Genomic DNA, 954,981 nt, shown 5'->3' with positions numbered 1-954,981 from the left:
GCCAACCTTCTCCCATCCCCACCCCCACCCTCAGCCCCACCTTGGTACTAAAGAAAGCCAGCTAATGAATGATTCCACTTGTGGTTAGCTAGCTAATGGAGATGACAGGCTTCAAATAACCTTAAAGCATGCAGCCCAATGCTTGTCTGTCTGATCAGGGCCCTTCTGCTGGCACCTGACACGTTCAATACCATAATGGCATTCACATGCATTCTTTTTGAATGCTGTCATATAGCAAGACCTTTCTTCTCTTCGTTTGCTAGGGGGATGCCTGGCAAAGCTATTAAGTCTGTGATGGAAATGACAGTTAACTGCGGGCCTGTCAGTCCCACTTTGGAAGTCAGCACATCCTTATACCCATTAGGAGCGCATCACGGGAACTATAGAGAGAACCTGCTGGAATATACGTGCGGTTGTTCCGCCGCCTGCAAACCGCGCCCATGAGCTTCGCCTGGAATTCTACCTTGCCTCTCATTAAGAATTTTGTTGGTTGATTTATTTTTTTTGGTAGATACTTTATTTTTAATTTCGGATTGAGAATCAGCGAGCACCTCTGGAAGACAGCCTGGCTCGCCTCAGTTGGTAGGTTGGTAGTTCTCCGTGGCGTCTTGTAGGATGTCAGTGTTTCGTGGATTCAGAAGACTCCTGTTCCTTGGGTTTCTAAGAGAAGTTGTATCTTGGAATCCAGACTCTTAATTGGCCTCCTAATTTCCAAGGCATACTCCAGAAGACAGATGTAATTGTTTTTATTATGATTTTGGGTTTAAGTCCCAAATTCTGGTGTAATCTCTCACGCTGGTACACTGTGCCGGAGTGTGGAGCCTCAATAGCCCCTCTCACTTGGAGTCTAAGAGCCTGCGTTAGAGAGAAGCCAACGTGGCCCACCCACCCCCGGGCTCCCTCAGATAAAAAAAGAAGACCAGAGGGTCAAAGAGAGGCAGCCAAGAGACTGGGAGCAACCGCTGGCCTGCTCAGCTCTGCTTGTAACCTGCCAGGAGCTGCACCCTCACCAGCACAATCCCTCTGTCCTTGAAGACTCCGTCTTGCCCTTGGTCCATAGCAGCACTTCCCATTTGGAGATCAAGGAAGAATGTTCTAGAACCTAAACCATCAGACGTTGGCTTTTTATTTATTTATTTATTTATTTTGACAGACAGAGTGGACTGTGAGAGAGAGAGACAGAGAGAAAGGTCTTCCTTTTGCCGCTGGTTCACCCTCCAATGGCCGCCGCAGCTGGTGTGATGCGGCCGGCGCACCACACTGATCCGATGGCAGGAGCCAGGAGCCAGGTACTTCTCCTGGTCTCCCATGGGGTGCAGGGCCCAAGCACTTGGGCATCCTCCACTGCACTCCCGGGCCACAGCAGAGAGCTGGCCTGCAAGAGGGGCAACCGGGACAGAATCGGGCACCCCGACCAGGACTAGAACCCGGTGTGCCGGCGCCGCTAGGTGGAGGATTAGCCTAGTGAGCCGCGGCGCCGGCAGACATTGGCTTTTGGAGTCTTCATCTTAACTTGCTTGTGAAGGCTCGTGCTTCCACTCCTGACTGGCAACCGAGAAGTGAAGTCTCCCAGATGATTTCCAGGAAATGCTTTTCAAACACAGCACCATCCCGGTAGCTCTCAAAACGTCACTAAGAGAAGGAGTCCACAACTATACACTACTCTTTCTCTAGATTGCCATTTTCTGACACGGTTCCTGGAACACTCCTCTCATAAGATATTAATAGATATCCTAGGATAAAGGATTTTGTTTGGGAATTATTGGGTGAAATCCAATAAAGCAAATTTACTTGGAGGGGTTGGAGATGGAGAAGAGGTGGACATAGTCTGTTGTGTTTACAAAGCAAGTTTGACTATGGAACACTTATTAACACTTCATAGGTCCCTTGGCCTGCGGCTGGGGACATGTCACTCCACATCCTGGGAGTGAGCCCCACCGGCTGAGCACCAGAGAGTTGGTTAGCCTTTCCTGCATTCTGCTTGGGAATGGCACCAGGAGCTCTGTAGGGAGACGCTCTGACAGCTCTATGAGTCTTGTTGCTGGTAGTCTGGCATGAATGAACAGGAGAAAGTTATTTATTAAATTATATATTATCTTTATGTAAATGCTGGGGAGAAATAACACTCTTCTGAACTTCTTCCGAACACTTGTGACTCTTTATCTTGTGGCCCCTATGAATCTTGTGGCTGGTTAGGTTCCCCTCTTGTCTGTGGTTCCTGGATGCTAGCTTTGTGGCCCACGTATTACAAATAAATGGTTAATGATGGGTATTTAGCCTAATGGTCAAGAGACCTGTATTTCCCATATCCAGGTACCTAGGTTTGATTCCCAACACTAGTTCCAGACTCCAACTTCCTCCCAAAGTAGACGCTGGGAGACAGCAGGTGATGGCCCAAGTAATTAGGCCTCTACCACCAATGTGGGAGACCTGAATTGGGTCCCTGGCCTCTGGCTGTCGTCCTGGCCATTTCAGACATTTGGGGAGTGAACAGCCCAGCACCAGAAATGCAATCCAGGTCTTCCATGTGGGTGTCAGGAACCTAATTACTTTCTGTCACCACTGCCTCCCAATATCTCCATTAGCAAGAAGCTGGATTCAGGAGTCAGAGCCAGGAGTCGAACCAGATTCACACAGATATCTTAACCACTAGGCCAAACACCCACCCTCTCCCCATTAACTTTTAAAGTTACCTTAAATCATTTTGGGTTCAAGGCGGGAAACATGTAAATGATTCACAATAGCATCTAGTACCAGTCTTAGCCACCTGATGAATTGGCACTGGCTTGTCTGAAATGTTGGCATTTGGAGTTGTGAGCAAGGTTGATATACAGTTGAGATAGAGCTGTGGTGAGGTCTATTGCCTAATACCATACCATATTTTTGGCTCTGGTGATTCTCAAGGATGGTAGTCCTGGTTTATCTGTTTCCTTTTTTTTTATTTTAAGTTTTGTTTATTTATTGGAAGTCAGAGTTACGCAGAGATAAAGAGAGGCAGAGAAAGAGAGAGAGATCTTCCATCCGCTGGTTCACTCCCCAATTGGCCGCAATGGCCGGAGCTGTGCTGATCCTAAACCAGGAGCCAAGAGCTTCTTCTGGGTCTCCCACGCAGGTGCAGGGGCCCAAGGAGTTGGGCCATCTTCCACTGCTTTCCCAGGCCACAGCAGAGAGCTGGATCAGAAGTGGAGCAGCTGGGACTTGAACTGGCACCCATATGGGATGCCGGCACTGCAGGTGGTGGCTTTATCCACTATGCCACAGCGCCGGCACCTACCTGGTTCTATAATCGTTGGAGCCATGAAAACAATTTACTAAGCCAATTTTTTTTTCTTTTTTTCCCCCTTACTACATGGCAAGTTCTTCAGACATCTTTGTCTATATATGTTTTTGTCCTCGGTCATTTCCTGTTGTGGACTAAAAGTAATTTATAGAAGATATCATAGAAAGTTAGACCTAAAAAGGACTGAAGATCACCTATTCTAGGGAGGGCAAATAGGTTTCAGTTGTCACAGTACCTATAGTCTGTTGTGGCCGCCTGAGAATTCAGGACCAAGACGGTATGAAAGTCTGAATCCATTAGTGCTGTGTACCGCGAGCATGGATGAAGGCGGGGGGGATGTTTGCACAGTGTACATTTTCTTTATTTTTTTCTCTAAGATTGATTTATTTATTAGAAAGTCAGAGTGACAGCGAGAAATCTTCCAGGACGTGAACTTGCACTCCGACATGGGATGCCAGCATTGAAAGTGGCAGCTTCAGCTGCCATGCACGACACCAGCCCCTCACATTATACACCGTCTATCCCCTTTCGACAGGTGAAGTTACCCAAGGCAGAGATGGCACTAGAAATTGGCTTTATTCTGGGTCCAGGACTCCTGTTACTGAAGAAATTCTTTTTCTTTCAGCTTTAAAATTAAGTTGATAAACTAGAGCACCAAAAAGTTAAACTACTCCTGTATTTCCATTGAGTTCATTAGAAAATACAAAACAGAACCCATAATTTATCCTCTTCTTCATCTTTTTCCTAATTTCTGGTTCTTAAGAAATGAGGCCTGTTCCATACTCAGGCCTACACAGATTGTTGTTGTCTACATTTAACCATATTATCATGACCCCATTTTTTTAAACTTTTATTTAATGAATATAAATTTCCAAAGTACAGCTTATAGATTACAATGGCTTTTTCCCCCCCATAACTTCTCTCCCACCCACAACCCTCCCCCTCCCGCTCCCTCCATTCACATCAAGATTCATTTTCAATTATCTTTATATACAGAAGATCCATTTAGCATATATTAAGTAAAGCTTTCAACAGTTTGCACCCACACAGAAACACAAAGTGAAAAATACTGTTTGAGTACTAGTTATAGCATTAAATCACAATGCACAGCACCTTAAGGACAGAGATCCTACATGAGGAGTAAGTGCACAGTGACTCCTGTTGTTGACTTAACAAATTAACATAAACTTGTTTATGGCATCAGTAATCACCCCAGGCTCTTGTCATGAGTTGCCAAGGCTATGGAGGCCTTTTGAGTTTGCTGACTCTGATCATATTTAGACAAGGTCATAGTGGAAAGTGGAAAGTGGAAGTTCTCTCCTCCCTTCAGAGAAAGGTACCTCCTTCTTTGATGACCTGTTCTTTCCACTGGGATCTCACTCACAGAGATATTTCATTTAGGTTTTGTTTTTTGTTTTTTGTTTTTTGTTTTTGCCAGAGTGTCTTGGCTTTCCATGCCAGAAATACTCTCATGAGCTTTTCAGCTGGATCTGAATGCCTTAAGGGCTGATTCTGAGGCCAGAGTGCTGTTTAGGACATTTGCCATTCTGAGTCTGCTGTGGATCCCACTTCCCATGTTGGATCGTTCTCTCCCTTTTTTATTCTATCAGTTAGTATTAGCAGACACTAGTCTTGTTTATGTGATCCCTTTGACTCTTAGTCCTATCATTATGATCAATTGTGAACAGAAATTGATCACTTGGACTAGTGAGATGGCATTGGTACATGCCACCTTGATGGGATTGAATTGGAATCCCCTGGCACATTTCTAACTCTACCATTTGGGGCAAGTCAGCTTGAGCATGTCCCAAACTGTACATCTCCTCCCTTTATTATTCTCACTCTTATATTTAACAGGGATCACTTTTCAGTTAAGTTTCAACACTTAAGAATAACTGTGTATTAATTACAGAGTCATGAACCCATTTTTAAAAATCTGTTTTATTGAGACATAGGTCCATTTCCTCCTGGATAATTCCTGGGTGAAGAATGTTGCTAGCCAGCACCAAATCAACAGGTCTAAGACTCCTAAGTTATCTTTTCTTTCTAAAAAATTATGGAGAAACATTTCTGGAAAATCGAGTTAAGCAACTTTGCCATCTCAAATGTGCAATGCTGAGAAATGTCACTTTGGCAAATATTAATTCTTCCAAGTAATAATTCAGGTGGAATTGAGATGAACAGTTCATGTCAGAAGGTTTTATTTTTCCTAGAAAATGATGGAATTCTTCTCCCCAAGCAATTAAGTTGCTAATGGTTCATCAGAAATGAGGTTAGCAGTCTTGTTGACATATTTACCTGCAGCGTTGGAGACTTGAGTTGGAAGCCTACCTGCCCAGCGATACGACAGAGTAGGTACAATTAATAAATCTGTTTTTCAAGCTTTTCTTCCAGTGGTTTGTGGACTGCTCTCTCCTGACCCGAGTCAAGCTATTTAATGCGAGGGAATCCATCTTGCAGGGCTCCTTCCATCCTGACCAGGATATTGAGTTCATAGTTCCTCTGATTGAACGCCTCATTTGTCACTTTCTTGAGGAGAGGATCTTGGACCCATTTAGTCGGAAGATTGGCTGGAGTGGGAACTAAGGGAGAAGCGGCCCACTACGCCACCATTTGTTTGCTCTTCAGACATGAGTCACCGTCAGCCAGGAAGAAGCATGAACAGACGTGAGGGTGACCAGCTTGCTCTGGAAGAATGACAAAGCAGGACAGGCTCTGAGATGTCCTCGGGATCAGAACACAGGCTTCCGAGAAACCAGCTGTTCCAGTAGCTTGGGCATCTTCCACGCGATGCCTTTGAAGCCAGCCAGCACTGGCCTGGTTGGAGCCATGCTTCTCTAAAAAGCGTTGGCCCTCAAAACGGATAGCCACCTTCTAGCAGCCAATAGCCTGGTGCCAAGTAGAGTGAGTAGGCTTGGTAGTTTCTGCTCTTAAAGCCCCTGTAGCAGTAGCGTTCCAGGCCTGGCTTCCTACTGACCTTCAGCTATGCAGATGTGCCCTGGGTAGCCGCTTGTCTGCTGAATAGGAATAGAGCCCCCCATGTCATTGACATTCCAGGAGGCGGCTTCCTGCCTGTCACCCGCCCCCTCACCAGGTACCACTTTCTTATTAGTTCTTCAGGAAGAAGGCAGGTCAAAGGGGTCAGAAAGAGGGCCTCTCTAATAGGAGGGGGGGACACAGACTTACTTGCTGGCAGGAATTCTCGCCTATGGAATGATGGTTCTGAATGAACCCTCGGGACCCAAGCCCTCCCTGTGCAGGTGCTCGGGCCAGTAGGAATATAGCTGTGTGGCTTTTGTTTGTGGACCTTTTCCTATGGAGCCAAGCACGCCAGACTCCCTGCAGAATTGCTCGGGTGTGCAGGGAGAGTCAGGTTAGTTTTTTAATTGAAAAATAAATTTCTTCTGGAGAAAATGGGAACACGACAAACCTTCCAGGCAAATGGGAGAGCAGATAAGTATTCCAGTATCTAAGCCCAGAACAGCAGGTTTCATCATGTGGTTGATAGATCACTACAGGATCTGCAGACAAATGTCAGGGAATCCAGGAATCCCCCCCTACCCCCGCAAAGTGCACATAAAGTTGTGTTTGCTTGTGTAGTTGTATGGTTGCCTCCGAAGAAGGGCCACAGCTTTCATAGGGCTTTCAGGTAGAATGTGTAACAACAGCAGCGGAAGGTTGTGAGTCACTGGGCTGGCAGAGACTCGCTCTCGGTGGCCTGGTGGGGAGGTCATCTTTGAGACTGTACCCTGTCTGTTACGCACCAAGAGCTTCTGCTCACCACCCACGCCCAGGCTTCGCAGAGATAGCCCCAGGGTCCCCCGGGGGCCGTGTGAGGCTTGAGAGACTTCACGGTCACTTTTCTCCCCTCGTCATTCACTGTTTTCCTGATGTGGTGTGGTTGACTTACTTACGCTGAGCTCTTACGTTTTATATTGTTCATACAGTGAGCATGCGTATATTAGAAACTTCTCCGTTCTGACTGTTCACTGCGTGTGAAAAGGTGAGGTCCAAATTGAGTGACCTGTGTTTGTGGGTTTTTTTTTTTTTTTTTTTTGGTTTTATTAACCAAGCATCATTCAGAATTGTAGAACTTGTGTTAACCACTTTAAAAAAAAAGATATTAAGGAGCCTTTTCAAGGTCAGACATCTACTTGGTAGTAGAAGCAATGAGTTAGTTTATTGTTTGCTGTTATCAAAGAAAGGAACTTACAGAATGAATGGGATTTTATGGAGCTCGGGGGTTTTCTTTCACCTCACCATGAGAAGGCAACACAGCGTGGTGGTGTGAAAACCTCACCCAAGGCCTTCTTCCTGGTCCTTTCTTCCATCATCTTCCTCCTGCCCCTCCTCCTTCCTCATCAAACTGACTGTACAAAGCACCCTTGTGTTTCATGCCAAGCCATGCCGAGTGGAGAGGCCCTCTAAGAGCTGACGTCCTCAGACGTGTGTGGCTATGCGTAGAAGGGGCATGGACGCGTCCAGAGCTCTTGCTCTCAATTGTCTGGTGTTCCCACCTCACAGAGACACAGGAGGCCAGGGGAGGGGAAGGGAAAGCACCAAGGGGTACTTCCGCTCTGGGGAGCCTGGGGCTTGGCACTTCTCAGAAGTCCAGGTACAGAAGCATCCGTCCATGGAGCCGAAAACTGCCGAGTGTGGTAGAATGGTGGGTTTTGTTACAAACTTGCTGATAGTTTCCTTCTTCATCATTCTTAGCTGCTTTTAGAAAACATGTCTACTTTTGACTTAGGCCTTCAATAGGGCCAGAGATGTTTCCACAGAGGGTCACTTTCTTGCGAATAAGAACTCCTTTCACTGTTGTTCATATTGTCCCACCAAGTTGCTGCCTTAAAAAAAAAAGTGTTGTATATATAACCTAGATTATGTCCCTATAAAGTGAGTTTGTAACGACTCCCTCGTGAGCTTAGCAGAAGTATGTCTAGACAATTTTTTCTGGCTCTGCCTGCCCAACTTCTTTGGGTTAAAAATAGGGAAGGATTTGTTTTAATACAGTGTAGCACTGTATCTTTAACCTTTTGTCCAAATGCATATTGCCTGTTTAAGTTTTATTTAGAGAAAGTGTGTAACGTATAAACCAGCTCTCTGCGAGCCTGCGACTGCCCCTGGCTGGCCTTCCTGCTGCCCATGGATTAGCCAAGTCTCCAGAAGTGTTTCACAGGGGGCTTAGACGGAGGGAAGCACTTAATTATTATCCACATTTTTCCCTTTAGTTAAGTCTTATGGTAAGATATCCCAGAGATTATATTTTTAGCAACCACTTTAAAGAGACTGGGGAGATTAATTTAAAATTGATAGTCGCATGGCAGCACCACAGCTTAACAAGCCCTAGGTCTGCCTGTGGAGCTGGCTGCTCTCAGGGGACCCCAGTTCAATTCTCTTTGCTGCCAGTTGAAATCAGAAATCACAACCGCAGTGATTAGCAGTGAATTCCCTGGTCTCCCTGCCCCAGGCAGAGGGAGAGGGGCCTGTTTTCTCAGTAGCCAGTGGTTAACCCTTTCGAGGGAGGGGTGGGAGACAGAGGAAGCTGATCCCTGGGTGTGAAGTGGGCCTAGCAACCTGTGTCCCAGCAGAGACTGCCCAGATGTGGGAGCCACTGCCCTGGGACCAGAGACAGTTACAGTGAGTGACAGAAGAAAAGGCTGTTTTGGCACCAGAAGCCTGCATCCCATCTTGAACTGCCAATTCCAGCTTCTACTTCCAATCCAGCTTCCGGTTAACGCAGCAGGTGATGACCTGGATGGAGCTGCAGGCTCCTGGCTTCAGCCTGGCCCAAACCCTGACTGCTCTGGGCATTTGAAGAGTGAATCAGCAAATGAAAAGATGTCTCTATGTCTGTCTTTCAAATAAATTAAAAGGCTGGAGGGAAACTTAGGCCCAACCAAAACTGCCCCCTCGTCCCTGGGACCCTTGACATCAGCACTCACAGGAGCCACCAGGCTTGCCTGGCCTCCACCTGCCTTAGTCATGCCGGGGGTGTGGGGGGTCTTCCCTTGAGGAAGCAGAGAGAGAAGGCTGCTTTCCACCCCTCTCCCAGCTCTCTGCTTTTAAAAATGGCCTCTGGCTACCAAGTGGTCGATTATGGATAGTATTGTAGAGCAGCAGTAAGCAGCGCTAATGAGCTGCAGGATATCAGAAACAAAAAAAGAGAAATATTTTCCCTGCGGGCCAAACAAAATTAATTTTAAAAATTAATGTAAACCACTAATGCTGCAAGTGCCTCCATTAAATTATGGGACTGTGACATGTACAATGCTATATTTTTGCCATTGAATTTGTTATCTAAGAGGTGTTCATTGTTTGTTACGGTGTGAAAAGCTGTTTTCCTCCAGATAAGCTTGTTCATTAGTAAACTGGATGCCTGCCACCTCCCCTGTTTCTCGTGCTGAAGTAATGCCCCATAGCATAAATGCAGGCAGCCGCTCCGCATTTAATATCAGGAATGTAAATCAAAAGTGTCCAGTCTGGGTTTAAATGGCTTCGGTCTTTCCCAGGGTGAAATCTGGGGGAAAAATTCTTCTCTGTGCGGTTCTGACACCACTGCTTTGCCAGACAGGCCCTGAATGAAACCAGGCTGATAATTATTAAACAAAGTATCTTGTTTCCCACTGAGGTCTCTGGCTCGCTCTGTCATTAGACTGGATTTATTTCTAGGGTTTCATTCACGCTGTGACAGCTTGGGATTTATAAGTTCTGTGTTTTAATTTCAGGCAGAAATGAAACTGGTCAAATGTAATTTGGGAAGGGGAACAGCCCTTGATAAAATGGCTGTGCATCTGAATGTCTGAATACGGAGACAGAATAATGAAGGTGGTCTGGGTGGCAGGCTGAGCCTTGAGCCAGAGCAGGCCGAGCGGCAGTGCAGGCCACACTCAGTGTGGGCCACAGCACTCCCACAAACAGTGGGTCCCCTGCTCCAAGGCTGGAGTCTTGTGACCTGTCAGGGCAAGGCCAGAGCCAAAAGCATGGACCATGATGGTGGTTGAAAGTGTTGGTCTTTCTTTGGCTCTGTTGTCATTTCCAACAATGGCCACAGCGCAGAGGGTAACCCTGGCCCTGGGCCAACGCCGGGAGCTGGGAAGGTTCTCACTTGCCTCCACACTCTGCTTCTCATAGTGTTGATGAAGCACAGGGTCTGGTTGTTTCTATTTGTTTATTTGTTTTTTTTTCCCAAAAGGAAGTAAAAATTACTGACTCCTCTGATACTCTTTCTGGCTTCTTTTTACTCACTTAGCAAACATCTAATTCAGCACTATTTCAAATCTGAGGGGTGCATCAGTAACCGGGTGGGAGCTGAGAGTAAACCTGATTAGCAGTAAGCTCATTTCCATAGAAACAGGCTAATTAAGCTGCTGGATGAGAAAGCAATGGAGAGCCCTGGCCAGTCAGCTTTTGGGGCTCCTGCAGGGGGACAATCTGACCTCACCCTGATGTAGAAACAGCTGCACAGAGGATGCCCCAGCTGTCTGGGGAGGGGAGTTTGGGGGCCAACAGGGCTTTCTCAGGGCCTGGAAATGTTTCCTTGTGCACTGACAGCACGGGGCCATACAGAGCAGCGCCTAGGAGGGTAAGAAGAGCCACAGTCCCTCTTCCTCCACACGCCCTCTCTCACTAATGAGGAAACTGGGGTTCTCATGAATGATTTTCTACCGAAGGAGGCACACGGGAACTGACTCACTCCCCGAGAGAGGCTCAGCAGGCGTGATGGCATAGGCCTTCTTCTGGATGGTCCTTCCAAACCCAGCTGTGAGAGCAGGAGCCGAACTGCCAGCAGTGAGGTGCCCCAGGTCCCGGTGGCCTCAGACGGCCCCAGTTTGTGCCTGCTGTAGTTGTCAACAGCGGACAGCTTTCCTCTTCAGAGTGGTCTGCTTGGGATTCTTTGTGAATGGCCACCCTAGCATTCACCCGCAATCTAGCTGGCTTCAAGGCAAATAAGCAAGCATAATGGGCCCAGTGAGTCAGAATCTCTTGTCTGAAAGCCGAACAAAACCAGTGAAATACAGTTTTAAAACACACAGATAATGCCACACAGTTTACGTGTGTGTGTGTGGGTAGCCAAAGTGTAAATAACATATCACAATGATGACAGTATCTGTGCTGTGCAGAGATGCCTAAAATATCGATTTCTTAGGCTGGATGGTGATACTGTATGTTTCCCTTACACATATTTCTAGATTATCCTTTCCTTTTTTTTTTTTTTTTCGGAGGTCCAAAAATATCTCCATTTAAAAAGAAACAAACAAGCTTTCAGGATAATTATGATCAGGCTAACGGAGAATGATTTCAGTAAAGTGTGAGAGAGTCTGTGTGTGTATGTGTGGTGAATGGGGGATTTTATTTAGGGTTGGGCATCTCCAGAATTGTCAGTAGGACAGGCGTTTGGCACAACAGTGAAGATGCAGCTTGGGACACACACGTCCCATATCAGAGTATCTGGCTTTGACTCCAGGCTCCACAGTTCCAGCTTCCAGCTAACAGCACCCTGGGAGGCAGCAGGGGTGGCTTAAGGGGCTGGAGCCCTGCCACCCACATAGGAGACCTCGATTGAGTTTCTGGCTCCTGACTTCAGCCTGGCCCAGCCCCAGCCCTCATAGGCATTTAAGAAGTGAACAAGGGGCCTGCACCGTGGCACAGTGAGTTAATCCTCTGCCAGCAGTGCTGGCATCCCCTGTGGGCATTAGTTCGAGTCCCAGCTGCTCCACTTCCTAACCAGCTCTCTGCTAAGGTCTGGGGAAGCAGTAGAAGATGGCCCAAGTCCTTGGGCCCCTGCACCACGTGGGAGACCTAGAAGAAGCTCTTAGCTCCTGGCTTCAGATCAGCTCAGCTCCATCCATTGTGGCCATTTAGGGAGTGAACCAGTGGATGAAAGACCTTTCTCTCTGTCTCTTCCTCTCACTGTCTGTAACTCTGCTTCTCAAACAAATAAATAAAATCTTTAACAACAACAACAAAAAAAAAAACAGGAAACAAATGGATGGGAAGTCTCTTTATCTCTGTCTCCCTCGCTTGCACCCTTGCTCGCTCTTTGTGTGTATGTTTCACTCTCTTGCTGTCTCTCTTTGCCTTCCAAATAATTTTTTTTTTAAGATTTATTTATTTATTTGAAAGGTAGAATTACAGAGAGGGAGAAGAAGAGAGAGAGAGAGATCTTCCATCTGCTGGTTCACCCCCCAGACGGCCACAATGGCCAGGGCTGTGCAGGCCAATGCCAGGAGCCAGGAATTTCTTCTGGGTCTCCCATGTGGGTACAGGGGCCCAGCAACTTGGGCCATCTTCTGCTGCTTTCTCGGGCACATTACCAGGAGACTGGATCAGAAGTGGAGCAGCCAGGACTCAAACCGGCAGTGCCCATATGAGATATCAGCAACTGCATAACACAGCTTAACCCGCTGCACCACAGCGCCAGCCCCCAAATAATTTTTTTAAAAAGAATCACAGGACCAGAGGTGTGGCATAGAGGGTAAAGCAATGGAAGACAGCCCAAGTACTGGGGGCCCTGCATCCATATGGGAGACCCAGAAGCAGCTCCTAGCTCCTGGCTTCAGATCAGCCCAGCTTGGGCCATTGTGGCCATTTGGGGAATGAACCAGTGGATGGAAGATCTCTCTATCTCTCTCTCTAACTCTGCCTTTCAAATAAATAAATAAATAAATAAATAAATCTATCTATCATCTATCTATCTATCTTTAAAGAAAAAAAGCACCGCTAGAAGTGGTGTGATTTGGAGTGTGAGTCAGGGAGCACTGTAGTAGACAGGGCGTCCAGCAGTGGCCTGGTGTAAACTTGGCACAGGATGCTTGCGTGGTGCTTCGCGTCGGCATTTCTGGGGAGTACTCAGCACTCGGGCATGTACCCTAAAATCTGTTGTGGGAACGCTAGCTTCGCGTTTGCATTCTGGCTGGACCTGCCACCAGTTCGGCGTGCAGGTCGACACTGGCTGATGCTGTCCTTGAGGTGACTTTCATAGTTCCGCTGCTTCCTTCTCACTGCAACAGCCAGAGTAACTCAGACCCTGGCTCTCCATCACTTGCAGTAAACAGAGGAAGGAGGCACAAAGTGGTACAGGCAGTCTTAGGAGAAGCCTTTGGGTGAGGGGCAGGCAACTGCTCCACTTTCTGCTGAGCCAGAGAGACCTGCAGTAGAAATCTAAGGGCATCCTACCGGAGTAAGTGAATCTTGAAGAAGCCTTATTTATGCCCGGGAAATTGTATTTGGGGGCTTGTAATTCACCATAACTGCATCTAGTCCCAACCTCAGTACTGTCCAGCTTCCAGAACCCTATGGTTTAGACAGAGAAAGGAGCCCTGTGCCCCTTTTGCCCATTATTTTTACATCTGTATGATTGACATATACTTTCTTAAAAAAAAAAGATTTATTTATTCATTATTTGAAAGTCAGAGTTACAAAGAGAGAGAAAGATCTTCCATCTGCTGGTTCACTCCCCAAATGATTGCAATGGCCAGAGCTAGGCCAGGCCAAAGCCAGGAGCTTCATCTGGTTTCTGCTGCATGGTTGGCAGGGGCCCAAGCACTTGGGCCATCTTCCACTGCTTCCCCAGGCACGTTAGCTGGGAGCTGGATTGGAAGTGGAACAGCCAAGACACAAACTGGTGCCCCTAGGGGATGCCAGCACTGCAAACAGCAGCTTAACCTGATGTACCACAATGCTGGCCCCTGAATGAATACTTCCAAGCATATTTTTGGAATCGCCATTTGAGTAGATGGAATTCTAATTCCAGTCAAACCGACCAGCTCATGAAACTGACCAGTGGATAAGATGGCCCCAGAACAGAAGGGGACCTTCTGTGTGGGAAGGAGGTTTTCAGGAGGAAATAAGAAAACAGGTGATGTCACAAAGACCTAGAGTTTTGATGGAGTGCACACCGTACTCCATCCTCTGTGGCATTTGCCAGCACTGCATCACCTGGACAGGTGGTCCTTGGCCGGTTGCGACAGCTCTAAGTATGTTACTTTGGGACACTTGGTACAGTGACTTGCTAACAGCAAGTGATCTCTACAAACCTCTTGACAGTAACAACAGCTAGCTTTTATTGGGCATATACAGTGTACCACGTCCTTCGGCACAGTACATTATATGGCCTTCCGCCTTTATCCTCTCAGTCACTTGAGGATTAGGATGGGCCAAATGAGACCGCCATGTTTGTAGATCAAAGCCAGTCAAGTGTCAGCAACATTGCATGGTTCACTCTAATAATCTTATTGTATTAAAAAACAGTCGAGAATCAGCATTTCTGGGTGGCCTGACCCAATAGCCTTATTGTATTCATTTTGCAATTGGAGAAATTCAGGCACTGAGACTTTCTCAAAGTCAGCCCAAGTAGCAGGTGGCAGAGCTGGGTGTGAACCTCACACTGACCTGCCGCACCACGCTGCCTCCTCCTCAGACCGAGTGGAAGAGAGGGACACATTTTCATGGCCTGGGTGCTCTTCTCCCCCGGTGCCAACTTTGAGATCACAGAGGGATGGTCTGATAGATCAAATGTTTCCCAGAGTCTTGGGTTACACTTGCAATGTTCTGTTTAAAAGGAATGCTACGTTGTCAGCACACCAGAACTCTAGAAGATGGAAAAATCTCTCTTTAGGATCTCTGCTCCTCTCTCCAGCAAAGAAAGAAATCGGTGTGGTGCCAGCAGAGGTGTTCACAGCAGGGCCTGGCCATTAAATGAAAGACTTCCATGCTGAGCCAATCAAGAGAGACCTGGACAGAAATCAGACTCTTTCCTGCCCTGGAAACCCATGCCTTGAATCTGTAATTCATCTGTTAAATCAAGTGTGCAGCCAGCGGTTTAGCACAGAGGGGGACGACTGGGAAGAGAAGGGAGAGGGGCCGGAGCTGCAGCACTTGAATTTCTAGCATCAGAGACAAGTTAGGGAAAAGAAGCAGGGCTGTGATAGCTTCTTGGACCTTATGTTTCCAGCAAAGAGAAAGCAGCAGGAAAGATTTTTGAAAACTGATGAGCTGGTGGAAGGCGTCAGCACAATGGCAGAAGAGGCAGGGCCCCCAGGGGCTGAATAAAACACAGTTCCGCTCTTGCCTTTCAACAAGACTGAATAAAGTTTAGGATTTTTTTTTATGGGACTTGTAGCCATTTTTAAACTTTCATTTTTCATAATGTCACAGATAATCTTTTCATCTATTATCCGCTGGCTCTTTTCTGAGAGGCATTTGCATCAAATAGTGCAGCACAGACCATGACTGTCTCTAGTGGGGAAAGCAGCTGGAAATGAAAGGTTATTCACTCCCTGTGCTTTTGCCGGCTTTGTTCTTGATTCTCACACATTTTTGTACATCTGAATTCGGGTATTTCTGGAGTTTTTTCTTTGAGAAACCCTTCCATTCGGAGATCTAAGCATATTCAGACTCCAATCTATACATCAGGGGTTACAAAGCTCATGTTCCCTGAAAGTGAAGCATCCACTTTGAAACATCGTTGGACGCCCCACGGCCTCCAAAATCCCTTCAGAGCATTTCCTATAGAGGCAGCAGCTGTAAAAAAAAAAAAAAAAAAAAAAAAAAAAAAAAAAAAAAAAAAAGGCGGCCACTCGCACAGTGGGAGCCTTTCCCTGGCGCTGGCATCCCGGGGTAATGGAGCAGTGGCCTTGCAAGCCTGCACTGCTAGAGCTGGGCGAGGCGTGCCTTCCATGGGCACGGAGAAACCGGGCTATGGCGTGGCTCTTCCCTTCTCTACTCCTCCTATGTCGGGAGTAAATGAGGGCTGCCCCAGGGGCAGGAGTAAGGGGCTATGAAAAGGGGCAGCCTGGGCTAACAGGGAGATAAATCAAAAGCCACCAACTCTTGTATGTGCAAAACCCCATGGGAAAATATTGACCTAGAAAGTCAGGGTATCAGGTTGGACTGATGGGTTCTGTTGAGCTTCTATTCTTGTTTTAGTTCTTTTTTTTTTTTTTTTAAGATTTATTTATTTATTTGAAGGGCAGAGAAAGAGAGAGAGACAAAAAGAGAGAAATTGATCTTCCATCTGTTGGTTTGCTCCCCAAATGGCAGCAACAGGTAGGGCTGTGCCAGGAGCCAAGAGCTTCATCTGAGTCTCCCACATGGGTGCAGGGGCTCAAAGACTTGGGCCATCTTCTGCTGCTTTCCCAGGTGCATTAGCAAAGAGCTGGATTGGAAGTGGAGCAGCTGGGACTCAACCGGTGCCCATGTGGGATGCTGGCATTGCAGGTGGTGGCCTAACCTGATACACCACACCACCAGTCCTTCATTTCAGTTCTTAACTCATCACCCCCAACACAGGGGGACTCTGGGAGGGAGCAGGGTTACTCTTGGGTCTACCTGAAGCATTATCTCCCTGGCTTCCCCCTTTGTAGCTTCCTGCTTGAAATCCCTCACCATTTCCCCAGCTAACCCTCCCCCAAAGCAGTGACAGCACTCTGCAGAGGACGGGCCAGTGACACCGTGCACCAGACTTTGTCTCTGGCTGCTGTCAGGTGAGCAAGGACCTCACTCTTGTGGGATCAGAGGCTTGCTTTGCATGTGGGTAAATGTCCATGTATATGTAGATAATCCCCCAAACAAGGGAGCGCCAGGTCCCAAGAAGTACTGACAGCCACTTCGAACTCAAGGCCAGTCACGTGCAGCTTTTGATGACTGGCCGAGCACTCCACCAGGATCTGCGGGGAGGGGACGTGGCTCTCATCTATTAGACGAGAAGCCGCAGCGACAGAGATGGAAGTGATTTGCCAAGTTCACAGGGCTGGTGACTAAAGTGGGCCTTGGAACTTAGATCTTTCTGACGCTCAACTCCTTGTTCTCCCCATCCGCTGCCTTTCTAGTGATTGTCAGAAGCTCTTTGGGGCCTACTGCTCCTTTATTTTAGGGGCCTCAGAGGGACATGGCGGTAGTTGAGGCTGCCATCAGGATATGACTTGAAGAGGACAGCATTGGTGGACTAGGAAGGTAATTTCCTTTCCCCCAAGCTGGTCTCTGTGGACCCTAAAGCCAGTCATCGTAATTTTTATATTTTTATGACCAAAAAGAAACTTCTGTTAAACCATAAATGCACTGAAAAAAAATAACCCTGGTGCCTAAATACATGAAAGCATTCTCTCCCTGGGCATGGAAATCTCCCAGCGATGTGGCAGGAATATAGAAACAGTTTCTGAGTTGTCAACAGAACGTAACAGATTTCCCAGTTGTAACAGACATGCATGCGGTTGTGAATGTAAAACTCTCCCAGTAAGCGAACTAGCCACCTTCTCAGACTGCAGCTTTGCTGGGAGAACTGAATTTCATGGTATAGATATTTGTAACACTCATACTAAGTAGCATGCTTGCTCAGTTATTTTCATTTAACGTGGTACAGAATTACAGGGAGTCATAGTTAATATTTCACCATCCAGATGTACAAATTTACCTAGATTGGCAATGTGGGGCAGCAAAAGAGCGCCAAACTCAGAGGTGCTCCCTCTGGCCTGTCTCTAACTGTGTGCTTTGGGAAAAGGTTCAGGAAAAGAGGGAACACCTGTCCTGGGAAGAGTTCCAGGCAAACGGGAGAGAGGAAGTGGGTTCCTGAGTATGACCCTGTACCAGGATTCTTTGGACATGGTATGGCACACCCACTTGGTGGCTGCCCATTTCCAAGCTTTTCGTCCATCCAACATGCTGCTCACCACCTTTGCTAAGGGAAGGGGAAAAGAAAATTCTGGGACCTACACCAGCCTACTCCTTGACGGGACACTTTGGTTCCTGGCAACAGCTTCACCCACTGTCTCCTGGAGATGCCCCATGTCTGTGTCTGCGCTCCCCCAACCTGCAGGCTATCCTTAATGCACACCCATGTCAAGGCTATCTGTAGGACCTCCCACTGCTCCCATTCTGGCTGCCAGATGACCCACCATTCCTCAGTGTGGCTGGCACTGCTGTTGGCAAAGCTGGCAAACCTTCCAGCCACCAAACATGCAGAAATAAGATCTAGGCTTCCCAGGAGGTTCAAGGATCACCTCATAGGTAATCTGTACAAATAGTAGCAATACAGTATTTTTATGGTTGTACAGATAATACATGCTCATTGTGAAAATTTAGAAAATTCATCATGCATGAAGAAAAAATACTCCTATTTGCCACTGGCATGCATTTTACATGTCTGTATAGATGACACACCAAAGAAAGGCAGTCTCCTTTTTCTCTATAAAGTTTCTGTCATGAACAGTGCAATGCTGACTGTAGAGACTTGAGATCTGGCACTCAACCGCCTGGGCTTAAATATAGGTTTGGCCCTTGCTGGCTGTGTGACTGTGGACACGTTAGTGGACTTGTTTATCATTCCATTTTCTCATGTGTACAATGGGATCATAATGGAACCTACCTCATAGGTCTCATGGAAGCATCAACTCCAAGAAAGCACTTAGAGCAACATCTCCTGGCACGGAGCAGGCACTCAACGATCTACACTTCATAATCTTCCTGTTTCAAAAACCATGTTTTATTAAATGGGGCTGTAATGTTTAAAAAATCAAGGAGCTATACACACACTACCATTAGTCATATAAAGACTAGGGCTGAGAATTCTATGCTCTGTTCTCCCCTTCTCCATCCTCAGTCCCATACACAGAGAGAGAGAGAAAGAGCCAGACAGACAGACAGACAGACTAGGCCCCAGAAGACCCACATTTCAGTGATGCTTAAGGCCATCCGCATCAAGGCCAATTCCTGGCTGGTTGATTATGGAATCTGAGGCCATTCAGTGCACATCTCTTAATGAGATTATGAGATATCATAACTCTTGTACATTTTCAAGAATGGCTAACTTTTTTCCCCAAAAGTGCAAAGTTCATTAAGTCCCTACAACACCCAGGAAACCAAGTGAGGGACTGTTCTTCCCACTGAGTGGGTGGGAAGCCTGAGTCCTTTTGGTGGAATTGGGCTGCAGATTCATTGCCTGGATCAAGGTGAGCACTCCAGTTCAGGAACTCGCTCGCCTCCAGCTGCTGTGATACAGTAACAAGCATTTGAACGGCTCCCAGTGCCAGATGATTCTATAGAGAGACAGTAGAAGGCTTCCATCCAGCGGCCAGGAGGGCCAGCTCAGCATTCTGGAACATCATAGAATTCAGAACATTCTTCTGCCCACGGCAAAATACTGTGGGCCACAGAGCCTGGCCCAGATAGCCCTGGATTCCGTGCCCACTGGTGTTGAGATGACAGGAGGCCAGGGTCAGGCCACAGTGATACTCAAAAGTAGAGGGGGCCGGCGCTGCGGCTCACTAGGCTAATCCTCCACCTAGCGGCGCCGGCACACCGGGTTCTAGTCCCGGTCAGGGCGCCGGATTCTGTCCCGGTTGCCCCTCTTCCACGCCAGCTCTCTGCTGTGGCCCGGGAGTACAGTGGAGGATGGCCCAGGTCCTTGGGCCCTGCACCCACATGGGAGACCAGGAGGAAACGCCTGGCTCCTGGCTTCAGATCAGCGCGGTGCACCGGCCGCAGTGGCCATTGGGGGGTGAACCAACAGAAAAAGAAAGACCTTTCTCTCTGTCTCTCTCTCTCACTGTCCACTCTGCCTGTCAAAAATAAATAAATAATAAAAAAAAAAGTAGAGGGGAAAGTGAATCCTATGCCCCAATTCTTTTTTTTTTTTTTTTTTTTTTTTTTTTTGACAGGCAGAGTGGACAGTGAGAGAGAGAAGACAGAGAAAAAGGTCTTCCTTTTTGCCATTGGTTCACCCTCCAATGGCCGCCGCGGCCGGCGCACCGCGCTGATCCAATGGCAGGAGCCAGGTGCTTCTCCTGGTCTCCCATGGGGTGCAGGGCCCAAGCATGTGGGCCATCCTCCACTGTACTCCCGGGCCACAGCAGAGAGCTGGCCTGGAAGAGGGGCAACCGGGACAGAATCTGGCGCCCCGACCGGGACTAGAACCTGGTGTGCTGGCGCCGCAAGGTGGAGGATTAGCCTAGTGAGCTGCGGCGCCAGCCCTATGCCCCAGTTCTACTCAGCTCCTTTCAGGCTCCTCCCTGTGGCCCAGGGGAAGAGAGCAAAGGCACGTTTTGCAGCACAAGGCTGACTTACCCACTTTGACCCTAGACCCCCTTGCTGTGTCCCCCTCATGTAACCATGAGAAACAGTTCTTTCGAGCAGTGGCTCTCAAAGGCGGGTGAACACCAGATTCACCTGGAGGGGACTGTTCACACACTGGTGGCCCCTAGAGTTTTCCTACTCAGCAGGTCTTGGGTTGGATCAAGAATTCGCATTTCTACCAAGTTCCTGAAGGATGCTGGTCCAGAGACCCAGTTAACCAGTGACTTGGTGGCGCGGGTTAGCAGGCCCAGTTCCCTGCTCAGGGAAGTGGCAGGAGGACTGATGCTGGGCTCTGCACCTTCAGACTCAGATACGAGGTAACTAGGACACGAGCCCTGCTTGAGTATGATGCCAGGACCAGAGAGAGCCCCAGCAACTCTCAGGCCCTGGGCCCAGGGGGAGCCTCTTTTAATGGTTTCCTTCCGTGTCTGTGGGTTGAGGCTGCAAAGGCCAGAACACAGACTGGGCAGGAGTGTGTTGACTTCATTGGGGGTAATTGTTGCATTACCAAAACGGGGTGGACAAGAAGCGTCATTACCACCAGCTGCTTTGTAGGCAGGGTGTGCAAAGCTGGTGTCGAAGCAACCTCTTCTAATCACTTGCTGCTATTTGCATAAGAGTCATCCTCAGGCAGCCCCTCTTGGAATCCCCCTTCTTCCGTGCACCTCAAGATGCTGTGGGAAACCCAGGAATTAGAGTTTGCGTGCCCACGCTGTCACTCCCTCCAGTTCAAGGAGCTTTGTGAACTCTTGCAAGCCTTCGGCTCCTCCCCTATACGGTGTTGACAATGCTCACTGATTCACTGCGTGGACCTCACCGGTTGCATTACACTCCATGGTCGGCAGCTCTCAGGGCGCGCCGCTGCGTTTTCCTGTGCAAGTCCCTGAGGTCCGTGCAGCCTCTGGGGCGCCCGGGGCCTTTTCAGAAAGAGTAGGAGTGAGACCCGGGCTTTCTGCCCACTCTACCCTTACAGCCCCCTGCATCCTTTCAGCTTCATCTCCTCCTCTGTAGCATGAACTTGAAGTCAACACTGCATGCAGATGAGGCTGTAAATGGCCGGCACCCGTTGTCAAAAACGCAAGGCTCAACGAGATAACGTGACCTCTAAAAACCCAAACAGCAAAGAGCTTTTCTTGCAAAGCACTCAGCCTGGATGGGTGGGGCAGTTCTGTGGTTCCTGCACCGACAGCCTGCCCTTCACACGGCACCTCGCCACGCGGCGGCGGGTTGCTCCGGGCTGCCGCACCTGCTGCCGCCGCCGGGCGGGCCTGGATGGCAGAGCCGATCAGAAACAGCGCGCGCTCTGCCGGCGCGCTCCGCCGCCGCCGCCGCGCGCGCCGCAGCCAATCCGCTGGTGCACTGCGGGTGACCTCCCCTGGGCCCGGGAATAAATTGTCAAGTTTCCCCTCCGCGGGTGTCTTCGCTAGCCGGCGGGTTGCAGTCTTCTGGGCTAATTAGCAAGACGGTCATGAGGAGCGAGGCGGGCCGGGGCGCTCCGCAGGCCGGGGCGGGGCGGGGGCGGAGGCGGGCGGCGCGCTGCTCCGGGGCCCGGGCTTCGGCGAGTCGCTGCTAGACCGCTGGCGTCTGGTGGCCGTCCGGGAGCTCTCCCGGAGCCCGCTGCAGGACGCGTCGCAGCCCCGGTGCCTGGCCGCCGGCAGCGTCCGGAGCCGGAGAGCGGCGGGCCCGGCAAGTTTCCCGGGGCGCCGCGACCACGGCGAGCCGGGCGCGCCTGCCGTTGCCTGCGGACCCACCTCGGAAGCCCGACGCGGAGAGGCCGAGCGAGGCTGGATAGCCCCTGCCGGGGCACCACGCAGCTGCCGGCCTCAAACCCTCATCTAGGGTCTCGCGCGGCTGAGATGCAGCAGAAGTCGACCCTGCTCCTTGTCGTGGACCTACCCCTCAAGACTTAATAGGGTGCACCTTTCCTGGAGACTTTGAACTTCATCTGGAGATCCAGACTCCGCGCGCGTCGGATGGTTTTGGTTTTGCGTCGTCTCCAGCTCGGCTTTGGCTTTGGGATTTTCTAGCTGCCTGGATACGCCATTCCTTTGTGGGTCAGTCTCCCGCGGATCTCAGCGTCCATAACCGACCCGGGGCACATCAGCCTTGGAAAGTCCGAGCCTGGAGCAGCCCGGGGTGGAGAAGAGGACCTGACTCCGCACCACGTAAGGGCTTTCCACCTTTCCTCCGACGGAGAGAAACATACTTTCATGGCAGAATTTTCTTTAAGCACATTGTCTGATAGGATTGGCAATTACTAACCAGGAAAATGAGTAGCAATTAGGAGTTCAGTAATAAATGGAAGTCTATTGTCCTAATTGAGTGGAATTACTGACGGGTAATGGCAACACTGAATTCTTCAGTTTAATTAAGAGTTTATATAATTATAGTGCACTTTTGATTTCTTGGGGGAGCCATGGGGTAGGAATTAAATAACCAGTGTGATGGTTAAGAAACCCATTTAATGGAGAAGTAACCAGTGGGTTGCAGTAAATGTGGGTGCCTTGCTCAAGTCAGGCAAACTTGGATGACCCCTGATAAAGGGATATGCTTGTTCTAGCCAAGCAAGACTTTCTGTCGGCTTCTGATCTCTGTCTGCTATTATTGGGTAATGGCTGAAACTGGCACACGGAAATCAGGCTGTTGGAAGACGGCGCAGCTCAGCACTCCCCAGCAATGATAAACTCCCTGTTTGTGCTTTCCGTAACCGTGTTCTCCGCATTCCCCCCCAAAAAACGGAACGAGCGGGTCATCTGAGACTGGTTTTGCTGGCTAGGGTTTCCGTATCGAACCCCCCACGATTGAGCTGTTAAGCTGTCAATGGTGATGGCTGAAGGGGATGAGCAAGCTCCTCTGAAGTGATTCAGCCTCAAAGCAGTGCGAGTGTAGGCGTGCAATTTGTTTGGGAACTAATCTGTAATTATAAAGATGTTATTTTCCTCTTTGGTGGTGTATTGTTTCTTTACTATTCTGTTCTCCAGACATCGTTTCCCTTGTGGGAAGCAGTGAAACTGGAGAGAAATCCCCGCTCAGAGGATAATTGACTTGAATTTTTGGGGTAGGTTTCTGGGACTCCTTTTAACCCTGCATGGCGATGCTTGTATTCATTTTCGTGAGAAGCAGCGGCAGGTTTGGAAGTCACTCGGTTTTAATACACGGATAAAGCATTAACATTTCAAATCATGATAGTTATGCTGGTCTGTACCTTGACTTCTTTTTCTTGCTTCCATGAGCTCTAGATTTTCAACAGGTCAGGCAGGGACCTGCTCAGTTAGAAAGCGCACATATCACAGGTGGGCTCAGGGAGCACCGACCGTCAAAGCTGTCTTTCCCTCCAGAACACACAGCAAGTGTCAATGATGGAGAAGTGCGGCTTTGAATACTGCATGGGTTTTAAAGTTTGCCCAGTGCGTTGGGACCGTATTCATAAACCAGCTTTGTTTGTTTGTAAAGGAAAGCCGGGAGAAAGCTGTTGCTCTCTGTGTGAACCTCCCCATCATAGCCTTCCAGAACTTGGCAGGTTCCTTGGTACAGAGTGTGGAAGTGACCTGGCGGGGCCAGTGTTACTTACCTGCTCTGATCTTCCCTCTGTCCCCCAGAACCTGTTTTCTCATTGCTGCCATGAACATCTAGCAGAACTGCAGGAAGCGGTCTTTCCAGAACCTTGGCATGTCAGCGGGGGCTCACTTCAGTGGTGGCCTCCTTCTCCTTTTCTGTTTGTATTCTTCCCAAGGCACAGGAAATACCCACTCCTTTTATTTCTGTGAAATTGACAACAGGTGTAAATGCACGCGCATACAGCGTACAAGGACATCTGAGACCTGTAACAGTCAAGAATGACAAACTGCCAAAAACCATAACTTTTCATAGAGGGGTTAGTTTATTTATTTATTTATTTATTTACAGGCAGAGTGGACAATGAGAGAGAAAGACAGAGAGAAAGGTCTTCCTTTTTTCCGTTGGTTCACTCCCCAATGGCCGCTGCGGCCGGCGCACCAGTTCAAGGAGCAGTGTTGACTTCAAGTTCATGTTACAGAGGAGGAGATGAAGCTGAAAGGATGCCTGGCTGATCCGAAGCCAGGAGCCAGGTGCTTCTCCTGGTCTCCCATGGGGTGCAGGGCCCAAGTACTTGGGCCATCCTCCACTGCCTTCCCGGGCCACAGCAGAGAGCTGGCCTGGAAGAGGGGCAACCGGGACAGAATCCGGCGCCCCAACCAGGACTAGAATCCAGTGTGCTGGCGCCACAGGCAGAGGATGAGCAGCAGTGCCGGCCAATAGAGGGGTTAGTTTTATTAAAGATCACAATTCATATTAACCCCTTTTCCCAAGCTTTCACAAATATGCCACATAGCTGACCAATATTGATATGATAGTTCAGTGATAGAGAGAACCAGAGCTTGCCTGCCTCTCAGAAATGATGTTCTCATCCAGCCCCAAGGTCCAGCCCATGCCAGGATTCCCTTTCTGACTGGTGGGGGTTTAGTGGGATGGTCTGGAAGTTTCCTTCAATGACAACATGTTTAAGATGTGGTTCCAAATTCCTCCTTTTTTTCCTGTCACCTGTGTATTTAACCCAAACTAACCTGAGCAATGGGAAAAACCAAGTTATGGAGCTGTCTGCAAGTTAGGAACAGATTCAGGTCAAAACCAAATTGCCAGCCGGCACCGTGGCTCAATAGGCTAATCTTCCACCTGCAGCGCCGGCACCCCGGGTTCTAGTCCCAGTCAGGGCGTCGGATTCTGTCCCGGTTGCTCCTCTTCCAGGCCAGCTCTCTGCTGTGGCCCGGGAGTGCAGTGGAGGATGGCCCAAGTGCTTGGGCCCTGTACCCCATGGGAGACCAGGAGAAGCACCTGGCTCCTGGCTTCGGATCAGCACGGTGCACCGGCTGCAGCAGCCATTGGGGCGTGAACCAACGGCAAAGGAAGACCTTTCTCTCTGTCTCTCTCTCTCACTGTCCACTCTGTCTGTCAAAACAAAACAAACAAACAAACAAAAAACAAATTGCCATACTCTCAGGCAAATGACCCAGCTTGGAAACATGACACGAGCTGGCCTGCATGCTCTTGGAATCCACTGGCTGAGAGCAGAAGTGCAGGGAAAGATGGCAGTTACCACCTTTGCTCCTGCCTTCTTCCCATCTTCCCACTCAGTCATGGGTTCCCTGAATAGGCTGTGTAGAGGTATCAGTCACCACTTGTCTGCTGGTTGCACAACAAAGATTACTCACTTCTGCCCAAGTAACTCCCTCAAGCCATACTGTAACAATGGAGCATAGGATAAAGTAACACTCAGGTTGGGATTGGCCCCTGTCCAAAGGGATTAGCTTCTGGAAGTACCTGTAAGGCTTAGGCTGAACATACTTACCTGTAACCCAGTTCTGTGGCTTGGATCTCAAGGACAGAGTAATATCAGTCCCTTTTCATGACCTATTAAATATGATATCTTTCTCTGTGAACATTTGACTCATAGAATCTTGCCATTATGAATTCAGAGGAGTACTTCAAGGTTACCCAACACCCTTGCTACCTACCTAGGAACTGGTTAGAAATGCTAAACCTTAGAATCTGTCCCCCAGGGCCGGCACTGTGGCTCACTTCGTTAATCCTCCGCCTGCGGCGCTGGCATCCCATATGGGTGCTGGTTCTAGTCCCAGCTGCTCCTCTTCCAATCCAGCTCTCTGCTGTGGCTCAGGAGGGCAGTGGAGGATGGCCCAAGTGCTTGGGCCCCTGCACCCGCATGGGAGACCAGGAAAAAGCACCTGGCTCCTGGCTTTGGATCAGCATAGCGCTGGCCGTAGTGGACATTCTGGGAGTGAACCAATGGAAGGAAGACCTCTTTCTCTGTCTCTCTCTCATTGTCTACAACTCTACCTGTCAAATAAATTAATTAAAAAAAAAAAAAAAAAAGAATCTGTCCCCTATTTGTAGAATCAGAATCTGCGTTTTGGCAAACTCCTTGTGTGATTCGGATGCATTATGCCCAGGTTGGGGTCTCCCGTGATAAGGAGATGGAGTTTATTGAGCAGAATATTTATTAAGGGTTACCCTTAGGATCGATACCTGGAAGAGGGAAGGGGGAGGAGCAGGAAGAGAGAGGTGGAGGGAGGAGTCAGGCTGCAACAGAGGCCCAGCGGCAGTCATCACTCACCCCATGGGACGTGCCTGAGCTGGATCTGCTGGAGAGGTGTCCCCTGTTGCCAGGCCTTTGAACTCCCTGCTGCCAGCACTCCTGGCAGCTGAGTAGCAAGTCTTTGATTGAAAAGAGGTCTCAGTAGTGCATCACAGGGTCTACCACACACACTAAAGTGGGGAGAAGCACTGCCATGGGCCAGTGGTCTTGGAATGCAGCTCCAGACGTGCAGGAGCTGTTGCACAGGGGAACATGGGAGAGACGAACTCCCAAGTCCCACCCCAGAACTCTGGAATCAGAAACTGTAGGAATATGGCAACCTGCATTTTCACAAGTTCTCCAAGTGACTGCATGCTCAGTTTTGAGAATCACTGCTCTGAGACAGCCTTTTTCTGTGTGTTTTGTTTTTTAATAGCAGTTTTATTGAAGTATAATTTACATCCTATCTTAGTAATAAAACCCAGTATTTTTATATATACAATTCAGTGACTTTTTCAGTATGTTCACACAGTTATAAACCATGATAACTGATTTCAAAAATTGTCATTACCCTTGGAAGAAACCTCATACTCATTAGCAGCCACACTACATAGCTCCCGACCGAAGTCTGACAGCCACTAATCTGCTGTCTATTTTGAAAGATTTGCCTACTCTTGACATTTCATGTAAATACAATAATGTAGTATGTAGTTTTTCATGTCTTGTAAATGTTTTGGAGATTCATCCAAATTGTATCATGTATCTGTACATCATTATATTTTAATAGAGAGATAATGTTGCATTGTTTGGAATGTGACATTCTGTGTATCCATTTGTCAGTTGATGGACATCTGGGTCCCTGCGTTCTGGTTCTTGTGAATAAAATTGCTGCTGTGAACATTTCTGTATGAAGCTTCTGTGTGGACATATGTCTTCAGTTCTCTTGGGTAAAGACCTAGGAGTAGAACTTCCAGGTCATATGTTAACTCCATGTTTAGCCTTTCAAGGAGCTGCTAGACTGTTTACCAAAGTGATGGTACTGTGTTACATTCCTACCAGCACTGAGTTCCAGTTTCTCCATATCTTCTCCAACACTTGTTACTGTCTGTTTTATTTTAGCCCTTCTAGGAGACGTGAAGTGGTGTCTTGTGATTTGGATCTGCATTTCCTCAGTAATGAATGGGTTGAACATCTCGTCATGTTTTCATTGGCTGTTTGTCCATCTGCTCAGGAAAAATGTCTATGCAGAGCCTTCCTGGAGCAGCCTTTTCCTCTGTTGGGAATCCCTCGGGATGTCTTCACCCTATCTAGTTCTGGGCAGGTGCTTTGCAGTTTCTAAAGAGGAAGCCTGGGCCAAGGCCTTTACCCACTGGAAAGTTCTAGGCAGGTGTAAGAAGAGTGCAAGAGAGTCCCTGTCAGGCTACCATGAAGAAATTCACATTCTCTTCCAACTCACGTGACAGAGAGAGATGTTGGGTGGATGGCTGTGAGACCCAATGAGTGAGGGGTGTGGGAAGGTATTGTGAGGACCAGAGGCTGCCAGAGAGACTGGGAATGTTGGGAGGGTCTGGGAAGAGTAGAGAAGGAAGAGACCTGAAATTGTGAGTGGACTTCCCTACAGTGCTCTTGTTTTTGGATTAACACACACCTGTTGCCAGGGAGGGCTGGTTCTCCAAAGCTTGTGATTTCTTTGAAGATTTTACTCCATATCAGCTTTAGACAGGTGAAGCTATTCACTTGTTTCCTGATCTGGAAAAAAAAAATAACCATCTTCCCTATTTATCTAAGTAGTTAAAAGAATTGGTTATGAAACTCTACAAAATGCTTGAAGAGTATGATTTGCTGATTTCACAGGTGAGGTTTACTGTATATCAGAGGTGAGAGAAAAAAGGTTGCAGGTGTGTCTGATTCCCTGTTAGAAGATCTCATGGTGGTGGTGGCAAGTCTCTCCCAACCCGCCAAGCAGGTGCCCCTCTCAAGGTACCTGTGACTAGAAGGGAAATCCTCAGGACTTCCAAGCAGTTTCAATTTATGGCTGCAACCTTGTACCTTGACTGTGGTACATTGAGGCAAAAGAATTTCAAAACACAAGTGTTTAGAGCAAAACCTTTGCCACACTCTCACCAAGCAAGGGCCTCTGTGCCTGGGATACTGAGAGCAGCTGCCTTAGACTTGGGCCTTACTATGTACTCTCTTCAGCCTTGCAGGGGAGAAAACCAACACTCCAAGAAGTAGCTTTGCTGATGTCATGCGTTAGACCGTGTGTGACCAGGACTGCCCCCCGCCCTTAGCCCGTCAACACCTGGCTGGGAGTCTTCATCAGACAGCTTTATGTTACAGTTTGCTGAGGATTAATGATGGGGTGTTTTTGTTCTTGGTCTATAAGTGGATCCTGTCCCAGGAGGTTCAGGGTCTCAAGATACCAGGCAGTCATATTTGTTTGGCATTAGAATTGTGTGTGTTCCGTTGTTGTAATATATTCCAAATGCCATGAGGTCACCCAGAAGAAAAGCATTTCTGGGGTAATGGCAGAAGTTGAAGTCTTAGGAGAATTCTTGAATGTACCAAAAATCTCCATTTCTTCCAGGACCCCTGCAGGTTGACAAGGAAATAAATTGAGTACTCGGGTCCCTGTTGCCTGAACAGTGAACACAAAACTGAGACTTGGAACTCAAAGACTAGGTCAGGACGTCCGTGTACACTGGATCATGATTTTCCTTCCTCTGTCCGCGGCTGAGCTCTCTAACCTGCACCCTGCCTTGGCTGAACACGTGTCCTGCAAAGTCGTGTCTTGACTGGGGGTTAGTCATTTGAGGCCTGTTTTAAACATGCTCTGATAAATCAAAGAACTATGTTGTGAAACAGATTATTCTACCTCTCATCATCAATGTCTTCTATAAATCAAGATTTTATATACCTTTTCTCAAAAATCGATGGTATGATGCAGAATATTTCCATACACTTATTTGTTTTGTTTGTGAAGGACAAGGCTTGTAAAAGCTCTCATGGAATCATAGACCCAGGCAGGAGGTGGCAGACGGGACATAAGTAGCATTTTTTCCCCAAGAAACCTTTTATTTAATAAATACAAATTTCATAAGTATAACTTTAGGAATATAGTTATTCTTCCCACCATACCCGCCTTCCCACCCACATTCCCATACCTTCTCCTCCTCCTCCTTCTCCCCTTCCCAGTCCCATTCTACATTAAGATTCATTTTCAGTTAACTTTGTACATAGAAGACCAGCTCCATACTAAGTAAAGATTTCAACAGTTTGTGCACACACACAAAACTGAGAACAAGTTTTACAGTTAACTTCATAATACAGCTCATTAAGGACACAGGTCCTGCATGGGAAGTTAGTGCACAGTGACTCCTGTTGTTAATTTTACAATTAACAGTCTTAAGGATGACGTCAGAGATCACCCAGGGCTCTTGACATGAGCTACCAAGGCCATGGAAGAATTTAGACAGGCCCATAAGCACTCTCACCCCCACTTTTTTTTTTTTTTTTTTTTAAGTGATCCCAATCAATTGACTGAAAGTCACTTGGGTCTAGAGGATGCCCCCACTAAAAGCTGCAGCAGCATCTCTAGGTATGGTGCCTTGTTCTCTGCAGCTGCCCTTGCCCTCCCCCCGTACCTCAGCAAGGCCAGGTCAAGGGTGTGGGGACAGGTGCATCATATAGGGGAAAGTGCTGTCATACAGGGAAATTACTCAGCAGTCGCAACCAGCACTTTCTTTCTTCTTTTTTTTTTTTTTTTTTTTTGTTTTTTGACAAGCAGAGTGGACAGTGAGAGAGAGAGACAGAGAGAAAGGTCTTCCTTTTTGCCAATGGTTCACCCTCCAATGGCCACCGCAGCCGGCGCACCACGCTGATCCGATGGCAGGAGCCAGGTACTTCTCCTGGTCTCCCATGGGGTGCAGGGCCCAAGCACTTGGGCCATCCTCCACTGCACTCCCAGGCCACAGCAGAGAGCTGGCCTGGAAGAGGGGCAACCAGGACAGAATCCGGCGCGCAACCAGCACTTTCCAGACAACACGCAAAGGAGGCCCTGGCCCTATGGGGAGGGCCTGCAAATGCTAGTTCCCTGCCAATAGAAGAAAGAGAGAAAGGAGCAGGAGAGAAAACACTTTATTGTTAGGGAGATGATTTTGCCAATAATTTAAATTGCTGCTTTCTTCCGTTAATGAAGAAATATGCATCTAATGATCCCCAGCCTCCCCCGGTTCCTCTGAAGCAGAGATAATCATAGCTAATACTCATCGAGAACCAGTAGCCAGGTGCCGGAGCAGCTTAGCCTGCTCTCCCACAAAAACCCCATGGAACAGGCAAATAGAATGGTGCCAGAACTTGGGAAGATGATTGGTCTGGGTTTGGACCTCGCTTTCCCCAGCAGGGTTGTTGAAAATGCTCCTGGCACGCAGTATGAGCTCATGGTCACGTGGTGCAAGGCAGTTTTTAGAGAGCTCACTGAGTCCCCTGGTAAGTGTTGGCTGGATAGATGAATAGCAAGGTCTCTTGGGGGCAGTTTCGTTCCTTCTGATGGTTATTTTACATGGTTATTTCTCTGCAACAAAATGTTTGTGGAAATAGTGTGGTTCGGTTCTGTGCTCTGCCCCAGGCTAGTGTGCACAGTGACTGCATTCGGTGGAGGGCAGCCTGGGAGATGGGTTTCACCCAACTTTTTCTTAACTTGCTGTAGCTGGGTAAGGTAGGAAGCCATCTTGGCTCTGCATCAACCATTATGAATAGTGGTACCAGCCAAGTTCAGATTCAGTGTGCTGCATTGACAACGTGATGCTGAAAATGGGGATTGCAAAGTAGAAATTTTCGTCCTGTTCGACAGATGGTGCTTTCTCCTAGGAACCAGGTACTACTGTGAGGCTGTAGCACCTTTAGTAAGTCGTACTACAGTGGCTGAGCTTGAAGGAAACTAGAGCACCCGGCCCACCTGCTTGCCTGACAGGGAAAGCTATGGCCCAGAGAGAGGAAGTGAACCAGCCAGGTCCCAAGACTCCTCCATGGCAGGCATCACACTGGAGGCTGGAATGCTGACTCGTATGGTACCTTCTGCCATGTGGCATCTGTTGTAAGTTCTGTCTTGTGCAGTGAGGAAAGATATTTGATCTAGAAGTTTCCCCCCAAATATGCAAAATCCAAAGCAAATGAGCCTGTTTAATGATTGCTATTCTTAGAGGCTAAAAAACATCAGTGATCTCCAAAAGCAGGTATAAATGCCCCTGGGACACTGAGGGGGCTCCTGCTTTGTGTACTCCCCATCTTTTCCTTTGCTAAAACTGTTTAGCACAGTTAAGCCAGTGGCCAACATGATGCATTCTAACGATTGCTCCTGCTCTATGAGTCTTACTTTCAACAGGTAAAAGAAATTTAGTATGATATTTTCCATTTTTCACTAAGCTAAACTTATAGACAATTGCACTTTCACTTTCAAATGTCGTAAAATAGCATTTGCCCCGGCTCTGTGCTCAATTCGGCATCCCTTGGAAATGTGGGGCTGCCGTTGCCTGTTCTAGGTTTTCAGCATTGCTAAATGAGATGAAGTGAAATAACGGCCTGAGAACTGGACCAGTGTGGTGTCCGTGTTCAGAGGCTGAGTGAGCTGGGAGCGCTGGAAGACATTTTTCACATGGAGAAGATTTCTAACAATGCAGTTTAATCAAGTTATATCTACTGCCAGTTACTTCTGTTACTGTGTGTGTGCTGTGAGTAGCTACTTATTCACCTCACCCTCTCTTACAATCATAAGCTCCCACTGAAATCGACTTCATTTTCCATATTTGGAACATTTTCAGTAAACAGAAGGGAAATTGGAGATCATGTGAAGTCATATTTCTCATAAAAGGTTATTGGGCACTAGATAAGATTATCAGAGGAGATAATGATATGTCTTCCAGGCTTTTAGAAGTGAGGCTCATTTAGATCTGGTAGCTGTGAGGGGTTCTACTTAAAACCTGTGGGATTAACTAGATGACTTATGGTTTAAGAAGGACCCTCTCAACTCCAGTCATCTGTGATTCTTGAAATTTGTTTTTACAGCCCATCGATAATTCCATTAATGACAGGCTCGGTTCTTACTTTGAAAGCATCATTCATGTTTTCAGTCAACAAACATTTATCCAGTGTCTCCTCTCTGTGGCAGTATGTCAGAAGCTAGGAATCTGGCAGTGAAAAAAAACCAGACACAGCTTCTACCTTCATATAGCACATATATAAATATATGTGTATATGTATATAAGATTATATGTATATATATGTATGTGTATAAGATCTCCCATATATATATATATATGGGATCTCCCATATATATATATATATATATATATATATATATATATATGGGAGAGAGGAGGAGGGAGCAAGGAAGCATTTTTTGCTTTTATTCTTGTAGTGCTTAGAAGCTTAGAAGCCAACTAGGGCTGGAGACCTGCGATGAGTACGAGTGACAAAGGCCCCAGTTTCCACCTGGGCAGAGTTGGGTTTCTCCTGTGTGTTTGTCTTGGTCAGGCCTGGGGCCATCTGAACTTGACGTACTTCTTAGGACAAGGAAGCGCTGCTCTCGAGGTCCTCTGCTGGGGGGTGGGAGGTCTTATAAGATTACAGTTCCCTTGGTAGCTGTGTGTTCTTCCCACGTGCAAGAACACCATGGAGCGTGGTAATGGAACCTTCAGCGCTGACGAGAACACGCTCTTTTGAAGTCTGTGTGTTGCAATGTGTGATCAGTTGAAGCCTTTCAGCAGAATCCAGTGACAGAGTCTTTGTGTGAAAACCAAGCTAGCGGAGGTGTAAGGCTGAGGCGCCGTGAGGAAGTTAGAGAAGTGCCGGGTGTTGGAAAAGCCAAGCCCAGACAAGAGATGAGCAAACTCATGATACAGACTGGGAGGTGAAACCATAGACACAGTGGCTGTTGGGTGACAGGTACCTTTGGAGCACAGTGCCCAGGCTTCCTGCACGCTATGCACCTGTGCCATGCAGTGGACGTGGAGGTGAACGGAACACACCCGCACTGGCCATGTGATTAGGCTCAGGGCAAGTTGTACACAAATGTCGCCTTCTAAAAATCTCTTTCTTGCTCCAACACACGTTTATACGCAGAAACAAAGCAGGGATATGTGACGAAAAGCTGGTGTGCGTGGTAGAGGGAGAGCCTGTGGACGGTGTGCTGCTCTCTGCCTTCACCTGGAGTTAACCGCCTCCAGGAAGGAATGCTGTGAAATGGTGCTAGTCAGCGTGCTATGCTAAGGAATTTAAAACCATTATTTCTACAAAGAGTTACATACTGCGCCTTTTAGGGGAAGTGACTCTCAGGAATGCTTGTCCTATGAGAACACGCTCGGGTATTTGCTAGGTTCTCATTGGAGCAATATTTCCAGAAGGACACCCCCTTGAGGAAAACTAGAGGTCTACAGGGGCACCCCCAGGTGAACACCACCACAAAAGGAAGAAGTGCTAGGCGCACCCCCAGCCCACACTGGGTAGTTCCCTGATGTGGAGGTGACCAGGAACATTAGTCGACTTCTAACGTCCTTTCTCGCCTTCTTCCTGCTGACCAGACCCTCTGTGTTTTAGTGGCCCACCTAAGTTAAATACACATGTTTTCTAGCTTCCATCACACCCAGGTACTGACATACAACTACGGTGTGGCCAATGGAGGTTTTTGTTATTTATCTTTATTTATTGAAATAGACAGATAAAAATCACATGTATTTATGTGTGCAAAAAAAAAATACGTTCCAAAAGTTTATGGAAATTGGAATTAAAAGATAAGCTTATTTTGGCACAAAAATACTTTCAAATCCATTTGTAGTCTTGGTAATATGGATTTTCCATGAGCTTTTTGAATATATTGTTTAGACTACGTATGCATTGTGGAATAGCTCAATCTAGCTAGGCATATGTACACCTCACATACTTACTGTTTTCTTCTGGACATTAGACATCTACTCTTGCCATTTGGTTGACATCAGTATTAACTAGAGTCAACAGGCTCTACAACAGATCTCTGAAACGTATTCCTTTGATTGAACGGAAAGCGGCCACCGTCCTACTGTGTGCATGTATGAGCTCAATGAGCTCAGCTCATTCACATTTCCACACAGGAGTGCGCTCACAGAATCTTTCTCTGCCTCGCTTATTTCACTGAATATAATGTCCTCCAGATTCATCCATGCTAATCACGGACTATTACTCACAGGATTTCCTTCGTATTTAAGGGTGAGTAGTATTTGTGTGTGTGTGTGTGTGTGTGTCATAATTTCATTATCCATTAATCTGTTGATGGAAACTTAATTCCATGTTTTGGCTAATGAGAATAACATGACAATGACATGGGAGTAAAGATATCTATTTGACATACTGATTTTAATTTTTTTTTAAGATTTTTTTATTTATATGAAAGAGTTACACAGAGAGAGAAGGAGAGAGAGAGAGAGAGAGAGAGAGAGAGAGAGGTCCTCCATCCATCCACCTGTTCACTCCCCAATTGGCTGCAACGGCCGGAGCTGCACTTATCCAAAACCAGGAGCCAGGAGCTTCTTCCGGGTCTCCCACAAGGGTGCAGGGGCCCAAGCACTTGGGCCATCTTCCACTGCTTTCCCAGGCCACAGCAGAGAGCTGGATCATAAGTAGAGCAGCTGGGACTCGAACTGGCACCCGTATGGAATGCCGGCACTACAGGCAGCAGTTTTACCCGCTAAGCCACTGCACCGGCCCCTGATTTTAATTCCTGCATGTATATGTAGAAGAGGATTTCTACACCATATGATAGTGGTAATTCTGATTCTTTGAGGAGCCTCCATACTGTTTTCCATGATGGCTGTGCTATGCATTTTCACCCACAGTGTATCAAGGTTCTCTTTTCTCCACAACCACACCAACACTTGTCATCTTTTGTCTTGTTGATAATAGGCATTCTAACAGGCATGAGATGATACCCCATGTAGTCTTAATTTGCATTTCCTTGATGATTACTGCTGTTGAACGTTTTTTCCATGCACCCATGGACCATTTGTTGTTCACGTTTGAAAAATGTCTATTCAAGTTTATTGTCGATGTTTTAATTCAGTGTGTGTTTTCTTGCTATTAAGTTTCTTCTATATTTATTTACTGCTTATCAGATAAGTTGTCTCTTCACTGTTGACTGCTTCCTTTGCTGTGCAGGAGCTTTTTTTATTTGTTGTAATTCTGTTTGTCTATTTTTTATTCCATTTCCTGCGCTTTCTGGGGTCATATACAAAAAAAAAAAAAAAATCATTGCAGTATCCTGGAGCATTTCCCCTATGTCTTCCGCTAGTTGCTTTACAGTTTCAGGTGTTACATTTGATTAAATCTTTACTCCACTTTGAGATGATTCTTATACATGGAATAAAATAAGGGCCCAGGGGCTGGTGTTGTGGCCTAGTGGGCAGAGCTGCCGCCTGCAGCACCAGCATCCCAGGTGGGTGCCAGTTCATGCCCGGCTGCTCTGCTTCCAGTCCAGCTCACAGCTGATGGACTGGGCAAAGCAGCAGAGGATAGCCCAAGTGCTTGGCCCCCTGACACCCATGTGGGAGACCCTGATGAAGCTCCTGGCTCCTGGCTTGGGGAGTGAACCAAGAGATGGAAGATCTCTTTCTTTGTCTCTCTCTCTCTCTCTCTCTCTCTAACTCTGACTTTCAAATAAATAAATAAATATTGAAAGAAACAAAGGAAGGAAGGTAGGAAGGAAGGTAGGTGGGTGGACCTGCTTTCAAGTCTTCTGTCTGTGATGTGCAGTTCTCTCAACACCATTTATTGGAGCCGTCCTTTCTCCATTAGCCACTGGATATTAATGGAAGAGCAGGATGCTGCATCTGTATACTTTTCGAGGGCCAAGGATGCGCCCTCGTCTCCCCTTTCTCCTTCCGCCATCTGTCTAGAATGTGGACATAACGAATGGAAGGCAGAGGCCATAGAAACAACCATAGACCTGGAGAAAGCCTGTGTCCCTGACACTGTGGAGCTCCACACAGTCCTGACTGCCTACCTTGGGACCTTGATGTGAGAAAGAACTGTTGGTAACCCAACTGTTATCTGAGATATTCTCTCATTGGCAGCCAAACCTCAGCTTAGCTGCTACAGTGAGGAAATGGCTCTGAAAGGAGCTACCATTCACCCTCTGAAATGTCTAACATTTTGAAAGAATTTCGTATAGCAAGTCTTTTTGGTTACAACTACACAGTCACAGTGGCTAAGCATCTGCACTTCTCCATGGGGTGTTGAGATACTCGAAGCACAGGAGTGAAATCTCACTCTCACTAGAATGTGCTCTAAGTAGCATTTACCAAAAATGCCACTGACAGTCTTGTCGATAATAAAATAATTAGCAATTAGTCTGCCATGTGAGCAACCGAACCATAATTGAATAGTGGGTTCTGTGATGTTCCAAGAGTCGCATTCATTAGGGCAGAAATATTTTCCACGGAAGAAGCCATAGAAATGGGCTTGCTCTGCATTATTCCAAATAGACAAATAATGAACTGGAAGGTCTCTGGAGTGTGTGTGCATGTGTGCGTATGTGTGCAAACATGCCTCGGTTGTTAACAATTAAAATAGTGGACACTGCGTTCCTGACTGCAACAGGGGACAGATGACCCCAGGTTACTAGTTACTAATAGAGTGGCTGTGGTTTTAGGGAAAAGACAAAATTACCATAGTCTTCTTTATTCTGCAAAAGTACATAATTAGAAAATTCCTGTTTTTGAACCATCTCAGTACTAACATTGAGCATACACTTGTTAAATAGTAACTTTTTAATTTATGCAAAATAATGGAAGGTTATCTTCAGCTTGTGTCTCGTGAGGAGTCCCTACAGAGATAGTTGGTCGCTACCTGTAATATCTCAAGCAGTAGCTACTCAGACCCGCGGTTCAGGAAGAGGTAGGGTCTTTGCTGCAGCAGAATGGGGTTCTGAACATAGAGATGGACTCTCGTAATAGTCCGAGAGCATGTTAGTACTGGGTGAGACTTGGCGATGACCTAGTATTGCCTTAAAGTTGAGGAAACTGAGGCCCAATAAATCTAACAAGACCTCCCGAGTCAGCACAGGGCCAAAACTCAAACCTCCTCGCTGTTGGTATCACACATGACCTTGCATTTCAAGGACACTAACAGATATCAAGTGTGGCAACACGTCCATCTTGATTTTCCTTTGGAAGGCTGAAAAACGAAATGATGCCATAAGTCGGCTGTAGCTGGGTTAAGATGTATTTCTTCTGCTCACCTCTCTCTCTCTCTCTTTTTTTTTTTTAAATCAAAGGGTATATCCCCAAGAACAGGATCTGCAGGGACAGATTGCTTAGCCCCTCATGACTCTGCCCTGGTGGTGGGTCATTAATGGTGTAGAAAATGAGGGCAGTGCTGGGCGGGCAGACCAGGGTGGGGTGCATGTCTCTTTAAGAGATTTATGTGGAGGTCTGAGCTGGGGAGACAGCCCGGTGGTACATCATCATGCAGGCGACATCAGAGACTTTCTTCTTCGCTTGGGTGCATTATCATAAAAAGTGATTTAGACTGGAGCTGATTGATGCAAATGGCCCTATGTTCTTTCCTATCATTAGCGGCCTCTTTCAGTGGCCAGAGGCAGTGATTAAAGCTGTCATTTGGAGCTGCTCATTAAAGACAAGCCCCAGAATAGCAAGAGAAAAAAAAAAAAAGGTTGGAGAGGCATATATGTACATGTGTGTGTGTATTTTTTTTCCCTTAAAAGTACATCATCTCTTTCTCGATTGAGCCACTGAAATCAAGTCTGTAGAGACATTTCCGCTGAGAATATAGAATGCTCTTTTGCAAGTAATATTAGATTTTCAGAGTGTCACAGTAGATCCTGATGACAGCTTGCCTACATATTATGAAAGGAGATGAGGAGGGTATTGTGTTAGGTGTGTTTTGTTAGGGATTGACCCCAGTGAGAACTCATTAAGTCTCCCTCCTCCCGGGCTGGGGACTTCAGAGGCCAGCCCCCTGGGAGCAGGGGGAGGATTACTGAGGGAGTTCGGTCTCCTTCAGTCCCGCTGGGACAGCGTTGGCCCCAGGGATGGACCAGGAGTAAGGACACCAGGGAGGGGGCTCTTTGCTGAGCTGTCGCACACCCCAAGTGAAGGCTAAGGTAGTGGGTGGGGGGCCAATTAGGGGACCACGGAAGTGAACTTGAGGAAGAAGCCATCTTTGTTTCTTCGAAAAACCATCTACAAGCCAGAGATACATCAGCTGGCTACTCCGCGCATCCTCTTTGGCCAGTTGATGTTTTTAAGGCCAAAATCCCACCCAACCTTTATCCAAGCCACTCTGTAGCACGCCTCAGAAATTCCTCAGGGAGGAACAAAGAGAGAAGAAATTATCAATTTAATTTCTCAGTCTAATGACCTGGTCTTATACATAAAATTTCAAATTACTATTTTTTTTTTTTTATGAAAGTAGGGACCGACATCAGTTATGCAACCACTACCGTCTCCATGACAACGCCTTGGCTGTGACAGCTCACATGACTTCACACAGTCACAGGGCCTTGAAATGAAGCAAAGGAAAGTTTGACTTTGTCTTGTGTAATTTCGTGGCTCCCCGGGACTGCCGTGGCGGGGCTCTGCGGAGGCATGGGGGTTCTTTCTGCTGTGGGCAGTAAATAGCGGGAAAGGAATTAAAGGAGTTTGCACTGCCACGGGCAGGAACTGCCAATGTGGTACAGAGAAAGCTCCCTGCGCAGGCTGGGAGCCAGCTGCTGGCTTTGGAGGCGTGGCCTCTGTCCTCCCCCTGCCGCCCCGCCCACCCCGCCGTGGCCTTCCCAAGCTTAGCCCACCGTTTCAGAGCCTATTAGTACTGATGCCGGCCGTGATGCGCCTCTCCCCGGGGAGCAGGGGCGCAGAACTGAACAGAGTCACTGGTAATCTGTGCTTACAGCCGGCCCCCCGGGGAGAAAGCCCGGCCAGCTGGCACTGTCGTGCTGAGCGCATTCACTTCCCCTGGCAGGCCCCAGCCTGGCAGGGGCCCAGAGGCCAGCCGGCTGTAGGGCCAGCCTGCACCAGCACCCCAGGCGGCCGAGCCCTGGAACACATGCATTGTTGCCTGCCCTGCAGACTGGACACTGGCTGAACTCACGGCGCAGACATTGCAGCTCATCTGATTGGGCCTTTCCAGGCAGCCAGCGTGGCTCTCTAGAAACATAAGCCACGAGTGCTAGACAAAGAACAGTTGGCCGGCCGCATGGGGCTTTCAAGTAGGACCACTTCCCCTTTGTTTTTTCTGTGTCCCAGGCTCTCCGGTCAGTGACACCAGGAAAATTCCCCTGGTGTGTCTGCTGTGGATGATGGGGTAGGGTCGTGGGTGTCTGCGGTGACAGAGCTGCAGTGAGGTAGGCTAGAATTCTTGGATTTGCATATACACGTTGGAAAATGCCTGCAGGGAAAGAATAAACAGGCTGATCTTTGGATCCCAAACTTGATGGGTTTCCTGGCCCCAGCATACCTTCCCAACACTCCGACTGCTAGATACAATTCCATTGCAGTGAGAGTCCCTCCCTGGACCCAGAGGCCGGGGGCCCAGGGAGCAGGGTCCCGAGAGGTGTCCCTGGGAAGCACCATCTTCTGTCCACTCACTCACATTTGGGAAGAACGTAGTTTTCTCCGTGGACATTCCAAGCCTAGGAAGATTTTCCAGCCCTGCCTCCCAGAAAGTACGTGCTGTAAGATTTGTGCCTTTTTTTTTTTAAATGAGGAATAGCATGTATTCCACCCAGGAGCCATCCTTACACCATCATGTATGTGGTCCCTGGTTGACTTAGATGGAGGGCAACAGGTGTACAAGGTTCCTAATATAATGTTGGGGACAAGGCATGTGGACAGCGTGCTTAGAAACTTTTCTTTTACTGGAAGTTATTCATTAAAGGGATTTCTCCAAAAGGAAAAAGGAAAGAGGGCATGCATAAATTGCTTTCTGTATACCTTCTTCAAAATGTCCCTATTCCATTCATCAGACCTCAGTGCCAAACGTATTAGTAATAATAAGCAGTAATACTAGCAAGCACTTTCTGTGTGATGAGCCCTGGGCTGAACTCTCACTCGGGGGACTTCCTTCTGCAGCCAGTGCGGAGAGGGAGGTGTGGCCACGAGTCCCATGTGGCAGGGGAGGTTAGCAGGCTGAGAGCCTTCTCGGCGTCACAGAACTGCCACTTGGAGGGCCCAGGATCAAACCGTGGCACCGCTCTCCCTGCCTCACGGTTAAGGATGTATTTGTCTCCAACCCTAGACAGAGCTGGTGTGACTGCCAGTGGACTCCACGGGCCCTGCTGTGTGGCCTTGCACTAATGGTGGGATTGTCTGATGATTCTGAGCTCCATGAAGGCAAGGTCTGTGTGCGTTTTACATCCGCTTCAGCCCCCAGTCCCTGATACCGTGCCCTGCGCACCACAGATGCCCCGTATATGGTTGCCGAACGGAAAAACTGGAGAAATGTGGACTTGTTTTTAGGCTTGAGCCGTAGGACTTGTTGCAGGGAGGAAGTGGGGGGATTATGGGTTAAGGTCCCAGAGGAGACCTTAAGCAACAGAGTTAAGAGCAGAGAATTTTCTTTAGCAGAAACCAGGCCCTTCCTCCATGGAGACCGGCGGTGGGGAGAGAAAAGAGGATCCAGCACTCATGGGCTGTGTCACCCAGGGGTGCTTTCCGCCCCAAGGAGCAGAAAGCTTGACCAGCTGTGTCTGAATCGATGGCGGTGCCTGCTTCCTCGCCTGACTGTGAGAAAGCTGTGGTTAGGTGGCTTCTGGTGTTGCTTTAGCAGGGTAAAGACTAGCATCTTGAAGACTTCCCAGGCCTTTACCTCAAGGTCACACTGTGTCTGCTGTAGCTCCTAGCGTCACGTCTGCCTTCAAGGAGAAGTCCTTGCTGTTCTTCAGACACTGGGTTTATGCGCCACCTGCTCTGTGGGCCTAGAGGACTGAGTCACTCCTGCCCATGTGACCGTGGGTGCACGAGGTGGTGGGACCAGAGCCTTTGGTGAGCTTACCTTTCTTGGGATGAGTCAGAAGACGCTATGTGTGGGTCCTGAGAGACCCGGCGGAGGGCAGGGGAGGAGGCCGAGTGGGGAGGAGAAGGCTTGGGAGTTTTGTTAAGTTTGGGGTCACAAAAGTTTTTTTTAAGATGTATTCATTTATGTGAAAGTCAGAGTTACACAGAGAGAGAAGGAGAGGCAGAGAGAGAGAGAGAGAGAGGTTTCCATCCGTTGGTTCACTCCCCAATTGGCTGCAAGGCCGGAGCTGTGCCAATCCGAAGCCAGGAGCCAGGAGCTTCTTGCAGGTCTCCCACGCGGGTGCAGGGGCCCGAGGACTTGGACTGCTTTTCCAGGCCACAGCAGAGAGCTGGATTGGAAATGGAGCTGCTGGGACTCGAACCGGCACCCATTTGGGATGCCGGCACTGCAGGTGGTGGCTTTACCCGCTACACCACAGCGCCAGCCCTGCCACTAAAGTTTTGTGAACTGCATTTTTACTGATATTTTCGTGTTTTCCTATGCTTTGTTCTCAAGCTACATCCTCCCCTCCCCCACCCCCAGGAAATTTACCCATTGGCACATCACACAGAAATTTTCCTCAATGCCAGCAGACATTTTTGTCCATTATCTCCATTTAAAATGATTGTCTTTTATGCTCATGATCTCTCGGAAATTTATTCCATGAAGTAAGTTAACTTGGAAAATAGGGACATAAACCTAAGCAAAAATAAATTCCGCCAGAGCTTTATAGAAACCTTCATAGGAGGCTTTGAGATCAACAAGTTTGTAGATTTTTCTCCCTTGTTCACCAGCCTCTTACATCTACCAGGCTTCTCACTCGCCAGTTAGCGGGCAGCTCCTCGCTGGTCGGGAGAACAAGACACTAATGAGTCTGATGGTGGCTGGGGCTGGTCCCTTGAGACTGGAGCAAGGCCAGGTAGCCTGGGCTCGCTGCCTCCTTGGACAGGTCACTTTATCTCTGTGGGGCTGTAAGAGAAGGAGGCCTGCTGCTTTCAAAGTCCCTGACACTCTCTCAAACCCCTGTGAGTCCAGCTGAAGCCCCAGCAGTGCTGGCCACTGGCCAGCAGCCTCCCCGGAGCCCCCAGCCCCTCGGGCTCTGCTTCCCATCTCAGTTCTCCTCTGACCCTCATTAGCCAACAGGAAGAACCAATTCCAAGAAGGGCCCCCTTCCCTCCATGTTGGATGTGTCCTGTTAAGAAGTTACGTCTGGGGCTGGTGTTGTAGTGCAGTGGCTAAAGCCGCCGCCTGTGAGGCCTACCGGCACCCCACAGGGGCATCAGTTCGTGTCCCAGCTGCTCCACTTTTTTTTTTTTTTGACAGGCAGAGTGGACAGTGAGAGAGAGAGACAGAGAGAAAGGTCTTCCTTTGCCGTTGGTTCACCCTCCAATGGCTGGCGCGCTGCAGCCAGCACACTGCGCTGATCCGATGGCAGGAGCCAAGTACTTATCCTGGTCTCCCATGGGATGCAGGGCCCAAGGACTTGGGCCATCCTCCACTGCACTCCCGGGCCATAGCAGAGAGCTGGCCTGGAAGAGAGGCAACCGGGACAGAATCCGGCGCCCCGACCGGGACTAGAACCTGGTGTGCCGGCGCTGCAAGGTGGAGGATTAGCCTAGTGAGCCACGGCGCCGGCAGAGCTGCTCCACTTCTGATCTAGCTTCTGCTAACGGCCTGGGGGAAACAGCAGAAGATGGCCCCAATGTTTGGGCCCCTGTCACCCAAATGAGAGACCCAGATGAGGCTCCTGGCTCCTGGCTTCAGCCTGGCCCAGCCATAGCTGTTGTGGTCATCTTGGGAGTGAGCCAGTGGATAGAAGATTCTCTCACCCTCACCCCACTCTCACACCCCCTGCCTTGTGTGTATGTGTGTGTGTGTCTTCCCCTTGTAACTCTGACTTTCAAATAAATCTTTAAAACAATTTTTTTAATGGCAAAAAGAATTAAGCAGCGATGACTAAACTCATTTTTGTCAGGAACCTTGTTCAAAATCTGCTACCCCAGCAAAGCAGGCCAGGGGATGAGGACGCTTCCACCCCCATGGCCCCTTGCTCCGTGGAATGGTTCTCATCTGTCTTTAATGCCTTTGGCAAGAGACAGAGACAGGCAGACAGAAGGAAAGACAGGGAGGGAGAGCGCACAAAAAATAAATAAATAAAAAAGGAAAACACAAAAGAGGAACAGAGGGAAAGAAAGGCTCGCTAACAGCAGCCCGTGTTTTGTTAGAACATTGGCAGTGCATTTATCAGGATTACGGGAGGGAGAGCTGGGTTTGATCCTGTTCTCCACTGGGAGAGGGAAAAGCTTTATTGTACCTTTTTTTAACATCTCACAGTCAGATCAGAACAATGCACTGTGCGTGTGTGTACGTACACACCATATGCATGTGCCTACGGATGGAATGCTACTTGGGACACACCCTGCTCTCAGAGCCTTGCTGAATTTCTTATCAACACTACATGCAGAAAACCCCAGGCTCTCTCTGGGTCTCCCTTTCCAGCAGACCTTTTTTTTTTTTTTTTCTTTTTCCCTTGCCCTGCCTTGGATCAGCAGGATTCACTCCTGTCAAACAAATTATAGCATCTATGAAATGGGGATATCGACATGTGTGACTTGATCTGTTTTAATAGGGACCCGGTGGGAGCTCCCTCCTGTCCCACTGAGCTTTGTATTTTTCCCCGAATGGCAGACAGGGCGCTGGAGGCTGCTGTGGGCTTTAACCCTTTGCTGACAGCAGGTTGCCAGCCTCCTGTGTGTGAGCAGCATCCTTTTTGTGCCGGGGCCATTGTCTGGGGAGTGCATGTGGCCTGCCATCCACTTCATGCTTATTATCTCACAGGAGACAAGCTCACCCCAGGAGGAAGAAAAAAAAGAGCTGTGTTCTGAACCAGATCTTTTGATTTCCTTTCTTCCCTCTTCTCTCTAAAATAATTAGAAGTAGTACAGGTCAAGATTTGGAGGGAAAAAAAAAAAAAAAAACAAGAGAGAGAGGAAAGAATATGTTGTGTAACCCTGGCATTTTGTTTTCCGAAAGGTGATTGTCCTGGCTGCTACTGACCCTTAAGTAATAATTAGTATTTGAGCAGAAGCTGGTGGGAAGTTAGCCTGTCCAGAGAATTGACCCCTCGCCAGTAGAAGACAGACTTTTGTCTGTGTCAGCATTACAGAAATGCTCCTACTTTGCCGGTCGGTTTTTCTTTTCCCCTCTTTTCCTGACTCCGTTGCTAATGGGACAGCCTCCTGGTGCCTGCCTCAGACCTCGGGCTCAGCCCACAGGCCCAGGAACAGCATCGGGCAGTTGGGTCTCAGCCGTGGAGCTGGGAGGAAGGTTGGGCGCAGAAGACAAGTAGAAGAATCCTCTGCACAGCACTGCCCCTGAGAGGTACTGAACACCCGGCCAGCCTCTCCAGCCTGCTCCACAGAGGTGCAGGGGGCCTCCTAGGCCGTGCATTTTCCATTGAACTTGTCCTTGAGACTGGGAGCAGCCCATGAGGAGAGCAAGCAGGGACCACAGCCCTCTCTTGGAGCCTTCTTTGTATCCTCTTCTCTACTTCTTGGCAGGCAGTACTTACTGGTGTGCCTCAGTTTTCAGAAGAGGCACGCTTCTGAAAAACTGCATGTAAGTAGAATGTCTGACAGGTGGGATCTTGTATTTTATAGATTTACGTTGTTGAGTTGTAAAAACACAGTGCTAGACCGGCACCGTGGCTCAATAGGCTAATCCTCTGCCTTGCGGCGCTGGCACACCAGGTTCTAGTCCCGGTCAGGGTGCCGGATTCTGTCCCGGTTGCCCCTCTTCCAGGCCAGCTCTCTGCTGTGGCCCGGGAGTGCAGTGGAGGATGGCCCAGGCCCTTGGGCCCTGCACCCGCATGGGAAACCAGGAGAAGCACCTGGCTCCTGGCTTCGGATCAGCACGATGCGCCAGACGCAGCGCTCCAGCTGCGGCGGCCATTGGAGGGTGAACCAACGGCAAAAGGAAGACCTTTCTCTCTGTCTCTATCTCTCTCACTGTCCACTCTGCCTGTCCAAAAAAAAAAAAAAAAAAAAAAAAAAAAACAGTGCTATCCTGTGGACTTAATGGTGTGGGAACCTGAACACACAGCTCCTCCCGTAATGTGAGAAATCCTTGAACAGCATGGGTCCACACCCTGATGTGCCCGTTCAAGGAGTTCCCACACCTTGTACAAGTCTGCGTGCAGTCACAGCCCATGGGCACCATGCGAGGTGTGGAAGGAGGGGAGGTGGTTAAGGCCCTTCCTCTGTCTTGTTCCTTGTGGCCAAACCCCGGGTTGGGAGGCCAGGGCCCTTGGCAGTGAATTGCCATGCCCCCCTGACCCCTGGTGCCCTTGGGCCATGGTGCTGTTTGAATCGAATTTTCATTAGGATTTCTCACCCTTTTCATTGCTTTCAATGAGGCCCCGGGCAGAAGTTCTGGGAGCTAGTTGATAGTGCATCTGTCTTTTAATTTTCCTTTAGGGAGAAGAACTCCACTGGGCACCATTCCTCCTACTCATTGCTGGCTGGCACTGGCTTCACGGCCTCTTTGTTGTGTTTTTGTTTTGCTTTATTGTTACTCGTCCCTTCTGGCCCTGTGCAAAGGGGCAGGGAGGAAAACTGGGACATTTCGGGTTGCCAGCAGCAGGGCGGCTGCAGGAAAGAGGCATGGCCAGAAGACCAGCCCAGCTGTTGAGCAGTGTCCTGAGAACTTCCACAGGAAATGCAGCTCCCAGGCTGAGGGACAGAGAACAGGTGGTGGAGGAAGAGGGGTCGGGTGCCGAGGGAGTGGAGGGAGCAAAGAAAGGGACAGAGCCAACACACAGGCGTCTCTCCTCTCCCTCCCCTGCCCTGGTGCACTGTGGGTGTTCTTGCTGGGAGCTCGCGTTCCACTCCCCTGTGTAATCTGTGCAGCCTCCTTCTCTCGACTTTCTAGGTCGAGGACTACTGAACTCAAACCCACCTCATTGGCGCTCCTCCTCCTTCTCCCTTCTCTCCTTAGGTTGGTTGCTACAAGATGTTTGCAACGTGGCAATCTCTCACCCCCTGAACTGTTTGTAAAGGCTCTTCAGAGCGCTGAACCCAGTTCTTTGCAAATTATTCACAGCAACTTTCTCTCCAAAGTTGTGGGCTTCCCTGGTTCAAGCCAAAGCGTAGGCCAAAGTACAACCTTTCCTCTTGAAAATTACAGTCCCATTAGTTTTTTCTGACTACATTTGCCACCTTCTGCCAGATGTTTTTGGTGGTAGAGGCACAGTGAGTGGGCAAGGAACCGCTCCCCACGTAGAATATTACATTGAGAAACCCAGACATAACATGGTTAGCTCCAATTATGTTTAGACTGATGATTGTGTCAGAATTGGATCGGAGCAAAGGCAAAGATTAAGGAAGAAGGCCTAGCACAGACCGTGCATAGCACACACAGTGGACCCGTTCCGAGCTTGGCTGCCTGTTCTGCAGCTCTGCAGGGGGGAAGGGCTCTGAGCATAGTTATTCTTCAGGATATGTTCAGACCAAGCTTCCCAGGCTGACTTTGGCACAGAGAGATCCAGGCACCATCATTTCCACATGGCCTCTCACGAAATACTCATTGTCCGGTTTTTTGTGAGCTCTTCTTTGACCTGCCCCCACCCCCCTTCCATCCCCCCAGCAAACACACATACCCACTCGGTGCCTCCTCCATGGTCTGGAAGTGGCCTCTGCTCCTGCATGTCCCCCTGGTCCTGCCGTCTCCACCTGGCATTCGTTTTGCTTGGTGCTTGGGTTACTCTTTAAGCAGTACATTCTTACGGAGCAGAACGTGGTGTTCAGCCAGCGTCCATGGCTCTCCCATCATCCCCACAGCGACTGCCCAGGCTCTCAGGCAGGCTGTGCTCCTGCTCACTCCCAGACTTCCTTGGAATCAAAACTCCCTCCGGTCAGATCGCCAGGCCTCTGTTCTCTAATCCCTTCATTCACTCTTGCCAAGAATGTCCTGTAGTAATCCAAAGTTATATCTGTTATCATATACAAGACTAGAAAAGGGTTTGTAATTTTTTTTCCCTGAAATCAGCTGTAATGCATTATGACAAACTTAACTCATGTTTCTAAACATTTTATGTAATGGTTGTATTCTTTCGACTTAGAGAAAAATGGATCCAGAACTATTGGCGGCTTTCACACATCTTTCATTGGCCTTTTTCCTTTGTGGACTCAAGTCTGCTAGGAGTCAGACTTAACCAGAATCATCAGCCATTGGTACTCTCCTGAAGCCTGCATTTTATTACTGCTGCAAGAGTTAGGGGTAGGACAAAATGCTGTCCAGACATGTCAGATCTTAATCGCAAGTGTTGAAAACAGAGATGTGTTTTAGTCTACACCATTAAAGGTGGGAGTTAATTACCACATTTCGATGAACTCTCCGAGTGCCCTCCTGCCGTGGCAATTAGCAGGAGAGTGCCTGCCTGTGTGCTTGGTGGTGTTTTATGACCATGGATTATGACGGAATTAGGAATGGCTTCGGGAAGCATTTGGTCTTCATCGTTACCCAACGCTAGCTAGCACGGCCCAACCCCAGATAGGTCAAAACCACAACTGTTAACATTTGGCAAACATCCTCCAAAGTGTTTTTGGTCGATGCTAAATAGTTTCACTTAGCAGACCGGTTTATTCAAGAGCCTGGGAGGAATCCCTGGACACTGAGTGACCCTGAGAGGCCCTCAAGAGTATCTCTGAAGGTTTATCCACAACCAAGGCACGCTTCCAGTAGCGCCCGCTAATGAAACTCTGAAGCCAAGGATAACTCGACTGCATTCCCGGATGCCAGTCTTTATAGTAGTCACTAGCCACACGTGGCGGTTCAAATTTAAATGAATTAACATTACATAAAATTTAAATATCAGTTCTTTAGGCACTAGCCACATTTCAAGAGTGTGATAACTATACATGAGCAGTGCCTCCTGAATTGGGTGATAGGTAACATTTTCATCGCCATCACCGTGCACTAGGGCCTCAACATGTCATAGGTCGAGGTGCAGTGGGTAAACAGGCCCTCCTGCACGGGGAGCTTGGCTTTCCTGGAGGTACAGCACCAGGTATGGAAGTGGCAGCCTGGATAGCCTGGCGAGAATACTGGCCAAGGTTTCTAGGCCTTGTTTCTTACCAGAACGTGCCTCTTTCCAGAGGATGCAAGATGCTGAGAAGAACCCTTGAGCACTGTCACAGATATGCACCTCAGCATGTTTGCTGCTGCTTCCATTAAGCTGCTCTTTCCCAGCACTTCCCAAAAATGAGGAAGCAGAATGAAGCTTCCTAAGGATCCGTTAGGGGATGGGTCCCCAGCCCTGGGCAATCCTTGCTCTTTTCCTTGGTCAAGTCAGACTGCCAGGAAAGCATATGTTTGAGTGGCATTAGCTTGTCTTCTTCAATGGGACTACCTTTGACAGAGCATACTTTAATGCATATACCTTGGGTCTGTTGATAATTCACAAAAGCCCATCTGCAGATAACTTGCATGTGCTGTGAAAGTCATTCATTCCGGAAGATGTAGACCATTCACGGGAAGTGTTGCATAGTGCTCAGAAGGTATTGGTCTTCCTGGAAGAACCATGGGACTTTCTTCTAAAGGGAAGTGTAAATTATGTGGCCATATTTGCCTTTTGCCCCATCTGCCCAAAACTCCAGAGGGAAACTTGGGGCACCTTTATGTTGTCTTTATTAACCCCTGCTTTGTTTATATAAATATATATCTATAGAGAGAGAGCTTTCTCTTCCTTTATCAGGTATTTTTAAATTTCATTTGAATAACTTTATTGTGCGTATCTTTGTATTTTAATTCTCTTTAAATTCTTTTTCTGAGAGAGGTAATGCCCACACAAATGGCAATACACTTCATTAGCTGAGGTTCTCTGTCTGAGTCCCTGAGCAAGCCCCAACCTCTGGCCCTGACATCCATGTCTGAGGGGCCCAGGGACCTCCCCGCAGTCTCATTTATCTTTCGAACCCTCATGAGTATCTAGCACGCTGCTGAACATATGCCGATCGGAGTGATGGAGGGGCAGAGGAACGCTGCAGCAGGCGTGGGAAGACATTGCAGAATAAACTTAGGAAGGAGGGTCACCTCTCAAATTTAGGCAGATGACAAAGACAGCACTGACCTCCCTGGGGCGAGGAGATAGGGAAGAATTTGAATAATTGTCATCATTATCATCACCACATTCATTAAACCCCATCTGTGCATGGCACTGGGTAAGTCCCCACAGGTTATTTCTCTGCCAGGAAGAGAGGTGACGCCTGAGCTCTCCTCGGCTAACCAGCTTCCTTTCAAAGCTGCTCCTGCCCTCCTCCTGGCTGCCAGCAGCTTGGCTCGCTACTGAGGTTGAGCACATTACCTCCTGTGTCTTAGGGGCTCTCTGCGGTTGTTGATTTACAGTCCTCCTGCACATCCCCAGACCCTGGACTTTCCCTTTATGACGCTGATCACAGCAGCAAACAAGGACATCAGGGCCTAAGGAATCAGAGGTTCTTTCACACCCTGTCCCATCAGACCAGGGGGTCATCTCTGTCTTCTACAGCCCTGTGTATCTGGAACCCACCATTGTGCAGTGTGTGCAGCCAGTGCTGGATATGTGTTTATTGCAATAAATAGAGGGAATGAGGGACTATCCCATTTGACTTTAGAGTTATTTCTTGCCTTATAGCTGTTGGAGTTAACTGTTTCCTCCATGTGTTCAAGAGCTTGGGATTTACCCAACACCTGCCAATCACAGCTTAGCCATAGAGGGACAGCATTACTCAAAACAATTTATCACCAGCACGCCCATGACCTTTGATTGGCTACAGCCTCGTGAATATTTTTTACTATCAACTTACCTTGTAATTTGACCTAGTGTATTATAGGCTCCTAGAGGCTAAGGGCTAAGTCTCATGTCTTTGTATATCTAGAAGCGCTATTGACCAAGCCATTGAGAAGGCGGGAAAGTGCTGGGCCTTCCTGTGTTTCTATACGAACATTTCACATGGGTGCTCATTCATCTGGGGTAAATGATGTGCTGAATGACAGAACATGTGCAGCTGTGGCTACCGATAGATGGGTAACTGTGACCATATCCAATTGCGAACAAAGATATCTCAAGTGGTGGTTTAAGAATAATGTGGGACTAAGACACTGTTTTCCAACTCTAGAATCATCTGAAGAGCTTTTAAGATACTGATAGGTGGCCGGCGCCGTGGCTCACTAGGCTAATCCTCCGCCTGCGGCGCCAGCACACCAGGTTCTAGTCCCGGTCGGGGCGCCGGATTCTGTCCCGGTTGCCCCTCTTCCAGGCCAGCTCTCTGCTGTGGCCTGGGAGTGCAGTGGAGGATGGCCCAAGTCCTTGGGCCCTGCACCCCATGGGAGACCAGGAGAAGCACCTGGCTCCTGCTATCAGATCAGCGCGGTGCTGGCCGCAGCGCGCCAGCCGCGGAGGCCATTGGAGGGTGAACCAATGGCAAAAGAAGACCTTTCTCTCTGTCTCTCTCTCTCTCTCTCTCTCTCACTGTCCACTCTGCCTGTCAAAAAAAAAAAAAAAAAAAAAAGATACTGATAGGATTGAATCTCACCATAGAAAAAAGTCATCTCCAGGGCTACATACCAGGCAACAAAACGTATCTGTGTGTGTGTGTGTGTGTGTGTGTATTTTCCACTTTATTTGAAAGGCAGAGAGAGAGAAAGATCTTCCATCTTCTGGTTTACTTGCCAAATGTCTGCAATAGCCAGAGCTGGGCCAGACTGAAACCAGGAGCCCAGAACTCCATCTCGGTCTCCTCTGTGAGCGACAGGAACCCAGGTACTTGAGCCACGGTCTGCTGCCTCTCAGGGTATGCGTTTGCAGGAACCTGGAAGAATAGTCAGAACTTGAAACCAGACCCTCCGATGTGGGCTTGGGCGTCCCAACTGTTGACTTAACCGCTGCACCACACACCTGCCCCTGAAATACGTGTTTTTAATTCCTGAGATGTTTTTAATGAGCTGATACAGTTAAGAACCACCAGCCCAGTCTTCAGGCATTCATGAATACCCATCCCTGCTGAAATTCAGTCATCATTTACTCTCTTTGGTAACTACCCTGCTTCAGAGGCAGCAGAGTTGGAATTTTGTAGTCTTAAGACCGGCTCCAGGTCGTGTCCTCCACATCCCATTCCCAGTTGGGAGTCCAGCCATAGTAGGGATCCCACATGGCAATGGAAAAGTATGCTTTGATCTGAGATTTGCTGATTCATCCCATCGATCCGTGTTGGGCATCTGCTTCGCACTCAGTGGAGGAAAGAGCAGTTAATTTCTGCATTGCGTGATCAAGGCTGGGATAAAAGTGGTCAAAGAAAGAATGTCAACGAGAGGCTTCTTGGAGATAATGTTGGACCTGGATTCTGAAAGATGCATGGCCGCTGGACGCTCTTTGCCCCTCCTTGGCCTGGCTGGCTGGTAGAAGTGCAAGTGCACAGATAAGGGTGTGTGAAAGGTGGCTTGCTGATCTCACTGAAGGTGGTGGTTGTGGCTGGAGTTCAGACAGGGATTGGTGAAGCCACGCATTGGTGGTCGGCTGGAGCAGTGCCCAGGGGAGCCGGGAGCACGGGCAGAGACCAGAGCACTAGCAACTGGCTCGCATGCTGTGGTAGGGCCAACCCACCATGGAGCTCTACCAGCCTAAGCTGCAGGACCCCTCCCGGGCCTGACAAGGCCTCCAGCAATGTCTTCCTGTGGTCGCATGTGGGGTTTGCTTGTTTTTTTTTCTGTTGTTTAAATTTGCAAAAATATATTGATGACAAATTTGTATAATACTTTTGTATTTTATATCCTTTCCCTTAAAAGGTGTGGGGGGGTCCCCAAAATAGGTGAGCCTCAGGTGAAGCTCCAGGGCCTTTGCAATTGCTAAAGCAAAGCATGTGTTTTCACTAGGGCCATCCTTGATCATCAGGCCTGGAGGACTTTAGGAGCCAGAAGTTATGCTATTGGTAGTCATCTCTCTCACACATGCACACACATGCTCAGCAAAAAAAAAAAAAAAAAAAAAAAAAATCCAGAACTTTCCTGGGTGAAAAATAATATATGAAGACTCAGTAATCTTGAGGGGCAGTCAGAGGAGTCAAGGCTGGGGCAGGGAGACCAGTTAGGATGCTGTCACATGCAGGTCTGATGTTGGTGTTGAATTAAGACAGCAATAGGCAGAGCCGGCGCTGTGGCATAGTGGGTAAAGCCGCCGTCACCATATAGGCTGGCACCCTATATGGGTGCTGGTTCATGTCCTGGCTGCTCCACTTCCAACCCAGCTCCTTGCTCATGGCCTGGGAAAAGCAGCAAAAGATGGCCCGAGTGTTTGGAGCCCTGTACTCACATGGGAGACCCTGGTGAAACTACTGGCTCCTAGTTTTGGTCTGGCTCAGCCTTGGCCGTTGCTGCCATCTGGGGAGAGAACCAGCAGATTTAAGATATATATCTCTCTCTTTCTCTCTCTCGACTTTCAAATAAATAAATATTAAAAAAAAAAAAAAAAAAAGACAGGGGCTGGAGCTGGCGCCGTGGCTCACTTGGTTAATCCTCCACCTGCGGTGCTGGCATCCCATATGAGCACCGGGTTCTAGTCCCAGTTGCTCCTCTTCCAGTCCAGCTCTCTGCTGTGGCCTGAGAAGGCAGTGGAGGATGGCCCAAGTGCTTGGGCCCCTGTACCCGCATGAGAGACCAGGAGGAAGCACTTGGCTCCTGGCTTCGGATTGGCGTAGCTCTGGCCGTGGTGGCCATTTGGGTAGTGAACCAGCGGAAGGAAGACCTTTCTCTCTGTCTCTGTCGCTCTCTCACTGTCTAACTCATCTGTCAAAGACAAAAAAAAAAAAAGAAAGATAGGGGCCCACATTTTAGCATAGTAAAGCATCCACCTGCAGCACCAGCATCCCATTGGGCACCACTTCAAGTCCCGGATGTTCCATTTCTGACCCAGCTCCCTGCTATGGCCTGGGAATGCAGTGGAGGATGGCCCAAGTGCTTAGGCCCCTGTACCCACATGGGGGACTCATAGGGGGGTCCTGGCTCCTGGCTTGGGATTGGCACAGCTCCAGCCTTTGCAGCTATTTGAGGAGAGAACCACTCTCTCTGTCTCTCCCTCTCTGTGTCTGTAATTATACTTCTCAAGTAGAATAAAAATAAATCTAAAAAAGGAGGAAGCAATAGGGACAGGGAGGTAGGATATTCAAGGTGGGACAGAAGACACTAAAGAAGGAGGCCCCTGCGTACAGTCCCCAGATTCCTTATTAAGCAGTGAGTAGAGGGCAGGTGGGATAACACAGAAGGGGTAGCAGGTCCTGGGGGCAGTGGTGTTTCCAGGGGGATCTAAGAGCCTGCTGAGGTTCCGCTGGCCAGGTCACTTCTCTCATGAGACAGTCAGGCCTGCTGTGTCCCCAGCATCACCGCTCTGCACATGCCCCTTTGGGACAGGCGCTCCCTGAGGCCGGCAGAGCTCAGGTGGCAGCATGGCTGGCTCAGTGCTAACGAACCCCCCTAGTTAAAACACTGAAAAAAAAAAAAAAAAGTTTGCCCTGCTCTGGCCAGAGCAAACCCCAGTACCCAAACCCACGCCCTGGCCCCCTCCCTCTGCACAGAGGCCAGTGTCTCTCGGATCATGGCAGGTGGTGGCCACTGGTGCCCCTGACCCTAGGAGCTGACCCTGGATTTACCTGAAGTTGATTTTCTTTAGCATCAGCTTCTCTGTTTATCAGTTCCACCTAATTCTAAATCTGTTAAAGCTTCCTTTTTCAAACCATAGGTCTGTACTCATGTCTGGTGCAGAAAATGGCCCCTTCAGCTCCTGATCTCATGCTTAAATAAAAATGCTATCGTGTTCTCCTTGATATATTTGCTTATTGGATTTGTTTAATGAAATATGGATTTATACCATAAATATTGGAGTTGGTGTAGTCCATATTTCAATTAATGGATCATTTATATGTCATGCTAACTTTGTAATTACTGAGATGTAGAAATATAGTGGATTGAAATGAATTCCTGGCCTCTTTTGCATTCCTACTCCCATGCAGGCACGTCTGAGCCACTTGGATCGTGAACAGGTTAGATTTATACGTGGGGTTTTCAAGGGAAGGGGGCAGGGTGCTCAGAGCAGACCGCTTCCTGTGCCTGGGTGATCAGGAGGCAGCCAGGCTCCGTCTTGCCCATGGGCAGTGTGGGGCGCCGTCCTCAGGGAGCGCAAAGCCCCGCTCTTGCAGGAAGGCCGGGCATCCATCTCCTGCCAGGCCATGATCACGCTTGTCTCTGATGTAAAGCGCATCCTGTTCTCTCCTTTTACCAGATCTCCGTCCTAAATGGCTCTAAACATACATAAATATAGATTTCTCCCTGAGCCCGGCTGCCTGGTAGCAGCAACGAGAGACCCTCGGCAGAGCCCCGAGAGAGAAGACCAGTAAATGGTATTCCCAGGCCCCCAGGAGCCAGGCTCCCTCTCAGGCAGCCGGCCCCACCCCCACGACACCCAGTGAACTTGGCCATCGCCTGCGTCCTGGTGCCCACACTCACATAGTCCCTTTCTTGTCTCTTCCCTGCCTGCCTGCTGGTTGCTGACCAGAAAAATCTCGCTAGAGAAGCCTGTGCAGCGAGGGCACATCACATACATAATTCTATCAGAATCTATCCAAGGGTGGGGATCATTGTTCTCGGAACTGGCTGAGCTGGAGCCGGAGCAGAAATGCTACAGTCAGTCGTGCCTTTGAGCTGCCTCTAACAGCGCCCTTTGGAGACCCATTTCATACAAAATTTGAAGCCTGTGTTTATTGCCCATTAAAGCAACCTTTATTTTATGGCAAATGTTGCAGTAATTGCCTTTTACGAAGAGCACTTTGTAACACACATGCACAGTTGAAAGAAAACCACTCCGGTATTGTCTATCGGGACTTAATGGCGCAATTAATTTTACTCCATCTGTTCCTGAGACTTTAAAGGAAAATGGATTTTTTTTTTGAGCGCACTTTAATGAAGAAGATAAAGCGGCCCGGCTGGTGTCCCACAGGCTCGGCGCAGTAAGTTCAGATTATTGCTCAGTCTGTCAGAATGGGCTGCTTCCCTCAGCAGCAGCCGCAGCCAGCAACCCGCTCTGGCCCCTCGCCGCGCCATTCCTGATGACAAACTGCCAGCCAGCTCCCACAAAAGCACGATTAAAATGTCAGCACAGGATGACGAAGGGGCCAAGAGGGTCCTCGGAGACAAACTGTGTTCAGTATGAGTTAATACTTTACAACAGGGCTGGGGCCCGGTTTGCTGCTGGCTGCGCGGGCTGTTGGCTTGCCTCGGAAAGGATGCAAGGGCAGGGGTTGGCGACTCCGGGGGCCGGGAGCCTGCGCACATGCGCGCATCTGCGTGGCCGTGTGCGCACCGGGCACGCTGGCCTGGGGCTGGGGCTGGCGCTGGGGCTGCGGTGGGGGAGGGTCTCCTTTTAGAGGGTGTTTGGATTGGGGAATGCAGGGTCCGACAGAGGTTTCTAAACCGCTGGGGAAGGGGTGGTCGCAAGCCTGGAACGCTGGATGGAGAACACAGGGCGGCATCAGGCCTGAGGTCCCCAGGTTCTGTTCCTGATGTCCTGTGCACCATTGCAGAGGCAAAGGCAGCTAGGAAAAATAAATACCCGAGCTGCGGAAAGCCACTCCGTGCACACAAATGGTTGTGCAGAGAATGTGGTCGGCACCGTCAACTTGAACCTGCGCACGTGTGGCTGGGCCACAGCAAAGCGTCCTGCTGTGCTGACAGCGTCCTGTCCGCCCTGGCCCGGCACTTGCTAACCTGCTCAGCGCCAGTCTGGCTTAGTTCTCCTCATGCCTTGGTTCAGTGGTGTGACCATGGGGGAGATGGGCTGTGAGCAAGACAGTAATAAAAAGGACGGGGGAGATTTGCATCCCGGGCCCCCTGCAGAGACTCGATCTGCCATCATAGTGGGCAGCAGGTGTGAGCGCCTGCCATTGTCCCTAATGGTTATTACCAGTGATAAGCAGGACAAATGTGAGGTCACCTCTCCTGCTGGCAGGTCAGAGGGGGCTGGATTTAAAGCCCCTAGGGGCCTAGGAAATTAGATGGTCAGTATCCACAATGGAGGTTGTAACCAAGGGCAGGCTCCAGTGATCCTGGGAGGGGGCAGAGGTGGGGGTGCGAAGGAGTTGATTCAGACTGTGCTGTACTGGAGAGCAGTGGTGAAGCGGAGTGCAGAGCCTCCCTCTCCCCCGCCTGAGGTGGGGGCAGGAAGGAGGCCCCAGAGAAGAGCAGCCAGGCACTTGAGGTCCTCCCCATCTCTAACCACTCCTGCTCCTTTCCCTGCCCCGTGGAGGGTGGACTTTCTGGTTTTCTTACCTTGTTCTGTGGTCTCTGCAGACCCTGCCTTGCCCTCTTCCCCACCTTGTCCTGGGACTGCTGTCTAGGGTGTGTATGTGCCCCCCCCCCTTGCCCCAGGAGGCCCTGTTAATCTTAGGGTCTAACTCCCTCCTGTCCTCGCCCCTGCCTTAGCTTGTTTTCACTCCTGGCTCCCACTTCTCCCGCCTTTCATTCCCCTCCATTCCCCTCCTCCCTCCTAAGAGTACTTTCTCAATCCTATTGCCTTTTAATGTCTCTCTTGGGCTCTTCCTCCTGCCATCTCCCTGAGCACAGTTTTCCTGTGTTTTTGAGTATCCCACGGCTCAATGCCATTAATGGAATCATAATAGCCACAGTTGGCTTGTACAGAGCAAGCAGACTTATTTAGGCTGCCAGAGACACACAGCGCCATCAGTGACCTGAAATTCCACTCCCCCCTTCAAGCAACCAATGCCCCTGCCCCATGGGTAATTTACAAGCTGACCCTTTCAGATTTCCTCCCACCAGGTCACACTTCTGGCCCTCTCTGTTTGTAGGGGGAAAAAAAAAGTGTGACCCAGGAGATGTAAGGAGAACCCTATGCCTTGACAAGGAAAAGCCAGGCCTGGGGGATACTGGAAATTTGCACAGGGCAGTGTCCATCCTCCATGGGGTAGCTGGCAAGAAAATGACTGTTGGGGGACCTTCTCAAGGGCAGTGAAACTCACACCGTGTGAAGGTGCCAGAGGAACCTCATGTAGAAGAGAGGGAGGTAAAATCAAACCGGAATGAGGGGCCCACCGACTCCTCCCCTGGACTTGGGGAACAGGCAATTCTAGTGGGTTCCTCTAGAACATAGTCCAGTCATCCATCGATTCGTTCATCAAAAATTTATTGAGCTCAAGGCAGCTAAAGGGATATGGGAACAAATTCAATGCCTGGTCCTTGATGGGGCTCTAGGTCTGAAATTTTAAAAAGTTAATTATTATAAAGGATAGTTTGAAGACAGCTAGCGAAATTTGACTGTAGACTGTATGTTAGCTGATGTATCTCTTGAATTTTCTAGGTATGAGTCATGTCCTTGTTCTAGGAAATACATACTTGTCTTAGATTTAAAATGAATGAGCCAAAAGAAATACACAGACACACATACACACACAGAAAATGTGGGTAAATGTTAGCAATTTTTACTCTAGAGGAAGGGTGATGGGTTCCATATATATAATATACACATATGTATAGAGCATATGTATACTATACTATACTATACATGTATAGTCTACTATGCAAGGGGACCAAAAAAAGCTTGTGGAATTAAAAGATGAGTTTATCTGGGTGCAGAAACATTTTGAAATCCCTGCATGTTTTTTTTACATAATATGCATGATCATGAACTTTTTGAAGAGTACTTACATTCATGATTACAAAAGGTTTTTGCGCTAAAATAAACTTCCCTTTTAAAATCCTATTATTTATTTGAGAGGCAGAGAGACAGAAATAGAGACAGGGAGAAAGAGCCCCCATCTGCTCGTTCACTCCCCAAATGCCCACAACAGGTAGGGTTAGGCAGGGGCCAGAGCCAGGAGTCAGGACCTCAATCCAGGTCTCCCATGTGGGTGACAGGAACCCAATAACTGAAGCCATCACCACTGCCTCCCAGGGTCTGCATTAGCAAAAAGCAGCAATTAGGAGCCACAGCTGGTTCTGGAACCCAGACACTCTGGGTGGACATCAGGCTCTAAGCAGACATCTGTTTTGTGGATTTTTTTTTTTTTTAAGATTTTTATTTATTTATTTGAGAGGTAGAGCTACAGACAGTGAGAGGGAGAGAGAGAGAAAGAAAGATCTTCCATCCACTGGTTCACTCCCCAATTGCCTGCAATGGCCAGAGCTGAGCTGATCCAAAGCCAGGAACCAGGAGCTGCCTCCAGGTCTCCCACACGGGTGCAGGGGCCCAAGCGCTTGGGCCATCTTCCACTGCCTTCCTGGGCCACAGCAGAGAGCTGGATCAGAAGTGGAGCAGCCGGGACTAGAACCAGCACCCATATGGGATGCTGGCACCGCAGGCAGAGGATTAACCTAGTGCGCCACAGTGCCGGCCCCTAAGCAGACATCTTAAATGCTAGGCTTAACACCTGCCCCAAGCACTTCTCTCTCTCTCTCTCTCTCTCTCTTTTTTTTTTTTTTTTTTTTTTTTTTTTTTTTTTTTTGACAGGCAGAGTGGATAGTGAGAGAGAGAGACAGAGAGAAAGGTCTTCCTTTGCCGTTGGTTCACCCTCCAATGGCTGCCGCGGCACTGCTGCCGGCGTACCACGCTGATCCAAAGGCAGGAGCCAGGTGCTTCTCCTGGTCTCCCATGGGGTGCAGGGCCCAAGCACTTGGGCCATCCTCCACTGCACTCCAGGGCCATAGCAGAGAGCTGGCCTGGAAGAGGGGCAACTGGGACAGAATCTGGCGCCCCGACCGGGACTAGAACCCGGTGTTGCGGCGCCACTAGGTGGAGGATTAGCCTAGTGAGCCACGGCACCGGCCCCACTTCTCTTTTAATTCCATTTCCCATGAGCATTTTGAAGTGGCCTTGTATTCTTTCTCTTTTTCTATAAGTTTGAAGTTTTCACAAGATGAAACATGGGGAGGAAATGCTTTTATAAAGCAGCTGCTGTGTGTTAGATGGCTCCTCAGTGCACAGATCCTCAGGGCCACAGTGAAAGATGAGCCCCTCCCCCCAGTCTGAGTGGGGCCTGCAAGGGCATTTGTCTGCAGGTCCCAAGGCTGGCGCTTTAAATCTCCCTGAGCACGCTTGAGCGAAGCGTACCCAAGGAGGGATGTGGAATGGGCCTTGAGCTCTTAGCTGGGTCTTTCCTGGGGTGGCCTGGCCTGAGGCCTTCAGTACAGGGAAAGGGTTCTGTGAGGCAGACCTGGCTGTGCTCTTAGATGACTCTGGCCCCAAGATGGTCCCTGTGGGAGACTTTGGAAGAGTAGTGGAGGATGTGCCGGGTGGTTAGAAGGTGAAGTGCAGAGCACTTAAGCTCTTGTCCACCGATTAGCCTGGAAATGGCATCCCAGGAGCAGGGAAGTCCTGGCTGTGCTGCCCCCCCCCCCCCCCCCGCATTGGTGTGTTTGCCTCTGGACTGGAATCAGGTTGGGCTGCTCCCTCTAGGGATCAAGCCAGGAAATCTGCACCACCCTGGGGGCAGGGATGATTTGGCCAAGGACAACTGGGTCTCTAAGGTCCCCAGCAGGTCTCCAGACTCCGACGCTGAAAGAAGAGACCAGTGACAGATGGCCCAGACTAGTGGACAGGACCATTGTGGAGAGGGGTGGATGAGGCTCCATCACAAAGAGGTGGCCCGGGCAGGCTGTGAGATGGCATCGTCCTCTACTTTCACAGGTAGTGAAAGGCGGTCTTTGAAAGCGAGCCCTCCCCCACAGCCCCGGTGTCACTTGGGAACTTGTTAAAAATGCAGTTTCTTAGGATCCACCAAGACCTACTAAGCCAGAAGCTCTGAGGTGGGGGCCCCAGGTTTGAAGCAGCCTCCAGTTGATGTTGATGCACTTTGAGAACCAGTGCTCTGAGCCATGACTTGAGGTTGGCCACCATTACGACGAAGTGGTTAATTCTGGAAGCCAGGGTGGCGAGGCCACCGCAGATTATCAGGAGACCTGGGTGCAAGTACTCCTGTTCCATTGTCTGGGCATTTAGGAAGTCCTCTGAGCCACTGTCCTTATTTATCAAGAGGAAATAGAAAGTTCGTGGAAGGGCAGGTCTTTGGTGCGGTGACTAGACACCACTTGGGACCGCTGCCTGCATTTGAGCCCCAGCTCCGCTCCCGATGCTGGCTGCTTGCTACGCACACCCTGGGAGGCAGCAGGTGATACGTCAAATATTTGGGTCCCTGCCACCCAAATCCAGGTTGAGTTTCAGGCTTCTGGCTTCAGCCTGGTCCAGACTCAGCTGCTGCAGGCCTTAAGGGAACAAAGTAGTGATGGAAGATCTCTGTCTCTATGTCTTCCTGTGTGTCCACATTTCAAATAAATCAATAAATAAAAAGCATGTAAGTGTCTTCAAAAAATTCATAGAAATACATACTATGAAAGAGCTTTTATGCATTTAAAATCTTTTGCGCCAAAAGGAACATCATTTAATTCTGTTTTTCTGCCAACTTTTGGAGGTTTGCTCTTACATGATGTGCATGTTTTTGGGAGGGTAAAGTCAAACTGACACCGACAAAAGCGCTTTGTTAACCTACGGTGTGTCATACCCGAGATGGCATGTTTTCTTGACTGAACCTCTACCGTCTTCCAGATGTGACCCCAATGCATTATGTCACATTGGTCGTCTTACCACCCCAGTGTACACAAAACAAAACCAAGGCGCAGCATTGAAAGAACATGACAGAGCAGGACCTGTAGCTCCTTGCAGACTGATTCCGCGCTGGCCTTGAGGTTGGACCTGTAGCTCCTCCTTGCAGACTGATTCCGCCCTGGCCTTGAAGTTGGACCTGTAGCTCCTCCTTGCAGACTGATTCCGTGCTGGCCTTGAGGTTTCCTTGGGAGTCCATGACCTTAACCATTTTGCCTTTTGCCTCCTCTCAACCTGGCTTTGCCATCACTTGTGAGCTTTCAGAAATACTGAGATGCTGAATCCATTGGCCTAGAATGGGGCTTGGCAATGGATGTGTCTTTAAAAGCTCCCCAGAGGGCCGCTGCCGCAGCTCACTAGGCTAATCCTCCACCTAGCGGCGCCGGCACACCGGATTCTGTCCCGGTTGCCCCTCTTCCAGGCCAGCTCTCTGCTGTGGCCCGGGAGTGCAGTGGAGGATGGCCTGAGTGCTTGGGCCCTGCACCCCATGGGAAACCAGGAGAAGCACCTGGCTCCTGCCTTCGGATCGGCGCGGTGCACCGGCCGCAGTGCGCCGGCCGCGGCGGGCATTGAAGGGTGAACCAACGGCAAAGGAAGACCTTTCTCTCTGTCTCTCTCTCTCTCTCACTGTCCACTCTGCCTGTAAAAAAAAATGTAAATAAATAAATAAATAAAAAAGCTCCCCAGATGTTTGTAGCGTGCAGAGTTGAAAATCCACTGTCCACTGCAGATGGGCTGCTACCTTCGCATCTCAGAATAGGTCCTGGAAATTCAGAATTACAATAAGATCTAAAGAAGAAGAATAAATAAGATCTAAGTGTAGTGACACTGAGCTTTGACAAACCAAGAATACTCAATAAGTGCTTACTAGATTTATGAATTGAATGAAGTGTATTAAAAATAGCATGCACTGCCATTTTAATAATTTGATTAGCAGGTGTTCATTTTAGAAAAGTTGAAGAATTTCAGAAACTGGAAGGATATAATATTACCCATAATCCCAGAAGCTCTTGCTGTGAGATCTTAGGAGGTAGGAAGAGGTCAGCCTTGTTCTTCCCACATTAGAATAAGAAAAGCAGACCGTAGGCTAAGTGATTTCTGTAAGCAGGGGTTTTGGGGAAGTTGATTTATACAGATGGTGGGCAAGGGGATAATAATGTAAATTTTGTACTTTGAGCTTTTGGGTGGATAGGCAGATTGTGGAACCATTGTGTTGTATCCAGTGATTACCACAAAGGAGCAAATTCAGGCTCTTTGTTAACTAACTCCCTGGCAGACTGAGTGAGTGCTTCCAAGTACAATTTCCCTGCCCTCTTTTCTTTAGAAATTACCTTGAGCTGAGAAGTGAGCCAGGCCCAGGTTGGCATGCAGGCATTTTCCAGTCCGAAGGGGAGGGATGAGAAGGTGCGGCACCACTTGTAACCCTTCACGTTGCAAATACAAGCCCCAGGGCCCTGGTGGTGCTTTCCAGGGTGAGGGCTGTCGGGGAGAAGCCGTGGAGACCCAGGCTTCCACCAGCGCCCAGATTCTCCGTCTTCCTCCCAAACCCACAGCAGCAGTGAGCTGTAGTGATCACTTTTATGCAAAAAAAAAAAAAAAAAAAGAAGAAGAAGAAGAATCATAGTCCCCCCCGCCCCCAACCCCAGTGCTACCCAAGCCACATAACTCTGTAGCCTTTGTATGTGTCCCATCATAAAACCGCTTTCCCATGACTTCCCGCACACCAGAGCCCAGCCTCGGTACCAGGGACTGGAGCTTTCCATTTTTAATGGACTGCAGCTGAAGCAAGTTCAAAAGTGCGAGGCCCGTAAACTTCAGAACAACTCTGCAAATGGCGCACCCCGTGGCAGAATGATTCAGGAGGCCAAACTTTGCCTCATCAAGTCAGAGGATTTTCTGCAAATGAACTTTTCAAGAATTATGCCGTCGTTGGCATTACAGTATTACACACATGCCTGTTCCCGATCACTCACTGGAACTTATTTTGTAGTTAACCTCCATAAAGGACTGTGCGAGCGAGCTCAGGCCTGTCACACACACATTATTTAGAAGCCCTTATTATTATTTTATTGCCAGTCCTTGACAGCTGAGGAAAAGCCAAGCGCTTTAATCTTTTTTTCCCTTTAGTTTACAGTGTAAGAGCTGCATGTAAGATGGATTTGATTAATATGTAACAGAGATGCAGTTCTCTGTAAAATGTGCTGTACTTTAGCACCCTGGAAAACAAACTGCATCACAATGGCTTAAATCTCAGTCCATTGTATTATATAGACATCATAAATAATACAGAGCAGGCAGATACTGCTGCAGGCTTCATCTGCATAACACATCTGAGCTCTCTATAATGTGTTCAACTTGTCACTTTTAGTACAGAAGAGAGGCAATAAAGCTAACAGCTGACTCACACACATCAGCCCTACTCCTTCTTCCAGGGGGGTGAATGCTCATTAAGCCATCTTAGCCCTGACTTTTAAAATCCATAACTCTTACAAATGTAAAAAAGTTGCCACAAAAGATTAAGCGCATAATATATGTCAAAGTATAATTTTTCATGCCTCTCCCCGCCGCCGCCGCCGCAGCCATGGCCGCCACCGCCACACCAAAATTCTTGCTTCTTTTGTAGCCCTTTCACTCGAGGGAAGAAAATGCAGAGAGCTGTTATTCAGGTGAAACCAACTGAAATATCATTTTCCCAGCACCAGGGAGGGGCTAGGTCGTTGCTGTGGAGTTTGGAGCAAATGAGCTGACCCCAGGACATTCGAAAGCTTTTCTCCTAGCCCTCTAAGACCAGAGCTCACAGAAGGGAACCAGCCATGCCAGGTGGCTCGAGTAGACAGGACATGTGGTCAGTCTCAGCCTCCCTATATTTCCTTGCCTCAGTTTCTTTCTTTTTTTTTTTTAAGGCTTATTTATTTGAAAGAGTTGCACAGAGAGAGAAGGAGAGACAGAGAGAGAGACAGAGAGGTGTTCCATCTGCTGGTTCACTCACCGATTGGTGTAATGGCCACAGCTGCGCCAATCCGAAGCCAGGAGCCAGGAGTTTCCCACACCAGTGCAGGGGCCCAAGGATTTGGGCCATCGTCTTCTGCTTTCCTAGGCCATAGCAGAGAGCTGGATCTGAAGTGGAGCAGCCAGAACTCAAACCAGCGCCCTTATGGGATGCCGGTGCCACAGCCGGCGGCTTTTCCCGCTACACCATAGTGCCAGCCCCACCTCGGTTTCTCTACTGGAAACCAAAACCATTCCGTGGCAGTGGGACCACGAGGCCGGTTCTCGTGGCGTTCGTGCGGTCACATCTGGCAGAGGTTTCAGAGTTTCTGCCTTGCTTCTGATGAGGCTCCTTGCGTTTTAGAGGAAAATTTGGAAATATTATGGTATGTCCTTTGCTGTAATGACGGCTGAGTGTTTCCAAGGGATTAGACTGTCAGGCAGAAAAGAAAAAAGAATGTTTACACTCTTAACTCTGAGCAGATTTAACCCCATGGGGCGGGTTTTGGTGGCGGGAGGGTCTCTCTCTGGGGGAGGCTTGGGGTATATGTAGTACATGGGTGTATGCGTCTTATGACACTCCTCTCCTTAGAAAATACACTTTAAGACATTTTTCATGGTGCTCATAAGAAAAAAGAAAAGGTTGATGGTGGCCCAGATGGTAGGCGGACAGGCTAGGATGAAATAGGAAATTTTTCCTAGCATTTAAACTTCTCTCTAGGGAGGACATCAGAGCCCTGACATTCGACTCATTTAGAATAAGTTGAACCAACTTCTGACAGATAAGCTCAAAGGAAAAAAATATATAAAAATCTGCATTAGGTAAGGAGTCTGGCATGCTAAGCTAGTAGGAATTAGAAATGTGCACAGAAATTGCATGACACACTAGAGTAAAACTCTGTGTCTCTTGATTAGTACAGAACCAACAGGGGTGGGGTGTGTGTGTGTGTGTGTGTAAGGGATGGACCAACTGAGACACAGGGGCCTTCATTGACACCAGGGCTGCTTGTGGGTGGAAACTGAAAGAAGGCTTGGTCCCCTTGGCTAGGCGTGTGGGCCTGGAACAGTGAAACACTTTTCTGCCGGTCACAATGACAGTTTGTTTTGGGAGCAAGTCATCACTAACCTCTGATGTGGGCTGCAGCTCTGCTACCTCGGAATTTTGCTGGAGTCCGCCAGGCAGGCCCCCGAACGCTCCGCTTGTCCATTGCCGGGGCCCACGTTGTCCTCATTTCTAGTCTCATCTGCCAGCCTCCAAGTTTCATATCTTCCCTTCCACACAGCAGCTGGTGTGGCCACAGCCTCCCTCGCCTCCCAGGCCTTGCATTCAAAGTCACCCAGAAGTAATGCTTTATATTCCTCCCTGTCTAATCCCTGACCCACCTTCTCCTGGCTTCAGCCACACCAGCCCATGAAATGTTTCCAGGCATACTCAACGCTTTCGCATCTCTCATCAAGCCAATTCCTTGGCTCAGATTACTCTCTCTCTTTTTTTTTTTTTTTTTTTTTTTTGACAGGCAGAGTGGACAGTGAGAGAGAGAGAGAGAGAGAGAGAGAAAGGTTTTCCTTTGCCGTTGGTTTACCCCCAATGGCTGCTACGGCTGGTGCACCGCGATGATCCGAAGCCAGGAGCCAGGTACTTCTCCTGGTCTCCCATGGGGTGCAGGGCCCAAGCACTTGGGCCATCCTCCACTGCACTCCCGGGCCACAGCAGAGAGCTGGCCTGGAAGAGGGGCAACCGGGACAGAATCCAGCACCCTGACCGGGACTAGGACCCGGTGTGCCGGCGCCGCAGGCGGAGGATTAGCCTACTGAGCCACAGCGCCGGCCTCAGATTACTCTGAACCTCTGTAAATTTAACATTTTTCTGCTCCTTAAAATTCTAATTTTTTATTTATTTCTTTTCATTTTATACGAAAGGCAGAGAGACCAAGTGATCTTCCCTCCAGTTCACACCCTAAATGTCCCCAACAGCCAGGGCTGGGCCAGGCCAAAGCCAGGAGCCAGAAACTCTGACCAGCCTCCAGCATTCTCTTTTTTAAAAAAATTTATTTATTTCATTTGAAAAGCAGAGTTACAGACAGAGACAGGGAGATACCAGAGAGAGGTCTTCCATCTGCTGGTTCACTCCCCAGGTGGCTGCAACAGCCAGAGCTGGACCAGACTGAAGCCAGGAGCTGGGATCTTCTTCTGAGTCTCCCACATGGGTTCAGGTACCCAAACTCTTGGGATATCTTCTGCTGCTTTCCCAGGCACATTAGCAGGGACCTGGATTGGAAGTGGAACAGCCGGGACTGGAACTGGCACCCATATGGGATGCTGGCACCACAGACAGCAGCTCAACCCACTGCATCATAGCTCTCCACCCAGCCTCCAGCATTCTTTTTTTTTTTTTAATGTTTATTTGAAAGTCAAAGTTACACAGAGAGAAAAGGAAAGTCAGAGAGAGAGAGAGAAAGGTCTTCCATCTACTTGTTCACTCCCCAATTGGCCACAATGGCTGGAGTTGCACAAATCCGAAGCCAGGGACCAGGAGCTTCTTTCAGGTCTCCCACACAGGTGCAGGGGCCCAAGGACCTGATTCATCTTCCACTATTTTCCCAGGCCACAGCAGAGAGCTGGATTGGAAGTGGAGCAGCTGGGACTCGAACTGGCGCCCATATGGGATGCCAGTATGCAAGCAGCGGCTTTGCCTACTATGCCACAGTGTTGGACCCCAGCATTGTTTTTTAATATTAATTTTTTATTTATTTGAAAGGCAGAGTTACAGAGAGGCAGAGAGAGAGAGAGATAGAGGGGTCTTTTCATCTGCTGGTTCACTCCCCAAATGGCTGCAACAGCCAGAGCTGGGCCGATTCAAAGCCAGGAGCCAGGAGCTTACCCCACTGTATCACGAAGCTGGCTCCCATAAATATTTTTGTTATTATTGTACAAATAAGTATAAATAGGAGCTTTCAGTGCAGATAATTGAGTTAATTAGACTCATCAGTTCAGAGCGCACTGTCTTCCTGGCCTGTTTTTCCCTGTAATTCTGATCTGTGTCCCCACCCCCAAGACACACTGCTAATGTGAGTGATATGTAACCTTGTCAAACAGATAGTGTTATTCTGCGGGTGTGTTTAGCTCACATAGCTGGAATTGTGCTATAAATCTTGGGTCTTTTTCTTGTCACTCCTCTCTGCATGTTTAAGATCTGCCTGTACTGCCAGGTGCACGTGTGGTTGACTGCTTTTGAGTGCTGCCCAGCAACCCATAGTTTGCCTTCCCCTAGTAACAGATAACCACTGGGGTTGCCCTCAGCCGGCCCTGAGACAAACACCACCACGACCATTTCCCTTGTCATGTGTCCATTCGTGCAGCTCTGCCATGACTTCTCTGTTGTAACATCTCAGAATAATATAGCTAGGCCTGCAGATTAATAGTAAATATTACAAATAGCTGTTGAGAAATGTCATGAATTTTGCCATTCCTGAAGCACTTGAGAATTCTAGTTCCCACGTGTTGTTGCCCACACTTGCTATTATCCACCTTTCTAGTTTTTGCCATTGTGATAGCTAAGTATTGAGATGTGTTGACCCTTGTCTGAATTTCTGACCTCTTGTGGATTTGCAGTTTTCTGTATACTGTAACTGTGGGTCATTGGCTGTTTATAAACACTCCAATACCTTCTGTGCTGTTGTCCATTAGCTATCCACATGGGTTGAGATTCTTCATTTTGAAATAGTGGTCTGAGGGTCTTGTTGAGGAAGTCTTTCTCTGGGCCAGCATCATAGCACAACAGGTTAAGCCACCACTGGGGACACTGACAACCCATTTGAGGGCTGGTTCATGTCCCCACTGCTCTACTTCCAATCTAACTCCTTGCTAATTGGGAAAAGCAACAGATGATGGCCCAAGGACTTGACTCCCTGCTACCCACATGGGAGACCCAGATGAAGCTCATGGCTCCTGCCTAGCCTAGCCCTGTTCCAGCCATTGCAGCCATCCGGGGATCTTCCAACAGATGGAAAATCTCTCTCTCTCTCTCTCTCTCTCTCTTTCTCTTTCTCTTTCTCTCCTTCCCTACCCATCTCTCTCTCTCTCTCTCTCTCTCTCTCTCTCTCTCTCTCTCCATAACTCTGACTTTGAAATAAGTAAATAAAATCTTCAAAAAAAAAAAAAGAGGAATATTTCTGTATCCTTAATCCATTGCGATCATTCTACATTTTCTTTTATTACCTTCATAATTTCATTTTCACATTCAGGTCTTGACTCCGTATAACTCTGTACCATTTACTAGAGTGTGTCTTGAATCTATCTCAATCAGATGTGAGTTCTTACAAACAACTTTCTATATTATTCTCCTTTGAAACCTAGGCTTGGCCTGGCTGGCCCACTATGCTGATGACAATCCTTCCCTGCAGTGATAGAAGCCCCACCCCACTCTGGTGCCAAGCTTATGCGCCCCTGATTCCACATCCCCCCCATCTCTCAGTCATTTCTCCTCCCTCTTGATAGCTCTGTCGCCTTCTTTACCCATAACCATGCCTAAAGGCCTTCCACAGAGACCTGAGAAAGTTACCCAGCTTCAGCTGCTAGGCCTTGGCCCCTCTAGCGTCTTGTCTTCTAGCCCCACTCACCTGCCTTGCCTTTCATCACAGCTGGCTTTCTCTGCCTGCACCGACCTGTCCCTTCTAAAGTTGCAGTGATTTCACCTGCTGGGTTCAACAGGATGTCACCTGCACTCATCCGACCGTGGGCATTTGAAACATTACAACTACCCTTCCTGGGGCCGGCGCTGTGGCGTAGTAGATAAAAAGCTGCCGCCTGCAGTGCTGGCATCCCATGTCGGCGCCAGTTTGAGTCCAGCTCTCTGCTATGGCCTGGGAAAGCAGTAGAAGGTAGCTCAAGCCCTTGGGCCCCTGCACCCAAAAGAACCTCTTGGCTTCTGCCTTTAGATCAGTGCAGCTCCGGTCGTGTGGCCATCTGGGGAGTGAACCAGCAGATGGAAGACCTCTCTCTCTCTCTCTCTCTCTCTCTCTCTCTCTCTCTGTGTGTCTCTGGCTCTCTGTAACTCTACTTTTCAAATAAATAAATAAATGAATCTTAAAAAAAATCCTTCCTGATTCTATTATTATTTTTATTAGTATTATTACTATTATTCTTGACTTTGTAATATTCTCTCCTTGTCTTCATTTTATCTCTATAACAGTTCCCAAATATCCAGTGATTCTTTGCCTTCCATATAATCCAAAATTTTATCCTCACTCTCCCTGGGAGACTTTACCCACACCCATGGTTCTCTCAACTACTTTTGGGAGGACACCGGTACTTCCTCTGTCTCCATGCCAGACCTCTGCCTTGGGCACCAGATCCATATACCCTATAGCCAACAAGATAGCACCCTGTCCTATATGTCATGTGGGCACCCCAAATTAAAAGTATGCCAAACTGAATTAGTTTTCTCCAGACAGAATGTGGGTGTCCCAAACAATTTTTTTAAAATTTTTTTTTGACTGGCAGAGTGAACAGTGAGAGAGAGACAGAGAGAAAGGTCTTCCTTTTACCATTGGTTCACCTCCCAATGGCCGCTGCGGCCGGCGCACCGTGCTGATCCGAAGCCAGGAGCCAGGTGCTTCTCCTGGTCTCCCATGGGGTGCAGGGCCCAAGCACTCGGGCTATCCTCCACTGTACTCCCAGGCCACAGCAGAGAGCTGGCCTGGAAGAGGGGCAACCGGGACAGAATCCGGCGCCCTGACCAGGACTAGAACCTGGTGTGCCGGCACCGCAGGCAGAGGATTAGCCTAGTGAGCCGTGGCGCCAGCTCAAACAAGGTCTTAAGTGCTAGTCTAAACAGCTATCTTGGATTTCCAGATTTTTTAAGTGGAACCACTAGTAGCCTGAGATAAGAACCTGGGAATTTTTCTAGACTACCTTTGAAACTCAAGGAAGAACTTTATTGTCAAGTAATAATTAAAGTTATCATCTCTGATCTCTCTCTTTCCCAGCCCTACCCAGACATTTTTCTGTATTCCCATACACAATAACTCAACCATTAACCAAGCCCAGGAACCAACAAATCACCCCCAGGCTCTTCCCTTGCTAAGTGCTGTACATTATGTGTGCTTTCCTTCCCGGTCTGTCCGTTTCTATCGCAGATCTTCTATAACTTCCTAACTTGTCTTCCTCTTCCATATTCCTCGAAGTTAGTGGTCCTCAGACTTGCCTGTGTATCAGTCAGAGTCACCTGAAAGCCGGCGCCGCGGCTCACTAGGCTAATCCTCCACCTTGCTGCGCCGGCACGCTGGGTTCTAGTCCCGGTCGGGGCGCCAGATTCTGTCCCAGTTGCCCCTCTTCCAGGCCAGCTCTCTTCTGTGGCCCTGGAAGGCAGTGGAGGATGGCCCAAGTGCTTGGGCCCTGCACCCCATGGGAGACCAGGAGAAGCACCTGGCTCCTGCCATCAGATCAGCGCGGTGCACCGGCCTCAGCGCGCCAGCTGCGGCGGCCATTGGAGGGTGACCCAACAGCAAAGGAAGACCTTTCTCTCTGTCTCTCTCTCACTGTCCACTCTGCCTGTCAAAAAATAAAAAATAAATAAATAAAAAGAGTCACCTGAAGACTCTATTTTTTTTTTTTAAAGCACAGATCGCCAGGCCCCACCAAAAGTTTCTGCTTTGTAGGTCTGGTGTCAGCCTGTGAAACCCCTACCAAACCCATTCCCAGATGATGCTGGGGCTGCTGCACTAGACAGGACTTTAAATCTCCTGTCCTCTTGTCCAGAGCCAAGTTCTGGAATTCAGCAGTGAACAGAACTGAGATCACTCATGGAAAAAGAGGGGGCAGGCAGTGAGCAAATCAATCAATGCACAGTAGGACATCCAGAGTAGTAAACGCTAAGAACAAAGCATAAAACAGGTTGAAAGGATAAGAGTAGTAAAGGGGGTGGGGAGTCATCAGGGAAGACCCTCTGCCTAAGAAATTTTTGAGCAAATGTGAAAGGAAAGAGTTCTCAACAGAGAGCACTGCAGATTCTTCTGGTTTCATCGTCCTGAAACCCCGTCCTGGTTACGCCACTCCCATCACAGACGCGAAGGGGCTCCATCGCTCTAGGCTGTGCACGCACTGTCACCCGTTCCTCTTTGCACACATCTGGTGTGCACCCAGGACAACCTGACTCCTGCTGACAATTTAATCTCCTACTCGGGGCGGGGAGGGGACACTTGTCTGTGCCTTTCCTTCTCTCCCCACCCCCTCCAGGTGTCTTTCCCCACCTTTGCCTCGTGCCCAGGTCCTACAGTCCACTGAAGATGCGCTTCCGTCTCTACCTCCTCCGTGGAACCTCTCCCAGTTTCTTCCATTTAAAAATACACTCCTCCTTGTCCTTCTAGAAACATGGATGCCCCCACCTGTGGGCTTTAGCTCCCTGGGACGTTCTTTCCTTGCTAACTCCTTTCCGTAGTCCAGTGAGTGTGCAGTAGACCTAGCTTGAAAGCATCGCCTCCTTGGCCTCTCTAGAGGGAGATCTCTGGTGTCTCCTAAAAGCTGATGGCCGCAGTACTGCCTAAAGAAGAAAGGGAAGCCATGGCCTAAAATGGAGAATTTGAATTATCTCTGGATTTCACTGTTTATCCCAGCTTTCTCCCTGTGCCATTACCAAGATAATTGAGTTGGAAGTAGTAGCAGCATTTCCTTCGTCTTGTCTTCCTTCAGGCTCACAAGCGTTCTTCACCCAAAGGGAGGGAGATTAATTGACTTCTTTTATCTTCCATTCAAATGAGGCTTTCATGTGAACCACTGCTACCCTCCCACCCACCCACCCCCCATCTGCCCTCCTAACCTCCCCGCCCTCATTAGGAGCTGGGCAGGAAAAGCAGAACCCCTAAGACCACCGAGACCCAGCATCTCACCAGGTTCCTCTCTTCCTGCCCCCACTTCCCCCAGCATCTCTGACCTGGCATCCCAACAGTTCAAGTGAGAAATGTCACAGGGGAAGCCGAGCAGATCCGACCGGAAGCGCCGCCACCGAACTCTGCACACACCGCCAGATGGTCTGGTGCAGCAAGAGCCTTTCAGAATTAATAACTCTGCCTCCAGAGGCGAGCTCCATTCAGGAACCATTTCGCATTTTCCAGCTTAGTGTGCTTCTTTTTTTTTTTTTTTTTTTCCCAGAGTGTCTTCTGGCCGCTCCATCCTGGGTAGAGCGTGGGGCCTGCTCACGAAGGCAGGAGAGATGTCTCTTGCTCCCTCCACCTTTCTTTGCCTTTGGCTTCTGACAGTGCAGCTTTTAATCTAGAAATTATGGTAACTTGTATGTGCATTTTGAGAGTATATCATTGCTGCATTTAATTAACGGTTATTAGTGTTAGCGTACTGTGCTGTATTCTATGTCACAAATCATCAAGTCTCCCAGAGCAGTTATAGCAATTAAGAACTCCATCACACCTTCTGTATAGTCATTTGGTACTTTTCCAGGTCTTTTCAAAACTGGAAATTACTAATCAAATCATTTCTGCTCTGTGCCTCAGTATCGTTTATTCCATTCCTAATGATGTGCGACTTTTTTTTCTTTGGCCGTTAACAGAGGCATCCGTGCGTCTAACCCATTTCACACCACCGTCATGCTTTAGCGAGGCGATAATGAACTTGCAGAAGGAAATGCAGGCTTTGGTTCTCTTTTCAGGGCAGTGTCTTTCCTCTCCTGCTGTTGGGTGATTGAATTTTGAAACTGTAAAATGCATCGACAGACCTACAAACCTGACTTGCCAGGGCCACAGCCATCACAGTTTAGCTTCAATTCAGAGCTCAGTGCGACTCCTGCCTGATCAATTTGTCATCCCTCTAAATGGAAACTAATTACTTCCCAGGGAAAGATTGCAGGCAAATTCCAGTCTTTGCATCAGCAGCCCTCTGGAGCGAGGTTAAGGCAAAGTCCACGGGGTTTCACCAAAGGGGCCATTTCCCTCCCTGCCTAAATAATGTCAGGAAGAATTTTTATTATTGAGAACAGCAGTGAGCTTGCCGTCACATCCAGTAAGGTCAGCCGTCAAGAGTGCATCTCACTTAATAGGTCACCTGAACGGTCTCAAGTCAAATGTCAGGGGCCATTCAACTGCCAGGTTTCAACAAAAACACCCTGGCAGGCTTTTGATGCTGTTGAGATGAGGATGAGCCAGCCTGCTGGCAGTGTCGCCCACCGCCTCCGGCCCCCCAGGGGGATGCTCTTGTTCCCCCTGCCCACGAACACTGCCCTGGAAGCATCCCCGGAATGACTGAATCATTGCCATTCGTGCGGCATCAAACAGACTGAGCCGCTGACAGCTGTCGGCAAGACTCACTTCGCTGCAGTGCCAGGAGATCTGGACTGTGCAGGGCTGCTGGGGCCGGGGCTGGGGCCCGGGCCGGGGCCGGGGCTGGGCCAGCCAGCTCAGAGGCTGTTGATCCATCTGATCAGAGGAGGGCCTTGCCAGCGCCCTACCTTTGCCCATTTGGGATGCTGTCTGCTCCAGCTGTGTTGGGCTGTCAGGCTGCCTGAACAGCTTGCGACTCGGAGCTCATTCCTCCACCTCTAGGTCTAGGCTGAGCTGCAAGATCCTTAGCCTAAGCCCTCGCATTGCCCAGACTTGGACCTTCTCCCAGCTTCAGAAGTCACACAAGACCCAGAGGAGGGCTTGCTGTGTGGCTCAGCAGCCCATGGGCTACCCCAACTCTGTATTTGTCTTGCGTCCTCTGTCGAGGCATGCTGTCAGGCCCTCTGAGTGCATCTAAAGGAGCCCAGACTCAAACCACTGGCCATTGCAACATTCCCTTTACTGCAACACAGAGACTCCCCGCCCTGTCTTACATACACATCACAGTCACTCAGCGGGAAATGTCGGGCAGCTCTATGGGCTGTAGGAGCTAGAATGAGCTACTGAACTCCCCAGGGTGGTTGGCGCTGCAACGCCTGAATGTGCCAGTCCAGCTCTCCGTGAGGGTGTCCTGAGTCTCTACAAAGAGAAGTTTCCTTTGCAATAAAAGAAAAAGAAAAAAGAACAATACTACCTTAACTTGGGGAGCTCTGTTTAAAATCCAGAAACAGGCCGGCGCCGCAGCTCAATAGCTAATCCTCCACCTGCGGCGCCGGCACCCCGGGTTCTAGTCCCAGTCAGGGCACTAGATTCTGTCCTGGTTGCTCCTCTTCCTGTCCAGCTCTCTGCTGTGGCCCGGGAGGGCAGTGTAGGATGGCCCAAGTGTTTGGGCCCTGCACCCACATGGGAGACCAGGAGGAGGCACCTGGCTCCTGGCTTCGGATCAGTGTGGTGTGCCGGCCACAGCGCACTGGCCGCAGCAGCCACTGGGGGGGTGAACCAAGGTAAAAGGAAGACCTTTCTCTCTCTCTCTCTCTCTCTCTCACTGTCCACTCTGCCTGTCAAAAAAAAAAAAAAATCCAGAAACAAAGTGTTGGTTCTTTGAAAACAACACTGGCTCTTAGAGAACCTTCTCCTTACTCTCCTCATGAACTTAAGTCAAGACTTCTTGGTCACCTCGGTGCTTGGTGTGTTTTCTGGCACTTGAATGTTGGTAACCAGGAGGGGACTACCAGAAGTGGCCAGAAGGAGCTGATTTTCTGCATCGTACTTGTCTCTGAACCCTTCTTCTTCTACTCAGCACCCTCTTTCTCTCACTGCCCCTCTTCCTTGCTGTTAGCATGCTACCAAACTAGATGATGTCAGTGGTGTCAGGCCTGTGCTTATACGTGAGATCTTTCAAAAATTCATGGAAAATGGAATTAAAAGAGAAGTGTGTTGCGGCTGGCATTGTGCCATAGCAGGTAAAGCCGCCGCCTGCAGTGCCGGCATCCCATATTGGTGCTGGTTCGAGTCCTGGCTGCTCTACTTCCAATCCAGCTCTCTGCTAATGGCCTGGGAAAGCAGTAGAAGGTGGCCCACAAAGTCCTTGGGCCCCTCACCCATGTGGGAGACCCAGAAGAGGCTTCTGGCTCCTGACTTCAGATCGGTGCAGCTCTGGCTGTTGCAGCCAATTGGGGAGTGAACCAGCAGATGGAAGATCTCTCTCTCTCTCTCTCTCTCTCTCTCTCTCTCTCTTTCTCTCTGTCTCTGCCTTCCTTTTACTCTGCCTTTCAAATGAATAAATAAATCTTAAAGAGAGAGAGAGAGATAAAGAAAGAGAGAAGTGTATGTTGGTACAAAAATTTTTAGAAATCCACTTATAACTGTTTGTAATATGCATTTTACATGAACTTGTTAAAGTCCACTCATATGTATAGGTTTCAAAACTGTTTGCAGCAAAATAAATTTATCTTTTAATGTCATTTCTCTGAGCTTTTAAAGTACCTCAAACTCTTTGGAATAAAACATGGGCCTCCATTAGGAACAGATTATCCCATTTGCACTCACTGTTGAGAAGGTTGGGGAGGCGTTCAGGGTCTTAGAAATCCATTGCACCTGCTAGTTTCATCTCAGTTCAAGCTACTGGCCTACCCAGAGGAGCCATTTGGGAAATGCCACCCCAGTGGCCTGAGGTAGTGTTAGGAGACTCGAAATGGCTCAATGATGATTGCACATGCTGTCAGCATTGGTTACTTTTGGGCAAATGCTTGGTCTTTCTTTCTCTCTGCTTTGTATTTATTATATGGGAATGATAGTACTTATGTTTTTCTAGGGTTTTGATAATAGTTCCTAAAGAACCTACCATAGTGCTTGTTGTGCCCTTGATCCAGGGGTGATCAGGGAGCTAGAGTCATTGTTATCATAATCACCCAGCCAGACTGTCAGTCCCCTCCCTGTGTCACCTTCATCAAGGCCCTCAGTCTCTTCTCCCACATCGTCATGAGGCAGAGGGTCAGCTGAGTTTTGCCACAGTGCCTTGGGTGACCACCAGTGGGCCCTCTGCAGTGAAGTTGCAGTTCTATGGCATCCGTGTCTGCCCCAGTGAGAATTTTGTGATCTTGAGTAGAATTTGTGTATTCTGGTCGTGAAGCATAACCATAGAGGAATGTTTGGATGTAGAAACGTGATGTTACAAAATCGGAACTCAACAAAAGAAATGATAGGAACCTTTGTCAAGAATGCCTACGGTGCCGCAGCTCACTAGGCTAATCCTCCGCCTTGCGGCGCCGGCACACCGGGTTCTAGTCCCGGTCGGGGCACCGGATTCTGTCCCGGTTGCCCCTCTTCCAGGCCAGCTCTCTGCTGTGGCCAGGGAGTGCAGTGGAGGATGGCCCAAGTCCTTGGGCCCTGCACCCCATGGGAGACCAGGATAAGTACCTGGCTCCTGCCATCGGATCAGCGCCGTGCGCCGGCCGCAGCACGCCAGCCGCGGCGGCCATTGGAGGGTGAACCAATGGCAAAAGGAAGACCTTTCTCTCTGTCTCTCTCTCTCCCTGTCCACTCTGCCTGTAAAAAAGAAAAAAAAAAAAAAAGAATGCCTGTGAACACAGTCTGCTAAAATGAGTATTAAGATAATACTACTGACCTCTTTTGAGGAAAACAGTGAGCTCAGATCTGTTCTGAAACTAGAGAGGTATCTTTTCCCATTGACTGCGTATCTGTCAACCTCAGTTTACAGAAAGAAGCCAACATGTCAAAGTAAGATGAATACGGGGTACTGTAGAAGCCTAAGTGTGGTCTCCAAGTGTCCCAGAGGAGACTGTAGTGGTCATTGCAGATTTTCCGTGTGCCAGATTTCCTTCAACAGTGTGTCTCAGCCATGTGATACTCAGGCTTCTGGAATGCTAAGTGTCAAGAAGTTTTCATCACGTGTGGAGGAACTGAAATGGTTTAGATGATGAGAGAAAGGATGGTGTTTCCCAAATGCACTGGTTACGTGTACTGGGGCACTGCACCACTGCACTGGCTTCTCTGTCATTCTCTCTTTTTAAAAAAACAGATTCATTCATTTATTTTCAAAGTCAGAGTTATAGAGAGACGAGGGAGAGACAGAGAGATCTGCCATCCACTGGTTCACTCCTCTAATGGCCACAACGGCCCGGGCTAAGCCAAACCAGAGCCAGGAGCCAGAAGCTTCTTCCAGTTTTCGCATGTGAGTGGCAGGGGCCCAAGTGGCGCTCTGCTGCTTTCCCAGCACGTTAACAGGGAGCTGGATTGGGAGCAGAGCAGCCAGGACATGAACCAGCACCCACATGTGCTGGCATCACAGGCAGTGGTTTTACCCACTATGCCACAATGCCGGCCCCTTCTCTGCCATTCTCATCGCTTTCTCTAAATGGTTTCAAGGTGATCCCACAGCTCTGAGACCCTGTCTCCTCAAGAAGCCACACTCACAGCAGGAGGGAAGGGTGAGCTTGTCTTCATAGGTCCCTTTCTTTTTCTCAAGAGGAAATTCTCCTCCCAAAGTCCCACTGCGAGCTTACCCTGAGCTCTCCTTGGCCAGAACACAGGCTAAAACAGTCACAAAGAAGAGTGGCATTGCCAAGTTTGGTCTGACTCTCTGTAACAGGGGAAGGCCACCTGCCCAGGACCTGAACAAAGTCTGAGGTCAGTGAACCCAAAGGCTCTTGTCTGGGCCGACAGCAGAGTCTGTCGGGGACCCTGGTACTCACGGATGCTACTTTGTGGGTCAAGAATCTAGCAAGTGGTTCAGTGTCTCTGAACGTGAAAAAGAGTGAGCCAGATAATAGCAGATCTAGTACTGGAATCTCTTGATCTTACTGCTACTCACATCCCCACTCACCTTAGTTTTTGGCATTATGTTCCACTTCAAATGCCTGCAGTCAGATAAACACCAAGTACACGTTTCCATTGATGGTCCTCACTTGTTGACTGCTACCAATGATGCTTAACAGTGAGACGTGTCTGCATCCACATCTTAGTATCTCCACCCAGCTTCTCTGGCCAGTAACCAATAGTGTTGCCAGATTTGTTCTGTGTGCAAAGCAAACACACGTAACTCCTTGTCCTCAGGAAGTTTCCAGGTTAGATTTAAAAAAAAAAAAAAGATTCCTATATTCATGAAAGTTGCAAATAAATTAATAGCATCAAGTGACTGATCGGTGACCTAGGGTCAAACCAGGGATAGCAGGCTTTGTGTGGAATGTGAGGCCAAGGTTTGAGGTTGCTGTGAACAGAGACAAGAGTAGAAGTTTAGATGAGGTGATGGTGATGACAATAGTAATGAACACAACAGTTACAAACCACTTTCTGTGTCTTTAAGTTCTAAGCTCTTTGTGTGTTTTAACTCATTTCGTCCTCATCGAAACCGTTAGTATGAGATGGGGTTTATCTTTTTTTTTTCTTATCATTTCCACTTTGTGTAGAAGGATTAGGAGATACAGAGGCATGAAATCATTGCCCAAGGCCATACGGTTGGTGTATGAGAAATGTGGACCCAGGTACCGCGGCTCTGCAGTCTGCCCTGTCCACTTGTACGCAGCCTCACTTGGTGGAAGCAAACCCATGAAACCAGAAAGGGGCAGGGCTCTGTGAGGGGAACTTTCTGATTTTAGCTAGCAAGTTGTAATGGTCGACAAAGTAGGGAAAGTTTTCCCTAAATTCAGAAGTGCTTAGAACTTGCTTTGGTCATCTGGATCCTAGAAAACATACAAAAATTTGAATGTGACTCTATTTCTCCTTTTGGGGTTCCAAGGATGTTTGTGTTTATCTTTGAGCAGCGAAGGCATTGCTGGATTATGACCACATAATACATCGCACACACCGTCATAGTGACACAGTGCCCTGATCCCTTGCGCATTATTGTGATCAGATGTATACATGGAAATCGTCAGGGCCCATTTATTTATGATTGACTAAATGGTGGTTGGCTGCCTTCAGCATACCTCCCCATGTTACACTAAGTGGCCTCATCACCGGGTAATAGTAACTACTATATCAGACCACCTCCGCTTTTTAAGTGAGTGCTGAAGGTCTTTACTCTTCAATGTAGATTTTATACTAAACAGAATTAACCCGCAGCATAAGATACTCTCTTTTTCCTTCCTTGTTTGACTTGTTCTGCTTAACTCCAACAGAAGCACTTCTGTCTTTTTTATTTATTTATTAAAGATTGATTTAGTTATTTGAAAGGCAGAATTACAGAGAGAGAGACAGGAAGAGACAGAGAGAACTGCCATCTGCTAGTTTACTCCCCAAGTAGCTATAATGGCTGGGCTGGACCAGGCTGAAGCCAGGAGCCAGGAGCTTCTTCCAGGTCTCTCAGGTGGGGGCCATCCTCCACTGCTTTCCCAGGAGAATTAGCAGGGAGCTGGATGGGAAGTGGAGCAGCAGGGACACAAACCTGCGCCCATATGAGATGCTGGAGTCACAAGTAGCTACTTAACCCACCACACCAGGACACTGGCCCGTGTCTTTATTTTTTTTCAGAATGAAGGTTATATCTTGAAAATATTAAGTTGGAATTTACTTGGCAGTTAGAGGAAAAAGAATTGACATAATATAAACACAAGGAATTTGTGGAAGTTAAGATCTTTCATCATCATTTCTGCTAAAAACCAAGTACCCAAGTAAATATAGAAGACTACACTGACAGAGATCCTGAGTCGGAAAATAAGCCAAGTCATTGAAAACTGGGGTAGGCTTGAATTTGTTCATGCAATGGTAGACTCTAGTTTACTCTTGAATATTCATATCTTTCTTGGCTCTTGGCATTGGTAGAGGTTTTTTGTGGTTGATTGATTTTGTCTGACCTGATAATGCAAATTCCCTTTTCTAGTGTGAATTTTCTTTCATGATACAGTTTATATAACAACACTGTCCTTCCCTTATCTAAACAATGTTTAAAAAAATTTGAAACTAGATGGTGAGCATTTGTGCAGTAGGTTGAGCCGCCACTGGGGACACCCACATCTCATACTGGAGTGCTAGTTTCAGTCCTGGATACTCCACAGTTGTGATCCAGATTTCTGATTATATGCCCAGGAAGGCAGCAGATGATGGTTCAAGTACTTGGGTCCCTACCACCCACATGGGAGACCCAGATAGAGTTCCTCCCTGGCTGTTATAGGCATTTGAGAAGTGAACCAGTGGATGGAAGATCTCTCTATCTCTCTATCTCTGTCATTCTGACTTTGAAATAAATCAATACATTGTTAAAAAGTTTTTAGGGGCTGACCTTGTTGTAGCATAGCAGGTTAAGCCTCTGCCTACAACTCCAGCATTCCGTATGGGTGCCAGTTCAAGACCTGGCTGCTCCACTTCCAATCCAGGTCCCTGCTATTGTGCCTGGGAAAGCAGTGGAAGATGGCCCAAGTGCTTGAGTCCCTGCACCCATATGAGAGACTGGAGGAGGATCCAGGCTCCTGGCTTCAGCCTGGCAATTGTGACCATTTGGGGAGTAAACAAGCAGATAGAAGATTGATCTCTCCTCCTCCTCCTCCCCCTCCCCTCCTCCTCCTCCTCCTCCTCCTCCCTCCTTCCTCCTCTCCTTTTCCTCCTCCTCGTTGTACCTCTGCCTTTCAAATAAATAAAAAAATAGCTCTTTTTTTTTTAAGTTTTGAAACAACATTCTTTCTCACACTTTTGAATTTCCTCCCTGTAAAACTAAACACTCGGTCTATCTCAAGTGGCTTTTGCTGACTACTTCACACCTGATTCTAATCCTAATTACAATACTTAACTGTGAACTTCGATGAAGCATGCAAACCTCTATGACCCACAGGCCCATCTAGACTTCCCTCCCCAAAGTGGTCTCCCGCCATTGCCGATTCAAGTACTATCCCTAAGGCCCGGTTCACATGCCGCTTCCTGCAGCGCTCCTTGCTACCATTCCTCTTCATCTCTATCACCATAGCAAAATCTGTTCACATTATTTCGTGTCCTATGGACATGCATGGTTCTTGAGAACTAAGGTCATACCTTTAGCATGTTCGTTGTTTGCACCTAGGAAGTGTTAGCACAGAGCTTACCGACAGTAACTACTCAGATATTAAAAGGGCTAATTAGAAGGGTGTATTTGTTTCTTTAAAATAACCCATTTAAGTCAGTGGTTTTTAACCATGGTGTTGGGCCCACTGGGACCCTGGAGTCAATTTTAAGTGTGTTACAGTGATTTGTTATCAATGATTGTTTAATCGTTGGAGTTAGCAAACTCTGCTGTTTATGTAAATTAGAATGTCTTCTTCCAGAAATATCCTTGAATGATGCCAATAGCACCTTCATCCTTCAGAGTTGATATTGCCATTTTTTAAAGATTTTATTTATTTATTTGAGAGAGAGTTACAAAGAGAGAGAGAGAGAGGACAGAAAGGTCTTCCCTCTGCTGGTTCACTCCCCAAATGACTGCAACAGCCAGAGCTGGGCCAATCTGAAGCAGGATCCAGGAGCTTCTTCTGGGTCTCCCACATAGGACTTGGGCCATCTTCCTCTTCCTTCCCAGGCCATGGCAGAGGGTTGGATTGGAAGAGGAGCAGCTGGGACATGAACTGGTGCCCATATGGGATGCCAGCGCTGCAGCAGGAGAGGCTTAGCCCATCACAGCACAGCAACAGCCCCAGAGTTGATATTTCAGAGTGACTCTTTCCCTTGCATTGTGACTGGTCTTGAATGGAAGAGAAAGGGGTGGAGTTAGAGTCAGTACCCAGGAAATTACATGTGATCCATGGCCTGTGTTTCTGTGTTATAGCCCATAATAAGCCAGAAATCACTGTTAGTGGCTATGAAACTGTAGAATTACTGGTGTGCTTTAGAACTCTACAACATGTGGGGACATTGTCAAAATGAAAATTATTGATTTAGAGGAAGGAATAACCATTACTCCCATGAATTACTCAGCAAACTTTGTCTACAAAGACCTAGACAGTAAATATTTTAGGCTTTGAGGGCCATAAAGTCTCTATGGCAATGATCAACCCTGCTGTTGTAGCACAAAACCAACCATAGATAATACATGAATGAATGATCATTGCTGTGTTTCAATAAAACTTTATTGACAAAAAGAGTCAATGGGCCGCATTGGGCCCAAAGGTCATCTCCAAGCCCTAGAGTACACATGGGAGTATAAACAATTCTTTAAAAAAAAAAAAGATTTATTTTATTTATTTGAAAGGCATAGTTACAGAGAGAGAGAGAGGGAGAGACACAGAGTTCTTCCATCCTCTGGTTTACCCCCCGAAATGGGGCTGGGCCAGGCCAAGGCCAGGAGCCAGGAGCTTCCTCTGGGTCTCCCATGTGAGCACCTGGGCTATCCTCCTCTGCTTTTCCCAGGCCATTAGCTGGGAGCTAGATTGGAAGTGGAGCAGTCAGAGGCACAGGTGGCAACTTTACCTGCTAGGCTATAACACTGGTCCCATAAGTATACTTTTAAAAATTACATTAATGGCATTTGTTCTACTTCCTTTGTGATAGCTAAGGAATTCCTGCAAAGAAAGGAAAACTGTAGGATGGTAAACTTGTTATTTATTTACAAGAACATGCAGTGTTATATATTCCAGGGCTAAGAGTCTCTAGACTTTCTCAGCATGAGTAATGAGGTTGAATTCTTTTCATGGTTGAAATACAGTCATGAGGTCAGTTCATTAAACAGAGGTGAGTATGGTATTTGACAAAGTGTGTTGCCTTCCAAGAAGTTTGTGTCTGTGACACTATCTGTTGCACATTATTTTCTGTCTTGGTAGTTCCTCTCAGTGGGATACACAGACTCTGCTTTGCTGTTTGACATTTTCACTAATGATGACTAGAAAAATCTTCACGGCTCTTTTTAAATTGCTGCATGGGGTAATAGCCATTCTTCTTGACAGTCAAAAGGCCAAAGCATGCAACTCTGTGAAATAAACTTTTAAAACAGAAACCCAAGTGCACTGCACATTGACTTGAAATAATTAGTCCCTGGAGTTTGGACACCCATAATGTCTATCTTGGAACTCAGATTCAAAAATGCCCCAGTCATAGCCTGTGGTGGAAAATCCAACCCAGCACCAGAGTCTGTGCTCTTGGGACATCAACACCTTAGGATGACTTGAGGAGTAGCCCTGTGCACTTGGCACTTCTACCTTCTCACAGCCAAGAGATGTGGTAGCCCCTCGGAGCTCAGGCCTCTCCAGTCCGGTGCTCACTCAGTGTTATCCCTGGGCTCTGGGTATGAATTCAAACACTCTCCAGCCCGGGGCCAGCTCTGGAGACCCTCTTGAGTCATGAGCCAAGTTCCTCTGCTGTTGATTAGATCCAAGTGGGAGAGCTCCAGGAAGCGAGCCGATGCCCCACTTTCCAGCCGTTCACAGCTGTCTCTTGTCCTCTGAGGCTGACATCTCAGTTGGCCCTCTGTCCGATTGGGACTGCAGCCCTGTTATATCAGCAAGTAACAGAAAACCCAAAAACCATGGCTTGCAAAATAAAGATGTCTATTTCCCATTACAAGTCTGCAGGTGGGTGGCAGCGCCTATGGGAGAGGCTCGGTGCTGACACAGAGGACCCAGGCAATGTCTGTGCCACTCTGCCGTCTCAGGGGTTTGCAGGGTTCTCTTAACGCCAATCTGCATTTCATGTGCTGGTTCAAGTGTTATGTAATTTCATGATCTAAAAACTATTGGATTGGGGGGTTTTGATAGCACATATGCAAAACTTCAGGAAGCAGTTGAATGAAGAGCTGCAACAATTGATTGAAACTGGGCAGTGGCAAATGGAGCCAACTCTGAAACATACTTATGTGTCACCCTTTCCTACATATTACTTTAATACTTTCTGTAATGGTTCTTCCCTTGTGACAAAGGAATAAATGAGGCTGTAAGAACAGAGGTGACTGAGTCAGCGCCCTACCATCTTCACAGAGCTCCGACTGCAGCCTGGGCCTTCTGAGTACCCCCTTCAGACACTTTGTTCTTCCTGGTACACAGTCCCTGAGAGAGTGCAGAAGGATTTAAAAGGGACATTAAAGAGGTCTTGAATATTGTGGCCTAATGGATTAAGCCCAAATCCTTGGACCCCATGAATGCAGCTCCTAGCTCCTGGCTTCAGCCTAGCTCAGCCCTGGCTGTTGCAGCCATTTGGGGAGTAAATCAGCAGATGGAAGATCTCTCTATCTCTATCTCTCCATAACTCTGCCTTTCAAATAAATAAAATAAATCTTAAAAAAAAAGAGGGACATTGTCCTTTTAAATTTTTGTATTTATTTGAAAGACACACAGGAGAGAGAAACAGAGACAGAGACCAAGATATAGAGAGATGTTCCATCCACTGGTTCACCCTCCAGATGCCCACAGCAGCCAGGGCTGGGCCAAGCCAAAATCAGGAGCCAGGAATTCAATCCATGTCCCCCATGAGGGTGGCAGGGCCCCAAATACTTGAGCCATCACCACTGCTTCCCAGGGGTGCATTAGCAGGAAGCTGGAATCAGGAGCAGAGCCAAGATCCAAACTCAGGCACTCTTGATATGGGACCTGGGTGTCCCAAGCAGCATCTTAACCAGTGCTAAATGCCCTTCCCAAGGAGAGCATGCTACCCACAGACATTGCAGCCATGCCACGTCTGCTCATTTCAAACTCTGCTACCATGCCTAGAGTTCTCTGTAGATCCCTTTGATTTTTTTTTTCAAATGGAATTTCCGCTAAGAAATAATAAATGTGGGCAAAGTAGGTATAGGCTCAGTCTTTAAAATAACAATGTTTCTAAAAAGTTAGGAGTTTCTGTCTTTCTATGTAAAAGCCTGAGTAAGGAGTACAGGGCTCTCAGTCCTCTGGGTTGCAGTCTTCTTCCTTCTTATGCTCTGAGTAGCCCTCTTCCTATGGACTTGATGGAGCTGCAGCCATGACACTGACCTTTCCAACCAGCAAGACAGGTGCAGGGAGAGGACCAGGGAGGAAGAGGGCTGGAGGAGAGGATCGAAAAGCTGCCCGAAGTCTATCAGATGGCCACTCCTAGCTTCAAGAAAGACTGGAAGATATTTGTACTTTGGGCTGCCGCATCAGATAGAAATTCTAATGCTATGGATGAAGGGAAGAATGTGAGTGGGGGGGTTGCCACAGAGCTTGAAGAATGTGTAGGACAGAAGCAAAACTGGGACCTGAATGGACATAAAGAAGCCACAGTGACTGCCACTGGTATCCTTTGTGAAGAGCATCTGAAATTACTGTTTGTCCGTTCATTCATTCGATGGATTTCTGTTAAACGTTTTGTTTATATCAGTCACGATTTTTAAATATTAGGGATAGAACTGGCAAAGGCTGGAGAGGTTGCTCTTGTAGTTTGGGCATTCAAGGAAGGATTCTTGCAGAAAGTGACATGTAAGCAGCTGAAGAAGGTGAGGGAGTGAGCCGTGGTCCAGGCAGAGGAAAAGCGAGTGAACAGGCCCTGGGGTGCAAACACACTTGCGGTGTCCAACATCTATGGATCCATGTTAAGAGGCGGGAGCTGAGGCTGGGGCAGCGTGAGCCAAGGGCACACAGTGGAAGGCAGAGGTGTAGACGTGGCCACCCCATAGAGCCCTGGTGGACCGTTGTCATGGGGCTGGAATTCACTCGCTCTGATATAAGAAGCTGTCAGGTGACATTGAGCAGGAGCAAGACATGGTTGTGTTTGGATCTCCCAATTATTAGGCCAACCCGGTCATAAACCTGTTGACTAACTGTTCTGGAAGGGTCTCGAGCAAAGCTTCTTATTTTCTCTGGGGCATTTGACCTTGCCTTCCTGCCATTGATCTTGCTGTGTTCTTGAGTCAAAGCAAGTTGTGTTCTACGTTGACCCACTGCTCTGAATGACAGCACTGTAGATGAAAAATACCCCCCTCCCCCATGTGCTGAGGTTCAACTCCCAGATTTCATTCACATCCTATCAGTGAAAGTATATTGTTTGTGCAGTGACTTGATCAAATCTATATTTAAAAGACCCCAGCAGTAATTTTAAGTACAAGGAACAGAGGAGATAGAATGCCAGGTTCTGGGGCTGGCGCTTTGCTGCAGGAGGTGTGATGCCAACATCCTTGATGACTATCGGTTTGAGTCTCAGCTGCTCCAGCTCCCTGCTCATGCACCTGGGAAAGCAGTGGGTGTTGGCCCAAGTGCTTGATCCCCTGCCATGTCCCTGGGAGACCTGGATGGAGTTCCAGGCTCCTGGCTTTGAACGGGTCCAACCCCAGCTGTTTGTGGCCATTTGGGGAGTGAACCAGTGGGTGGAAGATCACTCTCTCTCTCTCTTTCTCTCTCCCACCTCTCTCTTCTCCTTCTGTAACTCTGCCTTCAAATTTAAAAAAAAAGTCAAGTGCTGCTGATGACTGCTCTCTGGGACTCCTCGGGTGCTTTTGCTAATACCCTCTCTGCTGGCTGCTCTGTGGCTTTCTGATGGCATTTTGTGGCTGACTCAAGTGTCCCTTCTGGCTTTCTGATGTCAGGACAAAGCCCCAGGATGAGCAGGATGCGGTTGCCAGTCAGCGTTCATGGCAGATGTCCTCTGTGTGTGTGGGCTGGAGCTCACCCACAGTCCTGTCTGCCTACCCAGTTGTACATGCAAGGGTACATTATACAGACAAATTCCATCGCGATCATGTACCACTGAAATCAGCTGATTTTTTTTTCCCCAAAGAGGCAGGGGAGCTACTTCTTAGCAGAGTGAGCTGTAGAGTCTCTCTGGAATGCAAAACACAGACCTTTGTATTAGAAGTGAAATATTTAGATAGGGATCATTATGGAGTTCTTTGTACAGCAAGGCAAACCTGATAAACAGAGAGAGAGCACGAGCTGGGAAAGGAAGCACAAAGGAGGTGATAATAGCTGATTAGCTAAGCAGCTGGAGAACTGAAGGAGAATTTGTTAAAACCCTAACAAGACATCAAAGCTAAATGTTAGTCGCTCCGTCAGCCCAGACCACTGGCGGAGCCACCTCTGGAACATGACTGTTTTAATTTGCTGCTATTTTTGCCCCTGGCGTCGCTTCTTCGCTAACTTAACTTCTTCGCTGTAACTTAACCTGTAGCTGTCATCAGGGCATTTTCCCAGCCCAGTTATGGCAAGGGATCCCAGTCGAGAGGAGCTAAGTTGGTTTTCCAGTCATCCGAATTGCACTTGACCATGTGTGAACAAGTAACCTCATGTTCCTGGGGACAGGAAGGGAGGAGCTTGAGAACTTGATCCCTTGGAGGCCAGGGGAGGCTTACTCCGTCCCCCCCCCCCTCCCCGCCGCCCCCAGCCATGGATTTTGCAAGTGAGTAGTTTCCCAATATACAGCACTGCCAAGAATCCTCCTTGGTTTTCTTTTTCCCCTGGTCGCACAAGTACATTTTGAGGCAAGTACGTACTCTCTCCGCCCTAGAGAAGAGAACCACATAAACCATGCTTCCGTAACTACCACGTCTGCAGAGAGCCACGTGAGCACAGTGAGAATCCACGCTTGCCTCGACTATCCTGCGCCTCTCTTAGTTCCCTTGTAAAAACCAGATGGCTGCCGGCACCGTGGCTCAATAGGTTAATCCTCCGCCTGCAGCGCCAGCACACCAGGTTCTAGTCCCGGTCGGGGCACTGGATTCTGTCCCGGTTGCTCCTCTTCCAGGCCAGCTCTCTGCTGTGACCCAGGAGTGCAGTGGAGGATGGCTCAGGTCCTTGGGCCCTGCACCCCATGGGAGACCAGAAGAAGCACCTGGCTCCTGGCTTCGGATCAGCGCAATGCGCTGGCCGCAGCAGCCATTGGAGGGTGAAGAACCAACGGAAACGGAAGACCTTTCTCTCTGTCTCTCTCTCACTGTCCACTCTGCCTATCAAAAAAAAAAAAAAAAAAAAAAAAAAAAAAAAAAGATAGCACATACCGGCCAGAATATCTCAGCTTCCAGCCGAGGGGATGAGGGTCCTGATCCTGGGCGCTAAGGGTTTCCTGCGCTGGTAGCCAAAGACCTCCCTGCCTCCCAACACACACAGGCTGGCACCCGTGCCCGTGCACGGAGGAAGTAGGCGCCGGCTCTCTTCAGAGAAGCGCTTCAAAGTTCTGCTACCACCGTGGTGCTGGCTGCTGCCACCTCCGAGAGCCTTTGATCCGTCTCTCTGAATCCAGCCCCGTGAGGGGCTGGTCTGCTTTGAACATGGAGCCAGCAGCCCCTCTCTGACTCTCTCGGAGTTACGTCACATGACCAAGAGCGCAGGCTTGGGGGGTTGGGGGGCTTCTTTTTATCTTCCCTAAATTGTGAGGGGCGCTTATTTCAACGTTGCCCATCGGGATTCTTGAACTCCCTGGGAGATGTTTCAGGGCCGATAGGCAAAGAATTGCAAGCAGGGATCTATTGTCTTGGCAACTTCCTCTGTCTTTTAGTTCGGGAAAGCTACACACAGACAACAAATCGGAAGGATTGGAAGACTGTGTGTTTTCTTATTTGGGGTGCAAGGGGAGTGGAGAAATCTGTCATGGATAAAATCCAACTTTAATGACAATCTGAAGCCCTGAAGCACAGACATATTGCAGAGCTAATGTATTATTTTGTTTTTGTTTATTCTGCAGAAATGGCGAAATTTCATTTTTTAGTAGAATTACAAGCTCCCCTTTTATTATTCACAAGCCCTAACACGCGTGGCAGCCTGAGCCGGCAAGCCCTCAGTGATTTTAATACCAGCTTTTTTCGCGAATCTAAACTGGTTTTCCAGCCAGCTCCGTGGTGGGCCATGGTGGTTGTGGCTCTACAGGCTCAAAGCTTCTGTAAAGTGCTCGGCCACCGTGTGTTCTCGGCAGGGGTGGCGAACCTTGCCGTGACACTTTACCCTGGTTCTGAGCTGGAGTAGGGGGATTACCCTGGGGAGGTGGGCGCGGCCAGGAGAGCCGGGCACTGCAGGCTGGCTCCCTGGCCACCCAGTTGCAGCCGGTGCCCCCTCTTAGGAATGCCTGCAAGTACTTTCCTAACATCACACACAGGACTGGTGTTCTTTCAGTCTGGGCTGCATGTTGGAATCCCCCGAGATGCTTCTAAAATACTGACTCCTGAACCCTACTGGCAATGATTTAACTGGGCTGGGTGTGACCTGGGCACTGGAATTTTTTAACTTCCCGCTCCCAACCTACATGGATGGCTTCCTTGGGTTTCAGAGCTCTCTGGCTTCCTGACCCTGTGACCTTGGCCATGCTACCTGAGCTTGGCTTCCTTGTCTGTAAGATAGTAGTAGAGTGACTGCAGTGTCAGTAGGGCCTACCTTCTCGACATGCTTGTGAGGATCCCATTCATTGACATTCTTTTTTAGATTTTATTTATTTATTTATTTGAAAGGAAGAGTGGGGGGGCGGGTGTCAGTTCATGAGATCTCATTTGAGAAAGGGGATGGCCAGGGAAGCTGAGGAGGTCCCATATGAGCAGAGAGTACCATGAGGAACGAGTGATTCCAGGATTAAATGCAGTCTTTGGCACATAGCAACCTTACCATGTATGTCAGGTCCCTCAGGAAGGAATGATAGGCAAGCCAAGAGCTAATGTCCACAACAGCCATGGCTGGGACAGGTGGAAGCCAGGAACCCAGAGCTCCATCCGGGTCTCCCACATGAGTGACAGGGACCCAAATACTTGGGTCATCTTCTGCTGCTTTCCCAGCTGCTATGGCAGGGAGCTGGATCAGAAGCGGAGCAGCTAGAATTCGAATCAGCTCTCTGATAGGCAGCTGAACTCACTGGCCCACAACACTGGTCCTGCCATTTATATACATTGTATGGAAGGATGCAGTGGGCAAGGTACTATGACAGGAATCGGGCTTCAGCCCAGAAGAGACAGACCCATGTCCTTGCCTACGGAGCTTTATTTTCTTGCTGTGGAGATAGTGATTTATCAGATAAACTTATGAGTGTCTACTATGATGTCAACTAGTGGTCAGTACTGTGGGAAGAACTAAGGCAAGGGAAAGAGGCAGGTGGCCGGGAAGAACATATATCAAGTGCGCCGACAGTTCTTGGCAAGCCTCTAGGGCTCTGCTGTGTAATTTGCTTGTGGGCACACCAGGCTACATGGCATGGAAGTGGAAAAGCCTTTGCTCTTGGCTTGTATTAGTCTCCTTCCCTGAGGGACCTGACACACGTCCTTAAGGCCTACTATGTGCCAAAGACTGGCAATTAATCATGAAATCATCGGATCCCCATGGTACTCTCTGCTCACCTGGGACCTCCTCGGATTCTCTGGCCACCCCCTCTCTCAAGTTAGACCTCATGCCCTGATCCCATCACATGGGCAACTCAAGTTCAGTCTCGTGGTCAGCTCTCTCACAGCCTCAACTTACCTCTGTCTTTTGTTTATTCTCTACTACCAGTATGCCAGCACACAGTGGGCTCGCTCTCTTCTTTGTGGCCCCAGAGCTGGCATGTGAACCCGGGTTGGCTTCATTCCAAGGCCTGTCAGGGAAACTGAGGCAGGGGTAGAAGGGACAGAAATTCCACGCAGTACCTGGCTTCCTCCAGAAGAGACATGCAGACGCCTCTTGGCAGCACCTTGAGGTTATCATCTACAGGGAGGCGTTCCTTGGGTGGATTTTGTAGTGGAGTGGGGGCTTCCTCGGGCAGAACTGGGGTACAGCAGGACCCCCCAGGAGGGCATTCCGCTGCTGATGTACACATGAGGCTGAGGGGGAGGAGACTTAGTTGTATGTACAGGCACTGGTTCGCTTTTGCTGGCACACAGAATAAAAAAGAGGTGACAGTGTGAGAGGACCTGGTGCACACGCACGTTCTAGACTCAGACCATGGGTCGAGCTGGAACTCTACCACCTGACAAGTTCATGGCCTTGGGCAACCTCTTGACCTTCTGGAAAATGGCAAAAATATCTTTCCTTTGGAGAAAGGAAAAATTTACACAATCAGATAACAGAGTGTGTGCTGCTTTGACAGCACAATAGGTGAGACTGGACAGCCACCCAGACGTGCTAAAGAGACTGAGCTCCAGACTGTACCCTTCCGCGTGGCATTGCTTGAACACTGGCTGTCATAAAGAAAACACGGAGTTCTTGGGGTCAGTGCTGTGGTTCACTTGGTTAATCCTCCGCCTTGCAGCACCGGCATCCCGTATGGGCGCCAGGTTCTATTCCCAGTTGCTCCTATTCCAGTCCAGCTCTCTGCTGTGGCCCAGGAAGGCAGTGGAGGATGGCCCAAGTGCTTGGGCCCCTGCATCCGTGTGGGAGACCAGGAGGAAGCACCTGGCTCCTGGCTTCAGATCAGCGTGGTGCGCAGCCATAGCAGCCATCTAGGGAGTGAACCAATTGGAAGGAAGACCTTTCTCTCTGTCTCTCTCTCTCGCTCGCTGTCTATAACTCTACCTGTCAAATAAAATAAATAAATAAATACATACATGCATACGAAAGAAAACACGGAGTTCCAACAGCCCATCTCTGGGGACATAACTGGAACCCTCTCCTGCCATCCCCCCCGAGCACTTGCCTGGGGGAGCTGGATTGAAAGAGAGAGCAGACAGTGGGGAGGCGGACACCTAAAGGAGTAGGTGGGGGCCAGGTAGGGGCTGTGGCCCTGCCCACAGGCCCGAGCAGCTCGGCTGACACAGTGTCCCTTTGAGGGCTGGCCCCGAGTGGGAAGGGCTGCATTGCTCTGCCGCCCACTGCAAGCTGCTTGCTGCCCACTGCACGGTATGGTGTGCTATGGGCAGCTGCATGCTGGGGGTGCAGGCAGGACCTCCGTTAAAAGAGTGGGTAGACTCTAGGACAAGCTTTATGCTGGGACAGGCCTCACATCCGGCCTTTGCCAGCACCCAGCTCTGGCCATGGGGCCTGGAGAGCCAGACGAGTCACTGAGGAAGGAAAGGGAACTCCTAATTACCACCCGGGAAACAGCCCCCGCTTCCAAAGGCAGCCAGCGACCTGCAGGATAATGTGTGGGCAGTGATTCATTAGAAAGCCGTAATCCCTGATGTGAAAGGGAGAGTTATAACTGTGTCCTGAGGCCGGAGGGAGACACGGGGCTTCATCAATCACTCCTCGGGCACCGTCGCCTACATACCTGGGCCTGTAGCAATTTATCCCAAATGAGGAAATAATAATGTCATTTCCCTCCAGCCTTTTCCTGGAGAAAGTTCTGTAATGGAGAGGAGGCAGGTGTTAGAAAGGAATCTTCCCGGGCTGTAACTCATTACAAGGTCGGTATCCGTAAGCTCTGCCCGGCGTCAGCAGTAGCGCCAGGCGGGGGAAGAGCTGACGCTGGGCTCTCAAGCCTGTCAGTGTGTTATTTTGCGTAGAGTCAAGTTCTCCCTCTAAATACTGAATCCCAAGCCTGCTGGGGGAAGGACAGCTGGTTCCTGTTATCTGCTGCTTTTGATTGGGAGAAAGAAGTCTCTTGGAATCTTCAAACAAGTATTCTATTCTACAGGTAGAATACAGTAAATTCTGTAGGGCAATGACAGGTCTTTGTTCGGAGTAACCGGAGGTTCTGTATATTCATGAGGATAAAGTTAGCTCCTGTATCCAATAGAACCCAAAGTGAATAAAGGAAGAGATGTGTGTGTTTTTTGTCCATCTGTGAGTCTTGTCACGGGGATCCCTGGTTGGCACGTGACCCGCCACGCAGTGATTTAGAGACCCTGCCCTTTTTATCTTGTGGCTTTTCCATTTTTTAAAAAGACTTATTTATTTATTTATTTATTTATTTGAAAGTCAGAGGGGCCGGTGCTGTGGCGTACGTAATAAGCTAAGCCTCCACCAGCGGTGTCGGCATCCCATATGATGCCAGTTCATGTCCCAGCTGCTCCTCTTCTGATCCAGCTCCCTGCCATGGCCTGGGAAGGCAGTGGAAGATGGCCCAAGTGCTTGGGCCCCTGCACCCACATGGGAAACCCAGGAGAAGCTCCTGGATCCTGACTTCAGATGGGCCCAGCTCTGTATGTAACAGCCATTTGGGGAGTGAACCAGCAGATAGAAGACCTTTCTCTCTGTCTCTCCATCTCTTTGTCTCTAACTCTGCCTCTCAAATAAATAAAAGTAACAATAAAAAAAGTTACAGAGAGAGATATGGAGAGAGAGAGGGAGAGAGAGAGAGATCTTCCTTCTGCTGTTTCACTCCCCAGATGGCTGCAATAGCAAGGGTTGAGCCACTCTGAAACCAGGAGCTTCTTCCAGGTCTCCCACATGGATGCAGGGGACCAAACACTTGAACTATCTTCCAGAGCCTTTCCCAGGCCTTAGGCAAAGAGCTGGACCAGAAGTGGAACAGCTGGTATGTGAACTGGAGCCCATATGTGATACCACCTTTGTGGGTGGCAGCTTTACCCACTATGCCACAATGCAGGCCCCTGTTTCATAAGCCATGGGAGTCTTCTACATCCTCCCAGCTGTGGGGAACTGACTTGGAATTGACACCCATCAGCTCTGCCTATGGGTCATTGTCAGAGACTAGTCATATGGCCTGACCTTGTTGCCAAAGGCATGGAGGCCAGCAGATGTCGTCCTTCACTGGGCACTTGCTTCCCAGGGACAACTCCGTACTGTCAGACAAGGAGCCTGAGGTAGGCAGTGGATTATACTCGCTACCACATCTCAGAGCCGGTCCCACCTTGTTACCGACAGAGATGTGGTCTTGGCTTCAGTCACACGGAACTGACAGTAAGTACCCTGGTCATAGCTGTTTTCTGACTGTATTAAGTAGAGGTGAACTTGTTGGGCTTATGGGTATGTAGACAAGACCAGCGAAGGCAGGGTGGAGGTTGATATTCTGTTATTCTTGATAGTTGTGGGTCAGGCCCTAGATGAGAATCTCAAATCCCTCACTTTAGTATCTAAAAAGACAAAGACTCTTGAATGCTTGTTGTCTTTCCGCTGCTCCAGACCCACTTTGTCCTCTCAGTCATTTGCTGTTGTACCTGTAGATCTAATATTCAGTTTTCCACCAAATTATAACGTGGCCTACAGTGGAATAAGTAGATTCATAAACACCTGTACTTAAGGTGGCCGCTTGGCCCTGGAGTTGGTGGGCTCCACGTGGTATTTTGCGTTATTGTTGAACTTCTAAAGTGCGAGTTTCCCACCTCTTTGCGTTCCCCTATGTCTGAGCATCTGTGCTGAAGTTTGTCAAACAGGCCCGTTATCTTCCCCATGTCAAGATGGCCTTTTTATATTCAAATGTTGGTGATATATTATTTAATCATTAGGCAGTTTACGAAGTGCATATTTGTGGCCATTGTTCTTTCTGAATGCCTAATCACTGAAGGAAAACATTTTGGAAACCAGTGCTTTCTTCCAGAAACTGTGGTTCCCAGTAGAGGGTGTTGGGAGCATTTTTGCACTGGGAAGGCTGGGGAAGCAGCCTGGGGCCTGACAAGGAGGTGACAAGGATGCTACTGCTGACCTTACCTCACCTTGACCCTACCTTGACCCTACCTTGACCCTACACCAAGGGCCAGCCAAGGACACATCGAACTTCATGAAATTGCTGATACGCAACCATGTTATTCTGCAAATTCTGCATCAGGTTCAGAGTTATGCTTTTGTCCCCAGGGTAGAAGCACCATTTTCTCCACCACCACCCCCCCCCCGACGTCCTCAGTCATGCGAGGCTTCCCTGGAATCAGTGGGAACACAGGTCTATGTCGGGGTGGCATTTGATTCGGCTAGAGAAGCACTTGATATAATGTGCGTATGCAACACAGCGTGACCAGCGTGCCCGGGACACCTGTGGCTGACACGGAAAGAGACAGTGTCAAGAGGAGCTCCATAGGGGGTTACGGGCCTCTGAGCTGCAGCTCACTCGCCAGAGGGAGACACTCTGGTTGCTAACGGGTGCCAGGAAGGGCTTTGAGCAGCACTGGGAAACCGGTCGAGTGCATAGGACTCTGGGACCTGACGGCCTGGGTTTGATCCACACCTTACTAGCTGTGTGAGTGTAAACAAGTCACTCAACCTCTCTGTGCTCCAGTTTCTTCAACTGCAAAACAGGAATAATAAAGATGGTGGTATAATAAAAGCAGGATTAACTGACTTCATATATTTAAAGTACTTAGGAAGCTGTCCAGCACCATGCTAAGTCACGTGTGAGAATTAGCTGTTTGCACACAGACCTCAGAGGCATGAGTGTGTTCTTGGCAAGCCAGCAATGAGCAGTTGAGCAGGGTGCATTGGGAGTGTCGGAGAAAAATACCTTCCAAGGCTTAGATCACGGGACTGGCAGAGAAGTGGGGATGGTGTCCAGCGGGAGCAGAAGCCCACAGGTGGGCAGCTCCCTGCTTACGCACTGGTGCCTGGGAGCAGACACAGCCAGAGACACTGATGGCTTCCAATCTCTCTCTCTCCTGCCCATCTTCCTGCCTTTTATTGACAGGAAATACCGAGATTTGCCCATCACACTTCCGGTTTTGATATGGATGGCGGTGCGGGGCGGCGAGGTCAGCCAGAGCTCCTCTCCTCTCCCTTCCAGTGTGGTGTGTGCCGGGAGGGCGGTCAGCAGAGCCCAGCTGCCCTCCTCCGCAGCTGTCCCCGCCGTGGTGTCTTTGATGGTGCAAGGTGCGCCCTGGGGCTGCTTGTGTTCTTGGGAGCTGGCAGCTGTCACTGCAGGGTTAAATCAGCAACAGGAGAGCAACACTCCCAGCAGCCTCAGAAAGAATAGAGAATGATGCCGGAGCCGGCGAGGAGCTGACTGCTTCTGCAGTGTTCCAAGACCATCTTCTTAAAAAAAAAAAAAAAAAAAGTTCCCTTCCCCCTCTTCTCTCTGCCTTCCCACAACACACCTTGTACTAAATACATTTTTCAGACCTGACTTTGTGCAAACACAATGTTGTTCTGCAAGCATTAAAAGGCAATTTAGTACTCAAAGGATTAAAAGCTCATGTTAAATTGAAGACTACACTTGGCATAAACATTAAAAATTGACAGAACACCCTGCACATTAACTGCACCAGGGCTTCGTAATTAGCATTTAAAAGTAAAACATCATTTCCTTACTGTTTCCTACTTACTCATTTATAATGCATTTATTATAATACAGATGTGAGAAGGAGGCTTTCCTCCCCATCATCAGCAAATGAAAAATATACCTGCGCTTAGAAAGAACCTGGGATTTATTAATCCAGCCTAAAAAGCAAAACCAATAAAGAAGTCTCTCGCTGGGCTGGTTTGAGAGCTTCCTACTTTTACCCTTTGGAAGATTGACACAAGGCCCCCAAAGAAATCACCTTCGCATTTCTTTTCCTTTTCTTGGCCTTTCACTAACAAACACTGGGGAAGAAAATCCAAGTGAGCTTAGGCCTGGCACGAACTTGCCTTTAAAATTGATCAGCTGGCAGGTTACCAAAGGAGTGTGGAAACCAGCTCGTGGGCCCATCCTGAGGCTTCTGCAGAACTCTGCAAAGACTGGAATCCACTTTTCCGGGGGGGGGGGGGGGGGGAGGCGGGAGTGAAATTCTGCTGAATCCACACCGACCGCTGACTTTGTAAGTCAGGACACCTACCCAGGCTGCCTTTGCACTCCTGCTGAAATTCGGGGTTTTGTTGTCAGCACCACCGAACTAGTGCAGTCAGAATGCAGTCCAAACCCATCCTTCCCTTGGTCCTCTGCGGTGGGTTCCTAAGGCGCTACCGGTTGCTAGAGTGGGACTCGCTCTGCTCTCTCTGCCCCTTCTTAGTGTTCCAGTTTTCAGAATCACCCTGAAAAACAGGTTCTGTTGAAACAGGTGCAGCACGGAGCCTGGGATTCTCACACACTCCCGGCGCTGGTCCCTGGACCGCATTCTGGAGTAGCAAGCTGATGAGCGCTTTGCAGCTGGGGAACTCAGATCAACAAACACAAAGGACCAGCAAGGTGCCAGCTCCAGTGACAGACCTGGGCAGATGACAGAGACAGCCAGGCATGGTGTTTGCCTGCCACGAATTGACTCTAGACGGGTCTACGAACTCATTATCTTTCTGGGGCTTCTCCTCGTGGACCTCATTTGTAACGTGTGACTGGGAACACCTCTGCCTGATGTTATTCTGACAAGCATGCTCTTGGAAAACAGACCTCCCCAGCTGTCCCCAAGGCCTCAAATGCCCCTGTAGGGGCACTCTAAGTTTATCAGGTTAGCCAGTTGATAGGACAAATATAATTTCTGGGCTTCAAGGCCAGTCTGGGTGAATGCATGACATAAGAGTGTTAAAAGTGGAAGAGAATTCTGAAAATAGACTTTACTGTTGTCAGAATGGTGCCAGGGGCTGGCCCAGCTGGTAGAGTGTTCAGCCCTGGAGGATTGGGACAGTGAGGCACACTCCCCTGGGGAGGGGGCTGGCTGGAGAGAAGGGGAGACCTCCTCCCCTCAGAGCCAACTTCCCCAGGAACCAATTTGGCACCTGCTCTGTGACAATTCCTTGCAGGCAGAGAGAAAAGAGAAGGATTTAGCACAGAGGTGGGATATTCTGATACAAGCAGACCCTTCTTCATTTCTTTTCATCGTGCTCATGATTTTTAAAATTCTAGAGATGCATTCATGCCCCCTGTATAACTTGGAAATGCTCCTTTCTCGCTAAGAGCCATGGGCTAAGGCGTACCCAAGGAGCAGTCAGGAGTGAGGCTCCCTGTCTGTGGGGTGCACACAATAGCCTGGATTGGTGAGTCAAGCTCACCCTGAAGCCTGCCAGGGCCTCCAGGGCGGCAGCGGGTGGTTTGCAGGTTTGTTAATTACCGCAGTGTTTTTATGGGAAGATCCTTGGGTGTGTTTGTGGGAACAGAACCCTGATTTTAATTACATCCCTTCTGGGTTATTCAGATTATATACTTCTAAGGATCTTGTTTCTCTGGCTTTTCGTCTGCCCTACAGAGATTCAGGAGGGTTCAACAGAGAAAATGCCTGTGCTGTGTTCCCGCATGACAGTAGAGAGCTGTAGAGCTGACAGGTGCTTAAGTCTACCTGGCCCCGCTCCCCCAGTCATAGAGGCACAGAGCCATCTGAGTGACTTGCCCAAGGTTGCACAGCTGGGCTCAATCCTCAGGTCTCCTCAACCTCTCTGTTTTGTACATTGCACCCTCTGCCGATGAGTCTCTGTTTCTGGAATTTTCAAACTTGCCATCAGAATTCGATGCTTCCTAGCCTCTCCTGTGAGAGTTCAGTAACCATATTCACAGCGTTTTCTGTGTGTTTCTTGATTTTTCCTCGGAAGAAGAGCACTTCAGCACCGTCGTGCGCAGGGCAGTGAGCACAAGTAGCAGTCAGATAGGCCTGCGATGCAACCCTCGCAGGTTCACAGGGGCCGTGCCTTTCAGAAGGGCAGCAGCCAGGGGCGCAGGGCCCGCTGGAGGAGAGTGGCCAAGGGCAGCCTTGTTTGGTGCTTCTCAACAGAACACAGGTTCTGTGCTGTAACAGCAGAGTGGCGTTCGCTGCAGCTGTAGTTCAAGTGTGCTTCCTGCCTGCCTTACTGACAATTTCCTGGTCTCTCCACGCTGTAATTGTCTGAGGACCTCCTCTGACAATCACTTATTTAATAATGGCACTTTGGCTTTTTAATATTTTATTTGATTTCTGTTTTAGGGTATTTTTAACTGAAGCGTGTTTTAATTGCCTTCTCTACACACCAAGAGCCTGGGTGGGAAAGGGAGGTTTGCTAAATGAAATGATTATTGCTCTGCTTCCTTTCTTTCTGTTCTGTCTTAATCAAATTATAATTGATTCCATCCACACATAAGCCCTAATCTTCATCTGCGTGTGTCAGAAAACAGCAAGTGTCGAATAAGAAAATTTTAATCTAAGTGAGGATAAGATTTGTCACCATTATTACAGAACACAAAAAGGAAATTGGGACTAAGTTCTCACTGTCAAGTTGAGCCATCAAAGCAGAGGAAAGCTGTCAGCCCTGTGTTCCCAGAGACCTGGATTCTGGGCTGCATAGCCACAGGTGAACAAGAGAGCTACAGGTGACCTCGGGAAGACACTTGTTCACTTACTTCCCTTTGTCTGGTGACAGCCCAGGGCAGACAGTTTAGCATGCACGTGTATGGCTGATGCCTCCACAAATAGAGGTCCTTCTTTGGGCAGCTTTTCAGATTCTAAGAGGCAGTTGTTGGGTTGCCCTTAAGACAGGACAATAAGCTACCCTCATGTCCTTACATTTCTGCCCCTGGGGCCCTCGGGGCCAATAAAAGAGATTTGACTTATTCATTTCATGCCCAGCTCCCGATGACCGGGGGCCTCCGTAGACAATCGCAAAATAAATCTGGCTCACGCAGACATGGCGTCTAGCTTTTCTGGGTCTGCTTCCTCTCCAGCCAGGTGTTCAGTGGCCAGCCATTCATCAAGTGTGATAAAGTGGCTTAGATGTGATGGGTGAAGAGAAAGATTGTCACTCCTGGGCACCTGCTTGAAAAAAGGAAAATTATCCCTTAAGAGGCCAGCCCTAACCCTCTGTAATATCTTGCTAGAATAGAATTATTTATTTCCAAGGCAATGTACAGTCTTCTGGGCAAGGAAAAGAAAACTGTCTTCTCTTCCTATGCTCCTTCATGTTGGCAGAGACAACATGCCAAGTGTCCTCCTGCCTGCTTGGAGTCTAGCAAGTCATGATCCCCTTGTGTCTGAAGGGGGAGCTGTATTCAAAGAGGTGAAATCACTGCCCACATGTAACGCTGTCCTGGCTGGGACGGGCGCTGTGGCATAGCAGGTTAAAGCCCTGGCCTGCAGTGCCAGCATCCCATATGGGCGCCGGTTCAAGTCCCAGCTGCTCCTCTTCCAATGCAGCTCTCTGCTATGGCCTGGGAAAACAGTGGAAAATGGCCCAAGTGCTTGGGCCCCTGCACCCTTGTGGGAGACCTGGAGGAAGCTCCTGGCTTCAGATCAGTGCAGCTCCAGCCATTGCAGCCATCTGGGGAGTAAACCAGCGGATGGAAGACCTCTCTCTCTGTCTCTACCTCTCTCTGTAATTCTGTCTTTCAAATAAATAAAATAAATCTTTAAAAAGAAAAAAAAAAAAAGGCTGGTGAGGCAGAGGGAGAGTTTGAAAGCGAGCCCCTGTGTAACCTGAGCCTTTGTATCGTCAGTCTGGAACCATCAGATGGCCATGGCACAGGACTCTGTCCTTGCACCAGGCCTGTTTGCAGCCTATTCTTGGGTAGAGGGAGAGACTGGAAGCCACCAGGCTGGCAGGGGGCAATCAGGACACTCTGCACAAGTTGAGGATCTGAACAACAGGGCCAGCAGCAAGGATGGAAGAACAGAAATGAGAAGGAAGAACAGGCAAAGAAGCTTCCTGAGGATTGGGAGAGTTGGGGCAGGGGTGGACTGGATGAGAACACTGATGGTCAGGAGGACACTCTGAGTTCATTTTTAGAAACGATAATTTTTGAATGGCCAGCGGGACGCTCAGTGCACCTACCTGTTAGAGTCCAGAATGGGAGAACTATGGAGCTAGCAACTGGGGAGTCATCTGTTTGGAAATTGTATTAGGTGCCCCTACTCTCTTCTTCCTAGATATTGAAGGGGGAAGTGGTGGTGGGAGGGGAGAGGTCTTCCATCTACTGCTTCACTCCCCAGTTGGCCACGACGGCCAGGGCTGCACCAATCCGAAGCCAGGAGCCAGGAGCTTCTTCTGGGTCTCCCATGTGGGTGCAGGAGCCCAAGGACTTGGGCCATCTTCTACTGCTTTCCCAGCCCGTAGCAGAGAGCTGGATCAGAAGTGGAGCAGCCAGGACTCGAACTAGCTGCCTGTATGGGATGCCGGCACTGTAGGCGGCAGCTTTACCTACTACACCACAGCACCAACCCCTGGCTGCTCCACTTTTAAGCCAGCTTCCATTAGCAGGAAGGCGCTGGTGGAACCTGTGAGGCAGTGGATTATGGCCCAGTAATTGGGTTCCTACACCCACCATGGTGACGCAAATGGAGGTCTGGGCTCCTGGCTTCAGCCTGATTGTTGTAGGCATTCGATTTGGGGAATAAACCATTGGAGGGAAGATCTCTCATTCTGCCATTCAAGTAGATAAAAGTAAGTAAACATAAGGGAAAACAGTCTGTGACTAATACATTCAACACAGACACGAAGGACCACTGGATTTATTACTCAGGGGTCTTTGGTAAGAGATCTGTTGACCTCATAAACCTTGAAGACCAGTATCACCTTTCCTTTTGGTGATACAGAATAGGAAAGGTGAATAGACAGTAATCACTGACAGTGAGAAGAGTAAGACGGGTGAGTTTTAAAAGCAGGAGCAAGGAGCAAGTACTTTGTCCATGTCCTACATCACGGTACCTGGTTTTGATCCCTGCTTCTGCGCCGTGACACCTTCCTTCCTTCTTCTTCTTTTTTTTTTTTTTTTTTTTTTTTGACAGGCAGAGTGGACTGTAAGAAAGAGAGACAGAGAGAAAGGTCTTCCTTTGCCGTTGGTTCACCCTCCAATGGCCACCACGGCTGGCGCTGATCCGAAGCCGGGAGCCAGGTGCTTCTCCTGGTCTCCCATAGGGTGCAGAGCGCAAGCACTTGGGCCATCCTCCACTGTACTCCCTGGCCACAGCAGAGAGCTGGCCTGGAAGGGGGGCAACCGGGACAGAATCTGGCGCCCCGACCAGGACTAGAACCCGGTATGCCGGCGCCGCAAGGCGGAGGATTAGCCTAGTGAGCCGCAGCGCCGGCCGTGAGTCCTTCCTTCTAATGCAGCTTCCTGCTAAAGCAGACTGTGGGAGGCCATTGGATTCTGTGGGAGACCTGGGTTGAGTTTCCAGCTCCTGGACTCAGCCCCAGCTTGGAGCCATGGCAAATATTTGGGGATTAGACTAGAGGGTAGAATGTGTGTGTCTGTCTGTCTGTCTGTCTGTCTCTTTCTGCCTCTCTCTGTCTCATAAATGCATGCATGGATCATAAGATAGAAAATTAGTTGGGAGCTCAGCTGGTAGCTTGGACCCAGCATCACAGAGGGGCAGCTGATTGATTGGGTCAGCCCAGCCTGGAAACCCAGAGGTGCCCGCACTAATCAGACTCAAGGGAAACAGACTAAATTGTAACAAATGTTTCTGCTTACAAGGCCGAGTACAACCACCAACCCAAAAAGAGTGACTTGTATGTACTAGTGGCTCATTTACCCAGAAAGATACTTCCCAAGGAAGCTGAATGACAATCAGAAAATCACTTGGTCAGCAGGAACTATGAGAAGAAGGGACGTGGGCAGAATTTCCCATTCTGCCCTATGTGGACCTCCAGTGTTGTTCAATGACTTCTATTACTCCACGTGTAACACTTGATTCTGCTTTCTTGCTCATACCTGTTTCCTAGTACTGCATGGCAAGCTGTCTGAGAACAGAGGCTGTGTCTTATCTTTGTACCCAGGTGCACAGTGCCCTGTGTTTGTCACATGTTAGGCACTGAGTTGAAATCAGCTACTTCTGTTTCTGGAAGACCTGTGTAGAGGTAACAGTATCAGTAAGTGTTCCCCCGGTCTGTGCACCTGCACATGCAGTAAGTACAGATGATGTTATCTTTTTATTTTATTTTATTTTATTTTATTTTATTTTATTTTATTTTATTTTATTTTTTGACAGGCAGAGTGGACAGTGAGAGAGAGAGAGACAGAGAAAAAGGTTTCCTTTGCTGTTGGTTCACCCTCCAATGGCCGCTGCGGCCGGCACGCTGCGGCCAGCGCACCATGCTGATCCGATGGCAGGAGCCAGGTACTTATCCTGGTCTCCCATGCGGATGCAGGGCCCAAGTACTTGGGCCATCCTCCACTGCATTCCCTGGCCACAGCAGAGAGCTGGCCTGGAAGAGGGGCAACCGGGACAGAATCCGGCGCCCCGACCGGGACTAGAACCCGGTGTGCCGGCGCTGCAAGGCGGAGGATTAGCCTAGTGAGCCACGGTGCCGGCCCAGATGATGTTATCTTTGCAGCTATGGCAGATGCCATAAGCCAACAGAGGTTCAAAGATGAAGGATCAGATATAAGAAAACCAGCTCTTTGAGACAGGATGGGGATTTGAACCTGGTCTGCCTCAGTCCAGAACACATGCTCTTTCTACTGGACCACATTACCAGGAATCACCGATGCGTGTTTCCACAGGCCCCGTGACCTGGGCAACTTCCAACTCCCCCTCTACAGAGGTGCCTGGAGGGGGCGAGAGGAGAAGGAGCCCCTGCGAGAGGAATGTGCAGACGTCAGTTAAAATAGGTGTCCCAGCCTCTTGTCTTGTCTTCATATTCACAAATGTTCATTTCTTTCTTTCTCTGTTTTTTTTTTTTTCTTATTCTTCCTAGGGATGATGACTGACAGATTAATATATGTCTAACTACATGTCTCAGAAATCAAAAAGAAGGTGCTGTCAGAATCACTTGTCAGAAAATGAGATTAGGCGCACTTGTCATTTGCTGAGGATTGCAGATAAGGTTTCATTTAATGAGGGTAAAAAGCCTCCTTTAAAAAAAAAAAAAAAGAGGGAGTGAGGGAGTGAGGGTGGGGTAGAAGAGTGACGATTCTTTCTCCTGGTGTCAGCCAAGTGTTTTATCACCCAACGTGATCCCGTGGCACCTGGCAGCCACTGATAATGGCAGCCTGGCCTTCTGCGCCTCTTCTGCCACGGAGCCACTTCAAACGCTGCCGCTCGTTACCTGTGGTTACCTCTCTTTGGGAGTTGAAGCCCCTTGTCCTGCGGCAAGCGGGAGCTAATGGTGTCCTCTAAAGTATATGGCCACATTTCTCAACACTCTCTAACCACCCCACACTGGAGTTCCCTGAGATCCTGAGTGTGTCTGACTACTGAAGGGTAACTAATGAGGAGCAGAGCTGGATCCCCAATGCAACTGGTTGTGTTTTGTTATGGAAAATATTTATCAAGTTTTTTTGTAGTTGTTGATACTCTTAAAAGTGACATAAGAAAAGCTCTTGGTGATTTGACACACCTTCTGCACCGGACCATTGAGACTGGCAATTTTGTATCTCATTTTTAAGCTGCTCACCACACTTGGAGTTGTAGCCCAGGCTACAGAAATCTTTCCAGTTAATCTCCCCTGCCCCAAAGCACTGAAACTGCTTCTGAAGTGAACAGCTCCATTATAGAGAATGCCGGCAAACAAAGTAGAAAATCCAGTTCTCCACTACAGAACATAGCGGTATAAACCAACCAGCCCTCTCTTCTGTTCCTCGGCGCCTTGCACAAGGCCCAGCAGGACAGCCCGTCTCCATGAGCTGGAATTGTCTGGTGCCTCTTAACTCACTGGTGAGGCACCAGGGTATAGGAGCCACTCAAGGCTGAAGTCCCCTGGGCCAGCGCCCGGCGCCCCTCCCCAGGTCTTTCTACGGGGTGGGAGCAGGGTTCTAGGGAGGAACACCCTGAGTGGCAACCTCCCTCTAGGTGCCACCTCTAAGCAATGTGATTGGGTTAAGTTTCTGCCCTCTTAGTGCCCTTAACTTAAGATTTGGGGGCCTAAAGGTCCTGAATGAGTTCGGGAGCCGACTCAATGTGTTTTCAAAAAGTTCATGGAAAAATGCACATTATGAGGGACCTCTGTGCGGATGTCAAAAAAAAAAAATAATTGGTGCCAAGATGAACTTATCTTTTAATTCCATGTTTCCATAAACTTACTGACGTACCCTGGTAGCCAAATCATAGCCCTGCCTCCTTTTTTTTTTTTTTTTTTTTTTTTTTGCCATGTTGTCTACTTATTTAGCTTTCAGGGTATAACTTAGCCTCATTCTCCTACAGTGACCCTCACTGGTCACCAAAGACCTCGTGAATTGCATCCTTCCTCAGTCCTGAGCAACTCTGAAGCTTTTGCAGTCTTGGAGTCCTCCTGCTCCTGGAAACACCCTCTTTCTGGGGCTCCTTCCGTGACCCGGTAACCATGGACACTGGCCGGGTTCCGTCTCGGACACAGTTTTCTCCCCACCCCACACTGCTACTCTCGGCGGTCATACCCCTCGTCACCCACACCTCATCTATGAATCAGAGCCCCTTTCTCTTCTGTGCCAGTCCCGAGGCTCTGATCACAGCCAGGCTTCTCCCACAATCTCCTAAGTTTATTCTGCTCAGAGCAAACTTTTTTTTTTTTAAGATTTATTTATTTATTTGAAAGATAGAGTTACAGACAGAGAAAGAAGGAGAGAGGGAGAGAGAGAAAGAGAGAGAGAGAGATCTTCTATCTGCTGGTTTATCCCCCAAAATGGCTGCAACGGGCAGAGCTGTGCCAGGCTGATGCCAGGAGCCAGGAGCTTCTTCTGGGTCTCCCACATGGGTACAGTGGCCCAAGGACTTGGGCCATCTTCTGCTGCTTTCCCAGGCACATAATCAGGGAGCTGGTTTGGAAGTGGAGCAGCCAGGACTCGAACCAGCGCCCGTAAGGAATGCCAGTGCTGTAGGCTGCTGCTTAACCTGCTGCGCCATAGTGCCTGCCCCCAGAGCAGTTTTTCTGGACATTGCCCTGCCAGCTCGTGCCTCTGCGTTCCCAGTGTTAACTGGCGCCCCACACGCTGCATCTCACTTCCCCCTGCCGTCGCCTCTGGCATTTCAGTTCTGCCTCTGCAGTCTCTCTCACCTTAGCTCCATCCTGTGGATAAGTCTTTTGCTTCAGGTCACTTTTTGTGATGCCTCCAGGGTTCCCTGCATCTTCTACCTTCCAGCTACACATTTTTTTAAGGTTACTTACTTATTTATTTGAAAGACAGTGTGTGTGAGAGAGAGAGAGAGATCTTCCATCTGGTACTGATTCATTCCCCAAACACATATAAGGGCCCGGGCTGAGCCAGGCTGAAGCCAGGAGACAGGAACTCCATCCTGGTCTCGCATGTGAGTAGCAGGGAGCCAAGTACTTGAAGCATCACCCACCAACTCCCTGACCTTCGGAGGAAACTGGATGGGAAGTGGAGGTGGCGCTCAATCCCAGGCACTCAGACATTGGCTGCAGGCTTCCCAAGCAGCAAATTAACCTACTGTCTCACCGCACCTGCCCCAAGTACACATTTGTCTTCCTCCCTTCTAAAGTCTAAGTTCCCTAATGGCAATTAATACCTTTTGTTCCCTCTCTCTTCTTCTCTCTCTCTCTGTGTCTTGGAACATAGTCCATACTTTAGTAAAGGTGTCCACACTGAATGGATGGCTTTTAGTGTACTATATAAAAAATATTCGTACAGCAGACCATAGACTGTGGGAGTTAAAGCAAGGTTTTGATGTGATTGGAGGCGAAGGTAGCTGAATGTCCAAATCTTGCCTTGGACCCAAGGGATGAAGACATGCAAAGAAAAGGAATAACAACAATAATATAGAGAGATATATTTACTTAGTGCTTACTGTTTGCCAGCTCCTACTCTACCTAATGTGATAGTCACAGCTGCACTGACATAGGTACATAATGTTTTCCACTCTACAGATGAAGGAAATTTATGGAGAAAGCCAGATACCACTTTTTTTGGGGGGGGGAGCTAGTTGAGTGAATGCCCTACACCTCCAAACAAGCCTCTTTGCAATCATTGGTAGAGGAAGTAAGTGTCTTAGGCTCACCACAAAGGCAAGCCCTCCCCTTTACCTTATCCACATTTGACAACTGGTTGACCAGCAAGCCCAAAGCTGGGATTAGTCGCCACTCACCCTAGAGGCAACAGAATCCCTCCTGTGCAGGATTGTGTGTGGGGATTACAAAGCACAGAACCCATGTCCAGTGGTAAACATGGCCTCATCAGTCTTAACCCCTCAGGTTAGCAAGCTAGGGAAGGGAAGCTGGGAGGGTGTGCCTGTCCCCAACATGAACACTGAATGGGTGGATCAGTGAATAAATGCTGCATGGTGTGTTTGTCTTAAGGCAGTTCGAGGGTAACGAGCGATAAAGGCCATGTGGCAGAATGCTCCCAACTGGGGAGGACATGTGGAAATTTTGGGGGACCTTTCATCTTTTCCACACCAAGCTTGACATTTTTCCAAAAGCAGAAGTTTGAAAACCTTGAAAAGACAGCAAACACAAACAAAACAACAAAACCCAGAGTAATTCTAAGGGTGGAAAAATCAACAACAAACATGCAGGAAAGAGATCCGAAGCCAGGAATTTTCTGGTCTGTCGGAGGGGTGAGTGCCAAGAGCGAAGGGGAAGAGGTGGAATTGGAGACATATGGAGCCTCTTAGGGGGATGCTCGGCCTGCCCAGGAGGCTAATTTAAAACTCAATCTTATCCACGGATCCCACAGCCCTTCATGTGACCCAAACTTTCCATTACCAAATTCTCGGGATTTCAGTCCTGATATTGTGTGCCTGAATCTGGAGTCTGTCTCATCAGTTCAGGATCTACCCTATTGAGGCCACGTGTGTCTGTGCAATAATTTCTTTTCAAGCCAAACTTTCATGTTAAAAAAAAAAAAAAATCCTGGGAGGAAATACATGTGGTCCTCTCAGGCTATTTATTGTTTTATTTGATTGTTGAGAAGTCAGAAATGACTAAATTGGTTCCCAATGTGGTCTGCACATTTCCCTGGCTAGGAGGGGCCTGGGCAAGACAAAGCCCGGACTTGGAGTCTAGCGGCGGCCTGATTGGTGTGGGCCTGGGGTGGGGGGAGGCTGTGCGGATTTTCTTTCCTTCCTTCTGAAGTTCTTCCCTTGCGGTTTTCAGATTAAAGAGCGCGTGATGACACGTTTACCCTTTTGGTTTTGTTTTTCAAACACAAAGCTGACAAATGTCTTTAATGGGCCCGGAGTACCGAGTGACAGCCGCATAGAGCCCGGGAGGCTCGCCTGGGCCTTGACTGTTTGGATGAGGAAGTTGAATCGTGCTCACCAGTGAGAAGGTTTAAATGCAAACCATAACATACTTCTGACATTTCATTGCCTCATCAGGAAATTCCAAGAGAGTGGGGTAGGGGATGCGGAGCCGAGAAGGTAAACCGAACAGTATGCTCTACTTAGGAGTTAATCCTGTAAATTCTGGGCAAAGGGAAGGAGAAAAATGCCAGTTGGGTTTTTTTGGTTTTTTTTTTAGCACTGACACTATTGCCTGCTTAGGAAGAGCCACAAGGCCTTCTGAATGAGGGACAGGAAGAAAAGGTTAAAGGGCAGCTTGTGGTTAAGCTGGCTCACACCCATTATCCGAGTGCCTGGTTCAAGGCCCGGCTCCTCCACTTCTGATCCAGTTTCCTGCTAATGCACACCTTGGGAGGCAGCCAAGGATGGCTCAAGTACTTGGGTCCCTGCCACAGCATGTAGGGGATCCTAGCTGAGTGCCAAGGTCCTGGCTTCAGTCTGGCCTGGCCCTCAATGCTGCAGGCAGGCATTTGGGGAGTGAACCAGCAGATAAAGGATGGATGTCTCTCTCTCTCTCTCTCTCTCTCGTCCCCTTTCAAATGAAAAAAAAAATTAGAAAAAGATACAATTTTAGCCTCTTAACAATCCTTGGTGGAAGAAAAGATTCAATGACCTACCCAATGACATACCCAAACTGCTAGAGACTGACCCGTTCTACCATCTAGTCCAGTCCTCGCTCAGCACCTAATCTTCCCTGCACGGGGCTCCAGTAGCCTGCAAACAGTTTCTGAACCTCCCTGGCGTGTGCTGCCCCTGAGAGCAGGTCAGGGCTCTAATCCCCAGATAGGTCAGTTATAGGCAGTCCTTCTCCTGGCCTCGCGTTGGGCCCGTAAACTCAGCCAGTCATTCCACAAATGCGCGCTGTCAGCTAAGGGAGCACTGGGAACAGACAGAAAGCCCATCTCCACTAGAGCTAATGGAAAAACAGCTCAGAGCTCGTTTGTAGCCCGATCTTCGTATAAGACGGACAACATCATAAATTAAAATAAGAGCTACCAGCTAGCAACTGTGTTCTTACCAGCCGCCTCTTCTCCAGGAAAACTCACTGCTGGGGAAATAAATAGCATTCTTTACCAGCAACACAAAAGAAAGTCATGTTAGTTATAGGCGAGTGGCTATTTGAAAGCCTGGCTACAATTTTCCTGTTTTACTAACACTTGTAATTAAATCCGTCAACTCCCTCTAAGATTCTGTGTAAATACCAGATGCTCGGGCCGTTTTTTTCCTCTCCTGGAGAATGTGGAAAGTTGTCCACTAACAGCAGAAGGTACGGCAAAGGAGGCACAAACCTGGGTGGAAGTGGCGCCGTCGGAAGTGTGGCGCGAGGACAGCCCGCCACGCTGGGACCGCCCCAGCCCCTTGCACTTCCCGCCTGAGCGGTCGATGTTAAGTTAACACCAGCGCCCCGGGTCAGCGGCAGATGGCTCTGGGCGGGGTGGGGTGGCCGGGCCAATCCTGCGAGGCTTTGGCGAGAGGCTGTGAAAAGGGGAGGAGAGGGCCATGCCTCTAGCTCCCCATGGGGCTGCCGCCTGCTTTTCAAGTGCTGGCCGGGCCGCCCCCACCAGCTGTCACGGGGACTCATTCAGTCCAGCCCAGGGGACTCAGAGGAGCAGGTCTGGGTGGCTGTGGGCGGAGCCACGCTCACTCCCAGCCCAGAGGGAGGGGGGAGACAGTCCTTTCCAGCGCCCGCCCTCCTCCAAGGAGACCACATATATATTCTTTTTCCTTTCCTGTACTAAGAAGTGTAACTTTATGTCCCAGAGGCACTGGCACGCTGGCAGTAGGCAGAGCAGCCCCCTTGGCTCACACTGTCCTGACCTGGGGCGAGAGAGTGTTAAGTGAACCCTGAAAGAGAGTCCACATACCTGCTGGTATTTCAATTGCAGTGTATTCCATCGTGGGTTTCTTGGCATTTGCAATGCAAACCCTGAGAAAGGGTGCTCCACCTCCCCACCTCGACTCCACTCTTGTGCTTCTTTGGTGACTTTAAAATACTGAGCACCCCTAAAAGCATTAGCAGAGTATCCATATCCTCTGACAATCTCAACCCTCCTGATAAACTGTCCCTGGCTTTGGGATGTCCCCCTCACCCCACCCCACCCCCAGCCTCCGCGCCCCCTGCCGCCGCCTTGGGGTTTTGTTGGGCAGGCTGCCATATGGGGTATTCATTTCATAACGAAAGGTTTTAGCAGAGCCGTAAGATTCTCTCTCAGGAGCGTGTGGGAGTGGGGCAGGGCACCGGGAATAGAAAGGAGGGAGCCCCTGGCCCACGCCACCTCAGCTACTTTCAGTTTCTATTTGAAAACGAAGTCACAGAAGAGCTGTCAGATGGCAGCTGTGCATTCGGTGGAAATGAGAATTCCAGATTTTATGCTAATTCGGTTTCAGGTTCCTTTGAACCTGCAGTTTATGGGGCTGTGCTTAAAACTGCAATCTGTTTTGGATAAAAGAAGGGATTACTAAAGACTTTTTAGTTTTGCAAACATTCCCAGCCTCCTCCACAAGGAAAGGGGGAGATCAGATTGAGTCTTTGATTAATATTGTTGGGCTGAGTTTCTCCTACTTTATCAAATGCAAAACTTTCCTTTATTTTGGCAAAGATGTCTCTGACTCTGGGATTTTATTTAGTTATTTATTGGCGGCTGATATTTATGTCTCAGTAGCGCTCTCTCTGAAACGTGAAGGTCTTTGCCATTCTCTGACAGAGACAGAAATGCTGCTGGGTGCACTCCCCTGTGTTCATCTTCTTCCCTCTCCCTCAGTGTTGGGCTGGCCCAGCTGTTTGTTTCAGTGACCTATAGCTTTGCAACAAACCACACCTTTAATAGGTGGGAATAAGGATTACTCATTCAGTTACACTGTTACAGCGCAGACCCCAGGAATCCTCTTTTCTGTCCCACCTGGCCTCAGCTAAGGCAAGCTTGCAGGAGCCACACCCGGGGTTGGCTTACTCACAGGACTGGCAAGCTGTTGCTGGCTGCAGGCTCCCAACTCAGCCAGGCCTTCGCCCTGAAGCCTCAGCTTTCCCTCACATGGGCCTGCCTGAGCTTTCCGAAAACATGATGTCTGGGTTCCAAGCATGAGGGGACGGAAGCTGCCAGGCTTTCTTTAAACCTAAGCTCTGAGGTCACTTCCTCCACATTGTGTTGATCCAAACAGGAGCCCCCATCACAGGCAAGTGCAAGCTTCCCATGGGAGGAATGATGTGCACTTACAGAATTATCTGGGGCTGTATTTGGAGGTTCACAACCATAGCAGTTGAAGTCATATTATAACTAGTAATCTGTCCTCAGGAGAATTTACCTGTGCTCTGCTGTGTTAGCTGTGTGTGTTTCCGTCTTCTGCGGAATCCCAGACTGGTGGCAGTTTTCTGGGAAAGACCTTATAGTTGAGTTTATGTTTGAGACGATACCTTCATTCTCTTCTGTTGTAGTTTGCAAAGAGCTAATCATTAAGCCATTGATTTGATCGCTATATGTTGATCCTTGTGTTACACATAAAGCATCGAAGTATTGCACTGGATGGTAAAGAGAATGGTGGTGAGAGAGAGAGAAGAGGGAGAGAGAGAGGGAGAGGAGGGAGGAATGAGAGCACAAGTGCACATCACAGCTCTGGCCCTCAAGTGACCGAGTCTAGAGAGAGCTCTCCAAAGTAGCACCTCGTTCCCACTAAGGAAACATGTGTCTCAGAAGGCATAGCAGTGTCTACAGGGTAGCCAAGAAACAGGCGTGTGTCATATACTGACTTAGATGATTGTGTTTCCCTCAAGTGACTTGCAAGAAGAGCTGTAGTTTGGATTAGCAGAAGAAACTTCTGGTCTAATTAATTTGTAACCAGGGTCTGTTAACAGAGATTATTACACAAGACCCCGGAGGAGCTGGCAAGTCTTTGTAGGCTCGCCAGCCTGCCCTGACCCCAGGTAACAGCAGTATGTGATCATCACCACTGGCATTTGTGTAGCATTGACTGTCTGCAAAGTGCACCTGTTGGATTAATAAAGCCACAGAGATGGAAGCTTCTGGAATAGCCATATTAGAGTTTCCCACTCCACGGTGAGAGCATAAGGGACAAGGAGAAAAAATGAGGCCAAACAAGAGTGGAAAATCACAAACAGTGTTCGCTAAGGTACTTCCAGGCCATCTACATAAGAGAATTCTGCAACACTGTAGCTGCCACTTCTACCTTCGCAACTACTGTGATTCACCACAACAGTGGAAGCAAATGTTCCTTCCTGCCCAACAAGAGTTCCTGCAAGTAAATATTTGGATCCATCAGAATCCCTAATGTGGAAGGTAAAACAAAAGCATTGTTAGAGCTGTATGGATTAGCATAGATACAGGAGTGGAATTTCAAGTATTCTAAAGATGACCAGTAGTGTAGTTTTGAAGAAAAGATTGTGGACCCATTGAGAGAAGGATGTAGGGAAGGATGGACTGCGGGGCTTTGGCCACCACCTCTCCGGATGTCAATAATCTTGCAAACTGCAGAGCCATAAATGCTCAGTACTCATATATCCCAGTAGTACTCACGTGACTAGAAGACAACCCTTCAGGTCTTGGGACCCCTCTAGATCGCAGACATCAGGACTTTGGGCTTGTAGGGTTTGGCCAAGGGAGTGAGAAAACAAGGGTTAGCCAGCAGTGGAGACAGTGGGTCAGGGTATCAGTGCATAATGTTGGGCGTGCTCACTGAAACTTGTAATTCTGACTCCCCCACTGCCATTGCCAAGGGCTTTCTGACACTCCCTGGATCAATTTCCTTATCAGACCTAAGGAGACTAGCACTTAACTCTGTTTGCCTCACAAGACTGATTTAGGAACAAGTGGCACCATAATTGTAAACATTTTTGGAAAATGTGTTACTGTAGACATGTACGGCAGCATCCTCATGACAGGCTAAATCTTAGGAGCAGTAAATGGCACCACTGGCTATAATTTGTGGTCCGTGCTTCTTTCTTGGTCGCTTGGTTGGTTGCTTTCTCCCTGTCTTCCATTGCGAGGCACTGAAATGCAGATGAGGATCATATCCTGAACTTGACCTAGTCCTAGAATAGCAACAGTCTTCCCTGGGACTAACCAAAGTTAGAAATGAGGATCTGCAAATCAAATACGGAAAGGCGGTGACTAAAGTTCTCTTCCAACATGTGGCATGACTCGTGTAATGGCAAATGTGATTGGGGAGCGTCTCTGTCAATATTCATATCGGCCATTCAGACATCCACTGAAGGATTTCTAGGATGGTTTTAGGGGCCCTCTGTCCCCTGAATTGCTGAAAAATGTGGGTGAGCTGAGTCCACAGTGGCCCACTTGCCTCTGACTTAGGGATCTGAAAGACAGTGGCTCCCAGTGTTCCACAGCAGTGGTCTCTAGTGTTGCTACTTAGTGCCCCTACTGAATCACAGACTCTTTTTTTTTTTAGAAGCTTTTATTTAAGGAATGCAAATTTCATAGGTACAACTTTAAGAATATAGTGGTTCTTCCCCCCCATACCTGCCCTGCAGGACCCCCAATTCTGTCCCGCCTCCTACCCCCTCTCCCATCCCATTCTTCATTAAGATTCATTTTTAATTAACTTCAGATACAGAAGACCAGCTCTGTACTAAGTAAAGATTTCAACAGTTTGCACACACACAACATATAAAGTACTGTCTGAGAACAAGTTTTGCAGTTAATTCTCATAGTACAACTCATTAAGGACAGAGGTCCTACATGGGGAGTGAGTGCACAGTGACTTCTGCTGTTAATTTAACAATTAACACTCTTATTTATGACGTTGGTGATCACCCAAGGCTCTTGCCAAGAGCTGCCAAGACTATGGAAGCCTTTTGTGACCACAGACTCCGTAAATATTTAGACAAGGCCATAAGCAAAGTGGAAGTTCTCTACTCCCTTCAGTGAAAATACATCCTTCTTGGATTGCCCCTTCTTCCCACTGGGGTCTCACTCACAGAGATCCTTCATGTACGATATTTTTTGCCATGGGTTCTTGGCTTTCCATGCCTGAAATGCACCACATCCGAATGCCTTTAGGGCTGATCCTGAGGTCAGAGGAGGAACACACTCTTGAATCCCAAGAGCCAGCTGCAGAGTCTCCCTTCCTACTTGAGCCAGCTCTCCCAAGAGCTCTTAGTTTACACGGAAGAATGATAGCCACTGCTTCCTGAGTGAGCGCAGCCTCAGCACCATATCCTCTGGCCCAGTTCTCCTTCCTCCCTAGTGAGCACCTCTCTGGGACCCCGCCCTGTCAGCAGGACTCAGAGCCAGTCTGCGCAGCAGAGAGGATGAGCAAAGCCGTTTTTGTCCCACGACTCTCAAGGGCCTTTATTGCTCTCCTGTTAGAGTGGCTGCTTGACAACCTCAGGCTTTGAGTTGAATGTTCCTGAAACTGTGTATTTCCTAGGTGACCTGTAGCTAATGGTGAGGAGAAGGTCCCACTCCAGTGTAACCCTCATCACAGCTCAGTTGTCCCCCAAACATAGAAGGACTGGCACCAGTCTAAATGCCCTTCATACCAGGCACCGTGGCACAGAAGGCACCACAGCAAGTTGAGTAGTTGCGGTGTGCCCAGCAAAATGCCGGGCAAATCCTTTGGCATGAGTTTATTGCATGCTTACAACACCCCCTCACCAGCTCTGTTGTCTTAGACAAGGGATAATAAAGAGGCTTGTGAAAGGTGACTCTGCAGTATGTGCGAGCCACCTTGACAGGGCCTGGATCCAAGCATGCGTTCTCACCGCAGCACCACTCTCCAAGCCATCAGGTCAGGGGAAGAATTGGATGCTGGCATAATTTAGATCAAGACAACCCAAGGAAATCTCACCAAATGCACCATCTTTTCAATATAACACTTTACTTTCCGAATTTCAGTCTTCAATGACTTCTTTATGCAATTTATTCTGTACTGAGCCACCCTTTCAGCTCATGTACATTTTGTCTGCATTGTTCATTTTAATTTCCTGTCCCTGCTTCCATGTGTAAATAGTGAGAAGGGGGCTGGTGCTGTGGCATGGTACCTGCAGAGCTGCCATCCCATATGGGAGCCGGTTCGTATCCCGGCTTCTCCACTTCCCATCCAGCTTTCTGCTTATGGCCTGGGAAGGCAGTGGAGGATGGCCCAAGTGCTTGGGCCCCTGCACCTACATGGGAGACATGAGAGAAGCGCCTGGCTCCTGACTTCAGATCAGCCCACCTCCGGCTGTTGCAGCCATTTGGGGAGTGAACCCGCGGATGGAAAACCTCTCTCTGTCCTTCCCTCTCTCTGTAACTCCACCTTTCAAATAAATAAATCTTAAAAAAAATTAATAAAAGAGCTAGAAAGTAGAGATTTGAGCAGGTTGCTGAGGCAAGATGGACTCTCTGAACCCACAAAGGAGTGTGCATTCCATATTGAACGCTGGTCTCTGGGCCCCAAATTATAAACTGCAGTGTATGTCAGAAGAGTGGACACCGTGCAGGTGAAACCTGAGAAGTCCTGGCCGGGGTGGGGGATGGTTCACCTTGTCCACCCCTCTGTGAAAAGTCAAGTGAGATAGTTCTAACCCACGGGCTGACGCAGGCAGAATGAATTTATTTGTATTTTGATTGCATTTCTTTGTGGGGCTGTCAGATTCTGAATATTAATATTTTAATGTAGATTTGGTGGTTAAGCAAGATATATTTTATGGTTTTTCTCCCCCCCCCCATTTTCCCCTTTGTAGTTTATAGTACACTGTGAAGTTTGAAAGTAAAATTCTTTTCCTTGACTTCCACACTTGGAAAATATTTATTCCTCCCTATGTCTCAATAGTATGCATCATAAACTAACCCAGTTCAGTTTATTTACTTCCCTCTTGTTGCAGCCCCGTGATCAATTCTGGCAACACAGGTATATAATGGTAGAGACTTTTGCTTTACAGCAGTAAGGATATGAGCTGCTGCATCCTCCTTTCAGAATGATAAGTAATGAAGCTTCCACATGTAAAATCACTCCCTCGGAAGGGGTGGGGGAACCCAGCAGAGGGGCTGGGGCTGTCTGACACTCACCAGCTTTGCACTGCCAGTGGAAATCCTGATGGGCAGTGTAAAATGAACCAGCCTACCCAGGGCAAATCCTGGGACCCAGCAAGAGTTTGCCTCTCCTGGCATGGCAGGCAGAATGTTGGGAATTAGCAGAGGTAAGAAGCAAGATAACCTTGGCAGCAGGGGACTCCCATGCTGCCTAGTGAGCAACCTGTGAACTCAAGTTCCCGACACCAACCAAGCCTTCTGCCATGAGTAGGCACCTGAGTCGGGATGCTGGTCCCGGGAGCAGACATTTGGAGCAGGAGTTGAGACGCTGCCTGAGGCACCCGTATCTCATATCAGAGTCCCAGGGTTGGAATCCTGGCTCCTGCTTTTCATTCCAGCTTCCTCCTAATGTGCATTCTGGGAGACAGCAGGTGATGGCTCAAGTCCTTGGGCACCCACGTGGTAGATCTGGATGGAGTTCCTGAATCCCTGGCCCTGCCCTGGCTGTTGGCAAGTGTTTGGGGAGTAAACCAGTGGATGGGAGATCTGTCTCTCTGTCTCCTTCTCTGTTTTGTTTTTAAAGATTTATTTTATTTATTTGAAAGGCAAAGTTATAGAGAGAAAGAGGGAGAGACAGAAAGAGAGTTCTTCCATCCTCTGGTTTATTCCCCCAAACAACCACAATGGCCCGGGGTTGGGCCAGGCTGAAACCAGGAGCCAAGTGTTTCTTCCAGTTCTCTCATGTGGGTGCAGGAGCTCAAATACTTGGGTCATCTTCTGCTGCTCTCCCAGGCACATCAGCAGGGAGCTGGATCGGAAGTAGAACAGCCAAGACTCAAACCAAGGCCTATAGGGTATGCTGGTGTCACCTTACCCACTAAACCACCATGCCAGCTCCTCTCTCTGTGTCTTTCAAAACAAAGATGCTTGTCCCTTAGGCTCCTAGGCAGCTGTCTTCTGCCCCAAGTCTCCCCTCCACTTCATCAATTAGCCAGAGTTAGCCAGACACTTGCTAGGCACCCCCAGCTGCCCTAGCATACTGGGAAACTCTCAGCCATGTATTCATTTGCTTATTACATATCCAGTAATCTAGGCTTCTTAGTAATGTGCTAGGCACACACAGGTGAACAGATTCCACATGTGAATTTCATCCACAAGAAACCAGCTAGGTTCAGAAAGAAGGCATGGCATGAGGAATCTACTAGAACAATAGCCTCACAAATTAATCATAAGGTGTTCAATGCTGCCTCCAGACACATGGCTATTACTTAAACTGCTGTAGCATGAATAAAGATGAACAAGACTTATACAGACAAATTTAAAATCAAATTGAGGGTGTGGGGTGGGGTGGGCTGCGATGTCCCACCCAGAGAAAATGAGCAAAAAACCAAACATGCTTCTGTTCCAATATAAAACCATCTTTATAGTCATAGGCAAAGCAATAGGCCTTTTAACCATGAAAATAATAATTTAGCATGTCAAAAATCACATAATTGGGATACCTGCTATTTTATGTTTTAAGAAATTGAAGCCCTTACTACTAGGAGGTTGATCATATGTTAATGCCTGGCAAACGCTTACATTTTGCTGGATTCAGGATTGTCTTCATAATTTATCAAGAAGGGCCATGTTATCCCATCCATTCAGCCTTATTAAGTAACCCAGGCCATCCAGTCCCCAGATAATAGTGCCTGTGCAAAGGTATCACTCCCTAGGAGAGAGGGTGCAAGCCACTATCCCCACTTTTTGGGTTTGTTGTCATGAGGGTTCTTTTCATGATATGCTAATATCATTCGTCTCCAGACGAAGGTTGGCCATGGACTTGGAGGCCACGCCAGGGTGTGCTTTTATTTTTGTTGGTTTCCAGTCATCAAAAGAAGATCGTGCCATCTTGAATGCTAACAGGCAGCACCTCTGTCCCACTTCCTGGGTGCTGGGCGCTATTAGAGGCAGCCCAGTAGGGTGTAGGTGCTGTTATCATCTCCAGTTACAGATGAGCAAACCGAGGCAGGGACACTGAAGAGACTGGCCTGGGGTCTCCCAGCTTGGGAATGACAAGACCTTGACACCAACCAGAGAACAGCCCCAGACTCCCAGCTTCTCATCTCGGCCCAAAGCACTCACAGAAACCTGGACTTGCAGAGCTTGAAGACTCTTAAATTTGCAAGGAGTCGCAGAAATAAGTGACAAGCCCATCTAGGGACTTGCCGCTCTCCTTTAGTGGTATCGCCAACCTACAGAATTTATCATAAAAGGCTCAGAGAAAATTTTGTAAAGTCTTCTGCTTCCTTGAAACCAACCTCTGGAATCATCCAGTTTGTCCTCTGTTGGCAAGGAAGGGGATCCGAGTTTCATTATATTTATGATGGAGAGCACAGTGAAACTCATGAACTTGCTCTATATAAAATGCTCCACACAAGGCCAGAATTTTTAAGGAATATTTTAGCAAAATGTTTAGTCTGAGTCTGGTGATTTGTGAATACAAACGTAATCACATCTCACATTTTAAACTTTAAAAATTTTAGTGTTTCAGATTGATTTAGAAGAACTTCCATGAGTTTCTCAACCCATTTATCTTTAGATATATTTCAAGATTTGAGGAAGAAGACTCCATGTTTTAATAAAATGTTTAAAATTTTTTCCAGCTGATTAATCATAAACTTGGCTAAGATCTTTGGTCATAAAAATGGTTGCTGAAGTAAGTAATCTAACACTGGAAGAGGCCAGTGTGTCTCTGAGTTCGTGCTCTCTGCTTCTCTTATGGTGCCCATTGTCTAAGACTTGTCAGAATCTGGTTCAGAAGCTAAAGGTGAGGTCAGGGAGCCATTAGTGCTGAATATGTCAGGCCACTCGAAAGTAGCAGGCTTCCAGCCTGTGATCTGAGCATTCAGATCTCCATACAGGGAAGTGAGGATAGAGAGAGAGAGAGAGAGACAGAGAGAGAAGAAAGAAGAAGAGGAAGAGGAGGAGGAGGAGAAGGAGGAGGAGGAAGAGTAAGGGAAGGAAGGAAGGAAGGAAGGAAGGAAGGAAGGAAGGAAGGAAGGAAGGAAGGAAGGAAAGAGGGAGGGAGGGAGGGAAGGAAGGGAGGGGGGAGAGAGAGAAAGAAAAAATTGAAGGAAGAAAGGCAAAGAGAGAGAGAGATGAAAGAAAGAAGGGAAAGGGGAGGGAGGAAATGAAACTTCCTGATTCTTCAAAGTCAGATCTCTGACCAGGATCCAATCACCCGATACTTGGATTATCCAGAATTGCCCCTCTGTCTTCCTTTTTTTTTTTTAAGATTTTATTTATTTATTCGTTTGTGAGGTAGAGTTACAGGCAGTGAGAGGGAGAGGCAGAAAGAAAGATTTTCCATCTGCTGGCTTACTCCCCAAATGGCCACAATGGCTGGAGCTGAGCTGATCCGAAGCCAGGAGCTTCTTCCAGGTTTCCTATGCAGGTGCAAGGGGGGGGGGGGAGGGGGCAAGCACTTGGGCCATTTTCCACTGCTTTCCCAGGCCATAGCAGACAGCTGGATAGGAAGAGGAGCAGCCAGGACTAGAACCCGTGCCCATATGGGATGCCGGTGCCACAGGCAGAGGATTAACCTACTGTGCCACAGCACTGGGCTCTGTCTTCCTTGTTTTTACTGATGATGCTGCTGTATACCTATTCCCTTCTGATGTTGACATGGGAACCTTCACCACCTTCCAAAAAGCAGGAGGAACAGACCCACCTGGAAATCAGTCAGAATAGACTCAATTCACATCCCATGGTGGCGAGGTGGGGGAGAATGTTAAGACGGGAGGCAAACTAGAGGTGGCAGACTGGCAGGGGCTGGGAGGGGAGCAGGACTCCATGTGGCTGCTGCATTCTGTGGATGCCCCCGAGGCCTGACTATTGATGGCCCCAGGTTCTACCTGGTTCCAGGTCATCGAGACCCCGGGACATGTGCATACGTGCCCGGGCCATCATGCGAGGCCTCCTCCCCAGTCACCACTTAGGACAGTCTAATGCAAGGCGTGATAAGGGTCAGGAAAGCATCCCAGGGGTCTGAGCGGTCAGAGGAGCAGGTCAGCTAAGTCACTGCCACCTTTGTACATCTCACTTTCCCCTGTGGGAGACCTGCCTGGGAGCTCAGGCAGGGCTTTTCCTGTAATATTGATTTCATTAGAGCAACTAGAAAACTGTCCCATGTTGACTGCTCTAAAAGAAACAACATTTTAATGTCTTTCCTTGAAAATTTACTGTTTCCCTTCGAGCTATCCCAGTGTTGTAGAAACAGCTTCAGAATGAATGCCCCCTAGCTTAAGGCCATTAACTGATTTTTGTAACATCTTGTAAGCAATTGGAAAAATCTGTCTCCAAACTTACACCTTCTGAGTGTCATTTCTTCTGACTTCTCTGGAGGTAGTGCTGGAGAAGAATCACTATCACCTATCTTTAAAAGGAAAAAAGAGAACCTTTCATAACACCACCTCTTGCAGGTGCTGGGTGTTGAGGCCTCTTATCTCCAAAATTAATAATGTGAGAGGCGGTGGGGGGGGTATGCCATGCAGCAAGCACCCCTACCCTTTTCATTCCTTGAGAGGTTTTTCAGGGTGCCATGAAATCAGAGTGTGATGAATATGCAACTTCAAAGAGGTAAGGAATGGATACCATACCTTTAAAGCAGCCTCGTCCGTGTCATTGGGATGTGGTGTTCAGCTCTCCCAAGCCCCACTGCTGGTGACGGTGGCATTGGAAGCTTCCGTCTCTCCCCTCCTCAGTGCACTGGCTGTGGCTGTTGCAACCTACCCCTGCTTTCCCTCTGCGGTGGCTTTTCCTGTTCACCAAGGAGGAACCTGCTCCGGCTGCAGATGTGTATCTAAAGCTCCGGCGGTTTTCTGTCCTCGGCGGTTTTCTGTCCTCGTATGGCCTGGTGGTACCTTTCCCCTAGTGGCTGTGGTTAGGAGAGAAAAGGAGACCAGCGTTCCACCAAGGGAGCCCACCAGGCAGGGCAGCGGGAGCTGGGTGGGTTCTGGTGGAAGCAGGGTGCAGGGGCCCACTGGGGGTCCATTTGTGGTCCTTTGGCCCATTGCACGAGGCGCTGCAGTGGATGATAAAGGAAAAGAAGGCAGAATACAACTGCTGCCCACATAGGAGGTGTGGGTCTTACTCTCATCCTTTGGTGGAAGGCAGGGGACCCAAGTGGGCTCCACTTTGTGGATGGGAAGTGTACCAACGGTAGAGGACTTGAGGAACTGGGAAGAGGGGAGGATTTCTAAATGTACTGGACTTCTCATAAACGCTGACCACCTGAGCGGTGGGGGCAGGGTTAGATGAAGACCCTTCTGTTTAATACCTAGACTGTGATCTTGTGCGCACGCCCACCCCCTCCCCAGGTGCCACAATGTAATCATCTTGTGCTAAGCGCCCCCCCCCCGAGTGCCAGGACTCTGACATATCTGACTCCCATCGACCCCTCACAACTGCCCAGTGAGCCAGCTTTTTGCAGATGTGACCGGCCTAGCCGCAGTTCACCCCCGGGCCGCGGGCCTAGTGGCCTTTCCCTGCCACGGCGACCGCGGGGAAGGCGCGGAGGTTTGCAGTTCCCGCCGCGCATCCGCCCGCGGGGAAGGCAGCCTCGGGGCCCAAGGGCCTGAGCGGCGCGGGGAGCAACAGCTGTCCATGTCGCGCCCGGGGACTGCGCCCCCGCGGGGCCGACCCGGCGCCGGGGCCGAGAGGAGGGGCGGCGCGGGGCGGGGCGCGCGGGGCGGGGCGGCACGGAGGAGGGGCGGTGGCACGGGCGGCTCGGGCTCCGCGCGCCGAGGAAGTCCCGCTCCGAGATCTGCGAGCGTCTGGAAGAGGCGCGCTCGGCGCAGTCGGGGAGCGAAGTCTGGAGCCCGGCGCCCCCTCCCTCCCGCCGCCGCCGCCGCCCCCTCCTGCCACCGTCCAGCCCGGGAGCCCGCGGCGCCGGCGGCGGCCGCCGATGGAGTTCACTTGAGCCGTGAAGCGGCGGGAGAAGCAGGCGCCCGCCAGCGGAGCTCGGGCCGGAGCTGAGCCAGCCCCGGGCGCTCGCCCACCTGCCCGCGAGCTCTGGCCAGCAGGCGCCGGCGGCCCCGCGCAGCCCGCCCGGCGCCCCGGCCGCTGCAGCGCCTCCCGCCGCCTCGCGCCGGCGAGGTCGACACAAAATCAAAGACTCCCGGAGCGTCCCCCTCCAGCGCCGCTGCGACGGCGGCGGGCCCGGGACCAGCCAGCCCGCGGCGCTGCTGGAGAGGCGGGACCCGCTGTCGGGGAGCCCGAGGCGGCCGCCGGGGAGCAGCCGCCGCCGCCGCCGCCGCGCGCCCTCCTCCTCCTCCTTCTCCTCCTCCTCCTCCTCCCTCCTCCCTCCCTCCGCACATGGTCTCCTTTGTCCTGTCGCCGCCGCCGCCGCCTCGCTCCTAGCTCCGCGCGCCGCGGCGGCGGCTCGGGCCGCACCTCTCCACCTCGCCCGCCAGCTTCCCGGCCCGGGACGCGCCTCGCGAGCCCCCCGCCGCGCCGCCCGGCCCCGTGCGCCGCAGGAGCGGCAGGGAGGCAGCCGGCGAGCGCGGGCCGGGCGCCCTCCCGCCGCCCGCCTGGACTCGGCCGCACTGGATGTGTGCGCGCGGCGCTGGCTCTCGGCCGCCCGAAGGCTGCTGCGACTCCGGTTCGGATTTGGTTCGCTTGCATCCGCTCTCAGACTTTGGCGAGGAAGACTCTTGGCGGACCGAGCCGGGTTGGAGTTGGGCGTTTTCTCTCCGTGCGCTTTGGTGTTTTCCCCCTGGTTTCTGATGATCACCCATCGAGAGCCCTGCCAAGGACCCAAACCATGAACTTGGGGCTGACAGGACCGCTTAACCCTTTGCGACCAGGTAATGCAGCCCCCGGGGGCGCGGCTCGCTCGCCGCCCTCGGTCGGAAGCGAGGCGGCTGGGTCGGGGGTCTTTTGTTGCGGCGGCCAGGCCCGCGGGCAGGGGTGGCAGGGGCGGGCTCCTCGCGTCTGGCGCGCCCGAGCCCCCTCCGTCCCCCTCCTCCTCCTCTCCCTGCCCCCCCCCCCCCTCGGCGGCCCCGTCGCCGCCTTTGTACTTTCCTTCCTCGGCCGGCCGGGCTTGGCCCGGGAGCGGTGGCGCGGGGCCCGGAGCAGCGCGGTGGTGCCCGGGAGGGCCCAGGGGCCAGAGGCGAGTCCAGCGGGGCTCTGCCGGATCCGGGACCGGGCCGGGTCGAGGCCTGCGCCCGCCCGCCGCGGGCTGGGGGCCCCGGGGCGCTGCACGGCTGGCTGGTGTCCGGGGTCGGGGGTCGGGGTCCCAGTCGGCACGCGGTGCCGAGGGAAGCAAAAGGGAATCCGGGCTCGGATCGGCAGCTGGTCAAGGAAGTCGTGCTTAAGTTTCGAGAAGGTTTCTCTTCGCCTGTTCGAAAGTCCCTCTTGCAGCCGGGGCGGGGGCGGGGGGCGGCCCTCGGGGTCTGCATCCGGAGGGGATGGAGGTGGCCGGGCTCTGCGCCCAGGGCTTTCTCACTCCCTTCGCCCGCCGCGTTTCCTTTGGCTAGTCGGCTTGACTGAACTTTTCCGCAGACGCCAACTACGCCTTGCAGTGTTTTTTTTTTTTTTTTTTTTTTTTTTTTTTTTAATTATGAAAAGCTAAAAGAGAGCTTTGTTTCTCTGTCAATCCTCGATGCAGTCTCTCCGTGCCCTTAACGCTCCGACACCGAGCGAGGGGCAAAGAGCAAAAAAGGCCAAAGAAAGCGTCAGGTCCGCGGCGGGTCCAGGCGCCCCGCGCTCGCCTGCAGATTCGGCTCCGCGCGCCCTTCAGCCCTTCCCGATTCAACAGAAAAAGAAAAAAAAATAAATAAATAAAAATACAGGTAATAGGAGGAAATGCAGAATTTAAAAAAAATAGCGTAATGGATATGGAAACGTCCCCAAGATGAAGAGCCGAGGAGGCAGATAATTGGTACAAATATTTTGGAGGCTTAACTAGAAGGGAAGTTCATTGAGGAAAAGCAGAGGGGGATATCCGTGTGGCTTCCACTGAAGACCCTCCGCGAAGGAGCGCCTGTCCGACCCCTGACTGCGCTCTGGGCGCGCTCCTGAATCCATTATTAAGTGCAACCAAAGTCGCGGCGCCGACTCCTCTTGGGGAGTTTGAGCTTGGAGGCCTCCTGGAGCCGCCCTCTGCCCCCCGTTGCAGGCGGCGTCATTTCTAGCTTTGTGACACCTATCAGTGAATTAAAGGGCCCAGGACGCTTTTGCTAGAACACATGCTCCCAAGCCAGACCCATTTCCTCAATAACTTCACTGCTTGGCACGGTGGGAATCACATCCTCGGGTTTGCTTGGGGACGTCAGGATCACTTCACTGTCTGGTGACACTACCTTGCCGAGCCCCAGCGGAGCTGACAAAGGTGGCACTCCCGAGGAGGAAGGCCTGCGCGCCCGCAGCCTCCGAGCAGAGCTGTACCTTCCTGGTGCACACACACTCTCTGTGCAAATGCAAACTTCCCTTCCCCTGCCTATCTCTGCCTTTTGCATTGAGTGGACAGTAATTTGTTTTCCTTTCTTCGTGCCACTTAGACCTGCTTTTTTTTTTTTTTAATAAGTAATCCCTAAATGGTTGCTTCAGTTTGGTAAAATGATTTCATAAGCACTTTTTCTTTCACAAATACCAGCTTGAGTTTAATTTTTAAACCATGAATGTAACAGTTATTCTAAGAATACTTTTCTGAGGGATACTTTTTTTTTAATTGAAGAATGGTGAAATATTCATCTAGAAGTTTTTAGCTGGAAAACTCTGATTCCTAGAAATCTTAGTTAATATATCAGTATAGCGGCGCCATTGGTGTAATTTTTGGCTTTTTTAACTCAGCATTCGTTTGCCATTTCATCTATAACGCGTTTCTCCCTGCCCATGCAGCACTCTCTGTGGTTTGTTTTTTAGGAAAAGCTACTAAAATACATACTTTTATTTACTTTAGTTCAAGACATCAGGAAAGAAGGCCTTCAGTGTTTTGTTGTTGTTGTTTTAATTCCTGCAAAGTAGGAGGGAAAAAAAAAATCTATGAAGGATTTATTTTGAAACGTGTATAAATGCATGCAGTTTAATACTTGTTTGGCACATCCATTTTTTCTCTCGATCTGTTTATGTTTGGAGCCAACTCTCCAGAAGGCAGATCAGAATTAAAATAAAGAGGAACGTAGCAGTAATAAAAATACTTTGTGTCTTTCTCTATTACTTGCATTGAGGACTAGAACTCACCCCCCACCATGTGCATGGGAGTATTCCATCTTGGTCACTCTAAGGTAGAAGACTCAACTGAATATCTCCTTTGTCCCCAAAGCCATCTCCAGAGTCCGAATACGCTGTAGTTTGGATACCCCCCAACCCACTGCCTACATTTCTGTCTCCCGTATTTATTCGACATTCTATGCTTTGCTTTGTCAGGATATGCATCTCTGTGTGTATAGTGTGACAGAGAAGTGATGTCTTGCAGAGATGTCTAGCAAAAGCAGCATCAATACAGCTGAGCCATTGTAACCTGAAATGCAGAGGGACCTGCGAATTACATAGCTGGGGATACCTAATTTTTAATCTTCCAAGTTCTAGAAATATCCAGTGTTTCTGAAACATCACAGCAGTTTCCTCCAAACCGACTTTGTATTTATTCTCCACAACCTGAGTGCATCATTTGAATTGGCTTTAGCCTTGCTGTTTAAACAGGCTTATTTCCCCCTCGTGAAGCCGCTGGTGTAATTAGACAGGGTCTCTAGAAGATGGAAAGGCAACAACGCTGGAAGCAGGCATGGTGGCCGGTGTGCGGGCAGGCTCGGCAGCTCACAGCCCTGTGAACACCAAGGCTGTCCTGGTAACTGTGTGGAGCAAGGCTCTTAGGGTCATCAAATGAATCTTTGAACCAAATTGATTCTGGGAGCGCTGATCGACACTTAGCGAGGAAAAGCTTAGCACTGAATAATAGGCCTTTCTGATTTGCGAAAGAAAATTGAAAAATAGGCATGTCTTGCAAATACCCTGGAAAAAAAAAAAAAACGCCATTTCCAAAATAATGATCCGTCACCGGAATTGCAAAATGATTATGTGAATGAACTGAATTGCCTTGTGTATCATCTCCTAGAAATATGTTTTGCACAGATAATATGTCTAATAAGGACACATTTTTAAAATCAGATTTTTTTCCCCCCAGCAAATAACTGCACTGCAGGTCTTTCTCAAGCAGTCAACTAGCACCACCTTATGGATGATTTGGAGAAACTGCTGCTTGCCCTGTTAGGTTTTTTCAAAATGTAGTAAATTGATTTAAAATCCTAGTAATGACGATGATGAGGTCAGTAACGATACCTTTTCCCCTTCTTGTTTTTCAGGCTTCAGATGCTAGCTCTGAAAAACTCTTCAACACAGTTATCGTAAACAAAGGTAAGATCCTTGGTCCCTGTTCTTGCTTATTTTCACATTAGTTTCATTTTCATTGCCTAGGAAGAATGAAAAGAAAAAAGTAAAAAATGATGTGGTCTCTTTTTTTTTTTTCATTCGGCAGCTACTGTTCTAATTTGGTGTGTTTGCTGGTGACAGACTCTATGCGTTTCTGATGTGTTTAAAAAGTTTAAAGGAACACATTGCATCCTTATTTGAACTGATTGGAATGAGAAATCACTAGGATGTGTGTGATTTTAATGCAACATGGGAGGCTGTGATAGAAAAGAAGTGTTCTCAAAATGCCTTAACTTGTTACTTATCAACTCCCCAGCAGTGGGAGAACTATAAATAGCCCATACAGACTGCAGACTGTAATAACCAGTGGATGTTCAGTATCCACAGTATTGTGGCCATAAAGCAGTCCTTACTGTGCTGTGGGTTTTCTGTAAAGTTAATAAACGAGCAAGAGGGCAGAATTTAAATGTGTACTATCCCATTAATTTCTCCCAAACTGCAATAGAGAGAGAGAGAGAGAGAGGGAGAATGGCTAATGATACAGCAGGGCGTTAAGGAAAAACTTACCTTAAATCATTGCCAATAGGTTTCGGGGCAGTTTTCATTTGGAGCAGTATTGTTGGAAATAATGAAATTTCGGCAAGTCTCTAATCATTGGCCTGGAAAGCCGTATAATTTGAAAGGTGTAAATTATGCAAACTATGTACTCTTTCCACTCCAGAACCTGATTTAGAGGCTTGCTTGGTAATTGCTAAATAAAGAAGGTGTGCTTTCTTTGATGAACTCTTTCTGTGTTCCGCTGGTGGTGCTTGGGAGCTTTTGAATAGAGTTGAGCCTTCGCGAAGTGGCACTGGAGCCCGTGTCAGCCTTCCACGGTTGCCTTGGCCAGCACGTTCGCTGGCTGGTTAGGAAGACAATTTCCAAGTGCAGTTATTTTGAGCCCCCAGATTATTTTGGAATTTGAACCAACTGCAGTTTTAAATAGTACATTACGTTTAGAGTTCCCTTGAGGTGTGTGTGTGCTTACGTGACTGCTGTTGCTCCTAGAATTACTGTCATATTGCATTTTATCTGTTTATTGCATAATGGAGTATTCCAGTTTTATCTTTCGTCATATTTTTTGATGGACTGAAAGTTTGTGTAAATTTGTTACCCATAATGCTAAAAGCCCAATAAAAGATATGTGTGGTTGATGGTGTTCAGCACTCCTGGGTGGAAGAGGCGTGATTGTTTACTGCTGGTTTGGATGAGGGGCGAGGACTGGTGGACAGCGGCGTGTCCCTGTGCAGAAGGGACATGACAGGAGGGACAGGAGGTAGGACAGGTCAGCTCCCGCAGGGCTTCCGTGTCTCTGTGATTCCCCCAGGACCTCCAGCACACGTGGCTGCATCTCTCCTCGGCTAATCTGCTCCCTTCCCCCTTTCTGGGGTCAGCTGCAGCCTGGGAGGAGGCTCTGGGGCCTCCTCCGTCCTGAGAGACTCTCGAGAGCTGATGGAGAGTGAGGGCTGGCAGCAGCGCCCCTCTGCCTCCTTCCAGTGGCTTCCAGTCCAGCGTTTCCCACATTCTTATTTGTGTTTACTTACAGAGTGTGATTTGTGGCATCTATTGGATTGTGAATAGTCAGCTCCTGACAGCGGGCCTTTCTTCTGAGCTGCTTTTCTGGGGGTGATTTAGTTGCCTTGAGAGGATTAAGGTTTCTTTGTGTACACTAAAATCAACATAGGCTTTTTCTAAGCCTTGCTTGGGAAACCATACACAAATAAGCATTTTAGTTGATGGCAGATTATTCCTTTGCCCCTTATTTCCATCAAAATGGCCTTTCTTTTCTCCTCCTGAGTTTCCCCTTAATGCCTTATGCTAATTCCTGTTGGTAACATGAATGACAAGAGACTGAATCAGTGCAAATCCAGGTGCTGCAAGTAGACCGACTGGTATCCCGCACCCCCTTCCTCCCTGGAGAGAAAGAGATTAAGGGGAGGTGGTGAGGAGGGGGGGAAGCATCAGGGCAGTTTTGTTAAGGGGATTAGTATTCAAACTGCTAAATATCAGGAAAACAACTTCAAAAAGAGATTCATTGTGTAGCGATAATGTCAATAATTGCTTGGAGACAGGTGCACAGAGTCTCTCGTTCTGTGCTCCCGGTTTGGGGTCTGTTTTTACTCCAGGTAGTGGCGGTATTTACTAGATGGATGGTTGACAAGGCCTCCAAGGAACTGTCAGCTTCTTGCACATCAAGTTCAAGTTCTGCAAAGCAGCCTGTCTGCCCGAAAGTCAGGCCTCCTGTCTTTGTCCAGTATCTTTAGCCAAGAGCAAAGGAAAGCATTGTAAGAAAGGGCGAATTTACACCAGGTAACAAACACTACTGGGAAAATCCTCAAAGCCTCTGCCGATTGAACAGTCTAACGAGAGTGCAGGGGGAGCTGACAGGCAGACCCCTCGAAGCCACAGGCACCTCTCCCTCTGAGGGGTCTGGCCGTGCTCTGGCCCTGGAGAAGCGTGGCTCTAAGCTGCTGGCGAGATTAGGCTGCTGAGCCTGGTGGTGGGCAGATCTGGTCCATAAAATTTCACTGTGGGAGGGCAGTGCTAATCTCACAAGCTGCTTGTGGTAGGGGCTGCTGGGGGCAGCTTTGATGTTGGGCTGTGCACTGTGGCGATGAAGCTCTGGGCTGAAGCCGCAGGGGCCGTGGCTCAAGTCCCATCAGCCCGCTCATGAGCTTGAACAAGTCATTTAGCCTCTTTAGGTCAAAATTTTCAATCATAACAAACCCTAGTCCTGGGCCAACATGTCTGGCGGGAATAAACCAATTAATTGGAAAGGAGCAGGAGTTGAAACAGAGTGGATACAATGGATATATTTTTGTATCACTTTTGCCCATTGATTTTTTTTTTTTTAATTTCAACTTCCCCCTGTGTTGTAGAGTCTGTCCGGTTTATAATAGAGAACCTGGATGCCTGCTTTCTTCTGGTGCCTTTTATGTCCTGTCTTAAAACAAGTTAATCAAACTGCACACATTAACGTGTGCAGCCAACATGCCCAATGAGAGCGGAGCATTTCGGGAGCCTCCAGACCCCGGGGCTTGGTGCTATAGACATAAAAAATAGTTTAACTTTAATCAAGGTCATGGTTGCCTTGTTTAATCTTTATGTGTTTAAATGTTTACAGGATGTTCATGTGAATTTTATGAATCCTTCTGTCTTTGTGACTCAACCATCTGCCAAAGAAAAAATTAATTTTCCCAGTGAGACAGAGAGAGACTGAGTTGTTGTCCCTATTAAGCTGGTTGGGCTGCTGTTGAAGCAACAGGCTGTGTCCCCCAGATTCGAGAGTGTTGATCCTTATAACCAACTTGGCCGTCAGCTCCACAGGGCCGGTATTTGCCTTTGAGACCTACTCCAGGTCCTCCTCTTGGCCGTTAGCCACTTTGATGTGTGGACAGAAGTGCAGGTAATGAGTGCTTCTTTGCTGCCCCCACTCATCCTGCCAAGATAATTCATCTCTTTAAAAAAAAAAATCTGAGCTTGCTCCAGAGCTGAGCTGTTGAGAAGGAAAGAAGAGAATCCCTCTCTAGGAGGAAAAGAACCGGGTCTGGTGTTTTGTAGCTCCATGATCTGGGTTTGGGGGGGGGAGGGGGCGGGACAAAGCCCTCTGTCCCTGCCCCCTTTTGCCTCCAAAGCCTGTCCCTCAAGAGTCATCTTGTGACCAGGGCAAATTCTAGGGAGTGGAGGTAAAGGGAGGAGCCAGCAGAGGTCTAATACTCTGTGACTGACCATCTCAACCCCTCTCTCTCCTTCACCTTCCACCGGGCTCGCGTTAGAAAGTGGGCATCTACGAAGAGCTGGGGTTGGGGAATCATCCAGGTAGGAGTGAGGCCCTGGGGTCCACTCCCCCCAAGTGTCTACTGGAATGTGACACATAACAGAGTAACTGCCCGCCTTGAGGCAGGAGCTGCCCCGCCCCTGTCAGTGGGGAAGGTGAGGAATTGTGGACACTCCACTCGCTCACCCTGGGGAGCGCCACGCGGGACACCCAGGCCACCCTGTGCTCTCTGCCCCAGGACTGCTTTTTCTCTGCCAGTGGAGCACACTAGTTGATTATGTGTTGAGGATTTCCCAGTGGGACAGAGATGGGGGTGGGGCCTTCAGGTGTAGCAGGGCCTTTGAGAACTTGCTGGCAGTCAGATTCAGTCAGCATTGCAGAAAGACCTGGCTAAAAAAATTGCCTGACCAGCTCTCTGCTGTGGCCAGGGAGTGCAGTGGAGGATGGCCCAGGTACTTGGGCCCTGCACCCCATGGGAGACCAGGAGAAGTACCTGGCTCCTGCCATCGGATCAGCGCGGTGCGCCAGCCGCAGTGCGCTGACCACGGAGGCCATTGGAGGGTGAACCAACGGCAAGGGAAGACCTTTCTCTCTGTCTCTCTCTCACTGTCCACTCTGCCTGTCAAAAAAAAAAAAAAAAAAAAATTGCCTGAGCTCTGAGGAGGCAGGGAGACCAACAAGTTACCCAGAGATACTGCTGGTTTAGTAATGAGCACCCTAACACATTCTCCAAGAACAAAGACATCCCTCATCCCTTAACATTTGGCGAGACTTACAGTAGCACCAAGGCCACCACTGGCTTTTGGGAAAAGTGCCTTCCCTAAGATAACTGTGCATGAAAATAAAGCAGTTGACTCTGGAGTAACTTTCTTTAAGGAGAAAAAACAAGTTGGGACCAGGTTGTGGAGCAGGTAAAAGCACCCGCCTGTGACACAGGCATCCCATATGGGTGGCAATTCGAGTCCTGGCTGCTCCACTTCTAGTCCAGCTCCCTGCTAATGGCCCCGGGGGAAAGCAGCAAAGGTCCTGGATGAAGCTCTTGGCTTCGGCCTGGCTCAACCCTGGCTGTTGCGGCCATCTGGAGAGTAAACCAGTGGATGGAAGATCTTTCTCTCTCTCTCTCTCTCTCTCTCTCTCTCTCATCTCTATCTCATCTGTATCTCCATCTCCCTATCTTATCTCTATCTCTATCTCATCTTTATCTCCATCTCTGTCTATGTCTATCTCTATCTCTCTATCTCTTTACGGCCAGCCATCTGGAGAGTGAACCAGTGGATGGAAGATCTCTCACTCTTTCTCTACATCTCTCTCTCTCTCTCTATCAATCTCTATCTCTCTGTGTCTGTAACTCTGACTTCCAAATGAATAAATAATTTTTTTAAAAAAAGTTGTTTTGGAGTTTAAAACCCTTTTATAATGAGCATGAAGAGCCCATTTCACAATCCCATGTAGGGTCTGGGGTTTAGCTGTCCAGAGACCCTACTCGAAATCCGTTCCATGTGTGCACGAGGAGAAACGGAGCCAGTGCCGGCTTCTGTGAGCGGCCTGTTTTGGCTATGTCCTAAATCCTAGATGAAGGAACAGCCGACTGTCACTCCTTTGTTTTTCTTTCCAAGGACTTTCTTGTATTTCAGAGCCTTTCCCTGGGCTGTAGGAGATAGAGATGTCTGCGGCGTGCAGAATTAACTAGTATTGAAAGGGTAATTGGTGCTTGATGTGAGACAAAGGAGTTATGAGGAGTTCAGTTCCTCCTCCTACCCATAGGGCAGATAGCAGGCAATCAGCTCCTTTTGTCATGGAAATTGACCTTCCTATAGAGGCTGACACTGACATACAGAATTTGTTGTATAGAATTATTCCTTGAGGATTCTTAGAAACAGATGCCTCGTACTGGTAGTGTGAATCCTCCAGCAAGGGTCTAAAAATATTCCACACTGTGAGAAAGCATTTCTCTCCAGATAGTTTTCCAATGCCTACTACCTTTTTTTTTTCCCCCTGAACTTATGGATGCCCAGGGTGAAGTCCCCAGCATTTGACGTGATCTTGACGGTGCCTTTGGTAGAGCCCCTCGCAGTAAGGCGGCAGCCCAGAGCCGCAGGTCCTCCGGGGTGCCCTGTGACCGCCTGGGAGTCGATTACAGTGTAACAGATTCCTTTCTGTTAGTCAGATGTTCAAACACCACTCTGTTTACTTTAGAGCCCACTAGAAAGCCCTCTGCTTACTTTATGGGGTGATTACCGCCATCCTCCGAAAGAATTGTCTCCGTACTTGGCAATATTGGCCAAAAAAAGCTGGAATGTTCAAGAGACTTTCTCCCATCTATTCACACGTAGTGTTTTGTGTAGCCAATGGGATAGCATTTGGTTGTCCCAGAGACTAGTAGGCAGCCTAGACAGTTGGAATTAATAAAACCACCACTACCACCACCAACCACCGGGCAGATCCATCCCGAAGGGTCCCTGGTGAGAACAGCTAAGTGGCAGAGGACTGCCTTCCTGGTAACACTTTCAAGTGCACGAGGTCACCCCAGACATGGAGGTTCCGTGTCGCAGGAAGCCTGTGGCTATCCCGTGGCCTCTGGATTATTTCTGGTTTCTGACAACTGCCGAAAAATGTTGTTTTCTCTGAAACTGTATGTTTATTTAACTAGGTTTCTTTTTGCTTCACAATCTGGATTCCATTCAGTCAGTTACCACTCCAATTAACTAACAATTATTTAACATTAACAGTAATTACAGACGCCAGTTAAGCGCCTACAGATGTCAACTGTTAGCTTTGTACCTAATCACTCAATGAAATGGAGAAAGTTCAACAAACATCAATTAGCCAAGCAATTAGTATGAGTTAGGAAAGAGCATGTTATCATGTGTGAGCTGATTCAATTTATTTTATTTTGGCAGTAAAACACACACAGGCAAGCGGCAATAAGTTCCGCAGATAAGATAAAACTCTATTGTTTTGCAGCTTACATAAGAATTCTTTCCTTCCCTGTGCATAAGTCAAATACACTCTTGCCTGGAATTTGTTTAACAAACAAAATTCGTCTCAATTACTCAGAAAGCCCAGCAATGCTCCATCTCAGGAAGCAACTTCAGTGAATTACAAGTCTGGTGAATATACTGTGTAAAGAAATGCCAGACAACCTCAGTGGAGAAAATGATTGATTCCCACTCGAGTCATCCGCGCTGTGCCTTTCGGATTTTTACCGGTTTATTCCTGAACCTATGGTCGAGCGAGTGCGACTGTGATTTTATTAATTTCATGGTGCCTGAACTTTTGCTCAGCTTGTCTTTCATTTAGCCTGCAGCTAACATCAAAGTATTTTACCTACTTGCCCAGCCTGTGCTTTCAAACATGAGAAGCGGCTCTCTAGTCAGGATCCACCTCGTGGATTCGCCAGGGAAATTTCTGGGCCTGAATTTAGAGGTTCTGGACCACTCAACAGTGTGTCCTCTGTCTCCCTCAACCCAGAGACTTCTGTCTGCTGGCTGAGCTGGCGGGCCCTTGCTGGGAGAGTATAGTCTAAGATCTCATGGTATCAAGCTACTCATAAATTGGTGTTGGACATGCATTTTACTTCGAGGGGGAAGCTGGCCATTAAGAGGCAACACCACTGCCTTTCCTCCTAGAGATAGCTTCTCCCCGACCCCTGAAGTCCGTGGATGGGAGTGGAAGAAGCTGATCTCTAGGGGGTGTTCTGCCAGGTCTCTGTGGGTCTTGTGTGCAGAATTTTCCGCTTGAACAAACCACTTGATATGAACTGAACGCAAGAGTTGGAAAAAAGGAGGTTCTGCCAGAGGTGTGGCTCCCTTGAGAGCCGCCACATCCCATGGGCTTTCTGTTGAAAACCACTGACCATTTTATAGCTGTGCACCTGTAAGGCTGGTTCTGCTGAGATGTTGTGACTCTTACACATCAGTGAATAGGGTCTCTGTTAGTCTGCTTTTGCTCATGCTGCTGCAATGGTGGAATCGTTCAGCGGCTGTGCTCAGGGCCAGCTGTGGGTCAGCTGTGGCTTTCATCTGTGTTCTGGGACCCCAACTAAAGGAGCAGCCCCTGGTGGTGGTTATCTTGAGAGATGGCAAGCAGCAGAGACAGAACCACAGAATGCCTCTTCAAGGTGCAGCTGCCATGTGTGTGGTGTTTCCAGCCATCTCATTGGCCAGAGCGAGTCACATGACCAAGGACCCCCCCCCCCCCCGTGGAGTGAGAGGTAAACTCCTCCCACAGGGAAGAGAAGAGAGATTCACAGGGATGGGCATGGGAGACTGGGTTGGAGTACCTGGCTCCTAGCTTCAGCCTGCTGTTGGGGCCATTTGGAGAGTGAACCAGTAGATGAAAATCTTTCTCTCCCTCTCTCTCTCTCTTTCCCTCCTCTTTCTGTTATTTAGTTTATCAAATAAATATATCTTTAAAAATTGAAAGAAAGAAGGGAAAGCAAATGCCACACAAGTGTTGCGGTCTGCCACTGTCTGTTGTGTCAAGTCCTTCTTATTGTGTGAATGCAACCGAAGAGAGGGCGGTCAGTACAGCCTTGGAGATGAAATCAGTAGGCTGTTGGGTTACTGACCTGTTCTCGCAATGTTAGAGCAGGTAGGTCATCAAGAAAACAATGGTTTCCGTGTTATTTACCTGGTGTAGCCTATTTAGCTGCTCTGAAAGGCAGGAATGATTTCCAGGATCTGCAGAGTGATTGTTGGGCCGGTCAAATGTTTAGGTTTGCATAATTCATCAGGATGCGTGATCACCAGAGGACCCCAAACAACGCAAAGGATGCAGTTACTTAGTAGTTACTTACAGTACTTACTTACTTAGCAGTTACTAAGTAGCAGTTACTTAGGATGTGGGCTTTCATGGTGTAGTGGGTAAAACTGCCTCCTGCTATGGCAGCTTCCAATATGGGCACCAGTTCAGGGCCTGGCTGCTTCGCTCCCTGCTAATGGCCTAGGAAAGCAGCAGAAGATGGCTCAAGTGCTTGGGCCACTGCCACCCATGTAGGAGACCCAGATGAAGCTCAAGGCTCCTGACTTCAGCCTGGGTCAGCCCTGGCTGTTGGGACCACTTGGGGAGTGAACCAGCAGATGGAAGACCTCTTTTCTGTAACTCTGACTTTCAAATAAATAAATCTTTTAAAAAAAAGAATGTGGTAGGCTGGCGCCGTGGCTCAATAGGCTAATCCTCCACCTAGCGGCGCCGGCACACCGGGTTCTAGTCCCGGTCAGGGCGCCGGATTCTTTCCCGGTTGCCCCTCTTCAAGGCCAGCTCTCTGCTGTGGCCAGGGAGTGCAGTGGAGGATGGCCCAAGTGCTTGGGCCCTGCACCCCATGGGAGACCAGGAGAAGCACCTGGCTCCCGGCTTCGGATCAGCGCCAGCCGTGGCGGCCATTGGAGGGTGAACCAACGGCAAAAGGAAGACCTTTCTCTCTGTCTCTCTCTCTCACTATGCACTCTGCCTGTCAAAAAAAAAAAAAAAAAAAAAAGAATGTGGGCTTCAGATTTGAGGTTCACACAAGCCTGGTGTTGAAGCCCAGCTCCACCAGTTAGGAGCTGTAGAACTTGAGGCCATTTAAAACATCTTAGCACCAGTGTTTCCCTCCTGTAAAATGGGAGGAATCAAACCCATTTCATAGAATTGCTGTTGATGATTAAATGACATCATGGATCTAAAGCCCTTAGGCGTCTTGTACCATATTTTGATCTGTTTATGCACTAGACTAAGTGTTTTACATATATTTTATCATTTCATTTTCATAGCTACTTAATAAAAATATTATTCATTTGCTTGAAAGGCAGAGAGAGAGAGAGCTTCCATTCACTGGTTTATTTCCCAAATACCTACAACAGTCAGCATTATAGACCAGGCAGAAGCCAGGAGCTTGGATTTCAATCTGGGTCTCCCACAAAGGCAACAGGGATGCAGCTACTTGGGCTATCATCTGCTGCCTTTCCGGGAGCATTAGCAGGAAGCTGGGTAACAAGTGGAGTAGCCGGGACTCAAACTGGCACGACAATGCAGGATGTGGGGGTCCCAAGTGGTAACTTAACCAGCAGCACCACAGTGCCCACCCCTGCAACTCTTTTATTTAGAAAATAATTTAGAAATGGCATCTTCAGGGCCGGTGCCACGGCTCACTTGGCTAATCCTCTGCCTGCGGCACCGGCACACCGGGTTCTAGTCCCGGTTGGGACGCCGTATTCTGTCCCGGTTGCTCCTCTTCCAGTCCAGCTCTCTGCTGTGGCCCGGGAAGGCAGTAGCCCTGCACCCGCATGGGAGACCAGGGGGAAGCACCTGACTCCTGGCTTTGGATCAGCGCAGTGCGCCGGCCGTAGCAACCATTTGGAGGGTGAACCAATTGGAAGGAAGACCTTTCTCTCTGTCTCTCTCTCTCTAACTCTGTCAAAAAAATGAAAAGAAAAAAATAAAAAGAAATGGCATCTTCACCTGAGAGAGAATCTTCACTAGATGGCATCTTCACTAGAGAGAGTGAAGCTAAATTCGAGAAAAATACATGAGAAAACTGCATGCAATTTAAGATTATTTCACAGCAGAATAAACAGCTTTTAATTCTGTTTTTCTGTGAACTTTTTGAAGGGCCTTCATATAAATAGGTACATTTATTGAGTACTTGTGTTTTGCAAAAAAAAAAAAAAAAAAGTCACTTTGTATATAATTCATGAATGAGGCTGAGAAAGATTAAGTAAATTGCCCAAGATCACACAGCTGGTAATGTGGTGCAGTCTCTCTAAGGCATGCGCTCATAACCTCTGGACTGTGAAAAAAAAAAAAAAAGAGGAAGAAGAAGAAAGGGCCCTGCCCTTGCTGAAGGCAGAAACAGACAGGATAATACTAGCACTGGGGGAACCGGGTGCTACAGGAGGATGCTGTTGAGGTCCTCCCTGGTTCTTTTGTCCCCCAAGGTATTGTACGCCTCCTGGCTCTTGGTAGGGACTCTGCCTTGGTGGTGGAGGGTTAACGGATCGGGTGTGGCCAAAATGCTCCCTTGATTCTCCTATTTCCTCGCCTACTCCCAAGACCACATTTCTCCCCCTGCTTCTCCTCTCCGTGCCCATTCATTCCCATGCCTCTGAGTGAACCGATCTCTACTTTCTGGCCGGATTTCAGGAGCAGGGACCTGGGATTGCCAAGCAGGGACATTGCCCTAGCCACCTCTGTGCTGGGGGTGGGGAGTGCTCTGAGAGGGAGTGGCATTCTTTCTGTGACCCTCGTAAACCTTGTCGTACAAAGGAGGAGGCTGAGAGCACATCATGGCTTTTTCTGAGAGTCCTTTTCAAGAGAGAGATGTCTCAAGTGCGCCCGTTAATAGACTGATGTAGGAGGCGGTTATATTTGGATGCCTTTAAAAGCCACTTGGAAAACATTTTCCCCTCCTTATCTATCACCTTTCACATCTCTCAGCAGAGTAACACTGAAACCTAATTTTAGCCAAGATTACATCATTTTCTCATTATCTGCAGCCAGGGAAGGTTTTTCCACAGTAAAGCTCTACACCCCCTCCCCCTACCCCTGCCCCGAAAGCCCAGTGCCTCCAGGACCCCCTGAGCTGCTCTGGTTGGGCTTCTGTTTCCATACACTTGGGTTTGACAAGGAGTTTTCTCCTGAAGTCAGACTTGTCAGCTGTTAAATCAATGGTGTCAGTGGTTATCCCATTTATGCCTTCATTTGGCTTTGCAGGGAAGATGTATTGAAATTACTTCTTTCATTCAGCCGATGATTGGGCACCAAGCACATAGCAGGCTCTGGAGACACCAGAGTGAAGGGACAGGCCTAGGACCAGAGGAGTTTGTTTGTTTGTTTGTTTTATTTTATTTGAAAGGCAGAGAGAGGTCTTCTCTTTGCCTGTTCACTCTCCCAATGTCCGTAGCAGTCAGGGCTGGAACGGGCCAAAGCTGGGAGCCTAGAACCCCATCCAGGTCTCCCACATGGGTGGCCAGGACCCAAGCACTTGAGCCCCCACTGTTGTCTCCCAAGGTGCACTTTGGCAGGAAGCTGCAGTCCCAAGCAGAGCCAGGACTCGAACCCAGGCACTTGGATATGGAATGCAGGACTAACTGCTGCGCCACATGCCTGCCCTGATTAATGTATTTTAAAACACAAAAAGGGATTTTTTTTTTTAAAGCATTGTAGTGGCAAAGAAATCCTTGCTACTTTTTTTCTTGAAATGCGGAGGAAACGCTGAGGTACAGTGAGCCCTCCAGGGTGGGCAGAGCTGAAGTAGCCTGTCCTCAGTAGCCTACAGATTGTCACCCGCTCGGAGAGCTGCTGACGCTGCGGCCAGGGCTCCCTAGTAGGCTAAAGCCTAGCCCTTCGTGTGTTCCGTTGTGAAGATGGACGCAGTTAAACTGTTTCATTAAGCTCTTGTGAAAACGTCTGTGTGTTGGATAGCTATAGAGCTTCCCTTTTTTTTTTTTTCCCTCTTGTTTCTTCAATCCAATTTTTCACTTTAATTCTCTCCTGGTTGGCATACTACAAGGAGTTCGTAGGACAGAAGACCCAGGCCCAAGTCTGAGCAAGGGTCAGAGAGTCCATCTGGATGTAAAGACCAAAGTTCGTGTTAGAATGTTCTTGGCCCTAGGCCGGCGCCGCGGCTCACTAGGCTAATCCTCCGCCTAGCGGCGCAGGCACACCGGGTTCTAGTCCCAGTCGGGGCGCCGGATTCTGTCCTGGTTGCCCCTCTTCCAGGCCAGCCCTCTGCTGTGGCCAGGGAGTGCAGTGGAGGATGGCATTTCCAATCCAGCTTCCTGCCAGTGTGCACCCTGGGAGGCAGCAGGTGATGGTTTAAGTACTTGGGTCCCTGTCACCCACATGGAAGACCCAGACAGAGTTCCTGGCTCCCGGTTTCAGCCTACCCCTGCCCAGCCCTGGTTGTTACAGGCATTTGGTGGTGGTAGGGAATAAACCTGCAGATGGAAGATTTCTCTGTGCCACTCTGCCTTCCAGATAATAAATAAATGTTTATAAAGAATGTTCTTGGCCGTGTCAGAGCCTGAAGCTTCTGCCGAGGGCACATGTTTTCCTGCGCTGGGAAGGAGTGGTGCCTTGTACAAAGAGCATGACTTCAATCCTGAACTTGTGAGAACTTGTGGGGGAGATGAAGCCTCTGGCCTTTGCAGGAGAGATTGCATCGCTGTAAGAAAGATCTCAGAGGGGAGACGGGGTTGAGCCCAAGGCGTGAGGGAGAAGTGAGCTGCTACAATTTGAATGAGTACCAGCTATTAGGTATTAACCTATATAATAACAGAATAACAGAGACTCCTGCTCCTCTGCCTGCCTGCATCTTGGGTGGTGGTAGAACACCAGTTTTATCTTCTCAGTGAATGTTTATAAAACCCCAGGGTTTATAAAAGTGCTGTGGTGCCAGTGCCCTTGTACTTGACTTCTCCGGTAGAATGGCTCTGACTTCTGCCATTCCTAGACAGGGATTGCAACAGGTTAGCTGCAGGTGAGGGCCGGCGCCGGATGCCAGCGAGAGTCCCTGCCTGGGAGCACCTGAGGGACAGCCGCCAGGTGGCTTCCTTTTCCGTGAGAGGTCTCATTCCAGCACTGTGCCTTGAAGTGTGGGCGGGCGTGAGCCCTTCCAGATAAGGGGGAGGAGCCTGCACCTCCCATGCGCCCTGAGCTCTGATGCTTCCAATGTGCAACCTGCAACTTGTCGACTGGAGCAGCCTTGCTTCCTGCAGAAGTCACGCCGACTATATTCTCTGAATACCACGTTTGTTGTTTGTTGGATTTTGCATCATTCAGTCTTCTCGTGTCCGTTGGGTAAAAGTTGGACAATAAAAAGAAATCCTGAGGGCCGGCACTGTGGCATAGCGGGTGAAACCGCCATCTGCAGTGCCGGCATCCCATATGGGCGCCGGTTTGGAGTCCTGGCTGCTCCACTTCCGATCCAGCTCTCTGCTGTGCCCTGGAAAAGCAGTGGAAGATAGCTTGAGTCCTTGGGCCCCTGCACCCTCGTGGGAGACCCAGAAGAAGCTCCTGGCTCCTGGGTTTGGATCCGTTCAGCTCCAGCCATTGCAGCCAATTGGGGAGTGAACCAACAGATGGAAGACCTCCCTCTTTCTCTCCCTCCCCCCCCCTCTCTCTCTGCCTCTCCTTCTCTCTTCTGTGTAATTCTGACTTTCAAATAAATAAATAAATCTTTTAAAAAAAATCCTGCTTGGAGTGTCTTGACTACCCCAAAGGTGACAGAAACTGAAGTTGTGAATGCGTTTGAGTAGGAGCTGGGTTGAATCTTGTTGCTGCCCAGCCCCCGCGTGGTGTTCTGTGGAGAAGCCCAGAGGTGCGGGCTGCCTCTTTTCCTTGATGAGACTGAGAACTGTACCAAGAACGTCTCGGACGTTGCCAGGAGGACCTTAGGAGCAGGGGCTGCTGCTGCTGCTGTGCGCATCAGTGGGATATTAAATTAAAAACTAAATGATTTTGTTAAAGATTTATTTGAAAGTCAAAGTTACACAGAGAGAGGAGAGGCAGAGAGAGAGGTCTTCCATCTGCTGGTTCACTCCCCAGTTGGCCGCAATGGCCAGAGCTGCACCAATCCGAAGCCAGGAGCTTCTTTTGGGTCTCCAATGTGGGTGCAGGGACCCAAACACTTGGGCCATCTTCTACTGCTTTCCCAGACCATAGCAGAGAGCTGGATTGGAAGTAGCGCTGCCAGGTCTCGAATCGGCACCCATATGGGATGCTGGCGCTTCAGGCCAGGGTGTTAACCCGCTGCGCCACAGCACTGGCCCTAAATGTGGTTTTGTTTTTTGCATCTGGTTCTCAGAGCCACATTGCCTGGTGTAATGGCCTCTTCCCAAGATGTTAGACATCAGATCAATGCGATTACTACTCCCCTGGGAAGGGGACGCTCCTGACTTACATGGGTACCGTGGGGATAACCACCAGCAGGGGATGGCTTAGTGTGTCTGCCCTGGCCCGTGCCTGTGAGAAACTGATACCCTCCCCGATGACGTGTTACCTGCTGGGCCAGAGCACACCTTTGGGTCAGGCTGAGGCCCGTGCAAGCCTTCTTCCTCCTCCTGGAACTTCAAGATGAGGCAAGACCCTTCTTACACCTCCCCCTCCTTAGTAGCTCCAGGACAAACTTGAAAACTGCCTACTCTAAGGTTTTTTTTTTTTTTTTCCCTTGGCATTTTAAAAGTTAAGGCCGACTTTCTGAGCCTTCTCAGCATCCTGCCAGGTATCTTATCTTATTCAAATATCCTAATTGCTACTCGGGCTCCTAGCTGCACATCATCCTAGCACCTAACTGACAAAATAGACCTTCACCTGAGGGCCTCATTATGCTTTCTGCCTGTGCATCAGGCCAAAAATACCTCCACAATACCTGCTCGACACCCCGGGCTTCCAAGTGACAAACAAATAATTGGGTGAAACAAACCCCGGGTGCCGAGCAGCTGCCATCGGTGTCGGAGCACAGAAGAGTCCCCAGCAGTAACAGCCACGGCGCAGGCTGGTTCGTGTCAGAGCACATCTTTGAACAGTGGGGTGTGCTGACACGAGAGAATGACAGCTTTGGAAATGGCATGCTAGTTACTGCTGCAAGTGAGGCCTCTCATGTCGAGCGTGACAAGCGGCTGTCATTTCCATACAGGTGAACAAGTGACACCCTACAGTGAGGAGGGCGGGAGGCAAGCAGGCAGCAGGTGGGGCCCGGCTGTAGAAGCGGGATCCCAAGTGCTGGGGACTGTTTGCATGTGTGGCAAAAGTTGGCTTTCAGATGTCCACACGTGTGTTTTTTTTCAGGCCCTTCCTGCTACCTAGTCATCTCTCTCTCTCGCTCCTTTGGAGCACATCCATGCAAGTTCATGTGCAGAAAAACAGCGTCCGCTTTGCTCAGAGACAGCCCGGCATGCTGAATGAGCCTTTGCGATTCAACCCTGCTCCTTCCCATCTTAATGGCTCATGGTTCGGGCTTCCTGGCCCAGTGTTTAGTTGTACAGGGTATGGAAAAAGGCAAAGTGGATGCTGATGAGGGACTCACCATTAGAAGGAATGGGCTCAATGGAATTCAGCTGCAGCGTGGGTCTAACGCAGCGGTGCCCGAGGCCCGGTCCCAGCATCGGCCCTACCTGGCATCCCCTGAGTCATTGTTAGATGAGGTCCCTCTCCAGACCTGGAGTTGGAAACTTGAGCAGTGGGGCCCAGCGGTCTGTTTTAACAAGGCCTCAGGCGATTGTGATGCGAGCCACCACTGGTCTAGATACAAGGAAGAACATTCTGGCGGTGAGGTTTTTGCGAATGCTCAGGGGCTCAGCATCGCTCTTCTGTGTTGAAGAGGGCATTGTTCTGTTCATTGTTTTCTTAAAATATCAGATGCACCTGATGTGATGAAAGTGACAGTGTGCACCTACTATTGGACACAGCTGTCCCCCTAGGCATGATCCGTAATCCTTTCTCTGCAGCCTCACCAACAGGTCTGCTCCTGTGCTGGGCGGTTGGCAGGCGCTGCGCCTCTGGTTAGGGCCACAGTAATCTTTGAGGCGTTTGGAACTGACCTTGGGCCCAATGTTATGCCGCAACCACCTGAGCTAACTTGCTCAACTGCTTGTCAGGGACAAACTGTTCCGTCTAGTTCCTGGTTGGCAGATGTAGCATCCCCAATGCCCGCCTGCCATCTGTAAGAAGGGTTATCACAACACAAAACACACACACATCCTGGGCAAATGCGCCATGGTCATCATAACTATTGTATAAAGAAAGCAGTGTGTCCAGTCCTTACTAAATGGCACCATCCAGGACTGTGGGATGATGGACAGCAGTAGTTTTAAATCTTGACATCTATTGAGGTAAGTTTTTACCAGGAAGAGTTAATACCTAAAGAAGTTTGAGCTGGCGCCGCGGCTCACTAGGCTAATCCTCCGCCTTGCGGCGTCAGCACACCAGGTTCTAGTCCCGGTCGGGGCGCCGGTTCTGTCCCGGTTGCCCCTCTTCCAGGCCAGCTCTCTGCTGTGGCCAGGGAGTGCAGTGGAGGATGGCCCAAGTGCTTGGGCCCTGCACCCCATGGGAGACCAGGAGAAGTACCTGGCTCCTGCCATCGGATCAGCGCAGTGCGCCGGCTGCAGCACGGTGGCCATTGGAGGGTGAACCAACGGTAAAGGAAGACCTTTCTCTCTGTCTCTCTCTCTTACTGTCTACTCTGCCTGTCAAAAAAAAAAAAAAGTTTCAGCCAGTTACCTAAACAATAAAGCTGTTTAAAGACATCCTTCAAAAGTAAGCTTCTTCCAAGACGAGTTGTGTGAGAGCAGTGGTTCACAGAATGAACGTGAGGAATGGGGAGACTGCTGGGTCCCATCACCAGATCTTTCCACCTCAGTGGCTCTGGGATGGGGCTCAGGAAGCTATGAGAAGCAAGAAGCAGCCTGGGGTTGCCCATGTCTCTGGTTTGAGAGCACGTTGAGAGGCGTGCTATATTTTCAGCTTTCCAAATTTCAGTGCCTTTTCCAGTGGGGAGTTTCTGAATCCAGCATCATCTCAAAGACTCATGGAATGTGTCTTTACATGTGAGGTGAAAATTTACACTGGAACGTGAGTTCAAGTTTATCACAAATCAGGGTTTTTTTTTTTTCTTTTAAAGATCTATTTTTTTGAAAGGTAGGGTGAGAGAGAGGGAGACAGAAAGACAGACAGATCTTCCAGCTGCTCGTTCATTCCCCAAATGGCTTTAATGGCTGGAGCTGGGCCAGGCCAAATCTGGGAGCCAGGCACTCTATCTGGGTCTCCCACATGAGTGGCGGGGGTCCAAATGCTTGGGCCTTCTTCTGCTTTTCCAGGTGCTTTATCAGGGAGCTGGATCGGATGCAAAGCAGCTGGGACTCAAACTGGTGCTCATATGGGATGCCGCCAACCTTTTTATTTTTTTTTAAAGATGGTACTTTCTTTTGATTTATGTATTTATTGAAAGATTTATTTGAAAGGTAGAGGCAGAAGCAGAGAGAGAGAAGTCTTTCATCTACCAGTTCACTCCCCAAAGGGCTGTAAAGGCCAGGGCTGGGCCAGACCCAAGCCAGGAGTTTAATCCAGATCTCCTGTGTGGATGCAGGGGCCCAAGCACTTGGACCATCTTCCACTGCTTTCTCCGGAGCATTAGCAGGGAGCTGGATTGGAAGGGGAGCAGCTGGGGCTCAAACCCGACACCCACATGGGATGCCAGTGCTGCAGGTGGCCAGCCCTGTGGGATGCCAGCCCTGCAGGCAGCTGCTTAACCCACTGTGCCCTAACCAACAGCCCCCAGGAGCCTTTTACAAACTGAAAATTTCCAGTCTTAGAGAAGATCAGATTGAACTCCCGTTTATCCAGATGCAAATTTGTCAGGATTTTGTCACAGTTATTTTCAGGTGATAAAAAAGATAGATAGGGTAATGGCTCCCTTTTTTCTTTAGTGACTAAATAAATATTTTAATGCCTATCCCAAGCAGCGTGTTCCTTCACCATCCACCTCAGTGCATGTCTGTGATAAAAGAGCATTTCCTTACATAATCAGGTGCTGTTAACGCACTAACAACACACGCAGTGGGGACGCACCTTGGGCCTAGCTGCCTGCACCCCACATCCCACGTACTGAAGTAGCTGGGTACAAGCTCCAGCTCCTGACTCCCACTCCTGCTAATGCAGACCTTGGGAGTCAGCAGTGAGGGCTCACATGACTGGGTCCCTACCACCCACGTGGGAGACCTTTGGTCCCACCTTGGGGGGCTGTTGTAGGTATTTGGGGGGTGAACCAGCCTCTGGAATCTCCGTTTCTTTCTGTCCCTCTCAAACAAAGACACAAGGATATCCTCACTATCATATGAGTGCCTGGAATCCCATTGCCTCGTGTGCCTCACAGGTGTCACTTACATGATCGGTTCCCATCAGGATACAGAGGACATACAGAAGTACTGTTTGTCTTAAGCTAGCCCAGTCCACCTTCTCTCCACCTCCTGTTCTTTGCAAGTCAATGACTTGCTGCAGAAACCAGGTCAGCTGTCCCATAAACTGTCCCACATCCCAGAATCCCTGGCTTTTAATTTGTTCCTCGTACTTCCCTGTAAATAGACATTAGCCCTAGAGCTTTGATCAGATTCAGGTTGGACTTTTTAGCAAGAAAATGTCCTAGGCGTTGAGGTAAGCTCCGTGTCATTCATATTCCGGAATTCGCAGAGGCTGGATGTCCCAGTTTTGGTGATGCCGTGACTGCTTAGTAAGTTCAGATTTTGGCAACTGTGTACGGGCACCGTCAGGTTCCCCATCAACCTTTCCTTCAGATGGTTTCATCTGTTCGCGTTGGCTTGCTCCAGTGTTTCATGAGAGATGGCAGAAGGGTGACTTTTTTTTTTTTTTAAATCATTTTCATTTTTTTCAAAGGATAGAAAGACAGAGAGATCTTCCATGCACTGTGTTCACTCCCCCGCAAATACCTGCAACAGCCATGGCTGGGCAAGGCCAAAGCCAGGAGCTCCATCGGGTTTTTTCTTGGGGGTAACAGGCACTGAAACATTCGAGCCATCACCTGCTGCCTCCCAGGAATCATCAGCAGGAAGCTGGATCGGAAGTGGAGTAGCTGGGACTCCACTAGGAGGTACAGGTGCCTCAAGCAACAACGGAAGCTGTTGGGCCAAATGCTAGCCCCAAGAATGACTTCCCTGCCATCATTTCACTAATACCGGCTAAAATTCTTCTGCACCATGGAGCTCTCCCTCACCAACTAATGCTCTTTGGCCGCCCTCGAATAGAATCAAAGGACAGGCAAAATAGATGCTTAATTCTTTATTTTTAATTGCAGCGTTTCAAAGCAAGAAGTTGGTACCTTACCAGAAATTTTATTAATTAATCTATGCAATTCTCTGTTTGCTCCTTCCTTCCTTCCTTCCTTCCTTCGTTCCTTCCTTCCTTCCTTCTTTCTTTCCTTCTTTCCTTCTTTCCTCTCTCTCTCTCTCTCTCTCTCTCTCTCTCTCTTTCTTTCTTTCACTATGTTTATTTCAAAGGCAGAGTGACAGTGAAAGATATCTTCCATCTGCTGGTTCACTCCCCAATTTGATGTAACAGCCAGGTCTGGGCCAGGCAGAAGCCAGCAGCTGTTCTCCCATTCTGGTCTTCCACATGGGTGCCAGGGGCCCAAACACTTGGGCCACTTTTCACTGCCTTCCCAGGCTCAGGGGCAGGGAGTTGTATCAGAAGAGGACCAGCTGGGACTGGGACCAGCACTCCAATATGGGATGCTGGCATTGCAAGCAGCAGCTTAAGCTGCAATGTCACAACGCTGGCTCCTGCATTTTTTTTTAATAGAAGCTCTAACTTACGTTTTCAACTCACTGAGGCTTTCTTACATGGTTTGTGTTTATCAATGAAAGGGGAAAAATGTTAAAAATTATGGATGAGCCTTTGGTGCAGGAGATGATGGCTCAAGTGCTTGGGCCCCTGACCCTCGATGGAGTTCTGGGCTCCCAGCTTAGGTCCGGCCCAGCCCTGGCTGTTGTCTTGCCATGTCTCTGTTTGTCTTTCAAATAAACAAAGAAATAAAAATCTGTGGGGGAAAGTCTAAAAGTTAGAATGCTACCGGAAGGAGAGTTGTTATCGCATGAGCCGTACATGCATTTGGGTCTGTCCTCTGAATTGTACCTCTGCCCTCCCCGTGGTGACCAGCATGTACGGCTGCAATCAATGATTTTTTTTTTTGAACCTAAATGAATTTTAAAAGTGGCATCCTGAAAGTGATTTTAAAATTTGGAATTTGAGATATTAACCAGAGAATCTGACCTAAAAGAAAGCAAGACAAAGCCTGCCTTCATCATCTAATCGGCTCATTGGTCATTATTGGGTAATTTGATAATCCTGATTGAGTATTGTTCAGTTAAGGGGCAAGAGGCAGCCCACTTACAAGGGTACCTCAGAAAAGTTGTGGGGGGTCAGCGTTGTGGCATAGCCGGTAAAGCTACCACCTGCAGTGCTGGCATCCCATATGGGCGCCAGTTTGAGTCCCGGCTGCTCCACTTCCCATCCAGCTCTCTGTTATGGCCTGGGAAAGCAGTGGAGGATGGCCCAAGTCCTCAGGCCCCTGCACCCATGTGGGAGACCTAGAGCAAGCTCCTGACTTCAGATCAGCCCAGCTCCAACCATAGTGGTCATTTGGGGAGTGAACCAGTGGATGGAAGACCTCTCTCTGTCTCTTTCTCTCTGCTTCTGCCTCTATAAATCTCCCTTTCAACTAAATAAATAAATCTTTTTAAAAAAATACCTCATGCTGACTGTGCAGTTTCTCATTCTTTACATGGTCTTTGGGAGGATCCCGGTGCTGTAATTCTAGCCTAGGGAAACTGGAGGAGAAAGAGGCTTCAGAGAGCCGAGCGGGGGGCATCCAGACTGTCGACATATGTCATGCATATCTGGCCACTCAGATTTGTGCAAATTTAGTGTGATATGTAAATGTAAGAATTGTAGAATTGGGAAGGTATATTTCCTTTTTTTCCTGTTTTTATTCTTTTAAAGATTTATTTATTTGGAAGGTAGAGTTGCAGAGAGGGAAAGGAGGAGAGAGAGAAAGAGAGAGAGACAGAGAATCTTAATCTGCTAGCTCACTCCCCAAATGTCTGTAACAGCTGAGCCTGGGCCAGGACAAAGTCAAAAGGCAGAAATTTCATCTGGTCTGCCACATGGCTGCCAAGGAACCCAAGTGCTTGGGCCATCATGTGTTGCCTGCCAGGTGCTTTAGTCGGAAGTTGGATTAGAAGCAGAGTGAAGACTCAACCCCAGGCCTCCAATATGGGAGGCAGGTGTCCCAAGAGGTGGCTTTAACCCACTGCACCATAGTGCTTGCTCCAGGAAGGTCTATGTATGATCAGTAGGAATTAAACTGGAGGGGCTGGTGCTGTGGCGTAGCGGGTAAAGCTGCCACCTGCAGTGCCGGCATCACATATGGGAGCCAGTTTCGAGTCCCGGCTGCTCCACTTCCAATCCAGCTCTCTTCTGTGGCCTGGGAAAGCAGTAGAAGATGGCCCAAGTCCTTGGGCCCCTGCACCCACATCGGAGACCTAGAAGCTCCTGGCTCCTGGCTTCGGATCAGCTCAGCTCCGGCCATTGCAGCCAGTTGGGGAGTGAACCAGCGGATAGAAGATCTCTCTCTCTCTCTGCCTCCTCTCTCTCTGTGTAACTCTGAATTTCGAATAAATAAGTATTTTAAAAAACGGAATGAAACTGGAAATACTGTAAAGGAATTTGAAGTACGGGGTAAAAGTTCTGGGTGGAAATGTTAGCAGAGTTACTGAAAGTCCTTTTTCTTTCTTTCTTTTTTTCTTTTTTTTCCTCTTTTTTTACCATTTCACTTTATGGTTCAAAGTCCTCTTTGGCAGAAAGGGAGACGTGGAGCTGTGAGAGTGAGGAGAGCACCCATCCCTAACTGGGTCTTTGGTGCCTGTTCTTCTTGAAGCCCAGTCCACACTGAGTTTTCTGGAACTTTCCATGGTGCACCTGTTCCCGTGGCCCTTTCTCCATTGAAGAGCCTGTTCCCTGCACCCAGCCTGTTGCCAGTCTTTGGCTCTGTGTGCCAGCCTCCGGGGCGGCCTTGCTTGTCTTGGCAAACTATCACCGTGAAGCCACTTTTATTCTTTAGAGAAAAAAATAAAAACCAACCCTTTACAGAGGGTTTGGGACCCTACAGTGCAATTGTGTCAGAGGAGGCCTCTCCACCAGTCCCTCCCTGCCCCTGGCCTGCTGGACATTCTGGTGGGAGACCAGGGTACGGCACTGATGAGTCATGTGTATCCATTCTCTCCAACCCCGGCTGAACTCACCAGTGTGTGGGGCACTCCTAACCCACCTGTCCACTCCATCAGTCATTGTCTTTTCCCACCCTGGCTGTTTCCTGTTGTGTCTGCTCCCTGTCCCGCCCTATCAGGTGGCCCTTCTGGGGCCTTTCCTTTCCTTTCTTAGAAGCTCTCTTCGGGTTGGTAGGAGGAGAGAGAGAGGGGTCTCTTGCCTTCTTCCCTTGGCTGGCTCCAGGGTCAGTATGGTCAGTCTCACCCCCCTCCCCCAACTTCCCTGCTTCCTGCCTGCTCAGTCAAGCTTTGGAGTCTCAACTTTTTTTTTTTTTTTTTTTTTTTAATTTCTTGCAGTCTCTTAGCTTTGAAAACAACACAAGTCCTGTTGCTAGTTGTAGGCATCCCCTTGGGAACTGGAGGGGGGCTCCTAAGCATGATTCTAATCACTGTGTGTGCTTCACACATGAGACCTCATGGGGCCCTTTGGAGCTACGTAGTGTTGCTAAACCATGTTGCATTGAGGAAACTGAGGCCCGAGGAGGCTGAGCAAGTTGCCTAAGGTTATGCACGTGCTGAAGTCCTTCTCACTGCCAGCCACATCAGCCCCAGCGGTGTGCAGCCCTGTATCCTCGCGGTGAGCAGGTTGTCCAAAAGTCTGACCCAGTGAAAGGAATGCACACTGTAAACAAGACTGTCACCTTTTGTTTAGGGCCGCACAGCCATAAAGTATTTGTTTAGGGCATAGCCATAAAGGGCTCATTAACAGGAGGAAAATACTTAATCCCTTTCTCAAATAACAAAAGAGCAGGCAAGAATTTCCCTATCACTAATATTTTCTAAAATGCCAAGTTGGAAAACAAACAAATGGAGAAGTCTAGGCTGTAAAGCCCACGAGGTGAAATTCTGATTGCGTTTCCCTGCGATGTTTCTCATCTCACTGCGTTCTCATCCCCCGTGGTAATTTAAGGTGGTGTTTCCTTAGTGCTGGACCCAGTTTAGTGACCGGACGCTAAGAGGAGTTCTCCATCTTCCTAGGAAATTGGAGTTTCATCTTAAAAAGAAAAAAGCACAGACGTCTCTTTAAAAGCGTGTGGTCGTCTCCCTAGGCTCTGGCCTCTTGTCCTATTTCCTCTTTCTCCTTCCCTTGCCTTTGCTGTTCTCTTTCCCCTACTTAAGCAGCCACTTGAGAGCCTGTCCTGCCAAATTCTGACTCATGACCCAGTGGAGAGTCTCATTTAGGCAGATCCAAAAGCCAACATGAAGCTTTTCTCTCTCTCTCTCTTTTTTTTTTAACACCACGGGGCTGACAGGGGGATTTATTGAAAGCTAAACTTATTTTGTTTGCTCTAATATTCACAAACCTCAAGAGTTCAAGGAAGTGGTAAGTACTCCTGCTGCCCCAAGGGAACACTGTTAGGGCGCGAACATCCAGGCTTTCATGGGTTTCGGCTTGGATTCTATCAGGGAGGGAGGCTGTCGCTCAGAGCAGAGCTGCCTACTTCCTCACAGGTCCAGGGGAGCATCCCTGCCTGTCCCTACCTAGCATTTGGGAGCAGAAAGTGGCGGCTAGGGCTCTGCTTCCTGCCAGTGTTGTTTGATAGGTACACCCCCTTCTCCCAGCCCCTCGTCCCCACCCCTGGCAAAGTTTGCCACCAAGCTTCTCCCATGACCAGTTTTCTTCACTCTTCCTCTTTCTCAAGACTGGGTCATGTTCGAAAGTGCTAGAACCTCCTGCCCGAGGAACCCGTTTGAAAGCAGTTTCATACCCAGTGTCTTTGCGTAGCACAGCTCATGGCTTTGCCTCATCAAGAGAACCTGTACAGAGAGCTATGAACCAGCAGCTGATGCTCAGATTTCCCTATGTCAGATGACGATGCTACAAAGAAATAGTTTGAGTTCTATAAAGTAAGCGGGTCTTTAATGAGTGATCAGCAAAGCAGTGTTTCAGGTAATGCCCAAATACGAAGAAACCTCTGGAATCTTATTGTATCCATCAATCTGGAGGGTTAACTTTTTTTTTTTTTTTTTTTGACAGGCAGAGTGGACAGTGAGAGAGAGAGACAGAGAGAAAGGTCTTCCTTTACCGTTGGTTCACCCTCCAATGGCCGCCGCGGCTGGCGCGCTGCGGCCGGCGCACCGCGCTGATCCGATGGCAGGAGCCAGGAGCCAGGTGCTTTTTCCTGGTCTCCCATGGGGTGCAGGGCCCAAGCACCTGGGCCATCCTCCACTGCACTCCCTGGCCACAGCAGAGGGCTGGCCTGGAAGAGGGGCAACCAGGACAGAATCCGGCGCCCCGACCGGGACTAGAACCCGGTGTGCCGGCGCCGCTAGGCGGAGGATTAGCCTAGTGAGCCGCGGCGCCGGCCGAGGGTTATCTTTGAAAGCAAAAACTGCTTGCTCTTTGAAATAGCAGGAATTTTTTTTTTTTTTTTTTTTTTGGACAGGCAGAATTAGACAGTGAGAGAGAGAGACAGAGAGAAAGGTCTTCCTTCCGTTGGTTCACCCCCCAAATGGCCGCTTTGGCCGGCGCGCTACACTGATCCGAAGCCAGGAGCCAGGTACTTCCTCCTGGTCTCCCATGCATGTGCAGGGGCCCAAGCACTTGAGCCATCCTCCACTGCCTTCCCGGGCCACAGCAGAGAGCTGGACTGGAAGAGGAGCAACCGGGACAGAACTGGCGCCCCGACCGGGACTAGAACCTGGGGTGCCGGTGCCGCAGGTGGAGGATTAGCCTAGTGAGCCGCAGCGCCAGCTAGCAGGATTTTTTAAACATTGAGTTATCTAATAATAACAGTAGCACCGTTTGCTAAGCCCTAAACCTACACCAGCTATGCTGCTGGGCCGTTGGTATGCGTTCTGTCTAGTGGGTCCAAGGGCCTTTGAGGCTGGTACTGCTGCTGCTTTGTAGGGACCCAGGGAGATGATCTGCCGAAGACCACGTGGCTGATCTTTGAAGGAAATGCAGAATTTTAGTCATGTATCCATCTACCCATGGATCAGGATCAGATTTTAAGTGCCTCCTTGTGTGAGGGACCGTGGACACTGAGATGGACATGGCTTTGCTCTTAGCCATTCGTGGTCGAGTGGAATAGTCAGAGATTGACCCTGGGCCTATTAGACCACTGCCCACTTTCTTTTCTCTTTTTAAAATTATCCCTCATTGTTTTGCCCAAACTTTGTTGTTGCTAATTGGTAACCCTACAGAAATATTGAAAGACAGTGCAACAAGTACCCTGTACCTATGTCCACCAACTCTAAACTCATTTCTCTTTCTTTTTTTAGCCACATTACTTCAAGTTAATACTATGGTAGTTCACTATTCATCTGCATTATCTCAACAGCATTGTGATACCCAGGATCCTGTAATGTTGTCTGATACATGATTCACAGAAATGGTCTTTCTTACCACAGTGTTGTGTTTTGTTTTAAATGGTGGGCTTAGCATTTCTTTTTGAACCAAGCCAGGATCCAATCAGAGTCATCGAGTTTGTTGGTGTGTCTCTTGAAATTGAAGAAAGCACATCATTGTGTTGGTTCCCATCTCTCCTCCCCCCACCCCCCATCTTTGGGAATTTTTGAATGACATCAGTATTTTGAAGAGTCCAAACCGGTTGTCTTATGGGATAACATACGTTGTACATTCTTTCTTAATGTCATACAGCTTGTCATTCTATCAGTTTCTAAGTGAAGAAAGCCCATGTTCTGTCTGATTCCTCCTGGCTTTGCTTTAGAAGTCTGGTTTGCTTAGATCTTTCTTTCGGATGCTAGGCAGAGCTTTGAGAAACGTTGTGTAGTTTGTAATTTATATACTGTTGATAGCTATGAATTCTGCAGTCATAGAGCCTTTGGAGCTCTGGATTCCATTGGAATTTAAGGATTCTCCTGCCCCTCTTTTTTTTTTTTTTGTGGAGATTAGTTTGTAGTTGCCAACAGCCTTAGAACTGGCAGCTGCTTAAGGCATAATCTTTTCATTATAAAAGGATTTGACTAATTAGATTTGACTAGCAAGCTGACAGGTTAATTGGTAAGAGAAGTGGGGCTCCGTAACTCTTAAGGTGGGAGTATCCATTACATTTAAATCTGATGTCTTTTAAAACATTATTCCTCACGAATTGTAAAAAAAAAAAAAAAATTTAAATATATCTCATCCTGATAAATACCAGAAAGTTTTATCCCTTTCAAAATTCTGAAAAGATCTAAATTGTGTTCATTATGTTAGATTCTCACTGTTTAGGGAGCCCTGGGGTGCCTCTGCAGCCTGCATGTTGTTGAAAAGCATGGTTCTGCCTTCGCCGGAGCCCCGTAATTGCTTGGGTTCAACCCCCTTGGGTTCTGAGTCTCATGGCTGTGGTGGTGTCGGCAGACATCACGTAATCCCTCCCTCCCCCAAGACCATCAGCCTCCATCACAGGTCTGCAGGGAAGGGCATTTGGAGGCTCAGAGAGGCCAAGAGCCATGCCCAGGGCCAGTGGGGCACCTGCTTCTGGCTGAGGAGCCCCGCATCTTGAGTGGGACAGCAGCAAAAAGGGCAGAGAGAAAGATCCGACATCCCTGGAAGTCGTATTTTGTTGATAGGCTTTCTGTGTCCACATGTGACTTCTTGTATAGATAGAAACACATCTGTGATTTTGGAGGGGCACACAGCGCTTGAGAAAGTGTCGATTACTTTGGCTCCTGATTGATTTATAGCCCATTGCATACAGAAAGCTAATAAATACCATAACTGAATCCCCTGTGTGTGGCGAGGTTATCGAAGAGCAAGACATGGCAAGAAGTAAAACATCATTTTAGTATGGGTAGAAAGGATGATTTCATTTTCATCATAAAATTACTCATTTGTTAGATGCTAATGTGGTAGCACAGTGCCGGAACTGGACCGACAGGACTGAATCTAGATGGGTCATGTTCAGTAGTCCCATGAGACAGCTTCCTGCATCACTGAGGTTTTGGAGGGTGGGGGGTTCGCCACCCGAAGCCACTCCGTTGATTTCAGGACACAAATAGATTTCAGAAACATCAACACGTGCCAGAGTGGGAGGGGGAGAATGTATGTCTTAGACCTGAAAAAGAATGGTACGTTTATAGAGCATGTTCCATTACATGGTACAATTCGTCTACTTAAATAGTCGTTTATAGATCTTTGGAGGAAGAGAGCAGGGAGATTGGGCCTTCTGGTAAGACAGAGAAATGACCTGCCCTTCGAGACTTAGACAAATGAGATGGGACTTGGAAAACGGTGTGCCCTTTTCCTCTAGGGTAAATCCCCTGGGAAGCAAGTGCCCTGACAGAACACGCCGGGGAGAGTCTATTGTCAGCACCCTGAATTCAGCCCATTTAAAATGTCATCAGCTTGGAACATTGCATCGGCAATGACTATCAACACCGCGCTTTTAAGGGATGCCTTGGGTGGAACGGAAATCAGAGTGACAGGCCCTTAATCCTTTTAAATAAGGGCAACTGTTTAAGAGGAATGAATGAGATTTGGGAACGACTGTGTAGGTCCCCGTGTTCTAGCTTGCCAACTCCAAACGCATTTTTATTTTGTAACCGCCTGAGGATTTTCCACGTAACCAACCTGCATCACAGATAAAAAAGCAGTGACATCCAGCGGGAGCCCTGCGTGTGGCTGCGGCCTCTCTTTGCCAGATCTGACAGTAGGGATGGTTTACCTAGTGTAAGGATTCCGAGAGTTTACCCAAGGTTTCAGGTTAAGGTCCTTCTGCTTGTTTGGTGTCACCTGGTTCAGTTGAAAAGTGGACAAAAGTCCAAAAGGAACCCCCAGTGCCCTCAGCGCAGATTCCAAGGCCAATTTAATAGCCATGTACAGGGCTGTCTTTCATTGTACAAATAAAGTACCTGCAGGGGAGACAGCCAAGGTTTGTTTTATTAGGAGTTAGGGTTTATACTGGTTTGTTTGGGAGTATGAATTTGGAATGTGAAGTTGGAATTCTTTTTACAGTTTTAACAGTCAGAAGATAATCAAAGGCATTTAACACCGGAAATGCCACTTCTTAATACCCCAGAAGATTTTTCATAGTGTTTATTAGAAACTTATGTATTCATAATCTTCCAAAGAATACTTTGTTGTGTTTTTTTTTTTTAATATTTATTTATTTAAAAGGCAGAGTTACAGAGATTGAGGGAAAGACAAAGAGTGAGAGAGATCTTCCATCTGATGTTCACTCTCCAAATTGCCACAGTGGCCGTGGCTGGGCCAGGCCTAAACCAGAAACTTGGAACTTCATCCAGGTCTTCCATGCGAGAGACGGGGGCCCAGGCACCTTTGGGCCATCTACCACTGCTCTACCAGGTGCATTTGCAGGGAGCTGGATCAGAAGTAGAGCAGCCAGGACTAGAACTGGTACTCATATGGGATGCCGGCATTGCAGGCGAGTGACTTAACCCACTGCACCGTGATGCCAGCCCCAAATACTTAGTTTTACTATATACATAGTTGGATGAATAATGGCATTTCTCTTAAAGGTTGCATCGTTGACTCACTCCCAGCATTTGAGTTAGTGAGTTGCTATATGGAAAAATACTGAACAACTGGTAAACATTCTTTCACAGCGTATGTCATCAGTTTCTAGGTATGTTGACGTTTCTTATCAAAACGGCATCTGATGTGTGCCCTCTTGAATTACTAACAGTAGGAGGAAAGTAAATAGACCCAAACGCAAACTCAACAATGAGCAAAATAGCACCGTACAGTTGGAACCTTGTTTAATTGCGCATCCCAGGATTTTTGAGAAGATAAGATCTTCAGCGTGCAGCAATGCCGAGGCGCTGTCCCAGCTGACCTTGCTGGTGAGCCCCGAGACCCTTTAATCCCTCGGTTTAGAGGATCAGGTTGTCAGATCAGAGAGCTTTAAACACAATAGCATCTTCTGGAACCGGAGTGACCTGTATTCAGAGTGGATCTTGTGCTTTTGTTCTTTTGAGAGGCAGGTGTAAAGGATAACACGCAGGATTATCTTACGTGCAAGCATCTAAAAGCCAATTCCGCCTTCCTCGTTCTTTTCCACTCTTGGAGTCTTTGATCAGGTGAAAACTTCCAGGGCAGGCGCAGATGAAGTCTTAGGTAGACTTGTGTTGCCACTTCTCAGTGCCAGCTTTCTGTCCTCACCCTCCCCATCAATTAGCACTAATGAATGTGTAGAATATTCGTGAAGGCTGAGTATTAACATAGTTACCGGGTGACTCTTTCATAACCTGTGCCTGTCTAAGGGGAGAAAGGTTCTTTCCACCCTCTCCCCGGCCTGTGGGAATACAAAGGTGGCTTTCCGATTCTGAGCAGATTAGACAATTCCCTCCAGGCCCGCATGCAGGAACCTGCTCTCCTCTACCAAAGCAACAGTAATTGCACCCAAGTGTGTGTTCAGATTTCTTTCAGAGCAAGCAAAAGGGACCACAGCCGTGTGCATTTCTGCCCCCAAAGCCTGTTTGTCACAGGGCTGTTTGTAAAACCTGCGAATTAAAGAAATCAACAATTAGTATCTCAAGACCAAAGGACTTTCCTAATCATCTGTGCTTTTCTGAAGATATATGGGTGCTTTTTTTTTTTTTTGTTCTGTTCTGCTTTGATTTTGTAAGACTGGTTAATGTTAAATATCAGACGTGAGCCGACAAGTTACAGCCCTGCGCTTGGGCATGTGCTGGTGTTTGTCTTCTGTGTCAGTGACAGCCTGGGGTTGAAGTGAGGAGCAGACCTCAGCTTGGTCGTGTCGAACAGCACAAAAAGTAGCTGGAAAGATTTTGTCACCAGTTTGCACAATTTAAACAGTGAACGATGCATCTGTCATTTTTGGAATCTATAGCTGGAGAAAGGCAAACTCCTAAAAACAATCATTAATTTCTTCCAGGGGTGGTAGCTAGTCATTAAAAAAAAAAAAAAATCAAGGGAATTGCTGTATGTTGGAACCGGTAAAGGAAAATGTGAACGGTTTTGTTTGCTTGCTTCCTTTCCCATGGGAAACTTGCCCCTTCAGCCGGCGTGAGGTTCCTGGAGACAGCCTGGAGAACCAGGAGGGAATCTGGCTGGGCCCAAGAAGAACCTCTCAGCCTGCTCTATCTACATTCTCTGGATTTGACCCGTCCAACTCAGCTCATCCTGAACGTTGTAGTTTACAACCCTAACTTCTCACAGTGCTTTTCTTGGACAGCTTCAGAAGGAGAGGAGTGAAAAATGTTAGGTGGTTGTTTTTCAGGCTCAGTAGAAAAGACTGGAAATTAGAATCTAGGTTTGTAAGAAAAATCAGACAAATTTTAAACAAGTTTTTAAATATTAGTTCTTCCTGTCTGGAAGATACTGTTTTCCTAAGCCTTCTTACAGAAGTTACTTGTACAAAACGGCCCCAGTAAATTGCGAGGTAGTTTATGTGGGGCAGGAAAAAGTATCCTAGGCTCCCAGCAGAGGGTCCTGCAATAAGACAGCTTCACAAAAAGAAGAAAGGATCACAAGTGGGTTTGGTGTCAGCTTTAGGTAACTTGGGAACCTGGACAAGGAAATGAAGATCCACGTAAGTGGTTTAGCTTGTGGATCTCTGTGCTGGATGTGATACAGAGTGGGCTGTGGAGGAATCTGATTGGACCAAGGGTGACCCAATGACGATCCACAGGGGATTCTCCTCTCTCGCTTCCCTGTGGATACTGGGAGGGCACCTCTCACCTTAGGGTGCTATGACCTGCTTCATGGAGAGGTGACAGGGACCTTCCTGCTGTTGTTTTTTTTTTTTTTCTCAAATACCAGCATGTCCTGAGCCTGTCATTTACATCTAGAAACAAATAAGAATCTGTTGTTTGCTTTGTGATGCTGTTTTGATCTTGCTATTACTCTGAGTTCTTTCAAAGATAATTTTTAAAAAGATTTATTTATTTATTTGAAAGTCAGAGTTACACAAAGAGAGGAGAAGCAGAGAGAGAGAGAGGGAGAGAGGGAGAGGTCTTCCATCCTCTGGTTCACTCCCCAATTGGCCGCAACAGCTGGAGCTGCACAAGCCAGGAGCCAGGAGCTTCTTCTGGGTCTCCCACGTGGGTGCAGGGGCCCAAGAACATGGGCCATCTCCCACTGCTTTCCCAGGCCATAGCAGAGAGCTGGATGGGAAGAGGAGCAGCTGGGTCTCCAATCAGCACCCATATGGGATACCAGCAGCGTAGGCCAGGGCGTTAACCCGCTGCACCACAGCATCGGCCCCTCAAAGATAATTTTTAAAAAGTGCTTTATGCCACCCAGAGTTAGAATTTTCTATCCATCCTCATTCTGTTTTTTGTTTTGTTTTGTTTTGTTTTTGTTTTTGTTTTTGTTTTCTGGCAGGCAGAGTGGACAGTGTGAGAGAGACAGAGAGAAAGGTCTTCCTTTTTGCTGTTGGTTCACCCTCCAATGGCTGCCATGGCCGGCGCACTGCGCTGATCCGAAGGCAGGAGCCAGGTGCTTCTCCTGGTCTCCCATGGGGTGCAGGGCCCAAGCACTTGGGCCATCCTCCACTGCACTCCCAGGCCACAGCAGAGAGCTGGCCTGGAAGAGGGGCAACCGGGACAGAATCTGGCGCCCCGACCGGGATTAGAACCCGGTGTGCCGGCGCCGCAGGCGGAGGATTAGCCTGTTGAGCCGCGGCGCCGGCGACATCCTCATTCTGAAGAGTAGGACTGCTGTGGTATTTGTAGTGATGCATCATCCAGTTGAGAAACTGTCAAGTGGGGCAGACAAGACCCTCAGAGCTGCCACCAGGCTGAGTTCCTCTTGGCGATCTCCAAGGCCGGTCTGGGAAGCATGCTTTGGAAGCTGTGCCTTGGACCATTTTCCCACTTAGTAATTTTACCAGAACGTGACCTAATGAAGAGTGCTGAGAGACAGGGTCAGAGGAAGCTCTCCCAGCTGCTGGTTCCCTCACCAAACCCCTGCAACAGCTGGGGCTGAAGCCAAGAGCCCGGAACTCCATCCGGGGCTCCCTCCATGGGTGGCAGGGGCCCCAAGTACTTGAGCATCCTCCCAGGATGCGTTCCAAGAAGCTGGACTTGGCAGCTGAGGCAGGCTCTCCTGCATGGGACCCAGGCTGCAGCAAAAGTCCCATTCTGCATTCTCGTCCTAACCAGGAGCTCCTCCTCCAGAGTGCTTGCTGATTAAAAGACATTTCTCTCTCTACCCACTTATTCTCTGACCTGCTTTTCTCCCACGGGGTAGGCATGAAGGAGAAACACAGGCACAACCTGAGGACAGGATTAGCAGCCCAGGAGGACCCCTGTCTCTGCCCGCGATGCACTTGAATGGGAATTTAAAATGCGGGACCCACCTTGCCTCTGGGTCCCTTTCTCCAGGCACCCAGTTCCAGTAGCAGGTGAGCAGGGGTGCTGTTTCAGGACCAGCACAGAGCCCAGGGCCTTCCTCTCAGCCTCTCTCCCCTTCCCTGTCCCTGGCTCCTAGTTCTAGCCTGGCCCACATCGGCATCCCCATTCCTGCCCCTCAGACCTCCTCCCTTCACATTGGTGATGCCCAGTTCTGAAACTGTCCCCCCGCTGGAATCCCCCGGGGTAGAGAGTGTTTCTTGAGTTCTGTTAGAAAACTTGGCCTGCAATTCCAGTTGTGAGTTTTAGCCGGTCTTCTTCATGGCAGGACTAGGGCCTTGCTCTTGAGTGAATCGCCAGTTTCAGGCCTTGAAGCTTGGCAGGCAGGCAGCATTACTGAATTGTCTGAGTATCAGCTGCATGCTACAGACCGTGAGGCTGGGGGATTTACTTGTCCTGGTCCTGAGACTCTGAGGACTTCAGAAATAGGCAGAAGCCGGGCCTCGAGTACCTCAAGTTAGGATAAGAAGTTGAAAAGTTGTTTTAATTGGAAAAACAAAACAATGAACTTGACCTCTCACTGAAGGTCATACTTACTCCCAGGGCTGTGTTTGCCTATTATATACCACTAAATAGGACAACTGAATTTTTTTTTTCAATTGAGATGGAATGGACAGACCATAAAATTCACTCTTCTAAGGTTTTTAGTATATTCTCAGAATAATACAACTATCACCATAACCAGTTGTAGAATATTTTCATTACCTATGAAAGAAACCCCCAAACCCCCTTAGTTCTAGGCAGCCATGAATCTACTTTCTGTCCCAGGATTTGCCTGTTGTGGACATTAAATATAGATACTGTCACATATTATGTGGCCCACTAAGACTGGCTTCTTTTCACGTTTTACTTATCAGTGAACATTTGGACTGTTTCTCTCTTTATTGGCTGTTAAGAATAACACTGCTGTGGACATTCATGCCCAGGTTTTTGTGCTAGATTTTCGTTTCTCTGGAGCATGTAGCCGAGAACGGAACTGCTGGCTCATGTGTCCCGCCTTTGTAGGAACTGCTAGTCTTTTCCAAAGTGACCGCTCGGGTTTTCATCCCAGCGTGTGGGAGTTCCAGTGTCTCCACATTCCTGCCAGCACTTGTTACTGTCTGCCTTTCCTGTTACAGTGGGTGTCATGTGATATCTCATTGTGGTTTTGACTCTCATTGTCCTGCTGACGAATAATGTTGAACATCTCATTTGCGTATTGGATTTTTATCTGTTGTTTGGGAAAGTGTTCAGATCCTTTGCCCTTGCTTAATTGGGTCAGTTGTCTTTTTACTGTTGAGTTGTAGCAGTTCTCTGGATTTTCTGGACCCTAGACGCTCATCATATATATGAGTTGAAAATATTTTCTACTATTCTGTCTTTTCACATTCATAATAGAGTGTCTTTCAAAGAAGGACTTTTTAAAACAAAACTCAGACTGATCACTTATTTGATTCCACTTTTTGGTGTTTTTTCATTCCAAATGATCGTCACAAGCACATTCTAGAACTTTCTTTAAGCTTTTTAAAAAGTTCATTTTCTGCATCTACTTGAAAAGCGGGCAGAGGGGCTGGCATTGTGGCATAGGGGGTAAAACCACCGCCTGTGACACCAGCATCCCCTATGGGTGCTGGCTCGTGTCCCTACTGCTTTGCTTCCAATCCAGCTCGCTGCTAACGTGCCTGGGAAAAGCAGTGGAAGATGGTCCAAATGCTCAGACTTCTACCACCCGGCTAGGAGACCCAGATGAAGCTCCTGGCTCCTGGCTTTGGGCTGGCCCAGTGCCCACTGCTGCAGCCATCTGGGGAGTGAACCATCAGGATAGAAGATCTCTCTGTGTTTCTCCTTCTCTCTTTGTAACTCTTTCAAATAAATAAATATATCTTAAAAAGAAAAAAAGAAAAAAAAAGAAGAAGAAGAAAAGCAGGGAGCAAGAATGCCCACAACAGCCAGGCTGAAGCCAGAAGCCCAGAATTCCATCCAAGTTTCCCTTGTTGGCAGCAGGGACCTAAACATTTGGGCCAGCACCTGCTGCCTCCCAGAGTGCGTTAACAGGAAACTGCATCAGAAGTGGTGGATTTGGACTGAAGTTAGCACTCCAGTGTGGGATGTGGGCATCCCAACTTGCCCCTTTACTCACTGCCCTCAAATGCCCACACCCCTTTTGAAGTTTGCCTTTGGAAATGATTTCAAACATATAGAAAGATTGCAGAAATAAGAATAATAAAAAACTCATTTATTCCTTTCCTAGATCGATCTCTTTAATTTTTTGCTCCATTTGCTATATAATTTCTGATTTATTTGTTTCTCTCTCTCTCCCTGCTCTCTCTTTCTCCCTCCCTCCCTGGCATGCACACACACATGTACACACACAATTTTATTTTTAACCACTTGAGAGTGACCCACATGTATCACAGCCTCTTAGCTCTAATTTACAGTTTGATGCAGGAATAACAAAAGCCTGTTGCATAAACCCCTTACAGTTACCAACTTTAGTAAGTTAAAACTGATATGACACTTCCATCTGATCTACTTTCTGTATTCCAGTTTTGTCAGTCAACGCGATGTCTTTTATGGCGTTTTTTGCCCTCTAGTCTAGGATCGGGTTGTTGATCTGAGCAAGAAAATTATATGTGTGAAGTGTATGTTCCTGAATACATGTCTAGGTTAGTGCTTTGGGGCCTCTTCACTTGGTGCATCCAAATTTCTGGTCTCATCTGGCCCACCCATACCTTAGGACTACTGACTTGTCATTTCCTGGCCACTTCCTAAGAGAGGAGAGCACAGAGAAGTTGATGTCACCATCCAAGCTTCCCGGATTGACCTACAGATGGTCAAACATATGGTCAGGCCCTCACTGAACCCACTGTGTTTCCTTCCTGATGGGGAGGTCCAGGCAGGCCTACCTTTCATTCAACTCAAGTGTCTTGTCGTATTTTACACCATCAGATTTCAAGCCCTCAATTATAGCAATTCTGGTTTAGGATATAGAAAGGGCAGATCCTGCTTTTGAAAACAGGTGCAGGGGGTGCTGGCGCTGTGGCACAGTGGGTTAAAGCCCTAGCCTGAAGCGCCGGCATCCCATATGGGCACCGGTTCTAGTCCCGGTTGCTCCTCTTCCGATCCAGCTCTCTGCTGTGGCCCGGGAAAGCAGTAGAAGATGGCCCAAGTCTTTAATAAGTAGAAAAAAAAAAAAAAAAAGAAAACAGGTACAGGGGATGGCATTGTGGTGTAGTGGGTAAAGCCACCACCGCCTGTGGCACCAGCATCCCAAGTAGGTGATGGTTTGTATCCCGGCTACTCGACTGCCTATCCAGCTCCCTGCTCATGGCCTCCCTGGGAAAACCAGCAGAAGATGGCCCTGATGTTTGTGCCCCTGCCACCTACGGGGGGCAGATCTGAGCTTTAGTCTGGCCTAGCGCTAGCTGTTGCAGTCCTGGGAAGTGAACTAACGTATGGAAAAGCTCTGTGTCTCCCTCTCTCTCTATTATTCTTTGAAAAAAAAAAAAAAAAAAAAAAAAGCAAAAACCACTCAAAGCGAACAAGTAATCCTACTAAGTTTGTTAAACATTTTAGCTTTCAAAGTGTTTCCTGGTTTTTTTCATTAATTCTGCTTCTGGCTGTCCATCCTCATGACAAATGCTGAAGGTGTGCATGACATGTGTGGTCCCTGCTTGTCTGTAGGGAACTCTGGTTTAGGAGGCCGCTATTCACCAAAGCTCACACCTGGCTTCTCCAGTTTTACATCTTCTGCTGTTTCCACAGGCTGTGTGTCCTAATCGGTTTGTTAATTAGAACTTAGTATTGTGGGTTTCGTAGGAATTGGTTTATACACCATTCAAGAATAATAAACATTTACACCCTAGACTTCTAATGATCTGAGACAGCAGAGCAGTATATAAAAAGGTTAGCCTCCTAAGCATTTAATTCTGCCAGGGGAGGGGCTGGAGGAGGATCTCTATCTGCAGAGATAATAGCAGCTTAAGGGTGTCTTAGCTGGGAGGCTTCCAGGACTCTCCGAGGCTTAGGGCTAGTGGTGTTTAATAATCACAGTCTACATCATTCCAAGTCCTAGCATGTTTCTGTTGCATAAATAGAACATTCTAGAAAAATGTGGAAAACGCTCACTGTTGCAGGGCAGGTGCTGTAGGATATTGAAGGTGCAGGCTTTCTAGATCATTCCCCCCCGACGTTGCTGCGTGAATGTTCCAAACATGCAGAAAAGATGAAGGCATTCGGTGGAGAAACTCCCAAATCCCTGCTCCACTCCCACCCCACACTCCTGGTTGTTGACATTGACTCCTGTCCTGGTTGTTGACATTTCCCTGCCTTGACTTCACCTCGTACAACTATTTCTGAAGCCCTGATGTGGTGATTCAGCATCTTTCCTGTTTTGAGTTTTGTGTCTCAGAATCCTTTTGACTGTTAGGGACAGAGCCAACAGCAAAGGCCTGGATTCTCATGATCTGGTCACCTAAAAGCCTGAGGCGTGTGCCAAGCTTGGCATCAGGTTCACCCATTCAGGTCTCGTGGCAGCCCGGGGAATGGTCGGTATGGAGATGTTATTTTGGCACATTTGTGGGTATTGGGAGGTGACCTTGGCAGTGTATGGTTTTTTTTTTTTAATTTTTTTTTTTTATTTTTTGACAGGCAGAGTGGATAGTGAGAGAGAGAGAGACAGAGAGAAAGGTCTTCCTTTTGTCGTTGGTTCACCCCACAATGGCCGCTGCAGCCGGCACACCACGCTGATCCGAAGCCAGGAGCCAGGTGCTTCTCCTGGTCTCCCATGGGGTGCAGGGCCCGAGCACTTGGGCCATCCTCCACTGCACTCCCTGGCCACAGCAGAGAGCTGGCCTGGAAGAGGGGCAACCGGGACAGAATCTGGGGCTCCAACTGGGACTAGAACCCGGTGTGCCAGGGCCGCAAGGTGGAGGATTAGCCTAGTGAGCCGCAGCACTGGCCCGGCAGTGTATATTAATGGTGGTGTACCTATCTGGCATTTTCCTGCTCACTGGAAATAGTTTTGACTTTGTTGTTGTTTGTATGTTTGTTTTTTAAAATTTATTTACTAATGTGGAAGGCAGAGAGGAAGTGACACAGAGATATTTCCTCTAACAACTCACCTCCTAAATGAGGCAACAGCCAGATCTGGGCCAGGCTGAAGCTAGGAGCCAGGAACTCCATTGAGTTCTCCCACATCCATAGTAGGGGTCCCAGTCCTTGAACCATCTTCTGCTGCCTTCCCAGGCTCATTAGCAGGAAGCTGGATTGGAAGCAGAGCAGCCAGGACTCAGCGGGCACTCTGATATGGGATGTCAGCATCACACGCAGTGGCTTACTTAACCTCTTGTGCACACAGCGATGGTTCCCATTCGCTGTGGTTCACTCCCCCAGAGCCCACAATGGCCCGGACGGGGCTGGACTGAAGGTGGGAGCCATGAATTCAGTCCAGATTCTCCATGAGGGTGGGAAGAACCCAATTACGTGAGCCATCATTGCTGCCTCATAAGGTCTGCATTAGCTAGAAGCTGGATGCTGGAACTCAACCCAGGCATTCTGATATGGGATGTCCATGTAGTAACCTAAGCCAGGCCCTTCCCCATGTCATACTGCTCAATGGATTAGTCTCCAGCAATCGAAAATAAAGCCAAGTAAGAACTGGAAAAGGCTCCAAGTTAACTTTTGAACTGTTGTATAGTAGCCGAGACATTACCTATCCAAGGTTTTTTTTTTTTTTTTTTTAAGATTTTTAAAAATTTATTTAAAAGTAGAGTGACAGGGCATGACAGAGAGAGATCTTCCATCTGCTGGTTCACGCCCCACATGGCCTCAACAGCCAGGGCTGGGCCAGGCTGCAGACCCATCCAGGTCTCCCACGTGGGTGGCAGGGGCCCATGTACTTGGGCCATCTTCCGCTGCCTTCCAAGGCACATAAACAAAAGGCTGGATCAGAAGTTGAGCAGCCAGGACTGGAACCAGGGCTCCAATATGGGATGCCAGTGGCACAAGCAGCAGCTTAACCCATTCTTTAAATCTGTTTTTCATGATCCTGACCCTTTTTTTTTTTTCAAAAGATATAGCTTTTTTTTTTCTTTTTTTATTTTTTTTATTTTTTTTAACTTTTATTTAATGAATATAAATTTCCAAAGTACGATTTATGGATTACAATGGCTTCCCCCACATACCGTCCCTCCCACCCACTACCCTCCCCTTTCCCACTCCCTCTCCCCTTCCATTCACATTTTAAAAATGGAAGCAATGATTTACTCAAGAAGCTGTTAGGAAACATAGAAGGACTACTTTTACGCTTAATAATCATCTCAACTTAAATTCAGCGTATCACCATGGAAGGTTAAAGAAGTAGTTTTTGGTACTTTAGGATAGTAAGGAAGATAATTATAAGCTTTTAACCCAAGGTCAAGATAAATATAAACCTGGAAGATGAGAGGAAAAAGAAAAAAAAGGCTAGCTTCTCATTAGTAGGACAGTGTCCTCGTTTTAGAAGACCTTATTATCAGACACGAAATGGACAGCAAGTGTGTCAGTGCTGTAGGCTCACAGCCTGTCCCAGGTGGGAAAGCACAGTTCTCAGGGCAGGTGGCCCCTTCTCCAACGGTGAATCCTCACCAAAGCGGACCTGAAGCAGGATGGCCCCAGCATCCTTAGCGTTTGGCCCATTCCTTTGTCTGCCTTACTTGGAGCTTTCTAAAATCAAGACGCCAAATGAAATTGACATTGGGTGGGTGTGGTCAGACCTTCTTTTGCCCACCCTTCGCTTTGCAGGGGCAGGGAGCTGGAGTGAGGACTGGTGGCTGCTGGGCCCAAGCTGGGGGCAACAGGACCCTGATCTTCTGGGCCAGCGCTTGGGGTGTTTTTATGACAGGGCAGCCTTATGACCTTAGGGCTCCAACTGAGAGCTTGCTTCTGAGTCAAGTTCACTGCCGGGTGCGTCACTCCATCTTCCTCATTGCCTGGGTACTCTCCCCAGCATTAAAGCACGTGCTGTTTTCACTGTGGTCCTTTTCTGTCTTCCCAAAATCCCCCGTTTGAAGAATGGGGTACCCAGGAGCGGATGAGCAGTTCATCAGAGTGGCTGTTAATTGGAGGGAAAGAAGGGGCCGGCACTGTGGCCTAGCGGGTAAAGCTACCACCTGCAGTGTCAGCATCCCATATGGGAGCTAGTTTCGAATCCCAGCTGCTCCACTTCTGATCCAGCTCTCTGCTATGGCCTGGGAAAGCAGTAGAAGATGACCCAAGTACCTGGGCCCTTGCACCTGTGTGGGAGACCCGGAAGAAGCTCCTGGCTTCGGATCAGCACAGCTCCAGCTGTTACAGCCAATTGGGGAGTGAACCAGCAGATGGAAGACCTATCTCTCTGCCTCTCCTTTCTCTCTGTGTGTAACTCTGACTTTCAAATAAATAAATAAATCTTTAAAAAAAAAAAAAAAAAGAGGAGGGAAAGAACACAGAGGTTAAGCACACAGGCCACACTCCAGTCGCTTTGACAAAGACTTGTAGGGCCTGCGTGAAGAGAACTGGGAGTCTTTAAGAGAGAGAAGAAAAACAGAGCATTCAGGCTTCAGTTCTCCCCTTCTGCATCGTCCTGCTAATGTACACCCTGGGAGGCAGCAGGTGACGGCTCAAGTAGTAGTGGGTCCCCTGCCACTCATGCAGGAGACCTGGATTGAGACTGCAGCCCCTGGTCTGGTCCCAGACGTTGTAGGCATTTGTGGAGTGAATCAGCACGTGGCAGCTCTCTTGTCTCTTTGTCTGTGTCTGCCTCTCAGACAAATCAATAGATAATAATTGTTTTAATAGATGAAGAAAAAACAGCAGCTTCTGGAATTAGAAGTCTTTAAATATTCAAGTTTCTCCAAAGTAATTTGGAGGTTTTAGATCAGTTACAGTTGAAATCCTTAGGACTGGTGACCGTGGGGAGAGGGAGGTAGAATTTGGATTTTAAAATCTGTAAGGAGGAAGTGGTATTTCTATGTATTTATTTATCTGTGTATATGTACATATAGCTATAATAAGTTGAATATTTTGATGCATTAAAGGACATCAAAGTTATAAGTAGATGATCCAAAACCAAATCCTATTCTCATATAAAAATCTACTTGATAATAAAGTGGGTTTTTTTGGATTTTTTTTTTTTTTAAGATTTATTTTATTTGTTTGAAAGGCAGAGTTACAGGGAGAGATCTTCCATCCACTGGTTCATTCCCCAGATGGCCACACTGGCCAGGACTAGGCCAGGCCAAAGCTAGGAGTCTGGAGCTTCTTGTGGGTCTCTCGCATGAGTTTGGGGGCCCAAACACTTGAGCCGTCTTCTGCTGCGTCCCAGGTACATTAGCAGGGAGCTGGATCAAAAGTGGAGCACCGGGAACCTGAACTGGCTTCCATATGGGATGCCTCACAGGTGGCGGCTTTACCCGCTACACCGAAGCGCAGGCCCTGATAAGAAAGCTGTTCCGAATCAAAGAAGAATGAAAGATTATTCAGCGGATGGTTAGGTATTCATCAAGCAAGAATAAATTCAAATGAAATAAATGTTAACTAGATGCCACCAAAAATAATTAGGTATTCATCAAGCAAGAATAAATTCAAATGAACTAAATGTTAACTAGATGCCACCAAAAATAATTAGCCAGCAGTAGAAATCTATGGATCACATAACATGTTCTTTTAGAAATGGCCATAATGAAGAAAAGGAACTAATGCCCACATTATAGATAAAAAATGTGGGCAGAAGGAAAAGATGGAATTACTGGCTACTTTATGGCCAACTGTTTTAGGGAGTCAGTTATGGAACGTTGTGTTTTCAGTTTTCAAGGTCTGTGATGTGGTTGGAGGACCTGTTTGAAGGAAGATGTGTCTGTTTATAACACCCATATTATGTTCATCGCCACCTTCAGACATGTCAGTCCGGTGCTTTCCATGTACAGATTAGTCGAGTGTGAATTCATCCATATGGGGATGACGTAAAGAGGAGTTTGTTCTGATAGACAGAGCCATGGTTCATGGGGAAGAGAACATTGGAAAACGCCCAAGTGTTAAGGGTGGCAAGAAACATCAGCCCTGTTGATTGCACTCCTAACGCTGTCTCCTTGAAGTTTGCTTTCTCTCTCTCTCTCTCTTTTTTTTTTTTTTTTTTTTTTTTTTTTTTTTTAACAGGCAGAGTGGACAGTGAGAGAGAGAGACAGAGAGAAAGGTCTTCCTTTACCGTTGGTTCACCCTCCAATGGCCGCTGCGGCCGGTGCACCGCGCCGATCCGAAGGCAGGAGCCAGGTGCTTCTCCTGGTCTCCCAAGGGGTGCAGGGCCCAAGCACTTGGGCCATCCTCCACTGCACTCCTTGGCCACAGCAGAGAGCTGGCCTGGAAGAGGGGCAACCGGGACAGAATCCGGCGCCCCGAGCGGGACTAGAACCCGGTGTGCTGGCGCCGCAAGCGGAGGATTAGCCTAGTGAGCCGCGGCGCCGGCCAAAGTTTGCTTTCTCTTATACTCTGGAGGAAATTGTCTCCACAAAGGGCATCTCTGGCTGCCAGGAAGGTCTGGAGAAATGCTAAACTGATTGTGCCACAGAGTCATAAATACGCCCTCCTGTTCCCCAGAGACACCCCCCTCCCGCACCTCACACCCATTCAGTGTCAGGGTAGATCCTGTCATCACGTGTCATTCCTAAGCACTGTTGGTGACTCTGGTGGGGCAGAAGGAACCCTGTCATTCACTGCAGTTTCCCCGGAGTCAAACGTTTTCCTCTTTCAGCTGACCGGAACCTTGAGTCTGCCGCTCCCAGGGAGGCACCCTCATTTACTTCCGTGCACACGCTGGCAGGGACTCAAGCAAGCACCCGGAAGTAGGAAAAGCAGGGCTGCTGATCCCAGGAGGATTGCAGCACTCTGTTTGCACCTGCAGGTGCTCAGTGGCGGGGCAAAGGGCTTTGCAGGGGTCAGCCTGCCCCTCCCTACCCCAAGTCAAATGGAATCAGAACTTGATGTTTCTGATTGTCAGTCAGAAGGTGTTTATTGTGGAGCCCAGTGTGCTCTGTTGTTTGTAGTATGGGATGCAAACATCTTAACCCGTTGTATCCAGTTCTGATTTTGCTCTGCTAAGTCATTGCAATTCATAGGCACCTCCAATCCTAAATTTATCCAGATTTACTTTGTGGGGAGCAGTGTTCCCATCCACTGGTTTACTCTGCAAAAGCCGTGGCTGGGCCAGAGCCAAAGCCAGGAGCCGGGAACTCAATCCAGGTCTCTCATGTGAGTGTCAGAAACCCAATTCCTTGGGCCATTACCTGCTGCCTTCCAGGGTGCACATGACAGGAAGCTGGAGTGAGAAGTCGGAGCTGGGAGTCAAACTCAGATTCTCAGATACAGGATGTAGGCATGTTAAAACCATCTCTTCTCTTAAACTCATGACTCAGTGTTACTGGATATGTAGTTGGCAGATTGGACTCACATTAATTTTTCTTCACCGTTCTGCCATTGTATACCTGCTTTATTAAAGAGTGCACAAGATGTTGAAGCGATGTAAAATCCAGAGAGAAGGAGTGAGGAGGGGTGAAGAGAAGCCTTAATCTGCTTCGGAGTCCTGGGGCTTTGTAGGGAACCTTGACCATGGAAAAGAGTCATTACCTGTTTTGTTGAAGTTGTGATTGGCAGTAAAGCATAATGCAGACAGCTTATCATGTTGCAGACAATTAACAATAAGAAGCATTTTAATATACAAATTACGTAGACTCTAAAATTTTGTCATTGAGAATTAACAAAGCTTCCACCCATTGAAGACTGAAGATGTTCTGAAATTACCTGAGATTAAGAGGCATGGCTGGCCGGTGCCGCAGCTCACTAGGCTAATCCTCTGCCTTGCGGCGCCTGGCACACCGGGTTCTATCCCGGTCGTGGCGCCGGATTCTGTCCCGGTTGCCCCTCTTCCAGGCCAGCTCTCTGCTGTGGCCAGGGAGTGCAGTGGAGGATGGCCCAAGTGCTTGGGCCCTGCACCCCGTGGGAGACCAGGAGACGCACCTGGCTCCTGCCTTCGGATCAGCATGATGCGCTGGCCGCAGCGCACTGGCCGCGGCGGCCATTGGAGGGTGAACCAACGGCAAAGGAAGACCTTTCTCTCTGTCTCTCTCTCACACTGTCCACTCTGCCTTTCCAAAAAAAAAAAAAAAAAAAAAAAAGGCATGGCTGAGGGCCTAGTGGGCAAAGCCACCATCTACAGTGGCGGCATCCCACATGGGTGCTGATTTGAGTCCCAGCTGCTCCACTTCCAATTCAGCTCTCTGCTATGGCTTGGGAAAGCAGTAGAAGATGGCCCAAGTCCTTGGGCCCCTGCATCCGCATGGGAGACCTGGAAGAAGCTCCTGGCTCCTGGTTTCAGATTGGCACAGCTCCAGCCGTTGTGGCCATCTGGGGAGTGAACCAGCGGATAGAAGACCTCTCTCTCTTTCTCTCTCTGCTTCTGCCTCTCGGTAACTCTGCCTTCCAAATAAATAAATAAATCTTAAAAAGAGGCATGGCCGAGCTACCCTCCAGCACCCAGCGCAGTTAGGAGGCTTGAAACCACTTGGCCTTTCAACCAATTTTCCTGAGTAGGAGAGAGTGAAGTCTCCAGGTGGCTTCCCTAGAGGGAAGTTTTAGAAGTCACTTGCACACTGGGAGTACTGGGAGTGGTAGTGCTTTCCAAACAAATGCCCATCCTCTCTGCTGATTTCCTGGTGCTGGAACCATGTAACACTTTTGTGCATGTGTGTTTGCTTGTCTTAATGTTTATTTATTTGTTTTCATCTACTAGAAAGTCAGAGTGACACAGGGATCTTGGAGTAGCCTAGAATTCTATCCAGGTCTCCACATGGGAGGCAGAGGTCCACATACATGGGCCATCATTTGCTGTCTCCCAGGGTGCATTAGCAGGAAGCTGTACCAGAAGCGGAGGAGCCTGAACTCAAGCCAGCACTCCCATCTGGGATGTCCCAGGCATCAGCTTAACTTGCTGAACTACCCTGAACCTGTAACTCGTAGGGTGGTTTTCTCTGATTAGCCTAAGAATCAGGTGCTGCTTGAGCAGATGAAAGACAACTGGAAACTAGAAATTTTTTTTCCTTTGGGGCCAAGATTTGATACCCTTTTTTTTTCTTAACTTTTTGATGATACAGAATAATATGTGTATAAAGTAGTTTGTTGGGCTCAAGGAACTGGTGAATCAAGTCCCTTCTCTCTCTCTCTCTCTCTCTCTCTCTCTCTCTCTCTCTCTCTCTCTCTTCCTTCCTTCCTTCCTTCCTTCCTTCCTCTTCTCTTTCTTTCTCTTTCTCTTTTCTTTCTTTCTCTTTCTTTCTTCTCTTTCTTTCTCTCTCTCTCTTGCTTCCTTCCTTCCTTCCTTTCTCTTTTCTTTCTTTCTTTCTTTCTCTCTCTCTCTCTCTCTGTCTCTTTCTCTTTCTTTTTCTTTCTCTTTCTTTCTTTCTTTCTTTCTTTGTTTCTTTCTTTCTGTCTTTCTTTCTTTCTGTCTTTTGTCTTTCTTTCTGGCTTTATTTATTTAAAATGCAGAGTGAGGTGGCATGGAGGTCTTCCATCTGCATGTTCATTCCCCAAATGGCCACAACAGCTGGGGCTGGGCCAGCCAGGAGTCAGGAACTCCATCCTGGTCCCCTACATGAGTGGCAGGGGCCCAAGTACTTGTGCCATCTTCCACTGCTTTCCCTAGCGCGTTAGCAGAGAGGTGGATTGGAAGCAGGTTGCTAGCATTGCAAGCAGCAGCTTAGCTCATTGTGCCACCACACCGGCCCCTGAGTTGACCTTTCCAAAGTTGCTTTCAAACAGTTTGCTGGCTGTAAAGTGCACGGCAGCCTGAAGAGACTTGGTGCAAAGCCCTCTGGGAAAATGCTGGGCAGACTGTAAGAGGGGAGACTGTGGGTGGGATCTTTAGGCTACAGGGCTTCAGGCTGCCCGTGAATACAGACAGTCCAGGAAGGTGAGGTGGCCAGGGATACTTGCAGGTGTCTCTTGATCACCCTGCTGGCTATTGGAAAAGGAGGGTGTGATTGTATGTGTTGTTTCTCGTCACTTGTCCTTAACACGCTGGATTTTAAAACAACTTGGTTCAAATAGAAGGAAATCAATCTGGTTTCAAATAAATGCCTTCTCCAGGCAGAATAGGAAGCATAGTAAAGCCCACAACTGCTGAGAATGTTTTACTTGACTTTCGGTTGCTCTTTGATGATTTCCACAAGGTCTTGAGGCCTTCCTTGTGCTGTGTTAGGTATTGGGTTCTAGAAAGATTCCGAAACGACTTGCCAGCTGTTGGAAGGATCGTGCGTACTAGGGTGCCCCTGGAATAAGGGCTGTTGTCTACAGACTTTTTTTTTTTTTTTTTTTGACAGATAGAGTTAGACAGTGAGAGAGACAGAGAGAAAAGGTCTTCCTTCAGTCGGTTCACCCCCCAAATGGCTGCTATGGCCGGAACTACATCAGTCCGAAGCCAGGAGCCAGGTGCTTCCTCCTGGTCTCCCATGCGGGTGCAGGAGCCAAGGACCTGGGCCATCCTCCACTGCCTTTCCGGCTCACAGCAGAGAGCTGGACTGGAAGAGGAGCAACCGAGACTAGAACCTGGCACCCATATGGGATGCCGGCACCACAGGCAGAGAACTAACCAAGTGAGCCACGGCGCCAGCCCTACAAACTTTTTTCTGTCTTCCCTACACACCAGCCATGAAAGCGCCCAGCAGACCAAAGGGATTTAGTTCTCACCTGAAAAAGTTCAAGCCAGAGACAAACGCAGATCCACTCTCAGCAGCTGCTTCCCAGGAAGTAACGTGGGATTTCCTCTGTGAGAGGCCCCAGCCTTCAAAGGGGAACCTCCAGGCCTGTACCAGGCTAGCAGCCTCCATGTGTAGAAATGTGAAGGCCCAGGGCTGGTGCTGTGGTGTAATAGGTAAAGCCATCCCCTGGAGTGGCAGCATCCCATGTGGGTGCCGGTTCTAGTCCCGGCTGCTCCTCTTCCGATCCAGCTTTCTGCTGTGACCTGGGAAAGCAATAGAAGATGGCCCAAATGCTTGGGCCCCTGCACCTGCGTGGGAGACCTGGAAGAAGCTCCTGATTCCTGGCTTCGGATCAGCTCAGCTCTGACTGTTATGGCCATCTGAGGAGTGAACCAGTGGATAGAAGACCTCTCTCTCTCTCCCTGCCTCTGCCTCTCTGTAACTCTTTCAAATAAAGAAATGAATCTTTTAAAAAAGAAAGAAAAAAAAGGAAGAAAGAAAACGTGAAGACACATCACAGTCCCTTTGGTCCTCAGAGGTGTTTGTTTTAACAGCCCAGGGGGACAGAACAATAAGTCTGGTTGCTGGGAACACCATTGTGGGTACTTTTCCTGACCTTCCTTCCCTTTCTTTTCTTTTTTTTTCTTTTTTTTTTTTTTTTTTATAAAATGACATTTATTTGAAAGGCAGAGAGACAGAGCTCTTCTGTCCACTGGTTCATTCCCCAAATGCCCACAATAGCTAGGGCTAGTCAAAGTCAAAGCCAGAAACCCAAGCACTTTGAGCCATCACCTACTACCTCCCAAGGTGTACGTTAGCAGGAAGCTGGAATGCAAAGCGGAACTAGGACTTGAACCCAGACACTTCAGGATGGGATGCAGGTGTCCTGACTGGTGGCCTGGCTGCTGTACCAAATGTCTGCCCCCTGACTTCTTACACTTTGCTTTTCTTGTATCATGTGGTGTGTGTTTTGTTTATTTCATAGGGTCAGATAGCTAGTGGTGTAGCTGGCCATAAAGTTACAATGTGATGAACAATTGATCTGCCCTGGTGCTGCCTCTTAGTAACTGGAATCATAGGCTCTTTGGGTAGGAGGAAGATCTTACAGGCGATCTGTGTTCCGCATCTGTGGGAAGTGTGCATCTTCTTCCTGTAGCTTCCTGGCCCGATGGCCCCATAGTCTGTGCCTGAGCAACCCAGACGCCCCCTCCAAGCCGCTCTGGGGCAGCTGTGCTTGTTAGGATAGTCCTTTTGTTGGGCTGCATTCTCTTTTCTGTATAGTTGTTCCTCTGGGGACCAGGTGACACAAGTCTGCCCCCTCCCAAAGCCAGCCCTTCAAATGCTGCTCTCTTCCTCCCTTCCAGCTGTGTGTTCATTGTCCTCTTTGTTCCCGCCCCTCAGAAAGGCCAGTGCAGAGCCCCATCAACCCCCACAATGCAGCCAGTACCTCTCACATCCACTGTTTTCTCTTCTCTTCTCTTCTCTTCTCTTCTCTTCTCTTCTCTTCTCTTCTCTTCTCTTCTCTTCTCTTCTCTTCTCTTCTCTTCTCTTCTCTTCTCTTCTTTCTCTCTCTCTCTCTCTCTCTCTCTCTCTCTCATGGGCCACAGGCATAGTTTTTCAGAATATACGTTTTCCATGAACTGTTTGAAGCACCTGGTATTTTGATCACTTGGCCTTTTTTTTTTTTTTTTTTTTTTCTGGACAGGCAGAGTGGATAGTGAGAGAGAGAGAGAGAGAGAGAGAGAGAGAGAGAGAGAAAGGTCTTCCTTTTGCCGTTGGTTCACCCTCCAATGGCCGCCATGGCTGGCGCGCTGCGGCCGGCGCACCGCGCTGATCTGAAGCCAGGAGCCAGGTGCTTCTCCTGGTCTCCCATGGGGTGCAGGGCCCAAGCACTTGGGCCATCCTCCACTGCACTCCCGGGCCACAGCAGAGAGCTGGCCTGGAAGAGGGGCAACCAGGACAGAATCCGGCGCCCCGACCGGGACTAGAACCCGGTGTGCCGGCGCCGCTAGGTGGAGGATTAGCCTATTGAGCCACAGTGCCGGCCACTTAGCCATTTTTAAAGGATGTCTGCTGGTTTTCTATCTCGTTTATTGGAAAGAGACAGAGCCCCTGCCTGCTGGGTCACTTCTCCAAGGCTTGTAATAGCCGCAGCTGGGCCAGGTCAGGACTGGGAGTCAGGAGCTCCACGCAGGGCTCTCACAGGGGTGGCAGGGACCCAACCATTTGAGCACCTTCATCTGCCGTCCCCCCAGGACACACATTAGCAGGGAGCTGAAATCAGGAGCAGAGCTAGGCCTTGAGCCCCGGTACTCTGATGTGGAATGGGGCGTCCTTACTGGTGTCTTACACGTGCCCCTCTGTTACATACTCTGAAGACAGTCAGAACTTACATTCGTGTTGCTTTTAACTAATTTGAACTCCCTGCAAAAGCAAATCCAACCGTTTTTCCCTGCAGGAAAGGAGAGGCAAGGCTTAGTAAGAACAGGTTTCTAGAAGTCCTTGAGGGATTAAGTGTAAGGCCTCCCACTTGGTGCTGTTGATGTCCCAATTCTCCCCCCGCCCCTTCAACCCTTCTTTTCAGCTTGCTAAGCTTTGGGGGTTCCCGTTCCATCATTGCAAGTTAGTCCTTCCTTGGGGTTTCAGAGACCTTTGTGATCCCCTCATTCAAGCTGCTCCTGCCTTGCATTATAGCTATCTAAGGCTTTCCTCCATTCAGCGGGAAGTTCCACTAGGAGAGTGCTCGCATCTCATCCTATTTCTCTTCCATCCCCAACACCTAGCTCATGGTCAGTGCTTAATGTACTTTGCTGAGTGAGCGAGCCAAAAGCATTTGATCGCTCAAAATTGTGCATATTAATAAATAAGGCGGTTGAGCCCATTATAACTTCTGCCCTGAGCTGGCTGTCAGCCATTCGTTGGACTCCTTTCTAAGATGAGGTTTATTCCATTGCGTGCTCACCTAGTTTTATAGTCAGTTGTGTTACACCGTTACGTAAGTGTTCCTGAAAACCAGGTACAATTAAAACCACAATTGAGGTTAGGGGCACTAGGATTTCATCAGTGACTGAGGTGTTTTTTTTTTTTTTTTTTTTTTTTTATGCTGGAACTTAGTAAAGACTGCTTGCTTTTATGTATGTTAAATGGTTAAGAAATACGAGGTGGGCTTTTGGTGCAGTTGGTTAAGCTACTGCTAAGGATGCCTGCAATCTAGATCATAATGCCTGATTTGAGTTCCGGCTACTCCGGTTCTGATCCAGTTTCTTGCTCATGTACATCCTGGTAGGCAGCAGATGATGGCTCAAGAACTTGGGTCCCTGCCATCCACATAAGGGGCCTGGATTGAATTCAGGACTCCTGGCTTCAGCCCAGCCCAACCCTGGCTGCTGCCGGCACTTGGAGAGTAAACCAAAGAATGGAACATCTCTCCCCAGCTGCATCTCTCTGCCTCTGTCTCTCTCACTGTCTCTCTCTTTCTTTCCTATACCTTCCTAATAAAATGTAATTAATTGTTTTTAAAAAGAAGAAATACAAGAACCTCCACTTTGACTATGACCTTGTCTAAACAAGATAAGAATCGGAGAACTCAGAGGGCTTCCATAGCCTTGGAAACTCATGACTGGAGCATAGGGAAATTACTGATGCCATAGACAGGAGTGTCAATTGGTAAAGTCAACAACAGGAGTCACTGTGCACTTACTCCTCATGTAGGATCTCTGTCCTTAATGTGCTGTGCATTGAGATTTAATGCTATAACGAGTACTCAAACAATATATTTCACTTTGTGTTTCTATGGGGGTGCAAACTGTCAAAATCTTTACTTAATGCATACTAAACTGATCCTCTGTAAAAAAAAAAAAAAAAGAAATTATCAACTCCCAACTTGACTCTCACTGGGATTAAACATGACAATAGGTCTGATCTGATTTCATCATCATTTTTAAAAAATCATCTATTATTTTTCACTTTATGTTTCTGTGTGGGAGCAAACTGTTGAAATCCTTACTTAATGTATACTAAGCTGATCTTCTGTATATTAAGATAATCGAAAATGAATCTTGATGTGAATGGAAGGGGAGAGGGAGTGGGAAAGGGGAGGGTTGTGAGTGGGAGGGACGGTATGGGGGGAAGCCATTGTAATCCATAAATCGTACTTTGGAAATTTATATTCATTAAATAAAAGTTAAAAAAAAAGAAGAAGAAATACATAAATGCTCTAATAAATACAGCATCTGCCTTGAAAGAAAATCCTAAATTTGCTTTTATTTTTTTTTTAAAGATTTATTTATTTGAAAGACAGAGTTACAGAGAGAGGTGGAGACAGAGAGAGGGATCTTCCATCTGCTGGTTCACTCCCCAGATGGCCGCAACAGCCAGAGCTACGCCGATTCGAAGCCAGGAGCTTCTTCTGGGTCTCTCACATGGGTGCAGGGACCCAAGGCCTTAGGCCATATTCCACTGCTATCCCAGGCCATAGCAGAGAGCTGGATCGGAAGAGGAGCAGCCGGGACTAGAACCAGCACCCATAGGAATGTCAGTGCTTTAGGCCAGGGCTTTAACCTGCTGCCCCACAGAGCCAGCCCCCAAGTTTGCTTTTAGAAGTGGATTTTTGAAGGGTTTCAGTTTGGGAGTGACCGTAAGGTGGTGAGGGAGGGTTAGCCAGACTTGGAGGACACTGTCACACCAGCCATGCACTGGTAGACATTTGAGGTCTTGCCTTTACTGAGCTCCCCAGGGCTCAGTTTGGGCTTCCGCATTCACCTCGTGTTTCTTGTCCACCAAGTTGTATACAGGCAAGCACGCGATGTTCACACTGGAACAAATTCACTTTGTAAAGCAAGCATTACAACAGCCGTGGCTTCTTCATTCTGTGACTCACTTGATCAGTAAACCGCAGCTTGTAGTTCTTAGAGTGTTCCAGGCACTGGAAAATAAGGATGCATAAATTATACTACCCACTCATTCTCAAGAAACTCAGCGTCTTCACGGCCGGTTTATTTTTGCTTAGAAGAATGAAAATAAATGTGAAAAGAGACAGACTTGGTCGCCACAGTCATTTTTTGAAAGTTCCCATCAGCTGGATGAGCATTTCATACGTCAGGTTCCCTGTTAACATTTAGCAGATTTCTCTGAAGTCTGACTGCTGGAGTTGGGTTCTTTCTTCTTCAGGTAGTGTCTTAGGGATGGCTCATTCAGGGGCAACATGGAGGAGAGGCCTCTGTTGTGCCCAGCAAGATGAGTTGAACCTCCTGTCACATACAGATGTCTGATTTGATGATGGCCTGAACTGAAAATAGTTCAATGTGCCAATAGAATTGCAGACTTGGTACAAGTAAAGCACCCCAAAAAAGCCAGGGTTCCCAGCCGTCTCTCTGGTTCAGGTGAGAAATGGAGTTACTCAGAGCCACCTGGCCAGACACAAAGCCTGAACTTGAACCCAGTTAACTTTAGAGCTCTAATCTGTGGCCTCTCAAAACTGTGTCATGAGAATGTATAAGGTCTAGTTAGATTGGGAGAACCCTCACCCGAATTCACATTATTTCAGCTTTTCAGTCCATTTCGTGAGTTTTGCCCATCCAGTCACAGGGCTTTCCAGTGTCTGAATTTGATTTCTTTAAAATGGAAATCTGGCACGACGACACAAACTCCCCCAAGTGGCTCTTCCTCAGACTGTGTGCCCTGTAATTACGCGTCTTTGTTAGGGCGGACAGAAAATTGTGTTTCTTTGCACCAAAAAGATGTATGCATTTGCTGTGAATTGATCTGGGGTTTTGAGGGGAAAACACCCCTAGTTGTTTTTGTAGAATTTGTGGTGCATTCCAGGGCACCAAGATTTCAGTGCCTCTCTCCCTTCTCGGCAGGGCAAGCTGGCTTTTCCAGTTGGTGGGTTTCATTTTGTGTGCTGTAACAGTAACTTACTCCTTCGGTCTCACCGTAATTGTGTGTCCTTTTGTCAACATCTCCCCTCACCTTCCTGCAAATCATGTTCAGATTACTCTGGTTTTGAACTGTTAGAGAGGCTATATTTTTCTTTCTTTCTTTTAAAGATTTACTTATTTATTCCTTTGAAAGGCAGAATGACAGAGACTGAGAGATCTTCCATCTGCTGGATCATGCCCCCCCCAGATGGCCACAATAGCAGGATCCAGGAACTTAAGGTAGCAGGGACTTAAGTGCTTGAGCCTCGACCCACTGCTTTCCAGGCACATCAGCAGGAAGCTGGATTGGAAGTGGAGCAGCTGGTGGTACTCTGGCGTTGCAAGAGGTGGCTAAACCACAGTGCTGGCCCAGGACATTTTACACACACACACACACACACACACACACACACAGGGGATAGTCAAATTCTAGTCCCTGTGCTTTGAAAACAGCAAAATTCAAGTGGAATCATTTGGCCAAGTGTGGTTGCTGGGAGAGGGGTAACTTACATATCTGGTAAGTCAGAGTCTAAGGCAATATAACCAGTGTCTTAGTTACAAACAGATCTTCCCAGAGTGCGTGACCCCAGGCCACGGGTCTGTGGTGAGGTCTGGACACATCTGTCCTCAGCAGCCCACTGGGGCCACCAGCACAGCCCCACTCTGGGGACACAGCATCCAGCTCTTGGCTTTCCCTCCCCGTTTCTGGCCTGCCTCTCCTGACTTTAAGGTGAGGAGGATTTCAGGGGTTCCTCACTTCTGCTTTTGGGTTCACGGAGGAGAGTTCAAGACCAGGCATGCGCAGGTTCAGTTCCACGTGGCCACCAGGAGCGTGCCACGTGGGGGACTGAGGAGCGAGGCTCTGTGCAAGCTGGAGGACAATGGTACATTAGAGGTGGAAAAACAGCAAGGACTCAAAGACCCTGTCATGTCGCCTGTGACAGTTTCTTTGTGGATTTGGCCGGGGGTTAGTGTGTGTGAGTGGCGGGTGTGAGCTGTCACTTGGCATTGTCTTCAGTGTCGGTGCAACGCCTTCCTCCCACGAGAGGAACTTGTCCCTGCGACAGAGTCCAGCTCTCACGTTTAATCGGTGCTTCTGGGCCAGTGAGAGCTGGGGACGAGAGTCTGGGTCACCCTCCTGAGCATTCTGACCGCGTGTGGTCCGTCCTGCCTCGCTGTCTTTTCCTCATCCCCAGGTCCCACTGCAGTGACACGTTTCAGGTTCTCTTCGGGAAGACCATGAATTAAGAAATGTACAATCAGTCATTTGTCGGCTGCTTTAACACACTGTTCACAACTCTGGCATTTTGCAAGAAGTCACTGATGTGAAAATAAAATAAATCTTTATTTTTTATTTTGCAGTCTCCCAGGTTGATATACAGTGGGTAGGGCATAGGGGGGTGCATGTCTGTGTGTCCCAGTAGTGTTTTGCTGCTGTAGATTTTTTTTTTAAGATTGATTTATTTATTTGAAAGTGGGAGTTACACAGAGAAAGAAGGAGAGGCAGAGAGAGAGAGAGAGGTCTTCCATTTGCTTGTTCACTCCCCAATTGGCCGCAATGACCAAAGCTACGCCGATCCGAAGCCAGGAGCCAGGAGCCAGGAGCTTCTTCTGGGTCTCCCACATGGGTGCAGGGGCCCAAGGGCTTGGGCCATCTTCCATTGCTTTCTCAGGCCACAGTAGAGAGCTGGATCAGAAGTGGAGCAGCTGGGACTCGAACTGGTGCCCATATGGGATGCCGGCACTGCAGGTAGCAGCTTTACTGGCTACACCACAGCGCCGGCCCCATCTGCTGTAGAGATTTTTATAAAGCACAAGGCTATTTATCCCCTCCATCCTCATGTTCCTCTGAGCTTTGCCATTCTGGTGCCATCCCTGCTAGCCTGCTGCTCCTTGATGTTCACTGTCGCATAGTTTTCCTATTTGGTGTTTAGCAGTTCTCTTTGGCTAATTTAAAAACACACACACACACACACACACACAAGAATTTTACTTTGGTTTGCCCATAACAAGCATATCGTTTTCCCCACTGATGGCACAGTTATCAAATTTTGTAGCACATTTCTGGATTTAAACGCTGTGTCCTGTTGGAAATGTGAAGACAACAGAAGGTTGAAAAGCATCCAGGTGTCTCTCCATAGCTCTTCCCTGGGTGGACAACCGTTGGCATTTTCGTGTTGCTTTCTCTCTGTGCACACGAAGGTCTGTTTGTGCTCCAAGCCTGCAGACCGTGGGCACACCTGCCTCTAAGGATTCCTACAGCTCTCTTACCGGGCTGTGCTTTTGCATCCTCTGTCGTTGTAGGTTTTTTGCTTTTTTGCTTTTTTTTTTTTTTTTTAGCCATATGAAAACAACCAAGCTATTAGAATCTTTATGATTCAAAATACATTAGTTTTATTATATATTGAAAATGGATCCTTAAACATCATAATGGTTTCCAATTATTTTACATTTGCTGCTGCTTCATATACTATTATTTTATTGCAGGATAATGTCCAATTATGGAAACAACTCCAAAGAGACAAGATTTTTCTGGCTTTATGTGTAATTGTTTATTGAATATTTTTCTCATTATGCTGATTTTTTTTCCTTTTGAATTGCAGTTCTAAATAAACTTGCTTAGATGCTGCAAACTGAGTATTACGTAGTTAAAGAAATCAACTATTTATCAAGTGCTCACTCAGGAAGGCACTGTGTTCAGAATTGAAAAAAAATGCTAAGGTTTAAATAGTTCCTTCTTCCTCAATAAGGTGGCTGTGTGCATTAAGATACAGATAGCATCAAGTTTGGTTATTCAAGTCCAAGAGTATTTGTTTAACCTTTTTATAATAAAATGTAATTTATTGTTTGTCATATAATAAGAATAGTTGATTTGTTCACATAAGAGTCTGGAACCTGTTAAGTCCCAAGGGCACGAGCTATAGAACAGCAGTTCGTCAGAGGCAGTGGTGAGCGGGAGCTGGGGGAACTGGAGGAGGGTTATCATGTTGGCTTGACAGAAATGGGGCTTGGGATGATGGGATTCGGGAGTGAGCCGGTCTGAGTGTGCAAGGGCGCATGAGCAGGAGTGGGGAGCCCTCAGAGCGTGCTGGAAGCTGGTGAGAGTCCCGCAGAGCCCACGGCAAGGGACGCCCTTGGAGACTCGCGCTGGGGGTTGACAGCGTGATCTGATTTGCATAAATAGCTCACTCGGGCTGCTGGTGCAATGGGTCGATTCTGAAACCATTGTTTTGTTTGTCTTAAGAGGCATCAGGAAGCAGTTACTTCTGCATGGACCATGGTTTAATGTGAGAGGGACATAGATCTATGCTGGGATTCTGATGTTGTCCAGATGGGGCCAGGCCAACCAGGAACAGGGTCGGGGGAGGGGATGGGCTTGGTTTTAGTCATGTTGACTTAGAGGGCATGGTAGAATGGCCAGGCAGATACATTCCTCAGGTGGCAGAAGAAACAAATGAGTTCCATAGTCCCTTCTACCATCCCTTTTTGAACTCATGTCTGAAGATCAAGTCCAGGTATTAGTAGGGAAGTTGAAGTCACTGTGGCAGGACATGACCCAAGGCTCAGCTGGTTCTCTGACAGCATTTCCCTTCCAGGAGTATAACTGAAGGTAGGGGGCAGCACTGCAGTGTTGGTCACTCACTCCAGCTCTCTTTAAGGAAAAGGAAGCTCTCCTGCTGTTGGCAAGTGTTTGGCTTCATGGCTAAGATGCTTGGATTCCACATTGAATGCATGGGTTTGAGTCCAAACCCAGCGTCCTGCTACTGTGCACCCTGGGAGGCAGCAGGTGATGGCTAAGAGAGTTAGTTCCCTGCCATCCTTGTGGGGGGCCAGGATGGAGTTCCAGATCCTGGCTTCAACCTGGTCCAGCCCCAGCCATAGCAGGCATTTAGGCTATGAGCCAGCTAATGAGAGCTTTCTCTCTCCTGATCCCTCTCTAAAAAACAAACAAAAAAACCCTAAGATGCTTTTATTTAAAAAAAAAATTTCCCACTCTTTGCTTTCTAGAAGGTGATTGGCAGCGTTCCCATGTGAAAGGTTCTTTCAGGGAATGAGTGGTTTCTACCAGGCTGAAGTCATCGCCGTCTTCCCTGCTTCCTGGGCCTTACAGACATGTAGCTTCAAAATCTTTATTTGAATGTTTTCCTTTTTGTTATGATACATTGAGAATAATAAAATGATATGGTGGCAAGATTTTATTTTCCTATCAAAAATTTATTGCCTGAATAGTTTGTAGACAAACTATTTTGTAGTTTTAGTTTATAGACAAAATTTAAGGACTGGCAGACTTTTTTTTTTTTTTTTAAGTTATGGGGCCAGTGCTGTGGCATAGCAGGTAAAGCTGCCACCCGCAGTGCCGGCATCCCATATGGACACCGATTCAAGTCTCAGCTGCCCTACTTCTGATCCAGCTCTCTGCTGATGGCCTAGGAAAGCCGTAGAAAATGGGCCAAGTGCTTGGGGCCCAGCACCCACGTGGGAGACCTGGAAGAAGCGCTCCTGACTCCTGGCTTTGGATCAACCCAAGTTCCAGTCTTTGTGACCCTTGGGAAGTGAACCAGCGATGGAAAATCTTTCTCTCTGTCTATAACTTACTTCTCAAATAAATAAAGAAAATTGTTTTTATTTTATTATTTGACAGAGTTAGACAGTGAGAGAGAGACAGAGAGAAAGGTTTTCCTTCTGCTGGTTCACCCCCCAAATGGCCGCTACGGCCGGAACTACGCGGATCCGAAGCCATGAGCCAGGTGCTTCCTCCTGGTCTCCCACGAGGGTGCAGGGGCCCAAGCACTTGCACCACCCTCCACTGCCTTCCCGGCTCACAGCAGAGAGCTGGACTGGAAGAGGAGCAACTGGGACTAGAACTTGGCGCCCATATGGGATGCCAGCGCCGCAGGTGGAGGATTAACCAAGTGAGCCATGGTGCCGGCCCAAAAATCTTTATTTCAAAAAGTTACTTGAAATGTAGGGAACCACAAAGCACTCCCCATCACCCCCCCCCCCTTTTTTTTTACATCTTTCAACTTTGCAAGTATCCTAGCTGGGAATAAACACTTTTACTCCTTCTATTCCTTAAGATGGTTATATGTAATATCATTTGGTGTAGGAGTTCTTAATTTACAACTATTTAAGATGTGGCATTTATCAGACTTTCTGCAAATCAAGAAAAGAATGGTCATTAACCTGCTAGTGATATTTGAGAGGACTGAGTTCTGAAAGGTGGAGGAAAACGAGAAAGTGATGTTCTTCCAGAAGGGGTGAGAGCAGTGTCTTATAGCAGCAGGGAACTATCCAGTCCAGGCCCAGCCATTGCATAATTTGCGCCTCAGAGTTTTTCTTTGTAAAGATTTATTTATTTGAGCCGGCGCCGTGGCTCAATAGGCTAATCCTCCACCTTGCGGCGCCGGCACACCGGGTTCTAGTCCCGGTTGGGGCGCCGGATTCTGTCCCGGTTGCCCCTCTTCCAGGCCAGCTCTCTGCTATGGCCAGGGAGTGCAGTGGAGGATGGCCCAGGTGCTTGGGCCCTGCACCCCATGGGAGACCAGGAAAAGCACCTGGATCCTGGCTCCTGCCATCGGATCAGCGCGGTGCGCCGGCTGCAGCGGCGACCATTGGAGGGTGAACCAACGGCAAAGGAAGACCTTTCTCTCTCTGTCTCTCTCACTGTCCACTCTGCCTGTCAAAAATAAAAAAATAAAAAAAAATAAAAAAAAATAAAATAAAATTAAAAAAAAAGATTTATTTATTTGGAAGAGCTACACAGAGAGGTAGAGACAAAGAGAGGTCTTCCATCTACTGGTTCACTCCCCAAATTGCTGCAATGGCTGGAGCTGAGCCTATCCGAAGCCAGGAGCTTCCTTTGGGTCTCCCATATGGGTACAGGGACCCAAGAACTTGGGCTATCCTCCTCTGCTTTCCCAGGTGCCCTAGCACGGAGCTGGATCAGAAGTGGAGCAACCAGGACTTGAACCAGCACCCACATAGGGATGCCAGCACTGCAGGCCAGGACTTTAACCCCCTGTGCCACATCGCCAGCCCCGCACCTCCTGAGTTTTTTTTTGTTTTGTTTTGTTTTGTTTTGTTTTTTGACAGGCAGAGTGGACAGTGAGAGAGACAGAGAGAAAGGTCTTCCTTTGCCGTTGGTTCACCCTCCAATGGCCACCGCGGCCGGCGCGCTGCGGCCGGCGCACCGCGCTGATCCGATGGCAGGAGCCAGGAGCCAGGTGCTTTTCCTGGTCTCCCATGGGGTGCAGGGCCCAAGCACCTGGGCCATCCTCCACTGCACTCCCTGGCCACAGCAGAGAGCTGGCCTGGAAGAGGGGCAACCGGGACAGAATCCGGCGCCCCAACCGGGACTAGAACCTGGTGTGCCGGCGCCGCTAGGCGGAGGATTAGCCTAGTGAGCCGCGGCGCCGGCCACCTCCTGAGTTCTTAACCGTGGTTGTTCAGCATTCTCTTGGACACTTCCAGTAAAGAGGAGTGGTTCTCCTATAAGGCAGCGTACTGCGTTTTAGGTTGAAACGTGGCTCTACAGTACACATCCGTTGGTCCGGGTTCTTTGAGTGACGCCAGTCCCGATAAATCAACTTCATCCTCTGTGTGACAACCCCAAGGTCCTAGAAAGTGGCTCCTGACTGTGCTTGAGGTGAGACTGTCTCATTCCTTGGTCTGCACAGCGATGAGCCAATGAGGCCACCTGGAGCCAGGATGGAAAGTGGCACAAGGAGGCAGAGTTGGCTGCTTCTGGCTCTCGGGAACATGCACAGTGTTGAGGCAGCTCCTCATCTAGTGAATGGCACCCCCTCTCTCCCAGCACCCCGCCGTACACAGTGGGAAGGCTGTAGAGAAGCCGCCCTGGGGAGGAATGACGGAAATAATTTCCAAGGCTGGATGGAGACACGGAAAAGGATTGGCGGCCGGTGGATTGCGTCTCTCCGCAGCGGGGCTCACCGGGGCCCTGGAGCAGCCCCAGTAGCGCTATCGAGCAGTGCCGCCCAGATTTTAGTGCGCCTCGGGACGGAGTCTGCGGATTGACCTTTCTGACAACCAGCATGCTGCTGGTGTTGCCGGTCTGTGGTCGGCGCTTGGAATCGTGAAGCCGCATCATACATCGGTGTAGTTCGGGATCAGAAAGGTCAAAGCTGCAAGAAACCCTGAGAGTCCTCTTCCCCACAGCTACTCCTTTAAGGAATCAAAGGCTCCGTGATAGGAGGATGGCAACTTTCATAGATATGTGCTTAGAGGCATCTGCGAAACTCACACAGAAGCTGCGCAGACAGCTTGTAGGGCATTGGCAGCACCCAGGCCCCACGGGCCCTCGCAGGCTGTATGAACAGACGTGGAGGGGCTGTTGGCGTCTGTCCTTAGTCAAACAGACAGGCAGGCCTGAAGGCTGGTGGAGCGCGCATTGCCGAAGGCAAAAGTTTCCCAAGCCAGAGCCCGCTGCCCACAGTAAAGGACTGGCCGGCAACCAGACAGGATGACCTGGGGGAGGTACTGATTGCTTTGATGATATGTGCTACAGGTCTACACACTGCCACAGCTCTGGGGACCAGGAGAGAAACTGACAGAGGTCGCAGAGTCTGCTTGTGGGATTTAACCTCCCCACCACCTCCCCTGCGGTTCTCTTGGCGCAGGGTGAGCTCAGGGCCAGAGCTGGCCGCGTGCACGGGGCTCTGGGGCTCCTTGTCCTCTCTTGCTTCACTCATGCCTCCCAGGGTTCATGCGGGGCCTTCTGACACCTGAACCCTGATGGGAGCGTGACCTTGAGGGAAAGACATTGGCAGGGGGGTGACGCAGGTGACTCTTACAGGACAGAAGAATAAAGTGCACCTGTTCTTCGGACTCGGAAGCAGTGAGAGAGACAGGGAGCCACGGGCAGCGGGAGCTTGTGTCGGCCAGCAGCTTGGCGGCGTCTCGTAGCCCTGCAGGGTTTAGAGGAAGCTTGGGAGCAGGGAGTTTTCGTGTCTGGAACCAGAGGGCCGAGGACAATACTTGAGAAATGCAAGTTCCCACAGTTCACCATGGCATACCCCACCCAGCCTTTCTTCCAGATGGGTGTCCGTGATTAACGCGTGCCCACAACCAGATGAAACAGAAAGCTAGTGTGCAAAGCAGGAAGGCAGGTGACCAAAAGTTTATTGTTATTGTTCTTTTTTGTTTTGTATTGTTTTCCATTGTATTTGAAAGGCAGAGCGATAGAGATCTTCTCTCTGCTGGCTCACTCCTCAGCTACTCACAACAGCCACAACTGGGCCAGAGCAAAGCCAGCGATCAAGAACTCAATCTGGGTCTTCCACTCGGGTGGCAGGAACCCAAGTCCCTGATCCGCCACCTCCTGCCCCCCAGGGTGTTTGTTATATTAGCAGGAAGCTGGATCAGAAACAGGGTAGCCGGGACTCAAACCAGGTGCTACCGAAGTGGCGACTTCACCGTCCCACCATGCACTTGGCCCCTGACTGGAGGTGCGTGAGTAGATCTGTGCTTGCTTTACCCTTGTCCTTGAGAAAATCATCTTTGAAGAGGTTCAGCATGTGGGAAGCAGAGTTTAGCCTAGAGCCAGTTGTTCACCAGCCTGAATGGGCACAGTGATTCTTCAGAGTGTGAAACTTATTAGTGAGATGCCTTATTGCACAGCCCCATCATTTCACAAACATGTTGATACAAAAGCTGGGTTACAAATTCCAGGAAAAAAATAATGTCCTGTTATGTTAACAGGTAAAATGACAAGGGCACATTACACCAAAGAGTGTTTGCCTCAGCAGGTGTCTGTGGGTCAGGTTAGCCACAGACAGCAGGCACCCAGCGATGCCATTAGGTGTTAGCAGAGGACAACAGTCCCAGACAGGAGGTGTCGGGTCTGTGAGTGTACCCCATCTGTGAGCTCTAGGCCTCATTTATACTTGGTAATGAAATACTGGCAGGAGGGCTGCCTGCCTGCTCACTTCATTATTCTTCATGTGAAAGGTAGGATGATTAGATACTAAGAAGACTGGTTTTTTTTTCTTTTTTAAAGAAGCCAAACATCTAAAATTATAATTCAACTGTCAGTGCCTTGGTCACATCCTTGGGGAAACCTCCAGAATACACCTAGGGTTCTCCCTGTTGTGTCCCAGGGTAAGGTGTGTGTGCTGTGACTTATTTTGAGCATAGCCTTGTCCTTAGGTTTGCACCTTATTCAAAGCTGATGCGCGTTGTTGAATGCACACAGGTGTGTTTGGTTGAAAGTCCTTCGAGAGCCCTTCCTTGTTAGAAATCTTGTGCGCTGCTGCTGTCCAGACCCAGAAGAGCTTCAGTGTTGAGTGTGCACTGGTTTTAAGGGTGCTTGTGCCCGGGTATGGCAGAACCTGCTGTCATACAGGTACTCAGTGAGCAGCCAGTCATTGCTGCACAACCAGCTAGGAGAGGGGTTAGGCTAGGGCAGGGAGCGCCAGGGATGGAAACCAAAGGAGGAGATGATCTCGTCCACACAAGCCAGCTGCCAAAAAATGAATATAAAGCTGGTAGGCGGGTACACGCAAGAAAAATGGGGGTTATGTCTTTGTGGCCAAAACACAAACTCCTGGGCTTTCCCTGAAACTGGTATTTGGCGTTTTCCTCTTCCCAGAAGTGACTGAAGGTCTCACCCTTCACACCCTGAGCTTCCTGTCAGGTCTCTGCACATGGTTCGGTTGCTGGGGGCCTAAGAGTAATCCTAGGGGCCGGCGGGAACATGTTATAGAGCAGAGTCCCTCGCACACTGTCGGTAGCTCGCCTCAGTAGGAGAGAGAGCTGTCTGGACTGTACAGACACTGCACCCTGAAGTAAAACCCCAGTTCTCGGGTTTTCTTCCGTGCCTCCCCTACTGCCAATTCCTGGAAAGCAGGGGCTGTTCCTTGTCCATCTTCCCATCCTTGGGCCCTGGCGCAGTGCTGGACACATAGGGCAGCATCACACGAGCTTGTCTTCTGCTCCCATGAAGAGGGAGATACCAGAATGATGTGGAACCTTGGCTCTGTTGCGGTTTTATTAAGACTTTTCAAGGCTCTGATTCCCACCCTCAGTGGCTCCCGGTCTGCTGCTCTCATCCCAATTTTGATCCTTCATCTACACGGTCTTTCATTGCTCCGACTTGCCAAAGGCTACAAAAGAAATCAAATGTGAGCCCAGGTTGGCTTACATCTCGGGGGGCCCTTCCTTCTCTAGTCTGCGGCCGCTCAAGTCTCTCTCCAGCCTCCACCATCAGTTGGAGGCTCCCCTCCATGACAGGTTTGTGGTCTTAAGTCGTCAGGAACATGGGCGTGTGCGTCCGAATTGATGTTGGTTTTGGAGTGAGGCTTAGGAAGAATAAACTGGAAACAAGTGAAGTGCACTCATCTGCAGTGTGCCGCTGTGTCTGTAATCCCTGTCAGATTAACCCCTATCCAGGGTTAATCTGATAAACCCGATGATACCCAAAGTAGCTTCTCTGATAACAGCAGCCTGTAATCTGGTGGCATTTTGGCAGATGCCGTGGCTTGCTTTTTTTTTTTTTTTTTTTTTTTTTTTCCTATTTAGGCTTTTGCTTTTCACTGGGAACCCTGTAGGTCCTCAGAGGTTTGTGATTCAGCCTTCAGCCTGGAGCTTAGCCTCCCAGATGGTAATTAATGTTTACACAACATGACAAGCACAAAATGGAATTTCTTTGAGCCCTGCCAAGCACCCATCATCCCCCTGATCTTCCACTCTTGCAGTGTTTGGAAATTAATTTGCCTTGAACAAACAGTGGGTTTTCCTCAATTTATTTGTAGAATTTCAGTGACCGAGAAGAAGAGCTGCAAGACTGAATGTCATCCTTCCATTCGTTCTAGTAATTGAATCTGCTAATGGAACAAACTGGTCTCTGTGTAATGATTTCAAGAAAAGAGGGAGAGGAGGAAAGGGAAGAGATGTGTGTTTTTGAGAGGGTGCACCATTGCAATGTAGTGTCTGGGAGATACAAGACTCTGAACCTTGGGGGAGTTGAAAGTATTGCTAGATAAATTCAGTAGCTCAGTTTGTGCTTTTTGTTTGTTTGTCTTTAAAGATTTTATTTATTTATTTGAATGGCTGAGTTACAGAGAGAGAAAAGCAAAGAGAGAGAGGTGTTCCATCCGCTGGTTCACTCCCCAAATGGCCGCAACAGCCAGAGCTGGGCCAATCCTAATCCAGGAGCCAGGAGCTTCTTCCAGGTCTCCTACAGGGGTGCAGGGGGCCCAAGGACTTGAGCCATCTTCCACTGCTTTCCAGAGAGCTAGATTGGAAGTGGAACAACTGGGACTCGAACCGATGCCCGTATAGGATGCCGGCACTGCAGGCAGTGACTTTATAGTGCCGGCCCCTCAGATAAATAAATTAAAAATAAATAGATAAAGGACACTGCTAAAAGCATGAAAAAAAAATTGAACATTGATTCTCAGAAATGTGACCCTTCCGTGTGTTTCTGGCTTTCTAGTTGCTGGTCCTCTGTTAATGTTGCCATTTTCTCTTAAAGTAGGTTATTTTTCTCATTTGGCTACAATCAGCAGTCCTTTTGGGGTCTTGAAGGCTTTGTGACTCTGTCATTTGCACAAATAAGTAGGGAAATTAACTAGAAAGTAGAATCGTGTGAACATCGGATGCTGACAGTGTACATTTCTAGGGGATTTGGTTCAAAAAGATACAGGTGGATGGATGGGTGCCCCCCACGGTTTTCTTGATGTCTGTGAACTGTTTAAGGTTGCTGCAGTAATGACCTTGTAGGGAGTAAGCCCCACAAGGGGCTTTTTTTCAGCTGGCTATCTGTGTTCTCTGGCTAGGTAATTATATCCTTTGTAAATAATTCCTTTGCCTTTCTCTTCTGTTGTGTGATGTTTGCTGTTGGTTTTCAATTTGAATGACAGGAATACTTTGCTTTTTGAAGGTGTAGAATCCATAGATACCTTTTCTAGGGTACGTGAAGGATGGCTCAAGCACTTGGGCCATCTTCTGCTACTTTCCCAGACATATTAGCAGGGAGCTGGATCAGAAGTGGAGCAGCTGGGACTCGAACCGGTGCCCATATGGGATGCTGGCACTGCAGGCTGTGGCTTTTAACTACCACGCCACAGTGCCAGCCCCAACAGCGTATATTTTTTTATGGCTGTGGTATTTTCCTTTGTACGGATGTGCCGAACTGATATAACGAGTGCCCTAATTATTACAGGTGGGTTGTTTCCGAACTTGTAGTTCAGACCACGGAGTTGTTCCATTGTCTCTGTAGACTAAACCCTTACACACCAGGTCAAGGGAACACCATTGTTATTTTGCTAAATATTGCCAAAGGTGGTAGGTGTTACATGTCGGTTTTGTAAAGTACAGAAAAAGGCCTATGTCCCTGAGAACTTGTAACAGATCTCTATTAAAATCTCACAAACTTGGGGCCGCCATCCCATACTGAGTGCCAGTTTAAGACCTGGCTGCGCCACTTCCAGTCCAGCTCCCTGCCACCCTTAAGGGAGACCCAGATGGATCTCCTGGCTTCTGCCTGGCCCAGCCCTGGCTGTTGTGGCCATTTGGGGAGTGAATCAGTGGATAGACGGGTCTGTGTCTATCTGTCTCTTTCTCTCACTCTCCTTCCCTTTCTGTCACTCTGCCTTTCAATAAATAGATCTTTTTAAACAGTGTACCAAATGTTCCTTCATCTACCTTCGAATCTTAAAAAGAGAATTAAAGTTTATTGAGGTATAATTGACATGCAGTAAACTCGCCCTTTTTTCCCACTGTACAGTATGTGATATAATTTTAATTTGCTTGTCTCTTAAAAGCGTGGTACATTATTTTTATAATCACAAGAAGAGGAATATTTTTTAAACTCTGAAGTGTAATGAATAGATTTAAGTAAGACTAGTCAATTTGCACTTTTGTATTTTCTTTCAACCTCAGCAAATGTCTTTGCTTGGCAAACTCAGAACACACTGTACAATACAAAATGCCTCTTTAAAACGCGCTCCTGCCAACTTGGAGAAGCGCAGTAGGACAAATTGACTGTCAGGACAGAAAAGCTTAACTGGGAAGATACATTCATTGAATAATTGAAAGGAAGAGGAAATGCATTACCGGTTAGCCACAAAAACGCATGACGCCGAATCCATGGCCCCAGAGACTCCCCTAAATGAGGAGTCGTAAACCGGTGCAGCCCCCAGAGCTCTTAGCAGCCCTCGGAGCTGTCTCTGTCTTGCTTGGAGGTCACGGTACCAAGGCCCCATGCACGGATGGCAGCATTCAGCTTCCGCTCCAGCCACCCATCCCAACCCTGACCTTTTCTATATTATTTGCTTTGTTTTAGGTCTCTTTGTTCTCTAGGGGGCAGCACGGGGTAGACAAGGCAGAGTTAGGACTGAAAGCTGGTCTTCTGGTTTCTCAGCCAGCCCAGTGACCTCCATCAAGTTGCTGAACTTGGCGATCCTGTCTGATCATAGAGCGTTCTCTGCAGCCCAGAGGACCAGGGCACTGCAAAAAGTTCACGGAAAAATAGAGTCAAAAGATATTGTGTTGCAAAAAATTTTGAGGTGTGGGTGAGTGAGGTCTTTAGGAAGTCTATGCACAAAGTACATATTATAAAAAAAAGGAAAACAAAGATTTCACACTTTTTTGCACCAAAATAATCTCTTTTTTTAAAAAAGAAAAGACAGAGTTACACAGACAGAGAGAGAGAGAGAGAGAGGTCTTCCATCCACTAGTTCACTCCCCTAATGGCCACAACAGCTGGAGCTGGGCTGATCCGATGCCAGGAGCTTCTTCCAGGTCTCCCACATGGGTGCAGGGGTCCAAGGACCTGGGCCATCTTCTACTGCTTTCCCCAGCCATAGCAGAGAGCTGGATTAGAAGTGGAGCAGCCGGGACTCGAACCAGCGCCCATATGGGATGCCGGCACTGCAGGTGGTGGCTTTTGCTCACTATGCCACAGTGCCAACCCCAATAATCTTTTTTAAAAAGATTTATTTTTTATTATTTATTTGAAAGAGTGACAGAGATGGAGTGAGAGAGAGAGAGAGAGATATTTCCATCCACTAGTTCACTCCCCAAATGTGCATAACAGCAGACTGCACCAGGCCAAAACCAGGATCCTGGAACTCCATCTGGGTCTCCCATGTGGGTGGCAGGGGTCCAAGGACTCAGGCCATCTTCTGGTGCTTTCTCATGCACATTATTGGAGAATTGGATCGGAAGTGGAGCAGCTAGGTCTCGAACCCTCACCCATATCAGACGCCAGCCCTGCAGTAGCAGGGAGCTGGCAGTAGAGCAGCCACGAGTGGAACGAACACTCATTTGAGGATGCCAGCATTGTGGAGAAACCCGGTGCACCCCCACACCCCCAGGCCCCAAACCAAACTTTTAATTGCATTTTCTGCAGTCTTGTTGAAGTAGCCCATGTGGCCCTAAACCACCAGTGTCCCCTGGGAGATGCTCAGAAGTCAAGGCACAGCAGGCTAAAGCCCTGGCCTGCAGCACTGGCATGCCATATGGGTGCCGGTTCGAGCAGATGCTCCACTTCCCATCCAGCTCTCTGCTAATGCACCTGAGAAAGCAGTAGAAGATGGCCTGAGCCCTACAGCCACTGAATCTGCATTGTGATACAAGATCTTCAGGCGGCTGGCATGCGCATTCCAGTTTGCCAGGCACTGGAATGGCCTCTTGGGTTCTTGTTTCAAAATTCTGTGCGGCCAGGCTCCTTGAGTCCTAGCGTAGGTGGTTCTGCACAGACTAGCAGTTGGCCTTCCCTGGGTCCCATGTCGCTTGTCAGTGGCAACAGGAGCTGCCGAAGCCTTGGCACCACTCTTGCGCCCTGTGTGTGTCTAGGCTGGGATGCCTCCTGCACATGACGGTGTGGTCCAGACTCCAAGAACAAAGGAGGAGATAGATGGAGTCCAGCTAGATTTTGGAGCACTTATATGTGTGCTTCTGATGTGTTTCCATGATATCTCTCGGCAGCATCCTTTAAAAAGAAGTTTTTGGCCGGCGCCGTGGCTCACTAGGCTAATCCTCCCCCTAGCGGCGCCAGCACACCGGGTTCTAGTCCTGGTCGGGGCGCCGGATTCTGTCCCGGTTGCCCCTCTTCCAAGCCAGCTCTCTGCTGTGGCCAGGGAGTGCAGTGGAGGATGGCCCAAGTGCTTGGGCCCTGCACCCCATGGGAGTCCAGGAGAAGCACCTGGCTCCTGCCATCGGATCAGCGCAGTGTGCCGGCTGCAGTGTGCCGGCCACGCCGGCCATTGGAGGGTAAACCAACGGCAAAAGGAAGACCTTTCTCTCTGTCTCTCTCTCTCTCACTGTCCACTCTACCTGTTAAAAAAAAAAAAAAAGTTTTTGTTGTTGTTTAATGCGAGGGAGAAACTTTGTTCAGACCTTGAGCTTTGGAGGGAGTTTGGATGTCAACTTTCCCAAGATAGAAAATATTGATTGGTAGATTCTTTATCATCCTGGTCCAGAGAGAACAGAGAAGTGCAAGAGTTTAAAAATGTGTTCCTGCCAGTGTTATCCAGCACTATCAGCTGAAATTCGCTGTCCACGTGGCCAGAGGCCCTGCCCAGGGCCATGAGCTGCTCATTGAGTAAAATCCCTCTTTTATTTTGTGCTGTTAGCATTTCTGGGCGGTTGGCACTTTCTGCCCCAGAGCTGACCGAGGGACCTGCAGGGTTTGAAGCCATGTGCACTTTCTGCCAGCTGTCATATACTGGCTTGCCATGGAAACTATGGTGAAAGACACACATGGAAAATTCTGTGAGGTGGTAGAAAAAGCATTAACAGAGAGGCAGAGCCAAATCCTGAGCCCATGGCATCTGCCGATAGGGGTCCCAGGGATCTTCTGGCTGCAGGGGCTCTGTCCACATCAAGGAGGAAGCTTGGTGTCTTATTCCGGCTCAGAAAGTGGAAACTAAGGTTCTGGAAACTCACACAATTTCAGCTTTTTTTTTTTTTTTAATTAGACCAGTGCTTTTTTTTTTTTTAATTTATTTATTTGAAAGTCAGAGTTGCACAGAGAGAAAAGGAGAGGCAGAGGCAGAGACAGAGGTCTTCCATCCGATGGTTCACTCCCCAATTGGCCACAACGGCTGGAGCTGTGCCGATCCAAAGCCAGGAGCCAAGAGCTTCTTCCGGGTATCCCATGCAGGTGCAGGGACCCGGGGACTTGGGCCATCTTCTGCTGCATTCTCAGGCTGTAGCAAAGAGCTGTATCGGAAGAGGAACAGCCGGGTCTTGAACTGGTGCCCATATGGGATGCCGGCACTGCAGGTGGTGGCTTTACCCACTATGCCACAGCGCCAGCCCCACAATTTCACCTTTTATCTTAAGTGAAAGGCTTCCCAGAAAGGTTCTTACGGCAACACTGGGTGGACAGGTGAGTGGGATGTCAAACATGTAACGTCACTTTTCATTGGGACCATGTTGCAATGTTGCGTCTTTTCCTACCTGAAGCGTGTGCAGGAAGCAGCTTTCTCTCCATCCAGGCTGCTCTGTGAGACATGAAGATAGCCAAGTCCACAGCAGCCACAAATGTGCTTTGTTTATAAACCCAGCATTTGTTTCCACGCTTGTGCCTGTTATGGTTTGATCTGTTGTACTAAGAGAACATTGAAAATAATGGATTACTTTGACACAGATTCTGAGGAAGAAAAATGACAAACAAGTGTACAGACACCAGAGAGCACCAGCAGAAATAAATACAACCAGTGAGAATATCCTGTTTTTTCACACTTGATATACAGGGAGCTAGGAAGAAAAAGTCCACGGCTAGAATAGATCATTCTAGAAGACAAAAAAGACACCCTCACTGCGGAGACCACTGCAGTCTTCTCTTGCTTGTTTTTTTTTTTTCTTTTTATTTGACAGGTAGAGTTAGAGACGGTGAGAAAGAGAGAGAGAAAGGTCTTCCTTCCATTGGTTCACTCCCCAAATGGCCGCTACAGCCGGCGCTGTGCCGATCTGAAGCCAGGAGCCAGGTGCTTCCTCCTGGTCTCCCATGCGGGTGCAGGGCCCAAGCACTTGGGCCATCCTGCACTGCCCTCCCAGGCCACAGCAGAGAGCTGGACTGGAAGAGGAACAACCGGGACTAGAACCGGCATGACTAGAACCGGCGCCCATATGGGATGCCAGCACTGCAGGCGGAGGATTAGCCAAGTGAGCCACAGCGCCGGCCTTTGCCTGTTTCTAAAGCTGGATCATAATCAAAAGGAGGGTGCTGCTTTTTTGGCACACAAATGAGGGACAGGTAACTTCTCCACAGATATGTACAGAAGTTCGTACTCCTTAATGGGTCCGTTGCTTTATATGGAACACCATGCTGGACATTCGTTTTTCCATTTGTGAGTTTTATGGAATTTGACTTATGGGGTCACCCAGTAAGCAGCACTTAGATCTTTTGGCCTTTGGAGCAGTGCATAACTTTTTTTTTTTTTTTTAATATGTATTTACTTGAAAGAGTTACACAGAGAGAGGAGAGGCAGAGAGAGAGAGGTCTTTTAACTGCTGGTTCACTCCCCAGATGGCCACAATGGCCAGAGCTGTGCCAATCAGAAGCTCAGAGCCAGGAGCTTCTTCCTGGTCTCCCACGCGTGTGCAGAGGCCCATGGACTTGGGCCATCTTCTGCTGCTTTCCCAGGCCACAGCAGAGAGCTGGATTGGAAGAGGAGCAGCCAGATCTCAAACCGCGCCCATGTGGGATGCTGGCACCGCAGGCAGTGGCTTTATCCGCTACGCCACAGCGCCGGCCCCAGTGCCTACCTTTTACATTCACACAGGAGCATCTGTTTTCTGTATTTTTTTCCTGATCATAGACTTTTGCTTAACTGTTACATCAAGCTTCATTCTAATGTGTGGCATCCACACCTCTTGGCCTCAGCTGGGCGGAGACCCCCACCATGGTTCAAGGGGAATTTCTTAAAAAACCTAGCCAGTGCAGTTGACATTGAACTTCATGAAAATCCACGTTTGCACCTTTGATCTCGGATGGACAGTGAGCGTTAAGGAGGCCCAACTTTTGACTGGAAGCTTAGCGCTTCCTAAATAAAAGTGATTTCTCTAAATGTCAAGTGTGTCTCCTCGGTCAAAATGGAAAGAGAAGAGGGAAGGCCAAGAAAACCCATCTGTGTGTTGTTAAATAACATCTGCTACATTTGCTATATTGAAAACACTTCTCTTTTGTATATTCAAGAACTGTATTTGTTTTAAAGGGAGAAAAAAAAAATCAACTTGTCGGCTATCGTTGGTTAATTGTGTTCCATGAGAGACTTTGTGGGAATTAAGGAAAACATTCATTTTCAGAACAAATCCATCTCGGCCTGGTGGTCCAGGCGGCTCTCGCTGTCTGGAACGCAGCTGTCACTGGCAGGGGTGGTGTTGGGGGGGGGGGGGGCATCGCTGCTGCCTCATCTCCCCCCACCCCCACCCCCTGTGTGCGCAGGCCCCACCGCATCACAAGGCATGGATGCTGGAGTCGTGGAGTTTGCTTACCACCTCACTGGCACTCACACGTCATCACCTGTGGTTTTGTCTCCCCCCCCCCCCAATGCAGATCCGGACTTAGGCGTTGGCACACTCCCGGACCGTGACAGCCAAGATGCAGGGCCCATTGTCCCCAAGATATCGGGTCTAGAGAGAAGCCAGGAGAAGAGCCAGGACTGCTGCAAAGAGCCCATCTTTGAGCCCGTGGTGCTTAAAGACCCCTGCCCTCAGGTCCCGCCGCCGCTACCCCAGCCCCAGGTGGAGCCTCAACTCCAAGCTCCTTCTCCGGACCCCGACTTGGTGCAGCGCACGGAGGCCCCGCCGCAGCCCCCGCCTCCGAGCTCACAGCCACCCCCGGGCCCCCCGGAGGCCCAGCTGCTGCCCGCCCCACAGCCTCAGGTGCAGAGGCCGCCCAGGCCGCAGTCCCCCGCCCAGCTGCTCCACCAGAACCTCCCGCCTGTGCAGGCCCACCCCTCGTCCCAGAGCGTCCCCCAGCCGCTGTCCGCCTACAACAGCAGTAGCCTCAGCCTCAACAGTTTAAGGTGAGCCAACGTGGTCTTCTCCTGTCCGACGCTTGCCGTCTTCCCAAGGACGTGGGGGTCGTGGGTAAGGGGCTGCTGACACACACGCACCTTGAGGTTTTCTCTGAGGCTGGAAGACACGGGGGCGGGGGGGACATTGGGAGGGACTGGGGGCTCTTGGGTAAGGACAGGTTGGCTTGGGAACTGAGGACTAAGAAAGAAAGAACTAGATTCTTTTTTTTTTTTTGGACAGGCAGAGTGGACAGTGAGAGAGAGAGAGACAGAGAGAAAGGTCTTCCTTTTGCCGTTGGTTCACCCTCCAATGGCCGCCACGGCCGGGCGCACTGTGGCCAGCACACCGCGCTGATCCGAAGGCAGGAGCCAGGTGCTTCTCCTGGTCTCCCATGGGGTGCAGGGCCCAAGCACTTGGGCCATGCTCCACTGCACTCCCGGGCCACAGCAGAGAGCTGGCCTGGAAGAGGGGCAACCGGGACAGAATCCGGTGCCCCGTCCGGGACTAGAACCCAGTGTGCCGGCGCCGCTAGGTGGAGGATTAGCCTAGTGAGCCGCAGCGCCGGCCAGAACTAGATTCTTAAGATTAAGAGTCGTGCCAGGGGTTCTGAGGCTTTGCGAATCCTGGAGATGAACTTGCCTTTTCCTGTCCGGGACAGTTAAGGAACAGGTTAGGGAGGCCGGTTCTGTCCCCAAGGGGCCAGGCCCTCTTCTGAACCTCCTAAGCCAGGTCTGTGACCTCCAGCCCATCACGGTGATCAGAGAAGCTAGCACCTGTGTCCACCTCCTTATTTGTGTCGTCTCTTTAACAGGTTCCAGGCAGCTGGGGTGAACAGTGTTTTCACTGCTGTGTTGTTAGTTGGGTTGCCTTGTGGGATTCAGGAGCGGGCCAGGGGGGCAGGGCAGAGACAAGTGTGTAGCCTCGGGAGAGAGGGAGGCCCTGAGCTGGCCGGGCTGTGTCGCCCTATGGGGCGGTCCCTAAAGGGGGAGGGGGTGGGACAGAAAGCGGGGAATGAGAGCTTTTTTTTTTTTTTTTTAAGAAAACGAATTGCTCACTTTTTTTTTTTTTTTTTTTTGTCTTTATGCTCTTCTTTCCACCCAACAGCAGCAGCAGAAGCAGCACGCCGGCAAAGACTCAACCCGCCCCTCCTCACATCTCCCACCACCCCTCCGCCTCCCCCTTCCCCCTCTCCCTGCCCAACCACAGCCCCCTGCACAGCTTCACGCCCACCCTCCAGCCCCCCGCCCACTCACATCACCCCAATATGTTTGCCCCTCCCACTGCTCTGCCTCCTCCGCCACCACTGACATCAGGGAGTCTGCCGGTCCCCGGACACCCGGCCGGGAGCACTTACTCAGGTAGGGCGTTTCCGTTGCACCAGCCATGCCGTGCCCAGTCGCTAGCTGGTGCTCACTCGCAGGCTTCGGCCTCCTTCTCCTCTCCCCCAACTCCTCCTATGGGCCGGGAGCCAGCGCAGATGGATACCGACACCCGTGCTCACCCAGCGCCTTTCGCTTTACTCCTGGGAGAGAGGAGCCTGTCGTGGGGACAGGTCCCCGAACTTCCAGGGCAGGCCCCGTGTAAGCCATCGGCGTCTCCTCTGGGCACCTGTAGAGGTCAGGCCCCTGGCCGAGTTGTCAACCAGTGTTTGGCCATGGATACTGAGAGCCACACATCGGTCACTGACCCCGGACAAGGGCCGTAGAGAGAGCTGTGACCTATTAACGGCTGGCACTTAGTGTGTGCCCTCCACTTCAGTAGATAGCAGTGTCACCATCCCCACTGCCCGGAGAGGGCGAGGTCAACTTATCGGGTGGGTGGCTTGTCATGTCCGGAGTCACTCAGCAGTGACCCAGCTAGAGATCCAGCCCTGGCCACGTGGCCGGGCACTCTGTGAGCTCTTTGAGAAACAGGGACGCTGGCTTGTGACCAGGCCCTTGTATCTCAGGACTGTCCCCCCATGTATCTCAGGATCCGACTGCCCCTGGGAGTCCCCAGCTACCGTGGTCCGCGACAGCGAGGCCCTTGGCTGTCCCGTCCTTAAGGAAGTGACCATCGCAGGACAAGGCGTCACCGCCTCCCTTCTCTTCTTTTCCCAGAGCAAGACATCTTGCGACAGGAACTGAACACGCGCTTTTTGGCCTCTCAGAGTGCTGACCGCGGGGCTTCCCTGGGCCCCCCGCCCTACCTGCGCACCGAGTTCCACCAGCACCAACACCAGCACCAACACACTCACCAGCATACGCACCAGCACACCTTCACGCCGTTCCCCCACGCCATCCCGCCCACCGCCATCATGCCGACGCCAGCACCTCCCATGGTGCGTACCCCAGGCAGAAATGTGAGGATAAGTAGAGCACGACTCTTTTCTTCATGCAGCCCTAGGGCGGGTGGGCTGGGCAGCCGGGACCACCAGGAGACGGGATGGGGGGTGGCGGTGGGGTGCTGGCGTGGCGGGGGGCTCCCTTGGCCTAGGTCACCTTTGCAGGGCATCAGGAAATGTGTCCCACCCCAGGCAGCTGCAGAGACCGGAAGCGGGAATACAGCAGCGTGGGCGGGGCTTGTTCTAGATGCCCTGGAAACAGCCCCCTCCGCTGTCGGACTTGTTACTCCTTAAAGGGCTATTTTCCTTTTTTGGAGCATCGTGTTGCTACCATGGATAACAATGTAGCTGTCCAGCCCTGACCCCCAGTGCCAGCTCAGGTCCGCGTCAGTGTAGGGGTGAGAAGCGGGAGAGGCTATTTCAGGGAGCACCTGCTTAGGTGGAGGTATTCAGTTCAGTCGGAACTGTAACTACTAGTGCCACATGAGAATGCTACCTCCTAGAATCCTGAAGTAGGGTCCTGTCTCTGACAGTGAGTATTAGAGTACTGTACTTGTTGGATGTCTACTTTAATGCTTGATTTTAGGTTTTTTTTTTAAAGGTTTATTTATTTGAAAGTCAGTGTTATAGAAAGAAAAGGAGAGAGAGAAAGAGAGAGAGAGAGAGAGAGGTCTTCCATCCATTGGTTCACTCCCCAGATGGCTGCAATGGCTGGTACTGGGCCAGGCCAGAGCCAGGAGCATTATTCAGGTCCCCGATGTGGGTGCAGGTGCCCAAGTACTTGGGCCATCCTCTGCAGCTTTCCCAGGACATGAACCCCTGGATGGGAAGTGGTGTAGCAGGAACACGAACCCGTAGGGGACACCAGGGTTGCAGGTGGCAACTTCACCTGCTGTGCCACAGCACCAGCCCCCATGGTTGATTTTAAAGCAAGTAATATAGACGCTATAAGAATAGGTTTGAACTGCTTGTTTTTAAAAGAAATTCTCTTCACCCAACTCCACTGCTTCTCCTCCCTCTCCTGTTCCCATCTAGTTCACCTTAAGTTTTTTTTTTTTTTTTTTTTTAAGATCTATTTGCTTTATTTGAAAGAGTTACAGAGAAAGGTAGAGACAGAGAGAGAGGTCTTCCATCCACTGGTTCACTCCCCAGATGGATGCAACAGCCGGAGCTGTGCCGATCCGAACCCAGGAGCTTCTTCCAGGTCTCCCACATGGGTGCAGGGGCCCAAGAACTTGGGCCATCTTCTACTGCTTTCCCAGGCCATAGCAGAGAGCTGGATCAGAAGAGGAGCAGCTGGGACTAGAACCGGCACCCATACGGGGTGCCGGTGCTTTAGGCCACAGTGCTGGCCCCTCACCTTAATTTATATATATATGTATATATGCAAATTTATATATTTGAACGTGTATTATATTATACATATATATAATATACATATATATAAATTTATTTATTTGAAAGGCAGAGTGATAGAGAGCTCTTCCATCCCCTGAATGACTTCCCAAGTGGCCACAAAAGCCAGGGTTAGGCTAGATGAAGGCCGGAGTCGGGGTCTCCATCCTGTTTTCCCACGTGGGTGGCAGGAGCCCAAGCACTTGGCCTATCTTCCACTGCCTTCCCAGGCGCATTAGCAGGGAGCTGGATCCAAGCTGCAGTAGCTGGGGCTTGACCCTTCACTGCAGTGTGAGATGCCAGAGTCAGAGGTACAGCTAAACCTGCTGGTGCACGACACCAGCCCTTATATGTATTTGGAATTAGTTTTATAAATTTTATTTCAGGAAATATTAGCAATGAGTCCTTGAAACCAAAAAAAAAAATCTTTGTATGGCAAATTTTGTCCCTTTTTCCTGGATAAACTAAACTCAGGAGTTCCATTTTTAAGGGACTATTATTTGGAAAAAGAGTTTTGCGCTAGCCCCTAGAAGCTGCCACACTTAAGTGCCGGGAGGGACAGCCACAGTCCATGTACGTGATGTAGAGGCAGCAGTAGTACGCTCTTTTCCTGCTCAAGGGAAAGGCCAGAAGCCCGAGTTGCCTTGTACTGAGGTGTAACACATTTCAGAAGACAGCCCGCTGTTCAGTTCTTCAACCCGAGTGCAGGTGACAGTGGAGAGGAGACCCTGGCCAAGTCCGACAAAATACACACTTCTCATGGTTGCTTTTGTACCAGACTCTACCTATCAAGTAGACAGACAGCACAGTAGGGTGTACAGGGCTGGCACCTCGTACCCCATGGGTTTCCACTTTACTTCTCCTTCTCTGTTGATTCCTGTCGGAGGGACTCAGGAGCCCCGAATGGTTTCAGATCCCATGAGTCGGTTGCGCCTGACGGCGTCTTAGTAGCAGAACAGCTTGAGTAGGGCTACCTCCAGGACAGCGAGCAGCAATGCAGGTGAAGTAACTAGTTTTTGCTTTGATCCCTTTACAGTTTGACAAATACCCTACAAAAGTTGACCCATTCTACCGGCACAGTGTGAGTCCTTTACCATGCTACCCATTGAATGTAACTGCTTTTCCATTTTTGTGCGCTTGCCACAGACCAGTAAGCGACCAGCAGCCTTCCTTAATCATCTTTTGCAAGAGTTCCCATTGCTCCTTTATCACTCTGGATGCTTGCTTTTGTGGCATTTTGCTTTTGGTAAAGATGCAGTATCATCTTCTGAATCAAAAGATCAGAAGCTTCCCCGAAGACCTGAAAGCAAAGTTGAGCCTCACTGGGAAGACAGGCGTCCCCTGTGCAAATGGGGAGGGGGGGTTTGCAAAGTGCGGTCATGCGTGGTGCTGGTGAGCCCAGAAACAAACCATTTCAGTCACCAGCAGAAATGCCATAAACGCAGTTTCTGCGATTCAACCTGAATTACTTCCTCTATCTAGAAAACCCCTTATCCTTTTGACTCATCACTCTTAAAAACAAAAAATAAGTAGGGTTTTGTTTGCTTTAGACTCCATGTACAACCTTCTTCCTTGTGACTGGTGCTGTTCTCCTGAACTTGTAAAACTTGACAGTAAAAATGTCATTTAATGAAGAGACTTAAAATTGAAACAAGGATTGTTTTTCTCAAAAAAAAAAAAAAAAAAAACACACATCATTTTTTAAACTCATTATCTTTCGAAAAAAATCTTGTTTTAAAAAGATATTTTGGAACTTAAATTGCTACCGGTCCACCAAGTTATTTACATGTTTAGTACTTGTAAGACAAGAACTACTTTCGATACAAATTCCTTAGCCACTTCACGATGATATTTTGATTATGGGATGAATACTGCATCATTTTTATCTGCAAATTTGCAAGTTTCTTTGCTCAGTGGTTTATTTATATTTTTAAATGAAACTGCCCCCTAAAATAAAGGTTAATAATTGCGTAGAGCCAACTATTCTTGCTTTGATTTTTTTAGACAGTGTTATCATTTGACATTTGACCAGGAGTGCTCCTTAAGACATCAGCAGAGACTGCATTCCTCCATACTTTGGGCCAGATAGACACTGCATGAGCCAAGAGCTTAGCTGAAGAGTCAAGACCAGGAAATGCTAGAAATCAGGAACTGCTTAATCCGCGGTTTAGTGAGAATGTGAGAGAGGCCCTTTCCAAAAGGAGTTAGGAAAGTGGTAGTCAAGTAAGTCCTTTCCCCCTCCCCCCACAGTGTGGACCACATTGTTCTGCTCAGTACTGTGACACAAAAACCTTTTTTCAAATAGGCATGCCAAGCCCAGTAGAGCTACGGGTTCCTTCTTTGGGTCTGTCCCCTGAATGGTGTCCTTCTGCCCAGTCTGTACTTTGCTGACTTAAATTAAAGGCCGGCTAACAAAATAATTCTTGTGGAAAGTCCAGTGTGCTCAACAGGTGGTTCACATTTACTTCTTAGGACCAAGCACACTGCCTTTTTTGTATGCACAACCCACAGAGAGTCCTCGGTTTAAAGGAGCCCAGAGGCCCGAATTTTTGAAAAGTTGAAATGCTTCCAGTTTTCAGTCGAAAGAAGGGAATAGTGAGCTCTGTTTATATTTTAAGAGGTCAGTAAAGGAATAAAGCTAAAAAAACAAGGGGAGACTACCCAGTGTCTTTTTTTTTTTTTTTTTTTTTTTTTTTTTGGTAAACATTAAAGGAAAAATGCCCACCTGGAGGCAGAGTAATAGAAATTTGAGTGTGTTTTACTGTGGCGTGTCTTTAATTACTCTGCTTTATACAGTGTACTGTGGGAGAGATATTTTATGTTATTAGTCGTAGTGGGTAATACATGAAGGACTTAGTCTTTCTCCCCTGCTTTGGGGATTAGGACGATATAAGGAGAATTAAGATGCTCTCAAGTATCTAAAACACAATTTTAGACTTAAAAGTAGTTTTAAATGAGGGCACTTGGCTTGCAATCACTGTTTAAGTGGATTTAGTTCAATATCAATTAGTCTGAAAACCTTTGCTGCATCATTGAAGGGAGCAAAATGAAATAAAGACCAATAGAAAAAACTACATAGTGCCCGCAAACAGACAAGATTGTGAAATGTGAATTTCAGTCATTAGCACTAATAGCTAGCATTAAGACAAGCTTCCATTATTTTTGTGTGTGTGCATTTTTGACATACGACGCAACTGTGAAAGTGGGGGTTGCTTACATAGCTGTATGATGGTTTGATCAAAGTCCATGGACCCAGAGCAGTGGAGTCTGAGAATCGTTGGATTCGCACAAGGAGGGAAAGATGTGTCTATTTCGTGTTCAGTATTGCACTACATGCTTCCCTCGGCTGTGTTCTCTCTGAGCTAGTGATCCCAGAAAACTCATAGCCTTCAGACTCGTCTCCCATTACCACGTGGTCAGACTCACCTGTCAAGGTGGTGGCTCTGAGTAGCCTCCCGTGAGCTCTCGCTTAGAACCGGCTGGAAGCGTTAGAAGTGCTTTGAGTACCTGGAACTCAGCAAACAAGAACAGTTAGAAAGTACACCACTCCACACTATTGTAATCTGTCTTCTGGAAAAAGGGGCAGCCCACTGCAAGTACACACCGAGTCGTTTTTGCTTTACCCTTCCCCAAATATTTGTCATCGTTTTAGACGAGAAAATTAAGTTGTCCTCTGGAACTGCCGCTTCTAGAACAACCTAACGAAGCGAGGGTTGTGAATTTGCTCTCACTTGCTCAAACTCTCAGAAACCTAAAAGTACTAATTGAGTTTTAATGGCATCAAATTCTGGCACTCATAAAGACCTACTTCTTTTTCTTCTTTCCCCACTCCCCCCTCCTCTTTTTTTCTTCTTCTTCTTTTTTATTTTTTTTTTCTAATTAACTTGTAATTTTCTGGGCATCTTATTTGGCTCAGCATCCCTCCTGTTTTTGCTAGGCATTAGAATCTCCAACCATTTAGGATTTCTATTCAATTTACCAATTAATAATTAGAAAAGCTCCCTTTCTAATGATGTCCTCATCTGGGACATCATTTGTTGGCTGATTGATTCTGAACTACTTTTAACTTTTGCAGTTAAACATTCATGGCACATCTGTGTGATCATTTCATCATGGCTTCTTGGCTAATAGCATCAAACTGAGATTACTTGGCTTGCTAATGTGATGTCTTTCTATGGGGAGGGAATTTGAATATATCACTTGCCTCCGACTAAAATCATGTTTTTCCCTCTCCATCTCTGGCCACAGCTCTTCCATTCCTATCCTCCTGCAGTATCGGGCATCCCCCCTATGATCCCACCCACTGGCCCTTTTGGTTCACTCCAAGGAGCATTTCAGCCGAAGGTAAGAAGCCTTACAGTGCAAACACACGGGCATGTTTCTGAGTGGAGCCCCAGGCCAGCGGTGCAGGTGGCTTCTGCATCCTCCTGCCCGCACCGTGACTGCATTGGTCAGATCCAAAGTGACCAGGGGCATCAGAATGAGAATACTTTTTTCCCCCAGTCCCTCTAGTTTGCAACCTCAGCAAAAACTTCATTTTCAATCAGCGCTACCCATGTAATCTCAGTTGAGCTAAGATTTCCTGTGAGACTTAAAATACGTGGAATATATATACAAATATATATATATATATTATATATTTTTTTCTTACCAATACTGTGGACCTAAGATTCTGGTCAGGAACTCTATGAAATGTCAGACACATGTGCACCAAGCTGACCCTGAGGGATCGGTTCTTAACCAATGCAACATTGAGTCTTGAGGGATTGTACTAGAAGGGGGGAGGGGCGACACTTCCCCAGCTAGAACTGTGTCCTGTTCATTGTGTCAAGGGAGAAATCTGCTCCTCGCTCTCCCTCATTTCCCTCCTGAGCCCCCATCAGCCCCCTCTCGACTCTCTCTGTCTCCCCCCCCCCAAACCACCCTCACCATGGTCACACTTGCCATAGTCAAGGCTCTGTCCCCAGTTCTAACGTCCTAGTGGGAAATTTGCCATTTATAATAATTAACAAAGTTTCTGCCCAGGGAGTGACAGTGCAGTTCGACGCAGGCCACAGGTCAACACTGAACAGTAATTTTTTTAGAATACTTTACCTGTTGAAAGCTTGGCTCACTGCCATGCAAGAACAGTAGTGCATTGCGCTTCTTCCGTTGGTAACCGCCATCAGATTTAGACTAAGATACTTGGCTGTGTGTAATGTCCGCTTCCTTTTTCTCCCCCATCTCAGTCCAGTTTGGGGCCGGACTTTCCCAGGGTGAACACACAGAAACTAGAAACGAGGAGAGAAATTAGACAACTTCAGAAGCGGGAAGGCCACTCCTTCAAAATCGCGTGGCACCTGCTGGGGGCCGCGGTTGCTATGCAGGGCCGTGTGGTGGTGACTTTTCAACTCCTTCCCCTCATCTGCTCCTCACAGCTCCCTGGGGCTGTCATCTGTCCCCTCCAGGTTGCCACAGACCTCCGATGCATCCCCAAACAGACTGGTGGGTCATTTAATAAATTAGGCCATTTCCCTCACTCACAATTATCCAATCACACAGAAAACTACATCTGGGCAGGAAAGTGTCTCTGCTGGTGTTGGAATGGGCCTTTCCAGGCCATCTTCCTGATTGAATATGTAGAGTGCAGCTCGTTAGTGGAGTTCTTCATATGTATGCAAATCAGGCTGTTAACAACTCCAGCCTAATTGTTAGTTGTACTGCGGCTGATTGCTTTGCTTTGCTTTCTTTCAGTTTTTTTTTTCCCCCTTCTCCTTGTAGGCAAGCTTCCTGCCTAAACTTGAGCTCTTTTTCCAAACGAGTTCAGTGGCTGCTGTGGAGGGGGGATTCGTAGAAGTCGTGATTTCTTTTTTTTTTTTTTTTTTTTTTTTTTTTTTTTTTTTTTTGACAGGCAGAGTGGACAGTGAGAGAGAGAGACAGAGAGAGAAAGGTCTTCCTTTTGCCGTTGGTTCACCCTCCAATGGCCGCCGCTGCAGCCGGCGCACCGCGCTGATCCTGGCAGGAGCCAGGAGCCAGGTGCTTTTCCTGGTCTCCCATGGGGTGCAGGGCCCAAGCACCTGGGCCATCCTCCACTGCACTCCCTGGCCATAGCAGAGAGCTGGCCTGGAAGAGGGGCAACCGGGACAGAATCCGGCGCCCCAACCGGGACTAGAACCCGGTGTGCCGGCGCCGCAAGGTGGAGGATTAGCCTAGTGAGCCACGGCGCCGGCTAGAAGTCGTGATTTCTTACATAGAGTCGCTAGAGCTGTTTTCCGAAGGCTTTCCTCGTGGAAAAGTCGGGACCGGGCTCAGAGTGGGCTTTCTGTTGTTTGTTAATTCCAAGGACAAAAGCCTACGTCGAAAGTTAATGTCGTTAGTGATATGTAAGAGTAGCGGAGGGAATAAAAAAGGACGAGGCAGCATTACTGGAGAAATCATTTAATAATGGGTCTGCGTGGTCCCTAAATTAGGTTCTCTCGTCCCATTTTCCACCACCGCTAATGAGTAATTACCGAGTGTAATTCCTTGTTATTATCTGCCAGTTAAAATGTAGAGAGTTGGCTTAATGTCTGTAGGAATACTTTCAGTTATTCTGATGAGGAGCACCTGATCCTGCAAATGCTAATAACGTTCACTTACACGTTTCTCAGAACGCTCAGCTATAAAGCAAACGCAAGACAGTGGCCGCCAGTGCCGCGGGTTCCCTAGGAGGAAGGGGAGTGTCAGGGCGGCCACTGTGTGTGGTGCTTGTCTCCTTGCTCTGTGACAGGTGCTGGGGCTGCCTCCATGTCCCTGCCAGAGAGGGCGATTCCTGGTCAGGGCCTCACAAAGAGCTCAAGCAGTCAGTCAGGTGGGGGTGGTGTTTCAGGACGAGACAGACATGAGTGAAGGTTGACTTCTGTACTTTTAGAGGGAAGGCAAGACCTTGCTTTGCCGCCTAATGTTTTGTGCTTCCTAAACTGTGCCCTCGTTAATTTGTAGACATCCAACCCTATTGATGTCGCTGCTCGGCCCGGGACGGTGCCACACACTTTACTCCAAAAGGACCCGAGGGTACGTATGTGCACAGTCAGGCTCATCACAGGTAACACTGGGAGTGGGGCGTGCATTTGCAAGAGTCACCCGGCCCAGAGTTCACACCTTGCATGGCTCAATGTGAGTACGCACTGTTCAGGTGTGTGCAGGACAAGGCCAGGGACCCTTAGGAAACAAAAATCTCTCCCAGGGAACCAGCTTGCCATTGGGAGAGAACCAGAATGGCTTACGCTCTTAACCCAGAAAGCACACACTGGTAGCTTGTGTGGTTTCTCCTTGATGTTTGTCTTCTCAGTCCGCATCACCTTGGGTTTCTCTCACTCGAAAGAGCTGTATGTGGAATGTTTTGAATGGAAAAGCAGTGTCCGGACACATGCACACACACACACACACACACACACACACACCTCCTTGAGGCCAGGATACTACCCACCACACAGCTCTTCCGGGCTCTATTTTTAATGTGATAGGGAGTCTGTTGTGCTGGAGAGCTAAATAAAATCTCCATTATGATCTGGCTAGGTCATGTATTGATAATTTCTACCGCTGCCAACCTCCCAAAAAGAAGTTATGCGATAAGTATAATCTCGTCTCATTGATTGTTGCTCATATTTATCTGTAGAGTGAATGTGAGAACCTTTTACAGTGTTGCCTTTCTCCCTGGGTAAAGGCAGTCAGAAATTGATGACCAGGGTTAGGTAGACATTTAAAACGACTCAGGTAGGTAAGTGTGTTTTCCTGATGTTTTGTGAACCTCTTGAAAATATCTAATACCGGTCCTTAACGCCAGAGTGAGTGTCGGTACAGAGAGCCCACTTGTCCTGTGTCTCCCCTGAGACGCCCTCACTGTCAGGCTTCCGCAGGCCCTGGTCCCTCACCCCCTCTCAGCATGGTCTGGAAGGGCCAGGCAAGCTCCTGTGTCACTCGAGCAAGGCGTGTGGCCAGGGGCCACCGCCTGTGATTGAAGGTGCACAGGGACTTGTCAGCCCCCGTGTTCCGAGGCTCCTGCCGTGGGGGAGGGGACACTTGGCACTTTTGATAGTGTGAAAATGGGTTAATTATTCTCTAAAAGGGCTTCATTTAAAAGTAAAATTCTAACATTTTAATTTCCCCTCCTAATGAAGCACTACAAATTTGTTAATTAGAGCAATTGTTTGAGTGACAGGCGTGTAACCAAGTTGTCATTTTCTCTTCACAGTTGACAGATCCTTTCAGACCCATGTTAAGGGTAAGGACGCTTCTTCTCGGGCTGTTTTGCAACCTCTCTTTGACTCCCTGTGGGTTAAAAATACAAATCCATGACAAGGAAGTAAGCCATAGAAATGGTAGCATAAAACTTCAGAACGTTGGCACGTGGGTTTTTCAGGTGCTGTGATTGAAAATGACCTAAATCAATTTGCTTTCAGTGTTGGGAGAATCCTGTCTGGCTAATGTTTATTTAGGTAACATCAAATTCCGACTCTCTCGTTCTGGTAGAAGGTTGGACCAGTCGGAAGGTGGGGGGAAGAACTCAAGTTGCAGGCCCTTGGAAAGACAAATACTGATCCGAGTGCTTTTATTTTGGCTTGTAGCTCTCTGTTCTGCTCCCACTAGCAGTGACTTCCCATGGCCACTTGACCTATTTCTCTGTACAGAAAGATATTGTGAGCATTGGTTTGTTAACATCTTGTTCAGTTGAAAGGTCTTGAGACCTGCAGGCTGGCTGGCAGATGACTGCTGGCTTAGGGGTGGGGTAGAGGACAGACAGGTGGACGGTTGAGTGGACCAGGGATTCCCTGCCAGGCTTAGCCCATTTCTGGTGCATATAATCAGGTGACTTGATTTCTGCAAAGGGAAATAGGATCGTGTCATCACTTGGGTGAGGCGGTATATTCTTTGTACTCCTGGATGACCCGCAATTTCAGTGCGAGAGAAGAGAACTGACCCCAGTCTTGAATAGAAGTAGATATTTCAGAAACGGCTCCTTACTATAGATATAAACCACAATGGTAGGATGGGGCTGCGTTTTCTTGGTTCTGAGCTGTGGGTAGACTACTTAGTGGGAAGGAAATGGAGTGAGGTGGTCTCTGCCCTCCATTTGCCGAGAAAGAATACACCTGCATTTATTTACCCCAGAGAGGGGATCCGGATCTATTCCCCAGAGGGAAGAAGGACTTGGTATCTGCAGAGACCAAGAGAGTAGAAAGAAATGGGTTCTTCTTCTTTTGTTTCTTTAACGTAGAACTGAATAGCGCCCGTCGTGAGTGGCAGTTGACTGTTGGGTGAAGCACTCGTGGTCACTGATCATGAATGAAAATGGGGTGAAGTTCTTTGTACCACGCTGGGGGTTAAAAATGACACGGGCAGTCTTGGGGGAGGTTACTGCAGGTTCTGTCCCCTCTCTTGTTTGGATTGGATTCAGACTTTCCCTAATTAGCTCTTCTGAGGAGCTGATTTGCATTGGAGCATGGCGGGGTTTGTTAAGGAGGCCCTCGGTCTGCCAGCTGGCACCAGAAGAGAGAGGGAGCAGAGACAAAGTGGGATTCAGGCCTTTTGGGGCAGTAGCCGAAGGCTCCGGCTCCTGTGGGAAGAGCGGGGTGCTGACTGTGGCTCCCTTGTGCCTGGAAGTTGAGAGCTGCTGCTGATGAGAGGCGTTTGGAGGGTGTAAGGCTCTCGTTTGTTTCACGAAAAGGGGCTTGGCGGCCAAAACCCGCTGAGAGCTGGGGAGAAATCGAAGGTGCTTTTCCCCCAATGTGTCTTCCTCCTGACCACGTTGCTGTTTCTTTTGTTTCAGAAACCAGGGAAGTGGTGCGCCATGCATGTTCACATCGCCTGGCAAATTTATCACCACCAACAGAAAGTCAAGGTCAGTGCAGCCTTCCTGGATGAGGAAGGAGTGGGGCTGGGGGCATGTGTGTGACCTGCTCGGGTGAGCCTGTTAAGGTAGGAGCTAGAAACAGATCGTAAAGGCCCTTAAACAAGAAGGATCAAATGCAGACGCTGTTTGGAAATTTTTTTTTTTTTAAGATTTATTTATGTATTCAAAAATCAGAGTTACACAGAGAGAGGAGAGGCTGGTTCACTCCCCAGATGGCTACAACGGCCAGAGCTGTGCCAGTCAGAAGCCCGGAGCCAGGAGCTTCTTCCAGGTCTCTCACGCGGGTGCAGAGGCCCAAGGACATGAGCCATCTTCTACTGCTTTCCCAGACCATAGCAGAGAGCTGGATCAGAAGTGGAGCAGCCAGGTCTCAAACTGGCACCCACATGGGATGCCAGCACTGCAGGCCAGGGCGTTAACCCACTGCGCCACAGCTCTGTCCTGTGTTTGGAAATCTTACTATGAATTAGGGAAACCATCAGTAAAATTATGCAACAGAAGCAAAGCAGCTCCCTGGTGGTGGTGTTTGGAGGGACGATGCTCCCAGACTCCTTTTAGCAATGCATATCACTAAAAGTTACTCTTCTAGAAGTAGTGTCCAGTTAGCATTGACCTCCCGCGTAGCCCTCCTGGTGACCAATGACAGGCACTAGAATGCAGTCTGGACATGCCAGCACCACCTGGAGCCGGCCACCCGAACTGTCCACAGTTGGTCCTTGTTTGTCATATTTTCATCAGCCATCCCTGCTTTCTTAGAGCTTTGTGATACAATTGAGAAGAGCTGAAGACGATGGCCGGCGCCGCAGCTCACTAGGCTAATCCTCCGCCTGCGGCGCCGGCACACCAGGTTCTAGTCCCGGTCAGGGCGCCGGATTTTGTCCCGGTAGCCCCTCTTCCAGGCCAGCTCTCTGCTGTGGCCCGGGAGTGCAGTGGAGGATGGCCCAAGTGCTTGGGCCCTGCACCCCATGAGAGACCAGGAGAAGCACCTGGCTCCTGCCATCGGATCAGCGCGGTGTGCCGGCCGCAGTGGCCATTGGAGGGTGAACCAACAGCAAAAGGAAGACCTTTCTCTCTGTCTCTCTCTCTCACTGTCCACTCTGCCTGTCAAAAAAAAAAAAAAAAAAAAAAAGAGCTGAACACGTTCCACAAGAGACCTGATCTGGAATCAGTGTCTGGCTTGGCGAGCAAAGGAACTAACAAGTCCCAGTTTGACAGTCAGTAAATCTGTGAGACTGTATAACTATGCCTGGAAAAAAAAAAAAAGAAAGAAAGAAAAACAAGAGAAAACAACCAAGTTATTCCAACAGCCCTCCCTTTAATCCACTTCCTTCCAAACTTGTAGCCCTACCAGCATGTGGGCACCATCCTGAGAAAAACACAACAGGACGAGAAGCAAGGCAGGAGAGCTGCAATGTAGGGCCGAGTGACTTTTCCAGAAACAACCCAGTGAAAAGGAAAACCTCCTTTGGTTGCCCAGATACCTGCTCCCACTCCTAACAGCTCCACCCAGTGAGGTGTGCTCATGTTTACTGTACTGGTAGGCAATGTTTAATTAGAAATCTTGCAGTTGAGCTCTGTTAAAAGAATTAACTAGATGGTGGCGATCGGTTCAGTTCGCTTTCTGTTCTGGCTTGCGCCTCGCAAGGAGACGCCAGGGGAGACACCCCTTCCTTGGACCTCTTTGGGTTAAAAGGAATGAAAGATGTTGTCTGTGCCACTTTAGCGACTTCTCTTCCGTCAACGCGCCCCTGGCGGCCCGAACATTCATTATCCCGATTCAATTAGAAAGACCTCTTGAGTGGGAGGTGCCTCAGTTCCCCCTCCCCGCTCGGCAGGCTGTGTGGAATCCCCACGGCCCATTTGGCTTCGTGGGCCCTAACTTGTGCTTAATGGAACTGTGCTGCGTACCATGCGATATTAGCACTAAATAATTTGGCGACGCGATTAAGGGAGGCACTCCAAAGATTTTTAGAGATTTACAGTGAATGAGAAGTTTGATTGGGGGCTTCTTTGGCGATTACTTTATTTATGGTGGAACTTTCATTATCGTATTCCCTGTGGATTGGAGCAGAAATTGCATTATCCGCTTTCTCTAACATTCGTTAACTCGTTCATTGAGGCACGCAACCAGGTACCTGTTGAGAGAGCCTGGCACCAGCTCTCTGCTTATTTGCTTACTGGCCCAGGCTCATCTCTCCCAGCAAGGATCAGGGTGTGTGTCTAGAAAGTGATCACACTGCTTTGTTCTTCCAAGAGTTATTGCTTCCAGCTTGAGGTGTTCATATACGCTTCCCTTTATTTTATTTTATTCTGAAGATTTATTTATTTATTTTAAAGAGAGAATTACAGAGAGAGAGAGAGGTCTTCCACTCACTCGTTCACTCCCCAGATGGCTGCAACATCCAAGGCTGGGCATGGCCAAGGCCAAAGCCAGGAGCCAGGAGCCAGGAGCTTCTTCCAGGTCTCTCATGTGGGTGTAGGAGCCTAAGCACTCGGGCCATCCTCCACTGCCTTCCCAGGCACGTTAGCAGGGAGTTGGATCATAAATCAAGCAGCCAGGATTCGAACCTGTGCCCATATGGGATGCCAGCATTGTAGGTGGTTGCTTTACCCGCTATTCCACAATGCCAACTCGAGTTTCCCTTTAATTTCTTTTTTTAAAAAATTACTAATTTGAATGAGATAGAGATCTCACATGCACTAATTCATTCCCCAAATGCCCAGAACAGCCAGGGCTGGGCCACATGAACGCTTAGGAGCCAGGAACTTAATCTGGGTCTACCACGTAGGTGGCAGGGGCCCAAGCACTTGAGCCATCACCACTGCCCCCGTGGTGCACTGGAATTGGAAGAGGAGCTGGGATTCAAACCCAGGCACTTGGATATAGGTTGTGGGCTTCCTAAGTGGCACCTTAACAGATATATCAAATGCTTACCCCTAGGTTTCCCTTTAATTGGGAGAGATGGGTGAGTAGGATTTTGATCCCCTGAGTATGGCCAGCTTCCCTCACCCCCGACCCTTACATCACGCTGTGTCAGTGTGGATGCCTTATTGGCTGCTTCCTCTATGGTACAGCAGGACTAGGATCACCCAGAATATGAGGAAGTTTGAGGGGGAGCAAGGATGGGCCTCCCATGAGTGCGAGATTGGAAGAGACTCATAAGCGGGCTGCAGGCAGTGGAGGGGCATGAGATGGGAACGCAAGGGAAGAGTGAGCGGGAGCTTCAGACTCCAGGGCCCCAGCCCACAGGAAGAGGACAGTGCTTGTGTGGGGGAGGTGTGAAGCCAATTCAGAGACGAGACTGGGAGCCAGTTTCTGCAGCTCTAGGCAGCTCTAGAGCACAGTAACCGGAACGAGTACCTTGAGAATGGACAAATCAGAGGAAGCGGGAGGCACACGTTGGGATGCCCGGGGGTTGAGCTGCCACTTGCGATGCCAGCATCTCCCGTCGGAGTGCTGGTTCAAGTCCCGGCTGCTTTGTTTCTTACGCAGCTTCCTGCTAATCCACCTGGGAAGGCACTGGAGCACGGCCCGAGTACCTGGGCCCCTGCCGCCCATGTGAGAGACCAGGATTTGATTCCAGGCACCAAGCTTTGCTCTGGCCCGGCCCTGGCTGTTAGGACCATTTGGAGTGTAAAACAGTGGTTGAAAGATCTCTCTGTGTCTCTCCCTCTTTCTCTCTGTTGCTCGGCCTTTCCCATTAAATAAAGAGAGAAATTTTAAAAAGTGCAAAGAGTGAATTCAGTGAACAGCAAGAAGTTGGCAACATAGAAGGTTTTATTAGTTACTGCTCTAGACCAACCTCCTCTTCCTTTGAGTAACTGGGAGTATGAGAAGAAAGAATGGCCCCTATTAGCTAAATGAATAGCCCCACTTCAGTTCTGTTTGTTTTTTGGAAAATATGTGACAAGGATTATTTGAAATGAGCTTGTAGGCCTGCAAATATTTCTTCATACCATTCCGTTACTAATGCATTGTGATCCATTCGAGAACAGCAAAGAATCTTTCAACAATTAATTTACACAGCAGATTATTTGTGCAGAATTCCTAATAAAAAGAGATTTAAAATACTGTCATTTTAAAATTTGCTAAAATGGGCATTTACAGCAAAGCAATCAACTGCTTAGGGAACAGTGGCAGTCAAAGCCAACAGGATAAGGTTTTGCTGCTCATTCTTAACAAGCCCTAAGACGAAACACTGTTTTTACCACTTACTACCACCCCACAGCGGGCACTGTTGACTCCGCTTGGGCTAAGCTGCTTTTTTGACATTGGAGAGTTCAATGGTTGGTGAGTTGATACATGCCCATCGTTGTTTGTAAACTTGAACCTGAGAGAGCCTCAGAGCCCAAGCCAGAGGGCCCTTTGCAGAGTTTACTCTGTCAGTCTCGGGCTCTTCATTTATGTCTTTCATCCTGGGATTTCATTTTTTCTCATTCCCTTCAGAAACAGATGCAGTCCGACCCACATAAGCTGGACTTTGGACTGAAACCCGAGTTCCTGAGCCGCCCTCCAGGCCCCAGTCTCTTCGGAGCCATCCACCACCCCCATGACCTGGCTCGGCCTTCGACTTTATTCTCTGCCGCCGGTGAGTTCAGAGGGAGAAGGGGGAGAGCCAACGATGCAGCTCTCAGGTAGTTAAGTAAGTCCCGTTCGGGCTCTGTGCCGCCGTTACCTCCCCCCGTAAGAAAGTACAGTGGATGCCAGCTCGCAAGGTAGCGTCCCAGCCCAGCCGGGGCAGTGGGCGCTCCTTCACTGATGTGCCCTCTTTCAGCGAAGCAGCAAGCAGAAGTTGCTTTCCCTTTAAGGGGACTCGAATTTGCTTCTATATTAAACCAATGTCGGCGCCGCGGCTCACTAGGCTAATCCTCCGCCTTGCGGCGCCAGCACACCAGGTTCTAGTCCCGGTCGGGGTGCCAGATTCTGTCCCGGTTGCCCCTCTTCCAGGCCAGCTCTCTGCTGTGGCCAGGGAGTGCAGTGGAGGATGGCCCAAGTGCATGGGCCCTGCACCCCATGGGAGACCAGGAGAAGCACCTGGCTCCTGCCATCGGATCAGTGCGGTGCACCGGCCGCAGCAGCCATTGGAGGGTGAACCAACAGCAAAGGAAGACCTTTCTCTCCATCTCTCTCTCTCTCACTGTCCACTCTGCCTGTCAAAAAAAAAAAAAAAAGTCATTCACAAGGATGCCAAACACTATTGAAAAAGATCAGAAAGTTTGCAAGAGTGGCTCAGAAGGAAGCAACGCCAGGAATGACGTACGGAGGCAGTTGCCCGTACGCTGGGAGCCCACGCAGCGCTCAGTAATTTTGCACCGTCATGTCCTGCCGTGCTTTGAGGGTCTGAGGATAAGGAAATGCAATGAAAGGGGCCGGCGGTGTGGGCTGTGACAGGGAGGGAGGCCCACTTGGCTCCTGGCTTTCTCAGCTGCAGAACTTCATATTCACACCCAGCTGGCTGTAGCGATAGGAGACACCTAGGGGACCATATTCTGTTCACCAGATCTGTGACCTGTTCATCAGGTCTCTATAATTCACTTAACCTCTGAGAACACAGGCTTCCAAATGTCTCTTGGGTATGTGGCCGCCGGGAGTGAGGAGCAGCGCATCAGAGAGTTGCTCCTTTCTGCTCCAAGAACGCACAAACCAAGGCGGTGGGAGGAGGAGTCTGGGGTAGATGAGGGCGACCCTCTTGCTCTCTGGAGTCCTGATACACCGTCCCCAGCACAGAGCTGGGCTCAGTAAATCCTCAGAAGCGAGAATACTGAGCTCCCTAACTTCGTGCTCCCGGTGCCACGTCGAATTCCTCCTTCTGGTCGTAAACAGTCAAGGGCTCCCGCTCCGTGATCCTTAGGAAGCGAGTTGCACATCCATCCTGCCCGCTGCTTCCCCCAGGCTTGTATCCACGCCTCACTTTCGGTGGACCCGTGGCACCTCCGTTCAGGAAGAGGGAAACACCCCATTGCAAGAAATCATCCTGAAAACAGGCCTCGTTGCCAGAGCTAAGGAAGCCCCTGGAGGGTGGATGGATTTGCTGAGGTCTTGAGTTTCTCTCCATCCGTCTGTCTAGGGACACATCTGAAGGCCCTGTTGCCATGGCACCGAGGCCCCGAGACAGGCCTACATTAAGAGCAATTTTGGGAGAGAAATAGAGAGATTTCTCCCTGGCTCCCATTTGAGCCAACTGGATGAATTGGCTTTTTTTTTTTTTTTTTTTTTTTTGCTTCAATAATTCTGGAACTGCCAGCATCCCTGGGGCCCCTGGGCTGAGCAAAGCTCTGGTCTTCATGGAAGCATTAATTAGCTTGTACTACACAGACAGTATGTGGCCAACATTCTACTTAGCTGGCAACACTGGTGATGCGTAATGAATATCCCAAGATATATTCACTTTGTGGGGCAGGGATGTCATTTTTTTTCACTTCCTCGCTGGAAGAGAGGCTCCCATCTAGGGCTCGAGACAACTCCCCCAGGTGCCTTCAAATTCAGACTGTGACCGACGCCTCTCCTCACTTTTGTGGCTTCCTCCATACAATGCCAGGCCCGCGAGACCCTTGCAGCCCCAGGAGCCGTGGTCCAGAACATAACTTGAATCACTGGACGTGCAGTCTGTTTCCCTGAGGGCTTTTACACTTGTTTATAGGATCAGAGAGAAAATGTATGGGATTATGCAACAGCAATTAGTAAATTCATTAATCCAGGCCCTGTTTATGCTTGCATTCTGGAAGGTAATCTTTTCTAACATAAGCAGCGTTGGATTTTACCCAAAATGGTTATTTGGTTAAAGAGTTGTAGCCGGTATTTATAACTCGCACATCGCTTGTTAAATTCAGCCGCTTTCATCTTGCCATGGGTACTAAAGCCTGCATAAACAGAGAGGCGTCTCCGGATGACCTTGGCAAACCTCTCCTCTTGGAGCCATACGTGCCTCCCAGTGAGCCGCCTCTTCCGCCATTAGCCCTGCTGTATGAGCCCACTGGATGCCCTAAGCTTTCCCAAGTGCTGTTCTTCCCTAACTCGCATAGGCACCCTGCCTCCTGCCTTCCGTTCTCAGCCTCCTTCAAGGAACGGATTTGAGGCGTCCTAAATAAACCCATGGCAGGCACTCTATACCGTAGGGGAGCCAGTGTGGGTTAAAGGGGGAACCGAAGGAAAGAAGACAGCTAAATTTGATCTCAGTTCCCTGGCAGCCCAAGTAAGGACTAATAAAGCCAGGCTGAAGATTTGTGGTTTGGAAAACATACCAGGTAGCTAGCTTTTCCTGGCACTGGAAATTGAGAGACATGGGCACATTGCAATTGGTCATACCCCGTGTGACTCACGGTCGCGCATTTCCTGGGGCTGGGTGCCGAGGGCAAACACAGGATTCTGTGAGGGTCCTGAGCCGACGAGACGCTGTGGGGATTCTGGAACATTCTCTTTCACAGTGGAAACATATCCCCTGGGATGCCCAAAGAACATATCCCATGGCCAGAGGTTCCTCTCCATAGGGAATTTTTTTTTTAAACCCACAGCAACAAACACTTTTATTTAACAAATGGTTAAAGCAGAGAGTCAAAAACATTAACATTTTAAAAAAGGAAGAAGTACTGTAGTACTATAGAACAGAGAAGAGCCTCGATTCATGCTTGTTACCCCGGCATTGGTTCAAACCTCGCTCGGTGTGGAACCTGCACGCTCTCCCCACGGCCCCTTGTCTCCGTGTTCCCAATACTGAGTGCCCCCTTTCTGGACTTGGCGTAGCGCCTGCAGGAGCCTGGGTGGGCTTCAGCCACGCCCTTCCTTTCACGTAGTCTCTGGGGTTGGGTGGGGGGGGTCCATACACAAATTGGAACCAGTTGTAGTCTAGAAAGCTGGCTCTTTCCCCCCCACCACCATGATTTTGTTACAGTTCAGCTTGGTGTTGGTTGACGTGGTTATGTTTGACTTCACAGGTGCTGCACATCCAACCGGGACCCCTTTTGGGCCGCCGCCTCATCACAGCAACTTTCTCAACCCTGCTGCGCACCTCGGTGAGTTGCCCGTCCCCGGTGCGAGCTGGCACGCACGAGCGTCTGCTTGGTTGGCCACACTCCCACTGCCACTGCCGACCTAACAGGAACCCCAGACATCTCACCTCTCACTTACGCCCACGGTGATGTGTCCCTCGGGGTCCTGACACATGCCACCCACGCGCAGGGTGTCACAGCCCACATGCCACTTTGCTCTCCACGGTAGTGGTTCTGCCCTGACTTGACTGACAGGCGGTGCTGTGCGTGAGAGCTGATCCTGGTATCTCAGAGAACCTCAGGTCGCAGCATCCTGCCCCTGCGCAGTGGAGGAAGACAGTGAACTCTTGCCCCGTAGCTAAAGTCCATTCTAGGAGATGAAACGGAAGACGCGGTGACCACATGCCCTGCCTGATTCACGTGTCTGCCTAGCAGAGCTGCACGCTTTTTGAGGCTTTTGTTTATTTCATAGTCTGCAAATGTACAAGAGGTGACACTGAAGGCGTCGTCTCGTTTCTGACCTGTTAGAACCTGCAAAGCCTTCCCTGGAGCAGGAGGGCAGTGTAGACCATTGCGGCTCCAGTACTGGCCCCCACTGGGCCCACGGAAAATGTGCAAGGTGCACTGTTGTGGATAAAGAGCCCTCCTTGGCCGGTGCCGCGGCTCACTAGGCTAATCCTCTGCCTTGCGGCGCCGGCACACTGGGTTCTAGTCCCGGTCAAGGCGCCGGATTCTGTCCCGGTTGCCCCTCTTCCAGGCCAGCTCTCTGCCGTGGCCCAGGAGTACAGTGGAGGATGGCCGGAGTGCAGTGGAGGATGGCCCAAGTGCTTGGGCCCTGCACCCCATGGGAGACCAGGAGAAGTACCTGGCTCCTGCCATCGGATCAGTGCGGTGCGCCGGCCGCAGCCCGCCGGCCGCGGTGGCCATTGGAGGGTGAACCAACGGCAAAAGGAAGACCTTTCTGTCTCTCTCTCTCTCACTGTCCACTCTACCTGTTAAAAAAAAAAAAAAAAAAAAAGAGCCCTCCTAAGTATCTCACCGGTTGTAGTTAGTACAGTGAGAGCCTTTCACGCCGTCCCGTGGGAGTTGTGCAGACCAGGTCTGGGGAGACGGGGCCCCGTGGGAGTGCCGTGCTTCACCCACTAGAGGCCCGTGACCCTGTCCGTCTTCCCCATCTCGCCTGCAGAGCCTTTCAATCGGCCGTCCACATTCACCGGCCTGGCGGCAGTTGGCGGCAATGCCTTCGGGGGACTTGGAAACCCTTCAGTTAGTGAGTATCTCTAACCTTTTAACACCTGCCTTTGGACTCTTCATCTCCTCTGATCTCTATGTGGCTCAGGACCTTTCTAGATAATAGGAAAGCGCTGTTGGGAAGCAAATTTGGGTAATCCCGCAAAAGCAGATCCAAGCAATGAGCTCCGCCCTAAGTGCGCAAAACCCACTGATGAGACAGGTTTCTGAGGGTCACGATGGGAATGCAGGTGATCGGTGCAAAAATATGCCGCTGTTCAAAGTTCACCCACGTTCCATCTCCACTCCCCAAGACCTCCGCTAGAATTGAAGGCAGTCTTCGAGTTTCATGTTACCTTTGCTACGAGTGAGATAAAAGCATAAAAACACAAGGAAAAAGCGCTGGCAGACAACAGCAGACCCAGATAATCAGGAGTTGGCAGCATTTGGGGGTGGGCTTCTGGCACACTGGGATGCCTGCAGCCCACAGAAGAGTCCCTGGGTTCAAGTCCTAGCTCTATTTCCAGCTTCCTGCCAATGTGCACCCTGGCAAGGCAGCAGGTAATGGCTCAAGTACTTGGGTTCCCGTCACACACATGGGAGACCCAATGGAATTCTTGGGTTTCTAGCTTTGGCCTGGCCTGGCCCTGGCTGTTGCGGGCATCTGGGGAGTGAACCAGCAAATGGAAGATCTCTGTCTTTGTTTCTTTGCCTTTCAAATAAATAAAAATAAATTCTAAAAAAATTTTATTTGAAAAATAGCAGCATTTCAGCATTTCATCCCCCATAACCTGGGAGGGCTGTCAGTTTGCCCCAGTTAAAAAGTCCATCTAAAACAAAGGAGGGGGCTTTTTTCTACCAAGGGCCATTTGCATGTTTATAACATATTCATGAGCCATGCAAAATGACCAACTTAAACATTCACCCTCTGTCGATTTCAAGCCCCACCTGCTGTTACCTCAGCAGGACCAGAACAAATGATTTCCCAGGCCTCATACGGACACGCCGCACCCCAATCTCGAGTGGCCACCCCAGCTCATGTTCTGAACATTATCCACTCATGAACACTCGGCTAGTTTTTCCTAGATGCTCCTTCTCTGGGGGCCCAGGAAACCTGAAACTATAGCTCGCGGGCGAATCAGCACCATTTGGTCTTTATGGAGACCTTGGGCACTGCCGCGTCCCGCGTCGAGGTCAAGGCCCTGTCTGGCCACACACACCTGTTTTGGTTTGCTGGCTGGAGCAGCAGTGGCGTTAGCAGGCTTAGGAGCCCAGGAGGGCCACTCTGAGCTGACACTGCTCTGAGTCGCACCACCCCAACACACCCTTCTGCATGTTCAGAACTTCTGCATGTACCACGTTTGTCTCACGAGGCGATTCTCATACCTGTTTGGTTGCTTTTAATGCTCCCCCGACACGCCCACTTTTGCTTGTGGTTTAAAAAAGAAAAGCTGTGACAGCGTAGGACAGCGTTCCTCTAATGAATTTGTTAATCTCCTTTCCTTTTCCAGCTCCCAATAATATGTATTCATTTTAACTCTGAATGCTGTTAAAAGTTTTTTGGTAAGTACCTTCATTACAGCGGATTATATAATTTCTCTTAAACCTTTTTGTTCTCCACTTCGCCATTTCAGCACCCAACTCAATGTTCGGCCACAAGGATGGCCCCAGTGTGCAGAGCTTTAGCAACTCTCACGAGCCCTGGAACCGGCTGCACCGAGCGCCTCCGTCGTTCCCGACCCCTCCGCCCTGGCTGAAGCCGGGGGAGCTGGAACGCAGCGCGTCCGCTGCAGCTCATGACAGAGATAGAGATGTAGATAAACGGGACTCGTCTCTTAGTAAAGATGACAAAGAAAGGTACGCAAAGAAAACCGCTCGAGTCCCGATGGGGGAGCCCACTCTGCCGCGGCCCGTGCAACCGGCCACTCGCCCTCCCCGTCCCGGCCTCGCGCTTCAGCCGCGCCCCCGTGGCCCCAAGCTCCTTCCCCGTCAGCGCCAGTGACAGCCAGCAGCCCCAGAGCGAGCACCTGCTGGCCTGTGGGGTCTTGTGAGCGCAGAGGCAACGTAGCAAGGCGCAGGATTCCTGTCCCCGGCACAGGCAGGCCTGCAGGGCACGCCGAGCCCCCGTGAGCGCTAGTGTGTCCTCACACCACTCTTTGTCTAGGAGCCAGGGAGCTGGAGCTTTGGCGCCAACACACACAGCATGACTCAGAACCATGTTTGCTTTCAAGTCCGTGCGGTCCATTTAACCATCCATAGGTTTTGCTCTCTCTTTCGTTTTGTTTTCTTTTAGAAAGTCATGTTTGCATCGCCTCATATTTTTCTCAGCTTTTGTTCAAACTCTCAAAGCCTGGGGCTCACGGATGACTAATGCAGTTGTACTAAGCTAGACTTAGAAGCAGCGAGAGGTTCCGGTTTTGGTGGTGTAATGGGCTCTCTTAACCATTGCCATCCCTGTACTCGGTAAGCCGTGCCTACAAAGAGAAGTCACCTTAAAGAGGGAACGTCTTGTAGTGTTTTTTCCTGAGGAATGTCCAAGCAGTCTTGACAAAATATCTCTTTTTTTCCCTTTCTTTAGGCTGTCGTTATTTTAAACAAACTGATAAGCAGGGCACACAAGATAATGCTTGTTAGAAAGAACCTGATACCAATTTATTATATATATACATATATGTGTGTATATATATATATTTATAGTGTGTGTGTGTCTGCCCTAGCAACTGAAAAGAATCCAGTTTTGCAGGCTGTAAACGTGGTAGATTAGTACACACTCCTCATCAGCCATCACATGGACCGCTTTCTTTCTTGCATAAGGAAGACACACATTTCCCTTCGAGGCAGGATGATAAAAATCTCTTAAGCAGCACGAGGGTTCACAGCATTCAGCTCTGGGCTGGGCACTGCCAAGGTGAGGCGCGCCTGAGCCTCGCAGGGAATGAGCCCACCCCAGGAGCTCTCCTGAGACGGTTCCTCGTGGGGTAGAGGGCACCTTGTGGCCAGCAGGCCTCTTTGGGGTTTTTTTTGATGGAATCAAAATGGCCTCTTGGGTTCCAGCCAGGAAACTTGTTGAAATATACTCTTTGTCTCTTTAAAGTGGACTCCTCTGCTCAGCCTTTACATTTCAACAGGGAACAACTTGTAGGGGAGCCCTCTTCAGCTCTGCCCCTCTGGCCCTTGGGGTCTCTGCTCTCACTGTGTCTGTCTTGGGCTTGTCCCTCAGACAGCCAATTCTGCATCTTGACTCCCCAGGAAAGTTTTATCTTCTTCTTGTTATTGGTTTGCCTTTTCCGCCCGGTCTTCTTAAAACCTCCATCCGAGAGAGCATTCCAGAATTCTCAGTTCACATCTTCCTTCAGGGCCATTCTTGCAAGTTGCTCGCGGTTTACCCCGTGAGGTGTTGTGTGGTTGAACCTGCCTTTCCTCCATCTTCTCATCGGGTTTTGGCCCCGTGGGCCTAACTAAAGCTCCCGCCTCCTTCCACACCTCCCTTGTGTGCTGAGGCTCAGAGACCGAAGGCACATTTTGCATGGATTTCAAAGATCTTTTGCGACAAAATGCTTTTCAATTCCATCTGTCCTTGAACTTGTTGAAGTACCTTAAACTCCTGCTTCCACTGGCTCTGTGTGTCAAAGTTGGAGGAAAAGTCATGTGTGCTTGTGGGCCCCAGAACGTTGTCCCCAACACTGGCTGATCTTGAGAGTCTCAGAAGAGGCGTGTGTTGCCACATCACTCTCTCCCTACCTACCTTGGTCCATCCTGCCTTGCTGGAAGCAAGTCCTCTGGGGTCTTGAGCGAGGCACCTGGGTCTTAAGTAAAACTAGACTTATCCCCCCACCCCCACCCCGAAACTACGCCCCTCACCCTCATCCCTCCTACTTCACCCCCGTGAAGAGTCCTCTGACATCCGGGGTAAGTCAGTTCAGGGTGGCCGGCCCGATGGCCCTGCCCAGGGCGCGTGGGCCGCCTCAGTGACCCTGGGAGCCACACCCCAGCCTGTCCTGTCGTCACCTCCATTTCATCGGCTGCCCTGCCAGACTGACAAGCCCATTTCACGTGCGCCCTTGTCTCCCCCCACCCCTTGCTTCCCTGCAGGGAAAGCGTTGAGAAAAGACACTCCAGCCACCTTTCACCAGCACCTCTCCTCCCGGTGAACACCCTGGGACACAGCCGCAGCTCCGCCGAACACATCCGGGGGCATTTGAACACTGAGGCTCGCGAGAAAGACAAACCCAAAGAGAGGGAGAGAGACCACTCGGAACCCCGCAAGGACCTGACCGCCGAGGAACACAAGGCCAAGGAGGGCCACCTGCCCGACAAGGACGGGCACGGCCACGAGGGGCGGGCCGTGGGCGAAGAGGCCAAGCAGCTGGCCCGGGGGCCGTCGCCCTACGCGCGGGCCCCCGTGGCGGAGAGCGCCAGGCCCAACAGCACCTCGAGCCGGGAGGCCGAGGCGCGCAAGGGCGAGCCGGCCTACGAGAACCCCAAGAAGAGCGCCGAGGTCAAGGTGAAGGAGGAACGCAAGGAAGAACATGACGTGGCGCCCGAGGCCCCACAGGCCCACCGGCCCGCAGAGCCGCCCCCGCCCAGCTCCTCGGCCAGCGTGCACCCGGGGCCCCTGGCGAGCATGCCCATGACGGTGGGGGTGGCGGGCATCCATCCCATGAACAGCATCAGCAGCCTGGACAGGACTCGCATGATGACCCCCTTCATGGGCCTCAGCCCCATCCCGGGGGGAGAGCGCTTCCCGTACCCCTCCTTCCACTGGGACCCCATCCGGGACCCCCTGCGGGACCCCTACCGAGACCTGGACATTCACCGGAGAGACCCGCTGGCCAGGGACTTCCTGCTGCGCAACGACCCGCTGCACCGGCTGTCGGCGCCGCGGCTGTACGAGGCCGACCGCTCCTTCCGGGACAGGGAGCCGCACGACTACAACCATCACCACCACCACCACCACCACCCGGCGCTGGGCGTGGACCCGCGGCGCGAGCACGAGCGGGGCGGCCACCTGGACGAGCGCGAGCGCCTGCACATGCTCCGCGAAGACTACGAGCACACGCGGGGGCTGCACTCGGTGCACCCCGCCTCCCTGGACGGGCACCTGCCGCACCCCGGCCTCCTCACGCCGGGGCTGCCCAGCATGCACTACCCGCGCATCAGCCCCACCGCGGGCCACCAGAACGGACTCCTCAACAAGACGCCGCCCACCGCGGCGCTCAGCGCGCCGCCCCCGCTCATCTCCACGCTGGGGGGCCGCCCGGTGTCCCCGCGGAGGACTACGCCCCTGTCGGCCGAGATCCGCGACCGGCCCCCTTCCCACACCCTCAAGGACATCGAAGCTCGGTAAGAGGCGCCTGGAGCCCGGAGCCGGCGGCCGCCCCTCCAAGCCCCGGGCGAACTCACGCGAGACTCGGCAGCGCGCGTGCGCGAGAACTCCGCGCGTCCTAGGCGAGCGTCCTTGGCGCGGGGCGGGGCCCCCGCGCGCCGCGGCCCCGCCCACCCGGGCCGCGGCCCCGCCCACCCTTGTACAAAAAAAAAAAAACGAAATGTACAGACTCAGTGCAGATTTTGAAATGGTTTTGTATATTATATGTTGAGATTTTTTTCCAGCCCTTTTAGCCAAGTCATCTGTTCTCACGTCTCCCGCTCCTTTATATTTTTCCCTTTTTTTTTTTTTTTTTTTGCTGTCGTTGTCGTTCCTTGTATAAAGCTTTTTGATTTGATCCCAAAGTGGAGATGACGACACACGCGGATTCCATGATTGATGGGGGAGGGAGACGACAGCCGTCCGTCCGTCCGTCCGTCCGTCACGCAGAGAGGCGGGCAGGCCGTGTACATAGTCATGTAAAAAAAATAATAATAACAAAAAAATACAAAAAAAATACACAGAGTGCTTCATGAGCTACTGGTTCATATATGCAAAAGGGTAAGACGAAAGCTTTACTGTGTACAGATGTAAATAGATAAAGAGTGAGTAACGGAATAGGAACCCTAACACGTGCTATCTGCAGACTCCCTGGGGCGATAGACAGCCGCGCCCTTCAACTATGCAATGAATGTCCGCGCTCCCGCGGGGCCTCCGCCCCACTCACAGCTTCCCACGGTCACCCTCCCGGACGCGGCTCCGGGGCTCCTTGCTTGTGGTTTTTTTTTTTTTTTTTTCTTGCAACATCCCAATTTTTGCAACTCGGACCCCAGGCTGGCACCCCGCACCGGAAGTTGCCGCTTGGTGGGCTGTGGGGTCGGGGTCGGGGTCGGGGGGAGCTGCAGCCCCAGGAAGGTCACGGAAGACGCGAGCCGCGGTCGGGGGGTCGGGGGGTCCCAGGAGGAGCGGGCCGGGGGCGCGCGCGGCGGGATGGCGGCCCCCACGCACCCACGCACACGCCTCACGAGGGGCACCCGCTCCCCGTCCCGTCCCCGCGCCGCCTCGGCCGCCAGGAGAGTTCACGACACCCAAACAGATCCTGACAGAAAGCGTCCCGTTTTCTCAGATGATGGATGTGTTTTCCGTGTGGCCGCCGGGGCGCCGGGGGTGGCGGTGGGGGGGCACTTCCCGGCGTGCCTCGCGGGACCCACTTCCCGGCGTGCCTCGCGGTGCCCCGGGCGCTCCCGGGAGGAGGGTCTGCTCCCAGCAGTCTCTGCGGCAGCCACGTGGGGCCGCGGCGGGCGGAAGGCGGCAGAGGAGAAGTCGTGTGTGTGCGTGTGTTTTTGAGTTTGCATCAATCTTAACGTCTCTTCATAATACTTTTATAATACATTAAGCCTCTTGTCTACATATTTGGAGAGAATATGACTTTACTAGCAGAGAAATACAATATATCTTGTCTACTGGACTGTAAAATACATGTATGAAATAAAATTAGTTCCATTTGGTCTTCTAGTATATTAAAGTGCTGACGTTGTTATCCTGTTTTTGCAAAAAAAAAAAAAAGTTAACTACAGACCATTGTTTCTAATAAGCAGAGATCTATTTTAGTAGTAAACTGAAGGTTTAGTTGTGAGCTTCAGACTTTGTGAACTCCAGATGTTGTGCAGTGTTTTTGTTTTGTTTTTTTCTTTTTTTAAAGACGACAACTTAAAAAAAAAAAAACACCCGAGGAATATGTACACTGGAACTGTAGTGGTAGCTTTCAGTATTGTAAAGAGATTGTTCTATACAGACCTTTTTGCTGTTTCTCCTGTATGTAATAAAGTCCTTTCTAGATCCTATGTGAAAAAGAAAAGTGAAGCAACTGAATCTTCAGCATGTTCTCATCGGCGAAGCCTTCTTGTGTAATGTAAACTGTGCCATGTTATTAAAAAATGTGAACTAAGCTTCCAGCTGCTTGTTTGTGTGAGATAGCCACCCTTACCTTGGGCAGGAAGCCGCCTTTGTGCAAGACCGGGCTCTTGAAATACCTGCAACGCAGCCTGTGTGAGAACAGTCGTCCCCCGCGGTGGCCGGCCACCCTGCCCGGCTCAGCGAGTGGCCCTCCAAGTAGGTTCTGTAAGCATTTGCGCCCTACCCAGTCGGCCGTGGAAATGTGTTTGTGGTACGTGGCTGAACACATTGCTGTAGAAGTCCTGGGAAGGTACTTTGGGATTTTGGTCGGTGAACACGCGTGCGCCGAGTTAGCAGGTGCCATTGGTGTCTCAAACCTACGTCAGAACTCAAAGCAAGAGCCTTGGCCGTGTCAGCATTGGTGAGCGGGCTGACTGACGTAGGACCTGGGATCCAAGTGTTTGCTCGCTTGCTCCTTTGCCTTCTAGCCTGTGGACTCGGTCAGTTGTATGTTAAACGTTCATCCAGATTATTTCCTGTTCCGGTCTCGACGTGGCCCGTCTGTCAGGATCGCATGGCGTATCCCTCGTCACTGCCAGCCTCTCCTTGTCTTCTGAATTTTTTTTTGTTTTTCTTTTTTAAAGACAATTGTTAAACTTTCTTGCATCAACCTGAAGTCACTGTTTGGATGAGATTGTTTGCAATGGTGTTGGTATCGCGGGCAGCGGTCAAGGTTAGAAGGGCTGTGGGTGGCTGTTGGAGTGGGCCTTGGGGGCGGGGGGAGGGCTCTGTATCTGTGATGGGGGAAGGGCTGGGAACTCCTGCAGCTCCCCAGGGGTGTTGGGGGAGTGCCGGGCCACTGGACAATGTCCTGGCAGCTTAGGCTAATGATAGGCAGAGCAGCGAAGTTTAATAAAGGCCCCTTCACTCGGCACTGCATTACATGTTTATACCTGATGTCCAGGCTGCAGAAGACAACAAAGAAGAGCTGCTGGATTGGAAACCAGGAGACACTGTGTTTTTCCAAATCCGGCAGTCCTTGGTCCCTCCTGAACACTACCACTGGCAGCCTGTTTGCTATTTCTGGCAGCCTTCACCGCCTTCCATTGTACACCTATTTCCACGTCGCCATCTGCGGTGTCGGAACACAGCACAGTCACGTTCTCAAATCAGTCACAGTATTTAATCTCCGGGGCTTTATTCATTCAACCTTTGCATATTTTCCTTCTAATTACATTCAGCGCCTCGGCATTGACGGGTACCAGCACCGATTTGATTTCCTGCTAACCTATAGATGCTCTCATTATCTCCACAATCTTTGACTGACAATGATCTTGTTACCTCCTAATGGTACATGACAAGCAAAATAGCGAATATAATGATGCAATAATTACCACTCCGGGTGGATATCTGCAACAGCACTTACGGCTTCTCCTTTCTCTGCCTCAATCAGGGTGGATGAGGGGAAATAAGATACGATCGTTGGTGTTATATACGTAGGGAGCAGGAAGAGAAATCCAAGACTGAATTTTGCAGTACAATCAGCGATGAAGTTGTAGAAGGTTCTAGACCTTACATTTGTATCCACGCTGAAAAAGGAATTAGACATCAATGTAATTTAATTGATTGAGGGAAAGAGGGCCACAAAAGCTTTATTCTATTTGAAAGGCAGAGTGACAGAGACAGGGAGAAACAGAATGAAATCTTCAATCTGTTGGCTGGCTCCCCAAATGGCCACAGCGGCCTGGAGGCCTAGAACTCTATCTTGGTCTCCTACTTGGGTAGCAGGAGCCCAAGCACCTGGGCCATCTTTCGCTGCCTCCCCAGGCGCATTAGCAGAGAGCTGGATTGGAAGTCAAACAGCTGGAACTTGAACAGGTGTGCCCATACAGGCAGTGGTTTAACCTGCTGACCCACAACGCCAGCCCCACAAAAGCTTTCTCATACAGTATACATCTTTATTTATTTTTATTTTTTTTGATTGCCATTCATTTTTCTCTGGGCATTTCTGGAAATTGCTTAAACACAAAGTTTTCCTTTCCATGGAAAAGAATAGAAAATTCTGTTCTCAAAGCTCAGCTCCATGGTGCGAGGCGGCTGGTGCTTCCTGGGTACTGTCACAGGTACAAAGCCGAGTGTTGAATATCCTGTGCCTGAAATGCTAGAAGCTTCTGAGGAGAAGCTTTTGCGAAGGAGCCCTTGGAACAGCAGCCGCTGGGTCTGAGTATGGCCACTGCGTGCTCTTTGTGTCCCTGAGCAGGGAGCCTGCGCACTCAGCTTCTTCCTCTATTAAACGTGACGATCTGAACGGAATGAGGCCTCAACACAGGAGCCTTCAGGTTCAAGCGCAGTCCCAGATCTTACAAAGAAAGTAACTTTTTTTTTCTCATGTACAGATGTATTTTATTTGAAAGGCAGAGAGAGAGGGGGGAAGAAAGAGAGATTTTCCATCCACTGATTCACTCTCCAAATGGCAACGGCCTGGGCTGGGCCAGGCCAAAGCCAAGAGCCAAGAGCTTCTTCCAGGCCTCCCACAGGGGTGCAGGGACCCAAGCACTTGCCACATACCCTGCCGCTTTCTGGAAATGGAGCAGCCGGGACTCGCACCAGCGCCCAGATAGGATGCCAGTGTTGCAGGTGGTGGCTTTACCTGCTATGCCACACCACCAGCTCCAGAAAGTAGCATTTTGAATGCCAAACTCAGTCCAATTAGAGTGCTGTGAAAATTCTTGCTGAAGATTTGCAAGGAAGTAGACTGGAGATGCTAGGTTTCTTTCTTTCTTTTTTTTTTTTTTTTTTTTGACAGGCAGAGTTAGACAGTGAGAGAGAGAAGACAGAGAGAAAGGTCTTCCTTCTGTTGGTTCACCCCCCAAATGGCCACTACAGCCGGTGCTGCGCCAATCTGAAGCCAGGAGCCAGGTGCTTCTCCTGGTCTCCCATGGGGTGCAGGGCCCAAGCACTTGGGCCATCCTCCACTGCACTCCCGGGCCACAGCAGAGAGCTGGCCTGGAAGAGGAGCAAGCAGGACAGAACTGGTGCCCCAACTGGGACTAGAACCCGGGGTGCCGGCACCACAGGCAGAGGATTAGCTTAGTGAGCTGCGGCGCTGGCTGATGCTGGGTTTCTAACTCACAGGTGCTTCCCACCTGGTGGAGGGTTGTGGGAAATTAGGACAAGGTTTGAGGAGGCCACACCGCTGTCGTCACAATCTCTTAGTCTGCTGTCTTGTGAAACGTGTGCTGACTCCCTGACGTACACAAAGTGTGAAGTTGAGCCCGGGAGCCAGTGCGTGTAGATCTCAAAATGTCCTGGAAAACAGAGGGCTGGCAGCCTCCAAGTGTCCCAGGTGGGGCCGATTTCCTCCTCTGTAGCTTGAACTTATTGCCTCCTCTTTAGGGGCTTCCTCAAGTTCTATTTGGGTTTTGTATCTGTTGGGCCTCAGATTTCTTCTTTTTTGTTTAATTGATTTATTTACTTGAAAAGCAAAGAGAGATCCTCTGTCCTTTGGTTCACTCCCAAATGGCCACTAGAGCCAGGTCTGGCCCAGGGCCTAAGCCAGGAGCCCGGAACTCCATCCAGGTCTCCCAAGCAGGGTTGGCAGGGGCCTAAGTACTTGGGCCGTCTTCTGTTGCCTTTGCAGGTACATTAACAGAAAGCCCAGTTGGAACTGGAACAGCTGGGACTTGAGCCAAATCTGGATGCTGACTTCACAGGCAGTGGCTTAACTCACTGCACCGCCATGCCTGCCCCTTGGATTTCTCTTAGACGTTACTGACCTCACACCTGCTCTCCAGCATCCCCATGCTTCCTAACACCTTCTCACTGTGTCTCGTCCCTGGTGCTAGCACCTTACAAGGTCAAGCTGAAAGCCATCTTCGTACGTCCCAACAAGGACTCGGCTGGCTCTCTCCCCTCCCCTCAGCACTTCCTCTCTGTGTTGGGGTCGTCGGAGCCTCAGGGTTGGGGCTTAGGATGGTTGCTGCAGTGGGGGAGAGCCCTGCTGGTTCCACAAACACAGCCCTGGCTTCCAGATCTTCCATACTGAAGCCTACACGCGTGTTCCAGGTGGATTTCATGTGTGGACCCACACCAACCTGAAACAAATCTGAAGACACCATACCCTTGGTATGTTCAACAAACTCTGATTTTTTTTAAATGCCATTTTCTTCTGGTTCATTTTCCTGTTTTTTGTTTGTTTGTTTTTTTTGTTTTGTTTTAATGCTGGTTGCAGTCCACGACTTCATCTCCTGACCTCCAGCCATCATGGGTCTCAATCTCTACTTTGAAAAATAGTATCAAGGGAAAAAAAAAAAAAAACTCACTGTGCCGAGGGTAGAGGCTGTGGCTGGCATCGTGTCCTTGTCACCTCTCCTTTGGATCTGGGATCCCCCTTGAACAGCCCTGGATGCTGTTCCTGATTCTGATCTTGTTTCTTCCAGGTCTCCACCATACTCCAGGAGGTCACCATACTTCTTACCTGGCCATGGAGGCCCAGGACGACCGGGGCACTCTGACACCTCCATCTGCCAGATGCTTAACTTACGCCTGGAGGTTCATCCTCCATCATAGAGTACACTTTTTTATATTGGAAGGACAGAGAAAGACTTGCCACCAGATGGTTCATTCTCCAAATGCCCACAATAGCCAGGGCTGGAACCAAGGCAGAAGCCAAGAGCTGCCAAGAACACAATCCGAGTCTCGTCCCACGTGGGTGGTGGGAGCCCGATTATTTGAGCCATCACCTGCTACCTCCCAGGGTGCACAGTATCGGGAAGCTGGATCAGGAACCAGAGCCAGGACTCAAACCCAAGCCCTCCAAAGTAGGAAGCGGGCACTTCACCTGGCATCTCAGTAGCTAAGCCCAGCACTTGCCCCCACCACCGTAGTTACACAAATGCTTCTAGGAGTGTGGTCCCGGAGCAGCGTGGCCAGGAAACTCATTAGGCAAACAAATCCTCAATGCTCTCCCTCCAACCTGCTGAAGTCAAAACTGAGGGTGGACCCAGCAACCTGCACTACCATGGCCAGCTGAAACCACGTGCAAAGGTCCTGCTAAAAGCTACAGAAAGTGGTTCTGGGAAAGAAGCTGTGTGTCTGACTCTCCAGCCTGACCCGGATGCTGCTGGGTTGTCAGGAGTCCTGACCTTGTTTTTGAGCTTTGCTTTCTTTCCCATGACTGCCCAATTCGTGCATCACCGGTGGCATGAGATGGATGGAGAAGTTCCTCTGGCCCTAGCAGGCTTTAACGGCTTTCTGCAGGATAGCCACTGTTCTAATTACTGTTCACAGGGTTTCTCCCTGATTTTATTCAGCAACCTACAAGGCAGACACAGGTGTAACCCCTACTGGGAAAGTGAGAAAAAGGAGGCACAGAGAAACAAAGTAATTTGCCTGAGGTCAAGGGTACAGCCTAGATACAGACCCAGGCGCTTTCCCACTGGAGCCTGTTCTGTGAGTGTGCCACTGTGTTACAGCAGAGAAAAAACTTGCTGTGTTTACGGGCCACAGAGACAGCGACTGCTGAGACATCGTCTTCCACTGAAATGCACTAGGAAGTAGCACCATGGGTTTATATTCCAGACGCTGCCACGGATCCCTGAACGAATGAGTGCCACAGAGTTTGTGCGTGGCCCAATGATGGCATATGCCATGAACCAGGGAGTATGATGAATTCAGGTCTGTAAGAGGGTATTTCCAAAAGTGTGTGGGGGGGAAAAAAAAACAGATTTAAACTGAAGCAGGCCTGTGCTACAGCAGTGAAGCTGCTACCCTATATCAGAGTGCTTGGGCCCGAGCCCCAACTTCCCTCTCCTCCATTCCAGCTTCCTGCTGTGTGCCCTTGGAGGCAACCGGTGGTGGCTCAAGTACTTGAGTATCTGCCACACATGTGCAGCACCCAGGTTGAGTTCCAGTTCCCAGGCCTGGGCCAGGCCATTGCAAGCATTTGGGAAGTGAACCAACAGATAAAAGATCTTTCTCTCTCTCTTTCATTCTCTCACTGCCTAATAAAAAATTTCTGAAGCATATATTTATTTTGGTGCAAAAAAAAAAAAAGTTGAAATCCATCCATGGTTTTTTCATAGTATGTATTTTCCATAAACTTTGAGGCTCCCTCAAGTGTCTGCTTATTTTAAAAAACAGCAATAGTGAAAAAAAATTAAATAAATAAATAAAATAGCAATAGTGGCTCGTGTAGCGCCATGTGGCCCACAAACACGTTTGGTTCGGCCCAGAGTGACATCACGATAAAGTTTTGCAGGTCAAGTCCATGTCCTCACCCCACTGAGCCCATGTTCTCAAGGGGCCACACTCCCAGCATCCTTCAGCGCCCTCCACGTGTAGCCTTGGGCCAGATCCATGACCCACACAGGCGAATGGTTAACACCAAAAGCTCTTGGGAACAAAGGACTCTTGTATTCCATTACGAAAGCAGAACTCAGGAAGTTCCAGGTGACAAAGTGACAGTCCTGGCATGCAGTAAGCCATTGGATGGAGACAGGTTCTACCTGGCCAGGCCTGTGCAGGGGGTGTGGACTATGGCAGGAATCCAAAGGACAAGCCCCACCCCCAGCTGCGAGGCGCAGGAAGGGGGTGATGTGAGAAGGGCCGCCTCCCACGTGAGGTCAGGAAGCCTAGTCAGGGCTGCCAAGGTCAAGAGCTGGCCTCCTCCACTCTGGCCACGCTTTGCTGCTGCTGAGATACCCCGTGTGATTGTGTTTTCCCAGACCGGCTTCCACCCTGGGAGGCCTGAGGGTCACCCGCTGCCCCAAGAGCCCCAGACCCCGCCATGATGTCTCCCAATTAACTTCACTGGGGCCTCCATCACCTCCAGGCCAAGACTCCGGGCAGGGGAGGCAACAGGGCCGCAGCGTGGGTCTGAGCCGGGTCAGCCGTGGCCTCGCCCGCCACAGACTTCGGGTCCCTCATCTCAAAAACGGGCAGAAGGCAGGAGATGCGACTTTGCCACATAATGTCTGATTTCTCTTTCAGTTCAACCAGGTGACGGATGTTCTGAGACGGGGGAGGATTTTATCTGCTGATGCTCAAGGGAGACAAGAAACGTCGAGTACCGTAAGAGCAGGAATGTGCAGGTGCAGCCGGCCTCCCCGTGTCGCTGGGTTCTGTGTCGCCAGGTTCAACCCGAGGACCTCAAATGTTTTGGAAAGGGGCTGCAGCAGTGGCGCGGTGCACAAGCCGCCACCTGTGGTGCCTGCATCCCCTCTGGGTACCGCTTCCCATCCAGCTCTCTGCTATGGCCTGGGAAAGCAGTAGAAGATGGCCCAAGTCCTTGGGCCCCTGCACCCACGTGGGAGACCTGGAAGAAACTCCTGGCTCCTGGCTTCCATCTGGCCCAGCTCCGGCCATTGGGGCCATCTGGGGAGTGAACCAGCTGGATGGAAAACCTCTCTCTCCTTCTCTCTCTGTGTAACTCTAACTTTCAAATCAATAAATAAATCTTAGAAAAAACAGGCAAACATTTGTGTCCGTCGAGTCCTAGGGAGACCGACCAGGAGATGGCTTCCCCTTGCCCAGCGCAGGCTTTGCAGGGGCCACAGGCAGAGCCCAGGCGGAGTCCGCTCAGCTCCCGCGTGGAGTCACTGCCAGCCCAGCCCCACGGAGCAGCCCCGCCCGCCTCTCTGCACGCTCAGAGGGCCGCCACTTGCATCTGGAGCCCCCTGTTAAGCCTTCCACCATCGAGGGGCTCTCCTCGCCTCCTCCCTCCACCTGCAGGGGCCGAGAGGCGCCCAGCCACAGTCACAAGTCCCAGGACGCCGCAGCCCACCGTCCTCATAGCCCGGCACCTCCCTCCACCATCCTCTCTCTCCCCTGAGATGGCCACGGGTCACCCTGCCCTGGTTGCTTCTCTCAGGGCTTGCTCCTACCCCCTCCCGAGATGCACTGAGCACCGCCATTACTGACCCTTCCCTGCGTGGTCCTTGGAGGCTTCCCTGGCTCACTGCCCTCCTAAGCAACCCTCCCTCACGACCCTGCGGCTTGCCTGTCCTCGGAGCCCAGCTCAGGGCCACAGTCGGACGCCCAGCAGTCCCCGAGGCGCCTCCCTCACTCCCAGCAGCCCCCTCGGCGCCTCCCTCACGCCCAGCAGCCCCCGCGGGGCCTCCCTCACGCCCAGCAGTCCCCTCGGCGCCTCCCTCACTCCCAGCAGTCCCCGCGGCGCCTCCCTCACTCCCAGCAGCCCCCGCGGGGCCTCCCTCACTCCCAGCAGCCCCTTTTGGCACCTCCCTCACTCCCAGCAGCCCCCTCGGCGCCTCCCTCACTCCCAGCAGTCTCTGCGGCGCCTCCCTCACTCCCAGCAGCCCCCGCGGGACCTCCCTCACGCCCAGCAGTCCCCGCGGCACCTCCCTCACGCCCAGCAGTCTCTGCGACGCCTCCCTCACTCCCAGCAGCCCCTTTCGGCGCCTCCCTAACTCCCAGCAGTCCCCACGGCACCTCCCTCATGCCCAGCAGTCTCTGCGACGTCTCCCTCACTCCCAGCAGCCCCTTTCGGCGCCTCCCTAACTCCCAGCAGTCCCCGCGGTGCCCTTGCAGACCCTTCGCTACCATCTATCCTGGGTGGCTGTCGTCCCCTAAGATTAGCTTGTCCTGCCTTCCAGGAAAAGAGCTGGCCTTCCGTGACGCTCCTGGGAAACCCTCCGTGTCCCAGGACTTAAACCGGTCTGTCCTGGAGAAGTGGAAGGCATGGACCCCCGTGCTGTCTCAACCTCTCCCCAGATCATGAATGTTTGTCCACTAGGAAAGGGTTGTCGCCAAGGCCCCAAGAGATCGTTTGCTCATATATCCAGCCCCTGCTGACACCATGGAAGGAGCCAGAGCTGCCCTAATTGTACAGTCTCAAAGTCTGACTCTGGGAGCCGGTGTGGTGCAGTGGGTTAAGCCTCAGCTTGCAATACCTGCATTCCATACCACTCCACTGCCCATGCAGCTCCCTGCTAATGCGCCTGGGAAGGCAGCCAATGATGGCTCAAGTACTTGGGCCCTACCATCCCTGTAGGAGACCTGAATGCAATTTCTGCCTCCTGGCTTTGGCCTGGCCCATCCCTGACTACAGCAGCCATTGCAAGTGAACCAGCTGGTGGCAAGATCCCCCCCTCTCTGTCTCTGCCTCCCTCTATCAGTCTGCCTTTTAAATAAATAAACCTTTAACAATAAATGTGGACCAGTGTTGTGGTGCAGTGGGTTAAGGTACTGCCTACAACTCCGACATCCCATAGGGGCCCCAGTTGGAGTTCCAGCTGCTCCACTTTCCAGCCAGCTCCCTGCTAATGCACCTGGGAGAGCAGCAAAAGATGGCCCAAGATCTTGGGCATCCACATGGGAGACCAATATGGAGCTCTGGCTTCAGTCTGGCCCAGACCCAGCCATTGTGACCGTCTGGGGAGTGAACTGGTGAATGGATGATATTCTCTCTCTCTCTCTCTCTCTCTCTTTCTCTGTAACTCTGCCTTTCAAATAAATTAACCTTTAAAAAACTAAAAATGAATGCCTCTGTACCATCATTAGACTTTCAGCATGAAGGACTTTTACTTGGGCACTCACACATTTATTAAAGAACATGTGGATGGGATCAGCATTGTGGCATAGCAAGTAGAGCTGCAGACTGTGATGCCAGCATCCCATATGAGCGTGTTACTGTTCTGGCAGCTCTACTTCCAATCAAACTCCCTGCTAATGGCCTGGAAAAAGCAGCAGATGGTAGCCAATGTGCTTGGGATCCTGCTACCCACATGGGAGACCCAGATGAAGCTCCTGGCTTTGGCCTGACCTAGTCCTGGCCATTGTGGTCATCTAGGGGGTGAACTATGGAAACAAGATCTCACTCTCTCTCTCTGTGTGTAACTCTTTCAAAATAAATAAATATTTTCTTAAAGAAAAAAAAAAGAACACTTGGCTACTTGGGACTCCATGAGCAGCATGTGACAGTGTAAAAGCTACCACTTCCCTACACAGCCTCTCACCAGTCTTACCCCAGACACCTGCTTTTCCACACCATTTTCTCTGTGTGCTCAAGACAAACAGCAGGTGATTTAAATCAGCATGTAAAATCAGCACACAAATTCAGTATATACAGACTTAGTAATAAAGTTAACCAGGGAGGTAGAAGATCTGTATGCTGGAGTGGGCTAAGCTGCCACTTGGGATTCCTGAATCTGATATGGGGCTGCCCAATTCAATCCTGGCTACCCCACAGTTCCAATCCAGCTTCCTGCTAACTTGCATCCTGGGAGGCAATGGACAATGGCTCATGTACTTGGATTCCTTACACTTCCCACATGGGAAACCAGGATGGAGTTCCTGACTCCTGGCTTCAGCCTGGCCTACCCCTGACTACTGCAGGCATTTTGGGATGAGCTAGCAGATAGACAATCCTTTTTTGTCTTCCTCTCTCTCTGTCTCTCTGCCTTTTAAATAAATAAATAAATAAAACTTTAAAAAAAGAAGACCTGAACATTAAAAAGTTTAAGACAGTGGTGAAATAAATGGAACAAGGTACAAAGGATATACCATGTTCATGGATTGGAAGAATTTACACTGTGAAACTGTCTATTCTACCCATAGAAATCTATAGATTCAATGCAATCCTTTTCAAAATTCCAATGACATTTTCATGGAGATAGATAAAACAATACTAAAATTTGTATGCAACCACAAAAGAAACCAAGTAGCTAAAACAATTTGAAGGAAAAAAAGCACAAAATTTGAGGCACCACCTTACTTGATTTCAAAATATTCTGCAAAGCTATAGTAATCAAAAGAGTAAGATATTGAGATAAAAATGGACATACTGATAGAAGAGAACACAATAGATACTAGAAAGAAATTCCTGTATTTATAGTCAATAAATCTTCAATAAATATAATAAGAACACACCACAGAGAAAAGACAGTCTCTCCAAGTCTTTTCTTGGAAAACTGCATATAACTACATGCAACAGAATGAGATTAGATCCTTATATCACACATAGACAAAAATCAACCTAAAATGGATTAAAGACTTAAGGGTACAATCTAAAACTATGAAAACATATGAAAAGCTCTTGGCACTAACCTGGACAAGGAATTTTTGCATATGATTCCAAATCACAAGCAATAAAAGCAAGAAATAGATAAATTGGTATTCTATGAAAATCAAAAGCTTCTACAGAGGAAAGGAATCAGCCAGCAAAGTGAAAACACAGTCTACAGAATAAGACAAAGTATTTGCAATCTGCAGAATAGGAGAAAGTATTTGCAAACCATGCACCTGAAAATAGGGTTGATATCTGAAGTATACAAGAAACTCAGTAGCAAAAAACCAAATAGCCCAAATCAAAAAATGGGCAAAGCACCATACAAATGGCCAACAGGTGTATGGAAACCTGCTCAGCATCACTAACAAGTGTTGGTGAGAATGCAGAGAAAAGGGAATGTGTATTCACTATTGGTGAGAATGTAGATTATGGAAAATGGCATGGTGGGTCCTCAAAAACATTAAAACTACAATTACCATGTTATCCTACAATCTCACTTCTGAGGATACATCCAGAAGTGAAAGAACTATTTCAAAGAGGGAACTGTGCAGTGGTACAGCAGATTGAGCCATTTCCTATGATTCCAGCATCCTATGTAGGAGCACTGGGTCATGTCCCAGCTGCTCTACTTCCAATCCAGCTCCCTGCTAATGCTCCTGGGAAGGCACTGGAAGATGGCCCAAGTGCTTGGGCCCCTGCTAACCATATGAGAGACCCTTATGGAGTTCCAGGTTCCTGGCTTCTGTTTGGCTCAACCCCAGCCATTGTAGCCACTTGAGGAGTGAACCAGAGGGTAGAATATCTCTCTCTGTGTGTCTCTCCCTTCTTTATGTCACTCTGCCTTTCAAATAAATAAATATTTTGAAAAGGTTGAACTCACAGAAGCAGAGTAGAATGTTTGTTGCCAAGGACTGGTGGAGGTGGTGGTGGTGGTGGTGGTGGTGGTGGGAAATGGGGAGAAATAGGGAGACCAAGTTACAGGGTAATAAAACTGAAGAAGGAAGAAAAATGGCAGCCGTTATCATCAAGACTGTGGGCTGTGCCACACCAACACTGGAGACTGAGCCAGCTCCAGGAAGCTGGGGACAAGGCGGCATTTGAGTGGTGGAAACACTTTGACAAGAGAGCAACCTATTTAATTAACTCATCAAACCCTTCCCTTAGAAAAGGCATTAGCACAATAGATTCTCGCACAGTGCGCTGATGCTTCCCAGTGTTGAACTTTCAATTTCTTTCTCTTCTTGTTATTCTAGTGTGTGGTTCTTGATGCATTCATGAATGAGCATGATTTTCACCACATTCTCCTGTGGCAACTGAGGAACATTTTGCAACAATAAACGATTATTATTACTCTTCAATGTTGCTATTAGCAGGATAAGCTGTAATAAGAGGGACGCCCTATACTTGTTCTTTATGCCGAGAACAGATACTAGAATTGCACATAGCTGTATTTTCATGAAATATTTAATAATAAAGTTTCAAAACAGCAGTGTTGAGCAAGTCAGCATTATTTAATGGATTTTTGTGTAAAATTCTCATATTCACTAATTATAGTTTATATTTTGATTTACTTTTTGAATCGGGTTGTATTTCTTTTGAGAGGTAGCCATAGATACACCTACAGACACACACACATGACTTAAGGCAGCCCACCAAGTGGGTTCACAGGCCAGCCAACCCATGCTAAGCCCAACTCTGGCTGAGACGCTGACTTAACATCCTGACTGCTGGATCCTTCTACCCTCCCAAGGGCCCCGGGCTGACACTGTGGTAACCTGGCTGTCACCGTGTCCACAGCTGTTTCAAGGTAGCACGTTCTCCTGAACTCAGTGCACAGTGACTCAATATACGCGTGCTGGGCTCTGCGGGGGAGGGGGAGAGGTGCCCCAGCCATGGTTGCTTGCTGAGATGTCGCAGGGCTCTTTCTACCAAAGACATGGCTTCCTCCTTAGTCAGCGGGTTCCAGCTCTGAGAACTGACTCAGCTCTGAAACCTGACAGGCAGTCGTAGCCCCCCCCCCACTTCCTCCCTATCCCTTCTCCCTCCCTCTTCTTTTTCCTCTTCTTCTTTTCAATGTCCTCAAATGACTGCTCCCAGCGTCTGGTGATCTATCTTCTGATGGCCCAACTCCTGCTAACACTCCCTGTCCTGTTTTGTTCCAAGGATTGCTATGTTCCCTTACCTGATATCTCTCTGTGGGTCAGGAACCAACCCCCAACCCACCCCAGCCATTCCAACCTGGCTGCTTTGCATAGAATTTGTACCAACCTGGCTTCTGGTAGCTGCCACCAGGCTGCCTTGGGCTCGGGGTCCTGTCAATCCCATTACTGTCGGCGACCCTGCTTCCGTCACGGCCTTTTCTTTCTTTCTTATTTTTTTAAAAAGATTTATTTACTTATTTGAGAGGCAGAGAGAGAGAGAGAGAGAGAGAGGTCTTCCATCCACTGGTTCACTACCCAAATGGCATCAATGGCTGGAGCTGGGTCAATCCAAAGCCAGGAGCCTGGAGTTTATTGTGGGTCTCCCATGCAGGTGCAGGGGCTCAGGCACTTGGGCCATCTTCTGCTGCTTTCCCAGGCCATAGCAGACAGCTGCATTGGAAGTGGAGCAGCTGGAATATAATCTGGCACCCATATGGGATGCCGGCACTGCAGGCAGGGTCTTAGCCCACTACACCACAGTGCCAGCCCTGACATTGTCTTTCATTCCTGGCCTCTCCCATCTGGTGGAGCCATCACTGAAGCTTCTGGTGATGATGGTTTCCATCCCACCAGCCCACACCTCACGACCTTGGAAAACCCTGGGTCCCCTTGGGCTTTCGCATGAGACAGACACGTGGTCTGTCCACCGTCCACATGAGCTGCCCTGTGCCTTTCACTGCTTTCCCTCCAACATCTGCAGGGAAATTCTGACATTTCCACTTCACTGGGCCTTGGCCATTGCTTTTTCCCATGGTCCTAAGAGCTAACTCACTAATGAGTTTGCACCATCTCCTGGGGTCCTTGCTAGGGTGTTAAACCCTTATGTTTCTCTGGATTCTGCACACAATCGTCCCTTCTCACTCCCGTGGTCAAGCCTGGTTGGTCTCCAGTGCCAAGCCCAGACCCCCTGTCTGTGCTGGTTGCAAATTCAGCGTCTTGGAGAGTTGAGCCCCCATTTCTTCTTCCTTAGGTACATGTGTCCTTGACCAGGTTCTGCTGCTATGGGTTATAGGCCCAGCCAACCAGTGGGCCTGTGGGGGCAGATTCGGGGGAGGGCACATGCTGACTGATGGGGCGGGGCTTTCTATCATCTCCATACAAGGAGGGTGGGACTTTCTTGTGAAAAGAGTGGCCACTTTGAGGGAGGTGCCTTTCTCTGAAGGGAGGAGAGAACCTCCACTTTGACTATGACCGTGTCTAAACAAGATAAGAGTCAGAGAACTCAAGGGGCTTCCATAGCCTTGGAAACTCATAACTGGTGCATAGGGAGATTACTGATGCCATAAACAGGAGTGTCAATTGGTAAAGTCAACAACAGGAGTCACTGTGCACTTACTCCTCATGTAGGATCTCTGTCCTTAACGTGCTGTACACTGAGGCTTAATGCTATAACGAGTACTCAAACAGTATATTTCACTTTGTGTTTCTATGGGGGTGCAAACGATTGAAATCTTTACTTAATGTACACTAAACTGATCTTCTGTAAAAAAAAAAAAAAAAGAAATTATCAATTCCCAACTTGACTCTCACTGGGATTAAACATGACAATAGGTCTGATCTGATTTCATCATCATTTAAAAAAATCATCTATTATTTTTCACTTTATGTTTCTGTGTGGGAGCAAACTGTTGAAATACTTACTTAAGGTATACTAAGCTGATCTTCTGTATATTAAGATAATCGAAAATGAATCTTGATGTGAATGGAAGGGGAGAGGGAGTGGGAAAGGGGAGGGTTGTGGGTGGGAGGGACGGTATGGGGGGGAAGCCATTGTAACACATGAGTCGTACTTTGGAAATTTATATTCATTAAATAAAAGATAAAAAAAAAAAGAGTGGCCACTTTGGTAGGCTTCAAAGGTTCAGCAAAATCTTGTAGCTCTAAGTATTTGAGATCACCCTGGATATTAAGGTCCCATTTCTGTCCTAGACATAAACCTAGGGTGTATAACCTCCTCTAGAACTCAGACATACTGACATTAACTGTTTTTTTTTTTTAATTTATTTGAAATGCAGAGAAACAGAGAGAGAGATCTTCCATCCATTGGCTCTCACACAAAATGCCCACAACAACCAGGGCTAGGTCAGGCTGAAGCCAGGAGCCAGGAGCTGCATCCTGGTCTCCCACAGGGGTAGCAGGAAGCAGAGTACTTGACCCATCACCTGCTACCTTCAGGGATGTGCACAGCACAGCAGGAAACAGGATTGGAAGCAAAGGTAGGACTCAAACTCAGGCCCTCTGATGTGAGATGCACGGATTATAAGTGGTGGCTTAACCCGCTGCACCACAGCACAGGTTCTTAAGCCTCGGTTCGAGTTGAAGCTTTTTGTGTTTCAGGCTATGAGAACCTCCTTGTCCGCTGTCTGGGAGGCCCCTATCTTACCTGCAGGGCTTTAAGTTTGTCTATTAATCACCCACCGCTTTTTTGATGTGTTCCTAGGAAATCAGTGGCACTTGGCAATAATTAGCTAATTGATTTTTCTTCTTCTCTTCCCTTCCAAAGGTAGGAATTATATATTCTGGGCAAAATTCAAAGAAATAAAGGGAGCAAGAAAGAGGAAAGGAAAAAAAATCTTAAAACCTGGAACTAGAGGAGGGACAAGGGTGAGTTGTTGGGAGGAGTCACACTCGGAGTGGGGTGCAGGGCCCAAGCACTTGGGCCATCCTCCACTGCACTCCCTGGCCACAGCAGAGAGCTGGCCTGGAAGAGGAGCAACCTGGACAGAACCTACGCCCCGACCAGGACTAGAACCCAGTGTGCCGGCGCCGCTAGGTTGAGGATTAGCCTATTGAGCTGCGGCACCGGCCTGTCTTCCTGTTCTTAAGAGCCCTGGCAGGGTGGGCGCTGTGGTGCGGCAGGTTAACCTGCCCCTTGGGAAGCCTGCACCCTGTATCAGAACACTGGTTCCAGGACCAGAGGCTCCACTTCCAATCCAGGTCCCTGCTAATGCACCTGGGAGGCAGCGGAAGATGGCCCAAGTGCTTGGGCCTCTGCTGCTTACATGGGAGACCCAGACAGAATTCCTGGCTTCTGGCTTCAGCCTGGCCCAACCCTGGCCAGTGAGGTCATTTAGGGGGTGAACCAGTAGATGGAAGACCTCTCTCACTCTCACTCTTTCTTTCAAATAAATCTAAAGAAAAAAAAAATCCAAGGGCAGAGCTAGGTCAATGGCTAAGGGGGAATCTAATGTAAGGGACTTGAGAGTACCTGGGGGTGGGGTAGCGGTCTCCCTATGGGAGGAGCAGGAAACTTGAAAGAGGGAGGTGTCCCTCGGCGACTCTGCGGCAAAGGAAAAACTAAAACAAGAAGTGAAATTAAGGGTCCCACAGAAGCAAAGACAGTCACAGAACCAAGGCCCACAAACCTTTCCCTTCCCATGAAAAGTAGGAGCACTATTGATTTAAGCATTATACTTTGCTATGCCAATGGAAAGACATTTAAAATGTTTTAATTCATTAATTTATTTGAAAAGCCAGGACAAAAAGAGAGGAAAAAGAGAGAGAGAGAGAGAGAGAGAGAGAGAGAGATCTCTCATTCACCGGTCCACTCCCCAAATACTCACAGCAGCCAGGAGCCCAGAACTTTGTCCGGGTCTCCCACGTGGGTGGCAGAGACCCAACTACTTGAGCCATCACCTGCTGCCTCCCAGGGTGTGCATTAGCAGGGAGCTGGACCAGAAGCAGAGCCAGGACTGGAACCCAGTGATAAAGGTTCCCAAGTGGTGTAGGCATCCTGAGTGGTACCTTAACTGTTGTACCAAATGCTAGCCCCCAAAGAAGAGAGCAATTTGTAAGTAAGAGGCATAGGAAGCCGTTCCATTCTTATGCTACTGTTTGCACAGACCTCTAACTACACTGAGTTGTTTTTTTTTTTTTTTTTTTTGAAAGGCAGAGTTAGTGAGAGAGAGAGAGACAAAGAGAAAGGTCATCCTTTTCTGTTGGTTCACCCCCCAAATGGCCACTATGGCCGGCGCACCACGCTGATCCAAAGCCAGGAGCCAGGTGCTTCCTTCCTCCTGGTCTCCCATGTGGGTGCAGGGCCTAAGCACTTGGGCCATCCTCCACTGCCTTCTCGGGCCACAGCAGAGAGCTGGCCTGGAAGAAGAGCAACTGGAACAGAATCCGGCGCCCTGACCGGGACTAGAACCCAGTGTGCCGGCGCCACAGGCGGAGGATTAGCCTAGTGAGCTGCAGCGCGGCCTACACTGAGTTATTAACACCTTCCCTGATGAGTAGGTGGATGCAATCAATCACAACAAGAATTTAAACACTTGCAACTGCTTAAACATTGTCCCCTGAAGGCCGGCGCCGCGGCTCACTAGGCTAATCCTCCACCTGTGGAGCCGGCACACCGGGTTCTAGTCCTGGTCGGGATGCCGGATTTTGTCCCGGTTGCCCCTCGTCCAGGCCAGCTCTCTGCTGTGGCCAGGGAGTGCAGTGGAGGATGGCCCAAGTGCTTGGGCCCTGCACCCCATGGGAGACCAGAAGTACCTGGCTCCTGCCATCGGATCAGCGTGGTACGCCGGCCGCGGGGGCCATTGGAGGGTGAACCAACGGCAAAGGAAGACCTTTCTCTCGGTCTCTCTCACTGTCCACTCTGCCTGTCCAAAAAAAAAAAAAATTGTCCCCTGGAAGTAGTCCAGCCGAAGAAACACCCCACTGTGAAGTAAGCAACAGTTAAGGGTGAAAAAGCTCCTTGAATCAGGAAGGCAAAATCTCTGAACGGAAGCATAAAAAAAAAAAAACCTCAAAAAAAAACCACACTCACCCAGGAAGGAGTGAAATGAGATTTGATTCAATGCAGGAAACATAGGAGGAAATAAGGACGAAGTGACCAACGGTTCAGGAGAGAAGAGGTTGGGCTGAGAACAGAATCAAAGCCTTCACGTGAAGATGGTCCAGGGAGCTGCTGCCTCCCAGGGTCCACACTGGTGAGGAGCTGGAGTTGGGAGTCGAAGCCAGGCGCATCCACAAGGAATGTGAATGTGTTGACCAGTGTCGTACCCACCAGGCCAATCCTCTGTGCCTTGCTGCTTGTTTTGATCTATTCAGGACATCGTGTGAGTCAAGCATTTGATTTTGGCCTGGGAGGGGGTTCCAGGCCTTGCACGTGGAAGTTCTCACTGCATCCGGATTCGTCCTCACAGCTCAGGACCCAGAGGACCTAATAACAAGGGCAGTGAATGATCAAAAGGGAAATCTCTTCCCCTTAGTGTGCGCAGCAGCTGCACAACCAGCCATTCATTAAGTCACAAGGAAAACCTCAGGAAGTTCTACAGAAATAACAAGGGGCAGGTTCTGTGGCACAGCAGGTAAAGCCACCACCTGCAGGGCCGGCATCCCATATAGGCCCTGGATCAAGCTCTGGCTGCTCCACTTCCAATCCAGCTCCCTGCTGATGGCCTGGGAAATCTGCAGAAGATGGCCCAAGTCCTTGGGCCCTTGAACCCACCTGGGAGACCCAGAAGAAGCTCCAGGCTCCTGACTGTCCCTGCTGCTGCCATTGTGGCCATTTGGGGAGCGAACCAGTGGATGGAAAATCTTTCTCTCTGTCTCTCCTTCTCTCCCTCCCTGTAACTCTGCCTTTCAAATACATAAATCTTTAAAAACAAAAGTCCTAAGGTGACTTTGTACAATTCTATGGTAATAAATTCCTAAGCCTACATGAAATAGGGCTCTTAGTGGAGAGAAGAAGCTTAAATTGATCAATTTCCATGAAAGAAACAGAGAATTTTATTAAGGACTAACTTCACAATATGCACCAGGCCTGAGCGCTCTCACGGGGGAGAGCCCTGGTCTGCTGTGCCAGCATCCCATATGGGCGCTGATTTGAGTCCTGGCTTCTCTTCCCTCTGGCTCTCTGCTATGGCCTGGGAAAGCAGTAGAAGATGGCCCAAGTCCTTGGGCCCCTGCACCCACCTGGGAGACCCAGAAGATGCTCCTGGCTCTTGGCTTCAGATCAGCCCAGTTCTGGCCATTGATGTCATATGAGGAATGAACCAGTGGATGGAAGATCTCTCTCTCTCTCTGATTTACTTTCTCTCTCTCTCTCTCTCTCTCTCTCTCTCTCTCTCTCCCTATCCCTCCCTCCCTCTCCCTCTCTCGCTCTTGCTCTGTCTTTCAAATAAATAAATGAATCTTAAAAAAAGAAAAGAGCAGCTCAACCTGAGTATGAGCTCCATGTTCCATAATGGCTGTGTTAATGCTGGCTGCTTTAAAAATGACGTGTTGTGTGGAAGAACGTCCTCATTTTTCAGAGGATCCTGCAGAAGTTGTCAGAATGAAATGGAGAATGTCTTTCCTATACTCTCAGCAACTCTGGTACCCAGATGTGTTGGTTTGGTTCTGGTTCCCATGCCAGCCAACGCTGACACCAGCCAAGCATCCCTGGCTTTCCATGATGACGCCAAGTACCTGGAGTTGGTGCAGACCCCACATGAAGGGCTCAGTCTCACGAAGCTGTCCCCTCCCTTGCAGGTGCAAATCTCCAAGGTGCCCACACCTCTGCCCAGCCTAACCACACACACTAAGGCTTCCCGTGATGCCCTCCTTGGGTTTGGCCGTTTGCTCAGACAGATCTCAGATCTCAGGGGGACGCACGCACCAGATTATTACAAGGGATGCAGTAGAGGACACAGGAGAGCAGCTGGAGGGAGAGGTGCATAGGCCAAAGGCTGGAGGAGTCCCAGATAGAGGGCTTCTGTCCCCACGAAGCTGGGGTTCCCCACTAGGCAGGCACAAGTGCACGGCTACCAAACTGAAACTCCCTATGTTCCAGCTTTAGGATTATCTGAAAATGTCATCACACAGGCATGTTCCTTTTTTTTTTTTTTTTTTTAAAGATTTATTTATAGGGGCCAGCGCTGTGGCATAGAGGGTAAAGCCGCCACCTGTAGTGCCGGCATCCCATATGTTCGAGTCCTGGCTGCTCCACTCCTGATCCAGTTCTCTGCTATGGCCTGGGAAATCAGTAGAAGGTGGCCCAAGTCCTTGGGCCCCTGTACCCATGTGGGAGACCTGGAAGAAGCTCCTGGCTCCTGGCTTCGGATCAGCACAGCTCTGGCCGTTGCAGCCATCTGGAGAGTGAACCAACAGATGGAAGACCTCTCTCTCTGTCTTTCCCCTCTCCATGTAATTCTGACTTTCAAATAGATAAATAAACCTTTAAAAAAGATTTATTTATTTATCTGAAGGCAGAGTTACAGAGAGAGAGAGACAGAAAGAAAGGTCTTCCATCCAGTGGTTCATTCCCCAGATGGTGTCTAGGGCTAGAGCTGGGCTGGTCTGAAGCCAGAAGCCAGGAGCCAGGAGCTTCCTCTGGGTCTCCAACGTGGGTGCAGGGGCCTAAGGACTTGGGTCATCTTCCACTGCTTTCCCAGGCACATTAGCAGGGAGCTGGGTTGTAAGTGCAGCAGCTTGGACAAAAACTGGTGCCCATATGAGACGCCAGCATTGCAGATGCTAACTGTACCTGCTACGCAAAGACACCAGCCCCAGCATGATCCATTATTAACACAATCCCAACCTTGTCTCCCCTCCCCAGAGGATGAGGAGTGGGAAATTCCATGGCGAGGGTGGGGTCCTTCTAGTGACCGGGCCCCCACCAAGGAACCCACCAAGGGGGAGGTGTCTCATTAGAACAAAAGACACCCTCATCATCTGGGAAACCCTGAGGAATTTAGGAGCTCTACGTGGGGCATGTCTGTCATCCCTGCCCCTCAAGGCATTATAAGGGTTTGGGGAACACTGAGTCAGGCCTTGGGGACAAAGATTCAATATGATCATAAGCTCCGCCCAGCACCACTGTCACATAGGAAATTCCTTGGGTTTTAGGAGCTTTGGACTAGGACCCAAGGGATGTCACAGGGGATGAAAAGTCATGAAGTCTGTGCATTGCTGTCCATTGGTAAGACAAAAACAAAAAGGCTGCGTGTAGGGCTGGTGTGTGGCACAACAGGTTAAACCACTGGCTGAGACACAGGCATTCCACATCGGAGCCTTGGTTCAAGTCCTGGCTGCTCCACTTCCAATCCAGCTCTCTGTTAACGTGCCTGGGAAAACAATGGAGAATGACCTAAATTCTTGGGTCCCTGACACCCACTTGTTGGGGGAGGACCAGGATGGAGTTCCAGGCTCCTGGCATGGCCTGGCCCAACCATGGCTGCTGTGGCCATTTGCGGAGTGGACCTGTGGATGGAAGAGCTCTCTCTCTCTCCCTCTCTCTCTGTTTCTCCCTCTCAAAATCTTAGTGATGGACACATCAAGATGAAAGGTATAGGGGTGTCAACTGCAGCTTTCTTTTCAAATTTCTTGCAAGATTTCTGTATTAAAATTCTTTCCAAAGAATGCAAGTGCATGATGGAAAATAGAAACAAAGCCAGCTCTTTGTTCCTGGCAAACAGTAATAGGATTGCCAGTCTTCCCTGGCGAGATTAGCTGGGGAAGAGCCACAGAGAACAAATTACCAGTATCAGGATTAAAAAGAGGCTCTCTACTCCACAACGTGAGAGGGTATTATATCTGCTTCTTGCAAATTTGAAAATTTAGATGAAGTGGAAAAACTTGACACTCAGCTTGCCAAATCCCATTAAAAAAAAAAAAAAAAAACAAAGAAAACAGGCCATTGAGATCTTGATTAGATTCATTGAAACAAACTATAAATCTATTTGGGGAAATTGACATCCTTACAATGTCAAGCTTTTTCATTCATGAACAAGGTATTCATTTACTTAGGATTTCTCTATCGTTTCTCAATAAGATTTTATAATTTTCCCAGTAGAGTTCTCTCCCCCACCCCCCTTCAGTCTTAAGATTTATTTTATTTAGCTGAAAGGCAGAGTGACATAGACAGAGGGAGAGACAGAGAGGTCTTCCACCCGCTGGGCTGGGCCGGGCCAAAGTTAGGAGCCAGGAACTCCATCCAGAACTCACGCGTGGGAGGAAGGGGTCCAAGCACTTTGACCACCTTCTGCTGCCTTCCCAGGTGCATTAGTGGGGAGCTGGATCAGAAGCAGAGCAGCTGGGACTTGAACTAGCAATCCGATACAGAATGCCAGCATTGCAGGAAGTAGTTCAACTCACTGTGCCACAACACCAGCCCACCCCTGCCCCAGGAGAGGTTTTTTTTTTTTTTTTTTTTTTTAAGATTTATTTATTTTACTTGAAAGGCAGAATCACAGAGAGAGAGGGAGAGACAGAGACTGAGAGATCTTCCATCTGCTGGATGACTCCTTAAATAGCCACAATGGCTAGAGCTGAGCTGATCCAAAGCCAGGAGCCAGGAGCTTCTTCCAGGTCTCCCACGTGGGTACAGGGGCCCAAGGACTCGGGCCATCCTCTGCTGCTTTCCCAGACCATAAGCAGGGAGCTGGATGGTAAGTGGAACAGCCAGGGCTCAAATCGGTGCCCATATGGGGTAACAGTGCTGCAGGCAGCAGCTTAACCTGCTATACCACAGCACTGCCCCCCACCCCCACCCCAATAGAATTCTTGCACACATTAATTAGATGCATTTCTGAGGGCCAGAGTTGAGGATCCAACCAGGGTGCCTGGTACCAAAATACACACTCAGTCTAGAGGTACAGGAGCATGGATCTCACCCATTCCTCTGCTGCACAGCATGGGTTTTGGCTGCGTCTCTGAGCAGAGTACCTGTGGGACCAGAGTACCAGTACCAGAGTACTGTGGAACCGTACATGTTAGGAGGGAGAATACTCATTGTAAGGATTTTGCGGTTGTCATCAGGGAGGTGGTATGATCAGCCTGCGACTATGTCCTGGAAAAGACAAAATCAGGTCGCATTGGGAATATGATGTAGAGGAGAAAGGCGTTTGGCCTAGGGGATTGAGGCACCTGCAGGTTAAGAGGCCTGCATCCCATATTGAAGTGCCTGAATTCAACTCCCTGCTCCACCTCCTGACTCCAGCTTCCTGCTAATGCAGACCCTAGGAGGCAGCAGCGATGGCTCAAGTACTAAGTGAGAGAGAGGAGATCCCAGGTGCAGGAAGTAACAGCACCACATAACGTGCACCTGCCAAGCCTCCCTTGACAGCCTTGCCTTCCCAGCATCCTCAGCCCCACTCTGCCAGGAGGGATCTTTGGGTCCTTTGTGCATACATGGGCATAGGAGGGCAGGGACAGGAGGGCACTGAGGCTCAGAGCAGCCTCGGGGCAGGACCTCGTCCTGGTACGTGGTCTCCACAGTTCTCGGTGTGTTTTTAGGCCACTGCTCTGAATTCTGGAGAACAGACCCCAGCCCGGATCTTGAGGCTCTTCCAGACTCAGGGGAGAGAAGTGGAGACAAAAAATTAAAATACAGAGTGATAGGGAACAAAAAAAGAAAAAAAAAAAAAGGAGGAGTAAGGCTCAGGACCCAATCAGACATTTTCAAAAGGAAACAAACACAAGGCCAACAGGTGTGTGAAAAAACGTGCACCATCACAATCCATCAGGGAATGCAAATTTAAGCCACAATGAGGGGCCAGCACTGTGGCATAGGGGGTAAAGCCGCCACCTGCAGTTCCGGCATCCCATACAGGCACCAGTTTGAGTCCCAGCTGTTCCACTTCTGATCCAGCTCTCCGCTATGACCTGGGAAAGCAGTAGCAGACGGCCCAGGTCCTTGGGACCCTGCACCCACATGGAAGAAGCTCTTGGCTCCTGGCTTCAACTCAGCACAGCTTCAGCCATTGCAGCCATCTGGGGAGTGAACCAGCAGATGGAAGATTCTCTCTCTCTCTCTCTCTCTCTCTCTCTCTCCCCTCCTCCTCCTCCTCTGCCTCTCTGTAACTCTGCCTTTCAAATAAATAAATAAATCTTTAAAACAAAAACTACAATAGCTGTGAAGAGGCCGTTCTCAAGATAAAAGATGAACTTTTTTTTAAAAGGTTTATTTATTTATTTGAAAGTCAGAGTTACACACAGAGAGGAGAGGCAGAGAGAGAGAGAAGTCTTTCATCCAATGGTTCACTCCCCAATTGGCCGCAACAGCCGAAGCTGTGGCAATCCAAAGCCAGGAGCCAGGAGCTTCTTCTGGGTTTCCCACATGGGTGCAGGGGCCCAAGGACTTGGGCCATCTTCTACTGCTTTCCCAGGCCATAGCAGAGAGCTGGATTGGAAGAGGAGCAGCCGGGACTACAACCAGCAGCCATATGGGATGCCAGTGCTTCAGGCCAGGGCATTAACCCACTGCACCACAGTGCCAGCCCCAAGATGAACATTTTTGAGGATGTGAGTAGAGGGGATCCACACTCACTTTCGGTAGAAGTCAAACTGGTACAGTCATGATGGAAAACAGGGCGGGGGTTCTCCAGACTACTCACAGGAGAGCTACCACGCGATCCAGCAACCCACTCCCGGTAGTTATCCAAACGGAGAGAGCCGGCTGCACTCCCCTGTTTATTATAGCACTGTTCACTGTAGCCAACATAGAGAAGCAAGTAAAGCATCCAGCATACTGTGAATGAAAACATGGTACAAAGTGGAATCCCACCCAGCCGTAGAAAAGAAGCAAACTCCATCCCTTGGGACAATGTGGGTGACCTAGAGGACTTTGTGCTCAGTGAAATAAGCCAGGCCGGGACAAACACTGCAAGATGGCACTTGACTATGGAATCTTAAAAAAAAAAAAAGCCGAGTTCATTGGCGTGGAGACAGAGGAACGGTGGAAGGAACGGGAAAGATTTTAGGAGCTGTTAATCAAAGGGTACAGCATTGGCAATTATCATAAATAATGATGCACTGTATCTTTAACAAAACTGGAACACTTGCCAGCCCCATTAGTTAGCAGGAAAATGCGTGCCCACACGCATCGGACATCATCTGTCATCAGAGATGGGAACACGTGTGGGAGTGTGAGTCGCGACGGCCACTCTGGAGTCTGCATTTACCCGGAGAAGAGCTGCACCAGCCAGAAGCCCAGCCCTTGGTTCCTGATGCACTCACCCCAGCAGAAGTGGTCCCCGCAGCCTTGTCAGTCGTGGCCCCAAAGCGGAAACCATCAACAGTGGAGGCTGGAATTAGGAGCGACCCAGGACAGATGTTTATGGAACGATTGAAATGGATGCTTATGTTACTGTGTGTGACATCGTGGAGCAACCATAGAAAAACAATGCTTAGTGAAGGTAGCCAGACATACAATGTTCATATAGCTGGGATTCCATTTACAGAAAGTTCCAGAATAGGCGACATAAAACTCCACTTTTAAAAGGATAGGGACAAAGGTGGGACATTATAAAAAGTAGCCAAGTGTTGCAAAAACCATGGTTGCAGGGCTGGTGTTGTGGCACAGCGGGTTAAACCACTGCCTGCAATGCCAGCATCCTATGAACACCAGTTCAAGTTCCCGGCTGCTCCACTTCTGATCCAGCTCCCTGCTAATGCACCTGGAAAAGCAACGGAAGATGGCCCAAGTGCTCGGGCCCCTGCACCCATGTGGGAGACCCAGATGGAGTTCCAGTGTCCTGGCCTTGGCCTGGCCCAGTTCTGACTAATGCAGCCATGTGGGGGAATGAACCAGCAGACGGAAGATCTCTCTCTGTCTCCGTCTCTCTGTGTTACTCTGTTTTTGACTTACATAAAATAAATCTTTTTGTTAAAATGCATCGTCTCCTAGGGGACTGGGGGCGGGGTTTACAACTGGAGAGGGGGCTCATGGAGCTGCCAGACTCCAGCCATGGTTTATTTCTTGCAATGAATGGGTTTGCATTAGCAGGAAGCTGGAACTGGGAGCGGAGAGTTAGAGCTCCACCTGGGCTCTCTGATATGGGATGTGGGTGTCCCTCAGCCACTATACCAAACTCCCACTTCAGCCGTTTCTTCTGGCCACCTGTGTTCAGTCCTTTTGGGAAATCCCTTCTCAATTCTGGCCTCACAAACCCACCCCAGGTCTGTAGCAAACATCTTTTTAGGAGTTAGCCACCCTCTTCTCCCACCCCCAGCACCACATCTGTCCAAGGCAAAGTACATTTGATGGGATGTCCCTGGAATCTTAATTGCAAGGTTGATCTCATAAAAATAGCCCCCAGCTGGAGCTCAGAAAGGCAACCTCAGCCTACACGATCAGACTGTCGCAGCCCAAGGCCCCAGGTCCAAGGATCAGTGGGGCCCTGGTCCCTTGGGGTCCGCCCCCTGAGCCAGGTTCTCATTCTCAAAGCAAGCGCCCGGGCTTCCCGTTATTGCACGGTTCGGACAGCAGAGGGCGTCGCGAGAACGGATTTCCGCGGCACCTGCCAGCGCGGCTCCTTAGGAGCAGTTTTGTCTGAACGGGAAACTGCTGAACACGGAGACCACGCATCCTGCTGCGGGCCTGGGGCTGGGGGGTATGGGGATCGCCCCTAATAAAGGGATCCCTGGTCATAGAGGGGCCAGCTGACCGGACGGTGGGCTCCTGTAACCCCTCACCGTGGTCGGGGTGCCCCGGTTATAGGGCTGGCCCCTGGTCTGAGATTGGGTGCAGTGACCCAGCCCGACCCTGCTGTTTGCTTGTCCCAACCCAGGGAACCGCAGCCTCAGGTTCCCGAACTCTGCCTCCTTCCCTTGCCTGCACCGGGAGGTGCCAAGGCCGGGAAGCCGTCGCCTCTGCCTCTCCAGCTGTCTGCACTTTGGGAAGCACTGGCACTTCGTTTGCCCTGGTCCCGGGGGAAGATGAAGGCCAAGCAACACACCCAAGGCTCTCAGATGAGACCTGGAAAAGCAGAACCGAATTTCAGCTTAGCCGGGGAGTGGAGGCATTGAGGACTCCCTGTCCTTTGTGGCTGGCATCCTGTGTGGGTGCCAGTTGCGGTCTGGCTGCTCCACTTCTGATCCAGCGCCCCCTTGCTAAGGCCTCTAGGGAAAGCAGAGGGGAAATGGCCCCAGTGCCTGGGCTCCTGCACGCAGGTGGGAGACCTTGATGAAGCTCCTGGCTTTAGCCTGGCTCAGCCCTAGCTGTTGTGGGCATCTGGAGAGTGAATCAGTGGATGGAAGATTCTCTCTCTCTCTCTCCCTCCCTCCCTCTCATGCTACCTTGCAAATAAATAAAATAGGGGCCAGAGCTGTAGCTCAACCGGTTAAGCCTCAGATTGTAGCACTGGCATCCCATATGGGAGCAGGTTCGAGTCCCGGGTGCTCCTCTTCCTATCCAACTACCTGCTAATGCGCCTGGGAAGGCAGAAGATGGTCCAAGTGCTTGGGCCCTTGCACCCATGTGGGAGACCTGGAAGAAGCTCCTGGCTCCGGGCTTTGGATTGGCCCAGCTCCAGCTGTTGCAGTCATTTGGGGAGTGAACCAGCAGATGGAAGACCTCTCTCTGTCTCTGCCTCTCTCTCTGTAACTCTGCCTTTCAAGTAAATAATTAAAAAAAAACTTCAAATAAATATATATTTTAAAAAAATCTGTCACTTCTAGAAATGTTTGCTCCAGGGGCCAATGTTGTGAAGCCACCACCTGTGCCACCAGCATCCCCACTGGGGCACCATTTAGAATCCCAGCTGCTAATCCAGCTGCCTGCTAACGCACCTGGGAAAGCAGCCGGTAATGGCTCAAATGCTTAGGTCCTTGTCACCCACATGGGAGACCTGGATAGAGTTCCTAGCTCCTGGCTTCAGCCTGGCCCAGCCTCAGCTGTTGCAGGCATTTGGGGGAGTCAACCAACAAATGGAAGATCTCTCTCTCTCTCTCATTGTAAAATCAATGAAAATAAATAAAATGGGATTTTTTTTCCAAAAAAGAATGTGCTTTTCCATCTCAGTTTTGCCTGAGGGGATACACCAACAGTGGGCAAATCCTTACATATTCTAGTGAGGTGCTGCCCCATTGAGGGTGGGATGTGATCCCACCCCACCCCATTCATCTCCCGAAATCCTCATCCCAGCATCTCGGCGTAAGGCTGTATTTGAGGGTAGGGTCCTTCAGCAGGTAATGAGGTGACGGTGAGGGGTTGAGGGTGGGCCCACATGCAGTGTGATTGGTGTCTTCCTATAGAGGGAGGCTGGGACACACGCAAAGGCAAGAACCTGTGGAGACCTCGGCTGAAGCCCGGCGTGAAGCTGTCACGTGTGTTGTTGCAAAATTCCCAGCAGGTGGCGCTGTTAGTATGGAAGCCACTGTAACGACGCCCACACGTGTTGGCCTCTCAGGTGCCATCCAGCTTCAACCTCCAATGGTGGCTGAGCAAGAGGCTGGAGCAGGGGGAGGGTCTTCTAAGAAAGTTTTCGAGGTGCTAGGAGCACCCTGCGAGTCTTTATGAGCAAAGTCGCCTCCCTTCTCCCCCCAAACCTAACTGGGCAGGGGGTGCATCTTGATGCCCTGTGTGGGATTTGACTTGGGACCCTGAAGCAGGTGACTGTGCCTGATTCAGTTTTTCTTCATGATTTGATTCAATTTTTTTAAAAAATATTTATTTACTTATTGGGAAGGCAGAGCGATGAGAGAGAGACAGAGAATCTTCCATTCACTCCTCAAATGGCTGCAACAGCCTGGACTGTGCCAAAGCCCAAGCCAGGAGCCAGGAGCCAGGAGCTCCATCCAGGTCTCCCACAGGGGTGCGGGGGCCCAGGTGCTTGGGCCATTTTCCTCTGGCTTCCCAGGCACATTAGCAGGGAGTTGGATAGGAAGTGGAGCAGCTGGGACTCGAACCCAGCACTGTGATATGGACCACGGGCATCCCAACACGCAGCTTAACCTACTGCACAGAGACAACTGCCCGAACTTGATTCAATTTTATTTTAGCGATTGCCTATTTCTAAGCACGAGGGCAACGTTATTCTATTTTTTTTTTTATTGGGATAGAATTCACATACCGTGTAACTCAGCCTGTGGAAGTGCATGTGCCAGTGGTTTTTTTTTTTTTTTTTTTTTTTTTTGAGAGAGACAGAGAGAAAGGTCTTCCTTTGCCGTTGGTTCACCCTCCAATGGCCGCCGCAGCCGGCGCGCTGTGGCCGGCGCACCGCGCTGATCCGATGGCAGGAGCCAGGAGCCAGGTGCTTCTCCTGGTCTCCCATGGGGTGCAGGGCCCAAGCACTTGGGCCATCCTCCACTGCACTCCCTGGCCACAGCAGAGGGCTGGCCTGGAAGAGGGGCAACCGGGACAGAATCCGGCGCCCCGACCGGGACTAGAACCCGGTGTGCCGGCGCCGCTAGGCGGAGGATTAGCCTAGTGAGCCGCGGCGCCGGCCGCGCCAGTGGTTTTTAGCAGCCATGCGCCCGATTGTGGAAGTCAGAGTGACACAGTAGCTGTCACGGCACTGCAGGGCAGTGCATTCCTCACGTGTTGGTGGTGACGCTGATGTGGGCAAACCTCCTGCACCACCAGCTGTATAAAAGTAGAGCACAGGGCTCTGTGGGTAAAACTGCTGCCTGCAGCGCCGGCATCCCATAAGGGCACTGGTTCGAGTCCCGGCTGCTCCACTTCTGATCCAGCTCTCTGCTGTGGCCTGGGAAAGCAGTGGAGGATGGCCCGAGTCCTTGGGCCCCTGCACCCACATGGGAGACCTGAAGGAAGCTCCTGGCTCCTGGCTTCAGATCAGCTCAGCTCTGGCTGTTGCAGTCATCTGGGGAGTGAACCAGCAGATGGAAGATCTCTCTCTCTCTCCCCCCAGTGCCAGCATCTCATATAGGCACCGGTTCCCAGCTGCTGCGCTTCCGAGCAGTGCTCTACCCAACACTTGATACTAAGCAACCACATCGCTGGCTGTATCTGTTACACTGCACATGTTCCTGTTACTTTACAGTATACTCCTTCCAAGGACAATAGCTACTGTAGCGCTGTGTTCCCCACCAGTGGCGTTGTGCATGGTGTATCAGGGGTCCACACCGAGGGACTATCCTGTATCTTCCAGGTCTGTGCAAGGAAACAAGCCGGGAGCTTCATCCGGGTCTCCCATGTGGGTAGCAAGGCCCCAAGCACTGGGACCATCATCATGATATTCATTGGGGGTGACAACGCCTTTCTCAGAATGCGTCCCATCATTAGCAACACACGACGGTACATTCACCAAGTCTTGCAAGCTGTCACCACTACCGAATTCCAGAACATTCCAAGCCTCAAAAAGAAACCCATTTCCTTTCCCCCGTAGCCCACAGCCTCAGCAAGAACCAGCCCACTCTCTGTCTTTCTGGATTTGCTTAATCTGGACATGTCATGCACACGGAATCATATGCCAGGTGATCTTTGGGATTTGCTGCTTCCAAGTTTTGCTGTAGCACCTTCGAGTGTTAGGATTTCATTCTTTTCTATGGCAGAAAAATGGGGCTCGTTGTTACGGCCACTGGATGCGTGGAGTACATTTTGCATATCCATTCATCGGTTGGTGTGTATTTGAGTTGTTCCCATTTTTGGCTATGGTGGACAAGGCTCCTGGGGTCATTGACATGCACGCACATTCTTCCATGGATGTATAGTTTGATTACTCTTGTATGCATACATGTACACATGTTTAAGTGAAGTGACTGGGTGACTACGTTGCCACATGGTTTTACGTTCCCATCAGCAATGTGTGAGGATTCAGATGTGCCAGCACGTTTGTTACTGTATGTCTTTGGTTTGGTTTGGTTTTTAAGATGTATTTGAAGGATAGAGAGACAGACAGACAGACAGACAGAAGGACACAGAGATCTTTCATTTGCTGGTTTACTCCCTAAATGCCCCCAGCAGTCAGAGTTGGGGCAGAGAGAGAGAGAGAGAGAGAGAGAAAGTTCTTCCATCGCTGGTTCACTCCTCAGATGGCCACAACAGCCAGAGCTGTGCGGATCTGAAGCCAGGAGCCAGGAGCTTCTTCCGGGTCTCCCATGTGGGTGCAGGGGCCCAAGTACTGGGGCCATCATCTGTTGCCCCTCCCCAGGCTTATTAGCAAGGCAAGTGGGACTCAAACTGGCACTCCAACATGGGATGCCAGTGTTACCAGTGGTAGCTTAACCTGTTGCCCACTGTCTGTCTTTTATAGTTAGCCATCCTTGTGGGTGTGACTGATTTGCATTTCCCCAGCAGATAATGATATTGAACTTGTTTTTAGGTTGTTATTGATCGTTCTTCCTCGAGAGGAATGTCTGTTCAGATTCTGTGCCTATTTAAAAAAAATTGGTTTGTCTTGTGATTGAGCTGTGAGAATTCATCATAAATTCTGGATTCTCTCCCCTTATCAGATTTGTGCATATTTTCTCACATTCAGTGCACTTTTTTTCATTTTCTTTTAAAAAATTTTAGAAAATTTTTTAAAAAATTTTAGAAAATATTTATTTATTTATTTGAGAGGCAGAGTTATAGACAGAGGGAGGGAGAGACAGAGAGAGAGGTCTTCCATCTGCTGGTTCACTCCACAAATGGCCACAATGGCTGGAGCTGAGCCAATCTGAAGCAGGGTCCCAAGTACTTGGGCCATCTTCCACTGCTGTCACAGGCCATAGCAGAGAGCTGGATGGGAAGTGGAGCAGCTGGGACTCGAACCGGCGCCCATATGGGATGCTGGTGCTGCAGATGGCCTTGGCTCACTACACCACAGCACCAGTCCCCCAAAACTTTACTTTTTAAAATATTTATTTTATTATTTGAAAGTCAGAGTTATAGAGAGAGGGAGAGACACACGGAGAGATCTTCCATCCACTGGTTTACTCCCTAGTGTTGGCAATGGCCAGGGCTAGACCAATCCGAAGCCAAGAGCTAGGAACTTCATCCAGGTCTCCCAGGTGGGTGCAGGGGCCCAAGCACTTGGCCATCTCCTACTGCTTTCCCAGGCCATTAGTAGGGAGCTGGTTTGGAAGTGGAGCAGCTGAGACATGAACTGGTGCCTACATGGGATGCCAGCGTTGCAGGCAGCAGATTTACCCGTTATGCCACAATGCTGGTCCCTAAAGCAATAAACCTAAAAAAGTTTTTGATTTGGTCCAACTTAGTCTCCTTTTCTTGGGTTAACTGTGGTTTGGTGTCGTATCTAGAAGACAGTTGTGTAATGTAGGAACACGAAGACTTACTCCTACGCTCTGTTCTACAAGTTTTATGGTTTCCGCTTCTGTGTTTAGGTCCATTTTGAGCTAACTTTGTATACGGTGTGAGGTAGGGAGCCACATGCGCTCTGTGGCGCGTGGACACCCAAGTCGCCCTCATGCTGTTGTCTAGGACACAATGTCTCGCCCTCGCCTCAGGAACCAAGAGGCATAAGGATGACCCTGAGGAGGAGTTTGGGGGGCTTTGCTTCTGTTTTTGGAGTCCCTGGGTGCGCCTCGTATGCAAGCAAGGTCCCAGATGGTGGAGATGTTGTGGCAGAGGCTCCAGAAGTTACAACAGCATCCAAAAGAGAAGGACCCCTCCACTCCCACCAGGCCAGGCCCACGCACTCACACCAGCCGTCTTAGTGCAGGTACCTGGGGTCTTCCTGTCCTGGCCCCTCCCTCAGAGGCAGAGGGCTGGGCAGGTGGACATAGCACAGACCTGGGGGAAGAGAGGCGGAGAAGGAGGCAGGAACTTCCTCACTGCCTCCCACAGCTGTGAGCTGAGGCTGGCTACACTGTTTAAGGGAGCAAAGCCTCAGAGTTGCAGAGCCATCCAGGAGCCCAAGAGCAGGTGCAGGGGACACTGGTGGCCTTGTCCCTGAGTGCTGTGGCTCCTGCTTCCCCAACACAGATCCCTGTTTGACTCGTTAACCTAATAACAATCAGATTCTCTGAAGATGGGTTATGTTTATTTGGGAATAAAGTGGCATTGAGATGGGCATGCAGTTACTGTAAGAAATGATGAGCGTATTCAGGGAGATTGTGGGAAGAGAAATTTCTAAAGGCCAGCGAAGGTGGCGTAAGCTATGTTGTTGAAACAGTCACCCTGGACCACACGGGTAAAAGACAAAAAGTGTTTTCTATGCAAGGTTGTGGTTCTGGCTGTGGGGATGGCTCTCATTACCAGATACACTACTGCCTTCGTTCATTCATTGGTTAGACGTTGGCAACAGTGACTCCATCTTGATTCTGCCTCCTTTCACATGTCTGGCGGAGGGTGGCCAGGGCTCTGTGCTGGAGGGAGATGCAGGACAGACACGATGCACCTTGAAGCGCGCTGTGCACACGACACTCCTTTGGGCGTCTACCGAAAGCTGGTTCTCACTGGGACAGCGCTTGCGCTGGGCACTCAGGAATCAACCTGCCCCGGCCCTGAGAGCTCCCAGCTGGGCACAGGTCATTCTGTGGCACAATGGAGACTGGGGCAGGATTGGGGGCTCTGGAGCCGGTTCCCCTGAGCTTGCCACAGTGGTTCTCAAAGTGGGGTCCCCAGGGCCAGCAGCTGCAACATAGCGGATTCTGGGGCTGGTCGGTGGCTGCTGAATGAGAAACTTTGTTTCAATTTGTTATTTTTTTTCCTTAAATGGAAGTGAAAACCACATGATGTACAATCAATCATTTTTTTTTTAATTTAATTTTATTTTATTTTTATTTTTTTTTTTTTTGACAGGCAGAGTGGACAGTGAGAGAGAGAGAGACAGAGAGAGAAAGGTCTTCCTTTGCCGTTGGTTCACTCTCCAATGGCGCACCGCGCTGATCCGATGGCAGGAGCCAGGTGCCTCTCCTGGTCTCCCATGGGGTGCAGGGCCCAAGCACTTGGGCCATCCTCCACTGCACTCCCTGGCCACAGCAGAGGGCTGGCCTGGAAGAGGGGCAACCGGGACAGAATCCGGCGCCCCGACCGGGACTAGAACCCGGTGTGCCGGCGCCGCTAGGCGGAGGATTAGCCTAGTGAGCCGCGGCGCCGGCCACAATCAATCATTTTTTAAAAAAGATTTATTTCTTTATTTGAGAGGCAGAATTACAGAGAGAGAGATAGATTTTTCATTTGCTTGTCCACTCCCCAAATGGCTGCAATGGCCAGAGCTAGGCTGACCCAAAGCCAGGAGCTTTTTCCAGGTCTCTCATGTGGGTGCAGGGGCCCAAGGACTTGGACCATCTTCTACTGCTTTCCCAGGTCATTAGCAGAGAGCTGGATTGGAAGTGGAGCAGCTGGGACAAAATTGGCACCCGTCTGGGATGCTGGAGCTGTAGGTGCAGGCTTCACCCGCTGCACCGCAGGGGCCCCGGGCCCCGAAATCAGCCATTTTGAAGTCTATGATTTAGAGTCTTCACACGTTATACAGCCTTCACCCCATCTAGTTCCAAACATTTTGTATCTTTTACAAAAATTACATATATTTAAGAGTACAACTTGGGGCCAGCACTGTGACACAGTGGGTTAATGCCCTGGCCTGAAGCGCCGGCATCCCATATGGGCGCTGGTTTGAGACCTGGCAGTTCCACTCCCGATCTAGCTCTCTGTTATGGCCTGGGAAAGCAGTGGAGGATGGCCCAAGTCCTTGGGCCCCTGCACCTGCTTGGGAGACCCAGAAGAAGCTCCTGGCTTCTGGCTTCGGATCAGTGCAGGTCCGGCCGTTGCGGCCAATTGGGGAGTGAACCAGCAGATGGAAGACCTCTCTCTCTCTCTCTCTCTCTCTCTGCCTCTTCTCTCTCTTTTTAACTCTGACTTGCAAATAAATAAATAAATATTGTTTAAAAAAAGAGTACAACTTGTCATTTTGAAATATGAGGGCACTTCAAAAAGTTTATGGAAAATGGAATGAAAGATATATTTATTGCAATGCAAAAAAATTGAAATAATCCATTTCCTCCTAATATGCAATTGCATAAACTTTTTGTAAGATCTTTTGCCAGAAGTTTTTTGCACCAAAATAAGCTTATCTTTTCATTCCATTTTCCATAAATCTCTTAGTGTAGCCTCATTTATACATTGTAGTGTGGTCAGATTGAGCTAATTAACATCCCTGACCTCACATACTGTTCATTTTTATCTGGCAACAACACTTAAATCTACTCTTGGAAATTTTCAATAATGCCACACATTGCTGTTAATCATATTCACCATCCTGTACACCTAAAATTCTTCTTTCCTTTAAAATAATTTTTTAAAGATTTATTTTTTTTATTTGAAAGGCAGAGTTACAGAAAGACAGAGGCAGAGAGAGAGAGAGAGAGCGAGGTCTTCCATGCACTGGTTCACTCCCCAGATGGCCACAACAGCCAGAGCTGTGCCAATCTGAAGCCAGGAGCCGGGAGCTTCTTTTGGGTCTCCCATATGGGTGCAGGGGCCCAAGGACTTGGGCCATCTTCCACTGCTTTCCATCCTATATGACCAGCCCATGTGGACCGGTGCATCCCATATGGGATGGCAGCACTGCAGACAGCGGCTTCACCTGCTATGCCACAGCACCGGCCCCTAAAATATTTTTTTGAAAGATTTATCTTATTTATTTGAAAGGTAGAGTGACGGGGGAGGGGAGATTAGTCTTCCATCTGCTTGTTCACTCCCCAAATTATTACAACAGCTGGGGGCTGGACCAAGCTGTAGCCAGGAGCCAGAAACTCCATCTGGATCTCCCACGTGGGTGGCAGAGACCCACACACAGAGCCATCTTCTGCTGCTTTTCCAGGTGCATTAGCAAGGGAGCTGGATCGGAAGTGGTACAGCCGGGACTTGAACTGGTGCTTATAAGGGATGCCAGAGTGGCAGGCGGTAGCTTAATCCACTGCACCACAACACCAACTGCATCCACCATGCCCAAGGGCCCCCCAGTGCGTGTCAGACAGGTGTTATCCATCCTTTGGTCTTGGTCCCCTTGGATTTGCCTGTTGGGGATATTTCCTACTCCCGGGATTGTCCCCTTATTCACATTATGGTAAAACGTCTGTAACAGGATTGGTCATTTCAGTTGTTTTCAAGTGTGTGATTCAGTGGCACACCCATAATGTTGTGCGATTGTATTTCCAGAATGTCCCCCATCACCCTGAACAGCGGTGCTGCACCCAGTAAGCATTCTCTCCCCCACACTCAGCCTCAGACCTTCAACTTCCTGTCTCTGAACTGGCCTGCGCCTGAGGCCGAGGAGAGGTGTGGTCTTTGGCGTCTGGCTCATTTCGCTCAGGATAAGCATTTCAGGATTGGCTCAGGCTGTCGGTGACGTGTGTCGGAATTTCATTCTTTTTTTTTTCCAGGCCCCAGCTCCAGAATTGTGGCTGTTGCTGGCAGAGGGTGGCTTTGGGGGGACCCCCGGTGTGGTTTCCAGTGTCCCTAGCTTTGTCAGCAGGGATTGAAGTGGAGGGCAGGTGCTAGTTCGGGGTCACAGAGCTAGTCCGTTCCTGCTGTGGGGCAGGCACCCAGGGCCCAGGACTCACAGGTGGAGGGGGCGCTGTGAGCTCTGTCTGAATGGAGGGTGGGGATGGAGGGGTATGGGGCCTAAGGGAGTCCCCAGTGTGGGTCACGGTGCCTGCAGCCCCGGGAAAGAATCAGCCTCGAGGAAGAAGGAGGAGGCCATCTCAACACACCCAGAGCCCCCTGGCGGTGTTCTGGGGTACAACGCGAGCACGAAGCTTACCGGACAAAGGCAGGGGTCAGGGCGCGTTTGTACTTTATTTTTATTATTCATTTGCTATTTGTCTATTTGAAAGAGTGAAGGGAGGAGAGAGAAAGATAAAAAAGAGAGAGAGGTTCCATCTACTCTCCAAATGTCCACAATGGCCAGAGCTGGGCCAGGTCAACTCCAGGAGCTGGGAACTCCATCCAGGTCTCCCACGTGGGTGGCAGGGACCCAAGGACTTGAGCCTGCACCTGCTGCCTCCCAGGGTGTGCACTGGCCGGAAGCAGAGGAGCCAAGACGTGAACCAGGTGCTCTAATCTGGCATGCAGGTGTCCCAAGCAGCAACTTAACTGCTGTGCCGAATGCTGCCGAACCCGGGTTGTGCATCTGATGGGACATTGCAGCTGTGGGGGCCTGTGTGTGCAGGAGACTGACGGACGAGCCCCGGGGGCCGGGTCACCCGTGGCCACCCAGGGGGTGCTGCAGAAGTGGTCCTCAGCACCCAGCACCGCACACTCCTTTGACGACGATGGACATGGCCGAGCTCACGGCTTTTGAAGGCCAGGAGTCTCGGGTGGGGGCATCCGCAGGGCCCCTGGTGCTCCCTCCGAGACTAGCGGAATCCAGCGTTGCCTCTTTCAGCCTCTGCTGGTGGCCGCCGGTCTTTGTGGTCCTTGTCACGTGGCTTTCACCTGTGTGACTCTTTCCCCTCCCCTCCCCTCCCCTCCCCTAAGAAGTGCGCAGTGTCCACTATGAGCCCCAGAGGGAGGTGGGGGTGGGGAAGGAATTGGTGCCCAGTACTTGTAGAGCAGAGCTGGCCGTCGGCCACCAGGGGGCGATGCGCACCAGCCCGTCTGGAGAATGCCCAGTAGGGACTGCAGGTGCTAGACGACTGCTGAAGTCGCTGTCCTTTTTCCCTGCAAGCGACAGAGGCCCAGGCAGCGTAGCACACCCGTATGAGAACACGCGTGTGGGGTTGGGAAGAAGAGAGGGGTTCCTGGGGATGGGGTTGGGGGGAGTCCTTCGAGGACCTCCAAGGGCGGACAAGCAGGAGGACACGGGGTCCACTCTCCGGAGAAACGTGAGGACCCGGACGTAGCTCTTGGATTCAAGACAAGGCGGTGTGCTAACGCCCACGGCTGCTGCTTCCAACCCCTGGAGAAGCCAACAAGGAAGACGAGGCCTCTGGACCAGAGCAGCAAGGGGCGGGTGTTTGTTCTAGAAGCTGAGCCAGCCCCTGGGCTGCAGCTCCTGACTCCGACTTCGTGCTGACGCAGATCCCGGGAAGCAGCCGACATGGCCCAAGTGGCCGGGCTCCTGCTACCCTCGTGGGAGACCTGGATTGAGTCCCCGGCTCCTGGCTTCAGCTTCCTTGAGCCCTTATAGGCATTTGGGGAGTAGAGCGCTGGATGGGAGCTCTGTCTGTCTCCGTCTCTCTAAGAAATATATAAACACGTTTATCAATGGCACTATGGCACAGCGGGTAAAGCCCCTGCCTGCAGTGCCGGCATCCTGAGTCCTGGTTGCTCCACTCCCAATCCAGCTCTCTGCTGTGGCCTGGGGAAAGCAGTAGAAGACGGCCCAAGTCGTTGGGCCCCTGCACACGCGTGGGAGACCCGGAGGAGGCTCCTGGCTCCTGGCTTCGGATGGGCACAGCTCCGACCATTGCGGCCATCTGGGGAGTGAACCAGTGGCTGGAAGACTTTGCTCTCTCTCCTCTCGCTCGCTCTCGCTCTTGCTCTCTGCCTGTACTTCTCTATAACTCTGCCTTTCAAATAAATAAATAAATCTTAAAAAAACCTGAAGCATTCATTCTCTGATCAAGCTTTGGGAAATAACTGTCGCTCTGGCCATGGCCACTTCGGTCCCCAATCCAAATCATGCACGATATGGAGGGGTGTCGTTTTCAGGGAGGGGACAGAGTGGAGAGAAACTCCAGAGGAGGGGCCTTGGTCCCAAGTGTCAGGGGATGGCAGGCATTGTCTCTCCCATGCGCAACAACATTGTCTTCGGAAAAAAATAATTTTCATTTTATTCGAAAGTATAGAGGGATAGAAGTGGGGAGTAGGACAGAGAGGAGAGAGAGAGAGCGCGCGCTTCTATCCAGTGGTTCACTCTCCCAGTGCACACAAAAGCCAGGAGCCTGGAACTCCATCCAGGTCTCCCCCTTGGGGGACCCACGTACCTGCAGCCTCCCAGGGTGTGCATCAGCAGGAAGCTGGATCAGAAGTGGAGGAGCTGGGACTTCACCCCAGACACTGCAATGTGGGATGGGGGGCAGCCCAAGAAAAGTGCTGTGCCAAACACCACCCTAGGTTACTCTGTTTTACATCCCACCAGCAGCTGGGGGCCAGGCCCCTCGGCCCTTGGAAAGGAGCTCCCAGCACCGTAACACTCATCCCTTGCTGTCACTCATCACTCTCCTGCCACTGCAGGCAGCAGTGAGAGGTGGCATGGTGTCCATCAGCTCTCCTTGTTTTTGAAACTACTTTTATTCTCCCACGTGAGTGCAGGGACCCAAGCACTGGGGCCATCTACTGCTGCCTTCCAGGTGCACGAGCAGGGAGCCGGATTGGAGGCAGAGCAGTGGTCACTGGAACCACTTCTCCAATTGCTCCCCTTGCCCCCCACCCCGAGGTTCCCTGACCCTATGTGTCCTCGTCGCTTCTCTGGGCTTTACAGCTATTTTTTTTTAATTTATTTTTTGACAAGCAGAGTGGATAGTGAGAGAGAGAGAGACAGAGAGAAAGGTCTTCCTTTTGCCGTTGGTTCACCCTCCAATGGCCGCCACAGCCGGTGCACCGCGCTGATCTGATGGCAGGAGCCAGGTACCCATCCTGGTCTCCCATGGGGTGCAGGGCCCAAGCACTTGGGCCATCCTCCACTGCCTTCCCGGGCCACAGCAGAGAGCTGGCCTGGAAGAGGAGCAACCGGGACAGAATCCGGTGCCCCGACCGGGACTAGAACCCGGTGTGCCGGTGCCGCAAGGCGGAGGATTAGCCTAGTGAGCCGTGGCGCCGGCCTACAGCTATTTCTAAGCCTTTATGTCTCCAAAGAATTTTGCTTCAACAAAGAAAATCGATTCTGTTTTGAACGGTGGTCTCTGTCCTGTAGTCTTCCGTTAGTCCGTTGTCTTGCTCATGTGTGTAGAAGTTGGTTGGCTTTTGAGACAGCTAAGGGAGCACTCTCGGCCCTGATTTGATGAACAGTTCATTTGTTCGTTCATCAAGGACCTGTCATGTGCTGGCATCTACTAGGGTTGGTGGATGCCTGCCAGGGTCTGTGGCTACAATGGAAAAGACAAAGTAGACTTGGCTCCTGACAAAAAAAAAAATAACAGAAATAAATACTAGAGATGAGATGGCTCAATGTCCTCAAGTGCCTGGCATGGTGACAAGAACTTTATTTTCATTAATTTAATCTTGGAATGACCCTCTGGGGTATGCAGTATTTTGAATCCCCATTTTATAGATGTGGAGACTGAGGCCAGAGGTTGCAATGACTTTGCTGGGTTTGCTCGGGTCATAGGCGGTGGAACCAGGCTTCACACATCTGTAGTTGGGACTGGAATCCAGGGCTTTAACCTTGATGCTAGACCATCCCCCAAGGGACCTTTCCAGCCCTCTGCAGGGGGCGCTGGGCCTAATGGGACATCGTGGTCTTAGCCTCACAGCCCTGGTTTCTTCAGATAGTACTTGAGGGCATCCACTGGCATTCCTTCAATGCCTCAGCCAGCAGACATTTAACCCAGCAGCAAAGAAGCCCATATTGGGGCCAGAGCTGTGGCGCAGTGGGTTAAAGCTCCAGCCTACAGTGCTGGATCCCTTATGGGTGCCAGTTCGAGTCCCGGCTGCTCCACTTCGGATCCAGCTCTCTGCTCTGGCCTGGGAAAGTAGCAGAAGATGGCCCAAGTCCTTGGGACCCTGCATCTGTGTGGGAGACCCAGGAGAAGTACCTGGCTCCTGGCTTCGGATCGGCTCAGCTCTGGCCATTGCAGACATTTGGGGAGTAAATCAGCAACTGGAAGATCTCTCTCTGTCTGTCTCTACCTCTCTCTGTAACTCTGTCTTTCAAATAAATATAATGAATCTTGAAGAAGGAGAAGGAGAGGAGAAAAGTCCATGTTCCAGTGCCACCTGCAATGCTGGCATGCCCTAGTGGAGCATTGGTTTGAGTCCCGGCTGCTCTGTTTCCCGTCCTACTTCTGCATGGCTAAGACCTGGGTGTTGAGGCCACTGGGGGAGTGAGCCAGCTAATGGAAGCGTGCTCTCTCTCTCTCTCTCTCTGAAACTCTTCTTAAAAATAAAAAAAATAAAAAAGATGTCCACTTCCATGTCAGTTCAATTCCTGAGTTTGATTCCTGGCTCCAGTTCCTGACTCCAGTTGTTTCCTGCTAACGCAGACCCTGGGAGGCAGCAGTGAGGGCTCCAGTATTTGGGTTCCTACCACCAATGTGGGAGACCTGGATGGAGTTCCTGACTCCTGGCTTTGGCCTTGGCCATTGCTGGTATTTTGGGGGAGTGAACCAATGGATGGGCACTCTCAGTTAAATTAATTAATTAATTAAAGAAGGAAAGAAAAGAATTCCCTGACCATTATCCCCCCTGGTGGGAGCCAATTTATTCTCTCAAGGCTTTCTTTCTTTCAAGATTTATTTAGTTATTTGAAGGGCAGAGTTACAGAGAGGCAGAGGCAGAGAGAGAGGTCTTCCATCTGCTGGTTCACTCCCAACTGGCCACAACAGCCAGAGCTGTGCCAATCCAAAGCCAGTAGCCAGGAGCTTCTTCCATGTGCAGGGGCCCAAGGACTTGGACCATCTTCTACTGCTTTTCCAGGCCATAGCAGAGAGCTGGATCAGAAGAGGAGCAGCTGGGACTCGAACCGGTGTCCATATGGGATGCTGGTGCCGCAGGCAGAGGCTTAGCCCACTGTGCCATAGCTCCGGCCCCTCTCCCGAAGCTTTCTGATCCTCTGCACAAGGTGAAGAAGCTGAGGGGCTTCACGCTCTAACACCCTCCAGCTGTGTTTTTTTGTAATCTTGCCAGATGAGTATTCTGCAAACCTACTGTGTGCCAGGTACCTTTGCCAGTTACAAATCACCTGGGGCTCCCACCATCTGGGAAGACCCCATGTCTGCGGTGTCAGCAGGTAGCCACATGAGGGTTGGGTCCTGGGGTGATGTCAGTGACGAGGCACACTGTTGGGAATTCGGCAGTGGCACATGCTTGGTCTGATTGCAGTCACACAGCGCTGGGCTCCCGTCGAGTTTGACGCTTGCCAGCTCTGTGTCCTTTGCAACATTGCTCTGCAAATCGGAGAGGTGGGAGTTTGGCACAGTGGTGAACGCGCTGTTTGGGAGACCCGCATCTCACAGCAGAATGCCTGGGTTTGAGTCCTGGCGACGTTCCTGATTCCAGCTCCCTGCTAATAATGTGTGCCCCGGGAGGCAGCAGATGATGGCTCGGGTGTTTGAGAAAGAGAGAGGAGAGGCAGAAAGAGAGAGAGGTCTTCCATCTGCTGGTGCACTCCCCAGATGGCCACTACAGCCGGAGCTGTGCTGATCTGAAGCCAGGAGCCAGGAGCTTCTTCCAGGTCTCCCACGTGGGTGCAGGGGCCCAAGCACTCGGGCCATCTTCCACTGCTTTCCCAGACCTTAGCAGAGAGCTGGATAGGAAGAGGAGCAGCTGGGACTCGAACTGATGGCTTTACCTACTACACCACAGCACAGACCACCCCCACCCCCACCCCTGCCGATTCTGTTTCAAGGAGACAAATTTGGAGGACCCTAGAGTGTGTCATTCCTGAGGTTTACCGCGGGGAGGGGGCAGAGTCGCCCACAAGGGTCTGGGTGAGCGTCCAGGGAGCTTACCTGTGACGTCGCTCTAGTGAGTGCTTGTCAAACTTAAAGGTGCCCACGAACCCCCTGGAGATCTTGTTAAAATGCGGATTCTAGTTTGGGAGCCCTGGCTGGGGCCTGGGATTCTGCTTTCTAACAGACTCCCGGGTGCTTATGGGAACTGCCCCGTGCTCAGAGCACGGTTTGCGTAGCGATGCGTCGTGAGACTACAGAATGGCTCCTACAGTCTCCACCTCCTAACTTCCCAGTGGCATAAAAGTGGTGCACATTCAGTAGCCTGCACTTTCAGTTTGAATGTGGGTCTTTGCCTGGACCAGTGCTATGAGGTCTGATTGCTCTCGCTCCTCTCTCTGAGGCTGGGTAACAGCAGGGAGGGCAGCTCCCAGGCAGCCCTGTGCTCACCAGAGGGAAGCAACGGGTGCTGTGCCATGTGCAGTGTTGCTAGGCCGTGAGGTGTGGCAGGTTGGGTGCATTTTCAATATTTTCCACTTACAGCGTGGGCTTATCAGGATGCAACCCCATCAAAAGCCTAGGGGTGCCTGAACTGGGAAAATACAAGCGTTGTCATGTGCTGTGTTGTGTTTGTGCTGGTGTTGGGGTTGGCCAATATTTTTTTAAAATATTTATTTATTTAGTTGCAAAGCAGAATTATATGGGGGGGGGGTCTTCCATCTGCTGGTTCACTCCCCAAATAGCTGCAACAGCCAAATCCGGGACAATCCGAAGCCAGAAGCCTGAAACTCCATCCTGGTCTCCTGCATGGGTGCAGGGGCCTAAGCACTTGGGCCATCTGCTGCTGCTTTCCCAGGCACACCGGCAGGGAGCTGGATCAGAAGTGGGGCAGCTGGGACTTGAACTGGTGCCCATATGGGATGCTGGCCCTGCAGGTGGCGGCTTAACCCGCTATGCCACAGTGCTGGCTGTGGTCAACATGTTAAAGAGAGCAACTCCACGTGAATTAAATCAAAGAGATGCACTCAGGCAGGACCCAAAGAAATGGGAGGCTCTGCTGAAAACACAAGGCTTAGCAACTCCTCGCTGTCTAGGAGTGCACAGCTGAGAAATCCAACTGTGCTTAGGAACTGGGCTTCCAGGTGGATGTGCCGGCAACTCGCTTCGTTTGGAGGTTACTGCAGGAACACTTGTCTCTGGTATCGCACCCGGATCCTCCAAACAGCACCCCGACATGTTGGTCGCCTCACCCCAGCCCACTCCACCCCAAGTGAAGGAGTCCTTTGATGTTTCATCTTTGACAGCAAATTACAGAATCATTGATCCTGCACTTGCTGCCCCTCTCTGAAGCCATCCATCACTTAGGCATGTCAGGGACGGAGGATGGGCATGGCCGGAGGCAGGACCTTAAGAAGTTACTGAAAAACTATATTTGGCGACTTAAAAAAAATTCTGCTCCTGCTTTTTTATGACATCTAGCCCAAGTGCTGCCTAGTTGGAGCCCCTGTCTTCTTTGAACAAATCAGTAAGTAGCAACAGATCACCTAGTTGTGCATGTATTTATTGAGCACCTACTAGATGCTAGGTACTTTGTCAGATGCTGGAAACCCAGCAGGAAGCAAAATGGACTTGGTCCCTGAAGTGTGTCATCCAATGGGCATTTGCACAGATGAAGACACAGTTGCAATTAGGCTGAGTTCTATGATGCAAAAGAACAGGAGAGACTTAATGGTGTGGGCGTGGGTTGGGGAGGGAGGCCTGATGTGTGAAAGCCACAGGAGAAAGGGACATTAAACCTGGCCCGTGGGGCGCACCAGGGAGTGAGCCAGGGAGTTTAAGTCCTATCTGTGTTCCATCAGCCACCACTAGGGACAGCCTTGTGTCCTGTCGGAACGCCTATGTTGATATCTTTTTTTTTCTATTTGACAGGCAGAGAGGACAGAGAGAGAGACAGAGAGAAAGGTCTTCCCTTGCTGTTGGTTCACCCTCCAATGGCCGCCACGGCTGGCGCGCTGCGGCCGGTGCACCACGCTGATCTGAAGCCAGGAGCCAGGTACTTATCCTGGTCTCCCATGGGGTGCAGGGCCCAAGCACTTGGGCCATCCTCCACTGCACTCCCTGGCCACAGCAGAGAGCTGGCCTGGAAGAGGGGCAACCAGGACAGAATCCGGTGCCCCGACTGGGACTAGAACCTGGTGTGCCGGCGCCGCAAGGCGGAGGATTAGCCTGTTGAGCCACGGCGCCAGCCTTGGATTGATGTCCTTAAAAGAAGAGAAAACTTGAGCCCCAACATGCCTGTGTGCAGAGAGACGGCCATGTGGGGACAGAGCGAGAATGAAGCCACCTGTGTGCCGAGGAGAGTGACCTCACAAAGAACCGAAGCTGCCAACACCTTGACTCTGGCCATCCAGCTTCCAGAACTGTGAAGACAAGCACATTTGCTGTCACTCCACAGATTGCAAAAAGTCTATGGGCAATGGAATCAGAAGACAAGTGCATTTTGGTGTACACCAATTTTGCAACCCACATGTTGCTTTTGCATAGTGCCTATTTGCATGAACTTCTGCAAGACTCCTGGTGAGCATGGACGTCAGAACATTTTGCATCAACTTAAACTCCGCTCTTGTGGGTCTCTTTCCTGTGCGCTTTTTGGAGCCCCTTCCCTCAGCCATCCTACCAGCTTGGGTAAATGCAGCAGGGGGCAAATCATACACACACAAGATCTACTTTAGCTAGAACGGGCTTCTCTGTCAGCAGCTCCACCAGGAAGCCCCCTGTTTGCACATCTTCTGTGCTCTCACGAGTGGTTTGTATGTTAGGGAACAGTTCAGAAACAGGTTTGTGGCCGGCGCTGCGGCTCACTAGGCTAATCCTCCGCCTTGCGGCACTGGCACACTGGGTTCTAGTCCTGGTCGGGGCGCCGGATTCTGTCCCGGTTGCCCCTCTTCCAGGCCAGCTCTCTGCTGTGGCCAGGGAGTGCAGTGGAGGATGGCCCAAGTCCTTGGGCCCTGCACCCCATGGGAGTCCAGGAGAAGCACCTGGCTCCTGCCTTCAGATCTGTGCGGTGCGCCAGCCGCAGCGCGCCAGCCGTGGCGGCCATTGGAGGGTGAACCAACGGCAAAGGAAGACCTTTCTCTCTGTCTCTCTCTCTCACTGTCCTCTCTGCCTGTCAAAAGAAAGAAAAGAAAAGAAACAGGTTTGTTTTGCTTTTCTCTCTCTCTCTTTTTTTTTTTTTTTTTTTTGACAGGCAGAGTGGACAGTGAGAGAGAGAGACAGAGAGAAAGGTCTTTCTTTTGAAGTTGGTTCACCCTCCAATGGCTGCTGCCGCCGGCGCGCTGATCCAAAGGCAGGAGCCAGGTGCTTCTCCTGGTCTCCCATGGGGTGCAGGGCCCAAACACTTGGACCATCCTCCACTGCACTCCAGGGCCACAGCAGAGAGCTGGCCTGGAAGAGGGGCAACCGGGACAGAATCCGGCGCCCCGACCGGGACTAGAACCCGGTGTACCGGCACAGCAAAGCGGAGGATTAGCCTGTTGAGCCGCGGTGCCAGCCTGTTTTGCTTTTTCTCTTAAGAAAAAGGTTGGGCTTGGTGCTGGCATCCCATATGGGCGTCGGTTAGTGTCCTGGCTGCTCCTCTTCCAATCCAGCTCTCTGCTTGTGGCCTGGGAAGGCGGTGAGAGATGGCACAAGTGCTTGGGCCCCTGCACCATGTGGGAGATCTGGAGGAAGCTCCTGGCTCCTGGCTTTGGATTGGCCCAGCTCTGGCCATTGCAGCCATCTGGGGAGTGAACCAACAGATGGGAGACCTTTCTCTCTGTGTGTCTCTCTCTGTCTGTAACTCTGCCTCTCAAATAAATAAATACAGTATTTTAAAAAAAGAAAAGGGCTTCATGGTGTGAAGAAGTTGTGACAATTCCCAGAAATTCTGGTATATTTGTCCACTTTTTTTTAAAGATTTATTTTATTTATTTGAAAGACAGAGTTACAGTGAGAGGTGGAGACAGAGAGAAAGGTCTTCTATCCGCTGGTTCACTCCTCAGATGGCTGCAATGGCCAGAGCTGCACTGATCCGAAGCCAGGAGCCAGGAGCTTCTTCCAGGTCTCCCACGTGGGTGCAGGGGCCCAAGGACTTGGGCCATCTTCTACTGCTTTCCCAGGCCACAGCAGAGAGCTGGATCAGAAGAGGAGCAGCTGGGAATCGAACCGGTGCTCATATGGGATATCAGCGCTTCAAGCCAGGGCATTAATCCACTGTACCACACACCAGCCCCTATTTGTCCACTTTTCATTACTTTAACTCGAATACCCGAGATGAGCTTCTTGGGAGAGAAAAGGCTTATTTCAGCTCACAGATAGAAGGTTCCAGTCCAAGACTGGGTGTCCCCAGAGCCCAGCAGCTGTGGATCCTGGCCATGGTGGCTGTGGAGGGATGACCACAGGGTGAGCCAGGAAGCAGGGAGAGAAGAAAGAGAGAGAGAGGAGGTCAAATGTGAGATCAAATCATAATCAGCCCTCTCATGAGAACCATCCTATGTGAGTATGCCCCCAGTGACCCAAACACCTCCCATGAGACCCACCTTTCGGATGCCACCATTGGCTGGTGTTGCCTACCCTTAATCCATCAACTATCACCATTAAGACGTTAGTGTGTAAACCTCTTGCATTGGCTTTGGGGAGGAGTTGAGCCCTACACACCTAGAACACCCATCATTCTCAGAAGCACCCCTCTGGCCATCTGACTTTGCATAACATCCTAAATTCTGGATTCCCATTCTCTGCCACGTGGATTTGAAGTCAAATCAAGGTTAGGGCGCACATGCCTCATGTCCTTATTAAACCCAGGTCTCTCGCCGCCTTTTTGCAAAGAACATAGTTGGCATTTGCTGTCCCAGCATCATTTTCCTGCTGTTCTGCAGGGAACCACTCCAGAGCTTGTTGTCTGGGGGGTCCTGACTCTCTTTGCTTGATGTGTGCTTGGGCTGCTCTGCTCTTGCACTGTGGCGACTGCTCCACTAGATGTCACCCCAGAGCACTGATTCCACCTGTTTCAAGATCTCCGTTCTACCAGGGCACCTAGTGGCTGAGCGGACTTAGAAATGTCACTTACGCTGCTTAGCAACTGAGACCTGATAGACATTTAGCTTAGTGGTTAAGCTGCCCATGTCCCACACTGAAGGGCCTGGATTTGATAGCTGGGTCTGATCCTCACCCCAGTCTCCTGCTGATGAAGACCCTAGGAGCAGAAGCAATGGTTCAGCAATTGGGTTCCTGCCACCCATGCAGGAGATCTGGATTGAGTTCCTGGCTCTCAGCTTTGACTCCAGTTCTAACCCCCAGCCTTTGTGGGCATCTGGGGAGTGAACCAGCGGAAGGAAGACCCTCTGCACCACCTCTTTGTAACTCTGCCTTTCAAATAAATAAACCAATCTTCAAAGTTGAGATCCAAAGAAGTTGAAAGTATCAGGGTATTTCAGACTATGTGTGGCACCATGGGATTAAAACTTTATTTTGGAGTAAAAACGTTGCAGTTTTTCATATATGCATCTTCTACAAGCCATTTTAAGACCCCTCATACGAAGGATTTCAGAGTTTTTACACCAAAAATAAACATCTTTTTTTAAAAAAAGATTTATTATTTATTTATAGGCAGCATTAAAGAGGGGAGAGAGAGAGAGAGAGAAAATCTTCCAGCCCCTGATTCACTTTCCAAGTGTCCACAGCCAGGTTTAGGCTAGGCTGAAGCCCAGAGCTAGGAGCTTCATCTGGGCCTCCCATTTGGGTACAGGGGCCCAAGCACTCAGGTCAGCCTCTGCTGCTTTCCAGACATATTCGCAGGGAGCTGGATCAGAAGTGGAGCAGCCGGGACTCCAACAGGTGCCCATGCCTGCATCACAGACAGCAGCTTTATTTTTTTTAATTTATTTGACAGGAAGAGCTACAGACAGTGAGAGGGAGAGGAGAGGGGGAGAGAGGTCTTCCATCTGTTGGTTCATTCCCCAAATGGCCGCAATGGCCAGAGCTGAGTTGATCTGAAGCCAGGAGCCAGGAGCCAGGAGCCTCCTCCAGGTCCCCAACGTGGGTACAGGGGCCCAAGCACCTAGGCCATCCTCCGCTGCTTTCCCAGGCCATAGCAGAGAGCTGGATTGGAAGAGGAACAGCTGGGACTAGAACCGGCGGCCATATGGGGTGCCAGCACCGCAGGTGGAGAATTAACCTAATGTGCCACAGAGCTGGCCCCAACAGGCAGCATCTTTACCCACTATGCCACAGTGCCAGCCCCTAAACTTATCTTTTAATTTCATTTTCCATGAGCTTTTTGAAGGATCCTCACATAGGCTCAAAGGCACAGTGGAAAGCATAAGAGAGGTTGATTCCCCTGCTGAAGCAGAGAGGTCAGAGTCCCCGAGCGAGCTTATTAAATTCAGATTCCTGGGCTCCCCTTCCACAGTTTCTGATTGGTTTGGTGGGTATTTTTTCTTTCTCTCTTTCCTTCTTTCTTTCTTGATTTATTTATTTATTTATAAGACAGAGTTACAGAGAGACAGAGAGGTCTTCCATCTGCTAGTTCACTCTCCAGATGACTGCAACAGCCAGAGCTGCGCCAATCTGAAGCCAGGAGCCAGAAGCTTCTTCCAGGTCTCCCACACGGGTACAGGGGCCCAAGGACTTGGGCCATCTTCTACTGCTTTCCCAGGCCATAACAGAGAGCTGGATTGGAAGTGGAGCAGCCGGGACTCGAACTGGAGCCCATATGGGATGCTGACACTGCAGGTGGCAGCTTGGCTTACTATGCCACAGCATAGTAGAAATGCCCCCCAGGTGGGCATTTCTAGCAAGTTCTCAGGTGATCCCAGTGCACAGGCCACACCTGAGAATCATTCTGCATCTTTGGTTTCCATGGAGACTACTGGCCGAGGATGAGAGAGGGACCGATGGGGAGCCCTCCTGCCCAGAACAATGCAACAGGAAAAGCTGTGGACTCAGCTATCCCAGGCAGCTTATGGGAGGCTGCGCGGTGGTAGGATTGCAGCCTCCCCCCACTCCATGCGGGGTCTTATCTGAACGCTGTTTGCTGATGGGGCAGAGAGGGCGGAGCTGAGAGAGGCATCAGCTGCTTGGTACCTGCAGGGCCCATGTGGCTGCAGGCCCCATCAGCTGCAGGCCCCATGTGGCTGGGGGAAGCTTAGTTGTCAACCATCCTCCCCAAAATCCCCCATCACTGTCTCAGTGCGTTCCTGCCACTGTGACAGAACGCCTGAGCCTGGGTGATTTATCAAGAGCAGAAATTTATCTCTCATGGTTCTGGAGGTGTGGCAGCCTTGACATCTGCTGAGGGCCTGGTTTCTGCTTCCAAGACAGCGGCTGGGTCCTTGCATGGTGGAGGGGACGGCAGGGCAAGAAAAGGGATGAACAGCTCTCTCATCCTTCTCGTACAAAGAGCGTCAGTCTCCTTTGTGAGGGTGGAATCCTCCTAATTTTCTCAGCTTCTAAAAGTCCTGCCTGGTAAGAGCTGTCACATTGGGTCTTAGGTTCCAACATATGATGGCATAAGATGGCAGGGGGCGGCAGCGGGGCGCGGGGTGGGGGGCTTCTGTTCTGACCATGGCAAACACGGGAAGTGCTAACTGTTGGGAGAGGTGACCTCAGTGGTGAGCTGTGACATGGCTACAAGTGACAGAGGCCAAGGAAGAGAGAGAGAGAGAGAGAGAGAGAGAGAGAGAGAGAGAGGAGGCTGAGCAAGATAGAGACACAGACGGTTTCTTTAAGCCCTCCTCTGGTCCTCTGTATACCAGGGAGCCAGTGAGTGAGTGGCGGCCACTACACGGGGGACATGTCTGTCCTCCCTTCCTGCCTCCCATGGTGTCTCTCTGTGGCAGGCAGGGACAAAGGAGTGGGGGTGAGGGGCCTACGCTGGGAGAGCACAGATCTATTTTATTTTATTTATTTGACAGAGTTAGGCAGTGAGAGAGAAAGAGACAGAGAGAAAGGTCTTCCTTCCGTTGGTTCACTCCCCAAATGGCCGCTACGGCCAACACACTGCACTGATCCAAAGCCAGGAGCCAGGAGCTTCTTCCTGGTCTCCCATGGGGTGCAGGGCCCAAGCTCTTGGGCCATCCTCCACTGCCCTCCTGGGCCACAGCAGAGAGCTGGACTGGAAGAGGAGCAACCAGGGCTAGAACCCGGTGCCCACATGGGATGGCCGGCACTGCAGGCGGAGGATTAGCCAAGTGAGCCACAGCACTGGCCCAAGGCTTTTTTTTTTTTTTTTTAAAGATTTATTTATTTTATTTGAAAGGCAAAGTTACAGAGAGGCAGAGGGGGAGAGAGACAGAGAGAGGGAGAGAGATCTTTCATCTGCTGGTTCCCTCCCCAAATGGCTGCAAAGACCAGAGCTGAGCTGATCTGAAGTCAGGAGCTTCTTCCAGGTCTCCCACGTGGGTGCAGGGGCTCAAGAACTTGGGACATCCTCCACTGCTTTTCCAGGTGCATTAGCAGGGAGCTGGATCGGAAGTGAAGCAGCCAGAACTCAAACCAGCGCCCATATGGACGCCAGCACCGCAGGCCAGGGCTTTAATCCGCTGTGCACAGTGCTGGCCCCAAGGCTTTTTTTTTTTTTTTTTGACAGGCAGAGTGGACAGTGAGAGAGAGAAACAAAGAGAAAGGTCTTCCTTTGCTGTTGGTTCACCCTCCAATGGCTGCCGCGGCCGGCACACTGTGGCCGGTGCACCGCACTGATCCGATGGCAGGAGCCAGGTGCTTCTCCTGGTCTCCCATGGGGTGCAGGGCCCAAGCACTTGGGCCATCCTCCACTGCACTCCCGGGCCACAGCAGAGAGCTGGCCTGGAAGAGGGGCAACCGGGACAGAATCCGGTGCCCCGACCGGGACTAGAACCAGTGCTGGCGCCACAGGTGGAGGATTAGCCTAGTGAGCCGTGGCGCCGGCCCTATGAATAAACTTTTAAAAATTAGTAAAATGTAAAAGCTCCTTAGCATTAGCATCTATTTTGCAGTAAATATAATGTTGAAGTGCAAGAACTTGTGTTTTCCTAAGAAAATGAAATTTATAGTATCCATGGAAACAATTATCATCAAATACTTAACGTCTTTATAAAAAGAAACTGAATTAAACACATATAGAGAAGAAGGCACAGTACTAAATTAGCCAACAAGAAGGCTGTAGCACATCAGATGAGACTTTCATTAAGCAGTAACACTAACTAGATGTCTTTGCTAATCAGAAGTTTTATTTCAGTTCTCAACTGTTTTTGGAGAAGGGAAAAGTAATATGAAATCAAGGTCAAATGAAAATTTATTCCATAAAGCAATTTCCAGGAGTTCCCTTCGGCTGCACCCCAATCTCTTCGTTGTTTTACTCCTGCAAATAAAAATTAGTGGGGGACATTCTTGTGGTTCAGCAAAAAGAACAGCCCAGTTAGAAATGTGGGCTCTCTCTATGGGGCTGGTGCTGTGGTACAGCGGGTTAAAGCAGTGGCCTACAACGCCGGCATCCCATATGGGCGCCGGTTCGTATCCCGGCTGCTCCATTTCCGATCCAGCTCTCTGCTATGGCCTGAGAAAGCCGTAGAAGTTGGCCTAAGGCCTTGGGCTCCTGCACCCACATGGGAGACCTGGAAGAAGCTCCTGGCTCCTGGATCCTGGCTCCTGGCTTTGGATCGGTGCAGCTCCAGCCTTTGCAGCCATCTGGGGAGTGAACCAGTGGATGGAAGACCTCTCTCTCTCTCTCTCTCTCTCTCTCTGTCCACCTATGCCTTTCTCTCTCTCTCTCTTTTTTTTTTTTTTTTTTTTTTGACAGGCAGAGTGGACAGTGAGAGAGAGAGACAGAGAGAAAGGTCTTCCTTTTGCCATTGGTTCACCCTCCAATGGCCGCCGCGGCTGGTGCGCTGCGGCAGGTGCACCGCGCTGATCCGATGGCAGGAGCCAGGTGCTTCTCCTGGTCTCCCATGGGGTGCAGGGCCCAAGCACTTGGGCCATCCTCCAGTGCACTCCCTGGCCACAGCAGAGAGCTGGCCTGGAAGAGGGGCAACCGGGACAGAATCCGGCGCCCCGACCGGGACTAGAACCCGGTGTGCTTGAGCCGCAAGGCGGAAGATTAGCCTAGTGAGCCGCGGCGCCGGCATGCCTTTCAAATAATTGAATTAAATTAACTCGCTAGGTTCAGGGCATGGTACAGCTGACTGCACAATTCTAATCACCAGACTCTGGAACTCATTTGCTACTCCAGTAGCTAACACCTTGATGTCTACATTGGTTTTGTTTAGGATTGTCTACAGCAGTTTTGTTTAGGGCAAGTCCACATCTAGAGTAGAAAGTACGTATGCCCTGTGTGTAGCCTCCAAACTGACTGAAACCCACTGGGCCATCCTAGGAATTTCCTGAGAAGCATGGCATCGCTGACCAAGCCAATAAAGGCTACGTGCATGGCTGACCATGAACTCGGACATGAGCTGAACATGTACCTCTCAGTCCTAATTTTAGACTGTAAGACCCTTTACCCTTAATCCATCGGGGAACCTGCCCAGCTACTTTGCAAATAAATACCTACTTCCTTCCAGCACCGCCCCCCATGTCAGTGACTGCCTTTCTGGGAGTCAGCGAGTGGACCTAGGCTTGGGGACTCTATGGCAATGCCTCCGGCTCTTTTGGGGGGCTTGATCTGTAACAGTTATGTGATTGCATGTGTCCCTGCCCAGCTGAACCTCATCACATGAAGGACCCAGGTCACCAGGATTTCTATGACTATGAAAACTTCCCTCTTCCCGACTCACCTGTCGTCTTTGTTCTTTGTGCTCTTGGAACTGCACTGGCCCAGTGATGTTTTCCCCAATCCATAGATCGTTTTTCTTTGGAAATGAAGCTCTCCTATTTGCCTTTCAGTCTGAGTAAGATTATTTCGGGGGACACTTCCCACCAAAGCAGTACTGGGGGGAGGGGAAGGGTAACTTTGTGTAGAGGAAACCTGATGGGTACACCTGAGCAGGTGGTCAAGGTGAAGAGTGATGTATCATGATAGCACATCCCCTCGGTGGGATACGGTAATGGTGCCCTATCTCTGTGGACTTTCCGAAACTCCATAACCCCATGAGAAAAACATCAGGCAAATCTCAATGAGGAACATCCTAGAAAATAGTATTCAGGACTCTTCCAAACCATCTAGGTCATCTAAAATAAGGAAAGTTCGAGAAGCTGTCACAACCACACAGAGCTGAAGGAGCTAGGATGATGAAATGTAATGTGGTGTCTTGGATAACACCCCGGGACATAGGGAGAGCTGAAACTGTTTTGCTTATTAATATTTCCAAAGTTAATAAGCTGTGTGAGTTCTTGCCATGAATTCAGAGAAGAATTCTGAATATTGGCTCAAATAGACCAGGCAACACGGTAAGGTTTTTTTTTTTTTTTAAAGATTTATTTATTTATTTGAAAGTCAGAGGCAGAGAGAGAGAGAGAGAGAGAGAGAGGTCTTCTATCCACTGGTTCACTCCCCAGTTGGCCTCAATGGCCTGAGCTGTGCTGATCTGAAGCCAGGAGCCAGGAACTTCTTCTGGGTCTCCTACATGGGTACAGGGGCCCAAGAAGTTGGGCCATCTTCCACTGCTTTCCCAGGCCTTAGCAGAGAGCTGGGTCGGAAGTGCAGCAGCTGGGACTAGAACCGGCGCCCATATGGGATGCCGGCACTGCAGGCAGCAGCTTTAACCACTAAGCCACAGCACCAGCCCTGACATTGTAAAGTTTTAAAGATGTTATTTAGAGAGAAATGCATAGGAGAGTGAGGGCTCCATTTAAGGAAGAAAGAAAAGTCTAGGGATTAAGCTGGGGTCCATACCAAGCAGAGAGCAGGAGCCATGTGCTGTGAGCGTTTGGTTACGAGCAGCCACAAGCAGCTTATCACAGACAGCCAAGCTAAGGCAGAGAGAGCTGGTGCCCCAAAGGCCACGCACCCCAAAGGCACAGGGAAACCAGGGTAATAAGGGTGAAGAACGGGAAAAAATAAAGGCCTAGGTTCACTGTGTTCCAGGCCTTTTATCCACTTCCGAAGGGGCGTGGTGCCATAGCATGATTGGCAGGTGGGCATACAAGTAGGGGCAGGTAGGGGCAGGAGATCACTCAGGGGGCGTGGTGAAGGTGTGGCCTTCCAGCTCACAAATCTAATCAATTTTATCCTATGTGCCTGCCCATATCAGAACCTGTATTGGTATCATCAGAGGGTATGGACTTCGGCTGTGTCCATCAGTATTGGTTCTCGGTGGACACAAATGTGCCGTAGCAGAATCAGATGTTGGTAGGAGAGAGAAGTGGATGCAAGGGTCTTTGAGAACTGTGTGCCTCTCTGCACTTTTTTTTGTAACTCTAAAACAAAGTTTATTTTAAAGAAAATAAGAGTCCTAAGGGCTGGCACGTCGCAGAAATGATTGGGAATGGTCAACTCGCTGTGTTGTATAGGAAGGCAGATTTGTAGAGGACTGGCAATGAAGGAGGAAAACACTAGGGTTTAAGAGAAATCATTTTTTCCTGAGCCTACTGGTGGGCAGAGCTGTCGTGGTCCTACTCGCCCCAATCGTGGGCCTGCTTCCTGGAGAATTCTAAGGAACTCACCACAGGGAGTTGTCACATAATTTATGTGCACGAATAAAGGGACCAGTGGGGATGGTTTCCAAAGCTGTGACCCTACAGTCAGAGGACATGGGTATCTTTTATTTCATGGGGATATGAATATGTAAGGGGGGAATTTCTTGTCATCACATGGTCCAAGTCCACACAATTCAGAAATGGATATCAAGGTCATGGGGCTTCAGTTCCTCCTGGCGTGGAGATCTTAGTATTAAAGTGAAGCAAGCAGTGACTTTGGTATACTTAAAATTTTAACTAGCTTATTCATTCTCATTTTATTTAAAGAGGAGTGAGGGAGAGAGGGAGGGAGAGAGAGAGAGAGAGAGATCTCCCAGCTACTCGGTCACTCCCCCAGGTGCTTACAACAGCCAGGGCTGGGCTAAAGAAGCCAGGAGCCTGAAACTCAGTTCAGAACTCCCTGAATTGGCAGGGATGCCAGGGACCCAAGTACTCGAGCCATCACCTGCTGCCTCCCAGGGTGTGCACTGGAGGGGCTCAGATTAGGCACTCTGGCATGGGGTGTGGGCATCCCAAGTGGTGACTTCACTGCTGTGTCCACTGCCCTCCCTGTTGGGCCACTGTCTGACCCATCTGCCCAGGGGCTGCTCTTGGGTCAAGTCTGGCCCCAGTCCAAGGTACCTGGGGATTGCATCTCTCCCTGGAATATGAATGACAACTTCAGGGAACATCAGGTGCTCTTAGGGTGTTGAACTAGAAATGAGTGTGAGTGACAATGTAGACGCTGGAGCTGCCCAGGGCTAGGGACCTCAGTCTAGGTCTCCCATGTGCCAGGCACTCTGATACAGGACACAGGCATCTTAACTGCTAGGCTAAATGCCCGCCCCTCCTTTTCCGGTTTTAATCTAGATCCCTTTGCTGTAATAAACTAACCATGAGTGTCAACAGCTTTTCTGAGTTCTCTGAGTCCCTGTAGCAAATCCCTGAGCCTGAGGGTGGTCTTGGGGGTCCCTTGACACAGAGCCTGGGGTCTCCAACCTCCCACATGGCAACAGATCTAACAAGGGAAGAGGCCATGTCCAGCTGGGGGCACCCTCACCTGGCGATTGAGAATACAAACGACTCGATCCATTAGCCAATTATCCTTTTCTCTCCATTAATCCCCGGTCAATATCTCAGAACTCAGAAAAGCCCGTATTCCATTTCCTCTTCCGTCTAGCTCCCGACAGGCATCATCATTGGGAGGCGATTCTGCCCGGTTTCAAAAGACACACACACAAGAATTCAATCATTTCTCTGCCTGATAAACCTCTACTCTCCCTGAGGACACGAACGTGTCTCTCTCTCTCATTACCACAAGCCTGCTCAGCAGGATGCTAAGGGCCGGAGTTCTGCTGCAGCCCAGGTAGGTGGAAGGATGGATCCGAGAAGAAAGAAAATGGCTGTAGAGATTGAGAGAGAGGAGCCGAGCTGGGGACCACTGCTGTGGTGGGGGCTCTGTTGGGAGGTGCGTGGTAGCTGTGTGTGTTACTGAAAACTCGAGTCTGGTCCTTGGTGCCAGAGGGAAATACTGAGCACAGGGAATGGAGTTTGTGGCACAGTGGGCAAATCCGCTGTTAGATTCTCATATGGACACCAGTTTGAGTCCCAGCTGCTCCACCTCCAATCCAGTTCCCTGCTAATGGCCTGGGAGAGCAGTGGAAGATGGCCTAAGTCCTTGGGCCCCTGCAGCCATGTGGGAGACCCAGAAGAAGCTCCTGGCTGGACCCAGCTCTGGCCATTGTGGCCATGTGGGAAGTGAACCAGTGGTTGCTTCCCTGTCCACATCCTTTGCTCCACAGGGCTCCCCGGCTGCTCTCTGCCTGGTATGAACCCAGCATATGTGCCCAGAATTTTTTCTCCCCTAAATAAAGCCTTAACTGTTGTGTATTTCTCTCACTGACTAAATGCTAAAAACTTACCATGTCGCCTGGTTTATTTTGAGCTGATAGTCAGAATTCTTCTCTGAATAGATGGCAAGAACTCTCAAAATATAAATGTTAGGTCTGGAATAGCTCAGGGTTCTGGTCTTTCATACCCCTAGAAAGGAGAGACGGAAAAGGAGACAGAGATCAACCTCAACAGAGACAGGTTGCTTTATTGGAAGCAAAGAGGTTGGTGACAGACTGTTCATGCGAAGGGATGCTCGCTGGGCACATCTGGGACTCAGGTTTTATCCGGTTAGGAGGGAATTTGCCACTAGGAGGGGGAGGTGTAGAAGGGGGCTAGGGAAAGTGGGTGTCTCTTTGAAGCTTCAGGGAACTTTTCCCCAATCTGTAACACAAGATGCTCTGTGCCACTTATCCCCTTTGCTATTTGCATTACAAAGAAACTGAGGGTGGGTTTGGCACCTAGGGTCTCAAGGAGGATTGTGGGGTGAGGAGGGAAAAAGAGGAAGAATAGGAGGAGGAGAAAGGTGCCACAAGTCCTTTAATCAATATTTAAAATTATTAATAAGCTGGAAAGTATCATTTCCATCTGCTGGTTCACTCCCCAAATGGTTGCAATGGCCATCGCTGGGCTGTTCCAAAGCCCAGGAGCTTCTTCTGGGTCTCCCACATGGGTGCAGGGGCCCAAGGACTTGGGCCATCTTCTACTGCTTTCCCAGGCCATAGCAGAGAGCTGGACTGGAAGTGGAGCAGCTGGGACTTGAACCAGTGCCCATCTGGGATGCCGACACTGGAGGCGGTGGCCTTACCTGCTACGCCACAGCGCCGGCCCCAACTTTTAATCTTGCTAAGGGTAACTTTTGAGGGAAGAAAGCATCTTGCACCCTCAATTTCCATCCATTTTGTAAGGTCTAAAGATCAGCCTGTACATCCTGGAGAGTCCTTCAGAATAGAATCAGTTTCCCATCTGGAGGAGAGCAGAGAAATGAGGAAACAAGTCAGGCTTCCCAAATCGCTTACTGTCAATAACTGAATATCTGGTGAGAACTTAGCAAACAATTTTAACCATCAAATATCAACTTATGAAAACATTTACCCAAAGGTCCAATGCCTTCTAAAAGTTTCAAGACAAGAGTAAATGTATTTGGGGGCCAGTAGCGGGTGAAGCCGCCGCCTACAGTGCCGACAACCCATGTGGGCACCGGTTCGAGTCCCGACTGCTCCACCTCCAGTCCGACTCTCTGCTGTGGCCTGGGAAAGCAGAAGATGGCCCAAGTGCTTGGGCCCCTGCACCTGCGTGGGAGACCCAGAAGAAGCTCCTGGCTCCTAGCTTCACATCGGCACAGCTCCAGTCATTGTGGTCATCTGGGGAATGAACCAGCAGATGCAAGACCTCTCTCTCTATCTCTCTCTCCCTGCCTCTCCTCTCTCTGTGTAACCTTGACTTTCAAATAAATAAACAAATCTTTAAAAAAAAGAGTACATGTATTTAGAAACATTGTTAAATACCTAACACTAGAACAACCTGTTTGACCAGCAAATCCAAGCACAAACACATAACTACTTAAACACTTTTAGTTTCTTTCTTCCAACAAATTTTAAACATCTGACACAGAGATTTATTTAGGTTACAAAAACCAAAAAGGTATTTTCGGTTAATTTAGCAGTTTAAATTTATGAGCAATCTTATCCATAAGCCAATTAAAACAGAGCTCTTAATAAATTTTCCCATGTGGATATACAATATGTACATACATATAACACAACATACAAGGCAGAACCATCAAACAGTTTCAACAATGACTTCTTAGAATCTTTAAACTTTTTTTTAAATACAACCAATTAATTAGAATTATTTCCTGCTCTTAGTAACCTGAATTAACCATACTTTTCTCAGTATGGAGTTAATCATACTTTTCTCAGTCCATTATTGGCTTGATCGGCTTACAGAACTGTCCCAAAGTTTTGCATACAATAGAGATCAGGAAAAAAAAAAGTCCTTTGGAACCTAAAAGAGGACACATTTAAACACGAACCAACAATGTTGTGACTTTATGAGTAGTAAATCTGATTTTTAGTGTTTGGAGTATACAAAACTGTGGATGGCAAACGACTTTAAATAGCCATGTTTAGAAGTATAAACTCATTTACCAACAAGAAGAGGCACTTGCTTGTTCCATACAGCGTTATTGAAAACACCTGTTGGATTTTATAAGACATTTATCTCTTTTAGGCCTCTGGGTCTTTCTCATTAAGATAACCATCATGTCTGTCTACCTCTCAAAGAAAAATAAATACCTAAATAAGCAAACTTTAAAAAAAGGGACCTGAGCCGTGGGGTCTTGGTCTGTCTCAAAAGATGAAAACTTGGTATCAGAAGCCCTGGTGGTCTCAGGTCTGAGAGGAGAGGGGGTGGTTTTTCTACACTCACCGGCTTCTAAGGCTCATCCTTATAAACTCAGGTGTCTCAGTCCTCGTCTGCCTTCTCTGTGGCTTGATCCATTGAGACTGTGGCTGAGACCTCGCTCTCTAGAATCTGACTTTGTGGAGACAGGTGCAGGAGACTTCACCAGGATCCCCCCAGCCTCCCAAAGCCCTCTGGGTGGTGGGGGATAAGCTGGGGACTTCTAATTCCAGTTTCACCCTGGGGAAGGAGGAGGAACATTTCCAGCTGGGTTTAAACACATTAATTCCCAAATTGAGTTTGGCTCTCCTGCTATTTAAAAACCCTATTTGGTAAGCACTTCACAGAGCAATAGCTCAGAAAGAGAAAGATTACTTTCCCATTAGCCTGGCTTAGTAGGATGCATTGTTATTCAAAACGCAGTCAAAGAGAATTTGAGTGGAATGCGGGTTTCAGCGACTGGGTGGCAAGTCTGCAAGTCTGGGCTTTTCCAGGAAGGAGGGCCTGGTGGGTGCTGGCTGCGGGTCCACAGTGCTTCCTGCAGCAAGCAGGAAATTGAGGGCACAGCTATGGCTGAAGAGCCATAGCACATGGAGACCTCTATGGGGTGCTCTGCCCTTAGCCTGGGGCCAGCTCAGCTCTACCCCTTTCTTCCCTGACCATTAAAGAAGATTCTGGATGACTCAGCTCCATGGCTGTCACTCCTGGAGTAATAGCCTAGACTAGGCTGCATCCTCCCAGCCCCCTGCCCCCAACCTGTTCTGCTTTCTGTTTTATTCTGTTTGGGTGGAGGGACCCTAGAAGACAGGAGCAGCAAATTTTAATACTCCACCTTTTGAAAATTTGACATGTGTTTTTCCTACCTTGCAAAAGCACAAATAGACCTGTGGCATGTTGCATAACTGATGGGCAGGGTGCAGCCTGGGCTCTTGGCACACCGAGCATATTTACGATGTGTGCAGGCTTTCTGTCTGAGAAGAAGCCTCGTGGGTCACCACCCCGGGATGCTGGTTTCTGACGATCGGCCCCATCGTGTTTGCAGTCCCTGGAGACTCAAGGTTGCCCACTCAGCCCCTTCTTCCTCCTGCCTGTCACCCCGTTCTGCCCCCAGTAGGCTACTCAGCACCCTGTCCACTCAGCACTTTCTGGGAAATGCAGCTTTGTCGGGTAGGTGGGCTCTTTCCTCTCTTCCTTTCCCCTCCTTCCTACCCTTTATCCAGCCTTGGGACCTGTGTAGGATCAGGAAGTCAGCATCATGTTGGGGTTTATCTCCTCCCACCCTCCCCACCTTTTTTTTTTTTTTCTTAAGATTTATTTATTTGAAGGGCAGCGTGACAGAGGGAGACACCCTCCCCTACCCACCAGATTTTCTATCTGCTGGTTCACTTTCCAAATGCCTGTGACAGGCAGGGCTGGACCAGACCAAAGGTAGGAGCCAGGAGGCAGGAACTCCATCCAGGTCTTCTAGGTAGGTGGCAGGAACCTAAGTATTTGATCCATCATCTGTTGCCTCCCAGGTGCACTAGCAGGAAGCTAGACTGAAAGTGGATAGTAGCCGGGACTTGGACCAAGCACTCCAGTATGGGATGCAGGCTGTGGATCAGCCATGACGCCTGCCCCAGGAGGCCTATGTCCTTAAGGCCCACACCCTCGTGCAGTTGACAGGATACACATTAACTTATGGCAACATGTGGGAAGTGACTCCAACCTAGCCTAGCAGGAGTCAGGGAAGGCTTTGGGAGGACACAGCCCGCGTCCTGAGGCACAGGGACAGTGGAGCTAAGTGAAGGGACTGTGTAGCAAGGGAGAGGACAGAGAAAGGTGGGAGTAATCGATTTGCTATTGCTGTAACAACATACCTGAGGCTGGGGGCTTTGTAGAGAAAAGACATTTATTTGGCCGCAGGTCAGGAGGTCCAGAAGCTGGCATCCTGGCAATCCACCCCCTTGCCCCATCTCAACATGGCAGATGGCATGGAAGGAGGAGTGCATGAGAGGGACAGAGCACATGGGAGGCAGGAAGCCAGGCAGATCCAGACACCAGGCTTGGTCTCCTTATAATGGCACACTCTTGCAGGAACTAACTGGTGTCCTGTGAGAAGACAAACAAATAGGCCCAGTGGCTTATGCGCCTCTTAGGAGGTGACAAGCTTCATGTGTGTGTGTGTGGCTGGGTTTGTCAGCTTCTCATTCTGTAGCTCAGATACTCGAGAGGAGCTACTTAGGATGAAAGCTTAGTTCAGCTTACAATTTTGGAGGTTCACAGTCCAAGATCAGGTGGCCCTGTTGATTCAGGCATCTGGTGGGGGCAGAAGGTGGTGGTGGAATGGCAGCTCATTGTTAACTCCCAGGCAGCAGGCAATGCCACCCATGCTGCTGGATGCACACTTTACTACCCTGAAATCTCTCCCAAAGCAGTCTACTGTTTTCAAGTTCAACCTCCCACAAAGTCTCAGGACAGGGACACAAAAAGCCAGATTTTATGCCAACAGGGAACGAGATGGCCATGAGTCCAGTTTCCAATCATTAGCATGACCTTTAGTTGTTCATACTTTTTCAGCTCTTTTGGCTTATAGGCCCTCAGCAGAAGTGCCCATAATTCTCTCTTCCTCACAGAATCCTAAGCCTTCTCCACTCGGTACCTCCAAACCTCTTCCTACCTCTTCCGGTGAACCAATTCCAAAGGCTCCTCCAGGTCCTCATGCAGAATTAACAGTAATGGCCCCCTTCTTGGGTGCCGACTTTCTGTATTAGCCAGCTTTTTGTTAGGACAAAAAAAATACCTAAGCATATCCACTCAGGAAGGAAGAAGGTTTATTTTGGTTTACAGTTTTGGAGGTTCACAGGCCAAGATTGCATAGCCTGATTGATCCAGGCATGTCGTGAGGCCAGAGGAGGGGGGAGGAATGATCACATTGTAAGCCAGGAAGCAGAGAGAGTGAGTGGCTGGCCCCTAATTAGGCCTGCACAGCCAGCCCTCTTGTGAGAAAACTGCCTACTGAGGGCAAAGGCCTCCCAATAGACTCACCTCCCAGACCCCATAATTAGATTGAGATGCTATCTACAACAGGTCTTATTACAGTGCAAGGTGTTCTGCCCCTTGGGCCATATGATCCAGCAGCTCCCATGATGTTTGCAATGTCAGTGGTGGTTAGGGATGCTATTCAGAGCCTTTAGGGGCAGGAGGATCCTACAAATGAATCACAGTGCCCTTAGGATTCTGGAGAAAAACTCTGCCATCCTCCAAGGGTTAACTTTTCTCCCTTTGAGAAACAGCCCTTGGCTAATGTTGCTCATGGACCAGCAAGTCAGCACGCACCCTGAGTTTCCCATCACAAATGGGCTGTTACCTGAGTCCGGCATGTGCTGCAGTACTCTGTCATCGGCTGGACATGATATAGAGCTGGCCAGGCCAGAGCAAGCCCTGAAGGCCCTGTGAGTCACATGACGAAGGAGCCCCAGTGGCCATGGTCCTCACTCCTGCTACACTGTCATCTGTCCCCCAGCCTATGCCTTTGGCCTAATGAGGAGTTTCCCTATGATCGGTTGACAGGACAAGACAAGACTCAGGCAAGATTCTGCATGAGATGTGGGTACCACCCAAAATTGCATAGAGGCAGCATAACAGCCCCTTTCTAGAATAGCCCCTAAGGAAAGTGGTAAAGGGACCTCGTCCCAGTGGGCAGAACTTTGAACAGTGCCCATGATTGTTCACTCTCCTTGGAAGAAGAAATGGGCAGACTCATGAGCTGTAGCCAGTGGTTTCACTGGGGAGGGTCAGGGAACTTGGAAAATTGATGACAGGGGAGTGTGGGGAAGAGGAGGTGTATCATTCTGAAAGGGCACAAAATGTAGAGCCATTTGTGTTCCCAGTGAGTGCTCACCCAAGGGTGATCAAGCAGAGGAGGAGTTCAGTGATCAAGTTGGGGGCCGGCACTATGGCGTGGTAGATAAAGCCGCCACCTGCAGTGCTGGCATCCTATGTGGGCACTCGTTCAAGTCCCGGCAGCTCCACTTCTGATCCAGCTCCCTGATAATGTACCTGGGAGAGCAGAAGCAGGCGGACCAAGTGCATGGGCCCCTGCACCCATGTGGAAGCCCTGGAAGAAACTCCTGGCTTCTGACTTCAGACTGGCCCAGCTCCGGCCATTGTGACCATTTGGGGAGTAAGTCAGTGGGTGGAAGATCTCTCTCTTTCTGTCTCTTTCTCCCTCTCTCTCTCTGTAATCCTGCCTTTCAAATAGTAAATACATCTTTAAAAAAAATGATCATGTAGTTACTAGTCAGCCTGTTTGCCTCACGGGCTTATGAGCTCGGAGAGGGAGGTTGTGCATGGGCCCAGAAACATGGATCTCCATTCACTAAGATCAACCTTCTATAGCCACTGCCGGGTGCCCACTCTGCCAGCAACAGAGACCAATGTGAAATTCCCAGTATGGCACAGTTCCTCTGGACGGTCAGTCTGCAGGGTGGTGGGTCGATGACACTGGGCTGTTTTTTTTCTCATAGAAGAGGCACTGTTTTTGTCCTTAGGATTCGCCTTCCCCGTGTGCAGTGATTTTTCAGAATGGCCGTGTGTGTAGTTCCACAATGTCTTCTCTACCCTCCATGAAAGGGCCTTGTGGAATTTTGTCTGATGTTTTTTAATGCATTAATTGAGATGATCATATGATATTTTGCCCTTTATTCTCTTCATGGCCGGTGCCACGGCTCACTAAGCTAATCCTCTGCCTTGCGGCGCTGGCACACCGGGTTCTAGTCCCGGTCGGGGCGCCGGATTCTGTCCCGGTTGCCCCTCTTCCAGGCCAGCTCTCTGCTGTGGCCAGGGAGTGCAGTGGAGGATGGCCCAAGTACTTGGGCCCTGCACCCCATGGGAGACCAGGAGAAGCACCTGGCTCCTGGCTTCGGATCAGCACAGTGGGCCGGCCGCGGCAGCCATTGGAGGGTGAACCAACGGCAAAGGAAGACCTTTCTCTCTGTCTCTCTCTCTCACTGTCCACTCTTCCTGTCAAAAAAAAAAAAATTTCTCTTCATGTGGTGCATTACATCTATTGCTTTTTGCATGTTTTTTTTTTTTTTCTGCAAAAGGCCAGATATATAATATATTTTAGGCTTTGCACACTACAGTCTTGATTGGAGCCATTCTGTCATGGTAATGCAAAGGCAGCCATAGACACTAAGTAAAAGAATGAGCAAGGCTGTGTTCTAATAAAACTCTGTTTATGGGCCCTAAATTTCCTATTAATTTTCATGTATCATAAATCTTTTTTAATGATATAAAAGAATAAACAATTCTTATCTCACCATGAACAGCAGATAATGGGCTGAATTGTCAAGACCGTATACTGGCTATTCTCTACAAAGGCCTTTGAAAGTTAGGTAAAATGCTTGAAATTCCCAAGACTTTGGAGACTTATGTTTTATTAAATTTCTCATTTAAAAATTTACACAAGTTTTCTTTGTGTTTAAATATATTCATACAAGGGCAAGAAAATTATCCAGAAAAACAAATGCAATCCCATTCTTAAAAGAAGATATAAAATAAATGTTTCCCCTGAAAATGTATAATTCACAAGCATAAAATTAAAGATTAAAATGTTTCTTCTACACAATATAGAACAATATGCACAGATTTGGTACATAATTTCTTAGTTTTTGGGAAAAAGAAAAAGATAATGAGAAAGGTTTATAAATTTCTCAATCTCTTTTATAAAAAGCTGCAACTGAAAACCACACATACAATCATCCACTCAACACGCTGTGTGAATTATACTGAGGAACTGGAATTTAACCTCGCTGACTTCTGGTTGCTTTTTACAAAATGCACAATTATACCATAGAACACGGTCGCTTCTACAATTTGTGACAATTTTGGAAAGGAAACTCCTGCCTTCCTAACATAAGGAAACAAGATCACAAGATCACTCTCCCCATCATCATCCTATAGATAAAAAACTTCACAGTCTGGTGTACTTTCCATCAAAGGTGGAATGATTCACCGCTACATTTGCATGGATTCTTTTTTTTTTTTTTTTTTTTTTTTTTTTTTTTGGCAGGCAGAGTTAGACAGTGAGAGAGAGAGACAGAGAGAAAGGTTTTCCTTCCATTGGTTCACCCCCTAAATGGCTGCTATGGCTGGCACGCTGTGCTGATCCAAAGCCAGGAGCCAGGTGCTTCCTCCTGGTCTCCCATGGGGTGCAGGGCCCAAGCACTTGGGCCATCCTCCACTGCCTTCCCGGGCCACAGCAGAGAGCTGGCCTGGAAGAGGAACAACCAGGACAGAATCCGGCGCCCTGACCGGGACTAGAACCCAGGGTGCCGGCGCCGCAGGCGGAGGATTAGCCTAGTGAGCCATGGCGCCGGCCGAGTCTTCTGTTTAAACTCTCCTCAGATCCATCTTTGGTACATCATTTTGCGACGTATGAGACCACTTCATCCAACTTCAACCATTTGTTCTTCCCAAGCCTCATTTCATTATCGTAATGGATTTTATCATCCTCAGCAAGCTGAATATATACTTGTTTTTGAGAACTCAGCAGGTTTTTCCAGTTATCACTTACAGCCTTCAGCTTTGCCTGTGATGAGCCATCTTTAGCTTCTTGGAAACTTTCAGAAACAAAAATGCTGGGGCCAGTGCTGTGGCATAGTGGGTAAAGCCACCGCCTGCAGTGCCGGCGTCCCATATGGGTGCTGGTTCGAGTTCCGGCTGCTTCACTTCTGATCCAAGTCTCTGCTGTGGCCTGGGAAAGCAGTGGAAGATGGCCCAAGGCCTTTCGCCCCTGCACCCACGTGGGAGACCCAGAAGAGACTCCTGGCTCCTGGCTTTGGATCGGCGCAGCTCCTGCCATTGAGGCCGTTTGGGGAGTGAACCAGTGGCTGGGAGACCTCTCTCTCTGCCTCTCTTTCTCTCTCTGTGTAACTCTGTCAAATAAATAAATGAATCTTTTAAAAAATGTCATAAGCTCAGTGGGATCTTTTTGATTTCCAAAGCATTGCTAACTTTTTCATTAATGCTTTCTTTTTTAAACGTCTTTGCATGATTACTATTTCCATAGATAGCATCTGACTTGGAGTTAGAGCTTCTTGAATTTGGTTAATCTCCTCTTTGTGGGCCTCCCACTCTACCCCATAAACATCTTCATATACCTTTTTCTCTAAATCAGGAAGTTCCCTCCACAGCTTGGCAATTTTTTTTTTTAATTAGCTCTCCGTTCTGAGCTTTAAATATGGGTAGCTGTTCTTTAGAAAACTGAAGGTATGAAATCATAGGTTTCTTTGGATAGCTGTCAAAGGTGGATGAACACCATCTCGGAATATACGCAAAACTGAAACATGAGTGCGGTAGGTTTCCACAGGCCCTGCACAGATCCACTCCAGACTTCCCCCAGGGTCCTCAGCGTGCCCTAGACGCCCCAGGAGAAGTGGCAAGGCACCGGCGGACTAGACAGTACCTGCACTGGAATCTCCAGGCGCCTCCCCGCCCGCGAGAACAGACGTAACAACAGCAATAACCCGAACCGCGTGCTACCCTCCAGGATCTGTTATCATGCCCGCCACCCGCGAGGTACGATTTTTCTATGTTGAATCATCCTTGCATCCCAGGGATGGCTATGCCGTAGTTATGGTGCATTATCCTTTTTTTTTTTTTTTTTTTTGACAGGCAGAGTGGATAGTGAGAGAGAGAGAGACAGAGAGAAAGGTCTTCCTTTGCCGTTGGTTCACCCTCCAATGGCCGCCGCGGCCGGTGCGCTGCGGCCGGTGCACCACGATGATCCGAAGGCAGGAGCCAGGTGCTTCTCTTGGTCTCCCATGAGGTGCAGGGCCCAAGCGCTTGGGCCATCCTCCACTGCCTTCCCGGGCCACAGCAGAGAGCTGGCCTAGAAGAGGGGCAACCAGGACAGAATCCGGCGCCCCGACCGGGACTAGAACCCGGTGTGCCAGCGCCGCTAGGCGGAGGATTAGCCTAGTGAGCTGCGGCGCCGGCCGCATTATCCTTCTAACGTGCTCTGAGATTGAATTTGCTGGGTGTTTTTGAGGATGAGGATTTTTATCAGGTATAGTAGTCTGTAGTTCTCTTCATATCTTTGTCTGACTTTCTATCATCATATGAATTGGAGGTGTCCCCTCATCAACGATTTGGAAGAGTAAGAAGGATTGGCATTAATTCTTTATAAATATTTCATTTAATTCTCCAGTGAAGCTGTTGAGTCTTGGGCTTTTCTTTGTTGATTGGTTTCTGATGACTCATTCAGTCTCCTTATCAGCTATAGGGCTGCTCAGATTTTCTGTTTCTTCATGATTAAGACCTGGAAGGTTCTGTGCTTCTAGGGATTTATCCATTTCTTCTAGGTTGGTATAATTGTTCATACATCTTTATATTTCTGTGGCATCAAATATAATGTCTCCTCCTTCATTTCTAATTTTAATTATTTATTTGCGTCTTCTCTCTCTTTTTCTTAGGATTCTCCAGAGAAATGGAACCAATAAGAGACACACACATATATAGAGATGATTATATGGCACCAGTTCACAAGGAGCCCAAGGAGCCATATAATCTGCTGTCCGCCAGCTGGAGACCTGGGTAGGCTGGTGCTGTAATTGGGAGATGTGAGAGCTATAGAGCCATGGCGTAGAATCCTCTCTGGATCAGAAGGCCTGGGAGCCAGGAGCACTTAGGGCAGGAGAAAATATCAATGTCCCAGCTCATCGTTCAGGGCTGGGCACACACACACACACACACACGCACACACAGAATACAAAATCTCCCATCCTCCATTTAGGTCCTTAATGGTTTGAATGATTCTCATTCTCACTGGGGGATGGAATAATCCCCTCCACTCAGTCTAGAGAGTCCAATGTTAGCCTTGTCTAGAAACTCCCTCACAGACATACTGATGAACCATGTTAAACTTTTTTTTTTTTTTTTTTGACAGGCAGAGTGGACAGTGAGAGAGAGAGGCAGAGAGAAAGGTCTTGCTTTTGCTGTTGGTTCACCCCACAATGGCCGCCGCGGCCGGCGCACCACACTGATCCGAAGGCAGGAGCCAGGTGCTTCTCCTGGTCTCCCATGGGGTGCAGGGCCCAAGCACTTGGGCCATCCTCCACTGCACTCCTGGGCCACAGCAGAGAGCTGGCCTGGAAGAGGGACAACCGGGACAGAATCCAGTGCCCCGACCGGGACTAGAACCTGGTGTGCTGGCGCCACTAGGCAGAGGATTAGCCTGTTGAGCCGTGGCGCAGGCCCCATGTTAAACTTGATATCTGGGCAACCCTTGTCCCAGCCAGGTTGACGCACAAAATGATTTGCATGGTATAGTTAAGCGTTTATTGATCTTTTCAATAAGTTAACCTGGTTCCACGAATTTCTACTGTGTTTCATTTCTGCTCCCATCTTTATTATCTCTTTATGTCTGCTAACTTTCAGCTTAGTTTTTTCTTTCTCTAGTTCCTCATAATGTAAATTTAAGTAGTTGATTTGAGGTTTTTCTTATTATTTTTAATTTATTTACTTGAAAGAGTCAGAGAGAGGGAGAGAGAAAGAGAGAGAGGGGAGATCTTCCATCAGCTGATTCACTCCCCACTCCCCAGGTGATTACAACACACAGGGCTGAGCCAAGTGGAAGGCAGGAGCCAGGAGCTTCCTCCAGGTCTCTTACATGGGTAGCAGGGGCTCAAACACTTGAGTCACCTTCTGCTGCTTTTCCCAGGCTACCAGCATGGAGCTGGATTGGAAGTGGAGGAGCCGAGACTTGAACCAGCACCCGTATGGGATGCCAGCATCGCGGGTGGCAGGTTTTCCTGCTACACCACAATGCTGGCCCTCATCTTTCTTTTTCCATGTGGGAACTTAACTCTACAGGTTTCCCTGTACTGTAGTACTAACTGCTTTGGTTGCATCCACGTATGTTTTGGTATGTTGTGTTTTTGTTTTAGTTTATCTCAAAATATTTTCTAATTGTTTCATGATTTCTTCTATGACCCATTGATTGGTTGTTGAAGAATGTGTTATTTAATGTCCACATTTTTGTGAATTTGCCAATTTTCCTACTGTTATTGATTTCATTCCTTTGTGGTTAGAAAAGCAGTTTACTGCATATATTTGGTGTTAGGTGCATATATATATATATACACATACATATATGTGCTATATATTTCTTGAAAATTGTCCTTGTTTACCATTATACAAGTATAATACAGGGTACTTAAAAATTCGTGGAAAAAACAGACTTAAGAGATCATGTCCATTTCCATGAACTCTCTGAAGTCTCCACATAATGCCTCTTATCTCTTGTGGCAGCTTTTGACTTAACGTCTATTTTGTGTGTTATAGTATGGTCTGCCGAACTCCGGCGAAGTCACCCTTTGCAGGGAATACCTTTTTCCATGCTTTTTAATCCTTACGTGTAAGGGGAGCATCTTGGAAAGAGCTCATAGTTGCATCTTGTTTTCTTTTTGAAATTCATTTAGCCATTCTGTGTCCTTTGGTTAGGAAGTTTAATGAATACATTTGCATTTAAAGTAATTACTGCTGGGAAAGATTTACTGTTGTCATTTTGTTTTTTTTTTTTTTATGCTTGGCTTGTGGCTATTTTGTTCCATTTTCCCTCTTTTCAAGGCCATCTTATGTGTTCCATTGATTTTTTTCTATATTGAAATCCTTTTGTTCTTTCTCATTTTCTTTGGTATATCTTCTATAGATATTCTCTTTTTTGTTTGTTTTCTGTGATTTATTTATTTATTTGTAAATCAGAGCTACAGAGAGAGGAGGACAGACAGAGAGAGAGAGATCCTCCATCCATTGGTTCACTCCTCAAATGTCTGCAACAGCCAGGGCTGGATCAGGCCTAAGCCAGGAGCCAGGAGCTTCATCTGGGTGTCCCATATGGGTGGCAGGGGCCCAAACATTTGGGCCATCTATTGCTGCTTTTCTAGATGCACTAGCAGGGAGCTGGATCGGAAGTGGACAACCAGGACTTGAGCTGGCACTTATATGGGATGCCGGCACTGCAGGTGGCATATTTACCTGTTACAACATTGGTCTCGCTAGGTATTTTCTTTCTTTCTTTTTTTTTAGATTTATTTATTTATTTGAAAGGCAGAGTTACAGAGAGGCAGAGGCAGAGAGAAAGAGAGAGAGAGAAGAGAGAGAGAGAGAGAGAGAGAGCGAGCATGAGAGAGATTGTCCATCTGCTGGTTCACTCCCCAAACAGCCACAATGGCTGGAATTGGGCCAATCTGAAGCCAGGAGCCAGGAGCTTCTTCCGGGTCTCCCAGGAGGGTGCAGGGGCCCAAGGCCTTGGGCCATCCTACACTGCTTTCCCAGGCCACAGCAGAGAGCTGGATCAGAGGTGGAGCAGCTAGGACTTGAACCAGCACCCATAAGGGATATTGGCACTGCAGGCGGCGGCTTTACCCGCGACACCGCAGCGCTGGCCTCTAGGTATTTTCTTTATGGTTACCTTAGGGCTACAAAAATGTTTTGTAATTCTAGCAATCCATGTAAAGCTGCTAACAATTTAAGTACATATTTAAACTATTCTTCTACATTTCTCCACCTCCACTTTACGATATTGGTGTCGCAAATAAAAGTTTTATATACTATGTATCCACTAATGTACTATTGTAACAACAGTTATGTTTGTCTGTTTTTAAAACTCTACACTAGAATTTAAGAATATCTTATGCACCCTTGTTGTATTTTTGTCTATACATTTTTCCTTACCAGCAGACTTTATATTTTTGTATGTCTCAGGTTTTTGTCAAGTGTCCTTTCATAATTTCTAGGACTCCCTTTAGTTTTTCTAGTTTTTCTTATAAGATAGGTCTAGAGGAGATGAACTCTCTCATTCAGCTTTATTAATTTGGGATTCTATTTTCCTATTAATACCAAGTCTGACTTCTTCTTCATTTTAAAAATATTTATTATTTGATTTGAAAGCCAGAGTTATTGAGAAAGTGACAGAGAGAGAGAGAGAGAAAGAGAGAGAGGAGAGAAAGAGAGAGAGATCTTCCGTCTGCTGGCTCACTCCCCAAATGGCTGCAATGGCCTGGGGGTAGGCCAGGTTGAAGCCTGGAGTCAGGAACTCCATCTGAGTCTCCCTAGTGTTGCAGGAACACAAGCACTGCGGCCATCTTCCACCGCTTTCCCGGGTGCATTAGCAGGGAACTGGATTGTAAGTGGAGCAGCCAGGACTCAAACAGGCACCTGTATGAGATGCCGGCTTTGCAGGCAGTGGCTTAACCCAGTACACCACAGTGCTGGCTCCTCTGTTTCATTTTTGAAGGATAGTTTTCCCAGATTTAGTCTTATTGGTTTATAGCTATTTTCTTTGCCCTTTGAATACACTCCCCTAATCTCTCCTGCTCTATAAAGTTGCTGCTGAGAAATCCACGCTAATCGTATGGGAGTGTCTTCATATGTGATGAGTTATCTTTCTTCTATTGCTTTCAAGATTCTTGCTTTGTCTTTGAGTGTGACAGTTTGATCACAACGTATGTTGATTTGACTCCTTTGGATTCAACTTAATTGGAATCTTTGGAGCTTTTTGAATTTGGATGTCCATTGCTTTCCTCAAGCTGGGAAGTTTTTTGATCATTATTTCTTAACTAAAGTTCTCTGTTCCTTTGTCTTAGTCTTCTGGAACCCTCATCACACAGCTGTTGATTTCCTCCATGATGTCTCAGGATTTCTTCACTCTCCTTTAGTTATTTCTCTGACTTGAAAATTTCTAACGACCTGTCTTCAAGTTTACAGATTATTTCTTCTGTTTGATCTAATCTGCTGTCGAACCAGTCTAGTGTGTTTTCCAACTCGGCGATTGTATTCTTTAGGCCAGAATTTCTGTTTGGCTCTTTTTCAATAGTTTCTCTGTGTTGGCTGATATTCTCATTTTGTTCATACACCCTCCCTGCCTCTTGGCTTTTTGTTGTCTGTGTTCTGTTGTAACACATTGAACTTTAAAAGTATGACTAAAAACCTCTTTCTTTGGGGTCGGTTTCTGGAGATTTATTTATTTATTTAAATTGATTAATTTAATTTGAAAGTCAGAGTTACAGAGAGAGGGGAAGATAGAAGGGGGGGGGGGAGATCATCCATCCACAGATTTGGCCAGACCAAAGCCAAGTCAGGAGCTTCATCCGGGCCCCCCACAAGTGACTGGCAGGGGCTCAAACACTTGGTCATCCTCTCCTGCTTTTCCCAGGTGCATCAGCAGGGAAGTGGAGCAGCTGGGACTTAAACCAGTGCCCACATGGGATGCCGGCATTGCAGGTGTTGGCTTTACCTGCTCCGCCACTATGCCGGCTCTGTCTTCCAATCTTTACAAGGGAAAACCTTAACCACTCTATCTCTAGAGATCTTGGTGGGGCCGGTGCCATGGCTCACTTGGTTAATCCTCCACCTGCAGGGCCCGCATCCCATATGGGCGCCGGGTTCTGGTCCCGGCTGCTCCTCTTCTAGTCCAGCTCTCTGCTGTGGCCCGGGAGTGCAGTGGAGGATGGCCCAAGTGCTTGGGCCCCTGCACCCGCGTGGGAGACCAGGAAGAAGCACCTGGCTCCCAGCTTTGGATTGGCATAGCTCCAACCGTGGTGGCCGTCTGGGGAGTGAACCAACGGAAGGAAGACCTTTCTTTCTGTCTCTCTCTCTCACTGTCTAACTCTATCTGTCAGATAATAATAATAAAAAGGGACCCTGGGGGCCCTTGGGACATTTGTTGAGAAGATGCAATTTCTCTGGGCGTTTCCATGGGGATTTTCCCAACAGCTAAATATTCCAGTTTCTTTTAGAGCAGCTCACAGTCTCTTGCTCCCCCTGGTGTTTATTTGTGGTATACAGGTTCATTGATGCCACTGTTCTCCGTGGCCCAAGTTCATCCAAGGTTGCTGATTCCCCATCAGTTCTCTGAGTAGGTGAGATAGATGTCAGTCCCTGGGACACTGAAGGCATGTTCCACTCTTCTCTTTGCCCAAGGGAAGAAGTCATGAGCCAGGGTGTTCTCTTCTGATGCTGAGTGCAGCTGGCTTGGCGGTGTGACCACATGTAACGTGACTTGCCTCTTCTTACCTGGTTCACTGCTGCTGCTCTTGGCTTCACACTTGCTGGGGGTGCTGGACCACCTTACCTGATTTTCAGAGGTCTCATAAACTTCTTTTGTTCCGTTACTTGTTAATCTGGAGTTGAGGACTGGAAGTTCCTATTCTACCTCCTTAAGGATGTTACTCTTCTCCATTTCCCTGTAGGTATTTTTCTTCTTCAATCATCCAGAATTCATTCCAGGTCTTTGGCTATTTTTTATGCACTCCAGGCAAAGTGGAGCATGGAAAAGTCTACCGATGAGGGAGAACATGACTTGTTAGGAAGCTGTGCCTAATTGCTGGGTAACCTGCAGTAGCCATGGCCAGGAGAGCCTCTATTGGTTGGTTCTCTCACTCGTCTGTAGAATGTTTGTGGAAGTTCTAGGAACAGACCTGATGGTGTGGTTTACTAGAGACCTTTGCTACTCAAGGTAGATTCCACTACATAGGAGCTTGCTAGAAATGCAGAACCTTAGGTGTCTCCTTAATTCCCAGCATCAGAATAAGCATGCTAACAAGATTTTAGGTGATTCCTTTTGCCTTGAAGACTGACAGAGCTGGTCGTAGACCTGGAGACCCCTGGGGGGTACCTGAGTTGGCTGGGCAATGCCTGAGGAGTGAAGTCTCCACTGTGGTCTGAGCCAGTGACCTACCCACCTCTTAAAATGTTCCACAAAGTGCTCAGTTTTTATATTTAGGCAACTTAAATCCTCATTTAGTTGGTTAAGCCTCCCTAGAGCATCCAGACTAAATGGTTCTCTTGCAGATCAAGGTTCAATATTTGCCCATTCACGTGAACCTGGCTCTCACTTTCAACTGAAGCAACACTCCAAAGGCAGCCTATTATTGCTTTCCTTCATCTAGGTGAAAAATTGACTGGAAACTTGCCTATTTCCTGGACAGTCATACAGGAGAATTTATCTTGTCTTACCTGTGCAAGTTTTAATTACTTGCATTTGGGATTCCAAGGCTGTCTCAGAAATACAATTAATTTTAATCAGGAGTCTAAGTTTGTCATTCAGTCCAATTATTCTCAATTAGGTGATTGTGTATTTCACTTCATTATCAATTGATTGTGATTGCTTATTATCAAGTAAACTCAATATGTTTATGTTAATTTCATTAATCAGACAATACCTGCTGTTCAAAAGCCACGGTTTATTCAGGGGCTCATATCTGGGTACCTTGAAACACCGGGAAATTGATGCCAACCACTGAGAGCCATTAGACTCCCACATGTCCACCGTTGTGCTGGGAATGTAAGGAAAATGAAAACATTGAAGTCCAATGCTGTCCCGAACTGTCCCTTCTTTCAGTCACATGATTCCAAAGGAACCAATCACAGGGAGAACATGCATCCATGCCTGGCCAATCAGAGCCTTCCCTGGTGTTTCTATACTGAAGTAAGGAGGCAGCGCACAGCCATGCTCCATGGGAAAAAAGTCACCTGTGGCAAAGGAAAATAAGGCAGATGCTTGTGGAGAAGCAGAACTGGAGGTGGGGTGAGGGGATCCCAAGAACACCATGAGCATCTCTGGGGCCAGAACACCCTGGGTCCAGGTCTGCCGGATGCTGACATCATCCTCATTCTTGCAGGTACGGGAGTCAGCAGCTCCCCCTTCAGTGTCTATGGCTCTTTCCGCCCTCTGTCCTTCCCAGCCACACTGAGAATGTCTGGAGATTCAGCCTTGGAGCACACAGACACTCACTCAATGTCTGTTGAATGAACGAATGAACAGATCCAGAAATGAACTTGAGTTGGTTTCACGCACCTTGGCTCTGCACTATCTGAATGGACTGACTTCCCTCCTGGGATCAGTCCAGCCCCAGGGTCTTCGTTGGCTTTGTCCAGCCCCCAGATCACCCACAGGAGTTCCCAGCAAGCTCTGCAGTGAGGGCTGGACTATTTATAACAACGTATCAACCCAAACTGTCTGTGCTTCCAAGCCCTGAGGAAAGACCCATGCTATGATTTAGAAGGTGTTTGTACCCCTGAGATGCTGGAGCCCTCATCCCCAGTGTGATAGTGTTGAGGTGGTGGCAACTTGAAGAGGTGCTGTCTTGTGATAGGTGATTAGGTCAGCCCTCCCCTTCATGAATGAATTGATACTGTTCTGTGGTAGGGGGTCAGATCTGGTAGGAGTGGACTAGCCCCCAGAGTGGGGTATTATGACCCCTCCGCCATCTCTTGATTCCTGGCTTATACACATACAGCCGTTCTGCACACGGCCGTGGTGCAGCCTGGTGGTCATACCCAGGTGTTCACGCCAGGCTGTTTGCTCCCTTCCTCTAGCCATCAGAATCAGGAGCCAAATACATATATTTTACTTCATAAGTCACCCAGCCTCAGTTGTTTTGTTACAGCAACATAACATGGTCTAAGACAATATTAAAGTAAAAATAAAAATGTTTAACCATTTGGGGCCAGCATTGTGGCATAATGGGTTAAAACCATTGCCTGCAGTGCTAGTATCTCATATGGGAGCTGGTTGGAGTCCCAGCTGCCCCACTTCTCCTCCAGCTCCCTGCTAATGCACTTGGGAAAGCTACAAAAGATGGCCCCCTGAACCCATGCAGGAGACACAGGTGGAGCTCCTGGCTCCTGGCTTTGGCCTGGCCCAGACTTGACTGTTGCAATCATTTGGGGAGTGAACCAGGGATGAAAGATCTCTCTATTTCTGCCCACCCCCATTCCTTTAGTAACTGTCTTTCAAATAAATAAAATAAATCATTAGGAAAATTCAACCCTCTGACAAATGCTCATGGCTTCTCCATAGCAGTCCACGCTTCCACACACATGACAGAGAATTCATCACCTTGAGGCAGTTCTTCCCTTCTTAGGAATTTCTTTCTTTTTTTAGATTTTATTTACTTATTTGAGAGGTAGTTACAGACAATGAGAGGAAGAGACAGAGAGAGAAGTCTTCCATCCGCTGGTTCACTCCCCAAATGGCTGCAACGTCTGGAGCTGTGCTGATCCAAAGCCAGGAGCCGGGAGTTTCTTCCTGGTCTCCCACGCTGGTGCAGGGGCCCTAGGACCTGGGCCATCCTCCACTGCCTTCCCGGGGCCACAGCAGAGAGCTGGATCGCAAGAGAAGCTGCCGGGACTAGAACCGGCGCCCATAGGGGATACCAGTGCTGCAGGCAGAGGATTAACCTACTGTGCCACGGTGCCGGCCCCAGGAGAGTTTCTTTCTATTAGAAAGTTCAGCCTTGGGATGGGCATTTGGTCTGGCACTTGGGGCGCTGCTTGGGAATGTCCACATTCCATAGTGGAGCACTTGGGTTTGAGTCCTGGCTCATTTCAGCTTCCTGTTACTGCAGACCCTGGGAGGCAGCAGGTGGTGGCTCAAGTACTTGGGTCCTTACCACCCACGTGGGAAACCCACATTGAACTCTTGGCGCCTGACTTTGGCCTGGCCCAGCCTTGGATGTCATGGGCATTTGTAGACTGAACCAGAGGCTGGGAACTCTCTGTATTTAAAAAAAAAAAAAGTTAATCCTTATATGAACAGAAAAGCATTCTCCTGACAGCTGATTTTCCCTGCGTGGTCTTAGTTCTCTCCTCTGGTTCTCCAGACTTGAAAGGTGGGCTCTCTGTTGCCGATTGGTCTAAATACCCCCAGGCTAACACCAGTCGAGACGTGGGCTGACATCTTCCCAAGCCCGAATGTGCTTTCCTTTGCTCCCCGTCTTTGTCTGTGTCCCTCTTAAGATGTGACTAACTGTTGCCACTGCTCCCATCCCAATCCAAGGAACCACCATCTCAGGGGGACATTCTCCTCCACCTCCTGGTATTTCCTTTAATCCTTGTGAGCTTTCTTCCATGAATATAGCTAGATCGGGGACCGCCTTTACCTTGAGGGAGCACCACACTCTGCATGAGTAGCAAAATGCAGACAGCGGTATGGTCACCTCCTTCCTTCTGGAATCTGTTTCTGTTAACGCAGTCTCAGGTTCATTTACTCCATGCTTTCTCCCTTTATGGAGACCTGGTGCTAGATGAAGGTGTACAGGGAGGAACATGAGATGTGTGAGGGAGAGAACACGGAGCCATAGAAAAGGAGGAGAGGGGGAGCGGGGGACCCATTAGGGATGCACCCTGTAATGTGGGCACAAAGCAGGGTTTGTACAAGGTTTCTGGGGTGACACTTTCTTCCTGTGAGCCCCAGTTTTCTAACCCATCCTGACAGGCTCCTTAATGGCCGCTCATGGCAATGAACTGGGGAACAGGAAATTGACGGCAAGCGGATAGCTCGGATGAAGACTTGAATTCGAGTGACAGATGGAGAGCCACTGGAGAGAACCAGGCGGACAAACAAATTCAGGACCAAGTTTTCATCTGCCTTCCACTGATGTCCCTGGGAGCGGCCAATCTGCCTCATTGTGGGATGATCTCCTGGGATCTACTTCTCTCAATCCTTTTACACTTCCATCCTCCTCACTCCCCCTTCCCCAGGTCAAGCCACCAGCATCCTGCTGTGAGTCCTTGTTTTGATGAGTGTGTTGCCCATTGTCCTGGAATCACCACCCTCTAGAGCTATTAGGACAGTATTGCCCTACAGAAAAAAAACAAATGACTTAAGACCTTGGATTAGGGCTTCTTGTGAGAGGTACTGATTTAGCAGAAATATGAGCCAACTTTCCTCTATGACAGAAGGAAGAAAAAGAATGAGGGAGGAGAGGGGACTGGGAGCGGAGGGTGGAGGAGAGCGGGTTCAGGTTAAGCCAATAGGGTCAGAGACAGGCCTGTTTTGGCAGTGGCACAGGACCCAGTCCCCATTTGAAGGATGCTCAGGGCCAGCCAGCACCCTGGAGGGTGGACCCCGGACACCGGAGAGCTGGTGGGGCATGTAGGGTGACTCATGTCAGCTCAGTATCTTCCCCGTGGCTGAAACCCGGTCTCATCATTTCCTCTCTCCTGGGGGAACCTCCTCATGGTCTGATTCTGGTTCTCTGCACACATCTACTGGTGTTTGTCTGTTGTCCATCCTTTCACTGGGCATTGGTTTGAGTGTGTCCCCTAAAGCTCATTTATCAGAAACCTAACCACCCATGCAACCTTGGTCAAAGGTGGGGCCCAAGAAGAGGTGACAGTGTAATGTTGTTATCATGGGAGTGGACTCATCATTGTGAGAACGGATTTGTCAGGAAAACAAGCTCAACCCCTTCTTGGTCTCACACTCTCTGGCCCATCCACCTTCTGCCACGGGATGGTGCAGAGCCGATGTCCTTGCCATACTCTTGAACTTCCCAGCCTCCAGAGCCATGAGCCCAATAGATCTCTGTCCTTTATCATTCATCCAGTCTCAGGTATGCTATGATGGTGGCACAAAGGGACTGAGACCCCAGGCTACGATGCGGCACTACCTAGTCCTAACAAAACCACACACAAGTTGTCGCCTTTAGCCCTTGTCTATACTCCTGTGGAACTGTGGTCTTCCTACTTTTTACTGGTTGGGTGTTATTATTATTTTTTAGATTTACTTGTTTATTTGAAATTCAGAGAGAAAGAGAGAGAGAGAGGTCTTCCATCCACTGGTTCACTCCCCAATTGGCCGCAACAGCCGGAGCTGAGCCGATCTAAAGCCAGGAGCCAGGAGTTTCTTCCACACATGTCTCTCATGTGGGTTCAGGGGCCCAAGGACTTGGGCCATCTTCCACCGCTTTCCCAGGCCATAGCAGAGAGCTGGATCAGAAGTGGAACAGCTGGGACTCGAATCAGCACCCATATGGGATACCAGCACTGCAGACGGCGGCTTTATGTGCTACTTCACAGCGCTGGCCCTGAATATTATGATTAGTGGTGAATTAGGTCCATGAATACAGAGTGGATTAAAACTATGTACTTGCAGGGGCCGGAGCTGTGGTGCAGCAGGTTAAAGCCCTGGCCTGAAGCACTGGCATCCTATATGGGTGCCGGTTCTAGTCCCGGCTGCTCCTCTTCTGATCCAGCTCTCTGCTATGGTCTGGGAAAGCAGCGGAAGATGGCCTAAGTCTTTGGGCCCTGCACCTACATGGGAGACCCAGAAAAGGCTCCTGGCTTCAGACCACTGTGGCCATCTGGGGAGTGACCAGCGGATGGAAGACCTCTCTCTCTGTCTCTACCTCTCTCTGTAACTCAAATAAATAAAATAAATCTTAAAAAAAGAACAATTCACATAAAAAAAAAAGCTATGTACTTGCAAAAACTGATGGAGAGAGGGGAGGAAGGGAGGGGGATTGGGAGGGAGGAGGAGAGGGGAGTGAGGTAAGGGTGGTTGTCTTCTTGGAACTCTACCTAAGGAGTGTATAAAATCTGTTCCCTCTATATTAATAAAAAGCCCTAGAAAGAAATCAGCCTGAGTCAAGTTCCTGGCTTCATCCCGGCTTCCGCCCAGCCCAATGCCACCCACCACAGGCATTTGGGCGGTGGGGGGAGGGGGAGTGAGTCAGTAGATGACAGCTCTCTCTCTTTTTTTTTCCCTATCTGTCTCTCAAATAAATAATCAGATTTTTTTTTTTTAACAAAACAAAACAAGCAAAAAGACTAAGCATAGAACTCTTCAGTCACACTCCCATTTCCTGGAAGCTGTCGAGTGCTGGCTGTTCCCAGAGTGACCGCTGGTTTGATTGCTTCCTGCCTTTGTTGCCCAGGCTATCAGCACTGATCTGGTATCAACCCGCTTTCCAGCTTGGCTGAGCCTCTTTTGGTCCCGAACTCCGGACATTTGCACATGCTTATTCTTGATGCCTGTAAGTCCTCCTTTCTGATCCTCCACGTTGCTGTATAACAACATCCCCGCCTACCAAGCCTTTAGCAGCTTAAAACAACAGGCGTTATTCACGGCACTCCAGGACCTGCCATGCTGGGGGGGGGGGTGGGGGACAGCCCAGTGCCAAGGGCTGGGCTCCGGCTCCGTGTGGTGTCAGCCAAAGCAGCTCCCAGGAGTCACTTTCCAGAAAGTTAGGCACTTGCGTGGTTGGCTGTTACTGGGAGCTCAGCCTGGGATGCAGGCTGGGGTGGGGGAGGGGAGGCTCAGTTCCTTCCCTCTATGCCATGGGCTGTGCAGGCTTAACATGGCGCAGCTGGGTTCCGACGGCCAGAGTCCCAGGAGCGTTGGGTAGAAGCAGTGTCATGTTTCATGACCTAATGTCAGAAGCCACGCAGCCTCATGCTAACTATTGCTGCAGCCTACCTAGTTCAATGGGTTCAAAGTCCCCAGTGGAGGACTTTGAAGTCACCTGACTAGAACTGCACATGGGACAGGAGATAATATTGTAACCATCTTCCGAAAAGTAAAATCTCCTATTCCCCTGGGTTATGGTATTCACACTCAGCCCCAGGTTTCAGCTTCAGCTGAATCAGCTCAGCTGTGGACACCCTCTCTTCCTCTTATCACTGCCACACTCTTGGAATTTCTTTTTTCTTTTCTTCTCCTGTTACATACCATTTGTGTGATTACCGAGTCAAGTCTTCGTTCTTCTGTCTTTGGGAAGAAGAGTGTATCAGATATTTTAAATGAATTTTTCCCTGTCTCTAAAGCCCTGTAAGTATGTTGTTGCCACAAAAGAAGATACTTGGGTTTGTATTACTTGAATGCTTGAAAAGTCAAATGGATAAGATACATTGTATAATGAATCAGGTTTTTATTTCTGGATAAAATTAGAAATGAGATAAAGAGGTGAACTACATAAAGGATGGGATGATTGTTTAGTATCCACCTGCCCCATCAGAAGGCCACCACCTGCTGGCCCCATTCTCTCACTTCTCAGAAAAGCAAATCCACTTCGTAGCGATCTCTATGTGCCAGTCTTTGTGCTAAGGTCTTGGAATTGATTCTGTTTAATCCTTAGAACAATCTGCAGGGTACTATTTCTGTTATTTTATTTTAACATTTATCTATGTATCAGATTATTTGATAGGGAGGGTGAGAGGGAGGGAGGGAGGGAAGGAGGGAGGGAGGGAGGAAGGAAGGAGAGAGAGAGAGAGAGGGAGAGAGAGAGAGAGAGAGAGAGAGAGAGAGAGAGAGAGAGAGAATCTCCTACCTGTTCATTCTCTAAATGCCCGCAACAGCTGGGTTGGGGCAAGGCTAGAGCCAGGAGCCTGGAACACAATCTGGGTCTCCCACATAGGTGGCAGGGATGCAATTACTTGAGCCTCACCTGCTCTCTCCCCAGGAATGCATCAGCAGTGGGAGCTGGACTTGAACAGCTGGATGCAGTTGTCCCAAGTGATGACTTCAGTGCTGTGCCAATTACCTGCTCTGATTTTCACTGTTTTATACACGAGCAGAGATTGAAAGGGTGAAGAGGATTGTCAGAAGGATACACACAGGGCTGGCATTGTGGTGCAACAGGTTAAGCCACTGCCCACAATACAGGCATCCTATATGAAAGCCAATTCAAGTTCCAGCTGCTCCACTTCTGTTCCAGCTCCCTGCTAAATGTGCCTGGAACAGCAATAGAAGACGGCTCAAGTGCTTGGGCCTCTGCCCCCCTACATGGGAGACCCAGGGGAAGCTCCTGGCTGCAGCCTGGCCCAGCTCCAGCCATTGTGGACATTTAGGGAGTGAACCAAGGGATGGAAGATCTCTCTCTCTTTCTCTGTTGCTTCCTCTCTGTAACGCTGCCTTTCAAACAAACAAACAAATACTCTGCTTTTCACTTATAAATTCCTATGACTATGCCACTACATCATCCTGTCTCTCTGTGGTTTCTTGTACATTTGGGAGGATTACTAAATCCAGTGTTGAATATTTTCTCATACTCTTAGACAACTATATTTCCTTTTCTATGAATTCCTTCCTCATGCCTTTTACCCATTTACCTTGTTCTTATTTATTGTTGTAAGTTTCAGATCAGGTAAATTATTTTCCTTGTTGTATTTAACTTTTGATTTTATTCAGTTTTAGACACAGGAAAGTTTTATGTGAGCAAACACAAATGAGTTCTTTCACTACTTCTTCTTTTTTTTTGGTGGCAAAAATGATACATGCTTATTATAGGAGATTCAAAGAAGGCAAAAATGTATAAAGATGAAAATATAATGAACCTTTAGCTGTCCATCTATCCTGTGACCATTCTTATTAACATCCTGGCACACTTGCTTCCTTTAAAAAATGCTGTCCTGGGGCCAGTGCTGTGGCATAGCTGGTAAAGCCACCGACTACAGTGCCGGCATCCCATATGGGTGCCGGTTTGAGTCCCAGCTGCTCCACTTCCAATCCAGCTCTCTGCTGTGGCCTGGGAAAGCAGTGGAGGATGGTCCAAGTCCTTGGGCCCCTGCACCCACATGGGAAACCCAGAAGAAGCTCCTGGCTCCTGGCTTCAGATGGGCACAGCTCCAGCCATTGTGGTCAATTGGAGAATGAAGCAACAGGTGGAGGACTTCTCTCTTTCTGCCTCTCCTTCTCTCTGTGTAATCTGACTTCCAAATAAATAAAATAAATCTTTTTTAAAAATGCTGTCCTATGGGAGTGCATAATAAGTGTTTGCATTTCATTTAAAGAATAGCAACAAAATGTACACCTGACGCACCTGCATAAAGCACCCCTAAGCTGTGTGTATCCACTCTTAGTTAAGAAACAGAACATCAGTAGCACCTTGGAAACCCCCAAGTTGCCTTCTCCAACAACACTTTTCATTCCTACCTGGATCTTCCGGAGGCAGCCATGAGTCTACTTTAGAGTTCACCATCCCCTTGGTTTTCTTACCCACCGATACCCAGCTAAGCAATCTATTAACATCAGCTAGCTTTGGGCTTTATTCCATTACCATGTTTTTGGAAAATAGTCAAGCAACCTGAGAAAGAAAAGACAGTTCATTCCTTTCCCTGCTGTAGACCATTGCAATGATTGGCTACACCACGGTTTATCCATTCTACTGCTGATGGATCCTGGGACTGCTTCCAACTTTTGGCTGTTAGGAGCAATGTTGCTGTGAGCTTTCTTGTACACGCCTCCTGCTGCACATGGATCAAAGTTCCCCCAAGGTGTGCATGCAAAGATGGCACTGCCAGGTGACACATAGCAACCTACCAATGCTTACTTTTCCACCACCCAGCTCTTTTCCAAGGTGATTGCAACAATTCATGCTCCCACTAATAGATAACTTGTCATGTCCACTCGGCATTGCTCTAGTTAAAAAAATTTTTCCAACCTGGTTAGTAGGAAGATACATGCAAGTCTTGTATTGTATCAGTGAGTCATGCGTAGCTCCAACTAAACATTAGGCACAGGCTCCTTATAAATGCAGGAGGTTCATTTGGGCTTATGGTTTTAGAGGTTTGCAGTCCCCAAAATGGGCAGACCCAATGGGTTCAGGAAGGTGGGTGGTGGCGAGGGCAGAGTGTGTGCAGAGGCACAATCATATGGCAAGCAAGGAACCAGAGAGAGGAGCCACTAAGCATGACATGGCTTCTTCTTCTTTTAAGATTTATTTATTCATTTGAAAGGCAGTGTTACAGAGAGGCAGAGGCAGAGAGAGAAAGAGAGAGAGAGAGAGAGAGAGAGAGAGGTCTTCCATGCTCTGGTTCACTCTCCAATTGGCCACAATGGCTGGAGCTGCACCGATCTGAAGCCAGGAGCCAGGAGCTTCTTCTGGTCTCCCACATGGGTGCAGGAGCCCAAGGACTTGAGCCATCTTCTACTGCTTTCCCAGGCCACAGCAGAGAGCTGGATCCGAAGTGGAGCAGCCGGGATGCCAGCACTGCAGGCAGCGGCTTTACCCACTGTGCCACAGTGCCAGCCCCAACAATTTGGCTTCTATAACAAATCCTCCTGTCAGAACCACATCCTGGGGGTGCACCCTCCAGGACCTATGGTGCTCCCTGTCCTGAACACTGTAACTGGATTCAGTGTCTGGCCCCTTTGCAAAATTAACATAAAACTTTGAGGGCTTAAACTTTGAATATGTGCCTGAGTGTGGGAGCCATGTCTTTATTGAAACCATAGCACTTGTGAACATGTTGTAATTGTTCAAATTTCCTACATATATATACATGTGTATATATATGTGTGTGTGTGTGTGTATAAATCTGGTGTTTTATCAACTGAGTGAATCATGTTAAAATATTCCTTTATGATGAAGCACTTTCCAATTGATATTTCCTAAAAGGTTTTTTTTTTTCTTTAAGTATTTTGAAGCTTTTAGGTGCATGCAAGTTTAAAATTGCTACATCTTCTCAATTGAACTGTTTACCGCCGTGTAATGATTCCCTGATCTCTATTCATGTATTTTATCTCAATTTCTATTTTCAACGACTTTTTGTTCTATCTACTTAACGTCTCTTCGGCTAGTACTTGTCTGAAACACCTTTTGTGATCTTTCAATTTTTTGTTTCTGAGTGTTTAACATTGTAAATGTATTTCCTGTAATAATATTATCATAATCAACCTCTAGTCTCCAGTTCACACCCTGTGTTCACATCCCTCCTACATCTTTTATTGGCAGAAAACATTTTCCTTTTGAGTCCCTTGCACCTATATGTGACTGGTGTTTGAGGAATGAATAACTGAATGTACAATACACATTAAGCAGTATAGGTTCAGTGCAAGACGGCAAAAATTTCCCTTTCTAAGGTGTTTTGATGTAGCAAAAGTCATTCCCTGCCCCAAAGCCAACTAATGTGAAGGATTTTTTTAAAGATTTATTTATTTATTTGAAAGTGAGAGTTACACACACACACACACACACAGAGAGAGAGAGAGAGAGAGAGAGAGAGAGAGGTCTTCAATCTGCTGGTTCACTCCCCAATTGGCTGAAACAGCCAGAGCTGTGCCAATCCGAAGCCAGGAGCCAGGAGCTCCCTCCAGGTCCCCTGTGTGGGTGCAGGGGTCCAAGGCCTTGGGCCATCTTTTACTGCTTTTCCAGGCTATAGCAGAGAGCTGGATCAGAAGTAGAGGAGTTGGGTCTCGAACCTGCGCCCATATGGGATGCCAGCACTCACTATGTCACAGTGCTGGCCCCAAGAATTTTTTTTTTTTTCAAAGAAATACAATGCTGTTCACCATTCTGCAAGCTTAGAAGAGACAAAATGGGACATCTGCTTTGTGTGACAACACCAACTGATAGAAGAGCCATGACCTTGTAGGCACAATGGCAGCCAGCATCCTTCTTGCCAGTGCTGAGTCTTCTGTCCCTTTGCCTTTGAGCTTGGCGAGTTGGATGCTTTACTGCACACACGTGAAGTGCAACAAGACAGCTGGGGCTCCCACAGACACCTGCTGCCTGGTGGTGAATTCACCTAGTGAGAGGGGCTGCCCACACCCGAGCTTGCCAGGCAGCTCCTAGAATTGACCAGAGCCAGGGTGAGGTGGACTCAGGCCTCCTGACCCTGATGTCCCCTCTGGGATTGATTAGCTGGGACTTTTCTGGATGCCCTTGGCACAGTCACTTCTCTTCTCCGACAATGAGAAGACGGGACTCAGAGCCTCTTGCTTCCCAGGCACTTGGGTTTTTCTGAGTGTGGCTTGGCTGTCCAGGGAAGAGAGGCCTTGCTGGGGCCAACCTGTTCCTGATCGATAGCGTCTTGTGGCAGGGCCGAGACCCCTGTGCAGAGAGGATCTGGGCGGGCCCCTCGGTAGTTGTGCGTCATGGCCCATGAAGACTTGCTTCTGCCGTCTCCTCTGACTCCTGGGAAGGTCAAGGGCCCCTCCTACAGCCCCCTATCACGGGAGTTACTTAGCAGTATAAATTCAACCACCAGAGCAACTCTGATGGTCAGCCAAGACAAAATGGCATACCTTGACCTGGACTTCCTGTTGAGCACCGGAAGTTGGCTGCTAAGCTCAGCAGTGGCCTCGGAGCCCAACAACATCCGGGTCTCCTTCCCTTTCGTCCCTGCAGCCTGGGGCCAGGAGCGCATGCTCAGTACAGACGGCCGAGGCTCTCCTGTGGGACAAGTCTGCTGTGCCAGTTTCCCTGGAGGGTGGGAGGCAGAGCGAGAGACCCAATACATAGCAAGCTTGGTTGTAAAACCTGCTCAACAATTGAGCTTCAATTTCCTCTCCCTTTCTAGAGTTGCTGAAGAATTATACCCAAGTCTTGAAGCCAAGCGAATAGAGATACTGGCCAGAGGCTGAGGGGCTGCCCCCAGTGTCCCATGCATGGCTCCTGTGTGAGCGGCCTCAGCCTCTCAGCTTAGGCTCGACCCTCTGTCCTCCTGTCCTGACCTCTGACCCCGGTGATCCCATCCTTTACATGAACAGAGTAATGACTCCCAGATACTATGCACGAGGGTGCTTCTCATGGAAAAATGGAATTAGAGGGGAGGGTATGTTTATTTCAGTGCAAACACATTCTATGTGAGGGTGATCTGGCTGCGACATCTGTCACCCCATTGATCGCCAGAGTTGATTCTGCTGATCTGGCTGGCTAGGCGGGTGTCCCCTTCCTCCCTCACGGCTCCTTGTGCGTCCCTCCCGAAGCTGCGTCAAAGAGGATGACCTTCCCTGCTAGAGGAGGACCGGTCTTTGGTCAAGGGTATACAGGTAGCTGTGCTCCCCTGCTAGAACCTCCAAACAAGCTCTCAGTGCAAACATTTTAGAAATCCATGCATAGTTTTTTTCCGCTGCAATATGCATTTCCCATGAATTTCTGAGGGCCTTGGGTATGATGAACTTCAAACACTGTTTAGTTCCATTTTTCCACAACCTTTTCCAATGCTCTTGTATTTCCTGGCTAGACCCATAGCTTTGGCCTTCTTACTTGACATCGCCCCTGGCACAGGCATCTAAGTGTCTGAACAGCCATTCCCGCTCACCCCATCTTCATGGACACCGCCATTTTTCACCCGGGATCCAAAGCTAGAACTGGGTTTTCTCCTTTTTCCACACCCCCGATCACCCATCAGAAATGGCAGCTCCCTCCCTCTCCATCCTACCAACCACCTCCCTCCAACCTTAGCCGTGCCCCATGTTGCTCTTTGCCCGCCTCCTCGTCAGTATCTGTTCCTTGTACTGCGCGGGAGCCACAGTGATGTCAAAGAAGAGTTGGAACACATGCTCCTCCTGCTGAAAAATCCTCCTGGTTTTCCCATTGTGGGTCAGCCTGATGACAATAAATTGTCTCCATTTGGAGTAAGGATAGGCGGCGAGATCAAATCCTTCGGGTTCAGGTTCTATGAAGGGCTGGTGCAGATACAAAGGTGACTGCGGAGTGGCCACCACCTCTTCCTCCATGCTCTTCTGGAGATAGACCCTTTTCCCTGGGAATCATGGTCCATCCTTGGGCAGTGACTGAGGCTAGCCCAACAAACCCTCCTGACTCCTGCCCACACTGAAGTTTCCAAGAGGCGAGGACCTTCCCATGATCCATCAGTCCAATTCTCTCTCCTGACCCTGCAAGTTGATGAACAAAGGCACCAGGAGCCCTTTCTGGCAGCCTCCTAAAGAGAAGCCGCAAGGGTGCTGCTGCTGAGGTTGCCAGAGCCCTTCTGCTCCCTGGGTCTGCTCAGATTTCTCTGCATTTCCTTTAATGGTCTGAGCTACCCTGGCACACTTCCAATAAAGCCCTGTTTCTGTGCAAATTAGCTAGGGTTGAATTCTGCTGCTCTCAGGGGTTGCAAACCTGCAAACCATCCAGGGCTGCACTTGGCACATGCTGCAGACACACAGCGGGCACAGAAAGGCAAGGCTTAAATAGCATCACCCCCTCCCCACTCCTCGAGCACCCACAGAGGGCACACTTGTTCTACCAGGCACCCCTGGGTTGCCAGCCTGGTGCAGCCTGCGAAGGGGGAAAAGAGAAACTCTTTTCCTGTTTCTATTTCTGTTTCAGCATCTGACTCTGAAGTAACGGAAGATAGGACTGCTCTTGTTTTAACAACAAAGGCATTATAAATGATCTCACACAATAAAAGTCTGCAGGGAGGCCTTTGTGGAGCTGGATCAGCATTTCACATGTGTCCTGGTGCTAAAAATGAATTTCTGTGATTTTTGGATAGATTTTTCATGATTGCAAAGTGTTAGCTGCAGCTCTGAACATCATTTAGCAAAGACAGGCAGAAAGGGACAATATCAAGATGCAGAAAGAAAGAAGCACTCTCATGAGCACCTGCCTTTCTCTCAGAGAGGAGAAATCACCCCTGGAATTGTCCAGGTTGATGTCTCCACTGGTTAGAGCTGCAACTCCCAGAGCAGCCGGGAATGGGCAGCATGACATGATGGCCAAAACTGTCTTAGACCCATCAGGATTCATCCACTGGGGTTAACACAAAGCTGCCCAAACCAACTGTAGTCAGCAAAGGAAGAAGGGGCCTGGCTGTTGTTGAGGCCGTTGATGTGTCTGCCACAGTGACCCCATCAGATTCTCAACTTCACTGTGGAGAACTGGATAAGTATCAATCCCCTGTTTCTAAAACTTAACTGAAAGCAAGTATGTGGGGAACTTTCCAAAGGTACTAGATGTAAATGACCAAGTATGTGTAAGTAAGAGAAGCATTACTGTCTACATCCTTTCCAAGGGCAAGGTCAGGTGAACTTTCAGGAGCTTCCCGGCTTCAAGGATCAGCACCATGGATGAACCAGAACTCCAGGTGCACTGTACAGGTTGTGACGTGTCTCAGTTTAGACCATCACTGTGGGTAGGAGTTTCGAACAGAGAAACACATAATGGAAATGTACCCTCACTAGCAAGAGCCCCGGGGACATGGAGGAGCCAGCATAAAGCTATTCTTACAGCTGGCATGAAATATCATAGAAAAGACACTCGCCTCCACTAGCAAAGAGGAAGTCATAACAGACCTTGCAACTCACACAAGTGAGAGGCACAGCTGTGAATGCATCAGCTTTCCAAGAACTGGAGATGAAAGAACAATCTGGAAAACATTATTTAACAGAGAGACTTAAAATCATTACGATGGATAAAGAGTGAAGAACAGAAAGCACAATGTGCCTCCTATATACAATCTTACTTCTTGACCTTGACCTTCACTTGCACAGGTGAGATGGTGCTCTGATGTCTCAGGTGCAAAACCTGCTAGAGTGAGGCTCCTCTTCAGGCCCCTAGTAATGAACTGGACATGTGTGGGAGATGGGTGACGGGAAAAGGAGCCCAATGGGAGGGTGGCTGGCAGAATTATTCCCTGTGCAGGAAGTCAAATGCTAAACCTTGACCTTGGGAAGTTTGCACTTGGGATTATATCATGGGGCAAAGAATCACTCATATTTATTTGCTAAACATTTGTTTACTTGAGAAAGTGACAAAGAGAGATAAGAGGAAAGGGAGGGAGAGGGAGTGAGTGAGGGAGGGGAGAGAGAGAGAGAGAGAGAGGATGAACCAGGGCTGGGCTGAGACCCAAGCCAAGAGCCAGGAACTCAATCCAGCTCTGCCATGTGGCTGGCAGGAACCTAATTACTTGAACCATCATGTGCTTGACTCATGGAGAGGATCCAAAGTTGAACCTCAACAACACTTCTTCTACACTCTCTTCTCTCTCCTCACTAGTTCTCTTGTACTCCGTGAGAGCCCAGAGCCACTCCTTGTCAACACCCTGCTCTCCCCCGACTCACAGAAGCCTCTCTCTCTTGCCTCTGCAGATGCAAACTTCCTCATCTTTAAAAAGAAAAACCTGCCCAGGGCATGGGGTGGAGTGGGGGGCAAGGGTTTGAAGCAGTGGTTAAGTTGCAACTTGGGATGATGGCAGCCCATATTGGAGTTCCCAGGTTCTAAATCTGACTCTGCTTCAGAACCCGTTGGGAGAGAGTAGATGATGGCTCAAGTATTTGGGTCTCTGCCACCTACATGGGAGATCCAGAAGGAGTTCCTGGCTCCTGGTTTCAGGGACCCAGCCCTAGTTTTCACAGGTATTTTGGGGAATGATCCAATGGATGGAAGATCTCTGTCTGTTTCTCTGGCTTTCAAGTAAAGTGAAAATAAAAGGCTTTTATTTATTTTTTAAAAAACTTTCCAATTATAGAATTTTCCCATAGTCAGTAAGAGAGGGGCAAACTGGAGAGAAGTCAGGCAAAGATGTGATGAGAAAGACCAGGAGGAGCTGCAGAACAAAGAGCCAATAGAAGGAGAAGAGGGCCACTTGCGTGGGGAAATGCACCTGGAGAGGCAAGAGAGAGAAGCTTCTGTGGGAGGGGGGAGAGCAGGGTGTTGGCAAGGAGAGGCTCTGGGCTCTCACGGAGCACAAGAGAACTAGTGAGGAGAAAGAAGAGAGTGCAGAACAAGTGTTGTTGAGGTTCAACTTTGGATCCTCTTCAGTGTTTCTCAAGAGACGTTAACCAGGGATGGGAACTCCCTTTTAGTTATCTTTGAGGAGAGTTGCTAGGGTAAAATTGCACAATTCTCTGAATGCAATGCTAAACAACCGCTGGCGTCAGAAGGTTTCCAGCTCTGCAAGTTGGGGAGATCCAGTGATCAGTGTGGATGGATGTGTTCATTTGGAAATGACTCCAACATTGGTGCACAACATTTTTCAGGGTTAATAAGGTTCCCCTTCCCACAGGAAGTACAAGGTAGATGGTGAGCTGACTGTGGTTATGAGTTTTGGATTATTATTTTTTTTGACAGGCAGAGTAGACAGTGAGAGAGAGAGACAGAGAGAAAGGTCTTCCTTTACCGTTGGTTCACCCTCCAATGGCTGCCACGGCCGGTGCACCACGCTGATCCGAAGCCAGGAGCCAGGTGCTTCTCCTCATCTCCCATGGGGTGCAGGGCCCAAGGACTTGGGCCATAGCAGAGAGCTGGACTGGAAGAGGAGCAACCGGGACAGCATCCGGCGCCCAACCGGGACTAGAACCCAGTGTGCTGGCACCGCAGGTGGAGGATTAGCCTAGTGAGCTGCAGCACCAGCTGATTACTTTTAAAATTAATGTATTATAAAATTGGCCCCCACTCCCAATGTACAGTTCCGTACATTTTAGCACATCTATAGGTTAGTGCAGCCAAATGGGATCAGGATACAGAACAGTTCAATCAATCAAAACTGTCCTCTCAACCTACACATTTGTCATCACGTCCCCTCCTTACTCCAGTCCTCGACAACCAGTGATGCATTCTTTTCCATCTTGTCAAGCTGTTATGTGTATCACTAGTTTATTCCTTCTTATTGCCGAGTAGTGTGCCATTGTATGGAAGTGCCAAGATTCTTTACCCATTCACCTCTTATTCACCTGTCAAAGTATAATTGCATTGTTCCCAGTTTTGTGTGATAATGAAGAGAACGGCTGTGAAAATTCACATACACTTTTCTTGCTGAGAACCCAAGTTTTCTTTCCTTTAGGATAAATACTCCAAAATCATTCAATTTCTTCATAAGAAATTGTCAAACTAATTTCCAGAGTGACTGTATGTATGATTGTGCATTGTCATCTTGTAGCCCTTGTAGTTTTTCTTTAAGGAGTTTAATTAGTTAATGAATTAATCCTTCTATTTATTTTATTTGAGAGAGAGGGTGCCAGGAGATAACTCATTCTAGGTCTCTCTGCATGAGTGGCAGGGACTCAGCTATTTGAGCCATTACCTGCTGTCTCTAGCATGCAAATTAGCAGGGCTTGGAATTGGGAGTAGAGCCAAGACTTGAACTCAGATACTCCCATGTTTGATAAGGGCAAGTTGGGGCTGGTGCTGTAGCATAGCATAAGCCTCTACCTATGGCACCAGCATCCCATATGGGTGCCAGTTCATGTCCCGGCTGTTCCTCTTCCCATCCAGCTCTCTGCTATGGTCTGGAAAAGCAGTAGAGGATGGCCCCGTGCTTGGGTCTCTGCACCCACTCGGGATACCCTGAGGAAGCTCCCTGGCTTCGAATCAGCACAGCTCTGGCAGTTGCAGCCATTTGGGTTGTGAACCAAAGGGTGGAAGACCTTTCTCTCCTCCTCTGCCTCTCTCTGTCTATAACTCTGCTCTCAAATAAATAAATAAATAAATAAAACCTTGAAAAAAGATAAGGACATCTCAAGCAGTCTTCCTTGCTAAGTCAAATGCCTACCTCTCTCTCTTTCTTAGCATTTTGCTAAGTGTAGTGTCTTGTCTTGATTATCTTAACATAGATTTCCCTGAAAGTAATGAGGCTGACTGTCTTCTCATGTGCTTGTTTGATTTCCCAAAGTCCTCTCTGGTTAAAGGTTCATTCAAGTTCTTCACTCATTTTTAATTGGCTGTTAGGTTCTTACTAATGAGTTTTGAGAGTTACTTTAGAGAGTGCATTTTGTATCATTTGATGGATGTGTGATTTGCAAATATCTTATTCCACTCTGCAGCTTGTCATTTAATTCTCTTAAGAATAATTTATCACTTTTCTATAAGATTGTGCTTTTGGTATTATGTCTGAGAAGTCCTTGCCAATCCCGAGTCATGAAAAATTTCTCTTGAGCATTTTTTTCTGAAAGCTTTACAGTTTTACATTTTCTATTTAAATGTATGATCTACTTTGAGTTAATTTTTGTATAAGACATGAAGTTTTGGTTGAGGTTCATATTTTGCATATGGAATTTAATTGTTTGATATTGGTTATCAAAAAGCTATGTTTTATCCAAAGAATTTCCTTTTCATCTTTGTTAAAAATCAATTGTATATATTTATGTGGGTCTATTTCTTGACCTATTCTGTTCTCTTGATACATACGTCTATTGCTTCACCAACACAATGCCAACTTGGTATTACTCTTACTATAGTTATACAGTAAATCTTAAAATTGGATAGTGAGCGGCTGGCATTGTGGTGTGGCAGTAAAACTATCATCTGCAATGCCAATATCCCATATGGGCACCAGTTTGTGTACTGGCTGCTCCACTTGTAATCCACCATCTTCCAGATGGCCCAAGTGTTCGGGCCCTTGCCACCCACATGGGAGAACTGGATGAAACTCCTGGCTCCTGGCTCCAGCCTGGCCTGGTGCTGACTGTTGCAGCCATCTGGGGAGGGAACCAGAGGATGGTATCTCTCTCTCTCTCTCTCCCTCTCTCTCTCTCCTTTTCTCCCTGTAACTCTGACTTTCAAAATAAATAAATCTTAAAAAAATAAAATTGGGTAGTGAGATACCTCCAAGGTTACTTTTCTTTTTCAAGACAGTTTTGTCTAATCTAATTAAAATTTTATTTTTTTTGAAAGGCAGAGTGATGGGGGTTGATGGGGGAAACTGATTTTATATATATATATAAAGAGAGATTTATATATATAATTTAATATATATATTTATATATATATATAAAGAGAGAGAGAGATTTTCCATCTGCTGGTTCACTCCCCAAATAGCTGCAATAGCCAGGTACAGGCCAAGCTGAAGCCAGGAACCAGAAAACCCATCCTGAACTGCCACACTGGTGACAAGGGCCCAAGCACTTGGGCCATCTTCTGCTTTTCTGCTTACTTCCCAGGCACATTACCAGGAAGCTGGATTGGAATCAGAGTAGCTAGGACTTAAGCCAGCTCTCCAATATGGAATGTCAGTGTTGCAAGTGGCAATTTAACCCATTTACCCCAAAGTTGGCTCCTATGCTAAATCTTTAACTTTTCCTTATAAATTTATCCATAAATTAATATGAATGTGATTGATTAGAATTATGTTAAATATATAGGTCAATTTGGGAAGAAGTGATGTCTTCGCTATATTGAAGCTTCAAGATCCATGAACATGGTATGTCTCCTTTATTTACTACATAATGATGTTTTGTCCAAATGTGGACCACATGGACACAGGAGTTCCCTGAGATTTTAATGCCACTGAAAAATTCCAGGTGTCTAGTGACAACGTAGTCATTTTAACATTATAGTGTAATGTGTTACTCAAATATTTATGGTGATGCTACTGTAAAGGCCTACTGTATTACTAGTGAGGAAAGTACAGCATATGCAATTGTGTTCAGAGCATAATGCTTGATGATATTAAACAAATATGTTTATATACTTACCAGGCTATATTTTTTGTTGTTATTTTAGTTTGTACTCCTTATACTTACAAGAAACAGTCAAAGGCTATAAAACAGCTAAAGGCAGGTGCTCCAGGAGGTATTCAGAAGAAAACATTGTTATCATAGGAGATGGTGCTCCTCACCTGCCATTGTCCCTGGAGACCTTTTGATGGGATAGGGTGCAGAGGGGAAGACAACGACATTGGTGGTCCTGACCTGTATATGCGGTGCACTGGCTGCAGCGCGCCAGCCGCAGCAGCCATTGGAGGGTGAACCAACAGCAAAGGAAGACCTTTCTCTCTGTCTCTCTCTCTCTCTCACTGTCCACTCTGCCTGTCAAAAAATTAAAAAAAAAAAGTTTATAAAAAAAAGAATGTTACAGTAGGCTAAGGTTAACTTCCTACTGAATAAAGGAAATTTTAAAAACTGTAGTGTCATCTAAATGTACAGTGAATATAGTCTGCAACAGGGTCCAGTGGGGTCCTACCCCCTCACATTCCCTCACCCTCACTTGCTGACTCACTCACAGCAACTTCCTGTCCCGTACACCCTATTCATGACAAGTGCCCCACACAGGTACACCTCTTTTCCTCTCTTGTATTGTATTTTTTAAAGACAATTTTTTTTTTTTTGGACAGGCAGAGTGGACAGTGAGAGAGAGAGGCAGAGAGAAAGGTCTTCCTTTGCCGTTGGTTCACCCTCCAATGGCTGCTGCGGCCAGCGTGCCATGCTGATCCGATGGCAGGAGCCAGGTACTTATCCGGGTCTCCCATGGGGTGCAGGGCCCAAGCACTTGGGCCATCCTCCACTGCACTCCCTGGCCACAGCAGAGAGCTGGCCTGGAAGAGGGGCAACCGGGACAGAACCAGCACCCCGACCGGGACTAGAACCCAGGGTGCCGGCGCCTCAAGGCGGAGGATTAGCCTACTGAGTCGCGGCGCCGTCCTTTAAAGACAATCTTTTAAAAATTGGTTTTTATCTTATTTGAAAAGCAGAGTTACAGAGACAGAGAGAGAGAAAGAGGGAGATCGATAGAGAGAGGGAGATCTTCCATCTGCTATTCACTCCCCAAATGGCCTCAACGGCCAAGGCTAGGCTGGTCCAAATCCAGGAGCCAGGAGCTTCTTCCAAGTCTCCCACATGGGTACAGGGGCTGAAACACTTGGGTCATCCTCTACTGATTTCCCAGGCCACATTAGCAGGGAACTGGATTGGAAGTGGAGCAGCCAGGACTTGAACCGGTGGCCTTGCTGGATGAAAAGGCTGCAGATGGCAGCTTTACCTGCTATGCCACAGCACAGGCTCCCTGTAATAGTTATTTTACTGTACTTTTTCTATGCTTAGATACAGGACTATTTGCCATTGTGTTACACTTGCCTACAGTATTCAGTACAATACCCTGGCACGCAGGATTGCAGCCTACGAGCGGAGGCGACTCCATCCAGCGTAGCGCTCACTGTCACAGGATGTACCAGTGGAGTGAGTGTTCCATGATGCAGCATGAGGAAATTGCCTGTGATTGCCTTGCTCAGAAACCATCCCCATGAGCGTGTGATGTATGACTGTGCTTTTGCCTTCATCGATTTTTTTCATGAGTGTTTTATGGTTTTCAGAAACAGACTCTGTTTACGTTTTGCTGGTTGTATATCTCAGAATTTCATTTTCTAGAGTTGGCCTAATTGACACGGATTTTACAGCTTTGATTTCCAATTATTCCTTGTGAGGACATAGCAATATCATTGTTGTAGCTGATTTTGTGTCACTCAACCTTGCTGAACTCACTTATAATTTTTAGTTCTTTGGTGAGTTCCTTGGGGTTTTCCACGTAACTGATCGTGTTGTTCAAGAAGAGGGATAGCTTTATTTCTTCCTTTCCAATCCACATGCCTTTTCTGAGGGGCTCACAACATTCATGGAAAATGTACATTATCATTTAATTTCGACTTTTTACTAACTTTCTGAAGTTCCCTAATGTCTCTTCTTCATGCCCTATTTTGCTATGATTTCCAGTACAATGCTGATAACTGTACTTACAATGTTCTAGAGTGATAAGTGGACATTCTGGGGCCAACATTTGGTGTAGTGGTTAAGCATGTTTGGGACATCCATATCCCATACCAGAGTGCCTGGGTTCAAATCCTGGATCTGCTCCCAACTCCAGCTTCCTGCTAGTACACAGGCTGGGAGGTAGCAGGTGGTGGCTCCAATATTTGGGCCCCTGCCCCCCACCTGGGAGACCTGGATGGATTCTCACCTCCTGGTTTCAGTTGGCTCAGACCCAGCTGATACGGGCATTTGGGGGAATGAACCAGAGGATAGGGGATCTCTGTCCATCTGTCTGTCTGCCTTCCAAGTCAATCAATCAATAAATCCATCTTGTCTTGTCTTGTTCTTGATTTTAAGGGAAAAGTATTCAGAGTTTCCTCATTCAACGTGCTGCTGGCTGTAGGATTTTTTTTTTAATACATGATCATTAGCTTAAGAAATTTCTATTCCTGGTTCACCGTGGGTTGTGGTTGTTTTTGTAAGTCCTGAGCAGATGTGAAGTTTGTTTGAGGCCCTTTCATACAATTCATACAATCGCATGCTTTTTCTTCTTTCGAGCGTCCTCAAACCCACGTTTGGGTGTACGGGGCTGGAGTGAGGGGACAGTGAAGGAGGTGGAACAGCAGCTAGAGTTTGGCAGGAGACGCGTAAGCTTCCCCCTCCAGCAAAGGGCTCTGACGTGTTGCACAGCTCCTCTCTGTAGATGCAGTTTTGGCTATTTTACTGAAATCCTAAAGGTCAAGGCTGACCTCAGCTGTCTGGAGGACCTGGGGACACAGGTGGGCATCCAGGGCTGTGGGGCAGACAAGTGCAGTTGGCCTGCTTGAATGCCAGTTCATCCATGCGTTTGATGCAGCGTCTTCCTTTCTAAGTTTTACTTATTTATTTGAAAGACAGAGTGATAGAGAGACAAGCACACAGAGAGAAAGATCTTCTATAACCATTGGTTCACACCACAGGTGCCTGTAGCAGTCAGGGCTAGAGCAGGCCAAAGCCAGGAACCTGGGACTTGTCATGCAGCTCTCACGTGGGCGGCGCTGCTGTAGGCAACAATGGTGCCAGTGGTTGAGCTTCCAGGCTCTTCCCGGTACAGAGGAAAGAATTCAAGGTGTAGGGATGCACAGGAAAGCAGGATTTATAAAAAGCAAAGGAAAGATGCACACTCAAGGAGTCAGAGTGGGCAAGCTTGAGAGAGAGAGAGAGAGAGAGAGAGAGAGAGAGAGAAACAAAAAGACCCAAACCCATAACACCCTCAGCAAGATTCAGGCCATCTTTTTATATAATCTGGAGACACAGGGTATAGTGTCTGGGGCAGGACTTAACTGAATACATTTTAGGGGGCAGAGTTTGGGGTAGGGTTTAGGAACCACCCACTTTCATGCCCCCTCTTTTTTTTTTAAATATTGGAAGTGTCATGGGGACAGGTGTGTAATGGAAGTTGGCGTGACCCCCTCCACAGTGATTTTATTATAATGATATTATAACACCCCAAAGGTCCTCCCAGGGATACGTTCTGCAGCCATATTGGATATTTCCAACTGGTGCTGGTTCTGTGTTTGCAACATTGAGGAAACTCACATGCAGGAGCCAGTGGGAACTGCTGGGCCCCCTGAGTGGAGCTGTCTTTTGGCAGCTTGGCTGGGGCTGTCAAACCTCAGGTCCTTTCCATCTGCTCCCTATCAGCAGGAACTCAAGTCCTTGGGCTGTCACCTGCTGCCTCCCAGGGGGTGCATTAGCTCGAAGCTGGATGGGAAGGAGCGCAGAAACTCAAACCCAATCACTCCACTATGGATATGGACATTGTAAGTGGTCTCTTCATGCGAGCCCCTTGATAAGGCCTCTAAGTCATGATCCAACCAGTGCCAGGTATATGGGCAGGTGCTTGATAATTGCTGGCCTAATGAATGAATGACTGAATGGATACAATGTCATCAACTTAACAGTGATTAGAACACAGAGGTTGCTTCTACACACTGCAGAGGCTAAAGTGTAGCAAATTCCTGAAGGGCTTTGTGCCCCAGTGGTCTCACCTCTAAAATGGGCATACATAAAAGTGCCCACCATGTAAGGCTTAGAAAAGTTCCTGGGGCCGGCGCCGTGGCTCAACAGGCTAATCCTCCGCCTTGCGGCGCCGGCACACCGGGTTCTAGTCCCGGTCGGGGTGCCGGATTCTGTCCCGGTTGCCCCTCTTCCAGGCCAGCTCTCTGCTGTGGCCAGGGAGTGCAGTGGAGGATGGCCCAAGTGCTTGGGCCCTGCACCCCATGGGAGACCAGGAGAAGCACCTGGCTCCTGCCTTTGGATCAGCGTGGTGCGGCGGCGGTGGCGGCAGCCATTGGAGGGTGAACCAACGGCAAAGGAAGACCTTTCTCTCTGTCTCTCTCTCTCACTGTCCACTCTGACTGTCAAAAAAAAAAAAAGTTCCTGGCCCATAGTGAGTGCGATCTAAGTCTGAGTATAATGTGATTGTTATTGTTCATATTTTCCGCTGGGATTAGAACCTTTACTTTCTCTCCTCTCTCCTTTCTCCCCTCCCCCCCACCAACCTCCCTGTAAATCTTAAAATTGCTTCTCCTGCTGCAGTCATAGAATTGGAGACACCTGTAGGGATGATTTAGCTCAAGCTCCTTGCTTACGTGTGAGGAAAAGGACACTCAGGTGAGCCAAGTGACACTGTCCCTTCCCGGGTCACCTGGGGCATCATTGCAAAGTCGGAGCTTAAGAACATCCTCTGCTGGCCGCAAATTGGCTGCAGGTGGGAGCCCTCAGAACAACTGGACACCTGCATCATTGCAAGCCGCAGGGCGGGAGCCCACTCTGGGCTAGGTGGATTGTAGCTGGGTGCAGGGATAGCTCCCTGGTGCTCATGGGAGTATTCAAAGGCAGACAAAGCAGGTGCAGAGACAATATGTCTGTGCCTCCTTCTCTCTCTTGGGGCCTAGAGGGACCACCCCCCCACACCGATACCCAGTTTCTGGGCTTCCTCCAGCAAGCAGCATGCTCTCAGAGGCTGCCTTTGTCATTCCTGGCTTTGGAGAGCTCTGCACTGCCTCTCCAGCGAGGGACCGAGACAGCAACCTTGCAGATCACCATGACCCACCTCTTCCTGCTGGGAGCGGGCTCAGCACTTCTGTCCATCAATATTTTAGGCCATGCTGCTGAGTTATTAATGGTGTGAAATAAAAGAGAATTCTTGAGCCTCTCCCCTTCTCCAGACTGAAAACCAGAAGCAGGACCCTAGAGGTGGCAGTGGCAGGTGTCTGGGGACTTGGGATACTCAGCTGGAGCTGCAGGAGGACTTGCTCCATCCTGTCTTTATGGTGACAATGGAGACACAAGAACCCCAGAGCTGTCTTATTCCCCAGTTCCCCATGTGGGGTGGGTATGGGTATTGTCTCATGTCACCTGTCCCCACTCCTTGCATGGGCCCACATCGAACACGTACAGATTGAATGGAGTCAGCTGCCATGATCGCTTCTTTTTTTTTTTGAAAGATTTATTTTGGGGGCCAGCATTGTGGTATAGCAGGTTAAGCTACCACCTGCAATGCCAGCATTCCAAATGAGTGCTGGTTCGAATCCCAGTGGCTCCATTTCCAATCCAACTTCCTGCTAATGTGCCTGAGGAAGCAGAAGATCATGGCCAAGGACTTGGAGTTCCAAGCTCTTGGCTTTGCCCTAGCCTGGTTCAGCTCTGGACATTGTGACCATCTGGGGAGTGAATCAGTGGATGAAAGGGTTCTCTCTCTCTCTCTCTCTGTAACTCTGACTTTCTAATAAATAAATCTTTAAAAAACAGAACTCCATCCAGGTCTCCCACACAGGTGGCAGGGGCCCAACCACTTGAGCCATCTCTTGCTGTTTTCCCAGGTGCATTAGCAAGGAGCTGGATTGGAAGTGGAGAAGCCAAGACTCAAACTGTTACTCTGATACCGGAAGGCAGCCTTCCAGGTGGCTTAACTCTGGGCCACAATGCCCCGGCCCCAGGATTGCCTTTCTGAGGCATGAACTTGGTGGGTGGATGAGTGGAGGTGTGGAGCCGGAAGCCATGCCTTGATGGACGCCCTCAGGTTGTGTTTTCGGAAAGTCTGGATGCTATGCAGGGGTTCGGCCACCTTCCCTGGCCCCGAACTTCCTGACTCAGAGCTGCAGCAGCAGTACTTCAGAGTGGCCCGGGGGTGATACATTCTCCATCATTAACGCCTCCTTTCTCCACTCCCCCTAGAGGATTGACAGCCGCTGGAAAGAACCAGCTTTTCCTGGGAGAAGAAATGAGGACAATGGTTTATCTCCGCATTCCCTCTCATTTGGAGCACAGAACACCCCAGAAAGCGCAGACCCCACACTGAAGAAACCAATTACATAGCACAGCATTTTTAGTGAGCAGAGGAACGAGGTGAGACATTGTTGTCATGGCAGCTAGTCACAAACGGCCTCTGAAAATAGCAACTGCGCCTGGTAAGAAGGGGGCTCGCGGCTTCAAGACCAGAGTGAGGAAGAGCACACAGCAGGCGGGCTCCTGGGCTCCCACGGGACCTGTGTCTGACCTAGTTTCCGGAGGGGTGTCTTTCTGGAATAGAAAAGACCAAAGCCCCTAGCTCCAGGCTGCAGCCCAGGGAATGAGGCCCAGGGGTGCCTTTTCCTGGCTCTTGGATTCACTAGAAGATCCTGTGTTGGGCACCTGTTGTCTGCCAGGTTCTAGGAATGTAGGCTGGGGACAGGACAGGGCCACATGCAGCACAGGGCTGTGTCCTGAAGGCGGTGACTGATTCCAAGCAGGGTACAAGGAAGTAACTCATGTGAGTGATGATGAAGGAGATAGTGTGTGTGTGTGTGTGTGTGTGTGTGTGTGGGTGTGGGTGTGTGTGGGTGGATGGGGGGGAGTGGCTTTGGTAGACCAGTAGGATGATGATATCATGACTAAGGTAAAGTACGTGAGTTTGTCATTCAGCAGATAGGCATGTAGGGGCTGGAGTTGTGACATGGCAAACTGAATGGTCATTTGTGACACTGGAATCCAGGTTAGAGTCCCAGCGGCTCTCTTGTGGTCCATCTTTCTTCCTATGTGCCTGGGAAGACAGTGCAAGATGGCTCATGGTCTTGGGCTCCCACCATCCATACAGGAGACCAGGGTGCCCTGGTCCAGACCTGGCTGTTGGAGCCGTATTGGGAGTGAACCCAGGGATGAACAATTTCTCTCTCTCTCTCTCTCTCTCTCTCTCTCTCTCTCTCTTTCTCTCCCATCATCTGCTGCTTCCAACGGTGGCCACTAGAAGGAAATTGGATCAGAAGTGGAGCTGGAACTCAAACCCAGGGAGTCTTTCATGGGTTGTGGGAGTCCCAAATGACATTTTAGCTGTTGAGCCAAACGTCCACACCAAAGTAGTGGACCCTTTAATAGGTGGAGCCCTGTGGAAGGTGACCAGACCACAGGGGCTGCACCCTCATGAGTGGATGGATGCTGTCAGGTCTCATGGTCCTAGAGGCGTCCCCAGGACAAGTTGTGGTCAGGGAATAAGCCCGGCCCCTCCACAGTTGCTCGCTCCGTGCGTGGTCCACACATGCGTTCTCTGAACATGGTCAGCTCGCTTTCTGCCTCTCGGCCACATTGTGCCGCAGCCAGGATGCCGATGCCACCATGTTTGGATCTTCCAGCCACAAGCATGGTGAGTTAAATAAACCTCTTTACTTGAAAAGTTCTCAGCGGAGGCCAGCCCTATGGTGCCTGTTTGAGTCCCAGCTGCTCCACTTCTGATCCAGCTCCCTTCTAATGTGCCCGAAAAAGCAGCAGACAATGGCCCAAGTGCTTGGGCCCCCTGCCACTCACCTGGGAGACCCCAGATCAAGCTCCTGCCTTCAGCTTGGCCCAGCCTTGGCCATCGCAACCATAGGAGAGTGAACCAGTGGATGGAAGATCTCTTTGTCTGTGTCTCTCTGTCTCTGTCTCTCTCTCTCTCTCTGTGTGTGTGTGTGTGTCTCCCTCTCTGTAACTCTGCCTTTCAAAGAAGTATGTAAATCTTTTTAAAAAACATTTATTTATTTTTACTTGAAAGTTAGAATTACACAGAAAGAGAAGGAGAGGCAGAGAGAGAGAGAGAGAGAGAGAGAGAGAGAGAGAGAGTCTTCCATACGCTGGTTTACTCCCCAATTGGCCGCAATGACCTGAGCTGCACTGATCCAAAGCCAGGAGCCAGGAGCTTCCTCCGGGTCTCCCACACAGGTGCAGGGGCCCAAGGACTTGGGCCATCTTCTACTTCTTTCCCAGGTCAGATCAGAGAGCTGGAGCAGCCGAGCCTCAAACCAGTGCCCATATGGGATGCCGGCACTGCAGGTGACAGCTTTATCCACTACACCACAGCGCTGGCCCCCAGCTGCTCCACTTTTGATCTAGCTCCCTGCTAAGGGCCTGGGAAAGCAGTGGAAGATGGCCCAAGTCCTTGGGCCCCTGAACCCATGTGGGAGGCCCAGAAGAAGCTCCTGGCTCTTGGCTTTGGATCAGCTCAGCTCTGGGTGTTGTGGCCAGTTGGGAAGTGAACTAGTGGATGGAAGACCTCTCTTTCTCTTTCTCTCTATCTCTGCCTCTCTTAACTATGTCTTTCAATAAATAAATAAATTCTACTGATTCACTTCCCAAATGACTGCAATGGTTGGAGCTGGGCCATGCTGAATCCAGGAGCCCAGAACTCAATCTTGGTATCCCACATGGGTGGTGTGGGTGAAAATTGGGCCACCCTTTGCTGCTTTTCCAAGTCCATTAGCAGGGAGCTGGATCGAAAGTGAAGCAGCCAGGATGCGAAGTGGTACTCTGATATGAGACACCGGCATTGTAAATGGCAGCTCCACCTGCTACACCACAATGCCCACCCCTTGCTTTTTAAATCCTGATGCCTCCCCAGGTCCAGGGCAGACCAGCAGCACACCCTAGCCTGAGTGGCGTCCCCAGACTCTCCCGTGACTTCCTGGTGTAGGGTTGGGGCTGCCTGGCCTCAGGGAGGAAGTGGTGACACCCACATGCAGGTGCAATTAAGTTAAGGCAGGGGGAAAGTGATCCTGGGGTGCCTGGGTGGTCCTTGCGAGAGGGAGGCAGCAGATCAAAGGAGCAAGTGGGAGGCCTGTTACAGAGCAGGTGCTGTAAGCCAAGGAATGTCGATGGGGGGCTCAGAGGGGGCGGGGACAACTGCTAGCTGGGAAAGGCAAGGGGACAGAATCCTCCCTGGAGCCTCTGGGAGCGAGCACTGCTGCCAACAACCCTGGCTCTGGTCCAGTGACCCTGGCTTTGGACGTCTGACTTCCGGAACAGGAGGAGAGTGCATTCGCGCGGTCGGAAGACATCAGGTCTGTGGCTGTTTGTGGCCGAGGCAGCACGAAGCACACGCAGCTTTCTGGGCTGTACATGGGGATTCCAGGTGAGGCTCCAGCTGAGGAATTAGGAGCGTCTTTGACAAGATTTTAAGAACACAGGGCGGATGGGAGATTAGATCAATGCTGTTTCAATGTTAAATTTACCGAAGTTGATGACTGCATTGTACTTGTGAGAGTATCTTTATTCTGGGGAGCATGGAAGTGTTTATTTGAGTGCATGGAATCAATTCTGCTGTGGTTCAGAAAAAATGTGTATGCAGAGATAATGAAAAGAGAGCAAGTGATAAGGCCAGAAGAGGAAATGTTTCACAATTGGCAAATAGCAGTAGAGCCATATATGTGTGTCCTTTTTACTTGCAACTTTTCTATACTTTATAAAAATTAAATTTTTATTCATTCAAAAGGCAGAGAGACAGAGAAATCTTCCATCTGCTGGTTTACCTCCCCAAATATTTGTGCCACAGCGCCGACCCCATACACACATAATTTTAAAGAAGCTAGTTTATTTTAAGGTATTGATGACTTCCTGAGGGCTGGCCATCTGATGCTGGCATGTTGGTTGCCTGATAGCCTGTGACAGGTAGAATCAGGGGGATGGTTTGGAAATGGGGCAAAAGCTCCCAAAATTTGCCCAGTTTCCCATGAGGAGTCTTGTCTCATGGACTGCCATCATTATTTGCTGTTTTCCTGAGCTTGGAAAGGGGTTGGGTAGAGCTAGCTGTGGTTAGCCCATTCCACTAGGTCCTGGCAAAGACTGTTCGTTCATTCACCCATGGATTCAATCAGACAGCAAGCAGTTTACTGAACAAGTGCTGGTCACACAGAGAACACCACATGAACAGGACATGAAATTATGTGGAACTTACGTCCTAGGCAAGAGATAGGGTCAATCGATTAAACAAAAGGAAAATTGTGGTTAGTGGTACATAACAATAAGATAATAAAATGGAGTGTTACCATACAGCAGCAGTTCCCAACATTTAAAATACAACTTAAAAAAAATTGAGTGACAGAAAGGGAGATGAAAAAGCAGAGAGGAAATTCTCTGCCCACTGGTTCAATGACCAAATGTCCAGAATAGCCAAAGCTTCTCAAGATGTGTGTTACAGGAAGCTGAAATCAAGAGGTAGAACCAGGCATGGAATATACACATTCCAACATGGGATGCTGGTGTCTTAGCCAGCATCTTAACTACTAAGCTAAATATCTAGCCCTCCACTTTTTCCTTTTCTTTTTTTTAAATATATATTTATTTGAAAGGTAAGTGACAGATAGAGATGGAGAGATGAGGGAGAGAGAGACAGAAGGAGAGAGAGAGAGAGCTCTCCCCTTCTCTGGTTCAAGTACTGCTTTCCCAGGCATGTTTGCAGGGAGCTGGATCAGAAGTGGAGCAGCCAGGACTTGAACCATAGCTCTGGTATGGGATGCTGGTGTTATAGGTAGCGGCTTAACCTCTGTGCCACAACACTGGCTCCCAGTTTTTTATTTTGAATGTTAATTAATTAATTAATTAATTTGAGAGAGAGAGAGAGACCTCCCATTGCTGGTTTACTCTCCAAATGCCCACAAGAGCCAAGGCTGGGCCAGATTGAAACAACCCAGGTCTACCACATGGGTGGCAGGAACCCAGCCACTTGGGTTATCACTTGCCACCTCCCAGGGTGCACACTGTCAGGAAACTAAAATTGGGAGTGGATTGGGACATGAGTTCAGGCACTCAGATGTGGGTTGCATGTATCAAAGTGGAGTTTTAACCAGTGAACCACCACCCACACCCTCCAAATTTTGATTGCATACCTCCATGAAAAATTTTCATGGAGCCAGCGCTGTGGCACAGTGAGATAGGCCACTGCCTGCAACATTAGCATCTCATACTGCAGTGCCAGTTTGAATCCCAGCTGCTCCGCTTCCAATCCAGCTCGCTGCTAATGCATCTGGGAAAGCAGCAGAAGATGGCCCAAGTGTTTGGGCCCCTGCACCCTGAATGGAGAGAGACCTGAATGGAGGTCCCTGCATCTGGCTTTAGCCTGGCACAGATCTGGCTGTTGCCATTTGGAGACTGAACAAGTGGATAGATGTTCTCTCTCTCTCTCTCTCTCTCTCTCTCTGCCTTTCAAATAAACAAAAAGCAGTTTAAATTTTTTTGCAGTTTGCTATATACAATTTTGATGTGTGTCTGTGTAACTTTATAAAAAACATGCATGTACCATTGCACTAATGCATCACAAAACATACACAAGTTAGGAGTGTTGTAAAATGGAGTAAAAAATTCATAGAAATAGAAATACTATCACTTTCTTCCTGCTCGCCATCATACTGTCTTGGGCACCCTGGTAGTATGTGTCTTGCTATGGGACTCACTGGGAGACAGGGAGGCAGAGGGGCTTGCTCTGGACAAAGTGGTCAAGCACAGTCTCTCTCCCTATTTGTCCGTTCGTGCTGAGCCTGATTGGTGAGAAGCAGCTGCCAAAAGACCTCAGATCTCCCTCCTAGGCAGAGGGACCAGGGTCTTACCAGGTCTAGAGGAGTGAGTGGGTTTGATGTTTGTGATGAAAAGAGAGGGGGTCAGGGTGGCTGCAGCAGAGAGAATGGAGGACCAAACACTCGGGACGTGATGTAAGAACGTGATGGGAGCCTGTAGGCCCCTGCAGGAGGGCGGATTTCATTGTAACACCGTGGGAAGCCCTCAGAGGGCTCCCAGCACGAGAGAGAGAGAGAGAGAGAGAGAGAGAGGTCAGCACAGCACAGCTGCAGCCGTGCCTCTGGCTGCTGCAGGCCAAGGGGTCCTAGGCACAGGAGTTTCTTGCAATAGTCCGGGCACCCACTGATGATGGTTTATATCGCAGTGGCAGCCTAGGAGCAAGCAGGAGTGGATAAGCTGGGACCTACTTTGGAGGAAGAGTTGGTAGCATTGGGTCAGGTATGGGGGACAGACTGGCGATGGGGGCTGACTCCCGGATCCCTGGCCTGAGTGACCAGGTATGAAGGCTGGTGCCGTTAACCGACTCAGGGACTTCGGGGTGAAGGGGGTGGGGCTCAATGCTGCTGGCGCTCAGATTTGCGAGTCTGTCTACGCACGCAGGGGGCGCCAGCACGGGTCGGGGCGGAGCCCTGGGATCACAGGGGAGAGGGGAGGTGCACTGGAGAAGACTTACCTTACCTAGGGGCGACGTCAGAGGGTAGCTATAGCCAGCAGGAGCAGCCCAGGACAGAAGCTGCGGAGGGGAGCCAGACACCAGCAGAGACAGGGAACTGAATCCTCCTCTGCGCTCCACCCAGATTGAGCCTGAATTGGTTTTGTGTCTGCAAGGTTTTGTCGCAACAGCAGCTCCAGGCCTGCAGCTTGGAGGCTCGGAGCTCCTTTGCTACGGAAGGGTGTCCTGTTCAGTTCACAACGGGAGGCGGCACGCGGTTGTGCGGGAAAATTCTGCACGCTGGAGCCCGAAGCCCGCACACACGCCCCTAAGGAGGGCCCGAGACTCGGGCTACCAGCCTTGCCTCCTAACGCCTCTCTTCCTCGGCATTGCGGCTGCCTCCCAAGCCCCAGAGCTGATGACATCTTGACAAATGACAGAGCCCAGCAAAGCAGATCACGGCCCCAACCGGAGAGCCGCAGGCCGCCCTGGGGTGGGGGTGGGGGGAGCAGACTTTATGAGCTTGTCCTGGGAGCTGGTACCCAGCCAGCCCCAGATCTCTATGGTAAGAAATAGCGTTTTATTTTCTTTCTTTCTTTTTTTTTGGACAGGCAGAGTGGACAGTGAGAGAGAGAGAGAGAGAGAGAGAGAGAGAGAGAGAGAAAGGTCTTCCTCTGCCGTTGGTTCGTCCTCCAATGGCCGCCGCAGCCGGTGTGCTGTGGCCGGTGCACCGCGCCGATCCGATGGCAGGAGCCAGGTACTTCTCCTGGTCTCCCATGGGGTGCAGGGCCCAAGGACTTGGGCCATCCTCCACTGCACTCCCTGGCCACAGCAGAGAGCTGGCCTGGAAGAGGGGCTTCCTGTGATTCCCCCTAACTGCCCCTCCCAGCCCCGGGAATCTTCCTTCAGGTTACAATTTTCCCTGCCTTTCTCTTCCTGTGTTCTTTAGTTTTGGTCTGGGGTTCTTGAAATGCAAAATCCCCCTAATTTCCCTCACTGATTTCCTGTATTCTGCTTGGGGCAATGTAGGCAGGTGTTCAGGGACCTAGAGACAGGGAGAGTAAGGAACCAGGGAGCCCTGGAGAAACAAAAGCAGACATTGTCTCTTTAATGTATGGGTTGGGACTCACCCTGGACGTGTAATTATCAGGGTGCTGGGAGTCCAGGGCTGGAGGTGATTTGAAAGGACAGTGGGGCCGTCTTCCCAGGAGAGCCTAAAGTCCCTCTGTTGCTCCCAATGAACACCCACGGGATGGGGAACTCGTCGCCACCACCTTCAGGTGCTTGTCATTGCCAGGGAATGCGTCCGTAAATCAAAGCCAGGATCTGCCGGCCCCTTGCAATTTCTGCTTCTCGATCCCGATTCTGTCCTGAGGACAGGGAACGAGCCAGGCAGAGACAGGGCATCAGAATGCGTTCTCTGTGGTCTCCGAGAACTCAGCCTTCTTGAAGCTCCACCTTCGAGGGTTCCCTCCCGCCTCCTCTGACGACAAGGAGTTCAGTGTCTCGAGGCCCGTTCATTGCCTCCATAGAAGAGCTTAGGATGGGAAGAGGATATGCTCACTAGGGAGCCAGCTGTGGGGGACAGGAGGAGCCTGTGTGTTGGGCAGAGCTCAGGCCCCAGTAACTAAGAGGAGAGGGAGAGGGAGAGGGAGAGGGAGAGGGAGAGGGAGAGGGAGAGGGAGAGGGAGAGGGAGAGGGAGAGGGAGAGGGGCAACCAAAGCCTATTTCCCACCCTCCCTCTCACACCTATTCCAGTGATGGCAGCATCTCCCTGGGGTTCCCACTCCTATGACAGCCCCTGCTTCTGCATCCCAGCTCTGGCAGGTGACCTCTGCCTCAGTTCCGGCATCAACTCCTGAGCTCTACAAAGTGGGTCCTGAGTTCCAGGGCTTCTTGAGCGAACCCTGGGTTTATAAACAGGAGGGAGAGGGAGAGGGAGAGGGAGAGGGAGAGGGAGAGGGAGAGGGAGAGGGAGAGGGAGAGGGAGAGGGAGAGGGAGAGGGAGAGGGCGAGGGCGAGGGCGAGGGAGAGGGAGAGGGAGAGGGCATCTATGTCAAGCAGCGGCTTAGCTCACTGAATCATTGCCACAAGCCTGTCCATCAAACACTACCCGTATTCTCACTTAGCAGGTGATGGGAGGCATGTCGAGGTTAAGTACCTTGCCCAAACTCCCAGGTCCACTCTGCCAACTTTGATGCCTGCCCAGCAATGGCGCATGACAGTCAATGCACCATTCAGAAATGGATGGCCTGGGGCAGGCATATGGCATGGTGGTTAAGCCTCCACATGAGCTGGGAGAGCCACATCCCATATCACAGTGCCTGGTTTGAGTTCAACTCCAGCTTCCTGCTAATGCACACTGGGGAGGCAGTAGCTGAGTACCTGCCACCCACGTGGGAGCCCTGGATTCAGTTTCCAGCTCCTGGCTTTGGCTCCTGGACTAGTAGACGGGAGATCATTCAGTCTCTCTCCCTTCTCTCTCTCTCTGCAGCTCAAAGTAAAATTTTTAAAAAGAATAAGAGATGGAGGACTTCGAGCTGCTTCCACATTCTCCCAACCTGTTTATAAACCCAGGATCGGCTCAAGAAGCCCTGGAACTCAGGACCCACTTTGTAGAGCTCAGGATTTGATGCCGGAACTGAGGCAGAGGTCACCTGCCGGAGCTGGGATGCAGAAGCAGGGGCTGTCATAGGAGTGGGAACCCCAGGGAGATGCTGCCATCACTGGAATAGGTGTGAGAGGGAGGGTGGGAAATAGGCTTTGGTTGCCCCTCCTCGCCAGTCTCCTGCTGGTAGCTGGCGGTGGCTGAATCCAGTGGGCAGTGAAGCTTGGCAGGTGTGATGAGGAGAGGTCAGACTCTGGTAGGAGCATTGTGGGAAAATGCTTCTGGGAGCAAGCAGGCATATGACTGGGGCACAGGTGCAAACAGGTGCCCTCAGAGCAGACTGAGTGAGCACCCATTGGGCTGAATCCACTGTGAACGGACCTTCAGACCAGACGCATGCCCCCTGGGCATTCTTCGTCTTTGTTTTATAACTCAACAAAAAAAATCACTTATTGACATTGGATGGAATAAAGGTGTTTTGCGCAATAGGAAAAACAGCAAGTGCACTAAAGATATTTTAAGATAAATGAAAATAGGCAAATCAACTGCAGCCTGCTGCGCTCCAAGAAAGCTAAAGGGAGTCTTTTATATTGAAGGCGGATCAAACCAGAAGGCGGCAGAGAGATAATAAGGGATTATGAACAGCAGAACTGGTAAACATGTGGAAGGTCACTGTTCTATAGTTTTTAATTTTTGTTTACTTCAGAGGCAGAGAAAGAGAGAGAGAGAAAGATGCACGCACACACACACACACACACACACACACAGGAGATCCACTAATTCACTCCCCAAATGTCCACAACAGCCGAGGCTGGGCCATGTAAAAGCCAGGAGGTGGGAACTCTATCCAGGTCTCCCACACAGGTTCCAGGGACCCAAGCACTTGGGCCATCTTCTGATGCTTTCCCTGGCGCGTTAGCAGGGACCTGGATCGGAAGTGGAGCAGCTGGGACTCGAACCTGTGTCCATGCAGGATGCCAGCACAGCAGGTAGAAGCTTAACCCGCTCCACCACAGCACCCGCTCCACCTTTTTCCTTTTTAAAGACATTCTCCTTCCTATATAGGAGGATGCCTGGTTTCTTCTGTCATTCCTGGAGCTGTCCCCAAACCCCAATCTGATTTTGAAGGAAGCAGACTAAAGAAGGCTGGCTGGATCCTAAGCACTCCAGAAAGTTCTAAGCAGTGGTCCTGGGAAAACCCACTGGACCCCCTCCAAGGATCTCAACATTTACAAGCTATGCCTCTGCGTGGTTGACATAAGATGACAGGTTCCCCCCTTACTCAAAAATATTTTTTTTTACAGGCAGAGTGGACAGTGAGAGAGAGAGACAGAGAGAACAGAGAGAAAGGTCTTCCTTTGCCATTGGTTCACCCTCCAATGGCCGCCGAGGCTGGCGCACTGCTGCTGGCACACCGCGCTGATCTGAAGCCAGGAGCCAGGTGCCTCTCCTGGTCTCCCATGCGGGTGCAGGGCCCAAGCACTCGGGCCATCCTCCACTGCATTCCCTGGCCACAGCAGAGAGCTGGCCTGGAAGAGGGGCAACCAGGACAGAATCCGGCGCCCCGACCGGGACTAGAACCTGGTGTGCCGGCGCTGCTAGGCAGAGGATTAGACTATTGAGCCGCAGCACCGGCCAAAAATATTTCTTGATCAGCGGAAGGCCTCCATCTCTATTAGATCTCTTGTGTTGGTTGACTTTTTTTTAAAAAAAGATTTATTTGCTTATTTGAGAGTTAGAACTACAGACAGAGAGAGGGAGAGACAGAAAGAAAGGTCTTCCATCTGCTGGTTCACTCCTCAAATGGCTGCAATGGCTGGAGCAGAGCCGATCCGAAGCCAGGAGCCAGGAGCTTACTACAGGTCTCCCACGTGGGCACAGGGGCCCAAGGCCATAAGCAGAGTTGGATCAGAAAAGGAGCAGCCAGGAAATGAACCGTTACCCATATGGGATATTGGCTCCACAGGTGGAGGCATAGCTACTAAGCCACAGCACTGGCCCCATGATGGTTAATTTTATGTGTCAACATGGCTGGCCGCAGTGCCCAGATATTTGGTCAATCACTGCTCTCACTATTTCCATGAAGGTGCTTTTGGAGTGAGAGCAACATTTCAATGGGCGGGCTTGGAGTAAAGCCGATAACCCCTGAATCATAGGAGTGGGCCTCACCCAAGCAGTTGAAGACCTGGATAGAGCAAAGACTGACCTCCCTCAAACAAGAAGGAATTCTGCCAGCAACTAACCTTAGACTTGGACTTGAATTGCAACATCAGCCCTGGGGTCTCCACCCTACTGGCCTATGCTATAGATTTGGGACTTGTACCTGCACAATTCCTTAAGCTAACTCTCTCTCTCATACATATATGCAAAACCAGTAAAGGGATGTGTGTGTGTGTGTCTCTGTGTGTGTGTGTGTGTGTGTGTGTAGTACACATATCCTGTGGGTTCTGTGTCTCTGGAGAACTCCAGCTAATACATCTCTCTCTGATAAGGATTTTAGCAGCCAAAGTGTGCAGGCTGCTAACTGGGTGGATCCCAAACGCTGTCTTCTTTTGGCTATCCCAGTATTCATGAACTTAATCATCACGGGGTGGGGGTGGGGGAACTTCATGGGAGCAGCTCTGGAGGGAATCACTCTTGCAGTTGGGACACGGTATCTCCCCAGGCACGAGACAAGTGCCCTAGGTGAACTTGCTCATCTCAGAGTTGTCACCACTGCCCCGGGGCCATCAGAGACACCAAACCCAGCCCCCAGAACCACAGGGGGCACTCACATTTGTGTCATCTAAGAATGGCTGTGCGTGTGTGCAGGAGGCCATTGGACCAATCCCACCCCAGGTATCGTTTGGGAAATGGCTTATTTGAATTCACACCTGTATGTCTTCACCTCCTGGGGCAGGCACCACCTCTATCCTTGTGGACCTGCTGGCTGGCTGGAAGGGGCCACTTTTCTCAAGGCTCCGGGTCGATGCTGACACCTTATTGCCCTCCGCCATCCATCCATGCACCTGCGTGGGGTTTCTGGCTTCCACAGCCGTCCTGACATCAATCGTTCCCATCTCCCAGGAGTCTCTTAAAACATCCTCTCCACATCAGAGAGCATTGCTTTCATCCTTCTCTTCCCAGTCTTCAGCACGAGGCTGACTGCAATCAATATTTCATACTTGTTGAATAAATGAATGGATAAATATTACTTCCCCTGCTCTTTGGCCAACGAAGCAAATCGCCCACAAGCTGGAAGATTGCCACCTGGTGCTAAGTTAGTTCTTGGGGAGAAGCAAGCATTTTCGGTGAACAAACTGACTTCTAGGTAAAATTCACCACTCCCCCTTCTGGTTCACATCCCCTTCACTTCCCTACACCCAGACCCTGCCTGGGAATCATGATTCCAGTGGTACCTGTCTGGAGAGGGGGTGTCATGACCACAAACAGCCCAAGGGAACTTTCAGATTCCATGAATACACCGTGTGTTTCTCCCCTGTCTGCCAATAGACCAGACATCCCTTGAGAAATGGGGGGTCTTCATGTGTGCAAGAGCATTTGTAGTCAAATGTGTGAATACCCTGGCCATTTTCTTTGGATTTTCCCTCCATTTCATAGAGATCGTGTTGAAAAAGTATAAAAGGGCCGGCGCCGTGGCTCACTAGGCTAATCCTCCACCTTGCGGCGCCAGCACCCCTGGTTCTAGTCCCGGTCAGGGCGCCAGATTCTGTCCTGGTTGCCCCTCTTCCAGGCCAGCTCTCTGCTGTGGCCAGGGAGTGCAGTGGAGGATGGCCCAAGTGCTTGGGCCCTGCACCCCATGGGAGACCAGGAGAAGCACCTGGCTCCTGGCTTCAGATCAGCACGGTGCGCCCGCTGCAGCGCGCCGGCCGCGGCGGCCATTGGAGGGTGAACCAACGGCAAAAGGAAGACCTTTCTCTCTGTCTCTCTCACTGTCCACTCTGCCCGTCAAAAAAAAAAAAAAAAAAAAAAGAAAGTATAAACGGAGGAAACCCCCACTACCAATGTTCATCAAAGAGCCACTTATTTTCTCCCTGAACTTTCCCCTCTTCCAAACTATAGAACTCTCATAGAAAGATGGGAGGGGTCCTGAGGTCAGAGCAAGGAGGAGCCCACAGTCTGAGCCACCAGTTCATGGCAAAATGTCTCAACTCCTTTTCCCAAGAACTAAGGGGGTCTCAATCTACATCCCTGGCCAGGGGTCCCAGCAAAGGTGGGATTCTGTCCTAAGACTTCCAAAAGTGGAGTGAATGTGAGAGTTGGGTGAGAAGATATTCGGCAAGGTCAGTGACCAGGGTCAAGGGCCACATAATGGAAGGAACGTCTAGCCAAGTGGTGTTGGGACAGTTCTAGAGACTGGGATGTTATGGGATGATTTGCACACACCCCCACGTTCATAAATATTAGCTATCCTGCTAGTATTCAGACTGTAAATGTGATCAAGTTGAAATGAGCCCATTCAAGGGTCCGACTGGTGCCCTTCTCAGAAGAGGAAGAGACCCTAAGGGTGAGCAAGAGCAAAGCCCATGCAAGGACACAGCCAGAGAGTGGCCACTTGAGAGCCAAGGAGAAGGGCCCCAGCAGTAGCCAGGTCTGTCTACACCTTGATCTTGTACTTGCAGCTCCAGAACTGTGAGGACATGAACACCTCTGGCTGCAGCCCCCTAGCCTGTGGTATTTTGCTGTGGCTACTCCAGCGGATGCATCCCAAGGCTAAGGCATCATGAAGAGGGTGGACCAGTGCTGGGTGGGGCTGAGTTTAGACTATAAGCTTCGAGCTGGGCAACCCTCATGCGGAGCTGGCTTCCCTAGGCTTGGGAAAGAGGGGACAGAGGCTGTTCTGAGAGTTGCCAGCTTCCCCTGACCCCTCGGTGGGAGGGAGGACCAGCTTGGGCTTTGTGATTTTGACCTTTGAGAGTCATGGCTCCACCTCTGCTGACCTTGCCCCTGGGTTTGATCCTTTGCACTTCCCTGGTTGTTGCAATTCTACAAGGCTCAGGTCTCCCAGCCATCCCTGCCTGGACACAGCCTGCTGATCTCCCATTCTGGACTCCTAACAGAAACCAATAATGAATATGCATGAGATAGAGACTTACCCTCCAAGCTAAATGTTCGTAGAGGGCTTTTTCTGCAACCAATGTGTCTGTCTTTTGAGTTCAAGCCAGGCTTGGGTAAGGCAACAAACCAACCTTTGTTTCACAGTGGTTGCTTGGGATGAGGTTAAAGAGTTGTGCTGGTGGTGTGCACTTTGCAGTGGGCTGGGGTGGGATGACTTAAGCGTGTCTGTAGGCTGGATCTAGGGATGCCTACATGCTCTGTCGCTGCTTGAAAATTAGTCCAACAAGACGATTTTTCCCACACAACTGTTTGTTTTTATGTCGAATGTATTTTATGCCCACAAAACCAGCAGAGCAGTGACAACTTTAATCTCACGTAATAATTCATTGTTGAACAAAGCCTTATGAACTGCAATGTGCTTTACTACCTACATCCTCATTTGGGAGTCATAAACACAATGAGAGACAGGCAGGATGCCTGTTAGTTTTCCCTGTCCTACCAATAGGGGGAAATGAAACTCCCTCATCTGCTCTAGTGTGCTGTCAATTTCACAGTGTTTGATTTCCACGAATACCACTTTGATTTTGCATTATGTATTCCTGTGGAAATACCTATCCTGACCCGCTCTTTGGTTAGCTGTCAACACGGCGTCATATGCGTGCTGACCCTCCTGTGTTCTGCGGCTGTGGGACAGATCCTTGCTGTGCAAATCCTTGTCCAGCTCAGTGAGATGGAAAAGGCACTCTACCACTCAACAGGGAATGCCAGTGTCACTGTGCAACAGAATCACCCAAGAGCTTGGAGAAATAATATGTGTCTGGGGCCCACACGAGAGATCTGCTTTTATTGGTTGTTGCTGTGTTTAAGTTCTTCAGGTAAACTCATGTAGAGATAGGAGAAAGTACTCTTTTTTTTTTTTTTTTTTTTTTTTTGACAGGCAGAGTGGACAGTGAGAGAGAGAGACAGAGAGAAAGGTCTTCCTTTGCCGTTGGTTCACCCTCCAATGGCCGCCGCGGCCGGCGCGCTGCGGCCGGCGCACCACGCTGATCCGATGGCAGGAGCCAGGAGCCAGGTGCTTTTCCTGGTCTCCCATGGGGTGCAGGGCCCAAGCACCTGGGCCATCCTCCACTGCACTCCCTGGCCACAGCAGAGGGCTGGCCTGGAAGAGGGGCAACCGGGACAGAATCCGGCGCCCCGACCGGGACTAGAACCCGGTGTGCCGGCGCCACTAGGCGGAGGATTAGCCTAGTGAGCCGCGGCGCCGGCCTAGGAGAAAGTACTCTTAAGTTAAGATAGGACCTGTTTTGCTTTTGATCACCAGTTAAGGAAGCTTCCCCTCTTCCAGGTGTTAGACATTCAAGTGCATCATTCCTCCTCAGGATCAGCATTGGCTGCCCCTTGTGTCTGGACTCCTCCGTGAGTCCCTTCCAAGAGTCCAGCTCCCCACAGGTGAAATGAGAGAGATTTCCATTCTCTCCTGTCTCTGGGCAAGCTGAGTTACAGCCAAGACTGGGAGAAGGTTTGAGAGGACAAATCCTGCCTGTGTTCAGGGAAGGAAGAGAGACTTGATTGATGGCTGCCACACAGAATCCCTGTAGGTGCCCTTCTTCCCTGCCCCAGCTGGAGGCTCAGAAGTTGTTCTTGCCGGGAGACACTGAAGAGCAAGGCTGTTGCTGCTGCCTCTTGCCTGGAGGAGGTGTCCCCCTTTCTGGCCTCATCATTGCCCGTTGGCATGAAGGCCTTTGCTGGTCAGCTTCTGTGTCATTTCTGAAGAATCAGCCTCATGCGCTTGTTGAGTTCACTCTGGGCCTTGTGTTATCTTGGTGCCCCTCCATCATCATCATCACCATCATCATCATCATCACACAATCATAACTTAAAGCTGTCCAGCTGTCAAGGGTACCACTGTCTCACATTCTTTTTTAAAAATATATTTATTTAATTTTCACAGATGTCATCATCAAGACTTCTGTACCTGATCCTGTGGTTCATAGCTAATAGCATGTATTTTACTTTATTATTATTTTTAGAAGATTTATTTATTTTATTTGAAAGACAGAGCTACAGAGAGGCAGAGGGAGAGAGAGAGAGAGAGAGAGAGAGAGGTCTTCTATCCGCTGGTTCACTCCCCAGATGGCCACAATGGCTGGAGCTACACTGATCTGAAGCCAGGAGCCAGGAGCTTCTTCAGGGTCTCTTATGTGGGTGCAGAGCCCAAGGACATGGGCCATCTTCCCCTGCTTTTCCAGGCCATAGCAAAGAGCTGTATGGGAAGTGGAACAGCTGGGACTTGAACTAGTGCCCATATGGGATACCGGCACTGCAGGCAGCAGCTTTACCCACCACACCACAGTGCCAGCCCTGGCCAACAGCATTTTTTATCAGATTCTTTTTTTTTTTTTTGGACAGGCAGAGTGGACAGAGAGAAAGGTCTTCCTTTACCGTTGGTTCACCCTCCAGTGCCTGCCGCGGCTGGCGTGCTGGGGCTGGCGCACCGCATTGATCTGAAGCAAGGAGCCAGGTGCTTCTCCTGGTCTCCCATGCTGGTGCAGGGCCCAAGCACTTGGGCCATCCTCCACTGCACTCCCGGGCCACAGCAGAGAGCTGGCCTGGAAGAGGGGCAACCGGGACAGAATCCGGTGCCCCAACCGGGACTAGAACCCGGGGTGCCGGCGCCGCAGGTGGAGGATTAGCCTATTGAGCCATGGCGCCGGCCTTATCAATTCTTATTATGAACTGTTGGAAGCACCTTACTCTATAACCCATTTAATCCTCATAACATCTCAGTTTCACAGGTGGGGCAACTGATGCCTAGGAGATCAGTCACTCGAAGAGTGGCCCTGAACCTTAGCCTGGAGTCCCCACCTCCCGGCAGACCACAGGCTCTGGAACCCGATACGTATGAACGTGAGTCTGGGGCTGCTACCTGTTTCTGATCACGGCAGGCCGTGGCTTGCCCCATCTGAGCCTTCCCATCACAGCTGTACACCAAGTGGATCAAGGCCACAATTACCCCACTGTGTGGTCGTGAAGGTAAAATGAGTGCAAAGCCTTCATGTGGATAGTGATGCAAATGTGTTGGGTAGGGTCTTACTGAGCAGGTCACTGGGGTCTGGAGCTGCAGGAGGAGTCACTAGAACAGTAGTGTCCCTGGCCACCAACCCAACCCAATCCCATCCTCCACGACACCCCCCACAGTACTTTACAGATGCCACCCGCTCCTTGGCCAACGCGGGCCATGGAACTGGAAATGTGGCATTGAAAATGGGCACAGTAGAAGCAACAGCAGCTGGGGAATCAGGCCACAATAAATTAAACACTGCTTCTGGCTTGTATGGCTTCATGGTGACCTCTCAGGAACACCCTTCAGTATAAATAATTTACCCAGCAAAGGACGAGTGAACCTGCCCCTGGGAGCTGCAAGGATAATTAAAAATTTTTTTTTTTCATTTTTCTTTTTCTGATTCAAAGAGAGGCATCCCATCGTAAACCAAGTGCTGTGGACCGGGCATCTGCAGATCTGAGCCTCTGTCCTGACTTGGCCACTGGGCAATAAACCCTTCCATGTCTCTGGGCTCCCTTGCTGCACCTGCTGAAGCCTAGAAATTGCAGAAAGATGTTCCTCAGCCTTTTTTTGGCTCTTGCTAAGTTTCCCTGGAAACAGCAAGGCAGACCGATGGCAGGAGACTCGACAGGCACTTGGCACACGCATGGGTGTGTGCAAGGATGCACACACACATACACATTTACATGCGGTATCGCAGGAAGAAAATGCCTTGTTGCAATGTTTCACTTGGAACAGATGAAAAACCAGTTCCAGTGATTTTACAATCCCAGGGAAGCCAGAAGGCGAGTGGTGAGGAGGGCAGAGAGGAAATTGTCATTGCATTGAAAACATGAGCCCTAGGCCCAGCTTTGTGGCGTAGCAGGCTAAGCCTCCCCCTAAGGCACCAGCATCCCATATGGGCATCAATTCATTCCCCAGCTGCTCCTCTTCCAATCCAGCTCTCTGCTATGGCCTGGGAAAGCAGTAGAAGATGGCCCGAGTGCTGGGGCCCCTGCACCCACATGGGAGACCCAGAAGAAGCCCCTGGCTCCTGGCTTCAGATTGGCCCAGCTCTGGTCGTTGTGGCCATCTAGGGAGTGAACCAGTGGATGGAAGACCTTTCTCTCTCTCTCTCCCTCTCTCTGTCTATAACTCTGCCTCTCAAATAAACAAATAAAAATTAAGAGAAAAAATGTGAGCCTTCTCGTTGGCCAGTCGAGGCAGCTATTACATAATGAGAGGGGCTGGGGGTTGTCCTTGCCAGCGCCTCTCCAGGCCTCCTGCCTCTAATTTCAGGCTCCTTTAGTTTCCTGAGCCCCAAGACTGGTTTCTCCTCTTCCATTACCTGCGAGCCAGTGCCGCTGCAGGGCCAGGCTTCTGGACCTGAGATGTCTTGCTCCTGGCTGCATCCGCCCTCTCCTTCCAACACTAGCTTCTGTTTCGGTTCCCTTCTGCTTGTCAGAAGCTGTTTCCATTGTCACCACTTCACAGAGCGGAGCTCCGGTCGGGAGCTGAGTGCCGGAGCCAACAGACCTAACCTGGCTAACATCCATGTCGGGCAGAAAAGGAACAACCAGAGACGTGGAAAAACCATTCAGCTCCAGATTACAAGCAAAGAAAGCCCTTGAACTCCAATCATATGCCTCTGTCATGGAAAAGAATATGTTCCACAGCCGGAAATGGGTACTGGGGACACAGGAAGTCACCTCGGGACAAGAGTGTGTGCTGCGACCTGTCTTTCTCACTTCCATTTGGAACTATTTCTTGAGTACATCAATGAGAAAGGAACTTAGAGAGAAGAAGGGGGTGGGGAGAGAGGATGGAACCTATGCTTCCTAGTGGAAACAGGGGGATACCAGCTCAGTGAGTTCTGCAACAGAGGGGTCATGGGAGGCCAGAGACACCCAGGATTCCAGGGGATACAGAGAGCGCAGGGTGCCAGAGAATGCATCTCACCCAACTGTGGAATGACCACCAAGCAGGGCCAGGGAAGCTGCTTGGGAAAGAGACACTGGAGCTGAGCTGTGAGAACAAGGCAGGGCCTGAGTTTGGCTGAGGCTCCAATCCGTCCCCCAAGGGTTCCTATGTTGGATGCTTGGTCCTCAGTGTGGCCATATTGGGAGGTGCTGGGGCCTTTAAGGGGTGGGAAGCAATTAAGTCATTGAAAGGGCACTGATCCTGGAAGAACTTGATGTAGTTTTCCTGGGTCCTGGGCTAGCTCTTGTGAGAATTGTGGACGAGCAAGCCTGAGCCCCGAGGCGGCCTCTGGCTCCCTGTCTCACCCTTGGATCCCTCCTGTGCGTGCTCCACGGTCATCTACCTAGATGCCCTCACAGGAGCTGAGCCAGTGCCAGAATCTTGACCTTGAACCTCCAAAACTATGAGCCAAATAAACTTCTCTCTTTTTTAAAAAAATTTATTTCACTTATTTTAAAGGCAGAATGACAGACAGATACACACGCACACACACACACACACACACAGAGGGAGAGAGAATCTTCCACCGGTTCACTCTCCAATTGGCTGCAATGGCCAGAACTGAGCTGATCCAAAGCCAGGAGCCAGGAGCTTCTTCTGGGTCTCCCACGCAGGTGCAGGGGCCCAAGGACTTGGGCCATCTTTCATTGTTTTCCCAGGCTGTAGCAGAGAGCTGGATCAGAAGTGGAGCAGCCGGGACTCAAACCGACAGCCATATGGGATGCTGGCACTGCAGGTGGTGGCTCTGCCCACTACACCACAGCGACGGCTCCCAGACACTTCTTTTCTCACAGACCTGCAAGAATGATCCAAGGTCAAGGGTTCGGTTCATCTTTGGCCTTCTGGCTTATGCATGGCTGTCTTCTCCCTGTTTCTTTCCGCCGTGTGTGTATGTTACTGATGTTTTCTTATGTCTGTAAGGACACCAGTCAGCTTGGATCTGAAGGCCCAGGGCTCACGCTAATGACTACATTTTAACTGCCTCTTTAAAGGCTCAGACTCCAAATACAGCCATTTTCTAAGGTACTGGGGATTGGGACATCAGCACACAAATTTGGGGTAGACACACTTCACTCCATAACACCTCTTGAGATCAGGGGCCTTATTTTATTTATTCTTTTTTTTATTTTATAGGCTTTATTTATTTTGAAAGAGTTAGATAAAGGGATGGAGAGAGAGAGAAAGAGAGAGAGATATTTATCTTCCATCTACCAGTTTACTACCCAGATGGCTACAACCGCCGGCACTAGGCCAGGACAAAGCCAGGAGCCAGGAGTTTCATCTGGGTCTTCCATATGGGTGCAGAGACCCAAGGACTTGGGCCATCTTCTGCTGTTTTTCCTAGGCCATGAGCAGGGAGCTGGATTGGAAGTGGAGCAGCCGGGACTCAAACATGGGATGCTGGCATTGCAGGAGGCAGCTTTACCTGCTACGCCACAATGCCAAGCCCCATGTCTTATATTTCTAATGTGCTTTTTATACAGCTTATTCCCAAGCCTCCCACATAATTGATCATGATAACTGACTATAACACACACTCAGGACCCAGGTTCAAGGGATCCCTCATTTGTTCTGTTGACCTCTGATCATTTTTCCAAAAATATTTTATTTTTTATTTATTTGAGTTGCATTGTGACATAGAGAGAGGGAGAGGCAGAGAGAGAAAGAGATCTTTCATCTGCTGATTCACTCATCAAATGGTTGCAACAGCCAGGGCTGAAGCCAGGAGACTGGATCTCCCACAGGGGTGGCAGGGACCCAAGCATTTAGGCCATCTTCTGCTGCTTTCCCAGGTGCATTAGCAGGGAGCTGGATCAGAAGTGGAGCAGCCGGGACTTTGAACTGGCACTCTGATATGGGATGCTGGTGCTGCAGGTGGTGGCTTGGCTTGCTACACCATAATGCTGGCTTCTCTGATCACTTCATGAGGCCCTGCCTACAGTATCTTTCTGTCTTCTGCCTAAAAATGTAGCTTGAGTTAACAACTCTCAGTAAACCACCAGGTATTTGTGAATGAAATCCGTCAAAACTCTGCAAATTAATTATTCATACAGTGTCCCTATACAGAATGATCATCTCTTGTGTTTGTTTTCTTGGATGCCTAGTTAGATTTTTTCTGAGGGTGTCCAGTAGGAGGTAGATGTTACTGATCTTTGGGTTAATAATTCAACACGAGGCCTCACGTGTATCCACACAAATGCAGACCTGTCAATATTTTAAGAGGTCCAGAGAAGGAAGTGATGCTTGGCATATCCTTTTACCAATCCAGAAAACAGCTGGGGTTCTCCCTAAATTTTTTGAAGCACGAATCCTCAATATAGATATTTTTATATTTTCCTCTGTTGGATTTCTCATAAATGGGCTTGAAGTCTTGTTTCTTCTTTCACTGGACATATATATATATATTGAAGCTTGCTGTTATACTGACACATAAAATACTATATATTTTCCATCTCACGTGCCTTTAAAAACCAAATTCATCAGAAACTTAGGGATTCAAACTTGCCTTAGACCTTCCGAGGTCCATGGTTTCTGGAAGATTATGGCTTTGCTCCTCACGCCTGTGGAGGAGCCCTCGTGCTTTTAATAAAAAGGTGAACGTTTATAAAGATTGGCGTTCAGCTTCCTATCTTCTATTGCATCATTCCCTTTCATTTGCATGAAAACATTATCAATTAAGGGCCATTCTATCTCCGTATTCCGAGGGCTTCAAGAGCACTGAAACTTCCAAGATCAGACAGCTGGAAAGTGTGGGAGCCGAGAGTTAAATTGAGTCTTCCGGATCTCCGCAGCCTGCCTCCATGACGCACGCCACACGCCCTCTCGAGGTTTGAGGGAACAGTAGGATTCAAGATGATGGTAAAGAATCCCTATTCTGCCAATGGATGCCTCCCCTATGAGCCAGGGGTAGACACTTTGCTAGATTGTATTTATTTAAAGATGGGAAACAAGTTGACTGCTATGGTCTGAGTCTTGACCCCCCTCCAAAACTCATGTTGAAAGTCAAGTCCCAAAGATGTCTTTGCCCTACAGGAGTGCACTGTGTGTCCAGGACTCATTAAGGATGGGAACATCCAGGAAGCCAGAGCAGAACTTTCTAGTTTGGGAGCCAGTACAGTGGGTTAAGCCACAGCCTGCAGTGCCAGCATCATATGAGCACCAGTTCAAGTCTCAGCTGCTCCACTTCCCATCCAGCTTCCTGCGGATGCTCGAAGGGAAGAAATGGAAGATGGCCCAAGCGCTTGAATCCCTGGTACCCACATGGGAGACCTAGATGAGGTTTTAAGCTCCTGGCTTTGGGGGGGCCATTTGGGGAGTGAACCAGTAGATGGAAGATCTGTCTGCCTGCAACTCTGCCATTTAAATAAATAAAAAATCCTAAAAGAAGTTTCTAATTTCTAGCTGCTCCATGAATCTGTGTCTAAAAGTTAACCCCTTAGACCCGATGGACATGCAGGATTAGATTTTTCCTTTTCTGAGTGAGTGGAAGTGCGATGGAGGTAGACGGTGTCATTAGCTCTCTCAACTAGAGATTTTGCTCCAAAAAAGACTCTGCTGTTTGGCAAGAGGTTTCAAAAAAAAGTTGTTAAAAGCGATACCTTCAGGATCTTTTAGGACAGCAGAATATCTGGCCTTTAATTACTTTAAGCAACATCACTCCCAAAACAGCACCAACGCACGAAAAAATGCAAGGGTTCTCAGCTTTTTGACCCCCCCCCAGCCTATTAGAAATGCAAGCTTGACAGGTAGACAGGACAATGTTCTGGGTTGCCAGTGAGCTTCTCTCTTAAGGACACACAGTCAGTCACTTGTGACTCCAGACGCCATCCTAGCTGATATGACTCAGGAAGCTCAGCTGAGGATGCGCTACTTAGAGGATTCCCAAGCTCCTGTGTTCCTGTTTGCAGGACGAAATGACTTCCTCTGTTGTAGATGAAGATCTGTTACTTACAAAGCCCTGCTGCATCTTAATTTCCAACAATGTCACACACGCACACACAACTAACACTGACACCTCTCTGATACCTTAGAAGACAAATAGAGCTTTCTCCAAATGTGCAACTGCAATGAAGCATTAAGGAGTGTTGTTGAGTGTCCAAGAAGTAGCGATTATTGGTTAAAAAGAAATTGCAGATCTCTCTGGGTGGTATTATGTCTCAATATAAAAGCAATCTTTTTTCCAGTGTGTTTATTGTTAAAGCAAAAACTGTAACATCATTAGAGTTATGAAGAACAGAAGTGATCAACCTATAATATCTTCATCTAAACATAGCTGTTACAGATAATACTGCGACTACATCTCAGCAATAAATCTCTGTCTACTTTTCTGGTTATTTTCTGAGAATATGTGCCTAGAAGAAGAACCATTGTATGAGCATATACTTTTTTTTTAAGATTATTGATACATTTTGCCATATGGTTTTGCAGAAATAGTGTTTTACCACTTCATTGTTATTTTGTTTACATTTCTTTATTATTCATCTGAAGTAATACTTTAAATAATTTACTTTGTATGAAGTATTACTAAAAATATTTCTTAGCCATTTGTGTATCTTCTTATGAATTATTTGTTTACTTTTTAAAAACTATTTGTTTATTTGAAAGTCACAGTTAGAGAAGGGGTGGAGAGAGAGAGGGAGAGAGAGAAAGAAATATTCCAACTGCCAGCTCACTCCCCACAATGACCAGAGCTGGGCCAGGCCAAATCCAGGAGCCAGGAGTTTCATCCAAGTCTCCCATGTGTGTGGCAGGGTCCCATATTCTGCAGCTTTTCCCTGGACATTAGCAACATTGGCAGTGGAGCAGCTGGGACATAAACTGGCTCTCATATGGGATGCTGGTATTGTAGGTGGTGGCTTTACTTGTTATGCCACAATGCCAGTCCCTGTTTATTTCTTTTGTCCTTTTATTCAACAGGGTGTTTTTACCTTTCCATAAATTTATAGGAATTTTTATCTATGTAAAAATGTACCTATGTGTGTATTTTCATTTTATTTATGCTTTGACATGGATAGAACTTTAACATTTTTGTGTTTTCGAATTTGTTCAGCTATCTCCTCTTATTTCTTGAATAGTCTATGCCATTTATTGAACATCGGTTTCATACTAGGCAATGTGTTGGAACTTTATGTTTATGTCCTGCGTACTCCTATGTCAAGCACTAGAGGCAGGAGATGGTATACCCATTATACAGATGCGAATACAAAAAATAGTGAAATAAAACCATAATGCTGGCTAACACTATACAATTAGCATGCTCCAGCTATTATGGTAAGCAGTTTAAATGTTTTATGAACCCACTTATTTTTAAAAATGTTTATGTTTATCTACTTGAAAGGGAGGAGGGGAGAGAATCTGTCATTTGCTGGCTCACTTCCAAATGGCTGCAATGGCCAGGTCTGGGGCAGGCTCAAGCCAGCAGCCAGGAACTCCATCCTGGTCTCCCACATGATGGCAGGGGCCCAAGTACTTGGGCCATCCTTAATTTCAGGAGTCACCTCCTTAGTTTCTCTCCCGCAGTGTTCACAGCCCTGTGCTGTCTGTGGCCTGAAGTCTGAGAACAGTTGATTCCCATTCCAACATCTGAAAACAGCTTGCCCAGTTTGTGGCTGTGTATAGTGGGAGGGGAAGCCCAATCTTACTTAATCCAAAGCAGCTGGACAGGAGCCAAAGTCATTTGAAGTGGGCATTTGGGGCAGTGCTTGGGACACCACCATCCCACATGGATTGCCTGGTTGAAGTCCTGGCTCCTCTGCTTCCAATCCAGCTTCCTGCTAATGCACACCTTGGGATGTTCAGGTACTTGGGTCCCTGCCACCCACGTGGGAGACCTGGATTGAGTTCCAGTCTCCTTGGGGAGTGAACTGATGGAAAGAACATTCTCTCTCTCTCTCTCTCTCTGTGTGTGTGTGTGTGTGTGTGTGTGTGTGTCTTTGTCTTTCTCTCTCCCTTCCCCTCCCCCTCTCTCTTTTTCAAATTTTTTTTCTAAAAAGAGAATAATATAAATATCATTGTTTGGCCGGCTCCACGGCTCAACAGGCTAATCCTCCGCCTAGCGGCACCGGCACACCGGGTTCTAGTCCCAGTCGGGGCGCTGGATTTTGTCCCGGTTACCCCTCTTCCAGGCCAGCTCTCTGCTGTGGCCCGGGAGTGCAGTGGAGGATGGCCCAAGTGCTTGGGCCCTGCACCCCATGGGAGACCAGGAGAAGCACCTGGCTCCTGGCCTCGGATCAGCGTGGTGCGCCGGCCGCAGCGCGCCGGCCGCGGCTGCCATTGGAGGGTGAACCAACGGCAAAAGGAAGACCTCTCTCTTTCTCTCTCTCCCCACTCTGTCTGTCAAATAAATAAATAAATATCATTGTCAAGTCCAAGTCCAGACGTACGCCCCTGTGTGATGTGCGGGAAGGGAGATGTTAACCTGCTGTTCCTTGGTCTTCTCTTAGGGCCCTGAGGCCACTCTGGGCCGAGCAGTCATCTTATGTTTCAGATGTGCGTTTTCCATACATCAGGGTCCCTGTGTGCAAGTCAGTTACCTCATCTGGTGTCATTTAAAACGAGATCTGTCCTTGCAGGAGGAAGCACTGCTGGTCGGGGTCTTTGAGGCGCAGTTTGTCAGTCTCCAAGGGGCAGGCTTTTCCGGGGCCATTTGCCCTGCACACACAGTTTGTCTTATACGTTGATGTGGAATCTGACGTCTTCCTGAGGAATAACTCCACAGTACTTGGATCAACTTCTAGTAGTTGGATGAAGCTGCTTCTTCTTCTTTTTTTTGTTTTGCTTAAAGACCCTGGGTGAGGGGTGTTGCACTTGGCTTGATATCAACATCTTCTCTTCTTTGTCGGAATGTTTTGCCACTGATGGTGCAGTGTTTACGAGCAGTTGTTTCCATTCTAACTCGGGCTCTGCTTCTACCTAATGGCATTTTTATACCTATTAGCTTCCTTTAATGGCAGGATCCAAGTGCTATAAATCCAAGCAGGCTTGGTGGTAAATTTTCATTCTTCTGCCGCAGTGTGCAAGCAGAGGCACATTCTTTACAGCCCTGAACCCTGAGCTCCCCACTTCTAAGTGGTGAGAAAGACTCTTCTCTCCCAGGGCAGTCAGGGCTATTCAGTGACGTCATACCCTTGTGTTTCCAGGGCAGGTGCTTAGCCTAATGGTTAAGACATGGATGTCCCACATCAAAGTGCCTGAGTTTGATTCCCAGCTCTAACTCTTGACTCCAGCTTCCCGCCAATGCACAGATTCTGGGGAGGGTGGGTACAGAGGTAATGACCCAACTCCTACCACGCGGGAGTCCTGGGTTGTATTCCTGGCTCCCGGCTTTGGCCCTGGCTCAGCCTCGGCTGAGTGAACCAGCAAAGAGGAATTATCTGTGTCTCTGCTTCTCAGATAAACTTAAGGAAGAAAAAAAGAAAGAAAGAAAAGAAACCCATTTGTTTTCAACTCTCTGCTGAGGCTTCCAAACTCATTTTGCCATGGAAACTGTTCTTGTTGGAGTGGCAATGTCAGCTGTGTTGCCCAATCCAAAAATTCTCTCACCCATCATTTGACCGGCCAGCACAGCAACATTTGACACTGTAATTGTTACCTTTCGCTTGAAACACTCAAAAACCCCAAAGTCGGCTATCTCCTAATTTATGTTAATTTGTGTTTTAATTTTTAAAATCTCATCTTCCAAAATTTCTTTTGTGTGTGTGTTTTATAGCCTTCAAAAATATTTGAATACAGTAGCATCTGGACATCATTTTATTTTATTATGCTTTAAAGATTAAATAATTAATTTGGAAGGCAGAGTGGTGGGCGAGGGAGACAGTGAGAGAAGGCGTTTCTATCTTCTGATTTGCTCCCTAAATGGCTGCAACAGCCAGGGCTGGGTTAGGCTAAAGCCAGGAGCCAGTAACTCCACCTGGGGCTCCCACATGGGTGTCAGGGGCACAGGCACTTGGGCCGTCATCGGCTGCTTCCCAGGCGCATTAGCAGGAAGCTGGATCAGAAGCTGAGTAGCTGGGACTCAGAATGGCACTCGGATTGGGATGTACTGTGTATATTGCAAGCACTAGCTTAACCCCCTGTGCCACAAAGCCTGCCCCTGTGCATAATTTTAAATAAACACACACACCGAGGATGCAGACTGAAAGTGTTTACTTGTGCAGATGTTATCAGGGACACCTGAGGGGACCATTGTTCCCAGTGCTGGAAATTCTTGGACTTGATCACAGCATCTCTTCTCTCCCCTAACTGCTACATCTTCGTGTAAATGTCAATAACTCCCCAATTTACGTGTCCATCAAGACCTCTCTTCTCAGCCACAACTCCCGTATTCAACTCCCAATCTAACAATTTGCTCTGTTTTTGAGACTTCTCCAACCCGAAAAGCCTCTAGACTAAACTCTCACCTAAATATGCTCTTCTTCCCGGTCTTCCCTCTCAAGGTCACGTCCACTCACGGCTGCTAGTTCCTTGAACATCCCAAGTTGTTTCTGGTGGCCTTGCAGTCACTCTTGATATTTATTTTAAAGATTTAATTATTTATTTGAAAGTCAGAGTTACACACAGAGAGGAGAAGCAGAGAGAGAGAGAGAGAGAGAGAGAGAGAGAGGTCTTCCATCCAATTGGCCGCAACAGCTGGAGCTGCGCTGATCCAAAGCCAGGATCCAGGAGCTTCTTCCGGGTCTCCCAAGTGAGTGCAGGGGCCCAAGGACTTGGGCCATCTTCTACTGCTTTCCCAGGCCATAGCAGAGAGCTGGTTCAGAAGTGGAGCAGTTGGGTCTCGAACCGGCATCCATATGGATGCTTCAGGCCAGGATGTTAACCCACTGTGCCACGTGCTGGCCCCCACTCCTGCTATGATTTTGGCCTCAGACCCCCACCTGCAGCTCTCATCATCCTTCAAGGGTCAGCTGAAAAGTCACTCGCGCGAAGAATCACTTTGTCTGCCATTTTCTCCTTTTTAGCATCTCTCCCATTTTTGCTGGTACCAGTACTCTGTCTTTCTTTTGGAAGCAAGCAGTCTTGATGGGACAAACTGTCAAGATGTCCAGTTTCTCCGATCCAATCTCATCTACCTTCCAGAGTTGGCACAGGACCCAAGCTAAGCCACTTGGACTCTCTGCCCCAGAAATTTGAATTTGGGTCAAGTTTATCCAAGAAAGTGAAATTACTGGAACACATCTCTTTGGCTGGTCATGCCTTGGAAATTTGTGGTTCTTGCTCAGAGATCCATAATTTCTGTATTCCTATCCTTTCCAAGGCTTAGTGTGAGTCTCTGTGTATCCTACCTCCTTTGAGTAAATCCCCTGTGTTTACATCAGCTGATGCCTCATCCTGTCACATCTCCAAGAAGCCCATTTCACATCCCATTCTGAACTGGGTCTCAATGTTGTTTGTGTTGCATGGCATCTAGGTTTCCTAGGGTTGCTGCTCTCTCAAAGCGAGAGTGAGCAAGCGAGCAAGAGAGAGAGATAGCTTCCATCTGCTGGTTCATTCCCCAAATGGCCATATTGACCAAGGCTGGGCCAGGGGGAGACCAGGAGCCTTGAACACTTCCCTGGTCTCCCACATGGGTAGCAGGGACTCAAGCACTTGGGCCATCATCCTCTGTCTTTCCCAGGCACCATAACAGGGAGTCTAATAGGAAGTGGAGCAGCCGGGACTCGAATCAGGGCTCACCTGGGATGCCGAAGTTGCAGGCGGTGGCTTACCTGTTGTATCACAGCACTGGCTCCTCGTGTGTTTCTCTTAGAAGGAGAGCAGTCATTTTGGATTATGAACTCACCATACCATGGAAAGCCAAGACACTGTGGCAAAAAGTGACCTAAATGAAAGATCTCTGTGAGTGAGATCCCTGTGGAAAGAAGGGGCCATCAAAGAAGTGGGTACCTTTCTCTGAAGGGAGGAGAGAACTTCCACTTTGACTATGGCCTTATCTAAATAAGGTCAGAGTTTGTGAACTCAAGAGGCTTCCATAGCCTTGGCAGCTCATGACAAGAGCCTCAGGTGATTACTGACGTCATAAATAAAAGTGTCAATTGTTAAATCAACAAGAGTCACTGTGCACTTACTCCCTATGTAGGATCTCTGTCCTTAATGTGTTGTACTATGTGAATTAACGGTAAAAATAATATTTAAACAGTACTTTATACTTTGTGTGTCTGTGTGGGTGCAATCTGTTGAAATCTTTACTTAGTATATACTAAGTGGATCTTCTGTATATAAAGATAATTAAAAATGAATCTTAATGAAGAATGGGATGGGAGAGAGAGTAGGAGATGGGATATTTTGCAGGTGGGAGGGTGGGTATGGGGGGAAAACCTGCTACAATCCAAAAGTTGTACTTTCGAAGTTTCTATTTATTAAATAAATATTTAATAAATTTATGAAATATTAAATATTTATTAAATAAAAGTTTTCTAAAAAAAACCTAATACTAATATCACAAATGAAGGATTCGTATTAATGATAATAATGGGAAAGAAGTGTAAATTGTCAGGCACATGGTACGATAGTGAGCAATATTTATAACAATACAATTTATAATATATAATTATAGTATATATAATTATAATAATATAATTTATAGCAATATTTAACAAATGACATGACATTCACACAGTTTTTAACTTTCTACATTAACTTCTACAAATAAGACAAAACGTGGTATTTGTCTTTCTGAGTCTGGCTTATTTTGCTTGACATAATCACTTCCAGTTCCATTCATTTTATTTTTTTGACAGGCAGAGTGGACAGTGAGAGAGAGAGACAGAGAGAAAGGTCTTCCTTTGCCGTTGGTTCACCCTCCAATGGCCGCCGCGGCCGGCGCGCTGCGGCTGGCGCACCACGCTGATCCGATGGCAGGAGCCAGGAGCCAGGTGCTTTTCCTGGTCTCCCAGGGGGTGCAGGGCCCAAGCACTTGGGCCATCCTCCACTGCACTCCCGGGCCACAGCAGAGAGCTGGCCTGGAAGAGGGACAACCAGGACAGAATCCAGCGCCCCGACCGGGACTAGAACCCGGTGTGCTGGCGCTGCAGGTGGAGGATTAGCCTAGTGAGCCGCAGCGCCAGCCTCCATTCATTTTGTTGCAAATGTCAGGATTCTATGGCTGAATAATATTTAATAATTTATATATACCGTATTTTCTTTATTCAGCTTTCAGTTGATGAACATCTAGGGTGATTCCATGTCTTTGTTATTGTGAATTAAGCTGTTATAAACATGGGAACACAGCTATTTCTTTCATAAAAAAATGAACTCATCATACTCCAGACTGACCCCATTTTAACCGATGCTAACTGCTGTGAACTTACCTCCAAAGTAGGATTACATTCTGAGATGTGAATGGTTAGAACTCCAGCATATTTTTTAAGGGGATACAATTAAACTTGTAACCGTGCCCTATTTTTTATTTTGTAGCACTTTAACAGTTTAGACTTCTATTTGTTTAAAATTAGGCTGTTCTATTAGTCCATGAGCTAGAAATTGCATTGATGTTATCACTCTTATGGGTACAGGGGATCTGCCTTCCCAAAACTCATACAAGATGTTTCAACTTGGGCCATCTGCCACTGCTTTCCCAGGCCATAGCAGAGAGCTGGGTAGGAAGTGGAGCAGCCGGGTCTTGAACCGGCACCCATATGGGATGCTGGCACTGCAGGCGACAGCTTTACCTGCTACGCCACAGAGCCAGCCCCGCGATGCTTGATTTAACCGTAGTGTCTGAGGCGGGGCCAGTGACAGGTCTTTGGGTCATCAGAGGCATCACCTCCTAGGGTGGTTCTTGAGAGAGGCTGAATTTTTTGACTTCAGTTTCGTCTAGGTGCTCTCCCACTCTCTCTCTCTCTCTCTCTCTCTCGCCTGGCTCACCATGTAATCGTGGGTGTGCACCTGCAGTGACCAGCCCTTATCCTGAACTCTGACTTCCGGCCTTAACCTGAAACTAACCTTTCATTTCCCACAGTGGTATCTCTCAGCTATTTTAGTTAAAGCAGTGACAAGGAGACTAATACAATCACTACAGGCTAGGCAGCGCCCAGCACAGTCCCCAGCATAACTCCATGTGAAGGGTACCTGGGTAATACGTGGCACATGGGAGACATCGGGAGAAGACCATTCGCCTCGATTGCTTAGGGCATTAGTGGAATGTCTTACGTTGCAAGGATCTTGCCAGGAGCTACTGCATTCAGCACATGTGTAGGGACAGGGAGAGAGGGTTGCGCTAGAATGCTCAGGGGAAGTGTGGTATTCTGCAAGCATTACAAGCCATGTTCGGCTGCGGAACGGCCCGGCCCTGCCTGTCCCCAGGTGTGTCTCTGGGGCCCAGGAGCTGCTGTGTAAGAACCAGGCCCCATTAGGATGCTATGGTGCACGGGCAGCCCCTGGGACCGTCTGGAGCGAGCGTCTGCCTCCCTGCCAGGGCTCCTCCTCCACCTCTGTCATCCATCTCCTGCTGGCAGGGCTTCCTCTGTCTGGCTCGGGCATGGAATACGAATCAGGCCGGCGCTGGTATCCAGAGTAATTCATTCTCCTTCAAACTGATGGTGAACCCCCAGAGTCATTGAGTGGAGCCAGAAATTCAGGAATGTGTCTTCTAAAAGGATTTTCCAACTTGGCAAGGAAATGCTTGCTGCTGGTGGAGGGCGAAAGAGCTGAATTAGGCAAGGGATGATTAAGGCGGGGAAATAAAGTATTGCCATGAAACCTGATTGCTAACTAGTAAGAGGGGGTGGCCAGGCAGCTAGAGGAGAAGTGAGGAGGTGGCGGGAGCCGTGAGTCTTCAGCGACACCTGTTTTGGGGGTGGTCTTAGTTTCTCTAGCAGGGCTCATTCACCTGGGAACTGGCACCCCGGGGTGGGGGTGGGGTTTGTCACGTGGAGTGCAGTGGCCTCAGGTGCAAGGGATGCTAGTCTGGAAAGGGAAGAATATGAAGACAGGAAGTGGACCAGAGGAGGCAGTGGAGGAGTGAAGGGAGTGGGGGAGGGTCCATAGAGCAAGAGAAGCAGTTCAGTGCACTAGGAGGGGGCGCTAAGAACACGAGGTTCCAAGCACCTGCGTCGGAGTGAAGCTCTCAGAGGGGCACTGTTCAGGGCGACAAGAAAGCAGGGTCCATCAGGATGGGTGGTGGACGTGGAGCAGAGGTGAAAGTCACGGGCACCAGGAAGGGATGGCCTCAGTGGACAGGCCTCCTTCCTTGGCGTCTAGGTTTCCCGGCCACGCCAGCCCAGCCATCACTCAGGCTCTTCTGGAGGCCAACGATGACTTCCTCTGGCTGAATATAATGGGCAATCCCCATGGTGCGCCACCTGTTGGCGGCACTTGACAAGGAGACCTTCTCGTCCTTGAAACCCTTCCTTGGTGCCTGGACTCCGCAGCTCTTGGTGTTCGTCTTTCTTGGTCATTCTACTTCCCTGGCTTCCCCACTGGCCACCCCTGTATCCTCTGCTGGCCCCTCTTCTAGACCTCATAATGCCAGCATGCCAAGCCTCCATCCTCCTACCTCTTCTTGACGCCCTGGACCTAGATGATCCTTTCTAGTGCCATGGCTTAAATGTTGTCTGTATCTCATGACTCCCTCCAGTGTACTTGGCCTCCACCTTGCTCCTGTATTCAAGGGTTCTCCAGAAATTTCCACCCACGTGCTTAATTGGCACCTCAAATCCAGCATGTCAAAAACAGAAGGTATTGGCCGGTGCTGCGGCTCACTAGGCTAATCCTCCACCTGCGGTGCGGGCACTCCGGGTTCTAGTCCCAGCTGGGGTGCCAGATTCTGTCTCGGTTGCTCCTCTTCCAGTCCAGCTCTCTGCTGTGGCCCGGGAGTGCAGTGGAGGATGGCCCCACATGGGAGACCAGGAGGAAGCACCTGGCTCCTGGCTTCAGATTGGTGCAGCGCGCCAGCCGTAGCAGCCATTTGGGGGGGTGAACCAACGGAAGGAAGACCTTTCTTTCTGTCTCTCTCTCACTCTCTAGCTCTGCCTGTCCAAAAAAAAAAAAAAAAATAGAAGGTATTGTTTCCCACCTAAACCTCAGCATCTGCTCTGCCTGATCTTAGGAACTGGTAACTCCATCCTCCTAGACCTGATTTGGGGATAAGAGGCTTAGTTTCATCGTGTTTCCGTTTTCTTATCTATGGAAGAGAGTAGATGCTGGATGGTGTTTATTACACATGGTTCTTCTAAGAATTAGTTGTTACTGCATTTAAAGCAGTGAGCATTGTGTCCCAACTCATAGATGTTACCTATTCTTAAAGATTTATTTATTTATTTGAAAGGCAGAGTTACACACAGAGAGAGGGAAAGAGAAAGAGAGAAAGAGAGAAAGAGAGAGAGAGGGAAAGAGAGAGAGAGAGAGAGAGAGAGAGAGCGAGAGAGAGAGAGAGAGATCTTCCGTCTTTTGGTTCACTCCCCAAATGTCCACAATGGCCATGGGTAGGCCAGGTTGAAGCCAGGAGGCTGGAACTTCGTCTGGGTCTCCCACATGAGTGACAGGAGCCCAAGAACTTGGGCCATCTTCCGTTGCTTTCCTACACTAGCAGGGAGCTGGATCAGAAGTGGAGCTGGCTGGCGCCACGGCTCACTAGGCTAATCCTCCACCTTGCGGCGCCGGCACACCGGGTTCTAGTCCTGGTCGGGGCGCCGGATTCTGTCCCAGTTGCCCCTCTTCCAGGCCAGCTCTCTGCTGTGGCCTGGGAGTGCAGTGTAGGATGGCCCAAGTGCTTGGGCCCTGCACCCCATGGGAGACCAGGAGGAAGCACCTGGCTCCTGGCTTCGGAACGGCACAGTGTGCCGGCCACAGTGCGCTGGCCGCAGCGGCCACTGGGGAGGTGAACCAACGGCAAAGGAAGACCTTTCTCTCTGTCTCTCCATCTCACTGTCCACTCTGCCTGTCAAAAAAAAAAAAAAAAAGGAAGAAGAAGAAGAAGAAGTGGAGCAGCCAGGCCTCAAACTGGCAATCACGTGGAATGCTGGCATCATAGGCAGCAACTTAACACACTGTGCCACAACGCGAGCCCCCTGTTGTTAGCTATTTGTAATGTGTGTGTGTGCACGTTCCTGCAAAGTCCTGACCCTGCATTACTTGCAGCTAACTGATGAGATAACAATAATGTCAACAAGAGTTGTTCTTGCTTAAAGACCATAAAGTCTCAATTAATAAGGAGTTCAGGATCAGTGCAAGCATGTCAGATTGGGAGTGGTAACAAATTCCTTTTTGCTGTCTTTTAATTTTGTTGTAGTGGCCAAACATCTGGATAAAAATGAGCACAGATCTGGATTAAAAAAACTAAGCAACTCTATGTTCTGAGCCATGAGGCCAAATGTCTGGTCTTGGCAACCTCAGGAAAATCCATTCCCCAGGCAGCCTGTGTGTTACAGTTTTTGTGGCCCACGGCCCAGGTTGCAGGGTAAAAGATCGGGCTGTGGCGAGAGGACCCTAGCAAAGCTTTGTTCCAGGCTCTGGAATCTAAACAAATCCTGCTTTCAATTATCCAAATGTTTCCTAGCAAACAGATGTTTAACATCACATAGCTGTACGGTGACAATCATAGGCTCAACTTTTCCATGCAGCCGACAGGAAGTGAACAAGAGTTCGCTGCTTGTCCTGGAGTGTGGCTGCAAAGGTTTGGGTTGCTGACAACCTGTGTCTTTGTCCCTTCTCTAAACGCTTTCACGCATTCTGCCTTGAGAGGCCCTGGGAGCTCCTCCTGCAGGGTTGCAATCTCAGTCATCCCATTCCTCGTCTACATGGGTCTGGAATTTACCACGGTGTTCCACCAAGAAGCAGCCTTGGATAAAGGAGATCTGACAGCTTTCCTCTCAGCCAGCCCATCCATTGCCTCTTCCCTGCTGGTCCGTCGGGAGGAGAATGACCCAGCCAGCCCCTGCTCACTCCCAGGCTGATATTTCTAGCAAATCTGAGCACCAGGCTTTACCTTTAAAAAAATCAATAAATTAGAGCTGCTAAATTCAAACCGTTAAGAAGAAAGCAAATACAGAATCTTGAGAGAGAATAAAAACAGATGAAAGAAGAGATGGACCTGGCTGGAGACTGTGGCTGATTTGTCCCAAGTGCCTTCAGTGACAGTTCTTAGAGTCACAAATGCATTGGCCCCCAAAGGCCTTTGCCTTCTGCATGGAAGGAGAATGAAGAGGGAAAAAAAGGGGGGTGGCGGGGGAGCTGTGTGTAGCCACGTGTCTACAAATCCTTACCTTGAAATGAGCCAGCCCACCAAGTTCTTGTGTACGCACCACTTCTGACAGCTACTCCTGCAGGAATGTACCAATTTCCACTTCAGTAAATCCAAGATTAAATGCTTGGTAGTTACACCAAGCTCTAGGGCTTAAATTTCTATACTTTCCACGAATCCAGTCAAGACCCAGAGAGGGGCCGACGCTGTGGCATAGCGGGTAAAGCCGCCGCCTGCAGTGCCGGCATCCCATATGGGCGCCAGTTTGGGTCTTGGCTGCTCCACTTTCCATCCAGCTCTCTGCTGTGGCCTGGGAAAGTAGTGGAGGTTGGCCCGGGTCCTTGGGTCCCTGCACCTGCGTGGGAGACCTGGAAGAAGCTCCTGCCTCCTGGCTTCGGATCGTTGCGGCCAATTGGTGTGTGAACCAGCGGCTGGAAGATCTCTCTCTCTCTTTCTCTCTCTCTCTCTCTGGCTCTCCTCTCTGTGTAACTCACTTTCAAATAAATAAATAAATCTTTAAAAAAAAGAAAGAGACGCATGCACAGGAGATTTCTCCATGGCCAGCAGTGAAGCTGTCAGCTGGGATGCTGGAGCCCCATGTTGGAGTGCCTGGGTTCGAGTCTCGTCTCTGCTACCAATTCCGGAATCCTGCAGCTGCATGACTGGGCAGGTGACAGCAGGTGACAACTCTACAAGTTGGGTTGCTGTCACCCACTTGGGAGACCTGGATGGAGTTCTTGGCTCCTGGCTAGGGCCTGGCCCAGCCCTTGCCGTTGTAGGCTTTTGAAGAATAAACCAGTGGATGGGAGCTCTGTGTGTGTCTGTCTGTCTCTGCCGCACACATAATTAAAAAATAAAAGGGACTTCCCCCTTTGAAAGTTGTTCTCTTGAAAGTGTTGCACCATTTTCTTAGTAGGAATAATTAGACAATTCAAATGATGAATGTTAAAAATGCCCATAGAAATTGAGTAATTATTCTTTCATTAGGAATCCACACTGAATTTTCTGAAATAGGGAGTTGATTGGCATGCGAGGACTTACATCTCAACCCTTGCTGTACTTTGTTATCAGCTGGTGAGTGCTGAAAAGTTACTGGTGCCTCCTCCTCAATCCACACCCTGGAGTGCAGCCAACGTGCAGCTGGGGGTGGCCGCTTGCTTGCTTGTGTGTTTTCTAGGTCCCTGGGTGACTGCTATGCACAGTCAGGCTGGAGATCTTGGCGAAGGAAGCCCTTGGGATAGTCCAGGAGCAACTCAGAGTTCACCCCCAGCAAGAGGCCTCCTTCACTCCTATCCAGGAAGCCCCTGCCCCATCTCCGACCCAGGCAGTCTTCGAGGGTCACCACCTGTTTCTCCTTGCCTCTCCTTTCCCGCAGGGGACCTGCTTGCATTCGACTCTCTTTGCTCTTTAACTGTGAGCATCCCCTCCCCAGCTTACTCTAGGGGGTTGGGGAATGTGTGATGGGGCGCTGGCTGATTGGCGGGTACGATTCCAGTGGAGAGACCATGAAGCAGGTTCCCGGAGCTTCCCCGGTCTCTCCAGTTCCTTGCGGCAATGGCCAGAACTCTCCTCCCCAGGCTTGGTGGGTTTTCCATGACACTCCCAAGGGCAGCCACTTCTGCCTCTTGGGCTCCTGGCCATCCTTTTGGGGGATTTTGTAAGAATTCCCAGGGCCTGGTTGCCTCCCCACTCTCTGGCTCCCTGCTCTCCCACGGGGGTGGCTGCTGGGTTAGGAGCTGCACAGAGGTGTGCTCACCAGCGCCCTCTCCTGGCTCCCAGAGTGTAGGCCAGGAAGTAACCCACCTTGTTCCTGGAGAACCTGGGGATGGTTTTTCGTGTTAGCTGTTTTCACTCTCATTGGTACTTTTTGTTACCCTGGGATGAGGAAGAATCACAAAGGGTTTTAATAATGAGGGACAAAACCAATGTTCCAGCGTTACTAGACACCCATATGTACAGGGTCGTAAGACTGGGGCTATTTTGAATATAAAACAAGTTGAGCGCAAATAGGATACAATCATAAAAGGTATAGAATTTTTATGGGGGGGATTCTGAAAGGGGTTAATTTAAAAGTGTTCAGTTGCTTCTCAAGTTTTCCATAACGTGCTTATTTTGCTTTTTATAGTGAGGAAGAAATACTTTAGAAAAACAAAAGCCTGGGGCAGGCATCTAGAGTAACATTTAAGATGGTGCTTGCTTGTACAAGGGGTTGGCCTTGTGGTGCGGTGGGTTAAGCCAGTGCCTGTGCTGGTTCAAGTCCTGTTTGCTCCTCTTCCAATCCAGCTCTCTGCTAATGTACCTGGGAAAGCAGCAGAAGATGACCCAAGTCCTTGGGCTCCTGCACCTGCATGGGAGACCCGGAAGAAGCTCCCGGCTCCTGGCATCAGATTGGCCCAGCTCCAGCTGTTGTGGTCATCTGGGGAGTGAACCAGCAGAAGGAAGACCTCTCTCTCTGTCTCCCTCTCTCTGTCTGTAACTCTACCTCTCAAATAAATAAATAAATCTTTTTTTTAAGTACTTGGGTTCCTGCCACTCATGTGGGCATCTGGGGGAGTGGCACAATGGATAGGAGATCTCTATCTGTCAAACACCCAAAGCAGAGGCAGCCGTCTCTGGAGCCTGCGTCCTTTATTAGACAGTTCTGTCGTTGATCCAGTAGTCAACGTTCCTCTTTCCAAGTTGTCCGGAATCTGCGGTCTCTTCTTCAGGCTCAGCTCCATCCGCAGACTGGGGCCAAGTCGGGTGAATCAGCGAGGGATCAGGCTGGGAGGGCCCATGTAGCCCTGCTGAGGCCTTTCCAGTTGGCTTGGAGGCCTCTGCTGAGCCAGAGCTAGAGAGGCCGAGAGCCCTTACGATGCTGTAGTACAACATCACGGACTGGGTCATTAACAAAGAACACAAAACTGTTTTCAGCCGGCGCCGCAGCTCACTAGGCTAATCCTCTGCCTAGCGGCGCCGGCACACCGGGTTCTAGTCCCGGTCAGGGCGCCAGATTCTGTCCCGGTTGCCCCTCCTCCAGGCCAGCTCTCTGCTGTGGCCAGGGAGTGCAGTGGAGGATGGCCCAAGTGCTTGGGCCCTGCACCCCATGGGAGACCAGGATAAGTACCTGGCTCCTGGCTTCGGATCAGCACGGTGCGCTGGCCGTAGCGGCCATTGGAAGGTGAACCAACGGCAAAGGAAGACCTTTCTCTCTGTCTCTCTCTCTCACTGTCCACTCTGCCTGTCAAAAAAAAAAAAAAAAAAGCTGTTTTCGCACAGAGGGAGAAGCCAGGAGGCCCACGATCAAGGTGGCAGCATCCAAGGAGGGCCTTCCTGTGGCATCATAAGGTGGTGATGGAGGTGGGGGGAGACCTCATTCTTTATAAGGAACTGGCTTCCATGGTGACAAGCCCACCCACCCCCTCCCCCACCCTGGTACTAGCTGGATCCACTCATGAGGACCTAGCAACCCTTTAAAAGCCCTTCTTTCAATACGACTGAACACACATTGAAGAATAACTTTCCAATACATGAGCCTGGAGGATACAATTACAGCCCAGCACACACTGGCACCGGCTCGAATTTCTCAGGTGCATACCACGTGCCAGACATTGTGCCAAGACCTTCACACATCTAGATGTATGTAATATGCAGGACAACCTCGTGCATTTGGGACCATTTCTAAAAAATATTTATTTTATTTATCTGAAAAGCAGAGTGACAGAGAGAGAGGAAGAAAGAGAGAGAAAGAGAGAGATCTTCCATCTGCTAGTTCACTCCCCTAATGGCCACAGTAGCCCTGGCTGGGCCAGACTGAAGCCAGCATCAAGCTCTCGCCCAGGGGTGGCAGGGGCCCAAGCACTTGGGCCATCTCCTGCTGCTTGCCCAAGAGAATTAGGAGGGAGCTGGACCAGAAGTGGAGCAGTCGGGACCCCAAGCGGCACTCTGCTGGTGTTGTAAATGCCACAGTGCTGGCCCTCCATTGAGAACTATTTTAATCCCCATTTTGTGGATGAGAATACTGAGGTCGAGGCACTTTGCCTAACACAAACACGAATGAGTGGCGGAGCTTGCATCTGAACTTTCAGGCCACCTTCTCAGCTGCCCTCCTGTCCCAACACTTGGAGCAAGACGGCAGCATCATTGGAAATGCATCATGGGAAAATCTCAAGGGGACAGCTTGAAAGAGGGCTATGGAAAGCTCACGTGGCTGTGACAGATCTGATACTACAGTTCCCAGCAGGTTGCAGGTGTAAGAGGGGGGAAGAATGGAGTGGTTGGGGTTATTCACAGTGGGCACCGGCTCATCCCCAAGTACATAGCTGTTAACCAGTGCTGGTACCCAGCAGTGTTAGTCTTTTTTTTTTTTTTTTTTTGACAGGCAGAGTGGACAGTGAGAGAGAGAGACAGAGAGAAAGGTCTTCCTTTGCCATTGGTTCACCCTCCAATGGCCGCTGCGGCCGGCGCACCTTGCTGATCTGATGGCAGGAGCCAGGTGCTTCTCCTGGTCTCCCATGGGGTGCAGGGCCCAAGCACCTGGGCCATCCTCCACTGCACTCCCGGGCCACAGCAGAGAGCTGGCCTGGAAGAGGAGCAACCGGGACAGAATCCGGCGCCCCGACCAGGACTAGAACCCGGTGTGCCAGCGCCGCTAGATTAGCCTAGTGAGCTGCGGCACCGGCCCAGTGTTAGTCTTTACAACTGAATACACTTCAGGATTAACCCAACATTGTCATGAGAACTTCCCTGGCTGTTCTGCCCCGGACAGTGTGTGTGTGTGTGTGTGCACGCGTATATATGTGTGTGGGGTGTGTGTAGGTGTGTAAGGGGGTGTGCATGTGTGCCTGTGGGGGGGTGCGTGTGTGGGTGTGGGGGTGTGTGCACGTGTGCACCTGTGTGTGGGGGGGTGTGGGTGTGAGTGTACATGTGTGCACACATGTGTGTGCGTGTGTGTGTGTGTATGTGGCTCATTGAGGGTGGTAGGGAGGTCGCAATCTCACCTGGGTGTACGTGTGTGTGCATGTGTGTGTGTGTGTATGTGGCTCATTGAGGCTGGTAGGGAGGTCGCAGTCTCCCCTGTGCCCTCAGGCCTCATTACCTCACACACATACACCTGCACACAGCTCCTCTCTCCCTGAGAACTCACAGGCTGATGGACACAGAGTACTTGGCACGTTGTGGAAACAAGCACAGGGCTCCTGTGCGCCCCCTGCAGGCCCGGTGTGAGCACATCAAGTAGAGTTCTCGTTTCTCACACATTACTCCCAGCATCCTCCCTGGTCCCTATCCTCTTCCCACTTCCCCTTATCCTGCTGCCATTCCTTCCTCCCTCCCCTCTTCATCACTCACCCCCTCCCCTGGTTCTCAATGGTTTGAGCGGTCACAGAGCTTTTTCAAAAATAGAGTGAGACCACCAGCTTTTGGTATCTTTTAAAAAATTTTATTTATTAATTAATTTATTTACTTTTTATTTGGAATGCAATGAGATGCAGACAGACAGACACAGAGGAACCCTTCATCTACTAGTTCTCTCCCCCAAATGCCTACAACAGCTGAGGCTGGGCCAGGCTGAAATTGGGAGTTGGGAACTCAAAGTGAGTTTCCCACATGGATGACTCAAGTCCTTGAACTGTCACCTGCTGTCCCCCAGGGTGTGTATTAGTAGGCAGCTGACATTGGAAGTGGAGCCAGGACTCGAACCCAGGCACTCCCATATGGGATGTGGGTGTCCTAAGTGGTGTCTTCACTGCTGTGCCAAGTATACAGCCCACACACAGGCCTTTGACAACCTAGTGCAGCTATAGATCTCACACACACACACACACACACACACCCCACCCAGTGTGAGCCTTTCTGTGCCTATAGAGATCCCTCGTCTGTAGGCGGGATTCCCCTTCATCCTCTCCACACCCACTGCAGATGAATGACAGCCAAAGCTTCACTCCCAAGCTCCTCTCCATAGACCAAGGAGAGGGCACACTGCATCTCACTTCTCTCCTCTTAGACTCTTCCCACGGCCACGTGATTGAACACCTAATCCCCAAGGACAAGTCACTTGGGTAAAAAGACTGGGGCTCTGTCCTTAGTGATGGTGCCCTGGGCAAGTCTCTTCACCAACAAGTTGACAGCAGCTTACAGAAATTTCCTGTGATTATTCGCAGTAATGTATATCAAAGCCCTAAGGACAAGGCTGGCCTGGGCATCAATGCTAGCGGGAACTGTCATTTTTATTTGGATGCTGAGTGAAAAAGGAGCAGACTGGGGCTTTGTTCTGAAGACCTATGAAAGCTGCTTCCTCTTCACCCTTATTTTTAGGGGGCAGTAGAATGACGAAGAGCAGCCCTACATAATTTAAACATCCGGGAAGCATTTAAGCACTCTTGGGAGGACTGGGATACACTTATCACCATCAAGGAGCTTTAAATTCAGCCCCAGAAAGAAAGCAAGGGAAACAACGATAGTGCAAGGCAGAACCTGGTGACTGGTGGAAGGGAGGCATCCAGTCAGGGATGAGAGACTTTTCTAGCTTTGAGGATGGAGGTTTGGGGAGGGATGATGAGGCTGGGCATTGGCGTCTTACACCAGAAAGGCAGAGCAACCAGGGGAACAGGGGATTTTTGCACTGAAAGAGTGAGGTGGAGAGATACCGAGGCAGCCAATTCTGCAGGTGCCAGGGACACAGGGAAGCCTGGAGGAATCTCTGTCCTGAGGAACGTCAGGAAATGCAGGGTGGGTTGGAGTGGAGGGAGGAGCTTAGCAGAGGTGTTTTGCAGTCCTGCTGCAAGCCAGCTACGCCAATGGGATTTCTTTGAAGATACTGTGGTTTCTCCAAAGCCAACAGAGACGAAGTGGCATCAGGTAACTCGGGGAATTTAACCAAGACTCAGGGAGAAGTGTCCACCTGGGGACCTCTCACAGGCTGTGTCTTCTCCACCACCCCGATCTCTCCACCCACTTGTCTCTGTCTCTTGGGTTTCCCTCCTCCATGCCCTTGCTCTTCTCTCTGCTTGCTGTCCCACATCTAAGTGACCTCCAGGGCCCATGAACCCACAGACTGACCCCATCTCAGCAGGACTACTGCCTGTGGTGGGGCAGCAAGGGCCTTGCACAAGGGTGATGGGCCAAGGAGGTGGACAGTGGCTGCAACCCAGTGTGAAGTCTCTCGCTAGCATTTTAATGGGCCCTGGCAAGGCATATAAAAACATTTGTAAGGAGACAGGGATGGGGGTTCCCACTGCAGTTCCAGAGAACGGAAAACCAGAGTATTTGGGAACAGCTCCAAAGTTTACCCCACGGCAAAACAAACAATGAAACACCTTGAAGTGTATAAAAGGATACTCTGGAAGAATAACTTCCCCTATCAGCTATTCTTTTTAACTGCTACATAATACTTCACTTCATTCCTTTTAAAAAAAGAATTTATTTATTTATTTTAAAGGCAGTGAGAGAGAGAGAGAGAGAGAGAGAGAATTGATCTTCCATTCACTGGTTCACTTCCCAAATGCTTGCAATGGCTGGGGCTGGACCAGGCTGAGGCCAGGAGCCAGGAGCTTCATCTAAGTCTGCCACATGGGTGCAGGGGCCCAAGTATTTGGGCTTTCTTCCTCTGCATTAGCAGGGAGATGGATCAGAAATGGAACAGCTAGGATTCAAACCAGCATCCATATGGGATGTCGGTACTATAAACAGAGGCTTGGCTTTCTATGTCACAGCATACCCCCCTATTCCTTTTAACTACTGCATATCACATCTCACTCCTACACTATGTCTATGTTCTACAAGATGTTTATATTGTGATTAATCCGTGCTCCCTTTTAAAGAAACATTGGGGTAGTTTCCAGTTTTTCTTTCCAGTCAAAATAATGAGGCAACAAATGTGTGTGTGTGCATGTGTGTGTATTTCCACATTTAAAAGCATATTTCTAGGAGTGGACATTTAGCTTAGTGGTTGAAATACCTGCACCCCACATCAGCGTGTCTGGGTTTCTCTACTCTGGCTCCTGAGTTCAGCTTCCTGTTAATGCTGACCCTGGAAGACAGCAGGGGCGGTCCCAGTGATTGGGTTCCTACCAATCACATGCAAGACCTGAATTGATTTCCTAGTTCCTGCTTTTGGCCTTGTCCAGTCCTGGCCATTATGGGTATTTAGGGAGTGATCCAGTGGATAGGAGGTCTCTGTCTGTCTCTCTTCCTCTAAAATAAATAAATTGAGAGGAGTTAGTTCCTGCTGTGAGGCCTTGAAAGGTGAGACCAGAGGGGACCTTTAAGAGGTGATTAGGGAAATTTTTCTGTGTTTGTAAAGCTAAGAACTAGATAGAGGAAGCAGAAATACATAAAATTAATTACCATGTACAAAATTGATTGTGGATGGAGACACCAAAATGGCGGAAAAGGGAGGGAGCTTACTGCTCTGGTCTAGGGAGAGATAGTTCTAGCAAGTGTGGAGACAGTGCAATCTCAGAGGAGAGTTAGGGAGAAAATGGCAGCGGAAACTCCGTGCAAGCTAGAGGGACACAGTGGATCTACCTGGAGGGTGTGGACGTGCGCAACTCAGGACCCCGGCAGCCGAGAGCCTCAGCACCAACTTCGGAGAGTGAGTGTGACCAGAATGCCACAGCCCACCCCAAGCCACTGGCAATAAAGCTGCAGGAAGATCCTGGCCATACTCTTTTTTCAGTTAAAAAAAATTAGAATGGGTATAGAAAAGGGCAAAGGAGGAAGGGTGAGAGGGCAGGTACAGTGTGAGGAATCACTATGTTCCTTTAAGTTGTTTTATGAAATGCATGAAGTCTGTATACTTTACGTAAAAGATTTCTGGGAAAAGAAGAGGTGATTAGGTAATGAGGATTAATGCATTCATGGGTTGAGGGATTAATGGGCTGTCGTGAGAATGGGTCTGTTATGAAAACCACTCCGGCTCCACGTCTCACCAAGTGATGTTCTACTCCCCTCCAGGTCTCATGGGGAGTCCCCATTGGTGAGAGCAACCTCACCCGATCTTGAAGTTCCCAGAACTGTGAGCTGAGTAACACTTTATTCTTTATAAATCACCTGCTCTCTGGCATTCATTTGTAGCAACAAAAAGTGACCTAAGACTCTGTTCTTTCTCAAAGTCCAGTGGGAACGGGAAGCTGCCTTCTAGGGCAGCAGTTGGAGCTGCCTGACACATGGGGTGAGGAATCCTGTCTGAGGATGGACAGGGCAGCCCTCCTGCAGACCAAGGAGGGCCTGGGAGAGTGAGGAGCATAAAGGGAGGGGTTGGCATGGAGGTGGAGGGGAGGACGCTCTTGCCGGGGGACAAAGGGACAGGGGACAGAAGAGCCGCAGCAGAAAGCGTGGATTCTAAAGAAGTCTGCATGTGGCTCCCACCTCCCCGAGGCGGATGAGGTCAGCGGTGAGAGCGAGAGCTCGGGGCCTCCAGGAAGTGGGATTCTTTGGAGCTGAGGCTCTGGGAATTTCATTAGGGAGCCAGCAAGAACAGCAGCGAGGAGCCAAGTAGGGGAGCAGTCGGCAGCGGCTGTGCAGCGCTGCCAGCTCCCGGAGCAGGGAAAGGCGGAAGGCGGCTTGGGGCTTGGCTGGGGCGGAGACAGGGCGGCGGATACCTAGGACCCCTGGGCTGCAGGGAAGCACACGTTGGGGTCCAGGATGGAGGAGGGGAAGGCTGACTTCCGCCAGCGCCCTGCCCTGCCTTCTGCTCAGGTGCTCGTAGCTCTGTCTTCTTATTTTCTGGTTTCCATCTCCAGCTTCCAGGCAGTCGTTCGAGCCTGCCTGTCTGCCTGCCAGCTGCGGCATCACCCCTTTCTCCTAACAGCTGGCGTGTCTGGCTCTCCAAGTACGCCAGACCCCAAGAAGCAGGACCCCACCCTGCACCTCGCCTCGGAGCTCTTCAGCAAGGCACCATGGTTCTCAGTGGCTCCCCACCCACGAACATGCAGCCAAGTTTCCCGTCACTCGTGGTCCCAGCTGCACGGCTGTTCCACCCCATCTCCAACATCCTGTACAGAGATGGCTCAGGCCATTTGCTGCCTGAAGCAAGTGCAGGGCAGGCAGGCACCTTAGTCCTTCTGGGGTGCTGGAACACAGTCCCGTGGAACGGCACGGCTCATAAACAACTGACGCTCACTTCCTGCAGTCCACGATCGGGTGCCATCTTGCTCTGGGGAGGGCTGTCTTATGGATTGCAGATTTCTTCCATTCTCTCTCTGTGTCCTTCTCTCCAGGTGGAAAGAGGGCTAGGTAGGGTCCTGACCTCTCTGCCACGGTCATCCATCCCACTTATGAGGGTCTGTCCATTGTAGCAGGCAATGAACGATGGGGGTAATCAGAGCTTCATCCGGACAGACAATTCCATCACAACAGGGCATGCCTAGGGCGGAGGTCCACCCCAGGGCAGCCCCGGAGGTGAGCATGCAAGCAAACAGAAGGAGAAGAGAGAGGGCATTCCTGGCAGAGGGCACTGTGTGGGCAAAGCTTCTGAGTCAGACGAGCATATGCGGTGAGATCGTCCAAGGTCAAAGCGACTACAGTGTATGGAGCTGAGCTCCCTCGACCCCGCAAGCTCCCGGTGCAGACAGAGTAGGCTCTGTGCACTGGGCTGGGCCCTGGCTCAGCAGTTGCTAAGGTGGGACTGCTGGTATGTTCCCCCCAGGGTGTGAGACACCGGCCCTGCTCTTGGGGCAGCCCAGACGTGCAGAGTTTGGGTTTCTGCACACTGTAACTCCAGACCGGGGTCAACATCAAGTTCTCATTCTCACTGAGGATGTCTTCGTCTGCTCCCTGCTGCATACAAGCAAGGTCCAAGCCAAGCCCCTGTCTCACTCTTTATCCATGACCAGAGCCGGGTGGCCTGTAAGACACTGGGAATGCTCAGGGCTGTAGTGGATGTGCCTGGGCCCACAGCCGGCCCTCCCTCCTCCCCTCTCTCCTCTTTCTCTTCCCTTGCGGTGCTGGTGCATCTCCAAGCTTGCGGGAGCAGCGATTTATTCTAATCCTCCCCAGCACGACACGCTGTGTACTGCGGTTCATCATGTGCTAATAACATAATTATGTGGTTATAAGATCAGGTCAGCAGAACCCCGGCCAGGAGGAGAGATAAATCAGAGCCAGGCGTTGGAGAAGGAAGGTCCAAGTGTCTCTTCAACAAGGCCTCTCTGGGCTCCCAGCCCAGTGTTCAAGGCCGTGTAGCTGAGCCCAGGCAGCAAGGAAGGAACGTACAGCCCCTGCCAGGCTGTTAAAATGGAAGGAGCGGGGAGCCTGGGTTAAATCCTCCCAGACCAGCAGCCCCAGAGACCAGTCGCCAGCCAGCTTGGAAAGTCAGGATCAGCCTCTTCATTTCACTTCACGGGCTTCTGGGAATGCCTCCCTTCCAAAGGGGGGAACCCCAGGGCTCTTAGTTTGGCCATAACCGCAAGCACAGAGAGGTACATGAACTTGCTAGTTCGTTAGGCAGGCTGATAGCTCCTGGGGGCTTGGGTAAGACTTGAGCCCAGCTTTCTGGACCTCAGACAGAAGTTATTTCCTCATTGCCTCCTTAAATACTTGCTGGTGGACTGCGCCTTGGGCCTAACCTTAAGACTCCAATTAAGACACCTGCATTCCGCCGGCGCCGTGGCTCACTAGGCTAATCCTCCGCCTTGCGGCGCCGGCACACCGGGTTCTAGTCCCGGTCGGGGAGCCGGATTCTGTCCTGGTTGCCCCTCTTCCAGGCCAGCTCTCTGCTGTGGCCAGGGAGTGCAGTGGAGGATGGCCCAGGTGCTTGGGCCCTGCACCCCATGGGAGACCAGGAGAAGCACCTGGCTCCTGCCATTGGATCAGACGGTGCGCCGGCTGCGGCGGCCATTGGAGGGTGAACCAATGGCAAAGAAAGACCTTTCTCTGTCTGTCTTTCTCACTGTCCACTCTGTCAAAAAAAAAAAAAAAAGACACCTGCATTCCGTGTCCATCCGAGTACCTGGGGTTGGTTCCCAGCTCCACTCCTGATTCCAGCTCCCTGCTCATGCAGACTCCAGCAGGCAGAAGTGATGGTTCAAGGAACTGGGTCCCTGACACCCAAGTGGGAGACCTGAATTGAGTTCTCAGAGCCCAGTTTTGGCCCCAGCTGGGGCTGTTGTGGGCATTTGGACAGTGACCTAGTAAGATAGGAGCTCTCTCTCCCTCTTTCTCTGTCTCTCTCTCTCTCTCTCTCTCGGGCTCTCAAGTTAAATAAAAATAAATGAATAAATAAGAACTAAACACTTGCCTGTTACTATGGCTCCTTGAGAGCTGAGAGAGCTGGAGGAGCGATCGGTGTTCACGCTGGGACAATTGCAAGCTACTCACTTATTTAAGTGTCCCTGGGCTGCTTTTCTATAGTGCCTTTTATACAGTGAGTCATTTAATTTTCACCACACTTCTAAGCTGCTACTGTTCTCCCAATCTTGCTCGTGAGCAAACTACAGCTTGTGCAGGTCAGACAAGCAGTGATGGAGGGGGACTTGTGGCTCTCCACACAGGGGACACAGCGTGCACTCTAACCTATGACAAAGCCTTGGCCATCTTGCGCTGGGGGGCCTGAGCCAAGCCCTCTCCATGCTAGCCGGGAGGGAAGGCTTGGGTAGAAGTGGGTTTTTGGGTATTGGAGGAGCATGACTAAGCACCCGGTCTACCTGAACACACAATGAACTCTCTTAAGAAAATGATTTTATTTGGGAGTGAGCAGGGAATTTGCCGATCTGGGATAGGCATGCTATTATGATGTTGGGAGAGGCGTAAGAAGACAGGAATTTCGCAGGTAAAATGAAGAGGGTTACATTCGTGCTTCTGAAACCAGAATCTTCGGCTGCGAGGTTCAATAGCAAGGGTGAAGTGAGTTCAAGGTCGAGCAGGAAGCTGCTGGACACGTGGGCTGATGGTAATTTTGTTTAAGTTGGCAGAGGCTTTGGGCAAGGTTGTGGTTTTTGCTCTTTGTGATAGCTTCTGTCCCTAGGCACGTGTCCATGAGAGCCTCTCTCTGCCCCACCCCCTCCCTCTCCCCTCCCATCTGCTGGCAGAACGGGCTTTTATTATTTTTTTTTTAATATTTATTTATTTACTTTGAAAGTCAGAGTTACACACAGACAGAAGGAGAAGCAGAGAGAGACAGAGAGAGAGAGAGAGAGAGGTCTTCCATCCGCTGGTTCACTCCCCAGATGGCTGCAACAGCCAGAGCTGCAGCGATCCGAAGCCAGGAGCCAGGACCTTCTTCCAGGTCTCCCACATGGGTGCAGGGGCCCAAGGACCTGGGCATCTTCTGCTGCTTTCCCAGGCCATAACAGAGAGCTACATTGGAAGTGGAGCAGCCGGGTCTCGAACCGACGTCCATATGGGATGCCGGCACTGCAGGCGGTGGTTTTACCCACTACACCACAGTGCTGGCCCCCAGAACAGACTTTTCAAGGCAGCAATTGTGCCTGGAAATCCAAAAGGAGAGTTCCTGAGGCTGGCTCAGGGCCTCCCTCACAGCTGTCTGGAAACTCTTCCCACGTGTAGGAACCCCTTCCTTCCAAGAAACTCCCGGGACCTGAATATCACTGACCACGAGGAGGTCAAACACTTTACCCACCAGCTGCAGATTTGAATTATTCTCCTTTTCTTAAAAAAATCATTTTATTTATTTGAAGTGCAGAATGACACACGGGGCGGGGAGAAGGAGTGGGGAGGAGAGAGGTGGATGGGGAGGAGGAGAGAGGCGGAGGGAGAGGGAGGGGCAGAGGGAGAGAAATAGAGATCTTTCATTCGCTGGGTCACTCCCCAAATACCCACAGCAGCCAGGGCTGGCCCAGACCAAATCCAGGAGCTACGAGCTCCATCCAGGTCTCCCATGCAGGTGCCAGGGGTCCAAGCACTTGGGCCACCATCTGTTGCCTTCCCAGGTGCACTAGCAGGGAGCTGTACCACAAGCTCATTTTCATGATCCATATTTCATAGATAAACACTGATGCTGTGGAGTAGTGCATTAGGTCGTCACCTGCAGTGCTGCATCCCATAGGGGTGCCGGTTCGAGTCCTGGCTGCTCCTCTTCCAATCCAGCTCTCTGCTATGGCCTGGGAAAGCAGTAGAAAATGACCCAAATTTTGGGCCCCTGCACCCTCTTGGGAGACCCAGATAAAACTCCTGGCTTTGGCCTAGAACAGCCCTGGCTTTGGGGGAGTGAACCAGCTGGTGGAGGCTCTCTCTCTCTGTCTCTCCCTCTCTTCTCTATACATCTGCTTTTCAAATAAACAAATTAAAAAAAAAATCCACTGGCAGATACAGTCTGGTTTCTGCAGATTTCATTTGGAGTCAGCCGTGGGCTGGAGGAAGTTGGAGAGGAGACTGCGTGGGGACCAGGGATTCAGCTGGAATTCTGAACGCTGCCCCTGCAGCCACCACTGGCTGGCTGCAGCCTGTTGGGACTGCCACCTGCCTCCCTTGGAGATGTTGAAGTGCTCTGCCTGCTACCCAGGAGCTGCCTGTGGCAAGCACAGCCCCACACTTCCTCTCTCTCCTGTGGGGCAGAATCACAGCCTTTACAACAGTGGGACCCACAAACACGGACACTGACGCCCAGAGAGCCCAACCCACCCAAGGTCACGCAGCGCTGTTCCTGGGGAGAAGTGAGTTGAAACCCAGTCTCCGCCACTCCCACCCAGCTGAGCTCCTGGACTCGAGTTCCCACTTGACGAAATCCTCAAGAGGAAACTGCTTATCCAGGAGAAACGGAGAGGACGAGACATGACCAGCCGTGGTGGGGGTCGGTGGGGTTCCTGTGACATCATGGCCACGTTGCAGGTCGAGGCTCCCTGTTGCTTAGATACTGTTTTCCTTTGGGTTTTAATGGATGCCCTGGAGACCAACTGTCACTTCCACACCCGACCGCATCCTGCTCGTAGCTGGTGCTGTCAGGGCAAGCAGTGGAGAGAAAGTTGTTTCCTTTCTCCTGGTACCCACCAGCCTCCAGACCTCAAGCAGCCCCCCCCCCCCACACACACACCAGGAGCCCTGTGTTCCCCTATCTGCCCCTGTTTGCAACATGTCTTTTGTCGGGGAGGGGGCTAAAGGGGAGTGTGCTTCCTGCTGGGGACCCAGAGATGAACGCTCACAGCACGTGGTCCTGGCCCTTGAGGACCTGGCCCCTTCTCTGGGTGGAGAGGGGACCACAATGACAAGTAATCATTCAAGGATAAGTGTCAGGAGGAACGCCTACGCAGCCATGGGAACCAGGGAGGCTCAGGGCATTGGAGAGCCTCAAAGCCAAGGGCAGGAGGCAAGGTGGGAGTGGCTGGGAGGGAGAAGACTTGGGGGAGGGGTATGGCACTCACTCTGCTCTGCAGGCAGCTTGCCCTGGGCTGTGGGGCTATGGCACCTGCGGCAGAAGAGTTACCCCTGACTCCCCTGGCTTTGAGCAGCCACAGAGATCCTGGCACTCACCCTCTTGTTCCTGATTAGGCAGGGATCCCCTCCTGAGACTGGATAGAGTGAGCCAGGTGCCGGGCACTAGGGGATAGGAGAAGAGACAAGCTGGGGAGGGAAGGCAGGGAGGGGTCTGCAGGGAGAGACTGAGTTGGACTTGGCAATGATCCCCTGGTTCATGTGCACCTTGGGGGCTCATTACTGTGTCTGAGTAGTAACCCTGCACCCTGGGGACCTGGATCTGAGCCTCTCTTGGTGAGTTCCAGTGGCAGATCTCCACCTGGGCACCACGTCCCATACCTCTGCTTCCTCTCGCTCCCTTTAGACAGAATACAGTGACCCTGGCCCCCAGCCCCCAGCCCCCAGGCTGAGTCCTCTTTATCAGATGGGCTTTGTTTGGCTCAGTTGCTTTCAGATGTTGCTTCTTTCCCTTCAGGAAATTTTACTTTCAAAGCCTTATAAAGCTGCATGTGAAGCCTGCTTCAGTTTACCCTGTTTTGGAAGCACTTGTGTTAAGAGAATAAACACTCTACCCACCCTGCGCTCAGCACTGAAATTCAAAGGCAGGTCCAGGCTGTCGGTGATGGTGTTGGGTGCAGTTCAGCAGGGTCCACAGACCCTCAGCAGTGCAGGAGGGAAACTTGGGTCTCTGTTTGTCACCTTTGTCCTCCCCATTTCACAGGCAAAACCTGAAGTCCAAAGGGGACCACTCGACAGCTTCAGGATTTGGTCGGGAGATCACAGCAGGATTTCATGTGATCTCGCGATAGCCAATGGCGGCGGAGGGGTCTCTTAGCAAAGCCAGTGGTTCTTTTGGCTTGCAAAGTCTCTACACTTCCAGTGGCCAATGGACAGATGCTCAAGGGCTCTCCGGCAGCTCTGACTGTAGAGGGAGGTGGTCCCAGCCTGAGGACTCCCTAGAAGCCCCAGTATCTGTGGCTGAGTTCTTCCCAGTTCCCAGTAGGAGTGTTAGGTAGGAAGTTAGGGAGAGGGGTTTGAAACAAATGCAACAGAAGCTGCAGAACTCACCTTGGAAGAACCCCAGGAGCTACACTGCAAAGTCTTGCCCGGACCCCGATAACTTTCCAGGTGGTCTCAGCCCTTTCCCCTGGGGAAGGTCCCCAGGACAATCCTCTCTCCTCAGCACCACGTGGGTTACCCAGCCTGATACCCGGCACCTCTGCCGGGCTCCAAGGTAGACTCCCCAGTCTGAGAGTGAAAGCTGGGAGGAATTTTCTTCGTCCTAGAGGGGAAGGAGTAACGGCAAGGAAAATTGGATTCTTTCCCTTATAAGCTCCAGTCTGAAGACAGACCTTGCACTCAGCTCTCGGCTCTCTGCTACGCCACCCACCTACCCTGCAAGGTGTATTTTCTCCATAACTCACTTTCCCCGAGTCTGAGTGACTGGGCACTCTTTCTCTGTCCTTTCCACTCTGACAGGTGTCCTGTCCCCCATAAAGCTTGCTGCTTTGCTCTGTGTCTCCCGCCTGAATTCTTTCCTGCACAGAGAGAAGAACCCCACCACTCACCTCCGCTAACAGGAGGACACGGTCACCCCAGCAGCACACGCCCTGGGAACAGCCACAGCTGCCTTCATGGCTCCCCTGCTGGGTCTCAGCCACACACTGTGTGCTGCCCTTCACCCTGGACACCCATTGTCTCAAGGCATTCGTACAAGGCCATGTGGACTGAGGCATGGATCCCGAGTCTATTCAAGGGAGGGTAGGTGGAGTTGGCAGCCCTTGTTCCTGTGACCCTTTTTGGTAGAGCCCTGTTTTCAATGACTGTGGTCAAAGGCTCTGCCTGGAGGCCCCAAGCAGTAGAGAGAACTCCTGACAACATGAGGAGGGAGATGAACTATTAGGCAGTTGGGTCAGGTCCCCGTTGGAGTGAGCCAAGGGGCAGAGTCTCTTTAACAGCGCATCACATGCTTACTTCTCTCCTGAAGTTGCCTTTAGCCAGACAAATCATAGATCCCACCCCATGAAATAACCAGCCCCACCTTTATGATTTTTTTTTCTTGATCATGAGCAGGCTGCATGGGGTTGCATTTTCTGGTGGATTTTGTCTCCACCCTCTGATTGGTCGTTAGCTGTTACTTTGCTCCTACCCTGAATTACTCATAAAAGACCCCACACATTGTCAAGTTTCTCTGGGTATTCCTCCCTGGGAACCCCACTGCTAATGGCTGCAAAAATAAATCTTGCCTTGCTCCCTGTCTCGTCTGCATGGAAATTCTTCTATGTGAGATAAGAACCCAAGTTGCCCTCATTGTTCCTGGGACAATGCCATCTGGGATATTCAGGCTGTCCTCATCTGCTATGGGATCTTGGATGCATTTAAGACTTTAGTACCAGGGTGGGCATTTGGTTAAGAGACCCAGGTCAGGGCCGGCACTGTGGCGTAGTGGGTAAAATCACCACCTGCAGTGCCAGCATCGCATATGGGCACTGGTTCGAGTCCTGGATGCTCCACTTCCGATCCATCTCTCTGCTATGGCCTGAGAAAGCAGTAGAAGATGGCCCAAGTCCTTGGGCCCCTACACCTGTGTGGGAGACCTGGAAGAAGCTCCTGGCTCCTGGCTTTGGATCGGCGCAGCTCAGCTGTTGTGGCCATCTGGGGAGTGAGCCAGCAGATGGAAGACCTCTCTCTCTTTTTCTCTCTGCCTCTGCCTCTCTGTAACTCTGCCTTTCAAACAAATAAATAAATCTTAAGAGAGAGAGAGAGAGAGAGAGAGAGAGACTCATGTCCCACATCAGAGTGACTGGGTTTGATTCTGGTTCTAGTCCCTGATTCCAGCTTCCCACTAATGTGGACTGGGGGAGGCAGTACTTGATTACATGAGTAATTGGGGGTCCCTGCCACCCATGTGGGAGACCTAGATGGAGTTCCTGGCACCTGGCTCTGGCCTTGCCCATTCAAACTACGGCAAACAGATGAAGATTGGAGAGTGAACCAACAAGTGGGAGTTTTCTGTCCATCTGTCTTTCTGCCTCTAATAATAATAATAAGACTTTCACCACAGTAGCCTTGTGAGCCAAGGTCCTCTAAGAGCTGACACCAGCATAGACTTAGACATACAGGAGACTTACAGGGGAGAACACCTGTGAGGGGAGTAAGGAGGACACTGGGGCAAGCTGGGAGAGGCCTTAGACCTCGATGCAAGCCTGAGCCCTGGGAAGGCGAGAGGAAGGCAGTGCAGCGAGGAAGAAAGGACTTGGACCATGTGTGATTCGGAGATCCGTTTAGCAAAGTTCACGGGCAGTCCTAGAATCAGTCACTCATGAGGGGAGTTCCAGGTCTTGCAACAGTGAACCTGTTTTCCTGCCCCTGGAGTGCCCCAGCATCTGGGACAGGCGGTGGTGTGGTTTGCATGTGGTTTGTCTCTCAAAGATTTGCAGGTTGGGAGCTTGGGCTTCAGGATAGTGATGCCAGGAGCTGGAGCCTATTTTACAAGGTGGGGCCTGGGGGGAGCTCCTTTGACCAGTGAGGAGCAAGCCTTTGGAAGAGACAGTGGGGTGCAGTCTCCGGCTTCCAGTCTGGAGCTGTGATCCCTTTCACACAGGCTCCCACCACAAGGGACGCAGACACAGGGGCCCTCGCCAGAGCCTGCACCAGGCCTTGAGAAGTGCAAGGTAAAGAAATGTCTTTTCTGCACAAAGCGAGCCTGCCTCAGGTGCTTGGTTATAGTCACTGAAATGGGCTCATACACACAGCCTCCATGCAAAGGTCGTGATGCAAAGATCATGATACAAAGGTGATGGATCTAGGAGTGCACAACGGGCCCTGGTGGCAGATCTGGGAGGCCCATTTCCTTGGCTTCTCCATAGCTCGACACAGGACAAGGCCTTAATTGGTCAGAATGACAGAGATTCTGCATTTGACTGGTAAGAAATGCACGACCATTGGGTTTTCTCACATGGGAAGGCGTAAGTAACACGGCCCAGAACACGATGCCTGTTGTGTTTCTTCGCCTTCAAGTGTCAACCTGATTCTTTCCATAGGAACCTACCATCTGAGGCTGTGTGAAAGAGGACATACACTCCTCTCCTGCTGCCAGCAGTCAGGTGAGGAGCAGAGATGGGTGCTGTGCCAACCACAAGTCACTGTGAGAGATCAGAGAGTAGGACAGGAGAAGACAGAAGAACATCTACATACACCAAGCCAATCCCCGGAGAGACAGGATTTGATGGCCTGGAGTTGGTTGTTAGAACTGAACGTCCCAGTAGCAGCACCATGGAGGCCGTGGGACAAAGCAGGAGCCAAGAGCAGAGCTGGGCTGGCAGAGAGTGAGCCCAGGACCTCCAGGATGGACCAGCTAGCCCTGTTGAAGCACACACACAAGAGAGGAGTGGGATCCACGGCTTGACACGAAGCTCAGTATTTTCTGTTGAAACAAGGAGGGTCTCAGGTAATTCACCTGCAAAGTCTCCTCCTCACTCTCTTCCCACAGGTGAGGTCCCCTGGCCAAACAACCCTCTTTGTCAGGGCGGTAGGCCCAGCTCCTACTTATCCTTGAGCCCTGGGCTTCAGTTCTCTGCCAGCTTGTGGAATCATTCCAGCTGGGTGACCACATATCCCCTGGGGACAGAGGTCACCCCACCCTCTTCATACTATAAGGCTCACCTCCCATTGCCCCTGCTGGTTCCCTGTCTTCCTGAATACCACCCTTGTGTGGTTCTACAGGGAACATGAGGGCCCCCCTCAAGGCTGTGAGTCTATATGATTCTTTTTTTTTATTTTTTGACAGGCAGAGTGGACAGTGAGAGAGAGAGACAGAGAGAAAGGTCTTCCTTTGCCGTTGGTTCACCCTCCAATGGCCGCCGCAGCCGGCGCCCTGCAGCCGGCGCACCGCGCTGATCCGAAGGCAGGAGCCAGGTGCTTCTCCTGATCTCCCATGGGGTGCAGGGCCCAAGCACTTGGGCCATCCTCCACAGCACTCCCGGGCCACAGCAGAGAGCTGGCCTGGAAGAGGGGCAACCTGGACAGAATCCGGCGCCCGGACCGGGACTAGAACCTGGTGTGCCGGAGCCGCAAGGCGGAGGATTAGCCTAGTGAGCCACGGTGCCGGCCAAGTCTTTATGATTCTTAAGTTGCTGTGGACCCAACTGTCCAGTGTTGGGTGTTGTGTGTTTGGCCACTCCCATAGCTCTTGGGTAAGCAGATCAAACAGGAGGAGATCATGAGGGGACCAGCTGGGAAGACAAGATCTGAGAGCTCACAAGTGTTCAGTGACACTGCACAGCCCCCACTAGAATTGTCAGCCATTCATTCGACAAAGACGAACTGAATCCCCATTACACACCACGCACTGCTCTAGGCCCTGGGTTCACCACAGTGGAGAAAATAAATGAAATCCCCCATGGAGCTTCGATGCTGTGGCTGAGGGAGGGGAGACTGACAGAACGGGCTGTACAGAAAAATAAGCAGAGTCCAAGAGACGGGGGGAGTTGGGATCCAGGAGGGGTTGCTATCCTGTGCATGTAGGGTGGTCAGGAGAAGTCTAACAAGGAGATATTTGACCATGGACTTACAGAACACAAGGGAGCAAGCATTGGGGAAAAAAGTATGCCCAACAGGGGAAACAGCCAGTGCAAAGGCACTGTGGTAGGAGCTGGAGAGCTTGCTGAGCTTAGGAGCTTCTGGAAGGGGAGACTTGGACAATGGGAAGGTTGTGACCAAAGGAAGCTCATGCGATCCCAGATGGGACTCTTCCATTAGCCTGTTTGCATGGCGCCGGGGATCTCAGAGACCTATAGAGAGGGCCTGGCCACACCAGGACTGAGGGCCCAGCCCTGGAGTCTGAGAACCATTATGCACACCTTCATTTCTACCCGTGTTTTATAAGACTGGGGCATTTACAGCGTGCACGCACCGTAGACCTGCTTTCATATTTCTCTAGCAGCAGGACTAACGGAGGCTCACATTTGGGACACAGATGTTTGTCTCAGGGACCCAAACCCTCCTGGCCAGAATTCCATGGAGGGGCCCAGAAACCCCCTCTTCTCTCCAAGGGCTGGGAAGTTTGCTTCAAGTCATTGCAAAAATCTGGGTCTCTTCCAAACTGTGAGGTTCTTTGGAGACATTTTACACCCAGGTCATTAATTCCTTGAATATTGATGGAGGTCTGACTCCAGGTGACTCCCTGTGCACGATGCTGGTCAGACAGAGGAGAAGACAGATGTGGGGTTTGTACTTGACAATGGACAGTGACTTCTTGTACAATTGGGGGTTACAGCTCCTTTGGGCTCCCAGGCTTGACTTGGATCATGAAAGTGTTCGGCTCCATCAGTGGAAGCCAAAACTGTGTGCCACCAAGCTGGGACAGAAAGCCACTGGTGTATCTTCCAACCCAGGGCTGTGTGCACATGCCCACTGCACCCACACCCACACATGCACATACACACTAGTTCACACATGTGCACACATACACACATGCACACATACATGCCCACTTGCACGCATACATGCATGTACATACCCTTTCCCTGCATGGGCTTTCTGCTTTCAAGGCCAGGTGTACTCCCTCCTTTATACTTTAAGCATCTTTAGTGCTTCCTACACGCAGAAAATGCACAAAGCGTCCATGCACGCACTGAAGGATTTTTGTGTGAAATGACGTAACACCTGCACTTGGCCTTCAGCCGTCCCACGCTCTTCCAGATTAGGAGGCGCGCACAAGCGCACAACAAGGATAAGTGTTGTAGCTGGACTTATGTTATGATCGTTCATCTGGGGAATTGCTGGGGTTTTTCAAAATAATAAATTAAATAAAAAGTAGCTAATGAAACCTTTCAATAAAAATAATTAATTAGGGGGCAAGTATTGGGCCTACTTGTTAAGACACCAATGAAGACACTTACACCCCACTTTGGAGTGCCTGGGTTCCATGCCTGTCTCTCGCCACTGACTTCTGCTTCCCGCCAATGCAGAACCCCAGAGGGGCACGTAGCTGGGCTCCTGATACCTGTGTGGGACTCCCAGGGTGAGTTCGCAGCGCCCAGCTCTTCCCCAACATAGCCCTGGCCATCAGAGGCTTTTAGGGGAGGGAACCAGCAGATGGGAATTCTGTCTTGCTGTTTCTCCTCCTTCCTTCTAAAATAAGTGAATAGAAAATTTTAAAAATAAATCAGTAAGCTTTTTCTGTAGAGCTTAGCAAATGATTAGGACGCAAATAGCCATGTGATCCACCCCTTACCCAGGTCAAGAAATAGACATTGGCCAGACCCAAATGCACCTCCTTAAGCCTTCTCCAAACCAGACATAGTCGATGGCCTAGTTTTTATATGTTTCTATTTTTTTAAATTGTGTTGAAACATAGATAACATAACATTTACCATCATAACCATTTTTAAGTGCTCAGTTCTATGGTTCGTTTTGCTATGCAATCATCACCACCACACATGTCCACAACTCTTTTCAGCTTTCAAAGCTGCAACTCTGTCCCCACCAACTTCCCATTCTCCTCCCCCAACACCTGCCAATGCCATTCTGCTTTCTGTCTCTGTGACCACCTCCCAAGTTTTACCCCTGTAGACCCTAGGCAAGCGCTGATGCACCTTCCGTCTCCATTAATTGGCTGGTTCTGGACATCTCCCACAAAGGTCATCCTTGGAAGTGTGTTTCTTCGCACCTGGCTTATTCCACTTGGCCATGATGTCTCTAACGTTCATCCATTGGCAAGAACTTAGTTCTTTTTAAAGGCTGAATGATATTCCACTCTATGTACTCATATAAGTCACATTCATTTTGCTGTCAGTTTAGCTTTTGTGAGCATTGCTGCCTTTTCTATTGCATTATCATGTAGGTCATCATTCCTAAATAACACCACTTAGCTTGCAAATGGAAGCGTATCGTATGGGATGTGGCTAAATGGGAAGTATTTCAGTCTGTCCTTACAGGGAAGATAAACTCAGGTCCAGGGAGAGGGAATGCTTACTCAGGTTCCCACATGAAGAAGAGGCTGGCCACCGGTCTCCCAGCCGTAAGAGCAGAGCTGTTCCATTTATCCAGCAGCTTTGTTCAAGGCCACATAGTAGCAGGACAGAGAACAGGGACATCACAATGGCTTAAGAGACCTGTGCAAGGACTTTCAGCCACCAGGCAATCTGTACATGGGCAGGTTGCTCAATGGACTCTCAACCCAAGGGGTTTACGCCGTGAAACATCCACTTGTTTCACCCAAGACAGAGTCACATGGGTGAGCTCCAAACACAGTGTCCTGGGGAGGGCAGGCTAGTGATTTACATAATGGAAACTCGTGCAGCCCGTGACCTGTGATGTAGTAGGCTGAATGACGGCTGCCAGGGTGACTGTATCTTGACCTCTGGTGCCTGTAACGGCAGAGATGCAATTAAGTGAAATCTTATCCTGGGTCATTATCCTGGTGGCCTAACTGTCATCACCATGATCCTTATAGGAGGGAGGGAGGAGATGGCAGTCCGAAAAGGAGGTGGCAATGCAGCCGGGACGGTAGAGATTGGGGTGACACAGCCACAAGTCAAGGAATGTTTACATCAGCCATAAGCAGGAAGGGGAAAGCGACGGATTCTTCCTTGGGAACTCTGCACAGCTTTACTCACATTTTGATTCTGGACCTAAAAACTGATTTTGAATTTCTGGCTTCCAAATCTCTGAGGGAATAAATGTGTATGTGTGTGGTGTGTGTGTGTGTGAATAGTTTATTTATTTATTTGAGAGAGAGAGAGGGAGAGAGAGAGACAGAGAGAGAGGTGTTCCATCCACTTGTTCACTCCCCACAATGGCCACAAAGCCAGAGTTGAGTTGATCCAAAGCCAGGAGTCAGGGGGCTTCCTCTGGGTCTCCCATAGAGATGCGGAGGCCAGGCCGGCACCGCGGCTCAATAGGCTAATCCTCCGCCTTGCGGCGCTGGCACACCGGGTTCTAGTCCCGGTCGGGGCGCTGGATTCTGTCCCGGTTGCCCCTCTTCCAGGCCAGCCCTCTGCTGTGGCCAGGGAGTGCAGTGGAGGATGGCCCAGGTGCTTGGGCCCTGCACCCCATGGGAGACCAGGAAAAAGCACCTGGCTCCTGGCTCCTGGCTCCTGGCTCCTGCCATCGGATCAGCGCGGTGCGCCGGCCGCAGCGCACCGGCCGCGGCGGCCATTGGAGGGTGAACCAACGGCAAAGGAAGACCTTTCTCTCTGTCTCTCTCTCTCTCACTGTCCACTCTGCCTGTCAAAAAATAAAAAAAAAATAAAAAAAAATAAAAAAAAGAGATGCGGAGGCCCAAGGACTTGGGCCATCTTCCGCTGTTTTCCAAAGCCATAAGCAGAGAGCTAGATAGGAAGAGGAGCAGCCAGGACACAAACTATCACCATTATGGGATGCTGGCACCACAGGTAGAGGTTTAGCTTTACTACACAACAATGTGAGCCCCTAAATGTGTGTTGTTTAAGATCCCAAATATGTGGTCATTTGTATGGTAGCCATAAGAAAACAGTACAGGGGTGTTTATTGAACATCTGTAGTTCTGGGCACTTGTGATAAAAAAAAATTGATAAGAAATAGCTGGCCTTGGCCCATGAGTACTGCTATAGCAGAATGCCAGAAATTGGGCAAGTTACAAAGGACAGACATCTACTTCTTCAAGTCATGGAGGCTGGAAGCCCAAGTTCAAGGCACCAGCAGGTCTAGAGTCTGGGAAGGGCTTCTCTCTGCTTCCAAGGTGGTGCCTCCCATCCTGTGTCCTCGAGGGAAGGAACGCTGTGCCCTCACATGGCAGAAGGCAGAAGGGCAAAGGAAAACAAATACATAAAAAGGGAGCTTTCTCTGTCACACCTTTTAATCTCATCATGACTCAATCACTTCCCAAAGACCATGCCTTTCAATACTGTTGCATTGGGGATTAAGTTTTTTTTTTTTTTAAGATTTATTTTATTTATTTGAAAGACAGAGTTACACAGAGAGATAGAGACAGAGAGAGAGGTCTTCCATCCACTTGTACACTCAGATGGCCACAACGGCCAGAGCGGAGCCCATCTGAAGCCAGGAGCCAGGAGCTTCTTCCAGGTCTCCCACGCGGGTACAGGGACCCAAGGACTTGGGCCATCTTCTACTGCTTTCCCAGGCCATAGCAGAGAGCTGGATCGGAAGTGGAGCAGCCGGGACTCGAACCAGCGCCCATATGAGTTGCCGGTGCTTCAGGCCAGGGCCTTAACCCACTGCGCCACAGCACCAGCCCCAGGGATTAAGTTTGAACATGAATTTTCGGAGGGGATGAAGAGATGGAAAGCACAGCAGAATTGCTGATGCCAAGAGGTTGAAACAGCCTGATGGGAGGAGGGTCATGTCAAGGAAGAGTTCTTGGAAGAGATAGCACTTGGTCCCTAGTTGGGACCAAGGCCACCTAGGTCTTATCTCTGCAAGAAGGAGCAAGAAAAAGCCGGATGAAGAGAAGAAGAACATGGCACAGAAGGGGAGCAAGAAACTCCCAGGAGCTCTGGAAGGATCTGACGATCACGTTCGGAGGGTTTGATGCAAACAGGGACAATGCTTGAGGTTGCACTGCATAAGGGTTCCGTGGAGACACAGCTGCTGCTGTGTGAGGCTTGTGACTCAGGATATAATAGAACAGAATGGAAATAGAATAGAAATGCAGTTTCTACCCCAGCTGCAAAATGACTCACATGATCCTGGCGTGTTCACATCCCTGACTTCCGATTTGGTGTCCAGGCGCATGAGCAGTGGACCCAGGCCATGCATCTATGCCTAGCTGCAAGAGAGGCTGAGAAAAATGAGTGCCTTGCACATTTAGCTTCCAGATTGCAGGTGGGCTATTTTTCTGCAAATATAAAGAGGGGTTAGAAGTTAGGTAGCCAAAGGGAATGACAATTATCACTCCACCAGGGGTGGAATTCAGTGAGGCATTTGAATGGCTTTATAGACTTAAAGAGAAAGTACCTCAACAACTAAAGGAAATGAAGAAACCCTGATGCCTGGCCATTATGATTTTATTAACTCCCAAAGAGAGTTACTGCCTGAACGGGAGCTTTGGCACCGCAAACCGAATGCAACTCTGTCGCTGCGTAGCGTTTTATGATCAGAGTGTACAGACACACTCTGTCCATTACAGAAACAGCAGGTGTTTCTACCGCTGCTCCTCTCATCACCCCGGCCTGACATTTCAAGTATTTTATATTGCAGCCCAGAAGGTGATTGCTAATGTCTTTATTCTGGGTTTTGCAGAAGGCTGGAGAGATGGTTCGGGGCGGGGGGTGGGGGTGGGGGTGGGGGAGGGCTCGCTCCAGCCTAACAGGGACCGAAAACCCTGGATTATTCAACCTCTGTTAGGGGGCCCAGGTCCTCCTCAGAAAAGAGCTCTCCCTGGAGGTGAAGAGTTTTTCCTTGTGCATCTGCAGAGATTTCCATAAATCCAGACGTTTGGGGAAATTCCTGTTTTCCCAGAAAACTTGAACTCGGTGATCGTTGTCATCACGGTCATAACGACAAATCTTTTTCTTTCGGCTGAGCAAGGATCCGAGTTTTCCATCTCTCAATGCCACAGCAGCCTTTTGAACTTAATGAATCTATCTCTATACTATATCTCCCATGATATACAGTAATTATACAAGGATGCTTCAAAATGTTCATGGAAACATAGAATTTATAGAGGAATTTATTTGGATGCAAAATTTAAAGAGTTTTCAAAAATTCATTTAAGAGAGAGAGAGAGAGGAGAGAGGAGTGAGGGATTGCCCGTCCCCTGGTCCACTCCCCTAAGGCCTGCAGCAGCTGGTGCTGGGCCAAGTTGAAGCCAGGAGCACAGAAGTCAGTCCCCATCTCCCTTGTGGGTTCCAACTACCTGAGCCGTCACCCGCTGCCTCCAGAGTGCTCATTAGCAGGAAACTGGGGTCAGATACAGAGCTGGGGCTTGAGCATAAGCACTCCGACACGGTATGCAGCCAGCCAGCCCATTCCTTAACCGCTAGGACAAACACCTGCCCTGGAATATTTTTTTGAAAGCCATGTGCAGTTTTTCAATACCCATATTATCTATAAACCTTTTGAAGCATCCTCATCAAAGTAATAATTCAGTTTATAGATGAGGATACACACACTGAAAGATTAAATGATTCATTTGTATTTAGGTAGGACAGGCTGGGGTGCCAGGTTGAATGGCCTGATACCAGACTGTGTTTCTCTTTCTCTGCACGCATGGGATTCTCTCTCTCCCTCTCTCTCTCTCTCTCTGTCTCTCTCTCTCTCTCAATCTCTTATTTAGCCTCAGCTGTGGTCACTCTCAAGAGAAGAAGGAGGGCTTCCTGTTTTAGACCCTGTCAACACCCACCTGATAATGGGACAGAGTGACAGCACCCGCTACCACCTGAGTGGCTGGAGGAGCCGCAGCGCTAGGAAGCCGGTGAGTAGGAGTTGATCAACAGAAACAGAAACATGGCACAGCCAAGGGCAGGAGAGCCAGAAGCCCCAGGGGTGCACATGGGGCACCATCAGCCATGAAGATTCCCCTCAGTCCAGCTGGAGGAGCCCCGTGCTACTCTCCTTGGGCCAGAAGGCGCCCATGAGTTCTCTTGTCCTGATGAGTTGGTGGCGGCTGTGGGGCACCTGGGTTCCGACTGTGGCTCTCTCGCCCCTGGCCGGTGCCAACACAGGCTTGCACTGATCTTGGCTGCTCTCTCTGCATGGGTGATCACCGCCTGACCCCTCCCAGACACATGCATTAGCGCTGTGAGGGAGTGGTTATTAATAGCTCAGAGTTGTCACGTGGCTAATTTAGGGGAGATAAATGGCTTTGCAGATTTCATCATCCCCAAAGGAGAGAGAAAGGGAAAAAAAAAGTGAGGGTACCCACATAGATATTTCTGGATAGCAGCTGAGCTTTCTCATTTATTTCCTACACCATGGAGTTGGATCATTTATGGGCAAAAACAAACACATTACTGAATTTAAAAAAAAAAAACCCACCCAGATGATTTTAAAATGCTCGCTGTTTTTATGTGTATTCAAAAAAAGCTAAGTGAGCTGAACACATGTTAGAGGTCCAGAGGATACAGGGATTGGGGTAGGTGGTCTGCCATGGATGTGCCCACCTCCTACACACCATTCCCAAGCTACAGTGGACTCTTGGGTCAGTCAACACCCCACCTGCCACCAAATAACTTGGCTTATGCAAGACATCTTGATCCATCCCCTACTGGTACAAAACTCTAGGCTCAATCCTTTGGCCCCTGTATACCTTAGTGGCCGATGGGGGGAAATCTTTCTTTCCCCTACAGAGAAAAATCAATGCATAAAAACCCATAAGCGACCCACAGAGATTCATTGGTTCTCTTTAGAGTAGTGGCCTTCCTGTTGGTTCTATGCACAGCTTGCTGGGTGGACACTGTGGCCCACTTAACCCACTTGCTTCCCCAGGAAGAAAATGACTCATCCAAATGAGAGAAAGAGAAAGAGCTGCTACAGCCAGCGAGACACCCACAGGAAGCAAAGAACACTGAATGGTTGCTTCATTTCAGAAATTAAAGATGGACACAGCCATGTTGTAAACCCAACGTTGGGTCGGGAATCCGGGAAAATTATGGTCTTGCTATTTCGAGCTATCTCTGTAGGAATGTGGTATGTTCCAAGGGAATGCATTTAGGAAGCCACGAGAGGAGGTTGTGGGCAGCCAGGTTTTGTGGGTATCCCGCTATATGTGCAGTGTGCAAAAGCCATTAGCAGTCTATACCGCTGCCTGTTTGTGTAGTCACTTCTCCAGGGTCCTAGCCGCAAGTCTGGAGCCGGGAGCCCCTGTTTCAGACATACCCCACGGTGGCAGCCAATTTCCACCGGAACAGACTAAAGGTGTGAGTGATAGAACAAATCTCTTCCCCTATTAAAGCCATCTTATCCGTGCTTTTTAAAGGATGACACGGCTAAGCCGCATCCGGCAGCATATAAACTAGGAACTCTTTCCCAGAAGTGGAGACTGACTGATCCTGTTCCAGCCACACGTTCTGGTCTGCTGCTTCTGCAAGAATTGGCAGGCAACTGGCCAAGGTCAGGAGCCTGAGACTCCACAAAGCCGCTGAGGAAAGAAGTGACGCCTTGAGCCCTTGAGCCCTTGAGCCAGTCGGGCTCATCAAAGCCCAGAGGTAGCGGTTCAGATGGGAAAAGGAGGGAGGCTTGCAGGAGTGACCATCTAAATTGGCTTCCTTAGGAAGCCCTCACAGCCGTTCATTGCAATTCTCCATGCAGCTTTAAAAAAAAAAAAAAAAAAAAAAAAAACAGATTTTATTTATTTGAAAGACAGAGTTACAGAGAGAAGTAGAGTCAGAGAGAGAGGTCTTCCATACGCTGGTTCACTCCCCAGATGCCACAATGACCAGAGCTGCACCGATCCAAAGCCAGGAGCCAGGAGCTTCTTCTGGGTCTCCCACGTGAGTGCAGGGGCCCAAGCACTTGAGCCGTCTTCCACTGCTTTCCCAGGCCACAGCAGAGAGCTGGATGGGAAGTGGAACAGCCGGGTCTCAAACCGGCGCCCATATGGGATGCCGGCACTTCAGGCCAGGGCGTTAACCCTCTGTGCCACAGCACTGCCCCTCCCCCCCCATGTAGCTTTTAAGTATTGGCATCAACCTTCCATTTAATCACTTCTTCAGCACTTTCTTTGGGGTGAACATCTTTTAAAGAGACTGAGGACTAGACTTATGTCAGGAATCTTGCTGCCTACACTAGACAGCGCTCACGACGCAGATGTCCCGGGGAGGTAAGCAAACACACAAACAAGCTCGTGGAAAGACACACAGACACACGCTCACCAGGCCTGATGCCACAGAGGCCCTGAGAAGGCCAGGAACTGATCGGAGAGGGAAATTTTAAATGATGGCGTCGGAAAATAGAAACGCGCTAGAGGAATGTGCTGGTGGAAACCTGCTATGATTTGGGTGTGGTTTATCTCCCAAAGGGCCGTGTGTTCGAAGCTTGCTGGGACACTGGGTGGCAATGTTGAGATGGGAGAGTCTAGTTTAAGAGGTAGAGCTGAGGGACGGCGCCGCGGCTCACTAGGCTAATCCTCTGCCTAGCGGCGCCAGCACACCGGGTTCTAGTCCCGGTCGGGGCGCCGGATTCTGTCCCGGTTGCCCCTCTTCCAGGCCAGCTCTCTGCTGTGGCCCGGAAGTGCAGTGGAGGATGGCCCAAGTGCTTGGGCCCTGCACCCCATGGGAGACCAGGAGAAGCACTTGGCTCCTGCCTTCGGATAGGCGCGGTGCCTATCTTTCTCTCTGTCTCTCTCTCTCACTGTCCACTCTGCCTGAAATAAAAAATAAATAAAAAATAAAGAGGTAGAGCTTAGTGGGTGGCTGTTAGGCCATTGGGGGAACTGATGGATACAGTGGTTGCAGATCTGGGTTGGTTCTCTGGATAGCAGCCCCTTCCCCATCTCTCGTGTCCCGTTTCACAATGTGATCTCTTTGGAACATGTGCACCTGCTGCAATGCCATCTTTCCTGTTTTGGTGTAGCCAGAGGCTCTCACCAGGGCCAACCAGATGCTGGTACCACCCATTTGGACCTCCAAGATCGTGAACTAAATAAACCTCTTTTCTGGATAAATTACTCAACATCAGATGTTTTGTCACAACAGAAAACAAATTCAGACAAAACCTTGGGGCTGGCGCTGTGGCACAGCTAGTAAAGCTGCTGCCTGCAGTGCCAGCATCCCATATGGGCACTGCTTTGAGCCCTGGCTGTTCCTCTTCCGATCCAGCTCTCTGCTGTGGTCTGAGAAAGCAGTAGAAGATGGCCCAAGTGCTTGGGCCCCTGCACCCACGTGGGAGACCTGGAAGAGCTCCTGGCTGCTGGCTTTGGATGGGCGCAGTTCCTGCCATCGCGACCAACTGGGGAGTGAACCAGCAGATGGAAGAACCTCCCCCTCCCCGTCACTCTCTGCCTCTGCCTCTCTGTAAATCTGCTTTTCAAATAAATAAATAAATCTTTTTTTTTTTTAAAGACAAAGCCTTAAGAGTTTCATCTGGTTCAAGCAGGCAAGAAGATTGCTGTAAAACCAAACACGGCAGGAGGATCTTGGCCACTTAAATAAACCAGAAACGGGATGTATTACAAATATTCATCATTCTCATTCTTCCTCCTCCGAAGGGTAATAATTCTTCAGGACAGTTAAGAATTTTCTGGACTGCTGGGTCGACATGCTTTTTCTTCCACGTGGGATTCCTTAAAAATCTCAAGCCCACAGCTTCAGCTTCTGTGCAGTACTGCAGGAGTGGGTTTGCACAGAAACTTCTCGAAGCATTCCTTAGCGGGAGTGCTGGAGCCGTCTGGGAAAATCACTCCTGCTGCAAGAGATAAACAATACAGAGTTCCCCGGTGGTTGGGTCTAACGGTCCTCGAGCTTCGGTGTGCCTCACAATGATCTGGGGAACTTGTTAAAAACATAGATGCATAGGCCCGTAGCCATGCAATCAGAGTGAGCAAATTGGCTTAGGCATCTGTATTTTTAATAATCTCCCCAGGTGATCCCTGTACCTGCCAAAGACCGAAAACCACTGGTTTGTTCTGGTCCCAGGACTCTGCGCGTCTTGCCGTGCCTCTGGGTCCACCAGCCAGCATCATTCTCTGGGGTTTCTGTTTAGATTTGCTAAACATGTTTAGACACATGAGGTGATTGCTTGCAGGGACACCCCACCAGACTGCCCCGAGTCAACAACCAAATCAATAATCTCCAGTCATTTAAAGCCTTACGTTTGTATACCAGAGCAGTGAGGGCGAGGGGACTTCCTCCATGTCTTGAGTTTGAACAGATTTCCATTGCATTGCATGTATTAAAGTCGTATTCATTAAACACCAGGAAGGTAATTATGTTTGGCAAGATGTAAGTGCTTTCCCCTGTGGCTGGGAAGAGAGGCACATTAGAGTCTCTACTGGATGCATTGCACTCCCCTCTAGTAACTTTTCCCTTCCCATGATGCTTTGTTTGTGTCTACATGAGGCTCCCAGTTCAGCAATTTCACTGAAATGGCCAGTTGAAAAATGAGTCAATTGGGTTAAAAAAAAAAAAAAACTTAATTAAGCCAGTGATGTCAGCAAGATGGTAGAAAGGGACCTTCCGGCTCTCAGCTCACAGTAACATCAACTTGCACAACTGTCCGAGCACAAACATGCCTTGGCAGGAGCTAAGGAGACCAGGTGAGAGATGGCAGTCCTTGGGTGTAGCACAGACTCTTAAACAGATGTTTTGAAGATGGTAGAGAGGACAGTTTTATGTCACACACATCACCCCTTCCCTAAACCCAGGGGGCACACCACAGAGAGAGAATCGTCCATGTTGGGGAGTGAAAGTGATGTGAGAACCAACACTGGACCCCTCCCATAACAGTGCCAGACAGGTCTCCATAGCCCCAAGCTCCAAGGCTGTACCCAAAGACCAAGACTCCAGGCCTGCTCCACTGCCAAGCCTTCCCTATGCTCCAAGTCGACCTGGCAGCCTTGGGCACCAGGTCAACCTCAGCACCATGCTGGCCCCAGAGGTCCCAGGCTATAGGCAGAAGCCATATGCTCAGTTTCTAGGCCAGCTCTACTTGTAGGCCAGACCCCTAAATCCTAGATTCCAGGCAAGCACAAGAAGACTCAGCTTCAAGACCCATTTTAATGCCAGGTTAGACACCATGGTGCTAAGCCCACCTCATCACCAATGCAGGTCCAAAGTCTCAGGTTCCATGCTCACCCTACCATCAGGATACTTCAAGAGTCCCAGACCACCCCTGGCACCAAGCCAGTCCTCAGAGTCTCAGATTCTAGACTGGCACCAAAAGACCCAGCTTGTAGGCCTGTCCCAATGCCAGGCTGAAACCTGAAGACTCTAGTTCCATTTTGGTTCCAAAGGACATAGGCTCTAAGTCAGTGCTTGTGGCCCAAAGCCCCTGCAGGCCTAGGGGTCCAGTCTCATCTAAGTAGATGCCAGCATGGGGCTAGCCACTGTGGATCCAGACCCCAGGTCTTGCATAAGGCCTAGTGGATTTCTCAGCAGAAACATTGTAAGCTGGGAGAGAATAGAATTATATATTCAAAGTACCACGGCCGGCTAGGCTAATCCTCCGCCTTGCGGCGCCAGCACACCGGGTTCTAGTCCCAGTCGGGGCACCGGATTCTGTCCCGGTTGCCCCTCTTCCAGGCTAGCTCTCTGCTGTGGCCAGGGAGTGCAGTGGAGGATGGCCCAAGTCCTTGGGCCCTGCACCCCATGGGAGACCAGGAAAAGTACCTGGCTCCTGCCTTCGGATCAGCGCGGTGCACCGGCCGCAGCGCGCTGGCCGTGGCGGCCATTGGAGGGTGAACCAACAGCAAAGGAAGACCTTTCTCTCTGTCTCTCTCACTGTCCACTCTGCCTGTCAAAAAAAAAAAAAAAATACCAGTAGAAGAAACATGGCTAGCCCAGAATATTGTACCCAGCAAAGCTGTCCTTCAGAAACAAAAGGACTTTTCCAGACAGAAAAAAACTGTAGGAACTCACTAATTTTAGACCTGTCTAACAAGAAAAGCTAAAGAGAGTGAATGACTCAATACACAAGAAAATGACATTAGTTAATAAGGTATAAAAATATAGAATTCACTGGTAGAAACAAAGACTTAGTCAAATTCCAAATTCTCTAGTGTTTTGGGGTGATTATTTAGCCTAGTGATGAAGCTTCTGGCTAAGACATCTGCATCCCTTATCAGAGTACCTGGATTTGATGCCCAACCCTGGCTCCTAACTCCAGCTTCCTGCTAATGCAGACTCTGGAAGGTAGCAATGATGGCACAACTCCTGCCATTCACATGAAAGATCTGGATTGAGTTCCCAGTCCTGATTTCAGCCCGATCCAGTCCCAACTGTTGTGGGCGTTTGGGGAGTGAATGAGCAAATGGGCAATCTCTCTGTCTGTCTCCATTTCTCTCCCTGTGCCTCTCAGATAAATAAATTAATAACATTGTAATAGTAGCTTCTATATCATATTTTTAGTATGAAGTTTAAAAGACAAAACTACTGAAAATAATAATAGCTCAATAAACTTTTAGGGAACATGTTATCTATAATATATAAATTATGACCATAAAAGCATAAAAATGTGTGGGAAGATGAGTAAAAATGTTTGGTATTGATTTGTGATCAAGGTTACTATCAGCTTAAAATAGTCTGCTAAAACAGTGAGGTATTCTACATAAGTTTCGTGGTAACTGCAAAGCAAAAACTTATGATACGTGAAAGATAAAAATAAATGATGAAAATGTTTTTATGTTACTACTGAAAATCACAAAGAGAGAACAGCAAGAGAGTGAGAGAATGACAAAGTGTCTACCAAACAGACAGAAAATCATGAACAAAATGATACTAGTATGTCGTTACCTATTAATGATTTTCTCGAGTATAAATGAACTAAATCTTAAGACACAGAGTAACTAAACAGGAAAAGAAAACAGGATCCAAGTACATTATGGCTATAAGAGATCCAATTCATCTTTAAAGACAAGCATAATTTACTAAATAAAAGTTTAAAAAAAAAAAAAGACAAGCATAGGTGGAAAGTAAAGGGGTGGAAAAATATATTCCATGAAGCAGAAATCCAAAGACAGCAGGGTTAGTGGTACTGATATAAAATAGACCTTAACTTTAAGACTTTAAAAAGTGACAAAGAAGATCACTGGGTAAGCATAAATGTGTTGATTCAACAAGAGAGTATCGCGATTGTAAATATGTATGCACCCAACACTGAAGCACCTAAATAGATAAAGAAAATATCAGTAGATCAGAAGGAAGAAACAGACTGTAATATAACAGTACCAGGAGACTTCAACACCTCACTTTCAACAATGAACAGTTCACCCAGACAGAAAATCAATAAGGAAATATTGGACTTGAACTACACTTTAGACCAAATGGCTCTGACAGACATTTATAGAACAACTCATCCAACAATAGCAGAATGCACATTCTTCTCAAAGGCCCACAAAGCACTCTGCAGGATAGAATAATGTATTAGGCCACAAAGCAAGTTTTAGTGAAGTGAAGAATATGAAAATAATATCAGGTATAAGTTTTCCAAACACAATGGTAGGCAACCAGGAATCAGTAACAAGATCAATTCCAGGAAATTAAACAAATATATAGAAATTAAACAACAGGCTCATGAACCACCAGTGAATTAAAGAAAAAAACTCAAAATAGACTTAAAAATATCTTGAGACAAATGAAAATGGAAGCAAAACATAGCAAAATTTAGCAAAAAGTGTTTCCAAGAGGGAAGTTTCTAGCAATGAATGCCTACATCAAAAAAGAAGATCTCAAATAAACAATCATACATTAAAATTAATGTAACAAGAAATAAACGAAGCTCAACATTAGGAGAAGAAAGGAACTAATAGTGATCAGAGCAGAAATAAATGAAATGGAGTCTAGAAAAGCAATACAAAAAAGCAACACAATAAGGAGCTGTTTTTCTGAAAAGTTAAAAACAACAAACCTTCAGCTTTTAGACTAAGACCAAAAGAGAGATGACTCGGAAGAGTAAAATCAGAAATTAAAAAGGAGATATTCCAACTTCTATCATAGAAATACAAAGGATCATAGAGACTACTATGAACAATTATATACCAACAAATTGGATAACCTAGAAGAAACAGACAAATTCCCAGGCACACACAAGCTACAGAGACCGAACCATAAAGAAATAAAAATCCGAACAGATAAACAATGAATAAGGAGCTTGAATCAGTAATAAAACAACATTTCTCACCAGAGACAATCTCAGGACTGATGGCTTTCATGCTGAAATTTCCCAATCACTTAAAGAACTAACACGAATTCTTCTCAAGCTATTAAACACTAGGAAGTAACACTTCTGCACTCGTTTTATGAAGCCAGCAATACCCTGACACTAAGCGCCAGACAAGGACACTGTAAGGTCAGAAAATTACAAGCCAATATTCCTGACGAGCATGGAATCAAAAACCCTCAACATAACACTAGCAAACTGAACTCAAGAGGACCATTCACCATGACGCAAATGGCATTTATTCCTGGGGTGCACATATGGTTCAACATACACAAATCAGCAAATATGATACATTACATCAACATAATGGGGGAAACAACCCAAAGGATCATCTCCATAGACACAAAAAAGATATTTGACAAAATTCAACATTTTTTCGTGTTAAAATTCTTTTAAAATTAGGTATCAAAGGAAAAATTCAGAAAAATTTACAAGTAGAAGGAATGGACCTCATAATAATGGTCATAGGTGCCAGTGCTGTGGCGTAGTGGGGAAAGCAGCCTCACCATGCCGGCATCCCATATGGATGCCAGTTCGAGTCCCGGCTGCTCCACTTCCAATCCAGCTCTCTGCTATGGCCTACAAAGCAGTAGAAGATGGTCCAAGTCCTTGGGCCCCTGCACCTGCGAGGGAGACCTGGAAGAGGCTCCTGGCTCCTGGCTTTGGATCAGCTCAGCTCCGACCATTGAGGCCACTGGGGAGTGAACCAACAGAAGGAAGACCTTTCTCTCTGTCTCTCCCTCTCAGTATCTGTAACTCTACCTCTCAAATAAATAAAATATTAAAAAAATAGAAAGGAAGTGGTGAAGGTGTATGCTTGCTGCCACCATGATCTTATACAAAGAAAATCCTAAAAACTCCAAAAAAAGAGGACAAAATTGTTAAGACTAATAAATTCAATAAAGTTGGAAGATACAAAATCAACATACAAAAATCAGTAGTATTTTCCTTACACTCACCATGTACAATGTTTTTTTATTTTATCAAAAACAAAAATGAAAATGAAATTTAAAAATCTAATTTAAAATAACATCCAAAAATACTTAAAAATATTTTAGTCAAGTAGATGAATTATCCTTGCACTGAAAGCTATAAGAAGTAAAGAAAAGGAAGAAGGTGAAAATAAGTGGAAGACTATCTTATGCTTATGGATTGGAAGAAATAACACTGTTAAGATTATCTGTCCACACTATTCAAAACGATCTACAAATTCAAAGACATATCTATTAAAATCCCCATAACATGGCCGGCGCCGCGGCTCACTAGGCTAATCCTCCGCCTAGCAGTGCTGGCACATCGGGTTCTAGTCCCGGTCGGGGCGCCGGATTCTGTCCCTGTTGCCCCTCTTCCAGGCCAGCTCTCTGCTGTGGCCAGGGAGTGCAGTGGAGGATGGCCCAAGTGCTTGGGCCCTGAACCCCATGGGAGATCAGAAGAAGTACCTGGTTCCTGCCTTTGGATCAGCACGGTGCGCCAGCTACAGCGTGCTGGCCGCGGCAGCCATTGGAGGGTGAACCAGTGGCAAAGAAAGACCTTTCTCTCTGTCTCTCTCTCTCACTGTCCACTCTGCCTGTCAAGAAAAAAAAAAAATCCCCATAACATTTTTAGATAAATAGATACAATAGATAGATAAAACAGTATAAAAATTTATATGGAATCATACAAGATCCCACGGGGTCAAACCAATTTAGATCCAAAAAGAACGAAGCTGAAGGAACTAGACCTCTAGTTTCAAAACCCAGAACAAATTTATAGCAATCCAAACAGCATGTTACTGGCAAAGAAACAGACTCGTGGCTCAATGGGACGGAATAGAGAACCTGGAAATGAGTGCCCACACATGCTGTTAATTAACTTCTTTTTTTTTTTTTCTTTTTTTTTTGGACAGGCAGAGTGGACAGTGTGAGAGAGAGACAGAGAGAAAGGTCTTCCTTTGCCATTGGTCCACCCTCCAATGGCCGCCGTGGCCGGTGCGCTGCGGCTGGCGCACCGTGCTGACCTGATGGCAGGAGCCAGGTGCTTCTCTTGGTCTCCTATGGGGTGCTGGGGCCCAAGGACCTGGGCCATCCTCCACTGCACTCCCGGGCCACAGCAGAGAGCTGGCCTGGAAGAGGGGCAACCGGGACAGAATCCGGTGCTCCGACCGGGACTAGAACCCGGGGTGCCGGTACCATGGTGGAGGATTAGCCTATTGAGTCACGGCGCCAGCCATTAATTAACTTCTAACAGATGACAAAAGAACACACCGGGAAAAGTCTCTTCAGTAAATGGTGTTGGGAAAACCGGTTATCTAGAAACAGAAGGATGAACTCGTTTCCTCACCCCACATCCAAAAACCAACTAAAAATGGGGTCAAGACGTAAACAGAAGACTTGAAAATACGAAATTCAAGAAAAAAATTCAAGAAAAAAAAAGCTCTGTGGCATTTGTCCGGGCAATGATGTCTTGGGGGAATGTGAATCCAAAAATATAGACAACCAAAGGAAAAATAGGCAAAGGAGATGACATCCAACTAAGAGCTTTTGCACAGAAAGAGACGAGAAAATATGTGCAAGCCATGCATCTGATAGGGGTTTGATATTTAAACATATAAGGGAGTCAAACAATTAAATACCAAGAAAGCAAAAAATCCAATTAAAAGTAGGCAAATTTCCTGAACAGACATTTCTCAAAGGAAGGCATAGAAAGACCAAAAGAGTTGTAAAAATGCTTAATGGCACCAATCATAAAAAAATGCACATTTCTTTCTGTTGCTTTTCTGCCTTTCAAATAAATAAATAAAATTTTAGAACCTAAAAAAAAAAAAGTACATTAAAATCTCAATGAGGCATCACCTCCCAGTGGTTGGAATGGCTTTTATCAAAAAGACAAGAGATTACAAGTGTTGGAGAGGCTGTGGATCAAAGCGAACCCTAGTATACTGTTGGTGGGAATGTAAATTAGTACAGACATTGTGGAAAACAGTATGGAATTTCTTCAAAAAAGTAAAAATAGAACTCCCATATGGTTTAGCAATCCAATTACTGGAAATATATACAACCGAAATGAGATGGGTATCAAGGAGAGATCTCACACCCATGCTCACTGCAGCACTATGTACAGCAGCCCAGGATATGGAATCAACGTAAGTATCCATCAGTAGATAAACAAATGAAAGAAAACTGGGCACATAAACACAGTGGGATAAAACTACCCCTTAGAAAAGAAAGGGGGCTGGCGCCGCGGCTCAATAGGCTAATCCTCCGCCTTGTGGCGCCGGCACACCAGGTTCTAGTCCCAGTCAGGGCGCCGGATTCTGTCCCGGTTGCCCCTCTTCCAGGCCAGCTCTCTGCTGTGGCCCAGGAGTGCAGTGGAGGATGGCCCAAGTGCTTGGGCCCTGCACCCCATGGGAGACCAGGATAAGTACCTGACTCCTGCCATTGGATCAGTGCAGCGCGCTGGCCGTGGCGGCCATTGGAGGGTGAACCAACGGCAAAAAGGAAGACCTTTCTCTCTGTCTCTCTCTCTCACTGTCCACTCTGCCTGTCAAAAAAAAAAGGGGGGGGGGGACTCCTGTCATTTGTAACAACATGGATGGACTGAGGGTCTATGTTACATTAAATAATCCAGACAGAAAAACATGGAAACAGATGCTAGATAGCAGTCATCAGGGGCTGGAGTAAGGAGAGAGGAGAAATGAGGAGATGTTGGTTAAAAGATCTAAATGTCAGACAGGAGCAATAAATTCAAGAAACCTATGGTTCAGCATAGCAACTGTAGTTAACAATACGTTATGTTCTTGAAAATCACGAACAGAGCAGATTTTAAGCATTTTTACTCTAAATATGTAAGTGGGTGAGGTAACGCCTGCATTCATTAGCTTGGCTTGACCGTTCTCCAATGTATAGATATTTCAAAATATCATGGCTTACATCATCAATTTGCACAGTTTTGGCAATAAATAAAGAATAGGACTAATAAAAAGTTAACCAAGTGAGCTGCTTAGTAGCGAAATAAATAAACACTACATGTGCTTAACGAAACCTGGTCTTAGAAGCCAGTAAAATGATTTGCACATATACACAAAAGTTATCCCATGAATCATGGAATATGCTATCCAGTGAATCATGGAATATGTTTTGCAGGAAAGCATATGTGACTGCCCAGGCTTAGGAGGTGGCTAGTAGCTTATGTTACAGCCACAGGAGGAAGTATTAAGCTGTACATCAAAAGTAGTCCATTCACCATGAAAAAGAACAAAAGGACGGATGAGTGCTATGACACGGATGAACTCCGAAATGTTATGCCAAGGGAAGGTAGTCGGTCACAAAGGACACAGATACAAGATTGTCTGGGTGTGAAATGTTCAGAATAGGTAAATCCTATTAGAGACAGGATTGGAGGTTGCCAAAGGCTGGGAGAAGTGGGGGTGAGTGGGTTGGGGAGTGACTGCTAATGGGCATAAGGGTTCCTTTGGGGGATGACAGGAATATCTGGGAGAAGACGGCGGGGATAATTTCACAACTTTGGGATCGTACTAAATGCCACGGAACTGGACGCTTTAAAATGAGCTTTGTGTTAACATGAATTTCACCACAAATTAAGAAAAGGAATCTGGGGCCAGTGCTGGGGCACAGCGGGTTAATGCCCCGGCCTGAAGCACCGGCGTCCCATATGGGTACCGGTTCGAGACATGGCTGTTCCACTTCCAATCCAGCTCTCTACTATGGCCTGGGAAAGTGCTTGGGCCCCTGCACCCACATGGGAGACTCAGAAGAAGCTCCTGGCTCCTGACTTCGGATCGGTGCAGCTCCAGCCATTAGTGGCCAATTGGGGAGTGAACCAGCGGGTGGAAGACCTCTCTCTTTCTGCTCTCCTCTCTCTGTGTAACTCTGACTTTCAAATAAATAAATAAATAAATCTTTTTTTTTTTAAATAAAAGCAATCCATTCATTTTTTTTTTTTTCACAGCTATTCATCCAGGAATGATTACGTGATAAGTACCGAAGCTGATATGAGAGCAGTAAAAAAACAGATGTGGTTCTACCATAAATGAGCTGACGTGGAAGTCTCAAAGCCCTATGTCAGTGAGAGTGAATCTGTCTGTGGTCCCACTGGGCCTTGCTCTCTCCTGCAGCAAAGTCCTACCAACTTAAAGTACCGTCTTGATGAGAGAAGCTTGAAAAATCAGGTTCCCCTCTCCGAGCTCCCATGATCCTGTGCTCTTCTTCTCTCTCTCTCTCTCTCTCTCTCTCTTAAGATTTATTTATTTATTGTTTGAAAGGCAGACTTAGAGAGGCAGGGGCAGAGAGACACAGAGAAAGGTCTCCCATCCACTGCTTCATTCCAACATGGCTGCAACAGCCAGAGTTGTGCCGAAGCCAGGAGCCAGGATCTTCCTCCTGGTCTCCCACGTGGGTGCAGTGGCCCAAGGACTTGAGCCATCTTCTACTGCTTTCCCAGGCCATAGCAGAGAGCTGGATCGGAAGTGGAGCAGCCGGGACTCGAACCGGTGCCCATATGGGATGCCGGCACTGCAGATAGCAGCTTTACCTGCTACACCAGGGCACCGGCCCCAATAATGTGCTAGTCTAAGAGCACATAACATTTGCTTATTGTCTGGATAATTGTCTCAGACTGCAGGGTCCAGGGGGAAACAGCTGGGCTTAATCTCCCTTCTTCTGTGGCTCCAGTGCAGTTATTGGTACACCATAGATGTACAGTAAATATTTCTGGAATAAATGAATGAATGATTTCCTTTAATGCTTCTCCAAGTTTGGCTTTTCGGTCTGAGACTTCAAATGTTGTGGTTTTGAGTCTTCCCTCTCCCACCCAAATGATAATACTAACGAAACAGAAAAGGAACCTCCACTGTACTAGACCTGTCTGTATGTGCATGAGATAATATCATTGCCCAGATTTCATGCAACCAGAAATATTGATACCCAGATGAGAAAAGCAACAATCTAATGCTCATGTCAAGGTTTGGTGGCAGAATATGAATATGGATTCAGTCTACCTACAGGACATTTTCTGATGTCCAAGGGCAGAAGGACTTACCAACTCAAGAAAAGAGAGAGAGAGAGAGAGAGAGGATTGGTCCTAACCCAGAGTCCCAAATGGCTGGCTCTTCCCACAGTTCTCAGGGCAGGCAGCACACTGGCCCTATTCATAACTAACAATGGGCAAATTGGCTGGGTAATCGCTTCAAATTGTCCTTTCGGTGTTGAGTGGATACACATGAAGTAATCTGGCACGGATCTCTTGGGTTTTCCCTGAGAATCTTTGAGGATCCTGAAAGACCTTCTCATCTGCCAAGCCCTTTCCCCCTGGTTCTATCCCAGAGCCTGGGGAAGCCCCTCAAGTCAGGACCCTCATAGCAGCTGCACAAAGCAAAGCTGTTTCCCATGTCCTTCTGCCTTTGGTCATTAATGGTCATTAACAGTAAACTGGACTTGGAAAAGTATCTAAGGAACTGAACTCACTACAGAAAAAAAGAATCTTGCATGGGGAGTGTATGAATCAAGCTCCCTCCAAGAAACAGAGCCTGTGAGAAGTCTACGTATAGTTGCTCTGACCGGAGGAGCAGCGAAGTAGATCATGGAATCAAGTTGGGATCCAAAGACCAGAGAATTGGGAATTCTGATGTCCAAGGGCAGAAAATGGATGTCCCAACTCAAAGGATGAGAGATGATTGATAGATTTATAGATAGATAAATAGATGATAGATAGATAGATAGATAGATAGAAGGTGATAGAATGAATTGGCCCTTCTTCAGTATTTTTGTTCTATTTGGGCTTTTAATAGATTAGGTGATGACATTGGCAATGGCAGATCTTTTGTCCACTGAGTCAAATGACAATTTCCTTGAGAAAGACCCTCACAGATACATCCAGAAATAACGCAAATAATGTTTTACCCATCATCTGGGCATCCTTTAGCCCAGCCAAGTTGATATCTAAAATTAACCATCCCTGGGGGAGGGGTCAGATGACTTAGGTTCTGGAAAAGCAATTAGCCACTCCAGACCGTGGTTCTCATGAAACGATCAGGTTGGAATAAACGATCGGGAAACTCAGATCAACTTCCTGTGATTCTAATTCCATTGTACAGAGTGTCCTGCTGACCCTGACCTTGACTCTGATCCCTTTCCTCTGTCTCCTGTAATTGAGAGGCCTGTGTTTTCCAACAGTAGTTGTGAGCCTTGCTTTGTCTGCTTATTCTCCTGGGCATGCTGGCTTTTTGTTCTTTATTAGTGTCTGCGAGAGGAGAAGAGCTCACTGTTTGATCAGGCAGCCTTGATCTGCCAACCCAAAGCCTGGTGCTTGGAAGACCATGGGGAAAACCTTTGACAGCATCATTAGTATGACACAGCAGGGTGTTGCTCTGTCCCAGCTTACTGAGGGGAGTGAAGGGTATAATCTAATTGGATACACACACTCTCCTGTAGAACAGTTTGCAACCCATTTTTTGGGGTCTCTAGATTTATCTTGAATCAAGCACAGCCTTGTTTGTCACCTGTCTGAAGAAAGATTGCTCCTTCAAAGTCAGGAATGGCAGAGTGAAAAATGAATGTAAAAATTTATGATGCAGGTGCGCCAATGCTTCTTAAATCATTTTCTTATCAATGGCTTTCTTTCCCATTGGAATGAACAGACATCCAGACACTTCATGGTATTGGACTTCGACACAAACCGGGACAGAAGACAGACTACCTCCCTACCTTCTAAGCAAGGTGGTTTGGGAAGAAGGACAGCACTTGGAGAGAACCGTGATTTTCAGCCTTTTGGACTACACCTAACATTTCTTCTTGGCTCATTACCACCTCCATTCTAAGTTATGACCCTGGACTTGGAAAAACACATTTACGGAGCTGAACTGACTGTAGAAGTCAGAGCTCTGCATGAGAGTTAGAGGTCTTGGGGTCCTGGTTCTGAAGGTGGTTGACCTTGGGAAAGCAGTAGCCACTCTTTGGTTTTCTTTCTTTTAAAATAATAAGTTTGAAAAAAATCATTTGTAATGTTTCTTCTTTCCAGAGCCAATATTTTGTGATTTAATTTATTTTGAAAATTTGTCTTTATTTGAGAGGGAGGGAGGGAGTGGAGGGAGGAGAGGGAGAGAGAGAGAGAAAGAGAGAGAGAGAGAGACACACACACACACACACACACACACAGAGCAAGAGCCCATCCACTGGTTCACTCCCGAAATGTCCATAATAGTTGGGCCAGTGCTGAAGGCGGGCAGCCAGAAATTCAATCCAGGTCTCTTATGTGGGTGGTAGGAATCCAATTACCTGAGCTGTCACCTGCTACTTCCCAGGGTACACATTAGCAGGAAGCTAGAATAAGGAGCTGGAACGAGGACTTTAACCTAGGTACTCTGATACAAGACACAGACATCTTGGGTAGACCAAACACCTGGCCCTTTCTTGACAATTTATATAGTAATGACTATTGGGCGTCTCTTGGTCCTAGGTTGACACTAGGCACCAAGGGGGTGTACCTAGGGACAGTGTGGAGAGGCTGTAACCTACAGAGTTGAAGTTTCATGGGAAAGTATTCAGCCCTCAAATTGAAAGGGAATCATTGAGCATTAGTGTGGGGAACAACACAGGAGAATAAAAGAAGTTTGAGGGGCTAACACTGTGGCGTAGCAGGTAAAGCCGCTGCCTGCAGTGCCAGCATCCCATATGGGCGCCAGTTTGAGTCCCGGCTACTCTATTTCTGATCCAGCTCTCTGCTACGGCCTGGGAAAGCAGTAGAAGATGGCCCAAGTCATTGGGTCCCTGCACCCATGTAGAGAGACCTGGAGAAAGCTCCTGGCTCCTGGCTTCGGATCAGCGCAGCTCCAGCTGTTGCAGCCAGTTGGGGAGTGAACCAGCGGATGGAAGACCTCTCTCTCTCCCTGTGCCTCTCCCTCTCTCTTTGTGTAACTCTGCCTTTCAAATAAATAAAATAAATCTTAAAAAAAAAATGAAGTTTGAAGAAAGGAGAGACACACATGGGCACAAGTGGAGAGAAGTGGCTATTTTACGGATAAAGAAATTGTGACACATGGAAGTTCAGTATGTCGCCAATAGTCACAGAGCTTAAAAACAAAATTGGTAGAAGCAGAAACCCAAGGCTTCAGAGTTTAAGCCAATGTTCCTGCCACTCTGTCATGCTTTGAGAGCTGACTTAGAGTGGGTTGTAAATGCTAGGTCAGCCCTCGGGGAGAAAGATCTGAGACTGGACTCACAGAGGTTATCATCATTTATCACTGAAGCTTCCATTTTCTCAAGTTGTCCCCACTGCTTTTTGCCTGGACGCCTGACTCAACATTGATCTTGGGGTCTCTGTGAGGAGCTGGTGGAAGGCAGACAGGGCAGTGCACACCTCGGAAGTGAAGGGTTGTCCGGCTGAGAGCTTTGAATTAGGTTGGAGCAGTAGTGGAGGGAGGGAAACTCAACTGGAGGAAGTTAATTCATATAGAATTCCCCGTCTCAAAATTCTGTTCACATATTGAATATCTATTGGGTGTTAGTGTGATGGGCGCTGTACCAGCTATTAGGTTGTCTTCTTTAATATCATGGTCAGTTGTTCCAACGCTGTCTTAGAACACATTCCCTCTGAGTCCTTCTACCTTTCTGTCTTCAGCCATAAATTCATCCAGCAAATCTTTGTTGAGCACCCATAATATAATTGGTCCTATGCTAGAGTTAGAGGACACACACACACACACACTCACACACAGCATATATGTCTAGCAAGATGCCACTTGGGATTCCTGCATCCACAGCAGAATGCCTAGGTTTCAGTCCTGACTCTCCGTTCAATTCAAGCTTCCTGCTAATGTGTGCCCTGGGAGGCAGCGGGTGATAGCTCCAGGAGTTATGTCCCTGATACCCATGTGGGAAACCCAGATTGAGTTCTGGGCTCCTGACTTTGTCCTGGTACAGCCCTAGCTGTTGTGGACATTGCCCCGGGGCGGGGGGGTGGGAGGGGAGACGGTGAATCAGTGGATGAAAGACCTCCATCTGTTTCTCTCTACCTTTCAAATATATACAAACATAATTTTTATAAAAAACATTGAATCATTGGATGATGCTGAGATAATTACTAAGCCTTTCAGAGGGCCTTATTACATTTGGATCCCTATGTGTACAATAAATAGATTCTAGATGGAATAGAGAGCAAAATATAAAGAATAAAGGAAGCTATAAGAAGAAATTGCAAGACCACATTTCTCTCCTCTTGGATTGGGAGAGATCTTTCTAAGCTTAAAAGCAAGGGAGGAAATCATATAAAAATATCAATAGATCTAACCTTACAGTTTAAAAAAATGTACACACAAAGAAAAATACCATAAACAATATTGATAGAGGTCTTCGAGGACCATGTGATGCTGTGAGTTTGCAGTTGAATGATGCTGTTTGCTAGAAACTCAGCAATGATGGATAAAACATAACTGGGAAGCCAAAAGATAGATGGAGGCTCCAGTATAAGATTAACATCTTCATGGATTGGATACAGCAGAAACACAAGCTGAAGCCAGGGCTTTCTGGACCCTGGATCCAGAATCGGGCTGGAGGGGGAGGTCTGAGATAAATCACTGCTCTGTTTAAAGACAGGGGCTGGAGAGAGGCTTATCATGTTCCTGAGAGAAGACTTGGCAACGCTGCAAAATTCTGCCTAAGGAAAATATTTTCCGATCATACACTTGCTAGCTTTTTAACCTAGAATACACACACCAATAACTGACAATTCAATGATGAAAAGACAAATCACCCAATTTAAAAAGGGCTCAAATCTTAAATAGACATTTTTAACAAAGAAGATATACAAATGACTCATAAGCAAATGAAAATATGTTCAACATCATTCATCATTAAGGAAATGCAAATCAAAACCACTGTAAGACACCACTACCCATTCACTATAATAATAAAAGCTGGAAAAATGACAAGTGTTGGAAAGTATATGGAGAAAATAGGATTCACATACCTTGCTTTGGGAATGTAAAATGTTCCTTAAAAAGCTAAGTGTAGAGTTATCATATGACCAAGTCATTCTACTCTTAGATGTATACACAAGAAAATTTAAAAATGATTTTACACAAACATTGATACTGAGTGGTTCAGGTCCAGTTCTATGGATTCATCAGTGTATGCCCAAAATGCATTTGTTGAAAACTTAACTCCAAGTGTGATAATATTTGCAGTGATTAGTGCCACAGTAAGAGGAGACACCAGAGAGCTTGTTCTGTCTTCTCTCTCTACCTGACAGGGACACATGCTGAAGGCTGGCATTCTGACCTCAGAATCCCAGACTTCGTAAGTGTGAGAAATTAACTTCTGTTAATTAAGCCACCTCCTCAGTGGTGGTTTGTTATGGCAGCTTAAGCTGACTAATAAGATAATAGTGTTGTTCATAATGGTCAAAAAGAGGAAATGACCCCATATGTCCATAACTTGATGAGTAGATGAAAGGTAACAGGTGCATACAACTGACAACTGCTCAGCCACACGAAGATACAAAGTCATGCTACATGCTACAAAGTCCACGGATCTTGAAAACATGCTATATGAAAGAAGCCAGGTGCAAAAGTCTGCACAGTGTGTAATTCCATTTATATGAAGAGTCCAGAACAGGCAAATCTGTAGATATAGAAAGGAGATCAGTTGTTTCTAAGACATGGGAATAGATGAGAGTGAGGAATGACTATTGAATGGTACAGGTTTTCTGTTTGGGTTGACAAAAATATTCTAGAATTATATTGATGGATTAGATTGATTTGATGGTTGCTGAATTCTGCGACTAGTCTAAACACCAACTCTACATCTTACAAGTATGGGTTGTGTGGTACATGATTGTAACATCCTCAAAAATTTATTTAAGCTTCAGCCCTGGGCAGAAAGAACATAAACTTGACCTCCAGTCTAGGAGCCTGGCTGGAACTTGAACTTAGCCTCAATGTCAACACAAGGTATGGCTTTGGATTGAGGTCCTGAAAGGCCAGTGGAGACAACCAAGAATCACAAGACAGAGAGGAATAAATAAACAAGCAATAAACAAAAAAAAACATTGAAATTAGACTGTGAACTAAGATATCAAAGTGCAAGAAAAAATATATCTAATGAAAGACAACTAGTGGAATCAACATTTAGAACAGAAAGAAAATTTAAAACAGAACACAATGGATATTACATTTATACAATGGTATACAGCTTTTAAATAAATATTACTAGGGTGCTCAAAGAGAAAAATTAAGACTTTTTCATATAACAAACAAGAAATTACAAAATAAAAATGCACAGCTGGGAAAAAACCCCAAATAGGTATAAAAAAAGATACAGCTTACATACATTCCCAGAAAAGAATAATCATCAATAGTGGAATCTTACAAAATGGAAACAAAGAAAGAGGAAGTTAATTGGAAGACTGTGTTGAAATTTTCACACTATGCCTTGAAGAAAGGCAGAGATGCAAACCATGAGCTAGCAGCTAATAGATGGAGATAAGTTCAGACAATTCAACATCTACTAGTAGGGATTCCGGGAGCTCCAGGACAAAAGAATGGTAGGAGTGGTGGAGAATGTATTTATGAGGAAATAATTCATAGAAATTTTCTGGAAGTGAATAAAAATAGTCCTCAGCTTGGAAATATACTCCAGGTATTAAACAGGATGAAACCCCACAGAAAGCTCAGGGCTCTACCTTGGAGTCCATGGAAATTCAACACAGGAAGGCAATAGCATCAGAAATGAATGGGAAAGGAACTATGGAGCAGAGGAAGAAAGATGTGATCTTTAGCAATATTGTAAATAAAATCAATTTTATATTTAAAAGTGTACTTTTATTTATTGGTATTTATTTATTTATTTGAATGGGAGAGAGAGAGACTGACTTACTCCATTGGTTTGCTCCCCCAATGGCCCCAACTGTTCTGGCCAGGGCCAAGGGCTGAGCTTGGAGTCAGGAACTCAATGTTGGTCTCTCCCATCACCTGTACCTCCCAGGATCTGCATTAGCAGAGAGCTGGAGTCAGGAGCCAGAGCCCGGTACTCCAGTGTGGGACGTGACCACTTCAGCCAAAGCCTTAACCACTAGGATAAACAACTGCCCCTAAAATAAATTTTAAACAAACTAAAAGCATGCATTTCAAAGACAGAGCTTTAAGATTTTTAGACAGAAGCACATCTTCACGATCTACTCACAGGGATCATGTCTTTAAAAGACAGCATAAATCATAAAGGAAAATATTGATACATTGGACTATACTAACACATACAGCTTTCTTACAGGAAAGACACACGCACAAAAGATGGTAAAAAAAAAAAAGATGGTTAAAAGGAAATTAATACACTGAGAGAAGTTATTTGCAATGGACAAAATAGACAATTACTTACAGAATGTTGAAGGGAGCTTCTACAACCAGCACTCAATAGATAACCCAATAATAGACTGCCCTGTGGTCTGAATGCAGCTCCCAAACACCCTGTGTTGGCAACTCAGTCTCCAAGGCCATGTGTTAGTGGGGTTTGAGAAGTGGGGGAGGGAGGGTCTTTAGGTGGTATTTGGGGCATGAGAGCTCTCGCTCTGGAACAAGTTCTCACCAGCAAAAGACACTGACCATGTGTGACCATCCCCTCCAAACCTTGGACTTCCCAGTTACTCAGTCTTAATTATTCTGCCATAGCAACAAAAAGACAGATTATGACACAGTCAAATCCTATGAACAGGTTGGGACTGGAGTTGTGGCACAGGGGGTTAAGCCATCACTTAGTGACACTGGCCTCCCACATCAGGGTGCTTGTTCGAGTCTTGTCTGCCGGACTTCCAATCCAGCTTCCTGCTAATGTGCCTGGGAAAGCTTTGGAAGATGGCCCAAGTACTTGGGCCCATGCCATACATGTGGGAGACCTGAATGAAGTTCCTGGCTTCTGGCTTCAGCCTGGACAGCTCTGGCTGTTGCAACCATTTCAGGAATGAACCAACAGATGGAAGATCTCTCTCTCTTTCTCTGTCCCTCCCTCTCTCTCTCTTACTCTGCCTTTTGAATAAATAAATCCTGGGAAAAAAAATAATATTTAAGAGGACTCCCAACTTCCAAGTTAATCATGACAATACAAACTGAAACAATGTCAATTCACACCTGGTCAATTAAAAAAATTGAAGTTTGATTTTGTTACACAGCTAGGAGGTATGCAAACTGATGTAACAGCTTGGGAGGTAAACTGGGTCTTATGAAATAAAGCAAAAAGATTTCTGTACTTTACTTCTTAGCAAATATACTCCCACACAGGGACTGAAGATACAAGTTATGAATGCTCATTGCAAAGTTGTAACAGCAAATAATACATGATACAACGAGAGCACTCGTTTACAAGGAATGGGTAAGAAATTTGTGGCATGCTAATATAACAATATGTACTGCAGCTGCGTGTATCAACATTGAGAGATGATGGAAAAAAGATTGAATGAAAACAGCAAGTTTTATATGAATTATATGTGCAGAGTGGCAAATGTCAAATACACATCATACACATATATGTAAATTTAAAGCATAGAAAACATATGGAATGAAATCACCACATTCCTGATAGCGGTTAGCTAAGTGGAGGAGGGCTTGATACTAGGGAGGTGACATAGAATCCTCACACTTACGTAAAATTTTATTGCTCTCAAATAAATCTAAACTGTCTAAGGAGTCATGTTTAAAATGTTCTCTATGTTTTATGATGAAAATATGAAAAATCCAAACACTCCTCTGAATAGAAATCGGGAAAGGATGGTTGCAGCAAGTGTCAGGCGGGTGATGGAAACTCCTATTATATAAACTGCTCTTATCTGGCAATGGAAATGAAACGAACATCCCAGAGAAAGCCTGGGCAACAGCATTAACAGGCAATTTATAAGGAGAAAATACGAACGATGTATGAGCTTATGAAAGGAAGTTCAATATCACTGCAAAACCCAGGTCAAAACAGTAATGAAATACAATGTTTTTAAAGGAAACATTTATTTTTATTTATTTGAATGGCAGAGAGAGAGAGAGAGAGAGAGGGAGGGAGAGGAGAAAAAAGGCGGGGGGTGGGGGGAACAGATCGAACTTCGATTCCCTGGTTCACTCCCCAGAAGCCCTCCACAACCAGGGCTGGGTTGGGGCAAAACTGGAAACTGAGTACCCAAACCAGGTTTCCCACATGGGTGAGAGGGACCCAAGTACTCGAGCCATCACAGTTGCCTTCCAGAATGTACCTTATTAGGAAGCTGGACAACAGAGTGGAGCCAGGACTCCAACCCAGGCACTCTGTTATGGCACATGGGCAACCCGAGCACCATCTTAAGGGCTGCACAAAACGCCTACCCAAAATACACCTTTAACATTCATAAATTTGTGGAATTTACCCAGAGGACATAGCCAGAGTTCTAATAAAAATTTTATTTCTTTAAAGATTTATTTATTTTACTTGAAAGTCAGAGTTACAGAGAGAGGAGAAGCAGAGAGAGAGAGGTCCTCCATCTGCTGGTTCACTTCCCAATTGGCCATAACGGCTGGACCTGTGCCGATCCAAAGCCAGGAGCCAGGAGCTTCCTCCAGGTCTCCCACGTGGGTGCAGGGGCCTAAGGACTTGGGCCATCCTCCGCTGCTTTCCCAGGCCATAACAGAGAACTGGATCGAAAGTGGAGCAGCCGGGACTTGAACCGGGGTCTATATAGGATGCTGGCACTGCAGGCGGTGGTTTCATCAGCCATGCCACAGCACCGGCCCCAAAGATTTTATTTTCATAGATAGTCTTCATGGCTAATTATAGTGGTGGAAAAAATACACTAGGATAGGGTGTGTGCCTCCAGGCAAGCCAGCAGCTTAGGTAAAATGATTAGTTCGCTCTCTCCATTCACCCATCAGCAAATACTGACCAGTTTCCCAAATTCCATGCCACACTTACTTTTCTTCCCATTTTAACCTCTGACATCAGGATGTGTCTTGCTATCACTGCCCGCTAGGGAGCAGCTGGTTCCATAGGCCCCGGAGAACTGAGCACAACAGGGTTGGTTGCATTCTTCCCACAAGCTTTCTCGGTGAAGCATCCATTTAAAATATGCAAACAAACTTGGATACGCACAGACATCTTGCAAGAACCACTTGAATTCAAGTTAGAGCAACTGCAGATGAATCCAAACTGGTTAAGAGAAAGCAGTGTCAAGATCACACACAGGTAAACTTTTCTTTTTCCCAATGTTTAGTTATTCATTTTCATTTTATCTGCAAGACAGGGAGAGAGCAAGAGCGGGATCTTGCAGCTACTGGTTCTCTTCCAAAATGCCTGCAATTGCCAGGATTTAACCAGGTCAAGCTCAAGAACCAGGACTTTCAAAGGTCTCCCATGTGGCAGAGGCTCAAGTATTTGGGCCATCATCTGCTGCCTCCCAGGCACGTTAGCAAGAAGCAGGATCTGAAGCGGAGACAGAACTTGAACCCATGAGCTCTGATAGGGGACACAGCATCCCAACAGTGGCTTAACACACGGTGCCACAGTGATAAAACTAGGGTAACTCTTTAAAGACAGTGAGTGGGGCAATTGAAAACAAACAGGAAGTGGTATTTTCAATTCAAATTCAAAAATGTGAATGAGAGCAAGTTTAGACTTAGTCTAAACATTAGTCTTTAGTCTTAACATTAGTCTTGGCAGTTGAGCAAGTGTGGCTAATACTAAGCAGCACAATGTGATCTAGCTCAAAATCACTTATTATTATGAAATAAAACTCCTTGCTCCTTGTAGATAATGAGTATGTAACCAAAGAGCTTATATTAAAGTGAGCATAGACTCAAACCTTCTCGGCACTCTCTTCTTAGCATGAGAGAAAACATCTGTAGTTGAAACTAAGCAGTAAACATGTGAAATCAGACTCAAAACCATTCATGCATTTCAGACAACACTTGCAGACTCCATTAATTTTGTTATTTTTTGCTCGAGAGAGAGAAGCGGGGAGAGAGAGGTCTTCCATCTGCTGGTTCACTTCCCAGATGGCAGCAATGGCCAGAGCTGTGCGGATCCAAAGCCAGGAGCCAGGAGGTTCTTCCGGGTCTCCCACATCGGTGCAGGGCCCAAGGACTTGGGCCATCTTCTGCTGCTTTCTCAGGCCACAGCAGAGAGCTGGATTGGAAGTGGAGCAGCCGGGACTTGAACTGTTGCCCATATAGGCTGTCGCTACACCACAGTGCCAGAACCAGGATTGGAGGATTTTAAAGTGATCATTGGTTCCCTAAACTCTTTAAAGCTAGCCTTGCATTGCTTTGGTTGAAAAGGATAAGCCTAGCAGCTCATGGGGAAAGCATGTTGGGGACATGGGCAGGAGGATTTGTAGGGCCTTTAAAAGAATGTACAGCCGGCGCCGCGGCTCACTAGGCTAATCCTCCGCCTTGCGGCACCGGCACACCGGGTTCTAGTCCCGGTCGGGGTGCCGGATTCTGTCCCGGTTGCCCCTCTTCCAGGCCAGCTCTCTGCTGTGGCCCGGGAGTGCAGTGGAGGATGGCCCAAGTGCTTGGGCCCTGCACCCCATGGGAGACCAGGAGAAGCACCTGGCTCCTGCCATTGGATCAGCGCGGTGCGCCGGCCGCGGCAGCCATTGGAGGGTGAACCAATGGCAAAGGAAGACCTTTTTCTCTGTCTCTGTCTCTCACTGTCCACTCTGCCTGTCAAAAAATTAAAAAAAAAAAAAAGAATGTACAAACAGTTTTGAAGGACAAAGAGTTATTACCCTCATTGTGTGAGAGTCTATGGAAATCTATAAGAAAGCCTGGTGTCTCCAGAAGACCGATGGGCCGAGAACAGAGGGCTGTAATGGAGGGAAAACAATCAGCTAAGAAGCATGCGAAACGTCCCTGGGAATTGGGACGAGGCACCCTGAGAAAAGGAGTTTGAGTGTTGCCTGCGAAATGGCCGAAAATTGCATTATTTTTTTCAATCACCATTATTTTCTTTTTAAGAATTTTTATTAAAATCCAGTATAGGTACCAAGAAATGCACTTAGCGTACAGATCAGGGAGGTTTTTTTGGTTGTTGTTTTTTGTTTTTTTGCCAGCTTATCACACTCATAACCAATGCCCAAATGAAGAACTAAGGGTTAATAGCACCCCAAGAGTCTTACTATTCCCCCACTATATTTCTTCTATTTTAATGTGTGAAATAAGAGTACCTTGTCATTTACATGGCAAAATTTATGACTATACGCCAAACGTCTCTTTATATATATATATATATATAAAGAGACGTTTGGCGTATAGTCATAAATTTTGCCATGTAAATGACAAGGTACTCTTATTTTGAGGTATATATATATATATATATATATATTATCTACCTCAAAATATATATATATATATATATATTATCTATATATATATATATATATTATATATATATATATATATTATCTACCTCAAAATATGTGGTATTTTTCTTTTTGAGTCTGGTTTATTTCACTTAGCATAATGATCTCTAGCTGCATCCACCCATTCCATATCTTTTTTTTTTTTTTTTGACAGGCAGAGTGGACAGTGAGAGAGAGACAGAGAGAAAGGTCTTCCTTTGCCGTTGGTTCACCCTCCAATGGCCGCTGTGGCCAGCGCACTGCGCGGATCCAAAGGCAGGAGCCAGGTGCTTCTCCTGGTCTCCCATGCAGGTGCAGGGGCCAAGCACTTAGGCCATCCTCCACTGCACTCCTGGGCCACAGCAGAGAGCTGGCCTGGAAGAGGGGCAACTGGCACAGAATCCCGTGCCCCGACCGGGACTAGAACCCAGTGTGCCGGCGCCGCAGGCAGAGGATTAGCCAAGTGAGCCTAGGCACCGGGCCTACATTCCGCTTTTATTTCCTCTGGAACTACTTTTAGTTGTCTAAAGAAATCTCCATACTGCCCTCCATAAGGGTTTTATTTGCATTGCCACCAACAGTGTATTCAAGTTCAGTTTTCTCCACATCTTTGCTAGCATTGAAATTACCAAAAATCCAAGAGAAACTATTCATTAGGCAAAAATTACAGTAAAACAGTAACCATTATATTCTCCTTAAGAGAGTGTTGGTCAAAAAAGCTTTTTGGAAAAATGAAATGGCAATATGTAAAAAAAAAAAAAAGCTTTACAATCTATATGTATCTTGCTTGTTTATGAAAAAAATGGGAACGATTAAATCCACACCTAAACAAACTGGTTGTCTATGTAGGGAGGAGGGGCAAACAAAAGGGGAAGAGGAAGCACTAGGAGTGGAGAGGGAGGGGCATCTCCCCTGCGTGCATTCCTCTTACAGCGTAGCGACCTCCCAAATAAAGGGACAATGAAAGTCAGCCGGGAATTGGAGCAAGCCGAACTACAACACAGACAGCAAGAACGAGCCCAACTGTGTGATAAATGATTAACCGCCGCGAAGGTAGTCTGGAAGGAAACACTTTAGTCACTTTGGAAAATGAGATTTTGACTGTACGCTGTAAGAATGAAACAAACAACAACAACAACAACAAAACCTGCACACACACACACACACACACAGTGCTCAAGTTAGCGAATCTGCTCCCCAAGGTGGGAATCAAAATACTTCCTGAGCGTTTTCATAGTTCCTAACACACAGCAGATGCCTACTAGATGTTCGGTTTTCTAAATATGTATTTATTTATTTACTCTACTGACTTACTTATATTTGAAAGGCAGGGAGAGAGAAAGAGAGAGAGAGAGAGAGAGGTAGATGTTTCCATTTTTCCATCCACCAGTTCACTCCATAAATGCCCACAGCACCCCAAGATTGGGTCAGGTTGCAGCTGGAAGCTGAGAAGTCAATCCAGGTCTCCCACGTGGATAGCAGAGATCCACCTACTTGAGCCGTCTCCTGCTGTCTCCCAGTGTGCACATGGGCAGAAAGTTGGAATCGGAAGCAGAGTTGGTACTTGAACCTGGATACTATGATATGGGGATGCAGTGGGAGTGAAGGTAGGGGGACAAGGGGTTCTAAGTGATGGCTTCATGGCTATGCCAAATGCTAGTCCCCTAAACTTAACTGTTTTTTTTTTTTTTAAGTTTTATTTTATTTATTTGAAAGGTAGAGTGATAGAGATAGGGAGAGACAAAGACAGATCTCCCATTTGCTGGTTCTCTCTCCACATGCTTGCAACAGCAGGGACTGGTTCAGCCTAAAAAGCTAGAAGCCTGGAACTCCACTGGGGTCTCCCACGTGGACACAAGGACCCGAGGACTTGAGGCATCTTCCATTGAGTGGAAGTGGAGCAACCAGGGCTCAAACTGGTATTAAGACATGGGTTGCCAGAGCCATAGCTGGCACCTTAGCCCATGCCACAGCCCCAACCCCTAAACTTAGCTTTTCATTTTATTTTTCCACAGACTTTCTGAAGTCCCTGTGTGTGTGTGTGTGTGTGTGTGTGTGTGTGCGCATGCGCATATGTGTGCCTGTATAGCTTTTTCTAATTATAAGAAGAAAATCTTACCATCCAACTGTCTGGATCATATTAAAAGCTTGAGGGAAAAGCTATTAAATCATGACTCAACTCTCTCATAAAAACAGCTTTTCACATGGAATCTAACCCAATCCCTGGAACAGCGCAGGAACCGCTTCCTTGCAAAACCATGTCCCGGTCGGTGTCAGGGTTTATGACTTGCTGTGAAATTGTCGCCTTGGCAAAACCGCAATAGGGGAATCCAATGCCAGTCCAAAGTGCCTTTACCCAAACATTGTCCCACTTAAAAGGCTGAGGGTCCCGTTAGCCAGGGTCTCAGCTTTCCAGTGATCAGAAAGGGGGAGTTTGATGCTCGGGTTCCCCAAGTGAAGAGCAGCACCCCACGGAGAGAGCCTCAGAGACACCGAGCAAGGAGATCCACTCAGAGCCACAGGAGGCTCCACGCGATGGGGCGTGGGGGAGCTGCATTCCAGAGAACTCTTCAGGACGTCCCGGTGGAGTGTGGGCTGGATGTGCACATTAATTTTCACTTCCTTAAAAATCGTTTTAAATGTACCTTTGTCGTAATCGCCACAAGGTAATCGTACATATTTACCATTATTGTTTATTTTGATTTATTTGAAAGGGGGAGAGAGAGAGAGAGAGAGAGAGAGAGAGAGAATTTTTTCCATCTACTGTCCAAACGCCTGCAATAACTAGAGCTTGTCCAGGCCTGTGCCAGGAGCCCCAAACTCAACCTGAGTCTCCTGCATGGGTGGCAGGGACCCAGTATTGAGCCCTCGCGGCTGGCTGCCTCCCAGGGCGTGCATTAGCAAGAGGCTGGCCTCTGAAGTAGTGCTGAGACTTAAGCTGGGCATGTGGGCAACCCAAGTGTCATCTTTAAAGCAGGAATTAGCTCCCTGCATTCTTTCCCCTGCTCCCAGGCCCCTCCTTGTCTGCTTCTTCTTTATCCTGACCCAAGATTGGAGACTAACTCTCTGGAGAGTTTTTTGGGGGGTCTACCCATGCCAGTGATGTGAGACTTAGCAGTTTTGTATTAAAGTTTGGATTCTGAGACTCTCAGAACTCTTCCTCTAAAGGCTTGGAGCCACGTTTTCCAAACAGGATATTTGTATTCCATGACACATCTGACCTGTTCAATATGGAAGACCTGCAGACACCAGCCCTCGGGACATCAGCTCCAAGCAGTCACACAGAGAAGCTCACAAGTCCCGCCCACAGGCTGGGAGCTTCCAGTATGATTTTTATTAGAAACAGACAACTGAGGATGGCTGGACATCCGAGTATACACACCAGCACGGATATAGACACCAGGACAGTGGACAGACAAAAACCATCTTAAAGCCATATAAATTAACCAGGGAGAAAAAAATTTTTTAAAAAAATCACATTATTCGTATTTTTAGAAGGATAAAAGGGAAATATTGTTTTCATCAAACATAAGTGAAAAAATGTTAAATTTAGAGATCAAATGTGGTGCTCTTAGAAATAAAAGTCATGACAGGAGAAATGAAAAATCCAATGAGTTCGGAAGAAAAGATGAAAAACCTATCCCAGAAGGCAAGGCAAAAAGACAAAGAATTGGAAGTCAATGAGAAAGAATTTTTCAAAACAGAAAAGAGAAAAATCCCAAAAGATAAATATTGACGATTCGATAGCCAAGTAATAGGTGGTCTCATAAGTATATTTCATCTTATACCAAAAGAGGAAGTGAACAGATAAGAGCTAAAATTGGTGAACCAAATAAAAGCAGTACCTGATATTACAATCATGGGAATGTGTGAATGTAACAAGAAGCCGTCTCTGGAGGAACAGAGTAGAGGAAATGGGATGTTTGAGGTCCAATAGCTCCTTTATTTTTGTACAATTGACTTTTAAAGTATACGGATGGGGCCAGCGCTGTGGCGTAGTGGGTAAAGCTGCCACCTGCAGTGCTGGCATCCCATATGGGAGCCGGTTCGAGACCTGGCTGTTCCACTTCCGATCCAGCTCTCTGCTGTGGCCTGGGAAAGCAGTGGAGGATGGCCCAAGTCCTTGGACCCCTGCACCCATGTAGAGAGACCTGGAAGAAGCTCCTGGCTCCTGGCTTTGGGACGGCAGAGCTCGGCCATTGCAACCAACTGGGGAATGAACCAGCGGATGGAAGACTTCTCTCTCTCTCTCTCTCTCTGCCTCTGTCTCTCTGTAAGTCTGCCTTTCAAATAAATAAAAATAAATCTTTAAAAAAAAGATAGATGTGTCAGTTCAATAACATGAAATAATAAATAAGTATATATAATAATACTGAAATATATACTTGTGTAAATAAATATATATAAGGACATATGAGTATATCTTATGTGTGTATATGATGATGAATAAACATGCAATAAAAATCATAGCAATTAAATACAAATTTATTATAAAATAGAATAATAAGAAAAGGTTTCAATGCAATTTTGATAATCGTTAACTCTTAGTAGCTATTTAACTCACCAAGGACCTACTTAAGTGCCAATACTGTACTAGGCAAGGAACATAGTACATAAAAAAAATGGAGATGATTTTAAAATTTACTTATTTGGAGGCTAGCATTGTGGTTTAGTGAGTAAAGCCTCTGCTACATCCCATAGGGGCGGTAGTTGGAGTTCCGGCTTTCTCTATTATAGTCCATGCGCCTAGGAAAGCAGCAGAAGATGGCCGAAGTACCTGGGCCCCTGCTCCCATGTGGGAGACACAGAGGAAGCTCCTGGCTCCCGGCTTTGGATCAGCCCAGCTCTGGCCATTGCAGCCATTTGGAGAGTGAACCATCAGATGGAGGACCTCTGCCTCTTTGTAACTCTGCTTTTCAAATCAATGAATAAATATTTTTTTTTTTATTTTTTGACAGGCAGAGTGGACAGTGAGAGAGACAGAGAGAAAGGTCTTCCTTTTGCCGTTGGTTCACCCTCCAATGGCTGCCGCGGCCGGTGCGCTGCGGCCGGCGCACCGCGCTGATCCGATGGCAGGAGCCAGGAGCCAGGTGCTTTTCCTGGTCTCCCATGGGGTGCAGGGCCCAAGCACCTGGGCCATCCTCCACTGCACTCCCTGGCCACAGCAGAGAGCTGGCCTGGAAGAGGGGCAACCGGGACAGAATCCGGCACCCCGACCGGGACTAGAACCCGGGATGCCGGCGCCGCTAGGCGGAGGATTAGCCTAGTGAGCCGCGGCGCCGGCCAATGAATAAATATTTTTTAAATGTATTTATTTGAAAGACAGAAACAGAGACAGAGGCAGAGAGAGCTCTTCCATCAACTATTTCATTCCCCAAATGCCTACAGCAGCTGGGGCTGGGCCATACTGATACTAAGAACCTGGAACTCAATCCACTTCTCTTATGTGGGTGTCAGGGACTCAAGTAGTTGAATCATCACCACTGCCTCTGAACGTGTGCATCAGCAAAAAGTTGGAAGCAGCAGGAAGCAGATCTTGAACCCAGGCACCCTGATACAGAATGTGGGCATTCCAGGAGACATCTTTTTTTTTCTTTTTAAATGTTTTTTTAACTTTTATTTAATGAATATAAATTTCCAAAGTACAGCTTATGGATTACAATGGCTCCCCCCCCCCCATAACATCCCTTCCACCCGCAACCCTCCCCTTTCCCACTCCCTCTCCCCTTCCATTCACATCAAGATTCATTTTCGATTCTCTTTATATACAGAAGATCAGTTTAGCATACATTGAATAAAGAGATCCACAGACGTGAACTTGATAATATCCCAATGAGGGAAGATGGTGATGGTAGAGAGATTCAGGAAGTGAAGTAGGCAGGACATGGGATGCACCTGATGGATGGAGTTGCAGGGGAGGGGCAGGAAGGAGTCTAGGGGACCCCTGGCAGCTGGAGGGATGAGTGGTGCAAAATGGAACAGGGAAAACTGGAGCAAGGAAGGTTCTGGAAGGAGGTGGAGAGACTATGGCTCAGCCACATTCATCCTTGGCCAGGCTGGATCCCAGTCCATTCTGAGAGAGTCTAGTGAGGCAAAGCTCTCTGTGTGCTTCTCTCAACTACCGAAACTTACACACAGTCAAGTTAAAATAAATGTCAAGAAGCCACTTTGAAATACAAGGACATTTCAAAAGGGCTGCGGAAAATGGAACTGAAAGATAAATTTATTTTGGTGTGAAAAAAAAAAGAAATTCATGCCTACAGGGATATTCACAAAGTTCATGAAGAATGTGTATTGTGGAAAAATTATGCATGGACTTCTTTTTGCACCAAATAAACTTATTTTTCAGTTCCATTCTCCATGAACTTTAAAAAGCACCTTTTTTTTTTTTTAAGGCAAAAACTTGGGGCTGGCCTCGCAGTGCAGTGGTTAACCTGCTGCAATGTTGTCATCCCAGATGAGCATGGGCTTGAGTCCTAGCTGCTCCACTTCTGATCCAGCACCCTGCTAATGTGCCTAGAAAAGCAGTGAAAGATGGTCTAAGTCTTGTGCACCTGCCACCCACGTGGGAAACCAGGATGGAGTTCCAGGCTCCTGGCTTTGGCCCATTGTGGACATCCAGGGAGTGGACCAGTGGATGAAAGATTCTCATTCTCTCTCTCTGTCTCTCTCAAACAAATAAAACTTGGGGATGTAAATAGAGTGAGAATTTGTAGATTTCCCCCAGATCCCAGTCAACTAAATCCCCTTCCTATTTTATGCTTCCTCTCAGTAGGAGGCAGGAAGTTTGCACAAATTGGGCCTTGGGTAATGATATTCGAATTCTCAGAGCTAAAAGATAGCTTTACCTACAGGTGCACACAGCCTTGATATATAGACTGTCAGCCCCCTAGAATTTCTTTCTTGCCACCAACCGTTACAAACACCTTTGAGTTACACATTTCTGACACTCATCAAGAATTTTTGTGTAGAAATGTACAGGAATGTCTTAGTCTCAGCCTGGCGGCTTCATTTCTGAGCCATCTGAATTCAGCTCCTGGTAAGACACAGTAACCTGCCAGTGGACCAGCCTGATGTTATTATAAAAGCACACTGAAATAATTTTTGTGACAGGTCTGAGTCGTAAATAGACAGCTTAGTGTAGCATAGCGTTTTTCAATTTTAAGTAAAGAATCTCCTTTTTAAAAAAAATAAAAACCCTTCACAAACCTCTAGGATTGCCTCACATTATTTTTTATTTGCTCCTGAAACATACACAGACAGTAAGCAAGACATAAATTCCTTATGCTTAAACTATAAAAACCAAACAGACATTGCAGTTGAATTTAGACAAACTATAGCTGGAAAAGCTACAATGCTTTTACATTGGTAGCATTGAGTCCCACCAGAATTAGATGGAACTATTAAATGTGATTGCTCCTTCCATAATGGCTAAAAATTCAATGAATAAAGTTTCACATTTTTAAAAAGATGTCCAAGAGTGGTGGAGGAAGCCGTTTAAAGAAATAAAATTCAGGTAGGAGAGACCTTCCTAGGTGAGCAGAGATCAGAAAATTTCCCTTCCGGGAGCATTTGCCAAGTTTAGGTGCAGAGTCTGCATACACAGAGAACACTATGAAAGAAACAGAACCATTGTAAATTAAACCCAGGCCCAAGGCAGCTCAACTTCTTGAGAGAGAAAAGAAGATATTTTGTATAGGGACAATAGCGTTGATCTCAATCTCTAGGGCTCTTTTATATACAATATCGAATATATAACAAAAAATTAAGGATTTGCAAGACACCTACGACTCAATAATAAAGAGAAGTAACATCCCAATGAAGTAGATGCACAAATGACTTAGATTTTAGAATTAACAGAGGATCTAAAAGGATCATTATACATAGACTTTCTTTTTCAGAAAATCAGGGCCAATGTTGTAGTGTAGCGGGTTAAGCTGCCACCTGCAATGCCAGCATCCCATATGGGAGCCTGTTCAATTCCTGGATGCTCCACTTCCAATCCAGCTCCCTGCAGTGGCCTGGGAAAGCAGCAGAGGATGGCCCAAGTTCTTGGGCTCCTGCACCCACATGGGAGACCCAGATGAAGCTCCTGGCTCCTGGCTTCAGCCTGGCCCAGCCATGGCTGTTACGGCCATCTGGGGAGTGAACCAGCAGATGAAAGACCTCTCTCTCTCTCTCTCTCTCTCTCTCTAACTCTTGGCTTTGAAGTAGGTAAGTAAATCTTCCAAAAAAAAAAAAAAAAAAGAAAGAAAGAAAATACACAAAAATCTAGACAAAGTTCAAGAAATAAACAGAACATACACAGAGAATCCAATGACATTCCAGAACTCAAAAATGCGGTATTTGAAAGGAAGAATGCAGGGTGTGTGTTTGGGGTGGGAAGGTTGAGGACAGGGCATCCATATTGGTGGTGTGAAAAAAAAAAATGGGCAAATCCCCTCCATAAATTCAACTATAGAACTGGGCAAAATTATTAACATTTGCAACTCTCCAGACTCTGGAAATTGGTCAACGGTACACAAAAAACTGAGTAGCCATCTCTTTCAGCATTGATTTAAAATAGTTGATTCTCAGGTGAGAACAATGACAGTTTGTGATAACTTAGACTGGGACTGCTCCTGTTCCTCCTATCTTCCTTCCCAGCTCTGTTGGGGTCACAAAAATCAAAATTGGGGCATATTTGTTGTTGGATGCAGAAAAACCCATCTCGGGGTGGGGGGGGAGTTATTGTAGTAGTGTTCTACAGGAGCAAACAGAGAAAGCCACATCAAAGCCAGCCCATTGCCCCAAGAAATTAGCAGGCACCAGAGTCAGAAATATAGGAGGTACAGGGAATGAGATAGTCATAGCTGGTCTTGAGTGGCTCCTGCTTATCCCTGATGAACTGGAGGTTTTTATGCACACTTGAAGTTTGTATACTCAGGAGAAACTGGAGAACGTTCTAGCTGTATTTGAAGACAGAGGAGGGCATAGAAGGCTCAGTAGAAAAGCCAAACCATGGCGAGGACCAGCTACAGAATTTTAAGGACCTAGTGCAAAATGAAAATGCAGGATCCCTTGTTAAAAAAAAATTGTATAAGAATTTCAAGGTGGCAATAACAGATCATTGGACTGATTATGGGGTCCCCACTGATCAAAGGACTCTGATGGCCTGGGCTGGAGCTGACTTTTATTTATTTACTTTTTTAAAGACTTATTTTACTTATATGAAAGGCAGAGTTACAGAAAGAGGGAGAAGCAGAGACAGACTGATCTTCCATCTTCTGGTTCACTTGCCAAATGGCCATGCCTGCCAGGGCAGGGCCAGGCTGAAGCCAGGATCCTGGAGCTCCATCTGGGTCTCCCCTGTGGGTGGCAGGAGCCCAAGCACTTGGACCACCGTACACTGCTTTCCCAGGATAATTAGCAGGGACCTGGATCAGAGTGGAGGATCAGGGGGCTGGCATTGTGGTTAGCACGTTGGGCCACTGCCTGCAATTTCATATGGGTGCCATGGTTCAAAACCCCACTGCTCCTCTTCTGATCCAACTTCCTGCTAATGCCTCTTGGAAAGAGCCAAGCATGGCAAAAATGCTTGGGCCCTTGCACCCATGTGGGCGACTCGGAGGAAACACTGGGCTACTGGCTTTGTCCTTGCCTGGCTCCAGCCATCACTGTCATTTAGGGAATGAACCAGCAGATGGAAGACTTCTTTCTCTCTGTCTCTTCCTCTCTCTCTCTCTGTAACTCTTTCAAATAAATAAAAATAAAAAAGTGGAGAGGCTAGGACTGAAACTGTGCTCTGATATGGGATTCTGGATTTGTAGGCAATAGCTTACACTGTGCCATAAGGCCAGTCTCTCAAACTGAGTTTCAAACTACATACAGATTCATTGATAAAAAGTAAAAGACTTTCTGGCTAAGGTTATTTAAGCGCAGTCTTTGACCAATTATTGGCTTGTTGCTAAGCTACAATGATTCAGGGTCCAACTCTAGAAAGGCAGGCTTAAAAATAAATACAGGCAAACAAAAACCAAACAAACAAACAAAAAAAAACTGAGCAGACATACCAGCAGCTACACACTGTGTGGACACAGAGTCTGCAGAATTAAACCAGGCAAGTTAATGCACAAACAAAACCAGCAACAATAATAGTCCCAGAGGGAGGGAGTCAGAAGCCAGAGCTGCCACAATATATCACCTAAGATATGTAGTTTTCAACAACAATAGCAGCAAAGGCATGCAAAAACCAGGCAATACCCAGTGAACCAGGAAGGCAACAGAAGCAGTTTCTGCTAACTTGAGAGGTTAGCACTTAAGGCAAAGAATCAAAAGCAGTGGACACTTCATTGAGAGATGAAAAGAAAGTATGATGGCCGGCGCCATGGCTCACTAGGCTAATCCTCCGCCTTGCAGCGCCGGCACACTGGGTTCTAGTCCCGGTCGGGGCGCCAGATTCTGTCCCGGTTGCCCCTCTTCCAGTCCAGCTCTCTGCTGTGGCCAAGGAGTGCAGTGGAGGATGGCCCAAGTGCTTGGGCCCTGCACCCCATGGGAGACCAGGAGAAGCACCTGGCTCCTGCCTTCGGATCAGCGCGGTGAGCCAGCCGCAGCACACCAGCCGCAGTGGCCATTGGAAGGTGAACCAACAACAAAGGAAGACCTTTCTCTCTCTGTCTCTCTCTCTCACTGTCCACTCTGCCTGTCAAAAAAAAAAAAAAAGTATGATGATAAATTTTCATCAAGAAAAATATCGATAGAGCATAGACACAATATAAATTAAACAAAATATAAATAAAAATAAGTAAGAAGAGCCAGAAAATTCTGGGATTGAAATGAAAAATGTATTAGCTGGATCAAAGAAAGTTTGCAATGTGAATAGATGGAAGAAAGAATCGGTGATCTGGAAGACAGATCAGTAGAAATTACCTGATTGGAAGGACAGATAGGAAAAGGAATGAAGAAAAGGGAACAGAACTCACACAATGGAGAGAAGCCAGAAAGCTCACCAACATGGAATTCTGGAATCAGAGAAGAGAGGCGTGCAGGAAAAAGTATCTCAAATAGTGGCTGAAACCTTCTCAAATTTCTTGAAGAACATTATACATCCAAGAAGCTCAATAAATTAAGTGCTACAAATATGAAGAAATCCAGGATAGGTGCATCACAGTGAAAGAAAATCTAAATAAGGGAAGAGAAATCTAGTTCACGGCTTAGAAACTCAATATAATTAAGAGGGCAATCCTCCCAAATTGAGTTTAGAATCAATGCAATCCCTGTTAAAACCCAATCAGACTTTCATTTTTGGAGAAGCTAACATGCTAATACTAAAATGGATATGGAAATGTAAGAAACTTAGAATAGCTGAGATTATTTTAAACAAGAAGAACAAAGCTTGAGGACTTTCAAACTTTGATTTTAAAACTTACTGTAAGAAAGCTGGCGCCGTGGCTCAATAGGCTAATCCTCCGCCTGCAGGACTGGTACCCTAGGTTTTAGTCCCAGTTGGGGCGCCGGATTCTGTCCCGGTTGCCCCTCTTCCAGGCCAGCTCTCTGCTGTGGCCCCGGGAAGGCAGTGGAGGATGGCCCAAGTGCTTGGGCCCTGCACCTGCATGGGAGACCAGGAGGAGGCGCCTGGCTCCTGGCTTCGGGTTGGCGCAGCGCGCCAGCCACAGCATGCCAGCCATAGCGGCCAGTTGGGGGGTGAACCAACAGAAAAAGGAAGACCTTTCTGTCTCTCTCTCACTGTCTAACTCTGCCTGACAAAAACATAAATTAAAAAAAAATTAGATTTTCATTTTTGGAGAAACTAATACGCTAATACTAAATTGGATACGGAAATGTAAGAAACTTAGACTAGCTGAGATTATTTTAAACAAGAAGAACAAAGTTTGAGGACTTTCAAACAAAGACTTTCCAACTTTGATTTCAAAATTTATTATAAGGTAATCAAGAGAGTGTGGTCACAGAATGCCCAGAAATAAACCCTTTTATGGTCAATTGACTTTGATAAAGGTTTTAAAGTCGTTCAGTGAGGGAAAAGATATTTCAACAAACGTTTCTGGGAAACTGGGTATTCATTAAACAACAACAACAAAAATTGTAACTCAAAACAGACTATAATCCTAAATATAAGAAGTGAAATTGTAGAACTTCTTGATAAAAATCCAACAGAAATCTTTGCAACCTTGGATTAATTAAAGATTTCTTATATATAATGCCTTAATTTTTAAAAATTGATTTATTTGAATGGGAAGAAGAGTTGGAGTGAGGGAGGGGTGGAGGAAGAGAGAGAAGAAGGCTCCCATCTTCTGGTTTACTCTCCAAAAGTCTGCAATAACCAGGGGTGAGCCAGGCCAAAGCCAGGAGCTGGGAACTACTTCCTAGTATATGCGTTTGCAGGAAGCTAGAATCAGGATCGGAGCTGGGATTCAACACAGTGGGAGAAGACATCTCTGGGCTTGTGGAGAGATACAGGGCTAACTCCTATGAATGAATCAGAGGCAGAGAGCCAGCCATTAAGATAGGACAGGAGACACGAACAAGAACTTTGGAAGAGGGTCTGTTTTTATGCATCCCATAATCATATGAAAATCTCATTAGCAATTATGAAATTTGTGCTAAAGCCACGAAGTTTCACCACTTCATATTTAGGTAGGATAGCTAACAATTTTTTTTTTTTTATTTGAGAGATGGAGATAGAGAAATACACACACACACACACACACACACAGCTCCCATATGCTGGGTCACTCCCAACAGGCCTGCAATGGTTAGGGCAGGGCTGGGCCAGGGAGAAAGCTAGCAGCCTGAACTCAATCCAGGTCTCCCCTGTGGGTGGCAATGCCCCCATTACTTGAGCCATCCTCACCGCCTCCAGGCCCTGCCTTAGTGGAGTCAGGAGCTTGGAGCCAGCCATCTGACGTGAGACATGGCTGTCGTAACTGCTGGGCTAAATGCCCATTTCCAACAACAATTCTGCTGGGGAAGACACAGATCAAGTGAAATTCTCATATATGGTGGGGGTGTAAATTGTTAAAATCACTTTGGGAAATAGTTTATGTTTCACATGTTAAAATTAGAGATAACACTTATCCTATGACCAAAAAATTTTCCCTCCTCAAACTTCCACCCAATATAAGTGCATCCTTGTGTTGAAAGATATGATAAAGGATGCTCCCGACAGCATGACTCATAACATATGTCCCCAGTAATGGCATCATAGCCAAACTATGTAAAAACTCTTAGAAACCGAAAAGGAACATACTCAACAGAAATGCGGACAGCAGCTATGGATCGTCTCTTTGCAAAAGAAGACCTCGGCATGGCCAGTAAATACAATTATTTGAAAAGGTGCTAATCTCATTGATCATCAGAGAACTGCAAACAAAAGCTACTCTCCAATTACCCCCTACAAGCAACTGAATAGTTAAACACAAGCAAACACTGACCAGTGTAGTGATTGGCAAGAATGTGGAGCAATGAAAACTCTCAGACCTTGCTGGTGGGCGCGTCAATGTGGCCACAATGACTTGGAGGTTTCTTCTTTTTTTTTTAATATTTACTTATTTATTTATTATTTTTGACAGGCAGAGTGGACAGTGAGAGAGACAGAGAGAAAGGTCTTCCTTTGCCGTTGGTTCACCTTCCAATGGCCACCGTGGCTGGTGCGCTGCACCGTGCTGATCCGAAGCTGGGAGCCAGGTGCTTCTCCTGGTCTCCCATGGGGTGCAGGGCCCAAGCACTTGGGCCATTCTCCACTGCACTCCTGGGCCACAGCAGAGAGCTGGCCTGGAAGAGGGGCAACCGGGACAGAATCCAGCGCCCCGACCGGGACTAGAACCCGGTGTGCCGGTGCCGCAAGGCAGAGGATTAGCCTAGTGAGCCGGGCGCTAGCCGGAGGTTTCTTCTACAGTTAAACACATCTCTCCTATGACCAGGAATCTTACCAACAGGTTGTATGCCTGAAAGAAATATGGACAAATAAAATGTGACAACTCAAATGAGATAACTCAAGGCCGTAGGTAAGTAATGGTGACGAGTTTATTCAGGGGGATACACTCTACCAGCAGAATTAACAAACCAGTGCTACACAGCCCAACAAACTTCCCAAACACGAGGTTGGAAGTATTCAGCAAACAAAGGCATACTGTGTGAGTCTTTTCGCACGCAGTCCAACTCCTAGGAAAAACAGACACGCAGGGACTAGGGATGCATGCTTAGGTGGTGAAGCTATATGAAATAGCAAGGAAGTGCTTGTCATTGACAGTTTCTCCTGGACCAAACTCTACACAGCCTCCCAGCCACTCCAGTCATCATTGCTGCCTCCCAGGCTTAGCACTAGCAGGAAGCTGGACACAGGAGAGGAGCCAGGACTCAAACCCAGGCACTCTGATGAGGGATACGAGCATCCCAAGTGCCTCGCCAAATCCTCACCCTGTGTTTCAGATTTCAAAGACCCTTACAAAGAAAATAACCAACTCTGGCATTCCCCTGTGGTCTGTGCTCAACCCACAGCTTTGCTTTGCTTTTCTTCTCTTCTCTTCTCTTCTCTTCTCTTCTCTTCTCTTCTCTTCTCTTCTCTTCTCTTTTCTTTTTTTTTGACAGCAGAGTGGACAGTGAGATGGAGAGAGAGAGATAAAGGTCTTCCTTTTGCTGTTGGTTCACCCTCTAATGGCCGCCGCGGCTGGCGCACCGCGCCATCCTCCACTGCACTCCCGGGCCACAGCAGAGAGCTGGCCTGGAAGAGGGGCAACCGGGACAGAATCCGGCGCCCTGACCAGGACTAGAACCCGGTGTGCCGGCGCCGCAAGGTAGAGGATTAGCCTAGTGAGCCGTGGCGCCGGCCCCACAGCTTTCTAAGAGTGTGATAAACAGAATAAACCCTGTGCAGACTCGGGTACTGCTGAGACAATTCTTTGTAGGAAGAACGTGGGGTTTTATGTATTGGTAGCCTTTTGAGAAGCCACGGCTATTAGATTTCTAGCCTTTGATATTGAATATTTCTGCATACTGGTTAGTTTTTTGGCCTTTCTTGAAGAATATGCATGATAGCAGCAGAAACTGCCGGGGAATAGCGTCCCATGGATCATGGGTTTTGAAGGATGTCATGCCTGGCTGTTGTGATTTTGTTTTTTGCCATTGGCAATGAAACCAAGAGCTTACAGAGTGCTTCCTGGGCACCGGGCTCAAGAGGTTCGCATCTATATTGTCTTAGTCCATTTTCTGTTGCTGTAACTGGACACAGTGGCCTGGGTGATTTGTAAAGAATAGATAGATGTTTATTCAGCTCATGATTCTGGGGGTCCAAGGTTGAGGGGCTGGATCAATGAGGGTCTTCTTGAGGCTGGGGGGTGTCTCTGTGGAGTCCTAAGAGGCTACAGAGTGGCACATGGCCTGTAAGGGTGTGAGTGTAGTCCACACTCATTAGCTCGTCTCATTACAATTCCCTACCAAAGGCCCTGCCTCCAAATTCCATCAACACGTGACTTTGCAGATTACATTCAACATGAATTTTTGCAGGGGGCAAACTCCCAGGCCATAGCCTATACGAACTCATTTTCATCCTGAAAAGAAGTCTATGGAGTAGGTATGAATTATATCTCTTTTTTTTTTTTCATAGACAAACAAGCCCAGAGAGGTTAAGCTATTAGCTCCAGATCACACAGCCAAAACACTGTAGAGCTTGACTTTGAATCACATGGTCATGTTTGTAACCAGTATCCTACATTGCCTTGTAAATGGTGAGTTGTTTGACTGTGTAGGACAACAAACTGAGTCATTTACACATGTATAGAATTAAGGCAAGCATGAGCAACTTGAGCCTACAGATGAACAAGGGGCAGACCATGTACAAAAATAGAACAGACTGTAGCAACCACCCCAGGAGATCCAATCTTGCACGTACAGTAACCAGCCCCAGGATCAAGCCTCTGCATCTATGTCACATTTGTTATCATCTCTGGTAACCTGTCAGGCTCCCTCGTTGCTTTCTCTTGTTGGTCCTAAGATGGAAGTGATACAAATTCACATAGAATGCTCTACTTCGAATTCACCCTCCTCTAGCCTCTCCAGGCCAATATCTTTCTAATCTTCTCTTTTTTCCATTGTAAAATTTTCTCCCAGCCCTGCCTGGGGGTCTCTGCCAAACTCAAGTGATGATGGCCAACACCCTTGTTTTGGCAAGCTCTATGGAAACAGCCTTTGTTTGTTCTCTTTTGGGGAGTGGTCTTCATTTATTTCCATAAGTGACAGCAATAGCATGACCTCTGAAAAGGAGACATTCTATAGTTAAAGGGATAGCCACCATCCACATCCTTGCAATACTTTTCTGAGTCACTAACTGTATTGGTCACACTTTACACTCTGTGGCTGTGTGATCATAGCCATTATCTAATAATTCTTAGAAGTCTGTCCTCGAGTTTAGTTAATATCAGAAATGGTGCCTGTTCTAAGAGTTCTTGGGTACCATACCCCTTCTTCACGCTCCTCCCTTTACCTAGACTCCATGGCATCTCTGTCATCATTTGTCCAGCCTTTTCCAGGCTTCTGGTCTGCTTTCAATTCCTCCACTCTTACTCCCAAGGCAAGTCTTGGGCCCCAGCTCCAAACGATGAGTAAACTTTGGAAGAAGTGTCCAAGAACAGTCTTGGCATTTCCTTCTGGTACATACACAGCATGGCTCCAAGCCACGGGGAGGGGAGGTCATTGTGATGGGTTCTGTACAGGTCTATTTGACTTTCAAAAACCTCGGTCCAACCGTGAGGTTCTGTGGTCTCCTGGTTAGACAGAATGAAAGATGGAACCCTGGCATCTACCCATTAAAGCAATGACGAGCTGGTCTAATTTGTGGGATCTCTTACTGATAGTTTGCATTTTAAGGTTAAGATATTTTATTGCTTCCAGATGGTCAGCTAAGTCTCAGCCAGAGGAGCATTACTGCAGAGTTTAAGAATGGCTGTGATGCAGAGAGAGATTTTAATTATCATGTAAAGGATCTAATTAAAAAGACATACAGTAGTCGGCTTTTCACAGGCTCGAGCCTATAAAAATCAGTAGTTTAAAAAATTACCTTAAGGAGGAAATTGGAAAATTGTTCATTTTGAAGCAGAGACACTTGAGGACTTTCTCAAATTAGGGAGCTAGAATTAGGTTAACTGCTTGTTCTTAGCTGCCTTGATTTTCACGTTGCTCCTTCCATTCTGTTTGGTGGCATGAATTTGTGGACATTCTTCAATTCTTTTTACATCATCATTGTTTATTTGTGGAATAGGCAGATTTTTCTTCTACCTGTCCAACCATCCATCCATCAATCCACCCACCCACCCTTCTAACCATCTGCCTATCTACCCAACCATCCATCCATCCATCCCACCATCTGCCTGTCTATCCATCCATTCATCCATCCACCCATCCATCCATCCTCCCAACCATCCACCCATCCATCCATCCATTCATCCATCCACCCATCCATCCATCCTCCCAACCATCCACCTACCCACACACCCACCAATCCATCCATCCATCCTTCCAACCACCCACCTACCCACAAACCCACCAATCCATCCATCCATCCATCCATCCATCCATCCATCCAGCAAGCAACCAGTTTCTTGGCCTCTGAACTTGACACTCCATATTCGGATTATCCTGACTCTACCCCTTGCTGGATGACCTTGCTTAAAGGATGTCACCTCTATGAGCCTTAGCTTCCTGATCTGTGAAATGCTAAGCCCTCCATGGAGGGTTTCAGGGCCGTATCATGAGACATTGAATGTTAGCAATTATTAGAACATGCACCTGCTCACAGATGAGGCCAAGGACTCAGTGGAAGGTGGGTGATGAGTGGGGGAGAATTCGACAGAGAGATGTGAGGCTATTTCCAAAGCCCATGGAAGACATGCATTTGGCCCGGCAGTTAAGACGCTGGTTAGAGCATCACTCACATGGGAGCTGAGGGTGTGTCCCAGCTCCTGGCTTTGGTAACCCTTCCCACACTGTCCACATCACTGCGGGCACTTGGGAGATGTGAACCAGCAGATGGGAACTTGCTCTGGTTTTCCTTCTCAAATAAAAATTTTTTACATTAATAAAAATGGAATTAAAGCTATATTGATTTTGATGCCAACATTTTTTGAAATGCATGAGTGGTTTCTTTGCCGTGGACTTTTGGAGGTACCTGTGAATTCTCCATAGCCCCTGTGTTCTCTGGGGTGTCTTCTCCCTGGCGTCTGAGCTCTGCGGCACAGACACACTTCGCTGGAGGAGCATTGGTATTTGGAGGAGGAGCAGCGAAGAGTTGGGCTGCAAGCCAATGGCGCACTTCAGACTTAACGGTAGGGAGCGACTCCGTGACCTTGAACTGACACTGTCACCCCCCTTCCATGCATGACATCCTTTGGGCCTCTCCATCCACTCCTCCCTCTGGGTCTTCCAGAACGCCAGTTTTCTCTGTTCGAGACCTTGCCATGTGCTGGAATGAGAAGCTATAAAGAGCCAGCCCAACCCTCTCTCAACGTACTCCTACCCTCCCCACATCTCCTCTCTGTTCCCCTTCTCATCCTGGCTTCAGTTAATTAGAATAAACTGGAGGTCTCCAAATACATTAATCCCACGCTCAGGCGCTCATGTTTCTACTGCCCGGTCTCCTTTATAGCTCTGCTGAGTGCAGTGAGCCTTGGCCAGCTGCAAGGAAAGAGGCAACGCTTCTTCCTCCTGCTGCTCTGACTTGGGAACCCTAAATTCTTTGGCACCAAGGCTGCTCCCCTGAATAAGCCTCAAGCAATCTGACAGCTGACCCACAACCTGTAAACTGCTGGTTTGCACCCTCAGTGGTTGCACCTGTTATGTCGCCGAGCGGGATGGATGAGACGTGCAGAGACAATTAGGAAACAGGGAGGCCAGGTTTCCTCCTTTACAAATCAATGGGTAGCAGGCCGGCGCCGCGGCTCACTAGGCTAATCCTCCGCCTAGAGGCCCCGGCACACCGGGTTCTAGTCCCGGTCGGGGCGCCGGATTCTGTCCCGGTTGCCCCTCTTCCAGGCCAGCCCTCTGCTGTGGCCAGGGAGTGCAGTGGAGGATGGCCCAGGTGCTTGGGCCCTGTACCCCATGGGAGACCAGGAAAAGCACCTGGCTCCTGGCTCCTGCCATCGGATCAGCGCGGTGCGCCGGCCGCAGCGCGCCGGCCGCGGCGGCCATTGGAGGGTGAACCAACGGCAAAGGAAGACCTTTCTCTCTGTCTCTCTCTCTCACTGTCCACTCTGCCTGTCAAAAAAAAAAAAAAAAAATCAATGGGTAGCAGGACAAGCTCTGTTTTCTGGACACAGTAGGTCTTAAAAGGCAGAAAGTTGGCCCGGGTCAAGGGATGTTTAATTCATTACTTGAGTGATGGTAATAGGCTCGTCCAGGTCTGGGTGGGAGTTGTGGGTAGCTAAGAAATCCCTAAAATATTCCTCTCTTCCTTCCTGCCATTTCAGAAGTCAGATTTAAAAGAATGGGAAAAAGGTTTCTGGACTGTACCTCTTTTCTTCCAGGAACAAAACTCAGGCACTAACGAAATGCAGCAGCTGTCTGTAACATACAGAATACCTGTCTTATGCATGGAACTATTGCAGGCCTAGGGTAACCAATTCTGATGAGACCAAGCGACTGCCTCCTGCCAATTACACGGAAGAGTGAGACTTACCTCCTGCATGTGTAAGGAACTCTTAAAACTCGACAAAATCATAAATGATTCATTTAAGATAGCAGAGAGACTTGAATGCACTTGTCATAACAAAAGATCTTTGAGTGACCCAGAAGTGGAACAGAAAAGGTTTGGCATTCTTTGTCGCCAGGAAAAGTGCAAAATAAGACCACAAGGAGATCCTATCCCCCACCCACTCACGTGGCTAAAATGAGAAAGACTGATCATAGCAAGTATTGGTGAGCATGTAAGAGAACGGACTCACTTGGGTGTTGCTGATGGGACTACAAGACTGGAGAGCCATTTTGGAAATCCAATGAACAGTTTCTTATGATGTCAGTTGCACCCTCATTTTTCCTGCCTGCTGTTTGATCAAGAGCGGGGAGAGGAGCCCTGGGGAGTTAATCATGAAAAAAAAAAATGAAACAAAACAAGACATGGTGTCCTTTCTTAGAAATCGGTGACAAAACAGACACTTTATTCTCTAGAATAAGTAGCACTCAAAAGGCAGAACGCTGACCCAGGTCAAGAGATATTTAATTCATTACTCAAGTGACTTTAATAGCATTGTCTGTTACATGGCTTATGTCTTCCAGCATTGTACTCCTAGGCATTAACTCAGGAAAAATAAAAACGCATACCCACACAATGGCTTGGGTCTCAATGTTCATAGCAATTTTGCTTATATTAGCACAAAGTGGACATAAACTAATGTCCCCCAACGCAGGAACAGGGAAACAGACTGAAATCCACCCCCACCCCCACCCCCGCCGATGGGGTATTATCTAGAATGCTAAAAAAAAAAATGAACTACTGATTCATATTACAATATGAATGAATTTCAAAATAATTGTTCTGAATGAAAGAAGACAGACAAAGAGAATATGTATCATTTTATTGATGCAGAAAGCAAATCAGTGTTTTCCTGGGACTGGAATTGGGAAAGATTGACTACAAAGGGACACCAGGGAACAATCTGGGGAGATGAAATTATTATTCTCCGTCTTGAAAGTGGTGGTTGTTACCTTGGCTGTTATCAGAATGAGTACGATTGTGAAAATTCATTCAAATATACAGTAAGACAGGAATAGTCTATGTAAACGACCCTTCAATAAAATTGATTTTGAAAAAGAAATGCATAGTTCAGGATTGTGGCATAGTGAGTAACGCCACCACCTGTGATGCTGGCATCCCATATGGAGCCAGTTCATTTCCCAGCTGCTCCACTTCTGATCCACTTCCCTGCTCATGTCCAGGAAAAAGCAGCTGAAGATGGCCCATGTGTTTGGGAGCCTTCCACCCACGTGGGAGACCCAAAAGATGCCCTTGGCTTAGGCAAGGCCCATTCTTCTCCAGGGGAAATTGTCTGTGTACAGCAGAGCTTCCTCAACCATAACCACGGGCTGTGTTCCTCCGACCATAACCACGGGCTGTGTTTCTCCAATCATAACTGTGGTCTGTGTTTCTCCAACCATACCCATGGTCTGTGTTCCTCCAACCATAACCATGGTCTGTGTTTCTCCAACCATAACCATGGTCTGGCTGGTGAAGACTGCAGGATGGATAATGTTAGGTGGTTCTGTATAAAAATCACGTTTATTATGTGAGAAGTAAAACAAAGCAACTTGTAAGTGGCAGGCGATAATGGAAAAATCAGAGGTTTCTGAACTCTGAAAATGTCAGCTCACATGCCTTTATGGGTCTGCACTGAGACATGAATATTCTAAGCTTAGTGATGCTACTACGGTCTGGAAGGTACAGGGCATATGTTTTGATGTTGGCTTTATGGATAGTCATAAAGAAATTTCCAGTGTTTTGGGCTCGAATAGGCTTTCTCTTCCTCTCAGATTCACATAGCTCCTTTCCTTCTTTCTATGGGGATAAATGTCTGTGTGTGCAACAGCAAACACAAGCCAAATCCCAGGGCAGATACTTGCTATGCCAGCCTTTTAAGGAGATAAACAAGGGCCATTGTAGGTCAGTTTATGACTTTTCTGAATTAGACACTGTTAATTCATTTCTTCAATTCATGAACTTTATCACTTTTTTTTTTTTGCCAGTGTTCACTATGAAGTTAGAAAATGCTGAGTTTTGGAGCTGTAGAATGTTATTTCTGGTTTTCACCTGCATCCTCACAGTCCACTGGATGATGGGAAAGTGAGCAACTATTTACAATCCAACGTGACGGTTGAGATGAGCATTTGCAAAGCTGTGGGGGACACAGATGTGGAGGAACTGACACAATCTGGGGGGTTAGGAAGGTTTTTAAGAGGGATTTATTTATTTATTTCAAAGGTAGATCCATGATAGGGGAGGAGAAGAGGGGGAAGCGAGAGAGAGAGACAGACAGATAGACAGGTGTGTATGTGTGTGTATATATATATATATATATATGCAGAGAGAGAGAGGGGTGTCTTCTACCTGCTGGTTCACTCCTCAAATGGCTGCAACATGCAGTTCTGGGCCACACGGAGGCCAGGAGCCAGGAACTCTATCCTAGTCTCCCATGCAAGGATGCATGCACTTGAGCCATCCTCCACTGCCTTCCTGGGTGTATCAGCAGAAAGCTGGATAAGAAGTGGAGTAGCCAGGACTTGAACCAGCACTCTGATGTGAGGTGCCAACATCACAGGTAGAAGCTTGACCCACTGCTCCACACTCCACAATACTGGTCCTTAGGGAGGCTTTTTAGATGTACACGCTTATACATGTACACTCACCCTCACACACACACACACACACACACACATGCATTCTTATCTTACAGACATGCCAAAGCATGGTAGAAAATCCCTGGCGTGTGACATTCACTTAAACAACCCATAATGAATAAGAGCGTACTTCAGCAAATTCATGGAAAACAGAATTGAAAGATGAGTAAATGTTGGTGCAAAAAAAAAAAAAAAATGAAAGCTATGTATCTAACGGGTCTTCAAGATGGCTCACTAGGCTAATCCTCCGCCTGCGGTGCCAGCACCCTGGGTTCTAGTCCCGGTCGGGGCGCCGGATTCTGTCCCAGTTGCCCCTCTTCCAGGCCAGCTCTCTGCTGTGGCCCGGGAGTGTAGTGGAGGATGGCCCAAGTGCTTGGGCCCTGCACCCCATGGGAGACCAGGAGAAGCACCTGGCTCCTGGCTTCAGATCAGCGCGGTGCACCAGTCGCGGCGGCCATTGGAGGGTGAACCAACGGCAAAGGAAGACCTTTCTCTCTGTCTCTCTCTCTCACTGTCCACTCTGCCTGTCCAAAAAATAAAAATATTTAAAAATAAAAACATAAAAAGAATACTACCCAAATCACATTTTCCTCTGTGTCTTCCCCAAACCAAGTTTCCTATTCAGCAACACAAACCACGGAGTTGTAGTACCGCAGGCCGCCTCTGGGGGCTGCATGAACGTTCCTGGCTTAGCCAGTCTTGAGCCTGAAGAAGTTCATGGAAAATTCAAAATGTGAAAAAAACTGTGGTTTTCAAAGCTGTTTTGCACCAAAATAAGCATCTTTTAATTCCATTTTTCCATGGACTTCTTGAAGGCTTCTTGTCAATCATTCTTGTATTTCTCTAAACCCACCCAAGGCTGAGTGAGAGAGGAAAATTTCCTAGGGCACCTCCAGCCTTGGGATGAACAGGATGGTGATCCTATGTCTTTCATCCTACTAACGTGTAAGCCATCTACTGGCTATGGAGAAGAAAACAGCACTGTGGCATGATTTATTTATTCATCTAATTTATTAATGCATGTGAATGGATTCATCGATTGCTATTAATTCAATTATGCAGATGCATCTCTCCCAGATTCACAGGATACATGGGTTTGCTTACATCACTCTTGATTTCCACTCTTTGCTCTGATTTTCCTTTTTCCTTTTCTACTTTGAGACCCCTTCAACCTATTTCTCCTCCTAAATAAAAAGATCAATAAGGGAAAAATGCCATTGGCGAATTCCGTAATGACATTCTGAAAACGCAGTTTAATAATACAGTACTCCGGCAGACTGTGTAGTGGGAGAGCAAACGGAAGCCTTGATTTTGTGCTCTCTGATTTCAGCCCAAACCAAGTTGGTATCTGTTCAGTCATGATCATCTAAGAAGCCTGGAGTGTCAGGTTCAGCCTCTTAACTTCCCCCAAAGAATCTCTCTCCTCCTGGTTGTAGATGCTTGCTGTCTACAAACATCAAGCCACTCCCAAGCTCAACCCTGCTCCCTCGTCTTTGAGATGGCCTGGCCTTGAACTTGGTCAGTGGGAGGCCAGGACTTGGGGAGATCAGAAGTCACTATGCTCATGGACTCCGCATCTGCTGGGTCAGGATTATGGTCCAGCTCTGCCCACATGGCCCAAGGTCAGTACCCGCCGTTGCACCCTGGTTCCCTAAGTCCCTACCTCCATTTTCTACCTGATAGCCGTTAGTTAGGTGCTGTTGTTTTCCTGGTCAATGTTCTCTCCCAGGTAAGTAATCAGGTCCCTGCACCCTGCAGGTGCACCCGCCCACCCCCACTCTGACCTGAAGACAGAATGTGCACCACACCTCTGTGTGTTTCTGCCACCAGGTGACCTGGAACTCAGTTACCTGTGGCTGAGCCTCTCGTTTGGGTACCTCAGTTCACCTGTCTTCCTCAGAATCTCCCACCACTTGTTTTTGGTTCCCCCACCCAGTTTTCCCTGTCCTTCCCCTTACACCTTTAGATCTCAATGCCTGGATGGCACCTGTCCCCACCTCCACCAAGTAGGCCCTCTCACTCTATCTCCTCTCCCTTGCGTAGTTCAGCAAAAAATTACCCATTTCAAGGCTTTCTTCAGCTTTCTCTAGGGTACTGTTTGCCAAAGCATGGTGCTCTTACCAAACAGTGCTGTATGGACAGGTATATTTTGTAAAAAGATAGCCACTTGTTGGGCATTGGGGGCAAATGTAACTTTGAAGACAAGCCTATGAGAAAAGGCAATGGGGCACCAGGTTTCAGAAAGTAAACTCTCAAGTCAGATTACGTGGTTCAAAAGCTGGCTTCTCCACTCAACAGCCATGAGACACCTCCGTGCCTCAGTTTACTTATTTGTTAAAGGGACGTGATAAGAGTAGCACCTATCTTATAGGATGCATATGAGCACGACAATGAGTTATTGCGCACGAAGCGTTAAACAAGTTAAAACATGTATGTCAAAAGCACCACACAGAGTAGGCACCTGCTAAAATTTGCTGTTACTTTGTGTGTGTATATATATATATATATTTAAGATTTATTTATTTATTTTAAAGAGTTACACAGAGAGAGAAGGAGAGGCAGAGAGAGAGAGGTCTTGCATCCGCTGGTTCACTCCTCAATTGGCCGCAATAGCCAGAGCTGTGCCAATCCGAAGCCAGGAGCCAGGAGCTTCCTGAGGTCTCCCACATGGATGCAGGGGCCCAGGGACTTGGGCCATCTTCTACTGTTTTCCAAGACCATAGCAGAGAGCTGGATCGGAAGTGGAGCAGCTGGGACTCGAAAAGCACCCATATGGGAAGCCGGCACTGCAGGCGGCAGCTTTAACTGCTATGCCACAGCAACGGCCCCTTCTGTAAACTACTGTACACAATTTAACTAAATGAAAAAGAGAAATGAGTTTGTTTAAATAGAAAAACTGTAGAATAGAGTGGACATTTGCCTCCCAAGGCTGGAGATTCCCTGGAGACATGAAGAATTGCATTAGGCAGAACAATACTCGACCCTCCTCGCCAGCAAGAGTATGCTCCTCCAGCTCTCTAGAACCTATGAGTGGTTTGCATGGCACAAGCGACTTTGCAGATGGGATTAAAATTAAAGACGGCAGGATGGGAGATTATCCAGGTGGGCCTCATCTACTCACAGGAGGTTTTTTTTTTTTTTTTTTTTTCCTTGCTGTGATCAGAGAACCCGAGAGGTGAGAGAGCTGAGCCCAACAACGTTGGCTATGGAGATGGAGGAAGGGGTCCTTAGCCAAGCCAAGTGGGATGAGTCTCCAGCCCTGCTGACACCTTGACCTTGGCCCATAGATCTAGGTGAGATTCCTGAGCCCCAGGAATACGAGATAACAAATTGGTGTTGTTTAAAGACACTGAGTTGATGGTAAAGTTTTTCACAGTAGCAACAGAAAACTAGTAGATAGATCTGTAGCTCTCACAGAGAGGAGGATGGAGGTAGACAAATGTCCATAAAGTCATGGAAGACAAGAACTCCCGGAAACCTCTGCCCTCTTCCTACAGCAAGAGTGCGAGATATCACAGAGAGGGCAACTCATGAGCCCCAGGGAACTGGGGAACAGTTTTCATGTCCTTGGCCTTGATGTCATTTAAAGATAGCAAAGGGAAAAGCCCATACACTGCTGTTCATCCTGGAAACTGCACCTACCTCATGAGAACCCCAGCGGTCTCACCCATTACTAAAGAGCTGGCAGGATGCTTTGGGCTGTTCTAAGAATACTATCCAAGGCTGGCGCCGCGGCTCACTAGGCTAATCCTCCACCTGCGGTGCCGGCACACTGGGTTCTAGTCCCGGTCGGGGCGCTGGATTCTGTCCTGGTTGCCCCTCTTCCAGGCCAGCTCTCTGCTGTGGCCCGGGAGTGCAGTGGAGGATGGCCCAAGTGCTTGGGCCCTGCACCCCATGGGAGACCAGGAGAAGCACCTGGCTCCTGGCTCCTGCCTTCAGATCAGCGCAGTGCGCCGGTCGCGGCGGCCATTGGAGGGTGAACCAACGGCAAAGGAAGACCTTTCTCTCTGTCTCTCTCTCTCTGACTGTCCACTCTGACTGTCCAAAAAATAAAAATAAAAAAATAAAAAGAATACTACCCAAATCACATTTTCCTCTGTGTCTTCCCCAAACCAAGTTTCCTATTCAGCAACACAAACCACGGAGTTGTAGTACCGCAGGCCGCCTCTGGGGGCTGCATGAACGTTCCTGGCTTAGCCAGTCTTGAGCCTGAGTCACCACCAGCCATCAAAGCGGGCTACGCCATAAAGACCAAAAAATACCTGAGGGCACTCAGAAAAAAAAAAAAAAATGCATGGGAAAATGGAATGGAAAGGCACATTTTTTAGGTGCAAAAATGTTTGAAATATTTGCATACTTTTTTTTCATAATGTTCATTTTTCCATGAACTTTCGATGGCTTTTCATGTCATAAGAAGGCATCCTGGGGGATATGAATGGACCCTTCCTGGGGCTCTGGTGCATAGGTTGTTGGATATCAGACAACGACAGCTGTATCTGGAACACCGAGAAGCAGAGTGGTCACTCAGACAGAGGGTGGTATCAGTGGTGTTACAGCTGCTCCAGCTTGTGCATGCTTATCACCTGGCTTCGCGCTTGCTACCTGGTAACAGGGCTGGCCAGACAGGACGAGGGCCGAGCTGCAGGTGGAGTGGGGATGAGACTACGAAGCCTCTGTTGCTGTCTGTCTTGTGCGTGAAACTCATTCCTCGTTTGAATCCCTGCATGTCCATCCACTCTGGTGTGTGTGAGTCCTGCTGATTAGAATCAGTGTCCCACAGTCTCTGGGTGGCCTCTGACTGGGAGAGCCCAGGGCCTTAGCCTCTCCTCCACACACTCACCCCAAAGCAAGCCCTGGCCCTGTGAGGGGGTTTATTCAGAAGAGCCACAGGCAATGGACAGGCACTGGGAGATCAGGTGCAATGCTCTTCCTTCATACCGTTCTTTTTTGTTTACTTCTGGTGCCAAGGACGGACAATATTCTGGCTCTATAAATATTTTCTAAATTAAGGAAGGAAGCGTGCATAAGTAAAATGGAGACATAAATAAAAATGAGGGCTGGAGTAAGGTTTATCTACATTTCAGAAGAATGTTGTCGGGCCCAGATCTTGCAAAAACTCCATGACTCTGGATAAACAGGAGGAGGCAGAAATGGCCCATCCCACCCAGTCTCCTAGGGGCAAGGCCCCTTGTTTCTCCCAACTATAATTCAACAATTTTACTGTTTGCCTCCCCTGCCGGACCTTAGGTCCCAGGTGGATCAGGACCGCAGATCCCTCCTACCGTGCAGAGGACTGCACATCATAAGCACCTGATATATGTTCAATGACTGAACAAGCCAATGATTAGGCAATGTGTAGTTTGTAGACAAACTTGTAAAGGACTCAGATAAAAAGCTGTATGGGGGCGGTGCTGTGGATTAGCAGGTAAAGCTGCCACCTGCAGTGTCAGCATCCCACATGGGCGCTGGTTCAAGTCCCAGCTGCTCCACTTCCCATTCAGCTCTCTGCTATGGCCTGGGAAAGCAGTAGAAGATGGCCCAAGTCCTTGGGCCCCTGCACCCTCGTGTGAGACCCGGAAAAAGCTCCTGGCTCCTGGCTTCGGATTGGTGTAGCTCCAGCCGTTGCGGCCATACAGGGAGTGAATCAGCAGATGGAAGACCTCTCTCTCTCTGCCTCTCCTTCTCTCTCTGTGTAACTCTGACTTTCCAATAAATAAATCAATAAATCTTATATTTTTAAAAAAAGCTGTATAGTTTAGGAGTTCCTTGATAGGGCTCCACTGAGAACCAGGGTGCTAAGTTGGGCCCTTAAAAAACCTGCATTGTAGAGGGAATCCAACCTCAGAAAGGAAGTGGTGACAACGCAACCTCAGGACCTCCATGGAATGCAGCCAGTAAGCTCCGACAGCTTTTTTCTTTCCAAAGATTTATTTATTTATTTATTTATTGGAAAGTCAGAGTTACACAGAGAGAGGAGAGGCAGAAAGAGAGAGAGAGAGAGAGAGAGAGAGAGAGAGAGAGAGAGAGTCTTCCATCCAATGGTTCACTCCCAAATTGGCCGCAACAGCCAGAGCTGAGCCAATCCCAAGTCAGGAGCCGGGAGTTCCCTCTGGGTCTCCCACGCAGGTGCAGGGGCCCAAGGACTGGGGCCATCTTCCGCTGCTTTCCCAGGCCACAGCAGAGAGCTGGATCGGAAGTGGAGCAGTCGGGCCTTGAACCGGCGCCCACATGGGATGCCGGTGCTTCAAGTCAGGGCGTTAACCCACTGTGCCACAGCACCAGCTCCATCCAATTGCTTTTTCATTGTGGACTTGATCAAGAAAAGATGAGAAACATGCATTCCTGTGATATGCATATATTTACACACACACACACACACACACACACACACTTAGAAATCAAGTACCTATGTGCCTGCATGCATTAATTGCATATACTGGATCTTCTAGTATTTTCTTCCTGTGCCCACGCTTTGGGAGCCACTGATGTGGGCTGATGAGATTTTGGTCAGAGCCTTGGGGTGAGGCAGGTGAGGACCGATTCTCCACAACAGATGGACCAGGTTTTTTTTTTTTTTTAATTTGTTATTTACTTATTTGAGAGGGAGAGACAGAGAGGGTGCATGTGCTCCCGTCTGCTGGTTCACTCCCCAAATGCCTACAACAGCCAGGGCTGGGCCAAGGATGAAACTGGTAGGGACTCAATTACTCGAGCCCTCACTGTTGCCTCCCAGGCTGCACATTAGCAGAGAGCTGGAGAAAGGACTCAGATCTGGGGCTCCAACACAGGCACTGGAGTGTGAGGTGCAGGCATCTTAGCCAGTGTCCTAACCCGGAAGCCAGACACTTGCACCTGGAGCAGGTTTTAATGCTTTCTTAGTTCTAGTGATTTTAATAACAACAATGATCATAGGTGCTACTTACTGAGTGCTGAACAGCTTACATGGAAACGGACAAAAGCCAGGCCACACATAACAGTAGAACTTATACTCACCATCTTGGCAGCAATCAGCCCAGGGGCCAAACCACAGCCTCTGCTGGGGTTGGGTCAAAATGACCAGACCTTGATCTGCTAGCTTCAGCAAGCGATGGGTCAGGTACCTGGGTTCCTGCCACTCACATGGAGACCTAGATTGGGCTCTGGGGTCTTGGCTTTGGCTTGACCCAGTCCTGGCTGTTGCATCCATTTGGAAGCTGAAGCAATAGATAGAACACTCCCTCCACCTCGTGCTTTGCCTTTCAAATAAAATAAAAATTAAAAAAAAAGAAAAAACTTATTGGGGCTGATGCTGTGGCGTAGTGGGTAAAGCCACCACCTGCAGTGCCAGCATCTCATATGGGCGCCAGTTCCAGTCCCAGCTGTTCCACTCCCAATCCAGCTCTCTGCTATGGCTTGGGAAAGCAGTAGAAGATGGCCCAGGTCCTTGGGCTCCTGCACCCATGTGGGAGACCCGGAAGAAGCTCCTGGCTCCTGGCTTCGGATTGGCACAGCTTTGGCTGTTGCAGCCGTCTGGGGAGTGAACCGCCAGATGGAAGACCTCTCTCTTTCTCTCTCTCTGCCTCTCTTTCTCTCTCTGTGTAACTCTGACTTTCTTATAAATAATAAATTAAAAAAAAAAAACTAACTACCACCTGCGCTTAATTTTTGCTCTCTTCTATCTTGGTGTCTGCCCCCAAAAGTCAAATGTGTTCCACTAAGCAAGTGCAAGAGAAACAACTGCATACATGATTACTGCTATGGGACATGGGCATCTTAATCACCAGACTGAATACTACCCACCCTGAGAGATGCAGTAGATTTTTCACAGGCAAACAAAGGGAATGGAATCACGGCAGAGGTATGTGACATACGGGTCCTGGTTGGGGAGTGAAACATATATTTGGAATAGAAATCCTTAGTGATCTACGGACAGATACATCAGTCTCCTTCCTTTCAAGTTTGCTAAATGACAGGCAAACCTCCCTGAAAGAGCTTTTGGGGGTAGGCGTTTAGCCTAGAGGTTAGACGATCTATGCCCCACACAGAGTTCAAGTCCTTGCTGTGGTTACTGAATTCAGTTTCCTGCTAATGGAGACCCCAGGAAGCACTGGTCATGGCCTCTGCCTCACCTAGGAGACCTGGATTGTGTTTCTGGCTCCTGGCTCTAGCCTTGGCCCAGCCCCAGCTTTTGCGGACATTTGGTGGTGTAGATGAGGGAGTCAACCAGCACTTAGGAACTCCTTCTCTGTTGCCCAAGTAAATGAATCATTTTTAAAAAATATTTTTAAAAAATCAAAAATTGACTGTTTAGCCAAGTTTTCTTAAACATTTTTTTCTGTTCATAGTCTTGTATCTTTTTTTTTTTAAGATTTATTTTAAAGTCAGAGTAACACAATGAAGGAGAGAGAGAGAGAGAGAGAGAGAGAGAGAGAGAGGTCCTCCATCTGCTGGTTCGCTCCCATTATGGCTGCAATGACAGGAGCTGAGCCAATTTGAAGCCAGGAGTCAGGAGCTTCTTCTGGGTCTCCCATGTGGGTGCAGGGACCCAAGGACTTGGACCATCTTCCACTGCTTTCCTAGGCCATAGGAGAGAGCTGGATCGGAAGAGGAGTAGCTGGACTCATATGGGATGCCGGCGCTGCAGGCAGCGGCTTTACCTGCTACACCACAGCGCCAGCCCCATTAACCAGGTTTTTATGATTGGAAAATATTTTTGAAGACATCCCATTTTAAAAATCAGGAACTGATTTGGTCCTTGATGACAGGAACAGGATTAGGTGAGCAGGCCCTGCACCCATTTGAAGCAGAGGGGACTACAAAAAGTTCATGGAAAATGAAATTCAAAGATGCTCATTTGGGTGTGAGAAAAGTCGGCTTAGCCCTGGGTGTGCCACACGCTGGTCCCAGCACATTATTTTTTTCTTTTAGGGCAGAATTTCCTTCTACACAATCTGTGAGCTACCTGTGTTCCACCAGCCGTGGGTGCCCTGTCGCCACCGCTCTCAGAAGCGGCTGGCGTATGACAACCACTCAGCCGGTGCCGTTCTTGCGTATAGCGTGGCCCTCTGCACCTGTGGGCTCCACTACCCTCGGCTGGAAAATGTCTGAGAAAAGAAAACCAGGCCCTGTATTGAACGTGAACAGATGTTTCCTTGTCATTTTTCCCTACATGATGCCACATAACAACTATTTACATAGCATTTGCATTGTATTAAGTATTATAAGGGAGCGGGGGGTGGGGGGGGGTGGCAAACCTTTCTTCTGCCAAGAAGAAAAAACATCCTTGGGGGGACCATACGGAATGATCAACTTAAAAGTTAGCCTGCTATTATAGATGTATTGACTTTTTTTTTTATTTTTTTTATTTTATTTTATTTTATTTTATTTTTTTGACAGTCAGAGTGGACAGTGAGAGAGAGAGACAGAGAGAAAGGTCTTCCTTTGCCGTTGGTTCACCCTCCAATGGCCGCCGCGGCCAGCGCGCTGCGGCCGGCGCACCGCGCTGATCCGATGGCAGGAGCCAGGAGCCAGGTGCTTTTCCTGGTCTCCCATGGGGTGCAGGGCCCAAGCGCTTGGGCCATCCTCCACTGCACTCCCAGGCCACAGCAGAGAGCTGGCCTGGAAGAGGGGCAACCGGGACAGAATCCGGCGCCCCGACCGGGACTAGAACCCGGTGTGCCGACGCCGCTAGGCGGAGGATTAGCCTAGTGAGCCGCGGCGCCGGCCAGATGTATTGACTTTTGAGACTTGCATGTGATTGGCTTGGCAGGGCCAGACCAAATGACTTCCTGAGCCTTATATTATGGGCTGGATGTTCCCCACCAGGGACAGGTAGATGGAGGATGCGCATAGGGTATATGCAAGTACTGCACCATTTTACTTAGGAGACTTGAGCATGATGAGTTTGGGTATCTGTAGGGGCCATGGAATAAACTCCCTGTGGATACTGAGAGACGTCCCTATCACACGCACCAGGCAGGCCCTGGAATGTTTAGGGTCACCGACAGCGTTGAGAACTTCATGGGAAATGGTGAGTCTTTTCCTTGGAAGACCCGTGCATTTTTGTATCTGACTAAGGAATAGTCATGGACTCCTGAAGACGACCCAGAAAGCCACAGGGGACAGCAGCTGATGAGGGACACGGAGCCGTGTTTTCGAGCACAATGGAGGGCCCAGCTCAAGTTAGGACCCCCTTCATGGGTCATGTCCCCAAGCCAGCTGTGAGATGATGAGGTCATTTCTGGGCGCACTTCCTTGCCTGGGTGCATGGGTGGAGAGAGAAGAATGTGAGAGCGATCCAGAGTTGGGGCGTGCAGGGTGGGGGCAGTGGGAGAGCGTGTGTGCGCACCTGTGTGCACTGCAGAGGTTACTGGGCCGTAGACTCTGGGCAAAAGCCTGGCTGTGTTTCTCCCTGAGCTGTGACCATCAGCACACACCCTCCCATTCAATCACATTTCAGCACAGCTGTCCAATCTTCTTCCAACCCAAAACAGCCCCCCCACCCCGCTCATCTTTCTGTTTGAGGGTCTCATGCATGTTTTGTAAAACTTTAATTAAATAAATGTTGCATTTTTTAAAATAAATTTTTTTTATTCATTTGAAAGAACAGAGAGAGAGAGAGAGAGAGAGAGAGAGAGAGAGGGAGACAGAGAGATCTTCTATCCACTGGTTCACTGTCCAAATGGCCACAACAGCTAGGGCTGGCCCAGGTGGAAGACAGGAGCCAGGAGCTCCATCCGGGTCTCTCATGTGGGTGGCGGGGGCCTAAATACTTGGGCCGTCATTTGCTGCTTTCTGACTTACAGGGAGCTGGATCAGAAGCTGAGCAGCAAGGGCTGAACTGGTGCTCATATAGGAGATGCTGGTGGCTGAACCCACAATCCAGGCCCCCTCTTTGTTCACGCTTGCACCTGTTATAGGAGTGCTGATCATGACCCCTTATGAGGGGTAAGGTAAGGTATCACACTTTTCTACCCCGAAACCGGCTTCCATCTGCAGCATGGTTCTATCACCACCTAACTGACCTGGGTATCCGCAGAGATACAGTGGCTGCCCCACCTGACCAGCACCTGTCATTCCAGAACTGCTCAGTAACCCTTTAATTCCCTGTCCATCTTCCTTATTGTCAAACATATATTCTTTAAAAAAAAAAAAAATCCTCCCTTTTCCCTTGGGGCTTTTGTTGCGGCTTTTCCAAGTCACTGGTTTGTATCCACTTTCTTGTAGATCAGACAAAGCAAAGGCACCCTAAGGAACACCACGGAACCCAGGCACAGAGTTCCAAGAGAAAGAAATAAAGGGGCTGTTCTTTTCTAAAATGCACTTTGTATGCTAAATCCCCAAACTTAAGAAACAAAACAAAACAAAGTCAAAACAAAGCTCAGACAAACCAAAACACAAACACGCGGGGGGGGGGGGCTTTGAAATTGCAAGGATACCACCGGACTCCTAGGTCTTCATTGAATAATTTTTATTAGTCTGTTGCTTGCGGTTCTTTTTGTTTGTTTTTTTCAGGCCCAAGGAATGACAGGGATCCATGAGGGGTTTGGGATTCCAGGGGTCGGAGTTCCTGGGTTTGGAAGACAGGAAGCGTTCGGGGAAACAGCAGTAACCAGCTAAGCAGGCCTCGTACAGTGACCTGCGGACAGCAGCCTGGGCGGACACGGAGACCGCGGGCGTGACCCTGCGAATCCTCCCCGGCCCGCCAACGCCCCGGGTCTGGCTCCGAAAAGTGGCAGAATCCGAGTGTCCAGGCCAGATTTTCCCTCTAGCCATCCCGGCCACGCAGCGCGGAGCTGCGAGCACACAGAAAAGGGACGTCTTCATCGCCAGCCGGGATGGAAGCGACCCGCCCGCCCGGGGAGTGCTGAGCGCCGGCGCGCCCCTCCAGCGCCCGCCGCAGCCGGAATGACTTGACGGCCCCCGGCCCCGCGCGCGCCCCGCTCCCAGCGCGCCCCAACGTTCCGGTGCGCGCACACGAGCCGGAGAGCCGGGCAGAGCTGTGCGCCCGGCAGCCTGCGGGCGGCGGCGGCGGCCGACAGGCTCGCGGGGAGAGGGTGGCCCGGGCGGCGACAGCGGAGGAGGAGGAGGAGGAGGAGCTGGCGCCGCAGCCGCTCCCCTCGGAGCCGCGCCCCGCCCTCCGCCGCCACCTGCGCGTCCCCTCCGGGCTCCCCGGCCCCGGGGCTGTGCGGGCGCTCGCTGCCGCAGCGGCGGTGTCACTGCGTCCGCCAATTGGGAGACGGCGTTCGGCGTCCTGGGGCGCGCGGGACGAGCGGCGCGGCCCGCGTTGGCCGGCGGAGGGTGCGCCGGCGCGCGTCCCTGGCCGCCGCGCTCCGCGCGACGTTCCGGCAAGGAGGGGAAAAAAGAACTGCTGTGACTTTTGAGGTCCGCGCGCCTGCCTCCGGACGCGCCAGGCCCCGGGGGGCTCCCCGCAGGGTGTTGGGACTTGGAAGGCGTCCGGGAGCCGGCGGCTCTGTGCGCGCTGGTGAGTTTGCCGGCGGGGTTGGGGGTGGCCTTCGGCGCCGCGGGCGGAGAGAGGACGTCGCGCTCGGTCCTCCCCCCCCCCCCCTTTCCCTGGCGCCCGCCCCTGCCCGAGTGCTGTCTCCACTTTGAGAGTCATTGAGACTTAAGCGTGACTGCGGAGCCGCGAGGATGCGGGCGCCCGGCGCGAGCTTTCCTTCTGCCCGGCGTTGATGGAGCCGGCTGGTGAGCGGAACAAAGGCGCCCGCCCTGGGGAGCCGGTCCTCGGCTGAAGAGAGAGCCCCGCGCCCCGCGACGGCCGCCTGCGGGCGAGGGTGGTGGCTGTGCGGCCCGAGGCGCGGCGCGCTCCGCTACCGGCGGCCGGCGAGCTCTGTGCCGGGCACCTGCGCGCCGCTCTCGCCGCGGCTCCCGGGCAGACTTGGGATCCGAGGCGCCTGCAGCCCGAGGTCCAGAGGCGGACCCCTAGCTGGCGCCAAGGAGAGACCTCCCCTCGGCGCGCCGGCCCGGCCTTTCGCTGAGACACCTACCTACAAGGGATCGCGCGCTCTTCTGCAGACCCGGGACTTGGATTTGAGCGACTGCGCTCTGCCTGCGACCGCCCCGTCCTCCCAGCCGCATTTGCTGCCCGAGCGTCCGCGCTGTGAGGCCGGCAGCGGCTGAGGGAGCCTCGCCGGCTACCGGGTGTGTGAGGCTCACACGGCCCCCGGCTGCCCCGCGCGCCTCGCCGGAGCCCACGAGCGAGGTCGGGGGCCGCGGGTCCGGGGCGAGGACCGGCCGGGTTGTTTGATGGCTTCACTGAGAAGGGTCAAAGTGTTGCTGGTGTTGAACTTGATCGCCGTGGCCGGCTTCGTGCTCTTCCTGGCCAAGTGCCGGCCCATCGCGGTGCGCAACGGAGACGCCTTCCATGAGATCCGGCCGCGCGCCGAGGCGGCCAACCTCAGCGCGCACAGCGCCAGCCCCATCCAGGATGCCGTCCTGAAGCGCCTCTCGCTGCTCGAGGACATCGTTTACCGGCAGCTGAATGGTAAGGACGCGCGGCGGGCGCCCACGGGGCTCGGCGCGGGCGGCCCTGGGCGCTGGGTGAGCCCCGGGACCCTGCGCGCTTTGCCCGGGAGTGCGAGCCTCTTGGCTGGCGCGCGTTCCCTCTGACCCTCCCTAACCCGGCTCGGGCAGGAGGCTGGGGGCTGCAGGAGAGATCAGCTACCTGCTGCTTTTCCGTGCCCCAGCTGTAAGTTTGGTTTTTATCTTGGAAAGGTCGGTGGAGTTGGCTCTGGATCCCCGCGTGCCGGGCTCGGGAAGTCCAGCCGGAGCGCGCAGGACTAGAGGCGCGCTCCGACGTGTAGGGAGGAAGCCGCTCTCTAAGCGCGGCTTGGGGTGGCGAGCGGCTGGGGAGGGAGCAGACCGGACGGCTTAAATGTCTGCTCGCACAGGCCCCGTGTCCTGGAGCAAATGCGCTTCCGCAGTCCGCGGGGTGGCTGTGTCCTCCCTATGCAGGGCGCAACAGACCTGCACTCTTAAGGAGGACTCTTCCCGTCTGACCACCCGGGTTTCTCCTTTGGAGCTGCAAAGCACCCACCATCCTAACCTCCCAGAGGGAAACAGGTGTTTACAGAATCACAGAGCCAGGGGTGGCATCCGGTTAGTGGCCACTGTTCCCAGTGCTTTGGGGAGAAAAGGCAGGTTTGTCATGCGCCCCAGCTTTTCGGGGGGTGGTGACTGATGATCATGGGACAGTCGCTGTCCCCTAGGTCAGAGTGGATGTTACCAGCTTGAGGCCAGGCAGCTGTCCAGGGTGCTCGTGAGGATACCCCAGGCAGATGCACCACTTGGTCACAGACTGCCTCTTCCCATCCTGAGCTCCTGCCGTCGTGTTAAGGAAGATATTAGCAACTGCAGGAAGCCCTGCCATGGACCAGACTCTGCAGCTCTCTGAATATATAACTCTCACTGAATATTCACATCTGTCCCCCCACCTCCCCGGGGAGGGAGGGTCCCCCCCCCCATCTCCATATGGGAAATGAGAAAACACAGCTAGGGGAGGTTGAGGAAGTGGCCCTGTAGGATTTGGAGTCCACATCGTTACGGGCCTGGCTGTCTTCTGCGCCTCTCTCTGCCGGTAGGCACCAACTTATCTGGACTCCTCCTAACAAGCAGGAGGATCAGGTGTGTTGAGACAAGAAATCTGTGGAGCTGCACAAACAGCCTGTGTGCCCTTGAGGCCCAGGCAGTTCTCTGCACAACCGTGAGACTGAGATGAGATCCCAGCCCGGTGGCAGATGGCAGGGACAAGGAAAGAGAAAGATGACACCAGACCGGTCTCTTCTTACTCTCCGGCGCGGTTTCTTCTGGATGCTTCCAGGGAGGATGTGGTCGGATCTCCGAGCGCCCAAAGGGCATGGTGGTTTTTCTTAATGTTCTTGGACATGGATCCAGAGGATGCCTAGAACTTGCCTTTGCAGTGGGTAGCCTGGCTCAGGACGGCCCATGGAGGTCGTGCACACGTGTGTCTGAAAACGGAGGCCCAGAATGAAGCAAAACCCCACCATTCATTCCTAGAGGAGTTCCAAGCACAAATCCCTGCCCCGGATGTACCCCTAAGAGAGAGACAGAGAGAAAGGTCTTCCTTTACTGTTGGTTCACCCTCCAATGGCCGCCGCGGCCGGCGCGCTGCGGCGGGCACACCACGCTGATCCGAAGCCGGGAGCCACGTGCTTCTCCTGGTCTCCCATGGGGTGCAGGGCCCAAGCACTTGGGCCATCCTCCACTGCCTTCCCGGGCCACAGCAGAGAGCTGGCCTGGAAGAGGGGCAACTGGGACAGAATCCGGTGCCCCGACCGGGACTAGAACCCGGTGTGCCGGCGCTGCAAGGTGGAGGATTAGCCTAGTGAGCCATGGCGCCGGCTCAGAGACAGCGATTTCTGGGTCCCACTGGCCGGAGTCTGATTCAGCAGGCGTGTGGGCTAAAGCCTGAGAATTGGCTTCTGTAGCACGCTTGGGGCTGCAGCCATGCCCCACCTGCCTGCATCAGGCAGAGCGAGGCAGGAAACCCATCCGATCCCGACTCCGGAGCAGCCCATAGCTTCCCTCCGATGGGCTGGAGGGCTCCAGCTTCCTTCTCTGTGCCCTTCTGCCACGGCAGCTATTCCCAGACGGCTGGAGTCGAGGGCTGTGGCATGGGAAGGCTGAGTTTTTTTTATACTTGGAGCCTCAAAGGAGGAGAGCTGGCAGGAAGACCCAGTGGAGAGCTTTTCCTGGGCAGGCTAGGCATTCAAGCTGGGACTAGGCAGATGTTATCTTCTTGGCGGCTCAGGGTAATTTGTAATGACATGAAGCCTGGAGGAAAAGAGCAGGGAGAAGTTGTGAAACCGAGAGACCCTCCCTCTCTCCACCCCACCCGCCCCCAAGTGCATGGTCCTTTGCCTGAGCTTTTTTTTGCTAACACAGGTCCCATCTGTTCTGGCATTTGGGCTGCCTGCTCCGGGGGAGGCTGCAGAAGGGAGGAGGGGCTCCCAGTGCCTGGGGAGGTGGGGCCTGGATGTCCTGTGTCCTCCTGCTCTGCACCTGCGTCTCCATCCATTGCCATTGGAGGGGAAGGAAACCTTGACCTTGGCATTCGTTATTCCTCATCTATAACAGAGCCTTGAATGTACGGCAGGAAGCTGGGGGTGGGAGCTGGCATTTTAAGAGTTGCTTGGGGCCGGCGCCGCGGCTCAACAGGCTAATCCTCCGCCTAGCGGCGCCGGCACACAGGGTTCTAGTCCCGGTCGGGGAACCGGATTCTGTCCCGGTTGCCCCTCTTCCAGGCCAGCTCTCTGCTGTGGCCAGGGAGTGGAGTGGAGGATGGCCCAAGTGCTTGGGCCCTGCACCCCATGGGAGACCAGGAAAAAGCACCTGGCTCCTGCCTTCGGATCAGTGCGGTGCGCCGGCCGCAGCGCGCCGGCCGTGGCAGCCATTGGAGGGTGAACCAACGGCAAAGGAAGACCTTTCTCTCTGTCTCTCTCACTGTCCACTCTGCCTGTCAAAAAAAGAAAAGAGTTGCTTGGGTCTCTGAAACCTATCTTGTGCACTCCCGCGAAGTTCAAGTGGAGAGATTCTTGGAGCGCTCCACCACCTGGCTGTTGAGCACAGCCAACCTCAGGGCTCTCTCGATGATGGTACAGGTCTTGTTGGGGTGGTCCGTGAGTGGCCCACAGAGGGCCGGGAGGTGACCCAGACTTCCCCAGAGTTCTTTGCTGAGACTTGGTGTCAAGGTCTTGCTGTCTTGCCTTTTGTAAGGCAGTGGCAGGTTGTCGCTGTTAGCATTTTGTTTTCCTTCGTGCTGCTTTAGAAGGTGGAGGTGGTGGGATGCAGGAGAAAGCACGGACATGTCAATCAATGACATGAATGAGCCCTTTTCTCTCTCTCCCATGCTTTGCCCTGGGCCCGCCCCTAGCTGACACCCTGCCTCTGCCCTTATTTAAGAACCTGTGGCTGTCATGATTCCACCCTGTCTCTGAGCACAGGATGGTTCCAGCTATGCGTGGGGAGCACCACTCCCAAGCGGTCCACACACACAGTCTTCCAGGGGCGCCCTGTCTCCCAAGGCATCATCGAAGGCTGGCAGCCCGCGTCTGCCCAGCCAGCTCCAGTGGGCATCTCCTGCGTTCCTCCTGTTGCCTAGGGCCTCTGCCTCCTTCAGCCAGGCTCGTCATCTTGCTGAGATGTCCCACGTTGGCCTTAGGATATTCAGCCTCCATAGGTCAGCCCCTGCCTGGAACATGTTGGTTGTTCTGCTTTGCTGTCCTCTTCTCCGTGGTGTCCATCCTTTCACAGTCATTGCATGGGGGTGGGGGTAGTGGCAGGCCACACGGTCTGTACTCTTCCTGCGCTGAGTTGCTTGAAGCTTTGTTATCAGTGGCCCTTGGTACCCCTGGCCTGCTGTCTTGTGCCTTCATGGGTTCATCTTCTTAGTCCCGACCTGGATGATGGACTTTCTAAGGACTGGTACCGTGTCTTAGATTTTTTTTTAAAGATTTATTTTATTTGAAAGTCAGAATCACACAGAGAGAAAAGGAGAGGGTGAGAGAGGTCTTCCATCTGCTGGTTCACTCCCCAATTGGCTGCATCGGCCGGAGCTGTGCTAATCTGAAGCCAGGAGCCAGGAGCTTCTTCCAGGTCTTCCACGTGGGTGCAGGGACCCAAGGACTTGGGCTGTCTTTTACTGCTTTCCCAGGCCATAGCAGAGAGCTGGATTGGGAATGCAGACGCCAGGACTCAAACCGATGCCCATATGGGATGCCAGCACTGCAGGCAGCGGCTTTACGCCACAGCGTTGGCCCCAGACTTTTTCTTTTTAATACCACCTCCATCTTTCAGCATCTGCTGTGCCCCGTGGACCTGATGTGGGTGCTTAAGGTTTGTTGGGTTGATTAATTGGATGAGAGTTAGTGCTAGGCAGTAAATGAGAAGCACAGGGGAAGTAGCCTCAAGGCCTGGATTGGACTGGGTGGATGTGGTAAGGGGAGTGGGGTAGACTGACTCAGCTGGGGACACTGAGTGTGAGAATAGCGTCTCCTCTGCCCTGCCTCGCCTGTGCCATCACACATCTTCAGCCACCTTGCTTCTACCATCTTAGCTGTGCCATCCTGCCCCCACCATCTTTCCAGTGCCATTTGCCTCTGCCATCCTAGGAACCTGCAAAGTATCAGTATGTTTCCATTGAATGAGTGATTTTAGAACATGAATAAGGATTTATATTTTTGTAGCAGAAAATGAACTAATATTCCCTGTAGAAAAATTGGAAGATCTTAAAAAATAGAGAGAAAAGCCGGCGCCGCGGCTCACTAGGCTAATCCTCTGCCTTGCGGCGCCGGCACACTGGGTTCTAGTCCCGGTCAGGGCGCCGGATCCTGTCCCGGTTGCCCCTCTTCCAGGCCAGCTCTCTGCTGTGGCCAGGGAGTGCAGTGGAGGATGGCCCAAGTACTTGGGCCCTGCACCCTCATGGGAGACCAGGAGAAGTACCTGGCTCCTGCCTTCGGATCAGCGCAGCGGTGCACCGGCCGCAGCGCGCCGGCTGTGGCGGCCATTGGAGGGTGAACCAACGGCAAAAGGAAGACCTTTCTTTCTGTCTCTCTCTCTCACTGTCCACTCTGCCTGTCAAAAAAAAAAAATATAGAGAAGAAAAACATAATTTTTTGAAAATGGTGGTGTTAGGAAAATGGACCTGGAGACACATGCCTCATTAGAATTCCCCATATGAACTCTGTACCTGGGCTTTGGCTTTCTTTCTTTCCTTTTTAAGATTTATTTATTTATTTGAAAATTAGAGTTACACAGAGAGAAGGAGAGGCAGAGAGAGAGAGGTCTTCCATCCATTGGTTCATTCCCCAACTGGCTGCATCAGTCAGAGCTGCGCCAATCCGAAGCCAGGAGCCAGGAGCTTCTTCCAGGTCTCCCACGTGGGTGCAGGGGCCCAAGGACTTGGGCCATCTTCTACTGCTTTCCCAGGCCACAGCAGAGAGCTGGATTGGAAGTGGAGCACCCGGGACTCGAACCGATGCTCATATGGGATGTTGGTGCTGCAGGCGGCGGCTTTATCTGCTGTGCCATAGCACTGGTCGCAGCTTTGGCTTTCTGTCACCGTCTGAAGAAGTTTACTTATTTGCCTCATTTTAGAGATGAGAAAGGTGCGAAACAGAGATGCTGTGTGATTTATCCAGGGTGACACAGCTGGGGAAGGCAGATCCGAGGTCAGATGCCATGGCAAAGTCCTGCAGCCCTGCACCCTGCTGCTGGGTGGGGGAGAGTTCAGGTAGGGAGAGCGTCACCTGCACCCTGGCCAGCCCCCAGCCCCCAGCCACCAAGCTTCAGGCCCCGGCTGGTGACCATGCGCCTTCTCAGAGCCCCTGCCCAGTGACTTGGAGTGGTGCCACATCAGTGAGCCCAGGCAGCTCTGTCGTAAGAGCAAATGCAATTGACTCAGGTTAGGTTCCAAATTTAGATTTCAGAAGGATATTGAATAGAAGCAGAGTTGCTTGAAGAAATTGAAAATCTTTGTGGAAACAGAGAGAAGTCAAAATTACCCAGCCCGGGCCTGTCCCCAAGGCCACACAGGCACATGGAGGTGGAGGCTGAGTCACAGAAAAGCAAGTCCAGGTGACCCTGACTGCCCAGGCAAGGGCTAGTGGACTGGCACAGGGGCAGCGGGCGAGATGCACAGTTTTTGTCGTCTGCGTGCTGGGATCGGAGAGGGGTGGCAGGTGCTGGGTTGCTGGATGCTGCCAACACGTGCTGTGGGCAGGAGGTCAGGGGAGAGAGGCGAGGGGCCGGTGTTAACATGAAAATCAGCCTGGTTTAAAATCAGCGCTGAGTCCAGTCCCAGCTCCTCTGCTCCTAGTCCAGCTCACTGCTAACAGGCCTGGGAAAGCAGTAGATGGTGGCTTAAGTGCTTGGGCCCCTGCTACCCCCGTGGGAGCCTGGATGGAGTTCCTGGCTGTTAGCTTTGGGCTGGCCTAGCCTTGGCTGTTGTGGCCATTTGGTAGAAGATCTCTCTCTCTCTCTCTCTCTCTCTGACACTCTGCCTTTCAAATAAAAAAATAAATTAATAAATCCTTTACAAAACCAAATGCAATCAGCCGGTGTGGTGAGCCTCAGAAGGAAGGCAGGGCAGTGACTCCATGACAGGCAGGGGCCCAGGGCCCTAGAAGGTTCTGTCAGCAGAGCCACAGCCTGGGAGTGGGAGGGAGGCCCTTGACATCTGGTCACGGCTGGCCCTTCCTGGAGGAATGGGGGAACCCCCTTCTTGGACAGCCCTGAGATGCAGGCACCATCTGTGTTGGCCACTGTGTGTGTGTGTGTGTGTGTGTGTGTGCGTGCGTGTGACAGGCACCCTGCCAGCCGGGGCAGCTGCCACCGTGCCAGCCCAGAGGTAGAGGGAGAGGCAGCCAGTGTTACTGTCGCTGAGGAAATCCGACCCCCCTGACCTTTGCTTGCTGCCGAATCAGGAATGTCTTTTGTGGACAGGAATAGACTGAGTCGTTAGGATGGCACCAGGAAGACCAGGAAGAAGGAACCAATGAGACCCAAGTCCAGGGAAGAAAGAACCTGCGAGTTGTTGGGAATGTGTCAGCAGGAAAGGTGTCGGTTTGGGCATCAGGCAGACTGGGTTTGAGTTCCGGCTGGGCCACTTAGTACCTCTGTGACCTTGGACAAGTCCCTTTACTTTTCAGCTGTACAATGGGGTCTTTGGGTGTTGGGGTAGATGGAGATCCAGCAGGTGCAGCAGGAGCCCGGGGCTCGTACATGGCTGCTGTGGGAACACAGCTCCCAAGTGGGGAGACCCCGATTGCTGGCACCCTCTTGCTGCGAGCTGCCAAGGATTCTAGATGGAATGGCCGGGCAGCTGGTGACGCAGCAGGGCAAGGTCATCAGGGTCATTGTTATTTATGATGTGCGTTTGCTTTTCTGAATTGGTTAATTTATTTGAAAGGCAGAGAGAGAGAGAGAGAGAGAGAGAGAGGCTGCTCCTATTCGCTGGTTCATTCCCCAAGCACTGGCAACAGCCAGAACTCTGCCAGGCAGAAACCAAGAGCTGGAAAACTCAATCCAGATCTCCCCTATGGGACCCCCAACTGCCTGAGCTGTGTGATGTCAATTTCAAAAGAGGTTAGAGGAGGTTTGCGCTATTTCCTGGGGCTGTTTGGATGAACTTGTGACCTCTCTCTCTGTCGGATGTGCTGGTCTGAGGCGGAGTTCTCTCTCCTTCTGCCTTCTCCTGCGTCACCCTCCTCCTATGATATTGATGATGCCTTTGAGTGATGGCTTTGAGGGCTAGGAGGAGAAACGGCAGCCTGTGTGCAGCAGTACCCCCATATCCACGGCTCCACTTCCTGGGGCTGGAGCTACCCACAGTCAGTAAAGCATTTTGAAAGAGAGAGAGAGAGAGCAGGAGAGACTACATTCACATAATTTTTATTATAAAATATGGTTATAATTGTTCTATTTCATTTTTACTGTTAGTTTCTTATTGTGACCCAAACAGCTTCCTTCCAAGGGAGGTACAACTGGCAAGGTTCTGAAGTTCAGGGCTGGCTGCATGGGGTGGGAGGGTTTGTGCTAAGTATGTTTGTATAGGCCATCAGATGGTGCACAGTGTATAAGGCCTGGCACTGTCTGCGTTTCACACAGCCACTGCGGTGGTCTTGGAACATACCCCTGGCTCTACTGCTGTCCCACCCCACTACAGAAAGCCTTGGCTGTTCACGAATGTTGAGGGGTCTTCACAGAGCTCATGGAGAATGCTTGTCATGAAAAAAAAAATATGCATGGATTTCTAAATTCTTTTGCACCCAAATAAATCGATCTTCTAGTTGCATCTTCTTACGGGCTTTCGGCAGGACCCTCGTATTTGTGAGCCCTGCCTGTCTGCGAGGTGTGGACTAGATGACAGGTATCAGCCATGTGGAGACATGGGGTCTCCGGGAGAGACGATTTTCCCAGGCATATTCTAGTTCACCCAGGAGTGCTGGACCAAGTATGGAAGGACTTGGCGCTGAAGCCAGCATGTAGTATGCTTAACCAGGGAGAGAGGGTTGCAACAATTTAACCAAGAGCACACTGACAGCGGGAGCCAGAGAGTGAGACCACCTGGTAGAAACAAAGCAGAGAAAATGCATGCTCTCAGATAGAGAGATGGGGCTCAGAACCGGCCATCAGAGGCGCCGGGCGGGGGGCGGGGGGGGGGCGTGGCTGGGGCTGCTGGGGGGGGGGCTGGGCTGGTGTGCAGTATCCCAGGGCCAGGCCTACTATCCCAGGTCGGTTTGGACTGTATAATGCAGGCATAAAGAGCCATTGAGTGACCGGGCCACTGTGCTCACTCACGTGGGAGGGCAGGGCCTGGCTGAGGACACAAGCAGTGAACTGAGGAGACTTCGAGAGAGCTTGCTGAAAATGGAATTAAAGGAGAGGTTTGGGGCCGGCGTTGTGGTGCAGTGGGTTAAGCCACCGTCTCGTCTGAGAAGCCAGTATCTCTTGTGAGTGCTGGTTCGAGTCCCGGCTGCTCCGATTCCTTTCCAGCTCTCTGCTAATGGGCCTGGGAAGGCAGCAGAAGATGGCTCAAGTGTTTGGGCACCCAATGTGGAGACCCAGATGGAATTCTGAACTCTTGGCTTCTGCCTGGCTCAGCCTTGTCTGTTCCAGGGAGTGAAGCAGTAGTTGGAAAAACTCTCTCACTCTCTCTCTCTCTCCCTCTCTCTCTCTCTCTCTCTCTCTCTGTCTTCCTGTCTGCCTTTCCATTAATGAAATGAACAAATGCCTTTTGGAAAAAAATCCCTTTTGGTGCCAAAATCTTTTTAAATTCATGGAGGATTTTTAAAAAAATATTTATTTTATTTATTTGAAAGACAGAGTTACAGAGAGAGGTAGAGACAGAGAGAGGTCTTCCATCCAATGGTTCACTGTCCAACTGGCTGCAACGGCCGGAGCTGTGCCGATCCGAAGCCAGGAGCCAGGCGCTTCTTCCTGGTCTCCCATGCGGGTGCAGGAGCCCAAGCACTTGGGCCATCTTCTTCTGCTTTCCCAGGCCATAGCAGAGAGCTGGATCAGAAAATGAGCAGCTGGGGCTCGAACCGGCACCCATATGGGGTGCCAGCACTTCAGGCCAGGGCTTTAACCCAGTGCACCATAGTGCCAGCCCCCATACAAGATTTTTTCATCATCACATTTTCCCCTCTCCCTCTTGAAGCCCCCACACATGGTAGGGGGCTTTCTTGTACCCTCCCACCCCATGCAGTCAGCCCTGAACTTCAGAACCTTGCCAGTTGTACCTCCCTTGGAAGGAAGCTGAGCTATGTCCTTGGTCCCCTCCAGGATGGAGAGTCAGCGGCAGGTGTTGAGCCTTAGCTGCACGGCCCTCTCTCGTAGCTGGGTCTTCAGTCTGCCCCAGCACCTAATGTTGGGTCTCCTTTCTGCTCCCCCACATCTCCTGAGCCAGAGAGGAGTTGGGCTGAGTGAGGGGCCTGGGGGGGGGGAGGAGAGGGCCCACTCCAGACTTGGCCTTTGTGTATCCACTCTTCATTGCTGTCTCAAAAGACACAGAAACTGATCCCGCCCCGCCGCCTCTGTAGCAGCCCACTTCCTCAGCTGTGGGGGCAGCCATCAGCGAGTGTGCCTAGGGGTCCCATTGGGGGCCACCGCAGGTTCCCTGGGGCTTCCGGCTTCACGCAGATGCCGTGTCCCTCCCTCGGGACAGGACCTGACTTCCTCAGCTTGCCTGGAGGGGCCAGAGGCTGGAACCCAGGAGCACAGAGAGCCACCTGCCCATCAGGAGTTGTAGCCCGTGGCGGGGAGTGGGGGGTAGGATGCAGGAAGAAGCAGATCAGTGACCTCCCCCGCCCCCAATCTGCTGCACCATCTGGAGGTGCAGTGGCCAGTGTCACCCTTGGGAGGAAGTCCAGAGACATGGAGGACCCGGCCCGTGGTGCCTTGGCTGCCCGCCCCCGCTCCCTCCTGCCGTGCCTGCCTTCCACAGCTCACGCAGTAAGCATCGTGGTGGCTCCTTACAGGTCTTCTGAGAAGCTGTGACACGCGGATGACAGCCGGCTGAGCCACTGAGAGAGGGAGTTTTCCCTTTTAATAATGTCCCTGTCACTGCTGACGGCAGTGAGTAAGAAGCCGCTGCCGCTGCCGCGTCCACACCCGCAGGAGAGGCTGATGGTGGGGAGCAAGGTTCCCGAAGAGCCTCTTCCAGCCGAGTGTGGACACGCCGGCTCCGCTGTGAGCTTGGTTTTAATTGAGGGCGGCCTGGCGCTGTCCACCAATCTCGCAGCCCATATCCGAGACTTGGGTTCAAGTCCCAGCGCAGCTCCTGACCCCAGCTTCCTGCTAAGGAGGAGCCTGCAGTCCTGGCCGTCCATGTGGGAGACCTGGCTTGGGCGTTGGCCAATGGGCATTTGGGGAAGTGAGCCAGTGGGTGGGAGTTCTGTCTGACTAGCCTCTCTGCCTCTCCAATACATGGAAAATAATGAAACAACAATAATAATTAATTCCACGCACTTACGAGGCGACAGTACTGAAACCCTTTATCCCTTGACGCGTTTCCTGAGCGCCTTGTCAGAATGAATTTTCCTGACCTCTGGGGTCTTAGGTGTTTTACAGGGGGCTGCTGCTTTCACTGTTGTTCATCCCTGCCCTCCTTTCTAGACCACCAGGGACACACAGCAAGCCCTGCCCTGCTTTCTAACGAGTTGTTATTGGAGCAGACCCAGCAGTTTGCAAGATCGTAGGTCTTACTCATTTTTAAAAATCTCTCTCTGTCCTTTAGCTGTTAATTCCTTGGCAAGTAACTTAATCTCCCATGCCAAGTTCAGAAATAATGGTTAGCTAGCATTGGTAGGGCATTGTTATATCAAAGCTTACCTCATTGTATGTCTCTGGGTCTTTTCCTCATGGTTATGAGATGGCTGTTGTAGATCCAGTCATTGCATCTTTTTTTTTTTTCAGGATTTATTTATTTGTTTTATTTGAAAGGCAGAGTTACAGAGAGGCAGAGAGAGACAGAGAGAGAGGTCTTCCATCCACTGGTTCACTCCCCAGATGGCTGCAAAGGCAGGAGCTGCACCAATCCGAAGCCAGGAGCCAGGAGCTTCTTCCAGGTCTCCCATGCGGGTGCAGGGGCCCAAGGACTTGGGCCACCTTCTACTGCTTTCCCAGGCCATAGCAGAGAGCTGGATCAGAAGTGGAGCAGCCGGGACTTGAACTGGCACCCACATGGGATGCTGGCGCTGCAGGCTGGGGCTTTAACCCACTGCGCCACAGCGCTGGCCCCAGTCATCGCATCTTTGCACTGTTCCATCAGAAATGAAAACCTTTTCTGCAAGTCTTCCCTGCAGGCCTCCACGGATGGGCCAGGTCCTAGTCCCAGACCTGCTGTCTTCCTTCAAGAGGATGCTTGCTTTCCTGAGCAGATAAGTACGAGGGTGGCAAAGAGAGGCCGAGGAGGGCTGGCATCTCACTGCAGATCCGTAGTGTCGGCTATTCCTTCTGCATTCTCAGTGCATTCCAGTGATACTAAAATCAAGGCGCTCGGCTAAATCAAAATACCATTAACTAGAATATGTAAGTCCTTGGGCATTCTGGTGAACCTAGACTAACTTTTAAGGGCTCTCCCAGATGACAACTTACCAAATAGAGCTGCATTTTGTCAGCGTGTAGATGCAGTGTTTTCCATCTCCGAAATGAGATGTTAGACTCATTTCTTATATCGAACTGTTTTGATGGTTCGCGCTGAGGAGTGAACCATCATGTTCTGATCGGTGGTGTGTCACTGTTTGGCGTCACTCGTACCTCTACAGGTGTGTGAACAGGGTGCATCTTCCAGTTCACTGCATCTTAAATGAGAAGAAATGCAATAGATGGTATTTGTCCATACGCCATTCCAAAAAAATGGAATTAAAAGATAATGCCTATTTCCACACATTTTCCAAGTATATTTCCATTATATATTACCATACATGGCTATTTTTATCGAGCATCTAATATATAAATCAAGATGTTCTGTGTTGTACTTTAATTGATATCAGAGCTGCTTGTAGGGGCTGGTGTTAGGCATACAGGTTAAGATGTGGCTTGGGATGCTATCATCCCATACCTGGTTCTGCTCCCAATTCCAGCTTCCTGCTAGTGTGCGCCCTGGGAAGGCAGCTGATGATGGCACAAAGACTTGGCTCCCTGCCACCCATGTGGCAGGACCAGCTGGGATTCCTGGCTCCCAGCTTCAGCCTGCCCAGCTCTGGCTACTGTAAGCATTTGGGGAATGAACCAGCAGGTGGAAGATCTCTCTCTCATCTGTCTGTCTGTCTGTCTCTCTCAATCTCTCTGCCTTTCAAAGAAGGTAAAGCCGGCGCCGCGGGTCACTAGGCTAATCCTCCACCTTGCGGCGCCGGCACACCGGGTTCTAGTCCCGGTCGGGGCGCTGGATTCTGTCCCTGTTGCCCCTCTTCCAGTCCAGCTCTCTGCTGTGGCCCGGGAGTGCAGTGGAGGATGGCCCAAGTGCTTGGGCCCTGCACCCCATGGGAGACCAGGAGAAGCACCTGGCTCCTGCCATCGCATCAGCGTGGTGTGCTGGCCGCAGTGGCCATTGGAGGGTGAACCAACGGCAAAAGGAAGACCTTTCTCTCTGTCTCTCTCTTTCACTGTCCACTCTGCCTGTCAAAAAATAAAAAAATAAATAAAATAAAAAAAAGGTAAAAAAAAATCAGTCAATCAATTATTTAACAAAAAAACCTTCCTAAAACAAACAAAAAGCCTTACTTATATGCTATTGTATCCTTTTTTCCTTAGGAGGAAATGGAAACACAGAAATACAAGCTGCCCACCGGCCATGCTACTCTGTTTCTCCCTTTGTGGAGCTGGCACTCGCTGATGCCTGGGTGTGGGGTCCAGTCTCCTGGTCCCTAGGCAGCTGGTACAGGGACAGCAGTGGGGGAGGAGGCAGTCAGTGCAGGGACTGGTGGCCGGGAACCTCCTTTCGCTCAGGGTCAGCAGGCACTAGTGTGCCAAGTTGTAAGGCTGTTAATTCCAGGGCTTTAAATTATGCTGCGTGAGCTTTAAATCCAGCCCATAATTAGAACCAAATGTGAGAAAAGTGAAATTGATATTACGTTAATTAAAAGGCTTTGCTTATATTTGCAAGGAAATTAGCGCCACAAAACAAGAGTGCTGACGAGTGCGCATTGTTAATTTCTTCTTCATTCCAGCGATTCTGGGCTGGCCCCAGGCAAATTTTGTTGCTTGGCTTCTGCCCTTGCTGCAGTCCCATCGCCATCATATTTTAAAAAAAGACTTATTTATGTATTTGGGAGAGCGAGTGAGAGAGAGAGCGAGAGCAAGAAAGAGAGAGAGAGAGAGAGAGATCTTTCATCCTCTGATTCTCTCCCCAAATGGCTGAAACCAGGAGTCCTGAACTCCATTTGGGTCTCCCTGATGGGTAGAGGGGGCCCAAGCCCTCTTCTGCTGCCTTCCCAGGGAACATCAACAGGAAGCCGGATTGGAAGCGGAGCCGTCTGCACTGGAACCGGTGCTCTGTGTTGGCAAGCAGCAGCTTAACCCACTGCGCCACCTGGCCAGCCCCTTCTTAGTGGAATCTGGTGGCTTTCACTGGGCAAGATCCAGCTTGTGATACTGCTAGGATCCTTTTCTGATGGATAGCAAGCCTTTAGTAGGAGCTGCACCATCCAGCTGAGGGTCAGGGCCGTGGAAGCTGGTGGAAGACTTCAGAGGCTGTGTGTCTTTGCATTAGATACGTGCTACTGAGTGTATACAAATAGCCGTTGCAGGTGCCTGTGTCCAGCACGAAGCCTGTGGCTCCAGTGCTCCCTTGGTCTCATCCTATTTTCCATCCTGATGGATGTGAGTGTGCATTGTTAAGTTCCTGTGAGGCAGGAAGTGCCTTTTGCGAGTGTGCTTTGTGGCACCTGTATTAGGCATCATCTGGATTAGGGCAGTTAACACTGAGTAACCCAGAACTGCCTCTTGTCTCTAGTTGGGGTGACAGAAGCAATATTGTATCCACCAAGGAATTTTCTTTTCAACTTGGACACAGAGTTAATCCTTTTTTTTTTTTTTTTTAAAAAAGAGGGTGGTGGGGAAGATTTATTTATTTATTTCAAAGGCAAAGTTAACAGAGAGAGAGAGAGAGAAGGAGAGATCTTCCATCTGCTGGTTCGCTCCCCAACGGTCGGGGCTGAGTCAGGCTGAAACCAGGAGCCTGGAACTTCCTCTGGGTCTCCCGCATGGGTGCAGGGGCCCAAACACTTGGGCCATCCTCTGCTGCTTTTCCAGGCACATTAGCAGGGAGCTGGATCTGAAGTGGAGCAGCCGGGACTTCAGCTGGGGCCCACATGGGATGCCGGTGTGATAGGAGGCAGCTGAGCCCACAGCACCACTGTGCTGATCCCCAGAGCTTGTCTTTGCCCTCTGCAAGGATGGATGGGAAATGATGTTTGCCAATATCAGGCCTGTCTGCAAAAACTCCTGCGGGGTCCCCCATGCCTCGGGTCCTTGCGTGACTATCATGAAATGCCTTAGGCAGACTACTTTTGAAGAAAAGAGGTCTATTTAGCTCACAGTTCTGGAGGTTCAAGGCTATGGTACCGGCATTGGCTGAGCTCCATGGAGGACCCGATGGCCCTGGATTTCATGATGGTGGGCGCACACATGGGAGGAAGTGATCACATCCGGAAATAGGAAGCCAGAGAGTGGTTCTGGGGTCAGACCCTGGCTTTTGTATCAACTCATGCTGTTAAGAACCCAGGGATCTCAGGAGAGCCACCCTAGTTCCTTCCAAGGGCAGCTCTCCGAGTGACCTAAGGATCACACTAGGCCCCGCCTCTTACAGATCCACCCTGGGCCTTCCAGCCCCCTGTGGGGGACACGCTTTCCCTTTATCTGTCAGTGCTGGCCTTGGAGCCCACCTTCAGGTGGCCATCCAAGAGGGAAGCATGTTCAAGCCCTCAATGCCTGGCTGGAGCAGAGGCCCGTCTTCCCCAGCTGTCTCTTGCCCTGAGCGTTGGACTGTCACGCTAAGCCCTGGAGATGCTGGAGTGTGTCTCCTCCAGAAGTTGGTGCTGCTAGCCCTGACTAGCTTGAATCACACTGACCTGGGACAGCCCACTCTGTCTCCTCTGCGCCTCTGTCCTTGATGAGCTTGATCAGCCTCCCCAGTGCCTGGGGAGTAGGTGACATGGCTGCGCTAGAAGCCACCTTTTTCTGGGCCAGCTTCTGTGTTTGAGCTGCTGTTGGCTTTCAGAAAACAGTCTTGCTTCGCGGTGTCCTGGGGTTCTATTTACAGAACGATGGAATGATTATAATCATCCCCTACTTATGCTCCTTGTTGGAGCGGCGGGATCGGTATTGAAATATAGCTAAGTTTGTTTGCAATTATAAACAACTAAATAATATATGCATTGTCTTTATTACAGCTTCTGCTGATAGGAACTGGCATTTTTCAAGATGAGACAAACTGAAAAGGTTAGTTTAAGAATTAGCAATTAAAAAAATCATGGTCTCTCTGCCACGGCGTTTTAAATCATGCAAACATTTATGTTTGTGCCAGAGTGCCACAGTTTCCTTTAAAGCAATTACCGCAATGCATTCATAAGATAAAAATGGAGTTTGGGGAAGAATATTTAAGCGCTCTTTAATGATGTTAAAAACTTGGCTAATTTGCCAGGTTCTACAATTCCACTTGAGTTTCTGCCCGCTGCTTACCCCATCTTCCCGCCATCCAACTGATTCCAGGAGACTTGGAGAAAGGGAATGAAGCTACTATTAAGATCCACTAATCTCACGAAATACCTTGTCGAGAGCTTTGCCTTCATTAGCTGAAGGTGAACACTCAGGGAGACGGAAGAACCCTTGGATGGTGTTTACTTGCACAAGGCCGTTTGGGGAGCAAACAGAAGCCGAGCGGTAGTTACCAAGGGGTGGTTTGAATTCAAGTCCTGCTCTTGCGTCTCCGTCCTCATCCTCTTCGGCTTGGCAGAGCTGTGGTAGGGGAATGATTTGGGTTTTCCCTGACCCCGGCATTGCCACGTTTTGCTCCAGTTCCTTCCTTGGGAATCTGAACACTCCAGGTCCCTGAGGACCCAGATCTGGCCCCCTCCCCCGCCCCATCTGCCACACCCGAGTGTCCATGGTTGCACATTTTTGTTGGAGGGCAAGCTCACGGGGACCTGGCAGGGGTGAGCATGTTGAAAGCCCCATCTTCAGTCGAGAAGGTTTCGTAGCCCTGAGCTCCAGGCAGGAGCTGGAGATGAGAGCCTGGCCTTGTCAACCACCTCTCCTGACCGGCTGATCTGACACGATGGACCGATGGGCTGAGCACCAGACCAGGAGTCAGGCAGGTGGAATCCCTCATTTCTTTCCAGCTTCTTAGCAGAGCCAAGCCAGAGCTTGGACTTTGGGCAGCTGGCACGGTGTTGAGGAACTGCAGTTTATCCATTTGGAAAACAGCAGCTGCTTCTGTCCAAGTAACAGGGTTGTGGAATGCCTTGGGGAGTGTCTGGAATTAGGAAAATGTTGGTGAATGCTATTATGAATATTATAGGGGTGGCAGTTAGGATCCTGACTGCTCCCCAGAACAAGTCATTTGGGCCCCCTAGGGCTCAGGTTTTTCCCCCTGTAAAATCCACATAGGCACTGGGGTGAGCATTTAGCCCAGTGGTGAAGATCTCAGTTAGGATTCCTCTGTCCTATATCATGTCCTGGGTTCAGCTCCTGACCCCAGCTTCTGCCTCCAGCTTCCTGGGAGGCAGCAATAATGGTTCAAGTAATTAGGTTCCTGCCATTGGTGTGGGAGACTTGGATTGGATTCCTGGCTCCTGGCTTGGACCCCAACCCAGCCCCAACTGCTGTGGACATTTTGTGTAGGGAGCCAGCAGTTGGGAGTTGTCTGTCTCTCCTTGCCTCTCAAATACATAATAAAAAAATACATTGAGCAGGTCTCAGTTAAAACAAATCTAGGGGCTGGCGTTGTGGTGTAATGGGTTAAGCCACTGCCTGCAACACTGGCATTCAGTATCGGCACTGGTATGAGTTCCACCTGCTTCTGATCCAGCTTCCTGCCAATGCACCTAGGAAAGCAGCACCAGATGGCCCAAGTGCTTTGGCCCCTGCACCCACATGGGAGACCTGGAGGAAGCTCCTGGCTCCTGGCTTCCGGCTCTGACCATTGCGGCCATCTGGGGAGTGAACCAGTGGATGGAAGACCTCTCTCTCTCTGTCTCTCCCTCCTTCCCTCTCTCTGTAATTCTGCCTTTCAAATAAATAAAATAGATCTTTAAAAAAAAAAGGAACAACAAAACTAGGTGGATCTGATGTGTGTTGAGGTTCTGTAATATTATGGATCAGGAAGACAGTCAGTGACATAAAGTATTGTCACTTGAGTGGTGACTGACCAGGACTGGTCAGAGTGGCATCTTTGACAGCAATGAAGAGTTCCTCCCAAAGGAGTGGGGAGTGGTTTTCCTGGGTGTGCTGCTCTGACCACGAATCTGCAGGTTCTTGCGCCCTTCTCCCATCCACAGGTGCAGTTTCATCCTGTTGTTGATTAAGTGCTGGCCTCAGTGCCTTGCTTCTGGTGAACAGAATTCAGTGGAAATGAGGGGTTGTGACTTCTGGGGCCGGATCAAGGATGAGAGGCGACATTGTGCCGTGAGCTGTCTCTGGGCACGTATATCTTTGAAACCTTGAGCCACCAAATAATAAATCGGGCTTCCCTGAAGCCATCATGCTGGGTGATCACATCGTGGCTGGGGGGAGAGGGAAAGAGATGTCCAAGGACACACTGCAGGCTCGCAGTGTGTGCCCTGTGCAGGTGCCTCACCCATGAGAGAATGAATCAAAGATGGCTTCCACTTCTGACCTTTGAACCTCTCTCCAGCTCATTCCAGGTAGACCAGAGCTAAGCTGTCCCCACTCGCTAGCCCTGCCATTAGATCGCAGATGGATGAGCAAAGTAAATGCAGTTGTGTTAAGCAGTTAACTCTGCGTGGTTTGTTATGCAGCCATAAGCGATGAGAACACTGGGCAAGTTTTGTCCCTAACAAGGTGTTTTTCTTCTTCTCCTAAAGCCTGTTAAACAGGAGGCTCCCTGTGGACAGCTAAGCAAACAGTAATTCATGGGACAGTAGCTAACACATTTGAGCATTCGCTTAAAGTACCAGGCACTGTGCTACAGATTTTATTTGGATAAAAAAAAAATGGGCAATGGTTCTTTTTTTTTTTTTTCCCCTTTGGTCAATTCTGGATTTACATGCCACGGATTGACTGGATAACTCTGGGGTTGGGAGGTAGCTTGGCCAAGAATTTCAGATGCCCTTTAGCCAAGGTCTCTGGCATTTGGCCTGGGCCACTGTGCGCTGCTGGTGTGTGCATATGGGAGAAAGTAGGGTGGCTGTCATGTGATGGCTCCCTCCTGGAGGGTGTTGCTTGGTTGATGTAGAGCACCATGCTTTGCCTTGGGGATCGTGCCACCACTGTTTCAGGTCTTTTTTTTTTTTAAAAAAAGATTTATTTATTTAATTGAAAGGCAGTGCAGAGAGAAAAGGAGAGGCAGAGAGAGAAAGAGAGAGATCTTTCTCCAAATGGCCTCAACGGCCATGGATAGGGCCAGGCCAAAGTCAAGAGCCTGCAACTTCAACTGTGTCTCCCACGTGGGTGGAAGGGGCCCAAGCACTTGTGCCGTCTTCTGCTGCTTGCCCAGGTGCATGAGCGGGAAGCTGGTTTGGAAGAGGAGCAGCTGGAAAGTGGACAGCGGCTCCAGTATGGGATGCTGGCGATGCAGGTGGTGGCTTAACCCGCTGTGCCACAACTCTGGGCCCTGTTCCAGGTGTTTTTTTTTTTTTTAATTTTTTTTTTTATTTTTTTTTTATTTTTTGACAGGCAGAGTGGACAGTGAGAGAGAGAGACAGAGAGAAAGGTCTTCCTTTGCCGTTGGTTCACCCTCCCATGGCTGGCGCGGCCGGCGCACCGCGCTGATCCGATGGCAGGAGCCAGGTACTTATCCTGGTCTCCCATGGGGTGCAGGGCCCAAGCACTCGGGCCATCCTCCACTGCACTCCCTGGCCACAGCAGAGAGCTGGCCTGGAAGAGGGGTAACCGGGACAGAATCCGGCGCCCCGACCGGGACTAGAACCCGGTATGCCGGCGCCGCAAGGCAGAGGATTAGCCTAGTGAGCTGTGGCGCCGGCCTGTTCCAGGTGTTTTAAGAGAGACGGGAACACATCTGGCAGAGCCTGTTTCTGGGGGAGACAAATGATCTTCTGCTTTCTCTAGAACCTGGCGCACTTGGTGCTTGGATGGATAATGTATACAGCAAGCCTGAGGGGCACCTTGTTCTCCAGAGGTTTAAATAAACACTGCAAACAGTGTGCTGGGGAAACAGGGGTGCATCTCAGTGATGGTCAGAGGACAGAGGAAACAAATCAATACTCGATTTTCCTGAAGTGGGGATTTTTATTATTTCATTCTTCACTTGGATACATGGTACCTATAGCTTTAACACTTATGAGGTTTATGTCCCAAGTTTGTGGGAAAATGGAATTAAAAGTTGTTCACTTTGGCGCAGAGCAAACCATGCCTAGTTTTTTTTTTTTCCATAAAATGCATTTTCTAGGAATTCTTTGGAGGCCTCTGTTACTAAAGATGAGGGGGTGCAATAGGCCAGTGTGTCTCATGGCAGGCTTAGCTTCCTACTTATTTGGAGAACTTTGGATTAAAAAAAAAAAAAGCCACCAATGCCCAGGTCTCTCAGTGCAGAAGTTCCCGTTTTGTTGACCTGATTCCAGGATCTTTTGTTTTTTCAGAAGCTCAGTGGGGGACCCTGATGAGGTGGCACTCATCTTTGAAGTGCCATGGTGTCCTTTTAACCACGGTGCCACATTCCTCCATTTCAGATACCTGTAGTCAGCTGTGGTGCAAAAATAGTACTTGGAAAATTCCAGAACTAAGCAACCCATGAGCTTTTAATTGCTTGCTGTTCTGAGTAGCATGGTGACAGCTCATGCCATTCATATTCCCTGCGTGTTCATACTGTATTTGCCATTGGTCATTTAATTTAAAAAATTATGTATATTAACTAGAAGACAGAGAGAGAGATGGGTGAGATCTTTGGAAAACACTTATCAGTAGGTTTTGGTGATGTCTGAGGTTCCAAGCATCCCTGGGGGTTGGCAATGGGTCCTCAGTATACAAGGTGGGCTATTGTACTTTTTAGTCATTTTCTCAAGGCAAAAGTTTGCAAGTCTTTATGCCTGTGAACTACTTATTTAATACTGAACTGGTATCCCCTTATTTCAATACATGCCTCTAGGGGCTGGCATTGTAATGCAGTGAGGTAAGCAGGCTTGGATGCTGCCATTCAATTTTGGAGTGTTGGTTGGAGCCTGTGCTCCTCTGCTACTGATCCAGCTTCCTCTCAATGCATCCTGGGAAGTGGAGGATGATGGTCCAAGCGTTTGGGTCCCTGCCACCCATGCGGGAGACCTGGATGGAGTTCCTGGCTCTTGGCTTTGGCCTGACCCAGTCCTGGCTGTTGGCTGTTGGCTGTTGCAGGCATTTGGGGGAGTGAGCCAAGAGATGGAAGATCTCTCCCTCTCTTTCTTTCTCTCTCAAGGAGAAGGAAATATATTTTAAAAAATTAAAAATATGCCTCTAAAATATTGGATTTTCTTAAAGTGCTGGTGAAGAGTAGAAGATTTTATCTAAGTGGGATGTCTGATCACTTCATGCCTCATAGTGGATTGCAGATCAGTGGCTGGGGGTTTTGTGGCAGGGCTTCGTGGCTCTTTGGTGGGCATTGTCCTGCCTCTCTCTGGCTTTTTACCGTCGTCACGCCTTGCTCTCCCTCCGTGCAGGTTGTCTCTGTTTGCTAAGATGGACCTGGGGGTGCATATTTCATTCTGTTTGCTGCGAGTACAAATTTTTCCCCATCTTTAAATGTAAAACCTGGCTCCGTCTGGTGTCTCCTCCTCAGTTTATGAGGGCACGGCTCTGGTTACACAAGCACTTGGTCTTTCTTCTCACGCCCAGGGACTATCTGTGGCGGACTCTTGCTACCTCCCGTCTCCTCCCTCCTCTTCCTGGTACCACCGCCTGTCTGCTCTGGACTTGAGAAGAGACTCTGCCACGGGCTGTGCCTTTTCCAGCCTTCACCATCCTACTCTTCTTCCCAAATGCAGCTTGGGTCATGCCACTCCCTCCTCTACTCCTGCTGTCGCTTGGCCTGGATTTTGTCCTACATCTCTGAAAATGCTTTTCCTCCTGCAGCTCAAATGTGCCTCTTCTTGGGAGAGTGACATGTCGCGGGGTAGTTTCTCCTAGCAGCAGGAGGTTTGCTGGACCTCGTTGTTAAGAAGGCAGAGTTGGGCCGGCGCTGCGGCTCAGTAGGCTGATCCTCTGCCTTGCGGCGCTGGCACACCAGGTTCTAGTCCCACTTGGGGCGCTGGATTCTGTCCCGGTTGCCCCTCTTCCAGGCCAGCTCTCTGCTGTGGCCAGGGAGCAGGATGGCCCAAGTGCTTGGGCCCTGCACCCCATGGGAGACCAGGATAAGCACCTGGCTCCTGCCATCGGATCAGCGCGGTGCGCCAGCCGCAGCGGCCATGGGAGGGTGAACCAACGGCAAAGGAAGACCTTTCTCTCTGTCTCTCTCTCTCACTGTCCTCTCTGCCTGTTTAAAAAAAAAAAAAGAAAGAAAGCAGAGTTGGGGCAGGCATGCGGTGCTAAGGGTTAGGCCGCTGCTGGGGCTGCTTCCATCCCATGTGGGATTGCCTGGGGTGGAGTTCCGCCTCCACTTCCAGTCCAGCTTCCTGCTAAGGTGCATTCTGGGAGGCAGCAGGTGATGGCCCAAGTGCCTGGGTCCCTGCCACTCATTTTTTTTTTTTTATTTGACAGGCAGAGTTAGACAGTGAGAGAGAGAGACAGAGAGAAAGGTCTTCCTTCTGTTGGTTCACCCCTCAAGTGGCCGCTACAGCCGGCACTACGCCGATCTGAAGCCAGGAGCCAGGTGCCTCCTCCTGGTCTCCCATGCGGGTGCAGGGCCCAAGCACTTGGGCCATCCTCCACTACGCTCCTGGGCCACAGCAGAGAGCTGGCCTGGAAGAGGGGCAACCAGGACTAGAACCGGCGCCCATATGGGATGCTGGCACCGCAGGCGGAGGATTAACCAAGTGAGCCACGGCGCCGGCCCCCTGCCACTCATGTGAGACCCAGATGGAGTTCCTGGCTCCTGACTTTGGCCCAGCCCATGCTATTGAAGGTATGCGTGGAGTGAACCAGTGGATGAATGTTCTTCCTCTTCTTTGTTGCTCTGCCTTTAAACAAATATATAACCACATACATAAATAAATACAACTCCAAAAAGAAGGCAGAGTTGTGACGCCCTGGGCAGAATGTACTGAAAACATTGATTGTTGCCTTGCCCACATCTAATCATGTGCCTGACTCCTTTGAGTTTGTTGTTTCCGTCCTTCCAAAGCCTTTGGCTTGGTTGTCACCACACAGTCACCTTCATCTTTTTCTCACTCATCATGTCATCAATTTGTGTAATTTAATAGATTCACATCATTACAATAGCAAGCACAGCTGGCATGAAGAGGTTTGGGAAAAAAACAAGAAATTGTTGGCAGGTAGACAGCTCAGCCGGTAAGAGCGGAGATGGCTAGGCCTGCTAGCTAGTAGGGGGCTTAGCTAACCGCCAGCAGCCAGCGTGCCCCAGGCACCTGCTGTCACTGGTTGATAGAGATGGAGAGTGACAGTCGTGTGCAGAGGCATCTACTGTATCAAGTCAGCATGTTCATCACAATAAATTGGGGAAACAGAGCAGATAAAAACCTGAAAATAAAGTTGTTAAAATTCTGCAGCATTAGTGGCTGTGGCGTAATGGGTTAAACCGCCATTTGCAACACCAGCATGCCAGATGAGCGCTGGTTCAAATTCCGGCAGATCCACTTCCGACCCAGCTCTCTGCTATGGCCGGGAAAGCAGTAGAAGATGGCCCAAGTCCTTGGGTCCCTGCACCTGATGGGAGACCCAGAAGAAGCTCCTGGCTCCTGGCTTTGGATCAGCCCAGCTGTGGCCATTGCGGCTATTTGGGGAGTGAACCAGTGGGTGGAAGATCTCTCTTTGTTTCTCCCTTTTTCTCCTCTGTAACTCTTTCAAATAAATAAAACAAATCTTCAAAAAATAATTCTACTGCATTAAAATACTAGCATTTTGCTTTTCTTATAAATATATCTTTAAGATCATACTCATATATTGACATTTTATCCTATGTGTTCACTTAACATTTTGTATAAATGTTTTTCCATGTTATTTAACTTGCTTAACCCTTTGTAAGTATTAATTTTAGTGGTTATTAATATTTTCCTTTTTTAAAAATTATTTATTTGAAAGGGAGATCTGTCTATCTATCTTCCATCTACCGGTTCACTCCCAAATGGCCACAACAACCAGGTCTCAACCAGGCTGAAGTCTGGAACCAGGAACTCCATCCAGGTCTCCCATGGGGGTGGCAGGGGCCAAAGCACTTGGGCCATTTTTTGCTGCCTTCCCACGTGCGTTAGCAGGAGTCTGAATCAGAGGCAGAGTAGCAGGGACTTGAATTGGCACTCAGATATGGGATGCCAGCATTGCAGGTGGCAGCCTAAGCTATGCCATAGTGCTGGACCCTGGTGCTATTGGCAGATACATAGATTGCTCTCCAGTTTTTATTTTAAAGTTGATGCAGTGAGCATCTTTGTCTAGAGAGCTTCAGTTTCAGTTCAGTTTCGGGCAGAAAAGTATCATGTGGAATTATTACGCTACAAGGTATGGACTTTTAAAGGCTTTTGGTATATTTGGCCAAACTGCTTTCCCTTAAGTTTTCTTTCACTGGCAATGCACAAAGTCTTATTTTCTTTCTTTCTTTCTTTTTTTCTTTTTTTTTTTTTTACATTTATTTGACAGGTAGAGTTACAGACAGTGTGAGAGAGAGACAGAGAGAAAGGTCTTCCTTCCGTTAGTTCACTCCCCAAATGGCTGCTGCGGCCAGCACTGCGCCGATCCGAAGGCAGGAGCCAGGTGCTTCTCCTGGTCTCCCATGTGGGTGCAGGGCCCAAGCACTTGGGCCATCCTCCACTACCCTCCCGGGCCACAGCAGAGAGCTGGACTGAAAGAGGAGCAAGCAGGATAGAACCGGTGCCCATATGGGATGCTGGCGCTGCAGGTGGAGGATTAACCAAGTGAGCCACGGCGCCGGCGCGCCCCCCACCCCTTTTTAAGATTTATTTATTTATTTGAAAGAGTTACACAGAGAGAGGAGAGGCAGAGAGAGAGAGAGGTCTTCCATCCGATGGTTCACTCCCTAATTGGCCACAATGGCCTGAGCTGCACCGATCCGAAGGGAGCAGCCAGGACCTTCTTCCAGGTCTCCCACGCGGGTGCAGGGGCCCAAGGACTTGGGCCATCTTCTACTGCTTTCCCAGGCCATAGCAGAGAGCTGGATGGGAAGTGGAGCAGCCGGGTCTCGAACCAGCGCCCATAAGGGGTGCCAGCGCTTCAGGCCAGGGCGTTAACCCGCTGCGCCACAGCGCCAGCCCCACAAAGTCTTATTTTCTTCCACAATGAATAGATATTATAATTTAAAAAACCTGACTAATTTGATAGATTACAATCACATCTTCTTTTATTTTCTTGATTGGTGATGAGACTGAATATTTTTCTAAATGTCATTTATTTGCATATGCATTTTTTATAAAATTTTAAATTCTGATTTGTCTGTTAGAATTTATCTGTATGTGTTGATTAATTCAATTGTTGATTTGCATGCATTTTTATGTAGTGCAGAAATCATCTGTGTCTTCAATATTTATGATGAATATCCTTTTCAAATGCATTGCTTTCCTTTTAATATTGATCATTTTGGTTGGCGTGATGTGTAGCTTTCACATTTTCATAGATCATCGAAGCATACAAAGTTGTCTGTCAGTCAGGGTCTGAGAAGACACTCAGAATTCCCCCCCCCCGGCTTTATGCTGAAAGTTAAGTTGAATTTTGAGCATGAGCCTTTTTTCATATGTAGGAATTAAGATTCTGACTTGATCTTGTCCGCTTATTTTAGTTATTGCAGCCGAGTTGGTTAATTCTGCCTTCTCTGCTGATTTGTGATTCTTCTTTATCTTGCCACCACTTGTTATCTACACAAAGAGGGATAATTTTTCCAAGTTGTCTATTCCATTCCACTGTTACACCTACACTCGAATGCTTGCCGTGTTGTATTAAATACGCGATCATATTAGAACTCAACACTTCTCCTTTTTGCAAGGTGCTCATGGCTACGGCTCTTTTTGATCATTACTTCCATTTAGTGGAATTCTTCGTTTTATTTAACTGTCAAAGACCAGTGGCATTCTTGAAGGAAAAGTACATAGATGATAGTTGTTTTTTTTTTTTTAAGATTTATTTATTTGAAAAGTAGAGCAGCAGCAGCAGAGAGAGAGCGAGCGAGAGAGAGAGCTTTTTCATTCTCTGGTTCACTCCCCAAATGGCCACAACAGCCAGGGCTGGTGTAAGCCAAAGCCAGGAGCCTGGAACTCCCGGGGGTCTTCCATGTGCGTGGCAGGAGCTCGGGCACGTGGGCCACCTCTGCTGTTTGCTCAGGTGCATTCGCAGGGAGCTGGGTCAGAATCAGATCCGAATCAGCTGTGAGTTGAACTGGCCTGGTGGTATGTTACAAGCGATGTCTTAATGTTGTGCACCACAATGCCAGCCTCAGATAACAGATTTTCAGTTTTTGTTTTACATTTTTACCTTTGTGTTTAACCTATATACAGTCTGGCTAACTATAGAATTCTTTTGTCGAAATCTTTCTGCTTAACGTCTGTGCCATGATGTTGTATTTTGACATTGAGCCTTGTGGTATGTCAGACAAGTCCTCTGTCCCTCCAGAACCAGCTACAGGGGGCCGGCGCTGTGGCGTAGCCAGTAAAGCCCCCACCTGCAGTGCCAGCATCCCGTATGGGCGCTGGTTCGAAACCTGGCTGCTCTACTTCCGATCCAGCTCTCTGCTGTGGCCTGGGAAAGCAGTGGAGGATGGCCCAAGTCCTTGGGCCCCTGCACCCACCTGGGAAATCCAGAAGAAGCTCCTGGCTCCTGACTTTGGATCAGCACAGCTCTGGCGATTTCAGCTATCTGGGGAGTGAAACAGCAGATGGAAGACCTCTCTCTGTCTCTCTCTCTCTCTCTGTCTCTCCTTCTCTCTGTGTGTTAACTCTGACTTTCAGATAAATAAATAAATATTTTTTTAAAAGAAGCCTTTGCTCTGAGTGCCGTGGGGAGCCTTAGGAGGGTTGTGAGCTCAAAGCCATTCTTGCGCTTAGAAAGAATTCCTGGGCTGCAAGGAGAACCCACTGTCGGGGACACGAGTGGAAGTGATTGGCGAGCTACTGCAATGAAGCAGGCCAGGGAAGGTGGATCCGTTTGGTGGCGGCCGTGGAGGTGGAGAGGAGTTCTCAGACCCTGAATATATTTGAAGACAACACCATTAGGATGTGTTGCTGAAGTGGAAATGGGGTATGAGATAAAGAGCAGTTACAGATGCCACTGAGGATTTTTAAAAAAATATTTTTATTTATTTATTTGAGAGGTAGAATTACAGACAGTGGGAGAGAGAGGTTTTCCACCCGCTGGTTCACTCCCCCAGATGGCTGCAGTGGCCGGAGCTGCACCAATCTGAAGCCAGGAGCCAGGAGCTTCTTCCAGGTCTCCCACGTGGGTGCAGGGGCCCAACCATCTTCTACTGCTTTCCCAGGCCATAGCAGAGAGCCAGATGGGAAGTGGAGCAGCCAGGACTCGAACCGGTGCCCATATGGGATGCCGGCACTGCAGGCGGCAGCTTTACCTGTTGCACCACAGCACCAGCCCCTATGCTGAGGATTCTACACTTGATCTTAGCCAAAAGGCCGAGAAGCGATTATGCTGAGGATTCAAGAACGATTCTTATTAAAGTAACAATAGGTAAACGTAGGTAGTACATGACCACTCCCTCTGTCAGCTGGCAGAACAGAGCTGCCATTCGCTGAGATGGGGAGAGCTTGTGGGAGAGTGGGCTTTGGGGGAGAGGAAGCACTCAGTGTTGGATGTGTTGAGCGTGTGTTTCTTAAATAACCAAGAGGAGGTGCAGAGTAGATCCTTGGGTGTGGATTGGGGCTTAGGCTAAGAGGGAGGAGAGAAGGGAGGGACCAGGGTTGACCAGGGAGCTCACTGAAAAGACAGTGCTGCTGTTGGTAAAATGTATGTGGTGGCTGGACACCGGCGAAGCCCTCCTGGTGAGTGATGTGGACAAGGAGGAAATAAACTTAGGAAATGGAACAGGCCCGAGTCTAAGGTCCCTCTTTCCCCCCAGGGCCCCCCAGTCATCACCCAACGACTTTGGATCGTATTTCTTTCTTTTGGAAAGAGCTAGCCTTAGAGACGTTGCTCCTGGTTCAGATTCCTGGGGGCGATGGGGAAGGTAATTTCTTCATATTTATTTATGATGAAGAGAGAATGTCCTGGCACTGAAATGGTGAATTATGAATGGTCAATTATGAGATGATTTCCCGTAGAGAGCCCTGTTCTGAAGACCCGTTAGGTAGAGACCAGCTGGTAAATGACCTCCCCCAGCGACAGGGCCCTAGGGCTTGATGCAGATCCAGGGGCTCCCGTGTTCCGGGATCAGTTTGTCTGTGACACTCGGTGCACTTACAGTTTCGCCTGGACTCCTAGCATCCACTAATCCTGTTGCTTTTTTAGTAGCTGTTTTGCAGGAGTCAGAAGGTACTGTGGTGGTCATCCGCTTGGTACACTAGGGAGAAAGTCAGGAGTTCTGGAGCCCGTATATTTGGACGTGGAATAGGACATTTTGAAGTTCCAGGAAAGAGCCTAGTGGGTCCCACAGGCTGTTCTGATCTGATGTGGGGAGGCAGTTCTGCCAGTGTCTGTCTGTGTAGGCCCAGGGGCTGGGGTAACTTATGTAGGCGAGAGAAAAAAAAGCACACTCTCGTCCCCTTTCAGAATTAAGTTTTTTTTTTTTTTTTTTTTTTTTTTTGCAGAGACAGGGAATGCTTGGGGAGTGTACTGCAGTGGGACCTGCAAGGTATATTCTCTCTCCAATATGAAACCCGGGAAAAGGACAGGCAGGGACAATAGAGCAAGTGTATTTTTTAGAAGATTTATTTTATTTATTTGAAAGACAGAGTTACACAGAGAGGTGGAGACAGAGAGAGAGGTCTTCCATCCACTGGTTCACTCCCCTGATGGCCGCAATGGCTGGAGCTATGCTGATCCGAAGGCAGGAGCCAGGAGCTTCTTCCTGATCTCCTAGGCAAGTGTAGGGGCCCAAGGACTTGGGCCATCTTCTACTGCTTTCCCAGGACACAGCAGAGAGCTGGATCAGAAGAGGAGCAGCCGAGGACCCAAACCGGTACCCATATGGTATGCCAGCGCATTAACCCACTGCGCCACAGCACCAGCCCCCGAGCTAGTGTATTCTAAACAGTTTGGTAACCCAGTGAGTGTGAGACTAAGAGACAAGGTGTTTATTTTATCATCATCCTACTCATTCATTTACTTTTAAAGAAAGGGTTAAGTTATCTAAGAGTGTTTGCTGTGTTCCGAAATGGATTAAAACCCACTTCATTTCCCGCGAGTGACTTCAATATTGTAGAGCTCATTTATAATTGAATAATAATAATAATAAAAAAAAACAGTGGTGGCTCTTTACGGATTTTTGAAGGCATTCTCTCCAGAAAAGACTGTTTTGTTTTCTCTCTTTGAAATAAACATGCATTTGCATAAGAAATAAGGAGGCCATGAAAGGAATCAGGAAAATTAACAGGAATGGGGCTTCACACTTTGAATGCATTTCATGTTCCTATTAGGGGAGATAGGGAAAAGTAGCGGATCAGTTCAAAGAGAAGCTGAGGCTCATAAAAGAGTGACCTACTTCAAGAAGATGAATATTTAAAATAAGAAACGCTTTAAAAATAATGCGCTTTGCATTGATGGTCCAAAGCTGAAAATAACCGGGGAGCTGAGCACACAGACCGGGTTTTCAGGGATGGATGGGGCAGGGCTGGCACTGGGCTGGGGGCAGGCGTGGAGGGACTGCAGGGAACACGGGGCTCAATGAAAATTTATAAAATGTCTAAAAATTTGTTTTTTATGAAAGATTTACTTATTTGAAAGAGTTATACAGAGAGAGAAGGAGAGGCGAGAGAGAGAGAGAGAGAGAGGTCTTCCATCCACTGGCTCACTTCCCACTTGGCCACGATGGCGGGAGCTGTGCCAATCCGAAGCCAGGAGCCAGGAGCTTCTTCCAGGTCTCCCACATGGGTGCAGGGGCCCATGGCCTTGGGCCATCTTCTACTGCTTTCCTAGGCCGTAGCAGAGAGCTGGATCAGAAGTGGAGCAGTCGGGACTTGAACCAGCATCCATTTGGGATGCCGGCACGCAGGCGGTGGCTTTACCTGCTACGCCACAGCACTGGCTCCATAGTTTTGACCCTTAACCACCATTTTTCCTGGTATTACAAATGAAATTTGCTTTACTTGATATTAATGGTAAAAAGAAACTAATTTCTTTTCTTGGCATTTTTAAATTTTTAGCAAGGATTTATTTTATTTATTTGAAAGAGTTAGAGAGAGAGTGGGGGGGAGATAAAGAGAGAGAGTGGTCTTCTGTCTGCTAGTTCATCCCCCAAAAGGCCTCAATGGCTAGAGCTGGGCCAGACCAAAGCCAGGAGCCAGGAGCTTCTTCTGGGTCTCCCACATGAGTGGCAGGAGCCCTAGCCCTTAGACCATCTTCTGCTGCTTTCCCAGGCCAGTAGCAGGGAGCTGGATAGGAAGTGAAGCAGCCGGGACTCAAATCGGCACCCATCTGGGATGCTGGCATTGCCAAGAAGTGGCTTTACTCCACACCGGCCCCTTTAAAATCTTTTTGTTCATGCACGCGTTCATTCATTCAAGAGGCAGAGAGACAGAGAGAGCTCCCCAGCCACTGGTTCACATCCCAAAGGCCCACAGTGGCTGAGGCTGGGCGGAGCAGCCTGCGGAAAGGGAGGCAATTCAGGTCTCCAGTGTGGGTGGCAGGGGTCCATGCACTTGCACCATCACCCAGATTCCTGGAGTCAGAAGCCAGAGCAGAGAGTTGAATCCGTCTATTCCGCCAGGCTGAGTGCCTGGCTGCCCTTTAATTTCTTTGGATGCAAAAAAATGAACTAAGGTCAAGTTCGTGTCAAGCTCAATCCTGAGAGTCTGGGAGCTGAATAGGTGGAGTGTGTGACACACAACCCCGCTGGCTGCACGTGGCGGTTCCCTCGCTGGGCTTAGCATTCAGGGATGCTTGTGAAAGACACGCTGCTCCCCTACCCTTTCTGTAAGTAGGGTCACGCACCTTGCAGTGAAAAATATTCAGAGAGGGGCTTGCCGGGTGTCCCTGGGGAGACTTGTCCTTCGCACAGTCAGCCTGACTTCCTCAAGTGCAGCCTGCACACGTGTGTCAGTTTTTCTTTTGCTCAAGGTCACCCAGCCTCACAGAGCCAGGCCAGGTCTCTGTGTAGCTGTCTGTGTGTCCTCAGGCAGGTATGAGGGGACTTCAAGGAGTTCAGAGAAAATGGAGTGAAAAGATAAGTTGATTTTGGTGTGAAAAAAAAAAATCGAAATCTACACATCAGTTTTCCATAATACTCATTTGCTAGGAGCTTTTGGAAGTACGCTCACACACGTTAAGTACGTTGATTATCTCCTTATCCTCTCTCTCCTTCCCCCTCCCCTCTCCCTTCCACTGTCTCTCTCCCTCCCCTCCCCCTCCCCCTCCCTCCCCCTCCCCACCCTTCCCCTCCCCCTCCCTCCCCCTCTCCCTTTCCCTCCCTCCCCCTCTCCCTCTCCCTCCCTCCCCCTCTCCCTCCCCCTCTCCCTCCCCCTCTCCCTCCCCCTCTCTCTCCTGTCCCTGCTGACTAAAGATGTTGACCATCTTTTCGTGTGTTTACTTGCCGTTTATAGATCTTCTTGGTGAAATTTCTGTGAAATCGTGGACTGTTTTTATTTCTTGTTTTTTTTTTTTTTTTTTATTACTGCATTTGCAGAGTTCTTTATATGTTCTGTAGGTGGCATATCTTATCAGATGTGCGTCTTAGAAATATTTTCTCCCAGTCTGTGGCTTATGTTTTTATTTCTTTATTTGAGAAGTAACGTGATAGACAGTTAGAAAGAGTAGAGAGAGAGTGAGAGGGCACTCCCATCCACTGGTTCTCTCTTCCATGTCTACAACAGTAGACAGTGGGTTAAGTGTGAAGCTGAGAGTTGAGAATGCAACCGTGTCTCCCATGTGAGTGTTAGGAACCCAGTTAACTTGAGCCGGCACCACTGCCTCCCAGTGTGTGCTTTAGCAGGAAGCTAATGTGAGGGACTGGAGCTGGGATGTGGACCCAGGCACTCGGATGTGGGGTATGTGTGTCTTAAGCCCTAAGCTAAACACCTGCTCCATGCTTCCATTCTCTTATATTCTGTCTTTCAAAGAAGAGAAATCTTAAGTTTTGGTGAACTACAATTTATCAGTTTATTCTTTTTATAAAGAATATTTTATTTATTTATTTGAGAGGCAGAGTTACAGACACAGAGAGGGAGAGACAGAGAGAGAGAGGTCTTCCATCCTCTGGTTCACTCCACAAATGGCTGCAACGGCCAGAGCTGGGCTGTTCTGAAGCCAGGAGCTTCTTCCAGGTCTCCCACGCAGGTGCAGGGGCCCAAGGACTTGGGTCATCTTCTACTGCTTTCCCAGGCCACAGCAGGGAGCTGGATTCGAAGTGGAGCAGCCAGGATGTGAACTGGTGCCATATGGGATGCCTGTGCTGCAGGCAGAAGCTTAACCTACTAGCCCCATGCTTTTTATTATTTTTTATTTTATTGTTTCTCTTTCTTGTTTGACTATTGTGGGTTCAGAATTTCCCACTAGTATTTGTTGTGTGAAGCGTGAACAAGTGGACGAAACCAGAAGTGTTCCATGTTTTCTCTTCTTCCTTCTCAAAGATGGAGATCAAAAAGGGATATGTTCTGTTTCAAGATTGGAACTTTTTTAAAAATTGAACTTACTTTGAATTTTGAGTGTGTCCCATGATGCTGGAGTGTTTGGTTGGGAGTTATTTAACTCCCTGAAGTCATTGAATGTATATGATAAATTTCCTCGCAGGAGTTACTGGTCTGGGACCATATGGTATTGAACTTGGCTTTTAAGTGAAAGTTTATTAAATAAATGCCTTTGTACTTTAGAGCTATTTTAAATAACATGGGTTGTCTAGTTCTTTTTGTTGTTTGGCATATATATATATATATTTAAAGATTTATGTATTTGGGAGGCAGAGTTACAGGTCTGGGGGAGGGAGGGAGAGAGAGGGAGAATCTTCCATCCACTGTTTCATTTCCCAAATGGCCGCAGTAGCTGGGGCTGGTACAGGCTGAAACCAGGGGCCTGGAACTCGGGGTCCAGGTCTCCCACGTGGGTGGCAGGGCTCCAAGTACCTGTGCGATCCTCTGCTGCTTTCCCAGGCGCATTAGCAGGGAGCTGGATCAGAAGCCGGGCAGCCAGGACTCCAGCTGGAGCTCATAGAGGGTGCTGGTGTTGCAGGTGGCGGGGTAGCCTGCTGCAGCACAGCGCCCGCCCCTTCAGTAGAAACTTCCGGTTTCCAGCGAGGTTGCTCACTGTTACTGCGGCGTACTTGGCTCTGTTGTCTGTGGTTTGTACTCCTGTCCAACGCAGAATGGAAAACGTGAAAAAAAAAAAAAAATTGCACGCAGGCTGGATTCTTCCAGGTATTTGAAATGCACATCCCACAGGAATGGAATTTGCTGTGAGTGCTAAAGGATTTTGTTTTTTCATTCCGAAGTCTTGTGCTATTTACTTTTGCTTTATTCGAAAAGATTCTGGGATGTTGCCAATGACAACTTGGAATTACTTGTGACTGTATTAGAATACGCGCGGCGCGGCGGAACGTGGCAGCGCAGCTGTTGAGCGTTGGAAATCAGACCCTTAGCCGCCGCGGGGCTGGGTAACGGCTTTCTGTAACTAATTTTTGTCATCTCATTTGCAGAGAGACAGGCAATAGTGTGAAGAATGTAGGGTTGTGGGAATGTTACAGCCGGAGCAATTGCAGTGTCTATTTCTAGAATGTTTTCTGTGAGTATTTTTGATTTTCCATTTGTTTTGCGTTTACTTTCCAGAAAGGATACACTGCTCCCTATCCATCTGATCTTTTTTTTTTTTTTGAAATATTCACTTATTTTTATTTATTTGAAAGGCAGAGAGAGCAAGAGCGAGAGAGAACGAGAGAGAGAGAGAGAGAGAGAAAGAGAAAGAGTGAACTTTATGTGCTGGTCTACTCCCCAAAGGGCTCCAACAGCCAGGTCCATGCCAGGGCAAATCTAGGAGCAAGGAACTCCATCCTGGTCTCCATGTAGGTGGCAGGGACCCAAACACTTGGGCCGTTTTCTGCTGCCTTCCCAGGCGCATTAGCAGGGAGCTGGATTGGAAGCAAAGCAGCTGGGACTTGAACTTGAATAGGATGCTGGTCTCACAGGTGTCGGCATAACCCACTGTACCACAACACCAGCCCCCTAATTATGTGGCCTCTACTATTGGTACCTGTTTTGGTTAAAAGTGGGCCCCTTGAGCTCAGGGTGGCTGAATGCCTTCCATTTGGTTGCTTTGTGTTCTTGATATCTATAACGTCATGTACTTGGCATACAGTAGGCGCTCAATGTTTGAGATTGCTCAGTACTTAAGGGCAGTGAATGGTGCCCTGGAGGTCATGACCAGGTGTTCAGGAGTGGGAACAGGACCTTGGCAGAAGCCAGATGAAGAAGGGGCTGTGGACCCTGCTTGGGAATTTGGCTTTCAATCCGTGGGGAACAAGGAAAAGGTTATTTTCATTTCTGAAAATCTTTTAAGGGGAAAATTTCAAGCATGTGTCAGAGTAGAAAAGACAGTACCTGACATCCATAAACTCAAATTCTAGATTTCCACAGTTGATAATTTGCCGTGAGGGGCTGGGGTCTGGCCTGGTGGTGAGGCATGCCTAGGGACCTCTGCATCCCACGTTGGAGTGATGGGTTCGCGTCCTGGCTGTGAGACAGTTACTGGGCTCTTCCTGCAGTTATGACTCTGTGGCAGGTTGCTCCCCAAATGAGTGCTTTAAAATAATGGCAGTATTTATTTTTCTTGCAAATATGCAGTTTGGGCCCGACTTGGCAAGACCGCCTTATTCCTGGACCATTGATGCCACCTGTGGTGGCTCCGAGGCGCAGGTCGGGAATCAGCCGAGTCCGGCTCACTCATGTTTGGCTGCTTGATGCTGCCGTTGGCCCAGGCTGAATTTGGGAACCTAACGCGTGGCCTGGGAGTTTGCACCACACAGTATCTGGGTTACAAGAGTGAGCGGGAGGAGAGCAGCAAGGAGAGAAGGAGCGTCGTCGGTGGGACAGCATAGACTCTTTGGATGGGGGCTGGAGCTGTGGCGTAGCAGGTAAAGCCACCGCCTGCAGTGCCGGCGTCCCATATGGGCGCCGGTTTGAGTCCTGGCTGCTCCACTTCTGATCCAGCTCTCTGCTGTGACCTGGGAAAGCAGTGCCAGATGGCCCAAGTGCTTGGGCCCCTGCACCCACATGGGAGACCCAGAAGAAGCTCCTGGCTCTTAGCTTCGGATTGGCGCAGCTCCAGCCATTGTGGCCAATTGGGAAGTGAACCAGCAGATGGAAGACCTCTCTCTCCTTCTCTCTCTCTCTCTCCTTCTCTCTCTCCCTCTCTCTGCCTTCTCCTCTCTCTGTGTAACTCTGACTTTCAAATAAATAAATAAAACTTTAAAAAAGAATCTTTGGTTGTAGTCATGGGATCCAGACCATTGGTGTCACCACATTCTGTCCTTCAAGGTGGGCACAAATTCAAGAGTGGGGGTGGAGTGTCTCCCTCCTGATGGGGTGCAGCAAGGTCCTGGGAGAGCTTATGCGTCTGGAGGTAGGACTTTTGCCACTTTTGGAAAATGCAGTCTGTCCAGGGGCTAACATGGCAAGGGTTGTGGTTTGGATACGTTCTTAGGGCAGCCCTGAAGGGTTACTGTGCTGGAGGTTTGGTCCTCAGTGCGATGGTATTAAGCAGGGGGGACATCAGCAAGATGTGAACTCACAGCGTCATGTTCATAGCAGCACTGTTCACCGCAGCCAAAATATGGAGTCCATCATGGTGTCCATTGTTGCATGAACGGATAAGGAAAATGTGTGTGCACACAGTGGAATACTATTCACCCATGAAAAAGGATGAAATATTATTATTTGCAGCAAAATAGATGTAACGAGGAAATCATATTATGTGGAATAAAGTAGACATGGATGGACAGACACCACGTTCTCCCTCGTATGTGGGAGCTAAAATAAAAACAAATGAATATAGAATGTTGATTACTACAGGCTGGGATTGGTGGGAGGGGTGGAGAGAGTTTGGGTTAGAAGAGGAAGTTGGGTATGGTTCATTAATTATGATAAATACACTAACTATGGATGTTAATAATAGGAGAAGTAGGGTAAGGGGTTTAGGAATGAGAGGTATATGGGAACTTTTTGGATTACTACCACCTAGCTTTCATTTTGTAAATTTAAAAACTAGCCTGAAATAAAATGCTGAAAAGAGAGAGAGATGGTGTTGGGATCTTTAAGAGGTGGGGCTTAGCAGGAGGGCTCTGGGCCCGCCCATGAGGTTCTTGGTGGGGTGGGGGGTGAGTGAGTTGCGGGGAGAGGCTGCTGTGAGTGGGCCGAGCCTGGCTTCCCGCCTGGCTCACTTCCTGTCTTGCTGTGGGGTCTCTTCCTCCTGTGCCTGCCCCTGCCAGGAGGCATCCACCCAGAGGGCAGGAGGGCTGGCGCCATGGTCTTACACCTCTAGAACAGGTGCTAAGTAAACCTTGAGAATGCATCCAGCCTCAGGCATTTTGGTCTAGCAGGGGGAAAATGGGCTCACACAGCAGTTATTGGTGGCTGAGTGTGGGGAATCTGCGGTGGGACCCGGAGTTCTGCACTGTGTCTCCAGACTGGGGATGTCGTCCCTAGAGAGAGCGATGCAGGAGTTGGGACAGAAGTTGAGAGAGTTTGGTTTCAGGTCTCTGTCTCAAGACAGCGGCAACTACACACCCCCAGAGATGGCTTGTTCTAGAAACAGACACGTGCGTTTCGTAGGAGCTTGCAACTGAGTAGGGCGTCAACCCGGCCTCCCTGGGGTCCCCCTGAGTGCTGCCATGAGCCTGTATGGAGGCCACCAGCCTCTGGTGTGCTCCCCAGCCTGCTGGAATCGGTGTGGCCCTCATCCCTGGTCTCCTGCCCTGAAGAATGTCGTCTTTAGAAGGAGGGAGGCTGCTGGGGGCCATCGCAGGTGTTCAGCTGACTGGAGTGACAGAGCTGTGAGCAGGTGCAGAGGTACTGGGGTTGTGGACAGTTTCCTTGCCTCTGCTCTCCCCTTGGAGGGGAGGGGACGTCCCTTTTGGAATACATGCGGTCCCATCTGAGAAGAGAGGCCAAGCCCCCGTCCTCACACATTATTGGATATCTGTAGGCATTGAGGTCTCCTGGTTCCCAAACCAAGCTCAGCAACAGGAGGCTGAGTTCCTGGCCCCATGGGTGCAGGGGCCCAAGCACTTGAACCATCTTCTGCTGCTTTCCCAGGCCGTTAGCAGGGAGCAGGATTGGAAGTGGTGCAGTCCAGACACGAACCGGCACCCCATAGGGGTTGCTGGCGCAGCAGGTGGATGCTTAACCCACTACGCCACAGCACAGGGCCCTGGGTGGATTTTATTTCTGTGGGCTCAGCCCACCTCCAGTTGCCTCCTTCCCATGATTCCAGCCCTGACTTTCTGGAGTTCTTCTAGTTCCCAGGTGTTCTCCCAATACCTCCAGCCAGTTTAGGCTTTGGGTTTCTGCCACCCCTAGGTGGACTTAAATTGGACTTAAATTTCACATCTTCATGTGAAAGGCTGCTCTGTGCGCACACATCTTTTCTCTTGCAGATCTCTTTCAGGGATGCTTCTGCCAGTTACTCTTCCATATCTTTAAATTTAAATTCTAATTAAAAAAACCTTTTTTCTTCAAACTTGGTCAATTCGATCTGCAAGACAGTTATTACTGATATTAGTGTATTTGAGTATGAGATTTGATTTAACACCAGTGAGATTTTACGTAAGATAGTCTTGCTGTGTTATAATTGCTATATACTAAGGTGTATATATTTTATGTGTACAATTTTGATGAGTTTCAATCACACTTTGAGACCTGCAGTCTACTCTCTAGATAACAGTGAGATTTTGAGTTTCGGTAAGAAGCCGTGTGAAGACAGATGGTGAGAAAGAAAGAGGAATCTTTCTCACTGCATTGTATTTTACAGATTGCTTTCTCCTATCTCATCTTGATCTTCACAATACCTGGGTGAGTGTGGAGTGGTTCTCAACATCGTCGTCTGCAGATGAAAAACTGAACGTTGTTAAGTGGCTTGCCCTGGCGGTGACACCTGCCTTGTTTCCTTACACTGCTCCATATCCCGGACATGCATACAACGGGGCCCTTGCTTTTAGGAGTCCTATTTCCTTTTTGTCGTGGAGAGAAAACTGTTTAGAGCAAGGGTTTGCGGTAGAGGAGCAGGAGACCGTGAAAGCCTGGTGGAGGCATTTGGACTTTGAGGAAGGAAGGGTTGGGGACAATCAGAGACAAGGAGCCTGGGTTGGGAAGCAGGTGTAGTATTGAGCGTGGTGGTTGTGGTGGTTGTGGAAATGGGAAAGGCAGACAGGTGTCAAAGCCCTTGCCAAGGAAATATTAAACTGGGTATAAGAAACACAAGAAAAAGAACGCTCAACGGCAGCCTCTTTCTTCATTCTTGACCGAGCCTGCCTGATGTTGAATGGGGGAGAGGGGTTGGACCTTAACAGGTGGAGCCTCCTGGGAGGTGATTGGGTGTGACTGCCCTTGTGAAGGGATTCATGGCTGTTCTCAGGGGTAGGCGACTTCTCGCAGGAGTGGATTGGTTCCTGCAAGAACAAGTTGTGAAGAATTGAGCCTGACCCCTTTCTGGTCTCTTGCTTCCTCTCTCCCCGTACGACCTGTGTGTCTCCCACATGCTTCTGCCACATCATGGCATCTGGCATGCGGCTGCCCAAGCTTGGAATTTCAGCCTCCAAAACTGGGAGCCAAATAGACCCCCCTTTCTTTGTAAAGTACCCAGCCTCCTACATTGTGTTCTAGCAGACAATGACAGTGCTCCGTATTGGCTGAAATAAATGAGATAAAGAAAGAAAGAAATGGAAAAACATCAGAAGGACAAGAGGTGACACTTGTTTGTGAACCACTAGGCTAACACGTCCCGCACTTGAGTGTGCATCAGAAAGCACTGGGTTGGGGCCGGCGCTGTGGCATAGCCGGTAAAGCTGCCGTCTGCAGTGCTGGCATCCAATATGGACGCTGGTTCGAGTCCCGGCTGCTCCGCTTCCGACATGTCTCATTCAATGGGTCTAGGGTGGGCCCCCAGTTTTACATTTTGATTGACAGCAAGACATGCTATGCTGACTGCTGCCTCAGGGTCACACTATGAGAATGAATTGCACCAAACCAAGAGAACCTTCTTTCTGTCTTGTGCGCTTTAGAAGCAACCATAGAGAAATATTTTCCTCGCAGACTTGTCTCCTGGAGTGGACAGAGCGGTGTCTTTGGGATCATTAATCACGGTGGAACATTTGTAGGAAATCTACTTTATGACTTCACTTAAACTGCAGAGCCTAGAGCCTTGTTTTGGGAATCTCTTGGGCAACATTTGGACAGCACTGCATGTTCCGCCACAAATTTCTTGGTGAGCAAACGAGGAGGCTTTTCCCAGTGTCCCAGCACACCTCGTGTCCTGGGCAGGGCAGAGCTGGCCAGCCCCAGCAGCCGACAGATTGGCCAGGCACACCCGGGATTACGTGTTGCTCATTAGCTAATGAGCAGAATCGCAGCTTCACGTATCATCAGATGGGCATCCTGGTCCTCCAGCCAATCTGTCGAGGGTCTCCTTGGGCTGTTTGGACTCAGAAGAAGAGAACATTGCCCTGCCAATGAGCTGCTTAATGTTTTCAGGCCTTGCACGCTGGGCCTTTGCAGGCGGAGGGTAATTGTGTCTTAGAGCAGACCATGTGTATTTCACGCTAGTCGACCAGGGGGCCATTGGAGCCTTGTGGACCTTGCAGATTTCCTTCTATGTTTTTATGCCTCAGATGTACAGAGTGATGGGAGGGGATGTAGCATTGCCTTTGTCTTTTCTCAAGGAGCCCAGCCCGAGCCCCTGGGGGCGCACATCCGCTCTGTAGCTGGCGTTCAACCATCTCTCCCATGTGGTCCCCAGTGCCTGATGCCTTCGCAGTTCTTCCCAGGGTAGCTGTGGAAGGCAGGAGGAATCATCCCAGAGCAGACCGCTGGCGTGAACCTTGATGAACCTTCCAGACATTGCTAGATTCCCCTAGTTTCTGTCCCTCTGCTCAGATCACATGCATTGTTCAAAGGCAACATCCTTACGTTTGGAAGTCTGGGCGGCTCTCAGGGGTATTGATTTCCTCTTGAGGAGTTTTCCTTCCAAAGTACTTCTCCCAAGTAAGAGTTTAATCTGCCGGCGCCGTGGCTCACTAGGCTAATCCTCCACCTTGCGGTGCTGGCACACTGGGTTCTAGTCCCGGTCGGGGTGCTGGATTCTTTCCCGGTTGCCCCTCTTCCAGGCCAGCTCTCTGCTGTGGCCCGGGAGTGCAGTGGAGCATGGCCCAAGTGCTTGGGCCCTGCACCCCATGGGAGACCAGGAGAAGCACCTGGCTCCTGCCATTGGATCAGCATGGTGCGCCGGCAGCGGCGGCCATTGGAGGGTGAACCAACGGCAAAGGAAGACCTTTCTCTCTGTCTCTCTCTCTCTCTCTCTCACTGTCCACTCTGCCTGTCAAAAAAAAAAAAAAAAAAAAGGAAGTTTAATCCAAGTGCATGCAAGGACCCAGAGGACTGGCTCCTTAGAGAATTTCTCCCAGAGCTCCCCCAGGTCAGAATCCAGTACCTGCTGACTTTCTGTAAAACCAACAAAGCTGTTTGGGCAGCCACCCTATCTTTGCTAAGAACTACAGTCTCAGACTGAATTGTGCCCCCCAAAAATCATGGTAAAGTCCCAACCTCCAGTGCCTCAGAATGTAACCAACAAGGGTACCACGTGGAGTTCATGGGGAGTGAGTGTTTAACCTAGTGGTTAAGGTGCCCGTGTTCTTGCTGCCCCTGTGGGAGACCTGGGTTGGGTTCCCAGCTGCCAGCTTTGGACTGGTCCAGCCCCAGAGAGGATGGGTATGTGGGGAGTGAACCAGTGGATGGAGTTCTGTCTCCATATCTCAAATAAATAAATGACATTTTAAAATGTTTCATGTAAAAATGGGCTTAAAAGATACATTTCTTTTTTAAAAAGATTTATTTATTTGAAAGTCAGTTACACAGAGAGAGAAAGTCAGTTACACAGAGAGAGAAAGTCAGTTACACAGAGAGAGAAGGAGAGGTAGAGAGAGAGAGAGAGAGAGAGAGGTCTTCCATCTGCTACTTCATTACCAAAATGGCTGCAACAGCTGGAGCTGGGCCAATCCAAAGCCAGGAGCCAGGAGCTTCTTCCCAGTCTCCCACGTGGGTGCAGGGGCCCAAGGACTTGGGCCATCTTCTACTGCTTTCCCAGGCCATAGCAAAGAGCTGGATTGGAAGTGGAGCAGCCGAGACTTGAACCAGTGCCCATGTGGGATGCTGGTGCTGCAGGCTGCGGCTTTCCCCGCTACGCCACAGCGCTGGTCCCAGATAAGTTTCTTTTGGAGCCAAAAATCCTGAAATCCATGAATAGTTTTTTTAATAACACACATTTGCCATGAATGTTTTGAAGACCTCACATAAGCGTGCATTTCAAATTTTTTTTGTGATCAAATAAACTTACCTTTCAAGTCGATTTTCCATGAACTTAAAAAAACAAATGTTCATTTGTTTGATTTATTTGAGAAGGACAGGGAGAGAAAGAGAGGGAGAGAGAAAGCGCCCATTTGCTGGTTCACTCCCCAAATGCTTACAATAGCTGAGGCTGAGCCAGGCTAAAGCCAGGAGCTGGAAACTTAATCCAAGTCTCCCACAGGGATGGCAGGAACCCAACATTGCTTGATGTACATTAGTAGGAAGCTAGCAACAGGAGCAAAGACGGGACTCAAACCCTGGTGGCCTGAGAGGGGACATGGATATCCAGGTAGCATCTTATCCACGGCTATTAACACCTGCCCTTGTTTTCATGAACTTTTCTTGGGAGTCCTCTGGCGTGTGCATATAACGTCTTCTAAGAGTAATGAGCTTGAAACGATGGTGTCCTTACAAGAAGAGAACAGGACACAGACAAGCACAGAGGAAGACCAAGGAAGACTGTGGAGGAAGGACACACATCTATAAGCCAAGCAGAGGGGCCTCAGAGGGCCCCCCCAACTCCCCGCTCCGCTGGCACCTTGACCCCAGCCTCCCAGCCTCCAGCACAGGGTCGTGGTGATGAAGTATCCCAGTGCATCTAGGCAATAGACGATTTGCTATCTGTTAGCACAGGTGCTGGGGGGGCCGGTTACACTGGCTTCCCCCAGCTCTTGTGCAGGCTACAGAAAGCTGTCTCTGTCTCCTGGTTGTTGTCTTCAGTTTAGCTCAGGGTTCCATCTCACAGCCTCACTTGCTTAGGCTAGGTTCTGTTGAGTTGGAGATCCAAGTCTCTCAACTCCCCAGCCGAGCAGTTCCACCCCATTCAGTTGGTTGCTTTAAAAGGGGCTGTGTCTATTTTGCCCCCTTCTTTTCCTTGCTGTATGACAAGTATTACGAAAAACCCATTTTACATTAGACGGCAGAACCACGCCTTGCAAGTGCTGAGTCAGTTGGTCGGCATTAGCCAGAATTCCAAATGGACTGTCGCAGTACCACTAAAAATAGGGTGGGGAATGATGGAGGGGGCGTGTAGGGCAGGTCAGGAGAGTTCTGGATCTGGGGTCAGCCTCTTAGAAATTTAGATGATGCCAGGGGACTGATGGTATTATCTGATTTCTGATTGCCTAGAGTTTACCTCTGCAAGATGGGACTAATGATTACAGTCAGGCATAGGGTCACCGTGAAGTTCAGAGAGACAGCCTGAGACAGAGGCTCTCCCAGTTGAAGGCTCCGGAAGGCATAGTTACCTATTAGCATGATGGCTTTCAAAGAAAGACTTCCATGGGGTTGGAGCTGTAGCATAGAAGGTTAAGCCTCTGCCTGCAGTGCCGGCATCCCTTATGGGTACTGGTTCAAGTCTCGGCTGCCCCACTTCTGATCCAGCTCCCTGCTAATGCACTTGGGAAAGCAGTGGAAGAAGGCCCAAGTATTTGGGCCCCTGCCACTCACGTGGGAGACCTGGAAGAAGCTCCTGGTCCTGGCTTCTACTTGGGTCAGAACCCAGGAACCAGTGGCTTTATTTTATGGCAGGCTGGGTTGCTACTTGTGAAAACCTTGGACGTAGAAGACACGGCCTCTCTGCTTCCTCTCACCCCTGCCACAAGCTCTAAGCTGAGTGGAGGCCCTCCTGGGGCAGACCCAACTCTCCTGCCACCCTGCGGTTTTATATTATATAGCTGGAGAGTGGAAGAGCGTGCATTTCAGGTTTTGGACTCAGCAGGTGGGAGAGGCTCTGGGAACTTGATCCTAAGCCCCATGCACCAGGCTGATTTCTCTTCCCATTTGCCCTAGCCCTTGAGTGCAGATCCACTTAGGAGATGATGGGAAGTTAGGGCAATGAGCCTGAAACTGTGGACTCCAAACCCAAGTCCCTAATCGAGGAGTTGACAGCTATTGATTTTCCCAAATGGAAGGTGGGATTTGGGGCTGTACAAACAGAGCTACTTGTGCATGTGTGTGTCACGACTGATGCTATACTGGCAAGAAGGGCTGGGCTCGCCGCAGCCTGGCAGCTCCTTCTCTGGGGATACAGCGTGTGTTCCTCCGGTTCCTTTTTCATCCCAAAGGTAAGGCATACAGTCAGGCAGCTTCCCCTGCCTTCGTCGTCCTATTTTCTCTGGATTTTGTATTTCAAAGCGAAGCTTAAATCTCTGACAGGTGCACCTCACTACAGTGTGAGAAGGCACTCGCTGTTGGAAAGGGAAGACACCTCTAAGTCTTAGGAGATACCTTGAACTTGTTAGCTCAATAAGAAGATCTCAGACAAAGGCCTTAGGAAACAGAGATAGTCAGGTAGAAATCCCTCCCGAGTTCTGCTTGCTTTGGTCTACTCTATGTCATTGTTATGAGTTTTGCTCAGTAGTTTTGTTTTCTGAGTCACCACAAAAATTAGATGTTTTCTAGTACTGTCTCTGCAGTCCCTGCTCATTTTCCATTGTGGGATTTTTTTAAAAGAGATTATTTGGTTTTTTTTGAAAGACTTATAGAGGGGCTGGCACTGTGGTGTAGCGGGGAAAGCTGTTGCCTGCAGTGCTGGCATACCATATGAATGCCGGTTCGAGTCCCAGCTGCTGCACTTCCAATCCAGCTCTCTGCTATGACCTGGGAAAGCAGTGGAAGATGGTCCAAGTCCTTGGGCCCCTGCAGCCACGTGGGAGACCCGGAAGAAGCTCCTGGCTCCTGGCTTTGGATGGGCTCAGCTCTGACCATTGTGGCCAATTGGGGAGTGAACCAGCGGATGGAAGACTTCTCTCTCTCTTTCTCTACCTCTCCTCTCTCTGACTTTCAAATAAATAAATAAATCTTTTAAAAAAGAGAAAGACTTATAGAGAGAAAGGGAGACACACACACACACACACACACACACAGATTTTACATCTGCTGCTTTACTCCCCAGATGACCACAATGTCCAGGGCTGGACCAAGCCAGAGCCAGGAGCCAGGAGCTTCTTTGAGGTCTCCCAAATGAGTGGCAGGAGCCCAAACACTTGGGCCATCTTCCGCTGCTATCCCAGGTGCATTAGCAGGGAGCTGGATCAGAAGTGGAGCAGCCAGGAAACGAACTGGTGGTTGTATGGGATGTGCCAGTGTTGCAGGTGGCGGCTTTACCCGCTATGCACAACGCCAACCTCGATGGGATTCTTTTGAAGGGACAGTTTGTGTTTCAACTTCAGTGGATGCTGACCTGTGTGTAGGCTGTGGCTGATCCTGTCTTCCTGGGAGGATGGTGGAGGACAGTGATCCCTGTTGAGGGCCAAGTCACTTTATACCTTGAAATACCCACAGCAAAGCTTTAGACGTGGCGTCAGGTGACTGCACACCAGTGTGTGTCGCTAGAAATGGGGCCAGGGGTGGGGGAGGGGGTGGTAAGAGCTTTTCTGGAGGGGCAGCCTGGTTTACATGGGAAATAAAATACACCTTGGTATTTTAAATGCTGTTTTTTGGATATGGTTTGAGTATGTCCTCCTAGAGAACATGTGTTGGAAGCCTGGTTCCTGTTTGACAGTGTTGAGAGATAGGGGGCCCTTTAAGAGGCGGGGTCTGGAGGGAAGCGATTAGGTCACTGGGAGCGTTGCCCTAGGAAGGAAGTGATGTGGACATCAGAGGACCCCAGTTAGTTGGAGAGAGTCAGTTGTTAACAAAGATTGAGCCTGGCCCCTCCGCAAACTCCCCACGTGGACTTTTCCTCTTACATCTGTTTGCATCATGATACCAGGCATCATTAGAGGCCAACCTGATGGGGCCACCTTCTTTGCTTTATAAAGCACCCAGCCTTAGCTATTTCATGATAGCAGCGGAAGAGGCACTAAGACATTAGGGCTGTGTGCTTTGGTTCATACCCTACAGCACTTGAAGCAGAAAAGATGAGATTCTGACACAAGCACAGGACTTGTTGCTTATTGGAAGGCTGCCTTTGGGAGGTCCTTCAGTGGGAAGTTACTATGCCAGTAGAGACGGTATGGGCAGAAGTCGGATCTGCAAGCGTGAGGATGATTGAAAAGTCCTGGGATTTGGGTGGTCTGCAGGTCTCAGTCCCTGGAGAGAAAGGGGAGCAGGGGCAGTCCTGGCCATGACTGTCCTGTGGTTAGCGCAGGGGGAGAGCGAGGCTGTGAGGTCATCAGTGCTGTTGGGGGGCATGCCCTGGGGAGGGCCTTCAAGGGTGCTCTTGGGTGGGAGGTTAGATTGGTTGGCCCAGCCTCACCTCTGCTTCGACCACAGCATCTTTGGTTTGAGGTTTTTACATATTGGGCTGGTTCTGTAGGACCGTTTGAACAAAGACTGTAGGTGAAATAAGTAAAAAACATTGCTTCCGAGGAATCCTAAGGGAGCTGAGGCTTGGTCATGAGGAACGGATGGTCATTAAGGAAAAAGCAATTGCACAGATGGGCTTGAACTTGAATTTTAACTGTGAAGCTAAGGGTGCACAGAGTCCAAAGAAAAGAGAAATCCCAGTTGACAGCTAGGATCCTGCTGTTTTTGAGATGTAATTTATGGGTAGGGTGAAATACGTAGATCCTAAGTGTGTAATAATTTGACCCATTGTGGCGTGTGGGGTGGGGTGTCACAGCAGGTTAAGCTGCCACCGGTGACGCCAGATTCAGAGTGCTGGTTCGAGTCCCGGCCACTCCACTTCTGATCCAGTTCCTTGCTGATGTGCCTGGGAAGGAAGCGGAAGTTGGCCCAAATGTTTGGGTCTCTGCCACCTGTGTGGTAGATCAGGATGGAGTTCCTGGCTCTCGGTTTCAGCCTGCCCAGCTGTTGTGGCCATTTGGGGAGTGAACCAGTGGGTGTAAGATCTCTTCCTCTCTCTCTGTCACCCTGCCTTCCAAATCATTAGTTAATTATTTAAAACAATTGGGCCTGTGTTGACAAATACACGCTCACCCACACTCTACCAATATGTAGAACAATTCTATCACTCCCTCTTAGTCCTCTGTATCCACCAGCAACAGACACTGTTGTGATACTTCTATCCATACTTTTGCCCATTCTAGAACTTCTCAGAAATGAAATCATGCAGTTACAGGGTCCTTGGTTTCTGTGTTTTGTCTTTTTGCTCCATTTGCATTTTTCTTTGTCAAGGATCTACAGTCTTTTTCTTGAAGACGCGGGTGATAAAGTATTGTAGACTTGCCAGGGACAAGGTCTCTCTAGCAACCACCCAGCTCTGCTGAGCTAATGAGAAAGTAGCTACAGATAATATGCAAATGGCTGAGTGTGGCTGTGTTTTGATAAAACTTTATCAGCAGGCTCAGCAGGTAAGATAAGCTAACTCCTGATATATGTTATCTTGTTTATCAAGAGTTGTGTTCTTTGTTAGTACTGAGTAGTATTCCAAGAATGGCTTTGTCACAGTTATCTACCCATTCTTCTGATGATGGACTGTGGGGAGCAACTCGGACTAGACTAAGTTACTGGAATTAAGACTTATTCTATGCGTCTGCTCTCCCACAATATGGCGCTGGGAGAGGAGGAAACAGCTTCTACACAGCTGCCTCCAGTTCAACCAATAAACTGTAGGACCTGCTCCTGATTGGAGGAGAGCAGCGTACTCGGCGTGTGGGTAGCAGAGTTGGGATTGGTGGAAGAGGACTATAAAGGAGGAGAGAGACAACATGCACCAGGAACATCTATCTGAAGGAACACCTGAGCAGCCCCCGAGAGAGCCGGCCGGCGGTGTGCCGCTCCCCCGCGGAAGTGGGGAAAGTGGCAGGGGGAACCGCCCTTCCACGGAAGTGGAAGGGACAGTAGCCAACCCAGGAAGAACCAGCAGCAAACCTGGGAAGGGCCGAGCAGACAAAAGAACAGCGCAGGGTCCTGTGTCGTTCCTCCATGAAGAGGGGGAGCGACATAATGGGGCCGTGACTCGGATAGGAAACCTAGGCAGGGTTCAGTGTCACTCCTCCACGAAGAGGGGGAGCGACAATGGACACCCAGACCTTTTCTAGTTTGGGGCTGTTATGATGAATAATGCTACAGGTGAATGTTTTTGTATAAGACTTTTTGTGCCCCAACGTTTTAATTGCTCCTGTGTGAATACCTAGGAATGGAGTGATTCTGTCATACGGAGGTGTATGTTGAATTCTTATAGTGTCACAGTTTTACAAAAGTTGGCAACCTGTGAGCATTCCAGTTGCTCCCCATGCGTGTCAACATTTGGTGTTGTCAGTTGTTTCCATTTTGGCCACTGTGGTGGCGGGTGTGTGTGTGTATGTGTGTGTGTTAGGTGTGTGTGTGTGTGTGTGTGTGTGTTGGGGGGGTGGGTAGCTCATGTGCTTTGAACACTGCTAGACTGGGGAGATTATAGAGCAGATCTTATCTGTGTTTCCCAGACGGGAACCACCTTCTGTTATCAATGTTTCAGGCATCAATAGCTACAGAGATGGGTTTGCCTAGCTCTGGCCTGGGTTGAGAGGGTAAATGGGAGGTAGCTCTAGTTAATAAGAAGCGGCTTCAAAGAGTTCCTGCAAAATGGGTATTATAAGAAAGCTCTGCAGAAATCTCAACATTCTTCAGCCCCATATAAACTTATCCTTTAATTCCATTTTCCGCGAACTTTTTGAAGGCCTTTCAAATCTCTCTATCTATCTATAGATAGGTAGATATAGATACAGATATATAGATAGATATAGGGATGTATGAGACAGCCCTAAAAAGTTTATAGTAACATAGAATTAAAAACTAAGGCAAACTTTCAGCAATTTTTTAAAAATTATTTATCTGAGAGGCAAAGAGAGAGAGAGAGAGAGAGAACTTGGACATCTGCTGGTTCACTCCCCAATTGCCTGCAAAGACAAGGACTGCACTAGGCCAAAGCCAAGAGCTGGGAACTCAATCAGAAGTGTCCCACGTAAATGACAGTGTCCCAATTACTTGAGCCATCGTTGTTGCCTTCCAGGATCTGCGTTAGCAGGAAGCTGGAATCAGAATGAAGGGGAGACTCATATCCAGGCCCTCTGATAGGGGATACTGGCATCTTAGCCACTAGGCCAAACCCTTGCACTCCACGACTTTTTGAAGCACCCAACCCCCCATATTCTTGGCTTAGCACCTGCCCAGAACGTTACATATATTGCCTTGTGGCAGCCTCCTAATAACTTTGAGGGGGTGGGTACCGTGATTCATTTCATTTTATAGGTGAAAACTTGCTAAAACATCAGAAGAATGTGCCCAGGGTGACAGAGATGGGATTTGATTGTAGGTTCTCTCTCACTTTGGGGCCTGTGGCCTTAACCATCATTTCATGATGAATCATCAATGAATATTACCCATAAGCCAGTGCTTCTTGACACTGTGACCAGCCACTGATAAAAATGTTGGGTGCTGACTCTCTCATGAGCTTCCTTCATGGAAATCATTTCTCTTGGGTGTCACAACACCTTGCTGGGGGTGTTGAGCCCATCCCGGGGGACCCCACTGGGACGGACAGGACTCCTGGTTCCTCCAGACTCCCTGTTGTGTGCCTTCCCACTCTGCTGATGTCATGGCGTATTCCTTCATGTAGCAAACTATGGCTGTGAGTGCTGTGTGCTGAGTCCTGTGGGCCTGCCTAGTGAACTATGGGCCTGGCCTGGTCTTGGGAGTCTTTAGTCTGCTAGGTTTAAGGCCTGGTTATGCTGCTTAATAGTGTGTAGCCTTGAGACTATAGCCCTTTTTTCCGTATCTCATTCCTCATCAATAAAAAGGGGATGAAAAAGGGACTGGGGTTGTGGTGCAGTGAGTTAAACCACTGCTTGCGATGCCAACATCCCATATCAGAGTGCCGGTTTGAATCCCAGCTGCTCTATTTCCAATCCAGTTCCCTACTAATGGACCAGGGAAGGCAGTGGTAGATGGCTTTGGCCCTTGGGCCCCTGCCAACTACGTGGGAGACCCAGATGGAGTTCCAGGCTCCTGATTTTGGCCTGGCCAAACCTTGGCTTCTGTGACCATTTGGAAAATCAAGAGTCAACCAGCAAATGGAAGGTGAGATCTCTCTCCTCTCTCTTACTCTCTCGCTCTCTGTCTCTCTCTTTCTTTTCCCACCTGGCCACTTTGCCTTCCAGATAATTAATTAAATATATTTTTAAAGGGGAATGAGAGTACCAACTTCATAGGGATGTGGCCTGGGTTCAATGAGAAATATACACACGCTAGCCCCCAACATGTTAATGCTTTTCCGCTGTTCCATTCCAAAGAAAGCAGTAACTGACCACAGTGGCTGTGGCGAGTACATGGGCATTGTTGTAAGAACAGAAAGATTGGCCGGCACCGCGGCTCACTAGGCTAATCCTCCGCCTTGCGGCGCCAGCACACCAGGTTCTAGTCCCGGTCAGGGTGCCGGATTCTGTCCCGGTTGCCCCTCTTCCAGGCCAGCTCTCTGCTGTGGCCCGGGAGTGCAGTGGAGGATGGCCCAAGTGCTTGGGCCCTGCACCTCATGGGAGACCAGGAGAAGCACCTGGCTCCTGACTCCTGCCATCGGATCAGCGCGGTGCACTGCCGCAGCGCGCCAGCCGTGGCGGCCATTGGAGGGTGAACCAACAGCAAAAGGAAGACCTTTCTCTCTGTCTCTATCTCCTACTATCCACTCTGCCTGTCAAAAAACAAAACAAAACAAAACAAAACAAAAAAAAAACAAAAAACAAAAAAAAAACTAAGTGTGGAGTTCCTTTCTTCTGTGAGCTGGCTGCAATGGTTCGTACAAGCCTCATCTCACCTGGGGAGCTTCTTAATGGCTTTCTGATTCATTAGGTCTTGGTGGGGCCTGAGAATTTGCCCTTTGCTCTGATTTGATGCTGCTGCCCGGGGCCTGCTTTGAGAACCCCGGTGCCAGCTGGGAGCCTCTGTCCCAGTGTTGCCGACTCTGGCCGAGACACCTCTTGTGTATGATCAGGAGTGACTCATCTGAGCACTTGACCAGGCCGCTTGCTGCCTGATTAAGTGGCCAGGGAGTTTGAGTGTCATTTGCAAGGCTAGAAGCCCTGGATTTTTTTTCCTTTGGAAGACCTTCACAGATGACCCATTTATTGTTCATGAGATGGATTTTCGAATCTCTAGTTTGCTCTCTTGTTTTGCTTGTATTCAGAACATCATTGCTCTTGCCGTTGTAATTTGTATAACTCACTGGTATATATATAAGTGGTTTGAGCAGGCCCTTATGTGTTAGGGTACATAGTCATCCATCCATCCACCTATATATCAATCCGTTCATCCACCCATTCACCCATCCACCCACATATCCATTTATCCAGCCATACATCCACCCATCTTTCCACGTATCTATCCATACACCCACCCATCTATCTGTCCATCCACCTACCCACTCAGTGACTCGTATATCTACCAACTCACTCATCCATTCCTCTATCCATCCAGCCATCCATCTGCCCATCCACACACATATATCCAACCACCCAACCTACCCAGCCATCCGTCCACTTATTCAGTCCATCTATCTAATCTAATATGTTGGTAGATTATAGAGGTATGTCCTTGGAAAATAGAATTAAAAGATAAGTTTATTTTTGAAATTTGTGCACATGAGGGGGGTCTTCATGGCAGGTGTGTATTATGAAGAAACCATGCACGGATTTCAAAATTTTCACACCAAAATAAACACATATTGTAGTTCCATTTTCTGTGAACTTTTTGAAGGACCCTTGCATAAAGCAAAAGCAGATCAAGTCCCTTTCCCCAGAGGGCACTGAAATAAAAGCTCTTCATTCTTATCTCCCTTAAGGCACAGTGTATTTTATTTGCTTTCTAGTGGGTGAGATAATAGTTGAATCCATTAGATTAATATTGACTGTTCTTGTAAACACACATCCCAGAAAATGTTTCGAGAAATCTGCTGACTTCTCGATGTAAAGTCTTGAATGTCTTCAACCCAGCATCTTTTGTTGAAAATCAATTCCGTTCACAAAAGCTTTCTACGGTCTCTTGGTGATGATGATGGAAGGGGTTCCTCTGTGTGGCAGAGAACTCTGCCGGGACACCAGGGTTTTTTCTTGCGATTGAATCATGTCTGCTTCCAACCTCGGCTGTGGCTCTGGACATGATGTTGGTGGATAGCCTTGGCCATGATGCACCCCCTCTGCCCCCCACACAGTGAGTCTGTCTACTCCATGCAGTATCAGTGTGCAAAGCATTAGTGTGCGCCCCTGTATAGAATTCCAGCACCTTCCTTGGGATCCTTTAACCAGGCACGCGTTGGCATTTGCTGCTTGGTGAGGTCATAATGCAGGTGACAGCATGGCTGCTGGTGCGAGCTGCTTTACTAGTCCCCAGAGGCCGGATTTTAAGTGGTAATAGCCCCTCTGTGTGTCCCTTCATCTTGCAAAGGTGTTTAAAAATTTGAGTTTGGGGGCCAGCACTCTGGTGCAGCAGGTTAATGCTCTGGCCTGAAGCGCTGGCATCCCATATGGGCGCCGGTTCTAGTCCCGGCTGCTCCTCTTCCGATCCAGCTCTCTGCTGTGGCCTGGGAAGGCAGTAGGAGATGGTCCAAGTCCTTGGGTCCCTGCACCTGCATGGAAGACCCGGAAGAAGCTCCTGGCTCCTGGCTTCGGATAGGTGCAGCTCTGGCTGTTGGGGCCATCTGGGGAGTGAACCAGCAGATGGAAGATTTCTTTCTCTGTCTCTACCTCTCTCTGTAACTCTGTATTTCAAATAAATAAAATAAATCTTTAAAAAAATTTTGAGTTTGTATAGGCTTTCATTAAAATAGCCAAATTCTTTTCATCTCTTTGTATCTTGTCCTATCCTTATTTAAACACATGGAGCATTTTACAGAGGTTGCGTTTTTTATGGATATTTAGTTTTTCTTGCTTTTCTCATTTCACGTTAGTTGGCAAATGTTCTTTCTTGCTGCTACTCCTTAACCGTCTATGCTTTAATGTACTTCATTGCTATTCCACTTTCCGTTGCTGGGTATTAGGTTACTTCTATTTTTAAAAATATAATGAATACATCCTCTATCCTGCATCTATAACACAGAATAAAGCAAGCAAATCTTTTCTTTGTGAATTACTGAGACGCATTTATATAATGCCATTTGTATCTACAGAGTCTTCAAAAAGTTCATAGAAATGTGTATTTTCAAAAACCCTATATGGATTTCAAATATTTTTTGCGCCAAAATAAACATCTTTTAAATCATGTTTTCCCACGAATGTATTGACATACCCTCTTCTGTAATTGTTCTTGTTGTTCCAGATTTAATCTTTTAAAAAAGACATTTATTTACTGGAAAGGCAGAGTTACAGAGAGAAAGGGAGAGATCTTCCATCTGCTGATTCACTCCTCAAATGGTTGCAAAAGCCAGGCCTGATCCAGGCCAAATGAGGAGCCAGGAGCTTCTTCTGGGTCTCACACGTGGGTGGCAAGGACCCGAACACTTGGCCCATCTTCTCTGCTTCTCCCAGGCCATTGGTAAGGAGCTGGGTCAGAAGTGGAGAAGCTAGGATGTGAACCCTCACCCATAAGGGATGCTGGCATCGCAGGTGGTGGCCACAATGCTGGCCCCAGTTTTAATTACTCTTGATATAGCTAGTCAGATTTTTTGCCCCCTGCCCCAAAGTTGAGCCGATTTAATTACTTCTCTGCCAAATTTGGGCTTAATGATTTTTCTTTGCCTTCATAATTTAGTACATTCTAAAGAGTATCGCCACTCTTTTGATTCGTGTCTCTTTAATTACGGACACCACCAAATCCATTTGCAGCTAGGAGTTAAGTAAAGGAATTCTTTTTACAAGTTTGTGGATGTACTAGAGGCTGGTGGAGTATTTTTTCTTATATGATGCATTTATATTTTTATTATTGCATGTGTGTGCATTAATAATGTATGTGTCTGGATTTCCAAGTGCTGTTATTCCCTGTTCGTTTTTTTTTTTTCTTCATGAAACTTGGTAATTTTTCTAAAATTATATGTAATAATGCCTGCTGCTTGGTAGAACTCGCATTTCGGGAATAAGTGAATGTTTATCTTTCCTTTAAAATCTCTTCTATTACAATAATTTTAAAAAATCTTTTCTTAGGAGGAGAATGTTATTTTGTGTTATCCTGGCTTTTCCTATTTCATTTGTTATATTTAGCAATTCTTGCCAACCAGATTTAGATTGGTTGTGGAACCAAGCTAGTTTTTCTCCATTTTGTAATTTGGTTCTGTCATAATGTGTAAAATTGTCTTTTATTTCCCTTTACTATTTATTCAATTTTTTAAAATACTAGGGGCCGACGCTGTGGCATAGCGGGTAAAGCCGCCACCTGCAGTGCCAGCATCTCATATGGGCGCTGGTTCAAGTCCTGGCTGCTCCACTTCTGATCCAGCTCTCTACTGTGGCCCGGGTCCTTGGGCCCCTGCACCTGCATGGGAGACCTGGATCAACATAGCTCCAGCTGTTGTGGCCATCTGGGGAGTGAACCAGCAGATGGAAGGCCTCTCTTTTTCTCTCTGCCTCTCCTCTTTCTCTTTAACTCTGAATTTCAAATAAATAAATTTTGAAAAATAAAATAAAATGCTGGATCTGTCTGAATGTACGTTCTCTCTCTCTCTCTCTCTCTCTCTCTCTCTCAAGATTTATTCATCTATTTGAAAGAGGGAGGGAGGGAGAGACAGAGAGAGATCTTCCATCCGCTGGCTCACTCCCCAGATGGTTGCAACAGCCAGGGCTGAGCCAGGCCCAGGGCCCCAAACACTTAGGCCTTCCTCCACTACTTTCCCTGGTGCATTAGCAGGGAGTTGGGTCGGAAGTGGAACAGCAAGGACTCGAACCGGTGCCCATATGGGATGCTGGTGTCGCAGGCATCAGCTTTGCCTGCTGCACCACAATGAGGGCCGTGGGATAACGGCTTCCCAGGCATCATCTTACCGTTGGGCCAAACACCCACCCCATTTCTACATTTTAAGTTGCAATTTATATATACTGATATGAATAAGGAATGAAAAACCTCTGTCAGCAGGAAGTTTCAAAACAATCCTGCATTCTGAAGTTCCAGTGAAACATGATCAGAGATTTTAACTTTATAGTTTTAAAAATTCATCACATAGTAAGTATTGCAACACCAGTCAAGAGAGTAAAGTGAAAAATTAACCCATAGTCGCCAGTGACATTTTCTTTGAGGTCACACATAATTACCTTTAAATGGATGTGAAGTTTATGTGGCTTTAATTATAATTTTAGTTTCATGGTCTGAACTTCTCCATTTAACTTTATATCCCAGAGATTTCTCCATATTCATTTTTTTCTTTTAAAAATGTATTATAATTTTAATGAAGTCATAATTGTGTATTTATGGGGTGTGGTGTGATCTTTTGATTATATATATAGCTATATAATTGAAAGATTAAGTAAAACTATTGAATTCATCTGTCACCTGACATTTATTTATTTGTGATGAGGCATATAAAATCTTCATAGATTTGATTTTGCATCAGTTCATGTATCAGATTTTGTATGTTTTCAGATATACGGTGATTGTATACAGGCATTAGCTGTAGTCAGTAGTGTGTAACACATCTCCAGGTTTTCCTTCTAGGTAAGTGAACCTTTGTCATTGACCTTCTGCCTTGTAGTCATCCAACCTCTCTCTTCTATGATTTCATTTTTTTTATGTTCCATATGTGAGTATAAAAAAGATCACATGATGTCTGTTGCTGGCTTATTTCACTTACCATAACGTCCTATAGGTTCACCCTGTGCTTGCCTGTGCTTTTGGGATCATGTGAATGACCGGATTTCCTTCTCTTTAATGGCTGAGTAATATTCTATTGGGTGTAAATACTGCATTGGCTTTATCCGTTCACCTGCCAATGGACAATTGGGTTGACTCCTCGTCTTGGCTACTTTGAACAATGATCCCTGGGAGGCAGAGTGCAGATGTCTCTTCTATATACTGGATATCTAAGTGAAATTGCTGGATCACACAGTAGTTCGATTTTTAACTTTTTTTAAAGGAAACCTTCCTCCTGTTTTCCATAATGGTTACACTCATGGTCATTCCTGCTAGCACTGTATAAGGGTTCCCCTTTTCTTCATAGCCTTACCAACACTTGCCATCTTTATGATAATCAGTCTAAAAGGTGTGAGGTGACGTCTCATTGTGATTTTCATTTTCATTTTTTTTTTTTTTGACAGGCAGAGTGGACAGTGAGAGAGAGAGACAGAGAGAAAGGTCTTCCTTTGCCGTTGGTTCACCCTCCAAAGGCCGCCGCGGCTGGCGCGCTGCGGCCGGCGCACCGCGCTGATCCGATGGCAGGAGCCAGGAGCCAGGTGCTTTGCCTGGTCTCCCATGGGGTGCAGGGCCCAAGCACCTGAGCCATCCTTCACTGCACTCCCTGGCCACAGCAGAGAGCTGGCCTGGAAGAGGGGCAACCGGGACAGAATCCGGCACCCCGACCGGGACTAGAACCTGGTGTGCCGGCGCCGCTAGGCGGAGGATTAGCCTAGTGAGCCGCGGCGCCGGCCTCATTTGCATTTTTATGATGATTACTGCTGTTGAGCATTTTTTATACACCTGTTGGACGTTTATATGTTGTCTTCTGAGAAATGTCTGAGTCCTTTGCACATTTTTAAATTGAGTTATTTCTTTTTTTGACATTGAATTGTAGGAGTGAGTTACACATTTTGGATACTGATACCATAATGGCTTGCAAATATTTTCTCACAGTTTGTATTTTCTTCATTCTCTTGTGTTTTTTCTATTCTTTTGTAGAAGCTTTTCAGTTTGATGCAGTTCTGTTTTTCTACTTTTGCTTTTGTTACCTGTGCATTTGGGATTATTAAAACAAAAAACAAAAAAACAAAAAAACAAACAAAAAAGAAACCTGGCCCAGACCAATGTCATGGGACTTTCTTCTTCTTGTGATTTCTTATGGTATTTTTAAAGTTTCAGCTATTATGCTCAACCTTTAAATCATTTTGAATCGATTTTCACATATGATGTTAGAAATTGGTCCAGCTTTATTTTTTGGCCTTGGATCTTCCATCTCCTTAGCACCATTTGGTGAAGAGACTGCCCTTTGCCTGTAGCGTGTTCTTGACACCTTTGTTGAAAATTAACTCACTGCACGTGTGTGAGTTTTTCTCTGGGCTGGTCTTTCTGTTCCAGTGGTTTATGTGTGTGTTTTTATACCAGTACTGTGCTGTTCTTATTATCATAGCTTTGTCTTGTATTTTGAAATCAGGTAGTGTGCTGCCTCCATCCCCGCTCTTTATGCTAAAGATTGCTTTAGCTATTTGGGGCCTTTTGTGGTTCCATCCAAATTTTAGAACTGATTTTTATACTTCTGTAGAAAATCTCATTCATTGTTTGAATCTGCAAATCATTTTGGGTAACATGGACTATTTACCAACATTCATTTGTCCAATTCGTGGACATGGGGTAGATATCTATTTTTGTGTGTGTTCTTTAATCTTTTCATATGTTTTATAGTATATAATGATGTATATATAAACACATATTTAATTTATAAAATTTTCGCAGGTTTTATAGTTTTATTATTGTGAAGATTTTCACTTCCTTGATTAGATTTTTCCTAAATATTTGATTTGTTATGCTTCTTGATTTGTTTTTCAAGTAGCTCATTGTTAGTGTCTGCAAATGCCAAATTCAGTGCTGCTGGCAGGATAGAGATTCAATGTACAAGGTTTCTCCATATTACTATGTTTTGGATGCTTACTGGTTTATATGACCGGTCTCCTGCGTTAGTGTTTAATAGTTAACTAGTTTGGTTGAGTAAGTAGGTGGTTTCTAACATTTTGCTATGGTAGATAATCTAGTAACAAACTATACAATACAGATGGCTGTTTCTTGTAGAGGATGATTTTTAAGTTTTTGAAAAATGTTTATTTATTTAAAAAAGCAAGAGACAGAGAGACAAAAACACAGAGGGAATGATCTTCCATCCACTGGTTTACTCCTGCAACAACTGGCCAGAGCCAGGTACCCAAAACTCAATTTAGGTTTGTCACGTGGGTTCCAGGGACCCAAGCACTTGAGCCATTAGTTGGTGCCTCCCAGGGTGCTCTCTAGCAGGAAGCTGGAATGAGTGGAGCCGGGCCTCAGAGCCACGCACTGTGATATAGGATGTTACTGCAGTGGGGTCCCTGGGCGAAAGTGTATGAGTGCTTATGTAAATTGCTGAGTTGAGAATTTGCATAAATAGAATAGCATAAGCAAATGTGCAGTGAATTTTGACACAGCTGTGCTCTGTCGTTGAAATATGTATTAGAAATATATGAACATAATTGTTACATAAATATATGGAAGACCTATCTATCTGCATTGATCTAATTATGTTTCCATCATCATCATCACCATCATCATCATCTCAGTGGATGATGACCGGACTCATTCATTGAGCTATCTATTTCACGCCTACAAGGTGACCCCATGATTTCAATTCGTGTATATTTGAGGTTGAACGTTTCTGCATCTGTTCAGTGCTGGGGCATTTCTTGCACGAGTTGCATTCCTTGTCTGATTTTCCTTTTGAACAGAGCTTCAGTGAGCATCCCTCCAGGGGCTAGGCCGTGAGCACAGGACGGGTTCCGGCAGCCCTGGCCATCCGTGCCCACTCTGAGGCGAGAAGGCAGACAATTCAGCAAGTGCCGGGAGGACCGCTGCTGGGGGGTTGACAGCCGTGGGCAGCCCCTGGCAGCGCACTACCCAGAGTCCCCGCCTTCTGCCGTCCCCATAGCAGCGGTGATGAACAGACCAGGTGACCCGTGACAACGCTGCAACGACATGATTTATGATCTGTCGTGACGCGGCCAGTGGCAGCAGGGGGAGCAGCAGGAAGCCCTCCTGAGCGTGGAAGCCCAGGTTAGCATTTGGGTAAGCCACGTTCTTTCCTTTGATTTGACCCTTTTGAGTACAAACCCTCATTGTAGCAATGACTCTCTCTATATACACTTTTTTTTTTTTTACTTTATTTGCAGGATTTTCCCGCAGTGATTGCATTTTTTGAGGTCCAAGGGGGTTCTCACATCAGGACAACCAAGATGGGGTGATGTGCCGTGCAGCTTTGGGGGAGACCTCTCCGGAGCCAGGGTCTGATTTTCTTTAGCTTAGGGAAGACAGGCCATCTCCAGGTTCTACCACTTTCTCTCTGTATTTTTTGCTAAAGATTTTATTTATTTGAGAGGTAGAGTTACAGACAGTGAGAGAGTACAGAGAGAAAAGTCTTCCTTCCATTGGTTCACTTCCGAAATGGCTGCAATGCCTGGAGCTGTGCCGATCCAAAGCCAGGAGCCAGGAGCTTCTTCCCGATCTCCCATGCAGGTGCAGGGTCCCAAGCACTTGGGCCATCTTCTACTGCTTTCCCAGGCCAGAGCAGAGAGCTGGATTGGAAGAGGAGCAGCCAGGACTAGAACCAGCGTCCATGTGGGATGCCAGCGCTGCAGGCGGAGGATTAACCTATTGCGCCACAGTGCAAGCCCATTCTCTCTGAATTTTGATCTATCTGTACCAGGTCCCCCTTTGCTTCTCAAGACTGATCAGTAAGGCAGAATCCAGCCTGCCTAACTTTAAAACCAAAAGCCCAAAACCCCTTAATCAATTTATTCAAATTCAAAGCTTCCAAGGCTGGACCAAGTCAAAGCCAGGAGAAGCACCTGGCTCCTGGCTTCGGATCAGCGCAGTGTGCCGGCTGTAGCGGCCATTGGAGGGTGAACCAACGGTAAAAGGAAGACCTTTCTCTCTGTCTCTCTCTCTCACTGTCCACTCTGCCTGTCAAAAAAAAAAAAAGGCAGACTCCTCCCCAGACATTCACGACACAGCTTTAGACCATGTTTGCTGTAGTGTCATAAATGCTTATAATAAATCATATATTTGCATTTCTTTCCTTATTTCTGAGCCAGGGATAGAGAGAGAAAGACAGAGAGAGAATCCCACCTGCTGGTTCACTCCCCCAAATGTCCACAGTGGCCAAGGACTGGGCCAGGCTGAAGCCAGGAGCTGGGACTCAATGCAGATCCACCAGGTGGGTGCCAGGGACCCAGTTACATGAGCTGTCCCCTCTGCTACCTCCCAGGGTGTGCACAGCAGGAAGCTGGATTGGAAGTAGAGTAGTCAGGATTCGAACCAGGCACTCTAGTATGGCATGCAGGCAACCCACGGGCTGACTTAACTGCTAGATCAAATGCCAGGCCTCGATTCCTTATTTCACGGTATCATACAGACTTCCCAATTTACAATACCGTATCAATGGAATTTCTCAATTCCATCATTTCTAATGCCACGCTCACAGGAGACACAGGATTGACTTCTAATGACTTGATTTACACATCTTTGGCTGATAATCGAATTGGTCAGAAGTTGGCAAACTTACCCTGAAAAAGGTGGAGAGTGAACGTTTTCAGCTCTGGGGGCCACAGGCTCTCTGACACAGCTGCACAGCTGTGGCTTTAGCGTGGAAGCAGCCGTGGGTGTGACATCCTCATAGAGGGGCTGCATCCTTATAGAACTTCCCTGTATCCCAGTGACATTCGAATTGGATGATTTCCCATGTCTCAGAATATTATTCTCCTCTGGATGTTTTGTAAACGTTACAAATGCTTTATTAGCAGCAGTTGTACATATTTATGGAGCACAGGGTGATGTGTCTTTATTTCTTTGTACTCCTAGAAGCGTTTTTGCTATTGAGTTGTTTACATTCTTTGTGTATTCTGATTAGTAACCTTTTGTCATGTGTATCGTTTACAAGTTTTTTTTTTTTTTGCTGATTCTTTAGTTTGATGAAATTTTATTCTTAAATATATATATATATATATGTTTTAATTTTGTGTCCTGCACGTTTGTGGTCTGATCCCAAAACTCCAGGTCCATTCCCTTGTCCTGAAGTGCTTCCCCTGTATTTTCTTCTCGTAGTTTCACTGTCTCAGGACTTCTGTTTAGATCTTTAGTCCACGCTGAGTTGATTTTTGCACATGGTGGATGTTAGAAGTCTAGTTTGTTTTTCTTTCTTTTTTTTTTAAACAGGCAGAGTGGACAGTGGGAGAGAGAGACAGAGAGAAAGGTCTTCCTCTGCCGTTGGTTCACCCTCCAATGGCCGGCGCGGCCGGCGCACTGTGCTGATCCGATGGCAGGAGCCAGGTGCTTCTCCTGGTCTCCCATGGGGTGCAGGGCCCAAGCACTTGGGCCATCCTCCACTGCACTCCCTGGCCACAGCAGAGAGCTGGCCTGAAAGAGGGGCAACCGGGACAGAATCCGGCGCCCAGACCAGGACTGGAACCCGGTGTGCCGGCGCCGCAAGGTGGAGGATTAGCCTAGTGAGCCGCGGCGCCGGCTTAGGAGTCTAGTTTCACTCTTCTGCATGTGGACATCCAGTTTCCCAGCACCACTAATTACGAAGGCTGTCCTTTCTCCGGTGTATGTTCTTAGCATCTTTGCATGTGATTGCTCATTTGGCTGTAGATGGATGGGTTTGCTTCTGGCCTTCTATTCTGTTTCATTGGTCTTTGTGTCTTTTTTTATGTCAATACCGTGCTGTTTTCATTACCGTGACTTTGAAATGTATTTTAAAGTCAGGTCGTATAGTGCACTTTGCTTTATTCTTTTTGTTCAAGATCACTTTGGTTGTTTGTAATACTTAATAAATTTTTATGATTACAGAATAATGTGTTTCAGGATGAAGTGTATCACATACCTGCTTTCTATTTGTATAGAATTACTTTGCAGTGTTTAGCAAAACCCTTACATTTATTAAAATTCATTAGTGATCTTCCAGACTTGGGAGGATTTTGTGAGTGTAGGTTGTGTAAGTTCCTGTATGAATATAGTTTCTTTTTTTTTTATTATTCGACAGGTAGAGTTATAGACAGTGAGAGAGAGAGACAAAGAGAAAGGTCTTCCTTCCATTGGTTCATTCCCCAAATGGCTGCTACGGCTGGCGCTGCGCCGATCTGAAGCCAAGAGCCAAGTGCTTCTTCTTGGTCTCCCATGCAGGTGCAGGGGCCCAAGCACTTGGGCCATCCTCCACTGCACTCCTGGGCCACAGCAGAGAGCTGGACTGGAAGAGGACAACCGGGACTAGAACCTGGCTCCCATATGGGATGCCGGTGCCTCAGGTGGAGGATTAACCAAGTGAGCCATGGCGCCGGCCCCAAATATAGTTTATTTTAACAGATCCTACTTTCATGGTTCCCAAGCAATTCCATCTGTCTTCTGTTAACACACTTATTATAGTGTGGACAGAGATTTCAGCTTGTATAGTAATTACTCTTCTGTATTTAATGGGACGTAAAATATTATCAATTAATATTTTATTTTTTTAAAAGAGGAAAATCTCAATTTCCACTTAATTTGTTCTAATTCTCTATTCATTCAGTCTTATCGATTATACGAAGGTCAAGCCTTTGGTTTTTTGTGTAGTGGATCACAATTCTAGCAGTGTGACTGTTCGCTGGGTCACTGAGATTCTAGCAAGTTCTCTGTGCCTTGACACAAAGTTTTTATTTGTATGTTTCATTGACATTTCTTGATTGAGAAATGCGTAACCAGTGTTCTTTGGTTTTCCATTTTTGGTACACCTTTAACATTCTACGGTGACCACAGGTACAGTTGTTGATTTTGACTTATATTTTTAGTATATAGCTGTTTTATTAAAAAAAGATTTTATGTACTTGAAAGGCAGAATTATAGGGGGAGGGAAGACAGAGAGAGAGAGAGAGAGAGAGGTCTTCCCTCTGCTCATTCATTCGCAACAGGGTTGCAGTGGCAGGGACTGGACCAGGCCAAAGCCAGGAGCCTGGTGCCACTTCTGGGTCTCCCTGTGGGTGCAGGGGCCCAAGCACTTGGGTCATCCTCCACTGCTTTCCTAGTACATTAGGGAGCTGGATCAGTAGTGGATTAGCCAGGATTTGAACTGGCACCCACATAGGATGCCAGTACTGCAGACGGTGGCTTAAACCACTGCGCCATAGTGCTGGCTCCTGGAATATAACCATTGTTACTCATTATTTTTAAAAATATGTGTCCATGCAGCCAGCATTGCGGTGCAGAGGGTTAAATCCCTGGCCTTAAGCATCGACATCCCATATGGGCGCCGGTTCTAGTCTCGGCTGCTCCTCTTCCAATCCAACTCTCTGCTATGGCCTGGGAAAGCAGTAGAAGATGGCCCAAGAGCTTGGGTCGCTGCACCTGCGTGGGAGACCCACAAGAAGCTCCTTGCTTCGGATTGGCACAGCTCGGCCACTGTGGCCAACTAGGGAGTGAACCAGCGGATGGAAGACCTCTCTCTCTGTCTGTCTCTACCTCTCTTTGTAACTCGGTCTTTCAAAAAAATAAAAAAAAAAATAGGTGTCCATGTTTTTATATCCATTTTTCACTCATTGGTAACATGATTTCATTCACTGATCCAATCAGGAAAGCCTACCTCAGCCAGAGAATATTAATTAAGTTCTTATGTGTTTGATATGATATTTGGATGATTTTCTTTTCATTTTAAAATTCGTTTGACTATGTGATTCTTTCCGGTTATGACAACAAAATCCTGCCAGTCTCTCTCTTTTTTTTTTTTTAAGATTTATTTTTATGTATTTGAAAGGCAGAGTGACAGAGAGGAGAGACAGGGAGATGGAGTGGGGGGAAGGTGGAGAGCGAGACAGAAATCTTCAATTCACTGATTCACTCCCCAAATGCCCACAACAGCCAGGGCTGGGCCAGGCTGAAGGCCAGGAGCCTGGAACTCCATCTTGGTCTCCCACATGGGTGGGGCAGGGACCCAAGCGCTTTGACCATCATCTGATGCTTTTTCCAAACTGAATCTACTGTGCCATGGCAAAGCCCTCTCTCCTCTTACTGCTGCTCCTAAATGTTCCTAAGTACTTCCTTTGTTCCTCGGGGAGTGGAGGGGGGTCTTTATTATTCTGCTAACCAGCCTGATACTGAGCTGAGCTCCTTAGCAAAACACCCCACTCCCTGTGCATCTGTTGACATTTTTATCCAGTTCACCCAAATCAGCCTTGAGTCCCCTTGCTGGCTGGCGGAAGAGCCTGGGCCCCCTTCCCACCCCAGCCTTTCTGTCCCCTGCTGGAGCTGGAGTGAGCTGGGGCACCGTTTTTCTTTCTTTCTTAGCAGCTCTTTGTCTTTGACGCCACACGTTATGTGGCCCTGGGTGATCAGCAATTGTGTTGATTCTTTTTCTTCACAATGTGGCTTCTCTTCCCATTTAGTAGCCTTTATTTCTCTTTTGGAGTTGGCATTTCAGCTCCGTGGCTGCTTTGAAGTCATGTCAGAAGTGGAACTTGTCGGAAGGAGGTGAGAGTAATTAAAGAATTGCCTCAGGCCCTGGCACATGGAGGTCTTGCTGGTGCAGGGCTATGAAGGGACAGCGTTGCTGGACGGAGAGGACCTGGATGTCTCTCTGTTTTCATTTCTGAGGGTTTATGCCTGTTGCAAAGTCTAGACAAGGAGTCTGAGAAAAGGCTTGTTTGGGGTGTGTGTGTGTGTTGCTTTTTAATTTGTTTCCATTTTATGTGAAAAGCACAGAGACAGAGAGAGAAAGAGAGAGAGAGAGACAGTGCTATCTCCCATCTGCTGGGTCGCTCCCAAATGCCTGCAACAGCCAGGGCTGAGCCGACCTGAAGCCAAGAGGCCAGAACTTTATCTGGGTCTCTCCTGTGGGTGGCAGGGACCCAAGTACTTGAGCCGTCACCTGCTATCCCCCAGGGTGTGCAGCCACGGGAAGTTGGAGTCAAACAGAACTGAGACAGGAACCAAGCATCCAGTAGGGGCTGTGGGCTTCCTATGCTGTGTGCTTACCACTGCGTTGAGTGCCTACCCCTGCTGTGTTTTCTTTCCAGCATTTTCAAGAGAAGGGTCAGTGTCTTTCTCTTGGCTGGTGAACTCTGGAAGGAGTTGTTTGGTCTCCAAACTAAGCTCTAAGACAATGCAGGAAGGCTGCTTCATCCCGGATCATTTGTATATTATTTTATTGTTTTTAGAGATTCATCTTTGACAGGTGCCCTTGCAAGGTGAAAGTTAGGTTCCCTGCTGTGCCTTCCACTGGCTGCCTGTGTTCATTGAGCTTTTCTCTAGTTTTCATAATACGTTTCATGGATGTGATGTTTGGCAGAACAAATTCTGCTTTTGCTTGTATTTCTGAGATGTTCTCAATTGTCTTATTTTATTGTAAGCTTCTTTTATACCTTAGTTTAATCCGGATTGACTTTTTGAAATGCCACCTTTCTTTTTCCTTTTTTTTATTTTTAAGGATTTATTTTATTTGAAAAGCAGAGAGAGAGAGTAAGAGAGAGAGAGAGGGAGAGAGAGGGAGAGAGTTTCCCATCCCCTGGATCACTCCCCAAAGGGCTGTAATGGGCTGGGCTGGGCCAGGCTGAAGCCAGAAGGCAGCATCTCCACCTGGGTCTTCCACGTGAATGGCAGAAACCCAAGCACTCGGGCCATCTTCTGCTACCTTCCCAGGCACATTAGCAGGGAGCTGGATTGGAAGCAGAGCAGCCAGGGCTTGAACTGGTACTGCAGTATGGAAGCTGGTATCACCAGTGGTGGCACCTACTTTCTCATTGAGACCAGAGGCCAGCTGCTTCCCGCATGCTGTGTCTAAACCTGACAATTGTTTGCTTCGGTGACCACTGTGCAGTGCCCAGCTCAGCTCAGCTGGAAGCTTCTGCCCACAAAGCAAACACCTTCTCATTCATCCTGGTTTCTGTTCATGCTGTCAAACCTTCTTTTTCTATTTGGCTTCGTCTCAGTGTCATTGGTATTTTTAATGCAGGTGTTTTGTCATCTCGTGTTATTGGACCCTGTTTTCATGATCATTATTTCTCAGAATGATCTGTCATTCTAAACCATGAGGACACTTCATTGTACAGTAATCCCCTCTCTTAGCTGCTGGGGGATACGTTCCAGGATTCCCAGTGGATGCCAGGAACCGCCAATAGTACTGAACCCTGGGGCAGTGATGTGCTGTATAACAACATGTTGGTTACCAGTGGACCTCATTGCCATATGCAATGGTGGTTCCATAAATTATATCACCTGGTGACCTCATAGCCATCGTTTGTCTGTGATGTTCACATAACGACAAAATCAACTAACGACGCCTTTGTCAGAATTCGCCCCTGTTGTCATTACCTGTAACTGTTTCTTCCTATATGTAGATAGCTATGATAAAGTTTAATTTATAGATCAGGCACGCTAAGAGTCTAACAGCAATAATGGATGATAAAGTAGAATAATGATGATAATTTACTGTCATAAAAGCTTCAAGAATGTGGTCTCTTCTCTCCCTCTCTGAAAAGATCTTTCTGTACTGCACATCTTTTTGGCTTGTGGTTCATTGAAGTTGTGCAGAGTGGAACCACGGACACGGTTGGGGGGGGGCTGCTGTATTTGTTGTTATTATATTGTCACAGTCAAATTTAAAATTGTGTGCAAAAGCAGAGAGGGCTGTAGTCTGTACCCCTTGGGATGCCCACAGATGACCCACGGCTTCACTGATCATTATTTTCTTCCATCTTATTTTGTTCCTGTCCAATAGGCGACCTGGCTTGTCCTGGGGGCATTTTCAAAGCCAATCCCAGGTGCCACTAGGGTACTTCAAAAAGTTCATGGAAAATGGGTAAAAGATAGGCTGATTTTTTTTTAAAGATAGGATTATTTATTTGATTTTTTTTTTTTTTTTTTGACAGGCAGAGTTAGACAGTGAGAGACAGAGAGAAAGGTCTTCCTTTGCCATTGGTTCACCCTCCAATGGCCGGCGCGGCCGGCGCACTGCGCTGATGTGAAGCCAGGAGCCAGGTGCTTCCTCCTGGTCTCCCATGGGGTGCAGGGCCCAAGCACTTGGGCCATCCTCCACTGCACTCCCGGGCCACAGCAGAGAGCTGGCCTGGAAGAGGGGCAACCGGGACAGAATCCGGCGCCCCAACCGGGACTAGAACCCGGTGTGCCGGCGCCGCAGGTGGAGGATTAGCCTAGTGAGCCGCGGCGCTGGCCAGGTTTATTTATTTGAAAGAATTACAGAGAGGCAGAGAGGGAGAGAGAGATCTTCCATCTGCTGATTCACTGCCCAGATGGCTGCAACAGCCGGAGCTGGGCCGATCTGAAGCCAGGATTCAGAAGCTTCTTCGGGATCTCCCACGTGGGTGCAGGGGCCCAAGGACTTGGGCCATCTTCTGCTGCTTTCCCAGGCCATTAGCAGAGGGCTGGATCAGAAGTGGAGCAACCCGGACTCGAACCAGCACCCATATGGGATGCCGGCACTGGAGGCTGCGGGCTTTACCCGCTATGCCAAAGTATCATCCCTATGATAAACTTATTTTGATGGAGAAAAATTTCAGAATCTATACATAGTTTTTTCATAATATGCATTTTCTGTGAACTTTTCAAAGACCCCTTGTAAGTCATTTCACTTGCAAATACGGAATTCCTGTGCTAGGTTGATGCTTCCTCTGGAACCTGTGTTTCTTATAAACTGGCAGTTAGATCAAGGGCAGGATTCTGAAACATTTTCGCCTCAGGGACAATCACACAAATTGTTGACAATCCCCAGATGCTTTTATTTAAGTAGGTTATACCTCTCAATATTTAGCATATTGGAAACTTAAAACCGAGACAGTTTTAGGGCACAGGTAGACATAAGCTCATCCCCCCTTGGCCAGCAGAGATGATGTCATCACATGCTGTGTAGTTTCTGGAACTTGGTAGAGAACAAGTGTGATGAGGGCAAACAAGTCTGTTAAAAATGTTTATTTAGGGGCTGGCGCTGTGGCATAGCGGGTAAAGCCGCCGCCTTCAGTGCCAGCATCCCATATGGGTGCCGATTCAAGTCCCGTATGAGTCCCGGCTCCTCCACTTCCCATCCAGCTCTCTGCTGTGGCCTGGGAAAGCAGTAGAAGATGGCCCAAGTCCTTGAGCCCCTGCACCCACGTGGGAGTCCCAGAGGAAGCTCCTGGCTCCTGGCTTCCGATCAGCGCAGCTCCGGCCATTGCGGCCATTTGGGGGAGTGAACCATCGGATGGAAGACCTCTCTCTCTCCCTCTCTCTCTGTGTAACTCTGACTTTCAAGTAAATAACTAAATCTTTAAAAAAAGTTTATTTATTTATTTTCATCTTTTTGAAAGGCAGAACAACAGAAATAGAGAGAGACGTGGGGGGATTTTTCTTTCTGCTGATTCGCTTCATAAAAGCTCGCAAGAGTCAAGGGCTGGGCTGTGCCAAAGCCAGGAGCCCAGAGCTCCATCCTGGTCTCCAAAGTGGGTGGCTGCGGCCCAAGTACTTGAACCGTCACCTGCCACCTCTCATGATGCAGTAGCAGGAAGCCGGCTCAGAAGTGGAGTAGCCGGGACTTGAACCAGCACTCTGATTTGGGATGCAGGCATGCCCCATGGCAGCTGAACCCACCGCTGCACAATACCTGTCTTGGCAAGCAGGTCTTTGTATGATGGAGAAAATAATTTTGATTTTTGTGGACTCTCTGAAGTGGTCCTGCGAAACTCACCCAAAGTCCCAGGCCACCCCTGAGAACCGGTATGACCCAGAAGCTCAGATGCATTGAGGTTCATCTTGTGTCTGGAGGATTGCAGGCCCTGTGTGCCTCCTACGGCACCGCATCAGGGGAGTACCTGGTGTCTGCTCGTCCCCTGATGTGTGATGCTCAGACTGACCAGGGGTCCCGGAGCACAGGACCTGGTGTTGGTGAGGGTCTCATGTACATCGTGGCACATATGTAGTCTGGTCCTCCTGTCGCATGCATGCCTGTAGATAATTCCTTCCACCTTCTCAGTTTCTTTCCTTGAAACATTTTATTTTACACAGGATTATCATATTAGGATATTAGGTATTATAATACGGTACTATTTCTGCCAAAAATTTCTTTCTGTGGTTTAAATCATCTTTTTATTTCAGATTGATTAATTTGAGAGCTAGAGTTACAGACAGAGAGAGGAAGAGAGAGAGAGAGAGAGAGGTCTTCCGTCTGCTGGTTCACTCCCCAGCTGGCCACAAGTGGCCGGAGCTGTGCTGATCTAAAGCCAGGAGCCCGGGGCTTCTTCTGGGTCTGTCGCGTGGCTGTAGGGGTCCATCTTCCACTGCTTTCCCAGCCCATAAGCAGGGAGCTGGATTGGAAGAGGAGCAGCCGGGACACAAACCGGTGCCCATATGGGATGCTGGTGCTGCAGGTGGAGGCTTAACCCAGTATGCCATGGCACCAGCCCCGACAATTTTACATATATATATATATATATATGTATATGTGTGTATATATATATATGTATGTATATGGCTCTATTGCTTACAAATGTAACTGTAATTTTTGGTCACTGATTCTGTCCTTTATGGTTATGCAGCATCTGTGTGTGTTGGTTTTTGTTTATTTATTTATTTTTTTCTGTTTTTGGCTGAAATGTTCGTGTGTGTGAATCACGCCATCCTTGCATGTGATTAACCCAGTTCCGTGTCCTCGCCTTAGCTGCACCTCGTTTTCAGGAGCCGTCAGTAATCAGCACATCGTAGCGTTTCCTCAGATGGAAAATCTTCTTTTTCTCAGCCCAGTGAAGTTGTTGATATCCAGAGCTGTGATTGTTGATATCTGAGATGTCTTGTATGCGTCTCCTTCTCCCTCCTTTTTAATCTGATCATTTAAAGTCATTGCCTTCATTTTTCTTTATTAAAAAAAAAAAGCAACACCCAGCTCACAGGCACATATGCTGTTATTGTAAAAATAATAATAATAATAAGGAAGTAGAGAAAAGCCAGGTCCCCTCCAAGTTTCTCCCTAGTCTATGCAAATTAGCACTGTTGCCAGTTCAACTTGCCACTCTCCAAAACCCTTTCTAGTGTTAATCCCAAATATTGGCACCTGTGCCTCTTGTCCGCCGTACCCCAGGAGCATGGCACGGCAGCCCCTACAGAGAACTACAACCAGCCCCATGTACAACACACAGTTTGCCCTCACCTTATGAAGCCTGCTTTCTGGGGTTCTGGGGTACGCCCTGCCTTTGCCTGTGGAATCAGCTGGTACCCCACTCTGCCGGCTTCTCCTTCATCAGCTTCTGAACTTGACATCATCTGTCTGCAGTCTCTGCTGTGGTCTCTTCTTTGTAAACCTCTTGATCTCCCCTTCTGAGGTCAAGAAGAGAATCCATTTTTGAGCGCACACTGGTCAGGTGGAATCCAGCATGCCGCAGGCGTGGGGGGACTGTCCCCCAGAACCTTGTCTCTTTGCGTCTTTCCCTGCTGCGGCCTTCAGTGTAAGCCTCATTTTTTATCTTTGTATTTCAAAATAATTTTAGACTCTCAGAACAGTTGCAAAGATAGCACAGAGAGCTCCCTAATGGTATGTCTTGCATAACCGTGGCATGATTGTCAAAGCTAGGAAGTGAACACTGGTACAAGACTGCTCGCTACAGATCGACGGTATTCAGATGGTAGCAGACTTCCCAGTAATGTCCGTTTCTGTCCCCAGGTCCAGTCCCGGATCCTGCATTGAGTTCAGTGGCCAGGTTTGCTCCGTCTCTTCTGATCTGTCGGAGTTCCTCAGTCTTTCCTAGTCTTTCATGATTTTGTCAGATCTTTCGTGGAGTGCCTCTTACCATGGGTTTGTCTGCTGTTTGCTCCTGATTTGATTAGGACTTGGGGGCAAGACACTGTGTGGGTCAGCTTTTTGTTACTGCAACAAAATACAGAGGGGACTTATCCTGTAAAGAGGGAAGGCTTAGATGTTCCAGCTTTGGCCTCGGAGGGTCTTCCGGGTTGGTTCCTAGGTTCCATGCCCCAGCTTTTTTCTTTACTCCCGCCTGCCCACCCCCAGCACATATTATTGGCTTCACAAGATGTTCTCGGCTCCTGTTGTATAGCTCATGGATTTTTAAATTCCTTTACTACTCTTTTGATGAGATCTTAGGAAGAAAACAAGAGGTACATTTCAATACCACATTCTCCTTAAGCTGCTTTGAGCGTAGAGGTTGTCTTTGTTTCCTAGGCTGCTGGTGGTGTTTTAGCTTAGATTCACTGCCACCTTAATAAATAATCCCAGTCGTGGACATCCTTTTGACGGAGTGCTTCCAGGCCCTGTCCTCCTAGCAGAGTGGAGTATAACCTGAGCTTCCTGCCTGAACCTGGTCTGATGTGCTTGAAGCTGGAGGCTTTGCTGTGGTGAGAGTCCCCTCAGAATCTCACTTTGAAATTTTACTGCTGTGTGGCAGTATTGCAAGTGGGCCCTTTAAGAGGCGATTAGGGGCTAGATGTCTATGGGAGAGTGGTTAAGACACCGTTCGGAAAGCCCACCACATCCAGTATCGGAGTGCCTGGGTGTTTTTTTTTTTTTTTTTTTTAAGATTTTTATTTATTTATTTGACAGGTAGCGTTACAGAGAGAGAGAGAGAGAGACAAAGAGAGAAAGGTCTTCCTTCCGTTGGTTCATTCCCCTAAATGGATGCTATGGCTGGAGCTGTGCCGATCCGAAGCCAGGAGCCAGATGCTTCCTCTGGGTCTCCCATGCAGGTGCAGGGGCCCAAGCACCTGGGCCATCCTCCACTGCCTTCCCGGGCCACAGCAGAGAGCTGGACTGGAAGAGGAGCAACCGGGACTAGAACCCGGAGCCCATACAGGATGCCGGCGCCGCAGGTGGAAGATTAACCTAGTGCACCACAGCGCCAGCCCCAGGAGTCCCTGGGTTTGACTGCAGCTCCTTGCCGACGTGCACCCTGGGAAGTCCTTGGTTTCCTACCACCCACGTGGGAGACTCCACTTGGACTGCAGGCTCTTGGTTTTCATCTGGCCTGGCTCTAGCCATTGAGGGTATCTGGGGAGTGAACTGGTGGATGGGAGATACTTCTATGTCTGTCTGTTTCCTTTCAAATAAATAATAACTTTTTAAGAACATTTTTTAAAGATTTATTTATTTATTTGAAAGTCAGAGTTACACAGAGAGAGGAGAGGCAGAGAGAGAGAGAGAGAGAGAGAGAGAGAGGAAGGTCTTCCATCCACTGGTTCACTCCCCAGTTGGCCGCAATGGCTGGAGCTGCACCATTCTGAAGCCAGAAGCCAGGAGCTTCTTCTAGGTCTCCCATGCTGGTGCAGGGACCCAAGGACCTGGGCCATCTTCCATTGCTTTCCTAGGCCATAGCAGAGAGCTGGATTGGAAGTGGAGCAGCCAGGTCTCGAACCGGCACCGATGTGGGATGCCGGCGTTTCAGGCCAGGGCGTTAACTTGTTGCACCAGAACTCCGGCCCCCAATAACAACTTTTAATGTTAAAAAACAGGAAGTGATTAGGTTGTCGAGAGGGATGAACGCCTCTGCTGAAGATACGAGGCTCTTGCTGTTGTGGGACTGGGTTAGGTACTGGGGGGTAGGGGTTGCTACAGCAAGGCAGCCCCCATGTCACACACTTGCCCTCCCACCTTGAGTGGAAGCAGCACGTGGCCCTCACTGGTGCCATGCTCTTGCACTTCCTGCCTCCAGCACCTCCAGAACTGCTGGAATAAGACAGCAGGAAGACCTTTTTGAGAGCTTCCGGAAAGGCGGCCACTTTCTCTTCTAGAAGCCACTGGAAGCATTTTGCTGGTAGGAGATCCCCACGCAGAGCAGAGCGCAAGAGTGAGGCCAATGCCGACAGGAAGAGGAAACCTGAGGAACCACCCTCGGGCTTAGTTTGAGTTGTTGCTCTGGGAAGCCTCACCTGAACCCCTCTTGGACAGGTGCTTATTGTATTTGTTACCCCCACTTCCCAATAGAGATCATTATATCCTAATTGATCTGCAAATATTTTGGAGCCAGCGCGTCTTGTTTTCCGCTTCCTGGCTGGCGAGAGCTTTCCGTCACTTATCGGCGGCAGCATTATACTGGAAGCTGCTTCTCTGACATCTGATGCGTCTGAGGCTGGAGACTTGGAGCTTCTGCCTTCTCGTAGAAATGGCAGCTCAGTCCGGTGAGCAAACAGGGCCCCGTGGTCCTTGCCGTCACCCAGAGAAGTCCAGCGCCGTGTTATCCAAGGAACCTTCCAGAATGTCCTGTTGCGACGACTGGCTCAGCATACCCTTGGTGGAGAAATTCCATCTCCGGAATATAGCTGAAGGAGATAAGCAGACAAGTGTGTGTACACAGGGAGGGAGTGTGCCAGAGGGTAATTGCAGTGTTATTACCCAAGAATATTGGACGTGACGTAAATGGCCAATAAGGAGCAATTGATTAAGTGAAATTATGATACATTCATGCATTGGCATAGAGTACAGACATTAAACAATGACGTTCATGTGGATATTTGTCATGAAAAGAGGTTTATGGTGCAGCATTACATTAAAAAGAAAGCAAGTTCAATAAGTAAAGTAAAATATGTTTGCATTTTGTATAAAATTGCATGTATATGTGTATATGCATAAAATATTAGGAGCTTTGCTATAGATTTTTTTTGGTCTTAATATTCATTTTCTGTTTTTCTCAACCAATTCTCTATCACTTCTGTGTAATATATTTACAAAATGAATTAAAACAAACATCTTCTGCATGACAGCAGGCGCCTTCTCCAGGAACTTGAACTTTTGAATAATAAGTGAAGGAGGTGTGAGTCGCTGTTTGAATAATTGAGGATTTGATGAAGCAGTAGGTCTTGCTTAAAAAAGATTTATCTTATTTCTTTGAATGGCAGAGAGACAGAGAAAGGGAGAGACAGAGAGAAAGATTTTCCATCTGCAGGTTCACTCCCCCAAATGGCTGCAACAGCCAGGGTTGGACCAGGCAGAAGGCAGGAACCCAGAGCCTGGAGCTCTGTCTGGGTCTCCCATGAGGGTGCAGAGGCCCAAGCACTTGGACTGCTGCTTTCCCAGGTGCATTAGCAAGGAGCTGGATCGGAAATGGAGCAGCTGGGACTCAAATTGCTGCTTATATGGGGTGTTGGCATTGCAGGTAGCAGCTTAACCCACTGTGCCCCAACACTGGCCCCAAAACATTAGGTCTTTTTTTTTTTTTTAAAGATTTATTTGTTTGAAAGTCAGAGTTACACAGAGAGAGAAGGAGAGGCAGAGAGAGAGAGAGAGAGAGGTGTCTTCCATTTGCTGGTCCACTCCCCAATTGACCTCAGCAGCTGGAGCTGCGCTGATCCAAAGCCAGGAGCCAGGAGCTTCTCCCCAGTCTCCCACGTGGGTGCAGGGGCCCAAGGACTTGGGCCATCTTCTGCTGCTTTCCCAGGCCATAGCAGCGAGCTGGATTGGAAGTGAAGCACCCAGGACTAGAACCAGCGCCCATATGGGATGCTAGCACTGTAGGCGGTGGCTTTACTCACTACGCCACAGCGTCAGCCCCAACATTAGTCTTAAGGGTCTGGGATTCAGATGTTTTCCCTACCCCGCTGCTATGATTTTTTAAATTTTTTTTTAATTAATTAATTTATTTTTTGACAGGCAGAGTGGACAGTGAGAGAGAGAGACAGAGAAAGGTCTTCCTTTTGCCATTGTTTCACCCTCCAATGGCCGCCGCGGCCGGTGCGCTGCGGCCGGCGCACCGCGCTGATCCGATGGCAGGAGCCAGGAGCCAGGTGCTTTTCCTGGTCTCCCATGGGGTGCAGGGCCCAAGCACCTGGGCCATCCTCCACTGCACTCCCTGGCCACAGCAGAGGGCTGGCCTGGAAGAGGGGCAGCCGGGCGCTGCTATGATTTGAAAGTGGTTTGTCTCCACCAAAACTCACATGGAGACTCTGTCCCCAGTGTGGCAGTAGTGGGAGGTGTTTGGGTCAGGGGAAAGGGTGAGTTCTTGGCTCTGGCAGGACTGCGTGAGTTACAGGGAGCGTGTGTTCTGATAACATGAGGCTGCCCCTGGGGTTTGTCCCCCTGCACCTGCAACAGAGGGCCCTCTCCCAGAGCAGCCGCCCCATCTCGGTCTTCCAGCCTCCAGCTGTCAGCCCAATCAAGCCTTTCTTTATGAACGACCCAGTCTCTGGGCTTGTTGTAGCCATACGAAGCGGACTAAGGAAGACACATCCCACCTCGTCTTTCCCTGTGGTTGGCTCGGGAGCCCCAAGGTGCAGGCAGGACCTCCAGTTGGAGGGTGACAGAGCAAAGATGAGCGTGAAAAGCAGTGGACTTGGACTTTTTCATACAAATATATTTATTTATTTACTTGAGAGATGGAGTGACAGAGAGGGAGAGAGAGAGAGGGAGAGAGAGAGAGGGAGAGAGAGAGAACCTTCATCTTCTGGTTCACTTCCTCAAATGGCTGCAACTGCCAGCTACTGCCAGCTGTGGGCCAGGCTGAATCTAGGAACCAGGAATTCCATCTGGGTCTCCCATGTGGGTGGCAGGGGCCCGAGGACTTGGGCCATCTTCTGTTGCCTTCCCAGGAGCATTATCAGGGAGCTGGATCAGAAGTGGGGAAGCTGGGACTCGAACTGGCTCTCTGGTGTGGGATGTCAGCTTCACCTGCTACACCAGGTTGGATTTTCATTTGGGGCTGCCATTCCCCATCACTGTGGTCCAGGCCCAGTGGCTCTGTTGCATCTGATAAAGCTGTACCACATGAAATAAGAAACGTCCTCCATCAGGCTGTGTGAGCTTCTTTGGGTCCCATGGGAGAAGGAGCTGGGATGTTGGCATACAGCTCACCCTCCCTAGGAGACAACCTGTCCAAGAATCTGCGGCAGGTGTTGTGGCCTAGTTGGTTAAGTTGCCACCTGCCACACTAGCATCCCATATGGGCACTGCGTCCAGTCCTGGCTGCTCCACTTCCGGTCCAGCTCCCTGCTAACGCACCTGGGAAGGCAGTGGAAGATGACCCAAGTGCTTGCAACCCTGTTACCCATCCAGGCTCCAGCCTGGCCCAGTCCCGGCCGTTGCAGTGGAGTGAACAGGCAGATGGAAGATCTCTGTCTCTTTTTGTGCCTCTCCCTCTCTCTGTAACTCTGCCTTTCAAATAAAATAAATAAATCTAGTTGTAAAAAGAAGAGAAGTTGGATGGAAGGGCCCCTGGCCGAGCTGCGAAGGGAAGACAGTTCTCTGCAGTTTGGATGATTGGGAGGGAGCTCTTTTCCAGAGCCGGGACTGTGTGTCTTTGGCCAGAGATCTCTGTCCACCCTCCCTAGCCCCTGGCTTACTGGCTTCATTTATTTCATTTGCTTCCACCGTTTGATTCGATTTGATGGCATAAGCAAGAGGTCCTCACCTCCCATCTGCCCGTTAAGCAAACATATTTCTGGGACCGATGTTTTAATTTAATGAAACACATCCTAACGAGGGCCAGCTGCAGCCTTGGATTTTTGTACGAATGCCCGCGTGTCTTACAAACCCACGTGATGGAAGCTATCTCTGCTCGGCCGAGGAGGAGCCGGAGACACGGGTGGAGAAGGACATGGGGCAAATTCTGCTGGCTTCAGCAGGCCTGGGTGCTCAGGCTGTGTGCCAGCCTTGCTAGCCCTTCGCTCCTGTGTCTGTGGCTTACCCCATGCCTTAAACCAGCGTAGTCTTTCATTGGTCTGAATAGGAATTACTCAGCTCAACAGAGGAAGACACACTGACCCCGGTGGACCCCAGCTCAGTGGCCCATCTTCAGGATAGAGCTGTACAGAGACTCGGGAGGGCTTTGCCTGACTCTGTGTGTGTGTGTGTGTGTGTGCGTGTGTGTTGGCAGAAGTGGGAAGGAGTTCATACACAGGAAGGCACCTGGGCTGACATCATCTGGGTACCTGTCCGGAAACCATTGCCCTTGTCACTGCTCCTGGTGGCCCCTGTCACCAGTCACCCCACACCGGGTGAACTCAACAGACATCATCCTCTCCCAGTTCCAGCGGCCTGATGTCCAGAATCAGGATGTCAGGGTCAAGTGGAGGCGTCGGCTGGGCCGTGCTCCCTCTCAGACCCCAGGGGGAGAGGAGACTCTGTTCGCTGTCTCTTCCAGCTTCCGGTGGCTGCTGGCATTCCTTGGCTGGTGGCCACGTCACTGCATTCGTCAAGGTCAGGAATCTTTAAATCTCTCTGCTCCGTCTACACCTCAATGGCCTTCACCTCCTCCTTTTTTTTTTTTTTTTAAAGATTTATTTATTTGAAAGAGATACAGAGAGAAGTAGAGACACAGAGAGAGGTCTTCCATCCGCTGGTTCACTCCCCAATTGGCCGGAGCTGCGCCGATCCGAAGCTAAGAGCCAGGAGCCAGGAGCTTCTTCCGGGTCTCCCACATGGGTGCAGGAGCCCAAGGACTTGGGCCATCTTCTACTGCTTTCCCAGGCCACAACAGAGAGCTGGATCGGAAGTGGAGCAGCCGGGACTCGAACCAGCGCCCATATGGGATGCTGGCACTGCAGGCGGCGGTTTAACTTGCTGTGCCACAGCACTGACCTGCTGGCGGCCATCTTTCAGCCTGCAGTAGGTAGCCCTCCCTTCTCTCTGTGGCAGTTCCAGTTTGATTCTGCTTGTTCAGCACTAATTGCGTAGCCCTGGTCTGCAATGGTTGGCACCAGAAATGCTGATATTGCAATTTTTTTTCCAGATCTTAGGATCTTTGCCTCTACATAATGAGCTATCTTGGGGATGGGCCCCAAGTCTTAACACGAGATTTATTTATATTTCATACACTCCTTACGCTTAGGGTCTGAAGGTAATTTTATGTGATGTTTCTAGCATGTCTGTGTTTTGACTGGGACCTGTCACACGAGGTCAGGTGTGGGGTTTTCCGCGCAGGGCATCCTGTGAGCACTCAAAAAAAAAAAAAAAAAAAAAGGTTCAATTTTGGAGCGTTTTGGATTTCAGATTTTCAGGTGAGGGATGCGCATCCTGGATTTGTATGGCAAGGTGGTCCCCGTGCCGGGGTCTCCTAGGGGCGTGGCTCAGTTCTAGCCCCTGTGAGACTAAGGTTGCAATTGAGGCTATTGGTTACAATTAAAGAATGCTTTTTGTCCTGAGAAGCAGAAAAGCAGTTAATAGCACAGCCAGCACTGTGTTATAGTAGGTTAAACCTCTGTCTGTGGCACTGACATCCCATATAGGCATTGGTTCGAGTCCTAGCTGTTCCACTTCTGATCCAGCTCACTGCTGATGGCCTGGGAAAGCAGTGGAAGATGGTCCAGGTCCTTGGGCCCCTGCACCTGCATGGGAAACCCCTGGTTCCTGGCTTCCGATTGTCTAGCTCTGGCTGTTGCGGGCATTTGGAGAGTGAACCAGTGGATGGAAGACTTCTCTCTCTCTCTCTGTCTCTCCCTCTCTCTTCTTGTAGCTCTGCCTCTCAAATAAATAAATCTTTTAAAACATGAGTGTTAGTTTATTTCCATTTTATTTGAAAGGTATGGGGAAGATCTTCCATCTGCTGGTTCACTCTCCAAATGTCTGCAACAGCCGGGTCTGGGTCAGGCTGGAGCCAGGAGCCTGGAACTCAGTTCGTGGTTAGTGGGGACTCAAGTGCTTGAACCATTATCTGCTGCCTCCCAGCAGCTAGATTGGAATCAGAACTGAGACTGGAACCAGGCGTTCAGATATGGTGTGCAGGCTTCCTAAGTAGCATGTTAACCACTTTGCCAAATGCTTACCTCAAATAGCAAATTAAATAGGGCTTTTATTTATGACCAAGAGTTTGCTACAGGGCTGCTGTCGCATGGCCTCAGAAGCTGATTGTCAAAGCTTCCATCATGGCTCCAAGGAGGCTGCCACAGCTCCAGGCGCGCATCCATGTTCCCGAAGGAGGATGGGAAGTTGACAGCAGTATCAAGGAAGCAACAGCTTTCTCCTCTTTCTTACCCCACCCCACCCCCCAGCAGGCTTCTCTTTGGCCCATTGGTCAGAGCTCTTGTCCCATGACCACCCTCAGCTGCAGAGCGGGCTGGGACTGTGAGTGTTTGGGGGCTGGGAATGAGGTCGAGTTGGGTAACCAATAGCGCTGGCACAGGGCTGCTTAGAGGACTGATCTGGGTGTCTGCACATCTTTGCATGAACCATAGACCTTGCCAAGGAGGTGGGGAGGGCATCTGGGACCCCTGTGGAGTGCATTTCAGGTGCTATGAGCTCCAGTTCCTGCACATAGCTCTCACACAGGCATGCCGGGATACCTGTGGCTGTGCAAAGACAGGTCGCAACAGACAGTGCATCATGAAGTGTGGGCTCCCAGAGCACCTTGGATTCTATCAGAAATACATGTTCTCAGGGCCAGCGCTGTGGTGTAGCAGGTTTAAGCCCCAGCCTGGAGTGCCAGTGTCCCATATGGGTTCCAGTTCAAGTCCTGGCTGCCCTACTTCCGATCCAGCTCTCTGCTATGGCCTGGGAAAGCAATGGAGGATGGACCGAGTCCTTAGGCCCCTGCACCCATGTGGGAGACCTGGAGGAAGCTCCTGGCTCCTGGCTTTGGATCGGCACAGCTCCGGCTGTTGTGGCCATTTGGGGAGTGAACCAGTGGATAGAAGACCTCTCTCTCTCTCTCTCTGTCTCTGCCTCCCTTTGTAGCTCTGTCTTTCAAATAAATAAAAATGCATCTAAAAAAATACATGTTCTTTTTTGTAAACAAAAGTTAAATGCAAGAGGGAGAGACAGAGAGAGAGAGAGAGAGAACCTGCCATCCACTGGTTCATTCCCCAAATACCCACAACAGGTAGGATTGGGCCAGGCTCAATCCAGGAGCCTGGAGTTCAATCCGTGTCTCCCATGCACATGGCAAGGATTTAAGTACTGGAGTCACCTGCCCATCACCTGCTGCCTCCCAGGGTGCACGTTAGTAGGAAGCTGGCAACAGAAGTGGAGCCAGGACTTACACCCAAGCACCCCATATGGGATGTGGGCACCCCAAATACCACTTAACTAATGCCTGCCCCTAGAAACACCCCCCATACCTATTGCTGTCTGTGGGTTGGATATGGTGTGAATGCAAACCTCAGAGATTCATGTACTAGAACCTTGGTCCCCGGGGTAGGGGTGTGGAGGGGCTGGAACCTTAGAAAGTTACCTTAGAAGGTAACTGGGTCAGGGGCTGTGGTCCAATCTCATCACTGGATTAATGCAGCTCACATGAGACCATCAGGTCTTGTGGAACCGGATTAGTTCCTGTAAGACTGGGGTATTGTGAAAACAGCAAATCCAGTCCCACACTGGTCCTCCACTTCTGGTCTTGCCATGTGGCATCTGCCACCTTTGCTCACCACTGTTCATGCATTCCTGTGCCTGCCATAGGGCCCTCACCAGAACCAAGCCGATACTGGCACCATGCTCTTGAACCTGGCTGTTGTGGTCACTTGGGGAGTGAACCAGCAGGTGGAAGATCTCCCTGTCATTCTACCTTTCAAATAAAGTGATTCATTTAAAATTGTAGTTGGGGGTTGTTTCCCCATTTCTGGGCTTGAGCTGGGTACTTGGCCACCCAGAAAAGGGGTCTGCATTTCCCAGCTTCCCTTGCAGTGTGCTTACAGGGAGGTGAAGTAATGGCGTGGAAACCAGTGACCAGGGGTGTGAACAGAAGTGCCAGCTGCTGCTTCCAGCTCTGGTCTTCCAAGGGGAGGAGCGTGTTGTCCTCTTCTCTCTCTTTTTTTTTTTTTTTGACAGGCAGAGTGGACAGTGAGAGAGAGAGACAGAGAGAAAGGTCTTCCTTTGCCGTTGGTTCACCCTCCAATGGCCGCCGCTGCAGCGGGCGCACCGCGCTGATCCGATGGCAGGAGCCAGGATCCAGGTGCTTTTCCTGGTCTCCCATGGGGTGCAGGGCCCAAGCACCTGGGCCATCCTCCACTGCACTCCCTGGCCATAGCAGAGAGCTGGCCTGGAAGAGGGGCAACCGGGACAGAATCCGGCGCCCCGACCGGGACTAGAACCCGGTGTGCCGGCGCCGCAAGGTGGAGGATTAGCCTATTGAGCCACAGCGCCGGCCTGTCCTCTTCTCTTGCCCTTCTGCCCCCAGCTGGAATGCAGATGTCGTTCTGAGCCAGCTAGGATCCCAAGGAAGAGGCAGTGACCTATAGAGATGGGGGAAGAGCCCGGAACCCCGGGAATTCTGCCAAGCAAGATGCCACCTGCTTTTGTCTGAGCCAGTGTCAGTTTAGGTCTTTGACACCCACAGAAGACCTCGTATCCCAGTGTACACCCCTTTGCATGTCTCAGGGTGCCAGTTACTGGGTGTGCCCTCGGAGGCACTGGGTGCTCATGGAGTCATGGGGTTGGAGAAGTCCTTGGTCTGGACTCTGGACTCACCCCACAACTGCTACAGATGAGCTCTCCCTTCCTATGTTGGCTTGACCGCTAGAATCTGAGAGCTGGAAAGAATGTTCTAGACAGCGGATCTAGTCCACCCTCCCCTGACTTCAATTTCTGCTGCTCGTTCTTGGCCAGTGCAACCCCTCCTTGTGTTTCCATGCTACACATGTTGGACCAAGGTCTTTTTTTTTTTTTTTTTTTTGACAGGCAGAGTGGACAGTGAGAGAGAGAGAGACAGAGAGAAAGGTCTTCCTTTACCGTTGGTTCACCCTCCAATGGCCGGCGCGGCCGGCACATCCCGCTGATCCGAAGCCAGGAGCCAGGTGCTTTTCCTGGTCTCCCATGCAGGTGCAGGGCCCAAGGACTTGGGCCGTCCTCCACTGCATTCCCCGGGCCACAGCAGAGAGCTGGCCTGGAAGAGGGGCAACCGGGACAGAATCCGGCGCCCCGACCGGGACTAGAACCCGGTGTGCCGGCGCCGGAAGGCGGAGGATTAGCCTAGTGAGCCGCGGCACCGGCCGGACCAAGGTCTTAATGGTGGCAAAGGTCTTCTTTTCACCAAGCAGAAATCTCCTACACTTGAACTTCATTATTTTCCCCTTTGAGGTTCTCTCAGAACAATTCAGGGGCAGATTTCTTAGGGAGTGATGACAGACAGTGTCTGAACTGTTGCAGAAGTGAAAAATGGCCACTCGTGCAAGGACTGAGAAGTGTCTGTTGGATTTAACCTGAGGTCGTGGCGTTCCTGGATGGAATGAGAACTGAGGGTTTGCGGAAGCCAGATTGCAGTGTGGGTGAGCTGGGGGGTGAGAAACCAGGAAATCGGCGAGATGTCGATGATTATTTCAAGAAATTGGATTGGGAGTTAGGGGAAGAGAGGTGCAGGTGCAAGGTCACAGGAAATGTTTGCTGTAACTTTCTACTGGACGGGAGGATTTGGATAGGTTTGGTGGCTAAGGGGAGAGAATCAGTACAGGAGGCCCCTGCTGCAGGTTCCAGCTGCCAGTATGCGATGCCCACTCCTGCTCAGGACAGATCTCTCCCCGCTATACAGGCATCCTCCCAATAGTTCAAGTGCAATGCAGTCTCCTTGGCTCCCACTTGCTCAGATGCACCCCAGACCTGCTGTCAGCATGGAGAAAGCTAATTGTGGTCACTCAGGGTTTGAGCACTGAGATCATTGGTTTAGTTCCAACACCACTGCATTTGGTGCTTCTTAGGGGCATTTTTTTTTATTTGACAGGTAGAGATATAGAGAGTGAGAGAGAGAGACAGAGAGAAAGATCTTCCTTCCGTTGGTTCACCCCCAAATGGCCATATCGGCCGGTGCTGCGCCGATCTGAAGCCAGGAGCCAGGTGCTTTTTCCCGGTCTCCCATGTGGGTGCAGGGGCCCAAGCACTTGGGCCATCCTCCACTGCCCTCCCGGGCCACAGCAGAGAGCTGGACCGGAAGAGGAGCAACCGGGACTAGAACCCGGCGCCCATATAGGATGCCGGCACCGCAGGCAGAGGACTAACCAAGTGAGCCACGGCGCCGGCCCCTATAGGGGCATTCTTTAAAGACAGACAGAGAGTGTGGTGGTCAGGAGTTGAGCGTTTGGAGTCACAGAGACCTGAGTTTGAGCCTCTCCTCTGTTCTTAGCTGTGTGACCCCAAGCAAGTTATCCAGCCCTCTTGGCTCCCTCTATAAAATGGGATCGTAACTTAGGCTTGTGGAGAGGAATAAAAGAGATTACAGGAGACAGCTGTGGGAAGGAAGATCTTAGGATAAAAGCTGAGCCTTGGATCCCTCATATTGCCAAGACTTCCATGTCCACCAGAAAACCATGCGTCGTTTGTGAAGGAAGAAGTGATAGAATTCTTTAAAGAGTTTGCAGAAGATGGAGTTAAAAGATTAGTTTACTGTGGTGCAAAAATGTTTGATATGCATGCATACGAAGGATCTTCCAAAAGTTCGTGGATGGGGTCTAGCATCATGTCACAAGGGGTTAATCCCCCACTTGCAATGCTGGCATTTCATATTAGAGTGAGGTTTGAGTCTTGGCTGTTTTGCTTCTGATCCAGGTCTCTGCTAATGTGCCTGAGAGAGCAGTGGATGATGGCCCAAGTGTTTGGGCCCCTGCCACCTACATGGGAGACCTGGAGGAACTCCTAGCTCATGGCTTCAGCCTGGACCAGTTCTGGCTGTTGTGGCCGTTTGTGGAGTGAACTGGCAGATAGAAAATACACCCCCCCCCCCGTGCCTATGAAATAGACAAATTTTTTTTCAGTTTATGGCAAATGCACACTATGAGAAGAACTATGCATGGACTTCAATTGCTTTGTACCAAAATCAGACTTTTGTCTGTGGACTTTAGAAGTATGCTCATATCTCTGGAGACAACTCAGTTCATCTGTGTCATACGGCCCCCACCCTAGACATTCTCAGTGTCCCGTGGCATTTGTCTTCCTTAATGGCTCCCAGATAACAAACACTCCAGTAATTGTGTCTTAATTTCTTGGCATCCACTCACCCACGTCTCTCCCCACCCACTTACCCTCTGGGCCCCTTTGTCACCACCGACAAATAACATGACCGGAATCTGTGGGTTTTGCTAACCCAACTCATGATGTATGCTAAGTGGGAAGATTCTGTGGGGGCCGTGCTCACAATGTGTGCTGAAAAGACAGACTATTTAAAACCACTCTCGCTTTTGTGAGGCGGACTGTGGTTGCCATTTTTACTTTGCATTGCCTGTCACCATGGGGCTGAAGGAAGGCTTGAAGTCACCATCATTGTCCATACCCGTTGTGACAGTCTCAGCGGATCATTGTCCTGGGGCTGTTTGGAGAGAGTGAGGTGACAGCCTGGGTGTGGGGAATGGGAGGGGACCACCCAAGTTTGCCAGGAGACATTTGGGGACTGTGGAAAAACCCCAGGCTTTTGTGCAAGGTCCAGTTCTTAGTCTGTTACTGAGGGTCAGCAGTTCAGTGGCCACTGGGAACCTCAGCTTGTTCAGTTGTTTAGGTTTTCTCACTCTCTGATGGACAAAGAGAATGAAAGGGAGGGCTGTGTGTGAATTAGTATTTTAAATTAGCTTCTGGGGATGGAGAGTTTTTTTCAGGAGATCACTCATTTGAAAACAGGAGAACCCAGTGGGGTGATGGGCTGGTGTGACTTCTGAGCAGGCTGCAGAGGGCAGAATTGTTTTTTTTTTTGCAAAGATGTATTTGCACGCTTGCCCAGATGCGGTGGAGATGTTGCCTGGACCCACAAGCCTCCAGCGAGCTCGTGGCCTTGTAGAATCAGAATCCATTTGGAAGTGTGTCCCATGAGGCGTAAAACTATTTCCTGCTTCTGAAGTGGGCATCTCCCTTCTGGGTCTCTGTCCTGGGGAAATCAGTCTGCAAGGAGAAAAGTTGCCACATGCATGAACACCCTGACTGCTCCTTGATCTCAATGCCAGGAATTTGGAAATAATTTGCAGGACAATAGGCAGAGGTCACGTAAAGTGTGTCACATTGAATTAGCAGACTGATGTGTTCACTAAGAATGCAGTTATGAATCTACCCAAGTCTCTGAAATACTGCCTTTCTTTTTTGAAGATTTCTTTATTTGAAAGGCAATGTTTCACACATACAAACACACGAAGAGAGGGAGAGAGAGAGAGAGAGAGAGAGAGAGAGAGAAATCTTGCATCTGCTGATTCACTCTCTAAATGACCTCTATAGCCAGGGCTAGGTCAGCCCTCAGCCAGGAGCCTGGACCTCCATCCGGTCTCCCACACAGGTGCAGTAGCCCAAGCACTTGCACCTTCTTCCACTGCACCTGCAGGGAGGAAGCTGCATCAGAAGTGGAGCAGTGGGGATTTGAACTGGCGCTCCTGCGGGATGCTGGCATCACAGGCAGCGGCCAACCCACTGAGCCATAGTGTTGGTCCTGCCTTTTATAATATATGTGAAAATGGCCGGTGCCACGGCTCAATAGGCTAATCCTCCACCTAGCAGCGCCCGCACCCCGGGTTCTAGTCCCGGTCGGGGCGCCGGATTCTGTCCCGGTTGCCCCTCTTCCAGGCCAGCTCTCTGCTGTGTCCAGGGAGTGCAGTGGAGGATGGCCCAAGTCCTTGGGTCCTGCACCCCATGGGAGACCAGGAGAAGCACCTGGCTCCTGCCATCGGATCAGCGTGGTGTACCGGCCGCAGCGCGCCAGCCACGGTGGCCATTGGAGGGTGAACCAACAGCAATGGAAGATCTTTCTCTCTGTCTGTCTCTCTCTCTCACTGTCCACTCTGCCTGTAAAAAAAATAAATAAATAAAAAAATAAAAAAATATAATATATGTGAAAGTCACCATAATGCCAACTGCTGTCTGTACTACGATTTATATATAAAATAAGGAACCACACACGTGGCTGGGACCTAGGAGGAGCATCCAGAAAATGAGAATGATTGACAGATTCGGGTGTTGCAGACAGGAACCATCATCCTTATTGTTTCAGATAATTTCCTTGTCATAACATGGTTTCCGAAAGTCTAATCCTAGTTTCGTCCGCAAAAGACTTTGTCACCCGTCAAAAGAGTTCAGCTGATTTCAAAAACATTCGCGGACAATAGAACTAAAAGATGTTTATTTCAGTGCCCGGAACATCTGAAGTCCATTTTTTTTTTCTATATGGTCCGTTTTCCATGAAATTTTTGAAGATGCCTCATAGGCATGGATTTCAATTTTTTTTTCACTCACATACGCTAATCTTTTTATTTATTTATTTGACAGTTAGAGTTAGAGTTAGAGACAGTGAGAGAGAGAGACAGAAAGGTCTTCCTTCTGTTGGTTCACTCCCCAAATGGCCACTACGGCCAGGTCTGTACTGATCCAAAGCCAGGAGCCAGGTGCTTTTTCCTGATCTCCCATGCAGGTGCAGGGGCCCAAGCACTTGGGCCATCCTCCACTGCACTCCCGGGCCACAGCAGAAAACTGGACTGGAAGAGGAGCAACCAGGACTAGAACCAGTGCCCATATGGGATGCCGGTGCTGCTGGCAGAGGATTGACGAAGTGAGCCACAGCGCCGGCTCCACGTTTGTCTTTTAATTCCACTTCCCACGTACTTTTTGAAGTGCTCTCATACTATAATACTTCTTTCAAAAAACAACCCATTTCCTCTTCTGCAGATTCTGTTCTTAGCTGTTCTGTCCATCCGTTCATTCCGTCTCCTCCGAGCCCCGCCAGGGAGGTACTTGCCAACTGCCCAGGGACTTTAGACGGCTTGTCATAGGTCAGTCACGTGAAGCCGAGTTGAGTTTCCAAAGGCGACACCTGTAGCCACCGCTACGGGAGGTCTCTCCCCGCACCTGCTTTGATGGCTCTCTCTGATGTGTTGTTAGGAAGTGGAGTTAATGTGTGCTCCCGTTGGGACTGGCATTTTGTAGGAAGTCTGTAAACAGCAGCTGCTAATCACCATCATCATTATAATATTTGTATAAGAAAATCATTGGAAGAATAATAGAGGTGAACCTGCCGCTTGCAAAGCCGGCAGCCTGTATCAGCGTGCCAGTCCCAGCTCTGGCTGCTCTGCTTCTGCTGCAGCTCTCTGCTTCCGTGTCTGAAAACAGCAGAAGGTGGTCCATGTGCTTGGGCCCCCGCCACCCACATGGGAGACCTGGATGAAGCTCCTGGCTCCTGGCTCCTGGCTCCTGGCTTTGACCTGGCCCAGCCTCGGCTGTTGTGGTCATTTGGAGAGAGAACAGCAGACGAAAGGGCTCTCTTTTTTCCCCTCTTGCTCTCTCTCTCCCCTCCTCTTTCTGTGTCACTCTGCCTCACAAATAAATAAATCACAAAAAAGAATAAAAGTAGTGTCAGTTCATGTATAGGATGAGAAAGCTTACAGATTTTTGGGTGTACTGTTTTAATGAGGTTTTTTTTAAAGATTTATTTATTTATTTGAAAGAGATACACACACACACACACACACACACATGCAGAGAGAGAGAGAGAGAGAGTCTTCCATCCGCTGGTTCACTCTCCAATTGGCTGTAATGGCTGGAGCTGTGCTGATCCAATGCTAGGAGCCAGGAGCTTCTTCTGGGTCTCCGATGAGGGTACAGGGGCCCGAGGACTTGGGCCATCTTCTACTGCTTCCCCAGGCCATAGCAGAGAGCTGGATCGGAAGTGGAGCAGCCGGGACTTGAACCGGCGTCCATATGAGATGCTGGCACTGCAAGCTATGCCTCCAACAGTTTTCATTCTATTTAATAGTGCAAAAAGCCTTTTTTCTCTCCCAGTGTCATCTCAGTCCTGTTTTCAAGGAGAACAGGGTTAGGACATATTCTTTATTATTTTCAAAGTCTTGATTTAATACTTTGTGATCCAATCATTCAAATGCCTGGATTTAATTCACTTACTTTGGGTTTCAGTAGTTGAAAAGGTAAACCCCCTAAACGATAATGTAGATCCAAATGGAAGAAATTCATACTCGGTGGTGCTTACTAAAGGATGATAACTCATTTTTCAATCCTCTCTATGCATTATGCAAACGTTTGTGCTCAAATCCCGCTAGTAAATTTCCATTTTCTCCTGATGCTTGACACGGCTCTTGCAAACTAGCGGAAAGGTGCTGCCTGGCCATATTTTCACCAAGTGGGTTTGAACCCTGCCAGGACCCTCCATTTGGAAGACGTTTCAAAGGCTAGAGAAATCCGTCTCCAGGTTTTTCGAGTGTGCAGATAGGAGTTTTTGTAAATGAAATTACAGCGTCCTTGGCTACAAATCATTAATCACAGAAACATTTCCAAACATCCTTTCTCCAATAGCACAAGTGCTTTTTTGGAAAGCATTGCTTTTTCATTCGTCTTTGAAAATGTCACCTTTCCCTTGAGGGAACAAATTAAAGACATTTTTTTTTTCTAAAAATATTGGCTGGATACTCCCTGTTCTTGATAGCCACCTGTCATCTGAGAAAATATCATTGCATTTTGCATTTTTCAAAGAACAAGAGTAATTGATTTTTAACATTTGCGTCTCTTCCGAAGTTCTATGATGGCAGCATTGCCAGCGAACTGCTATTTTTGGAAGATTCAGGTCTCTGCCCGTTTTATTAAACAAGTTTTTGCAAACAAATAGGACTATGCCACATTTCTTTTGTTTGAAAGGCAGAGAGACAAGGAGATGAGAAGTTCTTCTCAGGTTCACTCATCAAATGCGCGCAACAGCTGAGGCTTGGCCAGGTCAATGCCAAGAGCCAGGAACTCAATCCAGGTCTCCCACCCAGGTGGCAGGGACCCAAGTCTCTGAACCATCCTCTACCATCTCTTCCCTCAGGTGCACATTAGCAGGAATTAAAATGTCTGTGTCTTTAAGATCAGGGTCCTGCACGTTTTGTGCCCTTTGTCACGGTCATGTGGCAAGGACAAAGGACTGAAGGAATTCCACTGTGGTAGTAGCCTTCTTGTCACTTTGCCCCTAAACCTTGCTGTAATTTTCGAAAAAGCAGCTGTGGCGTCACAAATTCTACTAAACAGTTTCTCCTGGAACAAGATTTTCATTTCGGAAGCAGTTCATTCAGAATAAAGATCTAGTGTAACTCTTTGGTTAATTGACTCACGAAACCTAGTATTTATGTGCGTCGTAAAGGAGACCGCGGGCAACGAATCCCACAAGCTGAAACACTGCAGAACTCTTGGTCCCTGAACGTAGGGAAGCACTCCATGCACGTTCGATCTCTGGTTTCTCTCTTCATGTTTTCAAGAGGTATTTGCTAACAGGGAGATGCATTTAATGTGTTGCCAGATTGTCCCCTATGTAACAGTTCAGCCATCTTTTTTTTAAAATTTTTTTTATTTTTTTTTATTTATTTATTTTTTTGGACAGGCAGAGTGGACAGTGAGAGAGAGAGACAGAGAGAAAGGTCTTCCTTTGCCATTGGTTCACCCTCCAATGGCCGCCACGGCCGGCACGCTGCGGCCAGCGCACCACGCCGATTCAATGGCAGGAGCCAGGTGCTTTTCCTGGTCTCCCATGGGGTGCAGGGCCCAAGCACTTGGGCCATCCCCCACTGCACTCCCTGGCCACAGCAGAGAGCTGGCCTGGAAGAGGGGCAACCGGGACAGAATCCGGCGCCCCGACGGGGACTAGAACCCGGTGTGCGGGCACCGCAAGGTGGAGGATTAGCCTAGTGAGCCGCGGCGCCGGCCCAGTTCAGCCATCTTTGCTACTGTCTGAAACACTCCTCAGTTGGACTCTAACATGAAAGGCATACTCTGGTTCGCTACCCAAATGGTTGCAACAGCTGGGGCTGCGACAAGCCAGAGCCGGGAGCCTGGGACTCTAGCTGGATCTTTCCAGTGGGTTCAGGGGCCCAAGCACTTGGGCCATCTTCTGCTGCTTTCCCAGGCGCGTTAGCAGGGAGTGGTATTGGAAGCAGGGCATAAGGGACTTGAAGCAGTGATCCAGTATGAGATGCTGGCATTTCAGTGGTGGCTTACCCCGCTCTGTGCCACCACACCAGCCGCTACTTTTTGTTATTAAGTAGAGAATCTTGAATGGGAATCAAAATGCATGTTGTTAATTTGGGGAAAACGTGGATGGTCCTGGTACCTAGTGTATAACACTGCAGACATTTGTCTTCAATTTCTGTAGGTTTCATTGTAAAATATCTTAAGCGAGCTGGCCCCCATGCTTAGCAACTAGTGCAAGCATGGTGTGTTGTTATGGTGACGGCCACTGTTAGTGGTAGTTGAACTACACCTGTGCCTACCTGCTATTCTTGCCAATCCTTTTCATCTCGTTGGGTCTGTATCAGATTGTTATGGTTTTTACCTTGGATGACAGGTCTTCAAAACTTCGTGGAATGGATGGGTGCTGTGGCGCAGAGGGTTAAGACACCACTTGCCACGCCTGCATCCTATATCAGAGTGCCCTGCCTGCTCTGTTTCCCATCCAGCTCCCTGCTAATGAGCCTGGGAGGCTGCAGATGATGGTCCAAGTACTTGGGCTTCTGTAACCCATGTGAGAGACTAGAATGGAATTTCCTGATTCTTGGCTTTGGCCTGGCCCAGCCCTGGCTGTAATGGGCTTTTGGGGAATGAAGCAATGAATGGAAGGGTCTTTCTCTCTTTTTATTTTTTAATTTTTTAAGATTTATTTATTTGAAAGGCGGAGTTACTGAAAGGCAGAGGCAGAGAGAAAGAGAGAGAGAGAGAGAGAGAGAGAGAGAGAGAGTCTGATGCCATGGCTCACTAGGCTAATCCTCCACCTGCAGCGCCGGCACCCCAGGTTCTAGTCCCGGTTGAGGCGCCAGTCCTGTCCCGGTTGCTCCTCTTCCAGTCCAGCTCTCTGCTGTGGCCCGGGAGTGCAGTGGAGGATGGCCCAAGTGCTTGGGCACTGCACCCTCATGGGAGACTAGGAGGAGGCATGTGGCTCCTGGCTTTGGATAGGTGCAGTGCGCTGTCTGTAGCGGCCATTTGGGGGTGAGCCAACAGAGGGAAGACCTTTCTCTCTGTCTCTCTCTCATTGTCTAACTCTGCCTTTCAAAAAAAAAAAAAAAAAAAAAAGAAGAAGAAGAAGAAGAAGAAAGAAAAGAAAAAAGAAAGAGAGAGAGAAAGAGAGTTCTTCCATTCGCTGATTCACTCCCCAATTGGCCGCAACAGCCAGAACTGGGCCCATCTGAAGCCAGGAGCCAGAAGCTTCTTCCGGGACTCCCACGTGGGTGCAGGGGCCCAAGGACTTGGGGCATCTTCTACTGCTTTCCCAGGCCACAGCAGAGAGCTGGATCTGAAGTGGAGCAGCCAAGGTGCAAACTGGTGCCCATATAGGATGCTGGCACTGCAGACGGTGGCTTTTACCTGCTATGCCAAAGCGCCCGCCTCTCTCTCTGTCTTTGAAATAATTATACAACTCGTTTTTTTTTATTATTATTATTTTTAAAGAACCAAAGCAGAAGTTGTGATGTAGGTTTGTAGGCTTGCAATACTTTCCCTGTAATCCTGAAACCCAAAACAAATAGGAGGCTGTTTATGCTACTGCTCATCGCCCGCAGTGAAACCGCGTGTTAATTTGGGGTGCTGGCCGAGATTTTGCTTAAAAAACTCCAAATGTTGATTCTGAGATGCAGCTAGACAGTGTTTTGTGTCGGAGTGTCCACTGTAAATCTCAGATTAATTGACTCACAAGACCTTGCACTTTTATGTGTGTCATAAAGGAGACTACAAGTGGCGAATTTCAAAAACTGAAACGCTGCAAAACTCTTACTCCCTGAACACAGCAAATCTGAGGACTGCAATCCTGCCTGCTCCAGTGCTCCTCCACAGCCCGGTGGACTGCTGCAGCACTCCCCAGTGTGTGGCGTGTGCACCCCACTTTTTCCTATGACGGGCGCAGGTGGGGAATGGCCCGCGAAGTTACCTGGCCTGGGCCTGCCAAGGCAACCGGGACAAGACTCAGAACTCATTATGTCTATAGCAGGCTGATTTTTATGCTGATCACTTTATGTGGCCTGCAAATGATGTAAGTGTTCAAATGGCCCCTGGCAGAAAATAGGTTCCCTAAGCCCTGGTAGAGCGGGTGAGGCAGAAGCCCAGGGTGAGCCTTTTGGTACTTGCTCCAGGCCACCCAGCAAAGCTGCCAACGGGAATCAGCCGTGAAACCCGGCCCTGGCTGCTTTTTCCTGCATTGCAACCTGTTGCTGCTCTATCGGGCAGATCCTGGGTCCTGTTTAAATCCAGAACTTTCCAAAGAGCTCAGGACTCTGCTAAGAGAGACGATGTCAGGAGAGAGGGGAGGCGGCACCTGGAGTCCCAGAACGGGCGAGTCTGACCATTGCGTCTGTGGGTTCCTGTCCATTTCACTCCCCCATTCAGAAAATACGCAAGAATCCTGTGCCATACACGAATAGAGCTGAACCTGGGGGGGGGGGGTCCCAAACTGAGAAGTGGATTGGCTTGGATGGTGAATTTCACGCATGTCATTCAAGTCCAAGGTGAGAGTGCTTGTGGGTTCAGGAGAGGGTGTGCGCTGCCCGCCTCCAATCCCCGGAGAGTGGATGCTGTGAGTTCATAGGGAAAACTACTTCCCAGTGGGACCATGAAAGTTGTCTGCAACTTTCTCGCTTTCTCAGGTGAATCAATTGGGGAAGACATTCTAGATCTGGGTGGGGGGATGGGCAGGGAACGGCACCCGGAAAGGCACAGTGACTGGCAGGAAACTGGCTGGCAGGAGACAGGCTGTGTCTGTGCGTCTCAGGCTAGCTCAGGAACTCAGTCTCAGGAGGAGTTTCGAGTGAGAAGGAGATGAGGCTAGCCCGGTAGGCAGAGCCGAGGTGTCCATCTCCAACGTGGAGCTCTGAGTGAAACCCAGGGTTGTGGTACAGTTGGTTAAGCTGTCACCTGGGATGCCGGCATCCCAGGTGAGCGCCGGTTCGAGTCCCGCCTGCTCCACTTGTGATCCAGCTTCCTGTTAATGAACCTGGGAAAGCAGAGGAGGATGGCCTAGGATGCTGGGTCTCTGCCACCCATGTTTCAGCCTGGCCTAGTTGTGGCTGCTACAGCCCTTTGGGGAGTGAACCAGTGATGGAAAATCTCCGAAATAAACAGACAAATACATAATTTTTTTAAAGACGAATTCTCCTTCTTCACACACCCTGTGGGAGCCCCTTCTGTAACCCCCTCCCTGCATGGCTGAGTAGCCTTGGGGACATTATTTAGTTACCGTAGAAATGCATTGCTTTTAGGAGCTCATAATTTGTAACCTCGGTTGCTCCTTGAGCTGGTTGCAAAGGTTTCCTGCTGGCTTCCAGACTGTTGCTTTTGGGAAATGGGTGCAGGGAACTTGCACTTCATTCCTCCCGTGTTCTTGTTGCCTTCTGATTCTTCACAATTATTAAAAGGAATGATAAAAAGCAGTTAACCATCTGGAATGGATTCATGCTTCCCATTAGCCAGGGCAGTCACTCTAAAACCTCCTCTAAGTTCAGCCTTGGAAATAAATTCTCCAAGTAGGTGGATTTACTAATGAATTTTGCTTCCCCCTAAGATGAGTGCCTTTTCCCCACATGGCCAGGACTCCCAGGGCCCATTCATCAAAGCGAGGCAAAGCGGAAGTGAAAAATAGAAACGGCCTGCCAGTGTAATTTACCGGAGTGTACAAGCTGCAGCTTTGATAGGTCGGCTGTAGGACTCCGTGGTCGACTTCCTCACTCGTATTTACGACACGCGACTCTGTACTCGCAAGCCAGCGCTGTCTTCAAGGTCCCTGGGAATGATCCCTGGTCCCTCCCAGCTCATGGCGAGGAAGCCGAATGAAGACAAAGCCGCAGCAGAGTAGAAGCAAGAAGGGATGTTGGGGGCTTTCGCTCGTCCTGTGTGGGTCCCATAGTGAGTTCTAGGAATTTGACAAAGGACTGGTTGTGTTGCTAGGTAGGGGGGACCTGTGTGGGCAGCCCGGGCTCCAGGAATCACCTGTCTCCCACGCCATCCTGGCTATAGACGGACTGGCTGACTCCCAGGAGACTGTGACACTGTTGCCCCTTGTGCACATAAACCCGACCGTCATGGCCCTCATTAGGGACCTTTCGTGGCAGGGCTGCCCTTGAACTCAAGCACTCAGGCTGGTCCTGGGGAGGTGTCGCTGCCCTTGGGTGTAGACCACGGGACCCGGCCTCCAAGGGCTGAGGGGCTGCCCCCTTGTCGTCATTGTCAACCAGAAGCATTTGCTTTGTGCCCGATCTGAAGCCATCTGCTGCTCTCGGAGTTTCCCAAAGTGCATTGCGGCTTTACAGGCCAGCGTGAGCTCTCCACACTTCACGGGCTCTGCCACGGTTTCTTGTTTGCCTGATAAGGCTTAGCTCAAGTCCACGTCTCTCCTGAAGCCTTGATAACCTCCCTTACGTTTGGTGTTGTCCAACCAGTGCAGTACCTTGCACGTTGCAAGCCCCACGTAGGAACCTAAAGGTGCAAGAGTGCCTGAGACATGTCCTGGTCCACAAGAAGCTCCGATTCTGCTGCTTAGATGCGTGGGCAGAAAAAAAATGCACATAACGTGGTAGGTGCTGTGAGAGCCATCTTAGGGACAGATCACGAGAGCCTGGAGAAAAGCATTACTGTATGCTTTGGAGGCTTGGGAAAGCCTGCATGGAGAAAATGATAGGTATGCTGGGTTTTGACATGTTTGTAGGAGTGTGCCAACTAGACAGCAGAGCGAATGAACGAAGAAGACACTCGAAGCAGACAGGACGCACGCAAAGCAGGGTGTCTCCCGAGATCATGTTTTTTGTTTTTTGGTTTTTTTTTTTTTTTTTTTTTTTTTTTTTTTTTTTATTTGACAGGCAGAGTGGACAGTGAGAGAGAGAGACAGAGAGAAAGGTCTTCCTTTGCGGTTGGTTCACTCTCCAATGGCCGCCGCAGCCGGCGCACCGTGCTGATCTGATGGCAGGAGCCAGGAGCCAGGTGCTTTTCCTGGTCTCCCATGGGGTGCAGGGCCCAAGGACTTGGGCCATCCTCCACTGCACTCCCGGGCCACAGCAGAGAGCTGGCCTGGAAGAGGGGCAACCGGGACAGAATCCGGTGCCCCGACCGGGACTAGAAACTGGTGTGCCGGCGCCGCTAGGCAGAGGATTAGCCTAGTGAGCTGCGGCGCCGGCCTTTTTTTACTATTTTTTAAGATTTATTCTATTTATTTGAAAGAGTTACAGAGAGAGGTGGAGACAGAGAGAGAGGTCTTCCATCCGCTAGCAACTCCCCAGATGGCTGCAACGGCCGGAGCTGCGCCGATCCGAAGCCAGGAGCCAGGAGCTTCTTCCAGGTCTCCCACGTGGGTGCAGGGGCCCAAGGACTTGGGGCATCTTCCACTGCTTTCCCAGGCCATAGCAGAGAGCTGGATTGGAAGTGGAGCAGCTGGGACTAGAACTGGCGCCCATATGGATGCCGGCACTTCAGGCCAGACCTTTAACCCGATGCGCCACAGCACCGGCCCCCTCGAGATCATGTTGAATGAGTGCCCATGTTGGGGTGGGGCCCTTGCTAGGTGCATCTGATGGCACTGCACTGATGGACCCTGAGCTGGGCTCACGGTGCCCCCTGGATGAGTTCGTGGGCTGGGGGGGTCTGGAGCCTGGAGCTCCTGTCTACAGGATCGGGTCATTGCCAGGGAAGGTCAAGGGGATTCCGCACGCGCAGGTGTCAAAGGCAGGGGTGAAAGCTGCGGGTCTCTGAGGCTGTGGGGGCTGGCGTCTGGGAAGCAACAGAGGCAGGTGTGAGAGTGTGAGACCATTTTCCTGATTCAGGCACCCGGGTCTTTGTATTTGTCTTTGAATTAAGTCTGACCCTTCTTTTTAAGGATTTGTGTATTTGAAAGGCACAGCAACAGAAAAGAAGAGACAGAGATGAAGGATATAGAGACCTTTGATCCACTAGTTCATTCCCCAAATGACCACAAAATCCAGGGCTGGACCAGGACAAAACCCGGAACAAGGAACTCCATCCAGGTCTCCCATGTGGGTAGCAGGGAGCCAAGCACTTGGGCCATCACCTGCCATCTCATATGCCAGGCATATGAGTAGGGAGCTGGATTAAAAGTGGAGCAGCGGGGACTCGAATCAGCATCCTGAGATGGGATGCCGGCCAGTCCTAGGTAGAAGGGCCCCATAAAATATCCTTGATACTCAAAGAGGCTAGGCCAGTTGCCTGAGAATGTGGCGGGGGGGGGGGGGGGGACAGAGCTCTCCTACCCCCCCACCCCCCAGCCCCCAGCCTGGGTGCTCACATTCAAAGGCTTCTGGATGCAAGAAAGTGCAGGCCCTTGCCCTGTGGCTGGGTCGTTTGCAAATTAAAGTGTCCACAGGGGATAGAAACCTGCAGGTCTCTGCCTTGTTCTATGAATAAAAAAACACCATTAAAAGAGCAGGGGAGGCCTGGGGGAGCTGGGGGCGGAGCTCAGCCATTAGCACCTGCAAGATTCATCCTGTGCCTTGGGTGGCCTCCAGGGAAAAAGGGCCAGGCTCCCCCCTCCCCCCACAAGAGGCAGAAACATCTGGAAGTTCATGGAAGAGCTTCCTCCTCTTGGGTGGAGGAATCACTCAGTGATCGGCAGTGTCTCTTCCAATTTGCAGCCTCCATAAGCGTCCACCGATGCTTCTGTCACCCTGCCATTCTGCCGGGATCTATAAAGACGTCAGAAGATGAAGGAGCAGGCGGCTGAGTGACACCCCACCCTCTGCCTTCATCATCCCACTGTGCGGGACTCCTTGGGAGGGGGAAACTGGGGGAACTATTATTAGCCAAGATCCGGAAGTGCTCATCACACCTGCTGGCCCTCTGGGCATTTTACTCCTGGGTGTGCTGTTTGGTTGATCTTCTTTGTCACCTCTGAAGCCTGTTTGCTTTCCAAAAGGACTAAACCCCCGGGGTTAAATTTCAACATCCTGGCCAGCTCAGCGGCTCACTAGGCTAATCCTCCACCTTGCGGCGCTGGCACACTGGGTTCTAGTCCCGGTCGGGGCGCCGGAGTCTGTCCCGGTTGCCCCTCTTCCAGGCCAGCTCTCTGCTGTGGCCTGGGAGTGCAGTGGAGGATGGTCCAAGTGCTTGGGTCCTGCACCCCATGAGAGACCAGGGGAAGCACCTGGCTCCTGGCTTCGGATCAGCGCGGTGTGCCAGCCGCGGCGGTCATTGGAGGGTGAACCAACGGCAAAGGAAGACCTTTCTCTCTGTCTCTCTCTCTCTCACTGTCCACTCTGCCTGTCAAAAAAAAAAAAAAAAAAAAAAATTCAACATCCTGCTGGTGGTGGCCCCAGACAGGCCTTCCCCAGGGTTGATGCTCTGTGCTCTGTGTACTTGGGTGCGTTTGGGGGTAGTTTGAAAACACGTGATTCCCAGGCAGCATGCAGAATGCGGAGATAAGCAACAGCATTATAGAAGCAGCAGACTTTTAAATGGCACCTTGGGTGTTTCCAGCACGTCTGAGAATCACCACGGGCGTTCTGGGTTCCCCCTGGTAGGACCCCCGGACCCTGTTCCAGTTGGGAACCTGAAGGAGCTCAAGCAAAGCGGGCCTTCATTTCCTGACCCGCCAGCTGTGTCTTGACCTTGACCTTGACCAAGTGATTCCTTCTGCACCACTGGGAGTCCTCCTTGTGGTGCCTGGCAGGGACCCTGCTCTCTCTGGGGGCCGCTGGCTGTGACAGTGATGGTGGTGAGGAAGGTGAGGGTGAGTTTCAGCAGCCCTGGGTGGGCGGGCTCTGGTGTGGGCGTGGCTTCTGTGTTTGCACATGTGTGTGCTTTGCGGTGTGGGCGGTGCCTGCTGTGACTGACTAACCTTTCTCCTATAGCCACCTACATGGGGAAAGGGCAACCTTGGCACAGCATGCTGGGGTACAAGGAGACAGCTGGAGGTGGGCTGAGGATGAGTCTGGCTCTGTTCCAGGGGCCCTGGGCACTCCAAGGGTCAATGTCACGGACACCTCTGTCACCCCAACTTACAGCTAGGAAGCTCTGATGGTTGCGAAGAGAACATGAGGACGCATTGCCCGGCTGCTTCCTTATATCTGTGCCACTTGCCCTTGGTGGGCAAGTTGAAGCTATTCATGCGGCACTGATTTTAATTCTTGGAGACTGTTGTGGACTGAATTGTACCCTCTTTATGTTCATATGTTGAAGTCCTGACCTCCAGTAACTTATAATGTCGATAAAGTCTCTATTTTTTTAAAGGCTTTACAATTTGTTTGTAAAGCAGAATTATATATAGAGAGAAGGAGAAACAGAGAAGGAGAGAGGTCTTCCATCCATCCATTGGTTGACTCCCCAAATGGCTGCAATGGCCAGGCCAAAGCCAGGCACCAGGAGCTTCTTCTGGGTCTCCCACGTGGGTGACAGGGTCCCAATCATTTGGGCCATCTTCTGCTGCTTTCCCAGGTGCATGAGCAGAGAGCTAGATCAAAAGTGGAGCAGCCAGGACTCGAACTGGCATCCATAGTGGAATTATGGCATTGCAGGTGGCAGCAGCTTAATGCACTGTGCCATAACACCAGCCCCAGATAAGGTCTTTATTTTTATTTATTAATTTTATTTATTTGAAAAGCAGAGAGAGAGAGAGGGAGGGAGGGAGAGGGAGAGGGAGAGGAAGAGAGGTATCTTACACTCACTGGTTCACACCCCAAACGCCTGTAACAGCTGAGGCTGAGGCAGGCCAAAGTGGGCACTGACCACCAGGCCAGATGGCCATTAGTGATGCCATTTTTGGTGGGGTTGCTAATCAAGGGGAGGGCAGGCCCTGTAGGCACCTGCTGCCTGGCTCACTCTTCTTGGTCGGTGGGACTCTTTCCGAAACCCCGATGGGCACCTGGCTGCCTGGGCTCCTGTCCCCATAGCAGGCAGCAGGTTCCCTCTGCACCGTCGTCACTTGGCCCGTCCCCAGGAGACTGCAGGTTTCTGCAACACGGGGCAAGGTGTCTGCCCAGGTCATAGGCACTGCTTCTGTGCGGCTCATCCATCTCTATGTGAGGATTCCGGTATCCACGGGCAGCAGTGGAAGCCGGCAACCGTTGCGATTGGCTGTTGCTAGGATACCTGCCTCACGCTCCACACCTTTCTGGAATGATGACGCAGGCTGAGCTGTTCACCTTGATGTCCCTCGTGATGGGTTTTTTTTTAAAGTTTTTTTTTTTTTTTTGTTCTCTTCTAGGAGGTCATAGAGTCTTTAAAATGGGCGTAAATACACGTAGGAGTAGAAAATGACTTAGAAATTATTTATCAGGGAGGGATAATTCAGCCAGATGTATCAGAAGGCAATTTTCAAGGCTCCTCGCCTGTCCCTTTCCAAAAATGTGCTCTCCTTGGAGATAATATTTCTTGTATCTGTTTCGGTAAATATCCATCCTTGGCTGATGGATTTCAAACTTCTCTGTTTCTTGTCTCTCTCTCTCTCTCTGTCTCTTTCTCTCTCTCTCTCTCTCACCCCCATTTACCCTGCTAATTCCTTAAAGCCATGAAAAACAGCAGGTTCTTTATTTGGAACCAGGGCTGTGGGGGACACGTGTTTGGTGTCATGGTCAAGACCTGGCTGGGACGCTTCATCTCCTATCAGAGTGAGTTCTAGTCCAGGTTCTGACTCTCTCTCCACCTGCCTGCTGCTGTACCCTCTGGGAGGCAACAGGTGATGGCTCAAGTACGTGGTGGGGTCCTGCCACCCACATGGAAGTTGTGGACCGAGTTCTGGGCCCTTGGCTTTGACTTGGCCCAGTTCAGGCTGGTGTGGGTATTTGGGGGTATGAACTGGCGGATGCAGTTATCTCTCTCTCTGTCTCCGTCTCTCTCCTTTTCCAAGAAATAAAACTGAAAAACAGGGTTTGGACTGTTGGAAGAGACACCTGCTTTTGTTTGGGGATTCTGGTTCATCTCCCAAAGCCGAGAGCAACAGGTGGATAGTTCTGTGAGGCAGGGGGATGGTGGTGTCTCCATGAGGACCTGCCAAGACGTCAGCAAGAGTGGTGGCTCCGGCAGCCTCAGCTCTGCAAGGAATTCACAGAGGAGAGATTTTTATGTTTGCTCCTCGCAGAGGGAGCAGCTCCTGCCAGGGTCATATGGGGAGACCAAAGCAAGCCACCCAGAGCAGTTGGGACACCTGTGGGAAGAGGAGGCAGGTGGCTGCCTCCCTGGTTGGGCTGTTGATGTGAAACTGTCATGGGCCCAGGGAGCAGAGTTTGATGGGAGGGTTCGCAGGTGCACCTGCGGGGGGGAGCCGCTGATGTGACTTCTCTGGACTGGGGTGGTGGTGGGGGGTCCTACTGGAAGGTCAGGGTGATGCTTGCCATTTGGGCGGCAGAGACTTAGGGACCACTGGCAGCCAGCAGGGGGCAGAGGTGCTGGCTGTAGATGGGACCTGGACGTGATCTGTCCTCCAAAGGCTCATGTTCTGGAAGCTTGGTCCCCAGTGCTGTGGTGTAGACCAGGTAGGGCCCAGGGAAGGTCGTAGGTCATGGGGTCTCCACCTGTGCGAAGGGATTTAATGCTGGTTTCTTGGGAATGGGTCAGGTTGCGTAGCAGTGGATTCCTTCCCGCAACAGCAGGTTGTTCTAAGAGTCTCTCGCTTCCTCACTCAGCAGAGCCCTTTCTGCGCTGGGCTGGCCCCCACGCCACTTCTCTGTCCTGTTGGGACTTACCAGCCGTCAGAGTCGTGAGCCAAATCCTCTTCTTGGCTTCATCAACTACTCAACCCCAAGACTTTCCTTAGAGCCGTACAGGGCCGACCAAGACAATCAGATCCAAGCAGAGCGCCCCCGTGAGGCCAACTGGGGTATTCATTGCAGTACCAGGGAGGCCTGCAGCGTGTGGCTCAGCCTGGGAGAGCCCGGGGAGCTCTCTGCTGCCCCCTGCAGGATCGGCCACCTGGGAGCACCTGCCCAGCGCCAACAAAAGGCTCTGGGGAGCCTGGGCCTCTCTGGTCTCCCTCTGCCGGGGGTGTTGGAGGAGCCAGGAGGCCGATGGTGGGGGCTGGAGGAGAAGTGCAGGATCCTGTCCCTGCCGCCTGCTGGTCTCCCTCTGGGCGGAGGGCCGGAGCTGGGAGTGAGATGTGAATTGAAGTGTTCACACTAGGCTGCACCGTGCCCTGTAAATCCGCAAATTGAGCTGTAATTTCCTCCTGTATTTTGTTCTCAAGGGATTAGAGTCGGGCAGGGAAGGGGGGTCTGGCGGAGCGCAGCTGAGGGCAGCGAGGGGAGAAAATGCAGCCGGGGATTTGTTCCCCACACGTAAAGACACCAGCAAACCTGACGGGGAGAGCAAGGCAGGTGTCAGCCGTGCCATGGAAGCCCGGACCCTGTGACTGATTGGATCCAAGGTGTGTGTGTGCACACGCGCACATGATGTGTCTCTCTGATGTCCAGCACGTAGTAGGTACTTATCCATACCTCTCCGTGCTGCCTCACACATTGAGTCATTGTGATTTAAACTCATTTAATCCTCACAACAGCTGCGTGAGTGGATACTACCCCTAGCACTATTTTATAGAGGGGAAAAATGTAACACAGAGAGGGTAAGACATTTGCCTCAGGCCACACAGCAAGTATGGGAGAGGAGCAGCAGTTTGCACGGAGGGCTGCCAGCTCTTTGGTTGTTTTCTGTTTTCTCTTTTTCATAGCTTATTGATTTCCATTTTATTTGAAAGGCAGAAAGAGAGCTAGAGATCTACCATCCATAAAATCACAACCCTGGAATCCTGCAGCAGCCAGGGCAGGGCCGGGCCAGGAGCTCAGCACTCAATCCATGTCTTCCATGTGCATGGCAGGGACCCAGTCTGTGAGCAAGCACCTGCTGTCTCCCAGAGCGTGCATTAGCAGGAAGCTGGAATCAAGAGCAGGACTTGAACCCAGGCCCTGTACATGGGATGCTGCAACCCAAGCAGTGTCTTAACTATGGTGCCAAATGCGTGCCCCTTCTCTCTCTCTCTCTTTTTTTTTTTCCTTTCTATGTCTCTCTCTGGCTCTCTCTACTCCTGACATTGTCTCACTTTTTTTTTTTTTTTTATTCTGGAATTTTTCTAAACAGCCATAGAGAGAATAATGGGATGGGTGTCACGTCCGCCCCCCTCAGCTCTAGCAGTTTTCAGTTTATCAGCTGTCTTCCGAACCCCTTCGCTGTTCGGCCACTCTGTAGCACATTTGGTTGAGGCGCCCGAGTGTTTGCTGAGTGGAGGGATTAAGAAAGAAGAGTCAAAGAGGAATTGCCATTTGATAAGGAACAGGAGAGCTGTTTCTTCCCCTCCCACGTACGGAGGTTCAGCTGCAGGGAAAAAAAAAAAAAAGAAAAAGCCATTGAAGTCATTGAAATTCTGCACGCTGGCTTCGTTTTGTCCCTCGTCTTCTCTGACCTCACTCAGACACTACACACACACAAGCTGGGGAACGGGTGATCTGGGGATTTCTTCCCGGCTCTTCCCTTTACACTTCTGTTAATTGTATCTTTACCGGATGGCCTCAGTAAGACCAATTTTCATTTCTGAAGTGGAGTGACAAAAGCTTTTAAAGGGGGCTGGTGCCGTGGCTCACTTGGTTAATCCTCCGCCTGTGGCACCGGCATCCCATATGGGTGCCGGGTTCTAGACCCGGTTGCCCCTCTTTCAGGCCAGCTCTCTGCTGTGGCCCGGGAGGGCAGTGGAGGATGGCCCAAGTGCTTGGGCCCTGCACCCGCATGGGAGACCAGGAGAAGCACCTGGCTCCTGGCTTTGGATCAGCACAGTGCTGGCCATAGCGGCCATTTGGGGGTGTGAACCAACAGATGGAAGACCTTTCTCTCTGTCTCTCTCTCACTGTCTAACTCTATCTGTCAAATAATAATAATAAAAAAGCTTTTGCAGACTTGCTCCCAGCAACCTGTGTGAGCAGCTGGGGCTACTTCATTTCCTTTCCATATTTCCTGCCTCAGAGTGCTGTCCTTTTCCTTCCCAAAGGCCCACAGTGGCAGCTCCACACCCTGACCCCAGATAACTGTCGCAGGTCCTCTGACATCGGGCTCGGTCACCCCTGAGGACGTGCGGGTAGTGTCAGTCTTCCTTGCTTTCCATGTAGGGCTTCTGGTGCCCAGAGAGGGACCCATTCTTTTCTTTCTTTTTTTTTTTTTTTAAGATTTATTTATTTATTTGAAAGAGTTACACAGAGAGAGGAGAGGCAGAGAGAGAGGCAGAGAGAAAGAGAGGTCTTCCATCCGCTGATTGACTCCCGAGATGGCCGTAACGGTCAGAGCTAAGCTGATCCCAAGCCAGGAGCCAGAGCTTCTTCCAGGTCTCCCATGTGAGTGCAGGGGCCCAAACACTTGGGCCATCTTCCACTGCTTTCCCAGGCCATAGCAGGGAGCTGGATAGGAAGTGGAGCAGCCAAGACTCGAACTGGCGCTGTCATATGGGATGCTGTCATTTTAAGTGATGGCTTTACCCTCTACGCCACTGCGCTGGCCCCAGACCCAGTCTTAAAGGGGACTGGCTGGTGGGGGTGTGTACAGTGGGTCCCTGGTCCTGTCTGTCGGTCTGGGTTGTTCTGAGATAATCTGTGTGTGATTGCCAAGCCTACTAGAATGGCCGACAATGCCAAGTGCTGACAAGGATATGAGGCAGCTGGACCAGGAAGGAGGCTTGGGCGAAAGCACACAGGAGCGAGTTTTCAAAGAATCGGATCTCATGGGAATGAACTTACGAATTCTCTGGCCCTCATTTAGATGTTTTCTTCTTTAAGGTTTATTTGACTTGTTTGTGAAGCAAGGACAGAGAGAGAGAGAGAGGAAGAGAAACAGAGAAAGAACTCTTTCCTCCACTAATTCACTCTCCAAATGACCTCAATGGCCAGGGCTGGGCCAGACGAAAGCCAGGGGCCTGGAACTTCATCTGGGTCGCCCACGTGGGTGCAGGGGCCCAAGCACTTGGGCCATCCTCCACTGTCTTCCTGGGCCATAGCAGAGAGCTGGCCTGGAAGAGGAGCAACTGGGACAGAATCCAGCGCCCCGACCGGGACTAGAACCCGGTGTGCCAGCACTGCAAGGCGGAGGATTAGCCTAGTGAGCCGCGGCGCCGACCTCTGTGGCTCTTGAGTTACCTGCTGGCTAACTCCTCAGGACCAAAGGAGAGCCTTCCTGTGTGAGCTGGGAGGGTGGACAGGGCTGGTTCTCCCCGTGCTGTGCTGGTTTTTACCCGTATTCTATGCGTAGGTTTCCTGGACTGCTTGCGGTAGAAGCTGATTTCTCTTAGAGATCTCTCAGTGGATGGAGCCGCGTCTGCTGTCATCTCTCACCGCACCTCCCAGCTGCCAGTCCCCTGAAATGCTACTGTGGACTCTGCTCCCATTTCAAACACTGTCAACTCTTGCCCATAAAAGGAGCTCTTGATAGTCCACGGGGCCACCTTTTCCCTCTGGGGCCATTTGTTTTACTGCTCGATGCCATTCCCGGCCGCTTCCGACAGACGATGAAATGTAGCCAGGTTATTTTCTCCCTGGTGATAGCTACAGTGAACGTTGGGTGAAAATGTAGTTTGGGGGCTGTCTGGGGATTTGAGTGAGATGCTCCTCTCCTGTTTTCTCGGTGAGCAGAGTCAGTGTGGGGTTCAGTGAGGGTGGGCAGTGAGCTATACCTGTCTGTGGGCTACGCTTCTCCGCCTATAGATGTTAGAAGATTGCATTCAGAGTGCGTGGAGCAGAATTTCTTGGGAGCTGAATTCTCGTTTCTGCTTAGCAAACAACAGATGTGGTTTTATTTGCAGGATGGGGGGACAGGGGCAGGAGGAAAAAGGAGTGAACTTAAAGAACTCTTGGCTCAGCATCCTTCCCCTAAGTCTTAGAAAGTTTGATTGTTCCTGATGGTCAAATACCACAGTGGCATTTCTAGAAATTTCTCTTTGATGATATAGTATGTGAGAATGCAAGAGAGACAGGGAAGGGGGTGTTGGAGGTTGTGAATCTAGGTCCCCCATGGAGCTCCATCTTAATATCAGAGATGCGTCTCAAAAAAATGCTTGGGGCCGGCGCCGTGGCTCACTTGGTTAATCCTCCGCCTGTGGCGCCCGCATCCCATATGGGCACCGGTTCTAGTCCCGGTTGCTCCTCTTCCAGGCCAGCTCTCTGCTGTGGCCCGGGAGTGCAGTGGAGGATGGCCCAAGTGCTTGGGCCCTGCACCCACGTGGGAGACCAGGAGGAGACACCTGGCTCCTGCCATCGGATCAGCGCAGTGCTGGGCGTGGCGGCCATTTGGGGAGTGAATCAACAGAAGGAAGACCTTTCTCTCTGTCTCTCTCTCTGTCTATATCTCTACCTGTCCAAAAAAAAAAAAAATATGCTTGGCTTCCCGACTTAACCAGTGCTACCCTGGAGTGCCAGTTGTTCATTGCCAGCTTGTGGAGAGAATCACGTGTTGGCGCTGGTGCAGAGGAATCTTGGGGTGCAGCGTTTGCCCATTTCCCTGGTGCAAATGTTCCTTGTTGGGTGGATTTCGAGCCAGTGCTTTGGGACCCCTGCCTTGCACAGGTGCAGGTTGGAGAGTCCCTCGTCTCCGGAGACTTTCCTGTTTCTGGTGTGTACATCTCCCCCACAGTTTCCCTCCTAAGATACCTGGCAGGAGTGTAGCCCCCGCATCTGTGCAGGCAGCAGTAACTTACCACACACTAGGAGATGCTGTCTGCGCTGTGGTTGGCAGCTCCCTCACCTCCTTGTCCTTGTGTGTTAGTGGACATGGACCGGGGGTGGGGGGAGGTCTTTGCATGGCCTTGGGGGACCCAAAGAGCAGTGGATCACAGCCCTCATCTGCCCTCTTGACCCCTGGTTGCTAGACAAAAGGAGGTGGGGGGCATGCAGGCTGGGAGGACCTATCTCAGGAGTCAGACCCATGCCCACATCTGCTGGGTGATTTAGATGGCTTCATGGCCAACAGCCCCGTTTGCTCCTTGGTCAAGTAGGTGTGATCATCCCTTCTTTATCGTGGGATTCTCAGAGCAAGGAGCCTTGGACCCAGCAATGACAAGCAGTGAGAAATGCACATCCTGGGGCTGGCGCTGAAGCGCCATATGAGCGCTGGTTCGAGTCCCGGCTGCTCCTCTTCTGATCCAGCTCTCTGCCATAGCCTGGGAAAGCAGCAGAAGGTGGCCCAAGTCCTTGGGCCCCTGCACCCGCGTGGGAGACCTGGAAGAAGCTCTTGGCTCCTGGCTTTGGATCAGCACAGCTCCGGCCATTGTGGCCATCTGGGGTATGAACCAGTGGATGGAAGACCTCTCTCTCTGTCTCTCTACCTTTCTCTGTAACTCTTACAAATAAATAAAATAAATCTTTTAAAAAATGAACATTCCTAGGCCCCCACGTAGGTCCCTGGGATCTGAAGCCCTGGTGTTGGCTCGGCAGTGAGCTTGTGTGTACCAAGCCCCGCAGGTGCTGCAAATCTCCTGCCAGCTCCTGGGTGACACCTGCTAAGTCCCAGAGGTGTTTGGTCTCTGTGCCTGGCAGGTGCAGGAGGGCTGCATCAGTGGCAGCTCCGTGGAGGGCTGGAGGAGGGAGAAAGTGTTTCAAGTGTTTTTCAAGTTGGGGGAGGGGACGCGCATGCTGCCAGGTTTATGGTGGTGGCTGTGGTGTAAAGGCAGTGGGGAAGGCGAGAAGGACACAGGGTTGGCTTTGCGGGGCCGGGAGGCACTGCCTCCCTCTGATGCTGCTCTTCTTCTAAAGCTTCCTTCCCTAAGGGGAAACCCAGTTCTTCCATAGCCCGGGGAGAAGTTGAGTCTCAATGGAAGCAGGCAGACATGAGTCGCACATTGAGACTCTTGTTTATCCAGCCCGTTCCCAACAACTCCTCATACCGTGGTCTGCAGGGAGCTGTTTCCACGACCCCCCCCCCGGGGGGGGTGCTCAAGTACCTCTGGGAATAGCACAATATTTGCATTTAACCTACACACATCCTCTTGAATACTTTTAGATCATCTCTAGGTGACCTATAATACCTAATACGATGTAAATGCTATGTAAATAGTTTCTGTACTGTATTGTCTAGGGAATAATGATGAGAGGGAGAAGTCTTTACATATTCAGTACAGATGCAGTTTTTACAAATATTTCCAATCAGGGGTGGGATGTATGGATGTGGAACCTACAGATGCGGGGTGGGAGCAATTCAACTTCATGTCTTCATACTTCATTTCTTCTTAGTTCACTTTTTTTTTTTTTTTTTGACAGGCAGAGTGGACAGTGAGAGAGAGAGACAGAGAGAAAGGTCTTCCTTTTGCCGTTGGTTCACCCCACAATGGCCGCTGCGGCCGGCGCACCACGCTGATCCGAAGCCAGGAGCCAGGTGCTTCTCCTGGTCTCCCATGGGGTGCAGGGTCCAAGCACTTGGGCCATCCTCCACTGCACTCCCTGGCCACAGCAGAGGGCTGGCCTGGAAGAGGGGCAACCGGGACAGAATCTGGTGCCCCGACCGGGACTAGAACCCGGTGTGCCGGCGCCGCAGGCAGAGGATTAGCCTAGTGAGCCGCGGCGCCGGCCACCATGGTCCCTCTTAAGAATCCTTCCTTGGGGAGGGGGCAGCGCTGTGGCATAACGGGTTGGACTGCCACCTGCAATGCCAGCATCCCATATGGGCGCCAGTTCATGTCCCAGTTGCTCCGCTTCTGATCCAGCTCTCTGCTGTGGCCTGGGAAAGCAGTAGAAGATGGCCCAAGGCCTTGGGCCCCTGCACCTGGGTGGGAGACCTGGGGAAGCTCCTGGCTCCTGGCTTCAGATCGGCCCAGCTCCAGCCCTTGCGGCCAATTGGAAGTGAACCAGCGGATGGAAGACCTCTCCCTCCTTCTCTCTGTGCCTCTCCTTCTTTCTCTGTGTAACTGACTTTCAAGTAAATAAATAAATATTTAAAAAAGAATCCTTCCTTGGGGTGGGCTGTGGGTGCAGGGACTAACATGCCACTTGGACGCCTGCATCCCGCATCAGAGTTCTTGGGTTTGAGACTCAACTCTGCTCCTGGTTCCAGCCTCCCACTAATGTGCACCCTGGGAGGCAGCAGGTGATGGCTCAAGTACTTGGGTCCCTGGCATCCACGTGGGAGACTGGACTGAATCTCTGGTTCTTGGCTTTGGCCAGGCCCAGTCCTGTTTGGTGTGGGCATTTGGAGAGTGAACCAGTGAATGGAATATCTCTATTTGTTTGTCCCTCTGCTTATCAAATAAGTAAATGAAAATTGCTTCTTCCAGCTGTTGGTGACTGGAGGGAGGCCACTACAGGGCAAGAGCTCCTAGGCTCGTGGTTGCCTGGCTTCAGCTTGTGCCTCTGTCCCTGGCTAACCACCTCCCCTCTGTCTGTGCCTGTGTCTTATATTATAAAGACACCAGGAACTGGTCATCCAGCATAACCTCTTCTCCATCCCCATACATCTGTGAGGATCCTCTCCCTAAGCCTGCAAGACAAGAACTTTTGGGAGTTCTCTGTTCACCTCCTACATCTTTGTGCTACCAGATAGATGTCAGAGCTGTTTTCTCTCCGCTGCCCTGTTCCAGCCAAAGCATGGAAGGTCATGGGCGGAGATTTCCAGACCTGGGGAGGACAAGGGGAGACCAGGGCCACCTGCTGGGGGAGAAGTCTCCCCCAGGCGAGGTGACCCTGGGCTTCATGCTTGTGCTCTGTGTCATTCAGCACGCACGCTTCCTTGACTGTCGGGTCTTCATCGAGGTTTACACTTTTTAACAAAGTTCAGTTTCTGCTCGCTGAATGATTTTAGTCCAAGACTGCGGTCAAGGTGGAGGGTGTCTGAGTCAGGCCAGACTGCTCCAGCAGAAATGCCATAGAGTGGAGGGCTCCAATGGCAGACACTGATTTCTCCCAGTTTTTGGAGGTTGGGAGGGCTGAGATCAGAGGTGCACAGTCAGGGGCCAGCATGGTGGGGCTCTGGTGAGGGCCATCTTGCTGGTTGACAAACAGCTGTCTGTCACTGCATCCTCCAATGGTGGGAAGCAGAGAGAGAAGGGGGCGGGGAGTAGCTCTCTCCCTCCTCTCCCACTATGGGAGCTTCACCCTCATGACCTTGTTGTCTCCCAAAGACTCGTTCCCAAAACAGCAACTTTGAGGATACAACAGAAAGCCAGCAACAGCCAGGCCACAGAAGGCCTGCGTCCTTAGATTGGGCCCACAGACCAGTTCAGATGACTGCAATGCCCGGAGCTGCACTGATCTGTAGCCAGGAGCCAGGAGCTTCTTCCGGGACTCCACGTGGGTGCAGGGGCCCAAGGACTTGGGCCATCTTCCACTGCTTTCCCAGGCCATAGCAGAGAGCTGGATCAGAAGTGCAGCAGCCAGGACTCGAACCGGTGCCCATATGGTATGTCCGCACTACAGGCTGAAATTCACCCACTATGCCACAGCGCCGGCCCCAATCTCATTCTTTTCAACTCCGAAACTTTCATAGCGAGACAAGTCTCAGTATGGTTGTCTTTTTCTTTCTGTTCAGCTGGTGTCTTGTGACTCCTTTCAATCTGAGAATTCCAGCTTTTACATCCACTTGGTGAAGTGCCCTGTAGCTAACTGTAGCTCTTCCTCCACCAGTTCTGTTGTCACCATCTGGATGGAACTCAGGGCCTTCCGAGCCATCCTCAAAGGTTAACCTCAGGGGATGTCTCCCTATATGCCTGGACTAGAGGCACGCTGCTGGCTTTCTGCCTGTCCCCGTACTTCTTCAAGCCCTAGCAGTCCACACACCATGCAGAGGACGAGAACATCCCAGTGGTCTTCCCTTACTGTGTGGCCATCTTGGCAGGGCAGTGAGGGACCAAAGAACATCATTGAGCGGGAAAGTGTTTGGCTGGCCTTCGGGCCGTCTCAAGTGCAGGCAGGAAGATCGCCCATTTCCGGGACTCTCCAAACATCCAGGTGCGTGGTCTGCAGAGGCAGGAGTTTCAGAGGCTCTGTGAGAGCTTTGATTGGATTTGGCTCGCGTGTAGCGTGATGGCCCAAGGACGATAGCAGGGCCCATGAGACGGCTTCTCAATCGAACTGTAATGAGCATCCCCGAGAAATGCATCGTGGCTTTTTATCCGTAATCGTCTGACACCCCTTGCTGTCTCCTTTGTGATCGTATCAGTGAAATGAGTGCTTTCTGAACTCTGCTGTAGTACCAACACGCCGCCCTTTCTTTAGGCTGGGGATGGTGTCCGCGGTTTTGAATTTGGGAGAAAATTATATATATTTTCTGATATCAGAAAAATCCATTTTGACCTAACCACCTCCCAGAGCGGGAACAATTTGTGATTCTTCTACTTGATGTTTTGGAAAATTTCTTTTGGAATAATAATAATAAAAAAAAATAGTGACCCATAGATTTCAGGTTAGCTTCCTGGATGAAGTGAGCTGCCTGCCAGTGTTCATTCCATTTTATTCTGGAACCAGTCTGCTCCCTTCTCATCTCTCCTAGGGCCCAGGATGCAAGGGTCACCCCTGTGTGTTAACTCTTTCTTTCCCAAGCTTTTTTTTTTTTTTTTTTTTTTTGACAGGCAGAGTGGACAGTGAGAGAGACAGAGAGAAAGGTCTTCCTTTGCCATTGGTTCACCCTCCAATGGCCGCCACGGCCAGCGCGCTGCGGCCAGGGCACCGCGCTGATCCGATGGCAGGAGCCAGGTGCTTCTCCTGGTCTCCCATGGGGTGCAGAGCCCAAGCACTTGGGCCATCCTCCACTGCACTCCCTGGCCACAGCAGAGAGCTGGCCTGGAAGAGGGGCAACCGGGACAGAATCCGGCGCCCCGACCGGGACTAGAACCCGGTGTGCCGGTGCCGCAAGGCGGAGGATTAGCCTAGTGAGCCGCGGCGCCGGCTTTCCCAAGCTTCTTTAAGAGCCTCTCCACCTGCCTCCCATCTCCCCCTCAGTAGTCAGTGAGAACACCAGCACCACATGGGCTCCCTGGGCCATTCCAGAACTTTCTGGAACCTTCCGGAACCCTGTTTTCATCTGGTCAAGTGCCACCCACACTGCTCTACTTCCCATCCAGCTCTCTGCTATGGCCTGGGGCTTCGTCCCAGCCCCGTGCCTTGTGATGTTTTGTGAGCCAAAGCTTGTACACCTTCATGACCACTGGCAGGCTCGGGCCTCCTCGCGGCGGGAGGGAGACCTGTGATAGCCACCTTATTTCAGTTTAGCAAACATTTGGGGTTTGAGACATGGCCAGAAAGCCCGGTGGGGAGATAGTAATCAAATGCACAGAGCAGAAAGAAAAAAGCGCAGTGATGGAGAAAATGGGCGAGAGAAAGGGCCCTGCTCTTCTCTGCTTTCTGTTATAGGCCCAGCGTTTAGCATTGTCCCGGGTGGACAGAGTGGGGACTCACTCTGTGTTTGTTGAATGAATGGATAGGAGCACCTTCACCACTCTGGAGAGTTTGGAGCCGAAAGGAGAATTGTGCAGAGGGCCTGGGGAGGGAGGGACCTGCTCTGCATGGCTCAGGCGTAGGTGAAGAATGAGCCCTCTACAGGAGAGGGTCTCTCTCCATCAGGCCGATCAGGTTTCAGGCAAAGCCGGTGAGGTGGGGGCAGTTAACTGAGAGAAGACTGCAGAGGCGGCACCTGCTGTGGGATGGGATAGAAGGCTCCACTTGGGAAGTGTTGGCTTGGAGCCAAGAGATGAAAGATTGGCTGGGAGGTGAGGGTTCAGTAAAGGACTAAGAGTGACCGAGGACACACGAGTGCTGGCAGTAGTTGGAGGAGCGTGCTCAGAGCCAAGGCAGGAACCCAGGCCACGACGGTCCTTGGCCACGTGGTTTCCTGAACACACCTCTCCTCCTCCCTTCCTTTATAATTTGTGGTTCCAATTTTTGTCTTGGATTCATTATATTAATTTTATTCTCAGCCTCCTTTAAATTATTCTCATAGATCAGCACCTACGTACCAATCGTTCAGTGAAAAAAATAGTAGGTTCTTTATTGAGTTTAAAAAGCCAATCTGTCTGCACTCTGGGAGGCAGCCCCTGCTGGCACACAGTGTCTGTCCCAGAAAAAGTCTTGTCTTAAAGTGTTCTAGGGGCTGGAGTTGTGGTGCAGCCTACAATGCCTATGTCCTATGTTGGAGCACCGCTTCGAGTCTTGGTTGCTCCGCTTCAGATCTAGCTTCTTGCTAATGTGCCTGGGAAGGCCATGGAAGATGGCCCAAGCGCTTTGGCCCCTGACACCCACATGGGAGACCTGGATAAAGTTCTGGGCTTCTGCTTCAGCCTGGCCCAGGCCTAGCCATTGTGGCCATTTGGGGAGTGAACTAACAGGTGTTAAGATACTCTTTCTCTCTCTCTCCCTGTCTCTCTCAGTCTCCCTCTCTCTGTCTTTCAAATAAATAAGGGTTCTGTGAACATTCATGGTTAGAAGATATTTCCTACCAGGATGTGGGTACTTCATACAGTTCATGGAAGATGGGAGTGATGAAAAAACTAGGCATGGATTTCAGAAACTTGCACCAAAAAAACCTTTTTTTAAATTTCATTTTCCATGAACTTTCTGACGTCCACTGTATGTAACTGTTCTACCTGCTGTCGCTCAAATTCTCCTTGCTTTGCTCTTCTGTGCAAATGTTTTAAAATTGCTGCATTTGTTTTCAGGAAAGGAAGTGGGTTTTTTTGTTTTCCCATAAATGAGCTTGCTGATGGATGTGGGAATATGGGAGCACGCGGGCATGGGGGGGTGTCCGGATTTGAACGGGGCCTGAGACCTACAATCTCGGTTTCCTGTTTAAGGAAAACGTTACAAAACTCATAATACAGAGTAAGGGGCACAAGTAAATATTTATTTAGAACAAGAAAAGAAGGCCTAACAAATTTCTAAGTTAAAAAAGGTGACAAATACTCCCTCGGTCCATAAAAATGGAATTTTTATAAACCACCCAACACATCTTTATAATCCTCCTCTTCCCAACCATTTTTCAACTGCATTTAATTTGACTGCCTATTCCTGTAACAGCCATTTGGAATATCTTTTACCAGTAAATGAACAGAAAGCTGATTCAGTCTTTTTTCCTGGGTGGTTGACAGATACTAACTTGTTTTTAGAGCTGGTCACTTAGAAAATTAATTTTAGGTGGCTGGCGCTGCGGCTCAATAGGCTAATCCTCCGCCTTGCGGCGCCGGCACACCAGGTTCTAGTCCCAGTCGGGGCACCAGATTCTGTCCCAGTTGCTCCTCTTCCACTCCAGCTCTCTGCTGTGGCCCGAAGAGTGCAGTGGAGGATGGCCCAAGTGCTTAGGCCCTGCACCCGCATGGGAGACCAGGAGGAAGCACCCGGCTCCTGGCTTCAGATCAGCGTAGCACACTGGTCATGGCGGCCATTTGCGGGGGTGAACCAACGGAAGGAAGACCTTTCTCTCTGTCTCTCTCTCTCTGACTGTCTAACTCTGCCTGTCAAAAAAATAAAAAAAGAAAATTAGTTTTAGGGCGGGCATTTGGTCTTGCAATTAGGATGTTGGTTAGGATGCTATGCTTCATCTCACTTCAGAAGGCTTGATATGGAGCAGCCTGGCTGTGGCTTATGATTCCGGCTTCCTGCTTAATGTAGACCCTGGTGGGCAGCGGTGATGGCTCAAGTGGTCAAGTTCTTGCCACCCACGTGGAGAACTGGATTGAGTTTCTGCTTCCTGGGTGTGTAGGGAGTGAGCCAGTGGATGGGACCTGTCTCAATATCAGTCTCCCTTCCTCTCAAATAAATAAATAAGGGTCCAGTGCTGTGGCATAGATTAAGGCTCTGCCTGCGCGGTGTTGTCATCCCATATGGGTACTGGTTAGAGTCCTGTCTGCTCCACTTCTGCTCCAGCCGCCTGCTAATGGGCCTAGGAAAACAGTAGAAGAGGGCCCAAGTCTTTGGGCCCCTGCACCTGCGTGGGAGACCCAGAAGAAGCTCCTGGCTTCAGATCAGCCCAGCTCCAGCTATTGTGGCTGTTTGGGAGTGAGCCAGCAGATGGAAGACCTCTCTCTCTGTCTGTCTCTCTTCTCTCTGTCTGTAACTCTTGCCTCTCAGAATACAATAATCTTTAAATAAACAGGTAAATAATTGAAAAAGAAAATTGATTTCAGCTTCCTAACTTAGTGTTGGTAAAGCCTTGTAAAATTGTTAGGGTTGTTGTCAAATTGGTTATGTGAGTTCTGTGTATCCATTTGCTGTAGGAGCTGTAAGATCAGAGGGCCTTCCAAGTTCTCTTGTGGTCACAAGTGTTAAGTCTTGTTAGGGGCTGAATGTTTGTGTCTCTTGAAACGTCATGTGAAAATCCTAATACCCAAAGTGATGGCATTAGGTGTGGCGTTTGGGAATGATTAAATCATGGGGCTGGATTTACTGACTTTTTTATTCATGTATAATTTGAAGTACAGACAGAAAGCTAGATGGCGAGAGCTCTCCCATCAGCTGGTTCATTCCCCCAAATGTCCACAGCAGCCAAGTCTGGGCCACACTGAAGCCAGGAGCCATGGAACTCAGTCCAGGTCTCCCATATGGGTAGCAGGGATCCAGATACTCGAGTCATCACCGTGGCTCCCTAGTGTGTGCGTTAGGAGCAGAACCAGGAAGCTGGTGTTAGGAGCAGAACCAAGACTCAAAGCTAGGAACTCTATGCATCCCAAGCAGAGTCTTAACTGCTAGGGCAAACACCCACCCCTCAGGGCCCATAGATAAAGGCGTCTCAGGAAGTTCTCCTGGCCTTTTCTGCCTTGTGATGGCCACGAGTATAAACTCATGTATAAACCCAAAGTTTCTCGTCTATGGTGTTCTTGGTAGAACAGCTTGAATGGACTAAGACAAATATGCTCCGAGTTGAGTGGATGAGTTACGAGTATTCTTGGAAGCTCTTTGTTTATTCAACAACCTGGGAGCCATCCCAGACATCCCTCTCTAAGGCTGCATTCACCGTGTACAGAATTCCCAAAGCCGCATCTCAAAACCACTGGGCCCCTCCCGCTTTGGAGGCCATGACGACGGAGACAAAACCGGACAGTAAGCTGATTGCAATCCAAGTATCTTGCTTTTGCAAACTGTTCCGAAATGTGAGCACATACACACGTGGCCAGGGCCCTGCCAAGGGTGCCGCAGAGAGCCAGGGAGCTTAAGCGTCAATAGCTTTGCGGTAAACCCAGCTCTGCCCTTGCCGATTCCACCTGAATGTGAATATTTGCTAAATCCCCTGCGTGAAGGAGCTGGGATCACACACGCTGGGTGTTTTCTCTACTCTATTAGACCTTAATTTGTTTTTTTCAGTTTTCATTGAACCAGGCCTTATGAACCCTTGCCCAAATGATAATGACTTTGCCTTACATCTGTGTAGTGATTTACCCTTTGCAAGGCTTGATTTTCTTTCATCTGCACTCCAGCCCTGTGAGCAAGACAGGGTCAGCATTATTCCTGTTTGCAACGAGGGAAACATGCATTGAGGTTGCCAGGGCTTTTTCCATCTGCCTCTCAGGAGGAGGATTTGCAACAGGAGGTATTGAGGTGTGACGGAGGGACCACTGGGTGCCCATCTGGAGACCAGAGTGACCCGTGCCAGCCCTGGCGTGAGCCGGCTGAGTCTTATCTTAAGCCTTGCTGGGCTTCGGTTTTCTCATTTGTAAAGGGGGAATGATCTCCGAGAGGCGATCTTTTTCAAAGTTTATTTTCGTTTTATTTGAAAGGCAGAGAAACAGAGGTCGTCCGTCTATAGATTCACTCCCGCAATGCCTACAATAGCAAGCAGCTGGGCCAAGCTGATGGCACGAGCCAGGGAACTCCATCCGGGTCTCTTACGTGGGCAGCAACAGCCTAGGTATTTGAGCCATCATCCTGCTTCCCAGAAAGCTGGGATCAGAAGTGGGGGGAGCCGGCCCTCAAACCAGGCACTGTGATATGGGAGGCGATATTCCAAGCAGCTCCTTAACCGCTGTGCCAAAACCCTGCCTTTGGAGAGGATTGTTAAGCATTCCTTCCTGTCTCCTGTCTCATATCAAAACAGGAACAAGAGGGTCTGTGCCTCTCACTTCTCTTGCTCCTGGTACCCTTAATACCGGGGCATCATTCTGCCATGGTTGGCACATGCTCCCCCAGTTGCAAGCCCCGAGCTGCCTGGCTCATTATGGGAATGGTGTCTGTGCTCCTCCTGGGAGTTCAGTAGCAGATCACAGCCTCCCAGAGGTGCCTGAGCACTGAGGGTCTCCCCAGGGTGGCCTCGCTGTTCCTCCCAAGGGCCCAGTGTGGGTGTCGTGGGTGTCAGCAGCTTTGCATTTGGACAGGTTTCTGGGCGGTGACTCTGCTCGCTCCATACCCTGCTGTGGTGCACCTCTTCCTCTGGAGATTTCTGGGGGTCCTGCAGTTTCAGAACTGGGACAGAGAAACACCAGTTGCAGGAGGAAGTCCTTTGGGTGCAGGAGAGAGGGGTGGAGTGACCCTGAGGAACCTTTTGGTGCTCAGTGGTTATTTTCATGAGAGTAGCAAGATCCTCAGGGTTTTCTGTAGGTGCCCTATTTCAGATAATGCAGCAGTATGATTTGGTGTCTACAGCTGACAAAGACTGGTTCACTGTGCCCATTTTACCTATGGGGAAGTCGAGATCCAGGGATGAGAGGTTGGGATTCCAAGGTCAGACTCGTCAGTGAGTGCCAGAAGCCCCGTTTCAGCCACACCTGCCTGTGTTTCTGCCTTCAGACCACACAGCTTGTCTTATGCCTCATTATCAGGGCCTCTGGTCATAATGAATGAGAATATTATTGAAGTAGAAGATTGTGGATTTTTGCCTTTGCATACATTTGCCTATTTCATTGCATATGCAAAGATACAGTGATGCTTGTATAAAATTCAGTATTTGCATTTTGCTTTTTTGTTTTCTTTATAAAATGTTTAATTTTTTTCATCTACTTGGAAAGTAGTCACACACACACACACACACACACACGCATCCATCCACTGGTTCACTTCTTATATGCTTCCAACCCTTAGGGCTGGGCTAGTCAAAGCCAGTAGCTGGAAACTTAATTTGGGTCTCCTACTTGAGTAGCAGGGACCCAGGCACTTGAACCATCCTCTGCTGTCTCTCAAGATGCATTAGCAGGAAGCTGGATTGGAAGTGGAGTAGCCAGGACTCAAATCAGGCATTCTCATGTGGGATGTGACTTAACCCACTGTGCCACCACACTCACCTCTGGTTTTCCTCCCCTCCCCTCCCCTCCCCTCCCCTCCCCTCCCCTCCCCTCCCCTCCCCTCTCCTCTCCTCTCCTCTCCTCTCCTCTCCTCTCCTCTCCTCTCCTCTCCTCTCCTCTCCTCTCCTCTCCTCTCCTCTCCTCTCCTCTTTTCTCTTTTCCTTTCTCTCTCTCTCTCTCTCTTTCCGTCTCCAAACATTTTGATTTTTTCGTGATAAAGTCCACATAATAAAAAAAAAATCTAACCATTTTAACCATTTTCACGCGTGCAGTTCTGACAGTTTTAGTACATTCACAGTGGTGTGCAACTGTCTCCACCATCTGATTATAGGACAGTGTCATCACTCCTAAAAGAAACACCGTGCCTATTAGCAGGTAGACACACTGTGTCTGCTCACTCATGCTGAACATATGCAGGTAGATGTATGTGAACACGTGTGTGCTTTCCCAAGGGTATACATCTTTTGCTTTCTAATAAGGGTCTTTGGAAAGGTTTTTGGCGAGAGTTCGGGAATATGCCTAGGATCGCAGTCTTCTTTTGGTGACGGAAGCCCAAGAGAAGGTATGGGGAGGGTGCCGTAGGGACACCCTTAGCAGAGGCTGTGGGAACGGGGAGCTCCATCCTGGGTCTCCCACACGGGTGCAGGGGCCCATGTACTTGGGCCATCCTCTGCTGCTTTCCCAGGCGCTTGAGCAGGGAGCAGATCAGAGGTGGTGCGATGCCTGTAACCCACTGTGCCCCTAGTGGTGGTTTGGAGAATGGAGGGCCTGGGTCACCGCCTCTGCTCTCTAAGCCCCAGGCCCAGCAGATGGGCGGTGAGCCAAGGTCCCGGATGATTGGTTTATTAAAAGCTCTCTGGACAGTTCTGATGAAAGCCCTGGTGTTGGCTGATCCCGATCTGGTTTCAATCCTTAGCACCTGTCTCTGGAGACCCTCCGGGGTGTTCTGTTTGCCTGGACTGCTCCGTTCTCTCTACTCTGGGTTATTATTGCTCTACAGAATCCCACATAGAGACTGCAGGTAGCTGAGTCCATTCATCAGAGGCGATGATTGGAAACAGCGTGGTAGGTGGACATGATGCTGTACGCAGCCCTTGTCTCAGCTCTCTGCTTTGCTGTGTGACCCTGGCCAAACCATTACCTTCCTTGGGGCCTCCATTTCCACGTTTATGAACCAGTTGGTGGGAATAGATGATCTAGCAGTCAGAAAAGCTACTCCCTAGGAGTTGTCAGGATTAAATGAGATGATGCCTATAAACTCTTGGGCATGATATCTACAGAGCTCAAGTGACCAATAAAATGCTGCAAGTGGAAATATACATATGTGGTTTAATATATTAATCTTAATGAACTAGTTTATCCAGCCACAGTTAACTTCCAAATAGCCAATTTTCCCAACACCATTGGATCAGTAGCAGAACCCTTAGTTTGGGAATCTTTCTATGTCACATATGAAGTTGTTCTTTTTTTAAAAAATTTATTTATTTGAAAGACAGAGTTACACAGAGAGAGAAGGAGAAGCAGAGAGAGAGAGAGAGAGAGGTCTTCCATCCGCTGGTTCACTCCCCAATTGGCCGCAACGGCTGGAGCTGCGCTGATCCAAAGCCAGGAGCCAGGAGCTTCTTCTGGGTCTCCCATGTAGGTGCAGGGGCCCAAAGACTTGGGCCATCTTCTACTGAGTTCCCAGGCCACAGCAGAGAGCTTGATTGGAAGTGGAGTAGTCAGGACTCAAACCAGCGCCCATATGGGATGCCGGCACTGTAGGCGGTGGCTTTACCCGCTATGTCACAGCGTGAGCCCCACATGTGAAGTTCTTATACACCCTTGGGCTTGCTCCTGGACTCAGTCTTGTCCTGTTGGTCTTTTGTTTACTTGTCTTACTAGGATGACATAAGATTAATTACTATGGCTTCACTGGATTTTTTTCATGTCTTTGGGCAATCTCCCTCATGGTTTCAACAAAAAGAATTTTAACTCTTCCTATCTTTTCATGTTTCTGTAAGTCTTAAGATGTATGTCACTGACATGACCCCAAACCCTCGTAGGATTGTGGTTAGAATCCAATTCTATTATATCGGTTGTGGTCTGTGAAAACTGGCTGTCTAAACAATATTCAGTCTGTCCATCTAGGAAGATACCATATTCCAATTTTTTCATTAGCTGCAGAATTCTGTGTCTTTCTGAACATTTCAGAGTTATTTCTAGAGAGCTATTTATTTGTTAATAATTTACTAGTATTTTCACCATTATGTGTTTGAATTGGGATTTGCTTTAGGAAAGCTGTTGATTTTTGGTTTTTGTGTTATAGGTACCTTATATGCAACCACATCACTGGACCTCTGTACTAATTTTTAAGGGTTATGATCTTGATTATCTCATGATTTCGAGGCATATTATGGTCTTCCTTTATCCATGGCTTCGCTTCCTGAAGTTCTAGTTTTTGGGATCAATCACACTGGAAAGTAATCAATGGACAATTCCAGAAATAAGTAATTGATAAGTTTTAAGTTGCACATCGTTGTGAATAGTGTGATGGCATCTCGCATCAGCCAGCTCCCTCTGCCAGGACCGTGGCTCAGGCCTTTGTCCAGTGTACATGCGTGTCCATGGTGTATATGCTACCCGCCCGTTAGTAGCTTACTGGCTGTCTTGGTTGTCAGGTGCACTGTCCTGCTGTCACACTGCTTGTGTTTAAGTCACCCTTATGTGACTTAGCAATGGCCCCAAAGGGTAAGAGCAGTGATGTTGGCTGTTTGGATATTCCAAAGAGAAGCCATAAAATGCATCTTTGAAGTGAAATTGTGAAAGTTCTCAGCTTAATCAGGAAAGAAAAAAATTGATATGCTGAGGTTTGCTAAGATCTGTGGGAAGAATGAGTCTTCCATCAGTGAAATTGTGAAAAATGAAAAAGACATTCATGCATGTTTTGCCGCCACACTTTAGAATGTGAAAGCTATGGCTGCTGTGTGTGACAAATGCAGAATTAAGATGCAAAAGAAGGGATGGGCCTCGCAGGCCTTGTGGTGCCGCAGGTTAAGCCACCACCAGGGATGCCGGTGTCCCACACTGGAGTGCTGGTTCGGATCCTGGCCACTGTGCTCCGATCCAGCTTCCTGCCTATGCGCCTGGAAAGACAACAGGCAGTGGCCCACGTACTTGGACCCCTGCCACCTATAAGGGAGACCAGGATGGAATTAGCCTGGCCCGGCCTTAGCAGTTGTGGCCATTTGGGGATTAACCAGTATATGGAAAATATCTCTTTCTCTCTCTCCCTGTCAGTCTGCCTTCCAAATAAAGAAAGAAGACAGAAACCTTTTTTTTTTTTGAAGATGCAAAATAAGTGAAGTTTGTGCTGTGTATACAAGCAAAAACATTTTATGTAGGGTTTGGTACTCTGCAGTTTGAGTCATCCACTTGGCGGTGTTGGAATGTATCCTCTTTGGATGAAGGAGATTATTGTCATGATAACATTGAATATGCAAATAACAATAATTTCATCTGCAGTATAAGCTTGCCTTGCCAGAACTTTGTCTTTTTAATGATTGTAAATCATGTCTTGCATTTATTTATCGACCCAGAGTTGTTTTTTTTTTTTTTTCTTCCTGCTTTCTGATTCATTGGCAGGTGCTTTGATCCCTGGTTTTTCACTTCTCATTTCCTTTTTGTTTTTCTAACCCCTTCAGATAGACTGCTTGGCTCATTTGTTTTAATTTTTGTGGCTTAATAACAAAAATAAATAAGGCTGTGAATTTGATGGGATTTTTGCATTTTAGGTGTTTTCAGACCCGCTTCTAACCATAGGCTTGATTTTTTTCCATGTTGAACCAATAGTTATCCCAGCTCCCTTCCTGTTCTTGGAGGCCTGGGAGAGTGAGGTTGGGAGCTGAATAATCTAGAAGGGGTCACTAGAGAAGCTGCCAGGCCGGGGAGCAGGAGCTGGCTTGCAGGGCAGGAGCACAGCTCAGGGAGCCGAGCCCAACACACTTAAGGCGCAGGTTGTACTGGGCAGTCCCCAGGCACCCCTGTGTGAAATGCCATGAGGGCTGTTCCATGACAACCTCGTAAGTGTTTCAAGTATGTACAGGCAGTGTCAGTGAAGGAGTTGCTTTCAAACATTCATGTGTTTTGGATTTGTTTTATTTAAAATATTCTTGTTGTATTGGATTGCAGCCTGCACATGGGCTTAGCGTTGTTAAAAAAAAATGGGTTTATTGAGATAGCATTGATATATAAACATTAAGTTGCACCACTTGGGGGCCGGCACTGGGATGTAGCAAGTTAAGCCACGGTCTGCAGCCCTGGGATTCCATGTAGCCGCTGGTTCGAGTCCTGGCTGCTCCACTTCCAGTACAGCTCCCTGCCAATGTGCCTGGGAAAGCAGTAGAAGATGGCCCCAGTGATCAGGTCCCTGCATCCACATGGAAGACCCAGAGAAAACACCTGGCTTCTGGCTTCAGCCTGACCCAATCCTGGCCATTGTGGCCCTTTGGGGAGTGAACCAGTGGATGGAAGATCTCTATCCTCTATGTCTCCCCTTTCTCTCTGTAACTCTAACTTTCAAATAAAATAATAAATCTCTAAAAAAAATCTAGATGTATCACTTGATGTTCTGATACATGTATACATTGTGAAATGTATACATTGCCTCTATGTAAATTTTGAGTGTGTATGTGTGTAATAGCTATCCTTTGAAAATTACAGGTATGTAATTTAGTTATTATTAAATATTGTCACCATGCTACAGATTACATCTCCAGAAAGTATTCACCTTGCATCCTTGAAACGTTGTACCATTGGACCAAAATCAGTCCATTTCCCTTCCCCCAGCTCCTAGCAAGCAAAAAGATCCTACTCTGTGTCTATGGATTTAATGTTTTATTTATTTAGGTAAAATGTGCTCTATTTGCACATAAAATTTTATTTATTTTATGTGAAAGGCAGAGTGACAGAGAAGAAGAGATGGAGAGATGAGAGATGGAAAGAGAGAGAGAGAGGAGAGATTTTCCAAGTACTGATTCACTCCCCAAACAGCCACAAGAACCAGGGCTGGGCCAGGCTGAAGCCAGGAGCCAGGGACTCCATCCTGGTCTCCCACCTGGGTGGCGGGGGCCTAAGTCTCCAGGAGCCAGGGACTCCATCCTGGTCTCCCACCTGGGTGGCGGGGGCCTAAGTCTCCAGGAGCCAGGGACTCCATCCTGGTCTCCCACCTGGGTGGCGGGGGCCTAAGTCTCCAGGAGCCAGGGACTCCATCCTGGTCTCCCACCTGGGTGGCGGGGGCCTAAGTCTCCAGGAGCCAGGGACTCCATCCTGGTCTCCCACCTGGGTGGCGGGGGCCTAAGTCTCCAGGAGCCAGGGATTCCATCCTGGTCTCCCACCTGGGTGGCGGGGGCCTAAGTCTTTGGACCATTGCCTGCTGGCTTCCCAGGTGCATTAGTAGGAAGCTGCATCAGAGGCAGAGCGGTCGGGACTCAAGTCGGCACTCCGATAGAGGATGCTGGCATTACAAGTAGTGGCTTCCCCTGATGTGCCACAACCATCCCAGAATGGGTCGATTTCAGATCCCACCTGTCAGCGAGAGCTGGTGGTAGTTCTCTTTCTTTTCTACTTATTCTTGCTTAGCCTGGTGTGCTCCAGTTCACCAGCTGTGTCCAAGGTTTTTTTTTTTTTCTCCAAGTCCTCACCAGCACTTGTTACTTCCTGTCTTTTTGAGGACTGCCTTCCTGACAGGTGCGCGCTGTGTGATTTCGCGCTAGTTTTGAGTTGCATTGCTCTGATGACAGTGGGTGTTGGGTGCCTTTTCAGGGGCCTGTTAGTCATTTGAATTTCACCTTCTGAGAAATGGCTGTTCAGATTTCTGAGCAGACGTGATTCTATCTTGGGTACTGAGTTGCCCATTTTTGACTAGACTTATTTCTATCTTTGGTACCGAGTGGTATAAATTCTATATATCTTGGATATGAGCCCTTTATTGAACATATGGTTTGCAAATATTTTTTCCTATTCCATAAGTTGCCTTTTTATTTTGTTGATTATTTCCTTGGCCGGGTAGAAATCTTTTCAGTTTGATATAGTTCTGCTTATCCATATTTTTTTAACTGTGCTTTTTTTGACGTGTCCAAAGTTTATTTCCAAAACCAGTGACAAGACGAAGTTCTCCTATGTTTTCTTCTAAAACTTTCATGGATTTAGATTTTTACATGGAAGCCTTTTATCTATTTCAAGTTGATTTTTGTGTATAGCGTGAGATAGGTGTCCAGTTTCATTCTTTTCCATGTAGGTATTAGGTTGTCCCAATGCCATTTGCTTACAGAAGTCTTGTTTCCCTCATTGTGTGTTCTTGGTTCCCCTGTTAAAGGATACCGGCATGAAATTGACCATTAATGCATGGGTTTATTTGAAGTTATCTATTCTGTACCATTGGTTTCTGTGTTTCTTTTTATGTCAGTGCTGTACAGTTTCGATTACTATAACTTTGCAGTGTAATTTGAAGGCAGAAAATATGAAGCCAGCTTTTTTGTTCTTATTGATTTCCTGATTTCACTACATGGTTTACCTGTGTAGCTGATGATCCTTTGCAGAATGATTGTTTTGAATTTTTGTCAGGCAGTTCGTGGATCTCCTCTTATTTGAGAGTGGTTACTGGAAGTTTGGATTCCCTGATATTTGGTGTTCTTTGGGTCCTTGAGCTGGTGTCATTTGGAGGAGCAGTCACCTTTCCAGACCTCATGGACTGACTGTGGTAGGGAAAGATCTTCACCTGTAGGGACAGGTGCGGCATGGGAGCACTGAGTGGAGTGTGTGCAGAAGTATGTCTGTTGCAACAGCCCTGGTAGTGTGCGGAGCTCCAAGTGTGCGTGTGTGTGTGTGTGTGTGTGGTGGCCTTGGGTTCAAGCAGATACAGTTGTGTGACAGCTTGGGAAGCTGGAGTCTGTGGGATGCTTGGTGGCTATGAGGCACTGTGGGACTCCTCCCTGAGGTGGCAGGTGCACCTGGGTGGGCCAGGGCCAGAGGAGGCAGTCACGAGAGCAGGGATTGCAGATGGTGGCATGCACACACACTGCTTTGGAGGCTGTGTGCAGGTGCATGTGTGCATGGCATCATGAGGCAATGAACATGGTTGGCCATGGCAGGTGCATGGCAGTGGGACCTAGGACTGAGCAGGGCTGGGACTGGGTGTAGGTGTGACCGTGCCTAGGCTACATTCTAAGGTCCAGTTGCCTACACAACGCTGGCTGGCATGGATCAGGGATGGGGGTGGGGGTTGGAGTGGCAGCTCAGGTAACTGGGATCCACTGAGGTGAACATTCCGGGACCCTAAGTGGTGGGAGTTGCAAGGGGTCCACAGCAGCTGTGATGGTTGTTGGGATACTCAGTGGCACGAGCGGACGTGGTTACGCGGTCCTTGGTGGTACAAACATCCCGGGGTCTTTGACAGCTGAGAGTGCTGTTGAGATCCTCAATGGCAGAGGTTGTGGGGTTTCCATGCAGGGAGAGCTACCGGAGACTGTAGCATCACCTGGCATCTTGGCTCTGTCAACCTTGGTGGAGTGAAAAGAGCGAACTCTTCAGGTAGTGTTCTGAAGGGTGGGGGCAGCCGAATGCTCACCCTGCTCTTTGTTGCCCTCCGAAGGAAACTCGTGTGCCAACGAGAGCCCTCTCATCACTGAGCTGTGCAGGTGTAGGAGCTCAGACAGTGCAGGCAAGACGAAGCTGCTCTCCCGGCTCTTTCGGTGCACTGATTCTTGGGATTTTTTTTTCCTTGACTCTATGGCTATGGCGCCTTAACTAGTCTCTGTGGGCTCTTTCAGAGCATTTGTTGTTTACAGGAAACTGGTTAATTGTGGTGTTTTGTGGAGTGACGAGAGTGGGCTCTCCTACTCCACTGTTTTGCTGTTGTCACTCTCCTAGGTCTTGGGGTGTGTGTGTGTGTTTTATTTCTTCGAAAGGCAGAGAGATGCAGAGCTAGTAACAGAGACAGAGACAGACCGAGACAGCTTCCATCTGATGGCTCCTTCCCCAAATTTGGCCTGCAACAGTTGTTGCTGGTCCAGGTTGAAGTTGGGAGCCCAGCGTTCACGTCAGGTCTCCCCTATGATGGGCAGGGGCCCGCCCACCTGCTGCCTGCTACCTCTCAGGGTACCCATCAGCTGGCAGCTGGAATTGGAAGTGGAGCGGTGATGTGTGCACCCAGGCACATTGATACAGGATGTGTCTCCAGGGACATTTGAACCACTTTGCCAAATATCTGCTTCTTTCTTTGGTTTTTGAATGAATTAAGTTTATTGTTTGCCCTGTGATACATGATCGCCATTTAAAAATATTCCATGGACGTTTGGGATAAAGACCTAGTGTTGTAGGATACAAATATCTCTTATTAGCTCAAGCATATGTATTTAAATGCATATTTAGTATTGTTATTTATATCTTCTTAAACTTTTAAGATTTTATTTATTTACTGGAGAGGCAGAGTTACAGAGAGAGGGAGAGACAGAGAAAGGTCTTCCATCCACTGGTTCACTCCCCAAATGGCCACTACATCTGGCCAGGAACAAGGAGATACTTTTAGGTCTCCCACATGGGTGCAGGGTCTCAAGGACTTGGTCCATCTTCTACCACTTTCCCAGGCCATAGCAGAGAGCTGGATAGGAAGTGGAGCAGCCGGGACACGAACCGGCGCCCCTATGGGATGCATTTTCCATGAGGTTTCTGAAGACCCCCTCCATGGAGGCCATTTCAAAAATTTTTGGTTTAATATAAACTCATCTTTTAATTCCATTTTCCAGGAAGCTTTTGCAGCACTGTTGTAATAATCGTGAAGTCCCCCCTTCCTCAATCTACAGCCGAATGCTCTCTCTTGAGTGATGCTTTGGGTTGATGGACAGCCCCACCTCTGCACCAGGACACATGTGTTCTGCATCCTCCTCTTTTTTTATTCTGGGCCCTCTGCTGCTTCTGTTCCCCATCAGCCTTCCCAGTCCCATTTTCCGGGACTGTGTCCTGGATTCGCTTCCCTGATTAGCTCCTTTGCTTCTGACTTCAGCCTCTGACAGCTCCAGCACACATCTCGGACTGCACTCGGCAGCTGTGGGTGGCTCTTGTTCCTCTCGCCCACCTCCAGGGAGCTCTCTGCCTGCCTCCCACCCAGCAGTTACCTAAGAAGAGGAAGCGGAGCTTGGAGTCCTTCCTTTCTTCCTGTCCTTTCTTTCCAGCCTGTAACCCAGTTTACATATATTCCTTGGTCACCGCTGTGGTTTGAATATGTTCCATGTCCTCTCGCAGGTTCCTAGTGTTGGGGACTTGGTCTCCAGGGTGGCACTATTGGACGGTAGTGGCGCCTTTAAAAGGTAGGGCCTGTTGGGAGGTCCTAAGGTCTGTGGGCATGAGCTCTTTGAAAGCAATTCTTGGCTGAGGACTGTCATAAAGGAGCAATTTAGCCCCTCCTTCCTCTCTGCTCCCACTGGAGACGCGGCTGTCGCCCTGACACCTGCCCCTGTCTCTGCCATCCACCAGGCCCCAGGAGGACTTCAGCAGAACTGGGCCAAAGCAAGTGCTGTGCCCTTGAACCTCCAACACTGTGAGCTCAGTAAACTTCTTTTTGGTGGCTGGTGCTGTGGTGCAGTGGGTTAAAGCCACAGCCTGCAGCCCCTGCAGCCCGCGTGGGTGCTGGTTTGAGTCCCAGTTGCTCCACTTCTGATCCAGCTCCCTGCTAATGCGCCTGGGAAAGCAGTAGAAGATAGCCCAAGCCTCTGTACCCCTGCTCCCATGTGAGAGACCCGGAAGAAGCTCCTTGCTCATGGCTTTGGATCCGTGCAGCTCCGGCCGTTGCAGCCATCTGGCGAGTGAACCAGTGGATGGAAAACCTTCTTCTCTTTCTCTCTCTCTTTCTGTCTCTACCTCTCTCTGTAGCTCTGCCTTTCAAATAAATAAAAAATAAATCTGGAAAAAAAAACCTGTTTTCTTCAAAAAGATACCCATGTCATGGATTTTGTTATAGGGACGCAAAGGTGAGAAATACAGTCACACAAAAGAATTCTGGTTTTTTATCCTGAGAACTCTTGTTCTTTTTGCTGAAGACCGTTTTACTGTGTATTACTTGTTTTATGTCGCCAGTGTGATCTCCTGACACTCTCTCGCCTGTGTTCTGTCTTTGGCTTTCTGGACGATTCTTTTGTCTGTCTTTATCATTTTTTATGAGTAATTCTCTTCCAAGCGCCCAGCGGAGTTCTTGAGCCTATGTACCTATGTTTGTTTATCAGAGGCAAGAATTCAGGTGTTTCTTTGATTCCTGGTAGGAGATATTTCTTTTTTTTTTTTTTTAAAAGATTTATTTATTTATTTGAAAGTAAGAGTTACACAGAGCGAGAAGAAGAGGCAGAGGGAAAGAGAGAGAGAAAGAGAGAGAGAGAGAGAGAGAGAGAGAGAGAGAGAGGTCTTCCATCCACTGGTTCACTCCCCAATTAGCCCCAACAGCCAGAGCTGTGCTGATCTGAAGCCAGGAGCCAGGAGCTTCTTCCGGGTTTCCCATGCGGGTGCAGGGGCCCAAGGACTTGGGCCATCTCCTACTGCTTTCCTAGGGCATAGCAGAGAGCTGGATCGGAAGAGGAGCAGCTGGGTCTCAAATTGTCACTCATATGGGATGACGGCACTGCAGGCTGCAGCTCTACCCGCTAAGCCGCAGCGCCAGCCCCGATATTATAGTATTTTATACTCTTGCCTCTCACAGACACACAGATGCACTCTTGGTGAATGTATTCTTGGTGTTTGGCACCTAGGGTGTGTGTGTGTGTGTGTGTGTGTGTGTGTGGTGGGGTCATATATTATTACATGTTGTAGGATATAGAGCATCTACTAATATAATTTATAGAGCATCTACTAATGTAATTTATAGAGCACCTGTAAATCTAGTTTATAATAAGTGTGATAGTTTGAGATGACACTTGTCTATGTACAAGAGACTTCAAGAAGCTCGTGGAAACTGGAATTAAAAGTGAAGTTTATTTTGGTGCAAACATTTTGAAAGCCATGCCCTTTTTTAAAAAAAAAAAATCATGTGTGCTTTCCATGAACAGTTTGAAGACGCCTCCTGTATGAAGTGCTCCTCATACACACACACACACGCACACACACGCACGCACGCACGCTCGTAATTTTTCCTGCTGATCAACCGTGGCGCCCCTGAGGGTGCAGGTTGGAGGGCTCACGACAAAGTCCACAACTCGGGGCTACAGAAGGCAAGACAGGATGGGAGCCTACCTCAGCCTCTACTCCCAGCTTCCGATGCCTGCTCCTCCATCACTTTCTCCGGATGGAACAAGTGACCCTCCTTTTCCCTGTGGGATCTCCCTTGTGCCCCGTCAGCCTCTGCCCTCGGAGCAAAGCTGACCTCCCGCAGCGAGGGAGACCTGGATCCTGATGTGCACAGCGGTCTTTTGCATGACGTGGCAAATGCCCAGCAACAGGTGGAAGAATAGGCAAACGGGTAGGGTCCTAGTGTGGGGTACGAACCAGCAATGAAAAGGAAGAACGGCCGATGTACGGGACAGACAACAAGTCCCCAAAGCGTCGCACTGGGACGAGCGTCGTGGTGCAGCCCTTGTTCCGTCACCACTTGGGATGCCTGCGTCCCAAATCAGAGCGCCTGGGTTGGAGTCTTAGCTCCACTTTGGACTCCAGCCTCCTGCTAATGTGCACCGTGGGAGGCAGCAGGCAATGGCTCAGGTTCTTGGTTCCCTGCCCCTTCCTGTGGTTTGAGTGGTGTTCACCCCCTCACCCTGGAATCCATGTCGAATCTTAATCTCCAAGACACCCTGTTGGAGGTGTGGCGTTGGGTGCATTAGGGCTGACTCTGCCCTCCTGAATCGGATGAGCATCTTTGTGCCTGGAGGTGGAAGGGTGGGCTCTCCTTCCAGATGGGGTCCCAGCATTCCTCTGAACACAGTACGGAACCAGAAAGGGGTATTAAGGTTGAGAGCCCAACTGTGGGGCACAGACAGGTTCCGGATTTAGGCTGCTCTTTTCTGGTTCAGTTCCTGTGTTTACCTCCAAGCTGAGCCCGGAGGACAGCCGGAGCCAGATGGTCCCGTCTTCTTTCTGGGTGGCTGGGTTTTTCTATTTCCAGAGGTCAAGGTGCGTTCAGGTCCCTGTTTGTATTTTTCAATCTAGCACCATCAGATTTGTCCGTGTTTTCTCCTTGCTAGCAAGCTCAGTGTGTTTGTGTGTGGGCGTGTGTGTGTGTGCCCTGGCTCCTGTCTCCTATAGGGCATTGATAGAAATTTATTTTTGGTATGAGGAGACCTGCTTTGGAGGTCGGCAGGTCAATGCTATTTGAACCCCCAAATATGGAATGAGACTTAGAAAAATTGTAACTGTGTGTGGTGGGTATATGGCTCAGTGGTTAAAATGCTACTTTAGGGTCCCATGTTGTGGTGTAGTGGGTTAAGCCGCCACCTGAGATGCCAGCATCCCTTGTGGGCACTAGTTCGAGTCCCGACTTGTTCTACTTCTCCAACTCCCTGCTGATGTACCTGAGAAAGCACTCAGACATTCTTTTTTTTTTACAGGCAGAGTGGACAGTGAGAGAGAGAGATACAGAGAGAAAGGTCTTCCCTTTGCCGTTGGTTCACCCTCCAGTGGCCGCTGCAGCCGGCGCATCGCGCTGATCTGAAGGCAGGAGCCAGGTACTTCTCCTGGTCTCCCATGCTGGTGCAGGGCCCAAGCACTTGGGCCATCCTCTGCTGCCTTCCCGGGCCACAGCAGAGAGCTGGACTGGAAGAGGAGCAGCCGGGACTAGAACCTGGCACCCATATGGGATACCGGCACCACAGGAGGAGGATTAACCAAGTGAGCCATGGCGCCGGCCCCGGCATATCATTTTTAAAAGATTTATTTATTTTATTTTGTTTGAAAGGCAGTGTTACAGGGGGGAGAGAGAGAGAGAGAGAGATCCCATCTGCTGGTTCACTCTCCAAGTGGTTGCAACGGCCAGAGCTGGGCTGATCTGAAGCCAGGAGCCAGGAGCTCCTTCTGGGTCTCCCACGTGGGTGCAGGGGCCCAAGCACTTGGGCCATCTTCTACTGCCTTCTTAGGCCTTAGCAGAGAGCTGGATTGGAAGTGGAGCAGCCGGGACTTGAACGGGCGCCTGTGTGGGATGTCGGCACTGCAGGCAGCAGCTTTACCCGCTATGCCACAGCACCAGCCCTTGGCACATCCTTAACTTGTCTCCAGTGATGTTTTGATCCATCTGCCTGAAGTTCTTCTGTTTTCAGTCCCTGCACATGGCAGCGCATGGGAGCTATCGACTGTGAAGTGACTGCCAACAGGCCAAGTCCTCACCCATGAATTCCTCACAGCAGACCCACAAGGGGGGAATGTTCGGTCCCATTATACAGATAGGCAAACTGAGGCTAGCACAGATTTCAGATTTGCTGTGCTGTGCTGTGATTTTTTCCCAGTCTCTGAGCATCCCTCAGTGTTGACCAGCTAGGCACTGGCTGGGTGTCTGCTTGTGTACTGGGAACACAGCCCTGATCTTTGTGGGGATTACAGGCTGCCCCTCTCCTGTGCTGCAGTACTGGCGGGGTTTATGGCAGAGATGCTGGAAGAGATGGATGCCAGGAGTCGCACTGAGCCGGGTGTCCTTAATGTGTTGGGGATGGATCAGCCTGGCCATTGCAGCGTCCCACCCTAGGAGGGGGCGAGACTGCCGCATTCCATAGAACTTTGGAGGGAGGAGGTTGAAACGGCTGTGATAACAGCCTTGGACATGGGGGCTCTGTTCAGTCATTTAGGGTGTGTGTGCTTATTAAAGAGAGGAGAGGGCCGGCGCCGCGGCTCACTAGGCTAATCCTCCGCCTTGCGGCGCCGGCACACCGGGTTCTAGTCCCGGTCAGGGCGCCGGATTCTGTCCCGGTTGCCCCTCTTCCAGGCCAGCTCTCTGCTGTGGCCTGGGAGTGCAGTGGAGGATGGCCCAGGTGCTTGGGCCCTGCACCCACATGGGAGACCAGAATAAGTACCTGGCTCCTGCCTTCGGATCAGCGCGATGCGCCAGCTGCAGCGGCCATTGGAGGGTGAACCAATGGCAAAGGAAGACCTTTCTTTCTGCCTCTCTCTCTCTCACTGTCCACTCTGCCTGTCAAAAAAAAAAAAAAAAAAGAGAGAGAGAGAGAGAGAGAGTGGAGAGGCACTGGGGCTGCAGGCTTGAAGTTTTCCTACGAGAAGGCTCCTTGGGCTTAAAAACCCAAATGAAGGATGCAGGGAGAGATCCGTCCATCTTCCCTCGCGGGTCGCTTTCTGCTGGATCACTCTTGAGTCACTGACTCTTGGATGTCCGTGGACTTGGACTTGGACAGGAAAGCCAATGGAAGTGGTCTATTTTCTGATCGTAGGAAAACAGCTGTTCCCCTGAGAAACAGCTGTTCCCCCGAGCTTGGAAGACAGTGCCATTTGTTTTCAGTGTTCATGCAGGCGTGCACATACGTACACAAACACACACACACACACACACCGGGTTATTAGTGTGCAAAGTTGCACCCAGTTTTCTAAAAAGGGAGGCAGACAGAGATTTCTGGGATTCCAAGTCGCAGTCAGTCGCACACAGTGTGCACTTTCTGTATACAGGTGTGGCGCTGGCAGGCACACGCATCCTGAGGTGCACTTGGGGTTGGCCTTGCACTTCCCTCCCCAAGGTTTTCCGCCCCTCTCCAGCCAGGGCTACGGAGACGGCAGCTGCTGTGAAGACCTGGGCCAGTGGGCTCAGTCCTTTTCTTTTTTTTTTTTTTTTTTTTGGACAGGCAGAGTGGACAGTGAGAGAGAGAGACAGAGAGAAAGGTCTTCCTTTGCCGTTGGTTCACCCTCCAATGGCCGCCGCGGCTGGCACGCTGCGGCCGGCGCACCGCGCTGATCCAAAGGCAGGAGCCAGGTGCTTCTCCTGGTCTCCCATGGGGTGCAGGGCCCAAGCACCTGGGCCATCCTCCACTGCACTCCCTGGCCACAGCAGAGAGCTGGCCTGGAAGAGGGGCAACCGGGACAGAATCTGGCGCCCCGACCGGGACTAGAACCCGGTGTGCCGGCGCCGCTAGGTGGAGGATTAGCCTAGTGAGCCGGGGCGCCGGCCTATTATGGTTTTTAAAATGTTTTAAGTTTATTTTTATTTTATTTGAAAGGCAGAGTGACAGAGAGATCACCCATCTACTGGTTCATTCCCTAATACCCCCAAGAGCTGGAGCTGGAACCGGCCCAAGCCAGGAGTCCCAGAACTCAACCCAGGTCTCCCATGTGGGTGGTAGGGACTCAAGAACTTGAGCCATCCCCTGCTGCCTCCCAGGGTGTGAGTTATAAGCAGGAAGCTGGAATTGGGAGTGGAGCTGGGACTCAGACCTGGACATTCCAGAATGGCTGTGGCAAGTGACATCTGAACTGCCAAATGCCTGCCTCAAATGCTGTTTTAAAACCAAAGGTTGGGTGGGGCCGGCGTGCGCCCTGGCTCACTTGGTTAATCCTCCGCCTGTGGCGTTGGCATCCCATATGGGCGCCGGTTCTAATCCCGGTTGCTCCTCTTCCAGGCCAGCTCTCTGCTGTGGCCCGGGAGTGCAGTGGAGTATGGCCCAAGTGCTTGGGCCCGCACCCCATGGGAGACCAGGAGAAGCACCTGGCTCCTGGCTTCGGATCGGCACAGCGCCAGCTGTGGTGGCCATTTGGGGAGTGAACTAACAGAAGGAAGACCTTTCTCTCTCGCTGTCTGTAACTCTACCTGTCAAATAAATATAAAAAAAGAAAGAAAAAAATTAAAAACCAAATGTTGGGGCCGACACTGTGGCGTAGCAGGTAAAGCCACTGGCTGCAGTGCCATCATTCCTTATGGGCGCCGATTTGAATCCTGCTGCTCCACTTCCAACCCAGCTCTCTGCTATGACCTGGGAAAGCAGTAGAGGATGGCCCAAGTCCTTGGGCCCCTGCACCTGCGTGGGAGACCTGGAAGAAGCTCTTGGTTCCTGGCTTCAGACCCTCACAGCTCCGACGTTGCAGCCATCTGAGGAGTGAACCAGCAGATGGAAGACCTCTCTCTCTCTGCCTTTCCTTCTCTCAGTGTATAACTCTGACTTTCAAATAAATACATAAATCTTTTTAAAAAAATAAAGTAATTGTTTAGGGGCCGGCACCGTGGTATAGTAGGTTAAGCCTCTGCCTGCGGCACTGTCATCCCATATGGGCACTGGTTTGAGGCCCGGCTACACCACTTCTGATCCAGCTCTCTGCTAATGGCCTGGGAAAGCAGTAGAAGATGACCCAAGTCCTTTGGCCCTTGCACCCGTGTGGGAGACCTGGAAGAAGCTCCTGGCTCCTGGCTTTTAATCAGCCCAGCAACAGCCATTGCAGCCATCTGGGGAGTGAACCAGAGGATGGAAGACCTCTCTCTCTGTCTCTCCCTGTCTGTAACTTTGCCTCTCAAATAAATAAATAAATCTTAAAGAAATTGAAGTAGGTACCATGTGTGATCATAATTATTCTTACCCTATGAGGGTAGTTCAAAAAAGTTTGTGGAAAAGTAGAATTAAAAGGGTATTTTGGAGCCCCAAATTTTGAAATCCATGCATAATTTTTCATATTGTATAGTTTGAAATCATATCTGTGACTTCACAATTTTTAAATAAATAGATATTGTTAATTTTTTAAAAGATCTACTTACTTGAAAGATTTATTTATTTATTTGAAAGTCAGGGTTAGAAAGAAGCAGAGAGAGAGAGAGAGAGAGGTCTGCCATCTGTTGCTTCACTCCCCAAATGGCCGCAGTGGACAGAGCTGGGCCTGGAGTCAGGAGCTTCTGGTCTCCCAGGTGGGTGCAGGGGCCCAAGCACTTGGGCCATCTTCTACTGCTTTCCCAGACCATGGCAGAGAGCTGGAACAGAATTGGAGCAGCCGTGACTCGAACTGACAGGCTGCGGCTATACCCACTACGCCACAGTGCCAGCCCCATCAAGTTTTATATTTTGAAATGAGAGTTCTCTAAATAGTCACCTTGGAATATTACACGATGTTTTCAGGGTCTGAGAGATACAAACACACATGGACAAGGCCGTGTGTTTGTGTCCCTTCTGTCTTGGTTGTCCTTGGGACAGGAGTCTCCTTGTCTTTTGTATCTGAACGCAGGCGCTGTGACCCCAGGGAATATTACCATAGGGGGGGAGAGAAAGTTCATTGGAGTTGGTGAAAAGTCAGGAATATTAATGAACGAATTATTTATTTTCCAAAAAGATTTATTTATTTAAAAGGTAGTGTGACAGAGAGGTGGCAACACAGACAGATCGATCTTTAATCTTCTGGTTCACTCCCTGCAACACCCAGGCCTGGGCCAGGCTAAAGGTAGGAGACTGGAGCTCCATCCGGGTCTCCCATGTGGGTGACAGGGGCCCAAGTACTTGAGCCATCCTCTGCCACTTTCCCAGGTGCATTAGTAGGGAGCTGGATCAAAAGCAGAGCAGCTGGGATTTGTTATAGGAATGCAGGCATCATGGGCAGTAGCTTAACCCACTTTGCCACAGTCCTGGCCCCCAGAAATTCTGACTTACTGGTGGTCATGAAATGATTTTTCTTCCAGGAAGCTGTAATTACTTTGCTGTTAAAATAGGTGGACTAGATTGAGACTGTTCAACTTGCCTCATCCACCAAGGGGCATTGGTGTCTTATAAGGAGCAGCAGGTGTCCTGCTGGGGGAGCTTCAATGGCATGCTGGTCTTATTTCCAGGACTTCCTTGTTTTCATTTTCTTCATAGGTCACAGTGGTCCCTCAGTATCTGGGTGGGAGGGGACTGGTTGCGGAACTCCCCCCAGCACCTGTCCTCCAGCCAGGCATACCACAATCTTCAGTGGCTTAAGTCTCTTATGTAAAATAGCATAGTATTTGCATATAGCTTACACCCACCCTCCTGTGTATTTTAAACCATCTCCAGGTGACTTGGAATTCCTGATACAAATGTCCTATAAATAGTCATGTTGTTTAGCAAGCAATGACAAGGAAAAGGTCCGCACGTGTTCAGTGTTGTGTGTGTGTGTGTGAATATTTTCTGTCTGCGGTTGGTTGAAATTCATGGCTATGGAGGGCCAGCTGCATGGGCAAACGAAATTAGCCAGGCATTTGGAACAATGGGTAAGCTGCCACTTGGGGTATGCCCCCATCCCGTCTCAGAGTCCCTGGGGGCTAGCCCTGGCTTTGCTTCGGGTCCAGCTTGCTGGTGTTGCGTACCCTAGGAGGCAGCAAGTGATGGTGTGAGTTACTGGATCCATGCTACCCACATGGATTGAGTTCCCAGATCCTGGCTTCCGCTTGGCTCAGCCCTGGCTGTTAGAGGACAGAAGATCTGTTGTGGCAGAAGGGAGATCTCTGTCTCTCTTGGTCTCTCTGCCTTTCAACTTTTTTTAAGACATCAACCAGCCTGTTTCGAAGGACTGATCCTTCATCCTGATTTGGTGGGTCTCTGCAAATAAGAGCTGCTTGAACGACCTTGGAACACTCCAGGGTGAAAGATGTGTGGTCAGACACACAGTGCTAGAAGGTTGGCACTTCTCAATCTTGTCCGCTGCTGTTGTGACTGATATTTAGCACACGGCCGGGCTCCTTGGAAGGGCTTCCCTGTTTTCTTTGTTGGGGGATTACTGCCTTTGTTTCTTTGCGATTTGGGATCGGTTGGACTCCCTCTACCAAAAGCAAGGCTGTGGTCTCCGATGAAGAGCTGTGTTCCTTGCAGAACTTGACCCCAAGCATTTGAGACTGGCCCTTTGGATTTCTCTTTCAAGAACTCTGAATGCAAAGCCTGAACCCGAATAACCGCTTAGCTCCCAGGAAGCAGCAGTGAGGCAAGCGATTTTAAAAAAGCAACCACGTTAGGGCCGGCGTGATGGCACAGCACTGCTTGTGAGGCAGGCATCCCATAGGGGCACCGGTTCGAGTCCCAGCTGTTCTGCTTTCCATCTGCCTCCCTGCTAATGTGCCTAGGAAAGCAGTGGAGAATACCACCCATGTGGGAGACCTGGATGGAGTTCCTGGCTCTTTGCTTCAGCCTGGCCCAGCCCCTTGGCTGTTGTGGTCACTTGGGAAGTAAACCAGTGGACACAGATGTCTTTGTGAATCTTTCACTCTTTGTCAGCTCTGCCTTTTGGATAAATAATAAATATTTAAAGAAAAAAAGAGAAGAAAACCTCTTATTGTTAAATAAAAATACGTTAAGGCTGTCCCCACACTGCAAACAGGAGTGTGTTTTTCATTTTCCCCCGTGTGTCTTGGGGTACACACGTGCACTTGGGAGCCTGTTACAGCTCCAAAGGATCCGCCCCTCCTGAAGGCGCACGGAGCTCTCTGCTGTTTCCCCCACTCGTCTTGAGCACACCTTGCAGGCTTGAACAAAAACGCGCCTCGTTTCCGCTCCTTGAGTAACCACCTACTTGAATGTTGCAAGCTTGCCCACTTCAGAGAATCAGATGTATTCATTCACTCAAGGATGCATTGGTTCTGTCACCTAACAAGTCATTTTTGAACAATGACAAAGTACCCGAGTGGCGTAGGGTCTGAAGCTCTGAGAAGCAGGATGCAGATGTGGATTAAGGAAATTGAGGGCTTGGCAGAGCTGGGGACAAAGTGGATTCAGATCTTGGTTCTTAGCCTTTGTGCTTTGGGCATATGACCCAGTGACCTTGCTGAGGGGGTCTGTGTTTGGCTACTTGCAGTGAACGGGTAAGCCCCTGACAATGGAGATTTTTTTTTTAATTTGTTTTTATTTTATTTTTTAAAGATTTGTTTTTATTTATTTGGAAGTCAGAACACAGAAAGAGATAAACCATCTATCTGTTGACTCACTCCCCAAATGACTGTAACAGCCAGGCAGGGCTAGGTTAGGCTGAAGCCAGGAGCCCCGACCTTTATCCTGGTCCCCCATATGGGTGGCAGGGGCCCAAGTACCTGGGTCATCTTCCACTGCCTTCCAAGACACAGTAGCCAGGGGCTGGGTTGGAAGCAGAGCAGCCTGGAGTTGAACTAGCACTCCGACTTGGGATGTTTGTTTTGCAAACAGCAAGTTCACCTGCTGCACCAAAAGGCAGGCCTCCTCCTTCCTTCTAAAAGACTGAACACTGTTCCATATTCTGTGTGTGCCGCGTGTTGTTTGATGGATGCATGCTTGGGTTACTGCCACCTCTTGCCTCTGATGAATCGCGTTGTTGTGCACATGGGATATTCAGATCTCTGCTTTCGGTTCTTTGGGCTGTAAATTCAGAAGCAGAATTGCTGGTCCCTACAGTAGTTCGGTTTCAAATTTGAGGCCTCACTATACTGTTAGCCATAGAAGCTGCATCAGTTTCCTTCCTGCCAGCGGCACATAGCAGTACCAGTTTCTCCACATCCTTGCCAATGCTTGTGAGATGTTTTCTGTTTTCTGACAGTAGCCATCCTAATGAGTAGGAGACACTATCTCGTTGGATTTTATGCTGCATTTTTAAATGCCTGCTAGGTATGCATTACCGAGCCAGGTTCTGGTGTGCAGAGACATAAGATCCAGTTCTTATCACAAGAGTGGAACCCACAGTCGTTTGGAAGAGACAGGCACCTCAACATGAAAGTATCCTATGGCTTGGCAAGTTTTGTGCCAGCTACAGATTTGTTTTAAAGATTTATTTATTTTATTTGAAAGGCAGAGTTACAAAGAGAGAGGGAGAGAGAGAGAGAGAGAGAGAGAGAGGTCTCCCATCTGCTGGTTCACTCCCCAAATGGCCACAATGGCTGGAGCTGGGCCAAACTGAAGCCAGGAGCCAGGAGCCAGGAGCTTATTCCTGGTCTCCCACGTGTGTACAGGGGCCCTACTACTTGGGACATATTCCACTGCTTTCCCAAGCGCATTAGTGGGTCAGAAGTGGAGCAGGCATGAATCGAACTGACATCCATATGGCATGCCAGCACTGCAGGCGGCACCTTAACCCACTACTCCACAGTGCTGGCCCCAAGCTGTAGATCTCAATGGAGCAGAGCATGGCTACAATCAAGGAAGACTTCCTGGAGGTAGGAACACCCCTAAAAATACTCCCTGAAGCATCCTTGGGAGAAAGAACTGGGAAATGAGAAATTAGAGCTCAAGTCCAAGTGATTGGTAGGTTTGAGTTTGAGCAATGTATCTTTTACATTTTTGAAAGATTTATTTTATTTGGAAGGCAGAGCAACAGAGAGAAAGAGGGAAAGACAAAGAGAGATCTTCCCTGGTTTACTCTCCAAATAGCTGCAATAGCCCAGGTTGGTCCAGGCTGAAAACAGGAGCCCCCAAACTCCATCCAGGTCTCCCATGTAAGAGGCAGGGGGCCAAGCACTGGGGCCATCTTCCACTGCTTTCCCAGGCACATTAGCAGGGAGCTGGGTCAGAAGTAGAGCAGCCGAAGCTCAAATCAGCATTCCATTTTGGGATCTTGGGGTTGCAAGCAGCAGCTTAACCCACTGTGCACCAACGCTGGCCCGTAATGTAACATTTTTAGATAGAAGACAGCTTATCTTTGAAACATGATTTCTTCCTATTTGTATATGTCTCTGGCCTGGAGAGATTATAAAGGCTTCTTAATTGGAATGCTTGGTTCACAGCTTCTAGTTACCTGCAAGAGCCCACCCTGGGACTTCTGGGAGAAAGGGGCTCAGCAGGTGCGTGGGTGGGCTTCCCTGGGCCTGACGCAGGGGTGGCGTGTGTTTGCCATCTCACCCTGTTCGGGAAAGGCTGAAGGTTGCAGGTCAGAAGGGAGCCGGTGGCAGCGGGGCAGGTGTTTGCAAGGTGCAGTGACAGGTGATGCACATGAACAGAGAAACAGAGACTTAAAAGGCCTGCTATTTAGGAACAGTGCTATTCTTGTCGCGGTGACTCACGCTCGTCAACCCTTTAAGAACATTTGCAGAGGAAGGAGAAGACAAGCTGGCAGCTTGGCAGTGAGCACAGTGCGGTGTCCAAGGTCAGGACCAAGGCTGCCAGCAGCTTCCCCGTGTTCTCCAGGGTCACTTGGACACCCATTCTCATTTCACGGCTCTGCCTTTATTCTGAACGATTGTATTTTATTTATTGGAAAGGCAGACTTACAGAGAAAGAGGGAGAGACAGAAATGGAGAGAGAGAGAGAGAGATCTTGCATCTACTAATTTACTCCCCAAATGGCCACAGTGACCAAGATTGGGCCAGGCCAAAGTTAGGATCCTGCAACTCCATCCAGGTCTCCTACATGGGTGCAGGGGCCCAAGCACTTGGACCATCACCTGCTGTTTTCTCAGGCACATTAGCGGGGAGCTGGGTCAGAAGTGGAGCAGTCGGGACTCGAACTGTTGCTCGAATGGGATGCCGGCATCACAGGCGGTGACTTCACCCAGGCCCCTCCCCCATGGCACTGCTTTGCATAGAACTGTCAAAAGAGGCATTGGGTCTGATGTCATAACAGCTGCCTTCCCTGGGTTGGGGTGGGGCAATGAATATAATTTTGCTGAACATTCTGTACCAAACTCGCCTGCCTCGCTAGTTCGCTTGCGTGTTTATCTGTATATCGTCTCTTTTGAAACTCCTCCCCCCAAAACTCATCTTTCATGAGACTTTAAAGATATTTCCTTTATGTTGCCTTAAGGGACACCTCGAACCATATCCCTTTATCTTCAGTGGCACTGTCTTAGGAATAGAGCCTTACATTCTATGCACCAACTTGCAAATAACACAACACCTCACACCCTGCATGAACCCACGCAGACCTTTGCCATTTACGTAAGAAAGATTCCTGAGGTCCCAGGCCCCTGGCTTATCCAGCAGCTCTCCATGTTGTATGGCTGCTTCTCTTTGCAGTCAGTAGCATTCCTTCCATCATGGTTGATCCAAACGCTGGATTCTGACAGCAGCAACTCAAGCAGGGTACATAGCAAAGGCCTACCTTTTTTTCAGGGAGGAACAACCCTTCCAGAATCCTTTAGAAGACTTTCTGTGATAGTAGCCAGGGCAAGAGCACATGGGCACCCCTAGCAGCTGGAGGGCAGGCAGAGGGGAGTGATCGGCTCAGGCCGATTCTTCCAGGGGCTGGACAAGATTCCACACTGTGTCCTCTTGCAAAGAAGGCAAGAGAAGGGGAAAAGGGTTCCTGCAAAGTCAGCTGAGAGAGACTGTCATGGGACTGGTGTTGTGGCATAGCGGGTTAAGCCACTGCTCACAACACTGGCATCCCATATCGGAGCACTGGCTCCAATTCCAGCCGCTCCACTTCGAATCCAGCACCCTGCTCATGTGCCTGGGGAAGCAGTGAAAGATGGTCAAGTAGGTGGGTCCCTGCCCCCTACATTGGAGACTGAGATGGAGTTCCAAGCTTCTGTCTGCAGCCTGGTCCATCCCAGAAACTAGCAGTTATTTGGGGGAGTGAACAGTGGTTGGACAATCTCTCTCTTTCTCTCTCTCTCTCTCAATCTCTCAATCTCAGTCTCAATCTCTGTGTACCTCTGCTCTTCAAATAAATAAAATAAATATTTTGAAAAAGAATGACTGCCATGGTGGGCCTTGAACTCAGCACGCATTCAGAAAATCCTGTTTTGCTGGAGGCAGGACCTGGCTGCAGCTCACCATTGATTAGATTTATTCCCTAAATAACTTGCAAGTCTTGAGAGGATTGACTGTTCTAGATTTTATTTCAGCAAGCCTCTCCGGATATTATTCATCTTTCCACCCACCTAGTGCATTGCCTGAGCTGCAGGGAGCTTGATATGCAGTATCTGGAGACAGGGCTTTGCTGTTTGACCAGGCCTTTGTCCACATCTGCTCACAAAGACAGTCCTAACAAGGATGCTTGGGTCCCAGGATGTGCACTGTAGGTCCTTGGGGAATAGCGTGCGCACGTCTGGGCCAGCTCCTCCCATTTAGGTCTTATGGGTGAGCCTTGCTGGGGTGGGACTCACTGGTGACTCAGCCAGATGAGGAAGTCTTACGGTCTCAGGGGGCCTGAACACAGAGACCCACAGTGGGGAGTGAGTGAAGTTAGGTGCTGTTATGGAAGCTAATGGGACATGCAGGTAGAAAGGTGCAGCAGTAAAGAGGTCTTGGTGGGGAAAAAGAGCTCCTCTCTCTAATTGGTTCCTACCTGGTAAACCAAGGGGGGCATGCATTAGGAGAGGACTGAATACTGTGAGTTGTAGACATCGCAATATTGACTTCAGCTCTGAGAATAGTGTGCAAATCCTGTTGGAAAGTGCTGTGTGCTCTTCATTCTGGGTTTCCATGGTCTTCGTAAATGCCTGCTGCCCCAATACACAGGTAGGTTGGGGTCAGCCACTCTGGGGCCTTTGTGAATTCAGAGAAGCCATCCTCAACCCCTGATTCCAAGGATGTCTCCCCAGAATTCAGCCAAAAATAGAGGAGAGAGAAGGTGGTAGTTGAGGCATAAGGACTGGGGCTGGTGTTGTGGTGCAGACAGGTAAACCACACCTGTACCTCCTGTCAGAGTTCTGGTTCAAGTCCCCGCACTTTTTTTTTTTTTAAATTTTTGACAGAGTGGACAGAGAGAGAGAGAGACAGAGAGAAAGGTCTTCCTTTGCTGTTGGTTCACCCTCCAATGGCTGCCGCGGCCGGCGCGCTGCGGCCGGCGCACCGCGCTGATCCAAAGGCAGGAGCCAGGTGCTTCTCCTGGTCTCCCATGGGGTGCAGGGCCCAAGCACTTGGGCCATCCTCCACTGCACTCCCTGGCCACAGCAGAGAGCTGGCCTGGAAGAGGGGCAACTGGGACAGAACCGGCGCCCCGACCGGGACTAGAACCCAGTGTGCTGGCGCTGCAAGGCGGAGGATTAGCCTAGTGAGCTGTGGCACCGGCCCCCGCACTTCTTTTGATCCAGTTTCTGGCTGATGTGCTGAGGAGGCAGTAGGTGAGTCGCTGCCACCCATATGGGAGATCTGGATGGAGTTCGGGGCTTGTGGCTTTGGTCTGGCCCAGCCCTGGCTGTTGTGAGCATTTGGGGAGCAAACCAGTGGACGGAAGATAAATCACTATCTCTTTCATTGTTGTTGTTCTTTTTTTTTAAAAAGATTTATTTCTTTGAAAGTCAGAGTTATATATAGAGAGAAGGAGAGGCAGAGAGAGAGAGAGAGAAAGGTCTTTCGTCCGCTAGTTCACTCCCCAATTGGCTATCATGGCCGAGGCTGCGCCGATCTGAAGGCAGGAGCCAGGAGCTTCTTCCAGGTCTCTCGGGCGAGTGCAGGGGCCCAAGGACTTGCACCATCTTCTACTGCTTTTCCAGGCCATAGCAGAGAGCTGGATCAGAAGTGGAGCAGCTGGGACTAGAACTGGCGCCCATATGGGATGCCAGCACTGCAGGCAGCAGCTTTACCCGCTATGCCACAGTGCCAGCCCCTCACTATCTCTTTCTGTCTCTCTCTTTCTCACTGTCACTGTGCCTTCCAGGTAGATGAAAATAAGTAAATAAACATTTCTTAAAAAAAAAAAAAAAGAAATAAGTACAGATGCTCCTCTACTTACTATGGAGTTACCTCTCTTGAAATCACTGTAACTCAAGAAATTATCCTTTGTGAGTCAAAAATGCATTTAATGCACCTGCCATGTAGCCCTTCCTGGCTCAGCAGGATGGTAGCCTGTGGGATTGGCTGCCTCCGCTCAGGGCTGTGGGGCCAAGCAGGTGCTGTGCCTTATTGCTGCCACCCAGGACTGTGAGACAGGACTGGAATACACAGGGCACAGCTCCAGAAAAAAAATCGCTCAATGCCTATAGCCTCTGCACCAGTGCCAAGTCAAAAATCAGAAATCAAGCCCTCGTAAGCTGGGGACTGTTTGTATTCCAGACTGACAGATCGGATGACAGCCAAGCCCATGGCTGCCTGTTTTCTTCCATTTTCACCTGATTCTGTGTTGGGATGGATTTGGGGTCTGGTTCATCCTATATCCAATATCTGACTTTGTAGGTGTTCAGACAGTTGATTCCTCATTGAAGGATCAGGTGGTTGCCCTAGGGAGGATTCCTGGGGAACTCTTCCCAGGCATCTGAGAAGGTTTCTGTTGGCAGCTGCCCTGGGGCTTCTGGGCACGGGCAGCTCACGGGTACTTAGGAGAAAGGGCCTCCAGTGTCCCTGGGGTGGGGGTGGGGGCCTGCTCAGCTTCTACTCCCATCATTGCACCTGTGATGGCCAGTAGGGAAACAAAATCTCAAGGAATACATAAAATAGGAAAACTATAAAAATGTAGTATCCCGGGGCTACTATTGTGGCTCAGCAGGTTAAGCCTTCACTTGGAATGCCAACATCCCTTATTGGAGTATCCCCTCCATTGCAGCCACTTGGGGAGTGAACCAGTGGCTGGAAAGATCTTGCTCTATCACTTTGCCTTTCAAATAAATAAATAATAAATCTTTGTGTAAAAAAAAAAGAAAAAAAAATGAGCATCAGGGAGATAAAATGTTTACAGGAAATGAACAAAGCAAGAAGACAAAATCGTAGAAAATTTTGATAAAGGAAATGAAAAGGAAAAACGTACAGCATTAAAATCTAAGAATATACAAATGAAAACGGTGTACAGCATAAAAAGACAAGCATTAAACAGAGGTTGGTGGGCCCGGCATTGTGGCATAGCAGGTTAAGCCTCCACCTGAGGTACCAGCATCCCTTACGGGTGCTGGTTCGATTCCCAGCTGCCCCACTTTTGATCCAGCTCCCTGCTGATGTACCTGGGAAAGCAGCAAAAGATGGCCCAAGTGCTTGGGTCCCTGTACCCATAAGGAAGACCCAGAAGCAGCTCCTAGCTCCTGGCTCCTGGCTTCAGCATGGCCCAGCCCTGGCCATTGCAGCCATTTGAGGAGTGAACTAGTGTTGAAAGAGCCCATGCTCTGTGACAACTCCTGCGTTTTATGAATGAGGAAACTGACACGGAGGCTGGCGAGAGGTGACTGTGGGCAGCACAGCTCCTCCATGCTCAGCGGTGATACTGAAGACACCGCGGAGTGCACCTGCCCTTGCGTCAACAGAATTCTTTTTTTTTTTTTTTAATTTATTCGATAGGTAGAGTTATAGACAGTGAGAGAGAGACAGAGAGAAAGGTCTTCCTTCCGTTGATTCACTCCCCAAATGGCCGCCACGCCTGGCGCTGCGACGATCTGAAGCCAGGAGCCAGGTGCTTCCTCCTGGTCTCCCATGTGGGTGCAGGGCCCAAGCACTTGGGCCATCCTCCACTGCCCTCCCGGGCCACAGCAGAGAGCTGGACTGGAAGAGGAGCAACCGGGACTAGAACCTGGCACCCATATCGGATGCTGGCGCCGCAGACAGAGGATTAACAAAGTGAGCCATTGGCGCCGGCCCCAACAGAATTCTTTTTAAAAATATCTTTCATTGATTTACTAGAGAAATGGAACAGATAGACACAGGACCTCTGTCTACTGGTTCACTTCACAAATGCCTGCAGTGGTCAGGGAGGGACCAGGGCTGACGTCAGTGGCCACGAACTCCTCTGGGTCTCACATGTGAGTGGCAGGAACCCCATTATTCGAGCCATCACCTGCTGCCTCCATAGTCTGCTGTAGCAGGAAGCTGGAGTGAGGAGCCAGAACTGGCACCCGAACCCAGGCGCTTCGATATGAGAGCATCCCAAGTGGGGTCTTAATTGCTATGCCAAAAGCCCACCCTTGCTGTCTACTTTACATCGTGTCTGGCTGGCTTATAATAACTAGTATGGCATAATGCTATGTAAATAGTTGTTATGCTGTATTGTTTAGAGAATAATGACGAGAAAAAAGTGTGTACATGTTCAATACAGATGTGGGGTTTTAAAAAACATTTTCCGTCTGGAGTTGGCTGAAGCCACAGGTGTGGATGGATGTGGACGTGCAGGTGCAGGTGGACGTGGACGCGTCCATCCCCCCCTTAGGACATAATAAGGACCAGGCTAGGAATTGGGTCTGTCTTATCTGTAGCTAAATCTCGAGATTGGGGGCACAGCCAGTTCCTAGTAAATCTGTATTGTATAGAAGGTGTGATGGAGTTTGTTTTCGGTTCTGTTTGCTGCACACTTGTCTCATAGCCTCTCCCTTTGTAGTGTGTTCACTCGTGGAGGGCACAGTGGCTGTGCTGGGTGGCCTTAGCAAGACGAGGGCTTCCCCGAAGAGAGATTTTACAAATCCCAACTGCAGGTGGCTGCTTGGTGCATCAGTTAAACTTGGGATGTCCTCATCCCATGTCCGAGGGCGGGCCTTCCACTTCAGATCTAGCGTCCCACGAATGTGCATCTGGGAGTCAGTAGCTGATGGTTCAAGTACTTAGGCACCTGCTACCCTGGCTGCTTCTGGCTTGGGCTTGGTCCATCTCTGGCTGCTGTGGGCATCTGGGGAGTAATACATCAGATGGAGGATCTCTGTCTGTCTGTCTTTTAAAAAGATATTTATTTATTTTATATATGGAAAGGCAGAGCAAGAGAGAGAGAGAGAGAGAGAGAGAACCTTCCATCCACTGGTTCAATTCCCAAGTAGCCACAACAGCCAAGATTGGCTACACATTGGGTTCCAGGCTTTTATTGCACATTGGAGTCCTTCCAGGATCGCTATTGTGGTGACTGTCACCCCACCCACCCCACCCCGCCCCAAGAAACCTGGTTTTAAAAGGAAATGCAATGTGAAGGGTTGAGTTGCCACTGTTGCAAGCCTTGGGAAGGGATTAAAGGGGATGTTTTCGTCATGTGGAATGCTAAGGCACTCGCTAGGCTGCCTACTTGGAAACATGAATCTTACCCCTCATGGATCTTGAAAAAGATGTTTTAGTTTTGGCTGCCTGTTAGCTGTTGTGGATAAGGGAGGGAGGCGGATGTTGCCGTTCGTCCTTACAGAGGCAGTGAGTTTTTCTTTCTCTGTAAACTACAACTCAACTGAAATACGTGGTTTTGGGGGGTCTGCAATTCATTACCGTGTAAACGATGGGGTGAAAAGTTATAATAGTGATTGTTCCTGCAGAACAGGAAAGTGTGTGTGTATGTGTGTGTGAGAGACACAGAGGGAGAGAAAGGGGGGGAGAGAGAGAGAGAGAAAGAGAGAGAGAGAGAGAAGCTATGACACAAAATTGCCCCTAATTTATTTGGGCTAGGAAACATAAGCATGGCAGGTAGGGAATTGTATAGCAGAAAGGAGGAAGAATGAAATTTGAGATAAATGAGAGGTGGATGGATGGATGGGTGAGCGGATGGGCAGGTGGATAGATGGATGGATGGATGGTCAGCTACAGAATTTTAAGTTAAACATCAAGGTCCTTCACAAAATTGTATGGAAAATGCATATTAGGAAAAACTGTGTGTGGACTAAGAGATTATCTTGCACCCTATCAATTCATCTTTCTGTTAAATCTTCCACACACTTTTTGACATGGCCTCATCGACGCCTCAACAGAGAAAGAGGCAACGACTCTTTTCCTGCTGGTCTCAGGCAGGTGCGTCAAGGTGCAGGGGGGCTGCTGTGAACTTGATAGCCACACAGTTTGACAAGAGGGTTAGGAAAAGACAGACAAAGAGCCCTTATGGTTTTGTTTTAGGTCCATATTCTATTTTTATTTTCGATTATCTTTACTGAGATATGATTCACATATCATGACAATTCAACCTTTTCAAGTAAACTGTATGCTACTATCTAATTCTAGAGTATTTTTGTCACCCCCAAAAGGAAACCTAGTACTCATTAACAATTATTCCCCATTCCACTCCATCGTTGGAAACTAATCTATTTTTGGTTTCTCTGGATTTGTCTATCCGGATATTTCAGGTACATGGAATCATACAATGTATTTGAGGTTCTTTGCATCTCTTTTTCCTTCCCTTAAGATAATGATTTCAAGTGTATCCATGTCATCACCTATCAGCCCATCCTCTGTTTTTTTTTCACAGTCAAGTTATAGTCCATCAATGGATGCATCACCTTTTTTTTAAAATTCAGCAACTGATGGACTTTGTGGATTGTCTCTCCCTCCACTTTTTTTTTTAAGACTTTTTAATTTGAAATGCAGAGTAACACAGAGGAAGGCACTGAGAGGGAGAGACAGAGAGAGAGAGACAGACAGACAGACACGGAGAGAGATCTTCCGTTCATTGGTTCACAAATGCCCACAGCAGCTGGGATTGTTCCTGAAGCCAGGAGCCAGGAATTTCATTCATGTGTCCCACGTGGGTGACTTGGGCTATCATTTGCTGTCTCCCAGGTTCATTAGCAGGAAGTTAGGCCTGAAGTTGAGCAGCTGGGACTCAAACTGGCACTCTCATATGGGATGTGAGTGTTCCAACTGGCAGCCCAGCCTGCTGTGTCCCAGCGCCTGCCAGTTTCCACTTGTTGGTTGGTTATACTTCTGATTTGCCACGAATAATTTTGTTCTGAACCATTTGTGTCCAATTTTTGGATGTATATATTTTTTCATTTCTCTACATGAAATTGCTTGGTCTTACCATAGTTCCATGTTTAACTTTTTGGTGAACTGCCTGTTTTCTATAATGGCTGCACCGTATTGTAGTCTGCTCTGCAGTGGACAAGCAAACTTGTGCCATTTGCGATGTTAATGTTAGCCTAGGATGGTGCTGTCTTTGGGGGCCCAATCTGTCACTTGAACTTACAGCATTGCTTCTCCTTTATGTCCTGGCCTTCCCATGGTGTCTGTAAGCAGAAACAGAGTGGCCAGAGGCAGCCAAGAGCCTCATGGTCCCTGCCCAGGAGGGCATGACAGATTAGAACCAGAGGAAAAACGAAATGGGCTGGGTCCTCCCCAAGACTAGCCGGATGCAGCATCTTCCGTCTCTCCTCACTCCTGCCTCGGATCATTAACCAGACCAGTATTGACCCAAAACTCCATTGTCACTGCTCGGTTATCTATTGTTCTTGCAAGTCCTGATTTCCGCTTTGATTATTTTTGTCTTTTTTGCAGCAGGCCAGGATATAAATAGCATGCTGAGTTTAACAACCCCTCTGGATCTTCTAAGTCACTGCCCTGTGTGTCGCAGCTCCTGCTGACTGTCGGGAGGGAGGAGAGAGGCTGGGGGTGCCGCCCACACCTGCATACCTGGGCAGACCTCCTGCAGCTTTTGACTCTGGTTTAGGTTAACCAGCATGCACTGGGGAGAGTGGCCCGGATGCCAGAAAGAAGAGTGAATGAATTGTTCTTGTCCATAGTGCTTACTGCAGGTCTTCAGGGATGGGAGGTGGCATTTCAACACTGGGGCCTCTGAGGATGTCCCTGGAGGTTTCTAGATCTTCTCCAGCCAAGAACAATAAATTCAGGGTGTTTTTCAAAGATGCTTCCACAAACCCTGACCATCAGGGTTGTGTTCTCAGAGCAGAAAGATAATTGGGATACAGACCTGTGTGTGTGTGTGTGTGTGTGTGTGTGAGAGAGAGAGAGAGAGAGAGAGAGATTTCCTTTGGCTTACTGTGTTCACATGCACCTCCCTTGAGGGAAGTGTGCAAACCATTCCGAGGGTTCACTTGAATAAACCTGCAGCCGACAGGCTGAGCTGGGCTGTTAACTGTGGAGAGACAGAGCTATATGTTTCGCCCTGCGATATTCATCTCTAACGTGTCTGCTATTTGTTTGTCTTATCTGGGAACTGTAGCCAGGGAAGCAACTAACGGCACAAAGCAACCATCAGTAGCAAGTCGTGTGAGTTGGGTAAGAGTAGAGACGGAGAAGTCCTCTCTGGAAGGCTTGTGCTCCGGGGAGTCATGGCAAAAACCAAGCTTTGACAACATCCGCTTTCCTTGTGTTCTGAGCTGCGATGAGAATCAGTGTGCAGAAGATACACTGAAGAAGTAGACATTAACTCTTTTTTTAAAAGTTTTATTTTATTTATTTGAAAGACAGAGTTACAGAGAGGTAGAGACAGAGAGACAGAGAGAAAGAGGTCTTCCATCTGCTGGTTCACTCCCCAGATGGCCGCAGTGGCTGGAGCTGTGCTGATCCGAAGCCAGGAGCCAGGAGCTTCTTCTAGGTCTCCCAAGTGGATGCAGAGGTCCAAGCACTTGGGCCGTCTTCTACTGCTTTCCCAGGCCATAGCAGAGAGCTGAATTGGAAGAAGGGCAACTGGGACTAGAACCGGCGCCAGTATGGGGATTTAACCTGCTGCACCACAATACTGGCCCTGTGGACAGTAACTCTTTACAGAGAACATACGGAATGAGCCTCACTGGGGCAGACATTTGGTGCAGTAGTTAACACACCACATGGGAAGCTTGCGTCTCATGTCAGGGTGCCTGGATTCGAGTCCTGGCTCCTCCCTCCACTTCAGCTCAACTTCCTACTAATGTGCACCCTTGGGAGGCTCAAGTACTTGTGTCCATGACCCAGGTGGGAGACCTAGATTGAGCTTCAGTTGCCTGGCTTTGGCCTGACCCAGCTCCAACTGTTGCAGGTATTTGAAGAATGAGCTGGATGAGCGCATGTGCGCGCTCTCTCTCTCTCTCTCTCTCTGATATAAAATGAATAAAAGTAACATTGAGAATGCATCCTATGCAGAAGGCTAAGTCTGAAGACCCGGAGTCAGCTCGAGCCTCAGAAAGTTTTTTCTTGTGAGGCTGGGATGTGTGTGTTGGCCGCATCATGGAGGATACGCCAGATCCTATGAGTCGGGAGTTTGTTTATATTTGGTCATCTCATGTTTATTCAGGAGTGTAGTTTGATCTGCTGAATTTATCAATTCTCCAAGCAGTTGGATTCCATCAGTTGTAAATCTGGTGGAAAAACCTATGTTATTGTGTTTGGGCCCAACTGCAATAAAGAATCGTGCTTCTCACTTTTTTGGGTTGCCTGGCTTGGCACCGCGTTCTGGGGTTTGAATCAGGTGTTGGGCTCTCATCATTTCCCATCTGCCTGGGTCTCGTGGGCGTCCTGAAACCTGTGCCGTGAAGGCCTTGGGAAACCTGTGATCCCGGAGGGACAGTGAGGTGATTCCACATTTTTCATTGTCCGAAGGATGCGCCTTCTTGCCCGTGTCTTCATTCTTTTCCTCCTTCTGGGCCCTACCTGTTGGAGAGCTCGGGCTCTGTATTTGGATCCCTTTTCCCCTCTTGTCTCTACTGTCCTGGTGTTCTCTTCAAGGGACTTGTCTTTTAGGTCCAGGTAGACACTCACCAATCCCAATTCACCTGCCCAGACGTGCTGTCTTTCCTGAACTTGGCATCAGATGCTTTCACGGCTCCCTGTGAATTCCTGCTGGGCATTCCTCCATTTCACCTGTCCCAACCGAACTCTTACCTGTGTCACACAGCCCCCCACAGCCAAAGTCTTTCCTCCCATGCTTCTCCTTCTTGGTAAAGGGCACAAACACATCACATTCTGTGTTGCCTAGGCTGGAATGTCATGGTGAGTTATTCTGGAAGCTTCTCTTTCTCACTTGCAACTTTGGATAAAGTGATGGTTTGGCTGAGGTCAGCTGGACTCGGATCTAAGCTCCAGGTTTGGTCCACCTGCTCCATGTGACTCTTGTTCTGCTGGACCAGGGGGCCTCCCAAAGCATGAGATACTGAAGAAGCCAGGATGAAGAGGCCAAAACTAACAATGCAGGTGATTTCAAGTCTCTCCTGCTGGCACATCCGCTAGTGTCTTGGTAGGCAAAGCAAGTCTCATGGCCAAGCTCAAAGACAAGGAGTAGGGAGTGGACTCTGCCTAGCTACACAGTGAAGTCCAACATCATAACCAGGGCAGGTGGACTCCCCCTTGGATAGAGAAGGAACGGAAGATGGTTTGCTCAACAAAAACCTAATGTGTCACGTTGCAGAGGTGCTTGGAGGAGGGGTTCTACTGGTAGGTAGAAGAGACCTTGGCAACAGGGGCTTTTCTGAGGAACTGGATGAATGAAAATGTGTGGTGCTTCGGAATACATCTTTTGGAACAGGTACTGGGTGGTGGTGGGGTGGAGATTAGCTTAGCATTCAAGATGCTGGTTCAGATACCTGTGCCCTCTGTTGGAGTACCTGTGTTCAAGTCCCAGCTCCAGGTCCTTTCTCCAGCTCCCCACTAGGGCAGACCCTGGGAGGCAACATGTTGGTGGCTTACCTGTTGGATCCCTGCTGTGCAAATGCAAGAACCTGGATTGATTTCCTGGCTCCTGGTTCTGGCCTGGATATTGCAGACCTCAGGGGAGTGAACCAGTGAATGAGAGAGCTTTCTGTTTACCTGTCTCACTCTAATTCTCTGCCTCCCACATTAAAAACCAAATAAGATAGGTATTTTATTGTTCCCAGGTCCAATGAATTCATTGGTTATAGAAGGTGATCTCGGTGATTGTGTGTCAGATACTGATGATTTGGGGGATGAGGGCAGTAGCAACATTTCCTTAGGTTGGTTCCTTTTTATTTTGCCATACTTAACCTCACCCCTCTTCTGATTTCCTGATTTGCCTCTAACAGTGCAGGTTGAGTATCCCTTATTTGCAATGCTTGGGATCAGAAGTGTTCCAGATTTCAGGGTTTTTCAGATTTTCGAATATTTGCAAAGACTTTACCAGTTGCACCTTCCTGATCTGAAAAAGCTGCAGTAGCTGATATTTCTAAGTATCCTGCTGGAGCTCACAGAGTTCAATCTTTTAGATTTCAGGTTAGGGATGCTCAACCTGTATGGTCAGAATTGCTGTCAATTAAATCTGGGGGCCCTCACACGGGCTGCTAGCGATTTGTATGCTTTTTGTAGAATTGGTGAAGGTTAGTGTTTCCCACCTGCACTGTCTTTCTCTCTGTCTCCTTTTTAACCTCTCTCATTAGAAATAAAATCCCAGAAGGAGGCCTTGGGGCGTGAGAAGGGGGAGGAGAGGGGATTTCCTCTGAAAGCTGGGATTGGGCAGGTGCTGGGCACATGCAGCAGATGGCCTGGTCTGCAGGGTCATGGCCACGTTCAATCCCAGCACATTTCTTAGCTCATGGCAGGGGGCCTTCTTCCCGCTCTTCCTGAGCTCAGCTTTATTTTCCCTTGTGTCGTTTTATGAGTGATGTGAGGCTAAACGATACCATTAACCCATGCAGCCAGCGCTTTTGGTCCATCTGCTTCAAGCCCATCCTGATGGTAGCCAGACTTGTCTTTTTTTTTTATTTTATTTTTTTGAAGATCACTCTTTGTACCTTCACACTCAGGCCTATCAGCAGCCAAAGCTGGATCAAGCTAGAGGTTCAGGTTTATCACTTCCATGCACAGGGAGGGTGTTTGTGCCAATGTCTCTTTGTAGAGTGAGATTTAGGTCTTTCTGGTCGTCACAGTGGCAGGAAATCTGAGAACAGCTTTCCCAAGACACACTTGACAGCCTGAAATATGGAAATCTTGGGATCCAGGTCCGCCTCTCACCACCTTGAGTGATCTTAGGAACGTTCTTCATGTGTGCTGGGCCTCGGCTTTTTTATCTGCTGAATGTGGATAGGGACTGCTCCCAGAAAACTCAATAATTTTTGTTGAAGGAGTTCAGGAAGTAGAAAGTTCATAATATACGCAAGACATTGCATGTTGAATAAAACTGCAGTTAGAAAATTTATGGGGGTTGGCCCTATGGTGTGGCAGGTAAAGCCACCACCTGCAGTGCCGGCATCCTGTATGGGCGCCGGTTCAAAACCTGGCTGCTCCACTTGTGATCCAGCTCTATGCTATGGCCTGGGAAAGAAGTAGAAGGTGGCCCAAGTCCTTGGACCCCTGCACCCACGTAGGAGACCCAGAGGAAGCTCCTGGCTCCTGGCTTCGGATTGGCTCAGCTCCAACCTTTGTGGCCAACTGGGGAGTGAACCAGTGGCTGCAAGACCTCTCTCTCTCTCTCTCTCTCTCTCTGCCTCTCCTTCTCTCTCTGTGTAACTCTGACTTTCAAATAAATAAATAAATCGTTTTTTAAAAACGAAAATGATGTGAAAATATAATTTTTTGCGTAAGAGGTACAGAAGAGAGAAGTATGACCATTGGTATAATAATAGTCTGGTATTGGCCGGCGCCGCGGCTCACTAGGCTAATCCTCTGCCTTGCAGTGCCGGCACACCGGGTTCTAGTCCTGGTTGGGGCACCGGTTCTGTCCCGGTTGCTCCTCTTCCAGTCCAGCTCTCTGCTGTGGCCAGGGAAGGCAGTGGAGGATGGCCCAAGTCCTCGGGCCCTGCACCCACATGGGAGACCAGGAGAAGCACCTGGCTCCTGGCTTTGGATCAGCGCGGTGCGCCAGCCGCAGCGGCTGTTGGAGGGTGAACCAACGGCAAAGGAAGACCTTTCTCTCTCTGTCTCTCTCTCTCACTGTCCACTCTGCCTGTCAAAAAAACAATTAAAAAAATAGTCTGGTGTTTGTAGTATACCTAAAGTAGCCTAACTTTATAGAGAAAAGAGATTTATTTTGGCTAACAGTGCAAAGTTAGATCTCATTGGTTTGGACTCTGGTAATGGTGTCCTTGCTGGAAGAGTCCAGCAAGGGATCACGTGGCAAAGAACCAGGGAGGAACCACATCTCTCCTTCCAAAGCCACCACAAAATGGCGGTGGGGGCTCCACCCTAGCGGCCTCTTGCAACCTACTCACTCCCGGAAGGCTCTGCCTCTGAATAGCGTAAGTGAATTACGTTTCCACTCCCGTAGTCCTGTGAGCTAAACCACATGACTTCAGGAGTGAAATCATATGCAAACCATAGCTACTGGGTGGAAGAAAGCAAGCTATGCGTTTTTGAAGTTCTTTGTGAGCCCTAAGCCAGCAATGCACTGCCTCCTTCTTCCTGGGAGGATAGAGAATAAACCCAGTGAGCATCGTGCTGGACTTTCTCCACCAGCTGGGATTTGGGGGCTGGCTGTCTCTCCTTCTTTCCCACTCAGATTCCAAGTTGCCCAGCCAGGCTCCTTACACTTGGGGAAGAGTTTACTCAGCTCTCTTTCCCTGAATAGCATCTGATGCCATTGAACTCTTCTGACTTCATTCAAGATATTAAGACTCACATAACCTATGGACGTCCTGTCTGGGAACACTGAGGATCCAGGATGGAAAATGTCAAAATCAGCATAATAACGCAGATGTCAAGATCATCATCGTATTAGTATGTATGTGAACTGGAGAATCCATTATGACTCCTTGTGAGTGCATGCAGGAGCGCTCGCCTATTTCTGACTTCTCACCAGGAGATTTCTGTATCAACGTGAGAACGTGGCAGTATATGGGTCAGCCCAGCTTATAACTCACTTACCCATTTCTTTTTTTTTTTTTAAGATTTAGTTATTTTGCTTGAAAGTCACAGTTACACAGAGAGAGAAGAGGCAGAGAGAAAGAAAGAGAACGAGAGAGAGAGAACGAGAGAGAGAGATAATGCTTCCATCTGCTTATTTACTCCCCAGTTGGCCGAAACAGCCAGAGCTGTGCCAATCCGAAGCCAGGAGCCAGGAGCTTCTTCTGGGTCTCCCATGTGGGTGCAGGGTCCTAAGGACTTGAGCCATCTTCTACTGCTTTCCCAGGCCATAGCAGAAAACTGGATAGGAAGTGGAGCAGCCATGTTTCGAACCAGCACTCATATGGGATGCCAGCACTGCAGTTGGCTTTACCCACTATGCCACAGGATAGAGTATCACAGGATACCTCCCCTGGATACAGTATCAACGATACCCTTGTGATATTTCCACAAGGTGCTACATTTCACTTTCTGGGCTGGGTATTGTTCAGAGGAGATTTGCAAATGTTGTGTTGGTGGCAGCAGCCCCGATGTTTTTAGAAGTACCAGGAGAGCCTTGGGATAACTAAACTAAAAGATGCAGCAAGAGGAAAGACGGACAGTGAGATTGGGCAGCTTTGCACATTTATGCAAAAACGTCTGGATTCCTTAACAAAGGCAACAGAAAAGTATGAATGAATTTTCAGCAAGGGGTGATGAGATTTGCATTCCAGAAAACTCACTCTGAAGAGAGTGTTTGACATTGACTGCAGTAACTCAAGCAAGAGATATGAGCTTGGGCTGTGGGTTGCAGAAGTGACAGAGAGCAGATGTGTGAGCAGACACCAAGAGTCATTTGGGCAATCAATATAAAACTGTGTATTGTGAATTAAGTGCATTTCTAAAATTGCATAGTAGAGGCAGGCTGTGGTGCAGTGGGTTAAGCTACCATTTGGGATGCTCGCATCCCATACCAGAATGCTGGGTCAAGTCCTAAGTTCCAAGGCCTGGCCACTTCGTGCTTCTCATCCAGCTTCCTGCTAAGATGCCTGAGAGGCAATGGATGATGGCCCAATTACCTGGGTTCCTGCCATCCCCATGGGAGACTGGAATGGATTTCTTGGCTCCTGGTTTTGGCCTGGCCTAGCCTCTCCTGCAGGCATTTGGGGAGTGAATAAACAGATGGAAGCATTCTCTCTCTCTCTCTCTCTCTGTCACTCTTTCAAAAATATAAATAAATCTTTTGTTTCAAAAGCTACCAAAAATATGTATTTTTCACATACAAGAACACTCCAAAAAGTCCACAACATACAAAGTTAAATGATACATTTATTTGGGTGCAAAAAATTTCAAAGCACATAGAAGGAGTGGGAGATTTTCTTGGGGCACTGAACTTTGGGCAGAAACTCCTTGGCACCTGCTCACCCAACAGAAGACAGCCATGTCGACATGCCTGGCCCTTTGTGTGCATGTGTGCGTGCATGTCTCTGTGTGTGTATGCACACATGTGTGTGTGCACGTGTGTGTGTGTGTGTTTTTCTCCATGCTGAATGTGGCTGTCCAGCTAAAGAGGAGTAGTAAAAGTTGCAGAGGCCCCAGATTGCATTTTTTTTTTATTTTTCTGACAGGCAGAGTGGACAGTGAGAGAGAGAGAGACAGAGAGAAAGGTCTTCCTTTGCCTTTGGTTCACCCTCCAATGGCCGCCGCGGCCGGCGCGCTGTGGCTGGCACACCGCGCTGATCCGAAGGCAGGAGCCAGGTGCTTCTCCTGGTCTCCCATGGGGTGCAGGGCCCAAGCACTTGGGCCATCCTCCACTGCCCTTGCAGGCCATAGCAGAGAGCTGGCCTGGAAGAGGGGCAACCGGGACAGACTCCGGCGCCCCAACCGGGACTAGAACCCGGTGTGCCGGCGCCGCAAGGCGGAGGATTAGCCTAGTGAGCCGTGGTGCTGGCCTCCCAGATTGCATTTTAATGCAGTCTCTCAATTCAGGACCATGTGCATCTGTTGTGAGTACCATCCTTGTTTCTCAAAGAGGAACCCTAGTGATCTGTAAACTCATAAGTTTAAACTGTAACCCTGGAGAAAAATATGTCCTTGCTTCTACGGAGGGAGGCAGGAAGGCAGCTTGGAGCTGATTTACGGCCTTGGCTCTTTATTTTTGTTACCAATAAGGCCTTTGTAGCTTGAACCTAAGACAGAGTGGGCAGAGTGATTTATTCTTGCTGAGCTGTTATCAAGCAAGTGAACCTCAGGGGATATCCAGGCTCCCTGTGGGATAGATGGAGCTGCCCGGCTCTCTGCAGGCAATGTCCCGCAGGAAGGCATTCTTGAGGGGTTGGTGTCGGGCTCAGTGGCTTGAATATCAGAATCCCATATTGGAATGACTGGGTTTGGGTGCTGCACCCACTCTGCATTCCACATTCCTGTGAATGCTCTCCCTGGGAGGAAGTGAGCAGCGACAGCTCAATTAGTTGGCTCCCTGCCAACCTCCTGGGAGACCCCGATGGACCTCTGGGATCCCTGCCTTTGGCCTGTGCCAGCCCCTGCTGTTGCAGGCCTTTGTGGGGGTGAACCAGCAGATACCAGCTCGGTCTGTCTGTTTCTCTGCTAATCAAATAAATGAACAAAATTCCCTCCCCATCCCCATGCCACCTTAATGACTTGCTTTATTTATTTTTGATCCACTTCCTTTCTCCTCTTTTATGTAAGTTTTCTTACCCTATGTTTTCTGAGTTAATTTTAAAACCTTTGTGTGCTCCAGAAAAAAAAATCCCATCTGGATTTATGTAAAATCCACACATGAAAAAGAAGAAGTCATACCTTTAGAAGGCTGCATCCTCCTATTGAAAATCGTATCTCTGTCTGCCAATTCATTTATGTCTGATGCGATTCCATTGCGTGAAATTTTCTAATCTTCTTATTGCTTCAAGTTATTTCTAGAGGTACTGCAATATTTGTTGCTTTTATAAATAGGTTGCTTTTAACATTCTGTAATCTAGTTGGTTATTGCCAGGGTACAAAACTATATAATACAGGGCCGATGCCGTGCCATAACGGGTAAAGCTGCCGCCTGCTGTGTCAGCATCCCATATGGGTGCCAGTTCGAGTCCCGGCTGCCCTACTTCTGATCCAGCTCTCTGCTATGGCCTTTGAAAGTAGTGGAAGATGGCCCAAGTCTTTGGGACCCTGCACCCAAGTGGCAGACCCAGAAGAAGCTCCGGCTCCTGGCTTCGGATTGGTGCAACTCTGGCCGGTGCGGCCAATTGGGATTTGAACCAGTGGTTGGAAGACCTCTCTCTCTCTCTCTCTCTGCCTCTGCCTCTCTGTAACTCTACCTTTCAAATAAATAAATAAATCTTAAAAAAAAATACAGCACGCGGTCTCTACTTGGTCCAGCGCAGGCACTGCACTGAGCAGTGGTTTCACCTACTGCCTCATTTCTGCAGTCACCCTGGAAACACTTCCTTTTGTGACACGGCTGTCTCTGTGGTCACCAGGGTCCTTTCACTGCCACACCAAATGGCCTTTGTTTTCAGGTTTGATTTCCCTGTGGCATTCATCAGTGTAGATTTTCCTCCTCCTCTTTTTCAAATTCAGTATTTATTTATTTATTTTGAAGGAAGAGTTACAGAGATAAAGGGAGATGGAGAGGGACAGAGGAGGGAGAGAGAGGATGGAGAGAGAGAGAAGGGGGAGAGATCTTCCATTGCTGGTTCATTCCTCTGCCAGGCCAAAGCCAGGAGCCAGGAGCTTTATCTGGGTCTCCCACATGGATGCAAGGGCCCAAGCACTTGGGCCATCTTCTGCTGCTTTCCCAGGTGCACTAGCAAGGAGCTGGATGGAAAGTGGAGCAGCCAGGACTTGAACCGGCGCCCATGCGGGATGCCAGCATTGCAGATGGCAGTTTAACCTGCTACATCACAACACAGGCCCCAGATTCTTTTCTTCTCAAGAATATAAATACAGGGTGGAGGGGGCAGGGTGGGGAGTTTCAACATGTTTAAAGAGAAATGGAATTTAAATATGTTTATTTTGATGCCAAAATTTCGAGATCTATACGTGGGTGGCAGGGACCCAAATACTCAAAGCCATCACCTACTTGCATCCAAGATGTGCATTAGCAGGAAGCTGGAATAGGGAACAGAGCCAAGACTCAAACCCACTCACTGCAATATGGGATGCAGGCATCCCAAGTCGCATCATAATTGCTGTGTTAAGCACACACCCCAGTACACTTATATTTTCATGCCATTTATCATGTCTTTGAAGTACCACGTATGAGAATATTTAGGCGATTTTTCTCATGGATATTTATTTTTCTTTCTTAAATCAACTCTTCATTTTATGGTAGATGGCTCCTAGTTGGAGCTGAAGGTCTAGTCTGTATCCATTAATATACTTGACAGTTTTTTTTTTTTTTTTTTTTTTGACAGGCAGAGTGGACAGTGAGAGAGACAGAGACAGAGAGAAAGGTCTTCCTTTGCCGTTGGTTCACCCTCCAATGGCCGCTGCGGCTTGCGCACCGCACTGATCCGAAGGCAGGAGCCAGGTGCTTCTCCTGGTCTCCCATGGGGTGCAGGGCCCAAACACTTGGGCCATCCTCCACTGCCTTCCCGGGCCACAGCAGAGAGCTGGCCTGGAAGAGGGGCAACCGGGACAGAATCCGGCGCCCCAACCGGGACTAGAACCTGGTGTGCCGGCGCCACAAGGCGGAGGATTAGCCTACTGAGCCGCGGCGCCGGCCATATACTTGACAGTTTTTAAGAATTTTTTTATGGCGAGCGTTGGTGGTGCAGTTAAGCTGCTGCTCGCAATGCTGGTATCCCATCTGGGAGTGCCAGCTGAATCCTGGCTGTTACTCTTCTGATCCAGCTTCCGCTAATATGTCTGGGAAGGCAGTGGAGATGACCCAAGTGCTTGGGTCCCTGTTGCCCTTGTGGGGGACCTGGATGGAATTCCGGGCTCCTGGCCTCTGCTTGGCCCAGCGCTGGCTGTTGTGGCCATTTGGAGAATGGATCGCTGAGTAGAAGATCTCTTTCTCTCTGTGTCTCTCCCTCTCTGCCTTTCAGTTAAATTAAATAAATCTTAAAGGAAACTTTTTTTTTTTTTTTGACAGGCAGAGTTAGACAGTGAGAGAGACAGAGAGAAAGGTCTTCCTTCCGTTGGTTCACCTGCCAAATGGTTGTCACAGCCGGCGCGCTGCGCCAATCCGAAGCCAGGAGCGAGGTGCTTCCTCCTGGTCTCCCATGGGGTGCAGGGCCCAAGCACCTGGGCCATCCTCCACTGCCCTTGCAGGCCATAACAGAGAGCTGGCCTGGAAGAGGAGCAACCAGGACAGAATCCGGCGCCCCGACCGGGACTAGAACCTGGGGTACTGGCACCGCAGGCGGAGGATTAGCCCAGTGAGCCGCGGCGCCGGCAAAGTGACAACTTTCTATGTGTTGGGCACTGGGGGTGGCCCCTTCCCTGAGTCCATGGAGAGAACCTAGATATGGAAGGGGTCTTCCGGTGGTACTAAGCAGGATGCTATATCTGAGAATCCTGGCAGCCAACAGCCCACTCAAAAGAGTTACTGAAGAGAGGTTGACAACATACTGATAAAGGTTTGGGCAGAGTTAAGGGAAACCAACAAGGAATGACAGTGGATGGCAGTTTAATCTAGGGATAGCAACAGAGGAGGAAGCAGTGGCTACCCCAAGGCCTCTCCCCTAAGGGAGAAGAGGAAGGAGTGGTTACTGGGATGCAGTGATAGCTTTTTTTTTTTTTTTAAGATTTATTTATGTAAAAGAGTTACACAGAGAGAGAAGGAAAGGCAGAGAGAGAGAGAGAGAGAGAGAGAGAGAGAGAGAGAATGCTTCCATTTTCTTATACACTCCCCAGATGGCTGCAACAGCTGGAGCTGAGCTAATCTGAAGCCAGGAGCCAGGAGCTTCTTCTGGTTCTCCCATATGGGTGCAGGGGCCCAAGCACTTGGGCAGGCCACAGTAGAGAGAGCTGGATGGGAAGTGGAGCAGCCAGGACTCGAACCGGCGCCCATATGGGATGCTGGCACTGCAGGCAGCGGCTTTACCCGATACGCCACTGCGCTGGCTCCATTGCAGCAATAGCTTTGACACTAGGGGAGGGATGCCTCTGCCAAACCACAGCCCCGTGGTGAGGAGGTTGGGAGGAGGATGGGTTCCCTTGTTCTTTCCATCTCTCACCTTCCTTGTGTGTCTGCCATTGGTTGAACCCATTACAAAGCCAGAGAACAGAGCTTTGAAGCTGTGCGTGGGGACATCTCTCATGGGGCAGGCAGCTAAGAGCAAAAGGAGAGAGAGGAACATGCACAGGTGACATTGGGTGTTTGACCTCAATCTGCTGTTCTTCCCTTGACCTTGAACTTCTTGCCCAACAGTGCCACTTAGATCTACTGTCCACAGCTAAAATAGTAGGAGGCAGTGCCTCGTCGTCCCGGGCCTGGTGCCAAGCAGCCTTCTCATTCTCTTCTCTTCTCACCATTTGCTGATTCAGCAAGGGCTCTTCAATGTTCATGGACAAAAGAATTAAAAGATAATTTATTACAGTGCGAAACATTTTTGAAATCCATGCATATAAGGAATTTTCCAAATGTTCATGAAAAATATATGTTGTAAAAAAAGCTTCATGGATTTCAAGATTTTTGCATCATAATTATCATTATTTTTGCATCATAATTATCATTTAATTCCATTTTTCCATGAACTTTTATTTTTAGATTTATTTAATTATTTGAAAGGTAGAGTTACAGAGAGACAGAGGCAGAGAGAGAGAGAGAGAGAGCGCGCTTCCATTCCCTGGTTCACTCCCCAAATGGTTGCAATGGCCAGAGCTGCGCCGATCTGAAGCCAGGAGCCAGGCACTTCTTCTGGGACTCCCACGTGGGTGCAGGGGCCCAAGGACTTGCACCATCTTCTACTGCTTTCCCAGGCCATAGCAGAGAGAAGGATCAGAAGTGGAGCAGCCGGGACTTGAACCAGGGCCCACAAAGGATGCCAGCACTGCAGGCCACAGCTTAACCCGCTGTGCCTTGGTGCCAGCCCCTTCATGGACTTATTGAAGTTCCCTTGCACTTACCTATGTCTTTGTGGCTTCCATGCCTGCAAGTTCATATCAGAGGCTGCATCTGCAAATAAATAAAAAAGATTTATTTATTTGAAAGACACACACACACACACACACACACACACAATGGGGTGGGAGAGAGAGAGAGAGAGAGAGAGAGAGAGAGAGAGAGAGAGAATGTCTTCCATTTCCATTTGCAGATTCATTCCCTGTATGACTGGAACAGCTGACACTGGCCCAGGCCAATGCCAGGGACCAGGAACTCCATCCAGGTGTCCCATGTAGATGGCAGGTGCCCTGGTACTCTCGGGCCATCTTCTGGTGCCTTCCCAGACACATGAGCAGGGAGCTGGAACAAAGCAGAGCAACCAGGACTCAAAACCCTCATTCTTATATGGGGTGCTGGCATTGCAAGCAGTGGCTTAACGTGCTGTGGTACCCTACTGCTGACCCCAGCTGGGCACTCAGAAAAATTTTTTCCTGAGTGTGTGAAGCCATCCCAACTTGCTCTAGTGGCAACTGTCCCTGGCTAAGACCAACTTAGCTTTGTTGTTGGACTTGATCTCATTTATCTTTGCCAGCTGTTTCGAGGATCTGCTAAGAAAGCACATTAAAATACCAGAGAAAATTTTTGCTGCTTTGTTGAACCTTTCTGGCAGATTAAATTGGGGGGAAAATGGGAGCGCCTGGACCACAGAATATATAATTCATAGTTGTCACGTTGCGCTGTGCGGAATGATCTTTCGAAGCTGTTAAGTGGGTGCCTTTCTTAACGGAAGAAGTAACACCACAGGCAGAGAAAAACAGTCTTGTTGGCAGTCATCATTGCCCATGTGTCTTTGGGAGGATTAACACGCAATCCTGGTCTTAATTTCTGTGCAGTTTTTTACTGAAGTGTCCTCTGCCTGTCTTGTAAAGACTGCTGGGCACACATAGCTGAAATGAGCTCTGGGCTGGCATTTAATGGTTGGGGATTGGATGCTGTCTGTTTAGCTGGGACGAAAGTAACATTGTATCATCCAGCGAGGAAACCAAAGCACACTGAGGATGATGGAGGAAGATTCGGGTGTTTTACATGGAAGGTCACTTCCTCCCTGTTCAGCAGAGACTCCATTCCTCTATTTTCAGGTTCCTGATAACAGAAGACCACAGACCGCATGAGCCATGAGGAGAAGGGGTTTACTTTGGCTCATGGTTCTGGGTCAAGGTCAAGGTCAGGATGACCTTCAGGCTGGAAGTCCCAAGGCAGTGTGGAGCATCATGTGGCAGATAGAAGCGTGAACAAGAGACCCAGCCAGACGGGATCCACCTGATTCCTATCAGATGCACTCCTGTCAGATCCACTCCTGAGATAATCCTTTGACCCACTAATCCACTGATCACATGAACAGATTGATTCCCTCATGAAACCAGCATCCTAATAACCTCTTAAAGGTCTCACCTGTTCCCACCTCTTAATAGTAATGGGGATTAAATGTTGACATCGGTTTTAAGGAGACACACACCACAGTCACCATCACAGCTGGGATCTGTGCTGGGGAGAAGCCTGTAGCAGCGGATTGTAGCTTGGAAGAAATCAGCAAACAGTGGGGAAAGGAGAGGGAAAATTCAGGACACACAAAACAAGGAGGAAAAATATCGCTAGCCACTTCTGTCGCTTTAAAGGTATGCAGTGTTGGATTATATGAGGAACTTTATAAAAAGATCATAGAGAAATGAAATGAAAAGGTAGGCTGAAACCCATGCATAAGTTTTCTAATATGTAATTTCCATGGACTTTCGAAGCCCTTTATGTAATAAATTTCAAACTTTTTTGCACTGAAATAAACATCCTTTAACTCAACTGTCTTATTTTCATTTTATTTGAGGGGCAGAGAGAGATGGACTTTCCATGAACTTTTTTTTTTTTAAGATTTTTTATTTATTTATTTGACAGGTAGAGTTACAGACAGTGAGAGAGAGAGAGACAGAGAGAAAGGTCTTCCATCCGATGGTTCACCCTCCACATGGCTGCAAAAGCCAGAGCTGTGCCGATCTGAAGCCAGGAGCCAGGTGCCTCTTCCTGGTCTCCCATGCGGGTGCAGGGGCCCAAGCACTTGGGCCATCCTCCACTGCCCTCCTGGGCCACAGCAGAGAGCTGGACTGGAAGAGGAGCAACCGGATTAGAACTGGCGCCCGTATGGGATGCCGGTGCTGCAGGCGGAGGCTTAACCTAGTGAGCCATGGCGCCGGCCCTCCATGAACTTTTTGAGGCACCTACTTATCTCACATGTATGTGAGATTTGAATTACATAATGATGTTTTATCTGCCTCTTAGACTCGCACTCGATGTCTTTGAGGCACTTTGTGGCTTCTTTTCCAGTTACATTCCATTCAACTTTTTTTTTTTTTAAAGATTTTATTTATTTCTTTGACAGGTAGAGTTACAGACAGTGAAAGACAGAGAGAAAGGTCTTCCTGCTGTTGGTTCACCCCCCAAATGGCTGCTACGGCTGGTGCGCTGCACCGATCTGAAGCCAGGAGCCAGGTGCTTCCTCCTGGTCTCCCATGCGGGTGCAGGGCCCAAGCACCTGAGCCACCCTCCACTGCCCTCCTGGGCCACAGCAGAGAGCTGGACTGGAAGAGGGGCAACCGGGCGCCCACTTGGGATGCCAGCGCCGCAGGCGGAGGATTAACCCAGTGCACCACAGCGCCGGCCCCTCATTCAACTTTTTAAACACTGCCCTCCTTCTCAGTTTTACCACACACACGTTCATATTTCTCAACTATGCTATTTGGAACTTGATGTGATTGCAGCTTCATGTAATTATGATCACCGTTTGCTTTCCATCAAGTCTGTGAGATTCATCTGTTTGATTCATATATCTGCAGTCTGTTGGCTTTCACTGCTTTATGAGTATACGGTGATGTGGAATGATTCTTTTTCATGGTGTCAGTGCTGGGTGCTGCTTTTCTTCCAAACTCCTTGGATCAAGTGATTTAAAACATAGAGTGGGGCTGAGCTGGGTGCTAGGTGCAGCGTTTAAGTCACCACTTGGGATGTCTGCATTCCAAGTTCCTCATTTGAGTACTGGCTCTGATTCCAGCTCCAGCTTCCTGCTAATGCACACCTGTGGAGGCAGCAAGTGTGGCCCAAGTGCATGGGTCACTGTCTCCTCTGTGGGAGGCCCAGATAGAGTTCAAGGCTCCTGGCTTCTTGCCCAACCCTGTCCTGGCTGTTTTGGGCATTTGGGGAGTGAACCAGTGGATAGAAAATCTCTCTCAGTCTATCTTGCTATCTGTCTGTCTCTCTTTTTATTTCTTTTTTTTTTTTTTTTTTAAGATTTAGTTATTTATTTCACAGTCAGAGTTGTAGAGAGAGAGAGGGAGAGATAGACAGAAGGGTCTTCTATCTGCTGGTTCACTCTCCAAATAGCCACAATGCTGGGGCTGAGCCAATCCGAAGCCAGGAGTCAGGAGCTTCTTTTGGGCCTCCCAAGCAGGTGCAGAAGCCCAAGCACTTGGGCCATCCTGCACTGCTTTTCCAGGCCATAAGTAGAGAGGTGAATTGAAAGAAGAGCAGCTGGGACTCAAACCGGTGCCCATATGGAATGCTGGCACTGCAGGTAAAGGCTTAGCCCACTACACCATAGCACAAGCCCTCTCTATTTGTCTTTCAAATTCTGTCTCCTTCAGTTTTGGATAGTCAGATAATCACTTCTTCGGTGCCTCCATTTCTTCATCTCTAAAGCCATTATGGTAATATCTACCTTGCCTGTCTAATAGAAAAATGGATACTAATCCTTTTTAAGGAATTTAAACCCTAATTAATGATTGTCAGTGGGTAGAGAAAGAGAGTGGACCAATAGACTTATGAGACACAGGAAGCTTAATCACTTGATTCTTACTAAGATGTTTCTCCATTATTTCAGTGGCAGCTCCTTGAAGATTCAAATGTAGATTGAGTGAGAGAGCATGGGTAAAGAACAGAGATGTAAGTCTCGAAGCATGCAAATCCTACTCTAGATACAGCAGTAGTACTGTCAACCCTCCATACTCTGCATTTGTGAACTTAACCAACCATGGATCAGACTCTTGGCTTTGGTCTGGACCAATCCAGGCTGTTGTGGCCATTTGGGGTATGAAATAGCAGATGGAAGATATCTCTCTGTCTCTGTCTCTATGTGTGTGTGTGTGTGTCTGTGTGTCACTCTGCCTTTCAAATAAATAAATCTTTAAAAACGCACAAATAAAAACAATATAGTGCAAATGCTATTTCCGCATCATTTACATTTTATTCGATACACACTGATGATTAAATCGTCATGTTCCCAAATCTGTATATATTAATGCATGAAGTTGTAGTGCTTTAACAAAATTAAGAAAAGGAAAGTATGCTATTTGCAAATAGACCGTACTGTATTAGGAAGTGGGGCATCCCAGCATTTTGACGTCTCCAAATATTTTGGATAGTCAGATAATTACTTCTTCGGTGCCTCCATTTCTTCATCTCTAAAGCCATTATGGTAATATCTACCCTGCCTGTCTCATACAAAAGTGGATACAAATCCTTTTTAAGGAATTTAAAGCCTAAACAATGATTGTCAGTGGGTGGAGAAAGAGAGTGGACCAATAGGCGTATGAGACACAGGAAGTGCCTTAAATATTTCCCCAACCTCTCCTCTCCTTTTGACCACTGGGACCCCTGCCCTAAAATGAGGCCCTCCCATCTCTTGCATGGGCTTCTGCAAGAACCCCAGAGCTGGCCTCATCCACTGTCCCCAGGCCCAGGGTTTATCCTTTCTCCTTCATGTCTTTGTGTACTCCCAACAGATTCTAGGTCTTCTTTCACCAGCAACAGAATATTTTAAAAAGTTTCTTTCTCTATTAAAAATATTAAAAATTATATGTTGGGATTGTGTTGCTTGGATTTTTTTTTTTTTTTGACAGGCAGAGTGGACAGTGAGAGAGAGAGACAGAGAGAAAGGTCTTCCTTTTGCCGTTGGTTCACCCTCCAATGGCCACTGCGGCCGGCGTACCATGCTGATCCAAAGCCGGTGTCCCATGCGGGTGCAGGGCCCAAGAACCTGGGTCATCCTCCACTGCACTTCCGGGCCACAGCAGAGAGCTGGCCTGGAAGAGGGGCAACCGGGACAGAATCCGGTGCCCCAACCGGGACTAGAACCTGGTGTGCCGGCGCTGCAGGTGAGGATTAGCCCATTGAGCCGCGGCGCCGGCCAGTGTTGCTAGGATTTTATAAGTACAAATATTTCCCATTGAGGTTTTGTGAACTGTTGGCATTGCACTACTGGTCAAATAGGTAAGTCCTCCCTGGAGAGATAAGGACACCTCTCTCTCTCACTCTCTCTCTCCCTCCCTACCTCCAAGCTTGCTGTTTGATTTTTAGTTTCTCTCTCTCTTTTTAAAGTTTTTTTTTTATTTTACTTGAAAGGCAGAGTTACAGAAAGGGAGAGGCAGAAGCAGAGGGAGAGAGAGATCATTCATCCTCTGGTTCACTCCCCAAGTAGCCACGATGGCTGGAGCTGGGTCAGTCCAAAGCCAGGAGCCAGGAGCTTCTCCCAGGTCTCCCACATGGCCTGGGAAAAGCAGGGAAAGATGACCCAAGTGTTTGGTCCCCTGCCATCCACGTAGGGGAGCCAGATGAAGCATCTGGCTCCTGGATCCTAGATCTGGGCTTTGGACTGGCCCAGCCCAGGCTGCTGTGGACATCTGGGGAATGAATCAGTGGATGAAACACGGTATTCAAAGGTATGCAGATACACGGATATGCCTTTGTGTGTCATCCAGCTTAGTATGTGACTCCTTATAAACCTTAGGTCTCCCCAGCCTCTCTCTCCTAGAAGTGCACTGTGGCGTATCCAGTCATTTTGCATTTTTATAATAAGCAACATGTAGCTACTCTGTCCCAGTCCAAATTGAGCTTTCCTAGGATCTACGTCCAATTATACTTACAATGTATTTGGTTTTATATCTAATATCCTATTTGTGTTTGTTCTTATTTACCATGACAATTTCCACTCCCAACCCATTCCTGCCTAAGATCTAATTGATTGGATTTTAATTATTTCCTCTAGTCCCTCTAATGGTTTGGAATTTATCATCTAACTTATTTAATATTGTTAGTTATCAATAAATTTCAATATGCACATTTAACAAAATCTCCATTTGAAGAATATCTGTATTCCATCCGAATGAGACTGCCTTAACCCTAATCAGTCTCATGCCGTCTTATTTGCCGTTGTTTAGAGCATTAGTTTTGCTTGATTTTATGTGCCTATAGATTAATTGTAGTTACCAGTTATTTTGCATACGATGCTTGTTTATACATACGGGCACTTTTAAACATTGTTGTTTGGATTTCACTCTTCTGGCTTTGGATTCATTTGTGCAGAAATATCTTTTTTGTCATTTTTCTTTTATAATCTTACATCAATTTTGCTAACGAAATCATCCATGGTCGTAGGATTGCAGTGCAGCATTTAAATACGTGGCTGCAAGGTGCATGATCAAATCAGGGAGATTGCCATCTCTCCCTCTTCGACATCACTCTATGATAGAAATCTTGGCGCTCCTTTTCTCTATTGCTCATGAAATATATTAGGTTCCCATGAACTCTCGTCACCCCTCTGTGCTGGAGCAATTAGGAACTTAGTTCTTCTACTTAGTTTTCATTTGCTATCTATTATCCAGCCTCATTCCCTCTGCCCCACCCGGTCTCAAGGAATTACTATTCTGTGTTCAGGTTGGCTTCTTCTGCAGCTTCCACACAGGAGGGAGAACAGGTGGTGTTTGTCTTTCTGGGTCTGGCTTACGGAAAAAGTCTTTCACAGTAACACCTTCCATGACTAGTAAATTTCTTCTCTTTCTAAAGTTTTGTTTTCCATCTGAAATATTCTTTATCTCTCCTTTACTTTTGAATGCCTGGCCAGCCGACCGGAGAGAATCACAGCTATTTTGCCATTTGCCTGGGCTTTTATTGTTGAGGTTAGGAATCTGTTGTGAGAGTGTTCGTCTTTGTTTTGTGCTTTATCTTATCTCCGTGGTTGCTTTTTTAACTTCTCCCATTCCTCTTCACCATTCTGTCCTTTAACCACCATGGGAGTTAAGGAATTATTTTTGTTTGTCATGGATATTTGCATGTGTGAATTTGAGAGTTCACATCTTTTATCCTCAACAGTATTAGCCATTCCGTTTCTGAATATTGTATCTCCTGGATTCTGCTGATTTTCTTCTGCACTGCTTCTCCACATTTCATGTTTTTAATTGATTTCCCCTTTTAACCACAAACTTTTTCATAGATGCCTTCCAATTTCTACCTCTCTGTTCACCTAGATTTAGCTTTCTCCTTGTTAAATCTTTCATGTAATGGCCAAAGTGTTCTGGATGTTTTCTGTCTGTTACTGGTCTCTGAATATGCTTTAACTCCCTAGTGTCTTGCTGTAGTTTGGAACGTTGGTCCTTTAGTGTCAATGCTACAGGTATGGTGTAGCCTTTTCACATTGTTTTATGATGCAAAGTTGCTGTAATCCTAACAGTCCTGTTGGTGAGGTCAGCTGATTTGCAGATGTGGGTGATGACATGTGTTCTGGAGTTTTGACAGTAAACACATGAGCAGAGAATCCTGTGTGGCCTGGGTGGGGAGTGTGTTCACAATGGCTCTGTTTGCTCCTGCAGGTGCCCCAGAAGTATCTGGATTCCTTGTTCTGTTATTTTCCACAGTGCTCTGCAGAGGCACATTCACTCTTTTTTAAAAAAGATTTATTTATTTATTTGAAAGGCAGAGTTACAGAGAGGCAGAGGCGGAGAGAGAGAGAGAAAGAAAGAGAGAGAGGTCTTCCATCCGCTGGTTCAGTCTCCAGATGACCACAACAGCTGAAACTGTGCCGATCCAGAGCCAGGAGCTTCTTCCAGGTCTCCTACACGGGTGCAGGGGCTTGGGCCATCTTCTACTGCTTTCCCAGGCCATAGCAGAGAGCTGGATCGGAAGTGGAGTAGCTGGGTCTCGAACCAGCGCCTATATGGGATGCTGTCACTTCAGGTCAGGGCATTAACCCACTGCGCCATAGTGCCGGCCCCAACATTCACTCTTAAAAGGGCAAAACTCTGAGCTCTGGGCATAGTATCAATTTAGACCCCAAACCCATGTGTAAGCTCCGGTTCTGGGCTATGATTTTTTTTTTCTCTCCCTTTCTGGGCCCATTCGGAGGCTCTGTCCTGGATTGTCTCATTGTGCTGGTCTTTGGATTCCGGGAAGAGAATACGACCGTCTTTCGAGGCTTAGTCTTTCAGGGACCACATCCCTGCAGGCATTTGCATTCCCATTCTGCTTCTCCAGGGAACCTGGACTCCCATTTCCTGGGTGTGTGCTGGAGCTCTAACCCTGTAGTCTGGCACGGGTCAGCCACCCTCCTTCACGCTGTCTTAGCAGACACGGTCTCAGTTCTGATTTTGACTTACCCCTTTCTTTCCTGCAAGCTCAGCGAAGTGCCTGAAAATCATTTTATTGTATTTCTGCCTTTTACTGGAAAGTGGTCATCATGTTTAATCCTCTGTCTTGCTGGAAATAGAACTGCCTCTTACGGGAGGTTTTTCTTTTTTCAACTTGATTGATATATTTATTACTTATTTAAATAGATCCTCATTGATTTAGAAGTGTACAGCTTACTGGGTTATAGCGTATTCACGAACCAGTGTAATTATCATTAGAACCTAACCTCCGTAACACTTCCATCTCACCACAAAAAAACCCTGGACACGTTAGCCATCACTCTCCACTTCCTCCTTGTGTTCCCCTAAGCCCTAAGCAGCCCCTCATCCCTTACCTGGGTCTGTGCAACTGTCCAGTTTGTATATTTCATGGGAATAGAATCATGTACCATGTGGTCTTTTGTGAATAGCTTTGTTTACTCAACAGTGCTTTCCAGCTCAGCCATGCTGTCACATCCACCATGACTTCACTGTCTTTTGTTGCCAGTGCATGTGTGTCTCTCAATGTTGTTTACCCATCCCTCCGTCCATCTGTCAATGGACGTTTTGCTGATATGAATCCATGCTGCTGTGAGTGTGTATGAGTGTTGGGTGGACATATGATTTCACGTCACCTGGTTATACACCCCAGAAGGCACTTGTGGAGTCTTATGGTAACTAGTTTTCGGCATTTTGAAGAACTGGCACTCTTTTTCCAAATGACCGGACCGGCGCATTTGACATCCCCACTGGTAATATATTTATCACGAGTGATCTTCAAGCCTAGAGTTCTCATGGATCTCTGAGCATGGTACAAGTGATACTGTTGGGAGGGTTTCTTATACGTTGATGTACAAGGAGAGACAGAAGCAAGGAAGCAGGAAGTGTTGGAGAATTCTCTCAGTTGGTGGAGTCTCTGTTGAGAAGAGGTTAGTTTCCAGAAGTGTATATGAGACAGTGGACTTGATGCTCAGGCAGAAAACTGACGAGCATCTGAGACTGACTCTGACCTGCTAGCCATATCTTTCCTTTGCTATTTTTGTCCTTAAAGATTTTATTTACTTATTTGAGAGGTAGAGTCACAGACACAGAGAGAAAAGTCTTCCATCCACTGGTTCACTCCCCAAATGGCTGCAACAACCAGAGCTGCACCCATCAGAAGCCAGGAGCCAGGAGCTTCTTCTGGGTCTCCCACATGGGTGCAGGGGCCCAAGAAGTTGGGCCATCTTCTACTGCTATCCCAGGCCACAGCAGAGAGCTGGATCAGAAGAGGAGCAGCTGGGACTTGAACCGGTGCCCATATGGATGCCTGCGCCACAGGCAGAGGCTCAGCCCACTGTGCCCCAGTGCTGCGCCTTTCTGTTGCCTTTATTTTTATTTTATTTTTTTTTTGACAGGCAGAGTGGACAGTAAGAGAGAGAGCAAGGTCTTCCTTTGCTGTTGGTTCACCCTCCAATGGCCACCACGGCCGGCGCACTGTGGCCAGCACACCGCGCTGATCCGATGGCAGGAGCCAGGTGCTTCTCCTGGTCTCCCATGGGGTGCAGAGCCCAAGTACTTGGGCCATCCTCCACTGCACTCCCTGGCCACAGCAGAGAGCTGGCCTGGAAGAGGGGCAACCGGGACAGAATCCAGCGCCCCGACCGGGACTAGAACCTGGTGTGCCGGCGCTGCAAGGCGGAGGATTAGCCTAGTGAGCCGCGGTGCCGGCCTTGCTCTTGATAGCACAAAGCACTTTTCTGTTTTCAGAGCAGTAGGGAGGGGAATGCCGGCCTTGCCTTGTGTGTGATGGAGAAGCAGCCTCTTGACCTTTCACTGGCTTAGGGATGTTTTCCTGGAAGTCTTTGTTCCCCGTGGGCTCCATTGGCTGCCACCATGATAACCAAGGGAGCTGTTGACTGCTCCGGTCCATGTTTCTTCTCTCGGGGGTGGCAGCAAAATGCTGGGTGTTGGATACACAGCCTGCAAACGGATCAGGTGCTGTGTATGCACGTGTGCATGCCTATGTGTGCACATGGGCACACACATGTGTGCACCGAGTTGCTGGAACATTCAAACATGCAAAAGGCAAGGAGAGTCTTGGCAGCCGAAGTTTCGGAAGCTAAGTAGTAAACTGGCTCTCCAGTACCTCCAGGGTTTAAAAATTGCCTAGCATGCTGTTTATCGTGTGATGGAACAATAGGCTTAAAGCTGCCACCACCCTGGGAACTCGAAATTGCTCAGTGAGGCTTGTGCCAGAGGCCTCCCACTCACCTCGGCGTGGTTAACACCCTTCTGGGGTTTGTTCGTGATTTATTCGCAACCGTTTTGTATTTCCTTTTGCCATTTTGATGAAATTCAAATTACAGCCATTAGCTGAAGGGCTGTGTCAGACCATCCCATGCTTTAAACTCAGGATAAAATCAGCTCAGATCAAACAAAGACTCCCACACTGTGGCAGTGACCTGGCCCTTTGGTATCCCAGTCCTGCAACCTGGTAGGTTCTCCCGGAAGATCTTAACCATATGGGATGCCGACACTGCAGGTGGCGGCTTTACCCCGCTATGCCACAGTGCCAGCCCCTTGTAGACTCCTGTTTTAGAATCTAGAGCCCCCAAAGAAAGGGCAGGCTCCTGGTTCATAAGCAGACTTGAGCCCCAGAACTCACTGCTGCCAGGACCTGCTGCCCCTTAGATGCATTTATGGGGTGCAGGGCTGGGACCGATGCCTGGAGAGCATGGTTGTTTTCTTTGCGAGGTCGTGGGACGATTTCCGTTGTTGCTAGCTAAGTATGAAGGACACATCCTGATCATGGTGATGTTGCCAACCTTTCTTTTTCTTCCCCTTCTTTTTCCAGGCTTATCCAAATCCCTCGGGCTCATTGAAGGCTACGGTGGGCGGGGCAAAGGGGGCTTACCTGCCACCCTTTCCCCAGCTGAAGAGGAGAAAGCCAGGGGACCCCATGAGAAGTACGGCTACAATTCCTACCTCAGTGAAAAGATTTCACTGGATCGTTCCATACCGGATTATCGTCCCACCAAGTGAGTCCTGTCTCCGGGATTTGCAGGGCTTGGCTGGGGTGTGTGGGTGGGTACACGCTCATGTCTGTGGCATTTCTTCGTGGCCTTTGCAACCAGCAGGGGGGGTTTAATATCAGCGTCCACCACAGTCGACGAACTGTGGACTGTGGTTGTTTGGGAAATATTAGCTAAACAGAAACGTGAAATCCCCATTAAAAGTGATCTAGAAACATAAACAAAGGTCTTTAATACAAAAATGTTTACATGATACAAAAATGTTTACACTATATCATTACCAATCAACAGTGATGGTTAAGGCCTTTGTATATTTTTTGAGTCTATTTTGTATATTTTTTAGTCTATTTTTCTATCCAGATTATGAACGTAAGATATTGTTTTCATATTTTTTCACTTAATGTTATATTGTTATGAGCATTTTTGATGTCATTAACTCCAATATGTCTTCCATTATTAAAAATGTAGGTTATTATTAGTTTTGTATTGCATACAGCATCCTGATAAATATTCCCTGTGCATCGATTCGTCTTGACATCACAGTGTAGGAAGATGGGGTAAATGTTAAAGTTTCTTGGAAATGCAAGTAAAAGATAAGTTTATTTGGTATAAAAATATTGAAATCCTAGGCTGGTGCTGTGGCACACCTGGTTAAGCCACTTCTGCCTATAGTGCTGGTATCCCATGTGTGCACTGTTTTAGGTCTTGGCTGCTCCACTTCCAATCCAGCTTCCTGCTAATGCGCCTGGGAAAGCAGTGGAGATGGCCTGAGTAATTGGGCCCCTGCAACCCACATAAGAGACCCAGATGAAGCTCTTGGTTCCTGGCTTCCGACTGGCCAAGCCCTGGCTGTTGTGGCCATCTGGGGAGTGAACCAGAGGATGGAAGACCTTTCTCTTTACCTCTCCTTCTCTCTCTGTAACTCTGCCTTTCCAATAAGTAAATAAATGAATCTTTAAAAAAAATTGAAATCCATGCATAAGATAGATTTCAAAAAGTTCATGGAAAATGAAATTTAAAAAAGCTTGCACGGATTTCAATTTTTTTTTTTTTTGTAGCAAATACTTACCTTTTAATTCTTTTTTTTCCCATGAGCTTTTGGAAGCTTGGTGTACTTTTGGGGGGTGTTTATCTGTATTTCATTATTTTTCTCCAGAAAATTTCTAGCAGTTTCTCTTCCTACTGGAATTTTCCTAGACCCTTCCAGTTCTCGGTCCTAGCATTTAGAACAAGTGCTTTGCCCAGTTGATAGGTGAGAAAGTGCATCCCATTAAATTTGTTGCAACTTGCAGCTTTTGGATTGAGATTCCTACCTTTCATGATTTGGTCGCTGGGGTGAGTATTCAGTGCACTGCATAAGAAGCCTCTTGGGGCCGGCGCCGCGGCTCACTAGGCTAATCCTCCGCCTAGCGGCGCCGGCACACCGGGTTCTAGTCCCGGTCGGGGCGCCGGATTCTGTCCCGGTTGCCCCTCTTCCAGGCCAGCTCTCTGCTGTGGCCAGGGAGTGCAGTGGAGGATGGCCCAGGTGCTTGGGCCCTGCACCCCATGGGAGACCAGGAAAAGCACCTGGCTCCTGGCTCCTGCCATCGGATCAGCGCGGTGCGCCGGCCGCAGCGCGCCAGCCGCGGCGGCCATTGGAGGGTGAACCAACGGCAAAGGAAGACCTTTCTCTCTGTCTCTCTCTCTCACTGTCCACTCTGCCTGTCAAAAAAAAAAAAAAAAGAGAAGCCTCTTGGGACACTCACGTCCCATGATGAAGGCTCGGGTTCACCCTGGCTCCACTTCAAATTCCAGCTTCTGCTAATGCACCCTGGGAGGCAGCAGTGATGGGGCAAGCACTTGGGTCCCTGCCACCCATAAGGGAGACCTGGACGGAGTTCTGGGCTCTTGGCTTTGGCCTGGCCCAGCCCCAAATGTTGTAGGCATTTGAGGAGGTGAACCAGTTGGATGGAGGGAGTCTCTCTCTGTCTCTCTTTCTGCCTTTCAAATCAATCCATTCACAATGAACATATTAAAAAGGATTTAAAAAGAAAACACAAAAGCTTTGAGTGCATCTTGGCCGGGCCACGAGCAGTCTTTGTCTGTGCTCCTGGCTTTGGGATGATTTGTTTTCTCTGCGTGAAGCAGAGACCTGAGTTTGGACAGAGTCAAGAAGCTGCAGTGAAAGGCCCTGCTTACAGACAGGCCTTGACCTTGACTTCTCAAGCAGAAGCGCCCTCATCTGTCAGAGTCCCAGAGTCTCTCCTTTTCCATCCAGAGGGTGCCCTCGCTTGGAGTAGACCATTTCTTTTTTTCAGCTGGATTCTGTACAAATCACTAAGTATCTCGGCTACTGAGCAAAATAGATTTGAGATAAAGAAAATTATCTTAAATGGATTTAAAATTGCAGCATTAGCAGGGAAGCCTGTTAAGTCTCTCTGTCTCTCTCTCTCTCTTTGCCTAATAAGCATATATTCATTTGCGATTCACTTGGAAAACACACATCACCCCTGTTGGAAGCTGTTTTGTGTGCCTGGACTTCAGCTCTCAAAAACATCTGGCTGTTTTCATTTCCTGGTGCTTTCTCATTAGCCTTTCTTATTTGGACGTTGGCAAATAAACACAGCCATATTTCTTGTTCTTCTATGACAAAGAAAATGCATCCAGTGTGCAGCTACCGGCATGGGTGGGTTGAGTATATTTCCGTGAACGCCTGTTATATATGTCTGATGGAGTTCTCTCCACACTGTGATGAGCCACAGTCCAGGCTAGTTGTTGTCCCAGAAGGGAGACAGCTCTATGGACAGGTCAGTTTAGCACGCAGTGGGTCAGCTTTAAGATGCACCCTGGATATCCAGAGGGAGTCTCAGTTTCCTGCTTGACATGATGCCTGTGCGAAATCTTAAAGACCCAGTAAGGACTGGAAAACTGAGGAAGGTGGGGGGGGGTAAGGGGGGCCAGGCAGGGGAACAGCCAAAGACCACTTGAGTGTGGTGTGCTTGGGGGCAGTGTATGCTTTGGTGTTGCTGTGTGGTGTAACGTGATGGCTTGTCCCTACTGCTTACGTGTGGCACCATTCTGAAATCAGAGAGGATGGGGACCAGTAAGGGAAAATGAAACAGGTTGGGTGGTGACAGCAGGGAAGAGACACCGACAGAATGTCGAAACCTGGGAAGAAGCTCGATGTGTGGAAATGGACGCAGCTGACTGGGGAGGCTGAGACCGCCCGGGGAGGGTAGAGGCAGAAGAAGGTAGCAGGGTCAGATCGCCAGATGTTAGGAACTGGAGGTGCCAGATGTTTCTGATGGCTCAGACATGGGTCTGAATGGATGATTGCAGTTACCTCCCTAGATCCTTCCAGAACGGCCTTGCCTACAAGGCAGATCACGGGAGGTTTCTTCCCTGGAGAAGGAGAACTCCAGGCTGTGGGGGACAGTGAGACTGCACACTTGATGTGGGGGAGCTCCCAGCCTCGCTGTCCCTGTAGGCAAGATTTTAAGAATCCACTGAAAGGGAACCATCCAGTGTCAGGAAGAGGTGGTGGATCTGATGGCTAGGGTTACCAACAGAAGAGCTAAGGTCTGCTCACTATTGGTGTGGCGCACCTGCTGCAAAGCACCTGCTGCAGCTGTTTGTCTCTAAAGAATGAAAGGAGAGGCAGGAGCCACAGACATCCCAGCAGAGTCTCTGTTATCAAGAACTTGGCAACAAACCACCTCCATGGAAAAGGCACTTGGAGGAAGCAGGCTACAAACTCTGTAACTGTGTTCAAGGCTTAGGTCGTAAGATGTTTTGTTTCGCTTACAAAACAGGTCTCTGTTAATGTAATCATCACAGAATAAAAAATCATGGAGCTAGAAAATTAGATTGAAGTAAATAACAGAGGTTTGGAAGAGTAAATCTTCTTAAAAATAGAAAAAAAATAAATTAAAAAATTGGAAAAAAATAACACACATACAAAAAACACCAGAGAGGGATGGTTGATCAGATCAACCCAGCAGGTTCAACATCCACTAATAAGAATATCATAGAGGGCCAGCACCGTGGCTCAATAGGCTAATCCTCTGCCTGCGGCGCCGGCACCCTGGGTTCTAGTCCTGGTTCTAGTCCCGGTCGGGGCGCCGGTTCTGTCCTGGTTGCCCCCTTCCAGTCCAGCTCTCTGCTGTGGCCAGGGAGTGCAGTGGAGGATGGTCCAGGTGCTTGGGCCCTGCACCCGCATGGGAGACCAGGAGGAAGCACCTGGCTCCTGGCTTCAGATTGGCGCAGCACGCTGGCCACAACACGCCCGCCTTAGCGGCCACTTGGGGTGTGAGCCAATGGAAAAAGGAATACCTTTCTCCCTGTCTCTCTCTCTCTCTCACTGTCTAACTCTGCCTGTCAAAAAAAAAAAAAAAAATTCATAGAGAGAAAGAAATCATCAAACAAATGATACAAGTTTCCCAAAACTAGGATATGAGTTTTTGGATTACAAGATCCTATCCAGTGTCTACCTAATGTATGAAAAATAAAAAGGCTAAACCCACATTAATAAATGTAAATATAAAATTGCGAAACGACTTGGATAAAGAAAAAATCCTGCAAGCTTTCAGAGAGGAAATTGACAGCGAATACAGTTGGCATTGGATTGATCGACAGATTGATAACATTAAAAACTAGTACACAATGGAACAATGGCTAAATAATTTTGAGAAAATTCTTTTTATAAGATTTATTTAGTTGTTATTTTGAGAGACAGACAGAGAGGAAGAGATGGAGAGAGAGAGAGAGAGGGAAGGGGAGGAGAGGGGAGGGGAGGAGAGGAGAGGGAAGAGGAAGGGAGGGGAGAGGGGAGGAGAGGGGAGGGGAGGAGAGGGAAGAGGAAGGGAGGGGAGAGGGGGAGGGGAGGTGAGGGGAGGGGAGGGGAGGGGAGGAGAAAAGAAAAGAAGAGAAATCTTCCATTCTTTGGTTCACTCTCCAAGTGGTCACAATGGCCAGGGATGGAACTCCATCTGGGTCTCCCGTGAGGATGGCAGGGACCCAGATACTTGGGCCGTCTTCTGCTGCCTTCCCAACTGCATTAGCAGGGAACTGGATTGGAAGCAGAGCAGCCAGGACTTGCATAGAGGCCCTCTATGTGATGCCAGGAAAGCAGGCAGCAGACTAAGCCACTGTTCCACAACACCAGCCCCTTAACTTAGAATTCCATAATCAGCTATAGAATACCAGGGGCCACGGTAACCACAAAGTAAATATACTGCAGATGTATAAAAGGGGTCAACAGTTTGACCTTCCTTGTGTCTGTTTGTAGAAAGCCTTTTAAGCACACGCTCCAGTAAAACAAAGAAGTAAAGAAAGAGACTAATAATAGGATCTAGAGAACACAGGGTTCAGACAGAGCCATCCTGAAGGCAAATCCCCAGAAAGATGTGAACTTGATGTTCCATGGTGGCAGGACATGACACTGCAACCGGGGAGTGGAGGGCTCCAAGAGGAATGTCTCCAAAAGCCAGGAGTGAAGTGGGATGGGATTTGAATTGTTTAATCGTCACGTGGTTGTAGCTGCGCTAAGATGTTTTGTGGCATTCTTTCACGACGCTTGGGACTATTTACTGATAGACACAGAAAATTATGCTTGCGAAAAAGCAAAGCAATTATTAACCAGAGAAGAAACAAAAACACCCAGAAGCAGTCCAAGAAAGGAATTGCCAATTCCGTATACTGTGTGGTTCAGCTTTGAGCAGTGTAGTCATATGAATGTGAATATTGCAGACTGATATTACATGCAGATTAGGCTTTAACTCTGTTGGAAGAAGGAGGAGGTAAAATGGGTGAGTGAGGTGTGAGTTAGTGTAAGAAAACTAACTTCATCTTCAGTAGCAGAAAATGAATTGAAAATGTCTAAAATGCAAACATCAAGAAATAGTAACATAATCACTTTTTTTTTTATTTAGAAACAGGGAGATTACAGAAGTGATGTGAGACTATGTTTTTTTATTTTTTTTAGAATATGTTTTATTTATTTATTTGACAGATAGAGTTAGACAGTGAGAGAGAGAGACAGAGAGAAGGATCTTCCTTCCGTTGGTTCACCCCCCAAATGGCCGTTACGGCCAGCACTGCGCTGATCTGAAGCCAGGAGCCAGGTGCTTCTTCCTGGTCTCCCATGCGGGTGCAGGGCCCAAGCACTTGGGCCATCCTCCACTGCCCTCCCAGGCCACAGCAGAGAGCTGGACTGGAAGGGGAGCAACCGGGACTAGAACCCGGCGACTATATGGGATGCGAGCGCCACAGGCAGAGGATTAACCAAGTGAGCCACACTGCCAGCCCCATGAGACTATGTTTTATTTTACTAAAATGAAATTTCAATCGTTCAATGAGTATAAACCTATACAAAAAGGTTTTTGAAAATATTTATTTGTTTATTTGAGAGACAGACTGGCACCCGCTGATTCACACCCCAGATGCCTGCAGTGGCTGGAGTTAGTCTGGGCAGAAGCAGGGAGCCAGGAACTCCATCCGAGTCTCCCACATGGGTGGCAGGGACCCAATACTTGAGCCATCACCTGCTGCCTCCCGGGGTACACACTAGTAGGGAGCTGGAATTGGGAGCAGAGCTGTGACTAGAACCCAGGCACCCCAATATTGGGTTGCAGGGCGTGCAAGTAGTCTCCGGACTGCTATGCCAACCCCCCTTCCCCTTACAAAAAGACCAACTGCGAGATAGATGGGGTGAAAATATGGTGAAAGAAAGAGTTGGGGAAGTAGACTGAATGCCATGATCGCACCTGGCTTTGTAGATCATTCTGGTAGCTGTTTGTGGCATGACTTTGAAGGCGGAGTTTGAGATGAATCGGAGAGCAAATGAACTGCCAGCAGACTACATGTGGTAACCAAGGGCACCATTCTATATTGTGAGCGCCACAGCAAAAGGCACTAGATCTGCCTTTGTTGATTGCAGACGAATCCTTGTCCTCACAGAGTGGCAAGGCCCTAGAACCAGAAGCGGCCTCTCTGATAGTTGAGCCCTGGGAATATGCAGAGAGACAGCTGCCTGGGGCCAGAGCGGTTTCCCTTCCATTGGAGAAATTATCCCCCCATTGGGCAGAATCCTTGTTAAGCCCTGTAGCTCTCACAAGGCTTCGAGAGGATTAAAATAGGCTAATTTCATTGTAATTTTAAATAGAACCTCAAGTTGCTTTAATTCTTGTTGTTTTATTACTATATTACACTTGAGAAAATTGTTTTTCTTATAAATATGAATGAATTTTTTGGGTAGTAGCGAGATTAACCATTTGCATGTCCTATTTCAAGCAGATAAATTCTAAAATGTGTTTCTCGTCTTATTTTAATTCTGTGACTCTTTTTTCTTCCACTGGACACATATCTTAAATTTGTGTGAATCCCAAACTGTCAGTCTTTCCATTTTCATTTCTTCACTACTTTAAATCGGAGAAAGAGATCACCCTTCAGAGCACTTATAAATATTCTATTCTGTTTCACTGTTTCTCTGTCTATGACTTTCTTGTATTTCATTTTCCATTCCATCTAAAGTTTGTTTTGGAATACAGTATATGTTTGGGTGTTGTGTTCTAAATATCTGTCAACCTTTTTTTTCAAAACAGCTTTTACAAAAATTAATTTGTAAATAACCTTTCTCTTATTTGTGTTACTTTTTATGCTTATATATATATTTATATATAGGCATAAATATATTATATAAGCATAAATATATAGGTATAAATATATATATAAATGGTCTTATTTTCTAGACTGTATGCTATTCTTATTGGCCTACATTTTCTTTTCTTTTTTGGTTTTTAAAATATCATCAGCAAAGGTTGTTTGACTGCAGACTCCACTCTGCCAGGCATTGTGTGGGCAGTGGAGAAAGCAGCCAGGCACATGTTGGCCCCCTAGGACATCGAGGAGCGAGGGAGGCCAGTGGCCTCTCACAGTCTTTGGGGTCACTTTTAGAGGGCCTTAGATACCAAGATAAGAGAAGTAGCCAAGCTGGGGAAGGCAGAGCCCTGTGAAGTGACGACCTTGATCTGAACGATGAACTGGAATTTCCTTCTCTAGAGAAGGCAGGGCATCTGAGAGCCAGAGAGAACAGCACGTGCAACAATGTAGCTAAGCTGGTGAAAGCGCCAAGTGGCAGTGAACTACAGGGCAGAAGCAAAAGGTCGTAGAAAAGGAATTTCCATTCCATACTCTGGCTCAAAGGGAACTGGAGAAGTTTCTTAGATTTCCAAGACAACGGGAAAGTCTTTGGCGAAAGGGTTGAGTTTCCAAAGTGAACTGAGGAAGACATATTCTGAGTAGAAGGCAGAGGGCAGATTGTGACACCTCTTGTACTGGAGGAGACACTTGACATTGACAGTGGACTTGATGTGGATTGGATGTAATAGGAATTATTGTAATCCTTTAAAAAATAACAATAACTGATGGATATATGGAGGGTGGATTGGAAGAGGTGGAGGACATAGCAGGATGTCTAAATATAAATCACTCCCCCAGTTACACAACATTTATTGAGTGCCAACTGTGTACTAGACATTGACAGAGAGAGATGAAGACTTAAAGACATTGATATTAACATTGTGTGTTTTTAGGGAGATTCTTTCTTAATAATATATTTATTTATGTGAATAGGTAGAGTTATTTGTGGGAAGGAAAGAGAGAGAGAGAGAGAGAGAGCAAGAGAGAGAGAGAGATCTTGTATTCAGTGGTACACTCTCAAATTGGCTGCAACAGCCAGGTCTGGGCCAAGCAGAAACTAGAAGCCAGAAAACACCATCTGGGTCTCCCACACGGGTTCTGTGGGCCCAGGTACATGGGCCATCATCTTCTGCCTTCCCTGGCACATTAACAGGAAGCTGGGTTGGAAACAGAGCAGCCAGGACTTGAACTTGTGCTCAGATATGGGATGCTGGTGTCACAAGTGGCAGCTTCTGCCACTGTGCCTGAACGCCAGGACCTATAAAAACTCGTTCTAGCCGGCGCTGCGGCTCACTAGGCTAATCCTCCGCCTAGCGGCGCCGGCACACCGGGTTCTAGTCCCGGTCGGGGCGCCGGATTCTGTCCCGGTTGCCCCTCTTCCAGGCCAGCTCTCTGCTGTGGCCAGGGAGTGCAGTGGAGGATGGCCCAGGTGCTTGGGCCCTGCACCCCATGGGAGACCAGGAAAAGCACCTGGCTCCTGGCTCCTGCCATCGGATCAGTGTGGTGCGCCGGCCGCAGCGCGCCGGCCGCGGCGGCCATTGGAGGGTGAACCAACGGCAAAAGGAAGACCTTTCTCTCTGTCTCTCTCTCTCACTGTCCACTCTGCCTGTCAAAAAAAAAAAAAAACAAAAAACAAAAAACAAAAAACTCGTTCTTGCTAACAAAATAAGGACTAAGCAGGATGGCACGGAAGGTCTAGAGTCAAGAAAAGCATCCTGAACATCAGCAAAATGCGGCGGCTGAGTGGGTGTGGGTGAAGTGGGGGCACTCGGATGATTGGAGCCCAGGGGCTGGAGTGGAAGGGATTCCATTCACCAGGTCAGAGGGTCCTGCGGAAGCTCGGGCTTGGTGAGAAAGGGGGCAGGTCTCTTCATAGCAGCCACCACATGACTCAATCTCTCCAGCTTCATCCATTATTTCTGCTACGGTTTGGATGCATTTGTACCCCTAAGGTTCCTGTGCTGGGAACTTGGTCCCCAGGATGGTTGTGGTGTTGGGAGATGGTGTGGACTCACTGAGAGGTAGGACCTACCGGGAGGACCTTGGGTACTTTGGGAGCGTGTCCTTGGAAGGGACCAGAGAATCCTGCATAAGTTAGCTCTGGGGGCCACTACTGTGGTGTAGTAAGCTAAGTCTCCGCCTATGGTGCCAGCATCGCATATGGGTGCTGGTTCAAGTCCCAGCTGCTCCTCTTCTGATCCAACTCTCTGCTTGTGGCCTGGAAAAGCAGTGGAGGATGGCCCCAAGTGTTTGGGCCCTTGTACTTGCAGGGGACACCTGGAAGAGACTCCTGGCTCTTAGTTTTGGATTACCCCAGCTCCAGTTTTGGCCTTCACAGCCATTTGGGTAGTGAACCAGCAAGTAGAAGACCTCTCTCTCTGTCTCTCCCTCTCTCTATCTATAACTCTATACCTTTTTCTTGTTCTTTTTTTCTTAAGATTTATTTATTTATTTGAAAGGCAGAATTACAAAGAGGCAGAGAGAGAGAGAGAGGTCATCTATCCGTTGATTCACTCCCCAGATGGCTGCTGCGTTTGGAGATTAACCAATCCGAACTCAGGAGCCAGGAGCTTCTTCCAGGTCTCCCACACAGGTACAGGGGCCCAAGGACTTGGGCCATCTTCTATTGCTTTCCTAGGCCATAGCAGAGAGCTGGACCGGAAGTGGAGCAGCCGGGACTTGAACCGGCACCAATATGGGATGCCGGTGCTGCAGGTGGTGGCTTTACCTGCTATGCCACAGTGCTGGATCCAATTCTACCTTTCAAATAAATAAATAAATAAAAATAGGTTAGCTGTGGCTAGTTTTTTTTTTTCAGATTTATCTATTTGAAAGACAGTGTGGCAAAGAAACGGGGGGTGGGGGGAGTGTGAGAGAGAGAGAGAAGAGAGAAGAGAGACATCTTCCATCCAACCTCTCCAGATGACTCAAATGACTGGAATCCAGGAGCCTGGAACTCCATCCAGGTCTCCCATGTGGGTGGCATGGGCCTAGGGACTTGGGCCATCATCTGCTTTTCCAGGTGCATTGGTAGGGAGGTGGGTCAGAAGCAGAGCAGCTGGGATCATAGGCGGCGGCTTAACCTACTGTGGCACAATGTGGCCCTTGTGGTTAGCTCTCAAGGACAGTTGTTACAAGAGCCTGTGCCTGGCCCCACCGAGGCCTTCCCTGGCTTCCTCTCTCCAACCATGATCTCTCCCTCTTGCACACACTCCCACCGTGGCACCTGCCACTGGCAGCTGTGCCAGGCTTGTGGGACTCCCAACTTCCAAAACCATGAGCCAAGCAAACTTCTACTCCCCCTAAGTAACCTGCCTCAGTTGTTTTATTATGGTGATAGAAAGTTGATGACTATTTGCCTGTGTGTGCTCTAGTGAGAAGGTAACCTTTGGGTAACACCAGAAGGCAGACATTCCTTTGCTTTGCTGAGATGCCTCCCCCCCATATCATTTTGCGGCATATTAATTGTCAGCTTGCCCAATCATTTCATAATGAGAGAGCGGGACCTCCTAGGAGCAAAGAGGTCCGTGTGTGGCTGTGCAAGCCACCAGTGGGGTCCCTTGTACACATTTTATATCACGCCTCCTCCTCTGAGATCAAGTAGATAATTTATGGGAAGTTTCCACTGCTGTTATCTTCAGTTTCTCCTTTGGCCTCCTGCTTATAAATCCAGATGTCAGTTTTCTTTGGAATTCGTTTTGCGTTGCCCAAAAAGTCTGCTTTTCGTTTGATTGCCACAGATGCTTACCCATGTGTCCCCCACAAGACCTGCCTGCTTCAGACCCGGATGGTGTGAAGCGGCCAAGAGGGTCCTCTCGTAATGTCCAATGGATAGATGCATGCTGGGGTCACCTGGTGACCTTGGAGGTTGGCTTTGGAGATCAGAAAGTCATCCAAGTACAGTGGCTATTTTAGGTCAAGCCTATGTGTTTGTGAGTTGTGTGAGTCCATGAGTCGTGGTGTTAAAATTTAATGGGATGAATCGACTCATTGGTCAACACTTAACTTGAATTTCGCTTCCCCTTGAAAAGGATGTGTCTGATCATCATAGCTGTGACAGCTTCTTTTGTCTGGATCGTTTATCCGACAATAAAGATCCTGGTGGGCTTCAACAGACATGAAAATGCTGTAAGAGAGGCCAAGAATCCTGGACTAGGAATCCTGCAAAGCGTGGATGTGGACACAGACATGGACACAGAGAGTAGCTGTCCAGATGTGGACACAGAAGGTAGCTGTCCACCGAAGACTTGTTGGCTGAAATAATACATAGGTGCCTGCTTAGAAAGGTCTCGGAATCACTAACCACAATCCTTCCTCCCTTTTATTGACTGCCTTTTATGTTTTTGTCACTGTGCTGCATGTTTTATTGATCTCATTTAAATTTAACCACCCTCAGAAGTAGCTGTTCCAAGCCCCGTTTTACAAATGAGGCAAGAGGGTCTCTGAGAGGCTGAGCAACCTGCCTGCGGTCACACAGCTCCTAAGGGCTGGAACCTGTGTTCGAATCCTGCTTGATGTGTGGTTTCGAGGTCTCTGGTCCCCCACCCCCCATGCAAAGATGCTCAACCTTCCGTGGAGCCCTCTGCTCCATGTTGGAATTGCCAGAAGGGAAAGGAAATTCTGCGTGTCAGAGAAAGCACAGCTTCTCTGGGGGAAGTGTGTGTGTGTGTGTGTGTGCGCGCACGTGTACTTCTTCACTTTTCTTCTCTCGGTCCCTTTTAACTCTTCCAGCTACAACAGATTTCCCTACCCAAAGGGCTATGTGTTGAATTTGATTCACTGCTGCTTGTTAAAGTCCACTGATATATAACGTGAGATGCAGTTGAAATCTCCTTACGGGGTGCAGTATTTTGTTTTAACTCAGGGAGAATAGATTGCATCTTATATCATTAGGGTTAGGAAATGTGTGTGTGTGTGTGTGTGTTTTTCAGGCAGAGTGGACAGTGAGAGAGAGAGAGAGAGAGAGACAGAGAGAAAGGTCTTCCTTTTTGCCGTTGGTTCACCCTCCAGTGGCCGCCGCAGCCGGTGTGCTGCGGCCGGCGCACCGCGCTGATCCGATGGCAGGAGCCAGGTACTTCTCCTGGTCTCCCATGAGGTGCAGGGCCCAAGCACTTGGGCCATCCTTCACTGCACTCCCAGGCCACAGCAGAGAGCTGGCCTGGAAGAGGGGCAACCGGGACAGAATCTGGCACCCCGACCGGGACTAGAACCCGGTGTGCCGGCGCCGCAAGGCGGAGGATTAGCCTAGTGAGCCGCGGCGCCGGCCAGGAAATGTTTTACAGTAGTTTGTTCAACCAAGAGAAGGCCCTGTATTTTCTGTATGTTCTCATCCAGGGTAGAGCGACAGGGAAAAGGAAATGGGGTGCTTTCTCTGTTAGCATGTCAGGGTGCTGCATTCCCCTGGATTTTATGGGCAGATGTTGAAGTCACCTGCAGGGGTTCCGTAGATCTACAGGGTGCCAGGGGGTCACCTAAAAATTCTCACTGAGAAAGGTTTGCGTGAAGGTCAAGAGCATGGATGTGGGTGGGCACCGTGGGAAAGTGGTCAACATGCTGCCTGGGATACCTACTGTTCTTCTCATCCATCGTCCTACTGATGCTGCCCTGGAAGGCAGCGGGTGATGGCTCAAGTACTTGGATCCCCGACATCCACATCGAAGACCTTGATGGAGTCCTAGACTGGTGCCTTTAGCCTGGCCCAGCACTGGCTGTTACAGGCATTTGAGAATGAACCAGTAGATGGAAAGTCTCACTGTCTCTGGTTCTGTGTCTATTGTTCTGCCTTTCAAATAAATAAAAATAAATCAGTAAACCTTAACCAAAGAGCATGAACTGAGAAATCCAGATTCCAATTCCAGCTTTGCCTCTTTATGTGACCTTGGGCAAATTACTTGACCTGTCATTTTCTCGTCAATGGAAATGGTGACGCAATGGTGACACAGTGATACCAACTTCATAGAATGGTTGTCAAATCCATTATAGCCAGTCCTGCAGACTCTGCATGTGTGAATTCAGCCAACCACAGCTCAAAAATACCCGATAAACAGATTGTGTCTAGGCTGAACGTACGTAGGCGCTTTCTTCTTGCCACGGATCCCAAATCCTTGCAGCCAACCATTCCCATAGCATTTCTATTGCATTAGATGTTACGCATAATGTGCAGACAACTTAAAGTGTAGGAGAAGAGATGCTTGGGGTCTGTGCAAACCCTGCACCACTGTCCATGAGGGAGCTGAGTGTCCTCAGGTGGTATCCACAGGGGGTCCTGGACCCAATCCCTGATGGGGAACCAGGGACAACTGTAGTTGGTGATTGGTTCACCTTGTGTCACTTCCCCCTCTCCCGACTTGTTCCTTCCCATTTCATATTCTAGAGCACACCCATTTATTGAATGAATGACCTCAATCTCACTGGGCATTATTTTGTCTTCAGAATCTCAGGCTAGCCCATGAAAGGGTTGGCAGGGCCCTGGGTTGTGTCAGACGTACAGCCACGGAGACAGAGCTCTTGAGGCACAAATGCCGCTTGGTCCAGGAGCGGTGTCATGTGTACTGCGGAAGCCAGGACCTAGCCGGTGTTTAGGCCAGGATTCTCGTGTCTTCTAGAAGCAATGCCAGCCCAGCTGTCCAAAAGTGTAAGAACTGGCAAAGTTAATTCCATCTTTTCGTGGGCCCTGAAAGGGTTCTCAGCTAAATGCATCACAGTGAGGCTGCAGGAAGATCTCCTCCCTCCCTCCCCTCCCCTCCTCCTCCTCCTCCTCCTCCTCCTCCTCCTCCTCCTCCTCATAACAAGTTCTATTCAAGAGAGTTCTCTGGACAAGTTTCAGTTTCTCGCGTGAGAAATGCCAGACCAGTGAATACACACGGATGTCAGCTTTGCCCCATTTGTGCAGATGGATCTGCAGTGTGGCCTGTATTTAACCTCCAGGGTCATTGAATTCCAAGGTCACATTCCCCAGATGTGCAAGGGTCTTCAAAAATTTCATGGAAGGTGCATGTTTAAAAAAAAAAAAAAAACTACGCATCTACGCATGGATTCAAAACTTTTTCACACCACAATAAACACCTTTTTATTTAAAAAAATTTTTTTTCAATCATGGACATGACTCTGGGACATGGAATTCTTAATTTATTAGCTGCACTCAAACCAATGTTGCGCTTTCTTGCAATGGCTCATCTTGCTTTTATTGAGGCGTTTGGGACTTGGTGTAAGGCTCACAGGCACTGTAGGAGGAGACTGGCTTTTCTCTTAAAAGTGCTCAGATTCCCATACAGCCTGTTCATGAGCATTCTAGAGTTGGATCCTGCAGCCGGCGTATTTCCAAGGCGATTGCCCTGCCTGCTTGGTGCTCTGTTAAAACAAGCCCCTGTCTAATTGCCAAGCAGGCTCGCTCGCTCTCTCTCTCTCCAAGACAGCTCTTAGCTAGTCTGGAAGAGCCCAGCTTATGCGAGCGCCTGAATTCTGCTGATTTGTTCAGTAGACAGTAATGGGAAATGCTAGCCTGCAAACACGCGTTTCTTAGCTCTGACAATAAATGACAGAGGCAGACGCCTTTGCAATCACAGCGCCCTTTTATGTGTGGAGGTCTCCATTGTTTGTGGTTTGTGGGTAACGTAAACATTCTCCAAAGTGGCATCCATCGGGGGAGGGGGACCCCCCCCCCCCCCCCCCGCCACCGCCGCCGCTGCGCGCCCACCCACCGGTGCTTTGTAATAAGGTGAGATTTACAGCGCTGTGAGAGCTGGGGACATAAATCAGCTTTCTGGTGGAAAAATAGGCGAAATGGACAGAATGCAGGTACTAACGCGAGCGCCACGTGCGCGGGGCGGAGGGAGCCGGGCTCATCACAATTACAGATGGTGCGTCCTTTTAGTTAATTTAGAAGAAATTCTGATCAGCCAACAGAGCTTTGAGGATGGATGCGGGAGGAAAAAAAAAGAAGACCGTGGCATATGGAGAGAACATATTTGTTCTTGGAAAATCAGCAGAAAATGTTTAATGTCATCATAACCTCATTTGCATAAAAATAGTCATTCGCAGCAAATCAAATGAAAGCAAAGAAAGACATGATGGGACCAGGACTGTTCCCAGTTTCATTTCATTGTGAGTAACATAAATAATTCAATTGGATAAATATATTCAAGATTGCATCAAGTGGACGTACTGCGAATTATTATTCCTTGAAAATTCCTTTAATGGTACATGTCGTGATAATGAAGTAATGAGATTACGCTCTGTGGGCAGCACTTTGCTTGACCCTGGCTAATAATATTGAGCTCTCTGTAGTTCTCAAGTATTTTATGGACACAAATGAATTTTTAGTTGCACACCATGTTCTCGCCATGACCTTGAAGGAATGAAATGAGCCACATCTTGTCTTCATTGCCATGAATGCCATCTCACATCTGCTTAAAGACTTTCTTGGTCATCAGAAGTTTGAAATGTCCTGGGATTCTCTGATGCTGCAGGCATGGTCCTAAATAAATGTGTGGGAACCTGGAGGCAGAATTGGAGCCATGGTTTCTGTCTTCCAAAGTCTGCCTGGGAGAACTGTGTAAATATAAATGGTGGCATGGAGAAAATTGACAGAATTCATTTATTAGTGGACTTCAGCATTTTCCAGGGCTATGTAGAAAGCCACGGAAAGGTACTGTGGCAGCCATAACAGATGCCTATGACACAGTCCTTGCACTCGCTTGATTTTATTTATTCACTCAATAAATACTCATTGATCAGCTCCTGTGTTCCAGGAACTGTGTTGGATGTTGAGGTTGTGATTGGAGACAGATAATAAATTGGGAAACATAAATACAAACTAATTGTAAATTTTGGTGAATGTTTGGGCGTCAATAAGCAGGAGCTCATATACAGAATAATTGCAGCAGGTGCTCTGGGAAGCAGAAGACATGGAGAGCAAAGACCAGGCAGGGGTGTTTTCCTGGGGTGCGTGTTGTGGCTCGACAGGTTAGGACTCTCGGATCCCAGATGGGAGTGCTGGTTGGAGTACCAGCACCTCTGCTTCTGATCCAGCTTCTGCTAGTGCATCCTGGGAGGCAGCAGATGGTAGCTTAAGTCCTTGTGTCCCTGCCGCCCACGTGGGAGACCTGGATGGAGTTCCAAGTTCCTGGCTTTGGCTTGGCACACTCTTGGCTGATGTGGGCATTTTGGGAGTGAACCAGTGGATCAAAGATCTCCCCACCACTAGTCTTTGTCTCTGTCTCTTTCTCTCTCTCCCTCCCTCTCTCATTCTGCCTTTGAAGTAAACATTTTAGAAAAGAGAAATTTCTGCTGGCAGAAAGAACAGAGCTTAGAGGAGCCTGCGTTGGAGGTAGCCATGTCTTTATTTAGGAGCTAGTAGGAGCTGTGGAACGGAGGGGAAGGTGGGAACCAGAGAGCAGTGTGAACGATAATAAAGAGCCTAGACTTACTCCAGTGGGAATGCAGGTGGCATCCTAAGATTGAAAGTTCAGGGTTGTGGATGTCGTGAGTTAAGCCGAATCCTGTGGGTTAGGGTGGGCTCTAAATCCAAGATGAGTGGTTTCATGTCTGGAGAAGGAACACAGACAAACACAGACACAGGGAGGAAGTCAAGGGGAGGTGAGAGGTGGAGATGAGAGTGGTGCTGCTACAATTCAAAGACTGCTGGCATCCCCCCAAACCTGGGAAGAGTCAAGGGCGGGGTCTTCTCTGGAGTCTTCAGAACGCCACCCCGATGACACCAAGATTTATGTTGGGATCATTACAGAGACTTCAGACCTTGAGGTTGAAACATACAGGTGCCGTTTACTGGGGTGGGAAAACCGAAAACAGATTATTCAAACATTTTCCTTGCAAAGGAAGTTTGACTTCTAGCATTCAATGGGAGATATCAAATGGGTGATTGAACTATGCATGACTGAAGTTCAGGAGAGGAGGAAGGATTGGAGGTGTGTCTTTGGGAGTGACAGCTTGGAAATGACGTCAAAGCCGCTGTCACTGAGGAGAGAGCGAGCTGGGCATGGGCTTTTTTTTTTTTTAATATTTATTTATTTGAAAGGCAGAGTTACAGAGAGGCAGAGAGAGAGAGAGAGAGAGAGAGAGAGAGAGGTCTTCCTTCTGCTGGTTCACTTCCCAGATGGCTGCAATGACAGGAGCTGTGCCGACCCGAAGCCAGGAGCTGGGAGCTAGGAGCTAACTCTCGGTCCCCATATGGGTGCAGAAGCCCAAGGACTTGAACCATCTTCTGCTGCTTTCCTAGGTGCATTAGTAGGGAGCTGGAGCGGAAGTAGAGCAGCCAGGACTCGAACCGGTGTCCATGTGGGATGCCGGCACTGCAGGCAGCGGCTTTTACCCACTACGCCACAGCGCCGGCTGAGGTACTAGTTTCTCTTCACTGGAGGAAGGAGAGAATTTCAGTGAAGGAGAAGGGACAGCTAAGGTTGAAGTGAGGAATCTGGGAGGCGCGTGGTTCTAGAAGGAGGCAGAGGTACACGACGTCAGAAATGTCCACTGCATTTGGTTCCGTGGAGTTCATTGGCCGTCTTGAGGATATAAAACCTTGATTGTGTTTAAGGAACAAATAAGGGGGCGGACTTGCGGCAAAGCTGTTAAGACACTGGAAGGCTCACATCCCGTATCAGGGTGCCCGGGTTCAAATCCCAGCTCTGTTCTTGATTCCAGCCTCATGCCAGTCTGCACCCTGCGAGGCAGCAGGCCATGATGACTTAGGTATTTGGGACCTGGCCACCTGTGTGGGAGATCAGGATGGAGTTCCCAGCTCCTGGCTTTGGCCTGGCCTGGCCTGGACTGCTGTGGGCGTTCGGGGGAGTGAACCAGCTGCCAGGAGGTCTCCTTTGTCTTCCTGTCTCCTGTCTTTCAAATAAATAGAAATTAATTAACATTGCTATTTGAAAAGGAATGAATGAGAAGCCAGTTGGCTACTCTGGGCTGATTTGATAGGGAAGGAGAGAAGAGGCATGGGGCTGTGGCTCAGGACTGGGGAGGTCAGAGGAGGTTGATATCATTATTACTGGTTCTTTTTTCATTTTCATTGAGCTAACTTGAGGCTTACAGAAAAGTTGCAAGAATCGTCAAAAAATAAAAAAAAATTATTCCGCCTTCCCCAGATTTTTCTCATTTTACATTTACCTCCATTTGCCTTTTTTTCCCCGGAATCATCTGAGAATCATTTGCAGATGTGATATTATTTTGCCTCTGAATATGGCAATTTGTGCAGCCCCAGAATAAGGACACCGCCTTACACCATCCCAGAACAACCGTCCCACCTACCAAGAGACCTTGATTCAGATTCCCCCGTCACCTCTGCAGTGTCCTTCACAGAAAAGCAAGTCTAAGGTTTGTCCTGAGTTTCTGTCTTGGAACAGTACATTCCATCTTCCTTTATCTCTTCACGACGTTGACATGTTTGAAACCTGTGCAGGCTGGTTATTTTGTGAGACGTCTCTGAATCTGAATTTGTCTGATCCATCTTCAGGATTAAGTTTGGGGTTTGCTTTTGCAGCAGCGACACTGTAAGAAACAGTGCTGTGGCCATCTTAGTGTATCTCAGCGGGACAGGCGTGGATTCTGTTTGTCTCATGTTAGTGTTAAAGTTAGGCTTGATCATTGGGTGAAAGGTGATTGCAAGGTAATCATTTACAACCCTAATACCTCCAGTACAGTATTGGATTAGTGGAGACACTGGACACCCTTGCCTGGCTCCCGTCCCTGTAGAAAATCCACGTTTTCCCCATTAAGTATAGGGATTGCGATACTTCTTTCTCGTATTATCTATTGATCCTTATTTTCTTGAGTTTTTTTTTTTTTTTAAATAAGAATGTGTGTTGAATTTGTCACACCCTTAAAACATTTGCAGTGTTGATCACATAATCCCAGATTTCTTTTCTTCCTCTCTCTTGTGCGTTATATTATTGGGTTTCCTGATACTGAACCATTAGTTACCCTGGAATAAGTTCCAATAGATTATGGTGTGTGATTTTCTCAACATGATGTTGGAATCTGTTCATCAGTGTTTGATTTTGGACTTTTGCATCAGTATTTGTAATTTGCTCTCTCTTTTGGTGCTACCCTTAAAAGGTTTTGTTATTAATACATTATGAAAAGAACCAGGAAGTGTCCCTTCCTTTTCAATGTTCTGGAACAATCCATGAAGTATTGTGAATATCTGGTCTTTGAAGGTTCGGTAGAATTCACCTGTGAAACCATCTGGGGCTGATGTTCTTTTATGGGGTAATTAATTGCTGATTTTCTCTATTTTTCCTGGGGAAATATGTCTGTTGAAGGGTTCTGTCTCTAATGAGACCAAATGCAGTAAATTGCCCTTCCTTAGAAATTAATCATTTCATCCATGCTTTCAAATTTATTTGCGAAGAGATCTGCAAATTAATCTTCCTCTATTCTTTTTTTAATCTTTTGTTTCAATGATTACCTTCCTCCTTCAGTTTCCTTTTTTAATAGATTTTTGCTTTTTTTTGAAGTTAGCTAGAGGTTGTCTATTTTGTTAATTACTCTTTAAAAACAATTTTGATTTAAACACAAAAAAGATCAAGCGTGTTTTTTTTTCTGTTCCCTAACTCATCAATTTCTGATTTTTACATTTTTATTGTCTTCTTCATGTTTCCTTTTGGCTTATTTTGTCATTGTTTTTCTTTCTGTAAAAGCTTCCCGGGCTAGAGATAACAACTGGAGTATTTTTTGTTCCTAGAAGTTTATAAAGCTTTGAATATTTTTCTTCTTATTGCTTAGAAGTTTTCCACTGATTCTTATATGTAGTGTTTTCATTATCATTACATATTTTAAAGAAATTCTTTAATTTGGGTTTATATTTACCCCATCACAAGATTTGTTCACTAGACTTTTTAAGTTTCTAGATGAATGATTTTTTTTAAAAGGTGTATATAATTTGAAATGCTGTTTCATTGTGATTGGAGAGTGTTGTTTGTAATGTTTCTATTTGTCAAAAATCACTGTTGTGTCCTTTGTGGTTCTCCTTTACAACCTTCCCCTGGGGTTGAGAAGATACATTGCCTAATTTCTGAAAATAAGCATTGTGTGTAGCCTTGCCTCTCTCTCACGGATTGTATCCAGTCCGATTTTACTCATTGTGACCTGTATGGGAGTAGGGTGTTATTATCTCCTATTCTGCAAGTCCTGTGTCTTACATCTCCTGCATTGCTTCATAAAGCTGTTTGCAATATTAGTTGGTGCATCTCAGCAGCTTCTCCGTTTGCATTTCTTTTCTCTATCTTGTTTTGTCTCCCTGCTTTTTAAAAATGGTCTGATTACAATTTCATTGGTTTTTATTCTTTTAAAGATTTACTTACTTATTTGAAAGGCAGAGTTACAGAGAGGCAGAAGCAGAGAGAGAGAGAGAGAGAGAGAGAAGAGAGAGGAAGAGAGAGAGTGAGAGGTCTTCTATCCACTGGTTCACTCCTCAAAAGGCCACAATGGCCAAGCTGGACTGATCCAAAACCAGGACCCAGGAGCTTCTTCCCGGTCTCCCACCTGGGTGCAGGGCCCCAAGCACTGGGACGTCTTCCACTGCTCTCCCAGGGTGCATTAGTAGGGAGCTGCATTGGAAGTGGAGAAGGTAGGACCCAAACTGGTGCCCATATAGGATTTTGGTGCTGTAGGCCAGGATTTTGCCTATTTTTATTGGGCATTTTAGGGACCCAAGCAGGATGACATTTCCATCGCAAACTGGTTCTTCCTGCATTTCTGAGACTTTTTGATTTTTTGTCTTTTCTTCCATTTTTTTTTCTGATCTGAATCAACTCATTGCTTTTTTTTTTTTTTTGCCTCGTTGTATTTTTTTCTCTTAATTTTCAGTTTTCAGATGCAAAGTAGGTTTTCATATTTCCATAGGCTCATTTGAGGATAATTACTTTCAGAGTGTTGATAGAGATTTCTTTCAATTTCATGGTTAATAGTTGTTGAAGGGAGCAGATTTTTATCAGAAGTTTCCTGATTTTCTGTTTTCTTTTTGGGGGTTAAAAAATATTTATTTATTTATTTGAAATGTAAAGTTGGGGGGTGGGGCTGGACAATCAATCTTCCTTCCCCTGGCCACTACAGCCAGGGCTGAACCAAACTCATGTCAGGAGCTTCGTCCAGGTCTCTCACTCAAGTGCAGGGGCCCAAGCGCTTGGGCCATCTTGCGCTGCTTTCCCATGCCATAAGCAGGGAGCTGGACCGGAAGTGGAGTAGCTGGGGCTTGAACTTGGCACTCTGACATGGAATGTCGGTATCCCAAGCCGTGGCCTCACCTGCTGTGCCACAATGCGTGCATCCCATGGTTTTGTAGAATGTGTTAAGACATTTGAATTTATGGAGTCCAGAATTTTCCCCATTGTTTGCAATTATTAATTTTTAAATTTATTTTAGAGGGAGGAAGGGAGAGAAAGAGAGAGAGAGAGAATCCACCCACTAGTTCATTCCTCAAATGCCTACAAATGGAAGAGCTGAACCAGATAGGAAGCCAAGAACCAGAAACTCCATCTGAGTCTCCCACAGGGGTGGCAGGAACTCAGTTTTCCGGGTTATCACCTGGTGCCCCACGGGGTGTACAGTAGCGGGACATTGGAATTGTTAGCTGAGCCAGGACTCAAACCCAAGCATTCTAATATGAGATCATTTTGCCAAACGCCTGCCTCTGGTTGTTTTTCAGTGGGAAGATACTGGGTTTAAGATTTGTTCTGATGGGAATATTTACCTACATCGTTGGATCAATGGTAACAAAATCCTCGAAGCTCCTGCAGAAGTTTAGAGACCTAGGCTGCGCCTAATGTGTACTGAATTTGTATTTCTGGTGACGCCCCAGTGTTCCTTAAGCACATGCAGTTTGAAAGTCACAGTATAAGTGGCAGAAACTATAAAATCAGATATAAGAATATCGCAAGTGTGGGTGACAGCACCGAAAATCAGAAATTTTGAAAACTTTGAGGAATTCACATACTCTCTATGGGCAATAGCATGTTATTTATGTATGCGTTCAATAAGGATTTAACGATCAGAAATAAGTAGCTAGTCAAATAGCTTCTATTTGTTTCTTTTTTTAGAAGGTTTATTTATTTATTTATTTGGAAAGTAGAGTTCCGGGGGTGGAGGAGGGAGATCTTCCATCCACTGATTCACTCCCCAAATGATGGCAATGGCCAGGACTGGGGCCAAGCTGAAGTCAGGAGCCAGGAGCACCATTTGGGTCACCTATGTGGGTGCAGGGGCCCAAGCACTTGGGCCATCCTCTGCTGCTTTCCCAGGTGCATTAGCATCAAGCTGGATCAGAAGTGAAGCAGACAGATACCCGTATGGGATGCTGGCACAGCTTCACCCACTGCAATGCAATGGCAGCCCCTGGCATTTGTTTTGAATTGAATTATGGCCAACAGAAAGTTTATAAACCTCTCTCTGTATGTAACATGTTCCCTCCTCCTAGGAGAACAAGTGGCAATCTGATAACTGAGTTTTAGTAAAAGCAAAGCTTCTGGGGGCTTGTGATTGTATAGGGATCAGGCCAGTTCCCCACACTATGTGTACGTGCTCTGTAGAGTTCTCACTGATGTTCCAGGTCTGCATTCCCAGGAACTGGAGAATGACTTTTCCGTCTCGTGGGTTCCTTGCTTCAGTGACTCAACTGAACCGGAAGTCATCTCTCTTCTTTTACACCAGAGTCATCATAGTGGAGACCACGTCTTATCTGACTTGATAGTCCCAAGATCTGAACCCTCGGACGGACTAACGTTTACACAAAGGACTTCACTAACAGTCCTTGCAAGGCAGTTTAGGTATCAACTTGTGCTCAGCAGGTGCCCTGGCGTGCTGTTTTTCATTATATTTAGCTGCATCATAAGGAATTGCTGGTGATGGCAGTTTTATCCAGTGCAGTTGGAACATCAGTTCTTTAAAAATGTGGCCATGTGTGTGTGTGGTTTGGCTAGTGGTTTCCCATCTACCACAACAGTCAAGTAACCCCCTATGCCTTTCTCTTCATCAGAGATAAATTATTTACTTCCCTACAGCTTGTCAGAGTTTCATAAAGTTCTTCTGATGCATACCCAGGGCTGAATGAAGTGTGAGAAAGACCTTACCCACGGTCTAGTACCCAGATGCTTTTTGAGTCGTTACGGGATTTCTTTCCAATAAGCTGGTCATTAAGTTGAAAATGTGTCTAAGGGGCTGGCAGTGTGCTGCTAAGGCATCCCGTAGGAGCACTAGTTGGAGTCCTGGATGCTCTACTTCCTGTCCAGCTCAATGCTGATGTGCCTGGGGAGGGAGCGGATCCAGGCCCTGCACCCACATAGGAGACCCAGATGGAATTCAGGACCCATGGCTTCAGCATGGCCCATCCCTGGCCATTTTGGCCACTTGGGGAGCGAATCAGTGGATGGAACATTCTCTCGCTCGCTGGCTCCCTCCCTTCCTCCCTCCCTCCCTTCTCTCTGTCTGTGTGTAACTCTTTCAAATAAATCAATCTTTGAAAAAGAAAAACAGAAAGTGCGTTTAATGTACCTAACCTAGTTAACATCATAGTTTAGCCTAACTTGCTATAAATGTGCTAAGAACATTTATGTTAGCGTAGGGTCAGGCAGAATTATCTAACACAAAGTCTATTTGCTGATGAGGTGTTGAGTATGTCATGTAATTTACTGAACATTGTACTGAAAGTGCAAAGCACAGTGGTTGTATGAGTGCACTTTTGCAAACCATCCTAAATGGGAGATTATCTATAAATGAGAATTAGCCTGGAACTGGATGTGAGCCTTGCATTTTAGCTGTGATTTGGAAGTTGGGACGCTTTTTTTAATGTTCCTCTCCTGGTCATTTTCAGCATTCAACACCCACTAACAACATTTTCTGTTCCCTAAGACAGTCCTTAAAGTTCCCATCTTCTTCTTTTGGTCTTTTTTTTACTCACTAGCTCTTGGATAGTAACCTTCAACTTGATTCAACAAATCCCCATTGCCTGTTTGCAATGCTGGAGACCCAAAGCTAGGGCCTTGAGGAATGTGAGAATAAACAAGACGTGGTACCTGACTGCAAGGGGTTTTTAATCTAGCAGGAGAAGCAGGCCTGTGTCTGGCTGTAATAACTTGGCAGGATAAAGTAGCCGTGACATTGAGTTTTTTCTCTTGTTGCTTAGATTGGATGTCTTTGACTTCAGATTGCAAATCTTGGCGTCTGCTATACAATATATGTTCCAAATAGCAGTGCATCTAGACTGCAAGTGAACTGGGGTAGAGAGGGGACAGGGCAGAAGAGAAAAGGTAGAACACAATTTGTCTGGACATTTGTCGATGAGATTAAAATAGGGCTGGGGCCGGAAATCATTCCTGTCTGGAAGAGGTGGGCTCTTTTCCTGCGTGAGGTTCCATCCCTGTGACGAAGCCACACTTCTGGTGACAGTGTCTGTGTACAGAGCCCATGAGCCTATGTGTTCATGCTCAATTGATTCAGTGACTACATTTCTATCCCCCCACCACACACACACAACATATTACACCAAATGTACTTAACAGCAATTAGAATGTTGGCTGCCTGCTGTGTTCAAATCTCCCCAGAAAACAAAAACTCTCCTAAATGGCAGTGCAAGTAATTCTGAAGATTAAAGGCAGCGATTTGCAGAGCGCTTGCTTCGTTTGCTTCCTGCAAATATCAAGATTAAGAAAGAAATGCATTGATTCCATTTCACCTTCTCGAAGTGTGTGCGTAGGCCTGAGGCAGTCTGTGACGTGTGGCTGTGTGATTCAGAGGGGGACTTGCTTTTGCTTTCTTTGATGGTCAAGAGGCTGATGGAGTGCTGTTTCTCTTGGCAAAAGTGCCTCAAGAAAACCAATCCATTTATGCACATGTTTAACAGGAAGAGCTCCACCCAACCCCTCCCCACGAAGAGCCTTCTCCATGGGTTTTGAGGGAAACACTGCCAATTTGTGTTTTTGAAAGGGCAATTCAGGTCTGTGACATGCCACAGTTCTTCAGTATTGGTTGTAGAACCAACTCAGCCACCCTGAGTATCTTTGACCCCAAATACAGGGACTTGAACCAGTTGCTCTCCAAGCCTCCTCCCATTTTTAATGTGTTCATTTACTCAGTAACCAACGTTTTGGAATATGAATGATGTGCCTTCAATTGCGCCAGGCGTAAGTAATAGAGTGGTGAAAGTGAGACCAGGTGCTTGGCCTCAGAGCACAGAAACCCTTGGAAAAAACACTCTGTGTCTCCATCACTCGAAAGATCCCAGCAGCCAATGCCGGCCGCCATTTTAGAAGTTTTCTCTGGACAACCCAAACTCCCCCAGCGCCTTTGATCCAAACACTGCTGTGCCTGCTGTCTCCCCCACCCCTTGGAATTCTCCACTCTTCTCTAACTTCTCCATTCTCTGATTCAAAACCAGTCTCCCAGTGTCCCCTTGATCCCAGCAGCCAAGTAACTTTGTTCACAGCTCCTAAGAGAGGTAGACCAAGGACTCAAAGCCAGACCTCAACAGAGATTTGATGAGCTGCCTTTTTTGACTCCTGGCATTTTGGGTCATCCAAAGTAGAATGCTTTATGGAATATTGAAGACATGTGGCCAAAGCTATTTTATATGAGACCCTGTTTGCCGTTACTCATTAGAACAATTCTTAAACACACGCACAGAATCAGAGACTTCATGACATGCCTCAGGAGGAAAAGAGGTAGATGTCGCAGGATGCTAATTTTGAAGAAGTCATGACTTTGCCTACTAGAGCTTACACTAGAGCTTCCTGCCTGCCTTTTGGCCCCTCCGGCTGAACCAGGAGTGGGGTTCTTCAAGGATGTGGGTGCACAGACCCGAGGGATGCATTGGCTACCGCTGAGTCCCAAGTGAATGTTCCTCTTTTTAACCTCTAGCCCTCCTCCCTCCTTTTCCTCCACTCCACGATTTCTGGAAGGAACAGCTTTACGTTATTGCATCTGAATTCCTCTACTACCCAGTAGTAATGTATTGAAATGGGCAGATGTTTCCAGTGATTTTCTAACTGCCAAATCTAAATCTTGGAAATTCTTCTTAAAAATCCATGTGTTTGAGATAAGAGAGAGAGAGGGAGAAGGATGGAGAGGGAGAGAGAGTGAGAGTGAGAAACAGCTCCCAAATGCTGATTCATTCCCCCAAATGCCCACAATAGCTGGGGCTACGCCAGGTCAAAACCAGGAGCCAGCAAGTCAATCCCGGTCTCCCACGTGGATGGCAGGAACCCAACTTCTGGCGCCATCACTGATGTCTCCCACGTCTGCATTGGCAGGAGGCTGGAATCAGGACCAGGAGCTAGGAACCAAACCTAGCTATGGTTTAGGTATGGGATGCTGGTATCTCAACCTAATGTCTTAGCCACTAGGCCAAACACCACTCCTACATTGTTTTTTTTTTATTTTATTTATTTATTTTTTTTGACAGGCAGAATGGACAGTGAGAGAGAGAGACAGAGAGAAAGGTCTTCCTTTGCCGTTGGTTCACCCTCCAATGGCCGCCGCGGCCGGCACGCTGCGGCCGGTGCACCGCGCCGATCCGATGGCAGGAGCCAGGAGCCAGGTGCTTTTCCTGGTCTCCCATGGGGTGCAGGGCCCAAGCACTTGGGCCATCCTCCACTGCACTCCCTGGCCACAGCAGAGGGCTGGCCTGGAAGAGGGGCAACCGGGACAGAATCTGGCGCCCCGACCGGGACTAGAACCCGGTGTGCCGGTGCCGCTAGGCGGAGGATTAGCCTAGTGAGCCGCGGCGCCGGCTTGTTTTTTTTTATTTAAAGAAAGCACACAATACCAATTGAAAGAACTATTTGTGAATTAAGTAAATGTACATAGAGTAGAAAAATTTCCTCTTCAAGCCCCAGCCCCAAAGCTTACTCTTTTAAGCAGAGGTGAATATGATGAGCTGTTCTATGTGTGTATTTTTGACATTTTCTTATGCATGAGTAGGCTAGACATGCCCATTTTTAGTTTTGAAAGATTCTCTCTCTCCAAAGGGCCTTGGTTGTTAATTGCCAACCAACAATACAGGAATGTGTTTCTCTGCACCCAACACCATAGATGACTATTCTTCAACCTGTTTTGACAAATTGAAGGACAGAAATGTTTCCTTAGAGTTGCTGAGTGCATTTCTTTGATGGCTATAGAGGTTGATTGTCTTTTCCTATGCCAGCATTTATTGGATATTTCTGTGTCTCTTGAGTGGTTTTCTGAGATGGAGCTGTTGCTGTGTCTTAGTGTAATGGTGAATTTGTCTTTTGCTTTTTTGGATTTTCAGTCCAAAGTATGTGCTTAATATATTTGCAAATTATGTCCTAAGTACATGTGTTCATGAGCACAGACAGTCCTTGAATTTATAGTGGTGTGAAATTGAAGGCCATTCGGTGAAAATTGGGCTTCCCCTTTTGAACTTGGAGCTTTTGTGTGCTAGTGACCTGTGCTGCCACGGGCTGTCACAGGGCTGGGCAGTGGCAGTGGCCACAGACCCCAGGTAGCCCACAGGCATGCGGGAACAGCCAGTGCTCCATGGTGTACTGTTGCTGAGTTCTGATGTTTGGTAGGTTAGGTATTCTCAGTACTTTTTACACTTAGGGTGTTTTCAACTTAACAACGGGTCGCCGCATTGTAAGTCGAGGGGCATCTAATTGTCTGAATGAATACCTTTTATCAACTAAAAGTCTTCTTTCACCTTGAATCCCTTAAACCACTATAGTGATTTTCTTATTCAAGATTTATTTATGGGGCTGGTACTGTGGTGCAGCCGGTTAAAGCCCTGGCCTGAAGTACCAGCATCCCTTATGGGCACCGGTTCTAGTCCCGGCTGCTCCTCTTCCGATCCAGCTCCCTACTATGGCCTGGGAAAGCAGTAAAATATGGCCCAAGTCCTTGGGCTCCTGCGCCCTAGTGGGAGACCTGGAAAAATCTCCTGGTTCCTAGCTTTGGATCATGCAGCTCTGGCCGTTGCGGCCAACTGTGGAGTGAACCATCAGATGGAAGACCTCTCTCTCTCTCTCTCCTCTCTCTCTCTCTCTCTCTCTCTGCCTCTCTGTAACTCTGTCTTTCAGATAAATAAAATAAATATTTAAAAAATATTTATTTGTTTAATATATTTGAATGAGCTAAAAATAGATAGATGATTGAGAGATGGGTAGAGAGACATCATATGCTGGTTCGCTCCCCAAATGACTACAACAACAGCTGGAGCTGCTGTTTTTCAGCCAAAGTCGGAGGCTGGAAACTCAGTCCAGGTCTCCCCTGTAGGTAGCAGGAACCCAGGTGCTTGAGCCATCACCTGTGGCCTCCCAAGGTGGCCATCAGCAGGAAGCTGGAGTGGAGACCAGAGCTGGGGCTCAAACCCAGGCTCCTCCATATGGTGGTACAGGCACCTCGCGTGGCATCTGAACGACTCCACCGGCACCTGTGCCTGTAATCTTCTTACGGGTCTTTCTGCTTGACTTGATGTTTCAAAGCTTCGTGATTTCCTTCAGAGTATCCTCCCCAAACGTTGATTTGGGTCTAGCCCGGTGTTAGCGTCAGGCTAAGCTGCAGGGTGTGGGACCAAAAGGAGTTTGGGTGGAAACCAGAAGTCCCCAGCTGCCAGCCAAGGGTTTCCATGTGTGTGTGTGTGTGTGTGTGTGTGTGTCTGTGTGTGTACCTTTTCTTGGTGCCATTGTGATGTGTGGTCCCATGTGGCCTTTGAAACGGGCCCCTTTGTTGGTGATTCCTGCAGGGGTAACCCCAAGTTATGTGGGGTTGGCCTTTAAAGAGTGGGGCCAGGTTGCGGTACGGCCCCCTAATGCCTGAGGCCTCTGGGCAGTTGGGAAAGTCAGATGTGGCCAGTGACCTGTTCTTTCGTCGGTCTCCCTGGCCCCTCTCAGATTTAAGTGCAGGGTCAGCTCCGGTGTTTGCCTGCAAGGGAAAATGCCTTGTTCGTTTCTGATGGGTTGGACTGAAAAACACCGTCTTCTGCCAATAATGCAATGAGCTGTGTAGCACAAGCTGCCGTTGTTTCTTAGGCAATTTCATGTGGGCAAGGAGTTTTCTCTTTGCTGGGGTCTTTATTTGGGATGGAGTACAGGGGACAAGGCAGAGCTCCACGCAGAGGGCCGGAGGATGTGGGGTGGAGTTGGCTTCCAGATTCCTGGGTTCTGTATTTGTGGACTGAATATGTTGTTTAAAAAAAAAAATAGGCCTGTGATAAACTTGTACAGACATTTTTCTTGCCTTTGTCCCCAAACAATACAGCAGAGCAACTGTTTCCAGCATTTGCATTGCTTATGGCTGATAAATAATCCAGAGATAATTTAAAGTACCTGGAGGGTGCGCACGGGTCAGATGGAGTTTGTGGAAAATGGAGTGAAAGAGAGAAGTTTATTTTGGTTCCAAACATTTTTGAAATCCACGTATAGGAGGAGTCTTTGAAAGTTCTTGGAAAAGTGTATATTATGAAAAAATGTTAATTTTCCGTCAAAATAAACTTATCTTTTTTTAAAAGAAAACTTTTTTGGGGACCAAGTGCTGTGGCATAGCTGGCAAGCAGCTGCCTGCAGTGCTGGCATCCCACAAGGGTGCTGGGTTCGAATCCTGGCTGTTCCACTTCCGATCCAACTCCCTGCTGATGCACGAGCGGGAGCGGCAGAAGGTGGCCCAAGTGGTTTGGCCCCTGCACCCATGTGGGAGACCTGGAAGAAGCTCCTGGGCCCTCGGTTGGAGCAGCCCAGCTCCACTCAATTGGCCCAGCTCCAAGCCATTGCGGCCACTTGGGTAGTGAATCAGTGGATAGAACATTCTCTCTCTCTCTCTCTCTCTCTCTCTCTCTCTCTCTCTCATTCCACCTTTCAAATAAATAAGTAAATATTTAAAAATACTTTTTCCAGTTGGTAGGTAGAGAGTTGAAATGAGAGAGAAGGGAGAGAGGGAGAATGCATTTCCATGCTCGCTCTCAGATGTCGGTGATAGGGCTGGGCCAAGTGGAATCCCAGAGTCAGGAACTGAATCCAGGTCTCGCACGTGGGTAGCAGGAATTCAGTCACTCCATCCCCACCATTGCTGCTGCCTCCTGTGGCCTGTGTTAGGGGGAAGCTGGAGTTGGGAGCCCCAGGCACTCTGATATGGGACACAGCAGGTGTAACCAGTATCCTACCCACCAGGCCAAACGCCCAGCCCAAACTTATAATTCCATTTTCTATGAACACGTAGAAGTACGCTTACATGCAAACACCGCACCATTGTATATAAGAAACCTGAGGATTTGGACACACGTGGGGCTTCAGGGAGGAGCTGGGACTGTGAATGAGTTCCTGGAACAGGGGGTGCGTGTACCTGTGTGCTTTGTGAAAGTCCGTAGCTCTGCCCCCAAAGTCCTGCCTTTGCCCGACTCACAGACATGCTGCTCAATGATTGGAACATGTGCCCTGTGCGGCTTTGTCACTGCCCTGCTCTGTAATCCATGACATCAGGGCTTCCCGCAGCTGGAGGATCAAGTCTGAGTGTCATCACTGGGGTCAGAATACCCTGTCCAGTGCTGTTTTCTCTTCCTCTCCCCGCTGAGTCCCTGAAACACCCAATTCTGTTTCATGGCAGGACACTGAGTGTTTTCTCCCCTCTATCCTGCACCTGCTGTTCATTTTACTTGGAGAGGTTTGCCCCTTCTTCCTGGCTTTCGCTTTGCAGATTTTCAACCTGTACCTCCTGGCCCAGATCCAATTGTGGTTCCTTTGCAGTGCCTTCCCTGGGCTCTTGTACATCTCTTGCAAGCAGAAACAAGCTCTCAAGGCATTCTGAACACCCGCCTTGACATCTTGACATGTATCATTCCATATCATAATTATGCTTTACATATCATTTTATCCTATGATCAGTGAGATTTTTCTTTGTTTATTTTTATTTTAAATATTTTTTGAGGGTTTGTTTATTTGAAAGGCAGAATGAGAGAGAGTGAGAAAGAGAGAGAGAGAGAGAGAGATCTTCCATCTACTGGTTCATTCCCCAAATAGCCAGGACTGTGCTAGGTTGAAGCTGAGAGCCTGGAACTCCATCCAGGTCTCCCAGAAGAGTGGCAGGGGCCCAAGCACTTGGGTCATCTTCTGCTACTTTCCCAGGCACATTGGCAGGAATGCTGGATCAGAAGCAAACAGAGGGGCTGGGACTCAGACAGGCACCCATATTGCAAGCAGTAGCTCAACCCACTGTGTCGTAATGCCTGCTCCAAGCTTTGAGCTTTCCCAGGGTAGCAGTAAGGTTTTTAAAATTTTCTGTGCCATCAACACTTCGTTGGCACATTGTTGATGCTCACACGGTGTTTGCAAGTGTCATGGTTAAGCTGATGTTTCTGGGAGAGATGCACTTGTCTTTGACGTGTTACAAACCAGGTTTTTAAATGGATCCATGAGCCATGTGAAAATCAAGGCAAAGGCAATGCTCATCCTGTAGGCATCGGGGCCAATCTGTGGGATTTTCTCTCTTGCCTCCTGCTGATGGGGTGGAAAACATTTAGAATCCAGTAAAGTCATCATCCTTGGGAAGATGAGATTTCTTCTCCAGTGATGTGTTGTAGCATCTTCACTCAGGCACAGGAAATACCCTGGAGGGAACTTGGTCCTCAGAAAGTCCTTGGAATCCCAGGACTGTGGGCTCCACACAACCACTTAAGCCCCAGGCAACTGCAGTACTTGTCTGTTTTCCTTATTCATATGTGTGACAAATATTAATGGAGGGTTTTAGTGTGCTGGAAATATGTTGGCCGAGAAGACGTGGTCCCTGACCTCATGCAACCTACAGGCTACTTATGAGAAAGGTAAATTGTTGGAGCCAAAGACCACACTTTGTGGAGAACCCTGGGTGTGGGGAGCAACTGGGAGCAACTCGGACTAGACTAAGTTACTGGAATTAAGACTTATTCTATGCATCTGCTCTCCCACAATATGGCGCTGAGAAGGGAGTAACAACTTCTATACAGCTGCCTCCAGTTCAACCAATAAACTGTAGGACCTGCTCCTGATTGGAGGAGAGCAGCGTACTCGGCGTGTGGGTAGCAGAGTTGGGATTGGTGGAAGAGGACTATAAAGGAGGAGAGAGACAACATGCACAAGGAACATCTATCTGAAGGAACACCTGTGCAGCCCCCGAGAGAGCTGGCCGGCGGTGTGCCGCTCCCCCGCGGAAGTGGGGAAAGTGGCAAGGGGAACCGCCCTTCCACGGAGGCGGAAGGGACGGTAGCCAACCCGGGAAGAACCAGCAGCAAACCCGGGAAGGACCAGCAGCCAACCCGGGGAGGGCCGAGCAGACAAAAGAACAGCGCAGGGTCCTGTGTCGTTCCTCCACGAAGAGGGGGAGCGACATAATGGTGCCGTGACTCGGATATGAAGCCTAGGCAGGGTTCAGTGTCACTCCTCCACGAAGACGGGGAGCGACACCTGGGTTCTTACTTCATATATCTGCTGCATTTATCTAAAAACATTATTGTGATTTTTTTTTTTTACTCATTTATTTGAAGGCAGATAGACAGGCAAACAGCAGTCTTCCATCCTCTGGTTTATCCACCAAGTGCTCACAACAGCTGGGCTGGCCCAGACCTAATCCAGGAGCTAGGAGTTTAAACTGGGTCTCCCATAGGGGTGACAGGGACCCAGTTTCTTGAACCATCACTTGCCGCCTCCCAGAGTGCACATTAGCAGGAAGCTGAGATTGGAATGGAGCTGGGGCTCAAACCCAGGCTCTCCATTCGGGTTGTGGACCTTCCACGCAGTATCTTAATTGCTGCAGCAAATACCTACCCCTATTGGCCGCGTTTCTGTTCCTCCTTCATCGGCAGAGTTGAGTTCATATGTCAGATTCCAAAACTTTGCATGTGATCTGACTTGTGGGATTTTGAAAGGGAAAGCACTAGATGAGACAAAGCTACTAGAATGAAATGTATCTGCTGATTATCCTTCATTCAAAATGCGTAAGACCAGAAGTTTGGCGGGCCCCGCGGCTCACTAGGCTAATCCTCCGCCTGCAGCACCGGCACAGCGGGTTCTAGTCCTGGTCTGGGCGCCGGATTCTGTCCCAGTCGCTCCTCTTCCTGTCCAGCTCTCTGCTGTGGCCTGTGAGGGCAGTGGAGGATGGCCCAGGTCCTTGGGCCCTGCACCTGCATGGGAGACCAGGAGAAGCACCTGGCTCCTGGCTTCGGATCAGCGCGGTGTGCCGGCTGTAGCGTGCCGGCCGCAGCGGCCATTGGAGAGTGAACCAACGGCAAAGGAAGACCTTTCTCTCTGTCTCTCTCTCTCTCACTGTCCACTCTGCCTGTCAAAAATAAATAAATAGATAAAAAAAGACCAGAAGTTTTTGAATTCCACATTTTTTTAGATTTTGAATTATTTGCATATATATATATAATGAGCTATCCTGACTATGCAATTTGTTTGTTTTGCATATACCTTACATATATAGCCCAATGGTAATTTGGCCATTATATCATTATAATAATCTTTTGTGTTTTGGCTGTGACCCTGTCACATGAAGGCAAGTGTAAAATTTCCACATGTGACATCATGTTGGTGCTCTCAAAGTTTCAGACTTCGGGGCATTTTGGATTTTTGGATTAGGGATGTCTGGGCGATGACGCAGGTGGCAGGAAGAATTTATAAGATGTTGAAAAGCCAATGGAAGCTGGGACTTAAGAGGATTGAAATTTTCTTTTCATACCATTTTATCCCGGAGCAGAAATGCAGCCAAGAGCTAGGAATTGGTCACGAAAGTCGTGAGGTTATTTTAAAAGTGGGAATTAATGGGTGAGATTAGATGCCAGAGACACTCGGTTGGACAGGTCAGCTTCTTTATAAAACACCCAGCCTTGGGCTCACATCGGACGCAGCATCATCATTGTAAATGACAGTTCCCATTACCTTAAGAAATTGGCATAGAGCTGGAGCTAACTCAGTTTTTAAATAAGATGACAGTCATTTTATGTTTAAGTTCCTCATGCGTTTCAGCCCTCTGTGTTCACCGGGAGAGGAAGTGCTCAGTGACTGATTTTGTGGTTATTATACAAGCCCATCATGGTATAGCTGTGGGGGAGACAAGAAAGTTGGTCCATGTTAGGACAATAGTGTGTTTGTTGTCTATAATGGTTAAATGAGATCCAGCAGTGTTATACACCCGCCTACCACCCCCATTTGAAAAGACAACATAGTTGCATTTTTGGTTTCCCCCACAGAACTCTGCTTCCAGTTGTGAGCTGAGAGGGTGATTGTGGGCACTAGATGTCACAGCCGTGTCTAAATCCATGGCTTGGAGTCAACAATGCAGTTCCCCTTTTAATTTTGCAATATGGCTCTGTCATCCATGAGTTCGTCTAAACTGATGTGTTTTTCTGTGTTGCGTTTGCTCATTATAAAAAATCAGAACAAGAAAATGATAAAGGAGCAATAAACATGATTTATAATTTCACCACCTAGAGGCGCACAGACATTTCATTGTTTTCCCTTGAATGACTTTTATTACTAGTGTTGGTTCACCTGTTTTCAGGCATTTGTTAGTCGTTTGGTTCTTTTGTTCTCTCAATTGTGTGTTCCTGTTTTCCATTTATTTACCTAATTGTGTTCTTTGGGTTTTTGAGATTGAATAGTATAAGATCTTGTATTCTTTTGTCATTGCTGTAAATGGGTTCTTTATTCTGCAATTTACTATTGTCTTTTAATCTTGTTTTGAAGAGCTGAGGTTTCTAATTATTATTAAACTACTTAGAAATTCTTCTATACCCAGAATTTGTATGAATATTCACTTTTATCTTTTTTATTTTCCTGCTATTTAGAATTCTAATTCTTAAAATATATTTTTTATGTGAAAGGCAGAATTCGGAGAAATTCGGAGAGAGAGTGAAAGAGAGAGAGAGAGAAATATCTTCCACCTGCTGGTTCACTTCCAATGGCCCAGGCTGATCCAGGCTGAAGTCAGGAGCCTGGAGCTGTATGTTGGTCTCCCATATGGGTGGCAGGGACCCAAGCCTGGGGCCGTCTTCCACTGTTATCCCAGTTGCTTTAGCAGGAAGGTGGGTTGGAAGCAGAACAGCCAAGACTTGAACTGGTACTTCCGTATGGGATGCTGGCATCCCGGGTAGTGGCTTATCCCGCTGTGCCACAAAGCTGCAAATGAAGTTTGATTTGTCTGAACTTCCTCTGAAGTGTTTGCAGGGAGATTCTCACTGCTTTGCCCCAGGAGAAGCAGTGCACCCAACACCATGCACTGAATGCTTTTTTTTCCCCTACCCTTCAGTTGGCAGCATCTTCTCGGCATAGACTTTTTAAGATCAGCTCTGTCTGTCTCCTGATTCTGTTTCGGTTGTCAGCTGGCTTGGTCTAGGAGCACACTGATTCAATTACGTTAGCTTTAGATTGGATTTAACATCATATATATGTCTCTCGGAGTTCTTAATACCCTTTTCCCCTCAACCGTTTTGCTGTTTGCTATTCCCCGCTACTCTTTCAGGTCCAATGCTGAAATCATTTGTCAAGTTGTTAAGACTATTTCCATAGGAATCTTTATGAAAGTAACACATCCAGTGTTTTTTTTTTTTTTTTTTTGAAGTGGGGAAGTAACACATGTGCAATGTGAAAAACCAAAGACTACAGTGAAACAAAAAAGCAGGCATAGAAGCCATTGCTCATTTCTGTGCTTGGACATTCCTTGAGGAATGTTTCCCTCCGTCTCCGTAGGTCACGGGCTTTGGGGCCCTGGAGGTCTGGGCTGAATGTCAAGCTCTGTCTACCACCCTCTTGATGTCGGGGAAGTAATTCTGAGCCTTGATTTTTTTTTTTCCTCTTGGATCACTGGGACCAGGAATGGCCCTGTGCAGTATGAGCGTCGTTTCTGCAATGTTCAGGCTTGCATGGGCATGCGTGTCCTGCGGGGGTCACTCCCCCCCCATGTCTTCCATCCTAGTCAGGTTCCCCACAGAGAGAGGGAATCAGGAGGTAGAAATAGACAGACAGACAGACAGATAGACACACAAGAGATTTATTAGGAGACCTGGCGGAGAAGTCCCCCAACAGGGGTTCCACAAGCTGCAGGCCCTGAGAGCTGGCGGTGGGGCTCAGTCCAAGGCTGGAACCAGCACAGCCCATGGCTTCATTCTCAGTCCAAGGCCATAGGTAGGAGAACCCTGAGGACCACGGGTCTATGGGCTGGTGTTCAAAGATGGGAGGAGTCTGGAGTTCTGATGTCTAAAGACAGGAGAGCGAGAGTGTAACCCAGCTCCCAAAGACAGAGTAGCCTTTGTTCCACCTTTGTGGCTGATCCTCAGACCACTGGATGTGACCACCCACAGTGCGAGTGGACCTTCTCCACTCAACTGCACTCAGATTCCTCCCAGCTGCACTCCAGAAGAAAGCCTTCCCAGTGCGCTTGGTGTTCCTCAATCCAGCCGAGTTGGCACCCAACAATAACCGTTAATGCATCGTCTTCTGGAACCATCCGTCAGCCCGGTGCTTCTCCCGGATGAGGGTCAGAGGCGCAGGAACAGCTGGCGTCCAACACCTGACCCTGCTTGATCAAAACCAGTCATGCGGCCAAGTTCAGATCCAAGGGCTGGGGAAAAACAGGCATAGTCTCTTTAGCAGGCAGAACTTGAGAGTCAGAGGTCAAAGGGTAGGGCCATGAATGCATTTGCCGCATGATACAAATGGGAGCAGCTCTGTCACTCCGGCAGTCCCTGGAGGGAGAAGGCCTTAGGACTGGCCAAGATGGGCAAGATGAGGCTAGATCGAACTGAGCCCAGAAGGCTGGTGTGTAGGATCTGACCCAGTGTTGGATCTGGCCTGCCCTTGGCTACATAGAGGTAACAACAATAAAAGGAAGATGGGTTGGAGATTTGGGGAACAGCAGAAGTGTTTTCAGGATTACGGTCAGTAACGAGTCAGGCTTGACTGGTGAATGTGGCCCAAACACTAAAAGGAAAAATGATAGATAGGGAGGATGTTCAGTGAAGCAGTTAATACACCACTTGGGATGCCCATTTCCCGTATTGGAATAATCGGGACCAAGTCTTGCCCCTGCTTCCAATTCCGGCATCCTCCTAACGTGCACCCTGGGCGGCAGGAGATACCGGTTCAAGTATTCGTGTCCCTGTCACCCGGGTGGGAAACCTGGTAGGAGTTGTGGGCTCCTGGCTCTGGTCTGCCCCAGCCCTGACTGTTACAGGCATTTAGAGAGTAAACCAGCCAAGGGCCGATTCTCTCTCTCTCTCTCTCTCTGTCTGTCTGTCTCTCTCTCTTTGGTTTTTCAACTACGTGAAACTTTTAAAAACGATGGTTACAACTCCTTTGCCTTTGAAAGAAACCAAGAGAAGGAAAAACAGTACTGGTGTGGTAGTTCTCACTGTGGTGCTGAAGGTATGGGGTCATGACCTTTAGTTTGGAACTCTGGAGGGAGCGGGAGGGGCTGGGTGGAGGTGAGGTGGTGAGACCTTGGCTGAGAGCAGAGGGTTTTTTTTTTTTTTTAAGATTTATTTATTTATCTGAAAGTCAGAGTTACACAGAGAGAGAAGGAGAGGCAGAGAGAGAGGGCCTCCATCCACTGTTTCACTCCCCAACTGGCTGCAGTGTCGATCTGAAGCCAGGAGCCAGGAGTTTCATCCAGGTCTTGCATGGCCTTCCCAGCAGAGAGCTGGATGGGAAGTAGAGCAGCCGGGACTCGAACCGGTGCCCATCTGGGATGCCGGCACCACAGGTGGCAGCCTCACCTGCTGCACCACAGCACCAGCCCCAAGCAGAGGGTTTTATGACCTTGGAGAGCTATAAAAAATCCTGTTGACCAAGCTAGGAGTCTGCTGGGTCTAGGAATTTCTTTCCAACTTGTATCAGCTCCTAATGTATTTTCATCTCCCCTCTCATTCCACTTAGCTTCGAAAGGGTGCAGGACACATACCAGGTATGAATATAATGCAGTCAGCATTGCCTGTGTCTTCAGAGCACCGAGGGCTTCGTCGTCCTGGCCTGAAACTGTCTGCATTAATTTACCCTTAATTGTTTTTAGAAATTCTATTCCTGAACCATTGCTTAATAAAACTCTGGGGATTTTCTTTCCTTTTTGCTGCTGTTGAATGCAGCGAGATAAGCTGCCTTGTACCATGCAGAGTCATCTCTTGACCTGAGAATCTGAGGGATGCCCGGCCTGTGTGTGTGTGTGTGTGTGCGTGCATGTGTGTGCGTGTGTGTGTCCCCTCTTCACTTTTAGGGAAACCTGTGCTCTATACACAGTGAACTATGATCAGAACAAAGACCAAAGAAGAACAATGGGCCGTTCTCCCTTAAAATATTCCTCTGCCCATAGATTGGACAGGAAGCTTCTTGGCTCATGCCAGGAGCGCCTCCTGCACCTTCAACGTGGCCTTGGCCGAGAACAGCTGAGCCTCATGCATTTTTTTTTTTGGACTAACAATAATTGCCCTGTCCTTGGCAATGCAACTCTTTGTGGCTCAAGAGACAAGCATGTTCCAGGTAGCCATGGAGCCAGTACATGTTCAGTTCAAGAATCAGAAATGTCCACGAGAATCCTCCAAAATCAATGTTTGTAGAAGCCAGGTTGGCCAAGAAACTGTGGAGTTTCTTGCCTCTGAGGTGCTTGACCCCAGGGCCTGGGTCACTTACTGGCCTGTGACAACGACCTGGAATTTCACACAGACAAAGGCGCTCTCTGGCCAGGGTCCAGCCCTCCTGAGCAAGCTGATGAAAGGTGTGCATTGTCTTCCAAGAAAAAAACAACACAATCTGCATGTACCACGTGTAGCATTCAACTTCAGCGAGTTTTCCTGGGGCTGCATGGACTCCAAGATAAGAACTCCTACCACGGAGCTGGCTGAATCCTGATTCATGAAAATTGGCCCGATTCGACCAGTAGGATGGGCACCCAGGGACTCAAATGCTAGGGTAGGCAGTTTGTCCTGGAGCTCGCTCTGTGTGGGGGAACTGAGCTAATGAGGTGTGCGCCTCCTTCCTGGAGGAAATTAAGCCACTCAGCAAAGTGTGTATTTGTCCTAATAATGAGAGCTCCAGAAGAGAGACCCCATACATCTCAGTCACTCCACGCCACGTCTCATTTTGCATGTTCTGCTGTTGCTAAATATGGTGCCATTCTTTGTGACGCTCAGAGGAATGCCTTGATGAGGAAGGAAGCAGAAGGGCTGGCTAATGTGCTTGACCCAGGCAGCTATGAGAATTTGAGCCCTGATTAGTAAATCCACAGAGACAGGAGCACAGTTGTGTTGGGGATGATGGCTTTTAAGTGTGGAGGTGTCATCACCGATGTTATCACTGCGGCAGGAAATAAGTGATACCTTTGATCAGTAGAAGGGTGGAGGGAATACACAGAGAAGGGAGGCGGATTTCAAATCTGTAACCACCTCCCTGCCAAGCGTCGTGCGCTCTGGGAAACGGAAAGAAAGAAGACACGGTAGCTGGTCTGCGGCGGGAGAAGACAGAGGAGCGCTGATGTCAGCTTGCAGAGGGTATGGAAGCCATGAAGAAGTAGCCTCTGGCATCAGGCAGGGGGCATCGAAGGAGGAGGAAGAGTCGGGTAGGGTGAAGAGCGTTTCAGGCAGAGAGCAAAGTGTATGTGAAATAGAAGCAATGGAATATTTATATAAAGTTGAGAAAGCGAGAGGAGACGGGGTGGGAGACATGAACAGGTTCTCAGCTTGGGTGCTAGCAAGGGAGTTTTAGCCACATTCTGAATGCTCTGGCAAGGCCAAGAGATGGTTGAAGTAGGAGCTTCATGTGACCACATTGCATTCGGAGAAGATCTGGTAGCACCGGGGTGGGTGGGATGGCATTGGGCTGCCCGGGAGGCAGTGCAGACTGGAGACAAGGATGTCATTCAGAGGTGGGTGAGGAGGACGGAAACTAAGGTGGTAAAAATGGGGCCGGCGCCGCGGCTCACTAGGCTAATCCTCCGCCTAGCGGCGCCGGCACACCGGGTTCTAGTCCCGGTCGGGGCGCCGGATTCTGTCCCGGTTGCCCCTCTTCCAGGCCAGCCCTCTGCTGTGGCCAGGGAGTACAGTGGAGGATGGCCCAGGTGCTTGGGCCCTGCACCCCATTGGAGACCAGGAAAAGCACCTGGCTCCTGGCTCCTGCCATCGGATCAGCGCGGTGCGCCGGCCGCAGCGCGCCGGCCGCGGCGGCCATTGGAGGGTGAACCAGCGGCAAAGGAAGACCTTTCTCTCTCTGTCTCTCTCTCTCACTGTCCACTCTGCCTGTCAAAAAAAAAAAAATGGGGGTGAAGGGACACCTGTCACACGGAGACCCTAAAGATGGTAGCATCTCCAGGACGGAGTGATCGGTTGCTTATGTTGATGGGCCCTGGCTTTGATTGACTTCTGAAGAGGCAGGATGGTGTCCTTCCATGACCACAGGAGGGAACAATGAGATCGGGGTTCCAGTTTCAGGCCAACTAAACTTGGAACTGAACTTGGAGCACTGGGGAGCCGTCCAGCAGGAGCAGAGGCTTGGATGAAGGTCCTGGCCGGAGACACAGCTTTGGAAGTTGCCCATGTACTGGTCGGAGCTGTAGACTCAAATGAGATCATCTGGGGCCAGATTAGGGTAAGACAACAGCAAAGGGGCAGAAAAAGGATCCCTGAGGAATTTTGGAATTTATGGGATGGGCAGAAAATGGCAACTTGGGTACCAGAACCAGTGGCTGGGGAAGATTGCCTGGGAGAGAAAGCTGAGAGAGGGGTGTGGGGATAGTGAGGTCTCAGGATCTAAGCTAAATAGGCTCCCTTTGAGGAAGGGGGTGAGGGTATTTTCATTTAACTGGGAGACTTGAGTCTCTTCCATAAGTGGAAAAAGTCGGTGGAGGGAGGAGAGGAGCTCAGTGGGAGGCAGCTGGCACCTCTCAGCCAAAAGGAAGGGGTCACCTTTGACCTCTAGGACCTGGCTTTCCACAAGGTGGAGGGGAGTAGGGAGGGTGAGTTCCTAGGTGGCTTTGCTTACAGGAGGGGGTGCTTCTTACACTTCCATGTGCATGGGGGTCCCCTGAATGGCTTGATGAGACAGATAACAGATGGCTGGGCACCCCCGGGGGACTCTGACTCAGGGGTCTGGGTAGAGCCTGAACTTCGCCTTCCTGACAAGTTCCTGGATGCCACTGGTGCTGATGCTGCTGGCCTGCAGACCACACAGTGGCTTTGATTTCCTCTTGTGTGCAGGAGGGGGCACCATTCTTTGCAGAGGGGGAGGCTGGGCTTAAGAAAGTGGTGAAGGGCCCGGGAGGGTGTAGAGAAATAGAATCGAGGGCTCTGACCTGCCTGTCATACAAAGAGACTCCGAGGAGGGGGGACTGGGGACCTTGGATTTGTCTCGGCCCCAGATGCACAGTGGTGAGCAGTGGAACTGCAGTGTCGGCTGTGTGAGCCAGAGGGAGCAAAGTCAAGTGGATGGGTGGATGGGGTCAGAAGGACCTTAGGGGTAAGGGACCTGGAAGGAGGGGTGGGCAGGGGCAGAGCATGGCTGAAGGAAGGTGCAGAGGTTGCAGCTGGGCTGGCTTGGGGAGAAAACAGACAGCCCCAAGACACGGAGATCCTGGGAACACAGATACAGAAGGAAAGGTAGTGATGGTGGTTGACGTTGTCAGTGGTCCAGGTACAGTGGCTCCGGGCAGTGAGGAAGTCCTGGGGGCGGGGAGGGGTGTGTGTCCAGACATCATCGTGCTGTGGCTACCCATGTTCTAGATGGTTCTTCTGGACATCCTGGGCTGTGGATCTGAAGCGCCTCGGCTGTGACAGGGACAGGATGAGGGACTGCAATGACAAGGTTCTGATGGGGTGTGACGCCCCAGTCTGCTGTAGTATGGCAGGAACCCAATTCATTTCCATCTGCTGCTCCCCAGACACATTAGCAGGGAGCTGGATGAGAACTGGAGTAGCTGGGACTCAAACCAATGCCCTGATATGGGATGTGGGCACTGCAAATGGTAGCTTAACCCCCTGTGCCACAACACCAGCTCCCCGTGTTTCAATTGAGATTCCTTCGGGGGGTTCCAGAGGCAGCCTGGCCGCCCAGCTCGCCAACAGTGAAGTGAGATCCTGGGCACCTTGGGTGCTAAGTGAAGTCATTGGCCGTTGGGGGGGCAAAGGGTGGAGGAAGGGGAATAATGGTTACCCTCATGTGGGAGTTCAAGGGAGCATCCTAGGCACGTGGGAAAATGGACAGACTCATGGACCAGTGGGCAGTAAGAGGCTCGCAGCCTCAGAGACCACACTGGGTTGGCTCATTTGCCTCTGATGGTTCTGAGAGCAGCTTGGCTGAGCATCCTTTTCCCGATGTTTCAGGAGAACCTGGCTTTGAATTTCTTCATAGTCCCCCCCCCTGGGCCTTGGGCATTGATGAAACTTGATCTGGAGCCGGCGCCGTGGCTCAATAGGCTAATCCTCCACCTTGCGGCGCCGGCACACCGGGTTCTAGTCCCGGTTGGGGCGCCGGATTCTGTCCCGGTTGCCCCTCTTCCAGGCCAGCTCTCTGCTATGGCCAGGGAGTGCAGTGGAGGATGGCCCAGGTGCTTGGGCCCTGCACCCCATGGGAGACCAGGAAAAGCACCTGGCTCCTGGCTCCTGCCAGGATCAGCGCGGTGCGCCGGCTGCAGCGGCGGCCATTGGAGGGTGAACCAGCGGCAAAGGAAGACCTTTCTCTCTCTGTCTCTCTCTCTCACTGTCCACTCTGCCTGTCAAAAAAAAAAAAAAAAAAAAAAAAAAGAAACTTGATCTGGATCAATAGCTTTCCTGCCAGTAAGCTTCTTTGGCACCAAGGATTGTTGCTTGCCTACTGACCAGTTATTGAGAGGGAATTGGTGACTTCTGGGGCCCAGATCCACTTCGAGATTGAGAGAGAGGCGGCGCCCAGCACCTCCCAGTGATGGGTTTTGAGATATTTTGCAGTGGATGGGGTTTATCATCCTCTCTCCTCTCTGCAGGTGTCTGTCAATTTTCTGATCCCTTCTTTTATTCACACGGCCTCCCAGCTGCTCTTACGTACCTGGTTTTTATACCCTCAGAGCCAAGGGGGAGGCAAGAAATGTCCCCAATTCTGTATGTGCAGTCCTACAGAGACGGGCTGCAAGGTGTACTTGGAGCTGGCTGCTCCTCTCCCATCCAGAGGTGCCATGCCTGCCACCCACCACTGTGGCACTGGGCACCTGAGTGCCTTCCAGGAATGAGGAGGTGATGGGGTGGGGGTGGGGGAGCTCTGTGTGCAGGGGTGGGACATCCAGGTCTCCTGCAGTTGGGACCCACTGAGGGTCACAAGGTCACAGCAGGGATCCATCCAGCATGCTCTTTGAGGCACAGGAGTTGCTGCTCTTTCCAGTCTCTCTCTCTCTCTCTCTCTCTCTCTCTCTTCTCAAGTAAAAATAAATCTTACAAAAAGAAAAGACATCCCACCACTTAAAAGAGAGAGAGTCTGCCTCTGTAGAGCAGCAGAAATGATGCTGGTTTTTATAATAATTACCCTCCACGGGTCCTGGGGGTGGGGTGTCCTCGGTCTAGGGGACGCTCTGGACGTCAAGGTGATGGTGGATGTGTAGGGGGAACAGAGAGGCCAGAAGGCAGAAGGGAGGAGCCAGCCAAGCAGACTGGACCTTCTCATTCGATAGCATGGTACCTGTTTCTGGGCCTCTCAGAGGTTCTGTATCACCTGATGCTTACAGGAATCCTGGTGCTGAGTCTGGCATGGTTTGCTTTGTAGCCTGACAGATGAAGAGACTGATGGGTGTGTGTGTGGGTGTGTGTGTGGGTGTGTGTGTGTTGGGGGAGTGAATAGCATATCCAGGGGACTGTGGTCCATGCATACTGGAACACTTCTGTCTTCTGATACTTGGGGATACCAGCTTTATTTATTTCTTAAAGATGTGTTTATCTATTTGAAAGGCAGAGTCAAAGGGAGCTAGAGAGACAGATGTTCCATCCACTGGTTTATTCCCCAAATGGCCACAAGAACCAGGGCTGGGCCAGGCTGAAGCCAGGAGACTGGAACTCCATCTGGGCCTCCCACAGGGGTGGCAGGGTCTCAAACACTTGCCCCATCTTCTGCTGCCTTCCCAAGCGCATTAACAGGAAGCTGAATCAAAAGTGGAGCAAACAGGACTCAAACCGGTGCTCATGTGGAATGTAGACATTACAGGTGGTGGCTTAACCCACTGTGTCTCAGTGCCGGCTTTTTCAAATTTATTGACTTATTGAAAAGCCACCTCGGTCCCCCGAAAGGGCAAGACTGAGGCCCCCATCTCCCAAACGCTCTCCCGCATGTCTCACTTCACCAGGTGGAGTTGCCCACTCAAGGCAAGAGGCTTCCAACTTGGTATTTGATATGCAGTGTGAGCCCCTGGCTTGGTGTGGGTACCATGCAGTCTGGCCTTTCTTCTTCATTGCAAGAACCAGAATCTGTTGTGAGACACCAGGTGCAGGATCAGCACTGGGGTATGCACAGTGGGTGTGTGCTCCCTGTACAAGCGGGTGAGTCCTGGGGCACCTGCCAGACTTGGGGGCTCCAGAGGGCTGAGGGGGCTCCTGGCGACCTTCAGGGGTGCCCTCGTCCAGGCGACCTTCTGGGGTGCCCTCGTCCCTCGAAGCACCACACAGTTCATGACATGGTTCTCCCCGACTGCCGGAAGCCCTTTCAATAGCCACCCGAAACTCCCTGGCAACCCCCAGAAGTAGATTTACAGCGACACAGTAAAAATGAGCCTGCATGATCAATGTGTCCCTGGATGGTCCCCTCCAGGAGACACCCGCGTATATTGTAACAAAGCTTTATTTTCTTCCGAAAATTGCCTACTTGATTAATACGGCCCGACACAGTCCGAGCTGTTCCGCATAAAAAACAGCCGTATCTCTCGCTCCGTCTTCAGCATCTCAGCCCTCTCACTCCATCCCTCCGTCCTCTTTCCTTTGTTTTGCTGGCTCACGCATTGGGCTATATATTGTGCAGTCTCCCTCCAAGAGGGGAAGGGTGCATTAAAATGCGCATATCTCTCCGTGCTCCGTTCTGCTAGGTTTCTGTTCGCTGTTTCCGAAATGGCTTAGGCCAGGCGTAGCAATAAAATCCCCGCAGTGCTGCCCAGAGAGAGTACAAGGTGCTTCTGTGACCGAGGGCTGCGCAGTGCGTTCCCCAGGTGTTAAATCTTCTGTCACGTCACCTGGAGCCCTGGCCAACGCTGCGGGCCCCCTGAGGCCAGCCTGGGTGTGCAGGGTGCTGCTGTTTCATCTCTGCGGAGGGGTTGCAGGAGGGAGGTCGGCTCCTGCCCCCAGGGAGATTTTAGAACACCTTGAACCAGGCTTGGGTGTGTCAGTTAGGGTTAGGGTTAGGGTTAGGGTTAGGACTAGGACTAGGGTTAGGATTAGGGTTTAGACTAGGGTTCAGGTTAGGATTAGGTTAGGGTTAGATTTAGGGTTAGGGTTAGGTTAGGTCTAGAGTTAGGGCTGGAGCTAGGGTTAGGGATAGGGTTAGGGTTAGGGTTAGGTTAGGTCTAGAGTTAGGGCTGGGGCTAGGTTTAGGATTAAGTTAGGGTTAGGTTTAGGGTTAGGATTAGGGCTAGGGCTAGGTCTAGGGTTAGGGTTAGGTTAGGGCTGGGGCTAGGGTTAGTGGTAGGGGTAGGGTTAGGTTAGATCTAGGGTTAGGCTGGGCCTAGGATTAGGGTTAGGGATAGGGTTAGGGTTAGGTTAGGGCTGGGGCTAGGGTTAATATTAGGGCTGGGGCTAGGTTTAGGATTAAGTTAGGGTTAGGTTTAGGGTTAGGATTAGGGCTAGGGCTAGGGCTAAGGTTAGGTCTGGAGCTAGAGTTAGGGATAGGGTTAGGGTTAGGGTTAGGTTAGGTCTAGAGTTAGGGCTGGGGCTAGGGTTAGGGTTAGGGATAGGGTTAGGGTTAGGACTAGGGCTAGGGTTAGGTCTGGGACTGGAGTTTGGGTTAGGGATAGGGTTAGGGCTGGGGCTAGGGTTAGGGGTAGGGGTAGGGGTAGGGTTAGGTTAGATCTAGGGTTAGGCTGGGCCTAGGGTTAGTGATAGGGTTAGGGTCAGGTTAGGGCTGGGGCTAGGGTTAATGTTAGGGCTGGGGTTAGGTTTAGGATTAAGCTAGGGTTAGGTTTAGGGTTAGGATTAGGGCTAAGGCTAGGTCTAGGGTTAGGACTGAGGCTGGGGTTAGGGCTTTAGCTAGGGTTAGGGTTAGGTTAGGGTTAGGTTAGGGTTAGGGTTAGGATATGATAGTTGCAAGTGGGAAAATCCACTTCTTTTATTTGTTGTTGTTGGCGTGTGGTTTCATTTCTTCTAGAAAGGCAGCTCCGTGGGAGCAGAGATCTTAGTTTGTTGCTGGTCACCTGTGCGTTCAGTAGATGTCTTGATGGTGTTACTCTGGAGATAGGTCATTGGAAATAGGAGCATTAGACCCGCGTGCAGGTGGTTTACCTGAAAGGTGACAAAGCCACTGCTAGGGGAAGACCTGTGATGCAGATTGCAACTGTGGGTCATGGGATCTTAATCCCACTGGGGGAATTTAGAGTTAACTTGTCAAGGGGAGAGGGAGCCGGGCTATTTGTACACCCAGTCTCAGGGATCTTGAGATAAGAGCTCCCAGAGTGAGGGCAGTTGCCTAGGCGGCAGTAAAGAAAGCTGTAGGCATGCAAACGCAGGTGCTAGGAATGAGAAATTGCACAGGTGTGCGCTGAAGACAGGGCTAGGGGAAGTGTGGGGGCACTTCTGGGTGACACAGGAGCCACGAGTAAGATGCATGCCCGAATATAATGCATTGCCTTTGGTAAAAATTGGGGAAAGTGAGACTGGGTCCTTTAATCTCCTCCTTGGTTTCATTTTTCACTTCTTAGCCTGGAGGAGGTCAAGAGGCAACCAGAGATCCACGCCTTGGAAGGCCTGGGCTGCAATCCTTGCCGAGGCCAGCTGCCACGCGCGTGCCGCGGTGCTGCCGCTAACTCTCCTGTCCCGCCCTGGCTCTTCGTCCCCCAGGTGCAAGGAGCTCAAGTACTCCAAGGAGCTGCCGCAGATCTCCATCATCTTCATCTTCGTGAACGAGGCCCTGTCGGTGATTCTGCGCTCCGTGCACAGTGCCGTCAACCACACGCCGACGCACCTGCTGAAGGAGATCATCCTGGTGGATGACAACAGTGACGAAGGTAGGGGCTGCCTGCTGTCAGCTGGAGGGCGGGGCCCCGTGCACTCCCCAGGGAGCCGGGGTGGGAGAGGGGCGTGTTTTAGAGGAAGAAATCCAGGTGAAGGCTGGCTCCCAGGGCTCGTAGGAATAAATTATTGCTCGTGTATCTAGATGCACTTCCCTTAACAGAAAATGGTGGCCGGCGCCGCGGCTCAATAGGCTAATCCTCCGCCTTGCGGCGCCGGCACACCGGGTTCTAGTCCCGGTTGGGGCGCCGGATTCTGTCCCGGTTGCTCCTCTTCCAGGCCAGCTCTCTGCTGTGGCCCAGGAGTGCAGTGGAGGATGGCCCAGGTGCTTGGGCCCTGCACCCCATGGGAGACCAGGAGAAGCACCTGGCTCCTGCCTTCGGATCAGCGCGGTGCACCAGCCACGGCGGCCATTGGAGGGTGAACCAACGGCAAAAAGGAAGACCTTTCTCTCTGTCTCTCTCTCTCACTGTCCACTCTGCCTGTCCAAATAAATAAATAAATAAATAGACAATGGTGAAGGGCTGAGTTCCACCCCCAGCCTTCTCCCCATCCCATTCCCCCCTCCGCCACCTCCTTTGTCCTTCTCCAAGAAGTGAAAGAAGAAATTCCGTTGGGACCTCTTCATCGGACATCAGAACTCCCCTCTGCGTCTCGGTTCTCAATGTGATCGTGGAGGGTTGGCTGCTTTGGCTGAGCGGGTTGAGCTGCTGTGTGGGGGTGCCTGTGTGTCTCATCCCAGAGTGCAGGCTCCACTCCCTGCTGCTCTGTTTCTAACCCAGCACCCTGGGAAACAGCATTGATGATTCGAGTACCTGGGTCCCTGCCACTCACCTGGGAGACCTGGACGGAGTTCCTGGCTGCTGACTCTGGCCTGGTGCAACGCTGGCTGTTGTGGGCATTTGGGGACTGAATCAGTGGATGGAAGATCTCTCTCTCTCTCTCTCTCTCTCTCTCTCTCTATTTCCCTCTCCCTCTCCCTCTCCCTCTCCCTCTCCCTCTCCCTCTCCCTCTCCCTCTCCCTCTCCCTCTCTGTCTCTATCTCTCTGTCTTTATCGGCCTTTCAAGCAGATGAAAATAATAAACATTTTAAAAGAATGATTGTAGGTCAAAGCCAATGATGTTTACAGGTCTTTTTGAATTCAGCTCAGTGGATCAATTAAAAATATAAAGCAAGCAAATATTGGATGACAATAGCAAAGCTCCCTGGACATCCTTGGAGACAACTGGACCGAAGTGTGAAGGGGATTGGTTTGGTTCATCATGCTCATAGCTTACAAAAATCACCATACTCACCACAGGGAGAAACCCTCAGGAGCTCCCAATGGCTGTGAAAGCCTGCCTGCAGGCCAGGGAGGCTAAGATTCTGCACAGCCGTGGGATTAGGAGTGGACTAAGCCCTGGGCTTTCAGCCTGCTGAGTAGGAGGAGGATTATCCCACCAAGACCTCCTCCTAAGTCAGGAAGAAATGGAGGAAGAGATAGCAATGCCACGGGTCTTGTTTAAGACCCGATTACCAGTGTACTTCAAAAAGTTCATGGAAACAGGTATTAAAAGATAGTTTATTTTTGGTGTGTTTTTTTGAAATCCGTGCATAGTTTCCTTTTAAAGATTTATTTTACTATTGATTTGAAAGACTGAGTGTGAGAGAGAGAGAGAACAAGATCTTTCATCCCCTGGTTCGTTCTCCCAACAGCCAGGGCTGGGATAGGCTGAATCCAAGAGACAGGAGCTTCATCTGGGTCTCCCACATGGGTGGCAGGGACCCAAGCACTTGGGTCTTCTTCTGCTGCCTTCCCAGGCACATGAGCAGAGAGCTGGATCAGAAGCAGAGCAGCAGGGACTTGAACCTGTGCTTTGATGTGGGCTGCTTAACCTGCTGTACCACAACACCAGCCCTTGCATTACTTTATAATATATTTTTCATAAAGATCCCTTTCATGTAGGCATCACACAGTTGTTTGCACCAAATAAACCTCTCTTTGAATTCCATTTTACATGAACATTTTTTTTTATTTGACATGTAGAGTTATAGACAGTGAGAGAGAGACAGAGAGAAAGTTCTTCCTGCCGTTGGTTCACCTTGGTTCACCCCCCCCCCCCCCCCCCGCCAAATGGCCTCTATGGCCGGAGCTACGCCGATCCGAAGCCAGGAGCCAGGTGCTTCTTCCTAGTCTCCCACACGGGTGCAGGGCCCAAGCACTCGGGCCATCCTCCACTGCCCTCCCAGACCACGCAGAGAGCTGGACTGGAAGAGGAGCAACCGGGACTAGAACCTGGCACCCATATGGGATGCTGGTGCCGCAGGCAGAGGATTAACCAAGTGAGCCATGGCGCCGGCCCCTGCATAAGCATTTTTAAGGACGCTTGCGTCTCCAGGAGCGTGGGGCTGAGCCTCTGACATTCAATCAGTCCAGGAGCTGGGGTCCTGTGCCCCTTGTGAACCTGCCCCTGCTCTGAAGGGCTCCAGTGCACCTGGCTCCAGCAAGATACCTTTAAGGACAGGTTTTTCACCTTTTATCCTGGGTCATTTCATTGTCTACATATTCTCCTGAACTTCACGGTGATGGTCTTCTCGCGAGAGGAAGCCCCTTCAGTTCCTTCACTCAGTGAAGCCCTTCCCCCTTCTCACTGCCCACGGCCTCCTTCTCTGTGAAGCCTTGCACCTGCCTCAGCCCCCTTACTGCAGCTTACCGTCCATGCTCTGTTTGGCCTTCTCCCACTTGTCCCCACCTGTCCCCCCTATATACATCACTTTCTCAAAAAATTCTTTTTTTTTTTTTTGACAGGCAGAGTAGACAGTGAGAGAGAGAGACAGAGAGAAAGGTCTTCCTTTGCCGTTGGTTCACCCTCCAATGGCCGCCGCGGCCAGCGCGCTGCGGCTGGCGCACCGCGCTAATCCGAAGGCAGGAGCCAGGTGCTTATCCTGGTCTCCCATGTGGGTGCAGGGCCCAAGCACCTGGGCCATCCTCCACTGCACTCCCTGGCCACAGCAGAGAGCTGAACTGGAAGAGGGGCAACCGGGATAGAATCCGGTGCCCCGACCGGGACTAGAACCCGGTGTGCTGGAGCCGCTAGGCGGAGGATTAGCCTATTGAGCCACGGCGCCGGCCCCAAAGAATTCTTGCTGATATCCTCAAGCCCTTGGGCCATCTACCTGCCCCAGCACAGGTTAGCATGTGATGTGGTAGCACCATGTTTTGCCTAAGTGGAACCACAGTGCTGGGTGAGACTGTGTTTCCCAGGGTCCCCCTGGTGGTTGACCCTCAGTCTCACCCAGTGAGGGAGGAGGACTTGCGGGTTGGCAGGCAGAGGCTGGAGGTGGCACAGAGAAGGGCTGGAAGACCCAGAGAGTGAGGACTCTCTGCTGGTGGTGCTCCCAGAGTAAGGGGAACCAGAAGGCATAGTTAGGTCCAGCTGTAGAGAGCTGGGATCTGCAGCCCAGGGCTCGGCATTGAGTGGGTTCAGGAGCTGTCTTAATTTCGTTTTCCCCAGAACAAAGACAGGGGCGCAAGCCTTTTATATGGGAGGTGAATTGAACATGAGTGCAGGACTAGGAGGTGAGACTGGGAGGGGAGACACCCCAGAAAGACGGCAGCAGGAGCTGAATTCACTGTAGGAGCCAGGTGAGGCCCACCTCCCTGGGTGCACCTGCTGCAGCGGCGAGGCAACAGGGGTACTTACACACCTGCAACAACAGGTGCTTCTGCGTCAGCACCTCCTGCAGCCCCACCCTGGAGCGAGTGATGCCTCAGGAGGTTTGGGGTGGGGCTGGGAGCCGCAGCTCCCAGGTACACGGACGCAGCAGGTGCAGCAGCCACACTTGGAGGAGCACCGAGCCTGCCAGGGTTCACCTTGCAGGTCTGAATGGAGCAGTGTAGTGGTGAGAGGAGTGGAGGGAGGTGTCTGGTTCCATCAGACCCTCAAGTCACTTCTGCATGCTTCTCCTCCTTTCTGTTCCCCAGATACTCAGGGGGCCAGGGGCTCAGCACGCTCACCCCGTTTCCTTCTGTTTGTTTCCTGGCTCTGCTCTTCATGAATTTGTCTCCAGACCACAAATGCTTTTTTTTTCTTGAAATGGAAGAGAAATGTACTGTTTTTTTTATTTTATTTTATTGAGATGGTCTTTGCAACTAGTATTATCGAGTTGTGTAAATGTTCTTTATCTAACTTGAAAAGACCCCCGCACACTGTCATCACAGAACAGAATTTCCTGCCAGACAGCAATTTTGTGTATTTAGATAGACTGTGAGCTTTTTTTTCTGAAATCTTTTTTTTTTTTTTTTTTGGATAATGATGTTGTAAAGTCTCCTACAATGGCATTCCTTCCTGCGTTCCTAATAATGTTTGATTTCTGTGTGTTGTTGTCAGCTCCTTTGGTGACTGTAGATTTGTATCTGCACGCCTTCATTATCAGCGACGGGTGCTTACCCTGATGTAGTGTTGTCGGCATCTTTAAAACATGCCCTTTTTTTGGCCCTGAATTTAGTTCTTCTAACATTAATATTGTTATGCCTGCTTACCTTCTGTTGGAGTTTGATTAAAACATTGTTTTCCAGCCTAACAATTTTGTTCCCTGATCTTAAAAAGTAATGCATGCTCTCTGTAGGAAAATTTGAATATATCAAAAAGCAAATATAATTGGAAAAAAACAAATAGGGAAGAGACTAACCAGAGGCAACTGCTCATTTATTTGCGTGCTCACCCTCCTGTTAAATGCACATTTTACATAGTGAAGATCGCATAATATAAACAACTTAATGTTCTCTTTCCCCCTGAAGAATAAAGCATAATCGCTGCCCTTTTTATTAAAAAAAAAGAGCCCCACAAACAGCAGCATTTAATGGGAGCAGGATGCTCTATGCGCAGGTTGCATTTTGCCCTGGTCATAAAGGATCAGGTGACCGTGGCTGGGTGTGCCCAGGTGAGGGAGTTCTGTTGTGTCTTCCTTGTTACGGTGATGGTTTTTATTCTTGTTTTTGTTGTTGTTGTTGTTGTTGTTTTTACTGTACCTCATCTGCTGCATCCAGCTTGCGTCTTGACGTCGGTTTATGATAAGGCTGTCAGATGCAGTTCTCTGTACCAGGCACGCCACACTGCAAAATGCTCAAGAAAATTTGCTAGTACTTCCTCCAGACTGTCTCCAGGGGGCGCTCTCCTGCCCAAGGGATATTGGGCAGGCCTTGTGGCTACTGGGATATTGTGGCAGCTCCTGCCAGGCCTTCCCGTTGCCACTGCTCTTGTCTCCCTGGTTCCCTGCTCAGCCCACTAAGGACTGAGCCTGCTGGTCCTCTGAGCCTGATGGTGAGCCACGGGTCCCTCGGAAACCCCAGCTCCGTTGGTCCCTTCTACTTGTGCCCTTGGCACCTGCTTCTAAGGCTTCATTTTCTGCCTTGGCGAAGGGCTTCACCTTGTGTTAGTTCATCATCAAGACTTGGACGTCTTTGCATATTCCTCCTCCAGCAGCAGACAGGTAGCTGCTGTCGAGGGGAGTGCTACCTGTCCACATTCCCAGCCACTGGGACTTTGGGCTCTCAGCATCTTTGGCTCTCAGTCTTTGTTGGAGTGGGAGAATTCAGGGGCAGAAAACTCTAGGTCATAATTCTTGAAAGACCCCATGATTAGCCCATTCATGGCCATCTTTTCCTTGTTTTTTTTTTTTTTCTAATTTTTAGTTGAGGTATAATTAATACTACATATAAAGTACATTGTTATCAAGTATACAATTCAGTAACTTTCAGAATTGTCCCAAGTCTTGCACTTGTCACTGTTATCTAATTCCAGAACATTTCTGTATCTCCTTGAATTTTTTTTAAATATTTATTTATTCATTTGAAGGGCAGGGTCACAGAGAGAGAAGAAGAGGGAAGGAGAAAAGGAGAGAGAGGTCTTCCATCCATTGGTTCACTCCCCAAATGGCTGCCATGGCTAGCGCCAGGTTAGGCCAAAATTGGGAGCCAGGAGCTTCTTCTGGGTCTCCCACATGGGTTCAGGGTCCCAAGCACTTGGCCCACCTTCCCCTGCTTTCCCAGGTGCATCAGCAGGGAGCTGGATTGGAAGTGGAACAGCAGGGACTCGAACCAACACCCTTAGGATACCAGCACTGCATATGGTGGTTTCACTCTCTATATCTTTACCTGTTCTCTCTTAGAAAACAAAATACCTGAGATCAAGCAATTCACAAAGCTAAGTAATGTGTGTTATTTATTTATTTGAAAGAGTTACAGAGAAAAAAGGAGAGATGGAAACAGAGACATCTTCCATCCACTGATTCACACCCCAGATGGCTGCAATGGCCAGGGCTGGGCCAGATCTAAGCCAGGGGCTTCATTAAAGTCTCCCGCACAAGTGGCAGAGACCCAAACACTTGGGCCAACTTCTGCTACTTTTCCTGGGTCGTTATCAGGGAGCTGGATTGGAAACAGAGCAGCTGGGACAGGGAGCATCACCCATATGGGTGCCAACATCACAGGTGAGAGCTATACCCACTGCGCCAAACACCTGCCCCGAAATGTATATTTTTTTATAATTCTGGGAGACAGAGAAGTCTCAGGTCGAGGGGTTGCATCTGGTGGTGACCTTTGTTGGGGGGTCCTGAGTTGGCTGCAGGGTGGTGTTACATGATAAGGGGGCTCACCAAGATGACCAGACTAGCTTTGGTCACTAACCCACTCTTGTGATGACTAACCCACTCCCTCGATAGCCCAATGATCCATGAATGCATCATTCATCCCTGAGTACAAAGCCCTCATAACCCCATCAGCCTCCCACCTTTCCATCCTGCTGCACTGGGCACCAAGTTTCCAACAGTACAATTTGGGGGATGCATTCAAACCGTAGCACCCCCCAAAAGAAACCCTGAGCCTACTTGCAGTCTTTCCCAATATCCCCCCGTTTCTCTTCCATTCCTGAGCAGTAATGGCCTTCCCACCTGTGTGAATTTGCCTGTTCTGGCCATTTGATAATAAATGAAAGCTGCCCCATGCTGACCTCTTGCTGTCTGGCTTCATTCACTCCATGTCTCTGGGTTCATCTAGGTTGTGGAACTTATTGGTATTTCATTCCTTTTTATTCCTGAGTGGTATTCGGCTCCATGGATACAGCTTATTTTATTTATCCATTTGTCATTTGGTGGATATTGGAGTGTGTCTCCTTTTGGACTATTACGAAGAGTAGTGCTACGAACATTCATGGGCAGATTTTCACGCATCCACCTGCTCATTCTTCTTGGGTCTATCCCCAGGAATGAATTCACTGACTGATAGGATGATTCTATGGTTAACTTGTTGAGAATCGGCCTGTTTCCCATGGCAAAATGCCCCGTTTTACACCATTCCCCATCAATGGATGAGGCTTCCGACTTCTCCATGGTGCTAATGACACCTGCTTTGTGGCTATCCCAGTGGATGGGAGGTGGCGTATCCTGGTTTTGACCCACATTTGCGTAAGGACTGCTTCTTCTCAGCATCTTTTCATGTGCTGATGGTCCATTCTGTCTTCTTGGGAGGAATGACCATTTAAGTGTTTTGTTGTTAAAAAAAAAACTGGGGTGTTTCCTCTCTTTATTGTTGACTTAAAATTATTTATTATATATTCTGGGCCCTCATTCTTACCAAATGCATTCTATAAATATTTATTGCAAGCATATTTGCAAATTTTTCTCCCATTCTATTTTTTTTTTTTTTTGCATTCTTGATATCCTTTGATGCACAAACCTTTTCATTGTCATGAAGTTCTGTTCATCTGTCTTTACTTTGGGTGCTTGAGCTTCTGGTGTTGCCTACGAAACTATTGCCTAATGCAAGGTCAAAGATTTACACTTGTGTTTTCTCATAATAGTTTGGTAGATTGAGCTTATACATTTAGGCATCTGTCCATTGTGAGTTAGATTTTATACAGAGTTTGAGGTTGGGGGATCCAAAGTAATTTGTTTTATTTGTATAAGAAGACTCTGTATAGGGATAGTTCTGCCCTCTCAATTTAATTTCATTAACCTATTTGTCTATTCTTTGTAAAGATTTACTTAATTGAAAGAGTGACAAAGAAAGAGGGAGGGAGAGCGCGAATGAGAGAGAGAGAGAATCTTTCAACTGCTGGTTCACTCCCCAGATAGCTGCATCAGCATCTGTACCAGGCTCAAGTCAGGAGCAAGGAACTCCATCCAGTTCTCCTCTATGGTGGACAATGACCCAAATACTTGGGACAGCCTCTGCCGTCTTCCCAGGTGCATCAGCAGGAAACTGTATCAGAAGTGGAGCAGCTGGGACTCACATCCGCACTCCAGTGTGGGATGCCAGCTGCACACGCAGTGGCTTGTACCATTATCACAATGGCTTGGTTAAGGCTTGCTTTGTAATAATTTTTTTTTTTTTTGAAAGGCAGAGTTAGACAGTGAGAGACAGAAAGACAGAGAGAAAGGTCTTCCTTCTGTTGGTTCACCCCGCAAATGGCTGCTACGGCCAGCGCTGCGCCGATCCGAAGCCAGGAGCCAGGTGCTTCTCCTGGTCTCCCATATTGGTGCAGGGCCCAAGGACCTGGGCCATCCTCCACTGCCTTCTGGGGCCACAGCAGAGAGCTGAACTGGAAGAGGAGCAACCAGGACTAGAACCTGTGGTGCCAGCGTCGCAGGCGGAGGATTAGCCAAGTGAGCCATGGCGCCTGCCTGTAATAAGTTTTAAAATTAGGAAGTGTGAGTCCGCCTATTTTGCCCTTCTCTTTCGGGATTGTTTGATCTATTCCGGTTCTCTTGCATTTATGAGTTAATTTTAGGACCAGCTTGTGCATTTGTGAGAATTCTGTTAGGGATTATATTGGAACCTAGAGATCAGTTTGGGGTATATTGTCATCTTAGCAATATTTGCATTTCCAATCCATGAACACAGATGTCTTTCTCTTGACTTAGAACTCTTAAATCTCTTTCAATAATGCTTTACAGTTTTCAGGATACCCATCTTTTTTTCTTTGGGTTAAATCTTTTCCCAAATATTTTATTCAATTTGATATTATTGTCAGTGGGATTTTTTTTCTTCACGTCATTTTTAGACTGTTCTAGTAGACAGAAAGATAGCTGACTTTGGGTGCTGCTCCTCCTGTATCCTTTTACTTTGTAGATCTTGTGGCCCTGAAGGGGTTCTTCTGTGAATTGCTCAGAGCTTTCTGGTATAATATCATGTCATTTCCAAATAGTGATGGCTTCACGACTTACCTTCTTATTTTGTTATTTGTTTGAAAGATGATGAGTCAGAAGGAAAGAGAGAGAGAATGAATTACATCTACTGATTCACTCCTCAAATGCCTGCAACAGCTGGTGCTGGGTTAGAATGGAAAGTGGTGGCCAAGAATTCAATACAGGCCCCCCATGTAGGTGAGCAGGACTCAAGTACTTGAGCCATCACCACGACTTCCCGGGGCTGCATTAGCAAGAGGACGGAATTGGGAGCACAGCCAGGAGCCGAGCCCAGGCAGGCCCTGGGATAGGGGATAGGTTCATCCCAAATGGCATCTTAGCTGCTGAGCCAGATGCCAGTCCCTTATTTCTTACTTTGCAACCTGCGTGCCTTTGATTTCTTATTCTCGCTTAATTCTCCTTGCGCCTTGACTTACTTTTTTAAAAATTCTTATTCCTGAGCACCTGCGGCTCCATGAGGTCAAGGACAAATGACCGTTATGCTTTCCTAAGAGCTGCCAGGGCACCGTAGCGGAGAAGACCGCTAAGTTGTGAGTGCGTTTGTGAACCATGGACTCACTGCAGCGGAAGCGGCTGGCAGGACTGTTGCGTGGACCAGGTCCTGGGTAGAAGGCAGACATCTGGACCGATGGATCCATCTGTTCTGTATCATCTGCTTCTTGATCCCACCAAGGTCAACTGCCCTTCTGCAGGAGTGGGTCGAAGAGATCACACGAATAGCCCCAGCTGACCCAGGCAGCAGGTAGGGGGCAATAGCCGGTGGACAAGACACCCCATTATCCGAGCAGGTGAGAATGGGGGCCAGATTCATCGTATCTGTGCTCAGCTGAAAACGAGGAGAACTTGCAGGAGCGATTTTAGAAATGACAGCTGCAGTGTGTTTCCCGCAAGTCACACGGCCCTGCCACGGGTCCGGCTTCTCTGCCCCCTCTTCTCTGCTGCTTCCCAGACCTCTCGCTTTCCTGGTTCACATGCTCAGTTTGGCGAAACACAACGCCAAGCTTCTTAAGAAAGACTACAAGGAGGGGAGAATCTGTTAAGATCAAGTTATGTCTAAAGATGCCTTTGTCCCAGTCTTCTCTGTGAAGGATGGCATAGTGGGGTCAGTTGTCACCCCTCTTTCAGAATTTTTGATGGTTTGGGGGCAGGTGTTTTGTTCAGCAGTTAAGATACCCACATTGATGGGGCCAGTGTTGAGGCACAGCGGGTAAAGCAGCTGCCTGCAGTGCCGGCATCCCATATGGGCACTGGTTCGAGTCCTGGCTGCTCCTCTTCTGATCCAGCTCTCTCCTATGGCCTGGGAAAGCAGTAGAAGATGGCCCAAGTCCTAGAGCCCCTGCACCCGTGTGGGAGACCCAGAAGAAGCTCCTGGTTCCTGGCTTCGAATCGGCATAGCTCTGGCCATTGCAGCCAACTGGGGAGTGAACACCAGATGGAAGACCTTTCTCTCTATCCTTCTGCCTTTCCTTCTTTCTCTGTGTAACTCTGACTTTCAAGAAAATAAATAAATCTTTAAAAAAAAAAAAAAGATACCCACATTGCATACGAGAGTGCCACCTCTTGATTCTGACTCCAACTTCCTACTGATGCAGACCTGGGGAGGCGAAGGTGATGGCTCAAGTGATTGGGTTTCTGCCATTCACATGGGAGACCTGGATTGAGTTTCTGGATCCTGGATTCAGCCTAGCCCAGCCTCCGGTGGTTGCAAGGAATTTGGGGAGTGAGTTAGCAGATGGAAGATCTCTCTTTGTCTCTCTGATTCTCAAATTAAAAAGAAAATAATGAAAGTTTTTTGATAGTTTTGCTCCATTAGAAGAACCAAAGCATTCTGATGCCTCCTCTTTTCATGGTTTTTTTTTTCCCCCCTTTTTTTGGGAGCTTGTAGAATCTTCTTTTTGTCTCCAGAGTTTTGAACATCACTGTGATGAACCTTGATGGGTGTCCACTGATAGACTGGACGTGTAGTGGCTTCAGTCGGGAATCTAATGGCTCTCAGCCTGGGAAATTTTCTTACAGCTTTTACTTGATAATTCCTCCCCCTCTCCCACCCTTGGTATATGGTTTGGCTTTCCACGGTCACTCACCGCCCAGAAAGACATGGAATATTCTAGAAATAGACAATTCATACATTTTTGAATTGCAGGTGTTCCGAGTAATGTGACAAAACCTCACGTCGTCCTGCTCTGTCCCACCCTGATATGAATCAGCCCATGCTGGATACAGTGCCTCGCTGTTAGTCACGTGCTTAGTAACCATCGGAGCTGCCAGATGAGCTGTCACAGGGGCACCCGGCTTATGTTCAAGTCACCCTTATTTAACTTAACAGTGGCCTCCGAGCACAAGAGTGGTGACACGGGTGCTTTGGATACACCATAGAGAAGCCATAAAATGCTTCCCTTTAAACACAGAGGTGAAAATCCTTAACCTAATTTAAAAAATCAAATGTTAAAGTTGCTAATATTTCCAGTGCAAAAAGACATAATAGAGGGAGTAAGAGAGATACTACGTTCACATAAGTTGTATTACAATATAGGGTTGTAACTGTTCTATAATTAGTTCTTGTTGTTAACCTCTTGCTGATTTGTCAATGAAACGTGGCCATAGATCTGTGTGTGTAGAGGATAAAACCATAGCTCATATAGAGTTTGGTGCTGCCTATGATTTCAGACGTCCACTGGGGCTCTTGGAACATAGTCCCCCATGGAAAAGGAGGGGTTACTGCTACTGTGAAGTCCATGGTACAAGTCCTGACAGCACTCGTGTTATAAGGGGGGACGCTGTTGAATGTGTTCATCCTTGTTGGCCTCGCTAGCTCAAGCTCATTAACCAGCGTTTGTCTTAAGTGTTACCCACGTCCCAGCTTTCCCAGGTGGCGCTGGCCTGGGGGCCGTGTGTCTCTACCTCCCCGCATCACTGCCAAGCTGTGTTGCATTCATTTCCTTGCGCCTCTCTGAACCATAAACTCAAAGACAAGAATGAGAGGTCCTTCCCTGTTCCTTGACCCCATCATTCTGCCAAGTTATCCCTGAATAAGTCCAATTGCAAGCGGACTTATATCCAAGTTTTCTGTGGCGTCCATCTGGATTTTTCTATGTCAGAATCCATCTATCTGCTGTCAGCAGCATTGGAGTTGCTACATTGGTGATCCAACAGTGGTATACCTTGTCACTACCACGTCTCTGTATGGCAAGCACATCTGGTCAACCTCTTCTCCAGGCTGGTTGCATTCAAAGGTTGAAAGCAAAGATGGCTTGGGCTAGCAAACTTTTCTAGCAGGTGGATACCCTCTGGACTTCCAGAAGGGATTTTAGAGCTGAGGCCACACTGGCATTGTTTGCTTTTCTTCTTGGTTTATAATTGCAGAGATAGGAGGAGTCGTGTGTTTCGGGCAGATAAACATTCGTCCTGTGTTCCTGGGGCTCTCGGTGAAATAGCCAAGAGACACCTTGTTATCACACAGCTCCATGCTCGGCCTAGTTCTTTCCAGGGGAACGTCACCTGCCTCTCCCCCTGCCTGTAAAGATGCGTCCTGATCAGAAAGAAGACTTGTTTGTGCCCCCAGTCAGCTCACTGCAAGGTGACAGTGTTTGACCTGTGGAGCTGCAGTCTCAGTGGATTCTGCATTTGCATGTCTCTCCCTGTGTGGAGGAGAGGACAGGAAAGAGAATGGATATCTTTACACAGGAGGTAGCTTGAGAACCCTAGCTAAAGAGTCGTAAGCCAGTGGCTTTCAAAAAAAAAGGGGGGGGCAGGTATTTGGTATAGTGCTTAAGACTCTGTCTTGGATGCCTGTGCCCATATTGGAGCCCGTGGTTCAAGTCCCAGCTACTCTGCTTCTGATCCAGCTTCCTGCTAATACGCACCCTGGGAGGCAGCAGGTGATGGGTTAATTACTTAGGTTGTTCCTCTCTGCCACCCATGTGGAAGACCCAGATTGAGTTCTGGGCTTCCGGCTTCTGTCCAGTCCAGCCTCGATGGTTGCAGGCATTTGGGAAGTGATACAGCAGATGTAGATGGAAGATTGGCCTTGGTACAATCCAAAGAGTTTATTCTGATTTCACCAATTACATGTTGTGTGCACACATACATGTGTAGGTGTGCGTGTGTGTGGTCTATGCAATTTTTTAAAAAGATTTGTTTATTTGAAAGGCAGAGTTAGAGAGAGAGAGAGAGATCCATCAGTTCACCCCCACAAATGGCTGCAACAGCTAGAGCTGGTCCGATCCAAAGTTAGGAGCTTCATCTGGGTCTCCCACATTTGAGCAAGGGCCCAAGGATTTGGGCCACCTTTCTCAGCTCTCCCGGGTCATAAGCAGTGAGCTGGATCGGAAGTGGAGCAGCCAGGACTCAAACCTACACCCATATGGGATGCCAATGCCGCAAGTGACAGCTTTGTCTGCTGTGCCACAGCACCAGTCCCTGTTCTATGCAGTTTTATCACGTATGGAGACTCCAGCTACCACCACCACAATCAAGATAAAAATCCACCCCATCACACGGCCTCTCCCAAGACCCCTCTATAACTGTAAAACTCGAACCCGACCTTCACCCCAGCTCTGGTCTCCGTTCACCAGTTCTCACCTCTGTAATTTTGTCATTTCTAGAATGTTCTGTAAACTGGCCGTATAGTACCCAACCTTTGTGATCGGCTTGTGTTCCACTCAGCATCACTCCTTTGAGATTCCTCCAGGGTGCTGTGTGCACCACACCTCGTCCCGTTGTATTTCTGTGTGGTATTCCACGTCATGGATCTGCCGTAGGTTGTAGAACTGTTCACCTACTGAGGGAGACTCCTGAGTTGTTTCTGTTTAGAATGTCACAAATACTGTGGCTGTGAACATTTGTATGTGGGTGTTTGCATGCAAATGAATTTTCCTCTCTCTCCAGTCTGAGAGCACCATTGCTGGTTCTTAAGATAAATGCATGCTTTAACGGACGGTTGGGGTCATTTATTCTATGGATGTGACATCCCCTCTAAAAGGCCCTTTATTAATTTTTAACCTTCGAGTGCAATCTGTTTCGGCTTCTGTGCTAGTCTGTTTTCTGTTGCTGATACCTGAGTATCACCGGCTGGGTAATTTTATAAAGAGAGGACGTTTGTTTTGGCTCACGGTTCTGGTGGTTCAAGGTCAAGGGGCTGCATCGGGTGATGACTGACCTGTTGGCAGAGCCCTGGGGTATGCAGGGCTCTATGTGGCAAGAGACAGGAAATGTGTGTACATGTGCAGGTGTGTGTGTGTGTGTGTGTGGCACACTCTTTTGTGTGTTTCCCTGATGCTGGCTTTCTCTCTCCTCTCTCTCTCTCTCTTTCTCTCCTTGTAAGACATTATGATTCAATGATGGGGCTCCACCTTAATAACTTTATCTAATCCTAACCAATCATTTCCCAAAGGCCCTACCTCTCTCCAGCATAATGGCAGTGGCCATCAGGGGCAGGTGCACAGCGGCAATGTATTGTAGTGGGTTCAACTGCCAGCATCCCCTAAGTAAGTGACAGTTCAAATCCTGGCTGCTCCGCTTCTGATCCAGGCCCTGCTAATGCATCTGGGAAGGCAGCAGAAGATAGCCCTAATGCTTGGGCCTCTACCATCCATGTAGGAGACTAGGATGGAGTTCCTGGTTCCTAACTTCGGCCAAGCCCAGCCTGGGCCATGGCAGCCATCTAGATGTTGGGAGAGAGAGAGCCAGTAGATGGAAGATTTCTCTATCTTTGCCTCTGTCTCTCTCTCTCTCTCTGTGTCACTCTGCCTTTCAAATAAGTAAAAATCTTTAAAATAAATAAATAAAAAGGAGGCTAAAGATAGGAGAGGCAAATGCACACCAATGGCAGTATAGCCAGAATTTACAGAGCCGGTGCTCAAACTTAGCTTTGCCAGCCATGAGCACGGGAACTCTCTGCTCTCCTATAACTGCATCCCCTGCCTCCTGTCCTGTGCTTTGGTCCAGTTTGCATCTCCCCCAGCTGAGTCTTTCCCACACCCCTACCTGATTTGTGTCTTTGTTTCCCAAGATATGCCTGCTGTCTCTGCACCTGTCCAAAGCTCTATGTACAATAAAAAAAAGAATCACAATTGCCAACGGTTATTGGATGCATGCTGTGTGCCAGACCCTGAGCAAAACCCTTCACAGGCATTTATCTGATTTCTTGTCCCGCACAGTCTGGTCCGGAAGAAACCACTCATTACCCTGACTTCCTGTAGCTCTTTAGGGGGAATGCTGGTGACCAGCATGTGAGACTGTCCTGCCCAGGAGTCCCCAGACACACAAGCTACTCTCCCAGGACCCTGCAGTATTCGAGAAAGGTGAAACAGGAGGGTGCCTTGCTTCACTTACTCCATTCCTGGCTGCCAATTGCATTTCAGGAAAAACTCCGGGAAGATGGGACCCTGTTCTTTTCAGGTCTCTGCACATCTCTCTCACTCACCTCCCTCCCCCACACCCAGCTTAATGAATGGGACTTGCTGGTTCAAGGAAGACACTTGCCAGCCTTGCAGGCTTCAGAATCAATATTACAGCAAAGAAGAAGCATAATCGAAGAAAAACACACTCCAGTCCGTAGACAGATTTTATTGCTTAAATTCACGTCATTGTTAGAATCAGCTGCAAATAACAGAATTTCAGCTGCCTTGCCGGGGATGGGGTGGGGGTGGGGGGTGGGGAGGTAAGATAGGGGAAGGCTCCTTTAATTTGGGAAACAATTTGCAGGCCCCGCCTATAGGGATTTCAACGTTCATTTGTTGGTTTGGGCAACTTGTGTTGATTATATTTAAAGGGGGGGGATTTAAGTGGAAAAAACAGAAACAAAGGAATGGAACATGGAGCTGGCTTTCCTTTTCCGAACACCTCTCACTTGGCTTAACATTTTGGTATTTTGTATCTAACATCTCTGTGCCTTATTTTTTTCTTTTTCGTCTTTTGCTTTCTGTTGCCTTGCTTTGATCTTAGCTATAGAATCACCCTTAAAATGTTTTCATACACAGCACCAAAAAAAAAAAAAAAAAAAAAACCTTTTCATCCCCCCATTCTTCTTGAAGTCTCTCTCTCTAGCCCTCCTCCCCATAGTCAGCAAGTGCATTATTGAGGTCTGCAAAGCTGAGAGATGCTTAAATGAACCTAGCATTAGTGCAGCCTTCCGTGTTATTTCATCCCGCTTTTTGACACGCTACTCCCTCGCGACACGTGCTCAGCAAGCCCAGGATGTCAGAGACACAGCCGCGTGCCATCGTGGTGGAAATGATCACAAGGTACGAGGCCCTTGGAGTTTGGAGCCCTGGAGGCTCCACTCTGCTGGGCCCCCTTGGTCAGCTTGGGGGCCTCTTGGAGTACTGACAGCTGTCCATGGCAGGCCACCTAGGAAAGCTCAAGGCCCATCTCAAGTTCAGAGCCTGGCCGACTCTCCTCTCAGGTCTTCAGCCCATGGGAGATGGGTGCTGATGGGGTACAGACTGGACATAAAGCGATATTTGTTGTTCAGTGTGCTTTGCGCTTTTATTTGCTGTCCACGCACTGCTGGGTGGCGGGCTCAGCGTGTGCACACAGGCGGTTCTCTGTGAGCGGGAGTGCTGGGGCCTCAGAGCTCCCCAAGCAAGGTGGGGGCCATCAAGGGCCCCAGGACGAGCCCACAGCGGGGCTCAGCAGGTTCAGGGGAGCCGGGGAGCGACTTCCGATTTCACATCACATCTCCAAGAAGGAAGGTGTGTGCCGGCACTTAGGAAAGGCACTGACCTTCTGTCTTGGTCCAGCGTCACTTATAACCAGCGAAAAAATGTGTTGCCTACATGACTGCTGATAGGAGGTCGTGGATCAGAGAACCAGCAGATGGGGTGGCCGCCGAGGACACACTCCTATAGATGGTGCCTTCTTAGTGTCCCCAGAGCAGAAGGGACGAGCAAGCTCCCTCGGGCCTCTTTGATAAGGGCCCTGGCCCCTGTCACCTTCAAAAACTGCTCTGCTTCATTCTCCAGCACTGGGGAGGAGTAGGTCTCTGTATATGACTTTTCAATGGACGCTGACATTCAGGCCACCTCTTCCACTAAATGGGGATAGTATCCTAACCTCACAGAGTCCTCAAGAGTTGAATACAAAGAGTTGGTGGGGGTGAAGTGGTGGCAGTGTGTCGGTAGCACCTGGGGCAGGTGTCGAAGCTTGGCTTGGGGAATGTTCCAGGCACACCAGGCAGCAGCCGGTTCTCTGGTTATGTGATAAAAGGGGATCTAATCCGATCGAGTCGTGTGTTCTGGAGCAATTCATGATTAGCCGTCATGTTTAGTCGGAGGAGTTAGCAATTTGGGGATACAACTATTTCGTTACAGATCCAGACAAGCATAGCAGTTGGAATGGATGCAGAATCGCGATTGTTGGCAGAAAGGGGACGTTATGTTGGGGAAGTTGGGCTTGGCAGGAAAGTGTGCACCTTGGAGCTGGTAAATTCTGGGCTCCTTAGTTGCATGGGTGCCCCCCGAGGCCCTCTGAGGGGCCCTAGCTGTGTGTTTTTGTGTTGTGTGTGCATGTGTTTTTGTTAACATTTACAAAAGCAAGATTTGTTCTTTTAAAAAAAGGGGGATCCCCACTTAATCTAGAGTCATAGTATAACAAGAAAAAGCACCACAGTGAAGAAACCAAATATCTCCAATATGCCAAATAACAAATGCAAAAACCAAGGTAATAAAAACAAGGAAGTCACCATGAAGCCCTCAAATGAAAAAGACACCCCAATTCAAGATTATGAGGATGATGATATAGAAGAAATGCAAGAAGCAGATCTCAAAAAATTGATAAGAACATTAAGAAGTTCTCAAAAACAAATTCTTGAACTACAGAAATCCTTAGTGGACAAGATAGAAAATCTCTCTCGTGAAAATGAAATATTAAGGAGGAATCAAAATGAAATGAAACAACTAGTACAACAGGAAACTGGGATAGTGACTGAAGTGAAGAATTCAATAGATCAAATGAAAAACACAATAGAGAGCCTTACAAACAGAATGGGTGAAGCAGAAGAGAGAATATCGGACTTAGAAGACAGAGAACAGGAAAGGATACAGTCAGACCAAAGAAAAGAAGAGGAAATTAGGAATCTAAAACATATTGTCGGGAATCTTCAGGATACTATTAAAAAACCCAACATTCGGGTTCTAGGAGTTCCTGAAGGCATGGAGAGGGAGAAAGGATTAGAAGGCCTTTTTAGTGAGATATTAGCAGAAAATTTCCCAGGTTTGGAGAAGGACAGAGTATCAAATGATTCTTACATGCAGGAAATATTGAAATAACCATAAAAGAAATGCTGCAAAAACGTTGAATATTCTGACTGTTGCCTGTGCTATAGCTATTTGCCCCTGCTGACTACCATGAGGTCCCAAGCACACAGAGCTGGAAATCCCTCTCAGGGGTGGAGAGGAGCACTAGTGGCAGGGAGACCCCAACCCCAAGGCAGGCACATAGTGCAAGGACTTGAACTTCCCCTTAGGCAGTCTGGAGGAGCTGGGATATTCTGGTTTCATGGGATGAGGGCTCTGAGCTAAGTGCCTCATTGTGTGTTTCAGGACAAGAGCCGCCTTGGAATAGGCCAGGAGCAAGGACCTGGCGGGAGACTGGCCTTTGGGGAATAAGCTTCCAGCTCACCCGTCATCCAAGTGGGGAGCAGAGCAGCATGGACACAGATAATTGAGTTAGTGAGGTCTGGATGTTAAATGCACACATGCACACACACTCAATTAACCAAACAGCCAATCCTTCAATGACTCTGACCTCTTCACCTTCAAATTTCATCAAGGTTTACAGAAACCCAGTTCCCTATATTATTTGACTCCATTTTTATGAAATAATCAGAGTCAGCCAATTCATACAGCCAGAAAGCAGATTATTGGGTACCAGAGTTGGGAGAAACCAAAGAATCGGAAGTTCCTCCCTAGGGTATGGGGTCTATGTCTGGGGTGATGAAGAAGTTCAGGAGGTAGATAGTGTGGCCGGTTGCACTTTCTGCCATTGACTTGTATGTTTCAATTGTATGGCAAGTTTTATGTTATGTGTATATTGCCACCGTAAAAGAGTTGACCCACCGGTGCCTTCGAGACCTTTGGGGTTTGTGTGGGAATCAGCTGGGGTGCAGGAGAGAGAGGAGCTCGGGCATCTAGATTTGTCGGTCGCCCAGCTGATTCCCGCTCTGAGGAATGGTGTCTCAGAGGCAGACATTTTTTGGCTTGCTGTATTTTTTAATGGGAACACGCCATATGTGTGATTTTTCTCATCCCCAGCTGTCACATCCCATGCCTTCCCAGGGACCAGCAGCTGTTGTCAGGGAGAGGTTAGTAAAAGGATGTCAGGGCTGGTGATGGGGTGCCCGTGGCTGCAGGAGGACCACTGGCAGAACTGGGGAATCAGGGACACAGCACTGTCCCCTCACCCACAGTTTTGCTTTCCAAGGTTTTAGTTACCCGTAGGCAACCACGGCCCAAAGATGTTCAGTGGAAAAAAATCCCCAAAATAAACAACTCGTCAGTCTGAAATTGTGTGTCCTGCTAAGTAGCCTTAATGAAATCTCGCAGGGGCCTGCTCTGTCCCACCTGGGACATGAATCAGTCCTTTGTCCGGGAGATCCAGGCCCACCGTCTAATCACTTAGCCACCAACCTGGTGGCCAGATCAGCTGTCTTGGTGCTACAGTGCTTGTGTTCAGTACACCCTGTTTCATTCAACCAGGGCCCCCAAAGCACAAACTTTTATTATCCCATGTTGTTAAAATTGTTTTACTTAATTCTTCTTCATCTTTTACTGAGCCCAATTTATAAATTAAGCTATATCATAAATTATAAATTAAGCTATATCATGCAGGTAAAGAAAAGAAACATAGGGGGTCAGCGTTGTGGCATAGTGGGTAAAGCCACTGCTTGCGACGCCAGTATCCCATGTGGGCACTAGTTCAAGTCCCAGGTACTCCGTTTCCAATCCAGCTCCCTGCTAATGGCCTGGGTAAAGCAGTGGAAGATGGCCCAAGTGTTTGGGCCCCTGCCATTCAACATGGGAGACCTAGAGGAAGCTCCTGATTCCTGGCTCCAGCCTGGCCCAGCTCTGGCTGTTGCATGTTGCAGCCATCTGGAGAGTGAACTAGCAGGTGGAAGATGTCTCTCTCTCTTTTTCTCTCTTTCTCCCTTTCCCTCTCTGCAGCTCTGGCAAGTAAAAATACATGCATCTCTTGAAAAAGAACAAAAAAAGAAACACAGTGTTAAGTATGTAGCATTTGGCACTGTCTGATCATGGGCAGCTGCTGGGTCTTGGGACAGGTCCTCTGTGGATGACGGAGCGCTACCGTGGGAGTAAGAGCAGAAGCCAGGGCTAAGTGGGGTCTGTGGCTAGGGGCCAACCCAGCTGTGAGATTGCTCCATGCCGGGGTGGCCAGCAATGAAGATGCCCGTTTTGGATGCGATGAGGGCTGTCCATGTGTTAGACCAGGCAGGACCAGAAGGAACCCCGGCAGTGGGAAGAGCACACGTGGGCAGGGCAATGCTGGGTTTCTGGAACATCTGGTTGGTTAGGGTGAACCTTATTCCACACACAGGGACTAATTCATCACAGGTGGACTCAGAGCTCCTGAAATGCATTTCAGCAGCCTGTCTGGGATGCAAGATCCTGGGCCAGACCTTAGGACCTAGTGGTGATTCCGCTGCAGGGTCAAGTTCGAGAAGCACGCATCTGAACCAGCACTGGTTTTAAACCAGGAGTCTCCATGCCAAAGGGGAGAATGAGAACATTCAGTGAGTCTCTTCATCATACCTTGTGTGCAGGGTGAGAGAGGTAAGATTGCCTACCACTGTAGACACGTGCGCTTGCTCCAAACCCAGGGCAGCACGGCCACCGCCCACGCCTGTGTCTGTGTGGTGCTGAGGTTCGTGCACAGATTTGAAAGCAACTGCACATGAGCCCACTTAGGTGAACACTATCCACCCAAACAGGCCTCACCCACGAGGAAATGAACTGATGGCCACTTTGGTCGCATCCTTCCAAGTGCGGTGTCTGGCTTCAGCCTTCGCTGTTTGTACCTTTTTCTCATTGCCAGCTTCCCCTCCTTCAGGCTCGATGGCAGGTGCTTCTTTTATTTGTCGGGAACCGATGAACTTCTCCTGCTGGCTCCTTCTGAATCAGGCAGTGTTTGCTTCTCCTCTCTGACTTCCCCAAATGACGTTTATCAAAATCTGAAAAAACACTGAGATTCCCAAATGGCACGAGGCCAGTTTCGTATTGGATTTCATACAGCCCTGCAAGGTAAACACTTATTTTTGCAGAAATGAGTTTTTGTTTTCCTTCTTGGAGTTTGTCGGTGCTCAATAAAGCTTACGTAAAGTGTTTTTCTCTCACCGCTCTTAGCATGTCCAAGAACGGTTTCATTTGTCAAGGATGATAAAGGATCTAGGGTGACGGGTGGGCTATTTCTGATTGCTCTCAGGCTCGGGCATTTGTTAGCTTCCATGGTGAGCCAGGGGGGCTTTGTTCTACTCGGTTCATTTGTGCACTCAATTGCTTAAAGGAGAAATTTGGACTTGAGCACCCCCCACTCCTGCCCCAGTCTGGTTTTTCTCCTCTTTTTCCAAATCTCAACACCCCCATGCCCTCGGTCTGTCACGGTGGAGTTGCGTTGACGCTAGCCTTTATGAAAATCTCTCCTAAGCTGTCCCTGTCCTCGAGTTCTGTCTGTACTGACCCTGACCTCATAAGCCGAAGGAAATTCCTTTGTCCTCTCGGGTCCCATGTGGAGGTCCCCTCTTGGTCTGTTCTCAGCTCTCGTTTTCTCTAACGCACCTGACTTGGCTGGCGCTGGGTGTGGAATGGCTGGCTGAGGACAGGCAGGGCTGGTGTCCTGCAACATCGCTGGGGGCTGAGTGTGCACGCTGCTCCCCTTGGACAGTCTGCCTGTTATAGAACTGTGCGCCAGCGATGCTGTTTCAACCCATCTTGTCCCCTGGCTCTTCATCCTGCCTTCTTAGTGCACTTGGGCCCCAAAGTGTGCTCCTAGGCCTTCTTAGAACCATTTTCTGGAATCTTCCCTTCACGTGCCATCACCCCCGTCTCGCTCCACTCTGTCCTGATGCCTGTGCCCTGTCTCCTTCCCTCTGGGCAATTATCTCGCTTCAGCTGTCTACCCCTGTCCGTGCTGGCACTCCGACTTGTCCCAGATAAACTCATCAATCTGCTCTTCTTCTTCTCTTTTCTATTTTGTAATGGATGGCATTTTCCCAGTCATCTGGACTGAAACGGTGACATTTGTCATTCTGTCTCCCACATAGAGGTATTGGTTTTGTTTTTGTTCTTGTCTTTTAGATCTGTTTCTTTCTTTTGAAAGAGCTACTGAGAGAGAGCGAGCGAGAGTGAGAGCAAGAGAGAGAGAGAGAGAGAGAGAGAGGTCTTCCATCTGCTGGTTCACTCCCCAATTGGCTGCAATGGCCGGAGCTGCACCCATTCGAAGCCGGGAGCCAGGAGCTTCTTCCGGTCTCCTACGTGGGTGCAGGGGCCCAAGGACTTGGGCCATCTTCCACTGCTTTCCCAGGCCACAGCAGAGAGCTGGATGGGAAGTGGAGCAGCTGGGTCTTGAACCGGTGCCCATATGGGATGCCTGCGCTTCAGGCCAGGGCGTTAACCTGCTGCGTCTCAGCACCGGCTGTTGTCCTCAGACTTTAAAATGATATTGACTAGGTAGAAAGACAAGCCGCTGTTCATGGGATGTTATAGCACTGAGCTGTGTTTTTAATAGAGCAATGATTAGAAATAACATTTATTGAGTGCATATTAAGGGCTCTCTGCTTAGCTTCTCATTTCCTCTAAACAGCCATAAGGCTAGTAACAAGTGATTAGCCGCTGCCCATTTATTCCTTTATACTTCACCATGCCCTTTGATATCCATGTCTCAGGAGCCTCGAGCTATAGAAAAAGCAGTTGCAGTGACCACACTTTCTTTCAATGTTGTAAATCCCTACTCTCTCCTAAAGTTTCCATCCCAGCCACTTAGCAAATGAGAAAATCACTGGATAGCTAAACAGGGTGGTTGACACAGCCAGGAGCTGACATCCAGTTCCTGGGCAGAGCCACAGCTGGGTCCCAGGTCCCCCTTCAGTGCATGGAAGTCCCTGGGTATGGTGCTCAGCGATCAGCATCAGAACGACCTCCTTGACCTTGACAACACAGACCAACCCAGCCACTGAGCCGAATTCCCGTTGCAGCATCCCAGGGTACTCCACTCATCCCATGGTCCATTACTTTCAAAGACACATCCCTTCATCCCCTCCCACCCAGCCAGCCCTCCTGGGGAATAAATGAAAAACCAAGCAAGCATGAGCTCCCCAACTGTCTCAGTCCATTTTCTGTGGCTGTAACAAACTACCTGAGGCAAGGGAAAGTTATAAAAGAGGAGATTTACTTAGCTCCCAGTGTTGGAGGAAGACAGTTTCAAAAGGAAGCAGGTGCATCTGGGGAGAGCCCCACCATAACACGGTGGGTGGGACTGTACCTGAGAGTAGTGAGTGTATATGTCTGCAGGGGCTGGAACTTCAAGGGCACCCTTGCTTTACATCTGCCCCCTCTCACAGCCGCTCGTTCAGTCCCTCAAGACTCAAACCATGGGGCCTGTGCGTTGGCGTAGCGGGTAAAGCCGCCGCCTGCAGTGTCGGCATCCCATCTGGGCGCCGGTTCGAGACCTGGCTGCTCTACTTCCCATCCAGCTCTCTGCTATGGCCTGGGAAAGCAGTAGAAGATGGCTCAAGTCCTTGGGCCCCTGCATCTGCATGGGAGACCCAGAAGAAGCTCCTGGCTTTGGATGGGTGCAGCTCCAGCCATTGCAGCCAATTGGGGAGTGAACCAGCAGATGAAAGACCTCTCTCTCTCTCTCTGCCTCTCCTTCTCTCTCTCTCTCTCTCTTTGCTTCTCCTTCTCTCTCTGTATAACTCTGACTTTCAAATAAAATAAATTAAAAAAAAAAAGAAATGTGACCATTGAGTTCCTACCCTAGACCTGCTAGGAGTGGGGCAGTGGGGGAAGGGGCCCAGTTGTCTGTTTGCACACTTCCAGTTGACACTGATGGAGTTGCAGATTTGCGAAGCATAGAGGCCTGGTTTTCACCACCTCGGGTATGGCTTCCTCAGGTTCCCTAAACCGCTCTGAAATCTTCGCTCAGGTTCTTCTAGAAATATCCACCTCTGTGGAAGGAACGAGGGAAAAATACAGTCGTTACTCACACTGGCTACTCAGTGCTAAGCATTCGCCCCATGCCAGGGGGTAATTCCAGGCTTTCTGTCTATACTGAGTCGTTTAATCCTCACGGTAGTCCTATGAGTGCAATACTTTATTATTATGGCCCTCTGCAGGTGGGGAAATGGAAGTGCAGTTAGGTTTCGGGACTTTCCCAGGGTTGCCAAGGAAACCAGTGGATGCACCAGGGTTTGAACACAAGGCAGCGTCCCCGCAGTCTTAACACCCAGCCTCTGCTGTCCCTCGTGGGCGTTTGAGGTCCTCTCCCTCCCACCCCAGGCTCCATCTTCCTCCTTGAGCCCGGGAGTATCTTTCCCTCAGTCTCCCTGTCTCGCTCCCAACCTCCCTGTCTTCTCGGCTTCTATCATAAAATACAACCACAGACTGGATTTTCTCACAACCTTTAGAGACTAGAAGTTCATGGCCAAGGAGGAGTGGCAGGGTGAGTTCCCTCCACGGCCTCTCTCCTTGGCCTGCAGAAGGTTAACCTCTTGCTGCCTCTTCACATGGTCCTCTTTGCTCTGTGCACGCATGGCCCTGGTGTGTCTGTGTGTGTCCAGATGTCCCCTTCTTCAAGGCCACTGGTCAAAAGTGAATCGGGAGCCACTCAACAGCCTTATTTGAACTCTCAAGTAATAAAATGAAGCCTCACTCTCTTTTTTTAAATAATTAAAAATATATTTGTTTAAAAGGGGAGAGAGAGCGTGATCCTGTCCACTGGTTCATTCCCCAAATGCCCACATTGGCTGAATCTGGGTAAAGCGAGGTGTGGAGAACTTGACCCAGGTCTCCCACATGGATGGCAGGGATCCAAGCACTTGAGTCATCACTGCTGCCTCCCAGGGTCTGCTTTAGCAGGAAGCTAGACTCAGGAGCCAGAGCTGGGTACTGAACCCAGGCACTCCAGTGTGGGACAAGTGTAGCCCAACTGGTATCTGAACCACTAGACCAAATACTCACTCCCTCAGTCATTTCTTTCTCCAAGTACAAGCACATGCTGAAGTCCTTATGCGTAGGGCTTCAATGGATGAGTTTTGGAGGGACACGGTTCAGTGGGTAACACTCCCATTGCCCCATCATCCTTACCTTTGATTGACAGTCACCATTTCACATCTCTCTACCCTTGGGAACCCCAGCAATCTGCATACCCCAATTCCCTCTGCATTCTCCAGGTCACATGGCTGTGACTTTCTAGGGACAGCACACACACAAAAAATTAGCCCCAACTTATACTGCACAGATACAGTGTTCATTTGGTAAAAACTCCAAGTATGCCCAGAAAGTAAGGGATCTGCACGATATCTGTGAATACAGCATTTTTAGCTTTCGCTACACCAAAGCCCCAGGTGACAGTGCTTATTAAAGTACCTGGACCTGTTTTCATCAGGATCACTGGACTGTTCCTAGACTTAAGGAAAGACCTCCAGAGTAAGACTCTCGGAACGTGGAGACTAAGAATGAGGATATATGGGAATGCTCTCTCTGTTAGCCTTTCTCCTTCCTCCCTAGGTCTGATGACTCTCAAGTAGACAAAGATATTAGCCTTTGTGAAATAGACGCAAATGAGCTGTGTGTTGTCTCTTCTCTGCCCAATGTGTGTCCTTGGGATGGGTGAGCCTTCCTACAACTGTGCCTTCATTTGCAAAATGGAATTCATCTGGTTAATCAGTGGGATGAATCTAGCAACCTTAGTTTTCTCTCAGGATTAGATTGCATCATAAAAACAAAGCGCTACCACATCTGCTTGTTGGAGAGCGTTCAATTCCTGGTACCGTTGCTTCTGCCACCGTGGTGACATTTCTATGCCTGGACAAAAAATTCTTTCGCATTTTAAGACTCATGTAAGAACCAGTCTATGTGAAGATGGAAAAGCCTATACGGAAGTCAGCAAACAGGCCCCAGGGGTCAGTAAAGGGACAGGAATTCTGGCCACATAAGGAGGAAGAGCCACAAAGGAAAGAAATCTCAGGGCTGGCATTGTGACTTGGTGGGTAGAGCTGCTGTCGGCGACACCGGCATCCTATACGGGTACCACTTTGAGTCCCAGGTGCTCCACTGTTGATCCAGCTCCCTGCTAATGAGCCTGGGAAAGCAGTGGAAGGTGGCCCAAGTGCTTGGGCCCCTGCCACTCATATGGGAGACCAGGGTGAAGCTCCTGGCACCTGGCTTCAGCCTTGCTGGGCCCTGGGCCATTTTGGGAGTGAAACAGCAATGGAAGATGGATCAATTTCTCTCTCTCTCTCTCTCTCTCTCTCTCTCTCTCTCTCTCTCCCTTTCTCTCCCTCCCTCCTCCCGACCTCTTCCTCTCTGTAACACTGCCTTCCTTTCAAATAAATAAAGAAATCAATCTTAAAAAGAAGGGAAATCTCAAAGACACCTGCTGGTCTGCAGCAGTTGCAATACAAAACCCAGATCTGCCGTCTGTGCAGTGTGTGCACCGTACACCGTCAGAACTTCGCTCTCCTGGGTGACTGCCTTGGGGAAGACTTCTGACTCCCTGCACAGCTAAGCTCTCTTCTCTACCAGTATTTCTAACGTCTAAACGTATTTGTGATCTCTTAGCTTCCAGGAGATCTGTAGACATCACGGGGTGCACATTGGAAATGAATGTGTACAGACCTTCTTGCATTGTGTCTTTGCTTGTAGAGGAGCTGAAAGCCCCCTTGGAAGAGTACGTCCACAAACGCTACCCCGGGCTGGTGAAGGTGGTGCGTAACCAGAAGAGAGAGGGCCTGATCCGAGCCCGCATCGAGGGCTGGAAGGTGGCCACTGGCCAAGTCACCGGCTTCTTTGATGCCCACGTGGAATTCACTGCTGGCTGGTAGGTTGTGAGCTGCAAGCTAGAGGAGTAGAAGGGAGTAGAATCGGGGTGGGAGGGAGGGAGGGTGTATTTACCTGTTTTTTTCTGGAGCCACTAGAAAAACTAATGGAGATGGACTGGTTGAAGAAGAAGGTGAGACTGTTGACTGGGATAAAACCAGGCAGTAGTGAGAAACTTGACTGCTGTCTGCGCTGTCCACTGTTGCTGCTCTCATGGTCTTCACTGTCATCATCACCATCATCATAAAATTCCTGGTGAAAATGGTATGCATAGATAGAGCTCAAATAATCCTTGGTTAAGAGGTAAGATAGTTGTCTTAGTTCATTTTGTTTTTTTTTTTTTTTTAAAGATTTATTTATTTATTTGAAAGTGAGAGTTACACAGAGAGAGATGAGAGACAGAGAGAGAGAGAGAGAGAGAGAGAGAGAGAGAGGTTTTCCATCTGCTGCTTCACTCCCCAGATGGCTGCGACGGCCAGAGCTGCACCGATCTGAAGCCAGGAGCCAGGAGCCAGGAGCTTCTTCCGGGTCTCCCATGCAGGTGCAGGGGCCCAAGCACTTGGGGCCATCTTCTACTGCTTTCTCAGGCCATTAGCAGAGATCTGGATAGGAAGTGGAGCAGCCGGGACTCGAACAGGCGCCCATATGGGATGACAGCACTGCAGGTGGTGGCTTTACCCGTTGTGCCACAGCGCTGGCCCCTCTTAGTTCATTTTGTATTGCTGTAATACGACACTGGATGCTGAGGAATGTGTAAAGAAAAGATGTTGGTTTATATCACAGTTTTGGAGGCTGCAAGTCCACCATGCAGTGGACCCATCCCTCTGTCTGGCCTCTGGTGACTGCGTTCATGAGGGCAGGGCCGTGGTGACTTCATTGCCTTCCGTAGGTCCCACCTCTTAAAGGTTCCATCGTCGTCGCCACGCCAGGGATTCCCTTTAACAGCATTTGGAAGAAGAGAAAGTTTTGGCTCTACAGATGTGATCCTGATGATTTTCCAGGTGAAAAGAACAATATGAGACAAATTGGTTGGTGAGCACACAGGGAGTAGACAATTCTGGACGCTTGAAGAGAGAAGCACAAAAATGCCCAACTCAGTGAGCATGTTGAAATTCAAATAGGGCCTTGAGTTTAAAAGCATGGTCAAATGATTATTGCTAACCAACCAACGATAAATCGAGGCGGAGGTTAAATAACCTGTGCCCTGGATTGCTTAATTAGTAAGAAGAAGAATCGTGTATTTCACAAATAATGATTATTTACACTCAAAGATAGCATCTTGAGTCGCTGCTGCTCACAGGACCAGACTGGAAGAACCAATATCCCTAGCCAGCGCCGCGGCTCACTAGGCTAATCCTCCGCCTGCGGCGCAGCACACCAGGTTCTAGTCCCGGTCGGGGCACCGGATTCTGTCCCACCAGCTCTCTGCTGTGGCCCGGGAGTGCAGTGGAGGATGGCCCAAGTGCTTGGGCCCTGCACCCCATGGGAGACCAGGAGAAGCACCTGGCTCCTGCCATCGGATCAGCTGCAGCGTGCTGGCCGCAGCGGCCATTGGAGGGTGAACCAACGGCAGGAAGACCTTTCTCTCTGTCTCTCTCTCTCACTGTCCACTCTGCATGTCAAAAAAAAAAAAAAAAAAAAAAAGAAGAAGAAGAACCAATATCCCATCACTAATTGGACATTACCAGGTCTCTGCTTCTGTTTTTGCGACAAACTGTGGAATCTTCCTCATGGCTGGATGGAAGGAGGAGAATGGCTATGTGTCTGACCATGCAGAAACCTGGCCTGTTAATCCCTGTTAGCACTGACATGACCATCGCCAGACCAGACACCCACCAGCTTCCTCCCCGGCTTTTTGCTGGCATCCAGCCTGGGGACTCCCTGCCTCTTCCCTGAGCCCTGGAGTTGTTTGCCTTCAATCGTAACTGTTAGCCAAGTGAGGTCCCCAGACCAGCAGCTTGGGAACTTGCTAGAAATGCAAATTCTCGGGCCCCACCCAGACCTGTGAAGTCAGGAGCTTTGGGCCTGGGATCCAGCAGTGTACTTTTTTTTTGTTGGACAGGCAGAGTGGACAGTGAGAGAGAGACAGAGAGAAAGGTCTTCCTTTTGCTGTTGGTTCACCCTCCAATGGCCGCCGCAGCCGGTGCGCTACAGCCAGGGCACCACGCTGATCCGATGGCAGGAGCCAGGTACTTTTTCCTGGTCTCCCATGGGGTACAGGGCTCAAGGACTTGGGCCATCCTCCACTGCACTCCCGGGACATAGCAGAGAGCTGGCCTGGAAGAGGGGCAACTGGGACAGAATCCGGCGCCCCGACCGGGACTAGAACCTGGTGTGCCGGCGCCGCAAGGCGGAGGATTAGCCTAGTGAGCCGCGGCGCCGGCTTTCCAGCAGTGTTCTTTAAGCAGCACCTCCTGGGAACTCGTGCACACTCCAGTCTGAGAACCAGTGAGCTAGGAAGCTTCTGAACAGATGCGCTCACGTGTCCCACTGCAGCCCCAGGCGTGACATCTCATCTCTGATGTCTTTTCCTCCACATCGTCACCTCCTCATTTCTTTGTACCAAAACTGGAAGCATCTCCCGACACCTCAGTTGTCCCTTGTTGTCATATTGCTCATCTAAGCAACCTTGCCTCTGACGTCTAGCTAGTTTTATCTTTTAAAAAAAAACTTGTTTGAGAGAAAGAGAGAGAGAGAGAGCACTCCTATCCACTGATTCGCTTCCCAAATGCCTGCAGTGCCCAGGGCTGGGCCGGAGCTGAAGCTGGAAGTTGGACAGTCCATCTGGGGCTTCCACATGGCTGGCAGGGGCCACACAAGTTGAGCCATCACTGCTGCCTCCCAGGGTCTACCCTGATGGGAAGCTGGAGTCAGGAGCCCCAGAGCCAGAAATCAAACCCCGGGCACTCCCGTACGGGACAAAGGCATCTTAACTGCTAAGCCAAATGACAGCTCCCTGGTTCTACCATCACCGTTTCTCACGTCCTTGTCTCCTTATCTGTCTTCACAACCTGTGTACCAGCCCAGTCCTCCATTATCAATCACCAGCCAAGGGTAGGGAAAGTCCAGCCACTAAATCATTTGGCCTTAAGGTAACTGCAGATGGGACTCAAAATTCAATGCATCTATAGCCGTCTAAGTTTTAGGTTGATCGTCACCACTGCCTACAAATGATGTCCTAAACCTCCAAATGGCCCTTGGCAGATAAAAGGTTCCCCGCTCCTGAACACATTGGCTGCCTGAATTCGCTCTTTGGATGACATTTGCTGAATGCATGCCATGACCCTGACACTGTTCTAAGCTGGGGTTTTGGGGATCCAACTGTCCATGTTTGCCTGGTACTGAGAGGTTTCTCTGGACTTGGCAGTAGTAATGCTGGAACAGTCCTGGGCACACTGAGTGTAGTTGGCCACCCAGCTCGAAATCAAAATCTGGCAGGTAGTCGAACTGTAGTCTGTCCACTCTTGTCTAAGTCTGACAGCTCTGGGACTCCAGGCCTAGGTGGTCAGTCTCATTTCACACACTTCTATCTGAGTGGCACAGACCCTCTCTGAACCAAAGCCCTATTCCAGGTTCATCATTGTGTCTCAACTTGTACTCGGTTCCAATGCAGTGATCATCTCTGATCTCCACAACCCATGTGAGCTCTTGGTGTCTGTCTGTGACTTCCCATGTATGCCCGTCCTCTGTGTTCTGGCATCCAAGGAATACACCTGCCCAGAACATTCCGGCTCAGGGCAGAGAACACCTGCCAAACCTTCCGGAGACTCCTGAAGCTTCTGCTTACATCTGTTGGCAAAGCAATTCAGCAGTCCAAGCCCAGTGTTCATTGGAGGTTGGGGAAGGGAGTGGACTTCTGTAGGGAGGCATTGCTGGACACATGGCAACAGGCAGGACGTCCCCAGGAAGGGGAGCAAGTGATGGGGAGGAGTTGTACCTTCTCTCCAAGACACGAGAATCCAGGTCTTCAGCTGTGTAGCATTAGCTGAGCTACCATCTTCTGCCCCCATGCTCAGACTGCCTTCACCACCCAGCAATGGGCTGCAATGGAGTGCTTCTATGTGCACAGCCCCAGACCATCCTGGGCCCACTCAACAAGATGTTTTGATACCAGAATATCTAGGTTATAAACCAGGTTCTTCCACCCACTGACCTCATGACCTAGGGGAAGTGGCTTGAATGTCCTTCGACCTTGTTTTCCTCCTGTGTAAAATCAGAAACTCCACCCCATCAGATTGGTGCTGGGACAATGCCTATGAAATGTTTAGAATCACGCCTGGCATTCAGTAAGTGCTCAATAAATACCAGCTATCCCCGGCTCATAAGGAGAAAGAGTGTGTGCCGTGATCGGCACAGGCAGCCTTAGCTGTCAGTGTGCCCTGCGTAAGGTGGAGGAAGTAGCCTAGGCGTTGAGAGGAAGGGGTGAGCATTGTTGTGCGGTAGGTATGTGTGGGAGGCCTGCGTCTTATATCAGAGTGCCTGGTTCGAGTCCCACCTCTGCTTCCAATCTAGCTTCCTGCCACAGTGCACCCTGGGAGGCAGTACATCATGGCTCAAGTACTTGGGTCCCTGCTACCCACATGGAAAACCGGATGGAGCTCCTGGCTCTAGCATTCAACGTGTCCCAGCCCTTGCTATTGCGGGCTTTTGGAGGGTGAACTAGCAGATAGAAGATCTCTTCTTGTCTCTTTACCTTCCAAATAAAATAAAATAATAATAATTTTTTAAAAAAAGTTGAAAGGAAGCAAAAAAACCATCCTACTGGGGTAAATTAGGAAGGCTTCTCAGGAGAGGCAGCATTTGGTCTAAGACTTCTTAGGGGTCAGACTTTCTGCCATGCAAATGGCATTCCCAGGGCAGTACAGCATCAGTGAGGCCTTGAAAGGGGCAAGGCTTGGAAGCGGGTTGTGCAGCCTCAGCGAGTCGGTCCCATTTGGCCGCAGCCTGTACGGTGTGCGCAAAAGTATTGGAGGGTCAATGGCCCGGGGTGTATTTTATTGCTCGTTTTAAATAGAAAGATGAGCCGTGCCAACAGGTAATTCAATAGCTGCAAATGAAAAGAGATGGGTTGTAGGCCGCAGGTTCTCATTATTCTTCCAAATAATGCCTAGGAATGGAATTTTTCACTTGACTCTTTTCCAAGGCGTGCGTGCACTCTGGTCTAAACTGGGAGATTAATGCGCTGGCTTCCAAGGGCCACCTCTTCCTTCTCCAGAATGGGAAATGATCCCTTCCTACGCCTGCCTCAGAGGGACGCATTGGCGGAGCTCTCTGACCATCTGCTTTGTCCATAGCCAGCGGGCTACACCTTGAACCTGAAGCCAGAGCCCCCGGCTGACGCCTGCTGCAGAGCTGAGGTGCGGGAGCTGAGCTGGGAGGCAAGATTCCGCCTGCCTTTGCATTTAATTAGTTCCCAGCTTTGCATTGTGAACCAATTCAATGAGATCCCTTTTAACAAATCAATTAAATAATCAATTAAAACTACTGAAATAGTCACACACAAAGAAACCGGTGAAGGGCTTATTAAAACCAGGCCGGCCAGGGCAGAGGTGACCTATTTTGGGAAAGAGAATTGAATACCAGCAGAAAAAAAAATAAGAGATGGCAGCGAACACCCTGAGGGGAAGCTGATGAGGCTTGGGTAAAGCCCTAGAACAATGCAAATCATGAAGCCAGGATACTGTCGGTATGAAAGAGGTGTTTGGTTGGGGCTGGTATCGGGTAAAGCTGCTGCCTGCAGTGCCGGCATCCCATAAGGGTGCCAATTCAAGACCCGGCTGCTCCACTTCCAATCCAGCTCTCTGCTGTGGCCTGGGAAAGCAGTAGAAGATGGCCCAAGTCCTTGGGCCCCTGTACCCGCTTAGGAGACCCAGAAGAAACTCCTGGCTCCTGGCTTCGGATCGGCGCAGCTCTGGCCATTGCGGCCATTTGGGGAGTGAACTAGTGGATAGAAGATCTCTCTCTCTCTCCTCTCTCTCTCTCTCTCTCTCTCTCTCTGTGTGTGTGTGTGTGTAACCTTGTTTCAAATAAATAAATAAATCTTTAAAACAGTAAAAAGAGGCGCTTGGCACTTGCTTTTTTAAAACATATTTATTTATTTTATTTGAAAAGCAGAGTTGCAGAGAGAGGGAGAGAGAGTGTTAGAGAGAGAGGGAGAGAGATCGAGATAGAACAAGAGAGAGAGAGAGAATCTTCCATCTGCTGATTCACTCTTCCAAAGAGCTGCAATGGCTGGGGCTGGACCAGGTTAGGCCAGGGGCCAGGAACACCATCTGGGTCTCCCACGTAAGTGGCAGGGGCCCAGGCGCGTTAGCAGGGAGCTGGATGGGAAGTGGAACAGCGAGGGCCATGGGGGTGTCGCAGGGAGCAGCTTAACTCACTGCGCCACAACGCGGCGTGGCACTTCCATAGTGTAGGGGACTCCTTGCCCTGAATCCTCACCCCAGGCTTCTCGGGCCAAATCAGGCATCTTGTTGGTGGTTCCAGCATGGGCGAAGGTGTGCCCTGTGTTTTTCACACACTTCCCAGCCCACGTCGGCAGCGGCTTCATTCACCACGGCTGCACCCCCAGGCTTTGGGGAGCCTCAGTTTCCCTCGGAGTTCCAGCCCGCCCAAAGCCCAGCCTCCTAGCAGACTGGCTCGTTCCGCTCGGAGAGAGCGGCTTCATGGCGGTTTCTCTGTGTTTCAGGGCGGAGCCCGTTCTGTCTCGCATCCAGGAAAACCGGAAGCGCGTGATCCTGCCGTCCATCGACAACATCAAGCAGGACGACTTTGAAGTGCAGCGCTATGAGAACTCGGCGCACGGGTACAGCTGGGAGCTGTGGTGTATGTACATCAGCCCCCCGAAGGACTGGTGGGACGCCGGAGACCCTTCCCTCCCCATCAGGTCTGTAGCAGGGCCAGCTTTGGGGACCCGCGAGTCCCCGGACCCGAGGGCACTGGGGGAGAGGCTGATGCAGCCATGGGCTTCAGCCGCAGGGTGCAAACGGCTGCTTAGGAGCTGCGGGTTATCTTAGGAGCGTAGGTGTCTTGCTGAGAGAGGACGTGGCATTTTTGGTCCATCACGCGCAGAGTCCAAGGGCAGCTCCCAAGTGCATTCCCCCTGTGCGGTGAACTCTTTAAAGCTGGACAATGTCGCATGCCCTGGGGGATGGCCTGCTCTGCGGTTTTGCTTTTTACGGTTTCAGTTGCGTGTGCTCAACCGTGGTCGGAAGACTCCAGAAATGAACAGCTCGTGTTTTTCAATAGCTCGTATTGCAATAGATCGTTACTGTTGGTTCTTCTTCTCTCACGGGTCCTGACATGCACAGTGTCATAGGCACAGTGTGTGCGAGGGTGAAAACTAGTGCAAGCCAAGGTTTGAGGTATCCACCCACTGGGAGCCTTGGAATGTACCCTCTATGGAGAAGCAGTGGGATCGGGGGCTGCCTTTTATCTTTGGAAACATGTATAATTGCAGCATTTCCTGTCTTTTTACATCGTACCATATCACATAGAAAAGGGTGATGGTTGTGGGGTGTTCTGGGTCACTGAGGGGCCTTTGGAATTCTCCGTCTGCCTCTGGTCCCAGATGCTGTCCGTCTGCCTTCAAGGACAAGGGGATCCAAATCTCCTGGCTTACCCATCGCGAATGTCAAGTAGAAAGGCTCTCGAATGAAGGTTGATTTCGATGCCCTCTTGGTTTCTTCTTGTTGCTGGGTCAACTCACCACAAACGCGCTGACTTAAAGCAGCATTGATTTATTCTCCTGCAGTCCTGGGGACGACCCGTATGGAGCAAAAGTCCAAACATTGGGAGGGCTGGGTCCTTCAGAGAGCTCCAGAGGCCACAGCCACCTCACTTCTTCTCCCTTCAGCTCCCGCTGCCTCGGCCGCCTGGCTTTTTTCCCTCCTTTGCTTTCTTGTCTCCCTCTTTGACTCTTGCTGTTACATCTGGGGTCCAGATGCACAATCCCGGACAACCTCCCCACCCAAGATCTGACGCTTCATCTTGTCTGTAGCATTCTCGTGTCCCACAACACGAGCAGGTGCAGAGACGAGGGTGTGGCTGTTTGGGGCTGGCGGGATGGCTGAGCCCCCTGGGAATGCCGTGGTTTTCAACCAAGGTGACCTTTACGCTATTTCTTGCAAGTTCAACTTGGGCTCAACATGACCCTGAAGTTTTGGAACTTGGGTTCTGTCCAGTCACAGGAGGTGACAGAGGCCTGTGGCCGTGGCCAGGTTTCAGAGGGGCGTGCTTGTTGGTGTTAAGGGGGATAACGAGAAGGCATCCTGGACTAGGAGTGAGAGCTCCTTCCTTGGGATCGTGAAGTTCTTTCTCCCTTGACAAATCCGTGATAAACAGGAGTAGGATTTTGAGACGTCCTGTTCTTTCCCACTCAAGCTGAAAAATCGCCTTAGAGCAGAGTCACCCGTGGACAGATTTGTGCCCCAGGGAAGGTCATTTATAGCCCTGTAACTCCCTGAGCCAAAACCAGCTCGTGGCTCAGTGCCCACCACAGCTGCCCCGCAAGGCCGCAGGGCTGTCCTCCTGGCATTCTGCAGATACCAATGTCATTGCCAAGGTGTCGGCTGAGACCTGGAGTGTGACCTTCAGGAATACTGAGACTTTAACAACCAGTGCCTGAAGACCCTCTGGCCTGCTGATCTTCAAGGGATGAAATTCAACTGATGGACTGACAGATGGGGAGTTTGATATTTTGGCCAACCTGACACAGGGGATGCTGGCTACCCAGCCGTGACAGGTAACAGAAGGAGGATGTGACCCTAAATAGTAGCAACAGAGAGGTCCAAGTGCTTGGGGATGCCCAGCCGACATCTATAAAGGCACTAAGCAAAGAGCTCGTTTCTATTTCCCGAGTTACGGTAACATGAATCGATGATTAATAATGCACTTTCAAAGGAACCCAGAAACTAACGTGATCATGAGTCATTAATATTACATGCATCTCTGTTGTACAAAATAGAATCAAGCACGAATGGTCTCCTTTTAATGTATCTTCACTTGTAAAATGCTTCATTTGTTAATAGTGGATGGGGATATTTAATTGTAGGGAAGACATTGTATGATCCTTTGGCTATTACAAAGCAGACACAATAGGATTTCTTTACCATTAGGATGTGAGGTTTGCTCCTTCTTAGCATGATTCCAAATTTTTAATAAGTATGATTTTGCTTTGGTAAAAGTGGGGACGTGGAGAACTTCTCATAACCCAAATAGCATTAGGTTAGGAGAGATTGCCCAGTGGTAGGCAAGATAATAAAAGGAGATTTTTTTTTTTTTTTGACAGGCAGAGTGGACAGTGAGAGAGAGAGACAGAGAGAAAGGTCTTCCTTTGCCGTCGGTTCACCCTCCAATGGCCGCTGCGGCCGGCGCGCTGCGGCCGGTGCACCGCGCTGATCCGATGGCAGGAGCCAGGAGCCAGGTGCTTTTCCTGGTCTTCCATGGGGTGCAGGGCCCAAGCACCTGGGCCATCCTCCACTGCACTCCCTGGCCACAGCAGAGAGCTGGCCTGGAAGAGGGGCAACCGGGACAGAATCCGGCACCCCAACTGGGACTAGAACCCGGTGTGCCGATGCCGCAAGGCGGAGGATTAGCCTAGTGAGACGTGGCGCCGGCCATAAAAGGAGATTTTTACATGAAAGGAATTTATAACATTTCTGTTTGAGTTCTTCCCCTGTTTATTCTTAGAAGAGTTTTTTCCTCCTGCCTGGAAAACAGCTGTTTTCCAAGGTTTTCTGTTTGTCCTCTGCTCTTCTCTGTTTACTGCGGAGTCTCGGGTATACAAAGTGCGCAGGTGCCATTCAGGAGAGCAAGGGTCAAGTGTAAGGGTGGGGGATGGGAGTGATACTGCCTCGAAGTTCAGGACTCATTTGTAACCAAAATCTACCAGCAGAGACTGGCTTTGTGGCGCACTGTGCTTAGGAGGCTGGCATCCCATATCAGAGTACCAGCTTGGGTCCTAGCTGCCCCACTTCTGATCCAGCTCCCTGCTAACATACTGGCAGCAGAGGATGGCCCAAGAACTTGGGCCCCTGCCACTCATGGAGGAGATCCAGGTGGAGTTCCTGGCTCCTGGCTTCTCTAGCTTCAGCCTAGCCCAGACCTGACCATTACGGCCATATGGATAGGAAACCAGTTCATAAAAGAGCCCTGTCGCTGTCTCTCTGTCTCTTTCTCTCTCTTCCTCTATCACTCTGCCTTTCAAATAAATAAGTCTTTAAAAAAAAAAAGTGAACAAGCAGTCAGCATGAACCCAGAAAGGTTCACTGAGAACTTTTAATTATGCCAGCCAGAAGGGCAGCACAGTGGAGAGAGGTTCCACCACTGGCTCTACATTGGGAGCTCAACGGGAGTTTTTATTGGGTTGCCGCTGGCACACGACACATCTGTTTGCACCGAGCTCCATGTTATGTGCAGGTGCAGTTACTTCTTCTGCACACACGACACACTCAAAATGGTGGTGGTGTTCACCTCCGCTACCCCAGGAAGGTCATACGGGGGTCATACTGGGCTCTTTTAGGCACGGGTTAGTTAGGGTCAGTATGCTCCTTTGCTCCTAGCTGGGTGGGAGCTGAATTGGAGATGGATACGTGTTCAGGTCAGCAGGTAGATTGGTGGTTGGGTAGGAAGGGACTTGGTTGTGAGTCCTGCTTCTGTCCTGTGTCAGAAGACTAAAAATGCATGTCCCATCATGGAGGCACCTGCTACTGGCCCTGTATGGTGGGCTGCGGAGACACAGGGCCAGTGGGTCCTTAGACTTAAGAGGAATAAATCAATAAATCTCGATCCTTTGTGTAATCTCTTGACTTCATAATGTCTATAGTAAGTCCCTCCTCAGAGTGACGAGGACTCATACACATGTCTACGATGGCATGAGACCACCATGGCCCCCACAATGTGGTCTTTGCTCTACGCTTGTTCCCCTGGAGCCCTCGGTCATTCCTGGGGTAGCCTTGGTCCATCTTTGTCCATGCACCTCACCGTGGGAGTTGTGAGATGCATGAGGTTTTATTGTGGGGCTGAGGAATTTGAGAGAAGAAGCATCACCCATAGCCACAGAGAATTTCCTGGAACGTGAGTGCAGAAGCCTCTGAAAGATTCCCACGTCTGTGTCTTGTGCCCCTGTTATTCTCTAGAGTGATTGATTGATTTACTTATTTATGTATTTGAAAAGCAGAGGGACAGAGAGCCTAGAGGGAGAGTTGGTGAGAGAGAGAGAGAGAGAGAAGGAGAGAGAGAGAGATCTTTAGTTGATTTTCTATGGGACATCAACAGCCCATCATTAGACCAGTGGATTTCAAACTTCTTTTGAGTCAAGGGCCTCTCTGATAATTTGCTGAAAGCCATAGATCATTCCCCCTGAACATGAATAAGGGGGCAGAGCGTCGCATGAAAGTTCATGAGGTTTGTAGATGCTGTTTAAATGGCCTGACCCAAATTCAGGCTGAAATGTAATCCCCATGGTACAGGCCCAGGTAGGACCTATAAGGGGGAATGAGAATGGATTAACCTATGCACGGGTTAGCAGATTAACGAGTTATCCAGGAAATGGCTGTGTCACAAAACTCCCTGTGGGACACTTGCTCTGCCTTATAATTCAATGCCCTGTGCCACCTCGAGACCCCTCAAAATCTCCATGGGCAAGAAAGACCTTGCCAAAGCCCCCTGACTTTGTCCCTCCCTGCCTCCAGCACTGCCAGCAGAATAAACCGAGTTCCTTTCTAAATGACCCAGCCCATGGTTTTCCCTTTCCTGCAACGGAAGATGGAGTGAGACAGGTGCCTCGAGGCCCATCTCCCAAGGAGCCTCAGGGTGGACACTGAAGATCATGGCTAGATGCTTCCACTGGGCTCTGCTGGCTGGAGTGCCTCTCTTTACCTGGATGTACCCTCCGCTCATCTCTGCTTTGTGAAGCCGGGGCCTGGCTGGCTGTGTCACAGTGGTAGCCCCTGCTTCTCCCTGATGCTATTCTGAACCTGCTTCTCCCGCTGCCCAAGCCGTTCCTTTCCTTGTGGATCTCCTGTGGGAAGTCCCCTCCCACCCCAGAAATACCTCTGTGTGCCTCTGAACCGGCTCATCTCTTTCTGCTCATCTGTGAGCCCTGGCCTCCATCTGAACCTCAGACCCACTAATCCATCCATTCATTCAGTAAAGAGTTCACCATACCCGCTAAGGGCTGGTCTGCCTTCCGAATCTTAGTGTTTGCTTATTCTGAACATTTTCTATACGTGGAATCACACAATATGTGGCTTTCTAGCTTCTTTTTAGAAAGATGTATGGGCCGGCACCGTGGCTCACTAGGCTAATCCTCCGCCTGTGGCGCCGGCACACCGGGTTCTAGTCCCAGTCGGGGTGCCGGATTCTGTCCCGTTTGCCCCTCTTCCAGACCAGCTCTCTGCTGTGGCCAGGGAGTGCAGTGGAGGATGGCCCAGGTGCTTGGGCCCTGCACCCGCACGGGAGACCAGGAGAAGCACCTGGCTCCTGGCTACGGATCAGCGCAGTATGCCAGCCGCGGCGGCCACTGGGGGGTGAACCAACAGCAAAAGGAAGACCTTTCTCTCTGTCTCTCTCTCTCACTGTCCACTCTGCCTGTCAAAAAAAAAAAAAAAAAAAAAAAGATGTATGTATTAATTTGAAAAGAAGAGTGACAGAGAAAGAGAAAAAGAGAGATCTTCCATGCACTCATCCACTGGTTCACTCCCCAAATCCAAGACTTTATCTCTCCACCCATGAAGGTGGCAGGCATTCAAGTACTCGAACCACTGTTCACTGCTTCCCAGACACACCAGCAGGGAGCTGGATCAGACAGAGTAGCCGAGACCCTGACCAGCGCTCCAACACCCGGATGTACATGTTTCAGGCAATGGCTTAACCCACTTCCCCACAGCACCTGCTCCAGTCTGGCTTCTTCGTTTAAAAGATTCATCCACGTTGAAGCATCTTTGGTGGTGGCCCCATAAAAGTGGTTGCTTTAAAGTGGTGCTAGGTCCACCTGTCTCCATTGGGTTCCACGTATGGTCTCAGGCGTTGTCCGCCACCCTGGGTGGGGGACAGGTGACTTCCCCTGCACGGGGCTCCCCTCTGCTGCATTCAGCCTTCTCCTAACTGGAAGCTGTGCTCCAGTGAGGATCCTTCCCCACTGCCAGGCTTCAGGTTCAGTGGTCGGAGCCCCGGCCCTGCTCTTGGGTACATCCCACTCCCGACACGGTGCCAACCCAAGACTCCACTCACTCATCCGACACAGTCAGCCAGCCTATCCAGTGACCTCACGGCTTGCATCTGTTGTCAGAGCGAGCACAGGAAGAGCTCTGTTTGAACATAGCACAGTCAGCTGTCCTATGCGAGGGCTTTGCTCTTGTGGACTCAACCAGCCATAACCGAAACTATTTTTTTAATTGCATCTGGACTGAACACGCACAGACTTCTTTCTTGTCATTATGCCAGCAGTGGTACAGTCTAATGACGATTTCCATAGCATTTCTATTGGATTAGGTATCCTACGTGATGTAGAGATGATTTAAAGTAGGCAGGGAGATGCGTGCAAGTTAAAGGCAAATATTGTGTCATTTTATAGAAGGGACTTGAGCATCCACACATTTTGGTATCTGCAGACCTGGAGGCAATTGTCTCGAGATACAGAGGCAATATTGCAGATGCAGCCAGCAGACTGGACCAAGGAGAGAGAGGAGTTATGAACGCAGAAGGCATAGAGGGGCTGGGACCCAGGACATGAAGAGGGTCGTGGTCTTGACCGGCAGGAAGCAAAGGTTCTATGACTCACACTTTGCTTGTGAATGAAGACCTGAAGTCATTTACAAAGAATGAGAGGTGGGTGTAGGTTCCTGAGCTACAGAAAAGTGGCCAAGGTCTGGAGTCATCGCAGAGAACAATGGGGATGGGTGAGCTGACCAAGAACGTACAAAATAATGGGTGGCTATTTTGAAGGCCCAGGAATATACATTCACAAAACTTTCCACTGAGGATGTGTGACCAAAGAGAGCTGTGAATTCTATTGTGCTGTGATACCTGAATAATGGGGTCCAAGTCTATGCACTAAATGCATGTGTCTTTCAGATACATCGTCTACACATAGCTTCAAGGTCATCTTATGCAATCCTTTTTTTTTTTTAAGTGCACCTGTGTTTGTCTGTGACCCATCACATGAGGTCAGGTGTGGAAATTTCCACTTGGAGGCATCATGGCAGCGCCCAGAGAGTTTCAGGTTTTGGAACATACTGGATTGAGGATTTGGGGAGTGGAAGTGTTCTGTCTGCATATGGCCTGAAGGCATCTAAGTTAGGTGCACCATGCATTCATGAAAACCTTTAGGGGATGATGCTGTGGTGTAGTGGGTGGAGCTTGCCACCTGTGGTTCCAACATCCTATGTGGGCGCCAGTTCGAGTCCCAGCTGCTCCACTTCCGAACCAGCTCTCTGCTGTGGCCTGGTAGGGCACTGGAAGATGGCCCAAGTCCATGGGCCCCTGTGTCCATGTGGGGGACCCAGAGGAGGCTCCTGGCTCCTGGCTTTGGATCGGTGCAGCTCTGGCTATTGAGGCCAATTGGGGAGTGAACCAGTGGCTGGAAGACTTCTCTCTCTCTCTCTCTCTGCCCCTCTTTATCTCTCTGTGTAACTCTGACTTTCAAATAAATAAATACATCTTTTTTTATTTTTATTTTTTATTTTGACAGGCAGAGTGGTCAGTGAGAGAGAGAGAGACAGAGAGAAAGGTCTTCCTTTTGCCGTTGGTTCACCCTCCAATGGCCACCGTGGCCGGCGCACTGTGCTATCCGAAGGCAGGAGCCAGGTGCTTCTCCTGGTCTCCCATGGGGTGCAGGGCCCAAGCACTTGGGCCATCCTCCACTGCACTCCCTGGCCACAGCAGAGAGCTGGCCTGGAAGAGGGGCAACCGGGACAGAATCCGGCACCCCGACCGGGACTAGAACCCGGTGCGCCGGTGCCGCTAGGCGGAGGATTAGCCTGTTGAGCCATGGCGCCAGCCAATAAATAAATCTTAAAAAAGAAAACAAAAACAAAAACAAAAACAAAAACACTTCAGAGGCCTGTAGCTCGCAGCATGGGAGTTGCTGATCTGTAGGGTTCCCTCCAGCTGTGAAATGCCTGGACTCTTACCACGAGGTGGCAGGGTCCACAGTGTCATCGGTAAGAATTGTCATGGCCTGCTGCTGTCAGGGCACCGGCTAAGAGCTGAGTCAGGCGTCTTCTTTGAGGTGCCAGTGACACCCCTCTACTCTGTTATGCGACCCTGTAATTAGTGACATTATTCATTAACAACTAATTGGGGCTGGTGATGAACAATTAGCAATTCTTAATCCAACGTCCAATTTGATGATAGATTATAAGGTACAAGACTCATTAGAGCCTGCTAGACTCTCTTAGTTCAAAGGGCTGCAGCTGGGATCTCAAATTCTGTACACAGATGTCTCTAAAGGGAACAGGTTATTTTTTTCCCCTCCCTGGAGGAATATACGACTGGCTTACACAAGAGGAAAGCTTTAAGTGAAGAATCAGAGTCTTTTTTAGACTTTAAAAATAGACATATCTTCCCTATGCATCAGCAGGTGTATTTTAGGAAGCAACTGTGCTTAGCTATGGGGAAGGCACATGTCTAGGGGGACAGTGTCGGTGAGTGACAAGATTCTCCTGTCCTGGAGTTCACGGGCCAGTTGGAGACACAAGATCAAGTCCATGGGATAGTGTATTGGCCCAGGTAAGTGCAGGTTCATGGGAGGGAAGAAATTTGGGGAGTGGATTGGATGGGAAAGCTCATGAAAATCACAGCTAGCAATGAGATATTGCTGCCAATCTTCTGATTTTTTTTAAGGATTTATTTATCTGAAAGGCATAGAGACATAGAGAGACAGAGATCTTCCATCTGTTGGTTCACTCTCCAAAATGGCCACAACAGCCAGGGCTGGGGCAGGCTGAAGTCAGGAGCCAGGAACTCCATGAAGGTCTCCCATGTGGGTGGCAGGGGCCCAAGTACTTGGGCCATCTTCTGCTACCTTCCCAGGGTCATTAGCAGGGAGCTGGATTGGAAGTGGAGCAGCCAGGACTGAAACTGGCATTCTAATATCAAAGGGATATTGGCGTTGCAAGCGGGGGGGGGGGGGGGTTCCTTAAACCATTACACCACAACACTGGTCCCAGCCATTCTTGTATTTTGCACGATGCAAATCCATTTGATGCTCCTGCCAGCCCTAAGATATGATAAAGACTATCATTATCATTTTTTTTTTTTTTTTTTTTTTTTTGACAGGCAGAGTGGACAGTGAGAGAGAGACAGAGAGAGAAAGGTCTTCCTTTGCCGCTGGTTCACCCTCCAATGGCCGCCGCTGCAGCCGGCGCACCGCGCTGATCCTGGCAGGAGCCAGGAGCCAGGTGCTTTTCCTGGTCTCCCATGGGGTGCAGGGCCCAAGCACCTGGGCCATCCTCCACTGCACTCCCTGGCCATAGCAGAGAGCTGGCCTGGAAGAGGGGCAACCGGGACAGAATCCGGCGCCCCAACCGGGACTAGAACCCGGTTTGCCGGCGCCGCAAGGTGGAGGATTAGCCTATTGAGCCACGGCGCCGGCTTCATTATCATCTTATTACAGGACAGCAGCTGAGGGTGCAGTTAGGGAAGGACCTTTCCCAAGGTCATGCACCTAGTGAGAGGCAAAGCTGGGAGTCAGGTGTTGGTCAGACAAGTAGAAGGAGACGTCCATGGGCTGGGTACAATAATTCCACCCACCCACCCACCCACACACACACACACACACACATTATCTGCAATTTTGCTTCACCCAGTTTCAGTTACCTGTCGTCAACCAGTATCCGAAAAATATTAAATGGAAAATTCCAGAAGTAAAGAACTCCAAAGTTTTAAACTGCACACTGTTCTAGAAGTGTGATGACATCACCCCACGCCACTTCACGCTGCCTGGATCGGGAGTCACCCCATCGTCTTGGGGCAGGGAGTGGCAGGACAGCCCAGTAGGTTGAGTCCCAAGCAGGGATTCAGAACCCGAGGAGCACTGTTCAGCCTTTAAAAAGGGGGGAAATCTGGGGCAGGTATCTGGCAAAAAGCTCAAGATGTGCCTTGGTTTGAGTGCCTGGGTAGAGTGTCCGGGTCTGAGACCTCACTGTGCTTCCAATCCAGCTTCCTGCTACTGTGCACCCTGGGAGTCGAGTTTTTGGGGTCCCTGCCACCCACGCAAGAGATCTGGATTCAATTCTGGGCTCCTGGCTTTGGCCTGGCCCAGACTTAGCCATTGTGGATGTTTGAAGACACAACTGGGACCGTCGCTGTGGCGCAGTGGGTTAGCACCCTGGCCTGAAGTGCCGGCATCCCTTATGGGTGCTGGTTCAAGACCTGGCTGCTCCACTTCTGATCCAGCTCTCTGCTGTGGCCTGGGAAAGCAGTGGAAGATGGCCCAAGTCCTTGGGCCCCTGCACCCATGTGGGAGACCCGGAAGAAGCTCTTGGATCCTGGCTTCAGATCGGTGTAACTCTGGCCATTGCGGCCAATTGGGAAGTGAACCAGGGGATGGAAGACCTCTCTCTCTCTCTCTCTCTCTCTCCCCCTCTGCCTCGCCTTCTCTTTGTGTAACTCTGACTTTCAAATAAGTAAATGAATCTTTAAAAAAAAAAGGCTCACTGGCAGATGGAAGATACCTGTTTTTCTATCTCTGTGCCTCTCTGCCTCTGGAGTGAAGTGGAAGTACATAAATAAAAAGGGGGCAAATCCCGTCCTTTGAGACAGTATGAATGAATGTTGAGGAACTTACGCTGGGTGAAGTAATTCAGGCACAGAGAAGAAAATGCCACATGGTCTCACTTATGTGTAGAATCTAATAAAGCCGCCTCATCACTGCAGGGTAGAACAATGCCGACTCTCATTCTATCAGTGGAAGCATGGGAACTGATGATCCAAAGACACAAAGATTCACAGAGACAGAAGGACTAGGTTTGGAGATCTATTGCACAGCAGGGTGATCACGAGCGATCATCATGTACCACATACTGCAGAAGAGTGCATGTTAAACGGCTCAGCAGAAATAATGACAGGTGACCGAGGCAATGGAGGTGTGAATGAGCTTGGTTCAATCATGCCATGTTGTGTGTTTACACACATCAAAGCATTGTCCACCATAAATGTCTCTATAATTATGGTTTGTCAATTGAAGCTAACAGTAATAATAAATTTTTAAAAGATGAATTTGAAAAATAAAACATATTGAGATAGGATATTTCAAAAAAAAAAAAAAAAGAAAAGGAAAGTAAAGAGGTGTGGGCATTGTGACACAGAAGGTTAAGATGTCATTGGGATATGTGCATCCCTGCATCCCGTATCACAGTGCCAATTCCAGTCCCACCTATTCCACTTCTGCTCCCGCCTCCTGGAATGCCAAGGCAACTGAATTTGGCCCAAGTAATCAGGCCCCTGCAGCCCATGTGGGAGACACAGAGGAAGCTCCTGGCTCCTGGATTTGAATCAGCCCAACTCTGGCCATTGTGGCCATTTGGAGAGTGAACCAATGGGTAAAAGTATTCTCTCTCTCTCTCTCTCTCTGTCCTCCCTGCCCCCACCCTTCCTCATAGTTTCTTTCAAATAAATAAATCTTAAAACATAAGATAAGGAGATCAAGGTACATCCTTGGAGCGATGTGTGTGTTGCACAGAAAGCAAACCAACTGGAGCCGTGGACCGCCGGTGGGCTGAATGCTGGGCTTGGGGTGTGCAGCTGGCCCTTTGCAGCAGTGGTGGGTAAGCAGGGGTTAAAGGTCACGCTGACGAGTGTGCCTGTCCCTGGGTCTAGGCAAGGAGAGCCAGGGCAGCAATCTGTAGCTCAGGGGGCCCAGTGAAGCCCATCATATTGCAGGAAGCAAAAAACCACCGTGAAGAGGCTGGGCCTTCTCCGTGGTCTCTCCTGCCTTCCCAGCCTCCCAGCAACAGACAAATGATCTATTGGTGTTGCTGCCTGTGGGCTCTGTGTCATTAGGTAGGCCACTGACCCACTGTGTAACGGAGCTTTTCATTTTCTCATCCATAAACCCTACCTCGCATTCAAAGGCCTGTTGTTCTCATGGTAGAACATTTGATTGACAAAAACTTGTAGTCCCCTAGATGAAAAGTATTAATTAAAAACGCCTTCAAGTTGTGGCATGAGGCCTTGCGAATCATCAGCTGTTTCAGTTAATAGAGATCTACAGAAGCAAGCCAGTTAAAAATTAAAAAAAAGAAACCTCCACAAAGCACTGCCTGCTTTCTTCAAATCTGGGGGAGCAAGGTGGGTAGAGGGTGTTGGTTCAGTGGAGAGGAGAGGACTTGTGTCACCGAGAAAGAAGCACCGCGAATAGAATACCGCTCAGGAATAGGAGTGCATCCCGTGGCGCTGCGTTTGCTGTCCTCTTTGCTCTGAGTTCCTACCACGTGTGAGCCCCAGCTCTTGGCAGGATGGAGGATAATCTCTTTGTATTTCAGTCCTCTTCAATTATATCCATGTCTTTGCATTCTTGTGACTCAAAATGCAAAGTCGGTGAGTGAAAATGACCCACAGAAAAAGTAAAGGATGGTTTTTCCTTCTGGGAGGTTGGCTAATGGAAGACTCAGCCGAGTCTGGAGAGCTTGTGCTGTTTGTTCCGGTTGGCTGGGAAGGAGCCCCAGGAGACAGCTTCCTGTAGCAGGGCCCTCGAGGAGTATCTTGGTCAACTTGAGCAGTTCTGGGAAGGTCGCAGGTGATTTCACGAGGGAGCATCGGCCAGGTTTACATGATTTTATAATCAAGTATATGGGTATATGGGTAGGATTGTCCTAATTTTAGTGATAGTTAATTTCTTTTTTAAAAAATATTTATTTATTATTTGAAAAGCAAAGTTACAGAGAGGCAGAGAGAGAGTGAGAGAGAGAGGGAGAGAGCTTCCATCCACTGGTTCACTCCCCAAATGGCCACAATGGCCAGAGCTGGGCCAATCTGAAGCCAGGAACTTGGAGCTTCCTCCAGGTCTCCCATGCAGGTGCAGGGGCCCAAGCCCTCGGACCATCCTCCACTGCCTTCCCAGGCCAAGCAGAGAGCTGGATCGGAAGAGGAGCAGCCAGGACTCAATATGGGATGCCAGCACTGCAGGTGGCAGCTTTACCTGCTATGCCACAGCACGGGCCCCTATAGTTAATTTCTTATCTGCCTAATTGTAAGCTAAACTTAGTCATGGTAATGTATGCATGGGAAAAAGTACAGTATCTATTGGGTTTTGTACTACTCATGGTTTCAGCCAGCTGCTGGGATGCATTCCTTGTGTGGAAGGGAGGGCGACTGTAGTCGTTCTACTGTAGATGTTCTACTGTGCAGGGCTCTGCTGAGCATTAATGAACTAACCAATGTAAAGTGTTTAAAGTGGACCACAGCTGATAGTAAGTGTTGCAACCATGTTACTGCTCTTGTTACTGTTATGCTTCTGTAATCTGCAACGAAGATCTTTGTTCCTCTCTATGGGACTCTGATATCCTGCGTCTTCCTATCTGATCTGGTCCTTACAGCTAGGTGGCCATGACAAATAACCTAAGCACTGGATTAGCTTTGATTTAATATCCTCCATATGAGAAAGAACCCCAAGTGACGTCACTAAAGCAGAGGCACATTTGTTTGACAGGCAGAGTCACAGAGAGAGAGAGACAGACAGACAGGTCTTCCATCCACTGGTTCACTCCCCCAAAGGCCACAATGGCCAGGGCTGGGCCAGGCTGAAGCCAGGAGCCAGGAGCTCCATCTGGGGCTCCCATGTGAGTGGCGGGGACCCAAGCAGTTGGACCATCTTCTGTTTCTTTTCCCAGGTGCATTAGCAGGGAGCTAGATCAGAAGTAGAGCAGTCAGGATTCAAACCAGCACCCATATGGGATGCCAGCATTACAGGTGGCGGCTTAACCTGCCGTGCCACAGTGCCTACCCAGCAGAGGCACTGTTAATGCCAAGGTATTTCGCAGGAAAATAAGGGACTCACTTTCCCCAAGTCAGTGTCTTCAGGAAGCCTTCTGCTCCAGGCTGGGTGAATCAGTATTTCTCTTTGCAAGACACCCTGATACGGCTGCTGGGTCCCTTTGCTTTGGGACTAAAAAATCCCAGGCAGTGCCCTGGAGCTGGAGTGGAATTTGCCTCCTAACCGTTTCTCTGAGGTGACAGGCAGAGAGGCCCGCCTGCGTCAGCCGACCTGTATTGGGACAGGTCTCAGCAGCAAGTCCATTAGTCTGAATCGTGTTGGGAAGGTGTTCCTCCTCCCTTGTGAAAAGCTGCCGTGTTGTGTGGGCTGCTGTCGAGCGGGCAAGTCGTATTTTACATGTAAGGATTTTAGAAACTGAAAGTCTGTGCCTTTGAATGAAATGGCCGGCTCCTGAATTATTAGTGGAACATAAATAGGGAAGCAGCAGTGCCATTAACCTAATCAATTTGGAAGGAGGACGAGCAGTTTTGGTTGGAGCTTGATGCCTACCACTGTGGGGTGGAAAGGGGCAGGCTCCCGCTCTTATTTCCGTAGCTTTAATTTCCCCTTCTAGACAGTTCTAGAATGTTCCATCTCCCAGGTCCTCCCATATTCCTTCCTTCTCCTGCCCTCTCTTCCCTTTCCTCTTTTCCCACTGTACCTCCAAAGCCCCGAAGGCAGCTCTGCGTGACTCTCAGTCTGAGCTCAGAGCAGAAAGTAAACTTTGTTCATTTCTTCTCTTCAAGGAGCCTTTTCCTTTATCGAAAGACCGAGAGACAGAGAGAGCTTCCCATCTGCCCGTTCACTCCCCAGTTGCCTACAACAGCCAGCGTCGGGCCAGGCCAAATCCATGCAGGTCTCCCACGTGGGTGGCAGTGACCTAAGCACTTGAGCCATCACCTGCTGCCTCCCAGGGCGTGCCCTGGCCGGGAGCTGGAATTGGAAGCGGAGCTGGGACTTGAACCCAATCACTCTGTTATGGGACGTGAGCATCCCAAGGGGTTTCCTCTTATTCCGCCATTGTGCCAGAGCCCTCTGCAGCACCCCTTTCTCAGCTGCTGGTCCTGCCTGCATGAGTATTTCTGGGTTTCGAGGGTGTCCCGTGAGTGAGATGCCTGAGACCCGCATGGCCTCATCTCTCTGGTAGGACTCATGGAGCTTTCACAGTCCACGGCCACGTAGTTCTCACCAGGACTTCCTACCTGCACGTGGTTTGTCATGGACAAGCCTGGGTTTAGGAGCCCCACCCTGTCCATTTTCTCCTCTCATTTATGGAAATCTAGGCACGCACGACTGTTTCCATTTCCTCTTAGATGGGAGAGAAAGCTCATAGAATGCTTAGAGCCTGGGAAGTTAATTAGGCATCCCCGTGGCACAGCCTGCGGTGGCTTCCTGATGGATAATGAGCGGCCCACAGTCCAGCCTACACAAGTGACCACTAGCTGTTAACCGGTTGGGCCTGGGGGCATTTCTTCTCTGGCTGACCCAGTCCTGTCTGTGTGCGACCTAACTTCTGAGTTAGGGACTCTCAAGCTTGCCCAGGGCCCATCAGCAGGTTTTTTTTTAAGGCCGTAGATTTACCTAGACTTTCCGGGAGTAGCAAAATGTGGGCTGACACTTTGCCATCTCTGTTTGCAGTTTTAGGTCAGAGTCCTCACTCTTTTTTGCTGTCAACACAACTCTAAAATTAGCTCCTGCTACCAGGCACAGGCGCAGCCAGGGGCAGGGGGCTTTGTTTCCTCCTAGATTTCTGTGTTGTTGCATTTTTGTGGGAGCAGAGAGGCTGGGACGGGCATACATGAGTGTTGGAAACAATATAACAACCAGTCGTGCTTGATCCAGCAGTGGCTCCTTCAAAGCCCTGGGCGAGCCCACGAGGTGGGAGACCCGGTAGGGCTCACCCACAGGGAAAGGCCCTTCATGCACTTGGTGGGATGCCCGCGTCGGTGTTTTGGAGTTTGACTTCTGTGTGTGAAGTTCAATGGACCCCCAGGCTCCTAAGAAGTTCCACTTCAAGGGAGGAAGAGAACAGTGTTCCTTGAGAGGCTTCTATGATGGCAGTTTGTGCGGTGGCTGCGGGAGGCTTGGCCCGTGGGGTGAGCCACTCCCGAGCTGTAAGCAGATCTGTGGTGGCAGGTGCATGGGCAGATTCGGAAAACAGCCCAGAACACAAGTTCCGGCTTCCCAGCTTCATCTCTGTCCCTATTCAGCTTAGACCAGTTAGTGAATTTAAATTGTTCCTTAGGCAATGCTCAGTCTATTGCAGAAAAAAAAAATTGCTCAGAGCTCCATCTGGGTCTCCCACAAGGGTGTCAGGGGCCCAAGCACTTGGGCCACCTTCCATTGCCTTCTTAAGAACATCATCAGGGAGCTGGATCAGAGTTCAGGGCAGCCAGGACTCGAACCAGTGCTCCTATATGCAATGCCGGTGTTGCAAGCAAAGACTTAACCCACTATGCCACTATGCCGGCCCCTGCTGTCCTCGTGTGCCATTCAACTCTCAGCTTGGTTAGGGTGTGTATCTCCCTGTGGCTTTTGCTGCCTTGGCCGTGTCTCCCCTGCCCAGGCCAGCTGCAGGGAGGAGCTCCTGGCAGCTTTTCCAACTTCCAGCTCTGCCTGTGCCTACCTATCCATGGGAGCTGAGCAGAAGGGCAGAGGCACGTGGTCTCCTGCCATGCAGCCCAGGGTCCACTTGGACAAGGGCGGGCCCAGGGAATTGTAAGGCCGCCTGTGCTTTCACAGCCCCCATGGACAGTGGCAGCAAAAGCCCACCTCTGTGCAGCCTGGCTGGCCACACCTCTGTCCCTCTCTGGGCCATATCACAACTCACCTCACCGCCCCTCCCTCACCTCTCTTTGCTTCCCATAGGACCTTTGAAGGGAAGCTATGGGCACTTAAACTCTTCTCAGCCCTCAGCTTTAGCTGTGATAAGAAGGACTTCCCAGTGCCAGTGCTGTGGTGCCGCAGGTTAAGCCACTTCCTGTGATGCCAACATCCTGTGTGAGCGCTGGTTCGAGTCCCGGCTGCTCCTCTTCCAATCCAGCTCCCAGTGCCTGGGAAAGCAGCAGATAATGGCTCCTGGCTTCTACCTGGTCCAGTCTAGGCCATTGTGGCCATTAGGGGAGTGAACCAGGAGGTGTCTTTGTCCCTCCGACCCCAACACTCTGCCTTTCAAATAAAGAAAGAAATCAATTTTTTAAAGAGTCTTCTCTGTATATTTAAGAGCCCCAGGGGCCGGCGCCGCGGCTCAGTAGGCTAATCCTCCGCCTTGCGGCGCCGGCACACCTGGTTCTAGTCCCGGTCAGGGCGCTGGATTCTTTCTTGGTTGCCCCTCTTCCAGGCCAGCTCTCTGCTGTGGCCCAGGAGTGCAGTGGAGGATGGCCCAAGTGCTTGGGCCCGGCACCCCATGGGAGACCAGGAGAAGCACCTGGCTCCTGCCTTCGGATAGGTGTGGTGCGCCGTGCCGGCTGCAGCGCGCTGGCTGCGGCGGCCATTGGAGGGTGAACCAACGGCAAAAAGGAAGACCTTTCTCTCTCTCTCTCTCTCTCTCACTGTCCACTCTGCCTGTAAAAAAAAAAAAAAAAAAAAAAAAAAAAGAGCCCCAGGGTCCTAGAAGCTTAGCCCAACATCTCTTAAAGGGCAAGGGAAGGAATGAAGGAATTGAGAAGTGCAGCCGTCACCTGGATTGCAGTGGAGAGCAGAGGTTATGTGGCTCACAAGGGAAAACACATTGTAGCTGCTCCCCGGGCTGCCTCTGCAAACCCAGTTTTCAGAATTCCACCTGTCATGCCTCAGCCTGAGCCCAAGTCCCCCTTTATTGTCTCCCCCCCACCGGCGGGGTTCTTCTGAGATTCCCACTCCCCCCACGCTCTCTATAGACCCAGCCCCACTCAGGTTCCTAGATAGGAGTGGCCCGGGGGCAGCTTCATCCTGTGTGTTGTGAGCAGAGAAGCGGTGTTTTTGCATCTTGAACCCCAAGCCACCCGCGTGGACCTCAGCCTTCCAGTCTTCTCCAGGCTGATTGCTTCCTGCGTGCCCACCTCTGCTCTGACCCTGAGGCTCCTGGAGCCCAGTATACAAAGCATCCCATCCTCCTTGCGGCCAGGCCCCTTGCTCCCTGGTGCCCGTGTGTCCCACAGGGACTCTCAGTTATTACTGCTGAGTTCTGGGCTCCTGAAAATTTTTATTTCTTTATTTGAAAGGCAGGGAGACAAAGACGGGGAGGCAGAGAGCTCCCATCTGCTGGTTCCCTCTCCAGATGCCCACAGTGACGAGGGCTGGGCTGAGGCCAATGCTAGAACTCAATCCCAGACTCCCACGTGGGTGGCAGGAACCCCATCATTTGAGCCTCCCAAGATGTACATTAGCAAGAATAGTGGAGTCAGGAGCTGGGGCTTGGGGCTGGGTGTTGAACCTAGGCATTCTGATATGGGTCAGGGGCATCCTAACTAACTGGTGTCTTAACCACTAGACCAAACGCCCACCCCCAGATACCAGCATCTCTGAGACCCCGTTGCCAAGTCCCCAGTCCCAGCTCTGGGAGCTCACTTCTGGTTTTTGGTGCTGAGATGCAGGAGATGCAGGGGCTCTGGTGGTTGCAGAACCTTCCCTGCAGTGACTTTTCCCAGGGGACTGAACTTCTTCCGTCTGCCCCTATGGCCAGCACAGGACATGCCTTGAATTTAATTGGCAACCTGGATTTTAACCACCCCAGTCTCCATGGGTCCCCTGCAAGTGATCAAGGTGGAGGGGTCTGACTGATGGGACATTCTTACGTCCCTAGGCCGTCTGTACCCTCCTCTACTGTATAGCGTTTTCTGGAAAGTAAGTATGGACAGGAGGGGAACGTCTCCTAAATCGTTTAGTCATCTCTGGGAAACTGGAATATGTGCTTGAAGGAACTTGAAATTGCAGAGACTTCAAATCCTAACGAATATGAAGAGGGAGGAGCCGAGGCTGACAGCCATGAAATGAGAGCTCTATAATTTGTCCATAGGCATTCAGGAAGGGAAGGGATAAGAATGATTTTCTGCGCTTTGCTACTAATCCAGATGTTGTAGGGATCCAGATGTTACACAGATCCAGCCCAGCGGAGAAGAACAAGGGCAGAGGCGAGGAGACCAGAGACGTTTTTAAAGTCATATATTGCAAAGTGACTTTTTTATTATGTGTTCGTTGTAAAATTTATATTATGCTCATGATAAATTTAATATTCATTGTAAAAATTAGAAGTACAGGAATATTAGGTAATCATTCATAATCACACCACCCGATGATAACCGCTGTTAATGGTTCATGAATGTCTTACATATTTTACATTATTTCTTAACTTTTATAAAAATTTCATATATACATGTTTAAAAAGTCAAATATATATTCCACAAGGCTCCACTCATTCTCCAGAGGCACTGCTCTCCATTCTGTTTTTTTTTATGATTTATTTATTTATTTGAAAAGCAGAATTAGAGAGAGACAGAACGAGCAATCTTCCATCTGCTGGTTCACTCCCTGATGGCTGCAAGAATACAGGCTGGGTGGGGCAGAATCCAGGAGCCTGGAACTCTGTCTGGCTCTCCCATGTGGATTTCAGGATCCAGGTACTTGGTCTCTCTTCCACTGCTTTCCCTGGCAGACTGGCATAGAGCTAGATCAGAAGTGGAACAGTCAGACTTCCAGCTGACGCTCATATGGTGGGTGTATCAGCTTCACAGATGGCAGCCTAACCTCCTGTGCCACAACACTGGCCCACCAGTCTTTTTTTTCTTTTTTAAATATGATTTATTTATTTATTTATTTAATTACTTATTTATTTATTTGAAATGAACAATGGTGGAGGGGAGACAGAGAAGGAGAGAGAGAGAGAGAGAGAATGAATCTTCTTCTTCTTCTTTTTTTTTTTTTTTTTGACAGAGTGGACAGTGAGAGAGAGACAGAGAGAAAGGTCTTCCTTTGCCGTTTGTTCACCCTCCAATGGCCGCCACGGCCGGCGCACCGCGCTGATCCGAAGCCAGGAGCCAGGTGCCTCTCCTGGTCTCCCATGGGGTGCAGGGCCCAAGCACTTGGGCCGTCCTCCACTGCACTCCCGGGCCATAGCAGAGAGCTGGCCTGGAAGAGGGGCAACCGGAACAGAATCCGGCACCCTGACCGGGACTAGAACCCGGTGTGCCAGCGCCACAAGGTGGAGGATTAGCCTGTTGAGCCGTGGCGCCGGCCAGAATGAATCTTCTATTTGCTGGTTCACTCTTTAAATGGCCACAATGGCCAGGGCCGGGTCAGGCTGAAACCAGAAACCTGGAACTCCAAATGGGTCTCCCACGTGAGTGACAGAGCCCAAGTACTTGAGACATCATCTGCTGCTTTCTGAGGTGCATTAGCAAGAAGCTGCACCAGAAGCAGAGCAACCAGGACTCCAATCAGCACTGCAGTATGGGATGCCAGCATCACAAGTAGTGGCTTCACCCACTGTGCCACAATCAGCTCCTTTAATTACATTCTCTGCAAACTTTGTTTTTAAATTTGAGGACAGAGAGAGAGATATCCTAAGTCCTGGTTCTCTCCCCAAATACCCACAATGGCCAGGGCTGGGCTAGACTAAAGTTGGGAGCTGGGAACTCATTCCAGGTCTCCCATATGGTTGGCAGGAGCCCAAGTCCTTAAACCATCACTGCTGCCTCCCAGGGTCCACATGAGCAAGATACCGGAGTCAGGAGCTGGAGCCAGATGTGGAACCCAGGTTCTTTGATATGGGCCACAGGTGTCCTAATTTGAGTTTTCCTTGCTAGGTGAAGGCCTGCCCTTCAACAAGCTTTTTGGACTACCCTCAGGCTGCTCACTTCTTCCCTCAAAGTTTTTACTTCCACACCCACCAATTCTCCAGTTCTCTGATTCTCCATCACTGGGTTTTCCTTCAATTCTATTCAATTCTGCACTCGAGTTAGAATCAGATGCCACACAGGTTTATGGGCTCAGTCCTTCAAGAATGTCCTCAGTTTAGAGACCAGCCACAAGTATCAGGTGTGTAGGTATCTGCACATTTGTCCCAAAGGAGTAGAAATTCAAGATTCTCACAACCACCCTTCAGATCTGATAATTTGATGGGACCACTCTTGGAACTCAAGAAAACACTTGGTTGGGCCAGCGCCATGGCTCAACAGGCTAATCCTCTGCCCAGCGGCGCCGGCACACCAGGTTCTAGTCCCGGTCGGGGCACCGGATTCTGTCCCGGTTGCCCCTCTTCCAGGCCAGCTCTCTGCTATGGCCTGGGAGTGCAGTGGAGGATGGCCCAAGTCCTTGGGCCCTGCACCCCATGGGAGACCAGGAGAAGCACCTGGCTCCTGCCTTCGGATCATTGGTGCGCCGGCTGCAGCGGCCATTGGAGGGTGAACAAACGGCAAAGGAAGACCTTTCTCTCTGCCTCTCTCTCTCACTGTGCACTCTGCCTGTCAAAAAATAAAAATAAAAAAATAAAAAAATAAAACACTTGGCTTACTATAAGAGTACTTTAAAAAATTCATGGAAATATAATTAAAAGATAATTTTGTTTTTGTGCACAAAATCTTGAAATCCATGCATAATGCATTTTTTCCATGAGCTTTTTGGAAACCCTTCATCTTAAAGGTTTATTGTAAAAGATACAGCTCAGAATAGCCAAATGGAAGAGTTGCACAGGGTACAGCAAGGAGAGCAAGATGCGTGGACTTTCGTCACCTCCAGCACCTTGATGTGTTTTTCCGTAGGGAAACTTTCTGAAACACATCTCTTAAGAGTTCCTACGGAGATTTCATCTGTTAGGCATGATTGACTGAATCATTGGCCATTGATGATTGGACTCATCTCCCTGGAAGTCTAGGAGAGGAAGGGCTTCAAAAATTACATGGCTGCGTCATTGTGTCAAGTAGCTCCCATCCTAAAGCTAGCCAGGAGCCTCTCAGCCAAGAGTCATCTCATAGCAAACCAAATTACTTAGGAAATTCCAAGGATTTTTATGTCAGGAATTGAGAAAAACATCATATACTTTTTATTACACCACTTTCCCTCATCTTCTGTTATTTCATATAATTTTTTACATTTTTAAATGCCTATGTTATTATAACTGCTTATAGCTAATCCACCTGGTATACTTCATGTATTTCCCCTTTCCTGCACAACTTTTTGGCTTTCCTGGACTTAATCATTGCCTTTATGTTTATCTCCTTTGGTTTTCCTATTTATTTTTACTAATTCAACCCCCGACAGCCTGCCACTTGACTGAACTCCCTCCCAATCCTCTTGGCCACCTTTGATACTCTGTTTGCTTCATCTTCATGAATAAAACTCTCTGCAGTGCCCAGGCTGTGTCCATCAAGATGGGATGCGATTTGGCAGTGATCCTGCGAGTTCTGTAGCCTCTCTTGTGTTGGATTTTCTGTGTCCTAGATCCCGTGTCTTTCTCTTTCTTATCTTATGCTCTCAGTTCACTGAAGTATATCTTTAGGTAAGTAGTTTTAGTCTTTGTAGGTCTAACAATGTCTGGATCCTGTCTTCCTACTTTGAATGATTTTCCCTCAGAATTTGAATATTTTATTCCATTGTCTTCTCACCTGTAACATGGCTGATGGGAAGTCCATAGCCAATCTGATTCCTGGGTCTTTAACTTGTCTCATTCTCTTTGGAAATTCTTTTACTCTATGCATTCTGAAATTTCATGATGATATGCTTTGGAGTAGATGTATGTTTATCCATTGAGCTGGACACTCAGTAGAACTCTCTACTGAAAACTGCTGTAAACAATTAATATATACTTCCTTCTAATACGTCTCTGTGCATGGGCACATGTGTGTGGTTCTGTGTGTGTGTGTTTGTGTTCTCCACTGTTGTAACCCCTTTTTATTTACTTTTTTTGACAGGCAGAGTGGACAGTGAGAGAGAGAGACAGAGAGAAAGGTCTTCCTTTGCCATTGGTTCACCCTCCAATGGCCGCCGCGGCCAGCGCGCTGCGGCTGGCACACCGCGCTGATCTGATGGCAGGAGCCAGGAGCCAGGTGCTTTTCCTGGTCTCCCATGGGGTGCAGGGCCCAAGCACCTGGGCCATCCTCCACTGCACTCCCGGGCCACAGCAGAGAGCTGGCCTGGAAGAGGGGCAACCGGGACAGAATCCGGCGCCCCGACTGGGACTAGAACCCAGTGTGCCGGCGCCGCAAGGCGGAGGATTAGCCTAGTGAGCCGCGGCGCCGGCCCCCTTTTTATTTAGGTATTGAACATTCCTTGTGGACACATTCTTCAGACTTTCCTGTCTTTACTCTCTCATTTCTCATCTCTTGTCTTCTGGCTGTACTTTTGAGATATTTCCTTAATTTTGTTTTGTGAAATTTTTATTTCTGATTTTATATTTTTTATTTTCAAAGTTTCTTTTTGGTTCTCTACTGATATGCTAATGCATTCAGGTTTTGCTTTATTATTGCAATATCTTCACTGATTATTGCAATATCTTCACTGATTATCTGAGGATATTAATGCCATTTTTTCAAAATTAAAAGCATATAGAGCTTTCAAACATAATATTGAACCAACAAATCCATACACAAATAGTGTAAACTATTTGATTCTTTGTTGTATACATTTCAATTCCAAAACATCAGATTGTACACATTAAATATGTACTGCTTTTTATATATCAATCATACCTCAATGAAGTAGTTTCAAAATAAGAAAATTTCAAAAGTAACAAAATGAGTCAGCAATGTTGTGAGTCAGATCACCACAGGATCGACTTGAGTATAAAGAGAGATTAACAAATGTTAATCATCTGTTAGTCATCTTTTTTCTTTCATTTTTCTTAAGATTATTTATTTGAAAGTCAAGATTATTGGAGTGGTAGGGGGGGAAAGAGAGATCTTCTATCTGCTGGTTCACTCTCCAAATGACTACAACAGCCAAGGCTAAGGCAGGCAGAAACCAGGAACCAGGAGTTTCCTCCTGGTGTCCCACATGAGTGGCAGGGGCCAGACGACTTGGCCATCCTCCACTGCTTTTCCAGTTGTGTTAGCAGGGAGCTGGATCAGAAGTGGAGCAGCCTGAATTTAAACCAGCACCCATATGGGATGCTGGCTCTGCAAACAGCAGCTTAACTTGCTGAACCACAGCACCACCCACATTTTTTTAAAAAAAGATTTTGTTTATTTGTTGGAAAGAGGTGGGGGGGAGATTTTGTCCATCCACTAGTTCACTCTCCTGATGCCCATGATAGTTAGTGCTGGACCAGTCTTAGGCCAGGAGCCAAGAACTCCATCCAGATCTCTGAAGTTGGTGGCAGGGACCCAAGTTCTTGGACCATCATCCACTGCCTTCCAAGGCACATGTGCGGGAAACTGGATTGGAAGTGGAGGAGCCAGGGCAGAACCAGCACTCTGATATGGGATGCGGGCTTAAGCCATGCCAGCCCCATCATCGTTTTTGCTTGATGTGGACGATGGCTTACTGGATACATTCAATTTGAGGAAACTGATTGATCTGAATACTTGAGATTTGTGCGTTTTCCTGTCTGCTCTACTGCAATGAAACATTTACATAAGAAATAACAATTGTCTGTTTATCTGAACTCTCATGAGTTCTGATAATTTTTATTGGTTTTATTTTTTCTGATAATCACATTGGGTACAAATAAGTCGAATTCTGTCTCTTTATTTCCTATCATTATGTTTATCTTTGTTTGCCTTCAGTCGGCAAAGCAATATTGAATATTAATGGTGACAGCAGATCTTTATGTTATTTCCGGCTTAATGAAATGTCTTAAGTGTTTCACTATTAAGACTAATATTGGCTGTTTGTTTTAAATAGATAGCTATCAGGCTAAGGGAATTGTTTTTCTAATTTACTAGGATTTTGTTCTTGGGAACACATATTAAATGCTTTCACGTGCCTTTTCTGCACTTGTACAGGTATCGATACCTTTTTTCCCTTGAATCTTTAATCCTGTGAATTGTATTAGTAGATTGTCTACAATGGAGCTCTGTTTGTATTTTTGTAACAAGTATTGCTTGCTGCTGCTGGTATATTCATAGCTAATACTTTAATTAAAAAAAAATGTGACCCTCCATGGATTGGTTTTTCTCTTCTGTAAATGTGCTTTCCTTTCAAAAAGAAAATCCTATCGAGATATCATTCATGTCACATATTCCGTCCCCTTTAAATTGTGCAATTAAGTGGTTTTCTGTGGATGCACTGGGTTCTGCAGCCATTACCACAGTTTCAGTAGCTGTGCATTACCTTTAAAAGAATTCCTCTCTGCTGCCTGCCCCCAGCTCCCACAGCCCCCGGGGGTCGCCATCTATTTCATTTCTTTGGATTTGCCCATTCTGAACATTTCACGGAAGCGGATTAGGTGGTCTTTGATGACTGACTTCTTTCACTTAGCATAATGTTTTCTACCTGCGTGCTGGCTGGACTGCTTTTGTAATGGGCATTATACAGGCTCGGGGAAAATGATGAACTTTTCCATTTTCTTTTGTGTTCTGGGCTACTTTAGATTGCCGGGTGCTTTTCTCTGCTTCACAAACTGACAGGATGTCCCTGCGGTACCCTCGGACTCTCAGAGGTTCTCAGTGGTTGGTAGAGCTTCCCAGACAGACTGTTCTGCTGTTCATTATTGAAAAATTTTAAACCTCCTTATTTTGTGGCCAAAGACCTCCTCTCCATCCTAATGGCATTTATAAGTACTTCTTTTCTCCTTTTAAAATGTGAGTTAATTTTTCAAAATTTATTTACTTGAGAGGTAGAGTTACAGAGAGAGAGAGAAAGAGAGAGGGAGAGAGAGAGAGGTCTTCCATCCACCACTTCACTCCCCAAACAGTCGCAAAAGCCAGAGCTGGGCTGATCCGAAGCCAGGAGCAACGAGCTTCTTCCAGGTCTCCCACATGGGTGTAGGGGTCCAAGCACTTGGGCCATCTTCTGCTGCTTTCCCAGGCCACAGCAGAGAGCAGCGTGGACTAGACATGGTGCCCATGCCAGCGCTGTAGTCAGAGGCTTAGCCCACAACGCCCAGCACCAGCCCCAAAATGAGAGTTAATTTTAAAATCTTGAGGCCAGTGTAGTGAAGTCACCACCTGCAGTGCTGGCATCCCATATGTGCGCCGGTTCGAGTCCCGGCTGCTCCTCTTCCAACCCAGCTCTCTGCTCTGGCCTGGGAAAGCAGTGCAAGATGGCCCAAGTCCTTGGGCCCCTGCACCCGCGTGGGAGGCTCTTAGAGTTCCAGGTTCTTGGCTACATCCTGGCTCAGCCCTGGTCGTTGTGGCTACTTGGGGAGTGAACCAGTAAATAGAAGATTGATTTCTCTCTCTCTCTCTCTCTCTCTCTCTCCCTCTCTCTGACTCTGCCTTTCTCTGTAACTCTTGACTTTCAGACAAGTAAATAAATAAATCTTTAAAAAACCTTTAATCTTGTTAAAGAGCTTTTTATTTAGCAACTTCCCTTCTTTCCTGTGTTTTAATTCTGCAAGTTCATTTTTTTGAAGATTCCTTTTTTATTTACTAATTCAAAAGGCAGAGTGACAGAGACAGAGAGAAGAGAGACAGACCTATCTTCCTTCTGCTGATTCACTCCCCAAATACCCATAATGCCCAGGGCTCAGCCAGGCTGAAGCCAGGATCCCAGAATTCAATGTGGGCCTCCCACATGGGTGGCAGAGACCCTAGCACACGGGTGACAGCGCCATCATCCACTACCTTCGAGGATGCACTAGCAGGAAGCTGGATCCAAAGTGGAGCAGCCGGGGCTCTAACATGGGATGTAGGTATTTCCGGTGGCAGCCTAACCCACTGTACCCCAGTGCCTATCCCCACCAAATCCATTTTTTAAAATATTTATTTATTTATTTGAAAGGAAGAGAGAGTGAGAGAGAGAGAGAGATATCTTCCATCTGCCGTTCACTCCCCAGATGACTACAACAGCCGGAGCTGCACCGATCCTAAGCCAGGAGCCAGGAGTTCCTCCAAGTCTCCCACGCAGGTGCAGGGGCACAAGGACTTGGGCTATCTTCTACTGCCTTCTCAGGCCATAGCAAAGAGCTGGATTGGAAGTGGAGTAGCTGGGACTTGAACCTGCACCCATATGGAATGCCAGTACTGCAGGTGGTGGCTTTACCTGCTACGCCAACAGCGCCAGCCCCTCTAGATCCATTTTACCTGTTCCTCTTTTCTCCTTGTTTTCTTGCTCTGTCTCTACCCTTTCTGAAATGAAATCTGAGTTCATTTATTTTCTTTTGTCTTGCTTAATAGTAAAAGCACTTAATGTTATGTTTTTTTCCTCTCAGTACGGATCTTGCCTCAGCTCATAACTTTTTATGTGTGATGTTGTAGTAGTCCCTGTTGTCTAAATGGTGCGTCATTCTAGGTTTTATTTCCTCTTCAATCTAAGAGTTATTTAGAAGAATTTTTATGTGGAAATGCTTTGGTTTTTATAACATAAACTGTTCTCCTTAATTTCTTGCATTTACTGAATTGTGGATTTTTTTAAGTGTTAAGATTCTGAGGGAGGAGCTAATAGATGATCAGTTTTTATGTTGATTCGTGTAAATAAGTGATATGATCCACTGTGTAGGAAATGTATTCGTTTCTAAAAGTAGTTTGTGTTTGGATCTTGTGGGTTTTTTTCTAGAAAGTTCTCTGATGTGTATTCAGTGTCTGTGCTGAATTCTGGGTAGCTTTTTCTCCGTCTTGTGCCATCTTCCTTGCCATGCTTGTCAATTCTCCCCAGACCTCAGCCCTCAATTCTCCAACCCCCAGTACCTGACTTGCCCTGGGGCATCACTGTCTCTGTTCTCCACAGGGCTTCAGGGAGCCCCAAACAGGAAACTCCAGGAGGGTAAGAGTTAAATTAATTAATTAATTTGAAAGTCAGAGTTATAGAGAGAAAGGGGGAGACATACACACAAAGAGAGAGAGAGAGAAAGAGAGAGAGAGATCTTCCATCCACTGGTTCATTCCCCAGATGGCCACAATGGCCAGCACTGAGCCAGCCTGAAGCCAGGAGGGGTCAAGGACTTCATCCATGTCTCCCACATGAGTGACAGGGGCCCAGACACGTGGGCCATCTCCCACTGCTTTGCTCAGGCTGTTAGCGGAGAGCTGGATCTGAAGTGGAGCAGCTGGGACCAGAGCCCATATGGGATGCCAGTGTCTTGAGCAGCGGCTTAACCCACTGTGTCACAACGCCGGCCCCTCCTCTTCTTGCCTGTTTTCTGTCTCACCTTCTCTCCTCCTCCCCAGCAGGTGCACCTGCTAATCCTTTCTACCATTCCAATCCCAGTCCCTGACCCTGGTCTGAGCTCTTTGAGCCCTGCTGGGTGTCTGCCTGCACTACAATTTTGGAAATTCATGTCTCAATGTAGTAAGCCCTAAGCTTCCAATAGCTTTCAGGCATCGGAAGCCAAAATGACAAGCATTTGTGTTAAAGATCATGATTGGTTTCCTTCGTGATTCTACTAGCAGGCCATACTTCAGTCCATAAAATAAAATAAGTGTTCTGGTGGGCCAAGCCGAGGAGGCTGGTTTTACAGATAGAAAAGAACTAATGTCAAGCAAGAACAAAGAATACATTGTGCCTTGTTCTTTTCTAAGTTGCCTTGTCTATAAGAGGTATAAAGGAAGATAGGACTGGCCGGAGCCGCGGCTCACTAGGCTAATCCTCTGCCTTGCGGCGCCGGCACACCGGGTTCTAGTCCCGGTCGGGGCTCCGGATTCTGTCCCGGTTGCCCCTCTTCCAGGCCAGCTCTCTGCTGTGGCCAGGGAGTGCAGTGGAGGATGGCCCAAGTACTTGGTCCCCGCACCCCATGGGAGACCAGGAGAAGCACCTGGCTCTCTGTCTCTCTCTCATTGTCCAATCTGCCTGTCAAAAAAAAAAAAAAGACACTGCTTGGGATGCCAGCACCCCAGATTGGAGGGCCAGGATTTGAGTCCTGGCTCTGCTCCTGACTGGTTCCCTGCTAATGCAATACCCCGACTCAAGTGCCTGGGCCCCTGCCACTCACCAGGTTCCCAGCTCCTGGCTTTGGCATGGCCCAGCCCCCAGCTGTTGCAGGCATCTGGGCAGTGAACCAGTGGATGGGAAATCTGTCTTTCTGTCTGCTTCTCTCTCTGCCTCTAAGCTTTCCAAATAAATACAGCATACCAATAAAATACTTTACAAAAAAGCAGCCTGAAGTAATCTGATATTAGCTAGTTACTGTCCTATCTTCCTCTTTTTTTTTTTGACAGGCAGAGTGGACAGTGAGAGAGAGAGACAGAGAAAAAGGTCTTACTTTGCTGTTGGTTCACCCTCCAATGGCCGCTTCGGCAGGCGCACCGCGCTGATCCGATGGCAGGAGCCAGGTGCTTCCTCCTGGTCTCCCATGGGGTGCAGGGCCCAAGCACTTGGGCCATCCTCCACTGCACTCCCTGGCCACAGCAGAGAGCTGGACTGGAAGAGGGGCAACCAGGACAGAATCTGGCGCCCCAACCGGGACTAGAGCCTGGTGTGTCGGGCCGCAGGCGGAGGATTAGCCTAGTGAGCCGCGGCGCCGGCCCCCAAGCAGTGTCTTAACCACTGTGCCCACTGCCCACCCCCAGGGTGCTTTCGTGCAAGGACTGAAGCAGAGGGAACCTCACTGTCTTAGAGGTGGGAATCAGGAGTTTGGCTGTTGGCTCTCTCTGCTGACTCTGGGAAGCTCAGATACTTCAGTTTCAGTTTGGTCATGTGGAGCTGAAGCAAGACAAACTCCATGTGGATTTTTAGCATCTTAGTGGCAGGAGCTTGGTCCCAAACAATAGACTTCTATAATTTTTATGGAACATATGGTGGGGTTGGATTTTTTTTTTCTTTTGCTTTGTTTTGCATTTTAATAAGATTCGTCATGCATGTGTTTATGTTCTGCTTTATTCATTCCACACGCATTTCTTGAACACCAATGTGAGTAAGACACCGGGAGGATCAGTGGTTCTCTTCCCGGAGAAGAACCCGATGCTGGCAGTGCACCCTCCAGGCCAGCATAGGGGGCAGGGCCTTGCATTAGAACCTCAACTCCCAGCAGCCAGCCCCACCCTTGGGCAGGAAATGACCATTTTGTCAGGTGCAGTCCTGTACTTATAAGAAAACAATCCAGACTTTTAAAAACATATGTTTATCTTCTTTATTTGCAAAGCAGAGTGACAGAGAGAGACAGAGACAGAGAATGACATCTTCCATCTTTCCCAAATGGCTACAACAGCCGAAGCTGGGCCAGGCTGAAGCCAGGAGCTTGAAACTCCATCTGAGTCTCCCATGTGGGGGGCAGCAGGGACCCAAGCACTTGGGCCATCTTTTGCATCTTCCCCAGGTGCATTAACAAAGAGCTGGATGGGAAGTGGAACAGCTGGGACTCGAACCAGTGCTCATCTAGGGTGCAGGTGTTGCAAGCGGCAGCTTAACCCGCAGTCCCACAATGCTGGCCCGAAGGCAAACTTTGTAAAGCAAGTCGATGTGGGGCAGATTTCAGTCTCAGCACTTGTCAGCTCTTTGACCTTGTTACATTCAGTGGCTCTTAGGTTCCCAGGAGAAGTCTCGGGAGCCAGCGCCTGCCTCTCAGGGTTTCTGGGAAGATTGAGTTCAAAACAATGTGTGTCACCATTTACGTGAGTGCTCAGCATACAAAGTACTGCAGAAACGTCATAGAAGAGTGAAATTAAATGATTAAACTTTATTTTAGTGCAAAAAAAGGTTTGAAATCCAGAGGCTGGCACCAGGGGTCACTAGGCTAATCCTCCGCCTTGCAGCGCCGGCACACCAGGTTCTAGTCCCGGTCGGGGCGCCGGATTCTGTCCCAGTTGCCCCTCTTCCAGGCCAGCTCTCTGCTGTGGCCAGGGAGTGCAGTGGAGGATGGCCCAAGTGCTTGGGCCCTGCACCCCATGGGAGACCAGGAGAAGCACCTGGCTCCTACCTTCGGATTGGCGCGGTGCGCCGGCCACAGCGCGCCGGCCACAGCACGCCGGCCGCGGCAGCCATTGGAGGGTGAACCAACAGCAAAAAGGAAGACCTTTCTCTCTGTCTCTCTCTCTCACTGTCCACTTTCCATGTCAAAAAAAAAAAAAAAAAATCCAGAGCATGCGTTTGGTGCACTTGTTACGATGCTGCCTGAAACACCTGCAGCCCATATTGGAGTACCTGATCCACGTCCCAGCTCTTCTACTTCTGATCCAGCTCCCTGCTAAGGAGCATCCTGGCGGACAGCAGGTGATGGCTCAAATCCTTGGATCCCTGCCTCCCGCATAGGAGACCTAGACTTAGTCACAGGCTCTTGGCTTCAGCCTAGCACAGCCCTGGCTGTGGCAGGCATTTGGGGAGTGAGCTAGAAGATAGAAGAGCTCCCTGTCTGATTCTCTGTCTCTGTGCCTTTCAAGTAAAATGAAAATTAAATAATTTTTTAAAAAATGTGTTTTTATCCTAAGACCTAATTTCCATGAATTTTTGCAGACCCCCTCATGCTGTGAGTCAGCACACTGTTAGTTTTTTCTCCCACTTCTAAAAATCAAACGTGAGTCCTGAGAGGAAAGGAGGGAATGGTTGGGCTGTTGCATTTGCATTTTAAAATGAGGCTGTTGGTAGCAAGGCACTGATGAGATTCTATCCAGAACAGCAGGCATCAACAGAAGGCAGAGAACACAGCCGCCCATGCACTTGTCGGAATTACTCTGTGTTCCCGAGCCCAGCACTGTCTTCTCTCCCACCCTGAAACCCCCAAGGAGGGCCACAAGCAGAACTCAGCGTGAGCACTGTGGACTTAGTGACTGGCCAGGCCTCGTCCAGCATTCAGGTTGATGTGGTGGGATTCTATCCCGTGCGTCAGTAGATCCTTGCTTGTTGCAGGAACGTAAAACTTTCCCATTGAATTGAGAACTACGTGGAGCAGTAGGTGGGCAGAGCAGGTGCACCAGTTGGGTTTAGATCCATCTACTAAATGGACAATGTTGAACCCTGGGGACAAGGCAATAAAGTACTATGAACATCCTATTTTTATAAAATTTTATTTATTTATTTGAAAGAGTTTCAGAGAAGGAGAGGGTAGAGGCAGAGACAGGGAGAACTCTTCCATCTGTTGGTTCGCTCCCCAAATGGCCACAACGGCTAGCGTTCAGCCAGGAGCTTCTTCCAGGTCTCCCACTTGGGTGCAGGGGCCTAAGGACTTGGGTCATCTTCTGTTGATTTCCTAGGCGCATTTGCAGGGGCTGGATTGGAAGTGGAGCTGCCGAGACTCGAAATAGGCGGCTTTAGCCACTATGCCAGAGCACCAGCTTCCTATTTCTTACGCAGAATTTTTGGTCATGTGTGGCAGATGGAAATAAACAGAAGCAAAATCACCATCCCAAGGCAAAACCAAAACTCTTCTGACCAAGGAATGTCTGAAATCAGAGGAGTTATTGAGTTGTTAATGGTGCTGGCCAGAAAAAAAGGACTGGATCCTTGGACAAGTTCCTGCAACAATGGCAGCTAGAAATATGTTCGCTGGGGAGGAGTTAGGAGCATCCTTTTGTAGTGAAGATGTTGGGGAAGGAAAGCCTGGTTGTTTACGTGGAACCTGCATGGACTCCTGATGAGAGGGGTGGGTTTACTCAGAGAGGGGATAGGACAGCCTAGAAGGGAAGCAACTGTTGTTCCTGGGTTAGCTTCTGTTAGTTCCTAACAGGGTTGTGAGCAGGAGGAGCAGTGCCTGGGGAGGAGAGCTGGTCGTCATGTAATTCCAGTAAAGTGTCACAGGAAGTGACTGATTGAGGCCAGTGTAGCTAGTAGTGAAAGAATTTGCCAGCGCAGTGAGATAGAATAAGCAGAACAGGATTTATTGAACTTGCTGTAAGAGAGCACTGCTCTAACATAGGCTACAAGCTAAGAGGCTTACTTAGAACTGCGGTCTCCTCTCTCAGTGAGGGTCAGGGTTTTCCCATGATCCAACAGACTTCCCCAGGCAGGTGATTTGCATTTCTGGGTGGAGCTTTGAGCCTGCACCATCCTTAGCCTGGGGACATTCCCAGGGCCCTTTCCACCCTCCACATTAAGGTTTCCACCTACACTCAGGGATGCAAAGCAGTGTTTTGCTCTTTTTGGTCTGTGGCTTATTCATTAATTAAATTTAGAGCCTCTCCGAGATTCTCTGTTATCACTAACAGCTGCAAGTGGAGCTGTCTTGTGTGTGGGCGCTGAGATTGGTGGATGGGGCCAGACTTTTGGGAAGGGGAAGGAGATCTCGCTCTGAGAAACTGGGTTTGAGACTCAAACGGAAGCATTGGGAAAATGAAAGAGACATAAATTCTCATGCTTTTGGGTGAAGCCCAGCCATTTAAGGATATGACACTAGGAACACATACCCTCTCGTTTTTCTGGGTCTCCCACCTGACACCATAGAAGCATCACAGACATCCACAAACACCCCGTGATCCTTGGAGGTATTAGCTCATGGATGTTAGAGGAACACTTAAGAAAATAACTTGAAACAAAAGGGAGGAGGGTTTTTTTTTTTTTCCCCCCTGGAGCAGGAAGTGTTCCGTTGTTGACCCGGTGCACTGCCAGCTCTTTAAGAAAGCAAGTACGGAGTGACTTGCATGGTAAGGGTTCAAATGATTTCTTAGGGTCAGAGGATCTGATCCCAGCCCTTCATCCAAAAGGACTTGGAAGAGTTTTTGAAGAGTGATCGCTCAAGGCTGTGGTTTTCTTTCATGTGCACATTAATTCAATGTCTTTTTTACTCAGTGTGGCATAAACATACATCATTGAAATTTACATAAAAAGTCAGCCACGGGACCCCTATTAACATAGCCACAGGGGAGGAATGAGTGAGTCCCACTTGACTGCCTGAGACTGCTGCCTCCCTCCCAGGGGCTGAGCTGCCAGGCAGGGGCCCCCTGCTACCTTCCTTCTGTTCTCTGCCTCTTGCTGTCCCATTCTGGAGATGGCTTCCACGTGGGTACCCACAGGTCTGAGTTGTTTATTCTGTAACTGCTGCCAGCTTGCTGAATGACCCCTCTGGGACAAGACATGATGCTTGCCTTTAGTTTTAAGATCACTTGTAAGCTGGCTTCGCAGGATGGATGTCCAGTGGTGTCCTTAGCAGGCTTGCTCTTTATCCCCTTCATTCTCCCCAGGGATGCAGGGGCTGGGAAGGCAGAGGGGCCCTTTGCCCTCCGTGGTGGTCAGGGTTACAGAGATGCCCTGTGGGTAGACACTGAGGGTTCTCCCAGATGCTCAGCCTTCCGAAGGCATCCATGCACTCCGTTGGCCTGAGTGGGTACTGTGAGGTCTCGGGTCGTGCTTCTCCTCCCCTGTAGTTGAGCATCTGAAATTGAAATCGGAGAAGACCCCCTAAATTTTACACTGGAATGTGGCCCCTTAAAGTTCCCTAGAAATGCTATCCAGGGTGCCACATACACTACCGGAATTTGGGGTGCCTTACGATTTCACCACGGGCTTATTACTAAATCCCCGATATTAATAAGCCCGAGATGGTTCTTGCCTAATATTTAGACAAGAATTCTAAATACCGGCACAGATAAACGAGGCAGCGTGGTACATTTTAAGCTTTTATTTGGTAAGAAAGGTGCATAAGAGAGTAAGAGCTTTATTTAGGAGAGAGAAGTGAATGGGGGTTCATACAAAGCACCAGGAACCAGCCAAGTGTTTGAGCACCTAGGCCAGGAAGCCTAGAGCACATGACCCGAAGGCCATGCGCCCTGGAGGCGCAGGGCTACAGCAAGCCCCCTTCCTAGCAAGAGGCCAGGGAAGAAGAGCAGGCCGGGCCCCAGTGTGGCTGGGCTTTTAACCCACTTCCAAAGGGGAGTGATTAATTAACCTGATTGGCTGGTGGGCACCCAGGTGTGGCCAGGTAGGGGGGATGAGGACACACAGGGGCGTGGCGAAGGCGTGGTCTTCCAGCTTGCAAACCTAATCCATTTTAACCTGTATGCCTGCCCACTTCAAAATCACTTCTGTCCCCTCTTCCATCTCAAGAGGGTTCACCCCTACCGTCACACAGCCGTACGTCATCTCCACTGAAAGGAGGCTCACTAGTTCTTCTGAACTTGCTGAAATGGTGAGGAAGACTTCATTTAAAATTATCGCAGTAGAGGTTGACTCTGTTGCAATGGAGGAGGGAGTTGCAGCTCATCCCTGAATGCAGCCAGGCCAAGTAAGGATTTCTAGATGAGGAGCAGGGTAGGATGTACAAGGGGCAGGGCCAGTGGATGGGGAGCAGGATCCATGGATGGACAAGGAGCAGGTAAGTTTTATAAGCAGCAAGGTCAGTGGAAGGACAAGGAGCAGAATGAGTAGATGGACAAAGAGCAGGGTCAGTGAATGGGACATTACTAAAGGAGTCGTTGAGCTAGTCATTCTTGCTAAACTGATCCAACAAGAGTCTCACTAAAGGCAGACCAAGGGCACAGGGAGAACAAAGTCCCCCCTTGTGGTTCTTAACTGGGATTTCGTAGAAGGAAATTCAGATTAACAGGGGAACAATACACAGAAGTTTAATAATCTGTGTACCTATTGTTTGTACTTGGAAACCCGGGAACATGAGCACATCTCTGGAGTGGATTTCAAAGAAAGTGTTTAAATATTTGAGGCCTGCATTGTGGCACAGCCGGTTAAGCTGTGGTGGGCTAGGCGAGGTCTAAAAATCCTCTCACCTGGAGAAGCATTCTAAGTATAGGCATAGGCACAAATATGATGTACACACACACACACACACACACACACAGGCATTGTTCAGGAATAGAGTGGGCCAGGAAGAGAAAAAATAGAAAGAGAGAGAGAGAGAGAGAGAGAGATGTTTCAGTACTCTGCTTCCTCTGAGTCCTTGGAAAGAGCCCCTCCCCGTTGCCAGCCTATGAGGTTGGAGAGGGGGCGTGGTTACATGGTGTTGTCGCCAGGTCCCAGGTGAGTGGAGGTACATCCTGGTGAAGGGGTCATTTGACTGACAGGTGGGTGGACAGGATTACATAGGGTGGGGGAGGTGTGGCTTCTAGCTTGTAGCCCTAATCTAGCCCCCTACCTTGTCCCATATCATGCCTCCCTCGGAGATTTCTGACCCTTATTCTTAAGGGGGTGCTGGGTTCATCATATCTTCTGTATCTACTTCCTGCTGAACAGGCCCATAGACCTTGCCTACCCTGGGTTCAGCTATGTCTTCCTGTCTCATCTAATGGATCCATCTCACGAGCCGGAGAGTTTGCAGTCAGTGCCAATGGCTCTGTCCCCTGCACGGTCACCATTACTCTGAGAAGTTGTCAGATTATGAAACAGACAAGTATATCAATCACTATGAGCAAAATTGGGGGAACAAATTGCAAGTGGAGTGCCCTTTAAGAAGGGAACACATCTTACTGTTTCCCAAATAGTGGGTGTTTATAGACTGTCCCTAAGTGGATTACAACACCATCTAGGCTGAGCATGAAGAATTTCAATGTCTCTTTCAGTTAAAATACTACTGTTAGAGTAGACATGACAGGTTCCATTAATCACCACACTTGTTCCTCCTTGCTCTGTTGGTATATATTGTAAAGCCTGTTGGTTATCCATAACTATGTTAGACAGAGTGTCCACAGAGTTGAGTACTTGTTATAAATGTTGACCTGGAATAGAGGCCAGGTTACCTAAAGCAGTGTTCAGGTTTTTCAGATCCTGGCATGCTGGATCTTCTAATATTATAATAGCAGAACTCACTAAGGAGTTTTTGTGCCAATAGCAGCTCCCAGAGAGAACCAGCAGAAGAGGTAGGTAAGACATGTCTGCCTTAAAGTGCAGCCTCCTGTAGCAAAGACTTGACTTCTCTTTTTGCCTGTTGTAGAGGTATTTGAGGTCTTCGATTGGTTCACAGGAGTAGGCACACTTATCTTCAAGTTCACCTGTGAAAACTCAAGAGGTAGAAGTCTAATCTCTGACAAACGTACCCAGCTTGGGCTGTCTGGTAATTTCACTGAGATGGGTGTACGCAACAGCACCTGGTAGGGTCCCTTGCATTTAGGCTACAACTGGTCTGAGGGGGGATCCTCCCTTCCAAGTCTTTAATCAAACTAAGTCTCCTGGAGAGATAGGCTGCTCATGACTTTTGGGATCTGGCACTGGGAGAGTTTTGTTACCATACTCCATCAGAGTCTTTGGTACCTGGTCTAAATTAATAATAGACTTTATCTGATGTCGAGTCTCTGAATCAAAGAAGATGTTAGAGGTGAGGAAGGGCCTCTAGCATACCAGCTCATATGCACTTAGCTTTAGGGCACTCTTAGCTGCTACTCTCCTCCTGAGTAGGGCAATAGGCAAAGGCCTAGGCCACAAGTCTAAAGTATGGCACTATGTCCCTTAGTAGGACTTTGGATAGCTCTTGAACCACTTCTGTTCAAGTGGAAAATGCTTCTATCCATCCTATGAAAGTATCAATAAAAACTAGACGATATTTGCAATTATTCGCTGGAGGCAGGTTAGTAAACCAACCTGCCAATCTTCACCCACCTATCTTCCTCTCCTTTGCACAGGAGTCAGCAAAGGACGTGGCCTCACATGACCACTAAGGTCATTTTGTAAACCAAGGGGACAGCAAAGAGTTGCTTCCCTAATGACAGCATGCAGTCCTTTTCCTCCAAATACACGAGAGACTATTTGTATCAAAGCCCCTCTTCCCATATGCACAGTCATGTGTTGCATGGATACTTTTCCCTTGAGAGGCCACTGGGCACCTAACCTTATGATCTAAAGTTCACCGTCCAGAGCTCGCTCTGCAAATGCTGGTGCGTCTCCCTTGCTAACATGGTGTCCCTCACGGGTGAATGACAGCCACTTCCGAAGGTTCCGGTGCTGCCGGAAGTAGCACTAATACCTCTTTTCCATACGTCACGGAGGGAATTCTTTGCAGTCAACAGTCTTTCTCTCCAAATCACTGCATGTGCAAGTTACACAAGGAACGCCTGTTTGGAGTCTGTATAGATAGTAACCGGTTTGCCTTTTCCTTATTGCAAGGCTTTGGTTAAAGCAATAAGTTCAGCCTGATTTGACAATGCCTGAGTTTCTATTACCTGGGTAAGACCCACTATGGCATAGCCTGCCTTCCTCACTCGTAACTATTGCCATCAGTAAACCACGCAACAACTGGATTCCCTAGACATTCATCTTGTAGGTCAGGTCTACTAGAATACACTTGTTCTATGGTCTTCTGGGTCTCCCACATGGGTGCAGGGGCCCAAGGACTTGGGCCATCTTCTACTGCTTTCCCAGGCCATAGCAGAGAGCTGGATCAGAAGTGGAGCAGCCGGGACTCGAACCTGCGCCCATATGGGATGCTGGCACTGGTTTGAACCTGGCGCACCACAGCACCGGCCCCTTCTTCTATGGTTTCTACGCAAGAGTGAGTTAACCCTTTACTACCCTCAGGTGGCAACAGAGTCAGTGGGATGAGGACTTGGCACAGGTTAAGAGTTATCTCAGATGAGTCTAATAGGGCCTGATATTTTGTGAGATGCTCTCCTGTTAGCCATTGATGTCTTTTAATTTCTAAATCCCTGGTGTGAAGTTTGGCCTGAAGTCAGCTTACTGGCTTGCTCCACCAAGAGTGCCATAGCACCAAAGGCCCTTAAGCTTGCAGGCCACCCTGCAACCCCTGAATGTAGCTGTTTAGAAAAATAGGCCAATTTCTGAGTCAGCACTCCTAGAACAGCTGTGTCTCTCTGCTATAAACAAGGTGAGTCGTTTATTTGAGGTGTGGGTGGGCAGCACTGTAGCATAGTGGGTTAAGCCACCACCTGCAGTGCCTGCGTTCCATAAGGGTGCCAGTTTGAGTCCCAGCAGCTCCACTTCCCATCCAGCTCCCTGCTAATATGCCTGGGAAAGCACTGAAAGATGGCTCAAGTTCTTGGGCCCCTGCACCCATGTGGGAGACCTGGGTGACGCTCCTGGCTCCTGGCTTTGGATCCACCCAACTCTGCCCTTTGCTAGGCAGTGAGCCAGCAGGTGGAAAACCTCTGTCTCTCCCTCTCTGTCTCTGTCTCTTTAACTCTGCTTTTCAAATACATAAATAAATCTTTTAAAAAATTGAATCATCTTTTAAAAAATTGGTTTATGCAGGTTTGGGATTCCCAGTGCTGCAGCTTTGCTTAATGGCTCTTTAATTCTTCAGAGGCTTTCTGTAGCACTCCTGTCAGTAAAGCGGGTCTGTGTCCGGTTCCTTTAAAGTCTCATATTGAGATTTGGCTATTTAATCCAAATTCTGGAATCCATATTCCCCACAAAATCCTGCCATTCCCCAACATGTCCCTAGCTGCTTTTTGTCTGTGGTGGCCCTGTACGTAGGAGAGCTCCCTTTCTCTTGGGTGAAAGAGCACGCTTTCCTGGGGTCAGATTAAGATATAGGTAATGTACCTCTTGTTTAGAGATCTGTGTTTTCATTGGTGAAGCTCTGTATCCCCGTTCTCGTAGACTCTGGGTTAAATGGGATGCAGAAGCAAGCATCCTTTAGGTAAGGGTCCAGCACAGTAGAACCCACTGAAATGACTGCCTCATTAGCAGAACTGAGACCTTGAACCATTCTATACGTTCCACGCAGCTTCCCAGCAGGCAGGATAGGAGTCTTACAGGGAGACTGACAGGAACCAAGGGTCTGTGTTTGAGACACTTATCAGTCCGTGGTTGAAGACCTCATGTAGCCTCTGGTTTTTCTGGATTGCTGCCACTGAGGCAGACATGAAGTCTTAGCTTTTAAGGAAACTGACAGGTACAGCATGTGTAGCCATTCCAGGAACTTCCTGAGAATCTACTCCATCTTGATTTTCAGTAGGAATAGTACCTCAGCTGGACTCTGATCTCAGCACCGGTTCACACCATAACAAATGACTAAGACTGGGGCCGGCGCTGTGATACAGCGGGGTAAAGCCCTGGCCTAAAGCACCGGCATCCCATATGGGCACCGGTTCTGGTCCCGGCTGCTCCTCTTCTGATCCAGCTCTCTGCTATGGCCTGGGATAGCAGTAGAAGATGGACCAGGTCCTTGGGCCCCTATACCCACGTGGGAGACCCAGAAGAAGCTCCTGGCTTCGGATCAGCTCAGCTCCGGCCATTGCGGCCATCTGGGGAGTGAACCATCAGATGGAAGACCTCTCTCTGTCTCTACCTCTCTCTGTAACTCTGTCTTTCAAATAAATAAAATAAATTAAAAAAAGAACTGACTTAGGCTGAGCAGAAATTAACTTTAGTTCAGAAGCACCTAAGGATGATAACAATTCTCTTCCAAGCAAAGGAGTTAGACAGACATAACTGAAACTCGTGAGAGTGAAGAATGTCTTCTATTTAACACACTGAAACAAAGTACATCTTTGAGAGCAAGGTTTACCTTTATCTCAAATAATACAGCTCTCAGGACAGAGGTCCTGCATGGGAAGTTAGTACACAGTGACGCCTGTTGTTAATTTAAGAAATTCACACTCTCGGCTGGCGCCGCGGCTCACTAGGCTAATCCTCCACCTAGCGGCGCCGGCACACGGGGTTCTAGTCCCGGTCGGGGCGCCGGATTCTGTCCCGGTTGCCCCTCTTCCAGGCCAGCTCTCTGCTGTGGCCAGGGAGGGCAGTGGAGGATGGCCCAAGTGCTTGGGCCCTGCACCCCATGGGAGACCAGGAGAAGCACCTGGCTCCTGCCATCGGATCAGCGTGGTGCGCCTGCCGAAGCGGCCATTGGAGGGTGAACCAATGGCAAAAAGAAGACCTTTCTCTCTGTCTCTCTCTCTCACTGTCCACTCTGCCTGCCTGTCCAAAAAAAAAAAAAAAGAAATTCACACTCTCGTATATGAGTGTATGAGATCAGAGATCACCCGAGGCTCTGGACGTGAGATGTCTGGGCCATGAAAGCCTCTTAAATCCACAAACCCCATCGGTCTTCAGACAAAGTGGAAGTTGCCGAGTGGAAGTTCTCTGTTCCCTTTAGAGGAAAGGCCACGTCTCTTTGATGACCACTTCCTTGCACTGAAGCCTGGCTGCACCACAAAATTCCTTGATGGAGGGATGCTCTTCCCTCCAGTGTCCTGGCTTTCCACACCCGAAATCCTCTCTTCTGGGCTTTTCAGCCGGACCAGAATGCCTTTGGGGCTGATTCTGAGGCCACCAAATGCTACTTTCAGTACCAGACATTCTGTGAGTCTGCTGTGTGGGCTGCTTCCCATGTTGGAGTGTTCTCTCCTCTTCAACCCTATCTATATTATCACTAAAGACTGAAAATGCCATTTTGACCATCCAGCCCACAAGGGTGCAAGCCCATGGAGATTTGGGGTCCCATGGCACATTTTCAAACTATACCCTTAGAGTTGAGTCGATAGGAATACATGCAGAACTGTAAGTGGAACAGTTTCTTTGTAGTACCTGGGAAGAGAAAAACAGACCTGGCTCCCCACAAGCCTAATTCTACTTAAACATGGTGACTTGGATCCACGGAATTAGCTGTAATTTTAGCACCTGAGAGTCTCTTTATACCCAAAGTGGGATCCATTGTTTTACCAAGCCCTCTAGGGGCTTCTTCTTATAATCAGCCCCTGCTGGGGGCTCCCTTTTTGGTTAATTACTACCCGATGCCCCTTCTATGTATATATGAAACCCCCATGCCTGGGGTAGCTGCACACCAGTGTGGACACTGCCACCATTAAAATGCCTCTGGCCAGCGCCGCGGCTCACTAGGCTAATCCTCTGCCTGCGGTGCCAGCAACATCAGGTGCTAGTCCCGGTCGGGGTGCCGGATTCTATCCCGGTTGCTCCTCTTCCAGGCCAACTCTCTGCTGTGGCCAGGGAGTGCAGTGGAGGATGGCCCAAGTCCTTGGGTCCTGCACCCACATGGGAGACCAGGAGAAGCACCTGGCTCCTGGCTTCGGATCAGCGCAGTGTGCCGGCTGTAGCGTGCCGGCTGCAGTGGCCATTGGAGGGTGAACCAACGGTAAAGGAAGACCTTTCTCTCTGTCTCTCTCTCTCTCTCACTGTCCACTCTGCCTGTCCAAAAAAAAAAGAAAAAAAAAATGCCTGTAAACTTGGAGGCTCATGCATGCATGATTTGGGTTTTTCCGTAGTGCTCCAAATAAACTCAGAGGCTGTCACCACCATCTCTGGATACAGACATCCAGGAAGTCACACCTCACACCAGGAAGCTTGAGCTTCTGGGGGATAGAACCAGCCAGCAGAATTCTAAGTAAATCACTTGGCTGTTGCACCCTGAAAATTCTCGGGAAGTTTCATACTGCCATGACCAAGGCTGTGTCCTTAGGAGGCCCTGCCATCACTATGGTCCTTGTGACCCACAGGAAGCAATTAACAGAAAACCAGAGTAAAGCTAAAATTAAAAAAAAAAAAGAAAAAGAAACAAAAACACAGATGCCTGAGCTATATCTCTCAGATCTCTCAGAGTTACAGAGAGGCAGAGGCAGAGGGAAAGAGAAGAGAAGTCGTCCATCCACTGGTTCACTCCTGAAATGGTTGCAGTGGCCAGAAATGGGCTGATTAGAAGCCAGGAGCCAGGAGTTTCTTCCAGGTGCTCCCACACAGGTGCAGGGGCACAAGGACTTGGGCCATCCTCTACTGCTTTCCCAGGCCATAGCAGAGAGCTGGATCGAAAGTGGAGCAGCTGGGACTCGAACCAGCACCCATATGGGATGCCAGCACTGCAGGCGGCAGCTTTACCTGGTACGCCACAGTGCTTTAAATACATAAAGGAAAAGGGTTTGTGTATAAAATCCCAGTTTGGTTGAGTTGGTCAGGAAAAAAGCAATTTATTTTTAAAAGTTTATTTTTATGTATTTAAGAGGCAGAAAGAGAGAGAGAGATTGCAGACAGACAAGAGATTTCTCATCCACTGGTTCTCTCCCCAGATGCCCACGACAGCCAGGGCTAGGCCAGGCCTAAGCTAGAACTCAATCTGTTCTCCCTAATGAGTGGCAATACCCCAAGGACTTGAGCCATTATCTGCTGCCTCCCAGGGTGCACAATGGTAGAAAGCTATAATTGGGGGTGCAGTCCGAACTCCAAGCCAGGCTCTCTGACCTGGAATGCAGGTACCCCAAGAGAGGTCTTTCCACCTGTGCCAAGCACTCATCCCCAAAACTACTTTAAACGCAAGTGCGTTTGGTTCTGCAGTGATAAGTGAGACCTTCTCCACGGACTCATTTGCAAAAAGATCCCCAGACAAATGGAGATTTCCTCTACAGATGTAAAATCTTTTTTTACAAGAAGAACTTTTAAGCACTGCTTTGGTATCTGTAGAGTTTCAAAATAACCAGCTTAAAATAATCAGCATGCCAAAGAGGCTTATTTTGGGGTAGCCTATCCTGGTTACACCCGTATTCTGGACTCCTACAGTCGTATTTTGGGAGTTATGTCATGACTTCCATCAAATGAAGGGCGGAGGGTGAGAGAGTTGATCCAATATCTGTCGTGGGAGGCTGGTGTTGTGGCATAGCAGGTTAAGCTGCTGCCTACAGCACTGGTGTCCCATATTGGAACACTACTTTGAGTCCTAGCTGCTCTACTTCCTACCCAACACCAGGAAAGTCAGCAGAAGAGGGCCCAAGTGCTTGGGCCCCCAGCACCCACACGGGAGACTTGGATGGAGTTCCTAGATCCTGACTTTGGCCTGGCTTTAGTGTTGCATTTGTGGAGTGAGCCAGTGGATGGAAGATTCTCATTCTGTTTCCCCCCTCTCTCTCTCCTCCATTCTCTCCCCCTAACTGCCTTTCAGATGAAAGATCTCTCTATTTACATCTTCCAAGAGCAAACCTGTCACAGGAAGTGACCAGTTGAGGCCAGCACTGCGAGTGGTAAAAGCAGCTAGCATGAGCAGTAGGTTTACTCAACACACGGCCAGGAAGAACAGGCAAAGAAGTGAGAGCTGAGGGCCATCCTTGTAGCAACTCCTTTCTCAATGAGGGTGACTGGTACCGTGTGCTCGCAAGACAGCCAGAGGCTGCCCACTGCAGTATGGGCTACAATCCATAAAAGCATATGCTAAATGGCAGTGTTTCCTCAAGGGAGTTTGTTGCAGTCCAGCAGGTTTTCCCAGGTAGGGTGATTTGATTTGCATTCTCTGTGGAACTTGAGAGCTTCTGTCCCCCTTAGCTTAGGGCCATCACCAGATGCCCTGGAGCCTAAAGGGTATCAAGGGTGGGGGTTCTCCCTCAGCGGATGCCACAGGGTTCTTGCTACAACTGGACTTGGTCAGGTTGGACATAGAAAGCCAAGGTCAAGGCGCAGTAGAGAGGAGGGCTCTGAGGATGGGTTAAGGAGCATTTTTATTTTCTTTTTTTTATTTTTAAAAATTTTATTTATTTCTTTGAAAGTCAGAGTTGCAGAGAGAGAGAAGGAGAGGCAGAGAGAGAGAGGCCTTCCATCCACTGGTTCACTCTCCAATTAGCCACAACAGTCGGAGCCAGGAGCCAGGAGCTTCTTCCGGGTCTCCCATGTGGGTGCAGGGGCCCAAGGACTTGGGCCATCTTCTACTGCTTTCCCAGGCCATAGCAGAGAGCTGGATCAGAAGTGGGGCAGCTGGGACTCGAACCAGCGCCCATAAGGGATGCCGGCACTGCAGGCAGTGGCTTTACCTGCTACACCACAGCGCCGGCCCCACAAGAAGCATTTTTCTCCATGGACATCCTCCAAGTCCCCTTCCCCTTTGCAACCTTGAGGAACACAACCTCCAAACCCAGGCAAGGGTGAGGGCTGTCTTTAGAGCTGTCCCAGAAACAGAAATATTTTTATTGTATTTATTTGAAAAGCAGAGTTATATAGAGAGAAGGAGAGACAGAGAGAAAGATCTTCCATCACTCCCCAGATGGCCATAACAGCCAGGGCTGCTGCAGGTCAAAGCTAGGATCCAGGAACCTTTTCTGGGTCTCCCAAGTGGGTGGCAGGGATCCAAGGACCTGGGCCATCTTCTCCTGCTTTCCAGGGTGCATTAGCAGGGAGCTAGGTCAGAAGTGGAGCAGCTGGGACTCGAACCGGTGGACTTATAGGATGCCAGTGCTGCAGGTGGTGGCTTAACCCATGATGCCACAGCACCGGCCCCTAAAGAAGCCGAACCACTGGAGGGTTGCTATACAACCCCAGTCTGGGTTTGCTCACCCAACATGCAGAAAGCCAATCGCTGACATCGGGATGGTGGAAAAGAGTATAAAAGAGTAGATGTTTATTGCAATGAACAGAGCAAGAAGCCGGGCAGCTGTCAATCCCAGGACTCCCTGGGGGAGCCAGGGCAGTGAGCCTTTTTTTTTTTTTTTTTTTTTTGACAGGCAGAGTGGACAGTGAGAGAGAGAGACAGAGAGAAAGGTCTTCCTTTTGCCGTTGGTTCACCCTCCAATGGCCGCCACTGCAGGCACGCTGTGGCCGGTGCATCGCGCTGATCCGAAGCCAGGAGCCAGGTGCTTTTACTGGTCTCCCATGGGGATGCAGGGCCCAAGCACTTGGGCCATCCTCCACTGCCCTCCCTGGCCACAGCAGAGAGCTGGCCTGGAAGAGGGGCAGCCGGGACAGAATCCAGCGCCCCGACCGGGACTAGAACCTGGTGTGCCAGCGCCGCAAGGCGGAGGATTAGCCTAACGAGCCACGGCGCCGGCCGGGCAGTGAGTCTTACAGTTCAGAGTTGGGGTGAGCACAGTTAGCATGTGTCAAGGTTCCTGGTTGGTTGGCAGAACTTGTGGCCTTCTGTGATTGGTCAGGTCCCATGTTCTTTATGATGGAAAAGTGGGCTTTGGGGTGGTCTAGGAGCTATATCCAGGTGGTCTTTCCTTCCTGCCATAGACCAGAATTCTACCAAAACAGAGTCTCTTGGGACACTACCGACCATCAGGACATAAATTACTAGAGAATTTTGCAGGCAGGGGATCATCAGCAATCATAAAGGATACTTAAAGCCAGGGGTGCAAGGAAGGCTGGGAGCCTGGAACCTGGTGACATTGCTGTAGGCATGCACATGTTTGAAATTTCACACGGTCTATGGCCATACCACCCTGAACGTGCCCAATCTCGTCTGAAATTTCACACGAAGACAAGCATTTTAAGTGCAGCCAGTCCCAGATGCTCAGCTTCCAATCCAGCTCCCTGCTAATGCGCCTGGTAAAGCAGCAGAAGATGGCCCAAATGGTTAGGCTCCTGCACCCGTGTGGGAGACCTGGATGAAGCTCTTGGCTCCTGGCTTCAGCCTGGCCCAGCCCTGGCCATTGCCATCTTTTTGGGGAGCGGGGAGTGAACGAGTGGATGTATTCTCTCTCTCTCTCTCTCTCTCTCTCTCTTTCTCTCCTTTCTATAACTCTGCCTTTCAAATAAATAAATGAATCTTTGTTTAAAAAAAAAAAAAAGAGAAAGAGAGAGCGAGAGAAAGAGAAGGAGAGAAAAGAAAGGAAGGAATGAACCTGGTTCTGGGGGATTGATGAGAGAGATGTGAGAAGAGATTGTGTTCTTTTTGTTTGAATTCCTTCCTTGCGATCATTGTCTCCAGCATCCTAAATAAACTTTAGTTCCAGAATTACAAAATATAGAAGAAAAGCTTCAAGGAAATCTATTTTTAAGAGTTATTTTACTTATTTGAATGAGTCACAGAGAGCGAGCAAAAGCAAGCTTCCATCCACTGGTTCAGCCTCCAAATGGCCGCATTGGCCAGACCTGAGCCAATCCAAAGCCGGGATCCAGGAACTTCTTCCAGGTCTCCCACATGGGTCCTTGGGCCATCTTCGACTGCTTTCCCAGATGCATTAGCAGAGAGCTGGATTGGAATTGGAGCAGCTGAGACTTGAACTGGTTCCCATATGGTTTGCAGGCACTATAGTTCAGAGCTTTAACCTACGGCATCACAGTGCCAGCCCCCAAGGAAACCTATCTTAGTTGACTCTGCCTTACTGTCTCGGGGGAGACCCTGTCAAATCTACTGCTCACTGAATGGGTTTCTGTAGCCCTCAGGGTCTCCGGAAAACTGGGTAAGAGATCCCAGCTCCCCTGGCTGGGTCTATGACCCTGACCGGGTCTATGACCCTGACCCCCACCCTGAGGGTAAGGAAACTCCACTCCAGCATCGTCCTTGTCTCTTGGCAGCTGCTTGGTGAAACCATTGGTTCCTGCCTTCCCACCTGAAGGACTGAACTGCTGCACCCTCATCCCTAAATTTTTGGAAAACCTGAGTGAGACCGAGAGCAGGCAGGGGGCCTGGAGCAAAGCTCATCCCAGCTCTGGGGCTGTAAGGAAGGAGTTTCTGGAGGTAGCAAGAGACTTCCCTTGCAACAAAGCGCATTTTGTTATGCAGATAAAATCCCCAGGGTCATCCCTGGGTAGCTCTCAGAAGTACAGAAGAGTCTGCCTGGTGTGGGATGAGTTTTAGTCTCTTCTCTTGTCCAGTGATTGGTGTGTTTCCGGCTATTTGATGAAGTCTCCTAGGTAGGAAGGAGTTTAAGTCAATGGTGTTTTCTTTTGCAAGAGGTTGTCCTCAGTTGGGTAAGGGACCTTCAGATTGAGAGCTCTCCCTGCACTGGGGTCAGAGAAACAAAGGAAAATCAGACAAACTTGGATCCCCAGGCAGCCTCTACGGCCTTGCACTCTCCTTTGATCCGGAGTGCTTGGCACGTCTGAGCGTTGTACATTGGAGATGGTTCCTGGAGCCCCAGCACAAGTTGTGCCTTGAAATAGTTCCTGGGAGGCCAGCAGTAAGGACTATTGAGTGACCATGATGGAGGAGCCTTGGAACAGCTGTGTAGTTGCGAAGAAGGTGGGATGGGCCTGGGAGCCATTTGCAAATACCCAGTGCGCTATGTTCTGAGATCAGCAGATTCATCTACTTTCTTTGTGTATTTGTTTGAAAGACTGACAGAGATGGGGTGGCGGGGGGAGAGACTGTCCATTCGCTTATTCACGCCCCAAATGGCCATCCAGTTCTCACACGTGGGTGGCAGGGGCCCAAGCACCTGGGTTGTAATATGCTGCCTCCCGGGCGCATTAGCAGGGAGCTGGATCAGAAGTGGAGCAACCAGGACTCCAACTGGTGCACTGGTATGGGATGCTGGCCCTTCAAGCAGCAGTTTAACCAGCTGTGCTACAACTGTAGCCCCTCAACTGTGCTTTCAAAATATGAGTTTTTTTTTTTAACTTCCATATAACTCACATGAGTTTGAATAAAGCTCAGTTTTCTGTATTACCAAAGCTTATTATGTTTAAAAAATCGGGCTTAGTTTGGGGTAGGAGGGTGCAGAGTCATTCCTGGAGGGTGGTAGTAGTTCATGAAGAAACACAGAGGCAAGGTGCCCTGTTCAACTCAGAAGCAGCCCATGATACATAAGAGATGTGCTCTCCAAAAAGTGGCAGTTAAAGGAATCTCTCCTGTTGAATCCTGGGTATCTGACCCCAACCTTCATGGAACACAGACTGGTAGCAGCCAGCTCAGTGCTTCAAGACATGTGAGGGGCCTAAGGGTTGTGCGTGGAGTTGTACCCTGGATGCCTGGAGAAATAGTTCAGAGCCTATGGGGAGCTCTGCAGTCCAGGTATTGCGGATGTCATAGTGGGGTGGTCACTCTGATGGGCAATTCAGTGAGAAACAACTGTGGATGCCACGGGGGAGGAGCCCTTGGAATTGGAAGCCCCTCTGCTTGGGCTGTCCTGTCCTGAGTGGTTCCCATGGGCAGCAGGGGAAGGGGAGGTTGGCAGAGGTCTCTCTCTGGTCCGTGGTTCAGAAGCAGCTGTAGAAAGGAAACACTGTTTGCACTGCCGACTTTCAGAAAGAAAAAGGTTGATGCAAGCAGAAGGAAGAAGGTGACGTGATGTAAAAACCACAGCCTAGGCAGCGATTTTAAAAGGAATCAGCAAACGAACAGACTGGAGAATCCTCTTAACCCAAAGAGACCCAGGGGAACCCGGCATTCTGAAAACAGAGTTGCAGGGACTCATAAACCCTGCTGTCTGGCTCCTGAATCTTGGAGACTTGGGGGGTGGCTGTTTTGCATATTGAATAATAATTGGATCTGTGTCATTTTGTTGAATGCAGAGTGGGATCATTGGCTTTTCCTGTTTCCTTTTTGGAAATTTTTTTTTTGGTGCAAGTTCTTCAAATTCGAGATGCAGTCATGGACTGCAATCCTGCCAGGGCGATTCCCTAAACAGCCATGGGTCCTGTGCTCGACTTGAGCTGCGTTCCTGTGGTTTTTACGGTATCATTATGCGTGACCCATACTGCGCCCTTGGTTCTGCTCCTGAAACCTTCTAGAAATGCCCTCCGGAAGCAAATGCAGGCCACAAGGCATGTTTGGTATGAAAGAGATTTTACGGGTAATTAATGCAAGACTTGCAGAAAAGAGTGTGGCCTAGGCCACAGTGCGACTGAACAGAACTGCTATTCCATACCTAAGGCTACCCCCCTCACCCATCTCCTCCCCTGGGTCTTTCTATACATCACCATTTCTTATGCTAAGCAGATCACCGCTTGGCTTTTCCAACCTGATTTTCTCAACCTCTGCATCCCTTGTAGCAAACAGAGGACCCTTCCAGCAATCCACTCCTGTGCAGCAGGGATTACAAACAAGAAACAGCGTTTCTGCCTTCACAGTTATTCACTTCGTGGTTTGCATATGTGTGTTGGCTGCATCCTGATATTTGTTTTACATGATTGTGTGCAGGGGTAGGAGAGAGACAATCCAGTTCCCCTGTAGCAGGTGCACCCTGGTATCTACCCTCAGAGCGCCAGATCTGTGCTACTTTTCAGTGTATTACTGTGTCGGCTACGGTGGGGTACTGCAACCCGTAGACCAGGCAGCTTATTAGTCACAGAGATGTGTTTTTCATGGTTCATGTTAAGTCCAAGATCAAGGCGGGGGCAGATTTGGTGTCAGGTAAGGGCTGGCTTCCAGTGAATAGACAGTTCTCTTCTAGCTGTGTCTCCACATGGCAGAAGAGCAAGGGGGACTCCTTGGGACCCTGTCTTTTATAACACACGAACCATGTAAATGAGGCTCCCCACCCCCACCCAGGACCTCATCACCTCCCAAATGCCTCCCCCCAACTCCACCCCGTTGGGAGTTAGCATTTCTATTTTTAAAGATATATTTATGTATTTTGAAAGGCAGAGCAACAGAGAGAGAGAGAGACAGGGAGATGAGAGAGAGAGAAAGAGAGAGATCTTCCATCCTCTGTTTCATTCACCCACTGGCTGTAATAGCTAGGTCTGGGCCAAGCCAAAACCAGGAACTCATTCCTGGTCTCCCACAAGGGTGGCAAGGTTCCAAGTACTTGGGCCATCTTCCACTGCTGTCGTAGGTGTATTAGCAGGAAGGTAGATCAGAAGCGGAGAGTCGAACAGGTGCTCCAACATGGGACGCTGGCATTGCAAACAGGGAATTAACCTGCAGTGCCACAATGTCATCCCTGGATTTCAACATGAGTTTTGTAGGGAATACAGACATTCAGTTCATAACAATTATTGTGGAAGATGTTTACCAAATGCCTGAAGCAGAGTACAAGGCTTTTATGGACTCCTGGCCAAGCTAGCTTGATGAGCTATTGATGGTCAAGCTAACATATTAGGGCAGGCACCTTGAGCCAGACTTCCCTTCTTAGCTTTGCGATCTTGGAAAAATCTCTTCACCTTCCTGGCACTCAATTTTATCATTGTCAAGTAAGGACAAATCAATACCTGCTTGCTTTTTGTCTTGAGGGTTAATGAGTTAACACCATCAATGAGTTAATATCATCAATGTATAACTGTTTCATCAGTGTATAATTTTCTGAAAGATGAAATCGTGTTTCTCCCAAAATATAAAATGAGAACAGTAATGTATTTTATTTTCCACTTACCAAGCTATGAGAAAATCAGGATGAGAGACACAGAGAACAAAAAAGAGAAACAGAGAGATCTTCCATCCGCTGGTCTATTCATCAGATGACCATGACAGCCAGAGCTGGGCCCGTCTGAGACCAGGAACCAAGAGCTCCATCTAGGCCTCCTGCATGGGTATCAGGGGTCCAGACATCATCATCAGCCTCCCATGGTGTGCATTAGCAGGAGACTGGAGGCAAGAGCTGGAGCCAGGGCCTCTGGTGTAGGCTGCATCTTAACGGCTATGCCACACACTCACCCCAGCTTCCATTCTTTTAAATAACTCACCCTGGGGATTACATTGCAACCTGTGATGTCTTCCTGGACACACTCAAACCATATCCAGATTAGAAGGACGGGTTTTGGAAGACCTCACTCACAACCGTAGCCTTTAAATAGACCAGAAGTTGTCTGCTCCAGATGGATTAAAGATGGGCAGCTTTGTAAGGGGGACCTTGCCAGCCTCATGACGGGCTTGTGTGTGATTGAATCCATCTCTGTACTTGAATTCCCACCCGCCCCCCAATATGCTGCTTGTAAAAGGAAATGAAAACACAGAAGTTCATCTTTTTCCACCCAGCTTCTTACTGTGTTCAGCACACTTGGTTTCAGCTTACCAGATCCTTGGAAGGAGCCAGAGAGACGGGGCCACGTCCTTGATTATAGCTCAGCATGGCGTCAGGGGACGCTCAAGTAGTTAATTGCTTCAGGCAGGAGAATCTGTGGGCAGTAAACAGACCCCGACCTTTTCCCGTTCAACTGGTCGGCGAGAGAGGTCCCCCTAATGCAGTCTAAGAGAGTGACTTCTTTCTCTTCTCCTTCTGGAACTCATTGGTTTGCAAACAGAAGGAAGTTTCCACCTCATGTGCAGAGAACCAAAGTACAGATTATGTTTGCAGAGCTGTGTCCGACTCCTGCTCAGATGAGTTAAAAAAAAATCGGAACGGGCCAGGGTTTAAAGAGCTGCTAGAGGGAGCCTCATCAAGGATAGCAGCAACGTCATCTGTCTCCAGGCATTTCTAGAGGAAGTACTTCAGTGGATACAGTACAGAAACCAGTGGTTTTGCATCGTCTCCCATGACCCCGATGGAGCCATCATCTCTCTCCTGTGCAATGATTTCAATGTGGGGTCGATGGTGAGGGCGTGCACCACACAGTCACAGGTTGGTGGCTGTTGGGGGGACTGCCTCTGAGGACTCCCTGCTTGTCCTGGTGCTGCCTCCCCTGGGCGGGGCCTCTGCAGTCGGTTCCCTTGGCCACCATGCAGTGTCTTCCATTTTCCTGTCCCGCGCCTGTGTGACATCTCCTGTTGCTGCTGATGGCCCCACAGCCAATGCCACGGGTGGCACAGTGCCCGCAGCAGGATCCGTTGTCTACATTCAGCAAAGGTAAACATTGGTGACACATGTCGCCTGCCAGTGGAGCCACTGATGCCTGATGCCAAGGGCTTCATTCTTCCTCATTGCCAAGGTCGCTGCTGCCAACCCCGCTGGGTCCTCGTGCGCTCAGAACCAAGAGAGACTAAACTGGATGAGTTCTTCCACAGCTTCCGAGGCAGCACAGAGACCCACACTGAGGGAGGCTTTGCAGCCTGCCTGGGGTGACGCTAAGACATATGGGCCACATCCTGTGCTGGCAGTCACCCCTCTGCCTTGAATGTGGTCCCCTTGCTTTATATCAGCCTGGGGCATTTTCTCACTCGACACGGACCTGACCTGTGGCCTGGGCAGGTGCAGCTTGGCCAGGCTGAACTACACTTCCCAGAATTCCTTGCCCTGCGTGTCTTCTGGGAAGGCGGATTCCTATGGGAGATGTGCAGGTGGAGGTGAAGCAGCAGCCGCTTTGCAGGCCACACAGGTCCTCACTCACCTGCTGGTTGCCCTGCCACTGCTGTACCTGCCGCTGGGGCGTCCAGGACTTGTCCACTTGCTGGAAAGTGTGTTTATTAGCTCCATCGTGAAGAGCCCTGGTCAGGGGCAGTAAGACACTTAGACAGGGTTCACTCATCTCCCTGAGTCCCACTTCCCATTGGTGGGCTTCAGCTTGTTCTTCCTTCCCTACCTTGTATCCATCGTCTGCCCTTCCTGCCTGCCCTGGGCACCCCAGGCACAAAGACAACAGCCTTTTAGGGACTGCTTAGCCAACTCTGCAGCTGTGTAAGCTCAGATTCCTGCAACAAGTCATGCATGTCACACACGTACTTACATCAGTCATGGATGGATAAATATATGTCCCTGACTGTGAGTGTGTGTGTGCGTGCGTGTACACAAGTGTACTTTAAAAAGTTTGTGAAAAGGGAATTAAAAGTTTATCTTGTGTTCCAGCATTGTGATATGGTACACTAAGCCTCCTGTATGAGCACTGGTTCGAATCCCAGCTGCTCCACTTCTGATCCAGCTCCCTGCTAATCTGCCTTGGAAAGCAGCAGAAGATGGCTCAAGTGTTTGGGCCCCTGCTCCCACGTGGGAGACCTGGGTGGAGTTCCTGGTTCTTGGCTTCAGCCTGGGACATCCCAACTGTTGCAGTCATTTGGGGAGTGAGCCAGTGGATGGAAGAACTAACTCTCTCTCTCTTCCACTACCCACCCCCTTCTTCTTCTCCCTCTATGTCTGTCTGTAACACTGCTTTTTTTTTTTTTTTTTTTTTTAAGATTTATTCATTTATTTGAAAGGCAGAGTTACAGAGGGAGAGAGAGAAAGCTTCCATCCGCTGGTTCACTCCCCAAGCAGGTTTGGCGTAGTATTCGCCTATAACCCACACGCAGCCTCCTGTGTACTTTGAATCCTCTCTAGATGCCTTACAATACCCACTCTAAAGACCACGTACATGGTTGTATTGTTTAAGGGTAATAACTAAACAATGACTCTGTGTATTTGCAATATAGATGCATTTTTGTTCTTATGTTTTTGATGTGAGAGTGGATAGACCTCGGATGCAGAGCCCACGTGCACGGAGGCCCAACTGTGTGTGTTGCACGCTGTGTATTTCCTGTTGATTCTACTTCTCAGGTTCAGCCCTGACTGATCTACTGAGTGCCCAGCTCTAGGTATCTCTGTTCTTCTGGTTCACTCATCTTAGCTCTTTCCTTGGCCTCTGCCCTCAGTGTGACCCTGGCTGTGACAGTCCTAGCCTTGGGTTGCATGTCCTGGCCCTGACTTCTAAAGAATCCACCTTCTCACAGGTGCTGTGCCATCACGGAGAGACAGCCTGGCAGCCTTTCACCCTGACGCGGCCAAGGCCTCGGGAGAACTTGCACTCTTTCTGCCTATTTTGTGTCCAACATGCACCTGCTGTACAGTTAAGGAACAGGAGGCGCTCAGACATGGTGGGGTCTTGTCATTCAGCGTCACTGGGACTCCCTGACATCCTCTGGGCTCTGACATGTTTTTTAAGGTTTATTTATTTGAAAGTTAGAGTTATATAGAGAGAAAAGGAAAGGCAGACAGAGAGAGAGAGAGAGAGAGAGAGAGAGAGGTCTTTCATCCGCTGTTTCACTCCCAGATGGCTACAGTGGCTGGAGCTGATCCAATCTGAAGCCAGGAGCCAGGAGCTTCTTTTATATATATATATATTTTAATTAATTTATTTATTTGACAGGTAGAGTTATAGACAGTGAGAGAGAGAGACAGAGAGAAAGGTCTTCCTTCCGTTGGTTCAATCCCCAAATGGCTGCTACAGCCAGCACTGCGCTGATCCAAAGCCAGGAGCCAGGTGCTTCCTCCTGGTCTCCCATGCGGGTGCAGGGCCCCAAGCACTTGGGCCATCCTCCACTGCCCTCCTGGGCCACAGCAGAGAGCCAGACTGGAAGAGGAGCAAGCAAGACTAGAACTCGGTGCCCATATGGGATGCCGACGCCACAAGGCAGAGGATTAACCAAGTGAGCCACGGTGTCAGCCCCAGGAGCCGGGAGCTTCTTCTAGGTCTCCCACGTGGGTGCAGGGGCCCAAGAACCTGGGCCATCTTCTACTGCTGTCCCATGCCATAGCAGAGAGCTGGATCAGAAGAGGAGCAACCAGGACTCGAACTGGAGCCCAGGTGGGATGCCAGCACCACAGGCGGAAGCTTAGCCCACTACATCACAGCGCTGGCCCTGGAATTCATAATGTTATTGTTCCACAGCGGTGTTCCGTTGGCTGATTTTACATCTCTAGGACAGGAAAGCTCCAGCTGCCTATGTTCAATAGAGCTGCTGGGCTTTTGGTGTCTAGTATGTCTCCTCTCTGGCCTCGACTTCACTTTGAGCGACACATTTTCATGACTCCTTGGATCAGTTAATATCTTTCAGTGGAACACAGCCCATCGCATCCCACAATAGCAGAAAACCCTGTTGCCTGCCTGGAGCTGTATGGGTGCCAGGGCACATCACGCTCACTGTCTCCGGGGTCATATGGATGGCCCCCGACTTCCGATAGCTCGACTTAACGATGTGCCAACTTTACAATGATGTACAAAGCATCATGCGTTCAATTGCAAGCGTACCTGCATTTTTCAATTTGGATCTTTTCCTGGGCTAGCAGGGTGTAGTACAAACCTCTCTCACATTGCTAGGCAACAGCTAGAAGCTAGTGCAGCTCCCATTCAGCCCCATGGATGTGAGGAGAAACTCCTGATGCCCTACAGTGGGCTCTGTGGCTAAGCTAGAAGTTCGGTAAGTAGGGTGTCTACAATATTTTGCAGCCTACAACAAGCATTGAGTACCGTGGTGTGGTGGGTGGTGGTGCAGGTGCCCTGTGTTTGTTCTTAGGTGAAGAATATAAGAAGCTGGCAAGATGACGTCTCTCTACCAGTTGCATCCTCAGCCTTGTGATTTGCAGTGAGGCCTGACCTGGCAGTGAGGCAAACACCATTCTTTATATGTTTGTAACCTGCTTGGTGCCTGGGAGATGGAAGGCAGCTGCAGAACTCTGCTCCATCAATCCGCTCTCTGTGTCACAGGGAAATTAGGCTTCTCGTAGCAGCCCAGCAGGATGGATTGGTTAAGCGGTCTTAGCGTCTTAGCGGCAGGCTCTCCCGATGCAAGAGGATCCGGGCCAGCTGTACCCAGTTTCTAGCAGAGGAGCGAGGGCTGGAATCGCCCGGAGCAGTTGGCCATGGGCGGATTGCTGAGCACTGCCTCCCAGGCTCTGATTCAGGAGGTCCAGGGCAAGCCTGGGAATGTGCATTCCTAGCAAGTTCCCTGATGCTGTTGGTTTCAGGGACTCACTTTGAGAAGCACTGATCGGGGCCGGCACTGTGGCGCAGCAGGCTAAAGCTCCAGCCTGCAGCACCAGCATCTCATATGGGCGCTGGTTCGAGTCCCGGCTGTTCCACTTCCAATCCAGCTCTCTGCTATGGCCTGGGAAAGCAGTGGGAGATGGCCCAAGTGCTTGGGCCCCTGCACCCGCATGGGAGACCCAGAAGAAGCTCCTGGCTCCTGGCTTCTGATCAGCTCAGCTCTGGCTATTGCGGTCATTTGGGGAATGAACAAGCAGATGGAAGACCTCTCTCTCTCTGGCTCTACCTCTCTCTGGAACTCCTGTCTTTTAAATAAAAAGGGGGAAAAAAAGTGAAGCACTGATCTAGGGAATCCTACCCTGAGATCTTGCTACTAGAAGCATGAACTGGAATACCGTGTCCACGTTCCGGGGACTTCTGGGCATGTGCTAGGTTGTCTTCCCACCTGTAGAGCTGCCGGGGGTCACTCATTTGTACCCATCTTCTTGAGATGTGCTAGAATGTTCTACATCGGGCACCGGTGTAAACTTCTGTCCTTTGGCTGTCACTCTCTGGGCCACGTCGTAGGGAACCAGCATCCTGTTCTCAACATGTGTTTTGCTAAGCTGGCATCGGATGATGGACAGGCTCTGGTGAAGGGGATTGGGCTCAGGCAGGAAGCTGGCCAGGTGCTTGTGGAGTGAAGTTGAGCCACTGGCCTCGGCCCTCCGTTTATTCACCTGTGATGTGGAGACAACAGGACACTTCCATAGAACTGCTGTGAGAATTCAGTGTGATAAGGCAGAGTGCCGGACACACAGCTGTCGTCTGTCATTCTTCCCTTCTTCTTCCAAAACAGAGTTTCCTGGGAGCCTTATCTTGAAGGAGTGACCTGGATGGAGCAATTTAGAGTGGGCCAGAGCAGTGGTTGTGGGAAGTTTTGAGGATCCCAGGGTCCCCCCGCTTAGTCTTCCTCGCTTCAGGTGCTGTGGGTGGGTCCCTCTCAGCCCGCAGATTTTCATTTGCATGCAGATAAACTGCAAGGTTAACGTAGATGTGTCATTTTGGGTTGGGCATTTGGCACAGTGGGTAAGACACCGCTGTGCCTCCATTGCATATCCGAGTGCCAACTCGGCTTCCTGTTCCAGCTTCCCGCTGATGGGCATCCTGGAGCCAGCACCTGATGCCTCATCTCACACTCTCAGGCTTCTGCCGTCCCTGTGGGAGACCTGGATTGAATTCTAGGGTCTTGGCTTCAGCCTGGCCCAGCTCCAGATGGGGCAGGCATTTGCGGAGTGAACCAGCAGGTGAAAGATTCCTCTGTTTTTCTTCCACTCTCTCCGTCTCTATGTAGCTGAAATGATCAGGCTTCAGGGGAAATAGTTTTGACTTAGGCTACTGCTCGTCGTTGTATTTGGACAGATTCCATGCAGCAGGGCTGCATGCTGGGGTCGCAGTTGGATGGAGAAAGCTTAGCCTTGACTCCACGGGACTCAATCTACCACTTCACTCCAGTTGCTGCCTTCTAGGGCTCTCAGCGGCATCTCCCCTGGGCAGTGAGGGCAGAAGTGGTTCCCTTAGCTCAGTGTGACTCTATTGGGTCCCAGGCATCACTGCCCCAAAGGCCTAAGTGTTTTTTGACTCGTGTTGAAGAGTTCATGTTGAAGAATTGTGCTCACCTGGTAAAGAAGGAAATTAGCTTCAGTCAGCATCTTCCTTTCTCCCTCTCGCCTTCCCAGTCCTTCTTCACATGGCTCATCTGCTTATTTATCCTCTACCAATAATAGAAACATTCCCAGGCTGGCGCCGTGGCTCACTTGGTTAATCCTGTGCCTGCGGTGCCGGCATCCCATATGGGCACTGGGTTCTATTCCCAGTTGCCCCTCTTCCAGGCCACCTCTCTCTGTGGCCCGGGAATGCAGTGGACGATGGCTCAGGTGCTTGGGCCCCTGCACCCGCATGGGAGACCAGGAGGAAGCACCTGATTCCTGGCTTTGGATTGGCTCAGCGCTGGCCGTAGTGGCAATTTGGGGAGTGAACCAACAGAAGGAAGACCTTTCTCTCTATCTCTCTCTCTCTCTCACTGTCTATAACTTTACCTGTCAAATAAAAATATATATATAAACATTCCCACTGAAGTCTATCAAATGCTTCTCTCTCTCATGTATTAAACTATGGCTTGAAAAGGATTTGGCTTCTGAACTCATGTTAAACTACAGGGTCACTATTGCTAGGAGGGTAGAGCCTTGATCCGATGTTGGCATTGGGGTGGGGAAGTGGATCTAGTGGGAGGGGTCCTGAGGTCCTTGGAGCCGGCCCCTGGAATGTAGTTCCCAGAACAGAAAAGCTCTCTCTGCTCCCTGGCTCGCCTTGTGCATGTCCATTTCTTGTGCATGTCCCTCCACTGCTGTCCTCAGGTGGGGCCTGCCAATCTTGGACTGTGAACCTCCAAAACCATGAGTGAAAATCGACCATCTTTCTTCATGCGTAGCTTGTGGGAGGGGTTTAGTTACAGTGACCAAAAAGCTGATGAATACCCTGACCACAGCTGGTGTTAATGGATATTTCAGGTTGTTTTCTCAGAGAAGAGTGAAGCCCAGGAACTTTATGGCAAAACAGAGGAGAGAGACCAAAGACTTATTCCATATCCTGTGTGATAACCATCATAGCTGTCTTGATTGGACACTCACTGTGTGCCAGGCACTCCGATAACCTCCTTCCATGCATTAGGAACTTGTAATTACTCTAAACAAGCCAGGGAGGGAGGTATTATCATTATTATCATTATTATTACTGCTACTATGACTATTGTTTTACAGTTGAGTGTAGCTTGTCCGGGACAAAAGAAATGTGGCAGATCTGGGTGCCGGGGGTCCGAACCTCAGAGCCAAGCCTGTAAACATGGAAGGCCTGACCAGGCCTGGAAAGGGAGCAGTCCTGTGGGTACACGCCCAGTAACTGGGGGGCTGTGTGGCGGCCACGATTGGAGGCTGTCATTTCTCTGCGTGAACTGGCTTGTTCTGATCGCCGCCTCCTCTTCTCTCTCCAAGAGATGAAGAAACATTGGGAGGGAGTGTGAGGTCCTTGAGGTGGGCAGGACCAGGGCTCACAGGAAGCCCAAGGGGCTCCAGGGGAGACAGCCGGGGCTCTTACCCACAGCATTTGCAGGCGCACAACAGGACTTCGGCCTGGGGAGACCTTGCACAGCAGTGACCTGCCTAGTAGCCAGCACTGAGCTCGACTTGAGCCATGGGAGCCACGATGAGGCCAGGGACCCCTCCCAGTATTGACGTCAGCCAGTGCCCCCAGCACCTCCATCCTTACTCTCTGTCCCCTGCACCCTCTCTCCTCCTCCCTCCCTTCCAGCATCCCTAGGCCCAACCTTGGAAGAGTAAGAGTTGGGCCATGGGGAGGTGAGGGTGGGGAGGAAGAGGTGTTTCAGAGCCACGCCCCCTCCTTCCTGTCTCAGCAGCTATGGGGGAGGGCGAGGGAGCTGAGGCCCAGTGAAATCTGCGTTCTCAATGTACTGGGCCACGTCTCCACCCTTGAACGTGACCTGGAAGCTAGGGAACTTGCCCAAGGAGGGAAATGTGGCTCCATCCACATGGTCTGCGTTAACAAAGTCTGTGTGTGTGGAGCTAGCTTTACTGCGTGCAGGGGCCTGCTCAGGGCACCGTGACACCCAGAGCAGAGACCAGGCGACTTAAATGACAGTAGCCTGTCTTCTCACAGCTGCGGGGACTGGAAAGCCAAGATCACAGGGTCAGCAGGGTCGCTTCCTTCTTAGGCCTCTCTCCCCAGCTTTGTAGCAGGGCCGTGTTCTCCCAGTGTCCTCACGTGGTTGGCTCGGGTGTCAGGGTCACACTGGATTAGGGCCCTCCCCAGGGACCCTATTTCGGCTAAAGTACACCTGGGAAGACCCTATCTGAGTCACACACCCCGAGGCCTTGGGGTTTGGGGGAGCACAGTTAAGCTCACTGCGGTCTGTCGCCCACGAATCCGCCACGGTCCCGTGCAGCCTGCCAAGCCCAGTGACGTGTGTGCTGCCCACTCCTGCTGTCATTGCTGATCCCAAGTAGCCAGAAGGGACCGGAGCACCATCTGCGGGGGCTCCCGGAGGAACAGGAAGCATCAGACACACGGCTGCTTTGGGCATGCGCCCTGCAGATGGCTGAGTCGTGGGGGAAGAAGAAAATCCACTGTGTGCTCTTCTTCCCTGAAGAGCGAAAGTGTGCAAAGCAGGAAGTACAGCGTGCTTCTGCATGACACGCGTGTGCGGGCGTGTGCGTGGACTGTGTCTCGTGTCTGTCTATCAGACAGCTCCCAGCAGAAGACAAGCCATCACCATTTCAACAATTCTTACCTGCATTTGCCAAATGTCCTACCAGGAGCATCCGTTACTTCTGTGATGCAAAACAGAGAAGAGGTTGTACAACAAAGAGAGAAAAGATAGAAGAGGTGAATGTGTAGTTTCAGAGTTGGAGTCAGGGTATTGAATTTAGAAAGTCCTTTTTAAAAAGAGTGATTTATTTATTTGAAAAGCAAAGTGACAGAGAAGAGGGAGAGGAAGAGGAAGAGGAAGAGGAAGGGAGAGAGAGAGAGAGAGAGAGATCTTCCATTTGCTGGCTACCTCCCCAAATGGCCCCAATGACTAGGGCTGGGCCAGGATCCTAGAACTCCGTCAGAGTCTCCCATGTGGCTGGCAGGGGCCCAAGCACTTGGGCCGTCTTCTGCTGTTTTCCCGGGTGCATTAGCAGGAAGCTGGATCCGCCGTGGAGGGGCTAGGACTCGAACCGTTGCTCTGACGAAGGATGCCAGTGCCTAGAGAGCCGCTGAACCCCTGTGCCACAATGCCTGCTCCTGGAATTTGGGACTCTGAGCCAGGACTTAGAATTCCAGAGTGATAGACTTGGGGATACAGAGGAGAATGGGGTGTACAAGGGAGAGGAGCATTTTCCTGGAGTCGGGGTGGCCCTGAATGTGGCTGGGGTGGGGATCGGGGGACAGGGAGGGAGAACGAGGGCTCTGGCTCGGCTGTGACGCAGCGCAGTAGGACTGATCGGGCTGCCTCAGAGAACGCTGGAGATGGGCGCTCCAGCAGGCGCCAGATCAGACAGATGAACAGGACCGAAACAGATGACATTTAAGGTCCCTCCAAACCTTGAGATTCTGTAGATCTGTGAAAATGCAAAAGCTCCGAGTTAAGCTATCTGTGAGGACGTGGTGACATTTGATGCTAAGAGCATCTGTTGATATTTTCTTTGAAATCTGCACTGTGCCTGCTCCTGCTGCAAGGATGACCCGCAGGACGTGGGGGATACTTTGTGAATCTCCATAGCAACTCTCTTGGCAGATATGTATTCTTCCAAAGGACCTGAAGACAGAAAGACAGCTAGGCATTGTTTGTTTTTTTTTTTTTTTCATCTCTATCCCTCATGTGTGAGCTAATAAATGGGCACTGTACACTCAGATCACCCCCCTCCCTGTATCTTTAGATATCATTGCCTGTGCTGAGGTTCCAGTTTGGGGAGGGCATGGGGGTGCTGGTTTGCATAAGCCAGTAACACCTCCAGCCTCAGGTGATGTTGATTTATGGACTGTTTTGTCCATGTGAGCGAGTTGCTGCAGTTTGCAACCAGTATGTGTAGAAGGTAGGGTCAGATCCTAGTGGGAGAAAGCACCATGTAGAGTAGCATTTTCCTTTTTTTTTTTATTAAAGACTTATTTATTTATTTGAAAGTCAGAGTTACACAGAGAGGAGGCAGAGAGAGAGAGAGGTCTTCCATCTGCTGGTTCACTCCCCAGATGGCTAAAATGGCTGGAGTTGTGCCGATCTGAAGCCAGGAGCCAGGAGCTTCTTCCAGGTCTTCCCATGTGGGTGCAGGAGCCCAAGGACTTGGGCCATCTTCTACTGCTTTCCCAGGCCGTAGCAGAGAGCTGGATTGGAAGTGGAACAGCTGGGACTTAAACCGGCACCCATATGGGATGCCGGCACTGCAGGCAACGGCTTTACCCGCTACACCGCAGCGCCAGCCCCGGCATTTTCTCAACATCACAATCATGAAACAGTGAGTGCTCCAAAGGTTCCAAGGAAAAGTGTCCTTACCCTGAGACGTGCCGTGAACAAGACCTTCTGCCTCAAAAACGCAGTCCCAACATCCTTTCACCTAGCCAGACTCATTTCAAATCCACACCCGTCCCCTGGAAACCCGAGACTGCCTCCTCTCCTCAGCTGACGGCTTTCTCCTGTGAACTTCCTAGACCAGTTATTGACAGTGCACTGCACCGTCTGTCATGATGGTCTTGTGTCTACTAAAGCATTGCTTTGTATGTCTGTGTGTCCTCGCAGTGTTTAGCGAAGTGCTTTTTTGAAAACAGCAGGTAATTTAAGATTCTCTGCCTTATTCAGAAGAACACTGTTGTACTGAGTAGTCACTGCGTATTAAACGATGCTTTTAAAAAATTATTTTATTTGAAAGGCAGAGACAGATCTGCTATCTACTTGTTCACTCCCCCAGATGCCTGCAGTGGTCAAGGCTGGACCAGTCAAAGGCAGGAACTAGAACTCAATCCAGGTCTTTATTTTTTTTTAAGGTATATTTATTTATTTGAAAGGCAGAGTTACAGATAGAGAGGGAGAGAGAGAGAGAAAGAGAGAGAGAGATCTTCTACCCGCTGGTTCACTCCCCAAGTGCCAGCACTGGGCTGATCTGAAGCCAGGAGCCAGGAGCTTCTTCCAGGTCTCCCACACAGGTTCAGGGGCCCAAGGACTTGGGCCACCTTCCACTGCTTTCCCAGGCTGTAGCAGAGAGCTGGATCGGAAGTGGAGCAGCCGGGGCTCGAACCAGCACCCATATGGGATGCTGGCACTGTAGGCAACGGCTTTACCTGCTACACCACAGCACCAGCCCCTCCAGGTCTTTCGCATGAGTGTTATGGGACCATTTGGCCTGGGCCACGGCTGTTCTTCCAGGGCAGTCACTCAGACTCTGCTCCCTGATACACCTTCGCTTGCCCAACTGCTCTTTGATGGCACCAGGACCCGGGGCACTGTGGCTCCCTTTTCTTTCAGGGCTGTTTCCTTTCATCACTTTTCCCTTTCCCAGATGGAATTCCAGGGCTCATCACTTTGCTCTCATTGTTGCTTTGCCTTAGAGGCTCTGTCCCTCCATCTTTTCATTGTGCACGAATGGCAAAGCCCCAACCCAGGCCAGAGCCCATCTGCAGCCAAACAGGGTCTCCCTGTTCCCTGAACCCATGTCCTGAGTGTCACTTGCAACCACACTGCAAGGCTGTGGGGGGCCCCTGATGGCCAACTCCAGTGGGACACTAGACCTGTGGGTCTGGTACTCAGAGACGTGATGTAAAACCACGACTCCTATGCACAGAAGTAGCCACAGGGGCCAGCACTGTGGTGTAGCGGGTTAAGCCTGAAGCGCCGGCATTCCACATGAGCACCGGTTCGAGTCCCGGCTGCTCCACTTCCGATTCAACTCTCTGCTATGGCCTGGGGAAGCAGTGGGAGATGGCCCAAGTCTTTGAGTGCCTGCACCCACGTGGGAGACCCAGAATAAGCTCCTGGCTACTGGCTTCGGATCAGCACAGCTCTGGCCATTGCGGCCAATTGGGGAGTGAACCAGCGGATGGAAGACTTCACTCTCTCTCTCTCTCTCTCTCTCTCTCTCTTTGCCTCCCCTTCTCTCTCTGTGTAACTCTGACTTTCAAATAAATAAATAAATCTTAAAAAAAGTAGCCGCAGAAATGAATGCATCATCTGTCCACTCTGCCTGTCAAAAAATAAAAAAAAAATTAAAAAAAAACAAGTGACCGTGTGGTGATGGATGAGGTGCCCAGAGCATCTGTGGCAGACATGGGAGTGATGGAAAGAGCCCTAGGCAGGAACAAAATCTCAGAGGGAGCCTGATGGAGACCACTGTGTGTTCTGGGGAGTGCAGCATGAAGGGCTGGGGTAGAAGAAGGAGGGAGCCACGGAACAGGTCACACACCCAAGGAAGCTGGTACTCGGACTGTAGCCTGGATGGATGGGACATTGGCATGGATTCCCAGCTAGGCACATGGCGGGATTTGGTTTGAAAAGATCCCTGGGGGCCGGCGCTGTGGCACAGTGGGTTAAAGCCTTGGCCTGAAGCGCCAGCGTCCCATATGGGCGCCGGTTCTAGTCCCGGCTGCTCCTCTTCCAATCCAGCTCTCTGCTGTGGCCTGGGAAGGCAGTAGATGATGATGGCCCAAGCCCTTGGGCCCCTGCACCCATGTGGGAGACCCGGAAGAAGCTCCTGGCTCCTGGTTTCGGATCGGCGCAGCTCCAGCCGTTGCGGCCATCTGGAGAGTGAACCAGCGGATGGAAGACTTCTCTCTCTGTCTCTACCTCTCTCTATAACTCTGCCTTTCAAATAAATAAAATAAATCTTTTTAAAAAAAGAAAAGATCCCTTAGCAAGTGGAGACCAGGAGACCAGGCTGGACACGATGGTGATCATTGGAGCAACGCGGCAATGAGGGTGGCAGAGAGAAGTGGGTGCCCTGGGGGAACACACTTTGGAGCTGCTGTTAGGATGTGTGGATGCATTCCGTGTAGGGCATGTGGGGTAAGAGATGGATTGGGGGTAATCCCCAAGCCCTCGTCTTGAGCAATAGGGTGGAAGGTGGTGGTGCCATTTTTCCAAGGTGGCAAAGACTTGAGACAGTGGGAGGTAAGTCGGGTGACGGGAGAGAGATGGATGCAGAGTTTTATGTCGGCTGCATTGGTTCTGGGCTTCCTAGGGGACACTTGTGTACCTCTGCTGGGGAGGAGTCTGCAGAAATCAGGGCTGGAGTTAGAGAGTTGGCAGCTCCGTGTTGCTATTTCAATCCGCGGGGCTGTACTGGGTGCTTAGGGGAAAAGGGGGAGGCTGGGCTGGCCCTTGGCTGAATAGCAAAGTGGAGTGGCCCCTCCCGCGGTCAGTTTCCGCCCTGTGCATGCTGTCCCTCGTCCCTGTGCCCCATCAGCTGTCGCCGCGCCTTGTGTGTCACTCAGCTCCGTGCTTCTCTGTCGCTCCACTACAGCCACATCCGTCCCTTTAGCTCATATTCCTGCAGCCGCAGGAGTTTTGTCAAAGTGCAAACTGGATCAGCCATACAGGTTTGATCACTCACACACTGAGTGGTGCCGTGGCCTCCCTGGGCTGTTAGGATTAAGGGTCTGACCCTTTACTTGGGCTGCAGAGCCCTGCGTTCCCTAGGCTTACCCTTCCCCCCGAGGCTCAGTTTCCCTGGTCTCAACACCTTACTTGGTTTGCTCTCACCTCTTGGTTTTCAGCATCGACCCCACCCAGGGCCTTTGCACATGCCAGTACTGCTTTGGGATGGTTTCTCTTCTCGCTTCCATCCCTTAATTCCTCTCTTCCTTCCGAAGTCAGTTCTTCTGCAGAATTTCTGGGCATCCCTGACAAGTTCAGATTCCTCTTTGGCGTGTTCTTAGACTATGCTGTGCCTCTCCCTTAGCATCCAACCCAGTGATCCCGTGCTAACTTTCTAACCATGTGACTACCATTTGCCATGAATTGGTATTGAAACGTTTGCCCTCAAAGAACTCAGTTTTTAAAAAGGGGGCTGGTGCTGTAGTGTAGAGGGTAAAGCAGCCACTTGTAGCTCCGGCATCCCTTGTGGGTGCCAGTTTGTGTCTCGGCTGCTCCACTTCTGATCCAGCTCTCTGCTGTGGCCCAGGAAAAAAAAAGAAAGATGGCCCAAGTCCTTGGGCCCCTGCACCTGTGTGAAAGACCCGTAAGAAGCTGCTGGCTCCTGGCTTTGTATCTGCCCAGCTCTGACTATTGCAGCCATTTGGAGAGTGAACCAGTGGATGGAGGATGTCTTTCTCTCTCCCTCTCTCTCTTTCTCTCTCTCTCTCTCCTTCTCTGTGGCTCTGCCTTTCAAATAAGTAAAAAAAAAAAAAAAAAAGTAAAAAAAAGACACATTCAATCCACCAGAGGTCTAGGGTGAGATTTCTACTCCCCTTCCCTTCATCCTCTTCCCCTGCTTGGACACAAAATTTGATTTTTTAAAAGTTTGTTTTTATTTTATCTTAATTTTTTTAGGTTATTTATTTACTTGAAAGTCAGAGTTACAGAGAGAGGAGAGACACAGAGAGACAAAGAGGTCTTCCATCCACTGGTTCACTCCCCAAATGGCCACAACTACCAGGGCTGGGCCAGGCTGAAGCCAGGAGCCAGGAGCTTCGTCTGGGTCTCCCATGTGCATGCAGGGGCCCGAGAACTTGTGCCATCTTCTACTGCTTTCCCAGGTCAAAAGCAGGGAGCTGGGTGGGAGGTGGAGCAGCCGGGACTCAAACTGGTGCCCATGTGGCTTTAACCTGCTATGCCTTAGTGCCGGCCCAAGATTTCTTTATTTATTTGAAATGCAGAATGACAGAGAGAGGGGGAGAGTCAGAGGGAGGTGTTTATCTGCTGGTTCATTCCCCAAATGGCTGGGATCCAGGAACTCCATCAGGGTTTCCCACTTGGCTAGCAGGGGCCCACATATTGACCCATCCTCTGCTGCCTTCCAAGGCACATTAGCATGGAGCTGGATTGGAAGTGGAGGAGCCGGGACTTGAACCAGGGCTCTGCTAGGAGATGCTGGCATTGCAGGCGGCGGCTTAACCCACCGTGCCACAATGTCAGAACCGAAACACACCGTCAGGATCCTGAAGTTATTGAAAAATGTACATTTTACACAACGAGAATTCAATTCAGCTGAAACGAGAAACCATAGGCACCCTACCAGGTAGGAGATTTCTACAGAAAACCTGTCACAGGTCCAAGATGGTTTTGAACTCATTCTGCTGCAGCAGCTACCCGGCCAGGACCACTCAGCCGCGGTCCCCTGGGACCCTCTGAGTCTGACCTTTTGGGGTCGCAGAATATTAAACCAGCTCTATGTCTGTGGACACGGCCAGGTCTGCAGGCTACGTCCCTTTAACTCAGGCGTGATTTGCATCTTCTGATTGCCTGGGTGTTAGCTGAAAGTGCAATGCAGAACACTACGCTCTGACCCAGTGGAGCTGTGCAGCCCGGAAAGTCTTCACATGGTGCGTGGTGGAAGATAGGGAAGCTTCTGGCTCCCGGAGAAGCCTGATTGTGAGAAGCAGGGGAGGAGCGGCGGGGTTTGAGTGCCACACACCTTGGATCAACATTCAGCTCACAGCCTTAGTTAAGCCTGTGTGACAGGGTAATCTCCTTTGTTCAAGGCCCGAGGAAGAGATTTTCTGCATTATTACCCAAGTCAATGGAGATAAAACAAAATATTAACTATTTTAAGCCACACTAGTCCACCCCAAAGAAATTAAGCCGCCACGTCCTAATTGTGCGGGACTTGTGACTCTAATGAGTCGGAGGATGGGCCGTGGAGAAGGAGGCGTGGGTGCCTGGTCCCCATTCAGTCTGTGCAGCCTTCCCCGTCCCTGGCTTGGCCGCTGTCCCCGGAGGTGATTGGTCGAGCTGGAGAACTTATTTCCAAGCAAAGAATGAAAGCAGAAACTCATTGAGGACCAAAGGGGTGTGACGTCCATGCCCGGGTTTTTGAAAAGCCTCCTGATGACTCTTTGGCAGTCGCCCTAAGCCCCTGGGTCTTGGAGCTATGAGAACCATGCGGTCTCAGCACTGGGCCACACCAGTGTTTCTGGTCTCCTGCTTGTGGATGCGACACTGTGTCCATTCCAGTTGGCCGTTAGAGACAGACTCCTGGCTGTGGGTCACCTAGACAGGGATAGCATGAGTCTGCTTTTTCTGGGTCCTTCCAAATGAGAGCTGTTATCAGACAGCAGAGCCCTGAGTGCATGCAGCTGGTTCGCAGAGCCTTGGTGCTTCGGTGGTGCTGTTGGTCTAGCTGCTTATTCTGGGTCACTGCCTGCACCAGCCTGGGTGAGCCTGGGCCTCTGGGTCCCCAGCTCTCAGTGCCCAGCGAGGGGCTGATCAGGACCCTGTAGGGGGCTTTATGATCACAGAGGGTTGTGATCCCTCCCCAGGGACACCCTCACTCAGGAGCTGCCCTGTGGGAGAAGCCAGCTCTGCGTTTTGGTATCTGGTATTTTGCCTGCTTCTAGACCCTTGGAAGTTCCCAAGCAAAGACCTTGAAGATCTTTCTGTGCATGTGTGTGTGTGTGTGCGCGCACACGTGTCTGCAGGAATGCACCAGGGTGTGTGTGTGTACAGCCTCTTGACTGCTGTCTTCTGACCCCTTGCCTGTATACTCAAGCTAAACCCTTTGCTAAGATTTCTGCTCAGGAGCTGGCATTGTGGCATAGTGGGTAAAGCCCTTGTCAGCGACTCCGGTATCCCATATGGTCGCCAGTTTGAGTCCTGGATACTCCACTTTCAATCCAGTTTCCTGCTAATGCACCTGGGAAAGCAGCAGAAGATGGCCTAAGTGCTTGGGGCCTCTGCCACCCATGTGTGTGGGAGATCTGGATGGAGTTGCAGGCTCCTGGCTTCAGCCTGACCCAGCCCTGGCCCTTCCTCTCTCTCACTCTACAACTTTGCATTTCAAATAAATAAATCTGAGAGAGAGAGAGAGATCTGTTCAGCGCTGTCTGGGTAGTGATTGTATTTAGTTCTCATAAGAATGCTTACCAAGTTGGTGTAATTATCTCTTTCTTGTAGCCAAGGAAACACTGGACATCTTTGAACCTTAAACTTGCCCAAAGTCACACAGCCAATCAGTTTGTGGCAGGGGCTGGAATGCAAACCAGAGCCTGGGTCTTGGCTGGGGACACTCCCTTTTCCCCTAAAGACCCTGTGGCTAATTTTGGGACAAGTGCTTTGTTTGGAAGCCAATCCCAGGAAGCACTGTGAGACTTGGGGAAGGTAGTCTGGAAAGGAAAACAAAGCAACGGGGGCTTAATTGCGTGGATCATAGCCAGGGAAGCTGGGGCCGCCCAGTTGGGTCCCCAAGAAACCATAGCACCCTTTGGTATCTTCCCAGGAGGGGAGAGGACCCTAGGGGTCTCTCTTTTAAAAAAAAAAAAAAAAACACATTTTTTTGAAGATTTGATTGAAAGGCAGAGTGACAGAGAGAGAGAGAGAGCAGAGAGAGACGGCGAGAGAGAGCACACGTGTGCGAGAGATTCCACCTGCTGGTTCACTCCCCAAATGGCCACTACATCTGGGGGGTGGGGAGAGAGAGGGAATCTTCCACCTGCTGGTTTGCTCCCCAAATGGCCACTACAGCTGGGGCTGGACCAAGACAAAGCCAGGATCTCAGAGCTCCATCCAGGTCTCCCAGCTGGGTGATGGGAGCCCAAGCACTTGGACTACCTTCCACTGCCTTCCCAGGCATATCAGCAGGGAGCTGCAGAGCTGGTGCTCTGACTGGCACTAACATATGGAATATGGGGAGCCCCCCCGTGCCATACTGGCCCCAAGTCTTTTGTTTTTTATGCAAGCTCTGCTGAGGTCTGACTCACATGCTACAGGATTCTTCAGTGGTGGGCAATTCAGTGGCTAGATTTTACGACATGTTCATTACCCATGTGTCTTAGTCATTAGCCCCTCAGCTACTATCTCCGTCTCTCTGCCTGACACACGTGAGCCCCGTCCCCATCAGCCGTGTCTCTCCTGCGTGTCAATTCACCAGCATCTTTCCTGGGGTGCAGGCTCACAGGCCAAGTCCACGTCCACCCGGAGAACACACTCCCGCAGGTGCCTGGGCAGGTTTGAGGTTGCTTGGGGCCCTGGGTCAGGCGCTGCTGACCCAGACTCTGTGTGCTTGCTTCCATTCAATCCACCTCTTTCCTTCTAAGATCTGGGCAGGTCGTTGGGAGAAGTCCATCCTCATGGTGTTCATCCTTTTCTCAGTGGGGAGCTGCTGTCGTTTGAATGGAATTCTTCCTCCAAGGGGCTGTGTTGGAAGCTTGATCTTAGTGGGGGAGGGGTGAGAGGGGGAACTAGGAGTGATCAGGGTTGCTACCTTTGGAAGGAACTGATACAACTCTCGAGGGCCTCTGGTTAGTTCTGATGGGAGGGTTTTTATAAAGGAGGAAGCATGACCCCTGACCCCTGGCTTCTCCCTAGCGCACTTGCTCCCACCATGAGGCCATCCACCAGGCTGTGACGTAGCCAAAAGGACCTTGGGAAGAGCCATCACTGGCAGCTTTGAAACAGAGCCCAATGAGCCTCTTGTGTGTGTGCAACACTCAGCTTCGGGTACTGCATTATAGTTGCAGAAGACTGACCAACACAGAAGGGGATGTCGACTGGGAGAGGGTGGTCGGGGTGAGCTGAGGCTGGACGGATGAGAGTGAACCAGCTGAGTAGGTCTAAGGGATGGGTCAAGTGCACGGGCAGAGAGGCAGGGATGGGCTTGGGGTTGGTGAGATTCAGATGGGAAGCTCTGGGAGGGAGGGGTGTGGAGCATGGTGGATGGAGGGGTAGGGAGGGGGTGGGGAGGGAAGCTTAGCTGATCCTCCTAGTGGGCTTTTGTGCGCCTGCGTGAGAAGTTTGAGTTTTCTTTCCATCGCATTGGGAAGTCTTGAAGAGTTTCCAACAGAAACACACAGCACAATCTGGTTTTCTACTGAGACCAAGTGCGTTTATCTAGGACCTCAAACCCTTAGCACTTGATTCCTATTAGCATTGTCCAACCCCATCAGACGCTCATCCAGCCGTTCAACTCTGGTCCATGGGCCCTGCACTAGCAGCCTTGCTAGCCCCAATAGCACTTTGTACAAATTAGAAAGAGATACATTTTCCAAGAGATTTTCCTGCCATCTGATGGAAACCCTTCATAAGGAATGTATAAATCAGCAGGGACGCTCCCTAGAATTGGGCAGTGTATAGCCTGCACAACCCTACATGGCAACCCGGAATATACCACCCACAAGAGATATCTCTGCTTCTGCTACACATTTTTCTAGGAATAGCCACGCGCTCCCGTCCTGTTAGGGTTTATGTCCCATCTGCACGGATGGGAAGGATTCCTTCTGTCTGCAGTAGAGTCCGGTCCCTCACACTGCCTCTGTACTGTTGTACAAATCAGTTGGGATCCACTCTCCCAGCATCACTGAGGTCGACCTTCCTTGCCTGGCTGTGTGAGAGGAGCTCGGGATGGCTGTGGACAGCCCCTGGTTTCAGCCAGGATGCCCAGGCCCACAAAAGGCCTACAAGTCCTCCACCAGCCTTCCAAGCAGATGCAAAACATGCTGAGTCATCAGTTAGAACTTTCTGGAAGGCAGATTTACTTGCTAGGTACCTCAGTTTCCCCATTCTTGGGGCCCTCTGGAGACTGGCATGAGAGACAGTTGTGGCTGGGGATTTTTTTTATTTCTATCTTTTTTTTTTTAAAGATTTATTTATTTATTTGAAAGTCAGAGTTACACAGAGAGAAGAAAGGCAGAGAGAGGTCTTCCATCCGATGTTTCACTCCCCAATTAGTTGTAATGGCTGGAGCTGAACTGGTCTGAAGCCAGGGGCCAGGAGCTTCCTCCGGGTCTCCCACATGGGTGCAGGGGCCCAAGGACTTGGGCCATCTTCTGCTGCTTTCCCAGGCCAGAAGTGGAGCAGCTGGGACCTGAACCGGCGTCCATATGGGATGCCGGCACTGCAGGCGACAGCTTTACCTGCTACAGCACAGCACCGGCCCCTTTATTTCTATCTTTTAAAAGATGTATGTATGTATGTATGTATTTATTTGAAAAGCAGAGTGATAGAGAGACGAGAGACAGAGAAAGAGATCTTCTATCTGTTGTTTCACTCCCCGGAAGAGCTGCAATGGCCAGGGCTGGACCAGCGTAAAATCAGGAGCCTGGAACTGCATCAGGGTGTCCCCACATGGGTGGCAGGGGCCCAAGCACTGCCTTCCCAGGTGTGCTGGACCGGAAGTGGGGCTGGAACTTGAACAGGTGCTCATATGGGAAACTGACGGCGCAGGTGGCAGCTTCACCTGCTGTGCCACAACCCCAGCCTTTTTTCTTTTTCTTTCTATGAAGATGTATTTGTTTATTTGATAGGCAGAGTTACAGGGCGAGAGGGAGAGGCAGAGAGAAAGAGGTCTTCCATCCACTTCACTCCTCGAAGAGGCTGGGGTGTTTCTGAGTGCTCTCTGCCCCACCATCCGGGAGGTGACCCACTGGTGCCGCGCCCCACGGATTGTGCTCATGGACTGTGCCCAGGTTATGCCATCAGCCTTGCTCTCTCTCTCTCTTTCCTGACAGCCAGGCACCAGCGTGGCTCCCTGCGCGGGGAGGAGGAGGCTCAGGGCTGCTGTCAGGGCAAATATTTCATTGGTGTCAAATGGGCCAGAATTCCTTGAGCTACATCCTTGACCTCCTCTTCCCGAATCCAGCGATTTCCCAAGATGGCAAATGGAAACCGAAACACTACATTAAGTCGCATTTCTCTGCAATTATAACACATTAAAATGGCAATTAAGTTTCACAAACAGCTTTCTCTGTGTTCCCGGATTGATTAAGCTGTTTGTGGTGCTATTCAGGGGTAACTAAAGGCTGACTCGTCTTTTTTATGCATTGAGCTTTTCCTCGCGAGACAAGGCACCCTGAGTTCCTAAATCCCTATTCCTGCCTTGAAAATGTCACTTGAGCTTTATTTTTAGCTCCTTGTTAGGGCAGATTTCAAGACTATAGAAAAATAGGGACCAGTGTTTCTGCCCAGTGGGTGAAGCTGCCACTTGCAATACTGGCATCCCGTGTCAGAGGATTGGTTTGAGTCCCGGCTGATCTTCTTCCGTTCCAGCTCCCTGCTGATGCACCTGAGAAAGCAGCAGATGACAGCCCAAGGCCTGAATGCTTGGGCCCCTGCTACTCACATGGAGATCAGTATGGCGTTCCTGGCTCCTGGCTTTAGCCTGGCCCAGATCTGATTGTTGTGGCCAGTTAGGAGTGAACCAGCAGACAAAAAATCAGCCCCCCATTCTCTCTGTCTCTCTGTCTCTCTCTTTTCCTTTCCCCTCCTCCCGTGTCTCTCAGTTGCTCTGCCTTTCAAGTAAACACATCGTCAAAAAAAAAAAAAAAAAAAGAAAAAGAAAAGAAAAGAAAAGAAAAGAAAAAAAAGAGCCGGCACTGTGGCTCACTTGGCTAATCCTCCACCTGCGTTGCCGGCACTCCGGGTTCTAGTCCCTGTTGGGGCACCGGATTCTGTCCAGGTTGCCCCTCTTCCAGGCCAGCTCTCTGCTGTGGCCAGGGAGTGCAGTGGAGGATGGCCCAAGTCCTTGGGCCCTGCACCCGCATGGGAGACCAGGAGGAGGCACCTGGCTCCTGGCTTTGGATCAGCACAGTGCGCCGGCCGTGGCAGCCATTTAGGGGGTGAACCAATGGAAAAAGGAAGACCTTCCTCTCTGTCTCTCTCTCACTGTCCACTCTGCCTGTAAAAAAAAAAAAAAAAAAAAGTGAAAGAGAAAAGGGCCGACACTGTGGCATAAAAGATCCTATATGGACGCCGGTTCAAGTCTTGGCTGCTCCACTTCCGATCCAGCTCTCTGCTATGGCCTGGGAAAGCAGTAGAAGATGGCCCAAGTCCTTGGGCCCATGCACCCATGTGGGAGACCTGGAAGAAGCTCCTGGCTCCTGGCTTTGGCTCGGCCCAGCTCTGGCCGTTGCAGCCATTTGAGGAATGAACCAGCAGATGGAAGACCTTTCTCTCTGTCTCTCCTTCCCTCTGTAACTCTACCTCTCAAATAAGTAAAATGAGAGAGAGCGAGAGAGAGAGAGAGAGAATGTACAAACGTAGAATAGTACACCCAATCTCCCTGCACCCGTTACACAACTTCAGTAATGATGGACTCATTGCAGCCTCTGCTTGGTCACTGTTTTTCCTGAGTCATTGGTGAACTTTTCCCAAGATAAAAACCACATAAGAAAATTGTAGCAAGAGCAATGGATGTGGGCTGAAGGTGGGAGTAGGGGTACTGTGTACCTGGGACCGTGGGCGCAGTGATGACTAAGGTGCCATGGCCCCCGTGCCCTCAAGGAGTACAAGCTCTGGTTGGACAAACAGATACAAGAACTGCACCGTGTGCTGGGTGCTGTTGCCCCAGCGAGGCATCATGGGAGCACGAGGGAGTGGTCCCCAGCCCAGCTGGAAGTGATCAGGAATCTGTTGTTTTTGTTTTTTTGTTTTTTTGTTTTTTTGTTTTTTGTTTTTTGTTTTGGACAGGCAGAGTGGTCAGTGAGAGACAGAGAGAAAGTTCTTCCTTTGCCGTTGGGTCACCCTCCAATGGCCGCCGTGGCCGGTGCACCACACTGATCCAAAGCCAGGAGCCAGAGGCTTCCTCCTGGTCTGCCATGCAGGTGCAGGGCCCAAGCACCTGGGCCATCCTCCACTGCACTCCCAGGCCACAGCAGAGAGCTGGACTGGAAGAGGAGCAACCGGGACAGAATCCGGTGCCCCAACCAGGACTAGAACCCAGGGTGCCAGCGCCGTAGGCGGAGGATTAGCCTATTGAGCCATGGCGCCGGCCTAGGAATCTGTTCTGACATCAACCAGGTGACAAGTGACCTGTGGAGTCTTCATTTGGGGAACTGGGACATTGCAGTGTCTTGCCTGAGAGACGAGATGCTGAGTGTGGATGAATTTGCTGCTGTAAAACCCTGCTGTCTGTCCCCTCCGCCAGCCCTCATCAGTGGCTCGTGTCACCCCTGTCCTTCCGGTGAAACCTCCTGTCTGGCCCCAGACCCCCAGGCTTACCCCTCCCCTGCCTCTCTCACCGGATGTCCCCCTTGCTCTGTCTACAGTGACTTCACTTACAGCTCCCCTCATCCTGAGCCAAGAGGACCCCTGTCAGCTAAGCAGAAGGAGCCAGCAGGTGGATGGGGCCATCCAGTGTAGCCATCACCACTCTGCTGCTGAAGGTGGGGCCTTGTATAACAGGCAACATCATCCACATTTCTCCCTTTCACCTTCCCCTGGGTGGCTTCACCATCAAGAATGGACCTCACTGGGGCCAGTAATGGGGTCTTTTGAGATTGGCTTCCAAGGAGCACTCCCTGAGGTTCTGATAGGGCCTTGAGGGAGCCCTCTGTCTCCTCACCCCTGGATAAAGGCCCTTTTTTGGCTGACTCATTTTCACTTTCTCTCTACTTTCCCCGAGCGGAAAGGAGAGCCATGACCTTAAGGATTAGTATTTGCCTAGATCTATAGTGATTAGAACAGGACAAAGATCAGGACTTGGTCTCACCTTTTTGGGGGGCACACTGGAGCTGTCCAAAGCCTGTAGAACCCCTTGGTGCTAGAGCTGGCCTGTGGGGGAGTGATCGCAGTGTCCCCTGCCATCGAAGGGGTGCAGAGACAACCCCTTCCACACCTTCCTGCTTGCTTCCTGGGGAGTCTGCTCTTGATTCCCTATCCTCCTTCCAGAAGCAGGAAGGGTACAGGTGCACAGGTGTGCTCGTCACGTGTTTCTCGAGGTCAACCCACAGGCCGGGCAGGTGGTTCTCCCAAGAGCAGGTGCACCTGCTTCCCGCACACCTCAGGTGGCCTCTCTGCACATTCTGCCTGTGCCCCTCTCACCCGCAGCCACACCTGTGCTCTAAGCCAGGACCCTGCCCCTGGAAAACTCCCCTTGCCACGCTTGGCTTCCCCACACTCAGAGCCCACAGCACCCTCAGTGGGGTCTCCTTCCTTGGCCACCAGGGGTGACTGCTGTCTTGGCCAGTATTTATATTCTCTTTCTGATCACCGGTGCTCAGAGTGTGAAAGTCACACGGGTTGCTCTATAGCGATGTAGGGAATCTCCAAAGATTTCATGTCTTAGCTTGGACTGCAAAGGAAAATACTATATAGGCCGAGTGCTTTCAGCAACACAGCTCTGAGACTGCCAGCATGATTGGGTTCTGGTGAGGGCTCTCCTGCTGGCTTGCAGTCGGCTGCCTTCCCACTGAATCCTCACATGGTGGAGAGTGAGGAGGGTCCTCTGGCCTCTTCTTAGAGGACACTGACCCCATCGTGAGGCCCCTCTCCTGTGCTGTGTCACACTAGGAACTTAGTTCTCTGATTTAACTCTTGATTTGGTACCCAATATCCAAACTCCCCCTCCCCCACCCTGACCCCTCCCAGCCTTTTTTTTTTTTTTTTTTAAAGATTGATTTATTTATTTGAAAAGCAGAGTTACAGAGAGGGAGAGGCAGAGAGAAAGAGAGATTTTCCATCCACTGGTTCACTCCCCAAATGGCCACATAGCTAACACAGGGTCAGCCCCAAGCTTCATCCAGGTCTCTCACGTGGGTGTCAAGGGCCTAAGCACTTGAGCCGTCTTCTACTGCTTTGCCAAGGACATTAGCAGAGAGCAGGTTTGGCAGCAGAGCAGCCAGGACTACAGGATGGCGGCATCACAGGTAACAGTTTTCCCTGCTATGCTACAACCCTGGCCCTCAGTGCTTCTTCTTATTCATTTTATTCATATTTTTTAGCCCTATGGTTGTTATTTTTCCTGTAAGGTTAGCCATCCCTACTATACAAGGCCTCAAGATACATGCAGGTGAGGACGATCAGACATTCCATCAACAAGGTCCCTGACCACCGAGTCCATGCCAGCGGCTCTTCTGCAAACTTAGGGAATTCGTTAGTGGACGACACAGGGGAAAGCCCTCCATCCATGGTACTGATGAACTGGGTGCCAGCCAGCCCCCAAATAAACAGAAAGACGAAAACCGAAGCCCATGAAGTGCGTTTTGCAGGAAGCCAGACGGGGTGTCACGTGTGAGACACAGGAGGCCCCTGTTCTCATCTCACGGGTGGCAGCACCTGACCCCTCCTGGGAGTTAAGTGCCAGACACAGAGGCTAGGAGCCAATGATGGGCAGGAGGCCAAGGCCAGAGCCGGGGCACGTGGCCTTCTCTGGCGGGACAGAGAGGCTGCGTTTTATTCTTAGCTCGTGGCTAGGAAGCCTTTGGAGGGTTTTACGGGGCCCGGCAGCGTGGCATGACCTGATCCAGTTTGCAAAAATAGAAGCGCCGTGCCAGGAGGCCCTGCGGCCGCCACCTCCTCGTGCCTCTCTGTTCTTGTTTTGTACTGATTCTGTCCCTTCCCGTCCCTCTCGATTTCTGAAGGAGACGCCGTGAGATACCCACGCGGCTGCTCTCTGCTGCTTTCCTTTGGGATCCACGTTCTCATCCAGAGAAGTCCGGATGCGTGATTGGCTGTCACGTAAAGGCACAGCCACCTGTTGTGCGTTGAATTATCTGTTCTTAAAGGCCTGGGTAAATTGTGCGAAGCGACCAGGATCGAGTCCAGCAGGTGTTACAGAAATCAATGTGGCTTTGAGATTGTGATTTTCGGAATGTCTTCTCACTCAGAGTTGCTAGAAGAGCTGTATAAATTTGGGAGTTGTTTTTTTTTAAGTCAGCTTTCTTCAAAACACACTTGGATTTACCCTCATGCTTCTCCTCAGGCAGCGGGGGAAGGATAGATATTTTGAACAACACATATTTTTAAAAGCTGACTGCCAGACATGGATGCAGCCTTTGTCTGGAAGGACATTGGAGGAAGAAAATCAGCATGGGGCCTACACAGTGGGTCGGGACACCATTTGTGTCACCAGCATGCTATAGTAGAGTGCTGGTACCAATCCCACCTGCTCTGCTTCTGATCCAGCTCCCTGCTAATGCTCCTGGGAAGGTAGTGGAAGATGACACCCACACAGGAGGCAGGGATGGAGTTCCTGGCTCCTGGCTTAGGACGGGCACAGCCCTAGCTATTGCGGCCATTTGGGGAGTGAACCAGAAGATGGAAGATTACTCTCCTTCTCTCTTTCTCCCTCTCTCTCTATAACTTTGCCTCTCAACTAAATAAATAATAAATATTTTAAAAAAATCTCGGCGGGGGGGGCACAGGAATAATGGATCAATAAGGTGGAGCCCCATAACCATGTCTTGGTGACATTATAAGACCTCAATTTGGACACGGACAGATAGGAATGCTGCCCATTTGCACTGCCTGAGTTCCAGCAGTAACATCACCACCAGAACCAGGGTGGCAGGGCAGGGGGGTAGTTGATGTCAGGCCCTGAGCCTCCAGACTGTGAGCTAGCTGCAAGAAACCTCACCCCTCTTGAAAGTGAACCTGGGCCGGCGCTGTGGCTCACTAGGCTAATCCTCTGCCTGTGGGGCCAGCACACCAGGTTCTAGTCCCGGTCGGGGCGCCGGATTCTGTCCCGGTCGCTCCTCTTCCAGGCCAGCTCTCTGCTGTGGCCAGGGAGTGCAGTGGAGGATGGCCCAAGTGCTTGGGCCCTGCACCCACATGGGAGACCAGGAGAAGCACCTGGCTCCTGCCATCGGATCAGCGCGGTACACTGGCTGCAGTGCGCCAGCTGCAGCGGCCATTGGAGGGTGAACCAACAGCAAAGGAAGACCTTTCTCTCTGTCTCTCTCTCTCACTGTCCACTCTGCCTGTCAAAAAAGAAAAAAAAAAAAAAGAAGAAAGTGAACCTGCCTCCAAGGTTCCTTGACAGTAACACAGAGCTGACCCATGCCCTGTTGTTTCCCATCTCTTGCCTGGCTTGGGTCAGTGGGTTGGTCAGTGAGGAGTGAACTTTGTTCTTGCAGTCTGGCATGCATCCATGTTGCAACCCCTATGCTCGGCCAGTGGAAGGCGCAGGGTGGAGAATGATTGAGGCCCTCTTCTGTCTTCCGTGTTACAGCGTGAGCCTCCTAGTGTGGTGGCTTCAGAACAGAAAGGACCAGGCAGAACCAGGTACAAGTCCAGTTGGCTCAGGAGGTCTAAGCAGCAGAGAGCTGGTTAAGCCATTGTCCTAAGGAGGTAGGGAGGCACAGCGGGGATGAACCAAGGCTGTGCTGTAACCAGAGGCAGCAGTGGTCACTGGCTCACCGAGTCATTCACTGAACACTTACTTTGCTGGGCTTCACTGCAGCTGTGAGAATTCAGGGAGAAGTGGTCCCCAGACCCCAGGGGACACACCCATAGGTCATTAGAATACAGTAGGGTTGGACAGCAGCCAATGCATGCCCAGGGTTCCAGAGGAGCCTGGCGTTGAGCGGCTTCTGACCCTGTGTGGCCTCTTTCTGGAAAAGATGATTTTGGAGTTTCATGTTACGGGAGCTGGAGTGAGACCTCCAGGTAGGAGGAGCCACAGGTGAACGGGGAAGCAGTAGGAAGCAGGCTGGTTCCTGTGTGCACTTCACGGAACAGCGAGAAGGGCAGGGAGAGGGAGGCCCCACCGGCTCACCCTGGGATGCCGGCGCTGGTGGGTTGGCCATTTTATTCTTGGTCTGTGGGAAGTATTCAGCGGCAGGTGCTAAGGGGAGGTTGCAGCAAGCATGTGGAGGATGAGAATGGGGTCATGGGATGTGCAGACACAGTGTAAGGGCTGTCGGGACGGGTAGGAGGAATAGGAGCCTGCAGTAGGTCGTGGGGACTGAACGTTGCTGAGATGTCAATGACATTGTCTGCTTGGGTTCGACGTCTGCCAAGAGATCAGCTCCATCCAAGGGCACCCTCTGCAGCCCAGAGCTGCTGTCTGGGTGGGGGTGGGGGGAGGGCAGAAGCTGCCTGTCCTTCCAATGTCAAGGCCACCTTTCCCCTCAGCTGCCTCCTTCTACAACAAAAAGAAACCCTTCCCCCTCATTCCCTAGTCCGGCTGCTTGTCCAACCAGAGAAGCTCCAGACTTGTCATTCGGAGCCATGGATCTCAGGCTCCCGCCTGGGAACCATCGCTATGTTAACGACTGCCCGCTACACCTTCTGCATGGGAAGTGCTAGGAGCCCCGGTGCCCGCATGGTAACCTCTGCCTCCCCGGATGAGGACAGCAGCTCCATTACCCGACCCAGGCTGGACCCAGCGTCAGCTGGACTGTGATGCTTGTCTTTTCTGGATGTCTGTGCTCAGGCCCTGAGCCCCGTGTTTTCCCCAGGCTAGCTGGCTGGCTTGGCAAATGGTTTTTTCCTGATGGATGTGGTGGCAGGTGGAGCGTCATTAGTCACGCCGAGAGGGAAGGACACAGATCAGCAGCTGACGGCATTGTTGTGTTTATGACACGCCTGCCACAGGAACAGATGGTCTGGATTAGAAGCGTAACTGTTGAGTGAGTGCTCTCATAATCACCGAGATCGCCCCCGCCCCCCAAGTTTTGATTCTAGAAAGAGGCATAGAACGTTAGCTCATAGAGGCCCCTGGAGACCTTCTTGTCCAAATGTCTCAAACACAAACCAAAGGACTGTGAAGTTCAAGGATTGGCCAAGGTCACGTGCTAATTAGCCAAGGTCATGTGCTAATTAGCCAGGACGCTGGGCATCAAACCAAGCCCCCTGACATTCAGTCCAGTGCTCTTTGCACAATATTGTGGAGTCTACTGATTCAGACTTTGTCTTTCTTTTGAGAAGACCGGACACCCACCAGCTTGATATTATTCCTTGGTACATCAGATGTGGCTGCAATTTTTTTTTTAAGATTTATTTATTTATTTGAGAGGCAGAATTACAGACACAGAGAGGGAGAGACAGAGAGAAAGGTCTTCCATCTGCTGGTTCATTCCCCAGGTGGTCGCAATGGCTGGAGCTGGGCTGGTCTGAAGCCAGGAGCCAGGAGCTTCTTCCAGGTCTTGCACGTAGGTGCAGGGACCTAAGCACTTGGGCCATCTTCTACTGCTTTCACAGGCCATCACTGAGAGCTGCATTGGAAGTGGAGCAGCCGGGATTCAAACCGGTGCCCATATGGGATGCTGGCACCACAGGCAGAGGCTTAACCTACTGCGCCACAGCTCTGGCCCCTGCAAACAGCCTTTAAGAGCATGGTTCTCCTAAGTATGTTCAGCCTTTTCTGAGGGGACTCAGGGAATGCTGGGGATTCCCAGGGCCTCTGCCAGTGTGGGCTGACCACACCCACCTGCCCTGCAAGGAGGAGCTTGCTTTCTAAGCCAGTTACCCTGGCATGGAGCCAGGGGCCTCCTCCCTGGCAGATTCCAGCTTTCACCACTTGGGAATGTCTGGATTGGCAGGAACAACTCACCCAAGCCCATGGTTCTCACTGCTGGTGCCTAGGATGCACACACTGCCACCCTAGAAATGCAGGCCCCAGGCCCAGCCACGCTAGGGGCGAGGCAAAGTCCTGCAGATCTCTCTCTGAGACCACCCACAGTCGAAGCCCACCGAGCAGGGCTGCCCCCAGTGGGTGGAGCTCAGATGCAGTTCTGCCATAGTGTGGGCATAGCTTCTGCCTGCAGCCGGCTGGGCAGGGGTCCTCAGTGAGCCAGAAGCATTCCCTGCTACATTGGAGCATTCTTTTGGGGGAAGCTGGCAGAGAGAGCGAGGTCACGGTGATCCTGGGAGAATGGCTTTTCCGTTTTAGTCTTCGGGAAACAGTGCAATACAGAAACACTTGTCTCTGATTCACGCGCAAGCAGTGTGTTTCATCTTCATGTATACTGCCTTGCCTTCTTTTTGCTTGCTTTTGCCTATTTTTTTTTAAGATTTATTTATTTATTTGAAAGGCAGAGTTACAGAGAGGCAGAGAGAAAGAGAGAGAGGTCTTCCATCTGCTGGTTCACTCCCCAGATGGCCGCAGTGGCCAGAGCTGCACCAATCCAAAGCCAGGAGCCAGGAGGTTCTTCCGGCTCTTCCACTAGGGTGCAGGGGTCCAAGGATTTGGGCCATCTTCTACTGCTTTCCCAGGCCTTAGCAGGGAGCTGGATCAGGAGTGGAGCAGCCGGGACTTGAACCGGCTCCCATATGGGATGCCATCGCCACGGGCGGCGGCTTTACCAGCCACAGTGCCAGCCCCATTGTTGCCCATGTTTTTAACCTTCCTGGGCTGTTTCTTTCCCAAAGCACTTAAGTTTTATGGAAAGTGATAAAATGCAAAAACACCAGATTCTCAAATTAAAGTAAGAGTAACAGCATCTTCCAGAACTTTCCCAAATCAGTACTTTCTGGTCACCACCAGAAACAAAACCAAACCAGGCTTGGACTCTGGCCTCAAGTGGTTTAAGATGCCACTTTGGACACCTGCACCCCGTATCAGAGTGCTTCCTTCCAGTTCTGACTCTGCCTTTAATGATTCCTGCTCTTTGCTAATGCACACCCTGGGAGGCAGCAGGTGATGGCTCAAGTACGTGGGTTCCTGCCACCCACAGGAGAGACCTGGATGGAGTTCTAGGCTCCTGACCCAGCCCTAGCTGTTGTGGACAAACAGTGGATGGAAGAAATCTCTCTCACTGCCTCCCTGTGTTTCAAAGGAAATGAAAATCAATCACTCAATAAAAACAAGGGGAAAAAAATAACTCCTTGTAGGTCCAAAATAACAGATTCGTCTCATAGTCTGTGTCGTTTAGATTCGAGCATGTAACTCATAAAAAGTACATGATGGGGGCAGGTGTTGTGGAGCAGTGGGTTAGGTGCCACTTGTATAGACCCCTGCATCTCATACCAGAGTGCCAGTTTGAGTCCTGCTACTCTGCTTCCAATCCAGTTTCCTACTAATGTGCCTGGGATAGCAGAGGAGGATAGCCCGAGTTCTAGTGTTCATGCCACACACGTGGGAGACATGGATGGAGTTCCTGGCTCCTGGCTTCAGCCTGACCCCACCCTGGATCATTTGGGTTGTGAACCACCAGGTGGACAATCTCTCTCACCCTCTCTTTTCCTCCTTCTCCCTTTCCCTCTCTATCACTCTACCCAATAAGTAAATTATTTTTAAAGAAATACATGGGTGAATTATGATTTTAATTTTTATTTACTTGAAATAGAGACAAACAGACAAGACAGGGGTTTCCCAGTTTGCTGGTTCACTCCCCAAATGTCTTCAACAACTGGAGCTGAGCCAGGCCAAACCAGGATCCCAGAACTCCATCCTGGTGGCCCACGTGGGTGGCAGGGACCCAAGTCCTTGAGCCATCACCTGCCGCCTCCCAGGGTGCACATTAGCAGGAAGCTGGAATTGACAGTGAAAGCACAACTTGAAGTGATACGGGTTGCAGGTGACCTGAGAAGCATCGTCACCACTGCACCCAGTGCTTGCCCTGGAATTTTGTTCTTAAACACAGATTTAGGGTCTTTACCCTGCAGCACAGCAGTCTGAACTACGGGCACTCATTGTCACCACTAACGCATTGCCTTTATCTTGTGTTCCGGTTTATGCTTTTTATTTGCCTGCTTCCTGGGCCTTGGCTTTCTCTCTTCTCTTCTGATATGTTTTGTTTCCTTTTCCACTCTGCTGCTGATGAGACATCGCACATTTTTCCTTTTAGTTCTGTTGGACTTCTAATTTCCGAAGCACTGGAAGCCTGTGTTTTTCAGTGATCAAAGTCGAGGAGAAATTGCTACTGGTTGATTCTCCTTGAATAACACAAGGTATTTAAGTCGTTTAAATTTCTCCTGCCGCGGGAGGCGGGCATTGCACAGAAGCAGATTAAGCCACGGGTTGGGACACCTGCGTCCCATATCCGAGTGCTGATTTGAGTCCCAAGCTTCCTGCTAATTCACATCCTGGGAGGCGGCGGATCAAGGGCATAGACCCCTGCCCCCACATGGGAGACGCGGGAAGTTCTTAGCTCCTGGCCCAGCTGTGGCTGTCGCGGCCATGTGGGGAGTGAACCTGCAGATGGAAGATTCTCTCGCTCTTTGAGTGCCTCCCTCTCTGTGTTATTCTGCCTTTCAAGTAGATGAAAGGAAACATGAAACGTTCATTTTCTTGTCCCTTCTCTTCTTTCCTGCTCTCTGCTGCTAACAGCTGAGGGTTTTCATCCACATTTTGTCTGTTGATGATTGGTTTTTACACCAGCTATATCCCTCTTTGAAGCCTCAAATTTGATAAAGACATTTACCTCTGTGGCCACGTCTGTAATGGTTGTTGGACGAACCTGTCTAGAGGCCGGTCGTGCCAGCCCTGAGTTCAGTTAGTCCAGAATTCTAGAATGTTCTTGTGGTTCTCATGCATGCTGACTCCTCTCTTAGTGAGAGGCTGGACTGTTCTCTCTTAGGAGACTTGACATGACTGCTGCTTCCAAGGTGGGCAGGGAGCAGAAACAGGACCTGCTGGGTTTCACTTTTCACTTCCCCGCAATCTGCAGCCCATGCCTCACAGAGAGGTTGAGCGAGAAACAGGATCAGGTTCAGGCTGAAATGCAGAATGACTTTGTTTTGCAAATCGCAGCCCTACTCCACTCTCAACATGTCCAGCTACCTCCCTGCTTTGGTGGTTATTTTCCTTTTTTCTAAAGATTTATATTATTTCATGGAAGGGCAGAGTTATTTAGAGAGAGGGAAAGTGGGGGGAAGAGAGAGAGAGAGAGAATTTTCCTTCCATTGCTTCACTCCCCGAATGGCTGCAACAGACAGAGCTGGGCCAGGCTGAAACCAGGAGCCAGGAGCTTCCTCCAGGTCTCCCACATGGGGGCAGGGGCCCAAGCACTTGGGCCATCTTCTGCTGCTTTTCTAAGCTATTATCAGGGAGCTGGATGGGAAGTGGAGCAACCAGGACTTGAACCAGCTCCCATATGGAATGCTGGCATTGCAGGCTGAGGCTTAACCGGCTACACCAGGAGCCAGGAGCCAGGAGCTTCTTCCAGGTCTTCCACATGGGCACAGGGGCCCAAGAACCCAGGACACTCTGCTGCTTTCCCAGGCACATTGGCAGGGAGCTGGATGGGAAGTGGAGCAGCCAGTGCCGGCACCCAACATGGTGACATCTGATGAATGTGCCTTCCCCGTCTGCTGCGGCCTGAAGGAAACCTTGGTCTTCTCAGTTCCCCCACCTCCATGAAGCCCACCGTCATGTCTACACTCTCTGCATCTCACTTACAGCCACCAGCCTTTTCTTTGTTTTCTCAGTCACTCAACTCTGTGTCTCTGTCAGTTCCATCAGCCTCTGAGCCACGTTAGACTATTCTGTCAGAATTTTAAGTGAAGGGGTTGGCGCTGTGGCATAGCAGGTTAAACTGCCACCTGTGACACCAGCATCTTACATGGGCGCCGGTTCGAGTCCTGGCTGCTCCACTTCCCATCCAGCTCCCTGCCAATGTGCCTGGGAAAGCAGCAGAGAGTGTCCTGGGTTCTTGGGCCCCTGTGCCCATGTGGAAGACCTGGAAGAAGCTCCTGGCTCCTGGCTTCAACCTGGCCTAACCCTGGCCATTGCAGCTATCTGGGGAGTGAACCAGCAGATGAAAGCTCGCTCTCTCTTCTCTCTCTCTATACCTCTGCCTTTTAAATAAATAAATACATCTTTTTTTAAAAAAAATTTTTAAGTGAAAATCTTGTCCTGCTTCTCTGTAAATCCACCCGGTGTTGCATATAGAAGGCATTCAGCTCATTGTTTCCTTAATAATTGATGATTATTAAGGAAGATATTTAATAAACACTGAATGAAGTCAAGTCAGCGTAGATGAAGACATCGCTGCAGTAGTATGATATAAGCAAAGGGAAAAAAAAGTCTAAGGAATGTTCAGTAGAATCTCTAAGAATCATTTCAGGGGCTGGTTTTATGGCACAGCAGGGTAAGCCGTTGCTTGTTACACTGGCATCCTGTACAGAGGTGCTGGCTTGAGTCCCGGCTGCTCCACTTCTGATCCAGCTCCCTGCTAATGTGCCTGAGAAAGCAGCAGAGGACGGCCCAAGTGCTTGGGCCCCCTGCCACCCACTTGCAAGTTCTAGGCTTCTGGCTTCAGCCTGACCCAGGGAGTGAAATAGCAGATGGAAGATCTCTCTCTCTCTCTCTCTTTCCTCCTTTCTCCCTCTCTCCTTTTCAAATGAAGAAATATTAAAAAAAATATGCTTGCTTGTTGGACAACACAAATTCATGGAAGAGAAAAGTCAGAACCGAATCTTCGCGTAACGAATGTCGCCGTGCGGTTGTGGTGGATGTCGCTGGGTCTTCTGGTTGTATCCGCAGGAGCTCTTCATCTAAAGACCTCAAGTCCACGGTCACGTGAAGATGCCTTTCCCTCCTCTCTGGCCTCATGCCCATCCCGCCGTTCCAAGACTGAAGCCAGAGCTCGCCTTTCTCTCGGCTTCCAGACTTGTGTACACTCTTGACTGTTTTTTCTCACCATGCTCATTTTGGAGTTGGCTTGTTAATAAATATTTGCCATCCGCAATGACGCTTACCATGTCACAGGATCTTAAAATATCTGTAGTAAGAAAGCCAAGATAAGGGGGTTGGCACTGTGGCCAGCATCCTGTGTGGGCACCAGTTCTAGTCCTGGCTGCTCCACTTCCGATCCAGCTCTCTGCAATGGCCTGGGAAAGCAGTGGAGGATGGCCCAAGTCCTTGGGCCCCTGTACCGGCATGGGAGACCTGGAAGAAGCTCCTGGCTCCTGGCTTCGGATTGGCACAGCTCTGGCCATTATGGCTATTTGGGAATTGAACCAGCGGAAGGAAGATCTCTCTCTCTCTCTCTCTCTCTCTCTCTCTCTCTCCCGCTCACTGTCTGTAACTCTGCCTCTCAAATAAATAAATAAAATATTTTAAAAAAAAGAAGAAAGCAAGATAAGGAGACTGGTGAATCCTAAGAAGAGGCCTTTATTTTATCCTTAAACCCTCACACATATGTGAATGCACACACTTGCATGTATGTACACACACACACACACACACACACACTCCCTGCCACTGTCCTCTTGGTTTTTATCACTCTGGAAGCGAGACAGGTGAACAAAGATTTTTGCCGGCATTTTTTTCACTGCTGGCTGAGTCATCTAGGCACACGTGCGCAACACAAAGTTTCTGTCTGCAGGGAGCTGCCACATGGGCAGAGAGCCTGCAAATGTCCCACGTGGGACCTGGAGTGCTCACTTTGCAATCCAGGTGCAGGGTGATTGAATTCCGTAGAATTGGTTGTTGCCGTGTTTGTTATCATCTTATTTTGTTACAATAGGAAAAGCAGATAAAATGGGCTGGAAATCCATTGTGTTTCATATGTTTCTGTTTACTTGGAAGGCCTGAGAACAGTACAACACACTGTGACCTCTGATGGTTACTTTGGGGTGTGGTGTCCTTGGAGCTGATCCTATAGGGGATTATTGCATTATATACGCCCAGTGCTCCAATTTTGTCCTTTTACATCAGAAAGAGCAAAATTAAGAAGAGTGCTTTTTTTTTTTCTTACGCTGTTATACTACATAACAGTGACCCCAAATCTTGGTGGCTTCACTGATGAAGGCCATTATTTCTCCTGTTGCGTGTGATCTGTGGGCCAAAGACACTGCAGCTCTGACACGGGACACACTATTCTATATGCAAAAGGTAGAGCAGTTAGAATGAAATACAAGTGCACTTGAAGATCTTGTGCGAAAATTATCTATTTTTTTAAATTTTTTTAAAAAATTTTATTTATTTGTTTTTTTTTTTTTTTTTTTTTGACAGGCAGAGTTAGACAGTGAGAGAGAGAGACAGAGAGAAAAGTCTACCTTTTCCGTTGATTCACCCTTCAAAGAGCCGCTGCAGCTGGTGCACTGTGCTGATCCGAAGCCAGGAGCCAGGTGCTTCCTCCTGGTCTCCATGCAGGTGCAGGGCCCAAGCACTTGGGGCATCCTCCACTGCCCTCCCGGGCCACAGCAGAGAGCTGGACTGGAAGAGGAGCAACCGGGACAGAATCTGGTGCCCTGACTGGGACTAGAACCCAGGGTACCAGTGCCACAGGTGGAGGATTAGCCTAGTGAGCTGCGGCGCCGGCCGAAAATGATCTACAACACATCCATCCCATGCAGTTGACCCAAGAAAGCCACGTTCCCCCCTCTCTCCCCCTCTCCCCCTCTCCCCCCCTCTCCTCCCCTAAAGATCAACAGGGGCAGGGAAGTCTCAGGGAAACTTGATCAGAGCAAAGAGAGGATGGGTAATTATGTTCCACCGATACCATATATCTCTGATTCTCACTCTAGCGTGTTCAGGAGAGGAATAGGAATCCTAGCAAAATCACTTGCCGAATTGCAGCTCTCATGCCTACAGCAAAGGCAAATAGTTTGGCTAGATGGGTGGATAGATAGATACATGGATGAATTTGTAATTACCTGGCTTCAAAAAAAAAATTGCAGAGACAACGAAAGCACGGATGTATAAGCTTTTAATTAATTAATTAATTATTTATTTATTTATTTTTGACAGGCAGAGTGGATAGTGAGAGAGAGAGAGAGAAAGGTCTTCCTTTGCTGTTGGTTCACCCTCCTACGGCCGCCGCGGTCGGCGTGCTGCGGCCGGCACACTGCGCTGATCCGATGGCAGGAGCCAGGTGCTTCTCCTGGTCTCCCATGGGGTGCAGGGCCCAAGCACTTGGGCCATCCTCCACTGCACTCCCGGGCCACAGCAGAGAGCTGGCCTGAAAGAGGGGCAACCGGGACAGAACCGGCACCCCGACCAGGACTAGAACCTGGTGTGCTGGCGCCGCAAGGCGGAGGATTAGCCTAGTGAGCTGCGGCGCCGGCCAAGGATGTATAAGCTTTAAACCACGTGACCTAGGATTAAATGTAAGATAAAATGTAAGGTTACCTTAAAGATGGAGCTATCTGTCTTTAGTGATTGCCATGTTCCACCTAGCAGTCGGGTCAAAGAGAGGAAGATGGAACACCTAGCCCTCACTGGGTGCTGGTGAGTTGTAGACAGTCATATTAACAGAAGATGTCATTTTCCAGCTCTGAGCTTCGAGAAGTTTTCATTTTTTGATCCCTCCCTCTCATTTTTTTCATCCCTTTGCCTAAGGGATAGAGCAGTATATTAAGTGACGCCATCAATACCAGATTCTGCACAACACGTGTAGTTCCTATGTAAGAGAAGGTCAGGTGCATGGTTTATCACCCAGGCAGGTAATTAATAATCTGTGAATATTAATTAGGCTTACTTTAGTGTTTGCAAAGCTAATTACCTAATCAAGAATTCACTGTGAGAAAAATGTGGTTTGACTCCTGGGTTTTTTCTAGGGAAGGCTTTTTGACATATAAATACCTAGAAAATGTAAACAGGCTTTTGTTTAAAAATTGTAACTAATTGTGATCATCAAAGCAGAAGCACTGCATTAAACAGTGAGCTTTGCGATTAGAAAGGCAAACAGAAACATAATGAAAGGATTACTGCTGTGGTTTGAAAATGATCCGATGCCTGAACTCAGGCAGGATGTTCAATCTCAAAGTCAGAAGTTATGGGGATCAGAGATGAGACCTAGAGTTTTGAGGTCACTGGAGTTATGCTGTCAAAAAGGTATTCTCACGGAGGGTTGTTTACAAAAGGCTGAGTGGGGCGTCCAGCCTCTTTCTCTGCTTCCTGGTTCATTCACCACGTGGTCCATGCCCTCATCAGAGGCCACATGAATGGGGCCGCCTGATCTTGAACTTGAACCTCCCAAACTGTGAGCTAAGTAAACCTTTTCTCTGCCAAGTTAGTTTGCTCAGGTCTGTTTTGCTGTAGTGATGAAAAGCTGACAACACAATGATTCTTCTGCTTTTAGCCCAGGCAATATTTGCTCATCAATTCTCCTACTTAACCTATCAATGGTTGCCTGATGACAGAGCTGAGTTCTGATGAGGAGGTGGCAACTTGGGGGGCGGGTGGAGTGGGGGGTCTGCTGTCCCACCAGCACAGTTAATGTGCTTCTGATCACTGGGGCTAATGGAGCTTTTGCTTTGAGTTGGAATTGCCTCTACCTTTTTTCTTTTTTTAAAAAACAGGCAGAGTGGACAGTGAGAGAGAAAAACTGAGAGAAAGGTCTTCCTTTGCCATTGGTTCACCCTCCAATGGCTGCTGCGGCCAGTGCACTGCGCTGATCCAAAGCCAGGAGCCAGGTGCTTCTCCTGGTCTCCCATGGGGTGCAGGGCCCAAGCACTTGGGCCATCCTCCACTGCACTCCTGGGCCACAGCAGAGGGCTGGCCTGGAAGAGGGGCAACCGGGACAGAATCCAGCGCCCCAACCAGGACTAGAACCTGGTGTGCTGGCGCCGCAAGGTGGAGGATTAGCCTAGTGAGCCGCGGTGCCGGCTCACCTCTACCTTTTTAAAATTTCTATTATGTTGGTAATTGTGAGTTAACACTTTTTGTGTATATCTCTACAAAGCACACACACACACACACACACACTATTCTATTAAAGACTTTTTGGGAGGAAAATTATGATATAAATTCTCCATCTCCCGTCTCAGCTATTTGGGCAGTGTCGCCTGGGTTTCCAACACTGATTGCACAAGCCTTCTAAATCAGTGTTTTAGAGTAGCACAGGGCTTTTATTTTTAGCAAGCTCTGCAGTTGGTGCTCAGGACACGATGATCTAGATCAGCAGTGTCCAACAGAAGTTTCTGTGGCGATGAAGCACTCCACGTCGGCGCTGTCCGATACTACAGTCACCTGGGGCTGTGTGAGCACCCGAAATGTAGCCAGTGCAAATAACTGAACTCTCTATTTTATTTTTATTATTTGTTAAAGATCTGTTTATTTTATTTGAAAGGCAGAGTTACCGAGGGGGGAGAGAGAGAGAGAGAGAGAGAGAGGTTTTCCATCCGCTGGTTCACTCCTCAGATGGCTACAATGGCTGGAACTGTGCTGATCCAAAGCCAGGAGCCAGGCTGGAGCTTATTCCAGGTCTCCCACACAGGTGCAGGGGCCCAAGCACTTGGGCCATCTTCTGCTGCTTTCCCAGGCCACAGCAGAGAGCTGGACCGGAAATGGAGCAGCCGGGACTCGAACCAGCGACCATATGGGATGCTGGCACTGCAGGCAGTGGCCTTACCTGCTACCCACAGTGCTAGGCCCTTCTCTATTTTATTGTAACTCTATTAAATTTTTTAATACATTAAGCCACTTGATTGACCTTTGATTGAGACACAAAAAGCTGTATTTTCTTAATGTATACACTGGTGAAACCAAAACTATGATCAATGCCATAAATATATCCTCCAGCTCCAAAAGTTTCCTCCACTTTATTTATTTATTATGATTATTAGTTGTTGATAAAAGCATATAAGTTGTACCCTCTTGGAAAATGCTTATATAATTCAGCATCATTAACTTTAGGAACCATATTATAGTTATATACGGCTAGTGGCTATTGTATATACATAATCATTAGTAGTTATAGTAGTAACAATAGCCAGTGCTTGTATGTGGCTTGACTCTTGAGATTTTCAAACTTACTAAGTTCCAGATGCTAGGCTAAGTACTTTCCATATGTTAACTCACTGAAACTTCATAAAAATTCTTGGATAACGTGTTTCCTGGAGATAGTGGATCAGTCAGGAACCAGAAGTCAAGCTAGTCATCTCAAAGAGGGGAGATTCAATATAGGGTATTGATTATACCAGTTGAACGACTGAAGGAACAAGAATCATTCTGGGGTAACCCAGGTTAGTAATACTGTATAGGAATCAGCTGCCACCCCTCAGGGGGAGGGATGGGGGCTGAAGGAAACAGATAACATGAGCACAGCAGGTGCCTGGGTCATCGAGGGGTGTCAATGCCAAGTTCTCAGTTCACATGGAGACCCAGTGTGGTTGGTGCCAGGAGCTTATGTACAGAACCCCAGAAGAAGGTGGAGGTTGGAGCTCTTGGCTCTCTTCACCTCTTGAAAGACAGGGACTCAAGCTTTCAGAAAAGAAATGAGGTGCTGGCGCCATGGCTCACTTGGTTAATCCTCCGCCTGAGGCGCCAGCATCCCATATGGGTGCCGGTTCTAGTCCCGGGTGCTCCTCTTCCAGTCCAGCTCTCTGCTGTGGCCCAGGAGGGCAGTGGAGGATGGCCCAAGTGCCTGGGTCCCTGCACCTGCATGGGAGACCAGGAGGAAGCACCTGGCTCCTGGCTTCAGATCGGCGCAGCGCTGGCCATAGCAGCCATTTGGGGAGTGAACCAACAGCAGGAAGACCTTTCTCTCTGTCTCTCTCTCTCTCTCACTGTCTAACTGTATAAAAAAGAAAGAAAGAAAGAAAGAAAGAAAGAAAGAAAGAAAGAAAGAAAGAAAGAAAGAAAAGAAAAAGAAAGGAAATGAGTCCTGTTTCCTTGTGTCGAGTGTCAGCCTCTTGCCAGTGCCTGCCATTGGCAATCTCTAAGTTTCTGGCACATAGCATCTGTATAGCTCAGTCTGATCAGAATCCAATCAGGCAAAGGGGTCTGGAAAATGTCCTTTGGGGACTCCCTGCCCTGGTGTCACAGTACAGGGCATAGAGGGGTGGACTTGGGGCAGAAAGGGAGGAGACAGCTCACCTGCATGGAGTGTTAGGATGAGCGCGATCTTCAAGGTCAAAATGTCTGAATGTATTAGGGGTGTCATCCCTGGCTGAGCTAAACAGCGCCACAGGGCGTGGTCCCCCGAGGTGGCCTGGCTGTAAGTGGCCAAGTGCACACTAGCCGCGGTTGTCACAGCCATCACAGAGAGGGTCTGTGCAGAGCACATGTGTAGCTGCACGAGTGACTGCTAACCCTATTCTCGGAGACATCATCCCTAGTGCTGTGGGTTGCGGATGGGTTGAGTGTGTTCTCCAGGGGTTCCTGTTCTGAAATCCAGTCTCCACCGTAAGGTGTTATAAGAGGGTGGAGACTGGGGGAGGAATTGCGGCACAGTGGGCTAGACCACTGCTTGGGACGTGGCATCCCATGTTGGAGTGCAGGTGCAAGTCCCAGCTGCTCCACTTCTGATCCAGCTTCCTGCATCCGGGAAGGTTGAAGATGATGGCTCAAGTACTTGGGTCCTGACCACTCACCTGGGAGACAAAGGTGGAGTTTCTGACTCCTGGCCTCAGCCTGGCCCAGATCAGGCTGTGTGGCATTTGGGGAGTGAACGAACAGATGGAAACTCTGGCATCCCTCTCTCCCTGCCCCCATCCAACCTTTCAAATAAATAAATAGATAATCTCTTACAAATTTGGAAAAACTAGAATCAAAGGCTGTTTAATTTTTATTTTTTTTATTTGAAAGGCAGAGAGGTGAGAGAGAAAGACCAAAAAAAGATAAGCAGAGACCACTTATTCACTGGTTACCCTTCAAATGCCCACAACAGCCAGGGACTGAGTGAGGTTGAAGCCAGGAGCCAGATACTCAGTCTGGTCTCCCATGTGAGTGGCAGGGACCGAAGTACTTGAGTCACTACCTTCTGCCTCCCCAGGGTGTGCATCACAGGAAGAGCTGGGGCTGGGGCTGGGGCTCAAACAGAGGCACTCCCATATGGGATGTGGGTTTGCCAAGTGGTGGCTTAACCACTACACCGAACACCCACTGGGTATGTTTATTTTGATTGCAAAAAGAAAAAAAAATCAAAATCCATGCTTATGCATTTCAAACAGTTTTGCACCAAAATAAAGTTATTTTTTAATTCCGTTTTCCATGAACATTTTGAAGTGTCCTGTAGATCTCTTAATAAACATGTGAATCATCTTAGAGAACTTTATCAGCCAGCTTAAAAGTTCTCCCATGAAAGGGAAGCTGAGGAACTAAGATAGAAACCGACATGTTAGTCATGTGGGTGACTAACTTGTGAATTTATTAAACTATCAGGGAACAAAAACATGCCCAGCTTCCCTGCCAGAATCCATAAAATAAATATGAGGCACGATGTATTAGGAAATAGATTAGGGAAGATCATAAGACTCTGTACTCTTGCATCTTGCAACCGATGACAACAAACAGTTTTTTCCCCTAAATGTCTGATTCCTGTAGCAAATAATTTCAAAGCTGCGGGCTTCCTTTAAGACACCAGGGAGATATTGTTTGCCTTGCAATTGCAATATTTTTCCAACAGACTGTCATCCTCAGGGGGGATGCTGGGTCAGGCAGGGTGATTATCTCAGGCAGGAGTTGCTGGCTAGAGCTTGTTTTCTACCTTGACAACCGAGAGACAGAGAGCAGTGGGCACAGGTCACTGTGTACTCCTGCCAGGTTTCTCCCTGGGACAAGGGGGCACCCCCCCATACCCTATTCCCAGGGTTCTCAGCGGCTCTGTCCATTTGCTTGGCATGCCTTTTGGTTTTTGTTTCAGCTGCATTTGCATTTTCAGGCTTCTACTAAGTGCTGAATTCCCCTTTTCCTGTTCACTTGGGAGAATCGCACTCCTGTGGATGCCCCATGTTTGCCCTCCGGCCCTATTTCCAGCCTATTGTTTGCTGGAGAGTTTCTTATTTTTGTACAAAGAATGAAACTGCTATGACCTTGCCACTTAAGTCCTAGGAGCCAAGCTATCTGGTTTTCTATTGTTGTTTTTTATTTATTTATTTTCGTCTACCAGAAAGGCAGAGTAACAGAGAAAAAGACAGACGGAGGAAGATCTTCCACCCCCTGGTTCACTCCCCAAATGTCCACAACAGCCAGGGCTGGCCCAAGCTAAAGCCAGGAGCCAGAAGTCAGGACCTGCATCCTGATGTCCCACATGGGTGGCAGGGGCTCAAGTACTTGGGCCATCTTTCACCAGGCACATCCAGGAAGCTGGATGGGAAACAGAGTAGCTAGGACTCAAACTGGCACTCTCATGTGAGCTATAGGCACCCTCAGGTGGCTTAACCCACTGAACCACAATGTCTGCCCCCAGCTACCTGGTCCTTGAGTTCCTTCTGTCCCTGAGACTTTGAGCCTATGGGAACCTGGTAAAGGAAGGCTCCCTAGCTCCGCTGTGGTCTTCCATCCACTGGTTCACTTCCCAAATGACCGCAACGGCCAGAACTGAGCTGATCAGAAGCCAGGAGCCAGGAGCTTCTTCTGGGTCTCCCTCATAGGGGAGGGGCCCAAGGACTCGGGCCATCTTTGACTGCTTTCCCAGGCCACAGCAGAGAGCTGGATCAGAAGTGGAGCAGCCAGGACTCAAACCAGCGTGCATATGAGGTGCCGGTGCTACAGGCTGGAGCTTTAACCTGCTGCGCCACAGTGTCGGCTTGGTACAGGCTGCTTTTACTCTGCTGTGTCCTTGTTCTAGAAAGTTACCCACATGCAGAATAGACATATGCAGAGTAAAATCTACTGCATGTCCTTTCCTGTCTGTGTAGTTCCACCTGCAAAGTCAACATACGTGCAAATTCCATGTGAGGGCCATTGAGTTCTGCCAGCCACACAGCGATCCTGCACCCGATAGTTCAGCCCACGTGGCCATGCCTCCTCCTAACATACGGCCTGGAGATGACTACACTGGCTTCGTCCCTGGAATTTGCATCAGATATCTGTGTCAGGAAGAGGGGCACACACTTGATCGTGTGGTCAGGATTTCTTGTTAGCTGTTCATTAAGAAGACAAATGTCATTGTGGAACCCACTGTCAAGACACAGCAAGGCTGTTTAGCAATCTGACAACTAAATGGTAAACCTGAAGTATCTGAGGCTGATGCCCTGTGTCCCCCACGCACCCAGCGCCTACCTCCAGGCAATTTAATCTGTAGAAAAAAATTGCACCTAATTTCCAACAGTTGGAAATTCTGACTCCATGTTCTGTAAACCCTGGAGCCGTGTCTCTGGAACACCCTAGCCGGGCCATTATTAGAGCTTGTTTAGTAATAAAAATCAATGAATTCAGTCTAGCAAGCCATTTTATGACTCAACCGGCTGTCTTAACAATCAGTCTGTTTGGGCATTTAGCTATCAAAGATTAAAGACCACGCATCAGGGACTGCTTGAAGCAAAGGAGGTTGTTTATCGTTAGTTAGCAGTCTTCTCTAAGCTGCTTTCCCCAGTGAGAGCTCGGGGCCTGGCCATCACTGGCAGTAGTCAATATCCACGTTTCTCATGGACTCCTGCTTTGGAGAGGCTCCTGTCTGTGGGGCAGCCTGGCTCAGAGCCTCAGGCCCTGAACATGGCCATGGCATGGGCACCGGTCAAGGCTTTCAGGTAGGAGGAAGAACAATGGTGCCTGGGGTGCACATTCTCATCTCTTTGTCTGCAAAGTGATGACCTATTCGTTCCTTAAGGTTTGGCTCACCTTTTACAACTTTCTCTTAAGTTAGTCTCTCCGCTGCAGGAATGGTTTTTATTTTATTTTGTTTTGTTTTGTTTTGTTTTATTTTATTTTATGTTTTGTTTTTGTTTTGCATTGCATTATGTCCTAGTGCTTTGTTCCCACCACATAACAAATTATGACATCTTCAACAAGGAGAATTGTGGCTCTGTATCCTTAGCGTCTTATAACGTGATAGATTGAATCATGGCCCCCAAAAGGACACATCCATATTCTAACACTCAGCACCTCTGATTGGGATTTTTTTTTTTTATTTTTGGCAAGAAGGCTCTTTGCAGATATGACTGGGTTGAGGGTCACAAGATCAGATCATTCTGGAGTATCTCAGTGGGCCCATAAACCAGACAGCAAGAGTCCTTATAGAGACAAGAGAAGACACAGGCACAGAGGGCTCTGTGAGAATGGAGACTGGGATAGGAGTTAAACCATGGCATGCCAAGGCTTGCCTGGGGCTACCAGAGTGTGGGAGAGATCAGGGTATGGGCCCCACTGGAGCATCTGGAGGTTAGGGTAGCCCCAACTCCTGTCTCCATGCGGACTTCTGCTCTCCAGGACTCTGAGCTGACGAATTCTGATGCGAGGTCCCTGGTTTGTAATACGTGGTGAAGGCAACCCTAGGAAACTATTATGCAGAGCAACCAGCACGTAGCAGGAGCTCAGCTGTTAACAGAAAGGACATGGAGAATTGGTGCTTAGAATATTCACAGTGCTTCCAGGTATTTGAGAGGGAAGGGAAAAAAAATTTTTTTTTTGATAGGCAGAGTGGACAGAGAGAGAGAGACAGAGAGAAAGGTCTTCCTTTGCCGTTGGTTCACCCTCCAATGGCTGCCACGGCCAGCGCGCTGCCACCAGCGCACCACACTGATCCGAAGGCAGGAGCCAGGTGCTTCTCCTGGTCTCCCATGGGGTGCAGGGCCCAAGCACTTGGGCCATCCTCCATTGCACTCCCTGGCCACAGCAGAGAGCTGGCCTGGAAGAGGGGCAACCGGGACAGAATCCGGCGCCCCGACCGGGACTAGAACCCGGTGTGCCGGCGCCGCAAGGTGGAGGATTAGCCTAGTGAGCCGCTGCGCCGGCCCGAAGGGAAAATTCTTAAGGTACCTTCTAGTCCAGTCACGTTTGTATGAGTTCCCTTGGAACTCTGGGAAGCAGAGCTCACCACACCCTTTCAAGAACCCTGCTCGGTGCTTGAAGGATGAAATGGCTTTGTTTTCTTCCCACCTGTCCCCTCCGCACCCAGGTTTGAGCAGGGATGAGGGGACCAAGCACACTGCATCGTGCTTTTCAGTCAAGCCGACAGGGACACGGCAGATTGCAGAAGTGCAGGAGACATCGTCAATTAACCTAATAAAATTGATTTAAAGGCCTTTAAACTTGAGAGCGAGTTCAGTGGCTGTGAAAGATCTCCCTCGTCCCTTGAAGGGATGAAATAAAATGATCAATTGCCCTTAGCGACCTCCCTTTGTTGGGACCGCGGTGGTGGGAATAGCTTCTCTACTCTCAAATTAACCCTCATTTTAAAAAGTGTTGCTGCACCGTCTTCGCCACTCTCCCTGAGCTCAGGGATGAGCCCAAGGAACTCCAGGGAACTCCTTGCGCCTTCAAATCACTGGCCTTGGATTCTGCCACAGGCGGGGAGGGAGAAGTGTAGAGGGAGGGGGCAGCTCAGGACTCAGTAGCTTTTGACTGTCCTTCATCAAGCTCTGGGTGCTTTGCATGGGGAGGTTTTCTTGGAGGCTGAGCTTTTAAATGATCAAAACAAAAAAGCTGCCGGCACCCGTGGCTCACTAGGCTAATCCTCCGCTTTGTGGCACTGGCACACCGGGTTCTAGTCCCGGTCGGGGCACCGGATTCTGTCCCGGTTGCCCCTCTTCCAGGCCAGCTCTCTGCTGTGGCCAGGGAGTGCAGTGGAGGATGGCCCAAGTGCTTGGGCCCTGCACCCCATGGGAGACCAGGAGACCCACCTGGCTCCTGCCTTCGGATTGGCGAGGTGCGCTCGCCACGGCGGCCATTGGAGGGTGAGCCAACGACAAAAGGAAGACCTTTCTCTCTGTCTCTCTCTCTCACTGTCCACTCTGCCTGTTAAAAAAAATGGATTCTCAATCCATTGAGAATTATATAAGCCCAAAATACCTTATGTCACAGTTTGCTGTACAGCCTAGCACGCTGTTCGTCACATATTTGCAAAAGCCTGTGTGTGTGTGTGCGCACGCGCCCATCTGCAGGTGTGTACAAGGAACATTAAGATTTTTCTATGTTCTGTTATTTGCTCTCCCAACAAATTCAACAGGTAATAACCTTACTATGTGTGTGTTTTATTATACAAGTCTAAGCTTGGGCCACCTTTGCAGAAGGAGAAGTGTTCTATCATAGAGCGTGGCAGTGTCATAAAATGTCATTTACAAAGGTTTGAATGGCCCATGGAGAGAGCGGTCACCAGTGGTCACCACAGCTGCCTTGGATCCACTCCTCCCTGCTTCATTCACATCCATGCAGTTGTCCCTTTGTGTCTCTGAGGGTCTCAGGACCCCCTGCGTACTCCAGAATCCATAGCTTGCTCAAGTCCCTTATATAAAGTGGTGTTGCCTTTGCATATACATCCTCCTGTATACATTAAATCGCCTTTTAATCATTTAAATCAATACCTTATACAATGCCTGCATATCATTTCACACAAATGGATTCAATATAGTACTTGGTATGTGGCAAATTCAAGTTTTGCTTCTCGGAATTTTCTAGAATTCTATTTGTATTGTCAGTCCACGGTTGATTGAACTCCTAGATGTGGAACCTATGGATACAGCGGTGCTCTGTGCTCTCCTCTTGCCTGCCCTGAGTTCTTTGGGCCAAGGCAAAGAGCTGAGCTTAAGAAATAGTGATCACTCGCTTCCAGGTGGTGTGGAGAGAATTCTTCCTCCCCCTGTCCCCACTCCGCTCCCCTCGTGAGATCCCCCTGTACCTGGGTCGTGCAGACACTATGCCAACACCTCCAGTTCACAGCGTTCTGAGGAGAGAGGAGTGAAAGATAGAGAACCTTGCTGTGAAATCTTCCCAAAAACCCAGTGTGATCCAGCTACAAAATCCAAACAAGAAAGGGAAGTTGAGTCTATTTGCAAACAGAACCCTTCAGTTACTTGCACGCCATTTGCTTTGCGTCTACATTACTGCTGCCCTTATACGAATATGCATGGAAGCCCTGTATAGAGAAGAGGTGTTTCCACAGGGCAACTGGTGAAAAAAGGATGTCCTAATTGGATCCATTCATTCATTCACCACCCAACAGGTGTTTGTGGAGCACCTAGGAAGTGGCAGACATTGCACCAGTGGGAAGAGAACATGGGCATGTGTGTAGAGCAGGAGAACTAGACCTTGTAGATGGGTACCTGACTGCAGTGCGTGGCAAAATGCAGTCAAACGCCTGCCCTTGCTGGAATCCCGAGGAGGGACTCTCCCTTGCCTTTGCTGTCGATTGCTCCGTAACTCTGGGAGAAGTCAGTCTTCTTCAATAAAAGCTAATGATCATCTTGAGACTGCTGTTAAAATCGTCAAGGATGGAGATGGGGTAGGCTACGGAGATCTGCATTCCGCTTTCCTGGCCCTTTTGAGAATTGAAATATATAGCAGATATTTTGCACGCAGATTCACCCAGACTCCTTCTGCCAAGGTTAATGAATCCAGGGCCGCATCAGATTTAAGATCCCCCCTGACAGATGCGTTGAATCCCAAGAACGTAAACCATGGAGCCGTAAGAAGATAGAAATCAAGGCTGTGTGCCGAGAGAGAGTTTAAGGGGAGCAAGAGTCTTGAGTTGTGTGTTGCAGTGTTCAGCAGGGGCAAATCTTTTCCCTTTTTCAAAGAGAGTCCACACTCCCAGAAAATGTTCTTTGTCCTCATCCTTTGGTCAAAGAGTTTCAATCAATAGTCAATGGCTGAGTTATGGTTTTAACCCATATGGTTTTCACCCTGTGCCGTGTCTGTGAAATTGACTCTGATGTAGTTCCTATCAGATTTCCTTTCCCTTTACAACCGGAAAGAAATGAATGAGGCACCGTGTCTCCTTCCACCCAGAATGACAGACCCCAGAGTGGCAGGAGAGCTCTGTACCATGGAGCATGGGCTCTGCCCAGCAAGTCGGCCTTCCTTCTGGAAGCCAGTCATGTTTTGTGTTTCAAGCTATGCGGCAGCAGAATCGCTCAGGCTGAGCAGATGGAATTCTTCAAAGCCCAGGATGGAGAGGTGCTTTGTGGCCTGTGGCTGCAGTTGCCTGCACACTCTGGAGAATCTGTTGTATTCTAGGAGTTTCTGCCATTAGCACCACGGTTGGCATCTTCCTTTCTTCTGGGTGAATAGCTAGCAAGAGCGGATACAGTGGCGGCAGACTCCTGGCTTTGGAAGATTGCTTCTGAGTTTCTCATTCATCACTGATGAGTGTATGATTCTGTACAAGTTCCCTGAATCTACCCAAGCTTCAGTGTCTATAAGCTGGATCATTTCATACGTGCACCCCTACCTCACATGGATTGAGGATCAAATGAATTAGATGAATTAACCTTTATTTATAAATCAGAGAGCTTTATTTTTAATAGCATTTCCTAATTTCCAGCACTTGCTGGCTGGTGTTTGTATGGTGGAATCCAGCCTTGTTAACCCCTTTTTCATATTTTCCATCTCTTTGTAGGCATTAAAGGTGATTTCATTGACTCTATCCCTTTGTTCCATTTCTGTCTCTGGCGGGTTTAAGCTGCTGTTTGAGTTGATGTGTTTTAAATTCCAAAGATTATATTTTTCATTTCTGGAAGTTTTGTTTTGGTATTTTTCACATTTACCTGTGACCTAAAAATCAGAATAAATATTGATAGAAAATTGAGTGTCCACTTTTGCTGCATCAAAGTGCTGTTAAGATTGAGACTGCCTATTAATACTGTGATAATACCAGCTGTTCATACTTGGTGAGATACGAGTCCAAGTTTAGCTATAATTAATACTGATCAGGCAAACCACGATGTTTGATGTTGAGATATAGCTGGTGGTTTTATGGTAATGACTGTTGTGTAAAATCAATAGCTCTTGAAATGGAAGGAACACCTGCTGAATCTGATGAGAAATAGTGAGGTCTCCCAAGGATTCTTTATTTTTTTTAATAGCGCCATGTTCTTATGTTTTTATGTTTTTGATTCCTATTTTTATGTCTTTAACTACTTTGAACATTCTTTTTTTTATTATTTGACAGGTAGAGTTATAGACAGAGAGAGAGAGAGACAGAGAGAAAGGTCTTCCTTCCGTTGGTTCACTCCCCAAATGGCTGCTAAGGCCGGAGCTGTGCTGATCCAAAGCCAGGAGCCAGGTGCTTCTCCTGGTCCCCCATGCAGGTGCAAGGCCCAAGCACTTGGGCCATCCTCCACTACACTCCCCAGGCCACAGCAGAGAGCTGGACTGGAAGAGGAGCAACCGGGACTAGAACCCAGCACCCATATGGGATGCCGGCGCCACAGGTGGAGGATTAACCAAGTGAGCCACGGCGCCGGACCCTGAACATTCTTATTTTATGATCTCTGAGAGTTTTATGAGCTCAAGTTCTTGGAGGTTGTAATCTATTGTATCGGTTGACCCTTATTCATGGTGGATTGTTTCCTCACATGTTTGTAATTTTTTTAAAGATTTATTTTATTTGAAAGATAGCATTACAGAGAGAGGTAAAGACAGAGAGAAAGGTCTTCCTTCCCTTGGTTCACCCCCCAAATGGCTGCTACGGCTGGAGCTGTGCCAATCCGAAGCCAGGAGCCAGGTGCTTCTCCTGGTCTCCAATGGGGTGCAGGGCCCAAGCACTTGGGCCATCCTCCACTGCACTCCCGGGCCACAGCAGAGAGCTGGACTGGAAGAGGAGCAACCAGGACAGAATCCAGCACCCCAATCAGGACTAGAACCCAGTGTGCTCGCGCCGCAGGTGGAGGATTAGCCAAGCGAGCCACGGTGCCGACCCCCAGAGCCTGCTTTTCATGTAAGCTTCCAGGCTTCCTGTTGCCTGACCGCACTGCTCACATAAACTGAAATCTCATGCCCAGAGCCCAAGAGGAGACAGACACATTTCCTTGTGCTTTAAGTGTAGTGTTGACTTTCTGATCGTAGGCAGGCTGTGCCCTCGCTCTGCTGAGAGCCGAGGAGATCCAGGTTGGTGTCTTCATAGCTGTGTGAGAGCAAGAAACTCAACAGCTCTCAGGGGCAGGCATTGCTACTCATCTAAAAGCATTGATGTTAGAATCAGATAGGCTGGCACCGTGGCTCACTAGGCTAATCCTCCGCCTTGCGGCGCCGGCACCCCGGGTTCTAGTCCCGGTCGGGGCGCCGGATTCTGTCCCGGTTGCCACTCTTCCAGTCCAGCTCTCTGCTGTGGCCCGGGAGTGCAGTGGAGGATGGCCCAAGTGCTTGGGCCCTGCACCCCATGGGAGACCAGGAGAAGCACCTGGCTCCTGCCTTCGGATCGGCGCAGTGCGCCAGCCACAGCGGCCATTAGGGGGTGAACCAACGGAAAAGGAAGTCCTTTCTCTCTGTTTCTCTCTCTCACTGTCCACTCTGCCTGTCAAAAAATAAAAACAAATAAAGAATCAGATGGGATCATAAAAATATATGAGGCTCTGGGGCCAGCGCTGTGGCGTAGTGGGTAAAGCCACCACCTGCAGGGCCAGCATCCCACATGGGTGCTGGTTCGGGTCCCAGCTGCTCCTCTTCCCATCCAGCTCTCTGCTATGGCCTGGGAAAGCAGTACAAGATGGCCCAAGTCCTCGGGCCTCTGCACCCACATGGGAGACCTGGAGGAAGCTCCTGGCTCCTGGCTTTGGATCTACTCAGCTCCAGCCATTGCAGCCATCTTAGGAGTGAACCAGTGGATGGAGGACCTCTCTCTTTCTCTCTCTGCCTCTGCCTCTGTAGCTCTGCTTTTCAAATAAATAAATAAATCTTAAAACAAATATATGTGAAGCTCAAGACCAAGAAACAGTTCAGGAATGGGAGCTGTTCTTGGTCTATCTCCCATTTCAGAGATGAGTAAACTGAGACCCTCCTGCAAGTGTGGGACATTAGCTTTCTCTCAGGGACACCCCTTCCTCTTGGAGGTAGCTGTCCATGTTTGGGTAAATCTGTCTGCCTTTAAACAGTGGAAGAACTCAGGGTTTTGTTTTCAAATTTGTATTTTTCTTAAATTCTATTTCAGACTGAAAGTGTGGCCCCTGACTTTAGCCTGCAGCAAGCGAAAAAAAAAAAAAAAAAAAACGGTGGGCATTTTGTGCAGCACTTAAGTGACTGGTTCAAGTCCTGGCTCTGCTTCTGATTCCAGCTTCCTACAGGTGATGACTCAAGTATTTGGGTCCCTGCTTACCATATGAGAGACCAGGATTGAGTTCCAGGCCCCTGGCATTGGCCTGGCCAAGACCTGGCTGTTGCAGGCATTTGGAGAGTGAACCAGTGCATGGAAGAATCCTCTCTCTCTCTCTCTCTCTCTCTCTCTCTCTCTCTCTCTGAGTCTCTGCTTTTCAACTAAATTGGAGGAAAAAAACATCAGCTTAAAAAATAGAAGAGAAACCCAGTCTGAGAGAGAAGAGGAGAGATCGTCACTATTTTCATTGGTAATGAAAGCAATTTTCTCACAATAAAGCACAATGAAAGCCATCTCACATAATGACTTTCAGTACCCATTCTCCAGCCTTTTCTAAACAATCCGTTATTAGCCATATGCAGTAGGGGCTGAAGTTAATTGTTTTCCCTATTTTTCAAATAAAACAATGAGATGAGTTGTACACAGTGATTTCTTAAGGACACTTATGCTGCTAATAGTCTGTGAATTGATTTAGTGGAGAGCAGTAGGGAAGAGTGAGAAGTTCATGGAGACAGGGAACTCTGCTCATCTTTTTGTTTTCTTGAGTGGTTGAGATGCTTTCCTGTTGCATCCCAGCTGACACTCCCAGCCCTCCTTTCTTACGCCGTCAGGGATTATGTAGCCTTGGCCTTGTTGCCATGGGCCCTGCTACTTTGTGGCCAGGGAGGAAGGAAATAGTGTTGTTTTACTGTCTTGCTTTCTCAGTCATGTTCTCGGCCACTTGGAAAGAAACATCTAAGCCTCTGAATTGCTCATCTGCAAAGGGGCTAATTCCCTGCTTGCCCCTGATACCCAGTCGCTGTAGCAGAGAGCAGCTTTGAAAGAGGGACCTACCACCAGTGGGGAAGGAAGGACAGCCAGCCATTCCACTGTCTGTATCACACACTCTCAATGGAAAAGAGTTTACACAACAGGCCTACATTCTTCCCTTTTTTTTCCTATTAAGGAGTAAAGCTCAGCTTAGTTGAGTTTCAGGTGATATAAACTACAGATATTTTATATGCATAATTTGGTGCGTTTGAATATATGCACACAACCATGACACAACCGAGCAGGGTGATAAACACCCATGAAGTTTCCTTGTGTCCATTTGGGGTTTTTTATGGTTTGGTTTTCTGTTTGTGAGAAGAATACAGTATGCAATTGAAACAGCCTGTCTGTAACTTATGCTTACGGTCCATGGATGGCATCTAGGGACTTGGGTTTCTTGGCTTTTTAAAAGATGTATTTATTTATAGGCCGGCACTGTGGCTCAATAGGCTAATCCTCCGCCTTGCGGTGCCGGCACACCGGGTTCTAGTCCTGGTCGGGGCGCCGGATTCTGTCCTGGTTGCCCCTCTTCCAGGCCAGCTCTCTGCTGTGGCCAGGAAGGCAGTGGAGGATGGCCCAAGTGCTTGGGCCCTGCACCCCGTGGGAGACCAGGAGAAGCACCTGGCCCCTGGCTTCGGATCAGCGCGGTGCGCCGGCCGCAGCGCGCCGGCCATTGGAGGGTGAACCAACGTCAAAGGAAGACCTTTCTCTCTGTCTCTCTCTCACTGTCCACTCTGCCTGTCAAAAAAATTAAAAAAAAAAAAAGATGTATTTATTTATATGAAAAGCAGAGTGACAGAGAGAGGGGGAGAACACGGGGTTGGGGGAGCAATCTTCCATCCACTAGTTCACTGCCCAAATGGCCACAACAGCCAGATCTGGACAAGGATCCTGGAACTGCATCTGGGTCTCCCACAGGGATGGCAGGGGTCCAGTTACCTGTGCTATCATCTGCTGCTTCCCAGGTTGCACGTCAGCAGGAAGCAGCATCAGAAGTGGAGGAGCTGGGACTCAAACCAGCAATCCGAGATGGGATGCAGGCGTCCCCAGTGGCAACTTAACCTGCTGTGCCACAACACTTGCCACTGGAAGTTGGGTCTCTGAGAATAGCAGCTTATAGCACCTAACCTGTTTCCTTCTGAGAGACTGCACTGTTGGTCCATGCCAGGTAGATGGGACCTCCCTGATCACCCTCCCAAAAAAACCCTGGGTCCTGAGTCTCTGATGAGTTTCCCTGGTGGACAGCATTTCACATGCATTGTCATTGCCACAGGTCCCTGCTGGGGTAGTAAGTGTGTCTCCTGTGACTCCACGAGGGGGGACCCTTAAAAGCTTGCACCTCCCCTCCCCCGCCAGGCTTTATCTCATGCACATTCCCTTTGCAGATTTTTCTTTGCAACCCTTTGCTGTAATAAATCAGAGCTATGAGGTGTGGATAGGATATAGGTGGAGTCCTGTGAGTCCTCCTAGTGGGTGAGCAAACCTCTCTAGAGAGGCATCTTGGGGGCCACCCTGACACAGGTTGTCACGAGACCTGAGGCTTACATACAGCTCCTTAGTGTCCATGGGGAATTGGTTCCAGGACCTTCTGTGGATACCCAAATCCACAGGTGCTCAAGTCCCTTATATAAAACGGTGTAGTCTTTTCCTATAACCTACAAGAGAGGTAGAGAAAGAGAGAGAGGTCTTCCATCTGCTGAGCTACTCCCCAGATGGCTGCAACAGCTGGAGCTGCACTGATCAGGAACCAGGAGCTTCTTCCAGGTCTCCCACGTGGGTGCAGGGGCCCAAAGACTTGGGCCATCTTCTACTGCTTTCCCAGGCCATAGCAGGGAGCTGGATCGGAAGAGGAGCAGTTGAGACTAGAACTGGCGCCCATATGGGATGCAGGCGCTTCAGGCCAGGGCTTTAACCCACTGTGCCACAGTGCCAGCCCCTCCTCTGATGAATTTTAAATCATGTCTAGACTATTTATAGTACCTAATGCTCATACAGTGTAAATGCCATGTAAATAGCTTCCATCTTGTACCAGGTAGGGGCAATGTGACAGCTGGACACAGGTCCAGTGCAGATTCAGTGGGCTTTTCCCGCATTCTCAGTCCGTGGTGGCCTGGTTGAATTTGCAGGGCCAGGGCACACAGGTACACACAGGGTTGACAGTAACGCTGTGCATGAGGTTCTGCAAGATGCTGAAGCCAAGGCAGGGCAAGAAGAATCATCCTAGAGGCAGGCGTCCGCGGGCTAGGAGAGGACCACACTTCTCATGGGCTCCATGCTGCTCCTCCGTAGTGTGGGTCACCGTGTGGCAAAGGCCAGAACCTACCCAAAGGTGAGGAAAAGCAGTGGGAGGGTCAGGTGCGTAGAGAGCTGCCTAGGCTTGCGGGAGAGAGCCTGGGGCCAAGTCCTGGCCACACCACTAGCTAGAAAGTCATTACTGGGAAAATGCTTTGTCTCCCTTACACCTCGCTCTCCTCATCTTAACACAGGCGGTAGAAATTGTAGCGACCATATAGGTTGTTGGGAGGATCCAGGATGCCACAGCAAAATGCCATAAGCCGGGTAGCTTAAGAACAGAAATTTCTTTCTTGTAGTCCTGAAGGCTGGACATCCCAGATCAAAGGCACCTGCTAATTTCAGTGTCTGATGAGGGCTCCTTTTCTGATGTCTTCTCTCTGTGTTCTCCATGGCAGGAGGAACTAACCAACTACCCTGGGCCTATTTTTTTTTTTTTTTCCACAAGGGCACTAACCCTGTTCAAGGGGGCTCTGCCCTCATGACCTCATGAACTCCCAGAGGCCACACCTCCTAGTGCCATTACCCCTGGGGGTTCAGTTTCAACATGAAGATTCTGGAAGGACACCAACTTTCAGACCACAGCAGAGGATTAACCGAAGTAACCTGTATTTCCCTTAGGCTTCAAGCAGTGCCCAGGACTTTCCAAGTTCATGCTGGTTGTGGCAACACAGCTAATTTGCTGACCTGCTGCCGGGACCCAAGGCATTGGAGGTGCCTGGGCCAATACAAATGGACTGAAATTGTAGCACCGCCCACTGTCATTCATGACTTCAGCTCTGCCCATGGACCTGTGCTTGGATTTTCTGGCCTCAGCAGCAAAGGGAAGCCTGGAGGCAAGGGAGGGGAGACAAGAGACGATGAGAAAATGGTTCACCTGCCCAAGGAGAGCCCCAGACAATGCATACTCATGTTGTTGAGAACTTCTGTGCCCTGTTGATTAAAGGATTCACGGACAGGACCTAGAAGGACTTAAGCTGGTCCCATCACACGCAAGGGACTTGCAAAGGAAATGGCAGGGGGCAGCCTAACAGAGGATTGGAGCAAAGGACTTCCAGAGGGGGTCGTATAAAAGAGGCGTGGAGGGGGCCAGTGCTGTGGCCTACTGGGTAAAGCTGCCACCTGGAGCGCCGGCATCCCATATGGGCACTGATTTGAGTCCCGGCTGCTCCACTTCCAATCCAGCTCTCCGCTATGGCCTGGAAAAGTAGTAGAAGATGACCTAAGCCCTTGGGTCCCTGCACCTGTGTGGGAGACCAGGAAGAAGCTCCTGGCTCCTGGCTTTGGATGGGTGCAGCTCCATTGTGGCCATTTGGGGAGTGAACCAGGGGATGGAAGACCTCTCTCTGCCTCTCCTTCTCTCTGTGTGTAACTCTGACTTTCAAATAAATAAATCTTTATTAAAAAATTGGGAGGGGGGTCATGGGGAGGTAGGAAGGGGCTGGACCACCATGCATCTTACGTGTCACCCCCAGGAGTCTGAAATCCACCAGACAGGTGTAGGGGACATGATGAAAGTGTTGGGATATAGCGGTGGTCTTTAGAAGGGTGGGATTGTCCTGCTTGGGTGCAGCAACAGAAAGCATTGCGAATATTGCATGGTGACTGGAGGCAGAGCCAGCTGGCATCACCGCGCTTAGAATGGGTGTCCCGGCTCTTCTTCCCCCGCTCAGACCCACTTGGGAAGCAATGCAGTTACTAAGGGAAAAGGCAGCAGTCGTCCTGCTTCTGTCGAGTATTGCTTAATTGTGTGTTACATCTGTAATTATCAATGAATCAAGCCTCCTAGAGGAATCACTGCTGTAGTTGTATGGCATTGAGCCAGGAAGGCAGTGAGGGGGTGTGTGTGACAAACAGCTCTGTTCCCAAGCCTCTGAAGTCTCCCGGACCTCACATGGCCTCCAAGAGCAGCCCCTGCAGCATCTCATTCTCTCTGGGGAGGCAGCGGTGGTCTTGCTGTTACTCCAGTGAGTCTCCCACACCACAAGTCTGCTTGACGTTTGGATATGTGACTTTCTGTTAATTTGTCTCCTGCATGGAATTCCAGAAAATTCTAGACTTATATAGGCCCAAGGAGGGGATGGAGGGAAGCATGTCTAAGACAAATGGGAAAAATCCCAATGTACAGGCTAGTCCAAGACTTTGGATGTCTAATGAAGAATATTTGATTTTTTTAAAGATTTATTTATTTGAAAGAGTTACAGAAAGAGAGAGAGAGAGATCTTCCATGCTCGGTTCACTCCCCAAATGGCCAGAGCTGGACCAGTCAGAAGCCAGCAGCTTCTGCCAGGTCTCCCACACGGGTGACAGAGGCCCAAGCACTTGGACTGTCTTTCACTACTTTCCTCGGCACATTAGCAGGGAGCTGGATCAGAAGTGGAGCAGCTGGGACGCAAACCAGTGCCCATATGGGATTCCGGCTCTACCTGCTACACTACAACTCCAGGCCCACCTTAGTATGTCTTATGCCAAGAGTCACTTTTTTTTTTCTACCTGAGTTGTGTTAGGGCAAAAAACCCTTTTGTGTGATCCCAGCTTGGTATATGCCAGGCCCAGGAGGGAAGAGGAACATGCCAAGATCCTGGAAGATCCCAGCCCGTTCCAAGGTCTTTAGGGAGAGCAAAAGCAGAGACTTAGAGGGAAATCTTAGTAAACTGTTTCTATAGAAGCATCCATAGACAAGTACAAGGGGACTTCCAACAGATCAATAGGTAAAAAACTATATATGCATTTCAAAGTTTTTTGCACCAAAGTAAAGTCAGGGTGGACGTTGTGGCACAAAAGCTAAGGTGCCACTTGGGATCCCTCTATCCAATATCAGAGTACCTGGGATCCAGTCCCACCACTGCCTCTAATCCACCTTCCTGCTGATGACCCTGGAAGGCAGCATATTATGGCTCAAGTATGTGAGTCTCTGACACCCTCATGGGGAACTTGATGGAGTTCCTGGCTTCTGGCTTTGGCTTCTCCCACTGACAGCTGTCATGGGCATTTGGTTCACTTGAATCAGTGGAGAGATTTCTGTCTGTCTCTGAATCTCTCTATCTCTCTGCCTTCCACATTTACAGTTTTTTTTTTAAGTTTTTAAATGCAAAATAACCTTGTCTTTTAATTGCATTTATCCACAAACTGTGTGGAGCCCCTTTGTATGTGACATCCTCAACCATCCATGATCTGACTCAAGCAGTAGCTATGTTTGAATGTGAGTTCATGGCATGCCTGTATTTTGGGGCACAAACCTGCACATGGTTTTATAAAAGAATTATCAAACTGCGCAAATTAACTTCTAGCTCACATGAGCCTTGCCCATCTTGAGAGTGAGAGCAACAATAATTGCTCATGTGGTATCCTTAAATGATACTAAGCAAAAGCACATTTTTTTATATAATAAAAGTCGAAAGGCTCATAGTAAAGACTTGAAAGATGATTTAAAGGAGAAAATAAAAATAACCCACAACTTCACAGCTTAGAAATAGTAATGGGCAACACTTTGTTATCCTATATATATTTAAATAAAAGGTCATAAATGGATACAATTGTATTTTGACATTCTTATGGGCATTAAATCATGAACATTTTCCTACATCGTTTAGTATTTATAAAAATTTGTAATAGCTGCATACATTTAATATGGGAATATATGGGAATATTCTGAAACACACTTAACTATGTTCTTGTTGATAGAAATTTATAGGATTTTTAGTTTTTCTTTTTGCTAATGTTTTTGCTAAAAGTCTTATATAAAATCACATTTCAAATGTCTGATTTTTTCTTTTTCTTTCCTCTTCTGGCTGTTTATAAGGTTTTTGTCTTAGTTTTTAAAAATTTAATCGGGATATGCCAAAGTGTGGTTTCATTTTTATTTGGTCTGCTTGGGATTTGTTGAGCTTTCCAAGTCTGTAGGTTGATACCTTTCCTCAATTCCGGGACAGTCTTAGTCATTATCTCTTCAGATGCTGCCTCTGCCCTGGGATTTCACAAATTGGTGTCAGACCTTATTGTTACATTCTCTGTGTTGCTAACCTTGGTCTCTGTATTTTCCATCTTTTTGTCCCTCTGTTCTGTGTTCTCAAGTTTCTTCTGACTCATCTTCTAGTCAGATAATCCTCTCTTCCACTGTGTCTAATCTACCAGTAAACCATCAATAGAGTCATCTGAGTGAACCAACCTTTTGATTCTAGATTTTTCTTCCCACCCCCCCCGTTAGCAAAGTTGCCGGGTCCTTTTGTATAATTTCCAGCTTCCTGCCAAAATGTTCATGCTTGCATCTTATCTCCTTGATCATGGCCAACACAGATGCCTGGCAGTGTCCAGTAATTCCCGTGTCTGGAAGTTCTGGGCTTCCCTTCCTGGGTGCTATTTTCACAGCTCATATTTGGGCTCATGACACTTGCTGCTGTTGGTTATTTTGGATGGTGTTTTCTTTATACTAGATATTGTAAGACAGTTCATTGGAAACCTAGGATTGTGTTATCTACTGAGGACTTTGGTTTACTTCTGATAGGAGGAAGGGCAGGCCAGCAGTCCCACCACCACCACCTCTTAATCAGTATTGGGGGCCGGCGCCGCAGCTCAATAGGCTAATCCTCTGCCTAGCGGCGCCGGCACACCGGGTTCTAGTCCCGGTCAGGGCGCTGGATTCTGTCCTGGTTGCCCCTCTTCCAGGCCAGCTCTCTGCTGTGGCCCGGGAGTACAGTGGAGGATGGCCCAAGTGCTTGGGCCCTGCACCTGCATGGGAGACCAGGAGAAGCACCTGGCTCCTGCCTTCGGATCAGCGCGGTGCACCGGCCACAGCGCACCAGCCGCAGCGGCCATTGGAGAGTGAACCAACGGCAAAAGGAAGACCTTTCTCTCTGTCTCTCTCTCTCACTGTCCACTCTGCCTGTAAAAAAAAAAAAAAAAAAAAAAAAATCAGTATTGGGGATTTGAGGTTTGCCAAGCCACACAGAGCAAATGCAGTGGACTTGGGGGTTGTGGGAGGTCAGACCGTTTTCCAGGCTGTCGTTACTCATAAGGATAAGCTGCCGTTCCTAGCCAAAAAAATGTAGGATATTTTTTAATCCAGTTGCAAATCATTGGTGGACACTGCAGTCCAACTTTGGACTCTGGTATTTTGAAGTTGCCAGAAATACAGCCCAGCTCCCAGTTCACTCTCTGGCTTGGAACTCTCACTCCGGGGCAGAAGCAACCGCAGAGCTGGGCATCTTCTGTCTCTGTGTTCTAGTCTCCACCAGATCTCAACACAATCATGTTCTTTTTTTTTTTTTTATATTTTCTTTTTTGAACTGTCAACTTTTTATTTGCTTTCACTGGAGAGAGAAAGAGATGGAGAAGTATCTTCCATCTGCTAGTTCACTCCCCACATGTGCACAACAGCTGGGCTGATCCAGGTCAGAGCCAGGAGCCAAGAACTCCATCCAGGTCTCCCAAGTGGGTAGCAGGGACCCAAGTATTTGAGCCATCACCTGCTGCCTCCCAGGGTGTGCCTTGGCAGCAAAGTGGAATCAGAAACCAAGTCGGGACTCAAATTCAGGCGTTGGATACAGGATGTGGGCCTCCCCAACAGCACCTTATAACGGCTGTGCCAACCTCCCACTTCCATTTTGTGCGTCTTGCACGATGCATGAAAACGTTTAAAAATCGCGTCCAGCTTCTTCCTTTGTGTCTGGTTGGGAAGTCGGTCAATTGGGACATTCTCAGAGGCAGAAGTCATTGCCATTCTGCAGAATGAATTCCTGAGAGTGGAGTTTCTGAGTCTAAAACATGCACATTTTTAAAACGCACGAGGCGGATTGCCAAATTGCTTTCCAGGAAAGTTGTTTTTCTTATGTAAGCGCTTCATTCATTTTGTTGTTTTTCCAGGTCTCTCTTGGCATTTTAGAGCCCTCGCATTCCTCTTCACACCCTGACACCTGTGCACGGTTTACTTGTTAGTCTCCACTGAGCTATAAAGACGGGTGACTTTATTTTTTCCATTTTTGACTTCCACTTGTCTGGGCCCTCACGTTCACTGGAGAGGGGAAGTTCCATCTCTTTCAGGACAGCTGTTCAGTGACATCGGAACTTGAACAAGCTGCAGTTCCCCTGGAAGGTCCCCCCCTGCCCCGGAGCAAGGGGGAGCTGGCACAGCTGTGTGGGGATGGGAGATGATGACGCTGGTGTACCCCTCCTCTCTGGGTTCACACCTCCCACCTGTAGACCTGTGTCCCCTCTGTATGAAGGTACTGCAGAAGTTCATGAAAATGGAATTAAAAGATAAGTTTAGGAGCAGGTGTTTGGTCTAGGAATTCAGACACCTGTGTCCCGTATTGAAGTCCCTGAGTTTGGTTCCCGACTCCATCTCCTGGCTCCAACTTCCTGCTACTGTAGATCTTGGGAGTACTTGGGCTTCCACCACTCATATAGGAGACCTGGATTGTATTTCTGTGCCCTGACTCTGGCCATGGTCCAGCTCCCACTGATATTGGCACTTGGGGATTGAACTAGTAGATGACATATCTCTCTCTCCCTCTCTCTCTCTCTCAATAAATAAAAATTAAGATTTTTTTAAAGATAATGTCATTTTCGTGCAAAAAAATTGAAATTCATGCACATAAGGCATCTTCAAAAACTTCATGATGCACGCTATTAAAAAAACTATGCATGGATTTCAGTATTTTTGCACCAAAATAAGCTTTTTTTTTAATTCTGTATCTTTGCACAATCTTTTGAACATCCCCTGGTATTCATAGCTGAGGTCTTTGATCCTGTTCCAGCTCCAGACACAATATCCACCCAATCCACTTCCTATCCCTGACTCCTCTTTTTTTTTTTTTTTTAAGATTTACTATTGGCCGGTACCACGGCTCACTAGGCTAATCCTCCGCCTTGCGGCGCTGGCACACCGGGTTCTAGTCCCGGGGTCGGGGCGCCGGATTCTGTCCCAGTTGCCCCTCTTCCAGGCCAGCTCTCTGCTGTGGCCTGGGAGTGCAGTGGAGGATGGCCCAAGTGCTTGGGCCCTGCACCCGCATGGGAGACCAGGAGAAGCACCTGGCTCCTGGCTTCGGATCAGCGCAGCGTGCTGGCTGTGCCGGCCATTGGAGGGTGAACCAATGGCAAAGGAAGACCTTTCTCTCTGTCTCTCTCTCTCTCTCTCACTGTCCACTCTGCCTGTCAAAAAATAATAAATTAATTAATTAATTAAAAAAAGATTTACTATTTATTTGAAATGCAGAGTGATGGAAAAACAGAGAGAGGAGAGAGAGAGAGAGAGAGAGAGAGAGAGAGAGGTCCTCCACCCGCTGGTTCACTCCCCACATGGCTGCAATGGCTGGCGCTGGGTCAGGCTGAAGCCAGGAACCTGGAACTCCATCCAGGTCTCCCACGTGGGTGGCAGGGACCCAAGCACTTGGGCCATCCTCTGCTGCCTTCCCAGGCACATCAGCAGGGGCCTGGATCAGAAGTGTAGTATCCCGGACTCAAACGAACACTCTGATATGGGTTGCTGGCGTCACAGGTGGCAGCTTGACCTGCTGTGCCACAATACTGGCCTGCTCTGGCTCCTCTTGAAGCAGCCTAACCTGTTCGCAGAACCTCTCACCCATCTCCCTGAATTTTCCCCAGAGCAGTAAACGAGGCTAAAACTCCCCCAGGCGAGGCCTGCCCTCTGTCTGTCTTCCCATTTCTGTAGACTTTGCTCCTAACCCATGAAGAATCCGCCTCCTTGGGGACTGGAAACTTCCCGGATGATAATGGTTCATTCTCCTGCTGGTTTGCAACTGTGAGTATGGACCAGTTGCATTAGTGAGTCTGGGTGTGTGCCCAGGCCCGGGTCCTTAACGCATCCCAGGTCATCCTCAGGTGAGCCAGCTCCCAGGTGAGGCAGCCCTGAGCCATGGCTGTGTCACAGCTCCCTGGCTTGCCATCCTCAGTATGTCAAGGAAGGCACTGGAATTTAGAAAATGCTCTTCTCGCTGCGGTGCTTGGCTCACACACTGGAAATCCTGGCTTGAGGAGAGCTTTTCAGAAGTCAGCCTTTTTGGTGTTGCAATCACAACAGTCACAAACTCTCTTCTTTTCTTTTCATCCCAACCAGGACCCTCTTAACGCTTCGCAAGGCCACGACTGCACCTGGCCAAACAGAGACCCTCCAGGAGACAGAAGCTCGCTCATGTGTTTCCAAATAATTTATCAGATGGTTTTATTCGGCTACTCTCTCGGAGCTGGTCTGTCCTGAACGTAGCCCTTAGAAGAGCCAGGCCATCAGAGAGCTGTGTCCTGACTTGGGCCTCCTTTTGGTTCTGAAAGCAAAAGCTCTGAGTGGTTATCATTGGATAAGCGCCGTGGGCCAATGCTGAGGTCTGTAGAGACTGGGTGTGGAGCTCATTGTAGGGGTGTCAGGAGACTGTTCACCAAGAGAAAGTTCTTTTATGTCTTAGTGGCCAAGTAAGTCTACTTTAAAAAAAAAATCTTTGAAACACTAACGATCAGTCCACTGATTCTAATTACAGCAGGTACAAGAGAGCTTAGAGCTGAGTTTGTGGTTTATCTCTGTTACATATGTGATATATCAAACCCTGCATTGTGCATGTTGAACTTATCTTTGCCATCATTTTTCTTGCTTTTTTGTATCTTACTCTTCTTTAAAAATTATTTGAGAAGGAGAAATAGAGATGATAGAGATATACATATGATAAGATGAGAGAAATTGATGAATAGAAATAGATAGGTAAGCCGGCGCCGTGGCTCACTAGGCTAATCCTCCGCCTGCAGCACCAACACCCCGGGTTCTAGCCCCGGTCGGGGCGCCGGATTCTGTCCCGGTTGCCCCTCTTCCACGCCAGCTCTCTGCTGTGGCCAGGGAGTGCAGTGGAGGATGGCCCAAGTGCTTGGGCCCTGCACCTGCATGGGAGACCAGGAGAAGCACCTGGCTCCTGGCTTTGGATCAGCACGATGCGCCGGCCGCGGCGGCCATTGGAGGGTGAACCAATGGAAAAGGAAGACCTTTCTCTCTGTTTCTCTCTCTCACGGTTAGCATTTTGCTTCCCTGAGGTTCAGTGTTGGGCATCATGTCGATGACAATGGCTACGTGTAAAAATCATGCTTAACTCTCTGGCTGGACAAAAGCAGGCAGTATGGTTTGCTAATGCCAGCATCGGCTCTTTCGTCTTTTTCTCTTTCCCAAATACTTACCTAACCATGGCTCACATGGCAAGATAGGTAACCTAGGGGCTGGCATTGTAGTGCATCAGGTGAAGCTACTTAGCGTGGTGCTATTGGAATGCTGGTTCAGGTCCTGCCTGCTGGCTTCTGATCGAGCTCCCTGCTAATGCACCTGGGAAGGCAGCGGATGGTGGCCCACGGACTTGGGACCCTGCTGTCCACGTGGGAGACTCAGAAGGAGTTCCTGGCTCCTGACTTCAGCCTGGCACAGACCTGGTTGTTGAGGCCATCTGGGGAGTGACCTAGCACATGGAAGATTCTCTCTCTCTCTCTTTCTTTCTATCTCTATTTCTCTCTCTCCTTTTCTCCCTCTCTTCCCGTCTCTCCCTATTACTCTATTTTCTGAAGAAATAAATAAATCTTTTAAGAAAGAAAGGTAACCACTTTATATATAACACACACATGTTTGAATATATGCATATATGAAATATTGATGACTGCTAATGGCTTAATGTATTTCCCCTTCACTGTGCTTTTACCAAAATACCTTTCAAAGGATTATCTGCAAATCAGCTCCCCAAAGCCGAAAGAAAATATGATTAGCAGAGAACAAAAAGCATTACAAGGAGGAAATTGCCTATGGAAAACATCTCACTCAGAGAGCTCCTTGTCTGGTCTGTATTTTATTCAAACAAGCCCAGGCAGCCGCTAGCCAGCCAGAGAGAGACAAGCCTGCTGCTGGCAACTTCAGTCCCCACTGGCGTTCCTGCATCTGTGAGAAATCACGCCCAGGAGAGAGGAGCATTTCCTTTATCTTCCAAAAGGAAAGAGCTCAATGCCCAGACGGCGCCCTCCCCAATCTGCAGGAAGTTGCTGCTTCCCCGTGAATCATCATTGCAGCGAGAGAGCAGAGCGCTACCTCCATTAAACAGCAAAGCGCGCTGGCCTTTGGGTCCTATTTCCTCGTGAGATCTTTTGTGTGCTGGCTATGGCATTTGATTTTTAAAAAGGCAGGGGTACTTACCCTTTTGGTATTTATATGTATAGCCGAGGCAAATGGAACCCTGAGTATTAAATTACTGAACTGCGCCAGTGGAGAATTCTACGTGAGCCAGCCACCTCCTTTCCCCAAATTATATTTTTAGTGTTTAGCAGCTGCATGTCCCCGGAAATCTTCAAAGTGGGACCACTTATTCCACCCAGCGTGAGAGCTCTTAGCTGCTGCTCGTTGTAGATGATCTGGTCTGAGAGGCGACACCACCAGGTCGCTCCCAGCTCCACACTTACTTAGGGGTGTCTGCCCCTGGCCACTTTGTATCACCCTCTGCACCTCAGTTTTCTCAGCCAGGAAATGGGGCTAAGAATTATAACTGCCAAGTGGAACTGTGTGAGGATTCAAAGGAGCAGTGACTTTTCCCAGCACAAGCACCAGGTACACCAAGGGCCTGGCCAGCGTGCACACAGACCCAACATGTGGCCCAGGCCCAGGGGGTTGGGCCTTATCTATCTCAGGGTGGTGGGCTAAGAGTTCAGAGGGGAATGGGGTAGTTGGAGGTGAGTTTCTCCATACAGGTTTTTCAGGTTTCTCGTGGGCTTTCAAACCTGGAAAAGAATGCAGGGAGTAGGGTGGGGAACAATACAGGGTCTCTTGAAAGAAGGCAGGGGTAAGGGGTGAAAATCCGATTTTATCTCCTGTCAGGCAAGATCCTTGTGATGGCACAAGCAACTGAAGATAGTGATCGGAGAGCTGAGTGCTTGCAGTTAGAGTTCTTGGTTTTATTTATTTATTTATTTATTGACAAGCAGAGTGGACAGTGAGAGAGAGAGAGACAGAGAGAAAGGTCTTCCTTTGACGTTGGTTCACCCTCCAATGGCCGCCGCGGCCGGAGCACTGCAGCCGGCACACCGCGCTGATCCGATGGCAGGAGCCAGGTGCTTCTCCTGTCTCCCATGGGGTGCAGGGCCCAAGGACTTGGGCCATCCTCCACTGCACTCCCTGGTCACAGCAGAGAGCTGGCCTGGAAGAGGGGCAACCGGGACAGAATCCGGCGCCGCGACAGGGAGTAGAACCCGGTGTGCCGGCGCCGCAAGGCGGAGGATTAACCTATTGAGCCGCGGCGCCGGCCTCTTGGTTTTATTTTAACTGAGGTTGATTTTCTCATATTTTCTCTTTTTTTTTTGCCATAATGCTTTGTTTTTCTAAAGACATTTGTTTCAAGGGCAGACAAGATGTGGGTTGATGATGGATGGGGTCTCTTGGAGGGCATTTCTGGAAAACGAAGTGCGAGGCCTAACTTGGGACACATTTCCACGGACAATGCCTAGGCCGAGAAGGAGCAGCAGCCAGGCCGGGGAAGGCACAGGTTGCTGGCTGGAGTGGAAGCGAGAGGGCAGGGGTGCCAGCAAGGAGGTGCACTTAGCTCAGAGAATACGAATCCATGGCAGGGTTGGAGGGGTGGTGAAATCTAGAACACAGATGGGCCTTTGTCATCTGTGCAGGGGGTGGCTTGGCACAGAGCTAGCTCTCCTGTCCCAGTGGGAATTCCTGGGGCACCAGCCCCCTCCTCACTCTCTCTGTCTTCCTTAGCTCATCATTCTCTGTCTCAGCTGGCACTATTGTGTGTGTGTGTAGGTTGCTTGTATTTTCTGTAACGGCAACAATGAATGTGATTATTTTTAATTTCTGTTCTTCTCCTCTGTAATAGAGCTATTAGACTTTGGCAGGTCCCTTAATACGATGATCATTTTTGAATGATCTCAAATGGAAACGTTTGCACGAATGGTGGCGAGCGCAGTGGAGTTTGATAAAGGAGGCTGTAGGCTCACGTGCTCACATCTCATCGGCGCCAAAGTGCCATCGGCTGTGGCTCGCACGGCTGGGCAGGTGCTGGGGACTCCTTGGAGCCCATGTGGGGCCACACTGCCTCTGTTCCAAAGGGAAGCCACCTCCTGAGACCTCCTCCTGGGGACAGTTCTCACCTCTCCTTTCTTTTTTAATAAAGATGTATTTATTTGAAAGACAAAGTTACAGAGAGAGAAAAAGAGAGAGAGCTTCCATCTGCTAGTTCACTCCCTAAATGGCCACAACAGCTGAGGCTGGGCCAAGCTGAAGTCCTGAGCCAGGAACTCCAGCTGGGTCTCCCCTATGGGTGCAGGGACCCAAGCACTTGGGCCGTCTTCCACTGCCTTCCCAGGCACATTAGCAGGGAGCAGCATTAGAAGCCAGGCAGCTGGGACTGGAACTGTCACTCTGATACGGGGCGCAGGTGTCACTGCACCTCCACGCCGGCCGGCCACAGTCTCGTCTCTCTTTTCCCCGGTCACTGTCAGGTTCTTCCTGGCACTGTGGAGCCTGACCTTTAGGGTCACAACAGCGATAATCATTCCTTCGATGTCTCTGATACCTGCAGAGCATCCGTATCTTGGGCTTCTGGCAGCCCATGCAGGATGCAGGCAGAGGCGTGGCTTGCCACCAGTGGCCTCTCGTGACCTCCTCGTGCCAGCTGCCAGTCCTGGCCTGGCTTTAATGAGGAAGTCCTCCGAAGGGGTCCTTGCAATTCTATGGTGAGCATTCCCAGGACTTCTGATATGGATGCTGGCTGGAGGTGCTATGCGGAGCTGTGCCTGGCAGGGCACAGATTGGGGGCGGAAGGCAAGTCAGCTGGTGAGGGCTTCTTTTCTCCCCACTCACAACTGGAAAACAGCACCCGGACACAACCGAGTTGTGTTAAAATCAGACCGCTTGACACGGAAAGGTGTCCTTTGAAGGGCACGTTGAGGGGGCCTGGGAAGGAGGGAGCAGCCTGTCTTCTCTCCTTGGCAGAGACAGAGAGCAGCTGGGGATCCTTGCCTCCCCTCCTCCCTTCCCTCCTCCCGGCCTCGTCCCTGTCTCGCCCTCCCCTTCCTGTCTCTAGCTCTTCCTCCTCCTCTCCCTCTTCCAGCCCCAGCTGCCTCCCGCTGGGTCCCTGAGACATCGTTCATTCATTTATTCAGCAGTATTTAGCGAGCGCCTGCTGCTCTGTGTCATGCAAGCCACCAGCTCCTGGGAATACAACAAGCAATTACAGGGATGACTTCTCTGCTCTCAAGGAAGGACTTGACGCAGCAAGCGAGAAGCCGCCCCAGGATGGTTCTGCTGGCACGAACTCCGATCCCCTGGGTCCCAGCTCTGTGCATCCAACACCCTGATCCTGAGTGGGAACCAGGAATCTGCATTTCCATTCTGGGGGGCAGAGCAGGGACAGAGAGAGAGAGAGAGAGAGAGAGAGGCAGAGAGACAGAGACCTCTTATCTCCTAGTTCATTCCCCAAATGCCCTCAATAGCCAGGCCAGGGTTAGGCCCAAGCCCCAAACTGGGAACTCACTCACATCTCCCATGTGGGTGACAGGGACTCACTACTTGGGCCATCACCTGCTGCCTTCCCCTCCTTCCTCCCATGCACTCTTATCAGGGAGCTGGATTGCGGAGCAGAGTTGAACCCAGGTACTTGAATGTCCTAAGCGGTGTCTCACTGCTGTGCCATACTCCTGCCCTGGAATCTGCAGGATCTAAGGAGCTACCAGCATGATACTGATGCAAGTGGATGCTGGATCCGTCTCTGGGGAACCCTGGGAGTTTTTGGTGCTTGATATTCCCTGTTCTGCTTGCCTTGGAGGGATTAGAAAGCAGAGTCTGGGAACAGAGTCTTAATCACACATGCTTGTCACCATTGGATGTCTTCATGCCCCAGGCACAGGCTTTGTGGAGGGTGTTCTGCCTTAGCAGCATCTCTTGTTGTGCTTACAATTACTCTAGAAAGCAGAGTTAGCACCAGGCCCTCCCCCGCTGCCCAGTCCTCTCTCTCTCTCTCTCTCTCTCTCTCTCTCTCTCTGCAAACTCCACTGAACCCTGGAGTGTTGCTCTCTGCCCCAAGCAGGAGTATGACTAATGTGCTTCCGTAGCTTGGGCAGACGCTGGCTTAGCTCTCCAGGAATGAATCTTCCTGTCTTTGGCCCCTTCTGGCTGTGTGATGCAGCTCTGAAGTTACTCTGGAGCCCAAGTAGGAGGAGGGAACAGCGTATGTCATCGTCTCCAGCTCCCAGGACTCAAAACCAAATCTAACACCATCCAAGTCAACACAGACTGACCCATCAAGATGCAAACTCCATCATGGGGCTCTGGGCTGTGCTTACATGAGGCACTGTGTGAAAAGTGCTTTGCTCAATAAATGATTATAATAATAACAACAACAATAATAATATTCTATTCACTCTTAGTCACTTGACTGAAGTATGTCTTTTATTCCTGTATCTTCTCCAGTACCAACAAAATTCATAGTAGCTACTGAGAAAATATTTGCTGAATTTTTCACAGTGATTCCTACACCTTAAAAATCTAGAAACAGGAAGAAGGGCACAGTAAATGGTTTGCTGATACTCCACTGTAGCGCGTGCTGTAATACAACAGGTAGTAAAGTCTCTCTAGCATCCAGCATGAGCGGTGCACGCTCCCATGTAGCAGCACGCAGAATGACAATGAACTTGGTGGATTAATGCGGCATTTCCATCCATCCCTGCATATCCACCCACGTGTCATGTAGCATGGCTTTTGTCTCTGATTGTCATGGAGTCACCTTGTACCCTGAGCCGACCCAAGAAGAAGTCATTAAGGGTATCAGTTTACACAGAGGTAAAATACAGACTTGGCGTCTTCTCCTGTCTCCCGCCCAGCCCCACTCTCCATGGGTGGGGGTGGGGGGGTCTCTCTGCCATTTGGTAGTGAGTGATCCTTTTGCGGATCCTTTTGCCTCTGAGTCTCCCCGTGCAGTAGCAAAGCACCCTGATCCCCTTCTCCCTTCATCGTGTCAAGACTGAGCCTTTGTTTCTGTTGTTCCCCCTGCTGGCTTCCCTTCATGCTGAATCTCTTCTCTCTGGGGTATGCAACGGATGCATCTTATTTCCCACCTCTGCACTTCTTTGAGACTGCCGTGGACCCCTATCCTGTCCCTCAGCTGCCACCAGAGTGCGGTGAGGGTCAACTCCCACGTGTACAGACCCTAGCGACGCCTGAGACCAGTCCTCATCAGGCAGTCTACAAAGAGGCTCATCCCTTGGCATTTCTGGGACCCCAGTGGTTTTCTTTTTGCAGCTAAAAGGTAGCCTCCTAGAGAGGGGGCCGTGGGGCTGAGGGCCTGCAGGGAAGTAACCTGAGCTGCTAAAGCAGAATCCAGTGCCTGTGACCGTGGCGCCTGCAAAAGAGCTTCTGGGGTTTCAGGTACCACAGCTCAACTTCTTCCTCTCTCCCACAGGACACCTGCCATGATTGGCTGCTCGTTCGTGGTCAACAGGAAGTTCTTCGGGGAGATCGGTCTCCTGGATCCTGGGATGGATGTGTACGGAGGAGAGAACATTGAACTTGGCATCAAGGTGTGTGGCATGGCGGCCCTGCCTCTTGGCTTATTCGTGTTAGTGCACAGAGCTGCGTGGTCATCCGTAAGGTGTATTTAAGGCTTTTTAAAGCAGATGAGTGGCAGATTCCTCTGCTCCTCCACCAGTCCTGGGAGGGCGTCCCAGCAGGGCTGTCACTCATCCTATAAGGGGGAACCTGGGCCTTTTGCTCTGTGAAGACTGGCACTTGTGTTTCTCGCCTGGGTAGCCTACTCGGCACGTGAGCCGGAGAGCCCGGTTCCTACTCACATCCAGTTCTGTTCTGGCCTTAAACTTTTCCTGAAGTAAGTGACCTCCTGAAATTAATATTTCTATCCTGCACATTTTAATGGTTCATCGACATCAGAGAATCCTGTGGAGCCAGACTTCGGGGGAAGTACCATGTTCCGGGGGTGGGGGGGCTCACCATTTTCCTATACATGCTTTGGGCAGGTGGTTTATGGGATGGGGGAGCCAGGGAGAGCAGAGGGGCTGTTAGGGGGGGCCCCCACCCAAGTCAGCTATGGATTCTGATTAAGATTTTTATTCCAAAAAAAAAAAAAAGTATTCCATTGTAAACAAACAAAAGTTGGAAACCACTGGTGCATTGCAACGTCTTCATCAGAGAGTGATCAGTGTTAACCCAGCAAAAGAGACAGAGGACTCCTTTACCACGTGGTGACACAGATTCTCTGCTAGACCACATTTTAGTGAGGGTCTCTTCCAGTCGGCTCATCGGCACTTTTCCTTAAGAGATCCAGTCTGTAAGAACCCAGCTAAGCCAGTTGAGCAAGGAACCACACCCCCGTGATACCTCCTCATCTCCCTCTCCCAGGTAATATCTGGCCACCCGGGCCTGTCTTCAGCAAGAATCCCTAGAACCAGAGTCCTGGCCAGCGCCGCGGCTCACTAGGCTAATCCTCCACCTGCTGCGCCAGCACCCCGGGTTCTAGTCCCAGTCGGGGCGCTAGTTCTGTCCCGGTTGCTCCTCTTTCAATCTAGCTCTCTGCTGTGGCCCGGGAGGGCAGTGGAGGATGGCCCAAGTCCTTGGGCCCTGCACCCGCATGGGAGACCAGGAGGAAGCACCTGGCTTCTGGCTTTGGATCGGCGCAGCACTGTCCGTAGCAGCCATTTGGGGGTTGAGTCAACGGAAGGAAGACCTTTCTCTCTGTCTGTCTGTCTGTCTAACTCTGCCTGTCAAAAAAAAAACAAAAAAAACAAAAAAAAAACAGAGTCCTCCTTACCATTCATGCTTCCTCTTAGTCTCTCCATCTGCCACCCCCTACCCTGTTCCATGACTGCATTCCACTTGTCCATGCCTTATTCCAACTGTAATGCAGTCTGTCTCCTTCACTGTGAAACCCCGCCGTAGCCATGATCCCTATACCTACTGCTGTAGTCTCAACACACCCGTCACGATGGCCCTGAGCGAAGTCTGCCTCTTTGTGCTTAACAAGTGTCAATGAAGTCTTTGCTGCAGCCCCGGTGACCACTTAGCAGTGAACTTGCTTCTCCTGTCTGGCGCATCTTCCATGCCTGTGAAGATGCTGGGAGGTGACCCGGCTGCATGCAATCTCTGGTCCAGGACTAGTGCATACTTGAGCCCCTGGGAAGCAGCCTTGTTGGAAACAGCTGGGGACAGAATGAACAGTAAGGGTTCAAGTTCAATGCTGTTCTATTGCAGTCTCATTTTTATTCTGCTCAGGCAGGTCCCCGGTATCAAACCCCTACTCCCTATGGATTGCATCTGCTGTGTCTAATTTACGTTTATCACTAACTTTCCAATACTTTTAAGGCACTTGTTTGGCCCGCATCTACTCTTCTTTTGAATTTTTTTTCTGTTTTGAAAAGATTTGTTATTTTATTTTATTTTTCCCCAGAAACCTTTTATGTAAGGTATACACACTTCATGCATTGCCCCTTCTACTCTTGATGTCTCTGTGGGAATGAAATGAATGTCCTGGCATTAGGGATCTCCCCTGGGTCCTAAAATCCCTCCCTCTCAGATTCCTGCTTTCCACAGTGGAAATCGCATAGGACTTCTCCCACAAGCTAAGCAATCGCAAAGCCTCAGACCTTAGCTGATGTGTTTGTCACCCGTGAGTTTTTAACTGAATTGAAGGGCTGGGCCTGTGGATCTGTGTCCTGCAAATATGTGCATTTCAGCCCCAATCCCATCTTCCCATTGCTCCTTGTGCTTTCCTCCTTGTTTTTTTTGTTTCCCCTTAGCACTCATCAGGTTTAATAGACCATAGAATTCATTTGGCTTGTGTGTGTGAGTGTGTGTGTGTGAGAATGTGAGTGTGTGTGTGTGCGTGTGTATGCACGCGTGAGTGTGTGAGTCTGTGTGTGTGTGTGTGGTGTGAGTGTGCGTGCATGTGTGTGAGTGTGTGTGCGTGTGTGTGTGAGAGTATGTGAGTGTGTGTGCGTATGTGAATGTGTGTGTGTATGTGAGTGTGTGTGAGTGTGTGTGTGCATGTGTGAGTGTGTCTGAGTATGTGTGAGTGTGTGTGTGTGCATTATTTTTCTTTCCTTTTCCCTCACTAGATCACAAGCTCTCTAGGACACAGATTTGTCTTTCATTCAGCTTTGCCTGCCAGACGCGTGTGGTCCAGGGCTCAGTCGGAATTTATTAGGTGAGGGGTGGGTGTGGTGGCGCAGTAGGCTGATCCACTGCTTGGAGTCCAGCCCAGCCCCCTGCTAGTGATTTTCCGTCTACCATGCCCCACCCTGCTCCCTGACTGCAAATCCCACTTTCCTGTGTGCTGTTCAGGGTTGAGCTAACTCTTTGAAAGGCAGAAGAAGATGGCCTAATGACTGGGGTCCCTGCCACCCCTGTGAGAGATCCGGATTGAGCTCCAGGCTCCTGGCCGACCTGAGTGTGCAGACATTTGGGAGGTGAACCAGCAGATGGACAATCTCTCTCTCTCTCTCTCTCTCATCTTTCATATCAATAAATGTTCTTTTTTTTAATAAAAAGAATTTGCTGGATGAAGGATTGAATAAGTGCACTGGAATACTAACATGAGTAGGGGCAGTGAAGTGGGGGACAAGTCAGATTGGGGTGGCTCAATGGCTTAATGAGAGGAGAAAATAATACAAAATCCACCTGATTTGTTCCAAGTGCTTACCTGAGAGAGGAAGGAGCTGAAGGGGGGCCTGCTTAGGGACTATGGAGCTTTTGTTGCTTTTAATGTTGTTTTTAAGACAAGAGGGGCCGGTGCCGCGGCTCACTAGGCTAATCCTCCACCTGTGGCGCCGGCACACCGGGTTCTAGTCCCAGTCGGGGTGCCGGATTCTGTCCCAGTTGCCCCTCTTCCAGGCCAGCTCTCTGCTGTGGCCAGGGAGTGCAGTGGAGGATGGCCCAAGTGCTTGGGCCCTGCACCCCATGGGAGACCAGGAGAAGCACCTGGCTCCTGCCATCGGATCAGTGCAGCGCGCCGGCCGCGGCGGCCATTGGAGGGTGAACCAACGGCAAAAGGAAGACCTTTCTCTCTGTCTCTCTCTCTCTCTCACTGTCCACTCTGCCTGTCAAAAAAAAAAAAAAAAAAGACGAGGGATTTGAGCATCTCTATAGGGGGCAAGAAGGCAGGCACCCCTTCAGGGTGAGAGAGCACCCTGACAGGAGAGGGTGATGGAGCGGGCACTGTCCCTGTGGGGGGGGGGTAGTGCAGGTGGGGAGATTAGTGGGGGCAGGAGGGCGCCTCCCAGGTTTGTCCCTGCCAGTTGTGCTCTGGGGACAACAGAGATGGTGACAACAGAACTCATCATTCAGACCCACGGGGAAAAGATACTCATCTCTCCCACACTCACAAAGGCCTTTGCTTTCATGGTTTACTTGTTGATTTATTTTTATTTGTTTATTTGAGAGAGAGAGAGAGAAATCTTTGCTCTGGTTCACACCACACTCCCCCTGCCCCAGTGCCCACAGTAGCAGAGGTGGACCAAGCTGAAGTCAGGAGCCAGAATCTGACTCTGGCCTGCCGTGTGGATGGCAGGGACCTATTGCCATTGAACTTCAGCTGCTGCTTCCCCACGAAAGCTGGAATCAGAAGAGGAGCCGGGATTGAAACCCAGGTGCCGTTCGTTATGGGATGCAAGCATCCCAAGAGGCCTCATCCACCCCATAGATGTGTATTTTAGCAGCTCTGCTAGCTATCCTGGACATAGACAAATTGCTTTTGTTTAAGGTGCACAACAGGATGCTTCGATAGACATTTATATGGTGCAATGGCCACCACCGCCATCGAGCTGAGTAACACATCCACCACCTTTAGATCATTACCATGGGGTGAGATGAGAAGGTTTCATTTAAGACCTGCCCTCTTGAGGCCAGCACTATGCCATAGCAGGTTAAGCTTCTGCCTGCAGTGCCAGCATCACATAGGAGTGCCGGTTCGAGTCCTGGCTGCTCCACTTCCAAGCCAGCTCTCTGCTATGGCCTGGGAAAGCAGTGGAAGATGGCCCAAGTCCTTGGGCTCCTGTACCTGCATGGGAGACCCGGAAGAAGCTCCTGGCTCCTGGCTTCAGATTGGCCCAGCTCCAGCCCTTGCAGCCATTTGGGAAGTGAATGAGCGGATGGAAGAGACTTCTTTCTCTGTCTCCACCTCCCCCCATAGCTCTGTCTCTCAAATAAATAAATCTTTTTTAAAAAAAATTGTCCTCTTAGCAGATTACAAATCTTCACTGCCATGCTACAAAGGAGAGCTCCTTTGCTTTGCAGGGACTTGGCCAGAAAGGTCAGAGCAAGGGACGCAACAGCTTGGTGGTGATGGTGGAAACTGCAGGCAAGACCACCCTGCAGGAGGGAGGGGTCCCTCGTTCTCATCCTGCAGCCAAGGCCCCTGGGCCACCAGCCAGAATCGCGCCCTGCGTCTGGGTTAATGGACGGGCTGAGTGCGAACAGCAGAGTGGACTCCACCTTCAGGCAATGGCTCCCTGACTGTCTTCCCTGTGCCAGCTCAGCTCACAGCTGCTCCGTGCCTGTCTTGATTAGGGTGTCGGATGGACTTGGAAGTGGAGTAGCAGCGACTCGAACCAGTGCCCCTATAGGATGCTGGCACTGCAGGCGGCAGCTTTACCTGCTACGCCACAGTGCCGGCCCCAATAAGTGCATTCTTAAGAAGTCTTTTCCCACCGACTGGAAAAAAACAATAGCTTTCTGTAAATGTATGTATATACACATGCAAGGGGATGTCTAAAAATGTGTGGAAAGTGGGATTAAAAGACAAGCTCAATTTGGTGCAAAAAAAATATTGAAATCCATGCATGGTTTTCTCATAATACACATTTTCCATGAATTTTTTGGTCACTACTCATATATAATTTTTCTGTAATGTACACCTATACATTTACATACACAAATTTACCTATAAGAAGTGACACAAAATCTTCATGCTTTAAGGGAAAAATTTCAATATGAGAACATATCTTTTTTTTTTTTTTTCATGAAAACTCTAGGTCCATCTTGCATCTTGCCATCTATTTTCTGAAATTTTTTTTTGTGACTTTCTAATTCTGACTTCAACAAGTAAAGAAGTGACATGGGATTAGAGGAGGATGGAATGGTTTCCTGAGCTTTAGGGGACAAATAGCAGAGTTGACTCCGGAGCCGTAGCTTGGATGGAAAGTGCTTGCCTCTGACCAAAACGATCGATACCATAAAGGGAAAAAGTGCTTTCCAAGGTGGAAGAAATAAGTGAGATTAGAAGTGGGAAGCTTTCTTCTGCTACTGAGTAATATTAATCAGAAACTGTTAACAAGACAGATGATGGTAGCGTGTCTAAATGCTAACAGAAAAGAAAATCCTCCAAGGAGAGGGAGCAGAGAGATAACTTTGAAGTGATGTAGAATCGGATGGCTTTAGATTTCTCCAGCAGATCACTGGGCTGGGAAAGAAATAGGTGTTATTGTCTTCTGTTGCATGAAAGGGTAGCACCCAAGCCTGCTGAGACCCGTCAGGCAGCTATTCTTTTCTTTTCTTTTTTATTTATTTATTTTTTTGTAACAGGTAGAGTTAAACAATGAGAGAGCGACAGAGAGAAAGGTCTTCCTTTGCCGTTGGTTCACCCCCCAAATGGCTGCTACAGCCGGCGCACACCGATCCGAAGCCAGGAGCCAGGTGCTTCTCCTGGTCTCCTATGGGGTGCAGGCGCCCCCACCGGGACTAGAACCTGGTGTGCCGGCTCCGCAGGCAGAGGATTAGCCTAGTGAGCCACGGCGCCGGCCCAGGCAGCTATTCTTAAAGGGAGTCAGTAGGTGAAGCCTCCACCTGCAACACCTGCATTCCATGTGGGCACCAGTTCGAGTCCCGGCTGCTCCACTTCCAGTCCAGCTCCCTGTTTATGGCCTGGGAAAACAGTAGAAGATGGCCCAAGTCCTTGGGCCCCTGCACCCACGTGGAGACCCGGAAGAAGCTCTTAGCTCCTGAATTCAGATCAGCCCACCCTCCTTGTGGCCTTTCAGATGGAAGATGGAAGACCTCTCTCTGTGTCTCCCTCTCTCTGTCTGTAACTCTACCTCTCAAATAAATAAATAAAATGTTTTCTTTAAAAAAAGGAAGTGGGGGCCGGCGCCGCGGCTCACTAGGCTAATCCTCCACCTTGTGGTGCCGGCACACCGGGTTCTAGTCCCGGTCGGGGCGCCGGTCTGTTGATTTATCTGAAAGGCAGAGTGACAGAGGAGATAGAGAGATGGAGAAAGAGACCTTCTGTCACCTGGTTTACTCCCCAAATGGTCACACAGCTGTGTCTGGGCTACACTGATGCCAGAAGCCAGCAGCTCTATCCAGACCTCCCCTGTCACTTGCAGAGGCCCAAGTACTTGAGCCATCTTTTGTATAATTGATCGGCTGCTTTCCCAGGAGCATTTGGAGAGAACTGGATCCAAAGAGGAGCAGCTGGGACTCGAACCAGCGTTCTGATATGGGATGCTGATGAATGCCAGTTCCCAGAACTTAGTTTTCAAAAACATTTATAGCATGCATGCCTCTATTCTCTATGCCAGTGTCAAGCAAGTGCAGGCACTTCCAAGTTTCTGATCCAGTTCGACCTGCTGGCTTGTTCGGGACCTCCCTGGAGGAGAGGGTGAGTCTGCACCAGCTCCTGTCGGAAGCCATGGCAGATGAGCCACCTCCCTGTGCGGATTTCCGTGCAGCAACCCCGTTCCTTGCAGCTTTCACTGCTACACAACAGACTCGACCTCTCTGCTGAGTGGTGCTTTGCTCTACGGGGAAAGAGCAGGAGGAAGTTACCTTAAACAGAGCACCTGTATTAGGCAGCAGGGCCACGTGCCATTCTTACATTTTTGTTTATTTAGTTAGTGAGTGGGAAAGAGAGACAGGAGGCTGGCATTGTGGAACATTGGGTTAAGCTGTTGCCTGCAATGCTGATGACCCATATTGGGACACTGGTTCAATGCCTGGCTGCTCCACTTCCAATTGTGCTCCCTGCTAATGCACCTGGGAAGACAAGCATAGGATGGCTAAAGTGCTTGGGCCTCTTGCCACGTATGTGGGAGACCCAGATGGACTTCTGGGCTTGCTGGCTTCAGCCTGGCCCAGCCCTGGCTATGGGGGCCTTTTAGGAAGAAAAGCAATGAGTGGAAGCTCTCTTTCTCGCTCTCTGTCCCTCTGTATCACTCTGCCTTTCAAATAAATCAATAAATCTTAAAAAAAAAAAAAAGAACAAAGAGAGGGAGAGCTCCCACTCACTGATTCATTCTCAAATGCCCACCATGGCTGGGGCCGGGCCAGGCTGAAGCCAAGTGCGGAGAATACAGTCTAGGCAGTGAGGACCCAGGTGCTTGAGCCGTCACTGCTGCCTTAGCAAGAAACTGAAGTCAGGAGCTGCAGACAGTACGCAAACCCAGACACTCCAGTATGAGATTCAGGCGCCCCAGATGAACACCTTAACCACTAGGCCAGATGCCCGGCCCACTGCCATCTTTATTAAAATGCACCTCCAGGCCGGCGCCGCGGCTCACTAGGCTAATCCTCCGCCTAGCGGTGCCGGCACACCGGGTTCTAGTCCCGGTCGGGGTGCCGGATTCTGTCCCGGTTGCCCCTCTTCCAGGCCAGCCCTCTTCTGTGGCCAGGGAGTGCAGTGGAGGATGGCCCAAGTGCTTGGGCCCTGCACCCCATGGGAGACCAGGAGAAGCACCTGGATCCTGGCTCCTGCCATCGGATCAGCGCTGTGCGCCGGCCGCGGCGGCCATTGGAGGGTGAACCAACGGCAAAGGAAGACCTTTCTCTCTGTCTCTCTCTCTCACTGTCCACTCTGCCTGTCAAAAAAAAAAAATGCACCTCCATTTTCTTAAAGAAGAGCTGCAGGATAATGCAAGGGGACTTCAAAGAACTCATGGAAAAGTGGAATTGAAAGAAAAGCTTCTTTTGGTGACAAACGTTTTGGAACCTCACGCACAGTTTTGTCATAATACGCATTTCCATGAGCTTTTTGAAATCCAAGGTGTGTAGGTTTGGATTGGAAAACCTGTTTGCACCCAGTGAACTCACCTTTGAAGCTCCCTTTTTCCATGAACTTTTTGAAGTATCTTTGCATGTACAAAGCTGAAACGCACATGCATGTAGAAGGAGCTTCCAAGGGGTTTGTGGGAAGTGGAATTAAAAGATAAGTTTACCTGATTCAAAAAATCTTGAAATCTATCCATATTTTGTATAATGCACATTTTCCATGAGCTCTTTGAAGTCTCCTGGGTACATACACACATACACAGACTCACACACATACATACATACACACACCAACACATACCACACCAGAGACCTTCCAGGGTCTGGTGGTGTGGCACAGCAGGTTCAGCCTCTGCCACTTACGATGCCAGCTGCCTGTATCAGAGTGTCAGTTCAACTCTCAGATGTCCCACTTTTGATCCAGCTCTCTGCTCATGAACCTTGGAAATCAGCTGAAGATGGACCAAGTGCCTGGGCACCAGCCACCCACAGGGCAGACCGGGATGGAGTTACAGGCTCCCACAGCTGCAGTGGCCATTTGGGGAGTGGACCCGTGGATGGAAGAGATTGTCTGTCTGTCTGTCTGTGTCTGTGTCTGTGTCTGTGTCTCTCTCTCTCCCTCCCCTCTCTCCCTCCTTCTGTCTTTCAAATAAGTAAATAAATAAATATTTGAGAGAGAGAGAGAGAGAAAGAAGCAGAGGATGCCAAGGATAGGGTACTTGTTGCCTGAAACGTGGCTTTCTTTTTTTTTCTTTCTTTTTTTTTTTTTGACAGGCAGAGTGGACAGTGAGAGATAGAGAGACATAGAGAAAGGTCTTCCTTTGCCATTGGTTCACCCTCCAATGGCCGCTGCGCCCGGCGCACCGCGCTGATCCGATGGCAGGAGCTAAGTGCTTCTCCTGGTCTCCAATGGGGTGCAGGGCCCAAGCACTTGGGCCATCCTCCACTGCCCTCCCTGGCCACAGCAGAGAGCTGGCCTGGAAGAGGGGCAACCGGGATAGAATCCGGCGCCCCGACAGGGAGTAGAACCCGGTGTGCCGGCGCCGCAAGGCAGAGGATTAGCCTAGTGAGCCATGGCGCTGGCCAAATTGTTGGGTTTTGTAGCCTCAGTAGATGAAGGGTTTAGATGATTTTGTCTCCTACTTTTTTTTTTTTTTGCCTTGTGAAACAAATTGGGAAATGAAGAATCCAGTCATTATATTTTATGTTAATTTATTTTACTTTAATTCAACATTTTATTATGGAGAATTTGAAACACAGAGAAAAATAGAGTAGTATAATTATTCCAAATTTACTAATTCAGCTTTAACAAATATCAACATTTTGCTGTGCTTTTCTGAGTTACTGCTTCTTGGCTTTTAAAAAACAGATCCCCAGACATCATATCATTCCACCTATAAATACTTCAAACGGCGTTGCCGGCGTACAAAGACTTTTTAAAACATATGGCCAGCATAACATTTCACTTAGCAAAATTCAATATCCAGTCCAGTGTTTTCTCAAAACTACATTTCAGGTGCTTGGGCCCCTGCACCCGCATGGGAGACCCGGAGGAACCTCCTGGCTCCTGGCTTCAGATCGGCCCAACTCCAGCCATTGCAGCCAATTGAGAGGACCAGCAGATGGAAGACCCCCCTCTCTCTCTCACTCTATCTCTCTCTCTCTCTGCCTCTACTCTCTCTGTGTAACTCTGACTTTGAAATAAATAAATAAATCTTTTTTTTAAAAAAAAAAAGAAAGCTGGAATTGGAAGCAGAGTCAGGACTTGAACCCAGGCATCCCAATGTGGAATTCGGGCTTCTGATCAGTTTATTAATTCTAAGCCCACACATTGCATTTGGTTGATTGCTCTCTGCAGTATATTTTAATTTATAGCATTTCCTCTTCACCTTTATTGTTTCCATGTTATTTATTTGTTGAATAAACCAAGTCATTTGTCCTATAAAATGATGCACAGTCTGGGTTTGGCACATTGATTGCTGCTGATGTCTTTCACCAATTCCTCTGATTCCATTTTCTCTAAGCTGTAATTAGATCTAGAAGTTTGAACCATCCTCTCTTCCTCTCTTTCCTTCTTCCTGTTCGGCAAGAATCCATTAGATATTGCTGGAAACTTCCTAAACATCACATCACACCAGGACATGTGTAATGTCTGGTTGCCTCACTTTTAGTGAAGTTAAGGTTCAACTCTGGGTTCAGGTGTTGTCAGCCTGATTGATCCATTACAAAGCTCCCCATCAACCTCTCACCTAATTAATGGTTTTAACAGTCGCCGAAGATCATTGCCTACATCCATTATTTCATTAGAGGCTACGCAATGGTGAGCTTTAGATTCTACATCCATTCTGCATTTACAAGCTGTGACCCTCCCATTAAAAGCAGAATTCCCCCCTCAATTATTTGGATGCTCTGAATTTCAGGTCAGACGAACAAAGCAGGATACGTGCCTGAGTCATTCTTTTTATTTCAACGTCTTTAAAATAATGAGTTGGTGGTCTACCAGCCTTCAGAGTTGACTAATTAGATTTGCTCTCCTCTAGTAGTGTTGGGGGCTAATGCTTTTTTTTAAAAAATGTCTTTTTTATGTGTGTGAAGACATTACTTATTGATTCCTTGCCCATTGTATATGGGGTTTTATTAACCTATAACTTAAGAGAATCATCACAGATTATCAATCTTCAATCTGATTAGTTTTATATTTTATTTATTTATTTATTTATTTATTGACAGGCAGAGTGGACAGTGAGAGAGAGAGACAGAGAGAAAGGTCTTCCTTTGCCGTTGGTTCACCCTCCAATGGCCGCCGCGGCCGGCGCACCGCACTGATCCGAAGCCAGGAGCCAGGTGCTTCTCCTGGTCTCCCATGGGGTGCAGGGCCCAAGCACTTGGGCCATCCTCCACTGCACTCCCGGGCCACAGCAGAGAGCTAGCCTGGAAGAGGGGCAACCAGGACAGAATCCAGTGCCCCGACCGGGACTAGAACCCGGTGTGCCGACGCCGCAGGCGGAGGATTAGCCTAGTGAGCCGCGGCGCCGGCCTTCAATCTGATTAGTTTTAAGTGCTATACACTCTTACAGTCACCTCCCAAAACACGATGTTGACAATTTCAGCAGTAAAGTCTTCTTTTGTCCTTTTCCCATCAGTTCCCACCCCATGCCCACCCCATCTCCCATCCCATGCAACCGTTTTCTATCTGTTTTCTATCATTGTAGATCAGTTGTGTATTTTCTAGAATTTCACACCAGTGGCATCATCCTCTCTTGTAGACTCGATTGCATCCAGCTCCTTTCAGCTGCAGTACTGTTGAGATTCTTCTGGGCTGTGGTTGTCTGCAGCGCCGACTCATTCCTTCTACTTGTTGAGGAGTATTGCATTGTGGGAATTTATGAACACTGACTTCCTCGTTTCCTGATGAGGGATACTGGATTGCTTACAGTTTGCAGCTGTGTGTGCACTCATGTAGAAGTCCTTTTCCAACATGTGAACATTATTTCTTATTTATTTTCATTTTATTTGAAAGGCAGAGGGATGGACAGACAGAGAAAGACTTAACCATCTGCTGGTTTACTCCTCAAATACCCACAATGGCCAGACTGGACCAGGCTGGACCTAGGAGCCACAAACTCAATCTGGTCTTCCAGGTGGATGGCCAGGACTCAAGTACTGGAGCCATCAGCTGCTACCACCAAGCATGTTATTAGCAGGAAGCTGGAGTCAGAAGTGGAGTCGGGCCAGCGCCATGGCTCAATAGGCTAATCCTCCACCTTATGGCGCCGGCACACCGGGTTCTAGTCCCAGTCGGGGCACCAGATTCTGTCCCGGTCGCCCCTCTTCCAGGCCAGCTCTCTGCTGTGGCCAGGGAGTGCAGTGGAGGATGGCCCAAATGCTTGGGCCCTTGCTTGGGCCCTGCACCCCATGGGAGACCAGGAGAAGCATCTGGCTCCTGGCTTCGGATCAGCGCAGTGTGCCGGCCGTGGCATGCCAGCTGCGGTGGCCATTGGAGGGTGAACCAATGGCAAAGGAAGACCTTTCTCTCTGTCTCTCTTTCTTACTGTCCACTCTGCCTGTCAAAAAAAAAAAAAAAAAAAAGAAAGAGAAAAAAAAGAAATGGAATCGGGGATTGAACCCAGGCTGTCAGTTATGGGATGTTGGTGCCACGGGTGGCATCCTCACTGCCCCTGAACATATATTTTGATTTCCTGCAGGCAAATGCCTAGGAATTAAATACTTGGGATATATGTGAGTTACATGTTTTAATTTTGTGAAACTGTCAACCAGGTTTCCAAAGTGTATCATTTTCTACTCCCAAAAGCATTGTGCAAGAGTTCTAGTTGTTCCACTGTTATTGATTTTAACAAATGTAGTAGATGGTAGGTTTGAAGTGAGGCCTCGGTGTGATTTTAGTTGGCGTTTACTCAATGGGTGATGATAGCGATAGAGATGAACCAGTGATGGACAAATTGTATATCTTCTCTCACCCATTTTCATCACAGCGTAGTTTGATGTTGACTTGTAGGCCTTCATGATTCTGGATACAATTCCTTTTTCAGATATTTATACTGTGAATATTTTTCTCTGGTCTGTAGTCTGTCTACTTTCTTATGTGCGTTTCTCTAATGGATTTATGAGACTGTCTTTCTTCACATGCAACTCTCTGCTCCATTAAAGGTGCTGAGTACAACATAAGAGAATATCTCAAGGTAGGCAGTACCATTTTGGACTGGATACAAGAAACTACTAATAATGAAAGTTTAAAAATGATAAATTGGATTTAATTTAACTTAAAACTTAAGCTCAAGAAAACAAATGGACAGGGCAGGAATTTGGTGCAGTGGTGAAGGTAACCATGGGTGCCTGTGTCTCCGATCAGTGCATGAGTCGGAGAGTCCTGACTCCATTCCCAGTTCCAGCTTCCTGTTGGTGTGCGCCCTGGGAGGCAGGAGTGATGTCTTGGGCCCCTTGCAAGATCCAGGTTGAGTTCCTGGCTCCTGGCATTGCCCTAACCCAGACTATTGTGGGCATCTGGGGGGTGAGCCAGAAGATGGGAAACATTCTCTCTCTCTCTCTCTCTCCCTCCCTCCTTCCCATCTCTCTCTATGTCTCTCTCTCCCATCTCTCTCTCTCTTGCCCTCCCATCTCTCTCTATGTCTCTCTCTCTCTCTCTCCCTCCCATCTCTCTCTGTCTCTCTCTCCCTCCTCTCCCTCCCATCTCTCTCTGTCTCTCTCTCCCTCCCTCTCTCCCTCTCTTTCCCATCTTTCTCTATGTCTCTCTCTCCCATCGCTCTCTCTCTTGCCCTCACATCTCTCTCTATGTCTCTCTCTCTCCCCATCTCTCTCTCTCTCGCCCTCCCATCTCTCTCTATGTCTCTCTCTCTTTCTCTCTCCCCATCTCTCTCTCCCTCCCTCCCATCTCTTTCTATGTCTCTCTCTCCCCATCTCTCTCTCTCTCTCTCTCGCCCTCCCTCTCTCTCTCTCTCTCTCTCAAATAAACTGACTTTCAAACAAATAAGTAAGGCACATGCTGGGAAAAATACTCATAGTGATTATTTCTTATCAAGATTATACATAATAACACACTTAATAAGCAGAAAGCAGCTGTAGAAGCTATGTTGATTCTACGCCTTTGAGCATCCCTGAAGATTAAGGTCTGGAGTCTCTGGGGCAGGCAGATAGGGTAAAATCAATTAGATTTGTAAGCTGGAGACCACGCCTTCTGTGTGATCCCATGCCCTTACTGGATGTATACCCACCTGCCAATCAGACTATGTAACCACCCCCCACTTTGGGAGTAAGTAAAAGGCTTGGAACACGGTGGGCCCTCTCCTTTTTGCACTGCACCTTCGGGGTACGTGGCCTGTTGGCCTGCTCCCTGCCTTTGCTGCCACGCTGAGCTACCTGTGGCTGCTCATAACCAAACGCTTACTCCACGTGGCTCACTCCTGGCCTGCTCTCTGCTTGGTACAGACCCAACTTAGCTTCCAGACCTCTCAATCTCCCCTAAAGAAAGCCTTCGCTCTCCTGTGTATTTCTCTCACTGAATAAAAAACTTAAATATTAAAAAGAAAAATAGCGCATAATAAATCTTCAAAGTCAGGAGGAAAAACGTGGAAGAAGCCCTGAGCACCCGCTTGCTTCCTTACCTGTGGCACATGAGGTTGCCACCTCATCGTGCACAGTGCCTGTCTCAGACCTGGAATCAGCCATTTCTCCAAGGAACCCCGATTCCCTACAGTGGGAAATGGTACTTAGGGACCAAGCCTTATCACTGAGGGTGCTCACTGGCATTGGGTGGCCATTGTGTCTAAATGTTGGCACTGAACAATACTGATGTAAGAAATAGAAAGGCAATCATTATCTCATAATAGTATCTTCCAATCATATTTGAAATTATGTGATTTGTACTGATTAAGTTTTGTTTACCTTTCACTAAAGTCTTTATTTCTTGACATAATTTATTTTTTGCTTCATCTTCTACTATATAAATTATAGTTTCCTTTTTTTAAGATTTATTTTTTATTTATTTGAAAGGCAGAGTTACAAAGAGAGACGAGGAAAAAGAGAGAGAGAGAAGAGGAAAAGAGAGAGAGAGAGATCTTCCATCCACTGCTTCACTCCCCAAATGGCCACAGTGGCCAGAGCTGGGGCAGGCCAAAGCCAGAAGCTTAAAGCCTCTTCCAGGTATCCCACTTGAGTGCAGGGGCCCAAGCACTTGGGCCATGTTCCACTGCTTTCAGACATATATTAGCAGGGAGCTGGGTCAGAACTGGAGCACATTGATCTTGAACTGGCGCCTGTGTGGGATGCTGGCATCGGAGACAGAAGCTTAACCTGCTACACCACAGGACCGGCCCCATGATAGTTTCCAAGAAGAATATCAGCCAACGAGTTCACTGAATGAAGTTTCATATTGCCTTGTGCTGTTCTTTTTTTCCCCTTAGGATGTACTGCAGTAGGAATGTGTAATCAACACTCTGTGTTCTCAAGTTATTTGGAATCATTTTTCTCTGAGTGGTTATGCTGCTTCTTCAGTAGAGAATGTTAGAGCAACAGTGCTGTGAACAATCAAATCTACATTTTTTTAAATTGAAGTTACAAGTCGTTTGACCCAATGTTTTGCATTTGTTAAGACTGTAGTCTTTGCAATGCACACCCAATCCTCTCTCTTCTTTTTTATTTTTTTAAAGATTTATTTACTATTTGAAAGGCAGAGTTACAGAGAGGCAGAGAGAGAGAAGTCTTCCATCCACTGGTTCACTCCCCAGATGGCCACAACAGCTGGAGCTGCGCCGATCTGAAGCCAGGAGCCAGGAACCTCTTCTGGGTCTCCCACGCAGGTGCAGGGGCCCAAGAGCTTGGGCCATCTTCCACTGCTTTCCCAGGCCATAGCAGAGAGCTGGATCAGAAGTGGAGCAGCCAGGAATCGAACCAGCGCCCATATGGGATGCTGGCACTGCAGACGGCGGCTTTACCCACTACGCCACAGCGCCGGCCCCTCCTCTCTGTTCTTAGGCTGACTTCTACCCAGCACCTGTTCTTCAATGCCCAGCACGCATACTACAGGAGGAACTGCTGTTCTGGACTTGGGCTTCTTATGGATTGGTTTTGTAAATAAAACCTCCCAGTCCACCTTCACTGTGGCTAGGCTCATGGACCACACGGTCTGGAAGCTCTCTGCTATTATCGTTTCTAGAACATTGGAGGGAAGCATCTAAGAGCTGCCAGGCATAAGGAAAAATAAAAACACCTTCCACCCTTCTCCCTCCAGAATTGTCTTAGTCTGTTTTCTGTCTCTGAATCTGAAAAAGAAGAATAGAAATTATTTAGCTCCCAGTTCTGGAGGCTGGAAAATTCAAAAGCATGGAACCCAGTCTCTGCTTGGCATCTGTTGAGGGCTGCTCCGCTTCCCATCCAGCTCCCTGCTGGTGTGCTTAAGTGCTAACGGCATCAGTGCTAATGGCCCAAGAGCATGGGCCACTGCCACCCCTCTGGGAGACCCAGATGGAGTTCCTAACTCCTGGCTGCAGCCTGGCCCAGCCCCAGCCATTACGACCACTTGGGGAGTGAACCAGTGGATGAAGATCTTGTTCTCTCTGTCTCTCCCCCATCTCTCTGTCACTCTGCCTTTCAGGTAGATAAAATAAATATTTTTATGAGAAAAGAAAGCAAGCCAGTCAATGAGTACTAGTTTTGAAATCAGGTTCCCACAAATAAATAAAAGTAAATCTTCCAAATGGTGCTGTGCTGGGGACCAAGCCTTTGACACAGGGTGTCTGTGGGACAGGGCAGCAAACATCAAAACCATAGCCTGGTGACAGTATTAGAGGTGTTTAGTGATGTAGTCACACAGAAGGTACTCAGGATACTGCTGTACGTAACTCATATCATAAGAAACAGTTCTGTTTCTAATAGCCACGATGTTCATAATTCTGTAGACACACAGACAGATGTCATGTCCATACATACGTTTTCATGTAATATACTATCTCCTATATGGAGAGCATTGTAGTTATGTAATAAACAAAAATGTGTTTGAAACAGCATGAAATTGGATTTCCTCATCCATAAATTGTGTTATATTTATGTCCAAGTTACAGTTCAAGACACAGAACTGCGATGTTGAGATTTTTATAAATGGTGTCTAATGTATTTCTATTATGGGGAGATATATTTGCTGTGTTGAAATGTATTATCATAATAGTCAAACCATTTACTCTACCCCTGGAAAATAGTGTGGGGTTCTGTATGGAATTTCACTCGCCTGCTTCCAGTCTGCCAGCTCTCTTGTAAATTATTGTAGGCGTCTGTGAGTTATTTTATGGGAAGCATCCATCTATTTTTACAACTCCAAAAAAGTCTGTCACTCTCATTCATCTCCTTGGGAATAAAGCAATAATTTGATTCTCTATAAATGTGAACCTGAATTTACACCGTCTTCTCCAGTTGGGATGGTGGTGATGTGGGTGATTTATGGTTCTGATTCTGGGGCAGGGGACCAGCAAGTGGCATTCCGGTGTGTTTGTTGTCATTTTTCACTATTTCCATAGAAAAGAGGGTGAGACTCAACCTGCTGTATTTAGGGCATAACTGTTATGCTCCCTGTTTGTAGAAACCTGTGGACTGCTGGACCACAAGGGACAGCCCCTGGGGTCCTGAGTTGCCCCCGGCAGCCTGGGGATCAGTAGTTGGGTAGAGATCCATGAGCAAGCCATGGACCTGTGATGTGCTAAGATTTCTGGGGCCTCTGCTGTGGCTATCTACATTCTCAAGGCTTCAGCATCAAAGTCGCCCAGTATCTGCAGGACTCTCTGGTGTTCGCTACCTGTTGGATAAGCCCAGGGCATTCATCCTGGGTGTTATTCTTGGCCCACTGAAGAAGTGTCAGTGTTCGTCCCGCTTCCGTTGCTAAGATGCCAAGGCGGGGCTGGGGGTGGGTGGGTGGGCGCTACCCCTTTGTTGGTACTTGAGGATATGTGAGACTAAGACTGCTTGTGTTTGGGGGGGGGGTGGATGTTTCCAGAAGAGGAAGAGTCAAATGAGGAAATGGGGGTCACGAGCAGGAAGGAATCAGGGTTATGCGTGCAGTCAGAGCTGGAGGGCCAGGAAGCACAGGGTGTGGCACGGGTAGGCCAAGCAGTGCAGGGAGCAGTCCTGGGGGAGCACCTGGGACAGGTGCCCAGGGCTGTCTTTACCCAACTCTCTGCAGCATGATGCTTCTTTGGGCTGGCTGCCTTTTAAAAATATATTTATTTATGCAATTGAAAGGCAGAGTTACATAGAGAGAGAGAGACAGAGACAAAGAGAGAGATCTTCCATCTGCTGGTTCACTGTCCAAATGGCCGTAATGGCCAGAGCTGGGTTGAGCCAGAGCCAAGAGCCTAGAACTTCTTTTGGGTCTCCTATGTGGGTGGCAGGGGCCAAGCACTTGTATCATCTTCCATTGCTTTCCCAGGCACATTAGCAGGAAGCTGGATTGGAAGTGGAGCTCCCAGGACTTGAACTGGTGCCCGCATAGGATGCCAGCAATGCAGCCAGCAACTTAATCTGCTGAGCCACAATGCTGGCCCCAGGCTGGCTGCTTTTAAGGCTCTCAGTGGGGTGGGCATTTGGCTTAACAGCTAGGGCTGAGTGGAGTGCCTGGGTTCAAGTCCCGGCTCCAGTACAAATTCCAATTTCCTGTTAGTGCACACCCTAGGAGACAGCAGGTGATAGCTTGACTGGTTGGGTCCCTGCCACCTATGTGGAGGACCTGGATGGAGTTTCTGGCTCCCAAGCATTTGGGAAGTGACTAGTGAGGTAGTCCCTGCCAGTCTGTGTGTGTGTGTGTGCATGTGTGTGCGTGTGTGTGTGTGTGTCCTTGCTTCTCAAATAAAATAAATCAATTTAAAAAGTACAGGCCATCAGAATACGGCAGCTCATCACTGAACTGAAGAACACACTTGGCCGGCGCCACGGCTCAATAGGCTAATCCTCCGCCTTGTGGCGCCGGCACACCCGGTTCTAGTCCCGGTCGGGGCGCCGGATTCTGTCCCGGTTGCCCCTCTTCCAGGCCAGCTCTCTGCTGGGGCCCGGGAGTGCAGTGGAGGATGGCCCAAGTGCTTGGGCCCTGCACCAGTATGGGAGACCAGGAGAAGCACCTGGCTCCTGCCTTCTGATCAGCGTGGTGCGCCAGCCACAGCGCACCGGCTGCAGCGGCCATTGGAGGGTGAACCAACAGCAAAGGAAGACCTTTCTCTCTGTCTCTCTCTCTCTCTCTCAGTGTCTACTCTGCCTGTCAAAAATAAAAATAAAAAAAAGAACACACTCATCACTCTGCAGGCACACATGGCAGTGTCTTTCATTAAGTCTGGGCGGGCTGTGCTGGGGGCTCTCCCCCATCAGAACTATTTCCTAAATATTACATGCTGGCCTAGTGCAGTAAGAGCACTACGTGTGCCAATGACCTTCATGACTGTGGGAACTCTCCTTTAAGCCAATTAGCGTGAGGACAAGGAGGCCCAGTGGAGATGTGGTGGGTGGTCTTGCCAATCTGACTCCCACTCTGAGGCCACTGCCCGTGCCTGGGCCCGTGTTCCCGTGGATGGCCACCTGCAGCCATGCTCAGCCTCGCAGCAAATGAAGTGTCACCCTGATGGCCTATTTTATAATTGACTTCTGTCCCTTTTGAAAGTCTAAAAGGGAAAGCCACGGTGCATTTGTCAACTCGAAATGTTCGCATGTTGGAGCCTAGACATACAATGTGTTTCCTCCAGAGTGACAGAAACAGAAAGAATGAAAACCTCGCACATTTTTCGAGGCTTGCATTTGTCCCTTTCAGCCTTTTCTAAGATATGTTCAGATTCCATTCCTCCTACAAGAACAACCATGTAGGCAATTACAAAGCTCTATTCTCTGGATGTAAAAGAGACCCAAGAAATGTGCAGAATTCCATGAGAAGCGATCATTTTCCTTTTGAAGACTATTTCTGCCTCTGTGGACATGCGTACCCAGTTCTCCCTTGTTTTGCCCATCCAGAAAATCAGCCATTCCTTTGGGCTTAGGATGGCGATGGGAAATTGGGGGCTGTTTTATGGAAAGTTAGCAAGGGGAGATTATTCCTGAGGCATGCCAGGGACCTGGGGTGGAGAACACCTGCTCAGTTGTTGCTGTGGATTAGTTCTGAGAGGAGGAGTGTGGTGGGGGCAAGAGACGCGGAGTCACCACACAGACCCCAGGAGTCGGGTGAAAGCAGGCCAGAGGCGAGCAGCCCGCAGACTCGTTTATTTCAGTTGGTACAGCAGCTTATACAGCCAAGGCAGCCAATCTGGTCAAGGGGCGGTTTATGCCCTAACCAATCACAGCCTGTTGCCAGGCAGTCTCCATTGCCATGTGGTTTCCAAAGCCATCCAATCACAGCCTGTTGCCCAGCAGGCTCCATTGCTGGGTGTGATTCAAAGCCATTCCTGAGTAACTGGTGCTCACTTGCCAGCAGCCATCTTGGCATGGCCTTCTCATTCCACCACACTCAGTATTGGAGTTTTTCTCTGTGTCACAAGGGGGTACAAATGCTCAGACTACTTTGAGACTCAGGAGATGATAAGAAGCTCCAGCCAAACTGTTAAGGCAGGATGTGATCCGAGTTCAGAAGGAAAGTGAGGCCGACCTCCTTGAGAATCTGATGATGGAGCCATCAGGCAAGCTTGGAAAGATTGTTCAGCGATCTAGTTCCAGTTGCGTAACAAATCACCCAAAATGGAATGGCTTAAAACAACAAGGAGTGTGTTATTCTCCAATGAGCATCAGCAATTTGGACAAGCACTAGTGTATGAAGGGTTGAATTATGTTGCCCCCCCCCCGCCAGCCCCCAAAAAAGCCTATATAGAAGTTTTACCCTAAAAAAAATAATAATAGACCAGCGCCATGGCTCACTAGGCTAATCCTCTGCCTGCAGCACCGGCACACCAGGTTCTAGTCCTGGTTGGGGCACCGAATTCTGTCCTGGTTGCTCCTCTTCCAGGCCAGCTCTCTGCTGTGGCCCAGGAGTGCAGTGGAGGATGGCCCAAGTGCTTGGGCCCTGCACCCACATGGGAGACCAGGAGGAAGCACCTGGCTCCTGGCTTCGGATCAGCGTGGTGCGCTGGCTGCAGCAGCCATTGTGGGGTGAATCAACGGCAAAGGAAGACCTTTCTCTCTGTCTCTTTCTCTCTCACTGTTCACTCTGCCTGTCAAAAAAAAAAAAAAAAAAGAAGTTTTACCCTTGATGCCCGTGAACGCAGCCATGTTTGGAAATAGGTTTCTTGCAGATGTAATGGAGTTAACACGAGGCCATTAGGGGTGGCTCTAATACACTGTGGTGGGAGTGCTGACAAGGACAGGGGAAAGACAGAGCCACACAGGGGCAGAGGTTCGAATGATGTAATTGGCGAGACACAGACACCATGAACTGATGGCCACCACCAGGAGTACAGGAGGAGACCAAGAGTGTTCTATCTATAGGTTTCCCAGGGGCCATTTTCCCTTTGACACCTTGCTCTTGGTCTTGTACCCTCCAGAGCCATGAGACAACACCCTGCTGTCATTTTTCATCTTCCAGTGGGTGACATTTTGTTATGCATCTCTAGGAGACTAGCATCGTGGGAAGAGTGTGAGTGTCCCTCCAGATCTGGGGCCAGAGAGTGGTAGATCACCAAATGGCCCCAACAGCCAAAGCTAGGCCAGGCTGAAGCCAGGAGCTTGGAACTGTTTCATGGTCTCCCACCTGGGTGGCGGGCCCCGTACCTGGCCCATCTTCTGCTGCTTTCCCAGGTGCCTTAGCAGGAAGCTGGATCAGAAGTGGAGCAGCCAGGATTCGAACTGGTGTTGCAGGCAAGTGGCTTAACCCACTGTACAACCACATCAGCCCTAGACTCTACCTCTTGATCAACAGAGTGTCAAGGTCTCATTATAGAAGACTATGTGGGCCAGCACCACGGCTCAATAGGCTAATCCTCCACCTTGCGGCGCCGGCACATGGGGTTCTAGTCCCGGGTGGGGTGCCGGATTCTGTCCCGGTTGCCCCTCTTCCAGGCCAGCTCTCTGCTGTGGCCAGGGAGTGCAGTGGAGGATGGCCCAAGTGCTTGGGCCCTGCACCCCATGGGAGACCAGGAGAAGCACCTGGCTCCTGGCTTCGGATCAGCGCGGTGCGCCGGCCGCGGCAGCCATTGGAGGGTGAACCAACAGCAAAAGAAGACCTTTCTCTCTGTCTCTCTCTCTCTCACTGCCCACTCTGCCTGTCAAAAAAATAAAATAAAAAAGAAGAAGAAGAAGACTATGTGGAGTGGGAGAGACACGAAGTGTCTTCAGAAAGTTCATGGAAAATGTGTATTATGGAAAAACAGCAAAAAATCCTAAGGCTTTTGCACCAGGAGCGGGTGGTTAGTCTAGTAGTTGAGGTACCCACATCCCACATTGGAGTACCTGGGTTTGAGTCCCAGCTCTGGGTCCTGACCTCAGTTTCCCGCTTATGAAGACTCTGGGAGAAGGCAGTGGTGGCTCAAGTAGTGGAACCCCCCCCCCATCCATGTAGGGGGCCTGAAGCAAGTTTCCAGCTCCTGAATTTGGCTGCTGCTTCGGTCCCTGCAAAGCCTCAGCCATTGTGGGCATTGGGCAGTGAATCGATGGATAAGGGCTCGCTCTCTCCTGTGTCTCATTGCCTCTCAAATAAATAAATTTTAAAAACTACAAAAGTTCGCACTAAAGTAAGCTGATGTTTCAATTCCATTTTCCACAAACTTTTTGAAATAATCCCATTGTTGCAACCATTTTTGGAAAATTTGATCTGCCACAGTGGAAAATGCATCATTGCCTGTTTGGGTGACTTGCACATTTCCCATCCAAGGACAGGAGCTAGAACAGCCTGTCCTCCTTCCCTTTGCCTGTTGACTCTGCCATTCTCTCTTGTCTCTGCTTCTACAATGCAGTCCTTGCTGTGTTGGTCTGGTCTCCCAGTCCAGGAGGAGCTAAGCATGTGTGAGGCCCCCTGTCGGTAGGACGGAAGAATTGCTGGCCTAGTGGAATTAGAGGGAACAAGACATATACAGATGAGCACCAGCCTTAACGCAAGGCCAAAGTGATGAATGGCACATGTCACATGGACGCAAAGTGCTGTGGTCCAGGAGACCAAAGAGGTGTCTTCTTTTTTTCAGTCAATCAGCAAATATTTGTTCAGTGACAGTGCTGGCAGTAGACATGGCCCCATTTTTTTTTTTTTTTAAGATTTATGTATTTGAAAGTCAATACTTACAAAGGAAAAGGGAGAGACAGAGAGAGGGAGGTCTTCTATCCACTGGTTCACTCCCGAGATGGCAGCAGTGGCCAGGGCTGGGCCAGGCTGAAGCCAGGAGCCAGGAGCTTCTTCCAGTTCTCCCATGTGGGTGGTAGGGACATAAGCACTTGGGCCATCTTCTGTTACCTTCATCAGGCCATTAGTAGAGAGCTGGATCAGAAGTGGAGCAACCGGGACTCACACCAGTGCCTGTATGGGGTGCTGGCATTGCAGAAGGTGGCTTTACCTGCTATGCTATGATGTCGGCCTGGCGTGGCCCCATTCATGGTCGTCCTGCAGCCAGTGATGCATACTGACTGCCTTGCTTGGCGTTGTGGGGCTGGTGCCTTCTTCCCCTGATGTTTTTTTGTGTCCCGTGGCTTCCTCATATTATGGGTCTTGGTCTTTATCTTTTCTCATGATGTCCTCTACCCAATTAGTGGCAGTGGCACAGAAATTTCCCTTCTCACTGTGAGAAAAGGTACCATTTTCTAGTTCAGAGACAGCAGCAACCCATGTCCTAGAAGAGACTTGTCTCTGGCAATGCTGACTCTCTGAGAGGTAGCCAAGTGTGTCATTAACAGCCAGCCTCCTTGATCAGCAAGGATGCATGGACCACTCACATACTGTGTGCATGGATAGCATACGTGTGAAGGCATGGCAACTGTGTTTCTCAATTATATAGATTTCGGGATGTTCTTTTGTTTCTAGTCAGTGTGACTTTTGGGTTTGTTTGGATGCCTTTTCATTCTTAGATATAGTAGATTTAAGATAGAAAAGCCATGGGCAACACATCAACATGAGTGAGATGCTTCGACCAACTGTATGGCAACATTTTTTTTTTTGACAGGAAGAGTTGGACAGTGAGAGAGAGAGACAGAGAGAGACAGAGAGAAAGGTCTTCCTTTTTCCGAGGGTTCACCCCCCAAATGGCCGCTACAGCCAGCGCACTGCGCCAATCCAAAGCCAGGAGCCAGGTGCTTCTCCTGGTCTCCCATGCGGGTGCAGGGCCCAAGCACTTGGGCCATCCTCCACTGCACTCCTGGGCCACAGCAGAGAGCTGGCCTGGAAGAGGAGCAACCGGGACAGAATCCAGCGCCCCAACCGGGACTGGAACCCAGGGTGCTGGTGCCGCAGGCGGAGGATTAGCCAAGTGAGCTGCAGCACAGCCTGTATGACAACATTTGAACTTGGAATTGGAGGTAAAAAGAATCCTATGGCAAGGGAGAGTCCAGTCAGTCAGTAAGTATGTATCAAGTGACTACTACATGCAGGCATTGTGCAAAGCCAATGGTCGTCAGAGGTCCCCAGTAGCAGTGTGCTTAGGAGAGAGCAGAGGGTCTGTAACTAAGTACACATAAGTAGGCAGTAACCAGGTGGAAGGAAGAAACGACCTGAAGGAAGTGCACTGAGGGCTGTGAGAAAGAACGGGGAGCAGGTGATGGACAGGGGGTGTTGGTGCTAGGGGACAGTGTCTCTAAGGAAGGGCAGAGAAGCAGGACCTGAAGAGGGAACAGGACAGCTGGGAAGATCATGGCCAAGAACATTCCAGATGGAGAGCAGGCCTCTTGGGGGTCTCGCAGTGCAGGGGTAGACAGGCTTGTTGAGTTCTAGACCCTGGGGAAGGCCTGTGGGCTGAGCAGAATGGAGCTGGTGCAGGCAGAGAGGGATGAGCCCGGGAAGGCAGGAAAAGGCCAGACCTGTGGGGCCTTGTAGATGACCAAGAGCCTTGGAGACTTTATCCCCACACAAGGGAGGACTGGTCTGTGCAACCCCACCTAGCTTTGGCACCAACTTGGGTGGGGGACGGGGCTGAGAGGAGAAAGGCTGAACTGGTTGCACTGGGAAAACCCTGTGCAATGCCTAGAAGGAGTCTGCTCTGTTTTATTTACAAGATTGATGCCACCCTGTGGCTGGTCAGCCTCTGTGAGTCTGTATGTGTGGCCCTCTTACAAAGGGTCACAGCACAGAAACAGACATGCAGCATATTCATGGCATTAAGATGTCCTTGGGGAGCAAGGCAATTAGGGAAAAGTTGTCTATAAGAGCTCTTTAGAAGAGTCTATAATAATTTTTTAAAAAAGTTGAGAAACACTGATTCAGAGCAAGAGAGACCTGGTTTTTCCAGGAGAATACAGGACAGGAACCTGGGAGTTGAAATGCAGAAGCAGAAGGCACAGTGGGGACATCCAGGCTGGGGCCAGTCATCATGGTGGCCGCTGATGGTGACCGCTCACCTAGAGTCAGGCTCAGGGCCAAGTGGTTGGGGTGCTCACAGCAATGCCATGATGTTGTCGCTCTAGTTTTCCACTTTTCCGGTTGCAAACTGAGACATACACTGAGTAAGTAGACAGCAAAGCAGCAATAGTCAGCCCACGGCATCCAAGCCTTTTGCTGTGAGAGGTGAAGGGCTGACCTCTACCTGGGGCAGTGGGACCTCAAAGAGCTGATGGGAGCTGATCAGAGAGGCTCAAATGGATCGATTGGGAGCCAATCAGAGGCAGTCACGTGGGTCCTACAGCACTGATCAGAGCGATCAACAGAGACGCCATCAGAGGGAGTTGCATGGGTCAGCAGAGAGCCCATCGGAGAGGTCAATGGATCAGTAGAGATTTGATTGGGAAGAGGGATCAGCAGAAAGCCAGGCAGGAAAAAGGCACGGATTCAATACTAGGGAACCCAGCTGATAGGAAGGAGACAGAACTACCTGGGAACAGAGCCGGGAAAGAACCCCCTGCCTCTCTGCGTCTCCTCCCTCCCCAGTGGCTGCAGCCTGGGGCTGAGGCAGGCTGGCTAAGCAGCAGCAGGTGAATTCTTCCCAGCTGACCCCTGCCAGGCTGGCTTGGCTGGATCCTTCACACTTACTAAGTAAATCAATAGGCTGTCGGCTCCCCCACCCCCACCCCCAGGCCTGTCCTACACTCATGAGCTTTTCAGGAAGGAATTTTGTGTGGGCCCCTCCACATTTCAGAAAGAAATGTATAGAGAATTTCCCACCCAGGCTATGTATCCGCAAAGAGAGATAATGCTGCTTCGTGCCATTTGGGGGACAAATCGTGTTTTCTTCTCCAATCTGAATTTTTAGTCTCGGGGGACCCTGTTGGAAAGGCAGCTCCCAGCCCCAGCACGCACCTCTAAACAGGCTGGCCCACTTTCCCTCACCGGCGTTAACCTGGGAAGGCAGTAAAAGCTGCAGATTTGATGTTTCAACTTCGAAAAATTGCTCTAATGTGGAGTAATTGGAGCATTTCCAATTAGGAATGGAATTACGATAATTGATTCTACGTGCTGGTCTCTCCAAGATGGTTCTTGCACACAGATTAGGTGTTGCGCTCGCGCTCTCTCTGTCTCTCTGTCGCTCTCGCTCTCTCGCTCTCTCTCTCTTTCTCTCTCTCTTCTTTTTGCAGGGATCTGGTTTCAAACCAGACCATCTGCAGCTCCTGGGTTAATGGTAGACTCCTGTTGGGAAGCACCTCCAAGTTCATGCAGTCTGAACTGCCTGTGCCAGCTATCAGCCAGGTTGTCCTTGAACCTTGCTAGTGACAAGTCTTACCACCTTCGCTTCTCCTGCTACTGGGCTGCAGGGAACCCTGGAAACTGTTTTGAATGGTTAGCATTTAGAGTGCTGGCCAGGTCTGGTGTTGTGGCGTAGCAAGTAAAGCAGCCACCTGCAACACTGGAATCCCGTATGGGCAACAGTTTGAGTCCCAACTGCTCTACTTCAAATCTAGTTCCCTGCTACTGGCCTAAGAAAAGCAGCAAAAGATGCCCCAAGTGCTTGGGCCCCTGCCACCCATACAAGAGATCTAGATGAAGCTCCTGGCTCCTGGCTTTGATCTGGCCCAGCCCCGGCCATCATGGCCATTTGGGGAATGAAGCAACGGATGGAACATCTCTCTGTTTCTCCTTGTTTCTCTCTCTGGGTAGCTCTGACTTTCAAATAAATGAATGAATCTTTAAAAATGAATAAATAAAATGCTGGCCATAAACCAGGTCCTGTGCTAAGTGTCCATTGTCTTATGCAGTGATCTCAAGAAGTTCATGGAAAATGGACTTAGAAGATAAGTTTATTTTATTTAAATTTTTTTCTTTACGATTTATTTCTTTATTTGAAAGGCAGAGCTAGAGAGACAGAGTGAGAGAGAGAGAGAGAGAGATCCTCCATCCACTGGTTCACTCCCCAAATGGCCGCAGCAGCCAGAGCTGAGCTGATCCAAAGCCAGGAGCTTCTTCTAGGTCTCCCACATGGGTGCAGGGGCCCAAGGACTTGGGCCGTCTTCTGCTTTCCCAGGTCATAGCAGAGAGCTGGATCAGAAGTAGAGCAGCTGGAGTGCAATGGGATGCTGGCATTGCAGGCAGCAGCTTTACCCACTAGGCCACAGTGCCAACCCCAGAAGATAAGTTTATTTTAGCACACACACAAAAAAAATAGTGAAACCCATACATATGAGGGGTCTTCAGAACGTTCATGGAAAAAAGTCTGCATGATTTCAAAATGTTTTGCACCAAAATAAACGGATCTTAGAATTCCACTTTCCACAGACTTTTCGAAGTACCCTTGTATTTCATTCTTGGAATCGCTCCATGAGCTATTATTGTTAGGACCAGTGCTCAGGCCAATAAACCCAAGTCCTGGTGCTCAGAACGGTTTGACCACAAGGAGTGTGACTCCAGGGGTTTAATTAGCCACTGTGCACGGCTGCCTTTTTGTTTATTTCACTGTAGCGTTAGTGCCAGTGTATCTCTGTGGCTGTCCCCAGGGTCACTGGTTCTGATGACTGGAGCTCTGTAGCACAAGTTCAGGTTCCTCTGCTATGCAAAATCCTGCCTGTAGCTGACCACAGTGGTGTCTCCCAGCCCCTGCTGTGCAATTCCCTTTCTGTCCTTTCTTCCCAGGGGTAAAACATTCTAGTTCCACCTGCATCTCAGATCCACTGCTGCGAGCCTGCTGTGCGGATCCTTCTCCTTTCTTAATGCAGATTTTGGTTTTGGGGGTGAGATTTGAGATTCTGCATTTTTTAGTTTATTTTTTGGAAAGACAGAGAGATAGGGAGAGACAGAAAGAAATCTTGCACTGAGTGAATCGCCATAGGTCCACAACAGCCAAAGGCCAGGAGCCCAGAACTCAATCTCTGTCTCCTTTGTGTGGGTGGCAGGGACCCAAGTACTTGAGCCATCATTGTTGCCTCCTAGAGTGTACATCAGCAGGAAGCTGGAGTTGGAAGCAGAGCTGGGCCTTGAACGCAGGCACTCCGATAGGGGATGTGGGCATCCCTAGTGGTATGTTTGTTTATTTATTTATTTATTTATTTTTGACAGGCAGAGTGGACAGTGAGAAAGAGAGACAGAGAGAAAGGTCTTCCTTTGCCTTTGGTTCACCCTCCAATGGCCGCCACGGCTGGTGCACTGCGGCCGGCGCACCGTGCTGATCCGATGGCAGGAGCCAGGTGCTTCTCCTGGTCTCCCATGGGGTGCAGGGCCCAAGGACTTGGGCCATCCTCCACTGCACTCCCGGACCACAGCAGAGAGCTGGCCTGGAAGAGGGGCAACCGGGACAGAATCCGGCGCCCTGACAGGGACTAGAACCCGGTGTGCCGGTGCCGCAAGGCGGAGGATTAGCCTAGTGAGCCATGGCGCCGGCCTCCCTAGTGGTATCTTACATTGCAAGCTGCACCAGGCCTCCAGCCCAGGTCTTCCCCTTATGGGTCCTCCAGCAAAGACTATGACCCTTCGTAGGAAGAGGTCTTTAAAACATTCCTGGAAAACGATGACATGAAAAACAGCACCTGCATTTCAAACTGGTACACCAAAGTCAGCTCTCTTTGAATTCTGTTTTCTGTGAACTTTTTCACACATGCATTTTTTAAATTTAATTTTATTTATTTGAAAGACAGAGTTACAGAGAGAGGTAGAGACAGAGACAGAGGTCTTCCATCCACTGGTTCACTCTCCAGATGCCACAGTGGCCAGAGCTGCACAGATCCGAAACCAGGAGCCAGGAGCTTCTTCCAGGTCTTCCACGGGGGTGCAGGGGCCCAAGCACTTGGGCCATCTTCTACTGCTTTCCCAGGCCACAGCAGAGAGCTGGATCGGAAGTGGAACAGCCGAGACTAGAACCGGCGCCCATATGGGATGTCAGCACTTCAGGCCAGGGCATTAACCCTCTGTGCCACAGCGCCGGCCCCTCACGCACACATGTTAATTAGTAGGGTGTGAGGCAAGGGATCCGTCCCATCCCTTGTTCCAGAAGCTATGCCTAAATCCTAAAGACACTTCAGGCTGCAGACACAGAATCAATACCCACACCCGTGTTCCGTTCAGAAACAACCCCTGAAGCTGCCTAGAGAAGACCTGATTCAGGGGAACCTGGACGGTGGCCTACGTTCCTCACCCTCAAACAAAGGACAGTTGGCCTTTGTGCAAGCATTCTGCTTATTGGTTCTCTTGTCCATGTATTCGGTATTTGTGGAGCCACAGAGCACCTGCTAGGTCTCTGGAAACACTGTGTTCTGAGGATATAAAGGCAAAGATTTTGAAAGTCATGTCCTGGAGGAAGAAAAAGCATGAGACACTAGCTATTATTATTATAACATTATTATTATCATCCTGGTATGCCCACGATGATCTGGGGTCACCATTGAGGACCCCCAGGGCCTGGGAGATCCAGAGTCACTTCTGATTGTGCCTTAAAAATTCCTGGGAGTGAAGACACACATGAGCAAAGGGCACATTTCCCACATCAAGAATGTTGGGTGAGTGCCAATCGTGGTGGCCGAGGCATCCCTGTGTCAGTGTTTACAGCTGTCCTGTGCGCTCTCTTTCAGACACTGCCCACCCCGTTCTGAATCAGTCGTCCTGTTTGGTCGGTGTGCTCGGATGGCCAGCACTGAACACATAGACAGGAAAGGAGGCCCATAGCTCTAGGCAGGCTTTCATCTTTCAACACCGGGAACTCCTGTGCGTCGGTCCTTTCAAAGTTGCTTTCCTTGAAAGGGTTAAAGCAGAAGGGATGTTTTTATCATGCTGGTTACAACTGGCCTGTTTCGATATTTGGCTGTTTTTCTCTCTCTCTCTGTCTGCTAATCCCTTAGACAATCAGATACACTCCTCAGTTGTGTCTGGCCGGTGTGGGGCTTTGGCTGGAGCAATTCTGTTTTGGTTTTGTCTCTTTGGCCTAGTGCAGGTTTTTCAGTTCAAGTCAGTGGCCTCTTACACATTGCATTGAACACATCACAGTTTTCTGCCACAAAGTGGGATAGATAGAATCAAGAAGTCTTTAGCGGCCTGAATGGAGCCTATGGTGTATCTGAAAGAGGTTCTCAGTGGGTTGGAAGGCAAAGCTACAGAAGTATTTGGTGGTCAGAAATACAAGAGAACTTCAAAAAAGCACCTAGAGACATGGAATTAAAAGATACTTTATTTTGGAGCAAAAAAATCTTTGAAATTCATGGTTTTTTTATAGTGTACATATTCACTAAATTTTTTGAAGACCCCTTGAATGCACAGATTTCAAAAATTTAAACTGAAAATAAACCTACCTTTTAATTCTATTTTCCATACACTCTTTGTAGTGCTGTTGTAAGTGATTCCACCCACAGACCATTCTCCTCCACTGGCTGCCTTGTTAAAATATAAATTGATATCAGAGATGGTGATATGGAGAGAAGCTTATTAAAAATATTTTCATACTGCCTGAGAGAAGCTCCATCACCAATTCACTGAACTAAAAAAAAAAAAAAAAAGCCAGTACAGAAACAAAAAAAAAAATCTAAAGGCAGTGGAAACATTTTATAACACAAAAGAACAAAGTCATGGAAACCAGAAGCTGCATCTAAATTGTTTCTTACTTGAAACAACATGGTAAAGTTAGGAAATAATTTCTACAAATTTTCAAAGAGATAGAAAAGGGCCTTGCATCTATTGATTGTCAACAGAGCAGCACATCATCAGAAAATAGAATAAAACTTTTAAGAAAATATGTGATTTTTTTTGGTTGCAATAAGAAACCATTTCCTAAGTATTGGGAGGAAAGATGACTGGCAGGGTATCAATGCATGGAGACAGAAACCATGAGTAACAGGAGAGTCCAAAGTAAGAGAGGGGAAAAAAATCCCCGGATGAAAAGAGAAAGAGAAGAATCTATTTATTCTTGATTTTCACTCTTCCCTCGGTGCCTTTTCAACAGCAGACTAAAGGTGAGCCAGTGGTGAACCTGGCTGATGGTTGACCTCCTTGGGAGAAGAAGCCTTGGTGTGTCCTAAAGACCTGTGTCAGTCAAGGTTAGCAGGAACCATGCCGCCGTAACAAGTTTGTCCTAAACTTTGGCTACACTGCCTGGCACACAAGGGTCATCACTCAGGTGAATTCTCATGAGAACTGAAGGACCCTCTGCCTCCCCAGTGCAATTCCATTTTGTAGTGGCCCTTTTTTTTTTTTTTTTTTTTTTTGACAGGCAGAGTGGACAGAGAGAGAGACAGAGAGAAAGGTCTTCCCTTTGCCGTTGGTTCACCCTCCAATGGCCGCCGCGGCCGGCGCGCTGCGGCCGGTGCACTGTGCTGATCCGATAGCAGGAGCCAGGTGCTTCTCCTGGTCTCCCATAGGGTGCAGGACCCAAGCACTTGGGCCATCCTCCACTGCACTCCCTGGCCACAGCAGAGAGCTGGCCTGGAAGAGGGGCAACCGGGACAGAATCTGGCGTCCTAACCGGGACTAGAACCTGGTGTGCCGGCGCCGCAAGGCAGAGGATTAGCCTAGTGAGCCGCAGCGCCAGCCGCCATTTTTTTTTAATCACTATAAGATAGCACACGAGGCTGGTACTTTATAAAGAAAAGAGGTTCATGAAGCTCACAGTTTGGGAGATGTAAGTCCGAAGAGTATGGTAGCTACTGTGGTGAGGGCTCCTTGCCTGTATTACCACAGCAGGGATAAAAATAAGGGATCCCAACCCAGGACAGGCAGTCCCGTGGAAGCCAGAGGGAAGGCTTGTCTTGGACCCTCCCAGTAGGTCACCCACTTGCACGGCACAGGATACACATATTCTGCTTTATCTAGGAAAGCCCTGATTTATCCCTGCTGAATTGGTATAATGGTCACAAGTGCCTCTTCATTCTCAAACAAGTGCGTGTGAGTGCATGAATGTGTAGTCCCCTTAAAGTTGTACCATCTGGAGCTGGCTTCCAGGTCACTGCAGCAGGGAAGAGAGAATGGGCACTCGTGGGGCCAGCTGAAGCGCTTTGGCCCACGAGTGATGCCAATTATTTCCACTCCCTACTCACGGAGGTCCACAGGGCTCCATTTAGCCACGGGGGAGGAGAGCAGACCATATGGTGATCTCGTAGACTGTGAGCAGTAAATATCACCTTCACAATAACCTTAGTCAAAACCAGATGAAAGGGAAAGGCCCTCTGGTATCTCCAGGCAGCATCCAAAGAATGAGGTTGCCAAGCACCAAGTCTTAGAGTTTGCAGCTCTGCTGTTGTAACTGCAGAAGGGAAAGGGATCTGAATTCGGCCTGGTGCCCTCCACTCTCCGATCAGATCGCTGGAAACCACCATGTCCAACGTAGAGTCACGTGGGCATCCTCTCTTCCTGCTCAAAGCCATCCGAGAGGGTGGGCGTTTGGCACAGTGGTTAGACCCCAGGTTGTGGCAAGGACACCCACATCCCAGATTAGAGTGTCCAGACTCAAGTCTCAACTCCACTCCCAATTCTAGCTTCCTGCTAATGCACACCTTGGGAGGCAGCAGATGATGGCTGAGGTTGTTGGGTTGGGTCTTTGCCACTCACGTGGGAGACCTTGGCTGAATTCCCAGCTCCTGGTGTTGGCCCCTTGGGGCCGATGTCAGCATTTGGAGAGTGAAACACTGCATGAGGGCTGACTGTCCACCTCTGCATCTCTTTCTCTGTGTCTCTGCCTCTTAAATAAAATTCTAAGCTTCCAAAAAATTTTAGTAAAATTAGATTTAAGAAAAATTATCGGCTGGCGCCGCGGCTCACTAGGCTAATCCTCCCCTAGCGGCGCCAGCACACCGGGTTCTAGTCCCGGTCGGGGCGCCGGATTCTGTCCCGGTTGCCCCTCTTCCAGGCCAGCTCTCTGCTGTGGCCCAGGAGTGCAGTGGAGGATGGCCCAGGTGCTTGGGCCCTGCACCCCATGGGAGACCAGGAGAAGCACCTAGCTCCTGCCATCGGATCAGCGCGGTGCGCCGGCCGCGGCGGCCATTGGAGGGTGAACCAACAGCAAAGGAAGACCTTTCTCTCTGTCTCTCTCTCACTGTCCACTCTGCCTGTCAAAAAAAAAAAATTATCCTAGGACGTGTCACCTACGCAGGGCCCTCGTTGTAGCCTTGGTGTCGGTAGAAGGGCGTGCCTTACTTTGTCCCTAGCATTGGTTCATTTGTCCTGAATCTTCTGCCTGGAAATATTTCTGAAGGTTATGCATTCAGAAGGAGTGAGCATTTGCAATTTTTATTTATTTATCGATTTTTATTTGAAAGGCAGAGAGAAGCAGGGAGGAAGAAACGGGGAGAGAGAGAATCTTCCACCCACACATTCACTCCATGAATGCCCACCACAGCCGGGCCTGAGACAGACCAAAGCCAGAAACCAGGAACTCAGTCCAGGTCTCCCATGAGGCTGGCAGATACCCAAGTACTTGAACCATCACCTGGTGCCTCCCGGGGTTGCATCAACAGAAAGCTGTGATCAGAAGCAAAGCAGGGAGTCAAACCAGGCACTCGGATATGGAAGGCTGGCATCCCAAGTGGGTCTTGGTGTTGTGCCAGGTACTTGGCCTATTTGAGGGGTACCAGGCACCAGTAGGCATATAAGGGGCGGACTGACGTCACCAGTGTTCCCTTCTGAGTAGTAAGAGCTTGAAGAAGAGGGTGAAGGCCCAGCCACTGGAGATGAAGAAGAAACCCACAGCCAACACCCCAGCTGAATCAGAGCTTCCACAAGAAAGTAGAAATGATTTCGTAGTTCTCTGCAGACGGAAAACTGCGAAAAGGCAGAAAGAAATGAGACGCTGGTAGGAAAAGTATAATTAGGCTGCATCACATCCACAAGCCTTTCTTCATCAATTAGATGATGAATGAATGAACACACACAGTTAATGAAGGCACGTATTTCCTGGAGCTGGAGTCCCGCCCACAGGGAGGATGTGACCAATCACACAAATTGATTACACGCGAAACTCGAAATCTTTCTTAAATCTTAAAAAGCAGAAAATGTGCAGATGGCATTCTCTGATCACAATATAATAAAACCAGAAATTGATAATACAAAGATTCATGAACAGAAAGATCCCTAAGGGAAGGAAATCTTAGGCATTTTAAAAATTGCTCCTAAATATAGCATTCGTGAACAAAGGAAGGAACCAAGAAACCCCCAACAAGCATACAAACTAAAGCAAAAGACTGGCATTGTGGTGCAGTGGCTTAAGCCACTGCTTGGGACCCCCACATCCCAGCTCCACCATCAAGTGCCAGCTCCTCCACTTCCAGTCCAGCTCCCTGCTAATGCACCCAGAACTGCAGGCGATGATGGCCCAAGTACTTGAGTCCCTGCCACCCATGTAGGAGACCTGGATGGAGTTCGGGGCTCTTGGCTTTGGCCTGGCCCAGCCCTGGCTGTTGCAGCCATTTGGGGGAAATGAACCAGCACATGGAAGATAGTCTCCATTGGGTTTGACATGATTACTGCCATAGGCAACTAAATATCTTTTGCTTTGTCTTTTTTTTTTTTTTTTACTGCCCCCACCCCACTAACTTCCATGTCTCTTTGCCATGTCCAGCTGCCTTTGCGAATCTCTCAGCCCCTCCTCTGACTCTCTCTGCCCCAGGGGCTACAGCACTCATAAACTATTAAAAAAAAAAAAAAACTTCTTATTCTTACTTTTTTTAGAAAAGATTTATTTATTTGTTTGGAAGCCACAGTTACACACAGGAGAGGCAGAGAGAGAGAGTCTTCCACCCACTGGTTCACTCCCCAATTCACTGCACCAGCCAGAGCTGAGCCTGTCTGAAGCCAGGTGCCAGGAGCTTCTTCCAGGTCTCCCGCACGGGTGCAGGGGCCCAAGGACTTGCACCATCTTCCACTACTTTCTCAGGCCATAGCAGAGAGCTGGATCAGAAGATGAGCAGCTGGACTTAAACTGGCGCCCATATGGGATGCCAGCCCTGCAGGCCATGGCCTTATCTGGCTACACCACAGCGCCGGCTCTATTCTTATTTTTTGATGTTAATACATTAAGCACTTGGGAAAAAAGGACTTGCTGTGTATGGTGCAGTGCCCGGCTAGTGTTAAAGGAACTTGGAAAAAAAAAAAAGATGATGATGTAAAATAACCCGGGGAGCCCTGATTTGCTGGCTTTGCAGAGACACTGGAACAATGAAGGAGTTCCTAGCCTGGAATGTCTAGCTAGAGGAATGAGACCCAAAGCAGAGAGAGGGAGTGAGAATGGGGCATGAGTGGGGACAGTGTGGGACCCAATGAAGATATTCCCAATGAGGAGCAGGAGATGTGTGTTGGGAGCCACAGGCTCACCACCCAGCCACAATTTAGGTGCAGATCCACCGCACGTCTTGGTTAAGTCAATTGGCAGCATTGAGGCTAAGGTAGATTTCTTCGTTCTTGGAAACCTCACTTAGCTTGTCTTAACAATGTACATGGAGTTCAAACTGAACGTCCCTCAAGGGCAAAGACTGCAGCTACTGTTTACAAACTTAGACTCCTGGAGTCAGAGAAATTGGGGTCACACCTGGATTAGTGTAAAGAGGAAAAGCCAGGAATCTTCCAGAATCATTTGCATGTTCCCCTGGGTCAATTTCCATCCCAAGTGGCTTTGCAGCTCAATGTAATACAACCACGGACCCCCCTCAGAGCCGCCGTGCGAATGGGGATAGATGGAAATAGCCCTTTTAGGTCCTGGGGATTAGTTGCATCATATTGTGCCTGATGAATCGGCCTGCATCTCAGTATAGTGGAGGCTCCACGCCCTTCATGCCTTATGGAATCAAAGCAGGGAAGAGATAAGATGTTGTGTTTAGCAAGACTTTGTGCTGATAGTCTGATTAGGCCTAAGCTTTTCAGCATACCGCTTAGACGAGACGCGCGCTGCCGTATTAATAAGCTGTGAATCCTAAATAATTACTTGATAGAATGAGAACCTCAAGCCGTGGGTTCCTTTCTGGAATGCTGATCATCTCCCCCCTCCCTGCCCCACTCATCCACCCAGTAACAAAAGGCAAACGAACCCCTTCCTGCAATTGTCTCTCCCATAGGAAAGCAAAAAATGTTAAGGGCCTGTCCTGTTGATGGAAAACACTAAAAATCCGCCCTGGTGAGTCTTTTGTTTCTTTTCATCTGAACTCCATGTTTATTCACGCCCCTGCAGGCCTCAACTGGGCCAAGTGAGGAGTTTCCGCGTGAGCTGCTCCCTGCTCCCTGTTTTTCTCTCTTTCTGCCAGCCCCTATAAATGACAAGCATTTCTTATTTTCTGGACAGAGAATGGAAATACTATTTTCTGAGCCAGCAAAGTCCTCAGGTACCAAGAGAGCTTCCCCCTTCATGTCCTGGCCCCAGGGTGGGTGATCCGGCCGCCCTCTCCTCGGTCCCCCGGGGATTCTGACACTGCGAGGCTCACTCTGAATCCTGGCCAGCACTGGTTGTTGCTCCAATTAAAAAGCAATTGCATTCCCAGCAGTTCAAGGCTGCAGCCAAAAATACAGCCTGTTCAGAAAAGCATGATCTTTTTTGAGAAGCACTTATTCCGTCAAAGGCTAGATACTGCCCGGGAGAGCCAATGAGGGAGCATTTGTACATGCTAGAAACTTCAAAGTCCAAAAAAAGAAACTAAAAAAAAAAAAATGGAGATGACTTCCTATGGAGTTATTTGTAGATGGCACAGAGGGTTTTCTGTTGGTCTGTTTTTGTCCCCTCTGGCATTCAGCAACCCATTTATTAGAGAACAAATGGGAATTGACCTTTCTTTTTGTCAGGCAGCAAGGAAATGGATTCATTGCATTAGGGAAATCAAAAGGTGGGCATGCCCAGGGGTCAGCATGCACCAGCCCTGGGAAGCTGTCATTCTGCAGATTGCTACAGATGGAATTCATCTCTGGAAGAGCAGCCTGGACTCCCGGAAGAGCCAATGAGCAGAGAGACCTTGGAGAGAGAGCCGGGTCCTTGCACTGGATCTCCTCCCTGTCTGTAGGTTTTTTTTTTTTTTTAAAGATTTTATTTATTTATTTGAAAGGTAGAATTGCAGACAGAGAGAGGGAGAGACAGAGAGAAAGGTCTTCCTTCTGCTGGTTCACTCCCCAGTTGGCTGCAATAGCTGGAGCTGTGCCAATCCGAAGCCAGGAGCCAGGAGCTTCTTCCTGGTTCTCCCATGTGGGTGCAGGAGCCCAAGCACTTGGGCCATCTTCCACTGCTTTCCCAGGCCATAGCAGAGAGCTGGATTGGAAGAGAAGCAGCCAGGACTAGAACCAGAGCCCATTTGGGGGATGCCAGTGCTGCAGGTGGGGGATTAACCTACTGCACCACAGTGCTGCCCCCCTGGTAGGTTTTTAGTAACCTCCCCCTCCTCATTGGCTCCAGGCCACATAATTTCAGAAAAAATCTGATAGAAAAAGATTCGTGTCACTGAGATTCAAGAAGGCTGATATGTTTCTGTTGCCCTCACTCACTGTAAGACCCAGAGCCCTGAGCTGATGCACGCTGGATGGTTCCTGGGCGTTTTGCAACTGGCTCACTTTATTTTACTTCTAACAGCCAAGGATTTGCCTACACAGCTCCTCAGCTTTATCACCAGCAAAGTCAGGATTTCAAAGTTCCTTCATCCTTCATTTTTTTGTGATCATTTTAAGTAGGCGTTAACTCAATGCTTGTTCTGGAAAAGCCCATACTACTGTTTCTGGGGTCATTACCAGCCTCATGCTTCTAGTTTTTAGTTGAAGAGGCAATGGGTCACTGTGTCCTGCCATCACAGGACCTGTGTGTCTAGCAGGAATCTCCCAAGACCACCAGTGGGTGTTGGTGGGCAGGAGTACAGCCCTGGGATGGACAGCTGCCCAGAGAGGGACAAGGCCAGAGCCTTGGCAAACAGAGCTCAGAGGCCCAGGGCCAGTGCCTCTTATAGCCAAATAGGCTGTTTGTCGTATTTAATTTTAGATGTAATGGTTCAGTTGGGACCTTATCCAGACTGGTTTCCAACCCCCGTCCTTGTTCCAGGCCCATAACTTTACTCTAATTTTACAGCTTTCCATCTACCAATCAACCCCACAAGACACCTGATTGTTGGCCCCAGGTATGGCTTTTCCAGCCTGTTGGAGTAGGTCAGTGTACCCTGGCTCCCTTTTCTGTCTACACCCAAGAAGCAAAGTACTGCTTTGTTCCATACCCTACATCAACTCCTTGTCCCTCCAAAGATGAACAGAGCCAAGACAGGAGGCCTTGGCAGGAAGAAAGCAGGAGGTTGGTCCTGACATACCAGGAGGACAAAGCTTTGAGTCTCATGTCTCCCACCCCTGCCTAGGGCAGGTACAACACAGAGCAGCAGGAAGAGCCCTGACCCTAAGCTTGGGGTCAGAACCTTGAAGCGCGGTTCTGAAGGGGGTACTTTGTTGGGCAAAGCAGGATCGGGGCTGGTTCCTATCCAGATGTCCTCACTGCTGGGTGAGATTGGGTAGGGGGTGCCGTGCCTTGTGTGAGAATCGCATGGAGGTGCTTTGTGACTTGTTAAGGTTGGAACACACATGCCTAACAGGTGTTAGTTCCTCCCCCGAACCCCTTTCCCTAAAGTCACCAGAGACTTGGTGTAAAAACTTGTGGGTTCTCCTCCTGCTGTCCACCTTAGGCTTTTTCTTTTTCCTACCCTCCCCTGCCATCCTCCTTCTTCTGGAGGAAATTATTTTAAGTTCAATCAAGAACGAGCCAAAGGGGCTACATCATGGCACAGCGGGTTAAGCCACTGCCTGCAAAGCTGGCATCCCATTTGAGTCCAAGCTGTTCCATTTCTGATCCAGCTCTCTGCTAAGGTGCCCAGGGAAGCAGTTGAGGATGGCCCAAGTCCTTAGGCCCCTGCACACAATAGGGCACCAGGCTAGAGTTCCAGGTTTCTAGCTTCAGTCTGGCCCAACCTTGCCCATTGCGACCATTTGGGGTGTGAACAAATGGCTAGAGCTCTCGGTGTCTCTCTGTGTCTCTGTCTCTCCATCTCCAACTCTGCCTTTCAAATAAATAAATCTCTTTTTTTAATATTTATTTTATTTGAAAGACAAAGTTACAGAGAGAGGTAGAGACAGAGAGAGAGGGGTCCTCCATCTGCTGGTTCACTCCCCATATGGCCACAATGGCCAGAGCTGCGCCGATACGAAGCCAGAAGCAAGGAGCTTCTTCTGGATCTCCCTTGTGGGTACAGGGCCATCTTCCACTACTTTCCCAGGCCACAGCAGAGAGCCAGACTGGAAGAAGAGCAGCTGGGACTAGAATTGGTGCCCATATGGGATTCCGGCACCGCAGGTGGTGACTTTACCGCGACGCCACAGCACCAGCCCCAGTAAATAAATCTTTTTTAAAAAAAGAACTAACCGGCCGGCACCACAGCTCACTAGGCTAATCCTCCACTTGCGGCGCCGGCACACCGGGTTCTAGTCCCAGTTGGGGCGCCGGATTGTGTCCCGGTTGCCCCTCTTGCAGGCCAGCTCTCTGCTGTGGCCCAGGAGTGCAGTGGAGGATGGCCCAAGTCCTTGGGCCCTGCACCCGCATGGGAGACGAGAAGCACCTGGCTCCTGGCTTCGGATCAGCGCGGTGGGCTGGCCATGGTGGCCATTGGAGGGTGAACCAACGGAAAAAGGAAGACCTTTCTCTCTGTCTCTCTCTCTCTCACTGTCCACTCTGCCTGTCAAAAAAAAAAAAAAAAAAAAAAAAAAAACTACCGAAGAGTAGTTTGGCCTGATCTAATACTATCTTGCTTTGTCCTTGGTGAATTTGAACACATTCTAATAGTGAGCTTTGTTACTATAGCAAAGTCCCTGAAACAGGCACTTAGGAAGGAAGGAAGCTTGTTTTGGCTGGCTCTGGGGATTCACGGTGCAGGTCTGGCTGGGCCTTTGGCACAGGCTTCCTGGCTAGCAGAGTCCTGGGGTGGTACTGAGCATCCCGTGGCAAGGGGGAGAGCTTGTGTCTCTGTCTCTCCTTACAAAGCCACCATGATCTGATCGTGGGTGCTTCACCCTCGCCACCTGCTGCAGTCTGATCACCTCCCAAATGCCCCACATTCAGCCATCACAATTGGAGTCTTTTCCCATGCTCTTGGTGCCATTAAGAAGACTCTGAGGACCGAACGTGTATCCCTAAGGAGCATCCAAGGACATTCAGCATCCACCCTGCTACCCAGACCACAGCAGATGTCCTATTCTTGAACTTTTATTTTTTTTGATAAGTGGTTAGAGTTTAGGAATTAAAAGAACCTAGATCTCTTATGCAAAAGAGGAGGCTGAGCCTCTTTCACAGTGGGAGCTTGCTGGGTGCTGGGCTGGGTGACTGGGAATGACCCTGATGGAGCTGACTGAGACAGGTGCTCTGCTCCACCTGCCACGCCTGTGAGCGCGGGGCCTGGCTCGCCAAGTACAAAGGTGGCCTGGCTGTCGGACAAAGTCCTGAAGTACCTTAGAAGGAATTAAGAGCATACCAGCAGCCAAAGCACCCAGGTGACCCTGCATCACACGGTGTGCAATCTGACCACATTTCTGGAAGAGCGTCCTGCCGGGGAAGAAGCCTTGAGGGAAAAGCCAGAAGTGACGTCACTGACAACTTCGAGATGCCAGAAGATTGTCTAGAACGTCCATCGTCGGCGAGCTGCAGGCAGATGGCAGATCCAAGTTGAGCAAACTTCAGAAACTCTTTTCACCGCCATCGCTTCTGGTTCCAACTGTTAGGCCCACCGGGTGCTCCCTGCCTTCTGTCTCCACACTGGCCACATCTCTACATGGCCACTGACCGAGCCCCTACCCAGAAGTCAGTGAAAGAAAACACTGCCTGGGACAAGGGGAAAGAAGCAGCCAATCACTCAGTTAATCACTCCGCTGCCGGAAACTCTCACCGGGAAAATCATGTTAAAGTGTCTGTTTGCCTTTCTTCCTACATGAGAAGCAAGTAAGAGCTCCTTTGTTCTCTGTACTCTTGAGCTTTGCTGTGTGCCTTTTGATCCATCTTTTTTTTTTTTTTTTTTGATGTTTCTTCACTATGTAATTTACTCATTGTAGACGGGATCTTTTAAAAACATATCTGGGCTGGCGCCGCGGCTCACTAGGCTAATCCTCCGCCTAGCGGCACCGGCACCCCAGGTTCTAGTCCCGGTTGGAGTGCCAGATTCTGTCCCAGTTGCTCCTCTTCCTGTCCAGCTCTCTGCTGTGGCCCGGGAAGGTAGTGGAGGATGGCCCAAGTGCTTGGGCCCTGCACCTGCATGGGAGACCAGGAGAAGCACCTGGCTCCTGCCTTCAGATCAGTGCGGTGCGCCGGCCGCGGCAGCCATTGGAGGGTGAACCAACGGTAAGGGAAGACCTTTCTCTCTCTCTCTCTCTCTCTCTCTCACTGTCCACTCTGCCTGTCAAAAAAAAAAAATATATATATATATATATCTGATACACACACACACACAGAAACTCATGGGAGGCAACCCTCTTGCTTAGTGGCTAAAACGTTGCTTGGGAGGCCCACATTCTCTGTTGGAGAACCGGTCCCAGTTCTTCTCCTGAACACACAGCTTCCTGCTAATGTGCACCCTGGGAGGTAGCAGGTGATGGCTTCAATAGCTGAGTCCCTGCTGACTACATGGGAAACCTGCATTAACTTCCCTGCTCCTAGCTTTGACCTGGTCCAGCCCCAACCGTTAGAGTCATTTGAGGAGTGAGCAAGTGGATGAGAGTGCTCTCTCTCTCTCTCTCTTTTCTAATTAATTAATCATTTCAATTTTTTAAAAAGAAAAGAAGTGGCAACTACCTCCCGCCCCGCTCTCCCCCAGTATGTTGCAAGAAATGCATTGGTTGCCTAAGTTGCATTCTCTGTCCACAGCAGTCTCTGGACCACAATGCAGGGGCATGTCCTTGACCATGTGGAGAGCGCTGAGCTCTTAGGTTCAAAGGGAGGCCTGGGATACCTCCTCAGTGCACTGTGGCACCCTGACTTGACCTTGCTCAGTAACAGAGGGAAGGGCGGACTGGTGACACTGTGTCCAGCGTGTGTTCCACTCCAGGTCGACATAGCAGCCAGCAGTTGGAAAAATTAAAACACGTCTTTGGCCACAGGAGGCCCTCTGAGGGGGCACTCAGGGGATCAGGAAGGTTGAGAACCGCAGCAGCTCATGAGCCACCTCTGCCCGGAGACTTCCACATGGAGCGGGAGCTGAGGTCTCCATCCTGCTCTGTCCCTCACCCCGGTACTGAGATCCCAATGGAGACAGGGAAGTTTCACCTCTTCCCCCTTGCCCCTAACATTAGCTCGTAGAGTGACATAGGTCTCTTCACTTTGCTTTGCACATTGAGACAGAGGAAGCAATGCGAACCTTTCGGCTTTTCTGTTTCATCAATGTATTCATGGCCCACCATTTCTGAAAGTTTTGTATGGCACTCATCCAGAGAATACTTTTTGTTTGTGTGTTTGATATATTTTCATTTTGTTTGAAAGGTGGAGAGACAGAGACACAGACAGAGATCTTACATCACCAGGTGCACTCTTCAAATGCCCACAATAGCCGGGGCTGGGCCAGACCAAAGCCAGGAGCCCTGAGCTCCATCTAGGCCTCCGCCCTGTGAGGTACATGAGCAAGCATCTGTCGCCTCCCAGGGTGGACATCAGAAGGGAGCCAGGACTCAAACCCAGGCACTCCAGTGTGGGATGTGAGCCTCTCCAGTGGCATCTTCACTGTTAAGGATGAAAGAGCAGGAACAGGTGCCAGGCTCTCTTCCGTTCTGGACGTAGGAGGAACAATTGTCAGGCCATAAGATCATTTCAAGGTCAAGTTTCTGCTGACCTCTCCAGTCCTTAGGCTTGTCATTCTTTTCTGGCTTCAGCAAGCATATTTTTCCCTTCGGATAAAGATCGCGTTTCTTCTGACTCTCAGTTCACAAAGGCTTGAGAATTCAGATCGCACACGGAGGACCAAATGACTGCCTGTGGGACAATGGCCTTTGTCTGGGTGCTAAGCGGGGCTTTAGTAAATAACCCAAGAGACAGGATTTGGGTCCGAGATTTTACCGAGTTGCATTTTTTAAAAACTCAGTTAATTACAGGCTTAAGTCATATATTCAAATGCAGATATGAGAAATACAGCATTCTCATATTGTAATAGGTAGAGAGACTGTTAGTATTAATTCAACCCGATAGCTCTGCCCTGAATGCAGGGCCTTTTTACTGAGCTGATGTTTTTTTCTTCTCCGTTGCTTTATATCTGTGCTCTCATGACGCCCTGCACATCGCTTGTCCTCACAGTGCACTTGAAATACTTAAAATTGCTTCATTAGCTCCCTTCTTTGTTAGACTGTGAGCTCCCTGAGAAGCGGATCTGTGTTTACTTAATTCAGCAGTGTATCTGTCTCCTGACCAACCCAACGTGGAACCTAGCATGCTAGTGGCCTTCAGGAAGTAATTTGCATGAATGGATGGATGGCTGGATGATGGCTGGAGAGATGATGGCTGGCGGGGTGGGTGGCTGAATGAATGGATAGATCAATGAGTGATGGATGAATGAATGGTGGATGGCAGGTGGATTGGATAGACAGATAGATGGTAGGTGGGTTTTTCCATGGATTAATAGATCAATGAACAGTGAATGAAAATATTTTCCCTGGCCAGCACTGCGGCTCACTAGGCTAATCCTCCGCCTGCAGCGCCGACAATCCAGGTTCTAGTCCTGGTTGGGGCACCAGTTCTGTCCTGGTTGCTCTTCTTCCAGTCCAGCTCTCTGCTGTGGCCCAGGAAGGCAGTGGAGGATGGCCCAAGTGCTTGGGCCCTGCACCCCATGGGAGACCAGGAGGAAGCACCTGGCTTCTGGCTTTGGATCGGCACAGCACGCCGGCCGTAGCGGCCATTTGGGGGATGAACAGACGTAAGGAAGACCTTTCTCTCTGTCTCTCTCTTTCTCACTGTCTAACTCTGCCTGTCAAAAAAAAGGAAAGAAAATATTTACCCTCTAATCAATCTGTGAATATCACAACATTCAAGGATAGAAATGAAGCGCTAATTGTGTATTGAAGCATTCCTTGGCTTCTCTCCCAGATTGGCCACATCCTATGTCCCTAAGAAAGCTCTCGATCCATTTAAGTACAAGTTCAGTGGATGTGTCCATTCTTCCATTGCTATAAAAAAATACCTAAGGCTGAGTACCTTATGAAGAAATGAGGTTTATATAGCAAATTGTTTTAGAGGTTCAGGAGTGTAACACTAGGGGCCAGCCTTATGGTGCAACAGGTTAAGCGGCTGCTTGCAAAGTTGGCATCCCATGTGGGTGCTGGTTCATGTCCTTGCTGCTCCGTTTCCAATCGAGCTCCCTGCTAATGTGCCTGGGAAAGCATCAGAAGATGGCCCAAGTGCTTGGGCCCCTGCACCTTCGTGGGAGATCTGGGAGAAGCTCCTGGCTCTAGGATTCATTCTGGCCCAGTTGTGGCCATTGTGGCCATTTTGGGAGTGAACCAGCAGATGGAAGATCTCTCTCTCTCTCTCTCTCTGCACTCTATACTCTGACTCTGAAATAAATAAAAAAATCTTTTTTAAAAAAGAATGTAACATAAACATGGACTTGGGTCTGGTGAGGACCTCATAGCAGATGGTGTCATGGTGGGAATTTGTGAGAGAGGGAGAGATCGCATGGCAAGACTTCCATGAAGTCAAACAGAAACTACGCTAATCCTTGCCAAGGGCATGTCCCCAATGACCTAAGGACCTCTGGCTAGGATCCACCACCTCTTAAAGAGCCCATTCTTTTCACATCACCACCCTGGGGACCAAGCTTCCAACACGTGAACTTTGGTGGGGGGTTGGGGTTGGGAGGGCAATGCATTCAAACCACATCCAAACCATTGCAGTTAGTAGAGTACCTTACCTGCAAATGGTGGTCTCTAGAGCTTCACTTTGCTCTGTCATTCCTAGACAGATATCAGAATCTACTGATATTCATTCCTTGGACGTGCTGGTCCAGTAGACCCCCATCTTGTCGTCTGTCCAACTCCTTTGCCATGAGAGATTTTCTCACACTGGGAACTTTGGGCGATGGACCAAAAAAGCCAGTAGAACAGCCTGGTGGGCAGCACCATACAGGAGCCCCGGGTTCCTGGGCACAGTGTTGGCATGAACAAGCCCCCAGGATGTACAACACAGTGGCCTTGCCACACGGCGGGCAGGAGTCTGCCCAAGACACTCAGACATCGCCCTGCTGTCTCAAGATCTGCTCTAGGTATTCTTGAGAGCTTTCCTAGCACAGATACTGTGAGCTCACTGACCCCACGTACAAACACGGCAGAGTGGGAGCTTCCTGGGAGTGGCTGGATCCTGGCTCTGTGCTGTTCCAGTCATTACGTGGCCCCGTCGCCCAGCCCACCGTGGGTGTGTTCTCACTCACACACGGGTCTCTCTCAGCCTCGGCTGCCTTCCATCTTGATTGCTTCACAACGTGAAATTTCTGTGCCTGCCACTTCCGGGTTGGCCACTTCCTGGGCGTGGCAGCTTCCGGAAGCTGACCTAGGAGTCTGCGTGGATTGTTCTTCTCAGCTGAGGGATTGCCCTTCCAGTGTGCTGTGTGCTGGAAAGAGCTGGGAGGCCTGGCAAGACTGTAGACGCCTCAGATGGTCTCCCGGAAGCAGGGGTTCTGCAAGGCAAGCTCTGAGCAGCAGGAGTTGGCCACAGTGCTGATAGGGAATGTTTGGGAAGACTCTTAGAAGATCCTGGCCGGCGCCGCGGCTCAACAGGCTAATCCTCTGCCTTGCGGCGCCGGCACACCGGGTTCTAGTCCTGGTCGGGGCGTCGGATTCTGTCCCGGTTGCCCCTCTTCCAGGCCAGCTCTCTGCTGTGGCCATGGAGTGCAGTGGGGGATGGCCCAAGTGCTTGGGCCCTGCACCCCATGGGAGACCAGGAGAAGCACCTGGCTCCTGCCATCGGATCAGCGCGGTGTGCTGGCCGCAGCGGCCATTGGAGGGTGAACCAACGGAAAAGGAAGACCTTTCTCTCTGTCTCTCTCTCTCTCTCACTGTCCACTCTGCCTGTCAAAAAAAAAAAAAGAAGAAGATCCTGGGCAGGACTTGTTTTTAAGATTGATTTGTTAGTTTGTTTATGTGAAACAGAGAAAGAGAGAGAGAGAAAAGGGAGAAGAGAGAGAGATCGATCCTCCATCTGCTGATTGACTCCCTAGATGTCCACAGCAGCCAGGGCTGTGTCAGGATCCAGGAGCCACGACCTCCATCCAGGTCTCCCACGTGGGTAGCAAGGACTCTAGCATTTGAATCATCTGATTGTTCCCAGTCACAGGACCAGGAGCTGATTAGACGCAGAGTAGCCAGAACTAGAACCAGCATTCCTGATATTGGAATATGGGGTGCCAGTTACATTACCGTGTACTTATTAATAAATTTGCAATATTAATGAGCCTGTGCGGGTTCTAGCCTAATATTCAGAGAAGAATTCTAAATACTGGCACAAATGAATGAGGCAGCATGATACGTTTTAAGCTTTATATTCAGAGGGAGAAGTGCATAGGAGAGTGAGGGCCTTATCTATAGGAGAGAGGGAAATCTGGATTCATACCGAGTACCAGGAGCCAACCACGGGGAGGAGCAGGTAGACCAGGAAGCATGGAGCGGGAGGCCCAAAGGCCACGTGCCCCGGAGGTGCAGGGGCAGCAAGGGCCAGCAATGGTGAAAGAGACGAAAAGCCAAAGAAAAGGCCAGGCCCACCTTGTCCCAGGCCTTTAATCCACTATGGTTACATAGCCTAATGGGCTGGTGGGCACACAGGTGTGGTCAAGTAAGGGCGTGAGGTCTCACAGGGGCATGGTGAAGGCGTGGTCTTCCAGCTCACGAACCTAATCAACTTTATCCTATATGCCTGCCTACAACACCCCAGTATAGGATGTGGGTGTCTCCATGGGTGGCTTAACCAGCTGTGCCACAGTGCCCAGGCCCTGTGCAAGACGTTGAGGGACTCCAGGGATCCAAGCCCAGATCTCTGTGCCCAGACTCTCCTTCTAGCCCATCTGGTCCTGTCGTCGCCTCTTCCCGCCTCACCATCTCTGCCTATGGGTGTCTTATTCCTACTCAAGACCCAGTTCTCTCTGAATAAGTGCGGTGTTTGGCCAGTTCCCCTTGCTTCTCCCCATCTCCAGGGCCGGGACCTTACCTTCTAACCACCTCCCCCGTTCCCTACTGTGAGCCGCTGAGCTGCCTGGGAAAGGCCAGACTGTCTTACCTGCACTTTATAGCTGTGTGGCCTTGGGAAAGAGATGCAGCCTCTCTGTGCGTCCCTCTTATCAGCACAATGCAGAGGTGTGCATGCGCACAAAAGCCCTCATCCTTCCCCTCCCCTCCCCTCTGCATTCTGCCTGCTTCCCTTCTCCCAGCACCAATCGGTTGCAAAAGTAAAGACAAAAACCGGAGTTGCGTAAAGGCCCAACATAGGATGGACAGGGGACTCTCACACGGTGCCCAAACCCTGATCAGAATAAGAGCTTTTTTTTTTGACAGGCAGAGTGGACAGTGAGAGAGACAGAGACAGAGAGAAAGGTCTTCCTTTTGCCGTTGGTTCAGCCTCCAATGGCTGCCACGGCCGGCGCGCTGCGGCCAGCACACCGCGCTGATCCAATGCCAGGAGTCAGGTGCTTCTCCTGGTCTCCCATGGGGTGCAGGGCCCAAGCACTTGGGCCATCCTCCACTGCACTCCCGGGCCACAGCAGAGAGCTGGCCTGGAAGAGGGGCAACCGGGACAGAATCCGGCGTCCCGACCGGGACTAGAACCCGGTGTGCTGGTGCCACAAGGCAGAGGATTAGCCTAGTGAGCCGCGGCGCCGGCCAAGAGCTTCTTAGTGTCCCCCGAGAGAGCCAGGAAGCCGGGCGGCAGAGAGGGCTGTTACAGAATGGAGGGGCTTTGCTTTCTGACTGGGTGCTGCCAGCCGCTGTTCCACCCTGTGCCCCATCATTCCGGTCAGCGGGTTTGCAATGAGCCCCCTGCCTTGTCACCACCCACATACAAGGGGCTCAAGGTTAAGCTGGACAGTGGCTCATCAGACACTAGGGAAGAGTGGGAACCCCAGGAGCTGCCCGCCGCCCCCAGTCCCTAAGTGTTCCCTTGCCAGAGCTGGAAGGGGACAGGTGGGAGAGGCGGTCCCAAGGCTTGTGTTCTCATTGGATTCCCGGCAATCCATCTCTGTCTCTCCTTTCTGTGAGGGCCTGAGGTAGTTGAAACCAAGTCTATTTTTTTTTTTTTTTGAATACTTATTTATTTACTGGAAAGGCAGAATGACAGGGCAGGGGAACAGAGAGAGAAGGCCAGAGAAAATTCTTCCATCCACTGGTTCACTCAAGTGGCTACAACAGCTGGGCTGGGTCAGGTCACAGCCAGGAGCCTGGGCTTCTCTCAGGATCTCCCATGGGGGTGGCAGGAGCTCAGGTACCAGAGCCATCTTCTGGTGCTTTCCCAGGCACATTGGCAGGGAGCTGGATTAGAAGTGGAGCAGCCAGGATGGGAACTGGCGCTCATATGGGATGCTGTATTACAGGTGGTATCTTAACCCACCGCTGGCTCTAACTCAAGCCTTTTTATTTGTTTGACTTTATTTTTAAATATTTGTATTTTATTTATTTTTTAATCTTTGTTGTTAAAGATCTAATTATTTATTTGAAAGAGTTAGAGAGAGAGAGAGAGAGAGAGAGAGAGAGAGAGATAGAGAGATCTTATATCTACTTGGTTCACTTCCCAAATGGCCACAATGGCCAGGGCTGGGCCATGCTGAAGCCAGGAGCCAAGAGCTTCATCCAGGTCTCCCCATATGAGCAGTGGGATCATCCTGCCTAGGTGGAACTTGGGCCATCTTCTGCTGCTTTCCCAGGCTCATCAGCAGGGAGCTGGATCAGAACTGGAGCAGCCAGGACTCGAACCAGCACCCATATGGGACACCTGCCTCCTAAATCATGTCTCAAAAGAAATCAACTACAAGGGAAAAATGACACAGTGGAGAAGTAGGAGAAGGGGTGGTTTCCTCAGAGGGTTTTGTTCTTATCAGGGAACTTTTTGGATTTAGCACCCATAGTAGACTTGGGGGTGTTCAGCTCCTTTATGATCTTAAAAATCAATGAGGGGCCCTGTGTGCCCCATCTATTAATTTTTTGAATATTTTCAAAATTGACACATAAAACTCAAAAATATTGATGTATTGGGGCCAGTGCTGTGGCAAAGCAGGTAAAACTGCCACCTGAGTGGCGGCATCACATATGGGCACCGGTTCGAGTCCCGGCTGCTCCTCTTCCATTCCAGCTCTCTGCTGTGGCCTGGGAAAGCAGTGGAAGAAGGCCCAAGCCGTTGGGCCTCTGCACCTACGTGGGAGACCCAGAAGAAGCTCCTGGCTCCTGGCTTCTGATCTGCATAGCTCTGGCCATCTGGGAAGTGAACCAGGGGATGGAAGACCTCTCTCTCTCTCTCTTTCTCTCTCTCTCTCTCTCTCTCTGCCTCTCCTCTCTCTGTGTAACTCTTTCAAATAAATAAATAGCTTTTTTAAAAAATTGATGTATTAAGTCATTTAAAAACAATCATAATAAAGCCATTTCACGGTTAATGTAAATAGTAGATTTCTTTAATTTTTAAATTTTATTTATTTATTTTTGTGTGTGTGAAATTACATTCTCCCAAACAAAGACCATGGCAGAGGTGAGGAGAGTGGCATTGCTACCCCTTGTTGCTCGTCTCTTCATGTCTGGCTGAATGGGCGGCAGCTGAGTGCGGGTTTCCACTTCATTCAAGAGCACATGAGTATCTTCAGAGAGAATAGAATTAAAAGATGTCTATTTTGGTGCAAAAAATTTTTGAGAACCCATGCCTAGTCTTTTCACAATACACATTTTTTCCTGACGTCTTTGGTGACCTCTCATTCACATGGACTGCAGCAAATTTTGTGCACCATGAGCTCTTTACAAAGGTGCGTGCATGGTTGTATTTATTGGAAGGGGAGATAGATGGAGAAAGAAAGGCAAAGACATCTCTCATCTGGTGGTTCACAACCCGGTTGCCCACAACAGTCAGGACTGGGCCAGGCCAAAGCCAGAAGGCCAAGTGCGTCCGTCTGGGTCTCCCACATGAGCTGCACTCGGACCATCTTCTGCCGCCTCCACAGATGCATGAGCAGGAAGCTGGATCAGAAGTGGAGCAGCGGCCGGCGCCGCGGCTCACTAGGCTAATCCTCCGCCTAGCGGCGCCGGCACACCGGGTTCTAGTCCCGGTCGGGGCACTGGATTCTGTCCCGGTTGCCCCTCTTCCAGGCCAGCTCTGCTGTGGCCCGGGAGTGCAGTGGAGGATGGCCCAAGTCCTTGGGCCCTGCACCCCATGGGAGACCAGGATAAGCACCTGGCTCCTGCCATCGGATCAGCGCAGTGCGCCGGCCGCAGGGCGCCGGCCGTGGCGGCCATTGGAGGGTGAACCAACAGCAAAAGGAAGACCTTTCTCTCTGTCTCCCTCTCTTACTGTCCACTCTGCCTGTCAAAAAAAAAAAAAAAAAAAAAAAAAAAAGTGGAGCAGCAAGGACCCGAACCAGGTCCGTGACAAGGGATACCGGCCTTGCAAGTGGCGGCTCAATCCAATGCACCAAAACACTGGCCCCAATTTTCCATGAACTTTTTTGAAGTCCATGTTCTACTTATCATCAGCAACATCATCTCAAGTTGGTTACATGGCCTCTGGAAAGCTCCATTGCGTACTCATGAGAAAATGAAAAAGAAAAGTTAATGACAGCCTAGTGTAAACTATGAAAATAGAGGTGACCTTGTGGACCCCTGAAAAGATCTCAGGGACCCCCAAGAGTCCCTGATAACTGTGGCTGAAGATCAAAGCCATCCCTAGTATTAACCCAGACTGCAAGTATTTACTTTGCCCTTGGAGAGGTCATTTTTCTTTCTTTTTCTTTTCTTTTTTTTTTCTTTTTTTTTTTTTTTTTCAGTGAGAGAGAGAGACAGAAAGGTCTTCCTTTTTTTTGCCGTTGGTTCACCCTCCAATGGCCGCTGCGCCGGTGCACCGTGCTGATCCGATGGCAGGAGCCAGGAGCCAGGTGCTTCTCCTGGTCTCCCATGCGGGTGCAGGGCCCAAGCACTTGGGCCATCCTCCACTGCACTCCCTGGCCACAGCAGAGAGCTGGCCTGGAAGAGGGGCAACCAGGACAGGATCCGGCACCCCGACCGGGACTAGAACCCGGTGTGCTGGCGCTGCAAGGCAGAGGATTAGCCTAGTGAGCCGCGGCGCTGGCTGCTCATGTATCTTTTGATCTTTTGGTGTTTTTTGTTGTTGTTGTTGCTGCTGAATATGAGAGGAAACAGTCTAATGAATGTGTCTGGCTTCGCTGGCCCCTCACTCATCCCTGGGTTTGAGTCCAGGACGTGTGCGCTGGGTTACAGAGGCAGCCATCTCTCTTTGCTGGGCCTTGCTTTTCCAGCTTTTGGAATCAAACGTGTGCGTGAGTTGCACAGCATTCAAAGGCACCGCAGTCTGTTTCTTGGAGGCTGAGGCTAGCAAGGCCAGATGCCTTTTCTCGTGTTGAGAGCTCACTTGGGTCCTCCCCAGCTTATACGGTGAAGCCTTAATTCCACCACACCTCAGAATGTGACTGTGGCTGCGGAGGCGGAGTTTTTAAAGAATTCAGAAATTGGGACCGGTATTGTGGTGTAGCAGGTTAAGCATCTACCTTCAGTGCCGGCATCCATATGGGCGCTGGTTCAAATCCTGGCTGCTACACTTCCACTCCAGCTCCCTGCTGATGGCCTGGGAAAGCAGCAGAAGATGGCCCAAGTGCTTGGGCCCCTGTACCTGCGTGGGAAACCCATAATTAAGAGGTCAAGAAAAGGTCAATAGGGCAGGGGCTAATAGAACTCAGTTTTTTCTCAAAGTGTGTCCCTGGGCAGGCAGTCGTGTGGGTTGAAAACCTCAGAGTGAGGCGCGCGGACACCCTTGGCAGCCTGGGGCTTCACCGGAGCTGAATGGAGTTGGCCGCCGAGTCTCGGCTTCTCGTCTGCAAGGCGATGGGATGCCATCGTGACAGGTGCGTGACAGGTGCAGCGATGCTCTGCTTAACGACAGGACTGTGTCCTGAGGAATGTGTGGTTGGGAGACCCCCATTGTTGTGCACTTCCACCAGCTAAGAGGGCTGTGGCATCACCTGGGCGCCGGTCTCCTGGACCCCAGCTGCCTGCGCGGTGCATCGTTGAGCAAAACATTGTTATGCGGTGCACGCGTGATGTTCAGAGAGGGGGCATTTCTCAAAGTGCTGCAGCCTGCCCTGCTCCAAGACTGCAGACCAGAAATGGCCTTTTGCAGATGGCCCATGGTGCCTGCCCTGATGTGTGCACTGCTGAGCCGTGGGCGGTCACTGGGCCCATAGCCAGAGGAGCCAGAACAAAGGGGGACCCCCGTGCTTTCCTCCCCAACATCATCTGTCAAAGAATCGCAAGACCCTGCCGGTGCATCCTAGAGAATTAAATACACGACATCCACATTTTTTTTTTTTAAAGGAATCATTGCAATGCTGCAAAGGACAAGGGAAGTTAAAGACAGGGCATTTACAATATGTGAATTTCAATGCTCTGGCACAGCTGTTGGCTGCCAAGCAGAGCCTCGGTGGCCTGTGTCCCCATCGAGAGTGACATGGCCCCTGTGGAAGCCAACATCCGTTCTTGGAAGTGAGTGTAAGGAGCGTCACTCTTTTGCGTGTGAATCACAGATGTCCGGAGTACCTGTGCTGTCAAATTTCATGATGGGAGCAGGGAGAGGCTATGGGGGGGAGGAAAAAAACCCTACCTAAAAATGCTCCTTATGAGTGCAATAATGAAAAAAAAAAAATCGCTCCAAGCAACCTTGATACGCGTGAAGGCCTAGATATTCTTTTCCGAGTTCCAGTCCGTCACAGACTGATACTGTTGTAAAATACAATAAAGGTGGCATTGCTACTGAAAGGAGATAGCAAAATGGAAAGCAGAGCTAAATGCTAGAGTTTTTTTTATTATTATTATTAAATTCACAGACAGCAAATTGTTCTGCTGAATTGTTATAAATGCTTTTCAAGCTGCCAGTTTCCACCCAAATCTTTGTGCAGACTTTTCATGTGCAGGCACTGGTCCCCGGGCCACTCGTTGGGTAGCCCGGATATGGTGGTGCGGGGGTGGGAGACAAGCAGAAGTGGGCCTTGGGGAAGGATCTAGAAAGACCAGCAGGGATTGGCTGGTGCACAAGGAGAGAGGAGTGGTTCAGACAGAGGACCCAGGCAGGGGTGCTGGAAAGGAAGCCCTTGACACATCTAGAGTGGGCAGAGAGTGAGGTGGGGCAGGAAGGCAGCTCCAACTGCCCTAGGCTGGAACTGGACCCCAGCCTTGCAGGCTGCGTCCATCCTGTGTTCTAACCAGTGACTCTCAAATGTTGGCCGTCAGTGGCCACTTGGAGGATAGGATGGCTTCTATCTGGGACCTTCTCCCCTGAAGATGGCACACCGAATAGTCTTGGGGATCCCCTGAATCCCCTGCAGTTAAGGGGCTGGCGTGTTTGGCTCAGAAGGTCAAGCCTCTGCTGCAGTGCCGGCATCCCATATGGGTGCTGGTTCGAGTCCCAGCTGCTCCACTTAGGATCCAGCTCCCTGCTAAAGTGCCTGGGAAAACAGCAGAAGATGGCCCAAGTGCATAGGCCCCTACATCCACATGCAAGACCCAGAGGAAGCTCCTGGCTCCTGGCTCCTGGCTTCAGACAGCCCAGTTCCAGCCATTGTGGCAATTTGGGGAGTGAACCAGTGGATTGAAGATCTCTTTCTCTCTCCCCCTTTCTCTGTGACTCTGCCTTCCAAATCAATAATAATAATAATAACAATAATAAAAGAATCCCAGTTAAACCATGGAGCTGATAAACCCTGATAAATGTGTATGCATTCCTTGAGGCAGCCCCTGGTTGCACTGTTCTCACTGTTGCCACCTCCAGCCCCAGCAGACAGAGCAGTCACCACCCAGTCACCGGGTTCCAGACAAGCAAGGTCAAACCTGTCCCTGGGCACCACTGCCATCCCAGGGCAGCTAAGGATAAACCCAAGAGCTGCGACACGTGGGATTTGGTGTTCCCAACACACCTAGGAGGGCCCCAGTGCACCGTGCCCCTCCCCACCTCTCCCCACCGTCTTCTTGTCTGGCCAATCTCTATTTGCATCCCATCCAGGAAACTTAGAAGCCTCTCCGGATGGGCTGCAGCGGCCAAAGCCACTCAGGGCTGGAATTCCATTGAGGTTTGTTAGGATTGGTATGAATGGAGTGGACAATTTTCTCAGTGTTTGTGCAGGATGTATAAATGAGCTAGCCAGTGGAAATGTACCCAGAGAGGCAGCTGGTGTAATTGACCCTCACAAATGCACAAGTGCTCTTCCAAAAATAGCCGGGCCACTCAGACTGAAAAAGGCAGGCAGGCAAGCAAGCCAGAGGCTTAACTGAACAAAAAATTTGAAACAGCAAGGATACAAGGTGTGGATCTTCCAGTGAGATCTAGAAATTGTGGAGCTTGGTACTGGGGACTCAAGGGACAGGTGGCATTTTGGATTTAAAGAAAAGAAGCAGGGGGCAGGTGTTTGGTCTGATGGGTAAGAAACCAGTTAAAGGATTCACTTTCCCCATCAGACTACCCGGGTCTGAGTCCAGGCTCTCGCCCCTAACTCCAGCTTCCTGCTAAAACCAACTCTAGGAAGTAGTGGGAATTGCTCAAGTAATTGGGTTCATGGCTCAAGTAATTGGGGGTTCCTACCATCCACATGAGAGGCCTGGGTTAATTTTCTGGCCCCTGGCCCTTTTTTTTTTTTCTTTTTTTCTGCTTTTCATTTGAAAGACACAGAGACAGGGGCCGAAGCTCTGGTGTAGCGGGTTTACGCCCTGGCCTGAAGTGCCAGCATCCCATATGGACACTGGTTCAAAACCCGGCTGCTCCTCTTCCCATCCTGCTCTCTGCTGTGTCCTGGGAAAGCAGTACTTGGGCCCCTGCACCCTCGTGGGAGACCCAGAAGAAGCTCCTGGCTCCTGGCTTTGGATCAGCGCAGCTCCGGCCATTGCGGCCATCTGGGAAATGTACCAGCAGATGAAAGACCTCTCTCTCTCTCTCTCTCTCTCTCTCTCTGTAACTCTGACTTTCAAATAAATAAATGGATCTTTTATAAAAAAAAAAAGACAACAGACACACACTCACAGAGAAAAAGATTTTCTGTCCACTGGTTTACTCTCCCAAATGCTTACAAAAGCCTGGGCTGGGCCAGGCCAAAGCCAAGCGCTTAGAACTCAATCCAGGTCTCCCGCATGGGTGACAGGGACCCAGGTCCTTGGGCCATCACCTGCTGCCTCCCAAGATGCAGGTTTGCAGAAATTCTTGTGAAGTCTTTCAATGTATCGATTTACTGAGCTATAATTCATTGAGCACTTACTATGTACCAGGCCTTGTTCCAGCACTGGAAACATAGATGTGAAGAAAACAGATACAGTTCCTTCCTCATGTCACAGACAGTAGGAAATACATATATAACCTGGAATAAGGAGTAATCTCTATTGGGAGGTGGGGTGGGACACTATTTTGGATCCTGCGGACGGGGAACATTTCTGGGCAAGGAAGTGTTTAAGGCACAAAGATCTTGGTCATGGGAAGAGCGTTCCACGCAGAACGCACAGCAGGTGCAAGGGTCCCTCGGCAAGAACAAGCTGGGGCCCGGCTGAGGAGCCGTGAGAGGCTGGTGTGGTTGGAGTGGAAGTGAGGCTCAGAAGAGGTAGGACAGCAAGGCTGGGGGACAGTGCACCACTACTGGGCCTTGGTGTGCACCCTGAGTTGGTGTGGCAACCTATAGAGGGGTGTGAGCATGTTATGACCTTGGTATCTTGACTTGTGCTCCAAGTATGAGTGGGGTTTTCTGGGAGCATCATTGCACCTTCGCGTGGAGCTTGACTTCCATGTGGCTGTCATGGTAACTGCTTCCTCCCTGGTCTGGGATCAGACAGAGATGCATCATGGGAAAGACAGGTAAGGGGGTGGAGTCATAACGCAGGGCTACTCAGAAATTATGAAAGAGATTCTTCCAGTTTTATTTATTGCGATCCAGCTCCTTCCCTACTTCCCCTGAAATCAAGCACGCATAGGGCGTGACCCTGTGATGGTTAATTTTGTATGTCACCCTTGACTGGCCATGGAGTGCTCAGGTTAAGCATGAGTTCTGGGTGCCTGAGAGGGTGTTTCTGGAGAAGATGAGCATTAGTGTATGGAAAGGTGGACCTAGTGAAGCAGGTGGGCCTCCCCAGTTGGGTGGGCTTGGTCCAATCTGTTGAGGTCCAGAGTAGAGCGAAAGATGGAATAAAAGAGGAAATCCCTCCTCTGGACCTGCCTAACTAGCAGCGGGCATGTCAGTTCCTCTCCTCTTGGACTCGACACTGTCCACTCCCGGGGCTCTGGACTCAGACTGCATCCCATCACTGGTTCTCCTGGCTCTGCAGACAGAAGATCATGGCGTCCTGCGCCAATCCCTCACAATGAATAAGCATAATCTATTGGTTGTGTCTCTCTGCAGAACCGGGATGCATACAGACGTGATTCGATTTATGTTCTCAGAGGACCCCCTCCTTGCTCCATGGGGATTCCAGTACAGTGGAGCGAGAACAGGGCCCAAGTAGGGGAGGCTGGTGATTATCCCGGTGAGAGAAGGTGGGCGGGTGGACGCAGACAGGCAAGAGGCTGGTGGCAGACCTTCGAGAAGAGTAGAAACGGCCGGCGCCGCAGCTCACTAGGCTAATCCTCCGCCTTGCGGCTCCGGCACACCGGGTTCTAGTCCCAGTCGGGGCGCCAGATTCTGTCCCAGTTGCCCCTCTTCCAGGCCAGCTCTCTGCTGTGGCCAGGGAGTGCAGTGGAGGATGGCCCAAGTGCTTGGGCCCTGCACCCATGGGAGACCAGGAGAAGCACCTGGCTCCTGCCATCGGATCAGTGCAGTGCGCTGGCCGCGGCGGCCATTGGAGGGTGAACCAACAGCAAAAGGAAGACCTTTCTCTCTGTCTCTCTCTCTCTGTCCACTCTGCCTGTCAAAAAAAAGAAGAAGAAGAATAGAAGTACAGCCACAGCCAAGGATGTAACTCCTGACACCTTATCCAAGAGGGATGCTTAGAAGAATCTGGAGAAGGAAGGAAGGAAAAAAGGGAGGGAGGAAAGGAGGGAGCAAGGAGCTGGGTAGTGAACCCTCAATCCCAGACTCCCCAAAGGAGCAGAGACAGCGAAGCTTGTAGTTCAAAGCCGGGGGTATGGGCGGTGTGTGTTCAGCGTGTGTCCAGGCTCCCGATGGGCAGTCCTAGCCTTCCTCGATTGGTCAGCTATTCTGTGCTCTTTAGGATGGGAAAACGGACTCCATTAAGTGTTGGGCCACCTGTGGGCAGTGGTTCTCCCTCTGAGAAAAATTCCAGCCATCACAATGTTAATAATTGGAGGATTTTCGCTGGGCCAGTTGCTGCAATTCAATGAGTTAATGTTAATAACTGGTGCATTAGCAATCATAAAGAAAGAGTAAGGACTCCTGAAGCCAAGGGTGGGACATTGGTATCTGCAGATACTTTGCCTCTGTGTCTGAAGCACTTGTCTAGGGGTTTGGTTTCAAGGCTACTCTGGCAATGGTAAGCAAGGTGATGGGGGCGACCTGTTACGTGGACCTGGGGACACTGGAAGCTGCCCTAAATCAGAGTCATCTATGCATTCATTCATCTGAGTGGACCAGGCTTCTGCAGTGTGCCAGGCATTTGCAAAGATTGACGAAGACCCAGTCCCAGCCCTCTGAGAAGGGGAGGCAGTGGTTGGGGCCTCTGATGGGGTGAGGGTGCTCACAAGAGGTTCTCATCCAGGCTTAGGGTCAGTGGAGTGATGTTTATGGCCAGGCTCAGGAGCACAGCACCATTCGCTCACACCTGAATGCACGTGTGGGTCTGTGCATGATGGGTTGAGGTGGAGGAGAGAACCTGGCACCTTACTAGAGGTAGACAACAGAAAGAGGCTCAAAAACGCTCGTGGAATGCATGCCCCGAAAAAGCTATGCATGGATTCTACAGATTTTTCCCCACTAAAAACATACCTTTGAATTCCATTTTCCATGAACCATTTTTTTAAAGATTTATTTATTTATTTGAAAGGCAGAATTACAGAGAGGCAGAGAGAGAGAGAGAGAGAGAGAGAGAGAGAGAGAGAGGTCTTCCATCCACTGGTTCACTCTCCAGTTGGCTGCAATGGCTGGAACTGAGCCAGTTTGAAGCCAGGATCCATGAGCTTCTTCTGGATCTCCCACATGGGTGCAGGGGCCCAAGGACTTGAGCCATTGTCTACTGCTATCCCAGGCCATAGCAGAGAGCTGGATCAGAAGCAGCAGCCGGGACTTGAACCAGCGCCCATATAGGATGTCAGCACTGCAGGCAGTGGCTTTACCCACTATGCCACGACGCCGGCCCCTCCATGAACTTTTAGAAGTCTCCTCCTATGGTCAGAGTTGCAGCAAGTGAGAACCTTGGTGGGAACTTGTCTCTGGGCCAAGGCTAGGGCAGGCTTAGGGGAGGGAGCCTGTTATGGTTTGAGTGTGTCCTCTAGAGTTTATAGATTGGAAACTTAGGGCGCAGAGTGAATGGTGTCTGGAGGCGGGGTCTTCGGGAGGTGATTAGGATCTGATGAGGTGATAGGAGTGGGGCCCCTACGATAACTTAAGAAGAAGAGAGACCTGAGTCAGCAGCTTGCTCTGTCTCACTCATTAGCTACAGTGTCTCACTTGTAGCCTACCATAAGCACGAGCTAAATAAACCTTTCTCTTTGTCAATTATCTAGCCATTGGTATGTATTTGAAAGCCAGAGACATCACCTACTTGCTAGGTCACTCCTCAAATGTCCCCCACACATCCGCCCAAATAGCTGGGGATGGTTTGAGCCAAAGCCAGGATCCAAGAATTCACTTTGGGTTGCCCATGTGAGTGGCAAGTACCCAACTACTTGAGTCATCACCTGCTGCCTCTCAGACTGCCCATTAGCAGGAAGCTGGATGGGAAGTGAGGCTGGTGCTCTTGTAGCCAGAGTCTTTTTTTTTTGAAAGGCAGAGCCAGAGAGAGAGAGAGAGAGAGAGAGAGAGAGAGGTCCTCCATCTGCTGGTTCACTCCCCAAATGACTGCAAAGGCCAGAGCTGAGCCGATCTGAAGCCAGGAGCTTCCTCCAGGTCTGCAAACACTTGGGCCATCCTCCACTGCTTTGCTTTCCCAGGCCATAACAGAGAGCTGGATAGGAAGCGGAGCAGCCAGGACTCGAACCAGCATACATATGGGATGCCGGCACTGCAGGCGGCGCCAGCCCCAACCAAGCAGTGTCTTAAGTAGTGCACTAGATGCCTGCCCTAGTCTATGGCGTTCAGTGAGAGTAAAAGAAAATAGACTGAAACAGAAGTTGCCTTTTCCTCATCACGGATTTTTGGTGTTCTTAAGTACCTGGCTCCTGCCATCGGATCAGCGCAGTGCGCCGGCCGCAGCACACCGGCCACGGCGGCCATTGGAGGGTGAACCAAGGGCAAAGGAAGACCTTTCTCTCTGTCTCTCTCTCTCATTGTCCACTCTGCCTGTCAAAAAAATAAATTAAAAAAAAATATTGCATCAAACTATTATTTCTCTCAATTCCTGAGTTTCAGGGTCACTTCAAATGCTGTCCACTGGGAATGTGGCAGCAAACAAAACCGACATAGCCCCTGCCACCCTTGAGCCATGTGCAGAGGTCACATCATAAAGACGGGTCTTCAAAGCAAGGCAGACTGGGCTAGACCATTTGTCCTGAGGACCAGGATAGCCCGCCCGTCAGCTGATGCATTTGGGGGGTTCCTCAAGAATCGGTCTGAATCGGGGGCGGTGTTCTCTAACCAGGCAGCAAGCAGTCAAGGGGAAAGTGGTTTGGAAAGGAAAGCGGCGTGTGTTTACCACCTTATTATTTATTTATTTGGGAGGATCGGCTGTTCTGTCTGCTAATCTGCACATCCCATGCCTCATTGCCCGCTGAAAGCCCCCAGGGGAGTCTCAGAGCGTTTGTTTGGTTGCATTTGTTCTTGAAGTTCCCCAGCTTCTGGGCTGCTCATGACTCGCTTGCCTGGAAACACCAGACAGGAAGTGAGTCAGGAGAACACATCCTTACGAGCTGATGGCCAATGCGGGGTACAACTGGCTGGGCAGGTGCAGGCACCAAAGGGGAAGAATAAAAAAGCCCATTGTTGCTTTCTGCTGCAGCTGTGTGTTCAGCCAGGCCTGGGCAAGGCGGAGCCATGGAGGGAAGCTTGTCTTTGGGAGGTGCATGGTGCAAGAATTTGCCAGAGCAGACAGAGCAGGCAGGACAGGTAGGGGCTGCAACACAGACTGTCATCTAAGGGGTGTGCTTAGTGCCTTCTTTGTTGTTGCTGGCTACCCTGTGCTTTCAAGGAAGCAACAGGCAGGATAGCCAGACTACCTGTTGCAGTATGGGCTACACAATCCAAGAAGCATCCTTGTAATATTTTGCAGTATTTTTTCAGTTAGGTGATTGGCATCTCCAGGCAGAACTGGGAAACCTACACTGCCTTTAGCTAAGGGACTCCCTGCTGCTGCACTGGCTCCAAGTGTGTACCTGTGTTATGGTGGAACCCTGTGGTAGCAGGCCCCTCTCCCCGGCTGCCTGGGTCTCAGGCAACCAGGCCATCACCTCGTGCCCCAACCTCGTACTAGTGCCTGCCCCAAGTCTTAGCTTTCACTGCAAATCCTAGCTGACCCCACCTCCACTTGAAGTCCTAGTCCCAACCCCAAGCCTGATTCTTCCTGGCTTTGTGCCCTCAGGAGTAGCCATGGGCTTCCCAGCCGTTATCAGATTATTGCATTTTATTCAAAGCCACCTGTTTTTTTCAGACTGAACAGAATTCTGCTCCCCAGACACACGCAGAAGTTTAAACCCCAAAGTCTTATGTTAACTGTTAATGGATTAATGGTTTGGTGTGTGAACTTGATCTAATTGTGGTGGCTGGGAGGTGGGCCCAGTGGGAGGTCTTCAGATCACTTTAGGGCCTTGGAAGATTGTCCTCAAGAGTGTCTTGGTCATTTAGGCTACGTTTGGCCCAGCTCCTGTCTCTGCAGCCTGGCTCTCTGTGTGATTGCTCCTCTGTACCCGTCCACCACTGCCAGTCTCTCCCAGATCCCAGGCCAACGGAGCCAGCCGATCTTAAACTGTGAACCTCCAAACTGCAAGGCAAGATAGGCCTTCCTCCCCTCCTAAGTTGCTCTTCTCAGGTATGTTAGTGAAAGTAACCAAAATTGGACAAATGCAAGGAACAAGCCCCATCCAGGAGGTGACGACATGGCGGCTCTTAGGATTTTGTGAGAGTGGCTGTCTGGCCAAGGTGGTCCTTTCAGGCTCTCTAAGAGCCCCCCATGGCTCCAGCCCCTGCCCTTGCTGCTCCCCCTAACCCAAGACCTCTGGCCTCTGGCTAGTCTACCCCTTTGGCACAGTCTCCTGGGCACAGTCACCAAGGATTGGGCCAGGGCAGCCACACTCAGCCCTGTGGCACTCAATGGCTTGTAGAAGCAAACAGCACTGAATTCCACTTTTCTCCTGCAAATGTGATTTCTAGCACAATCTGCTTCCTCCGTGGGGTTGGGCAGCTTGGGCAGGGGAGGAGGTGCGAGTTCACCCTCTGCCCCAGGGGCTGCAGATCCCTGGGAATCTGAAGTCTACTCGTGGTCTGGTTCTTTTTCTATAGTGACTTGGGCCACTTGCTGTGAGCTGGGCCCACTGAGCGAAGCTGAGCAGGCCTAGAGGAAGGAGAACAGCCCAGGAGCCATTGGTGGAAACCTCTGCTCTCAGACCCACCCCTAGGAGACCAGGCCAGAGGCAGGGGCTGGTGAGGAGCCCACCTTCCTATGGCATAGAGTGACTCAAAGACAAAGCAGAGGGCATTTTTCTGTATGCTGTGCAATTGCAAGCTGTGTAGGCCCAGAAATTAAATGCATTCAAATTATGTATGTTGGGGGGAGGGGGCTTGAGAAACTCTGGGAATAGGAAGATGACAATTCGGTATGAGAAGTAAGGATCATTTTCCTTTTGCTTGGGGCACCAACTCATGGAGGGTTGTAAGGACGCCTGGATGCAGAGTTACAGCCCACATCCTGCCACTCATTAGCTATGCAGTGAAAAAGTTAGTTAGCTTCCCATAGCATTGGATTTTCATTTATAAATGAACATTATGAAACTAACGTCATAAAATAACTGGGAGAAACAAATGAAGTAATGTATAAAGTTCCTGTTCGGGGCCTCGCACAGTGGTTGTTCAAAATCGTAGCTACCGATGTTGCTCTAATTATTATTTAAAAAATTACTTAGTAGGGCATTTATTTTCTTTCAAAGGCAAAGAGAGAGACAAATAGAGAGAGGCCCCATCTACTGCTTTGCTCCTCAAATGTCTGCAGTAGCTAAGGCTGAGCTAAGCTGAAGCCAAGTGCTAGAAATTTTGTCCAGTTCCCCCACATGGATGATAAGGCTCCAACTACTTGAGGCATCGCCTGCAGCCTCCCAGGACACATTAGCAGCAAGCTGGAGTTGGGACAGAGCTGGGATTTGAACCCAGGCACTCTGATACTGGATGCATGTATCTTTAAAAAAAAAAAAGGACTTATTTATTTTACTTGAAAGTCACAATTACACAGAGAGGAGAAGCAGAGAGAGGGGTGGTGTTGGGGGGAGGGTCTTCCATCCACTGGTTCACTCCACAACAGCTGGAGCTGCACCGATCAGGAGCCAGGAGCTTCCTCTGCATTTCCTATGTGGGTGCAGAGGCCCAAGGACTTGGGCCATCTTCCACTGCTTTCCCAGACCATAGCAGAAAGCTGGATCGAAAGTGGAGCAGCCAGGCCTCGAACTGGCACTGCAGATGGCAGCTTTACCCGCTATGCCACAGCGCTGGCCCCTGGATGCACGTATCTTAAGCCAAATGCCTGTCCTGGTAATTATTATCCTTCAGAGGATGGCAATGGCTAGGGTGCCCCTAGGGTCAGTCCTCATCAGCGTGGGCTGCACGGAATCACTTGTCCATTCAGAGATCCGGCTCTCATGACCATCCCCCCTCTTAATATTTTGAAATTCAACAAACACCTCTGATTTCTGAGACATCGCTCTATGCTGGGATGCTGATGACAGCGAGAGAGGAGAGACGCAGCTCTGGCTGACCTGATGAGGACACAAACAGGGAAGCAGGCAGGCAGCCTGGAGATGCTGTGGTCCCAAGAAAGATGGGAGGTGTCGGTGGGGCTGTGATGGCAGTGCAGGGCTAGGGAAAGTTCTAGAAAAGGAGGCCTTGAGAGAGACCTGGAGGATGGGTGGGAGTGATAAAGTGAAGCTGTTTGCCCTCAGGTAGAATTGCACAGGGCAGGGCCTGGGGCCACAGAGGATGGTCCCTGGGGACTGACTTTGTCTGTGGTTGGAGCAGGAGTCGCCAGCGTAGGAGGCAGGAGCAGGTCAGCAGAGATCTGGTCTCTGGGCTACATGGATAGAAGTCAGATCTTCTCCCAAGGACGATAAGGAGCATCCCATATTGCAGTGCCAGTTCGAGTCCTGGCTGCTCCACTTTCAATCCAGCTCCCTGCTAATGTGCCCGGGAAGGCAACAGAAGATGGCCCAAATATTTGGGCCCCTGCCACCCACATGGTAAACCCCATTGTCCTGGTCCAACCCTGGCTGTTGTGGTCATTTGGGTATTGAGTCAGTGGATAGTAGATCTCTCTCTCTCTTTCAGTTTTTCCCTCTCCCTCTCTCTATCACTCTGCCTGTAAATAAAAAAATATATAAAGGAGTCTTTCTTAAAGAACATTCCATGCTCTCAGTACCATGAACTTGTGACTTTGGAGGTTAAACATCTGCATGAGTTCGGAATTGGTCTTATTGTAGCCATCAGCTGGTCTGAGACCTTCCCTCTAAATGAGCTAAGGGGGAGGAAGTAGGTGAGAGAATCAGAAGACAAGGAGTCAGAGGGTGACGTTTCAAATGTGACCAGTAGGTAACCATGGGAACGGGTGAGGGTCAGCAGACGCAGGGATCGTAGGACATCTCTCGGCCCCAGGCTGAGTGTGTGACTCCTATGAGCTGGAATCCCACATCCATTGTTCCTGCACACGGGCACTCCATCTGCTGAAGTGAATGGCATAAATATTAACAGTGTAGCAGATGACCAAAAGAAGCTGTCTGTCTCCCAGTGAAGGGGGAAAGTATTTCCTAGAGGAGGCTCCCTGGGCCTTGAAAGATGGGTGAGATTTGGACGGGAGAGGGAAGTTATGGGGCCAGGGCGTAGGTACAGTATGGGCAATTCTTAAGGTTACAGGGGACTCGGGGGGTAGGTGTTGTCAGTGCACCAGGTCAAGCCACCGCTTGGGACACCCACTTCCCGTATCGGAGCGCTAATTGGAGTCCTAGGCTGGTGACTATTTCATCTCCAGGAACTCAGACTTTGAGCAACAGCCAGGACCGTGGGGACAGCTGGGCTCCAGCAGGTGAAGCTGAACTCCTTGTTACCTCTGCCACAGGCATGAATTATCGTGAGCACCCATCTCAACCACAGGGCACAGCTGCATACAGCAAGCACAGGAATGCTTGGAGCTATTTAAATGCACAAAATCCTATTATCCCCGATGTATATGGAAAAGCTACCAACAGCTGACTTTCTGGAGCTCCTAAGGCATTGTTCCTCATTGCAACTTGGAGCTTTCTGTTACTGTTTTGTCCCGGGGAGCTTCAGGTGATCTTATTAGGGGGATGAGTTCTGGCAGGAGGAAGGAGGGGATGGTTGATTGCAGCTGGAAGGCGGCCCCTTTCCTGAATTTATCCCTGGCGCCGTTTGCTCTGAATAAGGATGATCGTTTCTCGCAATCTGGAAACCATGTAGTTGGGAAAATTAGGATAAATGCAAAACAAAGCAAGAGGGGCTGGAAATAACTTCCATCTTAGAATGCCAGCACACCGATGAGAAAATAAATCAAGCCATGTTTTCCCCCATAAGGTTTGCGGGAATGGGATTTCTTGTAGTGGCTGTTGCACCAGGGATGTCAATTTGTAAATGAATCATTTAACACAGTCTCTGTGCAAAGGAGAACGGATTGCAACATCCACGCAGCCTTCTTACGGCTAATGGAAATGAAGCACTTGAGTTGGTTAGATTTTTACCTCTTGGGCAACCTGTGTTGGTGGAATGACGCAAGAATCTCTTGCAATGTATTGGTAATGTTTTAGATGGTGATGGGCCGCAGCTCCCGAGTCAGGAGTCCTTAGCTTTGATCAGCTCATCTCCGGAGTTTGTGAGGGTGTTCAGGATTCTGCTCCCTTGGTGAAAAATGTACCCTATGACTTTCTGGTTCTTGGGGCCGCCTTCACATGTTTAGGCGGTCTCCTGATTACTCTCAAATGTATGAGTCAGTAACATCCACACCACATCTTGTTATGTAATGGGTTGAAGAGGCACACATTGTTGCAAAACTTGATAGCTATGTTTTTGTGGAATTGCTTCCTTCTGCAGTTCCTTGCATTTCATTGCATTCGATGCATTTGAAAACATTATCCGGAGGGGAATTCTGCAGGTATCTCCAGACGTCCAGGGTGTCCATGGCATGGCACAAGGCCTTTGGGATGTCTGTCTGGCTTGAGACAAATAGGTTCCCTGATGGTGTGAGAATGCAGATCACAGGTCCCTGCCCAAACCTGTGTGTTTTTCAGTAGTTCTCCCATGGAGCTGGATGCAGCCAGCCCAGGCCAGAGGTGCCTTATCTAGGGAACCTCTTGCTCAGAGATCTGTGTCCCAGTAAGCGACATCTCCAAGTCTGGGGGTCGGTGGATCTGCTGAGAGACAGGGTCTTATTACACTGTGGGAGTAGGTGGGGAGGGAGACAGACCCCTGGTTAGATGTGGGTCCCGTCCCTGGGTGAGTGTGTGTCCTGGGCATGCCCCTCCCCCAGCTTCCCTGAGCCCTTGACCTCTGATGCAACCTGGGAGTTAGAGAAAGGTCTACCCTTCAAGCTTCGTCTTTGTCCACTTGGGCTGCCCTGACAAAGTTCCTTAAACCGGACCGCGTCTAAGCAGTAGAGATTCTGAAAGCTGGACCGAGGTCGAGGCAGGTTGAGGGTCTGGTGAGGGCTGGCTTTCTGGCTCCCAGCCCCCCTCACTGTGTCCAGGGGTGATGGAAGCAGGAAGAGGTGTCTCACTGCTCTTCCATGAGGGCCCTGACTCAGCTCATGCAGATTCTACCCTCATGCCCTAATCACCCACCAAAGACCTCCCCGCCTTCAACACCATCACCCTGAGGTGTCAACGGAGGGATTTCAGTCCATTACAGGCTTGCTGTGAGAAAGAAACAAAATAAGAACTATAAGGCATTTTGCAGAGTATCTCCTGCATCGTTCGTTCTAGTCTTGGCCATGCCTTGATAATCATGATGCTTTTGTGAATGAGTGAACTCTCAATTCCCAGGCAGGTGCAGGAGTGGTGGTTAGGAGAGGACAGCAAGTCCTGGCTTCCAAACTCCGGAAAGAATGTTTCTCTTGAAGGTCACAGTAGAGCCCAGCCAGTGTCCTCGGTATCAACAGTCCCCTCCCGCATGGGACAGGGTTAACGTGGCCCCAGGAACACACGGCTGCTGCCCGTAGGTGATCTTCCTGTAGTCCAGGTGGTCCCATGTCACTCCTGCTTGGCCCGACTCTCTCCATGGAGCCAAGTGTCTCGTTGGACCCTTGCTGTGTGTAGACTAAGAGCTGTGGATCTTCCCTTAAGGACACACACTTTAAACAAAATCCTTGTCCTTCCAAAGAGGGGGTCTTTGGCTGCTCTCCTAAAGGAGGCCCCCACAGCTTGGTCTGTGTCTAGCCAAAGTCAAGAGCCAGGGACTCTATCCAGGTCCCCCATGTGGGGGAAAGGAACCCAAGTACATGAGCCATCGTTGGCTGCCTCCCAGACTTGTTAGCAGGAAGCTGAATGGGAAGCAGAGGCGAGACTCCATCCCAGGCACTCTGGTAAGAGGTACAACCATCTCAAGTGGCAGCTTCACCCACTGCATCCACTAAGTGGGTTTAAACTCGCAGGGCTTGGGAACCTGTTTTCTCGCCAAGGGCCACTGGGATATTTTTAACATCATCCGCAGGCCCTACAAAATGATCAACTTAAAAATTTGTTACTGCAGATGTATTGCATTTCGAGTTGCACCTGTGGCTGCCTTGACACGGCCAGACCAAATGATTTCACAGGCCTTACAGGGCCCATAGACCGACTATCCCTACCCTGGTAAAGGAAGGTTTTTCTCTATGGAACCTCTTCTGGAACCTTCTATGGCTCAGTCCCACTCTCGGTTCCCCTGGGACATTACCTCGCCTGGCACAAAGTCCAAGGACAATGTAGGAAGCATTTGATTTCCTTCTAAGCCCTGGGCACTCCTCAAAGGAGCTGGGTGGTGAGAAAACACAGGTACAGGTGACTGTCGGAGAGTTAGATGTGGTGAACTTCAACCACTAGAATGGACTATGCATCCAGTCCTCCAGGACAGAGGCCTGGCGTGGCCCCTGGAGGAAACTCAAGCTGATAGCTCTCTGAAGTTCAAGATCAATGCTATTCTGTGGCACTCTAAGAATTATCAAACCCTCTCACACATCCCTGCTCTGTTACAAAAGGGGGTGCATTGAAGATAATGCAGTACCATCTCCATGTTTTCTCTGAGCCAGAGAGCAGATAGACTGAATTTGGCCACAGTGGCTTTTTTTTTTGAGTGAACTTTCTGTGAATGGGTAGCATGCACACGTGGAATCCACCAAGCAGGCTCCGTGGGAGCCAAGAGGCTGGCTGTTTGTAGCAGCAGAAGTCAGCAGGCAGCAGGTGACATTTTGAAATTGTTCAAATAGACCCCAGGCCTGGCAGATAGGCCAGACACCGTGTTAAGTGAGCAGAAACAAAACAGCGCCAGGAAGAACTGTTTAAAAATTTAAAAGACATTTCCCTTTATCAGCTCCATTGTTGGCTGCTGCTGCTGTGGCAGATCTCTCAAACATGGAACTGGGCCCCCCCAGCAGGGCAAACAAATGAATGGGTCGGGGTGGGTCAGCGACATGGGCTATGTGCAGTCCTCATTGATGCTGAGTAATGGATTGATTTGTGGGAAAGAAACAGAAACAAAATTACTGAGTGGAGGCTGGTGCGGTGGTGTTGCAGGTAAAGCCGCCACCTGCAACACCACCGGCATCCCATCTGGGCACCAGTTTGTGTCCTGGCTGCTCCTCTTCTGATCCAGCTCCCTGCTAAAGGCCTGGGAAAAGCAGCAGATGATGACCCAAGGGCTTGAGCCCCTGCTACTCCCATGTGGGAGACTCGGAGGAAGCTCCTGGCTCCTGGCTTCAGCCTGGCTCAGCCCTTGCAACTTGTAGCCATCTGGGGAGTGAAACAATGGATGGAAGATCTCTCTTTCTGTCTCTCCCTTTCTCTCTCACTCTGTCTGAAACTCTGATTTCCAAATAAATAAATATTTTTTTTAATTACTGGCTGGAGGAAGCTTGGGAGGGGGGGTGCCTTTGCTTTCAGACCTGGGATCCATTCAGAGTGTGGGCTTCCTGAGTACATTTAAAATTCTCCCCGCTATAGTTCAAATTATGGGGTGCACAGTGCCTGGTGCAAGGCACTGTGGCCACTGGAACCAGCCAGCTTCCAAACCTGAGTGACTTAGTGCCATCAGCATCCATCGTAGATGTCCCTGGTTGGTTGGCAGGCAGCCTTCCTGGTGGTGGCTCAGGGACCTTGGCTCCTCCACCTGCCACAGGTGACCTCCACGTGTCTGCAGTGGGAAAGTGGATGGAGACACCACGCTGACTTTGCAGCCACAGCAGCCCTCAGGTGACGCACAGGTGAGAAAGAGGCTCGTGGCTAGTCTCATTGGCAAGGCAGGCTGGGAGTGGGGTTCCCAGGAGGCTACAGTGCCTAAATTGCAGTCTTAGCTCCAGAGAGTGGACAGGTACCAGAACTGACACCAGCGGAGGCTTGCCCACACCCTTTCCGTGGGTGTTGTCGTATGTGGTTGAGTTTGTTGGTGAGTGAACTCCGTGAGCCCAGTTAGAGCATCACCCAGGAGTTTTGACTCAATAAAGGGCACTGAGATGCATTCCATTCTCAGCAAAGGAGTAACCCTTCTCCTATGAGGACCCTCACCTGATCAAAGGCCTAATGTTCAGATGCGGCCAGGATCATGGCATAGCGGGTTAAGCCGCCACCTTCGACCCCAGCATCCCATATCTGAAAGCAGGTTCAAGTCCCAGCTGCTCTGCTTCCAATCCAGCTTCCTGCCGGTGAGCTATAAAGAGTATAGGTCCTCGGCCGGCGCTGTGGCTCACTAGGCTAATCCTCCGCCTTGCGGCACCAGCACACTGGGTTCTAGTCCCGGTCGGGGCGCCGGATTCTGTCCCGGTTGCCCCTCTTCCAGGCCAGCTCTCTGCTGTGGCCCGGGAGTGCAGTGGAGGATGGCCCAAGTGCTTGGGCCCTGCACCCCATGGGAGACCAGGAGAAGCACCTGGCTCCTGCCATCAGATCAGCGCGGTGCGCCGGCCACAGCGCACCGGCTGCGGCGGCCATTGGAGGGTGAACCAACGGCAAAGGGAGACCTTTCTCTCTGTCTCTCTCACTGTCCACTTTGACTGTCAAAAAAAAAAAAAAAAAAAAGAGTATAGGTCCTCATGTTGCTTCCTGTTTGATTCTGGAAGCAGTTGTGTCTTTTAGAAAGTGAATTCCAAAGAGTTGCATAAAATTCAATAAAAAGATGAGTTTATCTTGGTGCAAAAAAAAATGGAGATCCACACGTAATTTTTCAGAGTCCACATTTTTCCGTGAACATTTTTGAAGTCCCTTCATATTTATCTTTTTTTTAAGATTTATTTATTTTACTTGAAAGTCAGAGTTACACAGAGAGAGAAGGAGAGGCAGAGAGAGAGAGGTCTTCCATCCGATGGTTCACTCCCCAGTTGGCCACAACAGCCGGAGCTGTGCCGATCAGGAGCCAGGAGCTTCCTCTGGGTCTCCCACGCAAGTGCAGGGGCCCAAGGACTAGGGCCATCTTCTACTGCTTTCCCAGGCCACAGTAGAGAGCTGGATCAGAAGTGGAGGGGCCGGGACTCGAACCGGAACCAGAACCCATATGGGATGTCGGCACCACAGCACCGGCCCCCGTATTTATCCTTAACCAAGTTGGGTTCAGTTAGGGGACTGAAGCACCAGAAAGGCTGAGCCCACCTCTAAGGGCCTTAGGAGCAGCGAGTGACGTCAGCCGTCTCCACCCCACCCTCCTTCCAGATCACAGCTCACATTCAGAAAGCCCTGGCCCTTCTGGTGTTGAAGACATAGAATGAAATATCATTTGCTTTCTTCCTGGAGCTCGACAGGATTTATCTATAATTGCACGCTACCAGCTCCTCTTTAATCCTAGGCAAAATTCACACTGAATTATGGTAAGAGGAGGAGGGTGGCCTGCATAGGTGTGGAGTGAATACAGCGTTATCAGCCACCCCCCACTTCCGGCAGCTTGCACATCCAGGTCTTAATACAGTTCTCAAACCTTTGCTGGTATTCTCACTTGAAGCGCTAAGCAAACAGGGAAGACTGTGAACTTTGGCCGCGGGGTCTGGTGTCTAAATTATCTTTCTGTCGCTGGCAGCAGTGAGCTCGGAGCACTGGTCTTAGCGTACACGTGTATGGCACTGCAAATGCCGAGAGGGGGGAAGGTGTCGTGGCCGCTAAGCGGGGGCTGCAGGTCCCAAGGAGGGAGTGGGCAGGAGAGAAACAGGTGCAAAGGCAACCAGATGTGGGAGGTGCCTGGGAGTAGGGAGAGGGAGGCTGCGGGAGGGATGAGGGATAGGAGCAAAGAAGAGATTGGGAGTGGGGCACAGGGCGAGGCCAACAGAAATAAGTCTGATCCCAGCTACTCTCTCGGCTGTTTCTCTAACACGCCAGTCCTGAGTATGCGATCATGTTGGGCAGGAAGGCTGGTGGCTTCATCAGTTTCCTGTGTCTTATAACACAATACCATGTTGTAAAATCACAACAACAACAAAAAAAGTGAGGATGATTTTGACTCACAGTTCTGGGGGGCAGTGACTTAATATGCTGCCCCCTGACCCTGGAGGAAGAATTTTAAGCTGGTGAAATTAGATCAATATTGTTATTCCCACATCCATAGTATTTTTTTTTTTTTTTTTGGTGCTTAAGCGATATCAACAAAAGCCAAAAGAAGCAAGCCCGCCCCTCTCCCCTCCCAAGCTCCATAAATCAAACTGCTTTCACTCTGCGTTTCTTTTCTCCGCATGTCACTTACCGAACTTCATTTTAATTCCTCATCTAGTATCAGGAAAAATGGCTCGCATCGACTGGCAGTAGAATCCAGGTAGTTAAGGGTTCTCGCCATTGTGGTACTTAAATTGAGATATGTCTTGAGGTCCATATTTGTAAATCCTATTTCTGAGACACAGTAATAAATAAAGCAGAAGATTGGAATTGAATTTTTGTTAGAGGACTTCGGGAGGCAAGCCATTATGTGTCTGTCCCAGTTAGTGGGAGAGAGTGTGTGTTTCAGCAGGGAAAAGTCAGCTCACCCACCAGTGGGGCAGAGGAACACTGCCTGGTGCAAACTGCTGATTTTCAACAGGAAGCACCTGTTCCTCTGGGAAAAGGGTCGTCCCAGAAGTCCTTAAAAACACAAAAACACGGGTGGGGGGCCGGTACTGTGGCACAGCAGGTAAAGCCGGCATCTGTAACACTGGTATCCACTGTGGGTGCTGGTTCAAGTCCTGGCTGCTTCGTTTCTGTTCCAGCTCCCTGCTAATGGCCTGGGAAAAGCAACACAAGATGGCCCAGGCACCTGTCACCTGTCACCCAGGCATGACAAGGCATCTTTTGTACATTCTGTGCACTTGGACAAATAAATAAGGGCATGAGTCTACCGTTTCAGTATTGTACACGGTGATTTCATGGCCCTAAAAATCCTTTGTGTGTGTGTGTGTTTTTTTTTTTTTTTTTTTTTTGGCTGGCACTGCGGAGTAATAGGTTAAGCCTCTGTCTGCAGCGTCGGCATCTCATATGGGCACTGGTTTGAGTCCTGGCGGCTCCACTTCCAATCCAGCTTCCTGCTAATGGCCTGGGAAAAGCAGCAGAAGATGGCCCAAGTGCTTGGGCCCTTCACTCAACCACGTGGGAGACATGGATCGAGCTCCTAGCTCCTGCCTTTGAGTTGGCCAAGCTTCAGTCATTGCGGCCATTTAGGGAGTGAACCAGCAAATGGAAGACCTCTCTCTCTGTGTCTCTTCCTCTCTCCATCAGTAACTCCCCCTTTCAAATAAATCTTTAAAAGAAAATCTTAGCCGGCACCACGGCTCACTAGGCTAATCCTCCGCCTTGCGGCGCCGGCACACCAGGTTCTAGTCCCATTCGGGGCGCCGGATTCTGTCCCGGTTGCTCCTCTTCCAGGCCAGCTCTCTGCTGTGGCCAGGGAGTGCAGTGGAGGATGGCCCAAGTGCTTGGGCCCTGCACCCCATGGGAGACCAGGAGAAGCACCTGGCTCCTGCCATCGGATCAGCGTGATGCGCCGGTCGCAGCGCGCCGGCCGCAGCGGCCATTGGAGGGTGAACCAACGGCAAAAGGAAGACCTTTCTCTCTGTCTCTGTCTCTGTCTCTCTCACTGTCCACTCCACCTGTCGGAAAGAACTGAGGCCAGATGTGAAAGGGGGTGAGGTGGGTGGCAGGTGCCAGGAGAAGGGACTGCTTGACTTTAGAGGACTAGAACAAGCATGTGTTCCTCAGAGCATGGACCATTCCCTTGCACCCCACAGCCACCTCCACACCAGCTGCACACAGAGCCTGGGGAGGATCAGAGAGGCCTTGAAGCCTGGGGCCTACAAGAAACACTGAAGAGAGGGGAGAGAGGCAGTGATTGGGAATGCAGCTTCATGCCCACCGACTGATGAATGGGTAAACAGAATGTGGTACCTCCATATGATGGGATACTGTTAAGCCGTAGAAAGGCATGCAACGGTGCCAACAAGCCACAGCACTGATGAAGCTGGAAGCCATGCTGGAGCCAGGCGTTGTGGTGTGGCCATGGAATCACCATGTGGGACACCTTCATCCCAAATATGCAGTCCCGGCACCTCTGCTGTTTCTTTGTTTGTGTTTTACTTTTAGTGAAAATGTATTTTATTTATTTGAAAGGCAGAGAGAGAGAGAGAGAGATCTTTGATCCACTGGCTCACTCCCCAAATAGCTACAACAGCCAGGGCTCGGCCAGGCCAGAGCCAGGAACCTGGAACTCTATCCTGGTCTCCCACCTAGGTGACAAGGGTCCATGTACTTGGGGCCATTTTATGCTGCTTTTCCAGGCACACTCACAGGGAGTTGGATCAGAAATGGAACAGCCGGGACTCAAACCAGTGCACTGAAAACAGATGGTGGTATTGCAAGCAGTGGGTTAGCCTCCTGATCCATAATGCCAACGCATCTTTGCATCTGCTCCAGCTTTCTGCTAATGCACCCTGGGAGGTAGCAGGTAGTAGGTGGGTCCATGCCACCTACATGGCAGACCAGGATGGAGTTCTTGGCTCCAGGTTTAGCCTGGCCCAACCTTGAATCTTGTGAGTATTTGGGGAGTGACTGCACCTGTTGCAGGCATTTGAAGAATGAACCAGCAAAGAAGAGCATGGTCTCTCTCTCCCTCTCCCTCTCCACCCCCACTTTTAAGTAGATGAAAATAGACATTTTAAAAGAAGACATTGCGCTAAGTGCAAGAAACACTTACTGGATGATGCCTCTTTGAGGAAATATCCAGAAACAGCAAACATATAGAAATGAAGTGGATTAGCAGTTGCCTAGGGCTGGGGTGTGGGGGCAGGGAGAAGAGAAGGACACTGGGATGTGACTGGTATGGGGTTTCTAATCAGAGGATGAAAAGTGTCTAGGGGCCGGTGCTGTGGCACAGTGGGTTAATCCTCTGCCTGCAGTGCCAGTATCCCATATGGGCGCCGGTTCTAGTCCTGGCTGCTCCACTTCCAATCCAGCTCTCTGTCATGGCCTGGGAAAGCAGAAGAACATGGCCCAAGTCCTTGAGCCCCTGCACCCGCATGGGAGACCTGGAAGAAGTTCCTGGTTCCTGGCTTTGGATTGACTCAGCTCCAGCCGTAGCAGCCATTTGGGGAGTGAGCCAGTGGAAGGAAGACCTTTCTCTCTGTCTCTTCCTCTCACTGTCTGTAACCTCTCAAATAAATAAATATTTTTTAAAAAGTGTTTAAGTTGGATTGTGGTGATGGTTGCACAACAGTGAGTACACTACTAACAACCACGGAAGGTACCCTGCACTTTTTCTTTATGTTTGAAAATAAATAGAGCCACAGCCCACCAGGTCCCCCTCTTCAGCCAGACCTGAGGGGCCACCCCAGCCTGTGGTCCTCTGAGCCACCTCACTCCTTACTTTGCGTCTTCTCTGTGATCCACTGGACGGTTTGCCAGCGAATGTTCCACAGCCTCTCTGATGCTCTTGCAGACTCAAGTCTTGCTGGTGGTGATGGCCCAGTTGCGACCTGAACTCCCTTGTTGCTCTCTGCAGTGCCTCTTCACACAACTCCAGGCATGCCCCACACCACTCGCCTCCCCCACCTACACTCACACACCCACGTCCCAACACACTCGCAAAACCACAGCTGTATGGCATGGTGGGTAAAGCCGCTGCCTGCAATGCCAACATCCCCTATGGGCTCCAGTTCGAGTCCCGGCTGCTCCACTTCCAGTCCAGCTCTCTGCTCATGTCCTAGGAAAGCAGTGGAAGATTTCCTAGAACTTGTGTCCCTGCCACCCACGTGGGAGACCCAGAAGAAGCTCCTGGCTCCTGGCTTTGATCTGGCCCAGCCTTTGCCATTGTGACAATTTGGAGAATGGACTAACTGATGGAAGCGCTTTCTCTCTCTCTCTCTCTCTCTCTCTCTCTCTCTCTCTCTCTCTCTCCACTCTCCAAAATACACACACACACACACACACACATATATATATACCTTTCTCTCTCTGTCTCTCTCTCTCTCCAAAATACACACACACACACACACACACACACACACACATATATATCTTTCTCTCTCTGTCTCTCTCTCTCCATAATACACACATACACACACACACACACACACACACACATATATATATCTCTGTCTCTCTCTCTCCATAATACACACATACACACACACACACACACACACACACACACATATATATATCTCTGTCTCTCTCTCTCCATAATACACACATACACACACACACACACACACACACACACACACACACACATATATATATCTCCCTCTCTCTCTCTCCAAAACACACACACACACACACACACACACACACACATCTCTCTCTCTCTCTCTCTGTAATTCTGCCCTTCAAATAAATAAAATAAAACCTAGAACTTACAGCTGTGATATGCAGCTGGGAGGCTTTGGTTTCCTCTGGGGCTTCCCCTGCGGAAGTGATGGTGGAGCTTAAGGCTGGAGTCTAAGGCAGGTTGGGAGAGGGTAACCCAGGCAGCAGTGTGGCCCGTGGAAGGATGAGAAGGCTGGTGGGGTTGGAGTCGCTGCAGAGCATGGTCTGGGGTTGGAAGAGGGGAGCTGCTTCAAGGCCTTGAGGTCCACATGAAGGTCTGGGCTTTGTTTTCAGAGCGGTGAGAGCCAGTGTGGCACTGGGGCGTGGCATGAGCCAGGCTCTGAGTGGAGGTCACATTGGGTGGAGTCTGGATGGAGGAGGTGGTGGCCATGGTCTGGATGACCAATGGTGGGAGCTTGGGCCAGGCTGACGGTGGGGGAAGGAGCAGTCTGGGGGGTCACAGTGCATAAGGAGGGAAGAAGATGGAGTTGAGCCACGGTTAGGGAGTGTCATGGTGGGACTTGGTGATAGATTGGCCGGTGGCTGGGGTAGGGGTGGGGGAGTGCTGAGGAAGGCGTCTGTGTTGCTCTCTGGTTTACCAGTCACCAGGGCATGGGGAGGGAGGCTCCATGGGGCCCCCTATACCAGCATCCAGATTCTTTCGAGAATCATCCCAGGCAGGGTGGTGAAGATCTCCAGCAAAGTAGATTTCCCATAATCCTGCCCTCATTCACAGTCAGGTGACACAGCCGAACGCTCTCACTGTATTACTTCAGCTAAAAATCTACTTAGCTCCTGAGTGATGCTTCCTGCTGATTGGAGAAGCAGCTGGTCTCTGAACCTCATGGATTAAGATCGTACCTTGACTATCAGAATTCTGTGAAAGTAGGTGAGACCTCCCCCCACTCCCCGCCACTTACTCTTAGGACTGTGGTTTCCAAAGTGGGGTTCACTAGAACACCCATGGAGGGTACAAGAGGAATATTTTAGTGCTTATATTTTTATATAGTTTTTGAGTTTCTGTATCCCTGATACTTTTTCCATGTAAAATGCAAGAACCAAAGGTTCTGTCTCTGGATGGAAAGTGTATGTATTTTTTTTTTTAAGATTTATTTGTTTACTTGGAGGTCAGAGTTACACAGAGAGAGGAGAGGCAAAGAGAGAGAGAAAGAGAGAGAGAGAGAGAGAGGTTCCACTGGTTCACTCCCCCACTGGCCGCAACAGCTGGATCTGAACTGATTCAAAGCCAGGAGCCAGGAGCCTCCTCTGGGTCTCCCATGTAGGTGCAGCGGCCCAAGGACTTAGGTCATCTTCTACTGCTTTCCCAGGCCATAGCAGGATCCGAAGTGGAGCAGCTGGGACTTGAACCGGCGCCCATATGGGATGCTGGCACTGCAGGAGATGCTTTACCCAGTACACCATAGCGCCAGCCCTGAAAGTGCATGTATTTTTACTTTGTGTCTGTACTGAACACGTACAGACTTTTTTTTTTCTTTGTCATGATTCCCTAACCAATACAGTAGAACAGCTGTTTACATAGCATTTCCATTGCATTAGGTATTATCCACCACCTAGAGATGATGTTAAGTGTATGGGATGATATGTGTAGATTCTATGCAAACACTACACCATTTTGCATAAAGAACTTGAGCACCCACGGATTTCACCATCTATAGAGGCTGCTAGAGGTAATCTCTCAAAGACACTGAATGTCAATGGCATAGTAGTGTATGCCATGATTTAAAAAGGAGTAAAACATGGGGCCAGCACAGCACTGTGGTGTAGTGGGTAAAGCCACTGCTTGCAAGGTCGACACCCCATGGGGGCGCCGGTTCAAGTCCTGGCTGCTCCACTTTTTTTTTTTTTTTTTTTTTTTTTACAGGCAGAGTGGACAGTGAGAGAGAGGGAGAGACAGAGAGAAAGGTCTTCCTTTGCTGTTGGTTCACCCTCCAATGGCCACCGCGGCCGGCACACCGCACCGATCCGAAGGCAAGAGCCAGGTGCTTCTCCTGGTCTCTCATGGGGTGCAGGGCCCAAGCGCTTGGGCCATCCTCCACTGCACTCCCGGGCCACAGCAGAGAGCTGGCCTGGAAGAGGGGCAACCGGGACAGAATCCGGTGCCCCGACCGGGACTAGAAACCGGTGTGCCGGCACCTCAAGGCAGAGGATTAGCCTATTGAGCCGCGGCGCCGGCCCTGCTCCACTTCTGATACAGCTCCCTGTTAATGCACCTGGGAAAGCAATGGAAGATGGCCCAAGTGCTTGAACCCCTGCACCCATGTAGGAGACCAGGAAGAATCTCCTGGCTTCTGGCTTTGGGTCAGCCTGGTTCCGGCCATTTAGGCCATCTGGGGAGTGAACCAGCAGATGGAAGATCTTGCTCTTTCTTGCTCTCTGCCTCTCTTGCTGTAACTCTGCCTTTAAAATAAAAAAAAAAATTTAAAAATGTACAGTGGGGCCGGCGCTGCAGATCAGTAGGCTAATCCTCCGCCTTGCAGCACCGGCACACCGGGTTCTAGTCCCAGTCGGGGCGCCGGATTCTGTCCCGGTTGCCCCTCTTCCAGGCCAGCTCTCTGCTGTGGCCCGGGAGTGCAGTGGAGGATGGCCCAAGTGCTTGGGCCCTGCACCCCATGGGAGACCAGGAGAAGCACCTGGCTCCGGCCTTCGGATCAGTGTGGTGCGCCAGCCGCAGCGCGCTGGCCGCGGCAGCCATAGGAGGGTGAACCAACGGCAAAGGAAGACCTTTCTCTCTGTCTCTCTCTCTCTCACTGTCCACTCTGCTTGTCAAAAAAAAAAAATACAGTGAACATACTAGAGAGGGTGCCCTTTACAATTTTGAACAGATCAAAAATGTCTAGAGCCCACAGTCTGAGAGAATGGTCACCATCAACGAGCCAGTAGCATTGGCATTCGCTTGTTGGCCTCTTCCACCCCTCTCCTCACTTCCACCAAGGTGGCAGCCTCAGTCTCCCTCACTTTCCTCCCCGGCTCTTGGTGACAGAGACCCAGCAGAGAATGTGGCCAGGGAAGTGCAGTACCCAGATCATCGGATGCCCATGCATCTTCCAGAAGACCCCGGAACCTTCATCCAGCTGTGTAGGCATTGGCAGGGCATATAAAACAGGCCTCTATAAAACAGAGTCATGGCCGGCGCCGTGGCTCAACAGGCTAATCCTCCGCCTATGCTGCCGGCACACCGGGTTCTAGTCCCGGTCGGGGCACCAGATTCTGTCCCGGTTGCCCCCTCTTCCAGGCCAGCTCTCTGCTGTGGCCCGGGAAGGCAGTGGAGGATGGCCCAAGTGCTTGGGCCCTGCACCCCATGGGAGACCAGGAGACCCACCTGGCTCCTGCCTTTGGATCAGCGTGGTGTGCCGGCTGCAGCATGCCGGCCGCGGCGGCCATTGGAGGGTGAACCAACGGCAAAAGGAAGACCTTTCTCTCTGTCTCTCTCTCTCTCACTGTCCACTCTGCCTGTCAAAAAACAGCAACAACAACAACAAAAACAGAGTCATGAACTTCCAGCCCTGGAAAAGATATTAAAAGTCTTCCAGGTTTGTGGTTTCCCCGAGGTAGCTATCACATCACATCACACAAGGGGAACTGTGTGCCACCTGCAAATGTCTCAGCTTTGTACCCCAGGAGTGGGGTTCCTGGGTCTGGGGCGGGCTCCAGACATTGGTCACTCTAGAGAGCTCCCTTGGTGATGTGGAGACACGACCAGGTTTGGGAACCTATGAGCCATGCCAGATTTTCCCTCCAACCCTTGAAGGAAGGACTTTGGGGGAAACATCAAAATTGCCCCTGGAGCCCATGAACCAGGTGATGTCCAGTTCTGGAAATGCCCACTTTGGCCTTGTTTGATGATGGGAGTCATTCTCAACCCTTCTCTCTGCCAGCCACATCCAATCCATTCCTGATGATTTTGCCTTTTAAAAATCTCTTGAAGGGAGAGCCAGTGTTGTGGTATAGCAGGTAAAGCTGTCGCCTTCAGTGCCAGCATCCCATATGGGCGCTGGTTCAAGTCCCGGCTGCTCCACTTCCGATCCAGCTCTCTGCTGTGACCTGGGAAAGCAGTAGAAGATGGCCCATGTCTTTGGGTCCCTGCACCTGTTTGGGAGACCTGGAAAAAGCTCCTGGCTCCTGGCTTTGGATAGGCATAGCTCTAGCCGTTGTGGCCAACTGGGGAGTGAACCAACAGATGGAACACCTCTCTCTCGCTCACTCTCTCTCTCTCTCTGCCTCTCCTTCTCTCTATATATAACTTTGACTTTCAAGTAAATAAATAAATCTTAAAAAAAATCTCTTGGTGGGGGTGTTTGGCCTTGGGGTCAGGGGGGCCCAGTAAAATGCCCACATCCTACATCAGAGTATCTGAGTTCCACTTCTCACTCCTTCTGCTGATTCCAGCTTCCTGCTAATGTAGCCCCTGAGAGGCAGCTGTGAAGGCTCAGGTCACTGGGTTCTCGCCACCCAGATAGGAGACCTGGATGGCCTTCTCTGGCTAGCTTTGGCCTTGGCCCAGCCCTGGCCATTGCAGACATTTGGAGAGTGAACCAGAGGATGGAGTGCTTGCTCTCTCTGTGTCTGTCCCTTTCTTTCTGTTTCAAATAAATTGATAAATCCATCCAGTGTCTCTTTCTATTGTTTTTCCCAGCCAGACCTACTGACTTCTCCCTTCTTGCTGCTGATCTGTTTTCTACACTACAGGCTTTTCAAACCCCAGTCCTTCAGTGCCTTTGTGGTAGAACAAAGACCGATTTCCTGAACACAGCCCAGAAGCCCTTGCCAAGGGTAGACCCTGTCTATCCCCTCAACTCTACACAGCTTGTCCATTGTCTGTCATTTACAACAAAGTCCCCAAGGTGTATTTAGCTCTTAGCATTGAAGATTGAAACTCCAGAATTAAGCAAATTTCTTTGTTCAGCCTCTGATGAGGGCCCTATTGACTGTGTCACGTGGTGGCAGAGAAACAAAAAAGAACACAGCCATGTTGCAGGAGAGGGCAAATGCATGGGGGTGGGCTTAGCGCGATAATGACTTACTCGAGAGAACTAACCAAGGTCCCACGAGAACTACATTAATCCGTTCTTTTAAATCCATTTAATCCACTTATTTATTTGAATTAAATTATAAAAACATTAAATTCTTTTAATCCATTTATTTATTTGAAAGGCAGAGAGAGAAAGAGAGAGGGCGTCTTCCCTCAGCTGTCTCACTCCCCAAATGGCTGGACCAGGCCAAAGCTGGGAGCCCAGAACTCCATCCTGATCTCTCACGTGGGTGCAGGGACCCAACTGCTTGGGTGGAAGAACTGGGACTCCAACTGGCACTCTGGGGGTGCCGGTGTGGCACTGTGCCACAACTTCTGTCACCTCTGCACTTGTCCATGCTGAGAGCAATGCCCCTAATGACTTAATCACTTTCCACAAGGCTCTGTCTCTTACAGGTCCCCACCCCTCTCCATGGAGCTAAGGAATGCTGCAGGCCCATGGGCTGTCACCCCGCCCTCTTGGACTGCAGGAGTAGTGAGGACTGGCCTGCTGCTGTCCTGTGAGGCTGATGCTGGGGTTCAAGCTCCCCCCTTTTTGAGCAACTTCCTCCACCTCTCTCACCCTCCGTTTCCTCTTCTGTAAGGGTTTAATGAGGTCGTTGGTGTGCATGTATTTCCTCTTCCTTTCCGTGTATTGTAGCTTTGAGCTGCTGCGTCTCTCGGGTGTTCCCAGAGTGCTTTGCAGCTCGAGCTGCCCACTGGTGTCATTTTCAGTCTCACCGAATCTGCTGCTGGTTGCTCACCCTTGGGACTCCAAAGGCAGTCTGTGTCACTGGAGGTGGCAGACTGAGCTGTAGACGGAGGCTGGGCAGGTGGGATGAAAGCAGGCATGCACTCGGGCACTGATGATGTCACTGCGGGATCCCTCGAGCCAACGCTGCCCCTTGCGATTCACGCTGGGCTTGCTGGCCCCAAGAGATCAGTATGTCCTCAAGACTCCCAGCAGTGTGAAAGCCTCCTGCCCCTTTCCAAAAGAGCACGGCGGCTCTGTGTTGGTCCACACTGCAGAACCCAGGGTAGGAAGCCACTATCCCTGCCACCCGGGCTAGGCCTTCTGAAACACCTGTGCGAAGCCCCACAACACCATCTCCCTCTTGTTTAAGAGGTTCAGTGTCAGGGCCAGTGTTGGCACAGCTGGTTAAGCTGCTGCTTATGACCCTGGCATCCTGTGTCAGAGGGCTGATTCCAGTCCCGGCTGCTCTTCTTACTACTATCAACTCGCTGTTAATGAACGTGGGAAGGCAGCACAAGATGGCCCAAGTGCCTGGATTCTTGCTATGGGAGACCTGGATGGAATTGCTAGCTCCTGGCTTTGGCCTGGTCCAGCTCTGGGTATTACAGCTATTTGGGGAGTGGACCAACAGTGTTCTTAAACTGTTCTTCTTGTGTGTTTAAGTCAGATTACACCATGCTGCACTGCGAGAACAAACCGATCCTGACATTCCCTGTGCTATCCCTCACCCAAGGCGAGTTGGCTGAACCCTCGTGTCTGTCTGTGCCCCCAGGTGTGGCTGTGCGGAGGCAGCATGGAGGTCCTGCCTTGCTCACGGGTGGCCCACATCGAGCGCAAGAAGAAGCCATACAACAGCAACATCGGCTTCTACACCAAGAGGAACGCCCTCCGGGTGGCCGAGGTCTGGATGGACGACTACAAGTCTCACGTGTACATCGCGTGGAACCTGCCACTGGAGGTAGGGCCTGGCAGTCCGTCCCCACCACCCTTACTGCCTGGTGGTCACAGCTCCCTGTCGTGAACCTGTGCATGGTTCTTCCCTGGGATGATGCTCACGCTTGCAAAATCCTGCATGGGTCTGGACATCGGCCCAGTAGAAAGCTCTCAGTCAGTCCACTTGCAAACATGAGAAGGTTCTGATTTTGTTCATCCTGGCTTCGTTGTGGTCATCTGAATATTCATTTCTGGTGCAGAAAAATTGAAATCCATGCATAGATTGCTCATCTTTTTATGTTTTCCTCCAGCTTTTTGGGGTCCTCTCTCATGTTTCAGGTACTTGATAGGTTCCTTATCGCACTGTCTCATTTAATTCTCCTAGCAACCTTGCCAGGTGCATTGACAACATTGCACTTCAAATAAGACATAGTCAACCTATATATTATGGCTTTCCCTTTACCTACTTATGTGCCTGTGACAAAGTTTAACTTACAAATTAGGTAATAGAATAGGTTAACAGTAATAACTCCTGGGGCCAGCCCTGTGGCATAGCAGGTAAAGTCACTGCCTGCAGTGTAAACATTCCATATGGCCGCCAGTTTGAGTCCCGGCTGCTCCTCTTCCAGTCCAGCTCTCTGCTATGGTCTGGGAAAGCAATAGAAGATGGCCCAAGCTCTTGGGCCCCTGCACCTGCATGGGAGGCCCAGAAGAAGCTCCTGGCTCCTGGCTTCCAATTGGCTCAGCTCTGGCTATTGTGGCCATTTGGGGAGTGAACCACTGGTTGGAGGACTTCTCTCTCTCACTCTCTCTTTCTTTCTCTCTCTGTCTCTGCCTCTCTGTAACTCTGCCTTTCAAATAAAATAAATAAATATTTTTAAAAAACCAATAATAACTACTAATAAAATAGAACAATTATCACAACATAGTGCAACAAGTTATTTGAAATTGACAAAGTGTTTCTTTCTGGAATTTTCCACGTGGTGTCCTGGAGCCATGGTTGACCTCAGGTAACTGAGAGGGTGGGACGTGAAATCCATACATAAAAGGTATCCACTGGGGCTGGCACCATGGCTCACTTGGTTAGTCCTCCACCTGTGGCGCCGGCATCCCATGTGGGTGCTGGTTCTAGTCCCGGCTGCTCCTCTTCCAGTCCAGCTCACTGCTGTGGCCTGGGAGGGCAGTGGAGGATGACCCAGGTGCTTGGGACCCTGCACCTGCATGGGAGACCAGGAGGAAGCACCTGGCTCCTGATTTTGGATTGGCGCAGCACTGGCCGTAGCAGCCATTTGGGGAGTGAACCAACGGAAGGAAGACCTTTCTCTCTCTCTCTCTCTCTCTCTCTCTCTCACTGTCTATAACTCTACCTGTCAAATAAATTAAAAAAAAAAAAAGAGGTATCCACTGTGTTACTGCCTCTGATTGAATGCCAATGGGACTCTACCATGCTTCTGGCCATTTTCATCAACCATGTGAGGTCTATTTCAAACAAAAAGTTGTTGCTCAGATTTCCCTTTGAATTGTACTTCCCTGTAGATTGCTGCTTGGCTGTTGGAGAGATGTTAATGAGGTGATTCAGACTCTCTTCCCCGGCCTGCAGAATGCCCACCTGGCTGTGCCTCGGAGCTGTGTGAGCTTCCTGTGTGCACTGGGTCCTGGCCATCCTGTGATGGAGAGTGAGGAGTCACACTCCAGATACTTTATTTCTCCCTGTCAGCTCTCAGCAGCCCAGCGCAGGTTCATTTCTGTAAGAGCAGAGTGAATTATTCATTAGAACATCATTACAAGCTTTGCAATGGAAAATTATGTTCCCTTCTGCATATAATGAACTTCACAAAGAGCCAACACAGGGCACAATTACACGTAGAGAGAACAGGAAGACAGGAGACCGGGTCCGGGCACTTACTCTCGTGTCTTATTCGCATAATTCTCTAGTAATTGGCTCGGATCGTTACTGGGGACATGTGGGTGAGAAGCAGCTGGGAATGTAGTTCTTCAGCCTCCCTCTCCCCACCCCGGGAACCCATTGGCACCGATGGGGAGGATGGGCTACTGCAGGGAGAAGTTCTCCCTAGCCAGGTCTGGACGACCCCTTTAATCCAGCCTTCCCAGGAAGGAAGCTCACAGGGCTCAAGATTGTCTCTTGATGGGGGGGAGGGTGTGTGTGGCATTGTGGGGCAGCAGGTAAAGTCACCGGCTGTAATGCCAGCATCCGACATGCGTGCCACTTTGAGTCCCGGCTGTAGCACTTCCCAGCCAGCTCCCTGCTAACGCACCTGGGAAAGCAGTGGTAGAAGATGGCCCAAGTGCTTGGGCCCCTGCACCCATGTGGGAGACCTGCGAGAAGCTTCCGGCTCCTGGCTTCAGTCTGCCCCAGTCCTGGCTGTTGCAGCCATCTGGGGAATGAACCAGCCAATGGATGCTCTCTCGCTCTCGCTCTCGCTCTCGCTCTCTCTGTGTCTTTCTCTCTCTCTCTTGGTAACTCTTGACTTTCCAAAGCTAAATAAATCTTTGGGAGAAAAAGAATAAAAAGATCCCCTGGAAGGTGTCGCGGAGGGGGACTTGCCCTGGACAGAGCTCCCTGTCACTGACACCCCCGGGCATCTCTCTTCCTGCAGAATCCGGGGATTGACATTGGCGACGTCTCCGAAAGAAGAGCGTTAAGGAAGAGTTTAAAGTGTAAGAACTTCCAGTGGTACCTGGACCACGTGTACCCAGAAATGAGAAGATACAATAACACCGTTGCATACGGGGAGGTAACGGAGACCGTGCGCGCTCACGATTCGGGTTGCTGCTCCGGGTGCTGGGGGTGGATTTGCTGGAGGGAGGTGGAACCACTGTTTCATACACTCATTCAATCATTCATTCATTCAGCTAGTGTTTGCTGGTGGGGAGGAAGTGGGGGGCGGTCCAGGGTCTGGCAGCAAAGCCCCTGCGGCTTGGGGGCTAATGTCTTAAATATCTGGACCCAGACAAGGACAAAAGATGGTGGCAGGCTTTTCTGTCTGAGAAATCCTGGGTGATGAGCTGTGTTTGGGACATTTGACTCTGCCGTTCCCCTGGGACTTGTCTGTGTAGCCATCGAGCAGGAAGTTGGGCATAAACAGAGGCAGGGACTGGAGCTTCCACTGCTTACCAATGGGCTGAGGCCGGCTATTGTCCAAGGCCAGACAGGCTCTCGGATTTTCCAGGATGAGGTCCGTCACTTTTCTGATCAGCCAAACAAGTGGATTTTGCTTCTTGTTCCAAAAAAAAATCATAAAATATGCATTTTCGAAAATGTTGGAAATAATAATAATAATAACAGTCATTTCCATTTTGTTGATGAGAAAAATCTGAGCCTTAGAAAATGCTTGACTGACCTAAGGTCATAGAGCGTCCAGGTCATGACACTGGGGTTGGAGGTGGGCATTGTGATGCCAGAGGTAGGTAGGATGTAGATTTATTTTATTTTGTATTTTAAAGATTTAATTATTTATTTGAAAGTCAGAGTTACACAGAGAGAGGAGAGGCAGAGAGAGAGAGAGAGTTTTTCCATCCAATGGTTCACTCCCCAGTTGGCCGCAATGGCTGGAGCTGTACCGATCTGAAGCCAGGAGCCAGGAGCTTCTTCCAGGTCTCCCACGTGGGTGCAGGCGCCCAAGGACTTGGGCCATCTTATACTGCTTTCCCAGGCCACAGCAGAGAACTGGATCAGAAGTGGAGCAGCCAGGACTCGAACCAGCACCCATATGGGATGCTGGCGCTTCAGGCCAGGGCTTTAATCCACTGTGTCGCAGCACTGGGCGCATGTATATAGATTTTGACATATGCTCTTCTTCACTCTGTATTTGCACACACACACACACACAGACATTTACTAAGACATGCTGTCCACGATGCCTACTAATTGGAAACTTTACTCATTAAGATACAGGGAGTATTTTCCATGTCATCAACATTTTTGGCACCCTTATTCATGGCTGCCAATAATTCCACTTCTGTGTTTTCTGTACTTTGTTAAAGAACGACAATTGTGTTGCTTCTGTTATTTTTAATGTATTTGAGAGGTAGATGCTTCCATTGTTTTTAAGTTTTTATTTATGTATTGGGGAGAGAGAGAGAGAGAGAGAGAGAGAGAACATGCTCTTATTTCTTATTTGCTGGTTCATTCTCCAAATGCCTGCAGCAGGTGCAGTCAAGCTGAACTAAGTCTGAGAGCTGGGATCTGGGAGCTCAACCTGGTCTCCCACGTGGGTGACAGGAGCCCAGCCACCTGACCCACCACCACTGCCTCCCAGAGTGCACAGGAGCAGGAAGCTGGAGCCAGGAGCAAGAACTGGGTCTTGAACCCAAATACTCCCATAGAGAATGTGGGTGTCTCGGTTGGCATTTTGATGGCTAGACTGGACTCCTGCCCTGATTTCTATTTTTTTATTTTATTTTATTTTATTTTTTGACAGGCAGAGTGGACAGTGAGAGAGAAAGACAGAGAGAAAGGTCCTCCCTTGCCGTTGGTTCACCCTCCAATGACCGCCACGGCCGGTGTGCTGCGGCTGGCGCACCGTGCTGATCCGATGGCAGGAGCCAGGTGCTTCTCCTGGTCTCCCATGGGGTGCAGGGCCCAAGCACCTGGGCCATCCTCCACTGCACTCCCGGGCCACAGCAGAGAGCTGGCCTGGAAGAGGGGCAACTGGGACAGAATCCAGCGCCCCAACCGGGACTAGAACCCAGTGTGCCGGCGCCGCAAGGTGGAGGATTAGCCTAGTGAGCCATGGCGCCGGCCCCTGATTTCTATTTTTTTAAATATCCTAAGTAGCCCTGCTGAGAGTGTTCTTGCATAAACACTTGTACATCTACCTTTGCCTTGGGGTTTCTGATTTGGAACGAGCGATACCTCATCAGGCCAGGGAGCAGGGAGTTGGGAGCCCCACCCTGTTCTCAACCCAACAGAGACACCTGCTAGTTTTTTCCAGGTCCACTTGCCTGTCCCTGTAGCTGCCAGGCTAAAGCTATAAGAAGACTCTCTTGAACTTGGACTGTTTACACTTTGCAACCACAGTGGATTTTCTGTTCTTTGCTGGCCTTTCTAGAAAAGCAGTCAACCACATACAGACTGTGTAGCACCAGGGCGTGTCATGATGGCCCTCCTGAGCTGGAACATGGAATGTTTCTCTTGTGTCTTGCAGGGACAGGCTCTGTAGTGGCTACCTGGCAAGGCTCTGGAGCTAACCTGCTGGTCTTGGATCCTGCTGCCAGCTGTGTGGTTGTGCTCAGCTTCTGTTCCCTTGTCTATAAAACCAAAGAAACTGAAGTACCTACTCCATAGGGCTGCTGCTAGGACAAAGTGGGCCCTGCTGTGTAAATATTGCAGAACAGTGAATGGCACCAGCAGTCATCGGTATTATGCTTTTGGAAAGTCAGAGAGAGAGAGAGAGAGAGAGAGAGAGATTCTATCTGCTGGTTCACTCCTCCAATGCGCTCAACAGCTAGGGTTGGGCCAGGTCAAAGCCAAAAGCCCAAAACTCCATCTGGGTCTCCCATGTGGGTAGCAGGGACTCAAGTATTTGAGCCATCACCTCTTGCCTCCCAGGGTGCACATTGGCAGGAAGCTTTACTGGAAGCAGAGGAGTTTTTAGTGAGACTTACCTGCCTAGACTTTTCTTCTTTAAGATAAAAGCGTAGGGCTGGCGCTGTGGCATAGCAGGCAAAGCCACCGCCTGCAGTGCTGGCATCCCATATGGGTGCCAGTTCAAGTCCCGGCTGCTCCACTTCCGATCCAGCTCTGTGCTATGGCCTGGGAAAGCAATAGAGGATGGCCCAAGTCCTTGGGCCCCTGCACCCACGTGGGAGACCTGGAAGAAGCTCCTGGCTCCCGGCTTCGGATTGGTGCAGCTCCAGCCATTGTGGCCATCTGGGGAGTGAACCAGCAGATGGAAGACTTCTCTCTCTCTCTGCCTCTGCGTCTCTGTAACTCTGCCTTCCAAATAAATAAATAAATAAATAAATCTTTTTTTTTTTTAAAAAAAGAAAAAAAGAAAGTCATGGAAGCAAGCCATGATGGATTTGAGCTCAGAAAGAGTAAAAGCATGTAGACATCATGTAAATAGAGAAATGAAATGCCGGTCTGGGAACAGTGTGTGTGTGCTGTGAGTCTTGTAGATGAATGGACAATGCCATTATGATGTAGTGAGCCCCACAAACCAATTCTAATTTAAAATCGACTTAAATAGCAAAATAACCCCTCTCAAACAAAAAAAAGTGCAAAGAGGGTCATTTACATACACAAGAGAGAACACAGATGGTCCAAAAACATACAGAAATTTTAACTTTTTTCCAAATAAGAGAAATCAAAGTAAAATTGTAAAGACCTTGAGGCAGCCCTTTTTTTCCCTCCTAACGAACAAATCAAGATTCATTTTCGGAATGTGCATTGGTCCTTTATAGGCAAGGTCTTGAAAATATGAAAAATCACATATCCTCCAGCAAATAGAAACCAGCTTTTTAAAAAGCCATTTGAGCCATGTGTATTAAAAAGCTTAATGACAGCCATACTTTCTCCTCCACTCACACCCCAAGCAAATAATCTGAAATAGGGACAAAGATTCAAGGGTAAAATTGTTCGTCTCTCAGTGATTTTATTTTATTTTATTTTTTTGCAATAAACGTTCTTGTGAAGTTTAGTTAAATCCAAGAGATTCCTGGTTTAGAATATTTTGAAGCCATTACAAATGGTGTGTACACAACTTGAGTGACGTGAGAAAAATATTGAGACTACAATGCTTTAGGGGCTATAAAACTGGATTAGCTACTCTTTTAGATTGGAAGCAACTGAAGAATCTTGAAGGTAGTTATCTTTGGTAAGGGCACTGCAGGCTCTTTTGTGTATGGGTCCTCTGAGTTGTTTTACCAATTTCCACTGATATACAGTAATGTCACAAAAAGAAGAAACAACAGGTATTAAAAGAGAAAGAAGACACACAGGAAAATGCCAGCAGGCGGCCAGGACTGCCATGGACAGCTGCACAGTCTGTACACTGCACAACTCCAGGGACTGCTGTTCACATCATCCGTGCTATAAAAGATGTTCCTGGAGCTATGCAGTGCTGTCTGTGGACATAACACAGAGACCACATGTTGGTTTGTTCAACTATTCCTATGTTTTACTATATGCTTTTTTTTTTTTTTTGACAGGCAGAGTGGACAGTGAGAGAGACAGAGAGAAAGGTCTTCCTTTGCCGTTGGTTCACCCTCCAATGGCCGCCGCTGCCGGCGCGCTGTGACCGGCGCATCACGCTGATCCGATGGCAGGAGCCAGGTGCTTCTCCTGGTCTCCCATGGGGTGCAGGGCCCAAGCACTTGGGCCATCCTCCACTGCACTCCCGGGCCACAGCAGAGAGCTGGCCTGGAAGAGGGGCAACCGGGACAGAATCAGGCGCCCTGACCGGGACTAGAACCCGGTGTGCCGGTGCCGCAAGGTGGAGGATTAGCCTAGTGAGCCGCGGCACCGGCTTATTCCTATGTTTTAAAAATCAAAAATCCAATATGTCCACCCAGTAGGAAATAATAAAGATGGAAACAAAGTGTATTCCGAATCCCGATTCCCAGATGTATCCCATGTTGCCATTTTAGGGCCATTGCTGTGTCGTGCCTTCTCCTGCTTGTCCAGGTCTCCCTACAGAGAAGTAGAGTTTAAATTTCTATTTATTTATTTTCATTTTTTTATTTGAAAGGCTGAGAGACATACACACACACAAAGAGAGACAGACAGACAAGACATTCGCTCCCCAAATGACTGCAACAGCCAGGGCTGGGCCAGCCCAAAGCCAGGAGCCAGGAGCTCCATCCGGGTCTCCCACATGGGTGTCTGGGACTCAAGAATTTCAGCCTTCGCTGCTGCCTCCCAAGGGTGTGGGAGGCTAATCCTCAGCCTGCGGTGCCAGCACACCGGGTTCTAGTCCCAGTCGGGGCACCAGGTTCTGTCCCGGTTGCCCTTCTTCCAGGCCAGCTCTCTGCTGTGGCCCAGGAGGGCAGTGGAGGATGGCCCAAGTGCTTGGGCCCTGCACCTGCATGGGAGACCAGGAGAAGCACCTGGCTCCTGCCTTCGGATCAGCACGGTGCGCCGGCCACAGCGCGCCAGCCACGGCAGCGATTGGAGGGTGAACCAACGGCAAAGGAAGACCTTTCTCTCTGTCTCTCTCTCACTGTCCACTCTGCTTGTCAAAAAAAATAAAAAATAAAAAAAAAGAATTTTAACACAGTTTCTCCTGTTCTCCTTGTCAACATTTCAGTTTTGCTAATGTTATCTGGGATTTGAGATCCAACCATTATGAATATCTTTTTTACGTTTCATATTCTTTATGAATAACGTTTTAATCAAATCAGACAACAACACAATGTAAACCATGATGCAGGCAGTTGTATTTTTAAATGCACACTCCTGCTCATTCTTTGTGCCATGCCAGGGCCCCAGTACAGGGGAATAGGAGAGGGGTCAGCCAGTGGACTCACCCTACAACAGTGCTGGGGCCCATGGAGCCCAGGCCCACTGAACAAGTCCCTTTCCCTGGTTGTTAAATGGTTAATCATCTCTCTTTGATGTGCCGTAGTCCATTTTCTGCTGCTATAACAAAATAGCTGAGGCCAAGTCATTTATTTATTTGCAAGTCAGGGTTACACAGAGAGAGAAGGAGAGACAGAGAAAGAGAGAGAGGTCCTCCATCCGCTGGTTCACTCTCCAGAGGGCCGCAACGGCCGGAGCTGAGCTGTGCCAATCCAAAGCCAGGAGCCAGGAGCTTCTTCCAGGACTCCCACCTGGGTGCAGGGGCCCAAGTACTTGAGCCATCTTCCACTGCTTTCCCAGGCCATAGCACAGAGCTGTATGGGAAGTGGAGCAGCCGGGTCTCGAACCAGCGCCCATATAGGATGCCGGCACTGCAGGTGGCGGCTCTACCTGCTATGCCACATCGCCGGCCCCAAGAGATCAGGTCTTTTCTAAAGTGAGAGGCTTACCCAGGCCACGGCATGGGAGTCTGAGAGTCCAGGAACCTAGTACTGCCACGAGCTTGGCACCTGGTGAGGGCATCCGGACAGCCCACGGTGAGACAGAGCGACTTGTAGGCTCAGGTCTCTCTCTCCCTCTTCTTACAAGAGTGTCGTGGGGCCCACCTCATGACCTCATCCAATCTTTGTCACCTCCCAAAAGCCTCACCTCTAAATACCATCGACATGGGAACGTGGAGATTATATTTCCAACACGTGAACTTGCGAGAGACAGCTAGAAGATCTTAGAACAGTTTCTGAAGAGAGACACCCCAGCTCTGACATGTGTGGGAGGCACTCCCTTCCCCCCGCTCAGGCAATGGGCCTCCTGTTCTTGTGCTTGGAATCCCCTGGTCAGCGCGGGCTATCCTCGTGGCCCACACTGACCCTGACCCCTGCTCACTTCTGCTCACCTTCTTTTGACCTTTTGCTTTTTTTTAGAAAAAAAAAATTTAAGGATGTATTTATATATTTGAAAGGAAGAGAGAGAGAGAGAGAGAGAGAGAGAGAGAGAATCTTCCATCCATTGGTTCACTCCCCAAATGGCTGTGGCTGGGTCAGGCGGAAGCCAGGAGCCCAGAACTCCATCCAAGTCTCCCTTGTGGGTGTTTGGGGTACATTAGAAGAGAGCTGGATCAGAAAGTGGAGCATGCAGATTTTTTAAAGTTTTTATTTATTTATTTGACAGGTAGAATTACAGACAGAGGGAGAGAAAGACAGAGAGAGCGAGATCTTCCATCCACTGGTTCACTCCCCAAATGGCGACAATGACCAGAGTTAGGCAAATCCAAAGCCAGGAGCTTCCTCCAGGTCTTCCACTTGTGTGCAAGGGCTCAAGCACTTGGGCCATCTTCTGCTGCTTTCCCAGGCCATTAGCAGAGAGATGTATCAGAAGTAGAGCAGCTGGGACTTGAACCAGTGCCCATATGGGATGCCTGGACTACAGGTTGAGGTTTAGTCCACTACACCACAGCTCCAGCCCAGCATCCAAATATTGAGCCTGCACTTATTTGGATTGCAGGTGTTACAGGCAATGCCTTAACCTGCTGAGCCACAGCACCGGCTCCTGTCCTTTAGCCTTGGTTTATGGGAAATCCCTCACACACATGTGTAACACATGCATGTGCAGAATCATACGATAAGGCAGAAGCCCATGTGGCTGCCATGTTCCACGGAGGTGGGGAATACAACTTGGCCAGCATTGCTTCTGGGTGTTCCTTGTAGGAGAACAAGGCTAGGACTCACTCTCTGAACTCCCAGAAGGTCAAGGGCATCCTCCTCGTATTTGCTCAGGGACTGTTTTGTGCAGGTGTGTGTGAAGTTTAGCTCCATGCCAAGCACTTAGCAAGCCCTTGGTAACTCTTTGTTAAATTACTGGGTGATAGAATTCATTGCAACAGCAGTAGAAACAGGATTTTAAAGCCAGGCAACCTGAAAAAAAAAGATGTGAAAGAAATATGCCATAAACACATTCATCTATCCTTAATATGTAAAGAGTTTTGGCAAATCTATAACAAAACCACTTATGATCCCAATTGGGAGGTAGACAGACAGTTCTCAAACAGGAGAATTATTGCTAAACATTAAACATTCCAACGCACTGTTAATGGTAAATTTATAATGACAAGGGGTCTTTCTTCCCTTCTCAAAACACAGTATTTTTAAATGGTGAGACAGGGTGTGTGAATTAGTCAGGAATTAGTTCCAACCTCCCAGACAGCAGCTGGCAGGCATGTTTTAAGGACATTAAGGTGCAACCCCAGTTCTAGGATTTTATTCTCAAGAAAATCTGAAATGTGAACCAAGTTTTGTCCATCAAGTTGCTCATTACAGCCAAAACTGAACAAAATCAAATTGTCCTAAAACTGGGGGGAAAAATTGCTTGTATGAAAAAATGTTGAGGCCGGCGCCACGGCTCACTAAGCTAATCCTCCGCCTTGCAGCGCCGGCACACCGGGTTCTAGTCCCGGTTGCCCCTCTTCCAGGCCAGCTCTCTGCTGTGACCCGGGAATGCAGTGGAGGATGGCCCAAGTCCTTGGGTCCTGCACCCCATGGGAGACCAGGAGAAGCACCTGGCTCCTGCCTTTGGATCAGCGCGGTGCGCCAGCCGCAGCGGCCATTGGAGGGTAAACCAATGGCAAAGGAAGACCTTTCTCTCTGTCTCTCTCTCTCTCACTGTCCACTCTGCCTGTCAAAAAAAAAAAAAAAAAAAAAAGATGTTGAACCACTGTTATCTTGCTTATATTTTTCTAGGTGTTTTTGTGAGATGTGTGATCCTTATAAACGTAAAATTATTTTAAACTCCTGTAAAAAAAATGCTCACTCCCCCGAACCACCACACAGCTTGAACCTGTCTTTTCAACTGACCCCTGGGTAATTTGATTCCTATGGAGATTATAATCTGTGGGGTGCACTATAAATATATATGGGGGAAACCCCAACAACCAGGCTTTTTTCTCACTCCTGGAGTTCGTGGGGTGGTGGATGGGAGGAGAGCCGAGACAGAGCCGCAGTGAGCCAGGGGGAACCGAATTAGGGAGGTTCCCACTCACTTCCAAAGAGAAACAGCCGGGTTCAGGGACTTTGTCTTGGGGACTGAACTACTCATCTTTCCATCACTATCACAGATTCCTGAGAGGAGCTTTAGGATGAAGAGGGTTCGTTTCAGCTTGCCGTCGTGAAGGTTCACAGCCCAGTAGCCAGGGGTCCGAGAGAGTGGAGGCTGGTGATGGTGGAGGAATTACACGGAAACTGGAAAGCAGAGAGAGAATCAGAGAGCACAATCATTCTCTATGTAGTCTCTCCTAAGGCCACCAGGATTTGGTCATAAAGCTTCCACCCTAACAACCTCATCAAACCCAGTCATCCTCCAACACCCTTATGGGATTAATTTCCATCCTTAACCCATTAACACATCAGGGATCAAGCCTCCAACACATGGCCGTTTGGGGGACACCCAAGGTGTTCTCCAAGCCATTACAGGGACACTTGTCTATCCCCCCCCCACACAGGTGTGTTCCAAACACCTAGGACAGCACTTGGCACAGTATGGGCATTCGATAAATATTTTTTGAGTCTGTGGCTCAATCTTGCTAGCGCTCTTTGCAATGGCAGAGGGCTTGCTTGCTTGCTCATGCCTCCATGCCGCAACCAAGAAGCTGGCCTGTGAGTCCAGGGATGACTAAAGCCCGTGTTGGTGCTCAAGGCCATGTAGAATTTGTTCATATATCACAGGCCCCATCTCAGGCTTCCCTGAGATGCTTGGAAACCTCCCATGTGGGTAACCAGTGTTGCTCTTCCCAGCTCACCCTTAAGAATCTCTATTATGGCAGAGGAGGGACTGTGAGGGTTGGGGACAGTGCACCCAGGGCACACACAGGTGGCTGCATCCATGCCACCCGCTCAAGGACTTTGTGTTTCTGCCTACAGTGATGACCCTGTGGACTTGAGACTTGGCCCTCACTTGGGGAGGTCTTGTGGCTTTCCCAACGTGAAATCAGAACCCAGGCGTGGTGGGAGGCCAGCTGGTTGAAGAGGGGAATTTTCTGGAAATGAGCTCTGACATGATGTCTTGTCTCTTCCTGCAGCTTCGCAACAACAAGGCGAAAGATGTGTGCTTGGACCAGGGGCCGCTGGAGAACCACACAGCAATACTGTACCCGTGCCATGGCTGGGGACCACAGGTAGGAACCCATCTCTGCCCAGGAAGGGAGTAAAGTCACCGGCCCACAGCGGCCTTGTAGGACTTCTGGAAGCTTCTGCCGCTCTCGCCTTTGGTAGCCGTTATCTGTTCTGAGTCTTATGGAGAAGGTGAGGGGCGCTTGCTGTTTGTTGCTCTAAAGAAACTAAGGAGAGGATTCGTGAATGGTTGTTCAGGTGTTCAGAGGATCCGTGTGCCTGTTTCATCCTGAAAGGAAGATGTGAATAAGCCTCAGAGTCACTTGCTCATCTGTAAATAAAAACCATATGAAGGCCGGCGCCGCGGCTCACTAGGCTAATCCTCCGCCTTGCGGCGCTGGCACACCAGGTTCTAGTCCCGGTCGGGGCGCCGGATTCTGTCCCGGTTGCTCCTCTTCCAGGCCAGCTCTCTGCTGTGGCCCGGGAGTGCAGTGGAGGATGGCCCAAGTACTTGGGCCCTGTACCCCATGGGAGACCAGGAGAAGCACCTGGCTCCTGCCATGGGATCAGCGCGGTGCGCCGGCCACAGCGCACCGGCCGTGGCGGCCATTGGAGGGTGAACCAACAGCAAAAGGAAGACCTTTCTCTCTCTCTCTCTCTCTCTCTCTCTCTCTCTCTCACTGTCCACTCTGCCTGTCCAAAAAAAAACCATATGAGCATATGCTGTCGTTACAACCTCATATACCTGTGTACCGCCTCCAAGAAACACGGAACAGGTGCTGCCTGGGAACCTGAGTGACACGCCCACCCTGGAAGACCGGCACTGGTTTGTCGGTAGGCATAGCTGGATCGTGAGTACTGGAAGAAGAGGAAACCTTTAGCAGGAGCGTTTCAGCAAACTCACAAGATCTCCTGAGAGAGTGCCAGATGGTTAACCAGCAAGTGCAAATGGAACCCTGGTGAACGAATTTCCTTGGGCAACTTTGTGCTGACTAGGGGTGTGTATGCACGTGTGTGTGTGTGTGTGTGTGTGTGTATCTGTAGGTGTCTCCAAAGAGCTTTGCACAAACTCTATAATATTGGGAGGAAACGCATCCAAAAATATCAGCGGGCTTGAGAGTCATAAAATTTTTTTAAAGATTTTTTATTTATGTGAAAGGCAGAGCTACAGACAGAGAAAAGTCTTCCATCCATTGGTTCACTACCCAAAAGACTGCAACAACCAGAACTGGGCCAATCAGAAGCCAGGAGCCAGGAGCTTCTTCTGGGTCTCCCACACAGGTGCAGGGGCCCAAAGACTTGGGCCATCTTCTACTGCTTTTCCAGGGCAACAGCAGGGAGCTGGATCAGAAGTGGAGTAGCCGGGACTCGAACCGGCACCCTTATGGGATGCCAGCCCTGACAGTCATAAAAAATTAAAACAGACTCTCCCTGGGTCTGAGTTTATACGTGGAAGCCTTGAGCAGGATGCCACCTCTCTTGCTCTCTCAGCATGTGTGTTCACATGCAGGGTCACGTTCACCAGTCACACACACACGCACAGACCCACATGTGCACATGGCTCATGGAATTTTCCCACTTCATGGCTGTCTCGCTTTCCAGTGAGCCCGGCTCTTGGAAAGACAACCATTGTGTTCCTTCTGCTGCCAGTGTGGACAGTTCTCACAGACCAGACCCTCAGCCTCTCTCTGAAGGTGGATGAGCCATGTCAGCAGGTGGATGGTCAAATCGTGAGTCACTGGATCCTTGCAGGAACTCTGGGGGAGGGGAGGCAGACAGCACGAGGAAACTGAGGCACAGAAAAGTGGCTGTGAGCAAAGCAGAACCCAACCCTGCAGCACAAGCCAACCATTTTCAATTCCATTCAAATCCATTTAACTCATTTTCATTTATTGAGCTCTACTTCTGTATACAGTTGGCTAACAGTGCCTGTGGGAAGCAGGGGATGACGGGAAACCCATACCTGCTCCTGTCCCGGGGTTAGTGTGCAAAGCAGTATGGACAAAGAATCAAATGCATATCTTCATTCATTCATTCAGCCACTCAACAAATAGGATGCTACTTCCAAAAACTGATGGAAAAATGGAATTAAAAAGTAAGCTTGCTTAGGTGAAAAAACACCTTGAAATCCATGCGGGGGGCGGGTGTCTTCAAAAGTTTGTGGAAATATGTACCGTGGAAAGAAATTGCGTGGATTTTAGGTTTCCTTGCACCAAATTAACTTATCTTGCAGTGACATTTCCGTGAGTGTCGCAGAGGGCCCTCATCCTTCTTGATCTTGTGGTAAACGCTCCTCACAGCTATATACAGGCACATAGCATGATACTGCAGATCCTTGCTGTCAGTTAAAGGGTCGGGAAGAGACAGGACCCCACAGCACAAGGAGTGCAGCCCTGGGTGCTGGGAGATGACAGACGACAAGCGTTTGGGGCTCAGAGTGGATGACGGAATGGGGAGCTGAGGGATAAGGCAGAGGAGAGATGGAGACGCAGATGGTAAGAGGCCTGGTAAGGTGTGCCCCAGGTGTGTTTTGTATACTGCATGTGTAGCGCCTGTGCCTGCAAGGCGTGTGTGACCAACTCCTGGGTGCCACCTATGTGGGGCCTTTGATTTGGCATCTGCATCTCTCATGGTCCCTAGGAGATGCTGGTGGGGGGCTGGCTGAGTTGGGACTTGGTCCTGAGGGTATGGGGAGCCCCTGAGGGGTTCAGGAGGGAATGAGATGTTTAGAATGGGCACAACCAACCCAGAGATGGCGGTGTGTGTGGGGGTGGCGTGGGGGACTGTCTAAGAAGTTGTGTCTTGGAATAGAGAGATTAAAATCCATCACCACCTCAGCTAGCCTCAGCCCGGACTGCTGGAAGAAGGGATGGAGACCAAGGGTACCGGGACAGAAGAGCCTAAAGGGAACCCAGCAGGAATGGGGCAGGGCCCAGAGCACCCCACCTGTGACACCCACATCTTCCTACCCAGGAGGCTGGAGTCTGGGTGCTGAGCCAGGCGGATTCCAGCACTAACCCACCTTTTGCTGCACTTGACCGTCCTTTTGGGAAGTTCCAGGAGTAGCTCTAGGAGAGCACTTACCTCCCAGGCTTCCTCTTCCTGTCTTTTGAATAAGTAACATTGAATAAGTAACATTTGATCTGAGTACGTACCAACCCAACCGCGGCATGATAGAGGATACCCCATTTAGCTATACCCCCGATCAAAAAGTGGCCGTAGTGGTTAAGACACCACTTGGGACACCCAAGTCCTCATATCAGATTGCTGGGGTTTGGGTTCTGGCTCTGCACCTGATGCCAGTCTCCTGCTAGTGCACACCTGGAAGGCAGCAGGTGGTGGCCCAAATTGTTGGGTTCCTGCTACCCACTTGGGAGCTCTGGATTGAATTCCTGGCTCCTGGCTTTGGCTTGATGCAGCCCCAGCTGTTGCAGAACCAACAGACCCAACCAACCCCCTGTGTGTGTGGGGGGGGGGTGTCAGTACATATATAAACATGTATTAAAAGCACATATTAAAAAGAAGTGGCCTGAGAAAACTGCCTTCTCCTGTGAGTGGCAACTGAAATAAAGAAAAAGGCCTGGTGAATGTCTCCCAGGGACCCGAGGGTCTCCTAGCTCTGTGCAGTTCTTTTCTGCTTTGGACCTCTCAGGGTCAAGGTTTTAGGAGCTTCTCAGGAAGCTCTCGGCTCAGCCTGAGGTCCAGGGCTTGACAATGGCCGTGTCTGTCTTCCGTGGTCCTGTGGCCACCTCCTCCCTGCACCCTCTGCCCTCCCTCTCCGTCCCAGCACCCAGAACGCCCCCTTTGCCCTTGTGGTGCTCCACACACAGTCTGCTGAAGACCCCTGTGAACTTGACCTTCTTCATCCGTCTTTTTTACTCCTTGTACATCCCCTCCCTCAGGGCACAACCCAGTGGCCACCTGCTAAACAGAGGCAGCAGGAATGCCCAGATGTCTATGGCGGCATGGTCAGTGTTTACCAGGAGCCTCTACGGTGAAGATGGCTACCTATTCACCCCTTCGCAGGCGAGAGCCAAGCACCAGGGTCCCTCCCTGCTGGGAGCTTTGTGGCCCCCACAGCCTAGCCCTAGTCTTTGTCGGGAAACTGCTGGAATTCCTCTCTCTTCCATCTGCACGCAGAGCTTTTCAAAAAAAAAAAAAAAAAAAAAAGCATGCTCCTGCCACATAGCTGATGATGGGAGGACCACCCAAATTAGGCATTGCCTTGCTCTCCCAACTCCTGGACGAACGCCTCCAAGTGGGCCCTGGCTGCTGTCCATCAGCTCCTTTTTTTTTTCAAGTAGATCAAATGTCATTTCTGTGCCACCTCATGTTCTGAATTAGAGGGGCCCCTTGGCTGGGCTGCCAGCTTCCAGGCTGTTTCTCGGGCCACTCATCAAGGCTTCCTCCCTCCCCAAACCTGCTCGCTCTGGCAAGGATTCCAGCCGCCCACCCAGCACAGGCCTTGGCATCTTATTAAACAGCTTCACCAAGTTCTATGGCAGGATCTTAGCTCCTTCAGCCAGGCAACTCCCGGGGGCGGGAAAAAAGCAACAGGTGCACCAGGGACACTGTTAGCTTAATGAATGGATTCTGTGTTGTAACTGATCACCAAACAGCAATTAAGCAGGGATGAAGTCGGCACCAAGGGGGGTCATTTCCTGTCTTGCCACATGTGTTTGGCCACAAGATAGAAACGGTTCCCAGCCACGTGGAGAGACTTTCCTTTCCAAAGCGTCTGTCGGCAGCTCCTTAGTAGCCACGGCTGTGTCTGGTTACTGATTTGAATCAGACAAACATCAGCTCCTTCTTGGAGCCTAAGTTTTCTTTTCAAATAGAATGTCAAGGATGGGGGTACAGCCTTAATTAAGCACGTGGAGCAGGTGGTCTTTCTTTAAGATTTATTCCTTTATCTGAGAGGCAGAATGACGGAGAGAGGGGGAGAGATAGGACATGTGTGTCTGACAGAGATAATGAGAGAGAGAGAGAGAGAGAGGAGAGAGAGAGAGAAAGAGATCTCCCATTCATTAGTTCATTCCCCAAATGACTGGGGCTGGTCCAGACCAAACCCAGGAGTTTAGAACTCCATGGCCGGCGCCACGGCTCACTAGGCTAATCCTCCACCTGCGGCACCGGCACGCACACCAGGTTCTAGTCCCGGTCGGGGCACCGGATTCTGTCCCGGTTTCCCCTCTTCCAGGCCAGCTCTCTGCTATGGCCCGGGAAGGCAGTGGAGGATGGCCCAAGTGCTTGGGCCCTGCACTCCATGGGAGACCAGGAGAAGCACCTGGCTCCTGGCTTCGGATCAGCGCAGCGTGCTGGCTGTGCCGGCCATTGGAGGGTGAACCAATGGCAAAGGAAGACCTTTCTCTCTGTCTCTCTCTCTCTCTCACTGTCCACTCTGCCTGTCAAAAAAAAAAAAAAAAAAAAAAACTCTATCCAAACCATCCAAGTCTCCCACGTGGTGGCAGAGGCCAGAGCACCCGGCCTGTGTTCTGCTGCTTTCCAAGGCTCATTGGCAGGAAGCTGGATTGGCAGCAGAGCAGCTGAGACCCAAACCAGCCCTGTGATACAGGATACAGGCTTTGGGAGTGGAAGCTGCTGCTGCACCATAGGCGGGTGATGCTGTGTAAGGAGGTCCACACCCCCACCCCCACCCCAGCAGCTGGTTTTGGCCTTCCTGGGGCCACATGTGAGCTGATCCCCAAGCTGGAGCAAATGTATGAAGACCCAGCAGCTCCAGCTGCTCCACGGGGAGTTGGCCACAGAGTCACCCCCCACTGCCAGGCTCCTAACTGCTGCCTCTTCCAGCCCATCAGCTCCACCTCCCCAGCGTCAGCATCTGATTTCCTTGAGAGGCAGAGCTGTCGGTAGGAAGCAGGTAGGCAGTGCTGCCCTAGGCGCCCAGGGTTGACTGTAGCAGCTTCCTGCCTCCCTAGCTCCCTTGAGGCTCCTAAGCGGTCCACACAGGTCCCTGCAGCTGAGCTGCTGTCCAGAGTGCTGACTGTGCAGCAAGTGGTGGGTCAGAGCTGAGGCTGGCGGTCCAGGATGGTCAACAGGGCCAGAGCACCAGGGCCCGGATGAAGGACGGAGGCTTCCCAGGCACATCTCAGGTGGGGCTTACGGACACTAAGAAACACCTGGAAATTTATCTCAAATGCTTGTTCCTGAGTTCAGCTCAGATCTACGGAGGGTGGAGCCTGCATTCTGCAGGTTAACAAATACCTCCCAGCGTGCTCCTGTGGCACATGGCTTAAGACATTTCTTTTTTTCTTTTTTTGTTTTTAAGATTTATTTGAAAGTCAGAATTACAGAGAGAGGGAGAGAGAAAGAGAGAATGAGAATCTCTCATCCTCTGGTTTACTCCCCCAAATGGCTGCAGTGCCCAGGGCTGGGCCAGGCTGAAGCCAGGATCCAGGAGCTTCATCCAGGTCTCCCAAGTGGGTGCAGGGGTCTAAGCACTTGGGCCATCTTCTGCTGCTTTCTCAGGCACATTAACAGGGAGCTGGATGGGAAGTGGAGCAGCCGGGACTTGAACCATCACCCATAGGAGATGCCAGCACTGCAGACAGCAGCTTAGCTCACTTTGCCAGACCCCCTTGAGACATTCTTGCAACACCTGCATCCCGTATCACAACACGTGGGTTCATGTCCTGGTTCTACTTCCAGTCTGATATTCTGCTAATGGGCACTCTGGAGTAATTTCTCAAGGACATGGGTCCATGCCACCTGTGTGGGACACCTGACTTGAGTTCTGGGCTCCTGGCTTTGACCCCACCCAGCTCTAGGTGATGCAAGCATTTAGAGAATGAAGTAGCAGATAGAAGATTCTCTCTGTCTCTGTGGCTCTGTCTCTGTCTGCTGTTCAAATAAGTAAAAACCTTAAGAAACTCAAACACTTCCAGGTGCTCTTCCCCGCTAAGCAACGAGGATTTCTTTAGTATTCATCATGGACAGCATCTTGTGGTGGACATTCTGAGTAATGCTCACTCTCCCTTGTTTGCCCAGGACAGGACCAGTGTGTGCCTAGTGTCCCAACTTAGTTTATTTTTTTAAAATTTATAATACTATCTTAGTTTATACATATTCTTTCTTAATCTGTTGCCCCAAAAATGTAATCCACCCTTCCCTCCACTTCTCCGCCCTTTTAAAAAAAGATTTATTTATTGATTTGAAATCTGAGCATCAGACACACAGACAGACAGACAGATCTTCCATTCTCTGGTTCCCTCCCCAAATGGCCACAACAGCCAGAGCTGGAACACCCTGAAATCAAGAGTTTGGAGCTGCCTCCAAGTCTCCCACCTGTGTGGCAGGGACTCAAGTCCTTGAGCCATGATTTGCCTCTTTCCCAGGCGTTTTAGGAGCCAGGGCCCAAGCCAGCATGTGAATGAGTTGCCGAAGTTCCAGTGGGTTGATTAACCCACTGTACCAAAATCCCCTCCTTGCTCTTGTAGGCATCAAATCTAGGAGCAGCTTACCTGGGCACCTGCAGATGAGCAAATGGAAAACATGCCTGCAGATTCTGGTGTGGCTCTTCTCCCGCAAGCTGAGGGTCCCAGCCCCTCTGGGTATGGGCTCCCAGTGGAGTATGTCCCTGGAGATTTCGGCAGCATTCTTTGGAGTAGCTACTCGTGGTGATGGAGGGTCCTTAAGACAAAGCGTGCACTGTGGAGAGGAATCAAGGCTGTCACTCCCTGCTCGAGGGGTTTCAGGCTCTGTGCTGAGGATCTTGTGTGTGTTGGGGGGGGATCATCAGCCCTGTCCCTTCTGTTTGTCCTCCCTGTCGCATGTTTTCTCTCCCTCCCTTCTTTTCTGAAGGACTCACATTTCCCTACCTCGGTGAATTCATCACCAGAATGACAGGCGAGGATTCTTTTATCCCATAATTACATTTAATCTGATCCTGAACTCGTTCTCTGATGGCTTCATCTTTTAAGTGATACATCATCCAAGCACCTTGTCACGATGATGCATTGTGCCGATGGGGTTCTTGCGGGCCCGCGGAGTGACAGGGCTCCCGTGAGCCATTAGCATGGACGAGGCACCACCAGTCCTTGGCAAACGCAGGCATGAGTGACATCTAGCAGCCGCTTGGCCTCCAGATAGGCCTGAGTAAGTGTGGTGGTTCCGGGGATGGAACCGTTGGGAGCACACTGAAGCTGTAGCCCGAGAAAAGATGGCTGTGCCCCAGAAACAGGCAGGTGCTTCTGGGAACAAATCTCTCCTGTTGGGTAAGAAGCAAACCCCGTGGTCCTTTTAATGGGTGAAATTCTCATTCAGGACTCCTTGCTAGGGCTTCAGGGGACCCGAACTTCCTTCCATGCCATCTGCTGTGGTTCCCTTTTCTGCTTCCCGTCCCTAGCTCCCCCTCTTTAATTACCCCTGACAAGTGGTTCTGCAATGTTCGCGTTCAGGGCTGGATTTCCCAAATGGAATCCAGACATAAATGCACATACCTTGGATGTTCCCTAAGGCAGACCCCAGGTGATGGAGGAATTATGGCACTTTTTCTTTCTTGCCAGGATGGACTGATGAGCTATTCTTTCCAGGAATTCACAGTTCCAATCCTAAGTCGTTTCTCCACGGAGATTCTTAGTTAAAAGGTTTGTGTCTCCTTAGAAGTTTGGAGGATTATTTTTCCACACCCGCACCTGATTCAGGCAGGTTCTGTGTTCCTGCTGGCCTTGGAATAAGGAATTCAAACTACACAATAGGATGGCGCCCACATGGCCAGGCAGACCCTCCTACCAGACCCAAAGATGTCAAGTTCAACAACCAGGAAACAGAGAGGCACTGCTGATCTTGCTAATTTTTTTTTTCATTTTTACTGAAGGAACAAGAGCATTACAAAGTGTTTGGAAAATACAAATTTAAATCATTCAGAATCCTAGCACATAAAGCAACTGTCATTGCCGATGCTTGCTTTAAGCCTTTTTTTTTTTTTTTTCTTAAAAAGAAGTATGTTGGGACTGGTGCTCTGTTGTAGCAGGTATAGCCGCCACCAGCAGTGCCAGAATCCCATACTGGCACCAGTTCGAGTCCCGGTTGTTCCTCTTCCAATCCAGCTCTCTGCTGTGGCCTGGGAAAGCAGTAGAAGATGGCTGAAATCCTTGGGCCCCTGCACTCACATGGGAGACCCAAAAGAACCTCCTGGCTCCTGGCTTCAGATCAGCGCAACTCCAGCCATTGCAGCCATCTAGGGAGTGAACTAGCAAATGAAAGACCTCTGTGTGTCTCTCTCTCTGCCTCTGCCTCTCTGTAACTCTGTCTTTCAAAAAAATAAATAAATATTTAAAAACAAACAAACAAAAAGAAATATCTTGATTTCCTAAGCTGTGTCCATACCATTGAATTAATTTTTTAAAACACATTGCTGCTTCTGAATGAGCAGGTAAAAAGGCTATCTGGTTCCCTGTCCTGGTAAATCTTACACATCAGGTGCAAACCACCATAACAACCTCACCCGCCAATCACTGAGTTCAGAGAGCCTCCATTTATGCTTGGAGCAGTGGTATCTGTTGAATGATCACTGTCTTTCTTTTTTTTGTTAAAGATTTATTTATTTTAAAGTTAGAGTTAGAGAGAGAGAGGCCTTCCAACTGTTGGTTCACTGCACACATGGCCATGATGACCAGGGCTGAGCCAGGAGCTTCTTCCAGATCTCCCATGTGAGTAGCAGGGGCCAAGTTCTTGGACCATCCTCCACTGCTTTTTTCAGGCCATTAGTAGGGAGCTGGATCAGAAGTGGAGCAGCCAAGACACGACCAGTGCCCATATGGGATGCCAGCACTGCAGGCATCAACTTGACCCACTACACCATGACAATGACCCCTGAATGATCAAAGACGTCACTTACTGGAGATGAACAGGGACTGAGAATGTGGCCAATCACAAATGAGGGTAAATTTTGCAAAGGTTAGGGCTGGTGTGAGTGAGCCCCATGGTATAGAATTCAGGACCTCAGGGGTCTGGGTTTCCATCAGAGGAGGACTGAGCAAGACCAACTGTTAGCAATGGAATGTTCTGGATTGTCCTCACTGTACAACCTGCCTGGCTCGGGAGCTTGGGGTCATGCCAAGTGCCATGTGCTGGACAACTTGATGGGACTCCACTCTCATCGGGAAGGATGGCCCTGTCCATTCTCCTGTTGGTTACTAGGAGATTCAAGGCCTTCTCCAGGTCACCCTGTGGTGTGGTGGTGCCATTGCCAGCTCCCTTGATGGGGGTGCATAGTGATGCACTGATGGTCTCTTGTGTCTTCCATCCTGCGTCATCAGTGACTCAGTGTTCTCAGGGATGGACCCTGTTTCCAAGGGATTTCTACCAATTCTATGGACATGATACGGCTCCCCCAAGGCTAGGGTCGTGCCTACAGCACCTGAGTTTGGGTTTGGTCAGGAACAGGAAAGACTTAAACTTGGCGGACACATGGTGAGCCCAAGGCCCAGCCCAGACTGCTTGTCGTAGCATGCTCTGTTAGAGATAAGGCTTCTAACACATGGCTGAGGTGAGCCGGGAGCTGGCCAGAGCCAGGCGTGCATCGTGAGGTCTTTGTTCCCTGCCTTTTTTTTTCTTTTTTCTTTTTCTTTTTTTTTTTTTTTTGAAAGGCAGAGTGGACAGTGAGAGAGAGAGACAGAGAGAAAGGTCTTCCTTTTTCCATTGGTTCACCCCCAAGTGGCCACTGCGGCCAGCGCACTGCGCTGATCCAAAGGCAGGAGCCAGGTGCTTCTCCTGGTCTCCCATGGGGTGCAGGGCCCAAGCACTTGGGCCATCCTCCACTCACTCCCAGGCCACAGCAGAGAGCTGGCCTGGAAGAGGGGCAACTGGGACAGAACCCGGTGCCCCAACCGGGACTAGAACCCGGGGTGCTGGCGCCGTAGGTGGAGGATTAGCCCAGTGAACCATGGCACCGGCCTGTTCCCTGCCTTCTAATGACACCAGAAATCAGGAAAGGGCCCTTCACCCACTTCTACACCAAAGAGGACTCTTCCATGGTGGGGTAAGGAGGTGTTTACTGTCTATGTCTCACACCCAACAGGCATTCCAGATCGCACCCTATGTCAACCTCAAGCCTCTGTAAGTGTCACCAAAAAGTCCCTCTTTGTAAGAAGTCCTTTTGGGAGGAACAGGAGTGGAAAGTCACCACCTAGAATTGAACCATTAAAAGCCAGCAATGATTGCAGGTCCTTTCAGTGTATGACTTTACTTAAATTCTGTAACATGCCCAAGAGGCACTTGTTATATTTCTGTATAAGGAAGATGAGGCTTGGCCTGCGCCGCGGCTCACTAGGCTAATCCTCCGCCTTGCAGCACCGGCACACCGGGTTCTAGTCCCGGTCGGGGCGCCGGATTCTGTCCCGGTTGCTCCTCTTCCAGGCCAGCTCTCTGCTGTGGCCCGGGAGTGCAGTGGAGGATGGCCCAAGTGCTTGGGCCCTGCACCCCATGGGAGACCAGGATAAGTACCTGGCTCCTGCCATCGGATCAACGCGGTGCGCCTTGGAGGGTGAACCAACGGCAAAAGGAAGACCTTTGTCTCTGTCTCTCTCTCTCACTGTCCACTCTGCCTGTCAAAAAATATAAAAAAAAAAAAAAAAAAAAAGGAAGACAAGGCTTGTCGAGAACAAGGTGGTGCAAGTACTCTGTCTCCCATGTGGGAGACCTGGATGGAGCTCGCTCTGGGCTCCTGGTTTTGGCTTGGCCCAGCCTTTGCCAGTGCAGCCTTCTGGAGAGTGAACCAGCAGACAGAAGAGTGCTGTGTATGTGTGTGTGTGAGTGTGTGTGTAAGACTGCCTTTCAAATAAATAATCAACTCTTTAAAAAAATGATAAAGTCAAGTTTTCAAAGGCCAGGTGTTGGATTCTGAGATCTAACAGATCTGATACTTGGCTACAAAGGAGTTTGGGAACTGGAAGAACGCCATTGGACGACCACCACTGTTATTACTGCTGCAACCCAGAGCTGTCCGGGCATGCTGGAATTAGTGAGTGAAAATATGAAGAAACACAAGATCATTGCCTAGCTTCCGGGGGAGGGGAGAGAGAGCAACTTGAAAGTCAAGGAACTCGGAAAATATCACCTTAACCAAGTGATCAAATGACCAAGAGTCACATAGCAGTCCCCAAACCTGCCCCTGGAAGGATGCGCCAAGAAGGGCACCCCTCTGGGTTTTCTTGCTAAAAACATGTAACTGTCTCAAGTCTAACTATGGAAAGCCATCAGATAAACCCCAAGGGGAGAACAGCCTACAAGACACCTGCCCAGGGCTCTTCAGAGGGTAGGAGACCTCTGTCCCTCCCTCTCTGTCTCTCTCTCTCTCTCTTTCTCGCTGTCTTTCAAATAAATAAAAATTAATTAATTAATGATAAAGAAAAGGAGGATAATGAGAAGATGGAACGAACAGAAAGGAACGGGTTGTGTTTCCAAAACATAAGTGGGACATCTCACAAACACTGAGGACTAACGTTCAGAAAGTGTTCGCTCTGTCATCTTGATTTGACCAAAACCATCCAAACCCTGTATTTCCTCTGGGTCCCATTTGGGGATATTGGAGCAGAAATTTAGACTATTTTTTTTTCTGACACAGAAACATGTGGAAATGGACTGATCTGTCAGACCAGGTTTACCCTTCCAAAAATTACCATTTTCTAGCTTGTTTTAGCAGAGCTTATAATGCCAAAGGCTCCAGATTCCAGGACGAGAGGTTTCTTCCAGGAAATATTCCCCATGGTTGAGAAAAGGGGCCGGTGTGGAGAGTGGTGTGTGCAGATGTGAACTCTGCACGGAACACATACAAGTGCTTTATCGCTTGCAGTGTTGTGGCAGTCGGGGGAGCCCAGGGTAGATACCACCTTGCACCTGGCTCTAGGACACATGCAATATGAAAGGAACCAGTCTGGGTGGGGGGGCTGTACACCACAAGCAGGGAGAAGCCCCTGTGCCAGTGGTGGGAGCTTGGCTTGTGAAGCCAGGAGGAAAAAATATGGTTCCTTCAGTGCAAAGAGGAGGAAGGGGAGTACCCTGACGATTGCAGGGTTATCATCATTGGTTAATATAAATGGCAATCATGTTATGCAAATGAATAGCCCAGAACAAGGTCTGGAGTATTGTGGATGCTCAGCGAAGTGGAGTGGCCTGGACTTGAACCCCAGGAGTTGCTTCCATTTTCAGATCATCTACAAACACGGATGAGTCACACATGAAGATCGCCAGGGCTGTCTCTGACTCTGCTGGTAGCTGGCTCTGAAAACCAGCGTGCGTGAGGCTGAGCACGGCTGGCTTCTTGGACATTTAGCTCCTGTCTTAACCGTGTTCAGACGTTCAACTTTACAATGGAGCAAGAGCGTCCCCTCTCTGCACTTCACGTTCGTAGCAGGAGACACTCAGCATCCTGTTGTAAAATTGGCTTTGTGTTGGGTGGCTTTGTGTTGACTGATGCACGTTTAAGGTAGCCTGGGCTAAGCTTTGGTGTCTGCTGCGTTAAGCGGATTCAGTGCGTTTTCATTTTATGACGGATGTCCTGGGCTGTAGCCCCTTTGGAAGTCAAGGAGCCTGGGGTGAGTTAGTGAACAAGCCTGGAGCTGAGCTGTCTCCTACCTCCCACCCCCATAAGCTATGAAGGGGCAGTGAGTCCAAGATTTGAGGCTATGTGGACGAAGGCCCAGAGGTGGAGCAGGGAACAAGGGTTGCTTTGAGACTGGAAAATCAAGATACCATCTGCACAATCCAAGGCCCAGTCTTTCCACGAATCCGGTCTATTCCAGGCAAAGGCACATAGGATCTGGACCAAACCATGGAAACAGAACAGGGGTGGGAGAAGACGTAACAGGAGCTAAGCAAGGGAGATGATGGGGGTGAGGGACAGGTCTCATACAAATAGCCAAGACCCAGTCCAAGAGAGCCTAGGGAGAGGGGAGCTGCCTGGGGGCACCCGGCTGCCCAGCCAGACAGCCGAAGCATGCGCGTCATCAGCCCTTGGACAAGTGTCTCCGGCAAAGAGCAGGAAGCCCAGAGAACCAGAGAGCCAGAAAGGAACAGGAAATGTTGGACATTGGAAGCCATATTGGAGTCTGCGCTAAAGACCTCAGCCAGCCAACGGTGGATGAAAGCAAGGAAAACGATAGCAACAAATAGGTACACAGACCCTTCTCACCAGCTTATTTAATCTCCACTCCTGCCCTATGAGGGGATTCTGTAGTTACCTCCATTTTCAAGCTGAGAAAATAAACTCCCTTAGGGCTAAAGTCAGTGACCCAGAGTCATTGAACTACCGATTGGAAGAGCTGGAATTTCTTAAGTGGGCCCCAGCATCCAGGCCCTTAGCCTGTGTGTTCTGCCTCTGTGGTCACACAGCACGTGGCCAGCGATACCATAGCTGATGGCAGATGAAGAACGTAGGGGCCACTGAGCTGTGCTACGGATGTCACTCAGATTATGCTAAGAAGGCAGCCAGGTGTCACCAGCATGTCCATGCTGGGCCAGAATACAACCCTATCTTCCCGTGTCACACCCAGAAACAAGGAAGAAATGCAGTTGTCCATCACCTGTCTTACTCAGAAATGGAGGCTTTGGGGTGAGCCCCATGCCTCCTGGTCCCTGGGAAGTCAGACTGTGCTGTCCTGCTACCACTCGGCCCTCCCAGCCCTCACCATGCCCCCCACACCAGGAGACTCCCAGCTCCCTCCACAAGGCTGGTGGGGGTCAGATCCTGCCATCCGCCACCGCTACACTGTAAACACACACACAGACACACACACACACACACGCACATTGTCACTGTCCCGGCTCCATCTATTCCTGGAACTGTCCTGGAGAAAAATCAGCCCAGTGTTTTAGGATACAGCTAACATCTCTGCATGCATCCCCAGGAGAGAGTGCATTTTCTGGAAATGATACTGAACCCGGCCTGATGAGTCATACAGTAAAAGAGGAAAGATTGAGAAGGAAGGCCCCTGGGACCATCCCAACTTCCAGGAACTTTCTCATTCTGCAGCAAACACACAAGGGGAAAAAGTACATGTAGAATGGACTCAAAAGACAGGTTTAGAGTTGGGCATTTGATGTAGTGGTCAAGATACCACTTTGGACACCCACCTGCAATATCAGGGTGCCTTGGCTCGAGTCCTGGCTCTCTGACTCCACTTTCTGGCTGATGCACCTTGAACTTGACCCAAGCACCTGAGCCATCGCCAGCTGCCTCCCACAGTGCACATCTGCAGGTAGCTGGAGTGGAACCAGGACCTGAACTCAGGCAGTCTGATACGAGTTACAGGTTTCCCAGTGTGCATCTTAACTCCTAGGCCAAATGTCCATGCCTTCCTCCCCCTCCACCCTTGCAGACATATTTTTCAACGCGCTTTATGGCGATGTGAGGTGAGGAGAGTAAACCGAGCGCCTTTAAGGTGTACGATCCTATGAGTCTGACAGGTGTGCACACGCACCTGTAAAACTACCTCCCTAATGGAGACAACATTTCCACCTTCCCGAAGCTTCCTCATGCCCCTTTCTCTACTTCTAGCTCCCGCGTAGCCACCACCTGTCCATTTTAAGACAATTTGTCTTTTCTGTCTCGAGCTGGGAATCTGGCCTTGAAACTCCCCAAAGGCAGACTTCTTTATGGATGCCAATGCCGGTGGAGACACATCATTTTCCTGGCCCTGTGTCCCTGACCTAGGGTCCAGTCTTAGCTCTCAGGACAGCCTAGAGACCTCCAAGGCTGGGCTGCCTCCTCTCTTTACCTGGCCCATCTTCCCAGCTGCTCAGAACGGAGAAGTATCAAGTCCTGTTTGGTTTGAGGAACACACAGGGGCACGTGCAGCCGTCAGCAATCAGGCTTGTGGGCATCAGCCAAACAAAAGACAAATAAATCCACCCCCACATGATGACACAGACCCTCTATAGCAAAGCGATTGCAAGCCATGCTTTTATGGACATTGGAATGGATTTTGCTGTGCACCCAAGTCATTCCACAATCATTCGTCTGGTTTTTGTTTATCTGGCCAAAACCTGCATATTTTAGTTGTTCCTCAAGGCTGTTGAGTGTGAGTTAATAGTTGTATGCGTCTCTTAGATCATTTCAAACAGAACATTTTTTCTCTCCTAAATGAGAATTAATTGTATTTGAACTTAGAGGATTTTTTTTCTTTCCTAGTGCATTAGGGCTGTGGATAATGAGGTTCCTTTCTCCTCTTGGGCCCAGTGGCCAAACCTAGAATAATTCCATCTGGCTCAAAAGGTGTCTATGAGACTGTGCTTTATATAAGACACTAATTTTGGTTCCCATGCTGGGTAACATGAATGAGGCACTGCCGTCCTAAAACCACAGCAACAGTAACCAAAAGAGACACATTGATAAAACACAAAATTGTGTGAGTTGCAAGAGATCGCATCTGAGTGAGGACTTTAAAATGTTTTTTTTTTTTTAAGATTTGTTGTATTTATTTGAAAGGCAGAATGACATAGAAACATGGAGACACACACACGAACACAGAGAGAGAGAGAGAGAGAGAGAGAGAGAGAGAGAGAGATCTTCGGTGCACTGGTTCACTCCCCAAATGGCTGCAATGGTCAGGGCTGGAGCCAGGAACTCCATCTGGATAACAGGGACCCCAGGACTTGAGCCATCTTCTGCTGCTTTCTCAGGCACATTAGCAGGGAGCTGGATCAGAAGTGGAGCAGCTGGGACTTGAACCAGTGCTCCTGTAGGGGATGCTGCAATCATAAGGGGTGGTTCAACCCACTAAGCAGGTCCCTGGGTGGGGTCTTTAAGGAGCCAAATGGGGATGTGGCAAGGGGGGAGGTGAGGAATGACAAGGTGGGCTTTTGTCTTTTTGAGAAACCTCAAGTCACCTGTCATGCCAAGCCAGGAAACCAAGGCTTAAACCTTGAAAGGTAAATTGATCCATGGAGTGGGAGGTCATGGTAAAGAGTTTGTTCTTAAATTACAAGCCAGGGGCCAGCACTGTGGTGTAGTGGGTTAAGCTGTTACCTGCAGTGCCAGCATCCCATATGGGCACAGGTTAGAATCCTGGCTGCTCCACTTCTGATGCAGCTCCCTGCTAATGGCCTGGGAAGGCAGTGGAAGATGGCTCAGGTCCTTGGGCCCCTGCACCCACGTGGGAGACCCAGAAGAAGCTCCTGGCTTCTAGCTTCAGATCGGCCCAGCTCCAGCTGTTGCAGCCATTTGGGGAGTGAACCAGCGGATAGAAAACCCCACTCTGTCTCCAACCCCATCTCGTAACTTTGTCTCTCAAATATATAAAGTAGAGCTGGTGTGGTCTATTCAGAGATCAACAAGGAGGCCAGTGTGGCTGGTGGAGAGGCAGCAAGGGGCAGGTGGTACGAGTTGAACTCAAAGAGCTCTCATTAGACTGTGTTGGGTCTTGAAGCGCATTGTAAAAAAAAATATTATTTTTGCACTTTGATTTTGGGCTGGAAAACACTCGGAGGACTTTAAGCTAGGTAATGGCATGCTCTGTCTCCAATTTAAAATAGCATAATTTTATATAAAGTCAGTTTTTTAAAAAAGATGTATTTTATTTACTTGAAAGACAGAATTACAGAGAGAGGTAGAGCAAGAGAGCGAGAGCAAGAGAGAGAGAGAGAGAGAGGTCTTCCATTCCACTGGTTCACTCGCCAAATGACCACAATGACCAGAGTTGAGCTGATCCGAAGCCAAGAGCTAGGAACTTCTTCCAGGTCTCCCACGTGGGTGCAGGGGCCCAAGGACTTGGGCCGTCTTCCACTGCTTTCCCAGGCCACAGCAGAGAGCTGGATCAGAAGAGGAGCAGCTGGGATTTGAACCAGTGCCCATATGGGATGCCGGCCACCACAGACTGGGGCTTTAACCCGCTGTGCCACAGCGCCGACCCCTAAAGTCACTTTCTTAAAATTTATTTGACAGATAGAGTTAGACAGTGAGAGAGAGACAGAGAGAAAGGTCTTCCTTCCATTGGTTCAAATGGCCGCTACAGCCGGTGCTACGCCAATCCAAAGCCAGGAGCCAGGTGCTTCCTCCTGGTCTCCCATGTGGGTGCAGGGCCCAAGTACTTGGGCCATCCTCCACTGCCTTCCCGGGCCACAGCAGAGAGCTGGACTGGAAGAGGGGCAACCAGGACTAGAACCCGGCGCTCATATGGGATGCTGGCGCCGCAGGTGGAGGATTAACCAAATGAGCCACCGTGCCAGCCCCCTAAAGTCACTTTTAAAAGTAGTCACTTTGTGTATGAGTGAGGTACATCAGTGGAGTTGGGGGATGAGTCCGAAGGCCGTAGCAGTAGTGTGGTCAAGAGGTGAAGGTGGTGTGGAACAGAGAAATAATAATGGAGAGGCAGTCTGGGTGTAATTTGCTGATGGGCTTAATATGATGGTCAGAGAGGTGGCAAGGGACGAGGAAAGCCAAAGTGTTTGGCCTAAACAACTGGGAAGGGGGAGGTACCATAACCAGGTTGAAACTCATACTGGAACAGTGTATGTGGCATGGTGGGTACACAGAGGATGAATTGAGTTTTTGATCATGTAAACGCAGAAAGTGGTATGTCAGATATGGAGTTTGATATACACATTTGGAATATGGTTTAGAGACGGAAATCTGGCACAAGTATCCGAATTATTTTATAGGTACCATTAAAATCCCCGAGAACGCAAAGCTGGCCAAGAGGGTCCATGCAGAGAAGGAGAGATTGCATCACCCACACCCTGCACAGTGTCTGTCCCACAGTCAGTGCACAAAAGAGAGTAGAAGAAAAAGCAACTGGTGTAATTAATGGGCACGTTCAAGAAAGCAATTTCAGTGAACTAATGGTGATTGACAGAAGACAAATTGCAAGGCCTTTAGGAATAAGAGAGAGGAAATCTAGGGCCAGTGTTGTGGTGCAGCAGGTTAAGCCACTGTTGCAACACCAGCATTCCATATCAGAGTGCCAGTTCGAATCTCAGTTACTCCACTTCTTATCCAACTCCTTCCTAATGCTCCTGGGAAAGCAAAGAAAGAGGGCCCAAGTGCTTGGGTTCTGCTGCTCATGTGAGAGACCCAGAAAGAGTTCCAGGCTCCTGGCTTTGTCCTGGCCCAGCCCTAGTCATTGCAGCAACTTGGGAAGTGAACCAGCAGATGGAAGGTCTTGCTCTCTGTATCTTTGATTCTGCCTTTCAAATAAATAAAATAAACCTTTGAAGATGTTAAAATGAGGGAGACAAGCCAAAGGGCAAAATTAGGAGGGAAGTAGAGCTGTGATTAGGGAAGATTTTTCTGGGCATAAAGATCTGGTTACGTCTGTAGCTTGAGTGAAGAAGTGAAAGAGAAAGTTAAAGAAATGAAAGAAAAGAGTAAGACAGTAGCTAAGGCCACCATAGGCTGAAGGGAGGGAGAAAGGGTGAGAAAAGAGAGGTGTTGAGGTGGGGAGGGATGACCTCTGTACAGAATGGGAGGTGGGGTTGTCTGATGGCCGTGAGAGCCCAGGAGCCCAGGCTGAGCAGTTGAAGAGGAAAGATGGCTGACAGAGTCACATGAGGTGAGTGAGTAGATGAGAGAGGCCCAGGCACAGTTGGAGTGGATGGGTCTGTCATGTATTCAGTTGTCCCTTGGCCGTGGCCCTGTGCAAGCAAACCAAGGAGACATGCAGAGCCCAGTGTTTGGTTGTCCATGGTCACAGGGATGTCTTAGCAACACTACTTAGCAACACCACTAGCAGTGAATATTTTTGAAAAGAGGATTAAAGAAAACAATGCCTTTACAACAGCATCCAAAAGGATAAGATGTTTAGGAGTAAATTGAACCAAAGAAGGGTAAGACTTGTACACCGAAAACTACAAAACATTGTTGGAAGAGGTTAAAGCTCTGGGTAAAAGAGATATCCTGTTCCTGGATTAGACTTGATACTGTTAACATGCTGATACTCCCCAATGGACCTTCAGATTCAAGGCAATCACTGATCAAGATTCTAACTGCCTTTGTTTGCAGAAATGGAAAGACAGGTCCTAAAATTTGTTTGAAAATTCAGGGGGTAGCCAGCACTATGCCATAGCAGATAAAGTCATCGCCAGCAGTGCCAGCTTCCCATGGGCGCCAGTTCAAGTCCCAGCTGCTCCACTTCCACTCCAGCTCTCTGCTGTGGCCTGGGAATGCCGTAGAATATGGTCCCAGTCCTTGGGCCCCTGCACCGGCATGGGAGACTTGGAAGAAGCTCCTGGCTCCTGGCTTCAGATAGGCCCAGCTCCAGCCTTTGCAGCCAACTGGGGAGTGAAACCAGTGGATGGAAGACTTTCTCTCTCTCTCTCTCTCTCTCTCTCTCTCTCTCTCTCTCCCTCCCTCCCTCCCTCCCTCTCTCCCTCTCCCTCTGCTTCTCTCTCTGTGTAACTCCAACTTTCAAATAAATAAACAAATCTTTTATAAAAAAAGGAAAATTCAGGGGACTCAAGATAGTTGGAACAATATTGAAAAAGAAGAAATAAGTTGGAAAAACCCATCCCTTCCCAGTTCTAAAACTTACTACAAAGCTCTAATAATCAAGACAGTGTCGGCCTGGCATACAGAGAGACACAGAGATCAAGCAGGTAGCATTGAAAGTCCAGAAATAAATCCTCACATTTCCAGTCAATTGATTTTTGACAAGGGTGACAAGACACTTCAATAGGGAAAGAACAGCCTTTTCAACAAATGGTGCTGGGACAACCAGATGACTACATGAAAAAGAACAAATTCGGGCCCCTACCTTATACCACATAGAAAAAAAAAAAAAGGAACTCAAAATGGATGAAAGAACTAACTCTTAAGTGCTGAAATGATAAAAGTCTTAGAAAACATAGGAGGGGACAAATCCTCATGACCTGGGGTTTGCCAACGATTTCTTAGGTACATCAGAAGTACAGACATCAAAAGGAAAAATAGATAATTGGACTTCATCAAAATTAAACACGTTTGTGCTTCAAAGGACACAATCAAGAAAGTGGAATAAACATCCCACTGAATGAGAGAAAATGCTTACAAATCCTTTATCTGAAAAAGATCTGGAGTCCAAAATATAGAAGGAATTCTTATCACTCAAAAATAAAAAAGACAGTTATCCTAATGTTTTAAATGAGCAAAAATAGATTTTTTTTCCAAACAAGATGATAAAATGACCATTGAAAAAAAATGCTTGATGTCCTTAATCCTTAGGGAAATGCAAATCAAAATTGTAACATCCACATCACGCTTGTTAGAATCAAAAAAAAAAAAAAAAAAAAAAAGAATGGGGCAGGATGTGGAGAAATTGGAACCCTCACTCGCCACTACTGGGAGTGCAAAATGGTTGCAGCTGCCTGGGAGAGGGTTTGGCAGTTTCTCAAATAGTCGAGAGAGAGCTACCGTGTGATCCAACGATGAGCAGTTCTGCTTCTCAGGATGTATCGAAGAGAACTGAAAACATTCACACAAAACCGTGGACGTGGGTGTCTACAGTCGACTTATTGCTAACCGCCAAAAAGTGGCAGCAACCTGAACATCCGTCGACTGGTAGACGGCCCATCACGATGGACAAGACCAAGCACTGAGGCACAAGCACGCCTTGGGGAGTGCATGTGGGTCCCCAGTGCTGTAAGAACCTGAGAGCAGGTGACCATGGGCCGGAAGGAATTAGAGAAGACCTCGAGGGAGAGAATCACGTAGGGTCCAGGAAGGTTGAAGCCGGAACATTCTAGAGGAAAGCTGATCAATAGAATCTCCAAGCAGAAAGTCTTGGACTTGAACTTGAAGACAAGCAGGGAGTGTAGGGGGTAAGGGCCGTGAGAGGCAGACGACACTGGGACAGCTCCAAGCCCAGGGCTGGGGCATCCACAGTGGGGACTGTGTGCACAGTAGGCCCCCTACGTCCATCATCTTCTTGCCTTGTGGGGCAGGAAAGCAGATGTGAGATCTGTCAGCCCCATGATCCTTTAAGCCATGGTGATTTCCTAATTAAAAAAAAAAAAAAACAGCCAGGTGTTGGCCTCTGGCCAGGTCAAAAGAGCATCTGCATATGACCCAGTATTTTCAATATGAGCATACGCCTTTCCCAGAGGACTAACCCTGCTCGTGTTGGGGCCCCGACAGGTGCCTCTGCCCACCCTGCACGGCCAGCAGGGGCCAGCATCTGCCCTCACAGACCTCAGAAAGGAGAACCCCTACTCTCAGTGGCATTTAGCTTCACTCTTTAAACATCTGGGTCACAGATATGCTCAGTTAATTAATGTGCTTAGCACCGCTCATTTGCCTGCTGGATAATAGATTGATTCATAATTTCAATAAGCAGCTGTGTATATCTTTGCCCTGAACATAAAGGCAGCCTGCTGCCATTCATCACTTTGCATTTGGTGAATTGAAATATATTCAGGGAGACATTGTTTGGGGAGGGTGGGAGAAGGCTCCTGGTTTGCCTACCATGTTGCTGCTCACAATTACTCTGATTTGGAACTAATTTGGGTTTAGAGCACATGGGAGCCACGTCTCTCTCAAGGGCACTTAAACTCCCTGACACTTGTTCGTGGGAAGCAGGCAGGCTCCCCTTGTGGGATCGGAGCCAAGAGTTTCTAAGGAGCTTTTTAAGGAGCCAAGAAATGCGAGTCCCCTGCAGAGACTCATCCCCTGGTATCCTGGGCTGCAGGTACCTCCTGCTTCATCCCTGGGGACACGTGCCAGGCTCTCTGGGAGAGGCGAGGACCTGCCCAGCAATCTGGGAGGCGGTCCCTCTGCTGCCCTCTGCTGGGCCTGGACAATCATCCGTTGGGTCTCTGGGAACCCATGGGGAGTGGCCAGCACCCTGCAAGGTGCCCAGATGACCTCCTGCCTCTATTTTAAAAGGGAAGAATAGTAGAAGCTGTGTCATGGTGAATAGGACCTCTCTGATTCACCAACCGTTGTTCAGAAATGATACAATGTACACCTTTAGTGCAAGTTATTAGGCACCAGCTGTGTACTGGTGATCACCAGCCACCTTGTACATGGGATTGTGAGAACAAAAGTGAAAGCATCTTAGTCACTAGACTAAGATGGGCGTGTCATGCCAGCCTGCACTGAAGTCGTCTCCATTGAGGGCGCAACCCCATCCTTATCTTCTGCCCCCTCCCCTGGCACATGAAGCAGATTCAGAAAGTTCATGCAAATGCATATTATGATGGAAAAAAAAGTATGCACAGATTTCAAAATGCTTCATACCAAAAAATAAATAAATTACCAGGCTGAAGCCAGGAGCCTGGAGCTTCATCCTGGTCTCCTACATGGGTGGCAGGGGCCCACATACTTGGGTCACCAACTGCTGCTTTCTGTGGACACGTTCGCAGGGAGCTGGATGGAAAGTGGAGCAGCCTCCAAGACTGGGATGCTGGCATTGCAGGTGGCAGCTTAACCCGCTGTACCACAATGCTGGCCCCCACAGATACGTTTTGAGCACTTGGTCTCTGATTTACTCTTAGTGAGGAATGATCCCTGCTAATTTTACCCCAGAGTGTAAAAAAGAGGTCAATGCATTTTTTTTGACAGGCAGAGTGGAGAGAGAGAGAGACAGATAGACAGAGAGAAAGGCTTTCCTTTGCCATTGGTTCACCCTCCAATGGCCGCCACGGCTGGCACATCGCGCTGATCCGAAGGCAGGAGCCAGGTGATTATCCTGGACTCCCATGGGGTGCAGGACCCAAGCACTTGGGCCATCCTCCACTGCACTCCCTGGCCACAGCAGAGAGCTGGCCTGGAAGAAGAGCAACCGGGACAGAATCAGGCGCCCCGACCGGGACTAGAACCCGGTGTGCTGGCGCCAGAGGCAGAGGATTAGCCTATTGAGCCGCGGCGCCGGCCAGAGGTCAATGCATTTTTAAATACAGGAATATGATTTTAAAAACAACATGCAGGGTGCACTTTTGGTCTAGTGACTAAGATGCTGTGTGGGACATGTGTGACCCAAATCAGAGTGCCTGCATTCAAGGCCCAGCTCCAGTGCCCAATTCTAACTTCCTGCTGTTGTGGGCCCTGGGAGGCAGAAGATGATGGCTCAAGCAATTGGATCCCTGCCATCCATGTGGGAGACCTTGGATGAGTTCCTAGCTCCTGGCTTTAGCCTCTAACCCAGGGCCATTGTGGGCATTGCGGGAGGGAACCAGCAGACAGAATCTTTCTCTCTCAAAAAAAAAAAATAATCAGAACAATATGGGCTTCCAGGAGCATGATCTGGGCTCTGTTGCGGGAAGCGTTGGCAGGCAACAGCATTCCTGTATCAGTTAACTACTGCTGTGTAACAACTACCCCAGAAGCTGGTGTCATCTCCTATCAGCTGCTAGCAGGTTGGCTCTCTGACCTAAGCCGGCTTCTTCCACTCCTCTGGCAGTTGATTGGATATTGGTTGGGCTACACATGTCTCATCTTCCAGCAAGACAGCCTGGGCGAGTGCCACGGGGCAGCAGTAAGACAATGATAGAAACACACAGGACTGACAGTTCAGTCTAAGGACAGGCACAGCCTCACTTCCACCACCTCCTGTCGGCCAAAGCATGTCACAAGAGCCACCAACGTGCAAGGCCAAGGGAAACAGGCTTCATTAGTTGATGGAAATTGTTACAAAGTCATAGTGCCAAGGGTTTGTGGAAAGAAAAGGTGGTGAGTAATTCTTCATCCTGCCACAGTCCCTCGGCACTTGTAGCAGTGCATGGTACACAAAGCAAAGCAAGCTCCAGGTTTGTGTAGCACACTTAGGATGTTTCTGCTTTTTCGTCATTAAAATATGAGAGACCAGGGCCGGCGCTGTGGCGTAGTGGGTTAAAGCCCTGGCCTGTAGCACTGGCATCCCATATGGGCACCGGTTCAAGTCCTAGCTGCTCCTCTTCCGATCCAGCTCTCTGCTTATGGTCTAGGAAAGCAGTGGAGGATGGTCCAAGTGTTCGCATTCCTGCACCCACGTGGGAGACCCAGAAGAAGCTTCTGGCTGCTGGCTTAGGATCAGCCCAGTTCCAGCCTTTGTGGCCATTTCGGGAGTGAACCAGTGAACCAGTGGATGGAAGACCTCTCTCTCTCTCTCTCGCTCTCTCTCTCTCTCTCTCTGCCTCTCTGTAACTCTACCTTTTGAATGAATAATAAATACATCTTTAAAAATAAGTAAATAAATAAATACGATAGACTTTCAAAAAGCTCTTAGAAAATGCACATATAGTACAAAAAACACAACTATGTGCAGATTGTAAATTTTTAACTCCATTTTTTACAAACTTCTTAAAGCACCCTCATAATGCCACAAAAGGCACTCTACACATAAAATTTCATTTATTATTCTGATTTTGCTAAAGGTGGATTTGTTGAGTCAAAGGAGACGAACACTTGGCAAGCACAGAGTGTCTGTTTCAGAATCCTCCACTTGAAAGGCTATTTTAATCCATCCTGCTTCCCACTCAGCTATGAGAAGGGCCATCCTAGGTGTACTCTGCCAAAATGACAAAGTATCTTTGTTTAAATTTTGTTAAAGATTTATTTATTTATTTGAAAGTCAGAGTTACACAGAGAGAGAAGGAGAGGTAGAGAGAGACAGACAGACAGACAGGGAGAGGTCTTCCAACCGCTGGTTCACTCCCCAGTTGGCTGCAATGGCTGGAGCTGTGCTGATCAGAAACCAGGAGCCAGGAGCTTCTTCCAGGTCTCCCATGTGGATGCAGGGGCCCAAGGACTTGGGCCATCTTCCACTGCTTTCCCAGGCCATAGCAGAGAGCTGGATCAGAAGTGGAGCAGCCGGGTCTTGAACCGGCACCCATATGGGATGCCGGCACTGCAGGCGGTGGCTGTACCTGCTGTATCACAGCGCCGGCCCCAACACAGCAATATCTTTTATCAATGTGTTCCCTCATTGTTTTCAATTATCTCTTGTAAACCTGATGAGGTTGAATACTGTTCAGTGTCTTTTTCCTTTTCAGTAAACCAACTCTCTGGGACTGTAGCTTTAATGCTATTGATAAGTGCTGAGGCCATGGAGAGGGGTCAAGGGGCTGCCCCCAGATGGCCCAGAGCCCTGCTGTGTAACTCAGATACCTTGCTCTTTTCATCTGTTTGGCCTCCCGCATGCTGCTGAACAGAGGCTCAAGTCCTGAGACATGGACTGAGGGCTTGCTTAGAAAAACAGCAGAGAGAGAGGGGCCCCAGGGAATCTGTGTCTTGTGCCAGAGCCTTCTAGAACAGGACTGTCCCGGGAGTTGGGTGTGTGGGACTGGCTCAAGGTGGTGGCTGGGCCTGCGGTGTTGGCAGAAGGCAGGGCTGCAGGTGTGAGTCCCTTTCCCCACCCCATGCACTCACCTCTACCTCCCACTGCCTCTCCCCTGCCCACCCCTGCTTCTCTCTCTACAGCTCGCCCGCTACACCAAGGAAGGCTTCCTACACTTGGGCGCTCTGGGGACCACCACGCTGCTTCCCGACACCCGCTGCCTGGTGGACAACTCCAAGAGTCGTTTGCCCCAGCTCCTTGACTGCGACAAGGTCAAGAGCAGCCTGTACAAGCGCTGGAACTTCATCCAAGTGAGTGCTGTGTGCACGGGGCCAGAGGCCAGAGCAGGTGCTAGGGCTGTAAGGCCACAGAGGGTAATCTGGCTTCTCCGGGGGTCTCAGCAGAGGGACCCGTGGCTCAGGGACCCAGTGCCCTTTCAGGGGAAACTTTGGGGAACTCATGGGGCAAGGCGGCCTTCCTCACCCCTACACCAATCCTGGGCTGGCTGGGCTGCCATAAATCTGAAGAGAGGTTCTGAATCCCCCGAAGTCTGCTAAGTAGCGCCAGCCGGTCAGACCTGGAACAACCCAGAAAATTCCACATCCTGACTCCATCCCCCACTCAAACTTGTTGAAGCCTAGTTATGTTCTGACATTAGGGTCTCCAGAGGAGGCACCAAAATTTCTACTTTTGTGCAAAGCATTTTGGTGGGATGGCTTCTCGCATGCAAAGCCACATGCAAGGACCTACTCCGGTTAAGCATCTCTCTCCCTCTCTCTCTCTCTCTCTCTCTCTCCCACCTCCCGTGCAGAATGGAGCCATCATGAATAAAGGCACAGGGCGCTGCCTGGAGGTGGAGAACCGGGGCCTGGCTGGCATTGACCTTATCCTCCGCAGCTGCACGGGGCAGAGGTGGACAATTAAAAACTCCATCAAGTAGCAGGAAAGGAGCTGGGGCGCCCGGAGTGTGGCTCCCAGGACAGGGTCCTTCTGTCCTCAGCACCAGCCACCCCAGCAACGCCGGGCCAACAGGTGCTCAGAGGCCTCCCAGGGCGTCTCCAAGGGCAGCAGGGGACCCACGATGGAGACTCTGTGGCTCTCTCAGGCATTCAGCTGTCCTGAAGCTTATGCACCACCCCCACCTGGAAAAGCTCCCACCCAAACCCTCCCTGGGAAGCCGGGAGCGACTGTGGGCCCCACAGCCAGAGGCGAGACTGTGCACAACTCCTCTGTCATCTCCCAGCTCGTGTCAGGGTCAGGACCTGGCAAGGGTGCCTGCTTTTCCTCGTCCCTGCAACAGCGGCCTCTGATTCCACCCCAGGCCTCAGCGCGGTGGGAGGCAGCGAGGCCCCAGACTCAGTTTCCCCTGAGGTTGCTTTGGCCTAGACGCCCATTCACACACACCCCCAAGGCAGCTGCCACCCCCAAACCTTCCCATATCAGGCTGGCTTTGGGGGCTGCACCTCTGGACTTTGGTGGCGGGGGGACCCTTCCTTAGATGGTGTGGAAAGAGCTGATGGCCTCCATCCCTGGTCATTTGGGCACTGGGCTCAGGCCAGCAAGCTCACTTGTGTCTGGAAGGATCCAGAAATAAAAGGAACTGAGCACGCAAGGGGGTCTCAGCTGCTGGGGCCCTGCACGTTGGAGGCAGGCCAGTGCCGGTGCAGGTCAGCCTGCTGGAGACAGAGGCCTTGACTCCTAGAGGCTGCCCAAGGAGCAGCAATGGCCTGTGCTTAGAACACAGGGGCTGGAGCCTGCACAGCAGGGGGCGCCAGGAACCTCAAAGATGCTTCCTGACCCCTCTGCCCCTTGCACCCCAGCCCTGCTGGCACCAGGGGGGAATGCAACCATTTCCTCTCTTCAGAGTCACAATCGTTTTCCGATTGCCCTCTGGTGAGGGTGCACCTGTAAATCAGAGTTAATATATGGACGGGTGTGCATGCGCAGGAGCGTGTGTGCCTGTGTGCTGTGCGTTCCCCGGGCGTGTGTTCATATATCTGCTGTGTGTGTGTGGGTATGTGTGTGTGTGTGTGCGTATGCTGGGACAGATGTGTCTGTGGCCTTGACCTTACCGCTTAATTGCTCGCCTGAATGGGGAGCGGAGAGGCACGTGGTGTTGGCCCACGTCCCTGGCTCACTCTCCAGGGGGACGTGACTCAGCCACGCCCTGGGACTGCCCCAAACAGACAGCTGTCCCTTCTGCCAGTTCCCATCTCTGCCCCCTGCTGTCCCCCCCGCCAACCCCTGCCCAGAACCAAACCCTGTGTTTGCCCAGTGTGGGGTTTCCAGTGTCTCATTTGGTGACATCTTATTGGTGATCATCCCCTCCCCCCATCTCCCACCTTGTGAAATAAAATATATGTTAGCATTTCCCAAAGTAGTCCTGTCAGTGTTTTGATTCCTCCATAATTCCTGGCTGGAAGGGGAGTTGGTGAGATGCAGCGGGGAGGGGAGTGGCTTGACGGGTTGGTCTTACAGAAAGCAAAAAGCCCTTGGAGGTTGGGGCTGAGACAAAGAGAATATTCCATGGAAGAAGTTTTCCTGCAATGCAGGAACGTGGCACCTGACCCTGGATCACTGGCTCCTTGTGGACCCCGGGTTAGGAGGGTCAGGTTGCTGCAGAGGTTGTGAGGAGGAGGAAGGCACTGGCCACCTGGTCCACCCCCTCCACTGCCTGCAGCAGACTCTGCGTCTGGAGAGAGTGGAAGGAGGTGCCTCTTGGATGTCCATGGGAAAGAGACACCCCAGGCCGGCGCCGCGGCTCACTAGGCTAATCCTCCGCCTTGTGGCACCAGCACACCGGGTTCTAGTCCCGGCTGGGGCTCCGGATTCTGTCCCGGTTGCCCCTCTTCCAGGCCAGCTCTCTGCTGTGGCCCGGGAATGCAGTGGAGGATGGCCCAAGTGCTTGGGCCCTGCACCCCATGGGAGACCAGGAGAAGCACCTGGCTCCTGCCATCAGATCAGCGCAGTGCACCGGCCGCAGTGCGCCAGCAGTGGCGGCCATTGGAGGGTGAACCAATGGCAAAAGGAAGACCTTTCTCTCTGTCTCTCTCACTGCCCGCTCTGCCTGTTTAAAAAAAAAAAAAAAGAGAGAGAGAGAGAGAGAGACATCCTAAGAGACGCCAGGCCTTCTCTCATGGAAGTGGAACAGAGAGAATGGCGACAGGACGCCCCCTGGCTGTGACAGCTGCATTGTTCTTTCCTGAGAGGAAGTGGGGAAGACTGCTGATGCTCTGTGTCACCCAACACACACGAAATAAATGAGCTGCCAGTTGTTCTTTGCATTCTTTTTTTTTTTTGACAGGTAGAGTTATAGACAGAGAGAGAGAGAGAGAGAGAAAGGTCTTCCTTCCATTGGTTTACTCCCCAAATGGCTGTCATGGCCAGAGCTGTACCTATCTGAAGCCAGGAGCCAGGTGCTTCTCCTGGTCTCCCATGGGGTGCAGGGCCCAAGCACTTGGGCCATCCTTCACTGCACTCCCTGGCCACAGCAGAGAGCTGGACTGGAAGAGGAGCAACCAGGACTAGAACCTGGCACCCATCTTTGCATTCTTTTTTAAAAATGTGTTTATTTTATTTGAAGCAGAGAGAGAGAGATAAACACAGATCTCCCCTTTGTTGGTTCACTTCCCAAATCCCCAGAACAGCCAAACCTGTGCAAGGTAGAAGCCAGGAGCCCAGAGATCAATCTGGGTCTCCCATATGGGTAGCAGGGACCCAAATACTTGAGCCATAACTTGATGCCTCCCAAGCTGTGCATTAGCAGGAGGCTGGAGTCAGAAACAAATCAGGAACTTGAACCCAGGCACTCGCATATGGGACGGAGGCATCGCGAGTGGCAGCTTAACCATTGCACCAAATAAATATCCACCGTGTCACTTGGGTTCTTTAAGAATCGGGGTCTACAAGATCATTGATGGGAAATGTTGCTGTTGGAGCAGTTTTGTCCCCTTAACTATCCAGTCTCCTGGGAATTGGGAAGGAAGCCCTGTGGGGACAGGGGAGGGTGGA

The 954,981-nt window shown here is 49.2% G+C and overlaps 2 protein-coding genes, 1 long non-coding RNA gene and 1 pseudogene across 14 annotated transcripts in view; 3 read left to right on the top strand and 1 right to left on the bottom strand.

Moving 5' to 3' along the window:
• Positions 1 to 227,791, top strand: part of AUTS2 (activator of transcription and developmental regulator AUTS2) — a 1,250,408-nt gene extending 1,022,617 nt beyond the window's left edge. Inside the window, exons 1-15 of one of the 10 annotated variants that reach the window (XM_089320647.1) lie at positions 21,578 to 22,515; positions 126,044 to 126,095; positions 197,210 to 197,681; positions 198,778 to 199,031; positions 199,773 to 199,993; positions 202,428 to 202,472; positions 205,640 to 205,735; positions 208,352 to 208,423; positions 209,604 to 209,633; positions 211,179 to 211,250; positions 215,710 to 215,851; positions 219,195 to 219,272; positions 220,435 to 220,518; positions 222,113 to 222,335; positions 224,571 to 227,791. In XM_089320647.1, coding sequence (XP_089176773.1) covers positions 198,938 to 199,031; positions 199,773 to 199,993; positions 202,428 to 202,472; positions 205,640 to 205,735; positions 208,352 to 208,423; positions 209,604 to 209,633; positions 211,179 to 211,250; positions 215,710 to 215,851; positions 219,195 to 219,272; positions 220,435 to 220,518; positions 222,113 to 222,335; positions 224,571 to 225,825 — 2,412 coding nt within the window. In that variant the 5' untranslated portion in view covers positions 21,578 to 22,515; positions 126,044 to 126,095; positions 197,210 to 197,681; positions 198,778 to 198,937 and the 3' untranslated portion in view covers positions 225,826 to 227,791. Of the gene's footprint in view, positions 1 to 21,577; positions 22,516 to 122,386; positions 122,546 to 126,043; positions 126,096 to 197,209; positions 197,682 to 198,777; positions 199,032 to 199,772; positions 200,015 to 202,427; positions 202,473 to 205,639; positions 205,736 to 208,351; positions 208,424 to 209,603; positions 209,634 to 211,178; positions 211,251 to 215,709; positions 215,852 to 219,194; positions 219,273 to 220,434; positions 220,519 to 221,989; positions 222,042 to 222,112; positions 222,336 to 224,570 lie in introns of those variants that run through there. The other 9 variants (XM_089320646.1, XM_089320645.1, XM_051847921.3 and 6 more) reach the window with 9 other exon arrangements.
• A 1,852-nt stretch (positions 227,792 to 229,643) lies between these two features.
• LOC138847007 (uncharacterized) lies at positions 229,644 to 235,211 on the top strand. Of its 2 annotated transcripts, none has more exons than XR_011384576.2 (2): positions 229,644 to 231,864; positions 234,730 to 235,211. It is a non-coding gene; the product is annotated as an uncharacterized LOC138847007 (long non-coding RNA). The 2 variants fall into 2 exon arrangements; XR_016225565.1 differs by having other exon boundaries at positions 229,644 to 233,415.
• A 58,230-nt stretch (positions 235,212 to 293,441) lies between these two features.
• LOC100351320 (transcription factor A, mitochondrial pseudogene) lies at positions 293,442 to 314,894 on the bottom strand (annotated as a pseudogene).
• A 137,935-nt stretch (positions 314,895 to 452,829) lies between these two features.
• Positions 452,830 to 953,347, top strand: GALNT17 (polypeptide N-acetylgalactosaminyltransferase 17). Of its 2 annotated transcripts, XM_008257969.4 has the most exons (11): positions 452,830 to 453,729; positions 625,416 to 625,599; positions 673,232 to 673,398; positions 700,466 to 700,640; positions 707,328 to 707,525; positions 829,373 to 829,490; positions 911,988 to 912,173; positions 914,767 to 914,904; positions 924,757 to 924,852; positions 951,114 to 951,281; positions 951,782 to 953,347. In XM_008257969.4, exons 1-11 carry the CDS (start codon positions 453,492 to 453,494, stop codon positions 951,908 to 951,910), a joined length of 1,797 nt encoding a protein of 598 aa, XP_008256191.1. In that variant the 5' UTR covers positions 452,830 to 453,491; the 3' UTR covers positions 951,911 to 953,347. The 2 variants fall into 2 exon arrangements, with proteins under 2 accessions (XP_008256191.1, XP_089176797.1); XM_089320671.1 differs by lacking the exons at positions 911,988 to 912,173; positions 914,767 to 914,904; positions 924,757 to 924,852; positions 951,114 to 951,281; positions 951,782 to 953,347 and adding an exon at positions 832,264 to 832,293.
• The last annotated feature ends 1,634 nt before the right edge of the window (positions 953,348 to 954,981 follow it).

The sequence above is a fragment of the Oryctolagus cuniculus genome, chromosome 19 (assembly GCF_051225735.1).
Source record: "Oryctolagus cuniculus isolate XC-2025 breed Fujian yellow rabbit chromosome 19, ASM5122573v1, whole genome shotgun sequence".
Taxonomy (NCBI): domain Eukaryota; kingdom Metazoa; phylum Chordata; class Mammalia; order Lagomorpha; family Leporidae; genus Oryctolagus; species Oryctolagus cuniculus.
The sequence above is the reverse complement of the archived record's forward strand: the minus strand, read 5'-3'. Positions and strand labels throughout refer to the sequence as shown.

Bases quoted from the DNA above. Each gene is read 5' to 3' on its own strand.
- GALNT17 (XM_008257969.4), top strand. From the start codon at position 453,492: ATGGCTTCACTGAGAAGGGTCAAAGTGTTGCTGGTGTTGAACTTGATC. The intron at 625,600-673,231 runs GTGAGTCCTGTC...TTCGTCCCCCAG, and splicing joins CCGGATTATCGTCCCACCAA to GTGCAAGGAGCTCAAGTACT. The intron at 829,491-911,987 runs GTGTGTGGCATG...CTGTGCCCCCAG, and splicing joins ACATTGAACTTGGCATCAAG to GTGTGGCTGTGCGGAGGCAG.